General features: G+C 48.9%; 3 protein-coding genes and 1 non-coding gene across 16 annotated transcripts; 1 reads left to right on the forward strand and 3 right to left on the reverse strand.

Annotated features, from left to right (window-relative positions):
• Positions 1–390,362: 390,362 nt before the first annotated feature.
• Positions 390,363–959,827, forward strand: AGAP1 (ArfGAP with GTPase domain, ankyrin repeat and PH domain 1). 11 transcript variants are annotated; one of them, XM_027537985.1, is made up of 20 exons: positions 390,363–390,567; positions 579,856–579,914; positions 586,719–586,806; positions 587,528–587,539; positions 608,260–608,345; positions 612,142–612,283; positions 617,875–618,009; positions 667,228–667,355; positions 668,915–669,070; positions 676,777–676,869; positions 747,905–748,009; positions 773,312–773,480; positions 792,674–792,832; positions 831,281–831,442; positions 872,036–872,110; positions 887,272–887,426; positions 890,705–890,795; positions 893,706–893,928; positions 949,188–949,443; positions 951,723–959,827. In XM_027537985.1, exons 1-20 carry the CDS (start codon positions 390,405–390,407, stop codon positions 951,924–951,926), a joined length of 2,661 nt encoding a protein of 886 aa, XP_027393786.1. In that variant the 5' UTR covers positions 390,363–390,404; the 3' UTR covers positions 951,927–959,827. The 11 variants fall into 11 exon arrangements, with proteins under 11 accessions (XP_027393786.1, XP_027393787.1, XP_027393789.1 ...); XM_027537978.1 differs by lacking the exon at positions 390,363–390,567 and adding an exon at positions 547,547–548,606; XM_027537986.1 differs by lacking the exon at positions 587,528–587,539 and having other exon boundaries at positions 390,364–390,567.
• A 29,902-nt stretch (positions 959,828–989,729) lies between these two features.
• Positions 989,730–992,577, reverse strand: GBX2 (gastrulation brain homeobox 2). The gene is made up of 2 exons (XM_027537989.1): positions 991,963–992,577; positions 989,730–990,920 (listed from the first exon to the last, which is right to left on the reverse strand). The coding sequence occupies exons 1-2, from the start codon at positions 992,486–992,488 to the stop codon at positions 990,397–990,399; spliced, it is 1,050 nt and encodes a 349-aa protein (XP_027393790.1). The 5' UTR covers positions 992,489–992,577; the 3' UTR covers positions 989,730–990,396.
• Positions 992,578–1,011,508: 18,931 nt separating this feature from the next.
• Positions 1,011,509–1,083,886, reverse strand: ASB18 (ankyrin repeat and SOCS box containing 18). Of its 3 annotated transcripts, none has more exons than XM_027537992.1 (6): positions 1,082,994–1,083,886; positions 1,060,639–1,060,761; positions 1,056,767–1,057,034; positions 1,035,367–1,035,871; positions 1,013,697–1,013,810; positions 1,011,509–1,011,835 (listed from the first exon to the last, which is right to left on the reverse strand). In XM_027537992.1, the coding sequence occupies exons 1-6, from the start codon at positions 1,083,196–1,083,198 to the stop codon at positions 1,011,650–1,011,652; spliced, it is 1,401 nt and encodes a 466-aa protein (XP_027393793.1). In that variant the 5' UTR covers positions 1,083,199–1,083,886; the 3' UTR covers positions 1,011,509–1,011,649. The 3 variants fall into 3 exon arrangements, with proteins under 3 accessions (XP_027393793.1, XP_027393791.1, XP_027393792.1); XM_027537990.1 differs by having other exon boundaries at positions 1,060,639–1,061,467; positions 1,082,994–1,083,077; XM_027537991.1 differs by lacking the exon at positions 1,060,639–1,060,761.
• A 25,868-nt stretch (positions 1,083,887–1,109,754) lies between these two features.
• Positions 1,109,755–1,109,827, reverse strand: TRNAE-UUC. Its single transcript has one exon. It is a non-coding gene; the product is annotated as a tRNA-Glu (tRNA).
• Positions 1,109,828–1,111,414: the final 1,587 nt, after the last annotated feature.

Below are 1,111,414 nucleotides of genomic sequence, written 5' to 3' on the forward strand. Positions count from 1 at the left end.
AACAGCAGGGTCAGTAGTCTCAGAGGTACAACGTGCTGCTACCAAAAGAATGTTTTTCCAGAAGATTTTTTCAAAGGAAAACAATGCAAAAATTCTTTTTAGTAATCCAGGCATCTTTGTGAAAAATGTTGAAAATCCCCTGAGGAACTTTGTAGGAAAGAAAGACTTGAGAAACACTGTTGTGACTGTTGCCACCCCGACCCCCACCCGCAGAGTGTGTCAGACCCCTCCAGGACAAGAGTCTCCATTTCCCTCCATTGGAGGCCCCCCTGAGCTGCAGGCCCTCATCATGGACATCTTTTGGAGTTGAGTGCATTTTGTGTGTATGTCTTACCAGTTTCTGTCATTTACTGGTTGAGGGGATTCCAATGCAGAGTCCCCTTTGGAATGATGAGGGACACAGGGATGGACCCCGCTAGTGACCAGGGCACCACTGACGCTTATACACGCACAGAGAAGGTTGAGTCCAGAGTGCTGTGAAGGCAGGATCTGGTCCCTGAGTGGCTCCAGGTCCCAGAACTTCTCTTAAAAAGATCCCCGGGGTAAACCACATCTTAAAAACCAGAAAAATGAAGGATACACAAGTCTCCTACTAATCACTCACATAAGATGCTTATTTAATCTTCAGGATATCCACGTAGAGCCCTTTACTCCCACCTTAACTATTAAGAAACTATCAGCCCGCTCAGCTCCTGGCTCCATCAAAGCCACTGCACGCCTCCTTCCTCCCTGTTTCCCCTCTCCCAGGTTCTCAGCCTTCTTTCTTCTCTCCTGCCACAAAGACCGTGGATCCCAAACTCTCTTTTACTAGAGTTGTCAGAGTCTCTTCTGTCTCATTGTTGATTCTGTTTGGTCGCTAAGTCATGTCTGACTCTTCGCAATCCCAAGGACTGCATCCTGCCAGGCTTCCCTGTCCTTCACCATCTCCCAGAATTTGCTCAAACTCATGTCCATTGAGTTGGTGATGCTATTGAATCATTTCATCCTCTGCCACACCCTTCTCTTGCCTTCAGTCTTTCCCAGCATCACGATTTTTTCCAATGACTTGGATCTTTGCATCAGGTGGCCAAAATATTATTAAAGCTTCAGCATCAGTCCTTCCAATGAATATTCAGGGTTGATTTCCTTTAGGATGGACTGGTTTGAACTCCTTGCAATCCAAGGGACTCTCAAGAATCTTCTTCAGCAACACAGTTTGAAAGCATTAATCCTTTGGCCTCAGCCTTCTTTATGGTTCAACTCTCACATCCATACAAGACTACTGGAAAAACCATAGCTTTGACTATATGGACCTTTGTTGGCAAAGTGATGTCTCTGCTTTTAAATATCCTGTCTAGGTTTGTCATAGCTTTTCCCCAAGGAGCAAGTGTCTTCTAACTTCATGGCTTTCTTTCTCATTAGAATGCATTTAGTCCAGTGAACTCTCAACTCATTTTATCTTACTCTGGAAGGGGTTGCCAAGCCTGGACCACAGTGGTGAGGACATTTGAAGAGCAGAAATCATGGACCATTCAGCAGTTTTGAATCAGGACAGTCAGCCCTTCTCCCTGCCTGGCTGGATTAAGGATGCCATGGAGCCGCCCAGATCTCATGTTTTGGGAGAATGTGATCAAGGCACGAAGTCTTCAGAGCTCCCCAGGCTGGGCTCCCAGCACCCCCACTTCTATCCTACTCTGCTCTCTCCTGGGACTCGCAGAACAGCAGAGCTGCCCTTTGAGACCAAGTTTCCTTCCCTTGCTATCTCTAGTTTAAAAATGACACCTGGTCCCTCCTCCCAGCCTGCTCTGCATTCTCTGCACCCTCCCCTTGAAGCTACATGGACCGTGACTGCCTCACCCTGCAGAGTGCAGCCAAGTGATGCTATGTGACATCTGAAGCCAGGACAGGAGGGCCCCCTAGTGTCTGCGACTTCCAGAAGACACTTGATGTCCTGACCGCCACAAAAGGAGTCCTACGAGGCTGCACCTGTGTAAGAAGCCCAGATCACATGAGAGGCCGTGGGGACAGTTCTGGTCAAACTCCATCCTTCAAAGCACATGTGAGTGCAGAAGCCTCCAGCAGATCCTAGTCACATGGTAGAACAGCGATGAGCCTTCCCCATTACCCTGCCTCAATTCCTGACCCACAAAATCCGCACGAATGATGATGTTGTTTTCCACCTCGACTTTTCAGGGAGTTTGGTTCTATAGCAAAATAGCTAGGGCATTGCTTGGTAGCTCTCCTCCTCAGTCTCACACATGGGGTGGAGAGTCTTTCGTCTCCTTGATGCATCCCTCTCTCTCACCCAACATCTGTTATGCCTGGAGGAGTTCTGCACGCTTCCTGTCCTTCCTAAAGAAACCAAGGGAGCGCCTTTCAATTATTTATTAACAAAACATAGTCGGCCCCTACAGATCTATGAAAACAAGCCAAAGAGAAAACCCATGGTGGGTTTGAAGATCCACACAGTCGAGGGGGTTGAAAGGTCCCGGTTTAGCCATTTGCTTTAGTTATTTGCTAAACTTCCACTTACTACTCTTTAAGTATCTGTGAGGGCTTCTCTGATAGCTCAGTTGGTAAAGAATCTGCCTGCAATGCAGGAGACCTGGGTTCGATCCCTGGGTTGGAAAGATTGCCTGGAGAAGGGAAAGGCTGCCCTCTCCAGTATTCTGACCTGGAGAATTCCATGGACTATATAGTCCATGGGGTCGATGGTGTAAAAGGAAAGGGGACACAAATCTGAATTCACAGGAAGTCGTGCCGTCAGTACACTCAAGGTGGGATCATTTGCATCAGCCATGAGTCACACAGTAAGGAAGTTAGAGGTAAAGGGCCACATCCATGAAGTGGACTTTGTGACCACTTCACGCGACCACGTTACATGAGGACGGTAGAAACAGGACATGCTGTCGTGTGCATTTCCCGAGGAAGAAAGATATGTGTGCATTGAAGATAGTTCTGGATACAGTGTTTTAAAAAGAAAAGAGGTGAGCCCTCGAGATTGTGCAGCAGGAAACTTGTACAGGAACATTCACTGCAGCCCTGGGGCCTTAGCACAGACGTGGGAACAACCTCATGCTGGTCAATGGGAGAGATGACCTGTTCATTGCCACCCAGCCAGGTGGTAAAGCCACACAGGAAGGAAAGCTGGGGAAAGACAGACTCAGGGTTCAGGGTGATGATCAGCCTCTGGGAGCAGGAGCCGGGAGCAGGATGGGCAAGCAGAGAAACCTCAGCAACCCCATGGACTGCAGCCTACCCAGGCTCTTCCATCCATGGGATTTTCCAGGCAAGAGTACTGGAGTGGGGTGCCATTGCCTTCTCCGAAGCAGAGAAAAGCAGGTGGCAACAGGTGGGTCGCTGTCAGCGCGCCAGCTTTCATTTTGGGCGGTGAGTCCAAAGGAGCTTAAGGGTGACTAACGAGTAGATAAGCCAGTGTGGTTCACCCATGGATCCACCGTGAAGGTAGAGCAGGAATCGAGGACCGTGATTAATCCAGCTCTGTGTATATGGGGCTCAAACTAGCACAGAGAGAAAGTGTGGAGCTGGGAGGAGAAAAGGGGCAGAAAGCAGTCAAGGCGGTTCTTTCAGGAAGCTGAGTGCCGAAGGGGAGGAGGAAACAAGAGAGCGGTCGGAGGAGCAGGGAAGGTCGCCACTTTGCTGCTGGTGTGCGTGTGTGTTTAGTTTATTCGCTAATGGGGATAACCCCGTAGCTGGAAACACTGATAATGCAGAATGAAGGGCGATTTGGAACTGACATCCCTGGGGAGGAGGGAGGGAGCTGAGGGAGCAAAGTGAATCTCCTTCCACATGCTGAGCATCCATCAGCCCTGCCTGTGAAGGAGCCTTGTCCCGGCCCGACAACTTGTGTCCTCAGTAAGAGGAACGCGGTGCCTGGATTCACTGGGACCCTGAGGCTCCCCTACACACCAGCCTGTGCACACAGCATCCTTGGCCCATCTGCAGGATGTGAAAAACCCCAGACGCCAGCTGTCTCCACCACCGGCCTGCGGTTCCTCCAAATCCTGCCTTCATCCCCCTTCTCCTGAGAGTAGGAAAATCCCCCATGTTTCCAAGCTGGGCATATTCAGCAGCTGTGAAGCCACCGATGGGTTTGTGGGCTCTGTCAGCTGTCCACAGAGGGACCCCGAGGCTTCCCATACCTGCCGGGACCCACCTGTATCTCCCCCTTTCAAAAACCGGAGCTCCGGACACTGGGCCTCCAACTCTGCCATCACATCGCTCCTGGACAGTCTTCCTTCCTTCTCAAGGGTCATAAACAGGGCACCTGACCTCAGGCTTCAAGCAAGCACCTCCTGCCCCATGAGTGTCCCCAGGTCCCCTACCCACCTGCCTGTATCTCTTGAGGACTCAGCAGTGTCCGGTCACCTTGTGTGCCCGGGGGCATCCAGGCTCCCAAAGCTGACCTCTGCCCTCCCAGGCACCGTGGGCTTGTTGCTGCCCCCAGACAGGGCTGGGGTGCCCGGGAGTCAAGCCTCAGTCTGAGTCAAACTCATCATTCAAACTGAGCCTGAGAGACACAGTTCAACTTTCCTAAGAAGTACTGTGCTTTCTCTAAAAAAGTGGATTTATGTGTTTGTGAGGAGGCTTTTCACCCCGTGGCTGGACACGGATGCTTCCAGCTCCTTCTGGAACATTCCTCCTGGGCCCCTCCTCCCACCCCTCCCCTAGGGAGCCTCCCGTCAGTAGGGGTTGGACTCCTGTCCTTCTGGTCTCAGCCCATCCTGGCCCATTGCCCGGTCACATCCACTCCTGGATGCACATGGCCATTCGGGTCTCCATGCAGTTCCTTCCATCTGCAGCCTTGTCTTTATCCCCATGGGACACTTGCCCCCACCCCACACCCACCCCACCCCAGCCCCCACCCAGCCCAGAGGCACCTTCTGATCAGACCGCAGGAAGAAGCTGACCTTCACCTTGGCTCTATGCCCCCTCTGCTCCAAACCCTGGCTGGAAGGGACCTACAAGGCCCTGATGGATGTCTCTGCTCTCCATGCCAGTGATCACTTCCTCCCTGTGTCATTAACCACTTCCTGCCTCCCACCCCAGACCCCTGCCCACAACCACAACTTTCTGGGCTGGAGCAAGAGGGGAGGGTGGGACCTGGATTTGCAGACTCCGTTTCTGTGAATTATCTGGATAACAGTAAGAAACCAAGATAACAGCAGGAAAGCCAGGAAACCACTACACTGAATCACCTACACATTTTCCAAAGTTGACGTCTCCAGCTGTGCGGGAAGATGGTGAGGAATGAGGGCGGTGGACTTCGGAGCAGGCAGCCCTCTTGTCTTGGGTGGGAGGGCCCCTAACAGGACAGCGGACTGAATCCCGGAGGCGGAGTGACAGAAATACCTAAGGTGCTTGGGGCCAACCCACCTTTCAGGAATTTTCAGATACCATTTTGCTCCTGGCATAGGAATCTCATTCCATCCACTCTGGAGCCAAAACAAGAGACAGGTTTCCTAGGCAACCAAGGAAACATCTCCAGAGAAGGGTTACATTGTTTTGAAGTGTTTTGAAATCTTATCAATGGTTTCCAGGGAAACCCAGGATGATGAATCGTGGTCTTGCTAGGTAACTTGAAGACACACAGGGGAAAGGATTTGAATTCACAGTGTGCATGTATTCAGTTGTTTATTAAGGCAGAAAAGCATATTTCACTCACATCTGACATTTTAATTTCCTTGTTGTACATACAGTAGCTCCTTGGGGGAGGTCAGCCTGATTCGGATCACAAAGTTTGAAAATTACGGAATGTATGAATCACTCTAGAATTGAATTTTAATTAACCTTATGTATTATACTTTGGGAAAATAAAGATGTTAAGAAGTCACTGAGCTGCCAAATTTTGATCAGAACAATTTCTGAGTCAAAGGCAGCAGCGTCTCCAGAAGAAACGAGGCAACAGCATATTTGCTGTGACCCTGCTTTGTCAGTTACTTCTACACCTTAGTATAGAAGGTATTAAGTCTGGCCAGTCAATGTCCGGTGCACACCTGGGTTTATTCCACGTTATTCTGCATCCACTGAGACTGCTAAGTGTGTGTGTTTCTTCTGCAGGCAGCATGTTTCCTTGCTTGGTTGGTCCATGATCACCTTTCAGGACTTTCCCTACATCTCAAATTCATCTTGGCCCTTGTTTATTGTGTGACTATTTAGGAAGTTCCCACATCTTCAAAGATAGCTCAAAAGAACAGTGATGGAGGGGCTTCTCTGGGCGTCCAGTGGTTAAGAATCTGCCTTGCAACACAAGGGATACCAGTTCGATACTTGGTCCAGGAAGATCCCATATGCCAAGGAGCAATTAAGCCCATGCACACTGCTACTGTGAGCCTGGGGGCCACAGCTACGAAGCCCACCGTCCCTAGAGCCTGTGCTCCGCGACAAGGGAGCCACCGCGATGAGAAAGAGTAGCCCCCGCTCACTGTAACTAGAGGAAACCTGGGTGCCGCAAAGAAGACCCATCACGGCCAAAAAATAACAAAATAAACAAAGAAATTTTTTAAAAAGTGGTGGAAAAGCACATATCGTAAGTTTGGTCAACCTATGTTAGTAAATCTCTTAAGAAATATCTTCTGTTTGATTGAAACTGATTTTCATTTCCTGAGTAATATTTTTCATGGTTGTTCTATGTACATGTCTTATATAAAGTAACTGTCTTCTATTTTTCTGGGCTTTTGTAACTGGGATCAAATACAGTTGACTGCAAGCAGAAACAGATGACTCTAACGATAGATCAGACTGATAGCTTAACCACAGAGAAAAGTAACAGGGAATTCAAGTAATTTCTGATAAGTTTACTCTGTGTACCCTCCAGTGGGATATATTTTGAGGACAAAAGAGCCACAGAAAAATTGGAATTATTAATAGATTGCTTTTGGTAGTGATGCTGATGCTGCCGCTGAAGCTGACACTCCAATACTCTGGCCACCTGATGGGAAGAGCTGACTCATTTGAAAAGACTCTGATGCTGGGAAAGACTGAAGGCAGGAGAAGGGGACGACAGGGGATGAGATGGTTGGATGGCATCACCAACTCAATGGACATGAGTGAGTAAGCTCCGGGACTTGGTGATGGACAGGGAGGCCTGGCGTGCTGCAGTCCACAGGGTCACAAAGAGTCGGACACGACTGAGCGACTGAACTGAACTGAACTGATCCCTCCCCACGTGCAACAGTAGGAAGGGCACTCACCAAAGACGTGTGCTGTGTATGCTCAGTGGCTCAGTCGTGTCCAACTCTTCGTGACCCCGTGGACTGTAGCCCGCCAGCCTCCTCCGTCCATGAAATTCTCTGGGCAAGAATACTGGAGTGGGTTGCCTTTTCCTCCTCCAGGGGATCTTCCCAACCCAGGGATCCAACCCGAGTCTCATGTATCGCAGGCAGACGCTCTACCACTGAGCCATGAAGCTCACCTCTCAAAAGCACAGAAAATCGGGTTTATAGGGGACCACTCAGGGCCTGGAGTCAACTCTAAACTCTCTGCTTGAGGCCAAAGAAGGTCAGGGGCAGACCCTGGCCCATTTGCCCCAGAAGGAGAACATGAAGCCTCTGCCCTGGGAATCCTTGGCTGACTTTCCTCCAGGCCAATTTAGAACCCCCATCCCCATTTTTTAAGTTTTCTTGGGACCCTGTGTTGACAGAGGAAGGGCCATATCTCCATATTCATCTGCTGAAGGCCATGTAAATCTCACAAGTTTCATAACTTTGCAAAGACACAGAATTTTGATGGTGTCCATGAACACCTCACCGTCCCCATCTCCCATTCACAACCCCCTCCAGCAAATACTTTCCAACCAGCAGCAAGACCGTGGTGGACCAAGCAAATTCCAATTGCTTCTGCTCTTGCCCTGGTCAGGTCAAGGTCAGGCAGACTGAAAACATTCAGAGCAATCCCCAGGACAGTCGAGGAGCCTGGCCCCAAGACGGATGTTCAGGAGCTCGTCTCAGCTGCAGAGTGACCTTGGGCAAGCTTTTATTTAGTCACGGTGCCTTATTTTCTCACATGCAACACATATTTTTATCTGCCCTTGGGGGTGATTATGAGCTCCGAGTGAAATATGTTTGTGAACAAGCATTTGAAAATGCGTCGTTTTCTGTACAGACCACTACAGCCAGGCTGCAGGGGCTGTCTGTCTCAGGCAGAAAGTGATCATTAATCAGATGTGAATTTCCTTGTAGCATGAAGCCTTCCTGAGAACCATGCTATGGGGATCTGGGGATAACAACAGGTATTCTTCAGCTGCCAGGTCCCAGAGGGATGGGACATAAACAAGGAAAAGTGTTCTCCAGGTAACATGCTGTCACCTCCATAGCAGGCTGGCCCTAGCGTCTGTCTGGAGATGCATGCTTGTTCCCTCTTAGTGCATGAATCTTTCCTTGTTGATGAGCTGCCGTTCTGGAACAAGGCATTCGGACAAAGCCCTAGAGGTCCACCCACGGCAGAGGAAAAGAGAAGAAAAAGTGCTGTAATAAAGCACCCAGCTTCTCCCCTCCTGAGTCTCAATTTTTCATTTCAGAAAGCCAAGGCCAACCCCATGTGTAACAGATGACCCCGTGTGTCCAGCTGTAGCCAGAACTTGGGGCTCCGCTGACACAGTTTCCTAAAAACCTGGAGTCGAGCTGGTCAAATCCCCACACTGGACATCACCAGCCGCTGAGTCAGCCAGCTTGGAGGATTCCCCAAACTGGGCGGAGGGTGAGCTGGAGGACACGTCAGACCCCAGCTAGGACTGATGTTGGGGAAGCAAGGGTTTTAGGTTACGCAATAGAAACCTGATGAATTGTTTCAGGCCGTGTCAGAGGAGGAAATCTGTTGGTCAGGTGTAGAAATCTGGGCTCAAACATGGTCAGGGTGATGCCAGGCCCGCCAGGGGGTGAGGGTGGAGGTGACAGTGTCAGTCACTCAGTTGTGTCCGACTCTCTGCGACCCCGTGGGTGGTGGCCCACCAGGCTCCTCTGTCCATGGGATTCACCAGGCAAGAATACTGGAGTAGGTTGCCATGCCCTTGACCCAGGGATTGAACCCAGGTCTCTTGCATTGCAGGTAGATTCTTTACCATCTGAGCCACGCCAGGCTGTGAGGTGGGTGAGGGAAGCTTGCCTAATCATTCTCAGGTATCTAGCTAGGAGAGGGTGAGAGAGCTCCCACATCCCCACACCGGTCTTGTTTCTATTCTGTTCTGGACAGAGCTGCATCTGTCATCCAGATGCCCTCGGGACCAGCCTGCAGAAGAACTAGCCCCATAAGCTGAGACACGTCATCCTTTCAGTAATCACGTCTCCCCTGATTGATGGAGAAAGCAGCACTGGGTTTATACATCAGTCGCTGTGAGTCTAGTTAACTTCTGTCTGTCTCAGCAGTAACTAAATCAGGTTTTGGAAACAAGAACTGGAAACCAGGCACAGAGAATCCACTGAGGTCAGAGCCCCCCAGGGGCACCCGCTTTTAGGCCAGCTCTGCAGCCCCAGAGGCTGGCTCAGTAGCCCCGAAACCTCAGTGTCTGTGATCACTGAAGAATCATTTTTTCAACACTGCCAATTCTTTTTTGTAAATATCTGTGCTTTTCCTTTGCTTCCTAGGTCTAGTTTCTCTCTAATTTCTCTGTAAGCACAAGTAAATGTTCAATAAGTGCTGACTTAATACACAGATGGGTAAGTAATAACCTCAGTATTTTTGCCTGAAAATGAATAAATATCTCTGAGAGCAAAGGCAGATAGTACGTGAAAGCACTTTAGGAGGACTGCAGTTTACAAATACAGGAGGGTTGTAAGTGACCCAGAGGGCTTCCACCGTAACACCTGACCACACATGGGACTCACATCAAACAGATCTGCAGGTCTGCTGAGGGCTGTGTTGTTATAGTTCCTCATGTATATGTGCTAAGTCGCTAAGCTGTGTCTGACTCTTTGCAACCCCATGGACTGTAGCCCACCACGCTCCTCTGTCCATGGGATTCTCCAGGCAAGAATACTGGAGTGGGCTGCCATTCTCTCCTCCAGAGCATCTTCCCAAACCAGGGATCCAACCTGAGACTCCTATGTCTCTGGCACTGGCGAGCAGGTCCTTTACCCCGAGCACCACCTGGAAAGACCGTAGTTCCTCATACACGTCCTCAATTATCATCACAGCACTATAAGGGGGCACAGCCGTCGCTGGCAGGAATGAGGGTTAGGCTGTTGCATCATTTGATGTCTTATCCCTGACCAACCTCCTTTTCTCCCCCTTCTTTTTTCCCCTTTCTACTTCCCCAATCCAACCTTCCACACGCCCCCCATGCTCCCCACCTCACACAGAGCAAGGGACTCCTATGGGAGTGAAATACAGAAGGAACAGTAACACGGTGGAGACCAATGATTAAAAGTTAGCCCAGAGCGACTGTGGACATCCACAGACCCCTCCTCCTCAAAAAAAAAAAAAAAAAAAAAAAACCACAAATAAACCTCTTCCTAAACTCCACACCTTACATAATTAACTCGAAGTGAATCATGGCCTTAAATGTAAAATGAAATACATTTTAGTAACATGGATGGATCTAGAAATTATCATATTAAGTGAAGAAAGTTAGAGACAAATATATCACTTACATGAGGAATCTAAGAAAATAATACAAATGATCTTATTCACAAAACAGACTCATAGAAAACAAACTTATGGTTACCAAAGGGAGAAGGGGGAAAATAAATTAAAGGTTTTGGATTAACATATACACACTACTATATGTAAAATTGGCGACAAGGACCTACTGTCTAGCACAGGGAACTATACTTAATAACCTTATAATAACCTGTGAAGGAAATGAATATGAAAAAGAACACATGTATATGTATGTATTACTGAATCACTTTGCTGTACACTTGAAACTAACACAATGCTATAAATTAACTTTAATAAAAAAAAATCTAAGAGAGAAAGAAAAAAATTTCTTGGAAAAACCTAGGAGAAAATCTTCAGGACCTAGATTCAGGCAGAGTTCTGAGACTTGACATCACAAACAGGATCTACAAGAAGAAAATCCGATAAATTGGACGTCATCAAAATTAGAACTTTTGCTTTGCGAAAGACCCTGTTAAGAGATTAAAAAGACAAGCTACAGACTGGGAGGAAAGCTTTGCAAACCACGTATCTGACAAAGGACTTGCACGGAGAATAAATGAAGGAACTCTCAAAACGCATCAGTAACAAGATAAACAATGCAAAAAGGCATGAATAGACATTTTGCAGTGGAGGGCATAGAGATGGCAAATAAACACACAGAAAGATACTAACACCATCAGCCAGAGAGATGTAGATTGAAACCACAGTGAGTTAGGAGACCAAACACTCATCAGAATGGCTAAAACAAAAAATAATGACAACACCAAATGCTGATGAGGATGAGAAGAAACCAGGTCACTCACACAAGACTGGTGGGAACGTAGTAATACAGCCAGACTGGGGAAGAGCGTGGGCAGCTGTTTACAGAACTGAACATGTGCTCACCATACGACCCAGACATGGCACTCCTGGGCCCTCATCCCAGAGAAATGAAAATGCCTTTGCACACTCAAAACTACATAAACGTTGGTGGTTGATTTCTTTGTAATAGCCCCAGATTGGGAACAACCAGGATGTCCCTCACAGGTGAATGGTTAAAAAGTGGGGTCATGGCTGTACTCCGGAATTCTACTCGATAATAAAAAGAGGACCCAACTAGGCACCCACACAACTGGGAAGGATGCCAAGGGGATCATGCTCAGTGGAAAAAACACCAATCTCAAAGGATACACGCGCTGTGTGAGTCTATTTATATGGCGTTCTTGACAGGACACAATTATGGAGATGAGAACGGATGAGTGATCCCCAGGGAGGAGGGTGGGTGAAGGAAAGGAAGTGGCTTTGGCTATGACAGGGCAGCACTAGGGATCCTTGGGATGGGGTTTTTCTGTGTCTTTACTGTAACGGCCACACAAATTCACATACAAAATAGAGTTGTGAGAAAACAAGCAAGCACACAGATGATAAAGAATCCGCCTGCAACGCCGGAGACCTGGCTTCAACCTCTGGGTTGGGAAGATCCCCTGGAGGAGGAAATGGCAACCTACTCCAGTATTCTACCCTGGGAATTCCATGGACAGAGGAGCCTGGTGGGCTACAGTCTGTGGGGTTGCACACAGTCAGACATGACTGAAGCGACTTAGCATGCAGGCATGCAGGCACACAGTGCATTTCATAAATGAGGCAGCCTGAGAGAGGCTGCGCTTCCCAGGTGGCGCTAGTGGTAAAGAACTCACCTACCAATGCAGGAGATGCAAGAGCCCTGAGTTCGATCCCTGGGTTGGGAAGATCCGCTGAAGGAGAGTATGGCAATCCACTCCAGTATTCTTGCCTGGAGAATCCCATGGACAGAGGAGCCTGGTGGGCTATGGTCCATAGGGTCGCAAAGAGTCAGACACGACTGCAGTGACCTAGCACAAGTGAGGTTAGCCTTAGTTTCCGAGGACCGCAGTAACAAAACAGCACAGCCAGCAGGCTGAAGGCAGCAGGCGTTTGTTCTCTCTGGGTTCTGAGGGCAGAGGCCGGCAAAGTGTCAGCGGAGCCTTGCTCCTTCCAGAAGGCCTAAGGGAGAATCCTTGTCTCTTACAGCTTCCACGGCCATAGTCTTCCTTGGCTTCTGGAAGCATAACTCCAATCACTGCCTGGTCTTCCCAAGCTCTTCTCCTCTGTCTCTGTATCAGCGTCATGCTATACCATGTCAGCCGTGGCACTGCACTACAATTACGCAAGGCGCCCCCTTTAAGGAAACGGATGAAAGACTTGTAAGATGTTTCTGTCTTATTTCTTGCAACCACATATGAATGTGCCATTGTTGTTGCTCAGTCACTCGGTCGTGTGCAACTCTTTGCGACCCCATGGACTGCAGTATACCCGGCTTCCCTCTCCTTCACTAACTACCTGAGCTTGCTCAAACTCATGGCCATTGAGTCGGTGATGCCATCCAACCATCTCATCCTCTGTTGCCCCCTTCTCCTCCTGCCCTCAATCTTTCCCAGTATCGGGTCTTTCTCAATAAGTTGGGTCTTCCCATCAGGTGGTCAAAGTATTGGAGCTTCAGTATCAGTCCTTCCTATGAATATTCAGGGTTGATTTCTTTTAGGATTGACTGGTTTGATCTGCTTGCTGTCCAAAGGGCTCTCAAGAGTCTTCTCCAGCACCAATATTCAAAACCATCAATTCTCTGGCACTCAGCCTTCTTCATGGTTCAACTCTCGCTTCTGTACATGACTACTGAAAAAACCATAGCTTTGACTGTATGGACCTTTGTTGACAAAGCGATGCTTCTGCTTTTTAATATGCTGTCTAGGTTTGTTATAGCTTTTCTTCCGAAAAAGTCAGTTCAGTTCAGTTCAGTCACTCAATTGTGTCATCTCTTTGCGACCCCATGGACTGCAGCATGCCAGGCTTCCCTGTCCATCACCAACTCCCAGAGCTTGCTCAAACTCATGTCCATTGAGGTGGTGATGCCATCCAACCATCTCATCCTCTGTCATCTCCTTCTCCTCCTGCCTTCAATCTTTCCCAGCATCAGGGTCTTTGCTGATGAATCAGCTCTTAGCATCAGTCCAAAGTGGCCAAAGTATTGGAGTTTCAGCATCAGTCCTTCCAATGAATATTCAGGACTGATTTCCTTTAGGATGGACTGGTTGGATCTCCTTGCTGTCCAAGGGACTCTCAAAAGTCTTCTCCAACACCACAGTTCAAAAGCATCAATACTTCGCCACTCAGCTTTCTTTATGGTCCAACTCTCCTATCCATCCTTGACTACTGGAAAAACTATAGCTTTAACCTAGATGGACCTTTGTTGGTAAAGTAATGTCTCTGCTTTTTAGTAAGCTGTCTAGGTTTGTCATAGCTTTTCTCCCAAGAAGCAAGCGTCTTTTAATTCCATGGCTGCAGTCACCTTCTGCAGTGATTTTGGAGTCCAAGAAAATAAAGTATCTCACTGTTTGCATTGTTTCCCCATCTATTTGCTATGAAGTGATGGGACAGGACGCCATAATCTTCATTTTTTGAATGTTGAGTTTTAAGCCAGATTTTTCACTCCCTTTCATCACCTTCATCAAGAGACTCTTTAGTTCCTCTTCACTTTCTGCCATAAGGGTGGTGTCATCTGCATATCTGAGGTTATTGATATTTCTCCCGGCAATCTTGAGTCAAGCTTGTGATTTATCCAGCCTGACATTTTGCATGATGTACTCTGTATATAAGTTAAAAAGCAGAGTGACAATATATAGCCTGGATGTACTCCTTTCCCAGTTTAGAACCAATTCATTTTTCCATGTCAGGTTCTAACTGCTGCTTCTTGACCTGCATACAGGTGTCTCAGAAGACAAGTAAGGTGACATGGTATTCCCATCTCTTTAAGAATTTTCTCATACTAAAAATGTAATTTTAAGTGGGCACAGGGAGAGAGGGAGAAAGAAGGAGTCCGTGGATTCTGGCGTCTGCTTGGCTCTGGGACAGAGGGAGACACTGAAGGTGACATCCTACTCTCATGCCGGGATGATGAGAGATGGTGGAACCAGAACAAAACAGAGGAGGAGAAAGAGGAGCTTAGCCCAGCACTCCCCACCCCCAGGGACCAGTGGCTTCAGGGACTGTGTTCTGTTTCTTTGGGATGCTGGTAACATCAGTAACATCAGACAGCAGGAGTGAGTTTCGGCGGGAAATGGGTGATTTTCTAGAAGGCTAGCAGAAGGCCCAGGAGAAGGCAATGGCACCCCACTCCAGTACTCTTGCCTGGAAAATCCCATGGACAGAGGAGCCTGGTAGGCTGCAGTCCATGGGGTCGCTAAGAGTCGGACACGATTGAGTGACTTCACTTTCACTTTTCACTTTCATGCATTGGAGAAGGAAATGGCAACCCACTCCAGTGTTCTTGCCTGGAGAATCCCAGGGACGGGGGAGCCTGGTCTATGCCGTCTATGGGGTTGCACAGAGTCTAAACGACTGAAGCAACTTAGCAGCAGCAGCAGCAGCAGGGGGCCCTGGAAGATAAAGGCAGAAATGCGGAGAGACCTCAGGAAGGAGCTGGAACTGGGGCCAGGGAGAACACCCTCTCCTTCCTCCACCTTTGTCTAGTCTTCTCCCATAACAGACTGCCTTTCTCTGTTCCTCAGTTCACAGAGTGGACTGTCTACAGAAAATGGCTGCATCAGCTCCCAGGTTCAGGGGTTATCACTGCTGTTGGGAGAAACTGTCCTCTCACTTCTGGTCCTAGTCCCAGCTTCCCAGGGAAAAGGTTCTAACCGAGTTGGGCGCCCACTCCCCATGCAGCCAGAGGCCAAGGTTATTGTCACAAGCATGATCAGAGCTTACCAAGGCAGGACAGTGTCAAGCCGTCCTTTTGAGCTTGGCAGACATCCCAAAATGTAGCTATCAAGAGGGACTTTAGAGGGCTCCAGTTCCCAGTAAGTAAGGCAAGAGAATTAACCACATTTTCCAAAAAGGGAATCTGTACATTTTCCAACCACTGAATTTTAGAGAGATTTCAACAAGCACCGAAACCAACATTTAGATTGGCTTTTACATCGCCCCAAAATTAAATTAACCAGAGCAAATCAAATCTCTAAGCCTTCTGAGAATCAGAGTTTTATTTTATTATGAATCCAGAACTATGCAATAAAAATCATTCTCTTGTGAGTTTACAGTAGGTACTGCCCACAGTCCCTTAAACTTTCTAAAGTCATTACTTCTTATCCTGTTAAAATAATTGTCGCTGGAGATCTTTTACGGTGGAATGACCTTTTAGCACAAGGCCCCTTTTCTTTAATAGAGAAATACTGTTTCTTCTCAGAGACAAACGCGAACAGCAGCCGTTTTTGTAGTTGTTGATAACCTGTGTTATCCTCTGGGGAGCGTGCTGTGACAAGCTGGCTTATCAGCTGAAGGTTGGGACCCAGAGCCAAGGACTTTGCATCAAAGGAACTGGGAGAGCAGAGGAGACTGTTCTTCCTTCTCTCGTACAAAACCCTCTCAGAGGAGGAGTTCCCTGCCTGTAAGAGCGTTTATGGAAGCAAGTCACCCACAGCACACGGGCTGAATAAATAAATAGGTCGCCCAGGCATCTGCTTCCTAGATTCGGAATTTGTTGGTTTAATCCCTCAGTTCTGCCTCCTGGTGATTCTTCATTAATTAAGGGCCTTAGAAACAAAAGAACTTTGTATTCCTTCATCATGGAACTCCCAAAACATCAAAGCGAACAAAGACGTTTTCAGAAGCTCTTTGATTCTCCAGCATCTTCCTCCCCATGGGGACCTCCACCAGGGAAGGAGGTTAAAGGTCAACCCAGAGGAGGTGGAGGCCCCCAGAGGAAGGCAGGACGAGTCAAAGACTTGGAGAGCGTCAACAGCTCCGGAAGACCGAGTATAAATGGGTTTTTGAAAATAAAATCTCTGCGCTTCCCTGAGAGACAGCTCTGCCGGGGCTGGCAGTCGGGGGTGTGGATGATATGAAACTAAATTCCATTCCAAACATACCATTTATGGTGGGGAGTCCACATATTCAGGTTCAAAGAGGGGTCTGCATAACATCTCTGTGAAATAATGTTGAATAGTTGTGAAAGGTAGACTTGGAGGTTTTCACAAATGTGTGTGCAGAAGTTTTTTCTCAGAAATCATGTAGAAAACGAACTAAAAAGCATCCTGAATAAATGCCTCAGAAAGAGCAGCTACATCAGGCTGTGTTGTAACAGGATTTTAAGGGGCCTCCCAAGATTTTGGCTCAGACGGTAAAGAATCTGCCTGCAATACAGGACACCCAGGTTTGATCCCTGCTTCAGGAAGATCCCCTGGAGAAGGAAATGGCAACCCACTCCAGTATTCTTGCCTGGAGAATCCCACGGACAGAGGGGCCTGAAGGGCTGCAGTCCATGGGGTTGCAAAAAGTCAAACACGACTGAGCGACTAACATATAGACACACCCCAAGATCCCAGCCCCCCTGGTGTAGACTTGGGTATAACCCATTGGCTGAAGAAAACGCACAATCTGCAAGTTAAGAATCAGATTTTATTCGGCAGACAAAACTTACAGCTATGGTTTTTCCAGTGGTTGTGTATGGATGTGAGAGTTGGACTGTGAAGAAGGCTGAGCGCTGAAGAATTGATGCTTTTGAGCTGTGGTGTTGGAGAAGACTCACGAGAGTCCCCTGGACTGCAAGGAGATCCAGCCAGTCCATCCTAAAGGAAATCAGTCCTGAATATTCATTGGAAGGACTGATGCCGAAGCTGAAACTCCAATACTTTGACCACCTGATGTGAAGATCTGACTCATTCGAAAAAACCCTAATTCTGGGAAAGATTGAAAGCAGGAAGAGAAAGAGATGACAGGATGAGATGGTTGGATGGCATCACTGCCTCGATGGACATGAGCTTGAGTGATCTCTGGGAGCTGGTGATGGACAGGGAAGCCTGGTGTGCTGCACTGCCTGGGGTTGGAGAGAATCGGACACGAATAAGCAATTGAACTGAAGTAAAGCCCAGGATGCAGTCTCTCAGATAGCTCTGCGGGACTGCTCCAAAGAGGTCAGGGAGCCACCAGGATACACAGGTGTTTTTGCAACAAAGACCAGGTAGTCAGAGCATCAAAAGATGCATGTTAATTAAAGAAAACCAGACATCTCAAGTAAAAGAATTTTGTGCTTTTTGCTAACGGGAAGATGCAACGATCTGTTAATGTTAATTGCTCACTGGAGTGGGTTGCCATTTCCTTCTCCAGGGGATCTTCCCCACCCAGGGACTGAACCCGGGGTCTGGGCTCACTGAAATCCCTCCTTTGATATACACCTCAGCTCTCTGGGGCCAGCATCCCGTGCTTTGTCGCCCTGAATCTCCTCGGGGTTCATCATTGGGGGTGGCTGCCATGGCTCATGGCTTGACGACGGGCATCCGGTCTCTACCCTGCTCACCACTGTGGCGACTATAATGTTACGGCTGGACGGCTGTAACACCCTTTGTTTACTGATACCGCAGGCAGCCCTCTGTCTCCTTGACACCCCCTGCTAGTGATCATGTGAGGATGGGGAAAAGGGCGGATGCTTGGGGACATTACGTAACAAGGTCACCTAGTGAGCTTAAGACTCCACACCTGTTGGAAGAAGCAAATGATTGTGAGGGGAACCACAGAGCCTGGACCTGGGGGAGGTTCACCAGGACCTTGGAGCTCTAGGCTGGGTGCTGGGCTCTGCCAACAAGCAGGTGGGCTTGGATGAGGACCCCGGGGACTTCCTCAACCCCTATGGCCTCCCCGTGATTCCTGCCCAGTGAGAACGGAAGCAGAGAACCCAGCCATCCGTCATCACGGAAACGATGGGATAAGAAATGTGGCTGCTTTTGAGTTGCCAAACGGGTGCCAGTTTCTTACATAACAGCAGAAAAAGAATACAGATCACATCAGAAAGTCAGCACCATTGATCTGAGGGAGAGTTCTTTGAAAGAACTGTATACATCTATCATAGAACGGAGGGTCGCTGCTGTTGATTAAAAGCTTGAAAACCCTCAGTACATCACATAAAACAAATAGCTCCATGTTGAGAGTTAAAAAAAAAAAAAAACCCACAAAACTTGATTCTGGCCCTTTCTTTACAGGCGGGCTAACTTGGACCAGTAACTTTATGACTTCCGGTTTGCCAGTTTTAGAATTTATTCAATGAGTAAATGCGGCAAAATGTTCCCTAAGTTTTCTCTTAGTTTTGAAACACTCTGCCAATAATTCCCCAGCCTAATAAAAGTTATTCCCAGGAGCCTGCCAGGCTCCTCTGTCCATGGGGTTCCTCAGACAAGAATACTGGAGTGGGCGGCCATTTCCTTCTCCAGGAAAGGAGCTGTTACTCTTCAAAGGGGGATTGGAGAGCTTTGCCAAATCTAGGTTTGCCAGTGCCAATGCACTGCAGTTAAGCTATCGTTGTTGCCACCAGCTGCTGTGCAACCCCAAGAAAGGCACTGTGCCTCTCTGAGCCTCCCTTCTCTCATTTGTACAAGGGAGGTTACGGATTCAAGCGGTGATTTCCAACCTGGGGGAGGACTAGGGCTCCACAAACAAAATCCTGTCCAAAAGAGACCTCTTGTCAGCTTTGTAAAGAGCCGTCGTGATTCCCAAGTGCTGACTCAGCCCCGTGTAAAGCAAAGCCCATCCTGTCAGAGCTTCTGCGGAGCCCGGTGTACTTGAGGGGGAGGGGGCGTGGGGAACCGGGAGACCGGGAGAGGGGCTGCTGTTGGGAAGGCAGGGACCCTCGTGCAAAGTGGTCCTCCCTTGGGGTCTGAGGCCTGGGGGAGAGAGGAGAGCCATGCAGGACCTGGTGGGGAGAGACTGGTAGCTTGTGCTGCCCTCAGGAAAAGCCCCTCTTCCTCCAGAGGAATGCAAATGCCCGTCTGTTATCAGGCACGGCCTAAGGGTTGGGGGGGGGGAGTGGTGGACAGTCTGAGAACGTGGGGTCCATGAGGAGCCCAGCACCAGGCACGCATTCATCCCAGCCACACGCTCCTTCCGCAGACCACGTCTCCCCGTTGAGACGCTGGGGAGCCTCGCTGTAAGAAGGCCACCCTGGACTTCTGGGAATGAACAGCTGTGACACAGGCAGGGTCCTAGGTGGGTCCATGACAGCAGCAGCAGCGGGGAGACCCCTGTTGCCCCTCCTGACCCCAGATGGAGGTGAGGGGCAGTGCGGAGCACGTGGGGTTCACGGGAGAGAAACAAAGACGGCCCAGTTTAAACTTGGCTTCCGTGTGGTCTGGGGGTGGATTCACAAGCACTCTGATCTGAGAATGCTTATCTTCTGATGCTCTTTGCTGTGGAACTGGATATAAAAGTGGACAGGGAATTACGGCTTAATAAGGACCTATGTCCAACGGAGGTTCTTTTTCAAAGAAGGACCGTGAGCAAAGGACCCGAGGGCACGAGGACGCTTCCAGTTCCCTCCAGCATCATCCCAGCCCTTCCTTTTGCACCGTCTAGGACGATCTCTTCCTCCATCACAGCAGACTCCCACAGCCCTTACCCAACTGAGACTGTCTGTCCGTAAATGCTGTTGATGAGGCAACGGGACCCCTTTTAAATCAACCGACCTAACTCCTGGCCTTCTGAGAAATACTAATTCACCATAAAGAGCAACCCTGCAGGGAGAAGTCAGGCCAAGGGTTGCTAAGAAAGCTGTTAAAAAACTGCTCTCTGGCTCTTCAATCCTGATTTCTGTAGCCACTGGAGTCTGTGAAGAAAAACAGCAGGGAAATGGCTTCTAAAACTTGGACTCCCAGCTCTTCTGATGAGAAATTTCTCTTTCTCATGAGAAACAAAGATGGCCATCTTTATATGTAGACCAAATGTCCTACATATGAAGGCCAAGATAATCTGGGAAGTGGTAGCTCTGATCAACAGAGCCTCTCTGGGTGTGAGGAACTGGGAGACACGCCTCTGTCCTCAGAGGAGCTGCTGCCTGAACTCATGTTTTTCCAAGGAGTGTTCAGTCACTCAGTCATGTCCTACTCTTTGAGATCGCAAGGACCGAAGCATGTCAGGCTCCTCTGTCCTCCACCTTCTTCCAGAATTTGCTCAAACCCACGTCCATCGAGTCAGTGATGCCATCCAAAACCATCTCATCCTCTGTCACCCCCTTCTCCTCCTACCCTCAATCTTTCCCAGCATCAGGGTCTTTTCCAGTGAGTTGGCTCTTCGCATCAGAAGAGGATTTTCCAAAGAGACCAAGGGTTAAATCCTTCTGCCTGGTTACTCACTGCTTTATCTGGCAATTTTTAGGTAGGTATTTCTCTTTCAGGGGAAATTATTGTGCAGAGAAGTATCTCAACCCAGTCCTTTCTCGGGGGTGGGTTTTTTGTTTTTTGTTTTTCTCCTTCTTTATTTTGGTTTACACCAAACTGATAAACAGGGAGAAGATCTAATCAGGACTTTTCAAATTACTTTAAACCAACTCACATAAACATGTGACCTGATTCCAGCTGTTTCTTCAGGCCTGAGAGACTGGTGATCCTGTTTGAGGCAACACTGAAGTTTGGGCTTTGTTAATAAGTGTTTCTATTTAAGGGTTGGGGTGGGGAGGATGTCAGTGCTTATCTATGGAAAAGGAAGCTGGTATCCTGGGAAAACTCACTTCAGAGGGACCAGCCCGTGTGCCTGGCTTCCAAGGCTGCTGTAGGGATTCTGGGCATGGGATTCGGCCCAGGGAATGCCCACCCGCTGACCAGCTTCTCCTGACCGCCCCCGGCCCCAATCCCCAACACCACCCCGACCCCTAAGGACACTGCACAGGGAGGGGTGCAACGCCCTGGCTCTCAACTTCTGTGCTTGAATCGTTACACTCCAGTGTGGCTTCTACTTTCTCTTCTTTTCTCACTGGTTTCTTTTCCGATGACAGCTTTCTTCAATGAACCACTGCCTGGTAATCCTGCTACTGAACGCTTGAGTTGCTTCCTAATTTTTTCTTTCTCTAACCATCCTGAAGGGTCCCTTCCTGGGTCGCCAGTCACCCCACCCCGCTGCCACCACCCCCGGAAGCATTGTTGTTGTTCTTTTAGTCGCTCAGTCACATCGAACACTTTGTGACCCCAGGGACTGTAGCCCTGCAGGCTCCTCTGTCCATGGGATTCTCCCGGCAAGAATACTGGAGTGGGTTGCCATTCCCTTTTCCAGGGAATCTTCCTGACCCAGAGATCAAACAGCCCTTTTCCATTGACAGGTAGGTTCTTTACCACTGAGCCCCGAGGGATGCCCCCAGACAGCATATATCAGGATAAAGGAAATATCAAGTAACCACGGACTAGCCGTGCCTGGATCCCATGCTCTGCACCTGGAACCCATACTCTAGTTTACAGGGAGCGACTTGATGTAAACCCTAATATTTCAGGTGAGGCAGCTGAGAGACCTGGAGATGCTAAGGCATGAAGACTTGGTCCAGTCTCAGAGCTAGTTGGGATTAAGGTGTGAAAACCCTCATCTAAGCAACATTTCTACAAGCGGGGTCCACAGACTATCAGCATCAGAACCTCCAAAGGTTTTAAACGAAGCCTCAGTTCAGTTCAGTTCAGTCGCTCAGTTGTGGCCAACTCTTTGCAACCCCATGAATTGCAGCAGGCCAGGCCTCCCTGTCCATCACCAACTCCCAGAATTCACTCAGACTCATGTGCATCGAGTCGATGATGCTTTGGCTCCATCCCTTCATTCTTTCTGGAGTTATTTCTCCACTGATCTCCAGTAGCATATTGGGCACCTACCGACCTGGGGAGTTCCTCTTTCAGTATCCTATCATTTTGCCTTTTCGTACTGTTCATGGTGTTCTCAAGGCAAGAATACTGAAGTGGTTTGCCATTCCCTTCTCCAGTGGACCACATTCTGTCAGACCTCTCCACCATGACCCGCCCGTCTTGGGTGGCCCTACCTGGCATGGTTTAGTTCCACTGAGTTAGACAAGGCTGTGGTCCGTGTGATCAGATTGACTAGTTTTCTGTGATTATGGTTTGCCTAGGAACTTGCATTTTCAACAATACCCTAGGTGATTTTTTAAAATAAGTTTAAGAGGAGAGGGAGATGGAGAGAGGTTCAAGAGGGAGGGAACATATGTATACCTATGGTTGATTCATGTTGATGTTAGGCAGAAACCAATATGATATTGTAAAGCAATTATCCCTCAATTAAAAATAAATTTTAAATTACAACTCCACCACCAAAAATGTCAGTATCTTAATGGTTATGAAACAATTCAACAGCTCCTCCTCCTCCACCAGAGGCTGCAATTTTTATGGACGCCAACAGCTTTCAACTCCAAATAGCAGCCAGAGTAGTGGGGGTGTGTGTGTCCTCTAGGGTGGTGGTGGTGGGGTCACTGATAAAGAGAAATGGATCATAGCCATGCAGAAGGCAGCGTGTAAAAAACAGTTTTTAAATTTTTTATTTATTCATCTATTTTTGACGGCGCTGGGTCTCCGTTGCTTTTCGTTGCTTTGCAGCAGCCCTGGGCTGCTCGTACTTCGCAGGGCACTGGGCTTCTTACTGTGGGGTCTTCTGTTTCGGATCACAGGCTCCAGGCGCGCAGGCTTCAGTAGTTTGGACACGCAGTCTCAGCAGCGGCGGGTCCTAGAACTAGCGGGCTTCGGTAGCTGTGGTGCACGGACTTAGCTGCTCCCTTCTCAACGTTAGCTGTTGCGCATCTCAGCCAACGTGGAAAGGAGACAGGTCTGACAGCCCTCCCCCGACGTCTCCGACCCTTGAAATTTGCAAGGGCTGGTTTTCCTGCACAGTTGGGTAGCCTCTTAGGGGTGATGTGCAGCATGGATAGTGACAAGTCGATAATATGGACAGTGACCCCCATTTTCTCTCTCTTTCACTCATCAGTGCTCCCCACTTCTGGCCTGGCTGGAGGGAGGTGGGGTTCCCCCGGACCCAGAGCCTCTGGCTGGAGAGCGAGCGCCACCTGCTGGCCCCAGAAGCCCACTGTTTTTTAGTTCGTCTGGACAGAGGGGCCTTGGGGGCTGCGGGCTGCTGCTGCTGCTGCGAAGTCGCTTCAGTCATGTTCGACTCCTTACGACCCCATAGACTGCAGCCCACCAGGCTCCCCGATCCCTGGGATTGTCAAGGCAAGAACACTGGAGTGGGTTGCCATTTCCTTCTCCAATGCATGAAAGTGAAAAGTGAAAAGTGAAACTGAAGTCGCTCCGTCATTTCCGACTCTTCGCGATCCCATGGACTGCAGCCCACCAGGCTCCTCCGTCCATGGGACTCTCTATAAGGTCGCAAAGACATGACTAAAGCGACTTAGCTCAGGCATGCCCTGTCCCTAAAGTCAGGGGTACAAAGATCCCATTGGTCTAATTCTTGGGTAAAGATGCTGTTGATTCTGCTTTTGATCTGTACAAGAGGTGCTGGGTCCTTGGGCCCTGAAATGAAATGAAATGAAAGTCGCCCAGTCGTATCCGACTCTTTGTGACCCCATGGACTGTATAGTCCATGGAATTCTCCTGGCCAGAATCCTGGAGTGGGTAGCCTTTCCCTTCTCCAGGGGATCTTCCCAACCCAGGGATTGAACCCAGGTCTCCTGCAGTGCAGGCGGATTCTTTACCAACTGAGCTATCAGGGAAGCCACATAGGCTTCACTATTCTTCAGCAATATTCTTCACTATTCTTCAGCATTCTTGCCTTGAGAACCCCATGAACAGTACGAAAAGGCTTTACAGGATGCAATTATTAGAAACAATCTCCACCCCCAGTAAACTTATTAACACAGGCTCCCCTTTTGTTCAGGGTCTGGCACTCAGCACGTGTGCAGCGAGATCTAACCCCCCCCCCCCCCCCACCTCTCCTGGGACGAATCCTTGTCCCAGAGAAAGGCTTTTTCAGGAGTCTGTGGCCTTGGAGATCAAAGGTGAGTTTGTACTAAAGCTGTGATGGTCTGTAAGTTGTGGACTCACGGATTGCAGCCCACCAGCCTCCTCTGTCCTCCACTGTCTCCAGGAGTTTGCTCAAATTCATGTTCGTTGAGTCAGTGGGCACATCGGAGATAATTCACTTGCCAGAGTCCCCTCCTAGAGAGCTGGAAGCAATCGATTCTCTGTACCGAAGCATCATTGCCCCGCAGGATCTCGCATCCATTTTCTTCTTCCTCTTTGTGTTCCTCTTAGTGACTCCAGGAATATTCCTGGACATGCAGACTACTCGGAGCATTTGTGCCTCGTGGCAGAGGGGCGCTTTCCAATATTAAACCATCTGTTTCACTTGTAATTTGCATACATGCAAATTAATATTGGTCTAGATATAAATGTATGATGCCAAAACCAATTCTTCATTTTTCTCCATGAATCTTGACACTGCTGTCAGGGGTGCTGAAAATCATATGCATGGTAATAATTTGCATGATAAAATTCAAACGGTTTGCATTATTTTCTGCTACAATGATAATCTATTTCATACAGCCCTATTACAATGTTTGAAGGAGGCGTGTAAATTCCTGGTTCATTTCTGAATCTAATTTTTGCTTTAAGGCTTTTATTGACAATTCCAGTTGTTAGAGCTTTAGCAGATAAAAGTCCCTTTCAAATGAAACTAATAAAAAATGATCTAAGAACCCTAATGACTCAAGAAAGTTTGTCTAATTTGTCATTACTATCAATAAAATGCAAATTGTATGGAAATATTGATTATAACAACATAATTTGTGTCTTCTGCTGAAACGAAGAAAAGGTAAAACCCTATGGATAATGGATCACTCATGAATTATGTATGTTGCTACTTAATCTGCTATTCAGACAGCATAACCTATCCACAGGACATACACGGTAATAAACTCAGATGTCCTTGATATTTTACCAATTTTCAGTCTATTCAAACCACAGCTTTGCATGCATTGCTCAGCCGGTCAGAGAAGGGTGATGAGACATTTCAGCGTGGCTGACAACCCCATTAGAAAGGAGTTTCAGGCACTGAGATGACCCGGATAGGTGGCCCCACTTCATGGCAAATGGAGGAGAAAAGGGAGAAGCAGGGACTGATTTCCTCTTCCTGAGCTCTAAAATCACTGCGGACAGTGACTGCAGCCATGAAATTAGAAAATGACTGCTTCTTGGAAGGAAAGCTATGACAGACCTAGATAGTGTATGAAAAAGCAAAGACGTCACTTTGCCAGTGAAAGTCCACATAGTCAAGGCTATGGTCTCTCCAGTAGTCACGTACAGATGTGAGAGTTGGACCATAGAGAAGGCTGAGTGGCAAAGAATTGATGCTTTCAGACTGTGGTGCTGGAGAAGACTCTTGAGAGTCCCTTGGATAGCGAGGAGATCAACCATAAAGGAAATTAACCCTGAATACTCATTGGAAGGACTGACGCTGAAGCTGAAGTGCCAATATTTCGGCACCTGATTCGAAGAGCTGACTCATTGGGAAAGATCCTGATGCTGGGAAAGATTGAAGGCAGGAGGAGAAGGGTTGGTTTAAAGAATGAGATGGTTGGATGGCATCACTGATTCAATGAACATGAACTTGGGCAAACTCCGGGAGATGGTGAGGGACAGGGAGGCCTGACATGCTGCCGTCTGTGGGGTCGCAAAGAGTCAGACACAACTGAACAACTGAACGACAACTGAGCGACTGAACAACAGGCAGCTATGAAACGGCAACACTGGCTTTGCTGAAGGACTCTCTGTTGGCTCCAAGTCAAATCTGAGAAGTCTCTCTCTTTTTTTTTTTTAGCAGAAATGTGGAAACCATAGCTTCTGACGTCTGTCAAGCTTCATGCTCCGAGGATACAAAATATGTACCCTTGGTTCCTACCCTGGACCAAGAAGTTGGTCCTTACCCTAAAGGACTCTCATATTTTAGCTTTGCAGAGGAACACCCATTTTAGGAATAATTTCCATTCAGAACCACTTGCTACAAAACAGCATGGCAAGTCCTCAAAAAGTTCAAAATAGAATTACCATGTGTTCCTGCAACTCCCTTTCTGGGAATATACCCAAAAGAATTGAAAGCCAGGTCTCAAATGATGTTTGCACAGTGGGCCTCCTAGAAGCACTGTTCACAGCAGCCCAAAGGTGGAAAAATCCAAATGTCCGTCAAAGTATGAACAGATGAAGTGTGATATGCTCACACAGTGGAATATCATGCAGCCTTAAAAAGAAAGAACTTCAAACACACGCTGCAACACGAATGAGCCTTAAGGACATTGTAAGTGAAACAAGACTTCCCCAGAGAATAGTACTCCGTGATCCTATGTCTGTGAAGTCCCTGCATGCAAGCATGCTAAGTCACTTCATTGTGACCCCACAGACTATAGCCCTCCAGGCTTGTCTGTCCACGGGATCCTCCAGGACAGAAGACTGGAGTGGGTTGCCGTCTCCTCCTCCAGAGGATCTTCCTGACCCAGGGGTCAAACCCACATCTCCTGTGTCTCCTGCACTGGCAGGCAGATTCTTTACCACTGAGCCACTGGGGAAAGTGAAGAGAAAGTCAAAGTCGTTCAGTCGTGTCCAGCTCTTTGCGACCGACCCCATAGATTATACAGTCCATGGGATTCTCCAGGCCAGAATACTGGAGTGGGTAGCCTTTCCCTTCTCCAGGGGATCTTCCCAACCCAGGGATTGCACCCAGGTCTCCCACATTGCAGGCGGATTCTTTACCAGCTGAGCCACCAGGGAAGCCCAAGAATACTGGAGTGGGTAACCTATCCCTTCTCCAGTGGATCTTCCCAACCCAGCAATCAAACCAGGGTCTCCTGCTTTGCAGGCAGATTCTTTACCAGCTGAGCCATTGGGGAAGCCCCTGTGAAGTCCCTGGAGGAGCCAGATTCATAAAGACAGAAAGCAGAGTGGTGGTCGCTAGGGCTGGGTTCAGAGTCTCAGTTCTGCAGGACCAAACGAGGTCTGGAGATGGATGGTGACGATGACTGCCCAGCGGTGTGAATCCACCTAATGCCACTGAATTATACACTTCAAAGTGGTTAGGCTGGTAATTCTATAGTATTTTTTTTTTACTGATGTATAGTTACAATGTCGTGTTAGTTTCAAGTATAGAACAAAGTGATTCACTTTTTTTTTAATTGGAGTATAATTGGTTAACAATACTGCACTACTTTCTGCTGTACAACAAAGTGAATCAGCTATATGTATGCATATATCCCCTCCCTCTTGGACTTCCCTCCCTCCCCTCCCCAATCCCACCCACCTGGGTCCTCACAGAGCACTGAGGTGAGCTCCCTGTGCTGTATAGCAGCTTCCCACTGGCTATCTATTTTACACACGGCCTTGCATGTATATCAACCGCAATCTTCCAGTTCATCCCACCCTCTCCCTTACCTCCCTGTGTCCACCTGATTGCTCTCTACATCTGCGTTTCTATTCCTGCCTGCAGTACAGGAAACCTGGGTTCGATTCCTGGGTTGGGAAGATCCCCCTGGAGAAGGAAATGGCAACCCACCAGTAATCTTGCCTGGAGAATCCCATGGATTCTGGCAGGCTACAGTCCATAGGGTCACAGAGGCAGACATGACGTAGTGACTGAATCACCACCACCGTGTGTTAATACACGACGTTTGTTTCCCTCTTTCTGACTTACTTCACTCTGTGTGACAGACGCTAGGTTCATCCGTGTCTCTACAAACCACCCAGTTTCGTTCCTTTTCACGGCTAGTAATATCGCATTGGATATATGTACCTTACATGTATGTGTTAGTCGCTCAGTCGTGTCCACCTCTTGCGGCTCCATGGACTGTAGCCCACCAGGTTCCTCCATCCGTGGGATTTCCCAGGCAAGAATACTGGAGTGGGTTGTCAAGCCCTTCTCAAGAGGATCTTCCTGACCCAAAGATTGAACCCTGGTATCCCACATTGCAGGGGGATTCTTTACTGTCTGAGCCACCAGGGAAGCCCATGTACCCTATTACCTGCTACTAATTCACACATTTGTTCATTCTTTCACTCATCAAAAGATATTTTTATGAGGCTCAGTAGTGATGCTGGGCTAGAGCACCGAGGAGAAGAGACCACAGTCCCCATTCCTCTGATCTTCTTACGGCCTCCGTATTGAGCCTTTTCCAGAAGGTCATATAGTTGGAATCATACAGGGTATGTAGGCTTTTCAGCTCAGCTTCTTTCACGTAGTGACATGTATTTAAGGTTCCTCTGTGTCTTTTCATGTCTCAGAAGTTCATTTCCTCTTAAAGCTGACTAATAATCCATGGTCTGGACGCACCATCATTCATTTATCATTCACCTAGCGAAGAACATCTTGGTTGCTTCCAAGTTTTGGCAATTATGAGTAAAGCGGCAGATTTATATGTGGACATACGTTTTCACCAGGCTCTCCCGATGCCCGAGTGGGTGAATAATCTGCCTGCAATGCAGGAGACACCGGAGACTTGGGTTTGATCCCTAGGTTGGGAAGATCCCCTGGAGGAGGAAACGGCAACCCACTCAGTATTCTTGCCTGAAAAATCCCATGGATGGAGGAGCATAGTGGGCTACAGATGGAAAAAAAAAGGTCACAAAGAGTTGGACACGACTGAGCGACTAAGCACAAGGTCCCATAGGTTTTCAACTCCTTTGAGGAAAGATTAAGGATCACAATCACTGCATTGCATGAGAAGAGTATGCTTCGTTTTGTAAGGAACTGCCAAACTCTTCTAAAGTGGCTGAGCCATTTTGCACTCCCACCAGCAACACGTGAGAGTTCCTGTCGCTTCACATCCTTGCCAGTATTCGGTGGTGTCAGCGTTCCAGATGTTAGCCGTTCTAAAAAGTGTGTAATAGTAGGTTTTTATATCTTCACGTAAAGCTTTCCTTCCTACACTGTGGTCGGCATACTTGTTAGTGAAGAAGTGTCATGCAATGGACTGTCCAGTGAAATGAGCTCCTCAGATTTCTAGGGAAGAACTCTAGCCAGCAGGAGTGATACAAACCTGAAATGATAACCCAAGCCTTGCAGAGCATGTGTTTCTTGGACAAAAGAGCCCCAGAGCAGGCACTCAGATGCTGAACCTCTTTATGTTGATCACAGGGCAGCCTCTGTCCCAGAAATCATATTCCCAGCTTCTTAATAGAAAGGCATTTCAGGGTGAAGCTAAAGTTTCAGCGGAGGCTGCCAGCATAGATTTGCAATCTTAATAAACCAAGACTGGCCTTTTATTCCCTGGCGGTGGCACAGTTTTTATGGCGTGAAGGATAAAAATGCAAATGGATCCTTTCTACTCGCTTGAAATAGAAATCTGAGAACCGTACCAGAAGGCTGCAGCTGGGAGCAAGCTCGTCCCAGGACTCTGCCTGGTCATTTCCAAATCCTTGACTCGTTTTCCCCCAGATTTGAAAATCATGAAAACTCAGACGCTGAATATGTGACATTAAATTTCAAAGTAGCAAAAACTGACTTGCTTGGTGCAATGGTTGATTTTGTGTGCGTCAGCTTGGCTAGGCTACGGTGCCCAGATATTAAGTCAAACATTGATCCAGATGTTGCTATGAGGGTATATTTTGGATGTGATTAGTCTTTAAATCAGTGGACTTTGAGTAAAGTAGATGACCTTCCATAATGTGGGTGGGCCTTGTGCAATCAGGTGAAGACCTTAAGGGGCCTTGAGTTCCCCTGAAAGAGAAAGGAATTTTGCCTCCAGACTATCTGGACTAGAGCTGCAATGTCTACCTTAGCCAAAATTTACAGCTTGCTGGCCTGTTCGGAGAATTTCAGACCTGCTGGCCCCCCCAACCATGTGAACCAATTCCTGACACTGTCTCAGTCCCCCTCTCTTCACATCAGCGAGCACTGCTCTCCCCAGTGGAAGACCCCAACTGTCCCCAGGTTGGCTCCCCAGGCTTGGTTGCAGCCGGTCTCCCCTCCCCACCTCTCCAGGCAGCTCCTCACAGGGCAGGAAAGCAGGCTGCCCCTATACGAGTGAAGTCAGAGCACAGCAGAGCAGTCCCTCTCCAGACTCCTGGCTTTGAACCTGTCCCTGAGCCAAGGGCCCTGCCTGGCTCAGAGGTTTATTCCCAGGCAGCCGCACTGTTTGGGCAGGCATGATCCTGGGCAGAATTAAATACAGACATCCCTGCCGGAGATGAGCCACCAAGAGGGTGACAACCTGCTGTAGACCCAGGTACCTCTTGCCGAGCAGGGAGCTAATGGAGAGATGACCCCCAGCGTCCTCCCAGACCATCCACTGGCTCCCCTGAAGGCACAGGATGATGGCAGGAGGCAAGGATGCTGCCTTAGCCACTCAGCGCCCCCTGCTGGGCACCTCTGAGTTCCTTCACTCTGCCAGAACCTCCCCCCAACCTCATCCCTGCCTCTTTTGGGTGAAGTTGAAACACCAATACTTTGGCCACCTGATGCAAAGAACTGATTCATTGGAAAAAACCCTGATGCTGGGAAAGACTTGATGGCGGGAGGAGAAGGGGGTGACAGAGGATGAGATGGTTGAATGGCATCACCGACTCAATGGACATGAGTTTGAGTAAGCTCTGGGAGTTGGTGATGGACAGGGAAGCCTAGGATGCTGCAGTCCATGGGGTCGCAAAGAGTTAGACACGACTGAGTGACTGAACTGAACTGAACTGATGGGACTGGATTCCAGACTCCCTTAAGCTTCATCCGGCACGCTCCCACCCACTTGCACCACCTCCTTCATGCTGCAGAGGAAAAACCATTCCACATAGTATTCTTTTAGATGTTTGGATGAGGATAGAGAAAAGATGAATCAAACCTTATTCCAAGTGAGATGGATCCTCCCCAAACTTAAAAAAATCACAGAGAATTGCATACTGTGATGCCAAAGCTGGCGAACAGTGAATTCTAGATTGTCTTCAGGCCATTATCATATGATAGGGACATTTTAATTGTCAACAGAATTTTCTGTCCATTCTTCTACAAAATTATGGGGGCCACATTGCTGCTCATTTGTATCTGAATGACTGAGCCATCACTGTGTCGAAGCTTTAATGTTGTGATTATGTCCTGGTGGAACGCCATCTGAGCCATCAAGCCATGGTGGTCTCTGTGATGAAGAACCCGAGAAAATCCGTGTCCTTGAAACAGACATTGGTGGTGACCAAGGGCTATGAAGAAAGCCAAAGCCATACTGTCATCTGCCTCGCTGTCCTTCTAGCAGAGGCTACTGCAAAGTATGAGGGATGCGAGCAAAAACAGAAACAGTATTGATACTGGTGAAACCTTATATTTAAAATACCATATCATCAGGTAAAAGCAATGAGGAATATAAACAGTGCTGGCAACACGGCAGGGGCTAAGCTTGCCTGGAGTCAGATTCCAGATCTCTTTGGCTGTGAAGTCTCTGGTGATGGTTATAAAATGAAGAAATCTGGAGGAAAGCAGAAAGGCTAGGATGACTCTTATAATAAGGAGCTGGAAGCTGGGGATGGGAGAAGAGCAGAAAAGGCCAAGGATGTGGTGCTGGAGACGTTCAGGGCTTTGTAGAGATGGAGAGCAAAGACACATGATGAAAAGGAACTTTTGGAACCCCAGTGTGTGAAACATTCTTCCTCTAAGTTCTTTTCTTCCCTGGTGGCTCAGCTGGTAAAGAATCTGCCTGCAAGGCGGGAGACCTGGGTTCAACTCCCGGGTTGGGAAGATCCCCTGGAGAATGCAACAGCTACCCAATCCAGTATTCTGGCCTGGAGAATTCCATGGACTGTATAGTCTATGGGGTCGCAAAGAGTTGGACACGACTGAGCGACTCTCACTTTCACTTTCTTTTCTTAGAACTAGTATCACTGTGGGAGGTGGGAGGGCCCAGGGGGTCACTGAGACATTTTATTATTTCACCAGGCAGAGAAAACCAGCTGAATAATGATTCATGACCCAACTGCTTTTGAGACTTCCTTTGTATGAGATCTCTGTTTTATTTTGCTTTTTTTTGGTCACTGAAGTGCACTTGATTTACAATGCAGTGTCAGTTTCAAGTGTTGCTGCTGTTCAGCCGTTCGGTCGTGTCCAACTCTTTGCGACCCCATGGACTGCACCACACCAGGCTTCCCTGTCCTTAACCAACTCCTGGAGCTTGCTCAAACCCATGTCCATTGAGTTGGTGATGCCATCCAACCATCTCTGTCGTCCCCTTCTCCTCCTGCCCTCAATCTTTCCCAGCATCAGGGTCTTTTCCAAAGAGTCAGTTCTTTGTATTAGGTGGCCAAAGTATTCGAGCTTCAGCATCAGTCCTTCCAATGAATATTCAGTGTTGATTGACTGGTTGGATCTCTTTGCAGTCCAAGGGACTCTCCAGAGTCTTCTCCAACATCACAGTTCAAAAGCATCAATTCTTCAGTGTTCAGCCTTCTTTATGGTCCAACTCTTACATCCGTACATGACCACTGAAAAAACCGTAGTTTCAGGTATACAACACAGCAGTTCAGTTACATGTATTATATACATTTCAGATTCTTTCCCCTTAAAGGTTATCATAGAATATTGAGTATAGTTCCCTGTGTTATAGTGGTCCTTGTTGGTTATCTATTTTATATATAAGAGTGTGTGAGATATTCTTTTTAACTTGATAAGAGATGTGAGCTTGAGAAAGTGTTGCGTGAGGCTGGCTGGCTCTCTCATAGAGATTCAGAAACACTGTACACCATCTTCTCCCACCTGCCCTAATGCCACTGTCCCCAAACCACATCCTTGGCCTGGCACTCAGACCCGCCTCTCCGGCCCTCTGATGCCTTGATCCTCCCTGGAGCTTGCCTCCCAGCAGGCCTGCCCCTCACACCCCTCTGCCACCAACCATCCTGTTCCTGTGCCCCTGGGCGAGCAGCACAGACTCCGGGGCCTCCCTGAGTCTGTCTCAAACACTCTGCCTTTCTGCCTCTCACCTCCACTGTCCTGCGGCACCAACTGATTTGGCCTTTAGCAGCAGGTGCGTCCTGGACAGCAGCCCTTCATGCCTCTTTCCTCCAGGACCAGTGGTTAGTAAAGCCCAAGTTGTTTAAACTTTTTTTTTAATTAATTAATTTTAATTGGAGGCTAATTACTTTACAATATTGTGGTGGTTTTTGCCATACATTCACGTGAATCAGCCATGGGTGTACATGTGTTCCCCATCCTGAACCCCCTCCCACCTCCCTCCCCATCCCATCCCTCAGGGTTGTCCCAGTGCACCAGCCCTGAGCACCCTGTCTCATGCATCGAACCTGGACTGGCGATCTGTTTCACATATGGTAGTATGCATGTTTCAGTGCTATTCTCTTAAATCATCCCACTCTAACCTTCTCCCACAAAGTCCAAAAGTCTGTTCTTTACATCTGTGTCTCTTTTGCTCCCTTGCATATAGGGTCATCGTCACCATCTTTCTAAATTCCATATATATACATTAGTATACTGTATTGGTGTTTTTCTTTCTGACTTACTTCACTCTATATAATAGGCTCCAGTTTCATCCACCGCATTGGAACTGATCAAATGCATTCTTTTTAATGGCTGAGTAATATTCCATTGTGTATATGTACCACAGCTTTCTTATCCATTCATCTGCTGATGGACATCTAGGTTGCTTCCATGTCCTGGCTATTGTAAACAGTGCTGCAATGAACATTGGGGTACACAGGTCTCTTTCAATTCTGGTTTCCTAAGTGTGTATGCCCAGCAGTGGGATTGCTGGGTTGTATGGCAGTTCTATTTCCAGTTTTTTAAGGAATCTCCACACTGTTCTCCATAGTGGCTGTACTAGTTTGCATTCCAACCAACAGTGTAAGAGGGTTCCATTTTCTCCACAAACTTGTTTTTAAATCCACTATTATTACCATTTAACTCTTCTACCAGGTTAATTAGGCTTGATACAAGTTGAAATAGATGTTACTTGGAAATGAGGTATATATATTAGAAAGAGGTAATACAAAGACATATGTCAAGGCTGTATATTGTCATCCTGCTTATTTAACTTGTGCAGAGTACATCATGAGAAATGCTGGGCTGGATGAAGCACAAGCTGGAATCAAGATTGCCGGGAGAAATGTCAATAACCTCAAATATGCAGATGACCCCACCCTTATGGCAGAAAGCAAAGAAGAACTAAAGAGCCTCTTGATGAAAGTGAAAGAGGAGAGTGAAAAAGTTGGCTTAAAACTCAACATTCAGAAAACCAAGATCATGGCATCTGGTCCCATCACTTCATGGCAAATAGATGGGGAAACAGTGAGAGACTTTATTTTCTTGAGCTCTAAAATCACTGCAGATGGTGACTGCAGCCATGAAGTCAAAAGACGCTAAAAGTTATGACCAATCTAGACAGCTTATTAAAAAGTAGAGACATTGCCAACAAAGGCCATCTAGTCAAAGCTATGGTTTTCCAGTGGTCATGTATGGATGAAAGTTGGACTATAAAGAAAGCTGAGCGCCGAAGAATTGATGCTTTTGAACTGTGGTGTTGGAGAAGACTCTGGAGAGTCCCTTGGACAGCTAGGAGATCCAGTCCTCCATCCTAAAGAAAATCAGTCCTGAATATTCTTTGGAAGGACTAATGCTGAAGCTGAAACTCCAATACTTTGGCCACCTGATGTGAAGAACTGACTCATTGGAAAAGACCTTGATGCTGGGAAAGATTGAAGGTGGAAGGAGAAGGGGACGACAGAGGATGAGATGGTTGGATGGCGTCACCAAATCAATGGACATGAGTTTGAGCAAGCTCTGGGAGTTGGTGATGGACAGGGAGGCCTGGCGTGCTGCAGCCCATGGGGTCACAAAGAGTCCGATGCAACTGAGCGACTGGACTGAACTAAATACAAAGGCGAAGTTTACAGCAATATGTTTTTTTTCCCAAAAATTATAGCATAGTATGACTTTTTTCTGAGGAAGCAGGACAAACTTTATTGAATCTACCCATGAGATTCCTTCTTACTCCTTCTTACATGGTACAAGAATTAAGCAAGAAAGGGCCATTCCCTTGGTCTTAGAATTATTCCTTTCCTACATCCTTTTAAGACTTCTCCTCTCGGTCAGCAATAAGGAATCTGCCTGCAATGCAAGAGATGCAGGTTCGATCCCTGGGTGAGGAAGATCCCCTGGAGAAGGAATGGCACTTCAGTATTCTTGCCTGGGAAATCTCATGGACAGAGAAACCTGGTGGGCTCTTGTCCATGGGCTCTCAAGAGTTGGACACAACTTAGAGACTAAACAATGACAGCAACATCGTTCTTTTAACATCTTGAGGCTTAGAAGCATGCGTGCTCAGTCGTGTGGGACTCGGACTTGGACAGCATCGTATTACCACACTTGCTGAAGTATGTTACTGCATTCGCGGTGCTATGCTTCCCCCTGGTGGAAATAAACAGGTTGCAGCAATTGTAATCTTTCTTTTCCTGAATCCATTGCAGAACATGGAGAAAGGACTAGAAAGAAAAATCTAGCCAATTTTCCGAATTTTCACCCCCAAAAGAATAATTTCCTCTCCGTTGGTTCCAGGTTTAAAATATGACCTTGTTCTTCGTTTTCCTCTCTACTTATGATGTTGTATGTGGCCTTGCAATTTAAATGTTTTAGTGATGCTATACAAATAAAAAGAGTCTTTTGAAAGGTATTTTATTTCCCCAAATTTCATGTATTAATGAATGATGCTTTTTACCTTTAGAAGCCAGCTTTACACATAAAACTCATCCATCTGAGCTGATCAGCATATATTAAGTAAATTAAATTAGTTTGATGTAATTTCAGCCAAAGTGAAAAAATCTGCCATTTTAGCCATATTGTAAATGGTAAATATTTTAATTGGTAATATTTTAAATATTAAATATTTTAATCGGTAAATATTTTAATTGTGCATGCACACTCAGTCATGTCTGACTCTTTTTCGATCCTGTGAACTGTAGCCCGCCAGGCTCCTCTGTCCATGGGATTTTCTAGGCAAGAATACTGGAGTGGGTTGCCATTTCCTACTCCAGGGGATTTCCCCAACCCAGGGATTGAACTTGCCGCTTTTGTGTCTCCTTCACCACTGTGCCACCTGGGAATTCCATGAATATTTTAATTAAAGAAACAAAATAAACAAACAACAAATCTAGTGGAACACTGTTTTTGACCTTTGCACTCCCGGTGAATGAATCATTTTGTCTGATGAGTTTATTTTAGAGGTGACAAACTGAAGCCTCAGAAAAACTGTCTCATCTTCCACAACAAAGGTAGTTAGTGGTGGGGCTGTGGTTAAAATGTGTTAATTGATTCAAAAGCCCAGAACTGTCTATGTACCACATGAAAAAAGAAGGCATGACCAGCAGATGAAAAATTGATCATGTCTTGCACACAGGTTTACACGCGCAAATAAACTGCAGATTCCTAGAGCAAATGTGATTTTTCCATTTATTCATTTTACGTATTGTTTATTTGCATATTTGATCTTTTATTAGTCTTGATTAGCTACTACTACTAAGTCGCTCAGTCGTGTCCGACTCTTCGCAACCCCATGGACTGCAGCCCATCAGGCTCCTCCGTCCATGGGACTTTCCAGGCAAGAGTACTGGAGTGGGGTGCCATTGCCTTCTTTGCTTAATTAGCTAGAGGTTTGTTTAATTTTTTCTTGCAGAACAGACTATTTGTTAACTTTCTCCATTTTTATTCTATTTCTGCCATTATCTTTATCATAGATTTCTGGCATTATGTGTATTATCCCATTTTCTTCTGATTTGTGTTTGATCTGATTTCTTTTTTAACTTTCTAAGTTGAATGCTTAACTTGTTAGTTTGCAATCTTTCTTTTTTCCTAATAAATACTTTTCTGTAAGTAGTGACTTCTCTGTTTTTCAAAATGTTGACCCACAGAGTTTTCACTATTATCCAATTCTAAGAATTTCACTAAAGATGCTTATTTTTAAATCCAAATCTTGATTTATTTAGAAACACGTTGTTTATCTTCCAATAACATGGCATTTTTTTTTTTTTTAGGTTTTGTTACTTATTTCAAAATGTATTCCATAATGGAATTTACTAGGTCTTTTTTTGATCTAAAACATGATCAATGTTTTTGCAGGTATTTTATGGGCACTGGAAAATAATGTGTTTTCTCTAGTATTGGGGGTACATTTCAAGCTTAGTGACTGGGTCATTCATTTCTTCTAATTAAATTTGATGAATTCATTTTATTTGTTTCCAAATCTGTTTTTGCCATTGTCTATTGTTATTGTACTTGTTACTGTAGTTAAGCATTTAAAAAAGAAATGCAAAAAGGCAAAATGGCTGTCTGAGGAGACCTTATAAATAGCTGAGAAAAGAAGAGACGTGAAAGGCAGGGGAGAAAAGAAAAGATACACCCATCTGAATGCAGAGTTCCAAAGAATAGCAAAAAGAGATAAGAAAGCCTTCCTCAGTGAACAAGGTAAAGAAATAGAGGAAAACAATAGAATTGGAAAGACTGAGATCTTTCCAAGAAAATTAGTGATACCAAGGGAACATTTCATGGAAAGATGGGCACAATAAAGGACAGAAATGGTATGGACCTAACAGAAGCAGAAGATATTAAGAAGAGGTGGCAATATTACATAGAAGAACTGTACAAAAAAGATCTTCTCGACCCAGATAATCACGATGGTGTGATCCCTCACCTAGAGCCAGACATCCTGGAATGTGAAGTCAAATGGGCCTTAGGAAGCATAACTATGAACAAAGCTAGTGGAGGTGATGGAATTCCAGTTGAGCTATTTCAAATCCTAACAGATGATGCTGTGAAAGTGCTGCACTCAATGTGCCAGCAAATTTGGAAAACTCAGCAGTGGCCACAGGACTGGAAAAGGTTAGTTTTCATTCCATTCCCAAAGAAGGGCAATGCCAAAGAATGTTCAGACTACCACACAATTTTGCTCATCTCACACAGTAGCAAAATAATGCTCAAAATTCTCCAAGTTAGGCTTTAATAGTATGTAAACTTCCAGATGTACAAGCTGGATTTAGAAAAGGCAGAGGAACCAGAGATCAAATTGTCAACATCCATTGAATCATAGAAAAGGCAAGAGAGTTCCAGAAAAACATCTACTTCTGCTTCATTGACTATGCTAAAGCCTTTAACTTTGTGGATCACAACAAACTGGAAAATTCTTAAAGAAATGGGAATACCAGACCACCTTACCTGCCTCCTGAGAAACCTGTATGCAGGTCAAGAAGCAACAGTTAGAACCAGACATGGAACAACGGACTGGTTCCAAATTGGGAAAGGAGAATATCAAGGCTGTATATTGTCACCCTGCTTATTTAACTTCTATGCAGAGTACAACACGCGAGATGCCAGGCTGGATGAATCACAAGCTGGAGACAAGATTTCTGGGAGAAATATCAATAACTTCAGGTATGCCTTTTCATACTGAAGATATGCAGATGACACCACCCTTATGGTAGAAAGCAAAGAGAAACTAAAGCACCTCTTGACGAAGGTTTAAAGAGGAGAGTGAAAAAGCTGGCTTAAAACTCAACATTCAAAAAATGAAGATTATGGCATCCTGTCCCATCACTTCATGGCAAATAGATGGGAAACAATGGAAATAGTGACAGACTTTATTTTCTTGAGTTCCAAAATGACTGCAGATGGTGAGTTCAGGCATGAAGTGAAAAGATGCTTGCTCCTTGGAAGGAAAGTTATGACCAACCTAGACAGCATATTAAAAAGCAGAGACATTACTTTGCCAACAAAGGTCCGTCTAGTCAAAGCTATGATTTCTCCAGTAGTCATGTATGGATGTGAGAGTAGGACCATAAAGAAGGCTGAATGCTGAAGAATTGATGCTTTTGAACTATGGTGTTAGAGAAGACTCTTGAGAGTTCCCTGGACTCCAAGGAGATCAAACTAGTCAATCCTAAAGGAAATCAATCCTGAATATTCATTGGAAGGATTGATGCTGAAGCTGAAGCTCCGATACTTTGGCCACCTGATTCGAAGAACCTACTTATTAGAAAAGACCCTGATGCTGGGAAGAATAGAGGGCAGGAGGAGAAGGGGATGGCAGAGGATGAGACGGTTGGATGGCATCACTGACTCAATGGACACGAGTTTGAGTAAACTCTGTGAGTTGGTGAAGGACAGGGAAGCCTGGTGTGCTGCAGTCCATGGATTGCAAAGAGTCAGATATGACTGAGCAATTAAACAACAACAAAGTCTAATAGACAAACAAACTCTGAGCACTGAAGCAGCATTTCTATGAAATCTAAAATGAATACTTTGGAAAGACACCCACAAAATATTTATTTAAAAATATTAACAAGTGGTGCTGGGAAATCTGGTCTACCACTTGTAAAAGAATGAAACTAGACCACTTTCTAACACCATACACAAAAATAAACTCAAAATGGATTAAAGATCTAAATGTAAGACCAGAAACTATAAAACTCCTAGAGGAGAACATAGGCAAAACACTCTCTGACATACATCACAGCAGGATCCTCTATGATCCACCTCCCAGAATATTGGAAATAAAATAAAAAATAAACAAATGGGACCTAATTAACCTTAAAAGCTTCTGCACATCAAAGGAAACTATTAGCAAGGTGAAAAGACAGCCTTCAGAATGGGAGAAAATAATAGCAAATGAAGCAACTGACAAACAACTAATCTCAAAAATATACAAGCAACTCCTACAGCTCAACTCCAGAAAAATAAATGACCCAATCAAAAAATGGGCCAAAGAACTAAATAGACATTTCTCCAAAGAAGACATACAGATGGCTAACAAACACATGAAAAGATGCTCAACATCACTCATTATCAGAGAAATGCAAATCAAAACCACTATGAGGTACCATTTCACACCAGTCAGAATGGCTGCGATCCAAAAGTCTACAAATAATAAATGCTGGAGAGGGTGTGGAGAAAAGGGAACCCTCTTACAGTGTTGGTGGGAATGCAAACTAGTACAGCCACTATGGAGAACAGTGTGGAGATTCCTTAAAAAACTGGAAATAGAACTGCCTTATGATCCAGCAATCCCACTGCTGGGCATACACACTGAGTAAACCAGAAGGGAAAGAGACATGTGTACCCCAATGTTCATCGAAGCACTGTTTATAATAGCCAGGACATGGAAGCAACCTAGATGCCCATCAGCAGATGAATGGATAAGAAAGCTGTGGTACATATACACAATGGAGTATTACTCAGCCATTAAAAAGAATACATTTGAATCAGTTCTAAAGAGGTGGATGAAACTGGAGCCTATTATACAGAGTGAAGTAAGCCAGAAGGAAAAACATCAATACAGATGGTAACAATAACCCGGTGTACGAGACAGCAAAAGAGACACTGATGTATAGAACAGTCTTATGGACTCTGTGGGAGAGGGAGAGGGTGGGAAGATTTGGGAGAATGACATTGAAACATGTAAAATATCATGTAAGAAATGAGTTGCCAGTCCAGGTTCGATGCACGATACTGGATGCTTGGGGCTAGTGCACTGGGACGACCCAGAGGGATGGTATGGGGAGGGAGGAGGGAGGAGGGTTCAGGATGGGGAACACATGTATACCTGTGGCAGATTCATTTTGATATTTGGCAAAACTAATAAAATTATGTAAAGTTTAAAAATAAAATAAAATTTTAAAAAAATAAAAATAAATAAAAATAAAAGCCATACCTTAGAGATATTGTGGGTTTGGTTACAGATACCACGATAAAGTGAGTACGACAATAAAGTCACACAATTTTTTTTGTTTTTTCAGTGCATGTAAAAGTCATGTTTTCATTATAGTGTAGTCTATTAAACATGTAATAGCACTGTGTCTAGGAAATCAAAGTACATACCTTAATTTAAAAATTATACTGTTGGAAAAATGGTGCAAACTTGTTGACACAGAACTGCCACAAGCCTTCAATTTGTTAAAAATTCAACATCTGTGGTGCATGATATGAATCACAATAAAACTAGGTCTGCCTATATACGGAATTCAGTGATAAGGTGCTAGTGAGATCAATGTAAAGTTTGGGGAAAAAAGAGTAAAAGGGTTCCGCACTTTGATTTTTTTATGGGTATCCTTCAGGACTTATTTGGCTTTACAGAAAAAAAAAGTGATCCATCATAAAGAATGGATCACCGGCATGATTTATGTAGAAAAATAACTCAAACTTCCCGTCAGAGCCAAGGCATCACGTTAACATATTTTCTATTTTTGTTGCAAGTTTGAAATAACAATAAAATATTTAAGCAACATGTATTATGTGTTTTTTAAGTGATTGCCTGTTTTTCCTTTTTTGATTAACCAAGCAACTAATCATTGTAACTGTTAGAATCAACAGCGTCTACTGTATATTATTCCTGGGAATATTAGTATATCTATAGAAAAGATTGATGGTAAATATTCTAAAATGTCAACAGTTCTAGTTCTGGGAAATACTTATTGGTAATTATAATATTTTTCTGCAGCCTATCTGACAAATTTTTATGGTAAACTTGCGCTATTGTTACAATCAGAGCAGAAATTTTTTAAATAGAAAAAATAAGCAATATGAATAAAATTAAAAGTAATAAAAGGAAGAAGTGATAGAGAGACAGAAGCAGTAATAAAGTCCAGGTTGGGTGGGTGAGACAGGGCGCTCAGGGCCGGTGCACTGGGATGACCCTGAGGGATGAGATGGGGAGGGAGGTGGAGGGGCTGTTCAGGATGGGAAACTCATGTACACCCATGGCTGATTCATGTCAATGTATGGCAAAAACCAGTACAATATTGTAAAGTAATTAGCCTCCAATTAAAATAAATAAATAATTTTTTTAAGTACTTTAAAGATCTTAAAATACTTCTTTATCATCATGGAAGCCTTAAGTATCTGCCAGAGCAGAAGAGTATTTTCTTTCTGTTTTTAACACATGCAGAAAACAAGATCTGAAAATGAAAGATGAAACTGAAAGTCACTCAGGTGTGCCCGACTCTTTGCAACTGTGTAGTCCATGGAATTCTCCAGGCCAGAATACTGGAGTGGGTAGCCTTTCCCTTCTCCAGGGGATGTTCCCAAACCAGGGATCGAACCCAGGTTTCCCGAATTGCAGGCAGATTCATTACCATCTGAGCCACAAGGGAAGTCCATTGAAAAGCTGAGGGGCTCGCCTCAAATCACTGTTCCATTATCTACTATGCAGCAAGCCACTTCAAAATGCAATGGCTTAAAATAATGGTTTATTATTATTTCTCATGGCTCCGTGACTAGGCTGAGCTCTAAGTCAGATGTCAGGTGGGGCTAAGGCCACCTCAAAGCCCACTGGACTGGCCGTCAAAATGGTGCCCTCCTGTGCCTGTGTCCTGGGAGCTTGCCTGGACTCTGGCCAGAGCTCTGACAAGGCCCCTTGCATGGCTCAGAGGCTGGGCTCTTAGAGTGCCACTCTAAGAGTGAAACTGCCAGAAGCTGTCTGTCTTCCAGTTGTTCATTCACTAAATCGTATCCAACTCTCAGCACCCCCATGACCTGTATCCTGCCAGGCTTCCCTGTCCTTCACTATCTCCTGGAGTTTGCTCAAACTCATGTCCATTGAGCTGATGATGCTATCCAACCGACTCATCCTCTGTCACCCCCTTCCCCTGCCTTCAATCTTTCCCAGCATCAGGGTCTTTTCCAATGAGTCAGTTCTCCAAATCAGGTGGCCAAAGTATTGGAGCTTCAGCTTCAGCATCAGTTGTTCCAATGAATATTCAGGACTGATTTCCTTTAGGATGGACTGGTTTGTTTCCTTGCTGTCCAAGGGACTCTCAAGAGTCTTCTCCAGCTGGAGTTTGAAAGTGTCAGTTCTTCAGCGCTCAGCCTTCTTTATGGGCCAATTCTCATATCCATACATGATTACTGAAGAAAACCATAGCTTTGACTATATGGGTTTTTGTTGGCAAAGTGATGTCCCTGATTTTTAATACACTTTCTAAGTTTGTCATAGGTTTCCTTCCAAGGAGCAAGTGCCTTTTAATCTCATGGTTACAATCACCATCTGCAGTGATTTTGAGGCCCAAGAAAAGTAAATGCCACTGTTTCCAATTTTTCCCCTTCTATTTGCCCAAAGTTCCAGAGCATCTTTCTATCTCATTCTATTGGCCAGCCAGTCGCTAAGAGCAGCCAAGATTCCAGGAGAAGCAATTTAGCCCCTCCTCTTGCTGGAGCAAGACAAAGCCACACCAGGGACCCAGTAGAATGAATTGAGTCCATCCTCAAAATTCAGACTCCAACAGGGTCAGACAACTAAAGATTGCCAGGAACAGGACGACACGGTGTTCTTTTAACTGCAACTTCCCCTCTTCTCGACTCGATTCACAGATACAAATGGTGTCACAGTGTGTGAGTAGGTGTGGGTCTAGTAATCCTTTTCCTAAAAATAAAGGCAATTTGAGGACAGTTCCATTCGTTAATGTGGGACTGCTATTTTTTTTTTTTTAATGTTTTCAAATTTTTTTTTTATTCCAAGTATTTTATTTTTTTTTTAATTTTATTTTATTTTTAAACTTTACATAATTGTATTAGTTTTGCCAAATATCAAAATGAATCCGCCACAGGTATACATGTGTTCCCCATCCTGAACCCTCCTCCCTCCTCCCTCCCCATACCATCCCTCTGGGTCGTCCCAGTGCACTAGCCCCAAGCATCCAGTATCGTGTATCGAACCTGGACTGGCAACTCGTTTCTTACATGATATTTTACATGTTTCAATGTCATTCTCCCAAATCTTCCCACCCTCTCCCTCTCCCACAGAGTCCATAAGACTGTTCTATACAGGACTGGTATTTTTAAAGCTCTAAAGCCAACTGGAGTTTTCCAGCTCCTTCGAATATACCCGTTACTTAACAAGGGCTCAGGTGGGACTGGTCACAGCTCATCTGTTTTCTCAGAGCGGTAGTTAGATGTCTGTGAGGCTGATTGGTTATTGGTAATAAAGCGATTTCCCTAGGCATGAAGATGAAACTTAGCGACTGCTTTCCATATTAAAGTCATGAAATGCTAGAAATAGCTTCCTGCCGACCCCCGCCCCCGTCCCAGGAAATCTGAAACAAAGCGCCCAGTGGTTTAAGAGTCTCCTTCATTTCCCCAGCGTCCACAAGAGTCATTTTCTTCCTTCTATCTCTTCTTTTGTCCTCAGATTCTAATTTCCCTTGGGAGCGGGCAGGATCTGGGGAGGCTAGTTCATTGGAGATTCCGGGAGCTGGGATGGTTAGTGTCCACACAAACTCTGAGGTCACTGTGAGCCCTTAGGAGGTCAGTGCCTGGGGCACTGGGCATTTTTTTCTTTAAAGAGACACAGTCCATTTGGTTTTGTTCCTCCCTGGTCTGAACATCATTAAAGATCACAAACAACTGCATTCAATATCCCATGATAAGTGGAAAAGAGTATTTTATTTTTAAAAATGTATGTATATGTATAATGGAATCCATGTGCTACAGCAGAAATGAACACAGCCTGGTAAATCACCTATACTTCAATTAAAAATATGGATCAAAAAAAAAGAGCATATTTAGTGAGCAAAACCAGAATCATTTATTATGCCAATGACAAATATTGCTAGTTATCCTTCCTATTCTTAGGACTTTATGTTGTGGAAATGAAAATACCTCCTGCCATATCAATAAACAAGAAGTGTCACAGCCATCGGCAGTTTCTGGCCTCCAAATGGGAATGGTGGTGGTGGTTCAGTCACTAAGTCGTGTCTGACTCTTTTGACCCCATGGACTGTAGCCCACCAGGCTCCTCTGTCCATGGGATTCTCCAGGCTAGAATATTGGAGTGGGCTGCCATTTCCTCCTTCAGGAGATCCTCCCAACCCAGGGATCGAACCCGGGTCTCTTACATTGCAGGCAAATTCTTTACCGACTAAGCTACCCAAACGAGAATGGGGGCTCCCAAAACTTCGATCCAGCAGACGCTGTTGACCCCTTCAGTGATGGCTGAGGAGCTGGGAGAACGCAAGAAGCAGCCCTCTGCCACATCTCCCACTCCGTAAGGTGAACTAGGAAACAGATTTGGCCCCAGATAGCTGCGAAGCATATGAAAGGAATGAATTCAGTGAGTCCAGAGGCTTGCACCTTCCCACACGTAGAATGCTAAATTCTCTAAGTTGGTATCTGATCTTCGATGTTCAGACTGCCTGCTCCGTCACAAACTCGTATATCGCCTGGTGTGCCCCCTGCCTCCTTGGAGCGGTTCTTTCAGAGCTCCTGAGATGCAGTCTCCTGGGCTCAGAGTCCTAAACATTCCCACCAAATAAAACATCTCTCTACCTTCAGGTCGTGACTGATTATTAGTGGACAATGTTCAGCATTTGTTTGCTCCATGACTGGTTTTATCGATTAAGTGTACACTCACTTTGCTAATAACTTTCATTAACTATCATTGTGCAGTTCAGTTCAGTCATTCAGTTGTGTCCTATTCTTTGTGACCCCACGTACTGCAGCACGCCAGGCCTTCCTGTCCATCACCAACTCCCGGAGTTTACTCAAACTCATGTCCATTGTGCCGGTGATGCCATCCAGCCATCTCATCCTCTGTCATCCCCTTCTCCTCCTGCCCTCAATCTTTCCCAGCATCAGAGTCTTTTCAAATGAGTCAGTTCTTTGCATCAGGTGGCCAAAGTATTGGAGTTGCAGCTTCAGCATCAGTCCTTCCAATGAATATTCAGGATTGATTTCCTTTAGGATGGACCGGTTGGATCTCCCTGCAGTCCAAGGGACTCTCAAGAGTCTTCTCCAACACCACAGTTCAAGAGCATCAATTCTTTGGCACTCAGCTTTCTTTATAGTCCACCTCTCACATCCATACATGACTACTGGAGAAACCATAGCTTTAACTAGACAGACCTTTGTTGGTAAAGTAATGTCTCTGCTTTTTAATATGCTGTCTAGGTTGGTCATAGCTTTTCTTCCAAGGAGCAAGCATCTTTTAATTTCACGGTGCAGCCACCATATGCAGTGATTTTGGAGCCCCCCAAAAATAAAGTCTGTCACTGTTTCCCCATCTATTTGCCATGAAGTGATGGGACTGGATGCCATGATCTTAGTTTTCTGAATGTTGAGTTTTAAGCCAACTTTTTCACTCTCCTCTTTCACCTTCATCAAGAGGCTCTTTAGCTCTTTAGCTGTGGCTTAAATTCAAAACATGCTCAACAGTCTGTTGGGGACTTCCTTTCCCCTTTGTCAGGGCTGCTATGAAGTTCCCCTCGACTCCCCTTAATGGGCAGCCTCCTTCCTCCCCCAGATCAGCTTGGTCCCCCTGCTCTCCAGGGTCACAGGGAAGGGCCAGAGCTTCAGGACTGAGCAGGAAGTGTTGGGAAGCTGCTGGCCCTGACTGCCCGGAGATGGGTGAAGAGGTTGAACTGAGTCAGCTCCCTCTCTTGGAGACAGAGGGGTCCCTGTGGGGAGGACGAGAGGCTGACACAGTAGCAGGGGTGCTGGGGAGTCAAAAGGGATTATAGAGGGAGGTCAGGACTGTTTGTCGGGAATAGTGAACATCACAGCAGACAAGGATGCCCTGGGGTCCCAGGGGTGCCACGGTGCCTCCAGCCCTGTCCTGGTAGCATGGGGTCCAGCCCAGGCTGAGGTCTAGGGGTGCCTTTGAGCAGCTCCCCCCTCTTCCTTTAGTCCCGGAACTCTGCAACTACATTTCCATGTTTGTTATATGATCCTCAGCCTGTTCTCCCCCTGGCTTTGGCTCACTTTGTTGGTCTTAGTCTGGTACCGCCCCCACTTCTGAACTCTCAAAAACTCCTCATCTAAGAGCCATCTTCCCACTGATATTTTTCTGGATGCAACTGAATTATTGATCAGAAATGTTTGCGACTATTTGGAAGAAGCAAGCATGTTTACCCCTTGAATATAGCCCAGTGTCTGGACACACAATTTCTCTAGAAGTAGACTGCGAGTAGCTAAATTAATTAGTTCCTATGAGCAGCTGAGCCACGGGTGGATAAGGAGCCACGGGTAGATAAGGTTACCCGGATTCCATTGCTTTGGGGGGGTTGGCTTCAAAAAGCATAGCTTGTGCTTTGCTGCAGGCTTCGCCAGCCTGGAATACAAATGAGGTCACCTTGACATTTATGCCCAGACTAGCATGGCTCCCGCTAGCACTTCTGAAATGGATCCTAAGTTTGCTGAATATTTCCCTGCTCAAATATTCCCAAGAAGCCAAGAGTTGCTTGTATCAGTCCACGAATCAGTCCATCTGAGCAGTTCCGTAGCTGCCTGCTCCCCTCATGGTAGGGCAGACCATCCCCTTTGTGAACAGAGAGTGATGGTGAGAGAGTCAATTCCTGCTGCTGCTGCTGCTAAGTCGCTTCAGTCGTGTCCGACTCTGTGCGACCCCACAGACAGCAGCCCACCAAGCTCCCCTGTCCCTGGGATTCTCCAGGCAAGAAAGCTGGAGTGGGTTGCCATTTCCTTCTCCAATGCACGAAGGTGAAAAGTGAAAGTGAAGTCACTCAGTCGTGTCCGACTCTGAGAGACCCCATGGACTGCAGCCTACAGGGCTCCTCCATCCATGGGATTTTCCAGGCAAGAGTACTGGAGTGGGGTGCCATCGCCTTCTCCAAGTCAATTCCTAGGCAGGTTGATAAGAAGTCTGGGGGTTCCCAAGGAGAGAGGGGCCTGGAATTCTCAAGGAGGAGGAAAGGACAAACATTTTTCCCCCTCTAGATTCCTTAGGATTATATAACAATAATATATCCTGCTTGAGGACAGTTTCTGGAAAAAATCATCTGGCTAATCCTGTTTTCTTAAAATGCAAATTATGGGAGTTCGTCTAGTAAGGTCTTTACAACCTCCAGACATTCTTTTGACTCACTGTAATAACTAATTAAAAAGTATACAACTCAATCGCTAACACTAGTGAGGCGGCACTCTTTCTGCCCCCTTCTGATGTCTCTGTCAGAAGTTTTCTCTATCTCTTTTACACTTTAATAAAACTTTATTACACATAAGCTCTGAGCGATCAAGCCTTGACTCTGGCCCCGGATTGAATTCTTCTCCAGAGGCCAAGCATCCTGGCATCTTTCGTGGTTCAGCAATAACCTTTCAATGGTTCCTCAAAAAGAGGATATGGAATCAGCATGTCCCACAGAGGCGAGCCCCTTCCTCCAGGCACGATGGTTCCAGGGCTGCTGTGGCAAAACGGCGGCCCCTGTCAATCACCCAGAGGACCCAGAGCTGGCTCCCACACCACTGGCCAAAACCTTCAATGCTCACAAGGTTCCTCCCCTTTCTTGTGCCAGATTCTCTCCCAGGAACCCTGGGGTATGAAATGGAACTTGGGGTGGTCCGTTTTCAGGACAAAAGAGCTGGCCTTGGGGGGGAAATTATTAACAATGGTTCTCCACTCAGAGCTAGCTAGTTTTGTCTTGGAAAAATCACTGGCAAGCTAGTCTTGCCTAACAGAAGGTACAGGAAGCACAGTGAAAGCGAGACTTTTAATCAAGGTCTTTAATCGGGTGTCCCGTGTGCAGGCACTCCCGGGAGGGCACAGCCAGCACGCATTTCCTGGCTCACTGATTCTTCTCCATGTCCTCACTGGATGAGTCCTGTGGGGTTGCACTAACGCCTGGAGAGTCCTGGGCTGACAGGATGTTTGGGAAGGGATGCCCTAAAGTCCTTGTTGAGAAACATGGATTTAACAAGGGAAGGGAGAAGAAAGACTACCCCGTGAGACTTGGGCGACACCCATAAAGAGTGTAACCCCACAGGACTCAGCCAGTGAGGACCTGGAGAGGAATCAGTGAGCCAGGAAATGTGTGCTGGCTGTACCCGCCCCGGGAGTGCCTGCACACCGGACACCCGATTAAAGACCCTGATTAAAAGTCTCGCTTTCACTGTGCTTCCTGTCTCCAGGTCCATCCCTTGGTTTGGGGCTGGTGAGTGTGTTTCTCACACCTGGGATCCTTTCTTTCAATCCATCCAATTAAGACCAGTCCCTCAGGCTGAGCACCGAAGAACTGATGCTTTTGAATTATGGTGCTGCAGAAGACTCTTGAGAGTCCCTTGGACTGCAAGGAGATCCAACCAGTCCATCCTAGAGGAAATCAGCCCTGAATACTCATTGGAAGGACGGATGCTGAAGCTGCAACTCCAATACTTTGGCCACCTGATGCGAAGAACTGACTCACTGGAAAAGACCCTGATGCTGGGAAAGATTGAGTGCAGGAGGAGAAGGGGACGACAGAGGATGAGATGGTCAGATGGTATCACCAACTCAATGGACATGAGTTTGAATAAACTCCGGGAGTTAGTGATGGACAGGGAGGCCTTGCATGCTGCGGTCCATGGGGTTGCAAAGAGTTGGACACGACTGAGTGACGAAACTGAACTGAGTCCCTCAGGCATTTTTCAATATTACTGAGCCGGAATTAGAGATGAGTAGGGTCTTAGCCCCCTTTTCCATTATGGGAGTAATTCCACCCTTAAAAAGATAATTGGAACAACCCCGCGGCACCTGAGCCCCAAGTTCATTTATTACTGGGAGACAGAATGCCTGATTCTAGAAAGTAAAAAAGCTACTGAGTGCACCAAATGCTTTAGTCCTTGAGAGGACGGTGGATGGGCTGGGACTTCAGATCCATTTCTCTCCCACCTCCCTGAGGGCGTAAGAGTTCTGCCCAAAGGTCATGGACACACGGGGACATTGACTGAGGGTGGTCACATGTGGTACCCAGCAGATCTGACCCCCAGAGTGGCTTGTGTTTCAACAGAGCCCTCCTTTTTTAGGATAATTCACTGTTTTGTTTCCTTTATTTCATGTTTTAATTTGGAGTATTATTGCTTTACTCTGCTGTTGGTTCCTGCTGTATAACAAGGTGAATCAGCCATATGTTTACATATATCCCCTCCCTCTTGAGCCTCTCTCCCACCCTCCCATCCCAACCCTCTAGGTCATCACAGAGCAGTGAACAATTACACAACAAAAATATTTTTCATAAAATTATGAAACGGAACAAACAATAATAAAGGCAAGGAAAGAAACCTAACCAGTGAACATTTTCTCTTATTGAATTTCATAGATAAAATTGCACCAGTAAAAAATAAATAAACAAAAACAGATGCCATGGTACAAAAAAGGAAATGAGTGTGTCTTTTCCCAACCCTTTTAAAATGTATATGACAGGTTAAACTTTTGATTCTGTAAAAAATTAATACTTGCGATGTGGAGAGAAAGGTTTGATCCCTGGGTTGGGAGGATCTTCTGGAGGAGGAAATAGCAACCCACTCCAGTATTTTCGCCTGGGAAATCCCATGTTCAGAGGAGCCTGGTGGGCTACAGTCCATGGGGACGCCAAGAGTCGGAGACGACTGAGCAACTAAGCGAAATTAAGTAAATAGATCTGGGACACCGGTAGGGGGAGCTCTTGCACCCTGTGATGACAGCAAACCCAATAGGAAGAAGAAAGCCTCCTCTTCTCCCCCGGCAACGGCTTAGCCAATGAAAAGCCAAGATCTTTGTTTACATGCTCCCTCCCCACTTCCTTTTCTCTCTAAAAGCAGTCTCCTCCCCTTGCCATATGGGGACTAGCCTGTGGCTCGCAATTCTCAACGCCAAATTAAAATTCTCTGCTGATCCCGAGTAAACCCGTCTTTTCTGGAGAAATATCCAGCCGTCTATTTGTTTCAGGTCAACAATCTTTTGATTATAGTATGATATAATATTTTATGTATATAATTGTCCAATAACCAATACGTGAATTTTAATAAAACGGCAACATCTACAAAAGCGACAGTTGAGGCAACTACTAAATCACACCGTTTTGGTAAAGTTTATTATCTTGACGGGTTTCCCAGGTGGCTCAATGGTAAAGAATCTGCCTGCCAAGAAGGAGACGTAAATTCAATCCCTGGGTGGGGAAAATCCCCTGGAGAAGGAAATGACAACCCAATCTAGTATTCTTGCCTGGGAAATCCTGATGGACAGAGGAGCCTGGCTGACTACAGTCCATGGGATCTCAAAGAGTCTGATCTTGATGTACTCTTTAGTTTTGAAACAATTAACAATGGCAAAAGGATACATTTTATTTTCAGACCAGTAAAGACTGGATGGTATGAATTAAAATAAGCATGAAAGAAGTGAAGGAACTAGAGTCTTCATCTCTGTCTCTGTCTGCTGCCATAATTTGTTTCAAACCTTCTGGTAAAGACAGAACTTGCAGCCCCAGAGTTGGAGACCCAAACGGCACCCAAAGTGTGCTTGCAAAATTCCATCCACATAATTGGGAGTTCTCCGAATTATTAATAACTCCTGGCTAATTAACTCCTCTTGGAATACAATCTTTATTAAGATCTGAGTATCACAAATGCTTCCCTGGTGGCTCAGAAGTAAGGAGTCTCTCTGCCAATGCAGGAGACACAGGTTCAATCCCTGGGTCGGGAAGACAAAGTCTTTGGAAGGCAAAGTCTTAATCGCTGGACTGCCAGGGAAGTCCTTTATTATTCTTTTTAAGGTCCTTCAGAGGCCTTGTCTTGCAGTTGGCTCCCAGCCCATCCTCCCACTGCCTGGAGAATGCACAGTCCCCTTGGGAAAAATAAACAAATCAACAAATAGAAGTTCCACCTGCAGGATGGGATCTGGAACCAGAAAAGGAACACTGCTTTTTCCAAAAACCAGTCTGGAAAACCCTTGCCAAACTTTCCAAGTACATGCCCTGCTCCATGCCTCCCTCACCAGAGACCCCTGGTCAGGCATCCACACCTGCCAAAAACCAGCCCTGTTCAAGCCTCCCCAAAGTCTTTTCCAACTCCCCAAAATTCCAAATGAAAAGTGACCCTAAGAAATAGTCCTTGGTGGCATATCAAATTTCTTTGGGACTAAAGGTAAATGTTCACTGGAATAAATTGTTCTAATTTGGGAGACAGGGAAAGAGAACATTTTAAAAATTGAATCAGAGTTATTCTTTTCAAGGATGGCATAGAGCCCTCCAACGACAGATTAAAGCTCCCCAAAGAGGTCTTGTCAGAATCCCAAAACATGGGGATGTGTGCAGAACGGGCTGGGTGCAGGGGGCCTGCAGACGGAGCCAGGAGTGAAGACCATCTGCAGCGAGCAGGAATGGCTGGACCAGGCAGGAGGGGCCTGGCTGGACCACAGACACAGCCCCAGTCACGAATGGGTGGGCCTGCCCAGGTCCTTCTGACTGCACAGAACAGCAAGTGAGCTGGACCAAGAAGACTCACACTTAAGCCACCATGCCCTCCCTAAGGTCACTAAGGCTGTGACTAGTTTAAAGGGTCTAGAATGTTCTTATTAGCTCGGAGTCTCCATAAGGCATCGGTGATGGACAGGAGGAGAAACTCGATCTACCTTAAGTCTGAGTTCAGGGTATATTCAGAGGGTCTTCACTTTTCAGGCTGAGTCTTGTACAGTGCTATGCAGGCTTGTGTCGGCTTCCTTTTGCTGCCCTAACACATGTTACACATTTAGTGGCTCAAGACAACTCAAATGTGTTACCTTACATCTTCCAGTGCTGGTGATCAGAAGACTGACATGGGCCTCACTTGGCTAAAATCAAGACGTCAGCCGAGCTATGCTCCTTCCGGAAGCTCCAGTGGGAGGTCTACTTCCTTCCGTCTTCCGGCTTCTAGAGGGACCTGTGAACTTCCTTGTCTTGTGACCCTTCCTCTGTGTCCAAGGTGGCTCTGTCATCACCTCTCTGATGCAGACCCCTGCTTTCCTCTTACAGAAACTGTCACCGGGGCCCCCCTGGTGGTGTAGTAGTTAAGGCTCCATGCTTCCACTGCGAGGGGCACGGACAGATTCTATCTCTGGTCGGAGAACTAAGATCCCACATTGCTGCACGGTCAAAATGGGAAGAAAAAAACAAAAGTTAAAAAAGAAAAACCTCTTTCACTGCACCAGATAATCCAGAAAAATATCTCTCTCAAGATCCTGAAGATCAGAGATTTGGTTTCAGAGATTAAAATCATGGACATTTTAGGGGGAAGGAGAAGAGTTGTTATTCTGCCAGTCACAGGGTCCTCTTGCCATTTTTGAAAAGCAGTTCAAAAAATTAGCTCTGGTTTGTTTATTTCTCTGTCTCCTAAATTAAAACAATTTGTTCTGGTTTATGTTTAGCTAAAGTCCCAAAGAAATTCCATAGGCAAGTAATAATGACTAGTTATTAAGCTAATTCATCATCTGGGGCCTGGCTGTACTTCCTCATTGAAACTAAATGGCGGTGGTGAATTTGCTGCCGTTTTGATTTAGGCTTTAAAACAGACTGGAGTCCACTGACAAACTTAGAATCAGTTCAGTTCAGTTCAGTTCAGTCACTCAGTCGTGTCCGACTCTTTGCGACCCCATGAATCACAGCACACCAGGCCTCCCTGTCCATCACCAACTCCCAGAGTTCACTCAAACTCAGGTCCATCGAGTCAGTGATGCCATCCAGCCATCTCATCCTCTGTCGTCCCCTTCTCCTCCTGCCCCCAATCCCTCCCAGCATCAGAGTCTTTTTCCAATGAGTCAACTCTTCGCATGAGGTGGCCAAAGGACTGGAGTTTCAGCTTTAGCATTATTCCTTCCAAAGAACACCCAGGGCTAATCTCCTTCAGAATGGACTGGTGGGATCTCCTTGGAGTCCAAGGGACTCTCAAGAGTCTTCTCCAACACCACAGTTCAAAAGCATCAATTCTTCAGTGCTCAGCTTTCTTCACAGTCCAACTCTCACATCCATACATGACCACGGGAAAAACCATAGCCTTGACTAGACAGACCTTTGTTGGTCTCTGCTTTTCAATATGCTATCTAGGTTGGTCATAACTTTTCTTCCAAGGAGTAAGCGTCTTTTAATTTCATGGCTGCAGTCACCATCTGCAGTGATTTTGGAGCCCCCCAAAAATAAAGTCTGACACTGTTTCCACTGTTTCCCCATCTATTTCCCATGAAGTAGGATGGACTAAATCAAAACCAAAACAAGGCTCACCAGGAGAGACAGCTGTCTCACCTTCCGAGGTTGAGCGTGGACACAGCTTCACGGTGGTCTGGCAGGTTGTCTGTTGCAGCGTGGTGGGAGGATGAGGCCACGCTTCCTGGTCTTGTGGTCTGACACACGGAAGTACACACGTGTGTTAGGAAAGGAAACAGACCTGCTCATAGCTTAGAGAGCTCGGGAAACAGGAGGCAGTGCGGTGGGATACTGGTCATCGTACACGAACGTCTGGCTCTTTCTTACCAAGGTGGGGCCTCCTGAGAAGGCCTTGGGGAGCACACACACAGAGGCACGTCTCAGAGGCCTTGAGCATTTGCCCAGAGGCTCAGCCTCCTCACCCTGAACAGTTAGGACTCCCTGAGCCTCGGATCAGCGTGGATTCTGCACCCCCTCTTGCCTTCTCTCCTCCAACTTTCTCAGTATCCGGACAAGTTCAGTTCAGTTCAGTTGCTCAGTCATGTCTGATTCTTTGCGACCCCATGGACTGCAGCACGCCAGGCTTCCCTGTCCATCACCAACTCCCGGAGCTTGCTCAAACTCATATCCTTCAAGTCAGTGATACCATCAAGTCATCTCATCCTCTGCTGTCCCCTTCTCCTCCCGCCTTCCATCTTTCCCAGCATCAGGGTCTTTTCAAATGAATCAGTTCTTTGCATCAGGTGGCCAAAGTATTGGAGTTTCAGCTTCAGCATCAGTCCTTCCAATGAGTATTCAGGACTGATCTCCTTTAGGATGGACTGGTTGGATCTCCTTGCAGTCCAAGGGACTCTCAGGAGTCTTCTCCAACACCACAGCTTTCTTTATAATCCAACTCTCACATCCATACACGACTACTGGAAAAACCATAGCTTTGATTAGATGGACCTTTGTTGGTAAAGTAATGTCTCTGCATTTTAATATGCTATCTAGGTTGGTCATAGCTTTTCTTCCAAGGAGCAAGCATCTTTTAATTTCATGGCTGCAGTCACCATCTGCACTGATTTTGGAGCCCAAGAAAATAAAGTCTGTCACTGTTTCCACTGTTTCCCCATCTATTTGCCATGAAGTGATGGGACCAGATGCCATGATCTTAGTTTTCTGAATGTTGAGTTTTAAACCAGAAACTCAACATTAAAATTCAGGCAAAGGTGACTAGAAATTTTTCCCGAAATTTTCAATGTCTGAAAATGTCTTTTCTCTCCTCAGACTGCGGGCCGTGGCATTCTAGGCTGGAAACCACTTTGGCTCAGCTCCGAGGGCTTTGTCCTGCTGTCTGCTGGCTCCTGGCGCCGCCCTTGACATGTCCTAAGAGTGTCCTGATTCTGGAACCTCTGTCAGAAAGCTGTCCACCCTCTGAAAGCTGTACAGGGCTATTCAATCCCACGGCTTCCTGATGTTCCATGACGATGTGCCTTGGGAGTTTTCTGTTTTCCATCACACTGGTCTCTGGCCCCCCTTTCCATTTAGAAACTCAGGTCCAGGGATTTCCCTAACTGTCCAGTGGTTAAGGCTCCCACTGCACGGGCCATGGTTTGATCCCTGGTTGGGGAACTAAGGTGCCACGTGCCACGCAACATGGCCAATACATAAATAAATACAACAACTTTAGAGTAAAAACTTAAAAAAAAAAGAAACTCAAGTCCTTCCTTTCTGGAACCTGATGAGCCCTCCAGCCATCCTGGTCTCTCCTTTGAACTCCCACTATTAGGCTGCTGCACTTGGGGTCAGTTCTCAAATTTTCTTATCTTATTTCCTCTTGACTTCCATTTCTTTTCTTTCTGCTTTGCTGTCTGGGAACTTTTTCAGCTCCAGTTTCACATTTTTTATTGAGTGCTAAATTTCTACTCTCTCTCTCTAATTCCGGGAGCTTTGTTGTTCTCTTATACTACTTTTATAAAATTATTTTTGAAACATTGCATTTTTGCTTCATAGAAGAAATAGCTCCTTAATACCCCTGAGGATTTTGATAGTTACCTTTTTTAAACCTTTTGTCTCCCTGCATATTCTAAAAAGCTGCTGGATCTCCTGTATAGGTGGATGGGGCTTAAGACACGTGGATTTGCTATGGGTGGGTGGGTGGGTAGGGCCTGTACGAGCTGTTCAGTTTGGGGAATTGCTTTCTGGGTTGGTTCAGATTCTCAGACTCCAACAATCTTGTTCCAGGAAGCTGAAAGCCCGATATTCTGGAAGCCTCCTGGGAGAAGCAGAGTGGTGTCTACTGACTCTCCTGGTGCCTTTCAGATGGAGTCCTTAATGCAGGAGATGATGTTTTTCCCAGCCTCTGGTCTGCCCTCAGGAGACCAACCTCTCATCTTCTGCTAGGAGGGAGGAGGACTCACCGGGCTGTGGAGACCAGGGAAGGAGATCTGGCATCTGTGTACTGTTAACCAACGTTCAGCCACCCTCCCTGGTGTGGCCCCCCCTCCCGCCCCTCCCAGAGTGCCAACTGCCACCTGTTTCTGAGCATTCCAGCTCTAAGGCTGCAGCCCAGCTCTGCTGGGCTTTCTCAGCTGCCGATTTCGGATTCCCTTTCTTTTTGGTCAGTTCAGTTTGTTTTCAAGTTTATCGTACTGTCTTCTGTTCTATTTGCCCTTGGAGACAGATGATTAAAGAACAAATAAAACAAATGACAAAAATGAAAACCCTTCCTCCCATCTCAGCGAGGTTTCAGGGGAGACCAAGGCGAGGTCGGGGGGAGAGTGAACGCATATGTTCAATTCTTCAACTTACTGGACACTTCCCTCTGTCATTTCACTCTTACAAGCCCCTGTGACCCGGAACTTCTACCCGGAGGGTGGCTTCTGTACAGACACTTCCTGGCAGGGGAAGACTTCCGGTTGGAAGGTACCTGGGTGTGAGGAGTGCTCATTCCACTGGGAGGTGGCTGCTGGGGGCTGGCGTGAGCATCCGGTTGGTGCTCAGCAACCATCTACCAAACCCAGGGAGGGGCTCCGGAGGCGGGCTTGGTTTCCCGAAATCCTCATAGCTGGTACGCGATGCCTTTAGCACACCCTCCACTAGGAACGCGCCTCTCAGGAGTCTGGTGCACTCAACGCACTACACACCAGTGTGCTCAGTCGTGTCCGACTCTGCGACCCCAAGGATGTAGCCCGCCAGGCTCCTCTGTCCATGGGATTTCCCAGGCGAGAACACTGAACAGTTGCCATTTCCTACTCCAAGGGATCGTTCCTACCCAGGGATCGAACCCGTGTCTCCTGAACTGGCAGGCGGATTCTTTACCACTGAGCCACCTGGGAAGCCCTTGGTGCAGACAAACCCATCCCCTACGTGAGGTCCTTCGTGTTAATGAAAACCGGTCCTCTCTGACTTCAGAATGCTGGGTGCTGTGAGTATTCCTGGTTAGCCCCAGCTTAGCCCCAGCCCTGGAGAAGCAGAGATGGTCTGGGCACTGGTTCGGATGCACTGGTCTCTGGCCTGTGCTCCAGCCACGAGCAGCAGCTCCCAGAGGCACTTTCTGTGGCCCTGGTGTTGAGTCTACCCTGAGTGTCAAGCATTTGAATTCAGAGTGCAAAGGCAGCTGGTGAAGCCATCACACTGGGTGTTTGCCTGACTTCACTGTCACATTTACAGAATTGTGATTCCAAGTGTGTTAAGTAGTGATTGTGAAAATCACTTGTATTCTTTCACATCATGGGCTGGAGAGAGCCAGGAGGCTATAAATTCATCAACTGAGTTGAAGTGGCCTCCAACGACTTGCCTTTTAGGGTTGGTTTTTTTTTTTTTTTTTTTGCCATCATCTAAGTAGGTAAGTGGAGAAGGCAATGGCAACCCACTCCAGTACTCTTGCCTGGAAAATCCCATGGATGGAAGGGCCTGGTGGGCTGCAGTCCATGGGGTCGCTAGGAGTCAGACACAACTGAGCGACTTCACTTTATTTTTTCACTTTCATGCACTGGAGAAGGAAATGGCAACCCACTCCAGTGTTCTTGCCTGGAGAATCCCAGAGACAGGGGAGCCTGGTGGGCTGCCGTCTATGGGGTCGCACAGAGTCGGACACGACTGAAGTGACTTAGCAGTAGCAAGTAGGTAAGTAAGCAAGAAACCTGTAGGAAATAAATGTCACAATTTTCATTTTAACAGCTACAAGGAGTTTTTTATATTTAAAACTATTTTATTCATGTATCTATTCATTCCACAAATATTTACTGAGCACTTTCTCTCCTTTGGGTTTAAAACAATAAACATTTATTATTTATTTTTTAATATATGGAATCTAGAAAAATGGTACAGACGAACTTATTTTCAAAGCAGAAATAAACTCACAGATATAGAGAACAAACTTATGGCTACCAAGGAGGAAGAGGGTTGGATGAACTGGGAGATTGGAGCTGGTATATATACACTTTTACATATAAAATAGGTAACTAATGAGAACATACTGTATACCAAAGGGAACTCTACTGAATGCTCCGTGGTGCCCTAAGTGGAAAGGAAATCTAAAAAGGAGGAGATATATGTATACCTACAGCTGATCACTTTGCTGTACAGCAGATACTAAATATAGCATCTAAAGTAACTGTACTCCAATAAAATTAATTTTAAAAACCAGAAACATAAAAAACAAAAAATAAGCCATGCAGAGTCTTTTTAAAAATCAGATTTAGAGGCATAACATTTATGTAAAATAAAACACCAGTTTTAAGTGTACAGCTCAGCGACTTTTCTGACGACTGTATACGGTCATGCTATGGAATGTTTCCATCCCCAGAAAGACCCCTGGCACCTCTCTCCCCACTTCTCCCAGGCCCCACCCCCAGGAAGCCACTGACCTGCTTTAGGTCACGGCCTCTTCTAGATACCTGACTCTTTCTATCATTCGGTCTGGCTCCTTTCACTCAGTGAACCACTGTATCAGAAGTGTGTCCCTTTACCTCTGGGTGGTGCCCGCTGTGCGGCTAAGCCATGGTGTACTTTTCACTCATCAGTCCATAGACACCAGTTTGTTTTTTTTTTTTCCAGTTTCTACCTATTATGAATAAAGTTGCTATAAACATTTGAATAAAATTCTGTGTGTTCATATGTTTTCATTTCTCCTGGATAAATACTTAGGGGTGGAATTGCTGGGCCAGATGTTAAGTGCCTGTTAAACTTTATAAGGAACTGCAAGACTGTAAAAGGGTACAGATGACACATGTGGCAATTCACACTAAACTAATTAAAATTAAATACAATTCTCAAGTTGGGTCCTCAGTTGCAATAGCCTCATTACAAATGCTCAATACCCACACGTGACTAGTGGCTGCCACACAGCACAGCCCAGACGTGAAATAGTTCCATTAACTCAGAAAATACTACTGGGCAGTGCTGGCACAGGGCTCAGAACCTTGGGTTTCAGAATGGAAACTTTCTCAGTGAATTGGGCGAAAGGCATTTTTTAAAGCCATGGGCGGTCTTTCTCTCTGTTGTTGATGTAAACTTTAGCATCCTTGCCAAGTCTAGTTACAATCGGAGCCCATTCCATCTTGTGTTCACTTTGCAGAACTAACGTTTGAAGCTGCCCAGGGACCAGGTTGCCTGTCAGCCTGGAGAAGTTACTGTCAGTTATTGGAGAAGTCATATGCCAGTCCGTGGGGGGAGCCACCCACAGGGACCCACGGCCCTCCCAGCCTCGGCAAACTCCTATAAACAGCTGCAAGACCCAAGGACCCCAGAAATTGAGGGGGAACTCTGCTCATAGCTGGGAAACTGCCAGGGGTGCCATGATAGGTAACGTACAATAAGCAGATTGGAATCACTATCTCAGAAATAAGCTTACACGTTGCTTTTCAGAAGGTGTCTTCATTCATCACTTTTGGAAGAAAAAGCATGAAGTCCAACTGATAAAGTGTGGGTCACAGTCAACCTCGACCCTCTCTGCTTCAAGGTCCAGCATCCTTAAATATCCTTGGATTCGACAAATTGAAGTTCATCTTCTGACCATGGCCCAAATGGGTTGGTTTCACCTTGGCTTTTCCATATGAGGCTCTGATTTCCCAGCAGCTGGGCTCATGGTGAGGCCCCCTGGTCTGGGACAGTCGGGGGCATTGAGCACAAACATGACTCAGTTCCCCGTGTGTGGTCTTTCTCAGGGAAGGGACATAGCATCACTGAAGAAGGGGCTTTTGTTACCTCTGGGGCAGGGTTGCATTTTGTGAAAGCAAGTATTTTAACCAGATTTTGACAAAGCTGGCAAAAACAATAGTCCCTCTTGTGGTTTTAGCCATTAATCTTTTATATAAGGGGGAAAAAAATCAGATGCTTCAATGATGTCATCGTTCTGCTCCAAAAAGAACCAGTGGCACGGGGGACACCATTGTTTCCCTGATACAGACGCTGGAGAGGAAGAGGTGCGCGTCTGTTTTTTTTCCAGGGAGAAGAGAGCAAATCTGCAGCCGATAAGCATGGCGGGACCCTCAACATCGGTGGACTGGCTTTGCGGAAGCGATCAGCATTTCCAAGGAGGTTCCTCCGTCTGTCATCTGCTTTCCTTTCATTCTTAAAGAAAAAGAGTTTTTCTTCTCTCTCTCTCTTTTTTTTTAATGGCACATCTGGTGGAATGGGTCTCTCTCTCTCCCTCTTGATTCCACTGTTCCTTTCCATCTTCACCTTTGGTGAAAAAAGTCGTTTAGGGCAATAAAGCAAGGAGGTTATCTCATGAGAGATAAGAGGTGGGTCAGTGTTACTGAGGGGGACATGCGTGTGTGTGTGCATGCTTTGCGGGAAGAAGCCGAATGGCATGACCGGCCCATCCCTGGGGAGGACCGTGAGGACTCGGTCTGGGAAACTGGACCCTCCGTGGCCTTCTGAGAGGCTCCCCAGGGAGAAGGCAGGGAGGGAAAAGACAGATGGGATGGAAAACAGGAAGGGACACCTGTCCAGAGAGAGGGGATCTCGGACACCCATCACAACTGAACTCTGTTACCCTGGAAGCTACCTGGATGGCAAAATGCAGTTCGCAAAAGGCCTGATGGTGTGAGTGCTTAGGCTCTGTCCTACACCCTTTTCAGACCGTGTGGGCCACACCAGCAGGGCTACAAAATTGACAATTTTGAATTTTCAATTCAAATTCGAATTGCATTGAATGCAAAAATAGCCCCAGTTTTCCACTCCATCCCACAAGCTCGTGACTTCGCACTCTTTCCATCGAGAGCTGGACTCTATCTTCTGCTTCCCTTGAATGCAGACTGGGCTCTGACTTGCTCTAGCCCATGAACGTAGTGAAGGCATCTGAACCTCGGCTTCTAGATGTCTGCACTCCTCTGCTCTCGCATTTGGACCCCTGCCTCCTCTGTAAGAACAAGCCCAGGCTAAGCAGCTAGCGGATGATAGACCTCGTACAACAGAGCTGCGTCTTCTTAGCTGAGATCATCCTGGACCACCTAGCCTCCAGCCAGTTTGCAGATGTATGTGTAAGCCTAGATCAGCCCAACAGGCAAAATAAGGGCCAGGGAGCTCAGCTCAGTGTTCTGTGGTGACCTAGAGGGATGGAATGGGGGTGGGGGTGAGTGGGAGGGAGATCTAAGAAAGAGGGGATACATGAATATATGGCTGATTCACTTTGTTGTACAGCAGAAACTAACACAACTTTTCAAAGCAACTATACTCCATAAAAAAGAAGAAGTAATACATGACTGCTTTTTTAAACCACTCAAAGTTTGGGGGTGGTTTGTTGCACAGAAATGAAGCAATTTAATTCTTTAGAAACAGAATCACTGAAGCCAAATGGATGACAGATGGCATAAAATCATAATCAAACCCAAACGATAATCAGCATTGAGTTGTGCACGAGCTGTAATTATGATGAAGCAGAGTCCAGAGGCTGAGTGCGGAAGAACTGATGCTTTTGAACTGTGGTGCTGGGGAAGACTCCTGAGAGTCCCTTGGACTGCAAGGAGATCCAACCAGTCCATTCTAAAGGAGATCGGTCCTGAATATTCATTGGAGGACTGATGCTGAAGCTGAAGCTCCAATACTTTGGCCACCTAATGCAAAGAACTGACTCATTGGAAATGACCCTGATGCTGGGAAAGATTGAAGGCAAAAGGAGAAGGGGGTGGCAGAGGATGAGATGGTTAGATAGCATCTCTGATGCAATGGACATAAATTTGAGCAAACTCTGGGAGATAGTGAAGGACAGGGAAGCCTGGCTCTGGGAGATAGTGAAAGACAGGGAAGCCTGGGGCATTGTAGTCCTTGGGGTTGCAAAGAGTGGACAGGACTTAGTGACTGAACAATAACAACAGAGCCCTGCTTTTCCCAGGTGGCAAGGACCAAGTGCAGAAGACCCTGGTTCAATTCCTGGGTCAGGAAGATCTGCTGGAGAAGGAATAGGCTACCCACTCCAGTATTCTTGGGCTTCTCTTGTGGCTCAGCTGGTAAAGATTCCACCTGCAATGCAGGAGACCTGGGTTCAATCCCTGGGTTGGGACGATCCCCTGGAGAAGGGAACAGCTACCCACTCCAGTATTCTGGCCTGGAGAATTCCATGGACTGTAGAGCCCATGGAGTAGCAAAGAGTCAGACATGACTGAGCAACTTTCACTTCACACTTTAAGGACCTCTAGACATCCTTGTCAAGCTCCCATTGGAGTGTCTTCTCCCGATCCCTCAGCTCAGTCAACTCCCAACTCAAAATCCAGACAGCATTCACCCCCCAGTCTGTCTCAGAAGTGAGCCATCTCCCAGTTCCCAATGCCATGTGACCAGTTATCTGCAAACTGGATAATCTTCACTAGATGAGTTCACGTTTACTATAAGAATAATACCTATTTCTCAAAGCAGACACAAACTATTAAACTCCACCACTTGGGGAAAATAGCAAGTTAACGTCCCTGTGACCATCCTTTAGACATGGTCACATATAAATACACATGTACAACATTCATAGATGGGTTTCCTCTATTCAAATGTATGCTTTTCTGAAAATGCTCATTGTAGACAATTCACACAGCAGGGAGAGTCTCCAGTCAAACAGGAAGTCCTCCGTTGGCCTCGAGCTGCAGGTGACAGGCTGTGAAGTTCTTCCAGAACATTGTTCTCTTTGTAACTGTGCTGTACGTGCTGAATTCTAAAACGTGAATTTGTTTTTCAGCTACATCCATTTCATGATCCAATTCTTTCACTGAGGTTCTTGTTTCCATATTACTACCTTTTGTTGTTTTGTGCTCAGTCTTTGCAGATCCATGGCTCTCCTCTGTCCATGGGATTCTCCAGATAAGAATACTGGAGTGGGTTGCCATTTCCTACTCCAGGGGATCTTCCTGACCCAGGGATCGAACCCGAGTCTCTTGTGTCTCCTGCATTGGCAGGCAGAGGCTTTCCCACTAGTGCTGCCTCCCAAGAACTGCCTATTATCCTCTAATTGATGGTTTTCAGAACACTGTGTCCTTGTTTAATGAGTGAAGATTGATTCTCAGCACTCTCTGAGGATATTACTTAGACTTTTGAAAGGACTTCTTCCTCTTTTCTGTCTTAACCATGTTTCTTGCAAGCCATAAGCTACATTTGCCATGTTCAGGCACTTGATTTTCCTTCAAAATCTTATCATCCTTGCATGTGGGTCTATATTAATGAAAGAAGATCCAGATTTATTGGTATCGATAGCTGTTGTGAGTATCTTGGGTAAACATGAAGTCGTATTTCAATTCTCTAGTCGTGTATGTTCCCAGAGGGCAATACTTGGCTGCACAGTTTGGGGGTGTCCTGTCCAGGGCTGTAAGAGGCAAATATTGGCCAGTAGGGGGAGCTTTCTGTGGTTTGTGTGGGTGGGGAATTGGCTAGTGGACTGCGGATTCTCCTTGGTGAAGGGAGAGAGCTGGGAGTGAGCCTGGGGGCAGAGTATATAAGCATGTATCAAAATCACTTGGGGGATATGCTGGAGCACAGCCTTCTGGGCCTTTTGTCCTGAGTGTCAGATTCAAAGGATTTGAGGTGGGGCCTGAGAACCTGCATTTCTAACACGTCCCCAGGGGCTGCTGATACTGCTAGTACAGGACGACACTTTAAGAAGCATGGAATGCATCAGCAGGTGAACGGATAAGAGAGCTGTGGTACATACACACAATGGAATATTACTCAGCCATTAAAAAGAATACATTTGAATCAGTTCTAACGAGATGGATGAAACTGGAGTCTATTATATAGAGTGAAGTAAGTCAGAAAGAAAAAAAACCAATACAGTATACTAGCGCATATATATGGAATTTAGAAAGATGATAATGATGACCCTATGTGCAAGACTGCAAAAGAGACACAGATGTAAAGAACAGACTTTTGGACTCTGGGAGAAGGCGAGGGTGGGATGATTTGAGAGAGTAGCATTGAAACATGTATATTACCATATATGAAATAGATTTCCAGTCCAGGTTCGATGCCTGAGACAGGGCGCTCAGGGCCGGTGCACTGGGATGACCCTGAGGGATGGGATGGGGAGGGAGGTGGGGGGGGTCAGGATGGGGAGCACATGTCCACCCATGGCTGATTCATGTCAATGTATGGCAAAACCCACCACAATATTATTAAGTAATTAGCCTCCAATTAAATTAATTAATTTACAAACAAAATTTAAGATTTCTGTTTTAGGAATGTCTGAACCAATTGTAATCAATAGAAAACTGATTAAAATGATTAATTTGCTAGATTATGAAAAAAAAAAAAAAGGAGCATGGAATGGGACCTCCCTGGCGGTCCAGTGGTTAAGACTGTGTGCTCCCGAAGCAGGGGGCACTGGTTTGATCCCTGGTGGGGGAGCTAATATCCCACAGGACAGGGCCAAACACAGAAGAGAGAGAAAAAAAAACAAACTCAGAAGGTGAAGTCTCCTGGCTTTTTATGCTGATGTTGTTCCTCCCCAGGTAGCCCTAGTGGTAAAGAACCCACCTGTCATTGCAAGAAACTTAAGAGATGCAGGTTCGGTCCTTGGATCAGGAAGATGCCCTGGAGGAGGAAATGGCACCCCACTCTACTATTCTCGCCTGGAGAATCCCATGGACAGGGGAGCCCGGCGGGCTACAGTCTGTAGGGTTGTGAAGAATCGGACACGATGAAGCGACTTAGCACGGTCTGGTGTGCTGACACGGAGGCCAGAAGCTGGTGGGAACAAGGCGGCCCTGATGCCCTAACGAGGACACAGGCTTAGCTCGGTGGCCTGGAGCTCTTCTGGAAGCCAGCGGCCGACTCTCAGCTCCTGCCTGCTCCCTGACTTTAGGAAGTTACTGAAAAAGTAGGGTATTTACATTTCTGCACCTCCCTCAGGCTGTGAGATGTTTCAGTTCTTACTAACCTTTATCACTTCCATCCTATTCGCTCTATAAGATTCATAGATTAAAAAAAATTTTCTTGTGTGTTTTCCAGCAGTGCTGTGAGATCTCCAACCCCTATTTCTTTTTAAGTTTCAACAGGTAATTACTCAACACATAAGAAAGCAGAGAAAACAATGTAACGAACCCCTCTGTACTCAACACTGCATTTTAAATGCTCCTTTTCTTTAAATATCTCTTCTGTCTCTTAAATGAATTTGAGGAGTAAGATGGATAAACCAAGTGTTCCATCCACCGTCTAGACATGGCACTTCCCACTGAAATTGTCAATAAAGTATCATCCAAATTTGTGGGTTTCTGTTCTCAACAGCCTCACCTGTCTAGTTCTTCTTAGCTGTACTGTGTTTTCTAGAACATTTGCCATGTGACACATTCTACCTCATTTCATAAATTCATTCACAAATAAACCAAATGTATCATCACGACAGGAAACAGATGAATATAACAACATCTCCATTGTAAAACCCATCAACTTTAAATATTAAAGACTGAAGTGAGGCCAATAATGGAGAATTTTGGGCTGGCCAAGAAGTTTGTTCAAGTGTCCGTACCATCTTCCAGAAAAACCCAAATGATCTTTCTGGCCAACTCAATACTAGCTGCCTCTTGGGAGGATAAGATTTAGTTCATTCACGGGTGAAGCTTTACTGAGCATTCAGTTCATTCCTCCAGTCCTTAGATCCTTGCTACTTTTCTTGTATCTGTGTATTCTTCCATCTGTCCTGAGATGGCTTAGGCCATGTTTGGATAAACTTCTGGATGCAAGGGGTTTGCAGAGATGCAGATCAACTATGTGGATTTTCTTGAGTGAAGACTCTTATTTATCTGTGACGTGTGTAGAAATGGAGAATAGCGATTCAGGACAAGTGTTTTCCTACCTCCTAACTCATGTTCCTGGCCTGAACCTCCCTCATTCATGATTTCTTCACCTGCCAAAGAGAAATGATGTCCACCTCATAGAACTATCAGGAAGACCAAGTATGATAACATACATGAAATACCCTGGGTTCTGCCTGGCGCACAATAGCTGCTCAATAAAAGAAACCACAACAAAGACCTGGCACGGCCAAATAAATAAATGCTAAAAAAGACAAGAAGGTGTGAGAGGCGTTCAGCGTCCCTTGCTAGCTTTGGAGACGGAAGAAGGCACCAGGGACCAGGGCGTGCAGTGACCTCTAGGAGCAGAAAGGCCCTCAGTTTGCAGCCAGCAAGGAAACTGGGTCACAACCACAAAGAACTGGGTCTGCCACAGCCTGGCTGAGCTTTAAGCAGATTTCCCACTCTTTTCTTTAAAAAAAAGCAAAGACAGCGCAAGCACAATACAAAAGTGTATGAAATAGACATGAAAGTTGTCTCCCCAGCCTGGCATCCCAAAGCTTCCCACTGGTACCAGCTGGGTATTTTTCACTCCCGGCGTCTACTAGGCACAGCTAGGCACATCTCTCTCCTACTTCCTCTAGTTTATGAAGTCTGCATTGTAGACACTTCTCCAAGTTTAGAGTGACAAATCTAGAACATTCTTTCCACGATTGCTGAGCTTTCCTTTGTGTGGAGACATGGGATCCTAACTGAAGCTCGTTGAGGCTGTGGCTCTTTCTTACCCCAGCCAAAGTCTGTGAGATAGAGTCTGTACGAGGAGCTTCTGGGTCATAGATGCTAAGATTTTAGATCAAACAGCTATCGCGGAACACCCCCAGCTTCTGCTCTTTCTCATGTGAGCACATTAGGTGTCTCCCTTCCTGACTCAGGTCTGCGCTCACCAAGGCAGACCCCCTGAGATTCCGTTTCTGAGGGCGTATCTCTCCAAGGACACCTGCCGACTCCTCCACTTGGGTTCTCTTCTGGGCTTCTGCCTCCTTGTGTTCTTTTAATCCTTGTGTCAGGATTTGAAGTCCGATGCCCACTGATCACAAAGCTCCATCCCACCTCATTCCAGAAGATTGCTCACGTTTCTCCCCAGCCTCACGTGTCCCTGCTAGCAGCTAAAAATAGTCCTCGGCTCAGTGTGCAGGTTTATTTCTATACCCAGGTCTCTCTTGCAGAGCCCTGCTCTGGGGCGCAGGCAGGCGGCGCACACCTTCCTTCCGGCCGCAGTGCACACACCAGTTTTTCGCCTCCTGTTCCCACCATCCCAGGGCCCCCACTGCCCGGTGGAGCATCTGCCAGGCGGGGCTCACTGCAGATGGAGGGCTTGGAGTTCTGGGGAGAAGAACCTGTGATGGCTACTCCCCGGGATGCTGTCATCTGGGCTCCATCTGTGAGCCCAGTAATGACTTCTCCGCTGCAGCTGGGAAAGGCAGGCATAGAGGTTGCCCTGTGAGTGTGCAACATAGGAATGAGGGAGCTGGGTGCAAGCCATCTATTTCCAAGGGCTTCCTCCAGCCAGGGGAAGGAGTGTGTGTGTGTGTGTGTGTGTGTGTGTGTGTATTTCTCTTCCAAATCTTTCCCCTCCTGGGCTGTTGGGATCACACTGATCCATCCATTTTCTCCTTGCCTTCTGTGTAGCAAAGAGGGTGAGCTGTGGTGTGTTGGTAAATATTAACCAAGCAGCTCCTGGATGAAAAAAAAAAAGTCCTCATCAACATTTACTGATTTCCAGGGTATATATATTTCAAAATACTAACATGATATCACTTAATTTGAAGTTGGGAAGACATGCAGAGTAACCATCACCATTATGTAGGATTTCTGCTATATGGTACAACCGTTGATAATTGTGAAATAAGCAGGAAGTCATGAGTTTGAGTACTTATTACTTCTTTTGGGGCTTCCCTGGTGCTGGCTCAGATGGTAAAGAATCAGCCTGGAATGCAGGAGACTCAGGCTCTATCTCTGGGTCCAAAAGACCCCCTGGAGAAGGGAATGGCTACCCACTCCAGTATTCCTGCCTGAATACTGGAATTCAGAATTGTACGGACAGAGGAGCTTGGTGGGACATGGGGTCGTGAAGAGTCAGACATGACTGAGCAACTAATACACTCCACACACACACACCGTTGTCTGTTGTCTTAGTCACTCAGTCGTGTCCGACTCTCTGTGACCCCATGGACTGTAGCCTGCCAGGCTCCTCTGTCCATGGGATTCTCCAGGCAAGAATACTGGAGTGGGCTGCCATTTCATTCTCCAGGGGATCTTCCCAACCCAGGGATTGAACCCAGGTCTCCCACATTACAGGCAGATTCTTTACCAGCTGAGCCACCAGGGAAGCTACACACATGCTACTTTTTAAAATAAAATTTATTGCTAAGCTTAGCTACTTTGATTTTCAATAACAGTTGTGTTTAACAACTCACTCACCAAATTCCTGGAGCTTTAGCAGTTAGCCTCTGTGAACTGGTACAAGCCACCAATGGCTTATTACACCACTGACGGGCCCTCAGAGGGAGGCAAAGCCTGAGATTCTGTCATTTTCTTAAACATTTACAAGAAAGAGTCCCCTTCCCTGTACCGTTCTTTGGCTATGTGCCTGAAACCCACATGTCATCTCTCATTCTTCAGGTGGAGAAAATCAAGTGGACTCCTGATTTGGGTGGGTTATTTTGTGGAATGTTCTGGAAAGAATGATTCAAGGAAATACTTATTCTCAGTGCCTCCTGCAGAGATTAAGGTGGGCCTTGATTCTAACACAGAGATCTGAGCATCCTCTGAGTTTCTGAATCTGTGGGGTATCTGAGTAGGGAACGATTTGTGTGAGTTTTCCCCAAGGAGGCTGAGAACAGTGGTCTCCCTGGGGATGGGCTTTTCTGAGACCAGGGCAGAGACACAGCAGAGAACAGCTGATGAAAAGATTCCAAATGCCTTTGCAGAAAGCTTTCTTTTCTTACAGAAACTCTTTACTCTAACTTTCAATAAAAGAGCTTGAAGATCTCTTCCAACTGGTGAGAAATCCAAATCCAGTTTGGGGACGAAATCCAATTAACCAACCTAAGTCTTTGTTATTTTTCCGGGCTCCAAAATCACTGCAGATGGTGACTGCAGCCATGAAATTAAAAGATGCTTGCTCCTTGGAAGAAAATTTATGACCAACCTAGATAGCATATTGAAAAGCAGAGACATTACTTTGCCAACAAAGGTCTGTCTAGTCAAGGCTATGGTTTTTCCTGTGGTCATGTATGGATGTGAGAGTTGGACTGTGAAGAAAGCTGAGCGCCAAAGAATTGATGCTTTTGAACTGTGGTGTTGGAGAAGACTCCTGAGAGTCCCTTGGACTGCAAGGAGATCCAACCAGTCCATTCTAAAGGAGATCAGCCCTGGGTGTTCTTTGGAAGGAATGATGCTAAGGCTGAAACTCCAGTACTTTGGCCACCTCTTGCAGAGTTGATTCATTGGAAAAGACTTTGATGCTGGGAGGGATTGGGGGCAGGAGAAGAAGGAGACGACAGAAGATGAGATGGCTGGGTGGCATCACTGACTCGATGGATGTGAGTCTGAGTGAACTCCGGGAGTTGGTGATGGACAGGGAGGCCTGGCATGCTGTGATTCATGGGGTCGCAGGGAGTCGGACACAACTGAGCGACTGAACTGGACTGAACTGAACTGAAATCTTTGAATTGTTACAATGTGCAAATTCATCAACAATAGCTGCATATAGATAGCACAAATCCTCCTTGAGCTCCCCTGCTGGTGGTCAGTGTAAGAGCTTCCTTCATCCACAAATCTACCTCTGTCTTTTGCTTCAGGACATGGGGCTGGCTCACCGGCACATCTCATCCCCTGCCCACCACATCCTCTTCCACTGGATGCTATTTTGGTATCCTTTTCAACACAGTGATCCAAAGACCAAGTACCTACCAGGTGAGGCACAAAGGAGCAAGTGTCTTTTAATTTTCTGGCCACAGTCATAGACTCTTGAGAGCCCCTTGGACTGCAAGGAGATTAAACCAGTCAATTGTAAAGGAAATCAACCCTGAATATTCATTGGAAGGGCTGATGCTGAAGCTCCGATCTTTGGCCACCTGATGCAGAGCCAACTCGTTGGAAAAGACCCTGATGCTGGGAAAGATTGAGGGCAGGAGGAGAAGTGGGTAACAGAGGACCAGATGGCTGTATGTCATCACCAACTTGATGGACATGAGTTTGAGCAAACTCTGGGAGATAGTGAAGGGCAGGGAACCCTGGTGTGCTGCAGTCCATGAGGGTGGCAGAGTCAGACATGACTGAGTGACTGAACAACAGAGTGCTACAAAGGAGAAAACAGATGTGGTACCCACAATCACCAAAACACGCACATACAAAAATGTATATGCACACATATACAGACACACAGAGTTCACCGTATGTCTTGTAGGAAGCCTTGCGGCCACCTGATTTCTTACCCTTCTCTTACCTGCTTTTATTTAATGACATTGACCAGATTAACCAGTAGGGCCTTCCTGCAGCCAGTGACCCTGTTCCTTGTGAAGATGCTTTCATTTCCTGGGTGGGATCTGGATTGGGCCATTCATCAAACTGAGGACCCCATTAGGATGTGGGGATGGGGTTCACACCTCCACACACTGGGTGCCACACAGTTCAGCTGAATCCTGACGCTCTCCACCTGGAGACGATGTCAGAGCCCACAAGGTAAGCCTCAGTCCACGCCCCACCTCAGATGCCAATCATCCAGGCTGTCACCTGAGCTTCTGACAAACTGGCTGCTGTTAGAGACTTGGGTTCACTTAGCTTTCTAGAGGGGCTCTCAGAACTTAGGGAAATGTTTCACTCACTAACTTGCTAGATGAGCAGTTTGTTTTAACAGGACATCACTCAGGACCAGGCAGATGAAAGAGACGCCTGGGACGAGGCTCGGGGAAGGGACACACAGCTTCCATGCCCTCTCTGGGCACCACTCTCCCCAGAGCTCAGGTGTTCACCAGCCTGGAAGCTCTCTGGACCCTATCTCTTCGGGTTTTCTTGGATGCTTCATGATGCAGGGGTGGTTGACTAGATCACTGGCCATTAACAATTGATCCAACCTCCATCCTGGCAACCCACTCCAGTGTTCTTGCCTAGAGAATCCCCATGGACAGAGGAGGCTGGCAAGCTACAGTCCATGGGGTCGCAAGAGTTGGACATGACTTAGCGGCTAAACCACCACCACCACCACTAGCCTCTCTCCTCTTGTGGGGGGTGGGAGAGAAAGTTCCAGCCCTCTAATCACATGATTGGTGGCTCCTGGCATCCAGCCCCCATCTTTAGACGCCCCCAGAGTCACTTTGTTAACATAACAAAAGATGTCTTGGTCATTCATGACTTAGGAAGTCCTAAAGGTCTTAGATGCTCTGCACCAGAAAGGGGTTAAAGACCAAGCAGATGCTTCTTATCAGTCACAGTATCACACTTCCTGGTGCAGAGCGAGGACAGGCGGAGCTGGGGGCAGCTAGGTGTCGGAAGGCTACGTGGTGTGTCAAGTGCTGCCCCCTAATAATTCCTTGCATCTTTAGTGAGCTCACTAAGTTCACACCCTGCCAGGGGCCGGGTTATGGCAGGGAGGGGAGCTGCGTATGCAGCATCAGCAGCACATGCCCGTAGGCCAGCGCTGAGTGAGAAAGAGCTGAGACAAAACGGGCCACAGGGACACAGAGAAGCAGGACGCAGTTCCGCTGTCCTGCGTCTCTTGGTAGCGCTTATGAATTCTTTGAAATTTCATAAAAACAAATACCTAACTTTTCTAATAAAAAGCTGCACTGATATTTTTCAGTTATCTCACAATAAAATCAGCCAAAGAAATGCTTCATCTCTCTAGAAAGTGTTCTTATGGTGCCTTTGATCATGTTTCAGTCAATTGCCACCATCCCTCCCCTGGGCCTGGCAGGAGCTGGATCACTCCCTTCTACCTCCCACCCTACTGGTTCACCCCTTTCTCCTCCTGCCTCTGACTCAGAGGTTTAGCCAATGGGGAGCCCCAGAAGGATGCTGGAGGTGGCGATTGTGGTCTTTATCCCTCCCATTGGCCTTTCTGCAGGTCTCCTCAGCCTGGCTGCCACAGTTCCTCCAAGGCAACACCTCTTTATTCCTCTCTTCTTCCAAGTTCTCGTGGCTGCCCCTTCCCCTCCTCCTGCAGGGCCTCAGGATGCTGTTATTGGCCCCTGGGTACCACTCTGAGCTGTACTGTTTCCCTGTGTGCTCAGGAAGTCCGACGCTCAGTGAAGTCTGACTCTTTGTGACCCCCGGGACTGTAGCCCACTAGGCTCCCCTGTCCATGGGATTTCCCAGGCAAGAATACCGGAGTGGGTTGCCATTTCCTCCTCCAGGGGACCCTCCTGACCCAGGGGTTGAACCTGTGTCTGCTGCATCTTCTGCATTGGCAGGTGGATTCTCTACCACCGAACCACCTGCGAAGCCCCAACCTGGGGCAAATGCCTTTGTAAATAGCTCCTCTCTGGTATTAGCTTCCTGTCCTGCAGAGACAAACGACCACAAACTTAGTAGCTTAAAGCAAGAACTTATTCTTTCATAATTCCAGAGGTCAGAAGTCAGAAGTTCACAGGTATCTCATCTGGGAAGAATCCGCCAGCTTCTGATGGCTGCTGGTATTCCCCTGCTCATGGCATTCCTGCTCATGGAAGCACAAATCCAATCTCTGCCTCCAAGATCATGTTCCTTCTCTTCTCTCTGCAGTCTAACTCCTGCCACCTCTGTCTCACAAGGACACCTGTGATTGCACTCACAGCCCACCAGGACAATCTAGGAGACCTCCCCACTTTAAAATCCTTCATCACATCCATAGAGTCTTTGCTGTCTAAGTGGAAATCACAAATGGATTCAAAGAATCAGATCTGATAGACAGAGTGCCTGAAGAACTATGGATGGAGGTTCGTGACATTGTACAGGAGGCAGGGATCAAGACCATCCCCAAGGAAAAGAAATACAAAAAGGCAAAATGGTTGTCTGAAGAGGCCTTACAAATAGCTGAGAAAAGAAGAGAAGCTAAAGGCAAAGGAGAAAAGGAAAGATATACCTATTTGAATGCAGAGTTCCAAAGAATAGCAAGGAGAGATAAGAAAGCCTTCCTCAGTGATCAGTGCAAAGATATAAAGGAAAACAACAGAATGGGAAAGTCTAGAGATCTTTTCAAGGAAATCAGTGATATCAAGGGAACATTTCATGGAAAGACGGGCACAATAAAGGACAGAAATGGTATGGACCTAACAGAAGCAGGAGATATTAAGAAAAGGCGGCAAGAATACACAGAACTATACAAAAGAGATCTTAATGACCCAGATAACCATGATGGTGTGGTCACTGACCTAGCTAGAGCCAGACATCCTGGAATGCAAAGTCAAGTGGGCCTTAGGAAGCATCACTATGAATAAAGTTAGTGGAGGTGATGGAATTCCAGTTGAGCTATTTCAAATCCTAAAAGAGAATGCTGTGAAAGTGCGGCACTCAATATGCCAGCAAATTTGGAAAACTCAGCAGTGGCCACAGGACTGGAAAAGGTCAGTTTTCATTCCAATCCCAAAGAAAGGCAAAGCCAAAGAATGCTCAAACTACCGCACAGTTGCACTCATCTCACACGCTAGTAAAGTAATGCTCAAAATTCTCCAAGCCAGTCTTCAACACTATGTGAATCAAGAACTTCCATATATTCAAGCTGGTTTTAGAAAAGGCAGAGGAACCAGAGATCAAATTGCCAACATCTGTTGGATCAACGAAAAAGCAAGAGAGTTCCAGAAAAACAATTACTTCTGCTTTATTGACTACACCAAAGTCTTTGACTGTGTGCATCACAATAAACTGTGGAAAATTCTTAAAGAGATGGAAATACCAAACCACCTTACCTACCTCCTGAGAAATCTGTGCACAGTTCAAGAAGCAACAGTTAGAACCAGACATGGAACAATGGACTGGTTCCAAATTGGGAAAGGAGTACCTCAAGGCTGTATATTGTCACCCTGCTTATTTAACTTAAATGCAGAGGACATCATGAGAAATGCTGGAATGGATGAAGGACAAGCTGTAATCAAGATGGCTAGGGGAAATATCAATAACTTCAGATAAGCAGATGACACCACCATTATGGCAGAAATCGAAGAGGAACTAAAGAGCCTCTTGATGAAAGTGAAAGAAGAAAGTGAAAAAGTTGGCTTAAAACTCAGCATTTTCAAAACTCAAATATTTCAAAAAACAAAGAGCATGGCAACTGGTCCCATCACTTCATGGCAAATAGATGGGGAAACACTGGAGAGAGTGAGATTTTATTTTCTTGGGCTCCAAAATTACTGCAGTTGGTGACTGCAGCCATGAAATTAAAAGACACTTGCTCCTTGGAAGAAAAGCTATGACCAACCTAGACAGCATATTAAAAAGCAGAGACATTACTTAGCTCACAAAGTTTTGTCTAATCAAAGCTATGGTTTTTCCAGTAGTCATATATGGGTGTGAAAGTTGGACCATAAAGCTGAGCACCAAAGAATTGATGCTTTTGAACTGTGGTGTTGGAAAAGACTCTTGAGAGTCCCTTGGACAGCAAGGAGATCCAGTCAGTCCTAAAGGAAATCAATCCTGAACACTCATTAGAAGGACTGATGCTGAAGCTGAAGCTCCAATATTTCAGAACTGACTCATTTGAAAAGACCCTGATGCTGGGAAAGATTGAAGTCAGAAGGAAAAGGGAATGAAGAGGATGAGATAGTTGGCATCACCGACTCAATGGACATGAGTTTAAGCAAGCCCTGGGAGTTGGTGATGGACAGGAAAGCCTGGTGTGCAGCAGTCCATGGGACTGCAAAGAGTCAGATATGACTAAGCGACTTAAGTGACTGAACTGACTGAAGGTAACATTTACACCCCAGGGAGGACCTGATATCTTTGAAGGCCATTATACAGCCAACCATGTTCATTCTTCTTCAAGTTGTTCTCGGAGAAGGCAATGGCACCCCACTCCAGTACTCTTGCCTGGAAAATCCCATGGATGGAGGAGCCTGGTGGACTACAGTCCATGGGGTCGCTAGGAGTCGGACACAGCTGAGCGACTTCACTTTCACTTTTCACTTTCATGCACTGGAGAAGGAAATGGCAACCCACTCCAGTGTTCTTGCCTGGAGAATCCCAGGGACGGGGGAGCCTGGTAGACTGCCGTCTCTGGGGTCCCACAGAGTCGGACACGACTGAAGTGACTTAGCAGCAGCAGCAGCAGCCCAGCAAGTTGTCCTAGTTTGAAGATGCTGCCTGCCCCCTGCTAGGACCTGAGGGATACAGCCTGGGTCATAATATTTGAAAGAGTGCAAATTCAAGCCACATGAATATGTTGATTTGATAACTTGCACACGGCTTTTGGAAACCATTTATATGTTAATGACTCCTGAATTTACATCTCTAGTCCATTCCTTTCCTCTGAGTTTCAAGATCATATATACCCACTTGAATACTGGCTATTACCTTTTGGATAGTTCCATTTCTGTTTCATTTCAGAGGCACCTCAGGCTTTGTTCTTGTGGCAGATCCCATCTCTTCTCTTGTCCTGTGTCCCACCTGCTCCTTCTCAAGTCTTCCTGGCCACAGCAAGTCACACCACCACCCACAAGTTCACTCCAGCTGTCACTTCTATATCTCAACAAGCTCCCTACACCCACCAAACCGCTCAGTGCAGTGTCCCTGCAGAGTCTACTACCTCCAGTTCATTACTGTGGGAGGCAGGTTCCACTCCACAGCAGATGTGGAATCTCTTCTGTTCTTCCCATTCCTGCTGACACCCACCTAGTTCAAGGACCACCGTGGACCTGAATCACAGCAACGACCTCCTGAACACCTCCTGTCTCTCCTCTCCAGTCCTCTCCATACAAACATCCAAAGAGAGAGTTTGCACACCTAGCTTGGATCACATCACTGCCGTCTAAAATCTGTCTGTACTCTCAGGGGCATCCTTGCCCTCACTCAGCACTTTGTGCTGAGCCCTTTCCCACCTCCCTCCTTCCCATCGACGTCCCCTGCGCCTGGACTGATCTTTTCCCCAGAGCTTCACAGGTCTGGGTTGTTTGTGTCTTTTTTATCCAGTTCTCAGTTCAGTTCAGTTGTTCAGTCGTGTCCAACTCTTTGCAACCCCATGGACTGCAGCACACCAGGCTTCCCTGTCCATCACCAACTCCCGGAGCTTACTCAAACTCATGTCCATTGAGTCGGTGATGCCATTCAACCATCTCATCCTCTGTCGTCCCCTTCTCTTCTCGCCTTTAATCATTACCAGCATCAGGGTCTTTTCCAATGAGTCAGTTCTTCGCATCAGGTGGTCAAAGTATTGGAGTTTCAGCTTCAGCATCAGTCCTTCCAATGAATATTCAAGACTGATTTCCTTTAGGATGGACTGGTTGGATCTCCTTGCAGTCCAAGGGACTCTCAAGAGTCTTCTCCAATACCGCAGTTCAAAAGCATCAATTCCTCAACGCTCAGCCTTCTTCACAGTCCAACTCTCACATCCATACATGACCACTGGAAAAAACATAGCCTTGACTAGACGGACCTTTGTTGGCAAAGTAATGTCTCTGCTTTTTAATATGCTGTCTAGGTTCTCAGCAGTTTTCAGTTTGGTGGGAAGTTCATGATCCCATCTCTTAATGGGATGAGCAGGACAGTCATCTTGTGAATGGTGAGAATGTCAGGAGACATGAAGGACTGTGGCCACTGGTGAAACTCCCATGTGGTGGACAATGGTAGAAACAGGCTGACCTGGGTAAACGGTCTCCCTAGGAACAGAAGGACCTTCCAGGTCCCGAAGTCATTCTGGGCTGGCGACCGCTCCTCCTGGGTTCCGCTGAGAAGTGACTGGGCTGTTCCTCCCGGGATGGGAGGCACCTGGCCTGTGGGGTAGATTCTATCAGCACTGTGTCCCCACCTGTCCCTGCTCAAGGTCATCGGCAGAGTCCAACTTACGAAGTGCTGCCTCACCATCCTCAGTGACCCATCAAGTGACCATCTGTGCCAGTATTCTTAGCTTGACAGTCAGGCCTCTGCATCCTTCTAACAGCAGTGATTCCCAGCTGAAACAGGAAGTCCAGATTCCTGCTGGATGTCAGAAAAAGGCACCCTCAAATCTGGAATGAGTCACAAAACAGAAATATCGGTGTGGTCAATGCCAAGGTTACCATACACCAGCTGAGAGGTCCAGAAGCACCTTCTAGGCTACGATTCAACCAGTCCATCCTGAAGGAAATCAACCCTGACTATTCATTGGAAGGACTGATGCTGAAGCTGAAGCCCCAGTGCTTTGGCCACCTGATGTGAAGAGCCGACTCACTGGAAAAGACCCTGATGCTGGGAAAGATTGAGGGCAGGAGGAGAAGGGGCAGCAGAGGATGAGATGGCATCACTGACTCAGTGGACATGAATGTGAGCGAAAGACAGGGAAGCCTGGCATGCTGCAATCCACGCAGTCCACAAAGAGTGGGACAGGACTTAGTGACTGAGCAACAGCAGCTAAGGATCCATGGCCTGAAGCAGCTACTGAGCGCACGCTGAAATGTCTAAGGCATGCGCACTTAGGTCTCAGGGCACAGGCTCCCAGTGAGGTGAGGGGCTGGGGGAGCCCCTGTGGGTTTGGAGGTGTCACACCTGGAAGGTCACCTGCATTCTCCTGCTCAACACCTACCAGGGCCACACATCAATCATGGTTGTGTTTTTTCCCCCGCTGTGGTCACTAGATGTCACTGCAGGAAAAAATCTGACCAGTAAACAGATGCAAGGGAGAGAGACATTAGTGTTTTGGATCCTAAGGAAGTGGTTGCCTTGGCAACAGGGAGCACGTGAAAGAACTTCCTTCTTCGGGAACAGCGTGCGGCTTGTGAGTGATGGTTTAGGCAGTGCCTCAAACGGAAGACACCGTCCGGAGCCAAAACCCACGTACGGGCCCCCGATGAAGCAACGCTGGGTGGCGGCTGAGGGGAGACACAAAGGCCAGAGAGAGAGGGGAGGGGGCAATGGACAGACAGACGAGGGGCATCTAGCAGTGGGAGTGCTCCCCAACCCTTGTTGATTCTAAGCCTGAATTCCACGGACTCACAATCAGAACGGTATTTTTTCTCTGCAGTTGTTCCTTATTCTAAGAAAGGTGTCCTTTCTTGGCAAATTCAACCGCAACTACAGAAATACTGAGAGCAGAGCCCGGGACCAAGCCTGTGCCCACGGATGACTCCACTTCAGATACTAAACCACTAACGAGGGGTGAGGATGTAGGTGCGGGGTGGGGTGGGGTGTAGGGGCCAGAGGGCAAGGGGCATCCAGCTCACCTGGGGTCACCACTCTCTTCTGCTTTCCCACTTTCCATCCACACCTTTTCTTGAGGATGGGGACGCTCCCTTGAGATGCAGAGATGGGAGAACAGGAGAGAAGAAGGGAGAAGTGTAGGCTGAATGTTCTAAGCTTCCCGGCTGGTCTTGGGTTTTAAGGACCGATCAGCTGGCTGATGGCAGGCAGGGAAGGTGTAGACAGAGATTAACTGCCCCCTGAGCAGCACAGCCCTGAGCAGAGTGGTAACAGAGTGAGCTCTTTGCCCCCATCTCTCCACCCTCTTCCCTCTACCCCCTCCCCACTCCAAGATGCCAGGGTCCTTGAACTGCCCTCTGGATTTTCCAAAGTTCTGCTGTACACCACAGAGAAGGCAATGGCACCCCGCTCCAGTACTCTTGCCTGGAAAATCCCATGGACAGAGGAGCCTGGTGGGCTGCAGTCCATGGGGTCGCTAGGGGTCGGACACGACTGAGCGACTTCACTTTCACTTTTCACTTTCATGCATTGGAGAAGGAAATGGCAACCCACTCCAGTGTTCTTGCCTGGATGATCCCGGGGACGGGGGAGCCTGGTGGGCTGCGGTCTATGGGGTCGCACAGAGTCGGACACGACTGAAGCGACTTAGCAGCAGCAGCACTGTACACCAAGCTTCCTGCCTCCTCAGAGCTGGTTCCCAGAGCCCTGCTGAACTTTGGGATTGGAATAATCTAGCTCACCAGAGCCCACGGTATAGCCCCTTCAGGGGATGTTAATGGTTTCAAGAGTGGTTTCTTAACCAAATGCATCCTATCTAATGCCTGCAATGAGAGATCGGAGAATTCTAGACTGGATTCCACTCAGAGCTACCAAACCAAGAATCTTCACTTTACCAAGGCCCTGGGCGGGGTCTTCCATGAAGCGCCACATGCAGCGGGGTGGGGCCAACCAGGCCAAGGAGGATGAGATCCCCAAGCTCTGACCTTGGAAGTGACTGATGTTTCCTGGATGGTCCTCAGGGAGGGCAGCCAGAGGAAATAGTACCCCTTGGAGATCAGGACAAATTACAAACAACAGGGTGGTACATTCCAAAGGCCAAGGTCCTCACAAAATCGAAGTCCAAACTGTCCAGCCAGGAGAGGTTTCCGTGCCTCGATCACATCAGAGCCTCGCAGGAAGCAGTGATGGGCATGGTGGCTCATGAGAGTCTGGAGGAATCAGCATCAGATAGCAGGTCCTAGTGGAAGGTTGTGGAGAAGGCAATGGCACCCCACTCCAGTACACTTGCCTGGAAAATCCCATGGACGGAGGGGCCTGGTAGACTGCAGTCCATGGGTCGCTAGGAGTCAGATACGACTGAGCAACTTCACTTTCACTTTTCACTTTCATGCACTGGAGAAGGAAATGGCAACCCACTCCAGTGTTCTTGCCTGGAGAATCCCAGGGACGGGGAGCCTGGTGGGCTGCTGTCTATGGGGTCGCACAGAGTCAGATACGACTGAAGCGACTTAGCAGCAGCAGCAGCAGCAGTGGAAAGTTGGGGGCGGAGGCTCTGGGGAGGGGCCTTAGGACCAGCTGCCCGATCCTCAAGGGTCCTGATCCTTTTCTGCTTATGTCAGAGGACTGAGAATTCCCCTTCGGGTCATGCTGAGTGCCCTCGGTTTTGACCATACCCAAGTCTCGTGATGAAGCTTGCAGCCCAGATGCATCTGCACAGAACATCAATCACCTCTCCTTTCCCTGACCCCCAGGCACCTTTCACCACACCGAGACCACTCTGCTACTTTACCCCATAAATGTCTCAGGCACATTTATCACCCCCAGGAAGGCAGCTCTGAGACTTTTTCTCCTGTCTCCTCACTTGGCTGCCCCATGAATAAAGCCTTTCTTTGCTGCAAATGCCTTTGTCATATTTCGGCTTGCTGTGCATGGGGCAAACGACCCTGTTTCGGTAACACAACTCGTCTGACTTCTAGTCCATTTCCACGCTCACCCCTGCACCTCTCCCTGGGCTGTGCACCTCTCCCTCTGTTAATCTGAGGCTCTGGGCAGTTTCTCTCAACCACCTTGATTTCTTCTTGGTTTTAATTGCTCAGTCATGTCCGACTCTTTGCAACCCCATGGACTGTAGACCTCCAGGCTCCTCTGTCCATGGGGTTTCCCAGGCAAGAATATTGGAGTGGGTTGCCATTTCCTTCTGCAGGAGATCTTCCCAACCCAGGGATCGAACCTGTGTTTATCTGCATTGCGGGCAGATTCTTAGCCACTAGGGAAGCCCTGATTCCTTCTTTGCTGAACTCTAATCACAGCCCAGCCATTAGGGCTGCACAGCTCAGCAAGAGACTGGGTTCCCTTATTCCAGTCTTCATCTGTTTCAGGATTTTTCATCTGAGTGCCTGGTTCAGTCCGTCTTTGTAACCCAAACATTCATGGAGCCCTTGGCTCAGAAAAAGCACTCAATAAATTGTTTACCGAGTCAATGACTAAATTGATGGGCCATGTCCTCTATTTCTGGGTGCTCTTCACAGTTTCCAATAGAATGATTAATTGACAGATTGACTTTTCTTCGAGGTGTCCAAGATGCCTTGTGTCTCTCATTCACCCATTCATTCTCCACAAACACACTGGGCATCAGTGCTGTGCTATTTTCTAGGATTACAAAGACGAATTAAGACAGAAACCAGCCCTTAATTATCCTACGAATCAGTAAGACCGGAAGGCGTGTGCTGTCAGCAGCCCGGTCATCAGCCGCTTCGTGCTCGAGCGGAGATCTCTGCTCCCACCAGTCGTCTCTGGGGTCCGAGTGCGCACATGGAACACATCGATTCCAGGCTGATGGATGTGTCAGGCGAGGTCCTGCTGCCATGCTGCTCTCCCGGTTGTTCCTGGCACCAAGGTCCCTCCATGACTTGGGACCCCTCAGAACCACTTTGGAGGGCTGCTCTGTGCTGGCCTTGGGGTGACACAGTTTGGAGGTACCCACAGTCCCAGGATTCCTGACGCCCTGAGACTTGGGTGGCATGACGTGTCCTCCTGGACGTGTTACAGCAGCTGGGCCAGGGGCTGGCATGTCTCAGGCTGCAGTTATTGTTACAGACTGAATCATAAAATTTATATGTTGAAGCCACAGGACCTCAAGCTGTGACTTTATTTGGAGACCTGGTCCTTGCCTATGTTATTAGTTAAGATGAGGTCATACTAGAGTCATAATAGACTCTTGAGAGTCCCTTGGACAGCAAAGAGATCAAACTGGTCAATCCTAAAGGAAATCAACCTTGACTAGTCCTTGGAAGGACTGATGCTGAAGCTGAAGCCCCAGTATTTTGGCCACCTGATAGGAAGAGCTGACTCACTGGAAATGACCCTGATGCTGGGAAAGATTGAAGGTGGGAGGAGAAGGAGATGACAGATGATGAGATGGTTGGATGGCATCACCGACTCGATGGACATGAATTTGAGCAAGCTCTAAGAGATGGTAGACAGGGAGGCCTGGCGTGCTGCAGTCCATGGGGCTGCAAAGAGTCGGACATGACTGAGCAACTGAATGACCACTACAACATACTAGAGTAGGGTAAACCTGTTGTCCTTATAAAAAGGGAGAATTTGAACTCAGAGACAGACTTGCATAGAAGGAAGACACACAGGGAGAAGATACATAGGGAGAAGGCTCATTGGGAAAAGACCGCAGTTCACAAGCCAAGGAGAGAAGCAGGAACAATTCTTTCCTCACATCCCTGGGGAGGTCATCCTGTGACCCCGATCTTGGACTTGCAGCCCCGAGACTGTGAAAGTGAAAGTTGCTCAGTTGTGTCCGACTCTTTGCAACCGCATGAACTGTATAGTCCATGGGATTCTCCAGGCCAGAATACTGGAGTGAGTGGTTGTTCCCTTCTCCAGCAAATCTTCCCAACCCGGGGATCGAAACCAGGTCTTTTGCACTGCAGGTGGATTCTTTACCAGCCGAGCCACCGGGGAAGCCCAGAAATGAAAGTGAAAGTCATTCAGTTGTGTCTCTGCCACTGCATGGACAATACAGTCCATGGAATTCTCCAGGCCAGAATACCAGATTGTGAGACGATATATTTCTGTTGTTTCGGTCTCCAGCATGCTGTGCGGAGTCAGGGCAGCCCTGGCAGTCCATCAGACACAGCATCTTGGGGGTCTGCCATGTTGTGGACATCATGAGCCTCGAGCATCATGAGCTGCCCTCTGCCTCCCAGGTCGCCGGGGTGGACGGGGGCGTCACAGTCCGTCCCCATCCAGGAGGCAGTTCTCCGAGTCCCACTCCCCATGACATCACGGCTTGGTTACTGGTCTACCTCCTCTTGCCAAGCTCCTCCCGTTCTGAGGATGTCTCTCCCCACCGGCCATTCGGCCTCTCTCAGCCCCCAGGGTCCTGAAGAGAAGCTGGCCCTTTGCCCATCAGGTGACGTGAGCCCAACCCCGCAGAGCGAACAGCGTGAGGCTTTCCCCGGAGGCCCTCAGCCCACCGCAGGGGCCGCCACCGCTGACCTGCAGGCCCCCACAGGTCCAACCCTGGGGACCCGCCCCGGGGGCTCAGGCCGAGGGCCCCGGGCACCCCAGGAAGTCACCCTCCGGACAGAAGGCTCCAGGCAGGGACTGAGGCTGTGACCCCGGGGTGGGGCACGCAGCATCGGGGAGGTCTGCGGGAGGTTCAGACGCGGCGGGAGCTGACGTGGGCAGAGAGCCGCTTGCGGAGGCCTAGAGGAGGGGGGCCGCGGGCTGGACGGGCCGGACGCTGCCCCGGAGGCACGGGCCGCGACAGGGGTGAGGAGGGACCGCGACAGGGGCGGGGAGGGACCGCGACAGGGGTGAGGAAGGGCCTGGACAGGGGCGAGGAGGGACCGTGACAGGGCCAAGGAGGGGGCCACGACAGGGGCGGGGAGGGACCAAGACAAGGGTGAGGAGGGGCCAAGACAGGGGCGAGGAGGGGCCACGACAGGGGCGAGGAAGGGCTGGACAGGGGCGAGGAGGCATCGAGACAGGGGAGAGGAAGGGCCTGGACAGGGGCGGGGAGGGACCGAGACAGCAGCGGGGAGGATCCGGTCAGACTAGCTCAAGGAAGAGCAGCTGGCCAGGGTGCCGGGCTTCGCTTCAGGTTTCCCATCCTCCCTTCATTCCTCACACACGTGTGTGAGTGTGCACACCCGCCACACTCATACACACAGAGCACACCACACACACATGCCAGGCATACACACCACACCACACTCACACACTCACACACACCACACTGACACACCAAACACACAGAGCACACCACACACAAGCCAGACATACACACCATACCACACTCACACACACATACACTCACACCACACTCACACCACACATACACACCACACCATACTCACACACACTCATGCTCACACCACACACACAGAGCACACCACACACACACTCACACTCACACCACTCACACACCACACATACAGACACACCACACACACCAGATATACACACCAACCATACTCACAGTCACACACAGCACACTCATACACCACACACACACAGCACACCACACACACACCAGACATACATACCACATTGTACTCACATACCACACTCACACATACCACACACACACTACACTCACACATCATACACACCACACACACCCCAGACATACACACCACCCTCACACACATGACACAGAGCACACCACACACACACCACACTCACATGCACACCATACACACCAGACACACACCAGATATATACACCACACTGCACTCACACACACATCACACCACATTCATACCACAGTACACAACACTCACACACCACACACACACAAACACTATATGCAGTACACACTCTCACACACACTTGCTCTCACACACACTCACAGACTGTGACACACACACACACCATACACCATACATCCTTCTGTGCCGTCTGCCTGGCAAACACTTCCCAATGTTAGCTCACCAGTCGCCCCAGGAAAAGCTCTTTGCGGTTCTGAATGAGCAGGGCAAATATGTTCATCCCTCTGAGGTTTAGCCCCCTTTCCTGGAAATGACATAGCTGTCCTGCTCGGTTCACCTACAAGGGTGGAACTAGATTTCGGTATTGGCCAATGCTTTCTGTGTTGGCATGAAAGTAGGGGTGCCGGTGAGAACTATGATGCTGGTGATGAAGATGATGGAGGTGGTGGTGGGGATGGTGAGGATGGGGATGCTGAAGGTGGTGGTGGTGGCAGTAATGGTCATGATGATGCCGATGGTGGTGATGGTGTGGTGATGGTGGTGATGACGACGATGGTGATGGCAGTAATGATGGTGATGGTGGTGGTGATGCTGGTGCTGGTGGTAGTAATAACCATGATGATGGAGATGATGCTGGTGCTGGTGATGGTGGTGGCCATGATAATAATGGTGATGATGATGTAGAAAGCCAGTGAATCCTATCTTCTAGGCTATTGGCCCTCTAGACCAGGCGGCTACCTTATGCTGCTCTTGATAACACAGCCAGGGGGTGGGGGGTAATTGGCAAACGTGAACAGAGCAGCTTATCCCCAGATACTCAAGTTCATCAGAGCAGAGAGGCCCACTGCTCATGGACCCTCCTCATTCGGGAGCTTGTGCCTGGCACTTCAACGAGGAGTGAGGATGCCTTGAGCACACCCTCTGCTCAGCTCCTGTGCCTCTGCAGGGTGTTCTGGGTCTGGTGGACTTGAGCCCTGAGATCGTGGGCCTCCACCCTGGTGGGCCAGGCAAGCTCTGCTACTTCTTGCAGTCCCATGCAATCCACTCGTGGTTTGCTCCCCAATGGGAAACTCGAATTAGCCAAGAGAAGTGGGAGTTCACACATAAGAACTTGCACATTCTTATGAATTAAAAAGTGATCAGCAGTCCTGTTAGTCACATCCTTTTACCTCTGACCTAGAAGGCCGAGACTTGAGACAAGAAAAATGCTGTCACTTGATCCCCAAGGGCCTCTAAAGTCACGTTCTCAAGGCCTTGAGGCCTTATTCAGCAACTTTATTTTCCCAAGGGCACTGAATCTTTTATAGGTTATCACTTTAGACTGAAGATTTTGGTTTATTAGAAAAGTTAACTTCTGCTATATTCCATATAATCTGTTTTCTAAAACAGGTTCAATCCAAGGAGGAGAATTAGAAACAAATAAATACCCAGGGCTCAAAGTGAGCCATCAACTGGGATAGACAAGCATCTTGCACGTGACTGGAGGGAAGGACGGATGTTTCTCTTTCTAATGAACTGGCTCTCCCACACCGGGACAGGATGTTTGTTCAAGCGATTGATAGAAAACGTCTTCCAAGACAAGCCCTCAGGGTTTGGTGTGAAAAATCCCACGAGTCACTTCCTACTCTCTATGTAGCTGGAACCTGCTCAGTAGCATTGACTGCTAAGATGCTATTAAAAGTCAAACCAAGTGACTCTTGCCAAACCCCAGGGGGAGAGATGTCGTGAGTCAATAGTTCTAAAAAGATCCTGGAAATCTGTGTGCATGAACCACAATAGGCCACTGAAGTCAGAGCAGCAAGGGGAGCTGCTTCAGTCGTGTCCGACTCTGTGCGACTCCATAGACAGCAGCCCACCAGGCTCCCCTGTCCCTGGGATTCTCCAGGCAAGAACAATGGAGTGCATTGCCATTTCCTTCTCCAAGGCAAGGGGAGCAGGGGAGTCTAAACTGGGACCCCTATGAAACACTGGCTCTCTCCCCTCAGCCTGCTTGAGGGAGGCGATGCCTGTGCCCCCGTCTACAGTCTCAGCCACAAGATGCCGTCTCTACTTTTGATCAGTTAGTTCGGTTCAGTAGCTCAGTCGTGTCCAACTCTTTGCAACCCCATGGACTTCAGCCTGCCAGGACTCCCTGTCCATCACCAACACCCAGAGTTTACTCAAACTCATGTTCATTGAGTCGGTGATGCCATCCAACCATCTCATCCTCCGTCATCCCCTTCTCCCCCTGCCTTCAATCTTGCCCATCATCAGGGTCTTTCCCAACAAGTCAGTTCTTTGCATCAGGCGGCCAAAGTATTGGAGTTTCAGCTTCAGCATCAGTCCTTCCAATGAGTATTCAGGGCTGATTTCCTTTAGGATGGACTGGTTGGCTCTCTTTGCAGTCCAAGGGACTCTCGAGAGTCTTCTCCAACACCACAGTTCAAAAACACCCATTCTTCAGTGCTCACCTTTCTTTATAGTTCAACTCTAACATCTGTACATGACTACTGGAAAAACCATAGCTTCAACTAGACGGACCTTTGTTGGCAAAGTGATGTCTCTGCTTTTTAGTGTGCTGTCACTTTTGATCACTAGAGGGGAGAGAGCAAATTCTTTCTCAGTAGCTTCAATACCAGACTCCTCCTCTCATTGCTGCGGGCTACTCCTATGGCCCCTTCAGTGCCCCAACAGGCTGAGGTGGGCATTTGCAGCCAGGAATCTTCCCAGGTGGCACAGTGGCAAAGGATCCATCTGCCAGGGCAGGAGATGCTGGTTCAATCCCTGAGTCAGGAAGATGCCCTGGAGAAGGAAATGGCTACCCGCTCTAGTATTCTTGCCTGGGTTTGTATGGAAAATTTCATGGACAGAGGGGCCTGGCAGGCTATAGTACATGGGGTAGCAAGAGAGTTGGACATGTCTGAGCATGCGTGCATACAGTAGTCAGGTCAGGGCAGTGGGGAGCTAGGGCATTGATTCTCCTGCTGGCCTCAGATCTGGATTTACCAAGGAAACTCAGTAACTTCTGCCCTTATCTCTTCTTTGCCCACCCATGGTCACATTCATTCTGGGTGCTGCTGTCTTCAGAGAAGGCAATGGCACCCTGCTCCAGTACTCTTGCCTGGAAAATCCCATGGATGGAGGAGCCTGGTGGGCTGCAGTCCATGGGGTCACCAAGAGTCGGACACGACTGAGCAACTTCACTTTCACTTTTCACTTTCATGCGTTGGAGAAGGAAATGGCAACCCACTCCAGTGTTCTCGCCTGGAGAAACCCAGGGACGGGGGAGCCTGGTGGGCTGCTGTCTATGGGGTCGCACATAGTCGGACACGACTGAAGTGACTTACCGGCTTAGCGGCTGCTGTCTTCAGGGAATCAGCCTACATTTATGTTGAGCCCATCACTTAAACAGTCTGAACCTCAGCTTTCTCATCTGTCGAATGGGAATGAGCCTTTCCTGGTTGCAAGAACAGAGACTGATTTGTCGTTTTTAAAATATTTTTAATTACTATTTATTTTTAATTGGAGGACAGTTGCTTTACAATGTTGTGTTGGTTTCTGCCGTACATCAACACGAATCAGCCATAGGTTTACTTGAGGGCTTCCCTGGTGGCTCAGATGGTAAAGAATCCACCTGCAATGCAGGGGATCTGTGTTCGATCCCTGGGTTGGGAAGCTCCCCTGGAGGAGGGCACGGCAGCCCGCTCCAGTCCTACCCCTCTAGGCTGTCACTGAGCACCAGGTGGAGTTCCCGGTGTTATCCAGCAACTTCCCACAAGCTACCTATTTTACATACAGTAATACATACACATTTCAATGCTACTGTCTCAATTTGTCCCACCCTCTCCTGCCCCCGCTGCATCCATAGGTCTGTTTCTATGTCTGAATTTCTATTCCTGCACTGCAAATGGGTTTATCAGTACCACTCTTCTAGATTCCATGTATATGCATCAATATACAATGTATGTTTTTCTCTTTCTGCCTTATTTCTCTCCAAATAACAGGCTCTAGGTTCATTTACCTAGAGACTTATTTAGATTACATCAGAAGTAAGGAAACACTTGGCAATAAGAATGACAAGGATCGTGAACATGAGACCATTTTGCCGAGAGACTGAATTGTGTTAGGCTCCGAGCGAGAGTTTTCAGGGTTCAACAGCTGAACTGCAAACTGACCAAGGGCTGTGGGGGTGGGGGGTCAGGCTTCCTGACAAGGGGTATCCACTCATCCCAACCCCGCTGCATTAACAGGACTCAGCAATGCCTCTCCGTGTGTCTTCCTGGGAAAAGCCCTTCTGAAGGGACAGGGTAACACTTGTTTCCCAGGTGGACTTTCTGTGTGAAGCTACACTTCAGGGGGCTGGACTGTAGGGGCCTGTCCTTAAACCACATGCCTGTCCCTGGTTTAATGAGACTGCAGAGGTCAGGGTCACTAAAAACAGGCAGAGGAGGTGTTTCACGCTTCACCTTCAGCAGGGGAGTCACGCTTCCCCAGTAGGCCATGTCATAAGGATAATGACACAAGTGTCCAGACCCCCATCACTACCTTGGACAGTCTGGTTAGGTCAGAGGTGGTCAGAAAAATCTGGATGTTGAGCAGTAGGTGAGGTCTGATGGGATGATGAAGCGTGGGACAGGGGCTGGGCTTCCCCACCTTCCCTGGGTGTCCCTGGCCCCGCCCCACACCCTCCCCCACACCCAGACCACCGCAGCCTCTGCCTGGGGCGGGAACCGAGGTGCCTTTGTGGAGCAGCCTTTGTTCTGCTGTCGCCCTCCAGCCCTGGCCGGGACCTGGGTGTGAACAGGTTGGGGGCGGGCACAGTGTCCAGCACTGTCTCAGGACAGAGTCTGATGGTGGTCGTCTCCTCCTCCTCCGACAGACAGGGCCACATTGTGGCAGGTGAGTGGCTTGGTAGAGGCCCCTGCTTCAGTCCTCACGTCTGGATCTCAGCCTCGTGGGAGGCTGAGCTACAGACCCAGCTACTACCTGCTGGACTCCTGACCCCGGGAAGGTGTGAGGTCATGCGTTTGTGTTGTTTCAAGTAAGTCCTAAGTTTATGGCAATTTGTTATGCTGCAATGGAAAACACAGAGCCTGTGAAAATATAAGTCCCCAAGAAATTTGTAGAAATCCTAGTGTGGGTTTGGGATGCTTTTCAGCTGTGCAGTTTGGAGAGTCCAGGCCCCTGTTTACTAGACTCTGAGGAGTAGAGGGGACTCTTTGACACCTGGTCCCACCAGGCTCTGCCTTCTGCACTTTCCTGCTCCCTAACGAGGTAGACTGTGGGACGTGCTCCTGCGTGGTGATGCAGGCCAGCTCCAGGCCCAGGTCCCCTGAGCAGGTAGGGTGCAGGTCAGCTCTCCCTGGAAGGGTTGAAGTCACCTGGGAGCTTGCTCAAACCCTCACCTTCCCAGGGTACACATTCTACAAGGAGAAAACAGAGCAAGACTGAAACCACGAGTGTGTGAGGTGATGACAAATGCTACTGAGAATCCCCAGGCAGGGTTGGAGGCAGAGACGATACTGGGCCAGGAGGAGGTTTTATGCGCAGAGACCAAGGAAGACTGTGCAATAGAGAGGTGTCCCTGGGAGGGGGTCTGGACGGGGACCTCTGTGCGTAGTCTGCGAGGGGCCATCCAGGCCGAGAGGAGCACAGGTGCAAAGACCCTGAGGAGGGGCACTGAGGAGACCAGGAGCTGGAGAAGAATGGGCAGGAGCCAGGGTCGGGGAGGAGGCCCAGAGGCACTGGGGTGGGGGCAACACATGAGGTCTTTAGATCCAGTGGAAGACTTGGGCTTTTACTCTGAACAAGATGGGGCCACGTCAGGTGTAAAAAGTGCTCAGTGTTAACGACTGTTAGTGTCAGCCCATTTTCCATGTGTGGGCTTCCCAGTGGAACTAGTGGTTAAGGAACCCGCCTGCCAATGCAGGAGACACAAGAGATGTGGGTTCAGTCCCTGGGTCGGGAAGATCCCCTGAAGGAGGAAATGGCAACCCACTCCAATATTCTTGCCTGGGAAATCCCATGGACAGAGGAGCGTGTCCGACTACAGTCCATAGGGTGGCAAAGAGTCAGACGCGACTGAGCAACTAACACACACGTTTTACACTTTTAAGAGAAAATGTCTTGGCTAACTTAATTTTGCAAGCAGTTTAAGGAGGGAGTCCGAGAAGAGAACATCTGAAAGCCGTTCTTCTCTCTGCCAGCTGCAAGCGGTGCTCGCACCACCCCCTAGTCCTCTCTGAGACTGTTCCGGAGTTTGTTCGACTTCTTAGTCCTTTGGCTGCTTCTGGGGTATTCCTGGGTGTTTGGTTCCTTCCTGGAATGCCTTAAACTCTGCAGGGATTCTAGAGGCCTCGTAACTGGCATTGAGGAAAGCATTCAGGGAGGTGAAAGAGAAAGATTGCACAGAGCCTTCGAGAATCTATTGGATGCTTCAGCCTCTTTTTACACCCATCGCCTAAAGGAATTCTGCTTAAGCCTGTGTCTTCAGCAAAAATCTTTGAATGTTTCCTTGTCATCAAAATAGCGCAGACCGGTTGCTATTCACAACTCAGAGATGAGCACCGACTGTCAGAGGACTCCCATGCAGGTCAGGCTGGTCCTGGTGCAGGGAAGGGGACTTTCCATGGGAGAGAATGTAGTTCTTTCTTAAGATATGAATCGTTCTTCGGAGCAGAGGCTCCAACCAGCCTCCCTGACCACTGTGGCAGCTGTTTCCATGGTACCTGCTGGCACTGGGCACATTGAAAGAAAGAGCAAGGTTGCAATTGAGAGATGCTTCGGGCATCAGGGAAGGGAAGAGCAAGTGAAAGAGTCCATGCATGGTGGGCAGAGCCCTCCTGGATACGGTTTGATCACCAGCCCTAGGTTGGACAGGGCTCCCTCCTTTCATGGAGAGCAGACAGTGTACTTAGTGTGGCTCCCTGGCATTAGACCATTTTGGTTCAGAAAAACCACAAGAACATGTGTTGGGGGAACTCCTGAGGCGCTGAGATCTCACAAAAGGTCAGTTGCCGTCTCCACTCTGAACTTGAAGCTACAGAGCAAGGCTGGTGAGGGTGGGTCTGTGCTTTGTGTTACTAGCATCATTAGTGAGGAGTGGGCGCCAAGCGCTATGTAGATTCTGCAGGGATAGAAAGCCACGTGGGGCAAGGTCTCATCTCCTGGAGTCAGAATCTGAAGGGGAGAAGGGCTTGTTGTCTAGTCTTTCAGTCGTGTCCGACTCTTTGTGACCCCATGGACTGTAGCCCACCGGGCTCCTCTGTCCATGCGATTTCCCAGGCAAGAATACTGGAGTGGGTTGCCATTTGCTTCTCCAGGGGATCTTCCCAACCCAGGAATTGAACCTGGGTCTCCTCGGAGAAGGCAATGACACCCCACTCCAGTGTTCTTGCCTGGAGAATCCCAGGGACGGGGGAGCCTGGTGGGCTGCCATCTATGGGGTCGCACAGAGTCGGACACGACTGAAGGGACTTAGCAGCAGCTCCTGTATCACAGGCCTTTTTTTAAACCACTGAGCCACCAGGGAAGCCAGGAGAAAGGCTTGGTGGACTTTTATAAAAAGAACAAATCAAACCATCTCTGGGACCTGCTCACTCAGTCAAGGGGTGAGCAAAACACACAGGAAACCACTAATTCACCACATATTCATAATCATTTTAGCAACTTCTACTTGAAAAATTATTAAAGGGAACACTTCAACTCAGGAGAGATGGTATGTCTTTCCATTTGAAAACTTTTATTCTCCAAAATGATATACTACATATGAGCTGGCTATATCATATTTGATTTTATAGCAGTCATAAGTTTTAAAATATTTTATTATTAAAATTATGCATGCACATCAGAGAAAATTTAGGACATACAAAATAATATAAAGGAAACATTGAAATTGTCCATAACACACTACTCAGAGATTGTCACTGTCAAGCTTTCGGTTTTTCCCTTTAAAATTTTTATGTTTCTTTTTATAAATATGTTTACAAGATAAAATATATTTGATTAAACTGTCTATTGTAAATTGGTGACTGAACAACAAACAACAAAACTGCATATAGAACTACAGCCTGATCTTTTTGCGTAACACTATATTGTGCACAATTTCCCATCATTAAAGTTTTTTAAAGACCACTTTGTTGGTTTGTTCAGTTGCTAGGTCACAGCCAAGTCTTTGCAGTCCCACAGACTGCAGCATGGCAGGCTTCCTGTCCTTCACCACCTCCCAGAGTTTGCTAAAACTCATGTCCACTGAGTCAATGATGCCATCCAACCATCTCATCCTGTTACCCCCTTTTCTTCCTGCTCTCAGTCTTTCCCAGCATCAGGTTCTTTTCCAATGAGTCAGGTCTTCACATCAGGTGGCCAAGATATTATTGAAGCTTCAGCATCAGTCCTTCCAATGAATATTCAGGGTTGATTTCCTTTAGGATTGATTGGCTTGATCTCCTTGCCATCCAAGGGACTCACAAGAGTCTTCTCCAGCACCACAGTTTGAGAGCATCATTTCAGATGACCACATTCCATCCTGCAGATACACTACCCCTGATTTGACTGCTCCCTGACTGTTGGGCACTTACGTCATGTTTCATGTGTTACCATAATAAATAACGAATATCCTTGCACAGAAATATTTGTCCACCTTATTCATCTATCCAACAGACATTTACTGAGCTTCTGTAAATGCATCCCTCTGAGAGTCCAAGAGGACAAATCCTCACCTTTGTGGTGTGTGTGAAGTGTGTGAAAGTTGCTCAGTCGTGTCCGACTCTTTGTGACCCCGTGGACTAAACAGTCCAAGGAATTCTGCAGGCCAGAATACTGGAGTGGGTAGCCTTTCCCTTCTCCAGGGGATCTTCCCAACCCAGGGATCGAACCCAAGTCTCCTGCATTGCAGGCGGATTCTTTACCAGCTGAGCCACGAGGGAAGCTTGGAGTATACACAATAGTAGTGGTGACAAGCCATAGATAAGTAAATGAATCATGTGATTTCAAATGATAAGTGCTTTAAAAAACTAAAGCAGAGTAGTGGGCAGAAATTGACCAGAGATGGAGGCTATGTTACTGATCCCTTCAGAGAAGGCCTTTAAGAATGTGATGCTTAGATCCCTGCATGATGGGTGGAGCCATGTGTGGCATTCTAGGCAAAGGGAACAGGCAGGGAAAAGGCCGTAAGTGGATAGTAGCGTGGGGGATTGGAAGACCTTTGGGAAGAACAGTGTGACTACAGGAAAGGGAGCACGAGTGAAGGTGGTGGGAGATAAAGGTCAAGTGGCCTGTAGATCCAGGCGCTGGAGTCCCTGTAAGTGGTCTGGATGGTGAATGTGACGGGCAGCCATTGGCCACAGTGGTCAGGACAAGAAGTGACTTGGATGACATTTAAAACATGACTCTAGCTACTAAATCAGAACTGGTTGGGAGGAACAAGAGTCAAAGCAGATCCCAACTCAGTCTATAGGATGGAATTACCCTGATACCAAAATCAGACAAAAAAGACATCACGGGAACAGGAAACTGCATGCCAAAATCATTGGAAGGACTGATGCTGAAGCTGAAGCTCCAATACTTTGGCCATCTGATGCGAAGAACTTACCCACTGGATAAGACCATGATGCTGGGGAAGGTTGGGGGAAGGAGGAGAAGGGGGTGACAGAGGTTGAGATGGTTGGATGGCATCATTGACTCAATGGACCTGAGTTTGCGCAAACTCTAGGAGATAGTGAGGGACAGGGAAGCCTGGTGTGCTGCAGTCCATAGGGTCGCAAAGAGTTGGACACAACTGAGCAACTGAACAACAGCCTCTCTTGAGAAAATAGATACAAAAATCCTCAACAGAATACTAGCAAACCAAGCCCAGCAACATGTAAAAGGGATTACTCACCATGACCAAGTGAGTTGTATCTCAGGAATGCAAGGTTGGCTTAATATTCAAAAATCAAAGAAGGGTCCTAGAGTTCTGAACACATCCTCTTCTTCTTTATTAAAATACATCCCCAAATGTAACACCCCTGAGTGAAAAGATAGAAAAACATGTCTGTTTTGCAAAGGTTTTAGATTAGGGGTTCGTAGGTCATTAGAGTCACATGGTGATTGAAGTGCAAGTGGGAGAAACGGCCCCAGTCTAATTTTATGGATCTTGTCCTGCAAGCTGTCTACTCCACTCCCCAGTGTAGCACAGTTAAATTATCCACGCTCTCTGGACAAGCTGTGCCTTTCTTCCCCACAAAGAATTGCAAACTACAGAAATGTAAATACAGTACTTTCCAGGGGGCACTAGTGGTAAGGAATCCACCTGCCAGTGCAGGAGACATAAGGGATGTGAGTTTAATCCCTGGATCCTGAAGATCCTCTGGAGGACGGCATGACAACCCACTCCAGTATTCTTGCCTGGGAAATCCCAAGGACAGAGGAGCCTGGTGGGTTACAGTCCACTGGGTCACAGAGTCTGACATGACTGAAGCCACTTAGCATGCATGCATTACAGAAATGTGGCTTAAACATACAGCCACGCTTGGAAGGTTGACCTGTCAGCAGCTCTCGTAGGAGAGCTACCTACAGTGTTAACAAGTCTAACAAGCTGTGAGTTGTGCCCTGAAGAAAAAGGAAGGGAAAGAGCAAACTTTAGGAGGAGCAGTGAGGGGATGAGGACACAGGGTGAAGGGTGGAAGGAGAGGAGCAAAGTCAAGTGAGAAGCTACTCTTCCTTCCTGAGCTGAGAGGGCTGACCATGTGGAACCGACAGCCAGCCAGGATCAAGGGATTGGAATCTGCTGGGGGAAGGACAAGGTGAGTCAGAAAAACCCACCCAGCTGTGCACTACATAGGGTTTGGGGAAAGCATCTCACCATGTGTTCTTTCTGTGCTCGACTGCCTTTAAAAACCATGAAAAGCAACAACAAAGTAGAGCCACACACAAACCGTTGCGACCTCTCACCTCTGTCTTTTAAGGGGCCAGCAGAGGCACTCACCTGCTCAGAGGCGAGCTGCTGATATCGGTCTTGAAAAAGAAACTGAAATTGTGAAATAGTCCCTGGCATTTGGTGTCAGTGTTTGGTTTTGAAGCCAAAGGGCTGAAAACCATGAGTGTAAAGGTATCTGTAAAACCACAGACTCAGAGCTTCCCCAAGTCTACTTTTCTAGTTGAAGTTTCCATTCTGTCAAAGGATTCCAGAATGTTCCAAAGCTATTTGAGTTGAATCCCCATTACATCATTTCCTTTCTCCACAAGGCAGTGAGGTCACCTCTGATGAACCTTTCATCATTCCCTTATCTGTTCTGGCAAAGAAAGGATTCTATGTCTAACGTCCATGTGAGGGTCATCTGAGGTCAGAAATCCTCCAAAGAGTTCTGCAGGGTTTCCAGGTACCTACAGATTTCTTTCTGCAGAAGCAAGGATGAACATTTTCATCCTGAGTCCAGCCTGTCCTGTGCTTACTGCAGGATTGGAAAGTTCATCCACTTCCAATCTTTCCTTTCAGAGAAGCAACTTGACCAAAACATCTTATATTTTGGACAAAGGTACCGTAGCGTCTGCATTTATTGTGGACTCTTGATGTAAAGATTTATCTTCTTCATATGGTCATGACTCTATAACCATGTGTTCTGCATCTGTGGCTTCAATGAAAAATTTAAAAAAAAATTTTAATTCCAGAAAGTTCCAAAAAACAACACTTGAATTTGTCATATGCCAGCAACTATTTCCATAGCACTTACATTATAAGTAATCTAGAGATGATTAAAATGTGGGGGATGATGCACATGGTTGATATACAAATACTATGATGTTTTATAAAAGGGCTTGAGCATCTATGGATTTTGGTATCCATGAGGTTCCTGGAACAAACCGCCATGAATATTATGTGAGAGTTGACTATTCGTCCAAAAATATTCCTCCAGGAATCTCAACAGTGAATGAATGCCACGTGATCAACAGATTTTTGTTCTGTTTGATTTCTGTTCTCTCTCTCCAGAAAAGATAGGCTGCCTAAATTTGCACTGTAGGTCAATTAACTAAGTTCTCCTCCATGTCTTTCAGAGCTGATGTAAATAGATAGAAAAGGGGAATGTCTAGTAGAAATTATTACTGCTGAAGAGAAGGAGAAGGACGCAGAAAGGAGTGGCAAAAACCACCAGTCCCCACCCACCCCCCCGCAAAGAAATAAAAAAAAAACCCAGATCTTCGAAAGTGAAAGTCACTCAGTCATATCCGACTCTGTGACCCCATGGACTCTACAGTCCATGGAATTCTCCAGGCCAGAATACTGGAGTGGGTAGCCTTTCCCTTCTCCAGGGCATCTTCCCAGCCCAGGGATCAAACCCAGCTCTCCTACATTGCAGGTGGATTCTTTACCAGCTGAGTCACAGCAAGAGGGGGGATAGACAATTGTAAGATAACCATATGAAGAGTTGGATGTCTTTGGCCACGAGTAACTTGGAAAAGTTCACTCAGTCTACACCATTCGTGATCTCTGGGAAATGAGAGAACACAGCTTGAAGAGCTTAAAGTCTTACTGATAGCCACTGCTTGGCACAGAAATATCTCGAGGCTAAAGATGACTTGCAATTGGCATCTTTCCTAGTGGCCCAGTGACGGTCTCATGTGGTTGCTATGGAGATTGAGTAAGGTAAAGCTTGAGAAAGCCCATTAAACTGGAGCATGTTATTCAATTTTAGGGATTATGTGTAGTCATCAAATAAAATCCTACTGGCATGAACAGTATTTATCAAGGTGTGACAAACATGCCAGACACTTCACATTCATGGCTTTTATTTACTCATATATTGATGACTGTCCTGGATCTTAGTTGCGGCATGCAGTCTGTCTAGTTGCAGCGAGTAGAGGCTATTCTTCATTATGGCGCTCGGGATTCTCATTGTGTGGCTTCTCTTGTTGCAGAGCACGCTGGCTCTGGAGCCCGCAGGCTCAGTAGTTGTGGCTCATGAGCTTGGTTGCCCTCTGGCATGAGGAATCTTCCCAGACCAGGGATCAAACCCATGTCTCCTGCATTGGCAGGTGGATTCCTATCCACTACACAACCAGGAAAGTTCCTTATGATGTATTTTCATCTTTATTAGTCCCATTGATTGTTTTTGAAGTGAAGATAAGTCCACGGGGTTGCAAAGAATCAGACAAGACTGGGCGACTGAACAACAGGTATGGCTTGTCTGTGAGAGGTGTTTCTAGGTGTTTAGGAGAAATTTCCTGGGCGTGCAAAGTAGCTGTAAATGCAATTCTTGAATTCCACAAGAACAAGAATGCAGCATTTGGATTTAGATGACTCTAGTGTCTCTAAGCCTGGTGGGCTGCCGTCTGTAGGGTCGCACAGAGTTGGACACGACTGAAGTGACTTAGCAGCAGCAGTAGCAGCAGCATCTCTAAACCTGGAGCTGAGTATTAAACACATTTGAACTTGGATGTGTCCTGCAGCAGGGGAGTGGCTAGTCGATAGACACTCTGAGAAGGAAAATGCAGAGATAAGAGTGCCTGGTGAAAAGAAGGGAAGGCCACATTTCTTAGGTTCCCTCTTCCTAACTGACATTTATGAGAGGAAAATGAGCTAGATCTTACCCGGTTTTCCTCGTACTACTGGTTTGGGGATGAGAAAAGGAGCTCAGGGTGGAGGAGGGGCAGGAGACGGTTTTGAGTGAAGATGCTGTGTGGACAAGCTGAGATGACTCGTTCAAGAAGCTGCAGAAAGTGTTTCTTCCAGCCTCGTGGGCTCAGAACACCTCCAGCTGAAAAGAAGAAACAGAAAGAAGAGAGAGAAAGCTAAGCTGAAAGGTGATGTGGAACAGAGTCACAAGAAAAAATGGAGCTTCTGTCTTTTGGAAGTTAGAGAGGTAAGCAGAGGGTATGAAGCTGTGGACCAAGACCCCAGGACCCAGAGAAGGCCTGACACAGAGCAGTCAGAGGGACAAGGAGAGGCAGCCTAGTGATGACGCTTCAAGGTCCCACCAGCTCCTCCTTTAAAAAATAAGGGAAGTTCAAAGAAGGAATACAGACTGCCGATTAGCACATGGAAAGATGAACTCACCATCACTAACCATTAGGGAAATGCAAATCAAAACTACAGTGAGACATCACCTCACACCCATCAGGATGGCTATTATCAAAAAAAAAAAAATCCCGGTACATTACTCGTGTTAGCGAGGATTTGGAGAAACCGGAACCCTTGTGCACTGTTGGTGCAAATGTAAAATGGTGTAGCCGCTGTGGAAGACAGGATGGAGATTTCTCAGAAAACTAAATGGAGAGTTACCCCAGGATCCAACAATTTTGTTTCTGGATATATACTCAAAAGAATCAAAAGCAGGAACTTAGAGGTATTTTTATTGATACGCCCATGTTCACAGCAGGTAATTCACGATAGCCCCGAACTGGAAGGCCCATCAGTGGATGAGTGGGTAAACAAATGGTTGTGTATACACAGTGGGCTGTTTCTCAGCTTCCAAAGGAAGCAAATTCTGGCATGCTACAGCCTGGATGAGCCTGGGGGACATGCTAAGTGAAGTAGGACGAATACTATAGGAGTCCATGTAAGCGAGGTATTTAAAGTAGACAAGTTCCTAGAGAAAGAAGCCAGGGGCTGGGGTGGAGGGAATGGGGACTTAACGTTTCAAGGGGATGATTTCCATTTTTCAAGATGAAAAGGGTTCTGTGGCGGATGAGGGAGTTGCTGACACAGTAATGTGAGGGGGCCTGATGCCCCTGTATGTTATACGCTTATAAGTGGTTTTAGGATGGTACATTTTGTGTTATGTTTATTTTACTACAATTTTTTTTAAAGGGAAGGGGCAGGCAGATTCGGAACACTCAAAAGTGGAGGATGCAGAAGACTGGTGTTCTCTCGGTCACCTTGCTCATCTTTTCCGAGGAGGAAACCTCCCCTCACCTGTGGTTCTGGGTCCTGATATCTGGGGACTGCCTTATTTATTTATTTTTTAATATTTGTTTATTTGGCTGCACCGGGTCTTTATTTGCACCGTGTAGGAGCTAGTTCCCTGACCAAGGATCAAACCCAGGCGCCCTGCATTGGAAGCGCAGACCACCGAGGTAGGCCGTCCCTGGGGGCCGCGTTATGGTGACTCCTGTCAAGGTTCCCACTAAATGTTTCTTCCTGGGGATAAAGATGGTCCCTGCGAGAGAGGTAGGACACACAGAATGGCTCACTGGGCCTTGTCCCTCTTGGACTCAATGTATCACAAAGATAATTCTATGCCAATAGCTCCTCCCATTGATCGAGATGGAAGCTTGGTGATGTCATGGGCTAGGATCCTTGGTGATGTCATGGGTCAGGTGACCCTTCCCATCACCTTCACATCCTCGCCCCACCAGGTTGTTGGAGAACAGAGGCTTTCATTACTCAGAGGGAGCAATGCACCCGCCAGGACTGTACTCTGGTGACAACGTGTCAAACTGCAGAAAAGCTCTTGCTGGAGCCCCACGTCACGCTCATTGTTGCTCCAAGCAAAGAAAGACCATTTTGCTTCCGCTGTGCTGGAGATGGACGTGCTCATTAACCTCTGGGGGACCTGAACACGAACAAGCAATCACGGTGTCCCACTTACCCTCCAGATGAAATCAAGCCAAAGAACTGGAAGAAAAAAATAAAACAAGTATAAAGAAATTCACCAACATTCTCATTTTCCCTGTGATCACTACTGAGATGAGACTGAAATTTTTTAATCAGTGTACTTCATTTTTTAGATAGGTTTTAGGTTAATAGAAAATTGAGCAAAAAGTACAGACTTCCCATAAAACTCTCACCCCACCACCCCCCACACATAGAGTTTCCCCTGTTATTGACACCTTGCACTGTGTGCTTGTATGCCGAGTCGCTCAGTCGAGTCTGACGCTTTGTGACCCTGTGGACTGTAGCCCGCCAGGATCCTCTGTCCATGGGATTCTCCAGGCAAGAATACTGGAGTGGGTTGCCATGCCCTCCTCCAGAGGATCTTCCCGACCCAGGGATCGAACCTAGGTCTCCCTCATTGCAGGTGGATTCTTTACCGACTGAGCCACCAGGAAGCCCAACACCTTGCACTAGTGAGGTACGTTTGTTACAACTGATGAACGGATATTGGTCCAGTATGATTAGTAACTGAATAAGCCCACAGTTTACCCTAGGGTTCACTCCTGGTATTGTGCATTCTGTGGGTTTTGCCAAACAGATAATATCATGTGTCCAGATAATATCAGATAATATCATGTGTCCAGATAAAACAGATAATATCATGTGTCCAGCGTGACCGTGTCATCATTTCACCACTCTAAAAATCCTCTGTGCTCTCCACCCTACTCCAACCCCTGGCAACCACTGAGCTTCTTACTGTGTCTGTGGTCTTGCCTTTTCCAGGATGTCTTATAATTGGAATCATACAGTATGGAGACTTTAAAAGCTGGCTTACGCCATTTAGCAACATGAATTGGTCTCCTCCATGGCTTTCCATGGCTCAGCGGCTCATTTATTTTTCACTGGATTTCCATTGTCTCGAGGTACCAGTTTGTTTATCCATTCATCTATTGGAGGATAGATGAGCTGCTATCCAAATCAGGCGATTATGAGTAGAGCTGCTATAAATATCCACACAATGCAGAAGACCTGTGTTTGATCCCTGGTCGGGAATCTCCCCTGGAGAAGGGAATGGCTACCACTCCAGTATCCTTGTCTGGAGAATCACAGGGACAGAGGAACCTCGAGGCCACAGCCCACGGGGTAGCGGAACTGGACACAACTGAGCGGCTAAGCACACAAGCGTCCTTGGGCAGGTTCTCACGAGGGGTAAGTGTTCACCTCATTCGGGTAAATATCTTGGGGCACAGTTGCTGGATTTTGTGCTGAGACTATGCTTCACTTTGGGGAAAACTGCCCAGTGTCTGCTCCGGGGCCCCAGGGGTGCAGGGTGGGGGTCGGTCCTCTCTGCTAGGACATCTGCAAAGATTTAAGGAGTGTCTGCACCTGCATTCAGCCCTGAGTGGTGCCCTTACCAGCATCTGGGTGAACCAACTCAGATATCACTGCTATCCCCATGCCTTGCTTCTTGGTCTGATCCTCTTCCGGGTCAGGGAGAGCCACAGCTCTCAGCGAATTCCTGACCCTGCTTCCTCCTGCTTCTCCATCTCTCCCCTGAATCTATGCTGCCACCATCCTGGGTCCATCCCGCAGCCCTCAGAGCCAGCCATCCCAGGAGCATAGGGACTTCCATTGAGGCTGCAGGTGTCCTGGGAAGGGGGTCCCATGGAGAACAGGGCAGCCTCCTCCCCTCCATCACCCTGCCACTCTGTGGTCCTGGCTGGCCTGGGACATCCTCCCCACCAGGGCCCAGCTTCCTGCCTGTCTCCCTGGGTAGTGGGCCCTCCCTGCCCTCCTAATCCTGTTATAGAATTGTTCACCATCTTGTCCCCAAGCATACTGGTAATTATTTTGTTCTTTTCTTAATCAGTTTCAAATCCTATGTTTTTACTTGCATCTTTTAAGAACCCTGTGAAGTGAGCCAGATGAGATGGGATTCCTGTTGCTCTTTCAGACACGAGCAAAAGAAACACCCAGACTTTGGTTGTTAGGCGATTGGTTTAGGAAAGTGGCAGAGAGGACAAGATTCAGGTGTTTTGACCCCTGGGCCAACTCCCTTTTCTAGAAGTGTCCAAACCCTCCTCTTTGCTACCTCTGATTAGTTTTTTACTCCCTCTTATGATCCCAGTTTTTTACCCAATCCGGCTAATGTTTCATATGGGTCTTGTCTTATAATCCTTTCATCAAATTGTCCTGCAACTGGCCTGAAATTGAAAGCTTGGAATTGGGGACTGAAATTTTGGAAGGTCCTGACCATTCTTGATAAAGGCTTCCTTTCAAGCCAAGTTCAACATCAGTTTCTGGGGTGTGAATTCACGTGCCCCACAGACAGGCCTGCTGATTTAGCCAGGTTCTCCAGTAAAATGAAAAAGGATAATGAAGGCATAAGTTTTCTCTACATTAACATAGAATTTTATCTTTCCAGCCACTTTCTGAAAATTAAGAATTCTTTCTCACATCACGAATGCTGGCCTTAACAGGGAGGCTGAGCCTACAGGGACGCAGCAAACGAAGCCCCCATCTTGTCTATGAGCCGGATCAGAGAGTCTGGTTCCCGTGACACTACCACCTAAGCATTTGAATCAAAGTGCAGAAGAGAGAATGTGATTCAGATTGTGGCAAATCATTACAAAAACATCCTTTTGTGAGCATTTTTAATGAGTGGACATATCATCACAGCTGGGAGAGTCATTGCTGAGATCTCATGAAGGCTTTTGAAAATTATTTCATTGATATTTCAAATAACCCTTTAAAAACATTCCCTGGAGAGCTGAAATCAATTCATAACTGCAAACCATCCCCATTCCTAAGGAGGGTGCCCATCACAGGACAATCATGTTTTAGGTGGAGGAAGGATGCCTATGAGATGGAGCTGCATTGACCTGCCTCTCCTGAGGCCCCCAGCCCTCCCAGGCTCCGAGTCTCTTGGGTCGGTGTATCGCACGCAGCCTTTGACTTGGCTCAACATAGTGAAGGAGCCTCGTTATCCAAACTTCACAGCCCGCACCCCCACCGAGCCTCACTGTGGTCAAAGGATTGTGCGATGCTTGATTATAACCAGCTTCCTCTCTCTGCCTCGAGCCTGGGTTTCACGGCCAACAGATGAAACCAGACTCAAGCAGCACCTTCGGGTGCAAACATCCTACTTGGAGACCAGCCTCCTGCACAGCTTTGCCAGGTCCCTTTCTGCCATGCGGCTGCCCAGGTAGACATTGCTGAGTGGGCAGTGCCTTGGAAGTGCCCGCCCATCAGCAGATACCTGTCACAGCAAAGTGAGAAGATGGGCAGCAGGGAACACTGCACTGGGAGCCGGCGGCTTCGGGAGAAGCCCATGGACCTGGTACCACTCCATCTCTGACTCTTTCTGTCCAAAGTCTAAGCCCCTTTTGGGAGAATAGATTTGCTCTTTGGGAAGCAAGAACTGTCAGGATTAGTACAGAAAAGCAGCACAGTGGGTTCAGGCATTTTCAGGGTGAAGGACTCAGATGTAGCCCAGGTTTTCTATTATACGTTCCTAGAGGTTTAATAGATTTTAATCCTAGGCTGGATTAGCACCAACAGTTTGAAACAACTCACTTTTCTCCCTACTGTGCCTTCAGTAAGGCAGCTGAGGTGGAAGGGCTGAGCTCTGAATGCAAATTCATTTCACCAGCTGGTCAGCTCTGGATCAGAGACCTGAAATAAAGATAAAGACCACGGCACGAACATTCCCACCTAGGACTCATCCCCTGTGCTCTCTCCTGCTGAAAAGGGCATGTGTGCATGACACATAAATACTAATGCCGGAAACGAATGCTGTAATTAGAGGCTAGAAATTCCTTTTTATTTATTTCTTTTTTTGGCCTCGCCACATGCCATGTGGGATCTTAGTTCCCTGACCAGGAATCAAACCCACACCCCCTGCATTAGAAGTGCAGAGTCTTAACCACTGGACCCACCAAGGAAGTCCCTAGAATTTCAATTTAACGGAAATGGTTTTCCCAAGAAGCTGAAGTCAGGACACAGAGCTGGAGCTGATCTTGTCTATTCCTTTCCTCGAATGCAGGGACTTGATCTGCCTTGATCTTGGTCCGTCTTGTCTTACTTATCGCTTTCTTACTCTGCTGAAGGACTCAGCTCGCAGGCCCAGCTTCATGGCGGGGTGACCCCACAGGCGCACCAGGCCCCACGCTCAGGGGCCGGCACTGGTTTAACCCTGTGTGCCTGCCCTCCTGAGATGCTTAATAATTTTGGAACAAGAAGTCCTGTGTATTCATTTTGCACTGAGCCCTGCCACTTCGGAAAGATTGAAGGCAGGAGGAGAAGGGGAAGACAGAGGATGAGATGGTTGGATGGCATCACTGACTCGATGGACATGAGTTTGAGTAAACTCCAGGAGTTGGTGATGGACAGGGAGGCCTGGCGTGCTGCAGTCCATGGAGTCACAAAGAGTCAGACATGACTGAGCTACTGAACTGAACTGCCACTTAGGTAGTTGGTCCCAGTGATTTGGGGTCAACAGGATTTCTGTGCTATTGAGGGTCTGCCGCTGAACCCCCCATGCAGATCAAGCATCCATTGACATGAGACAAAGTGAAATGGGATCCAGGGCTCAAAATGATGAGCACCCAAAGGTGCTGCTGGCTGCAACCAGGACCTGTGGCCCTAAGGAATGGGACATGGGGAGGAAAGGCCTATGGAGTGAAACAGCCAGAACTCCTGGGGTGTTAGGGGGAAGGAAGGATAATACTTGGAAAGAAGACCCAAAATTAGACCACTGCTGTGTCCCCAAGAGGAAAAGCACAGGAGGTAGTGAGAGTCACATGGTCACACGGGTGTCACAGGCTTTGCCCCACCATCTGCCACTGATTCACTTGAGGTACTGGGGTCGTGCAGGGTTGACTTTATTTTTATTGAAAACGTAATGAACTCTTCCTCCCGGACATTTATTTTCTCTAGGTCTGTGAGGAGCTTAACTGCAGGGAGACCAAGGCTGATACGGAATCCTGTTTATCTGAGATCTAGGAATTGAGGACAGAACCCCTCTTTGAACTCTGCCCAGGGAGAATGGGAGAGGTGCTTTGGGGGGAGGGCAGTTCTTCCTGGATTGCAGTCCACAGGTTGAGATCTACATCACGAGATATAAAGAATGAAGGGAGAGTCAAGCTGCATGTTTTGACTCTGTAAATAAACAGACTGCAGCTCAACGTGATACCTTCTTCCTGTTAGCAGGGTCTCATCCCATTGGGACAGAGTATAAATCATCCTAGAACACTCTGCCCTGTTTGAAGGGAGACCTGGCCACTGAAGTGCTTCCCGGGTGGCTCAGTGGTAAAGAACCCACCTGCCAATGCAGGAGACATTGGTTTAATCCCTGGGCTGGGAAGATCCCCTGGAGAAGGAAATGGCAACCCACTCCAGTTATTCTTGCCTGAAGAATCCCATGGACAAAGGAGCCTGGCAGACTACAGTCCATGGGGTGGCAAAGACTTGGACACAGCTGACCCCACGCCTGTGGTTCCTGAATCCTACTGCTTTTTCCTTTTGCCTCTTTCCCCTCTCCTCCTTTCCTCAGAGATTCACTCCCCACCTCCACCCCTGCCACCTACTTCTGTCCAGTCTCTCCTCCCCAGTCACTGATGCCCTAGGCATCCCTCCTTCGTGTCCCCACCCCCCAGATCTGAGCCCCGCCCCCTGGCCATGTCCACTGAATGGAAGCCCCTGGCCCCTAGTGGGGGTGGCCACTGCTCCCCCAGGCCTGCAGTGGGTTCCCCATAAGCGCCGTCTTGCTGCACAAAGTTCGTAGTGTTTCCCACCACGGACAGAATAGGACCAATCCCCATCATGGCCCCACCTCGCCCTCTGCTGCTCCCCTGCGTCGGTCACACGTGGCCATTCTCCGTCTACCCTCCTCCACTTCAAGGCTGCCTGTCTGCTCCTCCCCCGAGTCAGTCACTGTCCCTCTTCACAGCCAGGAATGGTGCTTCTCATGTGTCCCTGTAGGGCTGCTGGCCCCCTACCCCCACCCCAGTGGAGAACAAGCCCCCTGAGAGCAGGGCCTGTACACTCAGCCCTTGTCCAGAAGAGACAGTGGACACCGGCTCAGCCTTCAACAGCCCGTCTCAAGTGGTCTCTGTGCAGCCCTTTCCCTTGTGTCCCTAAGAGCCAGGGTGACACGGCCGTGTTCTGGGGCCACCTGCTTTCCTGGGCCGGCGTTGCATTGGCTCGGATGCCTGATACATAGCAGGCCAATAAATGTTAGCTATTATTATTTAAAAACAAAGTTTGCTGTTTGTTTTCTCCATCAGGAAAAATTTGGCAAATATCTTATTGCCTCTAAAGAATCTCTAAGACAAACGCTGTTACTAATCGGTGTGTTGTCTTTGGCATGCTAATTTAATCCAGGCAGCTATTCATTCAGTCTTTCATTTATTTTATTTAATGTGCTGGTTGGATGCTCCAAGAAGCAGCTGCTGGTGCGGTTATTAATATGAGAGGGTTATTGGAAATTAACACCTCTGAAAGATGAAAGAGGGAAGAAATGGGACTGGGCAGGGCAACCCTTCAGACCACGATGCAGCTGCAACCAGGTGTCAGCCGCCGAGCAGCAGGTGTCCCTACACCGGGCAGAAATGTCCCTGTCCGTGTATCTGCGGTGCCCAGTCACTGTCTGGGGCAGCCCTGGAGGAATGCAGTCTCTTCTCAAAGCCAAGATGGTGTCTGAAGTTGCTTCGAGCTGGAGGATTGCAGCCCGCGGCACACTTGCAGCCACCTGGCAAGTCCTGTCTTGCTTTCCCAAGACCACCTCTCTCCACCCCTTGCTCCCTGGGTGTCTTCGTATGACACCAGGAGCTGCGTGGCTAGGGGACCATTGGGCAGCTGATACCCTCTACTGACTCTTGAGATGGTGACTCCTCTTATACCTGCCTGGATGCAGAGTTCACAGAGTGCTGGAGGCAGCTGTCACTTGTATATTACTTCATGGAGCCCCAGTAGCACACCATCCGCTTGGGAAACCAGAAACCCTGTAGAGCCCTGACTTGCAGAGAAGAGAAGTGAAAGCCTCCCAGTCCAATTGTTCAGAAGGACAGGGTGCTAGCTCAGGTCCTTTGAGGAGAAGATGCCAAGATGGGATTGGACATGCAAGAGAGTTTGCAGAGGAGGCACCATAAGGATGGAGTGGAGTGAGCAGGAGGTGGGGAGAGAGCCTTAGGTTTCCGCAAGCCTGCCACCTGTGATGGAGAAAGAAGCACAGAGGGCTGGGCAGGAAGAGTCTGAGACTGCAGCACAATCCCACCTGAGATCTGGCCAGCCAATGGAGAGTTCTCGAACTGAAGTCACCCATTAGAAATGTCCAGTGGAAGACAAAGCAGGGGAGGCAGGATTGAGGGAGAAAAGTATTTGGACAGTAATGGAGGTGTGACACTTAAGAAGGAGAATGGGAAGGAAGCTGGATTGGGCAGGGAGGGGCTTCATGGGCAACACGAACTTGAGAAAGTCTCGGGCGACCCAGAAGGGACCGCAGAGCAAAGACGGCTAGCTAGGGGAGCTCTTCACAGGCAGACACGCCCAGGATCCAGAGCCAGGGAAGGGCTTGGTCTCAGCTGCAAACCTGGAGTTGACCTTGAAGTGCGAACAACTGGAGGCTGCCCACTCACTGCATCCTCGGGCTAAAGGGTATGTTCTTTCCTGATGGGAGATTGAAGCAACCTGTCTCCACCACTGCTGCACCAAACACCATTCTACAGTCAGTTCCCACTTTATTGCCAACATGAAGTTAAATGTCTGCTTATTTTCTTTAAGATGAATGAAATAATGTCGAACATTTTTAGTGCCTATTTAACAAGTGTTTATATTGCTTAAGAGTTGACTCCAAAATGAAATTCTTGGGTCAAAAGTATGATCATTTTTAAGATTCTTGGTACACAGGGCTCATTTTTTCCTGCAACATCTGAATCATTTTGTGCTTCACTCAGCAATATAAGCTTGGCTCCTTGAAACAGGTCTACTTAGGGCCATCTAGTTAAATAGAAAAAAAATTTCATCTTGATATTTATTTATTACAACTTGAATGAGGTCCTTGAATATGATGGAGGCTGGGCATTTTTTTCTAGATGCTCTTAAACCAGTGGTCATTTATAAACATGTGCTAATCTTCTTCTTCTCAGAGGAGGGTGTCAGCACAGGATTAACCTGGCCAGAGAGTCACTAGAGCACTGACCGATGGGAAGAACTGGGAGGGAGGTGGGAGAGCTGGAGAACATGACGGTTTGACCCTACGTGAAGGAGAAGGGGAAGGAAGGAAGGCATGAGGGAGGCGTGCTCCACTGCAGTGTGTTCCAGGGGAGCACGAGGGCCAACGTTGTCTCCAGAGGAGCCCCACAAACCCCCAGAGATAGTAACCTGCCTTGGTGGCCCTGCTGCCCTGGAGCCTGGCTGGGAGCAGTGTGGCCTCAGTATGACCGCTATGATGGATTTCAGAGCCAGCTCTGGTCAATTACACTCCCCGTGGTTGGAGATCTGAGAGATGCGTTTGCATGATCACCATGAAATTCTTCCTGTGCTTTACCTACAGTAGATTGCTGTTCAGTCGCTAGGTCATGTCTGACTCTCTACGACCCCATGGACTGCAGCGTGTCAGGCTTCCCTGTCCTCCACCATCTCCCAGAGTTTGCTCAAACTCTTATTCACTGAGTTGGTGATGTCATCCGACTATCTTATACTCTGTCACCTCCTTCTCCTCCTGCCCTCAAGCTTTCTCAGCATCAGGTTCTTTTCTAAAGAGTCGGCTCTTCATACCAGGTGGCCAGTGTTTGTGTTATTTCATTATTTATTTGAGACTTTAATGTAGTTACTAGCTAGTTGCTTGTCAACACTGTCGAAGATATAAATGTCAATTTAGCATTTTCTTTTCAGATTTTTATACAAGCATTTTTATGTATAAAAATCAAATTTATCTACTTTTTTCCTTTTTTTACTGGAGAAGGAAAAGGCTACCTACTCCAGTATTCTGGCCTGGAGAATTCCATGGACTGTATAGTTCATGGGGTCGCAAAGAGTCAGACACAACTGAGCAAATTTCACTTCACTTTCCTTTTTTTAACATTTCAATCTCAAGAAATAAGGATTTTTTTGAGTTTTCCTATTTAACTTTTGAATCATTCTAGAATTTATTTTTTTAATTAATTTATTTTTAATTGGAGGATAATTGCTTTACAATACTGTGTTGGTTTCTGCCATATATTAACATGAATTTATTTTAACATGGGGTTTGAAGTATACATTTTTTCAAAATTCCAAATCACTGATTTCTCCAGGCAATTTTTGAACAACTCTTTCCTTATCTATTGATTCAAAACGCCACTGTTATGATGGATCATACTCCTGTGTCTCCTGGATATAAATTGTGTACCCATAGCTATCATTTTTCCCAACACCACAGTTAATGTTGTTTAGTCACTAAGTAGTGTCCAACTCTTGCAACGCCATGGACTGTAGCCTGCCAGGCTCCTCTGTCCATGGGATTTCCCAGGGCAAGAGTACTGGAATGGCTTGCCATTTCCTCCTCCAAGGGATCTTCCCAACCTAGGAATTGAGCCCACATCTCTTGCGTTTCCTGCATTGGCAGTCTGGTTCTTTACCACTAACGCCACCTGTTAGATGGGTTTAGACCATTGACATGTTGAGCTACATGTCATGTCTTTGTTTTCTGGAGCTGCTGTAACAAACCATCAAAATCCAGGTATTTAAAACAAACAGACAAAATTTATTCTCTCACAGATCTGGAGGCCGGAAGTCTGAAGTCAGATATCAGCAGGGCCGTGATCCCTCTGAAGGCTCCAGGGGGGAATCTAAACTCTATTCCAGGACTTTTTCATAGTTTCTGATGTCCCCTGCCATCCTTGGCGTTGCTGGCCAGTAGACGCATGACTCCCATCTCTGCCTCCATCACCAACATGTGATTTCCCTGTGTTTCTCTCTGCCTCTTTTCACAAGGACCCAGCCTTTGGATCAAAGGTCCAGCCTACTCCAGGGTGACCTCTTAGCTAATTCCATCTTCTCTCTAGGTGAGATGACAGGAGGGGGGTGCCTGCAGAGGATGCTCAGCCCCACCGGGCATTCTCCTCTCCTCTCTTTGGTGACTGTAGTGTCTTCTTCCACTGTGTTCCTGCCTCTCTGTGCTCAGCACACTGGGCTCAGGCCCATCTTGCCTTCTGGGGCTCCTGGCAAGCAGGTATGCTCAGCAGAGCCAAACAACTCCTATGTCCTTGTCCTGAGAGACAGTGGAGAGCTGAGGGCATCAGAGGCTGCACTGCGGCCCCAGATCCCAGCTCAGGGCTCCAGTCCAGTTTTTCCAGTACAAAAGGCTGATTCATTACATCCGGATGTCCAAATTCTATGTGTGACTTTCAACTGCCTGGGAATTTATGTGCGTGTGTGCCCTGTTGCTCAGCTGTGTCTGACTCTTTGTGACCCCATGGACTGTAGCCTACCAGGCTCTTCTGTCCATGGAATTTTCCAGGCAAGAATACTGGAGTGGGTTGCCATTTCCTCCCCGAGGGCATCTTCCCAACCCAAGTATAGAACCCACATCTCTTATTTCTCATGCTTTGACAGGTGGTTTCCTTACCACTGAGCCACCTGGAAAGCCCACGGTTATTTGGGAATGAGATAAACTGGAGAGATGGCTGGAATGAACTGGTCCTGCATTTGGGGGTGAGGATTGATAGCTGGAGAGACAGAAACTGCACTGGGACAGAGCAGCTCCTTACCGCCTAGGGAGCTCCGTGTGCAGAGGGCAGAGCTGGGCTGTGAGTAACCCGCAAGGACTTGTTTATGACGCTTGCCTGGATCTCTGCAGTCACCTTGACCTGAATTCACTGGAGCCTGGCTGGGTCACAGCAGGCACTGGAAAGAGTGTTGGGGCCCCAGCCAGGCAGAGCTGCCCATGTGGACTGTGCAGGCAGTAGTGGGCAGGTGCTTTTATTGGCTTTCTCCAATCTCCTGGCCAGTCCAGTGTTTACACTGAGAGAATTTTGGTATCTTCCTCTCCATCTTCTCTGACCTTCATCTAAAATCAAAGCAGTTTTATCCAGTAGTTGTGTGGTTGCTCCACCTTCACTCTGATACCGAAATGTGCTCATTTTGATTCTGAATTTTGGAAATTAGAGATGGCTTTACCCACAAGGCATAGGAGGCCTTTTTAACAAATAATTGGAGTTGCATAAAGACCCATATGGGAGAAGGAAGCAGAAGTAAAGTTGAGTGACATTAATATAAATCTAAAGGGCAGAATAAACCTCCCATGAGACTTGTATCCAGAACATCTGAGTGTGGGAAGAGATGACATGGGCACTCCTGAGACCTAAAACAGCAGTGGGAACCATTTCAGGAGGCGATGGGACTGAAAAGGGAGAGACAAATCCAGACCCCCACCCACTTCCACCCTGGCCTCGAGCCTGCAGAGTCAGTGCTGAGCACAGCTAGCTCTGGGGGAGAGCAGACGGCAGACTCATTGGCCCCAGCAGGCCACAGGGGTCCTGCAAAGCAACTGCAGCTGCTCTTGAGGACTCTGCTGAGGACAACCTTCCTGCAGAAGCAGATGCTGAGAAGGAGGGAGCATAGACCTCTGGGAGTTAGATTTCACTGGGCAGAGCAATTCCAAAGCAAGAGGCAGTGGTAGCAGCCATGGTAGCCAAGACACTATCACTAAACATCCCACCACTGAGGCAGCACCCAGGCTTCCCAGGTGGCTCAGTGGTAAAGGAATCTGGCTGCAACGCAGGAGACACAAGAGATGCGGGTTCCATCCCTGGATCAGGGAGATGCCCTGGAGGAGGAAATGGCAACCCATGTAGACTGGTAGGCTAGAGTCCATGGGGCCACAAAGAGTCAGACATGACTTAACAACAACAAAGAAAACACGTGAGGGCTAGAAGCACAGGCTTACAGAGATGCAGAAATTGAAAATCTTCCTACACTCAGAATGTGCAAAAAGGAACCCAATCCAAGACCTGATGATTGGAGTGTCATCAATAAACTCCCTAAATTTCACAAGAAGATGGGATACCTCGAGATATCACTCTTTGGCAGAGGAAACACAGATGTTTGGCTCTTTGACTTTGTATCAGACAGCTACAGCAATGCTGGTTAACAAACAAGCCCAGAACCTCAATTTTTATATCTTGTCCATAGGTCCATAGGTTCACGTGCAGGCACCCCCGGTGGGCTCGGTTCAGGTCTGCTCAGTGTACTTCCTCACTCTCTTTGGAACAGTGACTGACAAGGCACGTCCCTTTTCTGGCAGAAGCACAAGAAGTCCAGCTGAACAGTGCTGGCACTCTGGAGAGCTCTATGAGCATCTCATTTGCTGACACTCCATTGGTAAACAAAAGCAAGTCCTGAGACAAAGCTCTAAATCAACAGGGGATATGGATTATCCTCCAAGTATTCCATGAGAAGCACTGCAAAGTCACATGGAAAGTCTGGGTGTGGAACCTATTACAGAGGGCAGGTAAAGGACCAGACCCACACGCCAACTTACCATGTTCCTTATGGTTATGAACGCATGACACAGATTCTCCAGCAAGAGCAAAATCAAGAATCGTTCCTTTCACATTCCCTCTGTCTGCCTTCTTTCTTTCAGGTGCACACATCTCTAGATGGCCTTTGGAGACGTTGCTGGCTCTGCATTTTTGGAGTATCTCAATGCCGTCTCAGTTCCGTCTTCTGATCACATTGCGAAGCCTCTGGTGAGCTGTATAGTACATCTTGCTGGACATAATTTAAGACAGTTATTGGAAAAGAGAGTATATTTTCAGCCTCAGGCACAATATGTCATGAGGCAAATGTGATTAATGTACTGTTCTGTACCATTTCAGAACCATCCCGGGGAAGGACTGAACTGCTCAGTGGTGCTTACTGGGTCCCTGAAGGACACAGGCAGGAGCTGTGGTTGAGATTAGGGAGGGGCCTCCTGAAGATAAGACAGCCGTGATAGAGAAAGCTGAGTGCTGAAGAACTGGTGCTTTTGAACTGTGGTGTTACAGAAGACTGAAAGAAGACCAAACCAGTCCATCCTGAAGGAAATCAGTCCTGATTATTCATTGGAAGGACTGATGCTGAAGCTGAAACTCCAATACTTTGGCCACCTGATGTGAATAACTGACTCATTGGAAAAGACCCTGATGCTGGGAAAGATTGAGGGCAGGAGGAGAAGGGGACGACAGAGGATGAGATGGTTGGATGGCATCACCGACTCAATAGGCATGAGTTTGGGTAAACTCTGGGAGTTGGTGATGGACAGGGAAGCCTGGAGTGCTACAGTCCAGGGGCTTGCAAAGAGTCGGACAGAACTGAGTGACTGAACTGAACTGAACTGATAGATTAGGCTCTTCTCCCCGCGAGGGTCCAGCACCAGGCCCTGACAGACCACAGCCCGACAGCACAGCGCAGGGGCTGAGAGCACAAACCGAGGGGTGAACGCTCATCCTTCACCCCTCACACCAACACGGTGGGGAGAGGTAGTGGTCAGTGAGGGCAGGGTTACGCGGCTGTCACACATGAAACCTCAGGGGCTTGAAACAACAAGCGTTTGTATCTGGCTTACTCCACGTGACCCTCAGAGGTTGCCAAGGCTACCCTGTTGCAGCTTGCCCTTACCCAGGGGCCCACGAGGACGGAGGGAACTCCACAGGGTAAGATGTCAGCCACCCGGTGATTCAGTCCCTCTTTTTAAAAGCATACTTTATGTATTTATTTGACCACATCAAGTCTTCACTGTGGCATGTGGGATCCTTCTTTGTGGTGTGTGGGCTTGGCTGCCGCGCAGCATGTGGGATCTCAGTTTTCTGACTAGGGATCGAACCTGCATCCCCTGCATTACGAGGTGGGTTCTCAACCCCTGGACTACCAGGGAAGTCCCTCATTCACTCTTTTTAAACATTTTTATTTGTTTTTATTTATTATTTATTAAATATTCTTAAATATTTATTAAAATATTTATTATTTTATTTACTTCTTTTTAAAAATTCTATTTTATATAAGTATAGTTTATTTAGGACTTCCCTGATGGCTCAGACAGTAAAGCATTTGTCTGCAATGCGGGAGACCTGGGTTTGATCCCTGGGTTGGGAGGATCCCCTGGAGAAGGAAATGGCAACCCACTCCAGTACTCTTGCCTGGAAAATCCCATGGATGGGGGAGCCTGGTGGGCTACAGTCCCTGGGGTCGAAAAGAGCTGGACACAACTGAGCAACTTCACTTTCACTTTTTCATAGTTTATTTAACTATACACAATGTGTAAATTTCTGCTGTACAGCGAAACGATTCCGTTATATGTTCTTTTCCATTATGGTTTATCATGGGATATTGAATAGAGTTTTCCGTGGTATACAGTAGGACCTTGTTTACCCATTTTTATATAATAGTTTGCATCTACTATATCCCAAACTCCCAATTCATTCCTCCCCTATCCCCATTCCCCCTTAGCAACCGTAAGTCTGGGGTCTGTGTCCGTGATTCTGTTTCTGGATTGGTTGGCTTGGGTCATATTTTAGATTCCACATGTAAGTGATATCGTGTGCGATTTGTCTTTCTCTGGTCTGACGCACCGTGTTCAGTGTGATAATCTCTAGGTTCATCTGTTGCTGCAGGTGGTGCTCTTCATTCTTCTGACGGCTGAGCCGTATTCCATATATATGCACCATACCTTCTTTATCCATTCGTCTGTTGATACACATTTAGGTTGTTTCTATATCTTGACTACATGAATAGTGTGGCCAGTGATTCATTTACTCTTAGAGGCTTCCCCCAGAACTCATGCCCAACCCACCCATGCCTCCCTTTCCTAAGCTAGTCACCTGGTCACACTGATCCATGCCTCCCTTTTCTAAGCTACTCACCTGGTCACACTGACCTTGCACACTCTGGGCAAGTGCAAGCCTACTACATGCTCAGTGGGGAGAATGGTGGGACTAGCCCCGCCGACCAGTGTGGGAAGGAACTCCCAGTTCTGTCCCCAGGAAGAGACAGTCCGGGAGAACCTCTGCTGACCTCCTGCATCTCCATTCGCTCCCATCTCCCGAGACTTCTCTGGTTGGACTGGGGAGCGGGACAATCCAGTGGTCGCTCAAAGGCGGCTCCCTCTGCTTCAGAAGCACACTGGGTCAGGTGCAGGTCAGGACGCCCCTGTCTGTCCCCAGGCAGGGGATGCAGTGTCCACATGATGGAGTGCCCCTGCTCTGCAGATCTCAAAACTCCTCCATACGAGCCAGCACCAGGGCTGTCTTGGGAAAGAAGCTGATGAGAAGTCATATTTTGGGGACATAAATTCAAATTAAACTTTTCAGTATGTTTACCTCTTAAGCAAACATCCCTTTCTCTGGATTTAAAACTCCATCTGTACGGTACTTGTATCTTATTCTCAATATTTCCTAATTCATAGGGGACTTAGGGCTGATGACGAAACCCCAACAAGCCCCTCTTCAATCTTCTGGGTTTTATTTTTCATTTCAGTAAACTTTTCATCGAAGTTTCATTATAGGATACTTCACATACAGAAAGATGCACAAATCGTAAGTGAACTGATGCATGTATTTTCATTAACAGACATGTAACCGACATGTAGGTCATCAGCAGAACACCCCTGAGATCAAGAAACAGAAAGTTCCCAGCACCTCAAAACGCCCCCTTATGTCCACTTGCATTAACTAGTCCCCTCTGCCCACTATTCTGACTTTGAACATCATGGATGAGCTTTGCCAGCTTTCAGACTTCGCATAAATAGGATCCTAGCTTCTTCAGTTACATTGTTGTCGTGAATGGCTTTGGTTTGCCCCTTTCCATTGCTGCATGAGGCTCTACTGCGTGTATCTCCTCATGAGCTTTTGGGGTGGTTCTAGTCTGTTACTATGATGAATGCTGCTTCTGTGAACAGTCCAGGACACATGCCTTTTGGTGAACATTCATGTGAATTTCTCTTGTATCTACCTGAGAGTGAAGTTTCTGGGGAATAGCGTATAAACAGGCATGTGTATATTTTGTCTCCAAAATGATTGTGTCCACTCACATTCGCAAGGGCAGTGTATGAGAAGTGTAACATCTTCACTAATGCTCGGTCTCACCGTGTATTTAGTTTCAGCCATTCTGGTGGGAGTGCAGCAGCATCTCCTTGCTGTTTTATGTTGCATTTCCCTGACAACTGGTTAGATTGACTGGTATCTGCTTTGGTCGTTTGAACAGCCTGTTTTGTGAAATACTTGTCTTTTGCCTACTTTCTGCTGGATTTTCTTGTTTTCCTATCAACATGTGGAAAAGGAAAGTGAAGTCACTCAGTCGTGTCTGACTCTTTGCAACCCCGTGGACTGTAGCCTACCAGGCTCCTCCGTCCGTGGAAATTTCCAGGCAAGAGTACTGGAGTGGGTTGCCATTTCCTTCTCCAGGGGATCTTCCTGACCCAGGGATTGAACCCATGTCTCCCACATTGCAGGCAGATGCTTTACCATCTGAGCCACTGGGAAAGCCCTCATCAATCAACATGTGAGAGAGCTTTATATTTTCCACATATGAGTCCTTGGTCAGATATATTTATCTTGAAGACACTTCTCCCATTCCTTGGCTTGTCTTTTCCTTATCATCCTGTCTTTTCCCATTTTAGCTAATACTAACTCAGAGCTCTCTCCTCACTGCATGGGAACGACTACTTCCCACATCTGTGCCTCAGATGGAGTTTGATATTGTGGTGCTAACTTTTCAGGCCATGATCCAGAACCTACAGACTGGTTTATAGACAGGGACTCAGCACAGCAGCCTCCCCACCGTGTAAATCAATGCCCATGGTCCACTAAAGCGTGTGACTTCTGAAACGGGACCCTAACGGGTGATAGAACCTTAGAGCCATCAGCCATGATTCATATCCATCTGCCATACATCAGCTGTCTTCAAAGATACATCCACTGAAATGACCTCTGTTTCAATCATGAGAGTCCATGAATCAATCCAGGCCAAGGGAAAGAAGACAAAGCTTACAACATTTCCCCTTATATTGTTTTTTTTTTTTTTTGAGGCTCCCTACTGGTTCATGGGACTCTGCAAACCCAAAATGAGATACATTTTGGCTCTAGGATAAAGGGGCAAAGGGACGAAATAATTTCTCTTTTTTAAATGTAAAGGAAGAATCACACAGACTCTGTGAATGTGAGGTGGGCATTTGAAGATGAGCATTTTTAAAATTAATTAATTAACTTTTGGCCACGCGGTATCTTCATCGCTGCGCATTTTTCTAGTTGCAGAGAATGGGGCTACTCCTGGTTGTGCTGCGTGGGCTTATCGCTGTGGTGATTTCTGTTTCGGAACACGGGCTCTAGGCTCACCGGCTGCAGTAGCTGTCCCGCACGGGCTTGGAGACACGTGCGATCTTCCCGAACCAGGGATCGAACCCATGTCCCCTGCATGGGCAGGCGGACTCATCCACGGCCCCACCAGGGACATGCGATCATTTCCTGTTTTTTACATTGAGGATGAGAGAGGGAGCGATTCTGATGTCTTTTCAGTGAGGATCTGCCCAGGTGTGATGCAGATTGAGAAGGCGGCGATCAGCGCGAACACACAGGATCAGAGGCGAAGGTGAGTGGACACACAGCCCTTGGGGGGCATGGCAGGTGAGGCGAGCACTCAGAAGCCGTCAGCAGAGACCCCATTACGCATATCCTGGACCCTCTGTCCAAGGACGTTTCAGGAAACCAGAGATGGCACATACAGGGTCTACAAGACTCTCTTGCCTGGAAATTCCGTTTGAAGGGGTTTGATGCCAAACAGATGTGACATCTTGGCTTTGGAAAACTTCTGAGGCTCCTCTTTCCTTCCCAGGAAGCTGGTGATGGCCTGCCGGGACCGTGGGTGGACAGCCACTCCTCCCCACCCGGGGAGCTTCCTTGGGGAGCAGATCAAGGATGCATTAAAAACACGTGGTTGCTGACCAAACCCTGCTTGGTATAAAACACAGAACAGACCGACGATCCTGATGCAGTGGTTCTCGACGTCCACATATGCTTTTCGGGAAGAGGGATTTTCACTTCCTGTCAAAACTCAGAGTAAATAAATACACTCATTACATGGCCAAATGTGAGAACACTTCTTTCCAACTATTCTCAGAGCAAGTCAGTGAGCCCCGGGTGGTAAATGCCTCTTCGGCTCCATGAAGCTCAGGCCTCTCTCCGCCCCCCTGAGCAGACAGCCAGGAGTGATGTGGGCTTTCCCTGGAGTGGAAGCAGGAACTGAGCCAATGTGCTGGTGGTCCCAGGACCCCTGTGAACCTCTAAGAGTGGAAACCTACAACTATTCCCTGGGTTTGGGGATGCTACCATGAAAATGAAGAGAGAGCAGGAAATTTCCAGGTAATTTGCTATGGGTTTTCTCAGAGGTTCCCCCTCAGATACACAGCCGGGGTCACAGATGAGCTGCAAAGCTCTGTAGCCATCACTGGTCAATCCACAGATGTGGTCCTTGGATGCTGGTTCCTGTTCTAATCACTCCAGCCCGACCTATCTGATAGTCACTCAGTCCAGTGCACAGTCTTCACTGTCGCCAGCCTGGAGCTGGGTGAGTCTGTGCCCCTCAGAACTGGGGGCCTCCGGAGGTCAGAGGAGCCAAGCTGTCAGCGTCCTGCCAGCTCACAACCCCTCCCCCAGACCCAGCCTCTCCGTGATTCTGGCTCCCGGGATTCCCACCAAAAACGCTTACTAGACATCCTTCCAGAACAATCGGCTGTTTAATCCAGATACAACTGTAGATGGACAATGGATTGCTTTTTATTAATATATAGAATTTCCCAGCGCCCAAAGAAGATTCTAGCATGAGGTTCCAATTTACATTTACTAGAGTAAGAAAATAAGGAAACTAGATTTCCTTTGTATATTTGGCACTCGGTGGGAGCTGAGTAGCAGGGGAAAAAATGATGCTCTCGTCTAATTGAATAAATGTCTTTTGATCCAATCATCTAGGCGGCCTTCTGAGACAGCTGGTCTCTGTCATGTTGCTCAGAGCTCAGAAGGCCTCTCTCCTGGCTGCCCTGGCTCTGGGGAGAAAGGGATGTAAAGGATGCCGCGGTCTTGGAGGAAGGGCAGCCCCGGCCCTGCCGTCCTCTGGGCATTGCCCGGGGCCCTGGGTGTGGTTGGTCCATCTTTTCTCTTGATGTCCTGCCACCAGGACTCTGGGGGCACAACCAGTGGTTCCTTCTCAGCCTGTTCACTGCCCAGCGGCCCTCTACTGACCAGGCGCCCCACCCCAGCCCTTCCTGGTGTCTGTCCTGGGGGCTGAAGCCCTTAGCCCACGTGTTTGGCCCCTTATCTCAGTTCAGTTCAGTCGCTCAGTCGTGCACTGAGCCCCATGGACTGCAGCACGCCTGGCTTCCCTGTCCATCACCAACTCCCGGAGCTTGCTCACACTCCCGTATCTACCTGCCTGGCTGTTGTTGATTAGTCACTAAGTCGTGTCTGACTCTTTGCGACCCCATGGACTGTAGCCCACCAGGCTCTCCTCTTTCCTTGGGATTTTCCAGGCAAGAACACTGGAGTGGGTTGCCATTTCCTCCTCCAGGGGATCTTCCCCACCCAGGGATCCATCCCGGGTCACCCATATTGGCAGGTGGATTCTTCACCACTCAGCCAGCTTCCCTGATATCTACCTGCCTAGGGGGTCATTTCACCCCAGTGGCCCCCTCCTCTGGGAATCCTCCCAGGCAAACTTCAGTGATGTCTAAGTGCCCCCTGTGGGTATGAACAGAAATTTCTAGTTGCCTTCCCACCAAGGCGAGGTCCAGGGAATCATGGGAGGGCTGGTCTGGAGTATGCCCCTTCCGGACTCTGGGTCCCCTCCCCAAAACCTTAGGGGCATAAAACATAAAAACCCCTCTGGCTTTCATCCTGTCCTCTCTCTCTCTGTTAACACACACCCCCTGCACTCCTGGGACCCCAGCCTCAACCGCCACCCGTGTCTGACTCTCAACCACCTCCCCCACCATTCATGGGGCCAGTCGCGGCAGAGGGAGGCTCTGCTGGGGTCAAGTGTCTCAGCGCTTTCACCTTTGTGGTGGCTCAAAACTGTCAAGTGTTAAAATTTCAGGAGGCTGGTTGTTACAAACAGGCGTAATTAAAACTGAACTTATATACACTAACAATTAGATAAATTTGGTTAAAACGAAAGGAATGAAAACTTAAAACTTATCATCCTCTGAATATTTTACTATGATCTATACCCTTGAGATTATTCCATATTGTGGGTTTAACTTTCTTTTTTATTTAAAAATAAAATTTCTTCCAACAGTGATGGTGTTTGGTTCATTATACAACAAAGAATTGATGCTTTTGAGCTGTGGTGTTGGAGAAGACTCTTGAGAGTTGCTTGGACTGCAAGGAGATCAAACCAGTCAATCTTAAAGGAAATCAGTCCTGAATATTCATTGGAAGCTGAAGCTGAAACTCCAGTACTTTGGCCACCTGATGGGAAGAACCGACTCACTGGAAAAGACCCTGATGCTGGGAAAGATTGAAGGCGGGAGGAGAAGGGGACGACAGAGGACGATATGGTTGGATGGCATCACTGACGCGATGGACATGAGTGTGAGTAGGCTCCAGGAGTTGGTGATGGACAGGGAAACCTGGCGTGCTGCAGTTTATGGGGTTGCAAAGAGTTGGACACAACTGAGTGACTGAACTGAACTGATGCCTTATTTTCCCTTTCCAGCCTCATATATTTATTTAAAAGATAATGTATTTTCATCTCTTATAAATAGAAAATTACCCCTCTCTAAAATTTTTCTGTGTTAGGTGAAATTAATCACAAGGCAAAAATTTTCCTTTGGGTTGTAATAACAATGATCTTTGATATTTTAAATGTTTATCCTAGGTCCTGGTTTCTTGTTACTTTCTGCTCACCTCATTCTTAAAGCTGATATATCTCATTGTTATAGTTCAAAGGTATTGAAGAGTTGCATGTTTTTAATCATAAGTATTATCAAACATCTCCAAACTGTGTCTACAATGATCTTATATACCCATCAGCTCTATTCAAATATTATCAAGAAATTGCCACATCATTTACCTGTCTTCCTTCCTTCTGGAATGTTTTTAACTGAATTCCAGACAACAGATCACATCTCTTTTATCCTCTTCAATGTGCATTTCCTTAAAAGCAAGGGCACTTTCTTACATAATCGTAATTCAGCACTCTTTTAACTCCTAACGTAACTAATACAGCAATTTCTTGATCGAATCCGATACCGTTTCGTATTCAAATGGCCGGGATTGTCTCAAAATGAAAAGCTTGGCTTTAAAAATCAGTCCTCCTTGGCCTGTTTGAATAGAGTGGGGTCTGTGAGATGCTGAGCTACAGGATGAGAGAAGACAGGAGATGGACCGCCGCCCCTCCTCCGCCCTCCCCACCCCTCGCCCCTCCCCCGACCCCCCCACCCCCACCCTGAAGTTTCAGCTAATTCCCCTGTCCCATCGCTCTTCCTGCTGAGTAAATTGCAGGCCTGGAAGAATAGCTCTAAGTACTCACACGAACAGTCTGGAGGGTGAATATTTGATTTCTCAGCCCCATTTATTACAGCTCCCATTAAGCCTCCACTCGCACAGCTGCCCCGCAGCCCCGGTGGAAATCCCGCGTGTGCAAGCCCAGCCACTTAGGCTGGAGATGAGAAAGGACGGCTTGTTTTTTCAAGTGCATTTTATATCCACTTCAAAAATGTCTGAAGCTGGGAGAACACTTTCATTTTGCAAAAGGTTAGGAATAAAGAACTTAGGCAGCGTGGGCCCTATTTCGAAGGAGCAGACGATTCCGCAGATCAAAGGGCAGACCATGGAAATTGTAGTCACGGATTTGGTGTTTTCCCCTGGAGATCACAGAAGCCTGAGTGCAGAGGAAGGTGAGCACACATCTGAAAATATCCCGATTAAGGGCTGACAGTGCTCCGGTGCAGCGGAGACAAGAATCAGGTCTCTCGGACCACGCCCGGGGTCCTTTGAAGATGCAACTGCCCCCAAAACAGCTGTAGGGGAACATCCAGAGATTTGGGGTGGGGCCTCGGACTTTTTAGATGTGCTGCTTTTTAGAAGGACTGGACAGGCTCCAGGTGAGAACTAACTGCTGAAACCAACGCCAAGGCAGACCAGGCTCCAGACCGGGAGCTGAGAATTCAAGATCTATTCTAGGCTCTGCCCCGTCCCCATTTGGGTCTAAAACATGCCATTCTGCCTCTTTCTGCAGCACATTCTTTGTGACTCTGCTTCCCATCTGTGCTTCTGTTTGTTATGAAGTAGGTGTAACCTCATCATCTCTGCAGAAAGCAGGAACCATTTGACCACAGTGATGACTTTTTCTACAGGAAAAAAATGTTTCATCATCCGGATCATTGAGATGCCTCTCTCTCTTTTCCTGCATCTCTGCCTAACTTGGGCAAACCTGATGGTATAGAGAAGGAATATGCTTTTCTTGAGTAAATCACAGAATTTCTCCAGACTCTGTTTTCTGAGCAACAGAGATAGCAGCGCCTACCTTTCAGATTGTTCCGGCACTTAACACCTATAGTTCCTGGCTTCTTCACTGGTTTGTTCTCTTTCATTTGACCAGTGATGCTGGTAGCTGAAGCTGAAACTCCAATACTTTGGCCACCTGATGCGAAGAGCTGACTCATTGGAAAAGACCTTGATGCTGGGAAAGATTAAAGGCAGGAGGAGAAGGGGATGGCAGGTGGTTGGATGGCATCACCGACTCAATGGACATGAGTTTGAGCAAGCTTCAGGAGTTGGTGATGGACAGGGAAGCCTGGCGTGCTGCAGTCCATGGGGTCGCAAAGAGTTGGACACGACTGAGCGACTGAACTGATAGACTGACTGCTGGTAGCTCTTCATCCTACAAACCACCTCACGAATGACGTAACCACCTCTCAGGTGGCCTGCAACCCTTCATCAGCCTGTCACTACAGCAACGAGAAGCTGGGTCCCCGGGATTCCCCGATGGTTCTGCTGTCCTGGAAGGGTCCTTCTCCATCCCCCCCTCCTGCTTTACCAGCCTTGAAATACCAGGGCTTTACTTAACATCTGCCTCATCTGACTTGTATGTTTCGGACATACAAGGAACATACAAAGAACCTAGATCTCAGATCTGCTAGTGTGGGGCTCACAGCTCTTCCCCCAACTCCCTGTCGGGCTCCCTTGGGTGCAGGATGCCAGCCTCCCTTGCCCCCGACACTGAGTGGGCTTAGGCACATGGCCTGCTGTGACTAAGGATACATGGGCAGAGAGGCATGGTAGCTTTGTTTGTCCTTCCCTACCCCTGCAGAACCCCCTGGAGGTCATTATCCAAAGTCCTCACACTGCAGAGCTGTTCCCCTTTGCTCAGGTGGCAGATCCCACTTCCGCAGTCGCTGGAGCCAAGGTCACCACGCACCCTTGTTTTCCTCCACCCCCTCGGCCCGGGTAGACCTCACAACTGCACTCGAGAGCCACCCACTGCCCATTGGAGGACTCTGAGCTTGGGACAGGAGCCCAAGGCCACCTCCCAAAGCCCTTCCCTTCCTTTTCACTCTCTGGAGCCGTGTGTGACCCACGGGTGACCCATGAGTCTTGGGTATGATGGTTATTCCAAAGCCCCAGGACATTTCAGCACCCACTGCTTTCCCGCGGAAGTTCCTTAGGGTGAGGTTGCAAATCTCCCCACTGAGGAGGGAGGGCTGCTGATCTTTCTTCTACTTCCTCCTGTGACGCCTTTAACTTTTCCACAAGGATTACAAGTCAGAGGGTTTTAGAAGGGTCTGTGCTTGGAAGTAAGTAAGCGAGGGAGGGACGGATTGTCTGGGGCATGAGAGCAGGGCATGAAGGGGCATGGCAGTTGGAATCTTGACTGGACAGAGGGAGCAGGGGTTGGAGGGGAGGAGGTAAGTGGATCAAAGGACACACATGGCCTCTTCTCCAATTTTGTTGGAAAAGCCGTGGACAACCGATGAAAGAGGAATTGAAAACCACCCCTGAGTCTGTTCTAGAACTTCACTGCTTTTGCGTGCAAAATTTTGGTAATAATTGCTGGAAGGATCTTGTGTTTAAGTTGGTACCCCTTCCCCAGCCATGAGGTAGGACTCGACCGATAACATCTCATCTCAGTCCCACCTGCCAGGGCCAAGAGGTCACCCGGGGGCAGCAGAGAGGTCCAGCACCAAGAAGCGGTTTCATCCCAATGAGCTGACCGGGCACTGGCTTAGGGACTTTGAGAAGCAAAGCCCTGTAACTGAGCTGACAATTCAAGAACGTGGATTTGGTTGGCTGATCTCTGGTCTTGTCCTCGCATGAGACCATGAAGGAAATATAAACAAGCTTCCCACCACGCTGCCAAGTTGTACCCAGGGGGAAAGGCCCTCCCACCTCTGCCTTAGCCAAAATTTTTGTTGCTGCTAATTAAGTAACTAATGTGTAGGTTTTGTTAAGGGGTGACTTTCGTTTCCAACGAAAGTCTTCACGAAAGACGCGGTGGAACACAGAAGAACCGATCACTAGAATGACCTTCGATTTTCCCTCTGACACCCCCATCTCACCCCAACCCCTGCTTTCCTTGTGTTTATTAAAATAGTCCACTTATCTTGAAGCTGATTTGGGAGTGGGACCCTGAAAAGCCTTTCAGTGTGCCCAACAGAAGGGAAAGGGTGTTCACCTTCCAGCGAGAAGTCTTACATTGCAGAGTTATTGTCTCGTGTGTCTTGCTTAATTCAGATGTAACTATAGCAACTGCTTAGAACTGGAGATAAGTGAGGAGTCATTCCCAGGAAAATGAACTTTGCCTTAGGCCATTTTAATTAAACCATAAACGTCTTTAGGAAAGAACAAGTTAGATGTTTTTAAAAGAAAAACCAGAAAGTAGCCCACCAGGCTCCTCCATCCATGGAATTTTCCAGGAAAGAGTACTGGAGTGGGTTGCCATTTCCTTCTCCACATAGTACCAGCTTCATAATACATATAATAATCCTATAATAATAGTGTGTCATCTTCTCTGGTGGCTCAGGCGGTAAAGAATCTGCCTGCAATGTGGGAGACCTGGGTTCCTTCCCTAGGTTGGGAAGATCCCCTGGAGGAGGGCATGACAACCCACTCCAGTATTCTTGCCAGGAAAATCCCATGGCGGACTACAGTCCATGGGATCGCAAAGAGTCAGACACGGCTGAGCAATTAAGCACACATCATAGCACTAGCTTCAAGGTGGTCAAAATACAAAAACTTCCAGTGACAAGATAAATAACTTGAAGATGTAAATGTACCGCATGGTAACTATAGACAGCAGCACCGTATTGTATATTTGGAAGTCTCTAACAGAGTAGATCTTAAAAGTTCTCATCACAAGAAAACATTTTGTAACTATGTGAGTGATTGATGTTATCTAAACTTATTGTAGTAACTGTTACATTTTATACATACACCAAATCATTATGCTGTGGACCTTGGACTAATGCAACACTTTATGTCAGTTCAGTTCAGTTCAGTCGCTCAGTTGTGTCCAACTCTTTGCGACCCCATGGACTGCAGCATGCAAGGCTGGCCTGTCCATCACCAACTCGCAGAGTTTACCCAAACTCATGTCCATTGAGTAGGTGATGCCATCCAGCCATCTCATCCTCTGTCGTCCCCTTCTCCTCCCACCTTCAATCTTTCCCAGCATCAGGGTCTTTTCAAATGAGTCAGTTCTTTGCATTGGGTGGCCAAAGTATTGGCTTTTCAGCTTCAACATCAGTCCTTTCAATGAATATTTAGGACTGATTTCCATTAGGATGGACTGGTTGGATCTCTTGCAGTCCAAGGGACTCTCAAGAGTCTTCTCCAACACCACAGTTCAAAAGCATCAGTTCTTCAGTGTTCAGCTTTCTCTATAGTCCAACTCTCACATCCATACACGGCCACTGGAAAAACCATAGCCTTGACTAGACGAAACTTTGTTGGCAAAGTAATGTCTCTGCTTTTTAGTATGCTGTCTAGGTTGGTCAGAACTTTCCTTCCAAGGAGTAAGCATCTTTTAATTTTATGGCTGCAGTTACCATCTGCAGTGATTTTGGAGCCCAAAAAATAAAGTCAGCCACTGTTTTCCCATCTATTTGCTATGAAGTGATGGGACCAGATACCATGATCTTCGTTTTCTGAATGTTGAGCTTTAAGCCAACTTTTTCACTCTCCTCTTTCACTTTCATCAAGAGGCTCTTTAGTTCTTCTTTGCTTTCTGCCATAAGGATGGTGTCATCTGCATGTCTGAAGTTATTGATATTTCTCCTGGCAATCTTGATTCCAGCTTGTGCTCCCTCCAGCCCAGCGTTTCTCATGATGTACTCTGCATAGAAGTTAAATAAGCAGGGTGACAATATACAGCCTTGACATACTCCTTTCCCTATTTGGAACCAGTCTGTTGTTCCATGTCCACTTTAACTGTTGCTTCTTGACCTGCATACAGATTTCTCAAGAGGCAGGTAAGGTAGACTGGTATTCCCATCTCTTTCAGAATTTTCCACAGTTTTTGGTGATCCACACAAAGACTTTGGCATAGTCAATAAAGCAGAAATAGATGTTTTTCTGGAACTCTCTTGCTCTGTCGATGATCCAACAGATGTTGACAATTTATGTCAATTATATCTCAACAAACTTGAAAAAATACAATATGAAAAAAATAATAGTTACCAGCTTCATAAGGTTGTTAGTGGAATTAATTAGGACAATGAATGAAAATTATTTGGCATGGGATAGTCCATAAACACTAGCTATGATAATTATCAGTCACATCTTATTAATGAGGCAGAGAGTGATGGAAGGCTTAGGAATGAGTAGAAGTTTAGAGACAGGGCTCCTGAGAGTTCTTCTTCCAGAAACCTGCTAGGAAATCTTTTCCCCTTTCTGGGCCTCAGTCTCCTCACCTACAATCCTCAGGAGATTGGACTGCATGGTGTTTAACGTTCTTCCAGCTCTTAAATTTCTGTGCATCTAATCCACCCTTCCCACCAGAGAGCTTTAAGGGCACTTTTCATCTTGCATGCTCTGACGAACCCAGGAAAGGTGTGTTAGTGCATCTCCATGTCTTCAGAGAGGATACTGGGGCTCATGATGGGGGAACCCCAGTAATCTCACACCCTTCTCATCCTCCTTTAAATTCAGAAGTCTGCTTAAAGGCCACTGATCAAAAGGAACACATAAATCACCCAGCTAAAGTCATGCCCCAGAGTTCAGATTGATTTCTGCATTCAGACCTTATCCTCTGCTCCTCAGCGGTTCACACTCCGGGAATCCAGGCCTCCTCCCAGCATTTGCCTGTGTTAATCAGCCTGGAAGTGACACCCTGGACATGGACACTCTTCCCGTTGAGTATGTATGGTGACTTTGCAAACATATTTACTAAGATTTTATATGAAGAAACTTGGTTCACTTTCAGATTTTTTTTTTTTTAATTCACAACACTGTGCAAATGCACACAGCCCACAGGCCCCCAGAATGTTACCTTTCTTAGAATTACATGGGTAAATATATTGACTGTTACATTTATAATTTTATTCAGTGGAAAATTCTATTAAAGGAAGAGGAGAAAAATCTATCTCTTGAAACTTATTTATTTATTTAGATTTATTTTATTGAAGTAGAGTTGATTTACAATACTTCCTTTAATAGAATTATCCACTGAATAAAATTATAAACTAAACAGTTTCTGATGTATGGCAAAGGGATTCAGTCACACACATGTATAGCAGTTTGGACCTGCGAATCCTGAACTCCCAGCCCCGCCCTCCTCGGCCTTCCACCCTGCACCCGCAACCCTGCACCCCCAAGTCCGTGCTCTGCCTGGGATCTGTTTCTGTTTTGCAGATGAGTTCACGCGTGCCAAGCTTTAGATTGCACATGTAAGTGGTGTCACGTGGTGCTCGTCTCTGTCTGATTTACTTCACTTGGTATAATAATCCCTAGGTCTACCCATGGTGCCGCAAATGGCTTTATTGCCGTCTTTTCCATGGCTGAAGAGGATCCCATTTCATTCCGTGTGCACCACGCATTCTATCCATTCATCTGTCAATGGACATCTAGGCTGCTTCCATTGTGAGCAGTGCTGCCGTGAACAAATAGGTGTGCGTGTATCTTTTCCGAATTACAGTTTTGTCCAGATACATACCCAGGAGTGGGATTGCTGATCATGCTGCTACTGCTAAGTCGCTTCGGTCGTGTCCGACTCTGTGCAACCCCATAGACCGCAGCCTACCAGGCTCCCCCATCCCTGGGATTCTCATATGGTAGCTCTAATTTTAGTTTTTGAGGGACCTCCATACTGTCTTCCATTGTGGGTGCACCAATTTACCTTCCCACCAACCGTGTAGGAGGGTTCCCTTTTCTCCACACCTTCTCCAGCATTTATTATCTGGAAACTATTCAGTGATGGCCATTCTGACCAGTCTGAGGTGATACCTCCTGGTAGCTTGGATTTGCATATGAAAGTTCTAATTTAAATTCAACAGCCCGTCATTGTTACTGAGGATGTGGACAACACTGGGGAAATTAAGGCAGATTATTGCCATCCAGTTTACCCCAGTGGGAGGGGTTGGCGGCCCCTGGTTTTTCCTGTCACCCCAGGCAAGCCTATGAATGATGTGAAGACCTGGGGGCTTGGAGGGGGCTTGTCTGGGGACCTCAGGGAAGACTTAGCAAGAAATGTTTCTCCACAAGGATGAGTAGAACTTGTAGAATGAGGAAATGAGGGGATGGCCTTTGAGGCTCAGAGCCAAAGCTCTGAGTTTGGGCTTTACCTCTTAGCCGCAAAGGGTCTGGTAGGCTGAACTGATAAGCCTGCAGGTCGGGTTCTTCCAGGAGCAGAAGCCAAGGCGGAGTGAACAGAACAAGGGGAGCACTGGGGAGAGATATCTGTGAAAGGGAAGAGAGAGCATGGGAGTGCTTGGGCTGGGGGACAGAGCAGGCAAAGCCTCTCCCCTGCCCATTCACAGGGCTGCGCGCAGAAGGCGGCCTCCCCTGTGGGCAAGGGCCAGGCCCTCGCTGTGCACAGTCACGGTCTGGGACCTCCGCAAGGATGGCCTGGACTCAGCAGCCAAGATGAGCACCTAAGGAGCCCCAGGGTGGAGACCGCGAGGGGACCACGCTCTTCCAGAAGGCGAGGCTGAGCAACGGAGCTCCGTGTCAGCCGCAGAAAGAGCTGAGTGTGTGCGCAGCATGAGTTAGCATTTATTGGGTGCAGAATACATCCCCCAAGAAGTGCTTCATTCTTCCATCTGACCTCCAGTCATCCTGCAATGGAGGTGCTCTAACAACTATTCCCAATTTCCAGATGAAGACTGGGGGCTCAGAAAGGTAACATCAGCTCAGAATCATGAGGCCGCTAAGTAACAGAGTCCGGGTGGCCTCCCTCTCCCTGCCTTTTCAGTGTCTAGAGCTGGGAGTCTTAGTTTTACAAGATGACGATGAGGTGAGCAGCTGAGGCAGGAAGCCTGGACAGGGGGCTGGTCCCTAGCACAGCCCAGAGCAGCGGCAGCAGGTAGAGAGATATGAAGGGAAAGCTTAGGAAAAGTCTTCCAGGAAAGATGATGCCTGGCATGGTGTCTCATTAAAGAGAGAGGGTAAGAAAGAGAAATCACGGGATGAGGCTGAAATGTCAGCCTGTTTAGATTTGATACCTTTCATGGACCAATTTTGACAACTTATAATACATTAGAAAGACATCAACCACATCCAGATCCCTCAATTTATTAGCTTAAATTATGTCTGTAGTATTATTTATTTAATTTGCTGGATATGTAGTACAGTTACAAGTTATAAAAGTGTATATAATAAATATCTCCATCTCTCCCCTGCTCCTCATCTGATCACTTCTTACCATGTGGGACACCCAAGTATATATCCAGTGTTATCCATTTCAGTATTCTTGCCTTGAGAACCCCATGAACAGATGAGAAGGCAAAATGATAGGACACTGGAAGAGGAACTCCCCAAGTCAGTAGGTGCCCAATATGCTACTGGAGATCAGTGGAGAAATAACTCCGGAAAGAATGAAGGGATGGAGCCAAAGCAAAAACAATACCCAGCTGTGGATGTGACTGGTGATAGAAGCAAGGTCCGATGCTATAAAGAGCAATACTGCATAGGAACCTGGAATGTCAGGTTCGTGAATCAAGGCAAATTGGAAGTGGTCAAACAGGAGATGGCAAGAGTGAATGTAGACATTCTAGGAATCAGCGAACTGAAATGGACTGGAATGGGTGAATTTAACTCAGATGACCATTATATCTACTACTGCAGGCAGGAATCCCTCAGAAGAAATGGAGTGGCCATCATGGTCAACAAAAGAGTCTGAAATGCAGTACTTGGATGCAATCTCAAAAACGACAGAATGATCTCTGTTCGTTTCCAAGGCAAACCATTCAATATCACAGTAATCCAAGTCTATGCCCCAACCAGTAACGCTGAAGAAGCTGAAGTTGAGTGGTTCTATGAAGACCTCCAAGAAATTTTAGAACTAACATCCCAAAAAGATGTCCTTTTCATTATAGGGGACTGGAATGCAAAAGTAGGAAGTCAAGAAACACCTGGAGTAACAGGCAAATTTGGCTTTGGAATACGGAATGAAGCAGGGCAAAGACTAATAGAGTTTTGCCAAGAAAATGCACTGGTCATAGCAAACACCCTCTTCCAACAACACAAGAGAAGACTCTATACATGGACATCACCAGATGGTCAACATCGAAATCAGATTGATTATATTCTTTGCAGCCAAAGATGGAGAAGCTCTATACAGTCAGCAAAAACAAGACCAGGAGCTGACTGTGGCTCAGATCATGAACTCCTTATTGCCAAATTCAGACTTAAATTGAAGAAAGTAGGGAAAACCACTAGACCATTCAGGTATGACCTAAATCAAATCCCTTATGATTATACAGTGGAAGTGAGAAATAGATTTAAGGGCCTAGATCTGATAGATAGAGTGCCTGATGAACTATGGAATGAGGTTCGTGACATTGTACAGGAGACAGGGATCAAGACCATTCCCATGGAAAAGAAATGCAAAAAAGCAAAATGGCTGTCTGGGGAGGCCTTACAAATGGCTGTGAAAAGAAGAGAAGCAAAAAGCAAAGGAGAAAAGGAAAGATACAAACATCTGAATGAAGAGTTCCAAAGAATAGCAAGAAGAGATAAGAAAGCCTTCCTCAGCGATCAATGCAAAGAAATAGAGGAAAACAACAGAATGGGAAAGACTAGAGATCTCTTCAAGAAAATCAGAGATACCAAAGGAACATTTCATGCAAAGATGAGCTCGATAAAGGACAGAAATGGTATGGAGCTAACAGAAATAGAAGATATTAAGAAGAGATGGCAAGAATACACAGAAGAACTGTACAAAAAAGATCTTCATGACCCAGATAATCATGATGGTGTGATCACTGACCTAGAGCCAAACATTCTGGAATGTGAAGTCAAGTGGGCCTTAGAAAGCATCACTACGAACAAAGCTAGTGGAGGTGATAGAATTCCAGTTGAGCTATTCCAAATCCTGAAAGATGATGCTGTGAAAGTGCTGCACTCAATATGCCAGCAAATTTGGAAAACTCAGCAGTGGCCACAGGACTAAAAAAGGTCCGTTTTCATTCCAATCCCAAAGAAAGGCAATGCCAAAGAATGCTCAAACTACCGCACAATTGCACTCATCTCACACACTAGTAAAGTAATGCTCAAAATTCTCCAAGCCAGGCTTCAGCAATATGTGAACTGTGAGCTTCCTGATGTTCAAGCTGGTTTTAGAAAAGGCAGAGGAACCAGAGGTCAAATTGCCAACATCCGCTGGATCATGGAAAAAGCAAGAGAGTTCCAGAAAAGCATCTATTTCTGCTTTATTGACTATGCCAAAGCCTTTGACTGTGTGGATCACAATCAACTGTGGAAAATTCTGAAAGAGATGGGAATACCAGACCACCTGATCTGCCTCTTGAGAAATCTGTATGCAGGTCAGGAAGCAACAGTTAGAACTGGACATGGACCAACAGACTGGTTCCAAATAGGAAAAGGAGTACATCAAGGCTGTATATTGTCACCCTGTTTATTTAACTTCTATGCAGAGTACATCATGAGAAACACTGGACTGGAAGAAACACAAGCTGGAATCAAGATTGCCGGGAGAAATATCAATCACCTCAGATATGCAGATGATACCACCCTTATGGCAGAAAGTGAAGAGGAACTAAAAAGCCTCTTGATGAAAGTGAAAAAGGAGAGTGAAAAAGTTGGCTTAAAGCTCAACGTTCAGAAAATGAAGATCATGGCATCCGGTCGCATCACTTCATGGGAAATAGATGGGGAACCAGTGGAAACAGTGTCAGACTTTATTTTTCTGGGCTCCAAAATCACTGCAGTTGATGACTGCAGCCATGAAATTAAAAGACGCTTACTCCTTGGAAGGAAAGTTATGACCAACCTAGATAGCATATTCAAAAGCAGAGACATTACTTTGCCAATAAAGGTTCGTCTAGTCAAGGCTATGGTTTTTCCTGTGGTCATGTGAGAGTTGGACTGTGAAGAAGGCTGAGCGCCGAAGAATTGATGCTTTTGAACTGTGGTGTTGGAGAAGACTCTTGAGAGTCCCTTGGACTGCAAGGAGATCTGACCAGTCCATTCTGAAGGAGATCAGCCCTGGGATTTCTTTGGAAGGAATGATGCTAAAGCTGAAACTCCAGTACTTTGGCCACCTCATGCAAAGAGTTGACTCATTGGAAAAGACTCTGATGCTGGGAGGGATTGGGGGCAGGAGGAGAAGGGGACGACAGAGGATGAGATGGCTGGATGGCATCACTGACTTGATGGATGTGAGTCTGAGTGAACTCCGGGAGTTGGTGATGGACAGGGAGGCCTGGCGTGCTGCAATTCATGGGGTCACAAAGAGTCAGACACGACTGAGCAACTGATCTGATCTGATCAATCTCCGATACATTCTTCTAGAGATTTATAATGTAGATGGCAGCAAAGACAAAAATGTATCCTCCCTTTTTTACACAAATTAAAGCATTGTATACGTACACTTCTGATTTTTCCATATTAGTACATGAAGACCTGTCTGCTTATTTTTCACATCAGTATAACATTCCACAGAATGAATATACCACATTTAATTTATCCTGTGGATGAACACTAAGAACACTTCATCTACAGAAAAGTTCTAGTTTATTATCTCTGTAATAATTTTCTCCTGCTATGTCTTAATTTCTTTTCTTTTTTTTCCCCTTTGATTGTACTTCCTGAAAGCTTCTCTATTTTCTCTTTAATGTTTCAAAACAGGATCTTGACTTTATTTTTTTCTGCAATTTACCTCTAATGTATCATGTTTTTTATCCTGATCAACACCTTCATTTTTGCTTATTTTTAGCATTATGTAAGTTCTTGAGTTAATACTTAGTTAATTCTTTAAAAATCTTTCTTTTCCAATAGCAAAGGTTTGCAAAGTTATGAATTTGAGTTGGCAATATACTACAGGTTTTATTTTATTTTATTATTAATTTCTTAATCATTTATAAACTTACTTTGACAATAATTGATCTGCTCTTTGACTCAAAACTATTTGAAAGAGTGCTTTCAGAATTGTCCCAGTACTTAAAATTTATTTTTTCTTATCTATTTGCAGACTATTTCTGAAGTTAATACATTTTGGTTAAATAGTGTGACCAGTGTAATTTCTGCTTTAAAGTATGCAGTCAAGTTTTTCTTTAGCCTATATATAACCAAATTTTGTAAATATTCCATGTTTTTCTAAAAAGCCTTGCCTCTATTTGTAGGGTACACAATTCAATATGTGTCTATTAAAATAAACATGTTAATTGCCACATGCTAATCCTTGTCTTTCCTTATTTATTTCTTGTCTCCATCTGGCAGATTCTAAATTGGCGCATTAATGTCTTCCATAATTACTGTTTTGATCATTTCTCCCAGCGATTCTGATGCTTTGCACTTTATGTATGCCAGCACTCTGCTGTTTGCGCATCAAAGTCGTCCATGAATTTACACGTTCCGAAGCGTTTTTATGGAATATGTAAATAAGGACAAGAGAGCTGTTATTAGCTTTTTTTAATTTACGGAGCATTTCGTGGGGTGAAGTTGCCTCTGGTGTCATGTCTTTTGCCACAAAGTTTGACCAAACCACACGTAGTGCAGAGAAATCTGTTGGTTCAGTCGTTTCACTGCTCTTCTCAGAAACTCAGCCAGTGTCTTTCCTCTGAATGTGGTCCAGTCACTGTGTGGTACTCATGACTCTTCCAAGGTATCAGTTTACAGTTTCTTAAATGATGGAGTCACCATAGCAAAATGAGAAAGGTCTAATTTGTACCCAGACACAAATTTCTACTCTTGGCAAGACTTGCTCTGCTTCATCTCCAGAAACTTACTGTAAAGATTAAAAATGCAACCACAATTGGGGTATTTTCAAAGATACATGAAGTTAAACTGTAATTCACATTTTGCCTTGCTGAATAAAGTTTAACCTATCTCAATAGGGAATAAAATTTCAACACAGTGCCCAGTCCTGAGTTCCTAAGCATCCATATTTGGGGTTTATTTCACAGAACTTGCAGCGATAATAACAGGGATTTTTTCCCCCTTCTGACATCATCTTTTTAAAATATCCTTAAATATACCTTTAGACACTTACGCTAGCATTCCTTAACCTTAAATTCCTAGAAGTGAAATTCTCATATCAAAGGATGGGCAACTTACAACTTTGATGTGCGATTTGAAACTGCTCTTTGAAAATCTTACCCCAATTCACCCAGTTAGGTTGGATGTGATTTCCTATGTTCTCATTGCTCTAGGCGTTATCACTGTCTTTTCTGTGTCCAAAGATGGTGATATTTTTCTGGCAGAAGAAAAAAAATTCATTGCTTTAATTTTCATTTCTTTAAGTACTAGTAAGTTTGAACATTTTTTCAAATTTAATGGCTGTTTGTATTTCTTCTGTTAATTGCTTGTGCATCCTCACTGCCCACTTTTCTGTTGGGTTATTTGTATTTTTCTTATTTGTCTTTAAGAGCTGTGTATAGGGTTATAAATCATATGTCATATTGATGAGCTCCTTAAAGCATTCTGCATTCCAGCCATCTACATACCCGATCCAGCTGAGTTTTTCTTACTGACCATTTTTAATATCAAAAGACACTGCACAGAGAGTTGGTATTGTTATTCCCATTTTAGAGATAAGAATGGAATTCAGAGAGGTCAAGTGGACAGAAATGGACAAAAAAAACTGAGATGAGGTTCTGAAGTTCCAGGCGTTTTTGTCCTCAGTCCCCAGAAGGCTTGCACAACTTTGTCACTGGCGCTGCGGTCACTACCTCTTCTACTGCTGTTCCTGTGGCTTCAGACAGTTTCTACTTGACCCAGAAATATCCACTGCCTCTAGAAGCCTGGATAATCCCTAAAATCTTTATCTAGGATTGGTTTAAAGTCCTGCCTCCTTAAATTCGTGGAGTTTCAGTTTCCAAGAATATCTATGTTCCATCTTAAGGGGAAAGCTCATTATTTTGTTTGGGTTTGAACACAAGTTCAAGAAGCCAGAGAACAATTCTGTGGGTTGAGGCAGAGTCATGTGGCGTTGGCCACGAAGCCTGGAGAGCTCCAATCCCCATCACAGGCAGGTTTCCCTCCAGAGCCTGAGGTTGACCAGATGGACGCACTGTGTGATTAGCAACCCTTAGCCAATGCCAGCTTGCTGAACTGTTTTGAAGAGGAAACGGGGAAAAGCAAAAACTTACAAGGGATCAGGTTTCACTGTTGCAGCACCAAATAAGCTTTTTTTTTTCTAGAACCACCACATCTCTGGTGAGCGGACATGGGTGGACAAGAGGCAAGCTGCCCAGCCCAGGGATAAAAGCCAGTGCCAAGATGCTAGTCAAATGACAAGGTGGCAGAACCAGTCTAACACAGCAGCATGCCCAGACCATTGCAGGCTTTGTGCAAGTGTGGAATACACGCCATCCCTGTGTGGGCCCCAGCTGTAGGTGGCTTTGACTGTTCACCCTAGAGTGATTTCCAGACCACGGATGTTCTCACTTGCATAGCCTGAAGGGTTCGGTTCGATTGGTTTCCTCTGGGATTTTGAGACTCTACAAAGTGATCACCATAGAGGTGAACCTTGGCCAATTTGAATCTCTATACAGTGAATCCCATGAGCACAGGAGGAATTCTCCCTAGGCTGGTGGGTGCCCCAGAAAGTTTTGTTGAGTTCCATGGACTCTGTATACAGATTTATTTGAATGAACAAGTTAAATTCACAAACTGGAGAGAAAAAGAGGAGATAGGCAAAGACAGAGAGGTGATGCCTGCAAATTCTAGAGTCAGACCACCAGGTTGAGACACTGACTGTGTACTCACTCTGGGCAAAGCACCTCGGCTTTGTTTGTGCCTCTGTTTCCTCATGGGTAATGGTACTATGCTGAGGGGTTATCTGAGGATTAAACTGGATAACGCACTTACCTGGCAAGCACAAGAACATTAGCTAAAGCCATCAGAGTCATTGCAATGCCATACCTACGCTGCCTTTCCTAATGCCCCCAGGTCCCAGTTCCCTTCAGAGCCAGCTTTAGGGGTTCTCAGACCCACCTCTGAGTTTTGCTTAAAATTCAATCATAACACACTATGTTTGTGAATTTAAATTATACATACACATTTTAAATATCATTATATTTATATACATACGGGGTTTTCTTGGTGGCTCAGGTAAAAGAATCCACCTGCCAGTGCAGGAGACATGAGTTCACAGGTTCAGTCCCTGGGCCAGGAAGATCTAGAGAAGGAAATGGCAACTCAGTCCTGGAAAATCCCATGGACAGGGCAGGTCGGCGGGCTACTGCCCACAGATGGGTCACAAAGAGTTGGACACAACTGAGCTCCTGAGCACACACGCAGTGCTGAGTGTTCTGGAATGATCTGATTTCAAACACCCTACAGAGAGACCTGAAGCTGAACCTGGTGGGAGCCGTAGGGATGGGGTGGAAGTTGGGGTGTGGATGTGTATAGGGCCATCTTGGGGACAATATCTATGCCGAGATGCAGAGAACCAGCATGCCTGCAGGGCTTTCTCTGTTTGCTTGCTTGACTTTTTGTTTGTGTGTTTTTTGCTTGTATTGAATGCACAACAAGAATGCAAGAATGTAAGTTCTGTTTGAATGATTTCCTAAGTCATCACTGGCATTTAATTTTCTGGGAATGTGCACTTTATTTTAAAACCACAATGACACCACACAGTTTTAATATAATACTGCCCCCTTATATGGCTCTTCTTTCAGCCCTCACTCTGGGTCAGGGTCACAGGTGACAGAGGAGCAAGGCCTGTCCTCCAGAGATCTGGCTTCGGCCAAACACAGGGCAACCTGAGCCCAGTACCCTCAGATATTGCGTGCTACGGCACACTCCTCGCTGCCTACTTTGGAAAGAAGCAGTTCCCATGATGTCAGCCTCTTCCGGATGCTAATGAAGAGAAGTACTCTGTGTTCCGAGCTGTGCTCTGAGGCATCGCTAGGTGCTTGGAAACTTAAGGCAGCTACCGATTTAACCCAGCATCTTGCCTGCTCCATCAGGGTTAATAAGGGGCAAAGATGGAAGGAAGGGAGAAACATGCAGTGAAGGAAAAAAGGGAGGAGGCCAAAGATGGGAACTGGGGGACGGGAGGCAGGGGGAACTGGGGAACAGGAGGGGGCAAAGAGGGGGAACTGGGGAACAGGAGGGGGCAAAGAGGGTGCACGTATTACCCCCAGGAGGATCTAAGCCTGACCCTGGAGCCAGGAAAGCAAAGCCAATTCCTTTCCTTCCCTCCCTCCCTCCTTCCTGCCTTCCTTAATTTCTTCTGTCATTTTAACTTCTTTCTTTCTTCCTAGTTTTTCATTCTTCAGAACCTCAAGGGAGAGTTGGTAATCTTCCATCCTTGAGGAATTATGACAAGGTTTAGAGCTCCTGGAATGTGCAGCATCTCAGAAGCACTGGGAATTTATTATCTATTTCCAAACAAAGCCATAATTAGATCTCTCTGGATAACTAATATCATGTTTTCAGAAGCCCCGACTGGATGATAAGCTAATATTTGTACAGTTGACCTTAAAAATGTGACAACTGAGAAGCTTCTGGAGAGATGCCCAGAAAGGCACCAATTATGAAATGGTTTAGCAAGGCCGGGTGGAGAAGAACTTTCAGAATTCTCTTAAGAATACAATACAGTGATTTTGCAAATCACTCTGTTAGAGTCACTGTGGAATTATTCTTTGACAGTATAATTACATTTTAATTGTGAAGCAATTCATGAAGGGGAAGTCCAGGAGCCATTCAGTTGCCACCACTATGAAAGGTAAAGGCTGAAGTTCCCACTGTAGACGTTCTTCCGTTTCCCAGTGACCACTGGCATCTTTCAGTTAGGTCCAGGCATTTGCATGGAGAGCGAGGACTCTCTCAAAGGCAGCTGGACTCTCAAATACCCCCAAAGAAACAGCTAGCATCTGTCAAAAAACCAGCTCGAGGCTATTTTGCAAAATGTTCTGAAGACATATTTGGGAAAATATTCCCTGTTGTGCAATCCACTCCCATGAGACAATGAAGTCTCCAGAGGAAAAAAGAAGCATTTTTGCAGGGGGCTGGGTGGGCACAGGCTCTTCACCCCAGATGCTCCTTGGGGGTCCATTCAGAACTGTTCTCTTTTCTTCCTGCTCTAAATGTGAAGCTCTTCAGGCTAGAAACCACAGCGAGCACAAATGACCAGTGAAATGGTCCTTGCTCCAAATGATCCATGTGGCATGTCTCCCCATTTGACGCTTCCCATCTCCCACCTCCCTCGCTTCCAGATCTGATGCCTGAGCTCTGAGGATGATAAATACTACAAAGCCTTTTCATTGTAAACTACTTTCCCAACCCCCTGTCTCCTAAAATACTAAAAGTTTTATCCCCATTATAATTTTTAATCCCTATGGTGATGCTCAGCATGCCTAAAATGGCAGTTTGGGACTTTGGGGCAAACGGTAACTATTTAGAAAGCTGGAGTCTCTTACAGACTTAGAAAAAGAGCTTTCGGTTGCTGGGGGAGGCAGGGGGAAGGAGGGAGGAAGGGATAGTTAGGGAGTTTGGGATGGACATGTACAAGCTGCTATATTTAAAATGGATAACCAACAAGGACCTCCTGTATAGCACAGGGAACTCTGCTTAACCTTATGTGGCAGCCTGGATGGGAGGGGAGTTTGGGGGAATGAATACAAGTGTATTAATATATGTCTGGCTGAGTCCCTTCGCTGTTCACCTGAAGCTATCACAACATTGTTAATCGGCTACACCCCAATACAGAGGAAAGCAGAGAGGAGGCAAAGAGCCTCTTGATGAAGGTGAAAGAGGGGAGTGAAAAAGCTGGCTTAAAACTCAACATTTAAAAAACTAAGATCATGGCATCTGGTCCCATCACTGCATAGTGAATAGACGGGGAAAGAGTGGAGACTAACAGACTTCATTTTCTTGGGCTCCAAAATCACTGCAGCTGGTGACTGCAACGATGAAGTTAACATTTGCTCCCTGGAAAAAATGCTATGACAAACCCAGACAGTGCATTAAAAAGCAGAGGCATCACTTTACTGACAAAGGTCTGTCTAGTCAAAGCTCTGGGTTTTTCAGCAGTCATGCACAAATGTGACAGTTGGACGATAAAGAAGGCTGAACGCCAAAGAACTGATGCTTTTGAGCTGTGGTTTTGGAGAAGACTCTTTAGAGTCCCTTGGACTCTAAGAGATCCAACCAGTCCATCCTAAAGGAAATCAGTCCTGAATATTCATTGGAAGGACTGATGCTAAAGCTAAAACTCCAATACTTTGGCCACCTGATGTGAATAACTGACTCATTGGAAAAGACCCTGATGCTGGGAAAGATTGAAGGCAGGAGGAGAAGGGGATGACAGAGGATGAGATGGTTGGATGGTATCACCAACTCGATGGACATGAGTTTTAGTAGGCCCCAGGAGTTGGTGATGAACGCCGGGCATGCTGCAGTCCATGGGGTTGCAGAGTTGGACATGACTGAGTGACTGAACTGAACTGAATTTCATATATAAAATTCAAATGAAAAAATGTTAAGAATGAGTCTATCTGGCTAGAGGGGTCATTGGTGATTCACAGTATTTCCCAAAACCTCTACAATGAGGTTTTGTAAAAGAACCAACAAAACTCTCTAGTGCACGTTTTATTTTATTAACTAATTTTCCCCAGCTTTACTGAGATATATCTGACCTACAACATCGTATAAGTTGAAGGTGTATAATGTGATGATTCATGCACATATTTTCAAACAATTGCCACCCAGGTTAGTTAACACACCCATCAGGTCACATACCTACTGGGGTCCAGCCCCAGTGCAGTCAGGGGTTTCGAAGGGGAGATGGCTTCAGCGATCAGGATACGATAGAATTAAAGATATAAAGAGTGGTTAAATAAGGATAGCTCAGTGAGAAAATTCAGTGGAGAAAAGAGGCTGAATAACTTGGTTTACATGGAAAGCTAATAAAATTCCAAAATAAGGAATTTGCGTCACCTACGTAGGCCGCAGGCGTCCTCCCGTTCTCCCGAAGGAGAGGAGACACTAAGACCTCCCCGGTCAGATCTTAGAAGCCCAGGCATAATTAGTAGGCTTGACGAGCCTCCATGCCCCAGATGGGAATTCAGACGGAAGGTGAGAGAAAGAACAACATAGGGAGACCAAGTTTCGGTGAATAAGGCCTGCACTTTATTTTCCAAAGTAGTTTCAGTACCTTAAGTTGTGCATAGAGGATAATGGGGGAAGGGGTAGAGTCAGCAGTAAGCCAGGCTTTCTTCCTGAAAACTTATCATATGCAAAAGTTTAGGTGAATTACATCATCATCTGGCCAAGAGGCCTGTTAACATTTTATGATCCTTTCTTCAGAAAACTTATTTTTCTCTAAAGGTGATTATTCTCAAGTCAGGCGCCACCCTCCAAAAGCATTAGATAAAGTTGCATTCCTATAGGGCAAAGGTGTGGTGGGCTATAACAAGAAAAAGAATTAACTCAAGGGTCCAAGGTTACAAACATTAAAGTTACTACTTACATTCCTATACACCAATTATATTAATCAATACACTGCCAGGGACACAGTAGGTAAGGGATATGGAAACTTAGCAGCAGTCATTGGCCCAACAAGTGAAAAACCCTTCACCAATACAATTTCTAATCAATCTTTTAATTGCTCAAAGGAATCTGTAATTCAGACAGTTTAGAACATCTCATGCCTCTCGCAGTTGTGAACTAAAACACTCTTGTCACGCCCAGGAACTTTATTAACTGGAGCTGTAATTTAACTCTTTTTCAGAGAGAGGTGGTGGGGGACAGCCCCTGTAAAGTCAGAGGTGTAGGTGAGAGCACAAAGCAGTAAAGTAGGCAGACTCTGGTTTTGGGGATAGGTGCTCGAGAATTTCCAGGGGGACTCCTCAGGCTCGATCCCGCCTTTGCCTATGCCGAGCCTCCTTCCTCATGACCTTTGCCACAGGTGGAGTTCCTCACACTGGCTCCTGGAACATAACTACTTTTTTTTTCACATTTCAGGAAAGCACTTATTACACCTGTATATAAGTCCAGTCTGGACACCCTATACATGCTGTCAGAAGCTTAGAGTCTTTGCAGTGAGTCAGTGCACGTGTGTGTGTTCAGTTGTATCTGACTCTGTGCCGCCCCACGGACTGTACCCTGCTAGCCTCCTCTGTCCATGGGATTTTCTAGGCAAGAATACTGGAGTGGGTTTCCACTCCCTTCTCCAAGGAGCTCTCCTGACTCAGGGATCTGATCCACATCTCCAGTGTCTCCTGCACTGGCAGGCACATTTTTTACCACTGAGCCACCGGGGAAGCCCTGAGTCTGGGAATAACTACTTTTTTTTTTTTTTCATACTGAGAGTGTTTAAGATCTACTCTTGTAGCAATGTTCAAGTCTCTGATACAGTGTTTTTATCTATAATCACCATGAGATCCCAGATACTTGAGATCCCAGAACTCATTCCAGCTGGAAGTTTTTACCCTTTGACCAGCATCTCCCCACTTCAAGGTGTGACAACCTCTCAAAGACCGATCCCTAGGCAGGTCAAGGCGTGATGACCTCCTGGGAGCCCCCGGACTGGAGTTTGGGTGTCCCCAAGATCTCCAGTGTTACCAATGCTGGGTAGAATTAAGAGATTTGTAACTCATTGCTAGTTTGCCCACCGTGGACAGGAATAGATAATTAAGAGGTTTGTTTTGCCCACCGAGGATGGGAATAGATATGATGTAAGTTCATCCTACCCAGAACTGTTGCAACCTGAGAGCCAGGCATCCCCGGGTCAGGGTGCAGATCCCCAGGCAGACTGAGGCGTGACAGCCTCCTAGAGATCAAATCCCCGGGCAGGTCGAGGCGTGAGAGCCTCCCGAGGATTGGGTCCCTGGGCAGGTTGAGGTGTGACGACCTCCTGGGACCCCTGGGACTAGAGGATCCCCGAACAGGTTGAGGCGTGACAACCTTTCGAAGACCAATCCCTAGGCAGGTCAAGGCGTGATGACCTCCTGGGACCCCCCAGACTGGAGTTTGGGCGTCCCCAAGATCTCCAGTGTGACCAGTATTGGGTAGGATTAGGGGGTTCAAGAGGGGGGAAATGTTATAGAGTATTTCCCTCCCAAGGCCAGATATTTTCTGGTTGTCTCTCCAGAAGATTGTAGAGGCGGTCTTGTGGGTCTGGATGGGGCTCAGGAAAAGAGCATGAAACAGGAGGGAAGGGGGCAGAGCACAACCGTTGAAAGAATTATATAGCCCAAGGGTATAATGTAAACCAATTAAAATCAATTGGGTCCAAGATGACAAGTCAAATTCAAGTAAACCTTAATCCCCAGTCTATAAGCCAACAGACACACCCAGAGGTGGCAGGACAGCTCCAAGGCACAAGGTCAGAAGAGGGAGCAGTGGGTGGTTCCCCAATGGCTGGGATGATCCTCTCACTCATTAGCATATGAATTCCATCCCCTCACAAAACCTAGCCAGGCCTAATACCATGCCTCAGCCCTTGCCCTCGGCAATGGTTCACACCCTGAAGGGTGGCTTCTCTCTGGATCCTAACAAATCTACCTCTTACCGCTTTGTCTCTCAATGAATTTTTGCAATGAGACATCAGAGCCTGAGTTTCACTACTTTTGGCCGGGCTTGAGTCCAGGGAGAGAGCTGAAGGACAGGAGGAAAAAGCAGTGGGAAAAACGTGCCAAGGAATCCCCTTCATAGCCCGCTGGAAAATTTGCTAAATGTCTGACCGGTGCTCACAGTTTCATTGGTCTGATCCTTGGCACAGAGAAGAGACAGGACAGAAGAACCCCCACCGGCTTGTGTAACAGCCACTGGGGCTCAGCAGATAGCGCCTTTGGGACATGCTGAGGAGCAGCCTCTCCAGAGTCCCTCAATTGTGCCCCTGCCGCCCGCCTGTTCGCGGGAGGTTCAAGGAAACAAGAAATGAGAGACTGTAAAGGTCCCTCCAGTCATAGGAGCGAGGATCTCTTACCTTAACTGGAGGTCTTCTGGAATCTGAGACTGGGCCACGTGAGCTTCCTGCTGAGTTAGGTTTTCGTTGTCCCGGTTTCCAGCACGATGGGGCTTCCCCTGCGCTGGGTTTCTTCACCTTTCGCTTCTAGCAGGGAGCTTCGCTGAGTTGGGCTCCTGCTGTGCTTGGCCTCTTCCACGTAGAGGTTGTTTCAGCCAGGTTAAATCCGAGTCACGGCACCATAGGTGTCACGCGAGTGTATGTTCCTCGGTTCTTTGTCTCGTCACAACAAAGATTTGGAGCAACAGACATTAAAGCCCTCGGCGCATCACAGCTCTCGGGTCTTGGACAAACCGTGTTACAGCTCTTAGGCAAATCAGTGTTACAGCTCCATTTTATTTTGTTCTCATGTACATTAAAATAAAAGTGAACTTGGATAGCAATGAATCTAAGCAATCTGGATACAAATATTAAAAATAAAATGTTCTAATGAGATTATGTTAAAAGAAGGAAGGAAAAAAAACCCTGATGTCCTCCCAACAAAATGACCACCAGTGATGGAAAAGAGACACCAGGAAAGCAAAGAGAAGGCAGACATCAACTACTGGTACAAAAGTTAAAGTCTATTAAGAAAATGCATTGTGAGAAACTTGTCATTTTAGAGGAATGAATTATAGACTTAATCAGGAAAAGCCATCCTCAGACTTTCTGCCACTGACCTGTTGTCAGCCAGGAGAGTCTGGGGACTCCAGTCTCTTCTTGCGCCTTTGCTTCATCCCTAACAGCAGAAATACCATGAGAGACTTCACAGAGATGCTGTGGAGTTGAATGAACTGTTGAGGCAAGCACTCGCGCAAGAACCTGAACGACAAGTTAGAAGTTCAGTCGCTCAGCTGTGGCCCACTCTTTGTGAACCCATGGACTGCAGCATGCCAGGCTTCTCTGTCCGTCACCAACTCCTGGAGCTTACTCAAACTCATGTCCATCAAGTCAGTGATGCCATCTGAATAACAGCTGCTCAGTAAATTTCCTTTTCATCTCATGTGCTGAACAACATGGCACCAAAATGTGCAAAGGAAGATTAATCAGACATCAAAGGGAAGTGAATGGAAATGCAGTTGTTATATGAGATTGTAACTCTGAATTGTTGTCTGAATTAATAGAATAGCAACCACCTCACCTTGTCTGGGGGATCATGAGAGAAACCAAAGGGTTTTGTAACAAGAAAGCTGCATTACAGTGTTATTTATTTTCAAGATGCAAAATAATATTTATGGGAGTGATTACATTTTTCTCAAGGTCATAAAGAAATTCTCAGTAAATTTTTAAAAAGTCGAAATCTTGAAATCCATATTTATGACCCCAGTACCTAATATTGAACCAAAGAAATGCCATCCCCTTCAACATTTCAAGTTCTCTTCTGAATAATAAGCATATAACAAATGAAATGAAGGATTTAATAGTAACTTATTTAGAAAATAAAACACTATATATTGAAATAAAATTATACTAATAAATTAAACCATACCTTTCAAAATGTTACTGAATATTAGCTTTTAGGTGTAAGATTAATTTATGGGCTCTGATTTCATTTTTTAAAATCACCAAAGAGACATTCAAAAGATGTGGTAATGAAAAATGTTTAAACTATCTAAATGAGGACAGGCTGAAATAAAATATCCCCAGCAAATATCCAGACTCCATAAAGAGCTTACAGAAGTTGATTAGAAACAAAGTTAAAGATCCAATGGATAAGCAGACAAAAGATTTCAACCCAGAAAGCATTTTTCGTCATTAACTTGTGTGTAGTATTAATAGATGGAAAGGTCAATGAGAGTACTTAATTAAATGCCCACAAATTCTAAGTGTTGCCATAGTAACTCCTTCCACCTTCCCAACATCCCTGGAAGGTAGAGAGCATTGTTGTTCCCATTTTACAGACGGGGAAGTGGATCCTGGGAAGAGGAATGACTCACCCACAGCCACCTCGTCAGGAAGTGGCAAAGCCACTGTGTTGTCTTGGTCACTACACAGCAACCTCACCTGTTTACTCCGTTTTCTCCACCCACAGGGCCTTTGCATCTGCTCCTCCCTCTGCCAAAAGCATTCGTCCTTTTGCAGTCTGCCTGTCTGATTCCTTCCCACCCATCAGGGTACGGTCCAAGCACTAGTCTCTGTATAAATTAGGCCACTCTGAGTAAGGCCTTCCCTAATAGCATACCGTAGTGTGGTTTGATGACTTTATTAAATGTCTATCTTTCCAACCAATTCGGAAGCTCATGAGTCCAGAAAGCTTGTCTGATTGTGCGCACCATTGCATCCATCTTCTCTGCTTGGTAAACATGTTTTGAATGAACAAATGAATGAATGGGTAGGCAGGGCTTGAAGCCATTTTTATTTTGGCAACAGTGTGGAAGTGGCATGAACTGGCGTCACAGGCTGGCCAAGTTGCCACATCTCGAAACTCTTTCAACAATACGAAGCCTGTTCCGAGTTACCCTGCAGGCCTGTTAAGTCACTTCAGTCGTGTCTGACTCTCTGTGATCCCATGGACTGTAGCCCGCCAGGCTCCTCTGTCCGTGGGATTCTCCAGGCAAGAATACTGGAGTGGGCTGCAATGCCCTCCTCCAGGGGATCTTCCCGACCCAGGGATCGAACCCGCGTCTCTTACGTCTCCTCCACAGGCAGGTGAGTTCTTTACCACTAGTACCACCACAGTCAAAAACCAAAAGTGAGCTAAAGATTTTTAATGAAAAGATCTCTAAGACCACAGTCCACAGGTATTGCATGTTTGTTTCATAGTTAATATTCAGCTTCTATTATTAGCATCCTTGGTGATGGGCCGGGAGGCCTGGCGTGCTGCAGTCCGTGGGGTTGCAAAGAGTCGGACACGACTGAGTGATTGAACTCAACTGAGACTCAGGAGATAGTTCAGTCACCTGCGTTCAGTCCTTTCTTCTGCTTCTCACTGATAATCTGCCCCATAACATGTTAGGATCTCAGCCAAAAGGACACAAAATCTGTTTTGAATTGATTTTTTTGGTGGAAAACCATAGGAACATTCGATAAAAGCCAGAAAACAAATGAAGCTACAGAGCTCACAGATGGAAAAACAGCTGCCTCTGCAGTGATGGGTCTTTGGGTGGTTGAACGTGATTCTCTGAGCTCCATTTCCTTGAGCAAGCAGCCTGTCGAGGAAATGTGGGTGCAAGTGATGGCTTCATTCTTTCATATGGTTGTTAATGTTCTTCCATCTGGAAGAATAAGCAAACCAGGTCCAGGACAAGTTTTCTACTACCAGCCTTCATTCTGATTGCACCATTGCCTAACTCGCCACCCCACCCCTCCCCCGTAGGCATTCTGAACCTGGATCTTGCCCTGACAAAGGCTTCTTACATTCTCAGTTAGTAACTAAAAGCAGACCGGACAAGCATCCAGAAACCTGGCATTTCATGCCAGCACGGCGCCCGACTGGTCTGGGCATAGTGAAAGTCCATTTTCTCTGGTTTTCTGTCTCTTTACTCAATGGTGAAGTGGAGCTAGAGGAGCTTCAATTCCTTCTCATTCTACTATTTTCTGCTTCTTTTATGAGTTTTGAAACTCAGTGTCTTTTTCTCACCCAGGACACCATTGTGTCATGCTTGATCAGCAGTGGCAAGGCAGGAGCTACCCAGGAACAGAGAGAGAGGTTGGAGATCCAGGCAGGATCCAAGATGAGAGTGACGGGTTGGTGGGAATTAGAGAAACAGTGTCCTATAGGTTTTAGGGAAGGGGACTGGGGTGTGGGCTCAGTCGTGTCTGGCTCTTTGCAACCTCATGGACTGTAGCCCACCAGGCTCCTCTGTCCGTGGGATTCTCTGGGCAAGAATACTGGCATGGGTTGCCATGCCCTCCTCCAGAGGATCTTCCCAACCCAGGGATTGAACCCGAGTCTCTTGCATCTCCTACATTGACAGGAGGGTTCTATACCTTTAGTGCCAAACACACTCAGGAAAACCAATAATCTGTCAGGAGTGTGTATTCACAATCTATTGCGCGTAACAAGTTACATCAAAATTCAGTAGTTTAAACACTCCATCTCGCGGTTCTGGGGCTCAGAAGTCCGAGCACAGCTTTGCTGCAGCTTCTGTTCAGGGTTTCCCACAGGCAGACGTCAAGGTGTCAGGGAGGTGTTGATCCTGGAGGGTGGACAGGGGAGGGATGGGCTCCCCAGCTGTTGGGAGAACGCAGTCCTCACTGCCCCCCAACAGGACTACTGGCTCCATCCAGGTGTGCAGGCAGGAGAAGGGGACAGTCTGCTCCCAGAACAGACACCACTGTTTTATATAACTTAATTATGAAAATGGTCTCCCATCAGCTTTGATATCCTACTGGCAAGCAGCTGGTCTCCACATGCAGCCCACAACAGAGTGAGAGAATCCCTTATTTTTCTGTCCTCCTGGAAGTGGAGTCTATTGGGTGCATTAGATCATGCAAGGCAGCCAACATAGGCATTGAGGTCACTACAATGGAATATTACTCAGCCACCAAAAAGAATGAAATATTGCCATTTGCAACAACATGGACAGTCTTAGAGATTATCATGCTGAGCAAAATAATTCAGAAAGAGAAAGAAAAATGCCATATGATATCACATATGTTGTTGTTTAGTCACTAAATCGTGTCCAACTCTTTGTGACGCCATGGGCTATAGCCCTCCAGGCTTTTCTGTCCATGGCATTCTCCAGGCGAGAATACTGGAGTGGGCTGCTATTTCCTCTGTTGATGGACATTTGGGCTGTTTCCAGGTCTTGGCTATTGTAAACAGTGCTGCGATGAACATCGAGATGCGTGTATCCTTTCAGACAATGTGTTTCTCTGGCTATATGCCCAGGAGTGGGATTGCACAGTCATAGGGTAGCTCTAGTTAAATTAACCATTTCAGTTCACTTCAGTCACTCAGTCGTGTCCGACTCTTTGCGACCCCATGAATCGCAGCACGCCAGGCCTCCCTGTCCATCACCATCTCCTGGAGTTCACTCAAACTCACATCCATTGAGTCGGTGATGCCATCCAGCCATCTCATCCTCTGTCGTCCCCTTCTCCTCCTGCCCCCAATCCCTCCCAGCATCAGAGTCTTTTCCAATGAGTCAACTCTTCACATGAGGTGGCCATTTAGAAGTGAACAATTCAGTGACATTAAGTACATTTGCAATGTGCAACCACCACCTCTAGTTTCAAAACATTTTCATCACCCCAAAAGGAAACCCTGTACCCATTTAGCAACTGTTCCCGAGCCCCTGGCAACCCTCAGTCTACACCGTTGCTTTTTTAAGGGATTATTTCAAGTGTGTTGAGTTTAGTCTATCCCAACATTCTGCTCTTCACCTGAGCATCCCAGATAGAGCTCACAACGCTGTGGGCATGAGCCATACTACCGTGTTAGACAGGGTTCTCCAGGTACACAGAACCAACTGAATGTTTGTGCATGTATATATACAAAGAGATTTCTTTTAATTGGCTCCTGTGATTGTGGAGGCTTAATGAGTCTACAATCTGAGGGGATAGTTCTGTCAAGCTGACTTTGGGAAGAGTTGAAGTTCAAACCCAAAAGCCATCTGCTAGAATCTCTCTCTTGCTTGGGAGAAATCAGTCTTTGGGGCCTTCAACTGATCAGGTGCGGCCCACCCATATGATGGAGGATCATCTGCTTTATTCCAAACCCACCAACAGAAATTCAAACTTCATCCAAAAAAAAGTCTCCACAGAAACACCTAGGATAATGCTTGACCAAATATCTGGACACCATGGCCCAGACTGGTCAACACAATTAACCGTCATGACCGTGAATCGTTATCACTTTGCAGAAGTGAGAAAGCTGAGCTCCAGGGAAGGTAAGTAACCAGCCCCTGGTGAGATGAAGGGGCTGTCTGGGGACATACAGGCTGGCTCCAGGATCCACACTCTCTCCCCATGCTCAGCCATATACCAGCCTCAGATAAACCGCAGTGGAGACCACAGAGCCCTTCGCACACTAGCAGTCTCTCCATACTCCCCGGTCTTGCTCACACTGAGGACTTCTTCCAGGCTCTTGGGCAGCCGGAAACTTGCAGGAGCTCCTCTGAAAGCACCTCATGTCCCCATCAGGACACCTCTGGGTTCTACCGTCCTAACCCACCTCCTGCAAGGGTGCTGGGTTTCCCCTCTTCCCCTACCTACCTGGGTATCTCCTCCTGCCCCCTGATCCCCCAGACTTCACTGCAAGCCCTGTGGCTCTCACACTCCCCTAACTGTCTCTGCATCTACTGACCTCAGAACTTTCCGCAGACTTCACTAAATGTGGGATAACCTTCCCAGGATGCTGGAAACTTCTGTGGCAGAAACAGATTGCAGGCCCCACCTTCAGGGAAACAAGAAACATCACATTAAGCCAGACAGAGAAAGACAGATACCATATGATATCACTTATAGGTGGAATATAGAAAAAGAAGAAAGATTCAAATGAACTTATTTACAAAAGAGAACCAGACTCACAGACATAGAAAACAAACTTACGGCTACCAAAGGGCAAAGGACAGGGGAGAGGTAAATTAGGAGATTGGGATTAATATACTATATATGCAACAGATAAACAACAAGGACCTACTGTAGAGCACAGGGAACTGTATTCAAAACTTTGTGATAATCTGTACAGGAAAAGAATCTAAAAAATATATATATAATACATATATAACTATGCATGTGTATAGTATGGGCTTTCAAGGTAGCGTTAGTGGTAAAGAATCTGCCTGCCAACAGAGGAGATGAAAGAGATGCTGGTTCAATCCCTGGATCAGAAAAATCCCCTTTTGAAGAGGGCATGACAATCCACTCCAATATCCTTGCCTGAGAATCCCATGGACAGAGGAGCCTGGTGGGTCACAAAGAGTCAAGCACACTCAACGACTTATCAGGTATGGACGCACATGTATGGGCTGCCCTGGTGGCTCAGTGGTGAACAATCCACCTGCCAATGTAGGAGATGTGAGTTCAATCCCTGGGTTGAGACAATCCCCTGAAAAAGGAAATGGAAACCCACTCTAGTATTCTTGCCTGGAATCCCAGGGACAGAGGAGCCTGGAAGGCTACAGTCCGTGGGTTGCAAAAGAGTCAAACAATACTTAGCCACTAAACAACAACAACAATGCATATGCATCCATAGTCATACATGTATATACATGTAACTATACCATTCAGTTCAGTTCCGTTCAGTCTCTCAGCCGTGTCCAACTCTTTGCAACCCCATGGACCACAGCACGCCAGGCCTCCCTGACTCCCATTAACTTCTGGAGTTTACTCAAACTCATCTCCATTGAGTTGGTGATGCCATCCAACCATCTCATCCCCTGTCATCCCCTCCTCCTCCTGCCTTCAATCTTTCCCAGCATCAGGATCTTTTCCAATAAGTCAACTCTTCGCATGAGGTGGCCAAAGTATTGGAGTTTCAGCTTCAACATCAGCTTCCAATGAACACCCAGAACCGATCTCCTTTAGGATGGACTGGTTGGATCTCCTTGCAGTCCAAGGGACTCTCAAGAGTCTTCTCCAACATCACAGTTTAAAAGCATCAATTCTTCAGCACTCAGCTTTCTTCACAGTCCAACTCTCACATCCATACATGACTACTGGAAAAACCATAGCTTTGAACTATATGATTCACTTTGCTATATACCTGAAACTAATATAATATTTAAACCTACTATACTTCAATACCTGTGGCGGATTCATTTTGATATTTGGCAAAACCAATACAATATTGTAAAGTTTAAAAATAAAATAAAAATTTTAAAAATATATATTAAAAAAATAATAAAAATAAAAAATAAATAAATAACAAAAACCATTTTTATTTCCTAAAAGTAATAGCACAGGGGCCACACAAGGGGTGGGGTTTGAAGACCACAGCACAGGGTAAAGGGTAGGTCCTGTCCGTCATCCTCATCATGTCTTCCCTGGACCCTCAAGCTCAGCATCCCTTACCCGCCCTCCCTCTGAAGTCATCCACGTGCGGGTCACTGACATAGAGCCAGCCTCCCCGTTCTGGCCAGCAGAGCCTGGAAACCTCGGCCCCTCCCCCACCTCTTAGAATCACCCCTGGACAGTCGTCTGTCTGCGTTTCCCTAAAGGCACACAGTGTCAGTCCATGTCCTTTGCGACACCCGCCCTCAACTTCCATCTCTACCAAAGCGATGGAAACAGGAGTCAGGGACCCCTCCCAGACCCGGTGGCAGGTGCAGATACATCCACAGCTGTCTTCAGCCTGAACAGACAGAGTGACTGAAGAGATGCAAGGGAGGAAAAACCACGCTCTGGACCTCAAAAAGTTATTCTGACAAATGGAAGAACACCCTCATAGAGCTTTCTGGGCACCTTATCAAAATGGCCTCTGGAGAGAAGGGTTTAGACGCCACCCACCGCTGTGACTCAGACCCAGAGCCTTGGAAATGACATGAGGCACACGTTTGTCCTGGGGGCTCAAGAAAGTGAGCGCGCTTCCTCTACAGTTTGTTGTATCACCAAGAAATAAAAGCAACAGCGATGAGAAGAAATGAAATTGCAAAATTAGAGCTGCAGGCAGCCTTGGAGATCATCCAGTCGTATTTCCCATTATGGATGGAGTCAAAGGCCTGAAAAATGGAAGGGTGTACCCAGGCTCGCAGTGAGTTAGAGGAATGAATGCAGCCGGCACCCCTTCTTGTCCCACATGGTGGGGCTTCTCAACAGGCCCATGGCCCCGGGCAGGATCCCCTCAGTCAAGCACAGAGGCTGTCTGCACACCCATGGGTGATGAGAAGCAGCACAGAAACCAGGCCAACGGAAGCGACAGCCACTCTTCCCAGGGTCCCACAGCGGACACTGCAGCAGGTTATTTCCAGATGTGTATGGAAATGTTTTACAACACAGACGCTTTTCAGAGGCAGATTTTACAAAATGCCAGTCCCCGAGCAGATAATAGCGGGCCTTCAGAAAGAGAGGAAACCAGGCTGGCTGAACATTTCTGCTCTCTTTGAAAAAAACCACAGAAACCTCAGGAGGAACAAATGTGACAGAGGAAGGCTTCCTGCCAAACGTGGGAACCAGGGAGAGAGGAGCGCCTTTCTTTTATAACTGAGACAGAGACCGATCCCCCACCACCGGAAGTGAAAGACACCTCTCCAGAGAACAGGCTGTTCCCACGGTCCCAAAACACACTCATTTCTGAGAGACAAACAGGGTGACCCATCAGCCTTCAGTTCATTTTAATAGTATATCTCAGTATTTATGAGACTTGGCAACAAAGATAACTCAAGGCGAGGACAGAGTTAAATATAATGTCATCCCCAAAACGACACACTTGGCTTTGAGAAGAGACAAAAAAAAAAAAAAGACAAATGGCAACAAGAAATGGCATTTGTCTACTAAACACTAAGCAGAGAGCTTAAGCGTGTCTTTTTCTTATTACGCAATAGATTGCATTTAGTCTTGTAGAAGATTTAAAACATCTCAGAAGCCACAAACTTACTTCTGGATTCTATTGGAATAGCTTCCGGCAGCTGCCAAGTTGTCCCAGCCAGCATCTCCATTGCGGTCTGAGCTGCTGTGAAGAGAGGAGGCCACATGGCTGAAGAGCGCCAGCATCTTCCACCCTGATGAGCTCAATTTATGGTCTGAGGCCAAAGCCCAAGGAGACGCAAAGACAGTTATGAGAAATCATTCACAGAGCTGGTTCAGACAAACTAAAAATTAACACAAAAGCTGACTCCAGGAACCTATAATCCAGGACTATAATCTGAAAGAGCCCTCTTCTGAACACAAGTTTAATGCTGCAACCATGGAAAAAATAAAATAAAAACAGTTTGGGTCACTTAATCGTATCACACATCTATGTCTTGATTGAAGAAGTTCAGTTCAGTTCAGTCACTCAGTTCTCTTTGCAACTCCGTGGACTATAGCACCCCAGGCTTCCCTGTCCATCACCACCTACTGGAGCTTGCTGAAACTCATGTCCATCGAGTTGATGATGCCATCCAACCATCTCATCCTCTGTCGTCCCCTTCTCCTGCCCTCAATCTTTCCCAGCATCAGAGTCTTTTCCAATTAGTCAGTTCTTCGCCATCAGGTGGCCAAAGTATTGGAGTTTCAACTTCAGCATCAGTCTTTCCAATGAATATTCAGGACTCATTTCCTTTAGGATTGAGTGGTTTGATCTCCTTGCAGTCCAAAGGACTCTAGAGTCTTCCACAACACCACAGTTCAAAAGTGTCTTTGGCGCTCACCTTTCTTTATAGTTCAACTCTCACATCCATATGTGACTACTGGAAAAACTATAGCTTTGACTAGACAGACTTTTGTTGGCAAAGTAATGTCTCTGCTTTTAAATATGCTGTCTAGGTTGGCCATGGCTTTTGCTCCAAGAAGCAGGTGTCTTTTAATTTCATGGTTTCAGTCACCATCTGCAGTGATTTTGGTTCATGGGGTTATCAAGGTAAGGATACTGAAGTGGTTTGCCATTCCCTTCTCCAATAGACCCAGGTCTCCTACATTGCAGGTGGATTCTTTACCATCTGAGCCTCCAGGGAAGCCCAGTTATTGAAGAAAGAGACTGCCGTACTCAATCGTGCAATATATTTGCAGTCTTAACTTCAGATAGTAACATAGTGCAATAACAGAATAAGGAAGAAAAAGGCATGGGATATCTCAACTGATAGAAAAAAAATTTAGTAACGCTCAATACTGATTTATAAACCAAAAAGTTATTAGCAAACTGGAAGAAGAAATGAACTTTCAGAGCTTGATGACTTGCAGTCAGTCTTAAAATCCTAATGGAGAAACTTTAGACACATTCCTTTCAAGACTGGTAACAAAACAAGAATGTCCATTATTATAGGAACTGTTGAAGATACTGGCAGAGGTTCCAATAGCAAAGGAGAAAAAATAAAGTTAAGAATCAAGAAGAAAGCAATTTTAAAAAATATCATTTACATATTAAAAAATTATCTACCCAGAAAAACTAAATGGATTCCTCAAGCACAGTATTAGAGCTAAGAAAGATTACTCTGCAAGCTTTCACTTACAAGATCAACCTTCAGTAGCATTTTTCTACAACACACACAGAGAATACAAATGCATAATCATTTGATAAATGCAGTAGATGCTGCAGAAACATTTGACAAAATTCAAGATTCACTCATGTTAAAAGTTAGCATCAACCTGACACTAAAACGACTCTCCTTAATGTGATATATTAATGAAAAAAAATAAAAGAAATACAAAAAAGCTTTTTAAACTTGGTGGTTAAATGTGAGTTGTTGAATTGTTTCGTCTGGACCAGAAACAAGACACAGATGCCTACTCGGACCTCTTCCAAACATCAGTGGAGGTTCTAACAGCGCAAGGTAACAAAATGACATGAGGATTGGAAAGGAAGATACAAAACCGCAAGTATTTGCTGACAACATGATGTCCATAAGGAAAGCTAGATTAAATATTAGAACTAATAAGCAAATTCATCAAAGTCACTGGAAAAAAGGTCAGTATTTAAAAACCAATTTTATTTCTTCATATCAGCAAGTCAACTGGAAAATTAAATTTTGGAACATTTTAGTAATATCAAAAAATTATCAAATACCTAGGAACGGATCTTAACAAAGATATGCAAGGTCTTTATAAGGAAAACTGCTAAATATTAATGAGAAAAATTTAATAAAAACTAAATAAATGAAAAGATATGCCATGCTTGTGTATTGGAAGTCTCCATATTACAGTGATGTTGGTTTATTTCAAGCTGTTCTGTACATTCAATACCATTTTACGCACTGCAAAATCTAACAAGGGGTGTGTTGCGGGGGGCAATGTGTGTGTGTAAATTGACAAGTATATTATTTTCATTAAACGTTTTGTTTTGCACTGGGGTTTAGCTGATTAACAAACAATGTTGTGATAGTCTCAGGGCACCATTGAAGGGACTCAGCCATGCATATACATGCATCCATTCTTCCCCAAACTCCCCTCCCATCCAGGCTGCCACATAGCATTGAGCATTGTCGGCTGTGCTCTACAAGAGATACCTTGTTGGTTATCTATTGTAAACATAGCAGTGTGTACATGTCCATGACAAGTACATTCTTAAATATATATGTTAATAGAAAAGGCCAGGAAAAGCAAAATAATGCTGAAAATTAAGGACAAAGTTGAAGGATAAACGCTGTTAACTGGTGTTGGGCCAAATACAGACGAATATAGATGAACAACGGAACCAAGTAGAGTCCAAAAGCAGACTCACACATAAAAAGGTACTTGATATATGGGAAGGACAGCACTGCAGATCAATAGAAAAATGGTGGTCTTTTCACTAAATTGTGCTGGGTCAGCTACATATTCATTTGGAGCATAATGAATCTCCTCCACTCCTACCCCATAACTTGAGTCTCAAGGAGCGTAATTCTAAATGTGAAGGATAAGCAATAAAACTTCTAGAAGAAAACACAGTTTATCTTCATGATCTTGAGATTGCAAGATTTATTAAACAGAACCCAAAAAAGCAATAATCATAAAGGAAAAGACTGATAAATTATTGACATACTGTATTATAATTAGGAACTTCTGTTCAATCAAAGACATCATCATGAGATTTAAAAATGCAAATCATAAAGTGAGATAAAATACTGGCCACACATGTATAAATGACAAAAAGCTTATATCCAGAAAATGCATAATATTCTCACAAATTAATAAGAAATAGCAAGACTTTCAACAAGCACTTCGCAAAAAAACTATCCAAGTGACCAACAAATACAAATAGGTTTTTATCCCCATTGGTCATCAGGGAAGAATGATTAAAACCACAATGACGTATCAGTGGACACCCACCAGCGTGGATGAAGTTAAAGACACAGACTAAACTAGACACGCTCGCCGAGTCACTTCAGTTGTGTCCGACTCTTTGTGACCTGCCAGGCTGCTCTCTCATGGGATTCTCCAGGCAACAATACTGGAGTGGCTTGCCATGCCTTCTTCCAGGGAAACTTCCCAACCCAAAACTAGACTCAGCAAGATGTAAAGTGATAGAAACTTTCATTTATTGCTGGCAAGAAATATCGATTCTACCACCACCACTGATGCTGGGAGGGATTGGGAGCAAGAGGAGAAGGGGACGACAGAGGATGAGATGGCTGGATGACATCACTGACTCTATGGATGTGAGTCTCAGTGAACTCCGGGAGTTGGTGATGGACAGGGAGGCCTGGCGTGCTGCGATTCATGGGGTCGCAAAGAGTCGGACATGACTGAGCAACTGATCTGATCTGATCCGACCACCACTTTGAAAATCTATGTGCTGTATTAACAATAGTAAACACATGTAGCAATTTTGCTTCCAGATTTATACTCAACAAAATGTGTACACATGTGTCTATTCAAGAAGCTCCACAGAAGCATTATTTGTAATTGTCACAGACTGGTAACAAGCCAAATGTCCACCAAAACCAAAATGGATAAATAAATTGTGGTATAACAGTACAATGAACTAGTATACAACAATGAAAACAAACCAGTCTATACGCATCAAGACAAATGATTCTCAGACACATATTGTTGATTAAAAGAAGTCAGACACAAAGAAAGGCATAGCATATGATTTCATTTTATATGAAATCCAAAAATAGCCACACTTAATCAATTCATATTGTAAATCAGGATAGCATTTATCTTGGGAGAAAAGAAGAGAATAGCAATTCGGGGGATCCACAAAGGGGGCCCTAGCACCAGGAAACCCTCTGCTTCCTGACATGGTGCTTATCATGTGATTGCAGTTACTTCATAAAAATTCATTGATATGATCTTACTTTTGTGCAAAATCTAATAATAATAGTCAAACTCGGATTTCCCTGGTGGCACAGTGGATGAGAATCAGCCTGTCACTGCATGGGACACGGATTTGATCCCTGGTCTGGGGGTATTCCATATGCCACGGAGCGACTAAGCCCACGTGCCACAAGTACTGAGTCTGCATGCTGCACCTGCTGAAGCCCACACACCCAGAGCCTGTGCTCCACAGGAGGAGACACCACAGGGAGAAGCCTCCACCACAAGGACGAGCAGCCCCTGCTTGCCGCAACTAGAGAAAGCCCATGCACAGCAATGAAGGCCTAGCACAGCCAAACACAAATAAATCAAAATAGTCAAACTCAAAACAGCAGAGGGAGAAGGCAACGGCACCCCACTCCAGTACTCTTGCCTGGAAAATCCCATGGATGGAAGAGCCTGGAGGGCTGAAGTCCATGGGGTTGCTAGGAGTCGGACACAACTGAGCGACTTCACTTCACTTTTCACTTTCATGCATTGGAGAAGGAAATGGCAACCCACTCCAGTGTTCTTGCCTGGAGAATCCCAGGGATGGGGGAGCCTGGTGGGCTGCCGTCTATGGGGTCGCACAGAGTCGGACACGACTGAAGCGACTTAGCAGCAGCAGCAGCATAGCAGCAGAGAGTAGAATGGTGGCTGCATAGGGGTTGCGGAAGTGGGGAGATGTTTGTCAAGGGATACAAAGTTATGCAAGTTATACAAAGTTTTAGTTATGCAAGATAATAAGCCCCAGAGATCATGGTGACTACAGTTAACAATAAGGGATTGTATCCTTGAAATTTACTAATAGATATTAAGTGTTCTCCCTACAAACACACACACAATTCGTAACTGTGTGAGGTGGTGGATTTGTTAATCAGCTGGACTGTGCTCATTTCATCATGTATACAAATTTGAAAACATCAAGTCACACACTTTAATCCTATACAATTTGTATTTCTCAATTATACCTCAATAAAGATGGGAGAAACTCATTTAGCTATACCTGTATAACATTTGAAACAGACTGCAGGAAGGTATTTGCAATCCGCATGCAGGCAATGGCACAGTATATAGAATATATGTTTAAAATAGCTCCAACAAATCGATGTGAAAAAGATCAATGACTCAAGAGTATCTGGGAATAAAGATGGAAACACATTTCATGGGAGAGAAAGTGCAATAAAATATAGGACTATAAAAACATGGACCAATGTCCAACTTCACTAGAAAAAAAACGTACCCAAAACAAAAATATAAATTTTTCAGGAATTCACATTACTATGGGTTGAATTCTATCTCTCTAGAACCTGTATGTTGAAGTCCTAATCCTCGGTTCCTCAAATTCTGTGTGTAGAGACAGGGTCTTTTAGGAGGTAATTATGTTAAAAATAAGATCATTAGGGTCAGCCCTCATCTGATCTGACTACTGTCACCCCCAAAAGAGAATATGCATCTTTACATACATGTGTATGTGGTTATTATAAACCTTACTGATATAAAGAATGTGTAACACAATTTACAAATTTTAAAATATACAGTATCTTTGTTGTCGATTCTATATAGCCAATTGACTCTGACACAATACTTGCTTGATTTTTGGTGAACTCTTGTGTCCACAGCCAACCTATGGTTGCAGGTGACAAATGAATGATGTCATGAGACAAGCGTTATTTGAGATTTTCCTTGATGTAGTATTCCATTGCATGCATATATACTTATACACACAATACACGGTGGAATACTGCTTAGCCATAAAAAAGAACCAAATTTTGTCATTTGCAACAACATGGCTAAACTTGGATGCTAAATGATACCATTTACTTATGGGATATACAAAACACAACAATCTAGTGACTATAACAAAAAAGAAGCATATTCACAGATGTAGAGAGCAAGCTAGTGGCTGCCACAGGGTGGAGGGAGTAACAGGGGTGGAGCCTTAAGAGGTACAGATGATTGGGTGTAAGCGATGTATTGCACAACATGGGGAACGCAGCCAATGTTTTGTAATAACTGTAAATGGAGCATAACCTTAAATAATTGTATAAAAAATTAAAAATGAATTTAAAATGACAAAAATAAAGCAATGAAGTTGTGTGTTGAAACTTTTTGTCAATGGTGTGAGTCACTTTTGCTGAATAAGATAGTATTTTTATTAAATATTGGAAGAAATTTCCTCAGTGTTCTTGGGCTATTCATGGTGGCTATAGAAATGTGTGTCCAGTCCCTTGGTCACATCTGACTCTTTGCAACCCAACAGCTGCAGCATCCCAGGCTTTCCTGTCCATCACCATCTCCCGGAGCTTGCTCAAACTCATGTCCATTGAGATGGTGATACCATCTAACCATCTCATCCTCTCTCATCCCCTTCTCCTCCTGCCTTCAATCTTTCCCAGCAGCTGCTGCTGCTAAGTCGCTTCAGTCATGTCTGACTCTGTGACCCAATAGATGGCAGCCCACCAGGCTCCCCCATCCCTGGGATTCTCCAGGCAAGAATACTGGAGTGGGTTGCCATTCCTTCTCCAATGCATGAAAGTGAAAAGTGAAAGTGAAGTTGCTCAGTTGTGTCCGACTCGTAGTGACCCCACGGACTGCAGCCCACCAGACTCCTCCGTCCATGGGATTTTCCAGGCAAGAGTACTGGAGTGGGGTGCCATTGCTTTCTCCATCTTTCCCAGCATCAGGGTCTTTTCCAATGAGTCAACTCTTTGCATCAGATGGCCAAAGTATTGGAGTTTCAGTTGAGGCATAGATAATAGCAAAATGTAGTAAAGTAATTAGTGCTTTTTGTTTTACTGAAAATGCTGTGCAATTTAATTTTGGAAATTTCACTCAGTTCTCACGACCTGATATGAGTTTGCCCAGGCACACCTGAACTAAGCAATCCAGCTCACACAAGGTGTGTTGGTGTGCCAGCCCTGCCCATGACCCTTCTACTGGAACTGGTCCTGTCCTCACCCCATCATCATAGAGGTCAAGGAGGCATCTTGGTGCCATGTGACTCCCCCAGGGCAGAACTGGCTAGATCAGATTGAAAACATGTAACCTAAGAAGACCAGTTCGAGTTCAGACTGAGTCAGATTCCCTATTTCTCAGGATTAGAGCCAAGATTCAGAGAAAGTGGCCAGAAGGTAGCTAGGCAGAAGAGATACATGTGGAGTGAAACGGGGAGCTTGTCCATGGCGAAAAACCAGCACTAGAGTGGATCATCACAAGCTCTCTTTGCTTGGATCATAAACCTATCCCCATTCTGAACCTTCCTTGGTTATTCAGATTTCCCCTTTTTATTTATATATTTTTTTCATCTTTGCTCTATCCTCATCTATCTATCCATCTTTGAGCCAGAACCAAAAAATCTAAGACAGCTGTTGCATCATTCACTCCAACTGGATGTTGCCTGCATACAAACAGGGAGATGGCCAGGCGCTACCTCCCCGTATGAGGAATGCCAATGGGCACCATCCAGGTTGAAACGAAGGTCCGTTTGGCTGATGTCTGAGTCATGCAGCCCATCCCAAGCGTCATACACAGAGCACCACTGTGTGCTCCCAGGGGAGGCAGAGATACCGCAGGGAGAATGGGAAGGATGAGTCACCAACAGGACCACAGGGCTTTCCATCAGAGGCCGTGAAACATCAGAAAAACAGGCCCACGAAATTCATCTAGATGCTGAAACCCTGGGCCAAACTGATATCAGCTCACCTGCTCGTCCATTTGTTCTATGGTAGAAAGCCTACAACACACCACCACAAGCCTCCCGACTCCTAGAAAACCTTTAATCTTGGCATCCTTTCCGTGAAAAGATAAATCTGGAGTAAATGTTGTGCAGAATGAAAACAGGTGAAGGTTTTGTGTATTTGTTTCCTAAAATTTCTTCCTCGGTCCTAACTAAACTATGGGCTTCCCAACTGGTTCTAGTGGTAAAGAACCCACCTGCCAATGCAGAAGACATAAGAGATGTGGGTTCGATCCCCCTGGGTCAGGGAGATCCCCTGGAGGAGGGCATGGCAACCCACTCTAGTTTTCTCCATTTTCCTGGAGAATCCCATGGACAGATGAGCCTGTTGGGCTACAGTCCATAGGGTCATAAAGAGTTGAACACGACTGAAGTGGTTTTGCACAACTACTAAACTAAAAGCCAACCCAGGTCAAAAAAATTAACTTTGTTAGAAGAGAAAGTAAATGTAGGCAGTGTACACAATTATAAAACACATGTGAGATAGGGACTTTCTGGTGGCCCAGTGGTTAAGACTGCGTTCCCAAGGCAGGGGCGTGAGATCAATCCCTGGTTGGGGAACTAAGATCCTGTATGTGGCATGGCCAGAAACACATGTTGATTTTATGTGTCAACTTAATCAGACCACAGAGTACCCATTTAGTCAAACATCGTGAAGGATACGTCTGTGAAGGTGCGTTCCTGGATGAAACTAATATTTTGAATCTGTAGACTGAGTAAAAAGCAGACGGCCCTCCCCAGTGTGGGTGGGCCTCATTCGGTCCACCGATGGCCTGAATGGGACAGAAAGGCTGACACACCAGGAAACCCCTCCCGCCTGACTGTCCCGCGCGCGGACGCTCGTTCCTTCCTGCTTCAGGCTGGAACAGACAGCATCAACTGTCCAGGTTCTCAGGCCTTCAGGCTTGGACGAGTACTATAGCACTGGGTGTCCTGGGTCCTCAGCCTGCCAACCGCAGCTTCAGGGACTTCTCAGCCTCCATAAGCATGGGAGCCATTTACACACACACACAGACACACACCCTGTTGGTTCTGTTTCTCTGGAGAACCTTGAATATGTACATGTGAATGTGTTGTGGTTGCTGTCATTGCTAAGTCACGTCCAACTCTTTGCGACCCCATGGGCTGCAGCACACCAGGCCTCCCTGTCCATCACCATCTCCTGGAGTTTGCTCAAACTCATGTCCACTGAGTCAGTGATGCCATCCAACCATCTCATCCTCTGTCGCCCTCTTCTCCTGCCCTCAACCTTTCCCAGCATAATGTCTTTTCCAATGAGCCAGCTCTTTGCATCAGGTGGCCAAAGTACTAGAACTTCAGCATCAGTCCTTCCAATGAATATTCAGGATTGATTTCTGTTAGGATTGACTGGTTTGATTTCCTTGCAGTCCAAGGGACTCTCAAGAGTCTTCTCCTGACTGCAGCCATGAAATTAAAAGATGCTTGCTCCTTGGAAGGAAAGCTGTGACAAACCTTGACAGCATATTAAAAAGCAGAGACATCACTTTGCCTACAAAGGTCCATATGGTCAAAGCTAGGCCTTTTCCAGTAATCCTGTAGGGATGTGAGAGTTGGACCATAAGGAAGGCTGAGCACCGAAGGACTGATGCTGTCAAATTGTATAATATGTTCCTTCTCTGTAAAACAACGATACCTCACAGGGATGTTGCCAGAGTCACATAAGATAATGAGTTCACTCACTCATTCATTCAGCATTCCGTGGGTACTAGTAAAGTATTGAAAAGCCCTTGTGAGGTACCCAGATCCTGGCTGGAGGCTGTGAACAGTTCTTAAGGCTATGCATCTTGCTGCTCATGCAAGCCATTGTTTCTAATCATTGCTACACGTAGCAGTGGGCAGTTTACAAAGAATGTGATTGGAAAGTGAAGACAATTTAGGAGTTAACTGTATGAAGTTGCGGGAAGCCACAATCCAGGCCTTAAAAAAAAAAAAAAAAAAAACCACCCAATTGGAAGGCAGCTGAGTCTAAGTTCGGAGGTCTTTCTTGGGTGCCACCCTGAAGGACTCCAGTCCTGCCCCTGAGACCTGAATCAGCTTCAGCTTCCCAGACTCTGAACTTGAAGAACACGTGGAAGTCTCATTTTAGGCAAAAGGTGGATTTTGGAAGGCTTTGCTTCATTTAAGACTGATTTTCACAGACTTATTTAAAGGGATTTATATCAAATTATGCACATAAGGTGAAGTGAAATTCATAATTTTTCAGTGGTTTTGGTGTCATTGTTTAGTCTCTAAGTCATGTCCAACTCTCTGCAACCCCATGGATTGTAGCCCACCAGGCTCCTCTGTCCATAAAATTTCCCAGGGAAGAATACTGGAGTGGATTGTCAATTCCTTCTCCAGGGGATCTTCCCAATCCAAGGATAGAACCCATGTCTCCTGCATTTTGGGAAGATTCTTTACCACTGAGTCACAAATTTTTTAGTGTATTGTTTCAAAAAATTCCATACTTAAATTTTTATGAGATGCATCTGGGTTGTGCATTGTCTGGTCCAGGCTCTCTGACACTGACCCTGGAGTGGACCCCTTAGAGTCTGTGCTCCACCCACCTGAAGGCCCTCTCCTCCTGGGCCTGGGCAGCCCATCAGAGCCTGACACCCCATGTCACTCACTTCCAGGGCTGTGGGGCCCTGCCTTTCTGGGGCTGGCTCCTCCTTCCACGAATGGGGTTCCAAGGCCTTGGTAAAGGAAGGCTCCCGACCTGTCCCCAGGATGCACTTCCAGGACTCCAGTCCCTTGAAATTTTCTTCACTTTCTCATGTCTATGGCTCACAGTTTGTGTGCACTTCATTGTTCAATCACTAAGTTCTGTCCAACTCTTTGCAACCCCATGGACTGCAGCATGCCAGGCTTCCTGTCCTTCCCTACTCCTGGACTCTGCTCAAAGTCATGTCCATTGTGTCAAGGATGCCATCCAACCATCTCATCCTCCGTCGCCCCCTTCTCCTCTTGCCCTCGATCTCTCTCAGCATCAGGGTCTTTTCAAATGAGTCTGTTCTTCACATCAGGTGGCCAAAGTATTGGAGCTTCAGCTTTAGCACTCTGGACTGTCTTGTCTGTTCAGAAGTGCACACCTTGAGCAGCCTCTGAGGGTGTTTAACCTCAGAATTCTGTCCCCTTTCACCTGGACATCTCCCCACATCATGCCCATCATGAAGCACGGGTCCTCCCCTGAACACCAAGCCAGCAGCATCTTGATGTAGTCTGTCGGGCAGCCGTGTGGCTCTCGTGGAAGACCCACCTTTGCCCGAAGCTGCCAGCATCACACCCAGCTCTTCTGAGGGCTACACACTGCCACTCTTCCCTCCAGTTTCAAAGCCCCCTTCCCACCACCGTGTAAGCCTTGCTTCCTCTCCAAGGAGCCAGCTCAGCTGGGAGATGGGCAGAAGTGATGAAGTAATTCATGAGGCCAGGGGTCCAGCCTCTGCAACCCATGGGATCAAGTGTTTTCTGCCTCTTCCAGGAAAGCGGACAGATTCTTTGATCTAAGAGAGGGTCTTGCCCTGGGAAAAAACACAGGATACCCCAGACATTAAGGAGGAGAAATGAAGAACCAGAGATGCCGTGCAAGTCACTTATTTATATCTAGGGATTATGTGGTTCTCGATAGCAAGCTGTATTTTTCCTGTTTATGTTCTGAGTCTATTTTGGGTCCTAACCGCTCTCCCTGCCTGGGCTAGCAGGAGTTTCATGCATGGAGAGGTTCCCTCACACCCACAGCCACTGCCGAGTGTCTTTTCCTGTGCTTCAGAACCCACATTTGCATGATGAGGAGGAGTTAGTTACCCCGATTCACACATGTGGACCCCAGATCCTGAAAGTCTGTGATGTACATGAGGCGACCCAGGCAGAAACTGGGTAACTCCAGACTAGAACTCAACTGCTGGACATCAAAGTCAATGCCCTCTTTTCAATATAAGAATAAAGCCCCAGCTATTTTCCCATGGATTAAAATCAGCCTTCGAATCTTGTGTGTGTGTGTGTGTGTGTGTGTGTGTGTGCTCAGTTGCTGAGTCATGTCTTTGCCACCCTATAAACTGCAGCCCGCCAGGCTCCTCTGTCCATGAGATTGTCCAGCCAAGAATACTGGAGTGGGTTACCATTTCCTCCTCCAGGGGATCTTCCCGACAGGGATCGAACCTATGTCTCTTGCATCTCCTGTATTGGCAGGCAGATTCTTTACCACTGTTTCACTTTTGAGTCTGTAGATGACTTTAAAAGGCAACACGTCTGGTAAATTGAAGGCATCCGTGGTCCCAGTCCTTCACCTACCCTGCCTTTTGCAGGCACCTGTGCGGTGCGCCCACCCTTCCAAGAGTGGGGTCACTAGCCTGCCTTCTGACATTGGTCTTGGGCCTGTGACTTGTTTTGGCCAATAGAACAGGCGGAAGTAGCAGAACACCAGTTTCAACCTAGACCTCAGGATGCCCTGCCAATCTCCCCTTGTCCTGTGCTGTTGCTATGGCAACCTGTTCAGGACACCTTGACGAGGATGAGAGGTACACGCAGCACAGCCAGACTGCCCGAGTCTCCCAAACCACGGCCAGCCCCGCTCATCGGCAGCCAGCCACCCCCTCTTCTGTGCATCACCAAGACCACCATGTCCACCTTGCCCTGAGTCTCCCAAACAACGGCCAGCCCCGCTCATCGGCAGCCAGCCACCCCCTCTTCTGTGCATCACCAAGATCACCATGTCCACCTTGCCCTCATTTCAAGCTGTCCTTACTCTTTTGGGCAAAGACCTGAAGAGTGGAACGATCACTTAGGAGGGCTAAGGCCTGAGTTTGGAGTGTTCTGGAATGTTCTGAGAGGTGCTTTGGGCCACTGCAGGGATTGGGTCATGTGACAAGGCATGCGGCTGAGAAGCGAGTGGGTGATGCTCAGAAACAAGGCAGGGCCACAGTGGCCTTGGGAAAGCTGAGCCTGCTGGTGGTGGGGGGCAGCTACCCGTAAGACAGGCAGGCCCACCCCTCAGGGTTCCACACGTGGTGCAGACGGAAGCTCAAGTAGAAGCCCGCAAGAGGAGAAGACAGAGACCTGAAGGAGAGGCAGTGGTTACTGACAAGGCAGAAGCAAGTAAATAAAAGGAAAAACCCTCCCCCAAGTCATCAGCAGACAGTCCTGGCAAGAATGTGCGCTCCAGGCTCACAGGCGCGTGCAGGACGATGGGTGATGCCGGTGGCTATTCCGTAACCCACCCCTAACACTTAAACTGGCAACACAAGCATTTTCCCAAGTGCTTGTCATTCGAAGGTCAGTGTAAGAGAACACACAGATTTGCTTTGGAAAGGGGGGCTGATAAGTGGATCTACACAGACTATTTCCCAGCATCAGGGTCTTTTCCAATGAGTCGGCTCTTCGCCTCAAGTGGCCAAAGTATTGGAGCTTCAACTTCAGCATCAGTCCTTCCATTGAATATTCAGTGTTGATTTCCTCTAGGATTAATCCTGTTGCTGGAAAAGATTGAAGGCAAAAGAAGATGAGGGTGGCAGAGGATGAGATAGGTAGTGTCACCAACTCAATGGGCATTAACCTGAGCAAACTCTGGGAGATAGTGAAGGGCAGGGAAGCCTGGTGTGCTGCAGTCCATGGAGTCGCGAAGAGTCAGACATGACTGAGCAACTGAAAAGCAACAGCAACAGAGGCTATTTCCGGATAAAATCCAAAGGCATCTTCCATGGAGGCAGGTGTGAAATCACCAAGGACAAACCCAACAACAATCACAGTCTGTGTATACAAAAGAAAATTGCAAACACATGCTAAGGTTGTATGATACCTTTCAAAATTCTTAATTTTTCATTCACACATATTCAGATCTTTCAGAACTCCTTGAGAAAGTGAAATGAATGAAATTTTATCTCTAAAAAGTACATTGTGAAGTTTAAAAATAAAAGCACCCAATTTTCTTGGGGTCAAGAAAGGACACTTTCTAAGATACTGAAATCCAAACTTTGGAACCAGAGTTTCAAAGAGCAAAGAATCAGATTCAATACGTGTGAAAGAAAAGTGCCTTGAAAGTGTAAATTATATTTTGGTATTAATCTGTTGGTATCACTCACTTATTTACTCAACAAAATAACTTTCACAAGGAGGAGATTTTCCTGCAAGGTTTGATGCATTGGTGGGTTAAACGTGACAGAATCAGAGAAGGTGAAGTCGATGACTTAATCATGCCGCAGCCTGGTGAGTAAATTCACCCTCCTGTGACACATGTAATTTACAACTGGAAGTTAGTAAAAGCAGTTTTTCACATCAAGCCTTGTAACAAACACAGCTTCTACTATACTCCTGGTTGGCTCAGTTTACTGACCCCCCTCTCCCTGGAAGATAAGTATTAATGTAAATCTCAAAATCACACAGAAAAATTTCTTGCCCTTAGTGTTAAACAGCCTAGGAATTTCTTTTGAAAAGGCGGAAACCAAGTACATGTTGAGTTAAACGTGTTTCACATTTGCTGTTTCTCACTTCCATTATTTCTTAAGCCACCTCTTTATTTCCCACCAGAGGTTTCACCTGCTAAGAACATCTGTGTAGCATGGGGGGCTTTTCATAAAGCTCTGTTGAAGGTGTGGCTGGGTTTTGTACACTTTTAGACAAAGCTCAACTGCAGTATCTGGGGCTGATGAAAATCTCATCTCATCCGTGAAGCCTACGCTTAGGTTCAAAGCCACTGCACCATTGTCCAGTGTGACATGCCCAGGGCGGCCGTGGAGAGCCTTAAACCTACAGATACTCACCTCTCTCCTGGCTCAATTTCTTTCCCTTTGGCCCTTCTCATGTATCTCCCCATCACCATTTCCCTGACTGTCTCCCCACTGCATCTCTGCCCCCTCATTGCCTATGGTGGAGTGGTGGAGTGGCAGAGTGGTGGACCAGCTTCCTCGGGGGTCCTCCTGCTGCATAGAGGGATGGTGATGGTCTGTAACATCACCCCCGACACCCAACCAGTGACACTAAACCACTGCGTGTAGGGATAATGCAAGGTTAGCTTCCCACACTCCTCTGGTCAACCTTGTTTTATGTGTGTGAAAGACATCTTCTGTAGTACATCGTTGATTCATTAACATTAAACTCACGGCCAACAGCTGTGTAACTCAGACCAGAACAAAGCTTTCACCTAACACTCGTATTTTCTCCATGTGGGCCGTCTCAGCCGTCTTGAGCTGAGGACACCAGATAACACTTCTGCTGCTGCTGCTGCTAAGTCGCGTCAGTTGTGTTCGACTCTGTGCGACCCCATAGACGTCAGCCCACAAGGCTCCGCCATCCCTGGGATTCTCCAGGCAGGAACACTGGAGTGGGTTGCCATTTCCTTCTCCAATGCATGGAAGAGAAAAGTGATAGTGAAGTCACTGTCATGTCTGACTCAGCGACTCCATGGATTGCAGTCTACCAGGCTCCTCCGTCCATGGGATTTTCCAGGCAAAAGTACTGGAGTGGGGTGCCATTGCCTTCTCCGAGATAACACTTCAGCCCTGTGTTTTCCTTTAAACAGCAAAATCACCGAGAAAAAGCCCCCAAATGGAAACAGTGTGTCACTAAAGAGACTGAAAAGGACCCCTGTCTCCAGTGTGAGGGGGGAGACAAGGAGGTAGAGCCGCTGAGAAGGAGGTGGTTGGGTGACCCATCTTTCAAGGCTCTGAGGAAGTCTGCCAATAATCGCAAAAGCACCCCGAGTATTGATTTGGGGGTTTCAAATAAACGTTCATAAGTACGCAAGTCCTCAAATAATGATTGGCTGTATTTTGATCCTCCTCTTTGATCTGACACGCTTGATTGCAAAACTTGGGGAAAGGGTCAAAAGCGGGGGTTGTGGGATGTTTTTCGAACTGAGCTCTGGGACACTAAGGGTTTGGGGGCGGGGCCTCGGGGTTGTGGGTGGGGAACGAAGCCCCGCCCACTCCTTCCCTCTCTTCCGGTGGCAGCCCCTCCTCCTCCCTTAGTTCAACCACACGTTTCCATGAACATAGATTTGCAGCCTGGAGATGGGTGTCTGCCTACGGGGGCTCATCTGAGGACTCCCGGCTTCCCTGCTGCTCCAGTCATCAGTTAATGGGGCGAAAAGGGGAGCAAACAGGGGCAGAGTCCTCCAGGGCACAGAGATGGACCCCAGGAAGGAAGGCCACCCCCGCTTTGTCTGGACAGTAGGGCAAGGACACTGTAAGCCTCGTGTGACTATCAGCCACCTCCTGCCAGGCAATGATGCCATCACCGGGGAAGGTGGAGCCAAGACCTGGGAGAGGGAGAGAGGAGTCCAGCCCAGCCCTCAGCAGGGTTGAGCCTCTGCCTCCCCTGTGCCTGCAGTCACTTAAGCCTCAGACTGCCAGTGAATGCATTTAAAAGAATACGCTTCCTAATTTATACCCCCGCTTCTCCTTTGGTAACCATGCAGACTGAGCCATCAGGGAACCCAGACTTCTAAATACCAAAGAGATAAACAAGGTCCCACTGTATAGCACACAGAACCATGTTCAATATCTTGTAATAAACCACAAGGAAGGTGAATACACATACAGAAACCTGAGGCACTTTGCTATACAGCAGAAACTAACAGACCTCATAAAGCAACTATGCTTTAATTAATTAATTAATGTTAAAATATATGCTTCTTTACTTAAGTCAGTTTCATGTGAATTTCCACCACTTGGATTAAAAACAACAGCATCTTTATTTGTACCTGAAGGCTGGACAAACTGGAATTTACTGGATTAGATGGTCTTCATGATTCTTTCTCTTCATATTTTTATATTTTCCCTCTTTTTTCCCATAGTCCTGCTTCTCTTCTTTACCTGTTTATAAAATAGGGCTACAGAATTTAGTTCACCAGGGGTCACGTTTTTCCAACCAAGTTGCATGTCTGCTGTTCTTATTTTGAAGAGCAAGAGGACAAATTATTTCTTTACCTCTGTCATTAAAATCATAGGAAGCAGATTTCTTCTTGTACGTGATGATTGATTTCCACTCCCCAGGGGTGACTGTCCTTTAATTTTTAAACAGGCATATGGCTTCCTTGGTGTCTCAGTGGTAAAGGCTCTGACTACCAATGCAAGAAACGTGGGTTACATCCCTGGGTTGGGAAGAGCCCCCGGAGAAGGAAATGGCAACCCACTCCAGTATTCTTTGCCTAGGAATTCCCATGGACAGAGGAGCCTGGCGGGCTGCAGTCCATGGGGTCGCAAAGAGTGGGACAAGAATGAGCACACAAGAAAAAAAAAATGGCATAATCTACAAAAGTGATTAAAAAAGAGAATCAATATCCTGACTCTCCAGTGCAGTCAGGGTGGCTGGGGAAGAAAGCAGGTTTCCCCGGGGAGCAGACAGGGGTCCACCCTACTCCTCTCTGACTCTTGGCTTCCTGCAACTTTCTCTCCTGGCTTCTGCTGTGACATCCTCTAGGCTTGTGTCTCTGAGATGGAAGCCCTCAGATCCAGCGTCTCAAAACTCAGCTCCTATTTCTAACACCCCTCCGCCACCACCCAGAGCTGTCATGAGACGGGCTGTCTATCAGAGACATGAGACGGGCTGTCTGTCTAGCTCTCTCAAACAATCTTATCATTTTTAAATTATATTTATTTATTTTATTTTTGGCTGCACTGTTCCCGGGCTTTCTGTAGTCGCCTGGAGTAGGGGCTGCTCTTGGCTGCAGTGTGTGGGCTTCTCTTGTGGACCATGGGCTCTTGGGCACTGGGGCTTCAGTAGTTAAGGCACTGGACTTGCGGTTGCTCCGCAGCATGTGGAATCTTCCTGGGCTAGGGATTGGCAGGGGGATCCTTGACCACTGATCACCAGGGAAGTGGCCCCCTCGTTTTTAAACAGAAGACTTTTCTCATTTGCATCAGCCACTCTGTGTGTGCTCAGTCACTCGGTCGTGTCCGACTCTCTGCAGCCCCATGCACTGTAGCCCGCCAGGCTCCTCCGTCCTTGGGATTCTCCAGATCAGAATACTGGAGTGGGTTGCATTTTCTGTCTCTAGGGGCTCTTCTGGCCCCAAGGATCAAGCCCACGTTTCTTGCGTCTCCTGCATTGGCAGGCGGGTTCTTTACACTGGCACTACATTGTTGTTTTGACCTGGAGGATCTGTGCTGTTTGGGAGACGCAAGCAGTGGGTCTAATCTACCCACTTCCTCTTTTATTCTCCATCTGCTTCTCAACAATCTAGAATAGCTACCCCTTGCTGAGTTCAAACTTTGAGGTGGCATTTTAGATACAGTGGCTCAGTTAAACATCACAAAACCCATAAGGAGTAGGCATGTTTTGTGTACTTTACAGACTAGGACAGCAAAACTCAGAGAGGTTAAGTGATTTGCCCAGGATCACACAGCACAGAGATGACAGAGCCAGGACTCCAAAAGCATACAAGGTTATAACAGCTTTAATGCGGCTTCCAATAAAGATCAGATTACATGTGTGGCCCCCATTTGAGCCTCACATTGCATTTCTGTTGGACAGACTGGGTGAGACAGGTAAACACACTGAATTAAATTAGCATCACCACCACCACCAGAACGCTTGAAACTGGAACACTTGAAGACTTGGAGAGTTGCATGGGGGAGGAGGAGATTTCAGGAGGAGCGATCAGGGATAGAATAGGGCACTGAAATCCTTAAGTTTACAGACAGAGTATTCAATATATAATGCTCATTAGGCCATGATTAAGAAGCTGTAGCACATTAGAATGAAATGCATGATTAACTTTGGAACGTAATTAAAGCTGTAAAATAATTGGATCGATGCTGTTTCCTTGAAGCTGGTGCTCTCAGGCATGCAAGGGCAGCCTCCACCGTCACCGTGCCCTGTGCTCCGGGAAGGAGGGTGGGCCTGGCGGGGAGTGTGGGCTGGGCCTCTGCAGGCGTTTGGCCAAGGGGAGGCACCGGCTGGAGCTCAGACGGCGGGGCCAGGCAGTCAGTGACTGCAGCCATGAAATGAACAGATGCCTGCTCCTTGGAAGAAAAGTTATGACCAACCTGGACAGCATTTTAAAAAGCAGAGATGTTACTTTGTCAACAAAGGTCCGTCTCATCAAGGCTATGCTTTTTCCAGTAGTCATGTATGGATGTGAGAGTTGGACTATAAAGAAAGCTGAGCACCAAAGAATTGATGCTTTTGAACTGTGGTGTTGGAGAAGACTCTTGAGAGTCCCTTGGACTGCGAGGAGATCCAACCAGTCCATCCTAAGGTAGATCAATCCTGGGTGTTCATTGCAAGGACTGACATTGAAGCTGAAACTCCAGTACCTTGGCCACCTGATGTGAACAACTGACTCATTTGAAAAGACCCTGATGCTGGGAAAGATTGAGGGCAGAAGGAGAAGGGGACGACAGAGGATAAGATGGTTGGGTGGCATCACTGACTCAATGGACATGAATTTGAGTAAACTCCAGGAGTTGGTGATGGACAGGGAAGCCTGGAGTGCTGCAGTCCATGGGGTCGCAAAAAGTTGGACACGACTGAGCGACTGAACTGAACTGAGTCAGACAGAGCTCTGGGCCCCACCTTGCTGGGCTGAGGATGGGTTTGGTTGCGTCTCCCTCTCTCTCAGGAGGTCTCTCCTAGAACCACTGCCCGGTCTCAACACCGGCCCCGCCCCCAGCCCGGGCAGCTCCACCCCCTCGTGGGTTTCCCTGAACCCGCCCTCTCCTGTGGGCTGAGCTCGTTCAAGTGTATCTGTCCCCACTCCCGCCAGCCCAGGGGCTGCAGAGCATGGGACAAAAAGACCCATTTTACCTGGGGGAGAGTTCACCATCCCTAAAGAGCTGGGAGGGAACGTCAGACCAAGGAAACCGAGACACCAACGGGCAGGAGCTTCGGGGGCAACTAGAGAGATGCCAGTACAGAGGTGGAGGGTGGGCACAGAGGCAGGGGAAGGAGGGAGGAGGCACACACACAGTGGAGCCCAGCGGTCCCCCGACCTTGGCTGCGTTCTGCTCTGCCCCCTCCCTGACCGCTGGCAAGTTTCCTCGCTGCCCTGGCCTCCTCTTCCTCACTTGTAAGATGGGCTGTGTGCCTGACGAGCTGTGGGGAGGGTCAGCCCAGCGCCCACCTGGAACGGGGAAAGGAGAACGCCAATATCTGGCTTCTGGTTTATTGGTGCCCATCCCACGGAACATCAGTCCTGACACCAAGCCACTGGTGGTTGGGAGAAGCAGCTAGGACCTCCCCCAGCATGGAGCCCTGCACTCTGGGGCAGTCGGAAGGTCCCCTGGGGCCTCTGGTGAAAGGGGACACAGTGTAGAGTGTGACCCATACGGGTCGACCAAGGAGCAGAGGCAGGGCTGCAGTTGCGGGGCCAGGGGTCCCATGGAGCCTTCCTTCCCCATCTCCAATGCGGGACAGGAGACGGGGGGCTAATTCCTCTCTCTGTGGCTTCCCAAGCTCCCTGGAGCCCCCCAACATCCCGCCCCCTCTGCCTTAGCCCACCCTCCATCCCAGAGTGTCCGATCCTTTTTGCCCCTCATTGGACACCCACATCTTTCATTCTCTTGACCTTCACCTGTGCCCTCTGCATCCTGCTCTCTACCCCTTGCCAACATCCCCGGTCCCCACTTTCTCGTCCATGTGTTCCCAGCACGGCGTCTCTTAGCCAAAGGTCATCATGTCCCTGGAGGCCAGCCAAGTGGTGGCTTTAATGTCTCAGAAACCCCTTCTCTCCGGGTTGAGACAGAATCTGTGCCCTCCTAGAAGACCCATAATGGCTCGAGCCCCAGCTTTTCCTGAGGGACCCCATGGAGGGTCACCCATGTGAAGATATCTGGGCTCAGCAGGAGACTCCCACATGCCACCTGAGCCCATCTAAATGGTCCCATTGGTCACTGTGACCGGTCATTCTGTGACTCTCCACTGCCTCCCCTTCCGTCCCCCACACGGCACCACCAGCGCAAGGCTGCAGTGCTAGAGATGTTTGAGACCAGCAGAAAGCCTTCAGATGGGATGTCACATCCCTGCATCCCTCCAGACCATGCCTTCCTCAACTAGACCAGGTCCTTCTGTTACTGGAGCAACCTCCCCTCGCTGGCTCCTCCTCTTCTCTCCATCCTGGAGTCAGTCCTCCTGCCTGTGAACCCCAGTCTCCCCAAATGCAGATGCTTTTTACCCTTCTCTGTCTAAACCTCTCCCAGTGAGGCTTGGCAAAGGGACCATCACCTTACATGGCCATTGTGGTTTTCCGCCTAAACAAAAAGCAGTTTTCTCCCGAAAAGGAATTCTGTGTTCTCATGATGCTACAAGCAGATTTCACAATTACAAACATTCCTTCACATCCCGTGTTACTGTCTCCCTTTGCTGACTTGCTCCCCGCTGAATCCCCAGAACAAACCACAGTGACTCACAGTAAATAATCAATTTCCATTTGCTTAATAAGTAAAGCGATGCTTTAGGATGGCTCCGTGCAGCCCACCACCATTATTGAAACCGCATCCCATGCCTATGCCTTGGGGATAACAGACTCTCGTCCAATTCCCCGCTCCGAGGCAGGGAGACACAGATCTGGCAGGTCATATAGCTGAATCCCACCAGCATCAATCAGTGTCATCGGTTCACATTTCCTGTGGGACTCTGGGGCTCCACACAGTCTCACTTAATCTCATTTTAAGTCATCTTAAGTCAGGGTACACAGTCTTAGTACAAACTGAGACCTAAAATTCATTAAAGGCATAATTCTTCTGTATTCTGGGATCTTGCTGTTATGCTTCCAAACAGAAGCTAACCATTTCTACTGGGGTGTTGGCTTTTTCTCTCGTGTCTTCATAATATTATTTGTAACTATTATTTGAGCCCATTGTCATAGATTTGACAGCTATTAATCCTCAGTTTCTGATTTGCCATTTAATTGTGCGATGGTATAGAGAATTTAAAAGTTACTCACATTTATGTAGTTAAATCTTATTTTTCTATTTAGAAAAATTAATTTTTTAAATTAAATTCTATTTATTCACTCATGTTCTATTTAGTTTAAAAAAAAAAACAAAAACAGAAGCTAACCTCCAATGATGACATTCGCATGTGTGAACACCCACCCTCACTCCCTCTGAGTGGACTCTGCCCTCTTCACTGATGACAAGGAGAGAGAGCTGCCAGGATTGCCTGGGTTTCTCACAGCTCCATGCTCTTCGGGGTCTAGGGCCCCTCCACGCAGAAAAGCAGGCAGGACAGGTGTGTTTATTCTGGCTCCAACCCACTGGCAGGAAGGTGTGGTGGGTGGTGCTCTCCCACCCAAACCCCTGTTCCCTGATCCCAGCTACTGTTCTCATAGAAAATCCTCCCATCTCTACCCCAACCTCTCAAGATCAAGACCCTACAGTCTCTTTCCCTTGATCATCTCTGTGTCAGATATTAATAGCATTATGACAAAAACATGTTTGCCAGTCCAGGTAGATTTGTCTTACTCTGCGGAATCCATTCATTTTATTTCAATTTAACATTACAAATATTCTGCATCTAGGCCCATCACTTCATGGCAGATAGATGGGGAAACAATGGAAACAGTGACAGACTTTATTTGGGGGGGCTCCAAAATCACTGCAGTTGGTGACTGAAGCCATGAAATTAAAAGATACTATTTCCTTGGAAGAAAAACTATGACCAACCTAGACAGCATATTAAAAAGCAGAGACATTACTTTGCCAACAAAGGTCCTTATAGGCTGTGGTTTTTCCAGTAGTCATGTACAGAGGTGAGAGTTGGATCATAAAGAAAGCTGAGCACTGAAGAATTGGTGCTTTTGAACTGTGGTATTGGAGAAGACCCTTGAGAGTCCCTTGGACAGAAAGGAGATCCAACCAGTCAATCCTAAAGGAAATCAATCCTGAATATTTGTTGGAAGGACTGATGCTGAAGCTGAAGCTCCAATACTTTGGCCTCCTGATGCAAAGAGCCGACTCATTGGAAAAGACCCTGATGCAGGGAAAGATTGAAGGCAGGAGGAGAAGGGGATGACAGAGGATGAGATGGTTGGATGGCATCACCGACTCAGTGGACATGATTTTGGGCAAACTCTGGGAGATGGTGAAGGACAGGGAGGCCTGGCGTGCTGCAGTCCATGGGGTAGCAAAGAGTTAGACTCTGAGCGACTGAACAACAGCAACTATGCAAAAACACATTCCTAGTCTCAAAACCTTAACGTAACTGAACAGTTCTGAGGCTGGAAGTCCTGACCTAGGTGCCAGCAGGGTTGGTTTCTTCTGAGGGCGCTCTCCTTGGCTTGCAGGTGGCCACAATCTTTCTGTGTCCTCACATGGCCTTTCCTCTGTGGGAGTGCATCCCTAGTGTCTCTCTGTGTGTCCAGATCTCCTCTTCTTCTAAAGACACCAATCAGGTTAATTAGCACCAGAAAGACCCTATCTCCAAATACAGTCACAATTTGAAGTCCCGAGAGTCCTTAGAACTTCAACGTATGAATATGCGAGGGTGGAGGAAGGAGAACACAGCTCAGCCCCTAGCAGACACGGTGTCGTTTTCTACCACGAGCCTTCAAATACTGCCTGCACTACTTTCTAATTGCAAGCATGTTTAGTCACTTGAGATTCCCTTGTGGTTCACCTGGTAAAGAACCTGCCTGCAACGCAGGAGACCTGGGTTCAATCCCTGGGTTGGGAAGATACCCTGGAGAAGGGAAAGTCTACCCACTCCAGTATTCTGGCCTGGAGAACTCCATGGACTGTATAGTCTGTGGGGTCGCAAAGAGTCGGACATGACTGAGTAACTTTCACTTTCTTTGGAGAAATAAATGGCAACCCACTCCAGTACTCTTGCCTGGAAAATCCTGTGGACAGAGGAGCCTGGTAGGTTACAGTCCATGGGGTCGTAAAGAGTCAGACACGACTGAGTGACTTCACTTTCTTTCTTTAGTTACTTAGTCCTGTTCAACTCTTTGCTACCCCATGGACTGCAGTTCACCAGGCTCCTCTCTCCATGGGATTTCCCAGGCTAGGATACTGGAGTGGGTTGCCATCCCCTTCTCCAGAGGATCTTCCCAACCCAGGGACTGAACCCATGTGTTCTGCATTGCACTTGGATTCTTTACTATCTGAGCCACCAGAGAAGACCTTCTAATGCATATCCATAGGCAAACTAATCTCTCTGAATCCTAAGTTCCACCTCCTCCAAATGTAGGTAATGACCATGGTCCCTTAGGGCACAGGGAAGGATTAAATGACATACTATGGCCAAAGTGTCTGGCAGGCATAGTGAGTGGCACACAGTAGGCACTCACGTGATAGACACTCCCTTCCTTTTGAGCCTTTCTCTGCATCACAGATGGAGGTGCCAGCCTTGAACTTCCAAGAGGAGCAAGTGCCCATTGCAACGACAATGCCAGGTTGCTATGGCACTCTCTCTCCTCCAGACGTTCTGGCAACCAAGGCCTCCATTAGCTTCATTGAGGCTTCTGGTCCAGAACCACTGGAGGGAAATTGCTACACTTTATTATGGTAGGAAACCGACATTTATATTCTTGATCTAAAGAGGGAAATAAAGGCATTATTTTAACGCCTTGTCACAAAATGCTTGGGACTAAAATTTCTCGCCTGCTCAGAAGTCACTGAAGGGTTGCAGTGATACCTTCTGGTTATATTTCCACATTTCCACTTTTCTGTTACTATTTTTAAGGTGATTTTTCTATGTTTTCAGCTTTTTTTCCTTCTCTTGGCTAAATATATTCCCAACATTAACATATTTTCACTTAGCAGATTTATATTTATCACCATTATTTATGTCCATCTACTCTTCCGCTTTTATAAATTGAGAAAAGAGGGCTTTCTTTTAACCAACCTGCTAAAATTACTTTAAAATTTCAACTCTAATTTTTTTTTCATTTTTACCCTATTTTCCCCATCCTCCTGCTTCGCTTTCCATTTACTTTAAGTGGACAGAAGACTTTGAGAAAAATCAAAGTATCATTTTATAAATGGCACAGTTTCTCCTCTGCCCTTAACCAGTGAGAGGAACTATGCAAGCCGATTTGCCTGCTCTCAGAATCTCATTATTCCTTGTGATGTATTCGGTCTTACTGCCACCTTTTAATACATCCATTCTGCCTGGGCTTTTAAGACCTTCATTACTTCAATACATTTAGTTTCAAATGTTCCGCCTGGAAGGGCTCCAGCCTTCTTGTTCTCACAAATATGAATTCAATTCTGGTAATTGCTAAATGGATACACCCGCTGAATAACCACCTGATCCTTGCAACGGCATTTACACACGACTCCCGGTTAAGACCTAGTGAGCGGAACGGTGGTTCGTGCATCCAGTGGAGTTTTGTTCTAGAGGCAGCGGAGGGCCTCTTCAATCCTGGGCTTCTCACGAAGTGCCTCACTCTCCCAATTAAACTGATGTTTGTTTAACCCCAGTGCCCATGTGTGCTCAGTCGCTTCAATCGTGTCCAACTCTTTGTGACCCCAGAGACTGTAACCCACCAGTCTCCTCTGTCCTTGGGATTTCCCAAGCAAGAAGACTGGAGTGTGTTACCATTTCCTTCCACAGAGGATCTTCCCAGCCCAGGAATCAAACCCGCGTCTCCTACACTGCAGGTGAATTCTTTGCCACTAAGCCACCTGCCAGTGCAGGAGACATCAGCAGCGAGGGTTCAGTTCCTGGGTCAGGAAGATCCCCTGGAGGAGGACATGGCAACCCACTCCAGTATTCTTGCCTGGAGAATCCCAAGGACAGAGGAGCCTGGAGGGCTAGATTCCCTGGGGTCGCAAGGAGTTGGACATGACTGAAGTGACTTAGCATGCGTGCATGTACCTGGGAAGCCCCATTTCACCCCAGAGCCCTTCAATTATCCATTCTGCTTTCACAGTCAAATACTGTCAACTTTTAAAGGTACACAGCAGCTTGATTTTCCTTCAGAAAGGGTGAGAAATTAAATATTGAATTAAATTATTAAACAATATTAAACTAAAAATTGCAAAACTCAGCTTGGAAATGAAAATCTCTTTGTAGGGATATGTAATCCCAGGGAGGTAAACTAGAGAACTGAGAAATAAGCTCTTGGGAGTCTTGCTTATGATTTGAATAACTATGTGTCTGCCAACGTAGAATTTGGAGGATGCAGTACCAAGTGCGTAGGTAATTTATCTCATGCTCCTAGGCATGACAGAACTACATCTTCACAACATCCCACATGGGTCTCCACAGCCATGCACGCCATTGACTTGCAATCCAATTTGGCTATCAACGTTCATGAATGAATGAACAGTACAGTGTGGTATAGTAAGATAAGAATGATTCCATTCCTCCATATAGGTAAGCCAGGGCCTCCATTTGACAGAAGCTTAGAGTCTATACCTTTTCCCTTTTTGAACAATAGGCTGAGACCCAAAGAGATGTCATAGCATCTCACTGAGATGCTGAGTGAGACATCTCACTGAGACAAGACTATTTCTGACCATTGTTTTTCTTCTATAACTAAAGTCCAACTCCTGAGTGGTATTGCTTGGTGGATGGAGTGCCTCCCTGGCTCTTTCACCAACTGAGTTATCTGGCTTACCCCGTCTGTACCAACATTTTCCTCATCCATATAGCAGGGGGGAAAGTGCCTGCTGTACCCCACTACCTCACTAAAGGTTGGGGAGCGGGGGTCCTTGGATGAGACTGTGGGTACAGTGAAAAAGTAAGCCGACACTGAATGCCAGTGTTGGACATTACCTTATAGCATTTTCTCCTTGTGACAACGGACAGCTAATTAAGGTGACATTTCTTTCATAATTTTGGTACAATTGGATATTTTCTAGGAAAACTTCCTCCTGGTGTCTCTGGATTCTTTGCTTCGTGTTAAAAATCCCGGGTCATGGAAAGGATGTGTGTTGGCCCGTGAGTACTGAATTTCCAGGCGACGGTACCATAACCTGGATGCCGGAGAAGTCACAGAACAAAAACTCTGGGTGGCCACGACACCACTGCCACCTCAGGGGACAGCCACACAAACAAAGCATCGTGGAGGAAGTTGGCTTTTGGTCGCAGGCAGCCACAGAGAACTTGCTACCACACGCTGCCGTGCGATTGCAATGCATTCACCAAAAGGCAGGCTCTCTTTGGGGCTGTGAGTCACTGTTCAAAAATCTTTGTTTTCCTTTGTGTATGCGCAAAATGAGATTATCTGTTTATGCCTTATTCTGAACATTCTAGAAGAGCGGAGCCCATGAGAGGCGTTTTCCTGCCCCATCCCCTAGCTTTTGGATTCTTTTGTTTTAGCTCATTGTTTCTAGCTTGTTAGTTTAGAAAGCCTACATTCCTCCATGGGAATTGAGTGGCTGCTATACCCACTTCTCACCTGTCAGGTTGGCCAAAAATTCCCAAGTTTGACAATGTACTCTGTTGGCAAGGTTGTGGAAAACAGATATTCTCATACATTGCTGATGGGAATGTGAACGTGGGGTGACACTTATGAAAAGGAATTTGGCAATATCCAAAAACTCTACCTATTCCTTTGCCCTTAAGCCCAGCAATCCCTAGTTATTTATCCTAAAGATATTAGGAAAGTGAAAGTGTTAGTCACTCAGTTGTGTCCAACTTCTTTGCGACTTCATGGACTGTAGTCTGCCAGGCTCCTCTGTCCATGGGATTCTCCAGGCGAGAATACTGGAGTGGGTTGCCATGTCCTCCTCCAGGGGATCTTCCCAACTCAAGGATTGAACCCAGGTTTCCTGAATTGCAGGCAGATTCTTTACCATCTGAGCCACCAGGGAAGCCTATTTACCCTGATTTACCTCCAACAGTATAAAAATACAAATATAAAAGGTTGTTGATTGCAGCAGGGCTTATAATTGTAAGAAATCGGACACTACCAGAATGCCCGTGCTAGGAAACTGTTTCAGTAAACTCTGGCACATACATACAATGGAATACAATGCAGCTATGAAAAAAGAGGCACATGCATGTATTTCCTTGTTCTGTCAGCTGAGAGAGCCTAGGAGCATGACTCTTCAGTAGGATGAGCACAGGTATTTCCCAAATCTTGGGGTCTAATACCATTCTCCAATAAAAGGAACCAACACTTCTTGGAGAAATGGCTGATTCTAGTACTGAAGCAGGAACTACACAAAACAAATCTGAAACATCTTATATTGCCAGAAAGTAATGAAGAATGTGGGGGGGGAATGCAATGTTTTGGGTATATCAAAGAAGCATAGAAAGGGTTCCCTGTGACCAAATCTGAAAAAAAAAAGAGTAATAAAATGTTGTTGTTCTTTAGTTACCCAGTCATGTCCAACTCTTTGCAACCCCAGGGACTGCAACATGTCAGGCCTCCTTGTCCCTCACCATATCCTGAAGTTTGCCCAAGTTCTTGTCCATTGCATTGGTGATGCCATCCAGCCAGCTCATCCTCTGACACCATCTTCTCCTTCTACCCTCAATCTTTCCCAGCTCCATGGATTTTTCCAGTGAGCCAGCTGTTCGCATCAAGTAGCCAAAATACTGGAGCTTCAGCTTCAGCATCAGTTCTTCCAGTGAGTATTCAGGGTTGATTTCCTTTAAGATTGACTAGTTTGAGCTCCTCACTGTCCAAGGAACTCTCAAGAGTCTTCTCCAGCATCCCACTTTGAAGGCATCAACTCTCTGGCACTCTGCTTTCTTTATGGTCCAGCTCTCAGAAGCATATGTGACCACTGGGAAGACCATAGCCTTGACTATGCAAATATTTGTCAGCAGAATGCTGTCTCTGCTTTTCAACACACTGTCTAGCTTTCCTGCCAAGAAGCAATTGTAAATAAAATGTACAATAAAATATAGTAGTATTTATAATAGTATTAGATTATATTACTCAAGTATAAAATAAATATCCTTGAGTCCATATTGTACAAATAAATGATTCTGTAAGTAAATAAGGGGGAAGAAGAGACAAATCTCCCATGGGGAGGAATTCCAAATAATTATGTAAATATTTTCAAGGTAGGGAGTAGGAAGGGAACATAATCCTTCATTCCTTAAGTATGGGCCTTGCATGGTGATTTCCTTCTGGAGAGCACAGTATTAAAAGGGGAAAAGAGTCATTTGACAAAGGAGAAACCCAACATGACCTTAAGCAGGTGACCAAGGTTAACATCATCAATAATAAGTTGTGTTGATGGAATGTACCCTCGATTAGATATGAAAAGAATGACACTTCATCTCTGCAGTTAGTCTATAGTTTCAGTGCAATCCCAATCTAAAGCCCAGGATGATTTTTAGCAGAAATTGTCAAACTTATTCTAATATTCTAGCGGAAATGGAAAGGACCTAGAATATCTGAAACAACTTTGAAAAGGAACAAAGTTGGAGGAATAATACTTCCTGGTTTGAAGACTTACTACGTAGAACCCTTGTACACTGTTGATGGAAATGTGAACTGGTTGAGCCACTGTGGCAAATAGTATGGAACTTCCTTAAAAGTCTAAAAATAGAACTACCATATGATCTCGCAGTTCCACTCCTGGGTGGGTATCTAAAGAAAATAAAAACACTAATTTGAAAAGATACATGCACATCAGTGTTCACAGCAGCATTCGTTACCATAGCCAAGATTTGGAAGCAATGAAAATGCCCGTCAATGGATGAATAGATAAAGAAGATGTGATACATAAATGTTATATTCTATAATAGAATATTATTACTCAGCCATAAAAAAATAAGAATTTAGCTTTTGCAACAACTTGCATGGACCTGGAGGGTATTATGCTTAGTGAAATAAATCAGACCAAAAAAAAAAAGACAAATACTGTATGATCTTGCTTATGTGTGGAATTAAAAACTACAGCAAACCAGTGAATATAGCAGGAAAGAAGCAGACGTGGACACAGAGAACAAGCTCGCTGTTACCGGGGGGTCGGGAAGTGGGCAGGGGCGAGGTAGGCATGGGGACTAAGAGGCACAGACCTCTATGCACAGAATAAATAAACTGCAAGGGTATATTGTACAGCATGTGGAACATGGCCGATATTTTATAATAATTTTAAATGGAGTAAAGTCTATAAAAGTTTTGAATCACTATGTTGGACACCTGAAACTGATAAAATACTGTAAATCAGCTACAATGGCAAAGACAAATAAGACAAGCAGAAGGGCTGTCGCTCACAGGAGAATGCTGAGAGCCAGCTGGTAGCCACGGAGGGAAGCTGGACTGAAAAACCACCGTTTTGCAACCATCATGTAAAGACTGGACTGGACAGGAATCAACAATGGATGGGCAACAACGGGTCGGAGAGGATGCGGACTGACAGGAACTCTCATTCACTGCTGCTGGCAACGCAAAATTGGACAACCCCCCCACTGACTCAAAGGAGACGGAAACTTACCCCACACAAAACCGACCCATGGATGTCTACAGCAGTATCATTCATGATCGCCAAAACTGGAAGCGTCAAAAATGTCCTTTTATGAGGTTCGTGGATAAATTAACGGCGGTCCATCCAGACAGTACTTTGGCCGTCTCATGCAAAGAGTTGACTCATTGGAAAAGACTCTGATGCTGGGAGGGATTGGGGGCAGGAGGAGAAGGGGACGACAGAGGATGAGATGGCTGGATGGCATCACTGACTTGATGGACGTGAGTCTGAGTGAACTCCGGGAGTTGGTGATGGACAGGGAGGCCTGGCGTACTGCAATTCATGGGGTCGCAAAGAGTCAGACATGACTGAGCGACTGAACTGAACTGACTGAACTGATCCAGACAGTGGAATATCACTCAGAAGTAAGAAGAAATGCACTAACTAGTCACAGAGAGGGATGAAAGAAGCTTAAACACTCATTTCTTAGTAAAGGAAGGCAGTCTGGAAAAAGCTACATATCTTATGATTCCAACTATATGATACTTGGGAACAGGCAAAACTATAAAGACGATAAAAAGATCAAAAGATGCCAGGAGTGGGGGGAGGCAGAGGGTATTTGGGGGTAAAGCAGAAAGAACCACCTGCATGATACTGTATCAGTGGACATGTAACACAGTACATTTGTCAAAGCCCATCCCACTGTGCAACGTGAAAAATGAGCCTCAAGGCAAGCTATGGGCATTAATTAATAACTGTATCAATATTGATTCATTAACTGTAACAAACATACGCACTAATGCAAGATGTTACTAACAGAGTCATGAAGGAGGGAAGGAGGATGTGGAAACTCTGCATGATTTTTATGTAAATCTAAATGTACATAAAATTTATGTAAATCTAAATGTGTTCTAAAGTATGAAGTCTATTAATTTTTAAAGATTTTAGAAATCAATCTGGCTCACAGTAGGTAATCTGGGCAGTCATGATGTCAATTTATTAATTTACAATGATGGAGAGTTATTAAATTGAACGACATAATGAATCACGAAATAGATATTGGAGCATTCTCTCTCTCTAGGCCGATCTGCATAATAAGTGAATTAGAAAGCTGGCGGGCAGGCACTCAGGGAGGGAGGGGGGAGGGGTGGTATCTGGGAAAACCCGGGGCCCATCCTCCTGCGTTCTTTGCTGCTGTTGGCTGCGGCGGGCTTCTCCTCGTTGAGCACGCTGGATCCTCACTGCAGTCTGCAGTCTTTCTAGTTGTGACCCACAGACAGGCTCTGGTCGCAGCGCACAGGTTTAGCTGCCCCACAGCATGTGGGGTCTTAGTTCTTGGACCAGGGATCAAATGCAAGTCCCTTGCATTGAAAGGTGGATTCTTTATCACTCGACCGCCAAGAAAGTCTCCCTCTTGCCCTCTTGCCAAACCATGCCCAGGCCAGTCTGGGGTCATGTAGCCCAGAAGCTAGTCCACAAATTAAAGCCTAGTGAGAAGTTCCTGGGGTCTTCATAGATCTCTGTGAGAAGGCTGCAAGGGCCCCAGAGAGCCATCCTAGAAAGTGTGCCTGACCCAGGGGCAAGAACTTCCTTTGTTTGGGGATTTTCATGCCCTTGAGGTCCATACACACTGAAATTCACGGGCACTGTTTTCAAAATTCATTGCAAACTGTGCGTCTGCCTGAGTGTACCTTTGTCTGGAAAGAGTGCCTACTGCCCCCCTTTAGAGTTTCAAAGGGGTTCTTGAAGACTCCCACATCTGCCCCTGCCTCACTCTCGGACTTGTAGACAATGATCCAGCCCCTTATTCACAGATTGATTTCATACCGACGAGCACCCATGGAGCCTGCATGGATAAGTAAGAGCGTTCAATGCAAGCATGGGAGAAGATCGTGGTCATTCCTGAGTCTTTTTTGATATACAAGAAAGAAACATGGGACCACATAGAGAATTCTCTAGAAAAGAAACCATGGTTTTCTATGGATGTTTCTGCTATGAATTGTTGGAACACTGTAGGGCACTCCTAATTCCACTTGTGTGCAGATGTGACTGCACACACACACTCTACAATGGACACCTTTTCTAGAACCAAGATCTGGCATTGGGAATTCTTTTTTTTTTTCTTTCATTTTTTTATTCCTGCTAAGGATGAAAACTTTTGAGATGACAGTTCTGATGTTGGAATCGAGTTATTTTTAGAAACTGGGTTACCAATTTTTTTTTTTAATCTGGGATGTTTCATGAAAATTGCAGTGTTTTCATCTCTAAGAGATCTTCTGGAAGCTATCTTTTTCTGAGAAATGTATAATTTCAGAAAAGGGATGAATCATTTTCTAGACAGAGGTATACTTGGGATAAAACCATGGCAAAGAATTGTTTACACGCTGCGAGCCTCTTTCTTTTGTTCAGGGATCTTTAGGCGTCTAGCTGGTTTTATTGCTTCGGCTTTGCTGACAAATGTTGCCTTTGCTGTTTCCCTGCACACTTGCCATGTGGAGGAGGCTTTCTTCCTTAGCTGAACAGGTGCCAAGCAAGACTGATTAACCGAGTCTTAGCAGGATTTACTCCTGATTGAATTTTGCATTTGCTCCTAGAACTCTGACACAATAACAAGGGTATTTGCTTTGTATACTTACTGTACAGCCAATGATTAAACCTAAGCTTCCCTGGTGGCTCAGAGGGTAAAGTGTCTGCCTGCAAAGCGGGAGAGCTGAGTTGGATCCCTGGGTTGGGAAGATCCTCTGGAGAAGGAATTGGCAACCCACTCCAGTACTCTTGCCTGGAAAATCCATGGACAGAGAAACTTGGTGCAGGCTACAGTCCATGGGGTCGAGAAGAGTCAGACATGACTGAGCAACTTCACCTCACTAACGATTAAACCAATGTTGTAAAATAAAAGTGCTTGTTGGAAGCAGGTCTGGGCCTCACACTTCTAGCATGGAAGGGATCTGATAACTTCCCCCAGCATATCCAGGGAGTTCAGGGTTTAGATGTTGTTGGTCAAAAGATGAACTAAACCCTTCCAGTTGCTATCCACTACAGTGTAATAAACTGTCAGAAGTTTAGCAGCACAAAACAACACATATTTATTATCTCAGAGCATCTCTGGCCCAAGAGTCTGGTCACAGCTCATCTGGGTCCTCTGATCAGGGTCTTACAAGACTACAGTCAAGGTGTTGGCCAGGGCTGAGCTCTCATCTGAAGGCTTGACTGGGGAAGTATTCCCATCCATGCTCATATGGTTGTTGGCAGGAATCAGTTCCTTATACGTTGCTGGACTGAGGGTCTCAGTATTATGCTGACTGTTGGACAAAGGTAGCCCTGAGATCCTCACCATGGAGGTCTCTTCCATGGATTGTCATCAAAGCCAGCAAGAGAGGATGACAGAGCAAGTCTGTTAGCAAGATAAAACCTACAGTCCCTTGTAAGCTAATCACAAAGGTGACACCCCATCATTTTAGCCATGTTCTATTGTTATATGAATATCATGAGGTCCAGCCCATTCTCAAAAGGAGGGAATTACACAACAGTGTGCATAGGAGGAGATGGAAATCATCAAGGGTCATCTGAATCACACACCTTTGTATCTCTTCACAAAGAACTTTTCAAGTTCCATGTTCCTAAAACTTGCCCTTTAGACCAGGATGCAATAAACAGCAATGAGAGCTGTGGCAGCCATAGAAATAAGCCGTTATGATCTCAAGCCGCAAGGAGTATAGTTGACTGAAGGCCCTAGATGGATCCCCCATCACGTCCCCATAGAGGCCACACTTGCTGCCAGCTGCTCCCAGACAAGGCCTGAGTACCAGGGGAAGATACTACTCAATGCCCACTCCTGGCAGATATTAAACTCTACAGCTGGTGACCTTTTTAAAGATACACATTCTTTTATTAAATTTTACTTGTGTATCTATTGGCTGTGCTGGGTCTTCGTTGCTACCCTCAGGCTTTCTCGAGTTGTGGCATGCAGGGCTTACTCTCTAACCGTTCTGTGCGGGCTTCTCATTGAGGTGACTTCTCTTGCTGCAGAGCACAGGCTCTAGAGTGTACAAGCTTCGACAGTTGTGGCACACGGCTTAATTCCCCACAGCATGTAGGGTCTTCCTGAACCAGGAATCAAACCCATGTCTCCTGCATTGCAAGGCAGAATTCTTAGCCACTGGATCACTAGGGAAGCCCCAGCCCAAGTTGACTTTGGGTTCAACGACTCCCCTTCAGCCTGGCCAAGCCATTCTTGTAATGACACTGTAGAAAGACTCTTCCCACCCTACTCTCCTTCTTCTCTCCTTCCTGAAGTCAGACCTTCCTATGGTCCACAGGTTCTCTAGCCTCTTCCTGGCCCCTTCCCTTTTATCCTTTACGGGTGTTTCCCCACCATGTATATTTTGCATGTCTAATCCCATCTTGGCATTTGTGGGCCCAGCTAACACAAGGATCCAAGGAGAAAACATTCAGTTTTAATATTTAGGAGCCAGAACATTTGAGGCTTGATACAATCTCATTTTGGGTATAGTGCTCAGAAATATAACTAGAGCTTCCCTGGTGGTTCAGACTGTAAAGAATCTGCCTGAAATATGGGAGACCTGGGTTCAATCCCTGGGTCAGGAAGACTCCCTGGAGAAGGGAATGGCAACCCACTCTAGTATTCGTGCCTGGAGAATCTCATAGACAGAGGAGCCTGGCGGGCTGCAGTCCATAGGGTCGCAAAGAGTCAGACACGACTGAACAACTGCATTACACTACAGTGCTCAGAAAGGAGAAACTTACCTACCCATCTGGTCTAAAGATTCCCTGAAACCTATGGAAATCCACAGAGATCCATTACAGCAAAGGCTAGAGCTGTGCCCACAGCCCGGGCCATGACTCTGCTGACATCCTGAATTTCTGGAGGCAGTGACTCCTGGACTTTGCCTTCCTTGACCACAGCAAGGAGTTCCAGGAAGAGCTGAGGGGCCATGGCAGGAATTCCTCTCTGTGGGGGTGATGTGCGTGTGTTTCCTGGGTAGCCAAGGTGAGAAGGGCAAGTGTTTTAGCCCCAGCTCCAGCACTCAGGTGTCAGAACCATCTTGCTTCAGGACTCTTTGCAGTGTCTTTTTTTTCTTTTTCCCTTTTGCTGGGACTCCATTGCTGTGGACAACTTTTTCTAGTTGTGGCAAGCGAGGGCCACTCTCTAGTTGAGGTACCTGGGCTTCTCATTGCAGGGGCTTCTCTGGTTGCAGAGCACCGTCTCTAGGCACGGGGGCTCAGGAGTTGCTGTTTCTGGGTCCTAGGGCACAGGCTCAATAGCTGTGGTACACGGGCTTATCTCTGCACAGTATGTGGGATCCTCCTGGACCAGGGATCATACCTATGTCTCCTACCCTGGTGGGCAGATTCTTTACCGCTGAGCCACCAGGGAAGCCCCCTTTCCAGTCTCTTGAGCGCCTTTGTGCCCCTGTCAACATAGCCTGGACCAGAGCGCGCCTGCGGGAGCCCTCCCCTCCTCACCCTGTGGAAACCATGCGTGCTCTCTTCCAGATGCAATGACTCCACGCCAGGCTCACTCATCTTCAGGCGCACAGTCTCCAAGAGCCACGAAGCGCTCTAGGGCGCATCAGGGACGACTGGCATCCTGGCCATGAGGCGGAGAGAACTAGAACCCTTGTTCCACTGGTGCAGAGCCAGAAGCACTGACCTGGCCTCAGGATGAAAGGCCCCTTAATTAGCCATAACAGGAGCAGTAGAGCCCCTTAGCACGGTATTGCAGGTTTCACTATAAGGGGGACTTTGTACCCCAAACTGGGTGGACTGGTTACAATGGCATTGTTTGCCTTTTCCTAGTAGATAGGCCTCTAGATTTAGCAACAGAGCTCACTCTCTTATGCATATTTATCTCTGACCACATGCTGGGCGGGCAAATGGCCAGAGTTCTTCCCTTCGAGTCAGCACCCCAAAGAACAGTCTGGACACTGGAGTAGAGATACATGGGTTATAGACTCTGGTTCCAACCTCTAGCTCTCAACTTCAATCCTGATTGAGCTTTCAGACCCGGTATCTAAGATGCCTAACTTGACCTCTTTTCATAATTCCACTGTTAAAAGTAATTTTTTCATCCCAACCCAAAACTAAAATAAACAAGAAGTCCTAATCAATTCCACATTTAAACAAATTGAAAAATAAATTATGTCCATGTATTACAAAACAACAAGAGGAAAGAAACCCTTCTAAAAATTGTGAATGAGTTAACTAATAAAGCGTCAGCTCTTCTATTTTGATTTTACTTGTAAGGAATGTAAGTTACCTTATAAAACCTTTGTAGCAATTCTGAAAAAATTTATGCAGTCATTCAGCAAATGTTCTGAAACTATGTTCCAGGATCTATTCCAGGTATTCAGGATGCAGTGATAGAAAAAAAAAAAAATGAAAAATGAAGAAAAATCCTAGAGTCGAGAGAATCACAGGAACAAAGGCTTGGACTGGGCTGAATTAGAAAGCTCAAGTGATACTGGGAGATTTCAAAAAGACTTATTAACACAATAAAACTACTTTTCAGATTGGTAGTAATACATTTTTGATGATGCCACCGACTTCCAAGCATAACATAGAATAGAAAGGGTCTACTATGCTGGTATTCACATTTCCTGTTACATATTCTAGGCAAAACTACCCTTCGGTCTTAATTCCAAATGAAACAAGTAAGGTCAAAAACATCAGGATAGTGTTAAGGAATTTCTAGCACTGTCTTTTCAGACGTAGCCCACGTGCCTTGGGTTGTTAACCTCTGGGTTAGTACCAGTCCCTAACTCGGCAGTTTGCAAGGCTGGTAACAGTTCTGAGAGACGGATTGCCTTCCCTCATGACTAGGCGGCCATCACCCTGGCTCTGACCTCCTGACGTCCGTTCCTGCCCCTGCTCCTCCATCTGGCTCTAGTATGGACACCATAAACAGAGCTGCCTTCATGGACGCAGGATCACACAGAGATATACCCTCAGAAGGGGGCCTCGCCTGGGTTTTAATACTCTGGGGTCATTTGAGTTAAAATTCTTCATATTTTTCTCTTTGAGTTTGTGTTTTACAAATGAAGTCCAATGGGACAATGAAGTGTGTATTGCTCACCTCCCTCCCCTACCTGCCCCACCAAAAGATTCTCAGCCATCTTCTCCTCCAACCCCCCAGCGGCACTTGGGGACCTGGGCACAGGTAGCAAATGCACCCCACACACTGAGTCAGGGGTGAGGCCGGGCACTGGGGATGTCTGCCCTTTCTTCACAAGCATCCCTATCTCTGACATTAAATAGCAAATAAAAAACATTATGACATATATAGAGAGAGAATACAGAAGGAAGGAAAAGCTTTTCCCTTGCCTTGTGAGCAAGATGCTCCAGTTTTTCATTTGGTGTGAGATCCTGAAAGTTATGTAGCCCACCCTGGCCATTAGCACCCCAAAGTCAATTTCCTTATCTCCCTCACAACTTAGAGGCAGCCAGCCCCACAGAGCAGATCTGACCCATACAGCCAGCTTGCCACCAGCTCCTTGAGGACCAAAAATGTTTGTCTTGTTCTTTGTTAATTTCGTGGTATGGAAAAGCAAGCCGTTGTTCAGCTATTTGGATAGAATTAAAATTAAAGCACATTATATCCACAAGTCCTGTCTCTTTGTCTGCGTCTCTACTCCTGTGTTGGAAATAGGTTCATCTGTACCATTTTTCTAGATTCCATGTATATTCATTAATATTTGTTTCCCTCTTTCTGACTTACTTCACCCTGTATGACAGACTCTAGGCCCATCCATGTCTCTACAAATGACCCTATTTCATTCCGTTTAGTGGCTGAGTAATATTCCCTTGTATATCTGCACCACATCTTCTTTATCCATTCACCTGCCATTGGACAGTTGGATGGTTTCCATGTCCTGGACGCCGCAGGGGAAGGAGAGAGCGGGACAGACTGGGAGACTGGGGCTGACATGTATACACTCCCATACGTGAAACAGATACCTAGTGGGAAGCTGCCATAAAGTACAGGAAGCTCCGCTCTGTGCTCTGTGATGACCTAGGGGGTGGGAAGGAGATCCAACAGGGAGGGGGCATATGTGTGCATACGGTTGATTCACTTCCTCGTACAGCAGAAACTAACACAACATCATCAAGCAATTATACTCCAATTTTAAAAAATCAAGTATAGTATGTATCTGTGTGCTTGGTAACTGTATCATTCAAGTACCTGCTTCACCGTTTTCTTTTTGATCTGTCAAACCATGAGGGTGATGTTATCATCCAATATAGTCGATCAGGTTCTTCTTTTAATTCTCATGCACTTTCTATACTAAGTAGCTGTGTTTGGTATGTAAAAGCTTCTATGACAAATGCATCTGGATTGTACCTTTTCTTAATACAAAAATCTTTTTCTACAGTGGAATAATAAATACTAGCCTTAAAAAAGAAGGGAATCCTTGGTGAAAGGACTCAAAGGTGCAGTCATGTAGGATGGATGTGTCTAGAGCTCTTGTGTACTGCATGATGACTCATTAGTAATATGGTCTTATATACTGGAAATTTGTTCATGTAGATCAAATTTCAGGTGTCCTCACGACACACACCAGTGTGAGGCGAAGATGTGTTAGCTACCTTGACCTTAGTAATTGTCAATAGTATATGTGTGCCAGTCACCATGCTGTCTGCTCTAAATATATATGCTTTATTAAAAACATAAAATAAAAAAGAAGGAAATTCTGGCATTTGCAACAACACAGATGAACCCAGAGGACATTATGTGAAGTGAAATGAGCAAAACTCTTTTCGAACCGCACTCTAGGCGTTTGCTGCAAAAACTGATTGATGCCAGAGCTTGAAATAAATCTATCAGACCTATTTGGAATATATAGATGGGTATGTTCAATCAATCAGCTCCCTCCACCCAGCATGAACTTGCAGATGCTGATTTTTCCTGGAGTCAGTTGTAAAATGATTGACACTACGGAGAAGGAAGATGGTTATTAAATGGCCCTGGTGGCCGGCACGGTGTCGTCCTGCGTTACGTCTGAGCCTGCTTGATTGTCACCACCCCAACTGGGAGCATGTGATTCCCACAGCACCAGCCACAGCTGCCCAGCTCCGCCAACACCACTCCACTTCAAGCCGTTAGTGATTCTGAGGCTGCAGCTACCCGACATCAAAATAGCCCATCAGCTTCAAAAAATAATAAGCAAAACAATGATAAGCAAAACAGCCTTTGGAGAAGCTGTAGTGTGTGTTTTTTTTTTCCTCCCTTTTAACTGGCTGTTTTGTCCACTGACATCTCTAGAGTCTCCATAAATAAAAGATGCTAGTTAAATAATGGCTTTTTTGTCCTGGGAATGACTTCATGGGTAAGGGTGATTGACGCTTCCATGGGTCTTGGATCAGCAAGGATGTAATTAAGAAGCCAGCTGATGTGGGCTGACAAATCCCCCTCTCACTTTAGAACACTGATGCATGGAATAAATTTCACTCCTGGCATTTAAACCGGCTTCCGAATTAACCATTTCCTTCATCTGCCCTCTTTTTTCAGCGCTTGCCTTTCCCTTGCGTCTTTAGACATCAGCTCCAACAGAACTCTCACTGAAGCCTTAAGGGGCTTATTTTTGACCATTACTCATCTGTTTAGAAATCTATATGTTTAACTTATTTGTTGTTTCACAAAATAAAACCTGCTCACGGTTTAAATAAATCAAAATATTCAAAAAAGACTACAGAAAAAGGCAATAAATAAAGATTAGAGCAAAAGGCTGCAGGGGCTTCCCTGGTGGCTGAATCGGTAAAGAATCTGCCTGCAATGCAGGAGACCTGGATTTGATCCCTGATTTGGGAAGATCCCCTGGAGAAGGCAATGGCAACCCAGCCCAGTATTCTTGCCTCCGTATGTTATTTAAACCATGAGCAGGTTTTATTTTGTGAAACAACAAGTAAGTTAAAGATATAGATTTCTAAACAGATGAATAGTGGCCAAAAATAAACCCTTAGCAGATAACCCCTTAAGGCTTCAGTGAGAGCACTGTTGGGGCTGACGTCTAAAGACGCAAGGGAAAGGCAAGCGCTGAAAATCCCATGGACAGAGGAGCCTGGCGGGCTGCAATCCACTGGGTTGCAAGAGTTGGACAGAATTCAGTGAGTAAACTACCAAAGCAAACATCTCGACGTTTTCTCCCCAGCTCTTGCTCCAGAGGCTCCACCACTTACGGTTTTATTCTTCTCTTCTGATGGTTAGTCCCTCTGTATGATATTCCTCATGGCAACCCACTCCAGTGCTCTTGCCTGGAGAATCCCAAGGACACGGAGCCTGGTGGGCTGCCGTCTACGGGATCACACAGAGTCAGATACGACTGAAGTGACTTAGCAGCAGCAGCCTGTTATTTCTCTCTGTGTACCTTTCAGTTCTAGCGGATTTTTTGTTGTTTGGGGGTGTATTTCTTGGCCGCACAATACCGCTTGTGGGATTTTAGTTCCCTGACCAGGGATTGAACCCACACCCTCTGAGTTTAGAAGCACAGAGTCTTAACCGCTAGACCACCAGGGGAGTCCCTACCATTCAATTCTGATGTATCTCTTGACTTTTCAATTTCTCTTGGCCATCTGTAATGATGTATCTCATTCCATCAACACCCCTACTTCCCTGCATTGGATTTAGTCACATCACTATTTTTAGTCACTTTCACAAACGTCACTGCCCAACTGACCTCTCCCACTCCTAACTCTGTGGCAGCATCTGCTTCCCAAAGACCCAATTAACACAACTTCCCAGAGTATCTGAGAAGCAGGCAATAGTATGTGGGTTGAATAGGATAATTCAATGTCATAAAATTCTCAGTTCTCCCCAAGTTAATTTATAAAAAAATGAATATTAATAAATACTAATGAATAAAAATTTTATTTAATTAAAATAATAAATACAACTTTATAAATATTAATTACTATCAACAAGCAGTTTTATGAAGCTGGAAAATTGATACCGATGACCACGTGGAAAATTAAATGTGCAAAAATAGCTAGAAAAACACAAGGACAAAAATCTACGATGGGGTCGCACTCTCCACGCGTGAGAACACCCTGTAAGGCCACTGTCGTGCTAGGGCATGAACAGGTGGACAGACAGGTGGACTCAAATAAAAAACCAAGAAACAGACGCAAGTATGTATGGAAATTTGATGTATGATAAAGTTAGTATTTCAAATTGCCGGAGCAAAATGAACTTTTTAATAAAGTGCTAGGACAACTAAGTTCAGTTCTGTTGCTCAGTCATGTCCGACTCTTTGCGACCCCATGGACTGCAGCTCACCAGGCTTCCCTGTCTGTCACCAACTCCCAGGACTTGCTTGAACTCATGTCCATTGAGTTGGTGATGCCATCCAACCATCTCATCCTCTGTTGCCCCCTTCTCCTCCTGCCTTCAATCTTTCCCAGCAATCAGGGTCTTTTCCAATGAGTCCATTCTTCACATCAGGTGGCCAAAGTACTGGAGCTTCAGCATCAGTCCTTCCAATGAATATTCAGGGTTGATTTCCTTTACGATGGACTAGTTGGATCTCCTTGCAGTCCAAGAGACTCTCAAAAGTCTTCTCCAACACCACAGTTCAAAAGCATCAATTCTTCGGCGCTCAGCTTTATTTATGGTCCAACTCTCACATCCAAACATGACCACTGGAAAAACCATAGTTTTGACTAGATGGACCTTTGTTGGTAAAGTAATGTCTCTGCTTTTTAGTATGCCATCTAGGTTGGTCATAGCCTTTGTTCCAAGGAGCAAGAGTCTTTTAAGTTCATGGCTGCAGTCACCATCTGCAGTGATTTTGGAGCCCAAGAAAATAGTCTGTCACTGTTTCCTTTGTTTCCCATCTATTTGCCATGAAGCGATGGACTGGATGCCATGATCTTAGTTTTTGAATATTGAGTTTTAAGCTAACTTTTTCACTCTCCTCTTTCACTTTCATCTAGAGGCTCTTCAGTTCCTCTTTGCTTTCTGCCATAAGGGTGGTGTCATCTGCATATCTGAGGTTATTGATATTTCTCCCAGCAATCTTGGTTCCAGCTTGTGCTTCATCCAGCTCAGCATTTCACATGATGTACTCTGCATGTAAGTAAATAAGCAGGGTGACTATATACAGCCTAGGAAAACCAAGTATCTATTGGGAAAAGATAAAACCAGATACAAATCTCACACCATGTACCAGGATAGACTCCAAGTGGATCTAAATGTACAAACATGAAGCTGTGTACATGCAAACACAGAACAATTCTCTTTAACCACAGTGGAGTAAAAGGCTTTGTAGCTATGATACAGATGGAAAAACAAGGAAAGTAAAGAATGATAAACTTGGCTCCATAATTTTTTTTAACTTTTGTACAGAAAAAAAAATCACCATAAATAAAACTAAAGGACAAATGACATTTGGGGTTACTCACAGGATATATCAAGGACAAAAGGTAATATCCCTATTATAAAGAATTCTTAATAATTGAAAGGAAAGTTATCAAAAACCTTATAGAAAATGGGCAAAAGGCACATACAAGAAATGTGTTTTCATTTATGAAAATGACAACTAACATGATCATGTTTTCAGTCTCACCCATAAGAGAAATACAAATTAAAACTACCCAGAGATTTCATTTCTCATCTATCAGATTGACAGAAGTTCAAAAGGATCACAGAACATTCAATTGGCAAAACTACAAGGAAACAAGCTGTCTCCTATGTTGCTGGTGAGCATGCAAACCAACACAGTCCTTCTGGGGGAATTTGGAAAGATCTAACAGAGCTACATATATGTGTTCACCTTGTGATCTAGCAACCCGACATATGAAGACAAGGTTATTCACTGCAGCACTGTTTGTAATTGGGAAGAACCTTGATGCTCATACCAGGAGAGTGGATATAGTATGGTACATCCAATGGTGGAGTACTACCCAGCTGTAGAGAAGAAGAACAATGATCTCCATAAAATGATATGGAGGGATTTCCAGAAGACGTCACATTAGAAAAAGAAAATGTAATGTGCATCTTCTACGTAGGAATAAAGGAAGAACAAGAAAATGTACATGTCTCTGCTCTTTTGTGCAGAAAGAGACACAGGAAGGAGAGGCCAAAAAGTGATGTTAATAGCACTGGTTACTTCCATAGGATGGGGTAAAAGCATGGGGAAGGAGTATACCTACAAGTCAGTTCTGACTTGGGACCACATTAATGTTCTATATACTTACAATCTATGAAGGGACTTCCCTGGTGATCTAGCGGCTAACACCATGCTCCCAATGCAGGGGACCTGGGTTCAACCCCTGGTCAGAGAATTAAATCCCACATGCCACAGCTAAGAGTTCTCATGCCAATCCCATGTGCCACAATCAAGACAGAAAATCCTACGCCACCAGATAAATAAACATTGTTGAAGACACAAGATGAATTAGAGTGAGATCAAGAAACAGTCAAGTACAGACTGAACTTAACTTACCAATGAACTCAGCTACTGTGTGATTTCAGGTGAACAACACAACCACACTGAAAGGTGAAGAAGGAGAACAACCTTAATAACATTTCAATGCAATATTTGACTCTACATCTGCGGGATAGAGACTGAAAGAACAGTCAACAGACATGGGACTCCAGCTGTAAGCCGTGCTCTTCTCACTGATAGGCGTTAGCACTTTTTAAACAATATACTCTAGCACTTGAGAAATACGAACATGTATTGTGAATCACGGGAGCCAGGTTTCTCATTATCTGAGAAGGAAATTAAAAATACGGAAAGACGGAAAGTTAAAGTAAACCCTAAAGTGACATATTGGAAGCATCAGTATAAACACTAGATAGATAGCTGGATGGGTGGATAAATCCTGATACATTTACTTCGCTCTGTCTACTAAGGAGGGCCCAGAAGCAATAATTCCAAGTGGTAATGAGCAAACCTATCATCCAGGCCTTGATTTCTAAAACTCTTTCCCCGGTGAAAGGAACCCCAGCCCTTAGAGCAACAGCTGTTTTCAGGTCTGAAGATGGAAAAGACTCAAAACCAGATCTGGGGAAGCAACTTGAAATATCTTCTTTGGTCTGACCACAAGGTCTGCCCTAAGAAGAATGAGAACAAGTCAAAGGATATGGGACCATCTTGAACGCACTCCCAGGAGCCAAATCTGGGACCATCTGAGCACCAAAACAATGAGTAATAAAATACTGACAGACAAAACAAAGGGGGGAAGAAAAATCTCTTTATAGTAAAAGGCCAACTAAGGAACAGGAAATTGGAGAAAAAAAATCACCGTTTGACAACCATCATAAAATATATGTATTTCGAATGTTACCAGTGACTTGAATGATGTAGGAACTCTGGGTAACCTGAGGAGGGAGAAGATGATTCAGAGAGCAGCTGGCAGACAGACAGGGCTCATTTATTGTGAAAATCCACATTGGGATAGAGCTTAGGCTCATCAGGGGACAAGAGACGTGTTTGCTCCCTGGGCAGCGTGTTTCCCTCCAGCCACACCGTTGTCAGCCACATCGCATAGGACACCCAGTTCACACCTCGGGGACCTGCGGGGATGAGGCACTAGTGGTTAAGAACCCCCCTGCCACTGCAGGAGACTCGAGTTCGATTCCCGGGTCAGGAAGATCCCCTGGACAACAGAATGGCAACCTACTCCAGTAATCTTGCCTGGAGAATTCCACGGACAGAGGAGCCTGATGGGCTATAGTCTCTGGGGTCACAAAGAGTCAGGCACGACGGAAGCAACTTATCACTCACGCATGCTGAGCCAGGAACTACAGACGAGCAGAGCTGCTTTGCTGCCTCCAAGGACAAGCTGGGTAGCAAGCTGACGCAAAGGCAGCCAATGGGTCCGTGGTGTTTAAGCTGCCCCAGACTGTTCCCCACTCCTTGGAATTAGCGGCTGCGATTCATTAGCACCAACTGCCTGGTCTCTTCAAAAAGCATGCCATCCTAATTCCCAAATCGCAGGCTTTGAGTCTCAGAGTCCGGAGGGCCTCCTGTGATTTGCAGCGTGCGTGTTCTATCAGATGGTCCTTGCCACCACGCAGATGAAACGTATGGAGGCAGTCCTGGGCAGGGCACTGGGTGGTGCCCCTCCCTGCCTGAGTGACACTGAGACGAGAGTGACACTCCTTCAGTCTGACTCCATCATTTTAATCACGGAAACCGTGAGCACCCCCGCTGCTAATCCCAGCTCTAGGCTTCCCGGGTCCTGGAGTCAGCCTAGGAGGGAATTCAATTAATGAGCCACTCGTGCAGGATGACTTAACTCAGTCGTTACCCCTGGGAAAACAGATTCTCAGTAAAGAGAAATGGAAATTGTAGGTTCCCGCTTGAGCCCTTTGTGTCTGAAAAGCAGGCGCACTGTCCTTGCCAGGAAGGGTGGGGGCTTTGCTGCAGTTCAGTGGTCAAATTAAAATTCCCACCTTCTCGTGCGGTCACTGGTTACATCTGTTTAGCTAAAGAACAATGAAGATTCAAATCCCACATTAGGTTTCCTGAAATGTTTACATGCCTGCGTCTCCATGCAGAGGTTTCTTCACTGCTGTTGGGACGGAAAGGGAACACAAAATGCATGTGACGGAAGTGCTTTCCATCTGCACCGTAGAAAGGGAAATAAATCAAAACTGGAAACGCTGTGTTTTAATTCAATGTTAATAGAGTTTGGAGGTAGTATACAAATAGATTCTTTAAAAAGCTTCTGGAGGTTTTTTTAACCTCAATACTTTAACTTCCAGTTTTGTTTACTTCAGAAAAAGCAAAAATGCTGTGTTTTACTTCCTCCCTTTTTAAAATGAATATATATATATACTTCTTGGAAGAGTTACATAGCTACATTGGAGAAAACATGGAAAATAGAAAATATTCACAGTTCCAACATCAGAAAACAAACGTTTGGTATATGTTACAATTGTTTTCTCCCAATCTATTGTTTGACTTTTTATTTTTGCTTTTTGCTTTTTTGACATTCATGATTTTCTATTTTCATTTATGTAGATATGTTGGCTTCTTTTGTCACTTATGAGTTTAGAAAGGCCTTTCTTTTCTATAGTTGTCAGTTTTCATTTCTTCCAGCTGTTTATATTTGATGTCTTTCACTTTTTAATTCATGCAGAAGTTACATTGATGAAAAGTAAGATTAAAAAAAATATTTTATTTTGCACTGGGGTGTAGCCGATTAACAATGTTGTGATAGTCTCAGGTGAACAGCCAAGGGACTCAGCCGTACATAAAGTATTTATTCTCCTCCAAACCCCCCTCCCATCCAGGCTGCCACAGAGCATGGAGCAGAGTTCCCTGGGCTATATAGTAGGTCCTTGTGGGTTATCCATTGTAAATATAGCAGTACGTACATGACCATACCAAACTCTCTAACTATCCCTCACCCCAGCAACCGTAAAGTCATTTTCTAAATCTGTGAGTTTCTTCTTGTTTTGTAAATAAGTTCATTTGTATCATTTTGAAAAGTGAGATTTTCTTTTCCTTCGAGGAATCACCAAGGGATGCCCATGTGAACCATCTGGGTTCCTCCCTGCCCTGTTGTGTCACAGCATGCCATCTCTGCACCCCGCCTCCAGCATATCCAGGTCTATACTTCCTGCCAAGATGAAGACTCCTCTTGCTTGCTGACTTTTGGACAGAAGGAGTTCAAAGCAGTAGGCAAGCTTGCAGCTCAATGCAGCTCCTGTTAAGAGTGAGCCCTGTCCAGGGGCCAGAATGTCTTATCCTGAGAAGCTCAGAGACGTAGGAACAAGGACCATTCAGCCCTGGGTGGGGCTCTGAAAATCAGAGTAAGAGAGGGCACTCCTGCTTCTGCTTGGGTCCAGGACTCAGCCTTCCAACCACAGTGACAAAGTCTGACTCAGAGCACACACTGCACCCCATCCTCAGATCACCGCCTCCAAACTGGTGTCTCCCTTGTGCCTCACAGACCATTTCAGCACTTTTGGGGCTGGCAGTTTCTAGAAGGAGGGATGCACCACACCCCAGAAGAGTTAATACAACTCATGGGAAAAACTGTGAATGCATAATGTTGTCTGTAACAGGTATATATGAATGGTTTCCGATCCTCTTTTCTGATTGAGATAGAAAAGAATACATTCACCCAAGTCAAGGATTGCAGTGTGTACCGAGGCTGTACTAACTCCTCTAGCGACGATACCAGATCCAGTGCAGCAGCTGCAATGGGACTGCCTCTTGGTTGAAACTGGAGTAGTCTAGAGTTACTCTCCAGATCTGTCTTGTTTCTGCAGGAGCCAGACTGGCGAATTAAATGAAATTATGACTGGGACTGCCACTCCTACACTTTAGGTCTTTGCTGCTGCTGCTGCTGCTAAGTCGCTTCAGTTGTGTCTGACTCTGTGCGACCCAATAGACGGCAGCCCACCAGGCTCCCCCGTCCCTGGGATTCTCCAGGCAAGAACACTGGAGTGGGTTGCCATTTCCTTCTCCAATGCATGAAAGTGAAAGTGAAAGTGAAGTCGCTCAGTTGTGTCCGACTCTTAGCGAGCCCATGGACTGCAGCCCACAAGGCACCTCTGTCCATGGGAGTTTCCAGGCAAGAGTACTGGAGTGGGGTGCCATTGCCTTCTCTGATAGGTCTTTGATGATGTACTAATGCTTCCTACACCTCCTTCCATCACAGTCTGTGGTATTATTTTATTTGTTTCCTTGGGGTGGGGGGGTAGGATGCTGTTTCAGGGGCTTCCACGTAACCATCCCCACTACAGTGGCTGTCACTCTGTGATCAGTGAAACGACATGGTGCTTCTTCCTACTGTGAAACATATCAGTCCCGACATTCACCAAACCACTTGACACCTTCTAAGGCGGTCTTTGTTGTTTGCTGTTTTTCTTTTGAAATACAGTTGCTTTATAGCATTTATAGCATTCTGTCAGTTTCCACTGTACCGCAAGGTGACCCAGCTACACGGATACGTATGCATTATTTTTTACCTCCTTTTCCATTATGGTTTATAGTGAATATAGAGTAGGACCTTGTTGTTTATCCATCCTGTATATGCTAGTTTCCATCTGCTAACCCCAAGCCCCACTCCGTCCCTCCCCACTTCCCCTCCCCTTGGCAACAACATGTCTATTCTCTATTTCTTTTCCTGGGTACGTTCATTTGTGTCATATTTTAGGTCACATATACAAGCGTTACCGTACAGTATTTGTCTTTCTTTTTCTAACTCACTTCACTTAGTGTGGTAATATTCAGGTCCATCCATGTTGCTGCAAATGGCATCATCTCTCTTTTTCTGGCTGAGTAGTATTCCACTGTATGCGTGCACCACATCTTCTTTATCAAGGTGGACTTTGCCCAGACCTCAGCAAGAGTCTACGACTTTTTCTTAGAATGATCTCCCTCAGCCTCCTGATCACTCATTGTTGCTTCCTTTTGATTTTATATATGAAACACATCACTTTGGGAGGCCATTCATTTTTCTCCTAGGAGACCGCCTAAGAAGTTCTTCCCTGGTGGCTCAGTGGTAAAGAATCCGCCTGCTAATGCAGGAGATGCAGGTTTGATCCCTGGGTTGGGAAGATCCCCTGGAGAAGGAAATGGAAACCCACTCCAGTATTCTTGCCTGGGAAATCCCATGGACAGAAGAGTCTGACAGGCTACAGTTCACTGGGTCACAAAAAAATCAGACACAACTTAGCAACTAAACAACAACACAAACAACCACCCAAGCAGACAGTGGTCTTGTCTCCAACACTCAGGCAGGTCCCAAGGGCCAACTGACTGCCCACTTGCAGCTAAACAGCAAGTTTTTTTCTCAAAGAAAGATTAAAGCAACACACCCCCAGGGCTACTACATCTCTGGTGTGATTGCAGGTATTTTCGTAATTATCTGTATTCTTGTTATGCTTTTCCTATGTTTTCAAAGAACTATATTACTTTCATACTCACTTTAAAAAGTGTTTTATGAAAATTAATTGATGAGTTTGTCACTTTTCTCATGATACCTTGTAGTCATTGGTGACAGAAGATGCAGCATTGCAAGAATGAAAAGCAGATAAAGGGAAATCAGGGAGTCCCTGGCTATCAATTCCCTGCTCAGTAACAAGTCTATTAAATTGCTTCCTTGAGGAGTCTTTGTGAGACACCCTCCGTCTTATCCCAGTGCTCTGACTGACATGGGATAGGTCTGCAGTGTAGGGACCTGGCCCTCGGGCATGGGGGCCTTGGTGAGGGGTCATCTACCAAGACAAGAGGCAAAGCCCAAAGAGAAGGCACACAAATGAAGCTGAGTCATGAGGAACTGAGGTTAGGTGACAGATGATTTCTGAAGAAGATTCTGGAAAAACAGGAACAATATGAGCTGCTGAAAATAATGACTATTACCACAAAACCAAATTTTCCTACTTCCCCTCACCTCTTTGAGGGGCTTGTCTGCATGGCACTGGGCTGGTGAAGCTACTTAAATTTTCATTAATATAATCCTGCTTTCCCTGGGAAGGGGCCATCACCCATTACCACCTTGGTTCTAGATACAAGTAAACCAAGGGGAAAAATGTCAAATCATTTGCTTAAGAACACATATTAGATAAATTCCTGTGTTTCTTCGATAGCAAAGTGGAAATAAAACTAGTCTGTCCTGGGTACATGCAAGAAAAATGGAAGTTGTACTTCCTTCTTGCCTTTGTAACCAGGGATATTAATGCCAAAGTCAGCACCCTGTTGTAGAAAATGACTCAGCTGGGATCATTTTCCTTATGTTAGCTCGATTTTCTGATTTATTTCTAGGTATTGTGTTTTGCTTTATGAGTTTTACTCTTAAGATGGCCTTGAATCAAATGGGAGCAGAAGGGTAATTCCCAGGTTAAAAAAAGAATTTTGTCTTGTGAAGCCAACAGGAAGATTAAGGAGTTAATATTTATGCAGAACTCTGAGAACATTGGTGAGCAGTGTTTCTCATAACCAGAAGTATTATTATAACCTCTTCCATTCTGGAAGCTGGAATGCACTTATTTACTAATTAATTCCCAGTTAAGGAGTGTGTGGCTTACAACTGTCACCTTTCTCTGAGGCAAATTAAGTTTCCTTGGGAACCTACAACAGGTTCTTTATAAAGCACAGTAATGTGGGGAGAGCGGTCTGGAACTTTGGAAGTCTCACCCTTATCCGGGCTTTGCTCTCACCCAGAGGACCATCACCAACACTCTCCTCTCCCTGGGCTTCAGTCTTGTCATCTAATGATGAAAGTGCCTCTTTGGAGGAGGAGGAAATGAGGACATGCTGGCCCGCCAGCTTCCCCTAAGAGCAGGTGTGATGAGGTCGCGCCTCTCCTAGGCCTTCCAATAGCCGTGTGGGAAGACAATGGGTAGAATGCCAGCAGGAAAAAGTCTATTTGGTGTGGCCAGATGCTGGGAATACCTCACATTTTTTTCCAAGACCACAAGTATTTCCATGCTTTGAAATTGTTTTTCCTTTTTCCTTATGTGAGCTGGAATCTGTCACCTACAACTCACATCCACTTAATATTCTTAACCTTGAGTCTTTGCATCTAAAGCTTTCTTAGAAGATCATCAACCCTAGTTCTACTATTGAGTCATTAGCTTTCGTTGTTGTTTAGTCACTAAGTCATGTCCGATTCTTTGTGACCCCATGGACTATACAGTTCACCAGACTCCTCTAACCGTGGGATTCTCCAGGCAAGAATACTGGAGTGGATTGCCACTTCCTTCTCCAGGATATCTTCCTGAACCCAGGGATAGAACCTTGGTGGCCTGCATTGCAGGTGGATTCTTTACCATCTGGGCCACCAAGGAAGTTCCATTTATGATATCCCTAATCAATACCTTTAGCACTGTGATTGCCATATTCAGTAATATCAATTATTTAGGGAAAAAAGAGAAAAACACAAGGACACGTTGGTTCAAAAGGGAATGTGTCTAATCAGACATTCTTCTACCAAAAGAGAAAGAGTGGAGTCTCAGGACTGTGCTCTGGGCTGAGGCTAGATTCCTGAGAGTCCTTCTCTGAGCACATTTTTTTAGGCCAGATGGCCAGCCCCTTCCTGGCCTTCTGCAGCCTCTGTGACATCCCATCTCTAAGTTTCCAGTCCCGCCTTCAGTGATTCAGAGACCTGCACCTCCGCTCTGTGCCCTGGATGAGTAGTGCTCCCCTCATTTAAGCTGGGGTTATGCCCTGGACTGACTTGGCCCTGAATCTCTTAAGGTTTCCACAGTGAGGATTTTTGGGGTTGCATATAACAGAAACCAAACTCAAAGTCATATAAGCAAAAAAGCGGCATATGTTTTTGTTGTTATTTTTTTAGCCACGCTGCAGACCACGTGGGATCTTTGTTCCCAGATCAGGGATCAAACCCGTGTCCCCTGCAATGGAAGCATGGAGTCTGAACCACTGGACCACCAGGGAATTCACTCGGGGGTGTATTTTTCTTTTAATCCTGGGGTTGCTCAGGAACTCAGTAGTAAAATTGCATCCAGCCTTGGCCCACGGTGAGCTCACAGGCCACGTGGGCTGGAGGTACCATCTGCTCCTTTTGCCTGTCAGCTCGACCATGAACTGTTTATGTCTCCCATCCAAGTCTCCCTGCTGAATGTCAGGAGGGGCTGAAGGACACCAGCGGTGATCAGGCATGGCCGAGTGCAGAAGGAGATGGCGCTGCCTGTGGCCTGGGCCCCACCATGACTGGGCTGAGATGGACCTGGAAGGTCCCACCTGGACCAGCAGGCCTACATCCTCACCCACACAGCAGTGGGGCCCTGCCTCACACAGGCCTGCGTGAGCATCTAGAGGAAGAGGGTGGGGTCTTCCCCTGTTCTAGAGACGTCCTTGGACTTCCCTTGTTATGCACGTTGTGTTTCAGTAAAGAGTGACCTGATCACCACCCCTCCCCCAAACAATCCATCCAGACTTCAGCAACTGATGAATCTTGGGGGAACCTCGCAGTCTCTGGAGTCTCATTCCGTCGCCCACCTCCCTACCCAGCTCCCTTCAGTTCTCCAGCCCACACGGCAGGAGCCACAGCTGTGGGTCTCAACTCCAGGCTCTAGGAGGGACTGACTTCTCTTCCTCTGTTCCAAATCCAAAACCCCCACCAAGCACTCTTTCCTGCGTTGAGTCAAGTGCCCACGGAAGGCCCAGCCCACGTCAGCCAGCCAGTGAGCTCGTGCGGGCCTGTTGGGGAGGCTCCTGTGGGGAGCGAGAAACAGAATAAAAGACAGATGGGCCGAGTTCCCTGAAATGAGTGGGGATTGTGCTGGGTGCAAAGAACTCCTCTCTCCCTTCCTCTCTGTCAAGCCCTACAACCACCGATCTGAGTTACTCCAACCTCTTGTTTATAAATAGTTATATAACTATCCTAAAAGATGTTTTGTTCACCCCCAAATTCTCTCTTTAGGGCATCTGTAGATGGACCATGTAATAGGCACTCTCTGGAAAACTGAGGTTTAAATACCTCTTGAAAGTAACACCTATACCTGTGATGACAACCAGGTGGCACCAAGGAACAGGCTCTGTCACCTGGGCTCGTTTGACCCCAGCTCGTCGCTTTCACCAGAAGTAAGAAACGTGGCAAAGGTCGTAAAGGATGGAATGAAGGAATTCACAATGTCGCTGAAAGAAACAGACCCAAAGGGTACGCTCTGAAACAGGCCGCAGTGGGGCGTTCTTGGCACTTCTTCATGCTGATCCTGATCCTGCAGTGTATGTAGGCCCAGTGACCGCCCCAGTGTCCATGGGCTCAGAGCACACGGCCCCAGCGCACACAGAGGCTGACGTCCACTCTGCACTGCTGACCTTCATCACCCTTTCTTGATAAACAGCCAAACAGCATCTCTTAAAAATGAAAACGGGTATTCAATACCACCCTGAACTCTGCTGTGGAATGTGGAGGTGCACAGACTTAATTCAGTTTATAACATCTCTTTCTGACACACTTGGGAACTCTGATCAAGAAAGTGTCCAGACACAGTTCAGTTCAGTCCAGTCGCTCAGTCGTGTCCGACTCTTTGCGACCCCATGAATCGCAGCACACCAGGCCTCCCTGTGCATCACCATCTCCCAGGGTTCACTCAAACTCACGTCCATTGAGTCGGTGATGCCATCCAGCCATCTCATCCTCTGTCGTCCCCTTTTCCTCCTGCCCCCAATCCCTCCCAGCATCAGAGTCTCTTCCAATTAAGTCAACTCTTCACATGAGGTGGCCAAAGTACTGGAGTTTCAGCTTTAGCATCATTCCTTCCAAAGAACACCCAGGGCTGATCTCCTTTAGAATGGATTGGTTGGATCTCCTTGCAGTCCAAGGGACTCTCAAGAGTCTTCTCCAACACCATAGTTCAAAAGCATCAATTCTTCAGCGCTCAGCTTTCTTCACAGTCCAACTCTTGCATCCATACATGACCACTGGAAAAACCAACCCTTCTCCAATGTTACTGGAAAAGATCTTCTGAGGTTCAGCTCAGTTCAATTCAGTCACTCAGTCATGTCCGACCCTTGGCAACTCCATGGATTGCAGCACGCCAGGCCTCCCTGTCCATCACCAACTCCCAGAGCTTGCTCAAACTCATGTCTATAGAGTCAGTGATGCCATCCAACCATCTCAACCTCTGTCATCCCCTTCTCCTGTTTTCATTCTTTCCCAGCATCAGGGGCTTTTCCAATGAGTCAGCTCTTCCCAGCAGGTGGCCAAAGTACTGGAGTTTCAGCATCAGTCCTTCCAATGAATATTCAGGACTGATCTCCTTTAGGATGGACTGGTTGGATCTCCTTGCAGTCCAAGGGTCTCTCAAGAGTCTTCAACACCACAGTTCAAAAGCATTCATTCTTCAGCACTCAGCTTTCTTTATGGTCCAACTCTCACATCCATACATGACTACTGGAAAAACCATAGCTTTGATTAGACGGACCTTTGTTGGCAAAGCAATGTCTCTGCTTTTAAATATGCTGTCTAGGATGGTCATAACTTTTCTTCCAAGGAGCAAGTGTCTTTTAATTTCATGGCTGCAGTCACCATCTGCAGTGATTTTGGAGCCCAAAAAAATAAAGTCTGTCACTGTTTCCACTGTTTCCCCATCTATTTGCCATGAAATGATGGGACCAGATGCCATGATCTCAGTTTTCTGAATGTTGAGCTTTAAGCCAACATTTTCACTCTCCTCTTTCACTTTCACCAAGAGGCCCTTTAGTTCTTCACTTTCTGCCATAAGGGTGGTGTCATCTGCATATCTGAGGTTATTGATATTTCTCCCGGAAATCTTGATTCCAGCTTGTGCTTCATCCGGCCTGGCATTTTGCATGATGTACTTTGCATATAAGTTAAATAAGCAGGGTGACAATATACAGCCTTGACGTACTTCTTTCCCAATTTGGAACCAGTCTGTTGTTCCATGTCCAGTTCTAACTGTTGCTTCCTGACCTGCATACAGATTTCTCAGGAGGCAGGTCAGGTGGCCTGGTATTCCCATCTCTTGAAGAATTTTCCACAGTTTGTTGCAATCCACACAGTCAAAGGCTTTGGCAAAGTAAAAAAATAAAGCAGAAGTAGATGTTTTTCTGGAACTCTCTTGCTTTTTTGATGATCCAGCAGATGTTGCCAATTTGATCTCTGGTTCCTCTTGCCTTTTCTAAAACCAGCTTGAACATCTGGAAGTTCATGGTTCACGTACTGTTGAAGTCTGGTTTGGAGAATTTTGAGCATTATTTTGCTAGCATGTGAGATGAGTACAATTGTGCAGTAGTTTGAACATTTTTTGGCGTTGCCTTTCTTTGGGATTGGAATGAAAATTGACCTTTTCCAGTCCTGTGGCCACTGCTGAGTTTTCCAAATTTGCTGAGATACTGAGTGCAGCACTTTCACAGCATCATCTTTCAGGATTTGAGATAGCTTAACTGGAAACCCATCACCTCCACTAGCTTTGTTCATAGTGATGCTTTCTAAGGCCCATTTGACTTCACATTCCAGGATGTCTGGCTCTAGGTGAGTGATCACACCATTATGGTTATCTAGGTCATGTATAGTTCTTCTGTGTATTCTTGCCACCTCTTCTTAATATCTACTGCTCTTTAGGTCTATATCATTTCTGTTCTTTATTGTGTCCATCTTTGCATGAAATGTGCCCTTGATATCTCTGATTTTCTTGAAGAAATCTCTAGTCTTTCCCATTCTATTGTTTTCCTCTATTTCTTTGCATTGATCACTGAGGAAGGCTTTCTTATCTCTCTTCTGGGGTGGATGTTCTTTGTTTTATGTAAAGTCTTTATTGATTTTGCTACATTATCACCTCTATTGTTTATGTTTCTGGCTTTTTGGTCACCAGGCACCTGGGATCTTAGTTCCCCCAGCTTGGATTGAACCCACTCCCTCTGTTCTGTAAGGCACAGTCTTAACCACTGGACTACCAGGGAAGTCCCTGGGATGAACGTTCTTAATCTGGCATCTCTGACTCCCAAGGGACCTCTGGAGGGTGATCAGGGGAACCAAGGCACTACTAACGTCGGGTGTGAAAATGAACGTGTATTCTCTATGAAGTTCTTGTTGTCGTCATTGTCGTTGTTCAATCGCTCAGTCGTGGCTGACTCTTTGTGACCCCATGGACTGCAGCACACCAGCCTCCCCTGTCCTTCACTATCTCAGGAGTTTGCTCAAACTCCTGTCCATTGAGTTGGTGATGCTCTCTAACGTTTTTAGCTTTCATCAGATACTCAAAGGTGGTGTGTAAGCCAAGAAAGATCTCATATGTCTGATTTCTGGAAGGATAAAAACTGACTGTCACTTGACTTTCTTCAGATGTCTCCCATCTACTAGACTTCATTCTGCAGGCCAGCACCAGAGGCAGGGGCTCACTGAGAATACAAGCTACAGAGGCAGCCTCTGAAGGACAGGTGGGTCCCCCTGGATACATCATACCTTGAAGAATTGTGAAAGGTGGACCAGGAGCCCAAAACACTTTGGAAATTTTTCTAGTCTGCATCTTCTATCCCTGGTGTTCCCACTAATGCCCACAGATGCAACCACAGCTCTAGGTATGTGGATCTGAAGCCTAGGTCCCCATTCTTCATATGGTCTGAACTGCATTTGAACTTGACCCTTTCTCTCAAACTCAGTGTGAATTAGGTAGAGCAGGAAACACCCAAGCCTGTCCCATTGGAGGCCTGACTGTATCCCTTGGTAACTAATAATCCCAGGCAAACCCTGAATCTTTCTAAGCTTCCACTCCCTCACCGGTAATGCAGCTGGGGAGACCCACCCTGTAGGCTGGTGTGAGAAATCGAGTCTGAGGCCAACACTTTGCTCAAAATTGACATCAATCTTTCACCTCCAAATTAGATGCTGTCCAGTGTCCTTCTTTGTAAAAGTCCTGTTTCTCTTCACTGTTGTTGCTGTTCAGTCACTATGTTCATATCTGACTCTGCAACCCCATGGGCTGCAGCATGCCAGGCTTCCATATCCTTGACCATCTCCTGGAGTTTGCTCAAATTCATGTCCATAGAGTCAGTGGTGCCATCCAACCATCTCATCCTCTGCTGCCTCCTTCTCCTCTGACCCTCAATCTTTCCCAGCATCAGGATATTTTTCAATGAATCAGCTCTTCATATCAGGTGGCCAAAGTATTGGAGCTTCAGCATCAGTCCTTCCAATGAGTATTCAGGGTTGATTTCCTTTGCTGCTGCTGCTGCTGCTGAGTCACTTCAGTCGTGTCCGACTCTTTGTGACCCCATAGACGGCAGCCCACCAGGCTCCCCCGTCCCTGGGATTCTCCAGGCAAGAACACTGGAGTGGGTTGCCATTTCCTTCTCCAATGCATGAAAGTGAAAAGTGAAAGTGAAGTCGTTCAGTCATGTCCGACCCTCAGCGACCCCATGGACTGCAGCCTTCCAGGCTCCTCCATCCATGGGATTTTCCAGGCAAGAGTACTGGAGTGGGGTGCCATTGACTACTCCGTGATTTCCTTTAGGATTGACTGATTTGACCTCCTGGCAAACCAAGGGACTCTCCAAGATTCTTCTCCAACACCACAGTTCAAAAGCATCAATTCTTCGGTGCTCAGCCTTCTTTATGGTCCAACTCTCACATCCGTTCATGACCACTGGACAGACCACAGCTTTGACTAGACATTTACTCTAAAAAAGAGTCCGTGAGTGCCTGCTGTGCTCCAAGCTCCACAGGAGGTGCTGTGAACTGGTGTTGGACGTGACGGCGTGGGTCCCCTGGTCGGTCTTCAACTGCGACAGGAGAGCGAGAGTGACAGCAAGGAGACAGACTCCCAGTGAAATAGCGCCCCCGAGTGGCGGGGAATGATTTGAAGGGAACAAGGGGCTAAAGTGAGGGATCCCAGGGCGCACCTCCCAGACAGCGCTGGCTGCGGGTCTCTCCCGAGCACGGCATCAAGGCTGAGATCTGGAGAATGGAGAGAGGCAGCCATTGGGAGAGGAAGTGAGGGACGTTCCAGAGGAAATGGCATGGACCATCTGGGCAGCGAGAAGAAAGGAGCACGTGTAAGGAACCAAGAAAGGGGAAGCGCCGTGAGATGGAGCGGGAGGGAGGAGGCACAGCATGCCAGGCTGCTTCCAGGCCCAGAAGGACACCCTGCAGGGAGCCCAGGGACGTGAGGAGATGTGGGGTTTTTTCAGTCCCCTCTGGCTTCCAGGCTGGGTGGGAAATGATTGGCTTAGGCCAGTGTGACAGCAGGGAGATGCGCCACAGACAGGTGCTGGGGTCCAGGTGACAAACAGGGCCAGCCCAGGGTGGGGAAGGCCAGTCCAGGTGAGGCCAGGCAGAAACCACACTTCCCATCCCCCGTCCTCCCCCACATCTCCTCACTCTTCCTTTGACAGCCTCTCCCCAGGCCCACACCGGCCAACTTGCTCCCATACAGGGCAGAGAGACAGAAAGACACAGAGAGGAGGCAGGGAGGGAGGGAGATGCTGTGGGGAGCAGGATCTGATTTTCTAAGAAATCAATGCCAGGGTTTCTTGCACCCGCTGCCATGAGATCTGACTGCAGGGCAGGGCCAAAGTGCCCTGCCCAAAGATGACCCTAGCAAACCTTCTTTTCCAGGCCTCCAGTGAATCTTGCTGTCAATCTCAATCTCTCTCTCCCCACCTCTTGATTGTATGGTGAAACCAACAAACACATATTTGAGGGCAAATTGGAGCACTTTTAAGAGAAGATTTAGTGTCTAATCATCTCTGGCAGGTGTCATTTGTTAATGATAATTGATTAGGCAGGATACATGTGCAAGAGGGACAGTGTTTTCAAAAGATGGTGTATGCATTAAAACTCAACTTTAAATCAATTTAAGGAAGATTCCCCCCACCCCCAGGTGATATTTACATGGTATCTTTCAACCATGTGTCATTTGATGTTGACAGCATCACTGTTATCTCCAGGGGTTTGGGGGAGAAGTGAAAAGGATTTCTTTCCTTCTTTTTAATTTTGCATTGTTTTTTGCAGTCTGAAGCACTGAGATATTATATCACAGAGGAAAAAGGAACAGAACCGCTTGCTTGTTCCTAGTGTGGAAACCTGTGAATAAAAGAGAAATCTCTCAGTTCTACAGCAGGAAACAACAGGAGGAAATGTCAGCCTTGTTAGCCGAGGCCATCTCTCCTCGGCCTAGAACTATGAAGCTTTAAAAGATTTTACATTCCATAGAAACCTCTTTTAGCTTTCAAAAGAAACATAATACTCTGACTTGTCAGTTTAGCACAGTGGACAAACACTCTCTTGTATTGCAATCGTGTTCATTTTGTCAAAAACTTAGGCTCAAACAAAATGACATGCTCCTTTTTTAAAAAAATCTATCTTCTTTAAAAATATTCATTTATTTATTTGGCTGCACTGGGTCTTATTTGAGGCACGTAAGATCTTCCACCTTAGTTGCAGCAGGCAGGATATTTTAGCTGTAGCAATTGGGGTCTTTAGTTGTGAGATGCGGGATCCAGTTTCCTAACCAGGGATCGAACCCAGGCCCCCTGCATTGGGAGTGCAGAGTCTTAGTTCCCATCTTCCCATGTTCTTAATCAGGAAATGTTTCAGGAGACTCTCCAAAAATAATTCTTCTAGATTTAGGTATTTTTAAAATACTATCTCCTAACCCAGTTTTTCCCCTCAATCCACATTTTCTGATGTTCTAGCAAAACACCAATTTATAATAAAAAAGTTGGTCAACTAATTTAAATATAATTAGCCATCTAATTTAACTGTAATCATATAGTAAATTAGGTTGAACGTGAAGTTTTCCAGAGTTTGTACTTCCTGCCTTCTTAGATACAAAGGTCCACTCTCACTTGCAAATGGGCATTCCTGTTTAACTCCATTAGCTGTCCTGCCAAACACTGGGCTCCGTCCATTATTCAAAAATTAACTTTGGCTTCTATTAAGGAAAGCAAAAAGGAATTCATAAAGAGTGACTATATGCTTCCCAAACTCAGATGAAGTTTATGTTAAATAAGTAGGGCTCCATCAGCTCCATCTGAGAGTGCTGGCCAGGACAACAGAGGGCTGGGGCTCTGTGTGCTCCATTAGCAGATGCAGAACAATCTCCATGACAACCCTTCCCTTTAGCTTGATGAAGGCTGGCCCTGGAGCTGTGGACTTCTGCCCTGTTGCCTTTGCTGGTCAGCAGCAGTCATCTTTCCAATGCTCAGCATCTGTCTGCCAAGGATCTGTGAACAGATGCCATGAGGTCTTTTACTGAACTCAGGTTCAACTGCTCGCCTCTCAAAAGTCAACACTCGAGAGACAAGTGTTAGCAGGCAAGAAAAGATTGCTTTATCCAGGAAGTCAGCCACTTGGAGAGAAGGCAGGCTCATCTCCAAAAGCCAGTTCCCCACTGCCAATCATGGGCAAGAGCTTCTAAAGGGGAGTTTCAGGGGTGTGTAGGAAGAGAGAGAGGGCTACATGCAGAGCAGCACGGTGAGCTCAGATAATCATCTTGAAATAGGTCATGTGGTGGTCTGATCAGTGCCATCTTGATTGTTTTAAGTACAATTAATCTTCAACTCTAGGGCTGGTTTATTCTCATTTCTTTGAGGCCAGTTCTCAGAATTGAGCAAGATGGAGCAGTCTTTGTCATGACTACAATCTGGACATCATGTAGTTAACTTCTTCCACCTGATAGGGTTTTAGTATCTGCAAAACATCTCAAAAGATATGGTTCAGAATTTTATCTATAGCCTTGGAGGAGGAACTAAAGGTCTTTGACTTTGTTTAATGGTTAAATCAGCCAACCCTAAATGAAATTAACCCTGAATATTCATTGGACGGACTGATGCCTGAAGCTCCAATACTTTGGCCACCTGATGTGAGGAGCTGACTCATTGGAAAAGACCCTGATGCTAGGAAAGATTGAGGGCAGGAGGAAAAAGAGGCAAGAGGATGAGATGGTTGGATGGCGTCACCGACTCAATGGATATGAGTCTGAGCAAACTCAGGGAGATAAGTGAAGGACAGGGAAGCCTGGCTTGCTGCTGTCCATGGGGTCACACAGAGTCGGACACGACAGAGCGACTGAACAACAAATCATTTTTTTTGTCTTGCTTGACTGTTTTCCTTCAAGTTTTTATTTTCTCATTTCTCTGATGAAATTTATCCTTTGGCTAAAGTTTTTCTATAGACAAGAGGCAGCCTGAGAGCATGGCAGGGTCGGGGCGGGGGAGGGGGGCGGTGGTGCACTGGTGTCTGTCCTGGGAAGGCCCCATAGGGTCCTGCTCAGCCTGACTCTGGTTCCCTTAGAAGAGGAGTGGGGATCAGATACTGCTTTCCGGTTTGTCCTGTCAGAGCTGGTGCCTTTCATGCTGTCGAACCTGCTGGCAGGATTTGCCAAGAGTGGCTTGAATCACAAGGGTCCAGAAGAGGAGTAGTCCTCAGCGGCTGTGGTGTGCTGGAGACAGATTTTAACAGCTCACAAGATCCAATTAGTAAATCTTCCGGAATTTTGCAAGCAAGTTGTTAAACTCTTGGTAATTTGAAATCAGCCACAGTGGGAACGTTTACACCAGGGAAATGGGCAAATGTTAAAAACCCAAGCTTTGGGTTTGTTTTTTTTCTCTGTAGAGCTAGTTATTAAATATTTATCCACATACACGTGGGGCTGGGTCATCTCTTGGCAGCCAGGAGAATCAGGCATGTGGTTCCTAATTGCTTTCCCAAGCTGCTGGAGAGCCCAAGAAGATGGTGCTGTGGAGGATCTGATTTCCCAGAAGAAAGTGTGACTGAAGCCAGAGGTTATATCAGAGATACTGTTCCATTTAGCCTTGAAAACATGAGTCACTACAGTTGCCTTTCACAGACTCAAACTGCATAATAAATGTCTGAGACAGCTCAAAAGACCACATCGTGGTTTTCTTTCATTTTCAATATTGCTTCTCTGGGAATCTGCAGGATGACCTTGAATGAAAAGGTGAAGTTGAAGTAAGTGGCTAATAAGACTACTCTATATTCCATTTCCTGGGAAAGAGGTGGATTTCTGAGTGAATGCTTAAATGACATCCAAGGTTAATTGCAGGACAGAACGATGATAGAAGCGCATTAAAGGTAAACATGCCGTCAGATAGAAATGTCACTGTGGCAGATGCCGTTGCTGCCCTCAGTGGCCTTGAGTTGCATCTTTGAAATGAAGGTATGCCCACCCCACTCTCAGCCCAGCATCTGCACCTCCTTGCCTGAGGATTTTGTGCTGGAGAATTCAAGCTCCCAGAAAGCAACTCTCAACAAAAGGTGGAATCAGTTTGGAAATTCCCCAGCGCCTGGGTTGGGACACGCATTCTGTATTTTCACCCAAAGCTCCTTGCAGTTTAAGGTCCAGGGCCCCACGTGGCAGCTGGCTTGATAAGGCAGTCTTTGTCAGGTTTCCTGCCTTTCACATCTCATTTCTCCATTTTCCACGAGGCTTCCTAGGATTACCTCCCAAGGAAACTCCTGGAGTTGCGATTCTTGTCCCACCCAGAGCCTCCATTCAAAGAATATGGTCTAAGATGGTGCTTTTCACTGACCCCTCACTCATCCAGGACTTGATCATATGTGCACCCCGGTCTCCAAAAGGGGCCAGACCTGTGCCGAGACACAGTGATAGTATATTTCAACCAGAGTTATTCTCCCTACACTTCACCTACAGCTGGACATGTGTCACATCATGCTGCTTGTAATTAAACCCATCTGAGGCTCCATCTCATTCTCAAGCCCTCAACCAATGTCCCACGGGGTTCTGAGGACTGAATTAAGAATGAGGACTTTTTAAAGTTTTATTATGTAAATTTTCAAGCGCACACAGAATTAAAGCTAACAGTATAATGAATCCTTGTTCTCATTACCCAACTTCAGTATTATCAACATATGGCTATTCCCTTTATGCTTATACCCTAGATTCTATTTTTTCTGGATTATTTAAAAGCAAATCCAAGGTATTACCTCATTTCATCTGTAAATATTTCAAAGTCTCATAAAAAATAAGAGCAATTTCTAAAACATATTACTAACATCACACTAAATAATGAAGGAAAGAAAAACTCCTCCCTAACATCAGAACGAGACAAGGATGACCCTCCTGCTGCTTCTTTTGAACATTGTACTGGAGGTTCTGGCCAGGGCAATTAGGCAAGAAAAAGAAATAAAAGCCATACCAATTTGAAAAGAAGAAGTAAAAGTATCTTTATTTGTAGATGACATGATCTTGTATATAGAAAATCCTAAAGAAATCCATTCTAAAGGAGATCAGTCCTGGGTGTTCACTGGAAGGACTGATGTTGAAGCTGAAACTCCAGTATTTTGGCCACCTGATGTGGAGAGCTGACTCATTAGAAAAGACCCTGATGCTGGGAGGGATTGGGGGCAGGAGGAGAAGGGGACGACAGAGGATGAGATGGTTGGATGGCATCACCGACTCAATGGACATGGGTTTGAGTGAACTCCAGGAGTTGGTGATGGACAGGGAGGCCTGGTGTGCTGCGGTTCATGGGGTTGCAAAGAGTCAGACACTACTAAGCGATGAACTGAACTGAAAGAATTATTAGAAATAATAAATGAGTTCACCAAAGTTTCAGGATAAAATATTGACATTAAAAATCAATTATTTTTCTCTATACTAGCAATTTTAAAATGATGTTTTAGAAAGCAATCCCATTTACAATAATATCAAAAAATAAAATACTCAGAAATAAATTTAACAAAAGAAATGGAAGAATTGAACATTGATAACTATAAAATAGCATTGCAAGAAATTAAACAGAAAGACATCCTATGTTCATGGATTAGAAGACTTAACGTTGTTTAGATGGTAAAACTCCCCCAAACAACCTACAGATTCAGTGCAATCCCTATCAAAATCCCAACTTTATTTCTTATAGAAATAGACAAATTAATCCTAAAATTCATAAGGAAGTGTAAGAAAAGCCAAGACAAATTTTTTTAAGTAGGGACAAAGTTGGAGAACTCACATATTCCTCTTTTAAAATTTACTGCAAAGTAATAGCAATCAAACTAGTACTGGCACAAAGATAAACATAAAGATCATACATCTACGGTCCACTGATTTTTGCAAGGGTGCCAAGACAGCACAACAGGTAAAGAATGGTCTTTTCTACAAATGTGCTAGGACACTGGGCATCTGCATGCAAAAGAATGACCTCAGACTCCTATCTCATAACACATGCAAAAATGAACTCAGATGAAGCACAGACTTTAATGTAAGAGCTAAAGCGATAAAACACGTAGAAGAAAGTTTACCAGTAAATCTGTGTGACTTTCAGTTAGGCCGAATCTTCTTAGATAGAACAGAAAAGCAAAGGGAACCAAAGGGAGAAAAAAAACAGATAAATTGGATTTTACCAAACTTAAAATTTTTCATACTTCAAAGGATGCTATCAAGAAGGAAAATACAGTCTACAGACTATGACAAAGTACCTGCAAATCAAGTATCTGGTAAGGGTCTAGTATACACAACATATAAAGAACCCTTACAACGCAATAAAAATTCAATTTTTAAATGGACAAAGAATTTGAATAGACAGTTCTCCAAAAAAGATATACAAATGACCAATCAGCACATGAAAAGTACTATTAGTCAATAAGGAAAAGCCTATCAAACATGAAATACCACTTCACATCCACTAAATGGCTGCAATTAAAAACGATGGATAATAACAACTGTTGGGGAAATTGGAGCCCTTATACACTGCTGAAGAGAATATAAAATGGTGCAGCTGCTGTGAAAACAGTTTGGAAATTTTTTTATCAAGTTCAACAGAGAGTTTCCGTTTGATTCAGCAATTCCATTCCTAAGTATATATGAAAGACAAATGCAAACATATGTCCACACAAAAACTTGTACACAGGTTACTCATAACAGCCACAAAGTAGAAACAACTCAAATGTCCATCAACTAATAAACAGATTAACAACATGTGGTATATCCTTACAATGGAATATTATTCAGCTGCAAAAAACGGTGACGTACTGACAGATGCACAGCACAAGTGAGCTTTTTTATGGTAAGTGAAAGAAAGCAATCGCAAGAGACCATATCTTACGTAACTCCATCTATATGAAATGTCCAGAAGAGACAAATCCTTAGAAACAGAAGGTTGACTAGTTGGAACTAGGGGAAATCAAGAGTGACTGATAATGAAGTATGGGGTGTCTTTGGTTGGGGAGGGTGACAAACATGTTCTAAAATCAGACCATGATACTAGTCACACAATTATGTGAATGTATTAAAACTACTAAGTTATACACCAAATAGTATGTGAGTTATATATCAATAAAACTGTTTTTAAAAGAAGGCATTAGGCTCTTTCTGGGAAGAAGAGTTAAAACATGAGAGAGATTTGTGGCTGGCTTTGAAGATGGAGAGGGGGCCATCTGAGGAAGAATGGGGACAATTTCCAGGGGCAGAAATCAGGCATCGAGGAAATGGGGATCTCAGTCCTACAACCACATGGAGCTAAATTCAGGCAGCAACCCGAATGATCCTAGAGGCCGAGTCTTGTCCAGAACCTTCGAAACAGAGTCCTAACAGCACCCCAATTTCTGCCGTCCAAGACCCTGAGCAGAGGACCAGCCCTGCCTCTCCCAGACTGCTATTCTGCAGAACTAGGAGCTGATAAATAAGCTCTCTTTTAAGCTGCTAAGTTTGTGGTAAATTCATTGGCATGCAGCAAAAACCAATACAGCCTGCTGTTAATGGTATGGATTTTCTCTCACTCTTCAAACCATGTTGCCGCTCTCTGCCTGCAAACTTGTCAAACAGGAATTTTTAGAAATAGTGAAGCAGGAGACCTCAAATACATGAAATTTGTGAGGGGTTATCTGTAACATTCAGCACTCTGAAAAGATGTAAAAGGACACTGAAGAGAAGTAAAATAAAAATTGATTTAAAAAGTAAAGGTATGACAAAAGATAAAATGTTTTATCATTAAGTATTAAAGGGCAAGGGATTAAAATGCAATCTAAACATTTTATGCCACTATAAAAATAGTAAACCTCCAAAGTGATGAGAATCCAAAAGGAAATCTACTAAATATTAAAGTCACAAACTAAAAGGCAATTTGCGTCTTCCAGTTTATTGAGATATAGCTGATGTGCAGCACTGTATAAGTTCAGGGTGTATGGCACAGTGATTTGACTTACGTGAAATGACTACTAAAAGGCAACTTTAGAAGTTAAAGATTATTTTAAAACTTTTTAGAGATTAATTTTTAAGAACACTGATTTCAAAAATTGAAAGTAGAACCATTTTCAAGAAAAGAATAGAAATTCTAAAGCTTCTTAATTAAAAAAGAATTAGAAGTTAAATAAGCAGGACCTTATAATCAATGGCACACCACTCCAGTACTGTTGCCTGGAAAATCCCATGGATGGAGGAGCCTGGTAGGCTGCAGTCCATGGGGTTGCTGAGTCGGACACGACTGAGCGACTTCACTTTCACTTTTCACTTTCATACATTGGAGAAGGAAATGGCAACCCTCTCCAGTGTTCTTGCCTGGAGAATCCCAGGGACAGGGGAGCCTGGTGGGCTGCCGTCTATGGGGTGGCACAGAGTCGGACACGACTGAAGCAACTTAACAGCAGCAGCATAATCAAAATCATTGTTTCAATACAATAATCCAACACTCCCCAGAAGCAAGGTCATCAACACCTGAGATCCCAAGAAGGTAGGGAAAACACAAAGCACTGGGGCAAGGTGGGCGCCTGACAGGGTGTGCCAGCCCTCGGTCTCAGGGGCTAGTGGCTACTTAAGGCCAGAACGACCCTGTGTCCCAAATCCTGTCCATTTCACTCTCTGGCCGATGATGCAGACTGCCGTCCGGGGAGCTGGTGCATTCAGAAGCCCTCAAACCTTTCAGAGTACAGCTTTGTCCAGACCATGCTCACCCCTGCCTCCACCCAGAGTCCAGGGCTCCTGTCTTCTGCTGGGGGCCTGTGCCCTGCATGGAGGGTTAGCTCCCCTGGGCCTGGGGAGGCCTACCATCCTCTGGAAGCTGCCCTCAGCCCCTCATCTCTCTCAAGGCATCTATCAGGTGCATTCTGCTCCACAAAAAGCCTGCCCTGGTATTGAAATTCTCCTATAGAAGCTTGGATCCCTTGGACACAAAACTCCCATTGTTGACCATGACCTAACCCTGACCCCAGGAAAACTCAGGCCACGCCCTCCACAGACACCGGTGGAGGAAACCCAAAGACCTAAGGTGGCCCAGAAACCTCTAAAGAAGCTGAACATAGTTAGTCTCCGGGGGTAGGACAGGACAACGCCTGTCCACAAGCCCTTAGTTCACCATGGCTAAAGCAATCACTATGGGACTCAAGACGCACAAGCCCCACGTGAAAACCAGCACACATGCTCTTTCCCTCCTGACTCAGAGGCCCAGGTCTGAAGCATCACCAAGGGGTTCACCGTGCTTGCTCGCCACCCGCCCACTGCGGAGGGGTGCCCGGAATATGCCCCTCTCCTCCTGGCTCTCATATAATTATCCCGTGGTTCCTCTTTGTAAATATCATGATGCGCGGGGGGGCCTGCTGCAGAGGAAGTGGAGGAGCCACTCTGCAAGGTCTCCAGGTCACACCCAGAGAGGAGCTCAGCCTCTCCTGCAAAGGTGCTGGGATCTTTGCCCAGAGCTCATTAAAAAAGAGCCTGGGTCTTTCAGAATACGGCAATCACCCAGCTCCCAGGCGTCAAATTCCTCTGTTTCTCAGGAGCGCACTAGTGAGGTCCCACCAATCTCCGAGTCAAAGGAACATATAACTGCCCTCCAAGAGAAGGTTGGGATAAAGGCATGGCTCTTCTCTAGCTGAATGTCAGCCTTTCTTCCAGGAGAGGTGGATGGTGAAAGTGCAGTAACCCTCAAAGAGGGACAGCACACAAAGCCCAAGCCTTTGAAGACAGCAGTATTCCCAGGAGAGGGCAGAAACGAACAAGAACAGGGAGAAGACAAACAGGACAAGCGCCTGCACTAACAGGGGTACATGTCTAAATGCATATGATTTAGAAGCGCTTCCCTGGTGCCTCAGTCGGTACAGAATCTGCCTGCAATGAAGGAGACCTGGGTCTGATCCCTGGGTCGGGAAGATCCCTTGGGGAAGGGGATGGAAACCCACTCCAGTATTCTTGCCGGGAAAATTCCATGGACAGAGGAGCCTGGTGGGCTACAGTCCATAGGACTGCAAAGAGTCAGATATGACCAAGCGAATCTCACAAAGGCAGGGGTCCCCATCTCAGGATCTTGCTGCCAACCCCCACAGGTCAATTCCTGTTTGCTTCCAGCATCATCTCCCTAGCTTGTCATATAAATAGAAACCTGGTTAAGACCTCTTTCTGAGAGATGTTTACTCCGTATCACTGTATTGTAAGGAGAGAGACGTCACCATATTCGTGATGGGTCCACATGGGCCTAATGGATCTTGGATGCAGGGCAGAGACGAAAGGCAATCTAGTGCATTGAACGAGGTTATCGTGCCCTACAGTGAATGAAACCACAGTGGCTGTACCAGCCAGCATCCTGGCAGGACACAGACGTTTCCTGGGAACACAGGGAAAGAATGAAGAGGTGTGGGTGGGATAAGTGGACACACGGAGGATGCTGTGGCTCCCAGAGCCCAGCAGGGATGTGCATTGTCGTTGCCATCACCACCCAAGGTGGAAGGGGTGGAAATGGCCCAACAAAAGCCCGGTGAGAGTGGCAGCCGTGGGCATGGGGCTGCCTGCAAGGAACCAGAGTCGTACAGGGATCCAGTGGCTGCCAGAGGAAGGCAGCCCAGAGCAGAGCAGGAGAGGCAAGGATCCACCCAGCTCCCTCTCTCTGCTCCAGCTGTCAGCTACTGCCTCCCGAACGCCAAAGCCAGTGGGAAGCCAGCCGACAAGGAAGACAGCAGTGCAGACTGTAGGAGTGAGCCTCCTGGTTGCAGAGCAGAGAAGGGTGTGGGATGGATGGGAGGAATGGGGCAGAGAGTAACCATGCAGTGATCACTGATACTTAATTTTAAAAGTGCCTAGAAAAGACCCTGATGCTGGGAAAGATTGAAGGCAGGAGGAGAAGGGGACAACAGAGGATGAGATGGTTGGATGGCACCACTGACTGGATGGACATGAGTTTGAGTAAGCTCTGGGAGTTGGTGATAGACAGGGAGGCCTGGCGTGCTGCAGTCCATGGGGTCGCAAAGAGTCGGACACGACTGAGCGACTGAACGGAACTGAAGACAGTGCCGCTCCTGTAGGACCGAGTTTCTCCACCATGACATGGTTGGCACTGGGGGCAGAGCCCTCTTTGCTGTCCTGGGCAACATAAGATGTGCTACCAGCATCCCCGGACTCTGCTCACTAGGTGCCAGGAACAGCCCCCCAGTCGTGGCACCAAAACAGTCTCCAGACATTGCCAGTTGTTCCCTGGAACAGCGGGCAAATGCAAAATGCAGCCCCAGCTGAGAACCACTGCTGTAGTAAGAGTATGTGACCACAGACAAGAAGGTCAGGCTTCATATGAGTGCGTGCGTGCTCAGTCTGTCCGACTCTTTGTGACACCATGGACGATAGTCCACCAGGCTCCTCTGTCCATGGGATTCTCCAGGCCAGAATACTGGAGTGGGTTGCCATTTTCTCCTCCAGGGGATCTTCCCAACCCAGGGATTGAACCCAGGTCTCCCAAAACGCAGGCAGCTTCTTTACTGTCTGAGCCACATAACAAAAGCGTCAACAGTAAGAAAAAAAGCTTTTGTGAAGCCCCACACTGCACCTTCCCTAGTGACTGCCCCAATTCAGAGAGAGATGTCACGGACAATGAACTAAAGAGACTTGTAAGGTAGACAACAAAATCAATGTGAAAACCCTCCTACTAGAAATGTGGGGAAATACAGCTAAAAAGAAAAAAATAATGCATGAACCAGAGGCCATGTGGTAGGCGTGTGGACTGCCCTGCACAGCGCTGGAGCAGGAGAGGGGGCTCACACAAACCAGGAAGCAGAGGACAAGTTTTGCAGGAGGCTTTGCAGGAGTGAAATCTCAGGAGACTGAGATGCACATACAAAGTCAGGGCTCTTAATGTAGTGGCTGGGAAAAAATGTCCTAGCCAGGCCAAGGAAAGGACAGGAAGTAGATGACTCGCTAGACTCTGGGAGGGGAAAATGCCTTCCTTAGCCTTCTTCATTTGATGCCATAGTTAGAGGAACCTTTAAGCTGAGACGTTAGTGGGAGAAAACCAAAAACATTGTACAGGAGCAAAAGCCCAGCCGAGGTGCTGACTGAGTTAAACAGAAAACCCCATGGATTCCACTGAGGAAGAAAATACCCTGGCAATGAACTTGAAAAAAAATATTATAGACCACTTGACTTTGATGGAAACTCAGCAGACGAGCATTAAATATCCTACATCAGACAGCAGAAACTACAGACAACAAGAGGAGTCAAAATCACACAAAAAGAGCAAGACTCTAGAAATTAAAAAGGACAGGTTTGAAAAGAGAAATGAACTACTAGAATTTTAAAATGTTGTTGCTGCTGTTGTTATTCAGTCGCTTGGTCGTATCCAACTCTTGAAAAGCAAAACTCCATGGAAGAGTTTTAAGATTAGAAGCAGCAGAATTGCACTTCTGAGCCAATTATAAGACATCAAAGTGAGGGGCTGTCTGATTTTACCATTGAAATAATATCATAGCAACTAAAGGATCATCAATCCTTAAGGAAATCAACCTTGAATATTCACTGGAAGAGCTGATGCTGAAGCTGAAGCTCCAATTCTTTGGCCACCTGATGTGAAGAACTGACTCATTTGAAAAGACCTTGATGCCGGGAAAGATTGAAGGGGGGAGGAGAAGGGGATGACAGAGGATGAGATGGTTGCATGGCGTCACTGACTCAATGGATGTGTTTGAGCAAATTGCAGGAGATAATGAAGACAGGGAAGCCTGGTGTGCTGCAGTCCATGGGGTCACAAAGCATAAGACATGACTGAACGACTGAACAACAGCAACAACTAAAGGCTACTTCCTGTGAGGTTAGTGACAACTATGCAGAAATGAATCCTAAGGCCAAACTTGAGGAACTACGGGTTGCATACTGCCCACTGCACAGTAGAAGACCTTACTGATAGGAAAATGGATCAGTTCATCCATGCAATAGACTAACTCACAGTATGAAGTTGTGTTTAATGTAATTTCTTAATGAGGACTCCTTTGCAGAGTTATTTCCTTGCATCCCAATCTCACTTCTTTCTGGAACAAGCCACAAATTTACAGAATCAGAAAGGTGGTAAGGACTTCACTGCCTGTGAATCAATGTCATATGATGTTTTCTGAGAAACTCCCACCAGCATTTATTCACTCCACAAATGCTTATTGAGTATCCACCATATACTGTCTACTCTGATGGAAGAGGAGGAGGGAGAAGAGGGAGCAGGGAGAGGAAGAACAGGAGAAGAAGAAGAAGGGGAAGGCGTCGAGGAAAAAGAAGTAAATTACATTGTATGTTGACAGTGGTAAAGGTTTTGATGAAAAGAAATAGAAATATGGGCCTCTTACCCCAGCGTACATGTTGGCAAGGCAACCATGACCAACTCTTCGTTATTGTAAATTTCCCATAAACAAGCAGACATTTTTCTACTGCTTTTCTTGCTGGCTTTCATGTTCTCCAAGCTATCAGTGTGATATAAACTAAAACCTAGGCATATGGTCATCTTTCTTTCTCGTTGCTGCTTAAGTCACACACACAGAGACTGCCTGAGATGGACTGCTCAGCCTGGGACAGCCCTCCCGAGTAAGGCATGGAGAAGCAGGACAGTCATCAGCCTGTCAGGTAATGCTACAGCCCACCCTTCGCCCAGGTCAACAATCAGAAGCATTAATGAAGTCTGAAACCGAACTGAAAGCCCAGGGGTTGCTCTGCAGCCAAGAGGACCCCCGGGTCTCTGGACAGCAAAATCCACAGCTAGCCGGCTCCCAGGGGAGACGCATTTGTCCTCGTGGGAACTCACTGAATGGCAGGGAATAGGCCCTTGGGATGGTGCATGCTTAATAGAGACAGCTGACATTTCTGCACAGTAACCCAGCCCCTCCCTCCCCACACATGGAAAAGGCCACTCAGGATGAGCAGGGAAAGATGGATGAGAGAGGGGAAAGAACCAACCATAACGTGGATTTCAGGTTAGGGTGACAACAGACGCGGGTCCTCCACTGAGGCACCTGCTGGAAGGGAGCGTGAGCTGGAACAGACAAGGAAAGAGTTCCAGCATCAGCCTCCAGGTGACAACTCTGCTGTGAGACCCATTTTCAGACTTCTGGGTGGCAGCAACATAGAATAATAAATCTGTGTTGTTTGAAGCCACTCCGCTTTCTGTCCTTTGTCAGAACCCAGCACAGGAAACTAGCAGAGGCACCTTCAGCGCACTGCACTCCGCAGCGACTCGCCTGGGCACATCCGTCCCCTCCACCAGTGCCCACTGCCATGGGAGACGGCCACGGACCAAACAGACGCGTCCCCGCCACTGTGAGCTCACAACCTACCGGGGAAGACCAACAGAAAGCAAGATAGTTTCCACTTATTTCCTGAAAACCCCTGAAGTGAAGCAGAGTGACCCCCGGCCCCCACCCAGGGGCTGTGGAGGGGCTGCTTCAGGGCATAGTCAGGGAGGGCCTCTCTGAGGTGGTGACATTCGGGTTGAACTCAGAAGGAGGTGAGTGAACTGGGTATGGAAGAGCCAGAGAGCCCGTTCCAGGCAGAGGACACAGTGAGTGGAGGCCAGAGGGGCAGTGAGCTCCAGGTAGAAGAAGAAGACCCTCGTAGACAGACAGAGAGGCAAGTGCTACTACTTTAGGGGGGAAGAGATCGCATGAGGGGCCAGACGACTTGCAGGGTCAGATCACAGGAGTTACTCAGTGAACGTAAAATGAAGGAGATCTGGGTGAAACCTTACATCCACGTGAGATGTCCTAGGGGCTGGTTCTCTGAAGAACCCACACTCTGCTCCCATTCATAACTGATACACACGACTCATCCTTCCCACTGGAATAAAAAAGTTGTTGCATATCAAGACCAATTTAAAATACTAACATGGGGCTTCCCCGGTGGCTCAGTGGCAAAGAATCTGCCTGCCAATGCAGGAGACATGGGTTCTGTCCCTGGTCTGGGAAGATCCCGCATGCAGCAGAGCAGCTAAGCCCGTGAGCCACAGCTATTGAGCCTGAGCTCTAGAGCCCGGGAACTGCAAGTACTGAGCCCCCGAGCCACAGCTGCCGAGGCCCGCGCACCCAGAGCCCCTGCTCCGCAACAAGAGGACCACTGCAGTGAGGAGCTCGTGCGCGGCAACTAGAGAAGAGACCCCGCTCTCCGCACCCAGAGAAAAGCCTGCACAGCAGCATAGACCTAGCGCAGTCAAAACTAAGTGAGCTACTGTGCTCAGTCGCTTCATTCATGTCTGACCCATGAACTGTAGCCCACCAGCCTCCTCCGTTCCTGGGGTTCTCCAGGCAAGAACACTGGAATGGGTTGCCATGCCCTCCTCCAGGGGATCTTCTCCGCCCAGGGACTGAATCTGCATCTCCTCCATCTCCTACATTGCAGGAAGATTCTTGACCACTGAGTCACCTGGGAAGCCTGGAGTCTCAGCAACGGAGAATTCAATAAATTAAAACATTTTTTTAAAATATTAACATTGTGTTAGGTTGACCTATGAATTAACGTGGTATAAGCCAGGCTAAGTTGTAGATGAATGGAATAAAGGACCATCTGGAAAAAGAACTGAATAAAGAAAAAAAACTTATTTTGGAAAATAGGAAGTGAGAAATCTAATAATCCCTTGCAGAGTTAGAGGGGCTCTGAATGAAGGCAGATCTGAGTATCAGCCGCAGTAGTATTCTGTTTTTGATGGTGATGAATATATTTTCCTATGTAAACTGAGGTGCCATTCCTGTGGAACTCAAACACCCTTTCACTTGACTATTTTGAACTTTATTTAACTCCCACTATGCATTAAAAAAAAAGTGTCTCAAAAATTCCAATTCTAGGAATGTTGTCTAAGTGGTCAGCACAAAGATTTACCCATAAAGAGATTTATGATATCATTTTCACAGTGGCAAAGATACAGAAACACAAAATTCACAGACGGGTAAAATAATTTATAGAACATTCAGAGAGTGGATTATTATGCAGCTATTAAGTTTTGTGTTGAAAGAAAAATTACTATGCTGCTGCTGCTGCTAAGTTGCTTCAGTCGTGTCCAACTCTGTGCGACCTCATAGACAGCAGCCCACTAGGCTCCTCTGTCCCTGGGATTCTCCAGGCAAGAATACTGGAGTGGGTTGCCATCTCCTTCTCCAATGCATGAAAGTGAAAAGTGAAAGTGAAGTCGCTCAGTCATGCCCGACTCTTAGCAACCCCATGGACTGCAGCCTACCAGGCTCCTCCGTGCATGGGATATTCCAGGCAAGAGTACTGGAGTGGGTTGCCATTGCCTTCTCCGAAAATCTTAAAGCAGAGCCCAGCATATCTAGAATTTATTGAGCCCTGCCTTGTAAAATCTTAAAGGAGAGCCCAGTATATCAGCTCATTTAAACTCCACGATGACCCTACGAAATATACTCTAGTATTATACTTCTCTTTTCAGACGAGAACATAAGGTACAGAGATGTCAAGTAGCTTGCCTAAGGATAAACACATTGCTAGTAATTCTGAGAGGAGGTCAGAAAGCCAAAGAAATTAACTAGCAATTTCTAAAATGAATCCACTATCAAAAAATAAATCATAAACAAAAGCATTGAAAGCTCACCGATACTTTTTAACAAATCAGTGTCCGTGTTTGTACAACTTTCTGAGGTGTTACAGTCCCCAGGACAGGTAACACTCCATAACTGCCCAGCAGATTGTGACAAAGTGGCGATGTGTCTTGGGATAATGGGTCCTTAGAGCGCTGTTTCCAATATCAAGTTTCAGATGGGCGGCTCTAGACAGAAGGGCTTAACTGATGTGAAGGGAGAAAGGAGGAAGTGAGTAACTCTGAGTGGCAGACCTCAGCTTCTTACCCTCCGTGAAACCCACAGCCCTCTGAGGTTTCACTGAGTCACGATGACTTCCCCCCCGACCCCAGTCTGACACTGAGGTTTCATCCAAGAATGTTAGCACTGGAGAAGGGTCTTGAGGGGGCATCTTGTCCAGCCCACACATCCTGAACACATTCCAGAAAAGCATGCTCTTCTTTCCACGATGGAATTGCCCTTCCCTGAGCAAAGATATGCCTCAGACTCAGGAAATCTTATCCATCATGTCAAGCACTGTCATTTGTAGAGATGAAGCAGTCTCCCTGGTTGGAAGGTCTGCAGTAGATTAGAGATGACCACAGATTTTTGAACACTTGTCCCATTGAGAAAGGAAATGAAAATCAGATCTGTGTCCCCTCCCATATATCTAGGTGGACTCCACGACTGCCCAGTAGATTGTGACAAAGTGGTGATGTGCCCTTCTCTAGCTCAAGCCTTGAGAGACTTGTCGACTAAAAAGATGAACAACGTGAGAGATGGGAGTTAAGTTTTATTTGGGGCAAAATGAGGCCTGCAGCCCAGGAGACAGCACCTCAGGTGGCCCTGAGAGCCTGCTCCAAAGACATAGTGGGGGAAGGTCAGTATATAAGATTTTGGTGAAAGGGGGAGTTCAGTGCAATCAAGGACTTACTTTACAAAAGGCTTTCTGCTAGTCATGGATGAAGGAGCCTGGTAGCCTACAGTCCATGGGGTCGCAAAGAGTCGGACACGACTGAGCTACTTTCTTTTCTTTCTTTTCTTTCTGCTAGTCACAAGGAGCTGATGTCATCATGGACGGATTTAGTGAGTTTCTAAATATGAAGAGATGCAAGGACTGGGATTATGAAATCAGTTCCTGAAAATACCTAACTATCTAAAGACCCTTTCCACCAGTTTCTCTGAAGCACAGAGTGCCTCACTCTCCTCCCTGAACAGCCTTCAGGGCATGAGAAAGGTCAGCAGCTGCAGCAGCACAGGGGTCAGTCTCCGCAGAGGCGGACAGCAAATGCCCTTGGCAAGCACCAGTTTGTAGTCGACAGGGGCAGCTTCCACTTCTGGTCTTTACAACACTTGCTGTTGGGTTCCAGCCACCTGACTGGGAGAAGCCCAAGCCACACGAAGAGGCTGTACATAGACGCTCTGGTCAACAGACCCCGCTGAGCTCCCAGCTGACAACCAGCACCACCGCCAGGCATGCGAGTGCGCCATCTTGGATGGCAAGTCCAGTGGAGCCTTGAAATAATTGCAGCCCCCGCCATGCAGACCACAGCTGCATGAAGCAGCCCACATAAGAACTGCTCAGGTGAGCCCAGCCCACCCAACAGAACCATGGAAGATAATAACGAGTTGGTATTTAAGCCACTGAACAAAGTCTGGTTCACACACCCTGCATCCTGGAAAGTCAGTGTCCAAAAAAGAAAAGAATGAGGAGCCTTTATTTCATTTGATAAATACCTATTGAGTCTTCTCTGTGGTCTAAGAAATGTTCAGGATGCAACAAACAGAATAAAAGTGGTTCCCGTCCTCATGGAATCTACAGTCTAACATGGAGCAGCGTACTGTGCCCAGTAGCTCAGTTGTGTCCGTCTCTTTGCAACCTCACGGACTACAGCCTGCCAGACTCCTCTCTCCATGGGATTTCCCAGGCAAGAATACTGGAGTGGGTTGCCATTTTCCTGTCCAGGGGATCTTCATAACCCAGGGATCGAACTTACCTCTCTTGTGTCTCCTGCATTGACAGGTGAATTCTTTACCACTGTGCTACCTGGGAAGCCCAAAACATGGAGTAGAGGAAGGGAGACAATGTCAGGTAATGATACAGGCCATAAGGAGAATTTAAATGCAGAAATAAATGTGACTTGGAACCATATAGATATTAATATTGCTACTTTCTAGCTGCAAGCAACTAGCTTCTTTCTATTAATTTTACCCAGTGTACCTTTTTCCACCTGTTTAATTTCAACCCTTTTGTGTGATCTTACATTTTACTCTTGTAAACAAGGTATAGTCTGGATTATATACCTTCAGATAGACTTTTTTCAGGCCTCATCATGCGGCACTCAGAATCTTAGTTCTCTGACCAGGGATCAAACCTGTACCCCCTGCATTGGGAGCATGGAGTCTTAACCGCTGGACCGCCAGGGAAGTCCCTGGATTATGCATCTTCTAATGGTTGCACTCGTGCGTTCGTGTTTGTTGTAATAAGTAACTACAACATTTATTCTTCCATATTGTTTTCTATTTTTCACACTGTGCTTTAGTGCTTCTTCTCAATCATTAACTCTCATTTACAGCGTCTCCTCCAAGTTTCTCTCCAGGGCCAGCTTCTGTTCAAACATCTCACACCTCTGATGTGTCTGTTAGACACTATCTCGGTAAATAACAGAACTCCCCATTAAGCCCCACCCAGTGGTCTTCGTGTCACACCCACACAGAGCAAGTCCCATCTGTCTTGGATCTAACTGCATTGCAAATACTCTGATTAGTCCCTCATGCTCGTGCCGTCCCAAGTCCTCTCCCAGTAACAACCTCTGTCGTCTCAGGTGGCACCTTTCCCAGGACATTATTCCATTTTGCTATCACCGCCTTCAAATGTGGTGGCCACATCTGAAAGAACTGGCCATAGAGTACTCTGAGCTCTTTCAAGAAACATGAGACTATTTCCTCCCTCGTTTAGACAAACACCACCATCGCAGGGTCTAAGCTCACACTGGCTCTGGGTGTGCATGGCTGCCTCCCAGCAAACTCCCTGTCAGCCAAAGTCTCTACATCACGTCCCTGCCACCATGCAATCTCTTTTCCTCCTTGGAGCTTCCAGCCAACTTGTCTTAAGGCAAGGACCAGGCTGCACAATTATCCCAATCAGAGTTCATCTCGTCAGAGTCAGTCCTCGGCTCCAGGATGTCAGCGTATTTTGGGATCTCTTCCAACAGCATGTCACCCACAGAAGTAGATGTTTCCTTTGTCCAAGTTTCTCTCCCTGTGATTTCCATGGCCCTGGTCCAATCATTCTTTACATTTTTTTGTCTTACTGACTGGAAACACAGTCACACCTGTTGGCACTGTGCGGAGGGTGGCTGCAGGAAAGGGACTCCTAGAGAATTTGCACATAAAGCCTCTCTTGGCCTAAGTAGCAAAACTCTCACCTAATGGGTGTAATTGGCCATCTGAGGGACCCAGCCGACGGGTGGCCAATGCGGGACAGGAAAGTTTGAAGACATCCAAAAGACCAACCGAGAGAAACCTCAGGAAGGCTGGGCTGGGCTGTGATTGGCATGCAATGAGCAGAGATATGCCCATGTGTATCACAGCCCATGTGTATGAGGGGTGGCTCGTTAATGCCAACCAATGTTTCCCTAAAGAAAAGAGAGAGACTCTCAGAAGCAAACATTCTTGGCGTCCTAGATTTGACCATATTACAAACTGAACTGTCTCCCCTCAACAACTCCTGTGTTGAAGAACTAACCCCCAGTATCTCAGCACCAGTATGTGGAGACAGGGTCTGTGAGGAGGTAATTAAGCTGAAATAAGGTCATTAGGGTGGGACCTAGTCCGCTATGACCAGCACCCTTATTAGAAGAGAAGACTAGGACACAGACACACGCAGCAAAGACCATGTGAAAACACAGGAAGAAGTCGGCCGTCCCCAAGCCGAGGAGAGAGGCCTCAGAAGAAACCTAGCCTGTGAGAGCCTTGATCTTGGACTTCCAGCCTCCAGAGTCATGAGAGAATAAACACCTGTTGCATCAGCCGCCCTGTCTGTGGCACTTTCTCACGGCAGCAGGGCAAAACACTGCCACTGCAGACGCTAGCTTGCACTAGCTCAGACCGTGAGGACTCGTCTGGCAAGGCCACCTCTGAGAGGCAGTGACTCAGAACCCCTTTCTGAGATCGGGCAACTTCCTTTGTGCTGACTGCGGGCTCCCAGGAAACCACCTTTTCCGTGCCTTTTCTTGAGGTCAAGCTGTCTCCAGCACTTACTTCTCTGGCCTGTTTCTCCTGAAATCTGGCAGATGTGTTCCATGCGTGTGCATGTGTGTATACACACACATTAGTGAGCACGCCTACAAGCATCCGTGCTCGGTGATGACAGCCCCAGGTAGACAGGTGCACCAGCCTGGGGCAGATGGGCAGATCTACAGGCTAAGGTAAAACTGGCAAAATAGAGCTTGTGACGATGCGAAGTTGAAAGCCAGATGCTGAACATTAGTGAATGATAGTGAATGAGCCCTGATTAGGCCGTTTATGGTACTAACAGTCCGGGTAGCCAGAGAGTGAGGCTCAAGCACTTTGCTATCTGGCTCCCTGTGTTCTTGGAAACACAACAACACTAATGCAGTCTAGAGACGGTGGCTGTTTGCTTTGCAAAAAGAAGAACCGACTTATAAATTCAGTCTGGCCTAATGGAAACCGAGAGGGAGGGGCTGTGATACGTGCACCAGGAGGAGATACACCTGTCTAGATAGCCAGCCCCTCTTGCATCCTGCCTAGAGCTGCACATAACTGGCCCAGCACAGGTCTCTAGTCAAAGGAGTTCTGGGGATGGGGATGGGGGACGAGGGGTCTCAGATACTTGGTACTTTTTCATTTCATGCAACGAGTTACTGACACATTTGAGAGCAGCATGGAGGTTTAACATTTTCCCAGCAGCTTCTCTCGGCCTCTGGCTGCTAGCAAGAAAGGACCTGTAACCAGCGGGGGCCTCTCCTGGCCCAGGCCTGGTCTCAGGGCCTCCAAGAATCTGAGCGCTCTGTCTGAAACACTGAGGTCCTCACTGGCTCCTTCTTTCCTTTCATCCTTCCAGGGAAACGGCAGATTGAATCCCATCATTCTCCCTACCTACCAGCTCTGCTGAGACTCACCCCACGACCATTCAAGGGTCTCAACTTCCCTGCACATCTCCAGGGCCCCCATCTCGCCTCCCAGGGCTTGCCCTGCAGCCTGGCAGCCACCGCGGACCCCTCCTCATCAAGGTCCACCCCAGCCTCCTCCTCGGGCAACTCCTCCTTCCCCACGAAGCCATCCCCGTGAGGCCTGGAGCCGCATCAAGTGCTCAGGTAGAACCCAGGCTCCCTTCCATCAGAGCCCACTCAGTCTGTTCAAACCCTCCGTGGGGCACAGGTAAGTGACCGGCTCCCCCACCAGACGGTGAGAAGAGAGACAAAAACAGGGTCTCCCTCCATCAGTACCCTCCCTGGGGGCCCTGGAATAAATCAGTTAGAAGCAGCCATTTCCCACTTACTTTGGACAGACTCCACACACAAAGGCATATTTTCTTTTCTTTTTTTTTTACCTCTGTGGTTAGAAGCATCAAACTAACCATCTAACAGAGGGATTAGGGTATTTCGAGGCAGGTGTAAGTGACAGCTGCAAGAATCAATGCTCCCAGCCAGAGAGTAAGAAAAAAAAAATTAAAACAACTCAATAGGTTTAGAATGGGGAACACATGTACACCCATGGCTGATTCATGTCAATGTATGGCAAAACCACTACAATATTGTAATTAGCCTCCCATTAAATAAATTTTTTTAAAAAACTCAATAAAAGACAAAATAACTCTTTTGATGGCTTAAGATTATCCTGTCAACACAGCATATCAAGATCCCCTCTGGACTCTGGTGGGGGTGAAGATGTTTTTTCATGCTGAAGCCAGTGGCTGCGCCCCCTTTTTTTGAAAGTCAATGACTGTCCTTGTATTCTCACCTTAAGGACAAAGGCAACATGTGCAGTGCATCCTGGGTGGATCTCCACCTCCGGGCATCAGCGTGTTTTGCCACTTCTGTGAGGGAGGGCAGGAACTGGCAGACTTTCTCTGCAGACTGAACAATCTCTGTCATGATAACTCAGCTCTGCCATTGTAACATGAAAATAGCCTTAAACAAATGAGCATAGCTGTGTTCCAATAAAACTTTATTTATAAAATCTGGTGGTGGGCCAGATGTGGGCCCTGACTATAGTTTTCCAACCTATACCCAAGACATTCTTAGGATGATCTCCAGGCTGTTGTTCAGTCACTCAGTGGTGTCCAATGCTCTGCGACCCCATGGATTGTACCATGCCAGGCCTCCCTGTCCATCACCAACTCCTGGAGTTTACTCAAATTCATGTCCATTGAGTTAGAGATGCTATCCAACCATCTCATCCTCTGTCATCCCCTTCTCTCACCTTCAATCTTTCCCAGCAGCAGGGTCTTTTCCAGTGAGTCTGTTCTTCGCATCAGGTGGCCAAAGTATTAGAGCTTCAGCTTCAGCATCAGTCCTTCCAATGAATAATCAGGGTTGATTTCCTTTAGGATTGACTGGTTTGATCTCCTTGCTGTCCAAGGGACTCTCAGGAGTCTTCTCCAGCACCACAGTTCAAAAGCATCCATTCTTTGGCACTCAGCCTTCTTTATGGTCCAACTCTCATGTCCATACATGATTACTGAGAAAACTGTAGCCTTGATAGATGGACCTTTGTCAGCAAAGTCGTGTCTCTGCTTTTTAATACGCTGTCTAGGTTTGATGCTGAGCTCCTTACCCATCATCAGTATCAGATGAGGGAGTGAAGAGACATCTCTGCCTGGGGATTTCCAGGCCCTGAATGTCTTAGCTGTCATCTCTCCACGTCTCGGGCTGGCTTCTTAGCCTGTGCACCCTGCCAGAGCTGGAGGTGAACTCTACAGATGTCCCTCTGGGCCCTGAACCTCATACCAGGTCCAGAACTACCAGGCCATTGTAGGGTCTTCACGAGTCAGTCATTGCATATCATCCCCACCTCCAGGAGGAAACACCAGGATAATGAATGGTGTTATTAACGAGTCTCTCTCCTTGATAAAGAGCCCTCTTTAAAAACTGCTCAATAAAACTAATACCCTTAGTCAAACAAAAGAAGTTTGTTTTGCCACTTTATTCTAACCATGGGCATTAATTTAAGTGAAGCGCCCTGGTACAGAAGTCATGATACAAAACTCGCCTGCGTAAATTCTTCCTATTTGCCTTTGCTCCTCCTCCAGCTGTTTCTGTCATTTGTCTGAGTAAGCCCTCCTCCTCTTCCTTTCCCTCACTCCTCTTTAAACGTCAGGCATCACTGCCAAGACTAAGCTTAACCCCAAAGCTAATTAACCATAAATTAATTGCCACCTTAAAGAGTCAGTCCTGGAAATGACTCCCGTGGCCATTCAAGTGAGACTTCATTGAGGCTCTTTGATGGCTGTGTTTATGAGAGGATCAGAGGGCGAGAGACTGCAGCTATGAGCGCCCTAGAGCGGCCAGGCCCCGCTCCCCTCTCGACTGCCAGCCCAAAGATGCCATGAAGCAGCCTGAGCTGTAACAACAGAGAGAACACGACCCAGAGAAAACTGCAAGGAGAAGTGATTTTCTCTTCATGAACAAGAGCCATAGCTTTGGAATTCAGGAACAGCTGGGCCAATGAGGCCTCCTTGGATTTCAATTTCTGGGCAGTTCATTTTGGTCTAGGTTTCCCCGAATATCTGTATTTCCAAGACCTATTTAGAAAAGAAAAGGAGAGCTGCTCTAGGTAATAAGGGGAAGGGCCCAGAGGAGGACAATTTCAGATGCTTGTTAAACAGATTTCATCAGGATGAGGCAAAAAAATGGGTCAAGTCAACAAGTTTGACAGAAATTTAGGGTCATTCAAAAGCCTTTAATTACAAGGTTAAAAGTGCTACAAATTTAAAAATTAAAGGCAATTACGAGGGCTTCTCTTCAGCACAAATACTCAGAGAACTTGCAAAACAGAAGCTACTCTGGCAGCTCCATTAGCCCCAGCATCAAATTTGGGAAGAAATCAAGATTTCTTTTTTCAGAAGTCTTTGGAAGAAAACCCCAAAGGAAGACTACAGTTGAATAAGAGGAGAAATGTGGTGTTCTGCTTTCACCTGGGATGTAGAAAGCTGGAAAAACCTCTATTCCCACCGTCATGATGAGAGGAAGCAGGATCAATTACAAAGTCATAACCTATGTTGATCTATCAGAGATCTGAGGCTGCAGAACAACCAACTATCCTGAAATCCGAAGATGGAAAGGGAGCTCCAAGGTAAGGTACCAGCAGCTGCTCACCTGTGGCATAGCATGTGAGGAGAGGAGGTTAAGACCTTATAAAGAGGCAAGAAGAATTCAGCCACAGCTCTAAGGGACTACAAAAGGTTAGATATGGGCTTGCTTGAGAGTGTAGCCTCAGCAGACATCAAGGGAGTTAGCACCCACTTGCAGGTTCTTTTCCACAGTCTTCCAGCAAATGCATACAAGAATGGTCAAGGGTTGGGGAGGAGACTGGAAATAGCTTCCTCAGTGGTGCAGGCGTGGAGAAAGGGAGAAGGTGCAGATGCAGGAAAGACACGGAGCTCCCCTGGTCCTAAACAACACTAAAACCGGGAACTGAAGTCTTAAACCACTCAGGCAGTAGTCTACAGCCTTTTAGGCACCAGGGACTGATTTTGTGGAAGACAATTTCTCCATGAATCAGGGATGGGGGAGATGGCTCAGGATGATTCAAGTGCTTTACCATGTTTGTGCACTATATTTCTAACCTGACACCACTGGTGATCTGACAGGGGCGCTGATCCACAGCCCAGACTTTGGGAATCCCTGATCTAGAGGAAGAACAGTGAGCCCATTCTCCCACAGAGAACAAGAGAAGAACCACTGAGGGCTACACGTGTGCGTGCTCAGTCATGTTCAACTCTTTGCAACACTATGGAGTGTATAGCCCACCAGGCTCCTCTGTCCATGGGATTCTTCAGGCAGGAATACTGGAGTGGATTGCCATTTCCTCCTCCAGGAGAATCTTCCCAACCCAGGGATCAAACCTGCATCTCTTGCATTGGCAGGTGGATTCTTTACCACTGAGTCACCAGGGAAGTCCCTACTGAAGGCTAGAGAAAGAAAAATAAAAACCCTCCACTTCTGAGGTTGGAAAGTGAATGGTACAGGTCTGTGAAGGTTTTGCATACGTCTTCCTTTCATTTCCCCTGACCCCCACCTTGCCATTATAAACCACAACCAAGCCAACAATCTCACTCTGATATAGCTGTTGAGAAAAGCAAATATTAAATATGTAAAGAGATCATCAATAAACCAAATTTCTAGGCAATTTTGCCTATCTAAACCTGTCACTCAATTAGTTTTGTGTTTCCTCACTGTCAAATAAAATAAAACGCATGAACTGACAGCTAATATCTACATCACCACCACTGAATCATTTGCAAGAATGTACAAGTGCCAGGTGGCTACACGTTAAGTAAAACTCATCAAAGCAGTGCCTCCAGGATGCCAAGCAAGCAGCTGTAAGCTGAAGGCTCGAGTCTATTTGCTTGGTTGGACTTCACCATGCAAATGCTTTGATGGCTTCTGCAGAATCAATAGCATGTTCTGTCAGGATCAATTAACCAGAAACCCCTCCCAGGCCAGTGGTACCCAGTACACCCTTTGTGGCTCCCACAGAGCAAGCAGGAAAACCGAGCACTCCACGTGGAATTACAAGGTCTGCCACTAATGAGCCATATGTCCTGGGCGGGTTACTTCCCTTCACTCAGGCTGCAATTCCTCATCTGTAAAACTAGGAGGTTGGAATAAACCTCCTGGTACCTGCCATCTGCCACAGGCTACATTCTTGGTAAGTGGCCACTAGTCATTTGGAAATGTGTATTCATTCTGGGTTAGCTCAGGACCAGGCAATGAAATGAGAGAACTTGGCTCTGAGCTCTGTGTGTGCTTTCAGCAACTCCTCCAGCCTCCACCTCAGAACCTCTTTCTCCATCTTTCCCTCCATAACTTTGCTCAGATCATCTCCACCAAAGTTAAAGCCCTGGCAACAAGTGAAACCTCTATCCAAACTCAGGCCTGAAAAGGAAAGAACAGGAAGACTCTCGAGCAGTGAGATGAGATGGGTTTGGAAGTCAGACCTGCCGGTTCACACCCTGCTTCTTCCAGCTGTGTGACCCAGGCAGATCGCACACACCTACTGCCTGGGATTTTCTTGGGGATTCGTTGAGAAAATGTCTGCAGAGTCCACAGAACTGTGGCTGATGTTTAATAAGGATGCAACAGGGACTTCCCTGGTGGTCCCGTGGTTAAGAATCCGCCTTCCAGTGTAGGGGACAAGGGTTTGAGTCCTAGCCTGGGAACAAAGATCCCACCTGCTGCAGGGCAACTGAGCCCACGGGCCTCAACAAAAGTTCTGTGTACCACAACTAAGACCCAGTGTGGCCAAATATGTAAGTAAATATTTTAAAAAGTAAGTCTGTGCTTACTCATGCGAAAAGACCCTGATGTTGGGAAAGACTGAGGGCAGGAGGAGAAGGGGACGATGGAGGATGAGATGGCTGGATGGCATCACCGACTCCATGGACATGAGTTTGGGTGGACTCTGGGAGTTGGTGATGGACAGGGAGGCCTGGCGTGCTGCAGTCCATGGGGTCGCAAAGAGTCGCACACAACTGAGCAACTGAACTGAAGTATTTTATTTGTGAACAAATTTTTAAAAAGACTCAACACATGTTAAATATTGTCATTGTTATCCCTTTTAAGAAAAAAAAATGATCAAAATCTGAAGATAGTAGAATTGAGGTATTTGATAGTTTGAATTGTAGTTCAGAAAATATTCATTCTTTCCCTTTCTATTCCTGGATGGAATATACCACCTTACCTCATTCAGATTGAGTTTGGCCCTGTGACTTCTTCTGGCCAGGGAAATTTCAGTGGATGTGATGCAGGCAGAAGCTGTACACATCCGTCCATAGTCTGGCTTGTTCTCTGGAATCTTCTGACCTCTGCTGGGAGAGGAATGTGCCCTAAGCTCATGGCCCATTCAGCCTGGAAGCCAGAAGGAGAAACGTGGAACTTGAGTTCAACTTGAAGCCCAGCTGTACTGCAGTGACCCCTGAGTGTAAGGGTAAAGGATTGTTGTTCTAAACTTCTGGGCTCTGGGCGGTTTGTTACACAGCATTGTTATAGAGATAGCTGACTGATACATGTTACAATGACGCTATTGCGGGCCAGTGCCTGGAAATGAGGGAAGCTTTCCAGGTGTCAGTCATGTTCCCCATCCTGCCTAGTTTCTACGCCTCCTCTCCCTTTCTACCACTCCGTGCTTGGGTTTTTCCCCCAGAAAATCTTTATTGACTACCTCTCTGCTGGGTTCTAGGAGTATAATGCAAACAAAACATTATCTTTACCTTCTTGTTGCTCGGTGAGAGCTATGAATAACAAAAGAAAAGTAATAATTCAGAAGGTTAGGAACCAGAATAGAAAAATGTCAGACTGCCATGGGACCAAACAAAGGGTCCCTGACCCAGGTTATGGGGTGAGAGAAGGTGGCAGGTATAAACCGAGATGCGCAGAATGGGTAGGGGAGACTGGGCAAAGAGCGGAAGGGGGCCTCTCACCCTGAAAACGAAGTAACAAGGTACGTGCCAGCCAAAGCCCATCTTTTAACATGGAGTTCCTGCTCCAAATGCCTGCTTTCCTCCCCTGGTGAGCTGGGTTAAACCACAGAGAACCCTCAAGATAGATTAGTGTTCATTGCACCCTCCCTTGGGGAGCTGCTTGGAAATACCCTGGCTGGGCTCGCTTCTGGAAATTCTGAGTTAGCGCATCCTGGAAGTGGCTCAGGCGATGTGCTTTGTAAAAAAGCTCTCAGATGATGCTAATGCTCACCCAGTTTGGGAATCACTGGTGAGATGTTTCCCTCACCTTTCCTCTTTCCTGGGTACCACCCTTCTCCTATGAGCCAGGACGCCTCGAGGAGCATCCCTTAAGCCCATCACCCCAAACCAGCTCCAGGGAAAGAGAGAGCCTCCTGGGGGTCCACCAGGGGAGTGGACAGTGACCCCTCACTCTTCCCACTGAAAACTCCCAGCCTCAGTGACTGGACGGTTCCCCATCCTCCAGACAACTGATAGTCAGGGCTCTGTGCCCCACACGCAGAAGGCAGCAACAGAGAGTCTGAATAGGAAAGAGCTTGGTTTGGGCTGGAAGGTGCAGGAAGAGTGTAAATCTGGAAATCTGATATCGTGTTCCTTCTGAGCTTTTAAACACAGATGGTCAAAGTGAAAGTGGATGCGGCAATTGACTCAAACATATTCCTGGAAACCAAAGAGTTTAACTAAATCATTCATGAAGCTGACTTACTCAGCCCTGTTCCCACACGTGTGGTTCCTGTCTCCCCCCACCACTGTCATCCAGCCACACACTCACACAGTCACACACATACACACACAAACATTCATACACACAGTCTCACACAGACACACACACCTCACACAGACATACACTCATATAGACTCACACTCTTACACACACTCACACAGATACACACACACTCACATACACACATAGACGCACACTCACACACACACACTCTCAGACACATACACTCACACAGACACACATACTTAAACAAGCAGTCATGCACACCCTCTAACGCACACACATTCACACCATTTCACTCATAAACTCTCACACTCGCACACACTCAGCTGCTAAACCAGAGGAAGAGGTAAAGGTCAAAGGCATCACTGAACGAATGCAGCATCAGTTCACACTTGAGTGCCATCAAAACGGGGTGCCTAGTTAGGGCAGCACGAGGCGCTTGTGAATTTACGATCTGCAGCAGCTCAGATGGCTTCCTCCAGCATCTTCTCTCTGGAAGAAAAATCATTCGACTCTGTGGAAAATCGAATTTCCTGTCAAGCAGCCTGACCTCAGGGAGCGAGGGAGGCAGCGCGGGCGGTGGTTGCATGTGGCGAGCTGGGCGCTGTGTAGCGTGTGTGTGGCACACACGTATGTGCTGTGGGGTGTGTGTAAGCTATACGGCATGTGTGTGAGTGGTGTAGTGTGTGTTGTATGTGGGGTGATAGTGGTGGTGGGGTGTGTGTGTGTGGAGAGTATGGTATGAGGCATGCGTGTGTGGTTGTGTGTGTATGTTTGGTGATATGTGTATCTCTGTGTGCATGTTGCATGTGGCATGAGGGGTTGTGTGTGCATGGTCATGCATGTGTGTGGTTGTATGCATGGTTTTGTGTGTCTGTGTGTATGTGATGAGTATGGTATGAGATATGTGTGTGTGTTGTGGCGAGTACAGTACAGTTTGTGTGTCGGTTGTGTGTGTGTGTGGTGAGTGTGGTATAAGGTATATATGTGTGTGTTGTGACAAATACAGTACAGTGTGCGTGTGTGTGGTTGTGTGTGTCGCACACAAAGACAACAGCACCCACTCCGGGAGGCTGAGCGATGACTGAGGAGCTTCTCCCTAATGCCCTATTTACCAGGTTTCCCCCTTTTTTTTTTTTTTGAGCATTCCTTCTGAATGTCATTTTTGCAGCTTGGACCTAACTCAAAGGTGAGTTTCTTTTCTGGAAATAGAAATTATCTAATCAATACACTTTTGAGCAACATCAGCAAAGGCAACGTAAGGGCAGATTAAAGTTCAAAATTTTCCATCAGTTTCTACAAACGCACTGGGTTTTGAAATGTCAGAAGAGCTCCCCTCCCAGCCAGCCGCTCCTCGTTTTCCCGGGGCGGGCTCTCCCCCGCGGGCCCGCAGGGTGGCTGCGAACATCAGAAACTCTTCCACAGGACCCTCCTGCAGCTCCAAGAGCCCGGGCAGAATCTCACTTCTCAAACCAAGCTCTGGTTTTCCCTGTCATGCGTGGCTCTCGAGACCCACATTCAGAATACTTTGCGAAGGAAAGTCCAGGAATGGACTTCAGATCCCGGGGGCAGCAGGCTCTTCCCTGACTGCTGACAGTGGAGGACACAAGGTGGTACCGTGGGACCAGGGGGCGGAGGGGCATCAGCACTTCACCTTGAATGTCACGTCATGCCAGCTTCCTCCCTAGCCTGGGCAGACTGACGGAGGGAACGAAGGGGTAAGCGGGGCTGATGGCAGCCTGTTTACTCTGGGGCTCTTTCGACAAAGAAAAAGCAGAGCTGTCTGTCCCTGTGCAAAATATTCAAGGAAGTGGCCCCAGATGGTGGGTAATGGTCACCCCAAAAGTAGCCCAGCTCTGCTTCAACCCCTCAGCCCCCAGTCTGCTCCCCAGATCCACCAGCTACCTTTCCCTGAGCCACTTTCTGCCCCCCGTGGCCGGTGTGGACCACCTCCCCTGGGGCTATGGGCTTTTGGGATTTGGGGGGCCAGCCCTGGGGAGTCCAGACAGGAGGTGGGAAGGTTACGGGGTTCCCCCTGCTCCCCTGGGTGAGGTCGCCATTGGCGGGCTGCCTACCTTCACTGACCTAAGATCTGAGATTAGAGAAGGGGTCCTGGCCCACTGCTGTCCTCTGTCCCTCTGGGGGCACAGGGGAAATAGCAACACCCCAACAGGCACTGCTAGTTCCAGGATGGTGCCCTGCCCCTGGCACCTTCTCTCACCTTTGTGAGTAGCCCTTCATCAAAGCCTCCTGGAATGGTCCAACCTGCACACCCCACCTCTGTCTTGTCAGGACCCACTGATACACCTAGGTCACACAACACTTCCCCTTTCATTCTCCCCCCTTTAAATTGTCATTTCATCCAAGCTTCAGGAAGAGCATGCTCAGTGAACCAATTCATGCATGTACCCTGTTAATCTTCAAGGCAACTTGTACCCCACACCACTCACCTTGGCTGCGCCCGCCCCAATGCCAGCATCTCCGGCCAACTCTGCCCCTGAGTCCCCCTCCTCTTCTTGCTCTGGCCTCACTCTGCCAGCCACCATCCTCCTTCAAAACCTCTTTGCTCTGCCTTTTGGAACCCCCATTCCTTTGGAAACCTATGCTCCAACTTCACCAGATGCTCTCAGAAGGCTCCTCCCAGCCCCTGGCTCGTCATCAAGGACATCATTTTACCGGTAACACGCTCCGGGCTGTTTGCCATCCCCAGGGTCCACGAGCCCCCAGCTAGACTAGGAGCACTGATAGTTTGGGATCTGCTTTGCAGCTTCCCAACCACAGCACTCCCACGCTCACAGAGAACTCTTCACAAGGGACCTAGAGGACCCTGAGCAGAGTCTAAATGTCCCCTTGGAACTTAAGGCCAACCTTCTGGCAGTCTCCTTAACTCTACACTTTCTTTGCAATTAATCCTCACTTTCCACGGATTTTTCACAAACCTGATGCCTGTTGTGTCCTGAGGGTGATAAGTTCCCACCCCTTCAAACCTAACCAGGTCCTGTGACTCAGAAACCCCAGTCAGGGAGCTCCAAAGAGACTGGTCACTCACCTTTCAGAGGACCAATAAGAAAAAAGCGATCTCTGTGACGTCCCATATACGTGGCATCTGAAAAGAGATGGATGTGAGAGTTGGACTATAAAGAAAGCTGACCACCGAAGAATTGATGCTTTTGACTGTGGTTTTGGAGAAGACTCTTGAGAGTCCCTTGGACTGAAAGGAGATCCAACCAGTCTATCCTAAAGGAAATCAGTCCTGAATATTCATTGGAAGGACTGATTCTGAGGCTGAAACTCCAATACTTTGGCCACCTGATGCAAAGAACTGACTCATTTGAAAAGACCCTGATGCTGGGAAAGATTGAAGGCAGGAGGAGAAGGGGACGACAGAGGATGAGATAGATGGCATCACCGACGCGATGGACATGAGTTTGAGCAAATTTCAGGAGATGGTGATGGACAGGGAGGCCTGGTGTGCTGCAGTCCATAGGCTGAGGGACTGAACTGAACTGAACAATACAAAAAGCTTTTTTTTTTTCTCTTTAAGAAAAAAAAAAAAACATCTCATCCATGCACTTTGTACAACATGCCCAAGAAGAGGAAAGGATACACATCAAAGTTTGTGAGAGATTGGTCATTTCAGTGAATACTGAAATACTGTTTTACCAATTCTAAACAGTCATTTAGAATCTTATTTAAAGGGGATGCCTTTCTTTTTATTAGAGATGATGCTGTATCTAACAGTATCTAAAAATAAGATAAAAGAACACAAGTTTCTGGCTTTAGTTCCATGACTGGAGCCTACTATGATTTATTGTGGTATTATTTGTTAAATGTATGACCTATTCTAGTTTTTTATATTTTATTTATTTATCTGACTCTTCGGGGTCTTAGTTGCAGCAAATGGGATCTTCGATCTTCATTGCAACATGCAGGGTCTTGGTTGCAGCATGTGGAATCTAGTTCCCCGAGAAGAAATCCAACCAGGGCCCCCTGCCTTAGGAGCTCACAATCTTAGCCAGTGGACCACTAGAGAAGTCCAATATTGTGATATTATTGATAAAGCAATGCCTTTCCCCAGGAGAGAGAAGTTTCTCCTTTTTCTTAGAATGGTGACATCTAGGAAGAGAACGTTATACAGTAGGTAAATGCAGAAGAGAAAGAAGTCTCCAGAGCTGGCTTCAGCCCCTGATGACCTAGTGTTGGTTATCAGAAGGTCACTGATCTGCCCAAACAGGGCAGACGTGAGCTTAAGATCACCTGGCATGTGTTAGAAGCTCCAGCCTGGAAGGGCTCTCAGAGATCAGAATGGGTGCTGAGAACATGGGTGGACCTAGAAATGATCATACTGTGTGAAGTAAGTCAGAAAGAAAGACAATTACCATGTGATACCACTTACACGAGGGTTTCTCCAATGGGTCAGTGGTAAAGAATCCACCTGCAATGAGGAGATGCAGGAGACACGGGTTCAATATCTGGGTTGGGAAGATCCCCTGGAGGAGGAATGGCAACCCACTCCAGTATCCTCGCCTGGAGAATCCCATGGACAGAGGAGTCTGGCGGGCTACAGTCGATAGGGTCGCAAAGAATTGGACATGACCGAGCGACTGAGCACACACTTACACTTAGTTCCCCTTCACTTTCTGCCATAAGGGTGGTATCATCTTCATATCTGAGGTTATCGATATTTCTTCCAGCAATCTTGATTCCAGCTTGTGCTTCATCCAGCCTGGAATTTCGCACGATGCACTCTGCATATAAGTTAAATAAGCAGGGTGACAATATACAGCCGTGATGTACTCCTTTCCCGATTTGGAACCAATCCATTGTTCCCTGTCCAGTTCTAACTGTTGCGTCCTGACCTGCACACCGATTTATCAGGAGGCAGGTAAGGTAGTCTGGTATTCCCATCTCTTGAAGAATTTTCCACAGTTTGTTGTGATCCACAAAGTCAAAGGCTTTGGCATAGTCAATAAAGCAGAAATAGATGGTTTTCTGGAACTCTCTTGCTTTTTCCATGACCCAACAGATGTTGGCAATTTGATCTCTGGTTCCTCTGCCTTTTCTAAAACCAGCTTGAACATCTGGAAGTTCACAGTTCACATACAGTTGAAGCTTGGCTTGGAGAATTTTGAGCATTACTTTGCTGGTGTGTGAGATGAGTGCAATTGTGCGGTAGTTTGAACATTCTTTGGCATTGCCTTTCTTTGGGATTGGAATGAAAACTGACCTTTTACAGTCCTGTGACCACTGCTGAGTTTTCCAAATGTGCTGGCATATTGAGTGCAGCACTTTCATAGCATCATCTTTCAGGATTTGAAATAGCTCAACTGGAATTCCATCACCTCCACTAGCTTTGTTCATAGTGATGCCTCCTAAGGCCCTCTTGACTTCACATTTCAGGTTGTCTGGCTCTAGGTGAGTGATCACACCATTGTGGTTATCTGGGTCATTAAGATCTTTTTTGTACAGTTCTTCTGTGTATTCTTGCCACCTCTTCTTAATATCATCTGCTTCTGTTAGGTCCATACCATTTCTGTCCTTTATTGTGCCCATCTTTGTGTAATATGTTCCCTTGGTATCATTAATTTTCTTGAAGAGATCTCTAGTCTTTCCCATTCTATTATTTTCCTCTTTTTCTTTGCATTGATGACTGAGGAAGGCTTTCTTATCTCTCTTTGGAACTCTGCATTCAGATGGGTATATCTCTCCTTTTCTCCTTTACCTTTGGCCTCTCCTCTTTTCTCAGCTATTTGTACAAGGCCTCCTCAATCAAACATTTTGCCTTTTTGCATTTCTTTTTCTTGGGGATGGGCTTGATCACTGCTTCCTGTACAATGTCACGAACCTCCGTCCATCATTCTTCAGGAACACTATCAGCTCTAATCCCTTGAATGTATTTGTCACTTACACTGTATTAATCTTAAGGAAAATATTAAAAGGTATATATATATATATATATATATATATATATATATTACTCACTTTGCTGTACAGCAGAAATTAACACACATTGTAAGTCAACCATACTTCAATAAAATTTTAAAAAAGAGTGGATTGCTGAGTTGGTCTGCTCCCCAGGGAGGCACTTCCATCTCCACACAGCCTGGACCTAATTTCTGCTCAACTTCAGATAGTCCTGCAGGGCTACAAAGGTTCAGGGCTTGTGAATAATTGGGCATCCAGGCAAGGACTGGGGGCCCTGAAAAGCAGGTGCAGCAGCCTGACCGCCTGCCCAGCACTGGCTTCTCAGCTCCCCTTCTTTCTCTGCTCATCACTGGATGCAGGTCTGAAGGGTCACTTGTTTTACTGGTTTTGTGTTTGCATGGAAATAAACAACAGTAATATTTACAGTTGGACTTCCCCGATGGCTCAGTGGTAAAGAATCCACCTGCAATGCAGGAGACACCGGTTCAATCCCTGGGTTGGAAAAATCCCCTGGAGGAGGACACGGCAACCCACTCCAGTATTCTTGCCTAGAGAATCCTGTGGACAGAGGAGCCTGGCGGGCTATAGTCCACATGGTTGCAAAGAGTCACACAACTGAAGCAATTTAGCATGCACGTAATATTGACAGTGAGCATTTATTGAGCCTTGCTACAGGACAAATGCTGGGGCAAGGGCCTGCAAGCCTCATCTCACAAAACTCTGTGTGAGATGTTCTTTCTAGGGAGCTGATGCTCAGAGAGATTAACTCTAGCAAGATCATGTAGCTAAACACACAGTTGGTACCTAAATCCCAACCTGTCACCCTGTAAACTCCTTGCTCTTAACTACAGCTCTTAGCCACTTGAAGTTCTCAAGACACAATCCTCACGAATGTCAGCAGTGCCCTGTAGCAGTTATTTGATCACTGTTCATCAGACAAACATATCTTTGCACCCTGCACTCTGTAATGTACGATGCACATAAATTCAACGAGTGAGGAAGCAGGCTTTGGGGCAGAATGGTGTGTGTGTGAATACCTGGAAGAAAGGAAGTGGAGCAGGGAGGTGGGATGTAGACATTCAAAGTCAGGGCGTCAGGCATCCCAGATGGAGGGCACCCTGGGAGGTGTGGACTCATGCAGGGCACGTCCAGGAACCTCCAGCTCCCAGTCCATCAGTGTGGGCAGAACAGAACACCCTTTAGTGGACTTGGAAGGACAAACCCTCAGGGCATCCCTTCTGAGCTAGGAAACGGGGATTTCATTTGCCCAGCAAGAAACTCTTGAGCAGAGGAAATGACATGATCTGAGCTGTGATTTAAGCCTTGGTGTGCAAGTTAGATTGGAGGGTGGCCGAAGCGGGGGCAGGTAGACGGGTTATAAGGAGACGCGATCACCCAGCAGAGAAGCACTGAGGCTCTAAACCATGGTCACAGGAGGGAAATCAAAAAGGAGGGAAGAATGTGCATCGGAAAGAGAAGACATGGAATGAAATGGAAGCAGAAGAGAGGCAAAAGGGGGGTGAACTGAGCCCGGCTGGGTTTAAGGGTTTGGAGGGAGGGACACCAAGAAGAGAGAATTGCAAACTAAGAAGGTAGAAAAACCTTTCCCCAACACGTGGCCTTCACTGGCGGGTGTGGGCTCCAGCAATGGCAGAAACAGACAGGTGAATGGAAGGTCGAGAGAAGGGAATAAAGAGAGAGCACAGAGGATTAACAATGGGACAATGAGGACCCAATGCTGAGGAAGTAGGAGATGGTCAAGGGCTCCAAGAAGATGACACGTTGGAGATGACATGGCTGCACATGGTCACAGGGTCAAGGGGAAGGGAGGAGGTCAAGAAAAGCATCCAGAAGGCTGAGGTAAGTGCTGGGGACGGAGCCGAGCAGATGGGACCCAAGCAGGCTGGCGGCTTCAGCAAGACCTACCTTCTGCACCAACTAGATCCAGGTTTCTGAGTCTGGAGACAGTGTTACTCTCCTGGGTACCCTGCGATGCACAAGATGCAACTTACACAGGGGAGTTACTAAGCAACCTGAGATGCAGAATCAAGACATCAGTACCCACTCGCTTATAGTCTCCCTCCCACCAGCATTAACGGAAGACACACTGACACACGGCTGGAAGTGAAAAGGGCTCCAAAATGCTTTCCTGGAAAGTCGAGGAGCTTGCACAGCCCATGGCGTACCTGAGAGTGAAGGAGGCAGGGCAGGGGTGGGGGAGGGCGCTCACCTGCCTCCGTGCAGAATGTAGGGTGGACAAGTCTGGGCAAAATCTCGCTTCCCCACGCTTATCCTAGAAAGCCACTCAAATTATTTGGACCTGAGTAAGGAGGACTATGGGCTTCGCAGTGGCTCAGCAGTAAAGAATCCGCCTGCAGTGCAGGAGTCACAGGAGATGCAGGTTTGATCCCTGGGTTGGGAAGATCCCCTGGAGGAGGGCTTGGCAACCCACTCCAGTATTCTTGCCTGGAAAATCCTATGGACAGAGGAGCCTGACTGTCTACAGTTCATAGGATTGCAAATGAAGCGAATGACAAGGAGGAATAAGGGCGGATCCACAGTTGAAGGTGGAAAGACTGCAAACTGAGGACATGTTGGTTCAGCCCCGTATGCTAACCTGAGAGCCTGGAAAACAGCCTGAAGCCTGCTCCCTGGGGCTGCAAGAGGCAGGGATGACCCTCATGCTCCAAGCAGAGCAGAGATGTGGTGGAGTGGACCCATGTGCCACTGCTAGAGGAGGCAAGCTCAGCCTGCTGGGAGGGCAGGCTCCCCACAGCACAGTTGGCAGGCTCTCCTACAGCTCTGCCCCCTGCTTAGGAAAAACGGCTGGTTGCTTAAACAGTCAAGGTGAAATACAACCAACCTAAACCTTTCCCTCTTGACAGTGCCTAAAAGATGAGAGCCGTGACCTAGACAGTCTCTGATGGAGCCCATCTCAGCCACTAAGCCCCAACAAGTGTCAACAGAGAGAAGACGATTACTGAGCATATTAAGAGATTTGCCAGTTCCAAAGGGACAACCATGTCAGTCAGAGTTAAGCCCAGTAAAAGAATTGCTGCAAGGAGAAGAACACATTTTTTTTAAACTCTACTATATTCTCAGCAGGGTTTTCTTAGTGGCTCAGACAGTAAAGAATCTGCCTGCAATGCAGGAGCCACAGATTCCATCCCTGGTTCAGGAAGATCCCATGGAGAAGGGAATGGACACCCACTCCAGTATTCTTGCCTGGAGAATTCCATGGACAGAGGAGCCTGGTGGGCTGCTATATCGTCCATGGGATTGCAAAGAGTTGGACATGACTGAGCAATTAACACACACATATTCTCAGTATGGTTTGAAAAGACCCTACCATTAAAATCAAAGCAGGCTATCTTGGAAAAAAAAGAGCTACTTCAAATTTAAAGGAGACCTATGTGGAAAACATGTATATGCTTAGATATGCAGTATATGTATATCCTCAGATATAAAAATGTACATATATTATATATACATATACGTGTATACATACATATACATATATGCATACATACATATATATGTATATACATATAAAGTATGTATATCCTCAGATATGCAAGTGATACCACCCTTACGGCAGAAATAAAAGAGGAACCGAAGAGCCTCTTGATGAAAATGAAAGGGGAGAGTGAAAAAGTTGGCTTAAAACTCAACATTCAAAAAACTGAGATCATGGTATCCAGTCTCATCACTTCATGGCAAATAGATGGGGAAACAATGAAAACAGTGACAGACTTTATTTTCTTGCACTTCAAAATCACTGCAGATGGTGACTGCAACCATGAAATTAAAAGATGCTTGCTCCTTCAACAAAAAGCTATGACCAATCTAGACAGCATATTAAAAAGCAGAGACATTACTTTACCAACAAAGGTCTCTCTAGTCAAAGCTATGGTTTTTCCAGTAGTCATGTATGGATGTGAGAGTTGGACCATAAAGAGCTGAGCGCCAAAGAACTGATACTTTTGAACTGTGGTATTTGAAGATTCTTGAGAGTTCCTTGAACTGCAAGGAGATCCAACCAGTCCATTCTAAAGGAGATCAGTCCTGAATATTCATTGGAAGGACTGATGCTGAAGCTGAAACTCCAATACTTTGGCCTCCTGATGGCGAAGAAATAACTCACTGGAAAAGACCCTGATGCTGGGAAAGATTGAAAGCAGGAGGAGAAGGGGACAACAGAGGATGAGATGGTTGGATGGCATCAGAGACTTGCCATGAGTTTGAGTAAGCTCCGGGAGTTGGTGATGGACAGGGAAACCTGGTGTGCTACAGTCCGTGGGGTCACAAAGAGTCAGACATGACTGAGCAACTGAACTGACTGATGTGGGAAACAGGATGACTGAACATTTTCACTTAACAGTGGCAATGGTGTTTGCTGTGTGCCGTGCACAGTCACTCAGTCGTGTCCGACTCCTTGCGACCCCATGGACTGTAGCCCACCAGGGTCCTCTGCCCATGGGATTCTCCAGGCAAGGATACTGGAGTGGGTGTCCATTCCCTTCTAAAGGGGATCTTCCCGAACCAGGGATTGAACCCAAGTCTCTTGGGCCTCCTTCATTGGCAGGTGGATTCTTTACCACTGCACAACCTGGAAATCTCAAAACAGTTCATGGTGCATTGCGAAAAGCAAACAGTAACCTAATCGAGCAGATGGGAAAATGCTTCCAGGACTATAAGGAAAAAGAGAAGATGGGAATTGAAGAAGAAATGCGAGTTTAATTCCGTCATGTACATTCATGCACCAAATACTCTTGGAGAGCCTGTTGGGTTCCAGACTGCTGGGTGTTGTGACATGTCAGGGAGCAAAAGAGACAAAGATCCCAGCTCAGCTCACATTGTGGCTGGAGCCACACACTGAGGCTACAGCTATGAGAGGACAGTGAGGGTGGCAGAAAAGGGGGAGAGTGAGACAGGTAAAGGAGGTCCCAGGATGAGGGGGAAAGGGTCAGGCGCCAATAAGGTGGTCTGAGTGGATCAAGGTAACAAGATGCTATTTGAGCAAAGACTGGCAGGGGTATGGGGGCAGGGTCCTAGCATGGGGTCATTTGGGCAAAAGCATCTCATGTGAGGAACGAGCACAGAGCCCTGGGATGAGAGGGCCTGGCATGGCCAAGGAATAACAAGGCACCTTGGGTTGCCATGAGTGATGGGGAGAGTGGCCACTGATGAGGCCAAGCAGCAATGGGAGTGAAAGTGAAGTGAAAGTCACTCATCATGTCCAACTCTTTGCAACCCCGTGGCCTATACAGTCCATGGAATTCTCCAGGCCAGAATACTGGAGTGGGTAGCCTTTCCTTTCTCCAGGGGATTTTCCCAACCCAGGGATCGAACCCAGGTCTCCCACATTGCCGGTGGATTCTTTACCAGCTGAGCCACAGTGGGGGTGGGGGAGACACAATGGCCTTAGTTATGGCTTCTATTCTAATGAGACAGGAAAACATCCCTGAGAGATTATTTTTGAACAGAGGAGTGACCTGATTATATTTAATTTTAAAAGAATCATTCTGTCGACTGTATTGAAAAAAGATTGGGGTCAGAGAGAAGACAGGGTACAGGGATGAGAAGAGGGAGGCCAGTTCAGTAATAGGAGAAATTTAGCAATAATGTGACACTGGGATGCAGTAATGGGGTGCTGGAAGGTGGTCAGTCTCTGGATAAGTTCAGAAGGCAATGCAGTGCTAACAAGATTTCTTTGCGGTTTTGATGTGGGGAGAGACACAGAGGAATGCAGAAGGTTTCCAAATTTTCTGGCAGGAGTTACTGGAAGTCTGAAGGTGCCATCACCTGAGACAGGAGGATGCTGGCAGGCAGGTCAAAGGACTGAATCAGAAGTCAGTTTTAAACTTGATAGGCTGGGATAGTCTGTTGGGCATCCAAGTGGGGAAGTCAAGTTGAAAGTCTGGAATTCTGGAGAGAGGTCAGCACTAAAGATGTCAATTCCAGACTCTCAGCCTCAGGATATACCTCAGCACACTCACACCTGGACTAGATCAGGGAGGTGCACTCTGAGCCCTGCTATGGGAATATGTTCTACTGAATCACAGCATGTGCTGTGCTGTGGGCTAAGTCGCTCAGTTGTGTCAGACTCTTTGCGACTCCATGGACTGTAGCCTGCCAGGCTCCTCTGTCCACGGGATTCTCCAGGCAAGAATCCCCTTTTTCCTTCTCCTTCTCCAAGGGCTCTTCCCAGATCAGGGATCAAACCCATGTCTCTTACGTCTCCTGCACTGGCAGCAGGTTCTTTACCACTAGCGCCACCTGGGAAGCCTCAGCAAGGTCCTGGAGATAAATTAATTCTTTTTGTAACTGAATCCAAGCCTTAACAAGCAGGCCAATAAGTCAAGAGATGAGTTGTTGAGGCAAGAAATAGACGCTTTATTTAGATAGCTAACAGACCAAGAAGATGGTGAACTACTGTCCCAAAGAACCATCTCACCCATGTTTAAAACTCAGACTTCTTTGATACTAAAAGGGGAGGGATGTAGTTGGTTATTGTAAACTTCTTGGCACCAGAACCCTTTGTTCTTACAGCTGTCCATGTAGGTATGATCACAAAGTGCTCCTATAAACCTCTAACAAGACAAATGTTACTCTCTGTTCTGCCACTTTTTATCTCTATATAATGGAAAAGTGTTATACCCTTAAACAGAGCCCTGAGAATGGATTATTCTGTATATTCTGGGCTACAGGCAACATTCTTAGCTGGTGACAAAAACAATAGAATACAAAGACTAAACTAAAAGTTGTTGTTCAGTCACAGAGTGTCCCACTCTTTGTAACCCCAAGAACTGCAGCATGCCAGGCTCCTCTGTCCTCCTGTAACTCCCAGAGTTTGCTCATGTCCATTGAGTCCACGATACTATCAAACCATCTCATCCTTTGTCTGTCCTTTGCCTTCAGTCTTTCCCAGCATCAAGGTCTTTCTCAGTAAGTCAGCTCTTTGCATCAGGTGGCCAAAGTATTGGAGCTTCAGCTTCAGCATCAGTCCTTCCGATGAATATTCAGGGTTGATTTCCTTTAGGATGGACTGGTTTGACCTCCTTGCTGCCCAAGGGACTCTCAAGAGTCTTCTCCAGCATCCCATTTTGAAAGAATTAATTCTTCAGCACTCAGCCTTCCTTATGGTCCAACTCTCACATCCATACATGACTACTGGGAAAACCATAGCCTTGACTATATGGACCTTTGTCAGCAAAGTTATATCTCTGCTTTTTAATACACTGTCTAGGTTTGTCATAGCATCCATTCCAAGGAGCAAGCGTCTTCTGATTTCATGGCTGCTGTCACTGTCCCAGTGATTTTTGGAGTCCAAGAAAATAAAGTCTGTCACTGCTTCCACTTCAAAGTAAAAGAGGCAGATTCATCCAATATGAATTCAGATTTCTTCTTCTCTGTTACAGTTGTAGCCAATCAGCCAACTACCAACATTGCAAAAGACAACTTTAGAAGAAACCTGTTAGCCAGTTGGTCATTAAAAGAATTGCAAGAATGTCAGTTAGTGGGAAAGAAGGTAGTAAAGGAAGATACCCATCAAGTTATACAAATAGACATGATATTTGCTGAGTGGTTTTTGCCCAAGACTGGAAGTCCTTAAGTCCCTCTACTTGTGCATAAGGATGGACACTGGTGAGAGTGGTCTAGAGGGGCACGACCGCTGCTGAGTGAGAACTCAGGATGGAATTTACCATCAGTCTTTGTGGATGGTCCAGTCTCTGAGTTCTCACCATGCACCAGGCACTGGTGGGAGGAGGCAGCTACAGACAGGAGATAAAATACAGCCCCCTTTCTTTTCTCCCCCCCAACCCCCTCTCCACCCCCAGCTGACCTTTTAGTCCAGGAAGATTGAGAGCAACTTCTCCAAGAAGCATTCCATGAATCCCACGTTACCCTTTCCAATGGGGAGAAAAGAGAATTACGCACACCCTCCTTCTGTCCTTGGTCCTTCCTTCTCCCACTTCTCCTGTGTAAATCCTGCAAAAAGAGAACTATTGGATTGGCCTAATTGATGGTGAAACCGGCTCACTCTCAGGGGAAAGTAAGGGAGGGTGTCCTCCAAGAGCATTGCAAGCCATAACGACAAAGCAGGGGATCTGAACTCCCCTCGGCTCTGCCAGGAACATTTGACACATGCGGCAACATCCGGAGATGTTTTCCATGATCTCAACTGGGCCAAGGGAGCGCTACTAGTCGTGGGTAGGTACTAGTCGTGGGTAGGTACTAGTCGTGGGTAGGTACTAGTCGTGGGTAGGTACTAGTCGTGGTAGCAGTGGGTGCATCTGGTCGGTGCATAGAGACCAGGGAGGTCAGTAAACCTCCTGTAGTGCAGAGGACAGCCCAAAAGCTGGACCCAGCCCAGAGAAGGGGGAAGAAGGACTCAGCTCAGAATGTCAGTAGCACTGAAGGTGAGAAACCGTGGTCCAAAGAGATGAAGCCAGGTATACAGAGAGATCAGGGCAAATTCTTCAGTATTCCTGCGGAAAATTCTAAATAAATGCTTTATTTGCTGATAGTGTCATCAGCAGCATTACTTACACGTTTTCTTCCCTTCCATCTTGATGCTATGACACTGGTAATGCAGAGGTTACTGTGAGGGCACAAATGAGAGGCTGGCAAGCCACAGGCAGGTTTTTCTTAACCTAACCACACGACTGCACTCAATTCTTGTAGTGACCTTTTGACTCATCAACTTCTTCATCATCTCATGGAGTGTTGGAACTAGAAATGGTTCTGTTACCAGATCACAAACATTTCCTGAGATCGGTACCTAGAGGGTATTAAAAGGGGAAAGGTAATGAAAGCTGGCCAATGAAACTCTTTAAAGGATGCCTGAAGATACAGACTCACATCCTACAGACTAATGGGTAAAGACATTGGTTGGACGTCTTAATCAGATGTCAAACCTGATCTTTTTGGGAGCATTTTATCACTTCCTTAACAAATGGAAATCTAAATTAAAATAGATACAAAGTCAGAGTTGATTTTTACATTAAAACTGCTTTATATGTTCAAAGGGTAGCTTTCTGAAGGCTCCTGCCTTTTCAAGCTTTAAATAATGTAGTAAAATATTAAGAGAGCCTTTGATTGTGGAAGTGATTTCTGCCCTCCTCCTCTTGCTGTTATTTCAGTAGTTCAGGCCCACGGTTCAGACACTAAGGGTTGTACCACATGCTGGTGGTTTAAGGTTTTTTTTTATGGTGTGTTGGGTTGTATGGGTTAGGTTTTGTCTGTTGATTCTTACCAGCTGTGGAAAATCACATAAGTAGAGACACAAAAGGAAATGATTTCCTCCAGTGTTTTTGGTACCATGTCTCCAGGAGGCTTTATACAATGTACTTGCTAACCAAATGCAAGTTCCTGTGTCCCACGCACAGTGAAGCAAACAAAATGAAATGTTGGCATTTGGAGCACAGAAAGGTTTATTGCAGGGCCAGGCAAGGAGAATGGGTGACTTGTGCCCCCCAAAACCCAACCTCCCCAAAGGTTTTCAGCAAAGTGCTTTTATTTTTTTAATTATTTTCCACTATAGTTTATTACAAGATATTGAATCCCATTCCACATGCTATACAGTAGTATCTTGTTGTTTATTTTATACACAGTAGCTTGCATCTGCCAATCCCAAACTCCTGATTTATCTCCCACTTCACTTTCCCCTTTTACCTGGTGGGCTACAGTCCGTGGAATCACAAAGAGTTGGACATGACTGAGCAACACATACTCTCCCTTCACTCACTTTCCCCTTTGGTCGCCGTAAGTTTATTTTCTGTCTTTGAGTCTGTTTCTGTTTTGTAAATAAGTTCATTTGTATCATATGTTAAATTCCACATCTAAGTGACATCATCTATCTTTCTCTGTCTGACTTACTTCATTTGGTGTGATCATCTCTACGTCTATCCATGTTGTGGCAAATGGCATCATTTCACACTCTTTATGGCTGAGTAGTATTCATATATATATATATATATGTATACACACCACATCTTCTTTACCCATTCGTCTGTCAATGGACATTTAAGTTGCTTCCATGTCTTGATTATTGTAAATTGTGCTGCTTTAAACATTAGGGTCCATGCATCTTTTTGAATTAGCATTTTCTCCAGATAGTTGTTCAGGAGTGGGATCAGCAAAGTGTTTTTAAAGGCAAGGTGAGGGAGGGGCATGATTGGTTGTTGCAAACTTCTTGGTGTCGGAATCCTTTGTTCTTGCAGCTGTCCACACGGGTCAGTTTACAATGCTCCTGTAAATCTCCAACAAGACAACTGTTATTCTCTGTTCTGTACTTATTAATCTCCATATGAAAGGGACAGTGTCATACCCTTAAAGGTCAGAGCCTTGAGAATCAGCTATCCTACGTATTTCCTGGAGAAGGAAATGGCAACCCACCCCAGTATTCTTGCCTGGAAAATCCCATGGACAGGGGAGCCTGGCGGGCTACAGACCATGGGGTTGCAAAGAGTCAGACACAACAGAATGACTAGCACTCACACTATCCTATATGTTTCAGGCTACAGGCAACATCGATTACAAAGGTTAAAGTAAAAGAAACAGATTAAATATGGGGTCACATTTGTTCTTTTATTGCAAACTTATCTTCTGTGGCTTTGGTTTTACCAAAGGGTAGGATCTCTTTCATGGAAGCTGCAATAATGTCCTCCAAGGAGTCCCCTTCAACATCATTCAGGCATTTAGAGTTATACCACCTGAGATACAAAGCAGAAAGATATTTTCAGAAGAGAGGACAGCCCACTGAGATCATGCAGTCAGCTACCAGAAGCTGCTTCATCTGCACTTGTGTCTCTGACTCACCGAGTCACTGACCTGCTCCACTTGGCTTTACACCGCCAGGGCTGACACAGGCCCAGGAAATCAGCAGGACATCAGGAAGACGAACAGACTGACAATGACTCTCTCACTGGTTACAGGTGGCTCAGAAGGATGCTTCAAAGACTGAAATTTTGCTAATAAAAGTCCTAATTCCAAATGCCTGGGACCAATTTATTTAATGTAATGTTTTCCTGTGATTTGCCTTCAGTTCAGTTCAGTCGCTCAGTCGTGTTTGTTTGCGACCCCATGGACTGCAGCACGCCAAGCCTCCCTGTCCATCACCAACTCCTGGAGCTTGCTCAAACTCATCTCCATCGAGTCAGTGATGCCATCCAACTATCTCATCCTCTGTCATCCCCTTCTCCCCTGCCTTCAATCTTCCCAGCATCAGGGTCTTTTCCAGTGAGTCAGTTCTTTGCATCAGGTGGCCAGAGTATTGGAGAAAGGGCTAATAATATGTTAGCAAGGGAAGTGACAAGGGGACTCAGCATCTCCTATTTGGTAGAGTGGGAATTCCCTGAGGGAAAAGAAGGAGAAAGAATCACTCTTGTGCCCATTATGTGCAGATCCTATAGAAGCCTCACAGAAGGTCCCCCTACCACCCTGAGGGGTGGCTCTGTCAGGAATTATAGTCACGAGACTCAGAGAGATTGGGCAACCTGTACAGAGTCAGAGCAAGGACGTGGTGGGGAAGGGAGCTGATCTCAGGCTGCCTCAAGTCAAGTTTCTTTCCCAAGCCCATCCCATGTTGTTTGAGATTTTCCCACACAAAGCCTGTCCAGTGTCTCCAGCAGCCCAGCCTTCCACGGGTGGGACTCACCCTGGAGACCTCCTTCCCTGCACGTCTCGTTGCACACGTGTGAGGTTGAGTGGCCCATGGCATTGTGCCCTCAGTCACAAGGAAGAAGGAGAAAGAGACCAGGGATGCAGGAGAAAGGTGAGTGCTCTGGGTCTTACCTGCCTGCAGCCCAAGGGACCTGGAACAGCCACTACAACAGGCCCCTTGGCCAGGCCGGCAGGGAACCGCACCCCAGGACTGCAGCCTGGCTCATGCTGCAGGAGCATGCCAGCTGTGTCCTGGCTGCTTCCACATGGCCCTTTCACCATGACTTTTACTCCACACCTGGGGAGTGGGTGTGCAACTCTGCCAGCTCCAAAGCCCAGTCGCACATCAGGGGTTGGACCACAACCACAGAGTGGTATGCAAGTCCGCAGACCCGCCGTGAGCTCACCTAGATTGGAAACTGCACGAGGGGCACGCTTCCTGCTGTGACTGCAGACAGAACCACCTACTCATGGTTCTTGACTTTCACATCAGCTCCCAGGACTGCTGGGACCATCCTCACAAACTGGATGACTCAAAGCAACAGGAATCTGCTATCTCAAAGCTGTGGAGGCTTGGAGTCCAAAATCAAGATGTCAGCAGGGCCTCGTTGTCCCCTGGAGCCTCGTCCCAGCCTCCGGTGATTGTTGGCAGTCCTTGACTGGGGGCCACATCACTCCAGGCTCTGCCTCACACCTGAAATGAGCTTCCTCCCCATGACTGCGTCTCCCCCGTGTGTCTATGTCCATATCTCCTCTTCTTATAAGGACACCAGTCACTGGATTTAGGGTCCACCCTGATCCAATACTAATTCCTCTTAACTGGATTATATGTGCAAAGACCCTATTTCCCAGGTCACATTCAAGGATGACCACACAGGGAGTTGGGACTTCCATGAAGCTTTCTGGGGGACACGTGTCAACACACGATTTTTTTTTCATATTGATTGATATATCTATTTGGCTACATCAGGTCTTAGCTGTGGCATGCAGGATTGGCAACAGGCTTCTCTCTAGTCATGGCACAGGGGCTCTAGATTGCATGGGTTCAGTAGCTGCAGTGCCTGGGCTTAGTTGCCCCGCAGCATGAAACACAACTTTTTATCCTAGTTCTCTGTGCATTTCATTTACCCCTGAGGAAACCCTCATCCATCTAGTCATCATCAATAGATCCCCGAGCCTCATTGCCTTCCCACTGACCATCAGCCTTACCCATCACTGAGTTTACCTTCAGCAATCTCTGCTGGTAAGTGTCCAGAACTCCATCCCTGCCAGAGAGCCAACTCTGCAGGGGTCTCACTTAGTCACTTCCACCCTCAGATCCTACATAACAGATCCATCTTAACACCCCACCTCTAACAAACCTATACAGTGTATTAAAAAGCAGAGATATCACTTTGCCAACAAAGGTCCATGTAGTCAAAGCTATGGCTTTTCCAGTAGTCATGTACAGAGGTGAGAGTTGTACTGTAAAGAAGGCTGATCACCAAAGAATTTATGTTTTCAAACTGTGGTGCTGGAGAAGACTCTTGAGAGTCCTTTGGACACCAAAGGGATCAAACCAGTCAATGCTAAAGGAAATCAACCCTGAATGTTCATTGGAAGGACTGATGCTGAAGCTGAAGCTCCAGTACTTTGGCCACCTGATTGGAAAAGACCCTGATGTTGGGAAAGATTGAGGGCAGGAGGAGAAAGGGGTGACAGAGGATGAGATGGTTGGATGGCATCACTGACTCAATGGACATGAGTCTGAGCAAACTCGGGAGATAGTGAAGGACAGGGAAGCCTGGCATGCTGCAATCCATGGGGTGGCAAAGAGTCAGACACGACTGAGTGGCTGAACAACAGTCAGCAACCTTCTGCCCCACTCCTCAATGCTAGGTCTTTGCCAGGTCGTGCAGGCCTGGGTGCCTTCCAGGTCCCGTGGGATCCTGCATCTCCATGGCAACAAGGAAGCCCAGGGCTGGAGACCAGCAGCTGGTGGCACAGACACGAGGGGAGAGTGTCAGGCCCTGCCCACCACAGGTCGAGGGACCAGGATGAGTAGTGATTGCAAGAGCTTCTTACAACCTGGCCCCTAACCATTAGCCAGGGAGGGGGTCCTCAGGCCAGAAAGCAAAGGAAAGGTGTGGATGTGGAGGGTCCCATCCAGAGCTGGGAACATGCACAGTAAGGCATGGACTCTACCCAGCAGCTCTCTGAAGGGTGGAAGGGACTTTTGGGGGTAAAAAGAATGGGGCATTGGCCCAGGAGGCAGTAGGCAGGGATTCCATCCAGCTACAGACAAGGAGGCTTACTGGCTCCATCAGCGGCCAGAGCGGACTCCCTTCTGTGGGGTTGGCCACACGGCCCATTAGCACCCACTGGCAGAAAAGCAGAGGCATGCACCAAGCTTTAACTCACAACCTACAAAAGCGCTTACAACCAGAAAAGTACCATCCATTGACGTCATGCTTTCTGGAAAGTGGGAGGAGACTGACAATCGTTCCCTCCTACAGCACAAGCCCTCAGCCCTGCTCAGATGCAGACCTGTCGGGTGGATAAGCATCCACCTACCAATGCAGTGGACGTGAGTTCGATCCCTGGTCTGGGGAGATACCACATGATGCAGGGCAACTAAGCCCGAGCACCACAACTATTGATCCTGTGCCCTGGGGCCTGAGCATCACAACTACTGAAGCCCACTGCTGCTGCTGCTGCTGCTGAGTCATTTCAGTCGTGTCCGACTCTGTGCCACCCCAGAGACGGCAGCCCGTCAGGCTCCCCCATCCCTGGGATTCTCCAGGCAAGAACACTGGAGTGGGTTGCCATTTCCTTCTCCAATGCATGAAAGTGAAAAGGGAAGGTGAAGTCGCTCAGTGGCGTCCGACTCCTAGCGATCCCATGGACTGCAGCCAACCAGGCTCCTCCGTTCATGGGATTTTCCAGGCAAAAGTACTGGAGTTGGGTGCCATTGCCTTCTCCAACTGAAGCCCACACACTGCAGTAAAGCCCACACACTGCTCGCCACCACTAGAGAAAGTCTGTGTGCACCAATAAGGAATCAGTGCAGCTGAAAATTAATTCTATATTGATCACATTTGAAATAATCATATTTTTATATGTCATGTATAATCGTATATGTACTACATACATTTTATAATTTTATAAATACTTAGACTGTTACTACATAATATAATTTATGTAATACAGTATTAAAATTTCACTTGTTTAATCTACCCAAAAAAGCGTGCAGAGTAATGATAGTAAAGATGATGCAAGATTTCCTGAGAATATGAGTCCCAGCAGGTGTTCTCCACCGGAAGTTCTCCTTCATCGGATAAGCTTAGGAAGTGCCATATATTTCCTCCCTCCTTCGAAAATACACATTTGCACACAATTAAGGAACCTGGTCTTGGGCTTCCCTGGTAGCTCAGCCAGTAAAGGGTCTGCCTGCAGTACAGGAGACCCAGGTTCAATCCCTGGGTTGGGAAGATCCCTGGGAGAAGGAAATGGCAACCCACTCTAGTACTCTTGCCTGGAGAATCCCACGGACGGAGGAACCTGGCAGGCTGCAGTCCATGGGGTCGCAAAGAGTCGGACACGACTGAGCGAGGCTACCATACCATACACAGGAACCTGGTCACATAACGAACCGGCATTTCCCCCCAAATGGTATTTTTTCCATTCTGTCCATTTACACCCCACGGAACCTACTTTGAGAAATGCTTTGTCAACATACAGAGAGCACCTGCAACCACCAGAGAGGCTGAAGATGCAGCATGAATGCCACGTGCAGAACACCCCAGGCTCAGTGGGAAATAGCCGAAAAGAAACAGTGCTCCCCGGAAACAGCGCATTCCATTTCCGGGTCAGTAACCCTCAAGATCAGAGTCGATGTCTTCGAAGGGCTGATGGGAGCAGGCCAGGCAGCAACCTCATCGGCCACGGAATGAATCACCTTCAGGTCTAAATCACAGCCTGTTTCGCACAGGCAAGACAATTACCTTGGGAGGGAAGGAGCGTAATAAGCATTAAATACCGTGTGCTGCAAACACCCACCTCCGGGGTCACAGGACATGCAGTTGGGAATGTTTCCACTACTTAGTAAAAAAAAAAAAAAAAAAATTTGCCAGGCTTCCCTAGTGGCTCAGTGTGTAAGAATCCGCCTACCAATGCAGGGAAGATGGGTTCGATCCCTGATCCAGGAAGATCCCACGTGCCCTGGAGCAACTAAGACCAAGCACCACAACTACAGAGCCTGTGCACTACAGCCCGGGAGCTTCAACTACTGAGCCCACGTGCCTCAGCTACTGAAGTCTCAATTCTCTAGAGCTGTTGCTTCCCCAGCAAGAGAAGCCGCTGCCATCAGAAGCCCAAGCAACACCGCTAGAGTAGCCCCTGCTCGCCACAAGTAGAGAAAGCCCATGCACAGCAAGGAAGACCCAGAACAGCCAAATAAATAAATGAAACTATTTAAAAATAAAACCTCTTTTCCTCCAGAGGCCAAGGATTTTCCATTCGAAAGGCGTGTCTCTGTCAAATTGTCAACCAGCTGTAGGATCTTAACAATATTCCATTCTCCGCTGTCTTTACTTTTGGGCGCGGGGACTGTTAGCAAGAGGAGGTTTGACAGCGATCAGCAAGTAGCCTCCATTAGCACCACCAGCTCTTTGTCTGACTTGGGGATGGGAGAGACCTCACTGTCCTGGGAAGAATCACTGGCATGGCCTCCCTTGTACCTTGGAAGTAATGTCACTAACTAGCCATGGCCTTGGGGAAGGGGTGGCAGGCCTCTGATGGTTTGAAAGGTCCTGAGATCTGACTTCTTCTCCCTGTCACATTGGACCATGGTCTGGCCCAGCATCCACTCGACCAGGGGCTGAGTTCTCTCTGAAAGACCAGTCATTCTGATGATGTTGATTTCAGGAAAACAGCCTTTTGGGACCCCATGGACGGAAGCCAGGTAAAGGATTTTCTCTGCTTGCCATCTCCTGTCAAGCGCAGCGTCACGCTCCTTCCAGAAACTGTCATACCACCCCAACCTCTCCCTAAGGATGGAAACCTTCAACACTGGAGCAGCCTGAGACCCAGAGCATGTCCCAAGAAGCCACAAAGGTCACCGCTTGGCAAGGCTAGAAGGGATCATGAGGGTTTCTTTCTGCCCATGGGTGGGACGGGGAAGGGTCTGAAGTTTTCTATCCACACCCTGGAACAAAAAGTCATGAAACCTTAGCCAAAGTCCAGTTTTGACTTCCTTCTCCCTCTTCAAGTTGCGAAAGATAAGCTTCTTCATAACCTGTCCGTGGAGCAGGCATGCTTGCTAAATCACTTCAGTCGTGTCTGACTCTTTGCCACCCCATGGACTGTGGCCCTCCAGGCTCCTCTGTCCATGGGATTCTCCAGGCAAGAATACTGGAGTGGGTTGCCATTTCCTCCTCCAGGGGATCTTCCTGAGCCAGGAATCAAACCCGCCTGCATTGGCAGGTGGGTTCTTTACCACTAGCTCCACCTGGAAACATCCACATAGAAGGAAAAAAGGAACATGGGAGGAGAAGGAGGACAGCAGAAAGGCTAAATCGATGTTCCTACTTGAAGTGCCCGCTTCTGGGATGCATTAGTTTGCCATCTGTGAGGGTCTACAGCTTAGTGTCCAGAAAAACAAAGCAAGCATGACGTCACTTGCTTAAGAGTCTTGTTCCTCATCTGTTAGGTTCATCTGTCCCATTAGAAGGTGAACACAGGTACTCCAGCGGTGTCCTAAGGGTCTCCCTTAGCTCCCACCTGAGGCTCACTGGCAGGAAAAGGATCCAAGTGACTGGAGGGGGGTCACTGTGGGGAAGGGGTCTACAAGGGAGGGCCGCCAGGCCTGGCAGGGAAGAGCAATGCCAGGAGATGCCCCACTCCAGTCCCAGGGCCAGAGCCCAGGAGGTAAAGTAAAGCATGCTGGACCAACAAGCTGGGCAGGGACCTGTGACACAGAGGGCACCCTGGCAGCAGGCCCAGACACCGGGCAGGGGTCAGGCCCCTTCCTCCAGTGACACCAGAGGGAACTGCGCTGGCGGCCAAAACCAGAATGGGCTTGGAGAGCTGGGGTTCGCCTGCTTTCCTCCCCAAGAAGTTTCCAAAGCAGAGCTGGCTGCCCAGCAAAGCAGGACTCCCAAACAACATGAGCAGAGGCAGAGGTTCCCCTTTCCCTTGCAGGAGAAGAATTTCTCAACTTTATCTTCAAGGCAAGGAGGACTATAATTATTTAGCGTTAATTATGTCGATTCTCCAAGTAAGATTCTGGAGTGAGTTGCCATGCCCTCCTCCAGGGGATCTTCCCAAACCAGGGATCAAACCCAGGTCTCCTGCATTGCAGGCAGATTCTTTACCACGTGAGCTACCAGGGGAGCCCGTATTTATTTTGTTTATTTTACACCCCTGGGCAGATTTAATAGTGAAGTTTCTTTTAATCCAGGGAAGAGTTCCCCCAGAAGGGTGGGACCATGGCCACTTTCTTCCGCAAACATTCTCTTTTCCTGCTGTCCATTAGCCATCCACCTATCCCGTGACAGCCAGGAGATCTTGGCGATGCAGAAGCAGCAACATTTTCCTCTTAAATCACAGTCCTGTGGGCCAAGCTACCCAGGTTGACAAAGTCCAAAGGGATGGAGTGATTGAGGAGTTGGCCAAGCTGCTCAAGGGGAGTCGAACTTGAGCACTTGGGGTCACCAGCACCCCCCATCAAGGTGCACCTGGCATTCACAACTGTATCCTTCCCAGCCCTTCCCAGCCTGGCACTGAGGAAACCACCCATAACGTACTTCAGGACACCTTGCATTGGAACAAGATGGGAGAGAGACTGAAGGCATGAATGCGGGAAACCAGCCCCGAGCTCCCTGTTTGGTCTCATTAGAAAGTGATGGTGGGGGTGGGGGGGGACCAGGGCAGGGGCTGGATGAGCCAGGCATGCCCGCACCCCAACATCTGTCTCCTCTCCCTCTCAACCCGTCTCCCTCACCCCTCTCTGCCCACACTCGCCCTTGCAACTCCCAGCACCCAGAATGTCCAAGCATCTTCCCGCTCCCCAGTAAGGACGGCTTCCCGACCATCCAGCCTGAAACAGATTGGGGACAGGGGCCATCTGCGGCCCAAGAAGCCGTCAGCAGGAAGGCGATGGAGGGCTGGACCTGGCTTGGCAAACCCAGGGCTCTGCACACCCCTGTGCACATTACCAGCATCTCAGCATTTCCTCACCTGGGAGCCCACCTCGCTGAGGGAGGAAACACATAAATCAAACCATTAAGGGGCACGGATGAGCTAATTAGCTGGCAAAGCACTGGGCAAGGGCTTGGCAGTGTTGTTATTTTTAGTCAGGGGTTTTGAATCGGGACATGAGGCATCATTAACCGCTGCTGTGTCAGCTTTAACGAGGCACTCATTTAAGTCCAAGGATGCACGCTAGCACCTGCCCTAGGTCAAGTTTCCGTGGGCATGAGCCATACGGATCCCCCGAGGAGACAAGCAGTAGGCTGGGCAGGGGTGGGATCTCCAAACGGTTCTAACATGCCCAGTTACCTCTGGACCCCGAGTCTGCCCTTGCCCCATGGCTCTTGGTGGCAAAGCTCTTCAAAAGACGTGTCCACACACACACCTCTAGGTTCTCACTCTCCATTCATTCACTTCACTCCATCCAATCCACCTGCTCGAGGTCACCAATGACTTCCCACTGAAAATGGCCAACTGACCCCCTAAAGTGACAGACTTTATTTTTGTGGGGCTCCAAAATCACTGCAGATGGTGATTGCAGTCATGAAATTAAAAGATGCTTGCTCCTTGGAAGAAAAGTTATGACCAACCTAGATAGCTTATTAAAAAGCAGAGACATTACTTTGCCAACAAAGGTCAGTCTAGTCAAAGCCGTGGTTTTTCCAGTAGTCATGTATGGCTGTGAGAGTTGGGCTATAAAGAAAGCTGAGTAGAATTGATGGTTTTGAAGTGTGGTGTTGGAGAAGACTCTTGAGAGTCCCTTGGACTGCAAGGAGATCCAACCAGTCCATCCTAGGGGAAATCAGTCCTGAATATTTCATTGGAAGAACTGATGTTGAAGCTTAAACTCCAATACTTTGGCCACCTGATGCAAAGAACTGACTCTTTGGAAAGACCCTGATGCTGGGAAAGATCAAAGGCAGGAGGAGAAGGGGGCGACAGAGGATGAGATGGTTGGATGGCATCACCGACTCAATGGACATGAGTTTGAGTAAACTCCAGGAGTTGGTGATGGACAGGGAGGCCTGGCGTGCTGCAGGCCATGGGGTCACAAAGAGTAGGACATGACTGAGCGACTGAAATGAACTGAACTGATCCCTAAATGCATTCGTCCTGCCCCAGTCTCATCCCTGGGCAGCCTACTCTCCTCTGCCTGGATGTCACATAAGCATCTTGAACACAAGTGTGCAAAGAGAACTTCCATTAGAGCACTTCACACCCACTCCTCTGCCAGCAACCAGAGCAGTGAGGGGCAAAGCCATCCAATACTGACCAGACCAAAGCAATGGCCCACTTCTTGACTCTCCCATCAGGGGTCACCCACCCTGGGGCCATGGACCAGCACCAGTCCTCAGCCTGTTAGGAATGAGGCCATCCAGCAGATGAGAGGAGGTGAGCAAATGAAGCTTCCTCTGTATTTACAGCTGCTCTCCCTCACTCATGTCACCACCTGAGCTCCACCTCTTGTGAAGCCAGCAGCAGTGTTACTTTCTCACAAAGAAAGAAAGCGAAGTCGCTCAGTCACGTCCGACTCTTTGTAGCCCCATAGACTCTAGCCCACCAGCCTCCTCCATCCATGGGATTTTCCAGGCAAGAATACTGGAGTGGGTTGCCATTTCCTTCTCCAGGAGATCTGCCCAACCCAGGGATTGAACCAGGTCTCCTGTATTGTAGGCAGAGATGCTTTACCATCTGAGCCACCACTTTCTCAAAGGAACTGAGTAAATGCAATGCACTTGACTCCTTGGAAAGAAAGTTATGACCAACCTAGACAGCATATTAAAACGCAGAGACATTACTTTGCCAACAAAGGTCAACAATAGTCAAGGCTATGGTTTTTCCAGTGGTCATGTATGGATGTGAGGGTTGGACTGTGAAGAAAGCTGAGCGCCGAAGAACTGATGCTTTTGAACTGTGATGTTGGAGAAGACTTGAGAGTCCCTTGGACTGCAGAGAGATCCAACCAGTCCAACCTAAAGGAGATCAGTCCTGAGTGATCATTGGAAGGACTGATGCTGAAGCTGAAACTCCAATGCTTTGGCCACCTGATGGGAAGAGCTGACTCATTTGAAAAGACCCTGATGCTGGAAAAGATTGAAGGCAGGAGGAGAAGGGGACGACAGAGGATGAGATGGTTGGATGGCATCACCGACTCAATGGACATGGGTTTGGGTGGACTCCTGGAGTTGGTGATGGACAGGGAGGCCTGGCCTGCTTTGGTCCCTGGGGTTGCAAAGAGCTGGACACAACTGAGTGACTGAACTGAACTGAACTGAATCATCCAGAAACCATTCCCCCAACCCCTGGTTCCGTGGGAAAAGTGTCTTCCATGAAACTGGTCCCTGGTGCCAGAAAAGTTAGGGACCACAGTCTCCTCTTTTCTCTCACTCCCCTCATCCTATCGGCTCCACCCTTAGAACATACCCAGAACACCACAACACTCACCCTGCGGCCGGCACACCAGCCCAAAGCTGCCTTACCTCCTCCCCCAGAGCAGCACACCTCCAGAGCGGCTCTCTCTGTGCCCTGTCCTGCACAATCTCTTTTCAGCTTGAACTAGATCATGTAGTTTCATGCTCAAAAGCATCAGATTTGAGAACCCTCACCTATAAAAAGGCTTTGTTCTATGTCAGCTTTGAAAACTCTTTTTTTTTTTTTAGCCACTCATGGCATGCGGGATCCCCGCCAGGGACTGAACCCTCATCCCCTGCAGTGGAAGCTCAGAATGTTAACCCCTGGACCACCAGGGAAGTCCTGCTCTGAAAACTCAAGCTTGGCATCCTGTGCTTACATTCTTCTCCTCCAACAGTGAGGGGTGAGAGCAGGCTGCTGAGGCGATAACACAGGGACATAAAGATCCTTGCGTCTCAGCTTGATGTACTATTAACAGGACAGCAATGAGCGTGGAGACACTTGGGTGCTGGCTGCTGATACAAATCCACTGAGATGTCTGAGCAAGGATGTGGTCAGAGAGGAAAGAAGCAGGTCCACTGGGGACCCGTGTCCTTTGTGTATGTCTGCTAGAAAGCAAGGCAGGCCAAGAGGGCTGACCTGTTGGTAATGGACTGGAATCCTTATGCATTTACCATCTGGGAAGTTACTCAGTGTAAGGAAAGGGATGGTGTTACTTGCTCCGTTGTGTCTGACTCCTTGCGACCCCATGGACAAGAGCCCTCCAGGCTCCTCTGTCCATGGAATTCTCCAGGCAAGAATACTGGAGTGGGTAGGCATTCCCTTCTCCAGGGGATCTTCCTGGACCCAGGGATCAAAGCCAAGCTTCCCGCATTGCAGGCAGATTCTTTACTATCTGAGCCACAAGGGAAGCCAAAAAATTCTGCCTGCAATGCTGGACACACAGGTTCGATCCCTGTTTTGGGAAGACCCCCTGGAGAAGGAAATGGCTACCCACTCCAGTATTCTCGCCTAGAGAATCCATAGACAGAGGAATTTGATGGGCTACGGTCCATGGAATTGCAAAGAGTTGGACACGACTGAATGACTAACACTTTTTGGGGGGAGGTAAGGAGAGTGACTAAGGAAATCATGCGTTATTACACGTCAGAGAAATACCTCAGGGAAATCTAACAAACACTGCAAGGAAGAGCATCTGTCAATAGCCACAGTTAAAGCAGAAAATACTGTTTCAGTTTTTGGAGCTCCACAGTAGTTTATTTTGAAGGCTTAATCCCCAGCTGTATGCTTTAGTTTTTGCAAAGAAAAGGGGCAGCAAGCAATCGGTAAGAATCTGCATCAAAGCAAGAGAAGACAAGTTTCACTAACATAGGCCCTTGCTCATTTTACCAGCGAGGACGACAGTGTTACCGTGAAGAGAGCCAGAACCGTGGTTTTAACACACCCGAACTCAAAACATGGGCTCCAAGCAAAACGAATTATCGCATTTTTAAGAGTCATCCCCACTGGGAAGCAAAGGGAGGCTGATACAAGTGCAAATCGTTTAGAATGAACAACCTGCCTCTTTATGCGAGTTTCTAAATCAAATAGGGAAATAAAATCCAGCTGCGCCCTTTCACAAGCTGGCAGTGCTCAAGGGCAGAGAGACCTGGAACCGAGTCCACGAGCGCTTGTAATCAGCATGGGAAAAGTAGGAAACGTGGGCCAACTTGCCTTTATGAAAGCCAGTCTTACCCATGCCTGGACCCTCTCCATTCTCCTCGTCTTCCTCTGCTGACATCTGCCAAAGGGCAACTTCTCCCACCACGTCTTGAGCAAGCATCGACAGCTGCTGTAGAGGTGGCCCTGCCCAGCAAAGAGGGAGGTAACGTCCCTTCAGAAGGAGAGCTCAGCCCAGGCCAGAGCGAAGGTGAAGCAGCGAGATGGGGAGGAGGAACAGTCAGGATGCAAGGCCGGTTGGAAGAAGGGAAGGGAAAGTTCCATTCCGTGACTGGGAGGCAGGAGGGTGGCTTAGAGCCGATGATGACATTTGGCTCGGGCAGTGAAGGACTGTGAATCTCAGAAATAAACAGGGGTTCCTGAAGAGCCAGGTGGGCAGGCACCAAGTCAAAGACCATGGTCAGGGGACAGCGATTGTCTGGCCCGGCTCCTGGGCGGAGAGAGGAGCAGAACAAAGAGGAAGGGAGGAGTCTGGAGCAAACCTGGACCTGGGCAGGGGACATCTTGAGTAGCACTCTTGAACTTGATTCAGAAACAGAAGACCTTGTCCTCCTGGAGTTGGCTATCCTAGCATCACAGTGTGGCTCTCCCCAGAGAGGGAGACTCTGTGACGCCGGAAAACCCCACCTTCTGGCCACACTCTGAACTCAGCCTGACCACAGCCCAGGGGCACAGGGCTGTTTCTTTGGCAAGACACGAATTTTGGCCACCTGATGCGAAGAGCTGACTCATTGGAAAAGACCCTGATGCTGGGAAAGATTGAAGGTGGGAGAAGGGGGTCACTGACTCGATGGACATGAGTTTGAGCAAGCTCTGGGAGATGGTGAAAGACAGGCAGGCGTGCTGTGCTGCAGTCCACGAGGTCACAAAGAGTCAGACACGACTGAGCGACTGAAGAACAAACTAAGCAGAAATGGCCTCTCTCCTCCCAAGACAGTAAGCCCACCGCATTTCAAGAGTCCAGCAAATCCTTTGATCTTTTTATGTCTAAGCTTCTGATTCGATGGAAGCCATGGGCCCTCACCCTCGTCAGTCACTGCACTTTCACAGAAGTGTGGGCCCCCAGCCACAGACACCCTGCATAGACGGTCTGCCTCAGGAATGGGGTGGATACAGCCTTAAGTGACTCATCTTCCCCAATAGCAAACTGCTAGGTTATACTCAGCACACCTGGGGTACTGGATCAACATAATCAAGTAAAGTAAAAATAATTATTCAGAGATTCTGTTGTGATAGCATTAACGATGCATTTGCTATCCTTATAATTGGCACTTATGTGAAAGCCAGAGGCAAAAAGCAGTCCCAGAGCGTGGCGTGGTAGAGACAGCCAGTTCCCGGGGGCTGTGACACGTTGGTGTGATGTCAGGGCCACCAGGCAGGTCCCCATGCCCTGCTCACCCCCTCTATTCTAGCCTGGACTCTGGGCCCTGTCACTTCCAAACTTGTTGGCAAAGCAGTTCCCTCTCTCACTCATGTTCCTGCACCAGGATGGGAGGTCAAGATCAGATCAGATCAGATCAGTCGCTCAGTTGTGTCTGACTCTTTGTGACCCCATGAACCGCAGCACACCAGGCCTCCCTGTCCATTACCAACTCCCGGAGTTCACTCAGACTCACGTCCATCAAGTCAGTGATGCCATCCAGCCATCTCATCCTCTGTCGTCCCCTTCTCCTCTTGCCCCCAATCCCTCCCAGCATCAGAGTCTTTTCCAATGAGTCAGCTCTTTGCATGAGTTGGCCAAAGTACTGGAGTTTCAGCTTTAGCATCATTCCTTCCAAAGAAATCCCAGGGCTGATCTCCTTCAGAATGGACTGGTTGGCTCTCCTTGCAGTCCAAGGGACTCTCAGGAGTCTTCTCCAACACCACAGTTCAAAAGCATCAATTCTTCAGTGCTCAGCCTTCTTCAAAGTCCAACTCTCACATCCATACATGACCACAGGAAAAACCATAGCCTTGACTAGATGAACCTTTGTTGGCAAAGTAATGTCTCTGCTTTTCAATATGCTATCTAAGTTGGTCATAACTTTCCTTCCAAGGAGTAAGTGTCTTTTAATTTCATGGCTGCAGTCACCATCTGCAGTGATTTTGGAGCCCAGAAAAATAAGGTCTGACACTGTTTCCACTGTTTCCCCATCTATTTCCCATGAAGTGATGGGACTGGATGCCATGATCTTCATTTTCTGAATGTTGAGCTTTAAGCCAACTTTTTCACTCTCCTCTTTCACTTTCATCAAGAGGCTTTTGAGTTCCTCTTCACTTTCTGCCATAAGGGTAGTGTCATCTGCATATCTGAGGTTACTGATATTTCTCCCGGCAATCTTGATTCCAGCTTGTGTTTCTTCCAGTCCAGCGTTGGACCAACCCCACGTCCAAAGAGCCGTGGCTGCGCAGGCACAGGAGGGCCTAGAGGAGCTATCCCACATTGAAGGTCAGGAAGGGCAGTGGTGAGGAGATACCCCTCATCCAAGGTCAGGAGCAATGGCTGCGCTTTACTGGAGCAGCTGTGAAGAGATACCCCACACCCAAGGTAAGAGAAACCCAAGTAAGACGGTAGGTGTTGCAAGAGGGCATCAGAGGGCAAACACACTGAAACCATACTCACAGAAAACTAGTCAATCTAATCACACTAGGACCACAGCCTTGTCTAACTCAGTGAAACTAAGCCATGCCCGTGGGGCAACCCAAGATGGGTGGGTCATGGTGGAGAGATCTGACAGAATGTGGTCCACTGGAGAAGAGAATGGCAAATCACTTCACTATTCCTGCCTCGAGAACCCCATGAACAGTATGAAAAGGCAAAATGATAGGATACTGAAAGAGAAACTCCCCAGGTCAGTAGGTGCCCAATATGCTACTGGGAGGTCAAAGTGTTAGTCAATTAGTTGTATTTGACTCTTTGCGACCCCATGGACTGTAGCCCACCAGGCTCCTCTATCCATGGGATTCTCCAGGCAAGAATACAGGAGCAGGTCTGCCATTCCCTCCTCCAGGGGATCTTTCCAACCCAGGGATCGAACCCAGGTCTCCTGCATTGCAGGCAGATTCTTTACCAACTGAACCGGATGGGAAGATCCCCCTCAATGTCTTGGCTCCAGCAGAAAGCCAATATTGTTTCCCCAGTCCTGCCTTCTTTGAAACCCTCTTCCCAGAGGCACAGAGCTCAAACAGCTCACCTGCACCCCCTCCCACAGACTCTGAATAATCACCCAACAGACCTGCAGATTCCTCCCTCCACTTCCTCCATCCCCGGCCAGCTCCGTGCAGCCCCTGCTCTGCCCGGGGCTCCCCAGACGCAGCTCTGGACTCCGAATTGGTTCTGCAGCAGCAGCATTCTCATCTGTGGAAGGAGTTTAAAATGCAGATTTCCTGGAAATTCCCTGGCAGTCTCAAGGTTAGGACTGGCTGCTTTCATGGCTGTGGCCCAGGTTCAATCCCTGGTCAGGAAACTAAGATTCCAGAAGCTCCACAGTGCAGCCAAAAAATAAAAAACCATATTTCTAGGCTCATACATAGTATGTCTTGAAACCTGGAAGTCATTTGTTCTGGGAGCATCCCTGCCAGTTCTGACCACGGTCAAGTCTCAACACCGGCCAGCCTACGGACCCTGGCTTCCCCACTCTGGGCCCTCTGGCCTTGCTACAAAATTGCAGTACCACTTCCATCCTTAAGGTCTTCTGCACGCATGTCCTGAGCACTTTCTGTGGGCTGGGTACTGTGCTCGGTGCAGAGGGGTTTAGGGAGGGAATTGATGAGAAATTTGTAAGACAATCCTTGCAATGGAAGAGCTCATTGTCAATTACAAACACGAGTTCAGTTCAGTTCAGTTCAGTTGCTCAGTTGTGTCCAACTCTTTGCAACCCCATGAACCACAGCACGCCAGGCCTCCCTGTCCATTACCAACTCCCGGAGTTTACCCAAACTCATGTCCATTGAGTTGGTGATGCCATCCAACCATCTCATCCTCTGTCATCCCCTTCTCCTCCTGCCATCAATCTTTCCCAGCATCAGGGTCTTTTCAAATGAGTCAGCTCTTCCCATCAGGTGGCCAAAGTATTGGAGTTTCAGCTTCATCATCAGTTCTTCCAATGAACACCCAGGACTGATCTCCTTTAGGATGGATTGGCTGGATCTCCTTGCAGTCCAAGGGATTCTCAAGAGTCTTCTCCAACATCACAGTTCAAAAGCATCAATTCTTCTGCCAATAGGCATAAATCACTGCCACACATGGTGAACAGGTCTCCATTAAAACAGTCGGCGAAGTTCCAACAGAACTCAGTCAGCAAAAGAGAGGCGGCCTGCCTGGAAGCCCAAGGGGGCTGCCACACATCCTGCAGAGCTGGTCCTGGACACACTAACCCAACGGGGGTGGGGGGTCACTCACCAAGCCAGGTGACTTCCTCCTATACCATCATTTCTCAGCTGCTGCTGCTGCTGCTAATTCGCTTCAGTCATGTCCGACTCTGTGTGACCCCATAGATGGCAGCCCACCAGGCTCCGCCATCCCTGGGATTCTCCAGGCAAGAACATTGGAGTGGGCTGCCATTTCCTTCTCCAGTGCATGAAAGTGAAAAGTGAAAGTGAAGTCGCTCAGTCATGTCTGACTCTTAGTGACCCCATGGACTGCAGCCCACCAGGCTCCTCCATCCATGAGATTTTCCAGGCAAGTGTACTGGAGTGGGGTGCCATTGCCTTCTCCATCATTTCTCAGGGTTGCAGTCTACTCCATAATCTATAAAATCCATCTCCTGTTACTGAACATTCCGGTTGTTCTTGATTTTACCCCATCCTAAACATATTGTAATCCTATGGAATTAAAAATAATATTCCCCTCAGAAAAATTCCACAGCCTGGTGAGAATACTGGATTTTAACACTTATTATTTTCTTAATCTTCATCCTTTTGAAAGGCCAAAATTTGATTATCACTTTCATTTCTATTCCTAAGAATATTAATGAAGAGATACTTTTTAAAATATTTATTGGCAATTTTTAATTCTTCCTTTGAGAATTTTCCATCTTTTGATCATTTGTCTAATGCAGCGTTTGTAAAAGAAGCTGATTTCAAATAATGTGTTAATCTTATGAAGATACTGACTTTTCATTACATACATGCATATGCAGTACATATTTAAAATTCTTTAAATTGTTGTTCACCTTTTATTTTTCATATGATGTCAAGTCTTCTTTTGCAAAGTAATATCTACCAATATTTTGCTTTGTGATTTCTGCTTTGGGTGACAGTATCTCATTACCAAACTCTGTTTTAAATTGATGTGTATGTAACAGCTTCTGCTATGTTGTCCTATATTCTATGTTCTACGAGTATGTTTTGTAATTAAATACTGATGGAGTCTATTTTTAAGATGCACTATTAAACATTTTGTCACTGTGTAAGAAGCAGTAGTTGCTCATAGGAATCAATTATCCTACAAATATGAGAAACCTGCTTCTATGCTATAGAAAGGTTCAAATCAAATGTTCCCTGCAGCAGCTACGACAAGTATCACTAAAGAACACGTGCCTACACTAGTCGGTGTGGCAGACGTCTTTTCTTCCGTCATCATGATGTCTTGTGAAAGTTCTGTCACCATTCGGGTCAAAGTAGTAACCAATAAAACATAATGAAACAGAGCAAGAGTTCTTAATTCACATCTAACCTCACGCCTCCTGGTCATCAGATCTGCCTTTCCTTTGCTTCTTAAAGGAGAATTCATTTCTTTCCACTCTCAAATCCCAGACCTTTAAAATAGCTTTCATGAAGGTCCCCAGTGACCATACCTAGGCAACACTTGCCTGCCCTGTGTGACAGACTTTTGAATTCTGCAGCCCCATCCCCCATTTCCCTGAGATTTCCCCCCATTTGGATTTGGGAATCTGCTCTGATTTACCCCTGGCCCTACTATTCCTCTTTGAAGGCCCTCTTCGCCCGTTTCCCTGTTTTTTTTTTTTTAAGAATTCCTAGCTCAGCTTTCTTTGCTCAACCCCAGCTGTTCTCACAGTGTGCTCCCTGGACCCGCAGCATCCCCAGGAGCTTGCTAAGAAATGCAGATCCCCAGGGCCCACCCCAAACCTGCTGAATCTGAAATTCTGGAGTTGGAGCCCAAGCGCACTGGAGTTTGGAAACCATCACTGTCCATATCACATTAAAATTTCCCAACCGTTTGCTCCAGGCCAACGTTCCTTGTGAGCGCTAGACCCGCACTCTAAACTGCCCTGTGAGACGTCTCCTTTCCTGATGTCCACCAGGGGCCTGAACTCCACATGCAGTGCCTGCATGTTGTTGCTTCAGTCATGTCTGACTCTCCGCAACCCCATAGACTGTAGCCCCCCAGGCTCCTCTATCTATGGGATTCTCCAGGCAAGAATACTGGACTGCGTTGCTGTTTCTTTCTCCAGGGCATCTTCCTGACCCAGGGATCGAACCCACATCTCCTGCACTGGCAGGCGAATTCTTTACCACTAGTGCCACCTGAGAAGCGTCACTTAGAAATATCATCATTCATCCCCCACCCGCCTCCACTGAATTGCACATGAGAAGTACCTTTCTCTGTGAATTGCATCTCCAGGTGCCCCACTTCCTTTGAGGCTCTGCTCACATTCCCCACTTCTCACGAGTCCTACCCATCACCATTTCTAAAACTGCAACCCACCACCCACCCGCTCTCTTCCAATCCCCCTTCCCCTGCCTGCTCTTTATTCCATAGAGCACTTACCACCATCTACATATGTACCTATTCATTATGTTTACTGTTTATTGTCTGTTCAGAACAGAAGCTCCATATGGGAGGGATCATTGAATGTTTTGTTCACCAAATGTCCCAAGCATTCAGATTAATGCCTGACATACAAGAGGCACTCATTAAGTAGTCAGATGAATGAATGAGTCTGTCCAATTCAGTCCACTTCCGCCAAGTTTTTACTAAGTCAGACAGTACTTTGGCAGACGATGAGATGGTTGGATGACATCACTCACTCAATGGACATGAGTTTGAGTAAACTCTGGGAGTTGGTGATGGACAGGGAGGCCTGGTGTGCTGCAGTCCATGGGGTTGCAAAGAGTTGGACACGACTGAGTGACTGAACTAGATGACTAAGGCATGACTTCATGAGTTTCACAACACACTGCTGAGTGGAAAATGATTGCAGAGCTTAGCATGATGACCTTATTTGCAATTATGTATGTAGATGCTACACGTAGGTAGCCGCAGAGCAAGGTCCAGGAGGAAAGCCAGGAAGACGTCGGAAGTGATTATGGCTGGTGACCTCAGTCACGCCACCACCGCGCGCGTACGCATGGATCTCTACCCGTCAGATGCAGATGGAATAGTTGTTATTTCAAGACTCTCAGCTGCTTGCTCTTGTTGTCTCCTCGTGGGAACTCTGCACACTCTTGGTTTTTGCAATATCATCTTTATTGGTCCTCGTCCTTTCCCCTGGTTTTCATTCCTTTGCTTCACTCTCCCTCTGACCCTTACCCACCCTCATCACCTGCCCACTCACTACAGCAGCCTCCAAGTCTAGTTTTCCTGAGTCTTCAACCCATTCCATACACCTTCCTGGAAAAGCCCATCTGCTCCCTCCAGTGAAAGGCCAGGCACCCTCCTAGACTTATCCCACCCCGATGCGTCACTGGGGACTTCTGGACTACAGCCTTGCATATCATATATCCAGCTGTGCATTTCTACTTGGCCTCTCAAACCCACAAGCACTTAAAAAAAAATCACTGAGATGAAAATGCTCATGTTCAGTGTTCTCGTAACTATTCTTGCTTGATCATTCTTCCCAATGTACTTTATAATTAACTAGTCTAATTCCTGGGGGGGAGGAATTGTGGGTATTTTTATTCAGATTACATTATGTATAAATTAATATGTAAAATTTGCATCTTTTAAGTTGTTGGGTTTTCTGCCCAAACACATGTATGTCCTTCCATTTTTTCAAGTTCTACCTGTGCTTTTCAAGAGGGTCTTTTGGTCTTCTTTAAGCAGGTTTAAGGCATTTCTTACATCTATTCTAGCTATTTTATTTTCCCTTCCCTTATTTTATGCATTAACTTCATGACTGGTAATTTCTCTAAGCTCTCTTTTTTAATAGCCTTTTCATCATTTACTTGGGTTTTCCAGATACATTTAAAAATAGGGATAGTTTTAGTTTTTCTTTCCAGTACTAATGCCTTTTATTGCTTTCCCTTGTCAAATGCAAGGGTTCATAATCCCAACATATTGTTAAATTATAGTAAAAATAGTGAACATATTTTCTTCATTTAATGAGAAATCCTCAAGTGGTTTCTGACTAAGTAAAGTGCTAGTTTGGGAGCATAAAATATGTGTGTGTTTACTTTTGGCATATTAGTAAAGTACCCATCATCTTATTTTATTGAGTGAGTATTGCCTTTTGTCAAAAGCTTTGTTTTTGCTTTTTTTTTTTTTTGTATCTTTGGAGATGGCTTTTAAAATTTTTGTCCTTGTCTCTGTTAGTATGATGAATTATATTAATGGGTCTCCTGATATCTATCCAACTTTTCTGTATTTGTTTTCTATTCAGTTCAGTTCATGTCCGACTCTTTGTGACCCCATGGACTGCAGCACGCCAGGCCTCCCTGTCCATCACCAACTCCCAGAGTTTACTCAAACTCATGTCCATTGAGTCAGTGATGCCATCCAACCATCTCATCCTCTGTCATCCCCTTCTTCTCTTGCCCTCAATCTTTCCTAGCATCAGGGTCTTTTCAAATGAGTCAGCTCTTTGCATCAGGTGGCCAAAGTATTGGAGTTTCAGCTTCAACATCAGTCCTTCCAATGAACATTCAGGGTTGATTTCCTTTAGGATGGACTGGTTGGACTGCTGCATAACAAGTCATCCCCAAACTGAACGGCTTAGAATAACAATAAACACGTATTTTCTCACATTGTTTCAAAGGATCAGGAATTTGGGAGCAGGTTGTCTGGGTTAACTAGACATTGACCAACAACAAGTATTAACATCACACACACACAGAGGCAACTGGGTGTTGTGTGTCTTCTGATGGGAGAACATACCATCACCTATGAAGTATTCTTGTTAAAAAAAAAATTCAACTCAGATTTGATCAAGTCTTGACCCAACTACCAATTAATTTATGAAAATACAGAGGGTAGGAGAGCATGTAAAATACATCATAGGGAAGCAGTACAATCCAGGCCACAGGAGATTCTGTGTGAAAATAACCTAATTTCCCAACATGTAAATTACAAAGGAGAGAGAAGGGGATTTAAGATAAAAACAGATTTAAGAGACAGAGTATTCAGTCACAGTAATTGTATCTTATATGTATCCAAAAAGAAATAATAAGAAAATTATTTCCAAAGAAATAATAAGAAAAAATTATGAGACAATTAGAAGTGTCATCACTGGCTGACAACCTGATCATATTAAGAAATCATTGTTAACTTTTTTGTTGTATTAATGGTACTTTGAGAGTTCATCAAAAAAATTCCTCATCTTTTAGAGAAACATCCTGAACCATTAATGGATGATGGAATGTGATGTCTGGTATTTATTTCAAAATAGTAGATGAGTGGGAGGTGGAGGGCACAGATGACAGTGTTGGCCCTGACTGGCCATTGTCATAGGTGAGCATTGGCTACACTGGGTCTCATTAACCTGCTCTGTGATTTCTGTATATATTTGATATTTTACCACATACATAGCTTTTTAATCATCTGAACACATCCTTTTATCCCATTCTGAGCTGTTCCTTCTCTTGAAAGCCTTATTTCAGTTAATAAGTAAGACCTCTACACAAAGGCCTCAACCAGAAATCTAACACAGCCAATTCTCCCTCCCTCTCACCACGTCACAATGCCCATCAAGTCCTGCGTCCTGAGGTTTTCTTTATCTCCTATTTTTTATTAAGATGAAAGTCACATAACATACAGTTAGCCATTTGGAGGTGTGCCCTTCAGTGGCATTCGGTGCACTCACAAACGTTGTGCAACCAACATGTTCTTTAGCTTCTAAGCCTTTTCATCAAGCCAGAAAAACTCCCTGCACCAATTTCCCCATCCTCCCATCCCCTGGTGATGTGCTCCTCCTCTCCCTGGATTTCCCCAGCCTGCAGATAACATACCAAAAGAATCATGCAGGGCTTCCTTAGTGGTCCAGCAGTGAAGACTCTGTGCTTACACTGCAAGGGGCAAGGGTTCCACCCCGGGTCAGGGAACTAAGATCCCACAAGCTACATGGTGAGGCAAAAAGAAAAAGGAACCGTGCCACCTGGGGACTTCAGTGACTGGCTTCTTTCACTGAGTGCAGGGTTTTCAAGGTCCATCCAGATTGCAGTGTGTGTCAGCACCTGTAAATGTTTGGTTATTTGTATTTACTTCCTTGGCTGTGCTAGGTCTTCATTGCGGCACAAGGGCCTCTTTCTTGCAGCTTGCAGGCTTCTCTAGCTGTGACACTCGAGCTAAGTTGTCCTTTGGTATGCGGGATCTTACTTCCCTGACCAGAGATAGAACCCACATCCCCTCCATTGCAAGGCAGAGTCTCAACCACTGGATCACCAGGAAAGACCCTGTAACTGTTTATTAATTGTTCTCTTTCTTTCCAGCTACTTACCAACTCTGCTCAACTTCAAGCCTTTCCTCTGTCTTCCCTGGACTGTTTGAGCAGTGATCCTCCTGCCTTCTGACCCAACCTGCCTCCTGCAGCCAAAGTGATCGTGTCTTTTACCATCACATCCCACTACCCACACGAGCCCACCGTCCCCAATCCACTCAAATTGAAACACCATCCTCCATTGTTCTTTCTTCACTCTCTTACTTCCTTGATCACGCTCATTCTAATTATTCTAATATTTGAAACACTCTTTGTCCCTTTTTTAAAATTTCTTTATTTTTTATTGAAGAATAATTGCTTTACAGAATTTTGTTGTTTTCTGTCAAGCATCAACATGAATCAGCCATAGGTATATATAGGTATCCCCCGCCTTCTGAACCTCCCTCCCATCTCCTGCCCCACGTTTGTCACATTTATTACAGCGTGGCTTTCATTAGCCAAACACCAGGAACAACCAAAAGCTCATCCATAGAGGTAGGGTTGGAGCAATTATATTATATCCGCAGGATGGAATGTAATTATTATCCAGTTGTTAAAAGGAATGAGGCTGAAAGAGACTGACATCAGGAGCTTCCTGGTGGGATCTACTAGGTAGAACACAGCATCACTAACCCAGTGTTCCTGCCCAAAGCGAATGGCCTGACCCTAATAACGAGGTGACAATCAGACAAACTCAGATTGAGGGCATTCTACCGAACAGCTGGCCTGTCTGTTTCGTCTCAGTGTCGTGAAACATGGAGACGGATGAGCCACAGTCACAGGTTGAAAAGTTCAAAGAGACGTGACAAGCAAATGAAATGCGTGACCCTGGATTGGATCCTGAATCAGGAAAAATAATAAATTGCAATTAAGGACATGAAGGAGACAACTGATGAGATTTGAATATGGAGTGTATATTAGACAGTGGTATTGTATGGATATTCAGTTCAGTTCAGTCGCTCAGTCGTGTCCGACTCTTTGCGACCCCATGAATCACAGCACCCCTGGCCTCCCTGTCCATCACCAACTCCCGGAGTTCACTCAGACTCACGTCCATCGACTCAGTGATGCCATCCAGCCATCTCATCCTCTGTCGTCCGCTTCTCCTCCTGCCCCCAATCCCTCCCAGCATCAGAGTCCTTTCCACTGAGTCAACTCTTCGCATTAGGTGGCCAAAGGACTGGAGTTTCAGCTTTAGCATCATTCCTTCCAAAGAAATCCCAGGGCTGATCTTCAGAATGGACTGGTTGGATCTCCTTGACTCTCAAGAGTCTTCTCCAACACCACAGTTCAAAAGCATCAATTCTTTGGTGCTCAGCTTTTTTCATAGTCCAACTCTCACATCCATACATGACCACAGGAAAAACCATAGCCTTGACCAGACGGACCTTTGTTGGCAAAGTAATGTCTCTGCTTTTGAATATGCTATCTAGGTTGGTCATAACTTTCCTTCCAAGGAGTAAGCGTCTTTTAATTTCATGGCTGCAGTCACCATCTGCAGTGATTTTGGAGCCCAGAAAAATAAAGTCTGACACTGTTTCCACTGTTTCCCCATCTATTTCCCATGAAGTGATGGGACCAGATGCCATGATCTTCGTTTTTTGAATGTTGAGCTTTAAGCCGACTTTTTCACTCTCCACTTTCACTTTCATCAAGAGGCTCTTTAGTTCCTCTTCCCTTTCTGCCATAAGGGTGGTGTCATCTGCATATCTGAGGTTATTGATATTTCTCCCGGCAATCTTGATTTCAGCTTGTGCTTCTTCCAGCCCAGCATTTCTCATGATGTACTCTGCATAGAAGCTAAATAAACAGGGTGACAATATACAGCCTTGACATACTCCTTTTCCTATTTGGAACCAGTCTGTTGTTCCATGTCCAGTTCTAACTGTTGCTTCCTGACCTGCATACAGGTTTCTCAAGAGGCAGGTCAGGTGGTCTGGTATTCCCATCTCTTTCAGAATTTTCCACAGTTGATTGTGATCCACACAGTCAAAGGCTTTGGCATAGTCAATAAAGCAGAAATAGATGTTTTTCTGGAACTCTCTTGCTTTTTCAATGATCCAGCGGATGTTGGCAATGTGATCTCTGGTTCCTCTGCCTTTTCTAAAACCAGCTTGAACACCTGGAAGTTCACGGTTCACGTATTGCTGAAGCCTGGCTTGGAGAATTTTGAGCATTACTTTACTAGCATGTGAGATGAGTGCAATTGTACGGTAGTTTGAACATTCTTTGGCATTGCCTTTATTTGGGATTGGAATGAAAACTGACCTTTTCCATTCCTGTGGCCACTGCTGAGTATGGATATTAAGTTCCCTGAAAATGACATGTACCCTGTGTGGGTAAAGGAATATCCTTGTTCTCGAGACACACATGGAAGAATTCAGTGGTAAAAGATGGTGGTGTCCCTAACTCACTCCCAAATGACTCTGTAATAAGAACAACCACTACAGGACTTCCCTGGTGGTGCAGTGGATAGGAATCCACCTGCCAGTACAAGGGACGCAAGTCCAATCCCTAGTCCAAGAAGACTCACGTGCCACGGAGCAATTAAAAGCCCCGAGGCCACAACCACTGTGTCCTCATGGTGCCCCTACTGAAGCCTGGGCACCTGGAGCCCGTGCTCTGCAGCAAGAGAAGCCCCCACAATGAGAAGCCCAGTCACCACGACTAGAGGAAGCTTTCACACAGCAGCAAAGACCCAGTGCAACCAAAAATAAAGCAACAGATTTTTTAAAGGAAACATTTTTTTAAATAACAATCATTACATATATAGAAAGAGCAAAATACAGCAGAATGTTAACAAAATGGCAAAACTGTAATGGGAATATAGAAATGCATTACCTCATTCTTATAATCTTTCTACAAGCTTGAAATTTTTCAAAGGAAAAAATGAAGTAAATCACTATCTGCTGGCATGGAAAGATGTCTCCCTAATAGCTTGTCAAGTTTCAGAACACAGTGCTGAACTCCATGCAGCACAAAACCCACGAGCTATTCCCAGCAGCTGCTGCCCGGGCAGTCCTGGCTCCCACTGCTTGTCCTGAGATACAACATCTTCTCTCGTGAGTGCCTGTTTATAGATGATGAATCACATGGTCCATGCGCTACAGGAATGGGTTGATGAGCATAGAGGATGTTACTTTTTACTTCCTCCCAATCTTTAGAGTTTTATTTTTTTTTATTGGTGAGGATCCATTACTTTCTACTGAAATACTCTCTTAAAAAGTCTCCAAAGAAGACATACAAATAGCTAACAAACACATGAAAAGATGCTCAGCATCACTCAGTATCAGAGAAATGCAAATCAAAACCACAATGAGGTACCATCTCACACCGATTAGAACAGCTGCTATCAAAAAGTCTACAAACAATAAATGCTGGAGAGGGTGCAGAGAAAAAGGAACCCTCTCACACTGTTGGTGGGAATGCAAACTAGTACAGCCACTATGGAGAACATTGTGGCGATTCCTTAAAAAACTGGAAATAGAACTGCCATATGACCCAGCAATCCCACTGCTGGGCATACACACTGAGGAAACCAGAAGGGAAAGAGACACATGTACCCCAATGTTCATGGCAGCACTGTTTATAATAGCCAGGACATGGAAGCAACCTAGATGTCCATCAGCAGATGAATGGATAAGAAAGCTGTGGTACATATACACAATGGAGTATTACTCAGCCATTAAAAATAATGCCTTTGAATCAGTTCTAATGAGGTGGAGGAAACTGGAGCCTCTTATACAGAGTGAAGTAAGTCAGAAAGAAAAACACCAATACAGTATACTAACGCATATATATGGAATTTAGAAAGATGGTAACGATGACCCTATATGCGAGATAGCAAAAGAAACACAGATGTAAAGAACAGTCTTTTGGACTCTGTGGGAGAAGGCGAGGGTGGGATGATTTGAGAGGGTAGCATTGAAATGTGTATATTATCATATGTGAAGTGGATCGCTGGTCCTCATGAGACAAGGTGCTCAGGGCTGGTGAGCCCTGGGTCACTGGGATGACCCTGGGGGGTGGGATGGGGAGGGAGGTGGGAGGGGGGTTCAGGATGGGGAACACATGTGTGCCCGTGGTGGATTCATGTCAATGTATGGCAAAATCCACCACAATATTATAAAGTAATTAGCCTCCAATTAAAATAAATAAATTAATTATTTAAAATACCAAAGAAAAAGTCAAAACTATTCCTCTTATAAATTCTATCTAATCTATAGGTGTGGGCTTTAAGTTACTCATCAAAAAATATTGTAAAAACCTGTAAGATATGCTCAGCCTCAGTAATGATTAGAACAGCATGGGGTCATTTCCTCAACCAACCTGGCTAAAATGGGGTAAATTTAGCTTTAGCGAAAGTAAGAGAAGGAAGGTTGGCCTCCTCACACACTGCTGGTGAGAAAAATAAATTAGCTCAGCCTTTTGGAGAGTATTTTGTAACACTTATTATAATGGAAACTGCACCGCAATGCAGCAATCTAACTTTTAGATCTACATCCTTGAGAAACTCTATACACAGAGAGATAAGTTCCAGTGCTCATTGTAGCTTTGTCTGCAATAGAGGAAACTGAAAGTCAACATCCACCGGTAGGGGGTGGGCAAATAAAACAAAGGTAGACCCACGAGTTTTGACCGTAAAAACAAACGCACCAGGACGTCCCTGGCGGTCCAGCGGTTAAGACTCTGCGCTTCTACTCCAGTGGGCACGGGTTCAACTCCTGGTCAGGAAACTAGGACCCCACACGCCACACAAGGCAGCCAGAAATTTTAAAAATAAAAAAGTTAAAAGAGATGCACTAAATCCATACATGGCAACTTGCAAAGATTTAAAAACTTAAAAAAGACAAGATACAGAATAATACGTGCCACTTATGTATAAAGATTTTTAACAGAAAAACAATATTTTATATACTATTTATATACAAATACATATTTATATTATTTTTAAGTGGAACACAGGGATATGTAACAATCTCGTGAGAGAGATTGTTGTTGTTCAGTCGCTCAGTCGTGTCCGACTCTGTGACCCCAGGGACTGCAGCACGCCAGGCTTCCCTGTCCTTCTCCATCTCCAGGAGCTTGCTCAAACTCATGACCATTGAGTCAGTGATGCCATCCAACCATCTCATCCTCTGTGGTCTCCTTCTCCTCCTATCCTCAATCTTTCCCAGCATCAGGGTCTTTTTCAATGAGTCAGTTCTTTGTATCAGGTGGCCAAAGTATTGGAGCTTCAGCTTCAGCACCAGTCTTTCCAATGAATATTCAGGGTTGATTTCCTTTAGGATTGACTGGTTTGGTCTCCTTGCTGTCCAAGGGACTCTTCCAGGCGTCTTCTCCAGCACCACAGTTCAAAAGCATCAGTTCTTCGGCATTAGGCCTTCTTTATGGTCCAGCTCTCACATCTGTACATGATTACTGGAAAAACAATAGCTTTGACTATACAGACCTTTGTCAGCAAAGAGATGTCTCTGATTTTTAATACACTGTCTAGGTTTGTCATAACTTTTGGTTGACTTTGAGAAAAGAAAAGAATGTAGAATTATAGTGGGGAGAGGACCAATCTGACAGGTAGAAGATAATGGCTTCAATTTTAAATTAAAAATTAAGGGAGAAAATCTGTCAAAATATTAACAGTTGTTAATTCTTGGTGGTACAAATATGAGTAAATATTTCTAAATTTTTCTCTTTTTCAAAATAAATATGAAGATTTTAAAGTACATGAAAGAAAAAGTATTTTCATAATATTCTTTCATCATCCAGAGGTTGGGGTCCTTGACAACATAAAATAAAGCTCATGTCCCGGAAATAGCCAAATCAATAGCTTGACTGCAACTTGATTCTAAGGAATAAAATATAACCAGAACATTGAAGGGTCTAAACAGAGCAGCACACAGGCATGTGGATCAAAACTAGCCAGAGATACGACCCACACGTGGGACGGATCCCATCTGTAATTTTATACCTGCCGACGCAACATGTTCTGGGGAGAAATCATGGCAGCCGCTCTCAAATGCATCTCTTTTCTTTTTTTTTTTTTTTTGCGATTTCCTCTTGAAGTTAGTGAATAATGAAGTGGGAAGGGAGGACTAAGTCTTTTCTTTGTGATATAAAAGCGAATCTACTCATTTCAAAATGTGAAGGTCAGGATCCAAAAGAAATCTCCTACCTGCAGCACATCAAAGGTCTAGGTGCACTCAGCATACACGGGGCAGCAGTCATCAAGTGGTTCACATCAGAACCGCCTGGGAAACTTACTAAAAATTCAAATTCCTCGGCGCCACACTCAGCAATTTTGACCCAACAGGGATGAGATGGGGCTGAGCATTCTGTGTCTTTAGCAAATGCTTCAGATATATACCGTCAGTAGAACACAGTTTGATAAAGAATTTTATTTATTTTATATATTTATTTTTAGTTGCACTGGGTCTTCATTTCTGTGTGGGGGCTTTCTCTAGTTGCAGCAAGTGGAGGCTACTCTTCCTTGCAGTACACGGGCTTCTCACTGCGGTGGCTTTTTCTGTTGCGGAGAACAGGCTCAGTAATTGCGGCTCTCGGACTCTAGCCCAGGCTCAGGAGTTGCAGCTCATGGGCGCTGTTGCTCTGCAGCACATGGAGTCTTCCTGGACCAAGGACTGAACTCGTGTCCCCTGCATTGGCAGGCAAAATCCTACCTATTGCACCAACTGGAAGTAAAAAGAAATCTTCAAAGTTACCGATTAGGGAATTAGTACTTTTCATTCAATAGCAACTTCGGTTGTGTTGGTTGGCTGGGCGGTTGGTTGGGGGGGGTGGGTGGGTTGGTTGGTTCTTGATTGGTTGGTAGGTGGTTAGCTGATTGTTTAGTGATTGGCTGGTTGGCTGGTTGGTTGGTTGGTGGTTGGCTGGTTGGTTGGTTCTTGATTGGTTGGTAGGTGGTTAGCTGATTGTTTAGTGATTGGCTGGTTGGCTGGTTGGTTGTTTGGTGGTTGGCTGGTTGGTTGGTTCTTGATTGGTTGGTAGGTGGTTAGCTGATTGTTTAGTGATTGGCTGGTTGGCTGGTTGGTTGGTTCTTGATTGGTTGGTTGGTTCTTGATTGGTTGGTAGGTGGTTAGTTGATTGGTTAGTAGTTGACTGGTTGGCTGGTTGATCGTTATGTTAGGTGGTTGGCTAAACTGCTTTCTAAAAACTATGGACAGAACTTCTGCCCATTCTCTCCCATTTGGCTCCTGCTCTCCACATAAGAAATATGAAGTTTTGGGTATTCATCCCACCCTTGTCTTTCACATCAGAATAAGTCTTGGGTGGTTAACACAAGAGGAGCACTCTGGAGTCAAACATTTTCTCAAGTCCTTTTGTTCTAGAAACCTGTACTGAGCCATCTTAGGACAAAAAATAAGCCTAGTGCTTCAGTCTTTGCCTTGTGTGTGATGGTGCTCATAACTTACTAGAAAGTTAATGAGTGTAATTGCAGGATAAAGCATACTTCTTAGGTAAAGTCACTGTGATGTGCCAAAGTGCCCCCACATTTGGTCAAACATTCTGAGTGTGTCTGTGTTTCTGGACGAGATTAACATTTGAATCAGTAAGCTGTGTAAAGCAATTGCCCTCTTTAATGTGGGTGAATCCTAGCCAATCAGTTAAAGGTCTGAACAGAACAAAAGTCTGACCCTTCCATGAGCAAGGGGAGATTCCTGCCGCCTGACAGCCTTTGAGGTGGGACACTGAGTTTTTCCTGCCTTTGAACTCGAACTAAAACACTAGCTTTTCATGAGTCTCAAGCATGTCAGGCTTGGGACCAGAACCACACCATCAGTTATGCTGAGTTTCCAGCTTGCCATGGCAGATGTGGGGGCTTGTCAGCCTCCACAAACATGTGAGCTGATTTCTTATGATAAATCTCTTTATATGTATATAAGTACAATACAGGCATGCACACATGCATACACAAACACACACACATAATCTCTTGGTCTATTTCTCTGGAGAACTCTGACTGATACAAGGAGCAATAGGAAGTGAATACACTTATTTTACAAAAAGTGACGTGTGGTCCAGAGGAATGCAGTGAACTTAACAAAGCTCACGTCAACTGTGTCAGGACCAGGACTCACCGTCTCCTCCAACACACCATGCACTTCCCACCTCCGTGCTTGGCCACCACGCCACACTGCTGTCACACGCTTATCTGCTCATTCACCTTGCCAGAAGATAATGATGGAAAATGATGAACTAAAGGGGTCAACAGACCCAGGGGGAGTGTGTTGAGTTCTTTAATGGCACAAGGTACCCCACACACACCTGGAGATGCTCTGATGCTCCAGGGGGCAGTGGCTTCTGACACTTGGCAGAAACCTCACTCCTCGTGCCTGGTGTCAGCCATAGGCACAGCCCAGTGTGTGCAACTCTGGGACTTCTGGAAAGCAGATGCCAGCTTACTTCCTGTCTTAAGTCAACACCTGGTCCTTGTGTTCTCTGCTATAGAGTGAATCTGTGACGTCCTTCTGTTGTTCAATTACCGCTTGACAGTAACTCTCATGCACTCAGATATTTAGTTAATAAAGAAAAGGGCCTCAAGTCTTGATGAGGAACTGGAAATCTACCACGTGGGTCTCTGCAAGACACATCATGTTAAAGTCAGAAAGAAGACCAGCACCTGGAGTTGCTGTTCCGAGACCCACACTCTGCCATGTGCCGAGGAAAGCCCCTAGGGCTTGCACGATGAGGACGCTAGCATTTGTCCTCCGAGGGTGTGGGCTGCAAGAACACACAGCTGATGGTTGAATCCCATGGCCAGGGTTGCACACCTGCCTAAATGGACTGACCAGTGCTGGCTCTCGAGCAGGGGGTACTCATATCGTTTCAAATCAGGCCAAAGGAGAAATGACAGGTCACAAAGAGGAGCTACAGCTCGGTAGAAAGCTGAGCTGCCCCAGGGAGAGGGATGGTGGAAGGGACCCGGCCAGGCTGAGTGCTGGGCTGGCACCAGAGAGTAAAGAGAGAAGGCACTGCTCTCACGCTGGGCTTGGGGCGAGATCGAGCTCTCCAGAAGGAGAAGAGTTTCCTGCTGGGTAAACACTAGGGATGTTGACTCACGGGAAGAATCATTCAACTTGGAGATGAAGGATCTGCCAAGTAAGGCAACTTTGTGAACACATTACCTGAACTATCCAGGTTTCAATTTCTTCATCTGTGAAATGGGCTAATGGTGCTCGTCCACACTGCGGTTGTCAGAATGAAATTAGAGCGCTTGTGTAAACTCCCATGGCACTGTATTCACCAGCGCTAAGATCTAATTGTCTGTAATTGTCACAGACGTAGAGAACAGACATGTAACTGCCCAGCAGGGTGTGGGAGCGGGTGGGAGAGGCAGGGAAGGATTGGGAATTGGGAGCCTGGTGGGCTTCTGTCTATGGGGTCGCACAGAGTCGGACATGACTGCAGCGACTTAGCAGCAGCAGCAGCAGAGGCAAACTATATAATATATAGTTATATGTAGGATGGATAAACAACAAGTTCCTATGATAGAACACAAGGAACTATATTCAATATCCTGTGATAAACCATACTGGAAAAGATTAGGAAAAAGAAGATAAACGAGTGTAATTGAGTTACTCTGTTGTACAACAGAAATTAACACAACATTGTAAATCAACTATGTGTGCATATGTGCTAAGTCACTTCAGTTGTGTCCAACTCTTTGCAACCCCATGGACTGTAGCCCACCAGGCTCCTCTGTCTACGAGATCGTCCAGGCAAGAATACTGGAGCGGGTTGTCATGCCCTTCTTCAGGGGATCTTTCCAACCCAGGGACTGAACCTGTATCTCCCTGCGGCTCCTGCACTGCAGGCAGATTTTTTACCAGGGAAGCCACCAGGAAAGCTTCCCACTAGGGAAGCCCCAAATCAACTATGTGTGGGTGCTAGGTGGCTTCAGTCGTGCCGGACTCTTTGCAACCCCATGGACAGTAGCCCACCAAGCTCCTTTGTCCATGGGATTCTCCAGGCAAGAATATTGGACAGGGTTGCCATTTTCTCCTCCAGGGGATCTTCCCAAACCCAGAGATTGAATCTGTGTCTCTTAAGTCTCCTGCATTGGCAGGAGGGTTCTTTACCACTATACATCAGTGACTTTTTTTTTTAAGATTTAATTGTCTGACCCATGGTAGAGTGCTTTGGAAGAGTTTGTTGATTCCTAACTTTTACTTTATTCTGGGGGGGCTCCAAAATCACTGCAGATGGTGATTGCAGCCATGAAATTAAAAGATGCTTACTCCTTGGAAGGAAAGTTATGACCAACCTAGATAGCATATTGAAAAGCCGAGGTATTATTTTGCCAACAAAGGTCCGTCTAGTCAAGGCTATGGTGTTTCCAGTGGTCATGTATGGATGTGAGAGTTGGACTGTGAAGAAAGCTGAGCGCCGAAGAATTGATGCTTTTGAACTGTGGTGTTGGGGAAGACTTGTAAGAGTCCCTTGGACTGCAAGGAGATCCAACCAGTCCATCCTAAAGGAGATCAGTCCTGGGTGTTCATTGGAAGGACTGATGCTGAAGCTGAAACTCCAATACTTTGGCCACCTCATGCGAAGAGCTGACTCATTGGAAAAGACTCTGATGCTGGAGGAGAAGGGGACAACAGAGGATGAGATGGCTGGATGGCATCACCGACTCGATGGACATGAGTCTGAGTGAACTCCGGGAGTTGGTGGGGGACAGGGAGGCCTGGCGTGCTGTGCTTCATGGGGTTGTCAGACATGACTGAGCGACTGAACTGAACTGAACTGAACTTTTACTTTGTAATTGAATCCTGTGGTCACCCTAGGAGGAGGATATCCTAGTTTCTGGTTATGGTGGAAGCTTCTCTGGGACCTTGGGGAAGGTATCCATGTGAACTCGGGTCCCCACCAGGACACAACCAGTGCTGGGGACCCCTGTGCCCACTCAGCAATCACTCCTCACTACCTGCCCTTTCCTATCTCCACCTCCTCCCTGGGGAGGGGAGAGAGGACACCAGCCCCCACCCCAGTGATATCCACGCACAGAGGGGTGTTTGTGCCCGGCCACGGCGGGGCATGACCAATGTGGCAATCAGGGCCCTGGATGTGGGCTCACACTCTCCCAGTCTCTTCTCTTGCCCCCTCTTGGCCAGAGATGACCCAAGCTGCTTCCTCTGTTTTCCCAGCCTTTGTCCCAGGCCTGGCGGAAGAGAGCCTTCCCAAGCTCCCCACCGTACTGGAATCTGTAATGAAGTCACTAGCCTGCGGAAGAAAAGGCCTCTGTCTCTATGGCTGGTGGGGCTCGATGCTGGGATGTGTGTGATGCAGCTCAGATCCCCAGAAATAAAGCAGTGACTGTTAAGGGCATGTCATCTGGCCTGGCAGCCCTGAGCGGGGACATTGCGTTTCTACCCTGTGAGTCCCCCTCTGACCACGTGATGGCTGTTGATTTTCTGCCAGGCTGGTATGTGCCACCCAGACAGAAGAGCCCCGGTCTGTACTTCCCCTGCTCCCAGGGCCGTGCAAACCACGCAGTGTCTGCCGTGTACAGAGGGGCTCCTGGAGGCTACCTGGGCCTATGGTGACTCTCAGGCCGGGACCAGGTGATGTGCCCCCACTTGCAGTGAAGGCCAGAGGGGTCACCTTGTCTCGGTTCCTGAGGATGGAGCTGCAGGTATCAAGCTGGAGTGTAGCCATCATGAAAACCAGTGAGGCAAGGAGTCAGGGGCCAGGGCCATGTGCAGCCTGGGGCCAGACCGGGGCCATCTGATTAGCATAGAGCAGATGGCAGATCCTGGGGGGCAAGGGTGACCAAGAATCCACAGGCCAGATGGAGGCCACCCCCCGCAGCACTTGGCAAGGAGAGGAAGCACGTGAGCCAGGGATGGTGAGTCTTGCTAAATTCCTAAAGTGGCCCATTGGCCACATCTGTATGAATCACAGAGCTAGGCTATTCATTCAGAATCCTGGTTCCTACCCCAAACCGATCCAAAAACAAACCCCAAAGATCTGGCCCAGACCTGCATTGTGGAAGGGCTCTCAAGGAGCCACTTGAGTTCATTAAAATAGAGTCTACACAGGGTCTACAGAGGAGAGTGAAAAAGTTGGCTTAAAACTCAACATTCAAAAAACAAATATCGTGGCATCCGGTCCCATCACTTCATGGCAAATAGATGGGAAAACAATGGAAACAGTGACAGACTTTATTTTCTTAGGCTCCAAAATCACCGCAGATGGTGACTGCAACCATGAAATTAAAAGACGCCTGCTTCTTGAAAGAAAAGCTATGACAAACCTAGACAGCTTTTTAGCAGAGGCACTGCTTTGCCAACAAAGGTCTGTCTAGTCAAAGCTATGGTTTTTCCAGTAGTCATGCATGGATGTGAGAGTTGGACCATAAGGAAGGCTGAACGCCAAAGAATCAATGCTTTGGAGCTGTGGTGTTGGAGAAGACTCTTGAGAGTCCCTTGGACTGCAAGGAGATCCAACCAGTCCATCCTAAAGGAAATCAGTCCTGAATCCTCATTGGAAGGCCTGATACTGAGGCTCAAACTCCAATCCTTTGGCCACCTAATGCAAAAGGTGACTCATTGGAGAAGACCCTGAGGCTGGTTAAGATTGAAGGTGGGAGAAGGGGACGACAGAGAATGAGATGGTTGGATGGCTTTACTGACTCGATGCACATGAGTTTGAGCAAGCTCCAGGACATGGTGAAGGACAGGGAAGCCTGGCATGCTGCAGTCCATGAGGTCACAAAGAGTCGAACACGACTGAGCGACTGAACACCACCACCACAGGGTCAGGACAAGGTCACAGGTGGCTTTTTCTGGGAAGTGGGGAGAACAAAACCTTATAGATCATTGTTTACATTACCTCCTTCCTCTTATTTGACTATTTTGTCCCATTTTACACTATTTCAACCATCCCCATCAAAGCAGCCTTGCCAATGGGTTAGTAAATACCTTCTTTAATTGAGACGTGTCTTTCAAAAGAGCCTATTGCTTGCCGTAGAAAGGTATTTTTCACTTTTATAAAGAGGGTTGCCTCGCATAGATGCTTCTTAAGTTTTCACTCCGCACTTGAGATGCATCTTTGCTGCTAAGTGAGCATCTCCTCCATCATTTTAAGTCCTGCACAGATTCCATGGCCTGTGTGTCTACCATATTCTCTTTCTCAGCTCCCAGTGGTGGGCGCTGAAGTTGGCTTCATCTACACCGTCACAGATGCTTTTGAACTGTGGTGTTGGAGAAGACTCTTGAGAGTCCCTTGGACTGCAAGGAGATCCAACCAGTCCATCCTAAAGGAGATCAGCCCTGAGTGTTCTTTGGAAGGAATGATGCTAAAGCTGAAACTCCAGTATTTTGGCCACCTCATGTGAAGAGTTGACTCATTGGAAAAGACTCTGATGCTGGGAGGGATTGGGGGCAGGAGGAGAAGGGGACGACAGAGGATGAGATGGCTGGACGGCATCACCAACTTGATGGACATGAGTTTGAGTGGACTCTGGGAATTGGTGATGGACAGGGAGGCCTGGCGTGCTGCAATTCATGGGGTCACAAAGGGTCGGACACGACTGAGCAACTGAACTGAACTGAACTGAACACCATCACACACACACACGCACACACTCTTTTAACATTATAATTTATCTTTCACATTTAGGTCCAAGCGGGTCCCATCTTTGCTGGGTGGTAATCTAGCTTCGTCCTTCTCCATTTTGTTGGCCAGTTTCCCCAGCACCTTCAAAACAGCCTGTCTTTCCCCAGTGCCACTCTCGTCATATATTAGATCTGCACGTGTACCTACACCTGCTCTGAGCTCCTTATCTCCTTCCTTTAGCCCACTCTGTCCCTTCAGTCTATTTGTCCGTTTTGGCCCCAGTTCCACACTGTTTTAACCAGCCAGCCTCTTGCGAAGCCCCATTTCATAGAAGCCTCTCTCAGCCTTGAGATACAATCCTCTGATCTCTGGAAAGTTCACTCTCTTTTCCACCTGTGCCTCTATCATTGTATGCTGGGAGGTTCTGTAGGACTTTATTTTTACCATTCTTTTTTTATTTAATTGTCTGCACTGGGTCTTAGTCTCAGCGTAGGAACTCTTAGTTACAGCATGCCAACTCTTACTTGCAGCTCATGGGATCTAGTTCCCTGAACAGGGATCACACCGGGCCCTCTGCATTGGGAGCTCAGAGTCTTAGCCACTAGACCACCAGGGAAGTCCATCCTGTAGGACTTTGATCACTGTGTTGCTCTCCAGTTTCCTAGTCAACCCAAAAGCCAAGGTGAAACAGCTGAGAGTTTATGGTTTGTTGTTGTTCAATCGCTCAGTCATGTCTGACTCTTTGTGACCCCATGGACTGCAGCATGCCAGGCTTCCCTCTCATTCACCATCTCTCAGAGTGTGTTCAAACTCATGTCCATTGAGTCAGTGATGCCATCCAACCATCTCATTCTCTGTCATCCCCTTCTCCTTCTGCATTCAATCTTTCCCAGCATTGGGGTCTTTTTTAATGAATCGGCTCTTCCCGTCAGGTGGCCAAAGTATTGGAGCTTCAGCTTCAGCATCAGTCCTTCCAATTCCAGCTTATGGTCAGGCCCTTTGACTGGGCTAACTATTTTAAAAAGCCAAATCTGCTTTCAAATAGGCAGGGTCCAAAGTCATTTTTTAGGGCTTCTCTAAAGCATGACTTTAAGGATTAGTGTCTGGAAATGGCAGCTCTGGTTTCATCATCACAAACATCCGTGCCTCCCATCCACCTGGGGTCCTGGGTGTCCCCAAGTTCAGTATAACACCACCCCTCAAGCCTCTAGCTTATAAAAAAAATACTGCACTCTATAATTGTCTAACACTCTACAATTCTGGAAGAGCATTACTTATTGCATTAGAACCTTAGAACTTTCTGATGAAGTGTTCAAGGCCCCACGCTGTTAGCTTCATTTTAAAAGTGAAGAGGGACTTCCCTGGCTGTCCAGTGGTTAGGAGTCTGAGCTCTCAATGCAGAGGCCACAGGTTTGATCTCTGGTTGGGGAACAAAGATCTTGCGAGTCATGCAGTGAAGCCAAAAATTTCTTTTTTAGTTAAAAACACACACAGACCTAAAAGTGGAGAGCCTGAGCTGCAGAGGTAATGTACGACCACCTGTGATCCCCAGCCAGGAGTGACAGACGGAACCTGGGAAAGGCCTGGCTTTTCTCACCTACGCTGTGTAACTGCGTTAGTCGCCTAGGGCTGCTGTAACCAAACAGCGCAGGTTGTGTGGCTGAAATAACAAAACATATTTCTTGTCGTTCTAGAGGCTGGACATCCCAGATTCAGGTCCAGTGGGGCTGAGTTCCTGATGAAAGCACTCTTCCTGACAGGCCACATTCTCTGAAAAGCCTTTCTTCTGAGAGTGCAAGGAGAGCGCACACATGCACACTCTGGTGTCTCTTCTTACAAGGACACATCCTGCTGGACCAGGACTCCACCCGCGTGACCTCATTCAACCTAAATTACCTTCTAAAGATTCTATCTCCAAATATAGTTACCCTGGGAGTTGGGGCCTCAAGATAGGAATTTGGGTGGAGATGCCATTCGGTCCACAGCGCTGCTGTAACAAGTCACTACAAACCCTAGCAGCTTTAGACAACACACACCTACCACCTCGCGGTTCCGGAGGCCAAGTGTAAAATCAACAGGGCCATGATCTTTCTGGAGGCATCACAGAAGGACCCTCTTCCTTGCCTTTTCCAGTTCTGGGATCTGCCTGTGTTCCACGGTTCAGGCTTCTCTCTCTCACGTCATTCCAACCCCTCCTTCCATCACCACATCTCCTATGACTCCCTCTGAGCCCCTGCCTCCCTCATGCAAGACCCCCATGATCACATTGAGCCCACTCAGATAATCCAGGATAATGTTCCCAGGTCCTTAACTTGATCGCAGCTGTCAAGTCCCTTTTGCCAGGTAAGGTGACACAGTCACAGCTACCAAGGATTAGGGAGTGGACCTCTTTGGGGCCCTTATCCATTCTCCCCCATTCACTTAACTCCTCTGGACCTCAGATGTCTCTTCTGTAAAATGAGGAAGTGGAATGAGATTTCTACGACCCTCACAGACCATCTCCTGCTGGGGCTATGGACAACCCTGTTCAGGCAGGCGTGTGCACGTCATCTACCTGCCGAGCTTTCCTGGTGCACAGTACCGATCGGGTCACCTCTCTGTTAAGTCATGGTGATTTTCTTTGGACAGTCTTTGTGATTTCTTTTTTATTTTTAATTTTTGTTGGAATATAGCTGCTTTAGAATGCTGTGTTAGTTTCTGCTGTACATTGAAGTGAATCAGCTATACGTGTACATTAACCCCCCGCTTCTGAACCTCCTTCCCACACTCCATCCCATCCCACCCATCTAGGTTATTACAGAGCACTGAGCACCTGTGCTACACGGCAGGTTGCCATTAACTACTTATTTTACATATTGCTGTTGTTATTCAGTAACAACAATCTTTCCCAGCATCAGGGACTTTTCCAATGAGCCATCTATTTGCATCTGATGACCAAAATACTGGAGCTTCAGCTTCAGCATCAGTCCTTCCAGTGAATATTCAGGGTTGATTTCCCTTAAGATTGACCGGTTTTATCTCCTTACTGTCCAAGGAACTTTCAGGAGTCTTCTGCAGAGCCACAGTTCAAAGGCATCAATTCCTTGACACTCTGCCTTCTTTATGGTCCAGCTCTCACAACTCTACATGACGACTGGGAAGACCAGAGCCTTGACATTTTACAATGGGTAGCGTGTATATGTCAATCCCAATCTCCCAGTTCACCCCACTCCCCCTCCTCACCATGTCAGGATGCCCTTTCTCTGTGTCTGCGCCTCTAGTCCTGACTTGCAGATAGGTGCATCTGTACCATTTTTCTAGATTCCACATGGTGCCAGTTGTCAGTCTCTCAGCTGTGTCTGACTCTCTGTGGCCCTATGGACTGTAGCCTGCCAGGATCCTCTGTCCATGGAGTTTTCCAGGCAAGAATATTGGAGCAGGTTGCCATTTACTACTCCAAGGGATCTTCCCAACCCAGGGATTGAATCCACATCCATATTTCATCTCTCGGCAGGCAGATTCTTTACCTCTAGTGCCATCTGGGAAGCCTACCTAGATTCCACATATATGTGTTAATATAAGATATTTGTTTTTGTCTTTCTGACTTACTTCACTCTATATGAAAGACACATCCGCATCTTTACAAATGACCCAATGTCATTCCTTTTTATGGCTAAGATTCCATTATATATATGTGCCTCAACTTATTTACCCATTCATCTGTTGATGGACACTTAGGCGGCTCCATGTCCTGGCTACTACAGATAAAGCACCCTTACACCAGCACTTTTGTTCACCAACATTACTTTCCAATTTTAGGGAAGCTTCAAAATGAATACATTTTGCTCAAATATGAGACACCGTCCCATTTTTTCTAGTTTTTCTGCAGGCATTGATTAGAGCACGTGTGCATTCATTAAGTCATTCCTCAAATGTTTGCTCACATTGGTATGCCAAGCTCTGTGATAGAGCCTATAGCCAAGATGTCCACACCAGTCAACATGAGGGAGTACATCATGAGAAACGCTGGACTAGAAGAAGCACAAGCTGGAATCAAGATTGCTGGGAGAAATATCAATAACCTCAGATACGCAGATGACACCACCCTTATGGCAGAAAGGGAAGAGGAACTAAAAAGCCTCTTGATGAAAGTGAAAGTGGAGAGTGAAAAAGTTGGCTTAAAGCTCAACATTCAGAAAACGAAGATCATGGCATCTGGTCCCATCACTTCATGGGAAATAGATGGGGAAACAGTGGAAACAGTGTCAGACTTTATTTTGGGGGCTCCAAAATCACTACAGATGGTGACTGCAGCCATGAAATTAAAAGACGCTTACTCCTTGGAAGAAAAGGTATGACCAACCTAGACAGCATATTCAAAAGCAGAGACATTACTTTGCCAACAAAGGTCTGTCTAGTCAAGGCTACAGTTTTTCCTGTGGTCATGTATGGATGTGAGAGTTGGACTGTGAAGAAGGCTGAGCACCGAAGAATTGATGCTTTTGAAGTGTGGTGTTGGAGAAGACTCTTGAGAGCCCCTTGGACTGCAAGGAGATCCAACCAGTCCATTCTGAAGGAGATCAGCCCTGGGATTTCTTTGGAAGGAATGATGCTCAAGCTGAAACTCCAGTACTTTGGCCACCTCATGTGAAGAGTTGACTCATTGGAAAAGACTCTGATGCTGGGAGGGATTGGGGGCAGGAGGAGAAGGGGAAGACAGAGGATGAGATGGCTGGATGGCATCACTGACTCAATGGACGTGAGTCTGAGTGAACTCTGGGAGCTGGTGATGGACAGGGAGGTCTGGTGTGCTGCGATTCATGGGGTCGCAAAGAGTCAGACACGACTGAGTGACTGAACTGAACTGAAGAAAGACCTGGGTGAGGATTCACAACACCTGGTGTATCCATCCATCGGGGATCTGGCAGGAAACGCAGTCCAGATGGAAAGACTCTGGTGAAAGGACCCCTGGACTCGTGCAGAGGTGTGAGCAGGGCAGAGGGACCACCCAAGAGATGGTGGGGAACCCAGCCACATGCCACAGAGGGCAGTATCACCATCCCAGGGCCAAAGGCGTGACCGAAGACCGGTGAGAGCTGGAAGCATGCACGAGGACGCAGTCATGGAAGATGGGCCAGAGCTACCACCGGAGACAGGATGGCCAAGCAGGGAGCACCAGCAGGAGTGCCCCAGCCTCTCTCTCTTCCTGCCCCTCCCTCACCTAATGCCAGGGTACCTCCCAATGGTCAAACCCAAGCAGAAGCCAGCCAGGGAGGGAAATGCAACTAGAGGGCTTAGTCGCCAAGGGCGCTCAGAGGGCAGAGAAGCAGACAATGAATGCTGCCGGGGGTGGGGAGCAAGAGACGAGGGCGACAGCCTTCATGCCTTCTGGCCTGGCTCTGTTACCAAGCAGCTCTGCCGCCTTGAGCAGGCCATCTACTTTCTCCAGGTTTTTGCTTTTCTCACCTTAAAATGAAGTGTAGAACTGAAATCTATGAGGTCAAGGATGATCTCTATCCTCTATTTCCATTTCAATCATCTATGGTTTGAGATATAGACATAAAAAATAGGAATATATATATATATATATATGTAATTTATATCCAACACATCACCAAGCCATATGTTTGTTTTCCATAAATAAATGAATTACCGTAAAGACAAGGCTTCCCAGGCATCCCGAAGTATAAATATATCAGCTGGGTGTCCCTTGGTACACATAATTCAAAGCGGATATCCACAGAGTTAAGAGGCATATCAACAGATCAGAGTACATTATAGCACTTGGTCTGGCCTGACTTCTTTGGTGGGGTGGGGGGTATGACTGTTCAGACTTCCTTGGGATTTTCATCTTTCCACAGACAGCTGTCATAAAAACAGCAAAGCTTTGTGAAGCAAACAGTGCCCTAACGACAGCCTTCCCTGCTCACAAGCTATAAATTCATGGTCGAGACAGCAATGTGCACTCGAGGACAAGCTCTGTAGAGAGCAAGGGGTGGGTAAGTACTTCCTTCCAACCTCGTAGGCGAAGATGAAACCAAGCGATGGTGTCCCAGAGATGGCAGTGTTGTCTGACAGCCCCCAGCACAATGCTATCTCAGTCTGGGGGCTAATCTAGCAATACCTTTGAACAGGAAGAGACAGCCATCAGCAGCAAAGAAAAATACAGTGAGGCATTTGAAGAGCAACTCCGAGGCCAGCTTCCCACTGGCCTTGGATGACATCCTCAGGTGGGCACCCCCTGGCCTTGGCTGGGAGCCACTGCCATGGCCAGATGTCGCCTTCTGGACTCGTGCCACTGACATGCTTCCTTCCTTGTCACTGCAGCAGCGGGTTCTGCACCCTTCCCCTGGGGCCACGGCCGGGTTTGGAGGTCAAGTCACTGGAGAAAAATAACAGTAAGTGCTTGGAAAAGGTGGGTCGTGGATTCAAGAATGGGTACATGCCTGGAAGTTTCTGGAATGCAATGGTGCATCCCCTTGGGAAATGGCAGGAGTCCTTTTGGGAAGGAAAATCAAGCTCCTGGGGTAGGGGGAGTAATTTTATCTTCATTATCCATCCTTTAGCTCTTTCTATGTTTGTGATGTGTGTGCATAACTTTTTTAACTAAAAAAAACCGCTCTTCTGAGACATTCGCCCATTCTATGAGCTCTGATCTGCGGGTTTTCAGCAAGAAGATATTTGCCACAGAAGGGCTTGCAGAGGACCTGTGACGCATCCGCACACAACCCAGTGAAGGTGTGATGAATGAGCTTACTTAGAATTCATAGAATCATATTAAATAAAAGCAAAAGGCTATAAAACATCCAAAGAAGGGCCATTTCTGAGTGTGCTGACAGGCTGTCAGATGGTGCAGGCTGCAGCAACAGCGGGTGACATCCAGAGTGGCGGGTCCCGCAAGCCTAGTTGAGCGAGAAGGTGGATGTCTCTTTGCAGGAGAGGATACCGTTGCGGGGGGCGGGGAGGGGGCGTGGCCACTGCCAGCTCCACCTCTTCATGCGACATTTCTGCTGGTGGATTCCTTGTGGTTTCAGGGCCTCCCATCAGCCCCTGAATTTTTCCCAAAGAGCAGAAAAAGGGCAGAGGCCACCTCTGAGAGCCTGTACCAGCCTGGGGTTTGAATACTGTCAGGAACTCAGTCCCCCATCTTATGGCTCTCTATGAGAAGGAATTTATGGTCTCTAAAAATCATGATTTTGGAAGGACTCCACCGTGACTACATACACTCCAGACCCAAGCCGGTGATGTCCTCTGCTCTGAGGTTACTCATTAGTTTCGGGTCCTGATGGCCACCCCTGTCTCCAGTCCCGTTCCAACACCATCACTCTACCCTCTTTTCCAAGCTCTCCCACTCCAAATCCTGTCCTAACTCTAAAATTCAACCAAGTCCTCTCCCAAGCTGCAGCTGCTACCACTCGGAGCAAAAAGTCTAGGTCACCTGTGTTCTCACCAACATTCACACTATCGTGTTCTTTCATCGGATTAAAACTGTTATCTCCACCCAACGGTCACATTGCTGGCTCGTTTGCCAAAATGCTTACAGGCACATGGTTTGCAGCTACATCCTTTGCTACCCTGACCCTCAGGCAAATCTACACCCCACTTCGTCATGTCACTCTGTCACCTGGGAGAGTGCCTCTCCCACGAAACCTACCTCCACACCCACCCCTTCCCGCCACGAAGCACCCTCTGAGGTCAGACATGAAACAGTAATTAGGGAAAGTCCATTCTTTGTGGGAGAATCTGAAGCCCACTTGATAAGGCGTGGAAGACTTCCACCAACTCTTGGCCAATGAACACCACTAGCTAAAGGACCATGCGAATGCAAAAGCTGGAAAGTACCCCTTCCGGCCCCATCTCCGCCCACCCTGCCTCCAGCTACCATAAAACACCCGAGTCCCTTCTTCTGTGATCACCGGCCTCCTGCTCCTCTCCTCCCGCCCCATAATAAAACTCCATGGGAGTCTCTGCTAAGCTCTGCTACACCCAGACTCCATCCTAGCCCTCTGTTCAGTGAATTACTCAGTTTTTCTCATTAACTCTCTCCTCTCCGGCTGTATGATACTGACGATGGCCATGGAGAGACCACAACACACAGGATCTACCCTCTTCTGAGTCTCCCATAGGACAGCTTCATCCTCCAAAGCTTTTCTCAATCCGAGGGATAGGTCCCAGGCATTATAACTTGGTACAGACAAGCGTGCCTTCCACCTGAATTATCTTGCACATGAAGACTTTGATATTGTGGGGTGGGCCAAGGTATATTAGCTCCCCAAATATCCCTAAAAGGATTTCCAGGTGTCTCAATGGTAAAGAATCCACCTGCCTATGTAGGAGACATGGGTTCGATTCCTGGAGGAGGAAATGGCAACCTACTCCAGTATTCTTGCCTGGGAAATGCCATGAACAGAACAGCCTGGTAGCTACAGTCCATAGGGTTGCAAAGAGTCTGACATGACTGAAGCAACTGAACATGCAGGCAATAACTGGGGAGACTTAGTTTGGGAAGAAGGGTCAAAATCACAGGCAAAAGAGAAGGAAAAATAAAGGGTCTCTGTTCACTTCGGCAACGTCCGTGCCTTGAACTAGTTTTGAGGCTCCATATTTAGAAGGCTTGGGCTGGGAGCTAATAGAATTGCTTTTATAAAAGAACCATGTGAGCCTCTGGACACAACAGAGCCTTGAGGGATCACGTGACAGTGTGGCACTGAACTGCAGGAAAGGCTCATCTTCTTACCTTTGAGCCAGTTCCACTCTTGATACACGACGAGCCATCAGCTTTGGAGACCTCTGGCGGCTGCAGCCTTGGCACATACGAGATTCACTGGAGCAGCAGCTACGAGGTGGAAGCCAGAGGAGAGCAGGAAATAAATAAGGTGGATCCATTCACAAAATACTGCAAACAATTTTAGGAGGTTCCCACAGAGCCTTTCCATGATTCCAATCCAAGAATCCAGGTTAACGACCACTGGAAGCATATCTTGCTTGCATTTCCCCATTAAATCTGCTCATCCCAATAGGCTGTAAGCGCCGGTAGGAAAGCTCCAATACTTTGGCCGCCTGATGCAAAGAGCCAACTCTTTGAAAAAGACCTTGAAGACTGAGGGCAGGGGGAGAAGGGGACGACAGAGAATAAATGGTTGAATGGCATCACCGACTCTATGGACATGAGTTTGAGCAATCTTCAGGAGATAGTGAAGGACAGGGAAGCCTGGTGTGCTGCAGTCCATGGGGTCACAAAGAGTCAGACATGACTCAGCGACTGCACAATGACAATGACAACCAGCAGGAAAACGAAAGCCGTGAGCACACTCAGATGCCCATGGCACTCACCCTGACTTTCTTTGCTTCCTATGACCCTGATCTCATGCAGAACTCTAGCTTCTTTCTTTCTTTTTTTTTTTTTGGCCATGCTTGCCAGAATCTTAGTTCCCTGACCGGGGACTGAACCCAGGCCACGTCAGTGAAAGTGCCAAACCCTAACCACTAGGCCACTAGGGAACTCCTTGAACTCTACACTCTTGAGGTCACTATTCTGATTTCTTGTGATTGCATGCATGCATGCTATGTTACTTCAGTAGTGTCCAAGTCTTTGCAGCCCTATGGACTGTGGCCTGCCAGGCTCCTCTGTCCATGGGATTCTCCAGGCAAGAATACTGGAGTGATCACTGGGAATCCTTCTCTAGGATTCTTCCTGACCCGGGAATTGAACCCATGTCTCTTGCGTCTCCTGCATTGGCGGGTGGGTTCTTTACCACTAGCGCCATAAGAAATTCAATTACCATGAAGGACAGGGAAGCCTGGCATGCTGCAGTCTGTGGGACTGCAGAGTCGGATACAATTTAGAGACTGAACAACAATAATCCTGACTTCAGTGCTGTCTCACGCCATGAATGCCTGGAGTTCAAGCCCTCGACCACCCCACCATGTGAGCCAGCTTTCTCAAGCACTGCCTCACCTCCCTCCAACCCAGTACAATTTCCTGTCCTCAGATACCTGATGGGCACCCAGTCAAGCAAGCCCAGCTCCCCTATAAAACAGGCATTTGGAATCAGCAGTGGGCTTTGACCCAGGTGCTGGCCACTACCTCATTTCCAGAGGTTACTGGAGAAAATTTCCCCCAAATTCCAAACAGCCCTCTCCTTTTCTCATTCTCCAATAATGATTACAAGTATAAAAATGTCTGATTTTAATTTGGTCCGTTCATCAGTATTTCTAAATCAGCGTAAACCAATTCCAACTCTTTCTTGCAGAGACATGGATTAAAATCTATCTCTGTAATTTACAACAGTTAATCCTTCCTTGAATTTGATGCTCCGAAGCTAAACTTGGCTTTGGGGGATATCAGAACCGATTAATGACAATAAGTTAATGCTTGCTGATTATGAACAGTTCAGTCCATTTCTCCAGCTGTTCTCCTTTGCCGTTTTTATCAGAAGTCATCTCCCAATGATTTTCCATTTTGGTGGTGAGACTCAACAATACGTGAGTGTCTACATCAGCCCAGGTTATGTGTCACAGGCATTGCCATGTGGCTCGCAGTTTATTTCCACCTGTATCAGCACTCACTCTGCTCACTGGCTTTCCAGAAGGCAAAGCTGACATTGTCTCTGGCACAGTCACCATGAACTCAGCCTGGATCCCTTCCAATCAGAAGGCAAGAATGTTCTCCTACCTGTTGGAGGAAGACAGCATTTTCTTTCACCCATCCATCACTGCTAGTAGATTTCCATTAGAACTTGATGCTCCTTAGCAACTCCCTAGCAACGGAAGCTTACCTGAAATTTTATAAGGCTTTCCAGAAATTGTTTTCTAAAAGGCCTCGTTCCTTCCCAAACACTTCTACCCTCAAGGAAATAATTTCTCTTTATTGCTTTTTCTGATCACCAAAGTATTGCAAACTTGCTTTAGAAAGCTCAAGCAATATACAGATATGAAAGTAAAAATTCCCAGCCGGCATGACTCCCCAGTTCCCTGTGCTCCACTCCCACCCCCGCCAAGGAAAATCTCCCAACAAATATTATTAAACGAAATTGTTCTGTTGTTTTTCCTGCTATTTTTAAGTAGAGTTTAAGTTATCTTTAGGGACAATAAGTAACAAACGTATTTTTCCGTGTCAAAACTAGAAAATGACTTCCCTTTCTCTTTTACTAAAGGGATGTGTGAATTCTACGCCTCTTTAAAGTTGTTCTCTTTTCTTTCCTAGACAATAGACGTTCCCTTTATCCTGAATTTCAAATTTCTACCCACGAGAAATTGTATTTAGTGAGAACAGGTCAGTATAAGACTCAGGAAAGTATAGACTAGGTTGAAAGAATTCGAGGAAGTTGGCCAGTCCAATAAAGTGTGTGATATGCCATTTATAAAGGCTGAAATGAATTGATGTAAAGAACAAAGATGAGCCGTTACTCAGAAGCTATCACACCAAAAAGATGAGCCGGAATCTTCTGTTCCTGAAAACAACAAAGCTGCTTTTTGAACCTGACTGAGGGTCTAACCTTATGTCATTAAAGTTGGAAGGAAAAATAAGTTCTCTCCACTCCACATACATCCTAAAACAGTCCAGACTGTTCTCTTTCTAACTAGGAATCTGGCCTCTGTCTTTAGAAAAGTTTAGCATCCCAACTGCTATTCTCCATATCTGAAATAAGTCAATATTAGAGATCATGTAAGATTGAGGGAGTTCCCTGGTGGCTCAGACAGTAAAGCATCTGTCTAGAATGTGGGAGACCCAGGTTCCATCCCTGGGTCGGGAAGATCCCCTGGAGAAGGAAATGGCAATCCACTCCAGTACTATTGCCTGGAAAATCCCATGGACAGAGGAGCCTGGTAGGCTACAGTCCATGAGGTTGCAAAGAGTCAGACATGACTGAGCGACTTCACTTTCACTTCACTTTCACAAGATTGAGGGCAGGAGGAGAAGGGGACAACAGAGGATGAGATGGTTGGATGGCATCACCAACTCAATGGACATGAGTTTGAGTAAACTCCAGAAGCTGGTGATGGACAGGGAGGCCTGGCATGCTGCGGTTCATGGGGTCGCAAAGAGTCAGACACGACTGAGCAACTGAACTGTACTGATCCTACATGGATATAGACTCGATTGCATAATGTAAAAATTGTCATTGATTTCTCACAGGAAAGAAAAAGGTTACATTATTATAGTCATTCATTCACTCAAGAAGTGTTATTAAGAATGAACTTTTGTATCAAACTTGTCACCAAGATGTGTGAGGGTAATCTGTTCATAAAACATGGATCTTGCTTAAAAAAGAAAACAGATACATTTTTGATCAGACTCTTTGCTAGACTTTGAAGATTCCAAGACAAAGAAGAAGATACTGGTAAACAAATTATATTCCCATAAAATGCATGGTGCAGGCACTGAGAGTGTTTGCAAGGGCAGTGGTTATATACATACTAAAATGAGCCCTAAAATATAAAATATACCAGAAGAACGTACCAAACTCAAAAACTTTCTCAGTAGGAAGAGCTACAAGTCCCTCCTCATATTACCCACTTAACAATTTTTTATTATGCATTTTTAATTGGAGGGTAATTGCTTTACAATGTTGTGTTGGTTTCTGCCATACATCAACATGAATCAGCCATAGGTATACATATATCCCCTCGCTCTGGAACCTCCCTCCCACCTCCCACCCCATACCACCCCTCTAGGTTGTCACAGAGCCCCAGTTTGAGCTCCCTGTGTCACACAGCGAATTTCCACGGCTATCTAACTTTTCATACGGTGATGTATGTTTCCCTGCTGCTCTCTCCATTCGCCCCCTGCCTCCTTCCCTCACTGTGCCCACAAGTCTGTTCTCTGTCTGCATCTCCACTGCTGCCCTGCAGATAGGTCTGTCAGTACCAGCTTTCTAGATTCCATATATATATGTTCATATATGATATTTGTCTTTCTCTTCCTGACATACTTCACTCTGTATAACGGGCTCTAGGTTCATCCGCCTCATTAGAACTGACTCAGATGTGTGCCTTTTTATGGCTGAGTCATGTTTCATTGTATATATGTACCGCACGATTTTTAGTTAAAAAAAAGAAAAGTTGTATGTCAGCTTCCTGTGGCTGCTGTTGCAAATGACCATCAACCGCATGACTTAAAACAACAGAAATCTATTTCTTCACAGCTCTTGAGGCTGGGAGTCCAAGAGCAAGGTGTCATCAGGGCCGGGCTCTCTCTGAAGGCTCTTGGGGAGAATCCTGCCTTGCCTTTTCTACTTAATTTTTTTATTTTTTATTTTTTGGGGGCTTCATTGAGTCTTCATTGTGGTGCATGGGCTTCTCTGGCTGCAACTAGAAAGCTTAGTTGCCCCACAGCTGTGGGATCTTAAGTTTCCTGACCAGATATTGAACTTGAATCCCCTACATTGGAAAGTGGATTCTTAACCCCTGGGCCACCAGGGAAGTCTCGCCTCTTCCAACTTCTGGTGGGTGCTGGCAACCCTGGCACCCCTCAGCTTATAGCCGTGTCACTCCAGTCTCTGTCTTCACGTGGGTTTCTCTCCTTTTGTCTCTGTGTCCATATTCCCCTCTTCTTATAAGGACACTGGTCATAGTGGATTTGTGTGTGTGTGTGCGTGCGTGCTCAATCACGTCCAACTCTTTGCGACCCCATTTTCTGTAGCCCACCAGGCTCTTCTGTCCAGGGAATTTTCCAAACAAGAGTACTGGAGTGCATTGCCACTTCTTACTCCAGGGGATCTTCCCGACCCAGAGATCGAATCCAAGTCTCTCGTGTCTCCTGCATTGGAAGGCAAGTTCTTTACCACTGTGCCACCTGGGAAGCTCTATGGTGGATTTAGAGTCCACCTTAATTCACGATGGGCTTCCCTTGTGGCTCAGCTGGTAAAGAATCTGCCTGCAATGCAGGAAACTTGGGTTAGATCCCTGGGTTGGGAAGATCCCCTGGAGAAGGGAAGGGCTATCCACTCCAGTGTTCTGGCCTGGAGATTTCCATGGACTGTATAGTTCGTGGGGTCGCAAAGAGTCAGACACGACTAAGCGACTTACACTTTCCACTTAATTCAGCTTAACCTCATTTTAGCTTGATTACATCTGCAAGAGCCTGTTGCCAAATAAGTCACATTCGCAGGTTCCAGTGGACATTAACTGAGGGGGGAGACACTATTATTATCATTAGTGTTAAGAATATTTAGCATTAGGGTCTTTCTTGATGGTCCCGTGGTTACGACTCTGTGCTTCCAATGCAGGGGGCATGGGTTCGATACCTGATCAGGCAACTAAGATCCAACACGCAGTGTGGCATGGCCAAAAAATAAATAGAACAATGGTAAGAATAATAAAATAATTTTTAAAAAGAAAAATAACTACTTAAAAAACAACACTCAACATCAGATGTACTCTACCCCCTTAGACAATTGTGGGAAGGCCCCAGGTGGTACTAGTGGTAACGAATCCACCTGCCAGTGCTGGAGACCTGAGAGACACAGGTTTGATCCCTGAGTTGGAAAGATCTCTGGAAGAGGAAATGGCAACCCACTCCAGTATTCTTGCCTGGAAAATCCCATGGACAGAGGAGCCTGGTGGGAAATAGTCCATGGGGTTAGAAAGAGTCAGACATGACTGAAGGGACTTGGCACACATGCAGACAACTGTAAATATGCCATAGGGTGAATTGCAAGCTAAATAGAAAGTCCTCATGCAAATGCCCTTAGGAGGAGGAAGCCCTTTGATTGTAAACTGCAGACCTAGGGTACAATTTGCCCGGAGTTCAATTCTACAAAGAGCCCTAAGGGAAGAAGAGACAAAAAGAGACACAGAGGGCCTGAGACACAAAATGTTTAGATCAAGTGCAGATTCTATCTTCCAAAGCTTATAAAAGCAGGTCTGGTCTTGTTCAAGCAGGTGGAAGAGTTTGTTGATCCCCGGTGTGGAAGAGCAGCATAAATAGCATTTTTTAAAAATCTCAGCTCCGGGCTCTGACATTCATTTTCTATTTTGGTGCTGATAAGTCACTAAATCTCTCTGGACCTCAGTTTCCTCAGCTGTAAAATGAGAAAAAGAATCTGTTCCTCCTGAAATCACAGGGTCCGTCTGAAGTATATTAAGTACGGTGAGTCTCGAAAGCAGTTAAATATAATGTATTATTATGAGGACGGCATAGAGAAAACATTATTTACTCCGAAGCCAGCCGGCAGCACAGTCAGGATGGGTTATCGGCTCCATGACTTAAGAAATCCAATTTCACTGCTTCCCGCCTGCATCACAGTTCTGAAACTGTAGCTTCCTTCTCCCGATGAAAAGAATCCTGCTAATATCTACATCACGTTTAAGATTTTCTTCACATGTGGCTTTGTATTAAAAAAGAAATACACTGTATGTGGTTATTATAAAAATTTCAGGTAGGAAAGAATACGATAGTTACCAAAAATAAAAATAGTTATCTTCCCTAATTCTCAGCGCTTGTTGCTGTTGTTTAGTCTCTAAGTCGTATCCGACTCTTCTGCAGCCCCGTGGACTGTAGCCCTCCAGGCTCCTCTGTCCATGAGATTTCTCAGACCAGAATACTGGAGTGGGTTACTATTTCCGTCTCCAGGGGATCTTCCCAATCCAGGGCTTGTACCCTTGTCTCCTGCTTCGCAGATGTATTCTTTACCACTGAGCCACCCAGGAACCACACTCAAACTATCTTCTGACTCTTAATAAGCATATATTTATTGCCAACTCTAGAAATTTTTTAAGTAATGTGCAGAAATCCTTCTCTGAGGATCTGCTGAAAGGCTTCCTCTAACTGCCCTCATGTTTGGGGAGCTGAAGTGTGGACGTGTGAGTGAAAGTCGCTCAGTCATGTCCAACTCTTTGTGACCCCATGGACTATACAGTCCATGGAATTCTCCAGGCCAGAATACTGGAGTGGGTAGCCTTTCCCTTCTCCAGGGCATCTTCCCAACCTAGCGATCAAACCCAGATCTCCCGCATTGCAGGTGGATTCTTTACCAGCTGAGCCACTAGGAAAGCCCAAGAATCCTGGAGTGAGTAGCCTATCCCTTCTCCAGCAGAATTTCCCAACCCAGGAATCAAACTGGGGTCTCATGCATTGCAGGCAGATTCTTTACCAACTGAGCTATCAGGGAAGTGGATGTGAAATCACACACAATTTTGCACAAACTCTCTGGGTTCTGTTGCCTTTCCTGCAGGTCATGGCAGCAAGAGGTGGAGCCATGGTCCTCAATGCAGACAAGAGAGTCCACGTGACCAGTAACAGGCTGGACTGGAGACTCGCTACCCTCTAGGGAACAGAGCGGGGCGGCTGGCGCATCCTCCCGGGGCTCTAAGCACAGCTGTGTGTTTACGCTGAAACTGTGTAGAAACCAATGTTGGACCCCTAATTACTCAGAAGTCGTCACTTCACAAAGAAAGATCAAGGATGACAGCCTTGAAACCCTGTACAAATACTTTATCCCAGTCTCCAGAAGGAAAAAGCAGTGCCCTCAAATGGAGCAAACACCAGTGTGAAACGGAGTATTTCCTGCCATATAAATAAACAAGGATGTCACGGCCATCAGCGACTCGGCCCTGTGAGTTTCTGACCCAGAGTGTGCCCAGGAAAAAACAATGCCTGCAGCTGTCAAGCTGTGCCACTCTCTCAGGGAGCGAGGAACTAAGTAAGGATGTGAAAAATCAAATCACAGGACGCTGGGCCCAGATAACTGAGATGCCTATGAAAGTAGTGACTTCATTAAGTCCAGACTCTTGCATCTTCCTCTACATAGAAACGCGCTAAATTCCTTAATTTGATATACTTCGTTTTCCTTAATGAATGGTAATCTTTTAACATTCAGACTACCTGCCCCTTGCTGCAAACTTCTGTATAACCTGGCTCCTTCCCCCCACCCCCTCACTCCCCCTACCCCCACCCTCCTCAGGACAGTTCTTCAGGGTCACTTGAGATTCTATTTCCCGAGCTTGAAGTTCTAAAAATCCTCCCCCCTCAAATAAAATATAACTCTCAACTTATAGGTTGTGACTATTTTTTTTCAAAGTCGACACCAGCCTCCTCCCAAGTGGTCCTGCGTCTCAGAGGAGCAAGGTCATGGAGGCCACCTCTGAGTTGGCGGTTCTTACACCCTAGAGAAGAAGTGTTCCCACTCTCACCTCCCCTCCACATGTGCCTTGGTCACCTTCGGTTCGGATTCCTTCTGGGATGAATTAAACCTATATCGCCTTTGCAGATTTAGGTCATAACTGTCAACTAAATAGAGGCACAACATGAGAGCTGTGAGTTAAGTTTTATTTGGGGCAAAATGAGGACTGCAGCCCAGGAGACAGCACCTCAGGTAGCCCTGAGAGCCTGCTCCAAAGAGCGGTAGGGGAAGGTCAGTATATAAGATTTTGGTGAAGGGGAAATTCAGTGCAATTAAGCACTCATTTTATAAAAGGTCGCCATGCAGGGATTTAGTGCTTTTCTAGATAGGAGGAAATGTAAGGATTGGGATCATGAAATCAGTTCCTGAAAATAGCTATCTAAAGACCTATGGTGCTAGAGAAGACTCTTGAGAGTCCCTTGGACAGCAAGGAGAGCAAACTATTCAATCCCAAAGGAAATCAATCCTGAATATCCATTGGAAGGACTGAAGCTGAAGCTCCAATACTTTGGCCACCTGATGTGAAGAGCTGACTCATTGGTAAAGACCCTGATGCTGGGAAAGATTGAAGGCAGGAGGAGAAGGGGATGACAGAGGATGAGATCACGGGCTCAATGGTCATGAGTTTGAGGCGATGACAGAGGATGAGATCACGGACTGAATGGTCATGAGTTTGAGCAAGCCCCCGCAGATAGTGAAGGACAGGGTAAGTTGGAGTGCTATAGTCCATGGGGTTGCAAAGAGTCAGACACAACTTAGAGACTGAACAACAGCAACAATCTAAAAACCTGTTCCACCAGTTTCCCAGGAGCACAGAGTGCCTCACTCTCCACCCTGAATTCCCTCAGGGGGTGTCAAAGGTCAGCACCTGCAGCAGCACAGGCAGATGATAAATGTCCTTGTTGTCATTCAGTTGCTGGCAAATGCTCTTGGCAAGTCTCAATTTGTAGTTGACATAACCAAGAGGTCCCTGGAGGAGGAAACGGCAACCCACTCTAGTATTCTTCCTGGAAAATACCATGGAAGGAGGAGCCTTGTGGGCTACACTCCATGGGGTCACAAAGAGTCGGACACGACTGAGCAACTAACACACTTAACCAAGAGGTTACAGCTGAAAACTAACAAAGCCAATTGCTCTTTGTTGACACCCAGGAGACATAATTTTCACACTGCTAACTGGGCCTCTAGACCTCTAATCCCTACATGGCTCCCCTATCCCAGAGCCTGGAAAGAGTGAGAACCAGGGGTGCCATTGGGAACCAAGTCCTCTAGGAAACTGCTCTCAATGTTACTGAATCCAAATGCCAATAGTCAAGAGACAACTGTGTTGGCTGGAAAAGAAAAGTTGCCTTATTCAGGAGGCCAGCAACCCAAGGATAAGACGAACTCATGTCCAAAAATCAACTCCAAAGATTCTGTTTGACAGTGAAAGTTTTTAAAAGGAGAATCATTTAGGAAGGAGATCAGTCTTCAGTGTCTTCCACCACGTGCAGACTTTCTTCTGATTGGGTGGTGAGGAGGCAGCAAGACGGTGCCTCAAGGACCTTGTGCTTAGCCTGGAGTCACCATCCTCCACCTGATTGGGGGCCTTAGTTCCTAAAGACTAACTCAAAGGTACTGTGGTGAGTATTCCTTGAAGAGGAGCCAGGACCCAAGGGTGCACTCCTATTTCCTGGAGGCTCTTCTCTTGTATTCTCATCCCATCTCTTCTCTCATTGTTGCTATTGAATTGCTAAGTCATTTCCGACTGTGACCCCATGGACTACAACACGCCAGGCTTTCCTGTCCTTCACTATCTCCAGGAGTCTGTCAAACTCATCTCAGTGATGCGATCCAACCATCTCATCCTCTGTCATCCCCTTCTCCTCCTATCCTCAGTCATTCTCAGCATCAGGGTCTTTTCCAATCAGGAAAAGAGTCAGCTTTTCCCATCAGGGGGCCAAAGTATTGGCACTTCAGCATCAGTACTTCCAATGAATATGCAAGGGTGATTTCCTTTAGGATTGATTGGTTTGATTTCCTTGCTGTCCCAGGGACTGTCAAGAATCTTCTCCAGCACCACAATTTAAAAGCATCAGTTCTTCAGCATTCAGCCTTCCTTATGGTCCAACTCTCACTTCCATACATGACTACTGGAAAAACCATAGCTTTGACTAGATGGATCTTTGTCAGCAAAGTGATATCTCTGATTTTTAATAAACTGTCTAGGTTTGTGATATAAAAAAGAACTTAATGACCCAGACAATCATGATGGTGTGAACACTCATCTAGAGCCAGACGTCTATGAATGTGAAGTCAAGTGGGCCTTAGGAAGCATCACTATAAACAAAGTCAGTGGAGGTGATGAAATTCCAGCTGAGCTATTTCAAATCCTAAAGATGATGCTGTGAAAGCACTGCAGTCAATATACCAGCAAATTTGGAAAGCTCAGCAGTGGCCACAGGACTGGAAAAGGTTAGGTTTCACTCCAATCCCGAAGACAGGCAATGCCAAAGAATGTTCAAACTACCAAACAATTGCACTCATTTCACATGCTAGCAAAGTAATGCTCAAAATTCTCCAAGCTAGGCTTCAACAGTACATGAACAGAAAACTTCCAGATGTTAAAGCTGGATTTAGAAAAGGCAGAAGAACCAGAGATCAAATTGCCAACATCCTTTGGATCATAGAAAAAGCAAAAGAATTACAGAAAAACATCTACTTCTGCTTCATTGACTACACTAAAGCCCTTGACTATGTGGATCACAATAAACTGTGGCAAATTCTTAAAGAGATGGAAATATCAGACCACCTGCCTCCTGAGAAACCTGAATGCAGGTCAAGAAGCAACAGAACCAGACATGAAACAATGGACTGGTTCCAAATTGGGAAAGGAGTATGTCAAGTCTGTATACTGTCATCCTGTTTATTTAAGTTACATGCAGAATACATCATGCAAAATGCTGGGCTGGATGAAACACAAGCTGGAATCAAGATTGCCGAGAGAAATAGCAATAACCTCAATATGCAGATGACACCACTCTTATGGCAGAAAGCAAAAATAACTAAAGAGCCTCTTGAGGAAAGTGAAGGAGAGTGAAAAAGCTGGCTTAAACTCAACATTCAAAAAACTAAGATCATGGCATCTAGTCCCATCACTTAGTGGTAAGTAGATGGGAAAAAACTGGAAACAGTGACAAACTTCATTTTCTTGGGTTCCAAAATCACTGCAGATGGTGACTGTAGCCGTGAAATTAAAAGACACTTGCTCCTTAGAAGAAAAGCTATGACAAAACTAGACAGTGTATTAAAAAGCAGAGACATTACTTTGCCAACTAAGATCCGTACAGTCAAACCTATGATTTTTCCAGTAGTCATGTATGCACGTGAGAGTTGGACCATAAAGAAAGCTGAGTACCAAAGAATCAATGCTTTTGAGCTGTGGTGTTGGATAAGACTCTTGAGAGTCCCTTGGGCAGCAAGAAGATCAAACCAGTCAATTCTAGGGAAGTCAAATCTGAATATTCATTGGAAGGCCTGAAGCTGAAACTGAAGCTCCAATACTTTGGCCATCTAACGGGAAAAGACAACTCATTAGAAAAGACCCTGATGCTGGGAAAGATTGAAGGCAGGAGGAGAATGGAATGACAGAGGATGAGATGGTTGGATGGCATCATTGACTCAATGGACATGAGTTTGAGCAAGCTCTGGGAGAAGGTGAAGGACAGGGAAGCCTGGCGTGCTGCAGTCCGTGGGGTCACAAAGAGTCAGACATGATTGAGCGACTGAACAACAAAAGACATGTCATAACTTTCCTTCCAAGGATCGAGCATCTTTGAATTTCATGGCTGCAGTCACCATCTGCAGTGATTTTGGAGCCCAAGAAAATGAAGTTTGTCACTGTTTCCAGTTTTTCCCCCATCTATTTGCCATGAAATGATGGGACCAGATGCCATCATCTTGGTTTTTTAAATGTTGAGTTTTAAGCCAGCTTTTTCACTCTCCTCTTTCACCTTCATCAAGAGGCTCTTTAGTTCTTCTTTGCTTTCTGCCAAAAGGGTGGTGTCATCTGCATATCTGAGGTTATGGATATTTCTCCCGGCAATCTTGATTCCAGGGGTTTCCCTGGCGGCTCAGATGGTAAAGAATCTGCCTGCAATGCAGGAGACCCAGGTTCAACCTCTGGATTGGGAAGATCCCTTGGAGTAGGAAATGACAACCCACTCCAGCATTCTTGACTGGAAAATTCCAGGGACACAGGGCCTGGCAGGCCACAGTCCATGGGGTTGCAAAGAGTCAGACACGACTGAGCACACACACAATCTTGATTCCAGCTTGTGATTCATCCAGCCCAGAGTTTCTCATGATGTACTCTGCATATAAGTTAAATAAGCAGGGTGACAATGTACAGCCTTGATGTACTCCTTTTCCAATTTTGAACCAGTCCGTTGTTCCATGTCCAGTTCTAAGCATTGCTTCTTGACCTGCATACAGGTGAGCAACTGTTTGAATCTGCCCTTTGGATCTCAGGGAAGGTATGGGAGGCTGAATGAAGTTTATGTCCTACAAACAAGAAACAGAGAACACAGGAAGGGCTTGTACCCAGGAGCGCCCAGAGAGTCCTGCTCTGTTTCATCAAGGACTCTAAGGAAGAGAGGGAGAAGGTAAGGAGCACGGTTGTGAGGGGCTCTCCTGAGACCCAAGGTTGGTGAGCACTTTCTCAGGAGACCCCTCCCAACCAGGAGCAGACAGTGCAAGAGGCACCATCCATAAACGTCTTGGAGGAACCCAGTGTCCTTCTGGCCTGTGGCCAGGGCTCTGAAAGCAACTCCATGGGCATTGAACTCCTGGAACTTTGAACAGAAGTAATGATCTTTCCTTAGTTCAAGAATGTTGCCCAGGGCCACAAGCTGAGACTTATCATTCAAAATAAAACTTCAAAGGCATCTTTCAAAATTCACCCTACTTGCTCCTGCATGTTCTTATCTTAAAATGGAAAAAAAAAACAAAAGACAACCCATTTTTTTTTAATGGGCAAAAGTCTTGAATAAACAGCTCTCCAAAAAAATATACGAATGGCCAAGAAACAAATGAAAGTGTTAAACATCACCAATCCGTAGGGAAATGCAAATCAAAACCACAGTGAGCTGCCAGCTCACAACCATTAGGATGGCTGCTATCAAAGAAAAACAGAGAAGAGAAAACGCTGGGGTGGATGTGGTGGAATTGCAATGCCTGTGTACTCTTGGTGGGAAGGTAAATGGTGCAGCCACTGAGGAAAAGAGCATGGTGTTTCCTCGAAAAATTAACATAGAATTACAATCTGATCCAGCAATCCCACTCCTTGGTATACGCCCAAAAGACTTGAAAGCAGGGTCTCCATGTGATATTTGTACACCTGTGTTCACAACAGCATTATTCACAAAAGCCAAAGGTAGAAGTGAAGAGCCAACTCACTGGAAAAGACCCTGATGCTGTGGAAGATTGAGCGAAGGAGGAGAAGGGGACAGCAGAGGATGAGATGGTTGGATGGCATTGGATGACTCAATGGACGTGAGCTTGAGTAAACTCTGGGAGTTGGTGATGGACAGGGAGGCCTGGCTTGCTGCAGTCCATGGGGTCGCGATGAGTCGGACATGACTGAGCGACTGAACAAGAACAACAAGAAGCAGTCCAGGTTCCACTGACAGTGAACGGATAAGCAATACTTAATTTAGTATAGCACCAAACGGAATATTATTCAGCCTTCGAAAGGAAGAGAATGCTGTTACAGGCTACAATATGGATGAACCTTGAATACATTACACTAGGTGATGTTGTGAAGTGATATAAGGCAGCTACAATAGACAGATACCCTGTGATTTCATTTCTATGCTATCCCCAGAGCAGACATATTCACAGGGACAGAAAGCAGAATGGCAGTGGCCAGGGCTGTGGGAGGAGGGAATGGGATGTTGTTCTTTAATGGGAGCAGAGTTTCAGTTTGGGAAGATGAAAGAGTTCTAGAGATCTATGTGAATATATTTAACACGACCGAATTGTATACTTAAAAATAGTTAAGATGGTACATTTAATGTTATGTGTTTCACTGCAATTAAAGCTTTTAAATCTTTTCCAAAAAAACTCAAAGTCTAAACATTATATAAAGGCACAATAATTTACCAAAAAAAAGGGAATAAAGTTGTCAACAGTTGGTCCTATTTAATAAAGAAGGCTAAATAGAAAAATGGAAGGTTAAATTGTACCTAGGGATACAGAATCAAAGGGAATTAATATGAACCAAAGGGGGAAAAAGGAAGAAAAACAGGCCATAGAGAGTTTTTTGTTAGTTTTTGAGAGGTTAAAATATGGTGTGCCAGATGGTCATTCTTGCAAGCAATGTAAGGCGACGCCCCCAAAGTAGATATTACCAGCTACTCTGTGCTCACAGTCCCCACACCTTTTTCTTATCACAGTTATCAAAGCAAATAAAATAATTCACATCTATCTCCTCACCACATTGTCATCCCCACTAGAGCAGGAGTTGTCTCTATTTCCCTCAACATGGTACCCAATTCACCACCTAACACGTAGAAGACAACTCAATAAATACTTTGTTGACTGGGTGATTGATTAATTGAATGTGTGCATGCATGAATGAATACATAAACTGCACTGATAGACCCTTCTTAGGAGTGTAAATTGGTGTTGCATTCTGGAAGCACAATTTAGCGAAATCTCTCAGCATTTCTAAAACACATACCCTTTGACTCAGAAACTGTCTTTCCAAAAATTTATCCTGTAGAGAAACTCCCACAAATGTGCAATAATATAAACATGGATGCGTGATTTGCAATTGAAAAATCCTGAAAACCATATAAATGCTAAAATAAATTATCGTGTATTCGCATGATAGAGCACCGTGTAGTCATCTACTTTAAAACTGAAAAGGCAAATTGTTAAAGAGTATACTTAGGAGGGGGCTTCCCTGGTGGCTCAGAGGGTGAAGAATCTGTCTGCAGTGCAGGAGACCCAGGTTCAATTCCTGGGGCAGGAAGATCCCCTGGAGAAGGGAATGGCAACCCACTCCAGTATTCTTGCCTAGAGAATTCCATGGACAGAGAAGACTGGCAGGTCCAGGCTTCACAAAGTCCAGGGCATCACAAAGAGTCAGGCAAGACTGAGCAACTTTCACTTCACTTCATACTTAGGAGAATTCTGACTGTGATTTTTTTTTTTTTAATGTTTACACTTAAAGAGAAGTTCTATGAGAAAAGCTATCTCAGGGACAGGACTGTGTTTAAGAGGGAAAAGTAACTTCTACCTTTCAGGTGATATCTATCTGTGCTTAGATTTTTTTTTTTAACCATAACAAGGTATTAATTTTATAATAAAAGCATTAGTATAAAGCAACTCTCTAGCCTGAAACATTAAACTGTAGAAAATATATCCACTGAAAGTTGGGATGCTGAACAAATGTATATGACACGCTTGCTCAAATAGTTCTCTGTAAGCAAGAAGCCAGTTCAGCATCGTCTGAATGCCAAAACAGCCAGACGGTGAAAACACCCTTTTGATACTGACCATCAGCACTTCAAGGTCATGTCAATGAAATGTTACATGAAGGGTTTAAATTCTTCATTTTATTGTAGATTATGTCTTATTTGGGAGGAAAGGGTTTGGAATGGGGGTGTTGTTGTTATTTAGTCGCTAAGTTATATCTGACTCTTTTAACGACACCATAGACAGTAGCCCACAAGGCTTCTCTGTCCTTGGGATCTTCCAGACAAGAATATTGGAATGGGTTTCCAGCTTCTCCTCCAGGGAATCTTCCCAACCCAGGGATCAAGCTTGAGTCTCCTGGATTAGCAGGTGAATTCTTTATCACTGAGCCACCAGTGTAGATAAAACTTGAGAAATTTCACAGTGCCTGAATTTGTCAGGATAGTCTTCACGTAAGCTGCAAAAACAAAGAAATCCTCAATCAAGGCTGATTTCTCACAATGCAGGTTGGTCAGACCACTTTCTTCTATGGCTTCCAAGGTCACTGTAGCAGGGGAAGAGATCTTGTGTTAAGTAAGACGCTGAGATGACCCATCTGCGGCAGAGGAAAGACTGAGAAAGAAACCCAGGGACAAATAACCCAGAGTCCTTGGGAGTGGTCTCCTTGAGGGTCCCAACAAGTTCTAGGGCTTGGTTCCATTCCACCCTGAAACTCCGTAGCCTCCAGACTTTGGGTTCATAGAGGATCCTTATGCCTTTAAGACAAACTTCCCATCTTCTCCAGATCCCCTGGAGAAGGAAATGGCAGCCCACTCCAGTATTCTTGCCTGGAGAACCCCACGGATGGAGGAGCCTGGCGGGCTACAGCCCCTGGGGTTGCAACGACTTGGACAAGACACCTGGGTTCAATCCCTGGGTCAGGAAGATCCCCTGGAGAAGGAAATGGCAGCCCACTCCAGTATTCTTACCTGGAAAATCCCACGGATGGAGGAGCCTGGCGGGATACAGCCCCTGGGGTTGCAACGACTCGGACAAGACTGAGCGACTTCACTTTCACTTTTTTGCCTTTCCCTTCTTATTTAAACAGCTCACATGACTTTCTGGGCTTTGCAACCAAAATTCCTACGTAATACAAGCTGTAATTGATCAATTAGGAATCAGAATTTTCCATCAATATTGTCAAGAGCCTTTAAAGAGTTTATCCACATGGTAAACAGATTCATTTGACAGCTTAGCAGCAATTATTTATCTTCCTTGAAATTATTTACTATTCTGACCAAGCTTTCTCAGAATTGGCAAGTAAATTATTAAATGAAGTCAATTTTGTTTATAGTACACACGGCAAAATAGCCCTCTAGTACAAGGCAGGTTGCTATTTTTAAGGTGATTGCCTTTGACATTTTTGGCACTTGGAATTTCTAGCAGAATCTGCCAGCCTTTCTCAGCCCTAAGTAGCCTGTGTCTCCGGTTTCTTGAATTTCAAAATCTGGCTTGTTGGGTTTTTTTTTTTAACCACAATGGGAATGTGTATACCTGACTGCTTGCCCGAAATTGAACAAGGAGGAGGAAATTGGCTGAAGAGACATTCAGTGACTCCGCCTTGGCCTTTCCTCAGGGATGTGTGTTTCTGGAAGGTGTCTGTGCGGGCATGTGCAGTTTGTTGTGCAAGCATCCACCTTGCCCCTGCCGTCTGCCAGGCCCCATGCCAGCTGCTGGGTACTCACAGAGAGATGGGACAGGGTCCCAGCCCCCCAGGAGGGCCGTCAGGGCCACCAGGAAGATGGACAGGTAGCCAGGAACCACGATATCACGTGATGTGTCTAAAAGGAGCACAGCCTTCAGGCCCAGAGAAAGGGTAAGGCAACTTGGCAGGTTGATCCGGGCAAACTGCAGAGAAGAGTGGGTGTGGGGAGCAGGGACCTGATGGTGGAACAGTAGGCCTGCCGAGCAGCCAAGCAGATGGGCGAGGGGAGAGCATTCCAGGAGAGGAGGAGGGATAGAGGCACGGTGTTAGGAAGGCGTCTGAAGGACTCAGAACACTGAGAGCGGCGGGGGTGGGGGTGGTCCCTGAATGACCCCATACCCTGCAAGGACAGGAGGGAAATACTTTCCTTCCTTCCTTCCTTCCATCCTTTTGTTTGTGTGTATGTGTGCGCTGTCCTTCAGCCATATCTGACTCTTTGTGACCCCATGGACTGTAGCCCACCAGACTTCTCTGTCCATGGGATTCTCCAGGCAAGAATACTGGAGTGCGTTACCATTCCCTTCTCCAGGGGGACCTTCCAGACCCAGGGATCAAACCCCAGTCTCCTGCATTGGCAGGCGTATTCTTTACCATTAGCGTCACCTGAGAAGATGTTTGTTTGTTTAATAATATTGAAATACAACCTACATACCATACAATTCAACTATTTAAGGGCACAATTCAACAGTTTCCAGTACACTCACAGTATTGCACAACCATCTCCACTACGTAATTTTTAGATATTCCGTCACCCCGAAGAAGAAATTAGCAGTTGCTCCCTCTCCTCCCAGCCCTCGGAAACCGCTTGTCTACTGCTTGCTTATTGGCCTATTTTGGACATTTCACATAAATGAAATTATTCAATATGGGGACTTGCCTGGCAGTCCTGTGGTTAAGACTCCATGGTTTCATTGCAGGGGCTGTGGGTTCAATCTCTGGTTGGGAACTAAGATCTCACCTGCCACCACATGTGGCAAAAATAAATGTTGTACAATATGTGGTTTTGGGTGACTCGCTTGTTCACTTGGCGTAATTTTTTCCAAGTTCACCCATGTTGTAGCCTGAAGCTATTCTTCGTTCTTTTTTTTTCAAATAATATTCCATTGTATATGAATAAACAACATTTTATTTATCCATTCATCCACTGCTGGCCACGCAGGTGCTTTTTGCTTTGGGGCTGTTATAGCAATGACTCTGTGGACGTTCACGCCCGAGTCTTTGTGCAGACCTGTGTTTTTTATTTCTCTTGGGTATACACCTCAAGTGGAACTGAACGGTTCAGTTCAGTTCAGTTCAGTCACTCAGTCATGTCCAACTCTTCACGACCCCATGGACTGCAGCACCCCAGGCTTCCCTGTCTACTACCAACTCCTGCAGCTTTGTGCAAACTCACGTGCATCGAATCGGTGATGCCATCCAACCATCTCATCCTCTGTCATCCCCTTCTCCTCCAAGTTAGATGCACTAGTTCACATTCTCACCAGCCATAGAATGTGTGCTTCTAATTTCTCTGTACATTTGCCTACACTTACTATTTTCTATCTTTGGTCAGCGCTATCCTACTGAGTAGGAAGTGATAACTCACTGTGGCTGTTTCATTTCCCTGATAATTTGTAATAGCGAGCATCCCTTCATGGGCTCTTTGTTTCTGTTTTAAAATTCCTCCTTACAGCTCAACAAATGCCCAACTTCTTGACTTAAGAAGTGACTTCCCTTGGTGGTCCAGTGTCTAAGACTCTACACTCTTAATGCAGAGGACCCAGGTTCTATCCCTGGTCAGGGAACTAGATCCCACATGCCAAAACTAAGACCCAGTCCAGCCAGACAAATAAATATTATTTTAAAAGAGAAGTGACGAAAAGGAGGTGAGCACCACCATTTCAGATTCAACAGCTAATGTATTAGGAGACCCAGAAAGGGCACAGGTGTTGGTCACAGCTACTGAGTTGGGCAAAGACCCCCTGAACTGTCAGGGGGAGAAGCTCTGAGGTCTGTGTTTAATCCCTGATGTTAAAGAGGAATCTGAGATTTACCATGATCAATATACCTAAATATGTATAGTACACTGGAAGGTTCATTAATATAAGAAAAAAGCATAGATTTAGAAGTCAGACAAGTCCAAGTTTTCTTCCCTAGCCTATCGCTTGTTAACTGTGTGGCTTTGGGCAGATTGCATAATCTCCAGAAAGCCCAGCTTCCTCATCTGTACTACGGGAAACCAAATACCTAATTCATCAGCTTATTGTGAAGATTAAATTAAACAGTATATGAAAAGAGCCTGTCACTTGGTGCTCACTTCTAAACTTTGATTCCTTTCTCTTCCTCTTGATACTTGCCTGGGAACGGTTTTACAGTAGCATGCTGTCATGAATTTGTTAACTGTTAATGTTTCATAACAACGACAATATGCCCCCTGGGCCTAGGAGAGAACTTTCCAACTGCATTTGCTTGCTTTTGGCAAGAACTAAGGGCTGAGGGCCTGATGCAATCAGCAAACATTCCTGCGCCTCTTCCTAGCCTGGTTCTCGGAAGCTGGGCAAGTTCAAAGAGGAATCTGACTGTACTTTCTGCTGACCAGAGGGACCTCAAAATCTCACTGTTGATGCACGGGGACTCTGTGACGGTTCACATGGTACAGAGAATATGTGCTGCGTGGTCGTGGAGAAGTTGGTCCCCAGTCAAGGGCAGGAAGAGGAGGGGGAATCAGATGGTTAAAGAGCATCATTGTCCCCCAAAGAGAAAATGACACATGAGCCGGGTCTCACCATGTGAAGTGTCTGGGGCTTGTGTGTGTGATCAGTCACTCAGTTGTGTCCAACTCCTTCTGGTCCCATGGACTGTAGCCCACCAGACTCCTCTGTCCACAGGATTTCCCAGGCAAGGATATTGGAGTGAGTTGCCATTTCCTTCTCCCAGCCCAGGGATCAATCCCATGTCTCCTGCATTGACAGGTGGATTCTTTACCACTGAGCCACTTGGGAAGCCCAGATATATATTATATGTGATATAAACTGAATGGGTGTGTTCCTCTCCCAAGTTCAAATCCCCAGTGGGATGGTATTTGGAGATGAGACCATCATCTCTCTTTGGGAGACCATTAGAGTCAAATAAGGTCATGAGGGTAAAGCCCCACCCATGGGGCTATGGACTCCAAGTTCACAATCTCTTCCCAGTTACGAACAAGGACAAGGCTGAGTGAGCACACAGTGAGGTGGGGGCTCCCCATAAGCCAAGAGCAGGGGCTTCGTATGAAACTTACCTCGCTGGCACCTTGACCTTGGACTTCCAGTCTCCATTTCTGTTGTTTAAAAGCACCCTGTCTATGGTATTCTTCGCCAAGGCTAAGACAGTACATACACAAAACATTTGTTTGGGGACTTCCCTGGTGGTTCCGACAGTAAAGAGTCTGTCTGCGATGCGGGAGACCTGGGTTTGATCCCTGATTCAGAAAGATCCCCTGGTTGAAGGGAATGGCAACCCACCCCAGTATTGTAGCCTGGTGTATCCCATGGATGGAGGAGCCTGGTGGGCTGCAGTCCAAGGGTTGCGAAGAGTGGGACACAACTGAGCAACCAGCACTTTCACTTTATTTTTTCACATTATTCTTAAAGTAGGGTCATTATAGTTGGGACAAAAAAAAAATTTTCTCTTTATAAATAGTTTATCAGTTAATAACAATTAGCAACAATTCATTTTTTCAAGTTGCTTTTGAAGAAATCCATCTACTGTACGATAGAGACATCTCCTGCGACCACAATACACAGTGAGTTAATTACACTTTATCACCATAGCTCCTTGTTTCTGGAGCTTCCAGGGTCTCTATCTTAGAGAGAACGCACATGCCTTCTAACGTTTTTGAGCTTTGACTCTGCACAAAACACTGTGCTCGTTCTTATTTACATGGAAGAGTACTTCAATGTTCAGTATTTTTGGTTTCGTTACCCACAGAGTTTACATGTTGTTTTTTTCAAGGCACAGTTGCTCTTGGGAGATGTGTCTGTTCTGAGCTGTGCGATGTGTGAGTGTGTGTGTGTTAAGTTGCTTCAGTCATGTCTTACTCTTTGCGACTCCATGGACTGTAGCCCGCCAGGCTCCTCTGTCCATGGCATTCTCCAGGCAAGAATATGGAGTGGGTAGCCATGCTCTTCTCCAGGGATCCTCCTGACCCAGGGATTGAACCTCCAGCCAGGTTCTTTACCACTAGGGCTGCCTGGGAAGCCCTATCTGTACAATACTGAACCTCAACAGAAACGCCTTTGGCCTAATTGTTTGCATGAGAAGATATATTCATAAATGCCCTCAATATGGACACCCACTCCAGTGTTCTTGCCTGGAGAATCCCAGGGACGGGGGAGCCTGGCGGGCTGCCCTCTATGGGGTCGCACAGAGTCGGACACGACTGAAGTGACTTAGCAGCAGCAGCAGCTACATTAATGGAAAACTGGAAAAATTAGATAATTAAGCACTCTGGTGATTTGTGAATTTTAGAGTGCTGGGGGACTGGTCAGATCTGCATTAGCACATCCAAGCTGTGTCAAGAGTCTCACTAATGCCCCTTGATCCCAGTCATGTTGGGGCCTCCACCAACTGTGCTTAACTTCAGAGTCTGTCCTGTTCCGCTCTGTTCTGCCCTCTCAACCAGAGAATGTTAGAGCCCAAAGGACATCACAGGCTCAAAAGTGTCAGTGAGGAAGGGGAGCTCTGGGGTCATTCACCCAACCCTTTCATAGAGGAAGATGGAAGTGTTAGTTGCTCAGTCGTGTCTGACTCTTTGTGACCCCATGGACTGTGGCCTGCCAGGCTCCTCTGTCCATAGGATTCTCCAGGCAAGAACACTGGAGTGGGTTGCCATTTCCTCCTCCAGAGGATCTTCCTCACCCAAGGATTGAGCCTAGGTCTCTTGCAGTATAGGCAGATTCTTTACTTTCTATAGATGAGGATATTGGAATACAAAGGTGTGATCTGCCAAAGTCATTGAGTGACTTAGAGGCTGAATTCTGGGTGAGGGGTATCCCTTGGTCTCTTGAATTCCAAGCTACAGCCCTTCCTCCATCCCCAGAGGTGCACAGGCCGGGGCATCCACTGCGCCAAGCTCCATTTAGCCAATGACTGTCTGAGTCACTTAATTAAACGGGAGGACACAGCCACCACCCTAGCCCTTCAATTATTTCAATGCATCCTGTTCCTGTGGTGTTTTAACACCTCATCCCTCCCCCTGCTCCACCCAACACCCACACCCACCTCCCCAGCAAGGAATTCATGTATACATGGGAGCTATTTTCCATTGAGAAGGCAAGTTTCAGAATAGGAGGTGCAGTTATTTAAAAATTAAAAAAAAAAACTTCCCCTGCTTCGGAAGAGCCAGCGCTGACACAGACTCATCAGACTCATGCTCCATGGAGACAACCGCGGTGGAGCTCTCGGTGGAGATTTAGAAAGAGAAACAGTCCGTTGTGGGAAGGAAGAACATTCCCCTTGGACTTTCCAGCTCCACTGAACAAACAGTCAACCAGCACCCACTGTGTGCCCGTGCCCAGCTGTGATGGGCAATAAAAGACGAAGGTGTGTTTCCTTAGCCTGCAAATGTGGGTGTGGTTTTGAAGAGCAAGAAAGCATACATCTAAATTAAGTGTGTATATTAATGGAAGGCAGGAAAGATTCTCCTGCAGACTGGTGGCAGAGCTTGTGTGTCATCTGCAGGATGGAGTTCCATGTCTGCCGAGCAGGACGATGCCCTGAATCCTTGGACACACACAATCAGCTGCGAGAGCTGCCCTGAGAGCAGTGCCTCCCACTGAATGTTCAGTCACAGCTTGGGTAGAAACTTGAATTCTCCTTTGGTGTCCAATTCAGGGATTCTGGGGTGTCCTGAAGCCCTTTTGCATCAGTTCAATCCAGCTCAGTCACTCAGTCAAGCCTAACTCTTTGGGACCCCATGGACTGCACCATGCCAGGCTTTCCTGTCCATCACCAGCTCCCGGAGTTTACTCAAACTCATGTCCATCCAGTCGGTGATGCCATCCAGTCATCTCATCCTCTGTCATCCTCTTCTCCTCCTGCCTTCAGTCTTTTCCAGCATCAGCATCTTTTCCAATGAGTCAGCCCTTTTGCATAGGGTGCCCTAAATTGTATGTAAAGTGTCTTCAGGAAGGGTTTGGGGCTCCAATTACATTTAACACTTGAATTTGTTTGATTTAACATCTGCATTTTAGGTTAAGACAATCCAAGTCTGAAGAGGGAAACTTCCTACACTGTTGGTGGGAATGTAAATTGGTGCAGCCACTATGGAAAACAGTATAGAGGTTCCTTAAAAAACTAAAGACAGAGTTACCATATGATCCAGCAATCCCAGTCCTGGGCATGTATCTGGACAAAACTGTAGTTCAAAAAGATACACGCACCCCTGTGTTCATAGCAGCACTGTCCACAATAGCCAAGACGTGGAAGCAACCTAAATGTCCATCAACAGGTGATGGGATAAAGAAGACGTGGCACGTATGTGCAACGGAATATTACTCAGCCACAGAAGAGAATGAAATAATGCCATTTATAGCAAGATGGATGGACATAGAGATGATGATAGTGGTGAAGTAAGTCAGACAGAGACGAACATCAGATATCATTTACACGTGGAGTCTAAAGCGTGGCACGAATGAGCCTGTCTATGAAAGAGACTCACAGACATTGAGATTTGTGGTTGCCAAGGGGCAGGGCAGGGGGGAGGGGTGGCTTGGGAGTTTGGGATTAGCAGATGCGAATGACTTTTTATACACTGGATAAACACCAAGGTCCTACTGTAGAGCACAGGGAACTATATTCCATATCCCATAATAAACCATAATGGAAAAGGACAAGAAAGACTCCAGGAACCAACAGGAGAGGGGCACCGCCAGCCAGGCTGGGGCAGGACACTTGCAGTAAGTAGGGGACTGATTCTGAGAGGAGGAGCGGTCCAAGAGGCTCCTCCACCCCTGTTCCTGAGAGGCAGGGCCTGCCGGCTTACTGGCCCCTGGGCTGTTTCCATCTAAGATGCCCAGTGTCGCTCTGGAGTGGGCCCCCTCTGCCCATCACAGAACCCATCCTTGCCCCTCCTGGGTTGACTTGCACGTACATCAAACTCACTCCAAGCTCTCCCAAAGTCAGCCTGGTGACTCACTATCTGCACGCTGCCTCCTCTTCTCCTAATCCCACTCCTGGAGCCTTCCAGCCTCAGTCAACATTCCCCATGGGGTAGCCCCTGGGCTACCACCGGGTAGCTCTCACCCAATCTGGTCCAGGACCCAGGGTCCCCAGTCTCTAAAAACACTCATCTGGCTCGAGCCCTGCAGAATCAGCAGCAGCCCAGAGTGGCCAGCTAGAGCTGGACAAGAGAAGCCATGGTAGCTGCCAGCCAGGTGTGGAGACCACAGAGTCCTGGAAGAAGAGCCGTGGCTGTGTCCTCGGGGGCAGGGCAGAGGTGATGGGTCTGGGACTGGACCCGCCCAGAGGAGGACAGCTGCCAACCAGCCTGCCTGCCTCTGTCCTGAGCGGGAGAGGAGGGCAGTCAGAACATCCCGGGAGGGGACAGGGTGACCCCAGGGTGACTCCTCTAGACACATCTACACCCACCTCTGCAGCCGGTAACCCCAGCACAAGATGAAGACAGAGATTTTGGGGCTTTTCCAGACCAGTATTTTTCGAATGTTGTTCTTGTCCAGGATGCACAGTAAAATATCCATTTTCCATAGTAATCCATTATGTCCACACATTCACACATACACATCTATGTGCACACAGACACACAAACATACGTAAATGAAGCAAGTTTGATAATACGTTACTCTTCCTTAGTACAAGTGTTAGTGCTTCAGTCATGTCCAGCCTTTGTGACCCCAAGGACTGTAGACCACCAGGCTCCTCTTTCCGTGGAATTCTCCAGGCAACACTAGAATTGCCATGCCCTCCTCCAGGGGATCTTCCTGACCCAGGGATTGAACCCATGTCTCATGCATGGCTCCTGCATTGCTGGCAGATTATTTACCACTGGGCTACTGGGAAGCTCACTCATCCTTACTACAATGCACTAAGTAATTCTCTACTGTATCTCATTTTTTTTAATGCACATCATAACCCTCCAAATGGATTGCACGAATCCCAGAGGGTCATGACCCTTGATAGGAAAGACACAGGTCTAGGTATCAGGTACCTTCTAGGGAGGAGGGCAAATGATTGGCGGCCAGGAGGGAAACTTTGAGGGGTAGTGGGGGACAGGCCATGCTCAGCTCTCACTGTCTGTGGGCTCTTGATGGTTCAGAAAGGATGGAGCTCTAAACCAAGGCTTCTAGCTATTCCTTCAGGGTTCCCACCTGTAGTAAAAGTGAAAGACAGAGGAGAGTGAGTCACCATTGTTACCAAATGAGAGGAGGACACGTGCTCTTCCCCAGGACTCTCCTATGAACTAATGGCCCATGAACGAAAACCAGCCGAGAGATTTTATTACAAATCCCTTCTGAGGGTGTTGCAAAGTATTTAAACATCACAAATTCCTGAATACTCAGCAAATATTCAGATGAGTGGTTACCTGGAGGGGTGGGGGTGGAGAATGACGGCAAAGAGGCACCATGGAACTTTCTGGAGTGCTGGAAATATTCTACATTTTGCTGAGGTGGTGGTTATATGGATAATACATGTCAAAACTCACCAAATTGTACATAGAAAATGGATGCATTTTATTGTATGCAAATTACACCTTAATAAAGTTGGGTTTTGATCACTAAAACTAATCACTATGTTCAGTTGAAGGCAGCATGAAAAACATACTGATTTAAAAAAAAAAAAAAAACCAAACTGCCCCTAAATAAGAACCTTGATGACACGCACAGCACAGGCTTGGCAGGAAATCGGCAGCCAGTTCATCCAGAATCCAACTAAACAGATCTTGGTGTACGCTAGTACCCAATCAACTGTGGTTTAGAATACTCCATTTTAGAAGCTGTTGGTGACTATTAGTAAGAGTGCCAGGTCATAAGTAACATAAGTAACGTACAAATCCTTGGTTATTAGGCATCTCAGCCCGAAAGACAGAAAAAGTAACCTGACCCAGGCATCCTTGTGAGGCCCATCAGGGGGACCTCAGCATCCAGCGCTCACAAAGCACACTTCAGAACTAGCGTGGTACCCTCGCCTCCACCCACATCAGGACCCTGAAGACGACTCACACCGGTCAGCCTCCAGGACAGTGACAAGCGCCATCTCTTCCCCTGTCTCCTACCCAGCAGAGCAAGCTTGTGGTTTCCTGTGAGGTCTCTTCCTGCGTCTCGAGTCCATGCTGGTCTGCTATCTCCAGAAACCCATCACCCAACTTGTGACCTGCCCTTGTGTAAACCAGTGGATGCCCACTTTCTGTCTCACCTGAAGGTCATCCGCCTCGCTCCATGGAGGATGGCAGGGGACCAGATCTCCAGCTGGAGCCGTCTCCCAGGCAGTTCTGCCCTCCCCTTTCTCCATTGGGAAGTCACAGTCCAGACTCTGACAGTCACAGAGCCGGCCCCTGCCCCTGTTCTCTCTAAAGAGAAAGGCATGTGATAATCTCTGGATCGCAGCGAAGGTTGGACTGGGTGTGCCAAGTCTGCCCAGTCAGACAGAGACAGGGAATTAGGGGGAAGATGGACAATCAGGCCCTAAATAATTACAAGTGATGCATCAAGTTGCATTTACAGTCTGGCCCCGCCCCTTGCACCCAGACCCTTCCGTTTCTTCCCCCAGAATTGACCTGGTGACCCAGAAGCTAAAGCAGCCCTAAGTAACAGCACAGATCAGCAGGGCTGAGCCCAGAACTCCTAGGTGATGACTGACCCTATCCAGCCCCACCCGGGGACCATCTTCCCCACTATCTCTGGATTTCCTGCTGGTTCCAAGGGATTCCTGAACAAAGACAGTCAGACATGAGGAGAGTACAGTGATCTGGAGAGCCTGTCTGCCTGGATACCACCTTAGGGGGCTGGGGGGAGCTGACTTGGCACAAAAGCAGCCCCTCTTTCTCTGTGTGATTCGGAGGGGCAAGATGTGTGGAGAGGAGAAGCCAGCAGTGGGAGAGAGAGCCGCCACCACCACGCATCTCCTGTGAAGGCGGAAGAGGTGGTCCTTTTCTGATGGACCCTGTTGCCCAGGAAGAAGGACAGGGAGATGGGAGGATGCCTGCAGTCTCCTGAGGCTGAGGGACCTCTGTTGGTGGAGCGGGCTCAACTGCCAGGGGAGCACCAACCATTCTGGAATCGGTATTATCAAAAAATGAAAGTTAGAAATATGAGCACATGTTTAACTGTCCAGCAGGTTCTTGTCTAGGAAACCACTGTTCTTTTCTGGGGGACTTTCCTGGGGCTTCAAATCAAAGAAGTGTGTCTCCCTACTCCCAAGGATGGTATGAGACTCCAGACTCAATGCAAAGTCTCCCTCATGACTTTTTCCAGGGCTATCAGGAAAAACTCAGTTGCAATCTCTATGGACATGATAAGCCAAGAGTTGATGGTGTTCCTTTTAAACAACACTTTGAGAATTCTCACTTGAAAAACCAAGCCCAGACAGAGAAGAGCAGGGAAATGACAGAAGAGCCAGAGCCACCACCCTGATAACAATGTTGAAGCCCTGGATCCAGCTTTTTCTGAAACTAACCCCACACCTTTGACCTACCTCTCAGTTAAGTGAGCCAATTTATTTTCTTTCTTTCTCTCTTTCTCTCTCTCTCTCTTTTTTTTTTGCATTGTGCTGTTGTGAGTTAAATTTCTTTCACTTATAACCAAAGAGTTCTGATGTACATTCATTGTTCCAAAAATACCATCTCTAAATAATATACCCTAACTGGAAGGACTGATGCTGAAGTTGAAGCTCCAACACTTTGCACTTCCAATACTTCGCACCTGATACAAACAGCCGACTCATTGGAAAAGACCCTGATGCCGGGAAAGATTGAGGGCAGGAGAAGAAGGGAATGACAGGATGAGCTGGTTGAATGGCATCACTGACTCAATGGACATGAGTTTGAGCGAGCTCCGGGAGATAGTGAAGGACAGGGAAGCCTGGTGTGCTGCAGTCCATGATATCTCAAAGAGTTAGACATGACTTAGCGACTATAACAGCAGCAAAGATACAGTTAATCAAGAAAGGGTGAGAAATTATTTATTACACAAGATTCTGAAAGACAAAACCATAATGGGGAAAGTCAATGATTTTAAATCAACCGAAAGGCAAAGATTTCAATTCTGAGATAATCAACACAGAACTGATTGGAAGATGATACTTTAGCACATGTAATTAAAAATTAGCTCTGATATTTCTTTTTTTCCCCTTGGTTGTGCCATGGGGCACGTGGGGTCTTAGTTCACCGATCAGGGATAGAACCCACGCCCTTGCAGTGGAAGCACTGAATCTTAACCACTGGACCACCAGCAAAGTCCCTCTAAGTTTTTATATATAAGGAAAGATGAAAATATATATACATACACACACACATATAGAAAACATAGAAAATGAGAAAAGGCTATGAATAGTTTATTCTCAAATTGGGAAAAAACAGCTACAAAACATAGAATGAAATAGGCTGATTAATAATCATAAATTCAATCAATAAAAATTATCATTTGTTCCTATCAGAGTGGCCCAAATTTTAGAAGGAGATAATATTGGGGAAGATAAGAGACAGGAATCCTCACAAACCATTAGAAAGCGTAAAAACTGGCAAAGCTCTTTGGGAGAGTAAATTGAAAATATCTAGTGAAAATTACATACTATATTACCCCAGAAGTCCCACTCTAGGACCCAGGACAAAACTTTCACTAAAAAACACATACGAAGGTGTTCCTTGCAGTGTTGTTTATGACAACACAGAGTCGGGGATAACCTAAAAGGTCAGAACCAGGAACAAACAGACACACAATGGTGGGTGCCCACCGTGAGCACCCTCCAGAAAGGGGGGAACAAGAGCTACATACATCCAGGAGAGAAAAGCTCAGTCCATAATGCTGAATGAAGATTAAGGAGTGCAAAGTTTAAAACACATAAGGTAGAATACGCATCATCAAATTACACACGTGTGTAAATCAAAGTTTAAAAATATTGGGTTGGCCAAAATTGGAAAACCCAAGTGAATTTTTTGGCCAAACCAATAGATCAGAAGGACACATGTAAAATACTCAAAAGTAGGATCTATAAGGGAAAAGATGGAATGAGACTTGGGCTGGGGTGAAGAAGAAACCAGAATAAAAATTACGAAATATTTTTAGTGGATGAGTAAAGATAAGAGCATCCTGAGCTGGAGGCAACGCACAATCCAGCTCTGGGCACTAAGATAGAAAACAAACTAAAAACGTCGAATGCACACAACTTCTGTTACAGGAAGAGTTGTGAGAGACTAGAAGCTACTCAGCTATTAAAGAATTAAGGGACCAATCAAATAAGTTATGGTGTATTCACTGGATAAAGTAATACACAGTCATTAAAAATTATACTGCAGTGTGATATTGTGACTTATAAGAAATATATATGTTGGAACACTCTTAGAATTTCCTGTAAGGACAGCAATAAAGGTGCCTTTTGTGTTATGATAATGAAAGGCTTTGGGAAAACCCCAAAGTCACCTAAGGATGGAGGCTCGTTGCCAGGGAACTAACCAATGTTTGCAGAGAGCTGGGACTTTCAGCTCCACTCCCTAACCTCAGGGCAGCGAAAGAGGGATTTGAGATCAAGGTCAACCACTTATAGCCAATGATTTAATCCATCATGCCTGTGTGATGAAGTCTCCACAAAACCCCAACAGGCAAGGTTCAGAGAGCTCCTGGGATGGCAAACACGTGGATATTCGGGAAGAGTGGCTGGTTCAGAAACCGCGTCCTTTCCCCATATCTTGTCCTATGCGTCTCTTCCATCTGACTGTTCCTGAGTTACACCCTCGTGTAATAAACCAGTGACCTAGTAAGAATGTTACCCTAAATGCAGCAAGCTCCTACAGCAAAATAATCAAACCATTGATCTATAGCCAGCAGGTCAAAGGCACAAGTAACCATCAACCTGGACTTATGATTGGCATCTGAAGTGTGGGGAGGGGCAGTCTTGTGGGACAGAGCCCTCGACCTACGGAATTTGATGTCATCTCCAGGTAAAGAACCCACTTGCCAATGCAGGAAAGACAGGAAATGTGGGTTAGATTCCTGGATCAGGAAGGGTCCCTAAAGGAGGGAATGGCAACCCACTCCAGTATTCTTGCCCAGGAAGGCCCAGGGACATCGGAGTCTGGTGGGTTACAGTCCACGGGTCAAAAAGAATTGGAAGTGACTGAGCACAGCACACACGCACATACACACAAACCAGGGAAACAGTCAAACTGAATTAAGCTGTAGGACCCCTGCCTTGTATCCCAGAATTACTTGGATGGGTAGGGGCGGTAGTTTGAACATTCTTTGGCTTTGCCTTTCTTTGGGATTGGAATGAAAACTGACCTTTTCCTGTCCTGCAGCCACCGCTGAGTTTTTCAAATTTGCTGGCATATTGAGTATAGCACTTTCACAGCATCATCTTATAGGATTTGAAATAGTTCAACTGGAATTCCATCACCCCTCTAGCTTTGTTCATAGTGATGCTTCCTAAGGCCCACTTGAATTTGCATTCCACAATGTCTGGCTCTAGGTGAGTGATCACACCATCATGGTTATCTGGGTCATGAAGATCTTTTTTGTATATTTCCTTCGTATATTCTTGCCACCTCTTCTTAATATCCTGTGCTTCTGTTAGGTCCATACCATTTCTGTCTTTTATTGAGCCAATCTTGCATGAAACGTTCCCTTGGTATCTCTAATTTTCTTGAAGAGATCTCTAGTCTCCCATTCAAACTACCATACAATTGCACTCATCACACATGCTAGCAAAGTAATGCCCAAAATTCATCAAGCCAAGATTCAACAGTATGTGAACCATGAAATTCCAGATGTTCAAGCTGGATTCAGAAAAGGCAGAGGAACCAGAGACCAAATTGCCAACATCCGTTGGATCATTGAAAAAGCAAGAGAGTTCCAGAAAAACATCTATTTCTGCTTTATTGACCAGGTCAAAACCTTTGACTGTGTAGATCACAACAAATTGTGGAAAATTCTGAAAGAGATGGGAATACCATCTCTTACCTGTCTCCTGAGAAATCTGTATGAAGGTCAAGAAGCAACAGTTAGAACTGGACAGGGAACAAAAGACTGGTTCCAAATTGGAAAGGAGTACATCAAAGCTGTATATTGTCACCCTGCTTACTTAACTTCTATGCAGAGTACATCATGTAAAATGCAGGGCTGAATGAAGCACAAGCTAGACTCAAGATTGCCGAGAGAAGTATCAATAACCTCAGATATGCAGATGACACCACCCTTATAGCAGAAAGGGAAGAAATAAAGAGCCTCATGATAAAAGTGAAAGAGGAGAGTGAAAATTTGGCTTAAAGCTCAACATTCAGAAAACTAAGATCATGGCATCCGGACGTATCACTTCATGGCAAATAGATGGGGAAAACAAGGGAAACAGTGACAGACTTTATTTTGGGAGGCTCCAAAATCAGGGCAGATGGTGACTGCAGATGAAATTAAAAGATGCTTTCTCCTTGGAAAGAAAGTTATGACCAACCTAGACAGCATATTACAAAGCAGAGACATTACTTTGGCCAACAAAGGTCCGTCTAGTCAAAGCTATGGTTTTTCCAGTAGTCGTGTATGAGAATTGGACTATAAAGAAAGCTGAGCATTGAAGAATTAATGCTTTTGAACTGTGGTGTTGGAGAAGACTCTTGAGAGTTCCTTGGACATCAAGGAGATCCAACCAGTCCATCCTAAAGGAAATCAGTCATGAATATTCATTGGAAGGACTGATGCTGAAGCTGAAGCTCCAATACTTTGGCCACCTGATATGAAGAACTGACTCGTTTGAAAAGACCCTGATGCTGGGAAAGATTGAAAGTGGGAGGAGAAGGGGACAACAAAGAATGAGATAGTTGGATGGCATCATCAACTCAATGGACATGAGTTTGAGTAAGCTCTGGGAGTTGGTGAAGGACAGGGAGGCCTGGTGTGCTACAGTCCACGGGGTCTCAAAAGAGTCAGACATGACTGAGTGCCTGAACAGAGCTGAACTGTAGTGGGGTGGGGGGTGGGGAGAGAACCCACACATTGGCAGTGGAACCAGAATCATACTGGCAGAAATTAATTCACTGATATAGAAAGTCATTCATCATGTATTAAAAGAAAAAAAGTACATTATAAAATGATGTGCATCATTGATACATACAAAATATAGAAAATATTCTAAAAGGATGTACAGCAAATGCTTAAGCGTGGTTACGTCTGGTATCACAAGTATTTTTCCCACTTTTCCTCCTGGTTTATCTGTAGCTTCTGATAGCCCAGCAGTGAATAAATATAATTTTTAAAAATCCAAACTTTTGAAAACAAGCTTTTACTGGGTAAGAAATAATGCATTCACAAGTCAATTCCCAAGCGTTGACTCTTCTTAGGTCCCTTAACATATTTCAGTGGTTGTGAGCATCACACTATTTTTGTGTCGTTGTAACATATCAACACCTAGACGTGTTGATTTTTGGAGGAAAAATAGTCAGCACCTTGAGATGGCACGTGCATGACCTGCAGGTGTTTCCCTCGGCGAAGGAAAAGCCTAAATATAGACAATGCAAGCGTGAGAATGAACTCGCCCTGTTCCGTGCTGGGAACGTGAGCAGGTTTTCTTCCTGTTTGTTGCTCAGGCCACTGCGGGGAGTGTGTGGCTGTCTGGTGAATGCCAGGATGGAAGGTAGTTTTCCACTCTGCACTCAGCTCACTGCCTCTTTCTGGGTCATTTGGCACCTGTGTGCCCACTGCATCCTGTTGGAAGGGACCCAAGGGAAAGACCACAGTGGTTAAGGGCACAGAAGCTGGCCACGGCCAAGAAAAACACTGACTTCGCAGGACGGGGCTGGACCCTGGGAGGCGGGCTCTCTCCCCTGGTGAAGGACACACACGAGACAAGTCCAGCTTGCCCACCACCACTTCCTGGGACATAGAAAAATAGCTTCCAAAGTCAGAAGGGACGTTACTTCCGCTGTGCATCCTGGTCCCATTTAAAATCCACATCGCAGCTCAGAGCATCAGCTCCAATACAACTTTAAATAAAATGCTTCCTTGTGGGACTCCCTGGTGGTCCAGTGGTTAAGAGTCTGCCTGCCAATGCAGGGGACCTGGGTTCAATTCCCGGCCCCGGAAGGTCCCACATGCCCGTGCACCACGATACTGAGCCACGGCCCCTAGAGCCCCTGCTCAATGATAAGAGAAGCCACAGCAATGAGAAGCGCCCGCGTCGCAACTAGAGAAAGCCCGGGTGCAGCAAGAAAGACCCAGCACGGCCGAAAATGAAGAAATGATTTTAAAAAAATGCTTCCCTGTACATTCATGATCTTTTGACAGGTTAAAACACTACAAGGGAAGTAATTTTGGAATTGTCAAAATGGTTGAGGTTCAGCTCATAATAGAAAGCAATTATACTCCAATTAAAGAAAAAAAAAAAGAAAAGAAAGAATTATTGGGACTTGCCTAGCAGTCTAGTGGATAAGACTCTGCATTTCCTTGCAGGGGGGAACTAAGATCCCACAAGCTTCATGGTACATAAAAAAAAAGAATTCTCATTTTTATCCTAAGGATATCTGTTCTGAACTTTCCTTAAACCCTGTTTGCTGAATTAGGCAGAATTGGGAGCCCCTAGATGTGCCTATGGCAGAGAAGGCAATGGCACCCACTCCAGTACTCTTGCCTGGAGAATCCCATGGATGGAGGAGCCTGGTAGGCTGCAGTCCATGGGGTCGCTAAGAGTCCGGCACAACTGAGCGACTTCACTTTCACTTTTCACTTTCATGCATTGGAGAAGGAAATGGCAACCCACTCCGTGTTCTTGCCTGGAGAATCCCAGGGACAGAGGAGCCTGTTGGGCTGCCGTCTATGGGGTCGCACAGAGTCGGACACGACTGAAGCAACTTAGCAGCAGCAGCAGCAGATGTGCCTACGGAGGAGGAGAAACCAGTTTGGGGAAGAGAGGAGTGAGGGGAAGAAGACTGATCAGGCAACAGAAACCTCCCCCCAGAACCATCCTAAGGAGGCAGAAAGTGTGGCCTTTCAGAGGACGGATGTGATTCCACCCTAAACCTAAGTCATCGTACATCAAAGAATCTGTTATGACAACCACGTTGGTGTGAAGGACATGGAGGAGCTTGGCGTCCATGGGATGTTTCATTTGGCTAAAAGAAGAGCCTCTAAAGGAGAAGGAAATGGCAACCCGCTCTAGTATTCTTGCCTAAAAAATCTCAAGGACACAGAAGCCTGGAGGACTACAGTCCATGGGGTCGCAAAGAATCAGACATGACTGAGCGACTAAGCACAGCACACAGACTCTAAAACCTCTTAGCCAGTTTTAATAACAAATTGACTACTAAGAAGGCCACCAAGGCTATAAGAAGAACTGGCACTGCTGGGAACAGGCTGAGCAACAAGGAAGCGCCATTGAGTGCTGTGGCCACGATGGAACTTGGGAGACAGGCCACCTTGGTGTTCGTGAGGACCAAGAAGGGGAGAGTGGGCAAGGCCAGGTTCATGGCTGATCTGAGCTAAGGAACTGTGTTTAAGACAAACATTCCAAAGAGTAGGTCCCTGGAAATAAGTAAGGGGCTTCAAGTTCTTTTAATGTTGACCAACACAAGAAACCATCCTTTATGCTGACATGGGTCAATTTATCAACATTCTGTGGATACAGGTGTTCAACAGCTGTGTGTGATTGTATGAATCAGAAACCATCACACATTGTGAGTTCCTAACAGTGATGTTATGAAGACTTTAGAAACTTTCCAGGCAAGTCCCTGGGATTCCATGACCTACTCATCTGCTCCTCCAATCTCCCTACCAGCAAAAGGCTTGTTGTAAGAACAGCATGTGGGACTCGCTAGTGGTCTAGTGGTTAAGACTCTGCCTTCCTATGCAGGGGACCTGGGTTCGATCCCTATTTGAGGAACAAAGATCCAACAAGCTGCAGATCAACTAGGCAGCTAATGAGTCTGCACACCACAAAGAAAATCCAGCACAGCCAAAAATTAAAAGAAAAACATTTTTTAAAAAGAATAGCATGACCCATGAAGTGGACACATGCGGCTTCCTAATGACTGCCTCACAAACAACTCTTTATTATGATCTTAAGATTTTCAGGAAACACACCAAATTTTCTATAGTCATAATCCCAGGGACAGAGGAGCCTGGCGGGCTACAGTCCACAGGGTCACACAGAGTTGGACACAACTGCAGTGACTCAGCTCCCACGTATTCCTTCCTTCTCTTTCCATTTCAAATGTTTTTATGTCCTACCCTCTTGGATCCTCAGGCACATGCCTGATTTTTATGATCACCACCAGGGTTTGCCAGGCAGTTCACCTCTGCCAGTTATTTCAATGCTGTGCCACGCAACTCAACTTTGTTCTGTATAATTAGTCACTTCCATAAACATTTGATGGGGACAGACTATGCTTCAGCTAAGCTGAAGCTTGGAGATGCCTTCCTTACCTACTTCTGCGTCTTTGATCAAAATGTCACCTCTCAGGGAAGCCTTTTCTGACCCCCGCAAGCCTCGCACCCTGCCCATCGGGAGCTGCTGCCCCCGGCCTGCTTTACTTCCTCTGCAACACTGTCGGCCTCTGACACGCCAGCGTTTGTTTGCTGCGTGTCCCACTAGTTCCCCCGGGGGCGGGGATTTTATGTGCTCCTGGATGTTTTGGCAGTACCTCCATTTGTGTGTGGAGTGCACGTGGCAGATATTCAGTAAATATCTGTTTAGTTGTCAAGTTAATTAACTGATTAATCAATATTCTTCATCCTTCCTCTGTCCTTCAGTGGAGTCATTGGTCATGTCCTTCGTCTCTAGATTTTAGGTTCACCAAAGCAGGCTCTAAGGGCGAACATTGGATTCCCTAAGTACAAACATATCGATGAATGAATGAGTGAACGAACAGGTGGATGGACGGACAGATGGATGCATGAACAAAGAAGCAAGCCACTTGGGGCCCGAAGGACAAATGGTGCACTGCAAGAAGGGGACACCGTTAGGAAGAGCCTGAACGGGAGCTCAGAATTTCTTCTTGTAGTAAGAACCCAAACCTATGTCTATACTGCTTGTGAAGCAATAGGCCCAGTTAAAAGAAATTATATATGTATAATGTTTATTTATTCAATACAATTCAGAGTTTTTCAAATTGAGTGAAAATTCTTTAAGAAAATTTTTCCAGAGTCAAATAACCTTAAAAAAAATCTCTATGCTTAGCAGTTTTAAATAGACTTCTTTATGTCAGCACTTATACATGCCTTTAAAATGCTAATATTCATTCTACATGAATCACGCATATTCATAAATCCTTTTACCAATTGTTTTAAATCACAGGGTGCTCTGCCCATGGAATAGCCACGGACACCTGCCAGTGTTCCATAGAAGAATGTTTGGGAAAGGCCGTTTCAACTTATAGCTTAGAAATTAGCACTGAAACTACTCCCTGGCAGCCCGATCACTCAGATCACTACGCTAACCTTTCTGTTTGCAAAACAACTGATATGGAAAGTAAAGACAAACAGTAATCACGACCTCTGTTAGGCTGTCAGGAAGGATCCAGTATTATTTAAATAACAATAACAGCAAACTTTTAAAAAATCTGTAGGTTTCAAGGTAAGGAGGAAGTGAAGAGAGGACAGGAAGCCTGACCACCCCGCTCTGCATGTACAAGCAGGTGGGAGTTAGAAAGAAACAAGTCTCCATTGAGGGTATAGCTCATCTTAAGATAACGAGTGTGTGCTCAGCCATGTCCAACTCTTCCTGACCCTGTGGACTGTAGCCCGCCAGGCTCCTCTATCCGTGGAATTTTCCAGGCAAGAATGCTGAAGTAGGTTGCCATTTCCTCCTGCAGGGGATCTTCCTAACCCAGGGATGGAACCCACGTCTCCTGAGTCTCTTTCATTGGCAGGTGGGTTCTTTACCGCTGAACCACCTAGGAAGTCTGATTTACATGTTGGGAGGTGTCTTTCTCACACTTTTTTTCAGCTGAGGTGAAGAGCAAACTTCATGCCCAGTGGCATGGAAAGTGCTTCAAAACCCATCTGTGCCAGTCTTCAGAGCCCACTAGAGTAACTCTTCGTACATTGGGCAACCCCCACCCTGGCACAGGTGGTCAAGCCTGGAGTCACATCATGATGGCAGAAGATCAAAAGGAGGAAGAGATCCTAGCAAAGGTCTTTTTCCTTCCAACTTAGCGTTAACAAAGGGAGAGAGGAACTAAGGTTCAATGCCACTGGACGCCTGGTCTAATTTCCCTGAAGAAAGTTTGCTTGCAGAAGTCTGTTTCACTTCCGGCACGTGGTGTGACTGGCACCACCTTCCTGCTTCTTCCCAGAGGGGCTTGGAAAACATCAAAGGCTGCTGCCTCTGTTGGGGAAAGGATGCTTGGCTGAGCTTTTCTATGGAAAGCTCTAGTCAGGATAGTGCATTGGAGTCACATAAGCATAAAGTGCTAGAGGGAGGAAGACAATAGAGTTTAGAGAAAGTGAAATGCTTGCTGTGTCTTGCAGCAAGTTTAAGTGGTAAAGAGTCCAGCTGCCAATGCAGGAGATGGGGGTTCAATCCCGGGGACGGGAAATTCCCTGGAGAAGGAAATGGCAACCCACTCCAGTATTCTTGCCTGGGAAGTCCCAGGGACAGAGGAACCTGGTGGGCGACAGTCCGTGGGGTGGCAAAGAGTCGGACACGACTGAGCGGCTAAGCGCACACGTACTATTGATACTATGTATAAATGATACGTGGGCATGATAAAGCAGTGACATGGACATGAATCTGAGCAAACTCCAGTAGGTAGTGAAGGACAGAGGAGCCTGGCGTGCTGCAGCTCAGGGGTCACAAAGAGTCAGACACGAGTTAACAACTGAACACGATAAAGTAGATAATAACGAGAACCTGTTGTACAGCACAAATCCAGTGCTCTGCGGCCATCTGAAGGGGAAGGAAATCCAACAAATGAGGCAGTATATGTGCACATATAGTGATTCACTTTGCTGTACAGCAGAAACTAGCACAACACTGTAAAGTAACTATACAAACTTAAACTATATTTAAACTTAAAAAAAAAAATGTTTAAAGCCCTTTGGTGGGGAGGGCTTATCATCAGCAACAGAAACAGAGGTGTGTCTGACACAAAGGACCGCCCTGGCTGCTTATAGAGGGGGCGAGAGAAAGTGAGAAAGGCAGACAGAAGCCAAATCACTAGATGTGAGCTGTTAGGCTGAGAAGTTTGGTTCTGAAATTTCCCCTTCTCTCCACACTTTGTACATGTCAACGTCCGTAGATTGCTTTTGTATTTAGGGAGAAAAGAAAATCAGTTTTATGAAAAACTGGGAGGCACAGTCATTTCTGCTAGAATCTCAAACTAGTTAGAAGTTCAGTTCAATGATTTCTGTTCATCTTGTCTGGCAGCAAGGGCCTCGTTGGACAGAGCTGCCTGCCTGGAGAGGAGGCTCCCACAGAGGTGGCTGTGAGGTATGTGATCAAGGGCAGAATCAAGGCTGCAGGAGGTCAAGCCGGGGGCTGGAGAACTGAGCCGCGGAGAGGCCTGCAGTCAGACAGCCCCCAGCACTCATCTGTGCCCGGGAGAGCCGGCAGGTGGATGCACACAGCAACCTGGGCTGGACCAGGTGAGCAAAGACCCAGGCAGCCTCCCCATCCCTCGTCTCAGCCCCAGACCCTGGGGCACAGGAACGTTCTTCTGGTTCCTGTTCTACTCTCAACATTAGGCTTTTTCTGCCAACATCGAGGTTTTTGTTTGTTTGTGTTTGCACCTAATGGTGAAGTGCTGTATTTTGCATCAGGGTATCTTGAAAATGAAGCTGCATCTGGGACACATTACAGATGAGGAACGGTCCGTCTGTGCTGAGTACAAAACTCAAGTACAGAATCATTTCCTGGTATAACCGGATACTCCATTATCAATGCTTGCCTGTGTGCCTGCTAAGTTGCTTCCGTCACGTTGGACTCTGCGCGACCCCACGGACTGTAGCTCGCCAGGCTCCTCTGTCCAAGGAATTGCACAGGCGAGAATACCGGAGTGTGTTACCATGCCCTCCTCCAGGGGCTTTTCCCAACCCAGGGACCGAACCTGCGTCTCTTGCGTCTCCAGCCTTGGCAGGCGGGTTCTTTACCGCTACTGCGCCTGGGAAGCCCTTACTAATGCTTAACTGAAAGGAAAACATGACTTGCCATGCTAGAAAGTTGACAGAATTTAAACAGGCAGATATAAACGTAGCACTAATCTGTATTTTTATTTAAGTTGGAAAAAATCTCTTCTCCTTCCAGCCCTACCTGTCCCCACCCCTCCCTGACCTCCTCGGAGAGCCTCTCTTTGTTTATCGTGTTTTTGAGCCTGGGAGAGCAAGCACTAACCTCTGGTATCCTGGTTCATCCTCTGTCTCTCGGGCAGGCCTGGCTCCCTGGGTCTGGGTCCTCTGTTCCTCTCTGACTCCCCCTGGAGAAGATTTCTTATGTTCTAGGCCCAGGATGGTTTCTATTCTGTTGCCTTCCTCTGACACAATGGCTGTGGATCTGAGCCCTGGACAGGGGCAACAGGGTTTGCCCATTTGGGCTCCTGCCTCCTGGGTGAGAAGGTCCTGGCTGAGCTGCCCTCACCCAGCCCATACCTGTGGAGGTTTCTCCTCTCTCCCACCCCTCCCATCTTTTCCAGCAGCCTGGTCTGTGGAGAAGAACCACCAACAGAGGGGTGGGGAGAGACTCTCCTGGGGTACCCCGCTCCTGGGACTCCACGCTCTCAGAAGGGCCCACGTTGAGCTTGTGACGACGAGGTAACACTCTGAGCTGAAATCGTCCCATTTGCCGTGTGTTGGCCCATCTTCTCCTGGGTGGGACCAAAGCAGGGGCTCCAGCCCCAGCCCTTCCGGAGTCCGGAGTCGCTCCCTAGACGTCACGCTGGTTTTTGGTCTTTCTTGTTGGGAGGAGCACACCTATTCCGACCTTCCTACGTCATAAACAGAGCCTGGGCCTCCCCCACCTTTATGCTTTTTCTGAAAAGAAGAAGAAGTTTTATTGAAGGCTTAAACTGCATACATTTCTGTGGGCTCCCTCTGGGTTAATTTTTGTTTTGTTTCTGGTGACTGTAGCATTTGATGGTTGAATGGTTTCACATGCTACTTTTACATACATCAAACAAAATGTATGAGTCGTGTTTTATCATTGACAAAAGCCTCTCCCTTGACACTTTATCTAATTGATGGTCACGGCAACCCGAGGCTCCCATAACCACCATAGGCTGACACCTGCGAGGGGCAGAGAGCTAAGATGCCAACCCGGCTCTCAGGGCCAAATCTCGCAGCAATTTTCTCTGTAACATGCTTATCCTTGTAATAAGCCTGACCCAGACCAGCCAGAAGCTACTTTTCTCATGTTATTTTCATTAAACAGCAGCTTAGGTGCCAAGCGATCAGGGTCCTTGCTCAAAGCACAGCTCTGAGCCCTTCCATTCCAGGCTGGCCCCTGAGTCTCACTCTTCAGTCAATGACATCCTGCAAGGGTATGAAAAAGTGGCAGTCTCTTGGTGCCATAGGGGAGCGCGACAAGAACCCCTGTCTTGCGCAGATATTGGCAGCACAAACCACAACCACTCTCCTCTGAGACAGGGGTTGAGAGGCTTCCTGCTGGCTTATAAGTGGCTCAAACTCTTCTCTCTAAAGAGGGTTCACAGCCACGACTGTAGCTCTATGAGGACTTGAAAGACATTGGTGGGTGTTGGTGTTAAAAATGCAGTGTTTTCTCTTGCCACAAATAAGTATAATAAGCAAAATTTTAAACATCTCCTAAAAAAAAAAAAAAAGAATGACTTCCTGTGTGCCCTGTGCCAGGCATCGGATTAGATTGCGAATTAGTGCTCACGGAGATCGACCTTTAAGTTGACACAGCTAGGCTGTTTCATCATCATCCTATTTTATTCTTAAAACAGCACTACAAGAGAAAGCCCATTATATCCATTGAAACATAGTTTTGTTGCTTTTTTAATTTCTAAACTAATGCACACTCATTTTTTAAAAATCAAACTATTGAAACATATAAAATGATCTCATCCTCCCCACCCCCAACACTTAAATGCTCCGTAAATATTGAGTTGGCCAAAAGGTTTGTTCAGATTTTTCACATAATGTTATGGCCCAGTGAACTTCGTGGCCAACCCACTAATAACAACTAGGTTAGCTATCTTGTATAGGTCTCTAATATAACTTCCAGATGATGTCTATACCAACAGAAGCAGACCCATACACTAATGCATTTGTAATACATAGCTTTTTCCAACTAAATGGGCTACTACTATTTTGTCACTTGACTTTTTACTATAGATAGATGATAGAGATAGATAGATAGATAGCTAATAGGTAGATACAGATTTAGATCTGAGACGTCTCTCCCTCTCAGTAAATAAGTAAGCGTCTAGGATACTCTTCCAACCAGCTGTTCAGTATTCCGTTAAATGACTGTTCTAAAATTTGTTTAGCCAGTTCCCTAATTGATATCAATGTGAATTATCTCTAGATGCTATGATTACATACAGATCTAAGATAAACTAGCTTTGTGTCTGCTGGGCAGGATAATTCATGTCTCTATCTCAATATTTTCATTTATATAATGTGAATAAAAATTCTACTTCCCAAAAGGTTATTGTAAAGATGAAAAGAGATAATAATGGAAAGCATTTAGAACAGTGCCTGGCATATTATGAAGACTCAGTGACTATTGAATATCATTGTTATGAGCCTTTGCAAGAATAAAAAGTACATTTCTGCAAGTAAAATTAATGTGTAAAAGAGTACAGACATTTAGAGTTTTGATAAACAAATTGCCCTGCTAAACAATACTCTAAAAGTGTTCAATCTCACCCACAAACAAATGAGTCAAAACAGCAATGCAGTGGGGAAAAGCCAACACTGCGGCTCCGTCTCCCACCCGCCTTCCTGGCACAGCTTGAACAGCTGCAAGACCAACAGTACTGATGAGACTCTGGGGAAGACATTCTCATACTAAGTGGCAGCACGTGTGAGAGTGTCCTTTGCTGATTTTGTCAGGCTGTTCTTGGCATATCTACAGTTCGTGATTTTGTCGTCGTTGTTGTTAACAATTTTGCTAAGTCCAGTTTGGGCTTCAGTGACCCAGAGGTTGAGCAGTTGTGGGTCTCATCCCTCTGGTGAGAAAGGCCCTCCCAGGAGCTGCGAACTGGCTCCTGGACACATATGGTTCCCAGTGGGAGGCTCTCACCATCTCTCAGCTCCTTTAAGGTGTGGACTGAGCATTCCAGCTGCACTTAGGTCCATGAACAGCACCAAAAGGGTGCTTCCCAGGTGGCATTAGTGGTAAAGAGCCCACCTGCCAATGCAGGAGACATAAGAGACATGGGTTCGATTCCTGGGTCAGGAGGATCTCCTGGAGAAGGGGAGGGCAACCCACTCCAGGATTCTTGTCTGGGGAATCCCATGGACAGAGGAGCCTGGAGGGCTACAGTCCTTAGGGTCGCAAAGGGTCGGGCATGACTGAAGCAACTTCACACATCACACAGCACCAACAACAGACAGAATGAACAACAATGGCCAGAGGCTAGAGACTCTTCAATTTAGAGGCTCTGAGGCCAATGATGGAGACCAGGTATGGACTCCTGCCTTCACGAGCTACCACTGTGTGAGCCTGGGCAAGTTACTTAACATTTCTCAACCTCTTTCTCACCTCAGCCAAATAAAGACATCATTTCCTATCTCCATGGTTGGTGTTCAGCTGTTAGCACCAGAAGGCCATAAAATGCTGAAACAGCCCTGTTTCAGCTGGTGTATAGCCACTGTCCTCAGCTCTTGCCTGAACCACTCCAAGTCAACTCTTTCCACCCTTTGTCCAGGATCCTCCCCCAATTCTCCCTTAATTAAAGGCTTTACACCTCTGAGACCACTTTATTACAGTGGCCAAATCTGCTTTTGATCATCATTGTTCAAGCCCTACTACGGTTGAGTAACTGAGAGTACCACTCTCTCCCATCTCAAGTAGTCATGGAGTCTCATGGGGATAAAGCACAGGCATCACCCAGCACTGCGTACAATCTAGCCGCCATTAACAGATGATGGTTATGGTAGAAGGGCTTCCTTGGTGGCTCAGCTGGTAAAGAATCCACCTGCAATGCACGAGACCTGGGTTCGATCCCTCGGCTGGGAAGATCCCCTGGAGAAGGGATTCAGTATTCTGGCCTGGAGAATTCCATGGACTGTATAGTCCATGGGGTCACAAGAGTCAGACACGACTGAGTGACTTTCACTTTCACATGGTAAAAACCCAACTATCAGCATGAAACAGAGACAAGAAATCATAGCACAGGATCATGCTCATCTTCCCCATGTCTCTAGGTTCCTCCGGGAAAGGATTCGTGTTCATGGCACTTTTTTGTTTGTTTGTTTTTTGTTTTGTTTTGTTTTGGCTGCACCACGTGGCACGTGGGATTTTAGTTCCCCAACCAGGGATCAAACCCACGGCCCCTGCATTGGAAGTGCAGGGTCTTGACCCCTGGACTGCCAGGGAAGTCCTTGTGGCATCTTAAAGAGAACAGAGGAAGCCAAAGAGACAAAGGCAGCCCCATCATGTGGGACTAGGAAAGGGGGACATGGGAAACAGAGACAGGACAGGCTTGTTGGCCAAACGTCTGCAAGGTGCTGGTTTGCAAACCAGGGACAGAAAGTGGGAGGAAGGTAAGCTTCAGGAAACGTCAGTTTTCCCCTGAGGCGGATAACCAAGGCTGACTCAGGGTGAAGCTGGCGAGCTGCAAGCTTTGGGGCCATTGGCTTACAAGGGCCCTTCCAAGATTCTAGGAAGGGCTGAGTAATGCATGGACACAGTCATACATGTTTTTGAAAACTGCAAAAATAAGATGCTTTAATGGCAGTTGGTTACCATCTCTGTTTCTCCACTCTTATTCCCTCAGTCAGCTTCTCACATCCACAGCACTGGAATTCACTGGGGGCTTACCGGATATATTTTTCTAGTTTATAGCATTTCTAGCCATCTCAGCAGAGGGATGGCTGCCAGGAATAACCCGATCACCTGTTCCAGGACTCTATGATGTGCTGATGGCTACTCTGGTTTTTGTGTGTTTGTTTGTTACTTTTTATTTTATGTAGGAGTACAGCTGATTAACAATGTTGTGATCATTTCAGGTGCTCAGCAAAGTGACTCAGCCATATAGATACATATATCTATTCTCCCGCACAACGTTGGCCACTTGGTAGCATGAAGGTATCTTTAGGTGCCCAGATCACAGATATATGCGTAGAGGAGTGAAAGTAAGTTTAAAGTAAGAAGCCAATAGCTGGCCTATGAAAACCTTCCAATCATTACACATTAATATTATAAGCTGAGGATTTAGTTCTCGTGGACGTCCAGCTAAAGTAGAAATTCTTTCCCATCAGGAGTATTCCTACAATGCCACATATACAGTTACAGACGGACCATATGGTTCTCTTTATCCAAGAGAGCTGTGTCAATAGAATTTCTATGAAAGTTGTACAGACCTGCGGCACTAATGCAAACAGTAGGCACATCTGTGTATAAAGATGTGTATTTTACCCACCCCAACTTTTAGTCCGTCCTAAAGGAAATCAGTCCTGAATATTCATTGGAAGGACTGATGCTGAAGCTGAAACTCCAATACTCTGGCCACCTGATGTGAAGAACTGACTCATCAGAAAAGACCTTGATGCTGGGAAAGATGGAGAGCAGGAGGAGAAGGGGACGACAAAGGATGAGATGGTTGGATGGCATCACCGACTCGATGGACATGAGTCTGAGTAAACTCCAGGAGTTGGTGATGGACAGGGAGGCCTGGAGTGCTGCAGTCCACGGGTCGCAAAGAGTCGGACACGACCGAGTGACTGAACTGAAATGAACTTTTTGACCATGTGTCCCCATAGCTCACATCTCTTGTCCTTACAAAGTCTGATGGTTCTAGATGAAACAGCATGCCAAGTTGCCACCTAGCAGCAACATGGCAAAAGCAAACAAGGTTCTTATCAAAAACAATATTTTTCTATACATCAGTTTTTGTAGTGTGAGAGCAACTCAATTACCAAATTACATGTGTCACAAAACCTACTGCACTTTCCTTACTCTTTATAAATACTCATTTTGTGCCTTATTTTATATTTATCATTTTGCATTCTTAATTAGGCCCTCCAAAATTGTACAAGTTTCAAGCCCCACAAAATCTGGATCTGCCCCTCTCTTTAAACTCCATATTTCGAATTAATTTTAGACAAAAATACAGTTGTTGTCGTTGTTGCTGTTGTTCAGTCACCAAATCGTGTCTAACTGTTTGCTACCACATGGACTGCAGCACGCCAGGCTTCCCTGTCCTTCACTATGTCCCGAGGTTAGGTCAAACTCAAGTACCCTGAGTCGGTGATGCCATCCAACCATCTCATCCTCTGTCATCTGCTTCTCCTCCTGCCCTCAATCTTTCCCAGCATCAGGGTCTTTTCTGATGAGTCAGTCCTTCGCATCAGGTGGCCAAAGTATTGGAGCTTCAGCTTCAGCATCAGTCCTTCCGATGAATATTCAGGGTTGATTTCCTTTAGGATTAACTGGTTTGATATCCTTGCTGTCCAAGGGACTCTCAAGAGTCTTCTTCAGCACCACAACTAAATTTAGACACAAAAACAGCTGTAGAAGTCACATACCCTGCTTCCAGCTCCTGTTAACACACCCACAGTTTAATCAAGAACTGGAAATTAACACTGCTGTGAAATTATTAACTAAACTGTGACCTTGTTAGAGTCTGAGATTTTTCCTATCATGTCCTTTCTCTGTTCCCAGGTCCCGTCCAGGATCCCATATTGCATTTCATTGTCGGGTCACACCGGTCTCCTCCAGTCTATGACGGATCCGTAGTCTTTTCCTGTCTTTCATGACCTTGATACTTTGGGAGAATATTGATTGGTTATTTTGTAAGATGTTCCTCAGTAAAGGCTTGGCCAACATTTATTCATGACTAGAGAAAAAAGAGGCTAAATGACATCATATCCTTTCAGTGCATCTTATCAAGGGGTTCACAATGCCAAGATGTATTGTTAGCTGTGACATTTACCTGGATCATTTGGTTAAGTTACTGTTGGCTGGGTTTCTCCATTGTGAAGTCACTCTTTCTCTTTTCTGTAGTGGATAAGAATGCTGAGGGAGATACTTGGAGAACCCTACTTCTTCTCAAACTTTCTCACATTAATTTTAGCATTGAAGGATCTTGACTGCAACAGTTAACACTGAGATGCTTGCTTACTGATTATTCTCTATTTCCCTCTTTTTGTCTCTACTTAGCAACTGATATTCTGTTCTAAGGAACCGCTCTCTCTTCTCTTCTATTTATTTACTTCACTATTCAATTATTTATACCAATACGAACTCATGATGGCTTTTAACTTTGTGCTATATGTTAAAATCCAACAGCATCATCACCTGCTCTGTTGACCAAATGTTTGCACTCTGGCCATGAGGGCTTCCTTCACGTTGACTCTTGTATTGCTTTGATAAGCTGCCTGCTTTTCTTGGGCATTTTCTTATTTTGGCACCACAAGCTTCATCTTGCATTTTGCTTGCCCCAGCACTGGGATGAACCACTTTCTCCTGATTCCATTTTTTGGACAATGGTGTTTAGAGACCGGGATCTGGGAAGCAGTCATGCTTATCGTTACTGGGGTATCATTGCTTCCAGGCTCTCAGAGACAGAGCTAAGACATATAGGCATGTGTGTATGCACAGTAACCCATCTTAGACACACATCCATATTTCTCTGTCTCTATCAAATCGTGAGTTTATACTAATACCTCAGATCCCAGGTCAGCACCACAGGGTTCATTCTGGCCTATTCTGTGAGCACAGGGGCAAGGTTACCAGTTGACATGGAAACGACAGTAACACCCATGCTCCAGAAACCTCCTGTCCATCCTACAGCCCTGGGGTCTCATGGGCATCCCGCAGGGCTCCACATCATTCAAGCTTCTCCTCTAAGGCCGCAACTGAAAATAGATCACCTTTGTCCTGTGTTTTGATCACAAAGCCAAGGACACAAAAGAGAAAGCAATCAAATTACAATCGTCAGTTCTCCAAATGTTATGACTGGCCAGGATTCAGATAAATTAAGATGCATCTATTATGCTGAGTTTTGTTTCTAAAATTATACTTTATTGACTTTGGAGCTGTGCCAGCCCATGGCAACTAATTACATTTCAGGTGGAAGCGTCACCTATTGTTTGAGTTAACATTTCAATGGGGTGGTTGAAGAGGCTTCCCCAGTGGCTCCATGGTAAAGAATCTGCCTGCAGTGCGGTAGACACAGGTTGGATCCCTGGGTCAGCAAGCTCCCCTGGAGGAGGAAATGGCAACCCAGTCCAGTATTCTTGCTTGGAGAATCCCATGAACAGAGGAGCCCAGGGGGCTACAGTCCATCCCGTCACAGAGAGTTGGACAGGACTGAAGCGAGTGAGCACACACGCACAGGGTGATTGAAATCCTGAGGCTTACATGGTCATGCAATGTGATGCCTACTGTATTCTGCAAGCTAACCTAAGACTTATCAGTAATAACCTCCCAACAGTGCTAACATTTCCAAAGGCAGGGAGCTCCCCCTCCTTAATAACAGAATAATGCTATTAATAGCATTTACACTGGTTTCCATGAGAGAAATTTTTCCCTAAACACTCAGACTGCTTGTCCTGTCTCTTACTTTTCTCTAGGGAGCTGGGGTCCCTGATCTGATTGGAAAGTCAGGGAAAGAGAACAGGCATGCTCAGCCAGCCCATCCTCCTCCAGCCATCAGAGAGTAGACTTTCTGATCTGCTTCTCCCAACCCCAAGCCTTCCTGGCCCAGAATCACACATGCGGTTGGCAAGCTACAAGATAACTGAAGCTTTAGGTAAGACAGAACTCAAAGATTGTGGATATTGACAATTTCACGCAGATTTAAGCCTAAGATCCTGATGCTGGGAAAGATTGAGGGTGGGAGGAGAAAGGGGTGACAGAGGTTGAGGTGGTTGGATGGCATCATCAACTCAAAGGACATGAGTTTGTGCAAACTCCAAGAGATGGTGAAGAACAGGGAAGGCTGGTGTGCTGCAGCCCATGGGGTCACAAAGAGTCTGACATGACTGAGCGACTGACCAACAATGACGAAAGTGAGATTTGACCTTGTTGAGTCACTGCAGCTTTGAGCAGTTTTGTTTTTCAAAAGCAAGGGCAACAGCCTCTGACCTTGACCCAGTCCAGGCTACGGACACTTAGCAGATGCTCCCTGTCTGTGACAGCCTCAGCAAACCCGGGCGGTGAATGCAGGACACGGAGCCCAAGCCTTAGCGAAGACGTGTGCCTCTGGGAACCAAGCAGATGCTTTTTAGCCAAATATGAGCTGCGTGGGTGGTGGTCATGCCAGCTGCTACAGCTTGACCTTGAGCTATGCAGACACAGCTGACATTTAAATATACACACCAGTACGCCAGGTGAGGCTGAGGCTGGAGGAGATCCTCCTTGACCTTGACCTTGGTGGGTGGAACAGGGTCTGCTTTTAAACTGGAAGGCAGCTGAGCTCTGCGTTTGTTGCAGAGTTAGTTGTAGCTCTAGAATGTGGGTGCTGAGCCTGGGGAGACAGAGAGCGTTAGATTGGCTGCTGATTTCCTTCTGCACGCACAACCAAAGAAAACAATGGAGGGACTAAAGTCTAATCAAGGCTTCCCCACAGGGTCGCGAGTTGGCTCTGGGTGCCTTCATTATGAAAGCTCTGACTCTGGCTTTTGAATACAGAGAACCAAACCAACTCACCTGCAGGAAGTGGTAGATTTTCAGTAACAAATAAAAAGAACCAGGATCTCTTCTGAAACTAATGGCTGTCATTTTGTATGAAGGCAGAGAATCGCTACAAATCTGAAAGCTAGAAAGGCCAGTGCCTCTAAGAATCTTATTTGCTCAGACAATCAAGGAGAAATCAGAGTGACATTAATCAAACAAATAAAACTGGTTTAGGCTTATAGTTAGGACAGGAAAAGTAACAATAAAATAAGGCAGACTGGGAGCATTCAGCTGGAGAGAGATTAAGAGCTAGGAGAAAGAGTGGGATTTTAGCAACAGCCAAAGCAGTACTGAAGGAATAACTGAGATCTCAGAGCCAGGAAAGGATACCAACGGGGTAGGAGATGTACCACCAGGTCTAACGGGAATAGGGGGCTTGTTGTTAACATGATCTTGGTTGTTAACAGGTCAGAAAGAGTGGAATTGAATAAAATCTGACATCTCTGCCCTCATCCGCTGGGAGGACCACCTTGTAGGGGAGAAGGTGCTTAGCATCAGAGTCTATGATAAGAGCAACTGTGAACCACCATTGACGTTGGGTGGATATTCCAAGTGGTTACAGAAAGTCTGAACGGATTCGAGAGATGCTCACTCTGACCAGCGTGAAACACTCAAAGCAGCCTCCTTAGGTGCTTTTCAAGGGGACACTGTCACTGGGACCAGGACATCCTGCCCTGTGAGGACAAGCTCAGGAACAAGGGCTCTACGAGGAGGTACAGCCAAGACGCCCTGAGCCAGGAGGACAGAAACGCTATCAGGCCCAGCCTGGCTGAGATGCTCATCCTCGGGGAGCCTGTCCCCCGGTGGAATGATGCGCTTGGGAATGGAGTCGTAAGGAGATGAAACTCTGAACCGTGGGTGGCTGTCGAAGACCTGGAATCTTTTTATTTCCTTTTGGTCACTCAGCAGCTGACAAGGCAGAGGATGGAGGAATATGTTAGAACCAAAGCCACGAGGAACTAGAAGGAGAGAAGGCACTCAGGGTTCGAACCCAATGTGTGTGGGGCAAGGAGAGGGTGCCGTTTGGAAAGTAGTTTCAACTGCTGGAGGCTCAAGAGGAAGAGGACAGTGGAGGGAAACCCAGGCCACTCTGCACTGGAGGGTGGACCCCCAAAGGGAGCTGAGCTTCTGAGCAGAGAAGCAGAGCAAGCGCTCAAAGTACCAAGGCACGCAAACCAGAGGTCTCCTTATGCAGAGGGGGGCCGAGACTGCAAACACGCCCCGGGATGGGCCTTAGGCTACAGGTGGCGAAGTTTCTGCAAGAAGGCAGCTGTGTCCCATGCAAACAGGTGGATTCTCCCCAGGTGAGATGAACACACGCCGTAACAATGCCTCCAGGCCTACAGATGGCCAACAGACGCGTGAAACGATGTCCAACATGGAGAATTAGTAGACAAATGCAAATCAAACTGCAAGGAGGCACCACCTCACACCGGTAAGAATGGCCATCATCAGAAAGCCTACAAATTATATACATGTGTATTTCCTGGTGGCTCAGAAGGTAAAGAATCTGCCTGCAATGCAGGAGACTCAGGTTCAATCCTTGGGCCTGGAAGATCGCCTTGGAGAAGGGGATGGCTGCCCACTCCAGTATTCTTGCCCAGAGAATCCGATGGACAGAGGAGCCTGATGGGCTAAATCCACTGGGTTGCAAAGAATTGGAGAAGACTGAGCGACTAACACTTTCACTTTCTCTTATAATTGAATCACTTGCTGTATGCCAGAGACTAGCACGACACTGTAATTTAACTATACTTCAAATTCAAAAACAAATAATGTCTCAATGGCAGATTTCTTTCAGTTGACTGTAACTCAGACGTCAAGGACTTGAGCCAATGCTCATGGACTGACAGGCAGCCTGTGGGGAGCAAGGCTCTCTCCATCCCCACCCTTTGTTCAAGTGCCCCGGGTTCCCTGCAAGGCCGAGCGCTGATCTGCCTCACTCGGGTGGCGGGTATGACATGCGTACACTTTTATTCCAGCCCGTTAACACCTGGTGTCTCTAAAAAAAGACTCCCTCGGCCTGCCAAGACCTAAGTGAGCTTCTCAACTGTGGCTGCACATCAGAATCAGATGGGAAGCCTTGAAAAGGACCCAGCACCTGGTCCCAGCCCAGAGGCCCTGAGTCAACAGGTGAGGGATGCGGCCTGGGCGCTGGGAGTTGTACGCAATCCGCAGCTGTATCCAGAACCTCAGAATGTGACCTCGCCTGGAAATACGGGCTTTGCAGATGTAATTAGTTTACAATCAAGGTGGGAGCACGCTGACTTGGGGTGGGGTGCGGTGGTACATCAGTGAGAGCGTCCTGCATAAGAGACAGAAAGGGACGCAGAGAAACACAGAAGTTGGTGTGCAGACAGAAGCAAGGCTGGAGGAACGGGCCCACAGCCAAGGAACAGCAAGGATTCCAGCAACTCCCGGAAGCTGGCAAAGCAGGGGATGGTTTCTTGCTCAGAGCCTCTGGAAGGAACTGGCCCTGACAGCGTCTTGGTTTTGAACTTCTAGCCTCCCCGGCTCTGAGAAAATAAATGTCTGCCCTCTTAAGCCCCTTGGTTTGTGGCACTAGATTATGGCAGCCCCCGGAAACAAATGCACCAGCTGACCACCCCGCATGGCCAAGCTGGCAACCCCTGCCTTTCTGAAGGAAGAGACCCCCCCAACACCTGCCCATCTGGGGGTCTGCCTGTCATCCCGGCAAGAAGGTCCCTGGCAGAGCCGACAGGAATTAGAAGTCAGGAGCGTGACTTTGGTCTTTCAGTTCTTTGACTTTTAACTCACAAGGACAAAAAGTTTAATTCCAACTCTGATTCCATGAGACTTCCACTTCTTTGAAGTTTGGCTTGCAAGGGGACTTAATCTTCCGGTTTTATGTTATCCCCAGGGACTTCTTAATGAAGAGAGGGTTTATGTTCAAATTGGAGGTGATTTATTTAATTTTTGGAGTATCTTGAGGATGTCACTTGATCACACTGCAGGATCTCTGATAGGAATGTCAAACACGGGGCTAGACCTAACTGAGCACGTGACCTTGAGGGGAAAGTGACCTGGAGCTGACTGAACTCAGCTGGCTTCTGAGCTTTTCGGAGGCGGAGGCTGCGCTGCTAAGTTCCCAAGTGTGTGCTAGTCACTCAGTCATGTCCAGCTTTTCACAACTGGACTATAGTCCAGTCCCTTTTCACAAAGGGACTATAGCCCGCCAGGCTCCTCTGTCCATGGAATTCTCCAGGCAAGAATACTGCAGTGGGTTGTCGATCCCTTCTCCAGGGGTCTTCCTGACTCCTGCATTGCAGGCAGAGTCGTTAGCATCTGAGCCACCAGGGAAGCCAGGGAAGCCCTCCTAAAGTTCCTAAAAGAACCCACAAAAAGAATAGTGCCTGATGCAGGGGGAACAGACCTGCCCTGATGGATTGCTGGTCCCCCCTTCCCGGAGATGGGGCTTGCCCTCCACTGCCCATTGCCCACTGGCCCAGCAGGTGCAGAGGACAGTCGGCTGGGGGGAACCCCTCTGGTTTTCCAGAGAAGGGGCTCTCCCAGAGCCCTCCAGTCCTCCTGCCCCACCCTGCCCCACTCCCAGCAGGACAGCAAGGCCAGTAAGCAACATGCCAGCAGCCAGCACCAGGCGCTGCCTTGAAGCAACTCACGGGATGTCTTCTCCACCCAGAGAGTCTGTCTCCCCCTCCCTCCACCGGCCCAGCTCCAGGCAGGACAGGGCGAGGCCTGTCAGCCAGACACGACTCACTCTCTCCCTGCAGGCAGGGAGCAAGCCAGCCATTCCTGAACCCGGCCTCGTCAGTTATGAAGGTGCCATCCAGGCCTCTAGCTGCTGATTGTCTTGTCTTAGTTTGTTGTGATTCAGAGGTCAGGTGGGAGGGCAATGCCACTACTGACCCTGAGAGCAAGCAGCGCTGACCCCTCCCGAGGGCTGGGCGCAGGGCGCTGAGCCAGGACCCTACAGGATTGCTCAGTATGGTCCTGAGTGTTCGCTGCTGCCTCAGCGAGGAGACTCTCGGTCATCCCCACTCACAGGGAGTACATGGGGGCCCAGAGAGGCCGGGTCGTGGGGCACGGACCGGGGCTGGAAGAGACGACCCTTGAACCCAAACAGCTTGACCCCCAAGCCCTAAAAGAATGAGTGAAGAGCACTGTTACCAAAGGGGAAAGATGGGGGGAGGAATAAATTAGGAGCGTGTGATTAACAGATACACACTACTCAATATAAAGCAGATAAACAAGAACCTACTGTACACCACAGGGAACTGTATTCAATGTCTTAACCTACAATTGAGAAGAATCTGAAAATGAATGAATATATACACATATACATATATAACTGAATCACTTTATGTACACCTGAAACTAACACAACATTATCAGTCAACTATGCTTCAATAAAAACAAATATATGTATGCGTGTGTGTGTGTATACATGTGTGTGTACATGTGTGTGTATATATGTGTGTGTATATGTATATGTGTGTATACATATATATATGTTGCTAAGTCTGCTAAGTTGCCTCAGTCGTGTCCAACTCTGTGCGACCCCACAGATGGCAGCCCACCAGGCTCCCCCGTCCCTGGGATTCTCCAGGCAAGAACACTGGAGTGGGTTGCCATTTCCCTCTCCAGTGCGTGAAAGTGAAAAGCCAAAGTGAAGTCGCTCAGTCGTGTCCGACTCTTAGCGACCCCATGGACTGCAGCCCACCAGGCTCCTCCGGCCATGGGATTTTCCAGGCCCAGGTACTGGAGTGGGCTGCCATTGCCTTCTCCATACATATATATAGATATACACACACACATGTAAATGAAGGGGCTTCCCTGGTGGTCCAGTGGCTAAGACGCCACACTCCCCAATGCAGACAGCCTGGGTTCGATCCCTGGTCAGGGAACTAGATCCCACATGCCCCAACTAAGAGTTCGCCCACCCCAACTAAAGATCTCGTGTGCTGCAATGAAGATTGAAGATGCCACATGCTGCAACTAAGACCCGGCACAGCCAAATAAATAAATAAACATTCTTTTTAAATAAAAAGCATATATGATAGTACCAAACCTAGGTTGGCAGTATATTATACTTAGCATGATAAACTCATTAAGTATGCATGACTATATATAAACATATATTCACATGTGAGTTCATGATATACACTATGAGTATGTACATGTTAATATGGTATTTATGAGTTTATACATAATCACAAGCCTTGATACCTATGTGTCATATATAGTAAATGTATGTGTTGGTATATGTGTATGTATCCACCAATTTCTCTCACAAGAATTTATAAGAATAAGTGCTGTGTAAGTAGATATGCATAAGGCTGTTTGATGCAGCTTCCTTATAATAACAGAAAATGCAAACAATATGACTATGCAAAACAACAGCTGATTAAATATATTACAATAAAGTCATGCAAGAGCTATGGGCTTTTTTTTTAAAGTCACATGAGTAAGAAAAATGGAAGCATAAACAGCAGCGATAAGATCTGAAGGCTGGGAAGGAGGATGGTGAGTAGCAGTGACAGGAGGCCTGGCTGCAGCCCACGGGGTCGCAGAGCTGGACACGACTGAGCAACCAGACAACAGCAGTGACTGACAGCTAAGAAGCCTTAAGCAGACAGTGAGGATTCTAAGAACCAAGGAGCAGAGTCCCCCAGAAGTCTAGGAATTGGGGTAAGTGAGGGGTGGCGTAGAGCTCAACCGGGTAGAGCTGAGTGAGGGCTCAGTAAGCCCTCCTTTCAGCGGAGGAAATGCCCCTTCCCACCCCTGCCAAGCCTGGAAGTGGACCCTCCAGGGAGAGCGAAGTGAATGGGCTCTGGACGGGGTGGCCAGGCTCCTCTGGACAGGGTGGCCAGGCTCCACTGAGGGCAGGGCCCTCCACCAAAGACAGGCACGTAAAGCATACGTTTATCTCCTGGAGGCTGAGACCCCTTTCTTCCTGCAGCTCCAGGCAGGATGTTGGCAGCAGCCTCGCCTCCAGAAAGACCGACAAAGATATTAACATCAGCAATTCCCGACTACACAGCCCAGCCATCAGAAGAAACTGACAAGGTCAGACTGGGATCCAGTTTTGCAAAAGCAACGAAGAGGTGACTGTGGAGGGAGGGCTACTGGGCTTTGTATGGCTCTCAGGTCACCTCTGCCGCCCTGACCACCAGCAGGGGCCAGTGTGAAGTTTCCACACCGAACACGAGGAGAGGCAAACAGAGGAGGTGGGACAGATGGAAGGTTCCACAAGCGCCAGGGGAAATTGTACCATATCTAGGGACACAGCCCAGAGCCACGCTGCCGGGGAGCGCTGATAAGAGCAAAGCCGGTGGCCTGTTAGACAGGAAACGGCATGGGTGTTGGCGACAAGGCCCCAGCATTAAAGGGGCCGGAATGCAGAAGAAACGTGGCAAGGAGGTGCTTGCAGGGACATTCCCTTCAGAGGCAAGAAAGATGCCAAGGGAATAAGTACCCTAACTCAGCCGGCCCAGAGGACACTGGCGAGAAAGAACTTGGGATTTATGGGGGAGAGATTTAAAAAAAGACCTTACTAATTTCAATTCTGAATTGTGACATTCTGCTTTTGCTTTGTAAGGCATCGATTTGGGGTTTTAGCAACCAAATGAAAACCCTGATGGAAATCATTGGGGCGGGGGCCGGAAACACTGTCCAGGAACCCTGGGGATGATGTGGGTGGGCACAGGCTTGCTAATTATGACCAGGATGGCTGATCGAGCCACTCTTAGCCCCAGAGATCTGCCTCATAAAATTCACAGCAAATAATCCAAACAGTGGAAGCCAGGGTAAGAGGCTGTTGTGGGTTTAACTGTATCCTACCAAAAGATAAGCTGAAGTCCTAAGCCCTGGAATGAATGTATGTGACTTTATTTGGAAATAAGGTCTTTTCAGATGTAAGTTGTTGTTTAGCCACTAAGTCATGTCCGACCCTTTGCGACACCACAGGATGTAACCTGCCAGGCTCCTCTGTCCATGAGATTTTCCAGGCAAGAATACTGGAGTGGGTTGTCATTTCCTTCTCCCAGGGATCTTCCAGGGATCGAATTCAGGTCTCCCACTTGGTAGGCGGATTCTTTACCACTGAACCACCTGGGAAGATTAAGTGGAGGTTATCCGGACTAAGATAGACCCTTTATCCAACACAACTTAGCATCCTCATAAGAAGAGGAAAAGAGGGACTTCCCTGGAAATCCAATGGTTAGGACTTTGCCTTCCAATGTGGGGGGTATGGGTTCCCTCCCTGGTCTGGAAGCGAAGATCCCTTATGCCTCACAGCCAAAAAACCAGAACAAAAGCGACAGAAGCAATATTGTAACAACTGCAATAAAGACTTTGAAAATGATCCACATCCCAAAAAAATCTTATACAAAGTGAAGAGGACAAGAGGCACAGAGACGAGTCAAGAAAGCCAGGTGTCGACTGAGACAGAGATGCAGCCATGCTTCCCCAAACCAAGGAACACCGCGGACGCTGGCGGAGCTGAGAGACGGCCACAGAGCCGACCTCGGACCTCCGGAAGGGCCCAACCCTGCTGACACCTTTGACCTTGGACTTCTGACATCCTGAACCGGGAGAGAAGGACTTTGTGGTTTCCAGCCACCCGGTTTGTGGGGCTAATGCTTCAGCAGCCCCAGGACTCTAGGATGAAAGGGTTCAGAGGTGCACGCAGAACCCAGCTTAGAACTCACATCTCCCGACCCACTTCTCTCCTCCTGCCTCTGCTCACCCAGGAGCTTGTTATCAGTACGAGACAATTTTTCCTGAGACACAAGGATGTAGAGAATTGCATATAAATGGGGCCACGCCTTGGTGTTCCAGCACTGACAAGGCTGTCAGGAGTCAGCTATAGATTCCCGGTACTTAAACACAAGACCCAAAGCCCTCCAAGTGGCACCGAGGAAAACAAGACTGTGCTTTTCATCGGCGAGGAAAATCTCTCTGCTCGCGAGTGATTGAAGAGAATGGATGTGGAACCAGATGATACCTATTTCCCAGAGCCCCTTTCCTGCCTCTTAGCTGTGCCGTGCCATTCTTCAATAAAGGACAATTAGGCCCATTATGGCTCTGTGGTCCCTAAATAGCCACGGGCCTCTGGAATTTGTGTGCCGTGGAGCATAGATTGGTCCTCTTTAAACTTCTTATTAATTAGAGACCTCTTATCTGAGCGCAGCATAATTTCTGCCTGTTCCCAAGGGAAGACCCTATAGCTGCGCTGAGCCTGGCCGAGCGCCTCTGCTGTACTGGACTCCTGGGGCTGACTCCCGCCAGCTGCAGCCCCTGGCCGGTGGGATGCCTCCCAGAACGTGCATGCTGGGGAACTGGCATGCTATGCTGTGTTCTGACACTTCCGTTGTGTCCATCTCTCTGCGACCCCATGGCCTGTAGCCCACCAGGAACCTCTGTCCATCGGATTCTCCAGGCAAGAATACTGGTGTCGGTAGCCTTTCACTTCTCCAGGGGATCTTCCCAACCCAGGGATTGAACCTGGGTCTCCTGCATTGGCAGTCAGGTTCTTTACCTGCTGAGCCATTGGGAAAGACCCCTGAGGAGCTGGACTGGAAGCTAATTCTGCCAGAGTGGGAAAAAGCCTCCCCGGAGGCACCAAAAACAGAAAGAACTTTATTTTTACTGAAGTATAGTTGATTTACAAAGTTGTGTTCACTTCTGCTGTACAGGAACGTGTTGGTGGGCATGTAAATTGATGCGGCCACTATGAAAATAGTATGGAGGCTCCTCAGAAAACTAAATATAGAATCCTCATATGATCCAGCAGTCCCACTCCCGGGCATATATCCAGGCCAAACTCTAAATCAAAAAGACAGATGCACCTGTACATGCATGCAGCACGATTCACAATAGCCGAGACGTGGAAACGGCCTCAGTGTCCATCAACAAACAAAGAAGATAAAGAGGATGTGCTGCATGTGTATACTGGAATACTGCTGCTGTTGCTAAGTCGCTTCAGTTGTGTCCGACTCTGTGCGACCCCATAGACGGCAGCCCACCAGGCTCCCCCGTCCCTAGGATTCTTCAGGCAAGAACACTGGAGTGAATTGACATTTCCTTCTCCAATGCATGAAAGTGAAAAGTGAAAGTGAAGTTGCTCAGTGGTGTCTGACTCTTCGTGACCGCATGGACTGCAGCCCACCAGGCTCCTCCGCCCACGGGATTTTCCAGGCAAGAGGACTGGAGTGCCACCTAGCCATAAAAAAGAAGGCAGTAATGTCATTTGCAGCAACCTCGATGTAAATAGCTATGAAAAGAAGAGAAGAGAAAGGCAAAGGAGAAAAGGAAATGAAGAAAAGGAGAAATTCCATTTGAATGCAGAGTTCCAAAGAATAGCAATGAGAGATAAGAAAGCCTTCCTCAGTGATCAATGCAAAGAAATAGAGGAAAACAATACAATGGGAAAGACTGGAGGTCTCTTTAAGAAAATTAGAAATACCAAGGGAATATTTCATTCAAAGATGGACACAATAAAGGACAGAAATGCTATGGACCTAACAGAAGCAGAAGATATCAAGAAGAGGTGGCAAGAATACACAGAACTATACAAAAAAGATCTTCATGACACAGATAATCACGATGGTATGATCACTTACCTAGAGCCAGACATCCTGGAATGGGAAGTCAAGTGGGCCTTAGGAAGCATCACTACAAACAAAGCTAGTGGAGGTGATGGAATTCCAGTTGAGCTATATCAAATCCTAAAAGAGGATGCTGTGAAAACTCTGCATTCAATATGCCAGCAAATTTGGAAAACTCAGCAGTGGCCACAGGACTGGAAAAGGTCAGTTTTCATTCTAATCCCAAAAGTTATGACCAACTTAGATAGCATATTGAAAAGCAGAGACATTACTTTGCCAACAAAGGTTCGTCTAGTCAAGGCTATGGTTTTTCCAGTGGTCATGTATGGATGTGAGAGTTGGACTGTGAAGAAAGCTGAGCGCCGAAGAATTGATGCTTTTATTCTGTGGTGTTGGAGAAGATTCTTGAGAGTCCCTTGGACTGCAAGGAGATCCAACCAGTCCATTTTGAAGGAGATCAGCCCTGGGATTTCTTTGGAAGGAATGATGCTCAAGCTGAAACTCCAGTACTTTGGCCACCTCATGCGAAGAGTTGACTCATTGGAAAAGCCTCTGATGCTGGGAGGGATTGGGGGCAAGAGGAGAAGGGGACGACAGAGGATGAGATGGCTGGATGGCATCACTGAGTTGATGGACGTGAGTCTGAGTGAACTCCGGGAGTTGGTGATGGACAGGGAGGCCTGGTGTGCTGCGGTTCATGGGGTCACAAAGAGTCGGACACAACTGAGTGACTGAACTGAACTGAACTGAAAGAAAGGCAATGCCAAAGAATGTTCAAACTATTGTACAATTGCACTCATCTCACACACTAGCAAAGTAATGCTCAAAATTCTCCAAGCCAGGCTTCAACAGTATGTGAACCATGAACTTCCAGATGTTTAAGCTGGATTTAGAAAAGACAGACGAACCAGAGACCATCTGCTGGATCATTGAAAAAGCAAGAGAGTTCCAGAAAAACATCTTTTTCTGCTTTATTAACTATGCCAAAACCTTTGACTGTGTGGATCACAATAAACTGTGGAAAATTCTGAGATGGGAATACCAGACCGCCTGACCTGCCTCTTGAGAAATCTGTATGCAGGTCAGGAAGCAACAGTTAGAAGTGGACATGGAACAACAGACTGGTTCCAAACCAGGAAAAGGAGTACGTCAAGGCTGTATATTGTCACCCTGCATATTCAACTTATATGCAGAGTATATCATGAGAAACCCTGGACTGGATGAAGAACAAGCTGGAATCAAGATTGCTGGGAGAAATATCAATAACCTCAGATATGCAGATGACACCACCCTTATGGCAGAAAGTGAAGAAGAACTAAAGAGCCTCTTGATGAAAGTGAAAGAGGAGAGTGAAAAACTTGGCTTAAAATTCAACATACAGAACACCAAGATCATGGCATCTGGTCCCATCACTTGATGGCAAATATATGGGGGAACAGTGGAAACAGTAACAGACTTTATTTTTTGGGCTCCAAAATCACTGCAGATGCTGACTGCAGCCATGGAATTAAAAGACACTTACTCCTTGGAAAAACAGTTATGACCAACCTAGACAGCATATTAAAAAGCAGAGACATTACTTTGCCAACAAAGGTCCGTCTAGTCAAAGCTATGGTTTTTTCCAGTAGTCATGTATGGATATGAGAGTTGGACTATAAAGAAAGCTGAACACTGAAGAATTGATGCTTTTGAACTGTGGTGTTGGAGAAGACTCTTGAGAGTCCCTTGGACTGCAAGGAGATCCAACCAGTCCATCCTAAAGGAAATCAACCCTGAATATTCATTGGAAGGACTGATGTTGAAGCTGAAACTCCAATACTTTGGCCAACTGATGCAAAGAACTGACTCATTGGAAAAGACTCTGATGAGGGCAGGAGGAGAAGGGGACAACAGAGGATGAGATGGTTGGATGGCGTCACCAACTCAATGGACATGAGTTTGAGTAAACTCTGGGAGTTGGTGAAGGACAGGGAGGCCTGGTGTGCTGCAGTCCATGGGTCACAAAGAGTTGGATACTACTGAGCAACTAACATAATTGTTAGTTGGATACTACTGAGCAACTAAAATAATCTTAGGAGAAATACTGTGTGGTATCACTTATATGTGGAATCCAAAAATTACAACAAACTAGTGAATTCAACAGAAAAGAAACAGACCCCCAGATACAGAGAACAAAGTAGGGGTTACCAGTGTGGGGAGCGGCTGTGCAGGGGTGGGGTTGGGAGGAACAAGCCATTGGGTGTGAGAGGAGCTCAAGGGTATGCGGTGCAACACAGGGAATATATCCGATGGTTAGCAACAACTAAAAATGAAAGGTAGCCTCTACAATTTGTATAAAATTTTTTTAAATTAAAAACAAAATAACCTTAGGAGCTCTTAGACAAGAACTAGGGTATGTTAAAAGGTTGAGAGGGAGGGAGAAGAAAATAGGAAAGAGTCAAAGCAGTGGAGTGAGGTGCTATGTGCTAGACCCATGATGTTTTTTCTGTGTTACCTTGGAATTTCAGGGAAGGCCTCATTCCCGAGGACTGTAGGAAATAACCAACTTCAGGGTCTGATATAGAGAACAAGACACATCCCCCCAGGACCTGCCCTGAGTTGATCAAGCAGGCTCCGTGATCCTCAAAATCCCACTAGCAGGCTGTTTCGGCAGAGACTGGAGCTCATGGGAGATCATAGGTAGCCAAGGAGCAGAGCTGGCCGGTAGGAGAGGGTGTAAAGCATTTCTCATGACCCTCAAACCACAACATCCCTGAGACGCCCCTCTTTAGAGCCTGCTGGCGCCAGTGTCTTTCTCCCAGCTGCACGGTGGCTGAGATGCAGAAACTCATGGCCACCCTGCTGCCCGGGCCAGAGCTTGTGGGCGGGGGCATGCTTGGGAACACTGAAGACTGGAGGCTGTGAGAGTGGGGGGCTGACTGGAACCCCTGAAACGGCAGGGCTGGGAGAGAGGGCAGTCGTCCAATAGCACAGACCCCAACACGTGTGGTACCAAAATGCACAAGTGTCCGCTGGGCCAAGGGATGCTGAAAAGAGAGCCTAGTAGAGCTGACTTTATGGGAATCCACCCAAGAGGGTGGCGTTCGAGTCCCTGGGGACCTTGGCTGTAAAAGGCTGTGGGGTGGACCCCTGAGGAAACTTACAGTGAATCAGCCAGAGTACACACCCTCCGAAGAGCTGACGCCTTGAGTGGGACAAATGAGCCAGGACTTGGACACCTGTCATGACCAAGAGCCTTTCAAGAGGCTCAGGATGGACAAGGAGTAACTGCTGCTTGGGAGGAGAGGGCCCAGAAATATACAGCTGAAGGTGCTGCAGCCCACCTCCACCGCCTTCCCCATTTGCCTTGAGCTGGCTCCCAGAGAACTCTTTGGAAAATCCATGTGCATGTTCTTGCGTGTGTATTTTAGTTCTTAAAATCTCACATGTCAATCCTTTAGCTATTTTCCCCCTGTTCTCCACCATCACTTAGCTTAGATATTAACTGTTAAAATATTACAGTCAAAAATAGAGTGAGATAGAAAATGTAGGAGAAAACAAGGAAAGAAGCGCCATTTCCTATGCAGATAACAAATAGATGCTTCATTAAGTAACGCTGATGCTGTGAGATGCTGTAAGTAGAGGAGCTTCTAAAAGCTCTTTGCAGATACAAAGGTTCTGTATAAACAAGGGAGGAAGCAGAGTGTCCAAAAATAGACGCAAATGCACACAGGAATTGAGGATATGATAATGGTGACATTTTAAATCAAGGGGAAAAGATAGGTTCCATAGATGCCATTGGGACACCTGGTTAGGCCTTCAGGAGGAGAGGGGAAGAGATTCTTCCTGCAATCTTAACACCCAAATAAATTCTAGGTAAGTGGAAGTGAGTCACTCAGTCGTGTCCGACTCTTTGCGACCCCATGGACTACACAGTCCATGGAATTCTCCAGGCCAGAATACTGGAGTGGGTAGCCTTTCCTTTCTCCAGAGGAATCTTCCCAACCCAGGGTTCGAGCCCAGGTCTCCCACATGGCAGGCAGATTCTTTACCAGCTGAGCCACAGGGGAAGCCCAAGAATACTAGAGTAGGTAGCCTATCCCTTCTCCAGTGGATCTTTCTGACCCAGGAATTGAACCAGGATCTCCAGCATTGCAGGCGGATTCTTTACCAACTGAGTTATCAGGGAAGCCCAACTCTAGGTATGTGGCTTGCAAAATGGTAGCCACTGGCCATGTGTGGCTATTTAAATCTAAATTAATTAAAATTAAATAAGAGTAAAGACTCATTTGGGTTTCCGTGATGGCTCAGCAGGTAAACAATCTGCCTGCAAGGCAGGAGACACTGGAGACGTGGGTTTGGTCCCTGGGTCAGGAAGATCCTCTGGAGGAAGAAAATGGCAACCTACTCCAGTACTCTTGCCTGAAAATTCCCATGAACAGAGGAGCCTGGGCTGGCTACAGTTCAAAGGGTCACAAAGAGTTGGGCATGACTGATTGACTAAGTAGAGACTCATTTATTCAATCATATTAGCCCCATTTCAAGTGCTCTAGAACCCTATATGGTTAGTGCCTACCACTGGGCGATACAGACCATATTAATCATCCCAGAAAGTTGTTGAACAAGGCTGCTTTAAATGGTTCAAGAGTTTAAATGTAAAAACTTACCCTATTAAAACACTAGAAGAAAAATTAACACAAACTTTATAATCTTGAAGTCAGGAATTCCCTGGCAATTACATGGTTAAGACTCCAAGTTTCCACTGCAGGGGGGTGAGGGTTCAATCCCTGGTCAGGGAACTAAGACCCCACAGGCTATGCAGAGTGGCCAAAAAAAAAAAAGAAGTATCTAAATTCAACCTAAAACCTAGAGACTGGAGAAAAATGGCTCCAATTGCTAAGTAAAAATTTTAAATGTTCTCTGCATGAAAAATAACCTCATAAACCAACATTATTGAAAAACCAGAGAAAGATTTATAATCCTTAACCAGATAAAGAGCTAATTTCCTTAATAAAATAATAAAAGACAAATACCCAGTAGAATAAGGGCCAGGCATTTCACAGAACCAAAGATATAAATGGCCAACAAATGTGTGAAAAGATGTTTAACCTTACTCATAATGAAGGAAATGCAAATTAAATAATGAAGCCATTATTAAATAATGGAGGAGCCCATGTTTCAACTATCATTGGCAAAAAATTTTAAAGTTTGCATGCATTGTGAGCCAGAGTGTAGTGGGTTCATACATTGTCAGCAGAAGAATAAAATAGAGCAACCTCTTTGGAGGCTGTTCGTCAGTGGAAATCTAAATTTAAAATGCATGTTACCTTTGACCTAGTATTTCCATCTTTATAAATGTACCCTACAAATAACCTTGCTAATGTGCACAAAGTTCTGTGCACAAAACAGTCACTTACCGCATTATTTATGACAGCAAAACAAACCTGAGTATCTATCAAATGGCTTATTAAACAGTCTAAACCATGCTATCGTCATATAGCAAGGTACCACAGTACCTGTTAAAACCTGTGCTGATATACACTACCATATTTTAGATGTACAACCAACAAGGACCTCCGCTCAATGTTATATGGCAGCCGGGGTGGGAGCAGAGTTTGGAGGAGAATGAGTACATGTGTATGTATGGCTGAGTCCCTTTGCTGGCCGCCTGAAACTATCACATTGTTAATCAGCTATACTTCAATACAAAATTGAAAGTTTTTTTTAAATAGAGGTAAAAAACAAACAACCACCCCCAAAGAAACCCACGTGCTGATAAAGATCCCCAAGATACATAGTTAGGACAGTGCACGGTATGATCCTAGTTTGGTTTGGCTTGAAGATATTCAGAATATACACAGAGATGCGTATATGCAAATATGCACAGACACAAGAGTACACAAGAACCTGCTAACAATTACTCTCGATGAGCGAAACTGGTAGAGGTGGCGTAGTTTTGTTTTTCTCTTTCGACTTTTTGTGGCTGTTCTGTCATTTGCATTCATTGGTTTAAGGACATCATTTCAAAACTGATAAAAGTTCTGCACAAATGGAAAACAGTCATCACTTCCCACCTAACGTCAATTCCGGAAAGGTGGTATTTACCCCAGTCGTGCAGGCAAAGGGACTGGGGTGAGTTTCGAGGCTGTGAGCCAAAACTCGGCCCCAGTATGCGCTGAAAGCAGGAGCACTCAGTCCTGCTGTCTTGGTGTCAAAATGCCAGGCTAGGTATCACCTGACTCCACGAAGGGATACTCAGCAGGAGGACCCAGCTCTGACTCAGACAAGGATCTGGTTCCAGGGGATTTTGTCATCGAGAGCAAATCATCCGGCATCCCAGAGAGAGAAACCGCCGACCAGGGTGAAGTTGTGGAAAAGTGAAATTGGTCTTGGCTCTGGGCTCCATGGAGGTTTTTTCCATTAACCAGAGGTGATCCCAGGTGCGAGGTTAATGGAAAGATGCAAAAGAGGCCGTCGAGGACTACGGGGATAGTTTACACAGCAAGGAGGACGCAATGCCTGTGATAAGTGGATGCTCTTTTATGAAGCAGAGCCCCTGGCAGGGCAGGGAAGGCCTCCTGTGGGTCTGGAAACTCAGCCTGGAGGGGACAAACAGGCTGGGGAGAGGCACTGCCAAGGAGGAAGCAGACAAGCATAAGCCTTGCTTTGTTCTCTGTAGAAACAATGAAACGTCAATAAAGGGAAAATGTCTAAATTCTTCACATTCTCTAACATCCCACTCCTCTAAATTAACTCATTTGATTTTAACATACCCTCTTTCTCTCTTCCTGCACATGGATTCAAAAGTTTCATTTCTAACTAAAACCTATACAAAATGTATCCTTTTTCCTTTTTAAACCATATGATATAAAAATGTGTTTTCCACATCTCTATGTTGCACAAGTTGACACCTACTGTTGCCTAGTCTATGCTGTGGGATACTTCTGATGTTTTAAAAATAATTGTTATTTGAGTATACTTGTTGTGTTAGCCTCTGCTGTACAGCTAAGTGAATCACCTATACATGTACCCTTAATCCCCTCTTTTTTGGATTTCCTTCCCATTTCGGACTCTACAGAATGCTGAGTAGAGTTCTCTGCGCTCTACAGTAGGTTCTCATTAGTTATCTATTTCACGCGCAGCAGTGTATAGGAGTCAGTCCCAATCTCTCAATTCATCCCGTGCCTCTTCCCCGCTCTGTATCCATGTTTGTTCTTTGTGTTTCTATTACTGCTTTGCAAATAAGTTAATATATCATGTTTCTAGATTCCACATATATGTGTAAATATATGATATTTGTTTTTTTCTTTCTGACTTCATTCTGTATGACAGTCTCGAGGTCCATCGACGTCTCTACAAATGACCCAGTTTTGTTCCTTTGTATGGCTGGGTAATATTCCATTGTATTATACATATATACCACATCTTCTTTATCCGTACGGCTGCCCATGGACATTTGGGTGGCTTCCACATCCTGGCTGTGGTAAACAGTGCTGCAGTGAACACTGGGGTGCACACATCCTTTGGAATCACGGTTTTCTCTGGGTACAAGCCCAGTGTGGGATTGCTGGGTCATATGGTGGTATACTTCTGATTTCAGAACCTGAAAGATACTACTCCAGTGAACCTCTTCAATGTACACAGTTTTTCCCCTCCTGTTAAATTACTTCCTAAAAATATTCAGGACTGAAATGACAAGACCAAAGATGCAACATTTCTGCAACTTGCTGCCTCATTGCTTTCTGGGTGGGATACGACAGTATTCAGTGCCTGTAAGTTGCCGACAGGGATGGAACCACAAAGCCAGGAGCATAGTAGCCGTCTCACATGGGGCTGCTGTCATAAAATACCATAGACTGGGCGGCTTGAAAAACAGAAACACTTCTCACGGTTGTAGAGGCTGAAAGTTGGAGATCACAGGGCCAGCAAGATTGAGTTCTGGTGAGAGCTCTTTTCTTGGCTTGATGATGGTCACTTCTTTTCTGTGTCCATATACAATGGAGAGAGGTGGGCAGGATCTCCCCACCTCTTATAAGACCACCAATCCTTTTGGATTAGGACTGCACCCCATGACCTCATTTAACCCTGAACTTCCTAAAAGCCTTATTTACAGATACAGTCGCACTGGGAGTTAGGGCTTCAGCATATGAATTTTGGGGTAGCATCAGACTTGCCCACGAAGGAAGTTTCTGGACCATTTGAGCCCAGCTCCCTCTGAGGATATATGACCATAACAGCCCTTTCTCTGGAGAAAAGCCAGAGTATCATGTGTGAGAAGAAACCAAGGGTTGTCCACCTTTAACAGAACTTTGGGGACAGACCACAAAACAAAGGCGGGGAAGGGTAGATTTCCATACTGAAGCCTGGAAACTGATTCCAACCTGCTTTGTTTGTGATAGACAATCATCGGATGCGAGCTCAGCTGAAGCGAATTGGGAACGAGCTTTCTACATTCCAGACTGAACCTGACTCACAACAATCTGCTCTCAAGTTCTCCCATCTCCAATCTTTTCAGACCTTAGGTTGATCTGCTACCACCACCAGGACCTTCCCCACTTCCCTGGGACCCTGGGAGAGTGTCATGAAGACAAGTGTGTTTGGTTAGAGAATCTCTAAAAGCCTTTTTGGCCTCCAGAGAGCTCCAGCATCTTGGAGACAGGTGATACAAAAGCTTGGGCTGAACTCAGAGGAGTCAGCTTCACAGTTCACATTACATTAGCTTTCCCAGACTCCGCCCAATTCAGTCCCCATGCACCACCCTGCCGCTCCATCATCACGATAAAACATCCCACACAAGCAGGCAAGATGAAGTGTGCTGCAAAGGTGCCCCTCACTGCCTCCCATCCCCTGCTGAACCCTCCGTATATCCTGGCCAGTCAGCGCTTGGCTGCACTGTGTGGATCGTTTTGGCCACTGGAGTTCTTCTGCCCCTAAACCCAGAACTGATAGACACGGCTACCTGAACAAAATGCAAGGCCAGGAACCCCGCTCCTACCCCATCCACACACCCGCACCTGTAGGGGAACCTGAGTGACGCTGCATGGTCCCCGACCCGGTCTCAACACTCCCTCCATCCAGGAAAGGAATCCACATCTGGGTCCACCGGCGAGCACGTAATGCGGAATTCACTGACTTCCATGGAAAGAAAAGAACATGTCATATAGTGAAACTGAGTGCAATTTCCCCATTAGCCATGTTAATTTTTTCTCTAGATTTTAGACCAAATTATTCATCGCTGAGCCTCTCACTCTCCCCCTCTCTTCCCACAGAGCCTTGAAATCACCTTCTACCATCCAAGGCTTTTCAACTATTCTTCTGCAAACACTTGCTTCCTCTCTTTCAAACAAAGAACCCAGTCCTCTGCCAAAACTCAACCAGATTCTGCTCCTTGAGGCTAGACCTTCAGCTCATCTTTCCCATGACAGTCAAGGTCAAAGGAAAGGTCAGGGGCTCCAGGGTAATCAATACATGGACCTGGAAGGAAGGAAAACAGAAATCTGGCCTGGACACTTGGGCCAAAGAAGACACTGAAGCTGATATGAAGAGTACTACATCTCAAGTCCCCCGGAGCGACACTTGAAATGAGTTAATTAGTGATGAGAGAGTATTCGCTTACCTCCATCCCCGGCGACGGCGCTGAGACAGAAGTGGCTCAGTTTTGTTTACCATCATGTCCCAAATCTCCAGAGTACTGACTGCCTCGCACAGAGCAGGCACCCAGTAAACACCAGCTGGTTGACCGGTCCCAGTCTATGCTGACCCCAGCACAGTCTATGCATGTATGTGTCTTCAAAATGAAACAAGATTTCAGAGGGCGTGCGTAACCTAATTCCGACGTATTTTGAGTTTGAAAACAAATGTAAAAGAGCCTTAAACATTATGCCTGTCTGTCGTGCTCTTTCATTCAGTCATGTCCGACTCTTTGGGACCCCATGAACTGTAGCCCGCCAGGTTCCTCTCTCAGGATTTTCCAGGCAAGAGTACTGGAGTGGGTTGCCATTTCTTATCCCAAGAATAACATAATTGCATATGTGTAATTTGAATTAATAGCTGATGTTACTAATAAGATTGCTGGTGTGACTACTAAGGTCCCCAGAAGCATAATCATAATACAGCAAGCAGCAGGGGTTTTACTGGCTCCATCTTACAGATGGGACACCAGGCCCAGCGACAATAATGAACTCACCCAAGTCACGCAGTTAACAGGAGCCATAGTTTGAATCACGTGGACTGGTATTGCAGGTTCTGTTTGCAGTTAGATGGAGTGGCTCCCTGGATAGGTCGCTGGACCAGACACTTGGTCCCACTGCTTCCTCTGCTCTGGGTGACTTGAAGCTGGTTTCACGCCTCTGTTTTCTCATCCATAATTAAGAGCCATCTGGAGGTGCTGCACAGGGGTCTGGCATGGGGACATCACAAGCACAGGGCTGGTCGAGCTGAGCATCACTTCCAGGAAGGGTGGCTTGGCAGAGAGCGAGCCCGCCCATGGTCCAGTCCACTGGCAAGGTGGGTGAGCTGCCCGGCCCGGAGCTGTAGCCAGAAGCCAAGGATCATGAGGTCCCACTCCAGGTCTCGGGGGAAGAACTGGCTAGAACACCCAGCTCCCCCTGCTTAGGATACATCACCCTGTGAAGCTGGCACTGACTGTGTGCCTCTAGTAACCAAGAAGGTGATAAGTGGGCTGACAGCCCAGCAGGCACTTTGGAGTCCCAGAGAAGTTAGCTTTCTGAGGGAAAGACAAAGGGGTGGCATTCATTTCTAAGAAACTTCTAGAAGCTTCTTTGGTTTTTACAAATACCTTGAGCTTCCGAAAACAGGTCTATAGTCTAAAATACTTCAGAGAGAAGTTTAATTGTCAGGATTAGAACAGCAACCACAAAAATGTTTCCATTTACAGCTGTGAAGTTGAAAGACCCCATTTCCGTAACCATCCTGGTTAACCAGAGATTTTAAAATTGTATTTATTTTTATTTTTGGCTGTGCTGGGTCTACGTCACTGCACAGGCTTTCTCTAGCTGTGCCAAGAGGGGGCTACCCTGTGTTGCAGTGTGCAGACTTCTCATCATGGGGACTCCTCTTGTTGGAAAGCACAGGCTCTAGAGCACGCGGACTCCAGGAGTCGCAGCACATGGTCTCGGTGGTTGAGACTTCTGGCTCCAGAGCTTAGGCTCAGCGGCTGCAGTGCCTGGGCTTATTCGCTCCTCGGCATGTGGGATCTTCCAGGATCAGGAACACGAACCCGTGTCCCCTGCCTCGGCAGGCAGATTCTTGACCACTGAGCCACCAGGGAAGCCCAACCAGAGATTTTTGATGAACCTGGTGCACTACAGGCTGACTACACTAGATGAGATCAGCAGATGAGACCAATGGCTTCACCTGGACCTTCTAAGTGCAGAATCTCAGGTCTCACCTGAGATCTACTGAATAGGGACCTGCAGTTTTAATGAGACTCCAGGTGATCTATAATGGAGAAGGGAATGGCAACCCACTCCAGTATTCTTACCTGGAGAACTCCATGACAGAGGAACCTGGCAGGCTACAGTCCATGGGGTTGCAAAGAGTCGGACACGACTGAGTGACTAATACACACACACACACGCATACACACACACACATCACCTCTGTGTACATTAAAGTTTGAGAGGCACTGACCTATAGTCCTCTGGTCCATCTGATGTTTTTCAAGCAAGGAAACGGAAGCCCAGGAGAGGAAGTCTTTACTCCAGGTGACAGAAAAGTGGTGGCTGTGGCAAAGGAGTCCCCCCCACCCCCACAGCCAACTGAGGCTCATCTCTGCTCCTTCTTCTGCCCCAGCCCCATCCCCCAGTTATCAGACTCTCTTCTCCATCCTGTAGCCCCAGAGATGGGGAGAGGACGGGCCAGCTGTGTGGTCTCTTCGAGCAGCAGACAGCCAGGGCCATATAGCACCCTTGTGCGAGAACTGAGCTGGGGGATGCATGCTTCCTAGAGCACACAGCTTGGGAAGAAGGGTGTGGGGACCACAGCTGGTACCCTTCCCTACACCCTAGGCACACCTTCCAAACCCACACATGGATTTTTCCCTGTGGGAACCTGAGATCTCTTGGACTACAGAAATGTGCTAGGTTCAAAACCTCAGGGAACTGATGCCTCAGAGCAGAGTCCTTCGTGAATGAATCAGTGGATGCCAGTACCAGGGCTGCTGTATCTGTCACAGATGAGACCCACTGTGGGGTGACCCCCGTGTGTTCTTCCAGAGGACCTGGGGGACGGAGGCCCCGTTGCCTCCAGCAACACACTTCTCAGGAGCCTGTCCGAAGCGGGGGTCCTTCCCGCCCCTACCGTGTTTCCCAACCCCACCTCCTGAGGCTTTCTGGGACCCTGGCTTCCTGAGGTCACCTCCCAAATCAACTCCGTACCCTCGAACCCTCTCAGAGTCGGCTTCTGAAGGAATCCAACCAGAAGGAGCTGAGAAGCTCAAAGCGCTGTAGGGCGAGGATTTCCAGTTTCCTCCAGAGCTTTGCTTCTCTGAATAAGAGATGCAGGTTTGGGGCAGAGCTGAACTGCAGTGGAGAAGAGGGACCAGGGCTGGCTCACGATACTCCAAGATACTTTTCTTTTTACCTTCCTGGAATAGCTCAGGAAGGTACATCCACTAACTACATCCACTAACTATTCAGTGAATATTGGTTTGATGAATACCACATTATTCTCCTTCCAAGCCACCGACAAAGCGCTACCCAGGTTTGTGTGATACTCAATAAGTTTTTTATTATTATTATTACATAACTGCTTCAGAGACTTGGTTGGTACAATGTAACTGATGAAACTGAGAAATGAGTTGCCTGAGGTTGGTGAATACTGTTAGCATATTCATAAAATTCTTGCGCACTCAGTCCCATGGGCCTCAAAATAAAGGCTCTGTATTCACTGTGCTACTCCTTTATTATGTATTCATAGGATGCCCACAGAATTGCCGTGGCTACAAGGGAGTCCAGAGTAAGGACTCCCTGGCATTTTCTCAGGATTTCCCCTGCTCTGTTACTACTCAATTTCTGCTGTTGACCCACTTGGGTAGCTAGAAGGCAGCTGTGCAAACAACATTTTTTCAGATTTTCTTCAAGCAAGAGAAAGGTCAATGGGATAAGATGATTAATTTTTTTAATTAGAAAAAAAAAGTCTACTGTTTGCAGAAACCCCTCTAAAACTAGGAAGGACCCTCTGAAATTTGCTCAGGGCTCAGCACACTCTTCCTGCAAAGGGCCCAGCAATATTTTAGACTTTATAGACCTTAGGGTCTCTGTCATGACCAGTCAACTCTGTGTTGTGAAAGCAAGCAGCCAGTGACAATGGGCAAACACAGGGGCACGTGTGTGCTAATAAAACTTTATTTAGACACCAAAATTTGGATTTTATTTACTTCCAAATGTTACAAACCAGTATTCTTTTGACTTTTAAAATATCATTTACATATGGTTTTTCCAATAGTCATGTATGGATGTGAAAGTTGCATCATAAAGAAGGCTGAGCACTGAAGAATTGATGCTTTTGAACTGTGGTGCTGGAGAAGACTCTTGAAAGTCCCTTGGACAGCAAGGACATCAAAAAAGTCATCCTAAAAGAAATCAACTGAATATTCATTGGAAGCACTGATGCTGAAGCTGAAGTTCCAATACTTTCGCCACCTGATGCAGAGAGCCGACTCATTAGAAAAGACCCTGATGCTGGGAAAGACTGAAGGCAGGAGGAGAAGGGGACGACAGAGGATGAGATGGTTGGATGGCGTCACCGATCCATGGACATGAGTTTGAGCAAACTCTGGGAGATGGTGAAGGACAGCGAAGCCTGGTGGGCTACAATGCATGGGGTCACAAAGAGTCAGACATGACTTAGCAACTGAACAACAAGAAAAACACTGATGTGTCTTGCATATTAACTAACTCCACTGCCCTGAAGTGAATCTAATGGGGAACCTTGCCTATTATCTATTAAAAAACATATTTAAAAAGTGGAGCCTGTGTTTGGGGTGAGGGAGAACCCCACATACTCACTTCCCACCCCCTTGGCAATCAGGCTTCCTGAGGGAGTTCCAAGGAACACAGCTTGATGACCACTGTCCTAAGAAGAGGGAGTGAGTCTGAGCACATGGCCACCACTGCTTTTCAAAGGCAATCTCATGTTCCTGGGATTCACGCAGAAAGCTGTCAGGCGTATGGGATGCCGGGTACCCTGGACTCCACCTGGGCACATGACTCCCCTGCAGGGTAGGCTCACACTGGGGGCAGAGGGTGACACACGGGAAGGGATGACTGTCAGGTGGCATGTTGAGCTGGGTAGGTCACAGCTTAGAAAAGCAGTTGTGTCCAACTCTGTGTGACCCCATAGACGGCAGCCCACCAGGCTCCACCGCCCTTGGGATCCTCCAGGCAAGAACACTGGAGTGGGTTACCATTTCCTTCTCCAATGCATGAAAGTGAAAACTGAAAGTGAAGTTGCTCAGTTTTGTCTGACTCTTAGCGACCCCATGGACTGCAGCCTACCAGGCTCCTCCATCCATGGGATTTTCCAGGCAAGTGTACTGGAGTGGGTTGTCATTGCCTTCTCCAAGAAAAGCATCAACCCATGTCAAAACATGGAGTCTGGTGAGAACAGAGCAGAGTGAGGTTAGGGCCGGAAACTGCTCTTCTCTTCCATGGAAACCATGCCTGTTGACCTAGATATGTTTTATAACAGGCTGATCTCTGTGATCACACTGATGAAACATTCCCTTAGTTTTTTTTTTTTTTTTTTAATTTGCCGGCACGGCACCACTTGCAGGATCTTAGTTCCCCAACCAAGGATGGAGCCCAGGCTAAGGCAGTGAAAGTGCTCAGTAATAACTACTAGACCGCCAGGGAATTCCCCCCTCGTGTTGGGAGATCTGATGTGCTTCAGATCAGATCAGATCAGTCGCTCAGTCGTGTCTGACTCTTTGCGACCCCATGAATCGCAGCACCCCAGGCCTCCCTGTCCATCACCAACTCCTGGAGTTCACTCACACTCATGTCCATCGAGTCAGTGATGCCATCCAGCCATCTCATCCTCTGTCGTCCCCTTCTCCTCTTGCCCCCAATCCCTCCCAGCATCAGAGTCTTTTCCAATGAGTCAACTCTTTGCATGAGGTGGCCAAAGTACTGGAGTTTCAGCTTTAGCATCATTCCTTCCAAAGAAATCCCAGGGCTGATCTCCTTCAGAATGGACTGGTTAGATCTCCTTGCAGTCCAAGGGACTCTCAAGAGTCTTCTCCAACACCACAGTTCAAAAGCATCAATTCTTCGGCACTCAGCCTTCTTCACAGTCCAACTCTCACATCCATACATGACCACAGGAAAAACCATAGCCTTGACTGGCCAGACCTTTGTTGGCAAAGTAATGTCTCTGCTTTTCAATATGCTATCTAGGTTGGTCATAACTTTCCTTCCAAGGAGTAACCGTCTTTTAATTTCATGGCTGCAGTCACCATCTGCAGTGACTTTGGAGCCCAGAAAAATAAAGTCTGACACTGTTTCCACTGTTTCTCCATCTATTTCCCATGAAGTGATGGGACCGGATGCCATGATCTTCGTTTTCTGAATGTTGAGCTTTAAGCCAACCTTTTCACTTTCCACTTTCACTTTCATCAAGAGGCTTTTTAGTTCCTCTCACTTTCTGCCATAGAAGGTGTCAACCATGAATTGGCACTTGCCATGGGCTTGCCATCTACCTTGATGAGGGTTAAGTCAAGAGCCACCTGCTGAGCTCCAACACCCCTGAAGGAGTTCAGCATGGAGAGAAGAAATGAGGCCCTCTGTGCTCCAGGAAACTGGCAGGACAGGTCTGTCTTCAGGTAGTTAGATCTTCTCAGGAGCTGATTTTATGAGCCCAATTCTTTGTAGCTCCTCATATCTAAAAAGCACTGAAATCCTTCATGGTGATGACTGTTTCTCATGACTAAGAGAAGTTTCACGAGACCAGGAGAAACCTTCCACAAAAATATGAGCTTGGCTGCATGGACTCCCCCTTCCCAAAATCACATACATCTCGTCCATCCCCCTGCCTCGTTGGAGCAGTCTCAGAGCTGTCTGAGCTGCCGTCTCCCGGGCATCACTCCTCATGTTGTCCCAAATACAACTTCACTCGCGATTCTCGTGTTGTGCATTTTTTTGTTGACAAAGGGAAGGCACGTGTGCTCACACTCAGAAAACTGGGCTTCACACTCTGGGTGTTGAGTCTGGCTGTGGCCTTGGGCAGTCACCTCCCGTCTGACCCTTGGGCCTCTTTGGTAGACAGCATTCGCTTCCCTGCTATATCTTAAGAGGTTAAATAAGATGATGTTGACAGGTGCCCAGCCAAGGACTTAGCAGCCAGTTGATAATATTTAAGCTGAATCTATATTTGGAAACCAAGTAAAATTGAAGAACAGAAAAGCAGTCCTTCTGAGGGGCTGTTGCTTTGTGTATATTCAGAGGGGACAGCAAAGGGCACAGTTTGCCAAATGTATTCAATCCTAAAGTTTAACAGAACCCCTGAAGATATTGTAGCAAATAATCTATAAAACAAACAAACACAAAGCACCAGTGCAAAGACGCTTGTGAAAATACACGGCAAACGTGTTGAGAGAAAAACAAAAGTTGGTAAACATTACGGAAACCCTCCTTGCAGATGCCTGAACAGATCCTTTCTAAATCCGTTACTTGGTTTTCATATGATCCAGGAGAAGATTATGTAATTTCAAAACTGTCTGTAAACTACTCATTTTCATCTGATTTCTCAATGTCTAATTTGTTCATCAGCCACAGCTATGTGTACAAAACCAGCTTTTTAGTCAGCTCACAGAGTGTATAGAAGCACATTATATCTTGCATTTTATGGGAGAAGAATTCTTGTGCTCAGAATTATTATGCATTTTACACTCAGGTACACAGAAGAATGATTTACACACGTGTGTTTCTAGCTTGTGCCTCTGGAAACATCCAGTTTAAAACCTGCTGCACACCCAGGCTCGGCGTCCTGCATTCTCACACCCCCAGGAGCTGACATGCACACGAAACAGGGTTTTCTGTGACGCGCATGCAGAAGAGGGCTGGAGCGGGTTGCTGGGAGAATGAAGCTTCCTTGCCTTTCATCTTCATTTGGAAAAAAGAGGAGAAACAGCAACTGGCTCGGTGGGAAAATTCTAGGGACACAGCTCTTGGGTGACAGTTTTCCTAGCAGGGAAGGGGAAGGGCATCTCCAGGGAGACCTGGAGTGTCTGGCCGCCCGAGTCTCAGCCACGCCGGTCCCCGCCCACCCTGTGTGAGTTCAGGGCTTGGGAACTTTGACAGGGTCAGCCCTGCTCCTGGGTCCGTTTCTAACAAGTAGGGCAGGAAGTGACTTCACCCATGGGGAACTCAGTTTATTGGTGCGTGAAAGGGACTCTGGGGTCTCTTCTGTGGTGTCTATTCTGTGACAATCTGAGACTAGATTTCTTTTTTTTTTTAATTTTCTTTTGGCTGTACCACCCATCTTAGTTCCCTGACCAGGAATCAAACTTGTGTCCTCTGCTTTGAAAGGAGACTTCTTAACCACTGGACCCCCAGGGAAGTCCCTGAGTCCAAACTTCTAACTGCTTTTCTCTGGTACAAATCTTAGGAGCTGGAATCCTGATCTGGAAACAGACTGAATGTGGTAGAGTTGAGTATCACTCTGACAACCATGAAAAGGACTTGCCTTGTCTAACAACCCCACATCTGGGTATAAGCCCTGAAGAAAGGAAATCAGGATCTCCAAGAGATATTTGCTCACTCATGTTCATAGCGGCATTGTTCACTATAGCCAAAAGATGGGAGCAACTGAAATGTCGGTCAGTGGATGAATGCATAAAGAAAATGTAATATACATTCAACATATGTATGTATATATTTATTGTTTAGTTGCTAAGTCATGTCTGACTCTTGTTGACCCTATTGGCTGTAGCCCACCAGGCTCTTCAGTCAATGGAATTCTCCAGGCAAGTATACTGGAGTGAGTTGCCATTTCCTTCTCCAGCGGATATTCCTGACCTAGAGATCAAACCTGGGTCTACTGCATTGGTAGGTGGATTGTTTACCACCAAGCCACCAGGGAATATATACATATAGCATATGTATATATATGCGTATATATATGCATATCATTCTGCCTTATAAAGAAAGGAAATTCTAACACATATTGCAACATAAAGAAAGCTGAGTGCCGATGAATTGATGTTTTTGAACTGTGGTGTTGGAGAAGACTCTTCAGAGTTCCTTGGACATCAAGGAGATCCAACCAGTCCATCCTAAAGGAAATCAGTCCTGAATATTCATTGGAAGGACTGATGCTGAAGCTGAAACTCCAATACTTTGACCACCTGATGTGAAGAACTGACTCACTGGAAAAGATCCTGATGCTGGGCAAGATTGAAGGCCGAAGGAAAAGGGGACAACAGAGGATGAGATGGTTGGATGGCATCACCAACTTGATGGACACGAGTCTGAGTAAGCTCTGGGAGCTGGTGATGGACAGGGAGGCCTGGCGTGCTGCAGTCCATGGGGCCACAAAGAGCTGGACGCAACTGAACTGAAACTGAAAATATTATGCTAAGTGAAATAAGCCAGTCACAAGAAGACAAAAATTGCATGATTTCACTTACGGGAGACACCTAGAGTAGTCAGATTCACAGAGACAAAGGGTAGAAAGGTGCTTGCCGGGAGCTGGGGGAGTGGAGGGGGAGTTGCTGTTGAATTTGTTTACTATTTCAGTTTAGTGAGGCGAAAAGAGTTCTGGAGGCTGAATGCCTGAAAATGTGAGTATACTTAACTAAAAATGTGAGTATGCCTAACACTACTGAATTGTGTACTTGAAACCGGTTATGATGGTAAATTTTATGCTATGTGTATTTTACCACAATGAAAATAAAAAGAAGACAACTTGCCTTAGAAGACCCTAACCCTCTTCCCGGGCTGGGGACCTTGTCTTGCCCACTTTGTTCTATCCTTAAACAGGGTGGTCTATGAACCCTCATGGGAAAGTATTTGCATCTTTAATTTCACTAAGTTTTAATTGTTGTTTAGTTGCTAAGTCATGTCTGACTCTTTGCAACCCCATGGACTGCAGCCCATCAGGCTCCTCTGTCCATGGGATTTCCTAAGCAAGAACACTAGAGTGAGTTACCATTTTCTTCTCTTCCATTTTAGATGTAAATAATAAATCACAGAAGTATTACCAATATCTGAGACTTTGTCAGTGAGAAAAATCAGATATTTTCCTATCACAAATACCATAAATTTCTTAAAATATTGTTTAGGTTTATCAGCAATTCAAAGTTCTGCTTGTAGAGTGACTGCTACACCTTGTGAATTAATACGTTAATAAAGAACATATATTCCTAATAATAACTTGTTAAATATCTTGAAAACTCTAATATAATTGGATTCCCTTCATAATCCTATGCATTTTATTGAATGGATTTTAGAATATTAAATTTAAGTAAACATGAGAAGAGCTCGCAGTGCTTAGATTTTCCACTGGGTTTTTTGCTTTTGTTGTGAGGGTGGTCACTAAATCTCTGTTGATGTGGATATAGCCAAGCAACAGCCCATGATATATCTCAGTGAAATACGCAAAGCCCATGTCTGTTTCCACTGTAAGGTCAGCATCAGTGGCAGGCAGATTCAAGGCCTGGCAAAGTATCTGAGTCCTAATGCTGGAGTCTGTGAAGACACTACCTTACGTGGCAAAAGGGATTTTGCAGATGTATTAACGTAAGGATCTGGGGGTGGGGACGTTCTCCTGGGTCGTCAGTGGGCTCAGTGTAATCACAAGTTCCTTTAAAGAGGGAGGCGGGAGGGTGGGAGAGAAATTCTAAGATGCTATGATGCGGGCTCTGAAGGTGGAGGAAGGGCCCATGAGCCAAGGGTGGTAGGCAGCCTCCCGATGCTAGACAAGGCCGGGAAACAGACCCTGCCCTGGAGCCTTGAGAAGGCAGGCAGGCCTGCCAACATTTTGACTTTTACCCCGTGACACCCATTTAGGCTTCTGTCTTCCAGAACTGCAATAATAAATATGTGCTATTTTCAGCCAGTAAGTTTGCAGTAATTTGTTACAGGAGCACTGGAACTGGAAACACTGTGGAAACTGTGGTCAAGATGGCAGGGGTGGGGCTGGGGGTTTGCTTACACCTTCGTCCTCTGAAAGGGCTTCTCTCGTGGCTCAGCTAGAAAAGAATCCATCTGTAATGCAGGAGACCAGGGTTCCATTCCTGGGTTGGGAAGATCTGCTGGAGAAGGGATAGGCCACCAATTCCAATACTCTTGGGCTTCCCTTGTGGCTCAGCTGGTTAAGAATCCGCCTGCAGTGCAGGAGACCTGGGTTCAATCTCTGGGTTGGGAAGAGCCCCTGGAGAAGGGAAAGGCTACCTACTCCAGTATTCTGGCCTGGAGAATTCCATGGACTACAGTCCATGGGGTTGCAAAGAGTCAGACACGACTGAGCGAATTTCACTTTCGCTTTGTCCTCTGAGAAGCAGCACTTCCTTACTGTCTTCACAAATCAGCAAAAGTTTCACAGAACGATTGCTCCCTTAAACAAATACTCACACCCACTATCTATGAGGCATTGACACTCTACTATTTATTCTATTCTATTTGCTGATAAGATTGGTTTTGCAACCTCTTAAAGAACTGTGGAAGGAAATGGCAACCCACTCCAGTATTCTTGCCTGGAGAATCCCCAAGGACTGAGGAGCCTGGTGGGCTACAGTCCATGGGGTTGCAAAGAGTCAGACATGACTGAGTGACTAGATACAACACAAAGAATTGTAACTCACAGAATCTCTGAATAACATCTCTGAATAACAATTACTCCTTAATTGGAGAAAATATAGTGATTTTTTGTTGTTGTTTTCAGCTTAAAGGGTCATAAACTATCATGGCATCTGGCCCCATCACTTCATGCCAAATAGAAAGGGAAAAACTGGAAGCAGTGACAGATTTTGTTTTCTTGGGCTCCAAATTGACTGCAGACAGTGACTATAGCCATCAAGTGAAAAGACGCTTGCTCCTTGGAAGGAAAGCTATGACAACCCTAGACAGCATATTAAAAAGCAAAGACATCACCTTGCCCACAAACGTCCATATAGTCAAAGCTATGGTTTTTCCAGTAGTCATGTACGGATGTGAGAGGTGGACGATAAAGAAGGCTGAGCACTGAAGAACTGATGCTTTCAAATGATGGTGATGGAGAAGACTCTTAAGAGGCCTTTGGACAGCAAGGAGATCAAACCAGTCAATCCTAAAGGAAAGCAACCTTGAATATTCACTGGAAGTATTAATGCTGAAGCTGAAGCTCCATAACTTTGGCCACCTGATGAGAAGCCCCTGATGTTGGGAAACTTTGATGATGACATGGTTAGATAACATCACCAAGTCAATAGATATGAATTTGAGCAAACTCCAGGAGATGGTGGAAGACAGAGGAACCTGAAGTCCATGGCGTCAAAAGAATCAGACACAACTTAGCGACTGAACAACAAACACCAACTCTCTTGGTTTGGGGCAAATTCCTTCCTGGTGACTCAGGGTAACTGGGACTGAGAGGAAAGGAGCAACTGGTCACAGGATCAAGGAGAAGAAAGGTCAGGAGTGACAGCGCCCCACGGAAGAGCCAAGACACTTTCCGGAAGCATAACACTAGAGGCTCAGCTTCAATTTACTCTCATCCACCCTGAACTCCAACTTTACCCACTCCCACTTTCTGTGGCCCCAAGCTTTCCAAGAGTCCTCAGGAACCACACTGCCAATTGAGTGACAGTTGGAGGCAAAAAACTTGGGTTTCATATAGGAACCATTTGCATTTTCAGCAGGATTTTGAAAATCTTGATAAAAACTATATATCATCCATTATTAAGTTTAAGCTATCCCATAAACATGAAAATCTTTTTTAAATGACCTTGGACTAAATGGTACTACTGCTCACCTTGTTTACTCTGCATATTAGAAAGATATTCTTTTAACCTTGTGAATAACCTAAAAATATAAGTGCAAAAGAAATGAAGTCTTTGAACATTGTGTTCATCTGTGTTTCTGTTTTCGATTCCTTTGCAATGGGGCCATGGGTTCCTATGGGGAATTCTGAGCTTGTTAGTGGTAGGGGACTTAGGTTACACAAATCTCATGAGTTTCAAAGGCTACTTGGCACCGAGGGTGTGGGGGTGGGTAGGTCCAAGGCTGATTCTGGCAACCCAATATTTCTTCTGAAAACCCTGCTAGCTACACATAGGTAGATTCAAAGGCAATTCCTGTTACCCCTGACAACCCCAAATGGTCAACAGCAAATGCATACTGAACAGTAGTAGAGTCTATTAACGTGCTACAGGAAGAATATATCATAATGCCTGGAAGCTACAGATATATTACCCTACATGGCAAAGGGGAATCAAAGTTGCATGGAACTAAGGTTACCAATCATATGATCTTGAAATTGGCAAATGAGCCTGGATTATCAGGTGGGATCAATATAGTCATAAAGGTCCTGGGAAGTGGGAGGAGGCAAAGGAGGGGGTCAGACTGATATGATGTGAGAACAATTCAACTCACCTTTGCTGACTGTGATGTTGATGGATGAAGAGGCCATGAGCCAGGGAGTGCGGGCAGCCTCCAGAAGCCGGAAAAGGCACAGAAACAGATCCCACAGAGAAGAACGTGACCTCTGATACCTTGATTTTAGCCTGTTGAGACCTGTGTCAGACCTCCAGCCTATAGAGCGAGAGGATAACACATCTCTGTTGTTGGTGGCAGCAACAGAAAAGCCACGACCTGTCTCAGAAGGTGGGCCATGGGCATAGATAAGGGCTGCCTGGGATGACAAGCAGAGCTGATGGAGGATGGAGGAGCTGGAGTCTCTCTCAAGGGGCCTCTTTTTGTTCAACAAAAGACGGACCAAGAAACAAAAATGTCATGTATTTTCACATATATCATGATTTGCATACATTGTCACATGTTCCAATATTCCCTCTCCATTAGTGTCTATTCCTGTAGAACAAGTCACTCCCAAATTTAGTGGCTTACAACAAGAATCATTTAGCATCTCCCAGGGTTTCTTTTTAGAAATTATTTATTAGGCTGCGTCAGGTTTTGTTGAGGCCTGCGGGACCTTTATTGCGACGTGTGGGATCTTTAGCTGTACTCCCAGTTACGTATGGCACGTGGGATCTAGTTCCCTGGCCAGGGATGGAGCCCGGGCCCCTGCCTTGGGATTGTGGAATCCTGGCCACTGGACCACAGAGGAAGTCCCCTAACTTTCATTTAAATTCAGCTAATATTTATAGAACATCTACTATGTGCCCAGTATGATGGAAGTGAACGTTTGCAGTAGAAGAGGTGGTTGCTTATTGGTTAACTTGTTGAATATTCATGAATAAATATTCCAGGACTATGCAGAAGGGAAATGGTCCTGGTCTTCATGGAAATTACAAACTGACGGGGGAAGCCATTAATCTGATAAGCACTTATTCTGCACCCACCATGTGTCAGGCACTTCAAGGTGCTCGAGATAGAACGAGGAACAAAGCTGATAGGAATGCTGGCCCACATAGAGTTTATGTTCTAGTGAGGAACACAGAATATACCCACGAGAAATAAAGAAAGTATGTACTGTATCAGAATGGGATAAGCATTAAGAAAGAAATTTAGTTCAGTTCAGTTCAGTTCAGTCGCTCAGTTGTGTCCGACTCTTTGTGACCCCATGGACTGCAGCACGCCAGGCCTCCCTGTCCATCACCAACTCCCAGAGCTTGCTCAAACCCATGTCCATCGAGTCAATGATGCCATCCAACCGTCTCATCCTCTGTTGTCCCCTTCTCCTCCTGCCCTCAATCTTTCCCAGCATCAGGGTCTCTTCAAATGAGTCAGCTCGTCACATCAGGTAACCAAAGGATTGGAGTTTCAGCTTCAACATCAGTCCTTCCAATGGACACTCAGGACTGATTTCCTCTAGGATGGACTGGTTGGATCTCCTTGCTGTCCAAGGGACTCTCAAGAGTCTTCTCCAATACCACAGTTCAAAATCCTCAATTCTTCAGTGCTCAGCTTTCTTTATAGTCCAACTCTCACATCCATACACGACTACTGGAAAAATCATAGCTTTGACTAGATGGACCTTTGTTGTCAAAGTAATGCCTCTGCTTTTTAATGTGCTATCTAGGTTGGTCATAACTTTATTGCGAAGGAATCAGCATCTTTTCATTTCATGGCTGTAGTCACCATCTGCAGTGATTTTGGAGCCCCCCAAAATAGTCTGTTATTGTTTCCACTGTTTCCCCATCTATTTGCCATCAAGTGATGGGACCAGATGCCATGATCTTAGTTTTCTGAATGTTGAGCTTTAAGCCAACTTTTTCACTCTCCTCTTTCACTTTCATCAAGATACTCTTTAGTTCTTCATTTTCTGCCATAAGGGTGGTGTCATCTGCATATCTGAGGTTATTGATATTTCTCCCAGCAATCCTGATTCCAGCTTGGGCTTCATTCAGCCTGGCATTTCTCATGATGTACTCTGCATATAAGTTAAATAAGCAGGGTGACAATATACAGCCTTGACATACTCCTTTTCCTATTTGGAACCAGTCTGTTGTTCCATGTATAGTTCTAACTGTCGCTTCTTGACCTGCATACAGATTTCTCAAGAGGCAGGTCAGGTGGTCTGGTATTCCCATCTCTTTCAGAATTTTCCACAGTTTATTATGATCCACACAGTAAAAGGCTTTGCATAGTCAATAAAGCAGAAGTAGATGTTTTTCTGGAACTCTCTTGCTTTTTCCATGATCCAGTGGACGTTAGCAATTTGATCTCTGGTTCCTCTGCCTTTCCTAAAACCAGCTTGAATATCTGGAAGTTCACAGTTCACATATTGCTGAAGCCTGGCTTGGAGAATTTTGAGCATTACTTTACTAGCGTGTGAGATGAGTGCAATTGTGCGGTAGTTTGAGCATTCTTTGACATTGCCTTTCTTTGGGATTGGAATGAAAACTGACCTTTTCCAGTCCTGTGGCCACTGCTGAGTTTTCCAAATGTGCTGGCATATTGAGTGCAGCACTTTCACAGTATCATCCTTCAGGATTTGAAATAGCTCAACTGGAGTTCTATCACCTCCACTAGCTTTGTTCGTAGTGATGCTTCCTAAGGCCCACTTGACTTCACATTCCAGGATGTCTCGCTCTAGGTGAGTGACCACACCATCGTGATCATCTGGGTCATGAAGATCCCTTTTGTACAGTTCTTCTGTGTATTCTTGCCACCTCTTCTTAATATCTTCTGCTTCTGTTAGGTCCATACCGAAACTAAGCAAATGTATTAACTTCCTATCGTTGCTGTAAAAGATTAGCACAAAATGAGTGGTATAAACAATACAAGTTTATTATTTTATCATTCTGGAGGTAACATGTCAGAAATGAGTTGACAGGACTGGGTTCCTTCTGGAACCATTGGTGGTGGTTTAGTCGCTAAGTCATGTCCAACTCTTCGACCCCCTGGACTGTAGCCCGCCAGGTTCCTCTGTCCATGGGATTCTCCAGGCAAGAATACTGGAGTGGGTCGCCATTTCCTCCTCCAGGGGATCTTCCTGACCCAGGAAACGAACCTGGGTCTCCTGCATTGCAGGCAGTTTCTTTCCCGACTGAGCAATAGCAGGGGAACCATTAGGAGAATTCATTTTCTTGCCTTTTGCAGCTTCCAGAGGTCACCTGTGTTATGGCTCATGACTGCTTCATTCTATCTTCAAGGTCAGAAGTAGAGCATCCTCCAACTTCTCTCTCTCTCTCAAACATGCATCTGTCTTCCTAGCTCCTCCTCTAACTCTGGCCCCGATGCCTCCCCTCTTATAAGGTCCCTTGTGATTATATTGGACCCAGAATAATCTCATTTCAACATCATTAATTTCATCCCATCTGCAAAGCCATGTAAGGTAACGTATTTACACCTTTCAGAGATTAGGATGTGGTCATCTTTGGGGGCCATTATTTTTCCTGCCACATCAAGGAAGGAAGACATGGATTGCTGGGGAAGAAGGATGCCCTTTTAGACAGGTTATCAGAGGAGGTGTCCCACGTGGCACCAGTGGTAAAGAACGCAACTGCCAATGAAGGAGATTCAAGTTTGATCCGTGCATTGGGAAGATCCCCTGGAGTAGGAAGTGGCAACCCACTCAAGTATTATTGCCTGGAAAATTCCATGGATAGAGGAGCCTGGCAGGCTGTACAGTCCATGGGGTCGCAAAGAGGCAGACATGACTTAGTGACTGAACAACGAGTGGACCAGAGGAAGGAGCTGGATTTTACTATGAGTGGGACAGGAGTTACAGGAGGGTTCTGAGCAGAGGCTTAACATGACCTAACTTGGGTTTTATAAAGGTCACCAGGACTGCCTTCTGGAGAATAAACGATAAGGTACAAGTAACAAGCAAGGAGACAAATTGCTAGATTCATTTCCTAGCAAGAAGAGGCAAGAAGACCGCAGGTTCAGCAGGGTAGGGGCAGTGGGGTGGTGAGAAGCTGGAGATTCTAGGTCTTGGGAGGTCGAGCTGACACTATTTGGAATGTGGGAATGAGAGGCACCAAGGATGGTACCAGGTGGTCAGCCCCAGCAAAAGGAGGCCTGAAAAGTGAAAGTGAAGTTGCTCAGTTGTGTCCGACTCTTTGCGCCCCCATGGATTGTAGCCTACCAGGCTCCTCTGTTCATGGAATTTTCCAGGTAAGAGTACTGGAGTGGGTTGCCATTTCCTTCTCCAGGGGATCTTCCCCACCCAGGGATCAAGCCAGGGTCCCCTGCATTGCAGGCAGACGCTTTACCGTCCGAGCCATCCATAACTAGGATGGAGAAGATTTCAGGAGGAGCAGGGGACAGGCACAGCAAGAGATCAGCTTGAGACAAGTCTGACTGACATTGTCAGCAAGCATCCAACAGATATTGAAGAGACAGCTGGATATGAATTTGAGGTTCACTAACCTGCGTAAGACCCTTATGCTGGGAAAGATTGAAGGCGGGAGAAGGGGACGACAACAGAAGATGAGATGGTTGGATGGCATCACCGACTCGATGGACATGAATTTGAGTAAACTCAGGGAGTTGGTAATGGACAGGGAGGCCTTGCGAGCTGCAGTCCATGGGGTGGCAAAGAGTTGGACACGACTGAGAGGCTGAACCGAACTGAACCTGTATAGGGCATTCAAAGGCCAAAGATAGAAATCCCTGCATACAGAAAAGAGAAGAGACCCAGAGACTCAGTGGCTGTCTGTATTTAAGAGAGTAAGAGGGTTGACAAGCCAGGAAGATAGTAGGAAAGTCTGGTGAACACGTTGTCCCAGCAGCCAGGAGAAGAGGGGTTCACGGAGTGGAGGGCTCACCGACTGCTGAAAGGTTAAGAAAGAGGAGCCACGCTATCTGCAGGTGCCTTACCACAGTTACTGAGGATGCTAGGTTAGCCAGAGGCAGGCCACGGAGGGAGCCACGAACTGAGCCTCAGTGTGCCAGGTACCCCAGGGGACTGGGGTGAGGGAGCAGGGGGCGAGCAAAGGCTTCGAGTGCTGAAGGGGGACGGCACATTCGTCTGGGGGAATTGTGAGCCCAGAGTGTAACTCAAGGATGCTGGATACCCGCGTGCGGAAGCCACAGAGGCCGCAGCTGAACCAGGTGAAGGTTCAGTGGGCTTCATCAGGGATGCCGGGCAGCAGAGTCCCCTTTCCAAAAGGCCATTTGGAGGGGTGGGGGCAGGGACCAGGCCTGTAGGTGCGCACAAACCTGGCCCCGGAGCTCAGCCCGTCTGCAACAATCCGGTTTGCCGCAAAGCTTTGGGATTAGCCCCCCTGCGCGCTGGGGCCCCTGCAGCAATGCGGTCCGCCTCCCCCCTCCCCACACCCGACCCCAGGGATCCCGCCACCTTGACGAATTGACGCGGGCACTGGGGTGGGTGCGTAGCCTGGGGACCCACGCAGAGCAGGCTGCAGTTTCAGACCTACATCTCAATTTAAAAAAAATTTTTTTTTTTTTTTTTTTTTTAAAGAAAAAGGACGCCTAGAGACCCTCCTTGGCTTGTCACCGCACCTCGCCGCGTGCCGGTCCAAAGTACACTCGTGGAGTGTGAATGCCCGCGCCGTCGCGGCTAAGGAGGCTCTTCGCCTTCGCAAAGAAATTTAAGTTTATTACGGAGAAAGCACGCGTGTCACTTTCGCAAAAGGAGACAGAAAGTTTAAAAATGGAGGTGGGGGGAGGCGAGGTAACAAAGCGCGGTCGGGGGCCACGGCGAGCTGCAGAGGCTCCTTCAGCCAGGCAGTTAGAGACAAACAAAAACGCGGGAGGGTTCGCGCACCGCCTCCCGGGTGCAGAGGCGCCGGGCCGCGCGCCGGGCAGCGCCGGGACCCGGGGCGGGAGCCGGGGCCGCGCGCGGGTCCGCGAGTCAGAGAGCCCCGCCCCTCGCCCCGGGCCCCGGCCGCGCGTCCGCCCGGGGGCGTCTTGCGCGCCCCCTCCCCGCCGTCCCGGCGGGGCCCCGACGCAGCGCAGACTACAAGTCCCAGGAAGCCCAGAGGCAGGCGCGGGGCGGGGCCTGGCGCAATTCCCCGGGATCCGGCGCGCTGGGAAGCGCCGCGGAGGACGCAGCGGCGGCGCGCGGGCGGGCGGGGCGCGGGCGCGGGCGCGGGCGCGGGCGCGGGCGGGGGCGGGGCCGACGTGGGCCGGAGCCCTGCGTGCCAGGGAGGGGGCTGGCCGGGCAGGCGGCTGGCGGCGCTCGGAGCGGGCTCCGCGGCTTGCACGGCGCCTGCGGCTCGGTCCCGGCTCGGCGGGCGGCGCACGGCAGGCTCGGCGCGGGCGGCCCCGGCGCGCCGGGCGGCGCAGGACGCAGAGCGCGGACTTACGCCGCGGCCGGGGCGCCCCGAGCGGAGCGGCCACTGCCCCCGGGCCGGCCCTCGGCCCCGGCGCTCGGAGCGCGGCGGCCGCCTGGGCTTTAATGGCTGCTCGGCGGGGCAGCGCCTAGGGGTGGAAGGCTACTGCGGCACAGGAAGGCGCCCGATCGAGCGTCCTCCGGGGGCCGGCCGCGCCCGCCGCGGCGCGCTCCATGGGGGCCCGCTGACCTGGGGCGCCGGGGCCCGCTCGCTCGCCCGCCCGCCGGGCGCGCGTCCCGGCCATGAACTGAGTCGGCGGGCCGGCCCCGCGCCTGCTCCGCCCGCTCCTTTCTTCTCGCGCCTCCTCCGCCCGCCGCCCGGCGGGCCCGGCTCCCCGGGGGCTGCGGCGCCCGGGGCTCGGCGGCCCGCGGGCCCCGGGGCGCGGGGCGGCGGCGGCGGCGGGGGGCGCGCGGCTCCGGGCGCGGCGCCTGCACCATGAACTACCAGCAGCAGCTGGCCAACTCGGCTGCCATCCGGGCCGAGATCCAGCGCTTCGAGTCGGTCCACCCCAACATCTACTCCATCTACGAGCTGCTGGAGCGCGTGGAGGAGCCGGTGCTGCAGAACCAAATCCGGGAGCACGTCATCGCCATCGAAGGTGAGGGCCGGGCCGCCGCGGGGCTTCTGGAGGGCGGGCGCGCGCGCGCGCGAGCGTGTGTGTGCGTGCGTGTGTACACACGCGCCGGGCCATGGCACGCGGCTGCCCCGCCGAGTGGGCACTGCGGTGCTTCTCACCCGGCAAGGCCGGGCGAGAGCGGAGGGGGAGGCCAAGAGGGCCGGCGAGCTCGCGGCCAGAGATGGATCGCCGGCGATAATGTGCTAATGGGCTGTAGAGTCTCCGCTGAGAAAGTGACTCTGTGCGGCCGCGTCCTGGGCCACACGAGTGAACCGGCCCAGCCATAAGCCCCCGGAGCGGCCGGAGCGGTTGGCGCCCCCGGACCGTGTGACAGGTTACTGGGCCGGGGCCGAGCGTCTTGCTGGACTTGAAGAGGTCTTTGGAGAAGTGCTGCTGCTGGGGGCGAGGCTCTGGCTGGCGGGTCTCCTCCGCAGGGTAGGGCAAACCCCTTTGGTTTGTTTGCCCATTTTGGGGGCACAGTGGAGGCAACGGAACTTAGCCCCAGCGGAGAACCAGCCCCGGGTACGGACAGCACCGCAGGTCCGACCCACCTGCTCCTGCGCAGAGGTTGGTTTCCTCTACAGTGTTTTCTACCGACATCCTGCATCAGATCAGAAGAACGCTCCCTGGGGAGGGGGGGGGGGTCACTTTCACACCCCTGGCACTGGGATGCCACCCACCCTTCCTGCAAGCCGGGTGAGGCAGAGGTCCTCGGGAGAGGTGCCGCGGAGCCTCTCTGGGGCCAGTGTTTTCTCTGGATCCTCGGGGTTCTTATTTCTCTGCTACTGAGCTTCCAGCTTATCCCCTTGCTTCCCCCTCTCCTTGCTGTTGGCCAGTGATGGTAAAAGGTCTGAAGGGTGAGTTGTCCGTAATATAAAATTGTCCCAAGCAAGAGTCCCTCTGGCCGCTGTTGGGGAATACTGAGGATGTTCTGAGGCCTGGCCAGGAGTGTGTCCGAAGCCCGGCTTAGGCATCGCCCAGCTCTGGTCCATCTGTAAGCAGGGGGCATTGGCCTCGGGGCGGGGGGAACTTTGCCTGGGTGCTGTGCAGCCTGCATGGCTCACCCCAGAGTGTCTGGGCTTGACGCCTGGCCGGTTAGATAGAGAAGGTGGTGTTGATGCCCTTGGCATCTGGCAGCCCCACAGACTTGAATCTCGTCCCAGCTCGGCTGCCCGATTGGCGTCCTGTCTCCATAGGGGACTTGCTAATTCCGGGAAGGATCTGGATGGTGCTCCAGCTTTCTGCAGGCCTGGCTGTCAGAGCACCTGCCGCCCTGCTGGCCATTTAAGATGCTTCCAGATTCCTCGAGAGGCAGAGGCTCCTGTGTGCCTCTGGCAGGACTTGTGGGAGGCATGGGGGTCCGGCGCAGGGCCGCTGGTGCTGGGTGAGCTGGCAGGAACATGCCTCCAGGGTCTGGGCTCCGGCGCGGTGGACACTCACGTGCAAGGCCCCTGCTCCTCTCTCTCTCCTGGCAGCATCCACGGGAGTCTGATGAAACTCTTAGAAAGCTGGCGCTGAGCTTTGGATGCATCTGACCGAGAGCGCCTAGTGTCCGTGCAAAGACCTCATCGGAGTGTCCTTCTTGAAGTCCAGCTCTGGGGTCTCAGGCGTTCCCCACGCAGCAGTTTGACTTTCTAGCAAGAGGATGTGGTTTCATTCTTCATTTTTGGAAAAAACAAAAACCAAAACCTGTGTGGTTCCTTAATGATGGTTTCTGGTAGCTCGGTGTCTGTCTGCCTGTACACGCTGAGATTTTTAGGCTCCTTCTTGGCCGGAAGCCTTGTCGTTTGTTGATGAGACTCAGAATCAGTGATGAATCCTGCTTGGGACTTTGACAAGGCTATTATTTTTTCTGTTAAAAAAAAAAAAAAAAGGAATGTCTGTGTTGTGTCAGGGCTGTGGTTTATTTAACGAGGCTCTAAGAATCATTCAGATATGCGTCCCTTCTTTGCGTTATTAACAATGATTGCACCTTTCATTTGTATAGAAGAACTTTAGCAAGAATGGTCTTATATTCATAAGCTCGTTGTGTGGTGGTCCCGACCTTGGGGGAGAATGTGGGCCAGATTCATTTTCTAGAGGATGGCGCTTCAGGGAAGGTTAATGACCTCCTGAACATTTGACTGAGGTCAGAGGTGAGTCTGAACCAAAGGATCCTTGGAACCCAGGTGTGCAGGCTTCCCCCACTCCCCGGCTACCTTCTGCTGCTCCTCCTAATGAAATTCGTTGTTATAATGGACTGTTCCCCCACTCTGTGCCAGCTTTAAGATGCAGTTGTGATTTATATCTGTGCCCTTGATATTTTGGAAGCCGAGAAGATTGCTCAATTGTGGCAGGACGACATTTTTCCTGTGATGGGAGAAGTACGCAGAAGCAGTTTGGTGTAGTTGAGTAGGGCATGGGTTATTGGGTTCTTCCCTCACCCCAGATGGGGGAGCATGGCCCTGGGGTACGCAAACTGTAGACGCGTTTGTCACAGCTCCATGCCATAACCGAGCTTGCGCTCCGGAGCATCCCAGTAGCCCTGAGGAGCACACACATATCTGCCCCTGCCTGTGAACCTGCCAGGTGAGGGTGGTACCGTGGCAAAATGTACACCTCCTAGGAATTTTAAAGTCTGTGCGCGTCATAGTCAATTGTTTTAAGAATCGCTTCTCCCAACGAACAGGGAAGATTGTCTGCATTTTAGAGGATATCCAGCCAGGCTTTATTTTCTGTCTCTGTGTGTATACGCACAGAATTGGAGTCAGACTTACAGAGCTGCTTGTTGGCGCAATGTGAGCGCTTCTCCATGTTATGAAAAATTTTGAGGATAACGGTTTTTCACCTTGGCGTAACATTCCAGCATTTGACTGTGTCATAATTTACAGAAACTTTTCCTGTTTTCTGGCATCTTGAAGCATTTTTGCTGTGGAAGAGAGGAGCGGGCTCGTTGAAGGGAAGGAAGTTCGGCTCGTGCTTGTTTTCAAAGTGATTCCCAGAGAGTCTGGATTGGAAAAGCTCTTAATGATGGACCAAATTGTATATATTTTTGTTGAAAGGGCTCGCCAAGAATCCCAACCCTGAGTCGGGTCTGTGACCCTGTTTGAAGGCACGGAAGTGTGATTTAATGCTTAGTCTTGTTTTGAAACATTGCTGCTGCTAAGTCCCTTCAGTCGTGTCCGACTCTGTACGACCCCATAGATGACAGCTCACCAGGCTCCTCTGTCCCTGGGATTCTCTGTGCAGAAATACTGGAGTGAGTTGCCATTTACTTGCCAAAAAAGAAGAAAGAAAGTGTTTTTTCAAATATTTGCTTGAGACAGAGGTCTATTTTTTCCCCTCCGGTATGCCAAAAAAGAAGAAAGAAAGTGTTTTTTCAAATATTTGCTTGAGACAGAGATCTATTTTTTCCCCTCCGGTATCTGGAATCTTAAGGAGGCATTGCCCATTGTTTTCAGATTTACCCCATCAGTTTTCTGGGGTGTCCCCCAGAGGTGTGGCTGGCACCGCAGGTGTCCTCCATGCCTGGAAGCGAGCCGGGACCAGCTGTCTCCAGGGTGAGCATCCTGCGTAGGGTCCCCACTCTGGTTCTTCTTTAAAAAGCCCATCTGGAGTTGATGGGGTTGAGGTAAACGCATCAGCTGCCTTTCTTGTTAGATAAAAAAAGCTTGCTCTTCTTGCATGGGTAAAGCCTCTATTAGCAATTGCACGTTGTAATTCAGCTTGCCAGCAGCAGAACAGTGATGCGGATGACAACCCAGCCAGCGTATTCAGCCGGGGCTGAGCCCCTAACTGGTCTCGTGTCTCCACGCCCACCAGGCAGCAGCTCAGGGGGAACCGAGTGCCCTGCTGGCCCCGTTGGTGGTTTGTGTGGCTTCCTCTGAGGGTTTGGAGAAGTCCCTGCGTTCAAAAGGAGAACGGTGCCTGGCATGCCGGGTCAGGGCACTCACGGGGGGCATTCAAGGGCGGAGCTCCGGCATGTGGGGGACCTGGGAAGATGGGACAGGGGCCCCCCTTCCTCCCGTGGTGCAGCCGCTCCGTTGAGCATCGTGTACAGCAGAGAGCTAAGTGCTTGACCTGCGTATCTCCATCCATCTTGTGATGATCCTGTGACATTGATGCCTCCTTTGAGGCCCAGAGGGCTTCCCTCATAGCTCAGTTGGTAAAGAATCCGCCTGCAATATGGGAGACCTGGGTTTGATCCCTGGGTTGAGAAGATCCCCCTGGAGAAGGGAAAGGCTACCCACTCCAGTATTCTGGCCTGGAGAATTCCACGGACTGTATAGTCCATGGGGTTGCAAAGAGTTGGACATGACTGAGCGACTTTCACTCTACTTTGAGCCAGAAAGGATAGGAAACTTGCTCGAAAGAGATGAGCAGGGCTGGTCATCCTCAGGGCTGACTCTTCAGCCCTTTCTGAGCGAGTAATGGGACTCCTGATTACTCACAGTTCCTACAAGTCGAATGTACAAACCATTCGAGCCTGTGCCCCTCTCCTCCCCACCTTATCCAAGAGAAGAAGGGTTTGCGGATGCTGCCAGTGGCTGCAGGTCTTATGTTCTCTGTGGAGTTGCTTACCTTAGCAAAACTGTCGTAAGAGCCTGTTTTCCTATGGAAATTTATTTAATCTGGTTGTTGCAGGATTAGGGAACAAATACCTTCTCCCTGCCGTTAGGTGAGCATAATTCTTCTTCGACACTATTGACTGTATTCATAATATTTCAGGCTTCATCAAAGTTGTAACCATGGGGACTTCTAGTTATTGATATGAGTATCACAGTCTCCTCCTTAAAATTAATTCTCAGGTGGCTGTTTGTCCCTTCCGAGTTAAATTTCATACCTTAATGGCTTCTGACCCTTCCAGAATCCAGGCGTCCTTTCCACCTGGCTGGGGTCAGCGTGTTCCCGGCCTCTCCCAGGCTCTCTGTCCCAGCTCCCTGCACAAAGCTCATCTCCTTACTCCAGTCCAGCCTGAGGACCGGGGGCTCTTTGAGGAAATCAAGTCATGCACGTTTTTATCTCCTCAGCGATGCTGTGTGTCGTGTCTGGCCCTTGGAGGATGCCCAGGAATTGTCGAGGGTGTGACTTGCTGGAGGGACTCACGTTTTTTCTGGCTTTTGGGTCCTCTTGCTCCTCACTGGTGATCTGACCAGTGTTGATCTTGCAGAGAGGGTGTTCTGAAACTTGTCACGAGAGCACAGATGCTTGGACTGGGGTGCTTTGGGGTCAGGCAGTGGTGGTTAACCTGGGTGTGCTGTTTGGGTAGCAATGAGTTTTTTTTCTAGTGCATGTAGGGGAAGAGAAAGATTTGCTTGCTGAAGCCTGACAACTTTTTCAGCCCAGCTGTCTGCAGAAGGGTGGTGCTTTTTCTGCCGGTGTAAGTGAATTTCAGGTGCAGAGTCTGTGTCATTGATAGGGACGAATGAGTGGCAGGTCTGGGTGGCTGACAGTGTGGTATCTTCAATGGAACGTTGAGAGTCTTGATTCTTGAAGTTCAGTGTGCAGTCAGATCACATGGAGGGCTTGGGAAAGCAGAGTTGCTACTTCTGTAGGTTTGGGTCAGGCCAGAGAGCGTGCTGTTGACAAGTTTCCAGAGGATGCTGGCTTGCTGGTCCCGGGACCGCACTTTGAGAAGCATGGTCAAGGAGGGGAGGGCAGTCCAGGGGTGGACTGGGCACCTTCTCTGGGTGTCGCTGTCAATCAGTGGAGGGGGTGTCCTCTCATCCTCCCCTGTGGGGGACCGGTGGGGGCCAGCAGCCCTGGCCATTACTTCTGGTGACTCAGCTTAAACACAGTGGAGGAGGGATTGAAGCCCAGGTTTGAATGGGTTCAAGTCCATGTTCACTTCACCTTCATGATGATGCTGATCATAAGTGCCCCGCAAGGAACGTGGTGGGTGGAGGATGGGCATTGCCAAGGGCGGGCCTTCCCCTTTGGCTTATGGTAAAGAATCCACCTGCAGTGCAGGGGACAGAAGTGACTTTGGGTCCGATTCCTGGAAGATCCCCTGGAGGAGGGCATGGCAACCCACTCCAGTATTCTTGCCTGGAGAATTCCATGGACAGAGGAGCCTGGTGGGTTCCAAGAAGTTGGAAACGACTTGGCGACTAAACCACACACTCCTCAGTCCCTCAGGGATGGTATTCCAGAAGTCCCGTCTGGGGTTCCCTGGACTTCCCCTTCCTGTCTTGCGATGGTGGATTTTTAGGGAAATCTCCTATATGTTTCAGTGAGGTTCTTCCGTATTCACTTGTTACGATAATTTGGCAGGTGAAACATCCTTGTGTTTGTTCTGCTGCTGCTAAAAGGGCGTTTCCCTAAGAAGGAGAGCGATCTGTTATTAGCAGCTTAAGAGGGCTGTTGGGGGCCCTGGAGGAAGTGACTCAGGAGGGAGCTGCAGCCTCCACGGCGGAGCCTGGAGCCCTGTTTACTGCCACCTGTCTTTTTTGTCCAAAGCTGCTTTTTATTTTGTTAAGACTGAAATCCCTTATTCTGCATCCTTTTTTCCCCTGTGTGCCCTGCAGGTGTTTATCGTTGGTGAGTCTCACTAGGGCTGGTTTTAACTACTGATTTGGTCCCATCTCTTGTTTCTCAGCGTTCAAGCAAACCCCTGAGCCCCTGCCCCCCACCCCTGGCCCAACACTCTGGATTCTTTGAGGCCTAAGTGATTGAGTTTGGCAAAGCCGATCAGGCTTAGTTATTTTTAAAATCCAGAGTTTGGGGCTCTGATCGGGTGCTTAGCCACGTAATTCCTCCGCTCTGTTAAGTACCTTGCTCTGAGAAGGAACACGCATCCTGCAGATGTTTGTCTCTAATCTCTGCAGCATCTGTGATTGTCCTGGGGGTCTGAGCACCAGGCCTCCTCCATGTCACGTCCTTCCGGGAGGGCCAAGGGGGCACTTTCCCTCTCCTGTTTTGTGGTGTGGGAAGCCTGCACACGGGGCTGCAGGGATGATCTGTCCAGGGGCAGGGCTGGCATTGTGGTGGGTCCCGTCCCTGCCCTGTGCCTGTGCCCATGACTCACCCAGGCCAGGAAGGGCTTACTTGCACCTGGGAGCTAAGGAGGGAAGGAGAGAAGATACCAGTGCCAGCAGAAGAGGTCTGTTAATGGACCCTTTTAGTAACCAGCCAAATAGCTGTCTGTGTGCGAGGTTGGGACATTTTCCATAAAGAGCAGACTAAATATAGGCTGGAGGGTGGGGCCCAGGACCCGAGCTAGGGCTGGGGTGGGGTGGCTGTCATCACTCCCATTTTGTCTCTCCCACTGGTAATCAGAACTTGCTACCAGCCCGAACAGGTGGCCACCCTGAGCTCTCTGGGAACAGATTGGTGTGTTTGTTTAACCAGGGGCTCATTTGCAATTTTCACACTTTTCTGGCTGTTTGATTCGGATTGTCTTTTTTTGGGCTGCAGTGTTGGAGTATTTGTGCAGTGTTTCTACACAAGCAACTGTGTGATCTTAAAAACTGCTCACTCTGTCTGCTTGTCATTAGCATCATGCTTCGAAGCTGCCTTTTATTTTATTTTATTTTTTGAAAGGGTGGGAAACACTTTTCATGGTTCTGGGAGAAGAATTCCAAATAATTACTGGCCATGTTCACAAACGATTTATGTTTGGTCTTAGAAATGTCAACATCCAGCAGGCTCTTGCAAATAGAACCATGTTGCTTTCCAGCTTAGCACACAAAGCTCCTGTTAACAGATTCTCAGATAATAGTCTTAAAGAGGGTAACAGGATCTTTTAGGAAGTGGGTTTAGCCTTAATTCAATACGTTTTTAGTTAATATGGACATGCTATACCAGCTCTACTGAGGATACTTGAAGGAGTTAGAAATTTTTTGCATGAGTGCCTGCAGCAAAGCAAGGCACCCCTTCACTTCCTGAGTTTATTCCTTCACCTTCTCCACGTGACTGCTGCCGCAGCAAGAGTTGATGTTATAGATGTGGTGACTACGGGCACGCTTTTGTAATGAGATAAAAGGAAGTGGGTCTGGAGAGAGTGGAGTGGGCTGACGTTCGGCTGTTTGTGTTTCCAGGGATCCTTGTCTGGAGGGGAGGATTGGCCCATTTTCCAGGGAGGGCACTTCCGTGGGCCAGCCCGCCTGCCCGCCCCGCCCTTCGCTGCGGTTTCTGTGGATCCAGGTGCTGCCGTGAGCAGTGCCTTGGTCTCCTGTCTCCTGTCCCGACACCGCTCCTGTTAGTTCAGGCTGGTGAACCTGGTCTCAGACAGACAGACAGTTGTTTCAGTTTTACTTTGGACCGTCAAGCCTGGATCTCCAATTTTCTGTACATTATTGTACCGTTAGGAGTTTGGGGGTTGGAGGTATTGAGACCACTTTAGACATGGTAGCTTTTTGGGACTCTTTTTTTTGGGGGGGGGAGCATAGAACGTAGATCTAGAAGGATGCCCAGGTCCTAAGGGAGGGTGTTCTCACAAACTGACGGTATGTCCCACACCCAGATCAGAACAGCGAAGTTGGTCAGCACAGGGCAAGACTCCTCTGTGTTGTGTGTGGCTGGAGGTGGCTGCTTCTGCCTGGTCACCTGCTGTCCCAGCGATGGGCATTTGGGTGGTTTCCTGTTCGGGGCCATGGGAATAGGCCTGCCTATTAGGACACCTAATAGAGGACACCTCTGGTGTCCCTGTTCTGTTGGTGAGGCGGTGGTTAGTGTCCTGTTAGCCCTTCCCCCAGGTCAGCGAAGCTGCTCCCAAACCCACTTTGTCGGCGGCCCTGTCTGGAGGGACCTTTCCTTGCTGTTCAGGGTTTACACCGCATCACTGCCTGCCTCCCTCCCTCGCCTTCTTTCCAGCTGTTTGCCAGAAACAGTCAAGTGCCTGATACGTTTCCGGCACTGTCTCAGACGTTAGATTTTAGACTTAGCGTTGTCTATGGGCTCTTCATTCCTGGTTAGTGGAATAGTTGCAGCTTTATACATGGAGCAGTGAGGGTGCAACCCTTCAGCAGGAAATGGTTTCCTTGAAAATGCGGAGCAACCCCCAGGGTCCCCGCGGCTCTCCCTGGTTCTTGCTTGACCTCAGTGGTCAGTGGGGGCTCTCTTGGCTGAGTCCAGACCGCCCCTCCTGCCCCTAGAGTCCATCTCACACCCGGGTGCCCTCCTGTCCATGTTGCTATCTGAAGGGAAACGCCTTCTGCGACTGTGGGTTCAAACTGATGTACGGTCTGAGTGGCTACGTATTAGCGCTCTTCAGTCTCTGCTGTTTGTGGCAATTATGTGGAGACACAAAAGGAAAAGAAAGCTAAGTGTTGCCAGCTCTCTGTTATTCTCAAGGGGTTGTTTTCTTTGTTCCTCTTACTTTGTCCTGGGAGCTGCCCTGCACCCCTGCCCCCCCAAAAAAAGGCCACACTCAACCCAGGAAGTGTGTAAGGACCCGGGGGCTGGAGAGAGAGGGGCGTGTGCCCTGTGAAGTCTCCAGTGGCGATACCAAGGCAAATATTTATTTTGAGGGATGGGGGCTGGGAGGGCTGGGCTTCCCCTCACTTTGTTCAGCAAGCGTGGGAAGCAGCCCGTGTGAGGATCCTGGGAGGTGAGATGCTATCGCGTGCGGACTGGGCGGGCGCTGTCTTTTGCTTCTGGGGTGCAGGCAGACGGGTGCCCCCAGAGTGCCTCTCCCAGGGCAGTGGGAACTAGCCCAGGAGGCCGCACTGGTCCAGAGTGGGCTAGACAGATGGGGGCAGAGGGGTTACCAGACAGGGAGGCTGTGGGACACAGGCAGAGCGCTGAGGCTCTCTGGGAGGGTGGGTCGTAGGAATGGACCACCCAGAACCCCACCTCCGCAGCTGGCGGGGACCTGGGGAGGGCAGGCTGATGGAGAAGAGCCTCAAGAGCCCCAGAGAGCAGGCTGTGAGCGCTTTTATGTATTGGGCCATGGGAAACTATTGATTATGGATTTCCGTCTGGACAGGGTGGGGGGCCGTGATGCTCGGGGCTTGCTGGGCAGAACAGAAACTTTGCAGTGGCTTCGCTGGTGGGGGGCGGAGTGGCCAGCAGGTTCAGAACTGGGCTGCTGTGAGGGAAGTTGGGGCCAGGGCAGGGGGGCAGGGAGGGAAACAGAGGTGCGCCCCCCGAAGAGGCAGGTGCAGGCGCGAAGGGGCCTGTGACTCGCCAGGTGGAGGGAGTGAGGTCTGACCCTGGGGTCGCAGGAGTGGGACCGTGTTGGGGCAGGAGGGTTCCACCTCCAGATGCCCTGAAGGGCCCGAGGTTTAGGCGGGAGGGGTGCTCAGCTACCAGGGGCGGTTCCCCAGGCACCGGGATTTGGAGAGGAAGCATGCAGCCCCTGCACAGGGGGCTCTGATAGATGGTTTCGGGAGTCACCCTGCCTGTCACTCTGGCTGGGGGGCCGGCATCTGGACCTCACGGGCCGCCAGTTCCCCCTCTGCAGATTCTTCGGTGGGTGTCAGGGGCACGACAGCCCGTGGGGAGTGTCTCTCGCCAGGGACTGAATTGTTTCCCGGCGGGGAAGGGGACCTGTGCGATTGAGCCTGGGCCGCAGTGGCCCCTCAGGTCCTGTTCACCCCGCCGGTTAGTGTCCTGGACGGGTGTCCCCGGCCCAGAGTGCAGGTCCCATGGCACTCCGCTGGTGCCTGTCTCCACCCCTGACTCGGCCTGTTAGGTGTTTATCTTTTCACTTGGTGGCTCGAGTCCATAGACGGGCAGAGGCCACATGCTGGCAGTGCAGAGGTGAGCAGGCCGCTTGCTGTGTGAGTCAGGGCGGGCGCGGGCGTCAGGCCGGGTGTGCACTGGGCTGGGAAGGCTGGACGGGGCTCCTGGTGAAGTGAAGTCGCTTAGTCGTGTCCGACTCTTTGCAACCCCCTGGACTGTAGCCCACCAGGCTCCTCTGTCTATGGGATTCTCCAGGCAAGAGTACTGTAGTGGGTTGCTATTTCCTTCTCCAGGGGATCTTCCTGACCCAGGGATTGAACACAGGTCTCCTGCACTGCAGCCAGACTCTTTACCGTCTGAGCCACAAGGGAAGCCAGGAGCTCCTGGATGAAGCCCCATTTGAGCCCCAGAAGATGGGAAGCTCATGCCACTGGGGCTGGGTGGGGTAAGGGGTGGTCATTAACAGGACACCTTGGCCTCTCACCTCCCAAGGAGGCCTTGGAAAATTCATCTCTGCCCAAAGAGATCTCCCTGTCTTCACACAAAAACGTTTTTTTTTACCCCCCACTTAAAAAAATTTCAGTTTTACCCAGGTTTCTCAATTTGGACTTGCTTTTCTGATCATCTTATATTGGGGCATAAGAAAATTATATATCTCTTTCTGCCTACTGCCTAAATCTAGAGTTACCCCCTCAAACATCCCAAGCCCCCAGTGCTTTCACTCAGCTGGCTTGGCAGGAGAATCTTGCAGTGGGGGGCAGTTGGGTCATGTGCTTCTAAGAGTCGTGGTGACCCTGCCTGGCCGGTGAGGTCCCTGTCTGGACCTGTGGGAGTGCTGCTTTTCTGAGAATGGCTCAGAGTTCTAGACTTCGACTTCAGACCCTGTGTTGTTTTTTTTTTCCCTAGAGTTCAAACTTATGCTTCTGATGGGGCATGCATGTTGAGGGGGCGCACTCAACGATTTTTGGTTTCCAGATCACTTGCTTGGAGATTAAAGAATCTCTGGGTGGTCTGGAACAGTGGGATCCTGCACTCACTGCTGGAGACACCTGGGCGCTTTGTGTAGCTCAGGGCACAGGAAGGGAGACCCTGCACCTGAGTCTGCTGAGCCCTTACCTACTGGGTGGGCTGTAGGCACCCACTCTGGGTGTCTGTGTCCCACAGCCTGGGGTCTGGGATTTTTGTGAACAAGACGTTTGCTATTAAGAGAGATGAAAGTCATGTTTACAAGTCCGGGAGGATCTCTTTTGCTCAACATATTGTGTTGAAACATTTCAAACATGGAAGAGTTGAAAGAATGTTCAGGGTGAAGTCTTACATACCCATCGCTTTGCTTCTCTGCTTGCGTTGTATATCTCTCCATCCAGAGCATGACCATTCAACTGGCATTTGTAACAGAACGTAGAGCTTTCCTAGGCTAGTTCCATGTTGGTTTGGAATCCAGAGGATTTCTGGAAGCAGTACCATCTGGATGTCGTGGTGTCAGATTCCAGGTGCGGTGCAGACCCAGCAGGGACAAGGTGCTTGTTACTTGGGCATCAAATACGAAGTCCCTTGGACTGCAAGGAGATCCAGCCAGTCCATCCTAAAGAAAATCAGCCCTGACTATTCATTGGAAGGACTGATGCTGAAGCTGAAGTTCCAGTACTTTGGCCACCTGATTCGAAGAGCTGACTCATTGGAAAAGACCCTGATGCTGGGAAAGATTGAGGGCAGGAGGAGAAGGGGACGACAGAGGGTGAGATGGTTGGATGGCATCACCGACTCGATGGACATGAGTTTGAGTAAGCTCCAGGATGTAGTGAAGGACAGGGAAGCCCGATGTGCTACAGTCAGTCCAAGCTGTTGCAAAGATCAGACACAACTGAGTGACTGAACAACAGCAACAAAATACGAAGTATCTTCTGCTGGAGCAGTTGGCTTAACTTGTGTTTTGAAAGCATGGTTTTTGTTGTTAATCTTTTTTAATTTTAATTTATTTTTTGTTTTATTGAAGTATAGTTGATTTACAGTATTGTCTTAATTTCAGGTATACAGCACAGTGGTTCATTTATACATATGTGTGTATATATGCTTTTTCATGTCATTTTTCCTTATAGATTATTAGAAAATATTGAGTGTGATTCCCTGTGCTATACAATGGTTCCTTGTTGGTTGTCTATTTTACGTAGAGTTAATCTCTACATAATCTCTACAATCTCTGTTGTTAATCTTGATACAGTTCAGCCTTGAACCCAAAGGGAAACTTCGGATTGAGCTCTGACTCGAATCCTGTGTCTGACCACGTGTGTGTGTGGGAGGGCAGCCCCTCTTTGGGCCATGCTGGTTTTGGCTGCGGGGATGGCCTGCCGTCCCCCTGTGTCCAGGACTTGGTTTTCGCAGCAGCCCGTGTGCTGCTGTGGAGCACAGGCATTTTCTTGCTGGATCGTGTTACACTGTGAACACTTCCTGGGGCAGAATGACGTTGTGCAGCGTCACAGCCTTGAAGGCCTCATTACAACATCTGGGGGTGTGCAGGGGGCGGTAGGAGGAACCCCATCTGTGAGGATAACCTCTGACATCTCTCTCTGGTTCCCCCGACTTGGCCAGGAGAGTGAGAGCAGGTGTGAAGCTGTCCCTAATCCAGACGGCACACCGTTGTGAGCACACGGTCAGTGCTGCAGGTGTGAGTAACGCGCCTCTGTGTGTGTGTGTGTGCCTGCGCACGCGCGCACACGTGTGCATGGCCTGCGTGCTGGGTGTCTAGTTCAGCTATCATCACCTCTCCGCTTCAAGAGTTCTGGGCACGTCCCAGGCTCAACTGGGAGCTGAATGGCCCTGTGGTTCCTGACTTAGCAGTGTTAATTACAGAACCTGATTAGGCCCCGGAGTTCCCATTTCCCAGACTGGGCCCACGTGGGGCGTGTCTTCTGGGCTGTCCTTGAGCCAGCGATGACCTCACAGAGGGCCAGCCATCCCAGCCTTGTCCTCCTCCTCCTTGTCTGACCCCCTGCAGCTCTCTCCACATCCTGCCCAGAGCTGGCCTGTGACCACTCGGCCTTTCCAGGAATTGAGTCAGCATATTCTGTCCCTGTATCGTCTCTCAGCATCTCTCCCCGACCTCCTTTTTTTTCCTTTTTGGGACATGCTGTGAGGCTTGTGGTGGGATCACAGTTCCCTGACCAGGGATGGATCTCAGGTCCTCAATAGTGAGAGCACGGAGTCCTAACCTCTGGACTCCCAGGGAAGTCCCTTTCACCGTCTTCTCCACGGCCGCTGTCTGTCCGCACAGCGCAGGCTGACTCCAGGATGCCCCCAGGTTGGACCGGCCGGTCAGACTTTGTTCTCCCCTGACTCGGGCTTTCAGGCCGTCTTAGGCCACCGCCCTGTCTTTGCTTCCAAACCAGACTTTGATGTGCTGAGCCTGTGGGGTCTCAAATACCCATCCAGAGCCCCGGCTTTTAATCTCCACTTTGTCACCCTCAGCTTTTCAAAGTCCAGGCAGGCTTTTTAGGGAGGGGAACTCACTGCAGGATGAACCTGAGTGGTCACCTCTTCACTTGTTGCTCGTCTGGGTGGGGGAGACCTTCCACACCCTCCGAGTGTCTGCCCTTTCCTCCCCCTTCTCGTCTCACTTGCTCACGGGGACCGCCTCTCCCTGCAAAGCGGCAGAAAGCTTAATAGTCTGTTATGTCACCTGCTGATCGGGTGGGGGTCCTCTTGGTCTAACAGTTTAGGTTAAAAAGAAGGCCCGGTCTCCCTCACACATTTTCACAGTGGAAGGAGATTTCAGATGTCCTGCTTGTCCATGTCAACAACAGGCTACCAAAATTCTCCTTATGGCTTGGTTCCCTCTACATATTAAAAAGCCACTTGTAGGGGCTTCCCTGGTGGCTTAGTGGTAAAGAATCCACCTGCCAATGCAAGAGAGCTGGATTCGATCCCTGGTCCAGGAAGATCCCACGTGCCACGCAGCACCCACGCCCGTGTGCGACAACTGCTGAGCCTGTGCTCTAGGGCCTGGGAGACACAAGCCTCCGCTTACCACAACCAGAGAAAGCCTGCATGCGGCATCAAGACCCAGTGCAACCAGAGCAAACACATAAATGAAATTGCGTGTTAAAAAAAATGCCACTTGTCTGTGTGACCTTACCTTAAACCCCAGGGACCTGGGGAGGTCACCCCACTCGCCCTTGTAGCCGAGCACCCTGTTGGTCCCCCCTCGCCTTCTCCCGGGATGTCTCTCCCATAGAAACGTAACGCGATTTATAATTACATTTGTGAGTGTGGTGTTTGTGTGGGTGTGTTAGGGTGTCTTTTCCCGAGAGGACAGGAGCATGTGGTCTAGTTCTGTTTTATTCCCAGTCATCCCTGGCAGCCTTGGCGATCGCTGGTTAAACACAAGGACTGTCTAAATTGGCATTCGTGTCTTGAAGCCTTGGGACGGGACTCTCCAGCCTGCTGTGACCACACGTTGATTCTTCAGCAACCGCTGCCTGGGAATCCTGGAGGAAGATACTGTGTACACACCAATTGCAGCGAACTTTTCCAGAAACTTGTGTCTGGAAGATCCATTTTCCATGGTTACTGTTACATGGGCTGTTGTTACGTAACTCCTTTTAGATTCAGATGCAGGGATTTTTTTTTTAAGCCTGGGTTCCAGTATTTGGAAAAAAAAAAAAAAACAAACAACCCATGACTTGAAGAGTGATGACTTTGAGATTGCCTTTTTGGAGCTTTCCGGAAATAAAACTTTTCATCAGAAACTTAAGTTTATTTGACCGCGAGTTTCTCTCTCGGCTTGAAGACGTCTGTTGCTGGGACCATTCTTGGTTAGGAGCCGGGAGGAGCTGCGTCCATGCCAGCGGGGTCCCCAGGACTTGAAGCCTCTCAAAGGCCCAGGGCCTCCTCGTGTTTTCTGCGACTGAAGCCCATGTGGTCCTCTTTCCGCTGCTTTCACTGTGCAGAGAGGGGCAGGAAACGGGGCTGGCGGCCGGCCCGGGCACAGTGGACAGAGAGCCCCAGCTCCGGCCATCAGCTCAGTTTGTCTCCTCACTCTTTGCTCTGTGTGTTACGATCCCTGCTGTTTAGGTTCTGGCCCTTCCTCTGAGTTTGGAAGGGAGCAGCATCCTGCTGAGTCTTCTCCTAAAGCCCCCCATCCCCGGGCAGCCAGGCCACACTTGTGCTGGGCTGACCCCTTTGGAGCTGAGCCCTTCCCCAGAACTTGCTGCTCTTCCGTGGGGGGACCGTTTGTGATCACGCGCGGTCTTCTCTGGGCCCGGCTCCTGTGCCTGGAAAGCCTCCCGGCGGGGAGGCAGCTGTCTGGGATCTGTCACTTGGGTGGTGGACGGCCAGGCTCACACCCAGGCCAGCTGGCCTGGAGTCCGAACCCCTCCCCCCACACCTCACCCTGCCCCAGTGACTCTGTTTCAGACTCTAGTTATAGATTAGTTTCGGGGGGACAGAGGACGTCAACAGGTACTTAAAAGTGCCCTGCACTGTGAGGACGCGCGGGAGAAGCCGGCACGGGGCGGTGGATGCTCAGCGGGCGTCCAGGTGGAGGGGTCTGGCTCAGCCCGCGGGCCTGGGGCACAGCTCTGCTCCAGCGTGGCTTTGCCTTGTAAGGGACACCATTGCCCCGATGCCTCCCTGACAGCCGCGCCTGCTTTGGATTCCAGAAATTTCTATGAAACATTCATGAGCACCCTCCTGGCTTCTCCTCTTTCCCTTCCTTAAAATCCATTCTAGCACCAGCTGTTTATTGCGTGGGGACCCATTGAGGACTTAACATGCTGTGTGTCCTTTAGGATAGAGGTGGTCCAAACCCCATTTATAGGCCAGGAGCCTGAGGCCTATGGTTCAAAGCTTTGCCCCAAATCCACCCACACCTCGAGGTGGCTGAGCCCAGGTTTGAACTCGGGACTCATACATTAACACTGCCTGCTCCCTCCTCTTAAACCAATTACTTAGGCTGTGCCAGGCCTCGTTTGCAGCACACAGAATCTTCAGTGCAACACCAAACTCTCAGTTGTGGCATGTGGGATCTAGTTCTCTGACCTGGGATGGAGCCCTGGCCCCCTGCGTTGAGAGTCCAGCGTCTTAGCCACTGGACCAGCTCCGGGAAGTTCTGCGATGTTTTAATGATGCAGAAAGGAAACCTCTCAGACCCGCCCAGGTTCTGTACAGGGGCTGGGAGTTCCCCATGGTCTGTGCACGTCTGCTGAAAGTGGTTGCAGAAGACACCGCACCTGCCAGCCTGCTTTTACCCCGTTGCTGTGATTGGTGGCATGGACCGTGGTGGGAGGACACAGAGCTCCAGCTGGCGGCCTGTGGTGACAAGCTCCCAGGCAGGAGGAGGGAGAGATTCCAAACAGCATGGTTATGAAAATTCCACTGGAGTTCACAAGATCTGAGACACCTTGATTCCAGGCTGCTTGAAACTACAGCTCTTGAATTTAAGGCACCCAAATTATGTGACATTTTACCAATAAAGATGCTAGCAAGCCCTTCATTTTGTTGTTGTTGCTCAGTTGCTCACTCGTGTCCTTCTCTTTGCAATCTCGTGGGCTGCAGCACGCCAGGCTTACCTGTCTTTCACTGTCTCCTGGAATTTGCTCAAACTCACGTCCATTGAGTCAGTGATTCTATCTAACCATCTTATCCTGTCGTCCCCTTCTCCTCCTACCTTCAGTCTTTCCCAGCATCAGGGTCTTTTCCAGTGAGTCAGTTCTTTACATCAGGTGGGTCAAAGTATTGGAGCTTCAGCTTCAGCATCATTCCTTTGAATGAACACTCAGGACTGATTTCCTTTACGATTGACTGGTTTGATCTCCCTGCCGTCCAAGGGACTCTCAAGAGTCTTCTCCAACACCACAGTTCGAAAGCATCAGTTCTTCAGCACTCAGCCTTCTTTGTGGTCCAATTCTCACATCTGTACGTGACTGCTGGAAAAACCATAGCTTTGACTGGACAGACTTTTGTCGGCAGTTCATTTTGAACATGTGCTAATAGAAGTTGCTTTTCCTCTGAGCTATAGTTAACTTAATAGGGAGGAATCGATGCCCCCAAAAGGCAGGGTGGTTGGCCTGAAGTCACCCAGAGCCAGGTTGCAGAGCCGGAAGCGGCCAAGTCAGTGCTCGTCCAGTGCCGGTTTGTGGGAGAGTGGGGCCAGGTTTCCGTGTGGGGCTCGACCCGGGATCTGCCTTCCACCGCGGGCATGGTCAGCGGCTCAGATGGCTCCATCTCTGTTTCCGAGAGTGGCACTGGGGGGCAGAGAGGGGAGGAGACTCACCGGGGCGTGTCCAGTAGTTGCCTTTGCCAGTCCGGCAGTTCTCTGAGTTCCGTCCAGTGCGCTCTGTCCACAGCGTCCCTTCCAAGGGCATTGGGTGCCGGTCTGCGTTCTTGTTTGGTTCTAGGCCAGACTCGCCTGCAGGCGTGGCTTAATCCTGCTTCCCCGTCTGTGCTGGGGGCAGATCGGGGCGGGGCGGGGCGGGGGGCCAGGGCCCTGAGTGCTCGGGAAGGAGTGGGAAGCACCGGTGGAGGCCGTGCCCCCATCCTCCTGACACCCCCGAGAAGGTGCTGGCGGGGAGGGGAGTGCAGTTCTGCTGCTGAGAGTCCCCACCTGCCCGGGCAGCACTTTCCTGGGAAGCCATGTGCCCCGTGGATGGGACAGTTGCTCTCAGAGGTAGATTTTATGGCCGCAGGGCTCTTTGTGCATTTCTTTGGTTTCATAGCTTTATGGACCTACAATTTCTGTAAAAGAAACTGCACACACCAGAAGGTTTCTGTTTGAGGAGTGTTGACACACCACCCCGGAACCACCCTCAAGATGCTGGGTGTTCTCACCTCCCGAGGCGTTGCCCCAGCCGCCACCCCCCGCACCCCGTCTGCTCACGCGGGTCGCCTCTCAGTCACTGTGGATTCGTTTGCACTTTCTCGAATTCAGCAGAAATGGAATCACGCCGTAGTGGACCCTTTCTTCACCCAGCTTCCTTCACTCGGCATCAGGATTTTGAGATCCGTCCGAGCCGAGTGTGTCCATCACTTGCTCTTTTTTTTTTTTTTACTGCTGAATTGTATTCCATGGTGTGCGCTCACCCCAGGTTATCCTGTTGGATCTTGATGGAGCTGTTTCCAGAGCTTGGCTCTTACAAATAAGCTGCTGTGAACGCTCACGGGCGCTTTTTCCTATGGGCGCGCGTGTTCATTTCTCTTGGGTAAATAGTAGCGGAGGAGTGGCTGGGAGATAGGGTGTGTGCACAGTTAAACTTTAAAAACGCTGCCAAGCTGCTCCCCAGATCAGCTGCTGGCTTCTACCCTCGTGCTGGGAGTTAGCGCGCGTGTTCTCTGGGGGTCAGGTTGGTGGGCTCTTTGAGGACTGCACCTGTCCTTGAGGAAGACGATGTCTTCTGGGTTGGGAGGTATCTTGTACTTTGTGACCCCTGACCTCTGTTTCTCTCCAAAATTCGAGTGCTTTGCCCATCTGTGGTGCTGAAGGAAGGGAGGGGGCACGTTTAGCCCCCAGAGGACATTTGGCAATGTCTGCAGGACTGTTTTTCGTGGTTCTAGCTTTGGGGAGGCAGGTGTGAGTGTCGTCTGGTGGGTGGTGACCTGGGGTGGCTGCACAGGGTGGCTAGAAGCTCAGTCGTGCTGGGCCGAGGTCCACCAGCCCGACCTCTGTGGTCCCTGCCCGGCTCCGATCTTTGATGCACAGCTCTGTGCTGGCCAAGGGTCACCCTGGCACACGCTGCTTTTTCAGGCGGGCGTGCCCGGTGGGGTGCATGGACCTGCGGGCTCACTGGGATCAAGCACTTTGCAGCTGGGGAGGCTGGCCTTGACCCCCCGCCCCTGGCCACTGATGACCCTCTCCAGATGGGGGCGGGGACCTGCCAGCGCCCGCCGGGAAGCCTCCTCCCGGAAGTCTTCTAGGAAACTGGCTCCCGGGTGAGGATGTTCCCGTCTCTCCTGCCCCTCCTCCAACTGCTTGAGTAGGCAGATTCCATCCAGCGCTTTATGACTAACCTCCTGGCAGCCCGAGCTCAGGGCGGGCTTAACGAACTCCTTTGATTATTAACCTTTGCTTGGCTCAGGGAAATTACTCTCTTGTCCTCTGGCCAAGAGTAAACCTCCTGGAAACTTTGCTATGTGAATCTTTTTGACAACTCCGCGTTCTGGAGAGTTCCCTTGGCAGTTCTTTTCCTGGGAGGGGTGGGGAGAAGACTCCGTGTACTTTCCTACAGTCATGGATTTTGCTCCTGTGAAGCTTTCCATGGATGTGTTCTTGGTGGGGCTCCGTGTGTGTGAGTGTGTCGGGGGAGATGACAGCCCTTGTCTACTTCAGCTGTCACTTCCTCCTCACAGCAAAGTGCTGTGAGCTGACTTGCCTGTTGGGGAGTTCCGGTGTTATTTATTCTTTTTTTTTTTTTTACTTTGGAGTGATAATAGTAAGGATGAGAAACGGTTTTTTTTTTTTTTGGATACAGAAGTAAGAAAATCATCCCTGCACTTCCTTCCCCATTCCTGCCTCACTTTCTCTGTTGGGAAGTGTATGCTGTGTGCCCATAACTGGACTGAGATCTCTGAACTGGAAGTTGACCCTGACCTCTGAACTGGAAGTCGACCTTGACTTCTGACCTGGAAGCAGACCCTGACATCTCTGGGGGGTCCCACCACTGCCTGGCAGCCTCACGACCCCTCGAGGGCCACGTTTAACTTCTGCACCAGCCAGAAGTTGCCTGGCCTTTGGCCTCCTTCTCCAGGAAATGAAAAGATTCACGAGTGAGAATATTATCAAATGCCTGGGATGTTATCAGAAGCGGTGCTGTCTGCTCCTCAGAGCAGGGGGCCTGGCTGGTCCGCGCCCCTCTGTGGAGCTGGGGTTCTGGTCCCTAAGCGGCGTTTGGAGTCTGGCCTTCCGTTTTTGCTCAGGGTCATTCCACAGGTCAGGCCTTGTCAGATTAGGCCACGTCCCTTCAAGTCTGGTTTACAGCCTCCTTGAGCCTGTTTATGCTTTTCGAGTTCAAAATGTGGTTTCGTGAGCTTCTCCTTGACACCAGACTGCCTTAAAGGGTTGAGATCATGAAAGTGAACGACACAGCCTCGGTGATCTGTGCCCTGCCCGAGGGCCTCATTGCTCATTAAAGAGCTGCTGTGTTGCTCCCGCAGGTTGTAAGGCATGCCCACCTTTCCCCATGTTGCCCTGCCCCTTCTCTCTTCCCTCCCCATACCTGTCCTGGCTGGTTGGACCCAGCCTGGGGCCTGGCCATAGGGCTGGAGGCCTTGAGGGCAGAGGTCCTCTGATGGCAGGAGGCCTAGGGTCACCCGGACTGTGGGTGAGCCCCGGGCCTGCCTGGAGGCGCTGGGCCTGGAGCTGGGGGTTGGGCCTGGGATGCTGCTTCTTTGACAGGTTCCCAGGGTGCCCCTGCCACCCGCCGGATGGCACTCCGGGGGCTGCTGCTGCACGTGACCCAATCCTGATGTCGGGTACCAGGCACGATGAGTCCCTATGGCCCCAGGCCTCGTAGGTGGGCGGGGGGCCCAGTGGAGTCAAGAAGCAAACCGGTGTGGGTTTGCTGTTATGGGACATGCCGAGTTTGCCCCTGTCACCGGCCTTTCTTAGTTAGAAAGTGGAAAGGCCCAACAGCATAACGACTCCCTGCCCGCCACCCCCACCCACACGGTAAACCTGCTGGAGAACTACTGAGCTGTTGCATATAAATGAGGACGTCACAGCTTTCAATTTTTCAGTGTGATAACCCCTAGGAGGCTGCCAAGATGCGCAGGGTGCGCTGCACAGGTAGTGTGCTGACTCCGATCTCTGGTGAGTACGCAGTCAGCACGTATTTATACTGACGTGGTGCAGGAGGCGGCCCTTCCCAGACTCCCTCGATGCGGGCAGGCCCGTCTCCTGCTTCTGCGCTCAGATGGCCCAGGAACTTCAATGTGGTAATTCGTGTTTGACAGCTTAGCTCACCCATAAATAGATTTCCAAAACAAATCTGGCCAGGCCTTGCCCTGCTTAAAAGCCTTTAATGGCTCACCAGGGCTTTCAGAAGGAAGGCGGAATTCCTGGCCTCACCCTACCCTGAGCCTTTTTAGAACAAGTCACGGGGTAAGTGAAGAAAGGAAACCAGAGTTGCTTCTCTTAGCATCCGGGGCCCTTGGCCATGGGCTTGCCCCGTCTGGCCCCTCCCTGCGGGTACCTCCTCTGCAGAGAGTTCCCTGGGGGCCACCTTGTCATCTGGACTCTGCTTCGGGCCCCTGGGGGTCTGGGTTCTGGCCCCGGGCAGGCGTGCCTTCCTTAACCCAGTTGACATCCGCACTGTTTAGCTCCTGTCACTGTTCCCCGGAGGATATTCAGATGTCTCCTGACTGTGGCGCCAGGCAGGCAGCCTCTGCTCTGAGCCCCGATCATGCCCACCCTCCCTGCCAAATCTCTTCCCAGTGTGGGCTGCAGGTGCTCAGGGACTGTGGTCATGGACCAGGCCCCAGTGTCCCACGCAGGACCCGCCGTGTGGCCATAGCTCCGTGGAGCGTGACTGCATGAGAGGGGAAGGACCAAGCTCCTGACGGCCCCTTCCCTGGAGTGAGGCCGTGTGTGGCCCCGGGAACACGCCTGATGAGCACAGAGTCAAGGCTGATGCGCCCCACACGAGAGGCCAGCAGCCCTAGTAACCGGTCGGCGAGGCGGGTACCCAGGACTTGCAGTTACCTCGGCTGCCATTCTGGGAATGACCTTCAGAGTTTAGGGAACTAAAAAGGCTCCTGAATTCAGGCAGTCTTTGCCCTCAGCAGTGGCCTTTGCCTTTGAGAAGAGAATTTTCTCATCCTTTAAGCTGGGGAGCCTGGTAAGTTGGTCTGTTTGGGTTCTTGGTTGAAAACATCAGAATCCCTTTCTAGCAGATTCCAGCAGATGAATTTACCAGAAGGATGGGGGAGGGGGGTGATTCTGAGCCTGGGCGGCCAGCCTGAGAACCAGGCCAGGTGATGGACTGAACCAGGGCCGCCGAGGGGGGTCCAGGGAGCAGGCTTTTTTTTTTTGTGTAACATTTTTGGCCCCACCCTACGGCTTGTGGGGCCTCGGGTTCCCTGACCAGGGATCACACCCACGCCCCCTACTTGGAAGGCGGAGTCTTAACCACTGGGCTGGTGGGAAGGTCCCAGTACAGCACTGCCTCTTCAGTCTTCATGGAAGTGAGATGGTTTTCAGAGACGGGGTGGCTGAGTGACATGGCATTCGGCCTGTGGGTGCAGGGAGGGGTTGCTGAGCTGAGTGTGGGCTCCCATGGTGACAGATGGTTGGGCTGCCTCGGAGCTCCGGGTCCCCTTCCCTCTGGCTCCCCCTCCCTCCGCCCCGGACTTGGCTGCTTCTCCTGCGGACCAGGTGGTTCCCGCGGGCACGCATCGCCTGGGCTTCCTTCCTGGCCCGCCCCGTACACTTGTATCCTCTTGTCTTCCTGTCCCTCCGGGCCACCGGCACCCCAGCTGCACATATGCCTGGCAGTAATAGGCGCCCCGTGAATGCTCGGGGGAGGAACCCTTCCTGACTGTTCTACTCTGTGCTCCAGGCCTGGGCATAAAGCAGAAATGCTGTGCCCTTCCTTTCCTTCTCTCATACCTGGCACATTTTCAGTTGAACCTCCTCTGACCTTCCCTGGTGGCTCAGGCTGTAAAAAAAAAAATCCACCTGCAATGCGGGAGACTTGGGTTTGATCCCTGGGTTGGGGAGATCCCTGGAACGAGGGCATGGCAACCCACTCCAGTATTCTTGCCTGGAGAATCCCCATGGATAAAGGAGCCTGGTGGGTTGCAAAGAGCTGAACATGACTGAACGACCAAGCACAGCACTGGCATTTTCTGGGCTTTCCTGGTGGCTCAGACGGTAAAGAATCCACCTGCAATGTGGGAGACCTGGGTTCGATTCCTGGGTTGCGGAGATCCCTGGAACGAGGGCATGGCAACCCACTCCAGTGTTCTTGGCTGGAGAATCCCATGGACAGAGGAGCCTGGTGGGCTGCAGTCCACGGGGCCACAAAGAGCTGGATGTGACTGAGTGACTAAGCACACACTTGCAGTTTCTGTTCCATCGTGTAACTTTTGACTGTGCGAGGCATAGACGGTAGTGTCTTAAGGAGAGTATTTGATGTCTGGCCCTGCTTTTTATATCTGTGTGCCTTTGGGGAAGCTGTTTGAAATCCCGAGTCTCTGTTTTCTCCTCTTTTTCTTGGAGGAAGTGGGTGTCTGCACGTGGTACCCTTGGCTTGTCTTCCTGCCAGCTTCCTCCCCACCCCCTGTCTCAGCTCAGACTGAGGTCTGCTGAGTGGATGCACGTTCACTGGACCCCTCAGGAGACTGACTTCAGATCTTCTCCACGTCCTGAGGGTCCGCGGTGCGGATCTTCAGCTGGCGAGGGTGCGCCATGGGGGGTGATCCCCCACCAGCTGGGTCTCTGCAGTGGGAGTCAGCCTCCCTAATGTGGTTGATCCAGAGGCCGGCCATGCAGCTGCTGTTGATGGACGGATGCAGGCAGAAGCAGCCTTGGTCCTGCAGTGTAAGATCTGATTGCCTGGGGACGCTGGGGTCAACTGGAAGGACTTGTGTCGGCGTCCATCTGCGGGGCTGTGCTAACAAGCCATCACAGACTGGGAGGCTGAAGAAATGGATGTTGATCGTCTCACAGTCTGAGATCAGGGTGTCGGCGGGTTGGTTTCTCCCGAGACCTCTCTCCTTGGCTTAGTTATGGATGGACAGCTTTTTCCCTGCGTCCCCACGTGGCCTTTTCTGTGTGCGTGTCCTGCTGTCTCTCTCTTACAAGGACACCAGTCCTATTGGATTGTGACCTCGTTTAGCCCTATTTATTTCCTTAAAGGCCTCATCTGCAAATACAGCCACCCTGGGGGGTAGGGCTTCTGCACAGGGATTTGGAGGTGGTGGTGGTGGACACAGTTCAGTCCCTAGCAGTGTCCTGCCCTGCCCTGGCCTCCTCTGTATCACCCGTATGTTGTACCCGAGGATTTGTTGTATCTACAGCATCACAGGGGTTCATTACCCAGATCAGGCAGGGCTCTGATACTGCGGGTGTGAGGTCAGCCAGTCCTTGATTTCCAAAGTGAGCGGGACCAGGAGACAGTGACTTTCCAAACCTGAACACAGCTATGTATTTTCTCTCTTTATTATAGCTTATTCTTATAATGTCGTTATGTCTTTGGTAATGTTTCTGAAGCGAAAGTGTTAGTCGCTCAATCATGTCCGACTGTTGGCGGCCCCATGAACTGTAGCCCGCCAGGCTCCTCTCTCTGTCCGTGGGATTCTCCAGGCAAGGATACTGGAGTGGGTTGCAATGCCCTTCTCCAGGGAAGCCCCCATAATATGTTTACTTACGTTATTCTTAATTATATTTATTGCGTCTGTATTTTTGTATGTTTATTATAATTCTGTCTTCACTGAGATTTCGGAGACTAATTTGTACTGGGAAAAAAAAATACTGGCTGTGAGGTTACAGCTTTATAAAAAACTCAACAGAGTATGTGTTTAGATCAAAGCAGTTTTTAAAAAAATGTAAAATTATTAAAAAAAATACAAAATTTAGTTAAAGAGAGAAGCCTAGTGAAAAGTAGAAATAATTGTTGGCACTGAGACATGAGTCCCTACCTGCCTCCCTGGGTCCCCATGCTGAGGGTTATCGCCCAGGGAGCCGAGGGAGGGGGTCCAAGCTCCGTGCCCCAGGGGTGAACCCAGCAGCTCATCCTTCGAGTTTGGCCCAGAGACAGCGTCCAGAAGAGAGCGTGGGGCTGGCTGTCTTCCCTTTGTCTGAAGATGATGGTTCTGCCTCACGCCTCCTGCCACATTCAGCTTTTCCTGGAGCTCTGGCTCTTGATCCAGCTAAGAACCATGAAAACGCTGAATCGGTGTATTGGTTTCGAGTTTATCACAAGTCTCTGAACCCAGCACTGGACAGTTTCACGACTTTGATTTTTCTTTCACCTACTCTCTTTGAATACTTTTTAAAACACGTAGAGTCTTAAAGGTGACAGAAATAAAGCTGGCCATCAGCCCAAGCCCCACACCCACTAAATTACGTCTTCCCAAAGACATTTTGTGTCGTGCCCCTCCCCCCTTGGCTTCCTGGAATTGACTTGGATCCCCTTGGGTCCTGACCCAGAAGCCAGGGTGGCCGTTGCGGGTCAGTGCACTCAGCCGTCCAGTGAGCCTTGGGGAGTGGTACTGGGCTTCAGCTGGTGTTTCCTTCTGTTGTCCAAAGAGAGAGACGAGCAGGTCAAGGTCTGGACGTTTTCATTGGAAAAACAACCTCCAAGCCACATGCAAACCAAGGAATAAAAAAGAAGGGTTATTCACTTTTAAATCCAATGTGGGTTTCATCACTCTTGCAGCAGCAGGAGGCCACGGCCAGGTGGCCTTCCCACACCATTCGGGACAGACCTGTCAGAGCAGACAACCTTGGCATGTTTGAAACTGGCTCTGTTTCTGATAACAATTTGCAGATTGCTGGACACGAATCATGCTAATCAGCTTATGTTTATTAATCGGTTTAATCCTCGAGCAACTCCAAGATACAGATAGGATTCTCGTTTTGAACAGAGTGGAATACTCATTCATGTATGCATAGAAAATAGAGAATTGTGTGTGTGGTGTGTTTTCATGTGTACAAATGTTGTGTGTGCGTAGTGACTGAAGGTAGAAGAAAAGTCTAGGCGGGAACTTTTTGAGTGAAGTGTTGCTTTCTAAAACTTACAAAACAATTCAAATACATAAAATGTACATAGCATAGCAAAACCACCTCCCAGGCGCCCATCAGCCAGCTTCAGTAGCTATCAACCCAGTAGCCAGCCTTCTTTGTTCTATATACCCTGCTACCCATCAGTATTGTTTTGCAGCAAATCCAAGCCATCCTATTATTTCATCCATAAATATTTCAGTATCACCTCCAAAAGAGAACTCTTAAAAAAAAAAAAGTACATGTGACCACATCACCATTATTACACTTAAAACTGAACAGTTGGATTTTCCAGGTGGTCCAGTGGTGAAGACTCTGAGCTTCCTCTGCAGAGGGCTCGGGTTTGATCCCTGGGGAGCTAAGATCCCGTTTGCTACACTTCTCAGTCAAAAAAGAGAGCAGTTTCTTATTATCATCACGTGCCCAGTTGGTGTCTAAATTTCCGATCGTCTCGGGACTCTCATGATTTTTTTTCGGTTTCTTTGAAGCAGGATCTGAATAATGTCCACACGGTGCAGGTGGTCAAAGCATCTCCCGTGTCCCTTCTGGTGGGTGGGTCCCACAGCTGTCTTCCTTCTCTTCTCATGTAGTTGATTTCTTAACGGAACTGCAGCGCCTGGTGACACTTCCTTGGTCTGGAATTTTGGGGGACCGCAGCCCCTTAGAATTTTTGAACATGCCGCCCCTGTGTTTTCCTATAAATTGGTGGTTGTGGAGGCTGGTGTCTGGGTTCTGGTTTTGTCTGGCCAGACGACTTCCTGGGTGGAGGCTGGGCTTCATCAGGGGAGAACTTTTAGTTGTCTTTCTTTGATGTGCTAATCATTTGGATGGTCGTCTGGATGCGTTCATGCTCAGAGGTCGCAAAATGGAGACTTAGTGATGCTGAAATTCCTTCTTTTTGAGTTGTTGGGAAGCCTTTGGGGGAGGCAGTGTTTCTTTCCCTGGGCAGATCTGGTCTCTGCTCATCTCTGGGGCATGGTGACTGCCGATGCCTCGTGGCGGGAGAAAGCAGCCTCCCCCACGCCGGTTTTATTAGTGTCTAGGATGAGAGATGCAGGCTTGCTCGGATGGCGCTAGCTTCTGGGAGTGGGGTCCAGTTTCCCACTCCAGGGTGGGGGCCATCCACCAAGTGACCACCCCGGCCCTAGTCACCCTCACCAGGATCAGCTACGAGCTGTGTTTTATGGCATGTGTGTGTGTGCCTGCGTGCTCTGTGGTGTCTGACTCTTTGCGACTCCCTGGAGTGTAGCCCGCCAGGCTCCTCTGTCTTTGGGATTTCCCCCGGCAAAAATCCTGGAGTGGGTTGCCATTTCTTCTTCCAAGGAATCTTCTCGACCCAGGGATCAAACCTGTCTCTTGCACTGCAGGTGGATTCTTTCCCACTGAGCCATCGGGGAAGCCCCGTGTTTCATGGCATCCGGGGACAAAACAGCCAGTGTGTGCCCAGGGACAGAGCTGGCCGGACTGGACACGTGCGGGGGAGACACCAAGAGGGTGGGTGTGGAGGTGGGGTCAGTGGCCAGATGGCCTCGGTTTGAGCTTGGACCACCCTGTGTCCTCAGCAGCTGGTGGCTTTGTGCCCCCCCCCCCCCCCCCCCCCCCCCGCCAACCCCCTGCCTCCTGTCCAGCGGGGACGATGCTGTCCCTTCTTTCCGAGGTGTGTGCTGTGTTGGAAGAGGTGACGTTGGAAGGGGTGATTCACGCTAGCGCTGAGCACAGCGCCTGGGACAGCGTGTGCTGTGTGCTCAGTCGCGTCCGACTCTTTGCACCCACCAGGCTCCCCTGTCCATGGAATTCTCCAGGCAAGAATGCTGGAGTGGCTTGCCATTTCCTCCTCCTGGGACAGTGTAGGCGCTGTTAATCTGTGCTTCCGGTGACGAGCGTCAGGGTCATAACAGTAGGGAGTGGGTGGGGGTCATCGTGGTCACGGGGCAGCCAGCTGTACTTGGCTCCCCACGGCTAGGGCGGTGGGCCCTGTGTGGCCCAGCAACACCCACGTACAGTGATAAGAAGTCCTGCTCCGAGCGAGCAGGTCACACAGGGGTGAGGCGGGGTGGAGGGGTGGGTGGCGTGGGCCCAGGATGTAACCAGAACAGGACAGGGTGGAAGCTCACAGTCCACTTTGTAGCGAGGCTGCGGGGCTGGTGAGCGATGGAGGCTAAAGCGTGGAGCCCTCGAGGTGAGGGTCCTCGGAGGAGGAGAGGATGCTGGTGGAATGCAGCCTGCAACTGAGGTCCGAGGATGGTGCTTCCGCCCGCCAGTCCGCGTGACCCCCACCTCCCCGCCACAGTCCCCGGGCTTTCCCCCAAAGCCCGAGGTAGCCGTGCACCCCCCTCCCCTCCGTTCCAGGAGACTTGCTCATCACACAAAGCGGGAAAATGGAAGGTTGTACAGGAGAGCCTGCCTAGCAAGGCTCTGCTCCCTGAGTGGGGGGGCTGGGGGCGGGGGTGCAGAGCCAAGAGAATGATGGGGGGAGGGACTCTTTAGGGGTCAGGTTTCTTCTTGGGGCGATTCTTGGATATTGTCTGCTAACTAGGTATTACATTCTTGTTATGCTAATTCCGTGTGCAAATTCTAGGTGAAATGTCTCCATTGCAAAATATGATTTTTTTTTTAATTAAAAAAAAGTCTTGAAAACGTGTTCCTCCTGAGTCCGCACAGTGTGAATGTCATTTTAAAATGTCTGGGTTACCTTTCTTAAGGTGATGAGATGGGGCAGCTGTGAAATTTAGTAAAGAAAATTGAGATTGATCACTTTGACTCCATTTTGGGGGTGGTAACTGTTGAACGTTAAATTCCTGTTTCGTGTTGATGTCTGCTTTGAAACTGGAGATGTTGATGTGGTCTTAAGGGAATGTCTCCATCACGAGAGAGGGGACTGGTTTATGAAGTGGGTAGGCTTCGTGGGTGTTCTATCCGATGGCTATTTTTCAAAGTCAAGGCCACTCAGCCACAGATCCAGAGGCCTGGGATGTTCCCATCGATGCAAAACTGGGGAGCAGCTGTGACGGGCATCCCCGTGGGAACACCTTCGCTGTAGCACAGATGTCCTGGCCTGTCTCCTCCCAGGGGAAGTCTCCGCGTGGCTGTTGCCTCTGCTTATACTTCATCTCTGTTAGTAATACTTGGAGGCTGGGAGTTAGATTTTTATTTTTTGCAGCAAGAAAATCATTTGAAAATGTGGAATATCGCCCTTGTAATCCTGGGATGGAAAATGATTTACATTGCACAAAAGCGTTTTGTGAATAATTTATGGTAACAAGGAATGAATTCTTTGGAGAAGAAAAAAAAAAACACTTTTAAAAAACACATACCTACCAGCAGTAGGAGCTTGGCAAGATTGTTGTACATAAATTAAAGTCAAAAGGAGGTGCAGATGAGGGTGTGAATTATGGGGACATGGAGGAAGTTCACCACCATCCCGTGGTTGGAAATTGGAGGCCCTGACGCTTCTTTGGGTTGAGAAAAGTGATGCCGCGTAAGACACCTGAAGATGAGGGGGCCCCTGTCTCCTCGCAGATTGTGCGTGAGCGTGGATGAGTTCTGGTAGCATTTGTCCCAGAACCGTGCAGTCAGACTTCCACTGATGGCATGAAACTGTGGAACCGAGAAAAGAATGAGATGTTTTGGGAAGCGTTCCTCTCCGTACTTTTGGGATGGTGGTGGTCTTGTCTAGTTTTTCGTCTGAAATGGAAATACTGTCAGGCTGGAGTCTTCCATGAAACTGTATCAGCCTAGGTCTCCTGCGTTGCGGGCAGATTCTCTACTGTCTGAGCCGCCAGGGAAGCTAGGGAAAGTTAAGTCGTGGTGCTTCCGTGGCAGCAGTGATACGTAGGAAGTGGTGTGGGACGGGAAACTGCAAGATCCCCATGAAACTGGCAGTGGGGGGCAGTGTGTGATTTTCGGAGAAGGATCTGGGTTGTCCAGCCACCGGCCAGGCATGATTATCAATATGGAGGTCTGGCCTGGGACGCTTTTAAACCTACTCAAGTCAAGAAGTTAATAGTAAATGGGGAGAATGCCTGAAAAATAGCCATCTTGTTAGTTTTATTCTTCATTTGTTTTTCAGACTTGATTTATTTGTGCTTTTGGCTGTGCTGCTCGGCACGTGGGCTCATAGTTCCCTGACCAGACGTTGAATCTTCACTCCCTACAGCGGAAGCCCAGAGTCCACCGGAACCCATTGACCGCTAGGAAGTCCCCATCCTGTTATTTTTAAATAGGCTATTAAGTAGACTATTTAGACATATATAATCTGTGTTCATTGTAGGGTTATTCAAAGTAGGGACAGGGGGAAAAAAAAGTCCATAAGCAGGCATTTCAGGATATGTGTTTAGGTGTTTTCATGTGCGTTTCAGATGGTCTTCGCCTCCACTCACATCTTAGAACAGAGGCTCTGTTTTTAATATCTGGTAATAAAACTTAGACCATCTTTACCCGATTGCATGTGTTATCACCCTTTCAAGTGAATGGACGTTTCAGAATTAGCCTCAGATTGCTGGGTATTGAAGTTGCTTCTGAGTTTTCGCTGTTCTAAACAATGGAATAAAGGACGTTTTCATAATAACAGCACTGAGCATTTATTTCTTTGTGATGTCGTCTTCTATGGGTAATTATTGTATCAAAGTGTTTTTTTCTTTAATGAAAATAATGTGTTGTTGTACTGATTCCAGAAAGGATACATTTGTAGCAATGTATCCTCTGCCGAGAAGAATGGGCCTCCTTTCCCCACCCCCATGTCCAGGCAACACATTGCAGAGGGAAGGAGTGGAAAGCTGGGGCCTTTGCCAGCCCAGTGGCTGGACCGAGACTGTCCTTTCGCCCAGCAGGCCTCAGGGACGGACGGGCAGCTCCACATGCAGGTCGTTCCACTGGTCTTCTGTGATTTCTTTGGCTTCATAAAGAATCTGTCTGCCTGTGCAAGAGACCTGAGAGACCCGGGTTTGATCCCTGGGTCAGGAAGATCCTCTGGAGGAGGAAATGACAACCTGCTCTGGTATTCTTGCCTAGAAAATTCCATGGACAGAGGAGCCTGGAGGGCTACAGTTCAAGGGCAGCAAAGAGGTGGACACGACTGAGCGACTGAGCGTGCACTCAGTTAACTGTGGATATCATAATTATATCCATAATCAATTACGAATATCATGCAATAATGGTATTGATTACCGACTTCTCCTTTCAGGTCTGGAACTTGGGAGTGGGATGGAGAAGTTCCCCAGACTGGGGAAAGTGGAAGCAAAGCAGGTGGGAGTCGCCTGTGGAGACTTGTCATGTAGTTGGTGACCATGACCATCGTCGTCTTTCCCCAGCTTGCTTCTCACAGTTCTGGGAGCACGCGCTTCTCCATCCCTTGTGAGCTTCGGTGTGTGCAGGCCTCTTGTGTGTGATGAATAGTTTCTATTGCTGTTTGTCTCTCGGTTACTTGATTGTCCTCCTGTGCGTTTTCCTCGTCTCTTCCTCGTTGGCCGTGCCGATGGTTTCCAAGCCCCCCTTGCTCGGGAATCTGACTTGGTGTGGGGAGTGGCTCCAAGCCCCGCCCTTGGGGCCGGGTTGTGAGAAAGCCCCTCTGTTGCTGTGTCATAGTTAGAACACTGGTCCTTTTATGTCGTGGGAAGCAATTGTTGTAAGTCCTCTCCAGGGACCTCGTATTTCTGTACCATATGCTGGAGCTGGCTCTTTGCTAGTGGTTGTAATAGCTGCAATTTAGTGGGCATCTACTGTGTGCCAAGAATTTTATGTACACTGGCTGCCTATTATAATGATCTATAAAATTCCCACTATCGTGGCAGGTAAGGAGTAAGAGACTCAGAGAAGACCCATGTCATGTCAGGTTCTACAGATGGTTGATGGAGAAACCCTAGGCTTGGTATCTGGGTGTGCCCGACCCCAGAGCCCACGGGGTCCACTGCAGATGGTACCCGTGGGGCCCAGGGCAGAGATGGCACAGCCAGCATCCCACTCGGCAGCTCCGGGCAGTGGGCGCCTTAGGTTTGAGAGCTCGGGTTGAGCCCTCATGTCCAAGGGCTGGAAGGGGATGATGACCCTCCGCATTCAGCTTGTTCTCATTATTGTGCTAACCCGTCTCCACCTGGGATCCCCTGTGTGAGGCACTCGTACATTTGCACGTGTGTCTGACCGTCACGCGTCTGACCTGTGAGTCGGGGCTGTCAGCCATAGCAGGAGTCGAGGCTGAGCGGTGAGGGAGAGAAGGGAAGCTGGGCAGACGGATCTCCGGTCCCCAGCTGCCTGCCTGCCTGAGCAGGTGGAAGACCATGGAGCTGTGGTGGTTGCAGTGATGGGGCCGTGTGGAGGCTGTGTGTGCCTTACTGTATGATGGGCTGGGTTTCAAGAATCCCTGTCCTGTAGGGCTTGGGAGGCGTGTGGCATCCTTGCACTAAGCCTCTGTGTGATGTTGGGAGTCAAGTAGGGCTGTGGAGGTGAGACTCTGCACCCAGGTACTGCCGGCAGCCCACTGGCGATGCGCTTTCTCTGTCCAGACGTTTATCACTTCTCTCTGAAGTGGGCAGAGCCAGAAGCCTTGAAGATTGTGTCAGAGAAAGGATGTGAGCTGTAAAGTACCTCTGACATAAATCTCACTGAAGTACTACCGGGGCTTCCCTGGTAGCTCAGATGGGAAAGAATCTGCCTGCAATGCAGGAGACACAGGTTCAGTCCCTGGGTTGGAAAGATCCCCTGGAGAAGGAAGTGGCAACCCACTCCAGTATTCTTACCTGGGGAATTCCATGGACGGAGGAGCTTGGTAAACTACAGTCCAGAGGGTTGCAAAGAGTTGGACATGTAGTGCTACTGGAGGAGGGTGTCCAGAAGATGCAGGTCCATCTACAAGACGCAGTAGCATCTGAAAGATGCAGTTGTGGGCCAAATAGCTGCCAGGTTACCGAGCTGTCTGCAGTGAGTGTGGCCGGTTCTCAGTGTTGGTCTATTGGTCTTCATGACTGAGGTCTTCTGCAAAGTTACGCTGTGCTTTACTGCACGGAGCGAGTTGTTGCCAGGACTCTGACGGGGCCCCTCGTGATCTTGGTCTGGTATTAGTTTCCTGCTGCTGCAGTAACAAGTCACCCCTAACTTAATGACTTGACAACACAGGTTTATCCTCTTACAGCTCTGGAAGTCGAAAGTCCCAAATTAAGGTGTCGGCAGGCTGTGCCCCGTCTGAAGGATCTAGAGAATTCGTTCCCTGGTCTTTTCCAGCTCCTGCAGGCTACCTGCACTGCTTGGCTCCTGGCTCCTCCCTCCTTCCTGGAAGCCAGCTGTGTAAAAACCTTCAGATCTCTCTCTGACCCCCTCTTCCATCCTCACATCACATCTTCTCTCCCTTTTCCGAGTTCTCAGGACCCTCACGGTCACTTTGGGCTCATCTGAGTAATCTGTAAGATTCTTAATCACGTCTGCAGTCGCTTTGTCCCCGTCAGGTGACAGTCTCAGGATGTGGGCGTCTCTGGGGGGTGGGGGGCGTTTTTCTACCCACCACAGCCCCCCTGCTCTGTTTCCTACCAGGGTCAGTGTTCCTGCAGGTGATTCTTCTCCTGTTGTGCAGACCGGGCATCACCAGACTCAGCCTTCCTGGGGCTCTGCTGTTCACACAGGGTGGGGCGGCGGCACCGCTGAGTGTCAGGCTTCCTGGCTCTCTATGCCAGCTTTCACTGCAGTTCTGGAGGCAGGGTTAGAAAACAAGCATTCTGGGCATCCGTGAGGACCTGTGAGCACGTGGGGACCATACACCTTGACTCAGCGTGAAGAGGCTGGTTTTGGAACCTGAGCTTGTCCTTGTTGTCCAGACTGAAGCTTCTGACTGTCCTGCGCTGACTGGGGGCTCCCCTTTTTGCTGGGGAGACAGCGTTCATCTTGCAGGAGCCTCGATCCCCAGCTCCTCAGTGTGAAGAGACCCTCTTGCAAGCCCCTCCCCTGGTCCCTAGGGGCCAAGACTCTGGACCTGCTCCCGTCCCCTCCCCCACTCCTACAGGAACATCTCTTATCCTTTCGGGGTCCCCCCCGGGGGCTGTGTGCCTTCATCTCTTGGACGGTCTTCTCTTCTCAAGTCCTGTTGCTTGTGACTGATCCTCTCCACTTGACCACTTTCTGCTCTGAGATCCGTAATGACCCCTGCATGTGTCCTCCTGGGTGGGACAGGGTTAGAGACCTTGGTTCTAGCGGGGGAGACCTAGGTCCTCTGCCCACCTTTGCCTCTAGGTAAGGTACGCAGGAGCCCTGACCCTGGGAAGTGGTATTGTTCACCTGGCGGATGCTTGCCTGGGTTTTAGACTTTTCAACAGGAAGAGGAGAAAATGGAAAAGAGAGTTGATCACCAAGAAGAGAATTCGCATGAATGAACCAACCCTTTTTCTGATTATTAATGTGTTACACGCTCAGTATATAAAATGGGGAAATGATAAAGAAGAAGAAAAAAGGCCCATGATCCCTCCATATGGAGGCAGCTACCGTTACTTTGGGGAGGTTTCCCTTTTCCCCACCTTGGGGTTTTACAGGGGTTGATACGTGTCACCTGCACAGTGGTGTGTCCAGGAATCTTTGTTACGATGACATTGTGCTGTGTCCTCGCCTTTTCTAAAAGAATCTTTTTCATGGCTGCGTGGTATTTAAGTACATGGATGTATTGGAATTGACTCATCCCAGAGTTCATCCCAAAGAGCTGGGTTTGATCCCTGGTTTGGGAAGATCCCCTGGAGAAGGGAATGGCAACCCACTCCAGTACTCTTGCCTAGAGAATCCCATGGACAGAGCAGAGCCTGGTAGGTTACAGCCCATGGGGTCGCAAAGAGTCAGACACAACTGAGCGACTTTCATTCACTCACTCACTCATCCCAAAGTAGCTTAAAAAAAAGTTTTGAGTGTGTTAAGTGAAAAATGACAACAATTAATATTTTAAATCAGGTAAAGAGAAACCCCGGAGCCCCTGCCCCTGTTTACCTGCCTGTCTGCAGGGGCCAGGCTGCCCCCTGCTGGCCCCGATGAGTGGACAGGGAGCCGTGGTCCTCAGCGTGGCGTGTGGACGGCGGGCTCTGCCTGCCGCTCAGAGCTGCTCCTGTGAGTTGACAGATGACGTCGCTTTCCTTGGTGCAGTTCTGTCACTGGTGCTGCAGGTTAGTCATGGCGGAAATTGAAGCGGAGGGGAAAGAAACATCTCTGGCTACTGATTTCACAAAGGAAAACAAAACCGAACAAAAAATATTTGTGGGGCACCCGTATAGTGAGAACGAAGGGAGATACAGATGAGCAGTGAGTGAGCATCAGAGGCAGAACTTCCCTGGTCGTCCGGGAGCCAGGACTCTGCACTCCCAGTGCAGAGGGTCCAGGTTTGATCCCCGGCCAGGAAACTGGATTCTGCATGCCGTAACTAAAGATCCTCTATGTGGCAGCTAAGACCTGGGCGCAGCCAAATAAAGAAATATACATGAAAAACAAATGAGCATCAAGCGAATGGAGTCACAGCCTTACTTTGGATGTCTTTGCTTTGAAAGAATTGTTTTTCAATCTAGTAATAGTCTGTTAAATATCGGAAATGGTCAAGCTCATTAAAAACCACCGTCAGGTCGCACGCTGATGAGAGGGGTTTTGCCTCTCTTCTCTTAGAACTAATGAAGATCCAAAAGTTTGTGGCAGGCTGGAAACCCGGCGGATTTTAATAGGAAATGATGTAAGAAAGCTTCACGCCTGCTTTTCTTTTCTGGGTGCGCCGAGTGGAGCGTGGTCTCCGGGCTGTGCGAGCGCCCGCTCCTCATCGGTTTACGCTGTTGTGATTCCCGTCGTGTAGAAGCATGGCGGGTAGTTAGAAACTGGGTGGCCATTTGTGCTGAGCATCACTTCAAAGGTTCTGCTTGGAATGCTGAGCAAAAGGACGCTCTGGCTGAGCTGAAACACATGGCAAGCATCCTACTCCAGTTTTTAAAATCATCAGGCGGGCTTTGGTGTATTTTTTGGGTCTTTGTTCTTTGGTCTTTTGCTTGAATGAGAAGCTCAGAGGATGGCCCTGGGAGGCCGGCACGGAGGCCGCTCTGGGACTTTCTTACGTGTGGGAACTGATCGGCCCCAATGCTTCCTCCTCTCCTCTCTTTTTAAAAATTTAAAAACAAAATTTTTTTCAAGTGTCTTATTGATTTCTGGCTGCACTGGGTCTCCGCCGCTGCACACGGGCTTCCTCTGGTTGTGGTGTGTGGTCTTCTCATCACAGTGGCTTCTCTGGTTGCCGAGCATGGTCTCTAGGGCGGGGGGCTTCCGTAGTTGCAGCGTGGGCTCTAGGGCACAGGCTCTATGTGGTTGCTCCTAGATACGTTGGATCTTCCTGGACCGAGGACTGAACCTGCGTCCCCTGCGCCAGCAGGCAGGGGACCACCTGGGAAGTGGTGGGCAGCGTCCGCCAGGTGGCAACCACGGGGCCACAGGGAAGCCCCGCCTCGGCTCTTGATTGAATTACTTTTGTCTCCAAAGCCCATCTTGGCTTCAGGGCCATTTATTTATTACCTTTTTTGATGAATGCTTGAAATGTAGTCGAAGGGGAAGCTTATTGATACATGCATGAAAGTGAAAGTTAGTCACTCAGTCATGTCTGTTTGGGACCCAATGGACTGTATAGCCTGCTAAACTTCTCTGCCCATGGGATTCTCCAGGCAAGAATACAGGAGTGGGTTGCCATCCCCTTCTCCAGGGGATCTTCCCGACCCAGGGATTGAACTGCAGTCTCCTGCATTGCAGGCGGATTTTTTACCATCTGAGCCACCAGGGAAGCCCAAGAATACTGCAGCGGGTAGCCTAACCCTCCTCCAGGGCATCTTCCCAACCCAGGGATCGAACGCTGGTCTCCTACATTACAGGCAGATTCTTGACCCTTCTGAGCCACCAGGAAAGCCACGTATCCACGTGTGAGTTATGTTCAGTTTGATCGTAGCACACGCCCTCTGCGATGGCCTCCTTACACCGCGGGGGTGTACTCTGCCTCCGTTTCCTCACCTCGGGACACCAGGCACAGTGGTGTTACCTCCTTCGAGCAGCATCCGTCCGGAAGTTCAAGTACAGCGACTGCGGCTGTGTGTTCACCGCAGCCCCCTGCACAGATCAGCCCACGCCCAGGAACAGCAGCAGGCTCCTCTCTCTTTCTCAGGTGGTCAAGGCATTGTGTTTTTTAACCTCATCCTGCCCTGTGTGGGGCTCCTCCAATGAGTTCTCAGCTGTAGTATCGACCTTTCTTACAAAATGGTGCCACGGAGCCCAGGCAAGTGACGGCCGGGGGCCACGGCCAGCCTGCCGGGGCAGCTGGGAGGATGCTTTCTCCCCTGCAGGGAGCTCCTGCCCGCTTCCCCATCCTCCTGAGCTAGAATTCAGGAGATCAGCTGTCCATTTGAGCAGCTTTCCATAGCCAAGAGTTTTCTGGGGAGCCGAGGTGCTGGCAGGGAGCCCGGGAGGGTCTGGCACCTCTAGCACTGCCCTGACGGTCCCTGTGCATGCTGGGCTCTGGCTGAGCTGAGTGCAAGAAAGGAGGGACTGTGTGTGCAGAGCCAAGATCACTGAAGAGGCCCTGGGGGTCGCTGGTGCCGACCCTCATTATGTCCTCACTGCAGATGAAATGAGAACGTGACCGCCCCTTCCCCTGCGGGATGAATGGATCTCAGAATAGCATCCTGGTCACGGAGATGCCACTTGAAACGGCCGTCTCTCCGCTTTATCCTCCCCTCTCTCTGTTCTGCACAGCGGGTAGGAGGTAGGTCATGGTGAAACATGTCCTCAAAGACCCCGGGCTGGGGCTGCCGGGCTGTGGGGTGCTCACTGGCTCAGAGCTGCAGTGCTTTCGTGGGTCCAGTTCTTCCAGGCCAGCCGCTTGCATTTTGGAAGAAAAGACTTAACCGCATCTTTGACCAGACTTGCGTTTTCATGCCTGATAAGTGAGCCGGGCTGCATGCGATGAACTTGGAGGCAGGTTTGCTGGGAGGACAGGATGGAACCTGGCGCCATGCATTCCTGTAGGCAGTGGATCCGCTTTCCGGAACCTTCTTCCCACGGTGAGCATGCATTTGGAGCCCAGGGCCCTGGCTGGGCTACTTTCTAGCTCTCCAGGATTTCTGGCTTTCAAGTCCTATATGACTTAGACCCCTGCTTCATCCACGTTCCTTGCTTATCTTCCGAGGAACCTCACCTTTTAATTTTAAAGCTTGTCATTCTAAAGCACTTTGCATTTCCCATTGCTTTGACTTTTTTTTTTTCCATCCAAGACAGTCCCCTTTTCCTTTAGTGGAAAGCTTAATAATCCATCAAGGACAGATCAACTGTCCAGTTTCCAATGAAAACTATTATCCTTCCCTCCATGGGGCTCCCCTGGTGGCTCAGTAGAGAATCTGCCTGCAATGCTGGAGACCCTGCTTCGATCCCTAGGTCAGGAAGATCCCCCTGGAGAAGGGAATGGTGACCAACTCCAGTATTCTGGCCTGGAGAATTCCATGGACCGAGGAGCCTGGAGGGCTACAGTCCATGTGGTCGCAAAGAGTTGGACACGACGGAGTGACTAACACTTTCATTAACCCCTGTGGGGAGGGGCTGTGTGCCGCCTTTGTGGTGTCGTCTTGTTTGCTTATGGCACAGACACGTGGAGCCTGGCCCATGTGTGTGCACGAGTGTCCTTCAGGCAGGGCACCGTGTCCCGTCCTGCTTGTCCCCACACTGAGCACCTTGCTGCTTGTTGCATGCAGGGCCCAGCACCTGTGTGTGCGGATGGGTGGTGGGAGCTGGGTCCCCCGAGAGGCAGGCTCTAGCCAGAATCTCACACAGAAGTGTTTAAACTGAGTGTGCGGTTGCAGGCGTTGGGGGGTCAACAGTGGATGACAGGTGCAAGCTCAGCTTCCTGGAGTGAGTGTTTTGGGGGTAGATGGAGGCTACAGGGACGGAGGAGCCTAGTGGGCTGCTGTCTATGGGGTTGCACAGAGTCGGACACGACTGAAGCGACTTAGCAGCAGCAGCAGCAGGAGGCTACAGACAAACAGAGGTCACTAAAATGCTAGTAAAGTGTGCAGCTAGGAGGAATGACAAGGGGAAGCAGACAGCAGGGAAGGGGCGTCAGTGTGTGTGAGGTTATTTTTTTTTCTTCTCTTTTAGGTCGCTGAGTCGTGTCCGACTCTTGGCAACCCCATGGACTAGACAGTCCGGGGAATTCTCCAGGCCAGAATACTGGACTGGGGAGCCTTGAGGTGGGGGTGTTGAAGCTGTAGTGGCCTCAGGGACGGCCTTGCTGAGTGGGGCACTTGTCACAGCCTTGCGGGGAGGGTGGATGGAGCTGTCTTTTTGGAGAGGGCAGAGCCTGGAGCTGGGCAGGGCCCTGACACTGGGAACACAGGAGGGCAGAGGAGAGGGCCAGTAGAGCTCAGAGAAGCAATTTGGCCCAGATTTAGAGGGCCTGTGTGGACCGCTAGCAGCAGGGAGAAGAGAGTGTCTGGCCTTGGGAGCGGGTAGCAGTGCAGGGACCCCCGGCCTGGGGTCCAGCATCTCCCCTCTCTGCTCCCGCTGCCTGCCATGAGTAGGACAGAAATCCTAGGAGCCTGCAGCCCTCCATACGAACACTGTCACTTTGAATCTAATTATCACTTCTAATATTAACAGTGCTGAACCTGTGGGAGCTTTCAAGTTCAAATGATTGAATCCTGAATCCAATCCAGTAATTATCTCAGCAATCGAGATACCACGGGTTGCGGGTCATAGATGCTTTAAGGCCAGAGTCACCTAGTGATCTGGGGCTTCGCTGCTGGAAATCACTTGCTTTATTTTTTTGGTTTTTCTCTTGCCCTCCTTTTTCTTTCTGCATGGCTTTGTCAGCCACATTAAAAATGTTGTGCTTCCATCATTGGAAAAACTAGCATGCTTTCCCCTGAAGGACAGGCTTGAAGGCTTTTTCTAATGTATTGCACCAGCCACATGGAGTGGCTTCAGGTTAGCTCTTTTTTTTTTTTTTTTTCAGGTTAGCTCTTAATTCATATTTTCTGCAGCTGCTAATATGCCCGGTAGTCATAATTGTTGCGCATTTGAGATAAAAGCTAAATCTCGGCTTATCCCCTGCCTCCCAGGAGAAATTTGGAGGACAGCTACGAAGCCTGATCCATATTGTGATGTTGTTGAAAAGAAAATAGGGTTATAAGCTTATTCAGAGCCTTTGAGTGTTTCTGGTTGTGCAGACTGGGTGTTCATGACTTACAGTGTAAAATCTGAATTTCCAGGGCAGGGACCAGAGCGGCTTCTGGCTGACACACACCATGCCTGTGACGAGCCAGCATCTTATTTTTATGTCTTAAGCGTCATTCAGTCCCAGGACGCATTGGATGGCACACACACAGTGGCTGTCCCAGGATGTGCCGACCGCATTCCCAGGCTTTGGAGGAAAAACCCCAGCTGGTGTGTGTGTACATTGTGTGTATGTGTGTGTACATGTGCTCACACGCGCACATTGTGTGTACATTATGTGTGCACACAGGTGTGTGTGCATGCACGTGTGTGTTGTGTGCACATGTTATGTGTGTATATTATGTGTGTACGTGTGCTCACACATGTACATCATGTGTACACATGTGTTATGTGTGTGCATGTGTTATGAGTCATGTGCGTGTGTACACATGTATGTGTACGTGTGTGTGCTTGCACACCGCTGCATGGAGGATAGGGGCTTGCTCCTAGCCCAGGATCCTGTTCTCTGGAAAGTTCTCCCTGCATAGGTTTGTGCCCCTCGCTGGCTCCCGGCCTGTGCCTGGAGCAGACTAACACCAGTGATCCCTCCACCGCAGGAGCCGCCCTCCGCCCCTCTGGTCCACACCAAGGCCTCTCAGGCGAATGGCTTCCCTGCCCACCTCCTCACCGGTGTTCCCACCTTTGGATAAGTTTGCCTTGTGGAGGACATTTTTGAAGTGTGTTATGCAGGAAGAACTGGACAAGGAATACCAGTGGGGGAGAGTCAGATTACCATATGGAAAAAAAGAAGAGGAAAGATGTTTTTTAAACACACTATTGCTTTATTATAGCATTTTAACACCATTTAAAAAGTCAGTGGACACTGATTTTTGATCCTGCTGTTACTTAAAAAAAAAATTTATTTGGCTGCATTGATTCTTAATTGCAGTACACAGGGTCTTTAAAGTTGTGACATTTGGGATCTGGGTCCCCGATTGGGAACACAGAGTCCTAACCACTGGACCAACCAGAAAGTCCTTACTAGCAGCAAGGACTTCATTATAGCATTTTAAACTGGTTTTTTTTTTTTTTCTAGTGGGAAGTAGAAAGAAAAAGTTGGTCAGGTCTCATCAACCGCTTGTTAAAGTGTGAGTTTTGCATTTATGTATGGTTCACAGAGAAGGAGAAGCTACATTCTTATGTGCCAGCTTTCCGTGAGAGAGCACAATGAACCTTCTCACACATGCCTGCCTTTTCCTCTTCGAATCTGCTGACCTCCCTTGGTCTGGAAGGCCCCGTGCGGCATTGCAGCAGTGGGTGTGCAAATGCCTGGCCACGTCTCATAACTTAGGCTTTGCACAGCTTCCCCTTGGAGAAAGTGTTAGGAATGTTCCCACCGTGGCTGAAATTTTATGATGCGTTGCGTTGGTTTTGCTTAAAGAGGTAAGCGTCGAGAACGCGGAGCACAGACTGCTTTGGAATCTTAAACTGTGCCATGCATCTGCTCTGTTAGGGGCCTTGTTAATTTAACCCCACGCTCTTGAGATATGAGGATGGGTCTTATCCCTGCCCGGGGCTGCCTGGGGAGGGCCTTCTGGCTCAGCTGAAGGACGCTGGCCTCCTGCCTCCAGCTCTAGGTGCTTTTCAGGATCTGTGCTGTCTCCAGGATGAGTAGTTATTTTTCACGTTGAACCTACTTTTGTTTTAATCTCGAGAGGCACATGGGAGTTTTAGTTCCCCAGGGATCGAACCTGTGTCCACTTGTAGTGGACTGGGACGTCCCGGACCTGCTTCTGCAATTTTTCTCTCCAGCCTGTGTCCCCTGTTTCCCCCCATCAGATGGAAGGGAGGAGACTGAGATGTGGGGGTGGTCCTGGAGGTACCCCGCTGTGGGGCAACAGTCACTGAGTCCTCCTCCCACGAGCCATTTGTTTCTGAGAAGCTTCGACAAAAGATGTTTCAGTGCGAAACATGTTTCAGCAGAGTCTGTGCGGGAAGTGAGAAGGAGGCACTCAGCTTCATGGAGAAATAAAGGATTTTCGATACTTGGGGGTACAGGATAAAAAAGTGTGCATTTGAAGGGGTGTTTGTAGCCATCATTTCCCCAGCATGGTTCTCCATGTGGTCATTCAGTTGCTTGAGCAAGGTCTAGATAGACCTAGATTTGAAGAGAATTTTTTTCTTGATAAAGTAATACTTGCTCACAAATGGAGGGGAAAAGGAATATGGATATTAAAGTAATTATAATGAATTTTTTGCATTATTCAAGACATGTTCTCATCTTATGTAAGCATGGATCTCTTGCTTTGAAACAGCCAAACATGTTTGCTTTATCTGACAAATGACTGTTGGACACAGTCCTGCAGCAGGACGCGTGGGTCTGGCCTCACATAGACAGGAATGAACGCGAGGGATGTTCAGATTGTGTGTGTGTGTGTGTCCGTCACTTCAGTCGTGTCCCATGGACTGTAGCGACCCTGTGGACTGTAGCCCACCAGGCTCCTCTGTCCATGGGATTCTCCAGGCAAGGATGCTGGAGTGGGTTGCCATGCCCTCCTCCAGGGGATCTTCCTGAGCCAGAGATCAAACCCACATCTCCTGGGTCTCCTGCACTGCAGGCGGATTCTTTACCGCCGAGACACTTACATATCATTTACCTGCTTGTGCTTCTCTGACTTGCTTTTCTTGGCCGTGCGTGGCTTCAGTTACTGAGTCAGCTACTGAACACTTCGGTTACTGAAAATGAAATCTGCTTTCGTTTTCACTGCTGTGTAGAATGCCCACGAAGGATTACACGGCGAGGCCGCCGCTGTGGTTCTGTCCTGTTCTTTCTAACAGCTGCATCATTTGTCCCTGCTGACACTCAGTGTCTCTCTGACATTTTTAGAAAACGGATAAGGGCCCAGATTGTGAATGATCCCTTTGTTCCAGGAATGAAGTTGATACTCTTTGTGGAAGCAGGGTTACTGCTCTTAGGCTGGAATTGTTTGTGTATCTCTCACTTTCATTTATTGCAACAAATCTCTAGAGTTGGGGACCCAGGGAGCAAAGTGCAGTTCAAAGAGTGGGTTCCTGTGGGCCCATTGCCAGAAGCCGAGGTGTCAGGTGTTGGAAGCCGGAGAGCAGAAACCCACCCTGAGCACAGGGGCCAGGGCTGGGGCTGGAGCCTCGACCTTGGCTTCGGGGAGCCTTTCCTTGTCTGCACACAGGAGAGTGGAAGTGAATTCTGAGATGAAAAGGAAGCAATCAATGGACTTTGTTTCCTCCTGTGGTTTCGGGCAGCACTTTCTCTATCAGATCAAAAGAGCCCATCAGTTCCCAGCCTCCATCACCGAAAAATAAAAATCTCATTTTCTTTCTGATAAATACCTGTTCACTGTTTAAAAAAAAAAAAAAAAATCAAACACTGCCAGGAAAAAAATCCATAAATCCTCATCACCCATCAGATAGTAATACATGAGTTTGATGTGTCTATAAAAGTGCTTATAAACTATATATATTTCACATGCAGATGAGCTTAAAAAGAAAGTTGAATTTCTTTGAGACTTTTTAAAAAAATGGTTTGCCACATTTGCTTTACGTAAATGAAAATTCTTGGGCTTCCTAGATGGCTCAGTGGCAAAGAATCTGTCTGCTAATGTAGGAGATGTGAGTTCGATCCCTGAGTTGGGAAGATCCCCTGAGGAGGGTGTGATAACCCACTCTAGTCTTCTTGCCTGGAGAATCCCATGGACAGAGGAGCCTGGTGGGCTACAGTCCACGGGGTCACAGGAGTCAGATAAGACTTAGAGATTAAACAACCACCACCTATGTAAATTTTTGGTTGTTTTTGTTTTGTCTTTGTTTTTACCGGACCTTTGAGGCTGCGCTGTAGACACCCTGACGTTGCAGCATCGGATCCTGCCACAGCTGAGAGTCTGTCCTTCTTTCTCAGGACTTGGGATAATCTGATCAAGTGCACCCTGTACACCCATTTGCTGGCTTTTCTTCAGAACCCAGGGGGCGAGTCAAGGCACTGTCCTTCCCTGGGCAGTGTGACCCCACCCCACTGCGATGGGCTAGCTGGATCCCCTTCTCCAGCCAGCACCGCCCCTGCCTCCGCCCAGGGAAGTGGACAGGCTGGGCTCTGAGGAGGAGGGCTGGCTGTGGCTCCAGCTAAAGGAGCTCAGTGTCACTGGCAGTTTTTGGTGGGGGAGGGGACTGGGAGGGAGGAGACTGAGCGGGGAGATGCTGAAGCCTCAGCATCAGTAGCAAGTACCTCCCAGTTACAGTGTAGCCCGTCTTCAGGATGCAGGGTATCCGCTTCGTTGCTATTAAGTTTCTCCTCCTGCAGAGCATGCACAATGGGAGACTGTTAAATCCAAGGCTGGGTCTCTGGCTGATGTTCCGAATGCTCACTGTGCTGGGGGAAGAATTCTTAGCTTTGCATCTTCACCCCGAGACTTTCAGAGCATCCAGGTGAGAGGCTGGAGGGAGTTGCCACTGGACTGAGCTCTGGGGTAGGGCTGGGGCTGCATGGGGCTGTTTCGGAACCTGCAACTCTGACCTGAAGGCTGGGGGCTGGGGTGAAACCGTACCCTGGGGCAGGAGGCCTTCTGAATGGGGTTGGGGGGAGATGGGGGGAGGTGCAGACAGACTCAGAGGTCGCCAGCACCTTCTCCCACGGATGTGGCTTCCTCCTCGGTGAGGTTAGATGATGTGGCTTGACATTCTGTTTCTGAACAGACTGAGCCAGAGAAGACCATGATCGAGGCTTCCCTGGTGGTCCAGTGGTTAAGACCTGGAGCTTCCAATGCAGGGGGGGCTCGGGTTCAATGCCTGGTCAGGCAGCTAACATCCCACACAGCCACACAGTACAGCTCGCCTCCCCTCCCCACCCCGCCAAAAAAAAAGTGATCCTATTTTCCGCACCTTTTTCTAGCAGTTTCTTGAACACTTCCGCAGGGTGAGGGCTCCTGGGAAGAGCAGGAAGTCGGCAGCCTTGAGGCTCTGCTCGTGGGAGCCGAGATCGAGTCTGGGACCGGTTCTCTTTGACTCCTTAGTTCCTCGTGGGCCTACGGAATGATCGTAGCCGTGACCCCGCCGTGAGCTCAGGTCTTGCTCGTGTGCAGGAGCCGTGGCCGCGCTGAGCCTGATGTCCCTGTGGGTGTGCTTTGGGGCGTCCGGGGTGGCATGTGCCCTCTAGATGCATAGACTTGTCATCTGAGATGACGTCCCTCCCAGGCCCTGGCAGGCTTTTTTGCAAGAGTGCCCGCGTGCTCTGCCCATGCCCCTGGTGCCGCTGGGGCCTGGGTGCCTGAGGCCACGCCCTGTTCTCAGGTGCTGACTGCTCCTTGTCACCTCTCTCCCCCCCCCCGTTCAAGGAAGTGTGTTTGAATACAGAGTGACCTGGGTGGGACATTTTCTTTTTAAAAATAATTCTACTTGCTTTTATTTTTGGCTGTGCTGGGTCTTTGTTGCTGTGAGGGCTTTTCTGTAGTTGCGGGGAGCAGGGGCAGCTCTCTAGCTGGGGTGCACGGGGCTTCTCATTGTGGTGGCTTCTCTTTCTGAGGAGCACAGGCTCTGGGCACGCAGGCTTTAGGAGTTGTGGTTCCTGGGCTCTGGGACAGAGGCTCAGTAGTTGTGGCTCATGGGCGTAATTGCTTCACAGCACGTGGGATCTTCCTGGACCAGGGATTGAACTCATGTCTCCTGCATTGGCAGGTGGATACTTTACCACTGAGCTACCAGGGAAGCCCCCCCGGGGTGGGACATTTTTTATAAGGCTGACCTTGAAGGTGAAGTGAAGTGAAAGTTGCTCAGTTGTGTCTGACTCTTTGCAACCCCATGGACTATATAGTCCATGGAATTCTCCAGGCCAGAATACTGGATTGGGTAGCCTCTCCTCTCTCCAGGGAAGCTTCCCAACCCAGGGATCAAACCCAGGTCTCCCGCATTGCAGGCGGACTCTTTACCAGCTGGGCCACAAGGCAAGCCCCTGAAGGTGAGCAGATGCTTAACAAGCACGTGAGTGGCCGTCTGGGTGAGGATGATTGATGACTCAGGTGTGGGTGACACTGGCTTCAGGAACTTGATGGAAATGAGCGGCAGAGGTCTCCCATCAGTGGTCCATCAGGTGTCAGGGCAGGAAGGAGCGGAGCCCACGGAGACACGGACGGTGCTGTTTACCTGTGTGAAAGCCTCACCCGCCACGGTCACTTACAAGGTCCCGAGTTCTACAAGGGTTGACTCCCCCTCTGGATGGGTCTGTGTTTAGTTCCTTTTGTGTGTGTATGTGTGTTTAGCTTCTATTAGGTAAGATTTCCAAAGAAGGATGCTCTTTGGGTGATCACCAGCCTTCTTGGGGTAGAAATAGGATCCTTTTCATAGTCATTGGGGCTGGAAGCAGGGTTCGTGAAAGTCAGGCTCTCAAAGGGTGGGAGCCGAGCTCCTGAGCCCCTTTCCCCATAAGTTACAGCAAAGTAGTCCAGATGTGTGTGGGTCTCTCGCCTGCCGCCCCCAGGGGGGACTGTGTGTTCCTGGACTGCTGTAAGTGCAGAGGTCTGTTGGACACACACCCTCCCACCCCCCATGGCTGTCAGACTTGAATTTCTAGTTGATTAACCAGGAAAATCTGCCTTCCTGCTGGAATGTTGACTCTGGAGGACCTTCTGTGTCAGGTTTTAGAATTCCTTTTGTTTCTTCCTGGTTGGGACTGGTCCAGGGTCACATTACCATCTTCCCAGTGGTCCTGGAGTCTGGAGTTAGAGGTTTTCAATAGTTCTAAAATTTCGGCTTGAGATAAAACATATTCTGATGAGATGAGCAGTCGTTTCAACATACGGATGTGAATATCTTCTACGTCCTATGTAGTAGAATTACACTGTTTACTCAGCCTCCTCTCTCTCACCCTGGTTATTGCCGTTTTGTTCCTTAGATCATCTACTGTGGGGGGAAATGAGACACTGTTCTCAGTGAGGCCAACACTCCAAATGCCCCACCTAGGTTCAAAGGGCTTGTTAATAATAGTGCTGGAGGTTAAAATCATTATGACCCTCACTTCCTTGTCCTGTCAAAAATAGTGTAAGTGTTCCAGAATGCTGTTAGTGAAACACAGCTTTGCACACCTGTGCAGCTGAGCACGAGCGTTTTGCTTTTGGAAGAACAGGATGATTATTCAAAGACTCTGGGTTTCCTGGAAACCACACATTCATCCTAGCTACAGTCCTTTCGGGCCAGTGTGTGAAACCTTAAAGTGTTAGCCGCCCAGTCGTGTCTGACTCTTTGCGACCCCATGGGCTGTAGCCCACTGGGCTCCAAGCGCGAACACTGGTATGGTTGCCATTCCCTTCTAGAGGGCGTCTTCCCAACCAGGGATAGAACTCAGGTCTCCCGCATTGCAGGCGGATCCTTTACTGTGTCTGCCACCAGGGAAACCTCAGTGTGAGGTTTGTTTGCAGGAAATTTGAGACTGAGCTGAAACCTTTCCGGGTCCCTTGCAACTGCTGATGATGAAGCAGGGGAAGAGGTGGGTGGAGTTTTTTGCTTCTAACGTGTGGTCAAACTCAGTAGCTATCTCCTGAAGCCGTTTGCTTCCTGCAGACGTCGGGTGTTTGGCTGTGGGGAGGCTGTGTCACTAGCGTTAGCTGCAGCTCTCCTGTGGATCCTACTTGTGGAAATCAACGCCTAGCAGCTCCAGTGCACCTCGAGGGAGCTGGCCCTGATGGCTCCAGCCTTCGTCTCCTGCAGTTCAGTCACTCAGTCGTGTCCGACTCTGTGACCCCATGGACTGCAGCACACCAGGCCTCCCTGTCCATCACCAGCTCCCAGAGCTTACTTAAACTCATGTCCATCGAGTTGGTGATGCCATCCAACTATGTCATCCTCTGTCGTCCCCTTCTCCTCCCGCCTTCACTCTTTCCCAGCATCAGGATCTTTTCCAGTGAGTCAGTTCTTCCCATCAGGTGGCCAAAGTATTGGAGTTTCAGCTTCAGCATCAGTCCTTCCAATGAATATTCAGAACTGATTTCCTTTAGGATAGACTTGTTGGATGTCCTTGCAGTCCAGGGGACTTTCAAGAGACTTCTCCAACACCACAGTTCAAAAGCATCGATTCTTCGGCGCTAAGCTTTCTTTATGGTCCAACTCTCACATCCATACATGACTACTTGAAAAACCATAGCTTTGACTAGACAGAGACACGCTTTAATTCCGGCCCCATAGGATGTTGCTTTGTGATGGACAGGCTGGCTGGACTCTGTTTTGGCTCTGCTGGTTCCCACAGTGCCAGGGGCCAGAACCACGTTTCATGCATGCCCTTATCTGCCAGAGCACCGAGCATCAGTCAGTGCTTGGTGAGTAATTGTTGGGTATAGAGCGTGATCGGGGCTTCAGGACAGGTGGGGCAGGCAGGACCCAGAAGGGGACTCCCTCCCTCCCCCGACCCTGGGGGACAGACAGCAGGCATCCCCTAGCTGGCAGAGCAGGGTCAATGCTTCTTCCGTAAACAGCCCAAGCTGGGGACTTGCCTGCTGGTCCAGTGGATAAGACTCTGTGCTTGCAAATGGAGGGAGCCCATGTTCAATCCTTAGTTGGGGAACCAGAGTCTACGTAGGAGTTTGCGTGCCCCAACTAAGGATCCCATGTGCTGAGACCTGGTGCAGTCAAATAAAGAAAACAAAGCAGGCCAAGCTGCTTGTGATCCCTTTATACCATGCATTCTCAGTGGCCGTGAAAAGTGGCTCTTGGGAGGAGGAAAAGAAATCCTGGATATGACAGTGGTCGTAGTGGGCTGCAGGATGTAAACAGATGCATCTCTGCTGTTCAGGTTCCATGAGGGAGAGTGATTAGGGGAAAAAAAAAAACTTGAAACAGTATTTTAGGACAGAAAACAGTGAAACAAAAGTGACAGATTCCAAAACAAAGCCAGAAGCAGAGTTTATTAAGCATTCGGACAGTAATTTGAAGTAGAGGATTTATTTGGCAAATGCAGAAGTATGTTTAGCAACATGGAACTGTTTACATGCAAAGTTGAAAGCACATTGTATTTCCTTCCTGACCACGTGCGCAGTCCCCATGTCTTCGAGAGAGATAAGGGTCATCTAAGTTATTTCATCTGATTGATGATTGTCATTCATAACTTTATTGCTACTTCTGTCTTGGGTATTCCTTTAGAAAAGGTGTATGGATTCATTACATATTGTAATGTCTTATCTGTAGAGTATAAGATAAAGTGAAGCATGTGTCTTCTGACACTTTCTAAGTTGACCTGTCTATACTTAGAAATGTCTCTTAATAGTAAGCTTCCCTGTTGACTCAGATGGTAAAAGAATCCGCCTGCAATGTAGGAGACCCGTGTTCAGTCCCTGGGTTGGGAAGATCCCCTGGAGAAGGAAATAGCAACCCACTCCAGTATTCTTGCCTGGAGAATCCCATGGACAGAGGAGTCTGGCGATGTACAGTCCATGGGGTTGCAAAGAGTCAGATGTAACTGAGCGACTCTCACTCAGTAGTGAGACATGAATTAAAAGCACGCTCGCCCTATCACATGAGATGCTCACCTCCAGGGGTCCTCCCTGCTTGAATGTCAGCCTCCACACCCCCAGGGTCGTGGCTGGACCCTTCCTATTCTTCACGGTGTGGCCCAGCTTTGCTTTGCATGGGGAGCAGTTTTTCACGCTGGGCTGTAAGGGTCTGTCTCTGAGGAGGGGGTCAGGGGACAGAATTTCAGGGACATGGGAACAGCTGTCACCAAGGCACGCCAGACTGATCCGGCAGCTCAGTTGGATTTTTGCCTCGTGTGTGAATGTCGCTCATCTGAGCCAAGAGTGGAACTGAGGGGCAGTGCACTGCTGAGTGCCCTGCAGGCCTCTGCCACCCGCAGTGGGGCTGGTCTTACTGGTTAGGGGTCTTGATTTTCAGGAACAGCAGGGATAAGAAAAGTGGAGGAGGTTGTCTGGAAGTAGCCTGGTTGTAGATTAGCCAGGTTGAACTCCTGGTGGTTCCTGGCATCCCGCCAGGAGGAGGAGTTTCTGTTCTCAAAACCATGCCTGCCATCAGCGCATCTGTCATGGACCTCAGTCGACAAACAGGGCTGGGGTCCTTCCAAGATGCTGCCGGTTCCCAGCAAAGATGGAGGTTATTTCGCAGCTGATGGTGATGGGGTAGGAGCTGGGGGTGGGCGGGTGCTGGAGGTGATGGCGGTCTCTGGGGGGTGCTGGCGATGGCTTGTCTGATCTCACCAGCAGTCCTTGAGTCCGGCACACATGGGTGCCCGCCTGTGAGCCAGAACAAGGAGCTGCTGGCCCGGAGCCGTGTGCTTCCCTGCGCCTCAGTGATCGTTGGCTCTGTGGTCTTCAGTTTCTCCTGTGATAGAATTGAAAAGATTTTATTTAGATGCTGCCATGAACCTTTTTTTATGTCAACAATTCTTGCCATTTATTTTAAAATGATATATATATATATATGTGTGTGTGTCTTCCTTGGTGGCTCAGACACTAAAGTGTCTGCCTACAATGAGGGAGACCCGGGCTCCATCCGCTGGGTTGGGAAGATCCCCTGGAGAAGGAAATGGCAATCCACTCCAGTATTCTTGCCTGGAGAATCAGAAGGACGGAGGAGCGTGGCGGGTTACAGTCCCTGGGGTTGCAAAGAGCTGGACACAACTGAGCGACTTCTCTTTCCTCCATGTTAAATTGGAGGATAATTGCTTTACAGTGTTGTGGTGGTTTCTGCAACGTTGTGTTGTTTCCCTGGAAGCAGATGAAAGAATGTTAAGGGGAGCAAGCAGTTGGTGGAAGCAGGCCACTGCAGTACGTGACGCGGGGTCAGGGTGGACCTGCTACTGCTACCCAGAAGGCTGCGCAGAGGCAGGCCACGTGGGCACAGAGAGACGCCTGGCGGTGTAACAGGACACGCCTGTTCAGGAGGGTGGACCTGCTGCTGCTACCCAGAAGGCTGTGCAGAGGCGGGCCACGTGGGCACAGAGAGACGCCTGGCGGTGTAACAGGACACGCCTGTTCAGGACGGTGCCTAGAGAGGTGCTCTCTGCTCCCCGTCAGAGAGCAGGCAGGCAGTGGGCTTGGAGGTGGTGCCCTGTGTCCTCACCCCGGGGACGCCGCGTGGTCCCCGCCCTGCTGAAGTTACGTGCTTTCTCTTACGGTCCAGAGGCTTTAAGAAATCTTTCAGCGAACCTTTGCCCTCGTGTCTTATCTGTCATTCTCTTCCCAACTTCTGAGCGAAGCTCCAGGCTGCCATACGGACTTTTCTAACAACTTTCCAAATTCCCTTGGCTCTCCTGGTCCAGCTTCTGTGAGCCTCACTTTACTGCTCAGGACATCTATAGCATAGTGAGAGAAAAGAGCCACATCCTTCCAGCGCTTTGCAGTGGACGTGAGTTTGCGCAGACTCCAGGAGATGGTGAAGGACAGGGAAGCCTGGTGTGCTGCCCTGCATGGGGTCGCAGAGAGTCAGACACGACTGAACGGCTGAACAGTAACAACAGTAGGGAAACTACACGGAGATGAATGAGACCACAGGGCCCGTGAAGCCGCGCTTCCAGCCTGGCGCAGGCCAAACCAGCGGGTGCCGTGAAATCCATTAACACAAAGGTTAGCGAAGCCGAGGCAAGCACGTCGGATGGAAGCGGGGGTGGACCTTCAGTGTTCCTGGCTGCTGGGTCCCTGTGTCCTCCCTTTGTGAGATTCACGCATCTCTCCTGCACCCCTGCCAGCCTTCCAGATTCACGCCAGGGCTTGTGTGCAGTGATGGCATGGTGAACATACATCTCGTGTGCAGTGTGGAGAGGAGTGTGTTTCTCCCAGGACATACCCAGTGTCCCACGATGTCAGCCTCCCAGACAACCGCATCCTAGCCTGTGAGAGACCTTTAGCCTGTCGGGGGCCTTATCTCACCACGTCCCCGTGAGAGGCTGGGCTTGTGGGTTGGGGTGACGTGGGAGTTGTGGGAGGCAGGCAGGTGCTTGGTGTCTGTGCATCGAAAAGAAGAGGGCCCGGGGCAATCCCGGCGGATGGCGGCTTTGTGAAAAAGCGTGTGCAGTGTGACAGGCGCAGTGGGTGTCTGTGAGCCAGGCCTCGGGAGGTTCGCCTTCAGCTGCCGGTTCTGCCCAGACGTCACAGGAAGCAGTCATGTCCTTCCAGCGAGAAGGCAGAACAGTGTGCTTGCTATGAGGATCCTGTTAGTCCCAGAGCGAAGTCCAGCGCTTGGGGCCCTGAGTGCTCAGCTGACGGGCTGCTGTGTGCCCCGAGGGGCGGCGGCACCTGACCCGGCGTCCTGGGGGCCTGCCCCCCTCCCCGTGTCCGTCTCTGTGCGCCAGTGCAGGATCCACGTGCTGAGATGCGTTGCAAGACGGTGCTCATGCCTCATTTCTCTCCTCCTCGTTTCATCCTCTTGAATCTTTCACCTCCCCCCAACTTACTTCCCTGGTGGCTCAGACGTTAAGGAGTCTGCCTACAATGCGGGAGACCCTGGTTCAACCCCTGGGTTGGGAAGATCCCCTGGAGAAGGAAATGGCAACCCACTCCAGTATTCTTGCCTGGAGAATCCCATGGACGGAGGAGCCTGGCAGGCTGCAGTCCATGGAGTTGCAAAGAGTTGGACGCGACTGAGTGACTTCACTTTTTCTTTAACTTACTTCCAGAAACACTGGTGCGTAAAGGCCCACAGCCCCTCACCTGGATTTGGAAAGTCTAAGAAGTCCAAAAGCCTGCCTGGGTTCTTTCTGGGTCCGTGCGCCTGAAGGCACTTTGCATCTCACCACAGAATCATCCACATGTTTGATTAGGGCATGGGTAGTCTGCAGCGTATCGATTTTTCCGACATCCATGTGTGTGTTTTAGGAGTGCCTGTTTCGGTCTGTATCGGAGAACCATTTAAACCAGGGGTCCGCAACCTCTGGCCCGAACACTTTTACCTCCTGTCAGGTCACCGGTGGCATTAGACTGGATACAAAGCGCACGAGGAATGTCATGCCCTTGAATCATCCTGAAACCTCTTCCTCCCACCGCCATCTACCCGGGTTTTGTGGAAAAATTGTCTCCCGCAGAACCAGCCTCTCTGGTGCCACAAAAGTTAGGGACCGCTGCTTTGAACCACTCAGAATTGTTCATTCAGGACGCAAGGCAGGACACGTGGGTGATCGGAAGACAGCGCCCACCCCCCACCGGGATCATGTCACAAACGCAGGATGAGTGCCTGAGCTGTAATTGCGTTTGGATGCCCACGGGATGAATGGGCACGTTTAACAGTTTGGGAGTCTCTGGTCGGCCCCTCTAATCCGTCAGCCTTCTGTTCTCTGCGTGGAGCGGGCCAGGAGGGGGACCAGGGCAGTGCTGCTGGGCCCTCTGGCCTTGGTACGGTCCCCCCAAAGGTGTCGTGGCCCCTGTGTCAGCCGGCACGGCGGGGCACCGCCCAGGGAGGCACGGTGGCCCAGGAGCGGGCAGCTCCTCCCGCCCGGCCTGGGGTCTCATCACAGGGATCCCTGACCGCTCAGGGCCGCCACCAGCAAAGAGGGACGGTCACCCTCCCCGGGTCCCAGCTGTTGTCACCCAGGGCTCCTCCTGGGAGCCTTTGTGCAGAGGGACCCAGACACCCGCTGCCACGGGCCTGTGACGGGTTCCAGTGCCAGAAGGTCCCTTTGATCCCGTGGTGACGGCGCCCCTGCCTCTTGTTCCCCAGCTTTCAGCCCACTTGGTGTGGGCAGGGCTGGCCTGGGGTGTCCCTGTGGCTGCTTTGGTGGCCCCCCACCTGTCACACAGGAAGGGGGGTCGCTGCTGGAGTGGGTGGGGGATGGGAGCATCCAGGTGGGGTCCAGGAGGGGCCCTGGGTTCTCCCGGGGGGCTGCAGCTCAGGTGTGCGGGCCCCTGCAAGGGAGGAGCTGGGTGGGGTCAGCCCTCCGCTCGGGTAACTCAGCTGCCTCTGCGGTGGTCCCTGCAAGGGAGGAGCCCGGTGGGGTCAGCCCTCCGCTCGGGGAACTCAGCTGCCTCTGCAGTGGTCCCCACTGCTTAACATGCGGACTGTCCTGGTGTTGGTATTTTCCCTCAAGAGGCTGGGCGGGTTTGAGCAAGGGCTAGTGAGACTGGCACACGTCCCGTCCGGGCTAGAGTGCTGGGCAGGGTGGGCGCTGGGACCGCAGGCCGTAATAAGGGCACTGAGGTTAGTGCCCAGTGAGCTGCAGGCGGGTGGTTCTTGGGCACTCGGGGGCCTGCGGCTGGAGTCCCCTCTGAGGCCCTTTCCCCGCCTTCCCCTTCCCAGCTCTTTGTAAAATGGAAGCTCTCTGGGCTCCTCCCCAGCCGTTCCTCCCACAGAACTCAGTTCCTTGGGGAGGGCAGGGTGGCTCCTCGGTTCATGGTCCAGCCCTTTCCTTCTTCATCCCCAGATGCCAGTGTGGTGCCCCCCAAGAGCTGTCAGCAATGCCGTTTCTTGGCCTCCCTGCCCCCGCTGACCCGCTGACCCAGGAAACGCCATGGGCTCCCGTTTGGCGGTGCAGGCGGGCATCTGCCTTGGTGGTGCTGACGGTCTGCGGGACTTGGATCGAAACATCTTTCCTCCCCCCCGAGAGGTGGGCGCTTCAGACACCGTGCCTGGGGCGGTGGGAGCCTCCGATCTTCCTGTGGCTGAGCCGTGAGCACATGCTCTGGTGATGGAACAGCCTTTATCAGGAGTGAATCAACACCAGAGGAGAGAGGCCAGAGGCTTAGCGGGACCAGATTCGGCAGCTGATGCTCAGTCTCTGGGGGAGGGCACATGGGAGTGTCAGCTGGGACCCACCCTCTGTGTGGGTGAGACCAGCCGGGAAGGGTAGCCGAGGGCACAGGGGAGCGTCAGCTGGGACCCACGCTCTGCACAGGTGAGACCACCTGGGAAAGGTAGCCGAGGGCATAGGGGAGTGTCAGCTGGGACCCACACTCCACACAGGTGGGACCCACGCTCCGCACAAGTGGGGCCACCCAGGAAAGGTAGCCGAGGGCACAGGGGAGCGTCAGCTGGGACCCACGCACCACACAGGTGAGACCACCTGGGAAAGGGTAGCTGAGGGCACAACGGAGCGTCAGCTGGGGCCCATGCTCTGCACGGGTGGGACCCCCGCTCCGCACAGCTGGGGCCACCCGGGAAGGGTAGCCCTGCCTCTGTGTCTCGTCTTAGGAGCTGTACTTGGCTCCCTGCTGCCTGCCTGTCCATCTTCCAGGGGTGGGATTTCCAGGCCTCCGCGTCTCCAGAGTTGATTCTGAGCAGGTGGGGAGGGAGGAGCTAGGCAGAGTCTCAGGCTCCTCGATGAGACCACTTGAATCCTTTTCCTTTCCCAGACGTGTTCTTGGCAGGCACATGCTGAGGGTTTGTGAGTGGGGCACCTTTAGAGACTCGAGAAGGACAAGCCGGGGGTTTTCTCTGGGATGTAGAAAGGGGCTCACCTCTGACCATCCCTCGACTGGCAGGTCTGGGAGGTGAACAGGGGGGTCCTGTGTACAGGACAGCGGGGAGCTGTGTGCTGGCATTTCAGGGATGCTGACCTGAGTGACGGGGGAGGAGCCTGATGGAGCAGGAGGCTGGGGGCGAGAGGGTGCTTATGTCAAACCTCCCCAAACTGTTTTGCAAAGATGCAGGAAGTTCACAGAGTGCCTCGAAGCACTCTGGTGTGGAGTTAAGGTGCGGATGGTTTGGATCCAGTCCCTGCCACCCACCTTGAGCAGGACTTGGGAGAAGCGTTCAACAGATGACTTGGAGCATCATCTCAACGGCGGTTGAATCTCCTGTCCGCCACGTTCATCACTGGGGTCTGCTCCAATCCACTTCAGATTTTGCACAGGGCCAGTGTTGAAAGTAACAGTTACTGCAGGGGAGAGAAAGTCAGCGCCAAGAAATTCTATCAAGGGAACAATCTTTAAGTGAAAATAGTGTCGGAAACCAGGTCTGGGACACTTCCCTGGTGAGCTTACAGCGCGAGTGGGATTTCATGGCGTGTTGGATGCCGGCTGGTGGTGGAGGCGGGAAGCCCGGGGGAGTCGCTCGGTCAGGTAACACCGTTGGCTGTTTGGAAAAAGTGCAGAACCCCAGGGGCTGGATGTTCTGGGGTTTCTTCCATCTCCCCTTCATCCGGAGCGTCAGGAGAGCAGCGCCCTCACGTCGGGTGGTGGGGAGGCGGTGGTGGGCAGGTGTGTGCTCCTGTCGGAGGTCTGCAGCCAGATGTGGCCGAGGCATCCGGAGCTGCTGTGGTTGCAGAGAGGGTCAAACCCAGAGGGCGGAGGCAGGAGCGGCGAGGAGGGTTCAGAGAGGTGGGGAAGAACCAGGTGGGAGCCATGTCTGCCGTCAGGGAGCTGGGGTTCAGGAGTCCACGGCGGACTGCAGTGAGTTACAGGCTGTGTCCTCCCCAGGGGGGCCTTGGCCGTGGGCCCAGGTGATGTGGAGAGGGAGTGCCTGCCTTGGTCCTGGCCCACTCCCCCGCCACTGACACACATGCACACGCACGCACACGCTGTGGGCACATGCGTGCACACACACACATGCACGCACTGTGGGCACGTGCGTGCACACATACGCACTGTGGGTGTCTGTGTGTGAGTATGATGATCTACACACACACACACACACACACACACACATACTGTGGGTGCACGTGCACACACACACATATACACACACACTGGGCGTGCACACACACATGCACTGTGGGTGTCCGGGTGTGAGTGTGATGACCTCCTAGCTGCGCCTCGGTTTTCTTGTCTCTGCGAGGAGCACTCACGCCTCTGTTGCGCTGCTGTTGCTCAGCCCTGTCTCCTCCTGACCCCGACGCTGTAGTGCTCCAGGCTTCTCTGTCCTTCATTGCCTCCTGGAGGGTGCTCAGGCTCATGATGTCCGTTGAATCCGTGATACTCTAAGCATCTCATCCTCTGTCGCCCCCTTCTCCTCCTGTCCATCTTTCACAGCGTCAGGGTCTTTTCCCACGGAGTTGTTCGGATTCGTTGAGAGCAGATTCCGGGACGCGGGCCCATGGTTAGTATCAGTAAGGGGCGGCTGCTACTGAGTCCTTGTGGCTGTTGCCCTTGAGGGCGGGTCAAGTCTTGGTCGGCTCACCTCCCTGCCGGCTGGTTGGCCACTGGTGGCTGCGAGTCTGCATGCTAAGTGGTGCCTGGTCCCTGAGACTCGAGTTAACAGCATCCGTCTGGAGTCTCAGTGAAGCCGTGGGTTGGGCTCCCACCTGCCAGGGCTTCGGGTCTGGAGTGAGCAGAGGGCAGGGCCTCCAGCTCTTGGGGAGAGGAGCCACCCAGGGCACCTGTCAGTGTGTGAGGCCCTCCTGAGTGGCGCTCTTTGCAGTAGAAGGAGTATTTCCGCCTCTCGAAAGTGGCTTCACTGAGCTTTGATTGGCGAGTGAAAGAACCTGTGCTTAGGGACCCCCAGAGCCTCTGTCTCCTCCACCTCCGTCCCAACTGACGGGGCCCCGAGCTGCAGTCCGCTCCCTTGGGTTCCTTTCCTGGGTGCACAGAGGCTTCATCTCCTTCCAGCCAGAAGTCCAGGGAAGCTTCTTTGTACCGGGGGTGGTGCCTGGGTGGGAGGCCTGCAGAAGGGCTCCAGGGAGCGCGATCTTCAGGAACACAAAGGTTTACTGCAGTTAGGCTTTGGGGACGGGGAGTTTGGGAGTCTGCGAGGCAGCGCGTTAATTGGCAGGTCATTGGGAGGCCTCATCTCGAGCAGCTCGTTTTAATTAGCCTGCTCTGCCCGGTGGATTCTGTGCCGTTGCAGCAGCAGAGCGCGTGGCCCTGCTTTGCCAACCTCGTGGTTGACTTGAGTTTCCTCAGTGGCAAGTTTGCAACGGAGCTGGGGCTCTGGGTTGCCAGCCCCTGGCTGGGAGTGGGCCAGCATCTCCAGGGCACCCAGGCAGCGCTCGGAGCTTCCCTGGGAGACAAGGATGGAGGTCCCGGCCGCCCTTCTAGGCCTGTAACCAGAGCCCTGCTCCCCCGGGGTCCCCCCTGCCGCCAGCCTCTCGGGACACCAACAGGGCTCCCCGCAGCTCTGATGGGGAGGAAAAGAGCCTTACATCCACACGCCTGTGGGTGGGAGGCCCTCCTGAGAGTCTTGAGGCCGTTTGGAAATATTTTTTTACACTTGTCAAACAAACTTTCCTCCAGCCCATAAAAACGTAGAGAGAGGTGCGGGGAGGTCCTTTTCCGGGGTGGTGGTGAGCAGTTGGTTCTCCGTGTCCCAGAACCCGGGGCAGCCCTGGAGGGGATGGAGGGGCCCCGGTGCCCCCAGGCAGAGCTCCTGTGGCTCGGTGGGTCTTCTCTTCCAGCTGGATCATCTTCCCAGGAATCTGGGTTATGGAGGGAAGCGTGACTTCTTAAAGGGGCCAGAGGCCTGCCTGCTCTGTAATGCCCTTCCTGTAGCTGTACCTCTGGCCCTTGGAGAGCCTGGGGTCCTGCCCTGTGGGCCGTGTGGCCAGCAGGGTGGGTCTGCCCAGCTGAGACCCCAAGGAGGGGGCTCTCCGGTCACTCGTGCCCATCCCACTCGTTGGCCTCCGGATCCAGTCTGTGAATGGAGCCCGGCCCCAGTGTAGTGCCCGATGTCTGCCTGTGGGCCCAGGGGGATGCTCACCCGACCTGCAGACGCCCTGCGCCTCCCAGGAGGGCGCATGCGTGTCCCAGTGTGCAGGCCCCGCCCAGCCCCTGGTGGACAGCAGGGAGAGCCAGCTGGGTGTTCCCTGCTGGGTCTGCCCTTGTGTCTTTGCATCAGGTTGCTTTGGGCGTGGTGGGAGGATGTCACCCGGAAGCACAGTCTTGACCCCTGCCTTTGACCTTGGCCACCTGCTCTGAGGTTCACACCTGAGCGGAGGCCGGAGATGCTCTAGAGAACAGGCCTGGGGTCGCGGCCCGTTTCTGGTTTCTGAGTATCTGAGGCTTAAAAAGCTCCACGGTAGGGAGGCCGGATCAGAGGCTGGCCAGTGGCCGCTGCAGGCAGGAGATTGGTTGGAGCTCTGGGGCACCTACTCTGCCGTGTACAGCCAGGCGAGGCCCCTCAGGTTGGAAAGCAAGCCCCCCAGCTGCTGGCTGACCTTGAGTTTGTCTGCAGGCTGCATGGGGTCTGCTCCCTGGAGGAGCCTCAGGGGAGAACCATGCTGGGTGGTTCTCGGGGAGGAGAGGGGGCCTGCTGAGATGGAGAGGGGGTGTGTGCATGGTCACCTGCCGCTGACCAGCAGAGGCGGCCTGGGCTCCTTGGAGCTGCACCCTGGGGAGCTTGGGGGTCACAGCTCCCTCTGCCCACACTGCCCACCGGCCCTGCTTCAGGAACAGGCCTGGAACCCCTCAAGTCCCTATCCCCGTCTTCTAGGGCTTGGCCACTGCCCCAGTGGCCACAGACAGGAGGACCCTCCCGACGGCTCAAGCCAGGCTTGTCCCAGCTGCCCTAACCTAGGCCATCTGAGGTATAGCAATGCTTGAGGGCAGCTCCTGGCCCCTTGTCCTCTTGCGGGTGAGCCACGTGGGAATCGGGGGGTGCATAGCCCCACAGGGGTGTCAGTAGAGAGGCCACGAGTGCTCTTGCTCTCAACCTTTCAACACTCAGACTGGCTGGGATGTGGGCACCTGTGAGTGATCCTCAGCCGGGCAGGGAGGGCGTCTGGGGGCTCCATCCTCTGAGTGTCCTCTGCCTCCATGGGTGCACGTTGGAGTAGACTCGTGAAAAAGTCGCTCAGTCGTGTCCAACTCTTTGCAACCCCGTGGGCTGTACAGTCCATGGAGTTCTCCAGGCCAGAATCCTGGAGTGGGTAGCCTTTCACTTCAGGGGATCTTCCCAACCCAGGGATTGAGCCCAGGTCTCCTGCATTGGGGGTGTATTCTTTACCAGCTGAGCCACAAGGGAAGCCTGGAGTAAACTCGTACGAATACTTAATCCAAACCAACGTGTGTTAATCTTCCTAGATGCCTGAGCAAGTGCAGGAAGCTACATTTAACCTTTTTCTCTAACAAGCCACGAGGTCAGGAGTGTAAGATCATTTTGGTTGTGTACTGAGCCTAGTGAGAGGGGATCTGGTGTGAACGTGCACTTACCCTCGGGACTGCGTGTGGACGTGTGTTTTGAACTCAAGTATGGGCAGTCTTCTGCTTTCTCATGGGCCAAGTGGAAGTCAGGTGTGAACTGAAGACTGGTGTTTTGGAGCCGGGCTGGATCATTTTCCGAGGACCCCAGTCTTTAGCAGGTACTGTCGTGGCCCCTTGGCTTTCTGGAGATCGGAGGTGGAAACTCGAAAGGTGGTCCTGGGTTTCCCAGCCGGCAGGGCCTTGGGGTCTACGGTTCCGTCTGGGAAGGCTGCTGGAGCCCGTGGGTCTGTAGCCTTGCCAACAGCTCTGCTCCCCACTGGCGTTCAGAGCGGAGCCTGGAGGCTAGGTCCCGCTCCGGGCGGGGGAAGGGAAGGTGGGCACCTGGGCTGCCCAACCCCTCTCAGGCACTTGCTCCTTCCCCGCGATTCACAAACGTCTTTACTCTTTGAAGCTGTGCCTCGTGCTGTGCTGATGTTTCTTGAGGGCTGGAAAAGCCTTGCTGGGTTCCTGCCCTCGTGAGGACCAGCGTTGTAGAGCCTGCAAAGAGCGCAGCGAGATGGCAGTGGGGGCAGAGGCTCGGGGTTTTCCTGATTTGGTGAAAGGAACGGAGTCTGAACTCGTCCCAGGGATGCTGGCTTTCAAGAATTAATGAAACATGGAAAACCAGAGATGATGATGATGGCAGTCAAGTTAATGAAGTTTATTGGCTTTTTCTGTGCCAAGAGCTCTTTGGGAGCGTAACCCGGAGGAACCCAGTTAATCCTCCCACCAGCCCATAACTAGAGCTGGCCTCCTGGTCTTGTCGTGGGTCACAGCGTGGATGGTGGGGCCAGAGCCAACCCAGACCACCTGACCCAGAGCAGCTCCCGCCTGTGTGTCTGGCCCCGTGTGTGAAGGTGACCGATCAGCATGGTCACGGAGGCGTTTTCGATTTGCCCTGAACTGTGAGTGACACGTGGGTGCTTCCTGCAGGTCCGCCTCGTGTGACGGAGGTTTTGGTCCCGGACGGGTTCGCTCCCCTGGCAGTACCGGGGTGGGTTTGGCCTGAGAGCTGGGGCTGTGGGAGCTGACGTCCCTGGGCCTGGGGCCTGGCGGTCAGCCCCCCGAGCCTCAGGCCCCGTCTGGAAGCGGCAGGAGTACCAGGCACCCCGCCAGGGCCACTGTGTGGAGGGGTGAGACCCTCTGCCTGGGAAAGGGTGTTGCTCTGTACTCGGGGCACGTGGTGAACCTGCGCGGAGGTTCCCGGAGGTTGTTCAGCTCCTCGTGGGGTCTGTGTGTCTGCGTGTGTGTTTGGTGAGTCCGTGTGTGTATGTGTGTCTCTGTGTCGTGTGTCTGTCTGTGTGTGTGTGTGCTTGCATGGTTGTGTGTCTGTGTCTCTGTGTGGTGTGTGTGTGTGCTGTGTGCTTGTGTGTCTTTGAGTCTCTGTGTTGTGTGTCTGTGTGTCTCTGCATCCTTGCTTGGATGTCTCTGTGTGCATGTCTCTAGTGTGTGTGTGCATGCGTGCTTGTGTGTTTCTTGGCTTATCTCTGTGTTGTGTGTCTGTCTCGTGTGTGTGTGCATGCATCCTTGTATGTCTCCCTTTGTGTGTGTGTGCTGTGTGTCTCTTTGTGTGTGTGTGTCTGTGTCTCTGTGTGAGCGCACATATGCTTGTATGTTTCTGTGTGTTTTTGTTGTGTGTCTATCTCTCTGTGTGTGTCTCTGAGTGTGTGTCTCTGTGCTGTGTGTCTCTGTGTGTTGTCTGAGTGTGCCTGTGCAGCCGTGCCCCACACTCTCCTCCTCTGAGTGTGTGTGTCTCTCTGTGTGTCTCTGTGTGTGTGTTTCTCTTTGCTGTGTGTCTCTGTCTCTGTGTGTGTCTCTGTGTTGTGTGTCTCTGTGTTGTGTGTCTCTGTGTGTCTCTCTGTGTGTGTCTCTTTGCTGTGTGTCTCTGTCTCTGTGTGTATCTCTGTGTTGTGTGTCTCTCTGTGTGTGTCTGTGTGCTGTGTGAGTGTGCAGCCATGCCCCACAGTCTCCTCCTCTGATTGTGTGTCTCTCTCTGTGTGCATATCTCTGTGTGTGTTTCTCTCTGCTGTGTGTGTCTCTGTGGTGTGTGTCTCTGTGTGTGGTGTGTGAGTGTGCCTGCGCAACCGCGTTCTTCTCCTCGGGGTGAGGAGTCCCGAGCGTTCAGCCCTTTTGGACGCAGGCTCCTCGTTTCCCTCCTTCTGTTATTTATTCTTTATTTAACTCTGTTGTCCTGTTGCGTATTTCCCTCGTACGACATTAGCCACCTGCTTTTCCCCGTGTTTTGAGCCACTTCCCTCCCCCGAAAGTCCTCCCCAGGTCTGCTCCTCGTCCCCCGTGGACACGTGTCTGCCGTGGTGCGCGTCTGACTGGCTCTGCCCCCCGGGGCCTCTGTGTGTCCCTGCCTCCCGGCACCTTTGATGTGCATGACGGCCTCTAAGAATAGAGTGTGACCGGGAAAACCGCATGTGTTGAAACTTGGGAGGTCAGGTTTCCTCCCAAACCCTGGAAAATATTCAGAGCCCTTCCAGAAAGTTCGCCCGGCTCCATCCTTGTCCTTTCGCTCTGCTTGAGCCCAGCGACCCTCCAGTCCTGGCCCAGGAGCATGAGGGCCCCTGAGAGTGCGGCCCACCCTCCCTCGCCCTGCCTCCCAGGAAGCCTTGTCTGCGTTTCCCAGAGGATCAGTGTTACCCGGGGATGGGGCCACATTCCTGATGAAGGAGGCAGCCTTGGAAGGCTTGATTAGAAAGATGCAGCAGTGTTCACCCGCTCTAGTCGATAATACACCGTTACAGTCTCAGCCACAAGGTGCTGTCCAGTGTGATTCCACGAGGAGCCCCCTGTACTATGGGGTGGAGTTCAGCATGTGCGGAACTGAGCTTGGGGACACGTCGCTGTAGCTTCAGACGGGTCTGCTTATAATTAAGGGGGAAAGTTCATTGCGCATTTCATTGAAGACTGTGTTTAAAATATGTGCCAGCTCAGAATGCACGAAAATAGGATGATGGGGGTGATTTGCGTGTCCTGGGATGGGAAATCATCCAGGCAGCTCAGCGTCGATGTCGTCTTGGGTCTTGGCGACCTTCTCTCTGGCAGGTGGTGAGGCCTTGCGCACAGCACGCCTCGCTCTGGGCAGGGGCGATTGATGCTGGTGTTGGTGGAACGTTCTTTCACTGTAAGAAGTGTTCTCGAAGGTTTTAATCCGTTTTTCGTTATGAGAGTGGTATATGCCTGCTGTCGGAGAAACTACAGAAGATATTAAAAGTTGAAGGAGCTCCAGGATCCGAGTTCCCAGAGTAAGTTACTACTGTTACTGCTTGGAGGGGCTTCCTGAGGTAATCTATGCCTGTGACATCTGGTATGTTTTCTTAGTTTTAAAAAAACAACAGCTTTATTGAAATGTAATTCACCTACCATGGGATTCATCACTTTGAATTGTACGCTGCAGCGGGGTTTTGTGTATTCCCAGAGTCGTCCAGCCATCCACTACTATTTAGTTACAGAACATTTTTGTCACTCCAGAAGACCCCTGTCCGCATTAGCAGATACTCGCTAATTTGTCTGTGGATTCTGCTTAATCTGGACATTTCGTGGAATAAGAATCATAGAAGTTGTGGTCTTCTGTGGCAGGCTTCTTTCACTTAGCCTGATGCATTCAGGTTTCATCCCTGTTGTAGCGTATATCAGAATGACCTCCCTTTTCACTGACATATACACACTGCTGTATATAAAATAGAGAAGGAATAGGGACCTACTGTATAGCACAGGGAACTCTACTTAGTCCTCTGAAACACCCTATATGGGAAGAGAATCTCAAAAAGAGTGGATGAATGACAGGTATAACTGTTTGACTTTGCTGCTCAGCAGAAACTAACAGCATTGCAGCTCAATTATATTCCAATAAAATAAAAAGAATCTCCTCCCTTTTACGACTGCATCCATTGCATACGTGTGTGTTGTGTTTTGCTTGTGGACTCACCCATGGGTGGACACTTGGTGTTGCTTCCACATTTTGGGCATTGTGAGTAAGTTCCTGCTGCTCCTACGAAGAGCTGTATCTGTGATGCGAAGAGCTGACTCATTGGAGAAGACCCTGGTGCTGGGAAAGATTGAAGATGGGAGGAGAAGGGGACAACAGAGGGTGAGGTGGCTGGATGGCATCACCGACTCAATGGACATGGGTTTGGGTGGACTCCGGGAGTTGGGGATGGACAGGGAGGCCTGGCGTGCTTCGGTCCATGGGGTTGCAAAGAGTCGGACACGACTGAGCGACTGAACTGAACTGAGCTATGTCTGGGGGCCAGCTTCTGCACATCCTTGCCAATTCTTGCTGTTGCCTGTCCTCTTGACGATGGGTATGAAGCCACAGCTCATGGTGGTTTTGGTTTGCATTTCCCTAATGATTGGTGGTACTGGACGGCTTTTCACGTGCTTACTGGCCATTTGCAGATCTTAGGAGGAATGCCCCCATTCAGGTCTTTCGTCCACATTTTAGTTGGGTTATTTGTCTTTTTATTGTTGAGTTTTAAGAGTTCTCTGTGTGTTCTGAATGCTGGGCCCTTATCAGATACATGATTTGCAAATGTTTTCCCGCATTTTCATGATGGTGTTTTTTGATGTATGAAAGTTTTTAATGAAGTTCGGTTTGTCTGTTTTTCTCCTTTGGTCAGGTGTGCTTTGGTGTTACATTTAAGAAATAACTGCCTAAGGGCCTGGATATTTAGTCCTGTGTTTCCCTCCAGGAGTTGTATGGGTCTGCCTCCTACCATTAGGTCTTTGATCTGTTCCGAGTTAATTTTTATGTAAGATGTAAGATAGCGTAGGTTCTCCTCTTTTGGAAAGGTAAATGGAGCCCCTGAGTCCTGATCTGCAGTCTGCCTTTCTGCCGTCGTGGTACGCCTGGACATCAGCGTGTTAGAGCGCTCTCTGTCCTGCAGGTCCTGCGTGGTCCTGTCGTTGGCTTGGTGCCCTCACTCATCTCACTGGACCCCTGTTAGCTGCTGCGTGGTCTGTTCTCTGTTGCCCCCAGTTACAAGCAGTGCTCCAGGGACCGCCCTGGAGCGAGTGTTGAGAAGCAGGTTAAGCCCAAGGGGTGATGTGCTTCTGCCTTCATCTCTCCCCCCGCGGTGTGGGCAGAGGAATGACCCCTAGAGATCCATGCCTCGATCCCCACAACCCGTGGTTGTGTTACCTGAAAGGGCAGAAGGGACCTGTAGGTGGGATTAACGGTTTTGAGATGGGGGATTATTCCGGATTGCCTGGTAGGCCCAGCATAAGCGCAGGGGTACCTCAAGCTGAAAGAGGGAGACAGAGGCGGGTCAGAGAGGGCGGTGCGAGCGGGAAAAGATCAGCTTACGTCAATGCTGGGGTGCTGGCTCTGCTGCTGGAAGCAGGACCGCGGATGTGCGTGGATTCTGAAAGCTTTTGGAAAAGGCAAGGAAAGAGTTCTTCCCTGGGGCCTTTGGGAGACCGAGGTCAGGCTCTGACCTCCTGAATGGGAAGGTGGTCACTTCATGTTGTGATTTTGTTTTGTGCCTTTGTTTTTCCTGCCTGCACTGGGTCTTCATCGTGCCCACGGGCTCTCTAGTTGAGGCGAATGGGCTTGGTTCCCCATGTCACGTGGGCTCCCAGTTTCCAGACTAGGCATCAAGCCATGCCCCCCTGCAGCGGAAGGCAGATTCCTAACCGCTGGACCACCCGGGACATCCCTAGTGATGTTGTTTTCAGTCACCGAGTTTGTGGCCGTATGTTGCGGTAGCACTCTTCTGACCCCGCCTTTCCGCAGGCTGTAAGTAAGCGACAGGTGTTTTGGTCTCTGCTGGACCACCTGCTGCTCTGGGACGCTCAGGTCACTGCTGAGTGCGTCCCCACCCCACTCAGAGTTCCTGTGTCTTGTCGGAAAAGTCACAGAAGTTATGGATCAGACTCACGGCACACAGGATTTGAGTGCTGCCTTAAAAAATGCGCTGTTCCTGTGGCCTCCAGGCCCCGTGGAGAGGCCGTGGGAGGGGAGAGGCCACCAAGGTGAGCTGTCCGCAGACTGGATGCTGCTGGGCCGCCCTCGTCATCGTATAACCTTGGTCCACTTTCCAGTTTGCTTTCTTGGGGTGGACACAGTCTTTCTGTGTCCTTTTGGCCCATAGAGGCCTCTGTAAGCTGGGTGGGGTCCTAGCCAGCATTTCGGGTGTTATTTCTGTGTGTCTTGAATTCTGAACTCTCAACAGTGACTTTGAGAACCCCTGGGGGTTGGGGTGTGCCAGGAGCTGTTGAGGGGCAGTGGGGGGGCTTACAGATCTCCTGCGCTGATTTGGGGCAGTGGAGGGTGGCTGACATGTTGGGGTTGCTTTGAACTCTCCCTAGTGGATCCAGGTGTGCAGTGAGGTACCCCTTATCTCGGGCTTCCCCTCCACTGACCTGGAGGCTCCCTGCTGCGCCGACTTTGACCCTCATCACAGCCCCGGGCAGTTTCTGAGGCCCTTGCCGTCTGCCTGTCTGGTCAGGATACAAAAAGACAACACTGCTAATTCAGTAATTGGGGAGAGTATCTGTGAACTTAAATAAAGGCCCATTAAATACCTTTTTTGGATTAGAGCTGTAATTGACTTAGTGATTAAGGCGGAAACAAAGGCCTTTGACTTAAAAACTGTTGACAGGTTTGAACCTAAGCTGCTTCTCCTTGCAGAGGAAGGGGCTGCCTGCCAGTCCAGGCTGAAAGGCACCTTCTCTTATATCCTCTGAGCTTGACTTTTCTCCTGTTTCATGAAACGTAAGGCTGTACATGTTCACTCACCCGTGGGGCTCTCCCGTGAACCAGCTTGAGGTTTTTTCCCTGAACAAACTAGCTGGTTCTGGGACATTGTCAAGATGAGCAGACACTCCTAACACATGGAGACCGCATCTGTGCGCTTAAGAGATCAGGGTGTTTATAGTCTTTAAGTCTCTGCAAGTCAAAGACTTTGCAAGCTTATCTTAAAAGAAATAGGCGTTTAAGGTTCACCATGATGGACAGCAATTCCTTTATACATGGGTTACACGAGGCGTAATTGAAACGTTTCCTGTATTTTCTTGCACTGTAATAAGCTGGCAGTGTAGTCAAATCGTACCAGATTATGGCTGTAATCAAGTGATTATACCATGCGAGTGCGTGTTTTGCCGCTGTGGGGTTGAGGAATAAGGAGATGGCGGGTCCTCCAGGACGTGGCCTCCTCCCTGTGTTTTGGAGCTTCTGCTCTTGAACACGTGGATCCCCGGGCCTCTCCACCCTGTGAGCCCCCAAGCCCCCAATTCCCTCCTCAACCCCCAGCCAGCGTGAACCTCTCTCCCCAAGCCCGGAGCTTTGCAGAGAGAGGCCTGCTAGTATCCAGACCAGGGGCTTTCTTTCTGTCTTTTTCTAGAGCCCTTCCTGCCCTGTAGCTTCTGTTGTGGAGTCCCTGGCTGCCCCGGGCTCCAGTCCTGGCTCTGCCCCTTCTGGACGGGTGACATGCGTGGGCAAGTCAGCCGCTCCGCTTCCCCGCCTGCAGTGTGTGTGGGTTGTGGGGGAGCTGTGGTGCACGTGTTCACCTCCTCGGCTGCCTTGCAGGTCACAGGAGTTGTCTGTGGCCCCTGCCTGGAGTGGGACTGGGGACACTGTAGGGTCTCCTCCCAGCGCTTGACTGCACCCCCGGACCGTGCCTAGCCTGGACCACACCTCTGAGCTCTAGACCTGCTTCATGTTCCCTCCCCCTCCGGATGGCTAGTCTGTCTGTCTGTCCTGGGGTTGCCTCATCCCTCCAATGCTCTGGTCTCTGTCTCACGCCTTCCTCCTGGGGGCTGTGTTTCGGTCCACGCCTGCATTCATTCTTACCCAAGTGGACAGCTGTGTCCCCCAGAAGTTTCCCGCACCCCCTCATCGGCCCAATTTCCTTCCCCGTGGGCTCAGACTGAGATGCTGTGGCCCCTTCACTGGAGAAAATGAACACGTTAATTGGATCCAGTGTCTTTGACAAACACTGTTCTATTTTTACAGTCAGACAGGAAGTTGTTGGTGTTTTAGAACTCTGTAGATTACAACCCTGGGGGACTTGGCTTGTTATAATGAATTATCATCCTGTTTTCGGTAGGGTGATTTTTTTTTTTTTAATTTCTGGGTAAATTCTAGGAAGTCGCTGCATTTTCTTTATTCTGGTTAGCTTTGCTAGGGCTTGGGAAGGGGCCCTGCAAGAGGAGGGACGGAACCAGCATTTACTGTCTCATGGGTGGTGGGGTGCCGGCTCCTTGAAGGTGCTGTTTGATTTAATCCTTGTCAAAATCCCCGTGAAGGGGGTGGTATCACCTGTCCGTTACAGATAAAGAAACAGGCTGGGCAGGTTGGGGCACTTGCTCCAGGTCACATGGCTGTAGTGAGAAGGTCACGCATGCGGGACTCTTGTTCCCAAGGTGGGGCGCTGTGTGCCCCCAGGACCGCCCCCTCGATTTTGCAGAATGTGCTGCTGTTGGTCACGCGTCCCCACTGAGGGGCGTGAGCTCTGAGGTCAGGAGGCTCTCCTTGGCAGTGCATCCTGCACAGCTTTTCAGTCTGCACAACCTTCTAAAGCCTCTTTATGATCACGACCCCTACCTCTACCCGTTGAATCTTAAAGTGGTCAAGCTAGTAATGACCAAAACATGACCTCATAGGATGCTTTCCTTGGACCGAGGAGCCAGGGGTAAATGGCAGCCCTGAGCCTTGCTTTCGAGCAGCAGACCCTCCAGGGTGAGGAGGGGATTGCTGTTACTTTGAGCGTGGTCTTCAAGATCAGTCTTGTCTGAATACAGCGGGCCAAGGAGGCCTCCTGGGGTGGCGCGGCGGGAGAGGATTTCAGTCTACTTGCTCAGGCCAAATACCGGATACCCGCTTTCTGCTCCTTCTGCGGAAGTATCCGCGCTTTCCTCTCCTAAACGTTGGGTTTTGACACATCGTCCATCTGTTGAACACGGTGGGGCCTGCCGGCTGTGAGCCAGGTGTCAGCCTCCATCCTTGCGTCCTCATTGCCTGGATCCTGGCACCAGCCCCCTCCTGTGGGGCTCTGTGCCCCGCTGACAGTGCTGTAAACCAAGGTGAAGGAGCCGTGCTTAGCTTTGCAGTATCTGTTTGAAGGGCATTAAAGGAATGCTCTTAAAAGGTTCATCATTTAGTGCCCGCTCTCTTAAAGCTCAACATTCAGAAAACTAAGATCATGGCATCCAGTCCCATCACTTCGTGGCAAATAGATGAGGAAACAGTGGCTGACTTTCTTTTTCTGGGCTCCAAAATCACTGCAGATGGTGATTGCAGCTATGAAATTAAAAGATGCTTACTCCTTGGAAGGAAAGTTACAACCAACCTAGACAGCATATTAAAAAGCAGAGACATTACTTTGTCAACAAAGGTCCGTCTAGTTGAGGCTATGGTTTTTCCAGTGGTCATGTATGGATGTGAGAGTTGGTCTATAAAGAAAGCTGAGCACCGAAGAATTGATGCTTTTGAACTGTGGTGTTGGAGAAGACTCTTGAGAGTCTCTTAGACTGCAAGGAGATCCAACCAGTCCATCCTAAAGGAGATCAGTCCTGGGTGTTCATTGGAAGGACTGATGTTAAAGCTGAAAGTCCGATACTTTGGCCACCTGATGCAGAGAGCTGACTCATTTGAAAATACCCTGATGCTGGGAAAGATTGAGGGCAGGAGGAGAAGGGGATGACAGAGGATGAGATGGTTGGATGGCATCACCGACTTGATGGACATGGGTTTCGTGGACTCTGGGAGTTGGTGATGGACAGGGAGGCCTGGTGTGCTGTGGTTCATGGGGTCGCAAAGAGTCGGACACCACTGAGCGACTGAACTGAACTCACTGTAGCCTGCGTTGTCCCGCACCTCGAGCTTACCTACCTACCGGTGTGACATGTGGGAGGGGGCTCAGAGGAACCTGCTAGGCTCTTGTATTCTAGTGATGTCTTTTGTGATGAAAGGATTCCTGAGAGGCCGCTGTGAAATGTGTATCTACCCAGAGCTGCTCATGTCACGGATATCCAAAAATCTTCAAAGGATGTTTTGCTGCTGAACTATTTTTTTTTACCATGTTTCATTATGATAGCACTTTTATCAGGATTAGGTATGATGGTGCATGTAGGTGGTTATTTAGGACAGCGCCTGGCAAGCAGTATGACGCCGGGAACCTCAGGTGTCTTCCTCTTCACGATAACCTACTTTAAATATAAATGTATTATCTAGTGCCTCGCCCTCCAGTGGGGCCGCTGTGAGCCCTGAGTGACCGTTTAAGTGTCAGTTAAATGAGAAGCCAGTTCCTTGTGTGGCTGGTCGCTCCCACGCTGGACCCTGCAGGTGAGGGTTGTTTCCGTCGCTCTGGTCCGCTGTCTGTGGTGAAGGTTAAATGCCGACCCCCTGTGCCTCCATGTATAGAAATCCATTTCCTAGGCCCTTTTCTGATGTGTATTTTACTGGGAAAACCCTTTTGTACGGTAGGGAAGTTATGAGTCTTTGTCGTAATGACAGCTCTCCCAGAAAACAGGAGGACGGATTGGCTTATGGAAAGAGGCCAACAGGGCCCAAGAGTGGCGTGGACGCTCGGGTCGGGAATGGTGACCACCCCTCTCCTCCCTGTCCTGGAGGTCCAGAGACCACGGTCAGCTCTCTGCTCTGGCGCTGGCCTGGGCTCAACTACAGTTTGAATTTGAACATCACTGCATTTTGCTGAACAGCTGCAGTGGACAAACGTGTTAACCTCCTCGCATCGCTGAGGGCTCCTCTGCGTCCCTGCGGGACTGGGTTCTGCCTCATCTTGGGCTCAGCCAGCCCGTCTTCACCGTGGCCGGACCCTGAGTGTGTACAATGCGACAGCTTCTGACAGCGGCATGACTCCAGGACGTTCAGGACATCTCAGCGTTGCGGTTGGCTTAGCGACAGTGACGTCTGCCCCGATGGCCGCTGTCCTGGAGCTCCGTGGAGACTGTGGCCTGAGGCCTCCCCTGCAGTGTCTGTGGATGAGTGGTTAGAGCCCAGGACCTGAGTCCCCGGTCCTCGCGCGTTGGGCTGGTTCTCCAGGGGATGGGGCTCCCCCTGATCTGGACTCCCTGTGTCCTCCCCTCTTCCTCTGCCCCCTCACCCCCACCCCCAGCATCTCTGCACCTGCTGTTGCCTCCCCTTGTCTGCACCGGGGGCGGGGCCTGCCCAGGGCTCATGTCTCCAGGGAAACAGCCACTTCCTTCCCCATCTTCTCAGTCCCGGTCCCCTCGGAGCCTCTGAAATGCCTGCAGCTGCCTCTCCACAGCCTTCCAGGGTCCCCCGGCTGTCGTGTTTGTGTGTGTGTGTGTGTGTGACTTCGCTGCCTTCAGTCAAGCTGATGAGAACCTGCTGTGTGCTAATAAGCATGTGCTGGAGACTGACCGAGGCTTCAGAAACGAGCAAGACCAAGCACGGCCTTCAGGGGCTCCCAGGGGCAGCGGGCAGCCAGTGTCGTCCCGAGGGCCCTTTGGAACATGAGCAGATGCACGTGACTAAATGAGAAGCAGCATCGTGGCCTCTGTTCGATTTTTCCACCTCCTCCCTGTCTTTAAACGTATCTTGAGCTTCCCTGCTGGCTCAGACGGTAAAGTCTGCCTGCAGTGTGGGGGACCCGGGTTCCTTCCCTGGGTCGGGAAGATCCCCTGGAAAAGGAAATGGCAACCCACTCCAGTATTCTCGCCTGGAAAAATCCATGGTTAGAGAAGCCTGGCAGGCTACAGTCCGTGGGGTTGCAAAGAGTCAGATGTGACTGAGTGACTTCATTTTCTTTTCTTTCATTTGAGCACATTTACTTAAACACTGTTTTCTTTTAAAGAAGCAGCTCATCTTCATTGAATCTTCCCAAAACGTTCTATGTCATTTTCAAAGCAAAAAGAAATCCCTCTTACTGAATTTCCCATTTAATCAATTTGTATAATGTTTAATCAAATGATGTAATTATGGTTACTCTTATTAAAACTTCCATTTAATCGATTTGTGTAATATTTAATTAAGTGATGTAATTAGTTATAAGTACAGCGGATGTAAGGAGGTTTGGAAACACTGCAGGCGCTTGAAGACCAAGTTCTCCGCCTGCAGTGGGGGCTCCGGGTGTGGAGAGCCCGTCACAGCTGGTGTGATCAGTGCTTCCTCAGTTGTGCTGGGTGCCACGTTGGTTGATTATGTTTATCTTTCAATATGTATTAAAAAGAAACCTAGACTTTAGTTCATGAGTAGTGTTGCTGTTCAGTTGCACAGTTGTGCCCAACTTTTTGTGACCCCATGGACTGCAGCACGCCAGGCCTCCCTGTCCTTCACTGTTTACCAGAGCTTGCTCAAACTCATGTCCATTGAGTCAGTGATAGCATCCAACCATCTCATCCTCTGTTGTCCCCTTCTCCTCCCGCCCTCAAGATTTCCCAGCATCAGGGTCTTTTCCAGTGAGTCAGTTCTTCACATCAGGTGACCAAAGTATTGGAGCTTCAGCTTCAGCATCAGTCCTTCCAATGAATATTCAGGACTGATCTCCTTTAGGACGGACTGGTTGGATCTCCTTGCAGTCCAAGGGTCTTGAGTCTTCTGCGGCATAAGTAATATTGCTGGGGCTACACGTACTCTAGGAAAGGTTTAAAGATGATTAAAGGGGAATAAGTGACGGTGTCACGTGGAGCCCGAAGCGGGCAGTGAACCGTGCAGGTGGGACGTGATGCTTGAAGCTTGGGAAGCGGTCAGGGAGCCACACAATTGAGGCTGAAGCTTTGAGGATCCGATTGGACGATACGCTCTTGAGGAAAGTATCAGTGGGCGGCCGCCTCGTCCTTGACCCCTGTCTCCCCCGACTCTTGGTCACTCGTCTGGCTTCATGAGCAGCACAGGCCACGCCCTGGTGGGCTGGGTGCTTGGCCCTGGTGACCCGCAGCCCTGCCCATCCCCGCACACCCTCCCGCATTCCTGCAACCTGGGAGAAGGGGCTGCCTTGGGGAAAAGTATTAATGCACAAATTTGCATGGTTAATATTCTAGATGTTTGCTTTATTGGAAAGAGTCGTCTTTTCTTTTATCTTGAGTTTCCTGTGTTCCTTGTGTCCTTTTCTTTTTTCTGTAAAGTCACTATGTTTTCCTGAGATGGGAGAGGGAGGCTTGTCTCTTTTGAACCATCTCCTGTTGACTTCAGGGGAAGTAGTCCCTTCTTTTCAAAAGAGAAGAAGATGTGGGAGAGAGAGGTTTTTCTTCTGAGAAAGCTGTACCCTCCCACGGGGGCCTTCCCTGTGTCCTCAGGACCCCGACCTCCCTGGTCATCACTGCTTGGCCTGCGGTGACCCCCAGGAAGGCAGAGAGACCCGTAGTGTGAGGTGCACCTCTTCCTGGAGGCCCATGTGTCTGGGCGTCCCAGCAGGGTTTCCGGGACAGCCGTCTGTTCTGGGCTTCGGCTGGGGTTTTCCCTGATGGGTGATGCTTCCAGCCACCCCTGGTGCAGGGGCGACGGTCCAGTGGGCATGGCGCTTGGGACCAAGTCGGGAGGCAGAAGAGGAGGCCCTGGGGAGGGTGCATGCGGATGGCTGGGAAGGGGTCTAGGAAGGGCTCAGCTCGCGCTGCCCGAGGGGCTGAGTGTGGTTGAGTACCTACATGCAAAACAGCGGGGCGAGGACCACGTGAAGCCCAACTGGTGGGAAAACGGGCCAAGGCTGGCAAAGCAGGGAAAGGTCAAGGGAGGCCAGCACAGGCTCTGACTCCTGCCATCGGCTGCTCGTGGCTGACCCCTGGGCATTCCGTAGGATCGCAGTGGTATGTGATTAGCCTGGGAAAAGTGACCAGCCCGGTGCCTCAGACCTCCCCGAGGTGAGGGGTGCCTACGTGTGGGGGCACGGGGAACGGAAGGGTCGCTTAGTCATGTAAAGGAGCGTCAGGTTTCAAAGCATGGCCACCAACAGCGCGTCTTTGTGTGGGGCACCGTGGGACGATCGCAAGGCTATACGGCTCTCAGCGCCTCATCAGCGGGCACGCATCCTGGGCATCAAAGATGAAACAAACAGGGCCTTCCTGGTGCCCCCGTGGTTACGACTTCTCCTCCTTCCATCGCAAGGGGTGCAGGATCCCTCCCTGGTTAGAGAGCTGAGATCCCACCGGCCTCGTGGCCAAAACACCGAAACGTAGAACAGAAACAATATTGTGCCAGATTCAGTAAAGACTTTAAAAAGGGTTCGTTAAAAAAAAAAAAAAATCTTACCGATTAAATAGAACAGGATAGGGTGGGAGGTGGGACAGAGGTTCCAGAGGGAGGGGACATATGTATACCTACGGCTGATCCCTGTTGATGCCTGGCAGAAACCCATACAATATTCATAAAGCAGTTATTCTCCAATTAAAAATAAATAATTTTAAAAAATAGAAAAGGAGCTGAGAGTCTGCTAAGAGCGGAAACGCCTCTTCCTTCCCTGCTGAAAGGGGTCTTGCTCAGGAGTGGTGAGGAGGGTCTTGGGGGGGCGGCTCCTGGCCCCATGCACGTGGTCACCAATGAGTGTGGAGCTGTGCGTGCTTGGGCGGGATGCAGAGAAGCAGGTGAGCCATGCTGTTAAGGGCCTATCTGGACAAGAGGGTGCCTTTGGCTTTTGGGGCCGGGCATTTCCGTAGTTTAGAAACAGGCTGGAGGTACGGGGGGAGTGACCCCCAGGGGTGGATGAGGTGATGTGGATGGGGAGACCACAGAGGCTGCTCCGGCTCAGAGTAGCTGCCTGGCCCCTCTGACTGGATTTCACTGGTTTTTCCTCCTCTCTTGGTTGACGTTTTTGCCACTTCGATTGTGGTTCATTCTTCCTTATTCTTGGTGTAACGGGACAGACAGGGCTTGTGATGGAAAGCAAAAGTTCCCACCTGCTCCTTGCTCTCCTACTTCCGCTCCCTGAAACCTCGTAACTGGTTTTGCTCCTCGCGCTCTGGATGGTCACCTTCCATGTCCGCATTTGGGATCCTTACGGAGCACGTTCCTTCCTTAGGGGCCAGCGGGTTAAGTGACTTGGGCCTTGGCAGCCGTCACTGGCTTGTTCCTCCAGGACTGTCTTCTAAGAAGAAATGTATGTGGTGGCGTCCCCACTTCCTGCCACTGATCTCCTAAAAACCCTTGGCATTTCCTGGGTGATAGGAGTACCCTTGGTTACTCCTGAGCCCCTTGGATCGCAGCTGAGCTGGTGCTGACAGGGTGACTTAGGAGGAGGCAGTGGCACCCCACTCCAGTACTCTTGCCTAGAAACTCCCATGGACAGAGGAGCCTGGTAGGCTGCAGTCCATGGGGTTGTGAAGAGTCGGACACGACTGAAGCAACTTAGCAGCAGCAGCTGGGTAGCTTCGGAACGGAGTGAGTGGTCATCAGACCAATCAAGTAAACAGAGCTGGAACTTCCCTCCCCTCCCCCGACCTCTGGGGAGGGAAGAGGAGCTGGAGCTTAATCTCTGTAAATAGAACTCCCGAGCAGTGAACACCTGGAGCTCCTGGGAGGGTGGGCCCCATGCACCTTCCGCATGACTTGCCTACACATGGCCCCCATCCGGCACCTCCTCACTTGTACCCTTTATAATAAAAGGATAAGTGGACTGTTCTAGAGTCTGTGAGCCATTCTGGTAAATTATGGAACCCAGGGAGGGGAGGTGGGGACCTCTGGATCAGAGCTGGTCATGCCGAGGGATGGCTGGCGCCTGACTGATTCTCGTTGGCATCCGAGGTGGGGGCGAGCTTGTGGGTCCAGGCCCTTAACCTGTAGGGCCTGACACCAGTTCTGGGTAGTGTCACAATGTGCCCGATCTCCTCTGATCTTGGAAGCCAAGCAGGGCCGGGCCCGGTTAGTGCTTGGATGGGAGAGTGTGCTGAATCTCAGGCACCACGTGGAGGGCCAGGAGTTGGAACTTTTCCATCGGTTGTTGGTGTGGAGGAAACTCACACGTTTGGTGTCAGAACTGTTGTAGATGGAGAATGTCTCAGTCAGTGATGCCGAAGGGCCCGGAGCAGAAGGAGCCACAGACTCTGAAATCTGCACAGCAGGTTTGTGCGCCTTGTCTGACCCCCGGGTACTGTGAAACTCTCCCATCAGGGCCGCGGGCCCCTGGGGGTGACTCACTTCCCTGTGCTTGGCAGCAGAGACTAACTGGCTACTGCTGGATGACTGGTCCGGCCACACTGCCCACCCCTGCTCCCACCAGTCCGGTGCCCTTGTCCACTCACAGGTCAGCTCAGTGGAGGCAGCTAGCACATTTCCCTGCACCATACGTGTGACATCAAAGAGGGGCAGGGCGTGTGAGTAAGCTCAGGGTCACATGGGGTTCCTGGGGCAGCTTGAATTTTAGGTTTCAAGTACATTTTATATCTGTGTGTATTTCTTATTTAGTAGCGTCAGGTAGAATAAGGGATGTCTTCCTGTTAATCCCTTTACATCTTGACCGGTCCAGGGTTCCCCAGCACACATGGATCTGTCCTTCCCTCTCTGCTTGGGGATGGCATTTAAAGCTGCATCTTATGTGACTCTCCGTTTTGTTCCTGCTAGGACAGGAGGGATGCTCTCTGCAGCAGAGAGAGGGTTCGGGCGTTGTTTACCTGTGTGCCCTGGGTCTGCATCCGATCCATCAATCTTGACACTCGTCTCATTCTCCAGGCTTTTAAAATTGGGCTGCTGTTGGGCGGTGGTACCCCGGGTGTGAGTTGTGCACTTAGGATGTGTGTGTGTGTGTGTGTGTGTATGGTCATCCGCGCAGGCTCCAGCTGCACCGAGATTTGTGAGGTGTATTCTAGCCAGGGATGCAGGCGGTGCTCAGGGAACATTTGTGCTCTCTGTGACCTGGGACCTTTGCCTCTTTGTGATGAGTTGACCCGGCATCTGGTCTTGAGAACTTCGTTGCGTGTGTCTCTGGGATGTTCACCAGGGGTCATGCTGCGTGCAAACGGCCGCTGTGAGCACTGCAGAGGCGCGTCCCTTTGGACCCTCGTCCAGTGGGCTGCCTGGCGTGACGGTCTGGCCGTGTCAGCCCAGCCTGGCGATGCTAACAGGCTGCACACTTTCCTGGGCTCCCTGGGGGCTAGCAGAACTGTCCTTGGCTTCTCCGTGTGGTCAACCCTGCTTCTCCCTGCCTTCACAGACATCCATCCGCCATCCACACCCTGCCTGCCACACTTCACCTCTGCAGTCTCTCTGCAGTCCACTTTCTTGCCCTCCCCTAGCAGATCTGCCCAGTGGAAATAGAACGTGGACCTCGAGTCCTTTGAAATTCTCATGTAGCCACATAAAAAGCTGAAAGGGAGCAGGTGGAATGATTTTTCCCGAGACGTGAATACGTGGTGTCTAATCTAGCACACCCACAGCCCTGTCCTGCAGATCCACGCAGTCTGGGATTTACGGGGGGACGGTGGGTTCCATCCTGTTGGTCCCAAGCCTTTGGACTGTGGGGTGCTGTCCGCTCACAGCACATCTGGGTCGAACCCGCCTCATTTCAGCTGCCGTGGCCGGTGGCCTCTGCTGGACAGCTTTGATTTAATCCCAGCTGTCTTGACCCTCTGCCCGGAGCCTTGGCCGAGATGAGCACTGCCTCGCTGACTGCCTGCTTGGAATGGACTCCCGTGTGTGTTTAGAAGCCACGGAACGCTCTCAGGTCACTTGCTAGGGTCGGTGGTGGCCCAGAGTCCTCTCTGAGCACGACTGTGTGGTCGGTGGGCAGGCAGGCGCTGGGGGTGACTCTTCCGAGCACGGAGTGTGTTGTCTTCACCCTGCGATGGCTTCTGGGCTAATTGAGCCCTAAACAAAAAGGGCCTTCATCGTGGGCCTGTCCGCCCCTCCTCTGGGAGGCAGGGCGGGCTGGCCGTTCCTGAAATGTCACCCTCTGTCAGCGCTGCACAAAAGCCTCATGTCTGCGGCTCTGAGCTGATAGATGGCCTTTGTGCTGATTGAAAAACCCCAAGCTGGGCCTGGTGTGAATAGAGTTGGGGGGTAGGGGGCGGTGCTCACAGGGGCCAACCCAGGGTCAGCGGTGATGGGGCCTTCGTCAGGACCACCCGTCATGAGAGACAGGGCACCCCATATCTGGATTGGACTCTGAGGGCTGGAGCATGGTGGGTGTGGAGCCCAGAGCTGGGCCTGGCCCCGGGACCCGCTGGGCACCCTCCCCGTGGGTCCTGTGCCCTGCCCGCCTTACCACTCCTGGCGTCTTTGTGAGAAACCAGCAATGATCATGTCACTGTCTTCTCACCAAGATGCCAGGGGCAGTAAGGAGGGCGGGCTGGTGACAGGGCTTCCCTGGTGGCTCAGACAGTAAAGAGCCTGCCTGCAATATGGGAGACTATGTTTGATGCCTGGGTTCAGAAGATCCCCTGGAGAAGGGAATGGCACCCCACTCCAGTATTCTTGCCTGGAGCATCCCATGGACAGAGGAGCCTGGCGGGCTGCAGTCCATGGGGTCACAAAAAGCTGGACACGACTAAGAGACTACCACGCACACAGTGACAGGCTGGAGACCTCGAAGGTGATGACGGGCACTCCTGGCGCCACTGGATCCCATGGTTACATGTGCAGGGTGGTGAATTTTATGTTGTGTATGTTTTCACCAGAATTAAAAAAAAATCATGATGCAGTCTTTAAATATTTGTGTTAAAGCTTGACAGTTTTTCAGTTCTTAGGGTGAAAATTACCCTCCTAAATAGTATTCCTGTCTACCTGCCTGTCATACAAATCCTGCATCGTAGGCATCTGTTTCTGTTTAGATGTATAAATATGTATCTTAAAATTGTTCTCTTTTGATAGTCCACGTCTTAGAAGAATTAAAAGTTTTGTTATCACCCGTTGCAGTTGAAAGATACACAGTTTAATCACCTTGGAAAGAAACTCAGGAAGCAAAGTGATGATGTCTACAGCTTTTGTCCCGTTTCCAGGGTTTATTGGCCAGATTACGGCTTTTAGGTAAGGTAAGGGTGTGCTGCGGACCCAGATGAGTCTGCCCAGCGAGGCCTTCGGCAATGAGAGTGAAAAGTGTGAGTCGCTCAGTCGTGTCCGACTGTTTGTGACCCCGTGGACCGTAGCCCACTAGACTCCTCTGTCCAGGGAATTCCTCAGGCAGGAGTACTGGAGTGGGTTGCCATTTTCTCCTCCAGGGGATCTTCCCAACCCAGGGATCGAACCTGAGTCTCCTGCATTGCAGGCAGGTTCTTTATGGTCTGAGCCACCAGGGTGGAAGGAAAAAAAAAAGTCAAGAGAGAATCTTGGAACTGGGCTGTGTGAGAGCTGCTTGCTCTGTTTCTGAGTGAGGGTAGGAGATGCTGTAGGTTTTTGGCTGTCATGATGGGGCCCTGCCATGGTGACGGTCAAGGACAGCTGCTACCCTCTGCCCTTACACCATGACTTCCCAGCTCACACCGCACTACTGCAGAGCTTGTTACATTGTCTGATGAGCGCGTGAGGTATGGAGTGGGGCTTTCTTACCAAGAAACTGAAGCTCAGAGAGATTGATGCTTTGAAATTGCACACTGGGGCCGGAGGTGCTGACTCCACCTTGTGTTTTGACCCTAAAGTAGGATGATTATCTGTGATGCTCAGTTTTTAAAGACTGAGTGTGAAACTGTTGGAAATACGTGAATGGAAGCCATTTAAAAAGAAAACAAAACAACCCTAATGAGGTTACCGTGGATATCCTTCAGCCACAAGGACATCCTGGAGTATGACCACAGTTGGTGGCAAACCTTGAAACCTGTAAGAAAGCTGTGCAATGTGGTTGCTTGAAGAGTGAGCAGGAAGGTTTTACTGTTCTGCGTTTACCCTGGAAGATCTCAAAGGCCTTCAAGAAAAAACCTGAGGGGTTACAGCAGCCTTTCAGGAATGACAGCTGTTTGTGCATCCGGAGAAGATGGTATTGTTGCGGAGAGTGCCTGGGAGGGACGGGGGTGATGCTGGACGCAGGCTGGAGGAGTCAGGAGGTGACGGGGTGATGCTGGACGCAGGCTGGAGGAGTCAGGAGGTGACGGGGTGATGCTGGACGCAGGCTGGAGGAGTCAGGAGGTGACGGGGTGATGCTGGACACAGGCTGGAGGAGTCAGGAGGTGACTGGATGATGCTGGACACAGGCTGAGGAGTCGGGAGGTGACGGGTGATGCTGGTCGCAGGCTGAGGAGTCGGGAGGTGACGGGGTGATGCTGGACGCAGGCTGAGGAGTCAGGAGGTGACGGGGTGATGCTGGACACAGGCTGAGGAGTCGGGAGGTGACGGGGTGATGCTGGACGCAGGCTGGAGGAGTCAGGAGGTGACAGAATGATGCTGGACACAGGCTGAGGAGTCGGGAGGTGACGGGGTGATGCTGGACACAGGCTGAGGAGTCGGGAGGTGACGGGGTGATGCTGGATGCAGGCGGGAGGAGTCAGGAGGTGACAGGGTGATGCTGGACACAGGCTGGAGGAGTCAGGAGGTGATGGGTGATGGTGGACGCAGGCTAGAGGAGTCAGGAGGTGACGGGGTGATGCTGGACACAGGCTGAGGAGTCAGGAGGTGACAGGGTGATGCTGGACACAGGCTGGAGGAGTCAGGAGATGATGGGGTGATGCTGGACTCAGGCTGGAGGAGTCAGGCAGTGACGGGGTGATGGTGGACACAGGTTGCAGGAGTCAGGAAGTGATGAGGTGATTTTGGACACAGGCTGTAGAAGTCAGGAGATGATGGGGTGATGCTGGACACAGGCTGGAGGAGTCAGGAGGTGATGCCAGCCCCACCAAAGGAGAAGAGAGGTCTGATCCCAGATGTGGCTCTGGGGCTCCCTTTCATGGTTTCAGAACCTTTGGCCCCGGGTTGATCCTGACCTTTGGAAATCTGTGAGTTTGCTGCACTGGCAGTGCTGCTCCGGGTTTCAGTGTGACCATGTGTCATGGCCGTTTTGGGTGTCACACCATAGGTTTCAGTGCCCCAAGGCCAGGACACCCGCTCTGTCCCAGTATGCTGGCCAGGCCTGCGCTCTGGAGTCTGATCTTGACCCAGGCGTCCCCGACAGCCCATTGAGAACCACGCAGAGCCCTCTTAGAGGTGGCAGTAGCTCCTTGCTCGGACAGAACCCCCTGCTGCTGGGTCATGGCCTCGGTGCATAGTTATGTGGTCAGGTTTCAAGGGCAACCTCAAGATCAAAGGAACGCCCAGAGTTGGGCTTCTCACACTGAAGAGCAGGATCCCTTTAGAAGGATGTGCAAACATGTTTCTCAGCAGTGACTTGTATCAAAAGCATGGAACAGACGCCAAGGATTTTTGCTGCCAGAGTGATGGCCCGAGGGAGCCCAGAATCCGCCAGAACTTGGGCACCCGGGGACTAAGCCCGTCTGTCCATCACTGGGAACCAGTTTGGGGTTGGCGCCCTTCCTCTCAGCCTCCCAGGAAAGCCAGCGTGCTGCGCTGGGTCCTGCGTTTCCTTTCTAACACTCAGACCCTTGCCAGCAGCTTCGGTGAGAATTTACAGAACTTTTTTGAGTGAAATGTGTTCCTGAAACTGGGGGAGAATGTCCCCTGTGTTTTAAAGTTGGAGTGGTTCCCTAGTAAACTGGCCATCCCCAGACCCCTGTACACATTTTCCAGGATAATCGCTTCTCCCTGACCTGTAGAGGTGAAAGGCCAGCGCCAAGGTCCCGGCGCAGCTTGGAGGCGGCCGAGGTTGGGCAGGCCACCCCCGGCGTGGCCATCACTGTTGGAGGACCCGGCCACGGGCGTGTTCCCAAAGGAGGCTGTGTGGGCCCAGGGGGCTGTCTCGGGTCAGTAGTGGTCTGCCGGGAAGAAGACACGCTTGGGCCTCTGGAAGGAGGGTCCCAGCTGTCTTGCGGAGGCTGGAGGCCATACGGAGGCTTGGAGGAGACCCTTAACACAAAGATCTTACAGAAGTGAGTCCATTTTTACTAAATATATTTCTTTCCTTTCTAAAAACTCAAAAGTCAACAGGTACACTGCGATCCGTTACACACCACGTTCTCACCCACTAGTATCCACCGCCATCTTAATTTCTTCGGGGGTGGTCAGCTCCTTGTTTTCTGAAGACCCCCCAAATAAAGCTGACCTGGTCACTTCTGTTTAGTCGGAGAAGTTCTTGAGATGGTGGGGCGGTGGTGAAAAGCCGTAGCCACATGCTGCCAGGGTTTGTGCCAACCAGAACTAAATGGAGGAACCACTTAACCACTAAGGTTACGGATCGCAGCGGGCACTGCCGGGCACGTCGAGACGGGTTCTGACTACAGATTAGATGTGGGTGGGGGCAAGGGGAGGTGGGCTTATCAGCTAGTTGGGTGCAGGTCGGGGAAGCGAGGCAGAAAAGTGACGCCTCCTGTTTAAACAGTAGGTGTGAGGATGTTAGGCGACTGGGCTCAGTATGACTCAGTGCTGTGGCGTGGGAGCACTTGTGTGTGTTTACACACACACACACACACCCCTGCATGCACAAGTTGGGGGGCTGGGCCCTCAGGTTGCCTGCTTGCCTGCAGGGCGTGTAATCTGGGAGAAGTAGGAGCCACTGATCCACCCCTGGCCGACCACCCAGGCTGACCTCTGCCAACTCCCTTCTCAAGGGTGTTCTGGATGCGGTGGGATCCACTGGGCTCTGGGCGGTGGCCTGGGGAAGGTGCTCACGTGGCAGCTTTCTTGTGCACGTTTCACTGGAGTGCAGTTCAGCTTGAAGAATTTCCACCAGGAGAATTCGTGTGTCACTGGCAACCCCGTCAAGACACAGAAAATGACCGAGGCGGCAGTTTTCAGTCCCCTGCAAACAGACACTCTCTCTGACTCTGTGGTTAGTTCATTCTTGTGCCAGTTAGTGAGGAACCACTCCGTAAGTCCTTATTTGAATGGATGAGTCAGTGCCTAGAGTTGAATAATTTTTGAAACTGTTTGTAGGGAGGTCTTACCCAAATATAAACATGGCCGTAATAATAGAACCCATTGTATTGATATGTCACTGATTAATTACACAAACACCTCTTATCTCCTCATTACGTGAAGAGCTTTCTCCCTAGGGATCAGCAAGTGGAAACATGGGAAGGAGTCCCAATCAAAGCAGAAGCGAGTGCAGACCGAGATCCAGGCAGCTGGAGAGTTAGAGGAAATTAGAGACGGCACTTGTCTTTGATTTCTGCATCTTTGTGATGACGATTGGAGGTGTGCCTTGACTTCCAAGCTCACCGGGGGCCTTATTTTCCTTGAAGGACTACCAGGACGGGGTTTCCTTTGTGGCACAGGGATCTCTTGTATTGGAAGGATGCTCAGGGCAGGGGTGGTCGTGAATGGGGCCGCCTCCGTGGAGGTGGGGACCCAGTGGGAAGCCCTAGGTCCTGTGGCTCCCGTATAGCTTCCCAGGAGCTGAAGTCCAGTCCTTTGCTGAGTGTAAGGAACTTGATCACTTCACCTGGAGGATTTTGTTCAAGCCCCTGCTAAATGAAAATTGTCATGGGGGAGGGTAGTTCTCAGAGTTTATTATGGATCAGGTATCTTAGAATGCAGGGAAAGCTGTGGTTCTTTCTCCTTCTAGCAGCCTTCCACGATCACCCCCCAGGGTCCCTCCCCTCATTTCCACCCCCGACCCTGGTGCTTGTCCTCGGTGCTGAGATGGGCAGACTTCTTTAGAACCCATGACTCACCGTGACTGCCTGCACGCCAGGTCAGGTCTGGCCTCTGATGATGTTTTAACTCCTCCACAGTGAAATCCTGATTTAGGATAGTAATTGGCTTTTAGGAGGGCTATTAACAGGCCTCCAGAGACGAGTCATTAAGAAGTTACACTCTATCCGTTCAAATGCCTCAATACCTTTTTGGGAAAATTTCTAGATTTCCTGAAATTCACAGAGGGATGCACATTGTTCTTTCTATTCCTTTTACATCTTTTTTTTTTTTTAAACTTGGAGATTATTAGTGTAAATTACAGATCAAGAATGCCAGAAATGTCATGACTTAACTAAAATTTATCCCGGGGCTCAGTGATTATAGCTGGCCTCCCTTTATAGGTTGTGTGGGGGATTGTTGTTACTGATGGGACTCTTTCAAGACTCTTCCAGCACAGGCGGGTCCCACATGGCTTGTTCACTGAGCTTATTTCAGAATTTTAACTAGCCCCTGAGGTTAGCCGCAGTTTGGGTTTCCTGCTTTCCTGCACGCTTGGGGCTTACTTGTTTGTCTTCGTATTGAAATACAACTACGCTTCCTTTACCTGGACTGTGTCTGCATCAGTCAGTCAGGACTTGTGTAACGAACGTGCCTCACGCAACGGGGCTGAGACACCAAACATTTCTTTTTCGCACTTCTGGAGGCCGGAAGTCCAAGGGCTGGGCACCAGCGGATTTGGTTCCCTGTGGGTCAGTGCTTCCTTCCTAGATGGCTGTCTTCTCACCATGTCCTTCTGTGGCAGAGGGGCCAGGGAGCTCTCTGGAGCCCCTTTTATAAAGGCATTAATCTGTTTCATGCCTGCCTGCTGATGCAGGAGACCCGGGTTCGATCCCTGGGTTGGGAAGATCCCCTGGAGGAGGAAATGGCATCCCACTCCAGTATTCTTGTCTGGAGAATCCCATGGAGAGAAGAGCCTGGCGGACTTCAGTCCACAGGGTCTCAAAGAGTCAGACACTGAGCCACTAACACTTCCACTGAATCCCTTTTATGAGGGCTCCACCCTCATGACCTAACGACCTCCCAAACATCCTACCTCCTAATATCATCACCTTGGGGGTTAGGTTTCAACACATGAATTTGGGGGGGGGGGTGGGCACAGACATTCAGTCTAGAAGAATCTCTCTGCCACATTTTCCAAGCTCTCCTTTCCCCAGGAATTCTGCAGATGCCCTTCCCTGGTCCCTCCTGGATCCAGCCCTCATTAAAGGATGCTGTTCACCCTTAGGCTTTGAGAGATGCCTTTCTTCCAGCGTCTGATGTGAATTTTCACCCCAGCTGAACCCTTCGAATGTCGCTCCTGGCTCTTCATGGTGATGAGGACCTTACCATGTTCCCTTTGGGATGGCGGCTTTGGAGTGAAGATGATCTAGAGGAAGTGATGGGCAGCTCGGCGTTCTCGTCATCACCTGTTGCCAGGAGGGAGAAGGCGGGCTCAAGTGGGATGATCTGGGTGAAGGGACACGGAATTCCAGAGTCCAGAGGAAGGAAGAGGCGAGATCCTGTAAGAGAAGATTTGAAAAGGGTTAGAAAGTATGTTTTCTTTTGCTGTCAGCATCTATCCTGATTTTTACTCAATGGGAACTTCTTTATGGTTCGGATTTTTAAAACTAGTTCCATTTTTTTTTTTTTAATCATGCAAACATAAATAGAAAGCAACCGTAATTTCTCCCACAAAGATGAATGTTATTAACCCCTCGGTGCACGTCCTCCCTGTTCTTGTGGATGCTGCATCTCCCAGGGCTGTGGGTGTGCGCATAATCTAGTGGTGGGCAAGGAGGCTGAACTCCCTGTGTCCGGGTGTGTGTGTGTGAGGATTGGCACGAGGCTGGTGGTGGATAAACACGAGTGATGAGCTGGGAGAAAAGTGTCGGAGAAGCTGAGCCCGGCCACGATTAGAAAAGGCTCTTAGAAGGACCTTATCTGTTATTTTGGGATAAGATGCAAAGAAAGGGTCATGCCCTCTACGCAGGGCTGCTGATGGATGGGGTCATGGCAGAGTGCTCCCCTCCCCGGTACAGCCTCCTTTCTCACGGGGAGATGATCCTGGGACAGGGACCAAGCAGAGGTGGGCTTCTCCGAAGGTCTTGACCAGCATAGCCCACAATTGCACCCTCAGCTGCAGCCGCTCCATCAGATCCAAATGAAAAGATCAGAGACATTTTTTAAAAAGTCCACGCACATGATAGGAATGAACTGACTCGATGCAAAGGACTTGAGCAGGAAATAACATGACGTCTTGGTTGTAGCTCAGTTGGTAAAGAATTCACCTGCGATGCAGGAGACCCCAATTCGATTCCTGGGTCAGGAAGATCCGCTGGAGGAGCGATAGGCTACCCACTCCAGAATTCTTGGGCTTCCCTTGTGGCTCAGCTGGTAGAGAATTTGCTTGCAGTGCGGGAGACCTGGATTTGATTCCAGGGTTGGGAAGATCTCTTGGAGAAGGGAAAGGCTACTCACTCCAGTATTCTGGCCTGGAGAATTCCATGGACTGTATAGTCCATGGGGTCGCAAAGAGTTGGACACGACTGAGCGACGGTCACTTGGTCTCTGATCTAGAACCCCTGACCGCAGTCCTTGGTGGAATGTGTCCTGAAGGCCGATGGGCTTGGGTTCAGAGAGTCAGCCGTGCTTTTTCTCAGTGACACGTCTATCCCCAGGGAATCGGCGTGTTCTGTGTGCTGTGTGTGTGTTTCCCTCAAGTCTGAGATGGAGTGATTGGAAACGGCTCTGATTCTGAGGGGTGCAGGCCCGGGAGGTTGGGGAGCTGTGTCTAGGGGGCTCAGTGAGGTGGCCAGGAGCTGTGCCTGTCCCCTCACCCCAGATGGTGCTTGTACCCCAGAGCTCACACCACCGGGATGTGGGCTTTGCTAACGGGCACCATGCTCTTGAGCCAGGAGACGTGCCACGGCTTATAGAAGGAACCTGGCGCTGATGGAGTGGGGGGAACCTTTCCTTTGCACAAGATGGTGTCTTCCAGTGTTTTTTGTTTTTTTTTTGGGGGGGGGTGGTTGGGCTCCAGAAGAGACTGGTTCCAGAGTGGCAGTTTTGAAACTAGGACCCCAGGAGGGGACTTGCGGCTGGTGGTCAGACTTCCAGACGGTGCTCTGGGAGTGACTCCGGCCCCCCTTGCTGTGGGTGTGATTCCAAGCAGGGCTCCTTGTTCACAGGTGGGGCATGCCTCGGAAGGACTTGGCATCACGTAAATGGTTGCAGAGTTGAGACAGGGGGAAACCAGAGCTTCCGTTGTGCCCTGGGCTACTGTGAGCTACTCATGGAACGTGGAATTTGGCTGAGGGTAGTGGCTGGAAATCCATGGCCTCTCAGGGCTGAAGCTACCGGGGGAGGGGGACGCTGTTCTCCTGGGGAAGGGAGGACCAACTGGGAAACAGAATGTGAGACGGATGCAGCTTCTCCTTGCAAGCCGCCCCACGAATATTGGGATCCCAGGAATGCACATTTTGACTCCATAGAAGGAGAGATGTCTGAGCGCTCCAGTCAGTGATGATCAGAGGAGGGGCCCTGGGACTCCTGGAGGGGGCCCTCCAGGGCTGGCTGAACTCCTCGAACAAGCCTGAGGTGACACCCCATCCTGCTAAGGCCTTTGCTCACCTGGCCAGGAGTGAGATGATGGTGGACGATGCGGTACAGGTTGTGGGTCTGTGGCTCTGATGTCCGCCACCCTGAGATGGCAGGGTGCATCAGAATTACCTGTGGTTTTGAGATTTTCAAAAAATGTTTTCATGTAATAGAAGAGGGTACCACCGCTCTGAAAGGAAACGGGTGTACCAATAACTGCATTAATTTATATCATGACTATTGTTGTTCAGTTGCTCAGTTGTGTCTGACTCTTTGCCACCCCATGGACTGCAGCACACTAGGCTTCCTTGTCCTTCACCATCTCTTGGAGTTTGCTCAAACTCATGTCCATCGAGTCTGTGATGCCATCCAACCATCTCATTCTCTGTCGTCCCCTTCTCCGCGCGCCTTCGATCTTTCTGTGCATCGGGGTCTTTTCTAATGAGTTGGCTCTTCACATCAGGCGCCCAGGTATGGGAGCTTTAGCTTTAGCATCAGTCCTCCCGATGAATATTCAGGGTTATTTCCTTTAGGATTGACTGGTTGGATTTCCATCATAACTATGTGTCATGTTAATTAAAATTTTATTTTAATTGTAGGTTTGCATGTAATAAAATATTTCTAAGTGGTATAAAGGAAGTGAAGAGTGAGATACTTAAACGGAAACCTGGTGTGTTTTTAGCCTCATATGAGCTCTTAGTGTCTGAGCTCACTCAAGACAGAAGAGGACTTACGTAGTCTTTAAGATGCTGCCCCCTTCTGGTGATTAAACATATTCTAATACTGCCTGTTCTTAGTTGCAAAATTGCACTTTGATTTTTTTTCTATTTAAATACTATTTTTATTATTAAACCTGGAAAAGAAAACTGGCATCAGAAGTGGTCTCTTCTGTCCCTCTCTCTCTGTCATAAACACAGGAATAGCTCTGTGATCTCTCTTTCGTTCTGGCTTTTATCATGATTGTGTGGTCCTGACCAGTTTTCTTCCTTTACGTGGAGCATGTCTGTGTGCTGGGAACCACGATCGGCCTTCCATGAGCAATATTGTTATTTTAAAGGATTGGGAATGTGGTGTGTACTTTTCTAAGTTTAAAAAAAATGATCTCAACACAGTTACAGACACACTGAAATAGTTTTTAAAGAAGTTTAATCTTAGCCTATTGAGAGGCAGTGGCTGGCATCAGGACCCCTGGATGGGCCTTGATGAGGCGAAAGAGGGCTGGAGATGGGCCAGGTGAGTGGGTTGTGGAGCAAGGAGGAGTCTATTTCAGGCCTGAAGAACTCGCTCAAATTTCCCCGGAGCCTTGAATAAGTGCCCCAGGCGAGGAGTGAAAAGTTCAGCCCAGCACCCAGGGGAAGCGGTGAAAACTAAGGACGTGTTGGGGAACCAGCGAGTATGGTGGTGGTTGTCCAGTCACTAAGTCACGACTTCCTCTTTGTGACCCCATGGACTGCAGCAAGCCAGGCCTCCTCCCTGGCCTTCATTATCTTCTGGAGTTTGCTCAGACTTGTGACCATTGAGTCAGTGATGTTATCTAACCATCTCATCCTCTGCAGTCCCCTTTTCCTCCCACCTTCAATCTTTCCCAGCATCAGGGACTTTTCCAATGAGTTGGCTCTTCCCATCAGATGGCCAAAGTATTGGAGCTCCAGCATCAGTCCTTCGAATGAATATTCAGGGTTGATATTGGCTGGTTTGATCTCCTTGCAATCTAAGGGCCTCTCAAGAGTCTTTTCCAGCATGGTTACGACGCCTTACAAACAACTGCTGGGCTCATCACTAATTCCCAGAGCTGACCCTGACTTAGAAAAGCAGATTTCCTATAGAAGCATGCCCTCTGGACTGCCGGAAATGCTGATAGCAACCCTGGGCCCCCCAAATTCAGACTACACACTGAAACATAGTCTCAGAACATCCAATTCACTGAAGTCTCAAATCCACCTTCCTCTTACACACCACTCCACTATTGTCTGGGTTTGTCTGCTCATGTGGTTTCAAATTTTTTTAATGAAGTACAGTGCCTTAAATTATGCTGTTATTTATAACCAGGGGGAGCAGGGCTATATAGATTTTCCAGTGTCCATTATGGAAACATTTAAGCCTGGACTTTTCTGGGACTCATTTTCAAGCAACCACCGGTAGATGGAGGGAGTGAGACATGTAAACAGAGGGGAGTGACCGCCCTGCCACTTCCTGTTGGTGTAAATCCGCTGCTAAACCGAGCTCACACCGAGCTCACTAATAAGATTCCCTGCAGATACAGCTGAGATACTTATCATCGATGATTTACATGAAATGAACAAAGGCTAGCTGTTGACAGCCCCGAGAAGTGGCGAAGTCTATTTTAGAACCTCTCTGTCTTTGGAAATTAAGGAAAAAACCGCGTGCATTCATTTGCCTTGGAGCCCTTTAAGAATAAATCAGCATAAACTAGGGCGGATTATTAAAATATTAAAGAGAACCACAAAGTCAAAACGTTTTCTCTTCAGAGGGAAGCAAGGGCATGCTGCTTTACGAGCGTCGTGCACGGGGGTGTCAGGCGTTGCTCGTGCCGAGGGGGCTGTGTTCTTGGATGCGGTTGTGTAAACACAGGGATTGCCCAGATCGCCTGCAGGGAGAGCAGAGATGTTCAGTGGAACTCACCCAGGAGCACCACCTCTTCTCACATCTCAGCAGCACCTCTGCTGGTCTGGAGGGCGCAGGTGGGGCCCGGGAGACCCTGAGGTTCTTGGCCTTTGGGGTGCTGGGTGTTGTGTGGCTGTTTTTGATGGGATTGTGCGCGTAGATACTGATTGTTAAATCAGTTTTTAGAATCAACAGAATTGTAGATCTCCAGGGAATCAACTCTAAGCCTTCTTTCCTCTTCCACTCCAACCCTTGAGACCAGAAAACTAATGTTTCCCGGAACTTCCTTGGTTTTCCAGTGGTTAAGAATCTGCCTGCCAGTGCAGGGGTCATGAGTTCGATGCCTGGTCCGGGAAGATTCCACATGGCACAGGGCGCCTAAGTCCGTGTGCCACAACTACTGAGCCCGGGCACTCTAGATCTGGCGCTCTGCAGCAAGGGAAGCCACCGAAACGAGAAGTGTGCAACAGAGGCCCCTGCTCGCCTCAACTAGAGACAGTCCGTGCCTAGCAGTGAAGACCCCGCATGGCCAAAAGTAAAAAGAAAACTAACGTTTCCTAAGGCCAGTGCTGGGGACAGAATTGCCTCGCCCCCTAGATGTGGAAGCCCTCGTCCCCACTGTGCTGCTACTTGGAGAGGCTGAGATTTGTTTCCTTATAAGAGGAGACCCCAGGGCCGCACCTCGACCACCCAGCAGGCACGTGCTGGTTTGCAGCTGTTCCCTCTTTCTTTCTGGTTATTGTGTCTCCTGGGACCAGAGCCCCAAGCCCCAGCACACCCTGGAGTAGGGCCTCAGCTCAAAATCATGCTCGACAGCAAAGGGAGTACTGTTGGGCTCTGCAGCCTGTAGCTGGTTTGTTTATGGTCACTTAATGCACACAAAGCTAGCTTTTGCCTTCTTGTACTTGTCGCTCTTGGACAATCCAATTATAAGTTCAAAAGTACTAAGTCAAATGCAGTGACAGGAGAGGGAACCACTTGATGTCTCAGATGGAGGGCCTTGTTTTGTGTGAACATTCATTGTTATTTTTTTATTGACATGTAGTTGATGCCTTAGTTCCAGGCATGCGGCTGCTGCTGAGTTGCTTGTCGTGTCCGACCCTTTGCCAACCCATGGACTGTAGCCTCCCAGGCTCCTCTGTCCATGGAGTTCTCCAGAAAGGAGTATTGGAGTGGGTTGCCACGCCCTCCTCCAGGGGATCTGCTCAACCCAGGGACTGAATCCAGGTCTCCTGCGTCGCAGGCAGGTTCGTTATCCCTCAGCCACCAGGGAAGCCTGGTTTCAGGTAGACAGCATTAGACAGCACTGAAAGTCAGCATACAGATTATGCTCCTTTAAAGTTGCCGATAGTACAAAATAACGGCTGCATTTCCCTGTGCTGCATAATATGATCTTGTAGCTTATTTGTTTTATTATCGATACCTAGCCGTCTGTCCCTCTTAATCTCCACCCCCGTCCTGGCCCCTCCCCCACGTAACCACTGGTTTGTCCCTGTGCCTGTGATTCTGTTGTTGATGGGCTGCTATTCCTGTAACTACCCCCCACCCCCGGTGTGACTGTTGCAGTCAGTGAGGTGGCCCGCGGTCTGTGCGTGTGCTGTCCACCCCTCCTTGGGTTGAGGGACATCCTAGCTCCCCAGCTACTTCCGTTGGACTCATGGCAAAGTCGTTGGTTTTTCACAATAATCCTTAAGTACTTGAACCAAAACGCGTAACCGCTGCAGGTTGCTGAGACCAAGCCTGCTGACAACCTTTTGGGAACCCTGTCCCATTGCTGCCCAGTATTGATCAGCCTTCACTTTCTGAGACATCACGGAAGCGTCCTATTTAAAAAGTAAGTTAGAGGAAACGTGTATTTGCAGTCAGAGGCCTTGCATTTGAACACGTAGTACATTACGCAGGAGGGGTTCTGACTAATGACATCAGAAGCCCAGGCAGATGGTGGGGGCCTTGGGAGGGTGTCACCATGGCAGGCAGGCAGGCGTGAGAAGTCGGAGCCCCCCGCCTCTTGTCAGGGAGCAGAGAGCTCTGGAACTCTGTGGTGCCCAAGGCAGGCAGGTCTGCTGGTCCAGGGAGGTGGGACAGACTCAGCAGAGGACCCTCCGTCCCCAGGCAGAGAGGAGGGTTTGGTGTTTCTGATTTACATGCAGGGAGGTGAGAGTCAGGCCCCCATCCGTTCTTACTTGCTGTGAACAGCGAAGTCATGGGCTTCCCAGGCGGTGCTGGTGGTAAAGAACCCGCCTGCCGATGCAGGAGATGCAAGAGACGTGGGTTCCATCCCTGGTGTGGGGAAGATCCTCTGGAGGAGGAAACGGCAGCCCACTCCAGTGTTCTTCCCTGGAGCATCCCATGAATGGAGGAGCCTGGAGGGCTACAGTCCATGGGGCACACACGCTGAAGTAGTAGGTTTATGTAGAAAGTGTGTGAAGCCACTTCCTTGGTGGTCCAGTGGTTAAGAACCTGCCTTCCGATGCAGGGAGCTCGACTTCCATCCCTGTTCAGGGAACTGAGATCTCACATGCCAGGGGACTGCTCAGCCCGTGGGCCACAACTCCTGAGCCTGTGCTCTCGAGCCCAGGACCACAGCTGGAGAGAAGCCCGCATGCCGCCAGTGAGACCCTTGTTGTTTTTGTTGGGTCACCAAGTTGTGTCTGACTCTCTGCGACCCCATGAACTGTAGCCCCCCAGGCTCCTCTGTCCATGGGATTCTCCAGGCAAGGATACTGGAGTGGGTTGCCAGGCCCTCCTTCAGGGGATCTTCCTGACCCAGGGATTGAACCCTCGTCTCCTGCCTTGGCAGGAGGGTTCTTCACCACTGAGCCACCGCATAGGATGTCACCAAACGAGTACTATGTAGGCCCCCCCCCAAAAATAAAAAAGACTGAAAAAGCAAAGTTTGGCTCCCTCATGTAAGCATTCGGGGCTGTGGAGGGGCTCAGCTGCCTGGAACTGGCCGGTGCAGCCAGCAGCTTCCTCCCGCGGACCCGGCCTCCTGGAGCTGCACACAGATGGGCCCATTGTTCTCCCCACAGCAGGTGAACTGTATGTCCCCAGGCCTTTGGATGCTGGGCTGAATCACTTTGAAATGCTTCCTCTGTTTTCTCCTCCTGGAGGACTGACCTGAAGCCAAGATAGAAACTTCTAGAAGAGGGCATCCCAGCGTACCACAGCTGGCCCCTTCCTCGGGGCTGAGAGAGCCCGTGCAGGTGTGTCTTTTTTTAGCCGCTGGGGGTGTGGGAGCTGGAGGAAGTTAGCCTGTGTGCGGGGGGCATGTCTGTTTTCTGCCTTCCTGCCCTGGTTTTGCCCAGGAGGAATCAGATGACCGAGAAGAGGGGAGGGCTGGGGACCAGGAGGCTGGGAAGATGGTCTCTGCCTGTTGTCCTGGTGCCCAGTATAGGGGGGCGGGCGGGGCCCGGAAGTGGACCTTGCAGGGTGAACTGTAGAGGGCCTTGGAGGTGTTTGCTGTAATTAATCAGCCAGACACGAAGGGTGTTAATTGGTGATGGCTTTTTCCCATGTGTTAGAAATGACTACAAAGTCGTGTGAGGCTTTAGTCCGTGGCTACAAAAAGGAAAAGAAAAAAAAAAATCCCCACCAAGTCAGGGTCTGTATAAAGAAGTTGGTCATGGTCACTCAGCTTTGGAAAACTGCACACGATGTCAGGGCTCTGGCCACTGCTCCAGTGCCTACAGAACCTTCCAGAAATGGCTTTAAGACACCCCCACCCCCCTTCTCCAGCCCTGAAACAGAAACCTGCAAAAACCCCAGTCTGATTAACAAAGGGGCAAAGCACTTGAATAGACTGTTTCAAAGAAGACATACAAATGGCCAACAGGTCCATGAAAAGATGCTCAGCATCGTTAATCATTAGAGAAGCTACAATGAGATAGCATCCCCACCTGTTGGAATGGCTTTTATCAAACTGACAGGAGACAAGTGTTGGTGAGGATGGGGAGGAAAGGGAAGTCTCGTGCCCTGTGCTGGGGTGAAAATTGCTGCAGTCGTTATGGAAAACTGTATGGAGATGCCTCTGAACCACCATGTGACCTGACAGTCCCATTTCTGGGCATACGTCCAGAGGAAATGAGAACAGTATATGGAAGAGAGAGCCTCACCCCCACTCTTATAGCAGCGCCATTCACAACAGCCAGGACACGGAAGCTGTATGTGCCAACGGATGGATGCATGGATAACAAAAATGTGTGTACACAGTGGATTATTATTCAGCCATAAACAAGAAGGAAATCCTGCCTTTTGTGATAACATGGGTGAAACTTGAGGGCATTGTGCTAATTGAACTAAATCAAATACTCTACAATTTCACTCATATGTGAACTCAGAAAAGTCCATGTGGAAAAAAGGCCTTGGAAACAGAGAACAGATTGGTGAGTTGTAACGGGTGCAACGGGGGGATCAGACTGTGAGATTCTAGTTGAGTAAGTTCCGAGATCTAACGTGTAGAGCTGACCTAACAGTGCTGTGTGTGTGTGCTCAGTCGCTCACTCGTGTCCGACTCGTTTGCAACCACATGGACTGCTGCCCACCAGGCTCCTCTGTCCATAGGATTCTCCAGGCAAGAATGCTGGAGTGGGTAGCCATTCCCTTCTCTAGGGGATCTTCTCGACCCAGGGATAGAACCCAGTGTCCTACGTCTCCTGCATTGCAGGAGGGCTTTGTTTAGTTTTTAACCAGTGGGACGCCTTAACAGTACTGGGTTATGTGCTTGAAAGCTGTTAAGAGAGTGGATGTTACATGTTCCTACCAAAAAAGGTAATTTATGTGATGAGGTGACGGTGTTAACTCACCTACTGTGATAATTGTTTTACAGTATGTACGTGTGTCAAATCATCATACTGTCAGCTCTGAACTTACATGTGTTATTTGTCAATTATATCTCAGTTCAGTTCAGTTCAGTCACTCAGCTGTGTCCCACTCCTTGTGACCCCATGGACTGCAGCACGCCAGGCCTCCATGTCCACCGCCAACTCCCAAAGTTTACCTAAAGTCATGTCCATTGAGTCGGTGATGCCATCCAACCATCTCATCCTCTGTCATCCCCTTCTCCTCCTGCCCTCAATCTTTCCCAGCAGCAGGGTCTTTTCCAATGACTCACATCTCAAGGCAGGAAGAAAGAGAAAGTCGAGGACCACTTGTGGGCATCGGGCCCGCGGGGCCTTTGTGGACCTGCCTCGTTCCCCTTGACCACCCGCTGGCTTGGCTCAGACCGACGACGGGTTTTCTTCTCAAGTGAGATTGGTCTGCTCCGCTCTCTAGGACCTTCCGGGGAGGGGGCATCCACTCTGTGGCTGGCTAGGCCCCTGTACTCAGGCCTGCTTTACCTGAGGCCGGGATGGTGAGTGGGGAGACCTTCCCGGTGGGCGAGGGCAGTGCCTGGACGCTGGGCACAGAGGCACAAGGGGCCATGATGGGCTGTGACCACGGAGAGAGTTGCTCTGTGTGGCTGAGTCAGGCCAGTCCCTGTTTCCAGCGGAGGTTTGGAAACAGGCCATCGCTTCCAGACTCTCAGGACCATCAGGCACAGATAGCAACCACAGTAAACCTCAGGTTGCCGACTTTCAGAGGCATATGAACAGTCTTCGGGGAGCCCCCCTACCCCGCCCCTCCCACCCCCCGACCTTGGAGTCATTCAGTTATTTATTCGGCAAGTCAAGGTTGAAGCCCTTGGTCTCACATCAGAAAGCCACGAGAATGGAAATATCCTGTAACTCACTTGGCAGCAAAGCCAGGCCCGATGACCTCACACGAGGCGACGCGGGCCTGTGTCTACCCCCTTGTTGTGGATACTGACGCCTCCCGGCGCCTGCCTCTGGGCTGCTCCTAAGGGTGGGGTGGGCGGTGCGTGAGCTCCCTCGCCTCATCTGAAGCACCCTCCCCACCGCCCTCCCCGCCCTGGCCTGCCTGTCCTGCCCGCAGCCTGGCCATCTCAGCTGGCGGTCATTGCGTTTCCCGTGGGTTGTTCAGACCCTAAACCCGGGATGATCCACCATGCCTCCTCTCTTTTGCTCACTCCCCACTTCCGGTCAAGCTGGCACCCCCCGCCTCGCTGCACCCTGGGCACAGGAAGAGTCCTGCCGCGCCCCCCCCCCCACCCCCATCACTCCAGGGCTGTCACAGTGCCCATGGGCCAGTCCCTTTGCTCCCACCCGTCCCACCGGGAGACCGTCCTCAGGAGCTTCTCTGTGACTCTTGGAATCCAGGTCGGTCGTGTTACTGCAAAGTGTGCGGTTACCACGGCCTCTGTGTGCTCGGACAAACTCCAGAGGCCCTACCAAGTGCCAGGAGCCAGTGCGCCCTGCGCCTGCCCGTGTTTTTTTAACGCATTCATTTTTGGCCGCGCCGGTCCTTCGTTGCTGCCTGTGTGGGCTTTCTCTACTTGCAGCAGGTGGGGGCGTCTCTCCGGTTGTGGCGCGTGGGCTTCTCGTTGCAGCGGCTTCTCTTCTTGCAGAAAAGGGCTTTGGTAGTTGTGGCCTGTGGACTTGGCGGCTCCTCAGCCCGTGGGATCTTCCCCGACCAGGGATCAAGCCCGTGTCCCCTGCATTGGCAGGTGGCTGCTTAACCCCTGGACCGCCAGGGGAGTCCCCTGCGCCTGCTCTGGAGCTCTGAGGATGGGTCTTATGTTACAGAGTGCTTCGGGGCAGGGGTGGGGGAGGAAGAATCAAAAGGAAAATATTTTGGGACCCGTACAAGTCCAGTGAAATTCACATCTCTGCGTCCGAGTGAGTCACAGGCACGTCATTTGCTTACATACTTTCCGTGACCGAGCTTAGACAATGTGGCAGAGTCGGAGACCTCCATGACATCCTAGATGGTCTCTTGGCCCGGAAAACCTAAACTGTTTACTCTCTGCTGCCTGGCGGGAGAGGGTTACCAGCCCTGCAGCAGTTGCCTCCGCCCCGGCCAGCCTGTGTCTCCTCCCACGTGCGGACCTCAAGACTGTGGCTCTGGCTGTGGCCTCTGCCTGGAGGGCTCTTCCTCACGGGGTTTGCACTTCCTTCAAGTCCTTGCTGAGACCTCAGCCTGCCAGCTGCTCAGTGCTGAGTCCTCTCTCCAGCCCGCAGCCCCACCGGTTCTCTTTTCCAGCTCGGTCAGCCATCGGACACTAATTTAAACTTGTTTCTCAACCTGTCCCACCACCGCTGGAATGTCAATTCCTCAGGATCTGGGGGTCTTTGTCTCTTTGGGCCCAAACACCGGGATCAGAAGGGGGTTGGTTCTTGTATTGTTCAGTCCAAATACGTGGGAAGACTCAATGTAGAATAAGTATTTGCAGTTTAGGTGCTCTGGGGGAGGTAGGTAGATGTTTGTTAGATACCTCTTCTTTTGTGTATTAAAAAACAGCTTCTGCAAGTAGGAAACTTTCAGTGATTTTTTTTTGAAGAAGAAGAAGTAAAAAAGTATCTGACCATGTATGTATTTTCCTTCTCTGCCAAGCCCTGCTTGTGTAGTAAATGTTTTGGTGGTGAAACATTTCATGGGAAATAGTTCCCTAGAAATCTAGATGGTTAGTGAATTACTTTTATTCCATTGTGTTAGAAAGAAGCGCTTTGGGTGGTTGCCCACTTGTAGGCCAGAGGTGGCTGTGTGTAGCTTCCTGCACACATGTCCATCAGCACACACGTCCATCAGCACACATGTCCATGAGCACACGTCTATCAGCACACACATCCACCAGCACACGCGTCCACAGCACACGTGCCCGCCAGCACATGCGCCCGTCAGCACAGGCGCCTATCAGCACACACGTCCACAGCACATGTGCCCGCCAGCATACACGCTCCCATCAGCACACGCGCCTGTCAGCACACGCATCCACAGCACACGCGCCCATCAGCACATGCGCCCGCCAGCACATGCGCCCGTCAGCACACATGCTCTGGTCATCCCTGGCCGCCAGTCCTGGCACCCAGGAGATACAAGTTCCCTGTCAGTGCTTACACCCCAGGTTGAGTTTTTTTGTTGCTTTTGGGAAGTTCGCTATTAATAGATTCTTTATCTATGAATTTAGTTGAAGAAAACTGTTTGAGATAATGGGGGGATCTTATTAAAATGTCTCAGACCATGCAACTCATTTGTTCATTTTGTCTTGCTTTTCAGACACGTATGACTATTGCCTTAGGAACTGAGGGAGCCTCCAGCTCTAACTTGGCATCAGGAATAGAATTAAAAACATCTTTTTTAAAGGGAATCTCTCGGCAGTCCAGTGGTTAGGACTCACTCTACACGTTCACTGTCGAGGCTGTGGGTTCAGTCCCTGGTCAGAGGTCCTGCAGGCCATGTAATGTGGCCAAAAAGCAAAGCAAAGCAAAACAAAGTCCGGCCTACCCCAAACCCGCGGTTTTTAGTTCACATTTATCATTCCTTCTCCAGCCAGCACATATAAAAGCAACATTGCCTGTCATCTTATGCCATTTATAAAATTTGGCTTTAGCTTATGCATGCATATTTCTTTTCTGGGTACTATTTAATAATAGTCATAATGAAAGTTAATAAGTGGGGCTGAATATTGAGTGTTTTCCATGTTCTGTGCTGTGCATTTCATGTCCATCATCTTCATTAATATCCTTATTGTTATCCTCACCTTACAGATGGGGAAACTTGGGCTCAGGGAGTTGATAACTGTCCCAGGGCTGGACAGTTAACCCCTGATGGTACTTGCCACTTGTGACCTAATCCTAGCATCCAACCAGAGCCTTTTTATGCTTGTCACTCAGCACTACAGCCTTTGGCATCGTGTAATTTTTGTCAGTGTTAGTATTTTCTTGCCGTGTTGCCGAATGAAGTGTGGATGAAACACTGACGATCAAGACGCCCTAAGGGAAAAACATGAGGAAGGCAGCTTTTAAGAAACGTAAGCACATTTACAAAAGGCCAGCGTTTTTAGACTTATTCTGCATCAGAAACTGTGAGTCGCGGAAATGCCGCTTTCTAAAAATTGCCAGCTCTGCCCCGTCAGCGCCTTTTTGTTGTGTAACATTTCTTCTCAACCAGCAATTAGTCAATGACCCTAGAGTTTCAGCCTCAGATCCAAGGAGCGCAGAGGAAGTGGCACACACCCTCCACGGCCTCATGTCACCATGGTAACGGCTGTGTCCCCTTCCTCCTGCAGCTTCAGCTCAGTGGTTCGTGGAGCCCCACCAAAACACCTCAGGCACAGAGAGGTACTTGCCAGCTGGAATTCTGATTTTTTCCTTTCTACTGGTAAAGATTTTCTAGACTTCCTCTGATAAGCATGAAACAATAAAGCAACTATGTTTATCTGTCTGAAGAGAAGAATTCTTTGGATGCTAGTACATATTGATCATTGATTACCGCAAGATCCGCCGTTTTCCAGGTGTGAATCCAGGCATCTGCTGCGGCCAGTTGCCTACTTGCCATCTGTCGTACTTGGCTTTCCTGTCCAGACGTGTGTGCCGCTGCCTCGCCAATGGCCATTTTTAACCACTTGGCGAATCTGGTGCAGGAGAGGAGGGTAGGGAGAGGGCTGTGTTCTCCGCTACACGGCTGAGATCCGACGGGTCAGCTTCTAGTGAAAGCCAAACTGGTTTTCACAAGGTGACCGTCATTCTCCGTTTGCCCATCTGTCTGCTCCTGGGTTTGGGGAGGGCTGGCAAGACAGTGAGACTGATGGGGAGATTGCTGTCCACCATTCAGAGACAAAGTCCTGCTTCAATTAAACAGTCACCAGGGCTTGTCTTCTCAATATTCTGGGTGAACCTTGTCCTAGAAACGGTATCGGGGCATCACGGCAGATCATGCACGTTGCTGAAGGAATCACACACCAGTCCTGGGAGAATAATGGCACACGCCCTTAGCGATGCGCGGAGCTGCAAAGCAAGGAGCAGCATCTCTTATAAATTATCCTTGTTTATAAACCTATTCACACGCATTGTCTCGTGCACCCAGTGAGGCTGGGAGGCGGGAAGAATGGGCGGGTGTTCAGTTCTTGTTTCCATCCTATGGATGGGAAAACAGGGTCAGGGCGACGAGGGGCTTTTCCCAGGTCCCCAGGGAGCAGAGTTGGGCCCAGCATGGTTGAGTTCCAGTGTCTCTAAGGCCAGAGCCGTCTCTCCCTGACACCAGCCTGTTCCCAGAAGCAAGCAGGGGAGCGTCTCAGGTGGGAAACGGGAGATTTTATAGAAGACCAAAGCACAATGTAGCCAAATGATCCTTGGGTTCCAGTCGTTCCGCTGTCATCTGGAAACAGTGTGCTTGGATTACCTTTACCTTCTTACTCATGAATTGTAGCTAATTAAAAAAATACATGTTTATGTGTTTATTTTTGGCCATATGTAGCATCTTGGTTCTCCCACCAGGGATGGAGCCTGAACCCCCTGCTTTGGAAGGCGGATTCTCACCCACTGAACCACCAGGGAGCTCCTGAATTCTAGCTACTTACGTGGAAATTCAGCTACTGTTAGGTGGAATCATTTGTCTCCCTATAGTGCTGTCTGCAGGAATCAGAGGGCGCAGGAGCCCAGGGCAGGAGGAAGGTGTTCTGCGTGTTGGCGGGATTGGCTGGGAGCCCGAAAGCCTGGCTCTGCCCTCTTGGGAGGATTGAGTGTTGTTCGAGACCCCCTCTCAGCCTGTGTGTCTCCTCCCACCTGAAGGTGCTTGCTGGACTCTGAGGCTTGCTACTGCGGGGGATGGATTGGGAATCTCCCCGAAACTCTCTGGAGCTCTGGATACCTTCCTGGAGATAGGGCAGCAGAGAGGAGATTCTTGCTGCCAGAAGCTTGGATTCCCAGGCTCCAAGACAGCTGTGGTGGGAACATTCTTTGAGGGTTTGTTAGGGTTTTAGAATTTTTAAAGGGACAGATAATATCTCGATGTTGTGTTCCACCAAAACAAATATTTTCTTCTGAAAATATGTTAGACACAAAAACGCACCCAGAACTGCTGAGCCTGACTTAGAAATGCACGCGTGAGCCCCGCTGTGTCCCGGCCACCGGGCGGCCGTGACTTCCCAGCCCTGTGCTTCGTGCTCTGTGTAGGGGGTGGGCGGGGTTAGACTCTGACTCTTAGCTGTTTCGTAGCCGACTTGCCTGGTGCAGCCCCTCCCTGACTCTCACAGGGTTACTTCTCTGGTCCCATCCATGTCCTGGCTTATCCTCACAGGGAGGCATCGCTGGCCCAGGGCAGGCAGACAGCTGCAGTCAGAGCCAGCCAGCTGTATTCTGTAAATTTCCAAGGCGTGTGTTTTATGCCCCCCACCCCTTTGTAATCTGGCTTGGGAAAGAACTCTGCTGGTCGGAGTTCCCAGCTGAGAGGGCTTGGCGAGGAGTCTGCGGGGTGTGGTTCCTTGGAAAGTGGAGCCATCCCAGGCCAGAGGCGTCAGGGGTGCTCAGCATGGCGGGGGGAGGGCGGCCAGGCCCTGGGCCCCTCTGGAGGCAGTAGGCTCGCCAGGCCTCCTGTGCCTCTCCCCATCTGTCTGAGTGGGAAGGAGGTGGGAGCCAGGATGGTCAGTTGTGTGGTCAGATGGTTCCTCCAGGGCCACAGACCCCGAAACAGTGGAGCCCGAACAGGAATGGGGGTCTCCTCATTTCCTGAGGCTCCACTGCTACCCAGCTGCAGAGTAACAGATTGCTGTCCCTTGACTTTATTTATTTTTAGTGGGCTGGGAGGAGCAGTTTTCCATGACAGGCATCCAGTGCAGGGCCTTGAAGTCAGCATGTTGGAAGCCTGCGTGCGTGCTCAGTCACTTCAGTCGCGTCTGACTCTGCGACCCCATGAACTGTAGTCTGCCAGGCTCCTCTGTCCATGGGATTCTCCAGGCTAGGACACTGGAGTGGGTTGCCATGTCCTCCTCCAGGGGATCTTCCCGACCCAGGGATCGAACCGGCATCTTTTATGTCTCCTGCGTTGGCAGGTAGCTGCTTTACCACTAGAACCACCTGGAAAGCCCTGGAAAGCTCGGAGGAGCAGGGTCAAGAGTGAAGGCGATGTTGGAATGCGAGGAAAGGTTCAATGTAGCATCACCCACCCTGGGTCATGCACCCTCTCGCTTTCTCTTTATTTTCCAGGTGACCCCTGACGACTCACATGCTCGTCATCACAGCAATAGCAGCAGTGGTTGTAGCTGGTGATGTAATGGTGGGAATAATGATGATAAAAGTGGGATGATAGAAACTAAAGAGCAGACTCACTGGAAAAGACCCTGATGCTGGGAAAGATTGAGGGCAGGAGGAGAAGGGGGTGGCAGAGGATGAGGTGGTTGGACGGCACCACAGACTCAGTGCACATGCGTTTGAGCCAGCTGTGGGAGAGGGTGGTGGACAGGGAAACCTGGTGTGCTGCAGTCCCCGGGGTTGCAGAGAGTAGGCTACGACTGCGTGACTGAACAGCAACAAAAGAGCAAGCTTGGGCGACCGTAGAAAAGGGAAGCAGTGCCTAAATTCTGCATGGTAGTTTTGCACAGAGCTGCGTCATTTCAAAGGGTGCTTATTGCTGAGGGCTTTGTGGTTTCCCTCCTCCTTTCTTGTCTTATTTTTGGTGGTTTTCTGTCTTGATGTGTGGGGAAGAGTTTGTGGCCAGGTGCTGTGAAGCAGCTCTCTGAGCACTTTTTCTTGAGCCCTGATTTTAATCATACGATCAGCTGTGGGGAGACCTGTGGTACTTGGGAGAAAGCAGTGAGGTTGTGTTCCCAGCAGGGGCATGGGAGCCCCGAAGTGATGGGGCCAGTGGGGGATGAAGACAGAGCAGAAGGAGAGCCGGGGAGGCAGCTGGAAGCCCTCAAGGGCCACCTGGAATAACTATTTGAGATTTGTTGTTGTGGTTCAGTCACTAAGTCGTGTCCAACTCTCTGCGACCCCGTGGAGTGCAGCACGCCAGGCTTCCCTGCCCTTCACCGTCTCTCGGAGCTTGCTCAAACGCACGTCCATTGAGCCAGTGATGTTCTTTAGATGCTCAGTTGTATCTGACTCTTTGCCGCCCCATGGACTGTAGCCCCCCAGGCTCCTCTGTCCATGGGATTCTCCAGGCAAGAATACTGGAGTCAGTTGCCATGCCCTCCTCTGGGGGATCTTCCTGACCCAGGGATCAAACCCACATCTCTTGAGTCTCCTGCGTTGGCAGGGATGTTCTTCACCACTGCGCCTCCTGTGTGTGGGGGGAGGGTTTCCTCATTGATAAGCTGGAGATTGAGCTCCTTGTTCAAGAACAAACAAATAGCTGTACATGGCTTTTGTTGTTATTCATTTGCTGAGTTGTGCCAACTCTCTGCGACCCCGTGGGCTGCAGCAGCCAGGCTCCTCTGTCCTGCCCTGTCTCCCGCTGTTTGCTCAAATTCACATTCATGAGTCGGCGATGCTGTCCAACCGCCTCCTCCTCTGCTGCAGGTAGAATGAAATGTACAATCTGGAGTTCCTGCTAAAATTGCAGTTTGGCGTAAGAGTCTTCATTTCTTTAAAAACTATTTGTCAGTCGTAAATATTTGAATTTCATGCCTCTGTGGGAGCTTCCACATAAATATGTTTACACTTAGGACAGAGAAATGCTTCCATCTCCCTGTCCCAGTTTCAGACCACATGGTACCTGGGTCTTCAGGGGCTGAAACCACCTCTTAGGCCACCGGTGTGGGGCCCCAGCACAGCAGCGTGACTCCCTTGCAGAACGTTCTTTGTCAACAGTGATGTTGATCATTATGTAAAATTATTCTGCTCTGCAGCCTGCGGTCTCACTGGAGAGCAATCAGACATGCTTTATTTTCTAATCATAATCCGAGCGCAGTTGCAAGATTTTTGTTTTCCTGGTTGCTCATTGTTTCAGGCGTTCCCCAGCGAAGCCTGTATCTGCTTCTCTTGTGCCCGTGGGGCAGGTTTGCTGTGCCAGAGCAGGGGCTGGGCGGGTATAACCCCAGCACTCCTGTCCTCTCACCTGGTGGGCCTTCGGGGTGCTCGATGACAGATTGCACCCTTCACTGGGCTCTGGATGGGGCCCGTTTGGAGCAGGGGTCCAGATGTGCCTGCCCGGAAGCGGCCTCATGTGTATCGTCAGGGGGCCAGGGCTGCAGTGAATAATTCAAGCCAGCCTGGCTCCTGCCCCCAGTAATGAGGTCTCAGGGGCGACACCGTGGGGGCCTGGACCCTCCAGACAGTCTCCGGATTGGTCTTTGCCTTCGTGCTTATTCAGACCGACAGAGACACGCTTCACAGCCCTTAGCCCGAGGGAAGGAGCGAGGTGGCCTTGTGTGGGTTTCCCTGCTGACTCCTGCGTGCAAGCGTGCTAAGTTGCTTTAGTCGTGTGCGACTCTGTGTGACCCCATGGACTGTAGCCCGACAGGCTCTTCTGTCCATGGGGATTCTCCAGGCAGGAATACTGGAGTGGGTTGCCATGCCCTCCTCCAGGGGAATCGTCCCAACCCAGGGATCAAACCTGTGTCTCTTACGTCTCCTGCATTGGCAGGCGGGTTCTTTACCACTGGAGCCACTTGGGAAGCCCCTTTCACGCCTGAGAACCTGCCAATCCGTGAAATGGGTGTAACAAGAGTTGTATTTAGATGGGACAGAGTTTGGGTCGTCAGCAGTGTATGTGGGGTTGATTGGGGGTGCGGTGGCGGTTCTCTGTGCTGTGGACAGAGAGGCGGGCTTGGGGGGGCGGGTGGCTCCTGCCCCAGGTGTGCCCATGGCCACCCATGTTACTTCTCTCTCAGATTCGTTTTCCTGGTCGGCTCCGTGCCCTTGTGGGCATGGGCGCCGACCTTTCTGGATTCCAGCTTCTGCATCTACATGAAACTCCTCGCCTGGGTTGTCTGGGTGCCCTTTCATCTTTTAGATGTCCTGCTCACTCCTCATGATTTCAGTTCAGTTCCATCGTGTCCGACTCTTTGCGACCCCATGGACTACAGCACACCAGGCCTCCCTGTCCATCAACAACTCCTGGAGTTTATTCACAGCTTGTGTCCATTGAGTCAGTGATGCCATCCAACCATCTCATCCTCTGTCATCCCCTTCTCCTCCTGCCCTCAATCTTTCCGAGCATCAGGGTCTTTTCAAATGAGTCGGTTTTCACATCAGGTGGCCAAAGTATTGGAGTTTCAGCTTCAGCATCAGTCCTTCCAATGAATATCCGGGACTGATTTCCTTTAGTATGGACTGGTTGGATCTCCTTGCAGTGCAAGGGACTCTCAAGTGTCTTCTCCAACACCACAGTTCAAAAGCATCAATTCTTTGGTGCTCAGCTTTCTTTATAGTCCCTGGGTGCCCTTTCGTCTTTTACATGCCCTGCTCACTCTTCATGATTAGGGGCATTTTTATAAATGGGCGGGTACATGGCTCCTCTGCTGCCCAAGGTGAGCAAATAAATACACGTTGTATGGAAATAGTTTGCATTTAATGCTCTTCATATGAGATTTTGAAGCAGATAGTCTTAGGGATATAAGTACCTTAATAATTTGTCAAGTTTACAGTATAACAAGTTCTGCCTTATAATCTAAACTTGTTTAATGCCTATGTCAGGAGCCCAGTCCCTCCAAAACTTTTAGCTTCTGTTAATGACATGTATTACATCTGTTTGAATAGAAACCATGGATTCAGGAACTAGCAGAACACTCTGTTCCCCTGAAAAAGAGAACGGCTAAGGAAAGGATTTTTTGCTCAACCCTATTCTTGTCCATGGGATTTCCAGGTGGTGTTAGTGGTAAAGAATCTGCCTGCCAGTGCGTGAAATGTGAGAGCCTTGGGTTTGATGCCTGGGTCAGGAAGATCCCCTGGAGGAAGAAATGACAACCCATTCCAGTGTTCTTGATGGGAGAGTTTCATGGACAGAGGAGCCTGGTGGGTTACAGTCCATGGGGTTGCAAAAGAGTTGGCTATGACTGAGCGACTGAGCACACACTACACGATGGCAAAGAGTCAGACGCAGCTGAGTGTCTGAGCACGGCACTCGGGTATTTCCTTTGTCAAGGGGGAGAAAAAGCTGCTAGAAAAGAGGAAAATGCATCGCTGTACATAGAACTCCTTTATTGCATTTTACTCCAGGTAATCTACTGATAAAGGCAGTCTTTAAAATAAATGGGTAATTATTTCAAAATATTCCTTTGTGAATGTGCCTGATTGGCGCAGCCCTCCCCATAGAACCCGCCAGTCCACCCGCAGTTTGGAGGAAGGGCTGTAATTAACAGTGAATTAGCATATTGCAGTGTGGTGTGGACCACGGGTGTCCTCGCCCATCTGCTGGATAGAGAACCAGGGTGACACCTGGCCGACAGCGGTCTGTAAGACTTCTCTGTCATTTAGGAACGTACGGCTGTGTCAAAAATCTTTCTTCTTACAATTAAAATCGTAGACACTCGCCCCAATACACACAACATACAGGGACACAAACGAGTATTCTGCTAAATGATCATGAGAGCACTTAAATGTTCTGCGTTCACGTCTGTTCATTTATTCATTCGCCAGATATTCATGGAGCATCTGTGAATGTGCTCGGCGCCCTGTGGGTGCTGCTGAGCTGAGGCACGAGGTCTTTGGCCTCAGGCGCTTGGACACTAGACGGGAAGGTGGGGTGGGTCAGAGTCGCCCCCGTGACCACGTGGTTCCGTGAGATGAGCGCTGCTGTGAGGGGAGGTGGATGGTGCAGGGGTGGGGTCGGGGGGACACAGGCCAGCAGCGGGGTCAGGAGAGGGTCTCTGAGGAGGGCGGGGGCTGACCCAGCTTAAGAAGCTGCTGCTCCTCTTTCAGTCTCAGGGGGTGTGAGTGCACGTCTTCCACACGTTGGGCAGTGTGTGTGAAGGCCCTGTGCACGAGGGTGTATTTGAGGGGATGGAAGAAGTCCCTTGCAGCTTCGTGGTGGCGTAAGACGCGTGGGGTTACCGACTTGCTCTTCGGAAAGCCTGTGAAGTCATCGGAGATTTCTGGTGTAAAGTCTTTGTCAGTTTCACTTAACTTGGGGAGCACCGGGGGTCCCTAGCTGTATCCTCCCCACGCCCCCGCCCTGCACCCCCGGGCAGCCTGGCGTGGGGTCTGGGCCGTGCTGGGCATGTGGGCACGTGGTTGGGGGGCGGCTGGAGCCGCGCCCTCGGTCTTTACTGCGAGTCCTTTGTGAGACATGGAAGCAGACGGAGGGTGCTGTCCTCTCCCGTTTTCTTTGCCTCCGCGGAATAACGTTAACTGCATAGCTCTCTCGACTTGGAGCGCTTGCCAAATGTGATATTCCTACAGCTGATTCAGTTCTTCCAGTCACCCGCAGCCAGTGAACCTCTGCCCGTGGGTGGCTCGCCCACGGAAGGAATTCCACGCCAGCCGAGTGCCTTCTCTGTTGGGTCGTCTCTCTGCTCCTAGAACGCGAGCTGGGGGGCTCTTACGTGCAGAGGGCGAGAGGGTGATCCCTGCGTTCCGTCACGTGGTCGGAGGCGGGTGTGGTCGCCTCCAGGGCCTGGCAGTGGAGGCCATGTCCCTGGCTCTCCACCGGGTCACCCAGGTGACCCAGGGTCCCAGGCCTGGGCGTCGGGGAACTGGATGTCACGGGACATCTGACCACGGCATCCCTCATCTTTCTGCTCTGCCTGTACGCTCCTGACTGGCCCCACCGAGGAGTTTGCCAGTATTGTTGAAATTGGAATGATCTAAAATGATCTAAAATTGGAACAATCCCATTCTTTACTCACAGCCTGAGATTTTTCTTTTTTTTCCAAAGCATTATCTCTCTAGTGTTTCTAGGCAGAGCACTTGATACATTTTGCCTGAATTTATCTGTAAGCCTGGGTCAGATGTATGTTTGGCATCACTCTCATCTCTGAGCCATTGTAGCCTACTTTTTATGCCAAGAGAAAGTATTTTAAGCCAGTGGGGTCAGCTCTCCTCGGGTCTCCTGACTTCACAGGATAACTATGCATCCCGCCTCTCGTGGGGAGCTGGGCTATTATGAAACTAGGTCAAATGATTGTTTTTCTCTTTCTGCCTATAGCAGAATCCTTTCCTCCAAAACAGGTCTTGAAAGTCGTATATTCTTGGGATGGCCACCAAAGGCAGAGAATAAAAAAGGAAGTTTGCCTTGATAACATCTGAATAAGTGAACACCTTCTGAACATCACAGACACTTTAAGCAAATACAAAGTCAAATAGAAAACTGGGAAAATACTTACAACGTATGGCAAAGGGTTATCTTACATATGTAAAGAGTTGTTATAAAACAATAAGAAAAGTAAATTCCTCAAAAGGAGCAGGCACAGGTTTATAAAAAGAAATAAAGGGGCAAATAATATATACATATATTTAGCTGTATTACTTAGAGAACATTAACTGGGTGAGGAGAGTTTTTAATCTAGTTAGTTCAGTTCAGTCACTCAGTCGTGACCAACTCTTTTCGACCCCATGGACTGCAGCACACCGGGCCTCCCTGTCCATCACCAACTCCCAGAGTTACTCAAACTCATGACCATTGAGTTGGTGATGCCATCCAACCATCTCATCCTCTAGTTACTAGTTAAGTATAGTCTTAAAATCAAAGACCCCATGTTGGCGAAGGTATATGGAAATTGGTCCCCATCTTCGTCCATTCCAGCTGCTGTAACAAAGCACTCTGTACTGGATGGCTTATAAATAAGAAGAGTTTTCAGTTCATATTTCTGGAGGGTGGAAGTCTGAGATCCGGATGCCAGCATGGTGAGCTGAAGGCTGTCTGCTGAGTCCCTGAATTCTGCTCATGTCCTCGTGTGGCTGAAGGGGACAGAGTAGCTCTCTGGGGTCTCTCTTACAAGGGCACTGACCCCATTCATGAGGGCTCCACTCTCATGACCAGTCACCTCCCAAAGGCCCCGCCTCCTAGTACCATCACCTTGGTAGTGGGTAGATTTCAACCTGTGAATTTTGAGGGGCACATTCAGACCGTAGGATTTCCATTTTACATGAGTGGAAGGAATGAATGTGTGTTGGGATAGCCCTTCTGGAAAAAAAAATTGACAGAATGGAATAAAAGCCTTAGCAAGGTATGTGGCCTTTGACCTAGCATTTTCCACTTCTGCCTACCAACCCTTAACCCTTTTTCCAGTTTGGCTCAATACATGAAGCAGTCATGTGAGACTATAGAAACCCTCACCCCGCTCCAGCTGTGTTCAGCTTAACGTCACTGGATGCCTGGCGTGGAGGGCACCTTTCATACATGTTTTTGTTCTGAACAAATTTTCAAAAAGTAATAGTTTAAAAAAAAATCCTGAAGATAATAATTAAAAAAAAAACACTTTATAGCTTAATAAAAGCTTGGGAAAGAGGCACTTTTAGTTGCAGTTTTGAAGCGCGGGGGGATATATTGTGTAGTTTATAAATGCCATCATTAACGTCCCTAGAGATGCTTGTAAACTGAACAAATGTGAATCTTAAATTTTTTGTTTTTTACTTCGGATAAATTAAAAAGTCAAAGTCATACCAGCTCCTGGGGGATTGGGCAGAGCTCACATTTTATGAATTTGTAATAAAGAAGGGAAACATTTGCTTTCGTTTTTGGCATGCTGCAGTGGCCTTTCCAGGGGACTGTAACTTTATAATTTTAAGGATTAATTGTAATGTAGGAAAAAACATTCTTGAAACACAGGCCAAATATATGTGAAGAGATGAGGAACAGTGATCAAAATAATACTTTTTAAAAACGAGGTTAAAATGTCCAGAGAATTTGTTTTGTCCAAAACACAGAAAGTTACTCTTCATGTGCAAACGTTTTTGAATCACTGGGGTTTAAAGAGGAGGGTAGGAGCAGGGTTGAAATATTTAAGCCCCAAATCAGAAGTGTGCTTCCTGCTCCTGCTGCTTTTGCTGTTGTGAAGAACATTTACTTTTGAGTTATAACCTCTATCTGTGACCTGGGTAAAGGATTGGGTAGAAACATATTTTACCCTCAAGAGATTTTTGCTTTTGTTTTTTTTAAATTAATTTTTATTGGAGAACACTTGCTTTGCAGTGTTGTGTTAGTTTCTGCTATCAAAATGCATCAGGTATATATATACATATGTCCTCTCTTTTTTGGATTTCCTTCACTTTCTGGTCACCACAGAGGAGCTGAGTCGTGTTTCTGTGCTATAGGGTAGGTTCTCCTCAGGTACCTATTTTATACATAACATCAATAGTGTATGTGATTCAGCCCCAGTCTCCCGATTTGCCCCACCCCCTGTATATCCCTAGGTATCCATGTGTGTGTGCGTTAGTCGCTCAGACATGTCCGACTCTTTGCGACCTCATGGACTGTAGCCTGCCAAGCTCTGCTGTCCTTGGGATTTCCCAGACAAGAATACTGGAGTGGGTTGCCATTTCCTTCTCCAGGGGACTCTTCCCAGCCCAGGGGTTGAGCCTGAGCCTCCCACATTGCAGGAGGATTCTCTACCATCCGAGCCACCAGGGAAGCCCCTTGGTATCCATAGGTTTTTCTTCTGCTGCCTTTTATAGATCCTGCAGTTGATGAATGGAATCTAAACTTGCATAGCGGTCAGCTTGCTGCTGCCCAGCGTAAAATCCTGTTTGCCTCTCCTCTGTGTGGAGCCTGTAGACAGAAAGCCATTCAAAATGGTTTTCTTGGTTTGTTTTGCTACACAAAATAAGATTTAGTGGGAGCATGTGTGTGTGTGCATGCTCAGTTGTGCCCGACTCTTTTGCTACACCATTGAGTATAGCCTGCCAGGCTCCTCTGTCCATGGAATTATCCCAGTAGGAATACTGGAGTGGGTTGCCAATTCCTTCACCAGGGGATCTTCCCCACCCAGGGAGCGAACCCACATTTCCTATGTCTCTTTCATTGGCAGGTGGGTTCTTTATCGTTGAGTCACCGGGAAAGCCCCTTAGTAGAATTAGCTCAGGTTAAAAGCTGATGTTTCACCCTTTGAGACAAGAACTTCCAGAGCGGTCCGTGTCCCAGCCACCCTGACTTCCCTGCTGGCCTTACAGAGTGCTTGCAGACGGTCAGCGGGTTCTGGAATGAGCACATTAACTCTCTTTCACACTCTCTGGCCAGTCCGTGGTCTGTAGCATCCTCACCCTCTAAGTACTGGGCACACTCCTCTCACCTGTGTGCCCGCGTGCACTCAGGTGGGTGAACACTAGATCTTGTGTCTGGGCCCATCCTGCAAAGCCAGGTAAGTGTGGTCTGATGACACTTGTAGGAGAGGACGGCCTTGGTTCTGGCCATGCTTTCTTTAACTAAACTCCCAGGGTCCTAGTTGTAGGCTCACCAAAGTCAACTTTGACTCTCAGGCCAGTGTTGGTTTTGACAACCAGACCTGTAAAGCTGGGAGCTCCGGCCGGTATGGAAGCAGTTCTGTGGCCACTCACGTAGGTCTCGTGGATCATTCGGACCACACTGGTTAATGTTTCTGTGGGCCAGGCTGTGTTCTCAGACCTGACCATTTATCCCACCCCCTGAAATACACAGAGAGATTGCAAGAAATGGCAACCCACTCCAGTATTCTTGCCTGGAGAATCCCATGGACAGAGGAACCTGGTGGGCTGCAGTCCATGGGGTTGTAAAGAGTCGGACACGACTGAGCAACTTTGCTTTCACTTTCCCTTTGCAGGAAATGCACTGGTGTTGCTTCTTGCACGAGCACACGCTGGACAGTCCCTGTAGGAGGTAGATTGTGATGCATCCAGGCTCTTCTGCCAGCAGCATTTTTTCTTTTTGCTTAAATGTCTCTGTAATTGGTGGCGGGGGGCCAGCAGGGGGCGGGTGGAGATGTTTTACAATGTTGTGTTGGTTTCTGCCATACCACAGTGGTACGTGGCTCCCTCCTGAGCCTCCAGGCACTTCCCCCCCCCCCACCCCGCCCCGCCCCCCTCCCTCAAGCCCTGCTGGAAGCATTGCTCCAAGAAAGGGGAAGGCACAGTAAGCATAAGCCTGTGGGCTGGGACCCACCTGCTCCCTGGAGGGAGGGGGAGGGGACTGGAACAGGGGTTACCTGCAGTGATCATCAGTTTGCATCTGAGTGTATTCTAGAGTTGAGCTCATTTTCCTGGGGATTCTAGAGTTGAGCTCATTTTCCTGCGGATTGCCTCATGTTCTCCAGGCCGCCACAGCCAGGAGAGGCGTACATAAATGGGCCTTTCCTTTCCTTTGGAACTTCCAGTGCAGCTGCAGAAGCAGTGCATCCGTATTGACAGACTGCTTTGGGGATTTTCGCGTGTGCTGTAGGCTGACCTCTGCTTGTTGATGGAGAATGCCTCTCATAACACAGCAATCTCCGGGCGGCAGCCTACACAGCAGAATTTGCCTTGCTTCGTGCCAACTGGGGTAAACATTCACAAAACATGTTTTGGGAACAGAAAATTAGTTCATTTGCAAATAGTGGGTTATCAGCCTCTGCTTGTTTGGCACGTGGTGGCTTTGAGAGCTCCTGCTCGGAGGGTTCAGTTCGGGGTGACATGCGCCCTCCTGGGTCAGGAGCCTGTCTTCACTCCTCCCTAGGCAGCTTTCCTGTTCCCTGTCCCCGTCGTCCGTGGTGCTCCCAGCCAGCTGTCAGTCCCGTGGGCCCTCCAGCAAGGCTGGGCGTGTGTGGAAGGTCTGCGTGCCTCCCAGTGACACAGTTGGGATGGATTTCTAGACTTTTGGCTCTTCACCGATCCTTTCACTTTAGACGTTCTTCTCTGAATGAAGGACACTTCTGCTCTCTGCCGCACCAGGTTATTAACTTTCTATGTCAGATTTTTCTTGGGTATTATAGTGTTTTCCAGCTTTTATGAAACACTTAGTGTTTGTAATACGACAAAAGGTCAGATTTAATAAGGTATCGTATCCAAGAGGAATATTGTGTTTCCGTTGGAAAGATAATTCCAGTGTGAGCTTGCCTCATGGATAAGTTAGATCACACCAGTTGTGTCCAGAAGCGGGGCCTCCAGGGGAATTGGTCATCGCTAATTACTCACAGAAGAGCTTGGAGCCATGGCCAGCCGGCCTGGAGCTGGTGGCCGGAGAACAGCTCTCTGCAGTCACGGTCCCAAGTGACTCTCTGCTGAAAAGCAGCTTCTTAACCGTTGAGAGAACCTTGTATCCTTCTCATTGAAAGTATTAAATGGTTCAGATTCTAAAATCCAGAGAGAAGACGATGTGATTATGCACCTCCTTGATGGAAAAATTCCGTTTGCTTTTGCTCTGTGGGGTGTGGCTGCGTTTGTGTTTGTGAAAGAAAGCATTAGAGGCTCGGAGGGAGGCCCACCACCGCCACCTGCTCCATCCGTGTTCCCGGCTGTGTGCGTCTTGCCATCCGCATCCCTTTAGACCGTGGCCCAAGCGTGTGTCCTTGGGACACGGTGTTCGTGTGAGAGCCCACAGGACAGCACACTGACTGTGTCCTTCTGCGATGTGCGTGGGAAAAAAAAAAAAACAGCATCATTTTGGGGACTTCTCTGGTGACCCAATGACTCAGATGCCACTCTGCCAACGCAGGGGGCCGGAGTTCAGTCCTTGGTCAGGGAACTGGATCCCATATGCCGCTAAGGGTCCTGCATGCTGCGTGCATACGGCATCTGTATGTATACACACATACAGGATACACACTGCATACACACAGCATCTAAGACCTGGCGTGGCCAGAGCAACAAGTGAATAAACAAATAGAAATGCGTGTCGTTCTGGTTCTTTCGTTTTACCTGCTATAGAATATTCCGTTTAGGGAGTTCATTGGCAGCCCAGGGGTTAGGACTCCACACTTCGACTTCAGGGGCTCTGGGTTCAGTCTTTGGTCTGGGAGCTAAGATCCTGCAGGCTGCACAGTGCAGCCAAAAAATAAAAAAGGATATTCCAGCCAGAATTTACTTCATAGTTAAATGCTTATATATTTCTTTAAACGAATAAACTTTTGAATATTAAAATTTTTTTCCTGTGCGCTGTACAGTGAGTGCATGCGTGTTAGAGCTGTGTGTGTGTGTGTGTGTGTGTGTGTGTGTGTGAGTGTGTGTGTGTGTGTGTGTGTGTGTGTGTGTGAGTGTGTGTGTGTGTGTAGGGCTAAGAGGAATTCAGGTCCTACTGAGAGAATTGGGCCACGGCTCCAGGTACTGCGTCGGGACTCAGGTGCGTCTCTTTTCCTCTCTGACCTTGACATCTGAGGCTGTAGCAGTTACCTCTGCCTAGACCTATATTGTTGCAGGGTGCTACAGGAGAACCACCCCTCGGGCTCTGGGATGACGCCTCTGCAGTTGTTAAGGGTGCAGAGTGGGTTGTGCTGAGGCTCCCTGGACAAGGAGTGATGCCTGGCAGGCCCTGGGCCCTGGACTAAGCTGGTGGAGGCAGCAGGAGGGCATCCCGGGGTCCATGTGACCGGGGTCAGGGCGGCTCTGCGTTTCTTGAGGAAGGCATGTTGCCAGTGGTGGGCAGTGTGGTGGGTCTGATTGGAAGGGAGTGCGCTGTGGACTGTGTCTGCTGTTATATGAAGATGTGTTGTTATTACCCCAGCAAGATACCTAGTTTTTCAGCCTTGTCACCAAATGTTAGTTCCTTCCAAGCTTCAGCTTGAAAGGGATTTGAAAGATGGCACACACATAAAGGCGTGTATTTAGGATGTATTTAGGATGTCTGCACGTGTATTTAGAATGTCTGCCCAACTCTAGTATGAAGTTGTCCATAACCACGTGTGGGAAGTATGGACAGCACTGTCTTGCTTTGTTTCAGCCGGGACTTTTCATGGTGATCATTGTTTAATGCTGTTCCCGATGGAAGGTTAACATAAAATAATTCAGGGCCTTGTCACATGTTCCTGGCAGGGAGTATACATCGGCCAGTTCATATGGAAGGCAGCGTGACAGCAAGGGGCGGAAGCCTTCAAAATGTTCACACGTTTGGTGTAGAAATTCGAGAATGGTATACTTTCCTATAATATTCTATTAGGAATACTCTTTCCTACTGAATATTCTATTCAGTATTACAGGCAAGTAGAATATTAGATTTGTAGAAAGAAGGCACAAATATTTGTTGCTGCATTTTATTAGAGTCAAAACATTGGAAAATGTAGGTGTCCACGTTTATGTCTCTATTGTGAGCAGAGATAACCGAATACAGGTGCACACTCTCCCTTGTAAGTTTGTCCGATGGATTAGTGGGGAGACCCAGGTCCGGAGTGGTGATGTGAGGTTAGTGCATCATCTTGTAAAAGGACAGCTGCATCCAGAAGTTTGAGGGATAGTTCACCAGGATGGTTGTGGTTATGACAGTGGGTTTTACGGGTGTTTTTTTTCCCATTTTTTTGTTACACGGATACTCCTCTTTTCTTTGAGGATCACGTATTTCTTAAGGTTCTATAAGAAGAAGTAGCTTGAATGACAGTAAAATTTTCTTTTCATGGGAACAAAATACCCTTGAGGTTATAAGTTCTGCGGAGGTCAGCGAACGCTTTCTGGGAAGGGCCAGACAGGCGAGTATTTTAGGCTTTGAGGGCTGTCCACTCCTTAAGTGGCGTCTCAGCTGCTTTGTGAAAATGCATAAACAAACGGTCATGGCTGAGTTTTGGTAAAACGTTATTCACAAAAACCCGCGCCGGGCTGGATACACCCCACGGGCCATCATTTCATAACCTGTGTTGCTGTAGGTCCTGGTGGGTTTCGGTTGAAATCCAGCAGAAAGGGGCCCAACCACCATGTAGGTACACTGAGTTTATTTTCATCGTGCTCATAGAGTTGACTTTCTATCTAGACTCTGTGCGTTGTTATTTAATTTGATGCTGTGGAGACTTTGTAGGACAAAGGCTCAGCCTTCTTCATGAGGGGAGATGAGTCCTTTGGCTCTGGTTTGACAGCGCCCATGAGTGCGGTCCTCGGAGTCTTCCGTCGTGCTCATCTCCGTAGCCTCCAGTGCTGGCCCTCGAGATACCAAGTCCGGTTCCAGTCTTTGTTCGGGAGTGGCGCCTGCTTGCTCATCATTCCGGGGAAGTCACAGTAAAATGTTGTGTCCTGACCGAGCCTTCTGCCACTCTCTGCGATGTTCCCCTGGAACAGGACACCATCAGGGCTCATGTTTATTGCTGAGAACGGCAATTTTGGGCAGTGGGGGGCACGACTTTTCTCAGTGATTTGAATGTTAATTTTGAGTTCTGCCTGAAGCGTGATGAGGATGCGTCAGAACTGGAGAAATGTGTCCTGGAGTCTTCTTGACTGGAAAGGGGAAGGGTGGACTTAGGAGGGACATGCTTGCTGGAAAAGAAGGGAGGGAGGACCCGAGTGGGCAGCGTGTGCTTGGTCCACATGGGAAGATGGCCCGGCCCCCACTCACTTGCTGGGCCAGCGTCCTCCAGGGCAGCTGTGGTGGGAGGAGAGAGGGGCGTGAGACCCCAGTGAGTCAGGGCTCGGAAGGCTCTGAGGAGAGTCCGTCAGAGCGGACGAAGGCCACTTCATGAAGCGTCGTCACCTCCGATGCTCTTGCTGCAGTGGGGCTGCTGTTGGACCACAGGACAGCAAGCTGGACCGGGGCTGTGCCCTTGTGCCTGGTGTCCCCCTGGAGGACCCCAGGGAGAGGTCAGGGATACTGGGCAGGGTGGGGCCGGCACGGAGGAGCTCTTCGCTGGGTTTCTAGGGGTGGGCTTTGCAGAAGGGCAGCCTGGAGGTGTGGTCTGGGCAGAGGGATGGGTGAGCAGGTGAACCTGCCCAGAGGCCTGGAGGAGCGAGGGGAGCCGGAGGCTGGGTGTGCAGGTGCGCAGGCCCCGGTGGGCCTCTGCAGTGAGGCTCCAGGAGCGGGAGGAAGGCGGGCAGGGGGTGGGTCAGGATGCTGCGGCCACAGGTGGACGCTGCAGACCAGGAGGAGGAGAACAGGACCGACACGCGGGAGGAGCATCTCCAGGCTGGGGACCAAGCGTCCAGCGCGGGGACCACTGCTGCTAACCCGAGGGAGCGGACCCCGTGGAAGGCAGCCAGTGACCAGCGCTCAGCGGCTGTTTATCAAGTCTCATGAGTCCCAAGGACTTCTGAAGCAGGTATTCACCATTCCACGCTGTGTATGGAAGATTTCATCGCTTTTTTTCCCAGTACAGTAGTAATACGTGTATATGAAACTACAAAGTAGAGCATCGTAGGGAGGTTTTATGCCAGTGAAACACACGAGAAAAGAAAAGTTACCGTTTTGAAAACCTATTACACGTGGTCATTAATGTTTTGCTGGACTTCCTGCTAAACATTTTTCTGTACATTCTTCCTTCTGAGATGAGATGTGTGATGTAGAATTTCGAAGCCTTTTGGCCAACGCATCTTCCATGCCACGTCATAACGTGGCACAGCCGTGTCTGGGTACCTCTCTAAGGCTTCGGGACACACGAGGGGGCAGCGGGCACTATTAGGCTTCGGTCTTCACGTTCAGTGATTCTGCTGCTTCGCTGCCTTGATGCTGTTTGGCAGCCCAGGGGCTCCTGCGGGGGGCGGGGGGGGGGGGCACCTGTCCTTCATCTGCACAGAGTGCTGCCATGGCAACGGCCAGCCCCGCCTCCCCCTAATTATTGGAACCCAGGCCTGTGGGCCGCCCGGGCCTGCATAATGTATGAGCCCGAGGGACAGCCCTGCGCGCAGCCCGATCAAAACAAAGAGCCCGCCTCCGAGAGCCAGTGGCAGATTGTGGAAACATATTGTGAACACATTCCCTGGCAACGGTGAACCGTGTCATCAAACTCATCTCCGGTCCGTCAAAAAATATTTTGACAGGGCCCACCGGCTAGCGCCTTCTTACGCAAACACGCCGGCCAGGCCCAGATCCCAGGGCGACCCCCGGGTGGGAATCTGAAGTGGGGGGCGGGGGTGCAGCCCATGTCATCAGGGTTCATCCCTCCTGCAGATAAGCACACACGGAGAAAGCTGTTTCTGTTCTCATGTGTGAATAGCCAAATCGCTCCTGACGCTCAGATCCTGGGGGGCAGGGATCATGAAAAGGTGTCCCCCAGAGGACTCGGACAGGGCGCTTCAGGAGAGCTGAACTGAAAAGCCACGCAAGGCTTGTGGGGTGACGCCGGGAAGGACAATGGATTGGCCACCCCTGACCAGCCAGATCCGGGGGGTTAGGGAGGGGTGGGATGGGCTTGGCCGGCTGGCCGGGCATCGTTGGTCAACAGGGGCCTTGTGCCCACGAACTGGAATGTGTGGTTCCCACTGTACCCACTGTGGCTGGCCTGCCTTCCCACCAGAGGTTCCCGGACTTGGGGATCACCTCTCCTAACACTGTGCTTCTTCCGGGAGGCCCAGGCCTGCCGGGGCGCACAGTCAGCCCTCAGGAGCAGCTGCCGTGGGCTGGGCTTCGGGCTGAGACGTTAGAGCCTCCGTGTGCCTTGGCAGAGGAGGATAATATCTGTGCCACATGCTTGCAGTGAAAATGAGTGAGAGCTGCGTGGAAACGCGCTTGGGCGCGCCTGTGGCAGCTGGGAAATGCTAATGCGGTGCAGGTGGCTCTTGGTCCCAGTCCACAACTGGGTCCCCAGAGTAAAGACCCACGCTTCCCCTCTTGCTGTGGGGGTGGCTGCTCCCCTGAGACGCAGCTGGGGGTGCTGTGTGGCAGCTTCTGGTCGACCTCCTTCCAGGAGAGCAGGGGTTGTGGGGGTCCCTTTGCACCTTCACCCCTTCCTCTCTGATTGTTCTCTCCTGTCTGTGTGTTAGTCCCTTAGTCGTGTGTGACTCTTTACGATGCCATGGACTGTAGCCGCCAGGCTCCTCTGTCCATGGGATGCTCCAGGCAAGAATACTGGAGTGGGTCGCCATGCCCTCCTGCAGGGGATCTTCCTGACCCAGGGATCGAACCCAGGTCTCTCCTCCTGGGGCCCCTTCCTTACTGGAAGGGGTCCAGGTTTGTGGAGCACCCCCCCAGCCTCACCTGGGACAGCCCACCTGGACACTCCATTGACAGGAGGGGCCTGGCCTTCCGTCTGCCTTAAGCCACTCTTAGTTGGGGTTCCCAGGCGTACGTGGCCAGTGGACTGACTCATACACAAAGTGAGAATGTGGTGTCCGGGAGACCCGGGAGGCTGCTGCCCCTGCACGTCAGTGTCTCAAGCTGAATTAACAGTCTGTCTTTCAGGGGGTGAACTTCTCACCCCTTGGGCAGAGTTTCCAGGAGGCTCCTTGGCCGCAGCTGAGACCCGCAGGCCGTGTTCCGGGGCCGGGGGACGTGCTCTTTGGTGGCCCCTCTGCCTTGCCAGCTCCACGATGACGGTCCAGGCTTTGGTGAGCTGCCAGATCCGAGATATACCTGAGGCTGTCAGGCGACTGTCTGTTGATGGCTGAGTTCTACATGACTGGTTTTCTGAGCCGCGATCGGGCAGGCTTGGGCAGGTCACGGCTGCGAACAAGAAGCTCCGGATACTTCTGTTTTTCTAGTTCCACCTGGCTTCTCTGGGGAGCGAGGATCTGTCGTCTCTCCTTGCTGATGAAGTGGTTGTGTTTCTGCTGCAGAACAGAGCCTGCTGATTTAATCAGGAGGCAGGAGAGCAGGCCGCTGGCTGCTCTTCTGCCCAGCCTTCCTTTCGTGGTGCCCGATGGCGTGCCAGGGGAGCTTTATTGCGTGTGCTGTCATCTTGATTTTCCTGTTGGGATGGACATCATCATTTCAGAGGAAGGTCCCGGAGCCCAGCGGCTGGAAAACAGACAGCCGGGTTGGCAGATCTGCCTGGCCCTGACTCGCGTAGGAGGCATTTCTGTTTCGAAGTCAGCAGCCCAACGGGCAACCTTAGCCCTCCCTCTGGGCGAGCTTGGTGGGCTTCTGCGTTCTGCTTTGCTTGAGCCCCTCTCACAAAAGTGGCAGCGAGGGGGGCCCTGATTTTTCCCTAAGCCTCAGGGTAGGGCAAGACCTGTGCATGGGGGCTGAACGCTGGAACTTGAAGACAAGCAGCTGTGACTTGAAGACAGACAATGGGGCTTTCCCCTTGATCGTTCCACCACTGTGTCTCTTCTCCTTGGAACTTCTCCTTGGGGTCCTGGGAGTTGTTTATGGGATGAGTTTGCACTGGCGTGTCCCTGGATGAGAATTCTGCTTTTTGAGAGCTGTGTGTGTAACTGTGGATGTGTGTTTACATTTCACATCCTTAGGAGTCTTCCACGCAAGTCACAGCACCGTCATTTTCATAATTATGCCCCTCTGTGTGATACTGTATAAAACAGTGGTGAGCCCCAGCCTTGGAAGTTCCCCCCCGGTACCCCCACCCCCTGTCCCACCAGAAGACGCTTGTTTACAGCTTCTCACGGGAACCGGAGTGGAGAAACTGTCCCTCAGAAGGTTATTCCTTGTGTCGAAACCGAGCTGCTCAGGCTGTGAGTGAATCCCGTCTAACCGTTTCCATCACGTGCGCTGCGGGCCAGCTGTGCCCCGGCCCCGAGGACAGTCAGGAAAGGTGAGCCACCCGGGGGCTTCGAGGGACCTTCTCTGCTATGCTTTCGATTGTCAGCATCCCAGTCGGAGTGAGGCCCGAGCCCCTTGCTTTTGTGGCCGTGTTTTCATCGGATTTCTCCCCTTTCTCCCTTTAATCATCCCATTGAACCTGAGAATGCTGGTTTTTATTTGGGTCAAAATGGAATCTTTTTCCAAAGTGTTGAAATGAGCGTTGAATTTCTAGCGAGAGAGCTCGTGCTAAAAGCCGTGGCTTGCGGTCAGGGCCCCGTGCCTTTCGTAGGATGAATGAACGGATGGAGCAGTGGTCCCTGTCCTCCCCCGCCTCCCCCAGTCCCTCCAAAGTGTGGACGTGGTGGGCGGCTGTCGTTGGCAGGTCTATGTGGGTTTTCAGGGGCCTCAGGTCGAGCCCATATTCCCCTCAGAAGCGTGAATGCTTTCTTTCCTGGTGACGGATCTTGCACAACCTGGTGCCTGGGTCTGTGGTCAGGAGACACCTGCTGACATAAGCAGCAGGGGTCCTGGATTTGAATCTGACCTTAGAGCTCCTTGGAAGGAAAGCTGTAACAAACCCAGACAGCGTATTAAAAAGCAGAGACATCACTTTGCCAACAAGGTCCATACAGTTAAAGCTATGGTTTTTCCAGGAGTCACGTATGGATGTGAGAGTTGGACCATAGAGAAAGCTGAGCGCCAAAGAACTGATGCTTTTGAACTGTGGTGTTGGAGAAGACTCTTGAGAGTCCCTTGGACTGCAAGGAGATCCAACCGGTCCATCTTAAAGGAGATCAGTCCTGAATGTTCATTGGGAGGACTGATGCTGAAGCTGGAACTCAGTATTTTGGCCACCTCATGTGAAGAACCAACTCATTGGAAAAGACCCTGATGCTGGGAAAGATTGAAGGTGGGAGGAGAAGGGGATGATAGAGGATGAGATGGTTGGATGGCATCACCGACTCAGTGGAGTCAGTTTGAGCAAGCTCTGGGCGATAGTGAGCAACAGGGAAGCCTGGTGTGCTGCAGTCCATGGGTCGCAGAATCGGACACGACTTAGCAACTGAACAGCAGCCACCTCAGAGCTCAGCTGCATGGCCGTGAGTAAGGCATCCAGTCTTTCCGAGCCTCTGCTGCCCGCTCTGGAAGCTGGAATGAGAAACCGCCCAGGGTCACGTGATCCAGAGAGAGGGGTCTCTGGATGCAGGCGTATCCTCTGGTTCCCCTGTTCTCTGCTGATAAGGTTTGACCTTCATCTTACCTGGTAGTCTTCTTAGGAAAACTAGTTGCTCTAAAAGCTCAGGAGAGTCTCCAGGTATGGAAAATGGATTAGTTTTTTTCATCCATCATTCAGAAAAATTCCATATTCCTGAGATTATTTTTAAAATTTTTAGTTTAAAAATTTTTATTTATTTGGCTACTTTGGGCGTTTGTTGTGTCATGTAGGATCTCTATTGCGTCATGCGAGATCTTTCGATGAGGACACTCAGACTCTGTGGCTGTGGCTCGTGGGTTCCGGAGCACACAGGCTTCAGTAATTGCAGCGCTTGGGTTGTGTTGCTCCGAGGCATGTGGGATCTTCCTTCCGACCAGGGATCGAACTCGAGTCCTTTGTATTGCAAGGCAGGTTCTTTCCCCCTGGGCTACCAGGGAAGTCTTGCTGAGATTATTTTAAACGGTTTGGCCACAGTGGGTTCAGTCCCTGAGACATGAGAAGACAGAAGCAGGAGTGCTCTTGGGTTTCCTTTTAGGAGGAATCAGCTAGAGGAGTGACTTTTCTAGAGTCGGTGTCAGAGCTGTCGATGAGGCCTTTCCCAGTGCTTTCTCACTCCTGCCAGAGTTGTGCTCCCAGGGAGCGGCGTCCTGGGGTGTGGGGACAGCAGCGTTCTCCTGTGCAGAAGGGTGATTTTCTTTCAGTGCCATGAAATCCCAGCTTACGGAGAAGAGGGTTCTGGAAAATGAGCCGTGCAGCTCGCTTGTCTTTTTCTTCAGGCAAGTGCTTCGGGCCTTAGCTCCTTGGAACGCCTTTCCGGGGCTTCGGCCACAAGCAGAGAGACGGGGGCATCCTGTGCACTGAGATTCTCAGGCTGACTGTTCCGAAGAATAACGACACCCCTGCTGACGGAATAGAAGGGGAAGGCTCTCTGATTGTGGGAATGGTCATGACCTTGGAAAAGGATGTGGGTGTCCAGCCCTCCAGGTAAATGCTGGGGTGGAAGAGGAGGCCTTGTCCAGAATGCAGCCTCTGCCTGGCCCGAGTACCCTCTCCTAGACGACCCATCCCCTGGGGCCCTGCACCCGGCTTTCCCAGGAACCCCCTGGCTGGGATGTGAGTCAGCCTAACGGATTCCTTGTGTCCACCGCTTGTTACGGGTTGAACTGTGTCCTGTCCAAAATTCATATGCTGAAGTCCTGACTCCCTAGTAGCTCAGAATGTGGTCTTCTTTGGAAATGAGGTCATAGCAGACGCCATTAGTTAAGAATAGGTCCTCCGGGATAGGGCGGGCCCTGATCCAGTGTGACCAGTGTCCTAATAAAAAGGGGGAGATTTGTGCATCATGGGGAGAACACCCCAGGAAGGTAAAGGCAAGAGAGCCGCCATCCAAGGAGTACCCGGGCTGGCCCTCAGACCCCCCAGAGACGGGAGAGGCCTGGTCAGGTCCTCCCTCAGGCCCCAGAGGGACCCCCACCCTGCAGACACTTTGCTGGATGCCTGGCCCCCAGGCCTGAGTGACTGTGAATTTCTGGGGCTTGCGGCACCCAGCCAAAGAGCTTCAACACAGCAGCCCTAGGAAAACTGGAAATGCGGCTGATTCAGCGTGCGGTTCTGCACCTGGTGTGGGACGCTTGCTCTCGATCTTGGTCTCCTTCTCTGTAAAATGAAGATAAGACCTGCCTTGTAGGGTTATGGGATGTATAGCATCTCACGGGATCACGAACTGGCATGGTCTTTAGGAGAACATGGCGATGGATGCTCCAGGCCAGAAGGCGGCATGTTTCAGACCTCTCCAGATGTCAGCCAGGGGAGTGAAGGGGCGGGTGTCAGGATGCTGATCACACACCAGCCCTGCGCCTGAGTACCGACCCTCCTGCCTCCTTGGGCCTCAGTACCCTTGGCTCTGAAGCAGGAAGTAGACCTGATGCCCGAGTTTGGCCCTGTGCCGTTAGGGCCTTGAAAGGTGGGCCTGGTCCTGCCGTAGCTGCAGCTCTGGGAGGGGAACCCCTGGGGGGACCCGGGCTCAGTCTCATCCCTTGACTGCACGTCAAGCGTCCCATAAACATTGAAAGAGTGAAGAAAACTGAAGAGTGAGCATGTGCTCTGCTACAAAACTGCAAATAAGCTGATGAAAGATAAACTGCAAAATGATGTGGGGGAATGTCCACGTTATTCAGTTAAAACAAGCTGCAAAATAGTATGATGAATACTATCTCAATTTTGCCCCCCCAAAATTTTTTTTTCCGCTTACATTAAAAGAGTCTATATTGTTGATTAGTTGTGAAGTCGTGTCTGACTCTTTTTCACCCCATGGACTATAACCTGCCAGACTCCTCTGTCCATGGGATTTTCCAGACAAGAGTACTGGAGTGGATTGCCCTTCCCTCCTCCAGGGGATCTTCCCAACCCAGGGATCGAACCTGTGTCTCCCAGGTCTCTTGCAGGCAGATTCTTTACCACTGAGCCCCTGGCAAGCCTGAGTCAATCAATCAATCTATCTTATCCATCCATCCATCCAGATAAAAGACCAGAAAGAAAACTCTGTAGTGTGAATACCAGCTGTTTGTGAGTGGGGAGATTCCCTGTCATTGGCCCTGCTTTCTAGGATTGAGGGAAGAGTAAAACTGTGATCCAGTTCCCAGGTAGCTCCTTGGTAAAGAACCTACTTGCCAATTCAGGAGACGCAAGTTCGGTCCCTGGGTCAGGAAGATCCCCTGGAGAAGGAAATGGCTTACCCACTCCAGGACTCTTGCCTGGAGAATTCCGCGGGCAGAGGAGCCTGGGGGGCTCCATACAGTCCACGGGTCGCAAAGAGTTGGACACAACTGAGAGCACACACACAAGACTGTGATCACGTGTGTCCTGGAGCCAGAGGTTGCTCTGGCTTCCCTGCAGAGCACAGACTTGGCGAGCAGGGACTGGAGGCGGGGAGAGTCCAGTGGGGCAGCTGGCCGTGATCCAGGAGAGGGGTGGTGTTGGCCCAAGACAGGGATATTTGCACTGTCAGCCCTCCTGACACTTGGAGCAGGGGGGCTGTCCCGCTCCCCTGGCTGGCTGACCTGGCCTGCTGGCCACGGCGGGGTGGTCAGCAGCATCCCTGGCCTCTTCACTCATTAGGTGCCAGGGCACCCCTTTCGAAGTGTGACAACTGGACATGTCTGCAGACAGTCCAGATCCAGTGTTGCCCGCCAAGAACCACTGGCCTGGACATGGCAGTGGGGATGGAGGCGGGCAGCAGTTCTGGAGAGATCTCAGACAAGCCAGTCCAGGACTTGATGGTTGATTGCATTTGGCAGAGAAAGGCCGAGGGCGGGGAGCTGGGTGGATCATGGTGGCACTCAGGCTTCGGGAGGGACCGGGCTGAGTTCTGAGTTGGCCACGCTCCTGCTGAGCCTGGGGGCTTCCATGGGACAGCTGAGTGGGCTTGTGAGAAAGGTTGTTGAGCCAGTGACCCCCTAGCTCCGCTCTGAGCAGGGGTGTCCATTTGAAGGTCATCTGGAGATGGAGAGCAGGCCGCGGGAGTGGGTGAACAACTCCTGGAAGAGAATCCTGGGGAAATCCTAGTGTTTCCAGGGTGGGCAGGAGAGGAGGAGGCCGAGAAGGGAATTTATTTCTGCAGCTGGAGCCGTGGCTCAGCAGCTGCTGGGGGCGAGGGGCGAAGCTCAGGGCAGATGTACCCACGTCGGGGGTGATCTCACGGGGCGGAGCGTCCTGGGTCCATCTCTCCCTGCTCCCCCTCCAGCATGTAGCGGCCGGGCATCCGCTGTGTTTCTGGGCGCACACGAGGTGTGTTCTGTTTGCCAAAGAAGCTCAGGGAGTCTCTCTCACTCGGAGATAACAGCAGAGCAGAAGAGGCTTGCCACACCTTGGTCTGTCAAACCCCAACCCCGTGGTTCAGCCTGCTGTGTGGCTGGACCGTCCAGTTCTGCTTTGCAGAGCGGAGAAGAACAACTTCAAAGCCCACTGTCCTGGGACTTCCTTTTCAGATTATTTTCAAGGTCTTGAGGGACTCAGGAGTTGATAAGGTCATCCGGAGTAGACAGTTTCCCTTTGGGGGATATCTGCATTGTTTCTAGTTGTGACTTATCCGTCAAGGGCTCGGAGACCTACAGTTGCTCAAGAAGACCTATGTGTCCCTTGACGTGAGGATCCCCCTGGCTTATTGGTGTCCCCTGGGGAAGTGGCGGTCAGCTTCTAGGGCAGCCCGATTCATCTCCACCTTCCCTCCCCCGGGGTGGTGGTGGGCATCACAGCATCACTTACTGCAGAGACCATCCCCTGACCCAGAGGTGCCTGAGCGTGCGGGCCTGATCAGTCAGGGGCTGGACTCCCAGGTGTATGGAGACGTCATGCTGAGAGCTGAAGCTGCTGGAACATTTCCTGCCTCTGTTGGAGACTGAAGCCGGCCCATCTCCCGAGATTCCGGCTGGTTTCCCTCGCAGTTAAAAATGATCCCCCATGGCCCCTGTGGCCCCAGGCCAGGAGGGAAGGTGCTGTCTGTCCGCCCCAACTTCAGAAGATCAAGGGTCAGCAGAGGCCAGCCCACCACAGGGCAGACGGACTGTCTTCTAGAAAAGGAAGGAGCTGCACATTCCGTCCCACCCCAGAGTTCCCATCTCAGCTCAGAAGTCAAGAAATCCTAAAACTCCCAAGAACCGTCTCTACCACTGGTAGACGGACAGGCTCAGCTGAATGAGAGAGCAGTCCCGAGTGGCGTTTCCTGGTTGCTTCCTGGCACGTCTAGTTTATAAACAGTGAAGGTCTGTAATTAAGCTGTCTGATTGGGAGTGTGTGCTGCAGAGGCCGTGAACGCGCCAGGCTGGCATATGTGAGTCGTTTGTGTGTTCCCTTGCCTGCCACCATTTTTAACCCCCCCGTCACCTTTTAAGAAAAATTTGGGGGCGAATTCTAAAGGACAGACCCTGTGCCACCTTGGGAAGCCTGCCTGACTGAGCAGGGAGCCAGGTGTGATCTTTCCCCTTGAAGGAGAACCGTGTGATGTTTGGTGGGTCAGAAAGAATTGGGGAGAAGAGCCCCGACCTGTTGAGCTGGATTGAGGTGGCTTAGGAAGCAACTCTGTCTGCCTCTTGAGTGTGTTCTTGCCCAAGAATCAGGTCTCGGCCTTTCTGTAATGGCCAGCTTGACGCCTGCTGACAGTCCCCCGTCCTGGGAAAAACCAGGTTGTGATCGGACGGTATTTCCCATAAACCACTCTCCAGCCAGCGTTAGCCATGCAGACCTACACATTACCCGAGACAATGTATAATGGGAGTTTTAAACTTGTCTTAAAAAAACAACTCTCTAATCTTACAGATCCAGTTCAGACACATGCAACTCTGCAGAAGTATGTGATTGGCCCCCAAATGTGGAATTCTTTTTTGCTTTTTTAAAATATGTCTTGGTTGTGTTTTAGGGAAACTTGTAATTAGAAAAGAAATGCCTTTTGTGTGTGTGTGTGTGTTGAAAGCCTGCCTGAGCATTCCTGGGAGCAGTTCAAGCAGCTCTTTGGTGAATGTCAGGGAACTGGGGCCTCCGAGCTGGTGGCACCCCGTCCTCTCGGGCGCCCGGTTTCCGCTCCTGCCCTCGTGGCCCGCTGGCTGGTCTCCCTGCCACTGCCTTCTGTCCCCGTGCAGAGTTTTGCTTTTCTCCCCTCCGACTGTCAGCGATATCGACCTCTAAAAGTAAAAAAAAAAAAAAAAAAAATACGCGTGTTATCTCTTTCACGAGTGATGTTATTGCTGTAACATGGTTACTGCACTATAGAAAATAACTGTTCTAGAATAGGGCCCCTGTCTGATGTCGCCCACTTGGCAGGTGATGTGTGTTCATTTCCCCGTGTGCCTCGCCAGCCTGTTCTGTGTGGTTAGATGACCTTAGGATGTCTCATTTGAAAAGACCCTGATGCTGGGAAAGATTGAAGGCAGGAGGAGAAGGGGACGACAGAGGATGAAATGGCTGGATGGCATCACCAACTCGATGGACATGAGTTTGGGTGGACTCCGGGAGTTGGTGATGGACAGGGAGGCCTGGTGTGCTGCGATTCACAGGGTTGCGAAGAGTCGGAAACGACTGAGCAACTGAACTGAACTGAAGGATGTCTCACCTGCTCAGCCGTCGGGGTCATCCTTTTAACAGGGGTGCAAGATTTTCTCAAACATGCCCGCATCAGTGTGTCTGTCTGTGTATCTGTTTGTCTTGATCCCTTTTTGATGAGCATCTAGGTTGTTAACTGTTGATGGGCCATTTCTTCTTCATCTCCTTGCACTTCGAGTGTCTGTTCAGCCTGAAGTTCTAAAGTGGGTTCCTGGGGCTGAAGCGATGTGAGGTTCTCTGCTTTCCTGTTAATTTCCAGGGTGGGGATCATCGCGAAGTGACCCCACCCACTGGTGTGTGCCCCTCACCCACTCAGCTCAGCCTTCCCCCCAACCAGGGATTTACCTTGTAGCTCCCGTTGCCTGTTTGGTGGAATCGCTGCTCACGTGTGCATTTCTTACATCACTGAGGTTTGGGGCAATTGGTGGGAATAAAATAGGAGGCTGGGGCCTTCTGCGTCACCACCCCCACCCCACCTTCCTGGGCCCTTGGGCTGCATTGAGGGGAATGACCTTGCTGCCATGGGCCTTGATGGAGTTGACCTCAGGATAAGCTTAGGAGGAGAGGTTTCAGGACCCAGGAAGGCCCGGGTCGCGGACAGCAGGAGACTTCTGCATTTTCCTGCAGGGATGTCAGGCAGGACCCCCGCCACCGCCCTCCCCCGCCTCCCACCCCAGGAGAGCCTTATAGGTCAGGCATCCAGATGGGGATTCTTCTAGTCTTGGTTTGGCCAAGACTGCAGGGGGTGCTTGTGCCAGAACTCGCCCTGCCCCCTCAGCCCACTCCACTCCCCCCCGCCCCCTCCCATGTCCTAACAGCTGTCGGCAGAGGCGTCCACAGGGCCCAGCTGTGCAAAATCAGACCCACCCGCAAAGGCGGCACGCTGGGAGGTCAAGTGGGGGCTCCTCTGGGCTCAGGAAGTCCCAGGCGGCCCAGAGCTCTGTTGATGAGGAAGTGCAGATGTAATTCTTGCTTTCAGATGGATTGAAAAAAAAAGTGACTTGGGATCACTTTTTGCAGCATATTTCCTCGGAGGATTGGGAAAGACAGAGCTGGGCTGGACCATAGCAACCATCTTCCAATGTTGCTGCCCTTCTGGGGAGGGGAAGCCCGTGAACACGGAGCGCTTGGAGAGGCTTCCCCTTTCATGCCCTTTACCGTTTCTCTTCATTGTGTTTGTTGGTGGGGAAGGCGGGTGGGGGTGATCGTAGTGAACGGGAATGGGGGGAACTGGAAACCCTCTCTCTGTGACACAGAGGGGTCCCTCCCTGTTCAGTGCTCCCTGGGAAGACCCACAGAATCTCCGGGAGTTTACCCAATCCTGTCCACAGGGCCCAGGAGATCAGGTCATCTTGCGTATGGGTCTGAGCACAATTCTTTGGATGGGAAGCCAGCAGTTGACAAGTTCCAGGTGGAAACATAACTCAGAAGTAGACTTTTTCAAAAGCGACTTCTTTCTCCCATCCTGCTGTCTGTTCAAGGGGTCCCCGGTGTCTGAGCCAGCGCTTGTATTGGGTTCTTCCACATCCTGTGATCTTCTTCGGAGAGGAAAAAGCAACAGTGATCTCATCCAAGGAAGCAGGCGACAGAGCCCGAGGTGCAGGCTGCCTTTGTCCGGTGCCCCCGTGGTGGAGGAGGCTGGGGGCGGGCAGGAAGGGGGCTCCTCGAGCCACAAAGCGGGGTGCCGGACCGCAGGCTGCCTTCCCGCTCCGAAAACAGACCAGCTCTCTGACCCTGGAAGATCAGGCTTGCAGACGTCCACGGATTCTCAGCTGTTTCCGCTGCAGGTGGTCAGGACCAACTCCTTGGAGGCAGGATGGGAGGATGGGAGAAGAGAGTCTGCAAGAGCAGCCAGAGTTCTTGCCGATTAGCTAATCCGGAGGTGGAGTGAGAAGGGGGAGCGGAGCTCAAGGCCGGCTCGCTCCCATCCCCATCACGTGACGTGTCCACTGATGTGTGCGCGCGTCCGTCCACCCATCCCTGGGGACTTTCTGGGTCTGGCTGCTCTTTCTCAGACTCACTGGTGCTCACACAGGCCTTTCCAGGGAGCCGGCCCCACGAAACCCCGTTGATCTGCAAGTAGCTTGTCCTCTGCCCTGGAATAGACATTCATTCACCTGTAGACATTCAGTCTCCCGAGTTCGAGGTCACCTACAGTGTCTCCACCTGGAAGGAACCAGTCACACCGTCCACATGGGATAAGCACAAGGCCGCACTGAGTCTGGCACTCGGACCACGAGACAGCCTCTGAGAAGCTGGCTGAAAGGGGCTCGGGGATCTGAGACTGGACCGGCACGCACACAGAGGACTGTGGCCGCGAGGCTGGTGTCGTGCCCCTGGCAGGCCGTGCGGGCTGTCTTTAAAAATGGCTTCTATAGAACACCTTTGAGTGTCGGGGGGGGCCCCGTCCAGGGGGGGGCTGCTGGCTGTGGCCCTGTGCACTGCCCTAGGACAAGAGAGAAGGCGAGCAGAAAGATAATTAACTCTGTAGGAAAGCAGAGGTGGGCTGGGGTTGCTCACAAAGGCAGATGTCGCTATCGTGAAGGAGGTGGGGGGAGCACGGTCATCCCTGCCCCGGAAAGTCAACTTGAGGGGCTCTGTGTCACCGAGTGACAACACAGAGGGTACCTTTTTTTTAAATTGCCTTTTAAAAGTTTGTTAATGTATTAATGGCTGTGCTGGGCCTCCTTGGCTTCACGCGGGCTTTTCTCTGGTTGTGGCGAGAGGTGGGGGCCGCTCTCCAGTTGTAGTGCTACGGCTTCTCACCGCAGGGCTTTCCCTTGTCGTAGAGCCTGGGCTCCAGGGCGACGGGGCTTCAGTAGCTGTGACTCACGGGCTTAGCTGCCCCGATCAGGGCTCGAACCCGGGTCTCCCGCATTGGCCGGCAGATTTCTTTCCCACTGAGCCACCAGGGAAGCACCAGAGGGCGCCTTTCGGATCGCGGTTTTTGAAGATGCTGGTTAAATGTGTGGGCACAACTGCATGCGAATGAGTTTGTGCTTGCCGTCTTGGCAGTTAGTCGCAGTCTCCCCTGCCCTCAGGGTATCCAGTGGCTTGCTGAGTAGGGAGCAAACATCTACCCTAGGGCACCTCAGTCACCTGAACATTTCAGATCAGACTGTTTGAACCTGCTCTGTCGAGGCTTTCAGTTGAGGAGTCAGTTGTGATGGCCTTGGAAAGGAATCCTGATGTTGTTGTTCACTCACTAAGTTGTATCCAGCTCTTTGCGACCCTATGGACTCAGCACGCCAGGCCTCCCTGTCCATCACCAACTCCCGGAGTTTACCCAAACTCATGTCCATGGAGTCGGTGATGCCATCCAGCCATCTCATTCTCTGTCGTCCCTTCTCCTGCCCTCAATCTTTCCCAGTATCAGGGTCTTTTCAAATGAGTCAGCTCTTCGCATCAGGTGGCTAAAGTACTGGAGCTTCAGCTTTAGCCTCAGTCCTTCCAGTGAACACCCAGGGTTGATCTCCTGACGTCAACGTGGTAGAATTTGGGGAAGAACTAGGGGCTGGGAACTAGCAGGCGCCTGTAGGATGGATGGAATCAGGAAGCTCCTACTGTGTGGCCAACAGGGGACTATATTCAGTATCTCCTGATAAACATAATGGAAAAGAATATTAAAAAAAAGAATGTGCATATATGTATAACTGAATCTGTATACATCTGAAACTGTAACTTTGCTGTACAGCAGAAATTAACATTGTAAATCAGCTATATACTTCAATAAACTTTTTTTTTTAATGGTAGAATTTTAGGTCTAGAATGAATTTTCACGAAAGTTGTAGTCTCATCTCATCATTCTATGGTCGAAGCTCATGGCTGACCAGTTCAAGGGGAGCCCAGGTGGGGTGTGGGGGTCCCCCTTCCTTCACCCAGGTGGGACATGGGGGTCCCCTCTTCCTTCACTGAGGACCATGCAGCCACTGCTTCCCCATCAGTCTAGAGCAGATTGTTGCCATTTCAGAAAAATTCAATATTTAGTTAATGCATCCTCCCCTCCTCTGCCCCCAAATACAGTCATAAAAGAAGGTCAAGAATTCTGGGGTGACGGAGATGAGCACAAGTGACTTCTTCTCTTGAGCCTCACCCTCCCTTTATTCTTAGAAAGCCTTGCATTTTCGGGCCAGTGTTGGCAAGGCTTTGACTGTGTGTGTAGGGCTACTCGCTTCTCTTCTGTCTTCCTTTCCTGGTTGCCCCTAGCCTCCTGCATGCACACCACCCCGCCTCCTCTGACCCCACCCCCGGGGCAGTGGGCTCTGGTTTCTGTTTGGACTGTCAGCTCCTCATTTGGGGCAGGCCATGAAACTGTGATGACGCTGTCACCCTGCATCCAGGCTGCTGATGGGCCATGGACCGTCCAGCTCTGCTGTCTCCTCATGCTGCATCATGAGGGTCCCTGAGGAGCCTGCAGGTGACTGTCAGACTCTCAATTAAAGTGCCTTAAAGGTCAGCAGCGAGGTGACTTCCCCTGAGTGGTTCTCGCCCTGGAAAGAGGGTTTTCCGTGTCCACTGTGTATCCAGCCACAGCCTGAAAAGCACTTCCCCCTCTGCAGGGTGGTGCCCTCTTGGCGTGATTGTTGCCATAAAGCTAAAGCCACATGAAGACAGGAGCAGAGGCCACGGTGGAACCGTGGCTTTGGGTTCGGTTCCAGGACATGGAAAGAGTGGCACCCCCTGGCACCCCGAGCTAAAGCCGTAGCCGCCAAGGGACAGGTAGGTCCAGGCAACTCCCCTCTGAACACCCTCCCCTCCTCCTACCGTTTCTTGTCTCCTGAGGCAGGAGCTGGCGCTCTAGAGTCATGGCTTCAGATTTCTAAGCCTTCCCTTCCAGCACTGCTGCGTGACTGAGTGATGCCCCTCCAAGGCGCCGGCCCTTTATTTGGAAAAAGGAGAAGGGTAATGGTACCCACCTCCAAAAGTGGATGGAGGCTGTGAGCAGATCTAAAACGTGCATGCCCAGATGCCTGGGGTTTTCGAGCACCTGCAGAATTAACCTTCATTAGGGTTATCCGGGTCCAGCTGTGGTCGCCCTGCTGATGTGGTCAGTTCAGTGGCTTCTCTGGATCTTGGAGGGCTCTGAATGATCTGACTTTCGTGAGGGCAGTTAGGTATTTCCAGAAAGCTTATTTAAAGCCATCAAGGACAGGAGCGGCTCGTCCATGTGGGAGCTGCTGGATCCGAGGACAGAAGACCCCAAACCCAGGAGCTGAGGATGGGGGAAGCGAGGCCGTGGTCTCCTGGCACGGTTCTGTGCCCTTTAAGTCACAGTAAAGCCTTCATGGGGGAAAAAAAAAAAAAAAAAGCCCTGAGGGACTTCCTTGGTGGTCCAGTGGTGAAGCTTTGCTCTTCCAGTCCTGGAGGCATGGGTTCCATCCCTGGTCCTACGACTACCCACATGACACATACGGCCCCCTGTCCACCCCCGCAAAACCAATAAAAAACTAACCAAGTAAAGAAAACCCTTGACATGCTCTAGGATTTAGTTGTGTTACTGTTTAGGGACGGGTGGGTGGGGGCTCCCTGGAGGAGGTGGCCCCCAGTGGGAGGTTGGGTGTATTCCCTGGGCAGAGAGCTCTGGACCCAGAGGACTCTGGGACAGAGGGGAAGTTCAGTTTCCCCTGAGTCTAGCAGAGATGTTTATATTTCTGTTACGGAACAAGTCCTGGTGACCTTTTTTGGTGCAGTTCTGCCCTCTTCTTCCAGGGGATTTTACTTTTTCCGTTATTCCATCATTGACTTTGCCACACTTTAAAAGCCTTTCACCCTTGTTACATGTCTTTCAAAAATGTGTGACTTTGACGATCCTTCAATGCTGTACCATTCTTCCAGAATTAGGGGAGACAAGAAAGGGTGGGGGAAAATAGAATATTTGGCTCTTCACTGAATCGGTTGTTTTAAGACATTTGCTTAAGTGTTTATCTAAAGTGGTATGTTACATCAGAAATGGCAGGAAGGACGTCCACCCTCCGTGTCCCGCAGCAGTGCTCTGCATACCTGATCGGAGAGGCCTGAGCAGCATTTGGAGACTCCTCGAGACAGGGTCCTGGGCTCCTCCACCAGAGATTCTGATTTAGGGGGTTTGGGTTGGACCTGAGCGTCTGCATTTCTCACATGCATGCCGCTCTCTCTGTGGATCCTGCTGTTTGGGACCACATGCCAAGGAACACTGCCCTGGAGATTCCAGGGCTTTAAAGGGCACTACAGAGTTTTTCTTGGTGGATTCCCTGGTGGCTCAGAGGTTAAAGCACCTGCCTGCAATGCGGGAGACCTGGGTTCGATCCCTGGATCAGGAAGATCCCTTGGAGAAGGAAATGGCAACCCATTCCAGTATTCTAGCCTGGAGAATCCCATGGATAGAGGAGCCTGGTGGGCTACAGTCCGTGGGGTCACAAAGAGTTGGACACGACTGAGCGACTTCACTCACTCACTCACAGAATTTTCTTGGGCTCCCAAATCACGAGGGACAGTGACTGCAGCCACAAAATTAAAAGCCACTTTCTCCTTGGAAGAAAAGCTATGACCAACCTACACAGCATATTAAAAAGCAGAGACATTACTTTGTCGACAAAGGTCTGTCTAGTCAAAGCTATGGTTTTTCCAGTATCGGTGCGAGAGTTGGACCATAAAGAAAGCTGAGTATTGAAGAATCGATGGTTTTGAACTGTGGTGTTAGAGAAGAGTCCCTTGGACTACAAGGAGATCCAACCAGTCCATCCTAAAGGAAATCAGTCCTGGGTGTTCATTGGAAGGACTAATGCTGAAGCTGAAGCTCCAGTACATTGGCCACCTCATGCGGAGAGCTGACTCATTGGAAAAGACCCTGATGCCAGGAAAGATTGAAGGTGGGAGAAGAAGGGGACAACAGAGGATGAGATGGTTGGATGGCATCACTGACTCGATGGACATGGGTTTGAGCAAATTCCGGAAGATAACGAAGGGCAGGGAAGCCTGGTGTGCTACAGTTCCTACAGTTGCAAAGAGTCTTAGTGTGACTTAGTGACTGAATGGTGAACAGCAACAGGGCATACAGTGTACCAAGTGTCACCAATTTAAGGGTCTGGGCTGTGCCTAAGTGTCATGGGGCTGATAAATGTGAAGCCAATTAGCAGCACTTCAGCTCTTCCATCTAGGTCATGGGCTGGCTTGTCTTATTATTTACTCCAGAGTGCCTTTTACATCAGAGGTAGTGGCTTTTTAATTTCAAGCTCAGGTTAATTTGTGGAGTTTCCAAGGCAAGAGAATTCAGTAAATCAAACACGATGACCCATGTTGGTGGACAAGCAGAAAAACGCCTTTTCAACTGGGGAGTGATCTTTGGATGGAAGAGATGAAAATATGCATCAGTCAGACCTGGGAGGAGTGAAGAGGTTGTGAGGGAGCCTGGCTATTCTGCGTGCTGCGGGGGTGGGGGGGTGGGATTATTTGTTTACATCCAGCCCACAGTCTCCTCAGCCCCCACCCAGCATCCACCGTGTGTCCATCGTCCTCCAGGGCAGTTCTAGGCACTGAAGACACAGCAGAGAAGAAAGAAGGTGAAACTCGACGCTCGCACGTCTTCTGAGCTCCGGGAGGATCCCGCAAATGATATTAGCCTCCACCCCCCCACCCCAACCCTGCTGTTCTGAAGGATACCTTCCAAACAGGGGACAGAAAACTCAACGTGAAAAAAAAAAAAGTATCAATTTTAGCAGTAGGGGAAAAAAAAAGTGGTTCCTGCAAATTAGAAACCTGTGAGTTTCACTTACACTGCCCGTAATAATGTCCAGAAAGACATATTAGCGAATGTTTAATGAGAAGAGCTAGCAAGCGGGTCAGGAGGATGCCAGTCTCAGAGATTGTTGGCATCCTTGGTGACCAGCCAAGACAGAGACAAGACGGGCCGTCACTCTGTGGGCAGTGCCAACCAGGCAGGAGAGCTGGTGCCATTGAGAAAACTGCTCCGAGGTGTCTGCACAGCCGAATTCTTGAAAATCCTTGTTTTTGATGGACGCTGATCTCCATTTGACAACGGAAAACGTACTTGCGCCGACTGTTAGAGCCAAATGGCCATTCTTCATGTTTATAGAGCTTATGCAAATATAAATGAAGATTCCTTAGGTAAAGGAATAAAATTAATCTGAGATGCCAGTGTTTGAACAAACAAGCAGAGAGTGAGCACAGTAATGAAAATGACATAGAAACGTCCATTTCTATGACCGTGTCGTGGGGGTGGTTTAGACTGTGACTAGAAGAAGCCTGTGTGGTGGTGTCCGTGGGGCAACATTGAGGCCCCCCAAATAATGATGGGGGAGTTGAAATGTTTACCCTTCCTAGAGAGCAGGTTGGAAATGTGAATGGATAAAAGGCTTGTACACTTTGACCCAGAAATTATGCCTCCCGGAATTAAAGAAATAGAGATTTCCACCATGATTGATAGGTTAATTTGAATATCTACCCTATTTTTTTTTTTTTTCAAAGCCTACAGGGATGGGTGGGTAATTAAATGCAAGGCATCATTGATGAAAATGTCTTCTCTTGATGAAAATCAGCCTTACAGTACACAAAGTGTCTTCTACTAGGAAATGCCTAGGATTTGGGCACCCCGTTTTTTGAAGTCAATTTTGTAATAATTTTTAAATAATTTTGTTATTTAAATGGGGGAAAAATACAGAGTATGTCAACTGTAGAGGTGGTGCCAGTGGTCAAGAACCCACCTGCTAGTACAGGAGACATAAGAGACATGGGTTCGATCCCTGGGTTGGGAAGATCTCCTGGAGAAGGGAATGGCACCCCACTCCAGTATTCTTGCCTGGAGAATCCCATGGACAGAGGAGCCTGGTGGGCTACAGTCCATGGGGTTGCAAAGAGGTAGACACAATTAAAGTGACGTAGCACAAGTCACGCAGATCATGCCAGAGGGGTGGGCTTGCCTTTTAAACACACCTGGACTGGCAGGAGACTAGCTGAGCAGCCTTTCCGAAGGGGGACCCCACCCAGGCCACCTGGTCAGCTCCAGCCTCGGTCCAGCGCCCACTGAGGTTCAGCCCACCCACGTGCTGGGTTCCTATGTCTTGGGACTATGTCCCCGACACTCTTCCTGTTGGTTCACTCACCCTCAAGAAAGTGCCCTAAGCAAATTCCCTGGTCACGGGCCTGTGGGGTGACAGTATTGATTACACCTTAAGAGGATAGCCGAAGAATTGATGCTTTTGAACTGTGGTGTCGGAGAAGACTCTTGAGAGTCCCTTAGACAGTAAGGAGATCCAACCAGTCCATCCTAAAGGAAATCAGTCCTGAATATTCATCAGGAGGACTGATGCTGAAGCTGAAACTCCAATACTTGGGCCACCTGATGCGAAGAACCGAGTCATTTGAAAAGACCTCGATGCTGGGAAAGATTGAAGGCGGGAGGAGAAGGGGACGAAAGAGGATGAGATGGTTGGATGGCATCACAGTCTCAATGGACATGAGTTTGAGTGAACTCTGGGAGTTGGCAGTGAACAGGGAGGCCTGGCATGCTGTAGTCCATGGGGTCACAAAGAGTCAGACTGAGTGACTGCACTGAACTGAGCTAAGAGAACAGCTGGGGTTGGGGCATGCGTGTGAACACAGGAGATTCCAAAACTTGTTGCCCAAAGATTGCTGAAACCTCAGGGAAGAGGGCTTCATGCTGGAGACAAACAAGCATATAAAAGACAGCAACACCTGTTCTTCCGGTGATCAACAGGAGGGAGAGGCAGCAGAGCGCAGGGAAGGAAAGGGGCATAGCTTTAGAGTCCGCTGTCCTCAGGGAAGTCCCTCACCCATCACTCCTTAGCTGGCTGGCCTGGGGCACGTCCTTGACCTGTTTTCTTCCTCTGGAAGGAGAGAATGGTGCCCAACCACTCTGTGGGGTCCCCTCTTTGCTGCTTAAGGAAATGTGGTATAGCTTCACTGCTCACTTCTACCTGATCCGTCCCAATTTTGATTATTATTGGATGGATTAGGTAGGCTTCCCTGGTGGCTCAGATGCTAAAGCATCTGCCTGCAATACGGGAGACCTAGGTTTGATACCTGGTTTGGAAAGATCCCCTGGAGAAGGGAATGGCAACCCACTCCAGTATTCTTGCCTGGGGAATTCCATGGACAGAGGACCCTGGCGGGCTACAGTCCATGGGGCCACAAAGAGTTGGATAGACTGAGGGACTAACATTTTCACTTTCACTGAGTAGTAAAGGGGAAACATCCCAAGAAGAATTTAAAGGTGGTTGGCTTGAGAAGAGAGATGTGAAGTTAGATTAAAAAAAAAAAAACACTATGTTTCTCAGAGCATAAACAAAATTGTTAAAAATCCTGCCTACCTCCAAGTCTAACATTTAAAAATAGCCTTTCTTATTCAAAGGAAAACATGTCAGTTTCAGAAAAATACAGATAAAGAACCAGAAGAAACATCTTGCTGTTACTGAGAGGAGATTATAATCAGTGTTCTCTAGCTGCTCATTTCAATCTGGCCTGTGACGAGGTGATAAAAGGCAGTGGAGGCATTTTATTCATAACTGTGTATTTAACGTGGGCTCTTTTTTTTTTTTTTCCTTCCTGGCTTCTTTGTAGCGGGTGGAATGGTTGTCAGGAGCCGCAGTCGATTCTTCCCTGCCCAGTAATGTGTTCATTGTGGTGGTATTTCCTGGACAGCTGGGGTTGCTTAACTATGTAACAACAATAGCAAGATGAAGGAAACAGGCTTTCCAATTGAATATTATGATACAGGATGGGTTGAAAGAGGGCACCATATCCTGCATCCAGGGTACTGCTGATTGAATGATGAGCAAAAAAAAACAGAATCGATACAGCATCACCGTCCAAAGATGAAGACCAGAGTGGAGGGGGGTTCGCCCAGTCCAAGGTCATCCTCAGAAGTCCGAGTGTGGACTTAGCGGGATGCAGTGATTGCAGAGCAGTGACACCTTTCAAGTGACAGGAACTAGACATTGGTGGCCAGTAGCCCCCCGGCCCGTCCCAAAGCTGACCTGCTCCAGTCCCCACCCACTGTTTAAAGACAGACTGTCTCTTCTCATCCCACGCGACAGCGCTTGATGATAATTTCATCTGAAAAGCCTCCATCATGGGGCTTATTTTCACGAAGGCAAATAGTCTCAAGAAACTGAGAATAAAAACATCCAACATATTCCATCAGAAATCTCTGAGTCGCTTCTCACAGCTCTGTCTGGACCAAAGTTAAACATTTATAAGGAGTAAGCCGTGCGGTTTTCAGCCCTTATGTTGTGTCTTCGTCATATGATTTGCATTCATATAGGAAGCCCTGCAAACTTGGAAAGAAAATGACTTTCTGATTGAATCATATATTTCAAACAAAGCTCTTCCATGAATAAAGAATATTAATTACTGTTTCCGGAGTGATCCCTAGGCTTTTTTTTTTTTTTTTTTTTTTGAGTTGTGTGGTAACAGAAACATTTGTGCATTCCACCCAAGGTCAGCATAGATTTAAAAGCAGACATATGCTTTAAAAATTAATTCATGCTGGAATTGAGAACATGGAATTAATTAGGTGTCCAGAAGCATCCCGCTCTCACTTCACTCTTACTTTTGATGCACGTCCCTTTATTTCACCAATATTACATTCCCCGCCCTCAACTTCCAAAGTGAAGGTGGGGGGTGGTGGGGGAGCAGTGCTGAGTGTTCTTATCTGATCAGTTATCATAACAGGGTGTTTCTCAGGCCTGGCTTGTGTGAGCCAGGCCCCAAGCAGAGCAGTTATGTTGGCGAGAAGCAGGTGGCTCCCATGTTGCTCTATGGATTGCCTCAGAGCCTTGGAACAGGATTCCTTTGTGGGAAGTAATCTACTTTAACCATATATTAATACATACACACACACACTCTCTGCCCCCACCTCACCCCAAAGTATGATTTATTTATTTTGAATTTGCTCCATGGAGATTTCCAATCCACCCCCCACCCTCGAGGCTCTGTCCTGTTCTGTGGGCGAATCTGTTGGAATCAGACCCTGGTTTATGATCTACTGATTTCTAGAAGAGGGAGTGGGCAACGCAGAGTGAGGCAAGGCAGGGGGGAGCTTTGATCCTTCCAATAAGTCACACAGGCTCAGTCAGACAAGCGAAGAGAGCATCTTGTCCAGGAAGGCCGTCCCCTGCGTGTCCGCAGCCCATTCCCCAGGGTAGGTCAGGCCCGCTGCTGATGGCTAATGAGCACGCCAGGTGGGAGAGAGTGTTGCTTCCATTTATCCTGGGGCCTTATTAACATCACAGAGACAGATATCCAGGTTTGAATGTGACACACTTATTTGGCAGGCTGGACCTCATACACGACTTGTGGTTGTTTAGTTGCTAAGTCGTGTCCAACTCTTATGCAACCCCATGGACTGTAACCCGCCAGACACTTGTTTTTAGGGCTACGTTTAAAAAAAAAAATGTGCTGGAGAAGACCCTTGAGAGTCCCTTGGACTGCCAGGAGATCAAACCAATTAATCCTAAAGGAAATCAACCTTGATTATTCATTGGAAGGACTGATGCTGAAGCGGAAGCTCCAATAATTTGGCCACCTGATGTGAAGAGCTGACTCATTGGAAAAGACCCCGATGCTGGGAAAGATTGAAGGTGGGAGGAGAAGGGGATGAAAGAGGATGAGATGGTTGGATGGCATCACCGACTCAGCGGACGTGAATTTGAGCAAACTCTGGGAGACAGTGAAGGACGGGGAGCCTGCCATGCTACAGTCCGTTGGGTTGCAAAGACACAGATGGACACGACTTATCAACAACAACAAAAACCCCAGAGTTTCAAGTGTAAACTCTTGATTTATGCCCAGTGTACAAGGCAGTCTGAACAAGGTAGCTCCAAAAGAAAAGGAGGAGCAATGCATTCCGCTCGGGGTCGGGGGTCTTTAGTTGAAATTGCTGGTCATACGTGTGGGTTATGGTTTCATATTTGAGACATGCCTAGTTTTAAATGAGAAGAGAAGGCAATGGCACCCCACTCCAGTACTCTTGCCTGGAAAATCCCATGGATGGAGGAGCCTGGTAGGCTGCAGTCCATGGAGTCGTTAAGAGTCGGACATGACTGAGTGACTTCACTTTCACTTTTCACTTTCATGCATTGGAGGAGGAAATGGCAACCCACTCCAGTGTTCTTGCCTGGAGAATCCCAGGGACGGCAGGGCCTGGTGGGCTGCCGCCTATGGGGTCGCACAGAGTCGGACACGACTGAAGCGACTTAGCAGCAGTAGCAGCAGTTTTAAATGAATCCAGCAGTAGAGTTCACGGAAGGGTAGACACGAGAGTCCATACTGATCTCAGCCAACACGTGTGCCGTGAATTTTCCTAATTTCCCCGAGATGATGGCAGTGAGCCTGGGAGGTGAGATTCTTCTTCCTGTGGAAGAGCCTGAGTGTGTGTGTGTGTCTGGAGTTTCAGCAGCTAGTGACTGTTTCTGCCGTTGGGGCCTGAGGAGCCAGGAGCTGAGCTGAGCGTGGCAGTGCCTGGATGATGTCAGAGTTGCTCTCGAGTTTTTACTCTGAAAAATGCCCTTTGTAAATCCAGACGGGACTCTTGTACACTGAATGCACCCTGTTCTTTAAGAATCACCATTGGGAAGTCCCTGAAGCGCCAGTGGCTAAGACTTTGCCTTCCAGTGCAGGGCATGTGGGTTGGATCCATGGTCTGGGAGCCAAAAGCCCACATGCCTCATGGCCAAAAAAAACCAGAACATAAACAACAGAAGCAAAATACTGTGACAGATTTAATGGTGGCGCTGGTAGTAAAGAAGCCGGCTGCCAATGCAGGAGATGTGAGAGATGGTGGGCTTGATCCCTGAGTTGGGAAGATCCCCTGGAGGAGGGCATGGCAACCCACTCCAGTATTCTTGCCTGGAGAATCCCATGGACAGAGGAGCCTAGTGGGCTGCAGTCCATGGGGTCGCACACAGCCGGACACCACTGAAGCAACTTAGCACATATTAACAAATACCAACGTTTTTGTTAACTGTGGCACATCTGGGTGTGAGCTGGATCGTGTCCCCTTCTAGAATTTATATGTTGAAGCCCTACCCCCTCAGAGTACGGCTGCACTTTGAGACAGGGCCTTTAGAGGAGTTATTAAGTTAGAATGAGGGCTTTCAGATGGCCCCTAATCGAATAAGACTGGCGTCCGATATTATAAGAAGAGAGATTGGGACACAGACAGGCACAGAGGGAAGGCTTTGTGAAGACCCAGGGAGAAAACACCGCCTACAAGCCATGGAGGGAGAAATCTTGACTTCAGACTTGGCCTTGAGAGCTGCGAGAAAGCACACCTGTGTGGTTTACATGCCCTGGTCTGTGATCCTTTGACGGCAGCCGAGCAGGAGGGTCAGCGCTGTTCCAACGCCATCGTGAATGCGTTAAACTGTCTTGGTTGTCAAGGTCGTTAAAAGCTTGGCAGCCCCTTAGACACTCATGGACATTTTCCTGTGCACGCTGACCTCCTTTGGGAAGCATTTCTGCTTGTTTGTGCTCACCGTTTCCTGTGAGCAAGATAAACGTCTTCTGTTGCTAGTAGTGTTGGGACTTTGCTTCAGAAGTAATGTTGCTGATACTGTAAGCCTTGGAGGGAGTGAGTTGACAGACCGGTGAAAGGTCTGGATGGCTCCTGGGGGCCACGTGCAGCTTTCTGATGCCCAGGCCTGGGTCCTGATCTGATTGTACCTGGAGTGCGTCTGATGCTGAGAACTGATGGCTTCATAAGTGAGGACTTCCGCTCTAGGGAAGGGAAGGCTTCATCATATGGACTTCCCCTGTAGCCTTCCAGGGTCGGGGTCCAGGGCTGCGAAGAGGAGGGTGGAGACGGCTGTGGGAGCATGCAGGGTGGGGGCAGGGGGCAGGCCGGGAGGGTGAGGGAGGGCTCCCTAGGAGCAGGCGGGCTCCGCAGGTGGACTGGGCAGTGGCCGGGTGATTTGGGGCCACTTAGTTTTCCTGGGGAGACATGCCCTGGAGTTCGGCTGGAGGCGGAAGCAGTTTCAGAGCCTGGACGGTGGGGGGGTGGGGGGTGGGGAGGCAGATTTGCTCAGCCTTTCTTACAATTTAAGAAGGAGGGGGTGGGTCTTGACAGAAGGATGGAGGGATCTGGGGATAATCCTGACTTCTGGACTGGTGCCTTGTCCCTGGAGATTCAGATGAATGGGAGCCTGTTTTGCCCCAGGCTGCCTGGAACGTTTGGTGCCCCTCCCCGTGTGGAACTGGGTGAGAAGCTGTGAGTGTGTGTTGGCGCCTCTGCCTGCTTGCTCCCAAAGTCTGTTACCTCTTTACCCCCACCCCCTCCCCAAGCAGAGCAAAGTGATGTTCTCTGACTTGCTTTCCCGAAAGCCCTCTCATCCTGTCTCCTCTCCACCCTAGCTTCCACTCCAGCCTCCCTTTGCAAGTTGGGGGACCCCAGAGTGGGGTCAGCCACACACCCCCCCTCCTTGGGTGCACTGGGTGCTTTTGGAGGGGGTGGGGGCAGGGCACACCCGGAGCGAGATCCAGGGCTTTGGGGGATCAAATGGGATGAACTGTGCTGACATCTGTGAAGGGCCGCCCAGCTGAGCCTGGCCTTGGCCTTGGCCCTCTTGGGAGGAGCAACCCAGGGCTGGTCTGGCTGAGCCTGGAGGCCCTGGGCTGCAGGAGGAAGGTGGTGGGGAGCTGGCTTCTTGGGGGTCTGGGTGGAAACGCTAGAAGGGCTGGCTGGGGGTGGGCCAGCCCACCCTGCCCACCCTGCCCACCCTGCCCGCTGTGCTGGGGTTTAAAGCCTGGGGTTAAAACCTCCAGTAGATGGTAGGGCCCCCCACCCCCAACAAGGCTTTGGTCCTGGGAATCGTCATTCAGTGTGAATTACCTTTTTATATCTTGTCTGTAAGCGAGCCAGTAAACTGAAAGAGTGTTGCGTGCATGGCTTACAAAGACTGGCCACACCACTGCTCTCTGGTCTTTCTCATGAGTGACACCCCCTCTGGCCTGGCTGCAGGAGGTGGGCCAGCCCCGTCCCGCCCCACGAAGGCCTGGGGAGGGCCGTGTGAGCAGACTGCAGGCCCAGGTTCAGCCCTTGGCTTCACTGCAGCCTGTGAATGCTGGGGGGCTGTGTGCTGGTGGCTTTCCTGGACCTTCACTTCAAGTGCTAAATCTCGGGCATAAACTTTTGTAATTCCAGAGAGCAGTCTTCCTGAGAAAAAGGCCTTTGGTATGAACATTCTGCTGCCTTGCGTCACTTTAAAAAAAAAATTTTTTTTTTTTTGCACCCAGAAATGTCCAGTGACAGCTGTTGTTTCCTGGAGATTCCTGGACACTTTGGGCACAGGGAGGCAGTGTTTGCAGAGCGGCCATCTCTGTGGGCCCACTGCAGCCTCCCAGGCCTTCTCTGAATGGGCCATTTGAAAAGTGTTGAAAACCACTCTTCTGAGAACTTTGGAAATGCCAGGTACTCAGAGCCACAGGATCCTTGCATTGACTCTAGGGGAGGTCTCATCAGTAGCCTCTCTTTAAAGAGTTCTGAATTATTTCAGGTGTTGTATTTCTTCCTGGGTGTTCTAAGCACCTGGCCCAACAACCTGCATTTCCTTCTGTTCCCCCGAGGCTCAGCGGTAAAGCATCCGCCTTGGCGGGAGACTTTCAGGAGGCTGTAGTTCACTCCCAGAGTCAGGAAGATCCCCTAGAGAAGGGAATGGCAACCCACTCCACTGTTCTTGCCTGGAGAATCTCAGGGACAGAGGAGCCTGGCAGGCTTCAGTCCAGGGGGTTGCAAAGAGTGGGACACGACTGAGCACAGAGCACGCACCACAGCAAGGGCCCAGGGCTGGGCAGGTGGTCCCTGCTTGCAGCATCCCAGTGAACCGGCCGACCACCCCCATCCCGGGCTGGCTGGGAACTCCTGAATCTCCACCCACCCTGCTTTGCATAGTGGGCGTGACCAAGACTCAGGCCCTTGGGGTGGGCGGGGAAGGAGCATCACCTTCCCGGAAACCTCCAAGGAAAGCTTTCTCCAGGTAGTAGACTTTCTCCGCTCTGAACCGCACAGTTCAGTTCAGTCGCTCAGTCGTGTCCGACTCTTTGCGACCCCATTGACTGCAGCACGCCAGGCCTCCCTGTCCATCACCAACTTCCGGAGTTTACTCAAACTCATGTCCATTGAGTCGGTGATGCCATCCAACCCTCTCATCCTCTGTCTCCCAATTCTTCTCCCGCCTTCAATCTTTTCGAGCATCAGGGTCTTTTCCAATGAAGGATTGGAGCTTCAGCTTCAGCATCTGTCCTTCTCTCCTCCCTAAAATGAAGCTTCTGTCTCGGGGACGGGACCCCCCCACCCCCCGTCCCACCGGCAGTCACGCTCTGGGCAATCTCTCCTCTCCCCCACTGCCCCCGCCTCATCGCGTTAGCCTGTTTTCCACCGAGGGAGGGGCAGCTTTTCTCAGGGGGCAGCCACCCCAGATCCGCTGCAGCTGAGGCTTCTTGTGGCCAGGGGAAGAAATGACTCACCCTGTCCTCTGTGCCTTTCTAAACCGCTGGAGACTTCCTAGATACACTGGGAAGGGGCGGGGTCGGCCCTGTGTGGCCGAGTAAACCCGAGCATCCGAGACGGGGCGGGGCCCGGCGAGTCAGCTGACCTCTGCTGGTGTTTGTGACGTAACGGGGGTCCTGCTGCTCCCCCCGCCCCAACTCAGCTGGAATCAGCCCCCTGGATCGATGACGTCAACCTCTGGGCAGCATTTCTTCAGCAGAGCGCTGATCAAGTCTGGAGTTGAAGAGAGAAAGCTGCCGGCCCTGGTCTTCTGGGGGGAGGTGGTTGTGTCCATGGCAAGTAGCAAATGTCAGGTCAGAGAAAGTGACTGATACCCTGAAGGGGTGTGCACAGGGTGTGTGTGTGTGTGTGTGTACCCTGAAGGGGTGTGCACAGGGTGTGTGTGTGTGTGTGTGTGTGTGTACTCTGAAGGGGTGTGCACAGGGTGTGTGTATGTGTGTGTGTGTGTGTGTGCGCGCGCGTGCATGCGTGCGTGCGCGCACGCTCTATACGGCCTGGTCCGGACTGGCAAGTGGTTAGAGGTGTTGAGATAAAGGCTTGGATGCCGCAGCCCACACGTGTGTTCCAAGCCCGGGAACCAGGACTTCACAGCCTTCATCACACCTGATCCTCACATCTGCCCTGTGATTGTCCCCTTATGGCATCAGTGAGGCTGATGTGGACATCCGAGGTCCTGTTCCCAAAGTCACACACAATTTGCACCCCTCAGGAGTCCAGCACCCCAGCTGCTCTGCGCTGCAGAGGGTTGGGTGGGGGGCCATCCAAGGACTGGGGCGCAGGTGCCAAAGGGGCATTTGACTCTGCAGGTGATGGGAGTCTCTGGGGGTCTGGGGCAGCATTGTGCCCCGAAAGTCTGTGATTGCAGCAGAAAGAGTGGTTGCCTAAGAGTGGGCTAAGCCGGGGGCATGGTGTGCCAGGCCTGCCTGCCCAGGGCACCCAGGGAGGACAGTGAGGATGGGAGATACTTGGGGATGGAGCGGGCACTCCTCATTTGGGGGGGGATATTGGGAGAGGCTGAGGACAGACAGAAGATAGTCTCTTGTTTCTGTGCCCATTAAGTGGGTGATGATTGAGCAGTTTCATGGGCTGGCCTGGCCTGAGGCGAGGAGGCGATTGTGATGGACATGCCAACTCTGAGTGGGGGAGAGAAGGGTGTGGTCACGAGGCCGGAGAGCCAGCTGCTCTGACCACTGCCCTGCACACTTCCTGAGAGGCGTCCTCAGGGAGGCGGTCAGCTCTGATTGCTGGCATGGAGAGGCGGGTGGGGGCCCAGGGCTGCAGTGGGGGTTGCAGAACGTGGTGCCCAGCCCTGCCCGCTGTGTGATCATCCGCACTGGGCCCAGGGCCCCCGTACTTGAGCTTGAACGAGAGCCTCTTGGAGATGTGGAGGGTTGGGTGAGGGCCACGTGCTGCTGGCCCATGGACACTCTGTGAGAGGCGCATCAGTCCAGGGGCTGGCGGTTGGGGTGAGCGTGGGCTGGGGGGGCTCTCAGAGGCACCAGGGGGCTGGCAGGGTCATGGCTGGTGTAAACAGCAGGATGTCTCTCAGCCTTTGCTGGATTCAGGGGTTTGAAGGACTGGGGAGGAGAGGCTGTACTGCAATAACGACTGTGGTGGCAGTTCTAGGAGAGGACGGCCAGCCTGGAGGCTTTGGGCAGAGAATGTTCGAGGCCAGGATGGTAGGATGGCGTTAGCTCAGCATGTGGCCATGTGGGAGGAGGCCCAGGAGGCCAGTGAAGGACAGGAGACCCCTGGAGGGTGAGAGGCGGGGGTGCCCTGGATGGACCGAGGACTTCCCTGGCCGCCTCCCTGTGGTGGAGTGGAAGAGGGACCCAGGCATGGTACCCAAACCCCCGCCCTGTGCCCCCCTTGTCGCCAAGCCAGCTGGTCGTGGCTTCAGTGGTTATTGGACTTTATCATTTAGAGGCTTCTCGGGCCACCTTTGACCCACCCACTGTGGTGCCCAGAGCTGGCGGGTGGAACCTCCTTTTCCAAATTTAGAAAGCTTTGTGCTGGTCCGTCACCAGGCAGGTTCACAGTCCAGCAGCACTCCTGGGGGCCAGAAACGATCGGAGGGGGAGACGCAGTCAAGATTTTGGGCCCTGTAGATCTCCTGCCCACGGCTGATTTACTCATCATTCCCGCTTTGGTCCATCTCTCTTCATGGAAGGTTCCAGGGCGAGTGGTGATTGTTTTTAAAGGAGACATGCCTCGCACAACTTCATAACCAGGTAAAGAAGCCGAGAGCCCGCCGGAGTCTTCTGGGCCAAGACCCGCAGCCCCGTGTTCCCCCGTGCCCCTCTGCACCCCTCAGCTTTCCGCTCCAGGAACCCCCTCACCCCTGCTCTTTGCAGGCTGCGTGCCGATGACCAGGGCGTGGCAAGCAGATACGAAGATGTGGACATTTTATTCTGTCTTATTCTGTCTTACTGTGTCAGAACTGATCCTGGTGGCCCACTTCTCTCCTGTCCCCAGAGCTCTTATGCAAATTGTTATCTACCGAGGAGGGGTGGCTGCTGTTGCCAGCCGCTGTGGGGCATTTATCCTCCCAGCCTGGGGACCAGGGAGCTGGTGACACCTTGGCTAATGAAGGCAGGAGGCTGATCACTTGTTTCCCACTGCAGATTTGGGGCAGGGGGGTGGATTTGAGCTTCAAACAGGCATCTTAAACATGCTATTTTCAGCATTCAGAGAAAAACATATCAAACCTTTAGGTCCCCGGGCACAGATGAAAGATTTCCAGATATCTCTGCAGCCAGATGCCACATGGGCTGCAGTCATGAGAACTCTTGTTCAAATAGGCTTTTTCTCCATAAAGGTGAGCTTTGTCACCGTGCTGATAATTCCCAGGGCATTATTTGTGTCCTCGACTTTTAGTTTCACAGGAGTTCTGGATTTTACGACTCTTTGGGGGTCTGTGGGTCCAAAGAGCAGCTTGGAAAACACCCAGCCGTTGTCACACACATGCTCAGGTGGCTGGCTGGTCTTTGCCAGTTCCTGGTGTTGGTTTCCACTGCAGAGGCTGTTAGGAGGGTCCCTACAGACTCTCGCCAGGGTTTTGCTTGCCGTGTCCGTAGGACCGCCCCATCGGGCAGATGTTATTATGAGGGGGTCCCTCCTGTGGGATCCTGCAGAGGAAGATGTTAGCAGGTGGGCTCAGCCCCTCTGCCCTCGCAGGCTGGGAGGGTTAGGTAATCTGTAGGAGTTGCTTGGGTTTGCTCCACCCACATTCCAGGGCTCCTTTGCAGCTGTTCAAGGGACAGGTGCACCGTTGTGTGTCGCCCTTGATTAAATTCTTCTGACTCCTCGGCTGAACTGCCGCAGAGAGCTGGAGGCTGGATGGAAGAAAGGGGAGCTTCCTTGCTGGGAGCCCCACGGTGGCCGTGGGTGGGAGCCGCTGTGGTTGTCACTCCAGCGGGGGTTGGTATTTGTTTCCATAAAGTGACAGTTCATAGGCTTGGCTTTCATTCTAGCTTAAGTCTCTTTTGCCTGACACTTAGCAAGACCATGAAGATGTTTCTGACACATTGCTGTATTGGAGAGTGAGGACCTAACTCCTCCCTGACACCAGCATATTTCTGAAATCAAAAGCTGCTCATCACTGGCCTGCTTAAGTGGACTTGTGGTTTCCGCTTCACTTTAGACGTTTCCTGGGGGCTCCTGTCCCAGCTGTGTCCAGGGCCCTCTGCTCCTCTTCTGTGGCCTCAGCCAGGTGGCTTACCATGGAGTCGGCTGCTTTATCTGTGAAATGGGTCAAAGGTCCATCTAGTCAAAGCTACGGTTTTTCCAGTAGTCAGGTTTGGATGTGAGAGTTGGACTGTAAAGAAAGCTGAGCACCGAGGAACTGATGCTTTTGAGCTGTGGTGTTGGAGAAGACTCTTGAGAATCCCTTGGACTGCAAGGTGATCCAACCAGTCTATCCTAAGGGAGATCAGTCCTGGGTGTTCATTGGAAGGACTGATGCTGCAGCTGAAACTCCAGTACTTTGGCCACCTGATGTGAAGAGCTGACTCATTTGAAAAGACCCTGATGCTGGGAAAGATTGAAGGCGGGAGGAGGAGGGGATGACAGAGGATGAGATGGTTGGATGGCATCACCGACTCAATGGACATGAGTTTGAGCAAGCTCCGGGAGTTGGTGATGGACAGGGAAGCCTGGCGTGCTGCAGTCTATGGGGTCGCAAAGAGTCAGACACAACAGAGCGACTGAACTGACTGAATATCTCTTCCAGCCCTCACTTGCTGTAGTTTAAACAGTGGTTCCCATTTGCAAAGAATGGAATGATGGTCACCTGAGCTAGTTCAGGAGGGGACCGTGTGACCAGGTATCTCCCGCCCTGGATCTGTGGCCCGTCCAGTCTACACACAGTCTCTGCGGGGGCTTATGGCGGGAGTGGAGATCCCACGTGTGCTCAGGTACTCGCTCCACACCTAGGCAGTGCTGGAACGCACTCCTGGGTCCAAACCTTCAAGCATCTTGCTTAAGACATTTTCTGATTAAACACAATACCACACTGCTTTGGATTTTAAGTAATTAAGATAGGTGAAACCTCATGTTTTTCCTTTCCAGCATTTTAATCACATTCCTGATATTTATTCATTTAAACTAATCGTAAGTGATGACGTGTCTATCACAGATGGCCTCCTCTGTAACTGCTGCTGTTCTTTGTATTTTGGGAGAGATTTGCTGGAAATAATTGCTTCTCTTTCTATGGAGAGGCTGTCCAGAGCTTTTCTTGATCACATGCAGAAGCGGGCGGGACTGGCTGAATGAGTAAAATGGTAAAATGAAAAGTCAAGACCGGGAGTCCTCGTCTCCTTTCCATGTGAGCGTGCCTGGCCTGTGCCTTTGGACTTGTGGTTTCCCACCTAGGGCACTGTGCTCCCAGGAGACGTTTTTTGCCAGTATCTGCCAACTGCAGAGGCGGGGTGTGTGTGTGTGTGTGTGTTGCTACCAGCATCTAGTGGGTAGAGGCCAGCGATGCTGCTAAATAAACATTCTACGATGCACAGGATGGGCCCCACCAAGAAGGAACCAGCTCAGGATGCTCAGAGCGCCGTGGTGGACGCACCCTTTTCTGGATGAAAGCCATATGCTGCTGCTGCTGCTGCTAAGTCACTTCAGTTGTGTCCGACTCTGTGCGACCCCATAGACGGCAGCCCACCAGGCTCCCCCGTCCCTGGGATTCTCCAGGCAAGAACACTGGAGTGGGTTGCCATTTCCTTCTCCAATGCATGAAAGGGAAAAGTGAAAGTGAAGTCGCTCAGTCATGTCCAACCCTCAGCGACCCCATGGACTGCAGCCTTCCAGGCTCCTCCGTCCATGGGATTTTCCAGGCAAGAGTACTGGAGTGGGGTGCCATTGCCTTCTCCGGAAAGCCACATACCACTTTCTTTTGGACATCTTTTCTTGAGTGTTTCAGGTAGAAATACTAGTGTTCTGCCTTTCTCTTACCCACCTGCTTCTTAACTCAAGTACCACTTCCCCCTGGTCCACTGACTGTCAGGGTGGCCGTTCATCTCAAACGCGAACTCCTCTTTGAGTCAAGTGTGAGCACCCTTGCGCAAGCGTGGTGCCGACTGCCAGCATCTTGTCGATCAACAGTCATCTGGAATCTGCAGGAAGGTCCCCGGAGAAACCCTGGCTGGCGGGACACTGCGGGGGTGGCTCTCCCACCCTCCTCTGCCCTGGCCCACCCGCAGGGGCACCCAGCTCTCTGGCTTCCATGTGGCCAGAACTGCCCGAATCTCAGAGCTGAGGATGCCTGCGGACAGGCAGTGGACTGAGAAAACGCGTTCTTCTGCGGTCAAACCGGGCTCGGTGGTGATCGGTAGTGGTGACCTGGTTCCTCACTCTCAAGCCTGGAGCTTGGTTGTCTTGCCCGTTGCGGTTACGCCGTGGGGGCTTCCTGTTAAAACTGAGGGGTGTGGAGCACAGGCCTTCGGACGTCTGTGCGTCCAGACGCGGCACGTGGTCCCGCCACTAGGATGGCAGCGACTGTACCGTGGTTGGTCCTTGAGGGAAGATGCTGCCAAGGTGCTCGGAGGCCCCCCGTGGTCTTTATCCTGCTGGATCAGAATGTCCTTGCCTCAGGGACTGAGCACGAGCTTTGTCCTTCTGTGACTCAAAGGTCTCTCCCTCGAGTCCCACTTTGACTTGCAGTTTTGAAAACGAGGGACAGCGGGGTCCCTGATGAGGTCAGTCCCGGCAGGGTGATGGCAGGGGCTGAGTATTGCAGCAGATCCTAGATCTAGATCCTGCTCTTCTCCATCGGACTTGAGTCTCTGGCCGAAAGAGATTGCTAGGGAATTGTTCAGGAAAACACGCATCTGTTTCTTTGCTTCCTGTATGTATCGGTCAGTCAGCCTGCTTCGAGAAGAGAGCCTGTCACAGGCCCCGTGACAGCGGGGAGGGGTCTTTGTCAGCTCTTGCTGGGTGAGTGTGCAGAGGCCAGGACAAGGCCAGCAGGGGGTGGGTGGTTTCTGTGGTCCACAGATGGGGCTCTGCCAAGATGCTGTAAACGTGGTGACTGGCTGGCATGTTCTGTTATTTGGAAAGGCAGCTCGTGGAGCAGATGGCTCTGCGGTCTACCAGGGGCTTCCTTTTAAACAAGGCTGATCAGCTCTAGGAAGGCTTGCGAGATAGCATTTTCACGCAGGGGTGTTTCATTTGTAGGCAGCTAGAGATGGCCCAGGACTGGAATGTCACGGGAGGGTGGCCGAAGGACCTTTATCAGCTTGGGGCTGGGAGAGCGACGTCAGCTGCCAGGGGTGATGAATGGGGGGCTGGGGGCATAGATAGGGCCGGCCACCTCTCCCGGACCCCCCCTCTGCAGTCCTTCCCTCTCTGACACCGGCATCTCTGCAGTATCAGGGCTTTGCCTGCTGCTCGGTTTTGATGTGGCAGTAAGATCAACCCCAATCTCTTTTTTTTAAAAGCCCAAATGGTGATACAGATATACTCCATGGCTGGAAAAAATTCAAGAAGTAATGGCCTAGAGGGGCTGCTTTAAAAAGCAAGAGGAAGATGAAAGCACCATGCCCACCTGAACACATATAGTGTAATTATTTTTATTTTTCAAAGGCAGGTCTGGCTGTGAGAAAGAGGATTTAGATTCTGGAGTGGCAGGTTCTGGCTGAGCCTTGGAAGAGCCCATGTATCCAGGGTGGTAGGGAGAAGCCATTCTCCCAGGTTTTCCCCTGCAGACCGTTGGGCCTCATGTGGAATCGCTATAACTGCGTGGAAAACGGGGGCTGTCGGAGAGGCTGAAAGCACTGAAGGATAGTGACCACGCCGGCTGGAGCAGAGACAGCGCGCTCCTTCAGTGTCATCTAAGGTGGATCCGATGGAACCTTCTACTCTGCAGCCTGCGGCCTCCCACGGCAAAGTGCAAAACCCGGGCTGGATTTGAGACAGTCACGGAGGGACTGGGAGGACCCTGACAGTCCAGTGTTGCCTGTTGTTTAGTCCTGAAGTCGCGTCTGTCTCTGTGTGACTCCCTGGACTGGAGCCCACCAGGCCCCTCTGTCCAGTGGGATTTCCCAGGCAAGAATACTGCAGTGGGTTGCCATTTCCTTCTCTGGGGGATCTCCCTGACCCAGGGCTCGAACCCACGTCTCCTGTCTTGGCAGGTTGGATTCTTTACTGCTGAGCTACCAGGGAAGCCCAACTGCACGGTATTCAGGCTCTAAAGAAATGCTGGCCACCGCCCACCCCCACCGTTGGGCTTTTATGAATGCCCCAGATATCGAGATGTAGTTTATATCTTAATTATGGGCCAGCTGATTTCATGTTAAAATTCATCTCAATGTTTTGAAGTTTTCATGGTGAGAACAGACCCCAGGCTAAGCTCAGGTCTTGGATCCTGGTCCTAACAGAGATCAGGTCTCTCTGCATTGCTGAGTTTTCGTTTCTCTGCTTGCAGACCTGGTGGACCTTTAGGTCTTACAGCTGTAAGATTGGAGGCTTTAGCTGTCTCTTCGGGTGCTCGTCCATTACAGTCTTTCAGCCTCCTGTCTGTGTGTCTTCCATCACTTGGCCTTGAGATCTGCAGCCTTTTTCACGGGTTTGTGAATTCTGGAGATCAGAGACCTTGCCTCCTCACTGCGGAGTGCCACAGTGGATACTCAATATATATATTTGATGAATAAATTCAACAGATGGAGCAATGAATAAATGAAGACTTACTGACAGGTTGTGAATCATCTGTATTCAATTAGTGTTAAATTTGGGCTTCCCTTGTGGCTCAGCTGATAAAGAATCCACGTGCAATGCGGGAGACCTGGGTTCGATCCCTGGGTTAGGAAGATACCCTGGAGAAGGGAAAGGCTACCCACTCCAGCATTCTGGCCTGGAGAATTCCATGGACTGTGTAGTCCATGGGATCTCAAAGAGTTGGACACGACTGAGCAACTTTCACTCACTCACTCAGTGTCAAATTCAGTAATAGTTGCCGTTTCTCTCATGTCCACAAAGCAGGAAGCTAACAGAATAAGTGACCCTGAAGCGTGGAAGTGGGCACAGGCAGGGTGTTCCCCGGTTCTGCCCTCAGTGATGAGCTGTGTACCCTTGCAGAAAAGCACACACCCTCTCTGAGCCTCTGCATTCCCCTGACCTGTGGGTTCTAGAAACCTCATTCTGGTAGATGACTCCTGTCCGGCTGTAGCTGTAGAGGTTGGTGGTTCATGGGTCTTATCAAAGGGGGCAAGACTGATCTGCCCGGGGTCCCCCATCTTCTCAGTGAGGACGTGTTTGAGACGCCACTCCTGAATCCTCGAGTGCCAGGGGCAGGGGGATGGAGCTTGAGTCAATGATGGTGGTGATTATGTGTCCAGGTAGAGCCTCTGAGGGTGGTCAAATGTGTTTTAAAGTACTTTTTAAAAAACTTATTTTTCAGAGTAGCTTTTGGTTCCTAGCAATATTGAACAGAAGGTGCAGAGACTTCCCATTTATCCCACCCCCATGCCTGGCGGGCTACATGTCCATGGGGTCGCCAAGAGTCTGACACTACTGGGTGACTAACAGACACACACACACACACACACACACACACACACTGTCCCACCATCCCACACATCAGCATCCCACCATCACACACACACACACACACACACAAACACCCCATCCCACACATCAGCATCCCACCATCACACACACACACACACACACACACACACACACACACTCCCACCATCTCACACACACACAGACACACACACTCCCACCATCCCACACATCAGCATCCCTCCATCCCACCACCAGAGCGGTTAGTTTGTCAGAACTGATGAACCAACACTGACACTTGGTCATCCCCCAAAGTCGATAGTTTACATTAGGGTTCACTCTTTTTAAAAATGTTTTAACTTTATTTTTAATTGGAGGATAATTGCTTTACAACATCTCATTGGCTTCTGCGATACACCCACATGAACCAGCCACAGGTACACGTATGTCCCCCCTCCTGGGCCGCCCCCCACCCCCCCGTGCTGTCGCAGGCCCCCCGTGCTGTGCCGCGGCTCCTCGCTGGCTGTTTACACCTGGCCCTGCACATATGTCAGCGCCGCTCTCTCAGTCCACCCCGCCCTCTCCTTCTCCACCTGCGTCCACAATGAGTTCTCTGTGTCTCTCTTCTGCCCTGCAAATAGGTTCCTCAGTGTCATTTTTCTAGATTCCATGCATAGGCATTAATATACAAAATTTACTTTTCTCTTTCTGACTTACTCTGTGTAACAGTCTCTAGGTTTCACATTTTATGGGTTTGGACAAATATATAATGATACATATCTATCATTCAGGGTACAGGGTATTTTCACGGCCCTTAAAATCCTCTATACCATAAAGTATCTTTTAAAAAATAAACTCAACTTTTATCTCATCAAGCCCAAATATCTCATTTCACTGAGGTAAAATTCAGATTTCCTAGGTTATAACCTGCTTTGTAAGAGACCCCGATTCATCTTTATAGCATCTTCCCTGCCATAAACACAATAGGTGCCCCATAATTATTCAAGAGACTAAAGAAGGGAAATCAGCATTTGCAAACAGCTGTCTAATCCCACAGTCACACCTGGCCTGGCCTCTAGCACTTTTCCTAGAAACCACCTCTCTGCAGTCTTGGCATTTTCAGGCCTAGAGAAGGCTGTAGAAGAGCATCCAGTTTGATGAGACATTTGCTTTCTGAAAGTTTTAAACAAGCGAACTGGAGAGATGTATCTTCAGGACACCACGAAGAACTAATACGTGGATCAAGTCCATTGAATATCGTGCTGCGTTGGATAATACGGAGAACCAGTATCCAGAGAGCCAAGAAGTAGCTGGTGGGGCAAAGATGGCAAATACTTAGTGCTTACACAGAATGCCTGCACATGCATCTGAGCTAGTTCAGTCCTCACAAGAATGCTCAGAGTTTAGGTACTGGGTTTTTTGTTTGTTCCCTTTTCCATCCCTACTTAACAGGTGTAAAAACCAAAAGCCGATCCCTGAGTTCACAGGACTGGGACAGGCCAGCCTTCTTCCCTCTCCCCTTCCTGACTGTGTTTTCTTGCCTCTGACCCCAGACAGCAAATGCCTGCCTGTCGGGAGGTTTCCCTCCACGTTGGGAAAATACTCCAAAATATTAATTAGGAGTGAAATTGCAGGTCCTTTGTTTGGAGGGCTCTGGTGTGACCCACACTCCCATCACCTGCCTGATGTTGCCTTCCTGGGCCCTTATTAGGAATGCATTATTGCTCCTTTGTAAAGTTAGGACCAGTACCTAAAATATTTGTTTTATAAAACAAGCCTCTTGAGTCAGATCTTCTTTAAAGCACCTCGATGAGGACAGGGTCTTCGTAAAAATCCTCAGTAGGTGACAGAGGGCTCATATTTTGTTTTCTTTGGCAAAACAAGCCCTCACCGCCCCCTCCCCTACTCATCTGCGCCCCGCCCCCCACCTGACCGGAGGCTCCGGTCCGCGCCACGGCGATCCACCCCGGCGCTTGGGCCCGACCGCCGATCCGCGCGCCCACCGCCGCCGCGCTCCCGGCACTCGGCGGCCGGGCTGGGCGCGCGGCCCGCGGTCCCTGCTGGTCGGGCCCCCCCGGCCCGCCCCGCCCCGCCCCGGCGCGCATTTCCATTTTAAACCGCCTCCCCTCGCCCGCGGCCCGCGCAGCTGCCCGCGCGTCCCGAACCCAGGGAGTGGCGGAGGCTGCGGACTGTGCGGACAAGGCCGGAGTATGCGAGTGGGCACCGCGCCGTAGACAATGAAGCCGCGGGCGCCGCCGCCCGCTCCGGGCCCCGCGCGCCGCGACCGCACCTGCCGGCGAGCCCGGCCCCGCGCCTGATCGCCCGCCGGTCCCGCCAGCCCATGGCTCGGCGCCCCAGGCCCGGACCCCCGCACTCGGGCCGCGCGGCGCAGGGGCTGGCGGGCGCCTGGGGCACCGTTCCCGCAGCCTGAGCGCGCCCCCCCGCCCTCGCGGCGAGCCGGGGGGCGTGGACGCTCTCCGGGCGCGCCCGCCCTCCCCGCCTCGCCCGGCGACCGGGCCCCGACCGGCGCGGCCCGGCGGCCCGCGGCGCGCTGGATGCGGCGGAGCCCTGGCGGGCGGCCGCGGCCCGAGGCGACATGTACCTGCTGGACGGCAGCGGCGAACCCGCGTCTCCGCCCGCGGACGCGATGCCGCGCGGGCCGCCCCCTAGGAAGACCGTCTACCGCATCTCCGTGACCATGGTCAGAAAGGAGCAGCTGGGCGCGCCGGGCCCGGGCGGCCAGGACACGCGTCCGACTCGGAGGCCCCGGACCGCGCGCTCCCCGGACGCGCCCGGCCGGCTAGTGGAGGAGGCGGCGGGTGCTGAGGACCCGGAGGACCGTCGGCCGCCGCGCGCCTGGGACTTCCGCACCTTCCGCACCCGCAGCACCGGGCAGCTGGAACTCGGGCGGCTCCGGCCTTGCGCACGCGGCCCGGAGCTCGAGGACCGGACCGGCAGGCCCCGGGCCATGGAGGAGGAGGTGGAGGAGGGGTCGGGCTCGCCCGCGTCGGGCAGTCCGGACGTGGAGGGGGCCCGGTCCGCGCCCCTGCGGCGGAGCCTCAGCTTTAGGCACTGGAGCCGACCCGAGGCGCCGCGGGGTAGGGCCCTGGGCCGCGGGAGGCGCTACAGCAGCTCCGGGAGCCTGGCCTGGGCCCCTGGCGGGGAGGAGGTGGCCGACCCCGGGGCCGCTCTGGAGCCCGCGGTCTCGGGGCAGCCTGCCTCGGAGAAGCGCAACACCCTGGACGTGGGTGAGGTGCTCAGCAAGAACGACGCGCTCTCGGACCTGGAGCGCTGGGAGCGCAGCAAAAGCAAGAACCGCACGCTGGACAACAGCGACCTGCAGCGGCTGGAGCGCGCGCGGGCGGCGGCTGCGGCCGCGGGCCACGGCACGGCGTCGGAGCACCGGCTGCTGCGCTTCTTCAGCGGCATCTTCGCGCGCAAGGAAGGCGCGCCCGGCGGCGGGCCCTCTCCGCGGAGCGGCGCGTCGCGGTCGCGCGGCTACTTCAGCAGCCTGCGGCGGGCCCCGGCCGACGCGCACTCGTCCAGCGCGGAGAGCATCGACGGGTCCCCACGCAGAGGTGGGCAGCGCGGCCCGGGGAGGGGAGGGCCGGAGTGGGGTGGGGGTTTCCGCAGGCGGCCTGCCTGGTAGAACACGCCGGGGCTTGGTCGGGAGAGATCAGGGACCGACCCTCCCGGGTCACTGACGGCAGGTCGCCGTGCAAGGAGTGGACTCCGGTACTGCGGGTCTGGAAGTTCTTGACTGCCCCTGCTCCCTGCCGCGTGTGCTGGTGCCCCTCAGGGCCTGTCTCTGAGGCCACTGTGAGCCTGTCTGCGGAGATATCACCTTGCCCAGCGGTGTCTTTCTCCCGCAGTTGCTGGCGCAGCCCTCTTTCTCCATAAGGTCGGGCTACACTGCGCGCGTGCCGCCTGTGGTATCTGTGGGCTGCCCCAGGGACCCCAGCTTGGCTCCTGACGCCACCACGCAGGTGATGCTGCCTGGCGGGAGAGGCGGCTTCCTCCTGGTTAATTTCTTCCTCCCGCGTCCCAAGCTGGTCTCTGCAGACGCCACCGTCTGCGAATGCTGCTGTGTGGCCTCGCTCACCTATTGCCCTGCTGGTTAAGAGGGTTCACTCCAGTGGTCAGAGCTGGGTCTCTGCCCACGGTCTCCCTGCCAAGTGGTGTCATGTAGTGAGAACGCCTCCGTGCCCCGACTCTGGGAATGTATGCTAGCATTCAGGCAGGAAGACCACAGCCCCACAACCTATCCTGAAATCTCAGTTCTCTGTTCCACCAGAGGGCTTGCAGAGAAGGTTCTGGAGGAAGGTGTAATAGTCTCTTGCAAGAACCAACTGACCTCTGGTACTTGTTCGGGAGTCAGAATTATCCAGAAACAGCAAAACTCTGCGTGCCTGGGCAGCACCCTAAAGGGAAGAGGCCAGGTGCAGGGGGATGGCTGGATTGTTGCACCCTTCTTCTCACGGGGAGGGCTGTGAGCGATGTCTGAGAATATTGGCCGTGCGCATTTTCCACCACCGAGAAATCGTTAGTAATGTCCCTTCTGCTAATTATCAAACTCTGCTGCCAGTAGAGATGGATGGAGGTGGGTGAAGCACTGTTGTGTGGATTTTTAATTAGAGGTTCTCAACTGCTAACTCACCACCCCTGGAGACAGTGTTCCTCCTTAGTGGACTTCACAGGTTAGCTGGCTGCCAAGCCCTATATTAAAACCAGCCGACACAAAGAAACCACTGCCGTCACTGAAGTTCTTTTTAAGGTAAACTGAACACAGGTGATGTCATGTTCCCTTCCGCTCTGGTTCATCCTCAGGTGACAGAAGATGTTTGGAACCAAGCAGTCGAATGTGCGGTGTGTTAAAATCTGAATTTTTTGATTAATGAGGGTATAGCAGGTCTCTGTAGTTATCTGTAGTTAACTTGTTGCACATACCTTTTGTTTTAACCTGCCCTGGAATTTTTTAGAAGGCACCTCATTTGACTCCCACCATTTTCCCATCCCTTCCCACATGCCCTTAAAATATTAAAAACAACGCAAGGTATTGCCCTCATTGAAAGCTGAGACCCTTGGTTTGTAATAAGCTACCGCTACCATCACTTGTGTTCGGGGGAAGTTCAGCTCTGCAGGCAGCTCTTCCTCTGATAGCAGGCTTGCATCTTTGTTCTCATGGTCTTTGTAGAAAATAGTAATTAGCTGCCTGAGTTGCAGACAAGTACACCTCCGGCGTGGAGCTGGCCCACACACCACTTAGGAGGCAAGTGCTCCATCCTGGTGGCTATGCAGGCAAGTTAGAAGCTTTGGGGTTGGGGTGTCTCCTTTCTGGTCAAATGGATCGATAGTCGGTTTGGAATAGTAAAGATGTGAAGTGTGTTGGGAATTTTTTCTCTCTCTAGGGCAGTATATAAAATATAGTAATAACTAAAATCACACTTGGTTGCTTTGTCCCTGTGGCCCTTCCTTCTCAGGGTGGAATTACTTTCATCTGACAGTAACTCTCTAGCTTTGTGAGTTGTGTGGGAAAACGAATGTTCGCGAACTAGATTAGAGGACACGCAGTCAGAACTCTAGGGCCTTATTTCACAGTTCTAGGTAATCACAGAACTACTTCCTTCACCTGTCTTTTGGCAAACAGCCTTGAAGCGTAAGTGTGCTCAGGATTTTTGTAAGGCCTGTATCTAATTCCAAGGAAAAGGTGCAGCCCCACAGCTTTTTGCTCTTCTCATTTTATCATACTTGCTTCCTGTGACGTAGGTTATGCAACATTTAGGTGCTGTTTAAATGAGCTTTTGAATTTGGGGCAGAATTCTCTCGGGTAGCGTTGCCGTGCCCCGGAGCCCAGGCTCAGTCTTCCCTGTGAATGTCCGTAGCGCCTTAAACCACGGAGCCAGGCGGGTTTGCCAGACTTGGAAGATGAGGACTTCAGGAAGGTCAAGTGGTGTGTGTGGCAGAACACGGCTTGTGAGGTCGGGCAGCACCCTGTAATCAGACACTGACAAAGGGCAGCAAAGCTGGGGATGTTCACGCTTGGTGTGATAAATGTGCTTGGTCACCGAGAGGCTGCTAAGAACTTGTGAGTCAAGCTTCCGTCTTCAGCCCTGTTTGGATATCAGAGTTTCAGGCAAGCTGTTGCAGACCTGTAATGCGATGTGTTTGAAGAGGAGCGTCACTAGCTTTAAATCTCAGCCACTTTGTGTCAAACTTTGACGTCCTTTCGAGTGTAAAGGACCTTAGAGCAGATTTGTCGTGGGGGGCAGGTTTTCCTTTTGTTACACACTTTCAGCTGTTAATTTTTTTTAATTTGGCTGTGCCATTTCTGACCAGGGATCAGACCCCTGCCCCCTGCATTGGAAGTGCAGAGTCTTAACCCCTGGACTGCCTAGGAAGTCCTTCAGCTGTTAAGTTTTTGAATTGACTTCTTGGAAAGGAACTTTAAAAGATTACCTGATGATTATGTAACTGGCCTCTTAGAGTTAATTTGCTTAGTCTTGAACCAGGTACCTTTGTAAGATGGTTAGAGTCTGATTTTAAGAATGCACAGAGTTTCACGCATCACATTGCTATGGATTTCTTATAACCTTACTTCAAGGCTTTAGGGTTAAAGAGTTTTGAGTTTGAGCAAGCTCCAGGAGTTGGTGATGGACAGGGAAGCCTGGCGTGCTGCAGTCCATGGGGTCCTCAAAGAGTCAGACACAACTGAGCAACTGAATTGAACTGAGGGTTAAAGATTAAAAGCTCCTACTGTCATGGGATGATTTCTCATAGTTTTTAATCCCTAATGGTTTTGTCCATTGAGGAGGCTCTTCCCCTTTCTCCCCAGTGATGTGTATCTTTCGCCTCCCAGGGTTCCAGGGCTGTTGTCCTCAGATTCCTAGCTGTTAGGAAGCCCTGGAATGTTTCAGGGGCTTCCCTGGTAGCTCAGTGGTAAAGAACCTCCCTGTCAATGCAGGAACCACAGGAGATGCGGGTTCGACACCCGAGTCCGGACGATCCCCTGGAGGAAGAAATGGCAACCCACTCAAGTATTCTTGCCTGGAGAATCCCATAGACAGAGGAGCCTGGCGGGCTACAGTCCATGGGGTTGCAAAGAATCAGAGATGACTGAGGACTGAACACCGACAGCAACGACAATGTTTCAGAGAGGCCTTCTGTCAGATCAAGGGCAGTTTCCTGTTACTTGATACGCATGTAACGGGGCAGAGTCTGTTGACACCAGTATAATTTAATACAAAGGAAGATCAAATGATGAATGATTCATTAGGCTGTAGGGTGTTACTCGCTGGCGCTGGCCTGGCCAGCCTGCAGCTACTCTTTGGGACCAGCTGTGGGCAATGCCAGGCCAGGGCCACACGTGTTTTCGGCGTGTTCTGTTGCTGTCTGGGAGGATTGATTACAGCAATAAAGTGATTCACTGATAGCCCGGACTGAGATTAGCTCTTTAGTCATTTATAACTGATTTTTGACAACATGTTTTGATGAGTGGCTTTGCTGTTTAATTTTTGATTCTCTTGATTTGCATCATTCAATTTGTGTAGGCAGAGAGACTGTTTTATAGGTTTTTTTTTTTTAAACCCTTCAGTGGAGAGGTGAATCAACAATGAAATGAAATGACTGAAATAACTTGATACGTTTTTGGGTACCTTTTTAAAATTTATTTTTAGTTGGCAGATAATTGCTTTACAGTATTGTGTTGGTTTCTGCCATGAATCAGCTGTGAATCAGCCATAGATACACACCTGTCCCCTCCCTCTTGAACCTCCCTCCTGCCCCCTCCCCATCCCTTCCCTCTGGGTTGTTACAGTGCACCTGATTTGAGCTCCCTGTGTCAGAGAGCAAATTCCCACTGGCTATCTGTTTCAGTATGGTGATGTATATGTTTCCATGCTACACTTTGAAACTCAATTTGTTGCTGAGAAGGACATTCAGGGCTTTAAAGAGAGTGTCACTTGAAGTTTCTCGTTTGAAACATTTTGAACTAATTACATACTCGACGTTTTGGAATTCACTTTTTCTTTTTTTTAAAGTTAATGATTCCAGGTAGACATTTAGGAAAATCCCCATTGTTTTACTTATAAGGTTGGCGACTCGTTTTCCTGGAGACGGAACAGTCCACCTGGGACGCAGAGCCTCGCTGGGCAGCAGAGACGCTCTGTGCGCCAGACGTTTGGGCTGTGTCTTGCCATGTTAATTTTCTCTAGTTGGAGCCCACGTTTCATCCTAGTCACCTGTCAGCGTCTCTCTCGATCTCAACCTGGGCTTGGAATATCCTGAAGCCAAAGGAATGTTTGAAAGTGCCTCTGCTGAAGAATCTTCCAGTTTTACCATGGGCCCAGTGCACCCGTCTGGTTGGGTATACAGTTAAAAATGTCTGGAAGTATAGACGCAACTATAAAGCACTGGGACCACTTTGTATTTTTGGCTCTTTTCTTGTTCTGTTGCATCAAGAGGCATTTGAGTTTCTGTCGTGTACTCTACAGAGAGCTGGGGCTTCCTAGGACGCAGTTCCTGACTTCCAAGGTCCGTAGCCTATTGGGGAGGATGGTGAATCCTGTGAACCACAGCTTCATGGGTACTTTGGGGAACATATGACTGTATTTCTCTGCACAGCAGACCTCCATTGGAGCACTGACCCTAACATGTTACAGTAAGGTCTGAGTATCGAAAAGTGTGAAAACGTGTTAGTCACTCAGTCATGTCCAACTCTTTGCAACCCCTTGGACTCTAGCCCACCAAGCTCCTCCATCCATGGGATTCTCCAGGCATGAATACTGGAGTGGGTTGCCATGCCCTTCTACTGGGGATCTTCCTGACCCAGGGATCAAACCCGAATCTCCCTCATTGCAGGCAGATTCTGTAGTGTCTAAACACTAGCCCTAGTGTGTCCGAAGGTCTAACATCCTGCCAGGTCTAATGCTCAGTGAGCCCCTTCTGGGTGTCCCGTTCCTTTTCCTCATGCAGAATGAAGAGCACTGGGCTTGGCACATAGACTTGTAATAAGTGTTTGTGGGAAGAACTAACGAAATGACTGGAGGACACGAAAAAAGGGAGCAAATGTCCATAAAGAGGGGGTGGAGTGAATGAAGGCCTCGCAGAGGGATAAAATGATTTGGTTCTTGTAGGATCAGTAGGAGTTTACCAGGTAGAAAAGAGGAGATTCTTGATCAGCAAGTTGGTTGAGATTTCCATAATTAATTCCTTTAAAAAAAAAAAAAAGATTCCTGTTTCCCTGATCTATATGACTAATGCCATTGTCAGACATTAAAAAGAATGTTTTGGTTTCCAGGAGGTTTATTTATCCTTTTTTCCTTTTTTGGCATGAGTTTTTTGTTTATGATGGGAAATTGCTTTTAGGCTATCGTTATTCTTTTTCAGTAATTATGTGAAAAATTATATTCATTTAAAATGGTGACACAGTGAGTAAAATAATGAAAAAGAGGTTTTATTTATTTAGGGCATCAATTGAGATAAAGTATGTGCAGCTGCAGTTATATCCCCAGGTGATGAACAGAATTGGTATTAAGGTCAACAGATTAGCACAAAGAAGGGCGATTATTGTCTTCGCATCATTTTGAGAGAAAGTGCCATCTGCCCAGCATCGTTTCGATGTAGGTTTTGTTGAGCTCACATTAGAGTGTAGTGTGACGATGATACTTCGTCTGTAGGTTACCGTCTGAGACATTCTGTTTCTCATACATTTCCACCGATCTTGGCTTTCCCATTTGTTCTCTTTTCTCTTGTTATTAATGTTTTGCTTAAGACAAAACTGTATATGCTTGTAGAGTTTAAAAAGTGTTAGCACGCATCTGTTGGTTTGCCTGGCTTTAATTCAAAGATGTGTCCTGACCTTTTGTTTTCTCATCTCTTCTCCTTGATTTCTTTTTTTTTTTTTTTTGCCTTGGTTTTTCAATTCTGACATCCCTCCTGGATCTGAAGGTTCAGAAAGCTTACAAAAGAAGTGAAGCTTGTGAATTGGAGGATGAGAGTCCCAGTTACTCCTTCAGTACCAGAGTGTACCAGCCAGAGGCTTGGGAAGCAATTATTTGGCTTCTCCTTATCTGACCAATAAAGATAATTAGAAGAGGCACACTTCAGCTGGTGGCAGGGAAAGGGGAAAAGAGGGTCCCTTTTTTCCCATCCTTTATTGAGAATTCTTCGCAAGTACCGAATTTGCTTCTGGTGCGATCGTCAGGTGCAAGGTTTTGCCTGACTTAGTCGTTTAATCGACCTGTAGGGCCGCTCCCTTTATTCCGTGGGCTGCGTTTGGGTGCCAGTGGGATTCGTGTTCATATGCGTGGATGTTCATCTGTTTGAGATGCTTGTCAAAGGGTATCGTGTTCCCTCTCGCCCCCTGTGCCTGTCGTTGCAAGGGCTGACACTTGAGGATTGACTCTGCAAACAATGCCACCAGCCTCTGATGCAGTTCCTGCCCTCTTGTCCTCAGACCAGAATTACCCAGATGCCACTTGGTCAGTGGATGGACATGGGGGATGGTGGGTGTTTATCCATCTGGGACCTTCCTGTTCCAATTGGCAAGGGCTTTTAAACAACGGAAAAGTCAGTCTGTGAGATATGTGTGACAGGATTTTACACTTGTAACCTGCTTTCCTGCAGCCTCAGTCCCTGGCCAGGTCACTGGTGGAGTGGTGGACCCAGCAAGGCAGGCTCTGTCTTGGTGGTGCCCACGGCTCAGCCATAGCTCCTGGATACGCAGGTATCTTGTCCTTCTGGTTATTTTAGGTCCCAGGCTAGAGACCCAACCATACTTGACTCTGACCTCCCTTGCATTTAAAAGGAGATGCCTAATCTGCTTTCCTGATCTGGTTCACTGAAGGCTCTAGAAGCCCAGTTCATTCAAAGACACTAGGGGATTTTTAATTTGGAAGGGAAAGCCGGGAGCCTGGAGACTTGTCTCCCAGACATAACACGACCCAGGAGTCACTGGTGAGGGAGATGCATTAGGGAAAGGTTGACTCAGGTCTCAGAAGGCACAAGCCAGCCCTCACACTTGGAGTTGGTTGTTCCCGGTCACTGGAGGCTTCCACACACAGCAGAGTCAGGGGATGTTGAAAGGGGGGGGCCGTGTTCATTGTCTTGGGGCCTGGAATTGGTGGTCTTGGGCTTCCCTGGTGGCTCAGATGGTAAAAAGTCTGCCTGCAACGTAGGAGAACCTGGGTTTGATCCCTGGGTTGGGAAGATCCCATGGAGAAGGGCATGGCAGCCCATCTCTGTATTCTTGCCTGGAGAATCCCACGGACACAGAAGCCTGGAGGACTGTAGTCCAAGCGTCACAAAGAGTCGGACACAACTGAGCACAGCACAGCAGCAGCAATCTTGGACGGAGGGAAGTCTGCTCCCACCCCCCCGAGCCCCCCAAAGGCCACTCCCACAGGTGGCAGCTGCCCCAGTGGCTTGGCTTTGCTTCCTGGGCCCTTGTTGGGCCATTGAGACCCCCCATGATCCCGATGTCCTTTGTCCTTCTGGCTTCAAGACGGTGGGTGCTGTCCCAGCCTCACCTTAATCTGATTCTTCTATAGCCCATGCTTCTTTCTTTCTTTGCTTTCTCTTAGCGTTCTTGCCTTGAACTGATTTCAGGTATGTGAGTTACACAATGATGGTGGCAGGAAAGAATGTTCTGTTTATTGTGGGAGCCGTTGCCACATGGAGAGGGTGCAGCTTCTGGAGTCAGTGGAATCCGTTTGGTCTTGGCTGCAAACTTAGGCTCAAGGCGCCCTGAGAAGTCATTTCACTGCCCTGAGGTCCAGCTGCCTCGTTGATTTAAGTAGAGTCCCTGTGATTGATTCTCAGGAAGGCCAGTTGTCGTCGTTCAGTCGCTCAGTCGTGTCTGACTCCTTGTGACCCCATGGACTGCAGCACGCCAGGCTTCCCTGTCCTTCACCATCTCCCGGAGCTTGCTCAAACTCATGTCCATTGAGTCAGTGATGCTATCCAACCATCTCGTCCTCTGTCATCCCCTTCTCCTTCTCAGGGAGGTCAGAGTGAGTGTGAAAGAGAGTCCTAAACTATGTGGCCCAGCAGCTTCACTTTAGAATAATTGCTTGTTGCTGCTGCTAAGTCACTTCAGTCGTGTCCGACTCTGTGCGACCCCATAGACGGCAGCCCAACAGGCTCCCCCGTCCCTGGGATTCTCCAGGCAAGAACACTGGAGTGGGTTGCCATTTCCTTCTCCAATGCTTGTTATGTGTGTGTGTGTGTGTTTTTTGCAAAAGACCCCGGAATAGAACATATCACATATGTGGATATGCTTGGATTTGTGGTTGCTCTGACACGTACCTTTGCCCAAGTGGGGCAGATCCATTCTCAAAACTACGAGTGTGAATTAACCTTTTATTTTGTTTCCGCTGCTTCATCCTGTGTTTTCTGACAATCTTCATTTTAACTGCTTCTTTTTAAGTTGTTGGCTATTGTACCTTCACTTTTTAAGTGGGGAGAGCAGAGTGGTCTTTTTCCCTTCTCTGGCTTCTTCTCCCCTCCGTGCCCCACCTCCCCTTCATCTATGTAACTGGAAGAGTTAGCTCCATCTGCAGCACATGGATTCACGTCCTTCCTGATACGAGCCAAACGTGCTTATTTCCAAGAGCTGTTCTGGGCACTTCGTCCTCACCCTGCCTTCCACGATCCGAGGACTCTGGTGGGCTATTATGGACCTTTGTGGAGTAGATCATTCACAGATGAATCAGCATGAGACTATCCGGTAGATCTGCTGTGTCCCACCCACGACACATCACATGGTGTCTGGCAGAGGGTCCGCTGGTGAGCTCGTTTTACCCTGTGAGGCTCTCTGCTGAGTTTGGTTTCCCTGTGTTCTCATGGAGTGCCAGTAGGCTCATTGTGAAACCCTGCCAAGCTGGTCTCATGCCCGTGCGGCTTGTCAGCCTGGGACGGGGCTCCTGGCGCCCGGCGCCTGTGTTTCTGTTTTTGGATGTGCGTCCTCGGGCGCGTTCCGTGGCCTCTCTGTGCCTCAGTTTCCTGTGTTCCTGGAACTCCGGGCTGGAGGTGAGGGTGAGAGGCGCACGTGAGGGTGTGGGTGCTGCCCCGAGCTGCCGATTCCCTGGCCAGGAAGTGGGGCGAGTAGGGTGCTGTGTATGTGAGAAGTCCTACCTTCTTTTACAGTGAAAAATTCATTTCTTCCGTTTAAGGTGAAACGGGTAAAAATAATGACCCCCTTGGAAAGAGGTCACAATTTGGGTTCCACTGACTTTTTTTTTCCCCCGAATGTATTTGCCTCTTTTATCATTCTGAAATACACATGTTTAAATTTTGCTTAATATTTAATATTTACTCTATTTACAATTCATACATTGTACACATAACATTTTATAAATCATAAAATAATACATTTGATATTTAGTATTTAAGTTAAAAATTTCAAATTGACGAGTACCTTACTCGGTAGGCCAGGAAGCTGGGATTGAGAGTTACGTGTGCTGAGCCTTGAAGCTCCCTTCCTTCCCCCCTGCAAAGGGTACTTGCCTACCTGCAACCCCTGGGGGAGGTTTGGACATCAGCCACCGACCGGCAGATTCAAAGGCCACTTCCGAGTTCTGGTTCAGGGGAAAGCTTTTTGCTTAACCTCCTTCCCTAATTCCCCGTCCACTCCATCCTGATGAATCTCATGACATTATTACATATGGGGTTGCTTCTCAGACCTCCAGGTTAACGGTCAGCTGGGTGGGGGCTGTAGCAGGCTCTGTCCAGGGAAGCCAGGAAGGGTGGACCCCGGCTCTGAGAGTGTCGGAGCCCAGCCCTGAAAGTGCGCACCATTCTCAGCTGAAGAATCCAGGTGTGTGTGTGTGTTCTCTGCCACTCAGCCTTGTCTGACTCTCTGTGACCCCATGGATTGTAGCCCGCCAGGCTCCTCTGTCCATGGAATTCTCCAGGCAAGAATACTGGAATGGGTTGCCACTTCCTCCTCCAGGGGATCTTTCCAACCCAGGGATGGAACCCATGTCTCTCATGTCTCCTGCATTGGCAGACAGAATCGTTACCACTGTGGTACCTGGGAAGCCCACGTAGTTGGTATTGAACAGATCTGCATTCCCGAGGCATGAGTTCTCCACACTGCGGGAGATTTTTGTGGCATTTTCCTTTTCTTCCGAGTCTTTAGAGTGTTATCGATCTCTGGGAAGGAGATTAAGCCCTCAGGCTCCGTCAGGCCAAGTCATGCTTTCCGCCTAGGCTTCCTGGGTGGCAGATGTTAGGCGATCTCTTTTATGTCCAGAAATTACCTCCAGCTGCCTCTGAAGCCCGACTTTTATTTGTGGCAGGTCTGCCTTTGGGGTGATAATATGATTTGTGCATATTATGCCCGGTAAATCCTAGAAGGGTCCTTCGCCTTAGATACCGGCTGACAGTCCATTTCAGGTGAATTTCCAGACTGGGATGTTCCTGGTGCGTGTCCCTTGCAACTTGATAAAACTTGCAGGTAAAAGCTCTTGTACAGTGACCCGCCTTTGAAAGCGGCTTGTTTGTTTAGATGACCTGTCAGCTTTTCGATTCTTCCATTTCCAAAATAAACAGGAACGCCCTGTTGCTTCACAGGACACAGCCAGAAGTTTATCTGAGCGGACTTGAGGGAGGGCAGGATTTCAGCGCCAAGCATCTGTCTTGAGGGGAAGTGCCTATCCCCAGGAGTTTAGGCTCTGTCGTACAAGGCTGTTCCCTGGATTTCTCCTCTGGTCTCTGCCCTGGGACAGTCAGGTCTGGACTGTGCCCCGTCTTCAGGGCCTGTGGCCAGTTGAGGTGTCCGTGAGTGAGGTGTTAGGTCTCAGCATGCCTTTGGGGGGTCCTGGGTGTGGGGGGCGCGTTTTGCCTGTCCCAGCCGTGTCCCTTCATTCCCCGGGTCTCGGGGTCAGGGAGGGCCCCACAGCTCAGTTGCCGTTCGCGCCACCAGCCCCTCTGCCCCATGACACACTTCTGGAACTTCCTGCCTCTCCCGGGGTCCTCAGTGTGCCCTGCAGGTGCAGAGCGCCTTCAGAAGAAAGATCAGCTCCCACCACTCACACCCCGGGCCCTTTGAGGGTCTGTTGTGTCGTTTCCGGTGAAACGGAATTTTGTCCTGCTTGTGCCCGATGGCCTGTGCCTGTTACGGCCCGGACTGGGGTCGACGCAGCTGAAATAGAAACTGTGGTCTATTTCAAGGGGCGGGGCTGTCCAGCAGAGCCCAGCATTGTGCAGTGAAGGGACAGAGCTGCGGGCGCTCGGGACCACGAGGGAACCACGGGGCCATCCCCCGTCCCCTGCCTGCCCAGGGAGCTCCTGCCACTAGACTCTGTTATTTGAGGACCAGGCCGATTATGCTTATTTTTAAACTGTTTTTGCTGTGTCACAATAAGGCAATTACCAGCCGCACACCTGCATGATGTTTTCCAGGCTGGGCTGTCGGAGCGCTCTGCTTTTGTTGAGTCATTGATTCCTGCAACTGCAGATCAATAGGACCGATGGGTTATCAGTGGGGAGAGGTCTGTGGAGCTGTCTGTGGCGATGGACCGGGAGATTGGGAAGGGTGCCTGAGCCCCCATCAGTCAGGGGCGCCCAGGCTCCAGCTTATCTGCTGCTCTGATGACCTTCCCTGCTGCACGGAGGTGGTCCCGGGGCTTGGTGCTGGGAAGACTTGGGCTGCTTTGTCCTCCCTGTCACTGTGCAGCCCCTCGGGTGGCGGGGCCAGAGGCTCTCGTCTGCTTAGGCTCTTAGACCCTGACACAGTATTGGGCGTCGTCATGAACAGGCAGGGTTTAGTGACGGCAGTGTCTCCGAGCAGCCCCGGGAACCGTGCACTTGGGGGCCACACCAAGAGGGTCAGGCAGAGCGCGTGCGGGTGTGTGAGCCGCGGGGATGGGATGGCGTGGGGCGGTGGTCTCTGGCCGGGGCAGATCCCCGTGGTCTCAGGTCTTTGTTCTGCTGCCCCACCCCCTTTCTATTGTCATTTATTTCAAAGATGTAATTTCTCAGGGGCCTCAAGCTGTCAGTCCCTTAACAGGGATGTTCCCTACCTTGCCTCCTGCATCTCAGAGTTGAAAGTGTTAGTCGCTGAGTCGTGTCTGACTCTTCGTGACCCCATGGACTGTAGCCTGCCAGGCTCCTCTGTCCATGGGATTCTTCAGGCGAGAATACTGGAGTGGGTTGCCATTCCTTCTCTAGGGCATCTTCCTGAACCAAAACCTGTCATAAAGAGATCAAGGCAGTTTCCCTGGATTCCCCTGTGGTTTCTGGCTTTTGGAGCCAGGATGGTGGTAGATTGGCGTGCGAGTGTGTGTGCTGTGTATGATGTGTTCACACCTGTAGAATCTTGGCTGGCAGGGCTGAGGCTGATGCTGTCCAAGCAGGTGGGCAGTGAGCTGGGTTTTGAACCCTAGGCTGCTGGTGCACTCGGGCTGGCTGGTTTGCTTTCCTGGCTGTATTAAACACTTGGGGATGCTTTGTGGTGTTGGCAGTGGTTTTAAAAATATTTCTTCTATTTACTGTTTTTTCCCTGGACTGAATTTATCTTATCTAACAGCTACATGTGTTTGATAAAAGTGTTGTTGTTCAGTCGCTAAGTCGTGTCTGAATCTTTGTGATCCCATGGACTGCAGCGCACCAGGCTTCCCTGTCCATCACCATCTCACAGAGTCTGCTCAATTGAGACGATGATGCCATCCAACCATCTCATCCTCTGTCTTCCCCTTCTCCTCCTGCCTTCAATCTTTCCCAGAATCAGGGTCTTTTCCAGTGAGTCAGTTCTTCAAATCGGGTGGCCAAAGTATTGGAGCTTCAGCAACAGTCCTTCCAGTGAATATTCAGTGTTGATTTCCTTTAGGATTGACTAGTTTGATTTCCTTGCCATCCAAGGGACTCTCAAGAGTCTTCTCCAGCAACACGGTTTGAAAGCATCAATTCTTTGGTGCTCCGCCTTTATGGTCCAGCTCTCGCATCTGTAAATGACTACTGGAAAAACCGTAGCTTTGACTATATGGACTTTGGTTGGCAAAAGGATGTCTCTGCTTTTTAATAATGAAAGTGAGACAGTAATAAATGCATGGGGTGCATGGGTGCACTGGCTTCACTTTTACTGCTCAGAGGGCTTAAGTACAGATTTCTGAAACAAAGAACCCTGCAAAGTTAGAGCTACAGGGACTTTGACCCCTGCCCCACCCCACCCCTTTTAAAGGTGAAAACACCTTCTTTTTAAGTTAAAAAAGTCTAGTCAAAGCAATGGTTTTCCCAGTAGTCATGTATAGATGTGAGAGTTGGACTATAAAGATGTGAGAGTGCCAAAGAATTGATGCTTTTGCACTGTGATGTTGGAGAAGACTTGAGAGTCCCTTGGACTGCAAGGAGATCCAACCAGTCCATCCTAAAGGAAATCAGTCCTGAATATTCATTGAAAGGACTGATGCTGAAGCTGAAACTCCAATACTTTGGCCACCGGATGCGAAGAACTGACTCATTGGAAAAGACCCTGATGCTGGGAAAGACTGAAGGCGGGAGGAGAGGGGACAACAGAGGATGAGATGGTTGGATGGTATCAAGGACTCAACTGTCATGAACTTGGGCAAACTCCGGGAGATGGTGAAGGACAGGGAAGCCTGGCGTGCTGCAGTCCATGGGGTCGCAAAGAGTCGGACATGATTGAGCAACTGAACTGAACATTCTTTTTAAAGGTCTAGCCCAGGTGGGCTTCTAAGACTGTGGTGGCCACAGTCACCACACCCCTCCCTCCTACCGCCCTCCGCCCCACCTGCAGGCCTGGCTCTGTAGGTTACATTTAATTTCAGAGCTCCAATCGAACATTCGATGCTTTGCATTTGAAACTTTTCAGCACATTTTAGTTTAAAAGAAAAAAATGATAACCAGGAAGGGATACGGTTTATCCTTGTTTTTTTTATTTTTAATTTTTTTGGCTGCACGACGCGGCTTGCGGGATCCCTGTTCCCCGACCAGGGATCAGACTTGCGTTCCCTGCAGCGGAAGCTCAGAGCTGTCACCACTGGGTGGCCAGGGAAGTCCCAGGACGCAGTTTATTCTTAGTCCCTGGATGGGCAGGGTGAACACTTGCAGTCTTTGCAGGCAGACCTGAGACTGATGTGACCCTGTTGACCTGGGAGTTGTGCTTGGGGGCAGCCAGATGCTGGGGCTCCTCGGAAAGAGACAAGGCCTCCTCACATGCTGCACCCGAGCCAGCTCAGGGTGGGTGCGTTGCTCCCGCTGTATCTTTGGGTGAGGTCATTGTGTTTTTTTTTCCTCTGCTCATGGTTTTTTTTGCCCTGTCCAGTCCAGTGTGAGTATTGGTTTTGAGAAGTCCAAATCGATGGTTTTATTTTCAGAGTTCTAAATCCAGCCGTGTGAACACTTGGGAGTCTGGGCCTGGGGTCTGGCAGGGGTTCGTGGCTATTTTAAATATGCCGGGAGCCTTCCTGGAAGCCGCCCACCGCCGGGTGTGCTGTGATTGTGTTGGAAGCTGGGGTCTCAGAGCTCTCCAGTGAGAGCACCACAGCCCTGGGGTGGGGGCTGTTGACGGCAAGAGTCCGATTCTCGACCCTCTAGAGTCTCTTTCTGAGGAGCTGGGTGCTAGGTGCTGGGTGTCTCCTGTCCTGTGAGCCAGGCCAGTGTCTGCAGGTGGCTGGCATGCGTCAAGGGGGAGGGGAGAGGTGGGCCTTTTTAAAGCCTGTGCTCGCCGGTGATGTCCTCCCAGGGGTGGGAAGTTTTACACATTTCCATCGCTATAAGCAAATTTAGCACAGCTTCAAAGTCTGCTTATGGCCTCAGGTTAATCATCGGAGACGTGGCAGCATCCAGGTGGGGCTTGTGCATCTGTGACTGGCTTCGGTTCACCTCCTTCTCCTCTGCTCCCCCTCCCCACAGGACAACACTGGGTGTACGATGATCAGGTTACCATTGTCCCTTGTGGAAGTGACCACAGGAAGGTCACGTGTCAGCAAGCGCTGCAAAGCAAACTCGGGGAGAACCCTCAGTGAAGTCTACCTGTTGTCATGGGTTCACATCAGCAGGAACCCCAGGGATGGAGAGACGGTGTTGGGGGGCTTCATGCTCTGGGGACCTGCCTCTCCCTTCCTTCCTCCTCTGACCTCAGTGTGGCCCCCATCATGTGGGCCCTGCCTCCAGGGGCTGCAGCCCTGGCCAAGCATGGGAACGTGGCTGATGCCTTCTGGGTCCCTGGGAGGCAGGGCAGGGATGCAGAATTAAATTTCCTAGAAATAGGCAGTTATGTTGTGAAAACTTTCCAAGGGGTGAGCGCCATCGTAACCGTTAGTAGCTAATTAGCTAGTTGCAAAGTAGAGCATGCCCACAATGCGGGAGACCCGGATTCAATCCCTGGGTCGGGAAGATCCCCTGGAGAAGGAAATGGCAACCCACTCCAGTACTCTTGCCTGGAAAATCCCATGGACAGAGGAGCCTGGTAGGCTACAGCCCATGGGGTCCCAAAGAGTCAGACACGACTGAGCGACTTCACTTCACTTAAGGTAGAGCAAGTTGCCAAAAATCGTGACGGTATCTCCAGAGGATGTAACTACACAGAGTAAGCTCAGACACCAAAAGTTCATCGTGAGTTTGACCTCGCATGTCCACTGAAGAGGCTTTCGTCGGGGATGTTTTATGTGTGTACAGCCCAAACCCGAGGGGGCTTCCTGGCAGGCACCCCCCAGGGATGGCTCCTTCGTACCCGGTACGTGTGGGCATCTCCACCTAGGTGCGTCCCTGACCACACCTTGACCTCTGGCCCCTTCCCCATCTTAGGGCCATGCACTCGTCTTCCACCTGGCACCTCCAGCCAGATACCTGGCCTGCCCTTCCCCAGTCTGGTCCCTCAGAGGTCCTGGGAGAGTCTCTCTCTCTCTCTCGGGACTGTAGCCCACCAGGCCTCTCTGCCCATGGGATTCTCCAGGCAAGAATACTGCAGTGGGTTACCATTTCCTACTCCAGGGGAGTCTTCCAGACCCAGGGATCAAACTCGCGTCTCTTGTGTCTTCTGCATTGGCCGGTAGATCCTTTGCCACTGGGAAGATTCTTTACCACCTAGGAAGCCCTCAGGTCCCAGGCTTAAATGCCAGCACATCTGGGCCCCTTGCTGACTGTCTCCCCCGGGGCAGCCTCTCCCACTTCGTTCCCCTGGTCCCCACAGCTCCTGCCCTGACAGCGTCACGGGCTGGCCTTACAAACCTGTGTGCTCATTGATCTTCTGCTCTAGAAGGCTGCTTCTAGATGGTGGGGCCGGTTTGGAGTTGGTCCTGCATGCTCCTTGGTGTCCTGTGGGCTCCTGAGTTAAATGAACTAGCTTGGGCGGCTGGGTCAGGGACTGGCAGGGTGCTGTGGGCATAGGGACATGGTTACCTGTGACTCAATGTGGGGTGTCAGAAAACGCTCCCCAGTTCTGGCCTGGTGGTGTCAGGGCCTTCCTGGTGGGGCTGTGCTGTGCTCTCCAGCCCTCGGGGGAGGTCAGCTCCTCACCTGCAGCCTCTGGAAGGCAGGCAGCCTGGCCCTTGGGGCTGCGAGCGCTTGGCTGCACATTGGGAGGATGGCGGCCGCAGGCTCCCGAGCGGGCACCACACAGGGTTCAGGCACCCCAAGGAGGTGGGGAGAATGGGGATGTCGGAGCCGGGGCAGCTCTTGGAGTTGTCCAGGTTAGGCAGAGGGGCCAGGCTTTTCTAAGCCTGTTACCCGTCCATGGTCAGCTGTGCCAGGGTCGAGTCCTTGAGCTAGGTCACTCGCCACTCTCTCTGGCCATCGCATCGGGATCAGCATGTGGTCCGCCACCAACACACCGCACACCCCGACCCCAGGGCTGGAGGGAGGGCCAGATCGCCCTCCACGGTCGTGTGAGGGTGCGGTTGGAAACGCTCGTGAAAAGGGCATCCGAGTTGTGTTTGGCATCGTGTAGGAGAACACAGAGATTAAATGGAGGAGTTCCCTGAGAGCTGATCTTAAATTAGCTTTTCCTCGCACGCAGAAAGTCCCCTCTCTGCCAGAAACAGTCTGTGTTCTGTGAGGTTAGAAGCAGGTCCTTTGAGCAGCTCCCTAGCAGGTGGGCGGTCATGGCTTTTCCACTTGCAAAGCGATGCAGTTTCGATGCCTGATGGTTTTACAGAAGAATCGATGTTTTATAGAAAGTGACAGAAATCACGTCTGGTTTGAGAGGGCATCCGCCTGGGTGTCAGTTTAGTGACGAAAAGGAAAAGGAATAAAAAGGATTGGGGAGCACCCTCCTGCACATCTCCTGGGTCCCCGGGGCATCTGCTCCTGTCTGCCTTGCTCGGCAGCTCCTCCAGCCCTTCCGGGAGCCGTCCAGTTGCACACCTGGCTTGTTTGTATCCACACGGGACTCCTTCCCTCCGGAGCGGCTGTGCGTCATTAGAAAGCAAACACAGCTCAGACCTAGAGGACAAGTTGCCAGGAGTAAGTCGGCGCCAGGACGGGTGGGGACTCAGATTTCCTCCTCCCAGTTTAACTGGCAAGACGTTGACATGGAGCCTCCCGGTGCAGCCTGGTTTCTGCGGAGGCTTTGAGCTGTGATCGGTGGGGCGCTGGTGATGGGTAGGGGTGATGGGCAGTCCCCCAGAGCTGGGGACCGAACATGCACGCTGCTGCTGTCGCTCAGTCGTGTCGGACTCTTTGTGACCCCATGGACTGTAGCCTGCCAGGCTCCTCCATCCAAGGGATTCTCCAGGCAAGAAATCTGGAATGGGTTGCCATTTCCTTCTCCAGGGGATCCTCCTGACCCAGGGATCAAACGCAGGTCTCCTGCATCCCAGGCAGATTCTGTACTGGCTGAGCCATCAGGGAACATACAAAATTTCACATCTGTTCTTTTACTTCCTCAATGGACCCTGTCACCTCACAACCATCTGAAAGGATCTCTGACAGTCATAGTCTGAGGACTAAGAAGGCCAGAAACAATGGGGACCGTCTCCCATGTTTCCTCGCTGGTTCAGTGCTCAGACACTGAGGCCGACCTTCAGAGCCTTGCTCCTTTGCTGCCGTGGTGACCACGTGGGTGAGTCCTCTTGCACTCCTCTGGTTCTTAGAGGCGTAACCAGGAACCACTCTGTTACGAGGGAAGCCTCTCTTTTACATTTCCTTACTGCAAAAAGAAACCCCTCGCCCAGGGTAAAGAAGGAAAACAGGACCCGAATCAGTAGAAGCGTCCCCCTGCCTCTTCCTCCTCAGAGACGTCGCCTAGCTGGCCTCACCGCAGTGGCCGTCGTTGCGGCCCACCTTCCTTGCCGTGGTTTCTGAGCTGTGGTTTATCAGCTCCCTCACCCATGACCGGGTGCCCAGGCGCGGGCTGAGGGCACCCATCCCGTGACCTGGTTTCAGTGTGTTGCACGTCAGCTGTCCTGGGGCTTTTCCGCACACAGGTCACGTTTTGTGGGGATGCAGTCGGCACCCAGGCCTCCATGAGGTCACAGCCACATCCGTGCTGTGTAAACAGGGGCAGGTGCAGTGGGGGGCACCTTGCCGGGGCAAGAGATAGAAAGTGGGTGGCACATCCTACAGGTGCACACGTGTGTGCAGGACCGCTGGGCACCCAGCCTGGGAGCAGAGGAGCAGAGCAGGGTGAGGCTGTCTTCCCAGGATGCTTCTTGAAGGGGACCGAGGTGGAGTCTTGTGGAGATGCTGGGGGGTACCCATGATGTTGTGACCCTTGCCAGCCCTCTCTCGTGAGCTTCAGGATTTTATTCCTCTCTGTAACCATTGGCTGGCCTCCTGTTCTCAGAACAGAGGAGAGGAGGCCCAAGATGGTGCACGCGTGGGGCCCAGGACCAGCAGAGTGGGGATGGCGTGGCCCTGACCAGTGGGGAGGGACTTGGCACACTTATTTTATCTTTCAATTTTTCATCCATTGCACATGACCAGTACTGACCCTGGAAGGCAGTGACAGAGGGGCCCAGAGGTCACGCAGGCCCTGGAGTGCTCGGTGGACACCCAGGTGTGATGACAGAGCAGGCCTTCATCTCTGCACTCGGCAGCTTGCGTCCTCATCTATTGGACAGGAGGCCCCTAGCCAAGCCCGCAAGGAGGAGCCCCGGATCTGTGGCTGTCAGCTGACTCAACAGACCTTCTGCAAGAACATGATTGGATTTGCTGGAGATTACAGCCTCATGGGCAGTATTTCTTTCAATCTTATAAAGCAGCCCCCGGAATTGTTAGGGGCAGCCTGAAATCACTACCCATTTCCTGAGCAAGGGCGGCAGGCATACTTGTGGGAGAAAGTCACACACGCTAACTCGAGGAGAGCCCCGTTCCCACCCTGTAAAGACAACTATCCCAACTCTTTGTTTTAATTTGCTTTTTATCTATGTTAAGTTAGGGGTATGGTAGCCGAAAGCCATTTGAACCCATCACAAGGAACCCAGGTCTGTGAAACCTCCCTTTTGGCCAGCGCAAACCCATTAAGTTGGGAGAGGCTTGGCCTGCCCCATGCACCAGGGCACTGAGGGTCTGCAAGGAAGGGAGTTCCTTGAACGGAAGATTCTAGGACGAGAGGTTGAAGGGACCAGGTACAGGCTTCTTGTCTTCCAGGGTAAGGGATGGGGCCCCAAGAGGCAAAATGAGTTGCTTTCTGGAAGCAGGAATTCCCACCTTCACCTGGGGCAGTGCTGGTTACTGCACTGTTTCAGATGCTTAGCCTCCTGGAGCAGCTCGGAAGGGGTTGACCACATCCGCTCCCGCTCACCCGTGTCCCCTGCAGGCCCAGGTGGGAGCTGACTCTGTGCTGGTGATGGGCAGGCCACGGCAACAGACACACGGCGGGCTCTGTGCCTCTTGCCCCTGCTGTTGGGGGTGTGTGGTCCTGGATCCCACCAGCCACATGGCCTCCATGCCTCTGCTGACCTTACAGTTTTCTGGAGGGACAGAATTCATGGGCTCCCTGGTGGCTCATTGGTAAAGGATTTGCCTGCAAACACAGAAGTTGCAGGAAACTCAGGTTCAATCCCTGACTCGGGAATATCCCCTGGAGAAGAAAATGGCAACCCACTCCAGTATTCTTGCCTGAAGAATCCCATGGACAGAGAAGCCTGGTGGGCTGCAGTCCATGGGGTGGCAAAGAGTTGGACACAACTGAGTATGCACGCAGGAAAACAGTTGTTTCTGCTTGCTCATTCTGTAGTCATCTTCTGAACTGGATTGGATCTGTTAGCAAGCCACCCCTTATTATAAACATTAATTGCACCATGAATTAAAAAGTATTACTATTTACAATTCTTTATGAATTTAAAACTGTCAGACTCAACTATATCCAGCACCGGACAGACTGAAATGCAGTTTATGAATTGTAAACATCTAGGCCATCTCTGGGAAGAACCCCCGGAGGAGGAAATGGCAACCCACTCCAGTATTCTTGCCTGGAGAATCCCATGGGCAGAGGCGCCTGGCAGGCTACGGTTCATAGGGTCCCAAAGAGTCGGACAAGACTGGGCGACTTAGCACACACGCAAGGTGTCTCTTTTTTTCCCAGGGTTTATTTTAACCAGGAAAATTTTCTTGTTTCAGCTCCGTCTTAACTTTCACAAAGAAAGTGAAGGTTACCCACCAGCAGCATCTGAGCTGCACAGTAGAAGTTACTTTTTAATATATATGTCGACTCAGACTTTAATAAGGAGAACAGCCGACAGCTGCTTAGAAGTGCCAGGAGCCGGTGGCGGGGGGCTGTGTGTCCTTGGCCTTGAGCTGGTGTCTCAGTGGTTGGACCAGGCTCTGTTCCTAGGGCCCCGGGCTCAGGACCCTGGTGCGGCAGCCCACGTTACGGGTTCTCAGTTACTCATCACACCAACCATCGTTTGAAAATTCTTGTTACTCTTCCCACTTCCAGAAGCGGTTACCCCAGGCTCAGCTGCAAGCCCCCATGCAGTTCAGGTGGACCATCTCCTCTGTGCTAAGACCCTGGGTGGGTCTTTATCCAGCTCCCGTTGGCAGTGCTCCGGAGACAGAGAGGAGCCTGAAGGCGACCTGAGCCTGGGGCTGGCTTGTGGGCCAGGCAGGAGGTGTTGGCGGCCTGAACCGCTGTGGGCATCTGATAGACCCTGCAGCCCAGGCTCGTTTGGGACGGAGAGATGGAAAAGGTTGGCCTAGGTGAGGTGTCTGAGACCCCAGACTCAGACGTGTGCCTCCCCGCCTCAGCATCTTTCCTTCCCTTGGTGGGGGGAGGGTCTGATGTCACTGCCAAGGCCTGGGAACATCAGGGGGGCTGAGCCAGGCGATTGGGGTCCCGGGAGGCCCCCTGCAGACACCAGCAGTGTCTTTGGTTGGAGATCGCCTTGGTGTGCAAAACTGAGATATAAAATAGGAAGGTTTCAGGCGGCAGCGGTTGGCTTAACGGGAAGAATGGGAGCTGACCTTTCATAACATTGTAGCTTGTGACCCTAAGATATGTTTAAAGTTGAATGTACTCTCCTGCTTTCCAAAGTTTTGTGACCCTCTTCAATGCTGGTAAATGGGACCTCCACACACTTGGTGACTCTTCTTTCTGAAAATCCCTGGGGCGTTTAGTGGCCAAAATCCACTCCTGGAGCCATGAAATAAGCCTCTGAAGAGTGTACAGCTGCAGCCACATTGCGTTTGCCACCTTAAGGGTTCAGTTCAGTCGCTCAGTTGTGTCCAACTCTTTGAGACCCCATTGCAGCACACCAGGCCTCCCTGTCCATCACCATCTCCTGGAGCTTGCTCAAACTCATGTCCATCGAGTCGGTGATGCCATCCACCATCTCATCCTCTGTCGTCCCCTTCTCCTCCTGCCTTCAGTCTTTCCCACCATCAGGGTCTTTTCCAATGAGTCAGTTTTTCACATCAGGTGGCCAAAGTGTTGGAGCTTCAGCATCAGTCCTTCCAATGAATATAAAGGACTGATTTTCTTTAGGATGGACTGGTTGGATCTCTTTGCAGTCCAAGGGACTCCCAAGAGTCTTCTCCAACACCACAGTTCGAAAGCATCCGTTCGACACTTAGCCTTTATGGTAGGGAAGGGAATCAGCCGTCCTCTGGGAAGTTAGAAGCCTGCACACTCCCCTGGAGCTCATCTGGGCAGGCAGCATTTGCCTTGGGGGCTCCTTACGGAGAAGAGAAAAGGTCCTATCCAAGGCTGGTCATGTGGAGAAGGATTCTGAGCCACATCAGGGCTCAGGGGAGAGACGATGCTTTGGGACTGCAGACCCTCAGTCGTGTCCACTGGTGGGATTGGAGGTGTCTGGGTGGCCTGGCCTGGGTCACCCTGCACTGAGAAGGGCCTTTGGAGTGGGGGTAGGACATTGTCTGCTTCTGTCGCAGGAAGAGGTGCTCTTGTCTAACACTTGGAATTGAATTGTCCAAGGAGACACGCTTGCTGACAAAGCAAGAGACTTTCTAGGGAAGGGGCACCGGGCAGAGAGAGGAGCGTAAGGGGACCCGGGAGACCTGCCGTGCCACGTGGCTCACGGTCTCAGGTTTTATGGCAACGGGATCAGTTTCCCAGTTGTGTTTGGCCAATGTTTCTTACTCAGAGTCCTTCCTGGGGCTGCACCTGTTGCTCAGTCAAGGTGGATGTCAGCAAGAAGCATTCTGGGAGGTCGTGGGCCACGCGGTGTCTCCTTTTGACTTTCTCCAGTTCTTCCGGTTGGTGGTGACTTGTTAGTTTTTCGTGCCTCACCAGGACCTCCTGCTTGTAAAATAACTCACCTAAATGGTCACTGCCGTGTCTGGCCAGGGTGGGCAGTTTCAGGCAGCGTGTTTCCCCTAACACTTCGAGGGTCTTTGAGGCCCTGGGAAAGCAACTTGAACTTCCAGGGAATCCCAGAATGAATCTGGTATCCCAGAGATTTATGGTCTATTCCATTTATTATAGAGATTCAAGGATTTTCAAATAAGAAGTCAAATCATCCCTTGGAAAACTGTTGCCAGTGAGCTTCTGTTAAATCCTCCATTGGAGAGTCATCAGCGTATTAATGTATTAGCCAGCCTGCTGTGTGGCTCTTTCCTGCTGCAGCTGAAATGGATTTCTTATTTTATTAGGGATGCGCATTTCCTCTCTGAGCTCAGAAAGGAGGCTGAGTAGAGCCCTGGTGCCTGCCAGCGCTCCGGTTCTCTGGAGCTGTGCTTTCTCTTCCCCGTTCTTGTTTCCCTTTATATTTTGGGATTTTGAATGCTTTAAGCTAAAAATAAATGCTCCCTCACTTTTCTGTTGCTAAAAAGAGTTAAAAAAAAATTCTTGGAAATTTAACGTTTCAGCCAAACATCTCAATCCTGGAGATGATAGTAGGTTGTTTTTTAAAAGTCATCTGTGGTTTCAGAGTTGTTGTTTTTTTTTTAACCCCTGAACATAATTTCAGAAGATTTGTCTAGAACCTCTGGATCACCGGATCCAAATGGGATTGTAGGGAAAGGAGAGGATGAGATGGTTGGATGGACATGAGTTTGAGCAAACTCCAGGAGATAATAAAGGACACGGAAGCCTGGTGTGCTGCAGTCCATGGGCACACAAAGAGTTGGACACGACTGAAGAAGTTTTTATTATGGTTTTAGTCCCCCTACCAGATAGGCTACTAAGGTTGTCCCTCCTAATTAATCATTTTCCCCGAGGTGTGTATTATGCCAGGCGGTTGTTATGTATGGTGCTCATTTTTAGCATGAAATGCGCAAGAAGGAAGTCCAGCCACAGCTTTGATGCTTCTCGTCTGAATGTCAGAGTGTAACACTTGGTCCAGGCTCAGCGGAAATGAATGTAATGAAGGGGTAATCTCCCTGGCAGATCTTAACTCAGGGTTCCTGGTTATTGGTGGAACCCAGAGATTAATACAGTCTGCAGCAGTCTTCATCCCCTGCAATTGAATAAACTCCCAAGATTTTGGAAGAAATTGCTGGACAGGAAGTACTTTTTTTTTTTTTTTTTTTTTAGCGACTTTGCAATATCCAGCTGGTTTTAAGACTTTTGACCCACCAAGTCAAGTAAAGAGAATGGAAGCGTTGATGCTGTAGTAATACGAAATAGTCTAGTGGTACCACGGGGAAGAGGGGGCGGGCGGGCTTTCTGCCCAGGAGGAGGCTATTATCTGCTGGACGATTTCTCACCTGTGTTCCTAGCACTTAGGAATTAGGTGATGAGGTCAAGATCCCTCATGGGCAGCAAGTTGTGAACTGGGACTCTGTCCTTGCCCCGCCCACCCACACCCGCTGTGTTCGCTTTGGTCCAAGGGGATAAAGTGGGGAACCTCTATGGCTTGGGTGCCCATTGTGTGTGTGTGGTATAATGAGAGCCTTACATTTCCCGGTTAAACGCGCTGTTCTGCATGTGAATAATCTTGAAAACAGACCAGGGCTGAGTCCCTCACTTAAGTGCTATTAGCAAGCAGGGATTGAAAGGAGTTTGGAGTCAGGATGAATTTTAAGTCCCAGGCGAGGGAAACAGCACAGCTCTCCTAGGAGCGAAAACAAGCAGCTGAGCCGCTTTGTTGCTGGGTCTGATTTGTGTCTGTTTCTGCTCCCTTCCCCCGCTGCTCTTGGGTCTGTCCTCCCCTCTGTAGGTATCGGCAGCCTTCCGTGGGGTCCAGAGGCTTGTCCCTTCCGAACGAGGAGCCAGGATGGGGCTGGAAGTGGCCCTGAAGGGGAGCTTCCCAAAGGAAAGCCCCCTCCGTCTTTGCTTTCCGCCAGTGGCCCAGAAAAGCCACTTTTCTGCCGAGGAGAGAGGCTTTTCTCTGAAATAAGCCTGAGTCCTTTGTGGCTGTGTCTCCCTCAGAAAAACAGGGAGGGGACTTTGGGGTGTCTGGGGGCTGCATGCTTAAGATGCCTTCCTGAACCCCTCGAGGTTGATCTGTGTGTGTCCTCTGGAGGGGGCTCAGGCTGTTTCAGGGACAGGTGCAGTGGGGGGCCCCCCGCAGGGCCCAAGTCCTTCCTCTGCCAGGTGGACGGTGGCGGCTTTTACTTCCAGCTGCAGGTTGTCTGAGCCCCTCCGTGGAAGGCTGTCTGCTTGCCCTCGCCCCAGAGGTCAGCAGGCACGGCCAGGTGGACCCTGTTCCGCAGGGGATGGGGCCACATTGATGCAGGTGCCTGTGAGTGTGGGAAAACAGCAGCCCAGGGAGGAGGACAGAGGCCAGCTTGGAGGAGGAGGAACCCAGCCCGGAGGAAAAGGGTTTCCTCAGGTGTTTGTATAATGAGGATGTTCCTCCTGCATCTGGCATTCAGATTTCCTAAGAAGGCCTCAAGGCCCACCTCCCGCAGAAGTAAGTGCAGAGTCTCGGGGTGCCAAGGGCAGCCGACCTCACCGTGGTGGTCAGGTGCCCAGTGGTCCAGATGTGCAGCACGCGGGCCTTTTGTTAAGGCGCCTGCTGTGGGTGGAGGCTGGCTGGAATCGGCAGGAGCCCCGCCCGACGCCCTCGGGGCTCCCCCGGGCCAGGCGGCGCCCGGAGCTGGCTCGCAGCAGTGTCCTTCTCTTAGGCGCTGTGTGTGTGAACGCCTGTTCCTCAGCGACCCACGTGGTCAGCAGTGTCAGGACCAAAACAGGAGTGAATACAGTGTGGTGTTGTCCGTATGTCTGCCGCAGCCGTCTTCCGGGTCCAGACTTGGCACCCCCTTACTTTGTGTGTGTGTGTATACATGTATATGTGTACTTTGTAAAAACGTCTTTTAAGACTTTATTTTTGCAGAGTAGTTTTAGGTTTACAACAAAACCGAGAGGGAAGAACAGAGCTTCCCTTATCTTTCCGCATCCCCCCCCCGCCCCCCCGCTTCCCATCGTCAGCATCACTCCCCAGAACAGTACCTCTCTACCAGAGCAGAACCCACACTGACACGCCACAGTCTCCCAAGATCTGTATTTCACCTTTAGGGCTCACTGTTGTCTATTTTAAAAGACTTAAAACGAATGAAAGCTGAATGTAAAACAACAACAAAGAAACGGCTGGTGCTGCTGTAAACGGGCGACCCAGATAGTGTGAATTTCATGTTTCTTGGGGCTCGGCACTGACCGTCCGAACGCCAAGCACCTTTTCCTTGGAAAGTGCGGATCTGGCGGCTTCCTGTTTGCTCAGCGTCACAGCGGTGTGTGTTGTGGGCACAGTGCACTTCCACAATCTGACCTTCACTGGGCTTTGTCTTAATACAGAGTTAAGCTGGTCAGGAATTCTACTGCTGTCTGTGTTTAGCTGTGTAGGGACTGCCTTTCTCAAGTCCTAAAATAATAACATGCTGTGCGTGTGACCTGTGGGCATACCAGGGTGACAGCGGGGAGCTGGTGTCTGTTCCTTTAACTTCAGATATTTTGGTCCTTGCTCAGTGGTAAAGAACCCACCTGCCAACGCAGGAGCCGCAGGACACGCTGGTTTGGTTCCTGGCTCAGGAAGATTCCTTTGGAGCAGGAAATGGCAACCCACTCCAGTATTCTTGCCTAGATCACCCCATGGACCGAGGAGCCTGGCGGGCTCCATGGGGTTGCAAAGAGTCAGACACGACTGAGCTACTGAGCACACATGCATGTTAGAAGAACTGGGCTGAGCGTTTCTGCTTAATATTCATACAGCTTCCCCCACCCCGTGTTGAGTCATGTTGATTTCCCTCCCCTTCGTGTAACCACCTCTTGTTCCGTGAGTCGCTTTGACCAGCGCCTGCAGGGAGGCCGCTTTCTTTCTCTGACTGCCTCCGGATTTCTGTTCTGAAGAAGCTAATAGTTCGGGTTTTTCATTCCTGATAAAAGTTTCCTGTTACTTTAAGTTCCCTAATCTGGGTGTTCTTTGAGTGTTTCTTTTCACTGTTAATGATTTAAATTGAAAAGATAACATGGAGTCTGAAGTGCAGCCATGTTAATGATAAGAAATGACGAACCACCTTCCTTTCCTAAACCCTGCTGGGCAGTTGCCGAGGGTCCTCTGCAGCCTGGGCACTTGCCAGCCCCGCCGTGACGTCATCCAGAGGCCTCAGTGTCACAGGTTAAATGCAGTCAGTCAGTGGCCACCAGCCGTGTTGTATTCTAAATTCCAGTCCAGGGGCTGTCAAAGTGGCTCAGTGGTAAAGAATCCGCCTGCCGGCACAGGAGACATGGGTTTGATCCTTGGGTTCGGGAGATCGCCTGGAGAGGGAAATGGCAACCCACTCCAGTATCCTTGCCTGGGAAACCCCATGGACAGAGAAGCCTGGCGGGTTATGGTCCTTGGGGTCACAAAGAGACGTGACCGAGTGACTGAATGACAACGTCAGCTGCGCTTCCATCAGCGTGCGGGAATGCGTCTTCTTAATACTGTTCTACTCTAAGTGGGGCAGTCGAGTGAAGCTCAGAATGGCCCCTTCTGAAATGGCACATCTCCTGTGACTTGGGGTTCTAACTGCTGAGAACACGCACACATGTGCACAGGCGTTCCCAGGCACACACACAGGCCTCCAGGGCATGTGCCCCAGGAGCATGTGTGTTTATCCTTCGAGGGTTGATGCACCATGGAACTTAAACGTGGTGACCCAGGGCCTGAAGAGCAGATAAGACCAAGGAGGGCCTTGGGATGCAGGAAGGGAAAAACCAGACCCTTATTGTCCTTCCCTCCCCCGTGTCATAACTATTCATGGATTTCAGGTCCTCCTGAGCAGCATAACCCATCTCCCCTCCTACCCCATAGTGAAAGTCACTCAGTCATATCCGACTCTTTGCGACCCCGTGGACTATACCGTCCATGGGATTCTCCAGGCCAGAATACTGGAGTGGGTTAGCCTTTCCCTTCTCCAGGGGATCTTCCCAAACCAGGGATCAAACCCAGGTCTCCCGCACTGCAGGCGGATTCTTTACCAGCTGAGCCACCAGGGAGAAGGTATGTGCCTTACTCTTCCCTCCACCCAGTATATGTGCCTCATCCAATCAGCAAATGACCCGCAAGACCCCCATCCCACTCCTTATATCCTGGGTATAAAAGTGGACTGAGGAGCCCTGTTCAATGTGGGTTCTCCCTTGAGCTGGCCCACTGTTCTAACAGCGTCTCCCGCTCTAATAAACTTTATTCTCCTCTCATTCTGCCTTCTGTCCAGAAATTCTTTTCCAGATCACGACATTAAACAGGGCAGCAGGTCCCACCCTGCTCACCCCGTGACGTGCTGTCAACTCTGTCATCCCTGCTCAGCGAGTGCAGCCCTCAGAAAGGCCCCGATCCGTAGAGGAGGAGCACGTAGAAGTCTCCGACGCTTTTGCTGCGTCTTTTGTGATTTTTCATTTAACCTCTTTGGAGACGGCTTTCTGTCCCGATCAGGCAATGACGGAGGCGACGGACATTTTTAAAGTGCATCTTTTAAAATGGAAGATGTGTTGTCTCTGGTCAGTTAAATTAAACATTAATTTTATTAATCTAGTTTTCACAAGCAAATGTATTCCGCTGGAGGGAAAATTTATTTGCAAGCAAGAAGGCACTGCACACGTTGTTCCAGTGTTTATATAATTACACATCTTTATTTAATGGAGCCCTGCTTCAGTTACTATGAATATGTAATATTTGTTGTGATAAACATAATCTTTTGGTGACATGTGCTTAAAAATCAGCTGAGCATTAGTGAATGAAGCTCATTTTAATTCCCACTTTACCCTCTTTGTTTTCCTATTAAGAGTATTAAAAGCTGTGTTATTGAATTTTTTTATATGCCAGATGGTATAAAATTTGAGGGGTACTGAAAGGTGGCAGTGACAAGAAAGTCTCATTACCTTGTCCCCAAGCTGGTTCCTTAACCCTAGATCAGCAACTATGAAGTATTTATGCTTCCAGAAGTGTTCCCCGCATGGACAGGGTTGTGTGTGTTACACACACACACGCACACACATCACTGTGGCTTTGGGATGGTTGCACTTTGGTACACTGAGGCTTTTGTTGGTGACTTAGCCTTCCTTACAGGAATGTATCCCAGAGAAGGAAATGACAACCTACTCCAGTGTTCTTGCCTGGAGAATCCCATGGACAGAGGAGCCTGGCCAGTTATAGTCCATGGGGTCGCAGAGAGTCGGACATGACTGAGTGAGCACATAGGAATGTATCCATGTGTGTGTAACCAGCCCTGGGTTGTTTACAAGCACGGCAACAGCCCGGCTTTGGGAGACATTCTTGGCACAGGTATTTCATGTTGATGGAACAGCTGGCATCTGCTTCCCTGGACTGTTGAAATCACCCCACCCCCAATCCTACAATCCACATTCCCGTTTTCCTGAGAGATCAGCTGATGACAGAGAGTGAGTGTTTGTGACCTTTCTGATCACCCTGTTCGCTGCTGGGAAGGTGTGGCGTTGGTTACTGTCTGCTGAGTGCACACGAGGGCTCAGGCAGGCCCTGTACTAGAGCACCCACGGTTAACTCGTCTGCAGGGACAGCTTGTCTGGGACACGTTAGGGTGGTGCCCGCCGGCCAAAGAGTGGGTGTGCAGGTACCCAATTAATGTGTGCCCCCCGACACGTGGCCCCCAGCTGGCTCACTTCCGTGGGGGGAGCAGTGGCCCTTGCCCTTCCCTTTCCTGAATGAACATCTTTCCTTCTGAGCTCCTTTCCGATGGGCCCGCTTACTCTGCCAGTTGGCCGGGTATTCGAGTCCCCGAAGTCCAGCGTCTCTGCTGTTGGACACCAGTCCCCACCAGCTCTCAGCTGCGCCTCGGAGGCCCTTTCCAGCTGCCTGGCGCCTCCCATCCCATCCTGATCCCCCAGCCCGGCCTTCCTCCTCCCTGTAGTCCTCCTCTGACGTGAGGAAGGCCTCTGAGCCGGCAGACCTCAGCCTCCGTCTTCGCGGGGCTGGCGGCGTCTGTGTTTTCGTGTCACTGTCTGTCTTTTCCAGGTGTTTTCTGGTCCTTCTCTGCAATGCCCCCAGTGGAGCTGCTTCCGTTCCTGCATCCGTTGGGTTAGAAAGTTGGGCATCGGGCATTACTTGACTTCTAAGCCATTTGTGATTTGACTTCTTGGTCATCGTGTAGCATGAAGGAGTTGGGGGGTTTTCGAAAAAGGCACGGAAACCGAAGGCCCTTTGGAGGCAGGCCCTCCGCTCGGGGGTCTCTGGGGCAGCTGCCGTGTTTGTTAACAGCTCTGTCTGTCCATCCCTAAGTACACAGAGTGGGTGGTGGGGTGGCCTCCATGAAGGGAAATGGCAGGTGGGGGACACGGGGAATCAGGTCGTTGGGGTCCTCCCTGTGGGGCGGTCACCTCCACCCATACACTTGGGGGTGAGAGGCAGAGACGGTCAGGGGAGGCCGCCCCCAGAGTGCTGACTGGGCGGGCTGGGCCCTGCAGAGGGCCCTGCAGTGGCTGGGCACCCCCGGTCTTTCCAACACATCGCGTGTCATCCTGAAGTGTCCTGACTGGATCCTCAGTGTCTGTTGTGTCTTTGAGGATCAGAAGTCCAGCACCGAGGTCTTCTAAACCATAACATGCTGTAAACACTTGAATTTTCAAAATCCAGCCATCAGCTACTGTAACTCTGTTGGTGGAATTTTAAGCAAGTTACTACTAGTTTAGGGGAAACCCAGAGGCTCAAAGTTGCCTGGCATCAGGGTCAGTTTCAGAGCAGCCAGAGCCTCCATCGTCCTCCAAGTGGCCCACCCTTAGGGTCAGAAGGGTCTGAACGCCCAGGGAAGCGTGGCTCATAAAGGGCTGGGGCAGGACTTGGTGGTCTTGGGTCGGAGCGTGTGACGAGGTTTAGCACACAGGACACGAACTGGTGTCAGAACGACCGTGTGCGGCAGGCAGATCTCAGCGGCTCAGGGTACGAGATCCCAGGCCGGGGCTGGACCGTCTGCTGTGTCCTTCTGGTTTGAAGACTGGCACGGTGGGGGCGTGCTGACCCTGCCCTCCGTTAAGTCATGTGTCTCACTTGCGTTCGCCCTCCTGTTTTACAGATGCCTTCGTGAACAGCCAGGAATGGACGTTGAGTCGATCCGTCCCCGAGCTCAAAGTGGTGAGTGGTTGCTCTGGCCTTGAGCGTGGTTGTTTCTCAACCTGCAGGAGGGGGGCTTGGAATGGGCCCAGGAAGAGGCACAGTGTGGCCTGTGAGCACCCCTCGTCTTCATGTTGGGGGCCGTCTCCTCCCCAGGGGCCCAGAGGTGTGTCCAGTGTGTCCTGGGGAGTTGGGGGGTGGCAGGTGAGGCTGAGGGTGGGGCTGGAGCCCAGGGGAGCCTGTGACGGTCATGATGGGTGGCCAGGCAGACGGCCTGAGTGCAGAGCTGCGTGTCCCCCTGCCGTTCTGTCTCACACCCGTGTGTGTGTGTGTGTGAGTGAGTGAGAGACACTCGTCGGTTTGTCTCTCACACACCCACCCACCCACACCTTTACTAGTCCTTTGCAGGATGTCATGGGAAGTCTCTGTGGCTAACTATTAAGTCATAATTGTAATTCATTATTACGAAAGTGTGATTATGTACTGTTAACAAAGGAGCAGTGAAAAATTAAAAGCTTTGTTCTCATTATGAACTTTAATAATTCAGCGAGGCTACTCAAAGCTTTGTTTGCTATTCAGTCACTGAGTTGTATCCGACTCTTGACGACCCTGTGGACTGTAGGCCACCAGGCTCCTCTGTCCTCCACTATCTCCTGGAGATGTAAAGCTTAGACGTTGACTGAAGTAAAAAGTAACTTGAGTTTGTTGCAGTCATACCTCTGAGCCCCTCTGCACTTGGCACCCCTCACCTTAAGGTGGAAACAAGGACCGATAGAACTATTAAATGATCATGTTGCTGTGCGATCAGTGGCATTTGGAGGGTGTGTGTGTATATGTGTTTTTGTGTGTGTGTGTATATGTGTGTTTGTGTGTGAAACGTCTCATGTGGCGGACTCTGACCGTGGTGACGGCAGGTGAGTTCCTTCTAGGTCTGACCTTCCTCAGTGACGCCTTCCTTGGGGGAGACCACGGGGCCCGCCGTCCCAGGGCGCTCCAGAGGTGCGGGTTCAGCCCAGCCCCGGGACAGTGCCGCTCCGTCCCGTGCGCTCTTGAGACACGTCCCCAGCAGAGGGCTGATCCCGTGGGCCCCGGTCAGGAAATGCTGTCAGCAGTCTCGGGCCAGCAGCCAGAGATGCTACTCAGAGATTTCCAGGAAGGCTTCTTAGTTCCAGATCGGCCCTCCTGAGCCAGCCAAAGTGGGTGAGGTTCTGCCGGCAGAGTGAAACAGGAGGAACAGCACTGAGATGAGGAAGGTGCTCTCTCTGTGTGGGGTGCGGAGTACCTGCCTGGAGGAGCCTCCGCCTTTAGTCCTGAGTGGGTCTGGAGTTGTCCCCCCCTCGCAGTGCGGACGACTGAGCCTCGGATGTTAAGATGTGCCCAAGGGGACTGCCCTGGTGGCCCTGTCGTTAAGAATCTGCCCTGCGGTGCAGGGGACACAGGTTCATCCCTGGTCCAGGAACTAAGACCCCACATTCCACGAAGGAAATGAAATAAGCCTGTGCACCACCGCTGAGATCCGGTGCAGCAAAAGAAATAAACATAAAAAAGTTGAATAAAGAAGGTGCCCAAAGAGCTCCAGTTCATATGAGGTGGGCTTCCCTGGTGGCTCAGCCGGTAAAGAATGTGCCTGCAATGCGGGAGACCTGGGTTTGATCCCTGGGTTGGGAAGATCTCCTGGAGAAGGGAAAGGGTACCCACTCCAGTATTGTGGCCTGGAATTCCATGGACTGTACAGTCCATGGGGTTGCAAAGAGTCAGATATGACTGAGCGACTTTCACTTTAGTACAAGGTGGAGCCGGATTTGAACCCGGCGTTTGTCTGCATCAGCACCGCGGGCAGAACTGTCTGCAGCGTGGAAAGGTTCTCTTTCTTTGCTGCCCGAGGTGGAAGCCGTGGGCTCCATGTGGCTGTGGAGCTTTTGAAGTGTGGCCCGTGCAGGTGAGGAGCTGAGGATTGAAGTGTCATCTGAGGATCAGACCCTCTGGTTTAGACCCAGTTTGGGGAGCTGAAGGTGTTAATGGTTCTGCCAGAGCCCCACACCAGCCCATGATAACTGAGGGTGCCTCCCACCCAGACCTGTTCTCTGCTGGTGTTTCCGAAGCATGCAGTGTTCTGGAATCAATGCCTGGAGGGGTGGGGTGGCCGTGTTAACAGGTGGATTTACGATCCTGAAACAGAACTCTCTCGTAAAGTTGGCTGGAATTCACAGGAGGGGTGGACTGCATCTCATGGACAAGTAAATGCAAAGGATTCTGGAGTTCTTCTGGGGAAGGCCCTGCCCCCTTCCCCACGGGCTGTGTGGGGCGGGCCAGGGCCCCCGCTGGCGCCCTCCTTATGGGGGAGGAGCAGCAGGCAGCCTGGCCTCCCCGGGAGACCCCTCCTGTGCCGAGGCGTTCCCAGCATCTGCAGAAATGCTCCTCTGTCCAGGGGCAACCTCTGCGTGTGTCCACAGGGCTGCGATTCCGTCCTGCTGGGCGCGGCCCCCAGGACAGGTGGCCCCTGAGGTCAGTGCCCCTCAGATCCCCGACTCCGTTTCAGAAATGCAGCAGGTCCGCGACATGATAGCAAGCCTCAAGTGGGCTCTTTAGATCGTGTTTGAGCATAAATCTTCTGGAATCTGTCAAACAGAAAAATGTCAGTGTTCGCTTGCTTTCTTTCTGGCCCCATTGCCTGGCTTGCGGGACCCTAGTTCCCTGACCAGGGATTGAACCTGGGCCCTCGGCAGTGAGAGTACCAAGTCCTAACCACCCAACTGCCAGGGAACGCCCTAGTGTTGGCTTTCTTTTCCGGACGGGCAGCACCAGGCTGTCTGCTTCCTGAGGTGGGGTCGGTAGTGGGGAGATGATGAGTGGCCAGCTGCTGCCGGCCTCCCCGCCGCGGATCCACACTCGGGCCCCTGTGGACGTCTGCAGGCAGCACGCACTGACCGCTCACCTCCAAGCAGAAAGGAAAGGACTCCTGAGATTGCCGGCCTCAGAGAGGAGGGCCTCAGTCCACAACTGGTCACATCCCGTTTGTGTGTTAATGTTGAATTCCCAACTGGGATTTTGAACCAAAAGCCTCAATTTTCTTTTCAGCCGACTCCGTGTTTAGCAGGTAAGCAGTGGAGTGTGGGCAGTAGAGAGATCAGTTTAGAAAGACGCCTCGTGCGGCCTGACAGTTGACAGTTCTGCCCCGAGGATGCCCAGGCCCTCGGTGGTCACGTGTTGCCACCAGAACACACGATTCTGTAAGTTTCAGGGCACCTTTACCCGCGTTACCTTGCTTCTTCCCGAGCCTGGAGACCCAGGCTGGCTCGATTCCATTCTTCTCTGGTTTGTATCCAGGAGCTGTTCACAGATCCCAGCACAGCTTTGCAGCTTCAAGAGCATTTTCATCCCTTGTTTTATTCCCTTCTCACAGCTGGCTGTTAGTTTCTGCCAGTGTTTCAAATTAAAATAAAGCCCATGGTGTGCACACATAAGAAGGTGTCTGAGGTGACCATTCAGTTCAAATAAAACACCTTCCCCCCCCTGCCCCGTGTGGGGGATCGAGTGATTTGATCCTTGCAAGGGGTGAGTTAATTCTTTGCAAATCGTTGACGTGTCAGAAGGAGAGAATGTTTTCACACATAGAAAACACAGACTGAATAGTGTTTGATTTCGAGCACTTTCCTCCTCGGGAAAGAAGCAGCCTAATCTTAATTAAAAATTCAATTCAGTGGCATACTGTTTTGGATTTTCTCAGCGTGAAGCTGACAAACAGCAGGTACCCTTGAGCAAAAGAATAATTAATAGGTGAAAATTCTCAGATTATAGAGGCCCACGGCAAAGGGAAGACAGGAGTCCAATCAGGAAGGAAACAACTTTATTTAGGTTCTGTCCACATAGTCTGGAGCTTGGAGCCGTAGTGATAAAGCATCTCGTTTCTACTCATTGGTGTTGTTAAGTCATTCATCCATGTATCTTCCCAGTGTTGCAGGGGTGGGGTGGGGGGCAAGCGTCTGCCTTGGGCAGTGCTGGGAGGTAGAGAACCAGACACACTTGAGAGCCAGTCCCTTGTCGGCACTGGAGAGGGTCAGACCCACAACATATGATGCTGGGGAAACAGGCAAGAGGCAGGCTGGTTGTGTGAGGAGGACGGTCAGGGAGCTTTGGGAGGAAGCATTATTTGAGGCCATGGCATTAAGAAGGCTTCTCAGAGGAGGTGACGTCTGAACTGCTGCTGAGGCATGCATAAGAGTTTGTTTCCAGTAGTGATTGATGGGGAAAGGTCTAGGTGTCCAGAGTCGGTGAGGCTGAGCATGGGGTTTGGCCACTGGCACACTGACCGTGAAGCAGGGAAGGGGAGGTTGAGGACGGAAGGAGCCTGACTGGTGGGAAGGACAGGATGGGTTCAGGGTTTTAGGTCGAATTTTAATAATGTCAGATGTGTTCTGTTCTATTAATCTGTTTGTTGTCCTAGTTATTGGCACCGTCATCCATTTATCCAACCAGCCAACATAGCTCTCTTCTCCCTCCCTCCTACCTACTCATCCATCCACTCACCCACCTGTCCACCTCATCCACCCATCTATGCAGCCTTTTACCCACCCACCCATCAACCCATCCTCCCACCCATCCAGTCACTCACCCATCCATCCATCCACCCACCCACCCATCCACCCATCCATCCACCCACCCACCCACTCACCCACCCATCCACCCATCCATCCGCCCACCCACCCACCCACCCATCAACCCATCCACCCACTCACCCACCCACCCATCCACCCACTCACCCACCCACCCATCCACCCATCTATCCACCCATCCACCCACTCTCCCTCCCATCCACCCACCCATCCATCCATCAACCCACCCACCCATCCATCCATCAACCCATCCACCCACCCACCCATCAACCCATCCACCTACTCACCCATCCACCCACCCACCCACGCACCCATCCCATATTTCCCAGCACTTTGTTGGGACGAGAAACTACTGAGTGTAGGGATACAGAGTGTCCTTGCCAGTATCTGAGACCTAGTTCTTGGTCTTGGGGGACATGATGTGGTGGGAGGTAGAGCCAAGAACGTCAGCAGTGTATAGTGTGCTGGGTGTGCAGAGAAGCATGGAGACCACCCTGAACTCTTGGGTGAAGTAGAGCAGGAGGACCTGGGTGAGTGAAGCGTGGGTGTGGTTCCCGCCTGGCCAGGGTGCCTCCATCAAGATTGATTGTAAGGATGCGGAGGGGACACTTTGTTGTCCATGAAATTCTTGGACTCCAGCCTGCAGCCAGAGTCAGAGGCTTCCCAAGAGTTGTGAAATGAGGGCGTCGCATTTTTGCAGTGTTGATCGTAAAGAATCTCTGGTATTCTCGGGGTGAGGAGGGGGAGCTCCCAGGCAGGGTGACGAGCTAAAGGCTGTCCCGAGCTCCAGTGGACGGACTGCACCGCCTGCCCCTTGGGGCGGAGGAGATGCTCACAAACTGTCCTCCGGGCAGGGGGGAATAGTCAGGTGTATACATGCGGAGCCTTGGGTGTGTGCGGGTTTACCTGAATGGGGGTGGGGCTGAGGCAGTGGGAATCCGAGGAGGTGGGATGTGGCCTTGGCTCCCTCAGGTGGGCTTTAGAATCCAGAATCCAGGGGATCTAGGGAAGGAGCCCACGTGGTTGAGACGGAATTCCAAGAGGAAGCCCAAGGCAGAAGTTTGCAGAGAACCTCATCTACAGCTTCTGGTGAAGGGCTGGGTCAGGACGAGGGGAAGGTGAGGGGTTTCAGAAACCAATTTGTTGGTGACCTTGAGCAGTGTCTTTGAAGCCATAGAGTCAAAAACTTTGTGGGGGGTGGTGGTTCAGGGTGAGCAGGGAGGTGTGCCCCAGAGGCCTGGCTGGCGGGAGAGCGAGGCAGATTTTTCCTGGGAGGAGACTGTATGCAGGGCAAGGCTCTTGTCCTGCTTTTCCTAAGCAGGAATTGATTTTGATGCCTCAGTGCGGCTTTGGGGGGTTAGTTCTAGTGGGGGAGGAAGAGGTTACCGTGCAGGAGGGTCTTCACACAGAAGATGGTGGGGGATGAGCTCCACAGAGTGGGGAGGGCGTCCCAAGGGGCGGTCCCTGCGTCCAGGTGTCAGCTGTGGGGAGCTGTGGGAGTGAGAGCTGTCTACGAGGGAGCTGTCTCTGGCAGAAGATGGGATAAAGCCAGCCTTGCACCCTGGAGATGGTGCGTTCCTACCTGCTGGGACGGTGGTCTCTCACATTTCTCTGGAGCCATGTTTCAGGGAGGATGAACACCTTGGCCGCCTTGACCACGGGCCTCTGGTGTTTCCTCATCTCAGCCCTGCAATGTGGGAGCCCGTGTCCAGAGACCGGGCCAGCTCGCCACCTCTGCCCTGCCTTGGTGCGGCTTTCTCCCCTCCGGTCCCTGCTGGACACTGTTCCTCCCGGACTCCTGATCCTGCCCCGAGGTCGTGATGGAATATATCAGAATGTCCCCTAACCTCTTTATGGCCCAGTACTGCCCCTGTGTCCTCTTTAACCTCGTTCGTGCCTTGTTGAGAGTTTTGAGGGTCCCCAGTGCACGCTGGCGGGCTGTGCACCTTCCCAACGTAATCAGCACTCATGGGATCTAGAAGGATGCCACCACAGCCAACGTGTGTCCAAACCGTGTTGATTCCTCAGGCCGTGGAGACTGATGGAGATGTGTGATGTTAACTGAGGGTGCTGGAATCCCTTTTTCTCCTGGAGAAGAATTTAACGAGATGATGTTTCGGATTTCTGTCCGTTCCAGCCCTGTCTGTCTGCAGGTTGCTGAAAGCGTGGTACACTGACCGCTCCTTAGTGACTGTCCATTTCTGTGTTGCAGGGCATTGTGGGTAACTTGGCCAGCGGCAAGTCGGCCCTGGTGCACCGCTATCTGACCGGCACGTATGTCCAGGAGGAGTCTCCCGAAGGTATGCTCTTTTGGCAGACAGCCTCCAGCTCAAGAGAGTTTAGTTGGCCAAGGTTTTCGTTAGCATATTCTAAATCATGACTGTCGTATATCCCATGTCAAGAAAAAGAACAAAACACGAAGCAGCAGAAATCCGTAGCTATGTTGCTTTTTTGGTAGTATTGTCAGCCAGCCAGTTACGTTAACTTCATCTTGGCATTGGGAGCAATAGAGTCAAACCACAAATCCTGTTAAATGTGCTCTTAGCTGGTGGTTCTGTCCCTCACAGCTGAGTCCAGTGTCACGCCTTTAAATATTACTGCTTGGACGTGTCTTCGCTTTGGACGTTGAGTTTATAACGTAATTTGTACGGACCTTTCCATAGTCGCAGGCCCGAGCACTTGAGATGACCACCACCATACGTTTGAGTGTGTTTTCCCCTTTATATTGTGCTCTAAACATGGAATAATCATTTTTGCATGAGAATAAGCTATTTATTTTGCCGTGAGGCTTTTACTTCTTCAGTTTAACATATCCACGTTTTGTTTTTCGCTTTAAATAAAACGATGGTAGTCAAGCTAGGAAACCAGGTAGCTTCCGTGCCCCCCCCAAATCCAGCTAGAGTGTACACACACCGTTTTCTAAATTATATTTTCTCTCCGTGTAACCTTTTAAAAATCCAACTCTGAGACACTGAATTTCTGGTTCCTTCTTTTTCTTACTGGCTGTTCCATTCTTTGCAGATATGGATGCAGGTAACTATACATTTCCTTCATGGCAGCGCTTGTCTTGTTTGAAGAGCGAGGAGAGACCCAACTCTGTACTGTAGTCCTCCCTTGACTCCTCGTTCTGTGTCACCCATCCGATTTTGTTTCCATCTTATCCTTTTTTTTTTTTTTAAGTTAAACATTTCACCCTGTTTTGTCCCTTAGATGTCTTCTTAGCAGTAGTTCTGAGTAGCTTCCCATGTTCCCTGTAACACCTGTTCTAGTATTTAACTCTCGTTGCTGGGCACCTTGTAATCGTCGCGAAGTGTGTGGAAGGTGGAATTCTCTGGCCACCTTTGTTTGGGGCTCTGCCGTGACGTTGCAGAATTCTTGGTGGACACGTGAGAATGTTTTGGTTATCCATATCGACATGATGATTTCAGGGAGATTAGAGGTGAAGGCTTGGATGTGGGAGTCAAGGAGGAAAAGCATACCTAGACACGGAAAGATGGATGCAGATGCTAGACAGGTGCGTGCTGTAGAGAGGCGATGCAGGCGCCCCCGTTCTCCTCTCCTGGACGCTGGACTTGGGTGTGCTGGCGTACCTGTGCCTTTGAGTCTGAGTGCGGGTTTCAGCCGTCGTCACCTGGATTACACCCCAAGAGTCTTTTAGAGACTTTTTTTCTTGGGTTTCTACTTATTCCTCGGGGCAGGCTGTGTAGGTTGATGACCCTACCTCCTCAAGTCAGGCTGCCTGTGGGCCCGGGATACCCTGGGTTTCACTCGGGGGTGGGGGCCCTTAGATAGGTTACGTGGTCTGGGCCCCGGTTTCGCGGCCGCACGCTGGCCTCTCTCCTGCCTGACCTGTCGTCTGGTGTGGCTGGCGGGGGTCCCCGGCCCTCCCGCCCGTGGCCAGCTCCCGCTCCCCCGCCCGTGGTGCTGTTTGTCATTGCTGTGACTTTGCCGTTTCCGCGTCTGCCATCGCGTTCGGGCCTCGCTGTGCTTTCCTTGTGGCGGACCCTTAGATTTTGATGAAATGGAAGCCTTTCTCTTGCGTGTTTGTGCATCAAAAGTAAAACCATCCCCAGTGGGGGGACCTAAACACGACCTCTTAGTAGCCCCGCTTTCTCCACTTCTCAGGCAGTCGTTCTTAACGATGCGAATTTCACGGTGTCATGTGATTTTCAGAATACATCCATTGTAAAGCGGGGAAGCATCTCGGGTTCACTCTTGGGATGTCCTTTCTTCCATCTGCAGGGTGGAAGTGTCTCACCCCTCAGCAGGGCCGGTGCCCAAGGGCTCCCGGGTCAGGGGATAGAGTGTCCGCAATCTTTGCTCTCACCTTCAGGGCCTGGCCCTGCCACCTGGCCACCTGTCTTCTCATTGTTTGATTCCGGGTCAAGGGATTATTCTTGGCATTGCCAGCAGCCTACAGGGGTGCCCGCCGGGGACATGTGTCAGGGCCCCCGGGTCCTGGAAGAACCGTGAGCAGATGCCCCCTGGTGCCTGGAAGTCTTTAGCCCCCCCATGGGCCCCTGTTTCCCAAGGGCCGCCAACCCTGGGCCCAGGCGGCCTGGGTGCTTCTTTACATTTCTTCTCCAGACCAGGGAACTGACATCCACGTGCCGGGGCAAGTCCCACGTGGTGGCAGGAGGGGCCCAGAATTTGTTGTTTCTGAAAGGAAATGCATGAGAAAAGCCTTGGCACGTAAAGACTCCTTGCTTCTGGTCCGGGAACCTGTAATTGCAAAGTGTTTTCAACCCTTGCCAGACGCCTTAACATCCATCAATTACCCATGCTTGCTTCCTTGAGAAGCTTGACAGCAGTGAACGTTCTGGAGCTTTCAGGCACCGTGTTGCCACCCAGGTTCATGGAGAATGTGGGAGCAGCGGGATCCTTTCCAGGAGGCGCCGGAAGCCAGTGATGCCATCACAGCTCAGCTGCATCTGCAGTGACTTTTGCAGCAAGGGTCAGGTCAGGGCACAGCTGCTGGTATTATGTCGTGGGTGCTGGGCTGAGGGGTCTGGACTCTGGGTGAGCTGTGAGACCCTCCCATTTCCTTGCTGTTGTTATCGAAAGTGTGAAAGGGTTAGTCGCGCAGTTGTGTCCGACTCTTTTGGGATGGATGGTAGCCCTCCATCTCCTCTGTCCAAGGAATTCTCCAGGCAAGAATACTGGAGTGGGTAGCCTATCCCTTCTCCAAGGGATCTTCCCGACTCAGGGATCAAACCTGGGCCTCCTGCACTGCAGGCGGATTCTTCACCACTGAGCCACCGGGGAAGCTTACCGATTTATCCCCCTTGCCTCTTACAGAGTGACACCCCGCCGTCTCCACGGGGCAGCAGCTTTCCATGGGGGGCGTGTTGCTGTGGGCTCTGTGCACACAGCTCACGGGGGCTTCCCTGCGCTTCTCCTGTCTGCACAGGGCTGTCCTTTTGCTTTAATTAATATGTAAAAAATCTTTAGTGTATTCATCCCTGAACGTTCATCGGAAGGGACTGACGCTTAACCTGCATCTCCAGTACTTTGGAGCTAATGCAAAGACTCATCAGAAAAGACCCTGATGCTGGGAAAGATTGAGGGCAGGAGGACAAGGGGGCGACAGAGGATGAGATGGTTAGAAGGCACCATTGACTCAATGGACATGAGTTTGAACAAGCTCCGGGAGATGGTGATGGACAGGGAATCCTGGCATGCTGCAGTCAGTGGGGTGGAAGGGGTCGGACATGACAGCACCTGAGCGACAACAACAATCCTTTAGTGTTACTGTGACCCATGGTGGGGGGATCTCTAGATGCCTGAGAAGGAGAAGGTGGTCAGCGCCTTCTGTTTTCACATCCCCAGGCTTCTCCCGAGTGCAGGTTTCGTCCGCTTTTAGAGGATGACATCTGTCGTGCGTTCATTGTGTGATCCGTTTTGGTTGATACTTTATTCTTGTGGCTTTTAGAGGATGACATCTGTCGTGCGTTCATTGTGTGATCCGTTTTGGTTGATACTTTATTCTTGTGGCAAAGATAGCTGACGCATCCACTTTAGGTTATTTTAAAGATACAATTTGGAATGAGGGAATAGATTTAATTATTATGTGTGTTTTTATAAATAGTGAATTAGCAATGTACAGGGCTTCCCTGGTGGCTCAGATGGTAAAGTATCTGCCTGCAATGAAGGAGACCCAGGTTCGATCCCAGGTCAGGAAGATTCCCCATGGAATAGGAAATGGCAATCCACTCCAGTATTCTTGCTTGGAAAATCCCATGGACAGAGGAGCCTGGCGGCTACAGTCCATGGGATCACAGGAGTTGGACACGACTAAGCGACTAACACTTCCTGCAATGCAAAAGTAGGTAACTCAGTCGGGAACCTGAAGTATTAACACAGAAGTATTAATAATACAAACAGTAAAATTTGGGGGCATGCACATAACATTTTTAATCGTGTGTATGTGTGTGAGACAGCGTGTGTGTATCCGAGTCCTTAGGGCTGCCTTGACAAGTGACCACAGTCTGGGTTGCTTGAAACCAGAGCTGTATCCTCAGGGCTCCAGAGGCCGAGAGTCCAGGAGCAAGGGCTTCACAGGCTGGCTGTTGCCGGAGGGAACTCGGGAGAGTCTGGGTCCTGGTTACTGCCAGCCCCGGGCGACCTTGGGCCTGCGGATGCATCTGCAGTCTCTGCCTTGTCGTCCAGGGGCTCCTCCCCGTGTCTGAGTCCACGTTTCCCTCATGTCAGAAGACACCCGGCCCTGGATGTTGGCCCGCAGGTACCGAGGGTTTGGAATGGATCGCATTTTTAGGGAAAGTTAACCCACAGCAGCATGTGTATAGTACACCCTGGGCGTTGAGGCAGAGCTGTTGAAGTTGCCCCGTTACTTCTTAGTGAGACGAAGAATTTGGAGCTGCCGCAGGCCTCACTGGCCGGGCCCACGCTGGTCTCTTGGAACGTCAGAAAGATTTGGTCGGTTTACATGTGCCCTTCACACCGATGATGGAATTTCACAGCTGTCACTCACTTCCGATGGAAATTACTCCTCTGCCGTCCGTGCCCTGCTGACGGCTACTGGTGCGGCCAGTGAAGGAGGATCTGGGCGTGTAATCAGAGTTACCAGCTCGTGTGTTTGGATGCTCGATGTCCACCGTGCACCCCCGCCTCCCTGCCACAGACCCCATGTGTCTGCCGCTGTTTTTAACTCCCTTCAAGATAAGAGGAGAAAGGAAGGAAACTCAGGCTGCCCAGTATCATGCGGGGATTTGATAGAGAACATGGGCAGCCTGAGCCGCGTCCCCTTGCAGCTGGGAGACCGTGGTGTCTCCAAGGGCTTTGAACTTCAGGCGTCTCTCTCTGTGTTCCTCCCTCGTGTCTCCTGCCATGGGCCACACAGAGGACCTGGGGCCCAGAAAGGCTGGTACCCAGCAGCTGTCCTCCCGGTGGTGGGGGCGGGGAAGGGACCCATCAGCTCTGAGACGGATCAGACCGTCCAGCGGATGGAGTAGTAGATGTTGAGGGTGGTGGGCTGTGACGGTGCCGGGGGCGATGCCTCCATCTGTCTCTGCTCTCAGGTCCCTCCAGCCCACATGTATGGCAGTACCCACCGCCACCCCAAAACAGAAAACAGGGACTTGGATCTAGGAGTTTGGGCTCTGCACCCTTCCTTTGACGAGCAGAACAGACTAGGATGGTCCGAAGAGTGTAGGCAGAGAATGAAAGGTGGGTCTTCCCCAAGGGATGTGCTGGAGGTGGGGAGGGAAGCCCGTGTCCTTCCCAGGTAGGAGGAGGAGAGGGACAGTCTTCCACATAAAGAGGAGGGGCTGAAACGGAAGAGGGGGACAGAAGAAACCTGAATGTCTCGCTGAAGTAAGGGAAGGTGCAGGACAAGATAACGGCTAGTCAAGGAAACTTTACATAATGTGTGTAAGTCAAGGTGAGAAATCAGGCTTTCTGAACGTAAGTCATAGAATGTGGGATGTGCTTTTGCACTGGGCCCTAGGGTGTGGGGAAGTATACCGGGTGTGTCTTGACTCTTAAAAACCTTGCTGAAAGGAGCCTGCAGCTGTTTCTCTTGTTGGTACGGATGTGCGGAGTTTGACAGACTTAGCAGTTTCACGGGAAGAAGGGAACTGGCTTGCCTTCCTGGGACAGGGACCTGTACATGCCCAGCGCCGTCTTTACTGCCGATGTGGTGTGTGGTGGGGGAGGAGGGCTGAGTGATTTCAAGGATGGAGCAGGACCGCGGCAGGAGGGCGGCAAGCTGGTGACCCAGGAGCAGCAACATCTTTCCCAGGAGCCCCAGAGCATCCAGGCACGTGGGGGTCTCACGGCTGGGGTGCCTGGATGCCCAAGTGTCCCCAGGGATGGGGCTGCCCTCCTCCTCGAAGCCCTGAGCCTCCGTGCCAGGCCCGCAACTCACTTGCCTGTGGTTGAAGCCTGGGTCCCCACCCTGCCTCGGCCGCTTAAACTCTCGGTCCTCCGGGCCTGGGGTGAGTCAGCCAGCCGCCTGAATGTGGACTTGCTCCCTCTGCTCCGAGAGTCGTTTGCAGGGATTGAGAGGGTAGACACGTAGACGACTCTGCTTAGCGCTGGCGCAGAGCTGGCCGGGGCCCAGGGATGCGCAGCTGGTCCGTACGGGTCCTGCTCCTTTGCTGCTGTGTCTTCTGCTCCAGGTAAACAGCCTTCCTCCTCAACTCTTCTCCCCGGTATGACTTGAGGACCTCGTGTCTACCAGGAGCAAGATCGTGATGCTCACCCGCAGCCCCAACCCAGCCCTCTGCTCCTGCCCCAGACAGCCTGTTCCTTGACCAGGCTCCCAGGACCAGCGAAGTTATTCCTGCAGCTCAGCTCAGGACAGCAGAGCTCTGTATGAGATGCTTGGGACCTGCATTGTGGTCATCTGGAAACAAGAGAAAAGAAGAGAATTTAAAGTGGGCTGGGAAATAATACAATTATGTAAAGTTTAAAAATAAAATTTAAAAAAAATAGAATACAAAAATATCTAGCACCCAGAAAGATATTAATAAAAGTCATAGTATGAATAAAAAAAAAAATAATAAAGTGGGCTGGGGACTTCCCTGGTGGTTCAGTGGCTAAGGACTCCGTGCTCCCAATGCAGGAGGAGGTCCGGGTTTGACTGCCCCCACCCCAAGTCAGGCAGCTAGATCCCATATACTACAACTGAGAGTTCGCATGCTGCAAGCAAATACCCCTCCTGCTACAACCAAGATGCAGCACAGCCAAATAAAAAAATAAATAAAAGTAGTAAAAAAAAAAAATAGTGAGTTGACCACATCCCCGCTGGTGTGGGTTGAGCCTGAGTTCGCGGGTTCTTTCCTGCCCTAGGGTGGGGTTGCTGTCTGGGCTGCGGGGGAGGTCAGGAGCTTCTCTGGTTGCACGTGCCTCAGCGCCCCGGGGGCCCCCAAGAAGGGTGAGGAGCACCCCCCATCTTCTCCTTCTCCTCCCCGGTGTGTCCAGCCCGACGGTGCCCGGCGAGGGTGACCAGTCCAGGGTGACCTTGCCACTGTGCCCCGCCGGTTCCTAGCTGGGATGCCACCTGCTGGCTGTGGTCACTTCCTCTGGAAGCAGGGGTCTGCTAGGTCACCTCGAGTTGGACGTCTCTCTGTTAATCCCTGCGTCCCTGGAGGACCCCCTGGAATTGTTCCCCGACAGATGCGCATATCGTCAGGGCAATAAAAGCCTTCTCAGGAGCCTGTGTATCTTAAATCACTTTTAAAAAAATGAACTGTTTAGAACGAATGTTTACTTCGTTTCTTAGAAACAAGCCATGTGGTAAATACCAGCCTTTATTTTCTGGGACATACGAAATGCATTTTAACTGTCAGCTCCAAAAATCCTTTCCAAATCAAATAAACTTTAAAAAAAATTTTTTGTCAGCTACCACTGCTCAGCAGATGTTAGGCCTATTTCTGAACGCGTTCTTGGGTGCTGCTTAATGTTCCAATGAACGAAATCTGTAAACGCTAATAAAATTTGAGGAGTTTTGAAATCTAGCCAGTTCAGTGTTTCCACGTAATTTTACCATGTTACTTGCAACCAAGTGATTAAAAGTACATGAACATTTTTTAATGAGGAGTATCTGAAACCTTATGAAGAGCCTGCTGGTAGGTTGGCTTAGTAGGTAAAGCAGCAGTCAGTCAGTTCAGCCACATTCTCTAATTATTGCAGATGCTAACCCGGTCTCTAACCGTAGACATATCGTTGACCCTTGTCATCGTCCTGATCTGTGTAAACAGCATGCTAAATGACTGTCCCCTCGCACGTAAGCCATATTGAGGATCAGATAATATTGCGTTTAAAACAGGCGAAGAATGCTAAAATTATCGCGTTTCTTTATTTCAAGGAAATAAAGAGAAAATAGGTTCTGCTTCATTTTTAACAAGAAAAAAAAAAAAGGCCGTAAAATTAAGAGTAAGGAGATTATGTTTTTGGCATGGACAGAGTTGGCAGGACAAAATGTGTCTCTGAGCCGGTTGTCTGGAACTCTGAACACACCGTCCTGTATTGTTATAATTAATTCAGCGGGAACCCGGGGGCCTGCTGAGAGCTGGGCACTGCGCCTGCGGTCGGGGCGGGCGCTCCCGAGAGGAGGCGAGGCTTCAGGACGAATGGCTGTAGTCGCAGGTGGTCATTTACACCTGAGCAGCTGTGCACGCTGGCTTCTCCCGGGAAGCGTCCCACACGCTCGGTCGTGTCGTTTGACCCCCAGAGCCCCCAGTAGTAGCCTGCGTGCTGGGGGACATGGTTGTTGCTTCCCTGAGACACCTCCTGACTTCACAGATGACAAAACCACTTCCTTCATAGGAAAAAAGGAGACTGGGGTCTTGAAAGTTTTATTGTCAAAATGACAGATCATTTTTTCTAGAGAAATGTTAAACCCCAAGAAGGGTTTTTTTTTTGCTTTAAGTGGTAGTTTAGTAGCTAAGTCATGTCCAACTTGTACAATCCCCTGGCCTGTAGCCCACCAGGCTTCTCTGTCCATGAGATTCTCCAGGCAAGGAGACTGGAGCGGGTTGCCATTTCCTCCTCCAGGGGACCTTCCCGACCCAGGGATCGAACCTGGTCTCCTGCATTAAAGGTGGGTTCTTTTCCGACTGAGCTACCAGTTAGAGCATGACTTGACTGTATGTTAGACAACAGTTGTTGGGCCTGTCGGAGCTGACGCCCCTCCTGCCCGCCAGCGTGTTCGTCCTGAGACACACCGGCTGGACACCCTCCACTGAGTCCTGACACTGTTTCCAGGGGAATGAGACGGTTCCTGAGAGTGTTCCAGCTCCATCCCCGGAAATGGGAGGTGACATTCCCAACGCTCAGGGCCTTGTCCCCAGCAGGAACCTCGAAGGCAGACGGCTGTCCCGCAGCGGTCACCCCCAGCCCATGCAGTCAAAGGACTGGATGCATCTCTCTTTTTTTGCAGTCTGCACAAACGTGTATTTACAAAACAACCACGTTACATATACACAGGCTTTTGACACACAGTAGTTTAAACTGTCATGTCTTTTTACTCCTAGAAGGTAAAGAAAAAATTTAATAAACTAATCCTTTTTGCTGTTTTTATACAAAGTGACAGGTCATACACTTTTTTAAGTTTTAAAGTCTTTTGCTAAGTGCAAACCCTGGATTCCTGTGTCCAGTTTTAAGGCAAGAATGGGACCATTGCAGAGCAGTCTCTCTCTCGGGGGAGCAAGCCTGGAGGGGGAGGTGCCGGCTGCTTCCCAGGCCGCTGACCCCAGACCTTGGGTGGGGGGGCATTGTTGCATTTCTAAAGTCTTCTAAGAATAAACAAAAACAAAACGCCCCACGCAAACAAGGCTTCTGCCCACAAGGCCTGGAGTATTGACTGTCTGGCAGCCCCTCCCAGAGACAGTCTGAGACCCCTGCCCTGCGGTGTGTCCACACTTCAAGGTGTGACCTGCAGAGGACTCTGGGTTTCTCCACAGGATCCCAACTCACAGCCACCAGCCCGTTTTAGTTTTCTCGAAGCAAACACCTGAGTTGCATGCAGAGGACTGTGAAACGACAGTTCTATGTTTATTTTTAAATGTATTCAAAAATACAGCTCACATGACACAAATAATTTTTTTTTTAATAAGTTCTTTTCACACTGGGAAACACTAGTTTAGAGCAGTCGCGTCTGAGAGATGGAGAGACCGTCTGGTCGGCCCCTGGTGGGTGCAGGCCAGCCCACCCCACGCCCACACCCATCTTGCTGAGGCGCCTGCCCCTGGGCACGTCTCGGGCCCTGGCCGGTGGGGCCTGGCCTCGTTTTTTAAAGCCACCAGGTGAGCAGCTGGGCTCTGTGTCCTGCGGACTCAGTCCTTTGTGTAATTTATCCTTTTTGATGCTTAAAATAAATGTGCAACGCACTAAAAATAAATAACCTTAAGAATGTTTTTGCCCAAGGAAACAGATGTGCACCACTAAATATATTCCATTTACCACCAGACTATTTCAGAGACAGGAGTCAATGCTGGAACGTTCACCTACAGCCCCGGCAGTGAGCACTCAGTGTCCAGCCAACAGCCTCCCTCTTTGGTCACCCATCCATCCCTCGCTTTATTGACGCTTCTCAGATACCCTGTTTTTTTTAAAAAGACAAATTGAAGTTTTGCGGCTGCCTTGCACCAAGTGAGTTGTTGGTGGTTTTTCCCAGCAGCATTTGTTCCTCCGTGTCTCATATTTTGATAGTTCTTGCAAGACTTCAAACTGTTTTCAAGCAAAAAGCTTGTGGCTGGCTGAAGGCTCAGGTGATTTGGTCGGCCTTTTTTTTTAGCAGAGGCTTAAAATTAAGGTACGTATGTTGGTTTTTTAGACATGATGCAGTTGAACGCTTAGAAGTCTATGACGGTACGGTACGGACGTAACTTACGCGCCCTGGGAACCTTCCAGGTTTTGTGACTCACTTTATTGTGGTACTTTATTGCGGTGGTCTGGAGCTGAACCCACAATCGCTCTGATGAGCGCCTGAATATTAGATTCTATTAATATATGGAGGTGCCCATCATTTTGGAGAAATGGCCGTTTTCTCCTTCAGAGGGCTGATTCAAAACCAGACGCCCCCCTGTGTCATCTGCTCAGGGGGTTCCCAGTGTGTTCCAGGGGACACGGACTGTGTCTGTTCCTGGTGCCCGGTCCCCTCCCATTCCCCATGCAGCCAAAAGGAAAAGCCTCGTCCCTTTCCTTTTTCTCCTACTGCCCTTGACAGTCAGAAATCCTGGGGACTTCCCTGGCGGTCCAGTGGTTGATTCCATGCTTCCAGTTCAAGGGGTGTGGTTTCCATCCCTGGTCGGGGAACTAAGATCCCATGTACCGTGCAGTGTGGCCAAGAAAATATATATTAAAAAAAAAAAAAGTCCTGTCTTGTTCACTCTGTTCCTGGCATCACTCGCTGACGTGGAAGTCCCCAGGTAGGTTAGGAACACACCGTGTGTGTCTTAATTGCTCAGTCCAACTCTTTGTGGCCCCATGGGCTGTAGCCTGCCAGGCTTCTCTGTCAACCTCTACTCTCGGGACAGCGGAGTGTATGTCTGTCCTGTGAGCAGGGCTTGATGGCTCAGCTGCCAGATTCAGGGGCCTCAGTGAGACCCCTGGTCACCCTGAGTCTCCTGCGGTTTGGGCCATGCAGGCTGCCTGTCTGTTGGAGCAGCCACTGAGTTACTGGGAGAAGCACCCAGTTCCGGGGAGGATGGTGTATGAACTTTGTGGGTAGGGGCGGGTTCTGGCCTCCCAAAACAGTTTTGCAGGAGAGTCCCAGCATGTGGAGCCAGGGCAGCCCGAGTGTGTCCGGGGCTCCAAGCCCCAGGGAACAGGCTACAGGCCCAGGCGTTGGCATCACACCTAGAGCATGAGCTGAGGACGGCAAGGTCCAGGCTTGTCTGTGCAACAAGTGTCCCCTTTCCACTGTAGAGCGCTTGGACATTGTCACGAGAAAGGATGCTTCAGGCTCTGGGACCTGCCTGCCTTCTGGGATCACTGATGCTGTGGGGCATGGTTTACTCTGCAATATCTGAGATTCTGCAGCCGTGATTACAGAGACATGTTTTGTTGTGACCATGCTACCTTACAGCAGTTTTAGGGGGTATTTTTGCAGGTGGTTGTTTTGTCGTCGTTTAGTTGCTAGTTTGGCTGACTCTGTGTGACCCCATGGACTGTAGCCCACCAGGCTCCTCTGTCCATGGAATTCTGCAGGCAAGAATACTGGAGTGGGGTTGCCATGCCCTCCTCCAGGGGGTCTTCTTGACCCAGGGATGGAACCCAAGTCTCCTGCATTGGCAGGCGGATTCTTAACCATTGAGCCACCAGGGAAGCCCCCCACCTTTTTTTTCCACAGAGGAAAAGCTAATAAAACTTGAAGGTGGAACTGAGTCTGTCCTTAGTTGATGATGACCAGCCAGCCTACACCTGCCCAGGGCTTCCATGTTTATTGTCTTGAAAAGGTGGTATTTGGAGGGGAGAGCTCTTAGCAGGTTTCACATGTTAAGCTGCCAATTTACATTTTCCTCAAAGCTCTTGAAGTTAAGATATAAGGAAGTTCAGTATGACTATTGAGCAACAAACCACTTCCTCAAACATTAATCTCAGATTTCTTTTTGAGCAGCAGTACCATTTTTACAAAATGCTTTCAGTAGCCCTCTGACACCTTGTGCTGGTCCATTAATAAAACTCGTACAGGTTCTTGTTTATAAATCTGACTCGCTGCTTATCAGGGATGGCAATGAAGCTGTTTTCATGAACACAAAATAGCGCTTTAGGGTCTCCTGTTTCCATTTTACATCTGCCTTTTCACCCAGTTAATTTTTGCTTGTATTTACTTGATGTCAAGAAAACCTGAACTACACAAGTGAGACCTTAAAGATAGATTCACTTCCTCTGCCATTTCAAGGTTACTCTTCTGTGAAGTAGATCCAGAAGTGTTGAAGCAGTAGGAACAGTGAGGTTCTTGAAATTCCAGGTTGAATTAATAAAAATCAGCCACTCATTCCCTAGAGGTGTTCAGGCAGGGGCCCCATGGACCATGGTGCTCACTAAATGTGCGGTGACATCCCCGGGAGTCAGCTGGTTAACTATTTGATTGTTGCTGCTTAACTGACTTGCATCACACAAAAAACTGTCACTGCACATGTACCCAGCGTGTCCCTCCCAAGAAGGTGGGATGTGTCCCAAAGCAGGTTGCTGGTTTTTGGAAGGCCGAGGTGATGGTGCAGCCCCCCCAACACCCCAGCAGCGGGTTCTGCCTTTGCAGAGAGGTTACCTGATGCAGCCAGAGCCACTGTCTTAGTCTGTGACTTAGAGTGTAACACGCTTGCCAGTGCAAGTTGGTTGTTACTGTCAGTTTCAAAACCAGTCATACATCTCTTAAAAAATACTACACTGGCCACTTTGCAACCCCCTACAGAGGCTCTGGAGAATGTTCCTGGGGGTGCACCTTGAACCCCCCTGCAGGATAAGAGCCCCCACCTTGACTGGCATGACAGCTCTTCAGCAGGGCCTCCGCGGCTCCGTCCTTAGAGAGTCTCTGTGGTTTCCTCCTGGAAGACCGTGTGCTCTGCAGGTCCGTGTCTTCCTGCATTTCAGGACAGTCCCTCCGTACTTCACCGAGTTCTTTAGTTGGGCATTTGTTGTCAGAGGCAGCATTTCTCCTTCCCTTGGTTTCGTTTGTCTTCCTGTCAGTTAACTTCTGTCTTTTCGTCTCCTTGATGGAGTTTATTTCCTGCTGTTCCTCCTTGTCAGAATTTCAGCTTGGAGCGGTGTTTTCTTCTCTCCCTTACTTTTCCACATTTTATTCATTTGTTCCAAAGTGCCAGTTTGGTCCTCCATTCTAGAGGCTTCCATCTCTTCTGACGCTGTTTCAGATTCTTCTCCTGGAGCTCTCGTCTCGTTAAGTGCCTGTTAGTGAGTGGCATCAGGGAGGGAGGCGACTGGAAGGGATTTCCTTCTGCTTTTTGGGTTTTCTCTTCCATCTGCCCTTTGAGTTTTGCAGGCTCCTTTGCAACTCTCCCCCGCTGACCTTTTTTTTTTTTAGCCATGCCATGCAGCTTGCAGGATCTTGGTTCCCTGAGCAAGGACTGTACCCTGGCCACAGTGAAGAAAGCCCACAATTCTAACCACTAGGCCACCAGGAAACTCCCACAATCCCCTGTCCCCTTTTTTCCTCCTGCCGTATCTTCACATGATGTCTTTACCATTTCTGTAGCTTTTCCCTCCCTTTTCCTGAGATTGGCACGGTCCTGATGGCAGTCCATTGCAAGGATGCATGTACTTCTCAGGCCATTCACACTGGCTGGGGCCACCTGAGGGCTTCGTGGCGAGCCTTGTCCTGGGTGAGGTCTGGGAAGCCCCCCACCGCCACCAGGTTTGCTGGGGAAACAGGACACCGGGTAGAGGAGACCTGTCTGGACCAGAGGGACGCCCCCCGTGCCTGCTCCTGTTCCCTCAGACCGCCGATACCCACCCCCTGCCGGAAAGTGCTGGATACGGGGCTGAGGCTGGGTGTTCCCTCCCCTGAGAGCCTGAGTATAACATGAGCCCTTTGTCCTCTGAGGGTGTCCCCTCCAGACCAAGGGGAGCTGCTCTTACAGGCAGGCCACTGCTCTCCAGGAACCTGCTGGGCGCCCGCCCCGGTGGGCGGTGGGAGGGTGTGTGTGCTGCCCCCCGGGGCCCCTCCATGCAGTCTGCGTGTTGCAGGCACTTTGCCTCCAGAGAGCCTTAGCGGCTGCTAATCTTGGAACTTCCTCACGGTCAGGGGCCGGGACAGGAGGACCCTCTGCCCCCGGCCATAGCATCCCTCCTCCCTCGGGGACCAGGAGCCCCTGCCCACCTGGCTCTGGGGTCCTCCTTGATTTATTTGGCTGTGCTGGGTCTTCTTTACTGCATGAGGGCTTTCTCTGGTTGCGGCGATCGGGGCCGCTCTCCAGTTGTGGTGTGCAGGCTTCTCGTTGCAGAGCACGGGCTCTCGAGCGAGCCGGCTTCAGTATTTGCAGCTCAAGAGCTTAGTTGCTCTGCAGCAGGTGGGATCTTCTGAGACCAGGGATCGAACTCCTGTCTCCTGCATTGGCAGGCGGATTCTTAACCACTGGACCACCAGGAAAGTCCCCTCCTTTTCTCCCCCTTCCCCCGCCCTGCTCCTTTTTATGCTTAAGGCCAGTGATTTCAAGGTGGTTTATGTGACACTTTGCATCTTTTCTTGGTGGATGGTGAATTTTTTTTTCTGGTTGTTAACTACCTCTCCTCCCCCCGTCTCTTTTATTAGAAATGGAAGAAAGGGAAATTCCGTTACAGCAAAATTTGAGTCTTTCATCTTACCCTGGAACTTTGCCTTCTTTCCTGATCTTTCGTCTTTGTCGTACTCAGGTCTGAATGGAATGAAGTTGTTGAAGACAGTAGCCTTTGTGTTAAATCCCATTTCACCTCAAGTCATAACTGTGAGCCTTTCACCTATGAACTTACTTACTAATCACCACGCATTAATTGGATCCTTACTCTTAGTTCATTTTTATAGTCGCCCCCTCCTTTTTTTAAAACAATAAGTTTAAAAAAGAAAATTGGCAGAGGAAATGAAGTCTGATTTGGTTAAATTTTATAATCGAATATGTTACCAATAAAACTTCTTTCCCAGTGTAAATATATGATCCAAAATTCATTTAAATATCACAACACAAAACTTCTCCAAAACCTCAGCGATAGGCATCAGGCTGCAGTATTTTTACCAAAGAGCAAAATTCATTTTAAGAAATTTTTGGCACATGATTAATTTTTTTATGTTCTCCCAGGGAGAAATGAAAAGATTCATTGTTGTCTCCAGTGTATTCCTCTCATCTCTCCAGTCCTAAATAATTAGGAGAGGACCCCCTTAGCAGATATTCTATTGTATTACTAGGCTAAGTAAGAAGAACGTTTTGGGCAGATGTCAGAAACGACAAGAATCTCGAAACTGTCCCTCTGGGAAAATCAGGCGCTCCTGAGCTGGGGCCCGGCGAAGGTGTCAGGACTGGAGGCCAGGACTTAGCAGCCGAACAACATCAACGATCAGCCTCTGCAGGGGGCTGTGTTATTTCTTCCTGTCTGCAATTATTCACAGGTGGGCCTGGTCAGGATGTTTCCTGTGAGCTAAACACAAGTATTTTTGCTTAATGCTCATTACCTGGGAGGCAGGGTTCCCAGAGATGGGCCGTTGTATCATTTAATCTTATAGGCAATATCCCTTTCATGATGAACTTGTAACAAAATACAAAGGTGTTTTCCCTATCACAAACAGTGTTGGGCAGGTCTGTTCCTTTTTAGTCTCCTAAGCACTAAGTTTCCTAAGGGTTCCCAGGTGGCGTTAATGCTAAAGAACCTACCTGCCAATGCAGGAGACATAAGAGATGAAGGTTCCATCCCTAGGTTGGAAAGATCCCCTGGAGGAGGGCATGGCAACCCATGTCAGTGTCCTTGCCTGGAGAATCCCCAAGGACAGAGGAGCCTGGTGGGCTACAGTCCCTGGGGTCGCAAAGTCAGACGCTAAGTGACTTAGCAAGCAGGCACAGGGATGACTCATTTGCAGCTGAAGACAGCTTCCTTCCATGGTGGTGAGTGGAATGAGAAAAAGATACATGCCACCACCCACATTCTTGGTGTTGCCCTGTGGGTGTAGGGAATTACACGAAGGCTTCCAGGCTCCTTTGCGGATGGTGTGTGCCATGAACTGTCACAGCAGAAATCCACACAGAAGAGAGAAGACGTGAGAACTGGGCGGCATGCGCGGGTTTGGGTCTCTCCCCCTCCTTTCTCGGGGGCAGGGGGTCAGACTGATCAGCGTCTGAACTTCTTTTCCACCCAGTTAGATGTGGATGTTCTGGTGGTATTTGCACCGTAAGATGCTGTGAGGAGGATGAGATGAAGTGGGAAGAGAAGTGCTTTGTAAACTATAAAGTATAAGGCTCACTGTTGCTTGGAGACCTGTTAATGATATGTTAATAATTTTTAGTCCAATTAGCCAAAAGCATAGAAATGTCAAACATCTGTTGGGAGTGTTTACTGCCAACAAAACTTTTTTTTTTTGGTAATAGGAAAATTCAGTTTTCTTTTTTCCCTTTTTAAAGCAGAAATGCCAACCCAGGTGAGATGATTATACCTCTCTTGATGCAGACAGCTCTTATATTTAACAAGATTCCATTGTAGATCCATCATGCCTAGCTTGAGTTTAAAGAGTAGAGGGAATTCAGCTGTTTTGACCTACACTAGCATCCCAGATTCAAAACTGGTTCCCCCAGCATGAGACCAGGACTCAAGAGTAACTTTGAAACCTTGAGAGGAATTGGTCACCAGTGGATTATACCCTGGAGAAGGGGATGGCAACCCACGTCAGAATTCTTGCCTGGAAAATCCCATGGACAGAGGAGCCTTGTAGGCTCCAAAGACTCCCAAAAGGTCACCGAGAGTCAGACACAACTGACGACTAAGCACAGCACAGTGGATTGTAAGGGATTCCTTTAAGTCTTTTTTCAAGATATTAAAAAACAAAACAAAACACTGATCTTTTCTGTCCAGTGAGCTTTTCATAACACATCCATGTCAGCATCCCTGCTTCGGTTTGGTACATTCAGGTCCACCTTTTACCTTGACCCGCCTAAGAATCCAGGCTCAAGGGCAACAGAGGCTCCCAGGACAGTTTTCTGGGTGGAAACTGAAAACTAACCTTTGAATGAACCTGAAATTTAAAAAATTGCATGTGGGGCTTCCCAGGTGGCTCAGTGGTAGATTATCCACCTGCCAATGCAGGAGATGCAGGTTAGATCCCTGGGTTGGGAAGATGCCCCTGGAGGAGGAAACGGTCAACCCACTCCAGTACTCTTGTCCTGAGAATCCCATAGACAGAGGTGCCTAGCGGGCTGCCAGTCCATGGGATTGCAAAAGAGTCAGACACAGCTGAGCGACGGAGCACACACAGGCACAGGTTGAATTTAGGCAGGAAGAATGTCCCCTTTCTGTGTACACATGAGATGTAAGCGATCTTGCTGTTCAGCGAAACTCAGGAAAACCAAAGCCCAGAGACTAACTTGACTCTGCTCACCCATCTGTGCCTGCTTTAACGTGGTGCTGTCTGCCTCTGCTGGTCAGAAGCCATCTTGTGATGGAGTGCTCTCCGTCTCCCTTCTCAGGGAGTTGTCCTCACAGGTACAGAGAGCCCTGCTTCCCCCGTGGACTTGGGTTAAACAGCGGTGCACGGGCCCTGCACACCTGTGCACAGGTGGGCTGAGCCAAGTGCTTGTCGATGGCTCCCAATACAGGGGTCAGGTTTGGGCACACTCTAAAAATAAAATGATCCCTCGGGTGATTTAGTGTTATGTAGTAGTATTTGGCAGTCAGAGAAGGTTGAGTTATTCATGTAACAAGTTTATGGGGTGGGGCCATGGTTGCAAAGTCCTGTCAAACAGACCTGCAGGGAGATATAGCCGTTTCTCTGTGTCGACAGTTCTGTATCCACAGATTCAGTCAACCATGGATCAGAAACGTGGAGGGGTGGGGGGGTGGAAATTACAGGAAGTTTTCAAAAAGCAAAACTTGAATTCATTTCATACTGGCAACTATTTACATAGCATTTATGTTGTACTTAAAGCTCTTTACATGGCCTTTACACTATATTACATGTTACAAGTAATCTGTAGATGACTTAAAGTATACAAGAGGATGTACACAGGTAATGTGAAAATTCTTCACCATTTTATGTAGGGGATTTTGGAAGCAGCCCCCTGTGGATTCCGAGGGATGACTTTATTGGAAATCGGATTAGAAAACAGACATTTATAAATCTACATTAAAAATGAAATTGGATGTAGAGTTTGGTGGTGTGCTCTAATATTTCAGTAGGAAAAGATCCAAGGCTAGGATCAGATGGTGGGTTTGAATTTCACAAAACAAGGGCAGTGGCCCTGATGAATGCAGACCAGCTTGCTGCCGCCCACGCCTTCATCCCAAGGCTTTTTCCCTTTGTGTCTCTGAAGCAAACTATAGAAAATGGCTTTTAAAGTCTAGTATTTACCTGCTGGGCTGCGTTTCTCCAGTACTCAGTGGTCTGTGTTCCCTTTGAGCCTGACAGTCTACCAGCAGTAGGAGTTTATTGTTTACATACAACCTTTTTAATCATATTCTTTCTCAAAATCTGGGTGCTGAAACACCTGGCTGATTTTTACCTAATTGTCAAACCTTTGGGTTCATGGCAGATGCATCTGAGTGTTTCGTTTGTTTCCTGATGTACATACACCACCAGAAAACACCCCCAAGTCCACTGCAAGTGTCTAATATTTGCAGTTGTAAAATATTGAAGAGACATGCTGCTGCTGCTAAGTCGCTCAGTCATGTCCGACTCTGTGCGACCCCATAGACGGCAGCCCACCAGGCTCCCCTGTCCCTGGGATTCTCCAGGCAGGAACACTGGAGTGGGTTGCCATTTCCTTCTCCAATGCATGAAAGAGAAAAATGAAAGTGAAGTCGCTCAGTCGTGTCCGACTCTTAGCGACCCCATGGACTGCGGCCTACCAGGCTCCTCCGTCCATGGGATTTTCCAGGCGAGAGTTCTGGAGTGGGGTGCCATTGCCTTCTCCATTGAAGAGACATACTAACTACATATTTTAGAGGGGAATAATATATAATGATTTTTAGAATGGGAAGTGCCCTTAGGGATCCAGAAGACAATCACCTGCCCTTTTAGAGCTGATACAAGTTAGATCAGAGGCCTCTGCTTGTGGTTACACAGCAGAGGAACAGAGGAGCAGAAGGACTCTGAGCAAACCTTTCCTAACCTTGATATTGTGATCTAACCACTTGGACACATAACTTGTAAACGTGACTCTACGAAAACATATTGAAGGAGGTGAATGGCAGTAGACATGAAATCCATCAAGTGCTTACCCTGTAAGACAGAGGACGCAGAGACCCAGGGGAGGGGCAGGGCCAGCAGCGGGCGTCACTCCTGGGTAACCGAGTGGTGACGCCCGAGGGGCGCCAGCTCCCCAGGGAGGTGGGGGCGGCGGCTGGCAGTCGAGGGGTGCTGGTCCTGCGGGCACTCCCCCTCCTGCCCCGGAGACCACGCAGATCGGGATCTGCTGATCCCAGCATGCCCGGGGCAGCTGGGCGGCCTCATGGAGGTGGAACCTGTGTTCACCAGGCAGGGGCCGACCTCCGCATGTGCTAAGATGCCAGGGCTCACGGCGCCTGCCTTTTGCGGAGCTGCGGGGGCGCAGGGACCCCACTGTGGGTCCACCCACAGCCGGAAGCGCACACGCTATCCCAGCACCATCACCTCTGTGTCCTTCCAGCGCTTCTCCATGGAGTGCTTTTTTTTTTCCCGTATCAACAGTGAGGGGGACCAAAATGAGAGTTTATCCGTCGTAATGTTGGAAGGCTTTCTTTGGTGTTTGAGTTTCTCTGTGTAAGCAAGCGCGTCTTGCCCGTTACAGGGGAGCCCGAGTGGGAGTGGCCGTGCGTGCGTGCGTGCTCACTTATCCCGTGTGTGCGTGCGTGCGTACTCACTTACCCCTGTGACCTCCCACCCAGCCTCCCACCCCAGCCTCACAGGGCCTCAGCCCACCTGCAGGCCGATCCTTCTTTGGGGTGGCCCAAACCCCGGAACTCTGGGAGGGAAGGCTGGCATGGTCCAGGGGTCACTGTGGCGCTGAACCAGATGGGACTCGGGCTAGCAAGGGACCCGACCCACAGCCTCTGGGGCCGGAGATGTTTTGGCAGCGTGGTTCTCGGGGGGCGTCCAGTTGCTCGGGGTTGTCAGTTCGCTGGTGTTTCTGGAAGGCCCCTGTGCCGGGGGAGTTGAAATGAGACGCGTTCCTCTGAGACCGCGAATTCCCAAGCCCGGGGAAGGGGAGGGCGCAGAGCGCAGAAGGTGGAGAGGTGGTCTGTCTCAGGAGGTGGCAGAGGAGCCCAGCGGTGGGCGTGTTTCCCGCTGTCCAGGGGAAGGGCTGGCAGTCCGACGCAGGACGCCGATGGGAGGTGCTGGAGGCGGCTGTGCGCCCACCCGGGCGGGAGGGGTCAGCCCCGCCCCCACCCCGCGGTCGCCCCGCCCCCTCCACGCGGCCGCCCCGCCCCTGACCCCGCGAGGTCTCTAACGCTGTCTGTCGCCAGCCGCCCCGCTGTGTCTCGCGCAGGTGTCGTCCAGTAGCTTCTGTCTAACCCGTGTGTGGTAGCAGCCCCTCCCTTGTGCCCTGTGAACACGGAAACGCCATCCCCATGCTGTTGTGTGTTTCCCCTCCAAGAACTGGGTTTCCCTTGAGGAGAATACAGAGATTCTCAGCCCTGGGATTTGTCCACGCGGTGGAGACCAGGCCCCCGCCCTTTTCACAGCACAAGAAAATTTCGTTTCGGTTTCCTGAACCCAAGGAGAGAATGAGGAATTTCGATGCTCTCCATTTTTGGACTCTGTATCAGCCGGGTTCCCAGGGAGAGAGAGACATCCCGAATCTGCACACAAAGCCCGCATGAGCGCTCCACCCTCCTGAGTCCTGAGCGATCCTGGCCTTGCGCGGAGCCTGTGTGTTCTAACTCCAAACGATCATGGGTTCTTAAAGACGACTATTGGAATCTGGAGTGGCAGTAGTCCTTCCAAAGCCCAGTGGTTGCTGGAGACAGATCTGAAGCTACTCCTAAACACTCAGGGCTGCCTCCAGGGCCGCAGTCTAGGGCGTATTTTTCCACAAGCGAAGCCCACGTCTGTTTGCCCCCCCACGCTCTGTCTTTCCTGTGTAACCAGGTGTTTTGTGTGTGTGTGTGTGTGGCAGGTGGCAGGTTCAAGAAAGAGATTGTCGTCGACGGACAAAGCTATCTGCTGCTGATCCGAGATGAAGGTGGCCCCCCGGAGGCCCAGGTGAGTACAGCACCCGCACTGGGGACCCGCGTGCGCCTCTGGCTCCTCCTTGAGGCTCTGTCTCTGCAGGTGTGCACAGAAGAGTTGAAAGAGCGGCCCCTGGAAATGTTTCCTGTGACTGAGGTTTCTCAGTTCAGTTCAGTTGCTCAGTCGTGTCCGACTCTGCAACCCCATGGACCGCAGCACCCCAGGCCTCCCTGTCCATCACCAACTCCCGGAATTCACTCAGACTCACATCCATTGAGTTGGTGATGCCATCCAACCATCTTGTCTTCTGTTGTCCCCTTCTCCTCCTGCCCTCAGTCTTTCCCAGCATCAGGATCTTTTCCAGTGAGTCAGTTCTTCACATCAGGTGGCCAAAGTGTTGGAGTTTCAGCTTCAACATCAGTCCTTCAAGTGAATAGTCAGGACTCATTTCCTTTAGGATGGACTGGTTGGATCTCCTTGCAGCCTAAGGGACTCAAGAGTCTTCTCCAACACCACAGTTCAAAAGCATCAATTCTTCCGCGCTCAGCTTTCTTCACAGTCCGACTCTCACATCCATACATGACCACTAGAAGAACCATGCTATGCTATGCTAAGTCACTTCAGTCGTGTATGACTCTGTGTGACCCCATAGACAGCAGCCCACCAGGCTCCCCCGTCCCTGGGATTCTCCAGGCAAGAACACTGGAGTGGGTTGCCTTTTCCTTCTCCAATGCATGAAAGTGGAAAGTGAAAGTGAAGTCGCTCAGTCGTGTCCAACTCTCAGCAACCCCATGGACTGCAGCCCACCAGACTCCTGCGTCCATGGGAGTTTCCAGGCGAGAGGACTGGAGTGGGGTGCCACTTCGGACCTTTGTTGGCAAAGTCATGTCTCTGCACTTTAATATGCTGCCTAGCGTTGGGGAGAGGCTAATTCTGTTTTTCCAGAAACCTGGAGGGGCAGTTTGGTCTGTGTGGCTGATGTTCCCTTTCTTTTTCTAGGAAGGAAGGAAGAGCAGCTTTTGCACTGATTTGTCAACTCAGTGGCATTGGTATCTGGAAGTTTCTATAGCTTCCCACCCTTTTCTTATAAGTGTTTCACCTCGAGAGCATGCTAAGTCACTGCAGTTGTGTCTGACCCTTTGTGACCCCCATGGACAGTAGCCCGCCAGGCTCCTCTGTCCAAGGGATTCTCCAGGAGAGAATACTGGAGTGGGTTGCCATTTGTTCTGGAGCGGTGCAGTCACTTAGAAAGCTGGGTGGAATTTGGAAATCTGAACGCCACAACCAGGCTGCCCACCAGGCTTCACAGCTCAGGTCATTCCCCACTGAAAACCAGAGGCTGCAGCATGGTGTGACTTCTTTGAGAGTTCCTTGAAAAATGGGCATTGTGGAGGAAAAAAAGCCAGCCTGAGTGTGAAAATTTTCTTTCTTTGGTTTACTAACTCCCTAGTTTATGGCTTTATCTCTATAATAATTTACCAGCTAAACACTTTAAAGGAGGTAAGGGCTAGTAATAGTCAAGACTGATTAATGCAAACTTAATATTAAAAATATTCCTGGTGTTCTTTCTTGAACTTACCCGTTTGTGAAAGTGCACTTAAATTTAGTGATTTAAGTGAACGATGTTGAATATGGGGGTTGTTAAAGTTCTAGAACTCCATACAATGAGGGGTGTGTGGCTCTGCAGAAAAGTGGTGTGGAGTTACCGTGTTCCAGCGAGTCTAAAGTGTCACTGATTATAAGCTATGCCAGTATTTAAAAGAAAAATACTGTCAAGTCATGAAAGAAAGCAGTCCTTAAGGTACGTTCTGATAGCAAAGATGTGAAAGTATGGAAAAGATTTCTTTAGCTTTGATGAAACAGCGTAGTCAATGCTAGTGATAAGGAAACATTAAAGACAGGTTAAACATGGAAAGAAGTAGGTTACGAAGCTGTGAGAGCTCGTGGTCAGTGCATGTCTGTTACTTCGAGCAGGACAGGCTTGACATCTGACAGTGTCCTGGACGCTTTGTGATGGCAGTGAAGCTAAATGAGTCTTAGTCGACCCTCACCCGTGGGACATCTGTCTTGCTGTCACCAGGGCTCCCTCGGCGGCGGCTGGGAACAGGTGAATGACATCGGTGAAGTGCGGGAGTCACCTGGGCTGATTTTCCGCCTTTCCAGCTTATACACGTTTCCGAGTATGCAGGGGCAATTCCACACTCAGAGAGCACACCTCGGCTCCGACCATTAAGAGTCTAAGAAGAAAGTTGAGAGACGTGCAGAAACGCATGTCAGAGCTGGCTGAGTGGCTTCAGGACCGCTGCTGTCCAGGGTCGCTGCCCAGGGATGGACACTGGTGGGTCCAGAGAGGCACAGACACGGTGCTTTTTTTTCCTGACTCCAGTGGTAGACCAGCGAGCCGGCCACCTGGACCAGAGATAGTGATGAGACCTGTCCCCAGGGGCTCCAGGTCCACCCTGGAGAGGGAACTCCAGCTTGAGGAATTGGGGGCCCAGCGCACCACCCTACCCTGAAGGTTTCATCAGCCGTGATCGCTGTTGTTACTGTTTAGTCGTTATCATCTGAACTTCAGGTTTAATTCTGTCCTGTCACATAGAATCTCCACGGGTAACTGAATACCCTTCTCATTTCTATGTAGAAGTCAGAGCTTGGGCTCCCAGGTGGCGCTAGAGGTAGAGAACCCACCTGCCAATGCAGGAGACATAAGAGGTGCAGGTTTGATCCCTGGATCAGGAAGATCCCCTGGAGGAGGGCATGGCAACCTACCCCAGTGTTCTTGCCTGGAGAACCCCATGGACAGAGGAGCCTGGAGGGCTGCAGTCCATGGGGTTGCAAAGAGTAGAACATGACTGAAGTGACTTAGCAGGCCAGCTTAACCAGTGGAAACTTTGCCCACATGTATTAGAGCTGATGCCTTGACCATCAGAACTTGCGCTGGAGCTGCAGCTTCTTTTAGAAAAAGCACATGGGATTTTTCCCCCCATTTTCACTTGGGTCTTTCATTAAAGAGGAGGGCGTCAGGCTCCAGATGGTACCTGGTGCCGTGTGTGTGACCCTGGGGAGCTCTGAGTCCTGGGGTCCTTCAGTCACTTGGCTCCAGCTTTCCAAGGTGACTGTGGGTATCACAGGAGCTAACGTGTGCCTCCGGCTGATTTGCCAGAAAGAGGATCTGATGTGAATTCAGCTGGATGCAGGTAACACAAGAATAAAATGATAAAAGAGCCGGGCCACTGTGGGGTTTTCGTTTTCCCCCTCCTTTTTGCTCATTTTGTTCACTGGTTTGGTCAGTGTCTCTGGCAGTGGGTCGTAATTCCCACGAAGGGTGCTATAGTTCATCCGCAGCAGATCTTGACAATACGAAGACCTCTTCTGTTGGGGGTGGAGGACTTCTGAGCTGTGGGCCCCCAGAGAAGGAGCCCTTTCTCAGGGTCCCAGTGTGGCTTCCTGGGGGGTCTCTGAAGGCTATTTAGGGTGCAGCAGGAAGCTGCGGGGTCACCCCGCCTATCGGTCCCCAGGTCGGCTCTGTGTGTGCTGGGTGCTTTCCATAGGCCGAGTCGGTACAGGGGTGGACATTCCCGTGGGGAAGAAGGTCTGGTTTGACTTTGGAGACACGGTGGCCTGGATGGGAAGCAGGTGTGGGCCCCGGCCCAGGTGTGTTGTGCCAAGGATGAGAAGGGCATTAGTGATGCTTCAGAAGCAGGTTTCGGTAGAAGCTGGACGCCACGCGTGGCCCCCCTGCCTGTGCTCACGAAGGTGACCCAATGCTGCTCCTTCCCTCTGTCTCCTCCCTCCTCGCCACCTGCTCACCTGCCCTCTTTCTCCCCAGTTTGCCATGTGGGTGGACGCCGTCATATTTGTCTTCAGCTTGGAGGATGAGATCAGTTTCCAGACCGTTTACCACTACTACAGCCGCATGGCCAGCTACCGGAACACGAGCGAGATCCCGCTGGTCCTGGTGGGGACCCAGGGTGAGTGGCATCTCTGGGCAGGTGGGGCTCATGGGGTCTGGCCACTGAGCCTCGTCAGTGGCTTCCTGGCCTGTGTTTTCAGAGATGGGGGCGGTTTGCAGACGGTCTAAAGAAGAAATAATTTCCTGCTGAAGTCTTACTTTTTAGAGGGAGAATCCCTGAAATGGCAATCATCCTGTCTCCTCATTTGGTTCAGTGGAGAAATCACTTGGCAACTTGAAAACAAAACACATTGCTACACCCCCAAGGGCTTCAGAAAGAAAGAAAGCCTAATTTCTATATTAGGGCATCTTAATTCTCTCTGTCATAAAGTAGTATGATTTATAAGCAACCTAAAAAGTTACTTCTGTTAACGTTTGCACCTTTAATACTGATTTTTCATACATTGCCGAGTTTCATTTTATTCTGCTGTATTTCTTAATGTCTTATGATCCAAATCTCATTTTTAGCAGATCCCTCAGAGAGCATAGAATCTTACTGCACAGGTACATTTTGTATTTTTTTCTAGGTCACGTAAAACTTGATCTGTTAGTAAAGTGACATCACCTAGGACACTCTTGATCATAGATTCATTGATGTGCTGGTATCTGCTGGGGGCTTAACTAAGGGGTCACAGGGATTGTTTTAGAAAGTCAGATGAAAGTGCAAGTTGCTCAGTCATGTCGGACTCTTTGCGACCCCCATGGACTGTACGGTCCATGGAGTTCTCCAGGCCAGAATACTGGAGTGTGGGTAACCATTCCCTTCTCCAGGGGATCTTCCCGACCCAGGGATTGAACCCAGTTGCAGGCGGATTCTTTACCAGCTGAGCCACCAGGGAAACCAGGTGAAGGTTAACTTTAAAACCGCTTTATCAGAAAAATGAGGAACTTAAAAAAATAATCATGTCCAAGAAACCCTGGATTTATCCCTTCATTTCTTTTTGCAGGTTCTGTTTTTGTTAATTCCTTTGGAATGAGCACATCCGGTCTGCCCTTGCGTGCCCTGATGTGAGACTTCTTCAGATAAGAAACTCACTGTGCTTGAGCAGCAGGACCAGTTAGCTATATGCAGGGCACCAGGTCTGATGTGACTGAGAGCAGGGTAATCCACGCCTTGGTAGGATAAGCCAAGATCATGGAGTGGGGAAGTGTGTTGGGGGTAAAAAAAAAAAAAGGGTGGAATAAACTAAAGGCATCTTCTCAGGGTGCTAGATGCAAAATGTGAGTTGGGGACTCATAGAGGGGACCTCATCCCCCGCCAAGCATATATGTCGTGACCAGTGGTCTCATAACTGAAGCCTTCAGAGTAGAGATGGGTTTAGACCAACTTGGGACTTCAGTTCAGTTCAGTCCATTCAGTCGCTCAGTCCTGTCTGACTCTTTGTGACCCCATGAACCGCAGCATGCCAGTCTTCCCTGTCCATCACCGACTCCCGGAGTCCACCCAAACCCACGTCCATTGAGTCGGTGATGGCATCCAATCATCTCATCCTCTGTCGTCCCCTTCTCCTCCCACCTTTGATCTTTCCCACCATCAGAATCTTTTTCCAGTGAGTCAGTTCTTCTCATCAGGTGGCCAAAGTATTGGAGTTTCAGCTTCAACATCAGTCCTTCCAATGAACACTCAGGACTGATTTCCTTTAGGATGGACTGGTTGGATCTCCTTGCAGTTCAAGGGACTCTAAAGAGTCTTCTCCAACACCGCAGCTCAAAAGCATCAATTCTGTACTCAGCTGACATGAGAGATTTTTAATGCCCAACGCGCCCTCTAGTGGTCACTGCGAGACAAGGCGCACCCGCAAGGAGCCCTTGGTTTGTGTTCGGACAAGTGCAGGATTGGGTGTTTGACTTCCTAAAAATAAATTTTTTTTTTTAACTTTTTATTTTGTATTGGGTTATAGCTGATTACCAGACAGTGTTGTGATACTTTTGGATGTACAGTGAAGGGACTAAAACTTCTTGACACATAACGTTTTGTAGTGGGCCGCTCATCCGAAATCGGATCTTGCTTTCCAGGCTGCCTGGAGATCGAGGCCGTTAGTTTTCAGTGAGCCCCCTCTCCCTGCAGGCCTGCCCGGGGCGTTTCTGAGCCAACACGCCGTCTGTGTGGGCATCTCCTTACCGGCTCCCTGGGTTCGGGGGGTCTGCGCTCAGGACACACAGTGCCCTTGTGCAGTCGGGTCCCCAGAGTACAGGCAAGAGAGGCCTTCAGTCCGAGCCAGAAAGCTGCCGTGACCAGTTGCTGCCTGTCTTCTGCCGCTGTGTGATTGGGTGTGGAGAGTGGTGAGTCTGGGGGCCACGCAGACCCGGGCTCCCTGCCTCTGGACTGATGCTGCCAGGCTTTGGAGGCAGGAACTCTCACGGGGCCCTGGAGGCATCCGTGGGCACAGCAATGTCGACCACGAGGCTGGTTTCCTTCCTTCTGTTTCCCCATGTGGCCCACCTTCCTGAGGTCCTGCTGGGGTGTCTTTGCCGGCCGCTGACCTTGGAGGTGCGTGTCGCCCCTGTGTGTCCCACCCCAGCTGAAGGGGAATCCGACCTCGTCTCCCGCCAGGATGATCCGGGCCTCGTGGTGCCCCGGAGACGGCTGTAAAGGCTGGGGAAGTCCCTCTGGGGGCTCTGAGGTCAGAAACCAGCCCCCTTTCATTCCTTCAGTTTTATAAGCGTCTGTGGCTGGAGGGCTTGTCTCAGACCTGTTGGGATTTCAGCAGAGCCACACCCCAAAGGAGCAGGACTTGAGTGTTTTCAGGAAGGACAGTCCTCACCTGAGGGGTCATTACCCAGACCTCCGATTCCCAGAGCACCCTAGAAGCCCCCATGGTGGGAAGGTGGAGTGAGTGCGGGCTTCTGGAAGGTTCCACCCTCGGGGACTGTTAGCTCCTTGTGGGTTCGTGTTCTGTGAACCCTGCACACAGATCCTGCTGCTGTGCAGACCGCATGGGGCATCAGACAGCGGTGAGGGCATCTCAGATTCCCCCCGAGCCCCCCGAGGTGGCTGGGGCCTGTGGCCCCGTCGGAGGTTATGGGGTGCAGAAGGTGAAGGAGAATCAAGTTCATTGTTCAAGGACACGTGGGGTGCGGGGCCTCACCCGGCGGTGAGTGGATGTGCTCTCTCCCGGGTCGCATCGGGGAGCTGGAGGATTTTCACCAGGGCCCAGGCGATGGGGTTTGTTAAACATGGCCTGTTTTAGACACTGGCGGGTCGCATTGATTTGAGGGTGAAACCTGAGCTGTAAAAAGAGATGAAAGATGCAGAGTCTCAGGAGTGAGACATGAGACAGAAAGAGTGCCCCAGTGTAGGGTCTGTTTCTGACATGTGACGCCGTGCCGTGGAAGCCGGATGGGACAGAGATGGGGTGGGCACCCACCAAGGAAGGAGGCCGCGGTCATTGTGGGGAACCTGGTGAGGATACATTCTAAGCTGGATGAATGCTCTGTGCATTTATTTTCTAGTTTACATACACCACAGCGTTTGAAAATCCTGGGTTTCTAACTGTTTTTGTACTGTTTTCCTAAAAGATGTTTCCACCTTAAAAAAAAATATTTCTTTTCCTTAGGTGTTATGAAATCTCGGAGCTTCCCTGGTGGCTCAGAGGTTAAAGCGTCTGCCTGCAATGCAGGAGACCAGGGTTCAGTCCCTGGGTCGGGAAGATTCCCCTGGAGAAGGAAATGGCAACCCACTCCAGTATTCTTGCCTGGAGAATCCCATGGACGGAGGAGCCTCGTGGGCTACAGTCCACGGGGTCGCAATGAGTCGGACACGAGTGAGCGACTTCACTTTCACTTTATGAAATCGAAGTCAGGTTTATTAATCTGTAGGTGAGACAGGACCCACTCCAGTGTTCTTGCCAGGAGAATCCCAGGGACGGGGAAGCCTGGTGGGCTGCTGTCTGTGGGGTCGCACAGAGTCGGACACGACTGAAGCAACTTAGCAGCAGCAGCAGCAGCAGCAGGTGAGACAGGATGAGATACTGTTTGAATTAATCCCTCTGACAGGCCATAGTTAGTTTTCCTGGGGGTCATTCAGAACTGTCAGTTAAATCTGTTCCACAGGGCTAGGAAAAGCAAACAGGGAGTAAGGAAAAAGAGAAAGTGAACACAAAGTCAGTGTACCATTCCCTGGAGATGCCTCTCCTATTTAATACTGAAAAGGCTGAGCGCCTCGTGCATTTCCTGTGCTGCAGCCAACATTTGAGAGGTTGTTAGTGTCTTGTCTGCTGCTGTTTCCTGGACTAGCGGAGAAGACTTCCGCTTGTGGGCTTTTTTTTAAAGAGCTCTTGGGTGTTTCCTGTACCTCAGGAGCCTTCATGCCCTCAGGAAAAAATGTCGCATCAGAAACAGTCCCTGAAAAGCCCATTTCATCTCATGGTAGCACTGTGGCTGGAGCATCTGGGCTGTTCCTCTGGTCCTGCGTGCGGGCACGTGGCTGCCCCCGACCCCCTCCCCCTCCCTGTAACTTGGTAGTCCTGGAATGAATGGAGCAGGGGGCTCATGCAGGCCAAGCTAAAAACGAATAGTGGGGGCATGGGGTTTATTTTATCGGGAGATCAGTGGCTGGTGCCCGATGTCTGTTTTGCTGCCCAGATCTCCCCATCTGTATACAGATCCTGCAGGAGGTGGGGGTGCCCGCCCACCCAGGCCATCTGTTCAGACCCGATGTGGCTCGCACACTCGTCTGTGGCCCCCTCTAGCCCCCCAGGTCACCTCCCACTCCTGCTCTCAGCCTTGGATCGCCCTTAAACCCGAGATGCTTGGCCACCCCCTGCCCCGGACCGCTGCCACGCCACGCCACCTCCTGCAGGCACACTTCCCTGACCCCTGCCCTCCTGACCCGTCTCCCGCCCTGTGCCCCACCTACAACCCTGGTCCTTTCTCGGCTCTGTCTCACTTTCGGCCCCTTCCCCAGCTGACCTGACACCAACTCCGTGAGAACACAGACTTCTGTCCCTCTGGTTCGCTGGGGTTTCCTGTGCCTGAATGGGACAGGCACCTGCAGGGCCTCCGCGAGCGCGTGTCCAGCGCCGAGGGCGCCTGGAGGGGTTGGTGCTGGTGGAGGGGCGTGTTTCGCGGGTGCCTGTGCATAGATGGCCACTCACGTAGTGACCGTGTGGTTTTCTTCGGGAACCACATTTATTTAACCCTTACCCTTCCCTCCCCTGGTGGCTCAGATGGTAAAGAATCCGCCTGCAATGCACCCAGGTTTGATCCCCGGGTCGGGAAGATGCCCTGGAGAAGGACATAGCAAGCCACTCCAGTATTCTTGCCTGGAGAATCCCATGGACAGAGGAGCCTGGAGGGCTACAGTCCATGTGTCGGGGGTCACAGAGTCAGACACGACTGAGCCACTAACACTTTTGCATCTCACCCTTCCCTCCCGGTCTTTGCAGACATGCTTTTATTTCCTGTTCAGGAACAGGGCCCTCTGGGACAGCTGGCCATCCCATGTCTGAGCTGAGTGGGGATAAACTATGCTTGGATCACTCCAGGTCCTGAGAACAGTCCCCTCACTGCTGAGCGAGGGGCGGGCTTTGAGCTCCTTGGGGCCGTGGGTGGCGGGGCGCCCTCAGGCCGCCTGAGGTCACTGTGTCGCCTCTTGTCCGTCTGTTGCAGACGCCATCAGCTCCACCAACCCGCGGGTCATCGACGACGCGCGGGCGCGGAAGCTCTCCAGCGACCTGAAGAGGTGCACGTACTACGAGACGTGCGCCACGTACGGGCTGAACGTGGAGCGCGTCTTCCAGGACGGTACGTGCGCGCCATGCGGGGCGGGCGGCGGCCCTGCCTGTGGGGGTGGTGCCTCGGTGCCAGGCCGCACTCGGGGACCCCTGAGCATCCTGAGACAGTCCAGGCGCCAGTTCCGTGTGTCCCATGGGTGACCTTTATCAGGGACCATTCTTTAGGCACAGAACATGCAAGACACACACACATGCGCGCACATCATTTCTGCTTCACTGTAGATGCTCAGTCTTCATTCGACCCCTTTAAAAAAAAGGGTTTAAATGGCAGCAAGTGAAGAACTAAAGAGCCTCTTGATGAAAGTGAAACAGGAGAGTGAAAAAGTTGGCTTAAAGCTCAACATTCAGAAAACTAAGATCATGGCATCTGGTCCCATCACTTCATGGCAAATAGATGGGGAAACGTGGAAACAGTGGCAGACTTCATTTTGGGGGGCTCCAAAATCACTGCAGATGGTAACTGCAGCCATGAAATTAAAAGACGCTTACTCCTTGGCAGGAAAGTCATGACCAACCTAGACAGCATATTAAAAAGCAGAGACATTACTTTGCCAACAAAGGTCTGTCTAGTCAAGGCTATGGTTTTTCCAGTGGTCATGTATGGATGTGAGAGTTGGACTATAAAGAAAGCTGAGTGCCGAAGAATCGGTGCTTTTGAACTGTGGTGTTGGAGAAGACTCTTGAGAGTCCCTTGGACTGCAAGGAGATCCAACCAGTCCATCCTAAAGGAGATCAGTCTTGAGTGTTCATTGGAAGGAATGATGCTGAAGCTGAAATTCCAGTACTTTGGCCACCTTATGCAAAGAGCTGACTCACTGGAAAGACCCTGATGCTGGGAAAGATCGAAGGCGGGAGGAGAAGGGGATGACAGAGGATGAGATGGTTGGATGGCATCACTGACTCAATGGACGTGGGTCTGGGTGAACTCCGGGAGTTGGTGATGGACAGGGAGGCCTGGCGTGCTGCAATTCATGAGGTCGCTAAGGGTTGGACACGACTGAGCTACTGAGCGACTGAAAGGTTTCATGTTAGGAAGACAGGAAAGGGAAAGAACAGAGTCGGGTCTGGCCAAAAGTAACAGCGCCTTAGGCTTGGTGGCGGGAGCCGGCTCCAGTGTTCGGAAGTGACTTCTTGTCGCCTCAGTCTTGATCTTTTAGCTCCAGGATGGCCGTGCCTCAGGTAGGAAATGTCTCCTGAAGGAGCCGAAGGTCGCCCGAGGGATAAACAGTCATGGACAGGCTCTTGATGGGAGATGAGTCGCTGGAGGCGAGGGGGGAGTGCAGGTGGAGAGGAGCAGGAGGTGGGGGGTGGGGAGGCAGTCAGCAGGGAGGGGGACGATCTCCCCAACCCCCACCCCAGGTCTGGGCTGGGGGGTCCAGCGGTGGTTAGCATCCCAGGCCTGGGACAAGGATGCTCCTGGCAAAGGGTCCCGTTTCTGATTGCGGGGCGGGGGGTGGGGGAGGGGTCGGGAAGCAAATCCTCGGCCTCCGCCTCTTCTGGGTGAATCTGGGTTAGACCGAGCTTCGCATCCCCAGCTCCGGTGCCGAGGCGTGTTGGGGGCCGAGCAGGGCGGCTGGGCGATCTCATCAGAGGTCCCCTTACTGCCGGGGTCCTGGAGTCTCGCGGTGCATTGGTCCTGGGGAGACTGCTCGAGCCCAGAAGAGCAGCAATGCAGGGTTGCTCCCGGCACGGCTCCAAACCAGGCAACATATGCTCTCCTTTTAAATGTCCAAGCAAGTTTTCAGATTAAATCGCAGGAGTTCCACGCTTGCTTTCATCATTTTATTAAATTTCAAACCTTGGCGTCCATTTTTTAACTTTGCGTTTTCTTCCACTTGGCTCAGCAGTCAGCTGCTTTGTAAGCTTGCCCTCGCTTTCCGCTTGTCTGCCTCACAGGTGATCACCAGCCTCTTGTGCGTCTCAGCACGTTTCTCCTGTTAGTCCCTGCCTACCCCTTACAGCTCAGGCTTCCACTGAGGACAGCCCCAGACCCTGGGATCTTGTGTCCCTTCATCCCTCACCTTACATTTACGTGGACCGTCCCCACCTGTGCTGGGGAGCAGACACCCCCACCAGAAAACCATGCAGGGCCAGCGTCTGCGGCTCCTTGAACCTTAGTGAGCAGATGCAGAATCATGCAAGGAAGCACACGGGCTCTCCCGAGAAGTGACCTCCAGCGGGCAAGGTAGCTGTCAGCCATGGAAGAGCGGACACCCCCAAGGGGTTACGTGATGAAAGGTCCCCAGACAGGACCCAGGGTTCAAGCCTGGCCCACAGCCTGTCTCTAATAACAGGCTTCTTTGTTTATAGGCTGCAGGAGGGCTGAGTTGCCTGTGGGTGTGACCACAGAAGTGAGTGGTTCCCGTGATATCTGGTGGCCAGGGGAGTCCCAGATACTTGCTCCGTGGCCTTTCACAGAATTTCTGCCCATCCCTAATGTCAGTTCAATTCAGTTGCTCAGTCCTGTCCGGCTCTTTGCAACCCCATGGACTGAAGCATGCCAGATCTCCCTGTCCATCACCAACTACTGGAGCTCAAACTCATGTCCACACACAAAGTCCTTGACTCAGTGATGCCATGCAACCATCTCATCCTCTGTCATCCCCTTCTCCCGCCTTCAATCTTTCCCAGCATCAGGGTCTTTTCCAATAAGTCTGTTCTTCACATCAGGTGGCCAAAGTATCAGAGTTTCAGCTTCAGTATCAGTCCTTCCAAAGAACATTCAGGACTGATTTTCTCTAGGATGGACTGGTTGGATCTCCTTGCTGTCCAAGGGACTCTCAAGAGTCTTCTCCAACACCACAGTTCCGACATAGAGGATCGGAATTTAGTTGTGTGGATGAGTCTTTTCCATGTGACGGCTTTGCTTGTACATTGATGGAGATTTGCAAACGTGACCTCTCCATGAATAAATGAATTCACCTCATACATAATAAGCTGATTAATATTCAGGGATGACGAGTGACGAAGCTTCCCCGCTGGGCTTCCAGGACATCCCAGGCAGTGGGCAGGCCCCCTGTGTGCTGGGGCACGCCTGTCTCACCCTGACAGTGGACCCCAGGCAAGGGGAGCAGGAGGAGGGATCTTTCCAGAAGTCATCGGGTAGAACCCCACAATGCCTCCTTGCTGTGACAGCTGCTCAGTGATTCCATTGGTGAAGCAAGTTCAACCCAAAGTGTGAGCTTGCACAGGCTTGGATTTCCCATATGTTTTGTTATTATTCTAGAAATTGCTATTAAGTACTTGAATTGTACAGAGTCTGCAAAGGAAATAACATCTGCATTACTGCAACTTCCATCTCTGTTGTGATTTTTATCCTTAAAATATTTTTATTTACATGGAAATAAGTTTTTTAAAGTAAAATTGGTGTTTTGTGTGTGTGTGTGTGTGTGTGTGTGAAGTTGCTCAGTTGTGTTTGACTCTTTGCGATCCCATGGTCTGTAGCCTACCAGGCTCCTCTGTCCATGGAATTCTCCAGGCAAGAGTACTGGATTGGGTTGCCATTTCCTTTTCTAGGGGATCTTCCCGACCTATGGATCAAGCCCAGGTCTCCCGCCTTGCAAGCAGACGCTTTACAGTCTGAGCCACCAGGGAAGGCCCTCTATTTTATACAGTAACTAGGTGACATGTGTTTTAGTTTGTTGATCATCAGCTCTTTCCTTGTTAGTTGGTAAAAGTAGGTATCAGCCAAGTGGGAGTATTCTCAGTGCTTAGAAATAATTAAGAACAGCCATCCATTTTAATCTTCAAGAGAAAAAACGGGCAAAGTTCTGGAGCTAAAGAACTCAAGAAGAGTCATGTAGCTCGACCAAAGGCCCTCGCCTTCACTGAGCCCCAGTCTGGGAGCCAAGAGCCCAGAGCCTTAACCGTGTTGTTAGAACAAAGCACCACGGGCCTCCCTGGTGGCTCGGTGGTAAAGAATCTGCCTACCAGTGCAGGAGACAGGCGTTCAGTCCCTGGTCCAGGAAGATCTCACGTGCCGCAGAGCAACTAAGTCCGTGTGCCACAGCTAGAGAAGAGCCCGCACAGCCGCAAAGATCCCGCATAGCTGAAATTAAATAAAAATAAAATTTAAACAGTAAGCATTTGGGTCCCGCAGGTGGGGGGTGGGGATGGGGGTGAAGGCCGTGTGTTTAGCTCACAGATTGACTGCCCATTCACGGACTCAAGTTTATCTGGATTTCTTTTTTCTTTTTTTACTTCAATTCAGTTCAGTCGCTCAGTCGTGTCTGACTCTTTGCAACCCCATGAGCCGCAGCACGCCAGGCCTCCCTGTCCATCACCAACTCCCAGAGTTTACCCAAACTCATGTCCATCGAGTCAGTGATGCCATCCAACCATCTCATCCTCTGTCGCCCCCTTCTCCTGCCTTCGGTTTTTCCCAGCATCAGGGTCTTTTCCTTTGAATTGGCTCTTCACATCAGGAGGCCAAAGTATTGGACTTTCAGCTTCAGCACCAGTCCTTCCAATGAATGTTCAGGGTTGATTTCCTTTAGGATGGACTGGTTGGATCTCCTTGCAGTCCAAGGGACTCTCAAGAGTCTTCTCCAACACCACAGTTCAAAAGCATCAGTTCTTCTGCACTCAGCCTTCTTTACAGTGCAACTCTCATATCAATATATGACTATTGGAAAAACCATAGATAATAAAGTGGCTCCAATGTATAAATATATTTTCTTTTCCAAAGGAGTACTTTCAAAGATTTTTCATGTTCAAAAGCAAGCCATGTGTGTCCACACATATAAATATATTTAATATATATTGACAAGGTGAACTTGTGAGTCGCCATCTGTTAATTCGTACTTTTTATCCTTTGTAGTAGTGGCTGATATTTATACCACAGTTTAAGGGCTTATGATGTAAGACAGATCTTACGAGGCCTGGAAACTGCCTTCTTTGTGGGGTTGGCATCCTGCAGTCACATCAGATTGCTGGTGCCAGGCCAGTGTGTCCTTTTTCTGCCTTCACGGCACCTCTGTGCCCATCAGGGTCACGTCTACACCCCCTCCCCGGTCCCACACCCACAGCCCGCTCTGCAGTGAGAGCTGGATATGCCGAATTTCCCGGGCCAGTTGGGTGGTTAGTGTCTGTTAGAATGGGGCGAAAAAGGTTCAGCGGCTTGAGTTACACTTTTTGAAGGGGTTTACTAGTTTGCTGGGAAAGATTGAGGGCAGGAGGAGAAGGGGATGACGGAGGATGAGATGGTTGGGTGGCATCACCGACTCGGTGGGCATGGGTTTGGGTGGACTCCGGGAGTTGGTGATGGACAGGGAGGCCTGGCGTGCTGTGGTTCATGGGTTCTTGGGTCTCAAAGAGTTGGACACGACTGAGCGACTGAACTGCCAGACTAGTTTAAAATTCTCCAAGGACAGGGATGACATGAAAACGGTTACTTGCCTAGGGTGATGCTCAGTGGAGGGGGTGTAGGTAGAAAAGGAAAACGGTCACAGGTTCGTCTAAGTTAGCTATTTGAGTCTAAGAAGGTGCTCTGACCCCGGTTTGGTGGCTACCCTGCTGTCGTCATTAACCACAGGTGTCACTGGCTGTCACTGGCTGGTAGCTCTTTACATGGTCTAATCCACTAGAAATTAGAATTTGTAAGTTGTCCCTGAAGAGGCCACATCTGATTCATCCTTGATAATTTCTCACCGAATTTCAAAGATCCCTGATATGGAGTAGAGTTTTGATTGAACCTGTGGGTGGAGGGTGTTTGTATAGTGTATAGTGGAGGGGGGGAATACGTAGATTTGGGGAGGGGGGTCTCTCTGTTGGTGGTGTAGCTCTTGTTTATGTTTGAATGAGAAAGTGTGTACATGATTTATAGTAACTATTTTTATAAAGCATCACATTGTCAGTACCACTTGTATATGTGTTTTCAAATTCAGTCAGTTTCTTAAGCAAGAAATTAACAAATTGAAATAACGCATGAATGGCAAAACTAAAATAGCAGCATTTGGTATAGTAAGCTGAATTCTCAGAGATAACAAAAACAATAGGAAAACTTCTGAGTTACTCTTCAGGGGAAAAAAAAATTGAGTTCAAGTTCTTAGGGGTGGGAAGTTTTAAACCCACGTGTTACAGGCAAGCCTGGTGTCTGGCACGTGGTTTGTGACCAGATCTTCCAAACACAGTGAACAGGTGGGGAATGTGTCAAGGTGGGACCAATAGCCGGTCTGCACCCACTAATGTGGGGCTAAGAGGTAATGAACCTTGAATAACCCAAGTGTCTTAAAATATGATTATTAATTTGTCACTGGTATGTAATCAGCTTGTCCCTTATCTGAAGTCTCTGTCTGGAAGTAAGAGCTTATCTCACATTATGTTCAATGGGCCCAGAGGACTGACTTTTAAAGAGGAGTACCCAGGAGTTACCTCTTTCAACTATCGATGGATTTGCTTAAAAAACTGGAATCGACATATATACACTTGTTGTTTATATGTGTCTGACTCTCTGACCCTGTGGACTGTAGCCCATCCGCGGCCTCTGTCCATGGGATGTCCCAGGAAGAATATTGGAGGGGGTTGCCATTTCCTCCTCCAGGGCATTTTCCCAACCCAGGCAGGTATCAAACCCACGTCTCCTGCATTGGCAGGTAGATTCTTAACCCCTGAGCCACCAGGGAAGCCCATATATATGCTGCTATGAATAAAATAGGTGACTAATGAGAACCTACTGTTTATCTTAGGAAACTCTACTCAGCGCTCTGTGGTGACCTAAATGGAAAGGAAATCCCAAAAAGAGGGGATGTGTATACAGATGTAGCTGATTCACCTGGCTGGACAGCAGAAACAAACACCACACTGTGAAGCAACTGGAGCCCTATATACAGTTTTTTTAAAAAAACATCACTTATTCAAAATGACAGTTTTTAGGTAGAGGGGAATTTCTAGATTATCAGTGTGGTTCATACTCCACAGACTGCAGCCACTGGCCATCGCGATACCCAATCAGGTGTGAAACTTGATAGTTCTTAAACTAGTTTCTGATACACGTAGAAGGAATCATCACAAGGAGCGGCCTCTCAGTCCTTTAAAACATAACGTAGGCGTCATCTTAAAATCTTCATTAAAATTGATGATATTATAAACAGCAAGAGACAGGAAGCCATCTCTTATCTCACGGTGCCATGGACTGTTGTGTTGATAGAGGCTTTGATCTTTTCTGGCAGTTGGTTCCCTAAGTCTGGGGTTTTTCATGCTGTGCTGCTTTTCTCGGGAGCGTCGCGTGGGCCCCGGCGCTCCTGTGTGCACAGAGCTGCCGGGATTAACTCCCACACTGCCAACTCGAGCATTAAGCACACTGTTAGTAGATGTGCTCTGTTTAGATCCTCTTGTTCAGAGCCTCTCTTTTGCTCATAGAATTAATTTTATCAATGCCACCGAAAATGGTTCTCTGACTACGTTGCTGCAGCGTGGCATCAGAGCCGTGTTTTGCCCCAGGATTCCTCCTAATGACTTTAGCCAGCTTGAATTAGCTTGATGTATCATTAATGCATACAAATGGCTTTTATTTTTGTTCATAATCTGTTCATAATGCCATGGCATTCTGCTCTTTCGAATGTTTTTCTGATGATTAAACGGTGGTGTGCTTTTTGACCTATTTAACCCTCCAGCAGAGTCTCTGATCAAAAGGACATGAAGATATGCTTTCCCTAGGGTCGTCAGAAGTTGTTACCATCTCTGGCTGATGTTTCCAAGTTCTTTGAAGTCTTCTGTTTTTTATAACATTTTTTTCACTTACAGAGCATGGACTCTAGCCAGGTATTTTTAAATGGAAGTATCGTTGGTTTACAATGTGGTGTTCATCTCTGGTGTACAGCAAAGCGATTTAGTTACATCATATAGATTCTTTTCTGTTATGGTTTATCGTAGGATGTTGAATGTTGTGCCCTGTGCTGTACAGTAGCCCTTGCTGTTCTTTATCCATTCTCTATATAATAGTGACATCTCCTAACCCACTCCCGCTCCATCCATCCCCCAGCCCCCTCCGCCTTGGCAACCACAAGTCTGTTTTCTGACATAGCCAGATTTTGAGTGACCTTTGCTCACTGAGGAACCGCTCAGGACCCACCAGGTTAGCAGTACCAAATCGGTTCATTTCGTGAAAGGTGAAAGTATTCCTCAGGGAGGTTGGCTTTTACCTTGTGAGATGCTCTGACACGGGACTTGGTACCTTGTCCCCGTGGGCTTGGGTATTTTCTACATGCTATGTACTGGGTGAGCCTGGCAGACCCCGGCTCCAGGAGTGAGTCGGGGAGCCAGGCTCCTAGCAGATGCTCGGGGTCCCTAGAGACCAGGCTCTGGAGTCTGCGGTTAGTTTGTGTATTTAGTGCAGAGAGCTGGGAACTTGGTGAAGAGGAGAGCAATGCATTAATACCTTGATCCGTGGTCTTCCCTGAGTCCCGGAAAAGTAAACTGTGGAAAACGGAGTGTACATTTGTCTAGCAGAGACAAAGATGTAAAAACCTTGATGAGTAAGTTTTGAGTTTTATGAGACTTGGCAAAGACAACAGAAATAGTTTTTAAAGGATGTGAAATATGGAAATAAATGCCACCGGTCAGACCACCATGCAGTGGCTGGTATCGTCAAAGCCTGGCGGGGTGTGTGAGCATGGGTGCCCATGTGTTCGCATAGACACAGTCTTGGGCTTTGTAATGTTTTGCAATCTGCTTTTTCACAAAAATACTTTGGCTACAAAATAATTTCTAATTTTTATATTGCATTCCATTGAGTCACTATAACAACTTTTTTGTCCAATCTACTAGACATTTAATGGTCATGCGCCGCTACCCACCCCAGCCATTTATTTATTGTTTTTAGAATGAATGCTTCAGTGGGTGACTCTTTGCCTAAAGTCTCGTCTCCATCCTTCATCATTTCTTTGGGACACACCTCTGGACATCAGACTACTGGTCAGCAACTTGCAAAGCTTTAAAGCCTCAGCCTTCCAGGGAGTCTGAACCAACTCTGGTTTCCTCCAGCAGATGTCTTTTCTGCCCACTGGCCACCCTGGATATTTTCATTTTAAAAGTGCTTATTGTTTATAGACAGAAAATAACCACAGTTTCTAGTGGATTTTTTTTTCAGATATTAACTTCCAACAGGTCTGTCCCTTAATACAAAAGATAAGCACATTTCCTACAGTCAGCTGACTATTTAGGAGGTGGCAGCCAGTCTCCTGGGAGTGGTAAAAATATTATTTTTTAATAATCTTTCCCTTGCTGCTCCTACAGAGGTCCTTGCCCTCTCGGTGGACCAGGCAAGTTCTCTGAGCACCAGCACCCCGAGAGGGCCGCCAGCCCAGAACCTGGTCCCCAGCCCTGGACAGAGCTGTGACCTTGGCGGCTGGATGTCCTCAGAGCTTTCTCACCAGCCTGCCCGTGTCACGTGTCACCGTGGAGACAGACGTTCTGGGTGCCTTCTGAGGGAAGCAGGGAGCGCCCAGATCCTTGGGTTTGGCCCCTGGCCGGGGGCCCGGGGCTGCGTGTCTCTCTCGTGTGCATTTCCGTCTGCAGGGAGCCCTGTGGCCTGACCCTGCTCTGCTCCCAGTGCAGCCATGGTTCAGGGAGGCTTCTTTCCTGTGAACGCTGGAATTTCAGGAGATTCCCTATGTATAACATTGTCTGTAAACTGAATGAAAAAATCCTGAGCACTGATGCAGTCGTCTGGATGTTAGGGAATACTCCCATGCCCCCACCAAGATTTCATCCTTAAATGAAATACCAGGGTGTGTTCTGCATTTAAGTTCTTTTCTTGCCTGGCCTGCAGGCTTGTAGGATTTCACATCGGGAAGGAGCCGAGGCCTTGTCTTTTCACCCCTCACTTTATAGACAAGCCTGCAGGACTCATGGGGCCAGTCCAGGCAGGAAGCCCCCTTAGTAGCAAAGCAGAAACTGGAAATGGGGTCTGCCTCTGTTGGCGGCACAGGTTTCACCTTTGTCCTGAAAATGTAATTCTTAAAAGCCACTGATTACATTTTTAAACCGAGCACTCTTGGTTGGAAAATCCCATGGATGGAGGAGCCTGGTAGGCTGCAGTCCATGGGGTCGCTAAGAGTCAGACACGACTGAGCGACTTCACTTTCACTTTTCACTTTCATGCATTGGAGAAGGAAACGGCAACCTGCTCCAGTGTTCTTGCCTGGAGAATCCCAGGGATGGTGGAGCCTGATGGGCTGCCGTCTGTGGGGTTGCACAGAGTCGGACATGACTGAATCGACTTAGCAGCAGCAGCAGCAGCGAATGAAAGTGCTCCAGTAAGTGATCATTCAGTTCAATTCAGTCACTCAGTTGTGTCCAACTCTTTGGGAGCCCATGGACTGCAGCACACCAGGCCTCCCTGTCCATTGCCAACTCCCAGAGCTTACTCAAACTCATGTCCATCGAGTTGGTGATGCCATCCAACCATCATCTTCTGTCGTCCCCTTTTCCTCCTGCCTTCAGTCTTTCCCAGCATCAGGGTCTTTTCAAATGAGTCAGTTCTTCACATCAGGTGGCCAAAGTACTGGAGTTTCAGCTTCAGCATCAGTCCGTCCAATAAATATTCAGGACTGATTTCCTTTAGGATTATTTTTTAACGAAAGCCATTTCACCCGTGAGGAATCTTGGCTTAAATGCAGTGCTATAATTATGAATTATAAATCAAGAAGTATTTCTGATATGCTACCTAACAAAAACACATTCACACAGACTGTTTTCTTTCCATGATAGGATATGTAGGCAGTAGAACTAGATCTGTGCCAGGATCTCTGAGATTCAGTGAAAATAACAGCAAAAGTCCTCAGTTTAATAATTCAGTGAGCTGCCACTAGGAGGCACCCTAAGCGCTCATAAGGATGATTCTCGCGTAATTGTAGCTTTTGCTGACTCTGTGCAGAATACAGACATCATAAAACTAACACACTGGTGTAAGAGGCGATTTAGACCCCTGTAATAAGATCCAGTCCATAAAGTATGTGAAGTTACTGCATCAGCAGTGCACGAAGGCAGAAGTAAAAGAAGTTTCATCCGCTCATTGGAATGGGGAGGAGAATACAATTTTCAAAGATGAGATGATGTAATCTGTGGTTAAAGGGACCCAAATCCCTTTTTTCCTGATTTTGTCTTGCATCTAACTTTACAGAAGAAGCAAAGAAAGTTTCAGCCAAAGTTACGCTTATTTTTATATATGGATTTATTATAATAAATAATACAGTAAATTAGTATAATAAATGGGTTTACTTGGTCCATCATTCTCATTTGACAGAAGCCACCAAGAGTTCTGTTGGCCCAGGCACCCCACTTTAGGGTCTGCACCCTAGATCTGAAGGCAGGTGGCGCCCAGGCCGCTCACCAGCACCCAGGCAGGGCAGGTGTCTGTGTAGGATTGGGGTGTGGCCCTTGGCCACCAGCCTCCCGGTTTGGGGGAGGCCGTGGGCTCTTCACGCAGCCTGGCAGTTAAAGATGAGACAGACAACAGTCAGGCTGACATTCCCGGGTAGGAGGGAGGGAGTTGGTCAGTTTGGAGAAACCTGGATGGTCTTTGCTGCGCAGGCGAGCAGCATCACTGAGGGGGTCTGTAGGCCCCTGTGGTGTTGGGGGCCCTTCTGGAGAACAGGCAGTAGCTGCCTCCTCTGTGGATCAGCAGTGGGCTGGGGATGCGGACAGGAGAGTCTCTGAGAGAAAGTGATCCACTTGCCTCGGGCCAGTCTGTGAATTTCTTGAGATGCTGCTGTTGACTTTTTGCTTTATTTTGTTCTGTTAGTTCATTTCCCTGCTCAGGTTGGTAACTTCTCCCTCTTACTTTCCACTTATTTATGTTTTGCTTCCACCTTTTTATTTTCTCCCACTGCGTAATTCCCATTAGACGTGGTAGCATCTCAGCTCAGAAAATTTTCAGTTTATTTGGAAAATGGGATTAGTTACACATTTGGTGCCTCCAGTGAGAAACGTATCGGAGCCACAGGCTTTTCTGTACAGGTGTTCTTTTATTGGGTTACTTACAAATGGAATGATCAAAATTGATAAGAGAATAGAATTTAGAGAGTCCCACGATTTTCAGTCCTCGGGAGAGTTGGAATGGAGCAAAATATTTTGAGCAAGAAGAGGAGTTGGGTAGAAGTGGGTACATTCACCTGAATAAGACATGAGATGCCCCCTGGAGGACAGCTTTCACAGACGGGCTTTCAGAACCAGAGACTGTTTACCAGCCCCTGCCCGTAAGAGACCAGCTGGGGTGTGTGGAGATGGGGCGGGGCCCAAGTTTGCAGGTATTTCCCTTGAGTTCAGTACACACTTCCTGCATGAAACCACTCGCAAAGGCGCCGAGGTGGGTCCACAGGCCTGGCAGAAAGTGAGCCCGGCTCCACAGTGAGGCTGGCAACGCACACATCCTTGAGGGTCAGTGGGCATAAACAGTGCCCCGGGACCCCTTGTATTCTGCGCGAGGGCTCCAGGGGGCTGGACCCCAACTCAGCCAGAGCAGTCAGCTGCATCTTTCCGTGTTGGTGTTGCCTGATGAAGTTTTTCCAAAAGAAGGAAAGTCCACTGCTAGAGGACACTTGGGAGAACAGTGATCTCATAAACATATCCCTGGGGGTGAAATATCTTCAGCGAATATCCTGGTGAATCAGGTAGTTCAGAATAAACAGGGGTGAAAATGCCCATGAAATAGATTGGAAACTGTGAGCCAGGGGCTCTTCTCCTGGAGACCTTGCTTTTTCCCAGGGTGTCTCCCTCCTGGGGGGCCTTTGTCCCCACGTGGTTCCCAGAGAAACGCAGTTAGACACGCAGGTCACACTGCTGCGTGCCGCAGGAACCGGTGGGACATTGAGGAGGTAAGATGATGGACCAAGGAAATCCTTCCAGGGGATACGTCACTAACTCACCTGCTATAAATACAATGGTCCAAGTAAGGAGGGAGCGTGGAAAAGAGCCAGTCTCAGGAGTAGGACTCAGGTGTGTGCTGCCCCCGCCTACCTGGCCAGGTAACAGTAGGGAAGCGGGGCTCCTTGTTCTGTAGCTTTGCTGACTGTCAGGTTGCACAAGGCCCAGGCTACATGAGTGAGTCCTGCACTTTGGGGGCGGGTGGAGGTACATGACTGTCATCTCCTAACCTTTTACCCTTCCTGTGGGGTTTTGCTCTTCAGAGGGGCTGCCTTGGTGGCTCAGCTGGTAAAGAATCCACCTGCAATGCAGGAGACCCCAGTTTGATCCCTGGGTCAGGAAGATCCCCTGGAGAAGGACATGGCAATCCACTCCAGTATTCTTGCCTGGAGAATCCCATGGACAGAGGAGCCTGGCGGGCTACAGTCCATGGGGTCACAAAGAGTCGGATACGACTGAGCAACTTTCACTTTCTTCCGTTACAGAGTCAGCTCACATCAATTTCTATGCAAATACACATGCATATTTCATGTGTCATCTATTTATATATATTTAAATGTTCATGTTCCTGACTAGGATAACACTTGTTTGTGAAAATACAGAAAAGTGTGAAGGAAGCCAGTTAAAATCACCTGTGATCCCCCCACCTCGTGATAAATGTTCTATGTCCATCTAGTCAAACCAGTCATTTAATACTTCACAAGCAAAGTTGGCACTTTATTCTGAACCCTTGTTAATAACCTGCTTTAAAAAGACCCCCGAACAATTTCTACATGGTTTACTTTCCTCGGTGTCTTTATGACATTCAGCACTCCTTTCTCCGCCAGCATCTGCCAGCCTGGATTCACCAACCCCAGAGACAGGAGGTGGTCTCCAGACCCTGCCCCTTGTTGAGATCTCTTCCCTAAATATCTGGGTGCCCCTCCTGCCCACAGCATCTCTGGATCTGACCGTTTAGACCAGGAACGTCAGCTGTGGCGTCCCTGGGCCTTCCTGGGAGTGGTGTGTGTGCAGGATGAAGTCCAGGAGGCCTGGCTGCATCTACTGCCCGTGTGCACACAACATCCTTCACCTGTCAGCAGCCCCCTTCCCGAATCTCTGATCACCAGGGAGCTGAGGCTACAGACTGGCCTGCAGGTCGGTAGACTGGGAGACGAAAGTCTGTCTGCTTGGTGCATCGATTCCTCTTGGGAAATAAAGGAATTGATACCAATAGATACAGCTGACAAAAATCACAAAGGGCCATATAGGCTCCTTTTATGGATCCCCTTTTCTTTTCTGGAAGATTAGCAAAAGTAAGCTGCACTTATAAAGATCCATTCCTAAATCTCACGTATCCATTTTCCCAACTACAAAGCCTTCTTAAAAAAAAAAAAGCCTAAATTGAGAGACAAGTCTTAAAATGGTCATTTTTTTTTTTTTTTTAAGAATGAAAAGTCATTCAGAATTTTATTCAAACCAATCAAAAAAGCTGCTGGATGGGGACTGGGGGGAAGGCAGTATGCCTTTGGTGGGCTCCCCCCATCAGTGCTAGGAAAATTAGTCTTGAAATGACAGATTGCACAGCCACGGCCTGAGATGGTGTGGCGGGTGAGAGGTACCTCCCCCCCAACCCCCAAGGTATTTACGTCGGAGTCCCTGGCCTGTCAGTTCAGTCGCTTGGTCATGTCTGACTGTTTGTGACCCCATGGACTGCAGCACGCCAGGCCTCCCTGTCCATCGCCAACTCCCAGAGCTTACTCAAACTCATGTCCATTGAGTCAGTGATGCCATCCAACCATCTCATCCTCCGTCGTCCCCTTCTCTTCCCACCTTCAGTCTTTCCCAGCATCAGGGTCTTTTCCAGTGAGTCAGTTCTTCACATCAGGTGGCCAAAGTATTAGAGTTTCAGCTTCCACATCACTTCTTCCAATGAATATTCAGGACTGATCTCCTTTAGGATGGACTGGTTGGATCTCCTTGGAGTTCAAGGGATTCTGGAGAGTCTTCTCCAGCACCACAGTTCAAAAGCATCAATTTTTTGGCAATGTGGATCTACCTTAAGAGGCAGGAAGGGGTTTGCAGGGTGGTTAAGCATCTTCAGAGTGGGGATCGTGGACCATCCCCTTTGGGCCCTGAAAGGAGCTGGTTTTATCCTCTTGAGGCGGCGGCGTGGATCCGAGCGCACGCGCAGTGGAGGACCAGAGGAGGGTGGGGCGGAGGGATCCCAAGGCCGCCGTGATGGAACCACAAGCCAGCAGATGCCGGGGAAGTAGGAAACGGGTTCTCCCTGGAGCCTCCGGCGAGCCCACCCCTGCCAGCATCCCGACTTCAGCCCTAGATGTTAGGTTCTCAGCATCCAGAGCTGGGAAAGAATAAAGACCTCCGCTGATTGCAAGCCACCAGTACTGCGGGGATTTGTTAGGGCGGCCCAGGGAAGCTCCTGCAGAAGGAAAGGGGCCAGCGGCCGCAGGAAGGCAGGAGGAAACCGTGCCTGAGGTGGAGATGCTGAGCTCCGGTGATGCAGCGGCCGAGGGGGGTCTTCCAGGGAGGGGTGACCCAACCGTCAGGGGCCGACGCAGGCCCTCGCCAGGCGGGGTGGTCAGACTGCTGGCCATTTTTCAGCAGTTCCATGAAGTCAGGGCTCTAGACACCTTGTGCGATCGAGGGGCTCTTTGTCTTAATTTTTCCCGCTTCGCACTCCCTTCCCCACTACAGCCTTCCGGCTCTCACCACCTCACCAGTGACTGGCCCCTGTCCAGTGGCCACTCTGCATGCTGGTCCTGCCCTCACCTGCCACCCTCCGTGACACCTGTCACCCCGTCCCGGGGCAGCTGCCCTTCCTCCTCGTCTGTGGGTTCCTCCCCTGCGCAGCCCCTTTGTTGACGGTGGAATTTACTGAGGCCCCGTCCTGGGCCCTTGCGTCTTCTCTCTTCGGTCATCTCAGCGGCAGATCCCTTTTCGTTGATTCAGTGGATGGATTTCATGCACAAGAAATTGCATTAGCTGCTTTTGCCAGGCAGCTATGAAAAGCAGTGTGGAGACCCACCATTGGTATTGGCCCGAGTTGCCTTCCGCCAGCATCACTGAGTGCTGTGTGTATACCTTAGTGTGCTGGCTGCATGACTCCAGGCGTTTGCCCGCTGCCCGGAGGTGCCACAGTGACTGCGGGTCCACATGATGATGGCTAGCCACAGTGGGCACTGGCCAGAAATTACATGTTCTGCCTTCCCAGAACCTGGCAGCTGTTGTCTGCCCCATCTAGCTTTTTCAGAACAGGAAAAGACATGCCAAAAATTGTGCAGCTGATTTGGGAAAGTTTGTAGATGATTGGAAAAGCATTTGAGTATGAGTCCAGGGTTCAGAGGGGGTTCCCTTAGTAGCTCACCTGGTAAAGAATCCGCCTTAACGTGGGAAACAAACCCTGGTCCAATTCCTGGGTCGGGAAGGTCCCCTGGAGAAGGGATAGGCTACTCACTCCAGTATTCTTGGGCTTCCCTGGTGATCCAGACGGTAAAGAATCCTCCCGCAATGTGGCAGACCTGGGTTCAATCCCTGGGTTGGAAAGATCCCCTGGAGGAGGGCATGGAATCCCACTCCAGTATTCTGGCCTGGAGAATCCCCAGGAACAGAGGAGCCTGGAGGGCTACAGTCCATGGGGTCTCAAAGAGTCAGACGCGACTGAGCAGCAGCAGCCAGGGTTCCGAACGTTTCCCCATTTTAGTTTTATTACATGTTTTATTTTATCATTCAACTCTTCTACCTGTTTCCATATAAGTTGTAGGGGAATTGAAAACAGATTCATCCAGGCTTTCGAAAAACAAGCCACAGAACTCAGGTGGAAATTTAACTATTCTAGTCAGACGATGGTTGAAGTAAATGGAACATCTCAAAGCCCAGATGTCTCTTACAACTTTGCTAATGACAAGACAAGCTGAGCTGTTGCTAATGACACGAGACGCCGAGGAACTTCAATTTCTCTTGACGAACTTCCTGCTCAATCCAATAAAGACAGCTGTTACCAAATCTCTACCAGCGCAAGCGCTCGTGAATTCAATAGGTATTGAATCATCATCTCAGATGGTGCTGAGTCCATTACCAAGAAACCATCGCCTCCAGGTGGCCTGGGGATGGATGCTGGGCTGGACCACAGAACACTTGGCTCCATCTTCATCTTCCTGCCATTCAGGTTGATTCAGCCCATCACCTTCTCAGTGTACCCAGCTGTGGGGTGGGGACCACTGCCCATTGTTACTTCTCCCTAGGGATGCCCAGGATAACTAAGGCATCTGGGCTTGCTTGGGGGACTTCAGAAGAGAATCCCCGCCTATCCTGGAAGTAGCAGACGGCCTTGGGAGCTGGGCTTTCAGAGATAGGAGCTGGTCCCGCTGGCCCTCCGGGAGGTCCTGGAGCCCTTCGCCCTCTCCTTACCTGTCCAGTTCTCCCCCGATGTAGGACAAAATGCACTGAGTCTTCTCTCTCTGCTTTCCCCCTTGTGTTCTGGATGCAGACTAACTCACCATACATTCTGATTCTTTTAAATCACACCTACTTGTTCATTAAAACCGATTCTAGAGGACCTGTTGAATTGACTCATAAGTCACATTCTCCTCTGTGACAGGGGTGAGTTGGCCAGGGGAGAGGGAGTGTCTCTGGGTAACCAGTGTGTGTGTGTCTGTCTGTCTGTGTGTTCAGTTGCTTCAGTCGTATCCGACTTTTTGCAACCCTACGGACTGTTGCCCGCCAGACTCCTCTGTCCTTGGGATTCTCCAGGCGAGAATGCGAGAGTGGGTTGCTATGCCCTCCTCCAGGGGATCTTCCCAACCCAGGGATTGAACCCAAGTCTCCTGTGGCTCCTGCATTGCAGGTGGATTCTTTACCGCTGAGCCACCAGGGAAGCCCCAGTCGCAATGTACTATTAATTAACTGAGTTTCCTGGTTGCCTTTCTTTTCCTCATACCTAAAGAAAAATTAAGTCCTTCTTATAAATATTACCAAAAATTCATTGAAGAGGTCTTTTTTTCCCTTGGTTAAGATGAATATCTCTTCATCTCACCTGCTGATCATTTCCACTGGTCTCTTTTCCTAGAATCCTTAGCAAAAAATAAACAGCATGGAGAGATAGTACGTAGTCACTAGTTATTGCTTGAATAAAAGCTCAGTTTCGTAGTCTTGCCCACACTGATGTATTCTGCAGTGAAACATCCAGACCTATGAGCTGCTTTGTATTAAGTTTTGAAATGGAAATTCAAATAGTAGATGCCTTTTCTCAGAATGTTCTACAGTCCTCTGCCTCTACCCCAGCCCCTGAATATGGATACATCTAATTCAGAACCCATGGCTGGAAAATTCACGAAGCAAACAGTACATCCACGGTCGTTTTAAGAATCCTCAGTGCTGTTTCCTCCATTTCTGGATGAGGAGACAGGCGCTGTGGACAGAGGGCCTGTGACCACAGGGTGAGTGGTTCAGCTGAGACGTGGGTTCACGTGTCTCCAGCTTTTGTAAAGGACGGTGCCTAAGGGTCCTGTGCTCTGCTCCACGGGGATTCGGGCAGGACAAGTAGGTGATGGAAAAGCACAAATCAAAGATCGCAGCCTTGGAGTGTGTATCCTGAACATTGCTGATAGCAAAGCAAAGCAGCGACTAGGAAATGCAGCCTTTAAAATGGAAATGACGCCAGGGCTGGAAGTGGAGCTGGGTGTAAATGCAGTAATTAAAATAGTTATCAGGCGGCTCCTAATTACCTTCGCTCCGGCAGGCCGCCTTTATCTTTATGATCGGTGCTTGCGTTCCAATCAGAGCTTTCAAATGAACTTATTTTGGTATTTTCCGTGAAGTCTCAGAGTCAAAAGCAGATGGTTCTAAAGTAATTACTCACCCTTTTTCTTCCTGTGGAAGAGAATTAAGATGAGAGAGACGCATGGCAGTGGGGGAAAACCCTAAGGAGATGCTGGGAGTCGTGGGCTGGTCCGTTCACTCTCATCCCCGAGTTCCTCCCTGGGCACGAAAACACGGCCACCTGCGCCTCCCGAGGCCACAGTTCACAGGCCACTCGGGAAAACTCAGAGCTGCCTTCTGAGATCGAATTTGATTTTTCATGGAAAGGAGTCCCCCGCTGTAAATTCTGGGAATGGTCGAGGGGGAGGTCAAGGTGTCGTGATGAAAATAAGACGGTGGGTCGAATGCAGCTCCAGTCTTCCTGCCTGTAGAATCCCATGGACAGAGGAGCCTGGTGGGCTACAGTCCATGGGGTCACAAGAGTCGGGCAAGCCTGAGTGACTTTCAGTTCAATTCAGAATGCAGCACTAGACTGGACATTGGTCAACAGCCTCGTGATGCAAAGGAGGGAAGTACAGAGCTCCATCTTGGAGCCTCCGGCCCTGCCTGGTGTCCACCCGAGGACCAGAGATGGAGAGGACCTGTAATACGGGGCACCGAGTTTCGGGGAGGGCCACCCTCAATGGGAGAAGATTAGCATTGATGTTGCCTTCATTTGAGCCCCAGTGGCTGGTATGACTGCCGTGAGAGCATTTTAAACCAGCAGAGGTCGTAGGATTTTACTAGGAGACAAATCAAAGCCTTTCTCCAGTCCTGGATGAGCGGCATTCTTTCCACTGGGACAAGATGAGCAGCATCTCCAGGATGAGCCTCCACGGAAGCTTCGTAGACCGTGCTTTCCTCGGGCAGCAGCCTTGTTCTCCAACGGCCGGGAGGCCAGCTCTCACCCCCGTGAGTCTGAGAAGCTCCACGGTCCTTCCTCCCCCGAGATGTCCAACTCACCGCCTGTGTCTTGCTGTTCTGCATTTCCTCTGCGGTTCTCGGATGGGGTCTTTGGGAGGGCCTTTACTGTGTCTCCTCTCTGGGGAGGACAGGCTGGATTTTGCAGAGAAACGAGGGTGTCAAGACACGTGATGCCCGGGGCTCTTCCCGAGCCACAGGGATGAAATGCGCAGCTGACTGCGATGGAGTAGCGCTCCACACACTCCGTCCTGTGGTCAGCAGGGACCCTGGCTTTTTTTCTGTGGGTCGTGGGGACAAAGAGAAGCCCCCCTCCATCTCCACCTCCAGCCTCCTCTGTGGCCTGGCTGGCTGAGCTCTTTGCCTGCTGTTGGCACAAAAGGCGACTCCCCCACTGCCAAGCCTGCATCCACCTCCATCAGCATCTCAGACCCTGACCCTGGGGATGGATGTTGTCCAGCCAGTCATCTCAGCTTTCCACCCGCACCCCCCACACACTCCCCTGTAGGTGACCCGTGGTATAGTGGCTGTTGGGAAAAAGCCCTTGCTCCGAGAAAGGATGTGTTTTAAATATTTAGGGCTGAAAGGAAACGATAATCCACTTACTTGGTTCAGCTAATAAATACGGCAGTAAGACAAATAGGGCGGAATGTTTGCATTTGTGCCTGTAGGCGGTGGGTTTCCAAGGTGTTCACTGTGCTATGCAGTACTTTTTTCAGTGACGCTTCCACATGAAAATGTTCTTAATAGAGCAGATTTTGGGAGCAGCCAGTTGTTTCTGCTGTGGATTGGGACGGGGGGCGCCGCCTGGGACCCTCCTGGCTCCGTCCTGGCCTTTGCCTCCGTTCCCTCTGAACTAAGGCATCTGCACGTGCCCCTCTGATCCTGGGGGTCCCAGCGCATCTCCCCCCTCGCTCAGGCTGGACAGCTGGGGCCGTTCTCCCCTCTCTGCCTTCCTTCCTGTGTGCCCTTCACCGAGTTCCGTTGGTTTAGCTGCCCGGTTCTGTGGTCACTTACCTGTGTGACCCCCGCCCCCAGTGCCCTGGCCTGGGCCGCTGCCCTGCGCCCCAGGCTCCTCTCCGCACTTCGCATTTTGTAGATGTCTCCCTTCCCCCTCTAGTCCTTCTGCCATGCTTTTTTTTTTTTTTTGCTCTTTGTACCACGCAGCATGCGCAATCTTAGTTCTCTGACCAGGGATCGAACCTGCAGCCCCTGCGGTGCAGCATCGTAACTACTCGGCTGCCAGGGAAGTCACTTTCTGCTGTGCTTTTAAAATTCAGGTCTAATCAGACTGCGCACCTCCTGTTGTCTTTCTGAGACTCCCCACTCTTCTTGGGGTGGAGACCCCCATCTGTGAGTCCTGAGAGGCTCCTGGCTCCCATGGCCCCCCGCCACCAGCCCCTGCACCTCTCAGCATCTACCCTTCTCCCTACTCCAGGCTCCTCCCTCCTCCTCCCGCACCCGCCTCGCCTCTGGTCCCTGAAGCCCCTCTCTTCTCCAGGGTGCAGACCTGGGATCCGGACCCTGAAGTCTGCCTCTCTGCAGCCCCTGTGCCCGGGGCGAGGTGCCGGGTCCCGCAGGCAATGGGTACTGTAGGGCACCTGCCATGAGTCGGTCATGGTACAAAGATCAGAGCGGGTCCTGATAAAGAGTAAGGGGCTCCACGGGCTTCGTGGTGAGGGTCCATCTGGGCGCCTTGCTCCCTGCCTGGACTGGACTCTGCGGGAGTCAGCAGGGACCACGTCCAGACCATCAGCCTGCCCGCCCCCGTCTTCGTCCCCGTTATCCCTGCGCCTGTGTTCCCTCTGCATGAGGCTGGCTCATTTCCTGTGCTTCGTCTCATCACGTGACTTACTCCTCGGACCACCCCCCTTCTCCTGCGAGGCGTATACGGAGATGGAAACAGGCCCTGAATCTGGGTCACCACTGCAGAGCTGAGAGGGGAACCCATGTGCTTCTCTGTTGCACTGACTACCTTGTAAATACTTTTAAAGAGAGATTAGTGTTTTTTTTTAACTGGAATATAATTGTTTTACAGCGTTGCATTAGTTTTCTGCTGTACAACGAAGTGACTCGGCTGCATATACGTAATATCCTCTCCCCGCTCCCAGCCCACCCCTCTAGGTCATCACGGAGCCCCGAGCTGAGGTCCCTGTGCTGTGAGCAGCTTCCCACTAGCTGTGTGCTTCACGCATGGCAGTGTAGACGTGTCAATGCTACTCTCCCAGTTGGTCCCACACACCTCTCGCCCACGTGTCCACACGCTCTCTACGTCTGTGTTTCTATTCCTGCCTTGGAAATAGACTCATCTGTACCACTTTTCTAGATTCCATACACATGTTAATATACGATGTTTGTTTTGTTTTTTTCTTTCTGACTTACCTCTCTATGACAAACTAATCAGTTCAGTTCAGTTGCTCATTTGTGTCCAACTCTCTGCGACCCCATGAACTGCAGCACGCCAGGCCTCTGTCCACCGCCAACTCCCAGGGTTCACTCAAACTCATGTCCATTGAGTTGGTGATGCCATCCAACCATCTCATCCTCTGTCATCCCCTTCTCCTCCTGCCCTCAATCTTTCCCAGCATCAGGGTCTTTTCCAATGAGTCAGTTCTTTGCATCAGGTGGCCAAAGTATTGGAGTTTCAGCTTCAACATCAGTCCATCCAATGAATATTCAGGACAGATTTCCTTTAGGACGGACTGGTTGGACAAACTAATTTGATTGATAAATATTTGCCTAAAATCTCAATGGAGTCTTCAGCAAAGAATCCTCAGGAACTTGAGGAACCCTCACTAGAGGACTTGGGAAAGGAAATCTTAATAGAAGCATTGATGAGTTTTTTGTTTTTTTTTTGCCTTGTGAGTGAGTGCTCAGTCACGTCCAAATTTTGGCGGCCCCATGGACTTTAGCTCGCCAGGTGCATCTGTCCTTGGAATTTTCCAGGCAGGAGTACTGGAACGGATTGCCATTTCCTACTCCAGGGGATCAACTGACTGACCTAGGGATGGAATCCACATCTTTCTGAGATCCAATTCAGTGCCATCAAAAAAAGTTACCTGTTTAATTTTTATTTTGAGATTTGGGCTTTTGGCTGCAAGTCATGGATGTTTGTAATCTGAGAGCAGTTTGTGATTAATATCGTGTTTTCCATACCCTACCAAGTATTTCTCATCGTGGTCTATTTTCCGGAAGCTCCTTAAATGGCGTATTTGGCTGCCCTAGAACAGGGATTGGTGATGGACAGGGAGGCCTGGGGTGCTGCAGTCCATGGGGCCGCAAAGAGTCGGACACGACCGAGTGACTGAACTGCACTGAACTGAGAACATGCCAGACAGTTCTTAGATGCTCAAAAAGATTTTCAGCCCTGGAGCCCAAGCCTTTCCGGAAGGTCGATGACAGAGGCGGCCACTAGATGGCAGTCCTGCCACAGGCAGACCAGAGCCGCCTGATCTGGTCTGGTCTTCCCTTCAGGTGAGATAATCAACTCAGCGCTTTGCAGACTGAAGGTGGTGAGGTGATGCTCCACATCCATTTTCATTTGAATGATACAGTGAGTTAGATCAGGCAGAAAGCGGATGCGATAGGGAACTGGAAGCTCATGGCAGAGACACTGTCAGCTCCCAAAACAGCGGGACCCAGGGTTCTGAGCCCCTGCACTGCTTTTGAGCAGTGTCCTCTCCAGCTCCTCTGAGTGGACAGACACACTTCATAAAGTTTGCACCCAATGGGAAAATACTTGGGGAGCCTGAATTCTTGTTGAAGGGTTGGACTGAGTAGTTGCATTAGAGAACATGTGCAAAGCTCTTCACACGAGGCTCAGGACATTGGCATCCGGGTGTCCACTCATAAAGTTGTCTGGAACAGAAGGTGGCAAGTCCCCTGGAGGGGCTCTGCCTTCCCCTGTCACCGGGTCTGCCATCTCTCTTGATACAGATGGGCCCGATTTATTTCCAGACAATAGTTGATTCTCTTCCTTTTTCTTTTTTACAGCTTTAAAAAAATAAGTTGAAGAATGTAGGTCTAGAAAAATGAATAGCTGCAGTAGGTAACCAGCACACCAGATAATCAGTGGCCGACGCAGCAAAAAATACATTTCCGCAGAAAATTGGATTTTGCACATAAAACTTAGTACTACTAATAAAGACAGGTCATTACCAAGTTTTAAGCCAAATAAGCAAACTCAAAGAGATCTGCTGTCAGAGTGAATCTCGGTGGCTTCCTGGGTTTTCTTTTTTTTTTTTTGGAGACGTGTAAATCAGTTTCGTGTAGCGGGCGCACGACGGGTTTGCAGAATTCATCCTGCCCCTTCTGACGCTGGGCAGAGCGCCTGGTGCTGGGTGATTTACAGTCTGGTGGCAAGGTATGTTTATATTTAAGCTGTGCAACGGTGTAGCTAATGAGAAAGATAAGAAATTTATAGTTCTTGGTGATTGATAGGATTACTGCCTCGGCATTAATTGAAACCTGAGGGATCACAGCTGTGGGCTCAAGTTGGTAGGGGTGAGGGGGGATTACTTCAAGTAAAAGGGAAACTTTCAGATTTGCTTCTGAACATTTGAAAGATAATTTTCCTGCTGACAGTCTGGTTGGTGATAGAAACAGTTGTTCCTTGCCAAGGCTTGGGTAATTACATGGTGATAATTACAGTATTTGTTCTGTAACCTCCCCATGGTAGGTGGTTATAAGTGTGGGGAAAAAATTAAAGACTGTGGAGTTTTTTAAATGGCTTTAAAATTTTACATGGAGAATAATAAAATTCTCTATGGTTACTCTTTGCTAAATATTCTCTGGACTATTAAAGATGTTAGCGGGGGAAGGAAAAAAAAAACGAACTAATAATGTCAGAGGCGAACCTCTGCTATTAGATATGCCTTAAAATTCCCACCGATGGCGCCTCGTCTGGGTATTTTCTAAAGTAGTCTCTGAGACCTTACCCAGTCTCTCACTTTTTAAATGCACCATTCTTGTTGGAGCTCGGTCTTGTGAAAATGTCTAAATTTTCCCATTAAGTGCTTAAAAAGTAATAAAACTACAGTCATTAGACTTCACTCATCAGAGTTATATCAGGAGGAATCTTCTCCGGTGCCATAAATCTGAGCACGGGTTCAACATTCATACCCCTCAGATTCATTCCCTGGAAATGGACGTTTGAAGGTAAATGGCTTAAGTAGGGCAGTTTAAATTTTTAATACAATCTTATTGTAACTGTTAGCACATGATTAAAGTGCAAAGGGGCCTTCTGTGTTTTGCAAGATTTATAATAAACGTCCTGGGATGCCTCTTGTATGCTGAACTAGAAATATTAACGGCAGTTCAATGCAGATAAAGGCCAGAACGAAGGGTCAAGTCTTGATTACAAAGTAAATCAGGCTTTCGGAGCACAGGTATCTTTTCAGGGGATGCTTGTGAATTCCTGTCTTGTTAAGTTTCCAGGTGCCTAGAAGCTGTCAGAGGCCAGAGAGGGCTCAAGCCCTCCTTTGAGCCATTTCACAGCCAGGGCACGCTGTTCGGAAAATCCATACATCGGTCTTCCGGACACCAGTTTGCTTTTGGAGATGTGTTCATAAAGGAGCCTTCTCATCAGACGTCTTTTTCGTGGGCGGAACACCTCTGCTTTGTGAGGAGATGCGGGGTTCCTTCTGTGGGACCCAGGAGACTTGAGGCCATGACTGCTGCCCACCGTGACAGTCTCCTTCTGCAGACCCGGGACACAGCGGCATTCCTCTGTCCACTGTGGGTTGCTGGTGTTCGTGGGCTTGTTTTAAGGCTTCTGACGGGATGGCAGGACTGGCTCTTCATTGAGGGGCCAGCCTCAGCCCAGGAGCACAGATGGAGCTGGGCAGGGTGCCGGCAGCTCGAGGTGAAAGCGTCACCGTTAACTTCACAGGCCTGGAGGCCCAGCCATCGTGCGTGTGTGTTGGGTGGCGGCGTGGGGGGTTGGTAATGCGTTTAAAGGATGCCGTTAGCTAGTGTGGGGCCTCCCTGCTGGCTCAGACAGTCAAGAATCTGCCTGCATTGAAGTGAAAGTTAAAGTTGCTCAGTCATGTCCGACTCTTTGCGACCCCACGGATTGTACAGTCATGGAATTCTCCAGGCCAGAATACTGGAATGAGTAGCCTTCCCCTTCTCCATGGGATGTTCTCAACCCAGAGATCAAACCCAGGTCTCCCGCATTGCAGGTGGATTCTTTACCAGTTGAGCCATAAGAGAAGCCTAAGAATACTGGAGTGGGTAATCTCTCCCTTCTCCAGGGGATCTTCCCGACCTAGGAATCGAACTGGGGTCTCCTACATTGCAGGCAGATTCTTTACCAACTGAGTTATCAGGAATGTGGGTTCAATTCTTCGGTCACTAACATCCCCTGGAGAAGGAAATGGCAACCCACTTCAGTATTCTTGCCTGGAGAATTCCTTGGACAGAGGAGCCTGGTGGGCTATAATCCATGGGGTCGTAAACAGTTGCACATGACTGAGTGATGAACACTTTCACTTTAGCTATTGTATACTTTATCTCCCTCTTTTTTTTTTTTTTTTTGCCCATCAAAAGAGAAATCCGTGTTAAATACCTTTCTCATCTATCCTTACATATTTTTCTTGGAAAAAGGAAAAAAGTCTCTGGATTTTCTCAACTGTCTCTGACCATGCCCTTCTTAACATATTGAGTTTTTAGGCTGTAATTGCCTTTTACCCCTGCGTCTGAGCCAGGGATGGATTTGGGATGTCAGCAGTGAAGAGAGAGTGTTCCCCTCAAATTGTTTTCTCTAATTCTTGTGATAGATGCTAATGGTTGGGTTATTAACTAGCACACACTTGAGTCTTTTTTCTCTGTTCACGTGGGTATCTTTTCTCTCAAAGTGAATTCCCCGAAGCTTCATCAGAAGAGCTGATGCTGTATGTAAACATGCATGTCATTACGAGATACAGTGTCACATGTAGCAGTATCAGTGGAAGAGCCGCAGAGTGTAAACTTCCTTCTCTGAATAACTTGATAAAATTCACAGTCACTTCCTTCTTTCATTGTATGATCACCTTGACGGGTGTTAAAGCAGCGGGGTTGTGTGTTTGATTTTCACACTTTTCAACACTGACATGATGTGTTGAAGTTGCAGTGTGACTTTTGCCCGTGTTAAGCATCACTGATCATCCTGCAGCCATAGACTGGGCGTCGGGTCGGAGCCTACGTCTGTTCTTGGGCTCTGAAATCGTGCGGATGATGGCTGCAGCCATGAAATTTAGATGATTGCTTTTTGGAAGGAAAGCTACGACAAAACTAGACAGTGTATTAAAAAGCAAAGGTGTCACTTTGCCAACAAAGGTCCATATAGTCAAGGCTATGGTCTTTCCAGTGGTCATGTACAGATGTGAGAGTTGGACCGTAAAGAAAGCTGAGTGGCGAAGATTTGATGCTTTTGAACTGTGGTGTTGGAGAAGACTCTTGAGAGTCCCTTGGACTACAAGGAGATCCAACCAGTCCATCCTAAAGGAAGTCAGTCCTGAATATTCATTGGAAGGATTGATGCTGACGCTGAAGCTCCAGTACTTTGGCCACCTGATATAAAGAGCAGACTCATTGGAAAAGACCCTGATGCTGGGAAAGATTGAAGGCAGGAAGTGAAGGGGACGACAGAGGATGAGATGGTTGGATGGCATCCCCGACTCAATGGACATGGCGTTGGGCAAACTCTGGGAGTTGGTGAGGGACAGGGAGGTCTGGTGTGCTGTAGTCCATGGGTCACAAAGAGTCGGACACGACTTGACGACTGAACACCAGCAGGACCTTGCTGTCTTCAGCTGTAAGTGCTGGGATTGTGCGTTGCGTGTTGCTGCTGAGTCTTCAACATTTTACATCATTGGGATACAGATGATAACTTTTTCTCACCTGCGGCCATGTGTGTAGGTTGAGGTGTGAGGAATTCTGTGACTTGTTTTCATAGTGTCCACCGTGGATTTTTTTTTTTTAATTCCATTTTTCTCAGGGAGTTTGAATCATGATGTCGCCAAGGGCAACGTTCCTCAGTTTTTGTTAATGAAGGATGTTTTCTTAGGGTGGATTAAAGGAAGACTCCCATGTGTAGAAAGAGTTTTGAGCTATGGTTTAAAGAGGCATTATGACCTCTTATCTACTGCTAACACATGCACCCCAGGTCAGGCACATTGAGAAAAAGGTGTAATGTTCTTAAAAAATGGGCACTATGCTCCTTTCCAACCCTTGGCAGGACCAGAGAAGTCTGGGATATGAATTTGGAGTTTGAGACTGACATATATATACAGTACTGTATGGCACAGGGAAATCTACTCAAGGCTCTGTGGTGACCTAAATGGGATTGTTGTTGTTCGGTAGCTAAGTCGTGTCCGACTCTCTGTAACCCCACAGAATGCGGCACACCAGACTTCCCTGTCCTTCACTAACTGCCTGAGTTTGCTCAGATTCACATCCATTGAGTCGGTGATGCCATCCAACCATCTCATCCTCTGCCCTCCCCCTCTCCTCCCACCTTCAATCTTTCTCAGCATCAGGGTCTTTTCAAATGAGTCAGTTCTTTGCATCAGGTGGCCAAGGTATTGGAGCTTCAGCTTCAGGATCAGTCTGGGCTTCTCAGGAGACAGGTGAGGTGGTCTGGTAGTCCCATCTCTTTAAGAAATTTCTGCAGTTTGTTGTGATCCACACAGTTAAAGGCTTTAGTGTAGTCGATGAAGTGGAAGTAGATGTTTTTCTGGAACTCCCTTGCTTTCTCCATGATCCAGTGAATGTTGACAATTTGATCTCTGGCTCCTCTGCCTTTTCTAAACCCAGCTTGTAATCTGGAAGTTCTCAGTTCAGGTACTGCTGAAGCCTAGCCTAAAGGATTTTGAGCATGACCTTGCTAGCATGTGAGATGAGGCAATTGTAGGGTAGCTTGAACAGTCTTTGGCATTGCCTTTCTTTGGGGTTGAATTGAAAATGATCTTTTCCAGTGCTAAGGCCCCTACTGAGGTTTCCATATTTGCTGACATGTTGAGTCAGCACTTGAACAGCATCGTCCTTTAGGATTTGAAGTAACTCAACTGGAATTCCATCAGCTCCACTAGCTTTGTTCATAGTGATGCTTCCTAAGGCCCACTTGACTTCACATTCCAGGATGTTCAGCTCTAGGTGAGTGACCACACCATCTTGGTTATCTGGGTCATTAAGACCCTTTTTGTTCAGTTCTTTTGTGTATTCTTGCCACTTCTTAGTCTCTACTGCTTCTCTTAGCTCCTTACCGTTTCTGTCCTTTTTCATGCCCATTCTTGCATGAAAATTTCCCTTGATATCTCCAGTTTTCTTGAAGAAATCTCTAGTCTTTCCCATTCTGTTGTTTTCCTCTATTTCTTTGCTTTGTTCATTTAAGATGCACTTCTTATCTCCTCTTACTATTCTCTGTAACTCTGCCTTCAGTGGGTATATCTTTCCCTTTGTCCTTTGCCTTTCTCCTCTCTTCTTTCCTTAGCTATTTGTCAAGCCTCCTCAGACAGCCACTTTGCCTTCTTGTATTTCTTTTTTCTTTGGGATGGTTTTGGTTACTGCCTCCTATGCAGTGTTATAAACTCCCATCCATAGTTCTTTAGGCACTCGAGCTACCAGATCTAATCCCCTCAATCTATTCGTTACCTCCATTATGTAATCATAAGGGGTTTGATTTAGGTTGGACATGAATGGCCTCGTGGTTTTCCCTACTTCAACTGAAGCCTGAATTTTGCAATAAGGAGTTCATTATCTGAGCCACAGCCACCTCACCGCAAAGAATATAATCAGTCTGATTTTGTTGTTGACCATCTGGTGATAGCCATGTGTAGAGTCATCTCTTGAGTTCTTGGAAAAGGGTGTTTGCTATGACCAGCACGTTCTCTTGACAAAACTCTATTAGCCTTTGCCCTGTTTCATGTTGTATTCCAAGGCCCAACTTAACCTGTTACTCTAGGTATCTCTTGATTTCCTACTTTTGCATTCTAATCCCCTTATGATGAAAAGGACATCTTTTTTTGGTGTTAGTTCTGTAAGGTCTTGTAGGTCTTCATCGAACCGTTCAGCTTCAGCTTCTTTCAGCTTTAGTGGTTGGGGTATAGACTTAGATTACTGTGATTTGAATGGTTTGCCTTGGAAATTAACAGAGATCATTCTGTCGTTTTTGAGGTTGCATCCAAGTACTGCGTTTCAGACTTTTTTGTTGACTTTGAGGGCTGCTCCAGCTCTTCTAAGGGATTCTTGCCCACAGTAGTAGATATAATGTTGTCTGAATTAAATTTGCTCATTCCTGTGAATTTTAGTTCACTGATTCCTAAGATGTCAGTGTTCACTCTTGCCATCTCCTGCTTGACCGTGTCCTTCCAATTTATCTTAATTCATGGATTTAACATTCCAGGGTCCTATGCAGTCTTGTTCTTTTCAGCATTTGGACTGTACTTTCACCACCAGACTCATCCACAACTGAGCGTCATTTCCACTTTGGCCAAGCCACTTCTTTCTTTCTGGAGATATTAGCACTTGCCCTCCACTCTTCCTCAGTAGCATATCGGACACCTTCCAACCTGGGGGGCTCATCTTCTGGCGTCGTATCTTTTTGCTTTTTCATAGTGTTCGTGGGGTTTTCGTGGCAAGAATGCTGGGGTGGTTTGCCTTCTCCAGTGGACCATGACTTGTCAGAACTCTTCACTATAACCTGTCCGTCTTGGGTGGTCCTGCACGGAATGGCTCTTAGCTTCATTGAGTTACACAAGCCTCTTTGCCATCACCAGGCTTTGATCATGAAGGGGGACCTAAGTAGGAAAGAAATCCAAAAAAGAGGGGCTGTATGTATACATATAGCTGATTCCCTTTGCTCTGTGGTAGACACTAACACAACATTGTGAAGCAACTCCACTCCAATAAATTTTTTTTTTAAGGAAGTTTATGATAATTAGATGTTACTTGTAGAGAAGCTCACCATCATATCCAGGGACCTTCTGTGTTTCACTGGGAAGAGAAAAAGGCTTTGTAACCATGATTCTAGTAGCTCAGTGTGCCAGGGCTGATGTGTGTTTGAAAACTCGTTATTTTGGATGTATTCACAAAACATGATGTTGAGTGAAAGCAGGCTTTCATACTAAATGAATGATTCCATTTATAGGAGGTTCTGTGAATACAACAGGCAAAGTAATCTGCCGTTAAAAAAAATCAGGGAGGGTGGTTGCAAGGGAGTGAGAAGGGCTGGTAGAGAGGATTTGGGGTGACGTAGGCTAGGAGGTGGAGAAGGCAGTGGCACCTCACTCCAGTACTCTTGCCTGGAAAATCCCATGGACGGAGGAGCCTGGTGGGCTGCAGTCCATGGAGTTGCAAAGAGTCAGACACGACTGAGCAATTTCACTTTCGTGCATTGGAGAAGGAAATGGCAACCCACTCCAGTGTTCTTGCCTGGAGAATCCCAGGGACAGTGGAGCCTGGTGGGCTGCTGTCTATGGGGTCGCACAAAGTTGGACATGACAAGCAACTTAGCAGCAGAAGGCCAGGAGGGGAAACAATACTGCTCACTAAGAGGGTGCAAGTCTTCTCTGTCTTCATAGTGATTTGAATTACGTGACATTTGTCACTTCATGGAGTGGTACAACCGAGATGTTTGCATTTCACAGGGTGTACATTTAATCACGGGAAAAGGAACCCTAAGCACTTAATGAATGCGTTAAGTATGCACACGCTGAAGTGTGTCGGGCAGAAGAGCGCCGGTGCCTGCCTCATATTTGAAATGTGTCAAAAATAAAATGGATGGATGGTGGGCGTGTTATAAGCCAAGTGGAGCAACATGGGGCAGTTATAAAACCGAGGTGGTGTGGACATGGGTGTGCACAACATTTCTCTCCATGTTTTGGTGCAGGGTTATAAGTTTGCATTATGAAATTGAAGGGGAGAGAGACACTGTTGTTACTCCATTTAGAATACTGTTCTGGGTGTTTTGTATTACGGTGGGTCAGGTAGTGGTTTAGTCGCTAAGTTGTGTCCGACTCTTTGCTACCCCATGGACTAGCCCGCCAGGCTCCTTCATCCGTGAGATTTTCCAGGCAAGAATACTGGAGTGGGTTGCCATTTCCTTCTCCAGGGCATCTTCCCAGGCATCTAACCCAGGTGTCGTGCATTGCAGGCAAATTCTTTACTGACTGAGCTCCAAGGGAAGCCCAAGGTGGGTCTAGATGCTCTGAATTTAACGTGAAGTGCTTTCTCACAGGGAGGCTGTGCAGTATTAGGAGGTCTGTTTTTTCTTTCTTAAATGAAACTTTCCAGAACTAAATGCATGCAGGATGCTTTGAAGGATTTCAGTTATTCGTGGAAATGCATGCTAGTATGTGGGGATAGTTTGGATTCCTCGTAGTCACTGAATCACAGCAGACTGCAAACTGAGAAATCAATCAATATTCTCTGCTGAACTCTAATTAACACTTAAACACGATTAGTCACAAACGTGAAATCTTGATGGCGATGACCTCAGGTATTCTAAATGTAAATAAAATTAGATCTAGATCCCTTGTAATTACCTGCGGTGCTGTGAGTAATTACAATGGCAATTGATACACTCAATTTCTTGTTGAAGGAAAAAACTCTCGCTAAGTTTCTCTAAGCTGTGTACTTAACTCTTCAGTAACCGCGATGTATGGAAAAGAATGACCAGGATGCTGTTTTATTTTGCTTCAAATTGTTTTTGGAGAATGACTGGTTTACAATGTTGTGCTAGTTTCTGGGGTGGTTGCTAGTTGCTTCTCCAGGGGATCCTTCCGACCCAGGAATTGAACCTGTGTTTCCGGAGTCTCTTGCATTGTCAGGCGGATTCTTTTTGCCACTGAGCCACCTGGGAAGCCCGTGTTAGTTCCTGCTGTACAGCAGGTGGGTCGGTTCTGTGTGCACACACCTCTCTTTCCCATGTAGGTCACTGCAGGGCGCCGGGGAGGGCTCCTTGTGCCATGCACTTGTTCTCATTCAGTCACTCTCGTGACCGACTCTTTTTCATCCCCATGGACTGTAGCCCGCCAGGCTCCTCTGTCCATGGGATTTCCCAGGCAAGAATACTGGAGTGGGTTGCCATTTCCTTCTCCAGGGGATCTTCCGGGATCAGGGATTGAACCTGTGTCTCGTGCATTGGCAGGCTGACTTTTTTCCACTAAGCCACCGGGGAAGCCCGTACTATACAATAGGTCCTTATTAGTCATATATTTAGGAGCTGTACTTTGCCACCAAAGGTTCGTCTAGTCAAGGCTATGGTTTTTCCTGTGGTCATGTATGGATGTGAGAGTTGGACTGTGAGGAAGGCTGAGCACCGAAGAATTGATGCTTTTGAACTGTGGTGTTGGAGAAGACTCTTGAGAGTCCCTTGGACTGCAAGGAGATCCAACCAGTCCATTCTGAAGGACATCAGCCCTGGGATTTCTTTGGAAGGAATGATGCTCAAGCTGAAACTCCAGTACTTTGGCCACATCATGCAAAGAGTTGACTCATTGGAAAAGACTCTGATGCTGGGAGGGATTGGGGGCAGGAGGAAAAGGGGACGACAGAGGATGAGATGGCTGGATGGCATCACTGACTCAATGGACGTGAGTCTGAGTGAACTCCGGGAGTTGGTGATGGACAGGGAGGCCTGGCGTGCTGCGATTCATGGGGTCGCAAAGAGTTGGACACGACGGAGCGACTGATCTGATCTGATATTAAATCTATGGGATCATATTGTTTCTTTACTTGGGCCCTTGAATTCATGTAACTTAAATGCCTGAAGAAGTAAAGTGAAAGTTGCTCAGTCATGTCTGACTCTTTGCAACCCCATGAACCATACAGTCCATGGAATTCTCCAGGCCAAGATACTGGCATGGGTAAGCCGTCCCCATCTCCAGAGGATCTTCCCAACCCAGGGATTGAACCTAGGTCTCCTGCATTGCAGGCAGATTCTTTACCAGCTGAGCCACCAGGGAAGCCCAACTTAAATGGCAGTATTGCATTAAATATTGCAAAAGGCAAATCATGTGTCTCCTGGAGAGGGTAGGGTTCTGTGTGGTGCTGCTGGTTAAATAATAATAATTGATGGGTGGTGTGAAGAGCCTCACAATGACTTAATGCACACAGCCCTGTTGAAGACCGAGCGGAAATCTGTTTTGTCATCTCATCCTTCTTGCTAATTGCATCAGAATACATTGTATAATTCAACCTCTGTGTCACTGTCACTCCTCCAAGGCGTCTCACGCAAGGAGCAGGGCCGCTGGCTTGTTATTAACAGAGCCGGGAAGCAAGGAATCCTTTTCCCAGGTTCCGACCGAGACATCTTCTCCCCAACTTTAGGAAGAAAATGTCTTTTTTATGGAGATTGTTGTAAGGATAACTATTCCCAGAAATAGGAAAACAGCTTCAGTTGCGATAGATAAGTCCATTTTTCTTGAACGTTAGAAGATATCTCTAGGAGAATGTGCTTTATAGCAAATGGGGATATTAAAGAAGTTTCTAAAACTCCCTTTTTTTTTTTTTCTGTGAGCACATGTCTCCGTAGGAAGCAAGTTAGACCTCCCAAATTTGGTTAGGCCAATATTAACCAAACCATATTAATTTTTAAAAGAGAAACCAGTGTTTGTGTTTAACTGTATTTGTCTCAAGGCTCCCGATTTAAAAATCTACTCATGGCCTTTACATCTTGTGTATTTTCTTATTTCAGGCCCCTTTCATCTCCTGTTCCTCATTTATCTTTATCTTCTCACATTCCTTTGGGCTTCCTGGGACTTCCCAGGTGGCGTTAGTGGTAAAGAACCTGCCTGCCAATGCAGGAAACAGAGAGTCATGGGTTCAATCCCTGGGTCAGGAAGATCCCCTGGAGAAGGGAATGGCAACCCACTCCAGTGTTCTTGGCTGGAGAATCCCACGGACAGAGGAGCCTGCTGGGCTGCAGTCCATAGGGTGGCAAAGAGTCGGACACGACTGAAGCAACTTAGCACAGATGTCGCACCTTCCTTTACATTTTTGTGCAGTTCCTTTCGCTTGAATAATCAGGTCTGTGGCTTTACCGTTTCTTTGTAGTCTCTTCTGTTTCTCCGTGTTTTGAAATCCTCATTGCAGTCGCCTTTTCCCTGCCTCCCTTCTGCCTTTGTCATAAATTGTATTCTTCTGATATCACTACCTTTATTTGCCTGTATCCTGGGTGTTTCTTTCATCTGACTCATAGCTGTGTTATGAGTCTGTGTGTTAGTCTATTTTGACCTGTAATTTGGCCTTTAAAAAAAATCTAAAAAGTGAGCCTTCCGGATGCAGGAACAATGGCAAGGAGCTTCCGTGGAAAGCATCCAAGGGGAGCCTTCCCCTTCGGGGGTGTCAGAAGCCTCTCTGCTCCAGAATCATCCACTCAGTCCGCAAGACAGCTTGATGAGTTGAGAAGAAGTGACAGGTTCATTTTTCCCCCTCTTTGTTTAAGCCATTTATCTTTTAGATCCTTGTCTGCCATCTAAATTGTATTGCCAGTTTGTTGGGATCTTCACTTGCCTTGTCTTGAAAGACGCTGATTTGCATCCAACTTGAGCATAAAGGAGTGAGAAAGTTAATCATCTCTTAGCCTCTTGAACATATCCGCACAGGGTTTCATTGTTGCCTGATCCGAATCTGGGTGAAAGTCCCTGTTCACCAGGGTCTTGGTGAGAATATCCCTGAGCCCTGGTCCAGAAAGCTTAGCTCTTTGAAAGCTCTTTAATTTATACTTTAGGCAAATCTTTCTATATTTGCAGTTAACCTAAGCTCCATTCATAGATCTTTACTCATTAAGCAGCATCATAGTAATGAATGCCCAGTGAGCACTAAGTCGATGGTACTCAGCCTTGTAGCTGTGAGCAGCAAGTCAGGGTAGAGCTTTCTTCCTTCTGAGCCGGTGAGGTTACGCAGGAGAAGTCCTTTTCCCATAGGACCGGGAGGCCAGCGGTGTTCCAGCCCTTGGTGAGGTCTCTGCGCCTGTCAGGAGTACCAGCTCCCACCCCCGGAATCTCCCTTTGGTGATGCTCGGACCCCACGGCCAGCAGCAGCCGCCTGCTCCTGGCTTCTGTGAGTCTGAGAAGAGGGCTTATCTTCTCCTGCCTTAGGCGTGAGCCACTAGGCACACCTGCAGCCTTTGCTGCAATTTCTAGGGACACACACACACACACACATTTTCATTTTCATCAGGACCTGCCCTCATCTGGTGGTGATTGTTGCTGAGTTTTCAGGCAGGACACTTTGATACATTTTGTGCTCCTGTAATCATTGCAGTCATGCATCCTGATTTTTCCTGCCTTTTAAAATTTTTAATTTTTTAAGTGTAAGTATAGTTGATTTATGGCTCAGCAGTAAAGAATCCACCTGCCAGTGCAGGAGACATGGGAGTCGTGGGTTTGATCCCTGGGTCAGGAAGATCCCCTGGAGGAGGACGTGGCAACCCAGTCCAGTACTCTTGCCCGGGAAGGCCCGTGGACGGACAAGCCTGGCGGGCTGCGGTCCCTGAGGTTGCAGAGTTTGTACGACTGAGCAACTGAGCTCACACACACACACACAGTTGATTCACAATATTGTGTTAGTTTCAGGCATACAGATAGCAGTTCAGTTACATGTATATATTCTTCAGGTTCTCTTCCCTTGCAGATTGTTACAGAGCTTCATCAGTAGAGCTCCCTGTGCTATACAGCAGTTCCTGTGGATTATCTGTTCTGTGAATAGTTGTGTGCACCTGTTAATCCCAGACTCCTCATTTCTTTTGCTCCGCAGCCCCTCTGTCCCTAAGTTGTCCCTGCTTTTGATGATTTCCTCTGTGTCTGTTTAATACATTCCTAATCCGTCAGCATTTCCCTCCTGGGAACTGTCCCCGCTTTGTCACAAGCACACGCCTCCTTTCAGGGCACTGTTACCCCTCAGCGGCGGGCCCGTGTCTCACACACGTATCCAGAAGAAGGCGAGTGCTCAATCTGAAACAGTGAGCCTGAGAAAGAGAGGGGTTTGCGGGTTCTCGGCCGAGACTGGCGAGCCCTTCTCCTGGGGAGACCTCCATGAGCTGAGGCACGGAGGCCGTGTGACCATCTCTTCCGAAGGGCGCCCTCAGGCAGGCCCGTCCGCTGCTTCAGTGGGGCGACCAGCATACGTCTCCCCATTCGGCGGGCAGCCTGGCGCATCTAGCTGCTCCAAGATGTGATGAAAGAGTAGATGGGAGCCAGGCAGGCCAAAGAGCAGAGGGAGTCGCCACCTGCGACCCATGGACGGGGAAAGCCGGCTCCTGGGCAGAACCGTGCGAGGGCCGAGCGTGTCCCAGGACCGCCCGGGTCGCCGGCACGGATGCTGCCCCACGTGCACTGGCAGGTGGTGTCCCGGCCGCCCCTGTGCCCGCTGCGTGGCGGGTGGCAGGGGGCGAGCCAGGTGTCTCTCCCTCCCCTGCATTCCTGCCGAGTCACCCCTCAGGCCTGTGGTGCCCATTTTCTTTTGGAAACTGGAGTGGCTCGTGTGCGTGCTGGGTGCCTCAGACTCGTCGGAAGCCTGAGCCCGTCCCAAGACAGGGCCCTGATTCTCCAGGTGTTCTCCAGGCATCGGATTTGTGCCAGATGCGGGGCGAGCGTGTGTCCTTTCCACACCCGGATGGGGGAATCCGGAGTCTGCACAGTGACGGAGGGGTGACGTGGTAAAGGACTTGGAGGAGGGCGCCGGGGGGTCAGTGGCTGGAGAAGGACCCTGTGTCCTTCGGAGCCTGGAATCTCAGCTCACGGTCCTGAAGGGAGGGAGGGTGGGTGCAGGGGCTGGAGGACTCCTCGGTGTCAGCAGAGGACGTCAGCATGTCCCGAACGGACCATCTGCTGGGCATCCTGAGGGCACACAGGGCCACTGGAGCTGGTGCTGCAAAGCTAGGGGGAGTGCGGGGCTGTGTGGTATGTCTGCCTTCTTTCTAGCGCAGAAATGCTGATTCCAGCCCTGGGCAGACTGGCCACGGGCAAAACCAGCTACAGGACATTTGGCAGCATGGTGTTGGAGTGTGTTGAAACATTTTCTGTAGAGAAGTGAATGTTCGTAGTCCTCTGGGTGTGGACACGGGGACTCTGTGTCCTTCAGGGCCTAGAATCCCAGCAGTCAGCGTCCTGCGGCCCACTGCCCCCCAGACCAGCAGCTGGGGCAGCTGGGACCCAGAGCTTGCTGTTGGCAGCTCCACTCTGGGGCTTGGTTTTAAGGGACAGTGTGCTCTGAAGAAACGGGAAAAAGTGGGATGTGGTTTCCGACGGGATGACTTGATGTCCCCCTTGTCACAAATAATAACTTTACATCAGACTTGGCTACACGTGTAAAACACACCGCATAGACTGTATTTATTTCAGTTTGAGTTTCTAAAAATGTTATGTTCTTTCATGAACTCTGTGAGGACAGAGGAAATCCAGCTCCCGGGGACACGGTAGAAACTTCCCCTCGTGAAATTGTGAAATTAATGTCAGGAGCCGTGACTTTGCTCCGTCCTGAAGGTAAGTGTTTATTACAGTCGGCATTTAAATCCCCCGATTAATAGGAGCAATTAAACAATAGCTTCATTTCCAGCAAATTAACAACCCTAATAGGTAATTGCGACATAAATGAAGATAAATTTGTTTTAATACAACGAGATAAAAAGAATACAGGCAAGAACAGAATCTCAGATTAAGAATTCAGACTTCATTACTTCATGGGAAACTTGAAAGCTTCACCAGAAGAAATTAAAGCAAGTTTGACTTTTTTTTTTTTTTTTTTACCAAGGCCTATCTTGGTCTAAAAGGTTTTTTTTTTTAAATAAAGTGTCTGGTCTAAAACGGTTTTTTATAAAGTGCCATAGAAACGACGTATTTTGTGCTGAGGTTCACAGGGTAAGTCATCAAAGGAGGTCCACCAAACTCTTTCTCTTGAAGACTCGCTCGGGGCACAGGGGCTCTTGGCAGAGTTCTTGTTAGGTTTTCACTGACAAGGAACCAAAAAGCAAATGCACAGGAGAGCGCTTTTTTGTTTCCCATACACCCCTGTGTTCCTTTTATGATCTGTTCAGTCGCAGGGAACGTTTCCTTCCTTAATAATACTTGTTACAATTAGAAAACTCTTCTGAGGCTTTATAGTTTGTTCTGTTGAAACCTGGATGTGATCAGGCCAGGCCTGTTTTTAGAGTGATAATGTATCCATTGGAGGGGAAATGGCAACCCACTCCAGTGTTCTTGCCTGGAGATGCCCATGGACAGAGGGGCCTGATGGGCTACGGTCCATTCGGTGGCAAAGAGTCGGACACAACTGAGCAACTGAGGTCACACGCAGCGTGTCTGTGCGAAGGATGCTTTGGAAGGGATCAAGTTGGCTCCAGACAGAGTGGTTGGGTGGTTTTAAAGGTAGGGGCACAAAAGCTGAAAGCTCTGCTAGAACAAGGATGATGACTTTCTCCTGGTGGGTCGCTCTGCCGACAGGAAGACTAACACACAGCAAAGAACAGGAGCTCTGGTCTCCCTAAGGAAGATCGGCAAACTCAGATTTAGGAACTATACCTTAGAAGAGGTTAAATGTCCAAACCTGCTCTGAAAGTTTTTAAACTCTGGGGGTTTAGCTGATGTTACAACCCTGAGCTCATATCCCCTTCGAAGAGCACCTTTCAGCCACTTCGAATCATCAAACGATGTGTAATCAGCCTAGAATTCCATCTCCCTTGAAAATATTAATCTTGGGTAAGGGTGATAGGCCTCCCTGGTGGCTCGGTGGTAAGGAACTCACCTGACAATGCAGGAGATACACAAGATCCCCTGGAGAAGGAATGGCAGTCCACTCCAGCGTTCTTGCCTGGGAAATCCCATGGACAGAGGAGCCTGGTGGGCTACAGTCCATGGGGTCACAAAGAGTCGGACAGGACTGAGCGACTATGCACCAAGGGTAGATTTCCAAACAATGTCTAAGAGCCGGCGTCCTGAGTGAAGACCGTGGCAGCTCGGTCACCGCCCCCTACCCCACCCCTCATCGTGTCCACACACACCCCCCACGTGCCTCCTGTCTCCACTGCCCAGATAGAAGTCACCCGCCTCTTCTCAACCACGTGGACCGGGTGTCCTTTCACAGCGTGGCTCTCGTCACTTGTCCACGAATGGTTTCGGCGGCTCCTGTGTCTGAAGGACACGCTCTACACACGTCACTCTTCTTTGCACACGGGATTCTTACCCCTTGTTTCCGTTTCCCTTCTAAGCTGCTTCTCTGCTTCCCTCCTCTTGACGTCCCCACTCCGTCCCCACTGGGGAGCCATCTCTTCATTTGTTGACCCGGATGGGGAGTGCTGGTTGAAGATCAGGTACGCATTGACCTTGGAAAGTAAACGAAGCATCCTCGCTAGTGTTTTCAGAGGCGTCCGGAGGCCCATGAAGCTGGCCCATCGTCTTAGAACATGAGCTGACTGTACTTTCCAGCTGGCAGCAAGTGTGGTAGGGTTTCAGAGGTGTGTGGGCAGGCATGGCTGTGGGTCCCTGTGCTTCACTACCTGTCACCATGCATCACACAGCCCGAGAGGCCTTCAAGGTAGCTCCTTCCGCACTCCCCACCTCCCTCTCTCTTTTTCCTTTTGCTGGTTTTTCTGGCATAGCTTCCTGTATACTCAAAACTTAGATTAGGTGAAAACACGTCTAGGGGATGGGGATAGGATTACCAACAACACAGAATACCCCCCTTAAACGTTCATTAGCTTTGAGAGTTGAGAAAATTTTCACTTCGAACTTTTTTTTTTAAGTCACAAATTCAGAACTACACGGATAATTTGGTAATTAATTTCTACTTAATTAACAGGATCGTTTAATGATCCCTCAAACTGTAATTTAAAACTGAGTTGAGACATTAGGGGACCTTTTATTTGTTACTGGAAAATTTACAACCCCTGGTGGTTTTCATTATTTGTTGAGGATTTGCCTGGTAAGCCCTCCAAGGTTCTAACAGAAGAGCTTTTCAATGCAAAGGCAGTCAGTGTTACCTCTGGGTGGTAGCACCAAAAATAGAAATAAGACAATGGCATAAAGTGCAGCCATGAAATTAAAAGATGCGTGCTCCTTGGAAGGAAAGCTATGACCAAACTAGATAGCGTATTAAAAAGCAGAGACATCACTTTGCTGACAAAGGTCCATCTAGTCAAAACCATGGGATTTCCAGTGTTTACGTACAGATGTGAGAGCTGGACCATAAAGAAAACGGAATGCCGAAGAATGAATGTGCCAGGGGTGCACGTGTCCCCCATCAGAAGACAAGTGGATGAGGAGGCTGTGGTACATATACACAATGGAATATTGCTCTATAAAAAAGGGATGCATTCGAGTCAGTTCTAATGAGGTGCATGAAACTGGAGCCTGTTATACAGAGTGAAGTAAATCAGAGAAACACCCATTCTGCGTATTAAGGCATGTATATGGAATTAGAAGGATGGTGGCGATGATCCTAGATATGAGGCAGCAAAATGGCTGCATTCCTATTTTCTTATTTCTCCCCAACAAGTCCATTACTGTGTCAGCAGGCTTGGATTTGCTGTTTGTTGTCTATGCTCATTCAGCCTTCCTCATGCCTTGTCTGCTCACGTATCCTGTGATTTCACTTCTAAGTTTATTTGTGAGCTCATGATCAGTGGTCTTTGTCTCAGGGAATTCTGAGACCTGGATTAAGAGCACCTCTTCCAGAGATATTCCTATTTACTTCGGTCTGGCTCTTGCATGAAGGTGTGGTTCAAACTAACTTCTGGACCACAAAACTGAGACAAAATCAGCCCCAAAACTCACATAAGTCTGGCCTGTTATTATGAAGTCTGGGGAGTATTTTCTCTCCCTGTAAGCAGGACCAAAGAATTGATGCTTTTGAACTGTGGTGCTGGAGAAGACTCTTGAGAGTCCCTTGGACTGCAAGGAGATCCAGCCAGTCCATCCTAAAGGAGATCAGTCCTGGGTGTTCATTGGAAGGACTGATGCTGAAGCTGAAACTCCAATACTTTGGCCACTTCATGCAAAGAGTTGACTCACTGGAAGAGACCCTGAAGCTGGGAAAGACTGAGGGCAGGAGGAGCAGGGGAAGGCAGAGGATGGAATGGCTGGATGGCATCACCGACTCAAAGGACAAGAATCTGAGCGAGCTCTGAGAAGTAGCGAAGGACAGGGAAGCCTGGCGTGCTGCCCGCCGTGGGGTCACAAAGGGTCAGACACGACTGAGCTACTGCACAACAGCAGCAGTGACCCCCAGCCTCGAAGTCAGACACGACTGAGCCACTGCACAACAGCAGCAATGACCCCCAGCCTCGAAGTCAGACACGACTGAGCCACTGCACAACAGCAGCAATGACCCCCAGCCTCGAAGTCAGACACGACTGAGCCACTGCACAACAGCAGCAATGACCCCCAGCCTCAAACTGTGCTTTTAAAATATTTTTGCGGAGTAAAAATTAGAGTCTCACACTAGTTGATTTTTTTAATTTTTAAATTGAAGGATAATCTCACGCTAGTTGGTTTTTCTAAGCGTGCCTGTTATAAACATTGAAATAGTCCTGTAATAGATCAATCATTCATACTTCAGTTCCCATCTAACGTTGTTCACTCAGAGCTCTCGCCTTTCCTGGTCTCAACAGCCTGCATCCAGCTCTTCCCAGTAGCCGAAGACTGCCCCCTTGCTCAGGCTTGGCCGGGTTCACACTCAGTCCCCAGTTGGCATCTGATGGTGGCTCCGGGATGTCGGTCAGCCGTGCCTGCTCCTGCACTGCTGTGCTGAGCTGCGGCCCCCAGCTCCCCCAGGCCCCGGACTCACCCACTCCCCAGCGCAGCCCGAGAATGGGGGCCACACTGCTCCTACAGCAGTGTTCACACCACGGAAGCTGACGTTGCTCATGGGGTCGTGCTGGGGGATGTCCAAGAGCAGATCCTTACACACCTGGTTAATGAGTTAAGTCTCCTGTACACTCGGGGAACTGGGGAAAGGCAGGTGAGAGGGTCGCCAGTCCTCAGCCTGATGGAGAAGCCCCTGCTCCCCTGGGACCTGGACAGGGAGCTGGTGGGGTTGTAGGATCTCAGTAAGTAGAGTGAAGAACGGATGGGGCAAAAGGGACCGCCCAGCCCAGTGTTTAAGCGGTTCTTGGTGCTCCTGTCTCTGCTAGAACCTTGGAGCTCTGGTTATGAGGTGCCTAGGACACTGCTTCCGGCTTGGGACTCCGAGAGGTGAGAGACCAGGTCACACACCCTGTCCCCTGCCTTCCCTTCCTTCTCTGGGCCCCTGGGTGGCGCTTTGAACATTCCTGTTAATTGACCGATTCCGGTAAATCGTTCAAAGGAGAGAAGATATCTTGCAGATTACATTTGCTAACACTCACTGGACTATGCCAAAAATGTCATCATGGCTAATGAAATTTTAAAAAGCTTAAATGCTTAACTGTGGTGTTGGAGAAGACTCTTGAGAGTCCCTTGGACTGCAAGGAGATCCAACCAGTCCATCCTAAAGGAAATCAGTCCTGAGTGTTCATTGGAAGGACTGATGCTGAAGCTGAAACTCCAGTACTTTGGCCACCTGATCCAAAGAGCTAACTCATTTGAAAAGTCCCTGATGCTGGGAAAGATTGAGGGCAGGAGGAGAAGGGGACGACAGAGGATGAGATGGTTGGATGGCATCACCGACTCAATGGACGTGAGTTTGGGTAGGCTCCAGGAGTTGGTGATGAACAGGGAAGCGTGGCATGCTGCAGTCCATGAGAATGCAGAGTCAGACATGACTGAACAATTGAACTGAATTAGGTGCTTAATTATGGATGTCACAGACATCGAGTGGTACCGTTCAAGGGGAGTGTTAGAGACACCCCTGTCCGGGGACCTCGTCCCGTAAGTAGAGAGCTTGAGGCCAGGACCTGGTGTGAGTGATCATGTGTTGGGTTGGGGAGGAGTAGTTCCTATACCCAGGCACTAGGGATTCAGGGCTGAGAAGTAGAATTGCAGCCTTCAGCACAGCCCTGACTGCTGTGCCCCTGTGTGTGTGTGTGTAAACATGCATTGGTGCTCAGTCAAGACCTGGGTAAAACACTAGCACCTGTGGGTATTTGGGGTGCAGGGTCCCCCTGGAGGAACCTCATGGTTCGAGAGGACAGCTTATCTAGGAGAGGTGATGCTCGCGGTATGGATTCTGAGGAGGAACTGACCGTGAGGTCTGGGCCATGGTGGCAGCTTGTGTAGTGTGTTGTGAGAGGTGTGGTGGGTTCTCTCTGGCATGGCAGTGGGCCGCGAGGCTGGAGGGTGGTCGCGTCGAGTTGGGATTGCCTCCTGTCCCCTCTGGGGTTCTGAGCCAATTAAGAGATAAGATCCCTGAGGGTCAGATGATTCCTTGTTATGGGTAAAGCTGTACCAGGCAATAATGCTCATCTGGGTTTTCTTGTGTGAAAACCAGAAATGGACTGACTTGGTTCCAGCAGCAGGGCAGCCCTCGCCTTGCCCCTGAGCTCCAGGCACATGGCTCCTGATTGCAGGGGTGGAGAAGGCACAGCCTGTCCCAAGCTGGCAGCCACTTCAGTCACTTAAGTGGGTCGGGCCTTCGCAGGAGGGCTTGGGGAGAGGTCAAAAGAGTTGGGGCTGTGGGTCCCTGGCTCCGTGGGAAGTAATAACGGGAGTGGAGAGCCCTCCACTCCTCCACATGGAAGAGCCCCGTTTTGCTGAGAACTTTCAGCTCTGACATCGGTGTGGTGACGGGACGTGTCGCAGGACTGTTAGTAGAAGCAGGTCAGGGAGAGCCTTACGAGGCTGCCTGCAGCGTGTTCTGTGGGCGGCAGTGATGCTGGAGACGGCAGGGACGGGGAATGGCCTTGGAGGCTGCCTGAGGAGCCGGCCACGGGCGGGTAGAGTTAGGGTCCAGGCAGTGGTCATGAAGATGAATTTATGAGAAATTCTGGTGGAAGAATCCATCTCTTCCGGCTCCTCTGTCCCTGCCCTGGCGTCGCAGGGGATGGTACAGTTAGAGCTGGGAGACGGCGTGAGACACAGGCTGGGCCACATGGATGTCGAGGTGCATCTGGAGCAGGGGTGTAGAGTCAGTCGTTGGGTCCACGGTCCCAGAAGCGGGAAGGACGCGGAGCAAGGCTGCATGGATTTGGGAGCCCTTGGCCGGAAGAGAAAACGGCAAAGAAAGAAGCCTCGAGGCACCAAACGTCCATCGAAGGAGGCTGCGAAAGAGGTTCTGCCAGAGAGGAGCCCTCGAGAGTCGGTGTCAGGGGAGGAGGAACCGTCAGTGGTGCCCAGGGCTGCCCAGAGGTCAAGCAGGAGGTGACCGGGCTTCCAGCTGGTCACCAGCAACCTTGGCAATGGCAGGTTTCAACCAAGGGCACAGAGAAGGAAGCCGGGTTGCGGTGGTCAGCACAAGGGAGGGGGCATCGGGGAGAGTCTGTGCCGGCACAGGGCAGAAGGGTGCACAGGCCCGTCCTGGGAGCGCCGGGGTCTGGTGGGGCAGTGTTGCGAGCACTCCTGGAGGCAGATGGACTGCGTCCGAGCCCCTCCTCTGCCGATGGCTCCCCCTGCCTCGTTTTCCTCATCTGCAAAATGGGACTGTACGGGTTAAATGGGTTAGTAGACAGGATGCTCAGGGCTTCCCTGGTGACCCAGCGGTAAAGAATCCTCCTGCCAATGCAGGAGACCCGGGTTTGATCCCTGGGTTGGAAAGATCCCCTGGAGAAGGGAATGGCAACCCACTACAGTATTCTTGCCTGGAGAATCCCGTGGACAGAGGAGCCTGGTGGGCTACAGTCCACGGGGCTGCAAAGAGTCAGAGACGACTTAGGTGCTAAACAGCGGCAGACATGATGCTCAGCCTCCTGGCCCGTTGTTCAGGTGTAAAGATCAAAGGTGGTGGGGGAGGGAAAGAAGGGGGAGAGGGGAGGAGAGGAGGATGCCCCCCAGATCCTGGTGAGCGGTGGACCTGACTCCCTTGAGGGGACCAGACTCATTCTTTCTGCTCCTCCTTCAGTGCAAATGATTTGAGAACCAGAAGAAGCAGAAATTGGGCATTAGGCCAGGTTTTAATGAGGTCTTATTTGGGAGCTATCCGAGAGTCTTATTTTTACACACTAATTAAAGGGTGTCATTTATCATCTCTCCAATAGAAAATTCAAAATCTGTGCAGAAAGTAACTGTGTAACTCGCTTTTTCTGGTTGCTTCAGTTCTTGAATCAACTTCTTTTTAATTGAAGAAGGGAAGTATATTTGTGAAAGTATAATCAAGGGCACAGCTGAAAACTAAAGATCTCAAGGTCATCACGCAGGTCGAGAAGGGGCCACTGCCAGCCCCCAGTAGCCACTCAGGCCTCTCCCAGGTCGTGGAAGTTGCTTCCTTATTTTTGAAGTTGCTACAGTGAGATTATGGATACAGTTAAAGGGTATCTATCACCCAAGTAAAACTTCAAAATTGTGGAGGGTGCGATACTTACTCACTCATTTGTTTATATTTGAGTGTATTTAATATTTTTCCCTTCCAGTTTGACTGAGCTATAACCAACACACATGTAAGGTACACAGTGCAGTGACTCAACTTGCATCGTGAAATGATATCGCAGTGAGTTTAGTGAACATCCACCACCTCATATAGATAAAAAATTAAAGAAATGGAAACATATCTTCCTTTGATGAGAGCGCCTAGAATGCACTCTGTTAATGACTTTCATCTGTAACAAGAGCAGTGTTGATTATGTTTTATCACATTGTATGTTAGTCCCTAGGAAGCGACTTTTAAGACAGCACCAAGCACTGCTGTTAGAATACCAGGTTGATGAGATTGGTTAGCGTCTGGTGGCGTGCTGCTGTTCATGCAGTCGCAAAGAGTCAGGCACGACTCAGCGACTGAACAGCAACAACACCTGGGAAGGGAAGAAACAATTTCAGGGTCTGCCCCCGACAGCATTTCAGACTTGGGCTTAGCTCCTGTGGCAGCTTTATACAAAAGCATGGCGCCAAAACTGGCAAAACATCACAGCTTGATGATAAAGGGTCCAGATCCTTTTAAGTCAGCTCAAGTGATTGTGTTTCTGTTTTATTCATTCATTGCATGTACTTATATAAAATATTTAACATTCACTTGTGGAGTGATTAAATGCAGACAAAACTCAGTGATTATAAAGATTGCCCAGCCAGTGTAATCTGAGGGGTAAGTAAGATTCATGTTTTAAGTCGACTGACCTTCAGATGTTCTGGATATCAGGCGCAGTTGATGGCTATAGTTACAGGAGAACAGATATCAGGTGCAGTTGATGACTGGAGTTACAGAACAGAGCCTCCCTGCTCTGGGACCCCATTTCCCTTGAGCTGTTACTGGGGAGGAGGCCTCATCCACGTACGTGGCCCAACCCAGCTCTGTGGCCACAGTGGGCGGGAGGCTTTTCACTGTGAAAAAGAAGGTGGCTCAGCCTCACAAAACAGTCACTGTGTCTCCTCGTCCTTCTTGAGTCAGATACTTCCATTGTCCCCTAGGAAGTGCCCCCCACTTTGATGGGTTATCCTGTATTTCTGATGCAGTCTATGTATTTTAGCACAAAATATTTGTAACTCATTTCCTTGCTTCCGTCTGTGGGTAGACATAAAAATAATGGTGAAATAAAACAAATAGAGTTAAAAGTTCTAGTTAGGCTTAAAAGAATGCTATGAGTTATTAGAGGCTGTGACTTCATATTTTGTTATAAATGTGGCAAAGCGGTAATTCCATGGACAGAAGAACCTTGGTACTTAATGTGTGGTTGATGCTTTGCACGGCCCTTTCAGTCCCCATGTGGGAGTCTTATGGGTAAAGGTTCTCTCTGCCCATGGACTTGCTCTTTCTAGCCTCCGTGTGAGGAGGAGAGAAAATTCTTTTCCATTTGGAGTGTCATAAAATGAGGATTTTAATAATGTGTTTGACTTGTTTTAGAAAGTTTCTCAACTCTGCCCCTTAGAGTGTAAAACACTTACCGAGAATGTCTATAGAGTTGTCCAAATAGTTTTGCCCTGTTTAATTCTGATGTTTACGCTTTTTCTGTGAGATTTAAGATGAAATCCTGTATGGTCATCCAACTGAATAGTAGCTCTGAGGTCAGGAGGAGAATAAAAATGCATTATTAGAGTTGATCATCAAAATAAAAAAAGTTCTTTATTTTTGTTTTTTTTAATGGAAGTAAATTGGCGGTCACCCTGACGGTCGTGATTGTAAGTTATTTAACTTTCGGTCTTGGAATCTCAGCTCACCTATACAGCACATGTTTTGCAGGTGTTGGGAGCTGTTCTTGGGTTTTAGTTTCGAGTTCGCATAATGATTTTTGAAATATTCGAATGTGCATCTTCAAAGACCCCAGATCAATACGCCAATGGCTTTGAAATGACAGAGTGCTGCGATATTCCTCTGTAATTTAAACATGATTAGCTGATGAAGGTTATGATCAATACACTATGGGAAGATAAATTAATTGATATCATCCTTTCAGGATGATAAGAGGCCTATCGGAGGTGGGATGTAACTGATGAGGCTGCTGTTTGGTCTCTGTGAGCCATTTTTTATATATTGCATTTCCACTTAATCATGTTTATACATCATTCATTTACATGAAAGCCGTGAGCTGTGGACAAACCAGCTCCTTATTAACACTGTATTCATTTGGACAAGAAATGATCCGCGGCCACTGTGTGCTCCTTCTGTGTCATAACCTGCTGCTGGGGGCAGTGCGTGTTCCTTTGCATGGATGTCTTTAAAAATAGCCACTCTGGGCAAAGACAAGGATTGAATATCATTGAACTTAATTACAGCTCGTCCCCAAAGACACACGTCTACTCAAATAAAACCTACAGTTATTCTCCTGTAGTGACACCTATTGGTGTAGGAAGAGTTTTCTAATCCTTGACTTCCTTTCCAATTAAATCCAGTATGCCTTATCAGCCAGCCTATTTGCCAGAAGTTATGACTGGTGGAATTTAGATTTGTATTGATTAAGATAAACTTTCAATGTGTGTAGCTGTATATTTAAATTAAAAAAAATATTTGAGATAATTACATGTCCTTGAATATAATTCTATGCGGTCACTTGTAGAGTTGAGAGTAATTCTTTAGGCTATGCAAAAATAAATAAATAAATAAAATAGATTTTTTGGTTCCCAAAAGGATTTGGTTTAAATTCCCCTGTCTTATTTAGGATGATTTTTGCTGCAAGTAATTGGGGAGAAAAAATCATTAGAATGATTTAAACAAGATAGATGTGTATTTTTTGTGGTTTACCTATAAAGCTTCTGAGGCAGTCTGCACAGGGCTGTCAAGGGCTTATGTCCCACCAAGTGTGGCTTCTACCCCCCAAGGTCACTGCCAGGGCTGCAGCTGGAAGGAAAAGGTCATAAGGGAGAAATAGGCCAAGGGCATCTCTCTTGAGGGAGCTTCCGGGATGCTGCCACATGACCCTCCTGCTGACATCCTATTGGCCAGGACTTGCCTGCGTGGCCACGTTTATCTGGGGGGCAGGGGGATGGACCAGGGGAAGCCCCAGGGAATGGCGTGTCTCTTCTGGTCATCCTGTGCTCGACTGAAAGTCGGGAATTATGTTAACTGTGGACCCGGGGGACAGTGGATGATGGGGGCGGTCCTGGGCCTCTGCCACGTGCCCTGGGTTTGGAGAGCGGCCTCACAGAGACCTCCTCTGTCTCCTTGCCCTCAGTTGCCCAGAAGATTGTCGCCACGAGGAAGAAGCAGCAGCTGTCCATAGGTCCCTGCAAGTCCCTCCCCAACTCGCCCAGCCACTCGTCAGTCTGCTCCGCACAGGTGTCCGCCGTGCACATCAGCCAGGTATGTCGGTCCCCTGAGAGGCTGGGCTGAAAGGCAGGTACGAGCCCGGGAGGACATGCCTGCCAAAGAGGGTGCTCACCCAGCTCCAAGGTGGATTTCCTGTTTGTTTCAACTTTGCAAATAACAGCGTGTCTATAACTCACATAACATCTTCAGAAACTGCTGTGGCCCAGTGGTTTTTATGGGAATCAGTCTTTAATGCTCCCATCTCCATGCTGTCTCTGCTCTTGATTTAAATGACCCCGAGTTGGTCCTTGTTCTCGTCTGCTTGTAGGCTGAGCAGTTGTGGGTAAATCTCATTGGCTCATCCCACAATATGCTTCAAGATGGTAGCAGTTCTGGGTTAGAGTCCCCTTTTCCCTTATGCCCTATGGAAACTGGTAACTTTTTTTTTTAAGTCTTTGCTGAATGTTACAATAATGCTTCCCCTGTTTTATATTTTATGGGGTTTTTTTGGCCACGTGTGTGCATGTCGGAACTTAGCTTCTCGAAGAAGGATCGAACCTACACCCCTGCACTGGAGTCTTAACCTCTGGACCTCCAGAGAAGTCCCGCTAGTATCTTTCTAGTGCAACATTTTGCTGTTTATTTGGAAGCAAATAATATATAAGTCACTTTGAAGAACCTAACCAAAATCCCAGAGAGGAACGGTTGGCTTATCTTTGCCTGCTGTCCTGTCTTCGGTTTACATTTCTCAGACAGGTGTTATGTTGATACTTTTTAAACAGATTTAGCGAGAAGGTTAGGCAGCCTCTGTTTGGTTCCTTGAGGAGAAGGGAAGTGCATTTACAGGAGGGCCCTACAAAGGTACCGTCAAGACTGTTAACGTCCCCACCACTGGCATCGACAGTTCTCTCTGAATTTTGAAGTACCTTCCAGATGCATCCACATTTCTAAGAGGTCATTTTCTTTTTTGAAAACTATTTTTTTTAATATAATTGATTCACAGCATTGCATTAATTTCTGCTGTATAGCAGAGTGTCATTTATACACGTATTAATACATACATCCCTTCTCTTTTAGATTCTTTGTCCATAGAGGCCATTACAGAGTGTTGAGCATTATTCCTCGTGCTGTGCAGCAGGTCCTTATTAGTCATCTTTTTATATATAGTAGTGTGTATATGTCAATCCCAGTCTCCCGATTTATCCCTCTAAGAGGTCATTTTCAAAATGTGAGTTCTGGTCCTCTGGGGCACAATTGTGCTCTTTCTGCCTCTAATCTAGCGCAGTGAAGGGACCACGGAAACCACTTAGTTCAACCAGTCCCTTCCTTTTTCAGAGGAAACAGAAAATAATTACATTTTCACTCTGAAGAAAAATTAAACGAAAGAGATTTCCCTGCCTTCAGTCCCTTTTCTTAGCTGAAATGACGCCGAGCTGATCGCTCTCTTCTAGAAGGACACCGAGCATCCTTCATGCCGATGCCACCAGCCAGTGGGAGGGGCCGGCGCGCCGGTCCGGCTGCACCTGCTGTGTGTGACTTACGGTCCCACGCAGGTGGTGAGTGAGGCTCCCGGGGCGGGTCCCTAACGCAGCCTTGGCTTCGGATCGTTGCAGACGAGTAACGGCGGCGGGAGCCTGAGCGACTACTCCTCCTCCGTGCCGTCCACGCCGAGCACCAGCCAGAAGGAGCTTCGCATCGACGTGCCGCCCGCAGCCAACACGCCCACGCCCGTCCGCAAGCAGTCCAAGCGCCGGTCCAACCTCTTCACTGTGAGTGTCCCCCGGGGCTCGGAGCGTGGGTCCCGAGACGGTCACCGAGTGGTCCTCTGGCCGCCAGGTGGTCAGGAAGGGCGCTGAGTTCCGTGGGCGTCTCAGAATATTGCGGGATGCCGAGGTGCGGGTGCTGAGCAAGCTGGGACGTGCTCAGTTGCAGGGAGTCAGAAACGAAGAGCCAGGAGTCGGATAAAGGTGTCCCTGGTCCTGCGACTCTCTTAGTCTCCCGTTAGACACGTGCAGGTGGCAGACTGCCAGGACTCCCCGCACGTGCGCATCCAGCCTTCGAGATGAGATGTGTAAGCCCTATAGGCGGACAAACCCCCTGCTCCTTAGGCTGGAGCGCCGAGGACTTCCTCGGGGTCTGTAGAGGCTCACAGGCCTGTCCACTTGGAATTTTCTTCAGAACCATATGCAGGGCTCTGGTGTGCATCAGCTCTCAGGGCTCAGGTTTATGAGCTCGGAATCTGTGCATGGGAACCAGGCGTGTATAGTTTTTTAAAAGCTCCCTGAGCGGTTGGGCTGTCCCCTTTACAACAGAGGACACAAAAGCGTGGCCACCCTGTCCATCCCCTTACACACAAAAGACATTACCAATCAATGGTGGAGAAGGCTTTGCAGTTGAGCCCAGAACTCCAGACTCAGAACTCGGGGCAGAGCTACTGCCATGCATGGCTGGAGTCATTTGACTTGAGAAGAACACTTTCCCTCCTGGGACTAGGTCTGTGCATTACGAGTATACAAGCTTTCAAACCAGGGCTTCTCATCCAGATGCTTTTGCTCTGCCAGGAATTTGGCAGTTTCTGGAGAAGTTGTCTCAGCTTGGGGTGGGATGGGGGGGTGTGGGCGTGGTCTTGCAGAGTTCTAGTCTGGGTACCAGCCACGGAGGCGTTCAACATCCCACAGTGCACAGGCTGGCCGTACAAAAAAGATGTCTCCAGCGTCCAGTGTCTTGTCTTAGAAACAAAAATTTGACTTGTCTTAGAAAGTTGCTCAACTCTAGCATACAGCGTCAGGGTGCTCTGTTTCCAGCCAGGTGATTTCTCCTCTTGGTTGGTCCCTGTGTTGGGAAGATCCCCTGGAGAAGGGAATGGCAACCCACTCCAGTATTCTTGCCTGGAGAATCCCACGGACAGAGGAGCCTGGCAGGCTACCGTCCATGGGGTTGCAAAGATTTGGACACGACTGAGTGACTGACCCTTTTTCTTGATTGATTATAACTGACTTCAGTGCAAAGAAGTTCAATATTTCCTGGCTCGAGCTAAAGGAGGCTTCTACAGAGGTAGCCACAAGTCTGTTATCTGACCCACTGCCCTGATTTGGAGATGGCAGGGGTTTTTTTGTTTGTTATTTTGGTGGTGCAGCACGTGGGATCTTAGTTCCCTGGACAGGGATCGAACCTGCGCCCCCTGTATTGGAAGTGGGGAATCTTATTGTTGGACAGCCGCAGAAGTCCCTGGAGATGGCGTTCTCCATGGTGAAGGAGGGCGCCAGGCACAGCGGATCCCCTGGCCCCCTCCACCATGTCCACGGCAGTTTCCCATCAGATGGTCTTCATTGCCGGGGTGTGTTGCCAGCAGCACGCACTCCCTCCTCACAACTGCTCCCTTCCTCAGCTCCTTGCCCCATGCCATGTAAGTTCCGGCAGCCGCTGCTGTTGGAGGGCCAGAGTGAGGATCAGACAGGCTCAGCCCCTGGCCTCCACTGCCTGGGGCTGTGTGACCTTGGGCAAGGAACTCAACCTCTCTGAACCGGAAACAGCAGTAGTTGCAGAGAGGTTGCTAGAAGATTCCCTGTAGGGGTGACGAGTCCTTTGCTTTCATTTTTATCTCACCACCCCACTGTTATGGAGTGACTTACATTAGTGCATAAGCAAAAGTGGCTGTAGATTGGGAGGGAGGTACTTAGGTGTGTGCAAAATGCAGGGACCTACCTGATATGCTTAGAGACATCCACTACGAGACGCTGCACTGTGGGATTTCTTCAGACACGCTGAGAACAGCAGCAGTCACCTAAACAGCACTCGTGGCTTATCCATCCACCTGTCACACGTGTGCACACCCAGGTGGGGGCTTCCAGGTGAGGCGGGGTCACCTCAGAGAACAGGCCGTGGATTGACCCAGGGCTCCGGGGACCTGAGGAGAGCCCACTGCTGAAGGCGCAGAGAGGGCAGGTGGGCCGTGAGCGGGACACCGGCATAGCAGGGAGGAGGGGCCCTGGAATGTGGGCCAGGGCATGTTCTGTGTGTTTGACACTTCTTCTAGGGCATGGCAGGACGGGACACCCAGGCTCACGACACCTCCTCAGGGTCACCTTTCTTGGTCATTGGCTTTGGTCTGTCTTCAAGGCAAGAGGCAAGAAGCTGGGAAGTCTCTTTGAAATGGGGCTGCTCCAGCACATTCCATCCCACACCTATGTGGGCACCTCTGGGGTCTGAAGGTGCTGGAAAGTAGTGTCCTGGGCCCTGCCCACTGGGTACCTGCCAAAGGAGACATGTTTAAGGCAGGAAGAAGCAGATGAACAGGTGATAACTGTTCATAACAGATAAACAGATAACTCAGGTGATAAGCCTGCCCTTCCCTGCTGCTGTCTGCACGGCCAGATTTGTTTTCCATCAGGCGTGGGTGTCGTCAGAGTCAACCTGGGTTCAAGAGGAGGTGGACGGGGATGGGGGTGCTGCCCGCCCAGAGGAGAGCAGACGGATGGGACCCCCACCTCCGCAGTTGGAGCCGTGCACACATGTATACACTGAGTCCAGGCGCCCAGACAGCGGCCAGCTGTCCAGGCCAGGTGGGGCAGGGCCAGAACCAGTGCAGACCCGTCCTTATGGTGACTGGAAATCCCCATTGATCGTGTCGTAATTAATGCAGCTGGTGATGGAGGCGAGGGCCTGCCTGTGAACCAGGGCAGGGTCGAGGCTCGATCTCTCCGTGTTGGAAAGTGGCCTGAGAGTAAATCCTTTCAGAAGCTGAATCCATTGCACTGTTGCTCCTAGTGGGAACAGGAATCGGGGTCATGAAGAAGCTACCTTCACGGCAGGTTTGCTCATGGCGTTGAAGAAGACTGAAAACCTGCATCTTCATCACTGCCAGCTTTGACACCGAACAAAGCGCCGGCGTGATGGTGATGGTGACGGGTGGGCGTTGCACGCTGAAGATCTCAGAAGTGATAACTCCACTAGATGTCAGTGTCACCCAGGGAATGACAAGAGGCAAATTGATTTCGAAATCGTGGCCAATTAAGAAACTAGATTCTCCTTGTTACCGGCTTGCTCCTATTCTTAAATATGTAAAATGTCATAACCTCCTCATCCCTGGCGATTGTTAGTAATCACTGGCTTCAATTAGCGAAAAGCGCATTTATTGAAAAATGTGTATTAGGAGGACGGAAGTGCCCTACATCGACCAATCTTAGTGAATAAAAACCCACTCAGGCTGGGACGGTAATGCCCAGATGAAGGAGCTTCGTTTTCCTTACTTACGAAGATCCTCCTAAAGAGGCCAGCGTTAATTAAGTTGTACACGCACCAGTCTGCAAACACCGTGCTTATAAATTTTATAAATGACCTGTAGTGTGCCACCCTGGGCTAATGTTCTTCAGTCCCAGATGCTTCTGTCTGTATACACACACATGCAAAAATAAGCAAAAATCTGAGCAAAAATAAATCACACACACCTTTTACAAAAGACTACAAACTTGCAGATCTCTCTTATAGTAGCAAGTTTTGTGTTCTGTTGGCAGTAGGAACCATCAGTCACTAATAAAAAAGCTGAATGATATTGTATCTTGCTTGTTTCTTTGAAAAAAAAATTATTTTGAAAAAAATATTTAAAGGCTATATCCATCGAATTCCTGCTTCTGTAATATATGCTCTTAGGATGAGTAGTTTCATAGCCCTGATTTATTAACATGTGGTTCAAATGTTTTATTAGTAAGTATTTTCAAACATACAGGAATTTTAAAACACATGCATATACTCACCCTGCAGCTCATAGACTGCGAGCATTTTTCTGCCACTGCTGCTGCTACTTCTAGGAATAACCCCGTCAATAGATAAAGAGTGCACCTCCAGAATATCCATCCCCCTACCCCCCCAGCCCCCCATCTGGGGATCGGCATTCCTTTGGATGCAGTGTCTGTTATCTGCGTCCACGGCTTAAACTCACTCCTCTATGTGTCCGCAAATTGTCCGGTGGACAATTTATAATCCTGATGTCACTTACATGCTTATTTCTCAAAGCTTGCCATATAATGCCGACACCCCAGAATAGAGCCAAGCATACCCAGTAACCAAAGATTGTGAAAAGCCATTACCCAGTTCATAGAGACTCTCTGTAAAAAATAAGGCAGAGGAATTGATAGCATAAATAGACCTGTTTGAACGGTATTTTGTCTTCTGCAGGGCAGGGAGCGAGGGTCCTGTGACGTGCGCTCCAGCAGGCTTGGACTCGCTCATCAGTTGCAGGGGGGAAGCCGGGTCTCAGTGTGGTAGCGAGGGCACTTGGCCGTGATGCTCCTTGTTCTCGGGAGCAGGCCGCTGGTGGGGCGCCCCTCACAGCTGTCTTTATCACCTGAGGGGCGGCTGAACGTGTGTCTGACGAAGGAGGTGGTGATTAGGTTTATCCTAGCCTTCCTTTCTGCTGCGTTCACTGTGCAGAGGCTCTGCGGTCGCTCTCCCAGCCCCCCGTGGCTTTCTGTGTTGGGTGTGATAAACTCTTGTTAGGGTTCTGGTGGTGTGCCAGGCGGGTGCCTTGCACACTCACTCCTGACCCCCCAGCAGCGGTACCCAGGGCAGCTTTGGATCTGACGCTTTCGCGGAGCCTTTTGAGTGGCATTGTGAGGCTGTGCTGTGGGTGCTGTAGTCTCAGGGCTGGCAGAAATAGCAGGAGAACTTACTGGGAATCCATACGTGCTGCGGTGTTTTATGTCCAACGGGTTTGTTGCAGTTTGGCTGTTGGATTTCTGTTTTATGAAATATATCACAGACTGCTGTACCAAAAGTCACTGTAGGATGGAGAGACAGTAAACCCTTCTGCCTAACAAATTATCACCACTCTGTCCATGAAGTTTTAGTTTTATGGTTCTCTCTAGCCAAGTGTGAGAGTCATCGGGAATTTCTGCTGCATTTTGGCGGGGAAGTTTTCCCTCAGTTTCTACCTCATTCATCTCAGGGTATGTCATCAGACGTGGAGTTTAGTTCCTGATCCTGCTTCCTCTGGAATCTGGAATTCTCTGACAACAGAGTGGCTGTGGAGACAGATGTGCTGCCTTGAGGAAGATGTTAATTTTTTTCTTTTAATGTTTGTTTTGTTAATTATTCTGATTAATAGAGAATAATGAAGACAGATTTCCAGATTTAGAAATTCAGAGTTCTTAAAATTCCAAAGTACCATTAGTGGTCTCTACTGATTTGAAACCATTTTAAATGTCATCCCTGTGAGCTTTGAAGCTCGTTTACAAATAGAAACCTCAAATTCCAGCTTTCTCATGAACTGAGACATAGGGGAAAGAGAACTTATATAAAAGCTGTTACATAGCTCTTACCGCAGGTTATTAATTAAACAGTTAATTAAAGAGAAAAGTGAGCCCCTAACTCTTTAAAGTTCATGACAAGGAATTACTTCCCACCGAGCCCAAAGGTTAAACATCACGTTCTTCATTCTTCCACCACTTTCTGTGTGTTGCTTGTTCGTTTCCTGGTACCTCTCTCCAAGCTTCTAGGATCCTAAAGAAAAGCAGGTGCGCAGTGCCTGGCTCTGAGTAGGTGCTCGGTAGATAATGCCAGCTTCTTAGCCTCATCAGGGAAGCCTGTCTTCTGTGGAGCCTGAGGGCTCGTTGCAGTCCCTGATCTGGGTTTACATCATGGGAGCTTTTCTCCTCATGCCCCATGACATCACTCCCTTTAATATTAATCTCACACCCTGTAAAACGGGATTTCATTAGCGCCTCGTTGCCGCACTGGACACCACAAAGTCTGCTCATTTCATATATCATCTCAGATTTGAAAAGCACATGGAAATGTTTCTCCATTTTCAATATTGCGTGAGTAATGTTCCCATTGAAAAGTAATGGAGTGGAGTTGTCACTTGTCAGCACAGTTATTAAGGAGGACGAGTCTCAGATCTTTCTCTCATAATAAAATAAATCTGTCAGAAAATCATCGTGCTCACAGTTTCTCATGCCACCAAGCGATGGGGACTTGGCTGTGGTTGTTCCTTCAATGTCCCCAGGTCATGGTGTCCTGGGGTGGCTTCCCTGGGGCCCCCGTTGACACCCTCCCTGCTGGCCGCCCTCCTCCTGGGCATGCACGCATGTCATTATTGCCAAGAAAACTGTCAGGAACTTGGCAAACAAAGCCACTCATTTTCCCCCAAAGTACTGATATTTTACCCCCAAAGAGATCTTCAACTTTCTTTCCCCTTGGTTATTTTCTGTGGTATCTTAACACTAGTTTAACTTTGAATTCGCTCTTTTCTGACTCTCCAGAAGCAATAAAAAGGAACGTTAATGGCAGCTCGATATGAATTAGGAGTATCCCGTTGAATTGCACAGCTGAGACGTTAATAGAATTTTTAAAATCCTTCAGATGTTAATTAAATATATACATTTATGTCACAGGTTTCCCAAACAAGCAGCGAGGAGTCCTTTTCTCCTCGGCTGGATTTAACTGCAGCTTCGGAATGTGTTTTCCTGTTGGGCGTTACTTTCCTGTATGGTCCATTGGTTTCTCGTAATTGAATTTTGAACTTCTTTGCAAAAGAATTAAAAGATGATTTTGCAGTGGAAAAGTGGGAAGGAAAGTTTAGAAAATTCCCTGTAACGTGATGGCTCGGTGACAATGGACGCACAGCAGTCTGTTCCTGGGATGTGTGTGCGTGTACATGGGTACACATACAGCCCATCCATGTGGGTACACGCACAGCTGGTACACGGGGGTACACACACAGCTGGTACATTGGGGTACACGCACAGCTGGTACATGTGGGTACATGCACAGCTTATCCATGGGGGTACACGCACAGCTGGTACACGTGGGTACACACACAGCTCATACATGGGGGTACACGCACAGCTCGTACACGGGGGTACATGCACAGCTCGTACATGGGGGTACACACACAGCTGGTACACATGGGTACATGCACAGCTGGTACACATGGGTACACGCACAGCTGGTACACATGGGTACACGCACAGCTAGTACATGGGGGTACATGCACAGCTCATTTATGGGGGTACACGCACAGCTCATCCATATGGGTACATACACACAGCTGGTACACGTGGGCACATGCACAGCTCGTACACGGGGGTACAGGCACAGCTGGTACACATGGGTACACACAGCTGGTACATGTGGGTACACACACAGCCAGTACACGTGGATACACACACAGCTCGTACATGGGGGTACTCACACAGCTCATCTATGTGGGTACATACACACAGCTGGTACACGTGGGTACACGCACAGCTGGTACATGTCGGTACATGCACAGCTCATACATGGGGGTACACGTGGGTACACACACAGCTGGTACACGTGGATACACACACAGCTTGTACATGGGGGTACACACACAGCTTGTGCAGGGCTTCTTCAGGGCCTATGTATTTTGCAGAAGCTATGCAGGTGGGTTTCACCTCCCCAGTCTGTGAACCGCAGCCCTTCCCCAAATGCTAACTTTATTTTTGCTTTTCAGTCTCGGAAAGGGAGTGACCCAGACAAAGAGAAGAAAGGCCTGGAGAGTCGGGCGGACAGCATCGGGAGCGGTCGAGCCATCCCAATTAAACAGGTAACGCGGCTCCCCCCTTGCCCGGCCCTGTAGCTGGAGACACACCCCGGGCCTCTCCTCGCCGTGAGGCTGGCTCGCGCGCCAAGGTTTGTTTGATGTGCTCCGCTGATGAATGTAGAAGTCACTCACTTGACATCAATTAGAAGAGGTTCCTGTGTGTATTAAAATAGGATCATTAGAATAAGAAGAGGGGAAATGTGACAACAGGCCTAATGAAGTGCAGTCTGCCCGCCTGCGTATGGAGTGCGTTTCGAGACTCGCTGGCTTCAAAGGCTGCCTTTGTAGCGCGGCTTTGATTGGGCCGCTGGCCGCCAGGCGACAGGGGTAAATCAGATCCCCGTACAAGAGCCCCTTGTGATCACAGGAATAGCCCGACGTGGCCCTAATTTGCTCTCGCAGACGGACATCTGAACACGGTTTCAGGCTGGTTTGCAGCAACGAGGCAATTAGTTGTGATAATCATAGCCGGTGTGTCAGCTGTGCGCTCTTGTTTGTAATTTGCTAATGAAGGAATTGTAACTTTGATTAGGTTCAGTTTCATTTAGACCTTATTATATAAAGGAACATTTACAGCTGTAATGTGGGGCCTTAATTAAACTTCCTCATTACACAACAGGACTCGAACGCACGCATTTGTTTTGGCCTATGTCGCTAGCCTGGAATCGGTTTTCATTAGCCCAGAAGCCGGGTACCAAATGACTTTATGTCTCAAGGAAAAGGGGAATTCACAAGACCTATTTGGCTGTGATAGTTCCCAGGGAAATGAAATGAAAGTGTTCAGCCTGGCAGCCTGGCTTCTGGAAATGCCGTCTTTTAGTTTGCTGAAGAAGGCCGGTTGGCTTCGAGTGTTTTCTGCTTAAGGGGAAGAGGAGTCAGTGGGCAGGATGACAGCTCTGCATCTGCGCTGGCACCTGGACACGTTCTCGAATCCTGTAGGAGCTCGTGTTGGCACTGGCCACCCTTCGGGAGGCCTAGAGTCTTTCCACTTGAAACAGGTAGCCTCCGGCTTCACTTGGGGACGGGGCAGTTTCAGCATGCAGGCGTGGGGCGGGCCCCGGCATCACAGGTGAGACAGGCGGAAGTCCACGGGGTTTCACAAGACACCTTCAGAGACGGGGGAACTGGTGTGTAGGCTGGCGCGGAGAACCACTGAGAGCAGTCTCCTTCCCTCCTCCTGCTGTTCGCACTTTTTTTTTTAATTGAAGCATAGTTGATTTACAATGCTGTGTTTAATTTCTGCTGTACAGCAAAGTGACTTAATTATATGTGTGTATACATATGTCTGTACATATATGTACACATACATTCGTATGTATTTATAGGGTGTGTGTTTACGGGGCTTCCCAGGTGGCGCTAGTGGTACAGAACCCACCTGCCAATGCAGGAGACGTAAGAAACTCGGGTTTGATCCTTGGGTTGGGAAGATCTCCTGGAGGAGGAAATGGCAACCCATTCCAAAATTCTTGCTTGGAGAATTCCGTAGACAGAGGAGCCTGGGGGGCTGCAGTGCCTGGGGTCGCAGAGTTGGACACGACTGAAGTGGCTGAGCACGCCGCTATATGCATGGTGAGCCCTTGGTGCGTGGAGTCCCTCCTTTTTCTGTGGAGTTCTCCAGACAAGACTGGAGTGGGCTGCCATTTCCTCCTCCCGGAGATCTTCCCGGCCCAGGGGTGGAACCCGAGTTTCTTTATGTCTCCTGCATTGGCAGGTGGGTTCTTTACCACTAGCGCCACGTGGAAAGCCCCATAAACACAGCCCCCTGACACACACGCACATATATGTATACACGTGTGTGTGTGTGTACATATACATGTGTATATGTTTGTCTGTGTTCTTTTCCGCCTTGGTTTCTCACGGGATCCTGAGCCCCGTCCCCTGCGCTCTACCGCGGGGCCTGTTGTTGATCCGTCCCGTGTGGAGTAACTGGTGTCTGCTCACCCCACACCCCCGGTCCCTTCGCGCGCACCCCCTGCCCCCTCCCCCTCGGCACGTCTGTCCTCTGTGTCTGTGAGTCCGGCTTTGACTGCTCCTAAAGGCTTTCTCTCCTGCACAGATGCAGGCACGGTTGCTTATTCTTTGTGCAATTACTTACTGGTAGAAACTTAACTCTCCACATAAGGCCATTTTAATGTGTAATTTTCATCCTGTTGATGCTCTTTCAACTAGAATTGGGAAAATCACTGAACTCTTTTCCTCTCATTTAAGATATCCATCCTGGGACATTTCCTTTCGGGGTGCTAGACCGTGTCCCCCGTGGGCTCAGGTGGGCGTGCCGGCCGCCGCCGCGGTCAGGCTGGTCCCCAGTGTGGGTGGGGCCTCCCTTCCCTCGGTTTCTGCCCTGCCCCGCTGCACAAGGCTTGCTGTACAGGCCAGGCTTTCCGTTTTCGTGCTGCTGGAGGCTGACAGTCAAGGGTAAGTCGGGTATTACCCTGTCCTGGGAAGCCTTTCAGTAGTAAATGTTCAAAATAATCCAGCTCACCCTTCAGTCGCGATCTGGTTTCCTGGGGCACCCTGACACAGGCAGCCCAGCCAGCTCCTGTCTCTCGTACCTGCCTGTGCGTACAGACGTGGGAAACCCGCGTCCCAGAGCCCGCACCTGGCGGGTCACAATCCCCTCGAAGCAGGACGTTCCCGGCCTTGGCCTCCACATTTGGGAATTGGGCTCCGGATAATACCGAGTCCCTTGGGACGCTGAGATGAGGAGATGCCAGAGAGGATTTTTAGATCCTGGTAAAACCAGATTTTCAGATTCATTGTGCTCAGGACATATTGGAGCCTTGCTGTGGGCCGCACAGGCTGATGTGCGTTTGCACACAGACGTATCGATTGATCTGTATTTTTATAAAGGAACAGAGACCGTTAGAGGTAGTCTGGACTCCTCAGCCTGCCAGGGATGACATCAGCTAGTAGAAATGAAGCGAGAGGATTGTGGAGGATGGAGCTCAGTTAGAGCAGCACCTGCCAGAATGTTCTAGACACTGCAGGCCTGAACGATTAAGTGACTGCTTAGTATTTGCTAAGCATTCACGTAATATCTCTCTCAACCCTCAACATTGCCACAGTTGACATAGCTGTGTTATCTTCATTTTTAAATTAAATCCTTGTGGTGCAAGCATGCACCCATGCACCCTACACTGCCTGTTGGCCAGAAGCCTTCAGGAAGCTTAGGAAGGGAATTCCCTGGCAGTCCAGTGGTTAGGGCTCTGCACTCTTACTGCCGAGGGTGTTCGATCCTTGGTCGAGGAACTAAGATCCCACAAGCGACACGGCACAGCCAAGAAAAAAGAAAGAAAGCTTAGGAAGCAGAGTTACATGCCTTGAATTAAACGTGTGGCCCCAGCCTCAGACAAATACCTCGTGCCCAAGGAGAGGAATCTTCTGAGATATGCCTACAGCACCGCACGTCTGTGGGGACACAGGTCCTCGCATGTCTGTCTGGGGTTGCCCGGGGTCCCTGCATCCCGTCTCCATTGCCTGTTCTTCCCACCAGCATCTGAGCCCCTGTCTCCACGCTCCGTCCCCATTAGGGACTGGGTCCGTGTGTTGGGGCCCCGAACCCCGGCTCATGGGCCCTAAAGACAGAGAAGTCCTCCTCCTGAGCCTCCGGGTCTTCCGCGGGGCTGAGCTGGGGGTGGCTTTGGGACAGGCCGGTATGTTTGATCATCACAGGCTCTGTCTCCACCCCAGCACACAGGAGTCTTGTCGGGGGCAGTTCAGGACACGGGTGAGGCTGTGTCTCCATCACGCTTGGCAGCCTGATGCGTGTCTTTGCAGACGGAGCGTGTTCCGGTGGGTTATTTTAACCACGTCCAGCTCACGTTTTACAGCTCGCCCGTTGGCTGTGAGACGGAGGCTGTCCTCAGCCCAGCGTGGGAGGAGCTGTCCACGGATGGTGGGCAGTGATCCTGTCTCCCCTCCTTCCCCCGTGAAAGCTTTCTCATCGAGAATGTGACTTGTCTTCTGCAAAATAACTTCCATTTTTTGAGGACCTGGGCCCACCTCCGCGTTCTTTGTCCTTTCTGAGTCTCAGTGGAGATTCAGTTCACAGAAGTCTGCTTCTCCTTCTCCGTCTGCCTTTCCTTCCTCCTCCTCCTCCTCCTCCTCCATCTGCCTCCTCTTCCCAGCCTCCTCCTCCTCCTAAACTATGACGATCAGGTCTCTTCGAATAGAAATGTAAAAGCAAAAAGCAAGGAAAAGAAAAAGCCAGGGCCCGGCTCAGCGGCGAGTGGGCTTGTCACGTATTAATTTTTCATTGCTGTGGAGAGTTGCACATACATAATCACTTGATTGCAGTGGGAGTTAGGGAGCTCCTATGGTGTCATTTGCATAAATCTTGTTAAGTCAATGGCAGTTAATGAAGTACAAATGAGCCCGGAGAAGGTGACATGCAAATCGTGGGTGGCAGATGGGAGGTCTGTTTGGGGGACGGCAGCTGTGTGCTCTTTTTTTTTTTTCCCTCTCTCCCGAGTTTTTTCATCTCTGTACGATGGTCCATATACTCAGCCTGTCCTGTTTTCCTTCTGGACTCCTCCTGCCTCTGATGTTCACCCTGAAAACACAGACCTCAGGGCTTCACCTCGCACCCAGTAACACACACTAGAGTGTGAACATTTGAATTTGTAGAATCTTGGATGAGAGGGTTAGATATCATCACCGACTCGATGCATGTGAATCTGAGCAAACCCCGGGAGACAGTGGAGGACCGGGAAGCCTGGCCTGCAGCAGTCCGTGGGGTCGAAAAGAGTCAGACACAACGGAGCCACTGAACAACAGCGATCTTGGTCAGTTGATCCTGCTCACACCGTTGAAAATGCCTGGACATACCTTTTGTATGTGAGGACAAAAGGGAAACAAGCAAACGCCCCACTGAGTGTTGTCTCGTGGGGTCTCAGAGAGTGAGAAAGTGAAGAACACTGTCTGCTTTATCACGCTTCTGTCTGTCTGTCCTTCCTCCCCTGCAGACAGACTGATGGTGTTTATCTGGTCAAGATCCCTCCCAACCCCCGGCCCCCCTTGACAGGTGAGCCCTAAGGGATGGGCTTCTGCAGGTTAGTTGGGCGGGGAGACTCCAGAAGAGCACTGTAGATGCCCCCCTGTAAATCCGGCTGCAGCAAGGACCCCTCAGAGTCTGCGTGGACCCCCTCAGCAGGGCCCCACAGGCCTGTCTGGGTTGAGGCTGGGGTGCCCCTGGCCTGGTGGCTTTTGTCTTGGAGATTTAAGTGCTGGCAAGGCTCAGAGAGCTGTTAGAGATTAACAGGCAAAACACTGCATCTGCTTGCTTCCTGCTTTCAGAATTTTTTTTTTTTTAATTTCGTCCACCGGTTGCTATTTTGGAAGAAAGAAGTCCCTGATGTCCTTGAACAAACGCAGGCAGAGCAGTGTGTGCAGGGAGCTGGGCTGCGGCAGGCCCGGGAGCCGCCCGCTCTGTGCGGCCCTAGCTCTGCCTGGTCCAGCCTGGGGGCACTTTCTCGGAACCTGGGTCTGAGGTGCTGCTGGAGACCCAGGTCAGCTGCTTAGTTCTGGGATCCATGGAAACACCAAACACTAAGTGTCTTCGTGTGATTTTCTATTTGTTTTCTTTTTACTAACCTAAGTTGGGAGCGTTTTATTTCCTTCTTTAAATTTTATTTGAGTAGAGTCGATCTACAATATTGTGTTAGTTTCAGATGTACAGCAAAGTCAGTCAGTTATATGTATGCACACGTGCGTACTAAGTCATCTCAGTTGTGTCAGACTCTTTGCAACCCCATGGGCCGTATCCTACCAGGCTCCTCTGTCCACGGGGATTCTCCAGGCAAGAATCCTGGAGTGGGTTGCCATGCCCTCCTCCAGGGGATCTTCCCGACCCAGGGATGGAACGCATGCCTCTTACGTCTCCGGCACTAGCAGGAGGATTCTTTACCACTAGTGCCAGCCGGGAAGCCCCTCATTACAGGTATACATGTATTTTAGAGTCTATTCTCTTACAGATTATCACAGATGTTGAGTAGAATTCCTTGTGCTATATACGGTAGATGCTTTATGGTTTCATGTGACTTTTAAAAGAATTCTGAATTTTGGCCTTGAACCCTGATGGGACTTTGGCCACCTCTGGGGCAGAGGAGCCACCAGTGAGCGCAGAGCCCTTCTTGTAGCCCCTGAAGCCGTGGGGAAGCCCTTCCCAGGACATAGAGGCAGAGCGGCCTGGGTGGCCTTCCCCAGCACCCTGCGATCACCACGAGCTACTGTGGAGCCGTGCGTGTGTTTGATTCTCAGTCAAGTAGAAAGCAGCAGTTATCAATTCAGTGAAAGGAACCTCGAGTTAACTCCCTGGGCAGCCTGCCACTAGGCCTCTGACCTGCGTGGTCTGGTACCTGGAACGCACACCAGGGGCTGGATCGTGTGACATCCGCAGAATAAAAGCCACTGATGCCACTCACTTTTGACGTCCCCAGAACGTCTGACACTGTTCACAGCCAGTTGGTCAGGCATCCGGCCATCATCAGCTTTTACAGAGAGAGCAAGATTGGTGAGTGAGATGAAACCGTAGAGAGACTGGATAGGAAAGAAAGGGGTGGCCCTGTCCTTCTCCCTGGACACATGGGGCCGTGTCCACGGGGCTCCTGCTTGCCCCTGGCCACAGCGGGGCCCCTGCCCTTCTCCCAGGACACGCGGGGCCGTGTCCACGGGGCTCCTGCTTGCCCCTGGCCACAGTGGGGCCCCTGGGCACCAGCACCCTGAGAAGACGTTGCTCACCCATGTGGCAAATCAGCTCTGCCCGCACCCACTGGGGCCCAGTCCGCTCCCCAGAAGCAGGTAATTTGCTGACGCCGACCTGGCGCCCTGAAACCTAATTTACCTCACTTGGGCGCACAGCGCCCGGGGAGGCCCGCATCCAGCCTGGATCCCAGCAGACGTCGCCAATCACGATGATTAATTTAATGGGTCAGGTGGGGGCATTGCCTGCCTTTCATCTGGCTCCTCAGCCATCACAGTGTCGTCGGCAGGACACTCTGGAAGGTCTGGATGCCTCGGTGGGAACTTCCCTTCATCCGTCTGCCATGAGAGGGCAGACCCCCCACAGCCCCCTGACGCTTTGGCTCGTGTAGGTGGATGGCGGCGTGGTCTGTACAAAATGCTCAAAATGCTGCAAGAAATGACATCGACCACAAAATACAAGGCCCAGAGTTTATGTATAAATCTACAGAGCAGTTTAACCTAACCCTTGCCTTGGTCAGAAGGGCTACAGGAGGGTAATACAAGGTGATGCCGATGAAGCACTTTATGTGCTGTTAAGCCGGGGTCTTCTCTGGTCGTCTCGTGGGAACGAATCCAGCTGCCCATGCGGGGATACAGCTTCAACCCCTGGTCTGGGAAGATCCCACCTGCCTTGCAGCGGCTAAGCCTGTGACCCACAACTATTGGGCCGGTGCTCTGGAGCCCGTGAGCTGCAACTGCTGAAGCCCACGAGCCCTGAAGCCTGTGCTCTGCAACAAGACAGACCACCGCAGTGAGAGAAGCCTCATCCTGCAGGAAAGAAATGTTCCCTTTTGCTCAGCCTGTAGCTCCCTCTCTCAACAGTGCATCTTATGACTGTTAAGGCCAACTTCCCAGGTGGCACTAGTGGTAAAGAACCCGCCTGCCAGTGCAGGAGTCATAAGAGATACGAGTTCAATCCCTGGGTCGGGAAGATCCCCTGGAGGAGGGCGTGGCATCCCACTCCAGTGTTCTTGCCTGGAGAATCCCTTGGCCAGAGGAGCCTGGCAGGCCATGGTCCATAGGGTTGCAAAGAGGTGGACACAGCTGAAGTGACTTCACTCAAGGCCAGCTCAGATTTCGTTCTCTGGGAATAGAAAGTCTGAAACAAGTGAGCACCTTGCTTTCTGGCAGGAAGAATCACACTGGCTGTCAGAATGTCATGTTTCATGTCCATCAACAGGTGAAGGGTTAAAAAAGATGTGCATGTATTCGGTGGAGTGTTACTCAGGCATAAAAAGGAATGAAGTAATGCCATTTGCAGCAACACGGATGGGCCTAGAGATCATCATAAGGAGTGAAGTCGGTCAGACAGAGAAGGACCAATACCCTATGATACCACCTACATGTAGCGTTTAAAAGCATGCCGCAAATGAGCTTACTTACAATACCGAAATAGACTCACAGACACAGAAGACAAACTTGTAGGTACCCAAGGGGAAAGTGGGAGAGATGGATAAGTTCGGAATTCAGGAGTAACAGATACACACTGTGCTGCCTCAGTCGCTCCGTTGTGCCCGACTCTCTGTGACCCCGTGGACTGTAGCCCTCCAGGCTCCTCTGTCCATGGGATTCTCCAGGCAAGAAGACTGGAGCGGGTTGCCGTGCCCTCCTCCAGGGGATCTTCTGACCACCCAGGGATTGAACCCAGGTCTCTCACATTGCAGGTGGGTTCTTTTACCAGCTGAGCCACCAGGGAAGCCCAAGAATACTGGAGTGGGTAGCCTCTCCCTTCTCCAGAGGATCTTCCGGACCCAGGAATCGAACCTGCATTGCAGGCGGATTCTTTACCAGCTGAGCTACCAGGGAAGCCTGGATATACACTACTATATCAGAACTAAATCACCCAGGGCCTACTGTACAACACAGGGAATTAGACTCAGAATTTTGGAATGACACCATAGAGTAAAAGAATCTAAACAAGAATATGTACCTGTAGGGTGTGTGTGTGTGTAACTGAATCCCTGTGTTGCACACCTGGAACTAACACTGTCAGTCAGCTGTACTTCAAATAAAGAAACACTATTACATCTTAGTGCCTTCCCAAGGCTGCTGCTGCTGCTGAGCCGCTTCATTCGGGTCCGACTCTGTGCGACCCCTTAGACGGCAGCCCACCAGGCTCCCCCGTCCCTGGGATTCTCCAGGCAAGAACACTGGAGTGGGTTGCCATTTCCTTCTCCAATGCATGAAAGTGAAAAGTGAAAGTGAAGTCTCTCAGTCGTGTCCGATTCTTCGTGACCCCATGGACTGCAGCCCACCAGGCGCCTCCACCCATGGGATTTTCCAGGCGAGAGTTCTGGAGTGGGGTGCCACTGCCTTCTCCCTTCCCAAAGCTAGTCTTCCCTATTCACTCAGAACCATACCCTGCTCTGCTTGTTCACTAATGTTTCCGCCTGCTTAGAAAGCCATCACAATCGACCAAATCGTTGATGTGTTAGATTTATAATGAGAACCCTGACCGTCCTCCTGGGCTCTTACTCTCTATCAGTTACTGTGTTAGATGCTTTAGTCACATGACCTCACTTAATTCTCCGCCAACCTCAGACACAACTTACTGCCCATGACAGATGAGGCATCCTGGGCCTAGGGAGGTCAGGTCACCCCACCGAGGTTACCGAGCTATGAGGGCGGAGGTGGGGGTCACACCCAGGAATCGTCTAGCATGTGTGACCACCAGAGCCTTTGCCATCTGCCCCTGATTGAATCTGTGCCTACACTGATCATCTTTACTAGACCAGGCTAAAGGTCACGTCATGGTATCCTCCTTGTGGGGTTCCAGCAGAGCAGGGTGTTTATGGGGGGCTGTCCTCTAAAGCACGTGCTGTCTGGCACCTGGACCAACCACGGTCCTTGAGTTCAGCTGCATCAAGGTCACCCGCAGGCCCAGAGAGGGACCGGCTCACGAGAGATGCCAGCATCACCAGATGGCCGGGCGTCGGGGGTCCCTCGGGGCTCCTTCCCTTCCGTCCTCATGCATATTGAGCTCCCAGCTTTGGTTGGCCCCTCAGTTTGTGCTTGTTACAGCCTGCCTGTTCTCAGGGCCCATTTCACGTGCGTTCCATTCCAGGAGATGCAGTGTCCCCTCTCCTCGCTGCCCTGATACCTCGTCAGGTCTTGGGATTTTGCCTCTGTCTTCCCTGCCTCGTGGACACGTGCATCGTTCATGCTCTCTGCTCTCCTGTGCTTTGGAGCCAGGAGGGGTGGGGTGGGGGTAAGAGGGCCGTGCCCTCTGATGGTCTCTCCTGGGCGTCCACAGGGCAGGGCAAGTAGGTAGCAAGTATATACACAGTAGATGGAGTAGGTCAATAGTGTAAGGGGTTTTTCTTTCCCTGAAACAGTATCATGTTTCTTTTAAAGAATGTGTTACATCAGAGAGGTCATACTCTACATTGTTAAATTTTAAGATACAGAATACATTTTAATCTCTCTTTCTCTTAATTTAACTCTGATTCTTGTACATAGGATACTCTATTTAGGTGTAGCACAAGAGGTACACCTTTTCATCTTCAAAGAGTGAAAGCTCTGGCAGTGATTAAGATGATTTTAGAAAGCTGGCTTCTTCTAAAACTTTTTCACTGCAGAAGAAAGTTCATCTAAATAAATGTCTTCATTATGTAATTTTGTTTATAAAAATTGTTTCAATTCAAACCTGCAGATTTTAACTTGACTGTTTTCATATTTGCCAGATTTTTGCCCCATTATTCAGTCCCCTGGAGAAGGCAGTGGCACCCCACTCCAGTACTCTTGCCTGGAAAATCCCATGGATGGAGAAGTCTGATGGGCTACAGTCCATAGGGTCCCAAAGAGTCGGATATGACTGAGCGACTTCACTTTCAGTCTACATCAACCATAGCCTTTGTGATAGTGATTCGTCCCCCCAAACAAGAATGTTTATCCCCAAGAAGTTCTTCCGTAGAAAAATAATTTGTATTGTTTTTAACATGCAAAACAAAGAATTTTCTGGAAACATGTACCACCTGTGCCAACATACCACTGGGGATATGAGTAATGTACAGGGGATGATTTGGAAATGAACATCCACAAGAAGGAAATAAATGTGGATGGGCGTGCAGCCTTTCTCTGCCCCTACCTGAAGTATTAGAAATTTAAAACAATGAGAAATCATTTTGTACTTAGGCTTATAGTTAAGAAAATGTGGTAAAACCCTGGTCTTAGCAAAAATTAGGAAAGAACAGCATTTTAGAAATGTACTGCTATGTTACAGAAAATTGGCCCAGCCCTCTTGGAGTATAAACTAGCAGTATATAAAGGACAAAAAATTGTATCCACTGTATCCCCGTAATTGCTCTTCTAGAAATTTATCCCAAGAGGATAATTCACTAGGAGAAAGGGAAAAATACTTTAAGTGTACAGAAATGTTCATAGCAGGTTTATTTATAATATTGAGACCCTGGGAACGAAAAATACTCAACAAGCAAGGAGTTAAATTAGTGACTGTCAACTAAACGGTAGTAGAATATACAGCCTCTAAGATGGTCAATTTCAAGGCTCTTTAGAAGTGTGAACAGTGTTTAGAAAATACTAACTGAAAGCAAGAAACTGTATTTATCATAATTAGCACATGAGAGTTGGTGTCCGTTTGGCTTAAAATTGGATGAATAGGAACAAACAAGTAAATGTGGTGCAGGACTAAAGGAGGACTTTAAAGTTTTTAACTTTTTATGGAGAAATAATTTTAGATGTGTGGGAAAGCTGTAAAAAATCATACAGTGAGTTCCCACACACACCGCACCTGACTCCCCACAATGTGAACAGTTCACACGACCCTGTCTTGGTGGCTCAGTGGGTAAAGAATCTACCTGCAATGCGGGAGACGCAGGAAGACGTGGGTTCAGTCCCAGGGTCGGGAGTGTTCTTGGAGAATCTCATGGACAGAGGAGCCTGGCGTGCTGCAGTCCCTGGAATAGCAAAGAGTTGGACACGACTGAGTGACTCATGGTTTTTAAAAATTATTTACTTACTTTCGGCCATGCTGGGTCTTCACTGTTGTGGTGAGCGGGGGCTACCCTTTGCTGCGGTCTGAGGGCTTCTCATTGAGGTGGCTCCCCTTGTTTAGGAGCACGGGCTTCAGTAGACGTGGCCCGTGGGCTTGTTAGTTGCGGCTCCCAGAGTCCAGAACACAAGCTCAGTGGCGGTAGTGCCTGGGCTTCATTGCTCCACGGCAGGTGGGATCTTCCCGGACCAGGGATCAGACCCATGTCTCCTGCATTGGCCAGGTGGATTCTTTACCACTGAGGCACCAGGGAAGCCTGATACTGACCCTTTTTGATGTCATAATATGTACAACTCAAAAATACTTCATAGCCTGCAAGAAAGGACAGCTAAGATTGTTCTGGTGTGATTTTTTTTTTTCTTCTTCTTCTTTTTTTATAGTCTTCCATTGATTTACCTTCTGAGAACCAATTAAGTGCTTGTTTAGACCCTCTGTTCTGGGGGGAAGGGGAAAAAGGGGACAGTTTGAAATTTGCTGCACCTTTGAGCTGAAATTTCAGCTGAAATTCCCTGGACCCTCATTGGGAAAGACCCTGATGCTGGGAAAGATTGAAGGCAGGAGGAGAAGGGGACTACAGAGGATGGGATGAGATGGTTGGATGGCATCACCAACTCCATGCACCTGAGTTTGAGTTTGAGTTTGAGTAAGCTCTGGAGTTGGTGATGGACAAGGAGGCCTGGCGAGCTGCAGTCCATGGGATCGCAAAGAGTCAGACACGACTGAGCGGCTGAACTGAACTGGACCTCTGAGGAGGAGCTGGAGGGGCTGCAGGGTGGGGAGTGTAAGTGGACCTGGCGAGACAGATCTGAGGGTGGGTAGCAGCGTCCAGACAAGGCTGACCAGAGGCTTGGGAGGTGCCCACCTGGTCAGTTCTCAACAAATCCTGAGGGGTGCCCAATAGCTGTCAATTTCTTTCATTTAAAAACTTGTCAGTGTATTTATCAGACCACAGCTCTGCTGTGAGTGCTGCTGGAGTCTGACTTTGTGCCAGGTTGGTGCAAAGTAGGAAGGAAGCTTTTCCAAGGGAACCATTCAAACCAAGGTCTTTTTGTGTTTGTTCCCTATCACACTTTGCTGGGAAATTGAAAATTTATGTATCTTTCTTCACGAGTTTATCTGGGCTTCCCTGGTGGCTCAGTCAGTTTAGAATCTGCCTGTAATGCAGGAGACTGCCTGCAGTACAGGAGATCTGGGTTCGATCCCTGGGTCGGGAAGATCCCCTGGAGGAGGGCATGGCAACCCGCTCCAGTATTCTTGCCTGGAGAATCCCATGGACAGAGGAGATGGAGGGCTACAGTCTATGGGGTTGAAAGAGCTGGACACAACTTACGGACTAAATCCCAATAAGAACCATTTGTGTGTGTGTGAGTGTGTGTGTGTGTGTGTGTGCGTGCGTGTGCATTTATTCCACAGCCTCCCTGCTTGCCCAGCACCCCAGGAGGCTGTGTGCTGTTAGTCTTCACATTTTATAGATGAGAAAGCTGAGACTCAGCTTACATGGGTTCATAAAACCAGTGAGAGGCAAAGTTCAAACCCACATCTGCTTCTTTCCGAAACCTGTGGTCTTCACACTGCGTGGCCTCGTCTACCACTGGGCTTCCCAAGTTATACTAAAAATCCAGGCCCAGGACAACACCCAGGGGCGCGTGCAGATGCGTTTTCAGAACAGCACCAGCACTGCGAGGTCTTTGGTGGGGGGCGTCAGCACGCCGCGGTACAGCCAGTCCTTCTGCAAGGCCTCCTCTTGCATTCTCTAAGTGTATTCCACAGCAGTTGTTTGTAATTGGAGTATCTGGAATTCACTGTGGTTTTAATTAGTTGATTACTAGTTCTTTAAAATGTACAGTCCTCACTGTGGGTCTTGCAAATTGGTAACTGGTAGCTACCAGTATAATTAAATATTTCAGAGCACTTGGCTACAGTAGCATTGAACTGTGAAGAAATAATGTTGTCGAGCCAATCAAAAAGAGATCCTTGTAAACTCATTTACCGCGGCACTGTGTGCTAGGATCATTGTGGAGATGCTTATTGCAGGAGAAATTAAAGATACAATTTTGTGCTAAGAGGCAATATAGAAATTAGTTCCTGAATTACTTGTTAATTGATTTGGTAATTCCCTCGGGTCTGCATGCTCTTTTTTTCCCCCCTCTTTTTGTTGTTGCATTCAGTTAACAGTGACTATTCCCAGAGCAATAAAAATATTTTTCTCACTTAGATCAGATATGTCCTCACATCAGACTGCCCACATTGATATTCGCAGAACCAAAAAAAAAAAAAAAATCTGCCTTCAACACATCAGGCTTATTGTTGTTCGATGTGTACTCATCACGGTATCATGGTAACCCCTGCGTTCCCGGGACTGGATTATCTCAACAAAAGGGGAGTGTGTTTTTATGTCCTGTGTTGGAGGGAGGCTTCCCTGGTTTTTGTTGTTTCCTAATGGAAACCCTCTTTTTATTATCAACAGAGGAAGCGATTCCACAGAGTTGATTTATGAAAGTCTTTTCTTATTGTTTGCAATTCAGCAAGAATAACCATACACAACACTATTTGTAGACGGGTGCAGATTGCTCCTAGAAATGATATGAGAAGAAAATGAGACCTGTTTCTCTGCGTTGAAATTGAGCGTGTCTCCGAGAAGAGCTCCGTGAGCCCTGGGTTGGCAGGGGGAGCCTCTGGGGCCTGGCTTCTCGTGTCGTGGCCGCCCCCTCCCTGCCTGCTCGTTGACAGATGGGGAACGGCTCTGGGGTGGATGCACATGTTTCTGCTGCTGCTGTGAGGGGGCAGGTGCTGTTATCCTTCTAGATTTTTGAAAGAGGCAGTGACCGCCCTTTGGACAGCTGTCAGCAATGGTGGCCTTGGCCTCGTTGCAAAGAACATATATATATTTTTTTATCCAGTGATTTGGTTTAGTAAATTATGGTGCATCAACATGACAGAACATTATTCAGCCTCCAAAAATGATAATTAAAATGATTATGTGTGGTATATAGGGAAAGAAACAGCAAAGTCGTTTATATACATAATTGCATTAAAACGTATCTGCTTGAGAACACATTTTTAACATCTTGTTGGTTGTACTTATGGCCTGAAAAGTACCATAAATGACTTTCTAAAAAAATATATATCAATACATTAATTTTAGGTCCATCTGTTATTTTCTTCTGTTGCCCTGCCCTTCCCTCCTCCGTGATCACCCGCACAGATAAATGTCATAATAGTTTGCTCAGCTTAGGGCAGTTGGTGTTTATTTCAGTGTCTGCTCTGAAAAATAGATGGTAATATTTTTGTTTTCAGTTAGGAAAAGCAAAAGATGTTTGCGTTTAGCATTGCATCTAATTCTTTATAAATTTGGCACGATTGCTCACTTACCAAGTTAAGTATATTTGCGTGTTTGTCGGTATATACAATAAATTGTAATGTTTAATCTGACTTTCACGTCTCCCTTTGGGCTTCCCTGATAGCTCAGTTGGTGAAGCATCCTCCTGCAATGCAGGAGACCCCAGTTCGATTCCGGGAATCAAGCGGAAGGGTAGCCTATCCCTTCTCCAGCGGATCTTCCGGAAGATCTTTCCCTATATACCAGTCCAGTATTTGGGGCTTCCCTTGCGGGTCAGCTGGTAAAGAATCCACCTGCAATGCGGGAGACCTGGGTTCGATCCCTGGGTTGGGAAGATCCCCTGGAAAAGAGAAGGGCTACCTACTCCAGTATTCTGGCCTGGAGAATTCCATGAATTGTGTAGTCCATGGGGTCGCAAAGAGCCGGACACGACTGAGCACTTTCACTTAGCCAAGTGAATTCTTTGCCACTAGCGCCACCTGGGAAGGACTGATCTGCCGTTTAGAAGCCGTGGCGACTGTGAGAGCACCAGGAATAGGAGACACTCAGGCTGTTATTAGGCTCGAGTGGTGCCCACCCCCGCAGGTGAAATGGTTGCTTGGCTAGTTCTTGGCTCCAGCGGACAGAAGGCACACTCTGCTCTTCACTCAGATAGACTCCTTCTAGCTACCCCCGGCTGGGATTGCTGGCATTTTCCTCATAATCTGGGTCATCAGGGACCCACAGAGTCCAGCCTCACCATCATGCACTTGGGTCGTGTTGTTCCTGACTCCATCTGCACATCTCTGCTCCTCATCGCTTACGTGTTTTCTCATGGAACCAGCTCTCCTGGAAGTTACTTCATGAAAGCTCCTATGCAGGGGGCCCATCACTTTTGTCTACAGATTGATACAGACACACCAACGTTGAGTTCCATAACCCCAGAAACAAAGGTTCTCCCAAACCCACTGCAGTATTCTTGCTTGGAAAATCCCATGGACAGAGGGGCCGGGCAGGCTACAGACCACAGGGTCACAGAGTCGGACACAACTGAGCTCACACACACACAGGCTCCCTCGACACCGCCAACCTCGATTGAGTTAGATCCACCTGCCTTCCCTTTGCAGAGCACCCGATGGTGGTTCCCTTGGAGAGGAGAGCAGGAATCCCACCATGGACCCTCAGGTAGGGGGTGGGTGGGGAGAGTCTCACAGCCCTGGGCTGGCCTGCAGTCTGGGTTTGTTTCTTTCTCCTTAAGTTGCGCAGAAGAGAAAAATATGTCCCCTTGAGGGATTATTAGAAGGACACCACTGTAAACGTTTTTATTTGAAAATGTGTGTGACATGAGTTTGGATAAACTCCAGGAGTTGGTGATGGACAGGGAGGCCTGGTGTGCTGCAGTCCATGGGATCGCAAAGAGTCAGACACGACTGAGCGACTGAACTGAACTTTATCTTCTAATGCATAAGCATGTCTTACGTGTGAATGTTTGCTTTTTGAATATGTGTGTGTGTACATATGTTAAAGTATAGTTGACTTGCAATGGTGTGTTGGTCTTAAGCGTACAACAAACTGAATCAACTAGACGTGCATGCATTCCACCTTTTTTCCCCAAGATTCGTTTCCTATACAGGTCATTATAAAGTACCGAGTCAAGTTCCTGGGCAGCACAACAGGTTCTTGTTAGTTATCAGTTTTATAAATGTTTTCTATGGTTTATCAGTTAAATTATAGACTTTACGTCTCCAAACGTTTGAATGAAATTTGGTTCTCTACCAGGGCTGACCTTGCTGTGCCGTGGTTTTGAGTGAAGGTGAGGACTTTGCAAACCCCAGGCTGTAGGAGGGCTCGGACCTGAGCATCTTGGGTTGAGACCATAGGGCACATCTCCTGCCACCCCACGCTGAGGGTTTTGGAGCAGGAAGTCAGTGCTGGTGCTGAAGCTCCAAGGTGACAAATATTTCTCCCTGATATTTCTGCACTTTAATGACTATTTCTACTAATGCTTGTGCTAATAATTTTTAATGGTTCACACTGAGTAGGTGACATTTTGATACATTAATGAGCCTTATCGATGACTTTGAAAAGTTCTTTGGTCTGCCAGGACACTTTGCCTTGGTCCCCAAAGGAACGGCTTCAGTGCTGACCCCTTCCTGTGCTGCCTGTGAGCTGGGAAGTGGGTGCCTGGCCAGCTGCCCCTCTAAGAATAAGATTCGTCACTAAATCATGTCAGAGGGATTGGATTGTGCTTCCAAGATTTGTCATGAAGTATTTTCCTTGAAGATCACTTGCTTCCTCTCAAAGATCTGTCAGAGTGTTTGAGAAGCATAAGCCTTGCAGACAGCAGGGTGGCTCTGTCCCACGCCAAAGCAGAGGGCCAGGTCAGGGGTTGCTCATATCTGCTGGGGGAGGCCCTCCCTCTATAGAGCCTTCCAGGAATCAAAAATGCCAGAGGTTGGGAGGATTCCTCCTGGGTGCAGATGCCTCACAGTCCCCGAAGCTTACCCAGGCCACCTTGGGTACTGATGACCTAAGGCAGTATTTACACAGGAAGGTGGTGTGTTTGACCAAATTAGGACAAGTGCCCCCAAAGAAGGGCTTCCCAGGTGGTGCTGTGGTAAAGAACCCACCTGCTAATGCAGGAGATTTAAGGGATACTGGTTTGATTCCTGGGTCAGGAAGATCCTCTGGAGTGGGGCCTGGCAACCCACTCCAGTACTCTTGCCTGGAAAATTCCATGGAGAGAGGAACCTGGGGGGCTACAGTCCATAAGGTTGCAAAGAGTCGGACACGCCTGAAGCAACTTAGCATGCAGCACACCCCAAAGAAAGGGAAGCATAGGTAGTGATCCTGAATTTTGCTTTTCTGGGAACCAGGGTTTTTTCATTTGTTCTCAGGTTTCTGGGAAATAATGGGCAGGGACATTCTCAGGCCCAAGATTTGCCAGAGAGGAAATAGTCTGAGATCAATAAAATAAAAGCTAACCCAGCAGGCATGTCCCTGTGCGCCAGGCCCTCAACTTACCCTGCAGGTGTCACTCCATAGAAGTAAATGCGTTGAGGTCAGGACATTTTTTTTTTTTTTTTGGCCACTAGTTTATTCCAAGACCCTAGAGGAAGTAAGCTCTCAATAAATATTTATTGAATGGAACATTTCAATTCTTACCACCGCCTTGTGGGGATAACAGGATAATCCACATTTTAGAATCCCTGCTCAGAGCAGTTAAGGCCCTTGTTCAGTGTCAAACAGCTGGGGAATGGTGAACGCCGGGACGTAAGCGTTCTGTGGGGCTTCCCAAGAGTCACGTGTGAGGTGACCACATGCCCCTGCAGGACCTGAGGAAGGCAGAGGGAACACGTAGCACGGAGAATTGGTGGCGGGGAGGCGCTTCAGGAAAAGGCAAGCAGTCTCTGTTGACAGCTACCTGGACACTTTCTCTGCAAACAGTGAGAAGCCTGGGGGCAGGACCATGGACAGCAGAGCTGCCCCGGGAGCAGCCAGGGCACTTCCTTCTTGAACCACAGAGGCAGGGGGCCGAGGAGTAGTTACCAGTGCAAGGCCATTGTGATCCGACCCAGGAAGGAGGCCGAGGACAGAGCAGGAGCCCAGGAAGGTAGTCGAGGAGACACAGAGCCCAGTGTCTCCTCGACTACCTTCCTGGGCTCTGGGCATTTCTTGAAGACACCAGGAGAGGGGGCTGGAGTCGGCCTTCTTGGTGGCCAGGGAGGATCAGTGTGCTTCTTAAATTAGTTGTATTTGATGGTTTCAAACTGTGCTGGAGAAGACTCTTGCAAGTCCCTTGGACTGCAAGGAGATCAAATCAGTCAATTCTAAAGGAAATCGACCCTGAATGTTCATTGGAAGGACTGATGCTGAAGCAGATACTTTGGCCACCTGATGTGAAGAGCCGACTCATTGGAAAAGACCCTGATGCTGGGAAAGATTGAAGGCAGGAGAAGAAGGGGATGACAGAGGGTGAGATGGCTGGATGGCATCACTGACTCTGGATATGAGTTTGAGCAAACTCTGGGAGATAGCAAAGGACAGGGAAGTCTGGTGTGCTGCAGTCCATGGGGTCACAAAGAGTCGGACAGGACTTAGCAACTGAACAGCAACAAGTACAAGGTTATTTCATTATTTAGTAGATCTTGTTTTTCTTTGCATTTGGAAATCTCCGTGAACAAAGATGTGCTGTCCGTCACCAGAAAGCATCACTCTCCCTCCAGTGCAAGGAAGCCCAGGGAGGGTTCCGGTCTGAGGGCATCAAAGTGGTCAGATCCCCTCCTTGTTCCTCTCTCAAAGTGTCCGTTTCAGCAAGCATTCAATAATTCAGAGATCCACTGGTAAAAATTAACACACACTACTAGATATAAAGTAGATAACGAACAAGGTCCTACTGTATGGCATAGGGAACTATATTCACTATCCTGTAACAGGAAATGGCAGCCCACTCCAGTATCCTTGCCTGGAGAATCCCATGGACAGAGGAGCCTGGCGGGCTGCAGTCCGTGGGATCGCACAGAGTCGGACACGCCTGAGCACAGCACGTAGGCACACACCAGCATTTCACTCTTCTTTTCTTCCTCCTCCTCTTCCTCTTCTTCTAGAGAAGTTTCCAATTCCCAGCAAAACTAAGCTGAAAGTACAGACAGTTCTAACATAATCTCTCCCCACCCATGCACAGAGTCCTTCAGCATCAACAACCAGAACCACACGGGTGCCTTGCTTACAACCGATACGCCTGCGCTGATACACCATTATCGCCCAGAGCCCATAGTTTATGTCATGTCCGTCTGCCAGGTGTGGACAAAACTTCACTGACGTTTCCATCATTGCAACATTATATCATACAGATTCAGGGCCCTAAAAATCCACCTGTTCATGGAGCGCTGATTGCTTCCCTGCACCACTGGCAACCACTGATTTTTGATTTTTTATTGTCTCCACACTTTTGCCTTTTTCAGAATGTCATATTGTTGGAATCATGGAGCATCTAGTGTCTTCAGACTTGCTTCTTTCACTTAATAATATGCATTTAAGATTTTATCACGTCTTTTCATTCCTGGTTAGCTCATTTCTTTTTAGTGCTGAATGATATCGCAATGTCTGGATATAACACAGTTGTCTTTTCATCTATTGAAGGATATCTGGGGTTGCTTCCAAGTTTTGGCATTCTGAATAAAGCTGCTTTAAACATTGGTGTGCAGATCTTGGCATGGACACAATTTTCAGCTCACTTGTGTAAGTACAGTGGAGTGGGATCGCTGGATTGTGTGGCAAGACTCTGAGGCTGTTGATAAGAACGTTTCTGGCTTCACGAGAAACAGACAGACTGCCTTTGAAAGCAGCTGTGCCGTTTTGCATCCCCACCGGCAGTGAATTGGAGTTCCTGTTGCTTCACGCCCTTGCCAGCCTTTGGCGACGTCAGTATTTCTGGTGCTGGCTATTCCAGTAGATGTGTTCGCGGAACCGCATGGTTTTAATGTGCAATTCCACAATGACTTGTGATGCTGAGTGTCTTTGTATGTACTTTATTGGCCATTTGTATACCTGCTTTGGTGAGGTTTCTGTTCAGACCTGTTCATTTTTCAGTTGGGTCATTTTGTTGTTGTTGATTTTTAAAGAAAACTCTCCAAAACTTGGTACGTTTTGGACACCATTCCTTTATGAGATATGTCTCCCAGGCTGTGGCTTGCTTTCTCTTTCTCTTGATCATCCCTCCTCCTTCCACTTCAGTAATTATCCTCTGGTGTTCCCTGCAGTCATTATTGATGTGCCTTTCCATTTTCATCTTGAACTTGTTTGGTTTGCCTACAATGTTTCATGAGCATCTTCTTTACAGTTTAGTAGAATTATTGCTTACTTTTCAACCTGGTTTTAAATGCATCCTGAAAATCATCGACTCTTGATTACATAATTGCTCAGAAGCATATATAATTTTTTATAAGTACTTTATACGTTGTATTAAATTTAGAATGGGTGAAATGTTTTATAGTTTATGTAGTTTATGTAGACATTCTAAGCTTAATTCCAATTAATAAGAATAACAAGCATTCAGGGCTGTGTGAAAGTCTTATGGATAATGATTCTCCCAGTCCTGTGTTGGTGTCAACATCTGTAATTAACAGCTGGGGGAGTGCCCAACTGCCTGTCTGCTTCTGTATTTATTGCCTGGAGTGACTGGGTGTCACCAAGCCCCGCTGAGCCTTGGGGGAGGGTACGTAGCCTGAATAAGAGGGTCGGCAGGCAGCACAAGGAAGGCACTGATCAGTTGCCAGGGAGAAGGTGGCTTTCCTGCCCACTTTGTGGGTAAAGGGGGAGCTGCCCCTCCCCACAAGGCAGGGTTTCCTTTACAACGAGACGTCACATCTGGCTCCTGAGGCATAGACTTTGTCATAGGGACGTGAGTCTGGAAGGGCTGGCGGGCTGGGGGATGTAACAGAAGAGAACCTGGAAGCCAGACAGCAGGTGTCTCAAGGGAGGCGGGAAGGCTTGCTGCAGATCCCAGGGGCTGTCAGCAAGCGGGCTATGGGCACAGGGGTTGTAGATCGGTGCCGGGGCTGCACCCCGGGCTAGTGTTCGGTGCTGGGGGGTCGTCGTCAGGAGCACTGTGTGAGGCTTAAAGGGCAGAGAGAAGCCAGGCAGGGAGCTCTGGGGCCTGGGTGGTTGCCTGGCAGAACCGGAGCTGGAGGGAAGCCTGCAGGCCTGTGGAGGGGCAGGAGCCACAAGGAACCAGGCCGGCGGGGCGGGGTGGGATGGTGCCCGGGTGGAATTGTTTTGTAAACCACAGGGAAAAGTAAAGGAATGCATCCTTGTTGCAGTAAAATGGGAGAGCGTATACAAAAACAGAAAGAGAGGTCACCCGTGGTGTCGTGCCTCCAAGCTCGCAGCGATCACCCACAGTTTTTGAGCCTTCTGTTCAGGTTCACTGTGTCTGGAACCCTCGCTCTCCGCCTCTGTCACCCTGGCCCCTCCTGGAGCACTTCTGTCCCCTGGGTGGTCTCACCTGCCCTGGGTCCCCTCCCAGAAGAAATCGTGCCTCTTGGTTGCAGTTCGTGTCGTAGCAGGCGCTCCGTAAATGTTCCACGAATGAATGAGTGAATGAACAGGGGCGGTGTGTCTTTGAATTCCCATTGCTCTGTATAGGGAGGGCGTTTGGGATCTGCTTCTGCTTTCCAGCCTTTGAACCTTGAAGGCGTCTTTGAGGCGTCCTTTACCTGGATCCATCTGAACCCCTGGTTGCTATTACTGGAGGGCAGGAGGGTTTCAGCGACACCCAGGGAGCCACATCTTTTTATGTTGATTCTTCCCAATTTCCCTAGCATGTGTTGCTAACAGGTTTGCTTAGTCAAAGGGCATAAGACTTTTAAGGCTTTAAATAAATATTTCCATGTTTTTCTGTAGAAAAAATGTACCAGTTCACTCTTTCACAAGTGATATTTCTACATACTTTCATCTGCATTTGCATATTTGTGTGTGTGTGTACACATACGTATGTTTTGTAATCTTAATTTTTATATGTTAGAATTGCATGCTACTGTTTTAAAAACAGACTATTTATTTCCAGTTTTTAAAAGCATGTTGATTGCCTCCTCCTTGGGTTGTTTTGTGTGGAGTACCTGTTTAAGTGTTACTCATTTTTCTACTAGTATCTCCGTCACTGTCCTGTTAATCCTCTTTATTTATTAAGCATGTTAACACCTTGCTTTTATGTTGTTGCTCAGTCGCTAGGTCAGGTCAGACTCTTTGGGACCCCATGGACTGCAGCACGCCAGGCTTCCCTGTCCTTCACCATCTCCCGGAGTTTGCTCAAACTCATGTCCATCGAGTCGGTGATGCCACCCAACCATCACATTCTCTGTCACCGCTTCTCCTCCTGCCCTCAATCTTTCCCGGCATCAGGGTCTTTTCTGATGAGCCTTTGCCTTTGTATATGTTACATTATGTACGTTCCGTATTTATTTTTTGACTTCAGCTTTATTTGCAGTAATTTTGGACATTGAAAATAGAATCTTTTTTAAATTATTTATTTTAATTGGAGGTTAATTACAATACGGTGTGGTTTTTGCCATACATTGACATGGATCAGCCACGGGTGTACGTGAGTCCCCGTCCTGAACGCCCTCCCACTCCCTCCCATCCCATCCCTCTGCGTTGTCCCTGTGCACCGGCTTTGAGTGTCCTGTTTCATGCATCGAACTTGGACTGGCGATTCATCTTGTGTTGCCTCCTTCATTAATTATCTTTAGAAGTCTTCTCTCCTCGCAAGCCCTCTGATACCTTCATCCTTTCACTCTTCTGCTGTTTGGTTCTTTTCGGGTAGCTAAGCTCGTTTGTTGATTGATGAGTCTGTCTGCTGTCCACTGATCTGAGCAGCACTGTTACAGTGTCAGGTAAACGTCAGTGTCTCAGGACAGAATCTCTGTGCTGCACCCCGTCAGGTTTCCAGGTAAACTTGGAGATCAGGCAGGAGAGCTCCTTCAGAGCTCCACTCTCCTTCTAGAGAGTGGAGAGGAGTGCTTTGCATGCGTCTCTGGGGAGTGAAGCTTCCTTCTGTCCCTAAGGAACGGCTGGGAGATGCCAGCTATCAAGAAAGGCTGTCGGCGCAGTGAACACCAAGCATCACCATCTCCCTGGAGACTTTCCTCACATTTTTCCTTTGTCCCTTTCCAAGGTGGAGCCAGGGCTTCCCAGGTGGCCCTGCTAGTAAAGAACCCACCTGCCAATGCAGGAGACTTGCAGGAGATGTGGGTTCGATCCCTGGGTTGGGAAGATCTCCTGGAGAAGGAAATGGCAACTGTCTCCAGTATATTCTTTCCTGGGAAATCCCATGGACAGACGAGCCTGGTGGGCTACAGTCCACAGGGTCACAAAGAGGCAGACACGACTGAACAGGGTGAAGCCACTGTTCTGATTTCTTTTCCCGTCGACTAGTTTTACCTGTTCTTGAGCTTCACATAGATAGAATCATACAATATACACACACCAAAAAAAAAAAGGAAGAAAGAAAAAAGAAAGTTTTTTGATTTTCTGTGGACTGAACTTAGGAGAACGTTCTATGAAGAATGTAGGACCGTAAAATAACATTAATAGCCAGTAGTTCTGGCAAGCTTGCCACGGGCCAGGCGATATGGCCAATTTACTTAGACTGTTGTGTGGTCTTTGCAGAGTCCTGCTTTGGGGAGAAACCCAAGGGGTCTGCACAGAGGGGGTGTCACTTGTCACAGGTTCACAAGAAGGGGTGTCCAGGGGCCAGCCTGGCCAGCTCACCCTGTGGGAGTGCCCAGGAGGATAGGGATGTGTGAAGCTGGGGTGTGGGCTGACCGTGGGCCTTCTGGTCATTCTGGGTCATGGCCGGAACCTCGTCCCTGTGTCTGCGGTCTTTCAGAGTGGGTCTCTGAAGTTCAGCTGCAATGACCTTGTTTGGGTGGAGACCCTGAAATCCTGGTCTCCAGGAGTCTGGTGACCGAGCTCTGGGGTCTTCCAGGCAGAATAGATGGCGGCCTTATCTAGGGGGCAGCAGCCTGTGCCCTGCAGGTCCCGGGAAGGCCCAGCCCAGGGGCGAGGGCAGCAAGGCCTCGCTGAAGCCCACGGACTCAGGCTTCGGAGGGGCTGGTTTTTAACCTCGTCCCTTTGCTTTTTCACATGAGTTCCTGTCCAAGGCCTCGGTGACACGGCTTCCTCTTGTTACACTCCTGTGGACCTTTAACACTCCAGAGTATCATTAGAGCCGGGGACTATGTAAGCTCACTTTGTCCACGTTTATATGGTGTGATTGGTGTAAAAGGCACCACAGATCTCTTACCAGCCTTTTGGACATATTTAAGAATTCATTAGTCACATCACAGAGTAGGAAATGCACCTCATGTTGGGATGCCGTGTGTGTGTGTGTGTGTGTGTGTGTGTGTGTGTGTGCACGCACACATAGGCCTCACTGATACCAGAGGTCTGTGACATCATCCTTATTAAGTGCATTGCATTCCAGTCTATTCTTTTCTGTCCTCCCCACCTTTTTTTTTAATTGTTGGTTGCACCTACTACAGTGACCCCCTGACCTGCTGCTTGGTGGGCGTGCATGCATGCTAAATTGCTTCAGTCGTGTCTGGCTCTTTGCGACCCCATGGACTGTAGCCCGCCAGGCTCCTCTGTCCATGGGATTCTCCAGGCAAGAATACTGGAGTGGGTTGCCATGCCCTTCTCCAGGGGATCTTCCTGACCACCCAGGGATTGAGCCCACGTCTCTGGCAGGCGGGTTCTTTACCACTAGCACCACCTGACTTGGCACACACTTTAAAAACACCGTCCTGGTAGCATCGGCCCCACTGGAACAGCTGCCGACTAGCTGAGCACGGAGCTGACCTCACCCAGGGTGCCAAGTCCACCAGCACCAGGAGGGCAGAGTTTCCCATCTCTCCAAGGCCAGGCCCGTCCGTCATTCCAGCTCTTCATCCTCGCGTTCTGTGGCTGCCTTGAGAAAATATTTCATCTGGAATGTCAATCTGGGAGGGCCTGGTCTTCTGCAGGTCCCCTTCGAGCTTGCCAGTTACTCATTTAGCAGACTGTTACGAAGGAGGTCCCCCCGAGAGGACAGCAATATGCCATTGCAATAAAAGGTCACCCAAGGAGGAGCTGGCAAGAAGGCTGGGAGAGGGAAGACTCCATCCGGGGGACCTGGGCAGGATGTGTAGGGTCAGCTCCAAGAAGCATGGGGAAAGGTAGTCGGACTAAGTCACCAGCCTTCCAGCTTCATTTGTATAATCTCCTGGGAACACTGGATTCCTTAATAGCAGTGAGTGGTAATGACTTTCAGGGAGTAGGTAGGAAAGAAACTAGCTTAAAACCTGGTTGTCGCCTGCTTCCTGCCTCCCACGTCCACTCCTGCTCTGTGCCCTCACACCCGTCCTCTCCTGGACTGCGTGACAGCCCCCCACCCCAGCCTGTTCCCCCTCCAGCCCTGACCCACACTGAAGCCAAAGGCTGCCTCCAGAAAATGCCAATTAGATTCCGTCAGTGTTAGCCTAGAATCTTCCGTGGCTCCCCCCTGCCCGTGTGTGCAAAGGTGGCCAAAGCCCGTGGCGGGGTGGACCCTCCTCCACCGCCCGGCCGGGATCTGGTCTCCTACAGTCTCCCCGAGAGTTCCCGCCACCCCACAAAGTGTCTCGGCTTTCCCAGAGCGCTGTGTGCCTGACACCTCACATTCCACGGAGAGCTTCTTTGGCCCCTGGCCTATTTCCTCCTCATCTACCATCTCTGTTCTTTTAGACTTCTCATCCTTAAGATGCTGCTTCTGCAGCCCCTGCCCTTTGAAACCTTCCATATTTATCTCAGGCCAATGTCCCGCCTCTCTGCACCCCGTGGCCCATCGCTAAGGGGTGTGGGACATTATATCAACTTTTGCTTGGGCGGGGGGTCAGGGTGAAGGTGCCTAATCTGGCTCTCCTGATGGTCATTGAGTTCCCGGAGGACTGTGGGTCCTTGACTTCTAGCCCTGCTGGAAGCTTTGAGACAAGGTCACGTGTCAGTTGTACAAAGTTTGCATCACATTAAAGCTGTTGCTAATCAGCCCGTCTGGAATTTAAGGTGAGAAGGAACAACTAAGCCACGGCTCCTCGGGAAGACAAAGAAAGCGGCTGAGGGCAGCCAGCCGGCGCTGGAAAGGCCGTGGCTGTCACCGCGATTATTAATACATCGCAGAGACATTTTGGGGATTCCGCCATATTTTGTATGGTTGCCAACAAAATGTTGACAGTTGTATTGTGGTTAATAAATTCATTTAGATTTATAAGCATTGTTTACAGAACCTGTTCGCCTGCTGAAACTCGAACAGCATCTGTTCCTTCTTACTAATTAACTGCTAATTACGAATGAGCTTTGTGTGTTTGTCAGTATCACTGGCTCATGCATTTTGTAAGGAACATTAACAAATTGATTTACATAGTAGCAAAGCAATCAAAAGAGTAAACTGAACAGCAAGCCGCTAAAACCCTTCAGCCTGGTTTCTGAATGAAGCAAACTTTTGAGGCTATAAATATCGCCATAAATTTCCCCCTTACCTTAATTCCTTAGTAAAGGTGCGATGCTCAAAAGCCATATCCAGTGAGTAATAGTCGAATTAGCACCCCGCAGCAGGCGGCCCAGAGTGCTGTGGTGGTGACCCAGGGAATCCGTGAGGGATCTGACTGGGGAGAAGAGCCAGAGAAGTGGTCCTGTGGGAACCACGTCCCGTCCCTGTGGGACTCCCCGGGCTGCTACTGAACTCTGGCCTTCAAGCAATGCTTCACCTCCAGCCAGCGTGCAGCAAGGCTTTGTCCAGAGATATGAAACCCGGGATCTGTCCATCACACTGGTCCTCCCCTGGGAGTCTCAGATCTCAACCTGGGCTGATGCACATCATGTTCTTAAGAGCACGCATTTAAAAGTAACGAGTTGAAATGGGTGATTCCAGGAGCTCAGGGCTCATTGATTTTGCAGGGAGATGATGAAGGCAGCCCCCTGCTTTGCTGATAAGATGGGCCTGTTTGCAGCCCAACAGCTCCCTTGGGCGTTTCTTTAAAGGGACCTCCATGGTAAGAGCTAAAGGGCAGAGAAACAACCAAGGCGAGAGCAATGTGAGTACAGAAAGGAGGGAAGAGATGAGTTGCAACAGTAAGCATTGGTTCTCTGGTTTCCTCTCCCCAGATCTCAGATGCCGGTGTAAACTGAAGGTCGTGGGTGGGGCAGGCAGAGGAGTGATGTGTTCAGCGGTTTTGAGAATCGCTTGGGTTAAATGTCGTTCAAGAGCCTCGTTGTTGTTGTTCGGTTGCTAAGTCATGTCCGACTCTGCAACCCCATGTTGGGAAAGATCGAAGGCAGGAGGAGAAGGGAAGGGGATGACAGAGGATGAGATGGTTGGATGGCATCACCTACTTGATGGACATGAGTTTGAGCAAGCACTGGGAGTTGGTGATGGACAGGAAAGCCTGGCATGCCGCAGTCCATGGGGTCTCAAAGAGTCGGACATGACTGAGTGACTGAACTGAACTGTAGCACACCGGCCTTCCCTGTCCTTCACCATCTCCTGGAGTCTGCTCAAATTCATGTCCATTGATTCAGTGATGCCACCCAACCATCTCATCTGTCCTCCCCTTCTCTTGCCTTCAGTCTTTCCCAGCATCAGGGTCTTTTCCAGTGAGTCACTCTTCTTATCAGGTGGCCAAAAGATAGGAGCTTCAGTTTCAGCATAAGTCCTTCCAATGAATATTCAGGATTGACTTCCTTTAGGATTGGGTGGTTGGATTTTCTTGCAGTCCAAGGGACTCTTAAGAGTCTTCTCCAACAAGAGCCTTACATTAAAACAAAAAAGTACCAGTGAGAATTTACTGAGATGGGACATTTATCATAAAGCATCATGAGACAGCACTGGCACAAGCTTTGACAGACATGTTCAGGGTCAGGACCTTTGGCAAGGTTCAGAGATCCAAGCTTTGGAATGAAACCCAACTTACCAGCTGTGCACCTCAGGTAAACCCCCCCAGCCTCTCTCTGAGCCTCAGGTAGCTCACTTATAGAAGAGGATTGATAGAACAGCCCCCTTCCAGAGTTGCTGGATGGATTTAGAAGTCACCAGAAAGCCTCTGAAAAGCAGGTGGCACCTTACCACAGCTCGGGAAATGCAGTTACTGCCATCGTAATGTCTGCATTCACGTGGAAGCAAATGCATGTGGAGAGGCACCGTCAACAATAAAACCGTATCATCGCTGTTATTTATTTCTAAGTCGTGTCTGACTCCTTGTGGCCCCATAGACTATATAGCCTGCTAGGCTCCTCTGTCCGTGGGATGTCCCAGGCAAGAATCCTGCAGTGGGTGACCATTTCCTTCTCCAGGGCATCTTCCCCACCCTGGGGTCTAATCCAAGTCTGCCGCATTGCAGGCAGATTCTGTTGTTTTCTTTTTTTTTTAACAGCTACTTATTTTTGGCTCTGCTGGGTCTTCGTTGCTGCACGGACTTCCGTCTCGTTGCGGCGAGCCGGGACTACCCTTCAGTCTGGTGCTCGGGCTTCTCTTTGTGGTGGCTTCTCTGGTTTCAGAGCGCGAACTCCAGGGCAGGTGAGCTCAATAGCTGTGGCTCCAGGCTCTGGAGCACAGGCTCAGTATTGTGGCACAAGGGCTTAGTCGCTCCATGGCGTGTGAGATCTTCCCAGACCAGGAATTGAACCCCCATCTCCTGCACTGGCAGGTGGACTCTTAACCACGAGGCCACCAGGGAAGCCCATTGAGCTTTATTAGCTCATGATAATTACGTTTGGGAGGAAGATGCTCCTTTCTCATCAATAAGTTTATTGCTCTTTCAGATAAAGGGAGAAACTTTAAGTGAGCATGAGTGTTATAGGTGGAGAGTTCAAGAAGTGTTTAGGATGGAGTAACTGTTATATCACAAACCTGTAATGTTCATTTTGCATGTTTAACCGATAGCCGAGCCACATGATCAATACTTCAGTACCACTGCTGGTGGTGAGCAGCCTGCCGTTGGTGAGGGTTTGCCTTCAAAATAATTTCATTAAAAGCCAAAAACATTATTTGCATTTAAAAAACAATTCTTTCTTCTAACTCTTCATATAGTAGGAGGAGGAATAGGCTCTGTGCTTTCTGAAGCATTCATTCCTTCTTGCAATTTTGCCCAAGGATAAGTGTTTAGAAAACTTAATGAATTCAATATAGTTTGCTCCACAATATTAGGCAATCATCAGATTGAATCAGTGGACATGAGTGTGAGCAAATTCCAGGAGATGGTGAGGGACAGGGACGCCTGGCATGCTACAGTCCATGGGGTTGCCGAGAGTCAGACACGACGGACTGAACGACAACAGAGTGCATATCATTTCAGGTGGCCCCTGCTGACCCATCTATGTGCTGGCCACCATCATTAGTTTTAAAAAGGAAAAACTGGTTTGAATGAGAGAGTCTACACACTGGGACTCTCAGGCCAGCAGGAGCCAGGCTTATCTGTTTAGCTCCAGGGTGTACAGCTTCCAGCACTAAGGGCCTGGGGGCCAGAAGAGACCATCTCACAGCCTCCATCCTCACCTGGGTTCCCACAGATGACATTTAGTGAACAGGACGACTTGTCTTTTGGAATCTCATTGACTGAAGATTTTTTTTGAAAGCACAAATTAGAAGTGAACACTGTGGTTTTGGACTTGCTGTGAAAATCCAGCTTCTAAGACTTTTTGGTTTAATTTTGCCATTCAGGAATTTCAGACGTAAAGCCCTTCTTTAAGCTACCTCCAGTGAATGAGGCACTTATTTGTTTGAATGTTGTTGACATTTCCGTATTTAGCAAATCAACCACATTGGATATTCTGTGTGACCAGGGTCTAGATGTCAGAAGATGTACACGTGGTATTTTTCTCACCAGGGACTTTGTCTGCATTTAGTATTAAGCAATCTTTTGTGGGGAAAGCTCATGAACAATGGGAGGGAGTTAAAGTGAAAACACAAAGCCGTTCTTTTCCCCTTAAATATGGCACGAGGGACTCTGAGAAAACCTCCGCACCAGTGGTTTTCCATCTCGGAGATACATCTGTTCGCGTCTCTGCACACACACAGATGCTCATGCGCATTCCTTCCACGAAGGTCAAGATTCATTTGGTCTGGGTTGAGTCTGATGATATTCTCCAGGTGATTCTCAAGACTGTTCATCAGAGTCACCTGGAAGGCTTACAAACCCAGCAGAACATGGCATCAGAGGAGCCAGACCCCAGGCTTTGTGAATGGGCTCCCAGGGAGAGGAGGTTGGTTTCAAACCAGTCTTCCCAGCGATTTCACTTCCACCCCATTAAGAACCACGACTCGAGGGAAACCCAAGGCAAAGATGGAGGAGGCTGCTGCCACCTCCTCTCCGGGAGCCCTTGGAAAGGAGGGTGTCTGTGCTTTCACACTGAAACACTTCCTTATTTGCAGATTATCATCATTTGAAAGATATTTTTGTAGCTTGATTTCCACTCAGAAATAGATGTCACCAGCACAGGATGAGAGAAACTTAGAAAGAATTATGAACTTCTTTTTAAAATGAGAAAGTCAATGAAGGGAGGCAGTATAACCAGAAAAGGGGAAAATTAAAATCTGAAATAATTTATGAGCAAAATAATTTTCCAGCTAAGAGTATATTAGCTGTTTATTCAAAATGTGTGAGAGGGATGTTTGTAATCAGATCATACTGCGATCTTTGGGGGACTCACCATCTCCTTGCAACCCAGGGCTGCAGTTTCTCTGCTCCTGGACTTACGGTGGGGTAAGTACCATGCAGACGCCCCAGAGGAGACACACCTGTTGATGACCAGTCTTTGAGGAGACTCAGCCGCTTTCTAGTCGATGCCTTCAGCTGTCATGATGCTATTTAGCAAAGCAGTGGCTTAGAGACATAGCACAGTGATGTTTGTCGAGGGAGAAGACCCTGTGTTCTCTGCCGTATTTTCACCTGCGCGCAGAAACAGAACCTTTCTCGGTCTTCCTTTCTGATTCCTCCCTTGGGAATCCTTGTCATGTGATGGGTCAAAATTCCACATCCATTGGTCCAGGTTTGACATTCAGACATGTACTTCTAAGCAGGAGCCTTCTGGGCTTGAGGAGGTTGTGGCTGTGGGAATCAGAAGAAGAGGATGCATCTGGGAGATGTTATGGAAGTAGAATGGGCTGTACTGATGGACTGGTTAGATGTGGAGGATGAGGGAGACAGAGGAAGAAGGAACGATGCTGAGATTTCTGGCTTGGTGTGCTTCTCAGAAGTTGGTCCAGTCCCAAGGTGAGAAGCAGAACAGGAGGAGGGACCCCAGAAGACAGCACGTGTAGCTTACATGCCCTGAGTACCCAAAGCAAGCCAACCGGCAGATGGTTTTCTAGATCAGGGAAACCTGGGATGAAGATGTATACTTGGGGGTCATTTAATACAGAAATGGCAATCGAAGAACAACAAGAGGTCTTGAGAGCAAAGAACTGCACAGAATGGCACTGTGGGGCTGGAGTGTCATCTTAGAAAGATGAATGCTGTAAGAATGGGCAAGTGAAAAAGAGCCGATGGGGAAATGAGAAACAGGACCAGGGCAACGGGAGAAGAACTGAGAGACTGTGCCATCTTGGGGAAAAGAGGGTGCAGCTTTTAAAAGGAGACCAAATAGGAAAGGCAAAGTATCCATTGGTTTGGAGGACAGTGAGGTCATTGATGATATCGATGAGGGGACAAGGAGGAAGACAGATGACAGGCTGGTGGTGAAGAATGAGCAAGAGGGGACAGCGAGTGTAGACAGGACTCAGGACTTCAGGAAGCCTGTCTGTGATGGAAAAGAGAAAACTAGATCTAGAAATTACTGATTCATATGTATGAGTTGGTGATGGACAGGGAAGCCTGGGGTGATGCAGTCCACGGGGTCACAAAGAGTCAGACGTGACTGAGCGACTGAACTGATTCATATGTAATAACAAACAGTGTGGTAATGCATCTCTGTGAGTGCCTACTCAGAACTTACTAACAGTCTCAATCCTTAGGAAACTTGTGAACAGACACACATTCATTTTAAATATAGTTGCTTATCACTTGGCAACTTATAAACAAATACCAGTGTTTATCCAGCGCTCGCCATGTGCCAGGCGTTGTGATGTGGCTTGGCGTTACGATGCGAATGCGTTGACTTTCCTGACAGTCGGTTCCAGGTGGTTCTGAGCTTCTGTCCTCTTCTGCTGTTGCTGAATCAATAGCTTCAAGCACACACCCCTCCTCACAGCCTCATCCTGCTGTCGTTTCCCCACAATTTCCCGTCCCCTCTTATGTGCCCACATCCACTCCTCCCTCGAGAGCTCTCAAGGCCTCTTCCGTTATTATTTTTGGAGCCTCAACCTAGGGGCTTGCTCCTTGGAAGGAAAGCTATGACAAACTTAGACAGCATATTAAAAAGCAGAGACATCATTTTGCCAATAAAGGTCCAAATCGTCAAAGCTGTGGTTTTTCCAGCGGTCGCGTACGGTTCTGAGAGTTTGACTATAAAGAAAGCTGAGTACCGAAGGATTGATGCTTTCGATCTGTGGTGCTGGAAAAGACTCGAGAGTCCCCTGGACTGCAAGGAGATCCAACCAGTCCATCCTAAAGGAGATCAGTCCTGAGTGTTCATTGGAAGGACTGAAGCTGAAGCTCCAGTACTTTGGCCACCTGATGGGAAGAACTGACTCACTGGAAAAGACCCTGATGCTGGGAAAGATTGAGGGTAGGAGGAGAAGGGGATGACGGAGGATGAGATGGCTGGATGGCATCACTGACTCGATGGACGTGAGTCTGAGTGAACTCCGGGAGTTGGTGATGGACAGGGAGGCCTGGCGTGCTGTGATTCCTGGGGTCGCAAAGAGTCAGACACAACAAAAACTGAACAACTTAGACTCACCAGGGGGTTAAGATCATAGGGCACAGAATTAGCAGACATCTCTGTGTTTAAAAGAAATCTGTGGTCCCCACTCCACGATGATGCCTCCCGCCCTTGTACGAGGTACCGCTGCGGCATACGCTCTTCTGAGACATCCCCATCTCTTCCTCCTCTTGCAGCTTCTGCCCCAGCCTTGTTGTCGTAGGCGTGCCCACCACCCACGTGCCCGGGCATAGCTGCGGCCTCACCCCTGTGCCTTTGCGTGCAGCATTTATCCTCCGTCACACCCGCACCTAGCCTGGCCTGCTAAGTCTGCCGTCAGCCCTGCCTCCCCTCAGAAGACTTCCTGGCTTTCTTCCCACGGCCTCCGCACAGGAATGGCCTGGTGCTCGGCACCCTGGGTACTGACAATGGGTTATCTTATCCACCCCCACCCCGCCCCCAGTGATTCTCATCACGGGCAGCAGTTACAGCTTCCCGTGGGATGCGTCCCCAAGATCTGGTGAGGATGCAGGCTGGCTGCTGGGCTCTGTTGGTGAACAGCTGAAAAGGCAGCTTCCAGGCCACGGGCCCTGTGTTAGGCCAGGCAGGCCACCTAAGCAGGAACCGAACCATGTCCTGGACCAAAGCTCTGTCCAGGAGCCTCAGGGGCAGCCCACAGCTGGGCCATCCTGGCATCTGAGAAGGGTCACAGGGGTGCAGGGCAACCCCAGACCCCCAGCCACCTCCTGAATCAAATCCTGTTTATGGTGATTTCAGAGGCTCCAGAGCCAAATAAGGCACTGGGCCGCTTCTGTGAATGCAAGTAGTTACAGCCAGACACACAGGTACACCTGCTGTACTCAACATTCTTTACGAGAACAGCATGCACACGTGCTAAGTAGCTTCAGTCATAGCCGACGCTTTGTGACCCTATGGACCATAGTCTGTCAGCTCCTCTGTCCATGGGATTCTCCAGGCAAGAATACTGGAGTGGGTTGCCATTTCCTCCTCCAGGGCATCTTCCTGACCCAGGGATCGAACCCGCATCACGTACGTCTCCTGCATTGGCAGGTGGTTTTTTTTTTAACCACTAGCACCACCTGGGGAGCCTGCAAGAGCAGCGTGTGGGGCAAACTTGGCCCACAAGTTTGTCGGCCCCCTGCCTGTGGCCCCCTGCCCTGCTCATCTACAAAGAATCTTCTTGTTTTCTTTCCTGAGCACTTGCATCCCTACATCTATCTCAGTGACATTTGTAGAGTCACTCAAGCCGGGGACTCTTCTTGGTCTTGTCGATTGTCCAGCCTGTACCCTCAGGAGGCCTGCCCCATGGCCCTGGCTCAGCCCTGGTGCCCCTGTGCCCGGGCCTTCCACCTGATAGAACACCTTGCCTGCCCAGCTGCTCTTCTCCTGACCAGCTCTTCAGGAGAGTTCGCACATAGGCCTGACTGCTGACCCTAGAGTAGCCTGTCTGTGGCATGGCTCTTGGCTAATGTCTGGGAACTTGGATTTTGAGGAGAGGGTCCCCACAATCCCTGATCACCGCAGCTCGCTATACCTACTGTTTGTAGAACCAGGGTGGTTTGTGCTGAGCAACTGCTCTTCTCCAGGGAGCCTGGAAGTTGGGTCCATGCCGGGCAGAGGGTGCACGAGACCAGGCCTGAGTGCTGAGTCTGCTGAGTGTCCCTGGTGGCTAGCACTTGCCCCGAGTTGTCTCAGCTCCTGAGCTGTGTGTATGCTGTGTGGCTCCACCAGGAGGGGCCCCTGCAGGCTGCTCCCCTGGGCCCCACCCCAGGCGCCTCTTCCCTCTGCTGCCAGCAGTCAGGATCCTTTTTGCTGTAAACAGTCACAGATGTGACCAAAACTGCGTGCCCACTCCTGTGGATCTCCCACCAGGACCCCTGGCACACTGCACCTGTCAGATGCCATCTCCTCTTTCCTTCCATTCCACTATGTGCTCGATCCTCCTTTCCATCACCCTCGCCATGTTTGATTGAGGCCATGTGTTTAGTTAGGTGTGTTTCTGTACAGACGCTGGCGAGTTTGAGAGGCATCTTGTTCAACAGTGCGCTGGGAGTGGAGGTTTGGATCTGGGACTCAGAGGAGAAAGAAGGTTTTGAAGAAAGCCATTGGTGGTGTGCAGTCCCCTGGAAACCCCACAGGATGGAAAAGCTTGTCAGAACACCTTCTTAAAAGAGGTGCCCTGGTTCTCTGAAGGGCTGTGGCCTTCCCCTGCCCTTGCCCCACGATATTAAAAACTGCAGGGTGGTTGTCGTGTCCCAGGTTGACTGCACTGAACAAGGAGGTCGACAGCTGATCCGGAGTCGGTGGGGTAGGCACACAGGCCGACCGGGGCCCTAGGCCCCGCCGTTCCCAGTCTAGAGGGGGATGGAGCATCTTGGGAAGCTCTAGGTTTCAAGAAAAAGTCTTTGTAAGGATTGTGGATCTGTTAACAGAATCAGAAACTGAGGAAGAAAAGGTAATTCCATTAAAGAAGGGAAAAAAAAGCACTCCATTAGAAAGGAAGCCGGCACTGAAAAATCCTGGATCATCAATTCTTTCTTTTTTTCTCCACTCTGGAGTGTGGCCATTCTGGCCTTTACACTTTCCTCAGACTCAGCATCGTATTTCTGTTCACTTGACTCTTGCTTTTGATTTTTTTCAAAGGAAGAATCATCTGCAGTGAAAATGTTGTTTGATAAACATTCTCTATATTAAATCTATAAGTAATATGAACCTCTTCATAGATTATTTAGCCCGAAGTTCATTCTGCATAGAAACTTAAATTTTTGAAAAGACAGGACAGGGTTTGAATGAGTCCAACTGTTTTAACCATATTCATTTAATCCATCATTCTATCAAACAGATCTTTTCACTAGTTTTGAATAGTCGTGACTTCAGTGCAGCCAGCACTCCTAAAGAGATGATCCCTATCTTTCCAGTTAGGTTTCGAGACCTTGGCACGTGCTTCTCTGAGTACGTTTGCTAAGACAGGGACCCTCAGACACCCCTGCGCCTGACCTGTGTCTCAGCCTGAACCCTGCCTCCCCAGCACTCCACTGTTTGTTCTCCTGAGGATGACAAAATCCCCATGAAGTTATCCTGTTCCTGGCATACATTTCACATCATCAAAATGAGAAACTGGATTTTACTAGATGACCTTTAAAGTTACTTCCCACCTGAGAATTATAAGATTCTATAGTTTCACAGTCCGGTCAGTACGTGAGGGTGGGAGGAGTTAAAAAGTCTTTACTATCTCGATTTCCCTAGTATCTCTACCCCCTAGTGGTCGGGGGGCTAAGACTTCTTGCTCCCAGTGTAGGGGCCCTGGTTCAGTTCCCTGGTTGGGGAACTAGATCCTACATGCTGCAGCTAAGACCCAGAGCAGCTAAATAAATAATAAAAAAATACCCTTTAATATCAATTTCTGGTCGTTCCTGTAAGACCTGCCCATGTCTATTCACCTGTCAGAGTTGCCCCGTGGTGCTGAGCCTCTTCAGGGAATGGCCTGTCGTCATATTACTCCCCCCAGAGCCCAGCACAGCCCCTGGGGGAGAGTCTGCAATTGGTGAGATCCCGAATAAAGTGAGTAAAGCCACACTTGTAGGCAGACAGCTTCCTTCTAATAATGGGAGCTGGTTATATTGCATTTCAGACCTAAAAAAAAAAAAAGAGTAACTGCCATCTCAACTTTTTGGATTTAGCAAAAAGGGGGAATAATGCATGATGAAAATAATATCCATTGATTGTGATGTTCGTGGTGAGATCACTACTTATGAGACCAATGCTGATCATGTAACTCACCTATCAGGTCCTGTTCTCAAAGTTCTTGTGTATCTGGTGTATCCAAATGTAGCCATTCCACACAGCACACAGATAACTCTTCCTGATCCTCTCAACAAACAAGAGTGAGAAACACACAGTTGCACCTTGATCATTTTTTCCCTCTAACTTCTTCCTCAGCTTGTAAATACTCGGGACAGTTTCTCTCATTTGGGCTCTTAATGCTTTCCCACTGTTTGAGAGTCATATCCACAACAACTTTCTCTCTGCTTCTCACCGTCCTCTCAGTGTCTGGGGTCCGAAGGGGCAAGGGCTCCCTGGTCGTACGTGTACTTCAGAGGTGTCCTGGCCATGTTACTCCTTAAAGCTCTAAGTAAAATGACTTTGCTCTGTGGCGCTCTGTTAAATTGGCTGGTTAATTCTGGTGTTATTTACCCTGTAATTCATTAGCTTCACCCCACCATTGGCAGCTGACAGGCTGTAATTTCACGCCTTGCAATAAAAGATGTCTCGTAATCCGCTTCATTTAGCAGCAAGAGAATTTAATGAAATTAACTGCAGTCCTAATTATGCCAGTGAATACTAAAGACCGCCATCAAGTTTTCTCAGAAAAAAAGGACGAGGTCCACCTCATGAAGGATTTCAAATATAATTTCCTGGGAAAAGTTGCAAATGTCTTCCTTCTATTGGCCAACAAGGCCCAATTATGACTACACATATGACTGTAATTACCCGTTTTTTTCTGAATGTCTCTCCAAGTATTCATCATTTCCAATCAAATTTGAAAGCAGTTCTTCTGTTGGAGTGGTGGTGGTGATGTAAACAAGCTGACGTCGAGTTTTCCATCAGTGGTCTTTCCTCCATGCTGGCCCATGGCATGGATTTGCATCATGTCCCAGGTGGGTAGCAGGTTCGCAGCGTGTGGCTGGGAGAGGGTTCCCACGTACACTGTGGAAGACACCCTCCTGCCCTGAGGATACCTGGGGGAGCTGCCCACTGCAGATAGTTCCCTGTAGGGCCTGGAGTTTCCTATCTCACTTGCTTCTCCAGGACACAGGGTTTTCCCGTGCTTCTTGGTCCACCTCCCCCGCCACCCCTGGGTGGGAGGAAAATGTGTTCTTGGCACCCGATGTGACCATCTTCCTGTCGCAATGGTACACATTGCATGTCTCTCCTTAAGACACAGTCCCTCTACCTGTCCAGGCTCCCCTGTCCTGCCCTCCACCTTTGGTTTCTCTACCTGGGTCTCCTTCGCTGGTCATCCTCATTAGTGGAGGATACAGAATGGAGAGGAAGTAAGACGCACTCATGCTCCAAGAAGATCCAGGCTTCCCCACATCCCAGCCCTCACCCAAGGGGCCACACACCCAACTCCCCTCCTGCCCACGTCCACGTGCCTGGGCCGCTGCCATCGGCAGCTTCTCTTTGCGATGCAAACACTGCAGCAAGCCTGGGTGGGTTAGAGTGTGATTGAGAATAAAACATATATGCTGCACAGGGGCCAGTGAGGTAGAGACTCCTGGAGGAGGAATCACACGTTCTACCTTGCGTGTGCGTGCTCAGTCGTGACTGACTGCGACCCCATGGACTGCAGCCCCCCAGGCTCCCATCTCCACGGGATTTTCCAGGCAAGAATGCTGGCGTGGGTTGCCCTTTCCTCTTCCAGGGGATCTTCCTGACCCAGGGATGGCACCCTCATCTCCTGCTTCTTCTGCATCAGCAGGTGGACTGTTTATCAGTGCACCACCTGGGAAACCCCTCTACCCTGTAGAGACAGCAGTTCAAATACAGTCGTGAGAAGTTCTGTTTTATTTAAATACAGGAGAAACAGCAGTAGCCACAGTTATTAACTGCTACCCTTCTTCCTAATCTGACTTTAAAAATGAGTGACATTCCTCAAATCCTCAAAACCATCACCTGGCTTCCCTGGGCTCCACACCCCAGATGCACACTCAGTGGTGACGTTACCCTAGCAGCTTTTGTTCAGAGGCCACAGTGAAATGTGATGGTGAGGCGTCTGTTCTTCACTTGTGGTTGTTGGGCGGGCAGCCTTTGACCAGAAACACTTTAGAGACATTTGGGACAGCTGCTGTATGCTCCTGAAAAACAGCTGCTTTGCAAAGAGTATCCAAGTTCATGATCAACCTTTTTGTTCTCCCTGTCTCCAGGAGACAGGTGTTGTGCTATTGGGGACTCAGAGAGATAAGGACTGTACAGCAAGGTTGGGGGGGCTCTGTGGTCTCACCCCACAGCCCACTCGCACCAAGGCCATCCCAGGGGCCCTGCGGCCTTGCAGGTCTGTGTCCATCTGTGGGGTCAGGTAGGGGTCCTCCCCTGGGATGTTGGGTCAGTGGCAATGCTGGCCCCTGACTCAGGGTCTTGCCCTGGGCACAACCTCTGTCACCATGCAGTGTCCCCTCACTGCCCACAACCGATCGGGGCGGCTCCCAGGCAAAGTGTGGACTGCGACGGCATTCATGGGGCTCTCTCACGTCCCGGAGACCTGGTCTCTGGGTGTCCTCCCAGCTGGTCAGCCTTGGGCCCGCTGGCCAGCTTCTCTGGGCTCTCTGAGCTCCAACCTGGTCTGGAATGCTGGTGCCCGCGGTGCTCAGTGCCCAGCAGAGCGTTGGTCCTGACTGTGTGTGAGCATCCACTGGGAAGGCCCTGCTCTTGCAGTAAGAGGAAGGGAGGCGCCATGGATGTGGGGGTTTGGGCCTGGAGGACATGTAGAAGCGAACACCCGAGGCAGGGCCAACTCAAGGGAGGGGCAGAGTTAAACCAGATGCTCCCATGATGCACCAGGTTGGGGGCTAAATGCAGGGCAGAAGAAGCTCCGCCCCCTCTCCTTAAACCAGATGCTCCCATGATGCACTGGGTGGGGGCTATGGGCAGGGCAGAGGAAGCTCCATCCCCTCCTCTTAAACAGGCTCCCATGATGCACCAGGCAGGGGCTAAGGGCAGGGCAGAGGAAGCCCCGCCCCCTCTTAAACCGGCTGTGCCCATGATGCACCACGCAGGGCTGTGGCCTCTGTGAGAGGATCATACTGGTTTGCGGGTTTTCTGGCCTGGTGTGCTGTCTGCTCTGAGCGTCACTTCACCAGCCGTAGCCCTCAGTCTCCCCACTTTGGAGCATTTGCGGCTGAGGCCAGGCTGTTGAGGGGCAGGGCACGGGGCCCTGTGCCCAGATGTGCACCCTGGTCATCCGTGAACACCCAGGAGGCCGCCGAGAGTTCCCAGCGCGGGAGCCTGTGGACCCGGGAGTGGGGGTTGGGACTCGCGTCCTGACGCTCTCCGATCTGAAAGATGGGGGTTCTGGTCGCTTCTTGGGAAGGAAAGAGAGGAGGGCCCACTGTTGGGATGCACAAAGCCCCATCTCGTCGGCGGCGCGCCAGAGGTAATTTTGGCGACGAGCAGTAAGGAAACCTGAAGTATTTCTCTCCCAGACCCTCCCAGCTTATTAAAAGAACTTATAGACATGAAAATACATTAAAGTGGGCAAAGCGGAGAGGGTGAAAGAGATTAACAACCTTCGCTGAATAGAGCCTATTGATGAAGCAGGCCTGTGAGCGGCTGCGGGCTCTGAGACGAGGTGCGAGCCTCTGAAAAGAAGGTCAAGCCTGTCCAGAATTTAGGGGGGCGGGGGTGGGAACTGACATGTAAAAATACGAAGCGCCTGCCTGGCCCTCTCCTCCCTCCTGACTGGGCAGGTTTGCTCTGGGAAAGAGGAGACACCGCCCTGCCAGCCGATTTCCCAGTTTTGCACCCAAATTAAAGGATCCACTTAACATGCAGCAGACACGGGGCGGGGGGAGAGGGGGGCGGGTAGTGGCGCGTGTACATCTCGTCTGTTGTCTGGGGTGTCGCCTCTTAGTGTGGGTCTCAGCATGGAAGATGGTGCGGCAGAGGGGGCCGGGGCTGGAAAGGGGCGGGGCGGGGGACCGGAATCAGGCCAGCTTGTGACCGGTGTGGGTGCCTTCGGAGATCTTTCCAGGCAATGGGGTGTTAGCAAGTATGAGTGCAAGCAAGCCCGCCCGTGTGTGTCTGTGTGCGGGAGAAAGTTAGCCGTCAGTCAAGTTTTATCTCTTAATGAATAGAGACTGCTGAAGTAAGGGTTAGGTAATTGAGTTTATAATTAATTAGCCATAACCCTCATCAGATAAAGCAGTTGTGAGGATTTTTTTTTTTTTTTTTTTATCTCCTTTCTCTCCCCAGGGCCTGCCCTTCTTTGTCCTTGCACTGACAGCCAGCACTTATCTCGGGGCCGCTGCAGCCCGTGCGGGCAGCCCTCCACACCCCCCCGGCCGGGGCCCAGGGGTGGTCAGCCGGCTGCGCTTTGTGCTGGGAGGCCGGCAATCAGTCCAGCTGTCCGGGCCATGATGAATTAGCGGTGGGAGTGAACACAGAGGTGGACCCCAGATCAGCCCGATAGCTCCCAGGCCGCTTCTGTGTGTCCCAGCTTCAGCGCGTCTCTGATAGACCCTTGACATCTACCAACAAAGAGATTGCGAAGGTAGAGGTGGGGAGATGGATCGTGCTTCCGAAAAGTTGGGCAACATACAAAAGACCCCTTAATTTCAGTAGCTGGGCAGTTCACTCCACAAAGGAGGGAAATCAATGAGCGTTTCCACTCTTTCCTTGAGGACCTTTCTTCTTCATTTCTCTCCATTTACTGGAGCTCTCTGCATGTTCAGAGGACAAGCAATAAATAGTACACACGTAGGCATTAGAATCCAAGAGTGTCAAGGAACCTGCCTTTCTTTACAGACTATGGCAGCGGGGGGCTTCCCCTTCTCTGTTTCAAGCATAGAAATCTTGTGATAGAGGCACATTAAGGGAGGAATTTTTTAAGGTCCAAGGTTGTGCCTTTCTTACTGCTTCCGATACTGAATCAGAAAAACCCTGGACTTGAGATGTCAACTTCCTTTTGGTGGTAGTTGTTGCTTTCTCATTAACCCCAAGGCAGGTACAGATAAACCTCTCAGTCCCCCAGGGATGTGGCCCATCTAAGGATGTGCTTGCTTTTCCATCTCTAGTCGCTGCCTATTGTAGACACAATTTTGTTCTTCTTTGTTTGCCAGAGTAGGTATCGCTTCCCAAGACCCTCGGGTAATTATTTGAGGACTCAAAAAGCCAGAATGTTTTTCCAGACTGTGTGACTGAACCATGATTTTGAATGTTAATGAAAATTTAATCAGACCAAATATATTATTCAGCCTCATTTAGGGAGTAAAATATTATAAGTGCGTTTACAAGTGCTGAAATTTGTAGAACAAATGAGTTCATTTTTGTGGGGAGCAAAGTAAGAAACCCACAGGCTGATGTATTGAGATGGGAGAGAAGGATGGTTGTTTGTTTTGGGTTCTGCTAGAAATAAATGTCGACTGCTCTCAGAGTTAAGTTGGGAAACAACGTTAGTAGCAAAAACGCCAAAGGCCCATGATCTTCGTCACCTTCCAGTACAGAAACACCAGATGCTGTCATCGGGCTGCACCTAACGACTCCAGGTTTGTTTGTTTTTAATGAAGCAAGTATGGCAAATATGCCCGTTCAGGGCTTTCTTTGGGGGAAGGAAAAGGAATTAGATGCATAGATTCGTAGGATGATTAAGACCAAGATGTAGAATCCGAATTACGCAGCTGTCAAAAGTGGATCCGCCTCCCCTTACCTTCCAGACTTCCTGGGGTCACGTCCAACACCCAGAACAAAACCCACGAAAACCCCTGCGATCCTATGATCAAGCTCTGGCAACTTCTGTCACAGCTGAGCTAGTTTAGGTCCAGTACTTGATCAAGATCAACAGATACAGAACAATGCACAGAAAAGACCATGTTTCTTCTCTGCGTCCAACTGAACCGTGCATCATGGTCAGCAAACCACGTGGCCCAGGGCACAGAGTGCGTCTTCCTCTTTTTTTTCCCATCCCCTTGGGTAGGACCTGAGGTCCCTCCCTTAAGTGCCATCAGCCAGGCTACCCTGTCAGTTTTATTTTCCAGATGACTGTCATGCCCTTCTTCAGAGAGGCAGAGCCAACTGGTTCCTCTGGAACTACGCTGCAGATACAGAGTATCAGCTGACTCTCCAACCACTGATTGAGATGTGGTCGGTCATAGCCACAGACAAACTCCATGGTGGGGAGTCAGCTCATGGCCTAGACATGTGGTGGGAACAGAAGGCCGTGAGTCCAGGCCAGCCCGGTGCCTGGTGCCTCTACTTCTACCCATCAGTGCCATAATTTGGGGAATTTTCTTAGGCTGTCTAAGCTTTACTTGCATCATCTATTGAGCTGTGGGCTGTCACCACGAGTGAAGTTTCAAAAATGGCTAGGACTTTCCTGTTGGCGCAGTGGGTAAGAATCTGCCTGCCAATGCAGAGGACACAGGTTCAATCCCTGGTCCCGAAAGATCCCACATGCCTCCGAGCATCTAAGCCCATGTGCCACAGTTACCGAGCACTTGCTCTAGAGGGAGCTGCAGCTACTGACGCCCGCTCACCTAGAGCCTGTGCTCTGCAACAGAAGACACTGCAGTGAGAAGCCCACTCAGCTCAATGCAGAGGAGCCCTGACTCCCGTCAACTAGAGAAAGCCTGAGCAAAAGCAACGACGACCCAGCGCAACCAGAAATAAAAAATTTAAATAAAGCCCATTTCCTGTGGTCTTTAGGATAAAATGCAATTTTAAAAAAAGGTTAATCTCCCTCTCACCACACCACCACCCGCCACCCCCACTTTACTTTCATTTTTTTTTTATGTAGAAGTTAATGGAGCAAGTTATGAGAGACAGTTCTTTAGTCTTCCTTGGTTTTGAAGTCCGTATCCTAGGAAGTTTCGATCCCCGCTTAGCTCACTTCTGCAGCTGGAGCCCGGGACGTGGGTCGGCTCTTGTGGTGTGACCTGCATCCCAAGAGGCTGCTTCAGAGGGAGAGCTTTCAGTTTTTTTCTCTCTGTTACTTCTGAAACCTCAACATCATTTAAACTGGGATGACTAATGGATCCTTGCCTGGTTTTGTGCAAGTAAAGCAAAGCAGAAAAGGTTTAAAGGAAGACCAGATGAAGGCCTTCCTTTGTGACGTTCAACTGGCCACCGTTCTCAGGCGTCCCACGTAGATCCTGGCCTTGCTGATGCGTGAGCTGCTGTTGCATGCGTCAGGCTTGGGATGGAAGAGACGGGAAGGTCTGGTCAGCGGGCGACGGGAAATGACGACATGGCTGGACCAGGGGATTCATGGTAGTGTGGCAGGCATTTCAGACTAATTAGTATATTTATTCAAAAGAAAATGTCACCCAAAATCCTAAATTCTCTTCGCGCTCTTCTATTTAAACATGTTTTCATTCTGTTCATGAGGTTCTGAAGGCTCAAGATCAAACTGCCAACATCTGTTGGATCATAGAAAAAGTAGGAGAGTTCCAAAAAAACATCTACTTCTGGTTTATTGACTACATCAAAGCCTTTGATGGTGTGGATCACAATGAACTATGGAAAATTCTTCAAGAGATGGGAATACCAGACCACCTTACCTGCCTCCTGAGAAATCTGTTTGCAGGTCAAGAAGCAACAGTTAGAGCTGGACATGGAACAATGGACTGGTTCCAAATTGGGAAAGGAGTATGTCAAGGCTGTATATTGTCACCCTGCTTATTTAACTTACATGCAAAGTACATCGTGCGAAATGCCAGGCTGGATGAAGCACAAGCTGGAATCAATATCAATAATCTCAGATATGCAGATGACACCACCTTTGTGGCAGAAAGTGAAGAAGAACTAAAGAGCCTCTTGATGAAAGTGCAAGAGAAGAGTGAAAAGCTGGCTTAAAACTCAACATTCGAAAAACGAAGATCACGACAACTGGTCCCATCACTTCACGGCCAATAGATGGGGAAACAACGGAAACAGAGACTTTATTTTCTTGGGCTCCAAAGTCACTGCAGATGGTGACTGCAGCCATGAAATTAAAAGACGCTCCTGGAAGAAAAGTTATAACCAACCTAGACAGCATATTAAAAAGTAGGCACATTACTTTGCTGACAAAGGTCCATGTAGTCAAAGCTATGGTTTTTCCAGTAGCCATGTATGGATGTGAGAGTTGGACTATAAAGAAAGCTGAGCACCAAAGAACTGATGCTTTTGAATTGTGGCGTTGGAGGAGACTCTTGAGAGTCCCTGGGACTGCAAGGAGATCAGTCAATCTTAAAGGAAATCAGGCCTGAATATTCTTTGGAAGGACTGATACTGAAGCTGAAACGCCAGTACTTTGGCCACCTGATACAAAGAACTGACTCCTTGGAAGAGATCCTAATGCTGTGAAAGGTTGAAGACAGGAGAAGGGGATGACAGAGGATGAGATGGTTGGATGGCATCACTGACTTGATGGACATGAGTTCGAGCAAGCTCCAGGAATTGATGATGGACAGGGAGACCTGGTGTGCTGCAGTCCATGGGGTCACAAAGAGTCAGACATGACTGAGTGACTGAATTGAACTGATTTAAACATCATCAATCTTTCCTCGACTTGGTTATTAAGTCAGTAACAGATTGAGTTCAAACCTAATTCCAGACTTATTTTATCTTAGTTTTAAAAGCTGAGTTACACTGAATTAAAAATGAAGTGATTCCAGGTTTAAATATAAGTAGAGTGTCTTCCTTCCCTTTGGACTCATTCCTAAACTTTGGGTGTTTGTAGTGCTCAGTCTCCAAATTGTGTCCAACTTTTTGTGACCCCATGGACTGTAGCCTGCTAGGCTCCTCTATCCATGGAATTCCAGTAGGTTGTCATTTCCTTCTCCAGGGGAACTTCCTGACCCAGGGATCAAACCTGAGTCTCTGGCATTGGCAGGTGGATTTCTTTACCACTGAGCCACCTGGCTGCTGTCCATACACATTGATTCAGACCTCTTTCTTTTGACTACATGATGCTGGAAAACCAGGAGGCCTATTGCTACCTGAAGAACTAGACACCCAGGAAGGGAGGAGGCGTCCTTGATCGTGTTGCAGAGACGTGGGCTTCTTTCCCTTGGTGGGGAGAGTAGGGGACATCTCTGGAGGCACAGAGGCTGCTGCATTCCCAGAAGGCCAGTCTTGTCTCGGAAGTACTGACAATATTTCTAATGTGCATATTAATCTAGCATCCCTGGGGCTGTGGCTCCTTCCCTGAGGTTTGTCCCCATCCTTGGTGGCTCACCTAGAATGGTCTGGGGGCTGCATGTGAGAAAGTGCACCTCGCCTGGCGCCAGCAAGGAGACAGGGGCAGCCCCAAACTGTGGCACCGGGAGGCATCTCCTGGCTCTGCCCTCTTTGAGTTCAGGCTCTGTGTGTGCTCCTGCTCCGTGTGCTGAAACCCGGGTCTTCCTGTTGTCTCTGTGTCTAAGCCAGCAGTAGCGTAGACAGAAGGCCCCCAGATGGTGCTCACATAGAACACCTTCCTGTACAATTCTGACCCTGCCCACGTGGTCTGGGGACATGGTGTGCACTGACCAGGCAGTGACCTTGACCCAGGACACATGTTGGCCCTGTGTACACAGGCTGAAGTGAAAATGGGGACTAATGCAGGAGAACCACCAATAAATGTCCCTGCCAGGGTTGCCATTACATTTCAGCACTTCTCTTATATGTGGAGTCTAAAGAAACAAAACAAAAAATGAGACTCCCATAAAAGGAAATCAGATTTGTGGTTTCCAGAGAAAGGGGGACAAGGAGTTGGAGGAAGGTGGTCAAAAGGTACAAACTTCCAGGTAATACATTAAGAAGATAAGTAAGTGCTAGTACCATGGTGTCTTGATGACTGTAACTTTGTGATATAGTCTGCAATCAGGAAGGTTGATTCCTCCAGCTCCAATTTTCTTTCTCAGGATTGCCTTATATCAGAGTCTTTTGTGTTTACAAATTGTTAAAAAAAATAAATTGTTCTAGTTCTGTGAAAAACACCACTGGTAACTTGATAGGGATTACACTGAATCTGTAGATTGAATTTGCTAGTATAGTCATTTTCACAATATTGCTTCTTCCAACCCAAGAACATGACATATCTCTCCATCTGTGTCATCTTTGATTTCTTTCATCACTACCTCATAGTTTTCTGCATACAGGTCTTTTGTCTCTTTAGGTAGGTTTATGCCTGGGTATTTTATTCTTTTTGTTGCAGTGGTGAATGGGATTACTTCCTTAATTTCTCTTTCTGATTTTTCATTGTTAGTGTATAGGAATGCAAGGGATTTCTGTGTGTTGATTTTGTATCTAGTGAACTGACTAAATGTGTTCATTAGCTCTAGAAATAGTACTTGTGAACCTGTTTGCAAGGAAGGAACGGAGACACAGACATGGAGAATGGACTTGTGAGCAGAGCTAGGGAAGGAGAGGGTGGGCGAATTGAGAAAGCAGCATTGCCATATACACATTATCAAGTGTAAGACAGACAGCCAGCGGGAAGCTGCTGGATAGCACAGGGAGAGCCGCCTAGCGCTCTGGCGACCTGGAGGGGTGCGTGGGGCTCAGCAGGGGAGGGAGGCTCAAGAGGAAGGGGACACATATGTGACTGATTTGAGTTGTCGTACAGCAGGAACCAACACCTCACTGCAAAACAGTGTTCCTCCAGTTACATAAGCACCAGCGATGTGACGGGCAGTGTGTGGCTGTAGGCAGCACTGCTCTGTGGTGTCTAGGCAAGTTGTTAAGAGAGTGAGTCCTGAGAGTGCTCATCACAAGGAAAAGCTCCCCGCCCCTTTCTCTCTTTTCCTCTTCCTTTTCTTTTTACTGTATCTTTATGAGAAGATGAATGTTGCCTGAACCTTTTGTGGGAATCATTTCACAGCATTTGTAAATTAACCATAGTGCTATATGCCTTAAACCTATACGGTGATACGTGTCAGTCATTTCTCAGTACAACCAGAAGAAAAGCTATTGCAGACAGCACTGGCTGCTTGAGGCTAAAGCCCAAAGACCTCTTGTCAGTAAGGGGTCAGCTCATGCCGGGTGGTGTCTGAGCCACTTGGTTCCCGTGGTGAAGTCCGGATGGTGTAGTCTGGTGTTCAAGGACACTGCTGTAGACACATGTAAAGATGTACCACCTAACCCCACCCCAGTTACTGGTCCCAGAGTTGTTCATGTGGGAACAAGCATTCCGTGTGGACTTGTGTGTTGGAGCCCACCTGGGTTCCACCCCAGCAGTCCACAGCTCAGGGGAGAGGCTAGGCTTGTCCCTGGGTTGATGCTTATGGTCATCTTCCCTGAGGTCCCTCCCCTCTCCTGTCCCTGACCCTCCTGGGCTGCTCAAAACATGTCCGTTGAGGAGCACACAACCCTGGTTGCGGCCATAACTTTTAAAACAGAAACTGCAAAAGTGGATGCCCGTGAAAACATGGCTTGCTTGTCACACCCATGTGGTTCTTCTCTTCACGTGTGTCCCCTGCGTGTGTGACAGAGGAGCCCCTCTGAGCCAGTAGGCCAGCTTTGGGATGACAGCAAATACACGGTCAGTTGCTGGTAAGGAAAGATTAATAGAAGCATGTTCTGTGTGTTCCTGTAACTGATTTCCAAGAATTCAGTGTAAAAATCTCTTGCTTTTACACTTTTACTGGGTACAAAGAAAGCACTGAAGGACCCAGAGGTCTACTGAAGTTCATCCTGAAACATCCCTTTTGATCTGTGCCGTGTGTTTTGTTTAAGTGTTTGAATGTTCTAGGTGAGCATGGCTACTTTCCACAAGGCTGCCTTGGTGATCTCAGGGAATTTTTGTTTTTTCTGGCAGAGGACTGGGTAATTGACAAGACGCCATGATTGTACATCATTTAATTTAGTATTGCCATTTGGGGGAAGTGCTTATCTTAATTGCAAAAACCTTCAATTTTGTATAAATTCAAATGGAACACAATTCTGACGCTATAGCGATCTTCAAATTCCACCATCACCGTAACTACAGAAAGGAAACTGAGGCTGGGCACGTAACATTATAAATCATTTAATTTTTCTTTAGTTGATAAATTAATATTCACTACTCCATCACATTTTATCCAAGGTTTTGGAAACAGGGTTAAAACATGAAAAAATAACACTGTAGCATATAAACACAACATCTTTAGGGAAATATGTTTATCAAACTTCTTAGCTGCAAGATTCTGGAGGACTTTTTACTGATTAAAATCATTTCTCCTTCTAAAAGATAAGGCTTAGTGTTTTGGTTTTTTTGGTTTTTTTTTTAAGACAGTGAACCTTCAAGTTGGAAAGCTGACAGGCAGAACATACATATCTACTTGAATTTGTTTAAAATGTATCAATTTAGAGGGAATTATTTTTAAACTGTATAAAATTAAGAAGGCAGATGGCTTAAGTAGTTAGGATGACTCTTCTCCAGAGATGATAAAATGTAATGAATGTGAATTATTTCGCTGAATTATATTTTGTGCGCACCGTGATCTGTACTCCGTACTTACTGTGTACATCCCCTTTGTCAAAAGTTACAACGTATCCGTCTACCCTGAAAGGTCCCTATAATGTGAAGGTGGCTTGCCTCCATGCCTGTGAAATTGATGAGCTGATGAGCTGGGAGAGACTCCCTCATATTTTAATGCCAGCCGTACCAGTCCTCACCCCCAAAGAGCTGGGGCATCAGCATCGATGGTAGCAAGGAGTCTTTGCCGCTGTAATTGACAAATAATACCCCTCATAAATACTGCCAGTCTTTTCAATTAGTTTTCATCTAAAATTCGGGCTACAAAATGATGGCCTGTCAACTGACAATAAATGGCAAAAATTAATAAATTGTCTTCTAAATAGAATGGACACTTAAGAAAAATTGGGCAGCCAATTTAGCACAGCATGAAGCGAGGGGAACCTTCTGTACTGATGCCCGGCACTAATGTCGTCCTCGCCTTTATTAATGGTCCTCAGCGGCTGCTGACAGTTTTGTTGCTACTGGCAACTTTCTTCATTAAAATTAAAGCCAGCATCAGATTCCATTAGCCCGTACTCTGGGCACCTTGCATTTTCTTATACATATTGTTTCTTTTATTAACTCCCTCTCCACCCATGAGAAGTTTTCAAGGAATTTAGATGGGAGGAAATATTTGCCGAGGCCAGAGAACCGTTCTGGTGTCCTTAGGGAGAGATGGCTGTTACTCGCCAGGCTAGAGTCAGCTCCCTAAAACCTGCAAGCATCTCTTCATTTTGTCCCTTCCCTTTAAGAGCCTGTTTTATCTCCATAAGTGTGTGTGCTCATGCCTGCCAGCTTTCAGACAGAAACAGCCAAGTAGCATCAGGCCTTCAGCTTCCTCATTTTTCCCACCCCCCTCCCCCCAGCAGTTTTTGTTTGTTTGTTTTGTTTTTTAAGTTCTGGCTTTCCCTTTCTAACTTGTCATTCCCAGCTGACTGTACCTCGGAACAATAGTAGCTTGATGCTCGGAAGGACTTGAATTCACCAGGAATGCCTTAGAGTTATTTTCCCTGAAGGCATTACTTTTATCTGTAGAACAAATTTCAACCTTTGAAGGAAGAAAAAAAAAAAAAGCTTTGCTGAGCAAGTTCTGAACTATTGTCTGGAGATCGGCTCTGTGCCCCTCACAGCACCGTTCGCGGTTCAAAGACCGAAATGCCTCAGCCCGGGCTCCCAGCCTCTTTCCGCAGCAAGAAGTGACAAACAGCTCGGGATCCAGGGCAGCTCGGGTCCTGCTGGGGACCTCTGCGTCCACCCCACAGCAAGGGCCGTGTGGGCGCCGTGAGTGCCCCTCGAGGGGAGTCAGGCTGAGATCAACAGCCACAGGGCTCCTGCCCCTCCCAAAACAGTCCCTTAACTGCTTTCTTATGCCCTAAGTTGGGGGCTAAACCTTCCTCTCCATTGTTTTTCTTCTTTTCCTTCTTTCAACTCGATTTTACATGGAAAGAAACCCAGACACTTGTGAAAACCATAAAAGGCACTAAAGGAAAAGACATTTATCAGAAAACCTACTTGGAAAAATTTATCTCTGAGCATCCTGGCAGTCGAGGCAAAAGGGTACTCTGTTCTGTGGGGAGTCGTTACGTGAGCGCCCACCATTTCCTACAAACCCCGTAACCAACCTGAAATCCTGAGTTGTTGTTCTCTTGTTTTCTCAGGGGGCAGTTTATGGATTCAATGTACGAATGAGCGTTTTCTATCCACTTAGGTTTCTAGTCACCACTGTCTCACCCTGCCTTCAACTTTCACGTCATAGATAGGGACAAACGGTATCTAGGATAGTATTAAACCAAAGAGAAGCCAACACAGGAAACATCCTGTCTCAGTCTCAACTTTGGGTTTTTTTTTTTAACATAAGAAGTGACCAGAGATTGCAAGCAATTTATAATTAAAGATTGTATGACTTTTTGCTTTGCAGAGAATTGTTGCAGCCTATTTTTTTCTAATAAATATTTCTGACATTGTAATAGTGAAGTGAATCAGTCAGGTCATTGCAAGAGGGCTCTGCTCTCCAGTCTTCTCTCTGAGTAATCTTTAATAATTAAATGAAGAGCAACATGTCAAATAGGGTTTCAGTTAGTTGGTGTTTTTAAAAAAAGCATTGATAAGCTAAAATCTAAATGTGCAATTATTTAATACTGTTGAAGGGCCCATAAAGGAACAGGACCAGATCTCTGTATGTGTGTATAGCCCTCTGAGCCCCAGTGGGCTCTTCCCACTCTAGGCTCCCCCTCCCCAATATCTGAGCCCAGCAAAGAAACAGTTGTTACTTGATGATTGAACCCACTAATATGTTACAGTAAATGGGGCATGAAATACAATACTTGGTATATAGTATAGACTAAGTGATTCTTATATTGAAACAACAAGACCATTTTTAACTTGCTGACACAATATTTGCAGTGTTTCATCATTAAATTGTCCTGATTAACAATCAACTGCTAGAGTGAAACCCTCGGAGTCATTTTTTTCCTAATGTGATGCCTCAGAGGATTGGTGGAACATCACTTCATCCTCCTTTGTACCTTAAATTTTGATATTTGAGGCCTTTAGAGTGAGACAAGGTATAGTCTTTTTGATAGGATACATAGTTCAAGCACTTGGTCTTGCTGTTCTTATCATTAGTTCAACAAGCATTTTTTTTAAGTTGTCTATTTGTTGATCTTAGTTGGATCTAAGTTGTGGATCTATTGGTTGGATCTTAGTTGTGTCCTGCAGGATCTTTGCAGCTCATGACTCTGTGGTTGTGGCGCTTGGGCTTAGTTGCTCTGCAACCTGTGGGATCTTAGTTCCCCGACCAGGGATTGAACCCAAATCCCCTGCGTTGCAAGGGGATTCTTAACTGCTGGACCCCAGGGAAGTCCCAGGTATGGTCTTTTTTTTTATGTGGATATTTCCTGAAGCACATTTTTGACAGCTGCTGAGAATATTATCCAGAATTTCTGTATTAGTAAGGTGTGGTGGTCGTCACTGATTTTGCTCCCTATTTAGGGGGCACATCTCTCCGTCTCTGTTACACCCACTAAGTTGGAGCAGAGGAGACGTCGGGAGAGGGCGCTTGGTGAAAAAGAAGCACATGCAAGCCACCCCACCGTCATCTCTGTCACCCGCACGCACCGTGTGTATTCAGCAGAGTAGCCCCTGCTTGCCATTTGGGGGTGCGCAAGCTGGCCACTCCCTTCCCTTTCCTTGGTTCCGGGTACATTCAGACAGATGAACTGACTGCTGTCTGTGAAAAGACCCACTGGTGACCCTGGTGGGCACGCCGGTTCCTGCTCACCGAGGGAGTGATCCTAGGGATGACCCTTGACCTTCTTTATGCGTATTCACATTTGTAAGCACATGTATCCATTTGATCACAATTTTCAGCAACTTGACCTTTCCTCAGCTGAAACTGATGGGAAGACACTGGAATCTGTAGAAAAGTCACACCTGACATCTTAGATGTGAGACCACAGGACCATTTGGGAGGAGAACCAGTTTGCACCTTGTCCCCAGGGGGTCTGGGGCGTCCTGGGTATCTTTTCTTGAACTCACTTGTTTAGACAAAGACTGAGAGCAGGGGTGCCCCCTTCAACCAGACACCTTGTAAGGAGCACCGGGGCAGCTGACCATCTGAAATGAAACCTCACCACAAGCTTATTTAGGCCACGAGGGACCCTCCTGTCCCGGGCGTTTGGTGATAACGTTGAGTGCACACCCAGCCCCAGGACATGGCGATGACTAGATTCATTTTGTTTTTCCAGAAACACGGCCTGTCTGTCTCTGTCTCTCTTTTGCTGTCTATTCAGTTCACAGTGTTGTTCAGTGTCCGAGACCTTGTTGCTGTTTACTCACTAAGGAAAAGTGAAAAGTGAGAGTCACGCAGTCATGTCCAACTCTCGTGACCCCGTGGTCTGTAACCCACCGGGTTCCTCTGTCCGTGGGACTCTCCAGGCAAGAATAGTGAAAGTGAAAGTCATTCTGTCGTGTCTGACTCTTTGCGACCCCATGGACTATACAGTCCATGGAATTCTCCAGGCCACAATACTGGAGTTGGTAGCCTTTCGCTTCTCCAAGGGATCTTCCCAACCCAGGGATCAAACCCAGGTCTCCCACATTGCAGGTAGCTTCTTTACCAGCTGAGCCACCAGGGAAGCCCAAGAATACTGGAGTGGGTAGCCTGTCCCTTCTCCAGCGGATCTTCCTGACCCAGGAATAGAACCCTGGTGTCCTGCCTTGCAGGTGGATTCTTTACCAACTGAGCCACAAGGGAAGCCCTTCCAAGAAATTAAACAGTACTAGTTAACGGTTTCTAATCATCACCATCATCATTGGGATGGTAGATAGTCGTGGAAGGAAATATTTGTGCTGCTCATAAAAAGATTGCCCATGGAGTGTTTCTGGAGACTGAGATTCAGCAGTACCAGGGACTGACTGGCCATGGATTCCCATTCTGTGCTGGTTCTCACCCACAGTGGAGGCTGCCTGGAACGCCACGTACAGAGCTGGAGGCTCGCCCTCTACAGCTGCTGGAGAGGGTGGCACGGTGGGAGCCTGCCCACCACGTGGGTGCTGCCCCTAGTTCAAGTCTTGGCTTAAAATCGAAACATGGCTATTTGCACAAGTTTTCTTTTCTTAACTAGGAACCAAGTGAGTAATCCCTCCCTCCTTTGATTTCTCCAATAGAAACTCGTGTCCATGTTCAAATTGCCTTCCTCTGCCTGTGCCCGCATCTTAATTACTGAGTTAGAGGAAAGCAGAGGGGCAGGCCATGATGGGTGTTTCTCTTTATACCTCCCTGTATCCAAAGTAGCAGTTTACACTTACCGTCTGTACAATAAGGCTGTGTGTACTGAGTTGCTGTCTGACGGGATCCTTTATGAGCCTGCCATTTCTAGTCAGTCCATATAGTCAAAGCTATGGTTTTTCCAGTGTTCACATACAGATGTGAGAGTTGGACCATAATGAAGGCTGAGCGCTGAAGAATCGATGCTTTCGAACTGTGGTGCTGGAAAAGACTCTTGAGAGTCCCTTGGACAACACGGAGATCAACCAGTCAATCCTAAAGGAAATCAACCTGAATATTTGTAGGAAGAGCTGAAGCTCCAGTACTTTGGCCACCTGATGCGAAGAGCTGACTCATTGGAAAAGACCCTGATGCTGGTAAAGATGGAAGGCAGAAGGAGAAGGGAATGACAGAAGATGAGATAGTTGGATGGCATCACTGACTCAATGGACATGAGTTTGAGCAAGCTCTGGGAGTTGGTGATGGATGGGGAGGCCTGGCTGCAGTCCATGGGGTCGCAAAGAGTCAGACACGACTGAGCGACTGAACAGCAACAACATTTCTAATCAACTTTGCAATGCAGTGCAGGCACACGGTTACCATGATGGGATCGGAGCCCTGCAAACAAGTGAATGCAGGTCTGGGGTTTACTCACTGGTCATAGACCTTATTCAATTATTTAATCTCCATGAAACGTTTCACCGTCCATGGCGATGGTGATATCATACAGTTATGTGTTCACATGTTTAACAAGCGTTTCTTGAACGTTTGTTGTATGCCAGGTTACAGGAAACAGCAATGAGCAGAGAAAATGGTCCCTCCCCTGGTGAAGCTGGAGCCCGACAGGATCAGGTGTGGTCTGGGCCGGCAGCACCATCAGATAGAACGTGAGCTACATAATCACACCCTGCTTTTGGTATTCACATTAGGAAGAGTTATAAAAAAAAAAAAGTGAAGTTAAACGTAAGAATACGTTTTGTTTGACCCAGATAACCTGTACAGAGTCATCCTCTTTTACTGCTGAGCTCTCCGAACCTGGCACGTGGTTCACATCTACAGCTCATCTCAGAACTGACCACAGGCGGGGTCCTGGCTTGTCACTCGGGGCTCATGGTGGCCCTACTGGGCAGAGCAGGTCCAGAGCTGGGGGTACTTAACGCTGAGGAGGGGGAGGAGGCAGCGTGAGGAGGGGTGTCTTCTGGGCCTGGGAGGCAGCTGAGGCTCTGCAGAGGTGAGGGCGCCTTGCTTGGCGACAGCCCTCACCCGTTTGGCAGTGCTGCTGGAGGAAGCCTGATGTAGATGTGATGAGGAGCTCTGGCCTGAATAGGGTAGGAATAGGGTCTCCCAGGGACCCCGGAGAGAGCTGTCCACAGCTCTGGGTGAGGTCTCCTAGGGCAAGGCTTGGAGAGAAACCAGCTCTGGGCAGGGGCAGCGTCCGAGTCACGTGGGCAAGCAAGTAGACTGGTAGGACGGAAGCAAGAACAGAGTGTGCCCCAGGGATAAGACACTGAGAAGTGTTTGTTTGGAGAGAAAAGACACATCTCCCTGCAGAAGACTAGCACGTGCTTGTTCAGCCACTAAGTCGTGTCCGACTCTCTGAGACCCCATGGGCTGCAGCATGCCAGGTTCCTCTGTCCTTCACTGTCTCCTGGAGTTTACTCAGATTCATGTCCATTGAGTCGGTGATGTCATCCAACCATCTCATCCTCTTTCACCCCCTTCTCTTCTTGGCCTCATCTTTCCCACCATGACGGTCTTTTCCAGTGATCCAGCTCTTCGCGTCAGGTGGCCAAAGTACTGGAGCTTCAGCTTCAGTATCAGTCCTTCCAGTGAATATTCAGGGTTGATTTCCTTTAGGATTGACTGGTTCAATCTCCTTGCAGTCCAGGGGGCTCTCAAGAGTCTTGTCCAGCACCCCAATTGGAAAGCATCAGTTCTTCAGCACTTATCCTTCTTTCTGGTCCAACTCTCACATCCGTACATGACTACTGGAAAAACCATAGCTTTGGCTATACATAGTTAATGTAAATATGAAATCTACTCATAGCTCACCTGATGTCTCACACTCGATTTCCACGCCCCCACACACCCCAATCCCATGCACGCCAACAAACAGTTGCCCTGGGGGGTATAGTATCAGTGCTGGTGACTGGGTTTAGGGATCATTTGCTTGAATAAAGAGGCAGCCGCAGGTTTTTCTATTTCTTGTACAGAATTCCCCTTGCCACGACTGTCACTGTAGTATTTTCGGCAGTGCCCACCGTCTGTTGCAAGGAGGGGTCCCTCCACCCCTGGCCTCATGTCACCGGTCTGGACACTGGGGTGTCCTGGCTTCCAAGTCGGGAGACTGAATTCAGTGATTTTCTTTAGTGAAAAGAATAAAAAAACAAAACCTCACCTACTCAGAGCTAGCGGAGTCCATCTCCAGCCTGTGGTTTTGTTCGTGGTTCTCGCCTCCAGGGGTGGTCTGGGTGGGAGGACGGGACCAGCCCAGGATGGAGCGTGGTGATGGAGCGGTCCTGCTCAGTCATGCACCCTCGGGGCCCCAGACAGCGGTCAGTGTCAAGAGGGGTGGCCACAGAGGCGTCCCCTGGCTGAAGCTCTCATCACAGCTGCCGAAACCCCGGTGCCAGACGGAGGCAGGGTGAGAGGGAAGGAAAACAAGCCGATTAAGAGAGAACGTTAACTGGAAAAATGAAGAAGGGTCTGTGCATCCTGGTGGGAATAGGTTTTTTCTTCCTTTCTTTTCTTTCGATGTGAGAGCTGTTTTTGGTTCTTGTTTTAAATTATTCCAATATATAATAGACTCTTTGTTGTTGTTTTTTTCCTGCCCCTGTTAAAAGAATTCATTTGGTTCTTGCTGGGACTTCATGTTCAGCCATAATTCACCTGAAGTACACATCTTTTCAGCATTCCTCAGGTCAACGTGGTTTATAAAAAAGGGGGTTGGAAAAAAACCAACAAACTTTTTTCCCTTCTCTATCATTGTTCTCCATCTTGTTATTCAGTTAACATGGAATTAAATTGGATTCTGTGTCCATCATTATTAAAATGTGAAGTGTGTCGGTCACAAGGCATCCATTCCGGGGCAGTTGGCTGAATAATTCTTTTCTTTATTATCCCAAATTACTGCTGAGCTCTGGAGAGGGGAGCAGTTTAGCCAATTATTGCCATTTGAGCTGGATTTGTGGGTGATTAGCTCCTGGTCGAATCCAGTCCCGGCCGGCGCTTTGAAGCCGCGCCGTGTGATTTTCTCAGCGGTGAGGTAGGAATCGGCGCGGCTAATGACAGGAAGGTCGTGCGGGTGAGCTGACCCGCGCGTGGTGCAGGCTTGGGTTTCGCAAATAGGGCATCCACAATAACAAGTGTGTCACTAACCCCGCCGTGCATAATCGGGGCTTTATAGGATTGCCGGAGATGCTGACAGCTCAATTAAAGTGGAGCCCTTTGTACCCTACAACCTGGCGGAATGACAGAAATATTACTAACCAGAAAGGGGAGGGCATCACGGGGCTGGGGGGAGCTGGTTAGAGATCCCCAATCCTCGCCTGGTCCCTTGGCCCCCTCCCCCACCTCCCTCCGCAGGCTGGAGTGGAGCCTCCCCCATTTGTGGTTTAATAGAGCCTCTGGATGGGGGGCTTGGAGGCAGATATCACTATTCCAAAAATGAGCTCAGTTAAGATGGGCTTCCTGCTGTTTCTATGGAAACACTCGAAACTGGGTGTAAAGTTAAAATGGAGGAGTCGGGGCAAAGCTCGCAGCTCCTGGTCAAGTCAGTCCGTCTCCTTCTACCAACACTGACATCCAAGCCTCACGTATATGAGTTTTCTAGAATCTTTTTGCATTTGAGGTGGATCTGGGGAAGCCAGTTAATTGAAGTTATTTTCTTGCATACAATGAATGGTGGTTACTGATTTTCTTCTTTTACTTAAGAGTAGTTTCTACACCCAGAGCCATAGGCTGTTTTGATCCGCAGTGTGTATAGTCTTATCATTTTTGTCACACTTGCTTTTTCCTTGTTAAACCTCTCATATGAGGGTCACTCATCCTGATTGGATTGGATGGCGTTTTAATAGAGTGGTGGGGTTTTACACCCTCCCCGCCTTTTTATTTTTGGTTTCGGGTTTTTTGATGGATTGCTTTGATATATGGAGACATTTTGGGTGTTTGGAGCTGTTTTATAAGTAGGAACATCTGTAAATTGGGGTGATTATGTAGGGCTAGCCTGTGCAAACTCAAAGAGATCTGTTTCCCCAGCATTCCCAGTCTGTTGGCGTATGCCGGATCTGACGTGCCTCATAGACCCCCAGGGAACACAGCCTGTTGGGAGTAAAAAGTGAGCCTCCAGTGAGCTGGGATTTGAGAGCTGAAGATGCTGTCTGTTGTGGAGACCTGCAGGGCATGCATGGTGAATCCAGGCTGCACCACCTGCTGTGCTGGGTGCTGGTGGCCTAGACCATTTCTCTTTGCTACAGCAGCTCACAACCTGTCTGCCCACCACTGCTCTATTCTTTCAAGGCTGCTGTACCAAAGCACTGTTGCAGACCAGACTTGGGTCCTCTTGCCCACAGTAAAGCTAATATATGGACACAGGGTTGTGGCGAAGGAAGGTAGGGTTTCCTGCAGGCGCCAAGCAAGGAGTCCAGGTAGCTAGTGCTCAGAAGACCCAAATTCACTGATGGCCTTCAGGGACAGGCTTTTGAAGTCAGGATCGCGGAGGGGGCTTGTGAGGTGTGCGGTCGGGCCGTGGGCAGTCTTCTGATTGGTTGGTAATGAGGTAATCGGGACTCGCATCATTAGCCTTCTGGCTGCAGCCGGTCTGTGGCCTCCATGCTTGTGGGCAGCGTCAGTTAACTTCTCCCACCTGGTGGGGGCTTCAGCATCCGCCAAACCGCTGGGAGGACGTGGTGCAGAATGCTGTGACCTGTGACCCCTGTGAAGGAGCTGACGCTCCTTGACTTTGTCTAATGGCCAAAGTATTTGTTATTTTGTCTGGCTTGATTGTTTTCTTTCTACATTGTTTTTCCCTTCTCTGATTAAATGTATTTAAAACTTTTATTAAGGTTTTTCTACGGACAGTGGGCAGGCAGACGACATGTGGCGGGGGGGTGGGGCGTGCATGGGGCATCGTCCCGGGGAGGCCCCAAGGGGTCCTGCTTGGTTCCAGTCCCATGGACTAGGGGGCTTAAAAAGAGTCATTCATTTTCTCACAGTCCTGAAGCCTGGAGAGCCAAGGTCAAGGTGATGCCTTCCTCCGAGGCCTCTCTCCCTGGTTTGTGGCTGGCCCTCTTCTCCCGTGTCTTCATACCAGTTTCAGTCTGTGTATGTCCGTGCCCCAGTCTCCTCCCGTAAGGGCACCAGTCACACGGGGTTGGGGCCCATCCTAAAGGCCTCATTAACCTCAGGCTCTTTAAAGGCCCTGCCACCCAGCGCAGTCACGTTCGAGGTACTGGGCTTAGGACTTCAACGTCAAAATCAGGGAGGCTGTAATTCAGCCCAGAGCAACCACTGTCTAAGGGACCAGGTGACGCTTGTTTGAGTAGAGGTTATGGAAGCCCAGAGCCCAGTTTCCATGAGTGTAATGGGGTCTTCCCCAGGAAGGGCAAGGAGGAAGGGGAGGGTGCAAAATGGGAGCTAAGGGGGAAAAAGCAGGATGTGCCAATTTTAAATTAAGTCAGTGGCTGCTGATGGCTTCTGTGTGGTTCCAGGGCCAGAGAGTGAGTGTTTTAGGCTTTGCAAGTCACGTCGTCTTTCCTGCAACTCCTGAGCCGTCCCGTGCCGTGTAAAGCAGCCATATGTAAGGACGGACATGACCACATTCTGATGAAACTTTATTTACAGAAAAGAGGCAGAAGGTAGATTTGGCTCACAGGACAGACTTTGCCAGCCCTAGTCCTACTGGATTCCCAGCGTGAACAGTCTGTGTAGGGTCCACTGGCCTTGAGATTCCTGTTGAAACAGGAATGAGCCTGAAGCTCAGGTTTTTACATCCAACTCTCCTGACAGGGAGTTCGCAGTGTCAGCTTGGTCCAGTGTATAAGTGATGGGGGGATGCGAGCAGAGGAGGGTGCAGACACCACCCCTGAAACAGACACTTCCGTGCGTGGATTTCCACGCCTTTGGGTCCAGGCATGTTCCTCTAACGTGTGTATTTGTTACCTGCAAGGGACAGCTTGGCATAAGGAGAGAGCAGGAGCAGGATGGATGGAGAGTGAGGTTCTGTTCTGGAAAAGTAGGCTTTTGGGGAGACAAGCAGAGAATGACACCAGATTGGGGGGAGGGGGCTTCTGCAGGAGCCCCTGACCAGGAAGAAGAATGTCCCTGTCCCTCATACGATAGTTTGATCCCTCTGCTTCCCCAGTTTCTAATGATGAAATGTATCTCTCAACCAAATGCGTTTTTCTGGTTTATTTTTAAGTCAGCCAAGCACAAGTAGTAGTTGCTCAGTCGCTCAGTCGTGTCCAGCTGTTTGCAGCCCCAGGGACTGCAGCACGCCAGGCTTCCCTGTCCTTCACCATCTCCCGGAGCTCGCTCAAACCCATGTCCACTGAGTTGCTGATGCCATCCAACCATCTCATCCTCTGTCGTCCCCTTCGCCTCCTGCCTTCAATCTTCCCCAGCATCACAGTGAGTCAGCTCTGCACATCAGGTGGCCAAAGTATTGGAGCTTCAGCTTCAACGTCAGTTCTTCCAGTGGTTTCCTTTAAGATTGATTGGTTTGATCTCCTGCTGTCTAAGGCACAAATAGATAAGTTTAATACATTTTACGGGAAAAATCTGGATGAGAGTAAAAGTACTGAATGCAGATGTGAGACTTAAGTGATTGGCGATCATACTCTTTGCCTCTTGTAAAGATGCCAGCTTTCCTCTGTGATATTTAGAAGTTCACAGAAACCTTGAACTGCTATCAGGAGAATCTACTCAAAAGTGCTAAGAACGGGAATTGTCATGACACTGAGGCACCCTTAACAGGTGTCCCTTACAGAACCAAAGAAGGATGCAAATGGCACTTCTTTTTTTAGAAGCAGCAATATGAAGCATTTTTGAACTTGTATGGATGGATTCAAACCCTGGAAAAACTACCGTCTTTTTAAACTTGATAATTAGGGAGCTGTCGCACCCCCTCCGGTGCAGTGGGATAATTCAATTTATATGACTGCTGAATCACACGCGACTCTCCTTTGCTTTCAGTCAAATGCGTGTGTGGCCTCCAGTGGCTGTTAAAGCAGATGAGAAATGCTGCCTCTGAGCGAAGATCAGCACTTCGTGGATGTGTCTGTTGATGGTCTGATCTTTCCGTGGCTCAGCCTGCGGCGGGCTGGTCCTGCCTTGCCTCGTAGGACTCTGGCCGTTAAATGTTCTCCTGGTGTCGTGATGCTCTCTGGGCTGGCGGGTGCCAAGGCCACCGGTCCCTGCGACTGAAAACAAAGACTGATTTGCCTGCTTAAGACCCCCAGCCTCGAACGCAGTCAGTAAATCTTTGTTGGTAAATAATTGCTATCGAGCAGAGTTTTAATATAAATTTATGAGTGGTGTTTTATCACAGCTTGGGGCTGCAACGGGCACTGAGTGATGGATTTCAGATGCCACTTACATTCATTACATTAACTTTGTAAGTTATTTAAAGCTTGTACACTTAACATTGCTTTTGGCTTTCAATGACCTCTTGGGACCAGGCAGAGACTACACACGGCTAATAAAGAGATTGCAGCCAAAAAGATAATTCTACTCTTTGCTCCACCATAGAAAACGGTCCTTGAGCCAAGAAAGCAAGAAATGCCTGCCTGGAGTCTGAGATTTTGGTTGTAGATCATTAAAAATATCAGCCTTTCTGGGGCATCAAAGAACAAAATGGTAACAATTAGATCAGCATTTGCCATTTCCAAGTAAGAGAAGAGGAATATTTGAAATGGGACGAAGTGCGTACATTTCTTGCTGTGCAAACAGGCCAAAGATGTTAAAGCTTTGCAGTTGGTCTGGAGGGTGAAATGATTGACAGGGAGGTGGCACTGCGTCCGGTTTTGAGTACAGACTACTGCTCCTGGCTCTTGTGCTGCAGTGGTTATCTCCTGCCAGGGATTAACTCACATCAGAGTGGTTTAAAGCAGTAGCCATTTTCTTATTGCTCATGACTCTGTGGGTCAGGAATCTGGAGCAGGGATGTTGGAGACAGCTCATCTCTGCCCACAGAATGCCTTCTAGGGCTGGGATGTCCATGCTGATTCCCTCACTCATACCTGGTGCCTCAGCAGACGTGGCTCCTATGGCAGGGGCTTGATGCCCACTGGTCAGTGGCAATTGTCCCACAGACGAGACCCACATTCTCCCCTTTGTGGTTTCGGGGTCTCTGCCTCCTCACTGTCTCCCTAGCAATACGGTCCAATTTCTTTTAAGGATGCTAGGGCTCCCAATGGAGAAGGCAGTGGCACCCCACTCCAGTACTCTTGCCTGAAAAATCCCATGGGCGGAGGAGCCTGGTAGGCTGCAGTCCATGGGGTCGCTAAGAGACACGACTTCACTTTCACTTTCACTTTTCACTTTCATGCATTGGAGAAGGAAATGGCAACCCACTCCAGTGTTCTTGCCTGGAGAATCCCAGGGACGGGGGAGCCTGGTGGGCTGCCATCTATGGGGTCGCACAGAGTCGGACACGACTGAAGTGACTTAGCGGTAGTAGCAGCAGGGCTCCCAAGGGCATAAAAACAGGAGCTAGCTAGGCCTCCTTCAGGCTTTGGCCAGGATAATAGCATCGCTTCTGGCACATTCTTTTGGTTAAATTGAGTCTGGGGTCCTGGGACGACACAATGAGCTGGGTTTTTGAGGGTCGTCTTTGGAGACTGACTCCTTCCGTCTTCCCTCGCACCTGCAAAATACCCTCACCCTGATCCACAGAGTCTCATTCCATATGGCATCAGGCTTCCATCCAAGATTGTCATCCATGTCAGGTGTGCATGTGGATGAGGCTCCTGGGATAGAATCCTTCCGCTCTGAAGACCAGGTACTCAAGAGATAAGTTATGTTACACACATGCAAACTTAGACAGTGCCGACGCAGGGACAGGAGAACCACAGCTGATCCCTTATTCACAGAAGTAGGAGAGGGACCGGACACCTGTAGCTGTTCCTGGTCCCCAGCAGTTTAGCACCCAGTCTGCCCTGCTCTGGGCAAGGGGATGTTATGCTCCCAGCGGCCTCCTCCTTGGTCCTGGTCTCTCTGTCTGAGTCGACCTTCCTCCTCCATAATAAGTAGCCTGTGTTCATAGCTACGTAGCTTCCTCAGCCTGCTTCCTGCCATAGGTTGGAAGGTTGGGTTGAAAGTCCAGAAACTCTTTTCATTTTGAACTTTCTCTGTGGTTTTTAGTCCAAAGTGCTGTAATTCCTTAAAAAAAAAAAAAAAAAAAAAACTCATGGGTGCCTTTTTTATCAAATTACAAATTCCATCCATTAGACAAAGGCCAGTCTACACATCCCTGTCTCTAATCCACAGATCTTCTCTAACATGAGGGGCCTACCTTAAATCTTTCTGAGTTCTCAAGAAGGGGGTCTGCATGGCACACCCTGGTGGTATCTGTATTTTGAAATCACATCTCCTGGCATTCAGGGCTTCCCTGGTGGCTTAGATGGTAAGCAATCTGCCTGCAATGCAGGAGACCCCAGTTCAATCCCTGGGTTAGAAGATCCGCTGGAGAAGGGAATGGCAGCCCACTCCAGTATTCTTGCCTGGAGAATTCCATGGACAGAGGAGCCTGGTGGGCTACAGTCCATGGGGTCTCAAGTAGGACACGAATTAGCAATTAACATTTTCACTTTTCACTCCTAGCATTCTCTGGATTCGGTCTTTGATCTGAGGCCAGTTCTCATTCTCAGAGGTTTCTGCTAGAGAAGAAGCTGGGACTGAGAAACCGTTTTTCTCATGGTCTGGTCCAGCAAGGTTTTGAAGTATTTTTTCTAGTCTGCTTGAAAACTGCCTTGAGTTCCTCTTCCTGCTTTCAGACTCAGCTGAGCAGGCAGTGTGTCTGGCATCCTGCTCTTAGCCAGGTCCATCCAGGGGTTCACTGGGCGCCCTGGCTGTGCTGCACCTTCACTGAGCAACTTCACTTCTTCATGTGCATGGGACTCTCCTCCAGAACTTGTGCCTGTGAGTCGCTCAGTCGTGTCCGACTCTTTGTGACCCCATGGACTGTAACCCGCCAGGCTCTTCTATGCATGGAGTTCTCCAAGCCAGGATACTAGAGTGGGTAGCCATTTCCTCCTCCAGGGGATCTTCTCCAACCCAGGTATCAAACGCAGGTCTCCTTCATTGCAGGCAGATTCCTTACCATCTGAGCCACCAAGGAAGCCCCAAACTTAATGATTTGAAAGAAAAAAAAAAAAACTTGTTATTATTTTTCATAATTCTGTGGCTCAGGACTATGGAACGGGCACAGCGTGGCTTCTTGGTTGGAGCTCCCCAAAGCAGAAGCTGTCAGAATTTCTTTCGATTTAAACCCAATGTAGGGGCATCACTTTAGCTGCTTCTGGGTAAATTGAGTCTCAGCCATTCCCCCAGTCAGTGTGGGATGATTTACAGAGGGGCAGGAATAACACAAAGCCTGGCACAAACGGGAGTTATCTTGAGATCAGCTACCAAGCTGGCTGTGTGCCTTGGGTAAGCTACATACCCTCTGTGTGCCTCAGTGGCCTCGTCTGTAAAATGGGGATAATCAGAGTAATTACCAGCAGGTGGTAATAAGCTTTCGGCAGCGGCGGGGGTCGGGGGGGTTGGTAATTCTTAACTTGTAAGGCTGTTAAAGCAGCATCTGGCTCACAATGAGCCCAATATTGTTTTGAAATAAAATTTTTTTAAACAGACACATAAGCCATACAGGAGTCAAATAAAACCTTAACCGTAATTGACGTCTACACTGGGGTAGATGGTCAGTGAGAAACAGTCTGAAGCAGGAAATTGTTTTTACATGTACAGAAGTGGCATCTGAAAGATAGACCGAGGATACATTTTGACATTCCCCCGTGCGGTTTTGCCCTGGGTCACACAGGATCAAAGGGACTTAGGATCAGCAGGACCGTCTACCTCGCCAAGGGGGGCTGCCCGCCTGCCTGTCTCCGGCAGAGCGCCTTCCGGCCTCTGTCATCTTCTAGCTGGTGGGATCACGGCTTCACGTCCTTCAAAAGTTTAAAATGAACTATTTATAGGGTTTTCCATTTCCTTGGCGCTTAGAGTAGAAAGTGTGTGAGTTCAAGAAGGCAGAAGCACAGGGGGATCCAATCTAGGGGCTCAGCCAGATGCAGTGAAGGGCCTCCTGGCATGTTTGAGCATCGTGGTTCACCAGCAGAAGTTTGTCCTTAAAGGAGGCCATGGGTTCTCGCCCTTTGGCACTTTGTGGGTATCCTGACTGTGTTCAGAGGAGAGACAGCACGTCAGAGCACTGGAACCTTTTGCTTCCAGAGGAGCTGGGAGCTAAGACCAGGCTTGGCTATGTAGCTGTGTGATATCTTACTGGACCTTGGTAGCAACCAGCCTTGGTCCCACGAAGTGAGGGTATGCTGGGACAGACTCCGCTCCAGACTTACAGACCAACCTCCCCCTTCCCCTGCCCCTCTGCACTGTCTCTGCTCAGCCATGGACTCCTGCTCGGGCAGCTCTAGGGATCTTGACCCATGGGTTACTGTCCCCAGGGATGCCCAAGCAGGGTGGCCCCAGGCAGGGATCCTGCACAAAAGCTCATCTTGCAGATTTGGGACTGAATGGTTCAACTTTCAGAGCCTCTTGAGATTCTGCTATTCTGTGATTCCCACTTGATACAAATTACCCTTTAAAAAATCAGTGTTCAGAAGTAATTTAAGAAGAAGAAGCAACAGGAAACAGTCTTGAATCCACTGAAGCTGTTTCCTGAGTCTCCTCATTTGAAGTCCAATTGAACCTCTGATTACACAAGTTCGTTCTGCCTGCTGCCACCGAAGCCCTCGCTTCCTACCGTAATTCATCAAAGAGCTCGCCTCCCATCATCATCTTTTTCAGGATGGGCTCTCTTTATTGTTTATGGAGAGACCACCGAGCGTGTTGGCTTCTCCTGGTGTCGTGGCCGACCTTTTCTAAAGGCTCACATGTATATGTGCACGAGTGGACTCTGGCGTCTAGAGCTGTGGGCATTGATCCAGGACTCCCCTTCCGGGAAGTGAAAGGACGTGGATGGCCGTCGTCTGGGTGATAGGATGGAGGTCCCATGGGGCCCGCTGTGAGTCCAGCTCCTTAGTCCAGACTCCGCTGCTGCCTCCTACTGACTCTTGGCACGAGGTCACAAACACAGAGATGCCTGCCTCTGAGCAGCGCATGTGCTGGGTTTGGCCTGAATTACACACAGATGGTGTATAATCCATTGCCAACATTCTAAAAAATAAGGAGCTGTCCCTAAAGCTCCAGTTTTTCTTTTTCTCTTGACTCACCAGGAGATCTGGAAACGTAGACACAAATTTTGCGTTCCCTGCACAGTTCAGGGAGGCCGTTCCTGGAAGGGTGGCCTCATCGGGCCTTGCTGAACCTTCATCAGGAGATCTGACCTTCTCCACTCGCAACAGCCCTGACCACCCCTTCCTGGAATTTTTTAGTAGCCTTGAGATGTGCTTCCATAAATTCCTCATCGCTGTCTCCCCTCTCTCAAGGACACTCAGCGTTTAGGACATTCTCAGGGTGCTCTTAAGATTCAGCAAACAGAAACCCCTTCCTCTGGGTCCACGTGCAGTAGATTTTAGGGGGCACATTTGAATCTGTTCCTGGTGGAAGGGTGCTTGTCTTTTCCTTCACTGTGTGAATATGAAATATCAGTACTGATGGGCCACCGCCCCTCAGGAGAGGAATCGGACCTGAGTGGCTGCCAGGATCCTGATGACCCGCCTCTCTCGGACTGGGGATTTGTGCCGGGAGAGAAGGAGCTGGTGCTTTGGGAAGGCTTTGGGCTGAGCCGTGGCAGGGACACTGGCAGGCTTGACTGCGGTGGTCATTTCCAGGTCTGAACTTGGCAGCCCACAGTGCTAACAGCAGGAGTGGAGAGGGCAGGGTGGCTGGTCCCTCACTTCCCGTCAGCTACCGAGCGCTCTCACCTCCATGGTCAGAGTTCACGTACAAACCGAGGGAGCCACAATAACAGCTGCCCCTGTCCTGCTGCTGATGGGGGACGAGTGAGCGAGAGAACGCGGCGATGCTTAAAAACACGTCGGCACATGCTCAGGCCCCTTAAAGAAACGTGCGCCTTACCTGGTCCACCTGTGCCCAGACTGGCGCCGGGCGGCCCCGACGTGTGTACGTGTGATGTGTGGAGCCAGTTCAGTCCCCGCCTGGTGTCTGATGGGACGAATGATAAACCCAGCTGGGGCCAAGGCTGAAGGACAGAAATAAGGCTCTGAGCACGCCAGGTTGGTCTTCAGGCTCGCTGAATTCTGCAGCGTTTGAATAGTGCAGGTAATCAGATAATCCTCCGAGGTGAACCACGGGATTTATTTAAGATTGTAAAGATTTGGATTTTGTATTTATTTATTTATTTTTTTAGCAAGACATTGTTTTCCTAGCACCTAACAAATTGCCTAATTTAAGTCCCCCGAAAACTATGATGTCCCCTCTTCACTTGGCCTCCTGGTAAATTTTCGTTTTATTCCCTCAAGAAAGGAGTCTTTATTCCCCTCACCGGGCAGTGCAGGACTTGCTCCTGAAAGTGCCCTGAAGATGGCCTGAGGATTTCTGTGTGTCGCTCTTCACGGAGCCTGTCTTTCGTTTGAGGAGGAAAGGAAAAGCTTCCTGAGCAGGACCTTCCTGGTGGTCCAGTGGCTAGGACTCTGCAGTCCCAATGCAGAGGGCACAGGTTTGATCCCTGGTCAGGGAACTAGATTCCACGTGCTGCAGCTGAGACCCAGCACAGCCAAATAAATAAGTGAACAAAAATAGTAAAATATCTTAAAAAAAAAAAAAAAAGGCTTTCTGAAACCCAGGGCAGCCCTTAGCCAATGATGATGCACAGTAACCCCAGCCCCTGGTGTTACTGGAATTACATCTGAAATGGAGAGTGGGAAAATGTGAGCCTAGGGAAGAACTTGTTTATATTATATATATAATTTTATTTGGCTTTTTAAAAATATATATAATTTTATTTATCTATTTGGCTGTGGTGGGTCTTTGTTGCTACTCACAGGCTTTCTCTGTTTGCAGTGGGCAGGCTCCTCATGGAGGTGGTGGTTTCTCTTTGGTTTCAGATCATGGGTTAGTCTAGGGCACACGGGCTTCAGTAGCTGTGGTGCATGGTATCTAGAGCGTGGGCTCAGTAACTCTTGGCGCACAGGCTTAGTTGCTTGGTGGCATGTGGGGTCTTACCAGACCAGGGGTCGGACCTGTGTCCCCTGCGTTGGCAGGTGGGTTCTTAACCGCTGCACCACCAGGGAAGTCCCTGTGTCAGATTTTGTTACACTAAGTTTTAAAATCTTAGAAATCCCACTGGGGAGGGACATTTAATGCTGTCAAGGGGTTGCTTTTTCATCGCCGCTGATCCACCGTCACTAGTCGAGCCCCCACACACACTAGTCCTTACTGTGCCCTGAAACCTGTACCACCCCCGATGGGAGCGAACGTTTTTCTCTGGAGCTGGTTCCCGTTGTTGGTCTCAGTGCCATGTTTGGTTTATATCTTGGTTTAGATTCCAAGAAATCAAGGTCTGCAGCTTTATGTCACATACTTCTTTAGATAAGAACTTGCAAAGAAATGATCTTCCAAAGGTTTACTTGTTAGTTGCCTCAAACTCTGAAATATTTTCCCTCAGAAACAATAAACATTGTGGCCAGAGTCTCCAGGTGGCTCATAATCCATTATATTTGTAAAATCTGTCCATAAAAACGCAATGTCATAATATTGGGAAACTGACTCAATGGACCTGAGTTTGAGCGAACTCCGGGAGATGGTGAAGGACAGGGAAGCCTGGCGTGCTGCAGTCCATGGGGTCACAAATGCAATAGGCTTTTGCAGTCCGTGCAGAAGAAAAACGCCTTCTTGGTTGTTTCTCATACTTTGGTTCCTGGTTGATAGAATTAGGAGGCGGGTGGGGGCTGGCAAAAATTCTCAAAGGGACTCGGGAGGCCGCACCTTCCTAAGGTGTCAGATTCTGTTTCAAACTGACCGTTTTCTTTCTGCCTCCATCTGGGTGAATTAACTCGAGTTAGTCTTAGGCTTTCCCAGTCACACTTATGATCACGGACTTCTCCTTGTCTTGGCTGTGCTGGCTCTCTTCGAGGCACTCGGGCAGACTTCTCTTACTGTGGGACACAGGCTCTAGAGCGCACAGGCCCAGCAGTTCCAGCGTGCTGGCTTCTCCAGTTGTGGTGCACATGGGCTCAGTTGCTCCAAGACATGTGGAATCTTACTTCCCTGACCAGGGATCAAACCCACATCCCTGGTTTGGAAGGCACATTCTTAACCACTGGACCCCAGGGAAGTCCTGATCACATTAACAAGTGAGCAGCAAGAGAAAGAGCAAGGAGGGAGGTTCTCCTGCTCCCCTTTGTTTCTGTGGACGAGAGTTAGATGAATCCAGATGTGAAAGCTCAAGTTTAAAACTGACTGACTAGGAGGGCGTGGGGCTTCCCTGAAAGAATCTGCCTACAATGCAGGAGACCTGGGTTCGTTTCCTGGGTCATGAAGATCCCCTGGAGAAGGGAACAGCAACCCACTCCCGTACTCTTGCCTGGAGAATCCCATGGGCAGAGGAGCCTGGCGGGCCACAGTCCATGGGGTCACACACAGTCGGACCTGACTGAAGCGGCTTAGAATGCATGCGTGCAAGCAGGAGGGCCTGAAGCCCCCACAGGGGAAGAGAAAGTGCAGACTCAAGGTGCTGGGCCTGGCAGAGCTCAGGCTTCCTCCAGTTTTCTTAACTCAAGAAAGCCTAGAAATGAGACAGAAGGTTTGCTGGGAACTGGTAGTAAAAACAAGAGCAAATTCTCATCAGTCATCTAAGGAAGGCTGGATTAAATATACTTGTGTGTCGGTTTCAAGTGTTGAATGGTTTTTAAGAAGCTTTAATATGATTTCATTAAAAATGGATTAAAGTAAATTATACACAGTTCATCTATTAAATGCCATTGCTAAGTTTGCAAATGGAATTTCATTTTTAATAAATTAAGATCTGAAGTGAAAAACTGTAAAATAAAATGTTCTTATTTGTAAATATGGTAAAGGAAGATATGGTTAGTGTCTTATTTTTAGAAAAGGAAATTTACATTCCTTTTTTAATACCTTTAGGAGCTCCATGTGCTTACAGCTTAGCTATAGGAAAAGGTATGATCTGTCACATCACAATGGTCTATATCATATTGGTTGAACCAATGGCACGTCTTAGCCCTCGTTAATGTCACAACATTAAGTTCTGCACTCACATGCACAAAAGGGAATTTGTTGATTGTATATATATTTTATAAAAAAGAAAGGGGAAAACCGAACGACCGAGGCAAAAATGTGTCATTTCCATTTTAAGATGGCAAAGAGAAAATGGAAGTTTAACAATTTAAAAGTTAACCTATGTGCCTACTCTTTTTAAAAAATGTACGCAGGACTTTATGATTTACACTAATTTCCGCCTGGCTTCTCTTTTGCTCATAGGGCATGCTGCTGAAGCGCAGTGGCAAATCACTAAACAAGGAGTGGAAGAAGAAGTACGTCACGCTGTGTGACAACGGTGTGCTGACCTACCACCCGAGCCTGCATGTGAGTGTTGCCCCTGGGAGAAGTTAGCAGGTCCTGGGCTGAGGGGGCACGGGGTCCATGCACAGTCAAGCCTTTCTGCTCTGTTGAAGGTTAAAGTAGTATTTTATTTTATTTTAAATTGCTCCCTTCTTTAATTGGTAACATTTATTTTTAAACCAAAATGAATATTTATAATAATACGAATTTTGCATCTTATCATAATACTAACAGAATGAAAGTTACTTTCTTAATAGAGCATTCATTCCTTTAATAGTATGTAGTCTTCCTCTTTCCCAAATTAAGGATTTTGCCTTAAATTCTATTTTGATAATATATCTCAGTGTTCTTTAGCTAATTTTTTTTCTTTATGGAATAACCCTTTATTTTCAGTCTATATGGTGTTCTTATAGTTCTTTTTTTGTTTGTTTTTCTATTTTTTTTTAAAGTAAAGTAGTATTTTAAATGAGAGTAAAAAGACAGGAGCAAGTAGTCAAAGAGAAAGGAGAAAAAAATCTATCTGAAAATCTAGACTGAAAGAAACTATAGCAAGTCTACATACGAACAAGCTGTGTTCCGAGAGCGCGTTCACAAGTCCGGGTTGTTAGTCAGTCCAACGGCGTTAGCTCAGGTCCCAGCTGACAGTCGACCTTACAGTACTGCACTCTTGATAAGTGTGTGGGCTTCCCAGGCGGCTCTGGTGGTAAAGGATCTGCCTGCCAGTGCAGGAGGCGCAACAGATGCTTGTTCCATTTGGGTTGGGAAGATCCCATGGAATAGGAAATGGCAACCCACTCCAGTGTTCTCTCCTGGGAAATTCCACGGGCAGAGGAACCTGGCAGGCTACAGTCCGTGGGGTCACAGAGTCGGACACGACTGAGCACCAGAGGTTTATAACGCTTTTCTCCAAAAAATATATAAAAAGCACAAAATAATAAGAAAAGCGTTTTTAATCTCACAGTACAGTACCTTGGAAAGCGCAGTAATAGATACAACAGCTGCACTTCTCGGTAGTACCAGCTACGCCAAGCTGCTTTCACGCTTGCTTCTAGACACCCTGGGCTTGAGGCGTCTCGAGTCCCGCTGTCCTCTCTGCAGTCCCGCCCCGTGAAGTGCACAAACGCCCAACCACCTGCAAAGGGTGCACGCGTGTGACAGCGCACACCAGACACGCGAATGAGTAACGCGCCTCGACATGTGAACACACAGTCGCATCTTAGAAAGTCTGCACCTTGACAGTTCTTTTGTAGGGAACTCGCTGTGCATTGAAGCCCAGGGTCAGCTTGAGCACCTGAGAACAACAAAGCCAAGAGTTGAGTGCAACTCACGAGTCAGAGTCCGTTTTTACTGTCCGCTAAGAACGCATGCCAGTTTGTAAGGCAGGTTCGTTTTCTCTGTGTAATAACGTCTCTTATCCTGGTGATTTATATAAGATAGAGGGAAAGACACGTAATTTCATCACCGGGAGAAATGTAGACGTTCTACCCATGGGGAGCTCTTTAGGAAAGCTTTGGTAAAACCTGAAGATGGTTGTCATGGCTCTCCCAGCACAACACATTCCATGAACCCTGCGTGACGTTTATCTGCCTTCACATAGGTATATGTGTGAATATATAGTATTAGCTGGTTGTTTGACTATATCACAGTGTTAAGCACAACATTAAGATTTTAATTTTAAGTACTTCTTAAAAACTGCACTGTGACTAATGAGAAGTTAAAGATAAACATACCGAAGAAAACGTACTTCTCCCAGATAGCCCCTAAGAACGTGGCTGCTCACAGTTTGAGGTGTATCCTCCTAGCCGTGTCCACAGCCTACGCCTTTGCCTCTGCTGGCCTGCAGCCCCCTGGGGTACACGGTACGTTCCCTGCTCTCCTAGACGACGCCAGATCTCAGGCACCTGCCCATGCCAACAAACACACCTCTATGCCACCATCTTAATAGTTACATAACATCCATCCTGCTCATGTGCCCCAACAGACTGAACCAACATTTGGCGAGCCGACTCCCTTTCTCCATGATTTTTACCGTTGTGAGTCACTCTGATCAGCGTCCTCATTTGACACCTCTGTGCCCACATCCATGTCCTGCAGGCACATTCCCAACCATAGCCTTCCTGAGTTGAAGAGGGTGTACTTCTATGGGCTCTGGGTATGGACTGCCAAATTCCAGGAAAGATTGTATTGGTTCATCTTCTCTGGCTTTCCCCACCAACCCCCTGTACTCTCAGGAACATTTCCCTTGTTTTTTTTTTTTTAAAAAAAAAAAACTTTTCAATAGGATAGATAACAAATGGTATCCTCGCTGTGTGACTTGCTATCTGGAGTGAATTGCTTCCAGGGCTTCCCCGGTGGCTCAGCTGGTAAAGAATCCACCTGCAGTGCGGGAGACCTGTTTGATCCCTGGGTTGGGAAGATGCCCTGGAGCAGGGAACAGCGACCTACTCCAATATTCTGGAGAATTCAGTCCATGGGGTCACAAAGAGTCGGACACAACTGAGTGACTTCCACTTTGACGTTCATGGTCCCTTGCAGGTACTTGGAGTGGCTGTGTTCTAGTCTTAAGTTGTGGGGAGCTGCTGACCCCCGGCGGCTGAGTTAGCCCGACATTCTTTGGTTCCAAACAGGAAGAGAAATTACCTTTTTGAAAGCCTTTGCAGTAGGACCAGTAACAGATGGTGTCCTCACCATGCTATTTGCTGGCTGGGGTGAACTGTCCTTTTCCCTCTGGTCTTCCAGCAGTGGCTTCCCCTCTCTGAATTGGGCTCTAAAGTAAGCGTGTATTTAGGCCACGCTACTTGTTCCTCCTATCGGTGGGGAGTCTTTCCACACTTCACCAGTAGGTAGGCTTTCAAGATATACACTTCTTGGACTGAGGAGACTCCTTGTGCTTGATTTATTGGGGTTATTTGGGACATAGAGTCAGGCTGCTTCCCCAGTGGCCTAAACCAGAGACTTAACACTATCCCGTGAGGCCTGCCTGTGACTGCCATGCCCCCGTCTGGGTCTTTGGGGTTCTTTCTCCAGAGCTGCTCCACCAACAGGGAGGTGCCCTTTCCCGGCGTAGTTCTTCCTAAAAACCCCATCCGAGAACAGAACCTAACGATGGACCTGTTTGCTTTGTTCCTTGGAGGGAGACGTGCAGTCACAGTCACCTTGCCGGCCTCATCGACCTGTAGAAAGTGAGATCTCATGGGTGATGCCCCTCCGCTCACAGTCCAGTCTCCTGCTGAGCCCCTCAGAGGGGCGTTGGCTGCTTCTTGCCAAGGGGGATGGATGGTGGCAACAGGAGATGGTTCTGGAACATTCCTGCTGGAGGGCCTACGCTCCCTTACTTTTCCTCTCTACCTTTCGATGATACGGTTGCCATCCGTTCTTCAAAAGTTCTCCCGCACAGGCTGCTTCTCGTGATGGTCCTCAGTGCCAGCTTTCCTTTTTTTTTTTTTCCTATGTATGCATGGATATTATTGGAATATAGTAAAGGAGCAGAGTAGGGCTTTATAATTGTACGGCAGGCAAGAGCCATCGTCACTTTAAAAGTGCGATTCGGTTAATGCGGGTCGCCTGGGAGCTGCAGTTATTGATGCGGGTAGACAGTTCCCTAAGGAAGTGGCTTAATCTAGTGGCGAATTTGAATTACTAGACCACAGAGAGATGTCATGACTTTCATTGTAATCCTTTGTGGATTCTTGTTTTCCCAACCAAGCTTTGGGTGGACATTTAGAGGGCTGTGAGTTTCAGGTGTATTTCTTGGGAGGTGCACGAGATGCAGGAAACGTAGGATTGATCCCTGGTTCAGGAAGATTCTCCGGAGGAGGGAATGGCAACCCACTTCAATATTCTTGCCTGGAGAATTCCAAGGACAGAGGAGCCTGGTGGGCTACAGTCCATGGGGTCACAAAGAGTTGGACATGACTGAGCGACTGGACCCACATAACAGATACCCAGTGGCTGAGTTAGCCCTGTGTGTTCTATGGTCCCAGACAGGAAGATGTATCAGAGGGATGTCCAAGGGCAGAATCCTGACTTCCCTTAATAAGAAATTCGGGAGCATTTAGATATGGTGCTAATTTAGGCCCCAAAGGTCTACATCGTGGAGGATGGCCCAATTATTTGAGTCTGGAAAATTTCAAAAGGTGATGGAACCAAATGATCTCAGATACCAGTCACACTGTAACACTGGCTTCCAAGGTAAGGTGTATTACGGGAGAAAGACCACTAAGATCCTCGGCCGCTTGTACTGAAGACCTTAAGCAGTCCAGTACTGGGGAACTCTTGTCCAGGTTGGTAGCTTCCGATTTCCATACTGTCTGTCATCCAGCTCTCACTGGTCACAGAGCAGGGGACCTACATCGGTCTCAAATAGCAGATCCTACAACCCGTGACTCTGCTGGGAGTCACGGGAAATAACCTGGCTAAACAGTCTGACATTTTCAGACAGAGTTTTCAGCAGAGGTTGTGGTTGTCCTTGATGGACTATCTGTGCCAGCTACCCTGGACCCTCCTAACTTTTGATGACGAGATGGTTTATATATCAAAAAGGAAGCTGGCATGCTTTTATGAGGGCAGAATTTTAATCAGGTAATTAATACTCCGATAATAGGTTTGGGTTCAAGAGCAGTGAGGCTTAAGATGCATCAAACGTAGGATTCAAACAGGTGTTAGGCGGGCCTGCAGCAGCACCAGCAGCCCCCTCAAAACCAGCGTTTTCCTGTTGCCCTGGGGCTCCCTTCCTGCTGGGACATTTTCTTTCCTGTGCACACATGCGCCGCTCAGGGCTCCATCAGCCTGGACTCTGACTCTACCTCTGGTCACCTCGGACGTGATGCCCTGTTAAACCCACGAATCTGGGCCTTTTGCATACGAGGAAGATGAGAGCAGAGTAAAGGACTGAATCTGGTCATATGGAAAACGGCCAGCGTGCTGGATTGTCACACTGCAGTCAAATTCATCACCTGAAGGGTGTGGCCTGCCCCAGATAGCGTGGCCTGCAAGGCCGGACGCCCCCTGATCCGATCTGAGCTGATCTAGGCCGCTCCTGTGTTAGCCAGTTTAAAGTTACAGTGCCCCACAGCAAGAGATGTCACCTCGGTGAGAAGCCTGGGCACCACAGCTAGAGAGTAGTCTCTGCTTGTCTCAACTAGAGAGAGCCCGATCAGAGCAGCGAAGACCCGGACAGCCAAAAATAAAAATAAATAAATGAAGCCCCAGATGACTGCACTGACCAGTGCTGCCGGACAGGGCCATCCCACACGCCTCTCCTGCCCCTGCCTGGCTGTATTGCACCCCCCTCGGCTCCCCAGGCTGCCAGCAATGGTGGTTTGCTCAGACATCTGCTTGAACAAGATGCTCCGGCACCATTGGGTTCTGACTTTAGCTGACTTTGGGTGCTCTGGAAGCAGGAAGCTGACCATTTCCTAAACTTGCTAAAAAAAGAAAAAATCCACACAGCTCTTGTGTTTTTCAAATGTCTTCATTGGACGCCCTTTTAAAAAAAAAAAAAAAAAAACAAATCTCCCAGAAGAGGTCATTTGTATCCTTGAGGGAAACAGATACAGTTTCCTTATTTCACAGGTGTCCATGGAAGTGTTTCCATAAAGATCATCCTTTGGACAAGTTTCAGTCCAAGCAGGTGTCTCACACAGGTTTATTGTTGCTTTTGTTCAGCCGTGTCCGACTCTTTTCGACCCCATGGACTGCAGCACACCAGGCCTCCCTGTCCATCACCAACTCCTGGAGTTTGCTCAAACTCATGTCCATTGAGTTGATGATGCCATCCAACCATCTCATCCTCTGCTGCCCCCTTCTTTTGCCCTCAATCTTTCCCAGCATCAGGGTCTTATGTAATGAGTCAGTTCTTCGCATCAGGTGGCCAAAGTATTGGAGCTGCAGCTTCAGCATCAGTCCTTGCAAGGAATATTCAGGCTTAGTTTCCTTTAGGACGGACTGGTTTGATCTTGCAGTCCAAGGGACTCTCACAAGTTGGTGGGGTAGAAAACAAACCCAGCCTTCGGACCAAGCAAGCAGTGGGTGCCTGACCCCAGCTGTGCACCCGTTTGTGCAATCCTAGCAGAGCAACAAGCTCTTGGAAACCGTGGCTTCAGAAACAGGCCACCAGCTGTGAAACTGGGGATCCTCAGCTTTGCAGCAGGCGGTGGGTTTGGGGTGAGGCCGACCAGCCTACCGAGTGCTTGGGGTGGGTCGGCTGCCAGGGAAGCTCCTGCCGATGGCCTCCCTGGTTGGCCGGGCCCCGTCATAACTCGCATGCCTGAGATGAGTTGCTCAGGGCCTCGGGTGGTGGCCCCATAACTTCCGGCTGGTCACCATGGCGTCAGTTTCCTATTCCTCCTTCACATCCTTTCCTAACCACGTCTTCTTCCCAAGCCCTCAGAGTCTGCCCAGACGTGTCTTTCTGTGTTTCACCCCGAGACACAACAGATTATTTAAGAGCCTACAACAGATTATTTAAGAGCCCCAAATCCTTGGTCCCTCTGACACACAGCTCGGCCTCATTCTGGAACTTATTCAGCACAGGCATCCCTGAAGCTTCCCTGACCACAGCTAGACGTTGTTGAAGGAAGCCTTTTTACCCCAGGAATGTTTCCTGTTGTTGAAAACCCAAAACAGTCCTCTTAGGGGGAAGAGACCCTCTCGGAGCAGTGGAATAGAATCGCTAGCACGTGGCCAGATCATAGGCATGACCGTCTGGGAATTAGAGGGAAAACAGGGACCAAACATGGATCCTACCCGGATGGAGACCGATCCCTACAAGTTGATACCAGTGATACCTCCAGACCCCAGATTTGCTCTCTCTGCGCTCCCGGGAGTCTCAACCCCACCCTTCGCCCACTGCGACACCCCCTGGCCTGCTCTGCCCTTCCCTGGAGGCTTGGGAGCCATTGGCAGTGGCTGGCTTGGCCTGCCGGGCTCCGCCTCCCTCCTGCAGTGTAGGTAGCAAGGGGGAGATGTCGGCACAGGCGGGAGAGGGAATGGTGGATTTCAGCCTAGGGGCTTCCTAAAAATCGGTGGTTCTTGCACTGCGGGATGATTGCTTCGGGGGCAGGGGCATGCTCACGGCCCTGCCTCCGTAACTCAGTACACGCGCCCCTGGCCTGTGGTGGAACTTGTTGTGAAGCATCAGCTCCTGCGTCCTTCCCCTTCTGCACGGGGTCAGGCCCCGCTGCTTCTTAGCGTGCCTTTTAAGGTAGACCCTGAGAAACTGGCCAGATGAAGTCTGTTTGGAAAACCCAGAGAGAGTCCGTTGGCTCCAGGGGATGTGTGGTGGTGTTATCTTAAGATCACTTGAGACTCTTCAGAGTGTGTGGTCCAAGCATGCCACCGAGCGCTCTTAGCAAATGGAGGCTCCTGGGGCCAGTCGGACCCCACCCCGCACCCTACCCCTGATAGGTGCTGCTGGGTGTGGTGAGTCTCATGGCAAATGGAGGCTCCTGGGGCCAGTCGGACCCCACCCCGCACCCCACCCCAAGATAGGTGCTGCTGGGTGGGGTGAGTCTCATGGCAAATGGAGGCTCCTGGGGCCAGTCGGACCCCACCCCGCTCCCCACCCCAGATAGGTGCTGCTGGGTGCGGTGAGTCTCATGGCAAATGGAGGCTCCTGGAGCCAGTCAGACCCCACCCCGCACCCCACCCCGCACCCCACCCCAAGATAGGTGTTGCTGGGTGGGGTGAGTCTCATGGCCAATGGAGGCTCCTGGAGCCAGTCGGACCCCACCCCACACCCCACCCCAAGATAGGTGCTGCTGGGTGCGGTGAGTCTCATGGCCAATGGAGGCTCCTGGAGCCAGTCAGACCCCACCCCGCACCCCACCCCAAGATAGGTGCTGCTGGGTGGGGTGAGTCTCATGGCCAATGGAGGCTCCTGGAGCCAGTCGGACCCCACCCCGCACCCCACCGCAAGATAGGTGCTGCTGGGTGCGGTGAGTCTCATGGCAAATGGAGGCTCCTGGGGCCAGTCAGACCCCACCCTGCTCCCCACCCCAGATAGGTGCTGCTGGGTGCGGTGAGTCTCATGGCAAATGGAGGCTCCTGGGGCCAGTCGGAGCCCAGCCCGCTCCCCACCCCCAGATAGGTGCTGCTGGGTGCGGTGAGTCTCATGGTAAGACAGAAAACTGGGTTCAGGAAAAAGAAAACAGTTGATTTGATTCATCTTTCTTTCTCAAGATGCTGTTATTAAGTGGAACCTAGAACACAGTTTAGATAGCACGTGGGGAGCTAAGGTAACGAAGCTTTTTTGGCTTTGCAGGCACTCCGAGTAGAGTGTCCGACTGCCCTGGTCTTTCCTAAGATGCGGGACGTTCGGTGCCAAAAACGCAGGAAGCCCCAGGCAACTGGGACAAGTTGGTCACCGTCCCTGCAGGACTGACCAGCTTCACTGCGCCTTCCTCTCCACGTGCCATTTTTCATGACAACCCTAAATACGTAAATAAGACTGAAACGGTAAAAAGCAAGCTGTTGACGTCTGCTGTGGCCCTGTGGTCTGTATTTTTTTTTGATTCTCGGAAGACCTATGCAACTATAAGACCTTTAAAAAGCCCTAAGTGCTTGACCTTCTTGGAAGAGACACGTCTGAGCGTCCCGAGGTTTCCTGACACTTGGCTGGTTCGTGGTCTGGGTGGGTGAAGGGCTGCCGGTTCTGAGAGCCTTGGATTCGCTCTCTGTGGACTTGAACGTGAGCCCTTAGGCAGCACCTTGATGGAAAAGTGGAGGGGATAATGAGAAAGAACTTGGACCCTCGAGGCCGCACAGTTCAGCACCGCCACCCATTCATCTTCCGTGTCGAGGGGGCTGCCATCCAGGGCGCGGCTGAAATAACTGCTGACAAGGCTGTGCGCCGGGCATTCCTAAGTGGACCCGTAAGAGTTCACTCGGGGCCGCAGGTGGAGCCAAGGACTCGACGGTGCCCTGACCGGGAAGGTTCCCCTGGCTTCCTCCTGAGCACGAGTGGCTGGCCGACACAGCTGACCGACGCGTACTCGAAGTGCTCACCGGTTTGAAATCCTCCTTCCTGGATTTCTTTCTTATACCATGTGCTGCCCGAGTGAGAAGCTGCTGGGCTGCGGTCACTTGCCCCTGCCCTTCGAACCAGACGCTTCTTCTCAGAGGACCTTCCTTCCTAATCAAGTGGCTTAGACGTTCCATTTCCACTCAGCTTTTGCTTCTTTATGCCACTGACATTTCTTTGTTTTTTCTCCCCACGGACTCAGACTCTGAATTATCATCAGAATGCTGATTTCAACAAGTTTCTAGTTTCAAAATCATGGGGAGGGGGGGGAATCTACTGTTTTTTGTTTTTTAACGAATGCCAAAATAACAATAAGATGTGAGATGCTTTCCAGAGCAGGCATTCTTCTCAAAAGAAATATTTCAAGGTAAAAAGGAGGATAACCTTTTGTTGTAAGAGAAGCAACTCTTGCCCGTAACCACTGCTGGTAACTGTCATTTAAAATAACAGAATCCTTGGAATTCTCTGGCAGTCCAGTGGTTAGGACTTTGCACTTCCACTGCCGAGGACCTGGGTTCAATCCCTTGTTGGGGAATGAAGATCTGCAAGCCACATGGCATGGCCAAAAATAAAAAATAAAATGACTCATCTTTGCATAAAATCAGGACATTTAACTGGATGATTGAGGATTCACAGAGAATCCCTTTGGCCAGCTGCACGCCTGTGAAGGTGCACCCCCATCTCTTGAGGTGGTGAATTGAGTTACACTTGGAAGAATTCTGCCTTGGTCTCCCCAGAATGTTACAGAAGCCAGACTGCAAGGCTGGACAGACAGAATCCAAGCCCAGATTTCCAGATGTGGAAACTCTGAGTCATGGAAGACTGCTAACCCTGAGAAGACAGGCCTCCCTTTCTTCCTGGGAAGACGATGTTGGCGTGTCCTGGCCGTGTCGCACTGCAGCAGTCTGCCTGTTCATCCTGTGATGGGTGGTTACCAGGTCCTGTTGCCCCTGAATAAGCCGTGGTGCTGGAAGCAGTCCTCGGTCTATACACGCCTCTCCAGTCTGGCTTCATTCCAGTCTGATGTCCATCGTGCAGGTGGACCTTCCTGCCCGTCCTCCATGGGAGGTGCTCCCTGGCTCCTCCTGAGGATTGTGCCCTGTGCCCCGGCTGCCCAGGGCTCGTGTGGGCTCAGCGCGCAGGCCACCACCGCAGAGGGGCCTCGTGGCCGAGTGCAGGGCCACACCGGGGCTTCGTGTCAAGCCTTTGCCCCTAGATGGCCTGGGTTCCAAACCTATGCTTGGTAATCCTGGCTCTGCCTTAAAAATCCTGGTGCAATTAGAAGGGAGGAAACTACCCATGTTACACAGCTTAGACGCCGCCCCCGCCCCCGCCCCCGCCCCGCCGCCACCCCTGCCCAAAGGTAGATTAGCTTTATGTCAGGGTCAGGAGAGAACACACACACAGGGGCGTGATACAGATGCCACAGAATCTTAGCCCGGTACTGGAACCCCCAGGTGGCCCTAATGGGAAAGAACCCGCTTGCCGGTGCAGGAGATGCCAGAGACTCAGGTTTGATCCCTGGGTCAGGAAGATCCCTGGGAGGAGAGCATGGCAACCCACTCTAGTAGTCTTGCCTGGAGAATCCCATGGACAGAGGAGCCTGGTGGGCTACAGTCCGTGGGGCCACAAAGAGTTGGACACGACTGAGTGACTAACTCTCATTTCACTTACCCACGTAACATAAAATGTACCTTCTTTGCCCTTTTTAAGCATATGGTTCAGGACTGAGAAGGCTGTTCATCATGTTGTACAACAGGCACCTCCATCCGTCTCTGGGATGTTCTCATCTTGCACAAGTGAAACTCTGCCCCTAGTAAACACTAACTCTGAATTCCCTCCCCTGGCCCCTGGCAGCCGCCTTCTACTTTTTTGATTCTATGAATTTGACTATCCTGAGTACCTCATATCAGTAGATCATGTAGTATTTGTCTTTTTGTGGCTCGGCTTTCACTTAGCCTCCTGCCTTCAAGGTTCATCCGTGTAGTAGCATTTCTTTCCTTTTTAGGGCTGAGTAATAATCCACTGTATATACATACAATACCATTGGGTATGTACATCCCACAACTCAACCAACTGCAGATCAATATTTTGGGGGAAAAAAATCCAGAGTTCCAAAAAGCAAAAACTTGAATTTCTCACATGCTAGCAACTATTTACATATCATTTATATCATATTAGGTGTTAGAAATAATCTAGAGATGATATACAGGAAGATAAAGGTTACAGGGGCTTCCCTGGTGGCTCAGATGATAAAGAATCCACCTGCAATGCAGGAGACCTGGGTTTGATCCCTGGGTTGGCACGATCTCCCAGAGGAAGGCATGGCAACCCACTCCACTGTTCTTGCCTGGAGAATCCCATGCACAGAGGAGCCTGGCAGCTGCAGTCCCTGGGGTCACAAAGAATTGGACAGGACAGAGTGACTAAGCACAGCAACGTGTGTAAGTTATATGCAGATACTCTGCCGTTTCATATACGGGCCTTGAGATTCTGTGGATTTTGTTGTCCCCCGGGTCCTGGAACCAGTCCCAGTGTGTGCACCGCATGCTGTGTCCATTCATTTGTGGGGCGACACTTGGCTTCTTCCCTTCCTTGGCTGCTGTGAATGTTGTTGTTCAGATGCTGGGTCCTGGCTGGCTCTTTGTGACCCCCATGGACTGCAGGGACACCAGGCTTCCCTGTCATTCACTGTCTCCCGGGAGTTTGCTCAAACGCATGTCCACTGAGTCTCTGATGCTATCTAACCATCTCATCCTCTGCCACTGCTTCCTCCTTTTACCTTCAGTCTTTCCCAGCATCAGGGTCTTCTCCAATGAGTCCACTCTTCACATCAGGTAGCCAAAGTATTGGAGTTTCGTAGGTGTGCAAATACCTCTTTGGAGCTTGAAGTTTTACTGTTAAGAACTACAAAGCGGGAGAGCTGTTGAGAAGAGCTGAATTTAAAGATGCCCGACATTAACCAAGGCCCTGGTTGAGAAATACCACAGAGAAACTGGCTGGGCCCTTCATGATCAAGGCGGGTTCTGGAGGCCTAATACCCTGCATGATGGTCTAGAAGCCACGTGGTGTGAAAACACCCACCCAGCCCTGCCCACGTGGGCTCTCTGTGTTTGCCGAGTGCCCTCCGAAGGTGAGGGGAGCTGTCCCTCTCTGTTCTTCGGGTAGCCTGAGAAATACTTCTGGCGTTCATTCGCGTTTCAGCATGAGAAATCATTTCTCCTGTGTATCAAGGCTTTCAGGCCCATGGAATGACACCACCACAACAGAATAAAAAATTTCAAGGAATATCTACAACTACTGTTGGCAGGAGGGACCACTGGAAAACTCACACCTTTTACACAAATAGAAAAATGTTAGATTCTTTATCAAAGTCTGCTCCAAGGAATTCCTCATTTATTTATATAGCCCTCAGTGTTCTTGCCTGGAGAATCCCAGGGACAGAGGAGCCTGGTAGGAGGCCGTCTATGGGGTTGCACAGAGTCAGACACGACTGAAGCGACTTAGCAGCAGCAGCAGCAGCAGCAGGGTTTGAAAGTGTTTAGGTTTACAAAGGGAAAAAATGGCCAAAATGCTGGCTCACTATGGTACACTTTGTCTCAATGTTGAGAACAGGATGACCGTAAGTAGCCCAAGATCAGAGAAAGTCTTCCTGTCTTTATAGAAATTAAGCCATCAGATAGGGTAGACTGTGCCTAATTTACTTTTTTTCCTACATCGAAAAACTCTTCTGTCTTCTTGCTTTAAAAAAAAAAAGAAGTATATATATGTTTTTATAATAGCCTGTGAGTTTGAGTAAAGCTTCTAGAGGAATCCACGGGACACTGCCTTAGCAGTACATAGCATATTTCATCCTTGTACCCAATCTGCAGGGCTTCCCAGGTGATGCAGTGGTAAAGAATCTGCCTGCTAATGCAGGAGATGTAGGTTTGATCCCTGGGTGGGGAAGATCCCCTGGAGAAGGAAATGGCAACCCACTCCAGTATTCCTGCCTGGAGAATCCCATGGACAGAGGAGCCTGGCAGGCTACAGTCAGCGGGGTTGCAAAAGAGCTGGATACATCTTAGCAAGTAAAACAACATCAGCAACAACTCACTCTGTATCACTTTGTTTTCCACTGGGACCCTGTGAGGGTTGTTAATTGTGGCTGGAAATCCTTACCAAAGGTAGCTAAGTCCAGTCCATCCATTTTCTTCACTGGCAGCAAGTCACTGTGGAGAACTCTCAGTGGGAGAGCTCGGGCGTGGGGGACAGGCGGGAATGCTCTTTCCCTGCTGCCAAGAGATGGGGTTTCATCATTAGACTTTATAAATGCGTGCTGCTCTGGTTCTAGCGCGGTTGCCGGCCGGTTGCTAAAGTGTTGGGAGGAAGGGAGCGATGCAGACTCGGAGGATGGCTTCTTCTCAGGTGTGCCCGTGGCCCCAGATGGAAACCAATCAAGGTGCGATTTATGTTCATTAAGTGCTTGTCAAAACTGAAAAATTTTCTAATCAACAGCAATCTAGCGGCGTCCCCGTCGATGGCTGGGAGTGCCGCCTCTGCCGCAGCGGCTATTTGCCTGTTACAACTCTAGGCTAAGAATCCGCTGATGATTACATTAGGCTAAGCTGCGAAGTAAATGAACCATATCTTATTTAGGTGCCACAAGCTTCAGTGTAGTCCTGCCCCGCAGGGCACTTGATAGCGTTTTATGGCTTTAAAATTAGTGTAGCTTCCCATTGGCTGCAGGGCACTTGCCTGTTATGCCTTTGAACTCAATAAGCAAGGAGAAGGGGGCCTTTTGTTTTTCTCCTGTATTTTTCTCCCTTGCATTTTTAGCAATTTTGTTTTGCATCTTTTCCAGACGGCGTTTTGCAATAAAAATGTCTGACTACCCTCTATATGCCTACCCCCATCCCACCTCCCCTTCACAAAAAAAATAAAGAAAAAAGGAGAAAGGGAAGAAAAAGTAGAAAATGTCATGCATTTCCAGAGGACAGTTTCTTTCCCCTGTCCTGCTAAGTGAGAAATAGCATTGCAAGTCACCCCCAACGGCTTATCATGTTGGGATGGCTGCCTCCAGTGGGGACAACACCTATGCTTCGGGAAATGCCCACGTGAAATCACAGGGCAAATATTTCAGTATATTTATTAGACATGAGCAGTAAGAGCCAAATTTATTAAGGGCTTTGGGATTCTTTCAAGTTCTTTCTTTATTATCTCAGTTAATCACAAAAACAATTGCTTGATGAAAGAATTATTATTATCCTTATATTTAAAGATGAGAAATCAGAACCCGGGATGATGAAACAGTCCACAAGCCCTGACAGACAGAGCCTCCAGGCACTCTTACTCTGAGGCCATCCTCTGGCCTGGAGAAGCTCTGTCTTCTGCAGATAGTCTTAATTTAGGAAACCAGAGAACTATGTTAGTGAATTGACCACTCTTCATTTGAAATGAATCTGATTATATTACTGTAAACCACCTTGGTGGGCAGTAAACAGCGTTAGGAAAACAGGGTCACTCCCAAAACAGTGCATCAGGGAGCCAAAAAAGTGTTTTTTTTCTGGACAGGCCTCGTCAGAGTTCTGAAATTAGAGGAAATTCTGTGATGGGCAAAACTTGAAGTGGGACTTTTTCTGTCCATGTTGGGTTAAAACGGTAGAAGAAGATAGTGATCGTTAGTGTCCTAGGAAGATGACTTTGTCTGCTTTTCTGTCTTTAAAAAATCTATTTCTTTAAGTGCTTCACATTCTAGCAAATGCATCCCAAGGAATCTGGAGTTTTAAAAAGGTTCAGATAGATCTAATTATCATTATGGTGAATATTCCTACATAACTCAGACTTTGTCAGATCTAAGTACTGGTCCAGTTGTTTCAAGCCATATTTAATTATAAAAATACTCGTAGAGCCAGGAATGGCGCTGGCTCCTTGAAGTTCACTGCAGTGAACTTTCACTCATGCTTGCCTCTGGAAGAGACCTGCATATCCAACACATTCATTTTGTAAGGCTAGGTTTGAGCATGCATGGGTTACAACTGGGTAATATTCAATTTAACTTAAAATGAGAAAAATCTGTCTTGCAGTGTAAAGCTCAATATACAAGGTCAATCAAGACAGAGACAATCAAGAAGCACAAAGATTATATTCATGATTCATTGTGGAAATTCTCTATTTTGATTTAGTATATTATATTAACCTGTGTTTCCCAGGTGGCTCAGTGGTAAAGAATCCGCCTGCCAGTACAGGAGATGCAGGAGACGTGGGTTCGATCCCTGGGTCAGCAAGATCCCCTGGAGAAGGAAATGGCAACCCACTCCAGTGTTCTTGCCTGGGAAATAATATGGACAGAAAAGCCTGACAGGCTACAGTCCACAGGGTCACAAAGAGTCAGACACAGCTGAGCAACTGAGCATGCATGCATATTAACCTGTGACCCGAGCTTATGTTGGACTTGAGCCCACCATGGACTTGAGCCCAACATTGGACTTGAATGCTGAGAGCATGTGCACTGGAGAGGTTTGCCCTAGGGTGTCGAGCTCCCCTTGATCCGTGAGGGTGCCACACTTGCATGACGTTTCACCAGCCTTCTCTGCTGGTGCGTCTTAGGTTAATTCCCTGGGCGCGGTAAAGCCTTTGTGCAGAATCAAGGGTCGTCAGCTTTGCCTTTGTCTCGTTGGTGTTACACATCCAGTTTGCTGGGTGCCTTCTCCCTGTAGCGGCCACAGGTCACATGGATCCACACTGGTCAAGTGGTCGTCCCGAAGCAGCTCTAGAAGTGAGACTCTGGGGTTCTCTTGACCGTCTTGGGAAACCAAACTGATTCTCCCAAGGCTTTTCTCTTTGAAGCTGCCTCCTTCCTTGCTATTATAACTGTGGTCCTGTGGCGATAAGGAGAAATTGTCCTCTTTGAGGTATGTGATCTGAATGGATGTGGCCGGAAGATTTCTCGTAGTATTACAATATCTTCCTGGTATCTTTAGGGTGTCACTCTCCTCTGTGCCGGTGACTATATATGAGGCTATTGTTTATTATTCATACGTGTCGGACTTGAGCGTTCGCTGGTGTCTTTGAAGGGATGGTATTGTGTATGTCTTTATAGAGGTATTTCCTTTGAAAATAGTATTAAGCAGAGTTTGGGAATGGCAGGACATCTGACAATGGCTTCTCTTACATACTTTTTTTTTTTTTTTTTTGAGCCCAGAAGTAAAGGTTTTTAAAAATAGGATTTATACAGACTTCTATTCTTCTTGAAACTGGACATACGTGAAGTGTAGTGGAAATGGGGAAGACTGAGTTATTCCCCTCCTCCAGGAGAAGACAGACAGGGTGCTGACCGTGTCTAGTACCTGCACTGCCCCCAGTTGTGTGCATAAAATCACACACACCCAGCCCGTGGCTGGTTTGTGAACATTAAGCTGGACTCGTGGTTCTGGGGCCCGTATACTTTCTTCAAAATCGAGGCATCTGAATGAGTTTTTGTTTCTGTGGATTATATCTATTGATGTTTGTCATGGGAGAAATTAGAACAGAAAAAAATTTTATATTCTAGAATTCGTTTAAAATAATAATAACCCACCCATTACATACTATCCCACAAACATTGTTTATGAAAAAGATATTTTCCAAAATAAAAGGAAATTGTGAGCAGAGTAGCATTGTTTTCCTTTTTTCAAAGCACTTTTAAAGTGTGTAAAAAAAACTCTGATAAAGATATTTGGCTGGAAGAGGGAGGAGTTTTTTTTTAAATGTCGTGTGCTTTTAAAATTTTCTGTTTTTGAAGCGTAGTTGATTCACAATGGCATGTTAATTTCTCCTCTGCAGCGCAGTGATCCAGCAATTCGTGTGTGCATTCTTTTTCACATTCTTTTCCATTATGCTTTATTATATGATATTGAATATACGGCCCTGTGCTGTGTAGTAGCATCTTGTTGCTTATCCCTCCTATATATACTACTTTGAATCTGCTAACCCCAAACTCCCAATCCCTCCTTCCCCCACTCCCCTCCCACCCCAGCAACTTCACGTCTGTCCTCTATGGCTGTGAGTCTGTCTCCTAGATCAGTCATTTGTTGTGTCATATTTTAGATTTCTCTATATAAATGCCATCATATGACATTTGTCTTTCTCTGCCTGGCTTACTGCGCTCAGTATGTTCATCTCTACGTTCATCCATGTTGCTGCAAGTGGCATTATTTCTTTCTTTTTTTTTTATGGCTGAGTAGCAGCCTTTTGTATGTGTGTACCACTTCTTTGGGGGCTTCCCTGGTGGCTCAGAGGTTAAAGCGTCTGCCTCCAATGCAGGAGACCCGGGTTCAGTCCCTGGGTCGGGAAGATCCCCTGGAGAAGGAAATGGTAACCCACTCCAGTACTCTTACCTGGAGAATCCCATGGACGGAGAAGCCTGGTATGCTACAGTCCACAGGGTCGCAGAGTCGGCCACGACTGAGCGGCCTCACTTCACTTGCACCACTCCTCTACCCGTTCATCTGTCAGTGGACTTTTGAGTTGTCTCCATGTCCTGGCTATTGTCAGTAGTGCTGCAGTGAACACTGGGCTGCGTGTGTCTTTTTGAATTATAATTTTGTCTGGATACTTGGGCTTCCCAGGGGGCACAGTTGTAAAGAATCTGCCTGCCAATGCAGGAGACACAAGAGATGGGGGTTTGGTCCTTGGGCCAGGAAGATCCCCTGGAGTAGGAAACAGCAGCCCACTTCACTGTTCTTGCCTGGGAAATTCCACGGACAGAGGAGCCTCTCGGGCTACAGTCCGTGGGATCACAAAGACTCAGACGTGATTGAGCGACTAGGAGTGGGATTGTTGGATCACATAGCAGCTCTAGCTTCTGAGGAACCTCCATACTGTTTTCCATACTGCTGCAGCAATTTATATTCCCACCAACAGTGTAGGAGGGCTGAGGGAGGAGCACTTTAATAGCCATTTCAGATTGTGGGTCTTCTTGGGTACTGCACCAAAACTCTACATGTGACAGTTTCTTAAAGATTAGGAATTCAATGAAGTTTACTTTCCTTGCTGATTTAAAATCCAATGACCTGTCTTGCACTTTGAATGAATTTGTATCCATGCATGTGACATTCAGCGTCAATCGTTTCAGAAAGCTTGTTTAACTGAGGTATGCGATTTCCAAATGGTGACACTTTTCATTGAGTTGTTGTTCAGTGTCCGACTCTTTACAACCCCAGGAACACCAGGCTTCCCTGTCCTTCACTATCTCCCAGAGTTTGTGCAAACTCATGTCTACTGAATCGGTGATGCCATCCAACCATCTCATCCTCTGTCACCACCTTCTCCTCCTTCCCTCAATCTTTCCCAGCATCAGGGTCTTTTCCAGTGAATTGGCTCTTCGCATCAGGTGGCCAAAGGATTGGAGTTGCAGCTTCAGCATCAGTCCTTCCAACGAATATTCAGGATTGACTGGTTTGATCTCTTTGTGGTCCAAGGGCCTCTCAAGAGTCTTTTCCAGCAGTGCCGCAGTTCGAAAGCATCAATTCTTCAGCACTCAGCCTTCTTTATGGTCCAACTCTCACATCCATCTGTACATGACGACTGGAAAAACTATAGCTTTGACTATGCAGACCTTTGTCAGCAAAGTGATGTCTCTGCCTTTTAATGCACTGTCTAGGTTTGTCCTAGCTTTTCTTCCAAGGAGCAAGCACCTTTTAAATCGACCACTGTTTTCATTTCTCCCCATCTACTTGCCTTGAAGTGATGGGACTGGATGCCATGAACTTAGTTTTTTGAGTATTGAGTTTTAAGCCAGCTTTTTCACTCTCTTCTTTCACTTTCTTAAAGGGCTCTTTAGTTCCTCTTCACTTTCTGCCATGAGGGTGGTGTCATCTGCATATCTGAGATTCTTGATCTTTCTTCCAGGCAATCTTGATTCCAGCTTGTGATACATCCACCCTGGCACCTCTCATGATGTAATCTGCACACAAGTCAAATAAGCAAGTGACAATATGCAGCCTTGACGTACTCCTTTCCCAATTTTGAACCAGTCTGTTGTTTCATGTCCTGTTCTAACTGTTGCTTCTTGACCTGCATACAGGTTTCTCAGGAGGAAGGTCAGATGGTCTGGTATTTCCATTTCTTTAATAATTTTTCACAGTTTCTTGTGATTCACACAGTCAGAGGCTTTAATGTAGCCAACGAATCAAAAGTAAATGTTTTTCTGGAGCTCTCTTGCTTTTTCGATGATCCAATGAATGTTGGCAATTTGGTCCCTAGTCCCTCTGCCTTTTCTAAATCAGGGTCTTTTAATACCCCTCAAATCACATTCATTAATATCACCACCAGTCTTGTCAGAAAAAAGTCTCTGGGTATTTAGAAGTTATCAATCTCATGGTGAGAGTTACAAGTTTTCAAACTTCACATCATCACTGCTACTGCTGCTGCTAAGTCAATTCAGTCGGGTCCGACTCTGTGCGACCCCATAGATGGCAGCCCAACAGGCTCCCCCGTCCCTGGGATTCTCCAGGCAAGAACACTGGAGTGGGTTGCCATTTCCTTCTCCAGTGCATGAAAGTGAAAGTGAAGTTGCTCAGTCGTGTCCGACTCCTAGCGACCCCATGGACTGCAGCCCACCAGGCTCCCTCATCCATGGGATTTTCCAGGCAAGAGTACTGGAGTGGGGTGCCATTGCCTTCTCCTCACATCATCACTAGAAAGCTCAAATTCTACCACTGGCCACAAACACTGTCAGCTGCTTTCCTTGCAGTACTTACTTTGTTCATTTTCAAGAAAATATCTGCCAAGCGCCCAAGACTGCATCACCACAGTTAGTGTCTGACATAGTCCTTCTTTCAAGTAGAAGTGTTGCCCCCGCAAACAAGTGACAAATTCAGCTTGTGAATGAAACACTTCGGGAAGAGCTTTCCTGCTTTCAAAGTGCAGCAGAAACCCTGAAGTATACTTGCCCTGGCATCACCCGAGAAATTTAAAGGCTCAGAGGTTACCATTGTTTTTAATTGGTAGGTTTTGGTTTATTAAGAACATCCTGGAGTGAAGCTGTTTTTTGTTTGCATTTTGAGAGCGTAGGAATCAGTAAAATAAAGACAATGTGCGGCACAACCTGGTTACCACGGTCTCGCTCCACGCTGAGACACCATCAGGGTTTATCACTCACACCGCTTCTGTACCATCAAAGCAAATTTCAACACAGGGAAAAAGCAAGCGATGTCTTGGGGTTGTTTTGAAAATAGTGTTGAACCTGTGAATCCCCTGATAGGATGTTGAAGACCACACTTTGAGGATTGCTGAATTTAGATTATGCAAAGAGAAAATGCTTGATTAGATTAGCCATGACACAAAGACCAAAGCAAAGCATTAGTCTGTCCTAACAGTTATCTCACTTAGACAAAATATTAGAGAGTAATAGAAAAGTGTAAATTTCTCAACATTTTATGTACAGTTAGGAACCAGAACTTATTGAGAAAACCTAATTGGAATACAGATTCCTATAATTCTTTCCATCATGTAATTACAGAAACGAATAGTGTTAATCCTTTAAAAAGTACATGTGAAATCGGAGTGGTGCTGATTGCATTTCAGAGCCGTGTGCTTTATTCTGATGATCTAACTCTGAGGTGCCAATCACATCATGGATGCATTTGGGTTTCGCTCTAAGATCTTGTTAAACTGCTTTCTGGTACCCTATGAATACATGAAGCAAACCATCTTTCACCAGACAGCCAAAGGTAACAAAGGGATGGGAAGCAGTGAGAATCAATATAGTAAGAGTATTTTTAGGGACTATTGATGGATTGCTGTATTTTGAGCTTAACTTCAAGGGCCAAATGCCCCCAAGCTGACTAAGATGAACTCACCATTTACTGAGAACTGTAGGGCGTCAGGCACACAGAGGGCTCTGGGATGGTCACGACAACACCCACACAGTGTTCCCTTGGCTGTCTGGGGAGAGCTCCTGGATGGGTTTTTTAGGAGCCTCGTGCAGTATTTTGATAGGGACTTGATGCCAGTCTCCTGGCTGGAACTTGGTGCTTCTTCAGTGATGACCTTCCAGTCTTGGTAAGTCGTAACTGTGAGATTTTAGGACAGAACCGTTACCACAGCACATTCATTAATGCTCCAATCAGGAGGGATCTGGTACACCCACCAAGGTGCCCAGGGCTCCGGGCTGTCTCCAGAGGTGGCCCGAGGAAGGTGGGAGCCACGTGGAGCCGTGCTGCCGTCAGCAAGCTGGAAGCTGCGGGTCCCTGACACGCTCTCAGTTGCTAGCAGGTTCCCTCACTGTACCTCATTTGCATCTGGGACATCAATTAGCATGTTTGTTGAGGCTAATTGAATGAAACTCAATCATAGCTCTTAATTGCTTGACTATGTGAAAAGAAATCACATTAATGCAGCTAATTAAGTGTACGGCAATAGATGCAACATAATTAGGAGGAAAATGTAAAAAACAAGGGATGGCAAAGGTGCGGGAGCTGGGTGGCAGGGGGGCGCCAGGCGCGGTTACCGAGCTCCAGCCACCCGGTCCGGGACGGTCCCTCCGCTCCAGCGCCTGCTTGCAAAAAATAATCCAGGCGACGAGCACGGACAACTTGAGAAGAAAAATGCAAATAGGTTTGCAATTACTACTTTTTCAAGCTGTTGAGGGGCAGGAGATGGCACCTCTGGGGGGCCAGGCTCTTGAGTGGGCCCCAGGGACTTGTTAAGTGCTGTTTAAAAGTACTTGGCTTTGAATTACCCTCATGCCTTGTTAAAGGGTTTTTTCCCCTTTTATCCTCGATCAGCATTTTTCTACCAGGAACACGGGGAAGGGATGTATCTGGAACATTTGCATATCAAAATCAAGCTCGCCGGCTTTATTTCGCCCTGCGAGGTCCCTACTTTGGACCACTGGGCCCCACGTCCCACTTCTAAAGAGGCGACATTATTTAGAGGTTGTAGCTTCAATTGCTCAAGTCCCAAGCTGGGGCCGGATGAAAAGGGTAATTCTTGTAAAACCAGAAAACTCCCGTGTTGTTTCTCTTGGGAGAAGCTAGAAGCCAGTGATTCAGGTATCCACCTGTTTCTGAAAACACCAAGCTGAAAGACTTGTGTGGACTAGGAAATGCATCTTGTAAAGGTTTTAGCAATGTTAGAGGCTTGAAATTTAGGAATTGCCAAACTTACCCTCTGAATTTCTTAAGAACTAATTCTTCTGTGCTTTGAAGCACCTAACTCAAGCAGGAAAAACAGATCCCTCAGCCTGTGCTGAGCCAAAGATAAATGGGTCCCTTTGCTGCATTCAGATCTGGAGAGCTGGCACTTGGTACATTTCTATAATAAATTTAAATAAAATATCCTGGTTATTGTATGTTAAAACATGCCTATTAAAAAGGAGGCCATGCTGAGGCTTAGTCACTCTCTGATTAGGCTCATTTCAGAGCCCATAAGCCATAAATGCTCAATTACACTCCTGTTATTGTATTTTAATTTGTTAAGAATTGGCATTAAAGAAGAAAGTTATAGCAAGTTGATATTTTTAAAGGAGTAACTATGCAAGAAGGAATTCATTATTTACAAGTCCTAACTTTGGTTTTGAAACTTGAGGTTTGCCCCTTTTCAGTAGATATCAATGGAAGTAAGTGAAAACTGCTTGAGAACAACCTTTTTTCACAATGACCTTGACCCTTGGTCCTGTGCTGACTGAAGGTCACTTTCCATGTTTTTCGTTCGCTGGCCTCTTGATAAGCTGCGTCCAGAGACCTCGGTGTTTCCTCCCATCTGCCTTATCCTTCAGCCTAATCTAAGGATAACGACTTTCTTTCTATCCTTAGTCCTCATCCTTTTGAAATCACAATTTTTTTCATAGTAAATAATATTTGTGGTGGGAGTCGGGGGGCGCAGTTTCTAAGCATCTTAACTTTCAAGTGGAATCTTTTAGTCTGTTCCCAGTTGGACACAGAACCTCCCTTCCCGAAACCTGTGATAACTCTCCTTCCAACATGCCCATGGCCAACCCCGGCAGATGTCCCCCCAAGAGATGGGAGATGACATGCCCGGCTGGTCCAGCCCCGGGTGCATCAGTGCCTATGCCCCCGGCTTCCCCCACTGACGGCGTACGAGCTGGTGCAGCCGCTTCCTTCTGGATGGTTTATCATCGCTGAGGAAGGCCCAGCCTCGCCCCTCCCTGGAGGAACTGGTCTGAGTTCACCCCCACTGTGGTGCACCCCCTGATCCTTCCTCTATCTGTCTGCAGGCCCATGTTCCTCCTAAGCCTAGCCGTGGCTTTTTGAGCTTCTGTTATGTGCTAAGAATTGTCCGTCTGAGGTCTGTCCTTGGGCGGTCGCCTGTGACCCCGTTGCATCTTCTTTTGCTGGGCTGGTGCTCGGCGAACCTTCTGGGGTTCTGTATTCTCCATCACAGGCTCCCCTCATGTGATGGAGTTTCTCTTCCAGCACTTCCTCCTCCTCTGTTGAGAATTCTCCCAGCCCCTTTCCTGAGTCTGGAGTGGCCCCCATGTGGCCACGACTCTCAGCTGCTTAGGTTCCAGGGGGAGGTGTGATGCTCAGCCGGTTTTCCCCCCTGCATATGGCCGAGAGAGGACGGCTCTGTCTGTCCTGACAACTCAATTTGGGTTCTTGCCACGGGTTGGAATCTTGGACTTTGGATTCCTTCTTGGGCCATAATTTCTATCAGAAAACTTCCTGCTTCTGGATAGACCAGTCCCTGCTTCTCAGCTGCTTCACCTCCTGAAATATTGACCTTGTCTTGCAATTAAAAGAAGCCAGCAGGGTCCTTCTCTTGGCTTCCCTGGTACTTTGCGTCTCCTCTCGCGTGTCCGTCACACACCTTGACCGACTTTCCTGGCCCCTCTGACTGTGCAGTCTGCTGCTAGACCATCGCCTCCTTCTCTCCCTGCATCTACTGGCCCTGCTGACGGGTAGCTATGAGGAAACGGCTCGCTGCTCCTGTCTCCCTGGGCCCCTTGCAGCCCACACACTGGCTCCTTTGGTAGTTCTTCTAAAATTAGATTGATTTAAACTCGATTGCTTATACGAAATACACATATATTGGTTTTTCTTTGATGTCGTAAAATGAATCCCCCCAGGATTCTGCCAGGCTTCCCAGGCTGCACTAGTGGTAAAGAACCTGCCTGCCAATGCGGGAGACGTAAGAGACATGGGTTCAATCGCTGGGTCAGGAAGATCCCTTGGAAGAGGAAGTGGCAACCCCACTCCAGCAGTCTTGCCTGGAGAATCCCATGGACAAAGCAGCCTGGTGGGCTACAGTCCTGGGGTCAAAAAGAGTCTGACACAACTGAAGCGACTTAGCAAACACGCACGAAGGATTCTGCCAAGGAAGGAATCTGTTTATTTCCTTCCCTGGTTCGTCTTAAAACACTTGAAATATTATTTACCCAACAGTGATTTACATAGACTGCATCGTTTCTCAGTGTGCGACGTTGGTTTAATGATATGTCTGCAGAGACAAGGGGGCTTATTGCCCATAAAAACGCATGAAAAGATCAATAACTCCTAATGCGCCAAGAGACCCCTCACCCTGGCTCTCAGTTGCCGTCTCATCTCTGCCCATCCATCAGCTGACTCATAAGTATTTTTTTCCTCCACGTGGAATTGGATGACAGCCCACTGTGTACCTAGACTTCTCCTTAGTTCCATGATAACTGCTAGTCGCTCACCTCCAAAACACAGACAGCAGCAAGACACTGTTTCTGAGTACAGCGAATCCCTTGGAGAAACCTCACACTGAGTATAAATAATGTGCTTTCTACTTGAACATCCAGCTCTTGTCCATCCATCAGGGACCTCTATGTTTTTTCAGCACCCTACTACTGACCCCTCAGACATCTTCCTGAACAAAACGCTTGGCCTCTGAGTTAGAGTGTTTACCTGAGTTCCCAGCAGACAACTTAGCTAGACATTCAAGGGTATCGCCATCAGAGACAAAAAGGCTATTACAAAATAGTTCCTACTCCATGGAGTTTTCCCTGCAACTCACAGAAGAGCCCAGGTTCCTCATGTGCCATCTGATAAGTATCAGCTCACAGAGTAGGATTTCATGTCCGTATTTATTTTCTTTATCCTCCCGCATAGAAGCATCTACTGCGTCTCCTTGTCTCCAGCGCCTGGGCTAGTTCAGGACACAGAGGCAGAGCTGATTTCAGTATAATGATGACGCCATCAGGACAAGACAGATCAAAGTCTCCTTATTTTTTAAAGCGCTCACCACCATGGAAGGGTCATAGGATGATGCCTCATGATGTCTCATAGAACCTCTTGTCCTAGATTGTAGAAGGTCTCCCTTTTAATCTCTCTTGGGTGTTTTAACGTTTTGAACAGGATTACATGCAGAATGTTCACGGTAAAGAGATTGATCTTCTGAGAACCACTGTGAAAGTCCCAGGGAAGAGGCCCCCCCGAGCCACGTCGGCCTGCGCGCCCATCTCCAGCCCGAAAACCAATGGCCTGTCCAAGGACATGAGCAGCTTGCACATTTCACCGAATTCAGGTAAGCTCACAGCCGACCTGCCCAAGAGATCCAGCCCAGCTCTAGCGATGGGTGGCCCTGATGTGGGAGACAGCGCTGAGCTTCTCGGGTTAAGGGGAGGCTTTGCCCGTTGGACTGTAGGCTAAGGGACACCCTCTCACATCTTCCACGGGTGCTTGTTCGCCCTACAGCTTGGGCCCCAGCACTGCCCACAAGCAAACTGTGGCACTTTGAGTCACAGCTGCATGGACCGCTGGGCTTTTCCAGGGCTGGTGGCTGAAAGTTGCATCTTACACGTGATGGAGGATTTAAGGGCCCTCGGAAAAACATCAATTCACTGTTAAAGTGTCAAGGATTAGTCCTAACTAATTTGTCATAAATGTGCATAGAAAAATGGAAACACCACTTTGGAGCAAGATTTAAAGAAAACCATTGGACCTGCACAAAATCTCAGACTCTCTCAGTTTTGTATTGTAACTGTTATGTCTTCTTCGACACAGCTTTTGGTCTTCTGCATTCTCTTTTAAAGGAGGATTTGTCTTTCATTCAGCATCAGAGAAAATCAGTGTTTCTCAAAATAGAGGTGCTGAGAAATTCCTAGCCTCGGTGTACAACGAAAGCCCTCCAGGGTATTGTGGTTCATTGTTGTATAAGAGTCTTGGCAAACCATGCTGTGGCTTTTGCCTTCCATGATTTCTTATCAGAGGAAAGGTAGTGAGGACTTAAAGTCTTCCCACCAACAAACTCGGACTCCTCCAACAAATGGAATCCCTTAACAGATTTCAGTTATTTCCTTTTTTGTCTCCAGCTTGCATCTGATTTTCTCAAAATAGATTTCTGTGCTGTAGTCGTTCCTAGCATGTGTCCCTGCCTCTTAAACACGCTGCCTTTTTTTCCTTTCTGAAATGCTAAATGCTTTTAAAGAGGAATGATGCTGACCCCATCGTTCCACGGTGTGAATGACATTGTTGGCCAAAGGAGGCTAATAAAAAGGAGATAGAATTTGGGGTCTGCCAGCCTGTGCCCTACTGCCGGGTACTGCACGGTGTTGGGTAGGTAACTGACCACACTTCCCATGAGGCTGGTCCGGCCTGGCCTGCCTCCATCACACAGGTGTGATGGCAGGTACTGTGGAAACCCATAAACACAACACGAACGTCAGCTGTTGTTACTAATCTAAGTAAAACTCGGCTTTTTCATAACAGAGACATTAGTTCATTCCAGGAAGCAGATAAGGTTACTTTATGGGGTCTCATGGCCTACTGACCTTCCTTCCAAGAGATACGTGAATTTTCCCTTTCAGGATGGTGTGCTAACTCTATAGGAAGAGAGAAAATTGCCCAAGGAAAAAAATTTTTTCTATAGTGAATAAAAAGCTGATGTCTTCATTTTAAACTATTTTTTTTTGTTCAAAAAGTACTTACTGAGTATCTATTCCATGCCAGGGATTGTGTGTTGTGTGGATCCCAAGTTCCCGACCTCCAGAACTTCCATGCAAGGCAGTCCACCCTTAATGGAAAGTCACCAACTTTCCATTTCCCCTTCTAACCACCCGTCATGCCACATCTCTCCATTTATTTATTCAAATCAACAAGCACATATGAAGTTTCTAATGTGTGCTGGTCACTGTCCTGCACTCCAGGGGAACAGAAATATGAGATGTTATCCCTGCCCTCCGGAATCTCAGCCTCTGGGTAGTGGGAGAGATGAGTAGATGAATCAGTGCATCGGCGCATAGTCAGGGCAGGTAAGCGGGTGTGAAGGCCCAAGGCCATGTGCTTGGCTCCACCCCAGGAGGTGGGACAAGGCTTCCAGGGGATGCCCGTGTGGGTGGGAAGAAAGGGTGGGAATTTGCCAGAAAGTAGGACAAGGAAAGAGTCCTGACAATTTGAAGCCGTGTGGGCTATGTAAGATTTGGGGTTTGGACGTCATCTTGAGATTTGTGCTCTTTGGAGCTTAACCGCCACTTACTGTCCTAAGGAAAATACCGTGTTTGTTAACAAATAGAAAACACACCAATGCCATATAAACCTTATCACATTCCTAGAAGACATTATGTCGTGGGCCTCAGCCAAGGGATTGAGTTTGCAATGTCCAGTTGCCTTCTCTTTAAGAGTCTTGCTGTTGGGTGAATGGGAGGCTTTGGGGCACAAACAAAATCCTCTTTCCACGGTCACACCCTCGGTTTATTACAAGTAGGTAATCAACCTACACCGCGTGCATTGCCATTCAGGGAGCCTGGTAGATTTTTCTTCCTCCTTGGATCACAGGTAGGGGCGCAAACAGTGCAAGTTCAGGGCATGAAGCAGGGCACCCAAAGCCGGTGCTCTGGGACAACCCAGAGGGAGAGGGTGGGGAGGCGGGTAGGAGGGGGATTCAGGATGGGGGGACACATATATAGCTGTGGTCGACTCATGTTGATGTACGGCAAAAACCGTCACAGTATTATAATCATCCTCCAATTTAAATAAATTAATTAAAAAAAAAACAAGTAGGGACTCGGAAGTAGGAATATGACGTCCGCCGGAGCACAGCACCACTTAGGGGGAGGAAAGCTGCTCGTGGTCACAGGGCTCAGGGCTGTGGTGCCCTCAGCCAAGCCCTGGACGGTGTCACCAACTGGTGTCCAGCAAGAGTGACTTCTACCCTGCTGTCCATAGAGCTGTCTCAGGAAGAATTCCAACCCAGCACACTTAATTCAGAGTAAATCATTGCTGCTTTTAAGTGATGGATTTTTTTTTCAGCTGAAAAATGGGTATTAATTATTTTAGAGCTACTTGACAAAGAACTTACCACAGTACTTAACCTCATCTTTCACTGTCAACTCATTAGAATTCTGCCACTTTGGTTTAGAACTCTGGATGAACCGCTGTTTCTTTTCAGCTTTTTGATTGCTTGTTTCACTTTCTACCTCCACGTTATAGAATCAGATCGATGTTGTGTGCCTTCCCTTCTATAACTTTTACATTCACGTAGATCTGACCTGATACACACTTATTCTGAAATCTTTGTGCATAACTTACTAATGTCTTAGAATAAAAGTCTGGAGTTGAAGTGACTCGGTAAACAGATACAAACATTTATAAGATTCTTGTTACACATTTCCAAATTCATTTCTAAAGAGGCTTTATAGAAAATAAACTTCTGTGTATAGAGTGAGTGCTCACTTCACTTTTAAACGTTTTTAGAATCTATGCCAGTCTCCTAAGCAATAAAAGTATCTCATGCTTCGCTTGTTTGGATCCTTCAGTCCGTGCTGACGTTGAACGTCTCGTGTGTCTTTCGGTCACCTGTGTCTCTATGTTGTATTCTTTAGACGTATCCTTTGCCCGTTGCTGCCCTAGGCACTTGTCTTTTGCTTACTAACATGTAAGAACTCTTTGTATATTAAGGGTATTAGCACTTTGTAGTATATTTTGCAGCTACTTCCCCAGTTTACTGTTTGCTTTTTTGATTTTATGGTCTTATTTACATACAGAGGTTCTCCTTCTTTGGTATATAATAAAATCATTAGACTTGTACTTCTATAGTTTCTATTTTAGGTATTTAGAAACCCTTTAATAATCCTGAAATAAGATCATAAATCATATATATTTATTTCAGAGTTTTATAATTTTACTGTTGGTCCCTTTCCCTTTTTTTATATTTAACCTCTAGTCTGCCTCTTAATTTGTTTGAGTCTATTATATGTAATAGGAAATCTAGTTAAACTTTTTATTCAAATACATAACTAATTGTTCTTTCTCTCTTTGTTATTTCCTTTTCCTGTTGACTCTGTCTCCTTTCTTGTGCAACTAACTCATTTAATCAAATTAGTTATGTTTCTGGGCTTAAAAATGTATTATTCCATTGACCTGCTTTCTCCACATTGTGTGGGTTTCCTCCGCTGTCTTAGATTCATGGCTCGATTTATACCTGGTAGTATAACCTATAACAGTTTCTTATTACTCTTTGACTTTATAGTTTTTCTTGGTTATTGCCACCCATTTATTTTTTTTTTCCCAATAAACTTCAGAATAACTTGAAACCTTCTCTTCCCCCTAAAAATAATCTCATTGTGACTATAATTGTCATGCTGTTAATCTATGAATTAGTAGTAGAGGAACTGACATCTTAGCTATATTGAGTTTCTTATTCTAACACACTTCTTTCCCATGTATTCAAACTTATTATATACCCCTCTGTATGTTAATTTATTCTATTACTGTTAGGATAGATCAGATTACTGTTAATCCATTCTATTATTTTATAATTTTTGGTGAAATGTGAAAGTTATATTTTAGGGGGCGTGTCTATTATACCATCTAATTGGTAAGAAATAAGAAAGCTCTGAATTTTTGTATTTTTTATATCCAGCCATCTTAACTCTTTCTTAGTTGAAATAATTATCCAGATGTTTCTCTTGGTTGTCTAGTGTGCAGTCATGACGCATTCCACGTTTCACGTCTGTGATGCCTGACTATGTCGATGCTGACTTTTAGATTGTCTCAACAGGTGTAATGATTTGGGTTCTGTATTGCTCCACCTATTGTACCATTCCCTGACCATCATTACTGAATCAGTGCCTGCCCAGCCCTGATTAGTGCTCTGGAGTTCCAGGGGGTGAAAGAAGACCCTCCCTCCAAGGGCTGTACACTCCAGTGGGGGCTGGAGGAGTCAGACGATAAACACACAAATAAGACCATTGAAGCTGGTGGGTCTAAAAGGGGCAATGGGATAGAAAATCACTTGGGGGAAGGGTGAGTCTTACGCTATTCCTAGTATTGGGGAGTGGTTTGCCAGTATTGGAATGCTGACTACATCTCAGACATTAAAATGCTGGAAATCTGATGATATTAACATCACGTTTTGCCAGGGGGTTGGGAAGGAGGAGGAAAAACACATTGTCATACCTTCATACTGCGGACCCAGCCTGGGTCTCATTTTGGGACTTGAGAGTTAACCAGAGCAGAAGGGCTACAGTGAAGATGCTCCACTGAGAGGAAATCACAGCTACCATCAGGGCTTCCCAGGCAGCTCCGTGATGAAGGATCTGCCTGCCAAGCAGGACCCGGCTCCACTGTGAGGAAATCACAGCTCCGTCAGGGCTTCCCAGGCAGCTCTGTGATAAAGGATCTGCCTGCCAAGCAGGACCTGGCTCCACTGTGAGGAAATCACAGCTCCGTCAGGGCTTCCCAGGCAGCTCTGTGATAAAGGATCTGCCTGCCAAGCAGGAGACACAGGTTCGATTCCTGAGTCGGGAACGTGTACTGGAGAAGGAAATGGCAACCCACTTCAGTTATTCTTGCCTGGGAAATCCCATGGACAGGGGAGCCTGGCAGGCTGCAGTTGCAAAAGAGTCAGACACACACGAGTGACTAAGCAACAACAATTACTACCATCAGAAAGATTTAAGAGGTTGGTTCTTGTATTCACAAAATGAAGCAAACAAAAGATTAGATGAAAAATCTGAGGAGAAATTAAGGGGGGAAATTGCAAAAATAAAAATTTCAGTAAATGGATTACAAACTATAAAGAACATAGCTAAAGATACTGCTGGTAATCAAAGATATAACAGAAGAAAGGATGCTGGAGATGACCAAGAAAATGCCAGTGTCTTCCCATTTGAAGAGTCAAGTATCACATTGGATAAGAGAGTAAGCTCTGTAAACATGGACACGTTCCCCAAAGCATCCAAGTGAAGGAAAGACTGAGGTTAACCTATCAAGGAAGAAAACTCTTAGAGACCTTGGCCTTCTCAAGAACAACACCTTGTATTTGTTACATGGACAAATCATTTTGAATTTAGAAGCTTATGTAGAGTCAAGCTATTATCAATCAAGTGTGAAGGCAGAAAGAAAACATTTTTGGATAACATACATGGATATAGGACATCTCCCTCTAAATGGGTTTTTGAAAAAATTACTTCAGCATCTACTCCAGCAAGAAGACGGAAAATCCAGAAGATGTTTGTTGATTCAGACCTGATTCAATTCCCCTCTCCCCATCACATCTTTCCCTTCCTCCAAGATCCGTTTCTCAGGATGCCCAGGGCAGCATCTGCCTTTTCCATTCTTTTTATTTGTGTTCAGTTTTAGCTGTGCTGGATCTTTGATGCTTTGTGTGGGCTTTTGCTAGTTGCAGCAAGCGAGGGTGACATTCCTTGCAGTGCTCAGGCTCTTCATGGCTGCAGCTTCTCTTGTTGTGGAGACAGGCTCTAGTCATGCGGGCTTCAGTAGTCGCAGCGTATGGGCTTGGTAGTTGCGACTGGTGGGCTCTAGAGCGCTGGCTCAGTAATTGTGGCTCAGCAGCTTAGCTGCTCCACAGCATGTGGGATTCTCCTGGACCAGGGATCAAACCCATGTCCCCTGCCTTGGCACATGGATTCGTATCCACCGCACCACCAGGGAAGTCCTACATTGCCATTCTAAGGGAACCCATCAGAAGTCACATTTTAGAGAATCTACCCAACTGTCATTTCAGGGATGCTTCCAGAGAAGGTGGAAGGACTTCCACTTCCCTGGTGGCTCAGATGGTAAAGCGTCTGCCTACAATGGGGGAGCCCAGGTTCGATCCCTGGGTCAGGAAGATCCTCTGGAGAAGGAAATGGCAACCCAGTACTCTTGCCTGGAAAATCCCATAAACGGAGGAGCCTGGTAGGCTACAGTCCATGGGGTTGCAAAAAGTCAGACGTGACTGAGCTACTAAACTTTCTAAAAAAAACTTTTCCAGATAAGGTGGTCAAATGTCCAAAAATACTTTCTGACATGAGTTTTAGGCCAGGTTGGTAGAACTGTATCCACATGTGACAGAATACAGAGTTATGTCAGCTCTGACAGTTATTTCGACATTTCAGTAGAAAGCAAGAAAACATAAGGGCCCACAGTGGGGGCTCTGGAGTCACAGACACTAAACTGCATCCCACCTCCCCCATCTTAGGACCTCGTGCAGGTGTCTCTAAACGCCCAGCTCCCTCGTCTCGAAAACGGGAGAACAGTGCCTGCCTCCATCCCTGTAAGGGTAACACAAGCTCTGCTTTTCCAAAGCCTGACTTCAGCTCTGTGTCAGGAATCCATCATGATAGTCCGGCTCATCACCGGTGAAGAAAAGGAAGAGGGTTGAGAACTCAGGTCTTTGAATTAATTTTGCAGGTGCCATGAAGTGTTCATTTAGCCGTTGGGTAGACTTAGTGGCTTAGACTTACTAAGCCCATGCCCCCCCACCCCCCAGCTCCCCCCAGGATGGCAGCTGGAGATGCCCCTGGATCTCCAGGGGGCCCCCTGCTCTGCTGCTGTGTGTCCACCCTCTCTGTACTCCTGTGCTCTCCCCAGGTCCTGATTGCAACATTCAATCTTGAGATGACGGCTCTCTCATGATCCCCAAAGCGTGTCTTTTGTTGGGTATTTGTGGGTGTGTTTTCACCCTCACCACACTGATGCTGGGACCTCTGTGAAAGGGGGGAGACCTTTCCCCCCCACTTCTCCTCCACCTCCCCCGAGCACAGGCCCCCAGCAGTTTCGAAATAGGAAAGCCACCCCCAAGGGTCGAGCTGATTTTTTTTTCTGGTGGGGGGCGGCGAGGATCTCAACGTGTTTTGCGGATGAACCACCGTTGACATCGAAAGTCTCAACCACGCTGTTTTCCTCCACACTTCAGTAATCAGGACATCCAGCAAACCCATAAAAAACCAAACTAATAGCATGAATATTCAGTGACCTAGAATACTAATTATTGTCATGAATATTAATGTGATCGGACTTGCTTTTTCCTCTCCTCTTTCTCTCCCGTCCTCTTTCTCCCTCTCTCCCTCTCCTCTCTCTCTTTTTTTTTTTTTCCACTTAGCCGGCTCTAAAGATGGGTCATAATGAGAGCATTTAAGAGGGAGCGCGCTCTCCGCCGTGACAGGGACTGGGGTAATAAGGAGAGCTTGATTAACGCGGAGCACTTGGGGGAGAGATGAGAGGCTTCACGTGGGCCTGATCGGGGGAGGCAATGAGACACCGGCGGCTCTGTTGCTGCTCCCGGAGATTAATGAGGCCTAAGAGTGCATTAGGAACAGTGACAAAGGTTTGATCTAATGGGCTCAGTCATTTTTCCTTTGAGTGACAGACGCACAGAAGTAATTGGCTGTGCAGAATGGCAGCTCATTGGCGGTACTTAAGGATACATTATCCCCGTTGTGTGGCCCGCAGAGGCTGTTTATCAAAACTGCTCACACTGCAGACGCCGAGTCGCTAAGCTGCTGCTACAGTGGTAATAGCTATTAAAAAAAAAAAAAAATCACGCAACATCAAAACTGGATCCATGGTTGTCTCATAGAAACAAAAGTTTTTCTTTGTTTAGTTTCAGATGGTCTAGAAGACATGGTAATAACTCCAGAGCCTGTTCCGTGAGCCAGATGAGCGATCCCCTCCCGGTGGGTCACGTCTCAGGCTTGTTAGGGCTTCAGAGCCTGGCTTCTCACCCCATCCCTGCCTTGGCCACCGATTATTGCCCACACCCTGGGTTCTATTTACAGCACGAACCCACCGGTACATAAATTGGCCGCCTCGCCTAAACTCCTATAACTTGGCGGAACGCTTGCAGACTCTCGCTTTCTTGGTTGAGAATTAATTTGCTTGAGAATACTCCCCCAAATCAGCATCACATGGTGAGGTCTGCTTCCATAAACCAGGTTTCAGCAGGCTAGGTTTTGATGGCTAAGTAGTAATTCATTATTTTGAGGTTAAACATGTCTCGTGGGGTTTCTCTAAGACTAGAATTTGAGAAAGTTGGTGACATCTGAAGTGAAATGACGCAAGCCATTATTTAGTTCGGTGTTTTCTGCTGTTAGGAGAAATGCCTTCTTACTGCTGGCTGTTGCTCTGTTTGCACGTTCTTCCCCTGAGGCTTAGGCAAACGTGGCTATATCGTTTCCAGCATTAAATTGTAAACTCTTTGAGCTGGAGACCACTACTTCTCTTCTTTTGTGATCCTCTCCTAACGTCATGACCCGGCAATTATTTTTGCATGAAGTAAATATTCTTGAATATCGCCTGTCACGTGAGATGTAAAAGTGATAAATATTGAGGGTAACTATGTTGGCTTTCAGATGGTGGTTCCTCCACTGCAGTATTCTGTGGTTGAGACCTTTGGGGTACAGGTCACATAGAAATCAAAGCCACGCCTTCCAGTTTAAGGAAACCATCTTCGGTCGTTTAAACTCCAAATGCAGTGTTCCTTTCTGTAAGAACTGACAAAAGTAAGTTAACCCTTGATGGTTTTCATTATAAACATACGAGGGGTGTTGGCAATACTAAGTTGTATATCTCTGTGGGAACAGATATTCCAATAAGTAAATACAAGTTGCTGTAGAGACTTTCTCCCCTCTCAAAAATGTGTGTGTCCAGTGGAGAATAGGATTTCAGCTGTTGATACGATGCTTTCATGGTCAGCAAAATAGTCGGCATGGAGGAGCTGTAGGAAAAGGGCTGGAGAGGCGGAGCTCTGAGACAGACGTCAGTACGTGACCCACGGTCTTCAGGAAGGCTGGTCGGAGCCTCAGGTTACAGCCCTTCTGTGCGAGTCAAGTCCATGGTTGGCCTACTTGCTACGTAATCATTCCTGCATTGGCAGAGGAGAACCAAGTCATCTTGATGCTTCACCAGCTCCAAACCTTGTGGCCTGGCATTTCAAGTAACCACGCCTGCAGAGACCTTGCCTCTCTCTGGAATGTTCCTAGTGAGGAGTCAGCCCCCCAAATGTCCTGACTCACAAACAAGTAGCCCCCTTCACATCCTCACAGTTGCAAACATGGAGTTGCTCAGCGCCCTCACTCCTCACAGACGGCCTCTATTCAGTCCTAAGAGATGATTCTGTGAGGCCTGGAGAGGAGAGGAGGAAGTCCAGGTGGACAGGCCTGGGCGTGGGGCCTTGGTGTGGGCATCACGGCCGCCTCCTTGAAAGGGCTTAGGAGATGCAGTGAGAGCCAGAGACACCTGCCCTCAAAGCAGTGCGCCGCTCAGCTACAGGGGGTTTTGTGCAAAAATGCCTATTGCGTATATCAGATGGAGGAGAAGGGATACGTTAAAGAAGGAACTGAGCGATTGAAATAAGTTCTTGAGGGCACAGAGCCAAACAAGGCACTAGAAGACAAGAGATGAGCATCTTGGACTTTGTGTTTTATAAAACATTATTGAACTGAGTCATTGGAAAAGACCCTGATGCTGGGAAAGATTGAAGGCAGGAGGAGAAAGGCAGAGGATGAGACAGTTGGATGGCATCACCGACTCAATGGCCATGAGTTTGAGCAAGCTCTGGGAGTTGGTGATGGACAGGGAGGCCTGGCTGCAGTCCATGGGGTCGGTCACAAAGAGTCAGACACGACTTAGCAACTGAACTGACTGCATAAGTGTTAAATTCATGTTTTATTACTTAAAATCCTTAGTGTTAACCTCCTTTTGTGTAATGTTGTCATACCTCATTATAACTACCGCATATAAACTTATTCATATAACCTGTACCGAGAAATGGCTTGTGGCTAAGTAAGCATCGTGTAAATACGCACGGGTGATGGTTGCTCTCGTCAGCATCTTCAGAATGCATAGTAGCCAAGTGTTCATCACTCACATGTAAACGGGCAGGAGAAGTGCAGGTGTCATTGGCAAGAATGAGTGCCACGCCACCCAGCTGGAAGACGCGGGCTTTGTCTTTGGAGTAAATATTTAAACCCATTTCCAGGTATTAGAACTTACTTTCTGATGGGCTTAAGGGCTTCATCCTAAATTGTAGCAGACATCAAATTCTATCCGTCCCCATGGTGGTGCGGCATCCCAGCGACAGGATGTACGCTGCGATGGGCCTTGGATGCTCCAGCTCACCTCTCCGCACCGTGAGGTCCTCTCTTTCATCCTTTGCTTGCATCAGCCCCGAGCACGTGATTTCTCCTCTTTCTGTCTTCCACGTTATCTGCTCCACTTCTGATGACTTTGGCATCGCCTCTGGTGGGGAGACTGAGAGTGGGAAGTGTGTCATCAAGTTGTGCCAAGACTAAACACCGTGCCGGTCCGTGTGCAGGAGCAGGGGTTCAAGAAGCGTCATCCAGCGAATGAGTGCTCGGGCTCACGGGAGGTGTTGACTAGAACATCGAAACACAGATACAAGGCAAACGGTCTGAGCAGCTTACACACACCAGGACGCCACCACAAGGGAAACAGGAGTAGAGTACCCAGACTTTTTAGATTTTAGAGTCAAACACAACATTAGCAGTATCACCATTTTTGCTGAAAAAAAATTAAACTGTAGGGAAAAGGAAAACTCACCATTGGCAAAATTAGTAGCAACTAGTATCTTCAGAAGCTTGGCAGTTGGCAGAGTGCTTTGTGTACTCTGGTCCTGTATTAACCTCAGTGATTATCTCATTACGATCATCATCACTGTTACTGTTGTGTCCATTTTACAAATTATGACCTGACTTGTTTGCTCAGGTTCCATCTTCTTTTAGCCCACTGGTCCATTAAGAGAATTAATTCATAGCATATATCGTGAGTCAGAAAGATGTTACTGCTGTTTGACCCAATCAATAATAACTCTTGTAGGATATCAGCCTAAGGAAAAGTCTAAAAGTAGAAGATGTCCCTTGCAACGTTGTTTATGATAGTGAGAAATTTCAAACAGCCAAAACAATGCGGAGGTAAGACAATGGCAAGGTGAGTCATCTCCATTAGAGCAGTGAGATGCTCTAGATCTAAATCATGAAGGTTTTGGAACAATAAGGAGAAATGGGTGGGACGTTATATTAAAGAAGTGCAATAGAATATGACACCTTTTCTGTGGTCATAACTAAGAAAAATATGTGCATGTCCAATAATGAGTTGATCTATTAGGTGAATTTTGGTAGACTTCTAATTTACATTATCTGTGTATCTGTATAACCTTGCAAAATAAGTTTGAGTAATTTCTACAACAAAGCATACTCCCATTTTTTTTCCCCCACTTGGCATCATCTTTAGAACAGGGAGAAATCAGAATAAAATGAGCTGTTTCCACATTCTACGAAATAACCATGGATTGTCTTAATTCCAGGATTTTCAATTCTGGGCATGGCCACAATGTTTTATTTAGTAGTAATTAGATGTGTCATTACCCCTGAGTCTGGACTCTACATTCTTTTTTCTCCAGTCAGCATACTGCAGAAAATATATACCCTAAAGATAAACAGAATGCACAGCATTCTGAGAAACACACGATTCCCATCTCAGCGGTAAACGTGTGGAATTGTGCTCTTTTACAAAACAACCATCACGTAGTGCTGAGTCCAGAATGCCTGCATCTTTAAGAAAAGCTACTGAAGGTGTCCTTGGGAAAAAAAATCCTCTTAGCCTGAAATCCTGGTTGCCAAAAGGAGGGCAGATTTCCAATGCAAATAGTGAGGCGAATGGGCCCTCCTCACAGGCACTTAAATCATTTGTATCTCACTTTTTATGGTAGTGTTGTGAATTATATTATTTTTGGGTTTATAATTAGAGGACGGAACAGATGGCGAAGGCCTAGTTTGAAGTGATGTAGCTGTTAGGAAGGCCTCCACTGTCCGGTCCTGATTCCAGCCAACCTGGTTTTCCCTCCCATGCTCGGAGCGGGCCAGGGCATAGCCGTAGGTTTGCATGGTAACATTGAACTCTTGAGTCTTTTTAATAAGATTTGAAGCCACACAGGAATAAAAAAAAGGCCTCCAAGAGCAGTCTGTATTTCAAAGGGTGAGACCTCCGAGGGAAAGAGTGAGTGCCTATCAATCTTTTTCCTGTAATTATGATTTTTTAAAAAAAATTACAAAGTCCTACAATGGAAATAAAGGTCTGTTTCATACTCACACGCTCATAGAATCCTCTTTGGGTTTTTCTCTTCCACTCTCGGACTGCATGAAACTTCATTATCACCATCACCAAGAGTTTCTGCCCTTTTCCAGGCTGATTCACCAGTAAGTCAAATCCCAAGTATTGTTTTCCCAGTTGAAGCATTGGTAGGAAGGATCAAATCTCTTTATTGAAGATAAACCAAAATCAGGACATGCAGTGAGCAGAATTTTGTATTAAAGAAAAAAGATTGTTGATTAATCTCTATTTGAATGCTATGAAAAGCCTTGTTTCAGGGTATTTTTTTTTTAAATCAGGACAGGCTATTTTAATGTAATAAGCCTATAGCTTAAAAGAGGAATTCTGTCTTTGATGTCATTTGGCGAATGAAAACATTCTTGTTCAATAGAAAACCAGCATCTTTTTCATGCTTGTGTGAGATCAGGCAACATACTGATATTCATTCAGCTATAAATGCCATATTCACTTTGAAATGCAAATTGTTTAAAGAAAAATAGCATATGGTGGAGGTAAGTACCTTTTCAAATCAACTCACACTTTAGGGATGTAAGTAAAGCTAAAATTATTCTTGGGGAAGAATCTGGCGCTTTTGACACATGGAAGCTTGCACTAATCAGCCGGCCCAGTGGGCACACACATCTCCATATCAAGGGGCTGGCGTGAGGCTCCGTGGATTAGCATCGTAATGCAGCCTCCCCTGCCCATCAAGGCCAGCAACCAGATGATCCAGAGCAGGGGTCTTTGAGGGAACAGGCTTCTGAGTTCAGAATGGACCAGGAAGTCGATCGTGTCTGTCGTGATAATGCAGACCCTGGGGGAAAATCCTGAGGTGATACCAAAGCGGTCCTTCTGTGCCTCGCTTCCTCTGGACGCCAGCATCCCGTACTTCATAGGGCTGGACCACTCTTGGGGACTTAACGCTGGTGAAACTGTCTCCTTACTCCTGGATAACTTTATCTTATGCCTCCTGATCTGACCTCTGCATTCACAAACCATTCAAATGAGTTTTATCTTTTTTTTTTTTTTTAAGGAGTTTTTTTTGGGGGGGTGGGGTGCTAAATTATATTAATTTAATATACAGTGAAGTTGCTCAGTCGTGTCCGACTCTTTGCAACCCCATGGACTGTAGCCTACCAGGCTCCGTCCATCCATGGAATTTTCCAGGCAAGAGTACTGGAGTGGGGTGCCATTTCCTTCTCCAGAATATACACTTAGCACAAAATCCTAAGTTCTAGCTAAGTGTATGGGGCTTCCCTTGTGGGTCAGCAGTAAAGAATCCACCTGCAGTGCAGGAGACACAGAGATGTGGGTTCCATCCCTGGGTCGGGAAGACCCCCTGGAGAAGGAAATGGCAAACACACTCCAGTATTCTTGCCTGGGAAACCCAATGGACAGAGGAGCCTGGTGGGTTACAGTCCTCAGGGATCGCAGAGTCGGACACGACTGAGCGACTAAAGGACAACAACGTGGGCGACCAGCGTGGAGGTCAAGTCACAGCAGGTGGCCGGCAGCCCTGGCAACCCCGGCAGCCCCCTGCGTCCCATCCCACCACCGCCTGCATCGCCCCCTACTCACGCAGGGGGGGCCTCGTCTCCTTTCCTGCTCCACAGTTGGGTTTGCCCCATTGCACGGTTGTGTGGGACCAGGACAGGTGGTGCCCTGGGCTTTGTCTTCTGTGGGTCCACACCCTGTCTGATGTCTGTCCTGGGGTGGCCCACGTCAGACTCCCTCCATCTTACTGCTCTGGATCTCCCCCGAGGTGCCCGTGGCGGGTGGATGGACGTTTCAGCCATTTCTAGTGTGGAGTTATTCTGAACAATTCGGCCACGTACATTCTTATACATGTTGTTCTGGTGGGTTGTTGGTGCATGTCTGTATGATTTTTTGGTCCTCTTAAATTTGTCTAAAATTTTTTATTGAAGTACAATATTATTATGGAAGTTACAGGTATAGTGAGTCACAATTTTAAAGGTTATACTCCATTTAGAGTTATAAAATAGTGGCTGTATTCCCCATGGTGTACCAGCTTATTTTATACCTAAGAGTTTGTGCCCGTCGCCCTCCCTCTCCCACTGGTAACAGCTCCTTTGTTGCCCTCGCGTCTGCTTCTTTGTTATACTCACTTTGTCGTGGTTTTTAGGTGCCACGTGTGCGTGATGTCATACCACATTTGTCTCTCTCTGTCTGGCTTACTTCACTTGGCCTAATGCTCTCCAAGCCCAGCCATGTTGCTGCAAACACTAGGATTTCATTCTTTCATATGCCTGTCACTTCAGTCATGTCTGACTCTTTGTGACCCCGTGGACTGTAGCCTGCCAGGCTCCTCTGTCCATGGAATTTTCCAAGCAAGAATACTGGAGTTGGTTGCCATTTCCTCCTCCAGAGGATCTTCCCAAGCCAAGATTCGAACCTGCATCTCTTGCATCTCCTGCCTTGGCAGGCGGGTTCTTTACCACTGGCACCTCCCAGGAGGACTTGCACTGGGGTTCAGCCCCTGAGGGGGCCCCCAAGGAACCAAACTGGAGTCTCTGGAGTGAAGAAACTCCCAGGCGGCACTAGTGGTAAAGAACCCACCTCCTTTGCAGGAGATGCAGGTTAGATCCCCGGGTCAGGAAGATCCCCTGGAGAAGGGAATGGCAACCCACTCCAGTATTCTTGCCCGGAGAATCCCATGGACAGAGGAGCCTGGCAGACTACAACCCATGGGGTCACAAAGGGTCAGACGTGACTGAGGACATAGGAATAAGAAGATCCTCGCCAGCTGACAGGTCCTCAGCGTGGGCTTGCCTAAGGATTCCACACAGCTGTTTTGGGTCTCATACGGATTCTGCAATAAGACACCAGGACCACGCAGCCTTGAAGGGAGTTTCTTCACTCCAGAGATCCCAGTTTGGTTCCTTGGGGGCCCCCTCAGGAGCTGAACCCCAAAGCAGATCCACCAGCAGCATAATGTGCTAAAAATTTCATTCGCCAAGCAGTTGAGAGTTGAAAAGCCAGGTGTACAGTCGGTGTCATCATAGATTTTCATTAGCTGTACATTTGTAATGAATCCACCCCTTCGCTTTCCAATGGTAGATGTTTGACCTTAAGACAAAGAGCTTATTGTCCTGAGATTGGCCCTTTATTGGATGTCTCCATTTGAGCGTTTCCTGTGTCCCTGATCTGGAGTTGAGGTTGACCTCGGCGTCTGAGTGCATGTGGACACTTACTCCTGGAGTCTGGCACCGAGTAGTCAGGGATAGACGCACTTAGATCATCCCATCCACCTTTTGATGGAAGAAACGTGTCAGGAGGGTTTGGGGCTGGTTGTCCTCGGGACCACACCCCAGACAGAATGAACAAAGGAAAAGGCACCTAATCGATTCATCAGTCCAAAGACGGACAGACGGTGACCTTATTCTTGGCTTTTCAGGTGTTTGGCCTTGTGTGCCTAAAGGTAGTGTGAAATGAGATTTTGTGGACAAATCACACACTTGATGGGCTTCCCTGGTGTCTCAGACGGTAATGAATCCACCTGCAACGCAGGAGACCTGCTTTCCATCCCCAGGTCAGGAAGATCCCCTGGAGAAGGAAATGGCAACCTACTCCAGTATTCTTGCCTGGAGAATCCCATGGACACAGGAGCTTGGTGGGTATGGGGTCATGAAGAGTTGGACATGACTGAGTGCACACGTGCCCACACTTGATAAGGACTTGTCAGAGGTACGGATGGGCACTGAAGGGAGGATGGAAGCATCGCCTTAACATTGTCACCAAACAGCAGGCAGCCCTGTGGGTAGCATGGGCTTGGGGGGGTCCTGGCTCAGAGTTGGGGTCGCAGCCCACATGCATCTTATTACCACTGTGCTTTTCCTCCTGTTCTCTTTCTTTTCCTTTCATCCACCATAAAAATGTTAGCATTTTTTTTTCGTGGCCACACACCCAGCATGTGGGAATCTTGATTCCCCAACCAGGGAATCCAACCTGCAACCCCCCTGGCATTGAAAGCTTGGAGTCTTCACCACTGGACCCCCAGGGAAGTCCCAAAAATGTTAGCGTTTTTCTGAGTTCTGCTGTTGAAAGCAGGAAGGGCCTCAGCGCCTCAGGAGGGGATGTGACCCCCTCTTAAATGGTGGGTACGTGGGACCGGCATCCCCACAGGGAAGGGAAAGGCTGAGGACCACACCCTTCTGGTCAGAGGGAGAGAGGTGTGGGCGGAGGGGAGCCAGGAGGTGGTGCAGGTGGCAGGGCTGGCAGAGCAGCACCAGGACCACCCCGGACCCAAAGGGGAAGAGGTGACCCCAGCAAGCCTCCAGCTCAGGGAGGGAGCCCAGACGTGCGCATCCCACCTCACACTCCAGTATGCCCACCTGGTCCAGCCAAACAGGGAGCCAGAGGTACCTGAGCTGATGGATGCCGCCCAGTGGGTATCCTCCTCGAGAGGGCAGAAGGTGGTGGGAGACGCAGGCGTCAGCCCAGGGGAGACCCTGCTGAGCTGCCCGAGGGGAGCACCCGCTCAGCTCCAGGCCGTGCTCGTTCTGCTGTTACACTGCCCTGCTGTGCAGGCATCTGGCCACAGTGCACCCAAGGACCGCTCCCTGTGATGGCAGGTGGAGAAGACCCCGAGGAGCGTGTGTGGTGGCCCTTCATGGCACCTCACTGAGCTTCGGCGCCCCCGTCCTTGTGAGATGCTGCACACCTGGCCCGCTGCCGTCCCGAGGGGCTGCCGTGAGGACAGGGCTGGAATGGGCGCCAGCGCTGGTTTTGATGCTGTCATTCAGGACATGAGACTTTGCACATTCCTGGGGCGCGAGCAAGTCCTAGAATCAGAACATCCGAGCTGGGAGGGAGACAGGGAGCTGGCTGGCTGCAGATCCCCGAAGCCTGGCCGAGGAGCCAGGGCGGGTGCACTTCTCAGGAGCATCTCTGATCTGTCTCCTTGCTGCTGAAGAGCTTCCACTGTAGTTTTTATTTCTCTTGCGATATTCGAGATGCACCCAGCTTCCACAGCGGCATATAGTCGGCATCGTTTTTTAAGGTAGAAATATATTTTTAAGAGCAGGATCTTTCCGCTTCGTGCGATGACAGTGAGGGCCTTGTTTGTGGCTGGGCCCTAGTTTCCGCCTCTTCACTGCTCACCAGGACTACAAAGTCCTTCTGAAAAATGTGTGTTCCCTCGAGCTCTACCCTCCAGACCTTTGGAATCAAAATTTGAATTTTTTTTGCAGCTGCTATTTTAAAAAAAGCTCCATGGGTAATTCTGGTAATTGGCCAGATTTAGGAACTACTAGTATGCTCCATGTATTTAAAATCCTGCACCATGAAAACCTTCTATGGAAGCAATTTAGAACTTAACTAGTTCTAAACTTAAAAAAATGGGAGGAATGTTTAAAAATAAAAAGAAACCATTTAATACCTTCAAAGATCTCCTTACAGATGCAAGGAACTCGCTAGCAGCAAGGTGTGATTGGCTGAGCTTCAGAGAAAGGCGCTTAATTATATTTTTGAGTTTGAAATCCTGGTGACCAGATAATAATTCACTCTGATGTTGAGCAACTGATTCAAATCATTAAGTATACAATGGAATCGTTTTTCCACCGCACTGCATGCTGTGAAGTTGCCAAGGTTATTTTCCCTCTGTGTAGTCTCTTTTGAAGGCGAAGAGTAAACATTTGGTTTAAGAGCCTGACTCTGCCACCCGTGTCGCATCTAGGAACTTTGATTTGCGTTGATCCTAAAGTATAGCTGGCCCACGAGAATAACTCTCTGGCACCAGACAGTGCAATCCGATTGGCGATAGTTTCGCTTGCACCGATTGGTTGACGCAGCAGGACTCCTCCAGGACCCGCCTTGTCTCGCTGGCCTGCTGGGAATATCGTTGTTGTTTAGTCGCTCAGCCGTGTCCAACTCCTTGCGACCCCTTGGACTGTAGCCCGCCAGGCTCGTCTGTCCGTGGAATTCTCCAGGCAAGAATACTGGAGTGGGTTCCTTCCCCGGGGATCTTCCCAACCCAGGCATCGATCCGAGGCTCATTCGTTGGCTGGTGGATTCTTGACCCTTGCGCCACCAGGGAGGCCCCGCCGGGAGTAGTTTTTTCCCCCCCAGAAGTGGGTCTCCTGTCTTCACCGCTGCTGCGTCTAGAGATGGTGGTGCGCGTCCTTGTCTTGGCTCGCGGGGGTTGCAGCCACCTGAAGCCTTGGGTTCCTTTGTTGAGCACCAGGGTTGCTTCACCCTGTCTTCCTCTGGAACGTTGTTTCACGTGTTGCCTCTGATTTTCGTGAATCCGGACGCCAGGTGCGCGCGGCGTCAGGTCCACGGTGCGCAGGCGCGTAGCCCCCAGACTAACTCGTGCCGGCTTCGGGTGTGCAGTGCGCGCTGGTGTTCACCTGACTTGTTTATTCCTAGGGAGTGTCGCTAGTGCGCCTGGGTCTCAGATGGCGAGCGGCGTCAGCCTGGGCTCCTTCAACAGCCGAGCGGACGGCATGCAGCAGCGGTCCTACTCCGTCTCCAGTGCCGACCAGTGGAGCGAGGCTACGGTCATTGCAAACTCAGCCATCAGCAGTGGTAAGAGAGAGGCACGGCCCCGCGGACCTGGGCCGCCCCGCGGTCCTCGGTTGTAAACCAGAGGCTGGAGGCGACGCTCTGCTGTGAGCGCGGCCACCCTGCCGATGGCATCACGCCGTCCACCTGTCGAGCAGTTGCGTCCTCCATCGGCCGCTTCACCCGCGTCATCTCGTGTCCCTTTCCGGTGCAGGGATGCAGCAGAGGTTCGCCCCCTTGACAGATTGAGGCTTTGGGAGAGGTTGTGCCCTGGCTCACACAGCCCTCCACGACATGACCTTCATGTTCCATCATTAGTGTGCACTGTTGGTGGTTAGGCTTCACTTTTTTGGCATCAAATCAAAGCACATAATTCTTCCTCCTTATCTGTTGTCCCAGGTTCCTGGTATATCCTCTTAAGTTTGGGAGAGTCTTCCCTCTTGCTTTTTTTTTTTTTCAAGTGTGGACATCTTCTTGGGAAACAAATGTGCTCCCGGGAAACCATCTTGACATATGTGTGAGCACATGAATTATGCAGCATCGAGGCCCCGCTTACTGCAACATGCTTTGCCTGTGGCATTTTTGTCTATGGCCTGTTCACCGGTATTTAAAGGAATTCCCACTGTACTGTGCCATCTATCAGACAGGATTTTAGAGTAATTTTAGCATAATTTGTTCTAATTAAAAGATTCAGCATCAGGTCTTCCCTGTAGACCCAGCAGCTGCTGCCGCAGGACGTGTACTTTGGGTAAACAGCATCCTTGTCTCCCCCACGCTCCTCCAAGCGGCCGCCAAGCAGAGGCCTTAAGGAGAGGCGTTGCCAGGCCCAGGAGGAGAAGCAGGGTCTGGGAAGGCAGCGCCAAAGGGTGCTATGGCCTCGCGGGCCTGGGGCGTACACACGGCCTCACCTGGAGCCCAGCACCCCACTCCCTCCTCCTTCCTCAGACAAACCGAGATGCTTCCATGGAGAGCAAACCTCTGCCTCCAGCCTCTTCAGGGGCTCGGCGTTTCACCTCTTGTCTGGTATCATGACAGCACCTCTAAAAATTCAGGGGTTTAAGTCGTATACATTAGCTGCCTGCAGGTTATTCCCTTGTAATGTGACACATGTGTGTTCACAGTCATCGGGGCCCCAGAAGGCCCAGTGTCTCAGCAGACTGGGCTGTGTTTCAAGCAGACCCCCTCCCCGCTCCCCCTGCCGACCGGACGGCCTTGGCAGGTGACCTCCATGTTATTTTCTTCAAATGGGTGTGCTCTTCCCGCCCTTGTATGGTCCCTAGGTGTGTAGGGCACCGCCCGCCTGTGGCTTCTGCCCCTGAGTATGTGCTCTTGTTGCCACGGTCACTTTTCTTTTTGGAGGGGCAAGTAGTCCACATACTCGTTTTAATAGCTAAGTTGTAGGCAAGAATGCTGGAGTGGGTTGCCCTTTCCTTCTCCATTACATACTTAATTGCATTGGCCAGTTCTCTGCAGTGTATCCATTTTTCAGTTCAGTTCAGTTCAGTCCATTTGCTCAGTCGTGTCTGACTCTTTGCAACCCCATGAATCAGCACGCCAGGCCTCCCTGTCCATCACCAACTCCCGGAGTTCACTCAAACTCACGTCCATCAAGTCAGTGATGCCATCCAGCCGTCTCATCCTCTGTTGTCCCCTTCTCCTCCTGCCCCCAATCCCTCCTAGCATCAGAGTCTTTTCCAATGAGTCAACTCTTCGCATGAGGTGGCCAAAGTACTGGAGTTTCAGCTTTAGCATCAGTGCTTCCAAAGAACAGCCAGGGCTGATCTCCTTTAGAATGGACTGGTTGGATCTCCTTGCAGTCCAAGGGACTCTCAAGAGTCTTCTCCAACACCACAGTTCAAAAGCATCAATTCTTCAGCGCTGAGCTTTCTTCACAGTCCAACTCTCTTATCCATACATGACCACTGGAAAAACCATAGCCTTGACTAGAAGGACCTTTAGCATTAGTCTTTGTTCTAGCAGGTTTATGCCATCGCCCTCTTTCTGAGAAGGCGCGCTCATGTTTGAGGGTAGGAGGAGCTGACCTGGGCCTCCTCGGACCGGTGCGCACACCACCCTGGCCCTGCCTTGCCCAGCAGCTGCCCCCGGCCAGAGCTCTCCTTGTCTGATGAGAACTGTTGAGCCCCCAGCGCAGCCTGATTTGGGCAGCCTTTGGGCTTCGTTCTTTATGTGCCGTAAGAGTTATGTTTGGGGAGTATAACTATGTAATAATATAGAAGAACAAGATTAACCCCAAGTGTTGGCCTCCCACACACTCAGAATATTTTTTCAGGAAAAGCACTGGAAGCAGCATATGAACCTAAAATCCATTCTTTACAAATATTCCATTTGCACAGAGACTCACTAGGGGGCTTCCCTGGAGCTCCAGTGCTTAAGACTCTGCCTTTCCAATGCAGGAGGCGCGGGTTCGATCTCTGGTCAGGGAACTAAGATCCCACATACTGCAAAGTGCAGCCTACTGCCCCCCGAAAAAAAGACGCCTTACTAGCTAACTCTCCCTCTACCCAGTAGCTCTTTGCCTCTGGTCACGGGTGTGAGCCAAAGCACCCCCACACCTTATCTCATCAGAGACTCCCCGATTTCCAGACGCTTGATTTAGTTAGAAGCCTCTTCCCACGGAAGGTGATTGCCTTGGTCTGTACAGTTCGGTGCAGTTCGGTTCAGTCGCTCAGTCATGTCTGACTCTTCGAGAACCCATGGACCACAGCACTCCAGGCCTCCCTGTCCGTCACCAACTCCCAGAGTCTACTCAAACTCATCTCCATTGAGTTGGTGATGCCATCCAGCCATCTCATCGTCTGTACAGGCATCTTTATGAAGTGCCTGTAAACTGAGGTCACTCCCGGATGAATGCTGTTTTGAAATGTACCAAGCGATTCTCACACACTAACGCCGGGTGCCCATTGTTCTTTCATGTAGCGTGTTTGTGAAACACCAGCTAGGCCTCCTGCTGCCCCAGAGCACGAAGCCTGGACACAGGAGGTGAGAAGCAGTGTGAGCCTGCAGTGGGGTGTGGGTGGAGAAAGCCCGGGCTGAAACTGCACAGTTGGTTTAAGGATGAGAGAGTTAGTCACAGAAAACTTCCCAAAGAGAATCAAACTTGAGCAGCATTTCAGGAGCCAGATGGCTTCCTTGTGTGTGTAAAACCACAGAAGGAGGTTCTAAACATGAAGGCTGTCTGGACCAAAAGTCGGAGAGGGGGAAAGGGGAGCTTGGAACAGCGGAGGGGCCACACCTTTGTAGGCAAAGTGACGTCTCTGCTTTTTAATATGCTGTCTAGGTTGGTCATAGCTTTTCTTCCAAGGAGCAAGCATCTTTTAATTTCACGGCTGCAGTCACCATCTGCTGTGGTTTTGGAGCCCCCCAAAATAAAGTCTCTCACTGTTTCCATTGTTTCCCCATCTATTTGAGATGAGTGATAAGGGGTCAATATTGCAACATTAGGACTTCCCTGGTGGTCCAGTGGTTAAGAATCCGACTGCCAATACCTGGGACTCGGGTTTCATCCCTGGTCTGGAAAGAGCCCACACGGCCCGGAGCAACTAAGCCGGTGAGCCACAGCTTCTGAGCCTGTGCTCCAGAGTCCAGGGGCCGCAACAGCTGCAGCCCGTGTGCCTGGAGTCTGTACTCCACAACCAAGAGCCACTGTAGTGAGAAGCCCTCTGCCCGCAACCAGAGAGTAGCCCCCCTCACCCCAAGGAGACAGAGACCCAGCACAGCCAGATAAACTGTAAATAACTTTTTTTAATTGCAGAGTTAATTAGCACCTTGTTTAAAACTTAGAGCTGACATGTTAAGTACCAAAGATCCAGAGAGACAACAGAAGGTTTCACAGAAATAAGGTTCCTGCAGTTTCACAGGGATTTTCCTTCACATCTGTATTTCCTGAGGACGGATGGCTGTGTCACACCCAAGATATGATTGAAAAGAGAAACAGTAGTCATGATAAAAAAGAGCTAATGATATTGAGGCCCTCGTGTGGATCGTCATGTTTGCTGCCCATGGAGTGGGCACTGCTCTTAGCTGCATTTCCTGGTGGGGAGACTCTGGTATAGAAGGGCTCAATATCGCTTATGCAGAGTCACATCCTGGTGAAGCTGCCATGTGAACCCAGGTGGCCTGATTCAAGCCTCAGACTCTGCATCAGCACTTCTCAAAACGCTGCCCAGACCCGTGACAGCAACGTCCCCCGGGAACTAGTTAGAAATATAGATTCTTAAATCCCATCCCAGTCCCGTGCGTGGGTGCTAAGTCACTTCAGTCGTGTCCGATTCCTTGAGACCCTATGAACTGCAGCCCACCAGGCTCCTCTGTCCGTGGGATTTTCCAGGCAAGGATACTGCAGTGGGGTTGCCATTTCCTCCTCCAGGGGATCTTCCCAGACCCACTGAATCTAAAACTCAGGGGTGGCACCCAGCAGCCTCTGTGCTAACAGACTCCCCATGGAATGATACTGTAGGCTGACGTCTGAGAACCGTCACTCGAAATCCTTGCTTCTCAAAGTGTGGTCCACGGATCTCAAAGTGTGGTCCACGGACTAAGTGGTATCTGACAGCCCTTGGAAGTTAGCTAGAATCGCAGAGTCCCGGGCTCCAGCTAGACTTCCTGGATCGGAGCGCACGTTGTCAAGAACTCTAGGCGACTGGGGCTCACTTGCATCCAGAGTAACATCCCGGTTTCCCTCTCGTTAGTACCACCCGGCCATACCCCAAGCAATTGTTAATAAAAACCAGGGTACAGGATCCAATGGCTGACTTCAAGAAAACACGTTTATGAATGGGTTTCAGGACCTCAACTTGGCATCTGCATTCCCTGCCACACTTGGAAAATAAACTCAAAAGAAGCAGTGATTAAGGGCTCTCCATCGTGTTTTATCTCTAAGTCGCAGTAAAATACAAACTCCACCTTTTTTTTTTTTAATCATTTTATCTCTTTCCCCCATGTCTCTGGTTTGTATGTCAGTTCAGTTCAGTCGCTCAGTCATGTCCGACTCTTTGCGACCCCATGAACCACAACACGCCAGGCTTCCCTGTCCATCACCAGCTCCCGGAGTTTACCCAAACCCATGTCTGTTGAGTTGGTGATGCCATCCAACCATCTCATCCTCTGTCGTCCCCTTCTCTTGCCCTCAATCTTTCCCAACACCAGGGTCTTTTCAAATGAGTCAACTCTTCACATGAGGTGGCCGAAGTATTGGAGTTTCAGCTTCAGCATCAGTCCTTCCAAAGAACAGCCAGGACTGATCTCCTTTAGAATGGACAGGTTGGATCTCCTTGCAGTCCAAGGGACTCTCAAGAGTCTTCTCCAACACCACAGTTCAGAAGCATCAATTCTTCGGTGGTCAGCTTTCTTTATAGTCCAACTCTCACATCCATACATGACCACTGGAAAAACCATAACCTTGACTAGATGGACCTTTGTTGGCAAAGTAATGTCTTGTTTTTTAATATGCTATCTAGGTTGGTCATAACTTTCCTTCCAGGGAATGTCTTTTAATTTCATGGCTACAGTTACCATCTGCAGAGGTTTTGGAGCCCAAAAAAAGAATGTCAACCACTGTTTCCACTGTTTCCCCATCTATTTGCCATGAAGTGATGGGACCAGATGCCATGATCTTAATTTTCTGAATGTTGAGCTTTAAGCCAACTTTTTCACTCTCCACTTTCACTTTCATCAAGAGGCTTTTTAGTTCCTCTTCACTTTCTGCCACAAGGGTGGTGTCATCTGCATATTGAGGTTATTGATATTTCTCCCGGCAATCTTGATTCCAGCTTGTGCTTCTTCCAGCCTAGCGTTTCTTATGATGTACTTTGCATATAAGTTAAATAAGCAGGGTGACAATATACAGCCTTGATGTACTCCTTTCCCAATTTGGAACCAGTCTGTTGTTCCACGTCCAGTTCTAACTGTTGCTTCCTGACCTGCATACAGGTTTCTCAAGACGCATGTCAGGTGGTCTGGTATGCCCATCTCTTTCAGAATTTTCCACAGTTTATTGTGATCCACACAGTCAAAGGCTTTGGCGTGGTCAGTAAAGCAGACATAGATGTTTTTCTGGAATTCTCTTGCTTTTTCGTTTGGTTTCGTTTCGTTTGGTTTGGATGTCAGAGTCATAGAAACGCTTACCCAGTAGGAGCCGCAGGAGCGGGGGCAGGGGCGCGACAGCAGCTTTCGAATCCGAGTGCCTGTGTGTTGGTGAACATGCCTTCTTATTATCCCACGTGTTTATTGCACATAATAGTACATAATGTGGGGGTTCCATTTTCCTCTACCTCATCGTCCACTCTAAATTAAGACTTTGGCTCCAGAGAACTTTGTCAAGTCTTCCCCTCTGGACGCACAGGTACCCTGGGGGCTTCTGCCTTTCAAACAGCTGTGAGCAAACTCCTAATTAGCTAGATGATGTTGTGGTGTGCAAAACCACAAAACAGGAGGTCGTGGTTAAATTAAGCGAGGGGTGGGGGGCGCGGGAGGAAGAAGAATCCATTCTGTGAGCTGGAATGCCCCACTGCTTTATGACTATTACTTGGTAAGGTTTCACATTTAAGTACCTGAGGTTTAAAATTAAATGTCTAATATAATTTGGCGTTGCTAACGTGAGACCCACAGCTGCCCCGAGAGGAAATGCAGACAGCTTGGCTCAGGCTTTCAAATTGCTGTCTCCCAGCTCGCAGTCAGCGTGGAGGGTTGGGACCCATTCCCACTCAGCGCTGCATGCAGCTCCGAGTAATTTTTTAAATGCAGAAACATATTCATCTTGAGCTTCGGCGTTGAGAAAGGCTGCTCCGGTAGTACATGAAAAATTAATTTTTTTACATTTTTCCTCACTCTCCTAAGTGTTTGACAGAAGTAATTTTTGCAGCAAGAGAGAATAAAAAGTGGCGGCTGTAAATTCCTGTCCCAGAACCTGTTGTGCAGATTCTTTATGGACCCAGAATTGATCTACATGTCAAACCCTGTTGTGGTTTAAACTGTTTATCACCGTAATGGCAGGAGTGAGCCCGTGAACACCAACTTATAATCCCGGGTGAAAGAAATTGGTGCTCACAGTCAATGAAGGGGCAGCTCGGCTTTATTGATAGATTCAGAACAATTATCTCTGCAACAACTATTGGCTGAGGAGTCTCTGGGATCTCGTTGGAAGCCTGGGATTTTTTTTTTTTTTTTTGATTAATCATTTTCTTTATAGGTCCTTTTCTCCAGAAGTGTTAGCATGGCTGTGGGTAGCCGGGGACTCTCCGGGGTCGTCTGCAGTACACTTGGTGGTATTACCTTGCTCTGAGGCAAAATGTATTTAGAGGTGCGTCCCACCTGTGCTGACGGCCGGAGCCAATGCCATGAGCCCCGTGCACTGCCTGCGAGTGTCCCTGCATGTCTCCTCAGCAAGCCTGCAGGCCTGCCAGCATCGCCTGCCAGTGCCAGCCGTGGTGCCTGTTGGCGTGGCAGCCGAAGTCCCTGTCCCTTCTCCTCCCGGCTGTCAGGTTGTTCCAGCAGCTCCACCCCATCCCCGATTGCTTCACTCCAACAGTTAATCTTCTGCCGCCCTGGCCGGCCCGATATCCCCGGCAGTATCGCATTGCTTCCACTGCCGCTTGAACATTTCACTTCAGCCTGCCTGCACCAGGCCACTGTCCGACCTCATCAGCCCCAAGTACAAAAGCCATACCCGTCTTGCACACTTCCACGTGGAAGGTGTGTGTGTGTGCGCCCACTCCCCCCACACTGTGTAACCACACATCTTCCCACCCGAATCTGTGGTTATAGGGCAACCAGTCCTGAATCTGAAGCAAAAATTTACGTATTTGCAAACTTTCAAAAAAAATTTTTTTTCATCATGGACATTTTTTTACAGGACTTTAGGCTCCCCAGGTGGCACAGTTGTTAAAGAACCTGCCTGCTGATGCAGGAGACACTAGAGATGTGGATTTGATGCCTGAGTTGGGAAGATCCCCTGGGGGAGGAAATGGCAACCCACTCCAGTATTCTTGCCTGGAGAATCCCACGGACAGAGGAGCCTGGTGGGCTACAGTCCGTGGGATCTCAAAGAGTCAAGACACGACTAAGCATGCACACACCATTAGAAACACACGTTTCCACTCCGGTCCGTGTGCCCTGCACTTCCTTTGGTTTCTCCCTCCCCATAGAGCCAGCTCCAGGAGGGACAGGCAGCCCTGAATTTGAGATTACAGAGAGTATGCCATAAATGTGGGTTCTGGGCATGTTTTCCGTCAGTTCGTTGATTTTAGTTTCCACAGCTCGAGCACTTTTTCTCTCTCCTTGGCTTCTGTGCTAGCAATTTTAGCATGTGACCAGCAGGTGGCGGTAGTGAATGGCAGTACCGCTCTCATCTGGGAGTTTAATGGAAATATAGTTGGCTTCCCAGGCGGCTCAGCAGAAAAGAATCCATATGGCAGTGCAGGAGATGGGGGTAAGGCTGGGCGTACTGGGGTGGGGTTTCAATCCCTGGGTCAGAAAGATCCCCCTGGAGGAGGAAATGGCGACCCACTCCAGTATTCTTGCCTGGGGAATCCCATGGACAGAGGAGCCTGGTGGGCTACGGTCCATGGAGTCGTGGAATCAGATATGACTCAGCAGCTGAGCAAGGGCACAATAGTTGATTTACAATGCTGTGTTAGTTTTGGGTCTTTAGCATGGTTATACATATGTATCTATTCTTGTCCAGATTCCTTTCCATTGTAGGTTATTACAACTTAGCGACTGTAGTTCCCTGGGCTATACAATAGTTCCTTTTTGTTTATTTTGTGTGTAGTATGTATCTGTTAATCCCAAATTCCTATATTTACCCTTCCCTTTCCCCTTTATTAACCCTAAGTGTATTTTCTTCCTCTGTGAGCTTTTCTCTGTTTTGTAAATTAGTTCATTTGTATCTTTTTTTTTTTTTCCAGATTTCTCATGTAAGTGATATCCTATGATATTTGTCTTTATCTGGCTTATTTTGCTTAGCTTGATAATCTCCAGATCCATCCATGTTGCTGCAAATGGTATTATTGCATTCTTTCTATGGCTGAGTAGTACTCCATACACATACCACATCTCTGACCATTCATCGGTCAGTGGACGTCAGGTTGCTTCTATCTCTTGGCTATTGTGAACAGTGCAGCTATGAACACTGTAGTGCATTTATCTTTCCAAATTAGAGTTTCCTCCAGATGTATTCTCCTAGGAGTGGGATTGCAGAATCATATGTTAGCTGTATTTTTAATTTTTAAGGAACCTCCATACTATTCTCCATAGTGAAAGTTGCTCAGTCGTGTCCAGCTCTTTGCGACCCCATGGACTATACAGTCCATGGAATTCTCCAAGCCAGAATACTGGAGTGGGTAGCCTTTCCCTTCTCCAGGGGATCTTCCCAACCCAGGAATCAAACCCGGGGTATTCTGCAGTGCAGGTGGATTCTTTACCACCTGGGCCGTCAGGGAAGCCCCATTCTTCACAGTGACTCCACCAGTGCGCACGCCCCCAGCAGTGCAGGAGCGTTCCCTTATTTCAGCACCCTCTCCAGCGTTCATCATGTGTAGACTTTCTGATGGCCATTCTGACCTGTGTGAAGGGATACGTCATTGTAGGTTTGACTTGTGCTTCTCTAGCGTCAGCAGTGCTGAGCATCTCTTGTGTGTCTGTTGGCCATTCTGCCTGGAGTCTGAGTTTCTACAGCTGCCTCTCTGTGTCGGGTACCTGCCATCTAATGCCCATTTCCTGAGAGTCATTATCCCTGTTTGATAAGTAGGTTCAAAAAGGCTGAGAAACTTAAGACAGCACTCGTTTAATAGCCAGAATTCAAATCCAGGGCTTTCCTATTCCAAAGCTTATGGTTTTCCCCTCTGCTATTTGCTTAAAGGATAAGTAAACTCTTGGTATTGAAACAACATATCATAAAAATTGTTTATCTTTTCATCAGGCTTGCTTTCTAAGGGAAGATACGCAGACGTTTTCCCTCTCTCACTAATCCTGAACTTTGCCTTTCTCATCATTTCTCCCAAATCTTGGCTGGCATTCAGAAGCCATCCCCTGGGGGTTGTCATCAACCCTCGGCTCTGCTCAGTATTAAAGGGCCCGCGGGCTCTCATCTCGGAGTTGGGCAGTCCCAGGCTCAGCCGCTGCGGTCTATTCACCCCACCAGGCTGGTCGGCCTAATTAAAGGAATGACCCCAGTTTCCTTCTACACGCGGAACCCGCTTCCCTTTCTCTGCATGGGACCGAGGAGAAAGCAGAAGCTTCCTAGGGTATCTGGCCACAGGGGGGAAAGGTGTATTTTTTTTTCTCCCAATCAGAACATTGTTACTTTGTACTTCGCCTGCTCGGTCCTTTCCTAACAGCTATTTCTAGCAGCAGGTGCTGGCCCCAGGGAAACGCTGCCCCCAGTATCAGACACAGAGCAGAAGACTCCGAACCTGCAGGCCAGCAATTCTCGAGTTGCCTGGCAGACGTCTGGAAACCGTTTTGAACAGACGGCCGAGAAGAATGCTCTTGCAGTCGCCATGGTGCCTGGTCCCAATCTTTGGGGCCCTCTGGCCCTCGGTGTCTTCATCTAGACCGGGGGTTCTCAACCAAGGGTGATTTTTGTGTCCTTCCCCTGGGGATATTTGGCAGTGTCTGGAGACAGTTTAGGTTGTCGCAGCTGACAGGGTTGGAGGGGTCTGCCGCTGGAATCTAGAGGGGTAGAAGGCAGAGAAGCTGGTGAACATGGGGCAGCTCCCCCAAGACAGAGAACCATCCTGTTCAAAGTCAGGAGCACTGAGGGCAGAAAACCCTGGTCCTGACCGCGGAGACGTGGGCTCCCTGGGCCCTCCCAGCCACCAGCTCATCCTTCCTAAAGACAAGGGAGGCTGTCTCATTTCTTGAGAGAATGACTGCAGCCACACCATGGCAGTGCCTTGTACACAGCAGCACTTTCAACTCCGCTTCCCAGACGGCCCCTCGAGACAGAAGGCAGGGCACGTGGCTGGCCCCATGGTGTCCTGCCGCCACCGCCAGTAACGCTGTCATGTGGTGTCCATCCAGCACCCACTGCCTGCCAGGCACGAGGACCCGGGGTGGGTGAGGCGGAGGGCTAGTACCATCCCCACTTTGGTGAGAAAACAGAAGTAGCAGAAGGCTGGATCCATCTTAGGCTGTGTCTTAACCTCCACCCACTGTGCTTTTCCGTGAACCACCCGCCCCCGAGAACACTGCCAGAAGGAGACCCGGGGTGGCCCGGGCTGTCTGCGGGCCTGTGTTGAGGACACTTGGGAGGCACACGTTGGCAGGCGTCATCTCAGTGTCCTCCTACTCAGGCCACGAGGCAGGTCAGGCTCAGAACTGAAGCTGAAAGAAAGAGGTTCTGCGTTCACGCTCAGCAAGCCAGCTGTGCACACGTTGAACGGGAGCCCGACGTCAACAGGCAGACCCGGCAGAGCCTGTCTCCTGAGATGCTGAGACTTCCTCTGCTTCCCTGGTGGCTCAGCAGTAGAGAATCTCCCTACAATGCAGGAGACGCGGGTTCCGTCCCTGGGTCAGAAAGGTCCCCTGGAGAAGAGAATGGCAACCCACTCCAGTCTTCTTGCCTGGAGAATGCCACGGACAGGAGCGTGGCGGGCTGCAGTCCATGGGGTCGCAAAGAGTCGGACACGACTGAGCGATTAGCACTTTCGCTTTCGCTCTTCCCTAAGAGATGAGAGGCCGCTTTCATGGGGCCGTGTTTCCAGAAGGTCACTGGCAAATGGAAGTGTCCAGAGCAGTGGATAGGGGTATTTCGAGAAGGCTCTGGCACCCCCATCAGAGAAAGAAGGATGGAGGGATTGGAAGGTAGGAGGGGCTCTGGGGCCAGGGGAGGGCTCCGTGGTCCTGCTCTGGAGGGTGCTTTTCCAAAGCACTGCCTCTGGGCCAGGGAGGGGGGCTGATTTGAGCCTCGGGGTCCCCAGGCGGCTTCTCAGGTACAGCTGGGGTTAAGATCCACTCCTCTGGAGCTGGAGGGTGGGGAGTGAACAGCATGCGCAGTGGTCGAGGAACAAGCAGGAACCGTTCATCCCGAGGACCGAGCTCAGAGCAGCAGGTCAGGGGGCAGGAAAGATTTATGACGAGGTTTTTTAAAAGTTGGTATCGGAGTGGAGTTGATTTTCCAAGTTGTGTTGGTTTCAGGCGCGCAGCAGAGCGGGTCAGTTACGCGCGTAGACGTACCCGCTCATCTTTAGATTCTTTTCCCGTAGAGGCCGCTACAGAGTATTGACAAGACACACATCACTATATGTAAACTGGGGAACTAATAAGGACCTGCTGTGCAGCACTGGAGTTGTGACAGTTTTGACACAGTTCAGCTCAGTTCAGTTCAGTCGCTCAGTCGTGTCCGACTCTTTGCGACCCCATAAACCGCAGCACGCCAGGCCTGCATGTCCATCACCAACTCCTGGAGTTCACCCAGACTCACATCCATCGAGTCAGTAATGCCATCCAGCCATCTCATCCTCTTGTCGTCCCCTTCTCCGCCTGCCCCCAATCCCTCCCAGGATCAGGGTCTTTTCTAATGAGTCAACCCTTCTCATGAGGTGGCCAAAGGATTGGAGTTTCAGCTTCAGCATCAGTCCTTCCAGTGAACACCCAGGACTGATCTCCTTCAGAATGGACTGGTTGGATCTCCTTGCAGTCCAAGGGACTCTCAAGAGTCTTCTCCAACACCACAGTTCAAAAGCATCAGTTCTTCAGCGCTCAGCCTTCTTCACAGTCCAACTCTCACATCCATGTATGACCACTGGAAAAACCATAGCCTTGACTAGATGAACTTTTGTTGACAAAGTAATGTCTCTGCTTTTGAATGTGCTGTCTAGGTTGGTCATAACTTTCCTTCCAAGGAATAAGTGTCTTCTAATTTCATGGCTGCAGTCCCCATCTGCAGTGATTTTGGAGCCCCCAAAAATAAAGTCTGACACTGTTTCCCCATCTATCTCCCATGAAGTGATGGGACCGGATGCCATGATCTTAGTTTTCTGAATGTTAAGCTTTAAGCCAACTTTTTCACTCTCTTGTTTCACTTTCATCAAGAGGCTTTTTAGCTCTTCTTCACTTTCTGCCATTCTTTTTGACACAGAGAGTAGTGTAAATGTGATACGGCATAGTTTTTCGGCATACTGTTTCAAACATCGTGCCTTCGAATCTTTCACTTTTGCCCTCCCCTGCTGACCCTCTTTAAGCTTCAGCAACCCCACACCCCGCTGTAGCTGGAACCACAGCCTTCACGGAGGATGGGGTGTCCCTTGTAAAGCGTGTCCCCCCCTCACCTTTGGACCCATCACCTGTCACTCCCAAAGGACTCTGCCCCTGCAGTTACCCCATCTGCTTCCTGTACCATCAGATCCTCCTGGGTGTTGGGTCCTTCCATTCAGCAAGCAGGCCCACTCGGGCGTCTCCCATCCTGGCTCCATGGCCCTCTGACCTTTCTACTCCTCCTCAGCGCTCCTCCTCGCACCCTCCCAGAACCCCGTCTATATTCGCTGTCTCTGGTTACTCACCGCGTGCTTTCTCTCTGGCCCATCCCTGTCTCGCCCTCTCCCCGCACGGCTGGACCCCGCTCTCTTCCGGTGTCCAGGCCACCCACCCTGTCCACCCCAGGCGCTCCATGGCTCCCTTTGCCATCTGCTTCTCGGGGGAGCCCACTGCCGGCTCCATCATGCTGGACACCCTCTCCTGTCTTGGCTCCTCTGACGTTGCCTTCTCTGGGTTCTACTGCTACGCCCAGAGGTCTGCGTCAACATTGGTGATGTTGCTCAGGACTCAGCCTCTCTCCTCAGCCCGCGCCCTGCTCCAGTGGGCCCAGCCAGCTCTCTGGACAGGGAAGACCACCAAGGCCACAGCCAGCCTGACGCCACCTCCTCCACTGCACACATGTGACCAGTGGCCTTCTTGCACAGCTGTTGACCAGTTCACTCAGGCTCGTTAAATTCATAGCAGAACCAGGTGTCCTTCTAGAAACCTGTGTTCGCACCAACCTCCCCACCGTCTCATCTTCCCAGTGGCTCAAGTCTCAGATGCAGGGCCACTCACGCACGAGTCCTCCCTTAGCCTGACTCTGAAGGACCCGTTCTGTGGTGAGTTCTATGGACTTGACTTCCTGGGGCGCGTGCCAGCCACTCACCCGCTGATCTCCCTCCCTTGTGTCCACCACTCGCCCTGCAGCCCTGCCTCATCTCCTGCCTTTTTTCCTTGTTTCCCTAAAGTCTTCCAAACTCATCTGTAAAAGAAAATAAACATGAGCCCCTGTTGCCTCTGCCTGCACGCACACCCCGTGTCTCCCCCCTGCACGTGGTGTGTCTTCCTGATGTGTTGTTTCTGGCTGACCAGGACGGCTGGTCTGGGCCCTGAGGTCTCTCTGTCAGGTCTCCCACCCCCCGCCTGGCTCCCTCTCCATGGCTCAGATGTGCTCTGCTCGGATCTGGGCGAGTCACCATGGCCGCTCAGGACTCAGTGTCCACATGGCCTGAATGGCCCAGCCACCTTCCCCCAAATGTCCTTTCTCCTGAGCTTGACTGTGACCTGGCTGTCACTGCACCACTTCTCTGTTTGTCTCCTGCCTGTTGTGGCAGGTCCCTGCCCCTTCCCATCCCGTGACCACGTCCAGAGTCATCCCATCTGGCTTTCTCGTTTGTCTCCTCCCTGAGCCTCTTGTCTCGCCAGACCCCTGAAACCACAGCCCGCACGTCGTCACAGCATCTCCCTCACTCACTAAATGCGCTGACCTCCCTCCCGAGTCCCCTTGGATCATCGGTAGGTCATCCCCAAAGAGGGGCGGACCCCGTGGTGACAGGGGTGGTGTGATGGGCTTGCAAAGTGAGCTCCCGGGCCTTTCTGCCAATTTCCTGTGATAAAAATTCTGAGTTTTTAAGATTTAAAACAAAACGCTTTGCCCGCTGCTCTAGAAACTGTTTCCTAGCAAAGCCAATGCCCCTTACGTGGAACAGAGAGGGTGGGGAGAATGTTTCAGTTTCTGGCCTAAAACATTCCCGGTGGACCGTGCGAGCACCTGGGCAGGTTTTTTAATGTATTTGTCTGGCTCCATCAGGTTGTAGTCGCGCCAAGCAGGATCTCCGTTATGTCATGCGGTACTTTTCATTTCGGCGTGCGGACTCTGCTTGTTTTCATGGGCTTCAGTCATTGCAGTGCATGGGCTTAGTTGCTCCACAGCCTGTGGGATCTTAGTTCCCCAACCAGGGATTGAACTTGCATCCCTGCATCGCAAGGTGGATTCTTAACCACTGGACCACCAGGGAAGTGCCTTGTACAAATTTTTAAATCAGTTGACGGTCAGAGATTAAAACTGAGTTTCCTTCCTTCAGTGATCTCAAGCCGTTTCAGAATCATAAGTAAGATCAGTGCTCAGGTTAGTAGGGATAATCTAGATTAGGTTGTGAAAATGCATTTCATGGCATTTAGTTAGTTTTATGTTTAACCTCAGTTATTCCACAAATATTTATTGACCACTTCTGGTGTGTCAGCCGCTGCCCTGAGCCTGGCAGTGGAGCCAGGGGTCAAGAAGGAACCCCTGGGCCTCTGGAAGAGAAACGAGAAAAAGATAACCAGTAAACAAGCAGGGATCAAGAAGGAACCCCTGGGCCTCTGGAAGAGAAACGAGAAAAAGATAACCAGTAAACAAGCAGGGATCAAGAAGGAACCCCTGGGCCTCTGGAAGAGAAACGAGAAAAAGATAACCAGTAAACAAGCAGGGATCAAGAAGGAACCCCTGGGCCTCTGGAAGAGAAACGAGAAAAAGATAACCAGTAAACAGGCTGAAATGTACTTGATCAAGTGGAGAGAAGTAAAGCGAGGTTAGTAAGCGGTAGCTGTGATATACATGTTTGTGTTCAGAAATGGGGTTCTGAGTGAACATGTGAATTACTGAGCCTTCTTTCCACTGGGACTGTAAAAGCGGTTTATCCGTTCATTCATTCATTCAACAAACATCGTGCACTTTACCATGCGTGGCGGTTCCCCGCGGTGTGTTTGGAAACGGCCCTGGAGAAGACAGATGTGTTACTTGGCCTGAAATGCTGGTAGGAGGGCATGTGGCCTACCGGGTGGAGGGAAGGGTGTGTGTCCCAGCTGGGAAAGGCATGGTGTGTGGGGAGCTTTGTGGGGTGAATGATGAAGGGACTTAGCTGGAGGGGAGACCCCCAGGTAGGAAGGACGATTAGAAAAAGCATCCCCAAAAGGTTTGGGCTTGAACCTGGGCAGTCAAGTGACCTCAGATTCTCAGGGAGGAGTAATTGCCTTTACAAGCTAACTCCTGAGTCCATGTGGGTGATCATCAGTGTAGAAAGATGAGGGGGAGGTGGGCTAGGGGGGAGTCAGGGAGTCCAGGCTCATCAACCCCTTATTCTCCTGGAAGTCTAGAAGTTTCACAGACAGTTTTACAGTTTTAGTTTTACTAAATTTTACAGTTAATTTCTTGTATTTGTTAGTTTGGTCCCAGCAGTTTTAGTTGCAAACTTTCAGTTTTAGGGTAATTTTTAAAAAGAGACAGAGAAAGAGAAAACATCACTAACCACCCCCCACACAACATCCAGTGAGACATAGGTAGAGTGGTGTGAAAAGATTCATCAGATATATACGTGCCCTTTCTCCAAGAAGTGCGGTCGCAGAGTCGGACACAACTTAAGCGACTTAGCACGCATGTGTGCATTGGAGAAGGAAATGGCAACCCACTCTAGTGTTCTTGCCTGGAGAATCCCATGGACAGAGGAGCCTGATGGGCTGCCGTCTATGGGGTCGCACAGAGTCGAACACGACTGAAGCGACTTAGCAGCAGCAACAGCAGGTAGGTAAGTAGATAGACAGATGATAGATGGCAATAGAGAGAGAAATTGGAAGTGGGCAAGGGGGATGGATGGACCGAGGGGCAGATGAGATTAGGTAGGTAGGTAAGGTGGTTGATAGATCGTTAAGCAGAGACAGGTTGGGGTGGCTGGCTGGCTAAATGAGATAGGTAGGTAGGTAGGTGGGTAGGTAGAGTGCTAGGTGATAGATTGATGGACAGCTGATAGATTGTCGAGAGAGAGCTGTGTGCAGATCAGGCTTATCCTCGAGCTCTCTGTGTGTTTACTCCTCTAGTATTTGTACATTACATTGGTTTTTGCATTCTTGAACTTCTTTCAGTGAATATATCTTCCCTTACATCTTTGCTTTACTCTCTGACAGATAAGGTTATTAACAGAAAGCGATATTAATATTAATTACACAAGGATACTAAAAATTTTATATCACAAGGAAACAGATGGTTATTTTAAATGACTTAAAATTTTGCTCTTTTATAGGAAGAAACATTTTAAACATATTTAGTTATAAATGCTATTTTAATTGCTACATTATTTCTGCAGTGGGATTTTTAAAATCTTATTACATTAGCAGGGGAATGTTTCTCTATATATTTCAGAGTCTCTTAAAATGTGTTCTTATTTACAAGAAAATTATTATAATTACATTTAAAATACAGTATCCAAGAGCTCGATCTTATTGATAAGTGCATTATACAACTCCCACACCTGATCTTTCCCTGGCCACAGTTCAGATTTCAGCTCCACAGGAAATCCTCTCTCTGTAGCATTTAGCCACGATTGCAACCAAGCCAGTTACCTTTTTACATGGGCTCTCTGTTTTTCATGGTGTTTATAAATATTCAGTCCTTACCCGGTCTCTGAAGTTATAACTGAGGGAAGCATTGCTCCTTTAGAAATGCTTTGATGTATTATATAATTACAAGACAGAAAAATATACTGCAAAATTTTCAACTTAATTTTACAAGATCCGGAAACTCAGCTTGCAGCCAGCTGTTGGCTTCTTGGTTCCTTTCATCTCAAGCTGTGCAATGATACAGAAGGTGAAATAACCATCTCTACTGCCCAAAACAGCCATCAGAAATCTCCTGTCTGAGTGCTGTTTTCCTTTGACATCAAAATGTCCCGGGAAGTCGGTGTCCGGGAGCACCACCCTGCCGGCTCCAGGAGAGACGCCTTCATGGTGGGGGTGCAGAGGGAAATTGAAGGCTGGGGGCACGTCAGGCCGCCATCAATCAGAAGGCGGAGCAGAGCCAGCAAGACACGGGGGTCAGGCCCCCAGATGAGATTTGTGAGCCGGCAGCATGCGTCCGGGCCACCCATTCTGGAAAAATTATCATCCTGTGATACCATCTAAAGCAGTCAAGGTTGGGGCTATTGCCTGAACCAGCCCCAGGTTTTTATACATGTCTGTCTTCCAGGGCGCTGGCAAAACTATAAACCAAAGTGTTAGCCATCAAATCACATGAATACAAACTCCTGGACAGTTATTTTTTTAAAGAAATTATTTGTCCTTTCAAACAATACTCACTTTTTTCCCACAGTGTTCATTGTGCTGTTTTTCATTTTTAAATTCTTTGATTTCTAGAAGCCCTAATAATGGAAGTGCGGTCGTGAAAGTGCCACCAGTGGGTGTGACATCTGTGTATCATGTGGCTGGAGCACAGTCAGTGGGTGTCGGCCATGCACGTGGCAGCCTGCTCTGGGAGGTCTGCCTTCTTCCTTCTAGCAAGTGGGTTGACTCGCCTATCCCTTCATTAATTTTTGTGATAGTAACTTTCTACTTTCCCTAACTATAAAGCATTACATTTTAGAAAAATTTAAAATGCAGAGAAGCTTTTTGCTGTAAAAACAAACAAAAAACTCCTGTAGTAAACTTTTAGTCTGGGGGAGTGTACCCTTCCAGTGCCTGCGGTCCTGCTTATTTCCGAAAGTTGGATTATGGCATGACTGGCTTTAATCATAGATGTGTTAAGTTTCTGTACTCTCTGTGACTAGCAATAGAGGCGTGGTTAAGTAAGTTACAGTACAGCCCTTACTGGGCTGCCACATCGCCCTGTTAATGCTGCCTTCCATGTAATGGCCGGGGAACATGTTAAAGACTCTGTAGGTGCCCTCATGCTGTGAACCGACATCAGCATGACTCGTGTGGTCCCACCGCTCCCAGCCCTTCTCCCGTGCTAAGCTGGGGACCCGCTTCCCACGCCCATGTGACCTCCCCACCCCGTGCCCCATCAGATACTGCCTTGTCCAGGAGGCCCTCAGCTCCCTTCTCTGCTCTTTTCCCTCCATATCACGTCCCACCTTCCAACCCTTGTGACTCACCCGTTGATTTTATTATCTGTCGTCTTCCCCACTAAAACTGAAACATCTTAAGGGGGAGGACTGGGTGGCTCAGGTGGTAAAGAATCCACCTGCCAACGTGGGAGGCTCGGGTTTGATCCCTGGTCTGGGACAACCTCCTGGAGAAGGAAATGGCAACCCACTCCAGTATTCTTGCCTGAGAGATCCCATGGACGGAGGAGACTGGCAGGCCATAGGGTCGCAGAGTCGGACACAGCCTAGTGGCTGAAACTACAACACAGAAGGAAGAGGATTCCGTCTGGTCCACCTCTCTGTCCCAAGGCCCAGGACGGGCTGATCTCCATCAGGGTCAGCCCGGGAGCCTCCCCGCAGGCTTCCATAAGGTACCAGAGTCATCACCCTGTGCAGTCCTGCATTCGGTGCTTTAGACACACTGCCCACTGAATCTGTTGCAGCTCTGAGTCTCAGAGAGTCTGAATAACTGGCCAGGGTCACACAGCTGGCAGGACCTTGTGTGTGCAGATGGGCTGGGGGTGTGTGCGCCTGAGTGGAAAGTGCGTGGGGTGGGGGAGTCATCCAAGATCCAACTGTTTCCCCTTGTTCTCACTTCAGTATTCAGAAGTGAATACCTACTACCTATGTAAAGTGTTTTACAGAAAGTTATCCCAAAGATTTTACATAAAATACTTTACAAATATTTTATGTAAAATATCCTGAATATTCATTGGAAGGACTGATGCTGAAGCTGAAGCTCCAATACTTTGGCCACCTGATGCAAAGAGCCAACTCACTGGAAAAAGAGCCTGAGGCTGGGAAAGATGGAGGGCAGGAGGAGAAGGAGATGACAGAGGATGAGATGGTTGGATGGCATCACTGACTCAATGGACATGAGTTTGAGCAAGCTCTGGGAGATGGTGATGGACAGGGAAGCCTGGCATGCTGCAGTCCATGGAGTCACAAAGAGTCGGATACAACTGAGCAATTGAATTGAACCGAAAAAAAGAAAGTGAAGTCGCTCAGTCGTGTCTGACTCTTTGCGACCCCATGGACTGTAGCCCGCCAGGCTCCTCCATCCATGGGATTTTCCAGGCAAGAGTACTGGAGTGGGTTGCCATTTCCTTCTCCAGGGGATCTTCCCAACCCAGGGATCTCCCACATTGCAGGCAGACTCTTTACCATCTGAGAACTGCTGCTGCTAAGTCTCGTCAGTCGTGTCCGACTCTGTGCGACCCCATAGATGGCAGCCCAATAGGCTCCTCTGTCCCTGGGATTCTCCAGGCAAGAATACTGGAGTGGGTTGCCATTTCCATCTCCAATGCGTGAAAGTGAAGTCACTCAGTCATGTCCGACTCTTAGCGACCCCATGGACTGCAGCCTACCAGGCTCCTCCATCCATGGGATTTTCCAGGCAAGAGTACTGGAGTGGGGTGCCATTGCCTTCTCCAATCTGAGAACTGAACTGATCCCAAATATGAATTCTGTAGTTAGGAAAAACACAAGTGAAGAGGTGAACATTTGAGAATTTCCACTGGTACTTTGTTAGGAGCTGTGTTCAGCTTGCAACTTGAAGGGTCAGGAAAGTGTGGTCCTTGACTGGTGTTGGTAGAGCCAGGAGGAGCAGAGCAAGGCGGGGGGGGCTGGGGGTGGGGATTTGAAGCTTTGGGGCGGGCGTAGGGGGTGGTCAGTAGGCGAGCTGGGACCTGGTGGGCAAACAGAGACCAGAGTCAGGACACCACCGGGCTCCCTGCCCACAGAGGAGAATGTGACCAAGACAGCAGGAGACCCGATCCAGCTCAGAGCAACCGGGTCAAGTCATGGGGAAGCCACAGAGCCTGTCCCGTCCCCTGGGGAGCAGACATCACCCCAGTAGGGACTGGGATTACTCACATCAAGTGTCCACAATAGGATGAACCATAGCTTAAGAGTCTCATGGCTTTGAGCAAATTGCAATGTTCAGTTCAGAGCACGTTCTCAGGCCGGAACCCAGAACAAGGCTCTGGATCCTGGTCTTGCCCGCCCCTTCTCCTTGCCCACACGAGCTCGGCTTGAGCAAACAGGCTTCCTCCGGAGACTCTCCCGACGTGGAGTCAGATACAGTTAGATACTTAGAGATACCATTTTGTTAGATTTTTTTCACGTATTAAAGTTGTATTTGTGGGAATTCCCTGGAAGTCCAGTGGTTAGCACTCTGCACTTCCATTGTAAGGGGCACAGATTCAGTCCCCCGTCCAGAACTAACGTCCTGCCAGCCTCGAAGCACGGCCAAAAAAAAATATGTTAAATTTGTAAGAATAGTGGCTGTAGTGCCTCATGAGAGAGTGGCATTAAGATGTGCTTTTCCCGAGAGCTAGAAAATACTGTGCAACTCCAAATTATCCCTCAGCTCAGCCTGTTTCTCTGCACTTTGTCTCCATGTCATCGTTTTGAGCTTTTTCTTCACAATCGAACAGATCTGGTTAAATTCCTGAGTAGCCAAGGTGGGGTAGATTCGCCACTTCGAGTGCCTACCGAATCCCATTCTTGTGCCCATTTTGCATATTAAGCTTGTAAGTCCCCAGCTCTCTTCACAAATATCAGTATCTTCTCTTTTTTTCCCGTTTCGCACTCACCCTCATGAAATAAGGGCATTTGAGTTGCCCCAGCTGCAGAAGCACCCAGGCAGACAGGGAAGGCCAGCCGTGCTTTGCTGCCCCCTGCCCTTGGGATGCTTTTAGAACTCAGTCACCTGTAGGTCCAAAGGTCAGTCTCTGAAAAGGACAGAAGAGGCACCTTCACCTGGGAAAAGTGTCCTGAGATCTAGCATGAGGAAATTAACTTGAATTTCACGGAAGAAGGAAGAAAACACATACCCTGATTTCTTCCTTTTTTGAGCCAGAGCTGGGGAACCAGAGAGAGCACTAAAAATAGCAGCTGCTCCCAAGAGCCCGTGGCTGCCTGGAAATGGAGGGTCTGAGCTGGGTGACTGTGCGTCTAACCTGGGCTATAGCCCCCGAGGACCTAGAGGAACCTAGGATGGGAAGCCTTTCGAGAAACCCTAAAAGCGCTCCCACCTTGGGACCCAGAGTCTCCTCTGCCCCCCAAAAGTGACAACCCCAGTGATGAGCAGGAGACAGCTGGCCAGTCCCAGCCGCCCCTGTGCTGTAGGACAGGCGTCCCCAGCGGTCCAGGGACTGTTGGAACCGCATTGTGCAGTAAGAGGTGAGCACCCGGGGAGTGGGTGAAGCTTCACCTGTGTCTCCCCATCACTGGCATTACCGCCGGAGCTCCACCCCCTGTCAGATCAGCAGTGGCATCAGATTCACGTCGGGGCACGAGCCCTAACCTTCAAGTCAAGGCCGCATATCCTGAGATGGCCACAACAGAGGAAAAATGGGCGCAATAGTCGTGATGCACTTGGGTCATCCAGAAACCACCCCCACCCCCCGCCCCATCTGCGGAAACACTGTCTCCACGAAACCGAGCTCTGCTGCCAGAAGTGCTGGGGACCGCTGCTCGGACATCACAGGGAGTGTGGGCAGGGACAGTTGGCGAGAGTGTATTTAAGACAGCACCGTGGATGGCCAGAACCTTCTGCAGGGAGGAGGGGCGGGGAGAAGAGGGGAAGACTCGTCTTCCTGAGGCCTGGGGGCTGGCAGAGGCGAGGAGGTCACATCCTGCCTGGGGAGGCTGTGGGGACTCGCTTCTTTTAACCTCACCCCCGGGATCCGAGGCGGCGTGGGGAGAATGGGAATGAGCCATCCCCCGGTGAATAGCAGGCGGCAGATTCTACTTCCCGGCTGGGCCACCGCATCCTTCACTGACCCTCCGTCAGCCACACGGGGCTGGGCTCCTGCTCAAGGAAAAAGAGAAAAATGTCAGTTATTATGTTTGGGAGCACAATCTTATCTTTCATTTTATTTTACAGCAATTTCCCCAAAGATCCGCCATAGTATCTGATGGAACCATATTGACAAAATTTTAGCCGTGATAAAGAAAATGCTTTGAACTCCCTGCAAATCCAAGTCAAGATCTCCAAACACTTTCTTCTTTATTGTGTCCTGTTGCATTTTATTTTACTTTTGCCAGGACAAAGCCCAAATTCCAAGGCCGTGCTGAATGAAAGTAAAACGATAAAACTAGAGTGGTATGATGGGAGTCAGTTCTTTTTTTTTTTTTAAGAATTTTCTGGTCTGAAGGCTAAATTATTAACTGCCTTTTTGTCAGAAGTAATTTAATATTAGTTTTTAAACACCACCATTAATTTTAGATGTTACACTCCGATTTCTCATTTTTGTGGAAAAAGACAAAATAAGAGCTGCTCATTTGGCCGATATTATTAAACCACTGAAGAGGGCTGTACTTTAAGCAGCACTTCAGAAATGAAATGGCCTTTGGTCTGTGGTTTCGAATGGAGATATTCTTCATGGTGTCTTCATCCACGGGCTTACTGGGAGAGGCAGCTATCCTAAATATAATCTTTGACAGATTTTCAGGCAACGTAAAATATGTGTCACGTTACAAACTTTATACATCCCTGACGTGCTTTTCAATTTGAGACCGACATGAAATGGTCATGAGATTCAGTAGCATAGAACACAGAAATTTAGGCAGGTTTTCAGATGGGTTTTTCAGCCGTCATGAAACCTCTTACTTGCCCAAAGCTTAATAGTCATAATTATTAGATCTCCTTTTAGCTTTCTTCTTTTTGTCATTTTCAGAAGTGATGGCAGAATGAGATTAAGGTTGTGGCGACCATATGTTACTAATTATGCTGCAAAACAGACATAGCCTGGGATTGTTCCAGAAAAAGCAGGGTGATTGTCACCCTGGTCAAGCTGGCTCATCTGAGCACCCCTTTGTTGTTGTTCAGTCGCTCAGTCGTGTCCGACCCTTTGCAACCCCATGGACCGCAGCACGCCAGGCTTCCCTGTCCATCACCGACTCCCAGAGCTTGCTCAAACTCATGTCCATTGAGTCGGTGATGCCATCCAACCGTCTCATCCTCTGTCGTCCCCTTCTCCTCCTGCCTTCAGTCTTTCCAGCATCAGGGTCTTTTCCACTGAGTCAGCTCTTCACATTAGGTGGCCCAAGTACTGGAGCTTCAGCTTCAGCATCCGTCCTTCCAGTGAACACTCAGGGCTGATTTCCTCTAGGATGGACTGGTTGGTACCCTTTGGGGCAGCCTTTGTTCCCCTGGGCACAGTCCGTGGGAGTTACTCATTTTATTCCAGCCCAGAGTCGGTGGTATACTTGTGTCCTAAGTGGCAGAATCTTGGGCTTCAGACACATTGTACTGTGCCAGCCTGCCCATCTCCACGTGTGCTGGGCAGTTTTTGCATCATTGGAACGTAGGGCTTGCCAAATGAAGAAAGCTACAAGGCTGCTTCCAAAGAAGAAATCTTCACTACCAGATCTGGGTAGAGACAAAACAGCCCACTCTGATCTACTCATTTGCTCTGGTTTGGGGAAGTTTCTGTTATTCTGCGTGCTAAGTGCTAAGTCACTTCAGTCATGCCTGACTCTTTGCAGTGCTATGGACGGTAGCCCACCAGGCTCCTCTGTCCATGGGATTCTCCAGGCAAGAATGCTGAAATGAGTTGCCATGCCCTCCTCCAGGGGATCTTCCCAACCCAGGGATCAAACCCGTGTCTCTTACATCTCCTGCATGGGCAGGAAGTTTCTTAACGACTAGCACCACCTGGGAAGCCCTACCTAATACATATTAATATTTGTGACCTGGTCAATATTGTTAGCCTCATCTCTTATTAATACAGCACCAGACTGATTCCCAAATTCCAAGTGCAGACGACCTGAATGTCTCAAGTTCTTTATTCAAATGAATGCAGTGCCAGCCCTCACCTGCCTCTGGTTAGAGACATGAGTGAGTTGGTAGCATCTAGTGTTCAGGCAGAGGAAGTCAGAGGTTAACCCCAGCCTTGGAATCTACATAAAATATGTATCACAGTCATTAGTCATTAGCAGCAGGTTAGCAAAATTCTAAAACAGCGGGAAAGAGAAATACTCTTTTTCAGTGGCAGTTACAGAAGTCATCTCACACTTTTCAAAAGAAATTCGTAAGACAAATCCTCACATTTAAATACAGAGTTGATCCATATTTTTATCAAAAATGTTTAATTGTTGAAAGGGTATACAGGTATGAAACAGGTGCCCACAGCAGCTCATGATGCAATTTTAAATAAATGTATTCTGAGTACCTCTTGCCTCTGCAAGTCCAGTATCAAATTACATTTGAATTGCTCTGTTTGGTTTTGCACTAATTGTATCTGTTTTTTTAAACACATGGGCTTCCCAGGTGGCGCTAGTGTTAAAGAGCCCACCTGCCAATTTGAGAGACTTGGGTTCAATCCCTGGGTTGGGAAGATCCCCTGGAGGAGGGCATGGCAACCCACGCCAGTATTGTTGCCTGGAGAACCCCATGGACAGAGGAGCCTGACAGGCTACTGTCCTTAGGTTCGCAAAAAAGTCAGACACGACTGAAGCGACTTAGCACACACGCGTGCAAACACAGCGTCTTTCTGCTGTGTCCCCAGGGCCTAAAACGGTGCTTCTCACGAAGTAGACGCTGGGTGGCTCCTTGCGGACTGGTGCCTTGCACACGTATGTAGTCAGATCATACTCATCTGAGTGGGGGCTTTGTCACCTGAGGTCCCCAGTGATTGCCGGCTGCCCTCCAGCTCCAGGGCTTTCTGTGCAGAACCACTGAGAAGGGATTATCAACGGAGCCCACCCTTTAAACCACCCCCTGTGCCCTTCCTCCTGTGGGCTGAGTGGCTCAAGGCAGGAGGGGGTCCTGCTTACTATCCTCCAATCCCTTGAGTGGGGCGATTGTTAGGGCCCAGGTGTGCGGAAAGGAATGGAGTTTCTGAGCCGTGCGGGGCCTCCCTTTCAAGCGGCCGGACGTTTGAAGCACCTGATACCATCACTTACTGGCCTGCCACCCACCATCAACAAAGGCTTGGGAACCACAATCAAGCCTCCTGTCCCACGGCTTCAGAGACAGTAGCGAGATGATATACAACAAGAAGTTTTTCAAGTATTATTTTAAATGTTGAGAAGATATTATTTTTGTGACTTTGCAAATGATCATTTGATTTCATCCAAAAAAAAGCCACCGTTGAGTTCAAACATAATGTTACATGTGATGACGCCCAAGGGAAATTAACATCTTTTTAAAAGAAGGTACAATTTATCATCTTCATAGGGTAATCATTTATTTTCCAAAGGGCTCAAAACTGAAAGGACATTTAATACAGATTTTTCAGCTGGTATTTAAATAATATTTAAATCCTCTAGGTCATAAATATACAAGGATAGAGATACTGGATTTTTTGTTTCTTCCAGCATGCAGAGACTTTCCTTAAATATGTAGGGTTTTTTGTGCTACAGTTTGTGTCTTGGCCATTCTTTTTTGTTTTTTTGGAAGACTTTTTACTGAGCACCTATATTTGGTGTTTGGTGCCTACTGGCTGCTAGACACACGTAAAGAAGTTAAAGCTCAGGGGGCCACCACCACAGAAGGGGGACATCCCCCAGAATCAGGTCACAGCACTTCGAAGGTGGTGGTAGGGGTGCAGTGTTGTGTGGGAGCTGGGAAGAGGAGCAGGGAGGATGTCACGGAAGGGTCGTCTGGCCCCGAGCTCCCAGCGCCTCTCTAATAGTTATCAGAACTTTGCTTTCAGTTCAGTCAGTCATTCATGTCTGATTCTTCGCGACTCCATGAACTGCAGCACGCCATGCCTGCCTGTCCATTGCCAACTCACGGAGTTTACTCAGACTTACATCCATTGATTAGGTGATGCCATCCAAATAATCTTCTTTGGGGATCAGTAATGTATGTTTTTGGTGTTGCAGTTCTGTGTTAGGAGTCCTCGGTTTCAACTTATTGGGGGATTTTTTTTTTCTTTAATCGAGGCGTAGTTGATGTCCAGTATCACATTCGATTTAGGTGTATGACGTAGTGATGCACAATTTTTAAAGGTCATATCCCATGTATATTTTTACAAGCAATCGGCTGTGTCCCCTGCGCTGCACAGAATGTCCTTGTCAGTTACTCCACGCAGAGTAGTTTGAGCCTCTTGCTCCCCACCCCTGTCTTGCAACCTCCCCTCTTCGCTCTCCCCACTGGTAACCACTGGTTTGTTCTCTGTATCCGTGGGTTGGTTTCTTTCTTTTTTAGACTCACTAGTTAGTTTTTCAGATTCCACATATAAGGGACACAGTGTTTGTTTTTCTCTGACTTGTTTCACTAAATACCCTCCAGATCCCTCCGTGCTGTGGCAGGTGGCACCTTCTGACTCTCTTATCTGGCTGAGTGGCATTCTTTTGTATGTGTCTATAGATGTCTAGCTAGCTAGCTCGGTAGATAAGTAGATATCTCGCATCTTCTTTACCCATTCAGCCGTTGATGGACACTCGGGTTGCTCCCGTATCTTGACAACTGCAAATAATGCTGCTGTGAACATTGGGAAGCATGTATCTTTTCAAATTAGTGGGTTGTTTTTTTTTTTTTTTTTTTTCAAATAAATACCCAGGAATAGAATTGCTGGCTCATATGGTAGTTCTATTTTTAGTTTTTAGAGACACCTCCATACTGTTCTCTATAGTGGCTGCACCAATTTACATTCCCACCAGCAGTGAACGAGGTTCCCTTTTCTCCACGTCCCTGCCAACTCTTGGTATTTATGAATGATTACTGTTAAAAAAAAAAAAAAAAAAAGAACAACTTTGCTTGCCCTTTGTGGCCACATTTAACTGGTTTTGAGGATTAGGGCTAAGAGCAGGCCAGTGACCCTCCACGCCCACCTGGATTGCCTGCCCCCTCCGTGTTCTGTGTCCAGTGTGTGTATGGATACCATCTCCTTACTGGAATGTCAGCTCTCCAGGACAGGAGCTGTATTTCCTTTGGCTGGCACACCTCTAGCAGAGAGCCTGACTGGGGCGAGCGGGTTTGTCTGTCCATCCACTTACCTGGCGGGTGGTTGGCACTGCCCTGAGCACAGGGTCCAGGCACCGGGTGGTACCTTGCCCTCCTCCTGCACTGCCAAGCAGTGTGAAGGAGAGTCCACAGGGTCCAGGCGCCAGGTGGCACCGTGCCCTCCCTGCACTGCCAAGTGGTGTGAGAGGGAGAGTCGAGTCAGGCTGGCCCGTGCTGCCAACCTGCACACCTGGAGGGTGGAGTTGCTGTCGACCGAGATGGAGAAGGGGCAGGTTGGGGTGTGGCTGGCCAGGGCCAGGTACTCGGGTGTCGTTTCACCCATTGTGGTGGAGATGCTGAGACCCAAAGGAGATGAAGTACCCAGTCACACAGCCAGGTGGGAGTTGGAGCTGCTTTTCTGATCCCACAGCCGGGCTAGTTTCTTCTCGTGGAACTCATGCTGTGGTTCTCTCCCTGCCCCATCTCCCTTCCTTTATGGCCACTTGATGTCTGCCGTTCTAAGGACTGTGAACTTCTTCGTCAGGAGGCGTGCAGAATAAGTTGAACTGGGAGTCAGCCAGCGAGTGGTGCCCTCACTGCCTGCCGTGGTCGGCGGGAGGTGCAGAATTCGTTGTCTTGGGCCCTTCCCTTGTAAACTGCCCTCATGCAATAATTATGAATATTAAAAAATATATGAAAAGTATCGATTTATGGTTAAAAAAAAAAATTTGCATTCCATCTAAGCAGCAGGGAAATAGTTAAGCGTGCTTAAGCACACTCTACTCTTTATTTACCTTTTTCACAGTGTGACCCTAGAGCAACGGAAGGATCTATCGCAACCAAATTACCTCCTGTTTTAGTCTGGGCGTCTGTGTATTAGGTTTTCTTAAAGCTGGGAGCACCATTGCTCTACTTTTTCAAACCACATGATGTCAGTAGATGAAGAGCAGGGATGAGCCGTGAAGAAGCAGCCTTGTCTTCGTGTATTTCTGTGTCTTGCTCAGAATGAACCAACTGAACACATTCAGGACCCTGGACAGAGCCCTCCAGGGATGGGTGGAACTTTAGCCTGCCTTCCCGCCTCCGTCAGAACCATTTCTTGTGTAGGAGCTGGAAATTTGATTCCAAGTGACTTCATAGAAACAGTTAAGTTTCTAAAGATGGGAAATTTTTGTTATCAAAGAAGGATCATGCATCCAATTAACTTCTCTATTTAGCTGAGTTTTCTTCTAGACGGCTCAGCCTCTTCCCCAGCCTGCTAGGCCAGTGGAGCCTCCCGTGTGTAAGAGAATCTCTTTGTCATTTAACAATCGTCAGAGCCCAACTTGAGAAATGGGTTGTGGGTGATTATGTAAAAAGAGATGAGGCTGCCAAGAGGCGGGAGTCTCTTGAAATGATTTCATTTCCACCTAACAGTACTGCTCATAGCACCTTTTTGCATTTTTCGGGAGCACACTGGATTAATTTAAACTTGTGCAGCTTGATTCAGCTAAAAATCAACTAGAGAACAATTTAATATTTGACCCTTACATATAAAATCCTGGCCTGCGTTCCCCCAGATTGGGCGATGGTATCAGGACATGATGAGCATCCGGCAGAAGGAAAAACTAAAGGGACCCCAGGAGACGCTTACAGAACCTGCTGTCGTGGGCAGGAAGGGACAGGTGACAAGGTGGTGAAGAGTGCGGGGCAGCAGCGTCTCCCAGGAGGTCGGAGGGGAGGGGTGTGGCTCAGAGAGGGGGGAGGACATGAGGAAGCTCGAGAAAGAGCAAGGCTCCCCCCACAGGCGTGTGCTGTCCTCCGTAGGACGAGGGGGACGTGGGGCGGCTCCCTCAGAGGAGTGATCGTCACAGGGTCCACCCTCTGTGTGAGACGTAGAACCAGGTCCCGGCTGGTGGCTGGAGACCCAGGCAACCACGTAAATCCCTGCACTCGATGGTGTGGCCTGAGGCTTGTGACTGGCTTAGCTTAGGTTCCTGAATGTCCCCAGGCCCCTTGGACCACCTGCTCTGACCCCGAGCCTGCAGTCTTTCTAGCCTGCCCCACCACCTTCTTTTGTCTCCCTCATTCCGTGGCTTTGATCTCTGAATACAGTTTTTTGTTCAGTCACTCAGTCGTATCCGACCCTTTTGTGACCCCACAGATTGTAGCCCACCGGGCTCCTCTGTCCGTGGGATTTCCCAGGCAAGAGTACTGGAGCAGGTTGTCATTTCCTTTGCCAGGGGATCTTCCTGACCCAGGGATCGAACCCATGTCTCCTACACTGGCAGGCAGGTTCTTTACCACTGAGCCACCATGGAAGCCCATTTAATACAATGACCCCCAGCTCCCCACCCATCGCTGCCTTTTTTTTTCCTTTTGCTTGAAAATAGCTTTATTGAGATTAACACTCAGAGCATATATAATTCACCCGTTTATCACTGACAGTTCAGTACTTTTAGTATATTCACGGATAGGGGCAACCATCGCACAGGCCTAGAACATTTTCATTGCCTCAGAACGAAACCCCGCACCCTAATTAGCGATCAGAATTTCTGGGGGATTTTGAAGGCTGTTCTGGAAACATATGTCAGTAAGGAAGGGCTTCCAGTAAACGAAGACCCACCCCGACCGGTCTGGCTTCCTCGCCCGAGACCTCGGGGCGGAACGGAAGTCAGCCCGGGTAGGACACCCCTCTCCCCGTCTTCTGCCTTCACCCCGGCCCCCACTATTGTCTTCCTTTCCTCCCACTTCTGTGAGTCCGTCGAACGCTGTGTTGTCGGTCCCTTTTCCCCAGCACCTGTCATCTTCCCGGGCCCCCCACCGTGTCCCCGCTGCCCCTTCTTCTGACACCGTGTACCCTCTGTGTGCGCGCCGCCAGCCGCAAAGGGAGCTGGACAATGTGCCGGGCTCTGAAACATCTTCAGAGATGGGGATTCAAGTAAACCTCCTCCTGTTGAAAGCTCCCGTCAAAAGGACTGTGAGAAGGGGCGAGGTTTTGAACTTCACTTCACACTCAACCTTTTAACAGAGGCCCGGGATGTTGTGATTTCCTTGGATGGCAGAGGTGGCCTGGTTCTTTATTTACCGGCCCACACGTCTCTCTGAGCTCCAGGGAGAGCAGAGCCCTTCGTGAAGGTCCAAATTGGCTTTATACCGTCGGCTTTTGTCTTGAAGGAAATGGGTTTTAATGGACCGGCTCCTGTGATGGCTTCATCTTGAGTGTTTGAAAGGTTTCAGCTCTCCAGTGATCTCCCCCACCACCACCACCCGTCCCCGACAAATAGCTGTCTTTGATCATTTTGAATTCTCGTAATACCAAAACACGAAGATTTTTTTAGTTCTATGTGGTTCCTAATCCTGTCAAATGAGCAAGGTAGGCTCTATTTGAGAGTGAGAAAGAACAGCTAATATGCATTCACGGTCCTTTCCCTTTTTTAATTTTTTTAATAGACATTCAGGCTTCTGTTTTATAGTTTTATTTATTTACGGTTCTTTGGCCGTCCTGGGCCTTCATTGCTGCATGGGCTTTTCTCTAGTTGCAGCAAGGGGCTGCTCCGTAATTGTGGTGCTTGGCTCACTGCAGCGGCTTCTCTCGTGGAACACGGGCTCTAGAGTACTCAGGCTTCAGTGTCTGTGGAAGGTCGGCTCAGCCGGGCTCCCGGGCTCTGGAGCCCTGCTGTTGTGACTTCCCTTCAGCTCAACGCACAGAGTCTTTCTGGACCAGGGATTGAACCCATGTCTCCTTGCGCTGGCAGGATTCTTTACCGCAGAGCCATCAGGGACGCCCTCCAGGTTTGTTAGCATGCCTTTTAAAGCATTCCCCATCGTTCCATCACTCAGTCATGTCCGACTCTTTGCAACCCCATGGTCTGTAGCCCGCCAGGCTGCTCCATCCGCTGGGTTTCTCCAGGCAAGAATAAATACCGGAGCGGGTAGCCGTTTCCTTCTCTGGGGAATCTTCCCCCATCTAGGGATGGAACCCGTGTCTCCTGCATTGGCAGATGGAGTCTTTACCGCTGAGCCACTGAGGAAGCCCTCTTTCTTCAACACTAGGAAATTAAGTCAGACTGCTCTCAGGACCATCAGCAGCACCCCCAGACAGCGTGCATGGGGCAGGGCGGGGGAGTCCTGCAGGGAATTCTTGGTGTCCCCTCTGCAGGTCAAGCCCAGTAAGGAGGAGTGGTGGGAGGTGTCCCTCCAGAGCCCCTGGCTCCCTGAAATAGACTGGGGGGTGAGGAGCACACGTCTGCTGGAGGAGCACTGGCCGTAGTAATACAGGTTTTGTTGCAGTGCTAACGGTCACGGGGATGCTCAGCTCCCACGCAGCACGGCGCAGGACTCCCCCTGCCCGGCACACACACTGGGAGAACTCTTGGGAGAAGCAGGGCCTTGGGAGTCGGGGGCACGGAGCCCGGTCTATTTGAATAGCTGCCGGAGATGTCAAAAACCCATCCTCACACCTGGCACCGACGGCCATCACCGAGGCACGCTCCCCGCAACAGTTCATCGAAAATGGCCCAGCTAATGATCGGCTGGGCAGATAATCGGAGGAGAGTTAATTGTAAGGTTCGATATGGCATCTTGTCAGCAGAGATAAGTTGTCACGTTTTCCACTTGAGCTGAAACTAAATGATTGTAAAATAAGTTATGAGTGTCCTTGGGCCTGTCTGCCGGAATGATGGCTAAGAATACATTCCTGGCCCATCAGTCTCGAGCAGGCTGCTTGATATTTATGCGGACGGAATGTTATTTTATTCCTCCTCTAGTCATGCTTGTCAGCTCTCCGAGTGAAAAGTTAAACTGCTTCTTTGACTCATACTTCACGTACTGAAGCTCGAGAGCCTGCAGATTGTTATCATTATTGCTCGTATTATGTATTTTTTGGGGTGTGGGTTGAACATTGATGCCCGATTGGGAAGAACTAATGGCTAGCATTGAGCGCGCGGGATGGCGGAGGACCGGCCCATCCCGACTCAGCGCCGCATCTCGAGGGCTCCGGGTCCCTCCTTCAAAGCCGGGTGAGAGGGGGCGTAATGAGGCGCTCCCCTTTCTAATTTGCTGTGGCTTGCTTCTCTCCCCGTCTCCCCTCTTCTGCCCTCTGCTTCGCCCCCTCTCACGTTTAAGGCCATCGACGGGGCCACCTGTCCGGTGTCCACTAATTGATACAAAACAAGATGCGTTGTTTGTTCTCAGGAGGAGCGGACTGTGTTCTGCGGGTGCATTTTCAGGGTCTGGGGTTGGGCTGTCAGAGGCTTTTCAGGTTGAGGGATACTTTGTCAGACAAGAGGAGTCATCAGAGATGGAAAAGCACAGCACAGAAGCCCAGTGTGTTTTGATGGGTCGTATTTTAAACCAGGGGACTGTTTAAACACCTCCTCTTGAAAGGGAGTTCTCAGGATCTAGGAGCCGGGCATTCAGATACCAGCACCCAGACACGGAACCCAGGTCACTAGAAACCAGAGCATCCTTGACGTGGCACCCAGCCTGGAGAATGGTCAGGGCTGCCGGTGACCCTCTCTGCTCCAGGCCTCCCTAACCACCACCCAGCCTGCCCCTGCTCGGCCTCTGTTGCGACTCGCTACCCCAACCCCATCCTTGGGGCCACAGACGCCAGCCCCTCGCCTGGTGGGTGCTCCTGCTGCTGCAGCCAGCCCACCTGGCCCCAACACACAGTTCCTGGCAGGACCCTTCATTCCTGGGCAGCTGCTTGGCTTTGCCCAGCAGTCCACCCTGGAGCTGTTCCTGCCCCCACGGACCCCAGCCTGGAGCACCTGGTTTTCCCAGGGACTTCGGTGCCTGACTCCCGCTTAGCCCACCCACTGTGGACGCCCGGCCACATCGTGGTTATCTGTCCTTCCTCCAGCGAGAGACTTGGGATCACGTGTGCAGGGCTTGGGCCAGCATTGAGGCATTGACCCGGGCAGGGAGAAGAGACGGGGCTCCAGCGTCGCCTGCAGTCTCTAGACTTCAGCAGTGGTGCTCTTGACCGGATCTTGGTCCTGTGAGCAGCAAGCCAGATGGTAGATGGGAAATGCTTCTCGGTTTCCAAGCAACGGGTACGCATCACTTCCTTTATCCTTGCCCCTCCTTGTCTGAGACGGGATTCCTGGGCTCACAAACAGCTGGTCCTGCTTTCTGGTTTCGTCATTGTGATCATTGTTTCTATTACTAGCTGACAGCCCTGAGTTATTCTGAAAGCTCACCTCCCGCCTCCCTCCCTTCCTGCGGGGCCCAGATCAGGACCCGTGTGTTTTCGTTCTGCCCTTCACCCTCCCCACGCCAAACCCGCTCCTGGCCCCTTCCCTGGCTCCGTGGTTCCTTTTTCTCTGTCACTCAAGCTCTGGGTCCTGGCGGCTCCTCCTGGAGCCACATTCGTGTTCCTCGAGGGAGGCCACGGAGCCAGCCTGCCTCGGTGACTGTGGATGTGAGGATGGTTCCCCACCTTACTTCTCTCTGCGTGTGGGTGGCACTTCTGTTTACATAGGATTAAAGTGAGTGAAGACACTCAGTCGTGTCTCACTCTTTGCGACCCTAGGGACTGTAGCCCACCAGGCTCCTCCATCCATGGAATTTTCTAGGCAAGAGTATTGGAGTGGGTTGCCATTTCCTTCTCCAGGGAATCTTGGTGTTTCTGCCATAGATCTGATTCCCCCTCTTCAAACTCTATTGCCCAGGAGATATAGTCTTTCCTGGGTGTATCAAGCAAGAGGCCAGACAGGCATCTTCTCAGTCATTAAAAGTGAAGTCCATGGGGACAGGGGTTTTCACCCTCTAGTCCAGACATGTATGGATATGAGAGTTGGACCGTAAAGAAGGCTGAGTGCCAAAGAATTGATGCTTTCGAACTGTGGTGCCAAGGGACAGAGGGAGGTAATAAAACAGCAGCCCTGCTGCAGCAGAGGGCAGCGGTCTTGGCCTGCACCCCCATCTGCCTCCATGACTAGAGGGCAGTTTCCCCATGCCCTGTCACCCAGCCTGGCACACGGTGGGTTCTTAACACTTCACAGTCAAAGAGGATATGATCAGAGCATGAAGACTTTTGAAACCTGGGCAGAAAATATTTGAAATGACAAATATAGTCATCATAAGGCTTGAGCACTGACTAACATGTCAAAGGATTGCTTTAGGATCAGCTAGTGACCCTGGGGTCCCTGGATACTTCCGCAGTATCAGGCAGCTTCCGAACTGTCTGAAATTGTGCACAGGTATTAACTAGACTGGGGGCTTCCCGGGTGGCTCAGTGGTAAAGAATCCACCTGCCAATTCAAGAGGTGAGGGCCCAATCCCTGGGTCAGGAAGATCCCCTGGAGGAGGAAATGGCAACCCACTCCAGTGTTCTTGCCTGGGAAATCCCATGGACACGGGCCTGGTGGGCTTCAGGCCATGGGGTCGCAAAGAGTCGGACACGACTTAGCGACTAAAGAACAACATTAACTAGGCTAACCTTTTTTTTTTCCCTGTGATATCTATGTACAGTCTTACGTACAGTGGGGTATTTTATTTACAGTGGGATCTAGTATTTTCAAAATGCATGTGTATTAGAAATGCTATTTTTAAAAGATTTATATTATAGAAGACTGGGACCATTGAAAAGGTGAAAAGCTAGCAAGAGAGGAGCCCTCCGGCAGTTAGCCATACTCCCTGGACCTGGAGGGGAGGGGAGTCTATAGGGGAGGAGTCAGACCCAGGGTGAGTGTGCCTTTGGTGGAGAGCAGGCAGCAACTTGGAGAGAAAATGAAGAAGAAATGACCATGTGGATAAAGAGTCAACCTAGAGACCCAGTCTCCTGGAGGCAGGTTCTCCTGCAGGAAGGAGCCGTGGGTTGACTCTTATACCCTTCCCAGGACAGGCTCCCAGAGGCCTTGGCTCCACAGGGGATGGGAAGAAGGTTGACCCTCCTGACTGAGCAGGGATGGGAAAGGCACTGCTGGCCTTAGGACGTCAGGAAGTTGCTTCCTAGGACATTCCTGGAGCTGGGTGTAGAGCTTAAAAGATACAAAGTTGTTTTTTGTTTTTTTATATTTCTTAATACATGCTAAAATGTTCCAGGGGTTCATAAAATAAAAGTATTTTAAATTCATATTTCCAGTATCTCTTTATAAAAATGTTGTTTGCTTATTTGTTTTTGGCTGTGCTGGGTCTTCGTTGCTGCAGAGGCTTTTCTCTAGCTGTGGCGAGTAGGGCGCGGCTCTAGTCGCCACGCTTGGTTTCTCACTGCAGTGGCTTCTCTTGTTCTGAAGCACAAGCTCTCGGCATGTGGGCTTCAGCAGCTGTGGCTCCCAGCCCTAGAGCACAGGCTCATCAGTTACGGCACATGGGCTTCAGCAGCTGTGGCTCCCAGGCCGTGGAGCACAGGCTCATTGGTTACGGCCCATGGGCTTCAGTAGCTGTGGCTCCCGGGCCCTGGAGCACAGGCTCATCGGTTACGGCCCACGGGCTTTGTGTAGCTGTGGCTCCTGGGCCTTGGAGCACAGACTCGTCGGTTATGGCCCACGGGCTTCGTGGCTGTGGCTCCCAGCCCTAGAGCACAGGCTCATCGGTTATGGCCCATGGGCTTCAGCGGCTGTGGCTCCCAGGCCCTAGAGCACAGGCTCATCGGTTACAGCCCACGGGCTTCGTTGTCCCTGTGGCAGGTGGGGTCTCCCCAGATCAGGAATCGAGCCTGTCTCCCCTGCACTGGCAGGAGGAGTCTTTACCACTGGGGCACCAGGGAGACCCTCAAGTATCTTTATATTCAAAATCAGGTCATCCTTCTGTTCAAAACCCTGCAGCGGCTCCCCAGAGTAAGAGCCGGGTCCTAGACAGTGTCTGGGCCCCTTCCTCTCTGATGACACCCTGTCTGAGTCTCCCGCCCTCACTGGCCCTGGCCAGTCTCCCCTCTGTGTTTCTGGGACACCGCCAGCATGCACACCTGGTCTTAGGGCCAGGTTCAGGTGATTTCCTCCTCCCCAAGGTATGCACGTGAGTTCTCATGTCTTCACCATCTTTAATCGTTGGCCCACGTGTTGCCTTCTCATCAAGACCCTCTCTGTACCCACCCCACCCCTCCACCACCTCTGTAATGTCCACTCTCCATGGGCTGTTTTCCCCTTTCACCACCTTGTGACGAAGTCTGGGCTGTGACCCTGCGGCTGTCTCAATGCCACTCAGACAGGGACCTTTGTTATTCTCAGTGGTGCATCCCAGACATCTAGAAAAGTGACTCAAAAGAACAGTAAGTGCTCAAAAGAACATTCGTTGAATGAATGAATGTTTATTAATTCATCACACAGAAGGTTCTGTCTTTTGAGTTAACAAAGATGCTGTGTCATGAAATGATGAATTGTTAGGAGCTTGGAGGTATCTGGATGGTGTTCCTTCATCCCTTTCTCAGTGAACTTGTTTATTCTGCTGAATTGCATGTTCATTTCAGGTCTTTTAAGGGTGTTGTGTTCTTCTCTCTGATAAAGTTAGACATCATTAGTTGAGAGTTTCACTTCCGGTGCACTGGTTTTAACATTTTGTTAAGTAGGTTCAGCGAATCAAAAATTGCCGGGTCTGCCTTGGGCTTCTAAGCACTGTTGCTGGACATTGGTGACACAGGGAGGCGGCCTGCGGCGTCTCACGAGTGATCAGCTGACGTCTGGTCCTACTACGTCTTGAGGGAAGGAGACAGAGAATCAGACATACCTGTATCTTGTGCATAAGCACACACACGGCTCAACCCCACTTAAGATGACACTCTGCTATGTATTCCTGAGCATGTCTTTCATTCCTAATAGATTATTTGTGAGAAGAGAAAAATAAACAAGTAAACCCCCCCCCCACCGCCACTTTCCTTTTCCAGAACTCCAAACATGCAAAATAGAGAACTTTATAAATCAGATAAAGATGAATATGATATGGTATCACTCATATGTAGAATCTTCCGAACTTAGGGTGACCGGGGGAAAGGAGAATGGGTTGGGGCTGACATACACACGTGACTATATATAAAATAGTAACTAAGAAGAACCCACTGTGTCGCACAGGAAGCTCTGCTCAACAGACTGTAGTGACCTATATGGGAAAAGAATCTTAAAAAAAGAGTGGGCGTATGTGTATGTATCACTGACGCACTTTCCTGCACACCTGGAGCTAAAGCAACATTCAAATCAACTCTACTCCAATAAAAAAATTTTTTAAGTAATAAAGTTGGAGAAGCACTGGTCTTAAAAAAAAAAAAAAAAAAAAGGAGGACTTTCAATTCTCCTGAGCAAAAAGAAGATTCCGAAAGGGGCTCCTGCTTTGGAATGGCAGGTGGCATGTTCGGGCACGGGGCGCCCTGACCTCTGAGCCCCCGGTTCGGAGACTGTTTCTGGGGCTTGGTAACTGGAGGAACGTTGCTGTGGTCCTTGGCAGAGTCTGGTTTCTCCGTGCTGACCTCTGCGCTCTTTTCCTTTTCCGGTCCGGCGGCAGACACGGGGCTGGGTGACCCCCTGTGCTCGAGCCCCAGCATTTCCAGCACCGCCAGCCCCAAGCTCGACCCGCCCCCCTCCCCTCACGCCAACAGAAAGAAGCATCGAAGGAAGAAAAGCACGAGCAACTTCAAAGCCGACGGCCTCTCCGGCACCGCTGACGGTAAGGCGCCCCCCCACCCCACCTTCCAAAGACTTTCGGGGGCAGAGTTCACGTTTCTGAAAAGTAATTCTCACTCCTCTCATTCGTAGCATCGTTTACCCTCCGAACCACAAATGCTCAGGGATGCAGGTCACTGCGTGTGCTTTCTATTTACGAGGCGGTGCTGGGGGCCCTCTCTCTCCCCATTGATCCTCCAGACTGCCCAACCACATCAGCTGTCTTACCTCCTAACAGCTGCCGCTGGGTCCATGGTGACACTGGTGGCCCAGCCCCCCAGTCATCCGGGCAGGTTGTTTGGTCTTGCCCGACCTCAGCGAGCTGGGTTCGGGTGTCCACTCCAGCCGAGCTGTGCCCCGTTGTCTTCGTCCAAAAAAGACCAGCCTCCTGATGTAGGAGTCTCCCCTGATCCCCGCTAGACTCAGCTCGAGTTAAGACAGCCGCTCCGACCCTGGCTTCCAGCTTCGGCTGATGATAACCGCCCCCTCTATTAATGCCCATCGCTCTTGTTGTTTTGTGAGCTGCATTAGTATTTCTGTGGGCACCGTCTGTCTTGGTTCTCCTCTGACTTGTTGAAGTCAGGTTTTATGCTCAGGGCTGGGCCCACATGATCTTTCAGAAGTGGCTCCTTCTGATGGAGTTACTTTTTTTTTATTCCTTGGTGTGCGAGTGGAGGTGGACATGCACACAGGGGCATGGTAGGAGGTGAAATCAATACATTGTAATAAACAAGTTAAAGAGATACTGCAAAGGAAAGTTCAAATGTGAGGACACTGTCGTGTAACATGAATAATGATTGGTGAGACCAGTGAGAGTAAAGGAGCCTGGTTTCAGCAAGGATTCCACGTGTGCCAGAAACAACCTTTGTAACTTACGTCCTTTTCTTTCTCTATCTCTGCTGCACTTTTTCGGAGATACTCTTTTGACTGTTCAAACTGCAGGTTTGAGTGTGAAAGAAAGTGCCTGTTCCTTCCTAATATCTGGAGATAAGCTTAAATGAGATAAGCCGCCCATGATGCATTTGTTAGCAAGGCAGGAGCAGAGTTTACAGTACAAGCGCTGTGTCGTTTACCGTAATTCTGTGAGTCCGTAGCATTTTCATTTATAATGAGGAGACCGAGGTTCAGAGTGTCAGGGAGCTTGCTGGAGCTCTCACGGTGCCAGGAAAGAGTCTAGAAGCCCTTTTTCAGTGCCAGTCTTACCATTTTGCCTCCCATAGCTTCCTGCTAACAAGTTTAGCCCATAAAAACGGATTTTCTCCTGTTATGATAAATGAGGATGATTCTGTTACATCAGCAGTGGTGAAAAATAATGATTGTGAATCAAAGCACCCACTCAGACACCACTGGCCTTCCCACTGGAAAATAAATCACCCACAGATGCTGAGCATTGATGCAACGCCTTCCAAAAACTTCAGCAGAAAGCCCCCAGCCACAAATGGGTGGCCACACACCTACCCCCTACAAGAGGACTGGGGTAAAGTCGAGAAGATGCGTGGCCACCGGCCAGGTGGGGAGCAGGTGCCCCACGGGCCCCGGGGAAGAGTAGGATCTGCCTCAGGGGAAGGGCTCAGGCCCATTTCACAGATAAACGTCCACTGTGCTTGCCACGTGTTCCAACGAATGACTTTTGTTAAAAAGGTACCACTTGGTAGAAGCTGATTATCAAGTCCACCTATCACTTCATTACACACATTTCATCCCTTCTAATCATTCCACCCACCTCCTGGCGCAGTGAACACTGTGTGAATAAGATACAGCCTGAAAGTAAATTAGTAGCAGTTGCGCGTTTAATTGGGCTGCCGGTTCAAATCAGCATCTTTGTCATCCAGTGGGTTCGCAGAAAGTTCGAGAAGTGACAGGAGGCTTGTCGGATGCCTGGAATGCTTCCATCTTCCGCTTCCTGCGTTACTGGGGTGGGACTGTGGGCTCTGAGCGATAGCCTGTGTCGAGGCTGAGTCAGGTCCTCAGCCCCAAGCCATCCACAGACCCTTTCATTAAGGGCCTTCCTGCCGAGGTGGTGATGCCAACAGAAAGGCAGATTCAGAAGCACCCAAATTAGAAATCACAACAGCATCTCGGGCATGTTTGATGGGTGTCGGTTGATCTGTGTTCAGAGGTTCAGTGCTAATGACTAGAAAGGACACCGTGCCTCGCTTTGTAGTTAAGAAGACCATCCCTATGATGCCATATCCATGACATCTTTCCACTAGAAAATAAGACCAGTTCTCTGTAAAAAGAAAACGGATCATTTTTCCCTAGGAAAAGTTACCTTCCCAACTGTAAATGAGTCATTTTGGGGAGACAGGCTATATCCAAGGCATATTATTATTATTATTTTTTCACATTTTAACATCTTTGAAGTCAGAATGCATTGTTCAATTGAAATAATTTTAGATTCACAATGATGCACAATTTTTAAAATTTTCTTAATAACTATTAATCAAAGTGTATTGTGGGAACCATCAAAGAGAAGCCTTCTTAAAATGAAAGCTAGGTGTATATTTTTAGAGGATTGTTTAATTTTAATTATTAAAAATATTTATATTTCTCTTTCCTGCAAAGCATTGTGACTTGTTATTGCTAGTATATTCTCTTTGGCTTGACCTCATGCTGAGCAGTTGCAACTGCAGATAGTAAAAAGTTCTCTAGATGATGTCCATGAAGTGGATGAATCATGTAGGTTTTGAGACTCCCTGTTGGATCAGATGACTAGACTCAAATCTATAGAGAATAAGAAACTTTCAGTTCCACTGAGAGTCAGCTATCTCACTCCATGTTCCAGGGAGAACATGGCGCCCTCGGCTGGGTCATTGATGGGAATTTTCCACAGGGACTGTCTGTAGAAGCGTGGGCAGGGTGTGGGAAGAGCTGTAGGTGTGGTGTGGGCCCCCAGGGGGTAACAGGGAAAGGAGGAGCTGGTTATAAGACCCAGAGGGAGGCGTCCGGGGAAGACCTCCATCCGGGGATGTGTCCTTCAACAGAAGGACACATGCCACCTGGTGACCCGGAGGATGAGGAGCCCCAGAGAAGCCCCTGGCCTCCCTGTCCCGGTTGCCCTTGGTCCCCTGCCGCCACCTCCTTGACCAAACCCAGTGAGACACCAAAGACGTCAGAGCTACTGACGCTGCCACCCAGGCCTGCCTCCAAGGGCGGTGGAGGGCAGGCGGGGACGAGCTAGCAGAGGCCATGAGCGCTAGTGCCTTTCCCAGTGCCTCTTACACACCCCTGGGCACCTCTGGGCCCTGATCTAACATCAGTGCAGTAGACCGGAAGTCTCTGTCCCCTGTGGCCCCCCAAGGGCCTGGCCTGAGCCCTGCTGAGGGAGGGGTCGGAGCGCCACGTGTGCACGTCTGAACCGTCCCCCACCAAGCCCGTAAGGGATCCCCACTCTGCCTAGGCTCTCAGCTGAGCACCAAGTTTCTGTCACTGGGCATTTCTTACCTTTGCGGTGTCTTTGTTCAGAAAGTAAAGACTGAAAGTGTGCCTTCATCAAACACTTAACGTTGCCTGAAATTCCAGAAACTCTCTGTCCATGTGGGGACCCTTGGTGCCGTAACGATCTTCCTTCCCTGACTTCCTCGCTGCCCTGGCCCTCATCAGACTCGATTGCAGAGGTTCTTTCCTGCAGAAGAACAGGTCTACACAGGATAGTTGAAAACGGTGTAACCTAAATTAACCAGAACAGTGGTCATCTTCCTGTATTTACAACTTAAAATGAATGGATTGAATCTCATAAATTACGGGAGTAGCAACTGTGACCAAAGAGTTCCTTCATGAATATTTTGAGTTCCAGCGTGGTCGCTGGGTTCAAATATAACCCAGCCCTCATACGTGCTCAGTCGCTCAGGGGTGTCCAACTCTATGACCCCACGGACTGCAGCCTGCCAGGCTCCGTGGAATTCTCCTGTCAAGAATACTGGAGTGGGTTGCCATGCCCTCCTCCAGGGGATCTTGCCGACCCAGGGATTGAACTTGCATCTCTGGCCTCTGCAGGTGGATTCCTTCCCACTGTACCACCTGAGAAGCCCATAGAGAGAGTCAATACCACAGAGTAGTCCAGCCCCTCTGGGGTTGGGAGGGGCTGAGTGTGGAAGAACTGCGAGGTGTGAGCTAGTGGGGGTGGCCTCACGTGTCGTCTAAGGCAGAAGTGCCTTGGAAAGGCGGGGGTGTGTCTGGGTGTTCCCAGCACTGAGAGCTGAGCTGTGTCTTTGGGCGGGTGAGAGCTGGCCGCCGTGGTGCTGACCATGGGAGGACCTTGTGCATGTACCCTACACCCTCTGCATCACCGGTATCAGGCCCCCCACCTGCCTATCTGGAGGCTCCTGCAGATGTGGGTCTGTTCTTTCCATACACGCACTCTCTAAAAATATGTGAGCATTTCCCAGTTCCGTGGCCCCATTTGTAATGATAAAAACACTTTTGTGATGTCTTTACCAGGGAAAACTAGACCATTCGTGAAGAATGTCAGCAATGGGGCACTTCACTGCTGAGTATAACTTTGAGGGTAAGCTTCTCAGAAACCAGCAGCCTCCAGGCTTCCCACGAAAAACGTGAAGGCGGCATTTAGCTTTTAAAAAAAAAAAATCTTTTGCATCATGAATACTACTTGTATTCTTATTTAATAGACCATCGGGAACAATGGGATTAAAATATCAGCGATAGTCTCGATTTTAAATTGAATTTGACTTGCTCAGAATTATTAGTTATATTTAAGAAAATGGGTAGGTTCAGATCTGGGGGCTAAACTCTACAGTGATTACAGACCAACCAAAGTGAATTCATAGTTAGGGAGTTTGGGATGGACTTGTACACACTGCTTTATTTAAGACGGATAACTCCAGGGACCGACTGTTTAGGGAACTTTGCTCCATGTTATGTGGCAGCCTGGATGGGAGAGGAGCTTTGGGGAGAATGGATATGTGTGTATGTATAATGTATGGCTGAGCTGCCCTGCTGTCCACCTGAAACTGTCACAATGCTGTGAATTGGCTGTACCCCAATATAAAAGTTTTTTTAAAAAAAGAAACATAAACTCAGATGTGGGGAAGGAGAGCGGTGAGCCAGCACGAGGGGCATGAGGGCGTCCTAACTGTGTTCAAGCCATGGAAAGACGGTCCCAGCGCGTCCTGGGTGGCCCTGACGGAGATCACTGGGACTAGTGGGTGGAACCTTCAAGGAAGCGGATTTTGGTTCAGATATTAAAAGGAAAACTTTGTCCGAGCCGGGGCTGCCCCGAGAGGCAAGGTTCCAGGTCCCCCTACGGCAAGTTCAGCACTGGTTGGGCCACCGTAGTAAAACCTAGGTTATGGAAGGATGCGAGCCCCAGGGGCCCTGGGCTCATGGCCAGAGTCAAGTTGAAGGGCGTGTGCCTGGATATCCCGTGGGCAGTGGGGATTTTGCAGATCATTAATGACTTGCCATCTTTTGCCGTTGCCTTTGAGTTGCCATCCGTTCTGGGTATTCTTCTTATCCAGGGTCCAGGAGAGAGGTTATCATGGCTGAATCTGTGCCAGTCATCTCTGCAGTCCCGGTTCCGGGTCCCGAATCGGGTAGTTCTCGTTAGTTTTATAACATTCATGCAAGTTTGCATCAGGCGTTAATTTCCCTGTTTCCCCAGTGAAAAGGCAGAAGTAGAGAGAGGTTAAGTGGCTTTCTTGTCCAGGGTCAGGTTGCTGGTAGGTGACAGAACTGTCTCTTGATTCTCTGCCTCAAGCTCTTTCCACCAGGCAAAAAGCAAGTCTTTGAGGTGTGTGGAGCGGCTTTTAAATCTAGGAGTGGGGCAGGCAGAGTGGCTTCCTTGATATTTCTCAGATTCCATGTAAAGACCCTGACTTTTATATGGATCATCAAATTCAGAGGTGGTAGAGAAAAGATGTTTCTTTAAAAATGCGGGACCAGTCTGGATTTACCCAATCTTATTATACAAGAGAGGACTCAGAAATCTTGTTGTTGTTGGGGTTTTTGTTTGTTTCTTTGTTATTGTTTTCTTTTTGTTTGCTTTTTTAATTTTTTTTTTTGTCCCCTTGGGTTCTTGGTGCTTTGTTCTAAAGGTCTCAGAAGGGAATTTATTTTATCCTTCTCATCTCCATCCCTTGGTTGTTCATTCTGAGTCTTTTTAGACCCATTGTATGGTTGATCGTGGATGAACACTGAAATATTACTCGGTAGAGGAAACATCACAATGAATTGCGCATCGCAGCTGCACCCACTAAGCCATCCGAAGTGAGGCCTCCAGCATGGTTACAAATTTCATTATCTCCAGTTAGCAGAGGTCAGATGAGACTTAGTCTTCCTCTGTTCTTTCAAAGCACAGCCTAAAGTTGTGAATCATTTTATTCTTTCATCAAATACCATACAACAAGCACAGAGAAGCTCTGTGTGTTTGGCTCAGTGGGAAACAAGACAAATAAAAATCAGTTCCTCTCTCACCCCAAGGCATTCAGTGCCTTAATATGGGAATAAGACACACACCAAGGGGACTTCCCTTGTGGTCCAGTGGTTGAGAGTTCGCCTTCCAGTACAGGGGATGCCGGTTCCATCCCTGGTCAGGAAACCAGGAACCAGAGTCCCACATGCCGAGGAGGTACTAAGCCCACTCACTGCAGCTGCTGAGCTCGTGTGCTCGATGTGCATCACAACAAAAGAAAATAAGTAAATATATTTTTTTAATAAGATATGCCCCAGGGACTATACCTGTGATTTCAGGCAGAATATGTAAGAAGGGCACAGGTGGTCCAGAAGAAAGATAAACCAGCAGTGAGTTGTAAAAGTCAGGGAGAGCTAACAGGTAGAACTTCATGTTAGATTCTGCAAATGTAATACACAATGGTTATCTTAGTTAATAAAATGCCACAAAAGGCATCACTCTTTGATTAAATGTCATTATTTACAGCAGCCTAAAACCCCAGTGGTAGTGACTGAATTAGTCACAAAACAGTTTCATTTTCACTTCAGTCAGTTCAGTTCAGTCACTCAGTCACGTCCAATTCTTTGTGACCCCATAGACTGCAGCACGCCAGGCCTTCTTGTCCATCAACAACTCCCAGAGTTTACTCACTCATGTCCATCAAGTCGGTGATGCCATCCAACCGTCTCCTCCTCTGTCGTCCTCGTCTTCTCCTCTGTCGTCCCCATCTCCTCCTCTGTCGTCCCCTTCTCCTCCTTCCCGCAAGAAAACAGATGTTGCTGTAATTGATCAGTGTCCTTTCATCATAGGAAGAAAGTTTTTTTAATTAGTTGATATTTTGGAAGACACTTGGAGAGGAAATGAAGAATTCTGCAGGAGCATGGTACAACTTTTTTCCCTACATACTCATTTTTACAGAAAAGCAGCAGCTGCAGGTGCGTGGGGGCTCAGGTTCATCCGTGACCAGTGGGTGATGCTGAGTGTCGGGCAGTTGGGAGCATTGCTGGGTCATTTGGGGATTTGGCAGGGCAGTTTGTTTCTTTTGTTATTCAGGCGTCTTTTCACCATGATGCTCTGACCTTTCCTCTGTGGGCACAGTTAACACTCTGGTTGCTCCATGTTACATGCAATGGAGGACACGTGACTGCCAAGAAACATGATGATGACCAAGAACCTGCCACTATGGGGCCTTTCTCATGGGATTTTGTGTTATTTGGAAGTGGTTAGTGGGGGAAGTCGGAGAAGGCAGTGGCACCCCACTCCAGTACTCTTGCCTGGAAAATCCCATGGATGGAGGAGCCTGGTAGGCTGCAGTCCATGGGGTCGCTAAGAGTCAGACACGACTGAGCGGCTTCACTTTCACTTTTCACTTTCATGCATTGGAGAAGGAAATGGCAACCCACTCCAGTGTTCTTGCCTGGAGAATCCCAGGGACGGGGGAGCCTGGTGGGCTGCCATCTGTGGGGTCGCACAGAGTCAGACACGACTGAAGCGACTCAGCAGCAGCAGCGGTGAAAATCAGAGAAGACTGAAAGCCGTCAGGCGTCGCCATCATGGGTCACTCTTGGATCTCCTACCTTGTAAACGCTGCAGCAGTGTGTCTGCTCCGTGTTATAATCTTGGCAGCTGCCGTCCGTGGAAGGAAAGCCAGTCAGAGGTCTCCACCATCCTCTCCATCAAAATTCCACGATCAACCGTATTTCCTCCTAGCAGTAAAGACCCCTTCATGGAACCTCCTTGTTAGGAAACTAGTTGGAGTGCCTCTGAATCTTTGAACTGAGTAGTTAATTAGAGTGAATGTGAAATAAAGAGAACTGTAACATCTTCCTAGAAGATTTCCCCACAACGCGGGACCTTTGATGAGGGGGCCAGGATGGCTGGGGTTCTTTGCCCTTGAGGCAGACGTGGTAGGAAACACTGGATATCCTGATGGACTTGCCTACTCCCCACAAACCAGATCATTTTTCCTGAGAGAGTTCTCAGGTGGTAACTCCAGCTTCCACAAGAATGAACTTGCTAAAATTGAGTAGATGTGGGTTTACTCTAGACATTGACATCCTAGATGGGGCGCAGTTGACTCAAAAGCCATCCTGCAGGGTTCAGTCCTTCCAGCACAAACACACACAAGCTGGCAGCGCTCACAGATCCTTTGTGGAAGGCTGCGGGTCGGAAATAAACAAAGATGAGTTGATCACAGCAGGAGAAGCCAGATCAGACGATTCCCATCATGATGAGCCGACAACAAGAGAAGGACTTTTTGGTCCTTTTTTTTTTTTTAAGTACACGCAAACGAAAGCGTTAGATTGAGTTCCATGAAAGTGCATTAATCACCTAGTGCAGGCCAAGAGCTATGCCTAGGACTGGATGGAAGAGTGACTGAGGTGGCCCCTGCCTTCAGAATGCCCACTGTCCAGTGGAGAAAGTGGGTCTGTAAACAAACAGCGGCCACCGGAGCAGCCTGTGCAGGAAGCCCAAGGGACCCCAGCCTAGCACCTTGGGTCCTGGAGGCACCAGCATGAAATATCTGCTATTCAAAAAAAAGGGAGGAAAGCACAAAAAGTGAACACATGAGAAATCTTGGTATAAGACGGCTTGGGGGCGTCCCAGGTGGCGCCAGTGGTAAAGAGCCTGCCTGCCAGTGCAGGTGACGTGAGAGACGTGGGTTCGATCCCTGGGTCGGGAAGATCCCCGGAGGAGGGCATGGCAACCCACTCTGGTAGTTTGCCTGGAGAATCCCACGGAGAGAGGAGCCTGGTGGGGCTACAGTCTCCATGGGGTCACAAAGGGTCAGACACGACTGAAGCAGCTGAGCACACACACACAGGTGGCTTGGAGCTCCAGCCACAGACACCCCTGGTGCAGCAGGACACACTCCACTGCCTGCCATACAGACGAGCAGACTCGCCTTTGAAAAATGCAGACTGTTCTCAAGCTTGCTTTCTACGTGTACAGGTCTGCTGCAGAGCCCTCCTTTTACTGACCCTAATGCTTGGAGTCCTTTTTCTGCACAAGCCTCTCACAGCCTCCAGTGTCCATCAGCAGAACCCAGCATGGGCGTTGTCCTTCAGGAGCCCTGAATTGGATTTCTGCCTGGGTGGAGAGACCCCTCCCAAGTCAAACTGACTTTTAGGGGATCCTCAGATAATTTCTCACCTTCTTGATGTTCTCAGAATAATGGTAGAGCTGTCAGAGTCTTTGGAGAGCGTTTCATTAGCCATGAAATCAGGAGTGTGACGTGATCTGCTCAGACCAACGTCCAGGAAGGGCAGGCCGAGCGCAGGCCACTGGTGTGTTCTTCGCCATCGGATGGCTTGTGTCCTTCTTCTCCTTTTGCCTTCCGCGTGTATTTTATCACAAAGGGATGCAAACGGAAGCCGTCATGCTCAGAAGATAGACATGATGGCATGTCTACATCTCTTCAGTCTCTGCCTCACGCAGCCCCCAGACCCGCAGATGCTCTACATTAGACACAAGCGTCCGGGCGACTTCAGGAGATAAAGGCACCCGGGAGGCTTGTACTCAGATGTTCTAGCTGAGTACGCTGCCTCTGTGCCCCCGGCCCTAACAATAATGAAACGAGGCTGTGTTTTATCTCACGTGTAGAGGCGACTTCATTCCTCTTCCTGAAGATATAAAACATACCAACAAAAAGGATGGAGACGAAATGCAAAATGCAGTCTGTGTAAAAGCAACTCGGCAAACAGGAAATATCAAATAAAAACTCCATATGCTTTGGGTCTCAGTCTGGTTTAGCCGCCATAACAGAACTGCAGACCAGGTGGCTTAAACAGCAGAAAGTTATTCCTTTCCATTCTGGAGGCTGCATCGTTCAAGATCAAGGTGCAGGCCCACTGGGTTCCTGGCCTGCAGGGTCAGCTTTCTCACCATGGCCTTTCCTCGATGCACAGAGAGCGCTCTCTCTCCCCTTCTTGGAAAGGCATTAACCATGTTCTTTGGGCCCCACCATCATCTTCAGATGTCGTCACATTGCGGGTGATGAACAGCAGACGAACTTTGGGAGGACACAGACGTTCAGTTCATAAAGCCTGTGACCTCTTCCTGTGTGTGGGATTCTTGGATCCAGTCACTCTACAAATCACCACCCACTGTGTTCACTGCCCTCAGCCTCCCCAGGGTCTTGGGTCCCTTGTTGGAATAGGTCTCTAAGCCCCCAGGGAAGAAGCCGTGGTTCAGTGACTGCTCTTAAACAGGTGTTACTTCATTGCATCCTTCATACAACCCATAGTGTCAGACGGGGAGGTGGCGTTATCTACTGTTTTCCCAAGTGAGGGCTACAGTTGGGTGATGTGAAGTGATTTGCCGGAGGCGGGCAGGTGAGTGTGACTTGGGGGTCTGCCTCAGGCCTCTGGGACTCAGAAGTCTGCGTGATCTGCCTCGCATCTACCTGTGCTGTCCACCTGGCCAGGCCCTCAGTGGCTCAGGCGTGACGAGGAGTCTTCTGCAGGCATGGCTCAGCCCTGAGGCTCCTGGAGAGGCTTCTCCCCATCGCAGCCGGGTGCCCACCACCCCCACCATGGCCCTTAAAGAACCTGGAAGCAGCGATTCCTTTACTAGCTTTGACCTCAGCCTCTTTTCTCGGGACCCCGTTATGACACGGCTTCTTCACAGACAACATGGCTCTTGCTGCATGCGTCTGTGGCAGGGGGTGTACATTCCAGGAAGGCTGAGGATCACTACCTCAGCTGCTTTGCAGACAATTAGAACACACAGGATTAGAGAACGTCCAAGGGACATGACGTAACTTTTTTTGGACTTAAGGATGTTTGACTCAGAGGCAGTCAGCCCAGCTTTTAAGTTCATTATGAGGACGATGTCCTTTGTGGGCTTTTGGAGTTGGGGAGTGAGCGTGTTTAAGGACAGTCGGAGGCAGGAGGGGAGCTTTTGATCTCGCTCCCCGTCATTCATTGGAACCCTGCCTTGGGCTGATCTAAGTCTGATCAGATGTCCGTCTCATCTTGCTGGCGGGTCTGATCTCCAGGCACTCGCCCTCGAGCGGGTGTGGCTTGAGATGAACTCGGTGTGTTTATTTAGGAATCTTTGCTAATGCGCCCCTGCCTTTCAACTCCACCCCTTTCTCATCTCAGACACATGACGGGGCCGCAGGTATTAAGCCCAGGATGTTAACCGCCAATGAAAGAAGAAGGTACGGCGAAAAACTTCAGTCGTCACCCCTGAGATGCACACACAACCTAACAAGCCTCCTTTTGTACTCGGGACATGGAGAAAATTGGCCATTTGTCTGTGGGGTAATGGGCTTTGCTGCCGCAAGAGCATCTCTCAAATGGTTAAATTCAATGACATTATCTCCGAGTTCATGAAAGCCACTGCCGCACACAGTTTAATTCTATTTAATTTTTTTAAAAGGAGGGGAAAAAAAAAAGCAGGAGGGAAAATGTTTTAGTTTCTCTTCAGCTGATGTCTCCCTGCTTCTTCTTAAAAGTGCCTTTCTAGTTGCCGTGCGGTGATGTGATCATTATCTGCCACCTCGTCGCCTTGCCGCCTCTGCATGCAGTAAAATACAAAAAAAAAAAAAGAGAGAGAGAGAGACAGACCGCGAGAGCTTGTGAAGTATGAGTTCCTATCCGAAGACTCATTGCCTGCGATCCGTACCGCTTGACAGTAATGATCTTATTACAGTACTCTGGACCTTGAAGAGATTTCGTGAGGAGAGCGAAAGGACAAGCCTCCATGTAATCAAGTGGTGCTGAATATTCCACGCGTTTCTGATCACCCGCTGATTGGCCACCGTTCTAGCCCATCTTCTAGTCAATTATGCATGGCCCCTGTGCTCCTCGCCTAGTCAGAGACATTGATGGCTCTTGTCTGGGTTCTGGCAGGCAGCCAGGGGGTTTGAAGCGCCACACACACTGTCCTCCCAGGATAAGTGCTTTTTTCGTTGGAATTGATTACCTTTCTTTGAGTTTTGCCTAATAGCAAAACTGCATTTGGAGAGGACTTCAGGTGAAAAACGGACACATTAGCCGTTGAGAGCATCCGAACTCCTAGTCAATTTTGTAGGCTTCCCTTGTCTCCATCTAATTTCTGTTTAATGGGAGCGTGTTGGAGAATGCTGGACGTGTTTCACGGCACTGGCCGCCCAGCACACGTGTAGCCTGGGGAGGACCTCAGGGACGGGACCTCGGTGGTTCAGATTCCTGAATTAATCCAGGTGCCGTCTCAAGCTTGGGGAGATAGATCTCTTGTCGGTGAGTTTCCGTCTCGGCAAAAAGCTTTAATTAGCTAGAGATATTTCCGTCTGTAGGAAAAGAAGTAATGAGTTCTTCCTGCCATCCACTGGCCCGCCTTTAGTCCTTGTGGGGAGTGTGTCCACGTGCCTGGGTGTGGTGACCTCTGCTGCCTGTGCCCAGAGGACTGTCCCCTGTCCCCTCGCCTTCTCTCCAGCTGTGTACCCCCTGTTACCGGTCTCCAAGCATCAGTCGCTTATTCGTGTCTGACTCTGCGACTCCGTGGACCGGCAGACTGTAGCTGACCAGGCTCCTCCGTCCATGGGATTCTCCAGGCAAGGATACTGGAGTGGGTTGCCATTTCCTCCTCCAATCAGTCTCCAAGCCTAGTGAGATTTGAAAGGATGGGATTTTTTTCCTGCCAGAATGATTGCTTGATGCTGCCTATTATGAAACTACTGGTTAAGCACATGTTAATACGTTTGAGAAAAAACTGTCATAAGTCAAGATTTTTTGCTTCCAAATTCAGATTCTTGATATGTAGAATGTCCATTGAGTCAATGATGCCATCCAACCATCTCATCCTCTGTTGCCCCCTTCTCCTCCTGCCCTCAATCTTTCCCAGCATCAGGGTCTTTTCCAATGAGGCGGCCAAAGTATTGGAACTTGAGTGTCAGTCCTTCCAGTGAATGTTCAGGGTAGATTTACTTTAGGAAATTCCCAAGGGCTCGGTGCACCCCGTATGGGAACTGTAGAAGGCGGAATCTTGAGTTACACACTGGGTACCTCGATACCCTGATTTGACTCTTCATGACTGAAGAGTGGGTGTTATAGCTTCGTTCTTTGACTTGGTTTTCATTTGGACCGGTCTTCTTTGTGCAGCGGGAGTGGTTTTCCTCTTCAGGTGACTCTGCAGAATCAGGGTGTACTGTAGGCATGGTCACTCAGCAGCCCTGAGAGAAACTACTGGAGTCCTGAACTTCATGCTCTGCATACACTCATACACACAGACACACAAGTGTACTCACACACATGGACACACAAACGCACTCACACACACACATACACAAATGCACTCAACACACAGACACACAAATGCACTCACACATACAGACATTCAAATGCACTCACACACACAGACACACACAAATGCACTCACACACACAGACACACAAACTCACTCACACACAGACACAAATGCACTCACATACACACACACGAATGCACTCAACACACAGACACACAAATGCACTCACACATACAGACATTCAAACGCACTCACACACACAGACACACACAAATGCACTCACACACACAGACACACAAACTCACTCACACACAGACACAAATGCACTCACATACACACACACGAATGCACTCACACACACACATACACGAATGCACTCAACACAGACACACAAATGCACTCACACATACAGACATTCAAATGCACTCACACACACAGACACACAAATGCACTCACATACACACACACGAATGCACTCACACACACACATACACGAATGCACACACACACACAAATGCACTCACACACACACACACAAATGCACTCACACACACAGACACGCACAAATACACTCACATACACACGAATGCACTCATACACACAGATACACGAATACACTCATACACACACAGAGGATTTATTCTTTCTCACTGTCATGGAAAGAAAATAACTTCCATCAAAATTTAGAGTTAGTGATAAGTCTTTAAAAGAGAAAATCACAAAACAGAAAATCCAGGTCAATCACCTGTTGGCAATAATCACTGCACCCAGTCATTGGCCCCTCGCTACCCATCAGCCCTGTGATGAAACCCTCCACGGGTGTCCTCTTCTGACTTTCAAAGGAGCCTCCTACTGAGTCTCCACAGTGACCAACCCTCCCTTTGGAAGGTCATGTGTCTTTTCAGTGGTTTTCCCTCACTATAAATCTTGGCTTATCTAGGACTTTCCCTAAGACTTAAGTTCATATAAAGCAGAGACTTGTATTGAATACAATAGGCTCAAAAGAATATTTCTTAATTATAAAGTTAATACTCAAGCCATTAAAAACTTGTCATTTTACCCCAGCTGTGTTGACAAAAACGTATTCTTGTAACAGTTGGAAAATAGCAAATTCAGAATTAGCAAATGGGTTAAGGTTTAAAATAGGAGTTTTAGAAACTGGCGTACGTGATGATAACCTGTTTACAGCCTGGTGATTTTACCTGAACAAGTGAATCCAATGTTCACATTAAAAGAGAAAGAGCCAATAACTTGAAAATACAGTTCCATCATCACCAGGCGCAGAATACCTCCTGTAATTAACATGTAATTACCCTGAAAAAGGCCGATTAATTAAATAATGTAAACAGTTTAAGTCAACTACTTTCTTAAATCCCGCCCCTCAAAACATTATTTTTTTTTTTTCCTTCATTGTGGGATCAGACTCCTACAGCCTGCAGGAGGTGAGAGGGAGAGAAGGACTCGCCAGCCCAAAGTGACCCAATTTGGGGGGAACGGGGGGAGACCCACCTGCCTGCAGTGCCCTCACAATGTGCCTGCAGGAAGAGCCACCACTGTGGCAGGTGGTCTGGGACCTTTGCTCATTGTCATTCAGTTGATAAGTCAACCCAGCTGTTTTGTGACCCCATGGGCTGTAGCCCGCCAGGCTCCTCTTGCATTTCCCAAGCAAGAATACTGGAGTGGGTAGCCATTTCCTCTTCTAGGGGGATCTTCCCAAAAGTGAAAGAAGTGAAAGACACTCAGTCACGTCCGACTCTTTGCAACTCCATGGTCCATGGAATTCTCCAGGCCAGAATCTTGGAGTGGGTAGCCTTTCCCTTCTCCAGGGGATCTTCCCAACCCAGGGATCAAACCCAGGTCTCCCACATTGTAGGCAGATTCTTTACCAGCTGAGCCACAAGAGAAGCCTAAGAATACTGGAGTGGGTAACCTCTCCCTTCTCCAGTGGATCTGCCCGACCCAGGAATCGAACCCGGGTCTCCTGCATTGCAGGTAGATTCTTTACCAACTGAGCTATCAGGAAGCCGGATCTTCCCAACCCAGGGATCAAACCCACATCTCCTGCATTGCAGGAAGATTCTTTACCTCTGAGCCACCAGAGAAGCCCTGGACGTTTGGAGTATGTATAGCTTTTTGAATAACTACCAGTTGCCCTCTTTTCTTTTGCTGCTGTGACTTCCCTTTTTTTCCTCATCTAAAGCAGGAAATGGAAGATCTCCTGTAGTTGAATGAATCCATTTTTTGGACTGCCTCTTAATTACAGAAATATGCAAGTTTAATGTGGTTTGAAATCTTTCTGTTTTCCTTTTTAGAAAATCCTAAATACCTTTAGTGAAGGCTTCCTTCCATTGGTATGTGAGTGACAGTTGATCCCCTTCCCTGCCTTCCCGAGTCAGTCACAGCCTCCCTTAGGGCCTCTGGAATTTCCCATCAGCCCACACTCTTCCCCATCAGGAACCAGTCTCTAAACCTGAGGACAGATGTTCTCCAGAAAGCCCGGCTCCTCTACCCGAGCAGCAGCAGTTGCGTAGTCAAGGCACGTGGGCACCTCTTCCCGTTTCAGTTCGCTGGCAGAGGTCAGCTTTTCCATCTTCTCTGAGATACTTGCATTTTTATATCACTTCCCAGTGATGAGCCGCCCAAGAGTAAATAGAATCTTAAAGACCAGAGACGATTCTTTCTTTTTTTTCTGCCAACCTTGAGTCGTGGTTGGAGGCAGGAGGGAGTGGAAGAGATGATGAGGATGGGGTGGCCAGCGGACCCCGGTCACGGGGAAGAAGGGCTGAAGATGCTGGCAGGCCAGGCAGCGCCTGCGGGAGGGTCAGGTCACAGCTGGTGCCTCTGGGGAGAGGGGTACCACGTGATTGCTCTGGTCCAATGCAGGCGGGCACAAGGGAGGGGCCAGCCAGCCAGCTCCCTGGACGATTCTAAAATCACTGATTTAAAACCAAGATCTGGGTCCAGCTGGCCTCTGGGGAGCCTAGACGCCAGCTGATTCCAACTCGTCAGGGCTGTGAAGCGGTGGTTCAGGTGAAGGTCATCTGGGACAGTGTCAAGGACGCACACCACCAAGGTTCAGACACATCTGCGTGCGGGTCACCGCCAGGGTACCGTGGCGGCCCCCGAGGACACTCTTCCCACTGGACGTCATTACTCCGTCCCAGGCGCTCTACCATTAGCGTCCCTCCTCTGTTGTATTGATTTTATTTTTTTCCTAGTTTTATTGGTTTAAATCAAATTTCAAACTTATAAAAGATCAAATTTTGTTAACTGTTTTGTTAAATACACCAGAATTCATATTTGGGTCATAGCTGCTGTTTTCAAGGCAGTCTTACCCCTCAAAAAGTACCTGCCAGACTTGCCTGGTGGTCCAGTGGTGAAGAATCCACCTTACAATGCGAGGAACAAGGGTTCTATCCCTGGTCGGAGAACTAGGGTCCCACACGCCGCAGAGCAAATAAGCCCACGTGCCACAACTACTCGGGCTTCCCAGGCGGTGCTAGTGGGAAAGAACCTGGCCTGCCGATGCAGGAGACAGGAGAGACGCGGGTTCCAACCCTGGGTTGGGAAGATCCTCTGGAGGAGGGCATAGCAACCCAGAGTCGGACATGACTGAAATGGCTGAAGAATCTGTGCACTGCAACTGAGAGCCAACACAGCTAAGGAAGTAAATAAAAAGAACCTGCCCCTTTGTGTTTGCCCTGCCACCGTAGCCAGTCACACAGATAGATTGATGGAGCATCCAGCCACCAGAGCAGAGCACTCCCCTAGAAGCATCCCTGCCCTCAGTGGATTGGGAATTAGGACAGAAACAGCTGAGAAGACTTTTCTCTGCTCCTCGGTGTCTGGGGCCTCACCCAGAAGGCTGTACATGCCGGGGCTGGAAGCATCTGCAGTCCGGGTCCCTCACGTGCCTGACTCCTGGTCTGACCTTGGCTGTGGGCCAAGGCACCTACACAGGGCCCTCCCACACCCCCATCCCCACGTGGCCAGCCTTCCTCCCAGTGCAGGGGGCAAGCGTCATGGGAGAGACACGCAGCCAGGAGGGAGCCCCATTTCCTGCTGCGTCCTAGGCTTGGAGGATACACAGCGTACACTCCACCGTGATCATAGGAAACACCTAGTCCTGGTTCCAGGCAGCAGAAATGGACTCTACCTCCTGCCAGAATGTGGCGAGATTCTAGGAGAGCGTGTGAACCCCCTGTGTTGCTGTCGCCTATGGGAAATGAGTCGCAGATAGTAAACGTATGAGGCGGCAGGTTGTGATCAATGCAGTGACTTGAGTCCATCAGGTTGTTTGCTGGAGGGACAGGGGTCAAGACAGATCACGAGGAGACTCAGAGCAGAGTTGCAGAGGCGAGGCTGGTGGCCGGTGGCCCTGTGGGGCCCGCGTGTCCCCAGGGAAGGAGTTGTGTTCTTGTTTCAGTTCCGGGGCCTCATTAAACTCCACCCTTGTCCCTCATCAATATCATGATCTGTATGCATGTTTATGTGGTGCTCTATTGTTTCAAACAAGCTGACTTTTACTTTGACCTCACTGTTATAAATCGCTGGTAAAATACCTAGGCAAACAGTTTATTTTCCCTAACGGCTCAAACTAGAAAGAATCTGCCTGCAATACTGGAGACCCAGGTTCAGTCCCTGGGTCGGGAAGATCCCTTGAAGAAGGGAATGGCAACCCACTCCAGTATTCTCGCCCGGAGAATCCCACGGACAGAGGAGCCTGCTGGGCTACAGTCCATGAGGCTGAAAAGTCAGACACAACCGAGCAACCAAACCACCACCTCCATATATTTCTTCTCTCTCCGAACTTGAGGAGAAGAGCCAGTATAAAGATATTTCAGTATCTTCTAGCTTGTTCCCCACAATTATATTCCTGTATTTTCAGGATTTATTCTTTCCAAACAGCACATTAAATCAGAAAACCGTGCCTTTTATTATCATTGCTATTTATTTGGCTGTGCTGGGTCTTGGTTGTGGCATGCAGGATCTGTAATAGCTCCCTGACCAGGGGTGAGCTCAGGCTGCCTGCACTGGGAGCACAGTCTTAGCCACTGGACCACCAGGGAAGTCCCAGATGGAGGGCCTTCCTGGTGGCTCAGTGGTAAAGAAGCTGCCCTCCAGTGCAGGAGACGCAAGTTAGGTCCCTGGTCCGAGAAGAGCCCACATGCTGTGGGGCAGCTATGCCGAGCTGCTGCAGCTGTTGAACCCCTGATCTAGAGCCCAGGAACCGCAGCTCCCGAGCCCGTGTGCCACAGCTACTGAAACCCACACGCTCTAGAGCCTGTCCTCTGAGGCGAGAGAAGCCTCCGCAGTGAGAAGCCTGAACACTGCAACTAGAGAGTGGCCCTCACGCGCTGGAATTAGAGAAAAGGCTCGCACAGCACTGGAGACCCAGCCCAGCAAAACATAAATAATTTTTTTAATAAGGGCGGTCTACAGAACCACTGCACGCAATGGGATGCCAAAGAGAAACTAATCCCTTTTTACACGCATCCCTTTACCAGTTGAAAATAAAGTAGATTAAATATTTTAAAGTTTTTAAATAGTTTTATTCTGTGTGGGATTACTTTCAGAGGTTGCTGAATGGGCTGGGGAATTTTCCAGCAACTGGAAAAAAGACATGAGCATTTAATACGGGGTACTTCTAGTGCTTTTAAAGCAAAGCCAATCACATAAGGCCATCTCACTTCATGGGTAATTAAGGCATTTCATTCTGCAATTCCTTATTCTAATGAAGAAGAAGAAATTTCTCTTTTTGCTGAAATATTTCTTGGAAAGGTTTTATTTCTAGTCATTGCTCCAACTTCGGAAAATGTTTCTCTCCTTGTCTCCTCTAATATCTTTTTGAATTGTGAGTTGGTGTCAGGGGCGGGAGGGTGGGGGGAAGTGATCAAAAGTATAAAGATTCTTCACAGATTGTAAATGCTTAGAATCTCACTGTCCATGAAGGCGACACAGCCAGCGCTGCGGGTGCCCGGAGGTCCTGTTCTTCCTCAATGACCGGCAACACTCTGTCATCCCGGGGTTTCTTCCCGCCGTGTACGGCCAGTCCAGGCAGGCAGGCGGCCGAACAGCATCAGGAGCCCTGACGGCAAAAGCAGCGATCCCGGGCAGGCGGGGGGCCGGTCGGGAACTCAGGCCATCATGGGCTGGTTTCCGCCTCTTACTGGTGGGAGGGCCTGGGCCAGTCTGTTGTGTCTCCTGCCCTGAGCTCCCAGCTGTAAGATGGCAGGACGCCGCCGCCTAGAGCTGCGGTCAGGGTGCCGTGAGCTCTGCGATGCGTGTGTGTAGGGCAGAGCGCCTAGTTCCTTTCTTGGGATTCCGTTTGCGTGTATTACCATGGTACTCTTGGCCCCCCTGGTGCTGCAGTGGGTATGAATCTGCCTGCCAGTGCGGGGTGCGCGGGTTCGATCCCTGGTCCAGGAAGATTCCACATGTCGCAGGGCCACTAAGCCGGTGCACCACCAAGACTGCTGAAGCCTGTGTGCCCAGAGCCTGCACTCTGCAGCAAGAGAAACCGCCGCAGGGGTAAGCCTGCGCACCCCAATGAGAGAATCCCGAGTGCAGCATTGAAGACCCCGCGCAGCCAAATGTAAATAAATTAAATTACATATCATAATTAAAATAATACTCTTAGGACTCAAATCACTTGCAGTACATTTGTAGTTTATACTGGCTCACCTAACACAGGCCCAGGGACATTGTTTTCTGACTCAAGGGATGTCTAGTTAAACCATGTTTCTCAAGGGTGGTAGATGGTAACCGGCCTTCCCTAGTGGCTCAGCTGGTAAAGAATCCCCCTGCTATGTGGCAGACCTGGGTTCGATCCCTGTGTCGGGAAGATCCCCTGGAGAAGGGAAAGGCTACCCACTCCAGTATTCTGGCCTGGAGAATTCCATGAACTGGAACACGACTGACCGACTTTTTCACTTTCAGACAGTAACCACCAGAGGAGATCTATTAAGTGGTGTGGATGAAACGTTGAAGCTGATGCTTCTCTTCACCCAGAGTACCATGCCCATTAATGCGGTACCCACCCATGGGTCAGTGAACACTCCTGGTGTACTTTGGGGTGGATAAGAGCTGCTTCCACGCAGAAGTGGGTCCCGTTCCTTGGGCTCTTCCAGCCCCTTCTGGTAGATCTCCAGGGTGAACCATTCACTGTCTTCCTCCAGCCCCTCCAGGGCTGGGGAGCCTGTCCCCCTACCAGAGGCCACCTTAGAAATGTCTGCACTGCACAAGCAATGTCATGACAGGCTTACAGAAGGTCCCTAGTCAAGTAGCGGCAGAAGTTACCCTTAAAGGTGAGGAAAAACCGCTTCATGGTAAAGCATGGATTTGCACGTGTATGAACTGAAACAGAAGCTTTAACAAAGACTCTGCATCTCGGACTCGGTGTTCCTGCATGGAGTTCTTCTCCCTGGGCACTGACAGCAGGGTGTGTAGAATGTCCGTAGTCAATGGTTGTACCGCTAAAAGGCTGACCCTTTGGTGGGGGACACAGTGATCTTTTCCTCAACTCGTGTTGATCTAGGCAGTTCAGTTGACAGTCAGTTTCTGCCAAGGGACAACACTGTTTTGAGTACATGACTTGTTTGTTTGAAACATTTCACATTGGCTGGCCCTGCCCCCTCACCTAGACGGAAAGCTGGAGAAAGCAGGAGACACCAAACTCCTGCTTGCTGGCGTCCCCAGGTCGAGAAGAAAGAGCCCACGTGAGCTACTGATTGGGTTCCAAAGTATTTCTTTTGGACGAGGGTGGTTTTAGGTGATATAAACCAGTGTGTTTTCCAAAGTTTGTGTTATCAAACGTGAATCCAACAAGATGCTCTGAAAGACAGGAGTTTTCAGAGTGTCGTCTAGTCTAGCCCCATCTTGGCGTTCTAGACGCACTTCGGCTGAAAGGAAAGGGTGTGTATGTGAGTGCCTAGTCGCTAGGTCCTATCCAACTCTTTGCAATCCCTTAATGAACCAGAGGACTTCGCTGGTGGCTCGGTGGTAAAGAATCTGCTGCCAGTGCAGGAAACCCGGGTTTGATCCCTAGTTGGGAAGATCCCCTGGAGAAGGAAATGGCAATCTGCTCCAGTATTCTTGTCCCATGGGACAATCCCATGGACAGAGGAGCCTGGTGGGCTACAGTCCATGGGGTCGCAAAGAGTCAGACACAACTGAGCACCTAGCAACTTGAAGACTATGTGAGAAGCTCTCCACTTAAAAACAGAAAAGAAACTGCCCCCCACCACTTAATTCATTTAACCTTGGAAGGAAGGTTATGATGGCTGTCAAGGCAGTGCTTCTCATACAGACACCTTCCCCAGGGTCCCCAACTAGACATGGATCCCCAGGCTCTTAATGCCTCCAACACTCATGCTTGGGTTGAAGAGCCCTTGATTTATCACTTAAAGATACATAACACACTTTCCACGTGTGTCCTAATTAATAACTGTGTAGTTTCATTCTCTCATCTCCGCAAACATTGTCATCTTAGAGAATGTCCATCTTTAAAAATCTACTGCATTTAACATTTTTTTCCTGCCCGAAATTCCTGGTTACGTTTAGACGTGTTCCCCGACTGTTTCATGCTATAGAATAGTCAATGGGGATGATGTGATCTATCAGGGGCACCTCATATTCATTTCTGTTCGTGTAACTGAAATCTTGCCATGCTTGTACTTACGTCTGTCTTGACCTTACCAATGGGCAATGATAGTAATGTAAGTAGAGGCTTGCTCTTTTCTGTTTTGGAAGTTGATTGTCGTCATCACAGCTAATATTGACTGCTTCTTCTCGGCCAACTCTATACTAATTGCACTCTGTGCGTTATCTTCTTTAATTACTTTTCCCCCAATCTGGTGATACAGGCACGAAGGAGAGGCAGAGGGCCCAGAACACCAAGTTCTGGTTTTCACGTTACGTCAGTTCCTTGGAAGAAGAAGAGCCTGCCGAATTGGTTTGATTTGTACCCAAATTAAGATAAGACATAGAAATAAGTGTGCTATTTTGAGTGTTGTATATTCAATGTCCTTAAAGCCACACTCCCTGCCCCCCACTCTCCCATCAGATCAGATCAGTCGCTCAGTCGTGTCCGACTCTTTGCGACCCCATGAATCGCAGCACACCAGGCCTCCCTGTCCATCACAACTCCCAGAGTTCACCCAGACTCATGTCCATCGAGTCAGTGATGCCATCCAGCCATCTCATCCTCTGTCGTCCCCTTCTCCTCTTGCCCCCAATCCCTCCCAGTATCAGAGTCTTTTCCAATGAGTCAACTCTTCGCATGAGGTGGCCAAAGTACTGGAGTTACAGCTTTAGCATCATTCCTTCCAAAGAAATCCCAGGGCTGATCTCCTTCAGAATGGACTGGTTGGATCTCCTTGCAGTCCAAGGGACTCTCAAGAGTCTTCTCCAACACCACAGTTCAAAAGCATCAATTCTTCGGCGCTCAGCCTTCTTCACAGTCCAATTCTCACATCCATACATGACCACTGGAAAAACCATAGCCTTGACTAGACGAACCTTTGTTGGCAAAGTAATGTCTCTGCTTTTGAATATGCTATCTAGGTTGGTCATAACTTTCCTTCCAAGGAGTAAGCGCCTTTTAATTTCATGGTGCTTATCTTTTAATTTTAATTTAATTTCCACTCTCCCATAGAATAACAGAAAAAAATCTACTAAAAGAATAAACATCTTGTGTTGGTTGCGGGCAGAAGGCAGATTCCAAGCACAGCAGCGCTGCGCTCTCTGGTGACAAACAACGTTGATAGGCACTCTAATGCCACAGATCAGACTTCACCACCGAGAAAATCTATCTGCCACCCCGCGCCGGGCAGAAGTCATTTATGCTCTGATCCCACGGACAGTTCCATTTCTCCACGTTAGGACCGTGCGCTCTCTGGCCGGGCCTTATCTTTCTTTCTTGTTGTGGCTCTTTCTTTTCTCTCCCTCGCCGATCACCCAAAAAAAAAAAAAAATCCATTGTGCAAATTGATTCGGAGATCAGCCTTGATAAAACGCCGGTCTCCAGCCCTCACTGGCTCCATGCAGCCGTGGCATTAGCTCTTCGTGATTACCTGGCTGCTCCGACTGGGAGCTGCCTCTTCGGGCTGGAGGTGTGCGGAGATTAACTGGGGCTCTCCCACCGTTTGTCACACCAATGGCAGTGCCAGTAAACTGCAAAACGATCCATCATTTTTCTCAAGATTGAAACCTTTTATCAGTTGTGTCAGTTTCATTATTCAATAAACGATTAGTCGCAGCCATCGTCGTGTACTCATCCGTACTTAACCACTCGGCGCTCCCACCGCCCAAGCGGGAGGTGAAGACACCTTGACACTCAGCCCTCCCGCAGTGGAAAGGATGCTGGGCCCGCCAGTCACGGCGCCTTGACGATGGGAGAGGGTAAAAGTGTCTGACGTCCATCTGCTCATTTTTTTTTTTTGATGGCGCTTGTGTTAAAGGATCTACCTGCCAATGCAGGAGATGTGGGTTCAATCCCTGGGTTGGGAAGATCCCCTGGAGGAGGCAACTCAGTGACTTAAGGGCACTTAAGTCCAGTACTGGACTTAATACATGGCAACCCACTCCCGTATTCTTGCCATGGACAAGAGAACATCCCATGGACAGAGGAGGCTGGCGGGCTGCAGTCCATGTGGTCACAGGGTCAGACATGACTGAGCTCACACACACACGTTTGACCTGGTGTCTAATCATTGGATGGGCTTTTTCTCTGACCTCCCACCTAGCCTTTTATTTAAACGTTTTGCCTTTAAATTTAGATGCCAGCCATCTTGATTAGAGGGCTTCCCTGGTGGTCAGCAGTAAAGAATCCACCTGTAATGCAGGAGACCCGGGTTTAATCCCTAGGTCAGCAAGATCCTCTGGAGAAGGAAATGGCTACCCACTCCAGTATTCTTGCCTGGAGAATCTCACAGACAGTCCGTGGGGTTGCAAAAGCGCTGGATAAAACGGAGCAACTAAACAACAGTAACACAGCATCTTGATTAGGGACGTCACGTTGTTCCTCAGTGCCCGTGGGTCACCGCTAGCGGCCCTGCCAACTCCCAGGCTGCCCATTTGGGACTTGTGTTGATCATCAAGCCCAGTTTGTCTGGAGGCAGGAAAGAGAATGAGTGGAGCTCCCAGCCTGCAGGTAACAGACCTCCGGAGGTGCCGGGGGTCTTGAGACAAGGGGTCCTCTGTAGAGTCACAAGTGAGCTTGGACTGACTTTGTGATCAACAAGGAAGCAAAGCCACTTTAGAATGCTGCTGAATCAGAGTTATCCGAAGGGGACGTGCATGGTTTTTAAAAATTGAGAACCACCGAGAGAGGTTGACTTTTGCTAATTCGGTTTTACATTTTCACCCAAGTTGAACTTACTAGAAAATATATTTCTGCCATTAGTTAAAAGCAGCGAGACATCACTGAGTTTGTCTCTCATTGGGACCTTATCTGATGATTCTGCTGGAGCGCTGCGTGGCCAGGAGTGGAGAAGTGTGTATGTGTCTGTATGTCTCTGTGTGCATGTGTACATATGTATGTGTATAATCCCTTTAATGAGGGAATTATAAAATATAATAATTCCTGAAACCATTCTGAACTGTTTTCCTACAGTTGTCAGAAATACCTCCATACTTTCTTAAGCTTAATCATCTGTATTTTTTCCCCTTGATCATACATTTTTTTGGAGGTTATGGGTGTTTCTTGTGCCTTCAGTTGCCAGAGTATTTATGTCAGATACTGCAGCCAGGATATTATATGGTTAGTGGTTGATTATATGTTGATCTCTGTCAAAATGTTCAGTTTATTGTTTAAGATGTAATTTTGAGACCTTCTAAGCTGCTCTAGCGCAGTCTCCAGGATACGTAATAAAAAATCGTCTTCCTGCTATCTGAAAAAGGCAAAGTCCAGTCAGATGGACGGTCCGGGTCTTCCCCTTTAATTCTAGCAGAGTCTTCTTTTGGAATTCCTCTCTTCAGCCCTCCTGTGTGTGAGAGACAGCTACAGTGTGTTTCATAAAGTGCTTCCAGGTTCAAATTTTATGACTGAAAGGATGGGAAAAAACTTGTCCGCAGCGTCACCACGACTCCCCATGATGTAGTCATCAGCTGTTGTTACCCTGTGTTTTGGTAAGAAAGCCTTTCATCTGTTTCTCTTTGCTGGAGGTTCTTGGCCTTTGAGGGTCGAACTCATTGCATCCTCCGTCCTTCCCGGATGGGACGTTTAAACATTAAAAAGGAGGGACGTGTAAATGGATGATGCCCTAAGAGTCACATTGAACGTCTGGCCTTCATAAAATTATTGAACTGTACCAAAAGTTACAGGAAGCTATTTCAGTAACACATTTCATTCCATTTATACTATTCTTGTCTTGAGTTCAGTATGTTCTCAGATTGTTTTTTTAATGACTGCGCTTTCTAAGTCTGGCCTGCTGCAGTCCATGGGGTTGCAAAGAGTCAGACACGACTGAGCAACTGAACCGAATGGAACTGAACCATGCTTCCTAAGATTGAAATCTGTATAAACAGGAGGGGCCAGATGTGAAGCCCATCCTCAAGACACCTGCTGTACTTCCAGCACTGCTTTTACTTTGCTCACTGAAAAGAAAAGGAGCACGGAGGGTCCATAGAACTTGGCAGAAGCTCATTAGACGGTCATACAAGTTACAAGTTCAACCCACGTGTCCTTCAAGCTGCCGGAGACTTTCTTTCCCGGGGTCTGCAGACTTTGAGTGGTCTTGACCTCCCAGGCTTTCTGCCCCTCTTGGTGTGTCGTCTCCCTTACCCTTCGAGGATCCCTGGAGGTGCTGGAGGTCCCTGATGGAGGTGATGACAAGGGGACCGGGGCACAGAGCCCTGCATCACCCCACAACCACCCTGCACTGCTGCTGGGTGGGGCAGCGAGAGTCCCACTTTCCCACCCCCACCCCTCTTCCTAATCTGTTCTTTATCACACCTGATATTTGGGAGGAAGGCAGTGTAGACACCACACGGATCCAATTCAGTGGTTAACCCACTGAGCCCAGGCACACGCCCTGAAGCCAATTCTCCTCCCTGGAGGCAGCCGTTCATTGCTGTCCTGATGCTCTTTTCTTGGCAGTTTGCAGGTCCTGCCCACTCTATAACACATTACTTTCTCTCCCAAAAGAATTAGAAGTTTAAATAATATGTTTTTTAAACCCAAATAATGCATATGGGGTACAGATTTATATGTTCCCTATCCATTCATGAAAGTGATGGATGAACACCTCAGGTCTTAAAACCATCAGTCCGTGAAGTTGGTACTTCTTTGGATTAAGTTGGTGTAGTTTCTTTTCCTGGCTATTTATTTGAGGATTTTGTATACAAAATGGATAAGAAGAGTACCTCGTATCACGTGTCCTGATAAAACTTATCTATGTCAGACAGTATTTTCTGGATGTACTGGTGATTACGTTTTTTTTCATATGTACCTATCACAGTTCATCCCTGTTTAAGACACCGATTTTGTCTCCTGACCAGTCTTGAGGCCGTTCCTGAGCTCAGACCTTCCTGGAGTAGATAAGTTACCACAGGCGTATGTGCCAGGGAATCTCAGGAAGCCAGCTTAGCATGGCTCTCTCTTTAATTTCATTAAACTCTGTCACTTTTATTAAAAAGATGATTTTGTGTGCTAATTAGAAGCTGAGATCTAAATTGAACATGAGCAAACTTTTTTCTCAGTGGATCAAAGCTTATTTTTTAATCATTAACAGCTAATCCTGAAAGTTAGCTGGAAACTTGTTCAGACATGTGTGTCTGTGCTCAGTCACTAGGTTATTTCTGACATTTTTGTGACCCCACGGACTGTGGCCCACCAGGCTCCCCTGTCCATGGGATTTTCCAGGCGTGGTGCATCTTTATGAAATATGCATTGTAAATCCCTAAAAGGAAAAAGTAATTTAAAGGTCAACAATTCTAAATGAAATGCAGGGGAACAGAACAGCAACCCAAAGAACCAGCATCAGTAGATTATTGCTTCTGAAGAAGATTAGTTAAAAACATACGCTGAAGCCCACCTTCACAATGATGAATTAAATCTTTTCACACAACTGCCCATTGGGGTGGGCGTTCAAGATGTTAGGAATTTCAGTGGTACACGTGACATGTAATATTGACACCACCCTAAGATTCACATTGTCTTTAGTTTGTAAAAGTGGGTTTAGTGAGTAGAAGCAGTGGTACAGTGTGATCAGATAGTTCTCTCTGTATATGTTACAAGTTACAAAATTTCCCCTTTGTTTAGTAATGTTACTCCTGGCATTTTATTCTAAAGAAACAAAGCAATTGGGAGGAGTAAACACTCCTGCCCAGAGATGCTGATCCTGGCACTGCTTCACAACGCTGCGTTAGCTTCCGCTGCACAAGGAAGTGAGTCAGCCGTGGTGGTGTTTCTGCTGCTTAGTCGCTCAGTCGTGTCTGACTCTTTGCGGCCCCATGGACTGTAGCCCACCAGGCTCCTCCATCCATGGAGTTTTCTAGGCAAGAGTACTGGAGTGGGTTGCCATTCCCTTCTCTGGGGAATCTTCCCAACCCTGGGATTGAACCCAGATCTCCTGCTTGGCAGGTGGGTTCCTAAGCACTGAGCCCCATGGGAAGCCCACGTTTATGTGTATCCCCTCCCTCTTCAGCGTCCCTCCCCACTCCTGCCCCAGCCCACTCATCTAGGTCATCACGGAGCCCCGAGATGAGCTCCCTGTGCTAAACAGCAGATCCCCACTAGCTGTCTGTTTTACACACGGTAGTGTATATAGGTGTCCATTTGCCAAGTCGTGTCCGACTCTTTGCGACCCCGTGGACTGCAGCACTCAGGCCTCCCTGTCCCTCACCATCTCCCGGGGTTTGAGCTCCCTGTGCTAAACAGCAGATCCCCACTAGCTGTCTGTTTTACACACGGTAGTGTATATAGGTGTCCATTTGCCAAGTCGTGTCCGACTCTTTGCGACCCCGTGGACTGCAGCACTCAGGCCTCCCTGTCCCTCACCATCTCCCGGGGTTTGCCCAAGTTCATGTCCTTTGAATCGGTGATGCCGTCCAACCGTCTGATCTTCGGCCGCCCTCTTTCCCCTTCTCCCTTCAGTCTTTCCCAGTGTCGGGATCTTTGCCAGTGCTTTGGCCACGTGACGCGGAAAACTAGTTTGTGTGTGTCCGTTCAATCCTCCCAGTTCATCCCACCCCCTGTCCTTGTGGCTCAGCGAGTAAAGAATCCGCCTGCAATGTGGGAGACCTGGGTTCGATCCCTGGGTTGGGAAGATCCCCTGGAGAAGGGAAAGGCTACCCACTTCAGTATTCTGGCCTGGAGAACTCCATGGATGAGTCCATGGGGTCACAGAGAGTTGGACGCAACTGAGCAACTTTCACTTCACTTCACTTTGGTTTTTTCATACTGCCTGTCCGTTCCACCTTGAGCCCACCCTGGCTGCCACGTGACATGTAGTCCTGTCGTCTCCGTTGGCGGCTCTTGGCTGGGGCATTTTCTCAGACTTCCCTTGTCTTTGATGACCTTGATGATTCTGAGGAGGACTGGTCAGGCTTATTGCAGGAGGCCCCTCAGGTGGGATGTGTCTGATGTTTTTCTCAGGGTTAGTCTAGAGTTTCAGGTTTGGGGGAGGAAGACCACACATCACATCACGTTGAGGCTGTGCACCATCAACAAGACGAGACTGTCAGTTTTGACCTTGATCACCTGGCTGGAGGGTGTTTGTCAGTTTCCTCCACTGAGTTACTCCCTCCCCCAGTGCCCCTCCACACTGTCCTCTTTGCAGGGAGGTCTCTGCACAGCCCTCACTTCAGGAATAGAGAATTATGCACCCCCTCCTTTAGGAGGGCTGCCTACGTAAACTGCTTGAAATTCTTTCATCCTGGAATATTTGCCTCTGCTCCCCGTTTATTAGTTTATTTGCTCACTGATAGCAGTACGGGCTGTTTATTCTATACTTGAGGTTATAATCCAGCACTGCTTTGTTTTCCAGCCTTCAGCCGTCGGGAGCTCTTTCATTTGGTTCTGTTTACCTGTTCGTTTTAGCGGTTGTTTACTTCCTAGAACTACAAGATGCTTCAGGCTCATCTTGTGCTTATCCTCTCTCAGACCTAGAATTAACCATTTTTCCAAAGGTTCCCTGGTTCTGTTTATTGGAGAATGGTACTAGAAACCAAGATCTGGGGTCTAGGCATGCTTGTTGCTACTGGGATGTTATTTCTTCTTGGTCCTCTCAGCAGATTTAGCAAAATAAAGGAATATAAGTTATAGTCTAGCATGTATATTCACATATCTATAAATATTTCCTATATAATTATTTGTACCTATATAGTAGCTTTAATAGCATAAAATTTGAGGTCACTAGATATTTAACAGTAAGGAATGACTGGGGCTTTCTTGGTGGCTCAGATAGTAAAGAATCTGCCTGTAATGCAGGAGATCCAGGTTTGATCCCTAAGTTGGGAAGATCCCCTCGAGAAGGAAATGGCGCCCACTCCATTATTCTTGCCTGGAGAATTCCAGGGACAGAGGAGCCTGGCAAGCTACAGTCCAAAGGTCTACAACTATGGTATATGTTAACCCCACAATGCAACTGTTAAAAGGAAAAGCTTTGAAAACCCTGGTAACTGTAACACCGTACAAACACAAGTATACTTGTAAGTATGATAATTACAGATGTAGGTATATACGAACTTCAGAAGGAAAATGGAGTGGATGGTTAGAGTGGTCACAGTTTATTCTTAATGTTAAACTGCAATGAAATTAATTTGGCTTCTACAGCAATATTTAAGAATCTTCTAATATGTTCTTACTTGAAGCTGAAAAAAGTTGATGTATTTAAATTATTTTCAGATGAAAGAAATGAGACATTTTTTATTTTGTTGCTATGGTACTGGCTTCTCCTACGATAATAATGACGTTTAATCATTCACAATAGCCAAGGACCATGCTAAGAAGTTGTGAAGTTATAGTCAAAGCAGTTTTAGGGGGAAGAAATCTGTTAGTGTTTAAAGGAATGTATTTCCACAAGAGCAAGAAGAATCAGGAATAGCATTCTTCTTTTGTTTCTCCGCTCTGATCTTTGTACTTGATTGACTCAGTAAGCACCACAGATCTTATGGCTTCCAGGATTTCTCAAGCCACAAATCAGAGTGCTCTCGAGAATTTCCGGTGAAGTCCTTCTTAAATGCAAAATGTTAAAAAGGTTTTCTAGCATATATTTTCCCCAGTCTTCTCAGGTTCAGCTGGCCACAGGGGGGAATGTGATGGACTGAATAACCCCAAAGTGTATCATTTAACTCCGCGGTTGTAGGAAGTCAGCTGCAAAGATGGCAGATCAAATGCAACGTCTGCCATTGTTGAGGCTGGTGGTCCAGTGATCACAGCCCCTCAATTACAGCCCTTCCAGGGAGCACGAGCAGCAGTCATTAAATCATTATGTCTTTGATTAGTTGCTCTAACTGGTCATTGCCTTTGAAATACGATAGCACAATTTGAAGTTTTATTAAACTTTTTTCTGGAACTGCTGAAAAAGATGTTGTGTTTAAAAAAAAATCGAAAAAAGGCTTGCCATGTATTTTATTGGAGGAGATTGAGAAGAAGAAAAAGAGGAAAAAAGAAAAGACGAATGTTTCCCATTATCAGTCATTTTGGTGGTCTCAGAAAGCCTAAGGTGGTCCCCGCGTGCCCACAGCCCGCTTCTCAGAGCAGCTGGCCCCCAGGGAGGGGACACGAGACGGGGCAGGTCAGGAGACCCGAACCCACTCCCAGGCCCTGCAGCCGCCTGCCTGTGTGAGCACAGCTGAGCACGGCTCGCAAAAGATGAGCTTCACCCTCACCATCCAGCTTGAAAAACCTGATTCAAACCTCACTTTTTTTTAAGTGAGAATTTGGTTTCCTTTTTCTTTCTTTTTTTCATACTGATTTATTTGCTTTTGGCTGCATTGGGTCTTAGTTGCCGCGTGCAGGATCTTCATCGCATCACGGGGATCTTTCCTCGCACGGACTCTCTAGTTGAGGCATGCAGGCCAGTAGTTGCTGCGCATGGACTGGGTTCCCTCGCAGCGTGAAAGTGAAAGTCACTCAGACGTGCCCAACTCTTTGGGACCCCATGGACTATATGGAATTCTCCAGGCCAGAATACAGGGGTGGGTAGCCTTTCCCTTCTCCAGGGGATCTTCCCAACCCAGGGACTGAACCCAGGTCTCCCACATCGCAGGCGGATTCTTCACCAGCTGATGGGACCTTGGTCTCCCGACGAGGGATGGAACCCAAGTCCCCTGCATCGCATGGTGGATTCTTAAACACGAGACCACCAGGCAGGTCCCTGCTCTGTGTCTCTGTTTTGAAGGTCAGGTGTTCAGTCCTTATACTACAGAACCATCAGAGTCCAGATAACCCTGTTCACTGAAAAACTAGGCTTTAATAAAAAAAGTCAGAATGTTCTTTGTGATGCTGAGAACCCAGCACCCGAAAGTGGCTCCTGCTCCCACACCCTCGTTGCATCCCAGACGAGAGTGACGCCCAGAGGCCAAGAAGCCCCAACTTCAGCATCCTAACAAGCCACCCCCCAATAGCCTTCCCTTCTCGAAATGAACAGCTGCTCCTTGAAGACATGGAAAGACATTTCCATTACTTGGTGATGTATTTCTCATCTCCATCTGAGAATGTGCCGAACCTAGAGTGGGAATATTTCTACTTCAACTCACTTTTTTTTTTATTTCAGTCCCTATTAAAAGTTACACTCTCGGTGTCAAGCTGAAATACCCAATTAATTGTGGGTACACTTGAACCCTTGCTCTGTGACTCAGTGTGTTTCTAGGCCGAAAGGGAAACCAACGCTCCACCTAATTGGAACTTCTGGTTTTATGGCGTATCCTGGAGTTTTCGCTTCGTTTTTATTTTCGATGTTTTCCGGGGTTAATGGTGTTTTCCGTGCTCGTCTGCATCAGCCCACTATGTGGAAGCCCTTGGCAGTTTTCAAATCGTAAGAGCTTTAAAGAAGCCGCCAATGTTGAAATTGTGTTTGCTGTTAGGAAAGTTGTTATGAGTTATTGGAAATGGAATTAAAACTGTATAATTAAGGATCGATTCCTTATTTCGGAGTTCTCTTTCATTAGGTATTTCGTCTCGTGTTCTGTGGGTTCAGATTACAGAAAAGAATGCTCGTCTTCGAGGAAGGACGAAGTTATTTTGCTTTCTCCACATTTGTCCTATTTTGCTTGGCCTCTGGTTTTGTTTAATCCTCTCAAAGACCCTTTTAATGGACATTTCAACACGACTACTCCTCTGTGTGGTAGCCTCTAGGAAATGACCATTATGTCAGGCCCTTCACAGCTAAAGTAGTGAGTTCACATCGTGGAAGAATCTTCGGGGTTGCATCTTATGGGAGAGAAAAAAAAAAAAGCCCACTGCCTTTTTTTTTTTTCCCACAAAAGAACAGAACATTTACCCAGTCTTGTTGAGCACATGAATGTTCAGATGCTGGCACAAAAGAAATCTCCAATCTCTAACCTCACAATGAAATTGCTCCGACAAAAGATCACGGAACACCGGGCGCACTAAAGTGGAAGAGACACAAAACCGCAGCGGTGTCTGACCCCGCCTGCAGAGGTTCCTGGGGGACCGTCTTTATCCAGTGTCCTGGTGCTGCGGTCCGGCTGCAGTGCTCCGAGGAGCCAAGGCAGTTCCCCGGCACCGGCGGCATTTATACCGGTGGCGTCTCTACAAGTAAATAAATACCCGTCTGAGGAGGACAGGGAGCCGAGCTATCGAACACGGTTATCATTTGGCTTCTCCAAGAGGTACAAGTTTCCGCTCCCCGGTAGGAAGGGAGAGGGTTATTTGTCTCATGCTGAGACAAGGCAGTCTTCAGAGATGCGTGGCACACCCTCGTCAACCCAGCCCCTTCCTGCGCCGGGCTAAAGAGATCCTATTAGTTCTCATAATTGATTCGAGGGCTGCAGCCTGCGTTTCCCCAGCTCTGCGCCATTCACGCCAGGGATGTAACTCATGCACACTTGAGCATCCCACATGGCTGGCAGGGCTCGGACACACCGCTCCTGGCTGCCTCATTTTTTAATCAGCTATCTGAGGAATATTTATCTAATCAACAAAGAGTGCTGTCAGAGGGACCAGCAGTGACATTAATATAAGTCTGTGGGCTCCTGGTGCAATGATGGAGGAAGAGTTTAGGAGAAAACCCTGCTCGTTTGAGTATGCCAACAGACTACGGAATATGTTTATTCCGCTTACAGAGAGCTAGTCAAAGGGTTTCCTATGTTGGAATTTTGCTCTGTGATTTGTTCTCAGGCATTCATATGCTGTAGTTTAAAAAAAAAAAAAGTGTTTTTTTTGGTTTTTTTTTTTTTTTTAGAGAAACAAAATGAATTTTCCTTTAAACGAAAATTTAAGTCCTTATGATCATCACGGGGAACTTGGATGAAAAGCTGTAGTGTCCAAAAGTAAAGAGGTGTGTAATAACTGGGAGTCGTTAACTCTAAGTGATTCCAGCTCCTCTCACTTAGCCGAAAGCCATCATTTGCACGTTTTCCCTTTCTGTCTCCTCTGAAAAGGTGGTGACTGCCTGTTAGTAATTATAAGGAGTTGAGTATGCGGTGCACAAAACTCGTCGTGTGTAGCGCTCAGACACCTCAGAGGGATGTTCTGTGCATTAGACTTTATGCCAGCTTTCCTTCTTCAGATGTGTGGCTGGGGTGGCCAGCCGTCAGGACCTGGGTGAACTGGGTCGTGGCCACCCACCCCTCAGCCTGGCAGCCCTCTCGCCCAGAAAATCTGTCAGCCGAGGATGTGGACACCATCAGGTCTGTGCTCTGGGGGGACAGGGTCACGTGACACCCCCAGTGCGCGTGTTCTGATACTTACCAACCTTTGCACCAAAGTCACCTCTCTCCTCCTCTCCTTGTAATTCAAAGATCGCCTTTTAAAGTCGGTTTTCATAATCCCTTCAGTGTTCATACGCTGAGGGCTGTTTGTCAGTTCTGAGGGGAAGTTACAATACCCTTGTTATCAGAGGCTGCTGCTAAGTCGTTTCAGTCGTGTCCGACTCTATGCGACCCCATAGATGGAAGCCCACCAGGCTCCCCCGACCCTGGGATCCTCCAGGCAAGAGTACTGGAGTGGGTTGCCATTTCCTTCTCCAATAAATGAAAGTGAAAAGTGAAAGGGAAGTCGCTCAGTTCTGTCCAACTCTTAGCGACCCCATGGACTGCAGCCTACCAGGCCCCTCCGTCCATGGGATTTTCCAGGCAAGAGTACTGGAGTGGGGTGCCATTGCCTTCTCCATATCAGAGGGCAGTACACTTTTTGCTTTCTTACAGTTTGGAACACGAGTCTCTATACTGTCTTAACCTGCCTTTTCCACGATGTTAATCCTTAGAAAATATCTTCCAACCAGACTCCTGATGAGCTTCACCTCCCGCTGCTGTTAGTTCTCGACCCTCAGCTGTGTGCCCCATGTGCCTCCTTGCGTTGTGACAGTCCAGCAGCTGTCTAGGATTCCACCCAAGTCCACGGTTCACATTTTGTTGCCGTTATGGGGAGGATGCTACAGTGTTCAGCTAAAGCCTTCCTTTCCCAGGCCCCCTGACGTTTCTGCTGACGCAGACGGATTCAGAAAGATCCACTTAATTTGCAGGCTGGGGACTTCCCCTGGCGGTTCAGTGGTTAAGGTGCTTCCAGTACAAGGCATGGGTTCCAGTAACTAAGGGCCCCACATGCCATGTGGCGCGGCCAAGAAAATAAAAGAAAATTTCATTAATTAATTTTTGAAAAGTAATAATTTGCAGGCTGCAGTGGTATGTGGCCCATCTCACTGTCTACATTTGTTGTCGTCATTCTGTTTGCAACCCCATGGACTGCAGCTCACCTGGCTTCTTTGTCCTTCACCATGTCCTTGAGCTTGCTTAAACTCATGTCCATTGAGTCAGTGAGGTCATCCGACCGTCTCGTCCTCTGGTGCCCCCTTCTCTTCCTGCCTTCAGTCTTTCCCAGCATCAGGGTCTTTTCTAACGAGGCGGCTCTTTCACATCAAGTGGCCAAAGATAAGACCGTCTGTCTACACTGGGACTGACCATGAGTTTGCACTAGATCTGGAACTTCGTGTCATGGGGTTGAGTCTGTGTCCATTAAAATGTGCACGTGTGTTCTCAAACACTGGAGACGGTGGTGTTGAAGCGCTGTGCCTTTCCAATAGTCAGGTAAGGCATTCTCAGCTCCCAGGTGGTGCTAGTGGTAAAGAGCCCGCCTGGCAGTGCACGAGATGTAAGAGATGAAGGCTTGGTTCCTAGGTCCAGAAGATCCCCTGGAGGAGGGCCTGGCAACTCACTCCAGTATTCTTGCCTGGAGAATCCCTTGGACAGAGGAGCCCGGTGGTCTACGGTCCCATCTGGTTGCAAAGAGTTGGACACGACTGAGGGACTTAGCATGCACGCAGAATGTAGGGCATTCTGGAAACTGCTCACAGAAGAGACTGTTGTTTACCCAATTAGCAGAAGAGCAGAATGGAAAATACCGATGGAATGCTCACACCCTGCTGCCTTTTTGTCCCATAACAGGAAATTCTCATATTAAAATAATTGTTTTATGTGAAATGAGTGAAAAAAATCAAAGTAAGTTAACCTTTGTTTAAAAAGATGAAACTATATTCCTGAAACATTTTTAAACACTAAAAAAAAATTTTTAAGCTGAATTTTTTTTTTAAATATTTATTAAGTATAGTTGTTTTACAGTGTTGTGTTAGTTTCTGCTATACAGCAAAGTGAACCAGCGATATGTATACATATATCCCCTCTCTTTGGATTTCCTTCCCATTTAGGTCACCACAGAGCACTGAGTAATCAAGATAGTATGGTACTGGCACAAACAGAAATACACATCAATGGAACAGGAGAGAACGCCCAGAGATAAACCAACACACCCATGGTCACCTAATCTATGACAGAGGAGGCAAGAATATACAAAGAACTCTACTAAAAACTAAATATTTAATTAAAATAAAGATTACCCAGGAAATTTAGTCGTTTGAGCCAGCTCCACATGGAGTCCTCAAGAGTCACGGACTAATCCAAAGGCCTGCGGTCAAAAGCTGCTGCCGGCGTGATGGCCTTGGTGTGCGCTGGTCCATGGAGGCAGCATCCAGCCAGCAGCATCAGGTTGCCTCACTCCTGGGTCTGTTGGGTGCAGCGTCCTCCTTTCCTTAGAGGTGAATCCACGCAGCAGCACTGCACATAACATGAGATTTTATTGATGATAATATGATTGTATTTTCTCATTGAGAAGCTTCTAAACAAGTGGACTTAGAGCAATCAATGCCCCAGGAGACAAATGCACGTCTCAGGACCTCTGTATCAGCCAGAAAATGTCCATTTGTTTAGGAGGAAGAAAAAGGCATGACATTTTACACATTAAAATTGATTATTTCATCAATAGGTTAATAGAAAACCAGGCTTCGAGTTCCCTTCCTGCTTATCCATCCACACAGTAATGGGAGGCTGGGGTTTGAAAAATGCCAGGTGGGAAACAAGCAGGAAAGAGGTTTCTGCACCAGCTCTGCTTCCTTGCAGAGGGGCGCCCAGCCCCGACTCTGCCTATTTATATGTAAATGCTTTAGAACGAGGTAAGTTTTTCCACTGAGAAGTGCAGTTTCTGTGGCTGTGACTTTCTGGAACTTTTGAAACATGGGCCAAGATGCCAGAGCTTGGGCTGTTGAGATTATCAAGTACATGCTTAATTCTCTGAACATACGACTTGTAGCTGAATGCGTGTGAATGAATGCATGCTCAGTCACGTCTGACTCTTTACGACCCCCTGGACTGTAGCCCGCCAGGCTCCTCTGCCCATGGGATTTCCCACGCAAGAAAACTGGAGTGGGTTGCCATTTCCTGCTCCAGGGGATCTTCCGACCCAGGGATGAACCTGCGTCTCTTGCGTTTTCTGCATTGGCAGGTGATTTTTTTTTTACCACTGTGCCACTTGGGAAGCCACTTCTACCTGAGGAACCTGGTATTTATCCACTGAACATTTCCCAAGGAAACGCTCAAACACTATGACTGGTTTCCTTTGTCTCACATGATCTTTGTAATAGTGGTTGCACTTGAAGCCCCTGTTGCCAGGTATGGTGTTAACTGGGACAATACCTTATAGATAAGACACCTTGAAAGTGTAGAGATTAGGGAAGCTTCTGCACTGATGGAAAATTAAATTTGGACCTATATACTGTAGAAGGGACTTGTTCAACCTTACTAGGTTAGAGATGACATTTCTTTTTTTGTCTTTTTAAAATTTATTTTGTTGAAATGTAGTTGACTTACAATATTGTGTAAGGACTCTTGAGAATCCCTTGGACTGCAAGGAAATCAAATCAGTCAATCACAAAGGAAATCAATCTTGAATATTCAAGTACTGAAGTACTTGAAGCTCCAGTACTTGGACTACCTGATGTGAAGAGCCAACTTGTTAGAAAAGACCCTGATGCTGGGAAAGACTGAAGCAGGAGGAGAAGGGGACGATAGAGGATGAGATGGTTGGATAGCATCACCGACTCAATGGACATGAGTTTGGGCAAGCTCCGGGAGGTGGTGAAGGACAGGCAAGCCTGATGTGCTGAAGTCCATGGGTCGCAAAGAGTCAGACACGACTGAGCGACTGAACAACAATCTTGTGTTAACAGTTGTACAGCAAAGTGATTCAGCAACATATATGTATATTATTTTTCATATTCTTTTCCATTGTGGTTTACTGCAGGATCTTGGGTAGAGTTCCCTGTGCTATACAGAAGGACCTTATTGTTTAAGTCTTCTATATATAACAGTTTGCATCTACTAAACCCCAGACTCCCAAGACATTTCTTATTAATATGAGTTTTCAAGCCACAGAGTCCTTCTTGGTCATTTAGTCACAGCTTCACTTTTTCTTCTTTAGAATCAGGTGACAGCTAACTCACATCTAGTTTTTATTCTCATTAACATAAAATGTGCATCCTGATTATAGAGTACTGTTTCTCAAATATATCTTATGTTGTCACGCCAAGGAAGTCCAGAGTGCACCAACGTGCTTGGCATTCCCTTCAGCAGTGGAAGTCCTTGTGAAGACCTGGTCCTCTCCCTGTTTGTTCAAGGCCCCAGAACTTGACGCCCCCACAGCCTGCACTGTACTGTCTAAGCTTGAGTCTTTTGGCCCTAAGCTACCGCAGGCCAGACCAGCCAGCCCGTCCTAAGCCTGGAATGTGTTGGGGTGAGCAAGCTGGCCCCTGACCGATGCATGCCTTGCTTTGTAGTCCATCTGTGACCAGTGTGTCAGTCTGCAGTGAGCCTCAGACACACTTGTGGAAACACACACACCTGCCTCCCCAGGTCGGCACTTCATACCTGCATTAAACAAGTGCTCCCTGAGAGCTCAGCTGGTAAAGAATCCGCCTGCAATGTCGGAGACCTGGGTTCGATCCCTGGGTTGGGAAGGTCCCCTGGAGAAGGGAAAGGCTACCCTCTCTAGTATTCTGGCCTGGAGGATTCCCTGGACTGTATAGTCCATGGGGTCGCAGAGTCACATGTGCCAGAACGGCTCTTGCTCACTTCACTGTCCAACGAAAGCCTCGTGCGAGGCTCGATAAGTTTCTCTTCCTGGCTGTGGAAGTCAAAAGAGACAGGTGGTCCGATCGTGCCCTGTCCTCAGGAGCTTGGGTGCCTGTGGCCGTCCTGTCTGTCCACACCGGGTCTCTGATCTTCAGCCACATTAGCCTGAAGACTTGTTTCTCGAGAACCACCCTGTCTGTTTGCTCTTCATGGTATGTCTCCTCTGAAGGGCTGATGGGAGGCAACCTGTTTGCCCTGTGTGTCGGGTTCCTGAGCTGGGGGGTGAGAGGGTGTGGGGCCGATGAGGTGAAGATCTGTGTGTGGAGAAGAGTGTTCGGGGAGGGGGAGAGGGGCTTAGCACCCCAGGTCGTCACCACACGCAGTGTGAGCTGTGCGCTGCCTTGCCCATGGGGAACTCGTCCTGCGCTTCACTTCCGAACCCAGGGCTGCCCTGTGGGTCTCTTGGTGTTTGTCTTTTTCTCTTGGATGCTTTCTTCAGTGAACAGAGAGCTTAAGGGGGCGTGTGCTCTTTGGGTCCCTCGGTTCAGAGCCCCCGAGCCGCCTCCTGTAGGAAGGGAAATGGAACCACCATCAGCCGCACAGCACGTTGAGTCGAGTTTAGCTGGTCCAGATCACAATACGTCTGGGGAGAAAACGCTTCCTTTTTTCTTTTTTTTAACGGCTCTGGGAGTTACAGACCTGCCGTCTGCAGCATACGCAGGAGCTATTTGATTTGACGTTCACCTAGTGTTTTGCCAGATCCAAGGGCTTATGTCTACTGGCCTCGGTAGCTCCTGCAAAAGACACTCTAGCGACAAAGAACCCATCTGCCAGCCTAGGAGACGCAGAGACTTGGGTTCGGTCCCTGGGTCGGGAAGATCCCCTGGAGAAGGGAATGGCAACCCACTCCAGTCTTCTTGCCTGGAGCATCCCATGGACAGAGGAGCCTGGCAGGCCACAGTCCATGGGATCACAGAGTCGGACATGGCTGAAGCCACTTAGCACGCACACGCACCGGCCCCCAGGGACAAGGCCGGCTTTGCTCAGTTGTCAGTAGGCGCTGTAGAACTGGCAGGACGAGGCGGGTGCATGAACTTCCTTGTCTGGGCTTTTGCTGGATTCTGTGCAAACCTAAGGATGCTGGCTGGCCTCTCTCCGCCCTGCCCGAGACCCTCTGCGCTTCGGGCCTGGGAGGCCTGGCCGGGAGACGAGCCTCCCCTCCCGGCGCCCACCTGCCTCCCAGGGACTGCACGTCGGAGGTGATGTCACGCGCTCCGTGGGCATTTCTTTTCTCCCCTTTTCATTTGTTTCTTTTCCTTTTTGTTTTCTCTCTTTCTCCCCCCTCCCCTCTCTGCTCTCGGGATGCAGCCAAACGCAAAGCATGGAAACTAAACCGTGTTGGTAGCCTGCGAAATATTTACAGCAGCAGCACCAACACCGAAGGTAACGCCGCCCCCGCCCCCACACCCTCCGCAGCCCCTCGCCCTGTCCTTCCCGCCTTCCCGCCTTCCTTCCCTCCCGATGCAGAAATGGAAATGCGATTCGCCCAAAGCCGCATGCACCCCAATTGTGTTTGCAGAGTCATTCCTGTGGTCTTTTCATCTTTTTGTTTGTGTGTTTGATTTTTTTTTTTTACCATTCATGTTCCTTTCAGCTTACTTAAATTTTGACCTTTCCCTTGCCGTCCTAGACTAGTGATGTTTAAATTACTTCAGAAACCTATTTTCTCCTCTTTTTTTTCCTTTTCCTTTCTACGTGTGGGCACTCAGTGTAATATTTCCCAAGTTATTACAGTTTTTAAAAGTGTTAGTATCAGGTGTAATGATCTGTAGCCGAATACAATAGTGTGCCGTGACATTTAAGTAACAGTCTTAATTTGTTTTGTGGAAACATTCTCCGTAATGCTCTCTGCAGCTCTAATCCAGAAGCAGCCGGGCCCGGGTCATTTGCATGGGCTGCTATCGCTTGTAAATTCAGTATATTGTTGTGTTTCTAAAGGTCGTCTGGTGCCAAAGTTCACAAATTGACTTGCGTTGCTTTTTTCACCGAAGACAGCCGTCATTGCCTTTGTATAATAGCAGATTGAATTTCCCCCCCTCCCCGCCTTCATTTGAAACAACACAATTATAAATTGCCCTTTTTTTTATGATTACAAATGTCAGGGGTCAGAATTATTTTGATGCCAGGCAAAAAAAAACCACCCGCACCAGCCCCAGCCCTTGTAAGGGAGGCTGGCGTACGTGCGATGCAAAACGGGTCACAATCCAGCAATCTCGGGATAATGGGGGGACTTTTTTTTTTTTCACTTAAGTGCAAGCCAAAGGGGTCAAGTAATCGCAAGCTCGTGCCCTAACACTAATTGACTTATTTGGGGATGATTATAACTGTAATATTTTTCTTAATGTCACTGTTTTCTGGGCTGTTGATTTTAGCGATTGCCAAGCAGTGGCATTAAATCTCTTGTAAATTTTAAATTGCACGCTGTTTCTGTAAACAAGTCCCCCTCTTCACATCCCGATCATTAACCTTTGCTGATTTATATCACCATCTTTTTTCCTTTCTTCCACAATTACTCCTGTCTCACCACCAAAACCCCAGCTGTCCACCAGAAAAGAAAAAAAAAAAAAGGCGTCTGAAAAACAAAATTACATTTTCATGATGGCTTGTTAAAGAACTCTTGTTTTAATCATAATCTTTATTTTTCATTCCTCAAGGGGAATCTCTCAACTGTTAAGGTACCAGTGGAGCTTGACCCCCCCACCCACCCACCACCTTGGTATTTTCTTTCAAAGCATTCGCTCAAGAGAGACAAAAATGAGAGAGAAAAATAATAGAAGCTTAGAAACAGTCGCCTGCAGTATCATTTTCTGCTGTCCTTTAAAGGGTATTAAGTGTCCTCATTCTCCATGCTTTAATGTTAGTTTTTCCGTTTAGGGTTCATAATCATCTCTCTTGCCTCTGTCCCTATCAGCCATGTTTTTCTTGTGTGTGTGCATTTGTCACAACAAATTCGTTTATTGACTTCCAGCCTTTCAGCAATATTTGTGAGGTCTGGTTTTATCTGTGGTTGTATACAAAACTGGGGGGAGGAGGAGGTAGGCAGACAGCCCTCCCACCCCCGAGACTTGCAGATGGGGTCTTCCTGGAGACACTGACAAGGAAGTGTCTCACGACAGGTGTGACAGTTTGCAGAAGTGGGAACTTCTCAGCCTTGACCAGCCAGGTAACCTGCAAAGTCCGCCCTGCCCAGCACTCCTGGGTGGGGCGGGACCATGATGCTCTCTGAAATCTGTAAATATGGCAACAGTGCAATGCACTCAGGGTCCCGTCAACTGCCAGTACTCCAGCTAGTCCTGAAGATGCTGGAGTAGACAGTGTCCAGTTCTCCGTCACACTTTCCTTCATTTCTGTTCAGCCCGCGGTTACATTTATGAATCTTCAGTGAAGTGACATGGCCGTTCTTCATTTACTTTGGGTATCTTTCAAGACTGTTATCTGTATGTACCAAGTCTCATGTCATACAGCTTTTAAGATGACAGTACTGAATTCATGTAACTATATGAAAACATCAGAACGCTTTTCTGATTTCTCATCTTTTGCTATATGGTATCACCTCCTATTTTCTGTCTATAAATTGACCCTTCGTGAAAAGTCGTGTTTCAAACATTCTAACTTTTGTTGTAACCTGAGTCCTTGAGTGTTCCCCTAAAGATACCCCGAATGGAATATTTTTTAAACTGGTTCGCTTGAGTAATTTGTTCAGCTGCTGCTGCTAAATCGCTTCAGTCATGTCCAACTCTGTGTGACCCCATAGACAGCAGCCCACCAGTCTCCCCTGTCCCGGGGATTCTCCAGGCAAGAACACTGGAATGGGTTGCCATTTCCTTTTCCAGTGCATGAAAGTGAAAAGTGAAAGTGAAGTCGCTCAGTCACGTCCAACTCTTCGTGACCCCATGGACTGCAGCCTACCGGGCTCCTCGGTCCATGGGATTTTCCAGGCAAGAGTACTAGAGTGGGGTGCCATTGCCTTCTCCAATTTGTTCAGAGGTATCCACAAAATACTGTTGACACCAGAGTTTCCTGTAGAGGGAGTTAGAACTTGAGTTTCGGGGGTGGTGGGCAGGCCCTGTCCAAGGAGCTTGTCCACACCCCTCCATCCAGCCCCAGAGAGAGCAGCACAGACACGGTGGGGCTCACCCCAGGACAGGCTGGTGACAGACGGGCAAGACCAAGAAGTGAACCTGATGGTCTCGCGCCAAAGCCCTTTCTCACTCACATTCATTCTTCTGGCCCCAGGGCCACGTCTCCTCATTGAACCTTCACTGCCAGGTAGGTACTTCGTTACAGGTGGGAGTTTAAGCAAGTCAGACGGTTTTCTGCAGGGCCTGGAGCTGGCATCTTCCAGAGACAGGTCATGTGCCCGGATCTCCCGGCTCCGTGACCCTTCTCCTGGGTTCTCGTGGAAAGAGTCAAGGATGAATGTCAGGAGTGGATGAAAATAAATTAAACAGAACTAATTAGGGACACACATGGACAGGATTAGAAAACAAACAAAAATATGTTCTCTTCCACTTTTTTTTTCTGTCCACTGGGGCTAATTATCTCTGAAACCAAGCTGGAAACCTCGTTTGTATGTATTATATTGCCCTAATTTTTAAACCTCCGTTTACTTTATAAAAACTCAGTTTTTTCCCAACGTTGGTGAAATTTAAATTCCTTCAACAAGAATACGACTTTAATTTTTCCATCTTGGGAGCCTGTGTGCGAGGTGGGATGGAAGGTTTGTGATGCGATTCTTCACTTTGTAACTGCCTGTTAGGCCAAGGGGAAAATGTATCTGAAGTCTGGTGGGTGAGGCTGGACTTGGGAATGTTCAACTCCAAGGGAAACATGTTTCTGGAAACAGAGAGACCTGAGCAGAAGCGGACGTTGTGCGGCAGGACGCACGGCCAGGCAGCCGGCTGCGTGGTCTGTGAGCAGCATCACCCCAGTAGGAGGACGCGGAATCCGTGTGCGTGTCCTCAGTCCTCACATTCCCTGCACCGCTGGGGTGGGTCAGACCATCACCCACTGTGCGGTGGGCCAACCATGGACTCTTCTGGGAGTTTTCAGCTCTCCCTGCTCCTACAGAAGAAGGCACAGGGTGAAGTGTAAATGGGTAAAGAGATGTATCGTGGAACACAGAGCATCTCCAGGGGTGCCAGGCCCACCCACGCCGTATGTATGGGACAGGCCATGTCAGTCGACTACCAGCGGGGTTCAGTACAGCCCGAAGTGCCGGCTCAGCCCTGGTGTAGACTCCGTGTCTGTGGATGGAACTTGCCCCAGAGGCAGGCATGTGATGCCTACCTGGGGTCCTTGGCCATAGCGCAAAGGCCAGATGGGGGAACTCGGAGGTGCCAAGCACCATGGCTCCACACAGGCCCCGTTGTGGAGAAACATGAGTCTCATTCTGGTGGTCCCTCGGGCCCCAGTCACGCCCACACCCCCTTCCTCCAGCGGACGGCCAAGAGTGTCCCTCTTCTAGGAGCAGACACGAGCAGGCCAGCCCGTGGCCGGCCTAACTCTGCGATGTCCTCTCCACCCTCTGGAGTCCTCAGGCACAGATCTGAGATGCCCCCCTCATCCACGTCCAGTTCAGTTACAGGTGATGTTCACGTGCTCCCGCCTGTCAAGGACCCACGGATGGTGCAGGTGCCCAGAGCTGGACCCCAGGCAGATGGAGGGTCAGGCTGACAGTCAGCCCAGGAAGGGTCACAGAGACCCTGAGGCAGGGTGAGAAAGGAGAATTTCCAACCAGGCTCTGCTGGCCTGGAGGTTTAGAGGAGACTGAGGCCACAATGGATTCTGGAGTCTGGAGCCGTGATGTGCCCCAGGGCTGAGGACTCAGATTTCCTGGCATCCTGTCCTGTGACCAGCAACCCCTGTCCCCAGCGGCCTTCCCCAAGCCCCGTGTGTGTGCTGACCTGTATGGGGCCACCATCTGAGGCTGCCTTCCACACTACAGCCAGGCTCTTCTTCTCCGTAAGTCATGTACATACTTGTCGTCAAAGCCTGGTTCCTGATCAGAAGCCACAGAACTATCTTAAGCAACTAGTCCTGGTCTAGTTCTCACGTCCCCACGTCTTAGCTCAAAGCTGGGGCCATCCCCACGCCCTCTCTGCACCTCGGTTTCCCCATCTGTAAAGTGGGGACAGTCAGCGAGGTCCTGTGTCCAGAGACAGGTAACACGGCGCCTGCACGCACCGCTCCCACTGCTCCTAGTGTCAGAGATGCCACGGACGCACTCAAAGAAAAGGCAGAAGATTGAGCACCATCTACGTAGCAGGGAGCTGAGATTCGGCAGGAAGCGTTGCCCCTGAAAGTGTAAGAGGGGATTTTAAAAGTCAAACTTCCTTTTCCCAGACGCCTTTCACTACCTCTCCCAGTTCCACTGTACCCTCGTCCTCCAAAGACCCATCAGATGTAGAAACTGGGCTCTTGAGTCCAGCATGCCTGTGTCCGACCCCAGCTCTGCCGTGTTCCCACTTTGTGAATTCCTGGTGTTGCTGGGCCTCTCCTCCCTGCTTAGTTTTCTTTCTCCGAAATGGAGACCATAAAACCTGCACCAAAGGACAGCTGAAGAAGAAATTGAGAGAGGCAGATGAAGCCCTGACTGTGGAACTGGGTACACTCTGGTTGCTGCGAAACTGTCATAAAGGCTGACATCATAGAAAACCATCTCTGGGAACACACTGCATGAAGCACAGACGTTTTAGGCCTGTGGAATGTGTCCATACAGGGCAGGATCGGCCAAAGCCAGCCCTCTTCAACCATGAACGGCCAAGATTTCATGCAGATAAATCCAGATTTAGGAAACCCTTTCGCTGGAGCTTGCTTCAGGATTTGACTTTCTCGGGAGAGAAGCAAGATTGCCAGCTTTTTCCAGCCCTCAGCATTTCAAAGAAAAGATGAGATAGATAATCATCCCTGTGCTGAGCTGCAGCCAGGAGAGAAGAGCCGGAGGTGGGGGCAGCGTGGAAGGTTCTAGAGCCTGCCCGTCAGAGTGTCCTTGTTCTCACTCTGGGCTCTGGGCAGAGGAAGGGTCCTGGGCCCCATGTCCCAGTAGATTCGGAGAGCAGGGGACCTCTGAAAAGTGATGAATGTAAGTTAGAATGAGTAGCAAACGGTAAGTGTATGGAGCATTGCTTAGTAACCAGATAAATGCCAACAGGGGTCTCTGGGTTCCCTCTTTCTAAACTGAAAGCTGGGGCCTTGAGTATTCTCGGGGTGCCTGGGCCCGAGCCGGTGCCAGCATGTTGACACAGCCACCTTCTGCCTCCTGAGATGGTTTCATTTGGGAATCCAATCACTCGCCATAATTTAGAAGTCGTGCATGGCCCCTGACTGTTCCGGGAGCAACAGCTGTCTCGTGGCCTGGCTCTCCGGCTGCCCTCGCACCTCTGTCTAATGTGTTGGGAAAATCAAAACCTTCTCTGTGTTTCATGAGGATCTTCCTGTGATAACACGGAGCAGTAAACAGTCCTAACTCTGTGACCTCCCTCTGGGGTCTTGCTTTTTCACAACATGAATTCTGCCCTTGTCCTAAATTAAGCCACAGTATAACACTTCAGTCGGACTCTGGGCTAAACAAATACATTTACCAAGCTGAGAGCTTGCAAAAATATTTACCTGAGAACCATGACCAGCGTGTCTATAAAGACTAATGATTTTTTTTTTCTTTTTGTTTAAAGTGAACAGCTCCTCAAGTGGAAGAGGGCATTTTTTTAACTAATTTTTTTTTGCTATAGGTCTTGGGTCTGCACAGTCCCAGACACCATATTTTTCACATTTATCTTTTCTTAGAAAAAAGCTGAAAATAAATAGAAACTGACTTTCAATGTTATGGTGGGTTTGGGCTAAAATCTTAAACGTGGGTCGTTTTCATCATAATTGGGTAAAATATCTAAACCACATGCTTATTTAATATATGCTTTGAAAGCAGAAGTATTGAACTATTTTACAAATTGTAGGACTCCTCAAATTAGCATAAAATCCTGAGGCTATGTTTGACCAAGCCTGGCGTAGTCTCCAAGGGTACAGATTGTGGGGGACCTAGGAAGGGGGCAGACTAGCAAATGCGTTCGATCTTGGTTTCCAACTTAGATGAATAATAATGGCTACCTGGAAAATTTTTCTGACAAAGGTCCATATAAAAGCTACAGCTTTTCCAGTAGTCACATACGGATGTGAGAGTTGGACCATAAAGAAGGCTGAGAACAGAAGAATCGATGTTTTTGAATTGTGGTGCTGGAGAAGACTCTTGAGAGTTCCTTGGACAGCAAGGAGATCTAACCCGTCTATCCTAAAGGAAATCAACCCTGAGTATTCATTGGAAGGACTGATGCTGAAGCTGAAGCTTCTAGTACTTTGGCCACCTGATGCAAAGAGCTGACTCGTTGAAAAAGACCCTGATGCTGGGAAAGATTGAAGGCGGGAGGAGAAGGGGACAACAGAGGATGAGATGGTTGGATGGCCTCACTGACTCGATGGACACAAGTGTGAGCAAACTCCGGCAGGTAGTGAAGCACAGGGAAGCCTGGTGCGCTGCAGTCCTTGGGGTCACAAAGAGTCGGACACGACCCAGCGACTGAACAACAACAGCCTGGAGAACTGGACTGGGAAGGATTCTGAGGCTCCGTCAGGCTGTTTGGGGTTAATGATGAAGGTCTTTTCCTGGCAAAAGAAAGGAAGGCACAGCACGCCTTTGTCATCATAGTCCATCCCATTCCTTCTTGGACCACAGAAGAGACCAGCCGGGCAAAGTGAGCAGCTCAAGGCTCCTAGTTAGGACATGGCAGGGCAGGAAGGGAGAAGGGCATTCTGGGAGAGAGAACCCCAAAAGTGGGAGCCCAGGACCTGAAGGATGCAGAGAAAAGACATTGCGGAGGTTCCGGCAGAAACAGGGAGATGTGTGTGGCTGAATCCCTCTGCTGTGCACCTGAAGCTCTCACAATGTTGCTAATCGGCTCTACCCCCAACATAAAACAGAAAGTTGAAAGGAGGAAGGAGGAGCAGGCAGAAACTCATTGCAAAATCTGTTCAGGAAAAAAAGTGTGTGACCAGGGGTTTGCGTTGCTATTAACACAGTCATCAGGGTACCGTGCTGAACCCTAACACCAAAGTCCCAATTCTGACAACAGACGTCACAAGCGCAGAGGATGGCAGTTTCCCCACGAGCCTTGGCTACGCGAGGGGCACTTTGAAAGGGTGATTGTCGAAAAGCCTCTGAAGTTGGTGGCGCCTCGACTCTTTGGCCACCTCTACCGGTGGACACGTGGTCCCTCCATGCTGGACGCTGTCAACTCTGCACCATTAAAATAGCAGGTTTTCATCATGTGTTTGTCATTAACTGTATCCGGCAGGATGCTTAGCCTCATGCATAGATATGGACATCAGGGTCCAGGTTCCAGGTTTGTAGGGGAGCTGGGGAACACGGACCAGATTCCTCACCTGGCCAATGAAGAACATGGAATGAGTGATGTCTGCAGACACCTTGAGTCCTTGCAAATGCAGAAGAGAAACTGATCTATTCCGCATCACCATACATAGTACACCTGCATCTCGCAGGCCCTTCTAAGCCACTGTGCATCCGACCAGCAGGAGGGTCCGGACCCTCTCGGCCTCTTCAGGAGCACGGGGCCCTTGTTCTCCTAGTGGGCAGCTCAAGATGGAGCTCCCGCCCCTCAAGACAGGAGGTGCGCTTCCGTCCGTCTCGCCTTCCAACCACCCCCAAAAGGCATGCTCATCAAGTGTGCCCTGTTGAAAACAACCTCCAAGTAGAAATCAGTTGCAGCTGCCTTTAGCCCTTTAACCCTTTGCCTGCTAAGATTCCGCAAAAATAATTGATGACTGATTGGCCCATTAACCTTTAAAAAAAAAAAAGTTTGACAGCCCGGACTTGTGTAATGAGGAGGGATTTCTTGTGAAATCAGTCTGATGGCTGAGTTGCTTGCCCCTAAGGAGGCGAAATGAGCCCCACGGGGCCTCGTCTGCATAGAAACTGGACGCAATTAGTGTAATATCCGGTGTTATTAATGTCGTTTGGAATAATTGGGCAGGTTGGTTTCGACAGGTTCATGGTGCTAAAATACTATTATAGTGGACTTTCCACAGCTAACCGTTAAACACGGAAAACTGTTTAAATCCCTATGAGCCTAATCACAGAACTTTATGAAAGCGCTAAGCCCTGGAATGTCACACTGTGAGACAACACCGTTCTTTCTTTTCGGGCTCTGGGTGTGGCGGGCTTTGATTTTTTTTTTTTTTTTTTCACGACCAGGGGACCAGGGGGTTGAAATTTCATGATCACCTGTGTATCTAAGGCTGAGAGACAGCCTGTCCCTTAGATGTCGTCAGGAATTTCTACAGGCTGAATTCTATATTTACAGAATGAATTAAATATAAGCTGCTGTAATGGTCACGAAAAGGCGGTTTGTAGTAATGGAAACGCTTGAAACGCAGCCAGTGAGAACTTCAGCCTTCTCATTCTTCACCTTTTAAATGAGGGTGACGTTGGAGAGGGATGCTCTGTCTTTCTGACTCACTGGCCTCTCACCGCCAATTATCTTTATCTTTATTTTTATTTTTTTACCTGGTTGCAAATACTAAAATAGCATCCCAGAGCCGCTTCAGGGATGTGCGGGGGTCCTTCTGGTCCCCTGGTGGTTGGAATAGGGCTGTGTCACCTGATAGACATCCTGTTTGAACATGGGGAGGAGCTTGTAAATGTCCTGTCCACACAGACGAGGGGATGATATTTAGTATTTAGGTCCCCAGATCTACTGTTTACTTAATGAGTGTCAGCTCCATGGTATAGAAATACAAGCCAGGACTAAATCTAGAGGCTTACCATGTGTGGACCTAAGAAGATGCCGACCAGGCAGCAGCTCAGAGGCTCCCATTAGGCACAGATCTTTTCTCCACTGGATTCATCAGGGCACAGATCTTTTCTCCACTGGATTCATCAGGACTGGGTTTGGAAGTGATGGAAATTTAAATGGATTTAAGCAGGGGGAAAAAAGGGAGGGAAAAGAATGGATTAGCTTATCCAAACCAGTTGTAGGCCAGGGGGCTGGAGCTGGCTGCAGGGACCCGGGACCTGGCGGGCATTGGGTCCATCCCACCCCTGCTTCCCTCTGCTGGTCGGCAGCGCTCTCACCTGTCCACAGGTAGCGGCCTCCATAGCAGAGGGTTTCCCGCCCATGGATAACCGTGGGCCGTGTCTTGTCAGGTCCCAGATGAGAAGGAAGGAGTCCTTTGGCCCCGACTTGGATAAGAGCAGTTGGTTGATGTGTCCCCCAGTAGCACAGACCAGAGTGGCCATGAGTATTCCCGGCTCTGACTGTCCTGGCGTCCATGGGCGTGTCCCTCCTCCCCGTGTGGACTGATCGCCAGCTCCAGAGCGGGATATGCAGGAAGATGGCAGCTGGCACGTTCCCAGCTGATGACTGCCACGTCCACAGCCATGCGTCCCCAGCATTCTCCAGATGTGACGAGTTAAAAAGAAATAAAACACTGGGAACTCCTGGTGGTCCAGTGGTTGAGACTTCAGCCTTCCAAGACGAGGACACGGGTTCGATTCTGGCGTGGGTAGGGGAGAACTGGGACCCTGCGTGCCAAGCAGAGCAGCCAAAAAATTTTAAATATAATAATTTTAAAACACAAAAAGAGAAATATAACACTAGTGCTTAGGAGTTTCTGGGGAAATTACCTTTAAAAGAGCTCATTACCTTGTTCTGATAGCAGGCGTGAGGGAAAAATAACAGAAAAATTCACTTGGAAGTGGGGAGACCCCTCCACCTCCCACTGGATACCCTAGGAGAAATTTCTTTTTAATGTTTGTTTGTTCTTAAGAAACAAAGCAGTGCTGGCCACCTTGAGAGAAGGAAGTAATCAGAGTAAATGAGATGATGCCAAGAAAGTCCTAGCGTTGTTCCTGACACAAACTTGGAGCCCAATAGTATTATTTTCATATTTATTATTCCATGCGGTAGATTCACTATAAAGAAACAAGTATTCCTTCATGGAAGTCATATGTAGCATGATTTAAAATGTAACTGTTCTATAATCCTTTTTCTTACTTTTTTTTTAATCTTGGGAGGCAAAGAAAAGTCATAATGCAGATATAATTCAGTTCTGAAAACTCTAACTGTATCTGTAAGCGTTAACGTATTATTGTTGTTTAGTCGCTAAGTTGTGTCTGACACATTTTCGACCTCATGGGCTTTAGCCCGCTAGGCTCCTCTGTCCCTGGGATTTCCCAAGCAAGAATACTGGAGTGGGTTGTTGCCATTTCTTTCTCCAGGGGATCTTCCCGACCCAGGGATTGAACCCACATCTCCTGCATTGGCCAGTGGATTCTTTACCACTGCGCCATCAGGAAAGTTAACATATTGGGCTTCTGTGGTAGCTCAGCTGGTAAAGAATCCACCTGCAATGCAGGAGACTCTGGTTTGATTCCTGGGTTGGGAAGATCCCCTGGAGAAGGAATTGGCTACCCACTCCAGTATTCCGGCCTGGAGAATTCCATGGACAGAGGAGCCTGGCGGGCTGCAGTCCATGAGATCGCAAAGAGTTAGACACTACTGAGCAACTTTCAACATATTAATCTCCCTCAAAAAGAAAAACAGCCACATACCAGCAGTATCCAGGGAAACACACGAAGCCATCAGCATAAGCTTGGGGTCCATGGATGCTGCTGGCGTAGAGTGATTGCAACTAAACTCCGTGCGCAGATTTAACCCCTTCCTCAGGAAGTGAGGTCGCTTAACTGACCGGCTCTGTATAAAGACAGGGCCTTCAGGTATAAAGAATCAGGCCTTCTTCACCAGGGCCTGAAATCCTAAAGAAGGCTGGGCTGCCGCTGCACTGAGATGGCATGGGGGTGGTCCATCCTGTCCTCCTCCCTGTCTTCTCCATGCTGAGTTGGGCCCCGTCCTCCAGGTAGCCCAGATGTCCACATCCACAGCTCAGCAGGGAGCCCCTGAGCATGGCCCACTGGGAAGAGGCCATCCCAGCAACACAGGCACCACCCAAGGCGTCTTTATTCCAGAGCTGTGGCCTGATCCCACATGGAAAAGACTTAAAGGAGCGTACCCTTGCCTCTCCAGGACGAGGCCAAGCCATTCAGTTAAAACGAGAAAAAAATCACATAAGAACGTTTGGTCAGTGTTTAACTGCCTAGTGAGCTACTATGGACTGAAATGCCTTGACCACAAGTCCCGACTCATACCTGCCTGTGGCTGAGAGCTCAGGGCCCGAGAACATGCTTCATACCCTAGAAACACAGCACGCTCACGGACAGTCACGGCCACCACCGCCTATGGCTGCAGCTCTCTCGGTCACTGAAGTATTGGGACTGTGGGTTCTGATTCCCGTGTTCATGGCTCACATAATTAATCGTGTGCCTTTCTGGCTTGACAGTCACCCCACTGGACGCCCCCTCTCCAAAGGACACCGTGTCAGATGAATCGAGTTTGGGGTGTTTGCACGGTGGGTTCTCAATTATGACGTGAAACATGGCTTTGCTTTCCAGGGTCATCCAGGCATGTTCCTGCGGCTCACCTTTCAATCCCAGCCTTTTCTCATGAGCTGCTGTCACCAGGCTCGGGGCATGGGACACCCTGCTTCCGTTCGCTCTTTTGAGCCTTTCTGGTGTTACATTATCGTTAGTGGACCACCCAGGGTTTCATCTTCTAGAGACGGGTGAACCCTCTCTGGCCACTCACGCTCTTGAGTTAATTCATCACCTTAAATGCTGTGTGATGTCCTCACTTTCCCACCGGTTACCACTGACGACAGGTCCCAGGTCACCCTCTGTATTGCGACTTTTAGGGAATTGTTTGGCTCATTCACATTTCTTTGTATCCTTCCCTCCCCTCACAGATGAAAAGAAATGAATTTATAAACAGGTACATCTAAATGCGATTTCTGTTAGATCCTTGTACACAGAAATGCAATGAACATTTCATTATATTGGTCCTCTATCTTGCCCATTTACTAACTGCGAGTATTATGTCTCGTCATTTGTAGATTCCTTGGGGTTTCCTTTAACTGATGTGAGATGATCGCTTCTAACATTTCATCCTTAAGAATAATGTTCTTTGGGTTTGCATAGCTGCGCTTTGTCCACGGAAAGAGGATTCCCTTCTATTCCTGGTTTGATAAAAGATTTTAATCGTATTTTAAATTTCTGTCTTCTTTGTTAGAGAGTCATACATGCTACTTCTTTTCTCGTAGAGGCGAACCCTGGGATTTTCTCATGTGTATCTAATCTACCAAGGTCTAAAGTTAGTCCTCAACTCTCCTGGGTAACAGTGCAAAATCCTAGGGCGTTTTCACTCCTGGGTCCCCATCTCCACTTTAATTTCTCTAGAATTAGGTACTTTCCCCAAATTAGACATGATAAGAGAATTAGCATTTGGTATAATTTTTGTTTAGATGTATCTACATATGTATCTATGCATTTGCTCACCAACCCATCTGGCTCAAACCTTCTTTGTAGAATCTTCAGAATTCTACAGTTCCATTAGGGAAGGGTGGTGCTCAGTCACTGGGTCTTTCCGTTTTTATATGAAAAAATCTTGATTCCACTCTGGCTCTTGGAAGAGAGCTTTCCCAGCTCCGGATGTCTGGTTGCACCCCAGCGGCCCTTCCCCTCCCGCTTCATGGACCCTCCTGTCCAGCCCCTTCACTGGGCTGTCCTGGGTCTGCTCCACGCCATGCCCAGTTTGGCCCCTTTGGGGGGTGGGCCTGCAACCTGCTCCTTTTCTGCCAGCGCTCTTCCACACCACCACAAAGCACCCTCGTCACAGGAGCTCTGAGCAGTTGCCGGGAGGGAGGGTCACAGACGTGTGAGAAGCTGATGGGAGTCGTGGGTCCTCTTGTCCAAGAAACATGACTGGGAGAGGCCCTGACCCACCTTCACCAGCTGTTGTTCAGAGCAGGATCCGCAGACTGAGGCCTCTCCCACCAGCAGGCTAAACCCTGAGAGAGCAGCGATGCTGATGTTGAGTAGAACATGATACTGTTGTCATCAGAATACACAAAGACTCCGTGAAAAGGTGGTGTGGCCCTGTTTCCGTGGCATTCCGTGTTTGTCTAGGGAAGCGGTCCCCTGGCCCCAGGTATGGTGTGGCCGACACAGACATGAGCATTTGGTCCCCACCTGCCCGGAATCAGTGAGGTCGGGTGAGAGGGTCTCTCAGTCACAGGAGTAAGAGCTGCCTCTCTTCTGAGACCAAAGGGGAGGTAGAGAGGGGCCTGCAGGTGGTTGCAGGTGCTTCGGAGGCTGAGGGAGCATCCTCCTGTCAGAGGCTGATGGGCTGCCAGTGAGGCGGGGCCTTGAAAGGGGGCGGGGCCAGCCAGACAGTATGGAACCCTCGGAGGTCAGAAGTCAGAGACCATGAGGGGTGCCTGGGACACAGGCTGAAGGAGCCAGGCGTGTGGCAGACAGAGCAGACAGGCATTTGTTAGATTGAGCAGAAAGAACGGCCACGTGTGGGTGTCAGAGGCAACAGACTCGAGCAGCAGTCCGCCAGGTGGGCACTGGGTCATTTGCATTATTGATAACAATCGCTCGCCCAGGAGATGGTGACACCACGCCGTCCAGCAGCCCGTGATGGGACACTACCGCTTGTCTGAGACGTGGTGCCTGGAAGTCCACGTGCAGACGTCTTCACGGTTCGCTGCAGCTGGCTGTGCCGTCTGCACACGGCGCCTCCTCCGCCTTTTGTTTTGTGTCGGAGGCAGGAGGGTAGATGAGGGCAGAGACATGCGCCGGCGCCGTGGGGGGTGTCCCGTGGCCCAGACTGTTGAGGGCCTGAGTTGTGCACATCATTTAGCTGGTGGAAAACGCACTGAAGAAGGTGGGTCGCCCCCATTGTGAGGGTGAGGAAATGAGCCTAGGACGGGTAAAGAACTCGTCCGGACTCCGGCGTGCCAGGTGGCGGGGCAGGAATTTGAACATCGGAACTCCTCTTCCTGGTCCACAAGGTCCCCCTTCAGATCACCTGGTATTTTGCTCGCTCTTCAGCCTGAGTCTCCCCAGCGAACCTGGTCTTCTGCCCTGAAATGACAGGCGCCCTCGAGGCCTCCCTCTTTGCTCTGGTGTTATCTGTGGATCGGGGCCAGGTGCTTATAAAGAAATTAAATTGCACCCTGAGATGAGCAGGGTTCACTTGATTTTCAGCCCGCTGTCAATTTCAGAGCCCGGCACCGACTTACAATATCAAGAACACCAGTTACAATACAATATCCCCGAGTCGCTTCATCTGTGCCCAGCACAGAGGCGCTGACATCACACGCTGGTTTTCCTTTTTCCTCCTCCCCTGAGCATTGATTGAAACCCAGCTAAGCCACGCTGGCTTTAGGAACCGAATCCGGAGTGTTTGGAGGTATGCGGGTTCAGATCTCCACGGCGGGGCGGCCGGTCCTGTGCGTGCCCGCGGCCCCATGCAGGTGCGATTGAACCCAAAGGCCCTTTCATGACCGGGGACTTGGCGGAGGGGCCTCGGTCTCATGAAAGCTAAACTCTTCATCCCCACCACTCTTCTGTGTTTCAGAGCAAGAAGAAAACTTTGAGTTTATCATTGTGTCCCTCACTGGCCAGACGTGGCACTTTGAAGCCACCACATACGAGGAGCGAGATGCGTGGGTCCAGGCCATTGAGAGCCAAATCCTCGCCAGCTTGCAGTCGTGCGAGAGCAGCAAGAACAAGGTAAGACCCGGAGCAGCCTGCCCCAGGCCCCCACCCCAGCCCACCCCCAGAAACCAGGAGCCACTGATCCTGAAAGGGAAACGGCCGGGGGCAGGGGACGGGGTGCATCCTGTGAGGCCATGAGATGGGTACAAAACCTTCACTTTTTCCATGCAGAAAGGGAGGTGATCAAGAAGATAATGAAACATTGTGTCGATGCATGTCCTGTATCATATATTAGTATCTTAGCTCAGCATGGCAGAGTATCCTGTTTTAAATCTTTTTCTCTCTCAATGTCACCCCAAATGTAAAGTACTGACCTTTAATTGTAGAGGATGGAATCTTTTGGATCCTTGTGGCTTATGAGTCCACATCCGTTTTTAGGCAGAACACCCTCTGGAAAAGAAGTGCTGGTTTAAAAAGAAGCCCTATTCCATTCTCACAAATGCCGCCCCCCCCCCCCAATTCAAATCCATGTCAAGTTAGGAAACTGTTGTACTGTCTTCCATGAAAAGTGCATGCATGTATATGAGTGTGCAGTGAGTTCAGGGAAGATAAAATATCCATTTTCTAAATTCTGTTGATAAAGCCTGGTATGTATCTTTATTCAATTAGAGTTCATTCTTTTGCGTTTGTTTAGCCAGGAGAAATAGATTTTAACCTGCATTTTCTGAATTACTGCCCCATAATAGTCCTTATACAAAGGTCATTTTTCTTGTTTCCTTTTTCCAATCAGAGTATTCCTTCAAAAATCATTATTTTTATGCTTGGATATTTTAAACCCTTTCTCTGGGACACTAACGTCTTAGAGAGCATTTTTATTTTTTAGATTGTGAACAACTAGAAACCAGGAGAAAGAGCATGGCCTCTCAACCTGCAATTTCATTTGTAACCATTTAAAGAAATTTCTGCCAATGATTTATGTTCAGCTTTGTCATTAAGAAGGGAGTCTGTCTTTCAGAAAGATGGAGTATCTATTTTTATTACCCTCTTTAACCAGGGTAAACCAGACCACAGTCATTATTATTATAATGTAATTTGCCTCTCTTTTTAAAAGAAGTTTTATACCCACAGTGGGGAGAGCCAGGGCCTTTCATTTCTGAGCACCTTGGCTTTACTTAAGTCGCGGCCGCAGATGTGGCTTCTGAAGCAAACTCAGGATGCTTCCGGGTCTCCTGTTGACGGGGACCAAAGACACGCATCACCCACAAAGCTCAGGAAGCCGGTTTCAGAACAGGAATTGGCTGAACAGACAAAACGCGTCTCCAGATTTTGCATAAAATCACAGTATCTCGAGTCGGACCCTGAATCCATGCCAGAGGATCAGACTCAGGAAGGTGGAGCACAGCGTTGGCCTCTTCTGTTTCACAGCCCTGCCATTCTCCTCCCAGCTCCCTGCTCCGTGGACACGGCCAGCATCACCTTCGGGCCTGATGCAAACACCAGCCTCAAGATGCTGCCCTTTCCCTCTCCCTGGACGTGTGCCCTCTCAGTCAGGCACCGCTTCTAGAAGGAGGACTCGCTGGGCACAAAGGCAGACTTGTACCCGTTCACCTTGGGCATTTGCTGACCAGGCGTGCAGGTGTACAGCATGGAAATAATATCCACAAGGAACAGCTGGAGGGGAAAAGAATGGGCTATGACGTATTCTAGCTGCCCTTGGATAATCGGTGGCAATCCAAGAGATTATAAAGGTAGACAGAGACAGTCACACACTCATACACACACACACATACACACTCACTCCAGATGCCAACAGAAATTGTTCTACACACTTTGAATATTTGGGCATGGAATAAAACCCTAATGATGTATTATGCTACCCTAATGGTGGCAGTTAATAAATTGTAGTTTGTGACTGAGTGGTCAGCTATCAATTATTTAACAGCAAACGATTTGACATAACGATGCTTCAATTTATGAATAATTTTTATACAAACATCAAGTTTATTCCAAGTGTCCTCTGGAATTTATTTGGCTTTGACCGTTGTATTAAATGTATCCATCATGAGCCTTAAAGTCCTTCAAAGGTACATCCTTTTACTGGCCACCTCTATTTTGAAAAATTCATCCTTAGTAAATGATCATGAATTCATGTAAAGTTTTATCAGTAAACATATCCCTCACAGCACTCTTCATAGTAGAGGAGAGCAGGAAACAGCCTAAATTTCCATCAAAGAAAGCTTCATAAATAAGTCATCATAAGTGGAATATCATGCAGTCATTTAAAATGATGCCAGAGTTATTATGACACTTTCTCTAAGAAGTCTTGGTGCCGAAAGACTGAAAATCAGTAACATAGGTAATAGCTACCTTCCGAAATCAAATTTTAGAATATAAAAAATAAAACTTCTGGATATTCACCACATCAATAAATAAATGAATTAAAATGATGCCAGAGGTTACGTGATGCCACTGAGAGATGACGCTATGACATTAGACAGATTCCAAAGTAACATATGCTGTGCTGGTTTTTTTTTTTTTAAAGCACTTCTAAAAAAATAAAAAATAAAGCACTTCTATCTCTATACATGTGCTTTTTTCAAAAAAAGCTTAGAATAGGTATCAAAATATTAATAAAACCTAACGATGATAGTTTATCATTTTATGTTGTCCTTTCCCCCTTTGTACTTTGTGACTTTCTCAGAAAAGACGATGAAGGATGTGTTGAAGCATAAATGCCCCCAGCCACTTGCACAGTCCCCTCCGCCCCACCCCCACCCCCCACTGCACGGTGGCCTTGCTGCTGCGACAGTCCGAACAGGAAATGGGAAGTGAGTCCCCAAGGCGCAGAGTGTAATGGGGGCGTGGTCGCCTGACGAGGAACCAGCAGACGTGTCTTGGGCACCGAGCCTCTCATCTGTCGCATCTTACCACGTGCTCCTGATGGGTTTTTCATCAGCTGAGCTCCATCCCAGAGACATCTAGTGTGCTGGGCTCAGCTGCTCCATTGCGTCCGACACTGCAGCCCCGTGGACTGTAGCCCGCCAGGCTCCTCTGTCCGTGAATCTCCCAGGCAGGAATCCTGCAGTGGGTTGCCACTTCCTCCTCCAGGGGATCTTCCCGACCCAGGGATCAAACCCCCGCGTCTCTTACATCTCCTGCGTTGGCAGGCAGGCTCTTTGCCGCTGGCACCGCCTGGGAAACCCAAAGGCATCTGGAGAGGAGACCCGTTTTGAACCCAAAACTTGTGTGCTTGCTCACGATCCATCGGTGACTCCCGGGTGCTATTTCGCAGTCATGTACACTTATCTCAGGGTCCTCATATCTTCCATTTATCTGTCTCCCTCTGTGCCCAGTCCCGGCTGACCAGCCAGAGTGAGGCCATGGCCTTGCAGTCTATACGGAACATCCGCGGGAACTCCCACTGCGTGGACTGCGAGACCCAGAGTGAGTACTCACAAGGGCGGGAGGCTCCGCCCTGGACAGAGGGAGGTGGGGTGGGCGGCCGCAGCCCACGCTGCTGCAGCCCATGTCTGTCATCTGCTGTGGAAGGTGCAGTGCATGATGTAATGGTGCGGAAGGCCTTGAAGTGCTTTTGTTTGGACTTTAACACAGTGCCCTGCGCACGGAAGCCTCTCTGATGGCACCATAAGTATTTCTCTCTCTCTCTCTCTCTTTTTTAATTAGATGAAATGTAGTTGATTTACAGTGTTGTGTTAATTTCTGCCATATAGCAAAGTGACTCAGTTGTCCCTGTGTGAACGCTTCTTCGTAATCATTTCCATTCTGGCTTCTCATGAGTCCTGCTTATGCCTCTTGGCAACCCCATGAGCCACAATCACACCACTGGTGCAGGGCTTCAGCCAGCTGCCCACATGCTGCGCCGCACCCAGCGCCCAGGGCACACACTGAGCAGACTTGGTGCAGAAGGGGGCCGGGCCGGAGAGGGTGGGGAGGGAGTCGCTGGGAGCCAGGGAGACAGCAGGGTGCACGGCCGAGCGGCTCTGGTGTTCAGGGAGAGGGCAGCTGCTGCTCAGGTAGGATTTGGGTGACTTTACAGGAAGAACTCGGGACTGTCACACATCAAAGAGAAGGGGAGAGCCCGCCTGGGAGAGAGACCACCCCAGCCAGCGGGGCAGCTAAGAGCAGGATGCTGAGGCCAAGTCTGTGGCCTCCAGGAGACAGAAGAGGTCTCTTCTGCACATTCCTGGAGGGACTTTTTTAAAGCGTCTTCTTTTGTTTGAATTTTTAACTTTTACTTTCAAGCTGCATCATGCCATGAAGTTAGAAGAAGAGAAGTCATCACATGAAGTGTGTTTTTATCAGAGATCTTTTTTTTTTTTTTTTTTATCAGAGATCTTTAAAAGCACAAAATCTGATTATTCTCAGAACCTCCATTAGGAGACATGTCCATGATGGTTTCCTCCCACCATCTGGAAGACCCCTTTAAAGGGAATATTCTGTGGCTCACGGGCTTCACAGTGTGTGGCCGATTGGAGGGCAAGAGAGTTTTCTGGGAGTGGGCCAGGCGGGTGAGTGCCCAGGCTGGGGACGGGGAGTGAGAAGGGGAGACTGGTTCAGGGGAGGCTCTGGGGCCAGTTGGTTTAGAGTGAGGCCACATTTGACAAGTGTGGAGAGAAAAGCGATCCTAAGCTTCCACTTCTTAAACACGTTATCTCTCAGGTCTGTGTCCAATCCTGCCAGACACTGTCTCTCTCAATTCTCGTGACTGTAATAGTTGGTGCTACAGTGGGTCCCACTCCTAGAGGGACAGGAACAGTCTGAAGGGTCGAGTTAGACAGCCCAGGTCACCAAAGAGCCAGTCACGGAGCAGGATTTAACCCTAAGCTCTTAGGTCAACCTGCTTTGTTTTCTCGGAAGACAAGGGAAAGGCTGAGGGACTGAGGTCAGGGCCACGAGCAATGACACGGTGGCAAGGCCGTTTGGTTTTCTGTGTGTTATCATTATTATTATTTCTGCAGGCATTTGTTTCTTTTTGCCCCACCAAGACCACCTCTGAGGTCACAGACCCCTCTTCTTGTGTGTCCCCCCCACCCCACCGCCACATGGTCCCCACCCCCTTCCTGCCTTCCTATGTTAAATATTAAATAAATGGCTGGCTGATTTCTGTTGAATTAGCCTAAAGTCCCTCCTGGGTCATTTGCCATTTATAGAATGATTCCAGATAAATATGATGTCAGTTACCTGGTTTTTTTTTTTTTGGTGACTCTTCAAGTCTACCTGGAGTAAGGTATTGATTATTCCTGGATGATTGAAGCCTTATTTGCTTCTGTCAGTGGTGAAAGCCATTGACTGTCAAGGTCAGCCCCATCTTTGGAAGTCAGCTGGAGACTCTAGCATGAGGCCGGCCCTGGGCCTGGGTCCTCAGTCTCCTGACCAGGCCAGCCAGTTCCACACCAGGCGCCCCAGGGCTGTTCCCTGGACCCACGTGATGTCCGTGGTTCGGTGTCCAAGCCCAAAGCCTGTTCCGATTCGCTCTGCGAGTCATGCAGGAACCTAACCATCTTGCCAGCAGTGAAGGATGGAGAAATGGGAACTGCTTGGGTGGTTGCCCCTCAGTAAGATCCCTGAGAGTCAGACGTTCTCATTGTGGTGAGCCCCTCTTTCATCTTTGAAGTTTGCAAGCACACCCACCATGCCACTAAGAATGCTGATGTGCCCCGGATGCAGGCAATTACCGGGGACACTGCAGCTTTGGGAATGACCAGCTGTCCCTCTCTTCCCTTCTCCTTCCCTGCATCAGCAGCCATCCACAAGAGAAACCCAGTCACGCCTCCTTTCCTTTCCCTGTGTGTCTGCTTGCTCAAGGGGTCTGCCCACTGTGTGTGTTGGTCGCTCAGTCGTGTCTGACTCTCTGCGACCCTTGGACTGTAGCCCACGAAGCGCCTCTGTCCATGGGATTTCCCAGACAAGATATACTGGAGTGGGTTGCCGTTTCCTTCTCCAGGGGATCTTCCCGACCCAGGGATCGAACCTGGGTCTCCTGCACTGTAGGCAGATTCTTTGCTGTCTGAGCCACCAGGGAGTCTGCAGAAGTGCCCAAACGTGCGTGTTTTCTCTCCAAACCCATGCTTTCAGTTGTTCATTGTGTGGGGAATTCTGAGGCCTTGGCCAAAGCCTTAGGTGTCTCAAAGTTGCCGCCATCACGTCAGACCTCCTGAGATGCCTAAGACAGTTCCAGGTGGTGTCCAAGGCAGCATGTTTAAGGCCCTGACTCCAAGGAGGGACTGCTGGACGGGGAAGTCTGGCTAGCAGTTTCGCTCCTGAGATCCAAGGGCCTTGGGAGTGAGTGACGGCAGTCCGGTTGCATCTGGCGTCCCCTTCCTCCGCCCGCAGATCCCAACTGGGCCAGTCTGAACTTGGGAGCCCTCATGTGTATCGAGTGCTCAGGGATCCACCGGAACCTCGGCACCCACCTCTCTCGAGTCCGGTCTCTGGACCTCGACGACTGGCCCATTGAGCTCATCAAAGTGATGTCGTCCATCGGGAACGAGCTGGCCAACAGCGTCTGGGAGGAGAGCACCCAGGGGCGGACGAAGCCCTCGCTGGACTCCACAAGGTAGGGGTGCGGGGAGGCGGGCACTCACTCGGCCTTCTGCTCAACAAAACCAGGAGTGACCTTAGCGACAGCCACCGCGAGAACCGCCCTGGCCACCGGTGGGAAGGCCAATAACCAGCCGGAAATGTCTGTGTTTAAAGTTGGTTTTCCACGGACGTGGATAATTCCAACTCCTTAATTTTTCATGTTTGTTTTTACACTTAGGGGATCCCTCTCCCTCTCTCAGAGACGTATTAAGCTTCTAACCTGATGAATATATCACTTTAATTAATACATTTCTAATAGGCATAAGCTGTGCTGTTAACACTAATTATGGAATTTGGGATTCTTTTGATTTTGTTATTCTTATGTCTTTGATAAGCATCTATTCCATTGGCTCCACTCCCCTCTGACCTCCCACTAAGTGAGTTGATAGTAACCAAACATATTTTATTTTCTAAACTGTATTCCTAACACATTTAATCAACCAAGTACGGCGTCCGTAACGTGTGGTGGCTCCTCATTAGTGTTAATTGTTACCCAGTGTAAAAAACGCATTTATTTTGAGCCCATTCTGTTTCTCATTTTTCATTTGCAGCAATTATAAGCCGTTTTTGAGTACACATGCATATTTAATGTACCTAAGAGGTGGTAAAATGGCCCGTCTTCTGAGAAAGCCTCTTTCGCGGAGGCGGGGTGGACCGTCCCGTCTCCGAGGCTGTTCCGGCGTCTGAAGCAGAGGCGTGGTGGGCGGGCGCAGCCGTCGCGTCTCAGGAGTGTGCGCGGTGACGGGGGCGGCTGGGCCTCCCAGCACCAGCGCTGATGTGTTTTGCCGGGGATCAGACAAGGAAACCTGGGCGTCCGTCTATGGGTGGGCCCCACGCGAGGGGTAGGAAGTCGGTTTCTATCAATAAGCAATAATGGTGTGGCAGGGCGGTGGGCTTCACCAACACTGGAAAATGAATTTGGGGTGCCCCCTTCGGTTCACTTGCGAGAATGAAGCCAGTTCATTAACCCTACCCTTCGTATTAGATGCTCTGTGGAAAGGGGGTGGGGAACTGAAAGGTGTGTGGCGTCTCTGCTTAAAACCTCTCAGCTCGGCGCTATGAGCTCTTCCGTAAGTTATGTTGTGTAATATGCCATGTGGGCAACGGTCCTACAAACTGAAGACATGATACACTTTTACAGTTTTAAATTTTGATACAACGCTAATATGGAAATCTACTGGTTCATCCACTAGGGGCATTCTTCAAAGATTAGTTCGTGTTTTAATATGTATTTTTTTCATACATGTATGTAGTTTCCCATACATGTATTTTTTCATACATGTACTAGAGGGTAGTTAGATCTGAAAAAGAAAAATGATTGAAAATTGGATTGAGCTTAATGTGTGAATGCAGAAAACGTTGAAGTAAGTTGAGAAAAGATTAATTTTATACATCTTACTGTTTGTATGTAAAAGGAGCATATGTACTATTTTTAATACCATGAATTAGAAGAGTTTGTTTTTCCATCTGTCATAACTAGAAACTGTTTAGAATGATTAGAAACAAAGATGTCAGTTAAGTTTTTAACTGGGAAATATTTTGTAATAGTTTTGTCTTCATAAGTGAAGACTGTATGTAAGAGTATTTTATTATTCTGTCTTGAGTATTTTAATTAAGTTCCTGAGTGTATGACTTCCCCTTCTGTGCAGGATTGTACATATTGTATCTTTACAGATTACAGACATTTGAGTCTTCCTTTCCCACAGGTGGAGTCATTGTCATGAACTTCCTATGGTGAGGATGGTATGGTTATGTGGTCTTGCCCAACGTAACTTTGGAGTTTCTAAATTCTGTTCAACTCTTAAGAAGATAAAACATGTTTGAGAATTGACTGTGCCTTTGGTAATTCTCCCAGGGAGTTGTGGTTTTAATTAAACTCAGCAAATATTCATCGAGTGCCTTCTCATAGAACAGAAGTGGTCGCCAAGTGATGACCTGAGGTCTGCAGTGATGAGTGTGTGTGCTCAGAGCTGGCCAAGGATGCCAGGACCCAGTGGCATTCAGAGATGGAAGGGGTCTGTGGTCTCAGGGAAGTTCAGGAGAAATGTCTTCTGAGCTGGCCTTGGAACCATGGGGTGGTTCTCCAGGCTTAGGAGTGTGGGGAGTGTGTGGTGGAGGCTTAGGCAAAGATAGGAACGCCAAAGGAAGCCTGGGGAGCCCCTGGGGAGGTGGAGCCGTGGGTACAGTGAGGGATGGGGAAGGGCAAGGCCATGGCGGAGCAAAGACCTCGTGAGCCAGGGGTGGTGCTTTAACAGTGACTCTGGGGGTGGGTGGGCTTCCCTGGTGGCTCAGCTGGTAAAGAATCCACCTGCAAGGCAGGAGACCTGGGTTCGATCCCTGGGTTGGGCAGATTCCCCTGGAGAAGGGATAGGCTATCCAGTTCAGTATTCTTGGGCTTCCCTGGTGGCTCAGTTGGTAAAGGATCCACCTGCAAGGCAGGAGACCTGGATTCGATCCCTATTTGGGGAAGATTCCCCTGGAGAAGGGAATGGCTACCCACTCCAGTATTCTGGCCTGGAGAATTCCATGGACTGTATAGTCCATGGGGTCACAAAGAGTCGGACATGACTGAGCAGGTTTCACTTTCACTGGGGGTGGGCAGAGGGTGGGCTCTTGGGGCTGTTTAAGTGTTCATGAATGTCCCACCTGTTCCCGGGAGGATCAGAGGCAGCCAGCAGGATCATAGGAAGAGATGGAGACAGGTGAGGAGACCAGTCTGAAGGCGGTGGTCCTGGTAGAACAGAGGGAGAGCCTCAGATACACTCAGAAACAACTCAACATAATTGCATCATGAAAACCCAGACCCCTACCTCCTCCACTACCTCCTGCAGTATCTTCAAACAGACAGAAAACTAAAACGTTTGCCCTGGAATGTCCGCATGGAATTCCACCTACAATGTAAGAAGTGATGCCTGGCCTGGTCCCTGCTTCCCCAAGACCAGGAGAGATACACCCCCCTACCCGCCCCATCTCGCTGTCTCCACTGGCGGTGCTCGCTAGCACAAACAGCTGGAGGGCTCGCTAATGTGGCCCTAAGGTAATACTAAAAAGAAATATTTTAATAAATTTTTATCTCCATCTGAGGAAAAGCCAAGTGCAATATATCCAGTCTAATTCTTTGAAAAGGGGCCCAGCTGTTTTCCCGAGAAGCTCCGTCCATTCTGTCTTGTTCAGAAGATTCATTCTGACAGTGGCATATAATTAGAAATGTGCTGTTCCTCCCCCAGCACACACGCATGCACGCACACACACACACGCTCAGGAGCATGGGGGAGTAGAACACAGCTGATCCTTCAAACACACACACAGGCTGAGGACCATGGGGAAGTAGAACCCGGCAGATCCTTACACACACACACACACTCAAGACCATGGGGAAGTAGAACACGGCAGATCCTTCACACACACACACACACTCAAGACCATGGGGAAGTAGAACCCAGTAGATCCTTACACACACACACACACTCAAGACCATGGGGAAGTAGAACCCAGCAGATTCTTCTCCAAAAAAAAAACCTGAAACCACCTTGCACGGTGTCGCCCAGACCTGCAGGGGACACAGGACACAGGGAAGCAGGGTCCTCTGACCAGCCGTCTGTCCCCTGCACCCTGATTAGGGCAGCTTCGGACGGCTCATAATTGGTTCCAGCGATTCTCAGCTGCCCCGAGAACTGCCGTTCAAACTTGAACAGCACAGAGATCAATCGAAGCTGACGGCGGCAAAGCCGTATTGACTTCCCATTCCTAAACCGGGGGATCATTAGTCAAGAAAAGCATCTTTTAATTACTCCCAGGAAGAAAAAAAAAATCTTTTTTTGGATGGATTCTGCAACAACTGCCATTTTTTTTCCCCCGGTGCATTCGATATTAAATTTATTGTCGTGGGAGGGGAGAGGGGGCCCTTCATCCCACTCTGTGATGGAGGTTTAATTTGGAGAAAGGAGCCAGTTAGAGATCGATGTGGTAACAATTAACTACATCTGGGGTGGAATCAGAATTCCCCTCTAATTGCTATTGATACCATTTAAGCACACACTTAAAATATTGATTGTAAATGGGGCTGCAGAGGGAGAGGCGAGGTGGGAACAGAACTAGCGTCGGGGGCTTACAGAGGGGCGACCTGCTGTCTGCAGGCCGGTCAGTGCCTGAGTGTGTGGACGCCCGCAGGGTCTGGAGAAACCAGGCAGGGCTCCAGTACCCGTGTCAGGACACGATTCGGAGGTAAAGACATTAAAACAGTCGTGTGCGTCTTTCTGGAGTGAGTGAGTGAGACAGAAAACTGGCTCGCTTGGAATACACGTCAGGGGGTCTTGCAGCCTTGGAGCCTTGGAACCCTTGTGGGTTCGTGAGCAAAATGCCCAGGATACGATGAAGCCGTCTCCACAAGCCTCTGTGCGCATCCTGGCACGCTCAGCCACGCGCTGGTGTTCTCGGGGGGCCAGTCTGCATCACTTAAGGCAGGTCCTTCTTCTCAATCCCATCCCCCATGCACTTCGAAGCTTTTTCGATTGACTTGCAGGGAAAAGAATGTCCTACCAGGACCGATCAGAGCCCTCCGCAGCCGCATTCCTCTTGGCAGCAGCTGAACTCTGCTGGGCTGAGCGGCTCTCTCTTCATCTCCCATCTTTGTATCTCCAGGTGGCGGGCTTTGGCCAAAGCCCGGGAGGGTGTGCAGGGACCAGTTGCTATTTGCATTTCACGGCAGGTAGCCTGTTTACAAGGCGCTTTGGGGGCCTGCCGATTTGGTCTAGGAAATCAAAGGAACCTGGAAGTGGAGAGCTTGCGTTTTCAATTCCATGAAAGAGCCCTTGGGAAAAGCTCTGAGCCCAGCTGAAATCATCCACCGTCTCTTTGATCCCACTCGGAAGGGACCCCAGCTTGCTGATGGGTGTGCGTTCCCTTCCCTCTCCAAGCATCCTTTCTCTGGGTTCCGTCATGTGTCAGTTCCCCTGCGCCCCTGGGCGCCCCTCTTGTCTTTAACCTCTAAAACGCTGTCAGTCTGGGAGGAGGCCGTGGGGCCGGACGTCAGGAATCTGCGTGGGAGAGACTGACGGACCGCACGCTCGCAGGCCGAGCGGGTCCACCCGGTGATCCGAGTTCCGTGTCCTTTTGATTTCCGAACGCCACTTTCATCTTATTTATGCACATGGAGATATTGATAAAGGGGAAATGTATCCAAACTGAAAATAATTGGATCCCCACCGCTCCCTCCGAGATATTAAAAGCAGCCCCACTTGGCCACGTCTCTGTCTCGTTAGGTTTGATCGTTAAGATCACAATATCGTAATCTCAGGCTCAAATTTCTGGCATAAAGATGCACTGATCCAAATGCGGCCTCGGGGAACGTGCGGACCCACGCGGCCCCAGGATTGTCTCATCTTATTATTTTTCCACAGCTCTTGGCCCCGCTGAGGTCGGTGTTTTGTCTCTTTTGAGTGTTCCTCTATGCTTGACACCTTTTCCTATTTTCTTTCCTTAAAAAAAAAAAAAAAAGGGAAAAGAAAAATGGGCAGGGGGAGAAACATGGGGGGGGGGATAAAAAAAGGACTTTGCCGTGATGACCAGAACCCATCTGCAGTTGGGTGACATCTGCTCCCCACATGTCACTTCCCTCATTAACAAGCAATTGAATTAATTAAATGCTACTCAGAACACGCATAACAAGCTACCGGCAGTGTCCAAATTAGCACTGATAATCAAGGATGATTTCCTTTATTATCCTGCTAAGTGGTGTGCAGACTCTGATCTCCCTGTCTGCCCTCATCTATTTACATACCCCCAGCCTCTGCCTTTGGAAGCGGAGGTTATCTCACCTAGTTAATTTGCCACGATCACCGAGCATGGCGGATTGATGCCCTGCCTCTGCCGCCAGAGCCGCCGAGTGTGGGGGGGTGGGGGGGCACCCTATCCCCCCTCCCCGCCTGCCCTCCCCCCAGCCCAGCCTTTGTATCTCAAGCTCACTGATAAATTAAAGGCCACCCCTGTGGTCTCTCAAGTGAGTAATAGAGGCAGAAATTTCATTTTGCAACTGGCTGATTTAATGATCCAAAGGGTAATTAATGGCCTGATTATCTTAATGTTAAATATGTCCGGCAGCAATTACTGTGACCTCCCGCTTGTCAAGGTCCGGGCTGTGCTCTTCTTTCAATTAAGTTCTCTGGGGCTTAATGGTATGAATAAACTCCTCTGATTCTGTCATCCCAGACGGACGCAGAGGGTTCAGAGAGCTGGGGGCTCCTCGGGAGTTTTAATCAGCCCCGTCTTCGACTCTGGCGATCAGAGTTAACAATTATCCCACGGACAGCCTCACTTTTCTTCTTCCCCTTGCAGGACCAACCCCCACGCCACCCCACCCGCCCTTTCCTGTTGTTGTTTTATTTTATTTATTTTCTCTTATGCGTTTCCGCGCTCGGAGGGAAGAATTCTGTTTGCGGAGGGAGTTGCTGTGCTCCGGCAGGCTCGTCTCTTCCAATATAAATTATCATGTGAGCGCTGTGGTTTTTCTGTTTGACAGGCTTAATTAATTGGCAGGAGCCCCCGAAAACGACAGGGCCACTAATTGCAACTCCGGGTGCATTCCTGTCATCACGGCATGCCTGTCAGCGGGCATGCCCTGGCCCCAGCCTCCAGAGCGGGAGGCCAGCCCTCCCAGCCTCAGGTCCAGGCGGGGACAGCGTCCTGAGCATGTAGGGACAACTGGCCGGCCTTGAGGAGCTTTGGGTTTGCAGGCACGCCGTACCCCATACAGGAGTGATATTTACTGCCTATGAAGTTTACACGTCCGTGGCTCTGCAAACCCAGCAGCTGCTTGGGGGACCTAGTCTTTGACTTCAGATATTTTAGTGACTTCTCGGAGCAGGGCGGCTTGGAATCAGACCCCAGAGCTGTAACTCAGAGACTCTCCTTGACTGGACGGTCCTCATTAGCACGTTGCTAAATAAGCTAGGGTTTCCCTGAGCTCTGCACCCAGATCAGAAATACTCCGCTGTAAGTATTGAGCCGTCCAGGGAAATGTACAAACAAGAAGTGCATTAACACTGCCTCAAAAATAATACCTGAAGATTACAGTTGACAACAGACAGAGCCGTCCCTCCGGTAAACTGCAGGCAGGGAGTGTGGAGGGAATCCACGCATTGGCAGCATTCTCTGATTAAGCTCTTGGGATACACCGGCCCTAATTATAAGAAAGGCGGATCTAACAAGGTTCTCCATTAGGTTAAGTAAAGCGGGATCCACGTTTTGCAGCGTAACTCTGCCGTCACCTGCCTTTGAAGCAGGTGGACGGGATGGTGCTGCTGGTTTATCCCGTCTGCCTGCCGCACGCAAACCCATCTTTTATTTGATCCTGCAGGAAACCAAATGTGGGGGAGCCAGCTTTGCGGCCGGGGAGCCGTCTTGGATTGAGAATCGCTCTCATTTGCTTTCTGAAATGCAGCCATGGAGACAATCAAGGAATTTTTTTATGTTTAAGGATTTTTACTGTCACTGGTAAAGCTGAAAATGCAGTTGTCTGCTCGCATCCGTTTCTTGTAGGGGCCCTGACCACTTCTGAGCCCACGTCCATTTGTGGTCGTAGATGGAGCAATGTGATGTGGAGATGAACCATTAGGCTTGAGTTACGTATCATGAGAGACATTCTAAGCCGGTGCCTAGAAATACTCTAAAACAACTGCCTGTGTTTTGATTCCTCCACAGCAGAGAATTTTCCAGAGGGTCCTTCCTCTCAGTGATGTTTGGATCATTTTGCAGCAGAAACTTCTTTCTTCTGAGCGAGGCTCTGCTTTCTTCTTCCTCATAATGAGCAAGAGGCCGAAGCAAGTAAGCCTGGCCCAGAGCTCACCGTGTGCGTTGCTAAGTTGCCTCAGACCCATCTGACTCTTTGTGACCCCATGGACCATAGTCCACCAGGCTCCTCTGTCCATGGGATTCTCCAGGAAAGAATACTGGAGTGGGTTGCCTTGCCCTCCTCCAGGGCATCTTCCCAGCCCAGGGGTTGAACCTGTGTCTCTTGTGTCTCCTGCATTCACAGGTGGGTTCTTTACCACTAGCGCCACCTGGGAAGCCCAGCTTACAGGGTATGGGGCACTTTTTCTGAGCACAGAGCCTTCTTGCAACATTGGATGACCCCCCCACCACCCTTTCCCAGGTGGAGAGACTATGAAGTTAGGGTCCTGGAGCCATTTATCTCGGGTCACCCAGGACTCAGGGACAGGTCATTTGGACTCAGGACCTAACTTCTGACACCCGCCCTGGTCCTCCAGCTGCTCCTGGCCTTTTCCTGCTCAGCATCACGTGGCCACATCCACCGGCCAATGTGGCATCCAGAGGTCCCACTGTGTGCACACGTATCCATTCCCTCTCGGCCCCGGCTCATACTCCTACCAGCCTGTGTCTGCATTTAGATAGTATTACTGTAAATTTATTATGTATAATAATGTAACTGTAATATTTTTCCACTTATAAAATCTCGTAGCCTCACTCATGGTAACTTGAGGATAATAAAGCATCATTCATTTCAGTTTGCATTCATATGGCAGACCTGATTTTTAAGTTACTCAGTCACGATTCTGAAGTCTTAATTTTCTGATGTCAGTGCTAATCCTTAGAGCTTCTGTGGAAAACGGTGCTGAATTAAAATTTTTTTAAAAAATAGTGCTGATACCTAAACAGATGCACGAGCCAGTGTAGTCAAAAGGTTCAGATTTTCCCATAACCACATCCTTCTCCTGCCTGAATCCCTGACCCAACAGTGTCTGTTGAAAACATTCAGCTTGTTTTCCCAAAAGCCTCACAACCATATTTTTTATTATCCGCATGATGAAATGTGGAGCTGGACCAGAGGATAGTTCCGGTTCCACAGGCAGCATCTTCTATGATTGTGATTTTTTTTAAAACCAAGCATTTTCTCATTTTTAAGATGAACTAGTCATTAATCCACCCACTTAATCATGCGATTTAATGCTAAAGGAGAATCGTATTTAGGAAGTTTCCTGGGCTCTTTTGTCTGGAAACCCCAGTCGGCTTTGTGCCTGGGTCCTGCGTGCTGCTGGGGAGAGAGGCAGGTGCCCCTTGCCCGCTCAGGTGCTGGGGAGGGTCTGCTGATGTAGAGGGCGTGGTCCGTGTTGATTTTGCTTTGTATCCGCAGAGTGGTTTACTGCAGCGTCAGCAGTACGCATTCCTGGGCCCCATTCCAAGTGTGTCCCCGTGGCGGGGCCCAGTGATGAGTTTTAGCTCTCTGGGTGATTCCTGTGGACATTAAAATTTGAGAAGCACTGGTCTCCACCAGGCAGTATAAACAAATGCCCACAGCCTGTGTGGGGTCTCTCTCCCAGTCTTAGGCCAAGTCCCTGGACTTTATTCCTCATTTCTGAAGACCCAGGTTACCAGTCTTCTTTCTTTACCAGACTCTAATTGGGCCTGGCATATCCAGTATGCCATCCCAAAGCTGCTATATCTCTATGTCTGCCCTCGTACAAAAGGATTATATACTATGAGCAAATGGCAGTTTCCCCAGGAATGCAAGGTTGGTTCAGTCAAAAGTGAGGCAGTGTAATAATACAGCACATCAATAGACCAAAGGACAAATACTGCATAGTCATCTCAAGAGGTGCACAAAATACATTTGACAGGATTCAGTGCCCCTTCGTGATGCACAGTCATCTCAAGAGGTGCACAAAATACATTTGACAGAATTCAGTGCCCCTTCGTGATACAAACGCTCAGCCAAGTGGGAATAAAAAGAAACTTCCTCAACCTGATAAAGGACATGTATGAAAAACCCACAGCTAACATCAAACTTGATGGCAAAGTACTGGAAGCTTCCACCCTTAGATCAGGAGCAAGACAAGTCCGCTGTCTCCACTCCTCGTCAACTTTGTACTGTAAGTCCAAGCCAGGGAATTAGGCAAGGAAGAGAAACCAAAGGCATTCAGATTAGAAAGGAAGGAGTAAAACTGTCTCTATTTGCAGATGACATCATCTTGTATATAGAAAATCTAAAGGAATTCACAATGAACTGTTAGGCCTAATAAAGGACCTCAGCAATACACAAAATTCAGTTGTAGCTCTATACACAAGAAATGGACAATCCAAAATAAAAATTAAGGGTACCATTCCATTTACAAAAGCATCAAAAAGAATAATATACTGAAGAGTAAATGTAACCTATATACTGAAAGCTACAAAACTCATCTTTGAGAGAAATTAAAGAAGACTAACGACTGGCCGGTTCAAAATTAGGAAGGAGGACAACAAGGCTGTCTATTGTCACCCTGCTTATTTAAATTATATGCAACTACTTCATGGGAAATGCCCGACTGGAAGAAGCACAAGCTGGAATCAAGATTGCTGAGAGAAATATCAACAACCTCAGACATGCAGATGATATCACTCTAATGGCAGAAAGTGAAGAGGAACTAAAGAGCCTCTTGATGAGTGTGAAAGAGGAGAGTGAAAAAGCTGGTCTGAAGCTCAAATTCAAAAAGCTAGGATCATGGCATCTGGTTTCATCACTTCGACAAATAGAAGGGGTAAGAGTGGAAACAGTGACAGATTTTGTGGCTTCCATGGTGGCTCGGTGATAAAGAATCTGCCTGCCAATGCAGAAGCCTCAGGTTCCATCCCTGGGTCAGGAAGACCCCTGGAGAAGGAAATGGCCTCTCACTCCAGTGTTCTTGCCTGGGAAATCCCATGGACAGAGGAGCCTGGCAGGCTATAGCCCATGGGGTCACAAAGAGTCAGACACAACTTAGTGAGTAAACAGTAACAACAATGACAGATTTTTTTCTTGGGCTCCAAAATCATTGTGGACGGTGACACTCGCTCCCTGGAAGGAGAGCTACGACAAACCTAGATAGGATATTAAAAAGCAGTGGCATCAACTTTGCCAACAAAAGTCCGTATAGTCAAAGCTATGGGTTTTCCAGCATCATGTATGGATGTGAGAGTTGGACCACAAAGAAGGATAAGCACCGAAGAATCGGTGCTTTCAAATTGTGGTGGTGGAGAAGACTCTGGAGAGTCCCTTGGACTGCAAGGAGATCAAACCAGTCGATCCTAAAGGAAATGAACCCTGAATATTCATTGGAAGTACTGATGCTGAAGCTCTAATACGTGGGCCACCTGATGCGAAGACCTGACCCATTTGAAAAGACCTTGATGTTAGCAAAGACTGAAGGCAAAAGGAGAAGGGGGCGACAGCAGATGAGATTGTTAGATAGCACCACCGACTCAATGGACATGAATTTGAGCAGACTCCGGAAGATAGTGAAGGACAGGGAAGCCTGGTGGGCTGCAGTCTGTGGGGTCACAGAGTCGGACATGGCACAGTGACCGAACAACAAGAACCAATAACTGACAAGACGTCCGTGTTCGTGGAGTCAAAGACCTAATACTGCTGTGGTAGCAGGACTCCCCAGAATAACGTCCAGAGTCAACAGTCTCTTTCAGAAGTGCAAGCGCCTTTTTTTTGCAGGAATAGACAAACTGATGCCATACATTATATGGAAACTCACGAGACCTTCAGATAGACAAAACAATTTTGTAAAGGAATTACAAAGTTGGAGGGACCATATATCCTAATTTCAAAACTTACTACAAAATTATAATAATCCAAGGTCGTGATGCTGCCATAAGAATAGACATATAGATCAATGGTATAGAATCGAAGGTCCTGAAATAAGCCCTACGAGTACCATCAAGGGGAACCCTCCCAAACCAGACCACTGCCTCTCACGTGGTCACGCAGCTCACGAGAGACCTTCGCAACTGAAGAGCCTGTGGCCAAAGCAAGGTGACCTTGGCCCTTGACACCCAGCACCCTGAAGCCATCGAGGCCAGAGGTGAGCTGAGCCACAAAGGCTGGGGGTGGTGGTGAGCCAGTCCTTGGGAGACTGAGAAGGCTGTTGTTCGCCGTCCTTCCTGCAAAGCATAACCTCCAGGGTGGATCCACGTGGCCCGTCAGCATTGTGAAGACCGAGTGTACCAGCTCTCGCATGCCTGCCCACTTCTGACAGCACCCGGGCGAGCGGGCTGGCCCCCCCACGCCGTCCCCCACCCAACGCCGTCCTGCCTTGCCAGCCCTCCTACATCCTGACAACCCTGAGCACAGCCCCTGAGCTGTCGCACAGCGTCCTGATACTTAATGTTTCCCAGAACCCCCTGGAGGTCACACAGCAGGTACTTGGTGACATGGAGTCTGTTCCCAGGAGCCCAGCTCCAGAACCCACACTCTGAGCCTCTGTGCTTTGCCGCTGGGCTGTTAGGGGTCAGTGGCCAGAGGGTACTGCCTGTGGCACCAGACAGCCGCGAGACACAGTACAGCTGCCCTCGGGGCTCAGCAGGACACAGGATGACCAGATGACAGCGTGTCTGCGCCTGCCCCCTCACCTCCTGCCAACACCCAGCGGGCAGCTTGGGGCAGGGGCCTCACCCTCGCCCATGCCCACCCTCTGCCATGTAGCACGTGGTCTTCTTTCCGACACTTGAGGACCACGATGCCCCCTGAGCACAGTGGAGACTGGTGGCTGGAAAGCGTGATAGCCAGCATTTTTAGTTTCTTGTTCAGGCTTAGCACGCATCGAGGGATGACCGGTCAGTCTCCTGCACGTCCATCCCGAGGCGTTGAGTTCTGCTTTCCCCAGATGCATGCTGGTCGCACCTGCCTGCCTCCTCGAGGGGAGGAATCGCTGGTCAGCCTTTGTCAGGGGTATGGGCTGCCTGAGGCTGGGACTGCGTGTCTGCTCTGGGGGAGGGCTGGCGGGGGGGTGGTCCTTTGAGCACTTTGTATGAGAAAAGAGAAGAAATCAGGGGCACTTAGGGGTGCTTATTAGAAATACCAATCTCGTGTAGACTTGTAACCTGGGAGTGGGAGGTTTTCTCCCTGACAGCGGGTTACTTCCTTGGCGAAATCTCTCATGCGTCTGTTGCAGGAGGCTTAGACAGCAACTCTCCGGAGAAGACAAAGGTGGTAGCTATGGGAACAGCCCTCGCTGGGTTCTGGTCCTCACTCTGCCCCTGGGAATAAGTTAGCAGAGCATGCCCAGGCCTCAGTCTTGTCATCTGTAAACCTGAAGCAGCCGTGCCTGCTTCCTGAGGCGCTTGCAGGTCAGGTGGGAAGATGCCCTGGGCCACCCACAGAGGCTCATCTCAGGCTGCAGAGAGGGCAGAAGCTGAGAGCGGGGCCAGCCTGGCGCCCTCTGCGTTCTTCCAGCCCATTTCTCCACGCGCCTTGGTCCCCCTCTTTATCCAGAGCGTTCTCGGACCCGGTGTCCCCACACCCCAGTCAGGGTGGAGACCTCGGCGGGTGGGACCAGGGGGCCGGCGGGGCCCTCCTACCCAGCCAGCAGCCCCCAGCACGGGCAGAGCGGCAGCAGGACCGGGAGGCAGCGCCCAGGTCATTGGCCGAGCTCCAGGGAGGCCCAGAGGCCCCCGATGTGGATGGAGCGGGTGGACAGGCTTGTTATGGGACAAGGTGAAGGCCGAGCCTCACCCCAGACATGTCTTCCGCCCTCCTTAACCCGCAGCCTGTTGTCAAATGAGCCACCTTTGCTGAGAGCTGAGGGTCTGGAGGTCTGCAGGTCACACAGGACTAGCTCCTGCCTTTCTCCTTGGACTCTTCAGGGAGGCAGGCATGCTCCAGCCAGCTGCTAAGTGAAAGTGAAAGTACTCAGTTGTGTCCGACTCTTTGCGACCCCATGGACTGTACAGTCCATAGAATTCTCCAGGCCAGAATACTGGAGTGGGTAGCCTTTCTCTTCTCCAGGGGATCTTCCCAACCCAGGGATCAAACCCAGGTCTCCCACATTGCAGACGGATCCTTTACCAACTGAGCCATCAGGGAAGCCCCCAACCAAGTGGCCCGGAAAGGGCAGCCTCAGCCGTGGAAGTGTGGCCCCTGCCCACGAAGTGGCTGCTGGCTGGGGGGCTGCCAGCACGATCCCCAAGCTCTCCGCCCCGCCCCCCCGCCCACCACGCCCCAGACACCAGGGCGTGTGATCTGCGGCCACTGGGCAGCTGTGCTGCTGCTTTGCTGGCCTGGGGCCTGACCTCCAGGCCTCGCCTGCCCTCTTCTGTAAATGCTCACATGCAGCTCTTCAGCCCAACCAAGGTGCCTCCAGACCCTGACCGGTCCCCTGCCCTCAAACCCCAGGAGGCCAGATAAAGCCAGTCGCCTTCATCCCAGCTCAGCCTTCACTGCAAGCAGAGATCGGGATGCAGGAAGCAATGGACCGAGGGCAGAGTGAGGCCCGCAGGAGGTGGGGAGAGACGCAGGTGGAGGCAGGAAGTGGGGAGACCAGAAGCTGAGATGGGAGCGAGCCTTCTGACTTCATCACAGCTTCCTAAGAACTCACTGGTCTCAGCCCAAGGTTGAAGAGGACTCTGTTCCTCACGTTTGCCCACCTGGTTTGGAAATCGTGGGGCCGGGGAGGCTGAATTACTTATTCAAGGGCAGGGAATGCGGCTGCCGACTTTGAGTTAGGAGCCCACGGCTGGCTCTGCACCGCTCACCCCGTTGTTGCGCCCGCTGGGTCCTCTGCACCTGCCTGTCACGCTTGATTTCTGACACACGCTTCCAGCACCATGGCTGGGTTTCATCTGGCCGTGAAGCCACCATCAAAGGCGGTCCCCTGACCCATGTGTTCACAGGCAGCCTGGAAACCTTTGCTGTCCCATTGCTAACACTCCTTCGGGCTCTCTGCAGAACAGCTCTGGTGTTTGGCCAGCCTGTGGACACTTGGGTGATTATCCAAAGGGGGGGCCCCATGGGGCCCGGAGCACAGAGAATGCGTGTATTTACAGCGCAAACGTGCTTCCCGAGGTGGGGGGTGGAGTCCGGTTGCTGCTACAACAGCCCGTCTCCTGGCGCTTTTCAAAAGGGGCTCTTTGGACAATGGTCTCACGCTGAGCCCAAGTCCTGCGATGGCTACCTGGGCTGTGGTTTAATGAGGGACCCAGGACCGATGTTCCAGACACCAGCTCTGACATGGCCTTCCCAAACCCTAGTGCTGCCCATCAAACACCTCTTCGGCTGGGGCACCCCTTTCGCCGCTGAAGATGAGCCTGCGGGTCTCCATGGCTTCTCCCTGGGGCGCTTCTGCCGAGATTCGATGGAGTGGTTGATCTCGTGGCCTGGAAGGTCCCCATCATCATGTGTCTATTGATGTCATCAGCACCGCCCATGACCTTGAGGACCGTGCTCCCAGCATGGCTCCTTGGCCGTGCTGCCTGCAAAACCCTGCTCCCCTGGCCTGACTCCTCCTGTCCACTGTCTCTCCCCCTTATCATCACAAGGCCTCCTCCCTCCCCAAGCTCAGCAAAGCCCACTCACTCTGCAGATCCATTTACTAAAGCCCAGACTGCAGGAGGCTTTGGCTCACAGGCCGCCCTGAATGTGCAAGGCTCCTGCCAGTCCCTTGAATACCTCATTCTTAGTCCAAACGTAAACCAAAAAATTCACTCAAAGCGTCCTTGTGAGATCCTTGCGATACATCCTGAAATCTTGCAATTACTGGATTATTTAGTGAGGTGGGGAAGGGTAATTTTTAAATATTTGTATCAAGCTATATTCTGCCTGGGCTTCCCAGGTGGCTCAGCAGTAAAGAGTCTGCCTGCAATGTGGGAGATGTGGGTTCCATCCCTGGGTCGGGAAGATCCCCTGGAGGAGGAAATGGCAAACCACTCCTGTATTCTTGCCTGGAAAATCCCATGGACAGAGGAGCCTAGTGGGCTGCAGTTCATGGGGTTGCAAAGAGACAGACGTGACTGAGCACGCACGCATATTGTGGACACAGTGCCTTGCACGCATCTGCGGGAGCCAGGAGTTCCAGCAGTTCTGACAATCACATACACATGTGTCACCCACTTTCCTGTGGTTACATTTCTGTCACCCCAGGAAGTGGCCTCGTACCCTTCCAGCTGATCTCTGTTGAACAGTGTTCATGGATTTGCTGTCTATCAGGACAAGACTTTGTTGTTGTTCAGTCACAAAGTCGTGACCGACTCTTTGCGTCCCCACGGACTGCAGCACACCAGGACTCCCTGTCCCTCACCATCTCCCAGAATTTGCCCAGGTTCTTGTCCATTGAATCGGTGATGCCATCCAGCCATTTCATCCTCTGCCACCCTCTTCTGCTTTTGCCTTCAGGCTTTCCCAGCATCAGGGTCTTTTCCAATAAGTCAACTGATTGCATCAGGTGGCCAAGGTATTCATATAAATAGCATATGTACTGTTTCTGTGGCTGACATCTATTGCTCAAAAAATCACTTGAAAAGGATTCTGCTTCTGCCAATGGTGTGTTTTTTTTGTGCATACTTCATTGTTTCAAAGAAATATCTTAAATATAATTTCTTATCAATGGCTGTTTTTAATTTTTTAGTGATAAGACCTAGAAGCATGGTACATGTCAGATGCATGGGTCAAGCTTGGTCTATGTCCAGAGGGTTCTGGTTCTGAAGCTGAGGTTCAAGTTCAGGCTCAGGTTCAACTGACCAGGGTCAAATCTCAGTTTGCCACTGACTTGCCGTGTATCCTGGGCTGTTTGACCTCTGTGTGTTTGACCTCAGTCACCCCGTCAGCATCATGGGTACAGTTATAGTGCCTGTCTTGTATCATGATTTTGAGGATTAAATGAGCAGGATATGTAGCACCATGACAAATACCTCAGCTTCTAAAGAAAAGCCTGAATTCTAGGTAAATGTCATCTATTGTTTTTTGAAGGAAAAAAATCACGAAGCATTTAAAGGGTGAAAATGTTCTCCAAGGTCACGTACTGTGGAGTCAGGTTCAACAAGCTCGTGTGAAAACGATCCTGCACACACATCGCATTGGCTACAGTGTCCTTTAATCAAGTGAGTGATCAGAGAACGTCATCAGTATCTGCAGGAATACTGGTACTGAGCCAGCCCCTTTGGGACAAACAGGAACGATGTTTCTGGAAAGACAATGCAGTTATTCTCCTATGATGTAGTATAAAATACCGTATGTTCCTATGGGATTCATTCTGTCGCCGAGTGAGTGGTACGACTGCAGAACAGAATGAAATGACATTTCTTCCTCGATTCTGGGGAAGCAGACTCATCTCGTAGACGTCTTCTGCATCCCTTGTAACTTTCATGTTCGGTACCTATGAGGTGATACTCAGGAGTCACAAGTGATTTTCATGTGTGATCACAGAAGCTGAAGAGCAGTGACCATCCCTGGGGTATTTTGCACTGCGATCCAAGTCCCAGTCACTGGACTTTCAGGGTCAGCCATCAGTCTCTGCCTAGATGGTCTGGCAAAGAGAAGGGTGTGCCCTGTATGTTCCTGTAATATGGAGTGGCTCTTCCTGAAATCAAATAATTATATAGCTGCAAATCAATGGGCAACATGTGACAGGGAAAAAAGATAGTTATGTTTCTGAAAATAGTCATCCTTTGTGGAAATGCGCCCTCAACCCCTCACTCCCCCTGCTAACACTGCTGTAAGAGTAAAAAGTTGGGAAAACTTTCCATTAAGTATAAACAGTCTCTGTAAGGGCATCTTTTTTTACAATTCAGGTAACATTGGCTTATAACATTGGGCTTCCCAGGTGGTAAAGAACCTGCGTGCCAAGACAGGAGACATAAGAGACACGGGTTCGATCCCTGGGCCGGGAAGATCCCCTGGAGAAGGGAATGGTGACCCACTCTGGTATTCTTGCCTGGAGAATTCCATGGGCAAAGGAGCCTGGTGGGCTACAGTCCGTGGGGTCCCAAAGAGTTGGACATGACTGAGCAACTAACACTTTCACTTTTTCATGTATATAAATTTTTTTCATATCCTTTTCCACTATAGGCTTTTTACATGATATTCACTGTAGATCCCTGTGCTACACGGTACATCATAGATCTTTGTTTTTTACCTATTTTATATCTATTAGTGTGTATTTGCTAATCCCAAACCCCTAATTTATCCAGCATTATATTTTGAATTCTGTATACACTGTAATGTGCTCACCACTGAAAGTTTCCATCAGTCACCGTAAAGCTAGATCCCTCTACCCGTTCCACCTTCTCCTCCATCCTCCCTTCATAACCATCACCACGTTTGGTTTGATTTGTTCTTTTTTTTTTTCATGCTCTGCTTATGAGTAAAACCATATGGTATTTGTCTTTCTCAATCTTGCTTATTTCACTTAATGTAATACCCTCAAGGTCCATTCATGTGTTGCAGATGGCAAGATTTCGTCTTTTTATGGCTAAGTAGTAGTCCCCTGTGTGTGTGTGTCTATAACATCTTCTATATTCCTTCAACAGTGGGCACTTAGGTTGCTTCCACACCTTTGTTGTTCAGTTGCTCGGTCACGTCCAACTTTTTGCAGCCTCATGGGCTACAGCACACCAGGCTTCCCTGTCCTTCACCATCTCCCAGAGTTTGCTCAAGCTCATGTGCATTGAGTCGGTGATGCCATCCAACCATCTCATCCTCTGTCGTCCCCTTCTCCTCATGCCCTCAATCTTTCCCAGCATCAGGGTCTTTTCCAGTGAGTCTGCTCTTTGCATCAGGTGGCCAAAGTATTGGAGCTTCAGCATCAGTCCTTCCAACAAATATTCAGGGTTGATTTCCTTTAGGACTGACTAATCTCCTTGCTATTCAAGGGGCTCTCAAGAGACTTCTCCAGCATTGCAGTTTGAAAGCATCAATTCTTCGGTGCTCAGCCTTCTGTGAAGTCTTGAGCTCCAAAAGTGTGTAAAGCACCCCCAGTGCTCCCTGGTCAGTAAACGGTACACACGTTATCACCTTGCTGTGCCCAGATCCCCCTGGATTTCTGCCTCGTCCCTGTTTTGGCAAAATGTCTTATACCTTGATCATCTTCCCAAGGCCTGGGGTTCTCCCTCAGCCCACGGACCTGGACTGGTTCCCTGGACCCTGCAGCTGGATCTTCAGACATGAATCTCCTGTCCCCAGGCCTGAGTATAGTTTGCGTCTCAGGCTAAAATGAGACCTTGTATGTCAAGGCCACTGCCTGGGCTTGAAGTTATCTGGCCTCAGCTCTCCTGCCTGGCGGAGCCTTCCTCCCCAGGCCAGCCTGCCCCGGAGAACCATCAGCGCCATCCTATCCTCTAGCCCTTTCCTCAAACTCTGACCTGGTCCAAGAGCCAGGACTGGCCGGGGTGGGGGGGTGGTGTGTGCAGGCTCATTGCCAAGCAAATCAGAACCACCAGCCTCCAGAAGCCACTTGGGGCCACCGTCGACAAGAGCAGGAGGTTGAGGGCTGTGGGCTTCCCAGGAACAAAGAGCCCGTGATTTTTGCCTTCCAGACAGTCCTTTAGAGTAGCCAACCCTCCTTCTCATTAAAGAAGTTTTCATTAGAGGTTTGTCCCGATGTCCTTGGTAATACATTAGTCCTTTCCAGACTGGAGTTTGCACACCACCTGACTGTGAGAGCGAGCAGCCTGACCTGGTAGAAAGAAACTGCAGGTTCTTGACCTGTCTGAGCCGCGTGTCAGCACGGGTCATTTCTCCTAACATCAGTGTCCATCAGACGCTGAGCTAAACTCCACTGAGGAGCCCCGTCTTCGAATCTCCTCTTTTCCCCCATTTATGATCCACTACAAAAGGTTTCGACATGTCTTTGGTGTGAGTTAGACTGAGTGTAGATAAAGACACCATATAAAGAGACTTCTCCGATCCTCGGGTTAATTATCCTAACGGTCTCTTCAGAGTGGGCAACTTCATCATCAGTTGATATCTAAAGATACTGAGGGTTAATCCACATCCTGTACTCTGGGAAGTTAGCGATCAGGTTTTATCCAGCATGGCGTAGGCTGTTCTTACTTTTCAGATTTTAAACCCAGCAGTTTCAAGTTCCTTTTAAACGTCAGAAGAGTCCATTTATACTCACTCACAGTCTACATAAACCCTAGCACCTAAATACAGTAGGTATTTCTGAACCAAAACAAACATGTGGAAATGGTATGAAAAATTCTTTGAATTGGTTGAACAGTAGGCCAAATATTTGTTCAATGCAAAGCCCTCCCTCAGATGTGTTTCTTTTTAATTGGCAAGTCCTGTTTTCATATAGTCGTCAGTGGAATGGTTTTAGGGCTGGAGTCCTCCGTGACAGGAGCCAGGCAGAAAAGGCAAATCCAGCAAGAGAGAAGCAGCTTCCCTGGCTGGTCGGTGGTAAAGAATTCACCTGCAATGCAGGAGACACAGGTTCAATCCCTGGGTCAGGAATATCCTCTGGAGAAGGAAATGGCAACCCGCCCCATTGTCTGGGAAATCTAGTAGACAGAGGAGCCTGATGGGCTATAGTCCACGGGGTTGCAATAGACTAGGACATGACTGACGTGACCAAGCACGCACACGTGTGCACGTAGGGAAGGAAAGCAGATTAGTGATGGCCTGGGTGTGGAAGTGGGAGCTGAGTACAGATGGACGTGGCAGGGCTTTGGCTGGTGATAAAAATGTTCTCACGGTGAATTGTGGGGATGGCTGCACAGCTCAGTAAATGTACTAGGAATTGTTGAAATGTATATAAACTTAAATAGGTGAATTGTATATAAATTACACCTCAATAAAGCTGTTGGGGGGGAAAAAGCCTTAGTACTGCCCTCCCCTGCCCCAGGGGGGCTTTATTAAGTTTATTAAGAAAACTAGAGAAAACATAGAACAAGAAAAGGCCACATCAGTGGGGCGCCCGAAACCACCATGGGTCTCCTGCCACAGTCGTCAGGGGGAACAGTATTCCGGCCTGGGATGAGGGCCGCGGAATCTGGGCCATCTCTAGTCCTTAGTTTCCAAAGTGAAAACTGCTCAGTCGTGTCCGACTCTTTGCAACCCCATGGACTATGCAGCCCATGGAATTCTCCAGGCCAGAATACTAGAGTGGGTAGCCTTTCTCTTCTCCAGGGGATCTTCCCGACCCAGGGATCAAACCAGGGTCTCCTGCACTGCAGGCGGACTCTTTACCAGCTGAGCCAGAAGAGAAGCCCAAGAATACTGGAGTGGGTGGCCGATCCCTTCTCCAGCAGATCTTCCCAACCCAGAAATCGAACCGGGGTCTCCTGCAGTACAGGCGGATTCTTTACCAACTGAGCAATCGGGGAAGCCCTAGACTTAGGTTTCCAAAGACTTTCAGGTAAATAGGGAACCTGCCGGGGCTTCCAGGTACTAGAAATAGCCTGAGACTCCCTCCTCCTGAGACTCCGATATGGTCCATCATGTCCCTGGCTCCGAGAGGAGCCTCTGACTGTGAGAACAGATATGTGAACAACACAACAAGCCATAGAGATGCTGCCAGTGGGGCTAGATTTGAAATCCTGAATCAGGCAGCTCAGGGTCCAAAATGTATCAGGTTGGCCAAGAAGTTTGGGGTTTCCTGTAACGTCTTACAAAAAACCCAAATGAACTTGTTGGCCAACCCAGTATTTGGAGAAGAGGCCATTCAGAGGAAGCCTCCCTGAGGACAGATTTCCAGAGGCCAGGGTTGCAGAGGAGGCCTGATGGAAGCAGGTTATCACAGGTGGGGCTGGCTCATCACACAGGGACCTCCAGAAGCCAGGAGGAGATTCCAAGTTCCACCTGGACCCTCCCACCCTGTTGTGGGCCTCCGTCACACACACATCCCAGTACGATCCGGTGATGGACATAAGGCTGTTTTCACCGTCAGGAGACTGTTACGTGGTTTTTGGAGTCTTGAGAACATCTCTTTCCTGAACATCTTAAACATGGGCTGTAAACCAGCCAGACCTTCTTCAGCATAGGAACCAGGAGGCTGTGTCAAATCCAGAATGTACTCCCATGCATTTTAATTCCAGCGAATGGTAACAGGCGTTTCTGGAAACAGGTGTGTTTGAGAACCAAAGTAAACATTCCGTGGCTTCTTCCTGTAAGGGGTGTGGGCTCTGTGTTCTGAGCAAGACAGTGCTTCCCACGCTTACTTAACAGAACCCTCCCAAAGAAATACCTTCTGAAGGTCAAGGTCCACATTTTGGGACGCTCTCCCATGGTGAGCTGAAAATATATACGTATATGTCTGCATATAGTATATTGTTCGTGCATCTCACACACGCATCTGTGATGTCACCACCAGCAGCACTGGATGTATTACATACGTTCTTCCTACATATACGGATGCTGACGCTCCAATACTTTGGCCACCTGATGCGAAGAGCTGACTCATTGGAAAAGACCCTGATGCTGCAAAAGATGAAGGCAAAAGGAGAAGGGTATGACAGAGGAGGAGATGATTAGATTCTATCACCAACTCAGTTGGACATGAATCTGAGCAAACTTCGGGAGATTAGTGAAGAACAGGGAAGTTCTGGTATACTGCAGTCCACGGGATCACAAAGAGTTGGACACGTCTCAGCAAATGAACAACAACAAGGCAAATTTTTTGAAAAGAAACAGTGCTTTAAAAACTGTTTTATAGCCTTTTTTTAAGTCATCGCTAGTATTGTATCATGACCCGCTTTCTTTCACTGTATATTTCTTTTAGAGCCTGATTTTTAACGAAGTCACAGTAGTTCATCTGATGGTTGAGCCATCATTTCAGTCCTTCACCTTCGGACTTTGGGAGCATTTGTAGTGAAACACTGAAAGAAGGCTGCACTGAGCATATTTGTTTGTCCATCTTTGAGGGGCTTACAACTCGTTTCTTTCTAAGGATGAGTTCCTAGAAGGAGCATAACTAGATCAAAGGTGGTGGATTTTTTGAAGAATTTAAATAGTGTCAATTTTCTCCCCAAAGGTGGTACTCTCTGCCTGCACCCCCCACCAAGCATCCTGCCCTTGTCTCCATCCTTCACCACCTGCTCCTCGGTCTCTTGAAGCTGGTCCATGTGTCCCCTCCAGGATCGTGATTGGACGGCACTGCTTTGATCGGGTCACTTCTCTCCTCAGAAACCTGCTCTGTCAGCCAGGCTTCTCCTAAGAAACAGAACCAACTCTGTGTGTGTGTGTGTGTGTGTGTGTGTGTGTGTGCGCGCGCACGCACACACGCATGCACGCACACACGCACATACTCATGTACAAGGAGAAAAATGTATTTTAAGAACTGGCTCATGTGATCGTGAAGACAGGCAAATTTGAAATCTGTAGGGCAGACCAGAGGCTCGGTACACAGATGGAAGTCAGTACCACAATCTTGAGGCCAAAGTCCTCCGGGAAACCTCCAGGTTTCTCCTCCTCCGGAGGCCTTCAACTGATTGGGTGTGACCCACCCACATGGTTGAGAATGATCTTCACTTAAAAGCAGCTGACTGTAGATGACATTAGCCATTTCATCAAACACATGCTAGACATGTGTTTGATGAAGTCACTAGGCCCTGCGGTCTGGACAAGTGGACAGGCGGAGTCGAGCATCATGGCCGCCTGGGTTCTGATGGCCAGGAGAATGCATCCCAGCAGAAGTTACCAGCAGTCCATCCTGGAGGGGGAGAGGGCTTCATTTTATTGGGTCCTTTTGCCTTTTAAGGGGTAATCTCCCTGGATAAACATTACTACCAGTGGCCTCTTGAACGACTTCGGTATCTCCTGACATCCTCACATTTTTGGTCCTTCCCTGGCTCCTGTGACTTGATGTGCTCACACCCTGGACCCCATCTGCCCTCTGGGTTACAGCAGTCCTGTCCTTGAGCCAGACTGCTCACTCTCCAAAGGCTCCCGCCCTGGGCCGGGTCACTGACCTTGGTCATGCCTTCCTTTCCACCCGGAGCGGCCCTCATCCCGTGTCATCAGATGGGTGACCACCCCACTGCCCGCCTCTCCTCGCCACCAGCTCTGCCTTCGTCCCAGCAGGAGGTGTGGCCCCACGCAGTGACCTCAGAGCTCGAGCGGTGAGGTTCCCGTCCTCACGAGGGACGACACCACACAGAGCGCCAGCCCACACCCGTGCCTGGGGACACCAGGCCCGTCCTCGGGGCTCTCGCTGCCCAGGGAGGAGACAGACCTGCTGAGAAAAGGCTCGAGAAGGTGGTACATGCAAAACTGCAGCGGGAGGAGGGGAGCAGAGAAACCCAAGGAGTCTCATCCAGGAGAAAAAGAAACCCCAGGTGGGAAGGGGCCAGACACATTAACAGGTGTCTCAGTGATGCCGAAGGCCAACATCCGAGGCTGGCCTTAGCCATCAGTTGCAAATCGTGATGAGTCTGAGGTCCTTCCAAACAGTAAGTTAGCCTGCCATGGCTCTGTGGAGCTGGTTCAGGATGTGATTCCTGGGGCAGAAACAAAGAAAAGCCCTGACTTTCCCGGTGATCTGGTGATTGAAGAATCCACCTGCCGATGCAGGAGGCACAGATTCCATCCCTGGTCTGGGAAGACCCCACAGGCCATGGAGCAGCGAAGCGCGTGCACCCCAAGTCCTGAGCCCACGTACACTAAAGCCCGTACTCTGCAACAAGGAAGCCACCCTGGCAAGAAGCACAGACTCCAAAGCTAGAGAGCAGCCCATGCTCAGTAACAAAGACCCAGTGCAGGAAAAAAACGAATAATTTTTTTAAAAGAAAAGCTCTTTCCTGTCTTGCCCTCAGTTCCCAGGATGAGGCAATGGGGCCAGATGACGTCCACACACGCAGCACGACGGGAGAGGAGCCCTCTGCTCGGAGAACCCATCAGAGATGGGCAGAAAGCTCTTTACCTGTGTGCCTGTGCGGCCTGTCTAGTCCGGAGCTGTGCCCTCTGCAGGCACTCCGGGAAAAATAATCAGACACGAAGACAGTTGAGCCTCTGCTGGAAGGTCGTACAGATGCAACAGGCCAATGAAGGATGGTTTGCCGACGAGAGGAAGGAAGGTAGGACAGGTGACCTCTTGCCTCAAGTCTCCAGCCTCAGTTCTGGAGAGTCCAGAACCCTCCTGACTTGGGTGCTTGGAGGGGCAGCTGGGGAAGAGATCAGAGGCCAGTTTGCAGTGTGGGGGCCTGTGGAGTCCCCAGGCCAAAGGCACAGAACGCTCTGTGGAGCCTCCGTGTCTGCGAGGGGCCGGGGCTGCCGGGTGTCCACGGCGGTGGGCCCTGCCCCGCCAGGCCCTCGCGCCCGCTCGTGCAGGCCCCCAGGCTGCACGCTTCCCAGCGTATTTCACTCGGTCACCATCCTGATGGTACCGCTTCGGTAACAAACGACCGAAAACTCCATGCCTTACAGTCACACACGTTTCTTGTCTCAGTTCTGGGTGTCGGAAGTCCAGAGGGGGTCGGGGTGTCTGCGTTCCTTCTAGAGGCTCCTCTAGGAGTCTGCCCACTGGCCTTCTCCAAGGGAAGCCACCCGCTTACACCGGCCCCTGGCTCTGCTTCACTGACCCGTGTGCGTGTCCCCACATGTCCTCTGACTCCAGCCCTCCAGGCCCCCTGCCCCAGCAATGTGGTCACGTGTACTAAGATTAACACGCGCACAGCTTTAGAGAGCCTTAATCTGTCTGCCACACCACTCTTTTCTCTTCGGTTATCGTGACCCCACCATCCAACCCCCACCCCAGGCACAGCTCTGCCCGCATGTTTCTCTCCATCCAGAGGTCTTGCTTGTGGGCACATCCCAGCCCGGGCTGAGGATGGAGCTGCCTCTTGGAAGGAAGACCATGTAAAGTTAGAAACGGGGGAGGGGGGTGTCCAGGCTAGAATGAGGGCTGGGGCCAGGGAGGCGGGGTCAGACTCTGCCCTATCAGTGACCACCTGAGCCCCAACTTTCTCACTAAGGGAAAACTGAGAATAGCGTTACATGCCTGGCCTCCCCAGAAGACTGTTGTAAGAGGTTAAAATGTTGCCACTCTCCAACAGTCACGTGTATACATCACCGTGTGTAAAACAGATAGCTAGTGGGAAGCTGCTTTCTGGCTCAGGGAGCTCAGCTCGGTGCTCTGTGATGACCTAGAGGGGTGGGATGGTGGGGGAGGCCCAAGACGGAGGGGATGTATGTATACATGTAGCTGATTCACTTCCTTATACAGCAGAAACTAACACCATGTTGTAAAGCACTTACACTCCAACTGAAAAAGATGTGGCCGCGGTCTGTCACATTTTTAAGATTTATTTTAGAGGCTTCCCAGGTGGCGCTAGTCATAGCCCACCTGCCAGTGCGTGAGACATAAGAGACGCAAGTTCGATCCCTGGGCTGGGTAGATCCCCTGGAGGAGGGCAAGGCAACCCTCCCCAGTGTTCTTGCCTGAAGAATCTCACGCACAGGGGAGCCTGGCAGGCTACAGTCCACGGGGTCGGGAAGGATCGGGCACAACTGAAGCGACTTAGCACGCACGCGTAGTGGCCATGCAACGTTGGTTTCGTTTCAGTTGTACAGCAAAGTGATCCAGTTATGCGTGTATTTTCCTATTCTTTCCATTATGGTTTATTACAGGATGTTGTATATAGTTCCCTGTACGACACTGCACAGCCTTGTTGCTAATCCATTCCACATATGATGGTTTGCGTCGGCTGATCCCAGACTCCCTGTGTGTCCCTTTTTTAATCTCGTGTCCCTTCCATTTGACCAAGAGCTTCTCTGTGTGTCAAGATGGGGATGAAACGTTGACCAGTTGTCAGGCAGATGCCACTCCTCTTGGTCAGAAGTCACCAAGTCATTAGCGAGAGCTTTTCCTGTAGAAATGCATGACTTCTGCTTTGAAATGACTTACTAGTGAACGTTTGTGGATGGTGGAACATGTAATGTTTCCGTCTGCTGAAAGTTCTGCAGTTTTGTGCCAGGCAATTATCTGTATAAAATACTTTTTTTTCTTTTAAGCAGAATCCTATTGCTAATGAAACCATATTTTGAACATGAAATTGTTACAAAGAAAAAAAAATGTCATTATCCAGAAAAGCAGCAATAGCTCCTGCATTTGATGGTCTAAATAGAATATTCCTTTTCTGGGGGAGATGAAAGCACTTCCCTCGTATCAGCCTATGAAATTATTTGAGGATTGCGTTTTAATCCCTGGAACGAGAAAGGGAAATGGAACCCTCACGTAGGTTCCAGGCCTGAAATGTAGAGACAGGGTATATGGGCTATCACGCCTCATCACTAATCCAAAAGAAATATGAAAAAAAAAAGGAGTTGTTTTAATGTTGGAAAAAGGCAGCTTGAAAGGTAAGGCTTCCTTCCTGCGGTTTCCCCTGGTGCCCTTCCCTGATCACATTCGCTAGATGTCCATTTCCAAGTTTTCCCTCCAGAACAAACCTATCATTTCTCACCACAGGGTATTTACAGCTTCAATCAGTGCCAAATTCAATTGGCTTCTGATCTCATCGCTGGAAGTTATAGATGCAGATATTATTTGCACTGCGGTTAATTATGGAGCAATCAAACTTTGGCTTTTCCACTGTAATTTCCTCTGCCAGCTAATTTAATTAATCACCCCCAGCTCAGCTCTTCCAGCTGCGACCAGCAGGGTCATTAATTAGGCATGTGGCGGTAGCTCACGGACCAGGTCCTGCTTCAAGGCCGCTGCCCATTTGATCTCCCAGGGAGGGAGAGCTTTTCCCAGGCATCCAGGCAGCTGAGGGCTGGGGAAGCGTCACTCCACCCCCCTCCGCAGAAAAGGAGACGATCCCCAAGAGGCGGGTCAGGGGCAAACAGCTCACCTGCAGTGGCGATTGGATTATGAATCTCACCAAGTTTAAAGAAGAGAGGATGGACGGACCTGAAAATTATCTTACTAAGTGAAGTAACTCGGACAGAGAAAGACAAATATCGTATGATATGCAGAGTCTAAAGTAAATGATACAGATGAGTGTATTTACAAACCAGAGACAGACTCAGAGAAAAAACTTACAGTTACCAGTAGGGAAGGGATGGGAAATTGAGTTCAACATGTACACACTGCTTTGTTTAACATGGTTGATCAACAAAGGGGATTGTTGGTTATCTTAACATACAAAGACCTGCTGTATAACACACGGAACTCTATCAGTAGTCTTTAATAGCCTAAATGGGAAAAGAACTTGGCAAAGAATAGATCAGTGTGTATGTAGAACTCAATCACTTTGCTGTGCGCCTGAAATTAATACGACATTGTTCATCAGCCGTACTCCAATATAAAATGAAACCTGAAGAATAAAGAAAGGAGGAAGCAAGGAGGCCTCACCTTCTAGACCGGCTGACTCGGTGAATTTACAGATGACACCATGATTGACAGGCAGTCCTGGGTTTCCCATCGTCCTGTGTGAAATGAACGTCTCTGAATCATGTCCGACTCCTTGTGACCCCATGGACTACACAGTCCATGGGATTCTCCAGGCCAGAATACTGGAGTGTGTGGCCCTTCCCTTCTCCATGGGATCCTCCCGACCCAGGGATCGCGCCCAGGTCTCCCACAGTGCAGGCGGATTCTTTACCAGCTGAGCTCCTTCCATCGTCCCGTGTGTTCCCCGTCATGCAGCCATCAGTGTGGGGAGCTGGGTTTGTCACATGTCAGGGTTGTTTCCTATACAGGCCTATCGTATCGATACTATGGCTTTGGAGGCTGACTTTTTTCCTAAGGGAAAGTTTAAAGGATAGTTTTTGTTTGGTCATAAAGAAGTGACTTTTTGTGGTTTGCACTCATCAAAGGAGGCCTGCACGTTTCAAGTGGGTCTCCTGTTGCCTTGCTTTGAAGAGACTATTTTCAAGCAGTTAGCAGCTCACCTTTGCTATGTAGAGAATACCCCACCCCCACCCCCGTTACTAAGAATGTATCACTGGGATTCCATCTAATCATGTGTGTGTGTGTGTACATGCATACACAGAGAGAAATGAGAAGCTTTTTATAATTACTCTTAAATAGAGAAGTAGAGTTTTTTATAATTATGTGGGTTTTTTTAACTTAATGTATTCCATAGGAAATTTTAATAAGTACTTTAAAGAAAATGGATATTAAGTCTGATCTTTTTTTACAAAAGGATAAATTGATGAACAGGTGTTTTCAAGAGCTGTAATAAATCATCCTAGAACAAGGAAGGCCTTTTCTGAAATCCTCTGTAATGCCTTGTGCTCAATTAAACGAATCTAAGGGATAAACGTGTGTGTGCACACACACACACACACACAAAGCTTCTAGTGGCGAGGGAGCAAGGGGTGTCCAGCTCAGTAATTAGGAGGATAATCAGGACGCGTTGTGCGCCAGGCGGAAGAAAACGTGCAGGACTCACCACGCCTGTCGGGTGGGCCTCTGTGTTGAGGCGGGCAGGAAGCACCCCCATCGTAAAAGCCCATGGTCTGTAAAACCCGAACTTCCCTCCCACTGATGGTAGGGCTGGAAGGCCCCCGCCGGGAGGGGCCGTAACCTGCTTTAGTTGTGCCTTTTTGAAGAGGAGGGGTCTGCATGGTGGCCATAAACTTAAACAAGTGTATTCAGTCTTGACGGCCAGTCCCGTGACCCACCAGCATATTAAAATTTAAATGCTCGGTTCATTCATTCATTTCACGCTGTAAGGATCATTCTGGAATAAATTCTCAGTGGAGGTTTTCCCCACCCCCCCACCCTGAACATTCCCACTGTGTTATGAGAATATGGGAGCTTTTTGAGAATTGCAAAACAGCCATGATGCAAAAGCCTCCTATGTATTTCTGACCTTAAAAAAAAGAAAAAAGAGTTGCAGATCTATTTTTCCAGTCATTTTCCTCCAGGGAAGCGTCTGTTTGGATTTAAGTAATTGCAGACTCTGAACCCTGAGACAAATCTATTCATCAGGCCCATTTCAGTTGCGAGAATGTTTTGTTTACTTGCTTCCATCACTGCCGCCAGCTCTCCAGCGCTGACCTCACAGCTGGGCCTCAGTTTCCATCCGTCCCCGTGTCCCCACATCTGGAACCACTGACCGTGTCCCCAGCGGTCTTGGCTCACTGTAGACCCCGGAGCCTGGCAGGTGGCGGGGCGGAGGGGGGGTGTTGCCCAGCACTCATTCACGGCTGCTGCTTTTTCCTCATTTCTGTCTGCCCCAAGCCCTGACCATTATGAAAAAGAACCCCAGCTCTAAAGAGAGCTGGGGGTGGCAGGATGCTCCCGCAAGAGGGGTAGGCAGGCCCCTTCCATGGCCCCCGAGGGCACCCTGTGGTTTTCCAGGCTTGGGGAGCAGTCCTGCTCCGTGGGTCACCCCAGGATGTGGCCTAGCCAGTTTCCTTTGAGAAGGCGTGCCAGCCTGGGAGGAGGGCTCCCTCCGCAGACAATGGCTTGTCCATCAGGGATAGCGGATCCCGAGTCCTGGCCTTGCGTTCACTGGGCTCGGCGGGGAGGGGTGATGGCCAAAAAAAGCCTGATCGCAGTTGTCACATCTCTGCTCTTCCGGCAGCCTGGGAGCAGAAGAGGGTTCATGTGGTTCCTTCGCTGCATCTTTAAAACCGGCCCTCCTCTCCCCGCCTTTTCTCTCCCTCCTGCTCAGAAACAGGCTCTGACAGTTGGAATGTCGGAAATAATTGGATTCTAAATCCTAATTCATCTGTAAAGTATTCAGTGATTAAATTAGCCTAATAGATATTATTTCTTACGTGGCCGCATAATTCTGCCCTGATCGGATCTCAGCAGCGTTCACGTGCTCCCCCCGACACCTCAACTCCCGATTTACTGTTGACGTGTGACTCTCAGAAGGCGCAACATAACTCTGCTTCCTTCAGCCTGTTTTCCCAGGTTAAAAGTTAAACTGATTTATGCTTCGAGGGTAGGGCCTTCTGGCTCAAGTGTGGTTGCAAGGTGTATATTATTCCTTAAGAAGAGCAGGAGAAGAAAAATATTATTTTACGTAATTTCGAATCCTCTCTTTCTACTCATCACTGGGAGGGACGCCGACCTTTGAAACCCTTCGAGCAGCACTTATCTTGTAGGTCGTGTGCATTATTTTTAGACAGTTGGAAATCATATCACAGTCAGGCTGTGTCACTCATCACGTGGATCTTGGAATTGGGCATACGGTCCCCGAATTTGGAAATCTTCTAAGATAACAATCTGAGCTCGGGCATCTTTATTCTTTATAGAATTCCTTGGTTGGAAATAAGGGAGTAGGGGATGCCCAGGACCCCACGGGTACAGCTCAGACCCATCGCATTCTTCAGCCTCGCTCCTTTATTTCTCGGCCTGAGTTTTAATTTCAAGTGTGTGCCTCGCCTCTCCCCTCCCCCACACCCTGCCCTGCCTCCTCTCCAAAAACCTGCCAATAAAATTTGCGGCTCCCTCCCTGGTTCAGTAGCTGGAAACAGCTGGTGGGTATTGTGTAGCCAGTGAACCAGTGTGGGGAGAAAAGTTTTGGCAGATACTGCAGGGGGGAAACCCGGGACAGAGGAGGAAGGTAAATTCAGGAAACTGTCTTCATGAGTAAATGAAGGAAACAAAGCTCGCCCAGCGGGAGTCGAAGGGACACACACTCCCTCTGAATAGCTCCCTAAAAACCGAGCTGAAAAGGAAGAAGGCCCATTTGCTTCTGGGAATCCAATAAATTGTTTCAGGAAGTGAAAGTCTGTCCCGGCTAATGGAGCTGTGATTGACAGCGCTTCTCATTATGGAGCCCATCAGGGGATGGGCATTCAGGGCGTTTAGAGGGGGCCCAGGTTGAGGGGGTGGGGGTCAGGCTGTGTGCATCAGGAGAAAGGAGCGCCCCCCCACGGCCCCTCCCGGAAAGACTACACTGTCCTTCCGAGCATCTGCCTTTTACCCGCTGAGCAGCTCCTGCTCAAGTGGGGTGGGGGGTGGGGACAGGACCATTTGAGGTTCTGGGCAGGGATCCTCCCAGATGTGATCACCTGCTCACCAGCCTCCGTAAAGGCTCTCTTCTGCGTCCGTGCGAGGTGCAGAGGGGCATCTGTTAGGTGACAAGAGACGTAGCCATCCTCTTTGTCCATGAAGGAGCAAGCCTGGGGAGGTGGGCTTCAGTTAGCCCCGACTGATTAATCATTATCCAGGACTCCAAAACAGTCTAGCCGGAGGTGGGAGGGAGGCCCATCATCTGTGTGGAGAAGGGGGTATTACAGGCATCGTGTGCAGTGGAGACCCTCCCCGCTTCTGAGGAAGGTGTGCAGAGGCCTTAAGGGCTGGTCAGCCTTCACAGAAGGCAGGTGACCGGATGTAGCAAGTCAGATAAAGCATCAGTACCAAGCCCATACCAGGGTGCGGGAAGGCATGTGAGACATGCTCAATGTCCCCCCAGCCTGAGGGACCAGTCACAAAGGCCTGGTTGTCCAGTCTGTTGATGTGCTGACAGGGCAGATTCCCCATGGGGCAAGAGAGTGGCTCGGCCTCCATAATGGTCATTCCTGAAAGGCAGGGAGCTTCTCTAGTGTCCTTTCATTTTTGGCCTCACTCATGCTGGCCACCTTCTCCTGGGTCCCAGCCTCACCAGGTCTCAGAGCCCCTCCACAAGCAATGGGGAGGGCTTGGGGTAGCGGAACAACACATTTCCTCTACACTCTTAGGTGAAGCCTGTGGGGGCCTGTGAATTAAATTGACAACGGACAGATTAACAGGATAAAAGACATATAAATATATTCATTTTTACTTTTACATGCGTTGGGCATTTGGGAAAGATGTGAATATGAAAAGGATGGTGAGATTTGAGAGCTTCTACACCAGTCATTTTCATGATGGAAAGGGAAGCAGAGAAATACTGCTTACAGGAGAACAAACAACTTTTAGGAAAGATAAATGGGTCCCTAGGAGACCAGATGGGAGCCATGAAAGCTTGTGACAAAGTTTGTAAGGGTGTGTGTGCCAACTTCTCATCACTCTTGGGGTAAGAGTCCCTCTTCCCTGGTTGGGAACTCCCAGGGAGGGGATTTACGCCCATGAAGTTCTTTTCTATGGAGGACCTGCTTGTAGGCAGATACGGATCATTCAGAGAAAGCCTTCTCCTGCATTTGTTGATTTCTAAATATCTTCAGTTCAGAAGCATCCTTCTGCCTGAGAGGCACATTCCCGTCTCCTGTTCAGGAAACTGGGTCTCTCCAAACAGTGCTGTGCAGGCATCTGTGACTCCAGTGGTCGGATGGCCCCAGCTGTGCTGGGAAACCGCAGGACCACTCAGCAAGGAGCACGTGTGGTTTCTGGCCCTGGTGTCGCCACTGTGTGACACCATCCTGAAATGGCAGCCGCTTCTGGTACACGTGTCAGAAAGCCAGCATTTCCAGAGAGGTTGCCTTTCCTCCGGGGTTAGTGGATGGTAGATATATCTTGAGGCGAGTGCCTCCATGAACTGAAAACATATGTTTAAGAGATTCACAGGCTGCCCACTAGTAGTGTGTGTGTGTGTGTGCGTGTTAGTCGCTCAGCTGTGTCTGACTCTTTGTGACCCCATGGAGTGTAGCCCTCCAGGCTCTTCTATCCATGGGATTCTCCAGGCAAGAATACTGGAGTGGGTTGCCATGCCATCTCCTCCAGGAGATCTTCCCAACCCCGGGATAGAACCCGGGTCTCCCTCACTGCAGTCAGAATCTTTACCATCTGAGCCAGCAGGGAAGCCCCAATCACAAGTTGTAGATGCTCCCAAGATTCACTGATACATTTTCTGTTCTTATGACCAACCTAGGCAGCATATTCAAAAGCAGAGACATTACTTTGCCAACAAAGGTCCGTCTAGTCAAGGCTATGGTTTTTCCAGTGGTCATGTATGGATGTGAGAGTTGGACTGTGAAGAAAGCTGAGCGCTGAAGAATTGATCCTTTTGAACTGTGGTGTTGGAGAAGACTCTTGAGAGCACCTTGGACTATAAGGAGCTCCAACCAGTCCATTCTGAAGGAGATCAGTCCTGGCTATTCATTGGAAGGACTGATGTTAAAGCTGAAACTCCAATACTTTGGCCACCTGATGCAAAGAGCTGACTCATTGGAAAAGACCCTGATGCTGGGAAAGATTGAGGGCAGGAGGAGAAGGGGACGACAAAGGATGAGATGGTTGGATGGCGTCACCGGCTCGATGGACATGGATTTGGATGGACTCCAGGAGTTGGTGATGGAAGGGAGGCCTGGTGTGATGCGGTTCATGGGGTCGCAAAGAGTCGGACACGACTGAGTGACTGAACTGAACTGAACTGAAGCTCCAGGAAGTAGTGTTTTTTTCTCATCTGGTTTTAGCTACACTTTAAATTTTGTAAACTAAATCCAGGGCTATGCACAGAATTCAAAACCAAGAACACACGGATTCTCTCTCATATTCAGCGTGCCTGGCTTCTGTGAACTGCTTTACCACAGTCAACACCACAGCTGTAGGTCTTTCCCTATTGTGAGGTACTTGCTTACGCGTCTGTCTACTCACCTGTAGCCGGAACCTGACGCAGTGCAGTGCCTCACTCCTGGTGAGCGCTCAGTCGCTATTTCTTGAAAGAATGAATGCTTCACAGGCCATTAGATGATGGTGTAATCAAATCACATTCAAAGAACTCACTTTGGGGGGTGGATTCTGTGTTTCAAAGTACAGAGTTGGAAGGGAGTTGACATCCGTCACTTCAGGGAATTGCAAAAGAAGGGGTGCAGACTGAACTTGGGGTGCTGTGCAGAGCAGGAAATATCCAGGAGGAAAGGGGGCAAGCCCAACCACTGACCTGGGTGATAGTGGCCAAGGCTACTTTGTATGTGCTTTTAAACTATTGCCTCAGTTATTTTATTTTATTAATGTATTTCCGGGCTCTCCTTGCTTTGCGCAGGCTTCTCGTTGCGGCGGCATCTCTTGTCACGGGGCAGGCTCAGCAATCACAGCACGTGGTTTTCTTGCCCCAGGTCATGTAGAATCTTCCCGGACCAGGCACTGAACCAGGGTCCCCTGCGTTGGCAGGGCAGATGCGTAACCGCTGACCACCAGGGAAGTCCCACTTTGTACTTTTCTACAGATTGGCTCTTTTCACAAAGAGCATGCACTTCTTCTATGAATTTTTTTTTTTTCCTTCAAAGAAAACAGACAGTCCAGTCAGCTGCTTTAATGCAAAGAGCAAGCGTCCACGCTGTTTCCCTGAGCAAACCTAGGTGTTTCCCCACTGTTCCGGAAAGGATGAATTGACCTCAGTGCCTCCTGGTCCCCCGGTTGCTAGGACTGTGTTCCAGCAGATGTACTGTCCAACGATCATGAGATGGAACGTGGATGCCCACGAGGCCTTGGGTGCCAGCATACGGCTGAATGGTGCCTGACTAAATAGCACGGTGATTCCAGGAACCCTGAGGCTCCCTGAGGGCTTATGTCTGGTGGGGAAACCAGAGTCTGGAAGGAATCTTGTTCCTTGTAGATTTCATGCTCATGTCAAGTCCTGGTTTCCCCTGGAGGACAAAGAGGAGTTTGCAGAGAAGAAAGAGGAGGTTGTTTAACCAGGAAGGGCCTCTGAAAATTAGGCTCCTATACAGTCAGCGTTAATATGCTGCTTTTCAAACACATAAAGAGGGATTGAATTGCAAGAGTGTCTGTGATAAAGGGTGCATTTGTGGAGTGATAGCCTGATTGGTGGCCCTGCCTTTTGAATGGCTGACGAGGTCTAATTGGCATATAATGCCCTATAAATTTATTATCACGCCTCGCCTCTCATTGGTGGACCTTCTACTGCTAACCACCAAGAAATTACCAATTTTCAGGAGTTAGTCACTCAAGTCGCACTATAACTGGATTTAACAAAAAAAAAAAAAATCCACGCTGCTCATGTTGTAAATCAGGCTTCTGCCTCACCCCACAGCACTCCTGCTGCAGATGAGTCACTTGGGTCGGGGAGTTTGGGGCCAGTGGGTTACAGGGAACAGTCCAGATTTACCAGGAAACCCCGCTGCCCCCCACTTCTCCGCTCAGCCGTTGTCCGCCCCAGGGCAGCCCCAGCTAGTCAGGCCACCGCTGGGCGAGCTGGAAATTGCAGTGTTGTGGTCATTCTCATCCAGCACTTTGATGTTCTCAAGGATCCATTCAACCCCCAGGCACATCACGCGAGGAGAACACATCCACCCTCTTATTTCGGGAGCATGATAGAAATATTCAGGAGTAGACATAATTATTTAAATTACGTCTCTCTGGTGTTTGAGACACACACTCAAGAGTCACAAATTAGAAAATAATATTCACATGTGTCTTCTAATGGGTAACAGACTAGAGGCATTTTATCTTTTAAAATAATTTCCAAATGTGCCCTGGAGAGACTTGGGAGGGCTGGGGAGGTGGTATAGAATTGAAGACATGGCTTTGCCAGGAGACCCAGGGGCCCCGTTTGGGCCAAGACCCTGGACGGTGCTGAGCAGCCAGCATTTCTGCAGCGCACCTTCCAGTGTTCAGATCTGTGTTATTTCCATCACTTTATTCTACTGGAAACTGGCGGAGGTGAGGCTACACATTTTCTGACCACCTTGCAAACTCAATCCTCACTTGTTAGTATATGTAGTGAAAGTCACTCAGTCGTGTCTGACTCTTTGAGACCCCATGGACTTAGTCCATGAAGTTCTCCAGGCCAGAATACTGGAGTGGGTAACCTTTCCTTTCTCCAGGGGATCTTCCCCACCCAGGGATCGAACCCAGGTCTCCCATATTGAAGGCAGATTTTTTACCAACTGAGCTACCAGGGAAGCCCATAGTGTATGCATGAACCCACTTTTATTTATTTTTGGCTGTGCTAGGTCTTCGTTGCAGCTCAGGCTTTTCTCTAGTTGCGTGGAGCTAGGGCTACTCTCTGGAGAAGGCAATGGCACCCCACTCCAGTACTCTTGCCTGGAAAATCCCATGGACAGAGGAGCCTGGTAGGCTGCAGTCCATGAGGTCGCCAAGAGTTGGACAGAACTGAGCGACTTCCCTTTCGTTTTTCACTTTCATGAATTGGAGAAGGAAATGGCAGCACACTCCAGTGCTCTTGCCTGGAGAATCCCAGGGACGGCAGAGCCTGGTGGGCTGCCGTCTTTGGGGTCGCGCAGAGTCAGACACGACTGAAGCGACTTGGCAGCAGCAGCAGGGCTACTCTCATTGCGGTGGCTTCTCTTGTTATAAAGCACAGACCCTAGGGTGCTCAGACTTCAGTAACTGCGGCTCCCAGGCTCTAGAGCACAGGTTCAACAGATGTGGTGCACAGGCTGAGCTGCTTTAAGGCATGTGGGATCTTCCCTGGTCAGGGATAGAACTTGTGTCTTCCCCATTGGCAGGCAGGTTCTCTACCACTGAGCCACCAGAAAAGTCCTCCCACTTTTAAAAAAGATACATATATATATTTCTGTGGCTGTGTCTGGCCTCACTTGCAGCACGTGGCATCTTCACTGCAGCACACAGACTCTAGTTGTGGCTCACGGGCTCCCGAGTGCGTGGGCTTCAGTAGTAGTTCACGGGCTCAGTTTCTCCTCGGCACGTAGGGTTCCACGACCAGGGATCGCAGCTGGGTCCCCTGCATTGCAAAGCTGATTCTCAGCCACTGGACCACCAGGCAAGTGCCCATCAACCCACTTTTTCTTCCCTGCATCCTGTCTCTTCAGCCATGCTTTCTACACACACACGCGTTTGTGTGTCTGCTCATTTTTATGTTCCATCTATTTCTGAAACTAACCTGTGCCTCTCCGTCTGCCCAGGAGTGTCAGGGGCAGGCAAAGGGAGATGAAGACAGAGGCTGGCCCCAGCCCCCAGGGTACCGTGTCCTCGTTCAAACAGAGAGATGTTGTGTTCCTCTAACTCAGAAGGCCCTGCCAGTGCCTTTTTCGTAATAAAATTTGGTTTTCATCAACTATTGTTTTGAGATTCTGATTTCTTCTACTCTGGAAAACAGTGGGGCATTTCCCTGTAGAACTGGGACTTGCCTGGCGGTCCAGCTTATTCTGCAGGGGCCTCGGATTCAATCCCTGGGTCGGCAGTATCTCCTGGAGAAGGAGATGACAACCCACTCCAGTATTCTTGCCTGGAGAATTCCATGGACAGAGGAGCCTGGTGGGCTATCGCCCATGGGGTCAAAAAGATCGGACGTGACTGAGCAACGAACCACCGCCACTGCATGTGAGTCTACAGTTGTCTCAAATTCTAAGTTACAAAAGCAAAGCAAAATGAATGGTGACTTCTCTGAAAAGGAATCGGGAATCCTTACGGAAATGTCTCACACCAGACCTGAGAAAGTAAGATGGACCTAGAAGACCCTGCTGTGCCAAGAAGCAGGAGACCCACAGGGACAAAGGCTGACATGTCACACGGACAGTGGGCTGCACGCACGGCTCCCGCTGGCCAAGCCCAGGGCAATTCAGGAATCCAAAAGCTGAATGTCAATGGTAGTTTATATGACACACTTTGTTTTTTAAAGTCTAAGGGTCTACAGTGATACTCCAGAAAGGTGGGCAGGGGCAGGGGGATACCTCTTCTTTACAGAAAATGCCAGTTAATTAACAGAAAGAATGAGAGAATGGGAGAAGGCTCTGTCTTGCACCTTGAGAAGGTAATCACTGATCAGGGATCACCAAGTGATGCCACGCACCTGGGGTAAGATCCAGAGGAACAGGAGACTCACCAGCTCGAGGTATCTGCCTCCAGATCACTTGCTGGTTGTCAGGGGAAGAAGGTTCCAGACAGAGGACAGCACTGGGCGCCCCACTTCAGCCCTGTGCTCAGGCATCAGGGACCAGCCCCCCGCTGCACCCCCTGATTGATGGGGGTGTGCCTCGCTCCTGTGTAGTGTTCTCGAGAGAAATATGTGACCTGAAGAATCAGACAAAACAGGGTGGGGGCCTTCCACAGTAGACATAGCTTGGAGTACTTGAAGCAGTCAATGTAATAAAAGACCCAAGTGTGGGGACAGAGTTTGCAGGGGACTGTTGTCCAATTAGAGATGGAAGAAATGGGGTGACCAAGAGCATCACCTCTTCATTGACTGACTTAGGAACTGGAAGAAAAATTCAACTCTAGAGAACATTTGGGGATCGTTTTAAAGTGAAAGCGTTAGTCATTCAGTCGTGTCCCACTCTTTGTGACCCCACGGACTGTAGCCTGCCAGGCTCTTCAGTCCATGGAATTCTCCAGGCAAGAATGCTGAAGTGGTTGCCATGCCCTCCTTCAGGGCATTTTCCTGACCCAGAAATAGAACCTGAGTCTCCTGCATTGCAGGCAGATTCTTTACCATCTGAGCCACAGGAAAACCATATATGGACCACACTGATTAGTATCACTAATAATATTATATTAATTTTAAGTTCCTGGGATTTAATAATATGAGCCATCAAAACACAGGCCCGAAACATCAAAGACTCACACAGCGGTGTCCACGTGAGGGAATAACAGAACACTCAGATTCTGGATTTTATCTTTAATTGTGACAAAATTCATATAACATAAAATTGACTATTTTAATCAACATTAAGTGTACAGTTCAGTGGCAGTAAGTACATTCACATTGTCATGCAGCCATCATCACCATTCTTTCCAAAACTTTTTCATCTTCCCAAACCAAAACTCTGTCCTCATGAAACACCAAATCCCACCCCTTCTCCCCCAGCCCTTGACAGGCACCCTTCTATCTTCTGTCTCTATGAATGTGGCTGCTCTCGGGACCTCATGTAAGAGGAATCATACAGTATCTGTTTGTGACTGGTTTATTTCACTTAGCCTCATGTCCTCAAGGTTCATAAATCTTGCAGTCTATATCAGAATCCCCTTCGTTTTCAAGGCTACATGATATTCCACTGCATAGACACACTACATTTTGTTCCTCTGTCAATGATGTTTTCAGTTGCACCTTTTGGCTATTGTGAGTAATGCTGCTATAAACACAGGGCTACAAATATCCCTTCAAGAACCTTCTTTCAACACTTCTGGCTATAAACCCAGAATTGGAATTGATGGTTGTTGTTGTTGTTCAGTCGCTAAGTTGTGTCTGACTTTTCTCAACCCTGTGGACTGCAAAATGCCAGGCTCCTCTGTCCTCCACTGTCTCCCAGATTTTGCTCAATCCCATGTCCATTGAGTTGGTGATGCTACCTAACCATCTCATTCTCTGTTGTCCCCTTCTCCTGCCCTCAATCTTTCCCAGCACCAAGGTCTTTTCCAATGAGTTTTCTCTTTGAATAAGGTGGCCAAAGTATTGCAGTTTCAGCTTCAGCATTAGTCCTTCCAATGAATATTCAGAACTGATCTCCTTTAGGATGGACTGGTTGGATCTCCTTGCAGTCCATGGGACTCTCAAGGGTCTTCTCCAACACCACAGCTCAAAAGCATCAATTCTTCGGCGCTCAGCTTTCTTTATAGTCCAACTCTCACATCCCTACATGACCACTGGAAAAACCATAGTTCTGACTGGATGTACCTTTGTCGGCACAGTAATGTCTCTGCTTTTTAATATGCTGTCTAGGTTGGTCATAACTTTCCTTCCAAGGAGCAAGTGTCTTTTAATTTCATGGCTGCAGTTACCGTCCATAGTGATTTTTGAGCCCAAGGAAAGAAAATCTGTCACTGCTTCCACGTTTACCCTTTCTATTTGCCATGAAGTGGTGGATCTGGATGCCGCGTCTTATGTTTTCTGTGTGTTGAGTTTTAAGCCAGGTTTTCACTCTTCTTTTTTACCCTCATCAAGAAGCTCTTTAGTTCCTCTTCACTTTCTGCCGTTAGAGTGGTACCATCTGCACATCACATCGGGGGTGTAGCTCAGTGGTAGAGTGCATACTTAGCATCCATGAGGCCCCCAGTTCAATCCCTGGCATCTCCACTTGGAAGTGTTTCTTTAGTGGGTCTTCCCTCATAGCTCAGTTAGTAAAGAGTCTGCCTGAAATGCAGGAGACCCCAGTTCAATCCCTGAGTCAGGAAGATACTCTGAGAGAGAAAATGGCAACCCACTCCAGTATTCTTGCCTGGAGAATCCCATGGACAGAGGAGCCTGACAGGCTACAGTCAGTCCACAGGGTCCCAAGAGTCGGACATGACTTAGCAATGAAACTGCCACCACCATCTGCATATCTGAGGTTGTTGATCTTTCTCCTGGCAATCTTGATTCCAGCTTGTGATTAATCTAGCCCAGCATTTTGTATGATGTACTCTGCATAGAAGTTAAATAAGCAGAATGGCAGTGTACAGCCTTGTCATACTCCTTTCCCAGTTTTGAACCAGTCTTGTTCTATGTCTTTTCTAACAGTTGCTTCTTTAGCCACATACTGGACCCTGCAGTAATTCTTTTTAATTTTTTAAGGATCCTCCATACGATTTTCCCAGAGTCTGGATTTTTGACACATTTAAACTAAGAGTGTTGACTGTCTTGATGAAATCCTTTTTTCTTTTTTTCTAAAAGGCTTTTTTAAAAGTCTCTCAAACATCGTAATGCAGAAGGACAGATTGGAAGAGCATGGTCTTGGGAGCAGACTTGCCCTGGTCCCCCAGCTGCCTCAGCGAGTGGTCCTGCCCTGGACAAAACCATCCACAGGAAGGGATTGGGCAGATGGGGTTTCCCAGCTAAGTCAGGTTTTAAAATGTTCTGGGGTGATAGATGTGGAGTAGTGGCTGGTTCTTCACTTGACCAAGTTAGGAAATTACATAAATCATTTACCATCACAGTGATTCTGTGAAAGTACACATTAGCGTCCAAAGGGCAGAAAGAATGTAGCATCATAAAACTGCCTTAAAAATTTTAAAAATCTAGCTTTATGGAAACCTCACTACAGTGAATTGGTGATAGCGTTGCCACCAGCAATCCTTGAAAGCATCTGGCCCATCCCAGGCCAGCTAGAGAATTGATGGGGCTCAGTGCAGAATGAAACTGTGGGGTCCCTGTCCAGCAATTATCACGAATCTCAAGGCAGCAACCACAGACCATTAAACTAAGCACAGGCCCCTTCTGAGCTCAAGGTCCACCTGAGGGCTTACACCCACATGGAGCCAGCCCTGGGCGAGTGAACCCCTGAGGTCTTCTTTATGCCAGTGTTCCAAGATTCCCTCTCCAGGAAAAAGCTGAGCAGATAGAATCCCGTGTCACCAATGTTTTAATGTCTTAATATCAAAGACAGTGCCACTGGGCAAGTTTAATTCCATGTCAATTGTGAAAAATAAAACATCTGCTCTGTTTCTGCATCCTGATCCATTAGATAGAGGTTTGGTGATTTTAAGGAAAGGATTTGTCTTGTTTAATAATAATGCTTTCCTTACTCTAGAGAATTCACAAATTCACATCACTTCTGATGCATCATTCTTATGATCAGCTCCACCCCATCACAACCAAATTTAGAAGAAGAAAAAAAAATACTACCTAATGGATGTGTAGATTGGGGCCTGATGTTTTCTGAACATTTAAGATTAGTTGAGAATGAAAAACCAGCATTATTCATTTGTTGGATCTTCTCTAAGAGGGGTATCTAGTCTTTAATAAAATTTCACTTGTCGTTACACTGGCGTGGAATTCATCTTGCCTGGTGTGAGTAGCTGCTGGCAGACCATCCCCACTGTAAGGAGTGTGAGTGTGGATCAAGCTGCCACCCAATCACATTAGTATCTTTCAGCATGTTTCTATGTTTTCATAGTTTGAGAGAAAAATAACATGCACGTATGTTTTAAACGCCTCCATCCATTTGCAGACTTTCTGGAATGCTTTTCCTCTTTTAAAATCTGTTTTGTTATTGTTATTATTGTTTTGTTTTTTCCGCATTGAGGAACCACGTGACTCTTCTTCCAGTCCCCTTCTCCACCCACCCCCTCAGAAAAAAACTAAAAGGAAAATGAAGATTCTTTGCTGTTCAGAATCATTTGTCTTATGTCTTAAAAAAGTAATAATATTACCAAGAACTGTAGTTCTTAAAACCACTTGGCAGTTCTTACTAGAAACCTACTCAGACCTCTCCCTCACTTTGGGTTGGCACTCAGTAACCTTCGACCTCTGTCTCTCTGCTTAATGACCACTTAGCCAGCAGTCACCAGGTCACACTTGGCCCTCTGCCTCTCTCCATTCTGTCCCTCAATTTCTCCTTTAAGAGCCGAAGAGCTCTGGCTCCCTGGTGTTTAAGGGGCACTGGCGCACTCCCAGCAAAGGCTTATATCCATTTTACAGTATTCCGAGCGGAGGAAAAGGGCCATTTCTCTTCCCTTATCTGTTTATGATGTGATATGTTCCAAAGCCAGTCCCATCAGCCATGTTATGGTGAACTTAATTCGCTGTGATGGGGGTCCAGGCACCAGGGCTGATGCGAGTACCACCGCCGTGCGTCCCGTTTCATGCCACATTACACGGAATCTCGGACCGCCTCACTTGACTGGCTCGGGCTTCCTCGCGCTTGGCACAGACTTATCGGGATTTATGCTTTTGAACGGTTGTCCGCATTTTTCCTAATGTGGGACTACAGAAACATCCGGGGCGTGTGTGGCTTCTGCAGCTCAGCTAGGGTGACTGTGTGAAAACACACACTCAGTTTGCAAATTAACTCACAAACTTAATTTGTCAGACTAGCTTTGTGCAGAATAACAGAGGTGTCTGTACTAAAATCCCAGCGAGATGAAATATGCCTGTGAGTGGAAATGACAAGGAGAAGCACAGAGACGAGAAAAGAGTTTGAGTGAGTGGAGGAGGGCTGATACGGCGAGGTCTCCTTCCCACTCCTCATGTTTTGTGGCCTTATTTGTCCATGGGTTAGAAAAGAGGGGGGCAGGTTTAAAACATAAAAAATACTTTGAATAAAAATACTGAGAACTTAAAAATTTGAAAAAATGTTGAAAACATGTCATGTGCTTCTGGAACGAATCTGACGTTTGGCCTTTTTCTGCTAGGATCACGTGCTTCCAAAAGTGATTGTTATAAGAGTTAGACTTTCTCTAAATTGCTGTCAGCCTCCCCATTCTGCCTCCTCACGTCTCCACCTGCCCCCTGAACCTGGCCTCTGGGCACCTCACTAACTCCCCCAGCTCTGTCCATTGCATCTGGAAGACAGCCCCCACCCCGCCCCACCTACCTTTTCTAACCTGGTGGCCTCCTGAATGATCAGTGACAGGTTTGAGACAGGTGGGCTACGATTGCAGGAACCAGCAGGTAAACACAGGCTGTTTTCTTTCCTTCTGGGATGAATTTTTCCCATGAATGGAGCCTGAGAAAGCAGTGCAGGTCACTCGCAGCAGGCCAGCGGGTAAGACCCTCGGTGGTCTGCCCGGGGAAGGGCTCAGTGACTCCCCTCTTCGGGTCCAGGTCTGGTAGCAGCGGGGCAGCATCTGTATGTTGGAGAGGCCCGGCAGCTGCATCCTGGCCATGTCTCTGGGCATCACCGAGCTGGTTGAGAGCTGTGAGTGGGTGGCCGCCCTGGGTGCCACTTGATGTACAGATGGATTTGTCCAAACGGAAAGCTCAGGGGAGGCGTTCCTTTGTGTAGATCCGATGAGAGGGGAGATGTCTGGGGCGACGTCGCGGCGCTCACCCAGTCCCCAGGCAACAGCGAGGACCTGCCATCCATCATTTACCCCCAGAGCAGACACCCCTGGGGGCCTTAAACCTCCTCTCCGGGAGGAAATCGGGATCCCCAAGAGGCCGGGTCTCTTCTTCCCTGAGAGCAACAATGCATCGCAGACTCCTGACAAGTTGTGGAGTTGAGCCAGTGTTCATTCATGAATTCACCTAATACCTTCTCTCTCCCAGGCCGGCGCAAGCCAGTCACCCAGCCTGACTGCTCCTTTATTCCTGCTTGGAGGTTCTGAAGCAGGTTGTCTCCAAGGTTTAGAGGGATGATGTTGTATTTGCACCCCTGCTTGGATCCTGGGATGTTTTCCCACTCAGCCTGGTCGAGTTCCAAACAGGCAGGGGCTGGGAGGCTCCCGGTGCTCGTGACCGCAAAGCTGCGAGGGCCCCGGGCCTCCACCTGGACCTCAGCCTGAGATGTGGGGGGAGATGGGCGCACGGACTCACGCCTTCCAGGACGACGCAGGGCTGAGCCCGCGTGTCCTGGGCCTACCCCTGGACAAGGATGGCACTCCTGGGCTTCCCCAGGCCGGCCCCTGGCCCCACACCCACCCACTCCCAGCACCTGCCTCCTGGCGCACTTGACTGTAATAAGCCTAATACAGTTGACTTTATTTAATTAATAATGATCCTCTTCTGTTCCTCTGAGCTCATAAAGCACCCCGCAGGTTGGCAAAAACACTCATAATATCGATCCAGAGTCAGGCAGGATATTTATTTTGTCTTTGCCCCGTGAGCATAAATCCTTGTCCGTCCCCTCCTGCTCTCCTCTGCGTGTGGAATTTACAGTGGCCAGTTTCTTAAAAGCTTTCGGTAATTAAGGAATAAACAGCCATCGGTCTTTGTTGGTCCTCCTCCTCCTCCTCCTCCTCCGTCCTGAGCCCGGGCCCCCTTGGCAACGCGGCCAGGGGAGAAGGCATGCGTGCGGGGCTCGCAGCGGGCCGGGGTCTCCCCCTGCCGAGAGAGGAAGCCCCTCTGTTTTCCTAACATATTGTTCCAGCCCCCTCTACCACGCCTCCCCTCCCAGTTCCTGTTTTGCTTGAGGCCAAAAGACACTTGGGAAATTCCTTGCTGCTAGCTAGCGCTCTTCCTGGCCTCTTGGGTCACCGTGAAAGCTGTGCGGGTCTCCTCCAATTTCCCCTCGTCCTCCCTAAGGACATTCCTCCACTCCAATATACTTGGCTACGGAAATCTCCTTTAAAATCACCATTGAAAAAAATCCTTCCCCACCCCGTGAGCGGGGGGAAAGCAAACAGATGTTTCTGAAAGGAGCAGGGTGACGAGCACTCAGGAAGTTCTTGGCCCTTTAGCATTTGGGACGTGAGTTTCCCATAAAAATGAACGCATGAGACTTGACTGCGTGGGCTTTTGGGAAAGGCTGTTCATCACCCCCCAACCCCGATGTCTTATCCAGAGAAAGCCGCGTTTGTGGAGACAGGAAGGCCGAGGCCAGAATCACCGCAGGACCACTCCTGACATCCTCCCAGAATATCATCCGTCCTGCCTCAACGACAGGCAAGGACCTGGGGGCATCCGGTCACGGCTCCCGTGTCTGCCCCTGGTGACCACACAACGGAGCTGAAAGCCAGTCAGAAGCGTCGTGGTTATTTACTAAAGCGCTGTTTTCTGGGAATCCAACCCATTAACCTCGTCACCCCCTTGGCAGCCCGCTGGACCATCCCTGCCAGACCCCGGATGCAGCTGGTGGCAATGGAGTGGGTCTGCATCCCCCCAGCCACCCAGCGCACGAGGGACCCACCGCAGCAAGAAGGGTTTCTTTAAAGAGGGTGGCCCAGATCCGGTCCGGGCGCCTCTCACTCAGCCCCGAGGTTCCCCGAGGGTCTTTGAGACCCGCCCTGCCCTTTGCTGCTTGCCGACAGGCGTTTGTGCTGCTCAGGTGACGTCATTGCACCCACAGCGACAGGTCCCCCGGGGACCCGGCTTCTGTCCTGAGTGCTGGCATCTGCATTGGCTTCCATTCGCACAGCCCCTCCACCGCCACCCCATGCCCACCCCTCCCTGCCAAACACACATACATGCACTGGTGATTTCCTTTCTCTTCATTCCCAAATAATTTTTGGTAAGGAAAAAAAAAAAAGGGAAAACAGCCGGATTGTCTGCATCCATGCTCAGTCGCTTCAGTCATGTCTGACTCTGCGAGCCCATGGACTATAGCCCCCCAGGCTCCTCTGACCATAGTATTCTCCAGGCAAGAATACTGGAGCGGGTTGCCATGCTCTCCTTCAGGGGATCTTCCCGAGCCAGACAGGTTGTCGAGATCAGCGCTTTTCCTCTACAAAGATGAACACGTTCTAGACCCAGTGATAAAGATGTTCTTGATCACCACTAAGCACTTGGCCTAGGAGATGTGTCTGGAGGGGCTGGACTTCTACTGAGTAATTTAAAAACCTGTCTGTGGCTTGTGCTGCCCTCCACCCTGGGTGGTACAGCTCAAGATTCTGCAAAGTAACTCACACCTAACCCTCCACCAGGTGCTGAGATGGCTGAAGAGAGCAGGCAGGCAGGGTGCTGGGGACAGAGCTGGAATCCCACAACCCAGGAGATGCCCTTCTAGACAGGGTCAAGTGTCCTTACCTGGGAGGCAGCAGAGCCCAGAGGAAGAGCTCAGGCTGTGAGCACCAGGGGCAGCCACTTAGCCATCACAGGTCAGGGACCCAGCAAGACTTTCTTCACCTTGTAAAGCGACGAAAGTCAGCTTCTCTGGTGGCTCAGGGATGAAGAGTCTGCCTGCCAATGCAGGAGATGTGGATTCCATCCCTGGGTTGGGAAGATCCCACGTGCTGTGGAGCAACCCAGCCTGGGTGCCCCAACTACTGAGCCGGTGCTCTGGAGCGTGGAAGCTGTGACTAGAGAGTAGCCTCTGCTTGTTGAAACTAGATGAAAGTGCACACAGCAATGAAGACCCAGCACAGCCAAAAATAAGTAAAATAAAATGAGGGGAACGGTGGCAGGACCTACCCACCAGGTCATCAGGGTAAAACTGCATAATTGCCCAGCCCGACAGCTAACACGCCAGCAGTATCTAGTAAACATCAGCTCTGATGCTGCTGGGGATTTTCCTGGTGTACAGAGCAGAGTCCAGCTATTTAACAGTGACCTGTCTGTGGATCGATCACCAGAAGCCCGTTGCTTGGCCCAGGCCTGAATTAGGAAATAAAGGTCAAGAAAGGATGAGGAAGGCCAAGGTTTACTGTAAAACAGAAGCAGAGATTGACACATACCCGTGCGCGCTCCATCACTTCAGTCGTGTCCAACTCTTTGCAACCCTGTGGACGGTAGCCCGCCAGGCTCCTCTGTCCTTGGGATTCTCCAGACAAGAATACTGGGGTGGATTGCCACGCCCTTCTCCAGAGGATCTTCCTGACCCAGGCATCAAACCCGCGTCTCCTGCCTGGCAGGCGGATTCTTTACCACTAAGCCAGTTGGGAAGCCCGTGTATATACCAGCTATATACACATATACCGTAACTATACTATGCTGTGCATACTGTACACAGCCCTTGTATATAGTAGCATATACACACTACTGTATATAAAATCGACAACCAATACGGACCTTCTGTATAGCACAGGAAACTCTACTCCGCACTGTAACAGCCTATATGGGATGAGAATCTACAAGAGTGGATGTATGTGTATGTGTAACCGATACACTTTGCTGCACACCTAAACTAACACAACATTGTAAATCAACTATACTCCAGTCACATTTGTTTTAAAAAAAGAAGGAAGAAAGAAAAAACTACACACACACAAAAACCCCAGCGAACGCTGTTGAGGACAAAATGCTAGTCACGTCACACGCGCGGCAGCGCTTCCGCTCCCTGGGGTAAGGCGGCCCCGGCCCCCGTCCGGTGGCTGAACTGCTGTGACAGCCACCCTTCCCTGACGCCCCTTCGGTTACGTGAGGGCAGGTGAGCCCTCGCCGTGGGCGCTGTCCCTGTCGTCAGTGTGATCACGGACACTGCCGTTGCCTGGCTGGTCTTGCCCAGGTGCCACCCTTGGCTTCTGGATGCCTGCAGACCTCGCCTGGCTCTCCAATGACCCTGTGTGCCCCCAGAGCTGAGCTCTGCAGTGGCCTTCTGGCATCCAGCCCAGCAGCCTTCGCCCCTGTGGAACCGGCCCCAGGGACCCATGGGGCACCCAGCCCGGCCCACACATGGGTCACTGCTGCAGAGATTGGAGGAAAGCGCTCCTTCCCCGCAGCCCTGACCTCACACATTTTCTTCTGCAAAACACAAAGGGTCATGTCTTGTCTCTGATCTCCCCTGTCATCATCTTCTCTTGACTCTAACCTTGATTCTGTCGTGGTCTGAGTTGGCCATCCTTGCCATGTGGGCGTCACCTGGTGTATTTTATAGGCCCCAGGAGTTACACTCACACCACCATGGACAGGAGGGGACCAGAGCCAGCGCTCGTCCACGCTCAGGCCCGCGTGGGCTAGAAAGCCCTCCTGCCCATCCCATCAAGTCCCCACCAACCTGAGGGCTTCCTCCTCCGCAGGCCAGTCTTGACGGCCCGTGTCTGGGAAGCTCTTCCCAGCTCCCCAGCCAGGGCCACTCCATGCGCCCTGTCAAACCTGGATGGTGCGGGCTTCCCCAGCCCTTTACGTCTGGCTGCCCCAGCTCACAAAAGGAAAAGCCACGTCCATCAGTTACAGAATCCACCGGTTCCCCCACTGGCTGAAGCCTGGTGCAGAAATGCCCGGTCTCATTTGTCCTGAAGGCTTTCCTTAATGTCCTGACTTCCCCACGTAGGGCCACACCTCCGCTGCCACACACACATGGCATCCAGTTTCTGACATGTAGTGGAAGTGAAAGCCGCTCAGTCGTGTCCGACTCTTTGCGACCCCAGGGACTAAACAGTCCATGGAATTCTCCAGGCCAGAATTCTGGAGTGGGTAGCCTTTCCCTTCTCCAGGGATCGAACCCAGGTCTCCCACATTGCAGGTGGATTCTTTACCAGCTGAGCCACAAGGGAAGCCCAAGAATACTGGAGTGGGTAGCCTATCCCGTCTCCAGGGGATCTTCCCAACCCAGGAATGGAACGAGGGTCTCCTGCATTGCAGGCAGATTCTTTACCAACTGAGCTATCAGAGACACATAGGTCACTCGTAAAAACGTGGCGGGTGCTCCGGGGTCAGGCATCGTCAACAAAGCCAGGTACTGTCGTCACCATGATCACCATCGCCTTCAGCACCGTCTCAGGAAGCACGCACCCACATCTGGGAGTCAGCACCCCCTGAACTGATGCTCACACTTGATTCTGCCCGCCAGGCCCTAAATCTGCGGGTTGCAGGTAAGGCGTGCCCCTGGGACTGCCTTTTTGGCTCCTTGGCCAAGTCTGCACCCCTCAAGGTCACGCGTGTGGCAAAGCCTCATCTGTCAGGCTGCAGGCCCAGCGGACCCCGCAGGACTCTGGACTCAGGGCCTCCGGGACCTCGGATCCTGGATTCACACACCAGGTGACTTCCGGGGCCCAGAGGGGCCCAGCAGGTCACCTGGAAAGGGCTTCCCCTTAGGCAAGAAGAAGAGGAAAACATTTATCGTTGTGCCTTCGGTTGCGTCTTGCCTTTCTCTTTGGGGGACCGGCCGGTGTCTTTCTTCTGATCAGTGGCCCGTTCTCTCATTTTCCCTGCTCCCTTGCGGTTGATTTATTTAAAGGTGTGTCAGCATGGGGCTCAAATGAGGAGCAGCCGGGCCTCTTCCTCTCTGCTGACGGCCGGCCGTGCCAATAATTCATTTTTTAGCTCATTAGCTAACGGAGGCTGTGAGCAGCGGGCCTCCAGGGGACTGGAATGAGGTGAGGTGATCTACTGCTGGCTACACTGCTCTTGAACTGGCCTTCCTTGGGGAAAATGAGAGGCTGGGCTGAGACGAGAAGCCGGGGATCCCAGAGTCACCATTGGGGTACCTGTGCTTTGGTATCGTGGTTTCTCGGGGCAGTTGGTTTTAGACAGGCTGTTCTAGGGACTTCCCTGGTGGTCCAGAGGTGAAGAATCCGCCTTGCAGTGCAGGGCACGTGGGTTCGATCCCTGGTTGGGGAGCTCAGATCCCCGTCTCCACGTGCCACGGAGCAACTAAAGCCCGCGTGCCACAGCTAGAGATCCCAGATGATACAACAAAGATACCATGAGCCGCAGCTAAGACCCAGCACAGCCAGATGAGTAAATAAATAGAATGATTTTTTTTCTGTCTTTTAAAAATTAATTCGTTTATTTTATTTGGAGGATAATCACTTTACAATATCAGGGTGGTTTTCGCCACACGTCGACACGAGTCAGCCACAGGTGCACAAAGAAAGCTCGTAAGAAAGGAGTCGCTGTCAGAGTATCTGTCCTCCACACGTTAGCTGTTGGCACAAAAGCCACACGGAGACGATGGCCATGTGGCTGCCCAGCGTCGGGCAGACCAGCTGCAGTAACAAAATACCGTGAACTGGGGGAAGTGGGGGTGGGGGAGCGTTCGATAACAGAAACCTATCTTCTGGAGCTAAGGCCAGCCTCACCCAGTTCCGGAGACTGAGAGTCCAAGGTCAGGGTGTGGGCAGGGCTGGTGGAGGCCTCCCCCTGGCCGGCAGACACCCCTGCTGGCTCTGTCCCCATGTGGCCTTAGCTCTGGGCACACCGAGAAAGCTTCCTCTTCTTATCTGAGGACCACAACCTCATTCAACCTTAATTCCTTCCTCGAAGTTCTGTCTCCAAATACCGTCACACTGGGAGGTGGGGCTTCAACACTTGGATTTGGCGGGGAGGGGAGGGCCAGATATAATTCAGCCCAGTAGCATCCAGGATGGCTTTAGATATCTCAAGGCCGTGGGCAGAGGCCCACCAGACTTGGCCCCAGAGGCCCTGACAGCTTTGGGGTGGCTTGAATTTGCTGAGCACTCATCACCCCAGTCTCTCAGGCCCACCTGCACCCAGGAGTGGGAGGCCCGCAGGTCCCCCCTGGGTTTATCAAGGCCTCTGTCCAGGGACCCCACCCCACCCTGCTGAGCATGTTGCCCAAGAGAAGCTCTTATCTACAGGCACCTTAAAGTACCCAGCGGGCGTTTCAGGCCCCACCCTCCAGCCATCAACTCCGCCGTGTCACCCAGAACACCCCCACGGTGAGCTCTCGCGTGCACGGTTGTGGCAAGAATCATGAGAGATGTTGGTCTCTTCAATCATCCCAACGCCCACAGCTGCTGTTTTGCCAGGTGAGCACGGCGGCCAGGCAGAGCATCATCCAAACACGAGACTTCGAATCCCAAAGCCACCTTGCCTGCTGGAGATGTCACTGTGCCCATTTCACAGGTGAGGAAACAAAGGCCCTGGAAGTTACTGAAGTCGCAAAGGGCTGCAGCACAAAGGAAAAAATGAAGACCTAAACCCCAGCCTCTCCAACACCGAAGACCGCAGCCTTTTATCTCCGTGTCAGTTCTCTTTTGCCTCCCTCTGGCCACTGCAGGAAGCACATAGCATTAAGCTTTCCTCCCCGTGTGTTAGCGTGGGCAAAAATCACAGGACATGGCCTGTTGGTATTAAGTGGTGTATCAGGGCTTAGTTGTCCCACGGCATGTGGGATCTTAGTTCCCCAACCAGGAATTGAACCCGTGTCCTGGTGAGCTTCCGTCTATGGGGTCGCACAGAGTCTGACACGACTGAAGTGACTTAGCAGCAGCAGCAGCCCCTGCATTGGAAGGCAGATTCTTAACCACTGGACTATCAGGGAAGTCCCAGAGTCTTCCTCTTAAAGAAGGCTCCCCAAGGGAGTTCCCTGGTGGTCCAGTGGTTAAGACTCCACACTTCCACACAGGGGACAAGAGTTTGATCCCTGGTCAGGGAACTAATACCTCACATGCCTTGTTGCCAAAAAAATATATATCTTGAACCTAATAAAAATAAAAATGCAGCATATCAACTTAAAAAAAAGAAGACACCCTAAATGGTATGTGCGTTTAGCCCCACAAAACCTGGACCCGCCTTTGTTATGTATTGGGAACCACACTGGTTTTTAAAAGCAAAGGACAGCTTAAATGCACTCATCATTCAGATGCCTGTGAGTTCAGTGAATACAGGTGAGCCTGGGAGGCTGCGGTGGGGAGGGTGGGACTCCCCCGGGGAGCACTCTGACCACAGGAGAGCAGCCAGAAGCTGTGGGTCTGACCTCGTTCTTTGGCTGGGGTATTCGCACATGAAAAGAAAATGGGATAATTGCAGTTAGCGCTGGAGCTCCTGTATTCCATCCTCTGGTTTACCCCTGAATGATTTGGCAATGAGTATTAAAATCAACCGGAGCAGAATAAAAGGCATCTGATTTTAATGCCAACCAAAAAAAATGAGAACTAGCTGATTGGAACTTGAAAATCTGGATGTATGCTCCCCCTCCTCCACTGTCCCTTTTCATTTAATTCACGTTTTGCTCTTTGGCGATTTATGAAATGCATCAACATATGCTTAATACATTTTAAATAAGGTTTTTAAATAACATGAAAAACACAGCCAGTCTTGGGTTTTTTGTCTTTTCTCCTCCTCTATTTTCCAAGATGTTCCCGGAGCTTTTGTGCCCGTCCTCTGGCCCAGGCGAGGGGTGGTATGCAGCCGGCCTCAGAGCTCTGGGTGCGGGTGTGAGTTCTCAGCTGCGGCCACGTGTTCCTCCTGGAAATCTCCGAATGAAAGGGTCGGGGGTCGCTCTGGGGTCACTCGTATGGACCGGGAAGTGAAGCAAAACTAATCCAGATTTACTCCTGGAAGAATTTGTTTGCCTAAGTATTTAAAAACAGATTAGGGCTAACCCGACACTGGATCACTAGGGGCAATGTAAACACGGGTAAAAGGTGTAAACAGGGTCTTTTTTTTCCCTGGAAGAAAAAAGTGTCACGGTAACGAGTTTTCTTTCTCGGGCCTGGCGGAGGCCCCAGGTGATTCCTCTGAGCGGCTTGTTAGCTGTGTACCGCTGACACCCCCGAAGGAAATGCTGAGTTTTAGGGGAGGGCAGTGGCGGGTCCCTGCATGTGTAAGTCTCCACGGGTAATCTCTGTCCCTTCTCATCCGCAGGGCTTCCGTTTCTTCTCTCATCAGCCTCAGCAGAAAGCATCTGTCGGGCCTGAGATGTCCCCCCCACCCCGCCGCCAGCGCCACCCCCACCCCAGCACCCCTGCCCCGCCTCCCTCTGTTCCCCGGACGCTCTCATTTCAAGAGCTCCTTGTGAAGTCTCACTTCAGTCTTTTGCATTTTTTCTGCCCCCCTTTCTCCCCCACCGCCAGCAGCGCTGTGATCTTGAGGATCGCTGAGTTGTTCTCAGTGGTTTTCACCCCTTATTTGAGGAGCCAGAACTGAAATCCACAGGTAGCGCCGGGAGGGCAGGAGCGGACGGCCGGGGCCCCTTCCTTCCGGCCCCTATAAGCACACCTTGCTGTCTGTTTCTCTCTTTCTTCAGCTCTTCCTCCCATCCTGCCCACCCCTGCCTTCTCCCAGCCCTTGGTCCAGTGTGTCCAGCTGCTCTCTGTCCTCTTTGGAGCTGGGGCGGGGGCGGGCTGTGACCACACCCACCCAACCAGGGTGGTGCTTTGGGGGAGGGGCAGCTGCCATTCTCAAGGCCCCTCCCCCGAGACCCCCACCCCCTCCATCCCGGATGTCCTGCCGTCTGCACCCCTGCTCAGCCTCGGGGAGCCGCCCTCCTGCCTGTAGACTAGGCCCCATCACACTTTCCCTCAGAAACCCAGCTGCTCTTTAGCAGGAAGGGCTTGGGGGGGGGGTTTTCTTGACTTTTTTATGTGCTTGAAAACTTTTTATTATTGGAGTATAATTGCTTTACCATGTTGCGTGCGTTTCTGCAGTACCGCGAAGGGAGTCAGCTACGTGTGCGCAGGTATCCCCTCCGTCTTGAGCCTTCCCCCACAACACCCCACCCCACCCCACCCATCGAGACCCCGTAGAGCTCCGAGCTGGGCTCCCTGCGCCACATGCAGCAGCTTCGCGCTCGCTGTGTCACACGTGGTACTGCGTGTGTCGGTGACACTCTCCCAGTTCGTGCCCTGCCCCCCACCCCGCCATACTCACGGGTCCATTCTCCGCATCCGCGTCTCTATTTCTGCCCTAAAAAGGAAAGAAACTGAGTCATTTTGTAGAGACCTAGATGGACCTAGAGACTGTCATACAGCGCAGAGTAAGTCAAAAAGGGAAACACAAATATCATGCATGGTGAATGCGTGAATGTGAAGGACTCGTGGACGCCCCGCACTGGGGTTTCCCCAGGTGTTGGGAGAGCAGGCAGTCAGCAGGAACATGAGCTTCGCTTGGGTCTCTTTCCCAGTCTCCCCGCTGGAGTCGCTGCTCTTTCACGTGTGTTCTGCAGCCACATTTTCTTCCCCGGGAGGGTGGAGCGTATGGACTGGAAGTTCAACACACACGCCCCTTCCTGGGCAGATGCTAAGCCCTCAAAGGTCACGTCGGGTGGGGGAGTTTGCCTGCCACCCTGCCCGGGGGATTCCAGCCAAGTGCTCTGGGATTCCGGCTCCGACCGTGGCTGCTCAAACCTGTGGCTCGGGCCTCTGGCCTGTGGCATCCACCCTGCATGGTGCAGGCCCCGGGTAGCACAGGGCGCTTCTTCTGGGGCCATGAAAAGCAAAAGAAATCAAGCCCGACCCCTGGCTCTCACACCTTAGGGAGTCAGAATCCCCTGCAGGGCTGGTGAAAATGCTTCCGTCAGGGGATTCTGGCGGGGGGGGCGGGGCTGGGATGGGGCCTGAGAATCTGCATCCCTAATGGGCCCAGGTGGTGCTCCAGGTGGGGATCACTTTGTACGCTGCTGGGCAGGCTTTCCTGGAGGCCTTCCTGGTTCTGGTGAGCACACCTGTCTCCTCCGTCCCCTCTCCCCTGGTGGCCTCCTGGGCACGCACCACACAGGCTGGTGGCGGGGCAGAGGGGTCGCCTCCGTCCTCCCCCCCCCCCGGCCCCGGGATTGTGACCGTGCCGGTCTGCTGGCTCTTGTAGGGAAGAGAAGGAACGGTGGATCCGGGCCAAGTACGAGCAGAAGCTCTTCCTGGCCCCGCTGCCCTGCATGGAGCTGTCCCTGGGCCAGCACCTGCTGCGGGCCACGGCCGACGAGGACCTGCGGACGGTCATCCTGCTGCTGGCACATGGCTCCCGGGATGAGGTGAACGAGACCTGCGGGGAGGCAGACGGCCGGACGGCGCTGCACCTGGCCTGCCGGAAGGGCAACGTGGTCCTGGCCCAGCTGCTTATCTGGGTAGGTGGCCCAGCGCCCGCCGGGGAGCCCGAGCGAGGCGGGTCCTTGTGCCGCTCCCAGGGGGAAGGCGGTGGGCACCCACCTGAAAAGTGGGAAATCTTAGGAATCGGACAGTTAGGATTGAGGTGTGGGGTGGGCCCCCTGCCTTTCAGCCCACCTGTGTGGGCTGAAAACCCACCAATTTAAAAGGAAGGAATGAACTCAGGGGGGTGTGCCCCCCCCAATGCAGGCAGAGTGCTCCACTCTGCACAGCACTTGCTGCAATTTATGCCAAGTTCATCTTTGCAGTGATCCCCTCGGGTCAAACTTAGTTGCTGATGACCCTGTTGTTCCTTTTACAAAAAACTCCCATCATTTTTGAGGGCAGAGGGGTGGAGAGGGTGGATATAACTGGAACAGTCGGTGTGGTTTTCCCATTACCATCCCTTTGGGTTTTTCATTCACCTAATGCAGAACTGTCGGACCCTCCGCCTTGAGATTTGACGTGGTAGGAGTTTGTCAAAGGGCTTCTTCTGATTAATTTCTACTTCAAAAAGTTTATCTTTTTACATTTCTGTTGAGGCATATGCCATGCAGCTGGAATGGGGAAAAGAAAGGGAGAACATCACGGAGCTGCTTCTGAGAAGCCCACTCATCCTCCACGGCAGCTACCTGCGCACCTCTGGGGTCCTCGGCCAGGGGAGTTCCCCCCATTCCAAGGATGGCAGAAAGCTGGACTGAGGGGGTCCCTAGGCAGGAAGGGGTGGTGTGTGCTCACAGTACTGGGACCCTGTCCAGAAGCAGGGGGCTCATCTCCTCCTACCCCCAGGGCAGGGCATGGCCTGTCCAGCGCAGCCGAGGAGGATGCTACATTCTACATATTTTCCCTGACTCTTGGGAGAATTAGATGCAGAGGTATCAGAATCACTCAGTGTTCAGCTTCCTGTTATAAAAGCAATTGCGTATGAATCTGCTGGGGCTGCCCTGACAAAATACCAGAGACCAGGGGGCTCAAACAGCAGAAATGTATTTTCTCGTGGTTCTAGAGGCCAGAAGTCCAAGGTCAAGGTGACAGCAGGGCCTTTTTTCCTTGAGGCCTCTCCCTGGCTTGCAGACAGCTGACTTCTCACTGTGTCCTTGCCAGGCCTTTCCTCTGTGTGTGAGCATCCCTGGTGTCTCTCTTTTCTTATAAGGACATCGGTCACATTGGATTAGAGCATTACCCGTTGACCTCAGTTAACCTTAACTATCTCTTTAAAAATGCTGTCTCCAACCACAGGCACGTTCTGAAGTACTAGGGGTTAAGACTTCAACATAAGAAGTTGGGGGGGGGCGCGGGGAGAAGACGGTTAGTTCCATTAACAAATCATATGCCATCTTTCCCCCTCACATTGGCCAAGAGTCCCTTTCATGCTGATGCTTCCTGAAGACAAGAGATGAGACTCTCATCCATTGTGGTGGAAGAAGTGATCGTCAGTCCACCCTTTTTCAAGACCTGGAAGCTCAAAAACATAGGTGTAATTTAATCTTGTTATTTCCCCTTCTAGTCATCACTCTTGACCATCAGAGATCCTGAGATAGAGTCAACAGGAGGACATACATCACAGCAGTTTATACCAATGGCGACTTGACCACAAAATGTGTAGCCACCAAGGACAGAGGAACTGAATTACGCTCATGGGGAGCAATACTGTGTGGCTCTTAGGAGTCACGCATGTGAATAAGTTTTAATGACCTGAGAAAATGACCAGAGCGCTGTGTTCAGTAAAAAAAAAAAAAAGATACAGATAATTTGTGCCAGTTTAATCTCAGTTACCCATATATGCATTTAGATCCAAAGGAAAACCGTTAGAAGGAAATCACTGAGATGTTAACCAAGATTATCTCTGAATAGCAGGGTTATAAGTGATTTTTTCCCTCTTGTGCACTTAGGTATTCCTTATGTATTTCCTACAATGGAAATGAATTGCCTCTGAGATCCTAAGAATGATCTTGTGTGTTTACAATGGGAAAGTCAAAACAGAAATAGCAAAACTAGAATTATCCTTGGTCCATTTCTGTTGCACAGGGGACGGGCTTTAGATGCAGAAAGCACATTGTTTCCTTAAAAGAATGCACCTGGGTGGGGAGCGCGGGCTGCCAGGCTGACCCAGCAACACTGGGCACTGGTCTCCCAGCCCTCCGGGAGCGCATCTCCGGTGCTGTATCCACCCAGCTGTGCGCACGCGCACACGGGAGGGACCCCACCCGCCCGGTCCCCTCCTTCCCACTACCCTAACACGGCTCTGTTGCCTCCACAGTACGGGGTGGACGTGATGGCCCGCGACGCGCACGGGAACACGGCTCTGGCCTACGCGCGGCAGGCCTCCAGCCAGGAGTGCACCGAAGTCCTGCTGCAGTACGGCTGCCCCGACGAGCGCTTCGCGCTCATGGCCACCCCCAACCTGTCCCGGAAGAACACTAACCGCAACAACAGCGGCGGGAGGGTGCCCACCGTCATCTGAGGACCGCGGTGTGCCCGCAGCCTCCCGCGCGCGCCCTGGGGAGTCACCCACGTGAGTCCCGTCGGGTCCCCCTCACTTCTCCTGGTGGTCCCCGGCCACGCACCCACCACCCCCCCCCCCACCTCACCCCCAGCAAAATCACAAAACCCAGATGGCCCTCGAGGGGCGCGAAGAGGCTGCAGCGTCGATTCCTTTGCATAGACTACCCCCGACCGACAACACAGGAGCGGCCGGAGGGCCTGGGTTCTTGATGGTAGCACACCGGCGCCCGGACCCCTGGTCCATCCAGCGGCCGGAGAAGACGGAGCGCGGCACAAGGGGCGGTGGGGGGGCGGGGGGGCGGGGGAGGGCGACGCAGCCAGCAGAAAGGGGGTGACTCTCCTTAACTGGCAGTTAAGCACATCAGTACATTTCACCTCTACCAAACGGAACACTTGGATTTCATCTCTTCTCCGAGGAGCTTGACGGCATAAATCAGAAGCAAGCAGAGTTTGTCAGGTTTGAAGCCCCTATGATGGTATGTGTCAAATCAGTTGTAGCTAATCTGTCCAGGGAGGATACTGGCTTCATTACGCTCGTGTAGTTGAGTTCTTCCAGCATTACCGCTGCTTAATAGAACATGATTACTCATCACCGGGAAGAAAGCGTATTAGCGGCGGAGGTAGTTACACAGCACGCTCGGGTGATTGCCACGATGTGATCGCAATATTCTGAGAAGCCGCGTATTATCCCAGACATGTTCTCCCAAGCCCTTGGAGCCCTCCTTTCTAAATTCACTGTCATAATTTAGTATCTGTTTAATTTTTCAGTCCAAAGAGAGGAAATCAGTTGCTGAGTATTATTTGACTGCAGTCTCCTTGGTGCAAAAACAAAATGGAAAAAAATAAATAAGTGACTTGGAATTTCAAAAGGAAACCACAGATTCCGCTAACCACGACATTTCAAGCACACTTAGTAAACTCAGCAAATGTGTAAAGGCTATTTTTATTTTTTTTTTTTGCCCAAACCAGAGAGATATTTTTTGTCCTTCTGCCAAGGTGGATGTCTTGGGTCTCAGTCACTCCGGGGCCCATGCGGCCCAAGTCACACAGGCCTCTGTATTCTGTCTTTAGATGAGATGTGTTGAAAATCTATTTGAATAAAAGAAGTTCATAAATATGCATTGATTTTTGTACAGACAAATGGCACCTCTGTTAATTTATAAATTGAACTGGATGTGAACTAATAATATGCAACTAGTTGAGACAAGAGGGTTACAGATCATTGTACATGGGAAGTACTCCCAGCAGTAAGCACTTCCATTAATGTGATATACAGCTTGTAAAAAGGAGCACATCAGAATAAGATGGCGGTACCATTTGCTTATTAAAATCAAGAAAGGGGAGGAAAAAAAAAGCATACTGGGGGGGAAGAGGCACGTGATTGCTCATTACCAAAAGCATGATCACTATCCGACTCTGCTTTTGCTAACTGCGAGGAAGTGCTGTGTTCAGACACAGGGGACTCTCCAAACCCCAGACCCTGGCGCTTTGCAAAGGGCCACCCTGATGACCGCTGCCACTGTGGGGGCACAGACTGACTCATGAGACTCCCTAAGACTTTTTTTTTTAACCTGGTGGCCAGGCCCACCATTTTAGTACATCACCCAATTTGCCGTCATCGTGGTTTCTGGCTGCTTCAGACTTCGGCCACCTCCAGCATGGTGGCCAAACATAACCAACCAGATGGCGACACCTTAGGTTAAAGAAAGGGGGCGACTGTGCCTTGAGCCCCTTGGATGGTGCCCCCTTGAAGGATAGCACAGGATTGGCAGCACCAAAACAGGACCACGCTCCCCCGGCCGCCCCCGGGGAAGTCCCTTGCTCTCATATATGAAACCTTCTATTTTGTAAGAGTTTTTCCTCTTCTTTCACTTAAAAAAAATTAAAAATAGGTGGGGGAAAAAAATAAAGCTTTACACAGTTTCTACGTGGGTCACCGTTTCACAGGCATCTCTCACCTGGATGTAGTTCGGTGGAATCCGGGCGTTTCCCAGGATAAACAGGTGCACAAGCCACCGGCCTGGGAATCTTGAGGACAGGTCCGTAATCCCTTCTCCGCCCGGTTTTTAATTCTGTGTTTCATCACTGTGTGGTTATTTTAAATGTGAATAGAGGGGTTAAAAAAAAAAGTCTTTCCTATTTTTGAAGAACGCATTACTGTTCTAATCCAGCCACACCCATTGGCACCCCCGCCCCACGTTAGCATAGATGTTATTATGTAGTGAACGCAAATAGAGTATAAACGAAATTATTAAATTATTTCATTGTAGTTACTTCCCACCATAGGAATGCTTTATCATAGGGAAGCCTTCTTTTGAAAAGAAACGGAATTCCTTGTAAGGCTTCTCTTCGGGATGTATATGAGTGTGTACAGATTATTAGATGTGTTTATAATATAATATTTTCCCAGATGACTTCTGTTTTCACTTAGCCTTTCACAACCAGTATGCTAGGCTGGTTTCTTCCCTTCCCCCCCCCCCCCCCCCCCCCCCCCGGCGCTGGGGCTTCATTGATTCCTCTCTAGAAAACGTGACCCCTCTCCTGCTATTTTTAGCCATGGTGATCTGCTCCAGGAGGCGGCCTGCTAAATTGTGAGCCCAAGTTTTGGCAACAGAGGAGGTGGTAGTGGGTTTCAAGGGTTTTCTTTTAAAATGAAGGCAGCTCATCTGTGTTTCAGCGTCAGACTAGAAGTCCTTTCTCTGCCGACAGTGTTCTCATTCCCATCTTCAAGCCTCGCTGGCACCAAGGCCAGAGGAGCAAGGATGCAGGGCCCGTGTTAGACATAACCAGTTTGGGAAGGGAGTCCCGTTTTCATGGTTTATTTCCATGTAAGTTCAGGGACATGACGGTGACCCAGGGAGTTAACTGCTGTGGAATCCATGTAACCTTTTCTATTCAGAATTGAAAATTTTTCCTTGACCCGAAACCCACTGGCCAGGGAAGGCGTGTGGTCAGGTGGCCACTCATGAGGGCCCCTGGATGTGTCACAGACCTCTCTGGATTTCTCCAGTGGCCAGGGAAGCCTGCAGAGAAAGGAGCCTTGATTTCTGCCCGTGCGCACGTGCACCTCGAATTCTAGGCTGAACAGATGGATGGTTCCTCAGGCCAGGGTCCCAGGGCCCCCCTCTTGTCCCCTGTCTTCCCCAGGAGATGAATGGTGAGCATCACGGTCACGAGTCTTTGGTCCCAGAAGCAGGTGCAGCCCCCTGTCCCCCAGGAAGCCTCCCCGCAGTGTGGAATCACCCAGAAGGCAGGTGAGGGCAGTGGAAGCTTGCTGACTGTGGGGCCCTCGGGTGCAGGAGAGAGCTGCTCTTCCTACATTCCTCGGGCTTGTGATCCTTCCATCAGCCCCTTCCTGCGGGGCCCTGGGCCGTGGCTGTGACCCTAGCAGCCCCCTCCCCTGAGGTTCCGCACAGCCTGATGGGTCTGCTGGCGCCCAGCCTCGGCCTCCAGCATCACCTGGGGCTTCCCACTTGTGTGCCATCCCCACACATCCAGAGTCATGTCCCGTGCTTGCACAGGAGCTGTCACCGCTTCATTAGGGAACAGTCCGGTGAGAAAGGCAGCCCCAGGGGCTGAGCAGACCTGGGTTCACCTGGCCTCGCCACCCCGCCATGGGCAGCTTCCAGCTTCCCCGGGTCCTTCTGCAGCGGTGAAACCCAGTGGCCTTGCAGGGTGTGGGTCCCATGTGACGAGTGCCGGCCCAACACCTGGCCAGGGGCTGGCTGCTCAGGACATAGGGGTGTTTATTAAGAACAGAACGCGGACGGGACAGGAGCCAGAGGACTAGACCGGAAACCCAACCCCCCCACCCCCTCCCCGAGCTGGCTGCACGGCCACAAGCCAGTGTCCCCAGGAGTCGGCGGCAGAGCCCACTTGCCAGACCCTCTCATCCAGGCCCCCCTGTCCCTGCAGAGCCCCTCAGTGCCCCTTTCTGTTAATGCATCGGGGGGGGGGGGCTCTGAGGGCCACCCACCCCCAGGAGTGACCCCACTTCGCCCCGCGCCCTCAGCCCACCCACTGAAGTGCACCCTCCACCTCTTCCTCTGAGTTTGCATTTCTAGGGAAGGACAGCTGGGGGTCTCCCTCACACCATTCACTCCGGCAGCTTCAGGCCGCAACCACCCCTCTCTCTACCCCCAATCTCTGCCACGTTGTTGATGCCACAAGCCTGCCCCCTGCAGATGCCTCCTCCGGCGCCCAGAGCCCCGGTCAGTGTCTTTGCCCTCAGTTCAGTTCAGTCGCTCAGTTGTATCCGACTCTGTGACCCCATGGACTGCAGCATGCCAGGCCTCCCTGTCCATCCCCAACTCCAGGAAAGCTTGCTTAAACTCATGTCCATCGAGTCGGTGATGCCATCCAACCATCTCATCCTCTGTTGTCCCCTTCTCCTCCCGCCTTTGATCTTTCCCAGCATCAGAGTCTTTGCCCTGCTTCCCTTTAAAACTAGAGCTTCTTACAGGGCACCCTGGGCTGGCCAGGGTATGGCCTCAGGCTCCACTGTCTGCCTCCCTCCTCCTATCCACCCCGCCTCCAGCCTTCTTCTCTCTTTCTCTCTCTCTCTCTGTCCCTCCCTGAGCCTGTGTGGTTGGTCGGTGAGCACCCACCCTGCGGAAGCTCGCTTCCTTTTCAGGGGTGACACTCGCCTTGTCCCACGCCTGTCCGTGGTGGCCACCTCCTTCCCCTTCAGAGTGGGCCCCGCCTCCTGCTCGACCCACCCCCGGCCCGAGCTGTGCTCCTGGGGGTGACGTGGGCTCCTGTGGCTCCCACCCCGCTGGTCCTTTCCTTGCGTGTAGAATGTCCTGGAAGCAAGAGGGGGCGCGCCGCCTTCCCGCTTGGGGAGGCGCGGAAGCCGTGTCACATTGGAGGGCCTCTATGAGCAAGCCGGGCCGGGTCTCCGAAGCTGCTCAGGAAGCACAGACGGTGGGAAGGCAAGTCTGCCCCTCCCCCTCAACCTGCTCTGTTTACACCCCTCCAAGCGCCCTCCAAGGTCATCGCGACTTTTCCAGAACTCCCCGGGATTGTATTTATGTCCTTCAAGCGCACGAATTGAGAAAGCCGTCAGGAAGGAATTCAGACAGAAAGAAACGTGCTGGAGAGACACATCTTTCTTCCCCAGGAAATATAATTTATTTCTAACTGCCTGCTCATACGTGGGTCTCACATTGTGAAGTCGTGTCTCGGAGTGATTTTCACCCTCATCCGTCCCCAAAAAAGCTACATAAGGGCCTTTGGCACGGAGACTCGCGTTTTCCTCTCTTAGCCGTTAGTCAGACGTGCCTCTTTGGACCACGCCCACCCCCCAGGGACTGCCCTCCGGAAGTGGTGGTCGGCGGGCCTTCAGGTGTGGGCTGCCGAGAAGGGCGTGGCCTGCCCCTGCGCTGCGCAGCGCGGACGGCTCCTTTGTTGTTCAGGTTTCTAAATCAGGTCACCCATCAGTCAAGACCTCGGATTCCTTCCGGTTATGCAGATGAGAGAAGCGGGGAGGGGCGGGGATTGGTCACTCGGGGTAGATGCTCTCTGAATCCCGTCACTGCCAGGAAGTCGTTCCAGGACCCCAAGATGCTGTGAGGTCCAAGAGACAAACATTACCACTCAGGGTTTGCAGCCCTGTCTGTCTCAGCCACCTAAGACATCATTATCTCCAAAGCATAGATTTTCTTCCCCTTAGAAAACAAACGCTGTCTTGAAATAGTGTTGTTTTTTTTTAATATGAATAAATTCCCTGTCTCATTTTGGGTATTTGCTGATTTTAAACAGAGCAAACCCTCTTTTCCAGTTTGGCTGTTGTGGTTTCGGTCCGAGTTGAAATTAGAGGATGTCTCATCAGCAGGGGATTCTGTAAAACAAGAAGGTCTGTTTTTAATCCGTGATTTTTTTTTTTTTTTTGCAGCCCATGCTTTAGATGTATTTCTGTTTCACCTGTGTAGTAGGCACACTCCCCAAAGCAAGGCAGCCATGACCATGAACTTGAAAACCTCTCCTCACCGTGTTTCACTTAGGGTGTGTTGTGTTTTTTTGTTCACCGCATTTGGTTTGGGGGTTTTTGCCTCTTTGGTTAAAATGTCCTTATCTGAGGCCTTCATCCCATCTATCCAAAAAAAAAAGGCCTTCAGTGCCAAAGAGAGGGCAGGGTTGGGGCAGGTGTGCCCAGCAGAGACTCACAGTGGTCCTGAAGGCTGTCCCCAGCCCCGGGACACCCAGCACCAGGCAGGTGCTGCCCGTGTGCAAGGTGAAGCAGGGTGCCCGTGTGAGTGAGGTGGGCTTGAGGCTTGTCTTCTGTTGGGTCTGACTGGCATCTGTCGAGAGGGACCTCCTGAGGGTCTCGGTCAAGGAATAGGGGAGAGCCTTGCCCATCCTCGAGCATTTAGGAATGATCCAGATTTCAGAGTCAGTGAGCATTCCGTGACCTTCATCTTGAGATGCAGATGAAAGAAAGGAACCAAATGAGATGCGGGAAGGCTGGGGGATCTTTGAAGTGCAGCAGACCCCCTCAGCGCAGTACCCGCTGTTGGGCACAGTCGCCCCAAATCAGACCACGCCCCCCATCTCCCTACTGCCAGGCGGCATCCACACCAGCCCAGAAGCTAACGTCTGAGCAGGTTCAGATACCCTTGTAAAACGGAGAGACTGCCCAACCCCTGGAGGCTCACACTCAGCACTGGCTCGTGGAAGTTACAGGGGTGTTGGGGGGTGGACGAAGGACGTCCTGGGTCTCCCCATCCCCCCGTCTCCCCAGGACGCCTGTGTTAGAAACCCTGAGGGCCTGGCTTTGTGCAGAGACTTTGGTGGGCAGCCCAGTGTACTTGGGGGTGCACCTGACCATGCGTTAAGCCACCTAGGGAAAAGGCACGTCTTTCTGGGAGGACAGACGCTGGAGCCTGGAGCCGGGGAGGCCACTGACACTGGCCACGTGAGCACGTCACGCCCCTCCCAGGCCCACCCCAGGGTCCTGGCCCCTTCATCTCCAGGACTATTACAGGCGTGCTGATGGACTCGAGTGGCTAGGCAGAGGGTACCCTTAGAAACTGCTTTATGGCCGTTCATGCATCTTGGTCTTAGAAATAACACCTCCTCCAAATGTTGAAAAGCAGCACAGTTTCTCTCCTCCAACCAGGTTTTTGCGTCTAAAATACAGCAAATTCTTGAGGCTCCTGCCCGCATCCTGGCTTAGCACCCAAATACTGGTGATGCTGTGCGCCCTGGATCAAAGGCGTGCGGGCTGGCGGCCCTGGGAGGGCTGGTATTCGGCCATGCCAGACACTGGCACCACCACGTGGGTCCCAGGGAGCGGCTTCCTGCCCCAGACAGACCCCCGCTCTCCTGTCCCTGACTTGGAACCAGGTTCCCATCTTGCAGCTGGGTGTGTTACCGAGAGGGAAGCCTGAGCAGGTCAGAGGTGACGACCGAGAGGCATTCTGGGGAGTCACAGGGAAGGCCTGGATGCGGCGCATTCTAGCGCATTTCTCTCTTTCTGTAAATAGCCGTGTATAGAAGATGGAAGAGTAGCCTGGGGTTTATCCAGAGATGAGTTTGTTTTTTTTTGTTTTTTCTTTCGGTTGTTTTTATATTACCTCATTCAGCAAGTTTATGTTTCACAATGACTCAATGACGCTTTATTTATATTGTTTGTACTGTAATTAAAACCATTGACAGACATTTCACTTTGCTTGTTATTTCATATGAGCTTGTTTTGATTAAATATGCCAGTTTGTATTTTCCTGCCTTGGGATTTTTTGTGTCAGCTGTACAGTATTCTAAGGGGAAAAAAAAAAGAAAAAAGAAAAATGTGTAAAGTAATGGAGAGAGGTGGCTATAGCGTAGAGGCCTCTTTCTAATAAAGAAATGGAAATATGTCTACCTCGCTTCTTTGGAGGTTTTCCTTGGGTTTTGGGGGTGGGGAAGGGCTGGAGGGGGAGGGTTTATTTGTCATGATTAATTGGACTCACTTACCAAAGGGATTCTCTTAGGGTCAGACAGCCTCTTGCATGAGGAAACTGGCCCAGGGGCTGTAGTCATGGCAAGAGATAAAAAACAAGGAGCAGCTCTTCTGACTTTTTTTATTTACGAGAAACTCCAAGAGGCCGTGGTTCCTCCAGCCAGGAATCGGCAGGGCCCGGAAGCTCTGAAGCAGCATACGTTTGGATGTTATCTTTGCACTGGACTGCGCTGAGCTAGATGTGTGATAAGGCGTCCGAAGTGGCTAGGAAACAAACCCATTCCAGCATGATGCTATTATTAATATTAAATGCCAAAATTTTGGTGCTATCTTTAATAAAGATGTTTGTCTCTAGCATCCAAAAAATAAATTAAAAAAAAATTTTTCTCATGCACAATACATCCTATCTTTACCGCCCAAATCAGAAAAGCATAAAGAAGGTTAACACTCACCCCAAATGCCACCACCCGAACATCACCCCTGTTAGCAAGTTGAGCACCTTCCAGATGTTTCTTTCTACAGAGAGAAGGATGGCTTCTCTCCTGCCCCCCTCCCAAGTCTTCCATGTCAGTAAAGACAGAGCCACACGATCGCAGGATATGCTAGTGTTAAGTTCTGTTGAGATTTCCCCATAGCATGGGGAGCCTACATCACCACAAAGTGTCTTACAAATTTTGCAATAGAAGGGGATGCCATCCTCGGGGGCTCAGCATGCCACCTGGCCACCCAGTCACGTGACCCCCAGCAGGCCAAATTCAAACAATAACAAAGCTGACTTGTCTTCTAGGAAATAACCTCCAAAAGGACAAAGAACAGTGATTTCGGGAGGAGTCAGTCCATTCACATGCATCAGTTCAGGTCAGTTGCTCAGTCGTGTCCAACTCTTTGCAACCCCATGAACCGCAGCACGCCAACTCCCAGAGTCTACCCAAACCCATGTCCATTGAGTCGGTGATGCCATCCAACCATTGTTGTCCCCTTCTCCTCCTGCCCCCAATCCCTCCCAGCATCAGGGTCTTTTCCAGTGAGTCAGCTCTTCGCATCAGGTGGCCAAAGGATTGGAGTTTCAGCTTCAACATCAGTCCTTCCAATGAATATTCAGGACTGATTTCCTTCAGGATGGACTGATCTGATCTCTCCGAAGTCCAAGAGACTCTCAAGTCTTCTCCAACACCACAGTTCAAAAGGATCAATTCTTCGGCGCTCAGCTTTCTTCACAGTCCTACTCTCACATCCATACATGACCACTGGAAAAACCATAGCCTTGACTAGACAGACCTTTGTTGGCAAAGTAATGTTTCATGCATACTGGTTATCTATTTGATAAGAGATTTTACAAAACCATGGCTTAAATAAGGGAAGACACCTAGAGGAGGAAGGCAGGCCAGGGTCACCTGGACCATACCAGAAGGCCACCTGGGCCTGGCCAGCTAGTCAACCACCGTTTGTGGGTGCTCGTCTCTTCTCGACTCCCACTGAGGGCTATTCCACGTCCAGCGCCTGCCTTCCAGGAGGGGAGAAGGGACGGGGCAGCCTAATTGGTTCTTTTTTTTTTTTTTTGCCCTTCTAATTCAGCGTCCTTGGAGCCCCACCTGTGGCCACTGACACAGCACAGGCCTGACAGCGTGGGGTCATTCAGGGCTGCAAGGGGGCCTCGGTAGGGCCAGGTCTGGTGATAAGGAAGGGGGAACAGCTGTTGAGTGAGCAGCCCTGGGTCTCTGCCCCTCCACCCTTAGGTTCCCCAACATCCAAACACACCCATCTGTCAACACCCAGAACCCTCCCCAGGGAGCTGTCCAGGGGGCAGGTTGGCCCAGGCTCCGTGTCGCTCGGCGGTTCCTGGTCCATCCTGGTCTGCCACTTCCTGACTGCTCCCACCTTCCCTCCGGTGCTCTTGCGTCAACCTCAGAGCATCCCTTCTCCCCCCTGAAAGGTCAGAGCTGCTCCAGCCCCAGGGGTTAGGCTGAGGGTTAGGAATCCCTCACTTTGCCAGCCCAAGAAATGTTCTGCCAGGTCAGTAAGGTGACAAAATTGAGACTGAGTGCCTAGAATTCACAGCCACATTTTTTTTTAAAGCGAACACATACAGTGCTGGCCAGCCTTCAGTGGAGCTGTCCCCAACACACTATTGATGGAGACCAAGCACAACAGCGTTTCTGCACAGCGACATGGAATTGTGTGCAGAGGCTCTGCGAACCTCTCCTCCGGCCCAGAAATCCAGGGCCCAGACAAGCCTTCATCACAGTGGGAGCTCCATAAATATGTGTTAATTACATGACCAAATTCAATGTCTAGGAATCTGGCCAAGGAGTAATGTGATTAATTAGACGTTTCTGTGAAAGATGTTCATGGCTACAGTTTTCGTAATGACAAAATATGGAGAATAAACAGAAAGTGTAACAGTAGGGGGATAGTTACGTTTTTATTGACGTATAGTTGATTTATAATATTATGTTGGTTTCAAGTAAACAGCAAAGCGATTCAGGTATATATTATATATGGGAAGGTAAGTCATCTCAGGTTGTTTATCGCCTGGGGAAATGATACAATATACATTCAAAAATTAGGAAACAGTGAATTTAAGATTAACCTATTAAATAAAGACATTCTTTTTTTTTCTTTTTTACTGTTGTTTCTTTTAACAGACTTTTTCAATGTAAATAAAGACATTCTTATATCCAGAAAAAAATATCCAAAATGTTAGCAATGGCATCTCTCTATGAGGAGTTCTGAGTGGTTTCTATTTTCTTCTTTATACTGTCCACCTGTTCCCCATAAGTAAGCATTTTTTAAAAGTTACTTTGAGATACATTTTAAAGCTCACGGTTTGCCACTGACTTTGAAGAAAATAGTTAGGTTTTTTAAATTAATGTATTTTTTACTCATACTAAGACCCTTGAGAGTCCCTTGGACAGTAAGGAGATCAAGCCAGTCCATCCTAAAGGAAATCAACCCTGAATATTCATTGGAAGGACTGATGCTGAAGCTGAAGCTCCAGTACTTTAGCCACCTGATGCGAAAAGCCGACTCATTGGGAAAGACCCTGATGCTGGGAAAGATTGAAGGCGGGAGGAGAAGGGGACAGAGGATGAGATGGTTGGATGGCATCACCGACTCAATGGACATGAATGTGAGCAAACTCTGGGAGATAGTGGAGGACAGAAGAAGCCTGGATCGCGGCAGTCCACGGGGTCACAAAGAGTTAGACATGACTTAGCGACTGAACAACAAAACTGGTGAAATGATTCCTTAACCGATTAATAAAGTACAGAAACAAGTTGATTAAAAATTAGGAAGCTTCCAGGCTGGGAGCAAGCTGTGAGATCGAGAATCTGAAGGGACAAAGTTCAGACAGACCCCTCGCCACAGTCTTGGGCACAGAGCTGGGAACCATCAAGAAGGCCAGGCTCACCAGAGCCTCCCCGCCTCCTCCCCTCCCACGGGTCTCCAGTGTTTCCCCTCCCTCCATCCCTGCCTGCCAGCACCCCCAGCAGACCACGGCTCCTCTCCGGCCCACTGGAGACCCCTTCAAACCCTCCTCCCCACGACCAACTGTCCTCCTAGGGACCTGACCTCACCACCCCCCTGCTCGAAACTTCAAGCTCCCACGGGGAAGCCCGCCATCCTAACGGGGACCCCCGCGGGGTTGCCTGCTCTGCCCGCCTCCTCTCTCACCCCCGCCTCTTGCCCCGGGGCCCCTCACCCTTCTGGACCTCTGTGCGTCTTTTCTCTTCCCTGGGAAGACCACCCCCCACCCCGCCCGCCAGCTCCTCATCTTTGGCTTTGGGGTCTCCCACAAACTGTCTCTTCTGCAAAGAGGTCTCCCCCACCCTGAGGGCCCCCTCCACCCGGCCCCCGCTCTCGCATTAGGCTCCCCTTGACCGTCACAGGGCACCCCCTTGTGTTCGCCCACTCCTGTGGCTCACTTGGGATCCACGACTCCACATTGGTCTGGTGGCCCCTAGACTGCCTGGGTGCCGCTCAAATAGCCCCTGAACAAGGGCACAGGAGGCAGAGACAGCCCTGCCCAGGGATCTGGGGTGCAGACGGCCCGCCCAGTGGTACCAGTGGCACCATTTTCTCTTTTTCTTCTAATGTTTATTGATTCATATTGAAGTATAGTTGATTTACAACATGTGTCAGTTTCTCGTGTACAGCAAAGCGATGCATATATGCCGTGCGTGTGCTCAGTCGTGTCTGACTCTGCAACCCCACGGACTGCAGCCCACCAGGCTCCTCTGTCCATGGGATTCTCCAGGCAAGAATACTGGACTGGGGTGCCATGCCCATCTCCAGGGGATCTTCCCGACCCAGGGATCGAACCCAGGTCTCCTGCGTTGCAGGCAGATTCTTTACTGTCTGAGCCACCAGGAAAGCCTGTATATATCCTATATATAGCCTATAATATATCTATCTATATACTTTTTGATTCTTTCCCATTATAGGTTATTTTAAGATATTGAATGTAGTTCCCTGCGCTGCATAGTAGATCCTTATTGATTATTTTGTGCATACTGGTATGCACCTGCTAATCCCATATTTCCATTTCACCCCCCATACACACACCATTTTCTTAGGTGGTTCTGCTGTTGAGAAAACTGCATCTCATGTCACTGTGAAGGGGCTGAAGGGGAAAGGGTTGTAGGGAGGCCCCCAGCTCAGCATCTACCCTCTTCCGCGGGCAGTCGGGTCCCCCCGCTGTCCCCAGCCACCGCAGCAGGACCTCAGCCCTGTCCCCGGCCCCAGGCCAGCGTCCAGTTGGGCTCCCTGAGCCCCTACCCGCAGGCCCCAGCTCTGCGGAGCAGGGATGAGCCGGCGGCCCCCCTGGCCCCAGCACGCTCGCACAGCCGCTAAGCCACGATTTATCACCAGCGAGTCCAGTGAGGAGCCTAATTGGCCCATAAATGTGGTCCGATAACCGCACCTGACACCCAAAGACACTGCAGGCAATTAGCACTTATTTATTTGCACGTGGTATTGACCACGCTGGGCTCCCGCCTCCAGGTCTGCCTGCGCTCCAGGCTGGAGGGACAGGACTGGTTCACTACACTGCAGAGGGCACAGTATGCACACGTGCACACACACACTGCACAACTCCACTCCACACACACCACACAACTCCACTCCACACACACTGCACAACTCCACTCCACATACACCACTCCACACACACACCACACAACTCCACTCCACACACACTGCACAACTCCACTCCACATACACCACGACACACACACACCACACCACGACACACACACCACGACACACACACACCACACAACTCCACTCCACACACACCACACAACTCCACTCCACACACACCTCACAATTCCACTACACACACACTGCACAATTCCACTCCACACACACCACTACACACATACACCACACAACTCCACTCCACACACACCACACAACTCCACTCCACACACACCACACAACTCCACTCCACACACACTGCACAATTCCACTCCACACACACCACTACACACATACACCACACAACTCCACTCCACACACACTGCACAACTCCACTCCACATACACCACGACACACACACACCACACAACTCCACTCCACACACACTGCACAACTCCACTCCACATACACCACGACACACACACACCACACCACGACACACACACCACGACACACACACACCACACAACTCCACTCCACACACACCACACAACTCCACTCCACACACACCTCACAATTCCACTACACACACACTGCACAATTCCACTCCACACACACCACTACACACATACACCACACAACTCCACTCCACACACACCACACAACTCCACTCCACACACACCTCACAATTCCACTACACACACACTGCACAACTCCACTCCACACACATCACTACACACATACACCACACAACTCCACTCCACACATACACCACGACACACACACACCACACAACCCCACTACACACACACCATGACACACATACACAACACTTACCAAACACTATGCACATACTACACACACACTACACAAAACCACACACACACTACGTACCACACACACCACACACAGTACATACATTACACACCACACACAAACCATACACTACATACCATACACCATATATACACACACCACATACACAAACACCATATATCATATCACACACACACCACACACATTACAGACAAACTCCACACCTCACAAATACAGCACACAGACCACAGACACACTACACATATACCACACATACTACACCCACACACAAATCATACACTACACACCACATATCACACACACACTTTACACGCATATCACATATACATACACACCACACAAACACACCACACACACTAACACACCACACAGAAACCATACACTACATACCATACGCATCACACACACCCCACACACACCGCACACACACACCACACACGCTGCACTCATTGCACACACCACACACACGCTATACACATCAGCCCCACCCCACACACATATACATCACACACTCAAGTACCGCGTGCGTCCCTGCACTGCTCCTGGCTGAGGAGCCAGTGATGAGGTGTGCGCACACACCTGTGCCCTTTGGAAACCCAGGGCGGTTGGTCACATCACCCCATCCCATTCACCTTGGCTGTACCAAACCACACTCAGGAAAATGAACACAAAGTGCTGGCCTGGATGCCAAGTTCTTGGAGGGCTGGGATGCAGCTTCTCGTAGCACCCGAGCTGTTTGGTGTGAACACGGAATATTGCCCTTTAGCAACAACACGGCAAGCTCATTGCCAAAGCAGTATTGGGTTCAGACATGGGCTGCGCACCCAGAGAGCCTGGGCTTTCTAGACCCTCTTGTCAGCGAGTCCAGGCTCTTACTGCTCACTGCGAGACAGTCCACTGAAGGAGAGATGAGCTGTTGGGGCAAAGAAAGTGACTTTCTTCAGAACGCCGTCACACTGGGACGATGGTGGGCTCATGTTCCAAAGAGCCATCTTGCCTGAGTTAGAATTCGGCTCCCTTAATATTATTAACGAAAGGGGAGGCAGTGAAGTCAGACGCTGTCTGGTGCCCTCAGCCTCCGCAGGGCATGCGTTCATTTCTTACTCCCTGCCGCCATTCACAGGTGGGCTTGGTCAGGCTGTTTCCTGTGAGCTAAACCATGGCATTTCAGCTTAATGACCACTACCTGGGGGCAGGGTTCCCAGAGATGGGTCCGTATGTATAATTTAAGCTTCTAGGCAACATCCCTACAGTGATGAACTTGTAACGGAGGTAATTTCCTGGGGGTCTAGTGGTCGTGACTCGGAGCTTTCACTGCTTGCGCCTGGGTTCAGCCCCTGCTCTGGGCACTAAGATCGCTAAAGCTCAGTGGTGTGGCCAGAAATAAAAAACCTTGTCATAGAATGCAAAGTTTCTTTCCTATTACTCCCTGAGTGTTCCTCTGTAAAATGGGTATAACGGTAATGCATTGGAGGGCTGTGAGGTTAAATAACTTAATACATGCAAAGTACTTACAAGAGTGCTTAATGAGCATACAGTATTAAAAAATCACACCAGCATTATTATCACAGAAAATCTGAAACATCCAAGTAAGCAACACCGGGGACTTCCCTGGTCGTCCAATGGTTAAGAATCTGCCTCGCAGCGCAAGGGGCACCAATTCGATCCCTGGTCAGGACACTGGGACCCACATGTCCCAGCTAGGACCTAGCACAGCCAAATTAATGAATTAACTTCTTAAAAAAGTAAGCAATGCCACACAAAATATTAAAATCCCCCCTAATCTATATATAAGCAATAAACATCTTGCAGGAGATAGGAATTTGTTTATAATGCAGAGTTAGAGTTTGCAAACAAAAAAAAAGCCAATTATCGAACAGTGTGCACTCCATGAATTCTCTATTTTGGCTGGAAAAAAATACACAGAATTACATATACACACATGAACATATTGGAGAAAGGAATGGCAGCCCACTCCAGTATTCTTGCCTGGAGAATCCCATGGACAGAGGAGCCTGGCGGCCTGCAGTCCATGGGGTCACACAGAGATGGACACAACGGAATCGACTCAGCACAGCACAGCACATGTATATATGCATAGAAACACTCCAGAAGATCCTGCAGCCAATGTTAACAGGGGTTCTCTCTCAGATTAGTCACGATTTTAACTTTTCTCTGCGTATTCGAATTTTCTGATTCACCTGAACATTTATTACTACTGTAAGTATTTTTAAAATAAAGAAAGTGAACTAACAGCTACCAACACCAGAGATGGGACTCTTAGTATTTGAATGTGTGTCTTCCCAGGCTTCTAAAAACTACAGGTGTCCTTTCATTAAAAAAGAAAACAAGATTTATTTATTTACTTATTAAAGGAAAATGACGGTCACACCTTGTGGCATGTGGACTCTTAGTCCCCGACGATGGGATCCACACGGCCTGCACTGGGAGGTGGGTCTGGCCGCTGGACGGCGGGGAAGCCCCAGGTGCATTTTTCTTGTAAAAATACGTCTAATACCTCCAAACGGTTGACAGCCTACTTTCCCTTTAGATATTTGCTTTGAACATTTTCAAATCTACGGAAAAGCTGAAGAAGAGAATATTCCAGTGAACATTCAGAGATGCCTCATTTGTATTCACCAATTGTTAACATTTTAACCCATTGATTTCTGTATAGATGATAGATGATTAGATAGATAGATGATAGATATTAGATACATAGATAATAGATAGACAGTGTACACACACACACGATGCTGAACCATTTGAAAGTAAATTACCAACATCGTGATTTTTTCACCCTTAAATAAATAAGCACAAGGACTTTCTCTGTCGTAACTACAAGACCATTATCACTCCCAAGATGGTTACCATTGATATGATATAATATGCAGTCCATATTCAAATCTCCTCAATTGTCCCAATAATGTCTTTTATAGCTGATTTTCCTCTCATCCAAGATTCAATCAATAATCATACGGAGTCCTTAATTGTCATGAGAACCTACTTCTTTAAACTTAAATGAGCATGAACAACTTTTCATGTTACAAAAAAGCTCACATGATTTAATCACTCACTGAGGAATGAGGCTCCCTGGTTCCCAGCACCACTGATACAGCACTAACATTTATTTTTTTTCCAATTTGAAAGGCGAAAAGTACAATCTCTTAGTCTGTCTGCATTTTAACAGTATTGGGGTTGACATTTCTTATGCTTAATAACAAATTGTATTTTGTTGCTGTTTACCCTAGCTTCCCTGGTGGCTCAGTGGATTGTAAAGAATCCGCCTGCCAATGAAAGAGATACAAGTTTGATTCCTGGGTTGGGAAGATCCCCTGGAGAAGGAAATGGCAACTCGCTCCAGTATTCTTGCCTGGAGAATCCCAAGGACAGAGGAGCCTGGCGGGCTCCACTCCATGGGGTCACAAAGAGTTGGACACGACTCAGTGACTCAACAACAGCACACTCTTGGGTATACTTTACTCACTCTTCTGGCCCATTTACCTTTTCCTTTGCGATGTGTAAGCTTAGAGGACGTTAGCCCTTTACATGGCATGTTTACAATTTTTTCTCGTTTCATTTCTTTTCCAATTTTATCATTTACTTAATGTACAGAATTTTAACACTTATGTCTTCAACTCAGTCTTTACTTTTATGGTTCTCACCCTTAGTGTGATGCATAGAAAATCCTTCCTCACCCCAGTTATGCAAAACTCAATTTCTCTTGTGGTACACTTTTATCATTTAATAGTATTTTATTACATTTAAGCTTTTCATTCATCTTCCATTTGTAAAAACTTTATCTTTTCCAATGGCTAGCTAACCGTACCAATTCCATGTATAAAACAATAGGATGGAAGATTTTATAACATATGACACCTAAATTATGGAATAGCCATATAATAGAATAATTCTCCAGGCAAGAATACTGGAGTGGGTTGCCATTTCCTTCTCCAAATAGAATAATAGTAGCCATTAAAAAGAAAAAAGCAGACCTATATTCTGTGACCTGAGACCCTGGTGACTCAGAGGGTAAAGAATCTGCCTGCAATGCAGGAGACCTGGGTTCAATCCCTGGCTTGGGAAGATCCCCCTGGAGAAGGAAATGGCAACCCACTTCAGTATTCTTCTCTAGAGAATCCCATGGACAGAGAAACCTGGCAGGCTACAGTTCATCAGGTTGCAAAGAGTTGGACATGACTGAGCAGCTGACACTTTCACTTCATATGCAGTGAAGTGAGAAGGTGACTATGATATACTGTTAATAAGAAGTCAAGTTGCAGGACTTCCCTGGTGTCCAGTGGTTAAGAATCCTCATGCCAATGCAGAGAACACGGGTTCGATCCCTGGTTGAGGAAGATTCCAGGACATGCCGCAGGGCCAGTAAGCCCATGTGCCACAACTACCAAAGCCCTGGCACCCTAGAGGCCATGCCCCCCAACAAGAAAAGCCCGTGCACTGCAACTAGAGAGAGCCCACACGCAGCAATGAAGACCCGAGGTGGCCAAAAATAAATAAATCAAATAAAGTTTTGAAAGTCAGATTGCAGAGCAGTGCATAGACATGTAGCACGCGACCCCCAAACCAAAGGTCTTGCTTGTACACGTGTGTGTGTACACACATGCACACCCCCACCATACTCTGTGGCCCCTCCTGGTCTGCTCTGCTGGCCGCTCCTCCTCCTGTTTAGATTCCAAAATGCCAGATGTCTTAGGACTTGATCTTTGACATACTGTCTTCTTTATCACAATCTCATCAGGGCCCAGGCTTTCAATATTTGCCCTTGACTTCCAAATTTATATTTCTTACTTTGTTTCTACCCTGACTTCTAGACTCTTATATCCATGGCTGAGTAAGTATTTGGATGTTGTACAGTTATGATTGCTTTAGGTTATAGATATTGGAATACTCAAGTAACAGAGGCTTAAGCATGATAGATATTTAATTGCATCACATAACCAAGTATTTAGAAGCAGATAGTCCAGGCTTTGTGCTGTGGCTCAGTGGTATTTTGATTTGTTTTTTTTAATGCAGTTTCTTGTCAGGCCCGGACCCCACGGTAACAGTGGCAAACCAGCTCAGCCCTGAGGCTGGGGCCTCTGCCCACCACCCCAGCCACCTAGTCAGCTCAGTTCAGTTCAGTTCAGTCACTCAATCGTGTCCGACTCTTTGCGATCCCATGGACTGCAGCATGCCAGGCTTCCCTGTCCATCACCAACTCCTGGTGTTTACCCAAACTCATGTCCATTGAGTCAGTGACGCCATCCAACCATCTCATTCTCTGTCGTTCTCTTCTCCTCCCGCCTTCAATCTTTCCCAGCATCAGGGTCTTTTCCAAGGAGTCAGTTCTTCACTGAGTCCAAACAAAAACCACCGAGAGGCACTGTCTGCCCCTACCGGGGTGGGGTGGGGTGAGAACGGGGGTGCCCAGCCAGCCTGCACCTGGTCTCCTGGTGAGACCTCAGGAGAGAGCAGCCTGGAGCAGGCACAGATGGGCACTTGAGTCCAGAAGACAGCTGTGCCAGCCACACAAAACCCACAAACGATAAATACTGGAGAGGGTGTGGAGAAAAGGGAACCCTCTTGTACTCTTGGTGGGAATGTAAATTGATACAGCCACTATGCAAAATAGTCTGGAGTTTCCTTGAAGTAAAGTGAAGTGAAAGTTGCTCAGTCGTGTCTGACTCTTTGCAGCCCCATGGACTATATATAGTCCATGTAATTCTCCAGGCTAGAACACCGAAGTGGGTAGCCTTTCCCTGCTCCAGGGGATCTTCCCAACCCAGGGATCGAACCCAGGTCTTCCACATTGCAGGCAGATTCTTTACCAGCTGAACCACCAGGGAAGCCCTGGAGGTTCCTCAAGAAACTCAAAATAGGGACTTCCCTGGTGGTTCAGAGGTTAAGAATCCACCTTTCAGTGCAGGGAATGTAGTTTCGACCCCTGGTCGGAAAGATCCCACATGCTTTGGGGCAGCTCAGTTTGAGTGCTCTAACTAGAGGGACTGTGTGGCAACGAAAGATCCTGCATGATGCAATTAAGACCCAGCGCAGCCAAATAAATAAATACTTAAAAAGAGAGAGAGACCTAAACAGAGCTACCACATGACCCAGCAATCCCACTACTGGGCGTATACCCAGGGAAAACCATAGTTCAAAAAGACACATGCACGCCAGTGTTCACTGCATTGCTATTTACAATAGCCGGGGCATGGCAGACACGCGAGACGGCGGAGTAGGAGTTCTTCTGCGAGAACGCCAAAATTACAACTCGCTGCTGAACAGCCATCGACAGGACAATGTTGGATCCCACCAAAAGAAGATACCCCCCATCCAAGGGCAAAGGAGAAGCCCCAGCCTGACGGCAGGAGGGGCGAAACTGCATTTAGGATCAAATCCCATACCCACCAGAAATGCTCGGAGGGCTCAAACAAAACCCTGGGCACACCCGGAGACCCCACAGAGACTGAGCCAGACCTGATTGAGTGTTTGAGTGTCTCCTGCTGAGGCACAGGTCAGCAATGGACTGCCGCAGAGGCAGGGGCTCTGGGTGCAGCAGACCTGGGTATAGCGTAAGCCCTCTTGGAGGAGGTCACCATTAACCCCACAATAGAGCTGCCAGAACTTACACAGGACTGGGGAAACAGACTCCAGGAGGGCACAGACAGAACCTATGCACCAGGACCTGGGCGAAAGGAGCAGAGACCCCACAAGAGACTGACCCAGACTTGCCGTGAGTGTCCAGGAGTCTCCAGTGGAGGCGGGGCCAGTGGTGGCTTGCTGCAGGGTCAGGGGCACTGACTGACTGTGGCAATGCGTGCACAGGATCTTTTGAAGGAGTCGCCATTATCTTCATTACCTCCACCATGGTTTGGTCTCAGATCAAACAACAGGGAGGAAACACGGCCCCTCCCATCGACAGAAAATTGGATTAAAGATTTACTGAGCACGGCCCCACCCATCAGAACAAGACCCAGTTTTCCTCACAGTCAGTCTCTCCCTTCAGGAAGTTTCCATAAGCCTCTTATCATTATCCCTCAGAAGGAAGACAGAATGAAAACCACCATCACAGAAAACTAATCAAGCAGATCACATGGACCATAGCCTTTTCTAACTCAGTGAAACTAAGCCATGCCCTGTGGAGCCACTCAAGATGGATGGGTCATGGTGGAGAGTTCTGACAAAACGTGGTCCACTGGAGAAGGGAATGGCAAACCACCTCAGTATTCTTGCCTTGAGAACCCCATGAACAGTATGAAAAGGCAAAAAGATTATGACACTGAAAGATGAACTCCCCAGGTCAGTAGGTGCCCAAAATGCTACTGGAGATCAATGGAGAAATAACTCCAGATAGAATGAAAAGACGGACCCAAAGCAAAAACAATGCCCAGTTGTGGACGTGACTGGTGATGGAAGTAAAGTCCGATGCTGTAAAGAACAATATTGCATAGGAACCTGAATGTTAGGTCCATGAATCAAGGCAAATTGGAAGTGGTCAAACAGATGGCAAGAGCGAATATCAACATTTTAGGAATCAGTGAACTAAAATGGACTGGGATGGGCAAATTTAACTCAGATGGCCATTATATCTACTACTGCGGGTAAGAATTTCTTAGAAGAAATGGAGTAGCCCACATAGTAAACAAAAGAGTCTGAAATGCAGTACTTGGATACAATCTCAAAAGCAACAGAATGATCTCTGTTCGTTTCCAAGGCAAACCATTCAATATCACAGTAATCCAAGTCTATGCCCCAACCCGTAACGCTGAAGAAGCTGAAGTTGAACAGTTCTGTGAAGACCTACAGGACCTTCTAGGATCAACACCCCAAAAAGATGTCCTTTTCATTATAGGGGAGTAGAATGCAAAAGTAGGAAGTCAAGAGATACGCGGAGTAACAGGCAAATTTGGCCTTGGGGTACAGAATGAAGCAGGGCAAAGGCTAATAGAGTTTTGCCAAGAGAACGCACTGGTCATAGCAAACCACTTCTTCCAGGAACACAAGAGATGACCCTACACATGGACATCACCAGAAATCAGATTGATTATGTTCTTTGCAGCTGAAGATGGAAAAGCTCTATACAGTCCACAAAAACAAGACCAGGAGCTGACTATGGCTCAGATCATGAACTCTTTATTGCCAAATTCAGACTTAAACTGAAGAAAGTAGGGAAAACCACAAGACCATTCAGGTAAGACCTAAATCAAATCCCTTACAATTATATGGTGGAAGGGATCAGATCTGATAGACAGAGTGCCTGAATGGACTGAGGTTCATGACATTGTACAGGAGGCAGGGATCAAGACCAGCCCAAGAAAAAGAAATGCAAAAAGCCAAAATGGTTGTCTGAGGAGGCCTTACAAATAAATGAGAAAAGAAGAGAAGCAAAAGGCAAAGGAGAAAATGAAAGATATACCCATTTGAATGCAGAGTTCCAAAGAATAGCAAGGAGAGATAAGAAAGCCTTCCTTGGTGATCAGTGCAAAGAAATAGAGGAAAACAATAGAATGGGAAAGACTAGAGATCTCTTCAAGAAAATTAAAGATACCAAGGGAACATTTCACGCAAAGATGGGCACAAAAAAGGACAGAAATGGTATGGACCTAACAAGCAGAAGTCATTAAGAAGAGGTGGCAAGAATACACAGAAGAACTATGCAAAAAAGGTCTTCATGACCCACATAACCATGATGCTGTGATCACCCACCTAGCTAAAGCCAGACATTCTGGAATGCAAAGTCAAGTGGACCTTAGGAAGCATCACTACATACAAAGCTAGTGGAGGTGATGGAATTCCAGCTGAGCTATTTCAAATCCTGAAAAATGATGCTGTGAAAGTGCTGCACTCAATATGCCAGTAAATTTGGAAAACTCAGCAGTGGCCACAGGACTGGAAAAGGTCAGTTTTCATTCCAATCCCAAGGAAAGGCAATGCCAAACAATGCTGTACTACCACACAATTGCACTCATCTCACATGAGTGAGATGCAAAGTAATGCTCAAAACTCTCCATACCAGGCTTCAACAGTATGTGAACTGTGAACTTCCAGATGTTCAAGCTGGATTTAGAAAAGGCAGAGGAACCAGAGATCAAATTGCCAACATCCATTGGATCATCGAAAAAGCAAGAGAGTTCCAGAAAAACATCTTCTGCTGCTTTATTGACTATGCCAAGTCCTTTGACTGTGTGGATCACAACGAACTGTGGAAAATTCTTCAAGAGATGGGAATACCAGACCACCTGACCTGCCTCTTGGGAAATGTGCATGCAAGTTCAGAAGTAAAAGTTAGAAATGGACAGGGAACAAGACTGGTTCCAAATCGGGAAAGGAGTACATCAAGGCTGTTTGTTGCCATCCTGCTTATTTAACTTATACACAGAGTACATCATGTGAAATGGAAGGGTGGATGAAGCACAAGCTGGAATCAAGATTGCTGGGAGAAATATCAATAACCTCGGATATGCAGATGACACCACCCTTATGGTAAAAACCAAAGAACTAAAGAACTTTTTGATGAAAGTGAAAGAGGAGAGTGAAAAAGTTCGCTTACAACTCAACATTCAGAAAACTAAGACCATGGCATCCAGTCACATCAGTTCATGGCATATAGATGGGGAAACAATGGCAACAGTCACAGACTATTATTTTTTTTGGCGCTCCAAAATCTCTGCAGATGGTGACTGCAGCCATGAAATTAAAAGAGGCTTGCTCCTTGGAAGAAAAACTATGACAAACCTAGATGGCATGTTAAAAAGCAAACACATTACTTTGCCAACAAAGGTCCCTCTCGTCAAGGCTATGGTTTTTCCACTGGTCATGTATGGATGTGAGTTGGACCATAAAGAAGGCTGGAGTGCCAAAGAATTGATGCTTTAGAACTGTGGTGCTGGAGAAGACTCTTGAGAGTCCCTTGGACTGCAAGGACATCCAACCAGTTCATCCTAAAAGAAATCAGTCCTGAATATTCACTGGAAGGACTGATGCTAAAGCTGAAACTCCAATCCTTTGGCCACCTGATGCAAAGAACTGAGTCCTTGGAAAAGACCCTGATGCTGGGAAAGACTGAAGGCAGGAGGAGAAGGGGATGACAGAGGATGAGATAGTGGATGGCCTCACCGACTTGATGTACGTGAGTTTGAGCAAGGTCCGGGAGTTGGTGATAGGGAAGCCTGGCGTGCTGCGGTCCATGGGGTTGCAAGGAGTTGGACACGACTGAGCGACTGAACTGAACTGAGACTTTTTGATGATGGCCATTCTGACTGGAGTAAGGTAATACCTCATTGTAGTTTTGATTTGCATTTCTCTAACAATCAGTGATGTTAAGTATGTTTTCATATGCCTGTTGGCCATCTGTATGTCTTCTTTGGAGAGTGTCTCTTTAGATCTTCTGCCCATTTTTTATTAAACTGATTGGGTTTTTACATATTGAGCTACATGAGCTGTTTGTATTTTTGGAAATTAGTTCTTTTGTTGGTTACTTAATTTGCAAACGTTTTCTCCCGTTTTGTAGGTTGTCTTTTCATTTTGGAATCATGGTGGCTCTTCAACTGCTGTTTATTGAATGGATGTACTTCCACAAGCCACGAGTGAGTATCCACCTCCCCACACAGTGTCTGGTTTTACAAATTGCTTTATATTCTAAATTCTTAGGGGCTTCCCAGGTGGCGCTAGAGGAATAATATAAATTCTTATGTTATTTTTACATTATAAACTTTGCTGATTTGAAGAATTACCTTCCTACTTCACTTTGGTTTTTAACTCTTATCTCTTTGGACAGTTTTATATATCTATTTGCAATTAAAGAAAAAGTACGCACTCCGTTACTCTGACCCCTCCAGTGTCTTCCTGTATCAGTTGAAATAAAATCCAGTCCTTCACGGAGCCTCTAAAGCTTTCCACAGTCGAGGGTGTGGCTAGCTCTGTGGCCCCATGCTCCCATGGCCCTCCTCCTTGCCAGTTGGCTCCAGAAGCATCAGTCCCATTGCTGTCCCTCTGCCTGGGATGCTCTGCCCCCAGGCCCGTGCGTTTCTTGTTCCTTTACTTCTTTCTGGGAGGTACCCAATTGTCACCTTATCAGCAAGCTGGTCCCTGACCCTCCATCTAAAACAGCACCTCCCACTCCCCATCTCCTTACTCTGCCTTATACTGCTTCCTGTCACGTACCTGTTTTCACAACACCTGGCATTAGGTCACATTCATTTATTGGTGGGTTTCATGTCAGTCTCACCCCATAGAGGTCAAGTTCCTCCTCAAGACCAAAAGAGGGTCTTGTAAGGAGCATGTGCTCTACAAACGTTTGTGGAATCAGTTTGCTTTTTCCTTTCCCCGAATTGTCCTCCTATGCTCTTTCCCAGTTTCCTTTCCCTTATGCTCTAGTTCTCCACGTGGAAACGTGTTAATCCACCTTGTCACGTTTCTGACAAGTGTTTTCCCCAGTTGTTCCTTATACTTTTAATTGTTTTATGATCTTTTTAATGAACAAGAGCTCCAGTGTTTGTACGTAGATGGCTTTGCTATTCTTTCCTAGTATCCTCCTCCCTCAGCAGATAATTATTCACCTAATCCTCTTTTCTAGGTTTGGAGGTTTCCTTTTATGCACTCAACTCTTTAATCCATCTGTAATTGATCTGCGGTAAAGGTGGGAGGTGAAGATGTCTCTTCCTCTAATTGGCCAGTTTTTCCAAATACCACGATGCAGATATTCTTCCTTTTCCACAAACTTGTGGAGCTTTCTTTATCATAGATCACATTTTCATATATTCTAGAGTCTGAGTAACCTGTCAGCTACATCATATCATCTTACGAGCAGTAGCCCTGAAGCCAGCTTGTCTGGGTGTAAATCCTGGTTCTGCCAGTTGCTAGCTGTGTGACCTAAGTACAGTACTTAACCTCTCTGTGCCCTGGTTTTTTTAATCTGCAAAATGTGGATGACAATAATACAAAATTGCCACTTTGCAGATAAAAACCTTCTAGCAAGCACCAGCAGTTTGTATGGTTAAATGCAACACATAACTCAGAGGGCTGTTGTAAAGATTCAATTAACTGATAAATGTAAGGGCTCAGAAGAGGGCCCATCCCTCACGGACATTAGATATGTGCTTTTATCGACGTGCCCTCCTCATTACTATGCTTCTCTTAAAAAATTCCCCAGCTACAGAGGACCTCCGTAGGCATTTCTCCAAAGAGGACGCACGTGTGCCAACAGGCACATGAAAAGATGCTCAACATTGCTAATTGTGAGAGAAATGCAAACCAAAACTACAGTGAGGTATCACCTCGCTCTGGTCCGAATGGCTTAACAGTATGGATGCTCTTTAAAAAGCTAAAAGTAGAGCTGCCATATGATCCGGCAATCCCACTCCTGGGCATACATCCGGAGAAGATGAAAACTCTAATTTGAAGAGACACATGTATCACAATGTTCATGGCAGCATTATTTACAACAGCCAAACACAAAAGCGACCTAAAGGCCCACTGACAAGCGAATGCATAAAGAGGCAGTGTGTGTATACATATATGTATACACACACGTGTATATATATACACATACATACACACATATGTATATAAATGTGTATATGTATATGTGTATCAGTTCAGTTCAGTTCAGTTCAGTCACTCAGTCGTGTCCGACTCTTTGCGACCCCATGAATCGCAGCACACCAGGCCTCCCTGTCCATCACCAACTCCCGGAGTTCACTCAGACTCACGTCCATGGAGTCGATGATGCCATCCAGCCATCTCATCCTCTGTCGTCCCCTTCTCCTCTTGCCCCCAATCCCTCCCAGCATCAGAGTCTTCTCCAGTGAGTCAACTCTTCGCATGAGGTGGCCAAAGTATTGGAGTTTCAGCTTTAGCATCAGTCTCTCCAATGAACACCTAGGACTGATCTCCTTTAGAATGGACTGGTTGGATCTCCTTGCAGTCCAAGGGACTCTCAAGAGTCTTCTCCAACACCACAGCTCAAAAGCATCAATTCTTCAGTGCTCAGCTTTCTTCATAGTCCAACTCTCACATCCATACATGACCACTGGAAAAACCATAGCCTTGACTAGACCGACCTTTGTTGGCAAAGTAATGTCTCTGCTTTTTAATATGCTATCTAGGTTGGTCATAACTTCCCTTCCAAGGAGTAAGCGTCTTTTAATTTCATGGCTGCAATCACCATCTGCAGTGATTTTGGAGCCCCCAAAAATAAAGTCTGACACTGTTTCCACTGTTTCCCCATCTATTTCCCATGAAGTGATGGGACAAGATGCCATGATCTTCGTTTTCTGAACATTGAGCTTTAAGCCAACTTTTTCACTCTCCTCTTTCACTTTCATCAAGAGGCTTTTTAGTTCCTCTTCACTTTCTGCCATAAGGGTGGTGTCATCTGCATATTGAGGTTATTGATATTTCTCCTGGCAATCTTGATTCCAGCTTGTGCTTCTTCCAGCCCAGCGTTTTTCATGACATACTCTGCATAGAAGTTAAATAAGCAGGGTGACAATACACAGCCTTGACATACTCTTTTTCCTATTTGGAACCAGTCTGTTGTTCCATGTCCAGTTCTAACTGTTGCTTGCTGACCTGCATATAGGTTTCTCAAGAGGCAGGTCAGGTGGTCTGGTATGCCCGTCTCTTTCAGAATTTTCCACAGTTTATTGTGATCCACACAGTCAAAGGCTTTGGCATAGTCAATAAAGCAGAAATAGATGTTTTTCTGGAACTCTCTTGGTTTTTTGATGATCCAGCAGATGTTGGCAATTTGATCTGTGGCTCCTCTGCCTTTTCTAAAACCAGCTTGAACATCAGGAACTTCACGGTTCACGTATTGCTGAAGCCTGGCTTGGAGAATTTTGAGCATTACTTTACTAGCGTGTGAGATGAGTGTATTTGTGCGGTAGTTTGAGCATTCTTTGGCATTACCTTTCTTTGGGATTGGAATGAAAACTGACCTTTTCCAGTCCTGTGGCCACTGCCAAGTTTTCCAAATTTGCTTCCAAATTTTAAAGGGTAGGATGTGCTAAAATCCATATATGATACCGTCGTTTTTCTTAACTAACCTGATTCTAAATTCTACCTAACTAATCTGCTGCATCTTCATTTCTTCTCACTTTCTATACATACACTAAATGCTATAGCAGCTTTACCTTAAAAAATTCAACTAATACATTAATACACATTCAGGCAATAAGTTCTGACAAAGTTGCAGTTTATTTCTATATTTCAATAAATAAATAAAATGACCAAAAGTAACTCCCCAGCCACATCCATCTGTTTATCTGTCTTCCAGAGGTACTATAGAGTCATTTGGTAAGTTTTCAGATCAATCCTTTCTGGGATTCTGGGATTCTGATTGGGATTGCCTTGATGTCAGCAGTTAATTTGGAAAGCACGGACATCTTTAGCATCCCTGTCCTCTCGCCAGCCACACGCTGGCCTCCCATGGACTCCAGTCCCCTCTGACATCTCTCAGCAGAGTTATAGGGACAGGGGGAGAGGAGAGGAGGGAGGAGCTGGAACTCACCCCATCTGGGCTGGATGGTCAGCTCCCTGTCTGACCCGGGGGCTGGAGGGGACGTGAGCTCATCTCACTAAATCATCATTTCAAGACCAAGACGGTCCAGCCAAGAGAGACAGTGTCTATGTGAACACTACTGGAAGAATCACTGAAGCCATGACAGCACTGAGGTGTTGACAGACGGTGGGCTTCAAGGACTGAATGACACGAAAATCGTGGTCTCTGGTCTCACCAAGGACTTCACTAAGTATCTCCAATTTCGTCTGCAAACGCCTCCATTTCTTTGGTGACTGGGTAGTATCAGGGGAAAAGAATGATTATTATTAATAATTACTGTTATCATTCATTTTGAGGAAGCACTGGAAAAGCCCAAGAGGGGAGTAAGGTCGGCAGGGACCCCTCAAAGCTGCCAGAGTGGACCCTCGTGAAGGTCTTGTGGCCCCAAGATACACAGAGCCCAAGGGATGGGACACAGAACCACGGAAGCGCCAGGCGACCTCTGCAGAAGGAAGGTGACTTGGGAAGAGAAAACTCCCAGGAGTGGAACTGCCCACGTTCATTGTCAGCGCTCAGCCTGGGTGCCTGGAGCGCTGAGATCCTGTGTGGCTGTCTCCACCGTGGTCGGCTGTGACTGCTGCATGCAAGTGACCAGCATCACTCTCACAGCTGCAGAAGCAGACCCTGGAGCCCAGGGCACCCGAGCAGCAGAGGAACCAGCTGAGCCCTCGGGGCACTGAGCTGTAGGCAGCTGGTGATGCAAGCCGCGCTGGGGGCTGGAAGCAGCTCCACTGCAGGCCCTGGTCAACGTCTGCTCCTGGGGCAGCCTCCGCCCAGGTTCCTCTGCCCCGTGTGCCTTTCTTGCCCACACCGGCTGGGGACGAGGGTCTTGCCATGAGCTTCAGGGCACACTGGTCTCCCTGCACTGGAACAAGCTGTCTTTGCCTTTGGCACTGAGTGTCCAGGGGTGGGTGTTTCATCCAGGGGCCTGTCAGGTCCCCTGCCTAGGAGAAGTGTTCCTAACTAGGGACAGCTCCAGTCTCCTGGAGGGCACCTTGGGCTGTCATTTAACTGGGTTGCATCTCTGCCATTCGTGGGACAGTCCATACCACAAAGAACTATCCTGTAGCGGTGCCAACCCCCCGGGTAGAGATGCTCTGGCCTGTAGGCGGTGCTGGGGTAAGGAGATGATGGCATTCAGAGACGCTCTTGGGAACTCCGGGTATCACTCTGGTCTACTCGTGGCGATCCCAGGGTGGGTCACCACTGGACCGCAGAACTGTCTTCTGGAGGGAAAGCATAATTAGAAGGAAGAATGGAAACCTCCTGACTTTACAAATGTGATTTTGCAAAATGAGGCAGGAAGACAAATTTGTCTTCACTATTATTCATGATGGAAAGTCCTTTGTAAATCCCAAATTAACAATTTCTCATTTAAAGATGGGCAATTATCATTCTTGTCTCCCGATTTATAGCTTTCAAAATCCTGAAGTATGAAAATTATTGGGGGAAAAAATTCCAGCCATGGTCATGGAAAATGAAAATCCACTTCAAAACTACTGATAAACATTTTTCAATGATCCGTTGTCTAAAGCCCAAAAGTAATCATTACATACGTGTACATGAAGTGACAGCTTTGGTAACACAAATATTCTGAATGATCACATGAAGGTCCGTGATATTTCTGCATGTGGGTGGCCGAGTGCCCCCAAGTTACTAGAAAATCAAATGTTAAGTGTGGCTGGATTTCACCCAACTTGGAGATTCTCTGATTAAAGAAGGCAACAACAATGCGTTTAAAAGCTTATCTTAGCTTTTACGGGGCTGGGGCTCCTGGCAGCTTTCTTCATCATCCCACCAGGCCCCTCTGGAGGGAGATGAGCATCTGTGCCGAGGAGGAATTGTGCAAATATGAGGCATGATGAAGCCCCTTCTGAAACAAGACGTCACATTATTCGCGATCGACACAGCTGCCGAGACCTCCAATGTCGGGCTTTGTGCAGAACAACTAGAGCTGGACTCCTGCCTCCCCCCAGGCCCACCTCAGGGACCCCCGACTTCGGGTCTAAGTTGTCACCTAGCTGCCATCACAGCAGACCCCATCAGCTAGCATGTGCGGATCACTCAAGCCATTTGGTTTCATGGAGGAAGTCTGAGCTGAGACGGTCTTTGTGGTTGAAGAGGCACCTCCTGCCCCAGGTGGTCCCCAGCCCAGGCAGCTCTCTCCCCCCGTGGACTTTGGGCTCCCTGAGGGCAGAAGGCGCCTGTGCAGGACCTAAACCTGTTTTGTCAAGTGAGTGAAGACAGAGCTGCTGATTCCAGGCCATCTCCACAAAGGACAGGATTGAACAGTGAATGGCCTTGGCCGTGGTGGGACTAACCTGGGTTGGCCAGGTGGAAGGGGGCTCACTGAGGCGCTTGAGGTCACCCAGCAGAAGGGCAGCTGCAGAGGCAGACATGTCCACGCAGGTTCTGGCTGGTTCTGCCTGGCCTTCAGCTGGGGAGCCTGCTTCTGTCCCAATAAAAATGGAAACAGTGGCTCATTGTGGCCAACCGTGTGCCATGCACTGGCCAGAGCCCTGAGCCCACATCAGGCCCTTGGATCAGCCCCGCTGATGCTGATGGGGAAACCGAGGTCCAAGGGTGGGAACCCAGGAGTTCAAAACTGTGCACTGAGGCCCCCGGCGGGCTGCTGCAGTGGCCCTGGTGTTACCACACACAGCATCTGTGCTTTATCATTAACCTGCCCAGGAACCAAGACGTCCTGAAGTCTGGAGCCTTGCGCCAGGCCATCAGGTGAAGACACAACGGTTCAGATGCGGGGGTAGAGGAGGGTGTGGGGGGAGAGTGGGGGATGGGGGCAGTAGGGGGTGGGAGGTTAGAGGGGAGGGGGTGGGGTGCAGTCCATGGGATTCTCCAGGCCAGAATACTGGAGTGGGTAGCCTTTCCCTTCTCCAGGAGGTCTTCCCAACCCAGGAGTTGAACCTGCGTCTCCTGCTTTGCAGGCAGACTCTTAACCAGCTGAGCTACCAGGGAAGCCTAAGGCAGCTAAGGGGGTTACCACTAAGACCCAGTCCCCTCCGTGTTCTCTGTGCTGCCCTGCACCCCCTCTCTGGAAGACCTACCCAACTTCATCCTTGTCAGACGGTGGACTCTTTACTTGAAGAAAAAGGGAAACTCAAAAAGGGGGTCAGGCATCTCCAGCCCCGCCCCCTCAATCACCCCTTGTCCACCAGCTGCCGGAAGCTCTGTCTCCCCAACACTTGCCCATCACCAGCTTTCCTCAAAAGGCCAGTCCTTGCTCCTTGGCCTCTGACCCCTGACCCAGGAGGCTGGGTGTGTGAGCCACTGGCCTTGGCCTCAGGGCCCAAAGCTTTTGGAGAGAGAGAGATCAGGTTTTTGAGTGATCCAGGCCCCATTGCAAGTGCCTCCCTGATGCGGCCACTCCCCCAGTCTGGCTGTTAGGTCCGCAGACCGGGAGGGTCCCCTGTGGTCCCCCAGGGTCGTGTGATGAGTGGGCAGGTGCAGCCCCGGGTGCAGGGGTGTGTTCTTCCAGTGCCCACTTGCACCCTAGGCCCCAGCTACCCTGCTGGCCCCGTGGGAGAGATGCTGGGGGGAAACTTCCATCCAGACCACCAGGCCCTGGTTTCTGACAGCCTGGCTGCACACCCCCACCCGCACTGGGCCACAGGGAGGCCCCTCCAAGCTGGGCTGGGGGCAGCCGCTCTGGGTTTCCTTCCTCGGGGTGGCCGGGCCGCGCTTTGTCATTCACAGCCAGGCCGCGCTCCCTCCCTGGGGTCAGGCGGCCACTTCCGAACCCCCAAGGCGCTCAGGGGGCTTCAGGGTCCCCGCCGAGCCAGGTGCGAGAGGGCGGAAGTAGGGCTGGGGAGGGGGAGAGGGGAACGTGCGGGGGTGAGGCAGCGGGAGCGCGGGCCGGGGTGGCGAGGGGCGGGCTTCAAGAGATCAGGTCGATGTAATCCCATTTCGGCCTTTGTCATTCGGGCGGCCGCGGAGCCCGAGCCGGGGGGCCGGGCCCTTTAAGAGGGCGCGCGGCCACACCAGAGCCGGACAGCCTGACAAAGGCGCGGATCCAGTGGCGGGAAGTAGATGGGGGGGCGGGGTGGGGGGGCCGCCCAGCGTGACATCTGCCTCTCGGGCCGGACTCTGCCTCAGCCTTTGGCCAGGGACCCTAGGCTGCTATCCAGCCGCGGCCGCGCTTTGGGCAGGGGGCAACCCCCCCAGTTTCGAGCTCGGGACCCGGGAGCGCGTCCCCGCCAAGGTCGCTTGTGGGAGAGGGGGCGGCATCCTCGACCCCCTGACCGCCTCCCCGCCTCCTCGGGTCTATCCCGGCCTCCTTCCCCTCTCCCTCGAGTCCCAGGTCCTCCTCGGTCCAGCAGGGCAGCGTCTCCCCAGCGCCCCGGCACCGCACCCGCCCCCCTCCCTTTTCCTCTGCTTGGCTCAGGGGGCGGCCGGCTCCGGGGCGGGGCTGCCCCAGGCGGTAGACGGGGGGTAGGCCAGGCCCCGAATTTGTACTGCGGGGGGAAGCTCCTGGCGGTAGGGGCGAGGGGGATGGACCTCGGGTGGGGAGGAGAGCAGCCCAGACTCCAGACCCGGGGGCGGGGGGAGACCCCAGAGGCGGAGTTGGGGTGGGGGAAGGGTGACTGGCGGAGACCAGAAAGGGGGGCACGGCACCGTGGAGGTTGGAGGGAGAGCGCTGGAAGTGGGCAAGTGGGGAACCCAGACCAGCTCCGAGGGCCTCCGAGCTCCGGGGCGCAGGCCCGGCTTCTCCAGGTGGAAGATGCTGTGTGCCAAGCGCCTGGGACTGGCTCCACCAGGGGTGTCCGGCTCTTGGATACCCGAGATCCAGGATAACCAAGAGACCCGGCCAGGCCGAGTTAGACGTGAGAGGGAAACCACACACTCGCACACATATTAACACTCTTCCACGCTCACAGCCGCCTGCATGCACATCCTGCCCATCACGCTGCTAACTCCGTGGGGAGGGTAGCCCTCGGCAGGGACCTCTGCATCTGAGTTGGCTGTCTGAGCAGGCAGCACCGTGCTGGAAGGGCGGCATTCCTTGGTCTGGTGGAGCGGCCAGACTGGGCCTTGATCCCTGTGGGCACCGAGCCCCGGAGGGCTTCCAGAGTTTCAGGCCTGTCCCCTCCTGGCAGCGCAGAGCTGTCCATGGGAGCAGACCCGTCCACAGGGCTGGCAGCAGACCCTGGGCCCAGGTACCCTGGTCGGAAGCTGATTGAGCGACCTGTGCTCCCTGACCTTGCCCCAAAGCCAGAGAGGGCAGAAGTCTGCTCAGGTCTTTCACTTCTGAACTGTTGAAATAGGCAATCAATTTTTATGATGTGATTTATAATTTATGCAGGTTGTCTTCATACATATGGTGTTGCTTTTGTGTGTCGGAGTTTCAAGCGCTTTATTACTCTGACGGTGTGATTTGCATTCACGTTTGGTTACCAAGATCATATTTCTCCTGTTTACACCATAAGGGCCCGAAATGAAGATTAATGCCACCTCCCTTTGCCCAGGCACCTCCTTCCTGGTAGACCCCAGACCTCGGCTCCCCGCGAGACCCCAGAGCCTGGCATTCAGCTTTGGCAGAACAAGTCCCTGCTGTGCCCTGCCTGTCTGGGAAGGGTTGGCACATCAGAGGGTCCAAGCAGACCACCTGCTCCAGTCGTGAGTGCCTGGGCAGAGGCCTGGGGTCTCCCCGGACAGAAATAGGGGTGTGTACACAAGAGCATCCTCTCCAGGGAGGCCACAGCTGTGCTAGCAGGGGTCTCAGCAGGCCACTAGGCTGTGTGGGTCACCCAAGATTGACACTGCCACCAAGGCCACGGAATGCACGGGGCTCCAACCACTCAAGACCCCCCACCCCGCTCAGGGCTTCCACGCGGAGCTGAGACGGCCCTGAGGCGAGAATCAGGTGGCGACCAGATCCTAAGGCTGCCAGAGTGTCCCTGATGGCTTCTTACTCACCAAAGTCTTCTGCCATGGGGGGAAGGAGAGTGTCTCCGCGTGGGACAGGCCTGGGGACAGAGGGAGCAGCCGCAGAAGCCCGCGCTAGGCTTGCCAGACACAGTTGAAACGATTAAGTCAATTAAGCTCGAACAAACAGATGCAAGAAGGAGCAGGCGCTGACGACCCCAAGAGGAAGGGCATCTTGGAATGCAGGCACTTGCAGCAGCTACACGCCTAGGGTGGCCAGGCCAGCACATGGACAATCAGGACCTCTGGATGGTCCAGCCAGGCAAACATGCCCTCCAGAGGCCCGGGAGGCCTCCCCACCCCACCCTAGCTCACCCCCTTTAGCTGAAAAGGCCCTGCCAAAGAACCACCCTGGGCCTGAGGACTGGAGGGGAAAACTGGGCACCGAAGCCTGTGCTGAGTCTCCAAAGTTCCAGCAAGGGCTGGGGTTGGGAAAATCCAGGCACTGGTGGCCCAAGGCGCTGACTCCCCAGGCCCTGCGGGGAGCATGGGGGAGGAGGTTATTTGAGGCCCGAGACCAATCTAAGAGGGCCCTGCCCCTGGAAAGTGGAGATTTGACTTCAGGTTTTCAAAGTACCCTCGGTTCTCCAAAGGCCAGGGGTACCCAGTTCTGAGGGACTAGGGCTGGGGTTCATCCCATTTGGTGTCTCTTCCTGCAGGCCCCACCACCCTCACTTCAGACCCCTGCCCCGGCTGGTGGACCCAGGGTGCAGACAGCCCCCAGGAGCCCTGGCTGGTAGACCCAGGGTGCAGACAGCCCCCAGGAGCCCTAGCACAGGGAGGGGGGCGCAGGTCCGCAGTGCTCCCAAGCGTAATTATTTGATCTGCAGATGTAAGTGGAATTTATTGTAACAACAAATATAGTGATGTCAAAACCCAACCTTGGATTAAAGCCGGCAGCCAAAGGGGAAGTGTATTAATTTCCAACAGCATCTCAGGCCAGAGCCTATTAGAACAAGCTATTCTTCAGGCCCCCCCATCAGAATTAATCATTGGGAGTTAATTTGAAGCTCAGACAAGTTGCTGTTAATTTAGTGCAGGGAGGACGGGATGGAATAAAAAGCGGAGGTGCTGGCCGAGCCTCGTGGGTCTCATTAATCAGCCAGCTGAGACGGCCTGGCTTGATTACAATTTGCAAAAAAATTCATTAGGGCCCGGGCGATTGACAATTTTTCTCTCTGCCTGTGATGTGACTCATTAGGCAGCCAAATGAAAGCCATGATGACGGCCATGATGACAGCGGCCATCAAGCCCTGCTTGTTTATCTTCCTCCCCTCGGCCTGTCTCGGGGGTCTGGGCCTCCTCTGGCTGGGCTCTCAGGGGGCACCCAGAGTCCTGGGGTCGGGGAGGAGGGGGCACCCAGCCCAGAGAGGGCAGGGGGCAACCTGGCAGTGGTGCTGCATGTAGGGCTCCCTGAAGGTGCCCCCCAATTCCTAGGGAACTTCACTTTCCCCTCAGGTGTGTGAAGCCAACCCCAGTGGCTCCCTCCCCTCTTGTCTCCCATCCCCACCATGAGCTTTTGGGAAAGGTAGACAGGGGTGTCACACCTGTTATGGTGGAAAGGTGTATGGAGGGGAGTGCCCTGCTCTCAACACCCAGGGTTTCTTCCCCAGAGTGCCAGGGGGAGATATCCCTGCCCTCAGGGCCGGGAATCTAGGCCATCGGCCACAGTTGTCCAGGGGCACATATGCGGCCCGGGAACGGACCGGCCCGGGTGCGCCGGGTGGGGATGGCATGTCCCCAGAGGCCTCCACGTCTCCAGAGGCCTCCATTGCAGCGGCAGCGGCCTGGGGCCTGGAGGGCCTCTCCGAGGAGATGACACCAACGGGACCCCCGGGCGGGCGCGCTCACTGGCGGGCGACCGGCGGGTCGGCGGGAGCGGCCGGGCCTAGCGGACCCCATGCGGGGCGGGGAGCGGCCGGGGCGCACCCCTCCACCACAGGCGCAGGGCGCTGGCTAGGGGCAGCCAGGCTCCCCCACGGCTCTGCGAGCCCCGAAGAGCGGACTGAGGCCCTCGGAGAATGGCCACTCCACATCACCGCGCTCAGAAACCATGCCGGGGCCAATTTCTGTCCCTGAAATCTTTGGGACGCGGAGGGAATCGGGGTCTCGCCCTGCGCCTCGCCCTGCGCCTGAACTTCGGGCTGACACTGGGGTCCCCAGTGCCCCTCCGCCGCGGAAAGGTGACGGGTTGAAGGCCGTAAAAATTAAGTCAATATTCGTATTGAGCCACGGCTATGGGTTTCGCCTCTTGGGCTGAGAACGGCGGTGAGCGCGGCGCCCGGCGGCTTCTCAAACCTGCTCCCCGGCCTCCACTCGGGAGGCTGAGGCTGGCGAAGCCACGGCTTCTCTTCTCTCCCCTGGCGGCTGGTTCGGCGGCCGCGAGGGCTCGGTGACCGCACTCGCCCGCTCCGCACCCCTGGGTCACCTCTGGCCTATCCGCGGCCTTCTCCGGAGGGGCCCGACCGCTCGCGTCCGGACGGGCGCTTCGGGTCGGAAAAGGGGCCGCGCGCGGAACGGGCCGGGCTTGGGGGCGCGGTCCGCGGTGCTGGAGTGGGCCCAGGGTTCCCTCCCGCCCCTCCCGCGCCCGGCGGGCCGCATCCCACCCGCGAGGCGGGGAGGTGCCCGGGGCTCACCGCCCACCGCGGGCCGGCCCCCCCCCCCCGCCCCCCCGCCTCCCCACAACTGGCCGGCGTTCCTCGGGGTGGGGCGGTGGTCGGGTCCCGCCCCCTCCGACCCCGCCCGGAGAGGGAGGTGCTGGCCCGCGAGCGCCCGCAGCCCGCCTCCGCCTCCCAGCCCGGCGCTGCCCGGAAGCCGGCTCCGCTAGCTGGGTTTCTGTCCCCGTCTGGAAGATCGCGCCCCGAACCCGATCTCTGGGCGCTCCGCTTCTTTTCAGGTCGGGGGATGCTTGGAGGGAAACGCGTCCCCTCCCCCGGCGGTCGTCGATTTAGGGAATGAAGATTTTATGCAAAGCCACCCATATCCGCACTCACTGACCCTCCTCCGGCGCCCCTCTCCTCCTCTGGCCAAAGTTTGCCAGCTTCCCAGATACTGGTTAGGCTGAACAGAAGGGAAGAGGTTAGATGTCTAAGGTGGAAATTAGGTTTTCTCGAATTGGTAACCCAATTGGAGCTATTGCTCTATTTAAAACCTGGTGAGCTGCTGCTGGATGGCTCTGGTCCTTCCAGCTTGAGGAGGCCCCGGACAGGGGGTGTTTATGCGGTGCTGGTCTCAGACCAGCTGCTCGGCCACTGCGGGCAGGAGGGTCCCTGTATAAACAGTCAAATCTGGACATACTTATGAGACCCAAGAATTGGTCTTTTTTCTCTCTTTCTTGCTCCTTTTTTTTTTTTTTTTTATTCACAAGACTGAGATTGTTTTAATGTCATAACTTATAGGAAAAATAAACTACATTGAAATAAATTAAACACAACGGAGACGTGCTTCAGACAGGGCTCATAGGATATGCAACCCCAGGAAAGAAAGCCAGGCAAAAACCAAAGCAAAGCGAATTTCCAGGCTGCCCCCCCAAAACGTCTGCTTCTCAGTCAACTAAAAAAGCCAGAATAGAAACAAAAATAAGTGGTGACCGTGTTTGTTCTTGCACATGATGTTTACCTTTGGAAAAGTGTGGAAAGGTGGCTGCTGTGCGTGGCAAGTTGCAGTGGAGGCTTTGTTTTCTTCGGGGAATGTAGGTGGAGGAGGTTACTGGGCAGTTTGGTCCTATAACTTTCAAAATACGGCAGCTGAGATCCAATCTATATAGATATCTATGTACAAAGTAGGATAGTATAATAAATATTTAGTGTGTCTTCCAGGTGTAGCTGTAGCTCCTTCAAAAGCAGTCTTTCAAGCTCGTTAATGGATATACTCTCAATTTGCTTGGGATGTCCAAAGTTGGGGGGTGACTCTGAGTTTTGCTTCAGACATGGTGGAGCCCACCATGGGTTCCCTCCCCGAAGCTGTGGCTTCTCCACGGTGGTCCAGGCCGAGGCTCGCCCTGGGCCCTCAGGGCCGGGCCTGCTCCAGCTGCTGATGCTGACTTCTGATAGCGAACCTGCTGACGTGGACGGGTATGGGGACGACGATCTTGGGGTTCCTGGAGGGCTCCCCTGTCTTGGAATTGGCATTGCCGGCCTTCACCCGTTTCCACTTGGCCCGGCGGTTCTGGAACCAGATTTTCACCTGCACCTCGCTGAGTTTGAGGGCATGCGCGATCTGCGAGCGCTCGGTCAGCGAGAGGTACTTTTTGCAGTGGAACTCCTTCTCCAGCTCCAGGAGCTGCTCGCTGGTGAAGGCAGTCCGCCGCCGCCGGTTCTTGCCCGTGGACGTGGTGCTGCCCGCGGCGCCGCCACTCGGCGGGGTTTCCTCCAGCGCGTGGCCGGGGTCCTCCTCCTTGTGAGCCGCCTGGCCAGTCAGATTGTCATCCGAGCTGTAGTCCAGATCGCTCTCTAGCGAGAAGCTCTCCTCCTTGCCCTTCGGGTCGTCTTCCACCTTTGACTCGTCTTTCCCTTGCCCTCTGACAGCCCCGACTGAAAGCAAAACCAAACGGCATTTTATTACATTTCGCACACTGGCCTGCCTTCCCCGTTCCCACCGTCACTCAGGCATTCCCCCCCCACCTCCCGCAACTCCCCCCTTAGCGGATTGTCTTTCTATGACATTAACACATTGTGATTTCCTGGCCTTTGAGGGGTAGAGAGGGGAGGGGAGGCGTGAGAAAGCTCAGGGGAGAGGAGGCGACAGTACAGGCGACGGCCCTTTGCCCAGAACCATCACTCAAGGGGCCGCCGGGCCTCCTCCGCACCCTCCCAGTCTCCTGCAGCTTAATGCAGAAGTTAGCAGACGGCGTGAGGCCCGAGAGAGCGTCCTCTTTGTCCCCGGGGAGGGGGCTGGATGAGGGCTAAGGGGAAGTTCACCATTTATCCTGCCTCTCCCCTCTCCACCCACTCCTCACCCAGCCTGAAAATTCTGTGAACTTCAATTTCATCGCACCCAGAGCCGGGGGGCGCAGGGAGGTGCAGACCCCAGACAGAGTCGGGTTTGGGGTCAAAGAGAAGTTTCGTAGCCTCAGGAGAAGTTCCCACCAGACACCCCAGCACACTAACGCCGTTCCCCTAGGCAAGCGACAAGCCCGGAAAAGGGGGTTAATAGGTCTGGGCGCCCTCAGGCACACGCACTGCAGAGATGCGCAGCCCAGCCCTCTTGCCCTCGAGGCTGAAACCTACCCGGGACCCCAGGTCACAGCGCCGGGGGCTGGGCGGCGTGCAAGACTCCACCAAACTCGCCGGCGGAGAGATTTGCGGCTCCGCGCAGAAGCTGGCCACGGGGCGCTAAATGCACGCCCCCCTTCCCCCCCACCCCCACCTCCCCACTCATTGCGTGGCTCTAAAAGACCACCCCCCGTCCCCGCGGAGGCTCCTCTGGCGCAGCTCGGCCGCATCTTCCCGCTCCTCTGGCCGGGGGAGGCGGGGGCGGGGGTCCCACGGGGGCATGGCCCCATCCCCTCTGTCCCCCGAGGGAACCCGGAGCTGGCGCGCCCCCGCGCCCGGGTCGCGCGCGCCGCCGACTCACCGAGCGACGCCTGCACAGCCTCGGCCGCGGAGAAGGCCAGCATCGAGCCCTCCTTGGCCAAGAAGCCTTTGCCGTCCTCCGCGTCGGCTTGCAGCGCCTCCGGCTTGTCGAAGTTGCTGCCGCCGCCGGGCAGCTGCTGCGGCGCGAACTTCCGGGCGGCGGCCGCCTCCTGGTGCTGGGGGGACGCCGAGAAGCCGCCTGGCAGCGTGGCCATGAGCGTGGAGGTGAGCGCCATGCCCTGGGCCAAGCTGGAGCAGAAGCCGGTGGGCAGGCTGGGGATCTGGTGGTGCGGGTGCGCGGGCGGCAGCGCCGGCTGCAGCGCGGCCTGGGGGAGCGCCGGCGGCGGCGGCGGCGGCGGCGGCAGCACCACCGGCCGGTAGGGCATGAACATGGGGTAGCCGGTGTAGACGAAATGGCCGGGGCTGGGCTGCGGCGGGCTGCCGATCAGCGAGTCTATGCTGAAGGCGGTGCTACTCCCCAGCGGGCGCTGCATCATCATCAGCGACGGCGGGAACGCTGCGCTCATAGACGCGCTCGGGAGAGGCCCGCGAGAGGCGAAACGTCCCCGCGCCGCGCCGCCGCCGGGAAGCCCCCCGGGCGCCCGGAGCGCAGCTTGGAGTCACGAGCAGGGGCCGAGCGGGACCCGGAGAGCAGGTGCCCACCTCCCCCGTCAGTCCTGGGCCCTCTGCATGCCGCTGGCAGGCGCGAGTGCGGGCGGTGCGCGGGGGTGAGGCCGTGCGCCCTGGAGTGGAGCGGGCGCCCGGGCCCTCCCCGCGAGGGCTTTCTCCGGAGCTGCTGCCTGCCGTGGGCCCCGCGTCCGGAGCCCTGGCGCGTAGCTCCTGCGGCCCTCGGCCCGGGCCCGCAGCCGTCGGCGCGTCCGTCTGTCTGGCTGGCTGTCGGTCGCCTCCGGCTAGCCGCTGGGGGAGCGCGCGCGAAGCCGGCGCACTTGTCCTCCGCGGGCGCCGCTAGCACCTTTAAATCGCGCTCTTCTTTCTCATTCACATTTTGCCTGCTGCCGGGCCAGGCTCCGCTCACGTGGGGCCTGGAGCCGCCGCCGATTGGCTGCCACCAGGAGTGGGCGGGGCGAAGACGGGACTCCGCCCCTTCCACCGGGACTGGCCGCGAGCTGGCTGTGGGCGCAGCCAGCGCAGCGCGCGGGCCCGCGAACCCGAGCGTGTGCGCCCGGCCGGCTCCGCGCAAACTTGAAAGGGGCGATTGGCACCTCCGAAGCTCGAAACTCGGGTCTCGGCGGCATCATCGGGGGGGGGGGGGGGCTCCGAGGGTAGCATTCGGGGCTAAACCACGGGTTATTTTCTTTCTTTTATACATGCAAGGGAAGGAAACCTGCTGGATGCTGCTGCTGCTGCTGCTGCTGCTGCTGCGCCCGGGGTTCGGGCGAGGTTCCCCGAGTTGGGGGCGAGGCCCTTGCCCTTTCAGGTCCGCCCCCTAGGGCGCCTGCCCGGGAGCTGGCAACCCTTTGCTCGCTGCGGGGAACCCTCCAGGTTTCTCACGGCGCCCCGGCATCCCCAGCGGCGCGGGGAGGTGGCCGGTTCCCCCATCCCGAGCCGGGCCCGCCCGCGAGCGATCCCTTCTCATTTTTCATGACATTCTTAATCATCGCACCTATTTACACACTTTGCCGGCGCGCACCAAAATAACAGCCACAATAATTATGATAATAAAGCGAGTCCTTTATCTGCTCCATCCTCGGGGAGGAAGGGGGGAGTTGCTGCGCCGCCGGATTGTATAACGTGAGATTATCCTGATGAAAGCTTTATGATGTTTGCTCAAATAAAAGCTGCGTTTTGTAAATAGGCGCTAATTAAGCACGTTGAGAACGGAGGGAGCGCTCACCCCGGCGCCACCGCCCGGTTTCCAGCGCGAGGACTCGAGGGCGCGCGGTTCCCCTCTGCCTACTGCAGGATGGAGCACGTTCCCTCGGGATGATTTCCCTGTCTCGACAATGGTTAAAAAAAAAAAAAAAATCAAAACCCAGAATTTGGGAGTAAGGGAATTGGCGGAGAGGGAGTGGGTGCCAGGAAAGTTCTTATCCCCTTCAGCATGGTAAAAACACAAACTTTCAGCTCTTGTGTTCCGTTTTAAAATGTAATCGTTTCGTGGCAAGGGTAAAAGGTGCAAAGCGCACCAGCGCGCGCGGGGCTTCCACGAGCCTCCAGGGCCTCAGCTCTTACTTCCCGGGTCTAAACGTTTGCCCGAAACGGCCGACAGGCCCCGGGCCCCGGGAGGAGAGGAGAGAAGGGCATTGTTACGCCGGTCATTGAAAATCAGCTCACGCCAAGGAGCTAGTGGTTGGGGAGTTGGCCCGTGTTGGACGTGTGTTATGTATCACTTACAAGCACATTTAATTGGGAGATAAAGATAAATCGATCTTTATGAATTTATCGACCCGATTCTTTGACGCTCTCTTTTTCGCTCTTCTTTCTCCGGCTTTAACCTGAAGGCCCCTCGAGGGGACGTCTTAATTCCGGGCCACCATCTCAGCCGGGAGTCTGGTCGGGGACCCGCTGCCCACCCAAGGGGCCCTGAAGGAGCGAGGGAAGGGTGCCTCCTCAGCGCCCCGGAGTGCTGAGAAAACTCGCTGGCCCCTTTGCCTGCCGCCTTCCTCCTCGCCCCCGCCCCCCGCCCCACCACCACCCGGACAAAGACGTCTCCGGCGCGTTTCCCCACTCCAGGCCGCAGTAATAGATGGCTCCGGCAGCAGGCGGCTTGAAAGGAATTCATTAGGACGCTGCCTGTACTGCCTCCACTCCCTTCACGCCCAGACCCCGAGGTGGCTTAGGCGGAGCGAGGGAAAATGAATTCCCGTTGGGATGGAGGCACGGGGAAGGAGGCGTGTGTAGGCTCTGTAAGCACGTCCTTTCTTCACTCCTGCAAAAGAACCAGAAGAAAAGAAAAAAAGAAAAAATCGAAGCCCAGGGCAAAAGGCTGCTTTCTTTATGAGCATAATAAATACTGCCTCTCATTATGAGATACTTAACAGACACACCGTCTTGGGAACGGTTACCTTGTTTTCTGAATACTAAGGGGAAAAAACGCGCGGACTGCTTGCTCGTTTTACATTGATACAGCCGGGTCCCTTCGCTGCTTGACACTGGCATGTCTGTATAAGCTGTTGCTCATTTTAACAAATTTGCCATCCACTTTCCTCTTTTGGCATAAAAACGTTGTTCTATGGACTTCCGTCTTTTGATTACCCTCTGAGAGAGAGAGGTGCCTTTGATTATTTTGGTGATCATTCTGCCTTTAAAGTTCAGCAAGAAGATTTAGGTCTGTTGAATTATAACTCCACTTGAAACAATTTGATGGTGTATTATTTGCCTCCATAAATTGCCGTGGAAAGTATTGACTATAGGGGTTATAATACTAATCTCCTTTTATTAGTGAGTTCAGAGAAGTCTCATCGATATGAATTTTTATTTACTCGTGTGCTTTTTCTGGAATGCAATGCAGCCATATTTTCTCATCTAATGCTTAACTGCTTAGAAAACGACTGTTGGCGTCATAAAAGGATCCCTGTGTTTCGCCGTGATTAACAAGATTCATTCGGGGCACCTCAGCAACCTGCAAAGCGTTCAGAGCGCGGCGACAGTGGATAATAAAAGCCTTTAGAGTTTTTCCTCCGCTCCGTGGAGAGATTTATGAGCAGCGAGAGACAGGTACATGGCTTAGCCATCCTTCGGATTCCGATCTGCCTAGCTGGCGACTGCCTCAAACTGCAGCGCCCTCGGTAATTCAGCGGCCCAGGCTGCGCGGGAAAACCGTCCGGCACACATCTTTGCAACTTTCCTGTAAGAGTCCCTCCCCCGCCCCCGCCCCACTTTCTCCTACGAGGAAGACCGAAAGACGCATCCGTAGGGCGATCCGGGTCCTCCAACTCCAGTGAACTTCGGCGAACTTCTTTTCCCGGGGAACCTCCCGCCCGCCGGGATGAAGTTGGCCCAGCCCCTGGACACTTTCCTCGGCCTGTGCCAGGCTGGTGTCAAGACCGTATTAGGCCACTTAAAACATCAGACGTCAGTAAATGTGACGGTAATTAAGCTGTCGCCACGCTTCGGGGCTGGTCCAGTCAGCTTTTGAACGCAGGTGTATGGATGGAGCCTGAGTATAACATGCTCAGTGCACAAGTGAATGAATATTCATGCCGCTGACTCGCGGTGGCCTGCCGAGTCCAGCCCGGAGGAGGAAGCACAGCGAACCGCCGCGCTGCCACGCTGCCGCCAGGGTCGAGGTCGCGGGTGGTCGTGGAAAGAAGGCAGTGGGAGCCCCGGGTCTCCGAGGGAGCCGAGAAGCCCGCGGGCCTGGCGTGTAGGGCGCTCCCGCCCGGCGCCCAGTCCCAGGCTTCAGGCCGGTTTCTCAGGCAACCACGTTGTTTTTATTTATAGGGACTTTGAGTGGCCTGATCGTTTGGTCATTGCCGCAGCCCTTGCTCCTGGCAATAGTTGGGAAATAGCTTGGGATGGGTTTTATTTATGGAAGGGCAATTGGGATTCACACCCAGCTAACCCAGAACAGTCCCTCCCAAGCCCAAGACGAACTTACAAAGGGGTGCTTGTGTAAAATTCCCCATCAGACACACCAATTTGCAAGTAGCAGAAAGCATTGAAGCCTCATCTTTTTTAACTATTTTATTCAGCCTTTTTTTTTTTTTTTTTTTTAATCTGAAAGCCCAAAATAGACTCCATGTGGTTCTAAGTGAAGTCAGCCCTTGGCTGGCTTTGAAATAGCTCCTGCAATTATGTAAAAGAGCCATTCACCAACAGGACGGAATTAAAAGGGATCTCGCCCGCTTCCCTTTCATTGCCAACCTCTCATGTTTGGCTTTTCAAAGCACTTCCAACACGATGTCTTTCTCCAGGACAAAAGGCAGAACAAAAAAAGTCCCCAAACTTGTAAATTGAACGTCAAGGGAACTTTAAACAATTTAAAGCCCATAAATAATGATAAAGGGGACTGGCAAAAAAGGCAAACCCATTCAATTAATAGAGTTTCCCAAGCAAAGATCAAGTGGTTTATAAAATAAAAGTCTTTGGTTTCATTATTCTGCTCCTTGGCCCTGCAGAAAGCAGGACGGATTTCTTTTTTTTTTTTTCTTTCCAAAGCGCCTTGAAGAAGAAACACTTTACAGGACCGTGTGTGCAGCGGCATTCTTAGGTAGAAAGTTTTGCTTTGTGTCCCCCACCTTCAAAACTGCATAAACAAAACCACCAACAAGAAACGTGAAGACTTTTTTTTTTTTTTGCATATCCTTGGAAGAGTTAGAAATTGTTCCCCCTGGCCCTGCAGGCGGGGAAACATGACCCTCACACCTGCGCCGCCCTTCCCTCCCCAGCGCGGAGAAACTCACGGAGCCACGGCCGTGTGGCCCTCGAGCGGAGCCCGGGTGGGATCTGGGGACCAGGGTTGGGTGGGTGGGGGGCTCCTGCGCCGCCCGGGAGCTCCGGGGCTGCGGGCAAGGACGCGCCAACGGCGCACCCGGGCGCAGGCTGCGAATGCCTGGAGACCCAGGTTTCTCGCACCCCACGTTGGCCTAGGTTCCTGAGACAGGGTCTCGGCGTCCAAGGGCGCAGGCAGGGGTCCGGGTTCCTTTTCGGAAGAGCCCTGAAGGTTGGAGTGGGAATCTCATGACCACCGAGGGGGTAATGGATTGCCTGCCACGCTGTCCCTGGAAGCCCGCGCCGGCGCATCTCCGTGGAAGCACCCAGGCCGGCGCAAAGGGGCTCCTCGGCGGGCACTGAGCACGGCCGGCCTGGGGTTCCATGCTCTGAGGACGAAGCATCGGGCGGAGGCCGGCTCGGCAGCCGGCCCGAGGGCGGTAGTGGCTGGACAGAGCCTGGGGAGCCGGCTCGGTTGCACCGGGGTTGGGGGGCGGTAGGGGGCGGGGGGAGTAGAGCGCGCTTGGGTTCCCCGGGGGCTGGATCCCGCCGAGGCCGTCCTGAACCCCAGGCCTGGGATCGCCGCGAAGGCAGGCACAGGCCGCGCGGCACTTCTCACCTGCCTTCATGTCCACGCAGCCGCCCCCTCGGATCCGCGCGGCCCCACCTTTCGGGGACTTCAAACGCGCCCCGCCACCCAGCGCCGGACTTTTCATCTCCCCGCACAGGGGGGGCATTGTTTGCGGGGACTTCACAGAGATGCTAATCCGTCGGTCGCAGAGCCAGTGGCCCAGGGAGGTGAGCAGAGGGCACCGAGGGGTGAGAAGGTGCGCCAGCCTGGGTTGGGAGCCGCCGGACGGGCACCCCTCCCGGAATGCCGAGGTCAGCCGCTGTCCGTCTCCCGTCCTATCCCCACCCTCCCGCCTTGTCCTGGCAGCGGCGGACACACAGTGACAGGCCTGGGCCGGCCGCAGCCAGCGTCCAGTTGATGCTCAAGAGGGAAGCAACCGATGGCCAGCGTGCCCTCCGCTTCCAGCGCTCCGGGGGAAAGTGTGTCCAGGGAGACCCAGTCCAGGGACTCCGGACTGGAGTCTCTGGGGCCTTCCAGGCCTCCCAAACCGGGGCCTCAGCTGCCACCCCTCGAGGGCCCCGACCCCCTGCAGGGGTGTTGTCTTTTAAAGGGGACGAGGTTTATCTAGAGTTCATCCATTTAACCCTTTGGAAACCACATTGCAGGGAGTAAGGGAGTGTTTGGATCAACCGCCAACCACATCAAGGGCGCTGCTCCAACTTCAGCTTCTACAGGGATGGAAGGAAAAGCGGGGATGCTCCCAGGCAGAACTCGTCTCTCCTTTTCTGCAGGGATATTTGCAAAGCAGGGCTGCGTTTCCTCCGCTTGCCGCCCCCTTCGATTAAGGAACTGTGACCCAGAAAGGCTGTCACAGGACAGGGCAGGGCACTGGCTGTAAACAGAGGGGAGGGATGTTGGCTTAATGGGGAGGGAGACTCAGCACAGCCTCTGCCCCTCCCAGTGAATCCCTCCGTGGATTTCCGGGGTAGGGGGAGAGGTCATTGTAAAAAGTCTGCTTATCAATAAACTCATCTTGGAACCTCAAGGGTAGGTACCTCTGTAACTGACCCACCCAGCTCCGCTGAGGTTTTCCCAAAGGACAGCTCTGACTCTCCAAGGTCTGTCTTATATGACAGAGGTTTCCCACAGGAGGACAGGAGAGGGTGTGGGCTGATGGGGGTGTGGAGAGCTGTTTGATTAAGATCAACCGTTAAATGCAGATAACGCAGTAGATGCGGAAGCCCTCTGAAAAGGTAAGCAGGAACACCTCACTGGCAGCAGGGCACCTGACTCACAGGGCCAGGAAGTAAGAGGGCTTAGCCCCCGCATCGCTGGAGGAGAAGCCCAGTGTGGATCCTGGACTCGCGAGGGAGGGAGGGACTTGGAAGCCACCAAGAACCAGCGCCCATGAGGATGGCAGTCCGTGGAGGCGGGCCACAGGACTCAACCCCACCCCCACCCCGCCCCACCCCCACCCCTCAGACTCTGAACCCTCACTTTCCTGGGCTCCTTTGCTCATCGACCTGAGGGTGGTGTAAGTCATGGGCCCCAAGAGGGTGGGCCAGTTTCCTGGTCATCTGCGTTTGTCAGGCTGGGACACGCCTGCACTGTTTCCTGGTTCAAACACACACACACACACACACACACACACACTGTCCTCATGATGCACATACACACATACACACACAAGCCTACACTATTTCCTGGTTCAAACACACACACCGACACACACATATACACACTGTCCTCATCGCGTGCACACACACACACACACACACACACACACGCACACACTGTCCTCAGCCCAGTGCCTGAGAAGGCTGGAGTGGGACTGGAAGGAGGCAATCCTTGTTTGCAGGTCTCTAAACAAACCTCTACAACCTGCCACCTCACATCCCCCCAATATGCAACCCCTTCTTGGTGGGGATCAAAGAGACAACTGCAAATGCTGATCTCCCGGCCTCTGAAACAGAAGCATCTCTTTGAGTTTCCTCCATTGATCATCTGAAAGACAGAGTGCTCAATTTGCATAAGTTTGCTATCAGCAATTATATTTTCCTTCGGGGTGCAGTCTGCAGTCGCCAAACTTTATAGTGAGAAGGAACCAAGAGGCAGGGTAGAGAGCAGACCCGCTCCCCCAACCCGCGTGCCCATGCCCACGCCAGCCTGTGTTTTCATTTCAGGAGAACACCAGACAGGAAGAGGAGGGGAAGAGGAGAATGCTTCTTTGAGACCCGGTGGGAAAAACCCAGGAAACTTCAGAAGGCTGTCCCCCTCACTTCCCTAGGAGACATTTCTGCGTTTTGCAGGAAATGAAAGTATTTTTCATGGGGTGTGTTGCTCCTTGCATACGTAGGTTTGTTGAAAGAGCGTTTTGTTTTTGAACGATGAACAGGGTGTTAAAGACAGGCTGTTCATACCTTACTATGTTGTATTTATCCTGCACACACCACCCCCTCGGGGGTAATTTATTCTTGTAGCTCCTTCACACCCAGTTACTGAGCGGGGCCATGCTGAGGCTACTGTCCCTTGCAGGGGACTCGAAGGTTGCTTCTGGGCGCTTCCGTCAGTGTCCCTTGCCTGTTCCGATCAGGCCACAGGGGAGCAGCCATGGAGGACAGTCACAGACCCCATAGCCCGGCAGAGGTGAAGGCTGGGCAGATGGGCCCCCTTCCAGCCATCTGCCCCTTAACTCTCTTCCTGGACACTTGGGGCTACCTTATCTCTTGGTTGTTATAATTTTCCCTGTCCTCAAGTTTCTCTCCCACCCACTTAAACTGCAACCAAAATGAAACAAGAAAAACCCAGAAAACTTAAGAGATGGGAGACTTCTTAACGTTCTTTCTAACCCCCAAGCCCTTGAAATTCAATGCGTTCAGCATATTGTAAGTTGTTTGGAAATTTATGCTTTAACATGTAAAGAAGTGAGTAATTTATTGTGGAAGCAAATTTTGCATTGACAATTTAATTTTAATAACCTAATAAGGTTATTTCATATCTGCAAACAGAAGTTGAAGAAGTACCATATATTTAATAAATTCACCAGGAAAAGGCGGGAACCAGTTTTACTTAAGGCTTCAAAATTTCAAACGTATTAGTCCGCAAATACGTCTCCGGAATCTAGAGCGCCGCCTACGGTCCATGCGGATAATGACATCTGCTTTAGGGCTTGCTTGGGCTCTGGGATTCCAAGGGAATTGAAGCTGGCTCCCCTTTTGCAGGATTAGAAGGTCTGAGAAGTCTGTTATTTTTCATGTCTACAGTTGCACAAGAAAAAGTCTCAATTTCTTTCCATTTCAGACGTCTAGGCTAAAAGAGAAGGCTTTGTCACAAATGAGGGGGGTAAAAATCAGACCTCCATGATTACACAAGGCATTAAGAAATACCATCAGATTTTGGACGTGATTATAGAAAACCCACGTAGGCTCTCTTTAAAGTCCATGTAAAGTTCTCCTGGTTCTTTGACTCACTCTGAGCAGGGACTAGAAGCGGAAAGGATAAGAGACCCTCTGACATCTGGGCCTAAAGTGTCTGGGTGCACCTCTGAACCCACCCCGGCCTCTGTTTTTCCATCTGCGTAATGGGCCGAACGCCTGCTCTGTCTCACCAGCGGTCTGACTGAGTCCCTAAAGCGCAGATAATCAATAGATTGCTTTTGTTACGGGTAGTCGTAGGGACCCAGCTAGATCACGTAGCACATGGTGGCAGGGCGCCTGGCCCGCAGAGGATGGTGGGGGTGGGGGGTGGGACGGTGTCTCTAAATTGCAAGCACCGCCCGCCAGCCTCCGGAGTGATGCAGGTGTTGGGTGCACGCGGGGGCGGCCAGGGGCGCAAGCCTGTGCGCTCAGAGTGACAGTCTCAACTTGGGGCCGTCTCTGATCTCAAGACTCTTGAGCATTTAAAAACAAAGCACAGGCCACCAATGGGTCAGGACGCAGGATGTATTTAAGGACGCCTGCCCGGGGTGGAGAGAGGTTCTGAAGCGCCGCCTCTGAGGGGTTCGGCAGGCCGTCCTCCTCTTTGCCGAGGCGGAGACGCAGGGGCCCTCGGAGGGTCCCTCTGCAGGGCGCGCTGATCACTAAGTTCAGCGTTAGGAGGGCGCGCTGGGCACCGCCTTCCCAGGGAGACGAGTTCTCGTCGTTTCAGATTATTTCATTTTAAATAAAAGATCTGTAAACTGTGCGAGTTAAACGAACAAAGCTCAAACACATTCCTCTTTAGGGGAGGGAGACTCAGGTTCGATCCCTGGGTTAGGAAGATCCCCTGGAAGAAAGCCTGGCTACCCACTCCAGTTTTCTCGCCTGCAGAACCCCATGGACAGAGGAGCCTGGAAGGCTACCGTCCATGGGGCCGCAAAAGAGTCACGACTGAGCCACTAACACAGAGGCGAGCCGAGTATTTTGGCCTCTTACTTCCACCCAAATGCCTCTCCCCAGAGCCCCCATCCTGATCCCACCGGTAGGGACACTGAGGTGGACGAAACTGGGGGGCGGGACGGAGCCGCCCGCCGAGGCCTGAGGGCTGACCGGCGCTCTGCGTCTGCTCTCGCCGCAGGAACCTGGCTCTAGCGCGCTCCCTGCGGGCAGAGGCCGGGATTGGCCCCTTGGAGCCAGGGAGCCAGGCTGCCCAGGCTCGGGCGCCAGGGGCGCCGCGTCAGGTCTGCACGGGGACCAGGCCCTCGCACTTTCAGACGTCCGTTCTCTGAGCAGCAGGAGCCTGATCACCTCGTTTCAGGTGTGTGTTTGTAGGGGGGCGATTTTTACCGCCCCCCACCAACTAGATTTTTTTGGGGGGGGAGGGTGGAGAAAGGAGCAAACATCTCCAGTTTTAATGTGGCCCAATTATCTCGTTTGCACGACTTAAAGTGTTTCTCTTTAATTCATTTCAATCTAGTAAATATGCTTCGGCAAGTAGCTAATTTCTTAGGGATGGCTTCGCGTCGTCATTTGCATATAAAGCGCGTCGGAAGCCGCCCCCATTTCCTGGTGCGCGCGGGTCGCAGCCAGCTGGGCCACCTCCTCCGGGAGGGACGCCTGGGTTTGGCCGGGTAAGTCTCGAAGGCCGTGGTCAGTGACAGGGCCCGGGGCTTGGGGGTGGTGGGGGGCGGGTGGAGAGCGACTGGGCACGGGGGCCAGGAAGGGGACAGGCCCCTCCCTGGAAGCCCCCCTCCGCTGGCGCGCCACGGCACCACCTTAAAAGCCCCTCTGCTCTTATCTCGGGATGGGGCGCCCTTGGTGGCCACAAGAGTGCGAGGGTCGGGGGCCGCATTTATCCCCAAGTGCGGTTATTAAATCGCGTCTGGAGATAGATGGACGTGGATACCGCGGCGGGTATCGCAGCGCTCAGTTGAGCAATCTTCTGGCTTTAAATTCCGAATAAAAGTCTCAAATATTCCCGGGTCAGGGGGGCACTGTCTCATTAAAACCACTCTCGTCCTGAAACTGCAATGCAGACATTAAAGTGCAGTATTTTTCAATTAGAGCTGACGAATTCAATCAAAATTCCATAGATTAGGATGAAATGAGGCATGGGTCATTTACAGGGGAATTTAATTGCCGAGCCATTAGACAAATAGTATATTTGCCATTCCCGCGTTATCCATCATTTTCGACATCAATACCGGGGCCGCGTCTCCCCGTCCCGCAGCCGCCCGGCGTCGGCTGTAAACACTCCCTTCCCTGTATCTTCTGATTATATCTGATTTCATTTAGGGCCATGGGGGATTATAAATGTTCACGCAATCAAGTTCATTAGGACTTCAAATCGCATTTCTGATTGGGATCGCTCTGCCGCTGTCCTCGGAGCGCCTTTCAAACCCCAGGACGAGGCTTTCGAAAACATCTTTTTTTGAATTTAAAGCTTCACAGCCTTTTGTCTTCCGACGCCCCCTCCCGCCTCCCTCCGGGCGGCCTCGCGCTCCTCCGGCCTCCCTTGAGGGGCAGCAGCCCTGAAACCAGATATCCCGGGGCGGGGGCCCCACGCCCCCATGCTCTCCTGGCGGGGCTGGGTGGTGGGGGGCACTGCGAGCTGCCCAGGCAGGTTTCCCCCCCGCCCAGACACCCCTGCCCACCCCCCGCTAGGCTAAGAACCCCCCGCGCGGCCGGCCGCAGGGCACTGATCATCCGGAGAGGTGGACCACCGGGCGCGGGGGGGGACCGGCCCCGCGTGTTCGCGGATCGCGGGTGGGCGCGGGGTTCCGGGCATCCTTCACCGCCGGCCCCGCGCCGCGGAGTCTAAGTGGAGCTCCGGGCATACTGGAGTCATGCGGCCGCAGGCCTGTGGGCAGTATCGGGCCCGACTCTGGGACCCTGGGGACGGACACACGGGACCCCTTTCGGGCTAGGCCCTTTCGCTCCAGAGACCCGGGGGCGGGGGCGAAGCCAGCGAAGCAATCCTCTCTTATTAACAAACCCAAGAAACAAAGGAGCAGCCTCTTCCAGGGAGAGCTCGACAAGAAAGAGTCGAGATATCCCTTCCAGCGCAGCTGAAAAATAATAGCTTAATATTAACTGCTTGTCATAAAAATATACTTCTACAGAGATACAGTTACAAGAAGAAGACCTTCATTTTACCCCCGTACTCTGTGCTCATCACTGTTAGCTGCCTCAGTAATTTAATTGGAATGAAACGTGAGAAATGTGTCATTTTTGAAGAATTTATGCATCACTTACTAGAAATCTCATTGTGTTAACTAGGAGCCCACTGCGTTCTGTTTAGAACCCATAATCACATTTTTATGTGTCTGTATGAGGAGTTAATGTGACCTCCTGTTTTTAGCAGATAAAAGAAAAATGTCTTTTCCTGTAACATCTGTATCAAACTCCTGCTTGCCCAAAGTGGGAGGAAGTCCTGTTGCCCCGATGTTTTCCCAACTTACCAACTTTTTCCAGATCCGGGAAAAGATATGTGAATGGGAAAAGTGCCTGCCGAATGAATAATTACACACCGAATTAAAACCCTGCATTAACCATAGTCGACAGCGAATACTGCATTCTCAATCATGTTTATTGCTTACAAATTGCATTACAAAGAAATCTACTCTTTTTATTGGAGTGATTAAGCAGAGTGTTAGGACTGAAGAAATACCATTCTGGAAGATGAGATGAAGGCTGAAAACCCAGCTAGTTACAGCGCAGTGGCGAATGTATAATTTTGTTAAAGTACACGTTGAACACTCAAATGAGGATTGGGCCGTCGTTATGGCATCATAAAAGAGTCAACTTAAAATTATATTTATTTAGAAACACATTGCCTATAAAATGCGCATATTTAATACAAAGGAAGTAGGCAATGCCATAATCAATATTTTAATTACGGATTTTTTAAAATTATAGCAGCATAATTCTATATGATATGTCACGATTCTATAGTTTTCCTACACCCTCCTCTCCTTTATCCTATGAGTCAAAATCTTGTTTTCTTCTCTTTTTAATTCTGGGGAGAGCCGGTGGGTGGGCAGGGGAAGACCGTTTGCTTATGGCGCCACCTGCAGGACTTCACGAAAATAAGTTTCAAGGCTGGAATCCTTCCGCCTGACCCTAGAAACTGACCTCAGGCTTATTTTAGCAATTTAATGAGATTAATTTTTGTTTTAAAATAGAAAGATGCTGACAATTTCAAGACAAGCCCCGGGGTTTTAAATGCCTACCGAAAGCCAAAAATAAGATGCAGTATTGATCCTAGTTGAAACTTTGGGACTTTTGAATATCCAAAGTGCACATAGAAAATTTGACTAAGGAATAATTTATTCTTGAAATAATGGAATAAAAGATGCAATATTCCGGGTTTATCACTTGGTCCTTGGGCAGCCCTTAAGAGATGAAAAGCACTTGGCAAGCTAATAACATCCGCGATTGCAGTGATTAAGCTCTCTCAGACGTCCGCGTCAGGACCGGTCACGAGCAGACCGGCTCATTCTCCAAGCCTGTGTTTTATGCTGTTTTTGTAGAGGGTTAAGTGTCCTTTGCCAAAGTTCAACAGCCTGCCCCATCAACATGAAAACATAAGGTTTATTTCGAAGATGGAAACCGTGGTGCTTATATACAGTTACTGGGATTTGCAAATGCTTCTTAAAGAGTCGTTTTGATTTTCTTCAACACATGCGAAATTGATGATTATTATGTAACTTAAAATTAAATGGATTTTGAGTACACTAGAAAGAGAGGCCCAGGGCTGTGTTCAGAATTTCAAGCACGGCACATCACGTGGTGCCGTGTCTGTGTCCTGCCTGCCTGCGGGCTGTGTCTGTGACTCTCGTGCTGTCCAGGGGATGGTCGTGCTGGAGAGGGGCGAATCTTCTCAGGACCCTTGTTGGCAGAGAACCTCAGGTGTGCATTTTGTGTTTTCACCCCTGCTACAAGTTTTTTCACTGTTATTTTATTTTTTGCTTAATCAAGAAAATTGCTAGCAGGAATTAAAGTCTGAAAAACTATCAATGAATTCCATCCCATCTGATGATTAAGATAACCCCAAACCACCACCATTTTGTCCCATACACTCAGCCGTAAATCAGGGATCCTTTTTAGCACGTCTGGAGTCACTAGAACCAGCGTGACTCTGTGGTCACATGGCAGTTGTATGAACGTGAAGTCGCTCGGTCGTGTCTGACTCTTGTGACCCCATGGACTGTAGCCCACCAGGCTCCTCTGTCCATGGGATTCTCCAGGCAAGGATACGGGAGTGGGTTGCCATTTCCTTCTCCAGGGGATCTTCCCGACCCAGGGATCGAACCCGGGTCTCCTGCATTGCAGGCAGATGCTTTACCCTCTGAGCCACCAGGGAAGCCCTGGCAGTTGTATAGCCAGAGGTAATAAAGTTGGAGGGAAAATATTCCTCTGCTATCTTTTTCCTTTTTAGTAGTAAGAGCATCTGCTCTTTTATTACCTTCTGAATTTTGAACCATGTGAATGCGTCATTAAACACTACATTTAAAATTAAAGAAAGTTTAGGTCTTATGGAACTGAGTTTATGTAATATACTCAGAGGTAAAAGCAATGATGTTTTATGTGAACTGTTTAAGAATGGAAAACATTTTTACTCTTTAATAAAAGAAATACCAGGCTATGTTTTTTCCCCTGGAAAAGAAGATAGCCAAGATAATTCTAGCTTTAAAGCAGAAGGTAGTTGCAGATGTTTTCTCAGCTAACTTACTTCTCTCCCCCAATATCTTTTCTCTCTCCCTCCTTCCTCTCTTCCTTTTCTTAGTCTCGTCCTTCTCCTCCCCTCTTTTCCTTCTCTTATCTATGTGGAATTATGCAAGTTCCTTCATTTCAGAACTTCCTCCCACGTAGGGCATAGGGCAGGACTAGACAGTCATCACTGTCACAGATTTTTCAGTTATTTTATTTTTTGCTTTGTTGTTGTTCAGTCGCTCAGTCTAGTCTGACTCTTTGCAACCCCAAGGGCTGCAGCACACCAGGCTTCCCTGTCCTTCACTATCTCTAGGAGTTTGCTCAAACTCAGGTCTGTTGAGTCAGTGATGCCATCCAACCATCTCATCCTCTGTCACCCCCTTCTCATCCCGCCTTCAATCTTTCCCAGCATCAGGGTCTTTTCCAGTGGGTCAGTTCTTGGCATCATGTGGTCAAAGTATTGGAGCTTCAGCTTCAGCATCAGTCCTTCCAATGAATATTCAGGGTTGATTTCCTTTAGGATGGACTGGTTGATCTCCTTGCTGTCCAATAAAATTCTTGGGGATGAAATAATGAAGACGAATTCTTTGGCAGTGGAGGAATTTCAGGCAGTTATAGGGAGATGTCTGGGGTTCACTGTGAGAATCATGTTGTTTTTAAGCAGTAATTTGGGGGAATTGTGTCTTTGAAATGTAATAATTGGTCATTATTTGTCAGAGTTTTAGAAATGTGAAGTCAATGTGGGGAATTCCCTGGCAGTCCAGTGGTCTGGGACTCCATGGTTTCATTGCTGAGGATGCGGGTTCAATCTCTGGTCAGGGAACTAAGGTCCTGAAAGCTATATGGTGCAGTTTTAAAAGAGTTCTACTTTGTGGCGGGACTCCAAAACATATTTACAATTTAGTGCATTTCAGAAGTGCAACCAAAGTGTTCTCTGAGGAGGATGAAGTGGAGAGGGGAGCTTGAAGAATAGGCTGTGTCCGACCGGCAGTTTCACTCAGATTCTCATTTGCAAAATCCCGCGAGGATAGGGCTCCTGAGTGGCTGCTGGGGCTGTATTTCTTACTGTTTGCCTTCCTCGTTTGTTCTCATAAATAACGTCGCTTTGCTTTTCCGTTTTTACAGTCTTTATCCCAGCATTAGGCTATTTCCTTCTAACAATAAGACAATCATAATAACAGAAGGAGCTGTTTATGCTGCTCCTTCTCCTGACCACTTCTGGCTCTGAGGCTTTGCACTGTGCACTCCTATTGAGTGTACCAACCACGGGTAGGGGTGTCACCCAAGCTCGTTAGCAATGTTAAAGTTCCCAGACCCGTAGAATCCAGGCCCCACTCTGGATGCCAGTGTCAGAGTCCACCTTTTAACAATATCCCTTTGGAGCGGAGAAGCCTGCTGCTGTCATGCGTGATCTCGCTGAGTCCTACCCCAGTTCGAGAGGTGTGCATGCATTCACTTCCCAGCTGAGCAAACTGCAGCCGATTTCGGTTAAGGAACGGTTCCTCTTGCTCGGTGGAGCAGCCTGGATCTGAAGCCCTACGTCTGGGGTGTGACTGTGGACTCCTCCAGTGTATTGCATCCCTTTCCAGGACAAAGTAACTTCCCAGAGTCTCCCTGGGGCTTCCCCGTGGCTGAGCGGGTGAAAAATCCGCCCGCAATGCAGGAGATGCAGGGGACTTGGGTTCCATCCCTGGGTTGGGAAGACCCCCTGGAGGAGGGAATGGCAGCCCTTGCCAGTATTCTCACCTAGAGAATCCCATGGACAGAGGAGCCTGGCAGGCTACAGTCCATGGGGTCACAAAGAGTCAGACAGGACTGAAGTCACTTAGCACACACACACGGTGTCTCACTGGGACCGCATCTTCTCGCCTGCTTCATGGCTCCTCACAGCCTGTGCAGTGAAGTTCAGAATCCTCGAGGCCCTCCTGATTTGCCTCCCAGCTCCTCCAGCCCTGCCTCCCTCCAGCTGTGAAAGCATGGGGACCCTCCCCTCAGGACCAATCACTGTCCCTCCACAGTATGCACCTTCCTGCACCCCAGCCTTCGTTCAACTTTTCCTTTTGACCCCGTGGTGGCTCCTGAACGTCTATGTAGAAAGGCTTGGGGAGAGCCATCTGCCCGAGGGGTGTGTGTGTGTGTGTGTGTGTGTGTGTGAGGTCTTGAGCTGTGCTTACGTAGGTCAGGTGAGCTGTCCATCTCAAAGGGCAGGGTGTGGGTGGGTCAGCTGTCTTATGCCTCCCATGGCCTGACCCGCTGTGTTGAAACCTGACCATCCCTCAAGACCCAGCCTGGCTCCTCCTTTTGTGACATCCGCCATCACTGGGTGGCCCTGCCAGGTCCCCTCTTCAGCACCGCAGTGGGCTTCACTCATGGCAGACAACATCCCACCTTAGACATCAGTCATCTGCTGGTGTGTGAAGCACCCTTCCAGACTGCCACGGTGGGGTGGTGTCCCCGCCAGCCCGAGGTTCATCCCAGCTGCACTGTGCGCTGCTCAAACTGGAAAAAAAAATGGAGCCACTGCTTATCCTCAGAGGATGCTCACAGAGTCCTTGTTGTAAAATATGGGGTTTAACTTCTGAGGTCTAGTAAGGCCAACAGAAGGAGAAGGCAATGGCACCCCACTCCAGTGCTCTTGCCTGGAAAATCCCATGGACGGAGGAGCCTGGTGGGCTGCCGTCTATGGGGTCACACAGACTCGGACACGACTGAAGCGACTTAGCAGCAGCAGCAGCAGCAGCAAGGCCAACAGAGGGCTTCCCCTGTGGCTCAGCAGTAAAGAATCTGCCTGCAACGAAGGAGACACGGGTTTGATCCCTGCATCAGAAAGATCTCCTGGAGGAGGAAATGGCAACCCACTCCAGTATTCTTGCCTGGAAAAATCCCATGGACAGAGGAGCCTGGCCAGCTATATAGCCCATAGGGTTGCAAAGAGTTGGACACGACTGAAGTGGCTTTAGTACGCCTGCATGCAAGGCCAACAGATGAGAAGAGAGATCTTCAGACCAGTGAAGAGATAGTTTATTACTCACAGTTCCCAAGAGAAGGGCCACACCACATGGGGGAGCACCAGGGTTGGTCAGGAGGTGGGGGCCGGGGGAGGAGATGTGGGCAGGAGCCTTGACTGCAGTTTCCATGGGGATGGATACATGGGCACAGGACTGGCTAATCTCAACAACTGCAGTGGGCTCAGAGGCAGAGGGGCTTGCCCCCAGGTGTCTGGGTGGCCCTGGTTGGGGCGGTGGGCGGGGGGAGATAGGGACAGGAGATCCAGGGAGGTGGTAGGGGTGTGAGCCCTGGGGTGGTTGAGTTGTATTTGAAAAGGATGCTTGGGGGCACATTGTTTATTGTCTTTAAGAACTGGCTAGCCCGGGGAGGGGCGGTGGGCAGTCCCGGTCCGAAAGGCCCCAGGTGTCAAAGCACCAGAATATAAAAAATATAAAAACATGGTTAATCCAGTCCTAGGCGTTAGAGCTTCCTCCTGTTACAGATGCTCAGGCTGGGCTGAGGGCAGCCTCCACGAGCCTGTGTCTGTATCTGGCATCCGGAACTGTCCCCCACAGCCGGATCAGCTGGGTCTGCTGGGGCCATTGGACAGAAGACGCGCACAGGGTCAAAGTGTCTGCTCACCACCCCTCCAGCATCCTCCGAGGGGCTCTGGGCGTGACACGCTCAGAAGCACCAGTGGGCTCCTGGGCAGGGGCTCTCGTTACGGAAGCACGCGTCCTCCTCTCTGCATATGGACGTCTGTCATGTTTGGAGGGGCAGAGCCTTCCCGGGGGGCTGAGCTCTAGGAGGGGTGTAATGTTTTCCCGCCCTAAGTCAGAGGGTCTGAAGTTTGGGGACAGGGCCAGCAGGACTGTGGCTGAACCATCGTGGGCAGGGAGACCAACTCTGGGAAAAATACATACACCTTTTAGTTCAACCTCTGTGGAAAGGTAGTCCATGTGGTCATGTATGGATGTGAGAGTTGGACTATAAAGAAAGCTGAGCGCGGAAGAATTGATGCTTTTGAACTGTGGTGTTGGAGAAGACTCTTGAGAGTCCGTTGGACTGCAAGGAGATCCAACCAGTCCATTCTAAAGGAGATCAGTCCTGGGTGTTCATTGGAAGGACTGATGCTGAAGCTGAAACTCCAATACTTTGGCCACCTCATGCAAAGAGCTGACTCATTGGAAAAGACCCTGATGCTGGGATGGATTGGGGGCAGGAGGAGAAGGGGATAACAGAGGATGAGATGGTTGGATGGCATCACCGACTCGATGGACATGAGTTTGAGTAAACTCCGGGAGTTGGTGATGGACAGGGAGGCCTGTCGTGCTGCAGTCCATGGCGTCGCAAAGAGTCGGACACGACTGAGCCACTGAACTGAACTGAACTGAACTGTAGAAAGGTACTTTGTGATACATGTGCTGTGACATTCACAGTTTCAATTCTCACAAGCAACGCTGAGAGAGGCAGAAAGGGCTTTTATTGCAACTCCCCACCCAGGTGGAACCTGAAGCGGGGTGAGGTCTGTGCACTGTGTGGGTGGGAGGTCCCATCCAAGGCCCGTCAGAAGAGCACAGCGCCCTGGGCCACGCTGCTGGGTTTCAGTGCAGAACCCCCTCTGGCTCCAGAAGCAGGTAGTTTTGCAGGGACTCCGGCAAGGGCAACAGAGGTACGAGGGAAAAGCACTTTCTGCCAAACGATTTCCTGATGGCGCAGCGGCAGAGATGCTGCAGACAGCGGGGTGTGTGGGCCAAGGCGAAGAGGGACTGGTAGAAAGCCTGGTGCATCTGAAAGAAGGTGGGAAGTGTCAGTCTGGGCACGTGGAAGCAGCACACTTCCTTCTTTTTCCCAGAGAGAAGAGCCCTGATGACACGGGGAATCCTCTCATGGCTACTGATAGAGAGAGAGAGCGTGTGTGTGTGTGTGTTAGTCTCTCAGTCATGTCCGACTCTTTGTGACCCCAAGGACTGCAGCGCACCAGGCTCCTCTGTCCATGGGATTTTCCAGGCAAGAATACTGGAGTGGGCTGCCATGCTCTCCTCCAGGGGATCTTCCTGACCCAGGGATTGAACCTGGGTCTCCTGCATCACAGGCAGATTCTTTACCATCTGAGCCACCAGATCCTACCCAAAGCAGGTCTGGGCACTTTTCTGTAGGGTGGCTCCTGCCAAGTCAGAGGGAAGTCTGTTTTGGGTGATCTCAGATAATACGGGTCATCTCCTCGAATTCCTAATCTGCACAGGGGCCTTCCCAGGCGGCACTAATGGTAAGTTCAGTTCAGTCGCTCAGTCGTGTCCGACTCTTCTCGACCCCATGAATCAGAGCACGCCAGGCCTCCCTGTCCATCACCAACTCCCAGAGTTCACTCAGACTCACGTCCATCGAGTCGGTGATGTCATCCAGCCATCTCATCCTCTGTCGTCCCCTTCTCCTCCTGCCCCCAATCCCTCTCAGCATCAGAGTCTTTTCCAATGAGTAAACTCTTCACATGCGGTGGCCAAAGTATTGGAGTTTCAGCTTTAGCATCATTCCTTCCAAAGAACACCCAGGACTGATCTCCTTTAGAATGGACAGGTTGGATCTCCTTGCAGTCCAAGGGACTCTCAAGAGTCTTCTCCAACACCACAGTTCAAAAGCATCAGTTCTTCAGTGCTCAGCTTTCTTCACAGTCCAACTCTCACATCCATATATGACCACTGGAAAAACCATAGCCTTGACTAGACGAACCTTTGTTGGCAAAGTAATGTCTCTGCTTTTGAATATGCTATCTAGGTTGGTCATAACTTTTCTTCCAAGGAGTAAGCGTCTTTTAATTTCATGGCTGCAGTCACCATCTGCAGTGATTTTGGAGCCCAAAAAAATAAAGTCTGACACTGTTTCCCCATCTATTACCCATGAAGTGATGGGACAAGATGCCATGATCTTAGTTTTCTGAATGTTGAGCTTTAAGCCAACTTTTTCACTCTCTTCTTTCAAAGAATCTGCTAAATAAGCCACTTGCCAATGCAGGAGACCTAAGAGATACAAGTTCAACCCCTGGATCAGAAAGATCCCCTGGAGGAGGGCATGGCCACCCACTCCAGTATTCTTGCCTGGAGAATCCCATGGACAGAGGAGCCTGGAGGGCTACAGTCTGTAGGGACGCACCGAGTCAGACACCGCTGAAGCAAATTAGCATGCATGTGTATAATCTGCACAGGACTCAAGTCAATAAAACATGAGGGGCCATTTTCTAGAGGCTTCTACAAAAAAAAAAAAATTTCTTTCTTAATCAACAGTCACCTGTGGACTTTGTCATGTATAAATGCAGTGCCCGCAGCTGCTTCGGTCGTACCCTGAGATGTCAGAAGGTGAAGTGGACGCACAGGAGCCTGGATCTCCATGGCCCACCCTCCCTTGGACACTGGTTATGGAGCCCTGACCTTCCTAAGCCAGGGTGTCCTTGCAGCCCACAGCACCCCAACCATGGGCTGAGTCAATACTGAGCTTCCGGGAGAAAAACAGAAGCAGACATGGCCCCGGTTTGCCCTTCTCTTTCCTTCCCCAGATGTTTCATCCTTTCCTGGATGTGAGTGCAAAACCCCACCTAGGAGAACAGAATTAAGACAACAGTCTGTACTAAGGAGGAAGAAGGGGCCGCCCCCTCACCTGAAACACTTCTTCGGGGATCACGTCCTTCCAGGACTCGGAGACGCGGAGCTGAGAGTAGGAGTTGAAAAGAACCTCAATGACCGTGGGGACCGCTGCGCAGCTCTTCAGCACCTGGTCGGAAACAGTGGGAGACACATTTTGAGTGCAGGTGGGAAAGGCTGGGGAGGTGGGAGCGGGTGCCTGCATCCCGCTTCAGCCACTTCCTGGCTGTGTGACAATCCCAGTAACAATACAATAAGGTCATGGTCAGGCCCCAGGCGGAGTGCATGGAGAAGCCCAGAGCAGTCTGGGCCAAGGAGTTCCCAGGGGGAATATGCTGATGCAGGCTCTCTGGTCTGGAAAGCTGTTCAGAAAAAAGGAATCAGAACGGCTGGGGGAAGTGGGGGATGGGGTGGGGAAGGAGTCTGCATAAGGATGGCATTCCCAATTTCTGGTTTCAGTTTTCTAGTGTGTCACGAAGCTGGGGGAGAAGAGTTGCTTTGCTGTTGAATTTTTTTTCTCCCCTTGGCCTTTCTGGTTTACTTTTGTAGTCCCTACTGGCCAAGGGTGCTTGTTTTCTAATTTGCAAATTCTGCAATTCAGGTCCATTGGCTTCATCATAAAGACGGAAAGTGTTTGCTTTTTAAAAGTAGAAATCTTTTGTTGTCATCGTGGAGAAGTTTGAAAGTACACAAAAGTAGACTGAACAGTAGGGTAAACCCTCGTGTACCCACCATCAGCTCATGGCCCATCCTGCCCTTGCCACATTTCCAGTCCCCTCTCCCTCATGTTATTTTAAAGCAAATTCAATGTAGCCTGTTATGTCATCTATAAATATTCGTGCTGTCTCTTAAAGGACGTTTAGAAGAAACACAAATGCAGAATCATTGTAACAGCTGAGAAATTAACAATAGTTCCTGACTGCGTGCATGCTAAGTCACTTCAGGCATGTCTGACTCTGTCGATTCTCTAGACTACAGCCCACCAGGCCCCTCTGTCCATGGGATTCTCCAGGCAAGAATACTGGAGTGGGTTGCCGTGCCCTCCTTCAGGGGATCTTCCCGACCCAGGAATCCAACCTGTATCCATCTATTCTGCATTGACAGATGGATCCTTTACCACTAGCACCATGTGGGAAGCCGGTTTCTTAGTATCATCTAATATATACTCTATGTTTAAATTCACAAGTTTCTCTTAAATGCCATTATATCAAAACAATCATTTGTTTGCTTGAATAAGAGTTCAGATAAGCCCAACACCTTTACACTGGTTGATACGACGTATTTTCAGATCTCTCTTTTTTGTTTTGTGTGATTTATTTGTTGAAGAAACTGGGTTATTCGTCCTGTGGAGTTTCTCACTGTTGGGATTTTGCTGATTGTATCCCTGTGGGATGCCGCTTTTTCTCTGCTTTCTGTAAATTAGTAGTTGGATTTAGAAGCGTGATGGAATTCAGATTTGATTTTGGGGAAATCCCATGGACAGAGGAGCCTGGTGGGCTATAGTCCATGGAGTTGCAAGAGTCAAGACGTGGCTTAGCAACTAAACGACAACCGGGCAACTTCATTATTCTGTTTCTGAGGTTTGGGATTTACCAAGTGCTGTGAAACTGTTCTGTTTCTGTCTCAGTTGAGAAAACTGAGGTTATGCCATTTTTTTCTGAGGTCAGGCACCAGATAGCTGCAGTAGACAACAGTCAGAACCAATGACAAGCCTGGCCAGCATCCTGCTCACGGGCTCCTGAACACACTCAAGGCAGTTGCTCTCTTTACACCTGCCTGGCTTCTTTTGGGCTTCCCTGCTGGCTCAGTTGGTGAAGAATCTGCCTCCAGTACAGTAGAACCAGGTTCGATCCCTGGGTTGGGAAGATCCCCTGGAGGAGGAAATGGAAACCCACTCCAGTATTCTTGCCTGGGAAATCCCACTGACAGGAGGCTGGACGGGTACAGTCCAGGGGTGGCAAAAGTCAGACACTTACTGACTAAACCACTACCTGTCTTCTTTCAGATGTAATACCCCTTTAAGATACAGTCAGACACTTACTGACTAAACCACTACCTGTCTTCTTTCAGATGTAATACCCCTTTAAGATATAGAAAGTGAGAGTGTCAGTCGCTCAGTCACGTCCAGCTCTTTAGGACTCCATGGACCCGCCAGGCTCATCTGTCCATGGGATTCTCCAGACAAGAATACTGGAGTGCGTTGCCGTGCCCTCCTCCAGGGGATCTTCCTGACCCAGGGATCGAATGTAGGCCTCCCTCATTGCAGGCAGATTCTTTACCACCTGAGCCACAGGGAAGCCCAAGCAAGATTTTAAAATTTCAGATTTCTCTTTTTCCGAGATAACCCCTATCAACATTTTGTATATACTAAGGTTTTATGTATTTAGAAAGGAATTAGTATAAAAGACAAAAATGAGCTAGTGATTTGCATACTATTTTGAAACTTGACTTTTCATCAAAATAGATTGTGAACAATTCAAAAATTACAAATGAGCATTTAAACATTATTTTTAGTGGCCATATAATTTTGTATGAATGTATCATAATGAATTCAATGAGCTAACTATTATAAGTTGTAATATTTTTTTATCTTATCAACAATGAATACCTCTGAATATAATTTCTCTGTGTCCAACCTTTCTTATTTAGATTGCTTATACTGAATTGCTGGAAGGAGAACTGCAAATCAATGAGCGTGTATACTTTTTTCCCCCTTTTTAATGTTTGTTATTTTCCTCCATAGTTTTTATTTATTTAATTGGAGGCTAATTACTTTACAATATTGTGGTGGTTTTTGCCATACATTGACATGAATCAGCCATGGGTATACATGTGTCCCCCATCCTGAACCCCGCTCCCACCTCCCTCCGCATCCCATCCCTCTGGGTCATCCCAGTGCACCAGCCCTGAGAGCCCTGTCTCATGCATCGAACCTGGACCGGTGATCTGTTTCACATATGGTAATATACATGTTTCAACGCTATTCTCTCAAATCATCCCACCCTTGCCTTCTCACACAGAGTCCAAAAATCTATTCTTTATATCTGCGTCTCTTTTGCTCCCTTGCATATAGGGTCATCATTACCATCTTTCTAAATTTATATATATATATATGTTAATATACTGTATTGGTGTTTTTCTTTCTGACTTACTTCACGCTGTATAATAGGTTCCAGTTTTATCCACCTCATTAGAACTGACTCAGATGCGTTCTTTTTAACAGCTGAGTAATACTCCATTGTGTATATGTACCACTGCTTCCTTATCCATTCCTCTGCCAATGGACGTCTAGGTTGCTTCTATGCCCCAGCTATTGTGCTGTGATGAATACTGGGGTACACATGTCTCTTTCAATTCTGGTTTCCAATGAGAGTGTATACTTTAAAGGTCTTAAAACATACTGTCAAACTGTAAGTGTATAAGTCGTTACCCCTTTTGAAGAACTGAGTATGAGAGAACCTCTTTCTTCCTACACAGATCATCTCATTAATTATTTAAATTTGATAGGCACAAGTTGAAATATTTGCTTTTGGTTGACATTTGTCTTTTTTAATGAATTGCTAGATTATGTCTTTTGCTCATTTTTTCTATACTGTGTTCTTTTTTTATCATTGTGAGAGTGGCTCAGTCATGTCCAACTCTTTGCAACCCCATGGACTAAAGAGTCCTTGAAATTCTCTAGGACAGAATACTGGAGTGGGTAGCCTTTTCCTTCTCCAGGAGATCTTCCCAGCCCAGGGACTGAACCCGGGTCTCCCACATTGCAGGCAGATTCTTTACCAGCTGAGCCACAAGGGAAGCCTCACTGATTTATAAGTATACTTTATTTATTAATGTTATTTTTAAGATAGAAAATAATTTTTGCAAATAATGTTTTATCCTCCTCAATATTAATATTTATTTTCCTTGTCTTATTATATTGACTAGAGCTTTAAAATTGAATGTTAAATAACAGTAATTGATAACAGGTATCATCTAAATTTAATAGGACTGCCTCTAAACTTTCACCATAATCTTGGATAGTAGTTTCACATAAATTTGTGAATTTATTGACAAAATTTATTCACAAAAAATAAATTTTGTGAATTCACATAAATTTATTGTTGTTCAGTTGCTAAGTTGTGTCTGACTCTTTGCAACCCCATGGATTGCAGCATGTCAGGCTTCCCTGTCCTTCACTATCTCCCAGAGTTTGCTCAAATTCATGTCCACTGAATCAGTGATGCTATCTAACTATCTCATCCTCTGCTGCCTCCTTCTCATTTTGTCTTCAGTCTTTCCCAGGGTCAGAGTTTTTTCCAATGAGTCAGTTCTTCCCATCAGGTGGCCAAAGGATTGGAGCTTCAGCATCAGTCCTTCCAGTGAATATTCAGGGTTGATTTTCTTTAGGATTGACTGGTTTGATCTTCTTGCAGTCCAGGGGACTCTCAAACGCCACAATTCAGAAGCATCAATTATTTGGTGCTCAGCCTTCTTTATGGTTCACTCTCACATCCATACATGATGACTGGAAAAAACATAGCTTTGATTATATGAACCTTTGTGAGCAAACTGGTGTCTCTGCTTATTAATATGCTGTCTAGGTTTGTCATAGCCTTCCTTCCAAGCAGCAAGCATCTTTTAATTTCATGGCTGCACTCACCATCCACAGTGATTTTTGGAGCCCAAGAAAATAAAGTCTGTCACTGCTTCCACTTTTCCCTATTTGCCATGAAGTGATGGGCTTTAGTGTAGTCAATGAAGCACAAGCAGATGTTTTCCCAGAACTCCCTTGCTTTCTCCATGATCCAACGAATATTGGCAATTTGATCTTTGGTTCATCTGCCTTTTCTAAACCCAGATTGAGTATCAGGAAGTTCTCAGTTCACATACTGCTGAAGCCTAGCTTGAAGGATTTTGAGCATAACCTTTCTAGCATGTGAAATGAGCACAGTTCTATAGTAGTTGGAATATTCTTTCACTTCTTTGGGTTTGGAATGAAAACTGACCTTTTCCAGTCCTGTGGCCTCTGCTGAGTTTTCCAAATTTGCTGACATATTGAGTGCAGCACTTTGACAGCATCATCTTTCAGGATTTGAAATAGCTCAGCTGAAATTCCATCACCTCCACTAGCTTTGTTTGTAATACTGCTTCCTGAGGCCCAACTGACTTCATACTCCAGGATGTCTGGCTCTAGGTGAGTGACTACACCACTGTGGTAATTTGGGTCATTAAGACCATTTTGTATAACTCTTCTGTGCATTCTTGCCATCTCTTCTTAATCTCTTCTGCTTCTTTTAGGTCCTTACAGTTTCTGTCCAGTACCCAAGTATTGGATTTTGAACTCTTTTATTGACTCTTTCATTGACATAGTTCCTTTAGTTCCATTTCTTCTAAGGAATTCTGGCCCACTGTAACAGATATAATGGTCATCTGAATTAAGTCTGCCCATTCCCGTCCATTTCAGTTCACTGATTCCTAAGATGTCAGTGTTCAATCTTGCCATCTCCTGCTTGACCATGTCTAACTGGCCTTGATTTGTGGACCTAACGTTCCACGTTCCTATGCAATATTGTTCTTTACAGCACTGGACTTTATTTTCACCACCAGACCCATGCACAACTGAGTGTCGTTTCTGCTTTGGCCCAGTGTCTTCGGTCTTTCTGGAGCTATTAGTAACTGCCCTCCGCTCTTCCCCAGTAGCATACTGGACACCTTCCCACCTGGGGGCTCATCTTCCGGTGTCATATCTTTTTGCCTTTTCATATTGTTCATGGGGCTCTCCAGGCAAGAATACTGGAGTGGGTTCCCTCCTCTAATGGACCGCATTTTGTCAGAACTCTCCACTACCTGTCTCCATGACCTGTCTGTCTTGGGTATCCCTGCATGGCATGGCTCATAGCTTCCTCGAGTTATGTAAGCCCCTTTGCCATGACAAGGCTGTGATCCATGAAGGGGATAAATACTTTGTTCTAAGTTAAGGAAATATCTTTGTATTACTAGATTTATGATTTAAGTTTTTAATGTTTTCTAGCCAAATTGCTCGGAGAAGGTGATGGCACCCCCTCCAGTATTCTTGCCTGGAAAATTCCATGGATGGAGGAGCCTGGTAGGCTGCAGTCCATGGGATCACTGAGAGTTGGACACGACTGAGTGACTTGACTTTCACTCTTCACTTTCATGCATTGGAGAAGGAAATGGCAACCCACTCCAGTGTTCTTGCCTGGAGAATCCCAGGGCCGGCGGAGCCTGGTGGGCTGCCGTCCTGGGGTCACACAGAGTCGGACACGACTGAAGTGACTTAGCAGCAGCAGCAGCAGCCAAATTGCTACAAAAAGATTATCCAATACTGACCTATTTTGCCTTTCATAAAACAGTCTCTATTTGGCTAGTCTTCTAAATAGAATGGTAGATTCAATTTGTTAAGATATTTTTCATCTTTTAATAAATAAATTTGCTTTACAGTTTTAGCTTTTTGAGCTATTAACATTACTGTCAAGTTTTAATGTCACTCAGCGTTAACTTAGTAAAACTGTCTGAGATGATTTCTGTATTTTTAATACTCTGGAAGATTTTGAAAAGTAGATAATTATAGGAAATAAGAAAACATGATGGACTTTGCATTTGAACCTTTAGCTGCAGGTGATAATATTTTCAATTTTTTCACAGTTACTGGCATATTTTATTTTGATTTATTCTTGGCTTAATTTTGTTCATCTATATTTTCCTGGAAAAAAAAGAAATTCAGCATTGCAAGTGTACTGGTCAGGGTGGTAACAGGAAACAGAGGGCACATTTAAGGTAGGATTATTCCAGGAGGGTTATTGATACAGGGCTTGTTTAGCCAGGTGTGTGTGCAGAATAACCACGAGGAGCAGCGCTTTGATACAGAGCTGGCAGTGGAGCTGATTCCCACTCCTGGGCCTGCAGGGTGAGAGAATGGAGCGGGTTGACTTACCAGGAGCAGAGATCTCTGGCTAGGGACACTCACACCAACCTCAAGCTGAGAGGGTACCTGGTGAAAACACCCTCTGACCTCACTCTCCTTCCTCCCCATCTTCTGGGACACTGCCCTGATGAAGCCCAGGGAGCAGAGAGCCAGGAGACTTGCAGATGGGTCCATGCAGGTGGAGAACAAATCTGGATGGGGACGGTTATGTGCACCGTATCTAGGAATAAGCACCCTTTCCCATTTGAAATCACTGTGATTGTCTCTGCACTGTGTTCTGCATATTTAATGTCTTGCTGGAATTCTATTTTAATTATTTGTCAAGCAATCAGCTATTGGATTTCTTTGATCAATTCTCTTTAAAAATATTCCTATCCATTAATTTTTGCCTTCATCTTATTAATCCTTTTCTCCTTTTCTCTTCCCAGCTCCTTGGATTGACCACTCGGTTTACTTGGCAATATGTTTTACCTTCAGTTCAGTTCAGTCACTCAGTAATGTCCGACTCTTTGCGGTCCTATGGACTGCAACATGCCAGGCTTCCCTGTCCATCACCAACTCCCTGAGCTTGCTCAAACTCATGTCCATCAAGTCGGTGATGCCATCCAACCATCTCATCCTCTGTCGTCCCCTTCTCCTCCCGCCTTTAATCTTTCACAGCATCAGGGTTCACTTCAGGTGGCCAAAGTATTGGAGTTTCAGCTTCAACATCAGTCCTTCCCATGAACACCCAGGACTGATCTCCTTTAGAATGGACTGGCTGGATCTCCTTGCTGTCCAAGGGACTCTCAAGAGTCTTCTCCAACACCACAGTTCAAAAGCATCAGTTCTTCAGTGCTCAGCTTTCTTTATAGTCTAACTCTCACATCCATACATGACCACTTGAAAAACCATACCCTTGACTAGATGGACCTTTATTGGCAAAGTAATGTCTCTGCTTTTGAATATGCTATCTAGGTTGGTCATAACTTTCCTTCCAAGGAGTAAGCGTCTTTTAATTTCATGGCTGCAATCACCATCTGCAGTGATTTTGGAGCCCAGAAAAATAAAGTCAGCCACTGTTTCCACTGTTTCCCCATCTATTTGCCATGAAGTGATGGGACTGGATGCCATGATCTTAGTTTTCTGAATGTTGAGCTTTAAGCCAACTTTTTCACTCTCCTCTTTCACTTTCATCAAGAGGCTCTTTAGTTTCACTTTCTGCCATAAGGGTGGTGTCATCTGCATATCTGAGGTTACTGATATTTCTCCTGGCAATCTTGATTCCAGCTTGTGCTTCCTCCAGCCCAGCGTTTCTCATGATGTTAGTAGTAATAATAAATATGTAGGTGCCATAGTACTCTGGTGGAGGAATCACCAGGTGCTAGAAATGACACCTGAGTTAGACCTAGGTTTGCAATGGTGTGGTGAGTTGATCAAGGAAAGATTTCTGCAGGAAGTGACATTCAAGGTAAGACATGGAACAGCAGTTCCAAAAGATATGGAAAGTTCTGAGGAGTAGGATGTTCAAGGTATAGAAAAGAATTATCAAACATGGGAGGTGAGAAGGAACAGAAAGTACTGGCTGTGGGACTTCCTTGGGGTGCAGTAGATGAAGGTTTGCCTGCCAATGCAGGAGACACAGGTTCCATCCCTGGTCTAGGGAGATCCCATGTGCTGTGGAGCAACTAAGCCCATGCACCAAAACTGCTGAAGCTCAGGCTCCCTAGAGCTTGTGACCCCCAACAAAAGAAGCCACTGCAGTGTGAAGCCCACGCATCACAATGAACAGAAGCCCCTGAGCTGCAACTAGAGAAATTCTCACAAAGCAGCAAAGACCCAACGCAGCCAAATATAAGTGAATAAGTAAAATTATACATATATAAAAAATATTGACTGCGATGTGAGGTTTGACACGGGGGGTGGGGTGGGTAGTGAGAATTGAGACTGGAGAGGACAGCAGGTCAGAGCCAGAAGTGTGCTGTCGGCCACGATAAGAAGCTAGACTTTATCTTCAGGGCACTGGAAAGCCCTTGAAGGGTGATGAGTGGAGAAGTGACAGGGTCAGATTTTAATTTTAGAAATATCACCATGGCTACAGTGTTGAGAAGAGTTCCACGGGGCCATATTGGAGGCAGAGAGTTGAGTTACAAGGATATTTTTGCAATCTAGGGGAGAGATTTGTGCATGTTCAGTCACTCAGTCGTGTCTTACTCTTTGTGACCCCCTGGACTGTAACCCGCCAGGCTCCTCTGTCCACGGAATTCTCCAGGCAAGAATACTGGAGTGGGTAGCCATTTCCTCTTCCAGGGGATCTTCCCAACCCAGGGATCGAAACAGGGCCTCTTACGTCCTCTGCATTGACAGCTGCCTTCTCTACCACTGAGATGACTGTGGCCCAAACTCAGCTGGTGGCAGCCAGGATGGAAAAAGAAGAAAGACTCTGAGAGAGATTTAAGAGGTTGAGTTGAGAGACTCTGCAGACTGAGTTTCCCATTCCTGAGACGGTCTTTCCCCATCATCCCTTGGGCAGCTGGAGTACGCTCATTTCATTTGGCCTTCAGCCTCCCCTACCCCACCCAATCAGCCCTTGCCAAGAGCACCCCTGAGCTGGCTCCATCCCTTCATTCTTTCTGGAGTTATTTCTCCACTGATCTCCAGTAGCATATTGGGCACCTACTGACCCAGGGAGTTCCTCTTTCAGTATCCTATCATTTTGCCTTTTCATACTGTTCACGGGGTTCTCAAGGCAAGAATACTGAAGTGGTTTGCCATTCCCTTCTCCAGTGGACCACATTCTGTTAGACTATTCTTAGAAGAAGTGCGGTAGCCATCATGGTCAACAAAAGAGTCTGAAATGCAGTACTTGTATGCAATCTCAAAAATAACAGAATGATCTCTGTTCGTTTCCAAGGCAAACCATTCAATATCACAGTAATCCAAGTCTATACCCCAACCAGTAATTTTGAAGAAGCTGAAGCTGAATGGTTCTATGAAGACCAATAAGACCTTTTAGAACTAACACCCAAAAAGATGTCCTTTTCATTATAGGGGACTGGAATGCCAAAGTAGGAAGTCAAGAAACACCTGGGGTAACAGGCAAATTTGGCCTTGGAATACGGAATGAAGCAGGGCAAAGGGTAATAGAGTTTTGCCAAGAGAATGCACTGGTCATAACAAACACCCTCTTCCAACAACACAAGGGAAGACTCTACACATGGACATCACCAGATGGTCAACACTGAAATCAGATTGATTATATTCTTTGCAGCCAAAGATGGAGAAGCTCTATACAGTCAGCAAAAACAAGACTGGGAGCTGACTGTGGCTCAGATCATGAACTCCTTATTGTCAAATTCAGACTTAAATTGAAGAAAGTAGGGAAAACCAGTAGACCATTCAGGTATGACCTAAATCAAATTCTTATGATTATACAGTGGAAGTGAGAAATAGATTTAAGGGACTAGATCTGATAGATAGAGTCTCTGATGAACTATGGATGGAGCTTCGTGACATGGTACAGGAGATAGGGATCAAGACCATCCCCATGGAAAAGAAATGCAAAAAAGCAAAATGGCTGTCTGGGGAGGCCTTACAAATAGCTGTGAAAAGAGGAGAAGTGAAAAGCAAAGGAGAAAAGGAAAGATAAGCATCTGAATGCAGAGTTCCAAAGAATAGCGAGGAGAGATAAGAAAGCCTTCCTCAGTGATCAATGGAAAGAAATAGAGGAAAACAATAAATGGGAAAGACTAAAGATCTCTTCAAGAAAATTAAAGATACCAAGGCAACATTTCATGCAAAGATGGGCTCAATAAAGGACAGAAATGGTATGGACCTAATAGAAGCAGAAGATATTGAGAAGAGGTGGCAAGAATATACAGAAGAACTATACAAAAAAGATCTTCACGACCAAGATAATCATGATGGTGTGATCACTCACCTACAGCCAGACATCCTGGAATATGAAGTCAAGTGGGCCTTAGAAAGCATCACTATGAACAAAGCTAGTGGAGGTGATGGAATTCCAGTTGAGCTATTTCAAATCCTGAAAGATGATGCTGTGAAAGTGTTGCACTCAGTATGTCAGCAAATTTGGAAACTCAGCAGTGGCCATGGGACTGGAAAAGGTCAGTTTTCATTCTAATCCCAAAGAAAGGCAATACCAAAGAATGCTCAAACTGCTGCACAATTGCACTCATCTCACACACTAGTAAAGTAATGCTCAAAATTCTCCAAGCCAGGCTTTAGCAATACGTGAACCATGAACTTCCAGATGTTCAAGCTGGTTTTAGAAAAGGCAGAGGAACCAGAGATCAAATTGCCAACATCCGTTGGATCATGGAAAAAGCAAGAGAGTTCCAGAAAAACATCTACTGCTGCTTTATTAACTATGCCAAAGCCTTTGACTGTGTGGATCACAACAAACTGTGGAAAATTCTGAAAGAGATGGGAATACCAGACCACCTGACCTGCCTCTTGAGAAACCTATATGCAGGTCAGGAAGCAACAGTTAGAACTCCACATGGAACAACAGACTGGTTCCAAATAGGAAAAAGAGTATGTCAAGGCTGTATATTGTCACTCTGCTTATTTAACTTATATGCAGAGTACATCATGAGAAACACTGGGCTGGAAGAAGCACAAGCTGGAATCAAGATTGCCGGGAGAAATATCAATAACCTCAGTATGCAGACAACACCACCCTTATGGCAGAAAGTGAAGAGGAACTAAAGAGCCTCTTGATGAAAGTGAAAGAGGAGAGTAAAAAAGTTGGCTTAAAGCTCAACATTCAGAAAACTAAGATCATGGCATCTTGTCCCATCACTTCATGGGAAATAGATGGGGAAACAGTGGAAACAGTGTCAGACTTTATTTTTTGGGGCTCCAAAATCACTGCAGATGGTGATTGCAGCCATGAAATTAAAAGACGCTTACTCCTTGGAAGGAAAGTTATGACCAACCTAGATAGCATATTCAAAAGCAGAGACATTACTTTGCCAACAAAGGGCCATCTAGTCAAGGCTATGGTTTTTTCCAGTGGTCATGTATGGATGTGAGAGTTGGACTGTGAAGAAAGCTGAGCGCTGAAGAATTGATGCTTTTGAACTGTGGTTTTGGAGAAGACTCCTGAGAGTCCCTTGGACTGCAAGGAGATCCAACCTGTCCATTCTAAAGGAGATCAGTCCTGGGTGTTCATTGGAAGGACTGATGCTAAAGCTGAAACTCCAGTACTTTGGCCACCTCATGCGAAGAGTTGACTCATTGGAAAAGACTCTGATGCTGGGACGGATTGTGGGCAGGAGGAGAAGGGGATGACAGAGGACGAGATGGCTGGATGGCATCACCGACTCGATGGACGTGAGTCTGAGTGAACTCCGGGAGTTGGTGATGGACAGGGAGGCCTGGCGTGCTCTGATTCATGGGGTCACAAAGATTCGGACACTACTGAGTGACTGAACTGATGACTGATTTGAGTTGTTGTATGACAGAAACCAACAACAACATTGTAAAGCAATTATCCTTCAATTAAAAAATAAAAAAATCTGTAGATGGGGAGTTCTCTGGTGGTGCAGTAGTTAGGTTCTGGTGCTTTCACTGCCAGGGACTGGGTTCAGTCCCTGGTTGGAGAACTTGGATCCAGCAAGCCACATGGTACGGTCCAAAAAAAAAATCTGTAGATATTTAGTTGTCCTATGATAATACTGCAGAGACCTCAGAGTGCAGTCTGATTCTTACTCCTTTAGGATCCTGTTTTCTACTTGGATGCCTTGCTAGGTCTTTCTGTGCCTTTTTAGAATGCTTTTGCTAGACTGTATACAGGTATGTGTCTCCCATCACTGATTTGCAGAGAACATCCATTCAAGTCCTACACTTGAAGACTTTTCAGTGCAGGTACGTTTTCTTCTATTATGTCTTTGATGATTATTTCTGATCCATTTGCTGTAGGTTCTTCAATAACGTCACTTATCTGTGAGTTGGCTCTCTGCCCTTTATGACTATCACTTTGTCTTTTAGTTTCTTGACTTTTTTTTTTTTTTTTTTGCACTTAAGAAGATCTTTTAACATCAGTCCTTTGTAGTGAACATTGTGGTTGACTTCCCAACACTCCAGACAATTAGATTAATTCAATCATGATCATTCTATTCTCGTTACCATTTAATGGTTTGGGGAAGGGCAAGTTTAAGCCAACTGGAGTCAATAAAACACAGAGAAGGACTTCCTCAGGGTTTCTAGAGAAAAGCAGCTGAATCTGAACAGGAAGCTGGTTGGAACAGTTGTTGGAAGCCATTTAGAGACCAAGAAAAGGACCATTTTGAGGGCAAGGTTGACTTACTGAGCTTGGAAGGCATATGGTTCTTTGATGATGTCACTGACACTCAGAAATAACCAATCGAGAAGCCTGTGTTTCTTGTTATGAGAGATTCTAGGGGGGCTGGAACCAAGCCAGGCAGGGGCTGCCTGGCAGAGGCTGTGACTTTGAGAAGGAGCTGTCTGGGGATACTGGAGTCATGGAGAGGAACGTGTTGCTGTAGAAGCTACTCAGGATGGAGGAAGGGGACAAGAAACACCTTGGCTTTATTTCTCCCTCCACCTCCAATTTCCCACGGTGTCTCCCCTGGCTGAACCCAGCCAGAAACCAGCTATGGCTTAGGGCTATGTGTTAGCTTGAAGGGGCTAGCCACAATGCCCACACCCTGTCAGGATGCAGAGTAGAACAGAGACAGCAGGGACTGGATCTGGGGGCACACAGACAAATAGCACAGCACCCTCACTCACATCCTTGGTTTGATTCTTTATGGATCAGTTCTGCATTTTACTTCCTTTAATGTCATCTAAGAAAGCTGAGCACTGAAGAAATGATGCTTTTTAACTGTGGTGTTGGAGAAGACTCTTTAGAGTCCCTTGGACTGCAAGGAGATTAAACCAGTCAATCCCAAAGAAAATCAGTCCTGAATATTCATTGGAAGGAGTGATGCTGAAGCTGAAACTCCAATACTTTGGCCACCTGATGCAAAGAACTGACTCATTTGAAAAGACCCTGATGCTGGGAAAGATTGAAGGCAGGAGGAGAAGGGGATGACAGAGGATGAGATGGTTGGATGGCATCACCGACTTGATGGACATGAGTTTGAGCAACCTCCGGGAGTTGGTGTTGGACAGGGAAGCCTGGTGTGCTGCAGTCCATGGGGTCACAAAGAGTCGGACATGACTGAGTGATTGAACTGAACTGAATGTAATCTAATCTACCATTGTGTTGTTGCTTTCTTGGTATAAATTTATCTCCTCCATCTTCCTTTTCATGTCATTCTGTTGACTTCTCATCTTGTTTGGTTTTATGGATTTAAAGGCTGTATCATCTTGCATGCCATACAGGATGGCACACAGGCATACAATTTCTCAGATTTTCTTCTGGATCTTTTGATGAGAGGAACAGATTTCCTCTCTATTCTCAGGAAGCTATCTCATTCTTTTTTCCTGCTCCCCCATGAATCCATTTATTTTTCTCTATATTCATCTCTGGTTAGGGTTAGATCCAGACACGAAGTCTGTGGACACGCAGGGGAAGTCCATGGTCCTTTCCTCTGTTAGCCTTTGAGACGGTGGAGGGGCAAAGTGGAGGAAGGCTGGTAAGGGAGACGCCCAGCCCAGGTCCTAGTCTGTACACTCTCCTGGTCACCTGTGCTTCATCAGGAGGCCTCTTCCTCCCACCCTCCCCCCAGCAGAGTCAGCAGGTTGCTATGCAACCTGGGTTCCTCAGTTTCCACCTCTGCACTTTTTACTGCATCTCCCACAATGCACTGCACCACCACCGGCATCCACGGCTACTTGGCGGACTTAAACGTTTGCCTTAATGTGTACTTGATTGCCTGAGAACTTAGGGCCATGCAGCAGAGGTGTGCTGGCCCTTCCTGACTCAGACATGAGGTCTACCTAACGGTGCACGGATTTGCTTTCTCCCCCTCTTCCCCTTCCTTCCATCCTTCCCTCCTTCCCTCCTCTCATGTATGTCTTCAGAGATACTTTAACATGAAGACAGGAGCAGATGCTCTTTGAACCTGGTAATCATATTACCATTATTGTCTCTAGTCCCTTTCCTACCCCAAATTTGTTTTTTCCCTAATCCATGATGGTCACAGGAGAAGGCAATGGCACCCCACTCCAGTACTCTTGCCTGGAAAATCCCATGGATGGAGGAGCCTGGAGGGCTGCAGTCCATGGGGTCGCTGAGGGTCGGACACGACTGAGCGACTTCACTTTCACTTTTCACTTTCATGCATTGGAGAAGGAAATGGCAACCCACTCCAGTGTTCTTGCCTGGAGAATCCCAGGGATGGCAGAGCCTGGTGGGCTGCCGTCTATGGGGTCGCACAGAGTCGGACACGACTGAAGTGACTTAGCAGTAGCAGTACAATGGTCACAAGGCCGGGCTTAAATGGGCTTTAGAGAAGGAGAGAGACAGAATGAGCACAGGGGGCTGGGCTGCAATGGGAGAGCCAGGCAGGTGTGCAGTCTCCCAGCCTTGCACACCATGGTGGGCTCTTGATGAGCTGGTATTTCTGGCTTACGCGAACCACCAGTAACATGCATTTCCCCGGAGCACAACAGCCCCTGAACCCCACCGGCCCCTTTTCCACGTTGGGAGGAAATGCCCCGGTAAAGAGAGTAGTTCACACTGGACCTCTGCACATGTAGCCTGTCTGTCTTTTGAGGTATTCTAGGCAGTTCCTACGTCTTCAGACCTTCCTCAGGCCAACCTGGACCCTCCAGCTACCCTCCCATCAGCCCTCTCACTTCTCAGCAAAAGAGTCAATGGCTCCCAGTGACTGCATGCAACCTGGACCTCCCCACCTCCCCACCCCCATTCTCTGAAGAGCTACCCTCCTCCAGACCCCTCCTCCCGGGGTCACGGACTGTGACAAAGTCTTATTGCCTGTCTCTGGGAATTCATTTCCTGTCTCTCTCTGTTCCACCTCTCTGGGGCTCCAAGCCCTCCCCGCCCCCTGACCAGCCCCCACCCCCACCCCCGCATCCCCTCGTGTTTGCCAGGCAGCTGGCTGCCTTCATTATTTCTACGCCAACACGGTTTAAAAATCTCCGCTGCCTCCTTGCTGTCTGCCAAGACGCGGCGGCCGCATCACTCTGACAACGCTGATGTCATTAGGGTCCGCGCACGCTCTCTCCGGCTAATGAGGCGGCAGAAAGAAAATTAAGGGGGGAAAAAAATCACACGGGCACATTGCTTTCTGTGTAGATGGAGAAATAAAACAAGAGCAAGGGATACGGAGGCGCGCTGTTGCTGAGAGCTCACCCCTTCTAACACGGTGGGGGGCAGCGTGTGTACACACGCTGTGTGAAGGCAGGGAGAGGAGCCCTGGGTTTTGACTACTGCTCCCCCCAGGCTCCCCTCATGGAAAACCCTGGGAAACTGGAGTGTGAAGTCCCCTTGCCGAATTCCATAATTAGGTAAAAAGGAAAATACAAAAACTTCAGGTCCATATTGGCAGCGTGGTCAGTGACCAGAAGGAGAGGCAAGACGTGAGATTTGCAGATGCTTCTAGAACCGTAGTCATTCTCGCCCTCCACCTCCATTTCCCCTTGTTCCAGCTGCCTACATCCCTCACCTGGTGTGCAAGACACTATGTGGTTTCCAGCAGCCCTCTAGGCCAGCATGTTCTCTACCCTTGAGCAGAGAAGTCACCCCCCCGCCCCCGACCCCCACCTCCGGTTCCCATTGGATTATGTCACTTCCCTGGTGGCTCAGATGGTAAAGAATCTGCCTGCAATGCAGGAGACTCGGTTTGATCCCTGGGTTGGGAAGATCCCCTGGAGAAGGGAATGGCAACCCACTCCGGTATTCTTGCCTAGAAAATTCCACCAACAGAGGAGCCTGGCTGGCTAGTCCATGGGATTGCCAAGAGTCAGACACGACTGAGTGACAAACACTTTCACTTTCTTGATGGCTTAAGATGATGTAATAGACTCCCACTGTTCTTAAGACAAAGGCTGCAACCCTTAAGGAGGGCTCTGCCTGGTGCCCCAGCTCAGCTGCTCCCTTTTGCTGTTTCCTCTCCAGTTACTGTGTTACCCTCCCCTCCCCGCCCCACATATGTTGGTGTGTTCCTCCTGCCGCAGGACCTTTGCACCTGCCGCAGGACCTTTGCACCTGCACTTTGCGCCTGGTTCCTTCTGCCTGGAATGGTTTCCCCTCCCCTCTCCACATAGCTGTGTCTTCAGCCTTCAGATCTGGGATTGCACTATAAGAGCTCGAAGGAGCCTTGGACCCCCGCCCAGCAGGGTTTGGTCCTCCCCACCCCCACCGGGTTTGGCACTTTCAAGGTTTGCAGGGCCTTCACCACAGCAACTTCATAGTGGTGTATGTGGTTGTCTGAGTTAAGGCAATCTCACCCAGGTGACTGGCAGCTCTATATGTCAATTAAACACTAACTCCAGCTTGGAGCACAGCTGCTCTAGAAATGCTTGTTGAACAAGGGCTTAAGGAATGCCTGTGGGGGAAGCTTTCATCACTGGTGTTGTCCAGGCATGTCTCCAACTCGGGGGCAGGTCTGGGTGCGTGTGCTCAGTCACTTTAGTCGTGTCTGATTCTTTGCAACCCTATGGACTGTAGCCCGCCAGGCTCTTCTGTCATGGGATTTTCCAGGCAAGGATATTGAAGCGCATTGCCATTTCCTCCTCCAGGGGATGTTCCGAACCCAGTCTCCTGCAGGGAGGCAGATTCTTTACTGCTGAGCCACCTGGGAAGCCTCATGTGCTGTGCTTAGTCGCTCAGTCACGTCCAGCTCTTTGTGACCCCATGGACTATAGCCTGCCAGGTTCCTCTGTCCTTGGGATTCTCCAGCAGGAATACCAGAGTGGGTTGCCATTCTCCCCTCCAGGGGATCTTCCCAACCCATGGATGAAACACAGGTCTCCGGCATTGCAGGTGGATTCTTTACCATCTGAGCCTCCAGGGAAGCCCATGAGTATTGGAGTGGGTAGCCTATCCCTTCTCCAGGGCATCTTCCCAACCCAGGAATCGAACCTGGGTCTCCTGCATTGCAGGCGCATTCTTTACCAGCTGAGCTACCAGGGAAGCCTGGGAAGCCCTCTAAGCGGAAATTATTTATGACTGCCCAAGTCCACTCCAGTACTCTTGCCTGGAAAATCCCATGGACGGAGGAGCCTGGAGGGCTGCAGTCCATGGGGTCGCTGAGGGTCGGACACGACTGAGCGACTTCCCTTTCACTTTTCACTTTCATGCACTGGAGAAGGAAATGGCAACCCACGCCAGTGTTCTTGCCTGGAGAATCCCAGGGACGGGAAAGCCTGGTGGGCTGCCGTCTATGGGGTCGCACAGAGTCGGACACGACTAAGTGACTTAGCAGCAAGTGAGGGGCAGAAGGCCAGCAGAAGGTGAGCAAAGTCCATATTCTAGACTAAGCATCCAACCTGCAAAGTCAACTAGTCGCAACCAGTCCAGACCCACCCTCGCGTGCTCCTGCTCTCCTGCCGGCGGCTCTTCTCCAGGCGGGGACCCTTCGGTCCCAACAACTTCGAGAATTCAAACCTGGCTGCAGCCTAACACCGCGCCTGCACCTGCCCTTGTGCCCCGACCTGACTCTGGTGTTAACTAGCGGTCAGCCGGGCAGAAAGGCCTGACATTGTCAACACGCCAGCGTCCCCAGCCGTGACACCGCTTTGATGTCGGCGGCCGCGCACTGCGCGCGGCTCCGACGGCTGCTCTGAGTCCGCCCGCCGCGGTGCTGGCGCCTTTGTCTGGGCGTGGGGGGGAACTGTGATTTATGTCATGAGCTCGCTGTGAAACCTTTTGCCTCAGTAATTCTGAGCTCCGTGGGTGTCTCTTTACATCTATTTACAGCGCGGCGGCTGCCCACGGCCGGCCTGCTCTGTGACATTCCCCGGTGCTTCTGTGTACGCCTCGCCATGGCGCTGAGTCCTGCCTGCCGGGCGTCTTTGTGGCTCGTTTCAGCGTGTTTGCTGCGCGCTCCACGGGGCTGCTGAGCGAGTCGGGGCTGCCCTTTGATGTCCCGCGGGGTGATTAGACCCCTTCCCCGGTGGAGCGCGCGCAGGGGGCCTGGGTGGAGGAAGATGCTCCTGCCCGATTTCCAGAGTGTTCGCTTTGGTTGAAGGGGGGTGTGTGTGGGGGGTGGGGGCGGCGAGGCCAGAGTCTCACATTGGCTGGAGGATGCCCAGGGCAGTGGACCCCCTTAGCACTCGTGCGGGGATACCCTCTGGAGGTGTGGGGATCTTCCGAATAAAGAGGTGGGATGTCCATTTCCATAGAGTCCATGCAGCCCCCGGGGCAGTGAAGTTGCGGGAATACTCTTCTCTCATTCAATAAACTCTGAGGGAAGGTCCGCAGGTGCCTGCACGGTGCTCTGTTCAGGGCAGGCCATACTGCTATTCTGTGAAAGCCGTCTGGAGATTAAGATTTCTCAAAGAAACTCCGATGCCTTCCACAGTGGTGTGGACTTGCTGGGAGATGCATCATCATTTCCAGGAGCCAAGCACTGCTCCTGGCCCCTGGGTCTGCACTGCAGCTAGCTGGTCCCAGATGCAAACCTCATCCAGCCTGCACCCCACTGACCCAGCTCCATTCCTGAGTGGCTGACAAAGGATTCCCCAAGGGGATCCCAGGCCAGGGCCCCTGGAGGCCCGGAGGGTCTTGCCCTGCATTTCTGGATCAAGTCAGGGCGATTCCTCCAGCCCTGGAGACAGAGTTCACGGGCTGCCAGTCCTGTCCCCAGAATGTTGCCTGGGCGGCTGCCCCTCAGACAAGGACACCTGGATGGAGATCAGTTTGCCCCAGGCAGTTTTCACTGTGGCTCATCAAGGAAAGTCTTTCTTGTTTTGTTTCTTATTCATTCTTTTTTTTTTTAATAATTTATTTTTGACTGTGCTGGGTCCTCATGCGGCGTGGGCTTTTCACTAGTTGTGGTCAGCGGGAGTTACTCTCCAGTTGTAGGGCGTGGGATTCTCATCGCAGTGGCCTCCCTTGTCGCGGAGCACAGGGACTAGGGCACACGGGCTTCAGCAGTTGCAGCACGTGGGCTCAGCAGTTGCGGCTCCTGGGCTCCAGAGCACAGGTGCAGTTAGTTGCAGCACACAGGCTGAGTTGCTCCTCGGCATGTGGGATCTTCCTGGATCAGGGATCGAACCCATTCCTCCTGTACTGGCATGTGGATTCTTTACCACTGAGCTACCAGGGAAGCCCTCTTATTCATTCTTTATGCAGTTTCACAACAAAAGGGCTGAAGGATGCATCTTGGTTCATGGTGTGAACTGGAGGGGTGGGAGGTTTCCATTTGTTTCCATTTTATCAGTTGATGGACTAAGCCTGCTAATATTGGGAAATGTTGAAATGTAAATTATGAATATACTGCAAAAATCTGTAATATAAGTGTTACAGACTATAAAAAGGCTGGCATTTCTTCCCTTTCAAGAGCCCAGGAAATTGAAATCTCTGCATTAGTAGAGTGCCTCAAGAAAATTACTTGAAGACAGTGCAAGAGTTGGCATAAGAAATTGTCATACTGTTTGTCAAATAAGGAAATGCCCAGGGACTTGTCTGGGTGGATTTTCCATGTCTCACCTATTGTTTGAGAGACAAGAAACGTGTTCTGTATGCACCCACAAAGCAAAGTTGGCATCTGAGAACTGTGTGAATCTATTTCAGATCATCTAGAATATTGTCCTTTTTGGATAACAGCTTTTAAGCTATTTGTTTAAGACCAATCAGGCCAAAGTATGTCTCTCGCATATGACTGGCAAGTCTGGGATAAATATTAAATTAAGCACACCCAATTTTACATCTAATGGCATGGCTTGCCTTCAATGAAGTCTTTAGGGAGGACAACCTCTTAACCAGTATTTTGAGAACTTTTCTTTTGGAAACATTTTGTATCTGATTATTTTCTGATGATAAAGCTTTTTTTTTTTCCTTCAAAATTTATTTTAGATTTTATTTTTTATTTTTGCTGTGCCTGCCAGCACGCAGGATCTTAGTTCTCCCACCGGAGATCAAACCCCTGCCCCGTACAGTGGAGGCATGGAGTTTTAACGACAGGACTATCAGGGAAGTCCATCTGATAAGAAATCTTTATTCTTCATCTCTCATTTCAGTGTAGATCTGACACGTGGAAAAACGACGAGCTGCTCAGAGTCAAGTCTGCAAAGTAGAGTCGAGGTCCCCACACAACCTTGACCCTGGACAGGGCACTTCACCTGACAGACACCCAGCTGGGGAATGTTAGGAGTCTGAAGTATTTCACAGGAGTGTGGCGAGGTAATCCTATTAATCAGGTGGATGACCACATAGGGTATTTAATTTCAAGTCAGATACCAGATGTGAGAAGAGGCTGATTTCCATTGTTCACCAATTACACCCAAAGATATCTTGGCCAAAATATTTTGAGCCATCGCAGCATCATAGAACTAAGTCCCTGGGACCTCCAGGTGACACCTTTGCAAGGTCACACTCGGGTACGCTTGTCAACACCCCAACCTTTTAATCTCCTAGGAACTCTAGAAAAGGCTTCCCAGCCCTCGCTCCTCAACGTGTGGTCCCAAGACTTCACTGAGAGCTTGCTAGAAACCCAGACTCTGCCACCCGTTTCCTGCGGATTCAGAATCTGCATCCTCACCTGTCTCCAGGGGGTTCCCCGGTCCCTGAAAGTCTGACAAGCGTGGCACGGCACCGGGCTGCAAGCCGGGTCCCTGTGCTGCGAGTCGTCGCGGCCTGTCCCGGGCCCCCTCTTACCTTGGGGAAGGCGTCGGGCCACACGGTGGGGGAGCCGTGGTTGAGCAGCTCCTGCACCGTGAGCTGCGGCTCGCCCTCAGGCGCGCAGGCCGCCGTCTGCAGCACGCGGGCCAGCGGCGATGCACCCCCATAGTCGAGCGCGCGCGCGTCGGCGCCGTGCAGCAGCAGCAGGCGCGCCAGGCCGGGGCGCGCGTGGCCGCAGGCCTTGTGCAGCGGGCTGCGCTCGTCCTCGTCGCGTGTGTCCGCCGCCGCGCCGTGCCTCAGCAGCAGCGTGCACAGGCGAAGGCAGCGCGCGTGCTCATCGGGCCGCAGGGCTGCACCACACGCCGCGCTCAGGGCCGTCTCGCCGCGGCCGTTCCTCGCGTCCACGCGCGCCCCGCGGTTCAGGTAGAGGCGCGCGTGCTCGTCCAGGCCGCGCTGCGCCGCCACGTGCAGGGGCGTGTCCCGGCTGGTGCCGCCCTCGAGTTGCACCGAGGCGCCGTGCTCCAGCAGCGCCTGCGCGCACCTGCGGGAGGTCAAGGTCGGTCACCGGGATGGGGCTGCAAGCCGGCATGCGCACCCTGTTGCCCCAGCCCCACACGCCCTGCCTGCTGGTTCTGGGCCTTTGGACCCATCGCCCTTCTCCCCTGGGGAGTTGGTCCTCAAATGGCAAGGGCGGGAATCCAGATCTCCTGCGCCCAGGTTATACAGGAGTTCACACTGGGACTCAAAAGAAATGCGGTGACGGCAAAGCCGGGGTTGGGGGGAAGGCTACAAGGCTCACCAGTTACTAAATGGTGGAAACAGCTAGGAACTTTTTCCTCCACGTGCGTTAAAACTTTGTAACTTGTGACTACTGAGAGAGGTGGGTTTGATCTGTGTCAGGAAGATACCCTGGAGAAGGGCATGGTAACCTACTTCAGTATTTTTGCCTGGAGAATTCTCATGGACAGAGGAGGCTGGAGAGCTACAGTCTGTGGGGTCTCAAAGAGTCGGACATGACTGCCCGGCTAAGCACAGCACACACCTTCCAAAGTAGCACCGTGTGCGTGTGTGTTAAGCTGCTTCAGTTGTGTCCCATTCTTTGCGACCCCATGGACTATAGCCTGCCAGCCTCCTCTGTCCATGGGATTCTCCAGGCAACAATACTGGAGTGGGTTGTCATTCACTGCTCCAGGGGATCTTCCCGACCCAGGGATCCAACCTGGGTCTCCTGTATTGCAGGCAGATTCTTTTGCCATCTGAGTCGCCATGGAAAAGGTAATATAGTTCAAATGCTGGAAACATGAATAACCTGGGAGCTTTGTCACCCAGGAGGCAGTTGAGGACCTGGGAGTCACAGTTGTAAGGAAGCCCCCTTAAACTGTTGGGCTGTTTATCAGCCGACATGTTCCTCTGCTTGTGGTGATGGTGTGAGGCAAGGCTTGCCCAATTCCCAGGGAGGACATCTATCAGTCCCTCAGGACACGGCGGCGGATTGGCAGTGGGGTGTCCTCAGACAGGACTGGAAGCATGGGCAAAACATGCAACCATGCCTAACTGTAGGACCATCACTGTTTCAACTGAACTCTCCCTGAACGGACTGTGGATTTTGGCAGTAGCTAAGTCCCACTGTGCTGTCCGGCTCCCAGGGGAAGCCAGACTCCCCCAGAGGTGGGTGTCTCCTGCTGCCGCCAGGTCCCTCACATCGGTGCCAAGACTGCTGTCCCAGGAGGGCTGTGTTCTTAGAGCTTCTTATACACCTGGGAGGGCTTTGAGAATCTCAACCTAAGCCCGGGTGGCAGCTGCTGGCAGGCCCCCTGGACCGGGGCCCTGGACACTGGTGGGGAACTAACCCAGGCTGGCCCCGCCTGAGAGCAGGCCAGTCTCACAGACCCTCCTGAGCCCTCCTCCATTCTGCTGGCCCTTGGCGTTCGTGGGCACTGGCAGGCCACCAGCATCACTTCAGCCCCTACTCCTGGGTCGCCTCCTGGGACGTTTCTGCCCTGGCGTTTGCTCCACCTTTGGAGTCTGATGGGCCCGCATGCTGGCTGCAGAGGGTAAGACCCTGGTCCCTGTAGCTCACCCTCCTGTGGTGCCCTCCTCATCTCTGCTCTGTTGAGACTTGGCCCATTGGCCCCTGGCCCTCTCAGCCCTTCCTAGCTTTGCTCCTTCTCTGGGCAGCTCTCTTACTCTCGCTCTTCTCGGCATCCTCGGTTCCCTTGAGTGGAGGGGACATGGCCGTCCCCTACACCAGCTGGCCACACATGGGCAGCCATTCACCATCCATCCTCTCTTCCCCACTTGGCCCCTGGAGGAAACCCCAGTCGTGGAGATTGGCCCCTGCGCCCCGCTGTTCCTCAGCGCCCTTTGGTCCACAATTCCTGGGACTGAAGGCCGGCTCCTCATTCCTTGCCCATTAGTGACTGTTTCATACGTTGATCACCATCCCCAAGAAATCCTGTTTCTTTTTTAAAAAAAGATTATTTAGGTGGTGGCACATCTTAGTTGCGACACGAGGGATCTTCAGTCTTCACTATGGCATGCAGGATCTTTAGTTGCGAGCACAGGAACTCTTAGTTGCTCCATGTGGGATCTAGTTCCCTGACTAGGGATTGAACCCGGGCCCCCTGCATGGGGAGCCTGAAGTCCTAGTCACTGGACCCCCAGGGAAGTCTCAAGAGGCCTTGTTTCTACTCTCGTCCTTCTCAGCAGCCTGCCCCTACTTTACTCAGTGAGTGCAAATTCTCCCGGCAACAGCTGTCCTTCCTGCCTTGTGCCGGTGCGGCGGCCGTGACACCTGGCAGAGTCTGTTTCTACATGACAGTCCCCTGCTACTTCCATGCATCTAAGGAAGGGACTCGCTCTCCATCCTGTTGCCCGGTGGAGTCCTTTCCTGCTTCCTTCCGGGTCTTGCTCTGTGCGTTACTCGCCCGTTGTTTTTTCCCAGTTCCTCTAGGTCCATCTCCACCTCTTTCAATTGGTCACTCAGCCCTGTCGATTCCATCTCAATAATCACTTGAACTGCTTCCTCCCTCCAGCCCTGTTGTCACCGTCCTTGTGGAAGCCCCAAATCCTTTCTTGCCCGAAGTGAACAATCTGCTCATTTTTCTCCTGTACCAATCTTAACAAGCTCCATACTACCCAGAAAAAGCCTTTCCAGTGTGAGTCATAAGACATGTGCTGGCTGAAAACCCAGAGGATCTTCCCGCTTGCTGGAGAAATCCTGGGCTCCTTCCTCTGGGACAGCTCATGAACCGGCTTCTGTGGCCTCACCAGTTTCATTGCCCGATGCTTGGATCCATCCTGTGCTTGGATCCTGCCTGACCAGGTGTGGTTCTTGGGATGCATCCTGTCTTTCCTTCCTCTTCCTCTCGACCACGCCTCTGTGTTGTCATGTTCCTCGTACCTAAGTTGCCGTCCACCGGTACAGCCTTTGTCACACCAGTGTTTCAAGTGTTCTCTGGCATGTCTGACTTCTCTCCTAGATGGTTGGCTCTTTGGGTATAGAAATGGACGTGTATTTATTTCTGCTTCTCGGCACCTAGGGCAGGGCCGGCCCACTACTGGTATTCTCTAAAAGCATGTTGAACAAATGCATTTCCTTAATCAATGTCTTTCAGCTTTTCTTTGCGTGGCCGCTGTTTTTCCTGTTATTTACCTGACTGGGACTCTGCACCGGATCCTTTGAGGGTTTCCAGGCTGGAAGCCGCTGGCGTTAAATCTGTTTACATTTCTATCCAGGGACCCGCAATATTTTAAACCCTCTCTCCATATTTCTCTATCCTCCATGTCAGCAGTATCTTGAGAAGTGGTCTGTCTTGGGTGAAAGATCTTTACAAACAAGTACGATTTGATGTGAAACGTCCTTTGGGACAATAAGCAGCTAAGAGAGAATGCAAATTTGACAATCAGAGTGCTTCAGTTTGCTTCCTCCGTGCCTCTCTGGGAGGAATTTTGAACAGTGCAGCAGGAGGTTAGAAATCAAAGGTTCTGTCTCATTTTGCCACTGAGCCTGTGTGTGCTCACAAACAATTACCAAACATTTTCTCCTGCTCTTTTTTTTTTTTTTTAAAGCAGCCCAGCCTCTCTGAAGAAGTCCACCGGGAAATACAAGTGGGTCTCTTTTCCATGTCCGCAGCCTAACAGGCTGATGGCCAGGTTGCTCTTTGCAACAAAGATACCTTTCAGAAGAATGAGGACACTGGCCCAGCCTCTGGAGGACCGAGGATACCCTTTTCATTTTTAATGAAGAGCTTCTAATTGGCTAAACCTTGGCACTTCCTTAGAGCAGGTCATGATGTAAGTTGCAGACCACAGGCACGAGAAAAAAACAATACAACGGATTGACTGGGGCACCTCTTGGCTGGCACACACTGGACAGTCATTAAAAATGAAGGCACAGGAGCCTGTTTAATGACATCGAAAGCTGTCTGCAGTGGTCATGTGTAAAGACCAGGTTTGAAACAGCATCGAACGCTCCTATTAAAAAAAAAAGAGTAAATATGTATATGCATGGGAAGAAAGCCTGGAAACATACAAACCAACGTGTTCACCTCTGGATGGTGGGGTGAAGGGTGCTTTTATTTCCTTTCTGCCTGCCGGTATTTTCAAATTCACTTTCCAAAGTGACTCAGAGTTGCAGTTTGACAGTGGAACAACAGCAGAGGTTATTAATAACAAAACCATCCCCTGCCGGCCACAGCAGCAGCTCATGGATTCTAAGAATGTCAGCTCAGCGTTCCAGGTTTCCAGAATGCGCTCAGATTTTCCATTGATCTGTCCAGGTGTAAGCAGAGGTCTTGGGAAGGCTGTAGGGCAGCACCTCTGAGAAGGTGAGAGGAGAGGAGAGGGTGGGGGTGGGTGGAGGGTCCTTAGTGACAGGCAGAGCAGTGTGACAGTCTTGGGGATCTGCGAGACTGACCTTGTGTTTGTCAGTGTCTCCAGTCAAGGAAGAAATGGCCCGGCAGGAAAGCGTCCCCCACGCCTCTGCAGGACTGTGTGGGAAACTCTGCTTTGGCTGAGCTCTTTCCTGCCAAGCGAGGTTTTCTCGAGCGGATGTCCTGCCGTCCTGGGAGACACAGTACGGAAGGCCTGGCATGGGCTTCCCTGGTGGCAGACCGTATAGAACCATCACTGTCAGCAACCGAGGGTACGTTCTCATCTGACCATGTCAAAACCACTTGTCTCTATCTTACGAGATGAAGGAGACACTGTGTTGTCTAAACAGCCTCTGATACGAAGCACCTTGGGCAAACACTGCCCCTACCCCCCACCATCCCTCCTCTCCCTCTTTGATAATGATCATGGTGACAAGCTGTTATGGAGCCTAAGGTTGACAGGACACAGAAAAAGTGGCTTGAGCCAAAAGGCAGGAGTTAATAGAGATGAACCCATCAAGGGCGGTTGAATTAATGTCATTTTGACTTATTTGTAAAGAGAGAAGTAGGACTTCCAGCCCTCGTCTGGCACACAGCTCCCAGCTACCTCCAGCATCCTTCCAAAGCACAGCTTTCCTGCTCACCTGGCAGATGCAGATGGTGCTGAGCGCCTCAGCCCGGCCTCCTCAGTGCTCACCTCTTCCTTACCCGCTCACACCACCTGCCAAACTGCCCTGCACCCCATGAGACAGAGCCTGTTCAGGCTTTCCTTCTCCAGCTTCCCTCCTCCCCACCTCTCCAGTGGCACAAAACCCTCAAAAGTAGTATTTCATAGCCTCTGGTTCTGAGCTGGGACGTCAGTGCATTCCCCAGCACGTGGTCTTTTAATTTATTTTTAGAAGAATGTTATTTTTAGGCTTTGCGACAAGTCTGCACTTAGGTGGAATTTGTAGGTGGGGAAACTGAGGCTCAGAAGAAGACCAGTGACTCAGATAGGGCCATCCAGCCAGGGGGTGGCAGAGCAGAGGCTGGTCTGCTGTGTCTGGCTTAGTCCTCTGTCATCCCGCCCTGCTGCTCCTCCCATAGGTACTGTTTGCTAAGCACCTTCTGTGGGCCAGGCAAGGCACTAGGCATCTCCCAGAATGCCATCTCTAAACCTTTCATTCATTGGTCCATCCAGTAAGTCGAGAGCATCCTCCATGCTCTGTACCCCAGGTCAAGGCAGGGGGCAGGGTCTCCTCTCTGAGCACTCCATGGGGCTCAGGATATGCCTTCAGACGGGACACTGAAGGTGCAGAAGGCGGGGGACATCATCTGGCTGGGGGACCTCATGCTAGCAGGCAAGGAACAGGAGCCTGCTTCTCGCCCAGTCCTCTGGGCAAGTCTGCACCAGAGATTTCATTCTCTCTGGTTTTCCGTGAGGATGCAGTTTTTGAGGCTTGAAGCAATGATCTCAAGGGTAGAGACCTGGGAGAGGATGGTGACCCCATAGTCAAGTCAGAACCTCCTGACTGAGATGTGAACCCAGCTATTGCTGGAGAAGAGAATGACTCGACAATCGTCAGAGGATGATGGTACCCAAAGAGCAATGCAACAACAAGGACAAAGAACAATCAAAAACGGGGTGAAATCCACAAAAGTCAGTTACATGTTTTTGGAGGGAAAACAGACCTTCCTTTCAAGCCCTCTGTCAGGTGGGTTCAGCATCTATCTCCGGAGCAACAGCTTCACTTGCTGGAAATCCTTGGACCTTCCAGCTGCCCTTCACTGTCCTCCTGTGCTTGCTGCCTGAACCCCTCATGGCCAGTGTGTTCGCTGAGAGTAATGGGTGTCATGAACCAGTCTTGTCGAATCATCATTAAGCTACTGTTCCTCCTTGGAGTTGACGTGGAGGCAGATGGGCTGGAGACACGTCCCTGGGGCAGGGTGGCTGGGTCCAAGTCTGGGTCCGTCCATGGGGCCAGGCAGTGTGGCTGGATGCTGAGCAAGGCAGGTCTGCAGGGCGGTGTGGTGGGGGTGGCTGGTGCACAGGGGACGTGGGGGAGAGACTTGGGAGGACAACACAGCCTTGCTTTCTAATGAAGCCATCGCAAGGAGACTGCCTCTGTGCATTGACTCCCTGGCTGGTTCCAGGTGAAGGATGGGGAAGCTGCTGCCCTGACTTTGATGGAGGAGCTGCTCCCACTTGGTTTGTCTGGACCTTCTGCCTCTCCTCTCCTCTGGGGCCCTGCTGCCTGCCCCTTTCTGCTCTGTATTTTCTTCTCCCTCCCTTTCTCCCAGGATGCTCAGCTGTGAGACTATCAAGCATAGATGTTCACAATTGAAATAGCTGATACGAATGGACAAATCCTGAAGGGTAGCAGAGAGATGGAGAGGGAAACTGCCAGCCATGTCTATTCTTATGGTTTCCCTTGGAGCAATGGCTGCCATTTAATTTGCTTCTGAAGTGTTCGATGGTTGTGGCTGCTAATAATATTTTAGGCAAATTCTCCATGTCTCCCCCCCGCCACCCCCACCCACCACAAACTGCAAGTGAAATTCTGCATTTGGGTGGACTGAGGAATGACTGAAGGAACTAACTTTGATAATTCAGTTCCACTGTTTGCCCTGCTTTCCATTGAAGGAGTATCTGACTTTCTGGAAGATTCACTAGTATCCCCTCCTCAACAAGAAATGGGCAACCTTCCTCTCCTGCCCTGGCCCCAGCATTGGATGAAGGGGGAAACCCAGAGGCATCAGAGTGAGGGGAGGAGAAGGAGGAGAGAAGTGAAATAAAAACTCTACTCTCTTTTTCACATAAGTGGCCACAGTATTGGAGCTTCAGCTTCATCAGTCCTTCCAATGAATATTCAGGGTTGGTTTCCTTTAGGATTGACTGGTTTGATCTCCTTGAAGCCCAAGGGACTCTCAAGAGTATTCTCCAGTGAGCCAACTCATTGGAAAAGACCCTGATGTTGGGAGAGATTGAAGGCCAAAGGAGAAGGGGGCAGCAGAGGATGAGATGGTTGGATGGCATCACTGACTCAGTGGACAAGAGTTTGAACAAACTCCGGGAGATAGTGAAGGACAGGGAAGGCTGGAATGCTGCAGTTCATGGGACCACAAAGAATCGGCACAACTTAGCGACTGAACAACAACTCTCTTTTTAGGTAGTGATGTGAACCCCAGCTACCTCTGGAGAAGAGAATGACTAAACAGTCACCAAAAAGATGGGGGTGAGGTGAGGGAACTTTGATTTGTATGAGATAAAAGATTTTTTTTTCTGATTTATTTTAATTGGAGGCTGATTACTTTATAATATTGTGGTGGTTTTTGCCATACACTGACATGAGTCAGCCATGGGTGTACATGTGCTCCCCATCCTGAACTCCCCTCCGACCTCCCTCCCCATCCCATCCCTCTGGGTCATCCCAGTGCACCAGCCCTGAGCGCCCTGTCTCATGCATCGAACCTGGACTGGCGATCTGTTTCACATATGGTAATATACATGTTTCAATGCTATTCTCTCAAATCATCCCACCCTCGCCTTCTCCCAGAGTCCAAAAGTCTGTTCTTTACATCTGTGTCTCTTGTATGAGAGAAAAGTTTTATATACATGTTTTTATATATTTTTTAGGTGAAGTAAAATTTGCATACAGAGAAGTGCACAGGTCTGAAGAGTACAGCCGTACAAATTCTGGCAAGGGATGTGTGTAATCAACATAGCCTATTGACATATGCTATGACATATGCATATTGACATAAAGACATAGCATGTTTAAAAAAATTTTTTTGGCCATACCACACAGCAGGTGGGATCTTAGTTCTCTGACTGTGACTGAGCCTGCATCCCCTGCACTGGAAGGCTGGATCTTAACCCCTGGGCCATGGGGGATGTCCAAGAGGCAGCATATTTTCATCTCTCCAAAAAGTTCCTTTGTGTTTGCTACCGGTCAGTCACCACGAGCAGCCATGATTCTGATTTCTCCCCCATGTTTTGTCTTTTCTATAATTTTCTACTTTTTTGTGTCTGGCTTCCTTAGTGTAACATGTCTTTGACAATTCATCCATATTGTTGTGTTCACAAGTAACTCATTCTATTTTATTTCTGAGTCATGTGTAATTGTATAGCTATACCACAGTTTTAAAATTCATTCTCTTTTTGATACCGATGGGCATTTTCAGTTTTTGGCTATTATGAATAAAGCTGCTATGAACATTTTAATGTAAGTCTTCATGTGGGCATATGTTCTTATTTCTTTTGGATAAATATTTAGAAGCAGAATTGCTGGTAGGTATATATTTAACTTTAAAAGAAATGGTTAAGCAGTTTTCCAAGGTGATTACATCATTATACACTCCCAACAAAAATGTGTGAGAGTTCCAGTTGCTCCACATTCCTGTCAGCATTTGGTGGTGTCTGACTTTTTGCCTTTAGCCATCCTAAAAAGTGTGACATAAAGAATATTTCCTCATGGCTTTAATTGCTTTTCCCTGATGACTAATGATGTTGAGGACCTTTCTTGTGTTTACTGGTCATCTGTATATCTTTCTTGAGGTGTCCGATCAAGAATTTTTCTCAGAGGGTAAAGATTGGATTTGGCCTGGATTACCTGTTTTAATACCTAACAGTGAGTTGTATGGATTCAAACAGAACTTGGCAAGCAACCAGAAAGGTGAGGAATCTGCCTGAGATTCTAGAAGTGGCAAGGAAAGAGGATAAACCTATGACAGAACATGTTTGAAAGGTCATGATTAGAGGTGAGCAGGGCTACTTTCTGACAATTAGCGGTTTTTGAAAAAGATTAGGTTAACAAGGGAGAAGTTATCTTTCAACATCCATCTCTCTTATGACATTGACTTTCTTTTTTTTAACTCAATTAAAAAAAAGATTTATTTTTCTGACTGCTGGGTCTTAGTTGCAGTACGTGGGATATTTAGTTGCTGCATTGGACCCTTAGTTTTGGCATGTGGGGTCTAGTTCCCTGACCAGGGATCGAAGCTGGGCCCCCTGCATTGTGAATGGGGAGTCTTAGCCACTAGATCACCAGGGAAGAGCCGACATTGGCTTTTGAACCTGGCTCTGATGGTTGCCACTTGGTAGTATTTTACCAAGAGCCCATGTTTTTCCATTTTACTGATAAAACAGGCTCTTGGTGAGCCTCAGCTTTCTAACCTGTAAACTGGGAATAACCATGCCTTGTAAGCCTGTGAGGAGGATCATAGCAAGTCAGACACTTGCAAGTGTTCAGAATGTGAAGTTCTTGTACAAATATCAAATTATCCACGGGGGCAGTCCCTAACTAACACCTTGTTCTTTAGTATTCCTCGAGATGCCTCAAAGTCATGTTGAACCAAATCATGTTTTCTCCTCTCCACATGAATAATGAATCACTCACTCATCTGGGTTGTAGAAAGTGGACTGTTTTCCAGATTGTGCATCAGTGCCCATGAGCTCGTGCTCATGCAGCTAAACCTCTTGTTATTAGGCAGAAGCTTTGGGATTGGGGTGAGGACTCAGAATAATTGTTCCTACTCAAATCCTGCCCGGAAAGTACCTTTCTTGCCTCAGGGAAAGGCATATTTCATTTTTCTCTGCCCAGATTTCATCCTGCCAGGTTTGAGTTAGAGAAAAATTGCCCAATGATTTTCTTCAATAATCTTCTCCTCCTAAGATAATTAGCTGCTTCCACAAGTCCAATTCTGGCTTAAAATTAACTTTTATTTAGTTGAATTGACACAGCTGGGACAAAGAAGAAAATGAGCATGCTTTTTGACTAACATACTCATGAAGGAAGCAAATTCTCCTCACTTTTGTATAAAACGAGACAGCTTTAGATGAGAAAAAGAATCGGGACTCTGCTAATTCTTCTCTCATTTTAATTATCTCAGAATTTTAAAAAGGGTCAAGAAGAGGAATCTGGTAATAAATAGGGCGAGACTGGCATGCAGGCTACTAACGTGAAGAGAGTAACTTTACTGGAACTTTTCTTTTTGGGAAAATCTCTTCAAAAGGTTCCTAGATTAAAGCTCTGATATCCCTTTTTGTGTGTTGAATTCTGAATTCTGAAGCTTGCGGGTTGGAAGGAAGCACAGATAATTTTTTTTTTAATCCCAGGAACTCAGAGACTCAAAGGTTTTAAAGTCCTGCACCACGGAGAAATGCTGACTAAAAGGGGTTGGAACAGAACTGGGTCCCTAGGTGTGGAGACCATTGTCATCAAGAGTAAGAAAATGAAATGGCTCTGTATGTAGGTCAACGACCCCTCTGTACTGAAAGGTAAAAAAATTAAGGATGACCTAAAATCTACTATGTATAAAAGATTCTGGAAAAAGTAGCTCTTTCCTGTCAAAGTGATAATGTTTATACTACCTGAAACCAGACCTCCTCGGAGTCTGACTTTAGGGGGACTCTTCAGAGCTGAAAAGCCGCAGTCTAAACCTCAGTCCCTCTCTGACATCTGTTAACTTTCATCCTTCAAGGGAGTTGGCTATGTTATTGTAGAGGTGTTCAGTGGGACCCGCCACCATCTTCCATCAAATCATTGATACTGAAGGGATTCTGAGTCAGCTGTTGCATGGTTCTGCCTGAACTTACGCTGTGTTCATCACTTATCTTAAACTTTTCCTCACTAACTTGGATTTAAATAAGTCAAGACTGTCAAATGAAATCACCAGGGAGAAAGACTCATGTAGAGAGACACATGGAGACAGAAGAGAAAATGAGAAGAAAAAGAAGAAAGAGGAGGAAGAGAAAGACAAAAGAAAAGAGGTTTCACAAAGCCCAGTCTTAATACAAAGACATTTTAAAAGTCTTTATTAAGCAATGTACTGGATTTGAATGATTTCTGAAAAACCGACTGAAGTCAGGAAATTAGTTTCTATCACACAGTGTGTAAGCTGAATAGCTCTGCACATGTCTCAGCTCCTTATGACAACCAAATGTAAGCCTGCTGGCTTGTCTTAAGGGCTGCTGTTAGGGTTCGCAATACCTTGTGTTCTGAGTAGGTGATACATTCTTATTTCTTAGTAAAAAGCCACATTTTTTCCTAAGACTATAAGGTGGAAGATTTGAGTCCAAGGTATGAAGCAAACTTGGTTTTTAAAATTCTATTTAAAAACTACTATAGATTTACAGAAGAACTGAAAAGATAGTACAGAGAATTTGCAAATGTCCTTTACCCAGTTTCCTGTAAAGTTCACATCATATACTATCATGGTGCCTTTGTCAAAATTAAGAAATTAACCTCAATCCAATACTATTAACGGAACTGTGGACTTTATCTGGATTTTACCACTTTCCCCATTAATGTTCATGTTCTGCTCCAGGATCCAATCCAGGATACCATGCTACATTTATAGAACTTAATTTTGAACAAAACTGAATACAGACATGACTTTTGAGGGAGTGGGAAGCATGGTGTGTTCCTAGACATGGAATACCATCAAATGGCTTATATTTTCCATAGGAACATGTTAAAATTGGGAGTATGCTCTTGACTAGGAATATTACTGGAAATAAATCATAGATGACCAACAAATATGGAGACAAAGAAACCACGAAACCCCATATTAATTAAAATTAGTGAAATATTGTTTCAATTCCCATGAGATAGCACAGTGATTATACAAGAGACCTCAACAATTGTAGTCAGCACCTACATAATTCTTAACTACATGCCAGGTGCTCTTCTAAATGTTTTCCATACACTAGCTCATTTAATTCCTCTAGTCACCCTATGTAGGAGGCTCAAATATTATCTCTGTTTTACAGATGAGAACGCCAAGACACGGATAAATGAAATAACTTGCCCAGGCTTGCACCGCTAGAGTTCAACCTAGACCTCAAATGTAGCAATATATGTACTTCTAACACATAAAATTGTAAGGTATAAAAATATCAAAACTGAATAAAATCAATGTAAAGCTGCCTAATAATTTGCCCATTTTCTTTTGCTTTGATTTGGTTGGTTTATGTCCTTTAATAAAATTGATGCCTCTTTGTCGCCTAGAAAATTTCCACTTGAAATCTGCCAGCCCACACCCTCACCTTCCATGAACATAGTGTATTCTGCATACCCTCGGCCCAGTGTCTAGCACACTGATGTAAATTACCTTCCTCTCTCTTGAAATTGAAAGCATCTTGAGGAAATAGACTATAATGCAACACAAGTCCAGCACCTCTTAGAGTTCAACAATTGGCTGTTGAATGCTTGTAGGAATGGTTCATCCAATAATGAAACTTGGAGCTGTACTTTTGGAAAGTAGATGGGGTTTCTATAATTCTGTCATCAGATGGCAACTTTGTACACCAGCAAATCACCTACCAAATGTCTCAAGGATAGAAATTGTAAGTTAAAATGAGGCTGAGGTTAATCTTCATTTAGTATCCCTGCAGAATGGCTATCTACTTATAACTTTTAAAAAATCATTGAGAAATGTATTCATAAGCGTTTCTACTTTTGAATTTTATATCTGTATATCTTATCTCTCACAAATTATGCCTAGGTGAATCTGAAATTTACAAAAGGAACAGAGTTAAAATAAAGAAAATGTTATTCATACCCAGATGATAGGATTGATAGATGAAAACATTAAAATAGCTATTTTAATTATATTCTGTATATTTGAGAAATTAAGACTAAACATGTTAAGTAAAGACAAGAAAGATATTTAAAAAAGACCTAAGATTGGGCTTCTATAGTTGAAAATTATAGTGTCTGACATGAAAAATACACTATGTGGGATTAATGACAGATCAGGGATTTCAGAACAAATGATAAATCAATTACATAAGAGAAAAGTGAACGGAGTATTAATTAACTGTGGGACAACTTCAAGTGGTATAACATACAGGCAACTGGACTCCATGAGGCAGAGGAGGGATCATACAGAAAAAATGTGAAGAGATAATTGCCAACAATTTTTCCAATTTGATGAAAAGTATAAGCCTACAGATTCAAGAAATTGATGACTCTCAAGGACAAGAAAGATGAAGAAAACAACATTAAAACACATCATGATCAAGTTGCTTAAATCCAGTAATAAGGAGAAAATATTAAAGCCAGAAAAAAGGATACTATATATCCCAAAGCACAAAGAACAGATGGATAGAAGACTTCCCATTACAAAAGCAAGTTAGAATAAAGTGGAGTCCTGTGTCTAAAACACTGAAAGAAAAAAAGAGCCTGTCAACCCAGAATTCCCTACCCAACAAAAGTACCTTGCAAACACTCAAATGAAACAAAGACTTTCCCAAACATACAAACACTGAAAGGATTTATCTCTAGCAGACCTTCACTGTAAGCACTATTAAAGAAAGTTCTCTGAGAAGGAGGAGGATGGTCCCAGATGGAATTTCCAATCAATACAGAGGAATGAAGGGAGCTGAAAATGGGAACCACATGGCTAAACATACAAGCTTTTTTCTCATCATTTCAATAAAAGATAATTGACTGTTTGAACAAAAACATTAACAATGTATTCTGGGACTTATATACAGAAGTAAAATATATGGTACCACTAGCACAAAGGCCAGGAGGAGAGAAATGGAAGAATAGTCATACGGGTTTTTTATATTATACATAAAATAGTATAACATTACTTGAGGGCAGACTGTGATAAAACAAAGATGTAGTCTATGAACCCTAAAGCAACTACTAAAATAATGGAACAAAAAGTTATATGTAACAAATCAAAAAAGGAGATAAAGTGGAATCATGAAAAATACTTGATTCAGAAGAAGGTAGAAAAAGGGAACAAAGAACGGATGAAACAAATAGAAAAAAATAACAGGCTGTTTGATGTGAATGTAAGCATATTAAAATCTTATTAAACGTAAATGATCTAAACACTCAATTAAAAGGCAAAGACTACCAGATTGGATTAAAAAAGACTCAGGTATACCCTGACTACAAGAGATCCATTTGAAAAAGAAAGACACAAACTGAGCACCGCCTTTAATCAATAGTCAGCCAGGAACTGAGCCCCTCAGTCCATTAGTCCCAGAGAACTGAATTCTGCCTGTAACTATATGAATCCAGGAGCAGATTCTTCCCTAGCTGACCCTTCAAGTGAGACCCTAACCCTTGTTGACACCTTGATTGCAGTCTTGTGAGAGCTTCTGCAGTTGAGGGCTCAGTGAAGCCATGCCCAAACTCTACCCATAGAGACTGTGAAACAATAAATGTGTGCTGTAGTAAGTCTCTAGTTTGTCGTAATCTGTTATCAGCAATAGATTACTATTGCAAATGGAAAAGAGTATACTGTGCTGCTGCTGCTGCTGAGTCGCTTCAGTCGTGTCCGACTCTGTGCGACCCCATAGACGGCAGCCCACCAGGCTCCCCCATCCCTGGGATTCTCCAGGCAAGAACACTGGAGTGGGCTGCCATTTCCTTCTCCAGTGCATGAAAGCGAAAAGTGAAAGTGAAGTCGTTCAGTCGTGTCCGACTCCTAGCGACCCCATGGACTGCAGCCTACCAGGCTCCTCCATCCATGGGATTTTCCAGGCAAGAGTACTGGAGTGGTGTGCCATTGCCTTCTCTGTAAAGCATGTGGGATTCAGCTAAAGTAGTGCATAGTGGGTACATGTGTAACACTGAAATACCATGGACTGTGGCCCATCAGACTCCTCTGCCCATTGGATTTCCCAGCAAGAACACTGGAGTGGGCTGCCATTTCCTTCTCCAGGGGATGTTCCCCACCCAGGGATTGAACCCAGGTCTCCTGCATCACAGACAGATTCTTTATCAACTGAGCCACTGGGAAGTCATATTAGAAAATAAAAACCCATCAAATCAAAGACATTAGCTGCCATCTTACAAATCAGAAAGACAAGAGCAAATGAAATTCAATGTAAGCAAAGGAAAGAGGAAATGAGGATCATATCAGAAATCAATGAAAAATAAAACAGTAAAATAAAAAAAAATTAGTAAAACCCAAAATAGACTGATCAGGGGAGAAAGAATAAAAACCACAAATTCCATTATTGTGAATGAAAGTGGTGACTACAGATTCTGCAGCTATTAAAAGGATAATAGAAAACAACTTTATGACGATACATTTAACAACTTAGATGAAAGAGGTAAATCTCTTGAAAGATACAAGCTATCAAAGCTCACTCAGGAAAGAAATAACCTGAACGCCACTATAGCCATTAAAGAAATTGAATTCATAGCTGAAAATCTGCTCAAAAACAAAACTCCAGGCCAAGACAGCTTTACTGATGATTTCTACCACACACTTAAGGAAGAAATAAAATTAATTTTACACAAGAACTTCTCAGCTCATTTTTGAGGCTAGCATTAACTCAGATATCAAAACCAGACAAAAACATTACAAGAAAAAACTGCAGATCAATACCTCTCACAAACATAGATACAGATGTTTTAAGAATTCCAGCAAATCAAACCCAGGAATTTATAAATTGTGGTCTGAAGAATGCAAGGTTGGTTTAACATCTGAAAGTCAACCAGTGTAAATAATTATATTAACAGACTAAAAATACACACACAGGATCAACTCCTATGTCCATGGGATTTCCTCTGTCCATGGGATTTCCCAGCAAGAATACTGGAGTGGGTTGCCATTGCCTTCTCCGGGGGATCTCTTACATATCCTGCATTGGCAGGGAGGTTCTTTACCACTAGTGCCAGCTGGGAAGCCTCGGGAACAACTCAATATATGCAGAGAAGGCATCTGAGAAAATCCAACATCCATTCATAGAAAAAACTCTCCGCAAACCAGGGATAGAAGGGCATTCTCTCAATCTGAAAAAAAACCATCTACAAAATACCTACATCCAATATCATACCCAATGGTGAAAGATTTAAGCCCTCTAAGATTAGAAATAAGGAAAGTTGTTTTCGCTCACTGCTTCTATTCAACAGAGAACTGGAGGTTCTATCTAGTGCAATAAAGCAAGAACAAGGCATCCAGACTGGAAAGGAAGTAAAACTGTTTATTTGAAGATGACATGATTGTCATAGAAATCTTTTGGAATTTATGATAGGCAACTAGAACAAATACTAAGCTTAGCAAGGTTGCAGGTTGCAAATTAATACACAAAATAAATTCTTATTAATTTATATAGTAGCTACCACCACAGAAATTTAAATAAAAATACCACTTACAAAAGCATCAGAAATTAAAAACTTAGGGATAAATCTGAAAAATGTATGCAAGCATTGTACACTAAAAACTATCAAATGAAGTTAAAAGAAACTAGGAGCTAAATAAATGGAGAGATTTATTGTGTTCATGGGTTGAAAGATTCAATATTTTTATGTCAAGTCTCCCCAGGTTGATCTATAGATTCACATCAACCTCAGTCAAGACACAGCAGGCTTTTTTTTCTTTTTTGTAGAAACTGATAAACTGATTTTAAAATTTATGTGGAAATGTGAAGAGGCTAGAAAAGCCAAAACAACTTTGAATGATGCTGGAGAATTTATGCGACCTGACTTCAAGATTTCTTACGGAGCTACAGCATTCAGTACAAGGTGGTACTGGTGTCAAAAAAGACCAATAGAGCAAGGAATAACAGAACAGAGGCATAGAGCAACGGCTCTGCAAGGGCGCCCTGGTGGCCTTGCGTGTACCCACACTGGCCACACAAACAAAAGTTTGAACCACTGCTGGCCTAAGTCTTGGCAGAGCACCCTGCGATCCTCCAGAACTTGTTAAGGGGCTGCTATAAGACCCTTGTCCACTCGCCTCCCTGTGTCCCCTGGGAGGCTGTCCTGAGCTGTTTCTTACCACTTCCTGGGTTCTGGTGCGGTTTGGGACTTCCTGCCTGCCCCCCTCAGAGTAGAGCTGTGGACTATAAAGCTGCTCACCTGACATCTAGATTCAGGTGTGCTACAACAGGTATCCTGCAAGTCACACTGCCATAATGTATCTCCTTCTGTATGGGTGTTGTCTTTTGTGGTGTGTAGGGCAGGACCATGCAGAATTGGAACCTTTGGCTGTTTTTCTTCTCACTGTGTATGTAAGTGTTAAAAGTCTCTGAATCTAGGAAGGGCTCCTTGGGTCTTTACTGAATCAGTCAGGCCTTGCCCTGTCTTATGTGTACGTGACAAGAGAGCCAGAAATAAACCCATACGTACGTCCTTATGGAGACGGCGATGGCACCCACTCCAGTGCTCTTGCCTGGAAAACCCCAAGGACGGAGGAGCCTGGTGGGCTGCAGTCCAAGGGGTCCTAAGGGTCCGACATGACTGAGCGACTTCACTTTCACGCATTGGAGAAGGAAATGGCAACCCACTCCAGTGTTCTTGCCTGGAGAATTCCAGGGATGGGGGAGCCTGGTGGGCTGCCGTCTAGGGGTCGCACAGAGTCGGACACGACTGAAGCGACTTAGCAGCAGCAGCAGCAGCAGCAGCAACAGCCTATGTCCTTAAGTTGACTTTCAACTAAAGTGCAAAGGCAAACCCGTGGAGAAAGAAGAGGCTCCTTGACAAATAGTGCTGGAACTGTTGCATAACCACAGGCAGAGGAAAAAAAGAAAGCCTCAATTCCTACCTCACACCATATTCAGACACTAACTCAAAATGGGTCATAGACTTAAATGTAACATATAAAGTTATTAAAATTTTTAGAGGGAAACATAGGAGGAAATGTTGTGGTCATGGTTGGGCAAAGTTGTTTTATTTTACAGAAAATAACCCAACATGATTCCTAAAATTAAAAAATTGATCAGTTGTAAGGGTTAATCACTCAGTCGTATCTGACTCTTTGCAATCCCATGGACTGTAACTGTAATCTCCAGGCTCCTCTGTCTATGGAATTTTCCAGGCAAGAATACTGGAGTGGGTTGCCCTTCCCTTCTCCAGGGGATCTTCCCAACCCGGGACTCGAACCTGGGTCTCTTGCATTGCAGGCAGATTCTTCACCATCTGAACCACCAGTTAGATTCCACCAAAAGTAAGAAAAGACACTTTTAAGGAAAGAAACTATAACCCAGAGACTGGAAGATAATATTTATTAACCACATACCTGATAAGGGACTTTTACCCAGAAAATATAAAGAAATCTCAAAATTTAAGGAAAAAACAAACACCCCAGTATTTTTAAAAGGCACAAGATATGAACAAGCACTTCACCAAAGAAAATAAATGTATGCTAAATAAGTACATGAGAAGATGCCCAACATCACTTGTTATTAGGAAGATGCAAATCAAAACTGCAGTGGAATAGTTCTAAATCCCTATAGAATGTCTAACAGCTAAACAGTGACTGTACCAAGTGTCAGTGAGGATGGGAAGCAGCAGGAACAATCATACATAACTGGTGGGAATGTAAAATGGTAGTTCCAACTGGAACGCAGCTTGGTCATTTGCTAATCATATCATGTGACACAGCTATGCCTAGGTATTTATCCAGGAGGAATGAAAGCATAAACTCAGACAAAGGCTGGTACATGAATGTTCACAGCAGCTTTACTTGCAATAGCCTCAAGTCGGAAATGATCAAGTGTCTTTTAACATATGAGTGGATAGACACGTTGCGTTATTCTGTACCAAGGAATACCATTCACCAATGAAAAGGAGTGAATTATGGATATACAAAACAGTATAATAAATATCAAAAGTATGGGGATTGACATGTACACAGATATATTTATAATAGACCAACAAGGACCTAGTGTACAGCACAGGGAACTCTGCTCTAACTTAAATGGGAAAAGAATTTGAAAAATAATAGATCTATATATCTACTTACTCATCGGGTCCCAAAGAGTCCAACACAACTTGGTGACTGAACCACAGAAAAACACTTGTATAACTGAATCACTTCACTGTACACCTGAGACTAAGACAACATTGTTGATCAAACTATACTCCAATATAAAAATAAAAAATAAATGATTCAAGAAAAAAAATCTGAAAGTAATATTTTTGCATGAAAGATGTCAGGCAAAAGAGACTACATTCCATTTACACAGAATTCCAGCAAATTCAGACTAAACTACAGTGACAAAAAAAACAGGTCAGTGGGAAATTGGAGAAGGGGGAGGGAGAGGTTCCAGTGGGACAAGGGAACATTTTGCTGGTGATGGCTGGGTTCACAGTCTTGCTTATAGGGATGGTTTCACCTGCTTTCCTGTGTCCAAATTTATCAGATTGCATACTTTAAGCATGTGCACCTTACTACATGCAATTACAGCTCAGTAATGCTGCTTTTTGGAGAAGGCAATGGCACCCCACTCCAGTACTCTTGCCTGGAGAATCCCAGGGACGGGGGAGCCTGGTGGGCTGCCGTCTATGGGGTCGCACAGAGTCGGACACGACTGAAGTGACCTAGCAGCAGCAGCAGCAATGCTGCTTTTAGATATTATATTGTTTTCAGTCACCGTCCTTCAGTCACTTTCAAGCATCCTGGTGGTCCACGTGGCTTCCTGAGTCCCTGCTCTGAACACAGGTGACATTGGTAGGTGGTGCCCCCATCTTGATCCCTGAGAGCCCAGAAGTCCTGCCTGCCTGCACTTAACATGATGCTTTTATTTAATCCTCACCATAGACACAGAAATGGCAACCCACTGCAGTATTCTTGCCTGGAGAATCCCAGGGACAGGGGAGCCTGGTGGGCTGCCGTCTATGGGGTCGCACAGAGTCGGACACGACTGAAGCGACTTAGCAGCAGCAGCAGCAGCATAGAGACAGAAGGCCATGAAAACTGAAACCCAAGAACAGGGACTAGAACATTTTGACTAAAAGAAACGTCAAGATGGACACAAGGCAAGCTGGGAACCTGGGAAGAAAAGGCCCATGCGATGACATGGGGCCCCCGCCGCGTCTCCCAGGACCTACTGGATCCCAAGTGGACAGACCTCCGCAAGGACAGCCGCGGGGCTGGACCCGGAACCGGCAGAATTTCTAGAAGCCGGGCACCTGGGCCTGGGGTCGGGGTGGGGGTGGTCCTAGAATATGTGGGCACAGCTCGACTGGCTTGCGGGGCTCCGAAGCCCCGCCCGAGGAGCTAACCATTTATGTCACACTGTGACAATTATTCTGCATAAAATTATCATTAAAAACCCTAATTTTTCAGGCTCCAACCCCGCCAGTGGCCTTTTAGCATTCTCCAGCGCGGGCGTCTGCGGGCCGGTGATCACCGGCTCATTACCTCCGTGTGGCGCCGCCCCCCCCGCGCTCGCAATCAAGCACTAATTAAAGCGGCGCGGCCCGGGCTGGGGCCCGAGGCTGGGCGGGGGGCGCGGGCGGAGCGGGCCTGGTGGCCGCCGAGGGGCCGAGACGGACGGCGGGGATCGTGGCGCTGGCCGCGGGCTCCGGGCTCTGGGACGGGGCTGGCGGTGGGCGGGACCCGGATCTGGGGGCGGGGCCTACGGGGCGGGGCCTGGGGGCGCTTAGCGGGGCCGTGCAGGGCAGGGCGTCCGGGGGCGGGGTCGGGGGGGGGTGTCGGTGTCGGTGGGCGGGGCCCGGGTCTGGGGGCGGGGCCATGGGGCCCGTGGGTGGGCCCAACAGGGGGCGGGCCTGGGGCTCTCATCCAGGCTGTGCAGGGCAAGGCGTCCGGGGGCGGGGGCGGGGGTCGGGGTTGGGGTTGGGGTCGGGGCCCTGGGTCCTTACCCGAGCGAGGCGGCCGTGCGGCAGAGGTGCAGGGGCGCCAGGCCCTCGGCGCTGAGCAGGTCGGGGTCGGCGCGGTGCTGCAGTAGCAGCCGGGCGCAGGCCGTGTGGCTCCCCAGGCAGGCCTCGTGCAGGGCGCCGCGGCCGCCCGGGCTGGCGTCGGGGTCGGCGCCGCGGCCGAGCAGGTGGCGCACGCAGGCCGTGTGGCCCTGGGCCGCGGCGATGCACAGGGGCGTGGTGAGCTCGCGCTTGTACTCCAGGGTCCAGAGGCCTGGGGAGCGGGTGGGGAGAGGGAAGGTGAGAGGGGGGCGCTCGTGGGGGGACGGTGTCCGTTAAGACTGAAATGGGGGAAACCATCTGTTAGGAGAAGGGGCCAGGTGGGCATGTGGGAAGCTACTCGAAGATGCTCTGGCCTTATGGACAGAGAAACGGGTGAGATCCGACTGGACCACAGACAAGGGATGGAGGGAGGTCTGGGGGTAGAGGTTAAAGAACGCTGACAGAGAGGAGTAGAGAGACAGCGAGGGAAGGCAGTGTGAGGGGGGAAAGAGAGGGCGAAACAGGACAGAGAGCGTCCTGGAGAGGGCAGAGATGGAGACCTGGGGGAGAGAAGCAACAGAAAGGAGAGGCTGAAACCGAGACCGAGAGATTGGGGCGGCGGCGGGCAGAGGGGTGTTACTGAGAAGCAAGAGGGTTTTGCCAAATATGAGGGTGACTGGGGACTCAGGTAAGATGTGAGGAGTTAAAAGCTGAACAAGCAGGAGCATTTAAGGTGGAATTCACACTTTCAAGGCTCTGAATTAGGGCAGCCGGCGGGCGGAAAGTGAGCTGTGGATTTTTCTGGAATCCAAGCCCTCTCTTTTTGAGTCCCTGATTTTACCCCCTTTATCATTAAGAGGAGAAAACAACAGGCAAAACAAACTGACCCACATCACCAAGGCTGCTCAAGAAAAGGACTCGGAAAGTTTAGTTGTCTTGGAAGTGGCCGGTTTTCAGAAGCACCCTTTGATGTGCTGGTCTGCATTGAGCACAATCCTGGTTTGTTTCTTTGCGCTTTTTAGGGTTTTGTGTGTGCACGCATATGTGTGTCTGTGTGTGTGTAAGGTTGCTCTTTCTTGAAGGATGAATGGAGCAGGAGCTATACATTTCACTTCTCTGAAAACTTTGGGCTTTCAAAAGGCCCATGGAAGGTTGTTAGCGGCCACGAGCGCTCCTGGAAATGGGGAGAGCTGTCCCTGGTGAATACACTTCAAGGGACAGGATTTCACATGGCAGGGATGCCTTCTGATAATGATGGAAGAATCGATACCGTGTCTGTAATGAGCTGTGGAGGAGACCCTTTTCACAGGCCACCTCCTTCATGGGACCCATGCTGAGCGGTTTTGAAAGACCACTCATAATTACCTACCTCAATGTAGCGCAGGGTTCTAGCCTGACCCCGGGTCCCCAGGGCCCAGCCTGGAGGTTGTGCACTGCTGGGAGAAGAGGGGCCTGTCATCCTGGTGGTGGGTGATGGTGGCTGGAGGCCCCGGGGATGTGGTCCTACATGGACCCCTGTCTTCACTGGGTCTGATTTGATGGAGGCATTGATCTGGCCCTTGATGATAACAGTGACCTACATTCGCATCCAACTCTCTGCGACCCCATGGACTGTAGGCTGCCAGGCTCCTCTGTCCATGGAATTCTCCAGGCGAGAATACATTCTTGTAGGGCCCAGCTCCTCCTTCTTGATTCTACTCATTTTCCCTAGATGGGAAGTTTACGTACTGAGGGGCCAGGAAGCAGGTACTCCGTTTTCTAGGGCATGCTAAGTTCCCAGCTCTACTCTACCCACCATCAGCAGCTCTGTTCACCCAGCCAAGATGCCAAAGTCTTCCTCTGGACTCACAGGAAGAGGCAGTGGAGGGCCATTTAGCTCTGCCGTAGCTTAGGGCCAGCCCCCTTCTCCAGGTCCCTGCAGGCTTCTCTCCCTGTGGTGTGTGAAAAATGTGTGCGTGAAAGTGTTAGACTCTCAGTCGTGTCTGATTCTTTGGGACCCATGGACTGTAGCCCACCAGGCTCCTCTGTCCACGGGATTCTCTAGGCAAGAGTACTGGAGTGGGTTGCCATTTCCTTCTCCAGGGGATCTTCCACACCCAGGGATAGAACCTGGGCCTTCTGCATTGCAGGCAGATTGTTTACCATCTGAGCTACCCCTTAGCATCATCCTCTGTGGGAATGGTTTCCTGGGACCGCAAGCTCCAGGGGGCCAGCATTCTATCATGGGTGTGGCACCCAGGGGCTGGCCACCGTGAACCTGTGTCTTCCCTTCCCCATGGCTCCCTTCACGAGGTGCTGAATTGGCTGCAGGAAGCATGGGGGCCCCTGTTCTCAGCCTGGGCTGGGTCATCTCTGCTACTGGACCAGCGTGGAGCAGTCAAGCGGCTGAGCTGAAAGAGCATGGAGGCCAGCAGCATCCATCCTGTCTTCCCAGCTCGCGCTGAGGCCACAGGCCAGCACCAACGCTCAGGGCTGCCCTTTGCTCGGTAATAACTCAACATCCCTTCCCTGCCAGGGTGCTCTGATTTCCTGTCGTACAGTTGTGCCACAGAAAAACAGCACTCTTAGGGGTGGAAAGATTAAGGTGGTAAAGAGGAAGGAAACTTTGATTCAGACCACGAGCTGACATTAATATCTATTTGAAATTACATCATTTCAGCATGTTGCGAGTGTGTCCAGGGCTGTGAGGCATGTGATTAAAAAATACATTAATTAGACATTCAGGCAGTTGGCATTCTTGATTGGATCGTCCCACAGCCCTGTGGAGGAAGATGCACTCCCCGTCTGGGACAGGTGAGGGAGAGGAGACCTGGAAAGGCACTGCAGTGCCTTTGGCTGGGAGGGATTTCGGCCCAGACGACCTGTGCTCGCTTCCCCGCAGCCCCTGCCGCCTCGCTGGCTGCTCTGAGCTGCTTAGCCCTTTGGCAGGGCCTGGGTTTATTCCCTTCTCCCCATGTGACATGTAGGCAGACTGTGTCAGTGCTCTGGAAACCACCCTTCCTCATTCTTGGTCTGCCAGAGCTCACGAGTCAGGAGCACCGGGCCCTGGCCCTTGGCTTGCTGATCACAGAGCCTTGCGTCCTCATTATTGCATCATGTGAACCCTCTCGGTAAACAGGTAGCACTGGGAGGCAAGGGTGGAAGGGTGCCCAGTGCAGAGCTCCAGCCGCCTCACCGCAGCCTGGTGGTCAGCTAGTCCATGCATCCCAGATGGGGGCAAGGGGGCTTCTCTTTACTTGGGAGCATGTTTGCCTGCCCGGCACGTAGCGACAGTGTCCAGGCAACAAGAATGCAGGCATATACGACCTAAGGACCTCTGGTTTCTCCCCTCTCCTCCCTCTTCCCGGGCTGCCCTGGGATCCAGGAGGAGTGTCTCCTGAGGGCTCGCCCTGCCCAGTGCTGGCTCTGTGCCCGCTTCTGCCCTGGAGCCCTGGAGTTCACAGATTCAGAGAGGAAATGCACAGCGCTGCCTGCCAGGGCCCGCTCCAGGAATACTCAAAGGAGAGGTGTGCTTTATCTCCCAACCCCCTGGCTGCCAGATCCAGGCTCTGGCAGATCAACACCCAAACCAGATCTCTTTTTAAAGACAAGAGGCCACTTCTAGCATCGCATGGGCACTCCTCACCCACTGATTGGCTTTTCCAATGTGATCGCTCATATCCGATCACCTAAAACTACGTCTGAAAAATCGTCCACGCATTTTGGCTTGTCAATGTCTTTGGCTCGAGCTTGTTAAATGCAGCACCGTCGTGAGCAGCCTACATGCTGCAGCTATATGTTCAGACATGTGTTAGTAGCTCCTTAAAAATAACGGGACTTTAAAAGAGCAAAGGTACCTGACAGTCCAAACGTGGCTGGGGATTTCACCTGCCACACCATCTCGTCCTTCTTGATCTCAAACACCACATTAGCATCCTGGAAGAACTTGTCCATGAGGGGCTTCAGATGCTCCAGGTCTCCTGTGACCAAGGCAGCGTGGTACTCGAGAACCGGTGACCCATCTCTTGCTTGAGGCTCTCTTTCCATCTTCTGAAAGATCTGAAGTCTCCCTCTAACTGGCTCTGGCTGTCCGTCCATCGCAATGCTGATGATCTCAGAAAGGCTCTCCAGGAAGGGGAAAGATGGTCTTCTGGAGTGTGGGCTATTTCTATTGTCATTACTCAATTGTCATCCAGCCGGGGCTGGGTGGTGGTGTATTTATAACTCCTGTGGGCTCTGATGTGATAACCGTCACTCGGTATGACCAGCATCATGTGACCACTGAGACGCCAAAGAGCTCGGCCACCCCCTTGCGATTGTGTACATGTAAACTCTAGAGCCAGGCCCATCTGTGTGTCTCCCAACCAGTTTGCCACACCACGCGGGCAGACGGCCTGAAACAGGCGGGCTTCTTTTTCCTGCTGTATAGGATGGCTGCTTTCATTTCATCCTCTTCCTTAGCTGCTGTGGCCAGTGGTGAGCGGATGTATGTTCCGAGGGCTGTGTTGGCCCCGAGTCTGTGTCAGGGAGATCCAGACAGACACTAAAAATGGCCAGGCTCTGCACAAGTGTCCCGGGCGGAGGCCCCATAGTAGGACAGACCAGGGATTCCCAAAGGCATCGTCATCTGGGGCCTGGGGGTTTCTTCCAGCTGTTGAGAACTGATCCCAAAATGTGCATCCCTTGCTGAAGATGAGAGAGGCCACAATTGTTTTTAATGAATGGTAACAGCTCTTTATTAGTAATGTACTAGTTACTGGCTACTAGTTCAGGGATTATTTTATTGTCTAAACATTAATAAGGTTTAAAAATGGAGTTACCATATGACACAGCAATTCCACTCCTGGGCATTTATTCAGAAAAGATGAAAGCTCTTAATTAAAAAAGATACATGCACTGCAGTGTTCATAACAGCACTCTTTACATACAATAGCCAAGACGTGGAAGCAACCTAAATGTTCATTAACAGAGGAATGGATAAAGAAGATGATGTGTGTACACATACACACACACATACGTATATAATAAGAATATTAGCCATAAAAAGAATGAATGCCATTTGCTGCAACATGGGTGGAACTAGAGATTATTATACTAAGTGAAGTGGGTCAAACACAGAAAGCGAAATATGATATCACCTATATGTGGAATCCAAAAAAATGATACAAATTGACTTATTTATAAAAAAAGAAGTAGACTCACAGACAAAAAAACAAGCTTATGGTTACCAAAGGTGAAAGTAGGGACAGGGATAAATTAAGAATAAACTACAAATTTGGGGTTAATGGCTCAGCGGTAAAGAATACACCTGCAACGCAGGAGTCACAGAAGACATGGGTTTGATCCCTGGGTCGGGAAGATCCCCTGGAGCAGGGCATGGCAACCCAGTCCAGTATTCTTGCCTGGAGAATTCCAAGGACAGAGGGGACTGGCGGGCTACAGTTCATGGGGTCGCAAAGAGTCAGATACAACTTAAGTGACTTGGCATGTATGCATGTAGGAATTGGGGATTAACAGATACACACTACTACATATAAGACATAAGTCTGTAAGCACGGGAAACTATATTCAATATCTTGTATTAACCTATAATGGAAAAGAATCTGAAAAAGAATATATATATATATACACACACACACACACATATATATAATAAAACAGAATCTCTTTGCTGTAACTCTGAATCATTGTAAATAAACTATACTTCAATAAAAAATTTAAAAAAAGAGTAATGAGGTTATTTTTTCTTATAGCATAGATAAAACCCAGTTCTCACATATTTTTCCAGTTCTTGGTTTTCCCCTGCTGGAAAGTTGGGAAGGGCCAGTGCGGTGGGGCTCCCTGAAGCTGAGCTGTAACAAAGCACGCGCCCAGAGGCTGCAGGGAGGAAGGCGGGTCGGAGGGCGCTGCCTGGTCCTGGGAAGGGAAGCCGTGGAGCTGGTGCCCAGGAGAGTTGGGCACAGACACTCAGGGGAGGGAGTGGAGATATCAGTAGCCGCCATCCTCTTGGTACCAGCGGTAGCCTAGGGACCTATCACTATGTGGTGCTGCAGACAAGCAACCAGTAGGGAGACAGTAGGAAGAAAGCTCTGACATCAGGGGCAGGGCTCAAGAGGCAGCAGCTCCTTAGTCACATCTGGGCTTCCTAAGCACCCTCTTTCCCCACGTGCCTCTCTCTCAGTCTCCTCCATTCCCCAGAGCAGCCCACTGACCTTCCCTACTCTCTTTAAGCCCTTCTGAAGCCTGAGCAGGATCTCTGTGTTGGGCCTTTATTTTGGTCCTATATTCCCTGGGGTGCTCCTTTCATCAAGATTTCCATGAAAAGGGGGACCCAGCAGAATACCCTTGGTTTTTCTTAGTGGAACTTGCAGTAAAGGGTGGAGGGGAAACTGGATGCTCTTATGGTGGCTCAGATAGTAAAGAATCTGCCTGTGATGTACAAGACCCAGGTTTGATCCTTGGGTCGGGAAGATTCCCTGGAGGAGAGCATGGCAACCCACCACAGTATTCTTGCCTGGAGAATCCCATGGACAGAGGAGCCTGGCGGGCTACAGTCCATAGGGTCACAAAGAGTCGGACATGACTCAGCAACTAACACTTTCGTGATTTAATAAGGGGACTTCCCTGATGGCTCTGTGGTAAAGAATCCACCTACAATGCAGGAGACATAGATTTGATCCTTGGGTAGGGAATATCCACTGGAGAAAGAAATGGCAACCTACTACAATATTCTTGCCTGGGCCAGGCAAGAATGTCTTAGTATGACATGGACAGAGGGGTCTGGCAGGCTGCAGTCCCTGGGGTCACAAAGAGTTGGACATGACTTAGCAACTAAACAACAGTATGACTTACTAAAGATGTGTTTTACCCTCATCATAGACCTGACTTTCAGGCATAAATGTATTCCACAGGCTGACCCAAGGCCTAGAGCTTCTTCCAACGGTAAAACCCACATCTCCTCTGTAGAAGGGGACTGCAGGGTGCTGGATAGGAGAGGTGTGGCTGTCTGTCTGCTCGTCTGTGTTGGCTTTGTGCAGGCATATAGGTTGAGTTGACTGTGTCTTGAAGGCTGAAGAGCTCATGTGGATGGCAGACAGTGTAGGCAATGGGGGTGACTGAGAACACTGCTGGGTACTGTGGAAAATGCAATGGTAAAGGTTACAGATCGTGTTTGCAAGGAACATACAGGCTTCTTTGGACACAAGAGACAAGAGTATACAGAGAATGGTACACAGCATCACTGAAGACCATTTCCCTTCTAGAATGTTCACTAAATAAAATCTTTGACTCTTCCCTTTTCATTTCCCAATTATGTCGTTGCTCTATTCATTTCAATAGTGATATTAATTCTTCAGATATCTCATTTCTTTAAACATAGCCATTTTGCCCTGTTATATTCTCAGACTGATAGTTTGTAAATAGATACATTTCTGAAAGACTTTTCATGTGCAACTATAATCCAGGATCCAGCTGGAGCCTGTGCTTTAAACTGGAGCATTCTTTTGTACCTGACGCATGTTGTCATGGGTTATTTTTAAAAGGGGTGGAAGCCTGGAGGTGAGTCCAGTGATAAGAGCCATTCCACCCTGTGTTCTATGCTAAGTTTAGCTTTCCAAGTGTTATATTTGTCAACAGTGCCCTAAATACCCAAGCTTGATTTCAGTGGGCAGGGAGTAGCAGCCCAGAAACAGACTTTGTTCTTCGTGAGAGCTTTTTAAAAACAGCTCATGGGAGACGGAATTGGCTTCACAAGTAGGACATGGAGATTATCAGGAGCATAGCAGGCTTGTTGTTGTTTAAGGAAAAAGAGCTGTATGTGTGACTATGACATCAAAAAAGTCAAAGTAAACAAACAAAAAAAGCCCCCACCAGTGGCCCAAGGTCCACCCATTCATTCACCTATTCATTCAGTAATCATTTGTGTAAGATTATGTTCTAGGATGTGTTGCTGGGTTTGGGGGATTCAGAGACAAAAAGGCATAACACATTTATCCTCAAGGAACACATAGAGTCCTGGCTGCACCAATTAGGCAAGAAAAAGAAATAAAAGGCATTTAAATTGAAAGAAAGAAGTCAAACTGGTACTATATATTGGCAGATGACATAAGATTATATATAGGAAACTCCAAATATTTTACCAAAAAAGTACTAGAACCAGTAAATGAATTGAGTAAAGTTGCAGGATGCAAAATTAATATACAGAAATCTGTTGCATCTCTATTCACTAATAATGAACTATCAGAAGGAGAAATGAAGAAAACAATCCCATTTACAATTGTGTCAAAAAGAATGAAATACCTAGGGATAAGCTTACCTAAGGAGGTAAAAGATCTGTACTTTAGAAAATGGAAAGGCATTGAGGAAAGAAATTGACGGTGACACAAACAAATAGGAAGATTTTTGGTGCTCAAGGATTGGAAGAATCAGTATTGTTAAAATGTTCATACTACCCAAAGCAATATACAGACTCAATGCAATCCCTATCAAAATATCAATGGCATTTTCCACACAACTAGAAAAAATAATCTTAAAATTTGTATAAAACCACAAAAGACCTCAAAGAACCAAAGCAATCTTTTAATTTTTCTAAATTTTATTCTCTTGCCTGCGCCTAGAGGTTCACGGGGTCTTCTTTCCCCAGCCCAGGATTGAACCCTAGCCCCAGTGCAAGCACCAAATCCTAACCACTGGACATGTGGGAATTCCCAGTCAAAGCAATCTCGAGGAGGAAGAATAAAGCTGGAGGTATCATACTCTCAGATTTTAATTACTACAGCTTTAGCTACAAAGCTACAGTAATTAAAACAGTGTTGTACTGGCACAGTAGCAGGCATGTAGATGAATGGAAAGGATAGAGAGCCCAGAAGTAAACCCACGCACATGTGGTCAGTGAATCTGCAACGAGGGATGCAAGCGTGTGTGATGTGAAAACGTCTCTCCAGTGAATGGCTTTGGGAAAACTGAGTGGCTACATGGAGAAGGATGAAACTGGACCACTCTCTTATACCATATACAAAAATAAGCTCAAAATGAATTAAACTCTTAAATGTAAGAGCTTAAGCCATAAAATTTCTAGAAGAAAATATAGGCAGTAACTTCTTTGACATCAGTCTAACCAATATGTCTTTGGATATGTCTCCTATGGCAAGGGCAACGAAAGCAAAAACACACAAATGGGACCTATTCAAACTAGAAAACGTTTGCACATCAAAACCATCAACAAATCAGAAAGGCAACCTGCTGGATGAAAGAAGATATTTGCAAAAGATATGTCCGGCAAGATACCCAAAATACATAAGGAATTCATACAACTCAATATAAAAAAAAAAGAAGTAATTCTATTAAATTATAGGCAGAGGACTGTTTGTATCTCATTTTCATCATCCTCACCCTTCTCGGCTTCCTTTAAAGGCAACATATAGCCTTCAAGATGTGACTCACCACTAATCTCTGCCTGCTTCAGTTGATATGAAAACTCAGTTTCTTTCAAGAGTGAATTTACCTACAAAGTTGCTTAGCAGCTGTCAGAATCTTTGAGGAACTGACTAAAACAGAAGAAGCACCAGGAGATGAGAATTTTCATTTTCAAATAGGAAGAGAACTTGATTCCTCAAAGCCTGAACTGACATCAGTCTTGGGCAAGGTCCTTAAATGGCTCACGAGAAGGTTGGATTGGGAGCATTTAGAAAAGAAGTGGGGACACTTGGAGCTCTGGGGTCACTAGGAAGAGGTCAGGGTGGACTCAGAGAATTTTATTTCGTGACATGGCTATCTCTAAAATGCAGTGAGATGTAGGCATAGATAAGGTTGAAAATATTTCAGAGAACATGGAAAACATACGGGTCATTCTTTAGGAAAATCTTGCTAAAAAACTCAAACTGGAGAAATAATGGTACATGTAAAGAATTGCTGAATTCCAGAATCACTGGAGCTTTAGAAACACTGATGCCTGGATCCCAGTCTGAGAGATTCTGATGTAATTGGTTGGAGGTACAGCTTGAGCATCAGCAAAGTAAGAAACTTTCCAGATGCCTCTAACATGCAGCCATTGCTCGAAAGGGAAGCCCAGAATCCGAACAGACTAAATCTTTCTAGGAGCTGGCCAGGTAGTTCACCGGATGTGAATATGGCTTTGTAAAGAATATGTTAGGGACTTACAAGTGTAATGTTTTGTCCATGAGAGACACAAAAACTGTTCTCCCTACCAAGGCCTGTAGCTTGGTAGCTAACAAGAGGGGATTTTTGCTTCTCAATCAAATGAGATGAAAAAAAATCCACCTTGTAATGATAATGAGATAAACAAAAGCTAGTGTTCAAACGGTAATTATTATTTTCATGTGATATCAGGATCTTTGCATCCTGCCGTTGAATTGATGAATGATTGATTTTCTTTTCATCAGAAGCATCAGAGGATGAGCTCTGATGACATTCTGTGGAAAACCCAGCTGAGCCTGAAATGTGAAGCTAGTGGGTTTGTTACAGGGTCAGTCTGCTTATTTGGGGCCTCGATACTCCACGTGTTTGGGCCACGAGGCACGTGCTCTTGGAAAAGGACTACTGCGTGGATTTTTTCCTAGACCATTAGGCCAAGGTCTGGCTTCCTTCTGGGGTCAAGTGTCCGAGTAAATGGACACAATGGGGCAAGAAGTCATTCCCCTTTGGGGACATCATGCAAGTCTGAGCACTTTCTCACATATGCCAATGTATCATCCCGTTATCCTGGTCGGTTTCCTGCTTCCTACATGAATCGTTTCTGTAAATGTCCAGGGACTAAATCCAACATTTGTACCACCTGGCTCGGGCTTCCCAGGTGGCACAGAGGTAAAGAATTTGCCTGCCAGTGAGGGAGAGGAAGGCTCGATCCCTGGGTCAGGAAGGTCCCCTGGAGGAGGAAATGGCAAGCACTCCAGTATTCTTGCCTGGAGAGTCCCATGGACAGAGGAGCCTGGTGGGCTACAATTTATGAGGTCAAAGTGAGGCAGACATGAGTGAGTGCCTGAGCACACACACTGCCGGGCACAGTACCCCAGGTCTTACTATGGATTTACTTTCACACATCTTTTGATCCTCACTCTCCTTTTTTTAATTTCTAAAGGCCACTCCTCCTTCATCCCCCCTCCCTAAAGCTTTTTAAAATGACAGCAATTTCCCCCTTAAGGTTACCAAGGGTTACCATGTAGAATAAATTAGGAATTTGGGATTAACATACACACTGCTATATATAAAATAGATAAACAAGAACCTACTGTACAGCACAGGGAAGTCTATATACTCAATATTTTGTAATAACCTAAAAGGGAAAAGAATCTGAAAAAGAATGTATATATGAGTGTATAACTGAATCTCTTTGCTGTACATGTGAAACTAACACACCATTGCAAACCAACTATACATCAATTAAAAAATATGTAAGGGAAAGAAGCAAGTCACAAAAAAATGAAAAACATTTCTTAAAAATAATAAGCTGGGCAGGTATGTAAGGCTCTGCTTTTTTTGTGGACCATTTTTTAAAAAGTATTTATTGAATTTGTTACAATATTGCTTCTGTTTTATTTTTTTGTTTTTTGGTATGAGGTATGTGGGATCTTCGTTCTCAGCCTGGGGATTGAACCCTCACCCCCTGCATCTTAAGGTGAAGCCTTAACCACTGGACCGCCAGAGAAGTCCTGCAAGACTCTGCTTTTAAGAGCCCGGGACATACCCACATCCACTGAAGCCAGTCACACAGACATCAGAATCCAAAACATGGACGTAGCCTAACCTTCTCTCCAAATAACAATATTAGCACAGCACACCTCATTTAACAAAGCATTCAAGCATCGTGCTCCCTCAGATCAAGTGCATCTATTAATAATGACTTAAATCGTCTGTACTGATTTCACATTATTAAGAAACCTCATTCCCATCATGTGGAAGAATACAACAGGGTGGGGGTGGGAGTGGGGACACCTTGCTAACTTATGTCCGAAGAGCACAACCCAGCTCGGGGCAGATCCTGCCAAGACACACCACGAATGCTGTCTCATCCAAAGGTCAAGAGCTGCTCTCATCCAGAGTCCAGGAGGGCTCTTCTGGATGCTCAGAAGCGAAGGTGCCCTTGAGCACTGCCATCCACGGTGGCTGAGGGGGGATGGAGTAGCCTGGTCCTTGGCAGGCACAACCACGGGTAAACAGCCCTGGAAGGACATTTACAGACTCTGGGGAACCGTGCAGGAGAGCAGCCCACTGAAGCTCTCCCTGATAAAGGTGATGGCGTCTCTTTACAACTGTCATGGGGATTTAATTACATGATAAAATTGCAGCTCCTGCCTCTTGAGACAAATTGCCTGTTCAGACTGATTGTTTTTTATGAATCTCACACAGGGAGCAAAATGCTTCTCTCCTGAAGTTGGCTTGGTCTGATGGTTATACCTCATCATCCTTTACCTCCCTCCTGGAAATGAGAAGCTTACTGATCCTGCAGTTGAGGAGGGGGGTGTGCCTGGTGGTCTCTTGGTTGTTTTGCAACTCTGCACAGAGCAAAGCCAGCCCAGTGATGTCTGATGGATTGAATGTTCATTGACCTTATTTTTCTGTTTGCAAAAAAAAAAAAAAGAGAGAGAGAGAGAGAGAGAGAGAAAGAACTTTGAATTTCCAACAGAAAAATAAAAGGCATAATAAGGAATAGAAATGACCGCTAAACATGTACACAACATCCAATTTTACCAATGTGAAATGCAAGTTAGAAAAAGAGATCTTTTTCATCTATCCAGTTGTGAAAGGTTTTTTAATTTTTTTGAAATTTTTGGCTGTGCCGGGTCTTCGTTGCGGCACATGGGCCTTCTCTAGTTGTGGCCCAAAGGGGCTCCTTTAGTTGTGGAGTCAGGCTTCTTGTTTCGGAGAGCTCACTGCAGAGCACGCTGGCCCAGTAGTTGCGGTTCGTGGGCTTAGTTGCCTGCGGTGTGTGATCTTAGTTCCCCAGCTAGAGATCGAACCTGAGTCCCCTGCATTGGAAGGTGGATTCTTAATCACCGGCCCACCAGGAAAGTCTCCTGAATGGTTTTTTTTAGAAATCAAGTTTTGGAAGAGTTTAGTGAAACTGCTATTTCAGAGTTTGCAGGTGGAAGGGTGAATTTCTACACCATTTGGAAATATTCTATATTGAGTGTACATGCACAGGGCATTTTTCAGGTACCAGAGGCCTACAGAGATTCAGAGTAGAAATCCTTGCTTTTAAGGAGGGTTACACTTAGCAAGAGAGAGAAAGACTAGACAGACGTTAGCTGGCAAGTGGAGTGAGACCACTGATGGATAGGGGTCCAGGTGTGAAGATGAGAACGGATCAGGGAAGTTATGAGAATGCCAGGAAGTAGGGGTGGGACAGGCTTTTACTGAAGGTGGCATCTGAGCAAAGCACAGAGGGAATTGAAGGAGAAGATGACTTATGATCCCTGAGGGTGTCTGTTTCCCTCTCTTGGCCTGTGCTGCAGGACCTGGTCCTGTTATCCTGGGCTGAATGAGAGGCAAGCATCCTTGGCCTCGAAGCTGTGTTGCTGGGGCCCAAGGTGCAGTCTGGAGGGTGGGCGCTTAGGTGACCAGGCAGGCAGAGCAGAGACCTGGGAGAAAGTGAGCCACTGGCAGCAGGTCTGGGGATCAGAGTTGAGGGCTTAGACCTTGGTGGACACAGAGGTGAGCTGCCCAGATGCTGCTGTTTGGGAGGAGGACTTGTTTCCCCACTGTGAGCTCCTTCTGGGGAGAGAGCCACCTCCTTCTAGAAGGGACGGCCCCCAGTGGGGCGGATCTAGAGACCGAGGGAGCCAGGAGACTGGTGCTACCCTGGTGACTTCATGTGGGGAAACCATGACATGGGTCAGCTCTAACGCTCCCCTGGGGTCTGGCTGAGATGTGGGGGGGGCCTGGGTCGCAGGTCAACCTCCCCTCTGCCCATCCTGCCCTCTCCCCTCCCCCTCGCAGATGTGGATGCCCAGCAAACACCCTGCAAGGCCACAGCACCTGACTGTGAACTGGGCCACCTGGAAGGATGGGTGGGCGTGTGGTCAGAACAGGTGAAGACGGGGAGCAGAGACGGCCTGTCCCAAGGCCAGGAGGGGTGAGAGGGGTTGGGGGTGTCACTGAGGCTGGTGCAGACCAGAATTTCTCAACCACCTCAGCTGAAGGACTAGGAATGTAAAAACTTTTAATTATTTTTAAACTTTTTGGCCATGTGGCATACAGGATCTTCCCTGACCAGAGATGCTCAAACTCCCACCCTGGACATTGGGAGCTCAGAATTTTAACCACTGGACCACCAGGGAAGTCCAAGGATTTTTTTTTTTTTTTTTGGTCCCAATTTGTCATAGAGTGATTCTTTTTCAGAATACAATTAAAATTAACTAACAACAACAACAAAAAAACCCCAAATGGAGAAAAGGCAGAATTCCAAGTCCAGAATGTTAATTGTCAAGTTGCTGTAGATGTTTCTAAACGTTTACTGACAATTTTCACAGCAAACCCTTTATGGAGCACCCCCTACCTGCAGTGGGCTGTGAGTAGCACCTTTACTGACCAGTTACTAGAGTACAGGGTGGGTGAAGAGATGCTGGGAGAGATGGTGGGGTGGGTTAGTTCACAGCACATATTTTAAGTCCTCGGACACAGGCTATAAAATTGGGACTCTTCATTGTTGGACAGGGGTTGCTGGACCTTTTTTGTAATGTGTAAGATAATAATATTTTAGGTTTTGTGCCTCTTATGGTCTCTGTGGCAACTACTCAGCTCTGCCATTGTAGCATGAGAGCCACCACGGACAATATGTAAATAAACGGGCAGGGCCGTGTTCTAATAAAACTTTATTTATAAAAACAGGTAGCTGGCCCTCAGGTGACAGTTTGCATGCCTTTGCTGTATTCAGTAAGGAATGACTGCAGGCTTATAGGCAGGAGAGTCACATGCACCTCAAATAGGAAAGTTATTGCATCTCTTTCTCTGCATACCTTTTCTACCCTTCACCTCAGTGAAATGTGCTCTTAATTCTCATGGCAAATTTGACTCAACAACAGTCAGTGGAGCATCTGGGTACCAGGCACACACCTGTCTCTTTCTTTTATGTCTATCCTGCTTTGGGTTTGCTAAACTTCTTTGTTTAAAAAATTATTTATTCATTTTTGGCTGTGCTGGGTCTTCACTGCTGTATGGGCTTCTCTCTAGTTGTGGTAACTGGGGGCTACTCTTTGTTGCAGTGTGAGGGCTTCTCCTAAATCACTGCAGATGGTGACTTCAGCCATGAAATTCAAAGACATTTGCTCCTTGGAAGAAAAGTTATGACCAATCTAGACAGCATATTAAAAAGCAGAGACATTACTTTGCCAACAAAGGTCCATCTAGTCAAAGCTATGGTTTTTCCAGTGGTCATGTATGGATGTGAGAGTTGGACTGTAAAGAAAGCTGAGTGCTGAAGAATTGATGCTTTTGAACTGTGGTATTGGAGAAGACTCTTGAGAGTCCCTTGGACTGCAAGGAGCTCCAACCAGTCCATCCTAAAGGAGATCAGTCCTGGGTGTTCATTGGAAGGACTGACGTTGAAGCTGAAACTCTAATACTTTGGCCACCTGATGCGAAGAACTGACTTATTGGAAAAGACCCTGATGCTGGGAAAGATTGAGGTCAGGAGGAAAAGGGGACGACAGAGATGAGATGGCTGGATGGCATCACTGACTTGACGGACATGAGTTTGAGTGAACTCCAGGACGTGGTGATGGACAGGGAGGCCTGGCGTGCTGCAGTCCACGGGGTCACAAAGAGTCGGACACAACTGATCAACTGAACTGGACTGAGCTGAGGGCTTCTCATTGCGGCGGCTCCCCTTGTTGCGGAGCACAGGCTCTAGGGCACGAGGGCTTCAGTAGCTACAACACGTGGACTCCGTGGTTGTGGTTCCCTGCTCGAGAGCACAGGCTCAGCAGCTGTGGCACACGGAGTTAGTTGCTCCACAGTGTGTGGGATCCTCCCAGGTCAGAGACGGAGCTTGTGTCTCTTGCATTGGCAGGCAGGGGTCTTTACCACTGAGCCGCCGGGGGAGCCCTTGCTAACCTTCTTGAGTCTGTAAATTTATATCTTTCATCCAACTTGGGAAAGGTTTGGCAATTATTTCTATAAATCCTTTTTCTGCTCCATTCTCTTTCTCTTCTCTTTCTTGGATTCTGCTCGAACGTGTCAGATCTGTGTTGTCCCACAGCCCCTGTTCATTTTATTTTCAATCGTTTTCCTTTCCGATCTTCAGACTGGATACTTTCTTTTAACCTGTTTTCAAATTCACTGACTCTTTCTTCTGTCATCTTGGATCTTCTGTTTGGCCCCTTATTGTTGAGAACGAGGCCACCCCTGGCTTCAAGGGAGGAGTGATGGTGTTCTTTCTCCAGCCGGAAACCTTGTGTTGCCACAGGGACTCTGTTGGTAAAGGAGGAGGGAAGTGGATGTCTGCAGCTGGTCTCAGGGCACCAGTCTCTCCACCTCTATCCTTCCTACCTATGCAAGAGTTAACTTTTTCCAGATTAGATGATCTCATTCCATTGCTGAATGGCTCCTCACTGCCTTTCCGAATACATGTAAACGCCTATGTCTAGAAATTGTGGCCTCGCACGATACAATCCCAGCTTGCTCGCCCGGATAGTCCTCCTTCTCCTCTGACTTATGCTCCTTGTTTCCAGCCAGGCCCCACTTCCCTGCATGAGGTGGGCTGTGTGCTCCACGTCTGCTCACTCCGTTCCCTCTGTCTCCGGCCCTTCCTTTCCATCACAGCCCATCAGTGCACATTCATCTTTCAAGGGACAGCCCAACAGATTTTTACTGTCTTCCATATGTTGTTTTGTCTATTAATATTTATTACGCACCTACCCTGTGCCCAGATATGGCCTCTAGGACAAGCCCAGACCCTGTTCAATGCCCAGCTGCTGGGCTTAGTATTTGGTACCAGGCTACAGGTAATGCATTTGCTATTTCCAATTGTTTCTCTGGAATATTTATCCTGAACAGGATGTACCATTGCAGGAACCATTGCCCTCCTGGAAAGGCAGAAAGGACCTTCCCTCGTATCTTCCTTTCTTTTTGTTCTTTTGAACCCCTCCAGTGTGCTGGGGAACGATGCTAATAGAAGTGTGTCATCAGCATACATTATGTCTTTATTAGCCTGTTTCTCAATTTTGATTCTGAAAATATCCTGATTTAGTCTAATTGCAATTTCACCGTGTTCCACAGGCAGTGACGGTTCATACTGGGGGAAGCTGAGACGTGACCCTGCAGGATTTTTCTTCCTGCCCATATGCTTTGAAGCTGGACCATTAGCTCGAAGGCATACATCTCATCTCATCACAGTGATTCAACCTGCTTCTGGGAAAAAAAAGAGCTTAGGGTGTGTGTCTGGTGGAAAGCAAAGGAATATCTTCATTCTAGGTGGTGGGAGATATTTTTCTGAAGCTAAAGCAAGGGCTGCTGCTGGAACTATTTTATTCCTAAATAATTTAACTATATTCAAAGATAATCTGATGTTATTGTAGGAAAGTGTATTTCTAATAAATTCCACTTGATCTGGGTGAATCAATTCAGGCAGCGCATAATTGAGTCTGTTAGCAAGGACTTTAGCAAGAATTTTGCAATCAGCGTTAATTAAGAAGATGGGACAATAATTTGTGCATAATTCCGGATCTTTTCCTGGCTTGTGAATCAAAGTAATAAGAGCAATGCTCCGGCTGGTGGTGGGATAGTGTCATTAGGTGCTGATTTATAAGTACTTAGAAAGGTTTAATTTCATTTTGCTTCGAGCAGGGTCTCCCTGCCCCCACACACTCTGATCAGGGCTTTAGCCAAGACAGCAGAGCCCGTGTCTCCCCATCCTTCGCCGCCATCACTGACCTCCTGCTGCCCATTTTTGTTTTTGTTCTGCAGCTGAGACACCCCGCTCATTCACCCAGGTTTTTTTTTTTTCCTTAATATTCTTATTATTTGTAGAGTATTTCTTAATACTATTTGAAAAGTGTTTCTTAATACTCTGAATTATTTGAAGCGATGGATTCCATGCTCTTGATGACGTGTCTGCATGCTTGTGTGTGATGTAAATTCTCAGAGCTGTCACAGCCTTCATGGGGACGTTTTCCATGGATCTTCCAGCTACATGTCTTGGGGTGGGTCTGTGTCAAGAGCCCTCGACTGTAAGTCAGGGAACATACCTGGTTTGTGTGCTGCTCCTAATTGACTGTTGCCCAGTAAGGGGATACACGAGAACCCTGGTGTCCTGGTCTGTAAATGCAGCCATAGGGCAATTATAGGCATGACGGGGTAGCGGGAAGAGCTCTGGGTTTCCCCCTCCTGCAGCTGTGGGACCTGAGATGTGGAACTCAACCTCTCTGAGCCTCGTTTTTCTCTGCTGGGGAAGTGGGAGTCCTTGGAAAACACAGACCAACTAGAGTCCTCACTGCACGTGATTCCTCTGTCATTGTCTCCACTTGGGGCTCGTTATAGCACAGACAGGCTCTGGTCTGCAGACTTGTTCTCCTAACGATCAGAACAAGGCCATCTCTGGGCAAGGCTGCTGCTCTTTGGTGAGTCAAGCTGATAAACTCACTTCTCACCAGGAGACACCTTCCCTGCCCATCTGACCTGGAGCTGACGGTTCCAATGAAAGTGGGGCCTGTTCTACACACCCATGAAGGCAACAGGGTTTTCATCCATCTCCAAAAACACTACATGTTGGTCTTGGAGCTCCAGTTCGTCCCATTTGGAAGCACCCTGAGAGATGACCCCGCTAATCCCATTTTTTTTTTCTTTTTCTTTTTGGCTATACTGTGCGGTTTGTGGGATTAATTCCTTGACCAGAAATTGAATCCTGGGCCTCAGCAGTGAAATCGCTGAGTCCTAACCACTGGACTGCATGGGAATTCTCAACAGTCCAATAGTTTCAAATGAGGAAATTAGGATTCAGATAGAAGAACAGACCATACAGGTTAAGGACCACACATATAGTGGGAGCACCAGGCTTGAACCCAGGTCATGTCGTTGCTAGTCTCTTGTCGTGTCTATTACACTGTCAATGCCCACGCACTTGCCATTCGTTCAAATGTGAGTCCTCCAAGGCGGGAGTTGTGCTTATTTAACTTACATTCAACTGTTGAGCTTTCTGTGGGGGACCTTCCCCTCCATGCAGAAGGAGGTGGGTGTAGCCCTGACCGCAAGGCATGCTAAACATCGCGCTGACGGAGTGAGCAGTCGAATTCCACGGCAGACTCCACTGGCCCTTGTCCATCCCACATTCACCGCACTCATTCTGCACCTATATGTGCGGCGGCACGAGCTCTCTTAATAAAAACCCAATTAGTATTTCTTTAACTTGCCTCCAGATGCTTAAATACCATTACCCCAAACACAACATAATGCCTCTAGTTTTTCTATTTCAATCAAGAATTCAAGTAGCATCTTGACTTGTATATAATATATCAGCAGCAAAATCATGGAATGCTGACATCCTTAATAATAGCAATTAGTAATCAGTTGTTTCTTAAGTAGTTTGATTACGCCAGTTACCAAATTGTACAGTTGATGCATTTGGGGGGCAAGCAGGGTCTCTCCACCCCTCCCCCGCCATCCTTTCTCCCTTGCTGTGTTCCCTCAAGTCAGTGAGCTGATAGGTGTTCCAAAGAGGTGAGGTCGAATAATTCCGCTGTTGCTAATACTGAACAGCACAGACTTGGCTTTAGCAGAAAGTAGAATCAAATATTTCTTTGCTGAAAGACTCACTCCAATCATGTCTGTGAAAACACAGACTGTGTCCACCTGGGTAAATGTTAGCAAAGGAGTTTGGCCTGCCCATGCAGGCAGCCCACCCAGAGTTTGAGCCTTTCTATAGGCTTCCTGGTGGCTCAGAGGTTAAAGCATCTGCCTGCAATGTGGGAGACCTGGGTTTGACCCCTGGGTCGGGAAGATCCCCTGGAGAAGGAAATGGCAACCCACTCCAGTATTCTTGCCTGGAGAATCCCATGGATGGAGGAGCCTGGTGGGCTACAGTCCATGGGGTTGCAAAGAGTTGGACACGACTGAGCGACTTCACTTTCACTTTCATAGGTTTCCCAGATAGCTTAGTGGTAAAGAATCCGCCTGCCAGTGCAGAAGATGTAGGAGACGCAAGTTCGATCCTTGGGTCAGGAAGATCCCCTGGAGAAGGAAATGGCAACCCACTCCAGTATTCTTGCCCAGAGAATCCCATGGACAGAGGCGCCTGGCGGGCTACAGTCCACGGGGTCTCAAAGAGTTGGACACGCCTGAATGACTGAGCACACACACAGGGCTAAGGCCTTCTGCCAGGCTCTGGATACCAGGCAAAGGTCTTGATCTTAAGGAGGTCATATTTGAGAATGAAACACTCAGTGGGTATAAAGATGAGCTCTGCAAGGTTTTGTTTCAGTAACAGATGGAGACTGAGGGCTTTGCTTTCTTGTGGCCGGGGGAGGTGGGTCTGTGTGTTGGGTGGGCAGGGAGGGCTTTCTGGAGAAGTGGACTTCTACAGGATCTAGAAGAAGGGGAGGTCTAGGTGAGCCTGGGTTTTGTCCTGGTGGAGATGTTTTTATTGGGAGGGGGTAGGTGGGAAAGATGAGGGAGCAGATTGTGGATGAACTGGAGCTCAGGCTTGTTCCCCTCATCACACACACACACACACACAGAGCCCAGCTCCAGGACAGCCTCCTTGGTTCCTCATAGCAGGCCAATCTGGGTCTGACTGGGGTTGAATGCCCACCAGAGACCTCCATGCACTTCCCAGCACCCTACGGGGCATCCCAGGGACATCTTTGCAGGACAGCAGGTGGCTTCCCAAGGGCACAGGTGAGTTGCATCTTTAAGGGAAAACCTGACTGAGGACCCCTCTTCTGCCCCATGGCCAGGCAGGGCAGGTATGTTCGGCACTTGGCCCTGTTATCTGCCGAGGCTGAATTCTGAAGTTCCTTTGCCCTCTGCCCTCTGTAAGGGGCCCCATGTACACCTGAAGGGTTGTCCAGAACACGTCATTCTCACCATTTTCCCAGCTGGTTCCTCTTTTCCCTATGCTTTTACTGGGATGCTGACATGGATCTGCAGAAATAAATAATAATTATTTTTTTCTGCTCTATTTTGCAAGAGTAATGAGCTCACACACGAGCATGGGGATATCACTGAGCAAAACATGGTCCCTGGATATTTATGTTGACAAGCAGAAAGAACGGCTACTTATCTTACTGCTGCAAATTATCGTCCTGCTGCAAAGTACTCGGAGTTCTTTCAACCAGGGCTGTCCTTGGGATGGACAATTGAGCCTCTGCTTTCCCTGAAACGCCTTTCAGCCTGATCTTTGGCCCTGTGTCTCCTGGTCTGGGGGCATCTTCAGAGCCCACCCCTTGCTGGGTCCTTGCCCGTCTTCTCGCTCATCATCCCTTCATCTTCACCTTCCTCCTTGGGAGAACTGAAATTCTTTCCTGTATCCATTCCCAATGCGTGTGGCATTTCAAGTGTTGCCCCAAGTTCTGACCACTCACCACACATTCTAAATCCCCCACGTGTACGTCTTAATGCAGACGGCTCTTGTTCCTCTGAGGTGTGTTGCCCGAGGACTCACAATCACCCCTCTCCCAGGAAAGAGCCTGTTTACTCCCACACTCAGGAAACAGGCAGCCTCATTCCATTTTAGACGGAGACAGTGAGATTTGGGGATCATGGCTTGAGAGAAGCATGGGGCTGGACGGGGTCTCAACAGTGATCCAAGCCATACTTCCTAAAGAGTGTCCGCAAACCTCCAATCCCTCCCCTACCCCTGCCGACTCCCATCCCCACCCCCTGCCGGTGGTGAAGCCACGCAAGCTTTTACCCTGCCCTCCAGCATCAGCGTGGGTCTCCAGGGACCACATCCCAGGTGCGCTCCTCCATGGAGTTTTGCTCAGGGGCCTCTGCTCGGGAAGCGCTAATCAAACCTCACGCACTAGTTACAAGTAAAGGCACTGACTCAGAGAGGGAACGTGACTTCTCTGAGGCCACACAGCTCATTGGTGGCCGAACCCAAGTTTCCTACTGGAGCCTTTCACTCCAGGGCTCCTTGAGGCGCCTGAAAGGCTACCTGTGATGACCGGCTGGGCTCTGCACTCCTGGGGGGCCATCCTGTGTGTAATTCTCGTTTCTAGTCTCCCCTTGTTCTCCTAGGCTCACAGCAAAAGCTCAAACCTCGTCACAATCCCAGATCCCTCTGATTTCTGTCTGGCTTGGTGTCCCTGTCCTCTGCTCCCCCCTAACTTCCCAGCGTTTCTCAATGTTGTCACTTATCTCTGTCAGCCACTCATCTAGCCCACTGCCTGGATTTAGACCCTGCCATCTCTTCCCTGGGCACCCGCCTTCCATCACCTCCTAACTAGATCTTGTTTCCTGACCTGTCACGTTTCCTTCAAACCCCACTCTCACACGTCAGCTGGAGCGGCAGCTGCCTCGTGCATCTCCACCCCCGGTTCAAGCCCAGCCTGCTTCCCCTGCAATAAAATCATGGGTAACAAGATGTGCCCTGAGGCCATGCACTTAATCATTCAGTTACCAGCATCCTGAACCGAAAACAGCCCGGAACAAGCCCAGGTCCTGACAGCGTGGCAGCAGCACTGACCTGTCCCTGCCCTTTTGATTTGTGCCGTTGGGCGGGGAGAAGTATATATGGATGTGATTTAGAACCTAAAGGCTCATCGTGGGACGGAACAGGACCCCCTCAACACAGAGTTCATTGGTTTCAAGTGCGCAGTAAAAAGGTGGGGACAATAAAGATGGCGCAGGAAATCAGCAATGTGAAAATAAATGATATTTTACTTTTTGTTGGAGAGGCTAGATTTTTATCTTGGATTAATAAAAACATGTTATTAATACTGAGAGATTTAGCTATTTAAAATAGTACGATGTTACCTGTAATTTATATTAATATGTAGCACTGACCATGTGTCCTATTGTGAAAACAGTTATGCTATTTAATAAATGAATCAAAGGAACAGACTGGACTTCCCTGATGGTCTAGTGGTTACAAATCTGCCTGCCAACACAGGGGACACAGGTTCGATCCCTGGTCAGGGGAGATTCCAAGGGAATGACAAGAGGCCAAGGGGCAAAGAAGCCCGCCCACCGCAGCTGCTGAGCCCGCGCTCCAGAGCCGTCCAGAGCAACTCCTGAAGCCAGAGTCCGAGAGCCCGCCCTGTACAACCACAGGAGCCACCGCGGTGAGAAGCCTGTGTGCCGAAACTGGAGAAACCCAGCAGTCAGCAATGAAGACCCAGCGCACCCCAGAATGGTGAATAAAGAAAGAACAAATCAAGGTTGCTGTTGGGCTTCCCTGGTAACGCAGATGGCAAAAAGAGTCTGCCTGTAAGGCAGGAGAACCGGGTTTGATCCTTGAGTTGGGAAGATCCCCTGGAGAAGGGAATGGCTACCCACTGCAGTGTTATTGCCTGGAGAATTCTATGGACAGAGGAGCCTGGTGGGGTCCATGGGGTCGCAAGGAGTTGGACACGACTGAGCGACTCACACACACACACACACACACACACACACACACACACACACAGAGCTGTTGTTAAAGAATAAGCAATGATATTTTAACTCGGGGACTTCAAATATACAAAGCCCTAACCCACTGGGACAGGTTTGTGAAAGAAGAGCGTGTACTCGCTCCAGCCAGAATCCCGGCAGAAAGCAGGTGGCGGGGATCCAGGGTATCCAGTAGGCACGCAGGGCTCAGGGAAGCGATGGGGTCTCCCGAGGCATCGGGAGAGCCCCACTCCCTGTGTCTCAAGGGGCAAGCAGGGAGGTAAGAGCTGACACCCTACAGCTGAGCCTTCAGCCCAACATTGAAGCCAGATCACAGGGGCCGTCTGGCAGGGACGGGTCCCTGGAGCAAATACTCTGCCCTCCCCGCTCCTCGAAGTGCCTGGCCTTAGCTGCACCCAGAGAGCGCGGGGCCAGGAGGACGCGATTCACCAAGTCACCCCAGGAGCAGGCAGTGGGCAGGCTGGCTCGGGAGGGCAAATACAGAACCTAGAGCTCAGCACTCCTGGGGGAGGTGCAGGGGAGGAGTTGAGTCCCCTCCGTGCCCCCGTACAGGCTCCTGGGTTGATACCTGTACTGTGTGTGTTCTCAGTGAGGACCCGGCCCATCCAGGCAAAGCTAGGTCTGAACAGAGGCGGGGTGCTCTCTGGGCACATGGTTGCTGGGCCCTCACCCTGACTGGGGCCCAGATATCAGAAACACCAAGGAAAAGAAGCAGCAGGAGCTGGTTTCTCTCTAAAGCCTTCTGCAGGTTGCTCACACCCCCAGTGAAAGGGTACACGGAGGTGGTGGAGGGGTGAGGAGGGCTAGGGGAGGGAGGAGCAGAGGGATAACCACTCCCTCGGAAGTGCCAGGCTCTGATCTTGCCCTTCATCACATTACATCTCCACTCGCCAGGACCAAGGGCCCAAGTGTGTTCCCTTTTGGTGACCTGCCTACATGAGTGAGCACGTGTTTGTGTTTGTGTGTGAAGGTACATGTGTGTGCGATGGTACACATGTGTGTGTACTCACACATGTATGTTGGGAAAGAATCTGCCTTGCGTGGGGAGGGGAGTCATGCATATCCCTTAGGAGTCAAGATAGGCTTGCGGAGGGCACATTTGACGAGCTGGGAAGCAGCCTGGTACAATTAAAAGTTAATCTCAGGTCAGGGAAAATATTTTCAGCAAGTGTGACAATGGTATTATATCTGTGTTATGTGAAGCAGACCTACAAGATGTCAAAAAAGATAGAAAGACATGAGGAGATATTGCTCAAGGACCTGACTAGACAAGTCACATGTGAACAGATCTGCAAAGAAAACCCAAATCCTGTGGCTAAGACTTGGTCCTGAGCAGTAAAGAGAGGGCGGGTGAGCAGGCATTAGAGAAGGGCCAGGGCACGCTGACTAAATTGGAGATTTAAATGTGAGTATTAATCACCCATAATGTTCAGGGTGGGACGTGACACACACACTCACTGACAGAATAGAAATCCTTTCAGAGAACAATTTGGAAAATTTATTCTTGTCCCAGGAATACTGCTCCTAAGGATTTATCCTAAGGACACAACCCTGAATAAGAAAAAAAAGCATATGAATGCTAATAAAGACACTAATTACAGTATTATTGATAGTAGTAAAAATGTAAATGCACAGTCCCTTCTTGTAGGAATTTGGTTTAAGTATTTCATGGTTAATCACCTCAATAGGTGATTGAAATTAAGAAGACCAGGTAGCAACATGGAAAACACTTTAGGTATATTAACTCAACAGAGCAAAGCACAAAATTATATCTCCCCCATGACTGTAAGTCGAGGAAACTCACACATGCAAACAGGCTAGCTCGGAAAAAGAGTGGAGAAATGAAAGGAGACACTGTGCTGGGATGCGGATGCCATAGTTTAATTTTTCTCTTTTTAAATTTTTGGTATTGCTTTAATTACTGCCTGTGTAACACACAGATATATACTGTGTGTGTGTGCATATGTATAAGGACTTCCCTGGTGGCTCAGGTGTTAATGAATTTGTCTGCAATGTGAGAGACCGGGGTTTGAACCCTGGGTTGGGAAGACCCGCTGGAGAAGGGAATGGCAACTGGCTCCAGTATTCTTGCCTAGAGAATTCCACGGACAGAGGAGCCTGGTGGGCTGCAGTCCTTGGGGTTGAAAAGAGTTGGACACTACTGAGTGGCTAACACACACACATAAGTATACATAGCATATATCAATATACATATTATATACATATGTATACTTATGGTGTGCACATATACTACACACTACATGTATATCTCTCTATATGTATACTATATGTATTTACATACATGGCACCTATGTATATTATGTATTCCCTAAGATGCTACGGAGAAACTTGAAGGAACTTTTTGGCCAGTGTAGTATATGTATATGAATACTGTGTATATACGTAGTAAATATGTGTATAATACTATGACATACAGATATATACTATGATACATACTGCATATACACACAGGTATATGCTATGTACATATACGTATACACAATATAGGCAGCACGTATGTATGCTTATAAATAATAATCGCAGAGCTGAGCATGTATCATTCTCCTCTTTCAACCATCTGCCCTCCACACTCAACAGCCCACCCCTCGCGTGTGCACGGTGGGGAACCCAGCAGGTACGTGGCGGTTACCTACGAGCACGCCGGGGGGCAGCTGGGCGGAGGGGTCCTTCATCCAGTCGTCATTGGCCAGTTCTATCACGGCGTCCACGTGCCGAACGTCAGCGCAGATCAAGTCCTTCAGTCTCGCCTCATCCCTGCCTTCCAGGGCTGCCTTTAATTTCTTTACGAAATCGGAGTTGACCGGGTAATCGGGAAGGCGATCAGAGACCGACATTGTGCTGTCGCCTGTGTGTTAACCAAATCGCTCTTCTCAGCTGAGTCCAGAGTCAGCAGCTGTGTGGACAGGGCTGTGGGGAAGCCTATAAATAGAAGAAACGTGGTCAGTTACAGCCCCGGGGACTGGCCACCTGCCAGCAGCCCTCCCCACTCCCTTCCTCACAGAGACGGGAATTAATCTCCAAGGCCTCCGTTAGGATCCTAGAGAGGGGGCCAGTAAACGCGTCTGTGAGTGGGAGAAGCAAAGAGCACAGGGTTGTAAAAAGTCAGGCTGTCCTTGGCACTGCTGACCAACGTCTTCTTTTGTCAAAGTGAGACTCTGTCCTGAATGTTTAAGATCCTTTTCCCCAAGATTGGGCTTGCAAATCTCTGTGCTGTTGAAAGGAACGTTTTGTAACGTTCTATTAATATACCACTGTACTCCTTCACTTCATCTAAAAAGAGTCTGGTTGACTACAAGTTGGACCTGACTTGAAACCCAGGAGAATGCAGGAACATCTTTGGTTTCTAAATTCAGAGATGGACTGGCCGGTCCCGAGAAGACAAGATCGTCACGTAAGTGAACACAGACAAGCATCCTAAGTGTGAGCGGCAGCCTCTGTACTTCTTAAGGATGCGAACCTCAGCGTAAAGCATCCAATTCCACGCCCGATGGACGTGCAAGGCGCTGGTGCTGGTTTCTGCGCATTCCTTGGGGGTAGGCGGCTTTCCCCCCATAACCTCTGTCTCTAGTGGTCCTGCATCTCCTCCATCTGGGTCCAGTGGCAGCTGGGTGCTCTGACAACTTGAGGGGCCCAGGCTGGGCCATTTAGCTTAAAAGTTAGTTTTTGGATACATTAAAAATTGAAATAGATAACACTGTGCAAGTTCGAGGTGTAGGTCACGTTGATTTGATGCATTTATGTATTGTGACATGGTTGTCATCACAGTGTTAGCTGACACCACTATCATGTTACAGAATTGCAAGCTTTTGTCTTCTCTTGTGGTATGGATACTTCAGTTTTTGAGTCTCTTAGACAGGTTGACATTGTCTTCAACAGCACTGATGTCTATCGTCACCTTCCCGTGCGCTGGATCTCCAGGACTTACTTATCCAGTGCTTGCAAGTTTGTGCCCTTCCGTGCTGTTTCTTCTCTGCCCTCACCTAGTTGTTTTTTTTCTATATTCAAAATTTAAACAGTTAATCATAGTTTTTCAATTGAAGCGTAGTTGGTTTATAATGTGGTGGTAGATTCTGGTGCACACAGAGTGATTCAGTTATACACATATTGGTGTTGTGATCAGTCGTGTCCAACTCTGTGCTGACCCCATGGGCTGCAGCCCGCCGGGCTCCTCTGTCCGTGGGATTCTCCAGGCAAGAATACTGGAGTGGGTTGCCATTTCCTCCTCCAGGGGATCTTCCTGACCCAGGGATTGAACCCACATCTCCTGTGTCTCCTGCATTGGCAGGCGGGTTCTTTACCACTGTGCTGCCTGGGAAGCCCATACATAAAATTTTGCAGAAAAATCTGAACGAATTTTTGGCCAACCCAATATGTATGTATGTATTCATATGGCTTTTATAGAGTCCCCTTCAACTTGTGTCTCAGTCTTGCCACCTCTTCCTTTCCTTACTGTCTCCCCATGTGATGGTTAATCTTATGTGTGAACCTGGCTGGACCATCCTACCCCAGATACTTGGTCAAACATATTCTGGATGTTCCTGTGAGGTTTTTTGACGAGATTAATGCTTAAGTTGGCGGACTTTGAGTAAAGCAGATGACCCTTCATAATCTGAGTGGGCTTCATCCAATCAGTCGCAGACCTTCAAAGAATAAACACTGATGCCCCCAAGCAAGAAGGTATTCTGCTATCAGATAGAGTTTGGACTAGACCTGCAGCTCCTCCTGGGTCTCCAGCCTGCTGACCTGCACTTCAGGGTTTGGACTCACTGGTTGCTACAGTTATGTGCATTGATTTCTTAAAAAATAAATCATATGTGTCTTTATTTTAAGACTATACACACACACACACCCCCATCCTCTTGGTTCTGTTTCTCTGGAGAACCTTGAATAAAACACCCTTCTCCTCTCAGCTTCTCTGCGTGACTTTGCAGCTTCTGTTCCGTATGCTGATGCTTTTCCCTAACACGTCTACATCTGCATTTGATGTAGACAATTGCCAGACTTCTTGTCTTTATTCCTTAAGGGCTCTTCATGTGTTTTCTGTGACTTGCAGCTGAAAGTCCAGCCCTGGACTTCCTGCCTAATATTTGTTCTCCTTCCTCCTACTTAACAGAGCCTGGGTTTTCTTTGTTGCAACAATGTGCCTGGCCCCTGGTGATGAATTATGTTGATCTTAGTCAGCAATATCTGCCCTCGTCTCCTTTGCTAGTTACCAGACTTTTTAGCCTCCCTTGTAACACAGTTGTGGCCAGTGAGAGCAGGCATGATCTGCTTTGGTGCATCTGGGAAGTTTTTTGCCTTCTTGATTGAAAGGGGAGGTAGTGGCTGCCACTTCTTTCATTTCTCTTTCTTCTCTCCTTGAACATGGACATGATGTGTGGAGCTATGGCAGCCATATTACAGCCATGAGGGGACAGACATGAGATGAAGTCTCAACATACTCAGGTAGGTGGAACAGAAAGAGGGAGTGGGACAGATGGTCCCTTGATGACATTTCTGAACCTTTGTCCCAGCTTCAGGCTGCCAATTGCCAGACTTCTTGTCTTTATTCCTTAAGGACTCGTCATGTGTCTTCTGTGACTTGCAGCTGAAAGTATTCCTGGTTGATGTAGGTAGTGTGTTCACTCTGCCTTTAAAATCATGAACACATCCTGGTTTTGGTTTAAAGAGATGCAGCAGACACACGACAAAGAATGTGAGTCGACTCTCTAAGCCTTCCATTCTTCTGTAATTGAACTCTGGCTTTCTATGAGAAAATCTCGCTGAATGTTAAAAGGAAAACAGCTGACCCCAGCCTCCTCGAGTAGAGGAACAGTAGCATCACGGGTTAGGGTCATCAGAGAAGCCAGCCAGGACCACTTGAGGGGCTGCTGATGGACCCTGATGGAGACATTGCTGAAATCTCTGGCAATGGGGCTCTGCCTAGAAAGGAGAAATGAGCTCTGGGAATCTGTATGCAGACATCTGACTAACTTGCAGAGTCTGTGGTTGGCCTCTGGTTCTTTCTCCAACCAAAGAATGATGGGTTTTGAAAGAGATTTTAACTCTGAGTTTCCAAACACAAATGCCTTGTAGCGAGCATCAGATGCCTTACATTTGCAAAGAAATTTAACACCAGCTCATTTGTGTCAACACAAAGAGACAAAGTGTAGTGATCACAGGAAATTGATCGGAATTTGGGTAAGTTGACTTAAAGAAATAAAATGAGGATTATTAGAGATTGCTATCAAACTTCAAATCAGAAAGGAGGTAAAGATGAAGCACTTGTTAGGCAGATAATAAGATGACAAAGCCTCAAAATATGGCACTCACTGATCTTAATTATCAAGCTATCTGCTGGGTGTTTAATCAGTAGCACATATACTATGCTAATTATTCTGGCTAATTTTGTTATAATGTAATTCTTTATTAACCCTGCTATGTATAAATTAGGAATTGAAATGTAACTAACACAAATTATATTTAAGGCAACATGAATTTCCTTATTTCATTGTGAAATCTTCTGATTTCTGTTTCTTTGTCTTTCCTTTTTTTGATTTGTTCATGGGATCCCCAACTGCCCCCCATGCCTCAGTCCCCTACAAGTTGAGCCATCATTTGAGGAGGAAGGGACAGGTACCAATATTTCTCCTTGAACTTCTTGGAAATCTTGTATTTGACTTTCTCCTTCACCAACTGTCCTTGAAAGGTACGGAATATATTTAAGCAATCAATGGTAGAGAGATCCTGGCTTTCTCTGGATCAGATAAAGGTCGCTTCATTGTTCCACTTGGAGGTTTAAATAATCATCAGAGGGTACCATGATTCATGATCTTTCCCAGTATCAAGAAAAGACCCTGATGCTGGGAAAGATTGAAGGCTGGAGGAGAAGGGGATGACAGAGGATGAGATGGTTGGATGGCATCACCATCTCAATGGACATGAGTTTGAGCAAAGTCCAGGAGATGATGAAGGACAGGAAAGCCTGGTGTGCTGCAGTCCATGGGGTTGCAAAGAGTCGAACATGACTGAGGAACTGAACAACCATGATTCATGGGTTTCAGTGATATATTGTATGTGACTTACATCGAGTTATGTGTACAAGTCTGGTTAAATGAAGACTAATAACACAGATCCTCATAGAAGAACATAAACGCTACCTAAAATTTTTTGCATCACGCAGTTTGCATCTGATGAGCTCGGTATAACTGTGCAGAGAGATGAATAGCATGCCTTTGAGACCACCAGCCTTGGAGTTTTTCTCTATCAATACTCCTGGTCTTGAACAGCAAGACATTGTGTAGCAAGACAACAATGCCTGATGAATAAATGGAAACAGTGTGGGTCTAATTTAGTCTCAGCCCCGCTTCGGAGGAGAATCAATAAGTTGGTTGCCAGCGGAGGGTCATGGTTTGGAAAAATGGTCAGTCACATATATGCAAACCCCATTGTGGCCTCAGGTCAGGAACAAGCGCCAGGCATATCCAGGTTAACTCAAGGTGACCGTGGCATAATTCCGCTGTGAAATGGGTCCACTTCTGAGACTGAGTGCTCCTTTGAGCTTGAAAGGCCCTTGTTAAACTCTTAGGTCCTGGAGAACTCCTTCCACACGCAGGTTCCCTGAAGGTCAGCCCTCGAGTGCTCTCGACTCAAATCTCACTGTCTAACCCAGTGGACTCACCAGCCTGGGGCTGACCTGGACCGTAAAGAAGGCTGAGTGCTAAAGAATTGATGCTTTCAAACTGTGGTGCTGGAGGAGACTCTTGAGAGTTCCTTGGACTGCAAGGAGATCAAACCAGTCGATCCTAAAGGAAATCAACCCTCAGTATTCTTTGGAAGGACTGATGCTGAAGCTGAAACTCCAATACTTTGACTGCCTGATGCAAAGAGACAACTCACCTGAAAAGACCCCGATGCTGGGAAAAATTGAGGGCAGAAGGAGAAGGGGACAGCGGCAGAAGATGAGATGGTTAGATAGCATCACTGACTCAATGAACATGAGTTTGAGCAAACTCTGGGAGATAGTGAAGGACAGAGGAGCCTGGTGTGCTGCAGTCCACGGGGTTGCAAGCAACTGGACACAACTTAGTGTTGAACAATAGCAACAAAATATCTATACCTATTCTTTTCCATTCTAAGTTATTACAAGATGTTGAATATAGTTCCCTATGCTATAGAGTAGGTCCTTGTTTATCTATTTTATGTATGGTATATTTGTTTATTCCAAATTCCTAATTTATTCCCCCCATCAATAAACACTTTTTGACCTCTCATATATGCCAGGCATTTCTTGATATGCTGAGAATATAGTATACTATATACTGTGAAGTGAAGGTCACTCAGTCATGTCCGACTCTTGTATAATCCGTGTCTGTTTGGTCCATGGAATTCTCCAGGCCAGAGTACTGGAGTGGGTAGCCTTTCCCTCCTCCAGGAAATCTTCCCGACCCAGGGATTGAACCCAGGTCTCCTGCATTGCAGGCAGATTCTTTACCATCTGAGCCTCTCCCCCAAACTCAGTTCCAGATAGTTCCTCTGATGAGTTCTACCATTTTAAGAAATAGTTAATTTCTATTTCTATTGACACAACTAGTTAATAGAATCGAACCCAGGTCTCCCACATTGCAGGCAGATTCTTTACCAGCTGAGTCACAAGGGAAGCCCAAGAATACAGGAGTGGGTAGCCTATCCCTTCTCCAGTGGATCTTCCTGACCCAGGAATTGAACCAGGTCTCCTGCATTGCAGGCGGATTCTTTACCAACTGAGCTCTCAGGGAAGCCCACTAAGTACTGTAGTATGTGGTATAGAATATGCTATATACTGTAGTATGTGGTATATAATATACCCACTATATACTGCAGTATATAATATACTATATACTGTGGTATACGGTATAGAATGTACTAAAAACTGTAGCGTAGTATATAATATACTATATACTGTGTACTTCTTATACAGTTCTGTTGTATGCCAGGCAGTCTTCTAAAGATGCTACATATATGAACACCTCTTCTCTCAACCATCCTGCGAGGCAGGAGCTCTCATCATCACGGAGCAGTAAGCGGCAGAGCTAAGATGCAAATGCATCTTTGGGATGTGCTCTTTATTTTTTGACTTTGATACAATCCATAGAATTTACTCAGAGTTCACCATGCTTTTCAGAACTGTGTGGCCGTTCTTTGCATTCAGACCCCCCACTGTGCCCAAATCTGCCCTCTCTGAGTTTATTCCTCTTCCTTCTTTTCTATTTTGCTCTTTCTTTTGAGATGCGGTCTTGTGAAAAAAGATGGGGAAGGGATGGGAGGGAAGTAAAGAGGACCAAGGACTGAGGCAGGGACTGGGAACATTAAAAGGACTTAGCGAGCAAAGGCCCAGGAGTGGCTGTGACGTAGGTAGGAACTGGATAAAGAAAGAACGGCAAGTGCTTTGAAATAATCTCGAGTGGCTAGAGGGTGTTCTCCTGATCAAGAGACACCTTGCTGAGCCAAGACCACCAGGGTCATGGCTTTCCAAGAGTGATCCAGCTAATTGTGGGTGTCACTGATGTCGGTTGGGGAGACAGGGCATCACCTATTGAGCCACAATATTGTAAGGTGGAAAGTTTGACTTCTGAGGGTTAAAAGGCAAAATCAATCTGATAGGGACTTCCCTGGTGGCCCAGGGGTTAAAAATCCGCCTTGCAATGCAAAGGTGGCAGGTTCAGTTCCTGGTCAGGAACTGAGACCCCACACGCCACAACTGCTGAACCCGAGTGCCCTGGAGCCCGTGAGCCGCATCTGGAGAGTCCATGCACCACAGTGAAAGATCCTGCAGGATGCGGTGGAGATCCTGAGTTCTGCAACTGAAGAACTGACGTGGCCAAAAAGAAATAAATAGCAAATCAACCTGATGGAGCAAAGCAGTCTGTGTACCGCTGGTCTGACCTTGACCAATTCAAGGATGCAGAGGCAAAGTTTGTAATCTGCTTTCAGGTGTGAAGCCCTCCCATCTTAGATAGTCTCGGAAATAAAGAAAGGGGAGAAAAGGGCAGAAGATGTGTATTCGGTTGAAGTTAAGGGCGAAGTGCCTCGCTATGACAAAAGTGTTGAGGAATCTCTGTGAGAAACAGGACAGGCAAGACTGAGATAGGGTGGGCCAGCTCACCATAGGTGTGAGTGGGAGAGGAGCCCTGGGATGGGTGTGGGGTGGGTCTTGCCTCTTCTGCAGGTTGGGGAAGGGCCCCAAGCCCCTCCGGGTGCCCCAAGAACATCAGCATCTTAGTTACATTCTGCTCCTGAAGACCTTCCAGTTTCAGTCATGCATGTTTCAGAAGGGAGCATCGCACCAGCCATTCCAGAGGGTTATATGCTAAAAGCGGCTTCCCTGGCAGCTCAGGTGGTAAAGGCTGTGCCGGCAATGCAGGAGACCGAAGTTCAAGCCCTGGATCAGGACGATCTCCTGAAGGAGGGCATGGTTACCCACTCCAGTATTCTTGCCTGGAGAATCCCACGGACAGAGGAGCCTGGTGGGCTGCAGTCCAAGGGGTTGCAAAGGGCTGGACATGACTGAAGCGACTTAGCACACACGCAGTTCTCTAGTCTGGGTCTGAAAATCTTTGACCTCAGGGACACACACGGTCCATGATCTACCCAACTGTAGTGGGCAACTTGGGCGATGGCCCTGCTGACCCATCTCAGATCTCTGCATGCCGCATCATCCCCTCCCCTCGAGTGTGGACTCGGGGACCTGGTCCTAACTGGCACGGCACAGCAAAGGAGATGGCTTCACTTTGGAGGTTAGGTCACAGAGGGACCGCAGCTTCTGTTCTGGATGGTCTTTCTCTCCCTCTCAAACTGCTGGTGCTGGAGGAAGCCAGCTTCCGTGTGTTGAGGCAGCATCGTGGAGGGTCCCAGGTGAGTGAACTTGAAAGCGGATATTCTGAGGCTGCCAATTGTCACTGAGGGGGCCTGGCCCTGGAGTCATCAGCCTAGTTGGATCTTGACATGACAACAACCTCATGAAGAGCTTTGAGCTGAGCCTCCTCCAATGAGTCATGCCTGGATTCCTGATCCACAGAAACTGAAAAATCATAAGTGCTTGTTGCTTTATGCGGTTAGGTTTTGGGGGTAATTTTCTATGAAATAATACATAATTATTCCTCCACCTGAACCACTGTTTTTAGAAAGCTATGAATCTCATTCTTCCCTCTCTCCTTCCCCACCCAAGGATAAACCAACATGAACTCTGATTCAGAAGAGCAAAAGGATAGGTTATTTTGAATCATCAGAGCAAATGTCTCTTTATGAAACAGTTGCTGCATAAAGAAAATTTGAGAAAATCTCTGATTCATGGTGCCACTGAGAATCTGGATGAACATTGTGTATACGGAAAAGGAGATGAAGGAAGATTGCTCTGAGATGAAAACCATTACTTTAAGTCTTAAAATGAAATGGACACAGTGATTGGAGATTGCAGAAAATCAGATCAGTGATTTAAAAGACCAGACAGAGAAAATTTCTCATGCTCAGACTATAAAGGGGACAAAAAGAGCATATAAAGAAAAGTAACATTGAAGACAAATTTAGGAATTTCATTATATCTTAGGAGAAATAGGAGCAGAAAGAATATAACATGTAAACAAGGAAATAATGCAAAGTAAGTTATGCTGTGGACTGAATTGTGTCCCCAGCCAAACCCATATGTTGAAGCCCTAATCTCTTATGTGACTCTGGTGGGGACAGGGCTTTTAAACAGGTGGCTTAGATTCAATGAAGTGCTGAGTGTGGGGCAGGGCTGATCTGATAAAACTGGTATCCTTATAGAAGAACCGCTAAGGACCCCTCTCCCTGGGCACACAGAGGGAAGGCCATGTAAGCATATGGTGAGGTGGTGGCCACCTATGAACAAGAGCAGAGGCTTCAGAATGACACCTACTTTGTCAGCATCTTGATCCTGGACTTCCCAGCCTCCAGAACTGTGAGAAATAAGTTTGTTTTTTAAGCCCCCGATCTGTTCTGGTTTATTGGGTTGGCCAAAAAGTTCGTTTGATATTTGCATACAATTTTTTAAAAACCAGAATAAATCTTTTGGCCAACTCAATATTATGGTAGACCATAACAAGAAAAAAATTGGGTATAATAAGTTTCCTGAGCTGAAGAATATATTTTCTCCAAATTAAAATTCTCTTTAAGCATCTTTAAAAATAAAAGATTTAATTGTCTTTAAAGTAGCCTTCAAGAGACTTTTTGGAAAGATATTTAGAAATATGCCTAACATATTTCAATGACATTTTGGTATTTCAAGGAAAAAGGAACAATTCTTACAGGTTTACAGTAGAAAAGCCACACTATCTAATTGGTAGCAGTTTTCTTCATGTAATAATAAAGTGGCACAAAGCAACAGAATAACCCCCCCAAAGTTTTGAGGGGAAAATACTGTCTCAAAGAACTCCATTTTCAGCCAATCTAATGTTCATGTATGAGAAATCAGAAAGAGATCTTCAGTCATGAAAGGAATTGAAAAATATTTCATAAGCATCATCTCGTGAGAAAAAAATGGGGAAAGATAACTGCAAAATGTCAAACAGACAAAGTGCTCACTTTCAGATTACATAAAGAATTCCTGCAAATCAGAAAAAGGGAGACCACCAAGTATAAACATATACCAGAGACTTGCATGGATACATCCTCAAACAGGGTATCCAAGTAGAAATACACAAATGTTGAGGGGCTTACTTTCGGTCAGTTCAGTTCAGTCTCTCAGTCGTATCTGACTCTGCGACCCCATGAATCGCAGCACGCCAGGCTTCCCTGTCCATCACCAACTCCCAGAGTTTACTCAAACTCATGTCCATTGAGTCAGTGATGCCATCCAACCATCTCATCCTCTGTCGTCCCCTTCTCCCACCTTCAATCTTTCCCAGGATCAGGGTCCTTTCCAATGAGTCAGGTCTTCGCATCAGGTGGTCAAAGTATTGTAGTTTCAGCTTCAGCATTAGTCCTTCCAGTGAATATTCAGGACTGATTTCCTTTAGGATTGACTGGTTGGATCTCCTTGCAGTCCAAGGGACTCTCAAGTGTCTTCTCCAGCACCACAGTTCAAAAGCACCAATTCTTTAGCACTCAGCTTTCTTTATAGTCCAACTCTTGCATCCATACGTGACTACTGGAGAAGTCATAGCCTTGGCTATATGGACCTTTGTTGGTAAAGTAATGTCTCTGGTTTTTAATATGCTGTGGTTGGTCATAGCTTTTCTTCCAAGGAGCAAGCATCTTTTAATTCAAGGCTGCAGTCACCATCTGTCTCCCCATCTATTTGCTGTTTACTTTCATTAATTACCCAAGAAATGCAAGTTAAAGCCCCACTGAAATACCTCTGCACTGCATCCAGAGTGCCTGCAATTTAATTTTGATGATTTGAAGCAATTTTCCAAAACTACTAGGGCATAAGCTGGTGCAACCACTTTAGAAAACTGGGATTATTTACTCAAGCTGAAGCATGTACATCTAGGTACAAACCTATCTCCCTCCCAGATAAATGCCCAACAGATGTTTGCACATTCCCATAAAAAGCATGTTCAGGAATGGTCATAACAGCATCACTCCTAATGCCTCAGACTGGAAACAATTCGATTGCACATTAACAGTAGAATGGATAAATAAATGGTGTTCCTACAACAGGAAGGATTCAGCAATGAAGGGGAATTTACCACAGTCACCTGCAACAGAGCTTAACTCTCACAAACACAGTGTTGAACAGATGAAAGTTGCTTGACACCAAAGAGTGAATTCCATGTGACACGGTTTACATAAAGATTAGAAAACGGGCGAAAGGAAACTACAGGAGTCTAAATCAAGATAGTGATTGATCTTTCAGGAGAGAGAAGAGGGAGAAGGTGGGAAATTTCAGGTAAAGTTTTACTTCTTGATCTGGTTGGTGGTTACAGGGGTGTTACTGATGATCCATGGAGCAGATGAGTGTGTGTGTGTTAAGTGGGAAGTTCTCTGTATATACTTCAGATATGTATAGGAGCTTCCCTGGTGGCTCAGACAGTAAAGCGTCTGCCTGCAACGCAGAAGACCTGGGATCTTTCCTGGGTCAGGAAGATCCTCTGGAGAAGGCAATGGCACCCCACTCCAGTACTCTTGCCTGGAAAATGCCATGGACGGAGGAGCTTGGTAGGCTACAGTCCGTGGGATCTCAAACAGTCGGACATGACTGAGCGACTTCAATTTTACTTTCTCTGTGTATATCATACTTCATAATATAAAAAGATAATGACAGGCTATTGCAAAGAAAAAACAACAGAAACAGACACCAGGCAGAAATATCCAGGGCAGCTTTTGCTGAGAGTTCCTTCATACTCTGAAACCAGAAAATGATCTGATGTGGGGGAGGTGGAGGATGAGTGGAGAAATACCCCAGACAGACAGGAGTAAGACTCCCCTGTGAGCCCCAGGAGGCTCCATGGGGACTGACCCAGGGCACAAGGGTCCCTTAGCTCACCTTTGACCCCGTGTGTCAAAGGTTAGCCTGCCAGCCCAGGAGCACCTTGTGCGGATGATGTTGGTGTCTCCAGCATTGTCTAGTCCTTCTGCTCTTCCCCTCAGTGACCTGTCACTGGTGAGACGCTCACTCTTAGTGGTTTGGGTACCCACAAGCCCACTGAAAAGAAAGTGCTTACAAATCTATTTAAAAAAGGCACGCAGCCCAGTAGAAAAATGAGCAAGTGACTTGCAACTGGATAATGGTGTGAGAAAAAGAAAAACTCTTCTCAACCAAGATAATAACTGGACAGAAATCAGTAGGAAACTGCCCAGTGTCTTGGGCAGGGCAGATATGGTGTCTATTTTTATATGATAAACACACAGATGCAGTAGATACATATTTTATTTCATAGAATGTTAATCAACAGCACAGACTTTTCATATGTGTGTGTCACATGGACATGTGTTCATACCCTAGAACATAAAGGAAATATGAATACATTTCCAGTGAATGTATTTATGTTCTCTGGTTGCAAGTGAAAAAATGAAAAGGTAACAATAGTCTTCGATAGGCAAAATCATCAAAGCACTTGGATATTTAAAACAAACATATGTACTTTTTATGAACAACTCAAAGGTTATAGGATAAATCAAATCAGTGTAAGAAATTGTTTCAGATGAATGACAATGAGGGCATTGTATGACAACATTTGTGTGAGACAGCTAATATTGTTCTCAGAAAAATTCATAGCCTTTGATGCTTTTATTATATATCAAGAAAGAAGGAAGATAAAGGAATTAAGCATTCATCTCAGCAACAGAGAAGTAATATAAAAATAAAGCCAAGAAAGCAAGAAACCAAGTAGAGATAATAAATTTAGAAAATAATGAAATAGAATAACTTAGTTAACTTAAATAGTTAAGATGGTTTAAGTTCAGAATTTAAGAATTTAAGTCAAAAAGCCTGGTGTGCTGCAGTTGATGGGGTTGCAAAGAGTCAGACATGACTGAGTGACTGAACTGAACTGAAGGTGATTTAAAAATTCAATGTTATTTTGAAAAAAGAGATGAAAAAATCTCTAGTAAGATCAGTAAAAAGCAAAAGGAAGGCAAAATATGTACCCTTGGGAGAAAAGAGGCTATAACTAGATACAGAATAGAATTTTAAATCTTCAAGAAAATATATTTTAGTTTGTCTGAAAGTCTCAATGAAATGGGTAACTTTTAATAAGGTAGAAAGAAACAAAAGCTGAATAAGGCAGGAACAGGAAACCACAGCACATCGATTTTGTCGACAAAAGTTTAAAAATAATCCAGGAAATATTCACAGAAAAGCCAAAGTGAAACATGAAAAACATGATAGTAATCATAGCAATAATAACAAAGCTAGGCCAATTTCAATTACAAATACAACTGCAAAAATTCTATGTAAAACATCAGCAAATCAAATCCAACAATGTGTTGAAAGAATTTATATGACCAAGTAGAGTTTGTTGCAGATTGCCAAATTTATTTAAAAAATAATCTACTGATAAGTTTTAGGCTTCCCTGATAGGCATCTGGTCCCATCACTTCATGGGAAATAGATGGGGAAACAGTGGAAACAGTGTCAGACTTTATTTTTGGGGGCTCCAACATCACTGCAGATGGTGATTGCAGCCCTGAAATTAAAAGACACTTACTCCTTGGAAGAAAAGTTATGACCAACCTAGATAGCATATTGAAAAGCAGAGATATTCCTTTGCCAACAAAGGTCCATCTAGTCAAGGCTGTGGTTTTTCCAGTGGTCATGTATGGATGTGAGAGTTGGACTGTGAAGAAAGCTGAGCACTGAAGAATTGATGCTTCTGAACTGTGGTGTTGGAGAAGACTCTTGAGAGTCCCTTGGACTGCAAGGAGATCCAATCAGTCCATTCTGAAGGAGATCAGCCCTGGGATTTCTTTGGAAGGAATGATGCTCAAGCTGAAACTCCAGTACTTTGGCCACCTCATGTGAAAGTTGACTCATTGGAAAAGACTGATGCTGGGGGGATTGTGGGCAGGAGGAAAAGGGGACGACAGAGATGAGATGACTGGATGGCATCACTGACTCGATGGACGTGAGTTTGAGTGAACTCTGGGAGATAGTGATGGACCAGGAGGCCTGGCATGCTGCGATTCATGGGGTCGAAAAGAGTTGGACACAACTGAGCGACTGAACTGAACTGAACTGAACTGATAGTTCAATTGGTAAAGATTCACTTGCAATGCAGGAGACCCTGGTTTAATTCCTGGGTTGGGAAGATCTGCTGGAGACGGGATAGGCTACCCACTCCAGTGTTCTTAGGCTTCCCTTTTGGCTCAGCTGGTAAAGAATCTGCCTGCAATGCAGGAGACCCTGGTTTGATTCCTGGGTTGGGAAGATCCCCTGGAGAAGGGAGAGGCTACCCACTCCAGTATTCTGGCCTACAGAATTCCATGGACTGTATAGTCCATGGGGTCGCAAAGAGTCATACACAACTGAGCAAATTTTACACACTACTAAATTTTATCTCATAATATGTCAAAGGAGAAAACCATACATCATCTCAATAGACAAGAAAACAGTATTTTATAACATGCAATGTTTATTTCTTATCAAAACTGGTAGTAGACTAGATCAAAGAATACTTTCTTACATGATAGAGATTATCTTTCTAAAAGTGCCAACCTACCTCATATTTATGCTAAAACAGAGATTAGTTTTTACTACCATTAAGAACAAAACAGCAAGCCAATATCATGTTATTACATCTTCCTTGTCTCACTTTGGAATCAACTGAGAGGAGGCATCAGACAAATGGCACTCCGAGTGTTAGCTTCACTACTGAGAAAGCCAACTGAAGTAGGAACTTGCTAGCAAATCCTGAATTAGGCAAGCTGCACAGTCCCTGACCCTCCTTTCCCCACCCACACCCGAGGCCTGACTGTTCCAGAGAGTCAGAGAGACCACAGAGTCCCTTATTCTCAGATGGGCAGATCCCAGGTGAATCCAAAGGGGCCTAAGCCGGGCAAGCAAATTCTTTCTCCAAAGATACCAATAAAGTGCTCCCAGAGTGAAAGATACAAGATTAGAAGGAGGCCAGAAGCATCACATAAGTACGAGTTTTGGTGTATGGAAGCCTGAGGCCAAGGGGAGGTCTAGCAGTATTCTACACCCCTCGGGAAGCTTAGCCAATGTGACAACTAGGGAAAAGAACGAACAATACACAGTAAAGAAATCAAAATGAGCAACCATTACTTGCAGATGATACAGTTATTTGGAAAATCCAAGTGAATCAACTGAAAAAATACCGTGTTCATGCTCAATCGCTTCAGTCTTGTCCAACTCTTTGTGAGCCCATGGACTGTAGCCCACCAGGCTCCTCTGTCCACGGGATTTTCTAGGCAAGAATACTGGAGTGGGTTGCCATTTCCTTCTCCAGGGGATTTTCTCAATCCAGGGATCGAACCTGTGTCTCGTGCATTGCAGGCAGATTCTTTACCATTGAGCCATCAGGGAAGCCCTTTCCCCAAATATTAGTTAGAATTTATAAAAATGTTTAGTAAGCTAGCCTATGGCTCTCCTCCAATTAAAAAAAAATTAGTTAATAGCTTTTCTCTATACCAGCAAAATAGAAAATTGGGCAAGGTGTAGAGGAGAGAATTCTGGAAAAATAAATTCACATCAATGTTCAGGAAATTCAATACAAGAAGAATGCTGAGAGAACATCTGCCTTGCTGCTAAGTCGCTTCAGTTGTATCTGACTGTGCAACCCCATAGACGGCAGCCCACCAGGCTCCCCCGTCCCTGGGATTCTCCAGGCAAGAACACTGGAGTGGGTTGCCATTTCCTTCTCCAATGCATGAAAGTGAAAAGTGAAAGTGAAGTCGCTCAGTCGAGTCCGACTCTTAGCGACCCCATGGACTGCAGCCCACCAGGCTCCTCCGTCCATGGGATTTTCCAGGCAAGAGTGCTGGAGTGGGATGCCATTGCCTTCTCCAGAATATCTGCCTTATCAGATTGCAAAAGACAGGTTAGAGCACCCATGATTCTTCAGTGTGGCAGTGACAAAAGGTTCAGTGGAAGTTAAAAGGAAGAGAGCAGGAGACTCAGAGACAGAAACCACAAACGGTTAGACAATGAAGTTGTTACTGTTGTTTAGTAGCTCGGTCGTGTCCGGCTCTCTTTCAACCCCTGTGGGCTGCAGCCCACCAGTCTCTGTCCATGGGATTTCCCAGGCAAGAACACTGGAGTGGGTGGCCATTTCCTTCTCCAGGGGATCTTCCTGGACCAGGGATTGAAACCTGCGTCTTGTGCTTGACAGGTGGATTCTTTACCATTGAGCCACCTGGGAAGCCCTTAGATGATCAAACTGGCGTTTAACTCACCAGGAAGGCAAGTATTTTCTATAAATGGAGTGAGGTGGCTGGAAAAATGAAAAGTGATATCTGTCATGTTATGTAGCAAAAGAAGTTCCAGAGGATTAAAAAAAGTAAAATAATGAAAGTAAAACCATGTCGCTGCTCAAGGTGAAGAAGGGCTGAGGAAGAGCTCTCTAAGTATTAAAACAAGGACAGAATCTAGAAAAAGACACATTTGCTCAAACAAGCAATTTTAAACTTCTAAATATAAACAAGTCCTAAAAACAAATGGTAAGAGCAATTGTGTGAAATAGTTCAGAGGATTGAACTTTCACATGTAAAGAGCTTTTTATTATTCAATGAGCACATCTCCAACTCTCAAATGACAACAGGAGCCACAGATATTTAAGCCATCTCATGCGAAGGAGTAAAAATGCCAGTAAATCTCTTAAAGTGATGTTAAACTTCACTAGTCTTCAGAGAACTGCAAATTAAAACCAGGTATTAAATTGACAAAGCTTCAAAAATGTATGTTTGTCACATGAAAAGATGCTCAGCATTACTCATTATCAGAGAAATGCAAATCAAAACCACAATGAGGTACCATCTCGCACCAGTCAGAATGGCTGCGATCCAAAAGTCTACAAACAATAAATGCTGGAGAGGGTTCACAGAAAAGGGAACCCTCTTACACTGTTGGTGGGAATGCAAACTAGTACAGCCACTATGGAACAGCGAGAAGATTCCTTAAAAATCTGGAAATAGAACTGCCATACGACACAGCAATCCCACTGCTGGGCATACACATGGAGGAAGCCAGAACTGAAAGAGACACGTGTGTCCCAGTGTTCATTGCAGCACTGTTTATAATAGCCAGGACATGGAAGCAACCTAGATGTCCATCAGCAGATGAATGGATAAGAAAGCTGTGGTACATATACACAATGGAATATTACACAGCCATTAAAAAGAATACAGTTGAATCAGTTCTAATGAGGTAGATGAAACTGGAGCCTATTATACAGAGTGAAGTAAGTCAGAAAGAAAAACACCAATACAGTATACTAACGCATATATATGGAATTTAGAAAGATGGTAACAATGACCCTATATACAAGACAGCAAAAGAGACACAGATGTAAAGAACAGTGTTTTGGACTCTGTGGGAGAAGGCGAGGGTGGGATGATTTGAGAGAATAGCATTGAAATATGTATATTACCATATGTGAAACAGATTGCCAGTCCAAGTTCAGTGCATGATGAGACGGGGTGCTCAGGGCTGGTGCACTGGGATGACCCTGAGGAATGGAATGGGGAGGGTGTTGGGAGGGGGTTCAGGATGGGGAACACATACACCCGTGGCTGATTCATGTCAATGTATGGCAAAAAGCACCACAATATTGTAAAGTAATTAGCTTCCAATTAAAATAAATTAATTAATTATAAAAATGCATGTTTGGGTGTCGAGGTGACTTTAGGGAAAGGAGTATTTACATACATTTCTGCTGGATATAAACCTACCAGAAGGCAGAATCTTATAGCATATAATCTTACAGGCTTTACTTTTGGTGAAGTACTTATGAAATTATGCATGGAGAAAGATTGAAAGGACAGATTTCAAATGTTAACAGTGGTTCTCTCTAAACAATTATTTTAAAAATCTGTATTTTCTCATTTTTATACAGTAGAAATGATACTTTTGTAATCGTGCTGAAGTATCACCTCCCCAGCCAATACTGTACATATATGAGAATACTTTAAAAAACTTTGAGGAAGATGTAAAGACGGCCCTTCCCTGGCAGGTAATGATACAGAGTGACAATGATCAGCAGTGTGGTGCAGGAGCAGAGGGGATCCCCAGGTGGCGCTTCCCAAGCGGCAAAGAGCCCACCTGCTGATGCCGAAGACAGCAGAGACTCGGGTTTGATCCCTGAGTCAGGAAGAGATCCCCTGGAAGAGAGCTTGGCAATCCACTCCAGCATTCTCGCCTGGAGAATCCCATGAACAGAGGAGCCTTCGGGGCTACAGTTCACAGGGTCACACAGAGTTGGACAAGACTGAAGGGACTTAGCATGCACGCACGACTGTGGGGAACACAAGACCGTGGAGCAGGGGAGACGACCAGAACATGTGTTCAGTGGCTACTGGATCTAAAAATTGCTGAAGCTGAAAAACTATCATTCGGAGGATTGGGAGCCATTTCTGTGGTGGAATTTTTCTTTGGGAGGGATCACTTGAGGAACCCTACAAGTTGGAAATAACCCAAATATCCGATTAATAGGAAATTGGCTGAATGAATTATGGTACATGGATTCAGTGGAGTTCTACAGAGCTATGCAAATCTGTGATGACAGGATATTTCATGGCATGGAGATTTGTTTACAGTTTAGTGTTAAGTGAAAATCTGGTTTCAAAACTGAATGCATGCTGTGATCCAATATTTGTAAAAAAAAGAAAACTATTTATTTATTTAAAGATGTGAAGGATGTATTTTATTTTACTCTGTTCACTCATCTGCATTATATTTTCTCTGTAATGAGCATCTATTTCTTTTATAAGAGAACACATAATAGATGTAGTTTATATACAGTTTATATAAAATTATAAAAAGGGAGAGAATAGTTTTCCAGTCAGCAAGACTCAACTATAAAAGGACTAAATGAACCAATACATCCAAAACAAAGTCAATTAGGCAAAAACACTAACAGGGGCCTCCTGTTCAAAGGAGAGGACCTCTGGGCTCTGGACTGCAAACAGCGAAGACCCACAGGCAAAACCATCTGTTTTGTGAGAAGGAAGCTGAGGTCACCCTGGCCAGTTGCCATGAAATACTTGAATTGTTTTAATAGCTCTGTGGGCTTCCCTGGTGGCTCAGATGGTAAAGAATATGCCCGAAATGCAGAAGACAAGGGTTTGATCCCTGGGTGGGGAAAATCCCCTGGAGAAGGAAATGGCAACCCACTCCAGTATTCTTGCCTGGAGAACCCTATGGACAGAGGAGCCTGGAGGGCTACAGGCCATGGGGTCACAAAGAGTCAGACACGACTGAGCGCCTAACACACACACACTGGCTCTCTAGAGTCATTATAGGGAATCGGCTCGCGTGATTATCCAGGTTGAGAAGTTCTACTGTCTCTGTAAGCAGAGACCCAGGGCAGCTGGGGCTCCAGCTCTAGTCTTGAGCCCAAAGGCCTGAGAACCGGGAGAGTCTGTGGTTTAAGTTCTAGTCCCAGGGAAGGAAAAGGCTGAAGCCCAGGACCAAACAGGCAGAGAGGACAAATTATCCCTTCCCCTGCCCCCTTGTTCTGTTGGGTTGGCCTAAAGGTTCATTCAGGCTTTTCCATAAAATGCTACAGAAGACGGGAAAGAGCTTTTTTGCTCAACCTGATATTTGGGTCCTCAATGGATTGGACGAGTAAAGGGCCACTGGCTTTACTCAGTCTTCTGATTCAAATGCCAATCTTGTCTGGACACACGCTGACAGACATGCCTAGAAATAAAGTTCAAGCAGGAACCTGAGGCCTCTGCGGCCCAGTCAAGCTGACACACCAACTTAACCATCCCGTCCCTGTGGCTGTGTGAGGCAGCAGAGGTTTGAACCTGGGTATTTTCAATGAGGTATAAGGCTATAGAGAACTGTCGTAAGCATTGCAGAAAGGGGAATAAACGATGGCTCAGACGGGCTGGTCACCAGAGTGAGGTGGGGGCCCTGGCCTCCAGCAGAAACAGGAACACACCTGATGCTGGAGGAAAGAGAAAGGAACAGATGCCCCAAAGACAGAGGTGAGGCTGTGCCCAGGTCCAGAAAAGCAAGGGAGGAGGGCTTCTGGTGTCTTTTCTTTGAAATATGAGTCAAAGTCATTTGCTGAGGGTTAGGAGAGATGGTTAGGGTTCAGAGCTTGAATACAGCAGTGAAAAATAACAGAAATATCTGGTGTGGTTTGATGGGCAAGGAAGCTGACTAGGAGCAGAGAGAAAGTTTATGAATGACATCGAGAATCTGAGAATTTTAGAGGCACCTACAGTAGGGGAAGCTTTGTGCTTTGAGTGTATCACATGTCTTACTGTTCCCTGATCTATCACAAAGGGTTAAGGAGAGACATGGCCTGTCCTTCATTTACCCTTAATCCAAAAGAATCTATGACATAGAACCCTGTTATAGGCTACAAAGGCTTGTAGAATAAAATCTCTGGTGCCAGGGACAATTAGATAAGAATATTTAATAAGAGACTTGATCAGCTTGGGCATCAGTGATGGCAGCAGGGAGAAGACTTCTTGTTGTATAACCAGAGAATTCATGGGCAGGTAGCTTTTGAGTTGAGTCTTAAGCGTGGGCAGAGTTTTGGTAGGTAGAAAAGTTCCCTCCCAGATGGAGAGAAGAGAGTGAGCAAAGGGATCTGGAGCGACTACCAGGTACGTGGGCTCGGCCAGCAGCAGTGGACGTGATGACAAGGTCATGGGTCAGCATACAAGATCTTCAGTGCCACTTGGTGCCCAACTCTTCAATGTGTGTTAGAGTCGGCTTACGAAACGACCAGGGTGGCATTTTAGGAAGATGAATTCGGTGTAGTTTATAGAAAGGGGAGGAAGGGGTGGCCTAGAAATAGGTTGAAGGCTCTAGTGTCACAGACATCTAAGAAGAGTCGCTAATGAGTGGCAAAACAATGAGATTAAACCGTCCATGTGATTATGCATAGAAACTTCTAATTTTAAATCCAGCACCCTAATGAAGCATAAATTATTTTGCCATTCAAATGTATTCTGGCTTGAAGCTCCCTCTCCGTTGGTGGCAAGAGGGGAGGAGGGAGGCGGGGAAGCAACTGCAAGTCAACAATCAGCATCAGCTGTCATTCCTGCTCAAGAGTAGGAGTGGAGAAGGCAACGGCACCCACTCCAGCACTCTTGCCATGGACGGAGGAGCCTGGTGGGCTGCAGTCCACGGGGTTTCAAAGAGTCAGACACGACTAAGCGACTTCACTTTCACTTTTCGCTTTCATGCATTGGAGAAGGAAATGGCAACCCACTCCAGTGTTCTTGCCTGGAGAATTCCAGGGATGGGAGCCTGGTGGGCTGCCGTCTATGGGGTCGCACAGAGTTGGAAACGACTGAAGCGACTTAGCAGCAGCAGCAGCAGCAGCTACTCAAGAAGAGCAGGCCGTTCCCCGGGTCTCCCGTACCCGCATTTGCCATCCCGGAGCTCGATGGTCCTGGACGCGGACTACATTCTCCGGCGGTGATTGCTTCTTGGTTTGGCGCCCTCAGCCCTCCCCAGGGTCCAGCTGGAGTAGAGTCCAGAAGGGTTCGGTGACCTCTGAGTCTAGAGTTAACAGAGAAGCCCAGAATCACTGGGAAGAATTTCCAGGCACTCAGCAAGGTTGTCCAGGACACTCAGGGAGGTGGATGTCCACGTATGACCTGGCAGACGATGTGAGCAGCGGTGTTGAGCCTCTGTGGGGGGTTCAGACCATCCCGAGGGGAAAGTTGGGAGGAATCCAGAGAGGGACACAGAAAACAGGGGATGTTGGTTACACGCAGACGTGGCCGAGCAGCCCGGGTGTGTGAGAACACGTGGCTCTGCAGCGCTGTCGTCTGCCCTCAGACGGATGGGCTGTGGGGCGGATCCATAAGCCCGGGTCATGCCATCGCCTCGCCTGCCCTGGCAGCAGACAGCATCGTCACTTGGGGGAAGAACGTGTGGCTGGGAAGAAGGAGAGAGGGAGGGCTCACTCTCCCGGGACCTTGCCAGATGGCCTGGGGTTACAGGGACCCCCACCACCCGTCCCTGAGGGCAACTCTCCCTGAGTGGGAGTCCATCGCCCCTGAGTTTGGGGCCACCTACCTGTGGGGGTCAGGTGAAACAGAGACTTCTCACATTGGACAAGTCTGTGTTCTGTGTCTTTTCTCTTTCCTGACACCATCGGTGGGTGGAGAGTGGAGACAGTAAAACCACCTAATCTCGCCTCTCTAGGCTTTATATGATGGTTTATAAGGCTTTATAAGGCAACTAGTTACACATCTAGGCACTGGGTCCAAGATGAGGGTCAGCAAACACGGAGGGAAGGGAGATACTGGAGCACAGAGTATCCCAGGCTAACAGAACAGCAGGTGCAAAGCCCCTGAGCGAAGAATACATGAGGTGTGTCTGGAAAGAGCCAGGCTGCCACCAGGCTGGAGAAGAACCGGGTGCAGATTGGGGCTAAGTTATACAGGGGTCTAATGGTCATTGTCAGGACCCTGGACCTTCTGCTCAGGGAGGTGGGAACTTACTGGAGCAGAGGGACCAACCTGCCTGAGCTGCGGAGCTCAGGGCGGGCTTCAGGGGACAAGGGTGGAACCAGAAAGCTATCACAGCAGTTCAGGTGAACACTGATGCATTGGTCCAGGGCAGTAGCCATGGATGAGATGAGAGGAAGGTGGACTCTGGGTATTTTTTGAAGACTAAAGAGTCAGGATTTCCTGATGGCCAGGGAGAGGAAGAGGGAGCCAAGGATGATTTTGGAAGCTGAGCGATGAAAGGATGGCATTCCCAGGCTCTGAGCTGGGGGAGACCTGGGGAGGAACAGGTTTTGGGGGAGGGGGAAATCAGAGTTTGATATTGGACTTGTTAAGTTTGAGTTGCATTTCCAAAGAGGATGTTGAGTTGGCAGGTGGAGATACATCCGCTGTCTTTAGCCTGAGGAAAAGATCCAGGCAAGAGACAGGTAAGCAGGAGTCCTCAGCATTGGAAGATATTTGGGGCCTTCAAGTGGGATATTATCCAGGGAGTGAATGATAACAGGGAAGACAAGTCAAGGACCGGACATCTGGGGCAAGAAGACAAGGAGGAAAACAGGAAGACAAGGTTGACTGATGGGAAAGGTGCCTTGAGGACTCCTGGAGGGAGGAGATGCCGCCTGGGGGTGGAGCCATGAGCTGAGAAGTCATCCTTGATCTAGTGCATTCCACCTTTGGGGCACTTTGGTACCTGGAGGCTGGCAATGAGCACACAGCCATTCTTTAAACAGTAAATGGATTTCAATGGTAAAGCGGATTCTTTACCAGCTGAGCCGCAAGGGAAGCCCACACAGCCCACAAAGTTTGCTAAATCAGCACCGGAGTGAATTGCAAAAGGTGTTTCCAGGTAACCAGGTTTCCATCTGGGGATTCACACAGAACCAGGGAGCATGAATCGGTCAACCTTCCATGAAAGAGGAAACTGCCCTCCAGGAGATATTTTTTTTTTTAACTCAACTTTTCTTTAGGTATAATTAAGTTTTAAAAAATAATTTATACATTTATATTGGGCTCTGCTGTGTCTTTGTTGCTGCGTGGGTTTTTCTGTAGTTGCAGTGCATGGCCTTCTTATTGCTGTGCCTTCTCCTGTTGCAGGGTACAGGCTCTAGGGTGCGTGGGCTTCAGGAGTTGTGGCTCTCGGGCTCTAGAGCACAGGCTCAGTAGTTGAGGGGCACAGGCTTAGTTCCTCTGCAGCATGTGGAATCTTCCCCGACCAGGGGTCGAACCTGTGTCCCCTGCATTAGCAGGTGGATTCCTCATCACTGAGCCACCAGGCAAGTCCCTATCACTAAGTTTTGACAGATGTATTCAGTCACGTCCCTGCACCACAGCTGAGACATGGAACGTTTTCACTTCCCCCCAAATATGAATTAAAAATTAATTTTAATTTAAAAACAAAACAAACAAACAAACAAACACTTCCTCACCAGCCCCGACCCGCTGCTGCAGACTAGCTTTGCATGATGTACGGCAACTTGGTGTAGCTTAAAGGCCACCGAGTCTAAAACCAGCTAGAAGACAGCTTGGCAGCTCACCACAATTCTGTGTCTCAGTAAGGCGGAAGCAAGCGACTCGTTTCACCATCTAAAGCTCACAGGGAGTGCCTCGCTTCCCAGGTCTGGCTCAGGACAGCCCCCCACGGGGAGTCCCAAGAGGTCGACTGCCTTGGTCAATGGACAGGCGTGTCCCATTTGAACTGCATACACTTCGGGCCACAAACTTGAAGGGAGGTGTGTGTCTGTGTCGGGGCTGAGGGCCTGGTACGGCTGCCCCCTCGGCCCCCACCAGACTCGGGGCGAAGTTGGAAGCCCTCCCCCGGATGAAAGAGAGAACTAGGGCTCATTGACCAGCATGGGCCACCCCAGGGGAGCTGGTTGAGGCTGTCTTAGATGCTGAGAAACCAGCTCACAGCTCCTCCATCCATTCCCTGGTGGGAGGAGGACCAGCGGAGGGGAGAGGGGTGGAGAGTTGACCTTTCCGCACTGGCCACTCACAGAACTCCCACAGGGGCTTTCTCTCCCAGGACCCACCCTCCTCCCTGCACTCCCCCCGCCCTGCCCCCCAACAAATGGCTGCTGAGCCCAGGCCGCCCAGCAGGGGGCAGCAGCTGACCCGCCGCCTGGTCCACTCCCTCGTGGGCTCAGAGCACTTGGAGCTGAGGGGGTAGGATACACTCCTGAGATGGTGATGGGTCACTGCCCGCAGCACACTCTATGTCCATTTGTAAACAAAGAGCTGAGACCACCGAGAGCTGGGGTTTACATTCAGAGCCCTTGAGCTTGGGCAGAACCCTTGCCGTCTCAGTTTGCAGCTGGTCTGGGTCAGCACCTTCCAGCAGCGTGCCTTGGGAGTTCATTGATTTTTTTGGGCCTCAGTTGTCTAGTCCGTCAGATGGGAGGAGCACAGCACTGATACGTGAACAGTGTGGCCGTGGCAGGGACGCAGTCAGCGTTCCTGTTGTGATTAGTGATGGTCGTCCGGTGAGCTGTCAATGTGGCGTGCCAAGGGTACGGCATCAGAACGCTGTGACTGCGGGCACGACCTTTGTGAGGGCAGGACTTTCTCCCCCTTGCCTGCAGAGGACGATGGATCTATTTGCTGACAGCTCACATAGGGGCCGGAGAAGGCAATGGCACCCCACTCCAGTACTCTTGCCTGGAAAATCCCATGGACCGAGGAGCCTGGTGGGCTGCAGTCCATGGGGTCGCTAAGAGTCGGACACCACTGAGCGACTTCACTTTCACTTTTCACTTTCAGGCATTGGAGAAGGAAATGGCAACCCCCTCCAGTGTTCTTGCCTGGAGAATCCCAGGGACGGGGGAGCCTGGTGGGCTGCCGTCTCTGGGGTTGCACAGAGTCGGACACGACTGAAGTGACTCAGCAGTAGCAGCAGCAGCACACAGGGGCTTCCCAGGCAGCCCCGTGGTAAAGAATCCGCCTCCAATGCACGAGACTCAGGTTCGACCACTGGGTTGGGAAGATTCCCTGGAGGAGGAAATGGCAACCCACTCCAGTGTTTCTTGCCTGGCGTGATACAGTCCATGGGGTTGCAGGGAGTCAGACACGACTGAGCACGCGTGCTCATGCCTGACACAGGTGAGAAGTCAGGTGTTTCCTCCCAGGGGTCTTTGACTGTAATAAAGACCGTCTCTGGGTGTCTAGATGGTGTGATAAAAGAAGCACAAAAAGCCCACATGTGGATGGAGGTCAGAGGGCAGTGGCCTGGGCCTGTCCTTTCCTGCTGTCCTGTGCAGTCTCTTTCCCCAGCTGGGCTTGGATTAAACCATCTCCAGGGTCCATTCCTGCTTGGAAGCCTTTGATATCTGAACCAAGTTAATGCTTAGAATCCCCCAAGGCTAAGTCCATCAAGCATGGGGAAGATAAGGAAAAATTCATCAAATCTCTCATCTGCCAACAAGACCTGAATTTCCATTAAATTCCTACTCTAAAGCCGATTTTTCCTTCTGCTTTGAAGGGCAGAGGAGGGTTGCCAGTGGGTCTGATCAAGCCGGCCCCTGCTGCTGGCAAACAGGAAGGCATCTTGGCTTCCTAAGGCAATGAGAACTGGCTGCCAGGCTGTTACACTTTATTCTTTCCTGGAGGTTTGGGGAATCAGAACCAGGCTGCTTCTGAGCAGACCTGGACAGTCACCTGTCCAAGATGAGATCAATGTGAGTCTGAACGTGAAGAACCCACCTTTTCTTTTCTAAAAAATTGTAGGAATATATCAGCTCAGTTCAGTCACTCAGTCTTGTCTGACTCTGCGACCCCATGGACTGCAGCACGCCAGGCCTCCCTGTCCATCACCATCTCCTGGAGCTTGCTCAAACTCAAGTCCTTTGAGTCGGTGATGCCATCCAACCATCTCATCCTCTGTTGGCCCCTTCTCCTCCTGCCTTCAATCTTTCCCAGCATCAGGGTCTTCACATCAGTGGCCAAAGTACTGGAGTTTCAGCTTCAGCATCAGTCCTTCCAATGCATATTCAGGACTGATTTCCTTTAGGATGGACTGGTTGCAGTCCAAGGGACTCTCAAGAGTCTTCTCCAATACCACAGTTCAAAAACATCAATTTTTCAGCACTCAGTTTTCTTTATAGTCCAACTCTCTCTTCCATACATGACTACTGGAAAAACCATAGCTTTGACTAGACAGACCTTTGTTGGCAAAGTAATGTCTCTGCTTTTTAATATCCTGTCTAGGTTGGTCATAACTTTTCTTCCAAGGAGCAGGCATCTTTTAATTTCATGGCTACAGTCACTATCTGCAGTGATTTTGGAGCCCCCCTAAAAATAAATAAGTGAGATCCTAGTTCCCTGACCAGGGATTGAACCTGGGCCCAGAGCAGTGAAAGCACTAAGTCCTAACCACTGGACCACCAGGGAATTCTGTGGGAATATATACATAACATGAAATCTGCCATTTTAACCATTTCTAAACGTGTAGTTTGCGAAGAGTCAGACATGACTGAGTGACTAACACACACAGACGTGTAGTTCAGTGGCTTTAAGTACACGCACATCATTGGGCAACCATCACCACCATCCTCTCGAGGGCATTTTTTCCTCTTCCCAAACCGAAGCTCTGTCCCCATCAAACGCCAGCTTCCCATGCTCGTTCCCCCAGCCCTAGGCAGCCACCCTCCTCCTCGCTGTCTCTGTGGCTTTGCCTCCTCCAGGGACCTCACACAAGTGGGATCACACACTGTTTGTCCTTTGATGACTGACTGCTTCACTCACCTTAACGTCTTCAAGGTTCATGTGTGTTGCGGCCTCTGTCAGGATCCCCTTCCTTTCCAAACCTGAATTGTGTACGGACTGCATTTTGTTTATCCCTTTTTCCACCGCTGGGCACTTGGGTGGTTGCCATCTCTGCGGCTGCTGTGAAGAGTGAGGCTAAGGATGAGGGTGCCATGCCATGAGCTGCCCCGTGACCTGCGTTCACTGTGGGCCCCCTGCCCCTGCTCAGAGGGGCTGCAGGAGTTCCTGCTCCCAGCCCTGGGGTTTCTCTGAAAGAAAGCAATGCCAGCCTGTTTCCTTTCTGGAATGCCCAGGCATCGTCCAGAATGCTGCAACACAGAGCAGAGAAGAAACGATTGTGGCCTGGAAAATGGTAAACCAGGGCTCCCTAATGTCTGTTTTCCACCAAAATAGAATCTTAGCACGCTGCTCACAGCACCAGGTATTAGAATCAGCACTGGGTATTAGAATGTGGTCGGAATTCTGATGGAGGCTCTAGGACATGTTAGCCTAATTATGAACACGCCCCTCCTCGCACCACCCCACCCTACACACACCGCCCAAATAAGAACACATGCTAACTTGTTGAAGAGCATCGTACAGAAATATTCTTCTGGAGCCTTCTGAAATCTGGCAGGAACCACTGAGACTTTGGCTTCCGCCTTCGGAATGCTCTTCTCGACAATGACTGTTTAATAAGTTCAACTGCTTTTCATGGTCGTTTCTGCAGGTCTTTCCGTGAATGTCTGAGGATGCATGTCTCTTGTTTTTTTTTTTCTGGCAGGGATACATGTTTCTTATTCTTCTAAGAGCAGCACAGAGCTTTTTAGTAGTCAAATTCAGTTAAAAGGAGGGAAAGTGGGCAAAAGACACAAAGAGATATTTCTCTGAATCCAGATGACAAGTAAGCACAAAAAAAGATGTTCAGCATCAGTAGCCATCAGGGAAATGCAAATGCAAATGACAACGAGATATCTCTGCAGAATCTATCAGAAGGGTTAAAGTAAAAGAGTGACAAGACCAGGTGTTGAGGAGAACGCGGAGAAACTGGATCCCTCCCCAGTCGCTGCTGAGGACGCAGCAGGGCACTGCTGCTCCAGAAAATAGCTGGGCAATTTCTTATGAAACTAAACACGGGATTTTCACAGACCCAGAAATTTTACTCCTGGGCATTTATTCTGGAGAATGAAAATTTATGTTCACACAAAAAAATCTGTACACAAATATTCATAG

This window comes from Bos indicus x Bos taurus, chromosome 3 (assembly GCF_003369695.1).
Source record: "Bos indicus x Bos taurus breed Angus x Brahman F1 hybrid chromosome 3, Bos_hybrid_MaternalHap_v2.0, whole genome shotgun sequence".
Classification (NCBI taxonomy): Eukaryota; Metazoa; Chordata; class Mammalia; order Artiodactyla; family Bovidae; genus Bos; species Bos indicus x Bos taurus.

Coding starts and splice junctions, on each gene's coding strand:
- AGAP1 (XM_027537978.1), top strand. CDS start 547,625: ATGTACCTGCTGGACGGCAGCGGCGAACCCGCGTCTCCGCCCGCGGAC. Junction 618,010..667,227: donor GGAGCGCGTCTTCCAGGACG/GTACGTGCGCGC, acceptor CCTTGCCCTCAG/TTGCCCAGAAGATTGTCGCC. Junction 676,870..747,904: donor GAGCCATCCCAATTAAACAG/GTAACGCGGCTC, acceptor TTTTGCTCATAG/GGCATGCTGCTGAAGCGCAG.
- GBX2 (XM_027537989.1), bottom strand. CDS start 992,488: ATGAGCGCAGCGTTCCCGCCGTCGCTGATGATGATGCAGCGCCCGCTG. Junction 990,921..991,962: donor GGCTGTGCAGGCGTCGCTCG/GTGAGTCGGCGG, acceptor TTTTGCTTTCAG/TCGGGGCTGTCAGAGGGCAA.
- ASB18 (XM_027537992.1), bottom strand. CDS start 1,083,198: ATGTCGGTCTCTGATCGCCTTCCCGATTACCCGGTCAACTCCGATTTC. Junction 1,060,762..1,082,993: donor GCCCCCCGGCGTGCTCGTAG/GTAACCGCCACG, acceptor CCTTGGTCACAG/GAGACCTGGAGCATCTGAAG. Junction 1,011,836..1,013,696: donor TCCCCGAAGAAGTGTTTCAG/GTGAGGGGGCGG, acceptor ACCTTCTTTCAG/ATGCACCAGGCTTTCTACCA.